Source organism: Natator depressus, chromosome 7 (genome assembly GCF_965152275.1).
Source record: "Natator depressus isolate rNatDep1 chromosome 7, rNatDep2.hap1, whole genome shotgun sequence".
Classification (NCBI taxonomy): Eukaryota; Metazoa; Chordata; order Testudines; family Cheloniidae; genus Natator; species Natator depressus.
This window is the reverse complement of record NC_134240.1, coordinates 21,565,053-22,638,445: the sequence shown is the minus strand read 5'-3', so window position 1 is coordinate 22,638,445 and position 1,073,393 is coordinate 21,565,053. Positions and strand designations below refer to the sequence as shown.

The 1,073,393-nt window shown below is 47.9% G+C and overlaps 6 protein-coding genes, 2 long non-coding RNA genes and 1 pseudogene across 13 annotated transcripts; 4 read left to right on the top strand and 5 right to left on the bottom strand.

The window, feature by feature from the left end:
- Positions 1–25,047: 25,047 nt before the first annotated feature.
- On the bottom strand, positions 25,048–59,347 carry ABTB1 (ankyrin repeat and BTB domain containing 1). The gene is made up of 12 exons (XM_074957645.1): positions 59,180–59,347; positions 53,590–53,652; positions 51,759–51,814; positions 47,780–47,924; positions 45,267–45,426; positions 44,100–44,145; positions 42,752–42,868; positions 35,646–35,761; positions 31,685–31,783; positions 30,924–31,091; positions 27,285–27,485; positions 25,048–25,394 (listed from the first exon to the last, which is right to left on the bottom strand). Exons 1-12 carry the CDS (start codon positions 59,233–59,235, stop codon positions 25,188–25,190), a joined length of 1,434 nt encoding a protein of 477 aa, XP_074813746.1. The 5' UTR covers positions 59,236–59,347; the 3' UTR covers positions 25,048–25,187.
- Positions 59,348–65,743: 6,396 nt separating this feature from the next.
- Positions 65,744–108,039, bottom strand: PODXL2 (podocalyxin like 2). Its single transcript, XM_074957644.1, has 8 exons — positions 107,287–108,039; positions 93,466–93,759; positions 81,488–82,416; positions 79,895–79,969; positions 75,076–75,232; positions 73,351–73,412; positions 70,401–70,580; positions 65,744–69,717 (listed from the first exon to the last, which is right to left on the bottom strand). The coding sequence occupies exons 1-8, from the start codon at positions 107,330–107,332 to the stop codon at positions 69,508–69,510; spliced, it is 1,953 nt and encodes a 650-aa protein (XP_074813745.1). The 5' UTR covers positions 107,333–108,039; the 3' UTR covers positions 65,744–69,507.
- An 8,641-nt stretch (positions 108,040–116,680) lies between these two features.
- Positions 116,681–135,094, bottom strand: MCM2 (minichromosome maintenance complex component 2). Its single transcript, XM_074957643.1, has 16 exons — positions 135,015–135,094; positions 133,855–134,042; positions 132,901–133,076; positions 130,322–130,585; positions 129,152–129,371; positions 128,565–128,772; positions 127,698–127,832; positions 127,229–127,420; positions 125,690–125,783; positions 124,537–124,787; positions 123,461–123,587; positions 123,103–123,215; positions 121,904–122,146; positions 120,760–120,942; positions 119,004–119,159; positions 116,681–117,836 (listed from the first exon to the last, which is right to left on the bottom strand). The coding sequence occupies exons 1-16, from the start codon at positions 135,018–135,020 to the stop codon at positions 117,726–117,728; spliced, it is 2,667 nt and encodes an 888-aa protein (XP_074813744.1). The 5' UTR covers positions 135,021–135,094; the 3' UTR covers positions 116,681–117,725.
- Positions 135,095–141,326: 6,232 nt separating this feature from the next.
- Positions 141,327–165,380, top strand: TPRA1 (transmembrane protein adipocyte associated 1). Of its 2 annotated transcripts, none has more exons than XM_074959694.1 (11): positions 141,327–141,440; positions 149,624–149,832; positions 149,986–150,118; positions 152,911–152,997; positions 155,026–155,098; positions 156,137–156,216; positions 157,613–157,723; positions 158,354–158,414; positions 159,996–160,098; positions 160,889–160,969; positions 162,310–165,380. In XM_074959694.1, the coding sequence occupies exons 2-11, from the start codon at positions 149,636–149,638 to the stop codon at positions 162,542–162,544; spliced, it is 1,161 nt and encodes a 386-aa protein (XP_074815795.1). In that variant the 5' UTR covers positions 141,327–141,440; positions 149,624–149,635; the 3' UTR covers positions 162,545–165,380. The 2 variants fall into 2 exon arrangements, with proteins under 2 accessions (XP_074815795.1, XP_074815796.1); XM_074959695.1 differs by having other exon boundaries at positions 141,334–141,440; positions 149,629–149,832.
- Positions 165,381–172,013: 6,633 nt separating this feature from the next.
- CHCHD6 (coiled-coil-helix-coiled-coil-helix domain containing 6) lies at positions 172,014–370,432 on the top strand. 4 transcript variants are annotated; one of them, XM_074957638.1, is made up of 11 exons: positions 172,014–172,212; positions 176,543–176,684; positions 178,008–178,077; positions 180,087–180,231; positions 224,970–224,990; positions 235,080–235,163; positions 270,746–270,816; positions 287,678–287,785; positions 292,173–292,308; positions 368,658–368,774; positions 369,792–370,432. In XM_074957638.1, exons 1-11 carry the CDS (start codon positions 172,123–172,125, stop codon positions 369,882–369,884), a joined length of 1,077 nt encoding a protein of 358 aa, XP_074813739.1. In that variant the 5' UTR covers positions 172,014–172,122; the 3' UTR covers positions 369,885–370,432. The 4 variants fall into 4 exon arrangements, with proteins under 4 accessions (XP_074813739.1, XP_074813740.1, XP_074813741.1 ...); XM_074957639.1 differs by lacking the exon at positions 224,970–224,990 and having other exon boundaries at positions 369,792–370,430; XM_074957640.1 differs by lacking the exon at positions 287,678–287,785 and having other exon boundaries at positions 369,792–370,430.
- LOC141990452 (uncharacterized) lies at positions 254,289–259,600 on the bottom strand. The gene is made up of 3 exons (XR_012640180.1): positions 259,267–259,600; positions 255,323–255,571; positions 254,289–254,626 (listed from the first exon to the last, which is right to left on the bottom strand). It is a non-coding gene; the product is annotated as an uncharacterized LOC141990452 (long non-coding RNA).
- A 36,790-nt stretch (positions 370,433–407,222) lies between the features above and the next one.
- On the top strand, positions 407,223–430,500 carry LOC141990450 (uncharacterized). The gene is made up of 3 exons (XR_012640179.1): positions 407,223–407,392; positions 416,304–416,580; positions 429,737–430,500. It is a non-coding gene; the product is annotated as an uncharacterized LOC141990450 (long non-coding RNA).
- A 975-nt stretch (positions 430,501–431,475) lies between these two features.
- PLXNA1 (plexin A1) lies at positions 431,476–948,157 on the top strand. Of its 2 annotated transcripts, XM_074957635.1 has the most exons (32): positions 431,487–431,577; positions 458,550–459,898; positions 478,088–478,270; positions 552,308–552,448; positions 561,237–561,337; positions 567,049–567,172; positions 568,470–568,623; positions 570,206–570,305; positions 588,718–588,832; positions 601,148–601,348; positions 623,011–623,107; positions 623,460–623,650; positions 634,047–634,198; positions 635,277–635,397; positions 636,101–636,237; positions 637,208–637,375; positions 638,820–638,913; positions 639,819–640,058; positions 640,993–641,136; positions 644,220–644,454; positions 646,527–646,669; positions 659,946–660,202; positions 666,448–666,514; positions 673,672–673,818; positions 675,143–675,302; positions 676,305–676,408; positions 677,178–677,274; positions 677,973–678,163; positions 680,176–680,345; positions 683,913–684,125; positions 689,764–689,914; positions 696,368–696,844. In XM_074957635.1, the coding sequence occupies exons 2-32, from the start codon at positions 458,726–458,728 to the stop codon at positions 696,461–696,463; spliced, it is 5,667 nt and encodes a 1,888-aa protein (XP_074813736.1). In that variant the 5' UTR covers positions 431,487–431,577; positions 458,550–458,725; the 3' UTR covers positions 696,464–696,844. The 2 variants fall into 2 exon arrangements, with proteins under 2 accessions (XP_074813737.1, XP_074813736.1); XM_074957636.1 differs by lacking the exons at positions 635,277–635,397; positions 636,101–636,237; positions 637,208–637,375; ... (14 more) ...; positions 689,764–689,914; positions 696,368–696,844 and adding an exon at positions 948,091–948,157 and having other exon boundaries at positions 431,476–431,577.
- A 58,789-nt stretch (positions 948,158–1,006,946) lies between these two features.
- LOC141991402 (large ribosomal subunit protein bL35m-like) lies at positions 1,006,947–1,007,557 on the bottom strand (annotated as a pseudogene).
- Positions 1,007,558–1,073,393: the final 65,836 nt, after the last annotated feature.

The window sequence follows — 1,073,393 nt, the reverse complement described above, 5'->3', positions numbered from 1 at the left end:
TGAAAAATTCACACCCTCGAGAGCAGTAGTTACGTCAATCTAAACCCCAGTATAGACACCACTAGGCTGACCATCAACCGTTTGATTGCCTCTCAAGAGGGCGGATTTACTATTGTGACAGAAAAACCCCTTCCATCACTGTAGTAAGTAAGTGTCTACACTACATGGACATACCCTCACATTTGCATCAGAGAAGCTTCACTGATGCAAGGAATCCAAGTGTAAACAAGCCCTGAGCATTTCGAGGCAGGGCCTGTCCTTTTGTTACATGTTTGCACAACCCCGAGCAGCATGGGGACTGGATCCTGATTGGTGACCCTACCATTACCGTAATCCAATAAACTGCCCTGGTGCCTTCGCTACACAGCAGTGGGTACCTGCTGCATTGGGTGGCTGCAGCTCCCAGCCCTGGCTCTGCAGGCAAGTCCCTCCCGCCCCACATAGGGTGCGGGTGGAGAGGGGAAAAGCAGTGAGCGACGGAGGGAGGGGGAAAGAGGAGTGGATGGGGGGTGGGTCCTCCAGGGGAAAGGGTAGGGGAGGTTCTGGCACTCCTGCTGGAGTGTCTGGTTCTTAAATATTACAAAGTTGGAAACCCTAGTTATTATAGCTGCTACTGTAGAAGGGAAAATGCTGACTCAGCATTCCTAAGAATTCAAGGCTCTGTTTTGAGCAGTCAAAATATTTCAAACCTGATTTGTGACCAGAAACAAATAATTGAATAGTTCTGGGCCTCAGTCCCCAATCTGTTAAATCAGAATACTCCTCTTCCCTTTCCCCAGCCCTGTGGTCAGTCTTGGTATTTGTCACAGCTTGGGCCTAAACGCAAAAGTAATTAGCTGACAAATGTGCACAGTGCAGTGGGAGTGGGGAAAAGCTGCTTTCAACTGCAGTGACAAGGAAGGCACTGGTAGTGATCTCAGCTGCAGGGGGTTACAGCTTTGCATGCTAGAGTAGGGCAGCAAAGACAGACATTAAAATCCAAGACTGCTGGCACCACCAGAGTATCACCCCACTCAGTAACCCATGTGTGCTAAATGCATTGACCAACATAAGAGAAAGCGCCTCATTCATTGAAGGTGAGAGGCTGGGGAAACACCTTGAAAATGAAACCAAGTTCAGGGCCTCACGTGGGACAACAGTGTCCAGGCATCAAAGCTGGGCTAAGAACACACATCACAAAGGTGTGCTGAGGTCCTTTTGGTTTTGGATTATGTCCAGCAAAACCCTTTGCTTGGCTAGAAAAAAAAAAAAATCTAGCTGTAAAATGCTGTCAGGAACCCGGTGTGGTCTCTTGTGTAGGTGAAGGCTGGAGAGAGACTGTCAGATGGGAAGAGGGTTTCGGGGGGGGGGGGGGGGGAAGGGTCAACCCACTAAAATGTCTGGGATCTGCAAGGCATTCCAAGCCATTTTCTATCTCGCCTTTGCTAGTCAGGCAGCCCCCTGCATTCCAGTAAAAACCCTTTCAGACCCGACTGAAAGTCATGATACTGAGTTTCACTGAACTCGCCAGGTTCAAAGAGAAGAGGGGCCGGGAGGGAGCTAGCCCACATTGTGGGGGGAACACTGCTGCGAAGGAAACATGTTGTGTCTCAAGGCAAATGGTGAACATGGTGGGATAGCTGTTGTGTGATCCCCACTGAGGCAAAGCCAGAAGAATCCTGACAGGTTCCATTGGAACCATGTAGCACTAGAAGGTCAATCAACCCGAGTCAGACACCTCAGTGGGAGATGAAGAGATCAAAACTGAGATGAAGTAGAGTGGGTGATTTCCATGGTTTCTGTATGCTCGCTGCTTAAAAGGGGAACACGTGAGCTGCATCACACCTCAGGGTATTGTGAGTCTGACTCACTCCTCTCTCACTTCCTCCTTATTCTAAGGGGGAACTATTTGCAGCTGGTTTATATCACATTACAACCCGACCCACCCATGCTGACTCAGTTATGCTAGCCAGAAGTAGCAAGGGTCAGGTCATAGCTCCTCCATTCCCTGAGCACATTTTAGGGATGACAAGTTTCCTTCCCCACTCTGAACTCTAGGGTACAGATGTGGGGACCTGCATGAAAACCTCCTAAGCTTACTTTTACCAGCTCAGGTTAAAACTTCTCCAAGGTACAAACTATTTTACCTTTTGCCCTTAGACTTTTGCTGCCACCACCAAACATCTAACCCGTATTTATTATTTGGAAAGAGTTCGTTTGGAAACATCTTTCCCCGCAAAATCCTCACCAAAACCTTACACCCCCCTTCCTGGGGTAGGCTTGATAAAAATCCTCACCAATTTGCATAGGTGACCACAGACCCAAACCCTTGAATCTTAAGAACAGTGAAAAAGCTTTCAGTTTCTTAAAAGAAGAATTTTAATAGAAGTAAAAAGAATCACCTCTGTAAAATCAGGATGGTAAATACCTTACAGGGTAATTAGATTCAAAACATAGAGAATCCCTCTAGACAAAACCTTAAGTTACAAAAAGACACAAAGACAGGAATATCAATTCCATTCAGCACAGCTTATTTTCTCTGCCATTTAAACAAACAGAATCTAACATATATCTAGCTAAATTACTTACTAAGTTCTAAGATTCCATTCCTGTTCTGTCCCCACAAAAGGCATCACACAGACAGACAGAGACCCTTTGTTTCTCCCCCTCTCCAGCTTTGAAAGTATCTTGTCTCCTCATTGGTCATTTTGGTCAGGTGCCAGCGAGGTTATCTTAGCTTCTTAACCCTTTACAGGTGAAAGGGTTTTTCCTCTGGCCAGGAGGGATTTTAAAGGTGTTTACCCTTCCCTTTATATTTATGACAAGGGAGCAAGCAGGCAGGTTGTGAAGCACCTCTTACTTCTGTACCCAGACCCAAGGTCCTTGCAGCCCACGCAGGGGTATAATGTGCACAGGGGCAGTTCTGACTCTGCTACACAAGTGTCTAGTCCAAGTAAGAGGCTTGCTCTCCATGAGAAGCAAGTGGACAGATACTGAAATCTGGTAAATCCAACCCCCTCTATCATCAGCCTGTCTAAAAAAAGCCACAGAAAGTCCCCAAGACCTGAGACCAGGAGAGAATCCCTGAGGTTCCAATTTATTACGCTCATGTAAACCTGTGGAAACTGGAATCAAGGCAGGATCCAGATCAGACCGTGGCAGAATCCACACCACCATTTGAAGTAGACGCTCTCTGAGTAAGGTCAACTGCAGTTTGGTCCTCTGCTATAATAATCTCTACTGGTGCAGTGTGGGCAGGGAGCGTTCATGTAATAGGCAGTGGCAGAAACATCCCTTCTGTCCCACTGTACAGCGGGCTCCGCTTAGGTACTGGTCTGGTCTGCTTTCTCCACTCTATGCTGCACACGCTATTGAGCTCAGTTGTGTGCTATTTTCTCAGCATCCAGTTCTACCACAGAACTGCCCTGCAACGAACTCCTTCAGCAGCCAGTGTGAGCATCATTTCCCACCGCTCTCCTGCTGGTAATAGCTCACCTTAAGTGATCACTCTCGTTACAGTGTGTATGGTAACACCCATTGTTTCATGTTCTCTATGTATATAAATCTCCCCACTGTATTTTCCACTGAATGCATCCGATGAAGTGAGCTGTAGCTCACGAAAGCTTATGCTCAAATAAATTTGTTAGTCTCTAAGGTGCCACAAGTACTCCTTTTCTTTTTGCTGGAGTAGGGTGTCACTTGGTTCAATAAGCATTACGGGGGAGGGGGTAGAGAGAGAAATCAAGGGCAGTGCGAGGACACTGCGTGAGCTCTGAGCTCACTGCAACCAAACAGAACCGGAGGGGCTGCTCCCTCTTCTGTAATCTTAGAAATCTGCACAAGAAACAAGTGGCTCTCAGCCGATAGCCTTCTCTATAAAAACATGAGCTTGCACACTTGCCCCCCACAAGTAGGCATATGTAGAAGCCGCACTCTCAGAGAGGAAAAATAAGTTCCTGATAATTGTCCAAGAATTAGAAAGGACAGGAGCAGCATGCACATGCAAAAGCCTTTTGTGCTTTGCGGTTTTTCCAGCAGGCAGGCATGACACCATCACCACCTGGGGCTGTGCAATCTGTCACCTAATTAACCTTGGGTTTTTTTCCCCAGCCTTTCTAATCTAATCACTGAGCCTTTATGCTTTAAAAAAAAAAATCTGTTTTCTCTTGTTATTTTGATACATATTTTCTCTTTAGGTTCCTACAGTTAAAACAGCAGAGGCGATAACAGAGGAGTTAAGTGTTGTGCTACTTGATATTAGACTATAAACCTTTGCACCAGGGGTTCTCAAACTGGGGGTTGGGACCCCTCAGGGGGTCGTAAGGTTACTACATGGCGGGTCGCAAGCTGTCAGCCTCCACCCCAAACCCCGCTTTGCATCCAGGATTTATAATGGTATTCAATATATTTAAAAAGTGCTTTTAATTTATAAGGGGGGGGGTTGCACTCAGAGGCTTGCTATGTGAAAGGGGTCCCCAGTACAAAAGTTTGAGAACTACTGCTTTGCACTACTGTAGCACCAATCCTTGAGCTGCCTTATACATATACATTAAACCTTTCTATGCAGTGGGGAATAGGCTTTTCCCCATCTTACTTATAGGACAATTGAATCAGACTCCTAGTCTGTGTTTTGAAGGTGGAATGATCAGCACAAGATCAGGTCATAAGCATCTTGCCCAAAGTCACACACCATGTAGAACCCACAGGCTCTGCCAGAGCACTGCTCTGATCACTAGACAAACACTTTTTTCCTGTCACAGGTGGCTTCTTTGTTTACCACACCCTTCTGAAGCACAGTAAGCTCTCCAGCCTATGGCTAATGGAAGCTTTAGGTTACCCATTTCCAAATGGATGCAGAGCATTTGACCATCTACCACATTTAAGATTGCTTTGAAAAGAAGGATTGTCTCAAGTGTTGTGGGGAGCAAGGCACTGCTCCTGGGCACAGGTGGAAGAGAAGAGAGCTCAGAGACTCCTATTAACCCTTCCATTGCATACTGGAGTAGGGTTCTTTTGTCAGAGGAAATGCAAACTACACAAGCAGCTGCCTAATTATTTTGAAATTAGCTTCAGATCCCAATTACGGGCACAATTCTATGATGGTAAACAAATTAGCAGGTTCTCCAGGGTCACTGGCTCCCACTTCCCAAATGGGGTTTTTAAATACACAGTGGCAGGCGAGTTCCGCATGCACGTTCACTGACACAGCTCAAGGCTGCCCACAGGAGCCCCCAAAGCAGAAAAAAGGCAACGCACCAGTGTCACTGGTATGCCTGGCTCTGCTGTTCCACTTTCATCACCCAGAGAGCAGGCGCTGCTGCACACAGGGCCCGGCTCTCTACTTCCACAGGTAGGAGGAGCAGGAGACTAGCAATTGAACAGAGCTTGCCAAATTTTCCCAGGGTAGCAGTGACAGAGTCATAGTCTAGGTACAGCTGTCAGGGGGCCTACATGAAGTAAGTGTTCTCAGTGCGGTTCTTTGCGGGATATCTGTCCACATCACAGAAAGTTTCCCCCACAAGCGATACCTTTATTGGCAGCCAAAGCAGCTGAGCAAATGAATGGGCCAGAGAGCGTAAACCGCTATCTGGTGCCTACCAGTGATGAGCGTGTATCTGCTGTGAGGGCTTGTACTCATACCGTCTGTGCTACTCTGTACTTATCTGTGGATAAGAGACAGCTGGCATGCTCCAGGAGGACCCTGCACAGAGGAAATGAGGTTTCTGCAACCGGGGGGTCTTTTTTCTGGGCACTTGTCCATTCACACACCTGTGCAGAGTTCTACTGGATGGCATCTACTGACTCCTTCGACATCTTGCAGTAGTGGGCATTGTCTGAGGTTTTCTGCTCCATGACCCCTCCTGGTTCCCTCATTTTGACCCCGAGACTTGCACCCCCTCATTGTTTATACTTTTTTTTTTTTTGTCTGCCATGATCTGTTGATATCTGGGTTCTGTGGCCCCTCACTCAGCCAAGGAGAATGTCATTGCTTTGGTGGGCTCCACTGACCAGTCCCAGTCAAAGAGACTGGCACTTTGTAGGAGCATTACAAGTGTGTCATTAAAGGAGGGAAGGAAACTCCCCTACAGAAAGTCCAGTTCTATTCCATTTCTCCTGCAATGTCCAGCTATAAACAGTATCACATGCATCTTATTGCCTTTTTTTTTTTTAAGTCCCACCAGCTTCTAACTCGTCACTAAAAAGCATTTTAGTTTTCATGGTGTTCTATCCCCCCTCCCATCCCCCGATTAATTAAAGTCTAAACTCTGCCCACAGCTCCCAAGAGGAGTCCTGGGATAGAAGAGGTCTAAACTTTGTTCACCTTGCCCTAATAGGCACTTTATTAGAAAACTAAGGTAGCCTAGGAAGTCAGTCAGGGCTTCCTATAACAGCTGAGGGTTTCTGAAAGCCACACCCCACAGCTCTAGGGGTGGTGACAGCATCTGCAGATCTCACAGGCTGTTCACTTTGGAGCCCAGAGAACACAGCATACCCCAATGAAAATTAGGGCTGTCAAGCGATTAAAAAAAGTAATTACAATTAATAATAGAATACCATTTATTTAAATATTTTTGGATGTTTTCTATATTTTCAAATATATTGATTTCAGTTACAACACAGAATACAAAGTGTACAGTGCTCACATTATTTTTTATTACAAATATTTGCACTGTAAAAATGATAAACAAAAGAAATAGTATTTTTCAATTCACGTCATACAGGGACTGTAGTGCAATCTCTTTATCATGAAAGTGAAACTTATAAATGTAGATGTTTTTATTACATAACTGCACTCAAAAACAAAACAATGTAAAACTTTAGAGCCTACAAGTCCACTCAGTCCTACTTCTTGTTCAGCCAATTGCTCAAACAAGTTTGGTTACTATTTTCAGGAGATAATGCTGCCCACTTCTTGTTTACAATGTCACCTGAAAGTGAGAACAGGCATTCGCATGGCACTGTTGTAACCGGCGTCACAAGATATTTACGTGCCAGATGCGCTAAAGATTCATATGTCCTTTCATTCTTCAACCACCATTCCAGAGGACAGGCGTCCATGCTGATGATGGGTTCTGCTCGATAACGATCGAAAGCAGAGCGGACCAACGCATGTCCATTTTCATCATCTGAGTCAGATGCCACCAGCAGAAGGTTGATTTTCTTTGTTGATGGTTCAGGTTCTGTAGTTTCTGCATCTGAGTGTTGCTCTTTTAAGACTTCTGAAAGCATGCTCCACACCTCGTCCCTCTCAGATTTTGGACGGCACTTCAGATTCTTAAACCTTGGGTCAAGTGCTGTAGCTATTTTTAGAAATCTCACATTGGTACTTCCTTTACGTTTTGTCAAATCTACTGTGAAAGTGTTCTTAAAACAAACATGTGCTGGGTCATTATCTGAAACTGCTATAACATGAAATATATGGCAGAATGTGGATAAAACAGAACAGGAGACATACAATTCTCCCCCAAGAAGTTCAGTCACAAATTTAATTAATGGGGTTTGTTTTTTTAAATGAGTATCATCAGCATGGAAGCATGTCTTCTGGAATGGTGGCTGAAGCATGAAGGGGCATACATATGTTTAGCATATCTGGCACATAAATTCCTTGCAATGCCCGCTACAAAAGTGCCATGCAAACGCCTGTTCTCGCTTTCTGGTGACGTTGTAAATAAGAAGCAAGCAGCAGTATCTCCCGTAAATGTAAACAAACTTGCTGTGTTAGTGATTGGCTGAACAAGAAGTAGGACTGAGTGGACTTGTAGGCTCTAAAGTTTTACATTGTTTTGTTTTTGAGTGCAGTTATGTAATAAAAAGAATCTACATTTGTAAGTTACACTTTCACAATAAAGAGATTGCACTACAGTAACTGTATGACGTGAATTGAAAAATACTATTTCTTTTGTTTATCATTTTTACAGTGCAAATATTTGTAATAAAAATATAAAGTGAGCACTGTATACTTTGTATTCTGTTGTAATAGAAATCAATACATTTGAAAATGTAGAAAAACATCCAAATATTTAATAAATTTCAGTTGATATTCTATTGTTTAACAGTGTGATTAATCAAGATTAATTATTTTAATCGCAATAACTTTTTTTGAGTTAATCGCATGAGTTAACTGTGATTAATCAACAGCCCTAAATATGACTGTGTTTCTTTTGCTTATGTTTTTCCATTCTAAGCACCCAAAGGGTACTGGCATTTTTAAAATTTACCTGGAATTCCAAGGGTGTTTCTTTGTTATTTATCCTCACATAGGAAAGGAAAATAGGAAGGAAAGGTTAAAAAAAAAAAGAGAGAGAGGAAAAAAAAGATAGGGTTGCATCCCTTCCCCCATTTATTTACAATTTAAGCCCCTTAGGGCAGGGCCTGGTCTCACCTGTCATAAAGCACCTGTCATGTTCAACTGTGGTGCTGTAATAACCAAGCAAGCAAATCTCTTTGATGCTGAAAAGCACAGTGGAAATGTTAGCTAGGACCACCACACTGCTGTGGGGACTCAGTGCTTAGCTCAGTTGCCCTTTGAAGATCCTCTTTGTAAATTCTATCATCCAGTTTCATTACTAACCACACCTAAAATGAGAGCAAATGGCATCTTTGGTCCATAAGCGAGAGTTTGCTTGACAGGTTGTCAAGCATGCGACATGGGGAGATGGGTGGCAAGAGACTTATGAAGTTGTCAAAGTCAGTTTCAGGCTCACAGAATTTGTCAGATCACTCTGTTTATTAGCAAAGCGCTTTGCCAATCCACCCAGATATGTGAGCCCCCTGCAAAAGCTCAAGCTAACTTATTTATACAGATAAGCAAAGCCAATTTAACATAAGAGACAAAAGGAAGCAGAAACTGACAAATATACATACATATCTTATTTGCATACTAACATTTACCAATCTCCTAGCTCAGTAGGAGCTCTAAGTTAATTAGTTGGAGGACCCATTGTCTCACACTCCTTAATGTTTCTCTTCCTGACAACTATATTTCAACAAACCCACCAGATGCATTTCTTTAATGAATTATAATTTCAATATAATTCATTCTACTTTCACAAAGTAACAGACAAGAGGAAGGATGATCCATTGATTAAAGCACTAGCCTAGTACTTAGGAGACCTCAGGGCTGGCCTTACCATGAGGCGAACTGAGGCGGCCGCCTCAGGTGCCAGACTGGGGGGGGGGGGGGGGGCGCCACTAGGCGCCCTCCCCAGAGTGTAGAAAATTGTGTCTGCTGCTGGTGCATATGTATTCTCTCTGCTCTAGATGCACAGAGATGGTGGAGTGCTGTGCTGGAGGAAGGAGGGCACAAGAGACATAACAGGCAGGCAGGAGAAAAGGGGAGAAGGAATAACAGAAAGCAGCAGGAGCTGCAGGGAGAGAGAGAGGAGGAGCCTCTTATGTACCTCTCTTGCACCCCCAGAAGCCTGGACTGATTAACACCAGCTTCTCAGGGAGCTTCCTGTTTTCTGCTGCTTCCCTGAATCCACTTGAGGAGAGACCAGGCAGTCAACTGAAGTAGTAGGAGCCAGTTAGGCCCTTAAGACGCTGATATCTTCCTTCACTCAGGCCCTGCTACCAGCCTGCTTATTTGTCCCCTTTAATTGAGTGTTGAGAGCCACCATAGCTGGCACAGAACAGCAGTTATGAGTGAAAGAAGAAAACGCCCCTCTGGGGCAGCATTCAGAAAAAGACAGAAAGCAAAGGAAGCATTCTGTCTAAGCAGGAAGGAGATCTCCTGAGATATATAGACACAAATGTTCACGGTGAGCCTTCCGGCCCCAGTGAGGATGTGAGTGGTGAGGAGATGCCTGATCTTCCAGTTAGTCAGAGTGCAGGTGACCTGGCAGCTACTGCAGCATCCATATCTCCTCTCAAATGGATGTAACCATGCACATTCCTGAAGAAAAGTGTAGATCAGAGAAGAGTGTGGTGGAGGAACAAGAAACAGCTGCTGCTGAGTTTAGTTCCTTAAGTCTAGGATGATCCAGGACTGTGGACTCACTTGAGCAGTAGCCTGAGGGACTTCCTTGTACTGCATGGGCCACAGCAAGTGAATAACTTCATGTTCCCCAAAGACAATGAAAATAGAAGTTTCCATCCAACACATTACTGGCGTGAAATTCCCAGGGGTGACAAAGTGGAGAGGCCATGGCTTATGTACTCAAAAACCCAGAATGCTGCATACTGTTTTTGTTGCAAACTCTTCCAGTCTAATGTTCCAGCCGCATTGGGTTCTACAGGAACAAAGGACTGGAAAAATCTGGCTAGAAATCTGGCATGCCATGAGAAGGCAGCAAATCACCAGAGAGCATTCCATAGGTGGAAAGAGCTTGAGATGAGACTAAGGTTAAAGGCCACCATAGATGATCAGCATCAAGAGAAGATTGCATCAGAGTCTCTTTACTGGCAAAATGTTCTGAAAAGGCTCATTGCCATTGTGAAAATGCTTGCTACCCAAAACCTAGCACTGCGTGGCACTTCAGATCAGCTGTATGTGCCAAACAATGGAAACTTCCTTAAAATTGTGGAGCTGATGGCCGAGTTTGATGCTGTACTCCAGGAGCATCTAAGAAGAGTCACCATCCAAGAAATGTACACACACCACTACCTTGGAAAAACAATTCAAAATGAGATCATACAGTTACTGGCAACAAAAGTCAAACAGAAGATTGTGGCAGATCCGAAGTCAGCAAGATATATTACTCCTTATTCTGGACTGCACACGTGACATTAGCCATACAGAACAAATGACTTTAATGGTGCGTTTTGTAAAAACCAACAGAACCTAGTGAAAATGTCCCTGCAATGGTGACTGTCAGAGAGCATTTTCTAGAATTTATTGACATTGATGATACCACAGGAGGTGGTATGACAAATGTACTTCTTAAAAAGCTGGAAGACATGGGAATTGTGATAGCTGACATGAGAGGTCAGGGCTACGATAATGGTGCCAACATGAGAGGAAAGAACAGAGGAGTGCAGACATGGATCCGAGAGTTAAACCCTTGAGCTTCTTTTGTCCCGTGCAGTTCTCATTCATTGAACTTGGTGGTCAGTGATGCAGCATCAGCTTCTAGTGAGCCGGCTGAATTTTTTAATGTAATTCAAAGCATCTATGTATTTTTCTCTGCATCAGCTCATCGATGGCAAATTTTGAAGCAACATCTGGGAACATCCTCTCTGACATTGAAAGCACTGAGTGCCACACGATGGGAAAGTCGAGTGGAGGCGATAAAGCCTATCAAACACCAAACTGGGAAGATAGATGATGCCATAGTTGCCATTATGGAGGATAATGCTATAACAGGAACTGTTTGTGGGAGAACAATGGCAGAGGGAAATGGAATCACCAGAAACATACATAACTTCAAATTTCTGTCTGGCTTAGTGTTGTGGCATGACATACTGTTTGAAATAAATGTTGTAAGCAAGAGACTCCAAGGTGTTGACCTTGATATATCTGGAGCAATGGAACAACTGGACAAAGCAAAGTCATAGCTACAGTCTTACCGGTCAGATGAGGGATTTCAAAACGTTCTGAAGAGTGCACAGAAGTCACTGAAGAAGACGACATTTTGATTATGAGGCACGGGATAATCCCATAAGAGACCCCAAACAACAATTCAAAGTTGAATTCTTTAACCAGGTGTTAGATTGTGCAATGCAGTCAGCTGAAGAACGTTTCATGTAGCTCAAGGAACACAGCAGGATATTTGGGATATTGTACGATATTCCAAAACTCCTCACTATACCTGAAGAAGACCTGCACCAGCAATGCAGGGCACTAGAGACAGTGTTGACACAGGATGACATGCGTGATATTGATGCGAGTGATTTAGGTGATGAACTGAAAGCCCTTTCAAGATACATTTCAACAGGATCAACTCCAAAGGCTGTTCTGCAATATATGTGCACAAATAAGATGACCACTCTCTTTCCAAATGCTTTTGTTGCTCTGCACATACTTCTAACACTTCCTGTAACAGTTGCCAGTGGAGAAAGCAGCTTCTCCAAGCTGAAGTTAATAAAAACACATTTACGCTCCACAATGACACAGGAGAGGCTGGTTGGCCTTGCAACCATCTCAACAGAGCATGAGCTGGCCCAGACTGTGGGCCTTCAGGAAGCAGTTCAAATCTTTGCAACCAAGAAGGCACGGAAAACACCACTTTGATTATTCAAACAGATAAAAATGCCAGTGTTCACTTTGCAGACACGAAAAGTTACATTTGCTGTTCAGGTGCTTGAAAGTTAAGTGTTACTTAAAATTGTTGAACAAGGCATTTTAAGTTGTTAGTTCTCCATTATTGGGGTAGGTAGCAGAGCAGTACCATGAGAGGAGAACAGGAAGAAGGCAGAATTGAGAACTTTCAAAGTTTTGGCCCAAGCGAGGGGGCATGGGGACATCATTTGAGCTCTCCGCCTCAGGAGCCAAAATGTTGTGGGCTGGCCCTGGGAGACCTGGGTTCAATGCCCTGCTTGGGCAAACCAGCCTCTCTGCGCTTCAGTTCCCCATCTATAAAATAGGGATACCTCAGAGGGGTGAAACATTCAGATAGTAGAGTAATGGAGGCCATATAAGTACCTAAGATAGGCAGACTGGTGAAAGGTCTGAACTGCCACCACCTTTAAACATTGATGGAGCATTTTAATTTAGAAGATTCACTTATCGTACGATATAAACCAGTAACACTATACAACTGGCAAATAGTTTTTTATATATTAGGGCTGTCAATTAACTGCCGTTAATGTGTGAGATTAATGCACAGCACAATTAACACGTTAATTTTTTTAACGCACGTTAATCGCAGACCCTCTGGGCATGAGGGAAGCATGAGCTGCTCTGGAGAACCTACATATGGTCAGGCACAGTAACTAAAGCCACCACCAGGAAGAGAAGAGGCTAGAGAAAGACGTGGTTTTCACCCCAGCTCCAGCAGAGAAGTAGAGATCTTGACACACACATACCCCACAGTGACCATATTTTTTCAAGTAAAAACAGGATGGCCAAGAGCTCACCCGAGCCACCCCCCACCTTGCAGAGCTCACCTCCTGGGGCTGGGGCTGACCCTTCCCATTCCAAGCCGCCCACATCTGGGACTAAGTCCCGTGCTGCCCACAGCTAGGGCTGGGCTGGGCTCTCCGCCCCAAACTCTGCACTGCCCAAGGCAGGGTCTCCCCCCCACCCAGCCCTAGGGTTGATGCCCCCTTCCCCCATGCTGCCTGAGGCTGTCCCTCCACCCCCCCCCGAGCTCAGGGGCTGACCCCCACCCCCGAGCCCTGTGCCACCCGCAGCTAGGGCCAGCTCTGCACGTCCCACGGCTGGGGCTCAATCTCCTCCCCTTCCCCCCGTCCTCTGCTGCCCAAAGGTGGGGCTGATTGTCCCCGTGCCACCCGCAGCGGAGGCGGATTCCCACCCCCACCCCGAGCTCCGCACCTCCCCCGCTGAGGTTGATTCCCACCCCCCTCCCCCCCCGCACTCTGTGCCTGCCCTCCCCAACCCCGCAGCTCTACGCCACCCAGGGATCAGCTCTGAAACCAGCACTGCCTGCCAGCAGCAAATTTCTCCGCTTCCCTGCGGGCGGGCAGTGCTGCCTTCAGCTGACCCCTGGCAGCAGCCGCCACCCTCTGCTCTGCCTTGCAGCCAGGACAAATGCCCAGTTTCGGCAAAAAAGTAGGGACGGCCGGGACAGAGCTGAAAAAGGGGACTGTCCTGGCCAAAATGGGATGTATCACCACCCTAGCCAGCCCGGGCCTATTGTTCCCAGCCAGCCCCTCACTCCCGGGACCAACCCCCCTGCGCTGCGCCCCATTGCCCCTAGCAAACCGCTCGATCCAGGCGTGCCCCACAGAGAACATGGGGCTGGTGAGGTCAGCCTCCTTGCACCAGCCTCTCCTCCCCGGCAGTATGAGACCCTGAGGTAAAATCCACCCCCCTTGCAAACAGGGGCTCACTCAGCTGAAGGGAGCCCACCTAGCTCAGTAAAAGGAGGCGAGCCTGGTGAGCCCAGTACCAGATACCACCCTTCCAAAAACAGCAGCAAGACACCTCCCTCCCGCTCCTCCTGCACAAGTTATTGCTGGCTCCTCCCCATTGTCATCTCCTGTCCTCTCAGACCCTCCTCCTGCACAAGTCATTGCTTACTTCCCCCCTCCCCGTCTTCCCCCAACACTGAATGCTTGTTTGTCTGAGTGATTGGCTGAACAAGAAGTAGAACTGAGTGGACTTGTAGGCTCTTAAGTTTTACATTGTTTTATTGTTAAGTGCAGTTCTTCTTTTTTACATAATTCTACATTCATAAGTTCAACTTTCACGATAAAGAGACTGCACCACAGTACTTCAAGGAGGTAAATTGATGTTTCTTTTTTACAGTGCAAATGTTTGTAATAAAAATATAAAGTGAGCACTGTACACTTTGTATTCTGTGTTGTAATTGAACTCAATATATTTGAAAATGTAGAAAACATCCAAAAATTTAAATAAATGGTATTTATTATTGTTTAACAGCACGATTAATTTTTTTAATCACTTGACAGCCCTAATATATATATATATGCATTATTAATAGGACATTAGATGGCAGTGGAGAGTAAAGCAGGGCTGTAATTCACACTAAAACCACCTACAGAGAAGGATAGTTCATAAAGGATGAAATAGAGATACATGCATTCATTTTTCTGTCACACGTGGGGAAGGCAACATGGGCACCTGCACGGTCATCTCCAGAAAGGGAGTGGGGTCGGGGAGACAGAACACGAATAGGAAAGCTGGATTATAAACCCTATTCATCTTTAAATTTTGCCTCAGTTTTTCCTCCAGTAAAATGTGGATAATGCTTGTTTGCCCTTTGTAAAGTGCATTGAGGTCTGTGAATGAAGAGTACCAAATATTACCTATCCTAGCCATTACTAGGAATGCCTGCAGTGGCAGACTCTTCTAACAGATTGTCACCAAGAGAGGAAGGATCAGGTTGGATAAGGTGAGAGAGACCCAGACACACAACTGTCATGGTTACAAGGCTAGCAGCACCTTTGGCCCTCTTCTGGGTCTCCGAGTGCTGTCCCTCAGGCATTAGGCCTTGTGCCATTATTTCCCCCAGGGTAGGATACCACAGTTCTCCGCCTGCTAGACTGGGTGGTGAGCTACAGCACCCTGTGGTGAAACCATGCTTACCTAGCATGCCCAACTGGGTTTGGGTCCGCACACAGTGCCAGAAAAAGAAAAGGAGGACTTGTGGCACCTTAGAGACTAACAAATTTATTTGAGCATAAGCTTTCGTGAGCTACAGCTCACTTCATCGGGTTTACAATGGCGCCAGTGGTGCCATGGAGCCAGGCCATGCTCAGAAGGGGCCCAGGCCTGCTCCGCTTGCACTGTGCCCTGAGATCCCACCAGCCTGCTGGCTCCCCACCCCCACCCACCACTTGCTCCTCTTGGCCAGCCCGTCGGCCAGCTGACGGCTCCTCTCTGCCCTGTCGCCTCACTCACCGGCTTCTGCCTGCCTCCTGGCTGGACCCCAGTGCACCTCTGGCTCTGGCTGGGCCCCTCCAGGCAATCGGGTCTTGAGGGAGCCTGGCTGGGGCAGGCCCTGGCCTGGCTGATCATGCCACTCCCGAGGGGCTGGAGCAATTCCCCATCCCGGGACCAGCCCTGGCTGCACTGCTGGCTCAGCCCGGCAGACACAATCGCCTCCCAGAGGGCCGGTGAGTGTGGCCAGGAGTCAGGGCATGGGGGAGTGGGCAGGGAAGAACTGTGTGTGTTGGGGCAGGCGCTGGATGTTGTGCATTTGTGACAGGGTTGGGGGGGCCTGGGCATAATGGGTCCGGGGGGAGGCTCTGGCCACTGGGAGTCAGGGGTGTTGAGTGCAGGGGGCTGTGTGGTGTGGTATGGTGTGGGCCCACCCCCCGAGGGGAAGGGGCATGCTGGCAGCACAGGGCCAGGCGGGCCATTGTGTGTCTGGCAACTGCCGGTTTGTAAATAGTGCCCTAGCACTGGGCTGGGTGGAGCAGGGTCAGCCCTCCCATGCCATGCCCCTGGCCATCCCCTTGCTCTGGGGACTGACCCCCACACGCTATGCTCCATTGCCCCCAAGGGGGCCCACAAATATGTTTGACGCCAGGCCCGCAAAAGGTTAATCCGGCCCTGTCTGCACATCTTTCCTTTGGATGCAGTGGTGTATCAGTGATCAGCCAGCTTTCTCAAGCCAAAGTACTGTTTAATCTTAACAGTTGAAACAAAGCACACCATAAGAGAAAAAAAAATTTTTTAACAGGCTACATAAACAAGTTACACAAACCTAAAGCCCCATCACCCTGTGGTATCTGGCCAGGCAGGCTTTGCTGCTTCAGACCCACCAGCAGAGTCTGACTATCTCAGTCTGTTCTCCACAAACAGCTCTCCAACAACCGCCTCACCCTCTCTCCAGTGAGTGACTTTAACAGTTTAGTATCCTTTTGATCTTCTTACTTCCAGCCTTGGCAACACAAATCTTGTAACTTTGGCTAGAGGCATTATCTTTTAATGACCCCTCCTCTGTTTAGTGTGAGGTTGTTTATCTGGAGCTATTGTGGTGCCTTCCTGCTTGTTTCTTAACAACATGACTATTAAATGAAACCAACATATGCCTGCAGTAAGCATTCCAGTAATCCAATACAGCCAGACAGTAACTCTCCCAATAGCCAGGTCACATACAGTGTCTATAAATTATTAGAGATCAGCCCCATGCCCTTCATGACTCCTTGGGAGGTAGAGTTTAATTTAGGCATTGGATTAGCTTTCTCTCTCCATGGGACTAAGTCAAGCTGTGGATGCTCTTCAGCGCCTGGACTATTTCCAGAAATCCAGATGAAAGAATTCCTAAGAGATCAATTAAGAGGTTGTATGAATCTCCTGATATGCACAAATGTCTAATTACAGAAAACTTGGCGAAGAAATCTGTTTAGCCCAGAAGGAGGTGAATAGTCTAGCTGAGGAAGCATTTATTTCATCTCCCAAGAAAATGTCTACAGAGAAGAAAGTATGGAGGGACCAGGGAGAGGATTTAGTGAGGCAGCTAAGGCTACAATAAGAGAGAACTGTCAGGACAATGGCTAATACTATTCCTTAACTATTTTCAAGTTTTAAAAAAGTTTCCCTAAATAAGAGAGAATAAAACAAGACTCAGCCACTCAAAGGCGATGGACCAAATCCTGGTATTCTGAGTCAAAGTTACCAATCAAGTCAATGGGACTTTAGGTTTACTGAGGACAGCAAGATTTTGCTCTAAATTTCTTTCCACAATTATTGTTTTTAATTTAAAAACTAGGTTTTCCTCTGGAAAATGGTGAGACCTGCACAGCTTTTCTAAAAGCAAAGCAGCACTCTGAATAAGACTTCCACTTAGGAATAGATTATGTGCCATATGCAAGCTCACATTACAAATACATTATCATTTGAAGTTACTGCTTCCTTCACTTTGGATTACAGGTTGGTTTTCTGGCAGGAAGCGTCTCACCACTGCTAACACCAATGGAGCTGCGCCTGCATTAACAACATTGGGATCCCTAATGGAGATAACCTCCACCACTCACTGATGTTTTTACCACTGTGTCTTCTAACCCTGCTCAAAGCAGGTGTATGTGACATGGTGCTAATGTCACTGGCTGCAGGAACTTAGTCTGGACCAGTGTCACACAACTTCAGGGGTGCTGGAACAATCTTTATAGTGGGGAGGCTGAGAGCCATTGAACCAAACTGTAAATCCTGTATATAATGGAAACCACTTCAAGACAGGGGGTGCAGCAATGCCCCCTCCGAACCCCACCACACCCCTAGTTCCAACTCCTATGCACAGCACTCATCTGTAGGGGGGTGCTGCACCAATGGGAACTTTTTTCCAAACCCCCCCCCCCAGTGGGAACAAGGCCTTAGCCACCAAGTTATCAGTTCAAGATTCTTACTGAGAGCACGACCACCACTTTGCAGCAGAGTAGGGAAGAAATCATTTTCTAATTCTGTTCCTTCTGAAGTAGAACATGACAGCTGTTTAGCTAGCAGCATATACCATCACTACAAAGCAAGTTAGGTCAGGGAGTGAGGAATGCTGTGCCTACTTGACCCTCTGTGGGGAATTCAGGGACACACAAGAGTTACCCAAGCTAAAACTTGTCCAGGACACCAGGCTCAACACACTCATCTCTTGCAAAAAAAAAAAAAAAAAAAAAAAAAATTCTAAAAATCTTCAGTGACCACAAGTAATCAGGATCTGAAGAGCAAGAGCCCCTCTGAAATACTCTCCTGTCCATCTTGTATTGTGTTCTCAGTGTCTCAGCAACAGTGTTTTTGGGGAGAGGGGAAAGGAAATGAGGCCATTGATAAGTTAGGTCTTAAAACTACTTGGTAAAGTTCTTCTTGGTATGGGGGCAGCAACTCTAGAGCAGCAGAATGCTAGCTCCACTGTTATGGAAGTATTTTAAATTAAATTAATAGCAATATTGGTTCTTGTGCTGTTCTGTGCCTGGATTATATTAGAATGCTCACTTCTTTAGATGTTTATTATGGGAGATCAAAGCTGATCTTTCCAGTAAGCACTAAGATGATCCTACCATTCTCTGTCTGAGCAGAGGATTTCATTCTACAGTATTACTTTATTTGCCTGAAGTGCAGATTTCTATGTACAGATTCTCTCTCTCAGTTGATCAGTGTCACTTGTCAGGCAACTCCCTGTCACTAACCATAATGGCATCAGGATGCTCCTGTCCACCCGAAACGATGGGATAAGAGAACCTCTTCATCCCATCCTTCAACAGGGCAATTATTACACCCTAACACACAGACCAGCTCCCCTAAATACACAATGATACAAATCCCAAGTTTCTTCAATATAAGAATACATTCAGTCCAAATAAAAGCTCATTCAAGTATTTTCTAGAAGTCTTATCTGTCAGGGTCTTCTCAGCCCAGCAGACAGCACTCTTCCTGGGTGCACTTCTTCCAAGCACTAGCTGAGAAGGAGAGGAGCCTGAATTATAAAGGCCCAAGACTCCTCCCCTTTCCCAGCATGCCTAGCAAGAGGAGTACAATGGCCAGGCCTCCCTTCCCCCACTCTTATAGGAGTGATTCAGACAGCCTCACCTGGCTTTTCTCCTCTCTCTTTCCAGTGAAGAACCCCTGTTTTGAACCATGCCTTGAGATCAATGTGGAAAGAGCCTGGAGCTTTCCCTGGACTTGCCTCTTGATCTTTTCCAGTCCTGGAGCCTCGTCAGCTAACACTGCGGGAAAAGGGGAGCTGTCTCTTACACTCCCTCCTCTCAGAGCTTATCTCAGGAACCTGGCAAACAGACCCTTGGGAACATGGCTAGCTCATTAGCTGGAATTGAAGTCCCTTCCCCAAGTCCCCTTCTTTATTCTCCAGCAATTGCTTGCTGTCACACTCCCTTCAAGTCTTACTAACCTCAGGGTGTTATGGGAGAAATGCCTCATCAAAAAAAGCATGTGCAACACTGCACAGCTTTTTCCCCCCCCCCAAACGTTGATCATTCTTAACTGCTGTCATCTCTCTAGGCACCTCTTTGATTTCTAAGCTTAATTTTTCGTGTGCATTTAATGCTCATGAAAGGTACTGGATTGACAGCCCTGGAAACGAAAGTCCCTTTTATCTGCCAAAGAAGTAGAGTATGGCCAGGTAGGTGTAGCCAAGATCTTTCTCTCTCACACACGCACACACTTCCAACAGCATTTCACAACCCCAACCCTGAGGGGCCACTTCTTTTGCCAGGAGGGGAGTTCAGTCTCTATTTGACTCTTGCTTTTCTTCCAAGACAAACAAGCAGTTTGGAAAAGTGTAGAGTCCTTGTTTAAACTGTGGTTCTACTTTGATAAGTGGGTTCCACTGCAGGCTGTGTCTCCTAACTCCATGTCAGATTTGTTTGGTTTCCAAGAACTGCTCTAACTACCAGCCCCCGAAACTCCCTCTGGAATCTGGGAGTCAGAGCTCCCTCTGCTTTTAACTTCATCACTGGCAAAGACTCCGCAACTAGAGGATGTACATCATCCGCTGAACTGTTAACTACATTTAACCCAAAATTGAATCCCGCTCCCAGAAATGTATGGACTTTGCAGTGCAAACAGGAGCAAGATATAGAGAAAACTTCATTTCAGTCAATAGACAGAGCAGAGGAATCTGTCAACACACAGTGAATGAGGTCTGTTAACTGAGAACGTGCCATTTTTAGAAACTGACCATAAATGCACCAACACAAACTACTTGAGCAGGTAAAAGATAATCCAATCCATGGCTTTTACTCTAGGGTCTCAGCAAGTTCCACTTTCACCATGAATAGCCTTCTTAAACACTGTTGTCCTGCTGGTACAAATCACAAACTGAAGACTGATCGCTGTCTGAACTTTTCAAAACTAGGTCCCTTCAGTCAGTTTCAAGTCATTCAAAGGTTTCTGGGCTTCCCCCAAGAATACTGTATGTTCTTACATAGAGCTACCTAGCATGCGCTTGGGTCTTTACTTCCAGAGGTGCTGGGTACACACAACTCTCACTGAAGTCAATGGGAGCTGTAGGTGTTCAGCACCTTTACCAGTCAGGTCACTACCGTTTGCTACGGAAACAACATTCTAGCAATCTGGCTGCATATGGGGTCTGAAGGGGAGACAAAAGTCTGGTCTCTTCTCAGAGATGGAGGTGGATGGAGGTGGGATACTTCTGTGATCTTGAGGTTTCTTCCATGAAATTACTTGTGCCTCAGGGAGAACCCCCAAAGTACACTGGTGTCAAAATAATCTCTGGCATAATTCAATGGAGTTACACTAGAGATGAATTTGGCCCAGGCAGGGCACTAGTAATAAGGCAAGACATTCCAGGGGTGGGAAGAAGAAAGCCCATATGTGGAGAAAAAATAAAAACATTCTCAATTCTTTGCTGTTGTATTGTATCAGGGATTATATGACTGGCCCACTGGGGTGGGGGTGGGGGGTGGAAACACATGTTTCCCCCCACTGCTTGAGAGCAGAAAAAAATAGTTATTTGGTGGGTGGGTGGGGATGTGGAGTGCAGGCTAAATGCACCACCTGGGTCTTTTCAGAAATAAAGTCACGCAGACATCATTAGGGTCATTAACAAACAGGCCGCAGCAGAGACAGGCATAGTGAAATATACATTTTTTTTTATTGCTGCACACATGCTCACACATTACATTTTTAAATATTTTTATTATAATATATTGCTGCTCTGATAAACTTTACAATTTTCTTATTTCAAGAAAGTGCTAATCGTAAATTAAGAGGATGGGGATAGCAGAACAGAACACAAAAAAAGACTAACAGAAGAGAAATCCTAATTTTTCATCTTGCAATAAAATTATTTGCAACACTAAAGTGAGTTCAACACATGTTACAAACCAGTTTATTTATTTTACAATTAAGGAGCTTGTTCTGTATGTTAACCACCTGCTTATCTGTTTTTCAGAGAGATGAAGGAGCCCTAGATATTCAGTAATTGGACAATCCAGTTTAGTTCAGAGATTTAGCCACTATGTACAGCTGGACAGACAAGGTGTTCCGAATTCATCCAGCACATTTAACAAAACTGCATTACCAGGGAGGAAAATAAAAAGGCCACATTGACCTTTAATCCCACAAATTACAACTTCTAAGTGGTTCCCTGCTTAAAGGGACAGGAATGGACACATTTAAGAACAGCTGTATGGAAAATACTTACAAACTGTGTGGCTGCCATTTCACCCATTTTTGTACCACTCTCCTTTTTACTTTAAGAGTTAAGATACCTGCATGGAAAAAGGACAGTGTTTTTCTCAACAGTCCTGCTCCTGAATCTTACTTCCAACACACACCATGCTTTGAGGGCAAAGGCCAAATTCACTGCTGGTGTAAATCCATCTAAATTGGTGGCCCGTAGTCTTCTGGGTGGAAGGGGGGGGATGTCACAACAGTTGCTGTGAAAAGGAAGGTTGTGTTGCAAGCAGAGTGACTGAGAAATGTATGCAGCAGGAGCAGAGAAGAGGTGATAAAAACCTGAGCCTCGTGCTTATATACAAAGTCATATTTAGTAATAAAGGGAAGAGAAAGGCAGGTGAATCGTACCAGTTTAGCTAGAAGGTTGTTTATGAATAACAGGTTTTGCGGGATCTTTAAAGAGCTTACATCTCAGAGGGTGAGACAACACTCACTCCTTCCCCTGACACAAAATACAAGGGATTTAGCATTAGTCTAACCAGCCCTTCCCCCAACATCTTAAATTGAGACACGCTTCACCAGCTGCAGGTTACTTTTGGCTCTCAGAACTTCATTGTCCTGTCGTTCTGTCCTTCAGCCAATGCTAATCTGTGCTCTGTAGATGGATACGGAAGTACACAGACCTAAGGTGTTCTAAAATACACACATTTAAGGAGCAGAACATACAGTTCCTCTTTCCATGTCACTATTTGATACAGGACCAGGCATGCACACTATGGAACCAAGATGCTGGCACCTGCCTGCAAAAAGCAAGCCAGAAAACTCACCTGTTTCCCCAAAGGAATTTCTAACAGAAATAGAGGCAGATCCTGCTCGAATAGCTCAACACCTTCCAGAGACACCCTCTTCCCCAAAGATGCCTCGTCCGCAGGAGACGCCACATAAATATGGATAAGAAGAATCCTCTGGAGGCTGGGAGAGCCAGTACATAGCTGAAAACTCTCGGCTCTGACAACGCATCTCAGTCCTGACCTGCTCGTCTATTCTTGGGCTTCCACGCACAACTCTGCTGATACAGCTCAACCCCGTCGGCAAGACCCACTACTCTACCCACACTGAGCCTTTTGGAGTCTTAGCCAAACTAGGTAGCAACTTCATAATCGTAACTAAACCAAGACAATCATATGCAATTTCATTAGCTGTCCAAGCCACTTCGGAAGCCAGGCTAGCGGATGGGAAAGGACAACATAAAGCCCACATAACACAGTCCTTGCCATACAGGGGAACTTAAATCCCTTCCCTTGGTTATGTTGAAAAAACGCTACCAAAAGCATGGTCAGAGGAGCTGTTGGGGACCCAGATCACCTATCTGCATGAACAATGCACAGGGGCAACACACGATAGCACAAGTCACTGGGGTGTGGTTTGAAACCCCTACATCATGCAGTTACTCTAAACAGCAACATCCACCAGTGACAGCAGCACCAACATTTTGATAGGATTCCTCATGCAACTAATACAGTCCAATTTTCTCCCTCCCAGGCCCCAAGTACTGCAGAAAGAATCCACTTCCCTTCCCCTGACAAATCAACTCTCATGTAGTACATAATTCTGAGGAGACTTAGTAACACAGAGCACTCAAAGTCCTTGGCAGCATTAAATTTCCAACATGATACTTCCTCTGTCTCCCACCATTAAGCCACGCGCTTCCTATGACTCTCTAAAGGGTAAGAGCAGTTAAGTCTCCATGCTTTGCTCTCTGGGAAAACCTGACAGGGAATCCTTGGGACTCTGATGACAACTCTAGAAAGTCTAGCAACCATAGTGTATCCTTGTGACAAGAGACAGGAGATTTATGAAGAAAGAACAAAATCTGGGTGCACGCAAGATTTTGTGACCGTAGATCCCCTTCCTCTCTCTAGCCAACACCAAGAAAATAGCCTGACCTTACTCACAAGTTAACAAAAAGAGAGGATGTAATTGCCTGTACTCTGGCAATAATGTCTCTTTGGAGTATCACCCAGTATCAGCACACAGGACCACTGAATCCAACCTGAAGTCATTTCATAACTCTAACATCCTGTAAAATTGCAACTTCCAGCCATGCTGTCACACAAAACAGAGCGACATGTAAAACTCTTGCTACACTTCCACCTCCGAGGGTATCTAGAAACAGGGCAACACTAAAGAGGGACATCTAGTGAGACAGGATGGGTTGTAACAGGGAAGGGCTGTAACGGCATGGGAGCAGGGCTCGGAGAACTAGTCCATATGATGAGATGTACTTAGTGCAACTGCTGACTGATGTTGAGAAAAGAGGGAAAGACCAGCACCATCCCTCTCTAAAAGCCAAGGGAGACCAGATTTCTAAAGATAATGATATCTATGGCAGAGGAAGAATCCCCAAACACATTTGCAAGGATGAACAATTAGCTTCTTGAAGAACAAGGAACTCAAGGTTTTTAAGCCGGAGTAAAGTCAGAAGACGAAAGATCAGGACAGATGAACTGCGACAGGCCTTGTAAAGCTCCCTTTTCCTTGTAACCCACCCTTAAACTTTGATAAGTCTCTCCTTCATCCTGACACAACAGGCCAAAAAAAGAATACGTGGCAACTCAGAGGACAGGAGCTGCTCCCCTGTTCGAGCGAGACAAGGGCAGTACCTCTGCATGAGTGCCTTTGAAAAGTCACTGGCTCTTTAGCAGACTGGGTCTCTCTCCTGCTGCTCTCGAATGTATTTCTACAGGTTTATATTTGGGACATGCATTAAACAAAGTATCCAGAAAAGAAATCATTCAATTTAGCCATGTCCCCCTGATCAAGGATACACTGTCACAATCTGTCAGAATATGGATTTAAAACCTAAACTTCCATACTACACGGAGGGTGTAAATCCAAGTGCCAATGCTTGGAGGATCCCAGTAGTTTGTGACTGAGAAACAGGAAGAGCAGGTGAAGTCAGCTAGCGCCTCTATAAGGCTAAATTCCTGTGCCCCATTAACATGCCATCCTCTCCGCTAACTCCCCATAATCCTGACAGCAAAAGACCAGCCAGTTTAATTCTAATAGATTCCTTTACACTCAGCATAATCCATTTTTGTTCCCTTGATCACTACACAAGAACCCTGGTTTGAAACAGTTTCAGAAATGCATTGCTGGCTAAGAGGGTGGGGCAGCTCCTGGGGCCAGATGTCATGGAGTCCATTAATAGAGCTCCATTAGCCACGTGGTTGGCAGTTCCCTCTCAGTGCTATATCGTACAAGCAGTAACTATCAAACTGGTCTGTACTTTGGGATCCTACTAACGGAAGGAAAAAAACAAAACATGTGAGTGTCCAGCCATGAATGAATTAAAAGGAAACCATGCCGGGGGGGGGGGAGGGGGGGAGGTGGTGGGTAGGAGGAGAGAAAAAAAAAGAAAAAAAAAAAGTCGTTTGACTAAGACTCATATGTTCTTGCACTCAGAGGCAACCCACTGGAGGTCACACCAGCTGCTCTCTGCATCCAACAGCAGGATTTACATACTTCAGCACTCGAGCCCTATACTGGCCAGGAGGTTTTCCAGTGCCTCTAGTTTCTGGTTGGCCTCCTCGATGGCACTGTAAGTCTGCACATTGCTGGTGATGTGGAAGCGGATGTCGTCCACCAGGGGGATGGAATCGGTCTCCTGCCGTTCCTCCACCGCCTCAGCATTCTCCTTCACCGCAGCCGCAAACTCCTCCAACTCCACCAGCTGGAAGGATGAAGACAATTAGGGACGCTGCAAGGCTGATGGAAAGTGGCAACGTGATGTTCAGCTTTCACCACTAAGTCGCCAGTTCAAATCAAGCTCAGGCCGGTAATGAGTGAAAGTCTGGAGAGTTCAGGAACCTGGGTTTGTGAAATGAATTGGAGGGTCTCAGCTTAGTTACCACTGAGAAAATGACGAAAACAAGGTCATCCCCATAGTTGGCCCTTCTGATGAAACTTCCAACAAGGAGGATACAGAGTGCCAAGGACTGAATAGCCCCTGGAGACTGAGTTCTCCTTTCACACTCTACAGGAGTCCTTCTTCAGTGTGAGACACACCAGCAAGGGGCAGCCCACAGGAAAAGCTTGTCCTGCCATTTACAAGACTGTATCTGCTCTATGGATAAACACAAGGATTCAGTCTTCAGGGCTGTCAATCCTGCACCTTTAACCAGCAGGAAAAAGACTCAAATGTTTAAAGAGCAGACAAAACCTGTCACTAGGCTGCAACCCCCTCAGTGTATTGTAAACACACTGACCAAACGTCCATCATTGCAGTGTTTGGGCACCATTTACATGAACTCACAATATTTCCCCCAAAGGGGGGGGGGAGGGGGGGGGAAGAGAGAGAGAGAGAGAAAAAAACAAAAAAAAAACAAAACAGGAAACAAACCTCCACAGGGAAAGCCAACAGCTCCTGTCATGGCAGAGACAGACAAGAGATGTCAATCTTGCAATGGAACTTTAGGCCTGGTCTACACTACACTGTTTTGCCAAGAACTTCCCATCATTGCCCATACCAATTCAGCTCTCCTAGAGAAAGCACTACTGTAGACAAGGGGCTGACATCTGCTGGCATCTAACTAATGGGTCATCTCAACTTGCTCTGTGCTCCACTAGATGACACAGTTCGTGGTCCCCTAGAGCCCTCCCTGCACCAGCACTGCCACTGTTCTTAGCACTAGTAAAACGATGGGGGAATGCCCTAAAATTGTTAGTCTAAGCAAAGTCCCAGTGGCAAGAATTAAATGTTCCCGATCACTGCTTGTACAGTTCATTCAGCTGTTCGAAAAAATCCCCTTTCCAGAACCCAGTTCTGGTCATAGGCTGATGTGTTGGTTCCCTCATTTATATTGATCAATGGCACTTTTGAATGAGAAGAACTGTTTGGAAATGATTTTCTTCACTGTTTTCAGAGGCAGGAAAGAGTTTCACACTTTTCTCAGAGCCTCTCAGCTGCAGGTAAAGAATGTTACAGCTCATGTGGGAGCGTTAATTAGAGCCATTTATATAAAACTACTGACCCCACTAGGAACCAAAATACTTAGTAGAAGAACTGAGACTGTCTGTGCCATATGGTCACTGTTTCTCTGCAGACATTACTGACTCCTGGATCTCCAAGCAGCCATAAGAGAGAATGGCCAAAATAGCAGCGGGAAGGAATGTTCAAATTGATCCTTGTAAATAGGATTCCAGTGTAATAAGATTCGTTATTTAGCTAATCATCAGTAATAATTTTTCCCTATGGAAGCCCCGATAATCTGCTTTTTGGGGGTTATAATGAATTTGAGGCTACAGTACAAAAGCACTAATTGCACCAGAAAGAGCCATGTATGGAGATGAACACTCCCACCTACCCCCTGCACACAGCACCCCAATGCACATCAGTCGTGATCTGCGGCACTTAATGCTATTCCATAACTGCAGCCTTCTTCACCAGTCATGTCAAACTGTGAGGTGGGTCCTATTGAGGACCAAGGTGGGACTACAAAATTCACTTCACTTATGACCCAACATCTTCAGAAATGAAAAGTGCATACATTAAACCATGGCAACACTTAGATGCACATTTAGTAGTCGCACCTGAAACATCTTAGGGAAGGGTTTTGCATACCTTCTCAATGATCTTTGCCATGTACTCCGTGCACTGGTCCTCCAGTCGCGTCAGCTGGAACAGCTTTGCAATCCTCCAGATGTTGACAACATTGTCCTCATCAAGTATCTGAGCCAAGGTTCTCCCGCACAAGCGTTTGAGCCCCGGCAACAGGTACATGTCTGCTACACACAGCACGTCATAAGCATTCTCTGGGGACAGCTGGTAATGCAAAGAAGGGAGTCACCATAAAGAAAGTCCTGCCTACACCATGTTCCTCTGTGAGAGATGAAATCTCAGGGCAATCTATTTCAGACATAATTTCTTGCAGTTAGGGGAAAAACACCAGTGCAGGAGTACTAACCCTGAGGAGAGAGCTCTATGCCACCATTCGAGAGACTGAGGCGATGTCTACACTATAGACACTACAGCGGCACAGCCACAGCACTGCAGTGCTGTAGTGTAGACACTTGCTATTGTAACAGAAGGGGTTTTTCTGTCACTGTGATTAATCACACCCACAAGAATTCTTCTGCTGACCTAGCAATAGCTATGCCAGGGCTTACATCGGCTTAACTATTTCTCACACCCCTAAGCGACATACTAGATTGCCAAAAAAAATTTTTTTTTAAATTTATTTAGGAAGTTTTAACAAGTTTACAAATTCTTGCCATGTAAATATGGGAAACAGAACAATCTTTACAATAGTTGTCTTTTTAAACAAAAGCTATTGTACACATTTAACAGACTAGGCACATCAAGCAAGATATTTGGTTACTTTTTATTCAATACTCAGACAAAATACATTCACCTGCAAAAATAAACCCAGCATACTAGTCTAATTTTTTTTTTTTTTTATGTTAACACTTGATTGTCATGCCCGGGCTGTGTTAAATATGTGTACACAGAGTTTTCACTCAGTTTAATGAAATCTCTAGAAATGAAGTAAGTGTTATAATGATGCTTACTCTGTAATATGGCAACAGATGGTTAAATAGCAAGGTCTGATGTCTTTTTAAACAAAAAAGTCACAGTCCTAAACCTTGTTCAGACTCTTCTCTCTCTTTTTTTCCTGGCTGGTCAAATCCTTGACGTTTATTTTAATCAATCATCTACATCACTAATCTGGAACTAGAGTTCTCTTCTGTGCAGTTTTACTATTGCTAATATGAAAGGAACTGTGAAGAGCACTGTTACCCATCTGGATTTGTGGGACATGGCATGCACATGCTCTAGAAGAGACCAGGTCATGTAGGATTCTGAGGAGAATGAAATCTTGTATGTTTATGCTAAAAAACTTCACAGTTGCAAGTTGCACAGGTACAAGCTGCAACGGTGCAGTGCCTCCACACTAGCCATTCTGGGCCAGGTGCAGTGCTGCTTACATCCACACACAGATACAGATGATCATTTCAAAGTGGGGTTGCACTAGAAGGATGACTTGCACCATTGCAGCTGCAGTGCTTGCATGGCTGTCTACACTGGTACTAGAGTAAACAAGATCATTCAGAGCAAGGGTGAACTGGAATGTGACTGGAAAGGTGAATCCTTGTTTGCCACAGTGCACAACTGTACATAAGAATGAAAGGTGTATTAGGAGGCATGTCAGAGGCTCGCAATAGTTGTTAAAGTGCTGTAACAAAGCTATGCAGTTCAAAGCAGCAACAGCAAGGTTGTCGGGGTTATTCATCAAGTGTTGTTATAGACGCAGGTCTCCCAGATCTGTGCTCCCTCTCACTTTACATAGTCCGAAGCCATGTTTATACCTTTCTCAAGGACTTTTGTACAGGAAGCTTGCCTATCACCTACCCCTTCCTTAGGAGAATTTGACCACACACTGCTTGAGTTTCACCCCCACAGTAACTGCAAGTCTCTCTACTGTAGCATCTAATAAGATGCTTTGGGAACCTATAAGGTCATGAGCATTTGAATTGAAAACACCAAACGCTCGACTGATCACTGTTCAATAAGAAAACAATCAGTCTGATGTTCCTTTTCAAACTTCCTATTTTTTATATATATATATATATATATATATATATACACACACACACACACACATACATACATATACATATACACACACACACACAAGTTCCACTCAGCTGCTTATTTTTTCCACTCAGAAGCCACACACACACACTCCCCTTTCACTGATAATAAGGACTGCTGTGAAGGACACAACAGTGACAGAAATGTCAATCCTTTGAAAAAGGTGAGGTCATGCAGGATGGGGACTCTGGTTATGTCGGCACTAGACTGGACTTAAGCCTGAGAAGAAAAAAAACACTGTACAAACTACTGAACTTTGAAAATCTGCCAGAAAAAATAATCAAGAAAACATTAATATAATTTTTCAAACAGATGGCCTCTTTCCACAAAAGCTCATTTGGCTTGGGACTCAAATAGCCACTGGAAAATATGACTAATAATTTTGGAATGACAGTAAATTGTTTAAGTGAGGTGGGCCATCAGGCATGTGCAGTGCACAAACAGGTAGCATCCGAAGAGTCACTCGAAAGGGAAGGCTGCAGCCAGAACTCCGGTTTGGAAACACTGCTACTTAGCAACAACAGAGAGTTAGCCAGATTCTGGAGGTTCAAAGAGGGGCAGCGGGAACTGGGTCTGGCTGCAGGGCTGTGACAAGATTCTGATGTGCCTTAGGGCTCCTCACCTCCCACTCCACCTGTCCTCCAGAGCGTAGACAATAGGAGGTTGTGAGCAGAATGAGTTAATGTGAGGAAGTTCTACAGGATATTAATGACAGCCTCAGCAGGCTAGCCAGTGACTTCCTGTATGATAAATCATCTCTCTGCCTATCACAGATTCTATGTTGCTGCCTGTAGCCAAGCTGGTCAGCAGGAATAAGGTCACAGATGTGCAGGTGGTCACAGCAAACCAAAGGCTAACCCACAGTAGGAATGCCAGAGTAGGAATGGTACAGTCTCACTCATACAGGAAAGCCTTAAGCTTTGGCGAGGACACAAACCAGCTCATCAGCATCATTAACCCCTTCAGTGCTGCCAAAAGATGTATAGTGCTGGCTGCACTTTTAATTAGACTGTTAGTTCTGTGAGGCAGGGGATGTCTTTTTGTTATGTGCTTAGCACAATGGGTCCCTGATCTCTGAGTGGGACATCTAGACATTCCAGTGATGCAAATAATTTTTGTTTTAAATGCAAAGATAGGCTGCAATGCCAACAGTAAACGAACAGGCCTCTTAACCTAAGCACACCTGCAGATCTGTTTTCAGCCGCCATCTAGTGGCAGAATTCTGACTGTGTGCCTTTGAGAGCAGTCAGTGCTACACAGTAGAATTCAGTGGGGAAGAATACACAGCCAGACAAATCATGCATTATGTATCTGGCCTAAGTAATGTGCATCCTAATTTACAGGATATTAATTTAGGATGAAAGATACACATATGGCATTTAGGAGCAGTTGCACTGATGTATTCAGGAAACAAAGTCCCAGCCTAGCCTACAACATGGATAAAACCGAGATACCAGTATTTGGGTTACTGAGGTTCTTCAAGCCAGGTAGGAGACTGGGCGAGTGGTATTTAACAAACCAGCAGTAGGATACTAGAGGATGACACTTCTGCAAAGACATTTGGGCATAACTTGAAGGCGATGAAAGGAGAGAGTAGGCTGGTCTCACCTCAGTGTCATCGCTGTAGATGTAGTAGAGGACCCTGATGAAGATGTCTTCTGAGATGTTATGAAGGGTCACCACAGGGATGGTGGGCTGAGTCTGCAGCTCCTCGCTCTCACTGAAATGATCCTCAAGAAGGGCTTTGAAGTAATCACTGCGGCCACAGAAAAATGCCTGCATTGGAAAGGAAAAATCCAACATTAACATCTCCCTTTCTGCTGCACTGAGCCAAACAGCATTAGGCAAGGGATCAACTTTCAGGAATTCATTAAGCAAGTTCCAAAGCACCGAGTCAGTAGCATAACCTCTGCCATCGCTCTGTGTTTTTATCCCTAGACTCTGATAAACTTGTCTTTTTTCTTTCATGTCTTATTTTTACACATTACTGCTCTCAAAGCAAAAGAGATATTAACTAGAGTGACTGTTAATCTAGAGTAGCAATACAGTTCTAGTTAGAGGGCTTGGAGTCAGGATTCCTGAGTTCTGTTTCCAGTTCCACCCTTACACTGAGTCATCCTGAACTATTAAGGATCCAGCATTTCCAATGACAGGTTCAGATTTGTTGCTGACAGTATGAGACACAATGTAGACGCCTCTTACTGCAATTCACGAATCTCCTTACCCTGAAGGGAGACAAGCTGGGTTGTTTCATTAAGAAGAGTGCTTTAAGTTTAAGCTTACCCCTGCAGTATATCTAACTATCTTGTACTAAGTGCGTGGGAAGGATGTGTACATGGACCTTGATGTTTCTAAATGTATGCACATACCTTATGGCATAAAAAGTTGTAATCTGCCACTCGAAAACACACATCAGGACAGCTGCTAAAGTTGTCAGTGCTGTCAAATGGCAACTCCCCAAAACCCACCTAGAAAGACAAGTTAAAAGATAAGAAATTTCTGCAGTTTGCATCCATGGTATCAACATTAGAGGTGTTGGCATTGATCTATAAAGACCTGTGTGTCTTGGCTATCTGAGACACCCACCTTTACCCATTTACACCTCAGCAGCAATGGAGATCACTAGAGATGCTCTTCCTGACTGATCCTAGATTTGAACATCTGAGAGCTCGATGCCTGGTAGTCTCAGTGGAGAGGCTTCTGAACTGAAATTCCCCTTCCCAGTTTGTCCAGCAAAGCCAAATGACCTTCAAGCCAACAGTGGCACGCTCATAACTCCTCTCGGACTTCTAAATGAGGAGGTGGATTGCTAGGTGGGTATTTAGTTTACATCATGGGATGGGCATCTTAACATTGACACCAGTCAAGGAAAGGCATGTTATTTTAACCATAGTATACGTAAAAAGTCATTTTATAGCTTAAGTAAAGGAATGCACAGATCTGAAGCAATTGCATTGAAACTACAACGTCATTCAATACAAAGCTTCCCATGCACAGTTCAATTTCTTGTCACTCTGCAGTCCAAGGAAATTAAAGTTAAACTAATTCACTAGACTATTAACACAACTCCCTCCAATTCAATGTGCCAAGCCAACCGGCATAAAAGGTTGTGGGCTTGGTTTTTTTTAAAAATAGCATTATGGATATGTTGTTTATAAGTTATTCTCTCTCTCTGGACACAAGGGAATTCAATTGTGTGAATCTATATTCACAGCCATGTAACCAGAGCAATTATCCCCCGAAAACAAGAGTTTCCTCTGCTTTCTCCTATCTAGGTGTATACCCTGAGCAGCCTGGGATGAAAAGTCTGATCCCTACCACCAGGCTCTCCTCTGAGCAAATCACATCAAAAACTGGCTCTAGGTTTCCCCAGGTGCAAGGGCTACAAGCCAAGAAGTTCCACATCCAGTGGAAGAATGGCAGATATTATCTCCTACCCAACCGCACTAGCAGAGAGCATTGGGTATAGTGGGGAATTAGTGAGATGTATCAGGTTCCCCCTCCCTGCAATCTCACTCAACAGGAAACAAACAGAGATACATGCTGCTTTCAATACCATCAGGCAAGCTCAATTCATACACAATGGGGATTCTCTGGCACTCCTGGTCCTAGGCTGCGGAGAACCACTGAGCTAGCAAAGGCTCTGAATTTCACACTACTTTGGAGCATGGCAACCTGGCCCAACTCCCTGGGCTCTCTGTCAGTACTCAGGACCATTTGGCAGAATAGTTTCTAATTATAGTACAACTAAGCCTAATGACCGTCACAATTTCTCGGTTATTAAACAGCAAAGCCACCTTCCCAAACTCTGCAGCAACCCTGCTTGGTCTCCCTCATCTATGACTTTAGTTACAGTTGGTAACCTATTTACTCTTTCTTTTTGTTGGGAGCAGGACAAAGGGAATTTTTACAGCTCCTGAAAGTAAAAGATCTGTAGCGCTTCAGAGTATCTGTCTCACCCCATCTTATCCCCACGGCTTTTAACCTGCTCTGTTACCTGCTCTTTGAACCTGCTCTGTATCTTATACAGCACTAGAGACATGCATGGCACTTCAAGAAACATCGGAAGCCTAAGTCCCTGCCCCAAAGAGAGTGCTGTCTAAATTCAGACAAGAACAACTGGCGGGGACAGTAATGTGCACAACCAACAGGGAGAAGCAATTTGCTCCTAGATAGGAATAAGCACAGTAGAAAAATTCAGCCGTAAATAATTTATGACAACCTACAGAGGCCCATTATGTCCTAACAATCCATAATGGGATTACCAGCAGAGAAGCAGACTCAAGATTTTATATCCAGCTGCATGTTGAGTCATCAGGGTTCTATGACACAAGGAACAAAATAGAGCATCTACAAAAGCACAAAGCAAAGCACCAGAAACCGTACTGTAGCTTATTACAAGAAACTTCACGTTTGTGACTGACTGGTCAGTGCGCTTTGGCCTCGTAGATTAAGTGTTTTGTATTATATTATTTGTATGGTATCAGAATCTACTGGTGAGGTTGCAGGATTGCTGCTCCTGGGACTCAAATGCCTACTTCATGGGATGACCCCAGTAAACAAAGATTTAGAAGAGATGTAAATGATAATTAAGCAGTAAAAGGCAGATTAAAAGGCTACAATCCTGTCTTTAGGATCTTTATAAATAGCCAGGAAAGAGAGGAGCTTTTAAAAAAATTATCAAGTTAAAACAAGGCAATTAGGGGTAATAAGAACCCTGATTCCATTGTTATGGGTGCCATGCAGATGTTCTAATAAATTTTCCCCCATTCCTTCCTAGCATTCATGAACACACACACAAAGTAGGACAGCAGTATCAATGTAACATGTTTAGATTGGATTATGGTGTACTTTTTTCTAAGATACATAAAACAGCTGAAAAAAATTCAGGAAATTTCAGCAATGCTAACTCATTATTTTATCCAGATTCACATGACATTTGGGGTTTTTCTTCCTTAAAGAACCAGTTCCCATACAACTATGGAGGAATCTCGGTTTTCATTTTTAAAGAAAGGAAGTGTGTTTCTAGCCCTTAGGGTTGTGGAGAAAAGCTCGAAAAACGTGACCCACGTGCACCCTAAAGGCTCAGAAACCAGAAAACAAAACCAAAGACCCGATTTATTTATTTTAATTGCATGATTTTTAAGTCACTCTCATTGTATTTGGGCACCTCACTCATGATGTTTAAGCGCTTGGGGTTGACACTACTGGAATTCATTCTACACTCCTCTCTGGTTTTTGATTTTTCCAAGTACCTAATGATAAATAAAGAAAACCACAACAAAGGTATACAAAAAAAGCAGCTTTCTGCCTTGATAGAGGGAACATCAATGGACAGGATTCCCTCTTTAAATCCCTCAGGAATTAGAATAACTGGATCACTAAGAGCCAGCACAAAATACCTTGGCACATCTTGCTTAAGAAACTTAAGGCACCATCACATAAAAAAAAAAAAAAAAGACACATGGACAGAGTTTCTACCTTGCTTCAGACATTTCCTTGAGCTCTGCATCAGGGAGTTCTGTTTCGCACAAGAAAGCAATAAGCTTTGTTACACTGTTCAGTTACATAGCCCACAGGCACAGAGCTGCTTAAAATGAGTATGTTATTAGTTTTACTACTCAATGTGAAGAAACTGGGACAAACATATTAATGGAAGGAAAATATAAGATGCAACTATCGATATTACAGAGATGAACAAAGGCAGGAAGAACTGGGGTCCACCAATATCTTCCCTGTTTACTTGCATCGCTGGGAATCAATAGTGTGGAATACACATAGCTGAGTCTAACAGATAATCCTGACTCAATGCTTCTGAGAAAAGTAACAAACTAACTCCCTGCCAGTACACTATGGGGGATGATTTTTAACCAGAGGATCAGCTAAACTCTGTGGACCAATAATCCCAGTTAGGCATCCCATTCCATCTATACGTACCCGAAGGTACTGCTGTCATCCAAGGAATTTTTTCCCCTTTCTTGCATCCCAGTAATATACTCAACTAGAGGCTAAATCTTGTCCCCGTTGAAATCAATGGGGAAACTTTGATTGACTTGGATGAGACCAGGGATCTGACCTCTACAAATCTTTGAGGGAGGAATAATCTTGCTGCAAAAAGGAAAACCGGCAGCCTGGTTATGAGATTTACAGCATTTCCCTGTGCTATACATGGCTTCAGTGTTTGGAAAGTCAGCTTGTGCCATTAATACCAGCAAACAAGCAACCACAAAAACGAACAGAGAAAGTAAGCCTAAGTGTGTGTGACCATGCAGCTCTCCCTCAGTCCGAAGGTCCCAGTGGAGTGTGGGAAGAAATAGAAACACTCCCTACCCGCAGTTCAGCCGGCAGGGCGCAGTCTGCTAGTAGAGCCAGATCCTCCTGCAGCCGACAGTTACCTGGGGGCTCAATCGTCAGCACTTTCACACAGGTCCCTGGCTTGGAAGAGACTGGAAAAGGGAAAAGAAAAACAAAACAAAAAGCATAGATGCCTAGAAAAAACTAAATCTAAAAAACTTTCCCTCCTGTTAAAAAAAATATCCCTAAGGAATGTTTGTTTTGTTTGGCTCTTAGTCTCCACTGGAATATAAAACCATGTCCTTCAGAGAGACACACACATGCACCTGCTAGCAATGATCAGGGCTGTAACTACCACTGGGAGGAAGAAAAGACAGATTCCACCGTTTCCCCTCTTATGTCTCCACTCAACCCTCGCCTCCAGCAGATCAGTTACAGAGACCATGGTGAGGAAAGGGAGCAGCCATGTGCCTGTTCTGTCCTCCTCTCTGCTACCCCTCCCTACAGACAGGATCAAGAACTGCCTTATGGAGGCTGCTTCCCTGCCGCTGGAGTCAGCCCTAGGTGACACAGTAATAACGTAAGATACATCCCTGCTAGGCAAGGGGGCGAAGCGTATTTAACTACAGACACGTTTACTCCAGGCCACTGGTGCCCCCGTTGGTTATTTATTTAGAGTGAAGTCTGGCTTATGCTTTCCCTCTGCTGCGCCACCTCTCTTCTGGATCAGGTACTAGAAGTGCTGCTGTGATTTAATTCCATGGGGAAGAGGATTCATAACCTTTAAGACTAAGTTCTTTGAGGCAGAGACTGTCATTTTCTATACAGTCTATTTATATAGAGCCGAGCACAATGGGGACCCCATATTGATTGGGGCCTCTAGGTGCTACTGCACTGTAAGTCTTAAATGCTAATAGCCACCACCAAGGGACCAGCAAACAAAGAAAAGACTAACGAAGAGGAGGTCTGGGAAACTCTTTCTCAGTTCTCCTCCTGGCTAGGAACCTCACAGTTTCTGGTCCTGTCAGGATAGCTAGTTAGTCTACTACAAGGGAACACAGTAAGTGCTCCCCATTTGGGGAAACTATGGTATTCCCTTGATCCAAATCACACAAAGGACACCCCCCCCACCCCCAAACAACACTGTGATGGGCACCTTACAGCCAAAGGCCACAACAACAGGAGACTCAGTTGAAGCTGGTCTGGATTTAATAGAGGTTTAATTTAAAATCTCTCCTCTGGCCCTTCTTCTCCAACAGCTTTGTCCCTTAAGAAAGAGCTGCCTGCCTTTTTGTTCCACTGGCAGGAACGATGAACGCAAGTAGTGTGGCAGGTCCCTAGCAGCACAGGTAAAATTAAAGGTCTCAGGGGTCTTCGTCACCTCTTTCGGGTACAGCTGCATGAGCACAGATGGGAAGGAAAGGTTTTTAAAAAGTTTGCAGCACTGTCAAGGTGTGTACATGCATTACTGTGTAATCTTATTATTGTCAGCTTTGCCTTTCCTCTCCATGATCATTTATGAACTTCATTTGCTGTCTCAAGTCCAGTTTAGATTGGACTTTGCCAGATTTTGAGAGCCCCTTAGCAGAGAATGCTCGTAAAACAAAGTGCAGTTGAAAATATGAAAGTTGCTGGAATGAAATCTTATGGATTCCATTGGGAGCATAATGAAAGAGATGTTAACGATCGGTGATTAAAGAGTTAAACTGCACTGTACTGGGTGTTACAAAGGATTTTTGACAGGCATGATTCACCACATTAAAACCCCTCTCTTCTCAGGTGAATCACATCACCATGAGACCTCATTTTTCCTGACATTTTGCTCATCATTATATGGGCTTCATCAGATGACTCCATCAGATGGTGGGCGAAATGAGACCGAGATGTGCCACAATACGAATCCTCCGCCCCCACCGCCAAGAAAGCATTGCACCCATCAGGACGGGCCACCATGTCACCTGAACTGGCTGAATATCCCAAATGGTAGTACTGGAAACAGTAGGGTGCATAAAAACCCAATCCACCAAGTAAAGACATTATTGATTCTATGATCTATATCCAGAGAGGTGCCCTGGAGAATGAGCTATGCAGTTTCTATGTATAGGACTGAATGCTGATGCCCTTGTCTTCAGCAAACAACCATACTTACTATAGGGGCAGGACAGGTATGGCATAGACCCAAGCTGAACTGACAAAGCTGTCAGAACAGAATCCCAGAGAATTACAGATCCACATAAGCAACTGAGAACACTGTCTTTGTCCCTTTAAAGTAGGTCCTCACTGGAGAGTTAACATGGGCTCTTACTCAGGTGTTTCTGCTAATCCCCCTGCTGTCCACACACAAAATCTTCTCACCCAAGTTCAGTGGTGCTTACAAACTGGGCTTGCTGGCTTGTCTGGGGCAGCAGGCTAAAACCCAAGAGGCACTTTCACACACATTGGTAACCTACCCACTTTGCTGTGACAATGCAGGCTAAAATCATTAGAGTGCCAACAGTCCTCCAAAGCCTTCCCACAATTTACCCGCACAGGTGTGCCTAGAAGGACAGACAAGTTCTTCCAAAATTCACTGGCAAAGAGTCAGAGTGGCTCATCTTATTGCAGCACAAAGAACCATGAGATAGGCCCTCCGAAGTCCTAATACCACATATGGGTAAGTGTCGCACCAGTGAGGACACTAACTCTGGAACGGCTTCACAGTGTGGCTGCTTACACTCACCCTAGGCTAACTCAGGTGCTCAGACCTGGGCACCCATCACCCACGTTAACTCTGGAGTGAAGACATACACTTAGACTACATTTCTATCTGTCTACGGGAGACAGGTTACTGTGACTGTGTGATGATAATGATCACTTGTATGGGTGCCTTTCATCAGAGGCTCTCAAAGCACTTTCTACCCATTAACCTTTGAGGGACACAGAGGTCTTGTCTAGACTAGAATAAAAAAGTTTGTTAGAGCATGTTCACACTTTTTACCCTACTGTAGATAAGGCTGGAAAGAGCTTTGTACTAGTTTAAAGCAGAGGCTGTGTATGTAATTGCTTTAAAACCATATTTTGTGGGAGTCAACCGACCTATCTCACCCAAGAGACATCTGGGAACAGCAAGAGAGATTAAAAGGGTCAAACAGAGAAACTATCTGAAGCTCCCTTGTAACTGAAGAACTCAGATACCATGGTGACACTATAAAAACTTAAGAGAGGAAGACAAATGAGAACAAGAAATCCTCCCCTCACACACATAAGACTCATGCCACATCATATGTGCCTACTCCGGGTTATCAGCCAAGAAATATGGCAGACTCAATGGTAAGTATCCACACCCTAGGTTCTCCAACCTCTCTAGGCACTTCCATAGTAACCTGAAAGAATTTCCCATGATGCTCACACCAGAAACAGTGGGTTTTGGATGACAGCGTATAAACCAATTCAAACACTGCATATTTCAAATGCATGGGCGCAACATTCCACTGTTACAATTTTTTTTGCTTCTAAAAGGATGAAAGACCAGATGAAAGAGACAAAAAAATAGATCGTTGGTAGCCGCAGGCAGAAGGGTCCATCATCTGATGTTTGTGAAATGCAAGAAATGCAGGGAATTCAGAAAAGAGCAATACAAATAATAAAAGGAGCTGGAGTGACTTATCTAGCTAGGAAGGAAGATTAAATGAAGCATATCCACGTGCAGCTCAGCTAAATAAGAACAGGAAAGCACACTAACCTCCTTCAAATGTCTGGCAAGTATAAGCACTGAGGAGGGAAAATAACCATTTAAGGCGAGCTAAGGAGTTGTAATAGGTATGAAACGAAGCAAAAGGATGTAGATTGAGTATTTGGGAGGCTCTTTTAGAGTAGTAAAGTGGTGTCAAGAGAAGACACTCAAGTCTTTAAAAAAAAGGCAGGCCAAAGCACTGGCAAGTACACTGTAGGGAACAGTCCTGCAGTGCCTGGAGGGAATATACTGTTTAGTCATTAAACTCCCTTCCGGTACAGCTGCACAGCGCAGTACATCACTGACTGCTTCATAATCTGTCTTTGTTCTTGACTTGCTTAATACTTCTTTGTAGTCTTTACTAATACACCACTGGTTTAGCTGGGTTGAAAGAAACCTTTCCAAGATCATGCAATACCTGGACATCTGCATTACACATGCACTTGTGCAATGCTGTGCACAACCACTGCCACTGGCCCTTTAGATCCGAGGCCTGAGGTCTGAAAACGGGGCTTTGGAGCCGAGCCCGGAGCTGGAGCGTGGAGCAGCTCCGGAGCAGTGGAGCTGCAGGATTTTGCCTGGAGCTGAAGTCCAGAGCCCTGTGAAAATAGGTGTTCACAAATCCTGTCCTGAATTCTTATGCTTTGCAGCAAACAGAAAATGCTCCTGAACAATTTTTTTTTTAAATGCCTCCAGTTCCATAGCAAGGATTATAACTTAATCTGGACAAATCCAGTCTGAACTCTTCCAAATAGTGTAACAGGTTTTTGTGGACCCTGATCAGTGCAATTAGGCCAGAGACCCAGGTCTGAACCAGATGCCTATTTCCTAGAAAATATTCTGAGCAGGAACTTCTAATATACAATAGGGAACAATAATGTTTTGGCAAGTAAAGGACACCAGGTGACCCAACAGGTCTTTCCAATCCCTTAACTTCTCTGATTCTTTCATATTAATTCTCTCCTGGGGATTCAACACTAATTCCCCTGGTTCACCTCTAACATGTATGATCTGACAGGCAAACATTTAATGTTACTAGCTACAATGCTGCCAATTCACTATAGTCCTGAACTGCCACAAACACACAACCCCTATCACTTATATCAGTGCTTTGCAAACATTGATTAAGCCCCACAACACCCTTGTGAGATAAAATCATCATCCCCATTCTACAGAGGGGAACACAGAAGTTAAAGTGATTTGCCCAGTGCCATACAGGAAGCTTACACCAGGGTGGGATTAGAAGCTATATCCGACTCCCACTCCAATTGCTGCTGCTATGAGGTAATGCTTCTCTTGTTCCTCTAATCCTGGGGCCCAATGCCTCAATCCTACTTGCAGTCATTTTTTTATTTCTGTCCTGGACCTCATGAGTAGAAGCTGCCAATCATGCCAAACTGCACGATGGTTTCAGAATATTTACAAACCATTACAGTAACAGACCACCTTAACTTTATTTAATTTGCAGCCTAATAAGGGATTATAACGTGGGCTTTTGGAGAAGAATGGTCATCACACCAATCAACTACAACACCATAAAGCTGCCATCCAGTGACTCACTGAAACATTTTGGTATTACAAGATGCTGTAAATCATAACATCATTTTTGTTATCTGACTGTCTGATTTACTAACTTATTTTTTCTTAAAGGTATTGACCGCAGCCTTTTCTTTTCCAGCATACAGTTGGTACGTAAAGTGGAATCTTCTGCCACTCATTAAAAGCAGCAGAACAATTCTTTCTTTATGTGTTTAAATATTTTTGTATACATGCGCATATAACAGGGGAAAAAAATGCAAGATCTGTGATGCCACTGTAGAGCTAACATTGCACTATGGGAGGATTCCCATGGTGTTCACACCTCAACTGCTAGAAGAGGACCTCATCCTCCCTGATTGAACTTACCTCATTATCCCTAGCCTGATTCTTGCTTGCATATTTATACCTGCCTCTGGAAATTTCCACTACATGCATCTGACAAAGTGGGTATTCACCCACAAAACCTTATGCTCCAATACGTCTGTTAGTCTATAAGGTGCCACAGGACTCTTTGCCGCTTTTACAGATCCAGACTAACACGGCTACCCCTCTGATATGGGAGGACTGTCACTCCAGGCTACATATGTAATCGTACAAATCTGCAAAATCTGAATCGACAATTAATATTTAAAGTAAAAACCTGAGCAGCTACAACAACCTTACCTCTTAGATCAGAGAAAGGACACAATAAGATTAAAAACAATGAGCCAGATTCTGCTTTCACATCAGAAGTAACTCGACTAAGTCAAAGGAGTTATTTACACTAGAGTGTAAATGAGGGGAGACGCAGACTCTGTGTGATTTCAAACTACATGTTTCCTTACCAGTTAAACCATTAAACTATTACATCTGAAAGCAGTTCATTTTCTAAACGTATCTTACTTTGCCATATTTAGGCTGTTAGAAGACTAGTATTCATAGATTCATAGATATTAAGGTCAGAAGGGACCATTATGATCATCTAGTCCGACCTCCTGCACAATGCAGGCCACAGAACCTCACCCACCCACTCCTGCAAAAAAACTCTCACCTATGTCTGAGCTATTGAAGTCCTCAAATCGTGGTTTAAAGACTTCAAGGTGCAGAGAATCCTCCACCAAGTGACCCGTGCCCCATACTACAGAGGAATGCGAAAAACCCCCAGGGCCTCTTCCAATCTTCCCTGGAGGAAAATTCCTTCCCGACCCCAAATATGGCGATCAGCTGAACCCTGAGCATGTGGGCAAGATTCACCAGCCAGATACCCAGGAAAGAATTCTCTGTAGTAACTCAGATCCCACCCCATCTAACACCCCACCTGCTGGTTCTCATTCAATGGCCCAATGCTGTTGTCTTTGGATCACGAACACTCCAGAAGAATGTTCAAAAACCATGCAACTGTTTGTATTTTTAAAAACACACATAAAACATTTTTATATTAAACTTTGTGTGTCTGTCTGTCTGTTCACACACAGAACACACCAAGTCTAAATTATCTGACTGTTCCACTTTAAGTCAGGCGTTTCTAACACGCAGAGAACGCATGAGCCACCACTGTAACCCACTAGCTCTCTGATTACAGGGACTTTGAAACATGCTCCTCAGTGCTCTGCTATTGTTGCTGTCACTCAATAAAGCCTTGCTGCCAGGGTTCCCACTACTATAATGTACACTTGTTCACTGTTCAGACATGGAGTACTACAGAAGTTGCCCCACAGGGATTCTCCATGTGAAAGACCTATTCAGCTAACAGCTGTGCATAGAACTACTCAGGGTTCCCCCCCCCCCACAATTAGTTTCTGAGTGCCACAGGTGTCCCATTGGTGGAATGTCCATTGTCATGATCTCCCCTCCCACTCCAAAAGAAAAAACAAACATAATGAAGAGAAGCAGCCATTAAAGGGGAGCTCACCAAATTCATAGACCTTTTTACACTTGATCTCCAAATCCTCGATGAGATCCTGAAGCCGACACTGCTTGGCTAGTCTCTTGCAATCATTCACATATTCTACATCAATGTCTAGACGACCTGCCAAAGAGAAACACCAAAATTCTATCAGATAGTTCCTTGACCTCGCACCAGTCACCATTTACTTACTTAGGCGTAAAAATGGCTGATCTATAGACAAAGGGACTGGATGGACTGAAGGACTGCTAATGGGCTATGCAGTCTCACTTCTAGATCACTGGTATAAATCTAGCTCAGGTAAGCAAGTATCATTACAGCAGTGCAAATTACTATCTGTTGGCTGCTGAGTGGCTGAACCAAATTTGGTGAATATCAGCTCAGTTTCTCAGTAGCCCACACTGCAGCTGGACCCCCACTTGGCAGTCTCAGCAAAGAGGCCAAAGACTGAATGGCTCTTGGAGACAAAATTTCATTTTCTCTGGAAGAACAGAGATGAGGGGCAGGGTGGTAGAAGCTTACATTGCTGCTGCCATCATGTTTTGGTGTGAGAAAGGACTTCGGTCTCAATCTTTCAGAAGCACCAAATTTACTAAAGAGCATTTTAAAGAGTGCACTGGGGAAAGATAACCCTAAAGAGATAAGCAGTTACTGTTTTCTGGTGAAGAAACTCAGATGCCTTAGTAACGTTTCCCTTACAGTACACGTTGGAAGTTTAACTTAGGGCACCACCTTATGGTCTGAGGGAATATTGCACTTGCATTCCCTCCTAGAATACAAAATACTTGGTTAATACTGGCTGAAGGTTTAAGAACAACTTCTGCTGGAATGACATAACAAGTTGTAGTCAAACCATTCAGCAATCAGGGCTGCCAATTTCAAAATGCTCACAAGTCAGTGTACACAGGGAATATGGCCACTGCTCAGCTTAGGAGATCATTTGCTTAGATGGCACACATATTTTTGAAAAGAAAAGGAGTCCTTGTGGCAAGTACTTCTTTTCTTTTACGGATACAGACTAACACGGCTGCTACTCTGAAACACATATTTTTATTATCCTAGAGAAGGTACATTTCCCACATCTGTCCACTCAACCAAATTTGATTTTTATTGACTCCCCCAGTTACTGGCAGAACCACAAATATGCATTTACAACCAGCTTTCAACAACAACATGGAATTGCTCATACTCCTCATATCTGCCAGATGACACAGAGATTGTGTTTAAGCCATGATTACCCACCCACCCAAACAAGCTTGTCGAGAAGTCTCTGCCACCCAAACAGTGCCATGGCAAAGAGGTGCTGACTACTGCATTCCAACATGCATGCACATGTCAAGCAGCAGCAACATACCTGTGTAAAGATACTGCAGGAGGGAGCCAAAGGCCGCTGGGTTGATCTAAAATAAGACATGAAAAGGTCACCTATATAAAGCACACACATTTATCCAAGGAGCTTGAAATGTCCATATGGATATACATGACCTAACTAAAGTGATAGCACATTACACACTAAGGTAAAGGTCAGGGGGTTACGTTCAAGGAAAGGACTCTAGAATGCAAGGGAGGTAAGTGAGGATGCCTCCTCTGTGGAAACTCCAACTAGTACAATAATAGCATTTTGATTACACACACCATTCCCCTGCTCCTTCACATAACTAGTATTCCCACTCTATCCAGCTTACAGAGATCTGTAAATATATTAACTTTTTGATTTACACACCCCCACCTCGTGTTACACATCAGAGAATGAGGTTTGTTCCAGGGAAAGGCACAGAATCTGTGCCTGCAGAGTTGGCAGGTAACAGAGACATTGCAGTTCACATCTAAGAAGGCAACTGCAGTAGAAGCACTATCACAACAGGTCATGCATGGGTCCCCACCACTTCCAACCCTCCTAGTTAAAGAGGAACCCAAGTTACAGCCTAAAGAGCAACACAGATGGAAGGTGATGAAAACTAGGGTTGTCTTGAGAAACAGGAAGGATGTTCGCAACAGGAGAGAATCTGAGGTTTCCGACAGACAGCCAAACCACAGAAACATACGCAGGAGAGTGCTGGTAACGGACAAGCAAAATCCACTTATGGCCTATTTAGTTCTTAGCCTCTCTGCTGAGGCAACAAGTGGGAGCCAATTAGTGCCAATTACAGTGGTGATTTCTGTGGTGTGGACCACCTGTCTACTGGGAATTAGACAAAGGCTCAACTCGTTTCACATAAGGGTCACCAAACAGCTGGTAACAGCTCTTTTACTACTGACCTGAGCTGAATTTGAACCAATGCCAGAGGTCAAATGAGAGGAATCTGACAGCATACAACCCACAGCTTTCAATGTATCAGAGTAAGAAGCCATTTTAGTGCATAAAGTGTTCCATCTTCCTCTGAGTTCTGGAACTGTTCTGGGTTATGGAAGGTGTCAGCTATGGACATTACCCCTGGAACTGCCTTTTCAGCCTCACTTTCCTTGGAGAGAAAATATCTAAGACGTGGGGGGGAAAAACCTGAAGCGTGGTTCTCCTCACCAGTGGGTGCTTTAATGCGATCATGTTCTTCCCTTTCCACTTGGTCTCAAACATTTCTGCAAAGTATACGCTGCGGGCACTAAGGATGCAGCGGTGGGCACAGAAGGATTTCCCATGGACAATGAAGACAATGTCGCTTTGGTAACCCTGTTCCAGAAGCCTGGAAGAAAAAAAGAAAGAGGGGAAGATAAAATTGGCTGCACAGAATGAGGAAGGAGAATACAGAGAAAAGTGAAGGAGAAGAAGGAAGCTTTCACACACTGGGGAAAATGGCAATTTGTGAACATCTTGCTCCTTAAGGAGACACTGTCAAGATAAAGAGTGTTGCAGTTTTTCTTCAGTACTTATATAGCCCTCATCATAGAATCTAAGTGCCTCACAATCTAAAATGCATTATCCATACAACATCCCCATGAGGAAGGCATTATCCCCATTACAGATGGGGAACTGAGACACAGAGAGGCAAAGAGGCTTGCCAAGGCCACACAGGACTCCAACCATGGTACTGTCTTTCCTACTGATATCTCACCTAAGTACAAATGAAAGATTTTAGAAATGATGAATTAATTTACTTTTCAGCATTACTGCCATGTGTTACAATTTTAACTTTAGCTCCATTTGAAAAATGAACGTGGAACATAGCCAGTTTCACCCTGGTTCTGGTGAATTAGCTCAATAATGCAACATCTGAGATGTTTAAATCAACTTTTCAAAATTGTACTTACCTGGGGAGAGTAATTTTTTGCAAAAACAAGCAAGCTATTTTTTCTGGTTTCCCTGCAGGGTTAAAAATGGAAACTAAGGGGAAATTCCAAGCTCCCAATGGGTCTCATTTGCTTCCAGATTTGGAAGGTACAGACTTTAAAATATGATTTTTTTAAAAAAAAGTCTATTAAAAATCTATTTTAGATCAGTTTTAGACAGACTCATGGCTCCTTTGAGCCCCGTGTAATTGGATTCATGGTAACTAAAGTAACAATATATAGAGACTCATTAAAAGATTTTAAGATTCTTGTACATTCTTTTTATGTTCTGTAAAGTAAATGGCATACAGTGAACACATGACAGTGCAGTCTGAATGTCTTATCAGCTGTTTGGGATGCGCGGCTCACTTGTGGATTGCCCATTCCCCCATGAATGTGACCACCCCAAGCTCATGCTGACAAAGCCTGTATTCAACACTTCATTATAATGCATTCCCTAAGCTTTTTGTATTTAGAGAAATGGGAGCACACAAGGTGCACTAGGGAACTTTAAGGGTGTAGCTGCAGCGTCCACACAGACACTTAGGCTACATCTACACTATGAGCTGGGGGAGTGATTCCCAGAGTGCGTAGACATACTTGTGCTTGCTCTAATGTGAGCCAGCACACTAAAAAAAGGTGTACAGCTGCAGTAGCACAGACAGTGGTGAGCAGTGGCACTCTGAGTACTCACCCTTCTGAACCCCATGGGTACGTACTCAGCACAGCTAGCCTGTGAAACTGCTCCCCATGCTTCTCCAGCTATGCTATTATTTTTAGCACACCAGAGCTTGCTGAGAGCTAGCATGGGTATGTCTATGGGAGCTGGGAACCACACCCCCTAGCTCCACGGTGGGGATATAGCCTTAGCGCACAGCATGCTACAGTGGGAAAAATGTGCATCCCAGCTTGTCATGAACTAAGCGTTTGTATAGACAAGCCTTAAGCGTTTCCATTCTAATGGGCCTTTTTCAGGTGCTTAGAACCTTCTCTTATCTTTGAAGCTGAAGTTTTCCCCATGTTTCCTCTCAGTCCAAGAGCTATATTTTTGGAAGACTCAGCTAGGACAATTCTATCATTTTTTAATACAAAAGAGAGTGGGGAAAATCCCACACATTTGCCATTCTAAAACAATCTATAATTTGTTTGTTTGAAAATTTAGGCCAATATTTTCAAAAAATGACTCCTGACTTTGGCAGCCCAACTGGAGACACCTTAAAGGAGCCAGAATTTCAGGAAGTGCTTAGCGCCTTCTCTCTGAAAGTCAGGCTTCTTTAAGAGGCCATAAGTTGGGCACCCCCAAAATAAAGCACTTATAATCACTGCTCACTAGTGAAAATATTGGCCTTATTGCCGCAGCAGGTTAGGGGTGAAACTTAAATTTGTCTGACACGTCGTTCCAATTCACATGTGTGTTTCTTGGCAACCTGATGAAAATGCGTTTTGATTTGGCAGTCAAGGGTTCAAAAGTGTACGCTGCACATGTCATGCTTTTACTATGCTCTCTCAACATTCCACTGGCCCTGCCTGTGTTGTATACGTAACCTGATGGAAGTTTCATTCAACACCCAGATGTATGCGGTAAATGATCCGTTAGTGTATGTTTGAAGCTTTGCCTAATTTGACAAGATATGTAAAAGCATGTATAGAATGAGGCAGGGCTCTGATCAACCTGCAAATGGTTTAAGCCAGAATGACAGATTTAAGTGGCCTAGCTGACATCCAGGCTGGGATTCTGAAATGTGCTGAATAGCTGTCCAATCACCTTACCGCTGCAAGAAGACATCGTAATAATCTCTCTTCATGCACTTCGCTGTGATCTGCTTGTATTCCTTCAACACACGTCGGATGGCATCACTCAAAGCCCCGTACAAACAACGCTCCCCATCAAAAGTGTTTGCTTCACATTTTGCACCTGCAAAATGGCAACAGGTGTAACACTGCAAGACAGACACAGCAAACACACCTCTAAAAGATGGCTCCCTCGCTAAATAGAGGAAATTGTCCTATGGCTGACTATATGATTTACGAGAATCATCATCCCATACAGTACTGGAATTCAATAGCCAAAATTAGGCTCCCCACCCATCCACACTCCAAATTTGACCTCCCACCACTACCACTCCTTCATGAACGAGCCAGGAGATGTTTCATGTATCTTCTGTGACAGAAGGATCTGGGCCTTAGCCCTGGCATAACTCCGTCATTCAAGGAGGAAGAAACTCACTGTGTGAATGGTGCTATTAGCCACAGGATACTTAAAGACCAATTTTCTGCTTTACACAGAAAGCAAGGAACCCTTTTTAAAGGTGAACAGCAAAAGTTTTGCTAAAAAAAGAGAATTAGAAGGAAATTTATTAGATTTCAAGAGAAATTAATAAGCTGTTTAAGTGCGTTAAATGCAGCATTAATAACAAATCATCTCTCTGAGATCTTGAACTGCAAGTGCCCTGGTTTGTCTGCCAGAATGAGGGATGTCACGGGTGCCTTAGAACTGAACGGACAGTCACTCACTCTGGCACAGAAAGCAGGAAGTTTGAAGGGTGTTTTGAAGAAAAGCTTTTGTGGTTGAATTTTGGGCTTGTCCATACTACCCGCCGGATCGGCGGGCAGTGATCGATCTAGCGGGGGTCGATTTGTTGCGTTTAGTATAGACACGATAAATCGACTGCTGAGTGCTCTCCCGTCGACTCCAGTACTCCACCAGAACAAGGAGCGCAAGCAGAGTTGATGGGAGAGCGTCAGCTGTCGACTTACCGCAGTGAAGACACTGCAGTAAGTAGATCTAAGTATGTCAACTTCAGCTACACTATTCACGTAGCTGAAGTTTCGCATCTTAGATCGACCCCGCGCGGTAGTGTAGACAAGCCCACAGACTCACAGACTTTAAGGTCAGAAGGGACCATCTTGATCATTTATTCTGACTTCCTGCGCATTGCAAGCCACAGAACTTCACCCATTCCTGAAATGGGCCCCTAACCTCCGGCTGAAATCCTCAAATCACGATTTAAAGACTTCAAGTTACAGAGAATTCGCCATTTACACTAGTTTAAACCTGCAAGTGACCCGTGCCCCATGCTGCAGAGAAAGGCAAAAAAAACCAAACAAACCTCAGGGTCTCTGCCAATCTGACCTGGGGAAAAATTCCTTCCCAAACCCAACTATGGCAATCAGTTAGACTCTGAGCATGTGGCCAAGACCCACCAGGCAGATACCTGGGAAAGAATTCTCTGTAGTTACTCAGAGCCCTCCCCATCTAGTGTCCCATCTCCAGCAGTTGGGGATTTTTGCTACTGGCAGTCACCGATGGGCCACATGCCATCATAGGCAGTCCCATCATACCACCCCCTCCATAAACTTATCAAGCTCAGTCTTAAAGCCGGTTAGGTTTTTTGCCTCCCACTGCTCCCCTTGGAAGGCTGTTCCAGAACTTCACACCTCTGATGATTAGAAACCTTCATTTAATTTCGAGCCTAAACTTGATGGACAGTTTACAGCCATTTGTTCTTGTGTCCACACTGGCGCTTAACTTAAGTAACTCCTCTCCCTCCCTAGTATTTATCCCTCTGATGTGTTTATAAAGAGCAATCATATCTCCCCTCAGCCTTCTTTTCGTTAGGTTAAACAAGCCAAGCTCTCTGAGACTCCTCTCATAAAGTAGGTTTTCCATTCTTCTGATCATCCTTCTCTGCACCAGTTCCAGTTTAAATTCATCTTTCTTAAACAGGAGAGACCAGAATTGCACACAGTATTCCAGATGAGGTCTCACCAGTGCCTTGTATAATGGAACTAACACTTCCCTGTCTCCACTGGAAATACCTTGCCTGATGAATCCTAGGACTGCATTAGCCTTTTTCATGGCTGCACCAGATTGATGGCTCATAGTTATCTTGTGATCAACCAATACAGCCAGGTCTTTCTCCTACTATGACATTTCTAACTGATCAGTCCCCAGCTTATAGCAAAAATTCTTGTTGTTAATCCCTAAATGCATGACCTTGCACTTTGTACTATTAATTTTCACCCCATTTCTATCATTCCAGTTTACATGGTCATCCAGATCTTCTTGTATGATATCCTAGTCCTCCTCTGTATTGGCAATACATCCCAACATTTTATAAGCACACACTCACTTTTTGTGCCAAAATCATTAATAAAAATGTTAAATAAAATTTAGTCCCAAGACGAATCCCTGAGGAACTCCACTAGTAACCTCCCTCCAGTCTGACAGTTCACCTTTCAGTATGAACTCTCTTCTTTAACCAGTTCCTTATCCACCTTTTAATTCTCATATTAATCTCCACCTTCTCCAATTTAACTAATAATTTCCCACGTAGAACTGTATCATTTGCCTTACTGACATCCAGGAGGATTAAATCTACTGCATTTTCTTTGTCTAAAAAAAATCCGTTATCTTCTCAGAGAAGGAGATCAGGTGGGTCTGGCACAATCTACCTTTTGTAAAAGCACATTGTATTTTATCCCAATTACCATTCACCTCTATGTCCTTAACTACTTTCTCTTTCAAAATTTGTTCTAAGACCTGGCATACAATTGAGGTCAAACTACAGGCCTGTAGTTTCTTGGATCGCTTTTTTCCCCCTTTCTTAAAAACAGGAACTATATTAGTAATTCTCCAGTCATAGGGTACAACCCCCGAATTTACAGATTCATTAAAAATCCTAGCGATTGGGCTTGCAACTTCATGTGCCAGTTCCTTTAATATTCTTGGATGGAGATTATCTGGGCCCCTTGATTTAGTCCCATTAAATTCTTTGAGTTTGACTTCCACCTCGGATGTGGTAATTTCTACCTCCATATCTTCTTTGCCATTAGCCACCCTGCCACTACCCTTAAGCTCTTCATTAGCCTCATTAAAAACTAAGGCAAACTATTTGTTTAGGTGTTGGGTCAAACGTAGATAATCTTTAATCTCCACCACATCCTCAATATTTAGTGGTCCCACTTCTTCTTTTCTCATGTTCTTCTTATTTATAGAACCTTTTACTATTGGTTTTAATTCCCTTTGCAAGGTCAAACTCTGCTTGGCTTTTGGCAGGTCTCATTTTATCCCTACACTTTCTGACCTCTAAGAGGTAGCTTTCCTTGCTGATCCCTCTCATCTTCCATTCCTTGTAGGCTTTCTGCTTTCTCTTAAATCACCTGTTCGAGATGCTTGCTCATCCAGATTGGTCTGCAACCCTTCCCTATGAATTTTTTCCCCCCTGCTTGGGATGCAGGCTTCAGATAGCTTCTGCCTTTACGTACTGTGTATGGAGCTAGACTTAAAAAAAAATGAGTAGAAGGCCACAAAGGAAGAGAAGGAAAAAGCTCACCCAGGTGATTCATTGACTAAGGTGCAGTTCTGACATCATAACAGCACTACACTCCTGCAAAAGTCTGTTGTAACTGTAGGCAGCCCTCAGAGCCTCTAACTCACCAACTTCATGTGGTGAACTTACTGCCACCAGGGAAAGAAAACAAAACAAAACAAAAAACACCTTCCCTGTAGGAAGCCCAAGAGGTAAGTGGCCTGTAAAGGGGACATTAGTAAGTTCAGCCTGACTGTGCAGTCCCACAACAGTCAAGGTTTTTTAACCATAGGTTTGATTATATTATGATATGGCTCTGCAGGCAACAGTTAAAGGGATACAGACTTCTACACACATCAGCAGCAAATGATAAATGGAAGGCTAGAAATGGGACAGATACTCAAAGAGAACAGCATAATCTCAACACTCTCTCTTACCACTGGCTAGAAGATAGGATACAAGCTCCTCGTGTCCACAGAGACAAGCATAGTATCTGTTAATTAACACAAAAAGAAAGTCAGAATTACAACAAGTGAAACCTTTGTTGCTTTGAGAGTGTATCACAATGCCTCAAGAGGCTCCTGTTTTCTCCAACAGGCCCCACACTGCACTAACCTGTCCTTCCATCAGTGGTGGGGTGCTTATGGCTCCTTCTGGGGCTAAACAATGGTCCTCTCTTGGAGTTTAAGGAGATTGCTCAGGAATGACCCAAGGTGCCCCCTCCATATAAAGAGGATAGGCAGGTTCTGCCTTCTGTTGTCAGCACACTCAGGTCCTCTTGGCCTGCCAGGGGACCTCAGGGTCCAAACCCTGACTCAGCCCCTCGGTTGCCAAACTTGATTCATTAGTTTATTTCATGTGCACCCAGCAATTCCATGCCCTGCTGCCCCAAGCTCACTCCTGCTTCTTCAGCAGGCACATTCATTATTGCACACTTAGAATGCTGTAGGCTCAACCCCATATGTCAGATGTACAGTAAACCAATGTTCCCAATTCCCTTTTAGGATGGATTTATTTTCCTTTTGGCATCTTTCCACAACCCAAGTATTTTATGCTTCTCTTGCACCTTTCAGTTGAAGATCTCAAACTGCACTATAAATATCAATTAAGACTATAACCCCTCAATGTAGTAGGTATTATCCCTCTTTTACAGGCAGATAAAACTGGCCTATAGACTGAAATACATGAGAACATTTATATAGGTGTTTTGAACTATCCAAAAAGCTATTGAAGAGATCTCCGTCTCTATTCAGTTCTACAGATCTTACAGTCATTTTAGAACCCTATTGGTGGTTTGGTCCCTATTGAATTCTAGAGGACTTTTCCATCAGGAAAGCAAGAGACACAGGAAGTGACTTACCGAAGGTCACACAGCAAGTCAGTAACAGAGCTGGAAATTAAACTCCTAAGTCTTGACTCCTAATTCCCAATTATCACTAGACTATGCACTCCCACTATTTCACCCATGCTTATCTCTACATCATCTTCTATGCCCTGTCTACCATGCCTCTGCTCTTCTCCTTGGAATCCCTCTGCAAACACACTTCTGCCAGGAGGCCTGTAAATCTTCATCCTGCTTTCAGAAAAGCATCCAAAAATAGTCCTAAACAGTCATGGAACAAGACACATGCTTAGCCTCAACTCGCTTTCATTCTTACTGCATCCCATCTCCCTTCCTTTGTCTATATGTTGCCTATTTGGATTGTAAACTTTCAGGGACTCATGTTTATTACGGGAGTGCCTGGAGACCAGCTGAGATCATGAGCCTCACACACTTTTGGCACTCAAACACCACCACCTCCTTAATCTTTACTGCTTAATTTTTGTACAAGCCTTCTGGAAGATATTCAGTCTTCAGAACACATTGCAGATGTTTCAAGGCACTTTGGAATCAGCATATTATGTGCACAGAGCTCCCACCAGACTTCAATAGTGAACATGGGATTCTTCACTGCCTGTCCCACACTGTTATGCAGAGTTCCTGTACACCTCTAAATCAGTCACCACACCACACTCCAGAGGGGGAGGCAGTGATCCATTGTCTGCCTTGGGATTCTTCTGGCATTTCCATAGCACGTCCCATTCAGATTATTATATCCACTACCTCAGTGGCTAGACAAGGGGGCACCTGGCTGCACAAAATGCACAAAAGGGCGAATAAAATATTCAGCAGAGCATCCAACCAGGCATGATTCCTAGAGATTTCATATATGTAATTTCCCACCTTCCCCACGCAAATACCTCACACTGGAGCTTTGTAACACTTACAAAGGGGTACTGTCCCATTTATCCCGAACATTTATTTCCACATCTCTCTGTTCAAGAAGATATCTGAAAGAGAAGAAAGAAAAAGTCATAAGTTATAACTTCTTCTAGACACTTCTTATGTCACATTTTACCCTCTAGAAGATGTAGCTTTGGGTTTGTACAGTAATAAATATCAAAACGTTCCCTGGATTCTTTAACTTCCAACTGGGCAACCACCAGAGATGGTTAGAAAGGATTTCAACAACCCACTTGAGGGACAGCAGCTGTACCAATGCAGTCTGTCTCAATGATACTGCATTGTGGTGTCAGTGCCGGCTCTGACCTGAAGTTCTGGTGATGGACTCAAATCCACAACCTTCTGAGCCTAAGGTGACAAATCACTGACCAAGCCAGATCATTTAAAAAACCACCTCCAAGTTCTTCTGCAACAGTTGTTGCTGAGCAATTACTTATAACTGACCACACACACACAAAAATATCTTAAAACATAACATAGCCAAAACAGAATTTATTTTCTTCCTGCCCACTTCCAGACTTCTCTACTACAGTTGACAACAATACCATCCTCCCCATCACTAAGGATTATAATTGACTCCTCTCTCTCTTGCCCCACACATCCAGGCCATAGCCAAATCCCACCACTTCTTGCTCCTCGGCATCTCCAAGAGCTGTCCTTTTCTTTCCATCCCCACAGACACATCTCCTATTCAGTGTCTCATTATAGCCTGCCCCGACTATGTCAACATCTTCCTCTCTGACCTTCTGAGCACACACTGGCCACCTTCAGTCTATACAAAACATTCAGGTCATTTTCCTGGCCCATCACTTTGATCACATCACTCCTCTCTTTGATTCCTTCCATCTGCTACTGCACCAAAATGTTGATTCCTCTAACCACCTTCAAACCTCTACATAACTCTGCCCTTCACTACTTAGCCACTGTTGTAAAGCTTTACATTACCTCCTCACCCCCTCCACTCTGCCAGCATTACCAGCCTGGTCCATTTCTCCCACAATTGCCTCCAGGCCTTCTTTCATGCAGTCCCTGAGCCTGGTACAATTTCCAAGAGCTCATCTGTAAGACCCCACCACTGTCCACAATTAAGTCTCTCAAAGATCCACTTCTGCTGCACTGCTCACAGTAAACTGTACTAACTTGTATACGAACAGCCTATTCTTGTTCCCCTAACCTCTGTCTATTTGCCTGTTTCTCCTTAGATTGTGTGCTCCTCAGAGCAGAGGTCACCCTTCTGGAGCATTTGGAAAGTACCTACCACATCATGGGTACTCTCACAAATAAACAATAAAGTTGGACTGAAAGACATGAAACAAAATTATGGACTCAACTCATAATCAGTGCTGTTACAATCTATAACAAAGTGTGGACCTATGGAATATAGTATCTGATTTATCATTAGAGTGAGCAAGGAAGGCAAAGCATCGCAAGAGCTGATAACAGTACAGAACGCTTCTTTTGCTCTCCAACTGAGCCTGGCTCTTAAATTAATGTATCCTCTTCTAGTCTTGTCTAAGGCTGAACAGTAGGGTGAACTGATTAAAACAGTTAGCACAGGGTACTGTACTGTGCTTGCATTTACTGCAAATGTAACTGTGTTTCATGTACAAGGGAGCAGATTTACTTTCAGAACTAAATTAACTGACTTTAATACTGCTTGCTATAGATATCACAGACTCTTCTCCATCCCAAATGTTTCTGTTGGGGATTAAAAGGCCTGTTCTTTCTTTTACAAGCGTAACGCCTGATTTAATAATAACATGGTTCTTCTCACGAGATTAATAAATTATCCATTATTTATATTACAGCAGCACCTAGAGGCCCCAACTGAGACCAGCACTCCATTGTGTTAAGCACTATACCACTGGTTCCCAAACTTGTTCCGCCGCTTGTGCGGAGAAAGCCCCTGCCAGGCCGGGCCGGTTTGTTTACCCACCGCGTCCGCAGGTTCGGCCGAGCGTGGCTCCCACTGGCAGTAGTTCACTACTCCAGGCCCATGGGAGCTGCTGGAAGTGGCGCGGGCTGAGGGACGTACTGGCTGCCGTGTCCAGCAGCCCCCATGGGCCTGAAGCAGCAAACCGCGGCCACTGGGAGCCGCGATCGGCCGAACCTGCGGACGCGGCAGGTAAACAAACCAGCCTGGCCCGCCAGGGGCTTTCCCTGCACAAGCAGCAGAACAAGTTTGGGAACCACTGCACTATACATACACAAAGTGGGAGACAATTCCTGCCCCAAAGAGCTTACAATCAAAATACACGAGACAAGGGGAAACTGGAGGGGAAACTGAGGCACAGAGTAATATAGTGCCTGGCCCAAGGTCTCCCAGCTGGTCAGCGGCAGAGCCAGGAAAAGAATATTGGTCTGCTAACGAGTTCTGGGTCCCCTGCCTAGATCATGCTGTTTCACTACAGGAGAACAGACTCAAGCAATTTTCCCCCGGGTCAGATTGGCAGAGACTCTGGAGAGGTGACTTGCCTTCCTCTGAAGCATAGGGCATGGGTCACTTGCAGATTTGAACTAGAGTAAATGGTGGATTCTCTGTAACTTGAAATCTTTAAATCGTGATTTGAGGATTTCAGTAACTCAGCCAGAGGTTCTAGGTCTATTACAGGAGTGGGTGGGTGAGGGTCTGTGGCCTGCAATGTGCAGGAGGTCAGACTAGATCACCACAATGGTCCCTTCTGACCCTAAAGTCCATAATTTTGAATTTAACATTCCAATGCTTCACAGAGTTACTCATACCATCAGCAAAGTAAATATTCAGCCTTTTCTTTAGATAATGGGACTGTGTTATTGATCATCATGGAGATATCCTAATAATCATTTTCCAACATTGCAGTGAATTATATTTGCACTGGTATGAAATTATTCTAGAGAGGGACCAGCTGGAGAGAAAAAGAGGGCTAGTAGAAACAGCTGCCATATAGATTGGTTGCTTGTGAATGATGCACACAAGGACCGGTTGATGTGAGCAGATGCTTGATCTTTAAAGAAATATATCAAACTAAAGCAAAGCCAAACACATTAGGGTAGAAAAATGCAGTACACCCAACAACTTGGGAAAAACATGTTTATAATTTTAAAAAGTGACTTTCCCCTTTGTATCCATCTCTCTCTTGGTATTCTGACTGCTATCTAAAGTCATCAGCTGTTTCAGACCATAAGGTCTATCTGATATCCAGGGCTAGACAAACTAAGAATTCTCATAAATACTAGTTCCCATACTCTCCTGACCACAGATCCAGTCAGGAAGCAACAAGGTATTGGTATATTACAAAAGTCAGATTATTAAATTTAAGCAGCCCAATTAAATGAGCATTCAGTAATAAAGGAGAAAGAACACATTTCTTAGTATCCTCTTACAAAATTCCAGGTCCATTTTAGAGTTATCTAATTAAAGCAAAACTGTCTATTAAAATAGAGAGGTGTAGAGAGAAATTCACACATGCTCGTGGTAACAAACTTTACTGTTACATGGAAACTATCCCAGGGCACATTTTGTAAAGGAAGCACAACTCTGGTTCTAGCTAGCAGGGATAACACTGTTACAGATGCAAGGAACTCCTTAGAAAAGAGAACATAATCACAAGAAGGAGTTGTTCTATTTACACATCCATGCTTCTTTGTTGTGCATGTGAATATTTCTGGATTAATATTTTGTGACAGATCTATTTAATTAGAATCTTCTTTAGCACCTCTCATCAGATTTCAAACAGTTAATTCCTCAAAACCAGTGGAAACTAAGCAAGTTATTAGCCCATACAGATAGGTAAGACAGACACAGAGTGTACATCTATACTGAGATGAAAAACCTGCAGCATGGAGTCTCAGGTCTACATTACAATTAAAAACACATGGCTGGCCCGTGCGGGATCACAAGGCTCTGGCTGTAGGATTGTTTGTGATCCAGATGTTCAGGCTCGGGCTGCAGACGGGGTGCTAGGACTCTGCAAGGTGGGAGGGTCCCATAGCAGGGGCTGCAGCCCAGTCTGAGCCCGAACATCTGCGCTACAATTAAATAGCCCCACAGCCCAAGCCAGCTAGCACAGGCCAGCCGCAGTGTTTTTAATTGCAGTGTAGACATACCCTGAGAGCCTGGGTCAGCTGACTCAGGTTCAGGGGGCTCCGGCGGTGGGGCTAAAAATAGCAGTATAGACATTCAGGCTCGGGCTGGAGCCCAGGCTGAGAGACCCACCCCCTCATGGGGTCTCTCAGCCTGTGCTCCAGCCTGACCCCAAACACGTACATTGCAATTTACAGCCCCGCAGCCCAAACCCTGTGAGCCTGACTCGGCTGACCCGGGCCAGCTGCAACCCTGCTACTGGTCTTTTATTGCAGTGGAGACTAGGGTGACCAGACAGCAAATATAAAAAAATCAGGACAGGGGGTGGGGGGTAATAGGTGCCTATATAAGAAAAAGCCCCCAAAATCGGGACTGTCCCTATAAAATCGGGACATCTGGTCACCCTAGTGGAGACATATCCAAAGGGATTAGGTGTCTTGTCCAAGATCATGCAGTGAGTCAGTATCAGACCTGGGATAAGTATTCACAAGTCCCTCTGCCTACCCATTGTACCTCAGAGACAGTGTGGGACTAGGAGCCATGATTCTTGGGTACTAACCCCAGCTGTACAACTGAATCACTAGGTGACCCTGGGCAAGGTATTCAACCTTTCTGCGCCTCAGTTCCTGAGCTGTGAAAGGAAAGTGTTGATGCTGACTCCTGCCCAGGATGTGTTGAAGTTAATGCACATAAAGCATTTTGAAAGGATAAAGCATTATAGAAATGCCTACTAATATACCACTGCCTCAGCTCAGCCACCTCCTACGCCCCGTGCAATGCTCCCACCTCTCTGAACCCCAGCCTATTCCCAGAGGCACAGGGAGCGGATACTGGTGTTACGGAATGGTGAAAGGTCACAGAACAAGAGTGTGCCACACACCCACCCCCTCTCGACTCTATAGGTGGGGGAGGTGCCCACAGGTATCCCATGAGATACCTGAGAACTTACTGGGTGTGGCAAGAAGGACTGCTCTCTCCTGGCCCCTTTCCAGCCGTCGTTGCCGCCAATGATCCCAGCTCCCTATTGCTCTTTGCAATCCCTACCTTCCATTTTCTGCTACCCCTCCCCACTTCTTTCTCTATGACCCCCCCCGGCCTGGCCACCCCGTATCCTCTCCCCCCATTCACCTTCAGCTCCAACTTCTGCCCCTCTCCCTGTGCCCCCAAGGCCTAGCCTGTATCCCCCATGCCCTGGCCCATACTCCTCTCCCTGTGTCTCTGTGCCCTGACCCATAACTCTCTCCCTATGACCCCATGCCCTAGCCTCTATCCCATGGGCCCCTCTCCCTGTGCCCCCATAACCTGGCCTGTATGCCCCATACCCCTCTCCTTGTGCCCCAAAACCAGGCCTGTAGGCCCTGGGTCCCTCTCCCTGGGCCCCCACGGCCTGGCCCGGCCCCTCGCCCTGGGCCCCCATGGCCTGGCCTGTATCCTAGTCCCAGCCCCCCGCTCCCTGCACCCCCTTTTCCCAGCCTACTCCCCACACGCGCCCGGGCCCTGCCCAGACTCACCGCACTCGGCTCACGTCCCCCTTCTTGCAGCTGGTGAAGAGGTCGCTGGTGTCCATGGCCGGGGCGAGGGCCGGCGGCGCCGCATTGGCTCTGCCTGGGCGGCCGAGCCGGGGCCGGAGACGGGACGGGCCGAGGCAGGCGAGCGGCGGCGGATGTAAACACTGCGGCGGGCGGAGGCGCGCTGACACCGCGAAGCCCGGCCCCGCTCCCCGCTCCCCGCCCCCGTCCCCGTCCCGCCCCGGCGCTCGGGAGGAGCGAGGAGTCCGGGGCGGGCGGTTCCAGAACGAAGGCGGCGGGGGGGGGGGGAGGGGCACCGAAGCTGCTCTAGAACATAGCCGCGGGGGGCCCCTCCCGTTTGTTCTAGACCGTGTGGGGGCTGCAGTGAGCTCTAGAATGGGGTGGGGGCGTTCTGCTCCATCTAGTGCCCCATGGGAGAGGGCATTGCTCTGGAACGCTTTATGTGGTGCTGGATCTAAAACACCATACCCTGCGTGGCTTCAGGCTGCTGTAAAGAACCACAGATGTTCTAGAAAATGGGGGCTTGGGTGGGTCTGCTCTAGTCCATGACGTGGTGTCTAGAACATGCTCTAGATTGGAACACTGAGCATCTGGGCTCTACTCGACTTCCACACAGTTGTCTGCTCAGTGGTCTAGAATATGCCACACAGGCAGGCCAGGCAACATTCTAGATAGGGGTTCTGTGTAAATGCTCAAGAACATGATGTTCCCAAAAGGCTCAATACAGTTTTCTCATGTGCTGTGCTCCTACAAGGCATATAGCTGCAGTCTATATAAACCACAGCTATCCTGCTTCATTCGAAGTTGATCTTTCAGTACTCGAGATCTGACTTTGCTTGTACTCTCTTTAACTGCACCAGTATAGTTAAAGCAGTACAACTCCCCCTAGTGTGGACAAAGTTATGTCAGTGTAAAAGTGCTTATGTGGGTTTTACTTATTCCAGTATGGGAAGGGGAATAAATTAACCCAGGAGTATGCCTACACTACAGAGACTACACTGGCATAGCTAGGTTCCCAGAGCTATGCCAGAATAATCCTGTAGTGTAGACGCAGCCTACAAAGACAGAAGGGGTGGGTTTTTCCTTAAGTGTAGGAACACTATCTCCCCGAGCTACTGTAACTACATCAACAGAAGCATTCTTCCATCAACATAGCTATATCTACACTGGGGGTTAGGTCAACATAGCTTCAGCTCTAGGGGTGTGTGTATTTTTCACACCCCTGACTGGCATTGCTATGTCAACCTAACTTGTAAGTGTAGACTAAGCCCCAGTATAAGCACATTTATATTGGTGTAACTGTGTCCATGCTAGAGGTTGTACTGGTTCAACTATTACTCCTGTTGGAATTCTGCGCCACTGCATGTGCACATAATTAATGAGCCGCACATATTCTTAATTTTTTTCCCCAGAAAAAAGCTTCTGCTGGAAGGTTGCTGATGTTCTACCTTTTGCCCACCAGCGGGAGTTGTGGTGCTAGAACAGAGCAGCCTCCCCCCATCAGCTCCAGCAGAAAATAACTTTGGCTGGAAAGTTGCTGCAATGCTGCCTTTTGCCCAACAGAGGGCGCTGTGGTGATAGAACAGAGCAGCAGCTCTGGGCCAGCTAGGGAAGAGAAAGAGCCTGTAGTATCTTCTTTACAGTGCCTGTCAGGCCAGGTCAGGAGACAGGGGCTATGGGAAGACAGAGAGTGTGGGTCTGCTGTGGGGTCAGACAGGGGCTTCTAAGGGCTAGTGGGGGAAGAGAGACTGGGGCAGGGGCTGAATGGGCATGGAGGCACAGGGCCACAGGGGGAGGGAGGTGCAGGGCCACATGGTGATGGGGGATGGGGTGCAGGGCCACATAGGGACAGGTGGGTGGCTGAGTGGGGGCACAGAGACACATGGGGATGGGGGGGGTGCAGGGCTACATGGGGATGGGGGGACTGGGTGTCTGAGTGGGGTTGGAGGGACACGTGGACAGGGGGTAAAGGACACATGGGAGTGCAGGGACACATGGGGACAGGGACAGATGTGCCTGACTGCATGGGAGAGGCTAGGGGTCAGCCAGGGTCTGCATGGGGGAAGCTCCCTAAAAGATCCACCCCGCCCTCCAAAAAAACATGTTCCATACTTTTCCCACCCATACCCAACAACCCTCCAAATTCACACCCAGGCTCCTTCCCAGAAATTACTTCCTTCTACCTCAGCTCCTCCGTTATCCCTGACTCCCCCAAGCGTTTGCACTGCTTCTGAGGGGCACAGGAAATACGGTTCTGTATTGTAGTTTAAATACATTATTACTCAGAGTTCTGTATTAATATGACTAGTAAGAAATCTATTTGTCAAAAAACATTTCCTGAATCTTTTTTGTTTTCTGTATTGTTACAGACATACTTGCTGACAGGTATTTTGAAATAAATGACCAAAAATAATTTCAACTGGTGTGACTATATTGTGTTATTTTGACAAATAAAATATGCAGAATTTTACAGAATTTGAAAATATTGTGTGCAGAATTTTTAATTTTTTTGCACAGAATTCCCCCATGAGTAAACTATATTGGTTAAAAAAATCACACCCCTAGTTGGAAGCTATAGTGGCATAAAATATGTGCCTAGACCAGGCCTTAGTCTCCAGCTTAGCTTTCCCACCGCAGAGCATTTATAGGCTGGCCAGTCTCCCTACATTTTAATTAAAGTCTTTTAGTAAATTCCCTTAATGAACATACACTCATAGAGAAGGCAATTATAGAATTATAAAAATTAGAGACAGATAAGATCTAGGTAATTAGATACAACAGTGTGGGAGCCATATAAACCTGTAGATAGGTTGATCAGTTTATCCATCCCCTGGCCAGTACAGGATCATTCTCTACCGTATACTCTCTAGTGCTTTGTCCTGTCCCATTTTGATGGATCATCCACCACTTCCCCTGTAAAATGCTGTTAGATCTCATTAGTAGACATGTTTCATGATGGTCTATATTTTTCTTTGCTTATTTTCATTCCGTTACTCCTGGTTACAGCCTCTAGGCCTTTCTAAATTATTCCTTTAGCTCCTGGATGTTTTGAGCCTCAGATACTTGCAGGTGGGTTTCTGTTGTGTTTTAGCCAAGCAATAAACGTAACATACATGACATACATACATGTACAATATGTATGCACACAAAGATGTGACACACATGTTCAGATCCAGAATGATCTTCCCCTATGATTATAAACTGAAACTTTGGAAACCACAGAAGCAATGAAATTCTATGTTTTACAGTTTATGGCAGAAACTGAAAAATCCACTTGTCAGTGGTGAGTAGGAAACTTTCCCCGTTAAGTGGGATAGAATTTAAACTTTCATGTAAAAAAAAAGTATCTATCCCTTATGGTTTAAAACACTGGCTCTCAACCTTTCCAGACTACTGTACCCCTTTCAGGAGTCTGATTTGTCTTGCCTACCCCTAGGTTTCACCTCACTTAAAAACTATTTGCTTACAAAATCAGACCTAAAAATTAGGGCTGTCAAGCGATTAAAAAAATTAATTGCGATTAATCGCACTGTTAATAATAGAATACCATTTATTTAAATATTTTTGGATGTTTTCTACATTTTCAAATATATTGATTTCAATTACAACACAGAATACAAAGTGTACCGTGTTCACTTTATATGTATCTTTTATTATAAATATTTTCACTGTAAAAACAAAAGAAATAGTGTTTTTCAATTCACTTACTACAAGTACTGTAGTGCAATCTCTTTATCATGAAAGTTGAACTTACAAATGTAGAGTTATGTACAATAAAAACCTGCATTCAAAAATAAAACAATGTAAAACTTTAGAGCCTACAAGCCTTTGTTCAGCCAATCGCTCAAACAAGTTAGTTTACATTTGCAGAAGATAATGCTGCCTGCTTCTTGTTTACAATGTCACTTGAAAGTGAGAACAGGTGTTTGCATGGCACTGTTGTAGCCAGCATAGCAAGATATTTACATGACAGATGCGCTAAAGATTCATTTGTCCCTTCATACTTCAACCACTATTCCAGAAGACATGCGTTCAGGCTGATGATGGGTTCTGCTCGATAACGATCCAAAGCAGTGCAGACCAATGTATGTTCATTTTCATCAACTGAGTCAGATGCCACCAGCAGAAGGTTAATTTTCTTTTTTGGTGGTTTGGGTTCTGTAATTTCCACATCAGAGTGCTGATCTTTTAAGACTTCTGAAAGCAAGCTCCACGCCTCATCCCTCTCAGATTTTGGAAGACACTTCAGATTCTTAAATTTTGGGTCAAGTGCTGCATCTATCTTTAGAAATTTCACATTGGTATCTTCTTTGCATTTTGTCAAATTTGCAGTGAAAGTGTACTTAAAATGACCAGCATGTGCTGGGTCATCACTCGAGACTGCAATAACTTGAAATATATGGCAGAATGCAGGTAAAACAGAGCAGGAGACATACAATTCTCTCCCAAGGAGTTCAGTCACTAATTTAATTAACACATTTTTTTTTAATGAGTGTCATCAGCATGGAGGCATGTCATCCGGAATGATGGCCAAAGCATGAAGAGGCATACGAATTTTTAGCGCATCTGGCAGGTAAATATCTTGCAATGCCAGCTACAACAGTGCCATGCAAACACCTGTTCTCACTTTCAGGTGACATTGTAATTAAGAAGTGGGGAGCAGTATCTCCCGTAAATGTAAAAAACTTCTTTCTCTTAGAAATTGGCTGAACAAGAAGTAGGACTGAGCGGACTTGTAGGCTCTAAAGTTTTACATTGTTTTGTTTGAGTGCAGTTATGTAATAAAAAAACCCTACATTTGTAAGTTGCACTTTCATGATAAAGAGATTGCACTACAATACTTGTATGAGGTGAATTGAAAAATACAATTTATTTTATCATTTTCACAGTGCAAATATTTGTAATCAAAAATAATATTTAAAGTGAGCACTGTACACTTTGTATTCTGAGTTGTAATTGAAATTGATATATTTGAAAATTAAGAAAAACATCCAAAAATATTTAATAAATTTCAATTGATATTGTATTGTTTAACAGTACGATTAATCACAATTATTTTTTTAATTGTGATTAATATTTTTGTTAATCGTGTGAGTTAACTGCGATTAATTGACAGCCCTACTAAAAATACAAAAAATGTCACAGCACACTATTGCTGAAAAAATGCTTACTTTCTCATTTTTATCATATAATTATAAAATAAATCAATTGGAATATAAATATTGTACTTACATTTCAGTGTATAGTACATAGAGCAGTATAAACAAGTCATTGTCTGTATGAAATTTTAGTTTGTACTGAATTCGCTAGGGCTTTTTTATATAGCCTGATGTAAAACTAGGCAAATATCTAAATGAGTTGATGTACTCTCCACTGTGTATCCCCAGGAGTACATGTATCCCTGGTTGAGAACCACTGCTTTGGAAGAAAATCTTTCAAATGAGACCACTAAATTCTGTTTTCCTGAGTCTGCACACAGGCAGCTCCAGTGTCTCTGCTCCTGCTCATAATTTTCCCAAGAAGCATCAGTTTGATGTTAACACCTTTGTGGTGAGTTACAGTGCTCTGCTATTCAAACCAGTGTGCAGCAAGGAAATTAATGAGAATCATGTTAATTTCACTCTGCAACTGCTACTTTAGAAAGCCCTGAGCAGGATCAGACACTGAAGCTATTCATGAGAGGATGACCCAAAATTAAAGGCTGAGGAAGAGTAGTGCCATATAGACTCTCTCTTTCTCTCTCACAGACACACACATTCTCTCTAAGGAATAGCAGGCAGACAGCTAAAGGAACAACAGATTCCTTTAGCAGAGACACTCTGACACTCTGTACTTATTAGCAGCCAGGAGGCTGGAAGAGGGATAGTATAGTTATTCTTCCATCCCAGTAGATAGAGGCTGGGAACACTGGTGGGGTTGAGAGAGCAGCACTTCCACCAAGTGGGGAGAGGAAGGCTTTATGTTTGTCAGCCACGTATGAGCTGGAGACCCATACTGGAGGTGCAGCGTACACCAACAGTAGTTTTTCTGTTGGTGTAGGAACACCGCTTCCCCCAGCAAAGCCAGCTGTGTTGATGGAAACCCTCTTTAGTCGACATAGCTTTGTCTACACTGGGGGGGGGGTCTGTTGGCACAGCTATGTTGGGCACAGAGTGGTGTGGTGGTTTGGGTTTTTTAACCCCTGGCTGATGTAGCCATGTCAATATATCTTTTCAGTGTAGACCAAGCCTAAGCTTTCTTCAGCCACGGCCGCAAACAAATACAAAGGGTGGCTTGCTGCAGCCAAGTCCAGCAGGAACAAGGAATCTGAGAACACTCACTGCTGTCTAAGCTAGAGGCTATTGGCCTAATTTTCAGTGGTGATGAGCACACACTGCTTCCACTGATGCACTGGGAGCTGAGGGTGCTCAGCACCTTTGAAAGTCAGGCCCATGAACCCCAACCCACTCCACAGGAAAAACTCTTGCTGCTGTATTGCCAGGAACTTTGTCTGTGGACGGGACACATAGGTTATTGCCAGAGAGAACAAGCAGGAAAGGGTAAAAAGGATCCATTGTTGCTCTCAAAATAATCATTCTAATAACTTCTATAATAATATCCGTACATTTTATGCGGCATTGTGCATCCAGAGGGTTCTCAAGGCAATTTACAAACTATATATTGTAATGAATTGCTTGCTCACTACTGGATACCTTCCCCAAACTCTACACCTAGACACATAGCCTATAGTTTTGACAAGTCTTAGCATGCATCTTGATCCATTTGGTTTCATCTCTAGCTTAAACAACACAGTGGCCACAGGTCCCATTCCAGACACCCCTGGGCTACATTTGGCTAGCGGCCTGTACTTTGACCATCCCAAATAGGATTTTACCCCACCAAACATACAGGCTGTAGCTCATTATGTTTCTGAATAGCCATTCTTCTTTCTTCCTTCCTACTTACCCATCACTCCAGTCAAGCACCAACTCACATCTTTTCTTCATGTATGCTGTTCACCACTAGAGACAGCTATTTTAAAAACCTTTATTTCCATGCAGATGCATCTCACTTATGGGTACGTGTCCTGTGGTGTACTGCAACATCTACTACTGTCTGTGCATCTCAGCTCAGAATTCTGCACTGTGACCGCAAAGAACAATAGATCAACTCCCTGTTGTTGCTTTGCAGAGGTAAAGCAGGGGTGTGCTTACATAGCACCGGTCTCACTTCACCTCATACTGAACCCTCTGATCACAAGTGATCTCAACAGCTACAGAGTATCAATAAGATGTGAGTCGTTATCAATTGAATGTGCTAATAAAAATCACAGGAAAAATGAGCATTCACAGTTAAGAGAAAACTGTCCTTTTTTATTCATTTAACCTATAACTACCAGAAGCCACCAGATGTCAGTGTAACCTAATACGTGGCCGACAGGACTACAAAGAAACCTTACTGAATGCAAAGTAAGTTTTTCAACTGTCAGCCTATCCTCTGTCCACTTTGGTGCCCAACACTGAGGGTTTATGTTAAAAATAAAAGTGTGACAAAATTATATGAACAGAAAAGTTTCCATGATTTAAACAAATAATTAATAAAAAAAAATATGTTTCTTTTCTTCCTTTAAACCTCCCTTTGCAGCATTAGAAACCCAAAACACAAGAACCAGAGTAAAACTGACTAGGAACACATGGCCAAACCCTGCACATGGATGTCAATAAGAGCTCTTTGCTCATGGAAGGATTGCAGGATCAGGCCCATGCAGTGTAACTGATGCATGAAGTTTCACCCTCCCAAGATCAGCCAAATGCAAATAGTAAATTAAGTGGGGAAGGTAGATTTTTAAAGAATTTCAGTTTTAATAGTAAAATGCTATTAGCCACAAGGCTTTTGGAGACAAGGTGGGATTACATAGCCAAGCCACACCTCCTCTGAGATGCTACTGAAGCAAGTGATCTGGCCATTTGACAGACATCCAAAGACCACTCTAGATGTGTGGTGAGCTCCTAAACCTCAGAAGGAAGAGCCAGGAACTCTTCCTTTTTGCCTCCTGAGATACAATCAGGGTGCTACCCTAACCATAAGGAACTGGAGTAGCAAGCCACCAGAGCTTGGTAGCTGGCAGCATTCAGAGCTAGAGCTGCTAATTAATAAGCCTTGATGACAAACCTTTAACAATTTAAAGTTTGGTGGGTCCCTGCCATCTCAACAAATGCTGGCTTATGTCACCGTTGGGCTTCAGTATTAGCTGATCAGCTCTCTGCTGTCTCTGTACATGGTGAGAGGATATGAAACAAAAGTGGCAAAGCAGCCCAGCATTGAAGGAACAAGTGAGGGAAACCAACAAAGGAAAAATGTACTTTGTGTGGGTGTCCTAATCCATGTTTGATTTAATATGATTTTATTTTTTATAGTAGCTAATGAATATTAAACATATTTAATGAGGATTAGTAGCTATATTATTAACATTATACTGTGGTGCTGCCGAAAGGCCACAAGCAGGTTGGGCTCCATTGTGCTAGGTGCAGTATAAACACATAACTTAACTCAGTGTTTTATTTATTCACCATATAATGTCTTACATTTTATATAGCATTGCTTCATCCTGAAGAACCTCAAAGTATTTTCAACATAGTGGTTCTTGATTCCACAGCACAGACTGATTATAGTCCTGCATTATTCAATTCAGCTGATTTGGAAGTCAGTTTGTATGGAAGATGCTATGCAAAAATGAATCTGTATTAACAAGCTCATTTGTATCCTCACTTTCAGCACTCAGATATCAGTGATGAGCATCCTACAGACATAGATAGATAGATAGATAGATAGATTGATTTGAATTACAAGTTAATTGCTAATCCTCATTAAATACATTTGGATCTTTTTGTACAGTTATTCCCTTAAAGACCAAACTTTAATAGCATCTTGCCGCAGGCAGCCAGCCAGCCTGAAAATGGAGATATGCAAAACAGGGTGAAGAGGGGAATTTCTTACGTATTTATTTTGGACCCAGGTCCATGGAACAATGAGGAGAAAAAAGGGACAAAACACTTCAAACTTAAGAGCAGTAATTTTGAGCATCATGATTTAGGCAGGGCTGGGAGCACAGTTATGCATATTCAAGTTCATTTTATCACATCCTCAGGGAGCTGGGGCCTTAAGGTTTGCCCAAGGCATGCCTGAGAAGCACTTCTATGGGCGCTTAGGCTTGATTCTGAGCTCCCACTGACTTTTATACTAGTTTAAATGCAGTAACTTCAGCGGAGTTACTCCTGCTTTATACCGATGTGAATGAGAGTAGAATCTTCTCCCTTGAAACAGATCTGGTAAGGTCCCAAATGGAAAGGGGAAGTTTTCAGTCTCTGGATCTTATTTTCCTTCATTAAGATGTCTCAGCTGCTCTGTATGTTCATCTCACAAGATCAACCACAACTGGAGGCCATGACCATGGAAATGGGCTAGGAGCAGAAAAGGCCTCCTGCTCTAAGATTTAGACAAGGGATCTTGTGCTGATGTAACCTCCCAAGCTGCCAGGAGGCAGGTAATTGTCCTTTTCAGGTGAATTCCCACCCCACACTGAAGTACCAGCGGAGGCTCTGCAGTGCAGCATTGAATTCTCTGCAATCATCCAGCCAAACCAGGCTAGGTTAAAGTGCTCAAACTTTTCAGTGCTTGTGTAACCGAAAAGGAATTGGGGGGGTGGGGGGAGGATATTAGGCAGGGATGAGAGCTCACAGGAAAATGATTTAATCTGAACAACATAGCAGCCCGTCCCATCAGAAGCTGAAGCAAGGGCACTAGAGAATATCTGATCTTCAAAACTCTCTGCCCAGGATATCACTTTGCTTCCCAGATCCAGAACAAGACACAGATTTTCCTATTTCACCTGCTGGGACAGATTCTGATTCCAGCTCCAGGAGCCAGTGAGGTCAGGGTCTGGCCTGCCGTCTCCCTGTTGGGCACCCAGTGTGAGTTGACTCCCCAGTGGCAGTCACTTGGTGTCCATCTTAGCCTCATCATTTTATTTCCCAAATCCAGCCATTCTCAGCCGCTACCGGAGAGCTAAGTAAGTGCATTTAAAAGTGATGAAAAAAGCATTGGTGCTACTGATAGCAAAAGACACATACACATACATACCCCAGCGCCCCACCCGCCTCCCTCCACTCACAGTGACCCTTCTCGCTCCAGGATTCGGACGCAGCCTCAGGACCACGACAAGAAAGAGTCACTCTGTCCCAAGCCCTATAAGAGGTTCCTGAGAAGCTGCCTCTCACCTCACAGTCCTTAAGTCAAGATAGGATAGACATATATTTAAGCTGTTTCTCTTTTTAAAGGTGTGTATCTTCCTCAAACACATCTGCGTCCTCACTCGCCCGCTTGGTGATCAGGACATCCCAGCCGTCGGGGCCGTTGATGGCACCCCCGCCATTCACACTGGTCTTCTTCTCTTGCATCTCCGACTGGCTGTCACTGGCCACGTCCAAGGTGGGGTTGTCATGGCAGCCGTTCTCCACGAAGCGCAGCTCCTCACCGTGTGACTGGAAGGGGGAGGAGGAGGAGGCAGGGTGGGACACAGAAACTGAGAAAAGCTCCCAATGCTGCAAAGGCACAAGGCCAGGGCCAGATCTTGCTCCTGCTAAAGTCAATGGAGATTTTTGCTATTGTTTTCATGGGAACAGGACTGGGTGGAGTTTGTTCATGGCCCCATGTGAAGGTCAACTGGCCCTCGTGGTGGAAAGGAGGTGGCACATGCCAGGAGCCCAAAGGCTGCACCTATTCTATATAAAATGGAGCCACCTGAAGTCATAACTTTAATATCAAGGGGTAAATTATGGTGGATAACATTGTTCCCAGCATGCAATGCACACTGGCTGCTTGAACCAAGATGGAGCATGGCATGCTAGGATCTGCAGGCAGCACCTCCATATTAAAGATGGAGGTGACTGCACTGAAGAACTGAGCTGGATCTGGCCCACTGCAGGTGATGCTTCAAACGCTACTGGGTTAGTGCTCTCTTATTGGATCTATCAGGGTCCCAAATTCTAAACTGGACACGGCCATTGACCCACAGTGATCTGGCCCAGGTGCTTCGACCAAACTCATCTGGGAAGGTGGACAAGGAGAAGGAACATATCCCCTGCCCACCCAGCCACCCCACTCCTTCCATCCTGAGGGATAAGAGCCAAGTCCAGATGTCTTCCCGCACCCTCCATGTGCTCACCATGTTCTTCATCTTGGGCAGGCGCCTCTGCCAGCAATTGTAGATAAGTCCCATGATGATGATGATGGCACAGATGGAACCGATGATGACCAGCACCACAAAGAGTTTCCCATAGTCACTGCGGGTCTGGCTGGGCCGTGACTGGCAGCTTGTGGTGGTTGAGTAGTTCTGGATGCCAATCTAAAATTAACCGAAAAGAAAGGCCTGCTCAACCACTTGGGGGTTAGAGGAGCTGCAGTCACTGTCCTGTGCAGAATCCCAGAGCCCTGGCAGTGTGCACAGGCTCACTGTGACCAACAGGGACAAGAGCTAGACTGGTGGGATCCGCTGTGGGATTATGCTGCACAGTTGGAGGGAAGGAAGCACGTGACTCAGTCTAATACTATCTACAAATCTTCCATGAGGCCACGGACTGACAGTGGGAAGAAACCAGACCACCAGGTGTTAACCCCTGCTCTGGGCTCACACAGGTGTGCAGAGTGGGGTAGCAAGGCAGGGGCTGTGGCTCAAGTCCATTCAGAAGGAGGAAATACTCTAGAAACAGCTACCTGGAGGGCAAAGGGGAGGAAAGCCTGTGGGGGAGGCAGAACTAGTCACTCAGCTGAGTGTGACCTTGGGTGTGGTTACATGTTTAAGCACTAACCTACTGTTTCTTTTGCTCTGACTTGGGCTCACAGGAGTGCAGGAATAAAGTTCTGGATAAAAATCTCCTTCGATGGAAGACTGGCATTCTGTTCCTACACGAGTGACCCACTTGGGATACTGAATATTCGAGAGGCCAATCAGACCCATGGGGTAACTACACTGTAGCTGGGAGTGAGCCTCCCATCCTGGGCAGACAGGCTTGTGCTAGCAGCACTGGAGCTAGCACACTAAGAATAGCAGTGTGGATGGTGTGGCTCAGGTGGAGACTTGTGCAAGCCCACCCAACTCTGCCTACCCGGGGTGGGAGGCTTGCTCCCCACTGCAGTGTAGACATACCCATGGAGTGTTCACAGAAATGATCTTAGCGCATTAACAAACACTCACTTCAATCCACAACACCCCTGGGTGGCAGGTAAGGCCCCACTTTACAAGGGAGAAACCCAGGTTAAGGGTCTTGCCCACAGTCACAATGGCAGATCAGTGTCATAGTTGGGATTAGAACATAGGAGTTCCTGACTCCCTGTCCTATGCTCACTCCCCCAGGCTACATACTCCAGACAAGCATGATAACCAAACTTTAAAAAATAAAACAAAACCTTGCCTGCTAGAAACAGGATGTCAGCAAACAAAGCTGAACATTGCTGATTGGTCTCAGTGACTTGGCAGATTTCAAAAAGGTTATGTATCAATTCAATAGTATGTATGAAGAGTGTAAGAGAATATCCTCCCTCTTTCTTCCAAGCTTATGATTACACAAGGTCTCTGTGATAAAGAGTCTGTTTCATTACTGATACAGCTGGAGAATGAATTCCAGGTGCTGAGGTAGAACAGCTGGAGAATGAATTCCAGGTGCTGAGGTAGAACATAAGTTATGTAGGATCTCTGCAGGTAGCTTTATTGTTCTCTCAAATAACAACAAGCAACGAGCCTTGAAGTCTCCTCCCATATTTTCCATGGAAAGGACAGTTCAGGGTGCTGGTACCTTATTCAAACAATTTCAGCAATGCCCCTCGTAGGGCTTTTAGGACTTTCTCTGGTGTAAGACAATCAATACCACACTGAGCACTTAATTTGCTAGGTCTAGGTGCTCTGGGTTGTTAGGTTAGGGCAGTGGTCCCCAACCTTTCTGTGGGAATAGCACATTCCTATTCCCACAAGAATGTGGAGGGCGCCACACACCTCGCCGCCAAAATGCCGCTGAGAAGCGGCAGCGTAAAGAAGCGTTGCCACTGAAATGCCGCCAAGAAACGGCAAAGCTTCTCGGCGGCATTTCGGCAGTGCGGTGTCCTGCGGGCGCACACAACTGCCCCAGCGGGTGCCACTGCGCCCACGGGCACTGCATTGCGGACCCCTGGGTTAGGGGAACACATGCATCTGCCAACACATTCTGGTCTGACTCTGCTCTCACTTACACTAGAGTAATTCCACTGAAGTCAATCTAGTTCCACCAGTGTAAGTGAGAACAGAATCAGGCTCTTAATGCCTTCAAGGCCAATGAGCTAAAGGGGCAGACTCACAGGGAATAGACTAGTTTGCCTTCTTCCCAGCTCCTCATCCAGGGCACCAAGGTTCTTAGGGGAATGTTTGGTGAGTAACAGTAGTCTGCTATGGAATTCGAATAGTGCCGTCAATGAGAGAAATGGAGTACTGAAGGCTGTGATGTCAGAGGGGACTGAAAAGCAAGCCTGAACACTGGGGGGAGTGAAGAAAGCGAGACACAGCCTCCTCCATTCATCAGGTGTCCCCCTCTCTGGAGCAAATCTAAGGTTCAGCTCTGCAGCATGGTCCCCGTAACACAGGGAATATGATGACAGGCAAAAACAATTAAAAGATACTTCCCTAGGAAACAGAGGGCTGAGTAACCCTGGAGGGCACTCTGCCCAGTGCGGGAACTCACCTGGACTGTTCAGCAGAGGCTGAGCAACTACTGGCAAGAAGAGCTCTAATTGGCAATACGGTGAGCTGGACAGATCTCATCTTTTTATAAAAAACCCTACAGACAAAATCTGCAACCCATCCTGGCAGATGGTGGTGTGGGGAGCAGGGTAGGAGGGATTGGTTTATGCAGGATCCCCAAAGTGTGGACAGCAATTTCAAAGAAGCTTTCCAGAGACAACAGATGACCCCATAGCCAGTCACTCTTAATGGGAACTGACATCTGATCATTCTGCAGTCACCAGGGAGGGAAGAGGGGGTTCTGCCAATTTGCTTATGAAGGGTTCAGAGCCCCCTTAGACTGAAGCACGATCCCATTTTAATTGAACTGGCTGCCTTCAGCCTGTACGTTAGGCAGACAGGTTCTTACCTCGGCTAAGCTCCTCTGAACATAACCCAGTGCCATCAGGACATCTTTCGTAGGGACAACACCTGGTGAGAAGAAGAGAACCAGATGGAAGTGGTCAGCCCTACATGCTCTGCTTTGGCTCATGCTTTCAGCATATCAGCATTCCCTGGGAATTCCAGGGCAGTATGTGGCACAGAAGGGGACAAACATTTTATTAGTTTACAAACTATTTTATGAGGTAAATGTTTGGCCAGGAATTCCAGGTGCATGCAAGTGCAACTGAAAGTGTGGAATAACTGGAATCCAAAAATCATGGGGCTAAGCACTGTGCTACTCACACATACCTCCGCCAATGCATTTCAGCCCTGACTTGCAGCACTCGCTACTCCTGAGTGCCCACACAGCTCTGCCAATACACCTCTCTCCTGACCTGCAGCATCCTTAAGGACATGTGTTGTGCTCTGCAGGGATCCCTAGCAAGGCAGCCTACCAGGCATGACACAACTGACTGTCAGGAGGCATACTGCAACAACTTTGTTCCTGGCAGAAAGAAATCTGCAAAAGCCTCCCTGCTAGGGAGTCACTAACCATCACTGAGTGGCCCCCAAGTGGCTTCCTTCCCACATAGCTCACAGGATACTCTCCAAGCTGGCAAGCCAGAAAAGCATGACCTTTCAGTAGGATTTGGAGGCCAAAGAGTATTGCTCCCTCTCCAGGTGCCTCTCCAGTTTGGTCCAGCAACAGAGAGAGAACCTAACAAAAGCCTCATTCTTCACAGCAGAAAATGCTTCAGTCCTTGATGATTCCAGGGTTCCTAACTGGGCACAGAAGTCCATTTCTGACAGCTTCCCAGCCTGGCTGTGCTGCTAGCATTACACAGCCCAGCTTCTAATCCCCAAGGGGATCCCCTCCAATAGAAGGAAAGGTTTACTTTAGGGCCGCATGTGCTTACAAGAACCATTTTAATGGTACATGGCATGGTCCACAGTGTTAGGAGAAATGCACTAATTTAAACAAGCACGTAGAACATACCTCTTAAATGTCAACATTATTTCCCAATAACTGTGGTGCACTTTATAACATTACTTCTTACTTGCCCTGTATGAAATAACACAGTTATAGGGCCTTCCCCATCGAGCCTATACCCTAAACAGACTGCAGAAGCAGTACAGAACAGTGACAGTCCCAGCTGATCAGAGTGTTCCCATTGGGATTGCTTTTCAATGGACATGAAATAGTTCTTCTAACCTCACTGGGTAGCATTGGCAGGCTCTGCAGATCTGAACAAAGAGCAGACGATCTCACGTGCTGCAGCAGAAGAGGGAGGGAGGCACAGAGGCAAGCATGGGAAAAAAAATGCACAAAGATGAATGTGTGCAAGGATAAAAAGGGAGGGGGTGAAGCAGGAGGCACTGGAGGAGTGAAGGGAGGAGAAAGATGAGAGTAGAGCTTTGCAGAGTCTTGAAGGTCAGGAGGAGAAGCTGGAATCTGATTTGACTGGCAAGAGGGAAAACCACCGCAGGACTGTACATGGGGGGGTGACATGGTGTGGGCGGGGAAAGAGGCTTATACTCTATGGACATACAGACAAGCCTGCAATCACCAGGTATAGCTAACAGAGGCAGCATTGTATGGGATAGCAGGAGGGATAATGTCACTATAACCAGGAGAAAAATTGGCAGTTAAAGCCAGATATACCCCTTCCCAGTCCTATCACCACCACTCAGCTTTTCTACCAACACTTACCCTGCTCCCCTGCCAAGGTCATTAGCAGGTGCTTGTCATTCTCATTGGGTTTGCTCAGAGAGATCAGCCACTGGGCCTGTAGTCCATCTGCCTGCCTGGAGAAGGCATCCTCTACCAGAGACAGCAGCTGGGGACCCTTCTCCAGCCGAAACTCCTCCTGCAACAAGGAACATTCGAAAGCATCTTACCCTCCTTCATGGCAAAGACGAACCAGTGGAGTGGAAATACAGGGACAAATGCAGACTTGGTGTAAGTGAGTGCAATGCCACTGACTTCAATGGAGTTATACCTGTCTACAGCAGGGCTGAATGGGGCTGTTGGTGGGATTATCTTGTGTGTGGTGGGAAGGGAACAGTACAGGCTCAAGGGATGGTTTAAATTTATGTGTTAATTAAGTGAATTTAGCACTCCTGAAAGCAGCTGGCAGTAACCACAATGCAAACCATCAATGTGCTTGTTCCACATCCAGATCTGCAGAGGCTCTTCAATCAAGAATCACAGCGTCTCCTTTCAGTCCAGTACTGGCCCACACAGCTGTGCTGAAGCACCTCAGTCCTAACCTGTATCCTCACCCTGGGTTTCTCTTTGTAGCATCCTTCAGCCTCAACTGAGCCCCTCCCTGCAGCAGGCAGGGATCCCAGAATCACTCCCGTGTGCAGAGCTGTCTTCTTAGCCTAAAGTAAAATTGTTTCAGAAGCCAAGAAAAAATGCCAGACCTGAAGGGAAGGCCTCAATTCTCGCAGCACCCGGCACCAGGTCAGGGGGGCCCAGCTCTGGCTGACATGTGCCATTGCCTGGCAGCTCCTCTGCCACTTTCCCACTCCTGTGTTTCTATTCCTGTCTGCAGTTGCCATGCCAACCCAAAGGCCACCCGGATGATTAATAAATGCTGGCGCTCCTGGTTGCCATGGCAATCCCAAGTGCTCAGGGCAGGCACAGGCCTGAGCAGTGAATGGCCTAATTGGAAAAGACACCTAGGACTCAGGCCTGAATCACAAGAGCCCATGAGTGCCATGTCTCACCAGGCGAGGGCTCTGGATTTCAGCTGAGGGAGCATATGCAGCCACTCAGGAGAGGCATGGGAAGAGGGCACGGGTAGGAAACTGCTCCACAACTTCACCGCGGGGGCCACCTGCTCAGAACCACACACAGGGGCCATGCAGCCAGCATTGGCCTAGTGGCCAGCTCTCCACATTGTGACGCAACCACCACCTATGGCTCAGCAGGGGCCTGGGGATCCTGAAGGGAGGGGTAGCACGCTCAGCCTGAGAAGAATAGGGTGGGAGGGGAAGAATATTTGAAGTAACAGAAGCAAATGAGACAGAAGAGGCCCCAACAGCTCCAGCAGTTCTCCTTGGCTGAAAAGACGGCAGCCATGACATAGTTTTAATCCGGCAAAAGGATAACTCGCAGTGCTAGAGAGACTTCAGGCTCAAATTGCCTGTGAATGGAGGCAGGGCCCTGAATGGACATGCATTATTGTTAGGTCCAATTCTACCAGACATCTATGAGAGTTTTGCCCAGACAGGAACTGGGCACTTAGAACCCATTAGAAAGATAAAGGGACCCAGCCAATTTGGGTCTACAATGGAGATCTTGGTAAAAGCGTGTTTGTGGTAAGGGGTACAGAATCCTAGGGCCCAATCTTGCAAGGTGCTGAGAGGTGCCCGTTGACACTCAGCACGTCATAGCATCGGGCCCTTAAAACAAACAGAAATATCTGCATGTTTTTTTCTAAACTAATTTAAATAAATCAATAAATCACTTAAAAATGCAAATACTACTCTCTCCTGCAGCACTGAAAACCCCCACAAAACCCAGAATGGGTCTAGTGTACAGGAGCCAGAAAGCAAAACTGATACACTCAATGGAAGCCAACCTGTCTACTTTCACTGTCCAATCTGAATGAAGTTCAACAGACAGTAAACAAACTGCATCAACTGTGATGGCGGGGGAAGAGGGAGTTTGATGTAAACGGCAAAAATCCTTTCAGTTTCAATCATATAAAACAAGAATACAACACAGGGAAGGGAAACATTTGTGTTAAATATTTAAGTTGACAGGTGTCCCTTTGAATAAGGTTGAGGACAGCATAAACCACTTATTGGGAATATTTGTTTTGAAACTTGAAGTCAAGTAGAAAAACAGTCCAGTCCTGCCTGCCCAAGAGCGGCATCTATATTTGGCAGGGAATAGCCAAGGATTACACCTCCAGTCCCTTGCACTTTTGCTTTCACTTTTCATCTGCTTCCAATGGTTAAATCTCAATGATTGCAAATGGCAACAGAAAGAGACGAGAGCTATTACATACAGCAAAATTGCACTTGTGTAGTACACAGATGAAATGGCAGAGAGAGAGGGATGATGACCGAGGTGGATAGGAAATGAACCATCACAAGCTTATTTTTAAGCGCTGATGTTCTGAACTGTAAATGTTAGTTGTGACAGAAGCACTTAAAATGGTATGAAGGACAAACAGTTCTCTGTTTGAAGGGGCAATGCTAATGTCAGGAGGCTTACTGAAAGGAACATATTTCTTATACCCCTTTAGAAAATTATCATTCATTCTATATATTTATTGTTTCTAAAACAAATTCTTCAGGGGTGTCATTTTCTCTTTTTAAAAAAGACCCATGTGCATAGATCAGTGCTCAAGAGCAATCCTGCAAGAACAAAAAAACCACGCTCAGTCCTGTACAGGGACCTATGATAAAAAAACAGATACACAAAGAGGAGAAAATATTTAATCAGAGAACATTCCGTTTCAAATTTCTAAAGTAATCATATATTTTAAAAATCAGTTTAAAAATCACAAAGGACAACCTGACCCTGTCCCCTTGATAACTGGTCTTCAAGGGTTTGATAAATGGCCCGTGGGAGGTTCCAAAGGTGAATGGGCCCTTTTACCAGAGATACACGAGGGACTTTGGGTCCATCAATTAACTGCAGCTTTCAGGGATTGATGGGTGAGTATTGGATTAGCAGAGCACTTCTGGTTAACAGACACTAGAAAGCAAACAAGATAAGGGGGAGGCAGGGGGACAAGAGGAGAGGCACTTAAGGAAGATTTAGTGACAGCATGAACCATTTACTCTGGAAACAATGAGTCTTTATTTGCAGAATCATCAGAGAAACGTGAGCAGAGACATCATACTCCAAAAGTGAGGAGAGGAAAAAAGTCTGGGTCTTGGGATCAGACCCCAATCTTGCCAGGTCATTGCATGACTAGGGAATGCAGTGTTACCTCAGGTACTGGCCTGCAGCTGAGATGGAAAACAAAGGCTCCTTCCCATCTGGTGGAACATCCAGGTGGAAATTAAAGATCCCAAACCTGGTGTTTAGGCAGTGTTCCTACCTGCAGTAAAATCGGTTCTGACTTTTCAGGCTGAATTGGAGCTACTGCTAAGCTAAGAACAGATGCTGTGCTTGCTTCCACAGTGACTGCACTGTGAGCATAGAACCCAGTACTGCATACTGGTTTAGAAGAAAACCAAAAGAGAAATATGACTTAGTAGTTTGAACACTGGACTTCTACCCAGCAATTACTATGATCTAAGTCCAGATCCGACACTGGTCAAAACACTTTCGCTGCCAACTCTTTTCCCATCTGTAAAATGGGAATAATATTAACCGTCTTCCCATGGGGATTGTGACCATTAGCATTTGAAAAAGTCTGGAAAATGAAAATGCAGACCACGGGCTAAATATTATAAACCCAATCTCTATCCTTCTGAATGGATGGGCTTGTGGCTAAAAGCACAGGATTGCGAATCTTAGATCTACTCCCAGCTCTGCCACTGACTCACTGTGTGTCCTGAAGCAAGTCACTTCACTGCTCTGTGCCTTAGTTTCCCCAGCTGTAAAACTGAGATAATGCTTATCAACAACACTGGGCTGTGGAGAGGCTTAATTCAATTAATTAAAGGAACACCATCAATTTAAAACATCACATTTCTCTCTGAAACTATTATACCAAATCTAGTTACAATGAACATTCAAGATCACTAAAACTGAAATACAGCAAAAAGCTATTTTCAGATTTATATTGATGATACACAAAATGTTATTGAATGGACATATCATTGTTCTCTTGTTTAGCCAGTTAGCAAAAGAGAAACTGACTCACTGAAGAGGCCCATCTAAATAGCAGAAAATAATCTATAAAATGTAAGGAGTACATGTATTTTAATTTCAGGCACTCCTTAGTACTTAAAGGGGGCACTCTACTGGAAATTGGATTTAAAAAAACAGTCAATTAAAAAAATTCAATTTTTAAGTGTCCCATGAATTTCTGAAAAGTAAAGTGCTTTGAGATCCTCCAATGGAAAGTGTGATGAACATGTACCAAGTATCATAACCCATGGAGGATGGCCTCAGTCAAGGCTCCCACTCTCCCTACACAAATTTCTAGTTACGTTGACTGAGAGACAAGAGGGACAAGTGAAGGCTACAAATGCAGAACTTGTAGACACCTTTTTAAAAGCCCATTTGAAGATCTGGGACAGACATTCTATGAAAAACTGGGTTTATACCTAAACCTAGGATCATCTTGATTCCACTATCTTGCCTGCTAACCCAGAAAAAGAAGAGGATGGCAAATGCACACAGAGATGCATGCAACACACAAGAGCTGCAGTTTCTTGACAGCAGTGCTGATGCTAGGATTTGTGCTGGCCCTAGAAAATGTCCTATGGATCCTAGGATAAGTCACACTAACAAATATTTTGCTGCCCTGTGTAGCAGAGTCAGCCCCCACATTAGTATTCTAGCTATTTCCCATTTACTCTCATTCTATTCAAGTCTCTTGTGTTTGACTTACGCAGTCGATGTTATCAGACATGTTCAGAATGATGTAGTTTTTCCCTGCCAGATTACTCCAGTCCTTGCAGATCACCTGAAAAGACAAGACACATAACAGCTGGGTTTGGAAGGAGAATGCAGTTTCCTGCAGAAGGCACAAGAAGCTTGAGCACAGCGAGTGAGGGGCTGTATTGTACTCTGAGAGCAGGGATTTGAACTCTTGGGAAAGCTCTGGAGGAACTGCATATTCTCCAATATGGAGGGGATTCTCCAAAGACGGGATACTGGAGGACATGCCCCATTCTTCAGGCTGTGACATACATGCGTAGAAAAGAAATGTCTTCTTTTTCATTTGAGTGCTAGTGGATTTCGGTACCCTGTTAATCCACAGAGCAGGGACAATACGATCAGTGGCCGGGTAAGCTCCCTACAGGCTGCCATGCCCATCAGCCTTGCTGTCTGGGGGCTATCTAATGGTGTATTCAGTCCTTGGCTCCCTTATTGAGAATAAGAATGGGGGAGGGGACAGGCAATTAGAGCTCACTGCCAGACTGATTTGTGTGATATGGACACCTGTTTACTACGTTATATCTTCCAAATGGAGCTAGACACTCTGGTAGCCGGATCCGCTGTTTAGGTTCCGCTGCATATTATCACAACAGAGACTCCATCCAAAGCAGTTCTGCAGGCAGTCCGAAATGGAGCCCTCCTCCTCAGCTAAACTACTAGCAGCTGCCTATTGTTTCAAAACGAGACTTAAAGTGCAGTTCAACAGCCATCCGATGCTGATGACTTGGTCACCTCACTCACTACCAGCTTGAGTGGCCCTGAAATTGGCTGAGCTAGTGGTGAAAAGCTCTGGATCTCTTTCTCCATTCCTTACACCATCCAGCCCTTACAGAAAATTTTTGCAGCACAGGAGAAGCCTCAACAGATCTCAAAGCAGGTGCCACTGCACAGCTACCCTGCAATTGCACAACCACCTGCAATCTTACTGTACTGCTACCTTGTAACCTCCACCCCCATCTATCTTGGCACTTCGGTGGCCTCTATTACCATAACATCTGTGCACCTCACAATCCTATCCTCACAGCCCTGCTCTACGTGTCCTGCATCTGTCCAGACACCAACAGTTGCAGCACGGGTAGTGATGCAGGTACTGGTGGTATAGGCACCTCCCAGAGGTGTTTGGGGCCATTCATGCACTTACATTTCCAATAATGCAACCTGAAGAAATATAGCTGGACTTGAAAGGAGCTAGCTTTTAACACTTTCACTGCTGTTTTCTGCCCAAAGGTCACATTGGTTAGATACACACAGACAGCAGGGTAGAAGCAAAACGGTGTGGGAGGGTTTCTTGGTGCATTGACCCGCACACACACCCAGTACCTGAGGCATCTCCACAATGTGCCATGAAAGAGGGAACAATCCCCTACAACCTTTAGTGGGGTCATGGGAAAAGTCCCAGCAACTATGTCCACGAGCCTGGCGATGGGGAATTTGAAAGCAGGGATAGGTAAGTATAAGTTAATAGCACACAGCACTGGGAGAGGAAGGGTTAATACACAAACATATTCCATAATGAGTCCCCCTCCCTCCCACAATGGGATACCTGTGCCGAGTTCCAGGGCAGTCCTGTTGACAGCACAGCCAGGTGGGCGTCCCCGGTCTGTGGCACAAAGCTCCACCCTGCTGCCATGGTCTCGGTAGCCAGCTTCATGCCATTCCGAGAAGGGGTTGCAGCTGGCTCGTCAGACCCATCCAAGGAAGCCGCCGAGGAGCTGGCATTTGGGGGGCCGCCACCACCACTACCAGAAACAATCTTGGGATCTTGGGGGCTGCCTCCAGGAGATGTTACCTCAGGAATTTCCTCTGTTTGCTCCATTCCAGTTAGCACTGTGGGCCCCACTTGCTCCCCTCCCTCTCGTACTGTGGGCTCAATGAGCTCCCCTCTCACTGGGAGCTCTGTGGGCACCACTCCAGCTCCCACCAGGGTCTGTGTGGACTCTGCTGTTGCCATGGTCCCTGCTAGCTCCACTCCAGCTCCCACTGTAGCCCCAATATTTCCTGAAGTCACCTCGATGGCATGTTCTGCGACACCTTGGGATCCTGCAGTGGTGACCGACAGGATGGAGGACACAGGCAGCAGACTCGGCCCCATGCTGCTCCCTAGGTCAAAGCCCGAAGAAGTGTGCTCAGGAACAGAGTCCTCCTCTTGCCTTTCTACAGCTGCCTCAGTCACAACACCCAGTCTGCTGGAGGCTGTGGAGATCAAGAGGGAGAACAAGGAGTCCTCCTGGCCAGCCACTTCTGAAGACATGTCCTTTGGCCAGCGAGTCTGGCTGCTCTGTTGCCCTCCCTTAGATTTGTTTATGGGGAGCAGCCCTTCCTCTTCCTCCAGAGCACCGGAGAAAGGCGTATGTGGGTCAGGCTCCATGGAATCCGATGACGGCTGAAGGGGGGCAGTTTCCCAGTTGTCTTTAACCTGCGTCCTGTTTCCGTTGGGCAGGGCCTTATGAGAGGTGACTGGAAAACTGTAGTCTAAAACAAATCCAAGACGCTTCAGTTAGGAGTCTATCACGAATGATCATGAACACTGAAAGACTGGGGGATGAAAGCAGGGAGGAGGGAACGAGCCCAGGGTCTATCTATTTAGGGACACAGATGACGGAGGTCGGAGGCCCTATGAGAGTGTCCTGGTGTTTGCCACCAAAGAGAGAAATGGGTTCGTTTAATAGAGTTAAGTTCATATGTTAGTGAGAAGAATGTGATTGGCAGATGCAGCTTGGGCAACAGCAGTGCAAGCTTCCTATGCATTCACCACCCCAGCCTGGAGGAACCCTTCGAGGGACGACAGAGAGGTTCAGACTTCACAGCCCCTTCTGTACCAGGCCTCTCCACTGAGCCTGCCAACCCAGGGGCCAATCAGTGCCAGTTCTGTTGGCGGTGTTCATGAGGTGGGTTTGCATGCACTAGGGAGTAGGCTGAGATCCTGCAATTCATTTAATATGGGGGCCCTCAAACAGATACCAGACTGTTCCGCCATTTAGCCACTACCAAACTAAGGTGGAAATTATAGAGATTTAGGGGGAAAGGAACAACAAAATGATAAGCCTGATCCTGCTCTCAGTTACACACAGGTAACGCCACTGAAATCTGGATTGACTCGGGTGTCACTGAGAGCAGACTCTGGGTCGGGAAAGCACCTCAGAGCATAAAATCACCTCACAGATGGTTCCTGGGTTCCCAAACCATCAGGTTATTGAAGAAGCTGTTTAGCCATAGGGAATAAAGGACAGAGACAGGGACTGAGCTAAAGCCACACATCCCCAACCGAAGGCTCACTAACTGCAGCATGGCGCTGTTCTGGTAGGCCAGCCTGTGTGGTGTTTTGAGGGGAATCCAGCAGCCTGTGGAATATCAGGGTGAGGGAGCACTTGGCCTCACAGCAGGAAAATCAAACCAGTCAGTTGCTCCTCTTGGAAGCCCAGCAAGGATCTATGAGATGTCCTGGACTGACACAGTAGCAGCAAGATCAGCTCCTGACAACTGACAGGCCACACGCTCCAGCCACACTCATCCCTGATGCCAATGGAGACCCACCTGGGATGAATCGGTCTCTCCATCCTTATCAAGAAGCTGCCAATAACAATGCTGCTGAGTACTGGGCCCCCCTTCTGAATAAGCCCCATTTCCCCCACACCTAGCGCGGTTCATGCTGGGAGCCAGAAAGCAGTCTCGCTGCGGCCAGAAAACACAGGCCCTCCCACCTCCTTGGGCTGTGGTTATTCTTCATAAATAAATAAGTGATTGTCCGACATCCCCAAGCCCGTGTTCTTGCCTGGCTGCCAAAGTGGATGCTTCATTAAGCACGGTGGGAGGCAGCCGTCTGGATGCCTTACAGTGTGCATCCATGAGAGGAGCCTCCGAATGACACCCGTCCCCAAACCGCCATTTACTGCTGCTGCGTCTGGAGCTCAGTTCAGGGGGGAGAGTGTGTTGTCAGCAAGAGTCGCTTGGATACTGCATAGCAGGTAAAGCTCTCTGTGATGCCCAAGCAACTCATCAGTCTCACCCCCCATACTCCCAAAGCAGGAAGCAAGTTGATCCTTTCGCCCCTAACAGTGACCACAAAGGTTTCACAGACCAATTCCTTCCCTGGTGGTTGATTTATATGGATCTCCCACATCAGTAACTTTATATTAAAATCAGCCCCCAGCTCTCCCTAAGGCTCTTTATATGCCTGTGATGGCTCAGTGCCCACTCCCCCCATTGTGACAGGGAGCTGGTGACTTTCTCCTGATGACTTCCTTCAAAGTGAAACCAGATCCTGTCAGGCTCCTCCAGGGTGCTGTTAACTGAGCTCCCATGAGGCCTCTCCCACCTCTGGCCCCAAACGAGGCACCAGGATCTACTGTCACTTGGGCCACTGGAGCTCTTAGGCTCAATCTGAGCTCTGAAGGGCATATGGCATAAATCCATGCTACTAGGCAAGTGCCTCTTCACTAGCAAATGTGCTCTAAAACCCCTGAAACAGGATCAATAGTCTCAAGAATTCCAAGGGCCAGAGGAGATGGTTGCTACCTGAAGGCCTCCCCACCACCGCTCTTTGGCTAGCAAAGAGGTCTATGCTCTGTCATCCAAGGTGGCTGCAAGAGCAGTGAGCTAATGCCCAGGCAAAGAGAAAACCTCTCTCTGGCTGCAGTCTGCAACCAGCCTTTCCAAGTGCCCTCATTTGAAGCTAATCGCCCTGTCGTCATCCACCTGTCTGAAGATATGCAGCAGCCACTGCCTCACTAGCCAGAGGCTGGTTAATGGCAGGAATGACCATGGGATTGAGGGCACTAGGTCGGGGAGGACTAGCGCACCTCACCAGGCTCTCAGGCTTCTGCTGCCATTGAAACACTTGGTATTTGCATTCCATACAGTAGCCCCATTGAGAACTGTGGGAATCGCGCCTGCACAGGTGCACTGTGGGTGAGGAGGGAAGGGCTGGCCTCCTCCTGAAGCGTAAGGCACTGGGCACAGTCAGAGATGGGACACTGGACTACACAGACACACAGCAGGAAAGCAGACAGATTCCTTGCACAGGGTTGGGACTGGCCAAGTAGCAAGCAAGAGCACTACTCCCTAACAGCTGGAAACCCTCCTGGCACATCAGCCTCCCTTGAAACACTTGCAGCTGACCTTTTCTTAAACTATTAGAGCACCTGGGAATTAGCCAATTCCCTAAGGGTTAAAGCTCTCAAGTGATTGATTCAGCCTGCTTGCTCTCCTCTGAACAGAGAGCATTCAGGGTGAGTGAGCCCTCAGGGAAGCTGATGGATTGCAGCCTCCTCCTGTCTTACCACTGAGATCAAAGCTGAGAGAGAACTGATCCTGCAACCTCCCAGCAGGCTCTTGTTTACAGGGCAGCCTACAACTGAAACCTGAGCTGCTTCTCTCCAGCAGTGAGTCAGTGAGATGGAAGCAGAGGCAGGAGTCCTCAGACTCAGTGCTAATCGATTTAACGTTTCCACTCCCCACTAGCACCACCTCCCTGCATGCTAAGCCCAGGGTCCTACTACACGTCTGGCCCAGCAAGAACCTGGCTCGGATTAAAACCTAAATGTCCCTAAAATCCTGCAAAGAACTCTGTTCTACCAGTTACTTTACAGATGAGGCCCACACGGCAAAATTCAGATCTGGCCTTGGATTGTCCCTAAATTCAGGGGTTTTCAGATCTGGCAGGCACTGTTTTTGCCCATTATAAAGATATTTGCAGAATCCAGATCCCAATCGGGATGCAGACACCTCCAGAGTTCAGGGATCTGGAGTAATGGTTCAGCCTCTTTAGTTAGTGTACATCAAGACCTAGATCTTCAAAAGCAACTATTGATTTTAAGGTCCCCTCCTGAATCACTTCAAAGGAGTCTGATTTTTTAGAGGGCAGGTGTCCAGCACTTTCTGAACATCAGGTCCCTGTAAGACACCTCAAGCTGAGCACCCAAGATCACCTTTTCTTGTAGTCTGAGTCACAGAGCTTGGATGCAAAGAAACAGTCAGGTGATATCTTGTCCAGCTCCCCAGTGTGCCGAGCAGCTAGACTGATCCTGCCCCCGTCAGAGTACTACTGAGATTTCTACAGTAACTGCATCCTGTCACCCTACATCATTGAATATGAAGTCCAGATTGACTCAAGTTACTTGCACTCACCCTGGCGAGGAGGTGCTGGGTATTATGTTAACAGGATGGGTATTAGGTAGCTGGCTGCAATGCCAGATTCGTCAGGCTGGTTTATGAGTGCATCATATTTCAACAGGGAAGTGGAGACCTATTATGGAATAGAAGGATGCAAGAGAGAGGGGAAGAGAAGAGGTCAGAAGTGAGCAAGCTACAGTCTCATCATTAACCCCTTCACAGCTAGATCTCCATTCTACCGACCGTGCTGCTCTGCTCTATGGGCATTCCACTGAAGTCGGTGGTAGATTAGATCATACCTGGGTACATATGGCCATGTTCAAAGATGAGTTTTTCCTCGTGGAAGGATCTACTACATGTACCAGAAATGAAGATTTAAGAGATAATAGAGCAGCACAGCAGGGTGAGCAACACAAAAAGGCATGGGACCCCCACCTGTATCCCAGAGGAGAATGGCACAAGAGGACAGCACGTGCAGAGGTCTGCAACTCCAGTTTGAGGATGCTAACATCTCCAGGTAGCAGGGCTTACCCAGTCTGGCTTGGGGCCCTGCTGCTGCCTCAATTTCGCTTTCTTCCCCAGTTAATAAAGCTTCACACAGCAGGTGCTTTCTCAGTCACTCTCCCCTCTTAGGAGTTTGGTTTATTTTGCTGAAACTTTTTACTAGGGCAACGTTACAATACAACATTAACATACTGCACCATACATCACTTGTTCAGGATCAGGTTAATATTCAGAGAACCTGGCTAAAGATTCTGGCTTGCTGGCTGGGGAGCCCTGAGTACGCTAGAAAGGGTGACCCCATTTCCAAATACCTGTCCTCTTTTTGGCATTTCTCTTGTGTATGTACTTGGTGTGAATGCTTTTCCATTACAAGAAAGGAGTCTGGTTTATTACCAAAATTCAAAACACAAGTTTTCTCTACCCTGTTTTCCTAGCTGGCTCCCACCCTTGACAGAGGAATCTTCCCTGCTTAAGAGTCCCAGTTTTGATCATTGCTGAGGACCATCAAGTCTTTATACATGTGGTTGTGGTTCATTACAGTGGCATGTGGCACTTCAAAAAACCCTTTTTAATTTCCCACTTATTCCCTGTTTAACAGAGGCCATTCCTAGAGAGAGAAGATGCTGGGGTAACAGGAGAGACGGGCTGGACACTGTATTACAATTATAAATTCCAACTAAACAATCAGTGAATTAAAGTCTCTCCCACCTCATTGCCCTTTTATTAAGAACCCCCTTTCTTCTGAGTGCATTAATGGCCCTCCGCCACAGCTATCCCCTCTGCTCCCCTCTAGGCCCATTGAAATGAGCCACCTCCCTTTCCAGACTGACAGCAAATCTACAGTTCTTAATCCCATCTTCAGCCAAGACATTAATGCAATGAAGCACCTGGTAAAGACCATGTGTAAGAGGCTTAGCACTGAGCAGCCCCCTGCCTGCACTCAGCTCCAGGATGCCGCTTGTTTACATCCTGGTTTAACGTGCGCTAACACGTTAACTGACCCTTCTCGGAATAGACTCTCGGCAGCCAGGGAGCACAGAGCTGTCCCTGAGCCCGAAGGTTGGGTTGGCCCAACGTGAAGTCTTGGCAGGGGAGGAACAGATGGGGTAAGTGGAGGATTTTAGAGGCCTACATTACCCACCACTGGGGAAAAAATCAACAGGAAGGGCAGTGGGACTGATTCTGATTGAGCCTAAGAAGAATAATATTGATTTGTGATCCAGGCAGACACACCAGGGATGGATATGGCCCAGTGCAACTCTACTGGTGTCAATAAAGTCAGGTTAGTGGGGTTACACCAGGGATGGAGCTGAAGCCATTTTTTTTAAAGCAGACCCCATTCTTCTTTCTTTTAAGTTAGTGAGGAAACCCCATTGCTTGCCATGAAGATGCAATGCATTAGGAGGAAACAGGAGGGGATGGAGGTCATTTGGGGCCCTGCTGCAGGCACACGTCCCTGCAGGAGTCACTCAATCTAATTTTACTGCAAAGGATAAATGAAAAAGTCAAACTCAAATGACAATTTGAAAAGCTTCTGGTTTCCTCATTAGCTTTGGGGATACCAGGTCACCTAGCATTAACCAGACCAATGGTGGTGACCAGGAGGCAGTTGAGGACAGCTGGGGAGGGAGGCCATGCCTCCAGGTCCTTTAGTCTGCAACATGCTGTCATAATTCAGAGCAACTGCGCCAATACTCCTCTCTATGGTCTAGCAAGGGCACCCACTCTAGGCTTCCAGCTTCTCTGCCATCACCTCTCTTGGGCAGAGACCTCCATCTCTCCCTCCTGATCACAGTTTTTCCAAGCAGCACAGTTCCCTGTGATACTGTGCGTTCCCCTGTAAGTCAGATTGCCTAGGCAGGCCTGCTTTGCTTTCTCCTCGGAGGCAACAAACAGCATAATTGCCCACATTTAGAAGGTACCACACAGCCCTTTCTAAGCAAGCACATTTATTCATAAGGTAAAAGCATTACATATTAAAACAATAAAATAACCTACATGGATACTAATAAGCTTACCAGAGGTCACCCCCCAACTCCAAGATGGGCTCTGGGAGGTGGTCAGTCCTTCAAACCCCACCCAGGGGTTTTTCTGTGGTTACAAGTTCATAACACCTTTTGAACAGAACAAGAACACCCATGCATCTGTGAGTTACTCCTTCATACAGTTTGGTTCTTTGATCTTGGGACCCTGAGAACAGATGATGAGCAGACAATGGATTTCTCCCCAGGGTATAGCTTCAAAAGGTTGGGTCCAGAGGTAGGAATTTGCCTTCCTCTCCTCCCAAGTATGTCGTAGGAAACCCACTCAAATAAAAGTTCATTCTTATCTGGCACATTGTTTAAAAGAGTCCTTTGAAGATCATAACACTTCCCAGGGTTTACATTAGTCTTGCCTCCACCCTTGAGATATTACACACAATCCCACAATAATATGGAAACATTTGCATTTTTAATACAATGAACTCATAAAACACTTAACCTTAGTTCAATTGGGTTTGTCCAGGACATTACAGGAAATTGTCATATATGCACATGCCATGTGGAACACAGCACAGTTCATTCCCCTTCCCAGGATTACAACAGGAGCTTGTGCCTAGAAGGAAAGGAGCAAATCAATGCTGTGTTACACACAGAGCTTTGCTGCTGACATCGAGAAGGGAGCTCCAACATTACAGGAGCGCCTCCTCCCTCGTCTACTTTCCTGTATTGAGCACCAGCCCTGCCCTGACTCTTCCTCCACTGGTCCCTCCTTGTGGGTTAACATCTGCTCTCCTTAAGTAATTCACCCCAGTGGTGATCTGCCTCCAAGTCTCTGCTCTGGTCCTTGGTCAGCCCTGTAATGTGACTCTCACGCACAGCACTGTCTTCTTCTTCCCTGGGCCAGGGTATCAGCTGCATTCAGAAACAAAGACAGAGAAAAATGCCAAGCACATCATCCTCGAGGGGGAGTTTTAAACTTCACAGGCCAGATCCTGTTCTCATTGAAGTCAGTGACCGAAGTGCCAATAACTTCAGGTCTTGGGTGTACTCATCCTCTGGCTGGGGTGCTATATGTTCTACTGCATATACATATCAGTCACCTTAATATCATAGGAAGACCCCAATGCTTCCCAAGACATTCAGAATCATTTAATCATGTCTTGGACACAATTGACAGCCACCATTCCAGCAGGAAGAACTAGAAGAGACTCATTCTGCATTTGGGAGAAGCAGGAAACCCTGGACTCAGTCTCCAAGCACCCTGCATTGAAATATTCCCCATTCCTTAGTGAGGCACTGGTATATTACAAATTCCCTTTACTTTTTTCTGCACATCCTCTGTGGGGTTTTCAAACTAAGCCAGATAATTAGCGCTGGCTCCCACACACACAAGGACAAGCAATGAAATACCTTCACACTGATCCATGACCCTGCACTAGCCCCCAGATACCCTCTGTGCTCCCCAGAGTACCGGCCAACTCACTAAGCAAAGGCTAAAGGGGTGATGGCTTTGGTGCTGTGGTCTGAGACTCCAGCCACTGCAGGGCTGCTGCCATGGTGTAAATCCTAAACCCCATCTCACGCACTGCCCAACAGGCAAGGACATGGATGTTGCTCCACTGTGCAGGAAGGCTGGATTCAGAGAAATCTTTCCCCTCCTCCACCCCCCTGTGCTCTGCAGGCCATTTGCCTCAATGCAAATGGGTTTTGAATGGGAGGGGGTTTTGAAAGCAGGGCAAGGCAGAGTTAGGGGCATACCTAGTGGGTCCACACATACATAAATCTGCCAGTCAAAGCCTCCTGTGCAATTGCTGCACTCGTAGCTGTACAGCAATTCATCTGCCGCTCCTTGTCCTAAGGACAAAGCATTCCAACCCCCACCTTGTCCACCACAGAAACCCCTGTGCCAAGCCCCCTTACTCAGTATTTGACTCTACAAGATACATTAACTGATGGGCAAGGAATGTGCATATATAAAAGATACAGGGGGTGGCAATGAGCTAGTGTGGAGGACAGTGCATTTCAATGCACATTCATGGCAAGAGTTGGAGGAGGAGCATGGATAAAAATCCAAGACAGTATGAGACAAATCCTGAGGTCCTTACTCAGGCAGGGACCCACTGAAGCCAATGTAAATACATTGTGGTGTGGCATAAAGATTTTATCAGCAGGAGCGTGTTACCCAGGAGAGACAAAGCCACAAGCTGAGTAATGCCAGCCATCCCAAATGAGTACCAGGTGTTCTCTACATGTCATGTGTTTGCCACAAAAAGCACACATATTTTAGGAAAGTTTGAGAACATTACAAAGAAATGTGTTGGGATTACATTTTGTATCCCTCCATCTGCAAAGCCACACAAAGGCTGAGCTGAGTCCAACTCTACAGACTTCAGAGCGAGAGGGAAAAAATGAACACAGCTTTGAAATCTCTAGAAATCTAGCCTACATCAGACTGTGATTTTGAGGCCCAATATCTTTACACTTTACAGTGAAAGAAGCAAATGTTATGTGTCCTGTTACAAAGCTGGGGATCATTCCTTTCTAATGGTATCACTGACCCATTTCTAGCCTTGATTGATACTGGACCGCAGACCAGAACTGAATTTTCCCATCCTGGGCCTTACTCCACTGTAATTTTGGGAGGAAATGTTACATTTGGTGAACAAAAGAAACATTTCTCTGGCAGGTTGGTATAAAAAACAACAACAATCCATCACTCATGGGTTGGTATGTTAGAAGTAACATAATAAATGCAATTGGTTACACAGTTCCATAGGGAATCACATGGCATTTCCATCACACATGTGGCATGTATATCACAGACTTGTAGGCCAAGTGTGATTGGGGAAAGCTTCCCAGTTTAGGGACGCTATTACTATATCCTTTATTATCAAATGACACACACCAGGTTTCTAATTAAATTTTAAATAGAAATGAGCTCCCAAGCTGCGGAATAATTCAAGGAGTTGTATTAACTGAGGTTCTGAGATGTGAGCCGCACAGAGCACTGGTTGGCAGAAGGCCAGCCCTCAGAAGTACTGCAGCTGTTTGGTGGTGAGTCGATAAGGACGTGTGTGTGTAAAGGAGAGCAAAGAGAGAGCATGTGAGAGACTCTGTGCGAGCGTGGGAAGAGGCAGGTGTGCTCTGAATGACGAGTGTGTGCATGGGATGAGACTGGTTTTGGTGCTCTGTGTTTATTGCTGTTAATGTGCAAGTGTGATGAGGGGGTGAGATTCTTTGGCTAGATGTACAAGCCAATGGGAGCGTGAGGGGTATGTGTGTGTGCGTGAAGCTATTGTGTGTGCTTACACATGTGTGAAAGTGCTTCTGAATGACGACGAAGCGTGTTCTCTATACACGTGAGGCTGGGGGCTGAACATACAAGAGATGGGGGGGAGTGTAAACTTTTGTGTATCTCACCATGAGCACAAGTGTCTGAGGAGCATCTGCATGATCCATGTGAGTGTCAGAGGGGGAGTGTGCATGTACAATGAGTGATCTGTAGGCGTGCCTGTGACTCTGTGTGTGTGTGTCACCATGAGTGTGACTAGGATGTGTACAGAGCACAGTTAGTGAGCATGATGATTTCCAGTCCTGAGACAATGACAGCCATGCCCCAAGACGCATACAAGCTAGTACAGTGCATGCAAGGACATGAACATTTGTGCGTCCTCGCAAAAATGTGTTGTACCCCTGTAAATTAGATTGCTGCTGCTGCTTGCTCAGCCCTCATCCCAGGTGGAGTGCAGGCCTTTCTAAGGTCAGAGGAATCAGTGCAAAGAGAAGACTAGAAAGACTGCAGCTTTCTAATTCTGGACCTCAATCAAGCCAGGAAAGTGCCTACTGAGAAAGAGATGAAGACACAGAATGTGGCGGGGGGCAGAAGGGATCGGGCTGAAGGTCAGTCTCCTGCACTGTATTTAAACATGCCAAGCCTGGAATTTAGAGCAGAATCATGTGGGATAATCTCATAAGCTATAGGAAAGCCTGCAAAACACGCCCCTTCCCTATCCCGTCCCTCTCCCAGTGGGCGTCTCAAAAGTTAAGTCGTCTTCTGCTAAGGAGCTCAGGGAGATTGAGGAGGGGGTTAAAGCAAGAGCCCTATTTATATAGACAAACACAGGCAGGTTAGTTTCAACTTGATTTTTGTAATGTCAACATAGAGGAAGTTCAGCTTGGATGCAGCAGTGGGTTCCAGTGGGCCTGGAAGGAAGCGGGTGGCATGTATAGATTTATGTTCTCCAGAGGAGTATCAGCCCAGGCAGAGCAGTGGGTTCCAGTGAGTCTTGTAGGGGGGGAAGTGGGAGAGACTGTGTATATTACCTTCTCCAGAGGAAGTTCAGCTCAGATATGGCACCCAGTTACAGTGAGAGAGTCCTTGCTTTTTGTCCCAGTTTTCTAGCTAGCCTGACAGGCTGCCCAAGCAAGTTGGTTGACTCACTTGACAGGACACAGCCAGCCAGATCCTATTGGCCATACTCTGGCCAAACTACTACTGAAGTCAAGGCTTAGAATTGGGCCTAGTGAGTTCAGCTGGGACTCAAACCCAGGCCCTGCCTGGATTACTCAAGGCTTATGCTCAGAGGACTAGATTGCACTTAGTTTAGTTCACAGTGGCAAGGGAAAAGAGAGAAAGGTGATTGAAGGGAGAATAAGAGGACAGAGACAGAGAGGGGGAGGATGAGGCAAGCAAGAGACAGAGATAAAGGTGATTCTTTCCTTAGCTTGTGAATAATGATCCAGCCATACCTTGGTTTTTAATATCCACCCAGGCCCAGGGTTCCCTAGGGACACATCAGACACTGAAGTGAGATAACAGAGTTGATGTTTAATCCCAGCTCCTCTTAGCAAGAATCATGTCAGGGCAAGAGAACAGAGTCTCCCCCAGAGGAAGAAAGGAAAGAAAGGGATAAAAATAACCTACCTGTTGCTGGTCCCAGATCCAGGCTGGAATCGTTGAGATCTCCCCCGTCTTCCCAGAAGTACTGGGGGGGCTGTAGGATCTTGGACTCCTCATTCTCCTCACTGGCAAAGCCTGATCCCGCGGAGGCATGCAGGGCACTGAGGACAGGGTCAGGCTCCGCAGCTTCCAGGTTGCTTTGCTCACTGGAATCCAGTAGCTCCAGATGGGACATCATTGTAAACTCCACCAAGGAGGTTGAGGTGAGACCCTCGGCGGTGGGCTCCTCTGATGAAACAAGGCAGATGCACAAGGTCCCTACACAATGACAGGGAGACCCATGTCAGAATAACAGAGTGAGAGACAGGAGTGGGAACTGATGAAATGAGACACACGCGTTTTGAGTTGGCCACGGGTTCCATTGCTCCAGACACAGCTGTACTGGGTCAGACCAACAAGACCATATAACCCAGTAACCTGCCTCCTGTCAAACCAGATCAGCCCATCTAGCTTCCTGCTGCACTCTCTGAAATAACCCCCTACCCTCCTCAGGTTGAGGGCACTGTTAGCTTAGGACAAAAACAATCATGGCTGTTTAAGAAATACACACAGGAAGCTACACAGACACAACAAGTTCACCTCCAGACTCAGCTGGCGTAAAGCAGTGTCATTCTGCTGAGGTCAGTGGTGCCCCAGGCACTTACCCCATCACAGCTCCATGGACTTCAAGGGAACTAGGCCGATCTACCCCTGCTGAGGATCTGGCCCCACTGAACTTATTAGACGCAATGTGGCTGGGGCGAAAGCTGCCTGACTGCAGTGGACCCAAAGAAGACTCTGTGTGGCTCAAAAGCTTGTCTCTTTCACCAACAGACATTGGTCCAATAACAGATATGACCTCGCCCACCTTGTCTCTCCAATATCCCGGGACCAACATGGCTACAACTACACTGCATGATTACAGTGGCGACATTCAAAATTCTCAGCCCATAAGAAGGCTCCTGTTCTGGGAGATTGTGTGTTTGATTTTTCTACATTCGTTTTAAGTCAGATTTATGCTAAATGACAAATAAGCAGAGTAGAAGGGATAAAAATGCAATGCCGTTTGTCTTGGGCCAATGGATCCGAAGAGAGGCTGATGCAGCCATCAAGTTCAGAGCCCCATGTGGTGGTTGTCTGATAACCTAGATAGGCTGGAAACATAACAAGCTAGATTGCTTCCGCAGTCCCACCCATTTTCTAAATAATACCACCGTATGTTACATCCCTATAGGACCCTCTATCTCAAAGGGCTTCCCATGCTGCACACAGACAGCACCTCTGAAATGCACCACCTCTAGGGCAGACTGCATCAGCACTTTGCACAGCGAGAGGGATGGGGAGGTAACATTTTATCCAAAGGCTCCATCTTAGGCCAGGACATCTTGGTGCATGCTACAGAGACTGACACTTAGTTTTAAGATCTTCCCTAAACTGCACAAAACTCAGTTATGTATGAGAAGGATGAATGGCTGAGCTGACCCAGCCAGCGTTGAACCTGTAGTTCTAGACCGGGGTGGGCAAACTTTTTGGCCTGAGGGCCACATTGGGGTTGCAAAACTGTATGGAGGGCCGGGTAGGGAAGGCTGTGCCTCCCCAAACAGCCTGGCCCCCACCCCCTATCCACCCCCTCCCACTTCCCGCCCCCTGACTGCCCCCCTCAGAACCTCTGACCCATCTAACCCCCCCTGCTCCTTGTCCCCTGACCGCCCCATCCTGGGACCCCCACCCCCTATCCAACCCCCCCTGCTCCCTGACTGCCCCGACCCCTATCCACACCCCCGCCCCCTGACAGGCCCCAGGACTCCCACACTTATCCAACCCCCCCCCCGTTCCCCGTCCCCTGACTGCCCCCCCCCGAACCTCCGCCCCATCCAACCACCCCCTGCTCCCTGTCCCCTGATCGCCCCCCCAGAACCTCCGCCCCCTGCTCCCTGTCCCCTGACTGTTCCCTGGAACCCCCTGCCCCAGCCCCCTTACCATGCCGCTCAGAGCAGCATGTCTAGCAGTCACGCCGCCCAGCCGGAGCCAGATGCGCTGGCGTGCTGCCCTGCAGGAGCACGCAGCCCCACCGCCCAGAGCGCTCCCCACGCGGCGGTGTAGCTGCGGGGGAGGGGGGACAGCCTCCCCGGCCGGGAGCTCAAGGACTGGGCAGGTCAGTCCCGCGGGCCGTATGTGGCCTACGGGCCGTAGTTTGCCAACCTCTGGTCTAGACATTACCGACCTGGGGCTTACCCTGCTAAGCCACCCTCTGGAGGGAACAGTTGCGTTAATGCACGTTCACGTACTGCCCAGCCCCACCAAAGTGTGCCCTACTGCCTAAGCACAGAAGCATCTCCGTTCAGATATAAATCTGCAGTTCTGGAACCGTAACAATCCATTTGTCCTGAAGGGACTCGGTGTCAGTGGCATCTCCTAACCAGGCTAGGAAGCGCCCAGTACTCTGAATACGAGATAACTACCTTCATCACAACAGGTTAGAAAAGATACCAGTCATTATTTACTCTGTGGGGGTGGGGGTGAGAGAGACACATCCTCTGCATGTGTGTATACCTATACTGGTGGATCCCCCAGGAGATGTATACAGCAAGCCAAAGTAACTGCATGACCTTATGATTGTAACCCTGGCCCTCCTTTTCCCCACCCCAGCTGCTTGTATCATCTGCTGTGCTGTAACTACCATTAGACTGGGAGGTATTAAGGGAAGGGAACATAGCTGTTTCATTTGTCTGCAGGGCCTATGGCACACTGTGGTCAATTACTAAATAAATAAATAATAAGGGGATGTCCTGCCTTGCAGGCTGAAACCGATCACAAACACTGAATTCTTGTTAAACACCCTTCTTGGAGAGAAGGCAGAATTTTAAACACTCAGGGTAAAATCCTGGCTCCACTGAAATCTATGGGAGTTTTTCCATTGACTTCAATGGTGCCAGGATTTCACCCCAGGACTCTCTCTCTCTCTCCATTATCTCCCTCCTAGGAACATAGTTTGTTGTACAGGGGCACGTTACACATGTAATTTAGCTCACTCACATGAGCCTTATAAAGCTCTCTTGCTCACTGCTACAGCCCTCTACAGAAGCTCAGCTCTTCCCTACAGGAACAGAGGCAAGGGGCTCTTCCCCATAACTGAGTGAGCGACCCTTCTATTTTGAAACACCTGGAGAGTGGAGAGTTAACTGCCATTCACTATACCAGGGGTGGCCAACCTGAGCCTGAGAAGGAGCCAAAATTTACCAGTGTACATTGCCAAAGAGCCACAGTAATACATCAGCAGCCCCCCATCAGTTCCCCTCTCAGTGCCTCCTGCCTACTGGCAGCCCCACCAATCAGCACCTCCCCCTCCCTCCCTGCACCTCCCGACAAGCTGTTTCATGGCATGTAGGAAGCTCTGGGGGAGACCAGGATCAGGGGAGGGAGCGGGAAGGGGTGGAGTGGGGGCAGGGCCTGTGGCAGAGCCAGGGGTTGAGCAGTGAGCACCCCCCAGCACACTGTAAAGTTGGTGCCTGTAGCTCCAGCCCCAGAGTCGGTGCCTAGACAAGGAGCCGCATATTAACTTCTGAAGAGCCGCATGTGGCTCCGGAGCCACAGATTGGCCACCCCTGCACTATACCTACATGGAACAAAGCTTTCGTGGCAGCACTGTACACAGGGACCGAGATGCTCTCAGATTTAGGGTAGAAGAACATATCCAACATGAGACCTTGTCAGTTTCTCTTTCATACTTTCAAATACAGACTCAGCCCATCTATAGTGATGGTCATATTCCAAGCACTTCACAACCATCTAGTTAATTAATCATCACTAGAGCTTTGGGACATGGTGAAGTATTATCCCCATTTACTTACAGGGAATCTGAGGCATGAAGTAACACCTGGGGATATTCCCTCTAGATTCCAGCTGCGGAAGCCAGAAGCTTCCAGTTCCCAGCTGAGGGCTCAGACACCCCTCCCACTCCTGTACAGAGCTCTAGAGAGAAATCACTTGCCATTGTTGCTGGGAAACTTGGGAATGACGGGCTGCATTTCTCAAGTATGCTGCCTGTGTTTGGCCTCAAGAGTCTTTTCACTACTGATGTAGGAAATATTTATTTTCTCCCCCAACCTGTTCCCAAGCACTGCTTGGTTTTGCTAATTTTGTTCTATTGATCTAAGACAAGATCAGCTCAGCCCAGCACAGATAAATGGAAAGAAACTATCATAGAAGCAGCCGCATTATGGAAAGGAAAGCTACTGCAGCATAATGCAGCCAGTGGAGACACTTCTCCAGGCATCCCAAGGGATGGGCAAACGCATCGGCAGGTGGCTGAGTCACTCAATGGGACTGAGACATCCTGAGCTTTGCAGCAGAAGCCCAGACATGGGATAGTCCCTGACAGGCAATGACTTCGCAGGTTCAGTTCTACTGGAGCACTCTCCTCTCTCCGCTTCTAAAGAAGTTAAACTGACACAATTTTGTTCAGGATTTTCTTGTTCTCATGCAAAAACAGCTGGTAATTGATTATGTGCATTAGAGTAGCACCTTCAGGCCCCAGCTGAGAGCAGTACCCCTCTGTGCTAGAAGCCGTACACACGCACAGTAAAAAACAATCCCTGCCCCCAAAGAGCTAACAATCTCAATGGACAAGAGAGACACAGAGTGGGAGAAAGGGAGTATTATTTTCCCAGTTATAGAGGTGAGAGAGCAGAGGGGCAACAACACGCCCAAGGTAATGCAGTGAGTCTGTGGCAGAACTGGGAACTGTACTCTGTTCTTCTGAATCCCCACACAGTGTCTTAACCACAAGGCCACCCTTGCGCTCTCAAATGCCCAGGAAGGCCTAGGCTGCTACACACGTGGTTTGTTAGTGAACTGCTGGGGCAGTAACAAGAGGAGAAAAGCACAGCTCCTTTTTTCCGTAGGTCCCACAAAAATGGCGGCGATTTATTTGGAGTAGGGCATTTCCACCCTTCCTCATTACTTTGGCTACAGCAAAATGGTGGTGGCAGATAGACATTCTTGGACCTTCCCCACCAGGTGGTTATAACTAGGCTGGGCAGGATTAGATTGAAATCATCAGTAGTTGGTAAACATCGACTTTCCCTGATACACAGAAATAGGGTGACCGTATTTTCCCAAAGGGAAAATGGGACACCTCACAGGGCCAGCCCGAGGCCCCCTGCCCCCACGCGAGCCTCCCCCCCAGCCCTCCCTGCCACCCATGTGGGGCCGGCCTGAGGCCCCCCTCCCCCTCCTGAACCCCGTTGCCACATGCCCGCGGGGCTGGCCGGAATCCCCCTGCCACCCACCCTAGCCCAGCCCAAGGCTTCCCTCTCCCCTCTACGCGCGAGACCAGCCTGAGCCCCACCACTGCCCACCCAGGCCCAGCCCAAGCCGCTCTCCTGAGCCCTCCCTCTTGTGCGGGCTCGCATTGCTGCTCGCCTCCCTCTCTCCCGCGTGTTCCTCCACTCCCTGATAGGGGTTGCACCCACTTTTTTGGCAAAACTGTGCAAGATGATCAGTTGGCAAGAGCAAATAGAACAAATGTCCAGTTTTGCCAAAAACGTCGGGATGGCCAGGACAGGGCTAAAAAAGGGGACTGTCCTGGCCAAAATGGGACATGTGGCCACCCTACACAGAAATCAATGAACAAAATATCCATCGACAGCAGCCAGCGAGCGCAGCCTCCCTTGCATTTGGCACCGACCGGGATCTGGTATCCAGGCCCCGTGGCCACACAGGGGGCCCTCTGCGGCCCCACTGTCACGGCCTTATTAATTCATTAAACAGTTAGGAGTGCAGGGTTGTCCCTGGGCCAGAGCCGCTCAGTGATGGGGTGGTCTCCCTCATGGCCAGGGACTTCTCCTCCTCCTCACAGTCCTAGGCAGCCCTGCTGTCCTGGCCCGCATCCATACAAAGAGCCCCCCATAGTCCTGCTGTGAAACTGTGAAAATATATTAACACTGTTTATTTATAACCTTTTCTTCCAGTTATTATGACTGATCTTAACTGTGGAATTTACTAAATAATAAAACTCAAATTCTGCTGAGCCCAGAGTTCCACTACCCTCAGCACAAGATGAAATTACTTTGTCTCAAACCCTGGAGTGAGTTGTCAGCAGAGATGGTTCATGTGGGCACTACCCGCTCTCTCTAGGAACATCTCCCAAATGCAAGTGTGCGTCTGCATCCAGCATCAGGTGAAAGACCAAGTAGTTGCTTTAGTCCCTGGGAAAGCCCTGGGTCTGTTGCAGGGTGTTTACTTTTGTAATAGCGTCACACAAGGGTTAGATGGAGGAATTGGACTCAGGACACCTCCCCGCCCTGGCACACATTCGCAGCCTAGTTCTCCGCTATCCTGCATTTCCTGCATTCATTTACACTCGTGCACAGTGAGTATAAAATGCAGCCACCCCACTCACACGCATGGGAGTGTTTTACATCCACTTTGCACAGTTGAAAGGGGCAACACAAGGCACAGGGGCCTGGAGAATCAGGCCCAGGATGTCTCTTTGGAATCTTTATTGACACACCCCTCACATTCTCCCAAGTGCTTCCTAGGGAGGCCCATGGCAGTTGTCAAGACAGGCAATGGATGACTCAAAGCAGAGGCAGGAGCATACTTGGAAGGAAATGGACCAATGGCTGGAGTGGAGATCCAACACCCACCAAGGCTGTTCCTAAGCCAGACTCCTTTGGAGAGCAAAGGGGGAACAAACGATTTCCATTTGGTGTCAGTTTTCTGACACGGTACTTTAAATATAGATCAACTGATAGGAGAACACACACAAGCAAACAAAACCCCATGACTGTAGAAGAGATCGAGTGGGGAGTGTTAGCCAGGACGTATCTCCTTCAAAGGGGGCATGTCTCTGACTGGCAGATTCTGTACAACAGCCTCCCAGCTGGGTGTGTGACAGGCACCAGAGGGGGTCAGGAGGGTCTCAAGTTGTCCCCAACCAGAAAGAGGGCAGGAGGGTCTCAAGTTGTCCCCAACCAGAAAGAGGGCAGCCATGACACAGTGAAGGGAAATGGAGTATTCAGGGCTCCAGCCAACTTTGGTCCTGCTGCTGTCCAGCTTCCATTTCAAGCTTTACCCCAAACAGATCCAAGGGTTTGCCCAACGAATGTTATTTACCAGGGTAGCAGGGTCAGGAAAGGGTCACTTGCTGATAATCAGTTAGGACAGCAGCACAATGACTGGCGGAGGGAAGCATCTACTAGCGATGTCCCCTCCCCCTCCAATCCAAAAACGCTGTGTAGAATGGAATAGCTGAGGGAGCAAGGCCCAAGGGCATTAAGAGAGGAGGGAGGTGTGGGCACAGGGAGCTGAGGAGGGAAACGGATCTGGAATTAAGGCTAAAACTTACAATGACAACCAGCTATTGTCTCTGCCTGGCTATTATCTAGGTTCTTTAAAGCAGTGTGAAACACAGAACGAAAACGAACTGAGAAATCACAAGGATAATTCTGATCCCAGGTACTGATGGTGGAGGAAGAGAAGGAGAAGGAACTTGACTTTCCTCAGTTGAGTCGCTGCTCTCAGATGCTCCCCTCTATCATCTGCACCATTAGCAGCCCCATGGAAACTCAATGACATGGACTAAGAAACATATGAGAGGCTCAGACCCCAGCCAGAGTTAATCGGCCTGATGTGTGCTCATTGTTAGAGATTATCTGACCCCTGTTCCTTCCCCCTACGAGATTCCTCGCCTCCCCCCCGCTCTATTCCCCCCCCTTGCTGTGTCGCTCTCATTTACTAGTGGAACATTTTAAATTGAATGCTGGATTAGGAAGCCTAGGGGAGCTATCATTTCTAATTAGGGTTTCGGAAAACAGCTTGAAGGCTCGCATGCCTCTGGCACAGTCCAAGGGGTGAGCACACAGGTGCCTTACCAAGGGCTCCTTCTAGCACACTTATCTTCCCTGGGCCCCAGTATGTTTTCTGGGCTACTAGGATGTATATATGTGTGTGGGGAGGCCAGGGTGGTGGTGGTAGTTTAATGACCCATCATGGGAACAATTCTCCATTGACTGGAAAAGGATGGGCAAGATGTGGCCTAACAGGTCTTTGTAGTTGGAGAGTTTTTGCCGGGAGGTTATAGAGGATGCAGGATCTCTATGGGAAGGGGTAAGTCTGTACCACCATGCTCCTTCCCCACCCCAGAGCCACCAAACCAAGCAAGACGGGGGGCTCTTGCACTAAGACGACCTTGGAATGCTGGGAGGGATGGGGAGGGCGCACCGCAGTTAGCACAGAAGTGCACACCAGATGGTTTTGCTGTTTCAGGGAGGATGCAGGAGAGAATCTAGGCCTACACGTGGTAACTGGTTCTGCTCAGGCAGTGCTGGAAATTGCCTCCCCTTGGGCAGAGGCTACCTCGCCTCAGAACCACGTGGCCCTGATCTTGGGGTCTGATTTTCAGAGCTGCTGAGCACCCCCACCCCCAGCTCCCATTCACCTCAACTGGTTGCAATTTTCAATCAGCAATACAGACACACAGCACTTCTGAAAAACCAGGTCCTTAACACGGACCAACTATGAAAGGTAGGGCATGCGCCCATCATCAGCATGTGTCACGACGCTAGGAGGATCCAGATGCTGAGCAGACCATTGCCCAATGCCTCCTCACACATGCAGTGAAAACTGATCCCATCCACCAGCACTGAACAAACCCAACTCGCCTCCCTCCCCCACCCCATTCATTCCAGGATCCAGATCAGGATTACTCTCCTTGTTTTCAAATCCTCACAGACCTGGTTTCCTTCCCCTTCCTGGTCCTTCCATTCTTCTAGTAGCTGCCTTCTGCACCTCCCGCTGTCTGGGAAAAACCTACGGATCCTTCTGCTCCACCACCATTCCAGGGCAATTCCACTATCAGCTGAAACATCTCTCTTTGCCCTTGTCTCTTATTTTTCCTCCCAGTTTACTGCATAATGCCTCAAAGTGTTATAGGATCTGAGGTGTACCAAATAAAGCTGCATTATTGGCTCCAACAGCACAGCTGTTGCAGAGCCAGAGCTCCTTGACCAGAGCACAGAGGAACAGGTTTCTAAGAAACATGCTAGAGGCCCCATCAGCCCAGTCAGCCAAATGGTGTTTACACTGATTTTGCCAGAACTAAGCTTAAACACAGCAATTAAATTCAGTTCCAGCCCGTGCGTACAAAGGGTCTCCCAGGACTTCCTTCTGTTATATGGTGCACTGTGTTGATCCCCTCTACTATATTTATATCCAAGCCACAGGATCCAATTTCAACAGTTTCATGCTGTAGTTTAGTCAGGACCTCATGCATATTCCTTAACTGGGCTCAACCTCTGGACATGTTCAAGGGTTCAGTGTGGCTTTGTGACACCATTTAAAACACTGTTCGTTCCACGCTAGACTACAAAATTGAAAGGAGCAAAGAAAGACAGTAGTGTAACCAGGCTTGGTTGTAACTGTCATGTTGAGGGAGAGCTCTAATATCTTTCTCTCTCACACACACACAAGATCTCTCTCCCCCCATCAAGAAATCCATGCCTGAATCCTGCCAACAACCGGGTTTAACCAGGGACGTGAACAGCACGGGTCTCATCCTAGCTAAGCAGGGCACAACTGCCTTGCCAGCATCCCTGCCCCTATAAACAAATGGCTGCATGTGTTTGCTTTGCCTCCGTTGTGCCTCTGCCCAGGCTGCACTCGTGCGGGTGACAAATAGCTTGTCTCCATTCTTTTGGGATTACGTGTTTAAATAACCAATGAGAACTGGCAGCAAATTCACACGGTCGCCAGCAGCAGAACTCAGTGCACCTTCACCCTTCACCCCCTTACACTGTACTCTGCAGTCTAGCCTGCTTTGTTGCTACCATTGGCTTATTTTACCCACAATACTCTAGAGCTGCTTCCCACTCTGAGCAGAGGGGAAACTTTTATGTGTTCTGATCTGTAGCCTGTCGCCTGGAGCTTCCCTTCGAGGTCTTCATGTAATTATTTCAATCCCTGATGCCTATAATTAAGTGAACATTTCCTTATGTTACTGAAGAGGCAAAGGAAAAATTGACTGCAGGGAATTTTCATCCATCCTGATTTATGCTCCCTAGGCGTGGGTTCATTTATACAGTACTAACGAGGAATTGTCTAAGCGGACAGACGGAGGGGAAAGAATTATCTAATAGAGCCTGGCACTCACACAGCCACATGCAGACAGACACCTGGGGTGATATGGGGAGGAGGAGGGAGATGTTTTTCTCTTAACCTCATAAATTTACTATTCATGAAAGCAAAGGGCTTAGATAACTGGCTAGAGCCAGGCAATGCTCAGGCAAATGGCATGCTGATTACCGGCCAGATCTGACAGTGGACCTCAATTCTGACTTGCCACCACCCCAGAGCTTGGCCAGTGTCCCTTAAACACAATCTGCAGCAGCTAGTGTTTCAGTCCTGGGTCTCAAGCTGAAGCTCCATCAATACACCTCATTCCTGTCCTGCAGCCTCCCGTTCTATTCCAGTTTTGGGGCTCCCCTGCTACACCTCATTTCTGTCCTGCAGCACCCCCAGTTGTCCCAGACCTGAACTTCTCCTCAGCTGGGACTGCCAATCATGAAAACCTATGTGCAGGTTTTGCAATGTAGACTCACTGCAGAGTCCTCATTCTTCACTTGTAATCTCTACACTAGGTAAGAATCCAGGTCTCCAGAGGCAGCTAGCTAATGAGTTCACTCACTGGCCCCCCACAACACCAGTTTCACTAGCCTAAGGATTCAGCTGGTAATAAGTTGGGCCCTTCTCGGCGTCTCCTCCCACCCCCATATTATCTAGGTGCTGTTAGAGGGAAACAATCGGGAGACTTCTAAGGAACAAACCCCTTTTTGTCGCTGTCAGATGGAGGATCACGGTAAAGGTACAAAGCCGCATCTCAGCAGAGAGAGAGGCCCTTCCAGAAGTTGGAAGGAAACTTGGAAGGTTTCGCCAGTCTAGGCATCTCCACCTGATATTGGTATAATGTAGCCCAACTCCTGTAGCTCCCAGATGACGTTTAATGCCACCTCCCAAGTGCCTGTCTGTGTAATTAATGTAGCTTTAAAATAATAATTGTGAAGTTAGTGTTGGTGAAAGTTGCTGGCTTTACAGCCCAGAAGACAGCTTCGATGCATAGACCAGTTACAGCCTGGGAAGCAGCAGAGCGACTGTCCCACATACTATTGCTCCCTTCCAGGGACCTCCCCACCTCACCCTCCAAGGATGAGGGGGTCATTGTCTCCATCCTCATTCACTGCTGGAGTCTCCTGCAGAGATGCATAACAGGGAGGTCCCAGCTGTGGTGGCTTTCTATGCTGTAGAGAACTTTTCACTAGGAGATGGGCTGAGACCTTATCCTGTAACAGTTGGATGACCCCAGTGGAAAGAGGGGTAGACACTGGATCCCTCCTCCTCCTAACAAAGACGCACTCTGGTGGCATAATTTAAACCACATTTGGTTTCTGAGTTCCCCACCCCACCATATAACCTCACTGGTGGGCCCCTCTTTCCCCATTTTGCCCCCACTATCATATCACCAATTTGGGAAGGGGACATGTACCCAAAAGGGTACATAATCACTTCTGGACCACCATGAGTAGAGCTCCATAAACTGAGGTGGGCTGCATAGTCAGCCAACAAGCAAAGAATTGACCATTTACCCCTATCCCCACATCAGAGCTCTGCCGATTTAAGATGCTAAGCATACTAGGGATACCCCTGAATCTCTGGTGGTGCAGTGCTCCACTCGCTCCGTGATGCACTCTGAGCTGTATTTGCAAATCAGAGTGCCAGCACACAGAGGTAAACAGCTGAATCAGAAATCAGAGACGCAGAAGAACTGTTAGGTTGCAATTTGTCAATCTCCCTTCACACAGCGCGGGAAGGTTCCTTACAGCACATTCTTATATGACTGGTGCAGCTTGGTTTGAAATGTATTAGGTGATGGGAGGTTCACCCACTATGGGGGCAGGAAGAAACCACAAGTATTTGCAGTTGGGACACCGTTGATGATTCAGCACCATGGTGGGAGTTGGTACTAGACCCCTAAATAGGCCTTCTGATCCTTCCTGTCCTATAACGTCTCACTTCATTATTTAAAAAAATATATTATTTCTGTTACGGTAGTGCCAAGAGACCTCAATCAGGGGTCCAGGACTCATTGTGCTAGGCACTGCACACCAAGAATCAAAAGAAAGTTCCTGCCCCAAAGCACTTACAATTGATACCTCTCCTTTGGCTGTTTTGGGGGTGTGCCCTTGACTGACATCAGGAAGTGGGATATTACTGACCCCACAGCACATTCTCTAGTGCAAACGAGCTACCTCTTTATGAAACTGGCCCTTCATTACACTCAGGGAGAGAAGCTCCCAGATCCAGCATAAGATGCCTTCAAACCTGGCTACTATCAAATGATCCCAGACAAAGAAGGCTTACACTTCTAATGCTCCATTTCAAAGTTCTGTTTTCACAGCACTACCCCAAAATTCAAACTACTTTTCTTTTAAAAGGCAAAACTCTCTTTCCCAGAGTTCTTTGAGAGAGGCCCCTTGTTTGAAAACATCTCCAAGCAGATTATATAAAAAAAGCAGCACAGACCTCATAACTAGTCTAAGTATAATTACTTATGTGCTTAATCGGCTTTAATAAATGCCCCACCCCTTCTCCAAATTTCAAGATTAGGATCTTTGGGGCCGGTGAACTTGTTTCCTTTTTTTTTTTTTTTTTGGCAACTTCATAGTGGTTAGTAAACTGAAAAAGCCCATAAATAAAGATATTTTTTGTGCAGCACAAGATAGGGGCATCTCTACAGCCCCCTTGGGAAAAACAACAGCATGCAAGAATCCCAGCTCAAAGAATGGCATGCAGAAAGCATGCTACATTCAGAGCTATTTCCATCCTCTCCATAATAACACCGCCTTGTTTACTTCAGTTGGACAAGTGCTTATTGTAGCATACACCTTCCCTGCCCAAAGACATTTTTAGCAGCCTTAACACACATTCTTCTTCCTAAGAAATAAACTTTTAGAACATACACATAGCAAATGATTCCCCGCTCCCCAAAAATCCTCACACTACATAATAATAATAAAATGATTCTTACAACTATCATGGAGTGGACATGCACCCTTCATAAATTCAAATGAAGGAAAAAGTATAGAAACGAAACTTGGGTCACAAAATCTAGACTTGAAAGACTGAGCGTAATCTTATATCCCTAAAAATAGTGGTTTAAGGAGGGGAGAAGCTGCCCAGCCAAGATCTCAAAGCTGCACAGAAGTAAAGAGCACATTGCTGTGAATTTTAGCACATAACCCAAACTCTAGGGAAAGATACAGAAGAGGGGGGTTACTCACTAATAACAAGTCATGTTCCCTTCTGGGGAGCTACCTAGCTCGTTAGAGGTGAAGGACCGGCAGATCAGAGTGGTTTTGGTTTCTTTTCTCCCCATCTCTTCACACTCACACCCAGCGAGTTATTGCTTTATTTAATAATTCAGTAACAGAAGAGACAAGAGAGAGGAGGTCCCATTTACTTGGCCAGGTGCTGGGCACCAGAGCCAGTTTGGTCCCTATGGTCTATTCCCCAGGACTTGGCTCCCTGGTGATAGAGAAGTGCTAGTTAGTCCACCCCGCTGGTCCCCAGACAGGATCGACCCCACTAGTCTATTCCTAGGGCTTTGTCCAAGCTGCTTTAATTTAGCAAGACTTCTGCAACTGACAGAACGCTGCTGGGATTGCAGCAGCTTCTCCCCCCCCCCCCCCCGATTTCATTAGCTCTCCCGCAAAGAAATCACTTTAAAATCAAAGCAACAAAGGCACTCACCCCAGGCCAGCAGCACCGCCAGGGCCTGGTGCAGTCGCAGCTTCATGGTGCTGTCCGTTTCACTTCTTCACTTGGACCTGGATTCTGCAGCTGCCCGCGGGGCTCTGCCCCTCCCGGACACAGCAACCACCTCTCTCCCCTGCAGGTCCGCCTCAGACTGCATCTCCCCACCACCAGCAGCTGAGCTGCAACTTCCCCCCAACCCCCTCCTCCCGCTGGGCTCCACTTGCGAGTGTCAGGCTCCCTAGGGTAGGGGATCTGGAGGGGGTGGGGTGGGGAGCTGCTCAATGGTCAATCCGTGCACAAAGGGAGCTCGCCCAAAGCCGGGCAAGAGCAGCCGCCGCCTCAGCATCCGCCCTGCCAGACGCAGCCCGGGTCTGGTGCTTGCATAAAATCAGCCAAATCTCCCAAACCCACGGCGTGGTGCGTCCTCCTTCCCGGGGCAAGGGGGGGCCGGGGCAAAGAGGGCTTGCCCGCGGCGTGGGCACCGCTACTGCCTTGCGCCTAGCGGCCGGCTGCAGCGGCTTTGCTCTGTCTCCCGCCGCCTCCCAGGGCAAACCTCCACCCCGCCTCCACGGCTGCGGCGGCGGCTGCTCGGGATGCCGCGGGTTCCCAAGCCGGGGAATTACAATTCATCCCTCTCCAGCGCTGCGCCGGGGCTGCATGCCGGCCCCTGCCCGGGACCAGCTTCCCCCGGGTCCTAGAGAGAGGCCCGGCCAGCGCCCTGCTGAGGGCGCTCACGAGCAACCCGCCTGCGGGCCCGGCTCCGTGGGAGGCAGGAGCGCTGGCGGGCGGGAGGGGAGTTCACCCTCCTTCCCTGCGGCGTGCGTTCCAATGAGAAGCTCTCTGGCAGAAGCGCCCCCAGACCGCCGCGAAGAGGCTGCCTGCTGGGGAACGCCTCTTGCCCTTTGTGCACACGAAAGGCTGTTTTTGGGAGAAGGGCGGTGCTTTTAACAGCACAGGAGAGAGCTACAGCTATCATCATCTAGCTCTCAGATAGCACTTGTCACTGGCAGCAGGTACAAAAGCCGGCACGCTCCAGAGCAGGGGGGTTTGAGCCACTCAGTACAGAGACAGGGCCCTAGCTACAGCCTTCAGATTCCCCTGAGTAAAACCATCAGATCTGGGCCCAGCGCTGCATAGAAGCAGAGCTGGTGGAAATTTTCCAAAGGAGACATTTCCCCCAGGGAAACAAGAGCCTGTCCTCAAAGCAGACATTATTCGCTTTCCCCACCCAAGAAAGTAGCAGCTGTAGATGTAGATCATATCAAACCAACATTTTTCACATGGAAACTCTTAGTCCAGAGATTCTCAAACTGTGGTCCGAGCTCCATTCAGGTGGTCCGCAGACAGTTCCCTTTAAGGTGCGCACCTGAGCGGCCGCACACAAGAGAATGAAAGGCCACCCACCTAATTAGTGGAGCCATGTGCCTGGACCCTGGAGAAGATGCACAGGTAAAGTGAGGTGGTGGCCAGGGGGGGAATAGGGGGTAGGTGGGAGGGGGCAGTGGGGTGAGAAGAGGGGGTGGGGGGAATTTGGGACGTGCAGGGCTGCAGCAGCCAGAGAAAGTGGTGACTTTCCCCAGCTCCAGGACTGTGGCTGCCGGGGAGAGACCCCGCTCCTTCCCAGCCCCAGCTCAGGGGCTGCTGCATCAGGGGAGAGAGGGCACATCCATTGCATTAGAAAGGTAAGACTACTGATATTAAAATATGAGTTGTGTGCTTTTATTTGTAGAACAAAAAAAATGTTAATTATTAATTTTTTTTATATAGTGCTTTTATCCAAAGCACTTTACAATAGTTAGCTAATGGTACAAACAACATTCGGAAAGATCATTAAGTGGTCCACCGAGACTCTCAGCAGTTTACAAGTGGTCCACAAAAAAAAGTTTGAGAACCACTGTATTAGACATATTTTGTTTACCTAAAATTCAAGGAACAATACCGGCCAGCCACTGTTTAGATAAAAATGTCTAGAGGAGACATGGTAGAAAGTGTCACCAAGGGCAGGCCCCATTATGTACCCTGCAAACTTAAAACAATTTCAACATTTTTTCTCAATTTTCCAACTAGCTCTGCTTAACAATTGAAGAGCTTTTGTATTATTAGGGGCCCTAGTTTGCCTTCCCAAAACACAACTACTCCAGTTATCCTCTCTCACCACTAGGACACCTCCCACATCTTATCCTATTCCCTACTCACCCTGCCTGTTACCTTCAACTCCTCATCCTCACTCTTTCCTCCTGACCTGTCTCTCTGCTCTCACTTCCTACTGCGCTCCCCTCGTTCCCTCTGTTCTGCTGTCTTCTCTTGCTTTTACTGTACCTTTGGCCAAGAGTAAGGGATGGTGCCCTCTCATGCTTTTCTCCTTCACCCCATCCTCTCTCTGCCTGCTTGAAATCTCTTAGTATCCACTATCCCAAGAAGAAATTTTCCAAAGCCTGCACCTGTGCTCTCTTACTAACACGGTCCCAGTTCTGCTAATCCAAAGCATTCAAAAATTATGGGTCAGGCCACCAAAGATCATGAGATTCATGATTTTTTTAAAGCCAGATTTTTTGTCTTCTGTTTTTGAGCCTTTACGAGGCATTCAGCTCATGTTTTTCTCCACACTGAGGCCCTGGTTCTCCACCAGGGGTACATGTACCATGGGGTTCACAGACATCTTCCAGGGGCTACTCAACTCATCTAGATCTGTGTTTCTCCACCTGTGGATTGCAGCCCCCAGGGGAGTCACAGCACAGGTTTAGCGGGATCACAAGTATTGGACTGGCATTAGGGGGTAGCAAGCAGGGCAGCTGCCCAGGGTCCCATATTACAGGGGGCCCCCACAAAGCTAAATTACATGCTTCAGCCCCACCAACTGGGGATCAGGCTTCAGACAAGGCTCACAAGTGAAAAACAGACTCAAGTATCACACTGAAATTTAAGTACAATATTTATATTCCAATCAAATATATTTTATAATTACATAGTAAAAATTAGAAAGTCAGCAATTTTTCAGTACTAGTGCGCTGTGACACTTTTGTATTTTTATGTCTGATTTTGTAAGCAAGTAGTTTTTAACAGAGGTGAAGCTTGGGGTACGTAAGACAAATCAGATTCCTGAAAGGAGTACAGTAGTCTGGAAAGGTTGAGAACCGCTGCTATGAGGGATAAAAACGTACTTTAAAAAAAAAATGAAAGTGGAGGTTCTTATAATCGCATGATTCTAGGAGCTAAGGCTTTAAGAAATTTAAAACAAAACATCAATAGCATGAGACTAACAATACAATCACAAGAGTTGGCAGATCTGCAGTCCCTTCACTATGGGGTGTCCCGTGCATGATGGGATATTTGTGTACCTGATTTCAGATGTAAGCTCCTGAAGACAGGCATCAGGTCACTTCTAAATCACTCTCTACAAACTATTCTCCATAATAAGTGAAATGCACTTTGAAGATTATGCCAAGGGCTGCTCAGGCTTTTAATTACCTAGTTTATAGATGTGGAAAACTAGCACAAAAACAAGGAAAGTGACCTGGTGAGTCAGTGGTAGATCGGGGAATGGTACACACAAGGTCCAATTCCTTGTTCCTAATCCCATCATTTTGAGAATGAAGCCAATGAATTAAGTGCACAGCACAGACATTTACAACTAGAGCCGATCAACATTTTCTATTCAATTCTGTGATTTTTCAACAAAAGGTTAAAGCTGACAAAAAAAAAAACAAACAAAGAAAAAACATTGGTTCTCTGTTTTTCACTGGAAAAAACATTTTAAAAAATCCAAAAAAATTGCAAACTTTTTTTTAAATGAAAATGTTTGGAATTTTTTTCACAAAACGTACTTACCAGCTTTTGACATGCTCTGTTTAGAACAACCAAGTGAGGTAATCTGACTTCATGTAGCAAAACCTGCAGCGCTCACTGTTAGTCAGGGTCAAATCGTGAACCAAGGCATTTTTAAAAGAATGGGTAGCCTTATTACTAACCCAAGATAATTCAGTTTCCCTCCTGTATGGGAGAGTTACAAGAGTTCACGCAATCCTTCAAACTACCTCCAAGAACCCCAGACTTTAGAGATCTGTTGGGTCCAGATTTTCACTCGTTCCACTGACAGTGATAGAAGAAAGCCCATAAATTCAGATCCAAGTCCTGATCTACATCCTTTTATGTTTTGGGGTCTCTGCCCTGGGCTTATAGGAATAACATGGGCAGAGGAAACTAATTGAGCAATACACATGCCTATTTAAAATTTCTAGTGACATGATACTCCCGCCTCTGGATGGGCTGAAAATTGCCCCTTATTTTGGCACTTGTGTGCTGGTCTCAGACTGAGCTGCGTAAAGGCAGCATAAGCGGGAAAAACACATTTTAAAACAGACGAATGAAATGACTGTGTCACCATTCATCACTAGCTTCAGTCAGCCAGGCCAACTCTGCCAATCTGGGGAAAATAGCTGTCAGCGGTAGGCAAATGCCAAGTCCCAAGATAGCATGCAGAGCCTACATCCAGCACCTGAGCCTTCTGATGCACACAACCGTAGACAAGTGTGGTTGACTGAACTTTGCTCTAAGAAGATTTAGACAATGCTACAAGTGAAGCTTGATATAATTTCTTATTTGATCTTCAGCTCCCTAGGTGGTTGATGTTCTAAAATTATGTTAATGGCTAGCAGTAGCGAAAGGAGTTTTGTGATTCAACTGTAGTGTTGTGGATCCTTTGTTTTATGGCAAAGTGAACTCCTAAATTGTGATGAAAATTGTTAATGGGAGCATCCAAATGTCCCCTCCCCTCCTTTTTTTTTTTTTTTTTTTAAATTAGTGTCTTTACCGGTCACTTTCTGCCCTTCACTTAGGTTGGAACCCTAAAATTGGTCAGGTCAATTCCACTTTTGTTTCTACTTTCAAGTTCCCTCTAATACAGGTGTGTTGAGGTTTACACCATGGCTGGGGAAAACTGAAGATTTTTTTTTTTTCACGCTTTAAGTTAAGCATATAGCCTTGTCCTTAAGAACATGCATAGTTTTACAGTTCCAAATTCAGGGTCAAGTTTTGGCCCAAGATATTTGCATAAACTTCCGTGGAAGTAGATAGAAGTAATGGGTGAATAGCTGAGGGAAGAATTTCATGACTTAGATCTGTTCAATAAAATATACTAAACAAATTCTAATCTCAATAAATGTTACTTGTTTTAAAATGTCAATTAAAAAATAATCTAAAATATGCTGGTAAGAGATTTTAGGGCCCAATAGAGAGATTAAGTGACCTTGCCGAGGTCACACAGGAAAGTTGTGGCAGACCTGAGAATTGAACCCAGTGTCCTGCAGCGTAATCTATTTCTTAAGCCACAAGACCTTCCTTTTTCTCATAATAGGAAGTGTTGAGGATTCATTTCTCTTTTGTCCCAGAACTACCCGCTCCTCTAAAGGAAAACATTAATCTTGCACTGTTGCAGCACGCAGAAGTTTACTTGAGCATGTCTCTTTCCAAAGAAAGAGATTTGTTTTGCTGACTCAGCCTTTTTAATGCTGGGATACTGTGAAACATTTTGTGACTTGTACTAAGCAGGGGCAGGTATTGGTTCTATTCTTACATCACTGTGGAAGTGAGGTTTGCATCTACTTCCCACAGATGCAGCTTCAACCCTTATTGGGGCTCATATAGAGGAGACATGTAATAACATCAAGTCTTCAAGATAAGTAGCATAGATGTTAAGGCCAGAAAGGACCATTAGGTCATCTAGGCTGACCTCGCTGTATAACACAGCCCTGAGAATTACACGCCTTTACCCCTGTATTTGATACACAGGTGCTTGGCTTCCTCTAGGACAGCAAGATGACTGTTGGAGCTTCAGCGCAGGAGAGTCAAAGCCACAGCCATCTAAGTGTGCTAACTGGAGTTACACTGGGGAACAACCTCAGCTGATTCACCACCGATTCACTGTAGCCCTGGGGAAATGCAGAGGGATGGGAACCAACTTCTGCTCAGCTATAACCCACGTTTGCCGTGGAAGATTTTGAATCATTGTCAGGCTAGAGGCAGTGTGTGTTCTAATCTTATCCTTGCTTTGTGAAAGCCTTTGCATTAGAGCTGTAGTTGCGAATGCTGGCTGTCATCTGTCATTTGACAATCATGCTAGAACATGTCCACTATCCAGCATGCAATTAGCTTTGAGAGAGGTTGGGTGGTAGTGCTTCGGGGCCATCGTGAAAGCAGAAGCTAACAGTGAGCTGCTAATCCTTTCTGTATATAACAGGGGTAACACTTCTAGTAGAGAGCTTACAGGACTGGAGCAGATACTGAGGTGCCATTAGTTTTATGGAACTATCCACAATACTTCTTCACCTATGAAATGAGCTGGTTACTTACAGCCATCTGCTCACCCAGACCCAGGGAGCATTCTCTGTGCCTGGAGAGTCAAGCTCACCCAGGTCTCCCCTAGGTGGGGCACGTGTGCATTGTTCTCCAAGCTAGATAGCTGTTTTTGTAAAGTGCATGCAGATGCATTGTTCCACCTCCAAGACACTGAACTTGCACACAAGGGGGGCAGCTTGTAATGGATCAGAGTCTGTGCAAACGCTCCCCTTTTCACTTATTGTGTTTTGAAGTCACACTGGAGGCCCTTCCAAAGCCAGCCAGACTCAGCATTCACAAGCAGCCAAAGGCCCAGCAGGGGACTTGGCAGATTATAGTGACACCACCTTGCCCATGTATTTCTTAGAAGCAATATCGAAGTAATTCTGCATTTCTCAGCTATCAGGGGATTTAAGTACAAATCCAAGCAGGGCAGCAGCCTCTCCCACCCCTTGCTACACGTAAGACCTGCAGGTTTTCAGAGGTGAACTCTCATGTAATGTTTTAACCATTACAGCTTGGAGCAGAGTGCCCAAACTTGGCTAAGCCCAGGGACTTTCAGGGAAGCCTATTAGGGAAGGCAACAGCTCACAGAGAAACACTCACTAGAAAGTACTCTGCTCCTCTCCGGAGCCCTGCAGTGCCATCCTTGCTGCATTCTACTGATGGACGCTTCCCGGCAAGGCAGCTTCTGAGTGAAGCAGCATCAGTTTTCACCCAGTGCAGTGTCCCAGCTCAGACCAGCCACCTGATGGTGCTGAGGGCCTGAGCTCACTCCAGGGACCCTGGATGCTGACGGTCTTAAGAGGAGGAATATGCCTTCAGGGCAGTGTTAGTGAGGAGAATTCAGTTCCTGTGGCACTCTGAGGAACCCCATCCCTACACCCACACACCTCTATTCTGTGAGGGATGGAAAATATTAAACGGTTAACCAATAAGTATTAGTCTTAGTCTTACCATTAATATATTGCAGTTAACATTTAAAACAAATTGGCAGCAACCCCAACCCCCCTGCTGTGTGGGGCTGGGTGGCAGCCCCAGACCCTAACCCCCATTGTGTTTACGATTAAACGGTTAACCAATTTTAATAGTTTAAACATGTCCTTTTAAAAACGATATTTACATCCCTAGTACTGATACACCCCACAGCGTGGGTACTTTCCAAAGGGGGTAAAATGCGTGTTCCTGGCCTGTGGGGTCTCCCACTAGTGACCCCAATGTCAGCTGTAGCAAGGGCCACAGATTCAAGAATTGTCCTGCACAGTCAGGCTGGACACTGCAACAAGGTGTGGGGTGAAGCCAAGAGCTACCTCTAAATTAAGACCTCATGGTGTGTGTAGCATTGGGGGCAGGGCTAGCAACCTCTCAAACTGAAGGTCCTTGACCTCTTCCAAGGGGGGGCATCTGCTGGCCTGAGTGACAGAGAGGAACGAATGGCTGAGCCAGCCACAGAATCCCCAGCTGCTCTCCCAGGCCATTTGTCCCTCACTCTGTCTTCCCCACCCCTCTGGCAGTAGCAGATGAGGTGTTCATAGCCCTGTACGCTAAAAATTAGAACAAGCTTTGGGTGCTACTGGGATGCTGTTCATGCTAAAAGGTTCTGTCCAGGTTACCGCCTTCAACCATGATTATGAAACGGGCTTTAAGTTCAGATCACCCCAGCTGGTTACAAGTTATACATTGTATCCACACCCCAGCTCTGCCATGACAACCACATGGGCACATCCACGCCTAGTGTACTAGTTAATTGTATTTGTATCTGTACATTCTGGAGGCAAAAATACCCCAGCAAGGGAGAGGGTGCCAGGAAGACATGCCCATGAGCTGCAAATGGAAGCCCTGCCACACAGAGCCCCAGGGGAAAGCCAAGCCAGTTATACTAACACCAGGTAGGAGTCTGGTTTACACTGCAGAAAGGCAGCATAATGAGCCAATTATGGGACAAGAGTCACATGCTACCCTAGATCTCTGGCAGGGATGAAACCCCGTTAGCTGCCCTGCTGCCAAGAGTTATAGCCAAGCTGTGTGGGGATGTGACCTACGGATAGGGAGCCACCAATGCCAGTAACTGGAGACAAGTTCTATGAAAGGCACCTAAACCTGAAGGAGTTTGCTTGGACCCCACACGGCAGGTACAGCCATTTCCAAGTCGCGTTCTAGAGTAGGTGGGGGCAGTCTAAACCCAGGTTTGAGGCTGTTCTACACCAGCCAGGCAAATTGCATTTAAAACCAACTAGCTGAACTGCTCTTGGACATGGTTCAGGGCTGTGCCATAGTGAAATGTAAGTAGCAGCCACTCAGCCAAGACTGCAGATTGACATGGAGGCGGTGTATTAAAAAGGAAGGGAACTGGGGTTACAGTGCTGCAGTTTAAAACCACGGTCACAGTGCATTTCACAGGAGAAGCAGGAGAATACGGAGATCCAGTGGAACCCAACAAGGACTTGGGTGGTTCAGAACAGTGGTTGGGCCGGGCCTGGCCATCAGACCCACACACTCTATAGAAACCAGAAAAAGTCCACAGACCCAGGTATCATTCACAGGCCCAGCCACTACTGGCCTCAGGCAGAAATGGTAGAGCGTCTATCATTCCCCTTGCCCTGTGCAGCAATCTCCTATTGTCTCATCACCGTGAAGAAATGCTGAATAGCCCAGAGAAAACTACTGCATGCCCAGTCTGTTCCCCACCCGCCCATCCCCAGCGCTTCAATAGGTGCCCAATCCGTTCCCACTCCTCCCGACAGCGACAGTTACCTGGTAAGTGCAAGAAGTGCAAAACCAGGGCCAGGATATCAAACCCCAGGAGATAAAATGGCTTCTCCCTCTCGCTGTGAGCCTCCATTTTGAATGGTGGAGCAGACCCACAGCAAGACAAAGGATGAGAGCAGGCAAGCCGCTCAGTCATGCTTATACTTCCTTACAGCAGTGGGGGAAAAATTCCCAGAGGAATACGAACACAGGCATATTCAAAACACATGTATTCAAACACACAGTAAAAGAGCAAGGAGACTCACAGTCTAATATACAAAAAGCAGGTGTGACACAGGAACGTGTTCAGACCCATCAGTCCCCCCAACAGATTTCTTTCTTCATGTTGTCCTGCTGGGGTTCTCGCCGCCACAGCTCTCACATCTGTGGGGTCTCAACTGACTTTGCCCTTAAGGACACGGAAACACTTTGCACTGAAGACAGGCTCGCCAGCCAGCGTTCTGTACAAGCTGAGTTGCTTTAGGACTGGCAGGGGGAGTGATGCTTCATTCCTCAGCCCACAATATAGCTTAGGTTCTGCTGCTTCTTCCAGTTCTGACCCACACCCCTACCTAGGGCACAATGTGCCACCCACCACGGCATTTAACAACCCACTGGGGACTTTGGACATTGCCCCCATGCAATACCAGCCCCTTCCCTTTGCCATAAACCACTTAAACAGTTCTAACGTTTGAAGCGTTCGTGTTCTATGTGCCACGTTAAAGTCTCGCCAAGCCCCTCCTGCTGAGCCCAAGCACAAGGTCAGCCCATGAAGGGGCCAAGGGAAACGTCAACTGTCAGACCCAAGGGATTCAGCCCGGGAGGCCAGTTTCCCTCCATCTCCGAAGGGGTCAGTTTCAGATCTCCACACACCAGTCCTGATTGCTATTCGTTAGGCAGTAACCAGAAACAGAAGGAGGCTGAAGGCTATGGTGATCTCACTGGAATGTGTCTGCCAGCGAAGGAACGCCCTTCTGCTGGTACTGCTCCAGCCGTGCCCTCGGGGGAACCTCAAGCCAGAGCTCAGCATGGAGGAAGTGGGGAGGGTGTAAAACATCCAGCCCATGTCACCACCAGCAATTCTCACCTATCAGGTTCAGCTAAGAGACAAAAAAAGAGATACCAAAGCTGCTAACAAACAGACTTAGCTGGGCCTTTACCTATTTAACTCTGTTCTATTTACAAGTCCTTCTGCAGCTCAGCACTCCTAAGGCACTCCCTTAATCCATAAGGCACAAAGCAAGCAAGGGAATGGCTGAGTCCTCCAGTTCTATTTCCGGTTGCATTCTTGGGTGGGACACATGCCAACTTCTCCTCTCCCTCGCAGGTTGTTAAATGCTCTGCCATGGTTCTTAGAACTGCTGGACGATCACCTTCCGTTTCACCTCGCGGCTGAACTTGTTCATCTTGAACAGTTCGCTGTCGTAGAAGGCAGAGAGGGTGTGAATGTTGATCTGGCGAGCCTGGGAGAAGAGAACAGAGGGAGGCGTTAATGCTCATTTCGGAAAAGGACTTTCCACTGCAGAGGGCTCACACCATTCATGAAAATGAGCAGTTTCTGCTCAGCAGAGGCCCAGGCTTGCAGCAGGTCAGGACTGAGGAGAGCTGCATGGAAGATGCTAGCTCAGCACCTGCCTGCCCTTTACTTTCATTGGATCTACAATGCAACTGTAACTAGAGAAAGCGGAGACCCATCATATGCAGCATGCACCAAGTTACACTGGGATTTCTGATCTGCACAAGAGCCTTCTCAGATAAGAGGGGCTGAATTCACAAATCACTCTGGTGGACCCGACATTTGAAAGAGGTACAGTTATTAGGCATGTTCCATGACAGGGACCAAGAAGTAAAGAAGGAAGGAATGGGAAATTTGATACTCTACTGGTGCCATGCACTGTTCAGAGACCTCCCCCGTGAGGGCCAACAGTTCAGTTTGGTTTAAAAAAGCTTACAGGCAGACAGGGAAGCCGTAAACATTCAGTGACTGGTGGGGTGGAGGGGAGGGAGGACAGGAATAGGTTTGATCTTTACTGATCACTGCTTGTATAATCACTTGCTTTTCCCATCCTGTCAGCTCATTGTCCAGACTGAACTCCTTGGGCTCTGCTGTCCAAACACTGCAGCACTAGACTAGCGCACGAGAACCAGAAAACAAACCTGATTAGGAATAAGTGAAAGCCACTATTCTATTACCCAGATGGGAGAAAAGCAAAGAGGCAAGAGACAGACTGAAAGCTAAAAACTTCATTTAAAATGGCTTACGTCTAATGCCACCTTCTTCTGGTGCAGCAACTCAGGCAAGGAGGTTTTCAAAAACGTTATTAGTCTGACAGTGTCCCTTTAAAGGCAGCTATGACCTTAGGGCAGATTGAGAGTGGTAACAGAGTAGCCTAGAGAAGACTCTTCAAAATAACCATCCCAACTCACAGTCTGCTAGAGCTGGAACAGCTGGTTTCTTGCTCCTCTCTGGTACCACAAGCATCTCCTTTTACATACAGCAAGGAGAACTCTAGACCATTAGCACTGAAGGTTAAGGGAGAGCCCAAGGATTGAAGAGTGGAGGGAAGGGTCCAATCAGGGAGCAGTCAGTCCCACCGGGCAGAGTGCAGTGCACAGAACTTATCCCATACCTTATCCACCAGATCTTTCTCTGGCACCTCAATGGTGTCCTGCTGGGCCCCGTAGCGGTTCCTCTGATACATCACCTGTTCTGCCACAAGCTGTTTCAGAATAAACAGCAAGAGCTCGTTGTTGTCTCGTCTGAAAGCCAGGTAACGGGAAAAGGTCTGGGAAGCAAAGGAAGAGCCAAGAGGGTTAGAGCCAGAGGGCCACACAATCTAGGACCTGCACGCAGGACACAAGTGTAACAGCTGGTCTACACTTAACAATTACATTGACTTAGCTACACCCATCAGGGATGTGAAAAATTTCTCTTCGAGGGCTGTCATTAGGTCAACCTAATCCCTGGTGTAGACAGGGCAAGGTAGACAGAAGAATTCTTCTGTTGACCTATTTAATACCTCTTGGAGAGGAAGATTAACTACACTGATGGGAAACCCCCCTTTTGGTAACGTAGGAAATATCTACACTACAGTGGCATAGCTGCAGCTGTAGCGCTCGTAATGTAGACATACTGTGTGGGACGGTGAGGCTTAAGCTGTCAAGTAAAAAACAAAAACATTCATTTCCATTTCACACCCTCCTTCAGGGTTCTGACTAACCCTTGGAACACAGGCCTTTGCCAGCCATGTTAGTGGCTCAGGAGACATTTACAGAATCCAAAGGGTGAACATATTTACTTTAACCAGGCTGAGGAACCTCCATCAGGTGCTCTCTGATCTTGCGATATAGGATACTCCCACAGGCTTAGGAACCAACCCTGATGCTCCCCAAAGGCTGAAAGACAGAGCTTTTGGGGGAGGGCCTGCCCTTGGGAGAAAGGTCTATATAGAAGCATAGTCTATATATGGCCCCAAATTCTACAGATGCCACAGTGACCGCCCAAGCTTAAAACTTGCTGATCACAGCCCGCAGCCGAGAAAGCAGCCAGGAGTCTCGCAGACCCAAGCAGTAACTTGAGCTGAGCCAACTGAGCTGAGCAGCCAGCCAAAAGCAGAGCATAATTCAAAGCCAGAGTCTTTGGCTCTTAGAAAAAAGCATAGACACTTGCACATTAAAACCAGAGTGACCAGGGTGCAGCCCCTTACCTTCCCATACACACACACACAAGCTGCAACAAAGGAGCTTGTACATTCGCCTATTTCTGTTTGGTCACCATTAAGCTTGTAACAACAGGATCAGAGCCCAGTGCCAAAGCACGAAGGGAGGAGAGGGAAAGAGGAGAATGAGGCAGCACAATGCTCCTGGTACCCAGAGGCTGGATCATACATGTCTCCTTTAAGGTAACTTTTTAACACTTCTCTAAATCTGGTTCCAACCTGGGTACAGTGTAGAACAGGCCCGGGGTGCTCTAAATTACACATGCTTGTAACAGCCTTCTATGGGCCATTTTGCTAGCCCAGAATAGCTATATCCTCTCCGTCCCCCAAGATGCCCTGTACATCAGTGCTAAACCCCAAGATGGGTTTGTTCTGTGGAGGCAGTATAAGCCCTTTTACCTTTCCAGAGCAGGCAGAAGTACTGCACCATAAAGCAGCTTAAAGGGCTGGCTACAGCTTGGGCTGTTTTCAGACACTGTAGCTTCCCCACATCCCTGCAGAGTAACACGGAGCTGCTCACTAAGGCCCTGCTCGCACTGGGGTCAGAGGTAAAGATCAGTGTTTTAGCCAGTGTCCAAATCAAACTGGTTTCCAACCCAGTCAGTTCAGATGGAGCCTTAGTCTAGCTGGTTAAGTGACTCCAACCCATGAGCCCCTTCCCCCACACCTTCCGCATGCTCCTCATGACGCTAAACTTCTGAGTGTCAATGAAGCTCTCCAGCATCACCCTGATAGCCATGTTGACGTCGTCCTCCACCACATAGTCCCGCAGGTGAATGCGGGCGTGGGCCTCGGCCATGCGGATCATGGACTCGATGTGACGCACCGTGATGGGGATGCTGCCAGTGGCCTATGGAACAAGGGGAGGGACAATATTACAAGGGCACACAGAACATGAGAGATAGGAGACCAGGCTCTTTACACAGGCCCTTCTCAGCCCATGCACGTCTGCTTGAGATGCAAGGCTACCTACTGTAGGTGACTGGTCATGAACCTTCATGACCAAGGAGCTTCAGAAGCCAAGGAAACCACACCACCTGCTGGCGGGCATAGTGCAATATAGAGAAAGGCAATTGATACTTATGGGCCACAGGCAATACCGTTAATTCACTTAAAGGTGTGCTATGAAGGTGCTTTTGCCCCTTATCTTGCTTATTTACGATGAGAGACGTGAAAGGGTTATTCCCCCTCTCCCAATTCTTAGTAGGGAAATGAAAAAAAAAGAAAAAAGGAAAACGAAAAACGGATGAAGCCGGACATTAAACTAAATTTTCCCAAGGTCCATGAAACTCCTTGTGGCCCCATCAGATTCAGTTGAGAAGAGGAAGATCCAGGATCCCTCGGGAGGAGTCCATAGTCACAATGGGAAAACACTGCAGAGCTCACCTGCTGCCACACCACTTCCCTTAGCCCCCAGGGGTGAAGGCAGAGAATGTGACCGCCTCAAAGGAAATCCAAAAAGACATGGCAGGAGCTTATGGGATTCCACAGCAGCAAAGCCAATATATCTAAGATATCTCCATGGATTCCTACCAGAGAGCATAGTGGAGCAGAACGTATTAGCTCTGTGGCATAGAAAACCTCACTACTAACCTTTACATTCAGATGAGGCAGAACCACTTATTTACCAGGTGTCTCTACAACATTGGACTCAGTCCACCCCTTATGGTGAGGCGACCCAGAGCTTCATACCCAGATACTATGGTGATGGACACAACATGAACTAGTAGGAAGATCTTGGGGTAGTCCACTCCTGATCCAGGTAGCTCACCCCCACTTCCCCACAAAGCCCTTTATTTAAGTCTACTCACCATGGACTCCTTCCGGAGATCACTGTACATCCGGGCCACCTTGTCTTGGTCCATTTGGTTCAGCTTAGGGTGGACCTTCTCCTTGGCATAGATGATGTATTTCTTCAGGATCTCTTGGGGGATGGGATCCACGCCATAGGTGTTAGGGAGGATAATCTCCTGGGCATCTCCATTCTCTACATCTTTGCTGCCAGGGTGGTGTTTGATGTGGCTTCCCACGACAAACCGGGCTAGCATCTCGTCCTGCAGGACAATGGTAGGAGTAACAGGCACTGCAGCCATCGCTGCTTCTGCAGCCGAATTCTACCAAGCAGCTGTGTGCTGCAGACAGACAGAAGCTTGGGGATAGGTGCGCAGTCGGCCAATGGTTGTACTTAGACAAGGGGACCCAGACTGATTCCCACTCCATCACCGAGGCTGGCAAAGGCTTGAAGAGTCACACTCAGTCTTTGGAAAAGGGGAGCAGGGGCTTCATGGCATTCAACAGTGATCCCAGTGCACGTTGGAGCCATGTACACTGGTTCCAAATGGGAATCTCAGCCAGTCGCTGGGTGGAGACTGTGCCACAATAGGGACACGTCACATTTATAGAAGCAATGTCATTCTTTTGTGGGGTGGGGTGGGGTGGAAATCCTCACTACACAGGAGGTAAAATGCCCCAGGAGGAGAAACCGTCACAGGAGATCTCACAGCATGAAGGATGGGGCTGTACACAGCCCTGACAGACACCTAGGTTTGAGTAAGGCTGTAGATGATGCTGGGAGATGTTGTCGCCTCTTGATGGAGAATGGGGGGGGGAGATGAAGCTCTCTTGCCTCAAGGGAAGGGGTGTGGTGCAATCCTCTACATGCCCTAAAAGGCCAATTCAAGGAGTTAGCCAGCCACTTGACTGGCCCCAGGGTGAAATGGAGACAGAGGCATTCAAGGAATTGGATGAAAGGCATGTAGCTGGAATGAGGCAAGTCTTAGGGGTGGAGGTTGGGGCCCCCAGCAGCCTGTAGTCACCGACTTGCTGAGGCTTAAGGGGTTTCATTTGGCAAGAGCACCAAGGCAAGGGGTAGCTCTGCCCCATGCTCCCCTTCCCACCACTTCAGTGCTATCACAGCATGGCAGGTGTCAGAACCCGACCAGCTCCCTGTCAGCATGGGCAGTGGCACCCCCACCACTGCATAAGCTGTGGGTCACCCTTTGGCTCGTACCTGAACTGGGTCCACCGTGTCTCTCACCACACACAGGATATCGAATCGAGAGATGATGGGCTCTGTCAGATCCACGTTCTCCGAGAAAGTCAGCGACGGGTCATAGCGCCCACCTGCATCACAGACGGATGCCCTCATGGTCAAACAAGCTCATGTGCTCTCCCCGAGAGACCCTGCATCATAACCTTGTTCCTGTGGGTTTGGTTTCTGTCCCCAGACTGCATGTGTAGTAACAGGGTTAGAGGGTCTGGAGACCGGAGGTACATAAAGAGGCAGTGCAGTAGTTCTGGTGACTGCAGAACTGATACCATGGGTCTGAGACAGAGACTCCCTGCTCTCCTGGTCCCCGGGTACTTACCTATAGGGTTGGCAGCAGCAATAATTGTGCAACGGGCCTGCAGAGAGGTGACTATGCCAGCCTTCGAGATGGAGATGCTTTGCTGCTCCATGGCTTCGTGGATGCTGGTCCTGTCCTGGTCATTCATCTAGGAGAAAGCAAAGACTTTAACATACACTGATGCCCACTATCCTGCAGGAGGGTAAGAGGCCAAGTGTGAAGGAACACGTTACACAGGGCCTCATGGTCCAACTTCCATGAGCCTACACTAGGTGTGTGTGGCCAGGGTTGCAGCAGGAAGGGAGGGAGAGGGGAAAAAAAAAAAAGAAAATCACCAGTCCCCACCCACTCCACAAGAGCTTGCCGTACAGAGCTGATAAACTCGTTTTAACATTTCCTTGGGCAGGAGAGGATGTAGGGTGGATCCATGAGCCCCAGGTTAGGGGGCGCAGATATTTCAAGAACAGGAGGCATCTGCTTCCTTCACTGCTACAAACTGCCCTTATACCCTCAGATTCATTCCTTACCTACTGCTGCTGGACCTGTGGGGGCTCAGCAGATGGCTTGGATTCAGCCCAGCCCCCTCTATCCGACTGTGGTGGCAAATTTTACTTTCACTTGCTCTTAGGGGACCCATTCAAATCTGGCCCAGCTCAGTAGCAAGTAATAGCTCACACCACCTCATGTGGTCTCAGTGGCCTATGGGAAATGGTGTCTCCATGCAGTTCTTAAATACACTGGCACCACGCCACCAGAATGGGCACTCGTTAGCCCCAGAGATCAAACAAAGAATGGGAGACAGTCTGAGCTCCCTTCATCCCTTCCAGGTCAGGGCTGAAGTGAGGGGGAAGGGAGGCACTGCATGAAGGGTACTTTGATAACTTTCCTGAGCATCACACACACGTGAACTGCATTGTGAGCCTAGCCGGGGACTAACAAAGGGCATCTGCACCAGCCTGGGTCATTCTCTCCCACAAGCAACAGACAAAACACTGGTGGGGGAAACAGTCATGAGCCACTGAACTCCTCAGCCAAGAGAGCCCCTAACCCACACCCCATTAGCTCTGCCTTACTGCGTAGATGAAGTCAGTACTCACCTTGTCAAACTCATCGATCAAGCAGACACCCCTGTCTGCCAGCACCAGCGCCCCTGCCTCCAGGGTCCACTCTCTGCTGACTGGGTGCCTCTGGACGTAGGCAGTCAGACCAACAGCAGAAGCACCCTGGCCAGTGGTGAAGATGGCTCTGCTGGACACCTTCTCCACATATTTGAGGAACTGAGATTTGGCTGTACCCGGATCTCCGCAAAGCAAGACATTGATATCACCACGGACTTTGTGTTTGCCACCTACAGCCAGGTCAGAAATAGGAGAGGACTTAGGGAAAAGTAGCTTTTATATACTTTAACAATGATACTGCCCTCTAATGGAGCAGTATGTAATCGAAAGGAAAAGTGCACTAAGAAGGGGTGAGTGTGTTTGACAGGGAAGCTTAAGAAATATAGAGTTGGGTGTTCTCGTGTTTTGTTAGCGTTTGGCAAGAACCGTGAAATCTCACGGTTTCCCTTGGACCAGGAATGTGCAGGTGGGTCCATCAGCACTCAGGACACTACTTCCTGAGCAAAAGCCAGGAAGTCTTGTTTAAAGATCAATTCCTTCTGCCTCCCTCTTCTCCTCCTATCCCCCACCCCCTTCAGTGTGAATTTGAGTTGTGAACATTTCAGGGGGGTCCCAATTCACTCACCAATGGAGTTACGCAAGTACAAAAATCCACCCAAATGAATCGGCAAGAGATCCAGGGTCACCAAGCTCTACATTTTGCTAGCCCAGGGGCTCTTGGCACTCCCCTTGTGGAACCTGGTTCTTTTATATGTAGGTGTGTGATGTTGCATTTCTTCCCCCAGTTGAAATAAGACACTTTGTACACAACGAGGAAGCAGTGAGGATTCCCCAGGCATCAGATTTGCACAAGGACACTAAACCCAGAATGCGAGGGGCAGAGGTATGTTAAGCCCAGAATGCTAGAGGCCTAAATTCTAGCTCTTCAGAGCCAGGACCTCATCTTCAGTCCATGTATTTTTACTCCTGTAGACTGGAACTTATGTTCCTAGTTCTATTCACACCCTTACTTTACTACTCCTGATCTTCTTACCCAGAAGTCACATTACAAAGATAATTCCTAACTGCCTTCACTGCACCAGTAGAAACAGGGCTGGAATCACACACTGAATACAACTGACAACACACCTACCAGGGTTTTTGGGTTCACCACCAAACAGGGCAAGGGCCAGGCCTCTCTTGATGTCTTCATGCCCATAAATAGATGGAGCGATGCTGGCAAAGATCTGAAAGGAAAGGCAGAGGAGCTTTCAGTGGCGCATTGTATTCAACATTTAGCATGAAAAGCAGCAAGACTCATTCGCTACACGGCTATTCTAATCAGTGCTTGAAGTCACCCTGCTGACATCAATGATTCCTTTATTATATAGAGAGGAACGTCTCATCAATGCAATAATACGACCGATACACTCCAGAGGTTCTAGGATAGCTCAGTGTTGATGAGCAGGACACATTGTGCAATCCAGTGCACGATTCACTATTACCACTACATTCATACTTGGCACTAAATACAGCCAAGAGACTGCTTTTGTTACTTTGTGTTCTGAGTTAGAGATCCTGATTCTGGCTGAAGCCTGTTTAAATGATACGTTAATATTTGACAATTATCAGCAGGAATAACTAAGATTGGAAGATCTGCTGTGCAGATTAATGGCTCAAGACCAAGTATTTAGATTACAGGCAATTGGTTTTTTGCATGCCCAATCAAGACAAGTTCTGTCAAAATGTTGGATATTGGTCACTACTGATTTCAAACGTACGTCTTTTTTGGCAAAGAACTGAAGTTTTATTTCCCAAACTCTGGCTTTATAGATGTATCAGCTCCACCCAGTGGAAGTAAAGTTACAAACATCAGACTCTGCAATTAAAGACAGAATAGAGATGACCAAGATCTCATCCTTGCTAAAGGATCTGAACCCACCACATTATACTCTTCCTGCCTATGGGTGCTCAAGACATCCTTAATCTGGCTCTACGTCCTTTAGTGTATCAACTCAGGTCTTGGCAGGTTACAGGGTTGCTAACTGAACAGTTTAAGCCAGTCTTATTCCTTGCCAACCTGAAATCACAACCCTCTATTAATAAGGCGCAGGGACAGAATGTTTTAAGAGGGAAGATGCTTGTTTTAGGCTCTTGCTCTTTTCGAAAGAAAGGCGAGAGAGAGACAGGAGATGAGACACAGAACATTGGAGCTAGATCTTGTTTCTGCTCTCTCCACCAGGCAGCCACTGCTTCAGGGAGACACCCATCAGCTGGCATCAATGTAGTTTCAGAACTGCCCCTGTGGAGTCTCTCTGTCAAGTCTGGTGGCTTCCCCAGTCACCTTTTTCTATTTTATCCCTGTTGTGGTGTGAAAGGCTTGTACAAACAAGATGGGAACTGACTATCCAGGAGGAATGGTGAAGTTGCTCCTACACGAAGTGCTGACAAAAAATGTACAAAGCAAACTAAGTGTCTCATCCACCCCACTTCAGTTTCTCACTCTCGTTGACAGCCATCGTAGTACTACAGGGGGCAAGACATTTTCAGAGACAAGCTGATTTCTGAGCTGATGGTGTCCCTCTAACTTGAGATGTCCCACTGTAATATCACACAGTTTAACGTCATTCTCTGATCTGGACTCATGCAGACAACTAGATGCCAGGAGGAGAAATGTTTCAAGCAGACTCACTTTCTCCCCAATTTGCTCATCCTTAGACAGGCCTATGAGAACCTTCATGTCCTCATCAGTCAGTTCCCCAACTGCCACCTTGTTGTCCTTCTTGGCAATGTGATTTGCCATGATCACTGTTGCAAATACTGGGAATCCATTGGCTGTGTTCAGTGAGCCATCGTAGTTGTTGTGATAGATTCCTGTTAGCTCCTAGAAGGCACAGAAAAGGATATGGCAGGTTAATGTCTAGGTAGCAGGAAAATACCAATGTACATGGCACGAGACTGTCTCCTCCTACTAATGCTCCATTCTCAAGACACTGGAAACATGACTTTCAAGCCTAATCTGACATGTCTTGGAGCTAAGACAGCCCCTAATATCACCCCTCCCCACATACACACACAGAAGTGACAGTCCAGGACCTCACAATGCCCCCACAAGGCTGAGAATAAGTTTAACTGTGCCACGCTCACCCCAACGAACTTACAATCTCATCCCCTGGTTTGCAGCTGTCGACCAAGTCAGCAAGGAGAATGGCATCCTTAGAGCGAGGAAGCCTGCCAGCTGCCACCTTCCCAGGGCTCTCCTGGATTTTGATGCGCTGGTAGTTCTGGTAGATGGTCTGTGATAACAAACATGAGTTGCACAGTGAGTCAGACACCCTCAGAGCCTGCACGGGTGCTTTTCAAAGGGCCTTTGCAGACGAGGCCAGGGACAGTGCTAGAGCAGTTAGTTTAGACTTTACTAGGCCCTGGGTAAAGAGCGGGGGCCAGGATTGGCTGGGGATTGATTAGAAGTAGCTTTAGGGCTAGAGGCAGTCCCCTGGATAGACAGCCCTGGAAATGGCAGAAGCTTCTGCCATGTTGCCCCGACAAAAGCATTTCACTCTCCAGCACCCACCTGCATGAGGGAGAGGTTAGTAGTATTTACCCATCCAACTCCTGGCTTCACTGCTGAAACACTTGGGTAAAGACCACCCAGCTTGTAGGGAAGAGCATGGTATAGTGGTTAGGTCAATGACTGGGAGCCAGGAGCTTTGAGTTAGTGGTTCTGCTATTATCTTGCAGTGACTCTGTGGCTCAGTTCCCCATGCCATACAATGAGGGTGGTTTGGAAGGCTCAGTGTTTGCAACCCTGCAGCACCTTCAGGTATCTACATACTGCAGGGGTCAACATAGTATCAGAAATGCCCTTACACCAGCCAAACAGATAAAGGACTCTCAGGCCCAGAGTTAACTGGGTCTAGATCCAGGGACCAGACCTGTCATCAATCCAGTTCCTCATTGGACAGAGGTGGGAAGCAGGCACCACTGCAGGAGACGTGTTAACATTGTATAAAGGGTTTAAATTTTACCTCTTCCATGTTGATTTCAAAGGGGCCAACCGACTGACACTCTGGGCAGGAGCCGGGCTTCACCTCCTGGTTCTGGGACTGGAAGAAGGGCCCCAGGATGAAGCTGCACTTGCTACAGTTGTACTTGACCATGCTGAGCTGAGGCAGGACCCCTGTGCAGCTCGTCACTACACCGCTGGTTCGGATCAGCTGGTTCAAGTGCAGCTGCCTAAAGAGAGAAGGGAGGACACTGGCAGGCTCCAGGGAAGGCAGAAGGACCTGCCACAGCCTCCTTGCAGCATGCACAGCTGGTATGATACCCAGTGGGGAACACTGATCAGTGAGTCTATTCTCACAGGTTTGTGATTTATCTTTTGGGGAATCAGAAACATTATCCTTGAGCAACTGGGTTACTTTAATAGCAGAGCCCATCACCCTACCGGGACAGGCTGGATCCGCTGGCATCCTTCCCCCAGCATATCCCAGAGTTCCTATTTTCTCACGCAGAACTTTAGTCACTGTAACTCCAGCAAGCCTGACCATCCCAAACACGTGGTCCAAAGGCCCTCACAGGACCGGCCATCATCAATACCAACTCCACTGCCTACCTGAGTGACCGCAGCTCTTCTACCAGAGGCAGATGCGAGATACGGACATGGATCTCCTGAGCAATCCGGTCGTATTTGGGGTACATGGCCAGCACCACTTCCTTGGCTGCTTCGTCGAAGATCTTCAGCATTTCAGCTGGGGCCTCTGGCAGGAAGTAGGCAAGGACATGCTCCCGGGCAGCCAGATCTTCATAGTTCACCACCAGGCTCTCTCTGTTCTCTGTAGGGGGAACAAGTAGGGTGGATTTCATTTGTAGTCAGTATTCTCCTGTAGCCAATGTTCTACTGCATCTCTTCTCACTAGTACCAGATTTCTGATTGCTGAGTTGACAAAGAACATGGAAGCTTCCCAAAAAGCACAGAAACCCAGTGCAATGTTTTCAAGACTGAATGGCCTCGCCACAATGCCTGGTCATCCAACCACCTCCAAAAAACTAAATCAGCAAATACTAGCTCCTGAGATGTTGTGCTAGATAATGGACCCCAAAATTTGTGCATCATGTAAGCTTTATGGGGCAGGGACCAACATTTTGCTTTTTTCCTGTATTTGTACATCACCTAGCACAATGGGGTTAAACTAATAACACCTACACAAACCATTCTTAACAGATTCAATTAATTTTGCCTTTTCTATTGGCCAACTATTCTTTTTCTTCTTCAAGATCAGTCACCAGCATTTATGGCTCGCTACTATAAATTCTAGGCTGCACTGCTGAGCGGAGACTGATCTCCTAAGTCATAGGACACAGTTTCTGTTCCCTGTTTGAATGATCTAGTTCCTGGTGCAAATGATGCCAAGAAACAAATGGAAGCTTACAGGCTCCGATACAAGATGAAGAAGAATTTTGCAATCTGCATCCCTGTGCAGCACTTCCTGCTGGCAGAATTCAGCTGCACAGTGGAAAGTGAACACAAAAGGGGCACGAATTAAGAAGTTACAGTAAAGTTTGTAGCAAAGTTCTGCGTTATTCAGCCATCTCCATTAAAAGCAAAAAAGCCCCTGAGAAAGCTCATTCAGCATTTGGGGTAGACAGGAGAGGAAGAGGACATATGGAACAGACCGCTGTAGAGTACCACAGCCAAGGAGGAAGAATTGTGTACTACTACAAAAAAAATATCCAGGTTGGTCTGCTCATCTGCCGTTCCCACCCGCCCCACAGTCAGCCATACCTTTGCACATGTCACTGATCCTCTCTTTGAACACGTTGTGCCCATGGTCATCCACATGGGTCTTCAGGAAGTTCTTGAAGCGGTGGTAGATCTCAAGCCGGGGAGCTGCCATAGACACCCACTCCCTTACTGAATGTCCCTTCATGTCTTCCAGATTCTCAATGCTCTCAATCATGTCTTCATCCTCCTCCTCTGCCCCATCTGCAGCCCGTTCCGCCAACCGCCTCTTCCGGGAAGGACGATCCTCATCTTCATCATCACTATCTGAAAGTTGAAAGAAAAAGAGAGGTCACTCAGAGTGGACATCCTACTCGCTACACCTCCCTGCCCCACTCCCTATATATATATAATGAATGGACCATAATGTCTTTGTAAGCGTGGTCAGAAGTTCCCAACACATAGCCAGACCAAACTAAGCTCTATTCTACCACCACAGAATCATAGAATTGTAGAACTGAAAGGGGCTCAAAAGATCTTCCCAGTCCTTGGCACTCAAGGCAGGAGTAAGTATTATCTAGACCAGTGGTGGGCAACCTGCGGCCCGCTGGCCACAGCTCCCATTGGCCCAGAACGGCAAACTGTGGCCACTGGGAGCTGCCTGCTGACAGTCAATGTAAACAAACAGTCTCGCAGCCCGCCAGCGGATTACCCTGATGGGCCCCGTGCCGCATGTTGCTCACCACTGATCTAGACCATCCCTGACAGGTGTTCGTCATTGGAGATTTTTAAGACCAGGTTAGACAGAGATTCCAGAGTCTTCCCAGGCAATTTATTCCAGTGCTTAACTATCCTGACAGCTAGGAAGTTTTTCCTAATGTCCAACCTAAACTGCCCTTGATGCAATTTAAGCCCATTGCTTCTTGTCCTATCCTCAGAAGTTAAATAGAACAATTTTTCTCCCTCCTCCTTGTAACAATCTTTTACGTACATGAAAACTTATGTCCCCCCTCAGTCTTCTCTTCTCCAGACTAAACTAGCCCAATTTTTTCAATCTTCCCTCATAGGTCACGTTTTTTAGACCTTTATTAATTTTTCTTGCTCTTCTCTGGACTCTACCCAATTCGTTCACATCTTTCCCAAAATGTGGTGCCCAGAACTGGACACTGTACTCCAGCTGAGGCCTAATCAGCATGGAGTAGAGCGGAAGAATTACTTCTCGTGTCTTGCTTACAACACTCCTGCTAAAACATCCCAGAACGTCTGATTTTTTTGCAACAACGTTACACTGTCGACTCAAATTGAGCTTGTGATCCACTATGACCCCCAGATCCCTTCTGCAGTATTCCTTCCTGGGCACTCATTTCCCATTTTGTATGTGTGCAACTGATTGTTCCTTCCTAAGTGGAGTACTTCGGATTTGTCCTTACTGAATTCCATCCTATTTACTTCAGACCATTTCTCCAGTTTGTCCTGATCATTTTGAATTTTAATCCTATCCTCCAAACCACTTGCAACCCCTCCCAGCTTGGTATCCTCCGCAAACTTTATAAATGTACTCTCTATGCCATTATCTAAGTCACTGATGAAGATATTGAACAGAACCAGACCCAGAACTGATCCCTGCAGGACCCCACTCATTATGCCCTTCCAGCTTGACTGTGAACCGGATAACTACTCTCTGGGAACAGTTTTCCAACCAGTTATGCATCAACCTTATAGTAGCTCCATCTAGGTTGCATTTCCCTAGTTTGTTTATGAGAAAGTTATGCAAGACAGTATCAAAAGCCTTACTGAAGTGAAGATATACCACGTCTACCCTTTCCCCCCATCCACAAGGCTTGTTACCTTGTCAAAGAAAGCTATTAGGTTGGTTTGACACAATTTGTTCTTGACAAATCCATGCTGACTATTACTTATCACCTTGCTATCTTCTAGGTGTTAGCAAATTGATTGCTTAATTATTTATTTCATTATCTTTCCAGGTACTGAAGTTAAGATGACCGATGGTCTGTAATTCGTCAGGTTGTCTTTATTCTCCATCCCAAACCAAAGCTCTGGTCTACAGCAGCCCACAAGCTTTAGGTACCAAGAGCAAGTTACAGAGAGATGGTTTAGACACTGGCTTTTCAGAGATTATGGAGGCAAAAGCAAGAGCCCTATGTGGACCCCAAAAACTGTACAAGAGGTTGACATCAGAACCTGAGAAAAGGGGGACTGGACTGGACATCAGGGTTAATAATTATCCTTCCTCTAAAGGGACCAGCCCATCAAAGATGGGTTTGAAGTCTCCATAAACAGGAGTACAGCAGTTGGCCCAGCACTTACAGGCATGAGCCCAAATCCTGATATGGGCCTGGGAGCCGTGGCTCAGCAGCAGCCACATCAAGTGCACCAGGCTAATATCGCTACTCCCAGAGCTCCCGAAGTGCCCACCACAAGAAGACTATGCAGGGGGGAATTCAGGTGAGCCCACTGCTGCACAGGCCCCTCAAAACCTAGCTATTCAGCAGGCTGTGGAGCTCCTACAGCGGTCAGGCTATTCAGGCTGAGCAAACAACTCGACGCAGCGGGAGAGAGACTAGCTTCTCCCGAAAGGGCAGGTTACAGACAACCACTTTTAAAATCTCATTGACACATACCGTAAAGCAGCCCCCTCCTCATGCGGCCCAGGCCACGGTCCAGCTCACGGTCCCGCTGCCTCATGGCCTGTTCCGCCGCCTCCCTCTGGCTGGCGGTCAGTTCCTCCACATCCTCATCATCCAAGGCCAGGCCCTCAGGTTCATAGACATCCAGCTCTGGAATCGGGCGGTAGTCCCTACACACACACAGATCTAGCTTAATCACCTTCGCCATTCAAACCAGCCAAATTACAGTGTTTTTCCAGCCACTTTACTGTTTGGGGCAAGGTGGTGTCAGAAAGAGCCAGCAAAACAGAGAGGAATTTTACAATTCCACGTTACCAATGGCAGACGCTCCAATACTATGGTAACAAATACCAATATACAAACCGAGACTAACAGTCTCTGTACCACACAGCTCCCTGGTTTGTTATTGGACCTGGGGTAGATGAGGTTTCTTTTTAAATCCAGTTGCAAAGGTTCCAATACTTGTAGAATGAACAGTTTTGCTTAAGAAGTAGAGTTGCGAGTTTCATGCTCCCCTGCGTGATCTGAGCCAGACACAGTCCAGGCAGGAACTGTACAAGTTCACCCCCGCAGCTCACCCAACGCTCCTCACTCCCCTGCTATCCTAGCCTTGGGCACCTGTCCATACCCCTCACCAGTGCTGTGCAGCCCCTCTGCTGTTCCCATCCCAGGCTTCTCTTCAGCAGACACACCCCACGGCGCTGATGATGCCTTTAGAAACATCTGTATAGTTTGAACTTGCTGAGCTATAAAGGGCTATTCTGAAGGGTGCACAAACGAGGACCAGGCTGAAGACAATGAGTTATCTCCCTAACGCCCCTGAGAAGAATCTGAACCTGTGTCCAGAGATGAAAGGCAAACGTACTGCCCCTTTACCAAGGCGCTGCCTGCACAGAGCAACCCCAGGAGGCTTCTCACATCATCGCCTAACTGCTGAAGGCTCCCTACCTTTCCATTCCATCCCCAATCAGCTCTTCCCCATCCTCCTCCTCCTCTTCGGGGAGCCCCTCAGTCCCCAGCAGCCCCTCTGACTCATCCTCAAAAGGAGGCAGGTCTCTGCCCGGGCTGGAAGTGAAGGCATCTCGCCGAGAGCTACGGGCAGGGCTGGTGGCCACATTCTGGGACTCGGAGGAATCCTGCAGGAAAGGCAGAGTCATGTTAGAGGCCGGCAGAAGAACAGACTGTCCCACAGAGCATGCAAAGGTCTTCCCTCTCTCCCCAGTGCAGGGGCCACAGAACTAGGTAAGGGGGAAGGGATGCTTAATGCCCCATGGGTCTACCCTCCCAACAGGCCCCATAGCGTCAGAACAGGTCTGGGAAGGGAGAGACCATCTCCCCCAAGGGAAAGAGTTAAAATAATCTTCAAATTACCCGTTGGGCAGATCACGCTGTGCAGGACAAGAGAGACACACCACCTTTAGGGGCCTCCTCCCCTATACAGAGCCCAGGGCAACAGGGGAGGGGGGGGGAGGGGGAGGGTTCCGTGCCCCAGGGGGCCCCTCCCCCACGCAGAGCCCAGGGCACCGGGGGGGGGGAGGGTTCCGTGCCCCAGGGGGCCCCTCCCCCACGCAGAGCCCAGGGCACCGGGGGGGGGGGGGGAGGGTTCCGTGCCCCAGGGGGCCCCTCCCCCACGCAGAGCCCAGGGCACCGGGGGAGGGGGGGAGGGTTCCGTGCCCCAGGGGGCCCCTCCCCCACGCAGAGCCCAGGGCACCGGGGGAGGGGGGGAGGGTTCCGTGCCCCAGGGGGCCCCTCCCCCACGCAGAGCCCAGGGCACCGGGGGAGGGGGGGAGGGTTCCGTGCCCCAGGGGGCCCCTCCCCTATGCAGAGCCCAGGGCACCGGGGGGGGGAGGGTTCCGTGCCCCAGGGGGCCCCTCCCCTATGCAGAGCCCAGGGCACCGGGGGGGGGAGGGTTCCGTGCCCCAGGGGGCCCCTCCCCTATGCAGAGCCCAGGGCACCGGGGGGGGGAGGGTTCCGTGCCCCAGGGGGCCCCTCCCCTATGCAGAGCCCAGGGCACCGGGGGGGGGGAGGGGATTTCAAGGCCCCGGGAGTCACCCCCTATCCAGACCCCAGCTCCCAAGGGTCATCCACGGCTGGGCCCCGGCACTCACCGCCATCCCCGCTGCAGCTTCCTCTACCGGCTCAACTCCCGCGCGCGAAAAAGCAACCCCACGTGGTCGGTAAAAGCCCGCGAAACCTCATGAATAATTAACGAGCCGCTCATGAATATTCATCAGAATGTTGTGACTAGGCGAGAGACGCGTGGGATTAGGGAAGGTGTCAGGGTGCTACGGGACGGGTCTTGGGCTGGGTGGGAGGAGATGGGGGCTGGCTGAGGGGCTTAGGGGGGAGGGGCTGGGATGGGTGGAAGATGGGGTGGGGGGACTGGGAAGGGATGGGGGGTTGGATTGGGTGGGAGGAGATGGGAGCTGGCCAGGGTGGGGGGAGCTAGGGGGAGTGAGAGGAGACGGGTGCTAGGTATAGGGTGACCAGATGGCAAGTGTGAAATTTTTTCCCCGGGGTTGATGGATAAACAAGAAAACCAAAGATCAAGGGAATTTAACGTTGCAGTGCGTTGATCTCACCACAAGGTGGCACTTTATTCCAGGCACGGGACAGCTGGATGGGGTGAGCAAGGAGGAGACAGACCGATGCCCGCACTTTTCCAAGTGTCCACAAGTACCCAACAAGTTTTTACAGGTACCCAACTTCAGACACATTGTGCCAGATTTTCAGAGATGACTGAATAAAATACATGGGCGCTCCGGATGCTCAGGAAATCAGGCCCTTGTGTGGCTCAGGTTGGGCAGCTAAAATCAGTGGCTAGTTTTGAAATGGCCCAAATGTTTGGATCCAGGCTTGTCCGCCTCTAGGTGAGACTACATATTGGGAAGCTCCATGGGATTGAGAAGGGTAGGGAACCCTTCACACCCATCTGCTGGTCTGAATCCAGCTAAAGGCTGTCTTTTACCATCTGATAACTGCCTGGTGGCTTGAGTGAGATGAGTTTTGTGAAATCAGTCTAATTCCTAGTGCAGGGATTCTCAAACTGGGGATCACGAGGTTATTACATTGAGGGTCATGAGCTGTCAGCCTCCACCCAAAATCCCACTTTGCCTCCCAGCATTTATAATGGTGTTAAATATATTTTAAAGTGTTTTTAATTTATAAGGGGGGACACACACGCAGAGGCTTGCTATGTGAAAGGGGTCACCAGTGCAAAAGTTTGAGAACCACTGTCCTAGTGGAATGGTGACCAACAAAATCCACTACCACCAGGATTAAACTAATTGACCTTCATTTTTGGCAGTCCCAGCAGATGGCAAGGATTGAATGAGCCAAGAAGACTGAACTCCCCTATACAAGGCAAGAGTGAGGCACATGGGTTGGTGAGAGCAAAGCTTGCCCTGTTGCAGCTCATGCTGCACCTGTCTTGTGGATATAGGACTACAGTCTCCAGGGTCATCAAGTCAGCACCTTCCACCAGTGCTAAAATATTCCAATAAAATGAAAAAAAAACGAGGAGTACTTGTGGCACCTTAGAGACAAACAAATTTATTTGGGCATAAGCTTTCGTGGACTAAAACCCACTTCATTGGATGCATGCAGTGGAAAATACTTCCACACAAACTTCCTCGTGGACTTTACAAAAACTAGACAAGCCATTTACAACACACACTTTGCTTCTCTACAAAGGAAAAAGAACACTAAACTATCTAAACTACTACATGCTACAAGGGGCCACAACAGTGGTTCCCTTAACCCACCCAGCAATATTGTTAATCCATCCAACTATACTCTTAGCCTGGCAGAAGAGTCTGTCCTATCTTGGGGCCTCTCCTTCTGCCCCTCCACACCCACAAACATGTTACAGTTCTGCGGTGACCTGGAATCCTACTTTCGACGTCTCCGACTCAAGGAATATTTCTAACACACCTCTGAACATCACACTAATCCACAGAAACTTTCCTACCAACACTACAAAAAGAAGGATCCTGCGTGGACTCCACCTGAAGGTCAAAACAACAGTCTGGACTTCTACATAGAGTGCTTTCGCCGATGTGCACGGGCTGAAATTGTGGAAAAGCAGCATCACATGCCCCATAACCTCTGCTGTGCAGAACACAACGCCATCCACAGTCTCAGGAACAACTCAGACATCATAATCAAAAAGGCTGACAAAGGAGGTGCTGTCGTCATCATGAATAGGTCTGAATATGAACAAGAGGCTGCTAGGCAGCTCTCCAACACCACTTTCTACAAGCCATTACCCTTTGATCCCACTGAGGGCTACCAAAAGAAACTATACCATTTGCTCAAGAAACTCCCTGAAAAAGCACAGGAACAAATCTGCACAGACACATCCCTAGAACCACAACCAGGGGTATTCTATCTGCTACCCAAGATCCATAAACCTGGAAATCCTGGATGACCCATCATCTCAGGCATTGGCACCCTGACATCAGGGTTGTCTGGCTATGTAGACTCTCTCCTCAGGCCCTACGCTACCAGCAGTCCTAGCTATCTTCGAGACACCACTGACTTCCATTAATTTACAATCTATTGGTGATCTTCCAGAAAACGCCATCCTGGCCATTATGGATGTAGAAGCCCTTTACACCAACATTCCACACAAAGATGGACTACAAGCCGTCAGGAACAGTATCCCCGATAATGTCACGGCAAACCTGGTGGCTGAACTTTGTGACTTTGTCCTCACCCAAAACTATTTCACATTGGGGACAATGTATACCTTCAAGTCAGCGGCACTGCTATGGGTTCCCACATGGCCTCACAGTATGCCAACATTTTTATGGCTGACTTAGAACAACGCTTCCTCAGCTCTCATCTCCTAACGCCCCTACTCTACTTGCACTACATTGATGACATCTTCATCATCTGGACCATGGAAAAGAAGCCCTTGAGGAATTCCACCATGATTTCAACAATTTTCATCCCACCATCGACCTCAGCCTGGACCAGTCCTCACAAGAGATTCTCTTCCTGGACACTACAATGCTAATAAGCGATGGTCACATAAACACCACCCTATATCGAAAACCTACTGACCGCTATTCCTACCTACATGCCTCCAGCTTTCATCCAGACCACATCACACGATCCATTGTCCACAGCCAAGCTCTAAGATACAACTGCATTTGCTCCAACCCCTCAGACAGAGACAAACACCTACAAGATCTCTATCAAGCGTTCTTAATACTACAATACCCACCTGCTGAAGTGAAGAAACAGATTGACAGAGCCAGAAGAATACCCAGAAGTCATCTACTCCAGGACAGGCCCAACAAAGAAAGTAACAGAATGCCACTAGCCATCACCTTCAGCCCCCAACTAAAACCTCTCCAGCGCATCATCAAGGAACTACAACCTATACTTAAGGACGATCCCTCACTCTCACAGGCCAGTCCTCGATTACAGACAGCCCCCCAACCTAAAGCAAATACTCACCAGCAACCACACAACAAAAACACTAACCCAGGAACCTATCCTTGCAACAAAGCCCGTTGCCAACTCTGTCCACATATCTATTCAAGGGACACCATCATAGGGCCTAATCACATCAGCCACATCATAAGAGGCTCGTTCACCTGCACATCTACCGATGTGATATATACCATCATGTGCTCCTCTGCCATGTACATTGGCCAAACCGGACAATCTCTACGCAAAAGAATAAATGGATACAAATCAGACATCAAGAATGATAACATTCAAAAACCAGTCGGAGAATACTTTAACCTCCCTGGTCACTCAGTTTCAGACATAAAAGTCGCAATTCTCCAACAAAAAAACTTCAAAACCAGACTCCAATGAGAAACTGCAGAATTGGAATTAATTTGCAAACTGGACACCATTAAATTAGGCTTGAATAAAGACTGGGAGTGGATGGGTCATTACACAAAATAAAAACTATTTCCCCATGCTAATTTTTCCCCTACTTTTACTCACACCTTCTTGTCAACTGCACCTTCTTGTCAACTGTTTGAAATGGGCTATCCTGATTATCACTACAAAAGTTTTTTTTTCTCCTGCTGATAATAGCTCTCCTTAATTGATTAGTCTTGTCATATATCTTCCTACCGTATTTTCCACTGCATGCATCCGATGAAGTGGATTTTAGCCCATGAAAGCTTATGCCCAAATAAATTTGTTAGTCTCTAAGGTACCACAAGGACTCCCTGTTTTGTTTTTTTTTTGCTGATACAGACTAACACGGCTACCACTCTGAAACCTGTCACCAATAAAATGAGATTTCCTTGAAGCAAAGTAGAGTGAATTGGAACAGTTAGAGATGCCATAGTGACTGCTCTGCCAGGGGTCCACCAGAAGTTAACAAGGTTATACAAAGTCTGCTAAATTTCTCAACCTCTCAGGCAAGTAGCTGTTGTCTCACCTGGTATTGTAAAATGCTTTGAGATCTACAGATGAAAACACTATTGTTATTATTAATAATAATGCCTATGTTCCCATTAGAAAACCCAGGAAGCAAATGAAAATGGAAAGATGGAAAGACAACATTGGAAAGATGAAGAGGTAGCACAGTGTCACACCTTTGAGTGTGCACCTATGTAAGCCACAGACCTAAGCACAGAGGTGTGGAGAGCTCAATACTTATTGATTCCAGATAGAAAAGTATTTATTAAGACATAGGCCAGAGGACCGTGTGTGTGTGTGTATGTATGTATGTATGTAAACAATGCGGTTGTATGGGTCAGCATGATAGGCAGTGGCCTCAATGCACCAGCAGTCTAACCATTGTCAAATTTTTTGTAGGCTTTGTGGCAGGGGAGAGTTTTAAGGAGCAATTTGAAGGGAAGATAATTAGTTAGTTTTGCAGAGGTTTATGGGGAGCTCCTCCCAAGTGTGAAGGCAGAATGGGAAAAGCATGACAGTGCTTGTGTGAAAATTTAACAAGTGGGCAATGGAGGTTGGTTGACATCTTGATAATGAATGACAAGGTTTAGGTGGGAGGGGATGGCGATGGGGATTGTCAAAGGTCTGGAAAGTGAAGACAAGTATCTTATGTATGCTGTGGCTTTAAAAAAAAAAAAGTAGCCAGTGAGTGGAGGGAAAGGTGTGAAATTGTCAAATCAGCAGGGAACTTCTAAAAGTGTGGGGTGCTGGTTTAACTGTATCCCCAGCCTCTGCCAACCCCAGGCTCAATATAGCTCTCAGTTAAATCAATGAGAATTGAATTATACTTCCAGAAAGCAAGATACAAAGATCTGAAGACAGTAGACACTATTCTGCAACTCTTTGGACTATATGAGCCTATTTAATAATTCTTATTATATTACTTGTATTGTGGCAGTGCCTAGAGACTCCAGTCAATATGATGGTCCTATTGACAGGGATCCTGCCCGGAAAAGTTTACAGTCCAAGAAGAAACATGACAATGAATGGGTGGGTTAGGGGAAGAGGAATTACAATCAAAAATAGATACAGTGTGTACATATGTTCTCTTTATATATGCAAATATTTGCTCAACTGCCTCCCAAGTTAGTCACAGTAAGCTGGTTAACGTCTTGTCGTGATCCCAGCGGAAGTGGGTGTTGATAGATGAAAGGGTAGTTGCCTCAGGGACGGCTTTTGTCTAATGACTGAGACTGCAACACAAATTATTCAACACTTCGCGTTCCTCTGGCAGCTTCCGTCTGGAGATCTCAAAGCATTTTACACATAACGTACTGTGCAATCAAATTGTTTTACCCTGAAACTGCCTGTGGCTCTCTCACATTAAGCTGTTTGGTTTAGTGTTGGGATCCATTATATTATCCTGACCTTTCCATCTGATTTCCAGTATTTGGCTTATTTTCTTTTGCAATCCTAACCCAGTTCTCTCCATTAGACCCTCGTGCAATAGATCTCTCCGTTTGTACCTGTCCTGCCCTGCTTTGTACCTTCCGTTCTCTACCCAGCTCCTCTGTTTTCTCTTTACCCTCCGTATTCATTGTGGCCCAGATTCTGGCACCCTTGCTCACCCTAGCGCCTTACTCCGAGTTCCCCACCCATTCTGCCAATACCCTTCGGTGCTTGGCAGGAGAGGAGTGAATTGTGTCCCTGCACCTTTTAGACCGTGACGGTCCTGCAGGGTAAGTCCCGCCTCCCAGGGAACTCCATTGGTTCCTGTGGCCCTTTTGTTGCTCTTTTTGGCAAGTCTCTTGATTGAGGCACCTCGTGATTGGGCGAAGAACTCCGGCCAAGAGATCCTCTGTCAATACCAATTCTAGCCCCAGACGAATAGGCCATGCCTTCCCCCTTGCGGGAAGTTGAGTCTTCTCCAGCTTACATGGGCTCGTCCAGCCGCAGGAGACCCCACCCGGAGGGAATGGGGGCGCCAGCGGGAGGATAGCTGCCATGGGCAGGGTTGCGGCTCCCCTGTGGGGTGGCTCTTTCGCGACGCTCCCCGAGCCCGCCGCCGGTGGAAGCTGCCGGAGCCGCGGCTGGGGGTTGGCCCGGCTGGGGGCTCGCGGCTGAGCAGCGCCGGTCAGGCAGCGCCGGCTTCTGCCGAGCAGGTGACGGTTGGGGTGGGCGCGGCCGGGCTCCCCGCCGCCTGGCCGGCCCCCGCCGGGAGAGGGAGCCCCGCGCCCACGCGGGCGGAGGGTTTCCCGGGGGGCGGCTGGGGCCAGCTCCGCGCAAGGGGGAGCCCGGCGCCGGGCCTGAGGCCTGGCGGGGCTGTAGGCTGGCACCCCCCGAGGCGCGGGGTCGCTGCCGGGCTGGCAGCCGTGGGGGGCGGGCCCCGCTGGTGTCCGCGGGGCCCTGTTTGGACACGGCTTGGGTCCGTGTCCCTGGTGCCAGGCGCGGGCTGGCGGGGGAGACAGGGAAGGGGCGAGTCGCCGCGGGGCTGGTCAGTTCGGTGCCGGGTGCTGTGTGGCCAGGGCCCTCGGGACGCCCTGGGCTTCAAAATCTTTTCAAGGACGGAGGTCCGTGTGGGGCTGATCACACTAGTCAGCTGTTAAGGGTTGCTAGACAGGACTGTGGACAATTGTTCTGCGTGTCCGCTGGAGGTAGGACAAGAAGCAATGGGCTTGATCTGCAGGAAGGGAGGTTTAGGTTAGATACTAGGAAAAAAACTTCCTAGCTGTAAGGGTAGTTAAGCCCTGGAATAGGCTTGGGAGGGAGGTTGTGGAATCCTGGTCCTTGCAGGTGTTTTAAGAACAGGTTGGGAAAACACCTGTCGGGTTTCCTTTGCCCTGCCTCAGTGCAGGGGCCTGGACTTGATGACTTCTCCAGGTCCATTTCAGCCCTGCATTTCTGTGATTCATATCCCCCCTCCTCAAGCCTTCCTTTGGGCAGGTATGTGCTAATATGAGAGCGATGAGCTTCTTAGAGGTTGGCGACATGCAGAAGTGGCATGCGTTTTTAAAATCACTTTTAAAAACTAAAATAATTGTTGCAAACCCCCATGTGGACACATTTGTATCAGTTAAAAACAGGTTATGTAGGTTTAGTTTGTGCCTATACATTTACTAATACAAGCTAAATTGATATAATCCAGGTTTAAACTGACACAAGGGTGTCCACACAAGGGTTTTCACAGGTTTAACTAAATAGCTTTAAAACAAACCTTTAGTTATAGTGAAGTAATTTGGGGTGTGTTTGGATAGTTTTAACATGCTAGCGGGAAGCCTAGGACTTCTCCTGATCTGCTAACATATGTTAAAATTATAACTTGCTCTGGCTACATTAGGATTTTAGTGTAACGTATTACAGTTTAACAATACACCTTTTTTCCTGGTGTAGACAGGTTCTTTGTGTGTAGACTAGGCTTCAATGGGAAATAAATACCTGTTCAATCTATTTATTCTGTGGATGTGTGTATGTTGGGGAGGTTGTTGCTGGTCTCAGGAGTTCTAAAGAAGATGAGAAATACTCTCTCTTTTTGCTAGTTGTGTTTTTTGAATGTACACTGGGTTTCTTAAACCAGTAACTTCTAGCAGCACAATGTCTGTTCCCTGCCTGGGTGCTGCTGACTGGGAGCTTTCAGTGTTGTTTTTGAGAAACATTGAAGTTGACTGCAAACCTCTTCCGTGAGAAGTGAATGTTTCAAAATGGAAATTAAGCAAATTTCCTGGGCAGATGGAAGGCAGTGGCAGCTTGGCCCAGCTGTTGTTAGGAAGCACCAACAACTTACTGCATCGTGTGTGAATTATAGCCATCACCGGGAGTCTTTATGTGAGCCTGCATATTGAGGATCTGCCTGAGAATGTACAAATGCTATTCTTTTACAAGCCTTTACTAAGAGGGAGTGCAGCTTTACTGTATGAAGTGGGAGACGTTTGGGAGAATTCCTTATGATGATTATTGAATCCCTTTTTGAAGTACCCCTGTGTTCCCAAACAAAGCTCTTGTTATGACTGGAAACAGAATTTGACAGACCTGGCCTCTTAACTTGGGAGCAAGTTTTACTTAAATTTTAAATTTTAGGCCAGACTTTTCAAACTTGGGTGCCTCAAGTTCAGTGTCTTGTTAGACACCTCATAGGTGGCCTGATTTTCAAACTCTTTTGGGAGTGGTGGGTACTCAGTGCCTCAGAAAGTTAGGCTACTTGTTTAGGTGCTAAGTATGGAATTAGGTGTTTAACATGAGGTATACACATTTTAAAATGTTGGCCTGAGTTTCTTACTTAATGATAAGGTGTTGATCCTACAGTGGGGCTCCATGCGGGCTCAGGACCTTGTTCACTCAGAGCTCATTGCACAATCAGGACCAAACTTAAGATTTTTCAAACAATTCTGTTGGATTTTGATACTGTTTTAGGTGAGTTTGAAGGCAGTTGATATGTTGGACTTTAAATCTGCCAAGGGTGCACAAGCAGTCTTTCTTATTGAAGATTTTTGTTGTGGTACTTAATATGATCACTCCACGATACTGGTTGCAATGTAGTTGAGCTCCAGGTACTCATTGTGAACAGAAACTAAATTCGAAATATTCTGCAATATGTGATCAACTAAAAATTACTCATTGCTAACATGGAGCAAAAAATATCTGTGCGGTACTAAGGGTGGGATACCTAGGAAAGAGAAATTGTTGAAATAGATGGCAGTGGTAACACTTGTGTGTGAGAGTATGTTGCATCTATTGTTAATCCTCACACACATCAGAAAACACTAGCTTTTAAAAACTAGATTGTGTTCTAAACCAGTGGTTTTCAACCTTTTTCATTTGCAGACTCCTAAAAAATTTCAAATGGAGGTGAGGACCCCTTTCAAAATCTTAGATGTAGTTTGCAGACCCCCAGGGGTCTGCAGATCACAGGTTGAAAATCTCTGTTCTCAATCAAGTCTGCTCTGGCATGGTCAAGTGAGCTCAAATGGCAGAACGCTAAGACCTTTCATGTCCAGTGCACGTAATATTTTGCACTTCTCTAGGTGTCTCTCATCAAAAGATCCTGAAGTACCTTACAGAATTTAATGAGTTTAACTTTACAGCCCTATTGGAGAGGCAGATGAGGAATACCCCATTTTACAGATGGGGAAGCTGAAACACAGAGAGGCTAAGTGATTTGCCTGAGTTGTCACAGTGTTTGGGTGACAGAACTAAGACAATAACTGAGGTGAGATTCTCTTATGTGGTACTGTTCAGAACTTGTAGCTGAAGGGTGGGGGTGACTAAGACATCTTTAAGTCGTGCTCCAGGCCACCGGCATGACACAAACATCTCTCTTAGACATAGGGGCCTGAGTTACCTAGCCTTCTATGGCTACAGTGCTGTTTGGGACCAAGGGTGGTTGGTGAGGTGGCTCTTTGGAGGCATCCTTACTGCCTTCACTGGGGCAATTTTCTTGTGGCTGGAACCAGGGCTTCTAGGGCCCATTTATTCTGCTCTGGTACCTCTGGTGTGTGATGTAAAGGAGCTGGAGTGGGGGTGAGGATCACCAGAGTCCTTCATTTGCTTTAAGCAGGTGGTCATCCCACCTTCCCTCCTCTCCTACATGGGGTATGTTGACTTCGTTTACTGTGGGTTTCTTTGCTACTCCTCTCACCCCTCCATGAGAAGGCAGCACTATCTTCCTGTCTGCTGTGCTAATCTAAGGGATATGTATGAAGGACTCTGCTCATAACCTACGCTTCATTATATTGTGGGTTTGAGTCACTGTTGAGACTTCTGCTATTTATTTTTTTAGCATTGTGATTTTCTTTTTAAAACTTGCTTCAAATTCTGATGTGAAATTGAAACTGGGAGGGGAGAGGGGAATTAAGTAAATGTATTTCTGCCACTGGGTGGGAAAAACCCATCGCGTGAGCTTGTCCCGAGGACAAAATGAGGGTGCAGGAAATTTGAAGCAAACATTGATATGGTGACTCTTGAAAAGCTGTGTTTCAACCTTCCTCTCCCCACCCCCAATTCACCCCCCAACCCTTATTTTCACCTTAAAAGACATTGCAATAACAGTTGCATTTAAATGTGATGGATGTTAGCAGAGTTTTCTGTGATCAGGGCTGCTTGTACGTGGAAAAGCTGCTGATCATGCCATGTAATGTATAAACAGGTTTCTAACATGGTTCTCAGAAAGGAAGAAAAATATCCTTTCCTCACCAGTCTGGGAAACCAAGCTACAACTACCTGATCACTCTCGTTACAGTGTGTATGGTAACACCCATTGTTTCATGTTCTCTGTGTATATAAATCTCCCCACTGTATTTTCCACTGAATGCATCCGATGAAGTGAGCTGTAGCTCACGAAAGGTTATGCTCAAATAAATTTGTTAGTCTCTAAGGTGCCACAAGTCCTCCTTTTCTTTCTGCTAGCTGTGTAACTCAGCTGTGGAGGAGACGGGCCTTGAGAGATCAGACTGCTGTCCAGTAATTTCAGCCACAAACTTCATCTATCTTTGAAATTGTTAGAATGTCCTAATTAAAAATAAGATAAGATTTTAAAAAAAAAATCCACCTTTTTTTTAGTGAGGGGGGCAAAAATACCCACCATTTTTATGTCACACCAACAATAACATGAGTGCTCCATGCTATTCCATGACTAGGGCTTCTAGGCCTAGAGAAATAATAATGGTAAGATCTAAATAGCCAGGCACATGTTCCTGTTTCTATTGTCCCTTCTGAGTCCAGGGTTTGGGCAGAGAAATTGATGTAGTTTAGGTCAGAATGGCTTCAGCTCTGTCCAAAATATGGGGAAGGAAGAGTGTGAATTGATTTGCTGTCTGACAAAGAAACACTTCCTGTGGGAGAAAGAAGAGGGACCTGACCTGAGCTATAGTACTAATTTTTTTTTTTTTTAACCTGGCTTTAATATGATTTTGCCTCATCCACACAGCCTGGGCCAACCTAGGTCAGCATCAACAGAGTTTAACATGGTGGTGTTGGCGGTGTAGAAGGGCCTAATGAAACATCTCTTCCAATACATACAACTGATTGTATTTCAGACTAGACTGGACAAAGCCCTGGGGAATATGCTGTTAAGGTGCAATCCTGTGGTGGATGAAGGAGCTAAGGCTATGTAGCCTGGAGACTGTTCCTCCTCCCATTGAAGTCAGTGGCAAAAATGCTCAGTGCTTCAATGAGAGCAGAGCAAGGACCCTTGATCAATTCACTATACTGATGTTCCTTACTATAACCCCTAACCACTATAAACAGTGCAACTTAGCCTGGCTTGTTCCTCAGTGCTAGATGTCTTATTACTTTTATTATCAAGCGTCTTTGGAAGAAAAATAGGACATATAGCATTAGCCCAGAACTAGTATCCTGGTTGAGAGGCAAGCTCAGTATCGACTTGCCCTTCAAGGCTTTGTGATTGTAGATCTTAGATCTGGCCAGCCCAGCTCTGCTTATCACCACTGTTGTATCTGCATGATACCGGTGACTTTTAAGGAGAGGATCTGGCGTCTCTGGGATGCCCTCTAGAAGAAAGATGTTTGTTCTTTCCTATTTAACTCCCAGATAGACTGATTTCTACCCAGGCTCTTTCTGCTTGGGGAAGGCAGGTCAGATGCTGTGTCCCAGAGTGGATGTCACTGGGGTGTCATGGTTCACAGTTGTTTTCATGACTCTCTCTCCCCTCCCTGCGCTCATGGTGCTGTTTTCCCTGCCTTCGGAATCCTATTTAAAAAAAAGTTAGGCAGAATCTCTGCTGTGTGGGAAAGCATGATGGTATCCACCCTTTCCTTCCCAATTCCTGCCCTTCCTAGAGTGAAGAGGTCCGTCGCATGTGTCGGGCTAGAAGGATAGAGCAAAGTAATTAGAGAAAATGCCTGTTTCAGTGACTATGCTGATTAGGAATTGTGGGAAGTGGAGAAGATGAAATGCACCTCTTGGGGGAGGAGAGGATGTCTCCATAATCTGAAGGTCACTCATTGGAACCTCTGCCAAACTAGGATTTCTGGCACAGCAATTGCCACCTCAGCACAAAGTTAATCTTCCCAAGAGTGTGTTTGTTTAATGTTATGTACCTAAGGCAGTGAAACATACCGTGATCATTACAGAAATCCACAGCCCAACAAGTACCTGTTAGAATGTAGGGATGAAAAGTGGGTCTGTTAGCAGAGAGCTCCCCCACTCACCCTTCCTTGTAAGCCCTGGAAAGGATCCCAGTTTTCCAGAAGAAAGAACAGCTCTGTGTATGAGAGTTTCAGGCAGCCCCTGGAAGAGTAAACCCTGAATGATAAAGGTTCAGCAGATGACACCGAGCTGTACCTCTCCTCCTCCCATCTGTGAGAGTGTCCATTTGCTGACTCCTGCTGCCAGCATGTGGCAAAAACCCCTACCTTCCTAAACTCACTCATCCTTTCTGCTCACTTTCACAGTGCTGGCTGTGGCTTGAAACCACATGAAGGGGAATTTTGTTGAGATTAATCCTGGATTAGCTACAGCAAACTGGCTGCCAAAGCTTTATCTGTACATCTACACTGCGAAAAAACCAACAAACCCTCCCCCACCCCCCACCCCAACAACCCTGCAATGGAAAGTCTCTGAGCCTGGGTCAACTGATTCTTGCTCATGCTCCAGGGTTTAAAATTAGCCGTGTAGACATTCCTGGTTTGGGCTGGAGCCCAGACTCTGAGACCCTCCTCCCTTGAGAAGTCTCAGAGCCCATGCTGCAGCCTGAGCCAGAATGTCTACACTGCTATTTTTAGCCCAATAGTGTGAGACCCACTAACCTGAGTCAGTTGAACCAGTGTCTGAGGCTGGCTACTGTGAGTGGTGGGTTTTTTTTCAGTGGCCATACCCTATCAGTGGCATGTCTACACCCGCTACCCAGAGACATGTGACGTTGTGATGACAGTAGACAGGTTTTCTTCATCTCACTGTGCTCTGTGATGGCTCTGCTGGGGAGAGCTGGGTTCTAGAGAGAACAGGACTTTGCAGTTGTATTGCATCTTGGGTCTGTGAAATGTAAAGCACATTGCAAGGGGGTCGGGTTCCTATTTACAGCAGGGGAAACTGCTGTGTAGAGAGGGGATTGGACCAAGGTCATGCATCACGTCAGCTGCAGGACTAGTGATGCAATCATAGAATCTCAGGGTTGGAAGGGACTTCAGGAGGTCATCTAGTCCAGAGGTCTCCAAACTTTTTGGCTCGCGCACTCCCAGGGTGAAGACCGGAAGACGAGCCGCAGGTGTGCCGCCGACGGAAGAAGACCGGAAAACCAGCCGCAGGGGAACACTGGCTGTGGACATGCAGAGCTGCCGCCAAAGAAAAAAAAGGCGGAGTGCCGTCCGGCGGCGCTCCTGCTGCCGCGCACCCCCTGGGATCATCTCGTGCACCCCCTGGGGTGTGTGCGCGCCCCAGTTTGGAAACCACTGATCTAGTTCAATCCCCTGCTAAAAGCAGGACCAATCCCCAACTAAATCATCTAAGCCTAGGTCTCCTGTCAATCTAGGTCTCCCGTCTCCCAGTCTGCTTTAACCCCATGACACATCAAGTCCCATGAAGCATAGCATGACACTGCCTCACAGGCTGCATTTCTCTGGTGCTGGACTGATCTGTATATAATCTGCATGTCTGTTTGAAAGTACTATGTGCGTGAGCCCAGTTGGGACTGTGGTATGGTTGGGTCCTTAGAAGAAATCATGGGGCCGGTTTCTGCAACCCCACTGAAGTCAGTGGCCACGACTTGGGATTTCATGGATGTGAGTGCAGAATTTGGCCCAATAACATATGAATGACAACTAATAACCCAGCAGGAGCAGCCCCTGGTACCTGAGAGATGTGGAGATAGGTCAGGCATATAGGCAAGGAGAGTGTGTGTATGCATTCAGGAAAGACAGGTCATATGGTAACTGCCCACTCCCCTGCTGAAACCAATCTCATCTTCCTTCAAAATGCTAGGGAGAGGGTGTGTGGTACAGTGGACAGAACAGGTAACTGTGACCCTGGGCCCCTGGGTTCTACACTTGGCTGTCCCCCAGTGTGACATTGGAGAAGTCACTGAATAACTCTGTGCTTCAGTTTCTACATTTATAAATTAGGGACAGTGATAGTAACCTATATCCCAAAAGTGGTGGGGATTTAGTTTGTTGGTGACTGCTTGGAGTTCCTTGGATGAAAAGGGCTGATGTTGGTAATTTGCGGTAGTGAGTAGGATGCAGTTACATAGGGTCTAATGTCAGGGACGCTCTTTGCTCATCTTCCTGCTCAGTTGATTTCAGGTTGCTTTTTGCTTTCATCTTGGTTGTTCTGTGTTGTACCATGCTTGGTCTTAGCACCCACTGTGTGTGACTCTAACTCTCTGTACCATGTCCAGAGCAGAGGCAGGATGTCCGAGTCCGTGACGTCTGTGGTGAGGTTCTCCACGTACAACAATATCACCCACTCTGCTGCCACTGCCCTGGTTATGGCCTCAGATAATGTGACGGCTCTGCCCCAAACAACAACATGGGCAATCAACGACACCAACATCACTGTGCCACACAAGTGCCTGCTCTTGTTATATGAAGACATTGGGAAGTCCAGGTGAGGTGTAGGAGCTGGGGCTGGACATTGTCCAGGGAATGATGGCTTTCCCTTTCAGGTGTGGGAGCAGGGGAAAGTGAGGCTGGCGCCTGCCTCTGGGTAGAGGGAGATCATGCAAATGCACTTTTAACTATTTTATTTTACTTTTTGCAGAGTCCGCTACTGGGACCTTATGCTTCTGGTTCCCAATGTACTTTTCTTTGTCTTTCTTCTCTGGAAACTGCCCTCTGCCAGGGCCAAGATCCATGCCACCTCCAGCCCCATCTTTACTGCCTTCTACATACTAGTGAGTACCAGCACTGCTCTCTGAATTGATTGGGTAGTGTTAAAGTGGTGTGTGTGTGTTTGTTTTTTGTCTGCCCTCACCCGCCTTCCCAGAACATTTATCATTCGGGGAGAACCTGAGTCAGATCCCTCTGAGGTAAAAGCCTTTTGGCTCCTGCATAAACATATAGATTTTCTTTTTAAATTAAGATTCACTGTTAGAAATGGGCACAGAGCTTCAGAGTTTGGATCCCGATCAGGATTCCACTTCTCTGAGACTTGGGGGATGTTTGGATAGGGGTGTTTTGGGTTGGGTCTTTCTCTACCATTAAGTGACCTGTTTTTAATCTAGCGCAATTTTTTTTTTACTTCACCTTGCTATCTAGTATCTTGTATCTTCCCTGCTCATTGCCTCTCTTACAATATGTCACATTTAAAACAACACTAACGTTTCCCTGAGATATAGTGGAAGCGAATCCCCTGAAAAATGAAATGCATGAAAGCTGCCAGAAAGAGACTGCACATTAACCGTCTATAGAAAATCCTGATGTGATGGGTTCCAGTTGAGCTCCGGGAACCTAGAGACCCCCAGCCTGGGAATTCCTCTCTGAGGCAGCGGGAAAGTGGCTGCTTGTTCCAGTTGGATGGCCCAGCTTTGGTTTTGAGAGTGTTCTCATGGATTCTTGGTGATGTGAGGTTGGAGGGTGAAAACAGAACATGTGGATGAGAACAGTCTCAAACACATAGGATCTCCTTTCCCTTTCCACAGTTTAAAAAGTCACATGCAGCCTCTAATCAGGGTAGGAAAGTCTCTGTAGTAGCTACTGCTGTCACAGGTGTGCAGTCAGGCCCCTGGCTGCCTCAAAACAGCATGCGTATATCTGTTGTCTGTCAGTGGGAGTAATGCGGCAGCAGTACAGTGCCCTGCAGGAAAGAGTTCACCTTGGTAGAGGGAAATGCTTGTTTATACATGAGCAAGAGGAGAGGTGTCTTTCCTCAAACTAGGAATGAGTAGTAACAGACAGAAACCAGGAAGTGTGAAAAACTGAGGCACAGATAATAGCAAACCTAGACTCAATCTGTAATTGGCAGTTCTGAGCTGTGGAAAGGGGGTACAGTCAAGTAACGCAGGCCCTGCATGTCAGGGAGTGGCCTGTGGTGGTAGCAAATATTTGAACAATCTAATAATTAGAAAAATGTCCAGGAATTTTAAAAAGCATTATCAATAGTTTTAAATTTGGGTTTAAACCTTTCCCAATGGTGTCTGTGTGTGTGTGCAATTGGCTCAGCAGGGAGCAAGTGCCATGGAACAGAAAAGTGCAACTGACCAAAAACTAAAGGAAAGAAACAAAAGTGAAACTGTCTAGACTGTTGGCTTTGGGAGGAGCAAGAAGTAACCCAACAGCAGAGACAGTGCAAAGCATTTCTCCCTTTTCTAATCTCGGGTATACTGGTAGGAAAAAGAGGACATAAAATGTTTCCTTTGAAATCAGGATTTGTAAATTGACAGTGTCCCTTCAGACAACGCTCTCTGCCTGGTTTCTAAAAAGCGAATGAAGATTCTCCTCTCCCAGGGCATGGTGCAGCCTGTTGGACTGGTGACAGCTAAAGACAGCCTACATCTCCTCTTTCCCCTTCTCAAAACCTACCTGAAGAGTTGCATTAGTGCGATTTACTGATTCCTTAGTGAGCTGATGCAGTTTCTTTATTGTTAAAACTAAGTATGGGCTTTGAGGAGAGGCCAGTCTTTTGCCCCTTAGAGCAGGAGCAATGAAGATCCAGGTCCCATACAGGGGAGGAAAATATTGCTGCTAAACTGGTGCCATGGAGCATTCAAAGATTTTGCTTCTCAGCGCAACTTTTCCCCCAACCTTGCACTACACTGAGAAGCAACACTGCGTTCTCTCCGGGGTTGCACTCCTTCCCCCACCCCACTGCAAGGGTGTCCTTCAGAGCACCCACTGGGATGTAAAGCTGGACTGCTCAGGAAGGTGCTATGAAGATCTGTAGTAGGTGGTATGCTTCAAAACACCCATGCAGTACACTTGATAATATGGCCCCCCGGCTTACCCTCACCATGGAAAGGCCAGTAAGGCTTGTGAACTGGTTAATCAGATTTGACCTTTCCCCCATTGGGATAGGTTTATCCACTTCATATCCCTAGAGGATTTCGCATAATTTAGCCCACAATGCTGGCAACTCTTCTTGGACAGACTTGTGTTTTCAGAAACATGAAAGCCCTTGGCCTCAGCTGATTTCCCATCTTCTGCATTCCTGAGGGTTGCTAGTGTTGAATGAATGGTCTGTGGAGCTCTGCTTTATAACAGATCTGAGGTCTGTTAGCTGATACCCTGTGGTATCTGTTATCTGGTGAGCGCTGTATATTGAGTCACTAGGCACTTGCCCTCATCGGGAGTGGTATTTTTGCTGATTGACTTGGGCTGAGGTGGTGGGAATGGGAAAGAAAGAATTAGCTTCTTGAACCCTGGAGAATCTCCCCCCCCCCCCCCCCCCCGCCATTGTTTATAAGGACTGGAAGAGGCTCCTTTCACTGGTTGTTGAGGGAAATTAGGCGTTCATTCCTTCACAGGGTCTAAGCCTGCTGCCTATGCAATACTCACACCAAGTAAGCCTGGGGAGAGGGAGACCAGCCCCCGGACTCTGTCTTGCATCCCTGACTCAGAAGTCCCTGAGTACTAACTGTTAGGCTTCCAAGCTAAGGTGGAAACTGGTTCCTAGAGCAGAATTCCTGATTATCATCTTGGGCAATGTGCAGCATATGGGCACCAGCTCACCTTTGCTTTCTTTTCCTAGGTGTTTGTGGTGGCTTTAGTTGGGATTGCTCGTGCTGTTGTCTCCATGACAGTCAGTGCCTCTGATGCTGCCACAGTTGCTGATAAGGTGAGTACAGCACTGACGCTAGACACTTCTGCATTGCACAGTTATGGCCCTTGTGATTAGCAGCTTCCTGTTTACATGCATACTGGAAGAATGTTTTTATCTGCAATGTTCATGGTGTATCGATACTGTGGAGTCTTGTTTTGATAACCCTATCCAAAGGATCACTGCATCCAGATCTGTGGAACAACGAACTTCCTAAATAACACATCAACAGTAGCAAAATCTCCATCTTGTAAGGAGAGAATGAATCAGCGAGGCATCTTGATGCTAAGCCAGGTCCTCCTACAATTGCCTAATGACTGGCGACACCCAGACTTTAATGTCCCTGGCTGCAGCCTTGTGAAAAATGTGGGGTACTTTCCTGAGTGCTGAGAACAAACAACAATTGAAGTCCATTGTGATCCTAATAACTGAATGTTTCTGGATCAGCAAAGAGCAAACAGGAAACGTCTTTGTAAAGTAAATTTTGTTCTAGAGAGTTAAATGATTAACACAAGAGGCCATCCCCTAAATCAAATGCTCTGTAGCTCTTGTGTTGTTGGAGGCAGAAGTCCGACCTAGAAAATGTAACCTTCTCTAGTCAGAGTTCCCTGGGTGCCCTTGTAGTTTCTAGGTTCCCTTTCTCCCTGACGTTCCCTGTGGCAGACCACTGCTCTTTAACACACTACTTGTTGTGAATGGCTAGCTAGATCACGGTAACCTTTTTCCTGAACCTCTGTTGCATGCATCAGGGTCTGAACATTAAATAAGGGATGAGATTTCATGAGAGTAACTGTCTGTGCCTCTGTTCAGCTCTCTGCTGTTTGTGGTGCTGGGAAATCATGGAGGGGCATAGATATCCTGTCCAGTACTCCCTACAGGGGATGTGCTGTTACGTGGCTTTTCAAGATGGGGTGCTATAACAGAAGGTGCATCTCTTTTTAAATAGGAATTGTTGTTGTGCGACTGGTTTCTGAAGTTCATGAGTAACTCCCCCAGGGGGTATACTGGGTACTCCTGAAACTCCTGGGTTCTAATCCCAGATATACCACTGCTTCACCTTAGGGAAAATCATTTCACCTCTCTATGTCTTGGTTTCCCTATGTGTGAAATGGAAATAATAATTACCGGCCCCTTAGGGGGCTTTAAGAGTTTATTATGGTTTGAGATCCCTGGATAGGCAGCACCAGAGGAGGGCCCTAGAATTTTCCCAGTCATAGTTTTGCTGCAGATAGTCCCAGTAGTCCTAGTTTCTAAGGTGATGAAGACACATGTTGTTTGGGTTGTCAGTGATTGGGAATGCAGCAGAGATGACACGCCCTGCCCCAGGGGGAAGACTTTAACTATGCTGAACTGGGGTCACTTTCTCAGTCCTTCAGGTGGTGCATCATTCTTTCCCACTCAGTCCTCCTCTGCTGGGTGGGCAGTGTGTGCAGTGCTGGGCCTTGTGGCAAGGGGTATCATTGGGGGGTTAGTTACTTTTCGGCACCCTCCTCTGCATCTTCTGCAAAGGGTGAGGAAGGTATATGGCAGGGCTGGCCAAACTGCAGCTTGCAAGCCATATGTGGCTCTCTTATAGTTACAGTGTGGCTTGCAGAGCCCCGCATTCTCCACCTACTAGACTGGGGTGGGCGGGGAGAGGTTAGGGCTTTTGCCCTGAAGTGGGGTGGGGGGGATAGGGGATCCTGCCATGTGGGGAGGGGATCTAGGGGTTTCAGCCCCTCAGGAGGCACCAGCCAGGGCTCAGGGCTTCAGCCCTGCTCTTGCTGAAGCTCCAAACACTGGCAGGCACCTCCCACAGGGCTGAAGCCTTGAGCCCCATCACCCTGCTGCAGGGCAGAAGCCCTGAGCAGGTGTGCTTGGCTCTCAAGCTTCTGAAGATTATCACATGCACCTTGGAGGATCAGTAAGTTTGGCCACCCCTGGTGTATGTGAATGATCAGCTCCATCTCAAGAGTGTCTTCCCCCAGAGCAAGGGGGTGGAGTCTCACTGAATAAATTTCCCCTTGGCTCCTGGCCCTCCTAACCCTGGTCTTTGTTGTCTCTTAGATCCTGTGGGAGATCACGAGATTCTTCCTCCTGGCCATTGAGCTGAGTGTGGTGATTCTAGGCCTTGCCTTCGGTAGGTGCCAAAAGGCTTCCTGCTTTCCAGCGCTCCGGATGTGTGTCTTCCCTTTCGTGGAGGTGGTGTGCGCAGCCTGGCCTCTGCCTGCAGGAGAGCGGGGGTGGGGTAATCCTGTGAAGCGGGGCATCACTAGAATAAAGATGGGAGACAAGTAAGACTCTCGTTATTGGAAATGACCTGCAGGGTCATTTGTGCAATTTCCTGTGTGGCTCATGTAGTTGCCAGGACAGCACATGAATGTTGGAGTCACACGTGCACTTGTGGTGATGGTGCATGCAAATTGGGGGAAGGAGAGGATGCTGGTGCACAAGCTGACATTTGAAAATGTCCCCTCCAGCATGTAAATTCTTCCCACGGGCAAATTCTTCTTAAAGTCATTATTATATTTGCTTGAACCCCACTGTCTTTGGGAGAGAGATTCTTCCGTGGCCCTTCTATCCACCTTCTTTTGCTGCCTCTTCCCTCTTAGTGGCATGGGCAGGATGAAGCCTCCTCTGCAGCCTGTCAGAGGTGCTTTCATTTGAGCCCAGGGAGATGCTCCTTAGCATCAAGTAGTCCTCAGGTGCATGTGTGTACTTATCAATATTTCTGTCATGCTCATCAGTGCAATATCCAAACAGTGGATCTCCCACCTCAGAGGGCTCACAACCTCAATGCAGGTTCTCCCAAATGACATTGGCCCTGACTTGACTCCTCCTTTAACTGTTCTCTGAAGAGAAGAGTTTCCAGCAGTTCTATGTAGATAACATTGCTGCTCACTCTGACTTGTAACCGTACTGGAAGTTGTTGTTCTGGGGTGGGGACAGGTGGGAAGGAAACAGGGTCAGACTCTCCTGTTTTATAGATGTGACATGCTGAGTCCTGTGAAAGGCTTAAGCAGTCTGGGCAGTAATACAGCTGCCATGGGTTAAATGAGCTGTAATCCTCCTACTGCGGGTGGAGGTAGACAAGGGCTTTCTAGTGTGACAGCAGCTCCTGGAGACAGGTGATGTGGTGAGGGTGACCAGGGGTATGATCTCTCCTTGCTCTTTTCAGGTCATCTCGAGAGCAAGTCCAGTGTCAAGCGTGTACTGGTGATCACCACAGTGTTGTCCCTGGCTTACTCTGTTACCCAGGTGAGCACACTGGGGCTTGCAAGCTAGCGCTAGCGAAGGAGAATGCACTGTTTGGTGTTGAGCAGTGTTTGCCTGGGAAAAGGTGGCCAGCTGTGTGGAGAAAGGGGCCTGTTGCTTTGGAGTCTGGGGAGGAAAGAAGCATGGCTAAGAGTAATCTCCATTCTGCGAGACTGGAGCCTTTCACCTCTAGAGCAGTGGATTGAAAACAACCCAAGTCAAGGGGACTGGCTGGCTCAGTGGTGGGTCAGGGAGTCCAATACCAGGTTAGGGCGGGGACTGGCTCGTTGAAGGGATTGAGGAGTGGGTGCTAGAGCTTTTCACATCTAGGGAATTACTTGCAAATCCAGTCTTTGGTTCCATCCTAACTGGAAGGAGAAACAGGACATGCTTATTGAACTAGAGCTGTCCAGTGGGCCCTCACAGCCTCGCCTCTCCTGCCTCTTCCGGAGCTGAGACCTGCCACTTCCCATCACATTACCACTTGGTATATTAGCTGCGTCTCGCTCTCTCTGAACAATGTGCTGTGTGTCTGGGCAAGTTCTCATCTTCACTAGTGGCAGTGGCCAACCCTTTGTAATAGCTTCTCTATTTGAGGCAGTACCAGAGTAACAGGGCAGTCATTGTTCAGTGTTCGGGCTCTCACATACAGAGGCAGTGAGCTGATTGTTACCACATGATATGCTGGAAGAGCCTCATTAAATACCAAGTGGCTGAACTGTATCTGGATTCAGTAACTCCCTCTTTCTCTTCATTGTCTGTGCAATCAGATCTGTCTAGCCTGCTTTCAGATGAGCTCCAGGTATATGAGACTGGGTCTTCTTTCCCAGCTGTGCACAAGCGCAAGGGTTTTACAGATTGGATGTTACAGTAGGAAGTGTCAGTTCTGGAGGAGGGAATACGGCACTTGGAGTCCAGTCTCCTGACTCCCATCTGTTCTGTTTTCTGGGACATCACAGGAGCTGTTCTCCAGACCCAAGCACTGTGGCTGGTCCCCTGGCTTGCTTGCTCCCTAGGCCCCAGGGGAAAAGTCTCTCCCTTTGCAATAACATATGATTGCACATACATTCAGATGGCTGCTTATCTGTTACTAAACAGACACCTACCCTTGCCACTTCGTTCCCACTCCTTCTGCTCTGTTGGAGTCCTCTGTTGGAGTCCCCAGCTTCTCACCCACATCTCATCCACTGTCTTCCTAGGTGAGGCTGAATTGCCTGGGAGCGGGAGGGAATGTCTGAGCAATGCAAGGTGCAGGGTTCAGTGGAGCAGTTGTCTGAGCATGTGTAAATGCAAATATCCATTGTCCAGTATCCTGTGGTGGGGGGTGTGTGTGTGTGTGTGTGGGAGATAGAGGGGTCTGTAAGGGGCTGTGTCCTGATAATGCCTTTATCTCTGTTAGGGGACACTGGAGATCCTCTACCCTGATGCTCACCTCTCAGCAGAAGACTTCAATATCTACGGCCATGGAGGAAGGCACTTCTGGCTTGCCAGCTCTTGTTTCTTCTTTCTGGTAAGGACAAAGCATGTTCTGACCCTCCCTGAGACACATGGAAAGACAGTCTGGAGAGGTATCAAATTGATACCTTTTCCCTAGTCAGTGTGTCTATTATCTCTACTTACCTAGCTGCTTGATGTCTTCTAAACAGCATAGTGAGAATTGGGTCCAGGTAGTCAAATGCAAAACCCCAGGCACTAGACAGCTCCTGGCTCCCCAAAGGGACCTGCTTATTCTCTTGTAACTCCCTGTGTGCAGTGCTGTAACTGGGAACACCTGGGAGTTGATGCCTCTCAGAGGGGTAGGGAGGGCAAATAAAGATTGGGTGGGAGGGGCTCCATTTCTGGCAGCAAAATTCTAGCTCTGCTTGATGCCTTTTCCCAGTATTCCAGAGTGAAGAGCCCCTAAAGGCCTGAGCCAGCAAGGTGCTGAGCACCTAGGGCTCCCATTGGCTTTAATATCAATGGCTTGGTTCCCTGTATTCCCTTCCTTTTACCTGTGAATTCATATTTATATAGTGCCAATGGGGTGCCTGGCACTTTGCACATCCACCACTCCCTTGAGACTTTTGCAGTTTAACCCCAAGCCAACTGTAGAACAGTTTGCAAGGGGCAAGGACCTAGCTGTTTCCTTCTGCCTCAACAGGTCTATTCCTTGGTGGTGATTCTTCCAAAAACTCCCCTGAAAGACCGGATTTCTCTGCCATGTAAGTGGACACACCAGGCTTCATATGGCATAACCAGTCAATGCTGGGACAGAACCATGTATTGGGGGTGGGGGTTGGTTTGCATTTTCCTTAGGTATCCCCTGTAACCAAATCTACAGCAAACACACACACCCCTCCTCAACCAGTGACTGGGACGTTGGGTATGTGGCAAGGGATTGAGTAGAGGTTTGCTGCTCAGTAGGATCTCCATTTTCTGGGTGGTTTGGATACTGTAGGTTTGGTGTAGCTGGTCAGTATTAGCCCTCCAGCTGCCAGCACTTTTTCATACTGGCAGATAAAAATGTCTGAGCACAGTGGGATGCAGGTAGGCATCCATGGTAAATGAGGGTTACTTTGGGGCTCTGTAAAGCACAAGTAGCTAATTCTTGTGTGGTGAAATCCCTGCATGGTGGCATGTCTTGCATTTCAGAGTCTCTCCCTCCTGAGATGACAGAGGGTGAGAGAGCATGTTTGTGTCCCCACTGTGACCATCAAGGGATTGAATGAAGAGAATGGGGCATTTCCATTATTGTGGGAGTGGGGAGAGGTGTAATGTGTTTGAGTCCTAGTAAGACTGTCTTGTAAGGTGTGGTGAGTACCATAAGGAAGGACTTGGCTTCTGAAAGGTAAAGCCCCTTGTTGTGTAGCACGTGAGGTTGTGTCATCTTGGCATACAGCTGCTGGCTGGCTACTTGGGAAGGAAAAGCTCTAAGCTTTCCAGACTGACTACTTGGGAGTTACTAATCAGTCTTGTCTGGTTTGGCAGCTCTGCCATTTTTGTTAGTGTGATACATTTGGAGCATCCTGAAATGGCTGCAGTAGCTGAACTGGGGAATGGGTGGTTTAGGTTATTGGAATACTTGCATTAGATTATTCATTCTTTAAAGGAAAAAAATGTTGTCAATGTGATGCTCACCAAAGCGAGAGGACATGCTGGGCATGCTGGAGGCAGGTTCCGGGCTGGCTTCGCCAGACCACAGTTTTGCCAATGCACCTTGCTCCAGATCTGCAGTATCCCCTGCTATTCCAGTCTTTGCCTCTTTCAGTTCTGCTCATACCCTCACACCTGATGCAGAATGCCTCGTCTGTCCTCCATGCAGCTTTACTAATGCCCTTCATTCCTGACCCACAGCACCTCATCCGGTTCAGTCGCAGGCCTTTGTGTCCAAGATTGCCACCTGTGCTACACATTTGTTTGCCTTGTGACCAATGCCGGGTCAACGTGCCCAGCTGTAACAGACTTGCATGTGTTGCCCTGACACCACCCTTTTTAACTCCACCTTTTTCTTGATGATGCATGAGCCTGTGGTTTCATCCATTAAACCATATTAATATATAGCTGTTTATTTCCTGGTCTCCAGCAGAGCTCCTGGCAGAAGATGTGGTATGGGGAAGAAATATGGGACATGGACTTCCTGCATTCCAAGCATTCCATAGCGCTCTCCCTTTACATGCTTGACACACTTCCCCTCTGCACGTGTTGCATTGCCTCCATCAAGCAGAGTGTGTCTATCATGATCATGTATTCAGTCAGTGCTGATGGGGTTAGATTTCATCCTTGTGTCCTTGTCTGTCTTACAGCTAGGAAGAGTTTTTATGTCTATGCTGGAATTCTCGCTCTGCTGAATCTGGTGCAGGGCTTGGGCAGCGCCCTTCTCTGTGTGGATATCATAGAAGGATTGTGGTATGTATGCAGGGGGCCCCAGCATCCTGCCTCCTACTGTAGATGGGTCCTTGGGTTGGGAGGAGGAAGAGAAGTCTGTAGCCCAATTAAGACGACTTATTTAATGAGTGCCTTGCGTCACCTTCTCCCCCTGCCACAGGCAGTCTTGGGATAATGAACTTCCTGACTGTCCTTAAAGGGAAATAAAGCAGTTGGCATGAATTAAACAATACTTCTGTTAAGATCTCCCTGTAGGAAAAAGCAACAGTGCAGGAAGCTACTGGGAATGAGGGGTTTGTGGATTTGTTCCTTAGCTCTCTCCACACTGGCCTCTTGTGCTAGGGTGGGGCATTGGCTTCGTCTTGTCTGGGGTTTTCACAATGAGAGAGACCATGTCCAGTAGATATTAATGGAAGACATGGAGACAGACAGTTTCCCAGAAGTAGTGTGGGGACACCCCTTGAGTTGTGCTTTGGAACTGGCAGGATCTGCTATGGGGTGCAATGCCCTGCTATTAAGGAGCTCGCCCAGAGTTTAAATTGGGATGTACTGGACTGAGAGACTGTGCTGTTGACACTTGGGGCCTGCTGGTTCTGTCCTTGAGGGCCTGGGAATGGTGAGGCTTTGATGGCAGAACTCATTCATTTGCACCAAGGTCATGTACTTGTTTCATAGAAGGTTCTTCCTGCTGTTCTCCCCGCACCCTCCCTTCCCCCCTCCCCGCCCAGTGTGTCTTTGACACTGGATGGAATGGTTGTGTTCATTAGACAGCAGACGCTAAATGACCGCATGTCTCTTCTTGCCTCCAAAGCTGTGTTGACGTCACCACGTTCCTCTACTTCAGCTTCTTTGCACCTCTCATTTATGTGGCATTCCTGAAAGGCTTCTTTGGGTGAGTAGCCAAACCAACAGGGGGTTTTGATGTCAGTTGATCTTTGTGCCCAACTTGCCCCGTTTGTAAAATAAAAGCAGTGGATGGAGCACTGGGTAGGGACTCAGGAGAACTGGGTTCTGTTCCTGGCTGTGGCGCTTGTTCCCTATGTGATTGTGGGTAAATTACTTCCCCTCTCTGGGACTACATTTCTCCATCTGTATAATGGGGATAATACTTAAACTCCTCACAGGAATTTGTCAGGATTAAGCTGTTAATATCTGCAAAGAACTAGTAAGAGCTAAATTGTTGGTCACTGAAATGAATAATGGACTGATTAGTCGGAGCCTGAGTCCCACAGCAGGATTAAATTGGTATTTTGGCTCATGGGTTTAGAGAAAGGGTCTGTGGATTAGCTAGCATGATGGATATCCAAAACCAGAGGCTGGGAACTCCTTGAACATCCCTCCGCCCCTCACAAATGCTCTCTGAGTAACTGATTATTGGGCTTGAGGTGCCACTGTGTGGCCAGACCAAGGAAATGCAGTGTCTTCATTTTACCAATATTTCAAGAACAGGACACAACAAAACACAAAGGCATGTTTGTGTGAATCTTAGAATCATAGAATATCCGGGTTGGAAGGGGCCTCAGGAGGTCATCGAGTCCAACCCCCTGCTCAAAGCAGGGCCAATCCCCAATTTTTTCCCCAGATCCCTAAATGGCCCTCTCAAGGATTGAACTCACAACCCTGGGTTTAGCAGGCCAATGCTCAAACCACTGAGCTATCCCTCCCCCCAATTTGCCAGTGGGGGAGGAAGCAGCAGATTCTTAACCCCATTTAAAGGCTTGAAGTACTCTCAGAACAAGTAGAACTGTCTCTGGGGCCTTATATGCAGTCTGGAGGGGGCTAAGTTTGGTTTGGAATTGGCTGTAGATGGAAACTGCTGGTTCTTCAGATAAAAAAGCCTCCTTTCGGAGCAAGTCTGAAATCCCCTGGAGGAGCCTTGAGATGCAAGCCTGGCCTCATTTAAGTCAGTGGCAAAACTCCCATTGATTTCAGTGACACCAAGATTTCACCATTGGTATTTAGGAGCTAAATGTGCTGTGATGAAAGCATATTCCTCTACACACCGCATTCCAGCCATGGCTGTTCAATTGTAGCTCTGCCAATGTACCTCATTGCTGAGCTGCAGAGCCCCCTGCTGTTTCGATCATGGAACTCTCCTGTTGCTAGCACCATGGGATAGTGTGCTCTGGCTGACTGTCCTTTAGGGCAGTGCAGGTTCCTTGTAGCTGCTGTTGCATCTCTTGTGATACTGCAGCACTTAACAAAGATCTTAATTGTTTTACCTGACTCCAGGTCTGAGCCGAAGATCCTTTTCTCCTACAAATGCCAAGTGGACGAGCCTGAGGATGTAGATGTGCACCTCCCCCATGCCTACGCTGTGGCCAAGAAAGAGGGTGTGGATTCCAGCTTCTACTCCAGCACCCAGATCGACACCACAGCCTACCTGGATGACGTCGCCTCAATGCCCTACCATGTGGGCAGTGTCAACAGCATTGACAGTGACCGCTGGAAAGCCATCAATGCCTAAAGCAATCCAGACCTCCAGCACGATGCCACCCTCCCTGATCACACAGCTGCTAGGATGTGCATCACAGACTGGTCCTCAGTCACTTGGTGTGGCTTTTCCCTCTTCCCCTGGGCTTTTAAAAACCCATCATGGAACAAAACGGCTCCAGCCCTCCCAGAAGGACCTTTTGTATCTTCATGTGATAACAGCCTAGACCAGCTTTGTTCATAAATATCTAAATGCTGAACCTTCCTGATCCTTGGTGTTTCAGATGTAGCTGTGACCCAGAAGATGGGCCTGGCTGGCACCCATTCCTTTTCAGTGACTGAAAACACTTGTGTAACTGGGAGGGGAGTGGGATTTTGGGGTGGGCGAGTTGAGATTGGCTTCTCCATGGCGCATATGTACGAAGCATTCAGTACATGGAGCCAAAGGCGCTTTCATGAGCTGTCTCAACAGGTCTCATTTCCAAGTCATACTGCATTGTATTGTAGGAAGAGCGCTGTCTGGAGAGAGGAGGCCTGGGAGAGTAGGGCTACTCCCCAATTCCAGCAGATACTGGTGGAAATGATGAACTGTAGTAAAATGGGAATTACAAGGAGTGTTTTGGGCATATATGGGAGAAGACTCACTGATGAACGAACTGTTAAATGTGTCCTGTGACCATTACAGGGGCACTGTCTGGGATTTCGCAGATCAGCTATATCTTGGGTCAAGGAAAGAGACTTTTCAAGAGCCAGCATTGCTGTCTGTTGGAGAGACAGTGGCTATGGAAGGGTCTCTGAAGATCACGCTTATGCGTAACTGAACTCCTACTGTGAACTTGTGATGACAAGCGGCTATGTATTTTACACTGAATTAGGGTTGAATTTTAAGAATAAAATCGGCCAAGTGTGAGGTTTTTCAGATCTGCACTCTGCTTTACAATCCTGGTTGAATTCCAGAGCTCAAGGAGGCTGTAGAGGAGGAAGCTTTTTGGCTCTGAAGATGAAGGCTCCAGAGGAGTTCAGATGGTTGAGGCAGAGCAGAAGCCCCAGATGAGTCCTGGCTGCCAATGACCAATAACCGACCAAGAACTCTAGGAAGCCAGCAGAGTGCTAGGATCAAGGTGACTAGTGTTTTAGGTTGGGTGGTAGATGGGATGCAGGCAGACAGGCAAACTGCTACTACTTCTGTGGCAGCTTCCTTCTCCTGACCTGTGGTGCATTACAGCTTGCAGCCTAGCACAGTCTCACTGGCCTAAACAGATTTTATAGCTGGATGTATTGAAATTATTTCCTTGCACTTAGAACGTGGTTCTTTTAAAGACTATCCAGGACCTGCCATTACCCTCCTCACAGTGAAGGAACAACTTGCATCTCTCCGATCTGGCATGGCTTTCCTGGACCTCATCGTGGTCCAAACACGTGGCTGTTCCACTGAAAGCTGCAGCAGCCAGTCTTGTGGCACCTCTGTGGTTGGTTTGTATTCACTGATGGCAAATAGGTTTATGCCTGTAGCACTGCGGGGGTGCGATTCCAATGGGGATCTCTGGGGCGGTGGAGGCTCTGACATAAGAAGTGGCTGCATTCCATTGGAGATGGCAGGGTGAGAATATTTTAAACATTTGAGGATTTTTTGTGTGTCTCTCCTATGACTGTTTGTTGTGCCTGGCAGCCAAAGAAAGTGAAGGAGGCGAAGATTTTAGGAAATGGTCATCCTGTGGTGTGGTGGTGGTTTGAATTGTGAGTGGGACGGGGGCAAAGGTAACACAGCCAGCTTCCAGAAGTGCTCAATGTGGGATAGGGGAAACACCAGGAGTGAGAACTGGAAGCTAGTGCAGGTCTTTGAAGCCAGGTAGGCACCTTGTTTCTCTCATTAACGAGCAGTGCAGCCTCTCTACGGCCAGGACGTTCCGCTGCCTTTGGATTCTGCCCTGCTGATCTGCAGACAGTGCTGTGACATGATGGAAAAGATGCTTTGGTTTATTTTTAAAACTTTTATCTACTTTTTAAAGAAAAACGTTTCTGATTGCTCCTGCTGAACTGTTCGTGTAGCTCCTTAGAGCCTTTTAAATCCCCACTGCCTGGAATGACACAGACAGGAGGAGGCTGAGACTGGTCTTCCTTTCTGTCAAGCTACTTGGCCAGGTCAGCCTTTTCCATACTAGGGACATGTTGCAGTTTCCTACCATTGCGGACACCAGTTTAGCTCCATTGGTGTTAGCAATGTGGGGATCCTAGGAGAGGGTGCTTGAAACACTGCATCTGTGGGTTGGGTTAGAGGGCATGCGCCCTGAAATCCTGGAAGCACTAGGCCACCAGGGTGGCTGACACCACTGAAGTTGGACCAGGGTAGCAACAGCGGGAGAACTCTTGCAAAAAATTCCCTAGGGGAGGCAGGGCTTTGCAGACTGGTTCAAGAGTGTTAGTCTTGTTTGTGTAGACCTATCCCACCCCAAGGAGTAAATGCTGAGACTCCTCAAGACCCTGAAAATGAGGACTTTCTTGTTCCCCTGGGTGATGTGAAGAACAGACTATGAATACAACCTATTATCTGCTAAATCAAATGCCAAAGGATCAGCTGGGCAGATGTTCAGTGTGTCCATAAGTTCCCCTTCTCCAAGATTCAGTGTTCCCCAATATCGTCTCTGAATGTCCCATATTGTCTTCTGCTGAGGAGCTTCTGCACTAGGTCTAGGACTGATCTTCCATCTGTTGTCTTTTTATGTCTGTAACGTCTCTGAGGCCAGCACAAGATATGGTCCATGAGTAGAAGTGTGTGTATGTTTTTGGGGGGGCTGGGGGAGATTAAAAATAGAGTAATGTATATTTTTGTTTGTAAAGTAAATAAAATGAAGTTTGGTATAAACAGTAACACTTCCTCTCTCAAATCACCCAGGCTGTGTAAATGCTCTTCAGAATCTTTAAAAAAATATATCTGCCATAGTTTATGTAACATCCCCTTTTCAAAGGGAAAGGCTGTGATTTTTGTACATAGTCTTTTATCTTAGCAATAACCATCTAACAGTATGGAGCTGAAGTGACTGGTCCCCAATTCCAAGTAATTAAGTCAATTAAGACTTCAGCTATCCTTCTCTTCTTCCTCCTGGTGCTGAAGAGTGGGCTACCTGGAACTTCTTTTGTGCTGCACACACTCCATAGTCCTGTCTCAGACCTGATGCAGCTTTCAGAGCTGGTGAACACTGATCCTGAGCTGGCCAGAGAGGTTACTCCAGAGGGGGCAGCTTGCTACCAGGTGTCCACAAGGCTATTGCCACCTTCGACCGCAACCCCACCTTCCAGAGCACTACTCCAAACCAAGCCGCCTCCCCAGCGTTGCCTGTGCGGATACCATTTTGTCTGCTGAAACCGTCATTCAGTTTTCATCTCTTCCTGTCTTGACTCTAACAGCTCCCTTATTTATGTCCCAGTTGTCCAGACTCTAGTTTGTGCAGAATGCTGCTGCGGCCACTTCCTATGACAAAGCAGCTTGATGTATGCTCACTATTTGCAGATAGTCCTGTTTGAGAGACATGAATTTTAAGATCCATTTAGAAAAATACTCTTAAAAATAACCCCCCCCCCCATCGCCTTTCTGTAGCTGATTTCATGGACCCTTGTGCTCTCTGTTCTCTCCACCTCTTTTGGGCTGGGATGCTGCCCTGTGCTCCCCTTTGGTGGGGTCTGGCTGCCTTGATGGGCTCCTTGGTCTTGTTGGCTCCTCCCTGGAGGGAACCTGGGTTATCTGTGCAGTTGCTGCTTCTGTGTTGCTGGTACTGCTGCTCCTGTTCTGTCAGCTGTCCCCTGATAGGCAGACAGACAGGCTGCTAATGCTATGTTGCCTAGCAACCATCATCGATGGGGGTAGTTCATTGGCCTGCTCCCGCAGGTCAATGGCAGCATCTGGCAGTGGACATTAGGCTGGCAACAAAAGGGGAGGTGGGGGGAGTGAACCTGCCGCTAGTTGGATGCTTGTCTCTCCTGTGTTTGTGGGCAATGTCCGGTGGCAGGCCCTGCTCTGAGTAGGGGACTCAAGGGCTTCAGTGATGGTTGGGGTGACTGGTGGTGGTTTGGAGTGAGGGATGATTGGGGCAGAGGCTTGAGATGTCTGTGGCTCAGGGTGAGGAGCTGCAAGAGCAGCTGCTTAGGGAAGGGGTGGCAGGAGCAGTAGTTCAGAATGGCAGGCTGTACCTTGGGGAGGGGGTCTGTAGGGCTGGCGGTTTATGGTGAAGGGCCTGTGGCTCTGGGTGTCAGGCTGTGGTTTGGGATGAGCAGTTGCAGGAGTGAATGTGGTTCAGGGCATCTTCTGTCTTTTGGCTTTTATGTCCAACTGCATTTGTATTTGGTGCCTCTAATAGGGCAGTTGCATAGATAAGATGGCTATTGAATTGTAGCATTACGCAGCATGGGTGGCACAGGAGGAAAACCAAAATAGTGGCCAGGCATTAAAATGTATGTGGTGCTAGAGCTAAGGGACCCCTGTCTGTACCATAGGACTGGATCAGATCCTCCTGCAGTAAAACCTGCTGGTGCGGGGACGGGTCTTAGAAGGTAGAAATCTTTGTAAGCATCCCTTCACCAAGTTCCTCCCAGACTTTTCCATTGGGAGATGGCAGGGATTGCCCCACACGTGGAATAGGCTGCTAGATCCATCCCCCTAAATTCCTGAGGATCTCCTAGGGGAGATTCCAGATGGCTATTTGTGTAAAGGGTGTTTTAAATGTTTTGCTTTCTTTCCGTATATAGACACCCCTGTAATGCAAGTTGTGTACCAATATTTTTATTGTGTTATGGTAGAACCCAGGAGTCCCAATTGTGGACCAGGACTCCATTGTGCTACGCACTGTACAGACTCGGGACAAAAGATGGGGCTCTACCTGAAAGAGCTGACAATCTAGTGGGCCTAGATTTCTGCAGTTGAATCCACACAGAGGGACCCTTGTGTTTGGCCAAAGCCCCATTCTTGGACTGAGGCTGCGGTTTTCATATTTATTAAATTAATAATATTAAGCTTTACCTGAACACCTCTGTCCCAAATGTATAACTAATAAAGAGGCAAGCAAGATATTAAGAGTTTTTACTTTATATTTTTAAGTGATTAACTGACTTCTGAAAATGAGGAAAGTTAAATAATAGAGAGGTTAGGTTGTGTGGGATGCTTAAAAGCTGAGCTAGGGTAGGGAAGAGCCCCTTTGAAAATAACAGGTCTGTGAGTCACCACTCTGATCAATCTGCATATCTTTTCCACATCCTTTATCTGCCTCTTCTGTTTAGATTGTAAGCCCTTTGAGCCAGGGAGTGTATTTTATTACGGATTTGTACAGTATCTAGTACAAGCGGGTGTTCTGCTCCTTGTTGGGACCTCTGGGTGTCACGGTCATACACATAATAAATAGCAATAATTCATAAAAGCCTTGCTGAACCAAAGTAGGTGATAGGTAAGGAAAGGTTATCTTGAACCACAAAGCATTATCTAAAATTTTTGATAAAAACAAGCACAAACTACAGTCAAAGGAATTGCATGAATTGAGTTTAAGATGAAATTGAATGGTGGAATGCCCTCCGAGGATACATGTTGGTATGATGATGGACTAGGAATTCCATGAAATGGAAAGAAATGTCTATGCTCGGAACAGTGGAAACTGGATTGAATGATCAAATTGATGGGAGCATGATAGCTGACCACTGCCTTTCTGGACATTTTAGAGAGAAAAGAACATGAACATCCTGAGCATGTTTCAGGATCTTACAGTCCCCATGACTAGTGACATCTTCACTAGTGGACTTTGGAGGCATTTCTTGTTACATTCAGGCAACAATACAGCTGGTATGCTATCACCATCAAATCAGCTGAATCCAAAGGAATCTCTGGGAACTAAGATATGAGCATCCTGCTCTCCATTTCCCCCCAACCCCCCATGTGATATTCTGATTGCTTTCTTTTCTGTTTGGATTTTGCCTAAAGAAACTCAATTGATTTAGTTTATCAAAGTGAAGATTTATGAGGTGACTTTGACTTGACCACTGTCTATAAATACCCACATAGGGAAAAGACTTCAAGCTAGAAGACAAAGGCATAACCAGATCCAATGGCTGGAAGCTGAAGTTAGATAAATTCAGACTAGAAATAAGGTACAAATTTTTACCGGTGGGGGTAATTAATCATTGGAACAATTTTGCCTTGGGAGGTGGTGGATTCTCCATTACAGGAAGTCTTTAAGATGAGATGCTCTAGCACAACCAGAAGTGATAGCATTGATGCATGAATCCCTTAGTGAAATTCTCTGGCCTGTGTTATTCAGGAGGTCAGACTCAATGATCATAATGATCCCTTCTGGTCTTAATACAGATTAATCTAATCAATTCCAAGATTAACAATCTTTGAAATTTACTGACTCTACATTACCATCCCCATAACAAGCGAGGACAGGCTAAGACTTGAACATAAAGGAAGACCAATGAGAAGAAACCAGAGCAGACCAGCCAGATGTCATCCCAGACTGGGGAAGTGAATGGGATGAAGAGGGTAAAATGCACCAGTTTGTGACTGACCTGTTTACCATATCCTGCCTACGGTATCTGAATTCAGCAGGCATCAGTGAGACAGAAGTTTTTCTTTCCTTTCCCTTCTCTTCTCTTCTCTTTTTTTTTTTTTTGTGTGCATTTGCCTAAAGAGCAGGACTGATTATAACAAGAATAACACCAGCAGCAGACTGAAACATTCTTTTCTCCAACAAAGCCTTCTGGTACCAGCAAGAAACTTTTGAAATCAACATTTTCCCTCTGAAAGACTTTGAATGTGAATGAAATATGAAGGGGAACTTTCCTATAATGAATAACTTTTAACTTTGAATTCCAAGAATTTTAATTTTTCTCTTTTGCTTGTCATGATTTTTTTTTTAACAAATGTTTGGAAGGATTGTCCTAGTGTGGCCATTATGGGAAAAGCGTCTCTTTTACACAAGAACCTGAATCCACAATTAACGGTTTCATGTTTAAACAGGAAAACACGGGTTCTAGTATCACCTTAGTATCTTGGAGCCTAATTCCTCTTTATCACAACATAACACAATGATTTGTTGGTTCATATATTTAATCTCATTAGTGGTGGAATAATTAAATAGGCATATCTTGCCAACTGCATATCACATTTTAGTTGTGCTAACTGTGCTAATTAACTATATTCATTGAGTAAAATGCACTAAATTAAAGAAATTAAGAGATTCCAAGTTCCATCATTGTAGCACCAAGCCTTTGTCTTGGAGCAAATCCAAATTGCCTTCTGTAAAACCTTTTAATATGTCTCCAGCACAAAATTTTTATTTTAGTAATCTCGTAGAAAGCCTTGTGTATCTAGATCCTAAAATCTCTAGAATGACCTAAACCCTCAGGATAACTGGATAGACCAAATAGTGGCAGATTTTCTTCTCTGTTTGCTGCTATATAATAGGATTGAATCTTGCCTTCTGTTCTTGTATGCCAGATGCAAATGTTTGAAAAAATAAAATTCTTTTGGCAGGGTGCAAGGCAGCCATTTTTCAGGCTTTTTGTAATGAAATCCATTTATTGGGGTAATGATGTATTTGAATGATCACAGTCCTTGTCTTTTGTGTGTCCATTTGTCTGGCCCTGAATGTACATTGGGCCTTCTTTTATTTCTCAATTTTTATGAGAAAATTCAAAAGATTTGGATCAAGCTGTCAAATAATTCACCATACTTTTTGGGCAATGATATTTGCCACTGTTTTTCATGGACCGATAAAGCAGTAGTAATAAGTTGTATTACCTAATTATCTTAAAATTACTTTGGATTTCAACAAATATCCAATGCTTAGCTATGCCCCCTATAAGAGTCCACACAACTGCTTCACTATTGATTCTCTGAGGCAGTGGCTTTCAACCTTTCCACACTACTGTACCCCTGTCAGTAGGCTGATTTGTCTTGCGTACCCCCAAGTTTCACCTCACTTTAAAAACTACTTGCTTATAAAATCAGATATAAAAATACAAAAAGTGTCACAGCACACTATTGCTGAAAAATTGCTTACTTTCTCATTTCTACCATTATAATTATAAATTGATTGGAATACAAATATACTTACATTTCAGTGTATAGTATCTAGAGCAGTATAAACAAATATGAGCTGTTAGTTTGTACTGACTTCACTAGTGCTTTTTATGTAGCTTGTTGTAAAACTAGGCAAATATCCGAATGAGTTGATGTACGCTGGAAGACCTCTGCGTACCCCCTGGTGTACGTGTACCCCTGCTTGAGAACCACTGCACTGAGGTATTTTCTGTAATATATAGGTAGAATGACAGGGAATGTTAGCTGCTTTGAGGAATCATTCTTTGAGTGTGATTGAGGGTAATATCTTTTCAAGGAGGCCTTTTAATAGATTAGCTATAATTCTGTCATTGGACAGAAAATCCAGCATTGGGAAACTGTCTTGCAGAGGTGAATGTGTTTTATTTAAATATTTTGGAAACGAGTTATTTTCTTTTTGTCCATTAACATGATACAGGCTGTGGGCACTCTTCTCTCTAAAGTTTTTTCACCTTAGCTAATGGAAGGTAAATAAGCAGGACACCTTTCTTTTCCGTTTAAGTCTATGAGCATTCTAGTCTCTGCATTCAAATAGCTCCACCTTTACTGCTCAAGTCTATGGGCATTCAGTCTGTCTCCATTATTGGCTATGAAAATTCATACATCTGTCCTATTTCAGCCTTCTCTTTTAAAGCATATGGCTACGCACCCTTTCTTTGGTAAAATCTATAGCCATTCTCTTCTGTTAAGTCTTTTAATAGGTCCTGCAGCCATAAATCAATAAAAGAGCGGTGGTGGAGGATTGACTCCAAGGGAAGAAAGGCAACTGCCTGTACACAAAGTCCTGTCAAATGCTCCTTCACCCCACCAGCCCCATAAAAAAAGTCCCTTTTTAAAAAATCAGGTGTTGCTGTCTTACAGCCTCAGGTGCTGCAGTCAAGAGATTATATGAGACTCTCCGCTTTAGTTTAAAGGAAGTTTATAAGACCTCAAGAATCTGGAGAAAATTCATGAAGATGCAAAGCAAGTGAAACTAAAGGCTCAGAATTCAGAAGACAAATGATAGCCTAACATATATTTATTTTAAAAAACTACATATTTTGAAGGCCTGCCCAGCTCATGGTGTGGAAAGCTTGGGTGTTGGCAGTACTGCTATATAGCAGGGCTATGCACCTCTGGGAGGGTTGGGGGTGGCCTGCCTGAAGCCCTGGGGGAGGCTAGGATCCTAGGCTCAGCCTATCATGCCCAGTGGCTAATTCAGGCCTGAGCTGGGCTCGCAGAGGGTAGGCCGCCCCCTCCCATGCTTGCTGCTCTCTCGAGGCCCCTCATTCTGTCCTATCCAGACAGAGACCTCGGAGGAACATCTACAGCAACCAGACTACAATTCCCAGCCTGCCCCGCGGGCCATCGCCAGCAACGTGCCTCTCCATTGGCTGCTCCTCTGGCAGCCGCCAATGAGACGCGGGTTTGTTGGTTGGTGAAGTAGGAGAGAGTTTGTGCCGCTGAGGAGGCTGTGTGCCCCAGCTTACGTGAGGGACAGGGTGGGATAACCCCCGTCCAGCCTCGCCGGCATGGGGGGTAGCGAGAGCAGCCACGAGAACAGGAAGGTCTCGTTCGGGCTGGATGAGCAGGAGCGAGTGCGGGTGCTGCAGGGCATTAGGGTGAGAACTGGCTGGGATGGGGGAGGTGAGGAGCAGGGGCTGAGAGGGTGAGGGTGGGGGTGGGGCTGAGAGAGTCGGGGTGGGGGATGAGGGGCTGGGGAAAGGGTGATACCCAACCATAGCATTGTTGCCTTTATAGTGTGTTAAAAGGCATCCCCCGCCCCCTTTCCCCAGAGCTGTTTAATCCATCTTGCACTCTTGACTTCTTATGGGTTAAAGGAGATTTTACATTAAGGGCAGGAAGAGAGCATCCAAGGGAAGAGATCATCACCCTTAATTAATATCACCTGGGGTACTATAGCAATTGGTGCAGTGGAGACAGATAGGGAGATAGGAGTTGTTGTGATTGAAAATTTGCTGCCTCTCCAGGGTGGGAATTGGAGCTCAGGAAGGAGGCCCTATCTGCATCATGATAGGACACCCTAGAGATAGAATTGGTGGTGTCACTAGGGTGCATTTTTCTCGGTTTCTTTCTTATCTCTCTTTTTATTTCTCTTCTGTTACTCTACATTTTTGCAAGTTTGCCCTATTTCCTTTGTACGATTTGTATCCCATTGAGCTGCCTGTTTGCTTAGCCCCATGTGAAAGGGCCTGCTGAGTGAGACTGGATAAGTTTGTTCACTTCTTTTCCGCAGCTTCCAATCACAAGGATCTAATTAGGGTTGTTTCAGATTCCTCTTGCAGATCTTTGATATAGAGGAGAATCTAATCCTAATCAATTTTCTCTTTGCTGCTGCTTCGCTGGGCCCGTTTAGCGTTCAGCTCCATGTACCAACTACACAGCAAAGTGAATTGCTTTGTTAATTTTATGTTGCTGCTCAGCTGAATGGTGTTGGAATTAGAGAAACTTGTTAATTTATGAAAAAAGAACAGGAGTACTTGTGACACCTTAGAGACTAACAAATTTATTTGAGCATAAGCTTTTGTGGGCTACAGCCTATGTCATTGGATGTATGTAGTGGAAAATACAGTAGGACGATTTTATACACACAGAGTACATGAAACAATGGGTGTTACCATGTACACTATAATGAGAGTGATCAGTTAAGCTGAGCTATTACCAGCAGGAGAGAAAAAAAATCTTTTGTAATGATAATCAAGATGGTCCATTTCCAGCAGTTGACAAGAACTTGTGAGGAACAATGGGGGGGGGGGGAAACAAACATGGGGAAATAGTTTTACTTTGTGTAATGACACATCCACTCCCAGTCTTTATTCAAGCCTAATTTAACGGTGTCCAGTTTGCAAATTAATTCCAGTTCAGCAGTCTCTCATTGGAGTCTCTTTTTGAAGTTTTTTTGTTGTTGTAATATTGCAACTTTTAGGTCTGTAATCGAGTGGCTAGAGAGATTGAAGTGTTCTCCGACTGGTTTTTGAATGTTATGTTATAATTCTGAATTATATAATTATAATTTTGAATGTTATAACGATGTCTGATTTGTGTCCATTTATTCTTTTACGTAGAGACTGTCTAGTTTGGCCAATGTACATGGCAGAGGGGCATTGCTGGCACATGATGGCATATATCACATTGGTAGATGTGCAGGTGAACGAGCCTCTGATAGTGTGGCTGATGTGATTAGGCCCTAAGATGGTGTCCCCTGAATGGATTTGTGGACAGAGTTGGCAACGGGCTTTGTTGCAAGGATCCTGTGTTAGTGTTTTTGTTGTGTGGTGTGTGACTGCTGGTGAGTGTTTGCTTCAGGTTGGGGGGCTGTCTGTAAGCGAGGACTGGCCTGTGAGAGTGAGGGATCATCCTTAAGGATAGATTGTAGATCCTTGATGATGGGCTGGAGAGGTTTTAGTTGGGGGCTGAAGGTGACGGCTAGTGGTGTTCTGTTACTTTCTTTGTTGGGCCTGTCCTGTAGTAGATGACTTCTGGGTATTCTTCTGGCTCTGTCAATCTGTTTCTTCACTTCAGCAGGTGGGTATTGTAGCATTAAGAACGCTTGATAGAGATCTTGTAGGTGTTTGTCTCTGTCTGAGGGATTGGAGCAAATGCAGTTGTATCTTAGAGCTTGGCTGTAGACAATGGATCGTGTGATGTGGTCTGGATGAAAGCTGGAGGCATGTAGGTAAGTATTGCGGTCAGTAGGTTTCCGATATAGGGTGGTGTTTATGTGACCACCATTTATTTGCACTGTAGTGTCCAGGAAGTGGATCTCTTGTGTGGACTGGTCCAGGCTGAGGTCGATGGTGGGATGGAAATTGTTGAAATCATGGTGGAATTCCTCAAGGGCTTCTTTTCCATGGGTCCAGATGATGAAGATGTCATCAATGTAGCGCAAGTAGAGTAGGGGCATTAGGGGACGAGAGCTGAGGAAGCGTTGTTCTAAGTCAGCCATAAAAATGTTGGCATACTGTGGGGCCATGCGGGTACCCATAGCAGTGCAGGGGCAGAAGGAGAGGCCCTGCCCCTGCACTGCTATGGGTACCTGCATGGCCCCACAATATGCCAACGTTTTTATGGCTGACTTAGAACAACGCCATCATGTGCCAGCAGTGCCCCTCTGTCATGTACATTGGCCAAACTGGACAGTCTTTACGTAAAAGAATAAATGAACATAAATCAGACGTCAAGAATTATAACTTTCAAAAACCAGTCAGAGAACACTTCAGTCTCTCTAGCCACTTGATTATAGACCTAAAAGTTGCAATATTACAACAAAAAAACTTCAGCAGTCTCTTGTTGGAGTCTCTTTTTGAATTGGAATTAATTTGCAAACTGGTCACTGTTAAATTAGGCTTGAATAAAGACTGGGAGTGGAAGTGTCATTACACAAAGTAAAACTATTTCCCCATGTTTATTTTTCCCCCCTATTGTTCCTCATGCGTTCTTGTCAACTGCTGGAAATGGACCATCTTGATTATTACTACAAAAGGTTTTTTTTTTCTCTCCTGCTGGTAATAGCTCAGCTTAACTGATTACTCTTGTTATAGTATGCATGGTAACACCCATTGTTTCATGTTCTCTGTGTATATAAAATCGTCCTTCTGTATTTTCCACTGCATGCATCCGATGACGTGGGCTGTAGCCCATGAAAGCTCATGCTCCAATAAATTTGTTAGTCTCTAAGGTGCCACAAGTACTCCTGTTCTTTTTGCGGATACAGACTAACATGGCTGCTACTCTGAAAGCTGTTGATTTATGGTTATTGGTCCATTCCATTGATCTCTAGGAGTTCAGACTAAATGGAGGGAGGCCCGATATTTGTCATTATAGGAACTCACACTAAATGAACAGGGGCCTCTCTGGCTTGTTCATTTGAATTGCAAAGCTGAATCCAGTCACAAGCTTTTATGAAATGAAATGGGTTTCCTCATTTTTGGAACTCGAAGGGGATTATTTTGTTTTTTTTACAAAAACCTCAGATGCTTTATAGCTAGTGTTGACAGTTCATTTTCTTTCAAGGAAGCTCTCACTTTTCTAGTTTTGTCCTTGTCATCACTAAAACATCATAGTCATTATGTAGATTATTTTACAATGCATGTAGTATGCCTGGAGCTGTGTTCCCTGGGATCTGTTGATAGGGTGCTGTGTGTGTTTCATTTATAGTGCAAGCAGAAGGGAACAGAGTTGAAGACCTAAGACCAACCTGACAAAATCACAATATGTAATCAAGATGTTAAAATACTGCTTATCTTGGGCAGTAGTGGCATAGCTAAAATCCATGTTCTGGTTTATGCTCTGAAGCGCGTCAATGGGAGTCTGGCCTGGGCACGGAAATTGAGCACCCCTTAATTTTGTCCATTAGGGTGGAGTGGCCAGTATAAAATTGACTGGTGTATCAGAGGAACAGTTAGCCCTGTCTATGCCATCAAAAGCAAGGGCAGAAAGGCACTCTGAATTGAATTCCCAGGAGATTTTTGGGTGCATTTTCTACCTTTTCATGGTTCTGCACCCAAGTATGGGAATAGGCAATAAAATTGGAATTGAGCACATTCGTCTCCTCCATTTCATTACTGTTATGTGGAAAACTTTGCCTAGACTTATAAAAATAGGAACTGAAGATCTACTAAGTAATGATCCTTTCCTGCCTGCCTCCCTCCCTCCCTCCCCCCCCCGGTGCATAGAGGATTGTTCTCCAATTCGTTGTCCAATCTAGCCTTAAGACTCAATTACTTGAACTCCATCGCTTCCTGATGTAATATATTTGCTGAATGTGAATTCAACAACAGATAACTTGCTCTCAGATAATGTTTTAAAATAGTATAACTAGCAGTATTTTGAAGCAGGATTAAAAAATAATTACCTGTTGAAAACTCCTCTTAATACAAAATAAAAATCAAGAATTGACTAACTTAATCTCTTCCCAACAAATTGCTCTAGCTCTCTGAAGATGTAGTGAACCGAATGAAGGAAACTTCTCAACTTAAAGGGGACCAGAGACCATCTTCCTTTCCTTCTCCCTCATCCTATGGCACTGCATCATCACCACAAGCTGCAAAAGGGAAGCCCAAGTGTACTACAGGTATTGTCAGTCTCCGCTGTGTCTGCAGTCTAAAATTTTGACACTGTTGGTCACTGAGGTGTCGTTAATGCCTTTATAACACACTTGTACCTTGTCAGGACGCACTTGTTATGCTGAGTGGCATTTCCACTTGTGTGAGTATCAGTGTGATTGCACAGATTGGGCATTCATATTGTTGCAAGAAAGCTTTTTTGGGTGAGGTAGACAATGTTGTATGGTAACTAGAATGGTTGGGAATCTTGGCTTCTGTTTCTGGCTGTGCCAGTGAATCTGTATGACTCTAAACAAGTCATCTAACTTTTCAGTGCCTCTCTGTTTTCCCCATGTGTGGAATAGTAGTAATACCCATTTCCTCAAATATTTGTGTGACTTCATTAATGTGTGGTAAGGTTCTTTTGAGATCTTTGGATGACGGGTATGGTAGCAGTTCAGAATATTACTTACAACCATGTTTCTAAAAGGGCATTAGTCATATCATCTCCTTTCAGTGGACAGGGAATCTGCTGTACATATGTCATGTTATTCTGCAGGTTCAGAAGAGAAATATTTCATTAGCTGATACTAGCTATTACCAGAAAGAGAAGAGGAGAAACTGGCAAAGCTCAGCTATTTAGCTGCATGCTTAAAGACTTGTGTTCTCATTCAAGTCAGCTGATTCTTGTTTTACTCAATGGTGCTCAAATGTATATTGTTGGTACATCTGTCATTGCTCCCATAAAAGCCTTAAACAGAAACATTCTGGGATCCAGAGTGCAGCAGGGGGTTGGTGAATCATTCCTTTCCTGCCAGAGATCAGCATTCATTTGTGGCCGAAGTCTTGTTTTAAAAGTGGGTTTAGTGGTGCCTCATCCTTGGCCCTGTCTGTGAATGTCCCAAACCACTTTATAATTTGATCTCTACTTAGGAGAGACCAGTGCTGGAATAACAAAGGATGCAGCAGGTTTGGAGAGAGATGCTTTTGCAGAACTGGGGAAAAGGGGTGTAAAATAGGTTAAAATAACGTGAGCGCTTGAGATGGGTCAGGGTTGAAGTGCATCAGTATCCTCAGATGGAGGAAGCTTGCATAACACTGTCATTATGCCTTGTTCAAGGCAGTATTGTCAGCCTCTCGCTTACATGAACGTTAAATTCAGCCATAAAACTTTTAAAAAGTTTTTTCTTTTTTCCCATTGACTTTTCTTATTGTACTGAGTGTTCCCTTCGTAGAATGTTGCTCATTTGTTGAGAATTTTCCTCTTCCCTCTGATGATGTCAGTTCTCATGAAGCGATGGTAGCCAGTGTTGTTTTCCACAGTCATCAATTGCTTCTGTTCCTCTCTTCAGGAATCCATCCACCAACTACCAGTAGCTCTGGTCAGAAGCCCTCTGAGGCGGAGGAGGACCTGTACAAAAGGTAGGGGGATGTTCTTCCTGTCAGGAGACAGCCACCTGTGCTGCCTGGGCCACATACATGCCCTGTGTAATGCTGCATTCTAGAGTTCAGTACAGTGATGATTGTATGTGGTGTTGCGTAGTATGTTTTCAATGAGATCTTAATGTAGGCAAAGGCCACTGGGCATCTTTTGGTGAGAGAGCACGTGACTCTTGGGGTTGGAGACGGGTAAGGGGGCTGGGAACCAATGGGAAGGTGTTTATAGAAACGTTGGAGGAGCGAAGAATGCTTTCTCCACTACCCACAAAAAATCATGTGAAACACATGTCCACTGGAGCCTAAAGTTGTGTCTGCCTGTTCTTGCCTCCTGAGGAAAGTGAAAACCCCTAAGACTCTTGTTGTTGAGTCCTTGAAGAAACTTCTGCCCAGACCTCAAATCTATTGATCAGTTTAACTCTGCATATGAGTGAGAAACCTGAAATAATGTTTGTCCAGACACCACCAGCTTTTTCTCCTGATGCCTGCTCCACTAGTCCTGGTGGCTGCCAGCCTTTTCCACTGTGCTGTGGGTTTTTCCTGTATGGGGCATTTTGGCTTAACAAGGTGTCCGTGCATGTAAAGGTACAGTGAGAAAGAGATGAGTTGTGTGAAATGTGGTCTTTGCTGTGTCTCACCCTCAGGAGTCTCTGCTGCTTTTTCCAAGGGTGGAGGACAGTAGGAGGTCTAGCTTCCCTATCGATGGAGGGTTGTCTGTTATAAAACTGTTGCCATATGTTTTTCTAGCTTCTCTAACTGCCTTTTCCTGTCCTTCCTTTGCTGCATTACATTCTCCTTACTGTGTCCATGCTTTCTCTGCATGTCACACAAGTCCAGCTTTGGGGATTATGAAAATGAGTCCCCTTCAGTGCTATTGTTGATTATTCAAGCTTGTAAAAGTGGTGTATCAAACCCACTGTCCATAACTGTGTGTCTGACACACCTAGTGAACTCTCTGGGAAGTTGGTTCTGTTCTGTTCTGTTCTTTAAAGAGATGGTGAAATCAGAATTGCTGGTAGTCTTCAGTCCTGGCTTACTCAGCTGTTTCTGGACAGATGCTGTAGTGAATGCTGCAGAGAAAGAAAGGGAGTGGCATAGAGGTCCGCTGGGTCTCTTGTGTACTGATGAGCCTGTCCCTCTGTGCGTGTGGAACTCCCAGGGTCTGAGTGGCAGTCACCTGGGGTATGAATACACTGCGAAAAAAATACCGGCAGCTCTGAGCCTCCGAGCCGGGGTCAATTGAGTTGGGTGGCAGGGCTAAAAATGTCAGTGTAGACACTTAGTTTTCAGTCTGGGCTCCGAAATCCTGTGAAGGGGGTGGGTCTCAGAGCCTGGGCTCCAGCCGAAGCCTGAACATTTACCCTGCAATTTTTAACACTGCAGCGTAAGCCCAAGTCAGCTGACTCTGGCTGGCCGTGTTGCAGTCTTTTATTGCAGTGTAGACAGATTTAGGTGCACTAAATTTGCTCCATAGTGGTCCTTCAGGTTCAGGTGCTTAGACTGTGGACATGTCTCAAGGTTGCTTCCCCGACATCAATCATCCCACTTACTCTGCAGAGGGCTCCTTCTGTCTCGCAGGGCCAGCAAAGCAAATAGCTAAGGTAGTGTTGGTAGTAAAATTCAGCTAGGCAGACAAACTTCTTTTTTTGTGGCCTGCATCTTATTTTTTTAAAAGCAGCTTTATATATAGTTTATTAAATCCTTTATTCTCACTGTTTTGAGGTGACTGTCAAGTGTTTAAGAGCCAGACCTAACTGAACTGTAGGTTTATGTGCTTTGTGCCCCCTTGTTTTTTAAATTGTTCAACACTGAACTTTCAGGTCATCTTTAAAGTTCATGGTGCTCCAAAATTCCCACAGAACCCTGGGAGTTGTGAGCAGGCTTTGTCCCAAGTAAATCACACCTCTTCATATTCCTGGCTAAGGGTAGGACAGATTATCCCATGAGCCTGTTGCTGAGCACCTTCTCTCTGCCTTTCTTTGGCACTGATGCAGGTATGAGCGAGAGCAGGCACTGGTCCAAGAGGAACTGCTCCGGCTGGCCAAGAGGGAACGGGAGGCAGGCAGCGAGTGTCTCAATACAACCCTGCAACGGGAAAAGAACAGCACCAATGAAGAGAGGCAGAAAGCAACTCGGATGGTAGGTACAAAGCAACACATTCGCAGGCAGGAGGAGGGCCTGAAACCTTTCCCCTTTGAGGGATCAGTTAAATGCCATTTATTTGTGAAATGAGTTCAGCAACTGCTGCTTAGTCCCAAGTCCATGGTAGTCATCACCTCATATCTCTTAGCCTGCTGTAGTTGGCAAGTCTGTCATGTAACTAACCTTAGGCTGAGCTTTTATGAGAATGGTATAGCATCTGGCTACATGCAGGTGGGCGCATTGTCTGTGGGAGAGTGGAGTGGAGATGGCTGGCAAGAGAGCCTGCTGCATATGTAGGGTTGGGAGGGACTAACATTGTGGCAACCTGGGCTGGATGGAGCTCTGCTAAGCTACTACATGTGTGAAATGGGTACTTTTGATGTAGGTACAGACTTGACCTGTCTCAACTTTGCTGTATTTGGACTGTTGAGTAAAGTTACAAGAACACCTGAATAGTCAGGAGCAGAGTGTCTTACAAGAACTGGCTTCTTGTTCTTAACTGTAGTGACATGAGCTGTCCCGTTATAACAATGTGAGGATGATGCTTGCCACAGTGAAACTAGTCCTGGTTATCAGTAGACAGCGAGGTGGATATTTAGACTAATTCGCCGAGAGTCACGTTACTTGTTAAAAGGACAATGTCTAGACCAGGGAGGGAACAGGGCTGGGAGTTGAGTTCTAGGTTCTATTCCTGTTTTTTCCCTTCCTCTTCTTCCCACCCCCCGCTCCCCTACCAAACTGATTTGCTGTGTGGTTTGGTTAAATCACAAATCCCTCTGTGCCTCTATTTTTTCCATCTGTAAATCGGTGTTGATACTTGCCTTCTGGGGTGGGGTAGTGAGGTGTAACTTGGTTATGAAGCACTTTGGCTCAATAATAAATTATGATAGCTGTTCCAACATGCTAGCCTGCTGCCTTTTCATATTGATCTCCCTGATGTGGTTCATAAGTGACCCCTGTGAGGCAAGTGATTTCCTTTGAGAAACAGCAGAGTCTAAGGATGGGCAATCTCTCTGGTGGAAGGGTTAAATACAAAAAAAGGAGTTGATATCTACGGCAGGTAAGAGCTGTGCATCTGGGTGAGACATTGCAGCTGGTAAGTAGCACTTACTCCATTCCCACCAGGAGGATGATAGTTCCTTTCATAAATGTAATTAACAGACCTTTGTAGAAAGTGGCAGTGAATTAATTTCTAAATCTGAGGAGACGGCACTGCTCAGTGAGAGAGCCCTCTCTCCTGGAGTGAGACACACAAGAGCTGTTTGGGAAGAATGTGACTGAGGTGTGTCAGCATTATCACTGAAATGTGCCCTTATGGCTGGAACAAGCTGGGACCTGACTCTTAGGGTATGTCTACACTACAATTAAACATCTGCAGCTCCTCCATTGCAATTTGGGCTTGGGCTACGGGGCTATTTAATTGTGATGTAGACAGTTGGGCTCGAGCCCAGACTCTGGGACCTTCCCCCTTCCAGGGCCTGGGCTCCAGCCTGAGCCTGAACATCTGTACCCCAGTAAAACAGCCCCACAGCTTGAGCCCCGCATGCCTGAATCAGCTGACCCGAGCCTGGCATGGGTGTTTGTTTGCAGTGTAGACCTACCTTTTATGTACAAATGTTGTAATCACATCAGAGTGTAACACTTAATCCTCCAGAGTACGAAGCATGGAGTTGCTGGGTACATGACAGTTTGAAAACACAAAGCGGGTTCAAATCAGATTTTTCTTGGGTAACCCATGGAAAGTAAGTAGTGAATATGCAGCTTATGCCCAGAATGTGGTGTTAGAGAAACTGTGGTCAAGTTTATTGCTGTGTAATCTCCTCCATTGATCACTGACATGAAACAAATCCGAGAAACCTTAGAAATCAATGAGAAATTTTGGGTTGTCTACTTTGTTCTGACAAGAGTTAGGCAAGGGTGCTGGCTACTTGTTCCTGGATAACTTTACTGTGTCAACTCTTTACTATGGAGACTCTTACATGGTATATTTCCTCTCAATTCCAGGCACCCTTTGAATATAAGGTTCCCCACTCTGGCCCCTCAAACTGCCTGACCTCTGTTTGTTAAGAATGAATGTCTTTCCATATCACCCCAAAACTTCCCAGTTAGTGTTTGAAGGCCCAGGACCCCCTCTTGCAGTTCCTTGTACTACTTGAATGGTAGCTCTCACTTGTCAGTATCCTTGTTTGTCAGGATTCCTCCGTTTTCCAGCTCCTTGGTCCCTTAGTCTGGAATGGTGGCTGAGTGTTGGCTGTTGTCTTCAAGCCTGGAACATGAGGGGAGTGATGGACTTGGGCCATCCTTTGACCCCTCTGCCTTATCTCTTGCTCCTAACTTCAAATGATAAACAGCAGTTTGTATGTGGTTTTATGGGTATTGATTGTATTATACAGCCAGTCAAGATTGCACTGTCATGCACACAGAAGCCAGGGGGAATAAACTTTCAGGTGTTCTGTGCTGTGTTGCACAAGAAGGGTGTCAAAAAAAGAATGGGATTGTTGTTTTATTTGGGGCAACTGAGTTGTCTGCCTTCAGCTATTCAAAATGTATTAGGACTTGAAGATCATGCCACATATTGCTGGAAAGCTAATTTCTTCTAGATTTGCCATAAGATCTTGGTGCTGAAATAATTTGGCTTTTAATACCCTTCTCTTGTGTAGGCAGCTCTACTATGTAGCCATGTTCTCTCTTTACCATGCCACTTGTAGGCCATAAACCTGAATACAACAGCTATATTTTTAAACAATTTCATTTTGATTGATTGTGCTGAAAGGCACTTGATGTTTAATCTGTGTTCTTTACAGTTTTCATCCACTGACCTTTATTATTAATAGTATTTGTGTAAGGTGATGGTTCAGTCTTATTGGATTGTATGTTTTCCTGTGATCAGAAACACACTAACCAATTGTGATGTTCCCCTCTGGTGTTGTCTGGACCAGCGATCTGCTAGGCCGCTCCAATCCTTGACTCTGGGAGCCAGCCTTACCCTGCTCTGCTGTGAGAACCCCCACTCCTGGGCTGTTCATGCACAGCCTCTGGCATGTAAGCTGCTCCCAGCTACTTGCAAGTGAATGACACTAGCCAGTATCTCCGGTCCTAGAAACAACCCTAGGAACCTCCGTCTTGTAGTGTCCAGTTATGCCCACTGGACACTACAAGCTTATATAAGTTCGTCAATTTAACAAAGAAATTGAAAAATACCAGGCTTGTTATCCCAAGGGGAGCCTCTGACACACTGCAAACCAAACGCACTGCTTCGGGTAAAATAAACAGATTTATTAACGGTAAAGATCGATAACAAGTCAGATCTGGTCAAATGAAATAAAAGCAAAATGCATTCTAAACTGACCTTAACGCTTTCAATGTCCTTACAAACTTAGATGCTTCTCAGCCCAGGCTGGCTCTTCAGCCAGCCTCTCCCCTTTTGATCAGTGGTTCAGTTGCTTCGTGATGACGGTGTCTGTAGATGCATGTGGAAGAGAGAGAGCATGGCAAAATGTCTTTCCCTTTTATCGTGTCCTTTATTTCCTCATGGCTTTGCCTCTTTCTCCTCCCCCTCCCCCCTTCAGACTCAGGTGAGCATTACCCCGTCGCAGTTCCAAACTGCCCAAAGGAAGGGGGTGACTCCCTCAAGGGTCTAACAAATTCTTTTGTTCCTGCCTAAGCCAGTGTCCATTGTTTCTGTGAGGCTGGGCTGGGTTTGTCCCATCCATGCCCTGACGAGGTGTGAACTGCCTTGTCAGGGCTGTGGAGAGTTTTTGCATGGGCTTGCTTTAAGCCATGAGAATACATTTTCAGCCTCATAACTACATACATGAAATTATAACCTTACCATAACATTACTGTAACAATTACTATAACATCACTGTAACAACCATGCTCACTGCATCATGAGCCTTCTGAAGACACCCAACATGACAAACTTTGCATTGGATACCACGCAATCATTTTATAAAGATGAACATGGGAGTGTAGGGTGTTCCCCCGAGGTACAGAGCATCACACCCATCAGTAATGGACCCTATTGCAGGCTTATGTATGTAATTAAGTCATTACTTACAGGATGGCCTCAATTTAGAACAGGCAGAGAAGATAGGTGGTTTAGTGGTTGGAGCAGGACCCTGGGAGTAAAGTCCCCCTGGTTTCTATTCTAAACTCTGGCAAGACCTCTTCTTTTTTTTTTTTTTTTTGGAACTTGGACAAGTTACTTATCCTTTTGGTCCCTGTTTCTCTAGTTGTAAAACTTCTTACATAGGAAGCCCTTCATGGCAGGAACTTCACAGCACTATTAACTTTACCCTTTAAGGAGCCATAGGTGTTGTACCATTGTGTGGAACCCGCTGGGATGGAAACAGTCTCTAAGCATGAACTCTTAACTCCTGTCTGCATATAGTGGATTCTTCCTGTATCTTTTTACAGCATCTAGCACAACAGGGCTCTGATGCTGACCAAGTCCCATAGGTGCTTCATAATATAAATATTAACATCCAGTACAATGGGGATTATATGTGCAGTACTTCACAGAGGGGCTCTGATTCTTAATGGGTGTTTGTAAAGTGCTTTGATTCTCACATGAAAGGTGCTATCAAATGGCCGAGAACAGATGTAGCTGTTCTTCTGAGCCCTTTTTATTTTAGCATGCGGGGCTAGGATTGCAGCTTCCTACTCAGCTTTTCCCTTATTCTGTCCCTTGGTTTTGCCCTGCATAGTCCCACCTCTCTCCAAACCAGATACTTTTTCTTTCATCTTTGTCTCTGTGTAATCACAATCTTTTCTCCCCTCCTAATTCTTGTATTTTTACCAAAACAACAACAACAACTTTGCAAGTGAGGCTGCCTGCACACATCTCCTTAATCTGCTGGGGCCATTTAGCATGCATCTGTCAGCCACCCAGTCAGAAGCAGTGACTTTTCAGGCCTGCTGGCTTTAGCCAAAACGTTTGAAACAAATCAATGTAGGATAGGGAGGGGGAGAAGCAGGCAGGAAATAAACACGATTAAGCTAAGACATCTCATTACCACTCTAGAAAGGGAGGATTATAACCTATTTTATAGGAGGATCTCGTTCAGGGGCTGTGTGTGCCAGTGTTATCAGGATAGAGGGAGAGCAAATAGAATAAATGAAATTAATACTTTGAAAAGAAGCATTACCCGGATTTGAGAACTGAACTAATATGATTTGTGCAAAGCCCTGAAGTTCTTATCTCCCTGTTTAATCCCCCCAGAATAATGGTTGTCAGATTTATTGACCCAAAAGTCTCTCTTCCCTTGGCCCCTCCCCCCCCCCTTTAAGAGAAAAGGGTGAATTCAGAATGGGTGAGGGTAGACTCAGACCTCACATAACTAGATTTTCCCCCATGTGAGCAGAAGGCATTGTGTTGCTGTGTGGAAACAGGCTAGGATGGAAGCAGACCTCCTCATCTGCTGGGATGAAATTCCTCGTGCTGTGTGTAGAATGGTGGCTTCTCATGCAGTGTGTTCTTGGCTGTGCTCTGCCAGCTGGGCAGAAAATCTCTCTGATATCCACTGATTCTTGCTCACTCGCACTGGAGATGAGCCTACATTGGAATTTGGACTTGGGGGAAATTGTAACCAAATGTTATGGTTTGTGCCCTCTCTAATTGCTCAGGTATATGGTGACTGTAAGTAATCATGGGCAGTGCAATTCTTTGGGTCACACCTCATGCAAAGAAATAACCTAGTTGCTCTTCAGTTTTTTCCTGTTACTTTTCTTGAGATTGGAATGAGGTAAGCATGAGTGCTGGTCTTGGTCATGACCATGGTCTTGGATTTTGGAGCTGGCCTTGTGTGTTGCAGAACTCCAAGCTCTTGAACCTTGTCTGCACTGGTGGATCTCTGAAAACTCTCCACTGTTGTACTAGCAGTGGGAATGCGAGCATAGACTGGCCATTGGCATTTTAACCAGTGTTTTGTTTTTCTAACCCAGCTCAAAGCAGATCTAGGTGACGCTGTTTAAAACGCCAGTGGCCAGTTCATGCAAGTTTAACCACCAGTGTTAATACAGTGGAAGAACAGTTTGAGAAATTTGTCAGTGTAGGCAAGGCTTCTGTATGGAAAGGTGGGAGATGATCAGATGGGGAGTTGCCTTTCCCCTTTGGTCCCTCAGTCAGTCTGTCGGTGCAAGGCTTGTGTTGGCTTCCAGGCAATTGTTTATGTTTAAAACTAATCTTGCTTGCTGTATTCCTAGCTTGTATAACACATTAGTGAATGTCCCTGTTGCTGACTGCTGGTATCAGAAATAGATGTAGCTGAACTGGTGCTGAAAGTGGTCTCTGAAATGGTGAGATGGGGTGGCTCAGCACTGCAGCCCGTCCATGGTAACAGCAGGATAGGTAGCTGTGGGGAGCCGTGTGGTGGACCCTCCACCTTCCCTGGTCAGTGGGCCCGAGCAGCCCCTGCCCTGTGTCCCTGACCCCCCCAGGCACCTCTGCCCAGGGCAGGTGGAGGGTCTGTGCCTTGGTTCCTCACAACTACCTGCCCGGCTCTTTCCGTTAGAGCCCTGCGCCGATACAAAATTTGTATCCGCATCCGTGCTGCTATCTGCAAAAATGGTCCACGGATATAAAGCGGGTACCCGTGGATTTGCAGGGTTCTAGAAATCTGATTGTGTGGGTTTTTGCTTTTGCATTTGTCATCAATGAATGCTGGATCAGTATCTCTCACAGCACCATTGTAAAGCATAAATTTTGTTTCTACGCATTAGTTGTTTTTTAAAAAAAAAAATACTGGAGATGTTTCTCCATTTAACAGCAGTTTCTTTGTGGGTGGAATGGCAAGGTGGATTGATTTTTTTTTTTTAATTTTATTTATTTTTAAAAATCAGGAAGCAGGAAATTTTGACTTAAATAACTCTTAATCTTGTTTTACATTTTACTACTTTTTTATTTTCCTAAAAAAAGGTTGATTCTCATTGGTTGGCATGAGAATTACTTTTTGGTAATCAGGAGGATACACTGTACTTGTATACATTAATTTAAGCAATTATATAGCTTAACATACTTTATTCAGATTCTTAATTTTTTACTTTCACCGTTTTCTAACAATAAAAATGACACATTTCTTATTTACTAGATTTTAAGTATTTTATTTAGCTAGTAAAAACCATACCTTAAACTTTTTTTTATATCCAGCATATTTATAAAAATGTTACATTTAAAACTGATTTATTAAACAAAGTATTATCTGTAGTTAATAAATTAAACTGGTTCTAGTTGCTATGTCCTTCAAGATTTTAGAACTAGTAGATCTCATCTTGTCATATCTTATTTTTATTCATAAATTAGCGGAGAAGAATGAACTATTCTGCGCTTTTTTTTTAAACTTTCCATCATTCTCAACTTTCATATTGTGCTGGTGGGGAAATTTTATACTGGGCAATTCCTTCACACTGACAACTGTAATTTGGAAGAATATCACTTCATTGCATAATTCTGAAGACCAGTTACCATTCTAGCTATGCAGAAATTCCACTATTCTCACTGTGTAGTTATTTTTAGTAAAACAAAGTTGGCTGGTGTGAAGGCTATTATATTAATTTAGTCAAAGTTATCTGTCTAGTTGGCATATTATTTTGTGTGATATTTTTGTTTGTTTTAGACCTGGAAAGATCTACACTAAAAACTTAGGTCGACTTACAGTCACAGCAGTAACTTATTGCAGTGGTTCATGTCCATACTAGCCTCCTTTTGGTTGGTGATGCGCATTCACACCAGCACCACTTCCACCGACCTAAGAGGGGCAGTGTGGGGGGCTCTCAGCTCTGCTCACTGCTGCCCCCACCAGCTCTCCATTCCCTGCTCCCCGCTGGGAGCCTGGCGGTACTCCCCACTCTTGGCTCCATTCTCCCTACTGGGAGTGCGGCAGCTGCCCCAGCTCCTTGCCTCTCTGCTGGGAGTGGGGCAGCCTGGCTCCTGGGCAGCAGCCCTGCTGGGAGCAGGGAGGACTTTCTTGTAAATTTCACAGCTCCTTGGTGAAATTGAAATTGACAAGAATGACAGCCAACAGGGGGTGTATATAATCATAGGCACCAATTTTCCCCAGTTCTGGTGGGTGCTCGTGCTTCCCCGACCCTATTCGGCCTCCATCCCTTCTCCGACCCCATTCCAACCCCTCCCCAAGTCCTGGCCCCGGCCCCACCTCTTCCCCGGGCATGCTGCGTTGCCCCTCCTCCCCCCTCCTTCCCAGCGCTTGCCGTGCAAAACAGCTGTTTCATGGTGGCAAGCGCTGGGAGGGAGTGGGGAGAAGCAGAGTGGCAGCATGCTCAGGGGGGGAGGTGGAGCGGAGGCGGATGGGAGCTGGGGCGGGGAGCTACTGGTGGGTGAAGAGCACCCACCAATTTTTCCCCGTGGGTGCTTCAGCCCTGGAGCACCCACGGAGTTGGCGCCTATGTATATAACAGTGTCTCCATGGACGCTGCATCACCCTAACTTCACTGACATAAGCCCTACGCCTCTCATGGCGGTGGAGTTATGATGTCGGTGTAGTAGAGCACTTACAGTGGCGGGACGAGCAAGGCTGTAGTATGTGCACTGACACAGGTAGGTCGATATAAGCTGCCTTATGTCGACCTGACTATGTAGTGTAGACCAGGGCTTAGCCAGCATGCCTGCTGGAATTAGCTCGCCCTGTAATGTGGGATATGGAAACATCCTCCTATTTGTGTTCAAATGGGAGTTGTAATGCTATGCCTTCAGCATTCTTAAATGTGCCTCTTGTCTCTGCTGAGGGGTCTGGACTAGTTTATGTAGCCCCAGTTCTTTTTCTCTATCTATTACAAGAAATTAACGGGGGGAATTAAATCACTAGGCGGTACAGCTTCATGACTTGCTCTCTCTACCTCCCCACAATTTATTGCAATCTGGGCTAGATAATACAGCTCCAGAATTTCCCTCTCTTTGTCTTTGATGAGCTGAATTCCATGTGGTTAGATTTATGCTCTGTCTGTTCTGCATGGACATTCTCTGGATTTGACCTGGAGTCCTTGGCCAAAACTTCTTTTTTTCCTCTTATCCTGGGGGACAGCAAAGGCATTATCTGGCGGGGGATAAGAGGCTGCCTATGTGCTGTTTATTTTCGCAGCTACCAATAGTGTAGTGCAGCAGTTCTCAAACTGTGGGTCGGGACCCCGAAGTGGGTCACGACTCCATTTTAATGGACTGGCATTAGATTTTCTGGGGTCCAGGGCCAAAACCCGAGCCTCACTGCCTAAGGGCTTCAGTCCCAGGGGGTGGGGCTCGGGCTTTGGCTTCGGGCCTGGGCAGTGGGGCTCAGGTTTACAGGCCCCCTGCCCGGGGCTCAATTCTTTGGGCTTCTGCTTTGGCCCACTACCGGGGGTGGTGGGGCTTGGGCAGACTCAGGGTTCAGTTTCCCACCTTGAGGTCATGTGGTAATTTTTGTTGTTAGAAAGGGGTCATAGTGCAATGAAGTTTGAGACCCGCTGGTGTAGTGGGTTCAGGTCCCGTTTGTGAACGCTGGTGGCCTGTCACAATCCAGAGGTACCTCTGTGATGCCCGCAGACGGGTTCTTTCCCCACTTCCCTCATAGGGGTCCATCGGCAGTGTGGGGGGGCCTGGAGCTATGATTTCATATACTCTCCCCAGATGTGAACAACTGGGTGGAGGGGCAGCGAGCTGAGACACCTCTGAAAAACACACAGCCTCTTTGCTCCCACCCCCCGCCCAATAGCTTATGGAGGCAGAGGGTAAGGAGTGGGAGGGATTTGGGCACCTGGAGGTGAAGTGGGGAGATTGAGGGACCTGGGGTATAGTGAGGAAAGAGTTGGGGTTCTGGGCAGACTGGGGAAGGATATGGGAACAGAGGAGCCTGGGGGAGGGGTGGTAGGCTGATAGCTCCACAGAGAAAAAATAGCCCCGGAACATGGTGCCTGAGGAGCAGAGGTTAAAGAGATGTGGAATTTGGGGGCTTGGGATAAAGTAGGAGGGGTTGGAGGAAGGAGTTGAGGACCAGAAGAAGCTGTGGGTGCTGTGGGGGAAGATCTGGGGGACAAGATGGGCGGTATGACGGGGGAGGTTCCTGGACTGTGGGGGAGGAGTACATTGATGTGGCCTGGGCTGAAGGGCAAGACAGGGAGTATGGAAGACAGGGTGTTGCCCTGCTATGGGGCAGGGGTTACATCGGGGGGCAGCATTGATTGGAAAAAGTGACACCAACCACTTGCTCCTGATTCCTGTCCTGTGGGGCTAGCTGGGCTTTGCTCCCTGCTCTGGGCATTATGACTTCCAGGGTCACAGTGCCACTCAGTTTGGTCAGGCCAAATTTGCATGAGTAGTGTTACAACCTGGCACATAGGGCCACAGCGCCATTCACTCAAATTTGGCCCAGCTGGCCTCCATCATTATGAAGGAAGGGGTGGCTGGGCAAAACCTGAGCAGGTTGTGACCCTGTGCACCAGGTCACAATGCTTGGATTGGGGAGCTGAGCCCAGTCAGCCCTTGTGATCCTTTGACATATTCTGGCGACCCACTTTTGGACTGTGACTCTAAGGTTGATTAGTACTAGTGTGATTGATCAGAGGTTTGTAACAATCTTTTTTTCTCTTCCCCCTTAAACGCACCAAAAATCACTTCTATTTTCTGCTACTGTAGTCTTCTTTTATCTTCTGACTCTGAAGGTTAATTTGTGTTTGGAGGGTTTGTGCAGTTTTCAGCAGCTGATGGTCTAATGTGAGCTTCACGTTTTTATAGCTGCCTTGGCTAGAGGACCTTATCACTGGGCTGGCCTCTTTTTAAACCATACATCTGCAACAAATTGAAGTAATCTGTGGGCCTGCCTGCTTGACTTGGCTTCCTTTCTCGCATTTTGTGTATTTTTGCTACAAAGTTCACTCACTCCACAGAATCTGCTGTCAAAATAGCTTGTTCTGGTTTAGAAAGCCTGCACTAGCAGGGGTTGCAATGGGTTTGGGAGTTTCAGAATCTCTTCTCAATTGGAGCTGTGGAATGATGGATAAATCACTGATTCTTTGGAGGAAAATCCTTAACATCTAAAATATAATGTTGTGAGTAAATTTAGTGCTCACAGCAGTGAGTACCTAATTGCAGTAGCTGGAGCCAAGAGCAGTGCAGGTCACTACTGTACAAGCTTATCCAACATCACTCTGCCAATGCACCTTAATCTTCCCATAGAGCAGTCACAGGTATTCCAGTCCTTAGCTCTGTCAAGATATTTCTGTTTTGACAAATAGCGGCTCATTCTGTTTATAGTCTTGGACCTTTCACGAGCAGTAACTTTAAATTGTGCCAAAAACAGTGTGTGTCACAAGCCACCAAAGAGTGGCTAGAAGACTGTGGGGACATTGATTTCCAGATGCGTTAAAGTGTATGAACTCCCTGGTCCACCATGATCCTTGGTGCATTGCCTATACAAGTCCCATAAAGTTAAAACAGGTTAGCTTTAGAGTTACAGCAAAGCTATTCCATCCCTGAGGGAGGGGAGCAGAGGAAAAAGGACATGGCCACAAATTGTTCAATTGACAGACAAATGCAAGGTTAATAAATTGATATTTGATGGTGAAGGAATCCATCAAAGCTACTCCTTGATCATCCCTGTATAACCAAAGGCCCAAACTTCATGGCATAGGTGGAATTCTGTTGTTCTTACTCCCGGCAGTCAATTTCTGGCATGAGTACCAGTGCTCTGATTCCACAGGGAAGGCCTGGTTAGGCATTACAGCTCTTCAAATTGAGAGAGCAGCACCACTTTTCAAGGTATTACATTGAAGTTTCAGTAGGTAGCCCTTTTTTTGGAGTCAGTATTGAACCAGTGTGGTGCTGCTGCAGGTGCCATCCTGCACATAAAATCACTACGTATTCCATGTCACTTTTTGTAAGATTAGAAGTATTATTCTCAATGCCTTACTCTAATTTCAGTTTGGGCAATTGCTCTGCCTCTCCGAATTTTGAGTTTGGAGTCTTATATGAACTTAGTTTAGTATTTGGTTATACTGTCAAATATCTGCTGTGTTCCACCCCAGAAGTGACTGCATTTCAGTCCTGGATCAGTGATTCTTAGAAATACAGTTTGTAATTCTTTTTGGGATCCTTCTGGCTGGAAGATGTTATTGAGATGGGTACGGAGTGTTGGGAGAAAGATGAGATGGTGAATTTAAAGGGTATACAGTGGCTAGCAAATGATCTAACTTACATGAAATGAAAAACTTGGTGGGTAGCTCTGCATTTCCAGATAATGTGGAAACTAGGTGGTGAGCATCGCATTTGACCAATTCCTTTCATCCTGCATAAACACCCGAAAATCTAACCAAGGCCCTCCCACTTCTCACACCCTTCCATCCTGGTAGCTTAATTAACTTTTTGTTTTGTTTTTGCTTTCCCAACAAGCCCTGTATGAAGTGTTCCTGAGGGGACTGCAAAGGATGATGACGATTAGCCTGTGCTTGAGATGGAATAATATCTATGTATCGTTATGGGGGATATAGTGAGTGTACATAGTGTATTCGGAGAGATAAAAAGTAGCAGTAAGGAGTGTGTGTGTGTGTGTGTGGTTTTACTTATTAAAAATAAAATAAAGTAGATGAGGATTAAAGAAGTTGATGTGAAAAGCAAATTCCACTTGAGGCTTTTCTCCCAGTTAGTGTAGCTTCAGCCTATCATTCCTACACAGCTGCCAAAGCTGGGTACCCGAAACCTGCCTCTTTTTTTTTTTTTTTTTTTTTGTGCTGATCAAGTTTATTTTCTTTCTTCCCAGCTTCCTGCTCCCTCCCTCTCAATCTCTTTTCTTCCTCAAAGCTGCGGGACTGTTTCATTGCGTTGCCTTCTCTTGGTGGTGGTGTTATCAGGTGCCTGTGCAGAGGGTGAGATTGCAAGCGCCACTGTTCTCAGGAACTTTAAGTATCAGACAATGTTTTACACCGCGTCCCATTCTCTAGCTGGCTGGTTGGACATGATGTTGGTACCTTATCTTCATGCTGACACACACTGGACATTAATAGAAATACATTGCTGAGGCACATGTGTGGAATTTCAAGCAGCCTCTCAAGCTGTTGCTTTAGATAGTCTATTGTGTGTTTAACCTCCTCGGAAGGGGTTTAGATGAGAAACCAATAATGTTAACTCTTGGGTGTCTGGGTGGTTGTTGGTTGTTTTTTTTAAATTAATTCATTAATTTATTTTAGCGTTTCCTATTAGAATCAGTATAATTTCTTCCAAATTGTGTCTGTACACACCCATGTGTAGTGGAATTTTACTGTTTTTAAAATAGTCTTTCCATGAGCACCATTCCTACTTCCTGATACAAACTCCTGGAAAGAATTTACTATGTATATTACACAGTTAGGAAGGATGTGAGAAATATGTGTTCCAGAGGTAACTGACCTCCTTACAACCAGTCCAACTTTGTCCACAAAGTCCATCCCTGTATCATCAGAGCCCTCTAACTGCATTATAAATGAAGGGCGCATCAACTAGTCATGTGAATCAGACTCCTGCTGCTGTTTTTTATGGCTGGCATTCTTTCTGCTTTTGGATCATGTAAGGATTTTGATTATAATTCTATAGCATTGTTCTGTGCTTGTTCACTGTGATTCTCTGTGTATATGTGATATATATTATATGAAACCTTGCGTGGTAATGCTGCTTAAAAGGGGTTCTGTGAAGGCTGGTAGAGTTCAGAATTTGACCTATTAATTGTTGTTTATCAGATAATGAAGTTAATAGAATTCTTTAAAAGTCATCTGCTAAAGAGATAAACAGTTAGTTTGTGCCTTTTTTGCTTTTACTTAAACAATAGATAAGGTGGACCTAAAAGATTGGGGGTGGACAGAGGCGAGGGAAGAGTGCTGATTTATTTTCTTTTACTTTTGTGTTGCATTTGAAATTCAGCCCTATCTAGCTTGGAAGACTCTGGTGATGGGAAAACTTAAGAGGAATGACATCATAAGAGTTGAGAGTGAAAACCTGAGCAACTGAGAGGATGGGGAAGACTTTCAGTTATGACAGTTTTAAAAAACCTTTTTCATTTAACATCTATTAAACTTTGGAGGTAAATCAACACTTTGGAGAAATGATGTGTTGGTTAAAGTTCCAGTGCTCCTAAAATTAAAGATATGATGGGCCTCCATGTACGTCCTCTGAGACATTGAGTAGGTCTTCAGCTGCTCTGGGATATGAGGAGTCTCTATTGGCTTACCTGGCTCAGAGCATTCATCGAGCAAACAAATCTTCAGACTCAGTCTTTTCTAAACCTGTAGGTTTGTTTGGTTAGTTTTTTTCAATGAATGGAACAGACGCGATCATTGACATTCAGCTCCCCTTACAGTAATAACGCACACCCACATATTAAAACCATACCACTCCATATTAGTAGATTTTTCCCTTGTGCAAATTCTAGAATCCCAGCATGTGAGTGACTGGCTCCAACAGAACCTGTTCTCTTCCCAATTTAACACTTGCAAATTTATTTTCCAAAATATTTGACCACTAATATTTTGTGTGTGTGTGTGTGAGCGAGAGCTCTATATATATGTGACATTTTTGGGTGCAGATTTGAAAAATGGCATAAGAAGCCTTCACTGTTTATATTTAAAAAATTTGAGTTGAAAATGATCTTTACATTTTAAAGTGGTTTAAACCTGAGCCATCTTATAATTCTGTTCATAGAAGGCAGCTGCTTCTCTCCAAAACATCCCCACCTGGTCAAGAGTTTCATCCTTTAATTGATCATTTTATTGTCTAATTTTTCTAAACTTTGTGCACATCAGAGTTATCAATTTGACAGTCCTGAAGACCCCTTTCCACTTGGTGAGTGGAGCACAAGACTCGCTGCACTAGAGCCAACTCCAGGAGGAAGAGGAGAGTTCAGTATCCGTGCCCCAGTCAATACTTGATGCCTCTACCAGTGCCTGTAGTAATGTGGGCATTTCTCCACTGGTAACTGAACCTGAGACCTACCAACTCATCTTTCCATCTGATGGCTGTTCAATAGTCTGTGTAGCTCCCAGACTGCTGGTCGCTATGACCTTGGTCCAAATTGGAATTGATGATATAAAGATGAAAAGCTCTTTATCCCATTCTCAGCCACCTGAGCTATTCTGCTGCATTATTTTCTTTGAAGTGGCTTATAAGTAATTGTGTGGGCAGCCATACTTTCCAGAGATGAGGCAAAACCTGGAGTTTGAAGTTAATATTTTCACTGTAATGAGTCCAGGTACAGCATAACTTTCTGCTTGCCCAAATTAAGCTGAGACCATTAGCTGTGTTATAACTTAGCTATATCGGGTCCTTTTCTAGTGTTAATGAGGAATCTGTTAAGGCACCTTGAGGCAAAGCAACTCTAATGATCTTGGTTACCTTTCTGTTTTGTGGAGATGGGACTGGTGTGCATGGTAAACGCACTATGGCCACAGGCTGTTGACATGCTGGCCGTTCCCTTGAGAAAGGAAGCTGGTTCACAGGGTACCCAAGGGATTGTTCAGATAGGATTGAGGCAATTGGAGGAGACCACCTCCAGCTCATCTGCTCCAATATGAATTTAATATGTTTTCCTTCACAATCAAACTTGAATCTCGGGGATAGGCACATGCCGATGATAAAATGTGTGTGCACAAATGTTAAGTTCCATGTTCCCCATCTTTGAAGGGCAGGACTAAGCTCTTCAGGCAGAGAATGTCTTACTCTCTGTTCATAAAACATGACGAAAACTTGCAGCTTTAGTAAAATAAACCCTTTTAATAATTGAACTTCATTAATGTTGCTCCAGCAGGTGTTGCTATTGAGTTGTACTAGGCTCCCTCTTGTTGTTCAGCAAGTCATTTGCCTGTTTAAGGAGCTAAATACCCAGATTGAGAGTTGAACCTGGGTCTCCTGCTTGATAATTCACATTACTTACCATTAAGTCAATGAGCTGACCCCTAGCCTTGAAGTGTATTTTATATGTTTATGTGTCTACATACATATAGCTGCCTTAAAGTATGTCTCCGGCTGTGTGACGCTCTAATCTGTTGTTGGTTTTGCAGTTGGTTAGTGGCCCTGAGTGAACTTGATTCCCATGAAGTCTTTTGCATTCACTAGGATAATACGAGTTTGTCATGACCCTTCGGTGAAAACTCCCAGGCTGGCTAAGTGTGACACTCTCTTTCTCTAAAACCCAGTAGTGCAGGCAAGATTCTGATAAGTAGGATCAAAACAGCAGGTGCTTATACAGTCCTGATTTCTCACCATAATACTCTAACCTTTGCACTTAAGGCCCAGGAAGTCAGTTACTTGCCTCATTTACTAGGCCCAGAAGTTAATTATCTTCCATAGACCAAAACCACTGCCCAGTGTGGAGTCTGCTCTGTATATTCTTATATAGCGTCTCGGCTGCTGCTCCAATTATTGAGATGTCATTCTTGGCTGTAGCACTCTTTTATATTGGGGCTGAAAAATTTAACAAATGCTTCCTCAGTTATTTGCCAGTGATGAGCCCTTTCCTGAGCCTCTCTTCTCCGCTGTATTGAGAAGGGTTTCACAAAACTGGCAAACATTTCCACTTGGTGGCAGTAAAGGGACACCAAGTCACCCTTCCAGTGTTCTCTTTCAATAACTGCTGAGGCCTTGAATCGCTCGCATACCAATAAAACCTCTCAAAGTTTTGATTCTGTCCCTAGGCTCTTCTGGGCTGGGGTGTGGAATATGCCATGTTTTCATCCTGAATGCAAGTTTTTACCATGTTCTGGCTATCTACTGATCTCTCTATAGAGACATATTCTGTTGGAATTGTGGGGCTGCTGTATATTGGAACATGTTAAAACCTAGAGATCTATGTTGGATCCATCACCACCACCTTTGCATTTTCTCTTCACGCCCCCTGAGGCTTTTTCTCCGTCTGTTTAAACACACAGATCTAGCAGCCACCAGTTATATCACTGTGTATTCAAGCTTTAACAGTGACAATAATTAACCCTTGGAACAATTTGTGGTTGATCCTCCATCACTGTCAATTTTAAAATCAAGATTGGATGTATTTCTAAAAAAATACGCTCTGGAATTATTTTGGGGAATGTTCTGTGGCCTGTGTTATACAGGAGGTCAGACTAGATGGGCACAATGATCTCTTCTGGATTTGGAATCTAAATTGCAGCGCAGGATGAGCAAAATTATCAAGAAGGAAACACATTTTCTGAACAAATGCTATGAAATCCTTTTAGCTATCTCAGTTATGTGTCTTTGCAGTCCAGGTTCTTTAGTGGGGGTGTAACAGTTCTGTTTGGAGGGTTAGATGATCCCTAGTAGCAGCTAGTGCAACTCTTTAGAGCCCAGTCAGAGAAGGACTGCAACCAAAGCAATGCCCCATGCTTGATCCTGAGGTTCACAGAAGATCCTCCTCAAGACTTGCTACTACTGACCTCCATCCCAGCCTTCCTTTTAGATACATTACTCTGTGTTTTGTGGATAGTAATAAACTAGTTTATCTTAACTCACTGCCCTCAGCTGTCTGGAATTGGACCTGCTTGACTGTGTGTCAGAACAGTCCTATATTTCTGACAGCTAAAGGAGACTGTCCTTTAACCCTAGTGGCAGGGGCCTGTGCTTTGCAACAGGAGTATCTGAATTCAGTCTTGCTGCCATTCTGAGTGTCTAATTAGCTGTGATCTAAAGCATAGAGATGTCCTAGCTAGCTGTGGAAAAATCTGATTTTTTTTTTTTAAAAAAAATAAACCAAATTGGACTTTACCAAGTGTGCGTATGTAACACACAACAGCTCTTGTGATCTTTGATGGTTGTAGCCCTTGTTCTCTCGTACCCTTGTAAGTACAGAATCCCATTTTGAGGGAGATATTGCTGGTTTGCTTGAATCCCTGCAGATTTCTCTAGGGATCAGGTCTGTCTTCTTGCTTCTACTTCAAGAAGGGGAAGTCTGAGTTACAGACACCACTTAAAGGTTCAACTAAAATTTATTCTGGCTGCATAACTGCTGCTTATAATAACCCTAATGTGCATAGCCCTAAAACTCCTAATTGGCCTTGGTGTTGGCAGGCCTTTTCAAACCCAGCAGAATCCTCAGTGTTCAGCAGCTTTTAAGGAGGAATCTAGCCGGAGAGGCACAAAAGATGAAATGGCTGCCTTATAAATTCTGACTGACCTTGAGAGTCCTCATTTTAACAAGGAAGTGGAGGCTGTTGAGACCTGATCTAGATGAGAGTGGTGAAGGGAGAGAGTGCAGGTTTGATTGTTTGGACAAAGGGGAAGTAAAAACTCTTGGACTTGGTCAGAGCAGATAGTTTAGTTATAGATCATGTATCCAGTACCCCATCACCTCTAAGTAACTGGTTTGAATCTCACCCATATTGGCATTGGAAGTGGTTGTCATCTTGACAGCTGTTCATGGGTTTATGTGAGTTGTTGTTTGTTTCAGTCCATTTATCCAGGCCAGCGTCCTTGTTATAAACCCATTCCCATTTAGCACTGATTGACCCGTGTAGCAGTGTTGGCAGAGGCCAAGGATTGAATGGCCATGGAGGCTGAAATCCCCTTTTGACCCTAACAGGTCTTGGTGTCGGAGTGGGTGGAAGTCTGCCCTGCTGTTGTTCATACTATACTTGTTTCGAATACTTATGAATAACAGAGGGTTTCAGTCTCCAGGGCTGTCAGTCTGGCACCTTTCTCAGGCACTAAATTCCCTTTTAAAACAAAACATTTGGCTTAGTTTATTTTATTCCATTAAGTAATTTCAGTGCTAATGCATAATTATCTACAGCAGTGACACTCGTCTCTGCTTTAATTATCACAAAGCTGCAAACCTGCCCGCCGCGCCCCCCCCCCCCCCCCCCCGGAAAGTTGTCGCTTGTGCAGGGTGGTTTTGTAGAGATAAGTGTGTAATAACACTGTAGTGCTTTGGGCCTTACCCAATACCTGGTTAATTGCTGATCGCTGCATGTGGGCAATGCAAAGGTAGGTGTAATGAGGGATTTGGATCCCAGATCTTCTGGTAGTGGTTGATATTTTGTGTGGGGTCCATAGATATTTGGAAGGAAAATGAGCTAGGCTTATCAGAACCGCCTAGCAGCGGCTTGGAGATAAAAGAGTGGGAGAATGCTGAGGGGGAGAGACTAAACTTATGGGAGTGAGAAAGATATGGAAGCACAAATATTTAATTGTAGAGATTTTTTTTCTAATTGTTTTCTAGTGAAGGGATATTTGAAAAGGTAATGTTTGTGACAGTATAGACTACAGTCCAGAAACCCCATCCCGGGCCAGAGGATTACACCGTGCATACGTCTCCTCTTCCCTACTCCTCAAACTTACTCCCTGACTTAAATGTTTTGCAAATGCAGTTATTGATGGAGCACAATGGAGTCCATTAAAATCTTTTGGGGACCCAGCCCTGTTACCCTGTACTTTGCACTCTGCTCTGATGTGCATGAAATCCAGTGCAGATATAGGATTCTCACTCCCTGCTCTTGAGAAGGCTGCCTGCTTGTCGCCTAGGTCAAGTACCTGGTATTGCTCAATGACAACATCTCTGGTCCATTAAGGAGCAGCTTTGGGGTGAGGAAGGAGAGTCCTATTCAGTCCTCTTTGGAAAGAAAGTTAGTGGCTATAATGAGTCATGGATGCATGTGTGTGAAGGGCAGGGGGGATCAGTTTGAGTCCAGTTGGGAGGGAGCCACATAATCTTCAGATGTCCAAATCCCCACACAATCTGGGTGAAGAGAAAACGGGAGAACTAACTTTTTTTTGTTTAGGACAGGAAATGTAGATTGTCAACTTCTGGAACCAACCAGGGTGAGTCTGAAGGGGAGGAGTGGGACATTAAGGCAGAGCTTGTGTGAGTTCCTGATCTAGGGAGGAAAGAAAGTCTTGTGGGTAAGCCACTGGTCTGGGAGCCACATTTTATCTAGGTTCTCTTCCTTGCTTTGTCACTGATGTGCTGGGTAACTTGGGTGAGTGACTTTATTCCGGCTTCAGTGTCCTCATCAGTAAAATGGAGTTAGTAAGGAGAGAGGTTGCGGGGCTTCATTTATTAATATTTGTAAAGCAGTTTGAAATTTCCAGATGGAAGATAACACAGACTTATGTAAAGTATTATCAGAACTGCAGCAGTGATAAGCTTGCAGGGCTCTAATGCACTTACCACCTAGGGATCTAAACAGTGGTGGAAGGGAGAGAATGCGATAGTGTGCCAAATATGTCCCCCTCCTCTTTGGGAGGAACTCATTGAATATCTTTTGCGTTTGAGAGGTTTCCAGGACTTTCTGTTGCCTGGGCCTAGTTGGTCAGCAGCAAACCTTGACATTTAGCATGGCTGCCAGCTTGTGTGGTTTCATTTGTTGCAGACCTGGTGTGGCTGCTTGGGAAGTCTGCAGGTCAAAACCCTAAGTCAGCCTCCAAACTTATTTGGGATAGAACTTAAAGAAACCAAAATAGCATGGGGCTGCCTCCCTTGACTACTTACCCCTCTCAGCCACCTTTCAAAAGGAGAGGAAAAAAATTGTGGCAGCTCAGGTGATGATTCTTGCTTGCCACATACCAGCAATGACTGGATTTTAAAATTTCGATGACACCTGCTGGCAGAGACTGCTGACAACTATGTTGTTTGGTACCCTGGCAAGCGACTGAGAACTCTGAGAACTCCATCCTTTCTGTAATTTCTTCTTAGGAGAGTTGTCCTTTCATATTTTTAAAGAAATCAATTCCTTTTCTTACGTTGTTGAGATGGAAGCCTATATTCATTTGCCACCTTTGGATGAGTGGTGGGACCATATGCAACCAGTAATGCAAGGCAAGTTCCTCTTCAGCATTTATCAGCTGCCTTCAGCAAGGATCAAGGATGCCTGTTCTAAGGCAATCTCTCTTTTTTGGTTCTAGTGATTTCTAATGTAGGCTCTTTGGGCCAGGGATGTAATCTTCTGTGTATTATGTATGTTGCCATCAGGGCTTATAGAGCTCTAAAACTTTTTCTGTGGTGTGTATCATAGCATCTAAGTATTTTCCAATGATCAGGTCTGCATGGTGAGGTCCCCAGTGGATTTTACAGACCCTGTTTTTCCTATTCTGATTGATTGAAAGGAAGATTCTACTAAAATATACTTTTTGTGGAGAAGGGGTGTTCTTTCCCCTTATTTAGGTATAGGAAGGCTCTGCCAGAATTTCCTTTCCCCTAACCCCAGTGCCACCTGTTGAGCTTTTATATCTCTCTGGAATTGCCTTTCCTCTAAATACTGACTGAAATTCCTTCCACATCTGGAGATGGAGGTTCAGCTGTGGAACAAGCTTCCAGACATAGCAAAACTAATCCCAGAGTCTGATCACTTCCAGGCCATGGTGGAAAACCCTCCCATAAGAATAGTGCAAATGACCTGAGATTTGAACAAATCAGTCCTGCCAGATATCTGTTGAAAGTGACTTTCCTGGCTCTTCATCAGCGCACCCATCTCTCCCCTCCCACACCAGGTCTGGAGCCTTCAGCTGTGTTGTTCGCTCTATCAGCAGAAACAAACTGTGGCATTAAAAGCATCAGTATATACCCTCCAAGTGAGGGTGGGATGGGATGGCACTCTTCTTAAAGTTTCTTTTGTTCCCTTGTGTGAACCCAGTAAAGCGTGAGAGAGGGAAACTGCATAGTAGAGGTGCTGGAACTGAGAGCCTCTTGAATATCTTAGTTAGCACTAGTGAGGAAACTATTGACAGAGCATTCTTTATTCAAATGGCAGGTGGACTGGCCAGGGATAATGCGGAAGCAGAAGGGGGAAAGGGCAGAAAATGATCCAGATGGGGATGTGTTTTAAAATAAGCATAACCTGAGGTGTTGGAGCTTGGGGTGTGGGGTACAGGGGAGGGGATGAGAAGAGAGGAAAAATACTTTGTTACCTTGTTGTGGAGGGAGAGGATCCCAGCTTGATAAGACAGCCAGCAGCACTGCTGATGATTAATTGCCCTTTTTAAATTGCAATTATGTCACTCATCAGAACCCATGATCATTAATTCCAGATTTGCTGCATGAAGAACTGACTGATAATGGGGGTGCATTTGCTGGTGTCTCTGAGATGGGCTGAACACCACAGCCAAGTGTTAATATTGAAAGCAAACTCCAGCATGACTCCCGGTTTTCCTCAGTTGTTCAGTGTTTATTCTGCTGTCTCTCACTTCACTTTATTTCCATGTCTTCCTTAGGAGTCCACTCCCTTAATGCTGGTTGTTGGAACTTCCCACAGTGACCAAGGTAGACAGACTAGTAGCTCGATTTAAATAATAGTTGTGGGCAGTGTTGGTTACCTGAACAAACCCACTACTCCTCCTTGAGCTTCAACTTATTCCAAGTTTGTTTTTGCAAAGAAACTCCTCTTCATTTCCTTATTAATTTTTTCTTTATTTGGACTCCCCCATCTCTCCCCAAAAAAAGGACAGGGGGGACCTCCTCTACCCCAGACTCAAACCTATGGGGTTTAAATCCAGTCCATCATGTAATGGTCTTATTTCCTTAAATGACTGGCATAGCAGATGCCTTTTCAGCTTCGGAAGGATGCAGCCTTGACAACTGCTCAATTTGCCATTCCTTCTTGTTCTGCACCTCAAAATTGAGAGAGAGGCTCAAATTAAGTCTACTTGAGCAATCCATGAAAGTTTTGTGTCCAATCCAGGAGAGGTGAGGTCCACCAAATGCGAGTTGAGGAGTCTATCCATGGCAACTGCCCCAGTAACACCAGTCACCATATGCCTGATTTGAGCAGGGAGAAGTAATATAAAAGGACACCAAAACCACCAGTACCAACACCAAGATCTCCAGTGGCTGATGTGAGGCTCCTTTTTAATAAACAATTAAAGGAGGGCAATACAGTTAATGCCAATCAGCAGAGATTTAAGGAAAAGAGATCCTGTCAAACTAACCTGAGACTACAAATTTGGTTGATAAAGGTAATAGTATTGATGAAATATGCTTACACATGCTGCATAATATTTTGATTTAAAAAATAAACTAGAATGATACCAAATGAACATGGCACACATTAAAAGGATTAAAAATTGGCTGGCTGAGAAATCTCAAGATAATTATATATGGGAAGTCGTCATAGAGCAGGTGTGTTTCTAGTGGGGTCCTGCCAGCATCCATTCTTGGCCCTACAATATTGAACATTTCTATCAGTGACCTGGAAGAAAACATAAAATCCTCGCTGATACAGCTTGTAGCTGATACAAAGATTGGAGTGGTAGTAAATATGACTAGGATAGGTCACTGATACAGAACAACTGATTGCTTGGTAAGCTGGGCCAAGACAAACAATATGTGTTTTTAATACAGTCCAATGCAAAATTATACAGCTAAGAACAAAGAATATAGGCTATACTTACTAGATGGGGGACTCTACCCTGGAAAGCAGTGACTCTGAAAAGAATTGGGGAGGTCATGATGGATAATCCGCTGAACATGAGCTCCCAGTGCACCATTTTGACTTAAAAAGTGATCCTTGGATGTATAAATATGAATATAGAGTAGGAAAGTTATATTACCTCTGTATCTGGCACTGATGTGACTACTACTGGACTATAATGTCCTGAATGCCAGAAAGATGTTGGTAAATTGGAGAGTGTTCAAAGAAGAGCCATAAGAATGATTAAAGGATCGGAAAACATGCCTTTATAGTGATAGACTCAAGGAGCTCTGTCTATTTAGCTTAACAAAGAAAAGGCTATGGGTGACCTGTTTCCCATGTCGGTACTTATAAACCGTAATCAAAAGTTGGATAATGGGATCTTCAGTCTAGCAGACAAAGGTATAACAAGATTCAGGGCCTAGAAGTTGAAGCTAGACAAATTCACACTGGAAATAAGGAGAAAATTTTTTTTAACAGTGATGGTGATTAACCATTGGAACAACTCACCAAGGGTTGTGGTGGATTTTCCATCACTGGACACTTTTTAAATGAAGATCAGCTGTTTTCCTGAAAAGATATGTTCTAATTGAAACAGTAATTAATTCAGGGAAGTCCTATGGTCTGTTATGCAGGTCAGACTAAATGATCACAATGTTTCTTTGGCCATATAATCTGTGATGCTGACTGCCTTGGCATAGATGATCTTGGTGCTAAACATGTCATCGCAGACTCTGGGACAAGGAGACCAGTCACCTATGCTATCTACTTGCAAAAGTGCCAAGCAGCAGACCTTTACTAAGTGCAAGCACGGCTCTGAGTGTGCAACAGGCTTCTCCAGCGAAGAGGACTTGAAACATCCCTCCAGGGACCAACTTTCCAAGTCCATGTCAGCATTGAACAAGGGACTAATGGAACAAAAGGTGCAGGAGATGAAGGTTCTATTATACAGGCTTTGACACAAACCTGCACCAGCGCCAACACCAGCACCAGTTGGTGAGCCATCCCTAGCACCAAGATACACCTTTAGAAGAACAGACATCACTTTTCACCTCTGCACCTGGACAAGCACTGGCATTGGCAATCCTGACACCAATGACACCACTGTTTTTGGTGATGTATTTCTCCTTGCCATCTCCTATTCACTCCCCCCCCCCAATCAAATAGGGAACCATCCCCCATCAGATCAGAAAAGAATCCTATGGAGAGTTCTGATGATGTTCCATAGGGGGCACCAAAGCATGACTGCAGTGACCTGTCCACTGCCGGTCTGGCCCAGTACCCTTATAATCAACTGTCTTGACCTTACTCTATCCCTGCTTGGGCATACCACCCCATGTGTCCAGGAAGGGGCCTCTATTGTATGTGTCAAGGAAGAGGAGGAGCTCTCGGATCACCAATGACATCACTGACCAGACCCAACATACCCGAACTAAAGGAAGGCCCTTGTGATGGGGAAGAGGCAGCTCTGGAAACACTCCAGCTATCCTTCCATCAAAGCAATCCTTATATTCTCAGGATGAAGCAATCATGTCCCTTACACTGGCCACAGATTACTTTAAGGTCTTCCTAGACTTGCTGGTGAGGATAGTTGAAACCTTGGACATTGAGACAACAGGTAGCCAAGAGAACACACACAAGCCATGTGGTATCCTCAGCATCATCAAGAATTGCCCTCCCAATTAAGGAGAGCCTTATGGACCTGGCGTAGGGTTTGCAGCACACCCCACTCTTGCTTCCCCGTACCCTCAAGTGTGTCGAGAAACAATAACAAGTACTATCCAAAGCCTTTGAACAAGTGAAGGCCGATATGACTCCAGGGCCTTTTCATAGAAGCTGCAGTCCAGTAAAAGACCAGGTCCACCCAAGGAACTCCAAAAGACAGGGACCCCAGGAAATTGTACCTTTTCGTCAAAAGGAGTATTCACCTGCCTCCCTCCAACTTTGTATCATGCACTACTATGCCCTGTTTGCAAAACATTTTGGTATTTTTGTTTGTTTGCTTTTTACTTGGGAAAGGGTAACCTCCTTCCTTTCTAAGCTCCCATAAGACTGCAGGGAGGAGCTAAAAGATGACATCAAAAAAGCAATCGCCTGTCAGGTTCCCATATTGACGTGACCTGTTGTCTCAAGATTAGGACCAGGTTTTTCCAACCGTTACTTATAAGTTCAAGAAATCCAGGAAAACTTACTGTGCCAAATGGAAAATGTTCTCAATATAGGCTGTCCAGCATGGCCTAGACCCAGTACAGGCTCCTGGTACTGAAGATCCTCAGCTATCTGCTGTGGTTCATACACGCTGGATTTTTCCTTTTAGCTCAGTCAAGCTCCACCAGACAGTAAAATCAGCATACCCTCTACCAATACAGTTGTTTTTATTCTTCTCTCACCCAACAGTATCCATGTTTCTCAAGGGCCTAATGCTTACTTACCCGACAGTCAGAGAACCTACTCTACCATGTGACCTCAATATTCTCTTTCTAAAGCTGATGGAGTCCCTCTTGGAGTGCTTCATTGACTATTTTGCCATCAAATTGTCTTTTTGGTGGCCATTACCTTGACCGGGAGAGTGATCAAGTGGTGGAGATCCCCATATACTTCATTCCATAAGGATACGGTTGTACTGCAACCTCTTGCAAAATTTAATTCCCAGGGTGCCTTCTGAGTTCCTTTTAAACCACTCAGTTGACTTGTTTGTTCTTCCCAAAACAGCATCCCACACAAGGGGAGAAGAAGCTACATGATCTGGTTGTATCCAGAGATTTTTGATATTATGCTGACAGGAGCTAATCTTTAAGACTGTCCCTTTGTCTATTTGTGGCTATAGCTGGCCACTCCAAGGTCAAGCTATTTCATTGCAGAGACTATCAAAAATTGTTACTGCATTGTAGCTCACTGTGCCAGTCTACTTCTCCCACTCACTATCAAGGCTCATTCCACCAGAGCCCAAGCAAAGTTCTCGGTCTGCTTCTGAAATGTGCCAGTATCAAAAATCTGTAAGCCTGCAATGTGGAGCAATCCACTTATATTTGTCAAGCGCTCTGCTCTGGATTTAGCTGCTAGATAAGATGCCAAATTTGGGAGAGCAATACTCCAATCTCTGATGGGCTAATGCTTCTCTTCCCACCATCCTGAGAGAATACTGCTCGCAAGTCCCCTACAGTGTAATCCATGCTGATGCGTACTCGAAGAAAGAACTGTTACTTACCTTACAGTAATGTCAAGATGATGTAGTTAGCACAGATCCCATGGCCTACCTTCCACCCCCACTATTCAGAGCCCCCAGCTGTCCTGGGCTTCAGGCTGCGAGGGAACTGACAAATGATTGTGTCTGCTCTTCCCCTTATGCCCTTGCACAGGAGGCACAAGGAGACACAGTGTCTCAATGGACACTGCAACTCAGAAAAGATTCTGAGCTCCCACGCGTGCGATGTGTACGCACCTGCAGTGTGAGCTACGTGGAGTACATCTCAAACAACCACAGTCACTGTAGGGTATCTTATTGTTCTTATTCAGAGGCAATAGGGGTGTTGAGCGGCTAACTTCTTAACAAGCATACTTGTTCTCAGATAGGGGTCCCTGTTACTATTTCCCTTTTCCTCCCTCTCCTTTACCTGTTAAGCCTATAGATCGGGGTGGGCAAACTTTTTGACCCGAGGGCCACATCTGGGTATAGAAATTGTATGTCGGGCCATGAATGCTCACAAAATGGGGGTTGGAGTATGGAAGGGGGTGAGGGCTCCGGGGGGGGGGGCAGAAATGAGGAGTTCAGGGTGCGGAAGGGGGCTCCAGGCTGGGGCAGGGGGGATTGGGTGAGGGGGGGTGGGGTGAGGGCTTCGGCTGGGGGTGCAGGCTCTGGGGTGGGGCTGGGGATGAGGTGTTTGGGGTGCAGAAGGGTGCTCCGGGCTGGGACCAAGGGGTTCAGAGGGCGGGAGGGGGGTTCAGGGCAGGGGGTTGGGGTGCATGCTCCAGGCGGCGCTTACCTCAAGCAGCTCCCAGAAGTAGCGGCATGTCCCCCCTCCAGCTCCTACGCGGAGGTGCGGGCAGGTGGCTCTGCTGCTCTGCACACTGTCCCATCCGCAGGCACTGCTCCTGCAGCTCCCATTGGCTGTGGTTCCCGGCCAATGGGAGATGCAGGGGCGGTGCTTGGGGCGGAGCCAGCATGCAGAGCAGAGCCCCTGGCTGCTCCTATGCGTAGGGGTCAGAGTAGGGACGTGCCACTGCTTCAAGGAGCCGCGCAGAGCGGCCCTCGACCCTGCTCCCCGGCTAGAGCGCTGGAGTGGGGCAAGCCCCAAACCCTGTTCCCCAGTGAGAGCTCAAGGGCTGGATTAAAATCTCTAGTGGGCCAGATGTGGCCCGCAGGCCATGGTTTGCTCACCATTACTATAGTTACAGTATGTCTTAGATTGTGAGCTCTTTGGGGCTGGGGCTGTCCTACTTATATAGTATCTAGTACTCTGGAGTATGTGGGCCTCTAGATGCTATTGTAATACAAAGAAATCAGTCTGTTAATGGTGTCTCTTATAGCTCTAAAGAGATGTCTGTTAGCTGGCTTTCATGTCAGAACTGCATCAGTTTTGGGGGCTCTCTTGCTCACTGCTTTTTGTAAGATGCCACCACTTTGTTAGGGGAGTTTGCATTTAGAGAGGTAGATGTGTAACCCTCTGACTGCTCCCCACTGCATGTATACTGGGGAAATTTGCATGTCTTTTTGGCAGGACTAGGCAGTAAAATGCCTCAGCCCCTGTGGGATAGTGGTACATACTTGCAATTCATCTATCTAGCATATTCTTTTTATTATTATTATTTTATTATTTTGCCCACTGTTGTCAGGAATAGAACTAGAATCTTGATTTCTGTCCTCTGCTTTAGCCCTTAGGACAGTGATTCTCAACCCTCTTGCGCTCAGGACCCATTTGTAAACCGTGATGGTCTTTTGCAACCCAGTAAGTAGCTTTTGTGCAAAAGCTAATCTGGCTTATTAAATATTCCTTACCTATGAATATATGCATTAACATAAGTACTAAAAGCAGCAAATATTTAAAATCTAGTATGTAAGTATTTGTATATAAATCCTAGGTTCCATTTAATCAGAAATCTGAGCTTTCTTGGCTTCCATTTTATCAAAGTTTGGTATAATTGTAGGCAGCACAATCTGCAGGTCATGCTCAACATCCAGTCTGTTCCTGCTTTTATTTTTCTTTGATCTCAAGGCTGAAAATCCCGTTTCACAGAAGTATGTAGTACTGAATGGCAAAATAGCTTGAATAACATGGCTAGTAGGCGTGGGATATTCACCTGAAGCACTGCACCAAAACTGGGAAAGATTTGTTTTAATATATTTTCTATTTACATTGCGTTCACAAAGACAACTTCACCAGTTGAGATTCTTCCTTCATAGACCGACACTCCATTTTCCAGCATTACTCCAAATGGATTATGGATCCATTTTTTCATCCCTGAGTTGCTCATCTGGAAAGTAATTGCAGAATCTTGTGTGTAATTTAGTTAAGTGATAACATAATTTTTTTTTTTCAGTGCTTCCTGGCCAGCAGACTCTTCCTGTTGTTTTGTTTGTTTTTTGTTTCTAACACATTGGGAACATGTTTATTACACAGAGTGTGTGTGTGTGTGTGTGTGTGTGTGTGGCTTTTTTTTTTTTGAATGCCAAAATTTTGTCTGTTTTCTCAAAACGATGTGCCCTCTACCCTGTAAAGTCAGTTTCAAATCATTCAGCTGATTGTATCTATCTGCCAGATATGCAAGGTGAGCATAGCATGTCTTGACACTGAAGTGCTCTGCTAGGTGAGCTTTTTTTTTTTTTTTTAAATCTTCAGGAAAAGTTGCCAACTCATTTGTCAGTTTGTATACATGAGACAAAACCTTGCCATGAGACAGCCAAGAAACATCAGCAGGGAAAAGCAGATGGACATGCTCACTGTCCATTTCCTGAGAGAGAACCTGAAAGCATGTGGAATTCTCGCCATTGTGGTTGACATAATTTACAGTTTCACGACGTCTGTAAGAGTTTTGTGAAACTCGGGTATCATGTCTTTAAAGCTGCTAACATGTTCCCGTACAGGAAGCAGTGGTTTCACATTCCATTGGGTGCTTCTCAAAGAATCCTTTGTACAACACCTAAGTGTTTCTCTGTCATTGAAATGACTCCATCAGTTGTAACATCAACATGCTTTGTCCAGCTCAGTCCCACTGACTGCACATAATTATCCAGTGCAACAAATATGTCAACAGAAGTAGGAATATCTGCACTAAATAGGTTCTGTTCTTGAATAGCACAGTCCCTTCCATAAACTAGGAAAATGGCATGGTTTGCCACATTTCTGTAGATTCATCTAATTGTAAAGCAAAAGTCACTTGCTGAAAAATGGCCAGTTGTTGTCTGTTCATCTTCTGAAATATCACAGATCCTTCTCCGTATTGCGTCATTGGAAACAGGGACTTCTATTTTTTCAATTTTTTAGCAGCTGACTCACCCAACTGCTCAGTGCACATGTCATTAGCAGAAGGTAAAATAAACTTCTCAGCTTTTTGAGCTCTTTTACATTTGGCAAGGCAGTGTGTAATGAGGTAAGAGGCATGCAATGCTTGCCCCTGGACAGGATATCCCCATTCAAGAACTTTTTGTGTTATTTCCTAATCTTCGCTTTTTTGTTGAAGAAAATCAATTAGTTTGTCTTTATAGCTTGGGTGCTTTGTCTCCAAATGTCTGAATAATTTTGATGGTTTTAGGCTTTCATCATATAACTGTTCATTGAGGCCTGTGTTCACCCGTTTGGTCCTCAATGAGCAAAACTCCAAACTTTAAATACACAGGGTCATATGTATCATTATTTTTCTTTTCACATTGTGAAGAATTCCTACTCTCACTGCCACTTGCAACAGCACAGTTTAAAATTTTCTCCATTTTACTGACTACAGAACTCACTTCTGACTAAAATACACCAACTTCTCCACTGCAAGATTGCAGTAAGACGATGCAATGTTGCATTTGATTGGCTAATCGCTGGTATCTGCTGCTATTTAAATAACTATTTACAGAGATATTGCGAGAACTGCAGGTTTGGTCTGGCATAGGACCGCAACACAGAAATTCTGAGGTCCTTGTTTTGGAACCAAAGAAAGGGCAGGAGAGTTGGGCTATGGTGGAAAGGGCCCTCTTTTGATATTTGAAACAGCACACTAATCAGCCATGACACTGATGGCTAAACTCCACTTAATTCTGATGCCGGAGCTGTAACGGCCTAGCAGGATGTGGTCCCGAAATAGATATACTGCTTCTCCCTCATATGTGGTTTGTTTGCTATTAGCCTATCTCTTTCTTTGGACACTAAGAACTGATGTGTGTGTCCCTTCGTCCTATCAGCCTGTGTCTGTCCTGCCTGGCCTCATATAAAAGGAGTCATATTACTGGAGAGCTGTGCAGGTGTCTCTTTCTCTTGGTTCAGCCACTTCCATTCCCTCTGTGGGCTTCTTGTGTTTCTAAGGCTGCTGATCCAGGCAAGGGCCAGTCTGGGCACTGTCCAGAAAAGGGTTAACACCTTAGAGTGGACCAGATATCGAGGGAATGGCATGCCAGGACCCAGAGCCGTGCTCCATAGGGATCTGCTCCAGCTCCCCAACCACAGGATAGGCCCCAGTGTTGGGAGCCAGACAGTGTCCTGCCCTGGAGGGGGGCAGGAGGGAGGGCCCTTTTCCAGTGCATGGGACAGGGATTGCCATGGTCCAAAGGGGATCCAGCACATCCCCTTCTTTATCCCCTGATGCAGAAGTGACCATAAAGATGCGTCCCCCACTCCCTGACACACACATGCTTGGCCTTATCTGGGAATGTGGCATGCCACCTTATTTCACATTCTAATCTACAGGTCCTGCTGCCATCAGACACCTAATTAATTATTATAGGCAATGGGTTGGGCATCTCCCTCCCTTTCTGCTGTGACCCTCTCCCAGCTCTGCCTTCCAAGCACTGACCTCACCCGTTTCTTCCGTGGACTGGGACTGGCATGCTTTGTCCTTTTCCAGCTAATACTGGGGGACTCTCGGGGGAAGGAGAGCTCCGTGTAGCACAGCCCCTTAACTCTGTGAATGAGTGGCTGGCATAAAGGTGCGAGTCTGCCTCTAGCTGTAACCAGCAAGTCTGACCTGAGTCTTACTCCACAAGTCTAGCTATGGACCTGCCTGGCATTGATGGGGTCATTGTGACTTGTCACGTGTATGTCGTAGTAATGCTGAGTTGTGCCCTATGCATGGGTGGGCAGGGTTGGACTTGGAACAACAATGCCAGATTGTGGTGTGTGCACGGGTGGGGTCGGACTCGTGACCGCAACGCTGGGCCACGGCGCATACATGCAGGGCCGGGGTCAGACTTATGGTAGCGATGCCCGTTGACCCTGCCACAGCCATTTCGTGCATTCTGCTGACCCAATTTTGGGTCGGGACCCATGAGCTGAGAAATCCTGCCCCCTTTTCTCCTAGCTAATTAAATACTTCAAACACTGATTTAGTCATTCCTTGAAATACTGTGAGAAAAATTATAACTTTTTTATAATTTGTTTCCATAGCATTCTTTACCCAAAGCACTTTATAAGCTCTCTACATACAGCAGTGCTGGAATACCACCATGCTGGGGTGGCAGCCAGCCAGCCAGACAAGTGCACAGTAGCGTATGCAGTGAACATTTGAGCTGGTGGCATTAGGGGCAAACCCCAACTCTTTGGCATGGGAACTTTAAAGGTCATAAAGAGCAGAGCTCATCAGTTTTAAGACCTCATATGATTGCATAGCAGACAGTGAATTGCATGAAACTTTTAGATGAGTTACTTCGAAAAGAGGAAGGGCTGAACTTATCCTGTTGGGAGTTGGAGCTATGACTCCAGGGAATCTAGGTATTTCAAACCAAATGCTCAGGCCAATATCACCTGTGATAGCAAAAGTCTCCATCAGTTTCCATGCTTAGTCCCCATCACGTCAGTTTCTGTACGTCAATGGCAGGAGGCAAAGCCTTGCTTTGCCTTGAAAAATAGCCCCCAGGAGGAATCTGTTTCTGTTGTGTCTCCCCCACCCCCTGAAGTAGGAAAAAAAAAAAAAAAAAAAAACACTTTTCCAAAAGGCCAAGGTGTCATGTTGTACCAGACGCACCTGAGCAATGTACTCGCTGTCTAGCAATTCCAGAGCTTGTAAGTTCAAGACAGGCTCTGCAATCTTTGGAGTTGTGGTCTTGTACCTTGCTATCATTGCTCAGGCATTGTGACCAGTATGGAGAGAGGGATGGAGCAAGGAGGAGGAAAGTTTAAGCTGCTGCCTGTCTCATTTCTGTCAACGTAAGGGGTTTTACAATATTTTGCAAATGAGTTTCTCTCTTAAAGATGCTCTGTTGATGCTAATGTTGATTTAATAAGTTTTTCTCATTCTCTCTCTTTCTTTTTGCTTAATTTGAAATGTCTAATTTTGTGCTTCACAGTTCTGAGCACAGAATTAGTGAGGGAAGAAAAGCCAGAGGGAGTGGGGAGAGCTTAGTGCCACCCCAGAAGTTGCCTGGGGAGATTGATTCAATAGAGTGAAAAGGTGCAAAGGGTTTATATGACCACAACTCAGGACGTGAAGGGGATACTAATCCAGAGGAAAGCTTGATCTCTTAAGACTAGGATTTTAGGGTCTTTGTGGGGTAGATACTCTAGAACAAAATGGAAAATGGAATGTGGGAGGGTTGATTCTCTGAGTGAATTTTGCGTTTGATCATGTATATTAAGAGAGAGGAGGGAGCCTTTTATTTTAAAGGTTTCAGAGTAGCAGCTGTGTTAGTCTGTATTCGCAAAAAGAAAAGGAGGACTTGTGGCACCATAGAGACTAACAAATTTATTTGAGTATAAGCTTTCGTGAGCTACAGCTTACTTCATCGGATGCTCACGAAAGCTTATACTCAAATAAATTTGTTAGTCTCTAAGGTGCCACAAGTACTCCTTTTCTTTTATTTTAGAGGTGGTTTTAATAAGTCTCTGGCATTTTCTTCAAAAGAGGCTCAGGGTTTGTATGGAGAAGCCGGGGTCCTTACTAATTAGCAGCTTGTGAATTTGGTCTTGGGAAAAAATCTTTCATGAAGCTTCTTTATTGTCTATATAGCTGAGTATTTTTTTTCTGTTAATTTTGTGCTAGTGAAAAAGCATCATTGACAGCCCTGGACATTGAATTCTCCTGTTTTTATCCCCAGTGCAGTCCAGACTCTTTGATACCATGGTGATGTGTAGTATAAACACTTACGCAGATAGATGATAGTGGCAGAAGCTTTTCCCTTTGCTCCCGCCCTTGCCAATGTTCCTCAACCCTGCCTCATAGGAGACCACTTCTGACTGGGAGAATGTTGTTCAATCCTTGGCCTCCTTGGGCTTGTCTTCACAATGAATCTGAATCCTAGTTAAAATCACTTTAACAACTGAGTTTGGCAATGCAATGCTCATTACAGCTGGCTGGTCAGTGTACGGAAGGACAGGTTGTGTTCAGCATTGTGTGTAAGCATCGCTAGTTATAGTAACCATTGCAGTGACAGTGGTTGTGATGTGGGCACTTGTCTGGTAGGAACTGGAACAGGTCCTCTAGTCTAGTCTAGCTTGTTTCACTCTGGCTGCCCAGATGGTGGTAATTTGCAGTCACTAATGTCCCTGGCTGAGCTGCCTAATCCTTTTCATGTGCCCTCGCTATGCAAATGTTACAGTGAAGATAACTAAAATTAGGCTTGTGAAATTGTGATCCATACAATAGTCTTATACCTGAGCAAAGGCTCCTTTCTTTCATAATGAATGTTTAAGTGTAGCAGTGAAAGAACTTGATGTACTCTTGGCTGCATGGCAGCCTGAAAAGTGATGGCTCCATATTGACATGAAACTTTCTGCACTAAGTTCTTATTTGTTCGGGAACTATATCCCCCTAGTTTATTTGAGAGGGGGCTACGGGAAGAGCGCTTTCAGGGAAGTGAGGGTTACCCACCTATAGAATTTGCTTTCTTTGTTGATTTACTGGAGCTTTAATTTGTTGATCTTCAGATCTCTGTGCACGATGTATCTGTGCTCTCTGGGGTTTGTTTTTTGTTTTTTTTTTCCCTTGGAGGTTGGGTTTGGGGTAAGGGTAGTGGGTCTGAGCAGATGGTAAGAGAATTGGGCCCTATTTGTTATGTAGTTTTTTTATTAATGAAGTTTGTAAGTATGGTCAGTGTTAGGGTGACCAGATGTCCCGTTTCTAAAGGGACAGTCCCGTTTTTTGGGACTTTTTTCTTATATAGGCGTCTATTACCCCCCACTCCCTGTCCCGATTTTTCACAGTTGCTATCTGGTAACCCTAGATCAGTGTTGGATGGATGCACTTCAACAAGTTGAAATAAACAAATGACCCAGTGCTGCCATCATGAGGTTGGCAGGCTTTGTGCTGCTGGAGAAGAAAGTGTGAGGTATAACCCAGGCCCTGATAGTTTGTGCTCACTGAAAGCTTCTGTGGCCCTTTTCTCCAGCACAGAAATTGTTCACCACACTGCTCTGGACATATCTCAGTTGGGACACTGTTTCCCTAAATTCCCCTCTCTGAAGTTCTGCTTGGATGATTCTTCTTTGCTTCCTGTCCCAAACTCTTATATAGCGTTGGCTGTGCTCCTGCCGCTTCTTTTTTTTCCTCCCCTTTTATTCTTCTTTCTCATTTGTTTTCAACTAACATGTAGCTGAGCTAGCTCTCAACTACTTCCACTGACTGCATTAACCCCTACTGCACTGAGCAGAACTGGCCAAAGCCTTAGCTTTCTGTTCTTTTGTGAATGGACTTGAGTAACCAAGTCAGTAAAAGGGGACATAAGTAAGTGTTTCAGCTCCAACCCTTAATTGATAGCCTGGGTCGTACTACTAAACAAACTTGTGCCCATCTTGCAGGTCTTCCTTCAGGCTTTAGCCTCCAAATGAGTATATGCAAAACCACTTTCCACTCTGGCTATTTCTAATCTATTGCACTGGTAAACTTGTTTAATCCATAATTTAATCAATAAATCAATCAACAGGTTCTTGGAATGGCTTTTATTGACTCTCTTTATTAGGAGCTGTAGGTACAAAAGCAGCTCAAAGCAAGAAAATGATTGCGTGTGCCGCAGCTGTAATTAGAGAGCAAACTGTGTGTAGGTGTGTGTATAAATAGCACCTAGTACAATAAAAGAGGGGTTTTGGTTTGAAGTTTACATCGTATTCAGAGCTGGATTGATTCCTGCAAACTGAAACCAATGGAATCGAGACTCTTAGCTCTACCAGCTCTTCTAGCCGCTACATTTTATAGCTTTTTAAAACTCAATGTTGAGCAGTGTTCATTGAACAGAGATTGTGATCCTTTAGGAGTGACTATTTCCATGATTCCTTAGCACATGACAGAAGGTTTAGTATATGATAGCATATTTAAATTTCATAAGCTCACCATTTGGATTTGGGAGCCAAATTAAATCTTTTTGTTTTAAAGCTAACTTATTAGTGCTCCCTAACAATTTCCTACTACTAAACCAACCAGAAACCTCACTGCAGCATTTACTTCCTGCTTGTGCTCCTTGGTGAGAGGTTAATACTTGCTACTGCATCCTCGCACAAGGGAGTTAAACTCTGGTCTTTTCAAGCTGCAGACCCTTCCTCTACACCCCGATATTTCCTAGTGTGTGCAAGAGAAATTGTGCATTGCCCAGTAAATGTAAATTGGCATCGAATTCAGGTAGCTATTACACATGTTAAGTACTTGCACAACATGGAAAACTTCTGCTTGCAAATTGTGCTATCAAATGGAAACCAAAATTTTGCTGGCATTGACACACATTGCAAATTTCTCTGGATACAGCCATGCCCTGGAGATTGCAATGCAAGAATAAAAGTATATAGCTCTACAATAGCCGGCAGTTCTCCTCTTTGCTGTATCTACGTTCTTGCTGGGTTGCAAATGGCTTCATTATGATGTGCTTAGCCGCCATTAAAAATGTTACCTTCCAGCATTCTCGCTGATCAGAGCCTTGTAAAATCTGTGTAGTGCACTTAGCCAAGATCCAGTGTGCACGCTGTCCAAAATGCACAGTTAGAAGCAAGGTCTCCAGAAGCAAGACTGAGTCCCTAGCGGACACAACTTAATTGACAGCCTTTTCATCGGAGGTGCTTCAAGAGTGATATGATGGGGGTGTAGCAGGCCAGGCATGAGGTGCGTGCATAAACAGAATAGTAGGTGAGGAAACTTAATCACTGCCTGCTTGTCTCTATTTATTTAGTGATCATGGAGGTGAGGGATGTTGCAATGAAGTCAGTCCATTCCATAATGTACTCCAGAGGGCTGGAGAAGAGCAAACATAGTACCTATCTTTAAAAAGGGAAACAAAGAGGACTCTGGAAACTATGGACTAGTCAGACTAATTTTGATACCTAGAAAGATACTGTACTCAGTATAATGATAAAACAATTAATTTGTAAACACCTAGAGAATAATAGGATTATAAGCAATAGCCATGGATTTGTCAAGAACAAATGTTGCCAAACCAACCTAATTTCCTACCTTGGTAGGGTTACTGGCCTAGTGGATGGGGGGAAGCAATAAGTGTGATATCTTGATTGTAGTAGGGCTTTTGATATAGTTCCACATGGGCTCATTCTCATGAGCAAACTAGGAAAATATGGTCTCGATCGGGGTGGCCAACCTGAGCCTGAGGAGGAGCCAGAATTTACCAATGTACGTTGCCAAAGAGCCCCAGTAATATGTGAGCAGCCCCCCATATCTCCCTACCCCCTCTCCCAGTGCCTCCCACCCACCGGCTGTCCTGCTGATCAGTGCCGCCTCCTCCTCCCTCCCCGCACCTCCGGACCAGCTGTTTTGTAGCATGCAGGAGTCTCTTGGGGGGGGGGGGGGTGGGAGGAGCAGCGAGGGCATGGCAGGCTCAGGGGAGGGAGTAGGAAGGGGTGGAGTGGGGGCAGGGCCTGTGGCAGAGCCAGGGATTGAGCAGTGAGCACCCACCGGCACATTGGAAAGTTGGTGCCTGTAGCTCCAGCCCCGGAGTCTGTGCTTATACAAGGAGCCGCATATTAACATCTGAAGAGCCACATGTGAGTCCGGAGCCCCAGGTTGACCACCCCTGCGTGGTCTAGATGAATTTACTAGAAGGTGGGTGCACAACTGGTTGGAGGACCATACTTAGAGTAGTCATTGAAGGTTTGCTGTAAAACTGCCATGGGTATCTAGTGTGGTCCCACAGGGCTCAGTCCTGGATTCGGTACTAGTCAATATTTTCATTAATGACTTGGATAATGGAGTGGAGAGTATGCTTATAAAATTTGTTGACAATGACCAGCAGTGAGGGGTTTCAAGTACTTTGGAGGACAGGATTAGAATTCTGGATGACTGGTCTAAATTCAACAGGATGAAATTCAATGAAGACAAGAGCAAAGTATTTCATTTAGGAAGGCAAAATCAAGTGCACAACTACAAAAATGAAAACCTGACCTATGAGGAAAGGTGGTAAAAACCTGGGCATGTTTAAACTTGAGAAAAGAAGACTGAGGGGGGAATCTGATACAGTCTTCAAATATATTAAGTACTGTTATAAAGAAGACGGTGATCAGTTGTTCTCCATGTCCGCTGAAGGTAGGACAAGAAGTAATGGGCTTAATCTGCAGCAAGGGAGAATTAGGTTAGATACTAGGAAAAACTTTCCAACTATATGGGTAGTTAGGCACTGGAATAAGTTTCCAAGGGAGGTTGTAGAATCTCCATCATTGAAGATTTTTAAGAACAGATTGGATAAACACCAGTCAAGGATGGCTTATGTTACTTGGTCCTGCCTCTGGGCAGGGGAATGGACTTGGTGACTTCTCAAGGTCCTTCCCAGCCTTACATTTCTGAATCTGAATCCCTTCACCTGCCCCTGGCAATCCTTATTAATATATCTAATTTAAAGCTTTTTCCAGCTCCAATTTCCGAACTATAATCAACCGCCCTAAAATGCCACATTATGATGGCAGGTTTCAGAGTAACAGCCGTGTTAGTCTGTATTCGTAAAAAGAAAAAAGAAAAGGAGTACTTGTGGCACCTTAGAGACTAACCAGTTTATTTGAGCATGAGCTTTCGTGAGCTACAGCTCACTTCATCATCCGATGAAGTGAGCTGTAGCTCACGAAAGCTCATGCTCAAATAAACTGGTTAGTCTCTAAGGTGCCACAAGTACTCCTTTTCTTTTTTCTTTTTACATTATGATGGGGATCCTTGTTTTCTAGGAGTGGAATTAAAGTGGGTGGCATCTCCTATATGTTTCCATGTATCTATTTTGTTCCTTTCCCCATGGATTTAGAAGGCAATCAATTTATACCAAACCTTTTCTCCCCTGGATGATTTTCTTGTGGCTTTTTACATGTGCATTCCAGTGTCCTATTAGGCTGGATTCCAGACCCTGAAAGATATTGATTGGGTATTTCTGGGTAAGTGTATTTTTGTATATGTCTGGGGCTGAAGGAGTAGAGAACACTGGAAAATATACAGGACTATCTGGGCTTGTAGAAATCTGAGCAGTGATGTGTTGTGTGAAACTGGACCGCCAGGTCTCCACCTGCAAAGTGAGTTTGGATAGAGATTGGAGACTGAGTGAGAAAGAGAGAGAGATTCAGGACCATGATATCTGAAGATTTTGTAGGATTTCCTTATCCAAGCATCATAGCTAATAAAACCACCTTAGCCTGTATTAAAAAGCAGCTCCAAAGCTGACTGTATTTCCTTCAGACCAAAGAGTGTTTGAGAGAAGCTTCTTAAATGAACAGAAATTTAGATTTTTAATCTTGTGGTAGCAAGTTTGGCAGGAACAAAGGATTTGTTGTACTGGATTAGGCCACTGGACCATCGAGTAAAGTATCCTGCTGCTGGCAGTTGCCAATAGCTGATGCTTCAGAGGCAGGTGAAATCTGCTGCCTGTAATGCAATTGCATAATGCTTTATGTTGTGTGGTGGAGTGGAGAGATTCTTTCCTGACCCCATGGATTGATCGCTTTTTGCTGCCCTGAGGGATGCAGGTGGATTACTCAAAATTAATCTTAATTTTCATAGAGCATTGGCAATGGTAGATAAAATATTCCATCTGATGTGTTTTAACTCAAAAACTTGGTATCTCTGTCTTCTGAGTGGGGTGAGAGAAACCAGCATTGGTTTCCCCCCGCCCCCATCTAAACATGTGGGGGACAGGCACATGTGACCACTACTGCTACTATCAATCCTCTGTCCCCAGGGTTAAAACTAGGTGGTATAGGTGGGTAAACTGTGTCCTTTACCAGAGGTCATGAGTGATCCAGAGATAACCCAGGATAAGCTTTGGGTGGGTTCATGATGCAGGGTGTTAATGGGGAGGGGGATCTATTAACTTGTAGATGGAATAAATGTGGTCTGGAATAAGTGACACACAATCGCTGTGGAACCTCATGATGCCCTTTGAGAGCCATTTTCCTCTTCTGTAAGTTGAGGGGGGGGACTTGGGGACTCTAGAACCTAGTAGGGTGCTCTGGGCTGGGATTGGGGAGTTTGGAGGGCGGGAGGGGGATCAGGGCTGGGGCAGGGGGTTGGGGCGTGAGGGAGGCTCAGGGGTGCAGGCTTTGGGCGGTGCTTACCTCAAGCAGCTCCCAGAAGCAGTGGCATGTCCCTTCTCTGGCTCCTACGCAGAGGTGCAGCCAGGTGGCTCTGTATGCAGCTCCATCCCCAGGCACCGCCCCCACAGCTCCCATTGGCCGCGGTTCCTGGCCAATGGGAGCTGCGGGGGCGGCGCTTGGGGCAGGGGCAGCGTGCAGAGTGGAGCCCCCTGGCTGCCCTCCACGTAGGAGCCGGAGGGGGGACATGCCGCTGCTTCTGGGAGCCGCATGGAGTGGTCCCCGACCCTGCTTCTTGGCTGGAGTGCCGGAACGGGGCAAGCCTCAGACCCTGCTCCCCAGTGGGAGCTTGAGGGCCGGATTAAAACAGCCGATGGGCCAGATCCGGCCCGTGGGCCGTAGTTTGCCCACACCTGGCCTACTTGCTACTTCACCTGTTATCAGACACTGAGGCTTTGTCTACACTGGCACTTCGTTGGCAAAACTTTTGTCGTACAGGAGTGTTAAAAACACGCACCCTCTGAACGACAGAAGTTTTACAGATGAAAAGCGCCGGTGTGAGCAGCGCTTTGTCGGCAGGAGAGCTCTCTCCTGCTGACAAACAGCGGCTACACTGCACGCCTTTCAGCGGCATGGCTGTAGCGGCACAGCTGTGTCGCTAAAAGCCTTGTAGTGTAGCCATAGCCTGAATATCTTGAGCATATGTCTGGAAAGCCTCCGCTCGCCACAGACTTCCTGTAGACATTGAATGGCTTGTCTTGTGGCAGCCTGTGTTATGAGCTGTGTGTGTATAGTGGTGGTAGTATATGGGGTGGTTAAGTGTAGCAGTGAAAGAACCGGATGTACTCTTGGCTGCTTGGCAGCCTGAAAATGAATATGGGGTGGAGGTAAGTATTAAAGTAAACAATGAAAGCATATGGTTTTACTTTGAAATTTGTAAAATAGATAGTTTTAATTTAAAATAAAAGACCAATAAGCTATGGAGATTACAAACCTGTTTGTAGCAACTCCATAAGCATTAGAGGTGCTGTTGTCCCTGAATCATAAAGGGACAGAGGCCTTTACTGCTACTTTCCATCTTCTATGTTTATAAAATCGTATATGTTTGGTATACATTAGGCTTTGGCTGTTTCAGCACAACCTTTCCTTGAAATTGATTGCAGCTCAGTTGAGAGACTCTTCCCCCTCCCTTGGTTGGCTGGCTATATCTCTGCCTTGTTACGCTTTAACACTGATGTTGGCTTCTGTCTCCCATTAAAGTGGAAGTGTTTAAGGAGGGGAGGGGGCTGGAAGTGTGAGACAGATGGATACATGGATAATGAGGGTCTAGTCTCAGCCTCAAAGTTCTCTAATACTTATCACCATGGAAACATTTTAGTTTCCAGATTTTCTCCTTGAAGAAACCTCACTGTTTGCCCATTCAAATGATGAAGTCTGGCCATCCGGATGCCAGTGTGTCTGATGCAGAGCTCCTCAAACTCCGCTGTGTTACCCCTAAAGGAGTTGCCAGCAGCTGCTTAGGTTACTGTGAACTTATGCCCTTCCCTGTATCCAAGCATCTGCTGTGTCAGATTTGCTCAAGTCTCTTGTAGGTTCTGTCTCAATCCCACTCCTGTCACACTCCACGGTCCTGAAGCTGGCAGTGTCCCATAAACCATTGTGCCAGTTTCCAGGCATGCTGACTTTTAATGAAGGAGACATCTAGCCATTGGCCCAGATTCCTACTGAGCCTTTGGGCACTCTGCAGGATGGGCATATGACCTATCTCAACATAGCAGCTGCTGGAATAACTCCGAGGCAATTGTTGGTGCTGCTCACAGGTATCATCCTGCCCCAAAGCCCATTCCTTGTGTCCGCCTTATTGTAGTACATTGCAAGGTAGATGACAGAAATGATCTGGCTAGGTGCTAAAAGGTGTGGTATCATGCAGAGGAATGAAATGTCAGAGATCCATACAAATGGACAGATATGCACCACAAGGTTGTGATGACTCATTTTAAAGGGACATCATGTGTTGATGATTTCATTGTGTACTGGATCGAGAACCACTTAATAGATACTTGGGACTCTACCCCTTGCCTGGTGCGAAGTCTCTACTTGAATATTAACTTTCCCGACACACACTTATAACTTGCATAGTTCCTGGACAAAGCCAGAGTCCACTCCAGGTAGACACTGCAGGGCAGTTTAGGCATCGGTCCTTTTCTATGTGGATGTCCAGAATGAAGGTTTACTGGGCTGACATCTGTGTCTGCTTCAGAAGTAACCTTACGCACCTGGTACAGTCAAAGGAAGAATCTTTGTTTCTTTTGGGCTCCTAAGTAATAAATCTACCAACGCTATGGTTTACTGTAATTCCTCCATAGTGGGTTGTGTGGGAAGTGAATCTAACCTTGTACTCTTTGTCTCAGCACAGGGATGCTGCAGAGTTGACCAAAGGCTTGAAAATGTGGCTTAAGTATTGGTGCAGAGAGCATAAAATACAGAAGCCTTTAGTTGGCAACTCAAAGCTGAGTCTACACGGCTGGGAAACAAGATATACAAGACAATGTTTCTCTTAGCCGGGCAACTTAACTCTGAAGCAAGTGTTTAGGCACTCTGGGTACATTGTTGTCAGCCAATGTTAGTTAATGCAGGTCCATCAAAACCTGTTGGCACAGGCCTGCCAAATGGCAGATTTTAACCAAGTAGACCCCGGAGGTGGCTTTCTTTTGAATCTCTTTCCTTATCTTCTTCTTAGCTGGGCCCTTACTCAGGATGTGATTGACTTTTCCAGTACAGGAGCTGGTCTAGTTACATTTTGGACTGTTTGATAAACTTTTCTGTTTCTGTTTAATGACTCTCTTAAAGTGAATTTTATTCTTTGTGAACTGTGCCAAATTTAAAGCCTTTGAGAATGAAGCCTTGTATCCACAGAACAGGCATAGCATGGCAGTAATACAAAATTCCTTTGCAGAATTACCCCCACACATATACACCATTGCATCTCAAACCCATCATGGAGAGGCCCCCTCAGATGTGATGGGGCAAGTTCATTCTTAATATTCTGCGCCTCTGCTGAGGCTGCCCAAAAGAGAGTGAGTCAGTGCCAGCATTTATGGATTTTTGATGCAAATGTTTTTCCCCTAGGAGCATGACAGTTAATGACTTAAGTGTCCTATTGATGACTGACATAAACCAGCAGAAAGCTACCTGTATATGGCATATCTTCTGATTTAATATGCATTACAACCTGCACCCATTCCCTCCCACCCATCTTCTGAGGGCAGAGTACAGTACAGCAATGGAGAGGATAAAATAAACAAAACCGGCACATCCTGTCTAAACTGGAAATACAGGTAGGAAGAAAAATATTGTTGAAACCAGGCTACTGTCATGATCAGTTGTCGATTGTTAGTGAATGCTTGACGTGTTGGCTTGATGGACTCAAGACTTTTTTCTGGTTGTGGTGCATCTGCAGAAAGGAGGAAATTGGCTTTACCCAGATGAGCTGTAGACGTTCAGTTCCACCCCTCTCTGCTGTTGCAGAGGATCAGGACAGACCGATTGCATAGCTAATCACACTTCATCCCTCCACAACTTCAGGTGGCTGCTCTGTGCCATTAAAACAACAGCAGCTTCCATAAACCAATTGCTCTGTGCTGTCTGCTGTCTCTGGCACTGAACTACGACCAACAAGAACATCCCTCCTACTTTGGCAAACCCCCTCCAATAAATAATTGTGATAAAAAAGGCGAGCCCTTCCAAAGTAACCACTTACAGAATGTTCTGCCGAGCAAGTGTAACCCCAAGAAGCAGAGGAGATGTAGCAGTCCTTGACAACGAATAAGCACTCTGGCTGCCTTGTAAACATCTCAGTCTGAAGCCAGGCTGTTTATGGGCATTAGAGATGTTTGTCATCTTGTACTTGCTTTGTTGCTGCCGGGTTATTGCTTAAGTCAAAAATAATAATAAAAAGTGAGAGACAGGAGATACTGAAATCCTTGTAATCTGTGCATCTTCACTGTGGAGTTCCTAAACAATGACCTTGCAAGCAAAAGATGAGGGAGCCAAACAAGACAGCTTGGATTTGGCAGAGAGGTTCAGACTATATACTATAGGAATATTGGTCTGCCTATGAAAGAGGGCATGGCTGAAAATCTGGTCACTGACTGATCAAATTTTCATTGACTGAGCTGTCAACTGTAAGGTATCCGGTGCAACTACATGAGTGAAGATGACTTGCTAGCTAGGTCACCTTGAGTATATAAAACTGCTCTGGTGCAGGAGATACTGTACCTGCTTCTCTTGGGGAGCCTGGAAGCAGCGGGGCTTTTGGCCTTGTCCCTCACAGTGCACCTGACACTACCACACCCCTTGCTGTGTGGTGCTACTGATACCAGTATCTCTAATGTTGTGCAGTGCCTTGTATGACTCTGGCTGCATCACATCTGTCTTTGCCTATCATCTGCTCAATAGGGAGCACTGTGCAGCATTCATTGCAGAGGGAGAGTGTGTGTGTGTGCGTGGTGGGTGGGTGGAGGTTGGGTTGTTTTATTTTTCTTTAACTACCAAGCCTAAGCCCATTTAACAGCTTCTATTTACAGCACAGTCGCTAACAGGGGACATAGGTGCACTGTTAAAATGCTTGAAGAACTTTTCTGAACTCATCGTATTAAGAGCTGTATTGTGCAGCAGTAGGCAGCCTCCATAAATTACTGATATCTTTTTCCCCCCCCCCCTCTTTCCTTCCCCTTCTCTCTCTCTCCTTTTTTTTTTCACCCCAAGCCTGCGGATTTGGATGCCTGGGTAAGCTCTCTTTTTGTCTGCATCTTGCTTATTCCAAGTTGTCATATTGTTACCGCATGCATACAGATTGTTATTGCCAAGCACAGATGCAGGATTTTATTTTGTCATTACATTTTAAAAGGTGTTCAGCTAGAAAATTGCATATTATTTCCTCCATAAAGATTTTCACTGGTTCCTTTTGTGTAGCTTACAGCTGCTGAGACCAAACTTGATAGGGTGATGGGTATGTGTATGTGGGGCTAAGTGGGTAGCAGAGGCAGGGAGGAAATGAAGGTTTCTCCAATGTTGCTCATTAGGGCCTAAGTCTGAACCCACAAGTTGATGGTTAAAACTTCCTTTGATTTCAGTGGAAGTGATAGTAGGGCTGGGTCTAGAGAACCTGTAATTGGAGCAAATCCACGGATATCCGCTTTGTATCCGCAGACCACTTTTGGGGATTGGATGATGATATAAATTTTGTATCCGCGCAGGGCTCTACCTGTAATATACTTTGGGGACAAAGAACTCAGGGTGATTTTGCAGGGCTGAGCTGCCTAAACTAGACATTGAGAACTGTACCAACCACTGTTGATTGGCTAGATTTCTGCCAATGTAACTTAATCCTGATTTAAATAACCCTTTGTTATTTCAATCTTGAATGCCCCTCCATACACAGATCTCAGTCTTGATTTACAGCGTCCCTTACTATTTCAGTCTTGTCTTCCACCTTTCAGCTCAGCTATTGCCCGTTAGTCTTGACCAGCAGCACTCCAGCTATTCCAGTTCTAGAACACACTACTTTGCTGGTGCGCTTCAATCTTGACGAGTAGCACACCGGTTATTCCAGTCCTGGGGCCCTGAACAGGGTTCTCTTCAATATCGTGTCTGCTCCAGTGACTGAAGAAGACACATGGGCAGGCACAAGCAACAAGTGTTTGCAATTTTTAGACTGAGGTGCCCCAGATGAGACTTCTTATCTATGCTACTGGATTCAGTTGGGGAAGCGGATTCCCCCCCCCCCTTAAAATAATTTAAAATAGAAAAAAGGCATTTGTAAGAGAGGTTAGTTTTTTTTTCTAGTGGGGTGGGGTGTAAGGAGGTGCTGTGTCCCATGCCTCTGACCCTGTAAAACACTGTTGGAATTTGTTACTCCTGAGGGCATTCTGTGCCACAAAAGTAAAAATTCTATGCACAATATTTTAAAATTCTGCAAAATTTCTGCAAATTTTATTTGTCAAATAAACGTGGAGGTATTGGGATTGGGGAGCACTGGCTGCACAGAGGTGGGAGATCACCCCCTCGCCCATCCGGGACACGGACTCAGCGGTGAGGCTCCACCCAACCCTGACACAGTGCAAGGACCAGGGCTGCCCCAGAAACACCCTAAGGCCCTGCCCCTCTGTGCCAGGTGCAGGCAGGCAGGCTCAGTAAGGCAGGATCCAAGTATGGGGGGATGCAGGTGTGAGTTGAGAGGGTTCTGTGTGGGGCAATCTGGGTGTGGGTGGCTCAGTTGGACATCTGGGTGCGGGGGGGATCTGGATGCACAGGGGTTTGTTGGGGGGTTCTGGGTGCAATGGTAATGGGAGTCTGCAGGGGATCCAGGTGAAGATGGTTGGGGCTCAGCAGGGGGCAAGGGAGTCTAGGTGTGGGGGGTCCAGATGCTGGGGAGTGGTGCTCAGTGGGGGTGGGGCTCCCCGTGCAGGTGGTTGGGGCTCAGTAGAGTGGGTATTTTGGTTTCGGGGGGAAGGATGAGGCTCAGCGTGAGGGTCTGGGTTTGAGGGGGTCTGGATGCATGGGGGTTGGGTGGATGGGGGAGCAGCTCCCTGTACAGTGATTTCTCCCCTTGTAGCTGAGGAGTGATGTGTGCAGAAAGCACATGGGGGTGGGGTGGGGAGAAGTTTGCAGAGTCTCCTGCAGCTGGAGGAGAAATCTGGGAGTGGGTCTGACACTGCCCCAGATGCTGTGCAGGGGAAGAGGAAGTCCCGTCCTCCCCAGCCCAGCTGGGGCTAGCAGCTGAGCCTGGCGCAGGGTAGGAGCCACCAGCTGGGTCTTCCCCAGTCCTGCCCCACAGTAATTTACCTCTCTGCCGGCTGCCCTGGGCACCTGAAACATACTGCTGGGGAGGGTTGCATGACCGCTCTTGTGGCTTCCCTTTGCTTCCATGTCAGAAAGTCATTTTTCTGCAGGGAAGCAAAGAAATCTGCAGGGGACATCATTCTGTGCATGTGCACTGATGCAGAATTCCCCCAGGAGTAAAAGTTCGTAAACCATATGTGTCCAGTTGAGTGTTGTTCATGGATAAATGAATTTCAGAAGTATCAGTTACCAGATTCTGTGAATTGCCTCTGGGAAGAACTCCCATGGGCCTTGCTATGGACCTTTTCTCCTATGTCAAACCTCCCTTCGCAGAGAGACAACCAGTTTCCCTAAAATGGATTTTTGTCTTTTCCACATTTTGGGGTCCTGGATAGTCTTGTTTAAGTGAGACAGCCTGGTGACAATTGTGAGCTGTGCACTATTGCTGTGCCTCATTCTTGAATCCTGTTTAACCTATCTTAATCTGGCCCTGCCAACAAACTTCCTTTTACTTGTAAATTTTCTCTCTGGTTTGCATGTACATGTCTCACAGATTGTACTGGAAGCCTGACCTTTGCACAAGTGAAAAGAGGTAAATAAAATGTAAAACTGAGAACTGTATTTTGATTAAAGGGCATAAAACATACATTAACACAGTTGGGATGATACCTGCCATGAGCCCTGCATGGGAAGACTGATTCCAAAGACCTCAACACTCCAGTACTATGTTGCTATATGAAGCAGGCATAGCACTGGAGTTCTCAGATTGGGTACCGAGCTTGTTTCCTGCTCTTTGTGCCTGTGGGAGCAGTGCACTCAACTCCTCAATGATTAATAACCAGCCAGTTTAGTGACCAACACAGGTGTCTTCGTAATTATTCATAACATCTTACGTGGTGAAGTGAGAGGCGCATGGAAGGAGGGCCATGTGTTGCTCTGCTACAGCTCCTTATGGCTGACCCAAGAGCAGTGGTTTTTGGGGAGATAAGTCCAGATTTCCTTGGCTGAAAAGAAGATTGTTTCTACCGAGAGCCTTTTGGTGTATAGGGTGGGAGGAAGATGTAAAGAGAGAAATTAGGAGGAACCTCAGAAGGCCCTTCCACACTCTCTCCCTCTCACAGAATAAACTTCACCGACATCTCTTTGATGTATGGTTAAAAGAGTTGAGTCTTGGAATTTGAAGACGCTAACCCTGGTGCAACAGCTGCTCTGTTGAACAGAGATGAGGTACTGCACTGGCACTGGACCTTCACTATTCCACCTCGAGAGTACAGAGCACTGAGGGCTTATCTACACAGTGAGTTAGTGCACAACAAGCTAATGTGCAGTCACAGCCTGGCTTGCCACGCACTAACTAGTGCACGAAAAGTTCTGTAGTGTGCTTTGTCCTGTTTCCATTTTGAAATGGGAGTATGACAAAGTGCACTGCAGCAAGCTAGTGCTCTGTAGATTCACACCTTAGCTTACCATGCAGTAATGCTGCATGTAGACAAGCCCTCAGTTCCCAACACAATTACAGACAATTCTCAGGCATCTTATGCCCTCCTCCTTGCATAGGAGAGAAGAGGCCATTTGCACGGTGCTGTCCTCTCTGTTGTCCATTGTGCTCTGCCTCCTCAATCTCCTTGCCTAGTGTGCCCCTTTAGTGAGACATTCTATCTCCCCTAAATGGTTTCCACTTCCCTTTAGATATACTTATACATCACTCATCTGAGAAGGGGAGTGTGAATTTGGTTGTTGAGAAGTTAGTATTCTACTCTCAAATGCTCCTCTGGAACGTAATCACTCCTCACACAACATGTCCAAGCCCAACTCAGCCTCTTAAACATGGACACAAAATGGATCAGCAGCATCCTATTTAGAAACCAGTGTGGTGTTACATAATTTTCTTCCTCCATCCTTTGTTAGTGAAAAACTTTTTACATTAAAAATGTTTCTGATGCTTTGTTTGCCACCTGCAGTCTCAATCCTCTGTGAAATTTATAATCTTCTCCACAGCAGCCAGCTCTGTTTGGGACATCACAGGCTTCTGACTTCAGGTGGGGAATAAGCAGCAGGACAAGAGGCGCTCTTAATAAATATCCTGCATTCAGGCAAAATGTCCCTAGTTGCCTAACCCAGTTTTGTAATGTTTGGTATAGTGAATATTTCAAATGACACATGTTCTGACTGTACCGTACATACTTCAAACATTATGATAAAGTGTACTGAAGTTCCTAGTCGTAACAGCTGGGGGTAGAGGAAAACAGAAAGCAACATTCAAGCACATCCGTGTCTAAATAGACTTTCTCAAGGCACTTCAGTGGAGTTATTTAAAATGAGCAAATCATTGAAAACATGTCTGAGTTACAAGTAAAACTTTTTCAGTAGAACCTCTGGTCTGTAGTTCAACTGGATAATGGTGATAGTGGAGAGAATGATCAGAGAAGTTCATTGGAAAAGAGGTATTGGGAGGAAGAACGGTCCGGTCACTGGGGACTAGCATGGGATTCAGGAGACCTGGCTGCAATTTCCTGCTTGGCACAGACTTAGTCTCTTTGTGCCTCAGTGCCCCATCTGTGTCGGTATAAGAGGTGCAACTGGCTCCCTTCCCCCCCCCCCCCCCCCCCGCCCCATTTCCTTCTTACCGCCAGTGATGGTGCTGGGACGTCTCCTTGCTTGGACAAGTTTTCATATCTCTGTGTCTAGTAGTGAATTAGTTGTTTAAAGTTTGTATAGTTAATAGTTCCCTTAGTGTTAAGTTAGAAATAGTTTGTTAGTCCCATATGGGACTCAGCCTAGGGATGGGGCATGCCCTGGTCCCCGGGCTTCAAACCTTGTGACTGTTGTAAAAATCCTATGCCAGTCAGTGATCCCCATAGAAGCTGTTTGAAGTGTTTAGGGCAGGGGTTGGCAAATTACGGACCGCGGGCTGGATCCGGCCAGCGGGACTGCCACCCCCATGGTGCCACAGGGTGAAGGCAGGCTCCCTGCCTGCCCTGGCCCCGTGCTGCTCCTGGAAGTGGCCAGCACCATTGCCCCCCCTCCATCCCCCTCCAGGGGCCACAGGGACAAGGGCTCCACGCACTGCTCTCGGCTGCAGGCACCGCAGCTCCCATTGGCTGGGAATGGGGAACCACGTCCAATGGGAACTTCAGGGGAGGTACCCGCAGGCGAGGGCAGCGCGCAGAGCCCTCTTTCCCCCCCCCCCCCCCTTCCCTCAGGGGCTGCAGGGACATGGTGCTAGAGCGGCACAGGGCCAGGGTAGGCAGGGAGCCTGCCTTAGCCCCGCTGTGTGCCTCTGCCACCCCGGAGCCGCTCCAGGTAAGCAGCACTGGGCCGGAACCTACACCCTGAACCCCTCCTGCACCTCAACCCCCTGTCTTGAGCCCTCTCCCACATTCCACACCCCTCCTGCACCCCAGCCTCCTGCCCTGAGCCCCCTCTTGCAGCCCAACCCCTTCCCCTGAATCTCTTTCTGCACTCTACACCCCTGCCCCAGCAATACATTCATGGCCCTGAATGCAATTTCCCCACCCAGATGTGGCCCTCGGGCCAAAAAGTTTGCCCAACCCTGGTTTAGGGTAAACCCATGTGAGCGACAGCTATCACATTTGCAAGAGCTTCAGGCCGTGGATGAAAAAGGAGCGGGACATTCGTCTCCAAGCGCTCCTTGTGGAGTCGGCCCTTGCACTGGCCTCAGAGCCGACGAGATTGGACTCTTTTCCAAGCACTGAGGCCTTGGTGTGGAGTGCGCCGCTGGCACCGACCTCCAACTGGCACCGATCCCCATCCCCATACCAGCTAAAAAGCAAAGAAAGACCAGGAGGGGGTTTTCTCCTACGTCCTGTAAAGGGAAGGAGAGAGCTGGAGGAGAGCAAAGACCCATGCGGGGCAGCTCTTCCCCTCCAGACGGTGGTCAGGTTCCAACTCCTGCTGTGCTGTCCAGCCCACTTCAAGACCCGCCCGCCACCCTGTGCAGCGGAAGAGGCACTCGGCATGTGGAGGTGCTGTCTATGCTGGAGGCCTTTTAGGCCACTAAGGACATTCTGTCCCTTCTGGTGCCGCCCACGCTGGCCACTGAGGTGCCCTGTTTGACGGGTAAACCTGCCTTGGGACCCTTCCAGCGGTCTCCATCAGTGCGGCATTGCTCCTCTTGCTCTGTGTCAGGAGGCCCCTCTGTCTGTGGGACTTCTGCATTCAGCATGCAATCCACCTGGATGCCTTGCACCTCCACAGCGTCCGGAACACGCTGGTGGATTGTCTCATCAGGTCCTTCTTCTCTCACCACAAGTGGTCCCTTCACTTGGAGGTCATCAGAATGCTCTTCCAGAAGTGGGGAGCTCCCCGAGTGGACCTGCTCGCCACCAGATAGAACAGGAAGTGTCATCAGTTTTGGTCTCTCCAAGGCCTTGGCAGAGTCTCACTATCCGATGCTTTTCTCCTGTCTTGGTCAGGAGACCTGATGTACACATTCCCGCCAATTCTGCTCATCAGCAAAGTCCTCTTGAAGATCAAGAGGGACAAGGCACAGGTCATTATGATCGCCCCAGCATTGGTTCGGCATGCTCATGGACTTGGCCATAGCAACCTTGTGGCCACTTCCCAGCTGCCCGGATCTACTCTTGCAGGATCATGGTTGACTCCTGCACCCGAACCCTTACAGCTTGGATGCTGTGTGGCTGAATTCAGAGGAGCAAGCCTGCTTTAGTCAGGTACAGCAGGTTCTCTTGGAGAGCAGAAAGCCTTCCACCAGAGCAACTTGTCTGGCAAAGTGGAAGCGTTTCTCCTGCTGGGTGTCGGAGCGAAATATCTCCCCGACCCAGTAGTCTCTGCAGTCCATCCTGGATTACCTGCTTCACTTAAAGCACCAAGGTCTTGCCATCTCTTTGATCAAGTGCACCAGGCAGCCATGTCGGCCTTCCATTCTCACATCCAGGGTAGATTGGTATTCTCACGTGAGATGCTGATCAGTGTTCCTGAAAGGCCTTGAAAGACTCTTTCTGCTGATCTGGGACCTGGTTCCACAATGGGACCTCAACCTGGTACTCTCCAGGCTCACGGGTCCGTTCTTTGAGCATATGGCTTCTTGTTCCCTAGGGTTGCATTCCTTGTAGCTATTACCTCGGTGAGATGTTGCCAAGATTAAAGCCCTCTCTTTGGAGCCCCCATAAACGGTATCCTACAAGGACAAGGCCCCTTCCTGCCAAAGGTGGTGTCACACTTCCATGTCCACTAGGATATCTTCCTCCCAGTGTTCCGTCCAAAGCCTCACATGACCAATGAGGAGAGGCGGCTGCACACTCTAGCTGTCAGGTGTGCCCTGGCTTTCTGCCTGGAGCACACCAAGCTCTTTTGCAGATCGATCCAGCTCTTTATCACAATAGCAGACAGGATGAAGGGCCTTCCGGTGTCCTCTCAGAGAAAGTTGAGTTGGTTCACCGCCTGCATACGTAGTTGTTACGAGTTGGTGCAGGCTGTGAAGTAAGTGAAGGCTTACTCAACTAGGGCTCAGGCATTTTCAGCTGCCTTCCTGGCACATGTCCCTATCCAGGACATCTGGAGGACCACAACATGTTCTTCAGTACCCACATTCACAATGCATTACACCATCACCCAGCAAACCAGAGATGATGCTGAATTTGGCAGAGCTGTGTTGCAATCGACATGTCCATGAACTCCTACCTGCCTGCGATGGTACTGCTTGGGAGTCACCTACAATGGAATGGGCATGAGCAAGCACTCGAAGAAGAAAAGAGGGTTATCTTTTGTAACTGTTGTTCTTGGAGGTGTGTTGCTCATGTCTATTCCATGACCCACCCTCCTTCCCCTCTGTTGGAGTTCCAGCAAGAAGGAACTGAGGGAAGGGGGGAGCCAGCGGCACCCCTTATACTAGTGCATTCGCACGCCATTCCAGAGGGGGCCAGAGCCAGTCCTCTGTGGATACCACTAAGGGAAAAACTTCCAGCACCAGTGCATGTGGTGAGCCCGCACAACTACAATGGAATGGACATAAGCAGCACATCTCGAAGAACAACAATTACAAAAGTTACTAGCCTTTTCCAGGCCATCTGCAGACTCAGGGATTTGATTACGCCTGAGTCACATTTAAGCTTTTCTTTGCAACCATGAGGAATAGAAACTTTTTTTTAATATGGAAGCTGAAATTCTTCTTTAACCACATGACTCCTGGAGCTGGGGCTTTAGGCACAGGCCTATAGTGTGTATGCCTTATTCTGGTCCTAAATGGCAGAGAAAGCAAGCATGGGAACCAGAAAGGTTCAAATCTAGTTGCCACTTCAGAGAAGTTGACCATTACCATCCCTGTAAAGATGATGCATGTAACAAAAAAGCCGCCTCCTTGCAGCTTTACCAGCATCTTTATCCGTCCCCCATCCCTCCCTAACTTAAAAGATCCCCTCATTATACCACAGTGTATCCATCATAAGGAGAGCAAATAGAAGGAAACACGCAGCAACTCGCTTTCAGATGTAATTTTTCTCATTAACAATGACTGCTGGCTGTAAGATGACAGGTCTGAGCCCACAGGGGACGTTCCTGTCCAGGCTGCTTAATCCTATCAGACCAGCATCCTCTACCATTGCATCGGGCATCATTAAAAGTTAAGAATGATGCTGCTGGGATCTGTGTATGTATTAGCAGTGTTTGCATTCGTATGAAACGGTCTAATAATTGTGCCTTTGAAAGGTCCACTGCCTGGTGATAAGTTAGGTGGTCATGCAGACTTTTGGGGCACAAGTTCCATCCTCCTCCACTTTAATTTTAATGTTGCTGATTTTTATTTTAAGCTGTTAATAAGAAATATATCAGTTCAGTTCCATCAATGCCGTGTTATCTCAATGCCACCCCAACATAGGGGTGAGAGTGCAGTGAACTCCTAACTATACAAAATTGTTCTCTGAATAGTACTCTGGACATGTCGATTGCAACACAGCTCTGCCAAATTCAGCATCATCTCTGGTTTGCTGGGTGATGGTGTAATGCATTGTGAATGTGGGTACTGAAGAACATGTTGTGGTCCTCCAGATGTCCTGGATAGGGACATGTGCCAGGAAGGCAGCTGAAAATGCCTGAGCCCTAGTTGAGTAAGCCTTCACTTACTTCACAGCCTGCACCAACTCGTAACAACTACGTATGAATGGGGAAGCTATGTTCCTATAATGTTTTTCTTGTCCTGTTTTTTCTGGCTGATGACTAAGTTATACTTTAAGCTTGTGTTAGGATGCCTGACTTGCTGTTTGAAGAGTCAAACACACTGTAACCATGTGCTTTATTACAAGGAAGCAAAAAAATCCTGTTTTTTAAAAAAGGGTGTTGGGTAAGACCTAAAACAAAGGTTGGGGGCCAAGTATACTAAGTGAGCGGGGGGAGGGGCCAATAGGCAATGGAGATGGAAAGAAACTTGCCACCTTATTTAGGCACTAAGTAAGAATAAAAGCAAATGCATGGGCAATTAAGTGTGTGTGGATACGGTTTGAATATTCAGGGTTACCCTCAAGATCTTAAGAATAAGTTGACTCTTGTGTGACTTCTCTTAAACCCCAAGTGGTAGGAGTTTGAAGGTGGCTTTTTGTTTTGTATTTTAAAGCATCTAGACACCTAAGGGAAGTGGTAGAAGTCCTTTTATATGAGAGATTTGGCTCTAGACTAGATGGGAACTCTGGAAAAGGCAGGGGAAAGTCCTACATTTGTCATATGGGTCACTTCTATGATTATGCATCTTAGATGATTTATATTGCCATTCTTTTAATAGGGAGAAGGAATACATGTCGGGTAGAGAACGGAAGTGTGATGGTGACAGCTCTTTAGAACTTTGAGAGCAATCCTAAGTTAAAGCAAGTGTATGTTTAATGTGGTGAAGGTCTGACTGAATTCCATTTGGAGAGACCTGGTTTGAGCCTCTCTACACCAGTCCTGGGTGATGTGTGGTTTCTGGACTCCTTTCAGTCCTCATCTTGTCCTGCTATTCTTGTCCCTCTAGCTCTCCTCTTCACCATCCTGATCTGTTGATAGGCTGTTTGCTCTTCCTCCTAGGCACGGGAGCTACAGTGCAAGGAGGCGGAGCTGAAACGGCGAGACGCCTTCTGTAAGGAGCAGTTGGCCCGTATTGAGAGGAAGGTAAGGCTATGTTGTCTTTCATTTGCAGTGGCTGAATGCTAATGGGATCAGACATGGATCCGAGTGGATCAGCAGAGAAGAGAAACAAGAAGCATTGTGCTGAAACCTGGAACTGTCAGTCCCCATTATTTATCTCCCACATCCACCTTATGCAGTTAAATCAAACAGCTCCACAAACAGAACCTTTAAACAACTCACATTTGAAAGATAATTGGTTTTTAATTGGATGATTTTTTAAAAACTAGTTTATAATAATTCAGGTTTTTATTTTTCTCTCTCACCACAGGGTTTAGTTGAAAGCAAAGTTGCCTTGTTTTTATTCCTTTTGTTAAAAATCCATGGCCAAAAAAATAAAAATAATCTCAAATCTTGCTATACATATGAATTAAAGTTGTATTATTAATTTTTCTCAGAGGATCCCAACAGATCAAAGTGTGTTGCTGCAATGCACTGTCTGTTTTGTGCTGGATAAGCCTTTGAAATGAATGTGATTTAAAGAGACACTGTCAGGCATCTTTTAAGCCTGAAATGACCTTTGAAAATCCATTTAGGGATTTGAATCTCTCCTCTAAACGTGGGATTTGCTTCCGTTTAATTGTTTACCATGATGAGTTTTTAAAAATTGACGTAATAAAAATCGGAGCAGCCACACTGTTCCTTATGAACTGAAGTGTTTTTTCTCTCCCTGACAAAATGAAATAATGTTAGTAGTAGTATTTATTTTTTAATAAACATAAAGAATAATATTCTGCAATGGAAAGCAATTAGACCTTGTGACAGAGAGGTTTCACCGCTCTGACTTCTAGTGATGTTGCATGCCTGAGAAAAATGCAATGAGGGAGAAGGTGGATCCCAAAGAGACAGTGGAATTTGTGCATCTGCTTTACTACTAACGTGCAGTGTGATAGTGGCCCTTTTTCACTGGAAAATTACATTGTAAAAATGGGAAGACCCTATTAGCATATCTAGTTTCCTTTTCTCTCCCTCTGCTAGTGCATGTTTGTTCTGTACTGTACTTTTTAATGCCATTAATGATGAAACATATATCCAGGAGCAGTTTCATGTTGCACATTGTGGCAACACTTTTATCTATATAATTAATTTAAAAAACAAACTACTAAAACTACCACTTAATGCTGCAATAAATTCAGGTTTTAATTCAGTTTATGGATAATGGAGATTGAGATTCCACTGCACAAACAATCCACCCGCTATCACTCTAACTATCACAGTCATCCATATGTTCATATGTAAAGGGAATTTTGCAATTTCTTGGCCTCATGCTGTGTCTCTTATATTTGTTCCCTCCAGATTTGGTTTCCCAAAGTGGAAACTGCTAGGAGTATTTGTGTGTCTGTTCTTTTTATAGACTTGTGGGCTGGAGAGAAGTTGTGTCCAGCCTTGCCCTCCCCTTAAGCCTTTTTATATTCTGTAGTTCCCTTTGCAGTCCTCCTGTATAGGACTAACCTTTTAAATACAAGGTGACTGATGCTTTGGCTACAGGAGTTTCACTTGATTTGAGATCAGATGGAAGACCTTCAGTCCCATTCAAATTGCTGGTGCATAGAGCTTTTCCTTCTTTAGTGAGTAGGTAATAAGGGCAGACTTTGTTTCCTAGCTCAAAACAGTAGATTGTTTTGACCCTTAAACATGAACATTTTACTGGTAACAAAACAGAGGAAAGTCTCCAACTGTTAGTCTAGATTGGAGCTGGAGGTGTGGGAGCTAGGTCGGGAGATGAGAGAGATGTACTTGAAATAGTGTAATAAAGCTTAATTGTATTAGTTTTGAAAAAGGTTTTCGATCTTCTCTGTGGATAATTTTATTCTTATAATGGTTGGAAAGATGGAAAACTCAGCACAGAACAATCTTTTTTATTAGCTATTGCTTTTATATAATTCCACTTTCACTTGCTGAACACACACAGACCTTGATGGCTTCTGTAGTCACTGTTTTTTAGACTCTTCCAATTGAACCTTTCTTTTTTTTTTTTTTTAAGAGGTTTGGTGGGAGACGAGTTAGGGGGAGCATCTGAACAGCTGTTGTTTTCCTTCTCCAGTGTTTCAAAATGTCACGGAAGGACATTTGGATTGCCAAAGCTAGATGGTTTGGGGGTGGCTCGTGGGGGGCGAAGGGGAGGTGATGATTCAATATAGAGCTAAAGAACCTAAAATCATACTTGGAAAGAACAAGCTGTCAGGAATTCCCTGCCTGTACTTTGCTTATCTGAAGCATGGGTTTGGCTTGGTCCCCACTTGCGTGTGGTAACAGAATGCAAAAGCAGCAGACTTTTGTATTTATCTATTTTCGAGGGATGTTTTTAACTACTTTGCTGGCTTCAGGAACAGACCTAGTTCTCCATCTGAGGTTTTCTCACTGAGTAGCCAACCATTCGCTTCATAGGACATCAGGATAATCACACCACACTGGAGAAGCGTATTTCATAGGAATGGCAGAATTGCCATCTGGATCAGACCAGCGCTTTATCTGGTCCAATGGCCAATTTCAGATGTTTCAACAGGAGAAGTTTAACCCCCCCCCCCCAAAAAAAAAAAAAGAAAAGAAAAGAAAATTACTACCCTATGTTGTGCATAATTATGGAATAACTTGCCCATAGGGGAAGTGTCATCCTGATTGCTGTCAGTTAGAGGTTGACATATGCCCTGAAGCATGAGGGTTTATATTCCTTAAAAAAAAATTTATACCATTGAATGAGCCTGTGGATATTCCTATTATTCATATAAACATGTAATTCATTTTTTGAATCCGATTGAGTTCTTGGCCTCAATGATATATTGTGGCAGTGGATTCCACAGGTTAACCATGCATTCTGCAGCGTTTCGTTTTATCTGCTTTAAATGTTTCCTTTTAACGTCATTGACTGGCCCCTTGCTCTTGTATTATATAATAGGGTTAATGAGTGCGCCCAATTTACCTTCTCTGTGCCATTCATTATCTTTTTATACTTCTGTCAAATCCCCGCTTACGTATCTCTCCATTAAACTAAACAATCTCTACCTTTTCAACCTCTCATCCTATGAAAGTTTTTCCAGGCCTCTGATTTTTGTTGCCTGTCTCTTAAACCTCTCTCCTGCTGTGCCTTTAAGATAGGGTGTCAGGGCTGATTCCCCACTCTGGCACTTTGAGTACAGAAGGTGGGGGCCTGCAAGGATTCTAAAAATTAATACGGCCACTCCAGGCTTGTATCAAACTCTCAAGGTTACAGCTTTTCTCTGACCTTGGATGGGTAGATGCTGCCACCACCCAAGTGAAAAAAAAAACCTTTGAGAACCCAGGGAGGCACACTTGGGAATTCCTTCCTGTGGGGTACCCTCAAGCCCTTTCAGCCCCACCCCCCCAGGGAAGAGCTGAGAAAGAAAACAAAGGAAATCAGCTGTTGCCACCAGCTAATTAAACAACATATGCACAAACCTCTTAGGGACACCCAAATCCGATCCTGTTCTTAAAAAAGGTAAATTTTATTAAAAACAAAAGAGAGAAAATACATCCTGAACTTAGGCTTTTTGCTAGGTTTAAAAAAAACCCAAACAATTACAAGGATTAAGCATCAAGATAGCTTTTTGAGGTCTGGTTTAAAGGTTACAGGCAAAACGAAAGCACCTGGGGTTAGCACAGAGGAGTCCACAAGCCATAAAGAAATAAGAGAGAAACCTAATCGCGTCTTCCTAGACATTTCCTGATCTACTTGCGTATCTGGCGTTTCAACTGAGTAGTTTCTAGCTTCAGCCCTGTCTCTGCTCTCCGGGAGAGCAACACAGCCCGACAAAGGGTAAGTTTTTGTCGTCCCCCCCCCCCCCCCATTTTAAAAAGTTCTAGCCTTCCCATTGGCTCTTTTGGTCAGGTGCCCACTCCCTACGCTTTACAGGTAAAGCAAGTAGCAAATAGCTACTAACAGGAATTTTATAGCTAACTGACTGGCTGGGTGTCCGTAAAAGGGAGCTTCCCCCTACCCTTCATTTATCACAGAGGGTCACCAGAACTGAACTCAGTAGTTCCGTGGGATGCAGCACTGAAGATGTTACTTCGCTGAAGACCTTAATTTGAAGGACTAGACTGGGTAAATATATTAATTATCTCTCTAATTTGTAACCTTCAGAGAGGCAGTGATATCTAGTTGTCTGAGCACAGGACTGGAAGCAAGGCAGTTCTGATTTCTAATGGTAGTTTCCTCTCTTTTTGAATATGGGCACATCGTTTCGTCTTTCTGCCTCAGTTTTTGAATCTGTGAAATAAGAATAACTCGTAGTTAGATAATTGCGTCCCTTGGGGTGTTGTGAGGATTAGTGTATTTGCCCAGTGCTTTGAAGCAGTACAGCTACAGAAATGTGAAGAATTTTTTCTTTGGCCTTTATGCTGATTGGGTGAAGTCTTGGGTACATCTAGTTCTTCTTTGAGTGCTTGCTCATATCTATTCCAATTAGGTGTGCTCGCGCCGCGTGCACAGTTCACCAGAAGGTTTTTCCCCTAGCAGCACCCATTGGGTCGGCTCTGGAGCCCCCTGGAGTCGCGCCTTCATGGCGTCACATATAGGGCCCTGATGATCCACTGCCTCTCCAGTTCCTTCTTACCGTCTGTGGTGGTTGTCGGAATGTACGAGCGATCCTCGAGCATATTTTCTGTAAATAGTTAAAGATAGTTTTAAAATTGTTGTTAGTTAGTTAGACATCTGGACTTGGGGTACTGGGCAGGGGGGGATGTTTTCCTTCCCCATTCCTCTCCCAGGCCCAGGGCATGCCTCAGACCCAGGGGTTTAAGCAGTGTGGAGTTTGCCAGAAGCCTATGCCAAAGGGCGACCTGCACTTGGCTTGTGTAAAATGCTTGGGGGAGTGCTATCAAGCAGACAGGTGCAAGATCTGTAGGAGCTTTCGCCCCTGCATGAAAGAGGCACACAGACTAAAGTTGCTGCTAATGGAAGCAGCTCTTGGCCCCTCAGTCTGAGTCGAGCTCCATGGACGCGGCATTGGCTTCGATCCGGGAGGTGCTGAGGAAGGACTCTGGGGTCAGAGACTACCAGCACTCCCCGCCGCTGAGCATGGCGCAGGATCATTCTCGGCACCACTCACGGTCTCCTGTCCCAAAGACGCAGCACAGGAAGACTGATAGAGGGCACTCCCCTTCCCGCGCATGAGAATGTGAACCCAAGGGAGGGAGACTGGTGCAAGACAGTACCTTCCCTCCAGCTCAACGGCTGGCACCATTGACTCCAGGCCCACGAGAGGGACCGGTGAGTCCGGTGCCACCAGCAGAGACTCAGGTGGAGGACCTTTTCACACCCGAGACTTATGAGATGGCACAGGACGTGATAACATTGACAGGTCCGAACTCCCCCAACCATGGTGTCACGGCACCAGTCCCGAGTCCCCCAATGACTCAGAGGCCACCGGTGAAGTCCAGGGGCAAGCCGGCTATGACTTGGCAACGATCTACATCGCCCTGCTACCAACGGGCATAGCGCCGCCATGATCCCTGCGCACAGCCTCATCCAGCACTGACTCGTGTGTCCTGGAGAAGCTGACGTCATAGCCGCTGGCACTCCCAGTCAGCGGGGATGACCCAAACCTTTCCCCTGGTACCGTGGCCACTGCAATGGCAGGTACCGGCTCCGACGCCGACCCAGTGGCCCTTCTGGACCCCGTGGGCTTACCAGCAGTCCCAGGGGTCCGCCTCGGTATTCTCTTTTTCTGTCGTGTCCAACTGCGTCTAGGGCCAAGGATTTCTCCCGGGCATCAGCCCCAGTATTACCACCAGTGCCACGTTTGTTACCACGCCTGGCACCGACAACAGACCCGGCATCGTACCCGGCACTGTGGCTACACTTAGTACCATGGATGGTACCGTGGCTGCCGCCGCAACTGGTACCATGGCCGGCTCCGAAGCAGACTCTGAGTTGGGGCGGAACCACAGTGTTTTGAGGAGTGGGATTGGCAGGAGGGCCCCTCCCAAATTCCAGACTCCTCCTCATCACCTCCAGACGAGGTGGTGGCAGGGACATCCTCGGGACATCCAGGGACCCCTGTTCCTGACAGCGGAGCCCACTGTGAACTTCTGCAGCAGGTCGCTCAGAACCTCTGGGTATAAATGGAGGAGGTCACCGAGGTGTCAGACCTAATAGTAAGCATTTTATCTCCAGCAGGATCCACCAAGGTGGCCCTTTCCCTGATAAAGACCATTCAGGAGAACACACAAACCCTGTGGCAAACACTATCTTCTCTGGCTCGTACAGCTAAGGGAGTGGAGAGAAAGTACTTTTCACCCTCCAAGGGCAATGAATACTTGTTTACCCACCCCCTGCCAGAGTCGTTGGTAATGGCGACTGTCAATGCAAGGGAAAGGCAAGGGCAACAAGGACCTACCCCTCGAGCTAAGGACGCAAAGAAGCTGGACTTCTCTGGGAGAAAGATATACTCCACCGGAGGGCTCCAGCTTCAGATTGCAAACCAGCAGGCAATCCTTAGCCAATATAACTTCAAGTCTTGGGATGCAATGTTCCAGTTCTCTGACCTTGTCCCATCGGATTCTCAACTGGAATTCTCAGCGGTCATGGAAAAGGGCAAGATGGTCGCCAGGACATCGCTGCAAGTGGCATTAGACTCAGTGGACTCTACAACACGGATGATGTCTTCAGGCATTACAATGTGCTGTTGCTCATAGCTGCAGGCCTCAGCCTCCCTGGGGAGGTCCAACAGACAATTCAGGACCTACCACTTGAGCGGGCCACGTTATTTTCGGAGAAAACAGACTCGAGAGTCCACAGTCTGAAAGACTCCCGAGCCACTCTGATTGCTGGGTCTGCGCACCCCTGCCACCCAGCGTAGACAATTTAAGCCTCAACCCACAAAACGACCATACCAGGGGTAGTTTAGGCAGGACCAGAATTGTAGGCGTCCCAGAAACCAGAACCGCCATCGCCAACCCCCGATTAACAGGGGGTCTGGGTCATCCAGGCAGCCACCACGCCCTAAGCAGACATTTTTGGGGATGCGCCTGAGGGCGTTATACCAACCTCTCAACTGGATCCTTCTTTTCCGTTTTTGGAACATCTATCCCATTTCTACCGAGCGTGGTCCTAAATCACTTCAGGCCCATTGGGTCCTCCGCACGGTAGAGATGGGATATTCTCTCCAATTTTCCTCGCCCTCACTCCCCTTCCCCGTCCCTCTTCAGGGACCCCTCTCATGAGCAACAACTTCTCATTCAGGAGGTAGAAACCCTCCTATCAGCGAGGGTGTGGAGAAGGTTCTGCCGGAGCTCAGGGGAAAGGGGTTTTATTCCCGGTATTCCTTAATACCGAAAGTAATAGGGGGCCTCAGACCCATCTTGGACCTGTGCAATCTCAACAGTTCATGAAGAAACTAAAGTTTTGAATGGTCTCTTTGGCCACTATCATCCCGTCCCTGGATCCAGGAGATTGGTATGCCACCCTTGACTTTGAAGGACATTTACTTCCACATTTCCATAATCCCCGCCCCACAGGCACTTCTTAAGATTTACAGTCGGGATTTCCCACCACCAATTGACAATACTACTGTTCAGCCTATCATTGGCACCTCTGGTATTTACCATCATCCGACCATCCGTATACCATTTTTTTACAAAGTCAAGGTGCAACTGTGACCCCACCCAGTGTTCCTCATGAAAGTGGTCTTGAGTTTCCACGCCAGTCAAGACATATTCCTTCCTGTCTTTTTCCTGAAACCCCATGCCAATAGCCATGAGCAGAGACTCCATTCCCCGGATGTGCGGCATGCATTAGCTTTGTATATTGAATGAACTAAGCTGTTCCATAAGTCAAACCAGCTGTTTGTTGCTGTGGCGGACAGAATGAAAGGCCTCCCTGTTGTCCACGCAAAGGATATTGTTGCGGATCACATCCTGTATCCGGGATTGTTATGATCTCGCTAAGGTCCCTGCCCCTGCTCTGACTGCACGCTCCACCAGAGCTCAGGCATCTTCAGCGGCCTTCCTGGCCCAGGTACCAATCCAGAAGATATGCAGAGTGGCTACGTGGTCTTCGGTCCACACCTTCACTTCACATTACGCCATCACCCAGCACGCCTGGGATGATGCAGTGTTCGGCAGGGCTGTGCTTCAATTAGTGATTCCATAAACTCCGACCCCACCTCCTAGGTAAGGCTTGGGAGTCGCCTAATTGCAATTGATATGAACAAGCACTCAAAGAAAAAACGGTTACTCACCTTCTCGTAACTGTTCTTCAAGATGTGTTGCTCATATCCATTTCAAACCCACCCACCTTCCCCTCTGTTGGAGTATCCGGCAAGAAGGAACTGGAGAGGTGGCGGGTTGGCAGGGCCCTATATGCGGCACCATGAAGGCACCGACCCGATGGGTGCAGCTAGGGGAAAAACCTTCCAGTGAACTGTGCACGCGGTGCGCACACACCTATATTGGATATGAGCAACACATCTCGAAGAACAACAGTTACGAGAAGGTGAGTGACCAGGTTTTTTTAGCAGATATTAGGAACCTTAGTCCCTCTGGTCTCTTTCAGTAGTAGTTTGTGTGTAACATGGAAAAAAAGCACAACCTCTGATAGGAATTCTGAGACCAAAGTTAGAATGGGTAATCACTGTCAACTTTTATAACTCATGGAATAAGAATAAATTTTCTGTGTAGGAGGATAGCAGATTCTAGTATCCTGCATAGGGATGCAGCACTACTCTGAGCCATCTTGTATTGGGTCCTGTGTAATTCCTGCGGTGTTATGCTAGGAAATAGGTCTCCTACAGTCAAGAGGGTTTGTACTGGAGCATTTTTCTGGATAAGGGGAACGAGGGACTGGAAAGAGAAGTCCTTCAGAGAGAATCATAGAAACAATTAAGCTTGGGGAGGAAGCTTAGGCTGAGTTGTAACGTTTAAGTAACCAATAAGTGCCAGAAAGGGGTAACTTTGGACTAAAAATGAGCATATACTCTGTTCAGAATTGGATGAGAATTGCATGTGTTTTATATGGGGGTGTGAACTGTGGGCGCTCGCCACTGCAAATGGCAGATGCATGCCTACTAAAGTGGAATGAAAAGCCGATTCAACCGCCTTTTAAACCCTTCAGATGCTGATGGGGTTTGTTGAATATACAGTTATTTTCCAGGGGACATGTAGACATTTGCTTGATTTCTTCTGCTGTTCTCCCCCTGTTTCTCCATTTAACCTGACCTGGAGGAGTTAAGGACAATATTACAATAAAGCAAAAAATGTATAGCTTGTTGCGTAGTGTGAAATAGCACAGAAAGGCTCAGGGTAATCTCAGTGGATGAAACAGAGCTTCCTGCTGTAGAGTGAGGTTTTCTCTGTTTTGATTTCTTAAGCAATGACTCCTACAGTAACTTCTAGTATGTAGCTATGGACAGTGTTGAGCAGTAGATACATTAATTTGCGACAATCCCCGCTCATAGGTTTTCAAAGCATTAAGTACCAGAAGAGGTAGTTGCAGCTGGTGCATATTTCTGTAGGTTGGAAAGGGATGCATTAAATAAATATCATTTTTATTGATAAAGATCTAATGCGCCTTTCCCTCTGTTTAGTTTCATGGATCTCATAATTTTGTGTGTGGCATTCACTTTGTTTGATTTGGTTAAATTAATCTCCTTCCTTCCTTGCACTTAACATTAATTCATGTTTGTAAAGCATTTAGGGCATGTAAAGCACTATGGAAGTGCTAAGTTGTTTTTATTATTTTTATTGATATTGATTCTTCTTACCCCTTCTCCTTAGAGCAGTCTCTCACTTTTGGCATGTCAAACACTCCCTCTTCATTCAAATTCCTCCTTACAATACACACAGTGTATTAAGTCTTTCAGCATTAACCCACTGAAGAGAGAAATCTAAAATAATTCTTAAAACAAAAATTAATTTAGATTGTCTCTGCATGTGGTCCACTGTCAGTGCAATCCTATTTTGTCCTCTGTATTCTACAGTTTTGAGCAAACTGATTAATGCCCACCCGAAAAATAATACTGCCAGCTGATATCTGATGAAGGGAAAACTGAAACAATTTACTAAGACAGACCAAAAAGAGCTGGGGGAGTCCATGTGGAGTTTCTCTATCCATGAAATGTAATGTGCTTATACCTAGTATTGAGCCAAGGACTATGCTGAGGTGCTCTCCTTGGGGTGGGATGTTAACCCCATCTGGATGGGAGTTAAATATTCATTGCCCTTTGCTAGATGAGTTGATATCTCTTGGCAGGTGTCATGGTCACCATTTATCTTCAGTAAAATAGGTGTAATGTCTTCAGGCTGCATGTGAGCTATTGCTATATGTGTAATGGCTGCTCTGCTTGCCTCCAGTCACTATAGTGCTAGTACCTAACTTATCACTCTGTCAAGTGCTTCAGGACACTTAGAATAAGAGAGGTTGGTATAAAACCAAATTCTGTGCTGTAAGAAATCATTGTCCTTTCTGAAGTAACTCCTCCTTTCCCATCACTAGATAGGTTGATTTCCTCTGATCTGTTTTAAGAATCTGAACATTCTTGATTTGACTTCAGTAAAATAATTTTTGTGCATTTCTTATTCTATTGAACTTCCCGCCACCCGAATTACCATTCTGAAATCAAAAGCACTGTAGACGGATACGTTTTCTCAAGTACAGAGAAGAACTGTGAGAGGTTTGTCCATCAAGCCAATGGAGCAACACAGTAGAATGCCAAATTCATCAAGTGGATGGTTTGATCCGCGAACAGACGAAAAATAATCCCCCAGTGTAGCTTCCTGTAATAGGTTGATAAGGTTCTCTCTGTTCCTCCAGACCGTTTCCCCAGTTACTTAGTCTGCCTGAAGAGCCTGCATGAACATGCCTTGTCAGGCAGGGGTGATTCCAAGAGACTCTTGTCATGCTTGCTTCACTGATGTGACACAAGAAGTCCTTAAAGCCACAGCATAGCCATTCTTCAAACCTTTGGGGATTTAGCAAAGGGGAGTTACTGTACCTTTTTATGAGTTAAGTTAAACTACTTTTCTTAATGGCAGACCCAATGTTATAGAGGGGAGAGAACCTTCTGAACTCTGTGGAGTAGCCATCTGAAACAAGTTCTGACCTCTCCCTCCTATGCTGCCTTCCACTAGTAGAACTATTTACTTCATATGCCATCTTTTTGAAAAAATTACTTTTCCTGTTTTCTTCTCCAGTTACCTGCCTCCCACATCCCTCCATTGGCCTGCATATGTCTTGGCAGGGTCTAGAAATGTTGAGCTGGAGGTGCTTTTATTGGTGTTTTCCGTGCAGTGGCTATGTCTTCTGTGAAATGTGACTGTGCATTTCTATTGGCTAGACTTACAAGCTGGCTTTCAGTGCTCTATGCTTGATTCACCCATTAATCGCTGTTTCACTAAAAGCCTGTAAAGTTTAGTAGTTAATATACCTCAGTGCACCTGCTTTCAAAGACCAGAGAAATTGAGTGGTAATTTGATGAACTCAAAAAACATTTATATTAGGGTAAATAAAATGTGCTAGATGTCAGCACTGCCTGCCTGCCTTCGCTTCAGTGTGTATGTTCACCTTAAGTACTGTGTTGACTGATGTACGGTGCCTGACATCAGTTTACAAGGAGCTTCTATGCAAACAGCAACTAAGTGTCTGCTTCCTTTTCAGTCTTCATGATTAGTTTAGAGATGCATTTGCAGCCTGTGTGCTGAATGGGGATCTGCCTGAGCCTCATGATGATTTTGTTTTTCTGGTGTGTTTAAGGTTCCTTTGTACAGGAAAAGAATGATGCTTATGGGTTGCTTCATCTTGGAATAATCCATCTTTAGACTTGCTTATGAAATAAATGTGGCAGTGTGTGGTTTTGAACTTGGTGCCTTAACACTGAATTTAGCAGCTGAATATAGATAATAATCTGGTATTCGGTCCCATCAGTGGAAGTACATGAAGACTTTTTACAGGTAGAAATGATGTAGGACGTAATCTTGTCTCTCTTTGTTAGCATACAATTGTTCCCTACAGAAGATGAGTGCTTTGTTCAGTCCAGTCCACTTATCCGCTTGTTCCACTGTCTAATAAAGCTCACTGTGGACACTTCTTTTTAATATCTAGTCTTTTTCCTTTATTTTCCTTTATTTCATCCCATTATTTCCTTATTCTAAGCCTTTGGAGTTCTTATTCTTCCTAAGTGGCTATGCCCTTCTTGTACTTACAGGTAATATTTTTCTTGGTGCTGTACAACCATACCAGAGTAAGTCTATACAGTACCATGTACACTGTCCCAGTACAATAAACAGCAGTCCTACCTCTTGCATCCAAATAATTGTTTAGCCAGGCGGTATGTAGTTAGTTCTTGTATGTAATTACAGTTAGCTGCAGTATTGGTTACGTTATTAATCTGGAGAGTGAGAAAGGGAAAACAATGACTTCATGAGTTGATAGGAAAAAAAATGTTCTGACTGAAATATGTTATGTAACTTAGGATGAGAAATTCAAAGGAGCCTCAGGCACTTTGAGGGGATTTGGGCACGTAAGTCTCTTACGCTTCTTTGACTATCCCAGTTTTAGGTCTCAATCCTGCAAGTTGTTCCATGTAGGCAGAGCCCTGCACCTGTGCAGGATCAACTCATATGATGTTCTTTGCAGAAGCAGGGGCGTAATGACCAAATTGTCTCAAAGATTGACTTGGAATAGGAGAGAATAAAGCCTTTCTGATCACATTCATGATCCTTACAGTTAATATCAATAACTTGTCTTTCACTAGAGTCTTCTTTCCAGGGATTCCAAGATCCCATGGTTTCCAAACAATGAAGAATTTTAGCCTCTGAACGTCCATGTGAGGTGACCAGTCAATAGTATTATGTTCAATTCATAGAGGAGCTTGAAAAGTGACTTGCCTAAGGTCACACGGTGAGTTTGTGACAAAGTTAGCGATAGAACACAGAAATTCTGGCTCACAGTCCAGTACCTCTCCTTACTTGTATTCACCTTTATGTACAATCATTGTTCTCTTCTCACCTCTTGCAGGGGCTCTTAACCTGGCTGTGGAAAAACTGCTGCCGGCTGAAATGTGGCAAAGAAGGCCTCAGTTCTGTGGATATTTTTTTAAACAATAATTATTTTACTTGCTTGGGTTTAAGCCTTGAACTTTTTTAAGCACAAAGTTTATTTTAAAATTCTGTTCTGTACTTGTCTTGGTTTTTGAGGAAGAAATGATGCGGACAGTAATTAGTCCATAACATGGTCCAGCTGCATGAAGTATCTCAGTTTCCCCACTAAATTAGAAACAGTCCAGATACTGAACTTATTGTGTACCTACTCCTCGTGAGATGTAGTCACAGTATGTGTGTGTGTTTCTAATAGGAATAGTTTTCTGTGGGTGTTTAAATATATGCTTCACGACAGCCCAGGGCCACTTCTTTGAAGGCTGTCCCCATCAGCCAGGCATTTTAAACAAATGTATGAATAACGGAGCTATTCCAATTTCTTGGGCATATAATACACATACCCAAGAGACAGAACAACTTGTAAATAATGTGCTTTAATGTCCTCCTTAAATATACATATACCTTAGGGCCTGTTATGAGCTCTTGGACTCCAGCAAATGGTATTTGTTTCATCTGTCACAAAATCCTCTGTCACCGGGGCTGGTCTTTAGCACTTTTTTGCAGGCTTGGCAAAAAAAAAACAACAAAAAAAACACATTTTGCAACATGCCTCTACGCCCAAGAAATGACTGCAGTCCCACTCTTTCCCTTAACCCCTCTCTATCCCCCAAAATTGAGTTGCTCATTATGAACTTACCACATTCAGCATTAATGAATTGAAGTCTCCCTATTTAGTTATAAAAATAGTAACTGCTTTTCCCAAAAAATTGGGAATGGCCCTGTAAGATTCACAGAAAAGTGTGTTATCCTGTTTTTTGTAGTCCCCAGCAGACAGGCCATTAGCCACTTGAGACGGTGAAATTGACAAGAGGATGGGGTGTGAACACCTACACACGTCAGGGACCATGCTCAGGTCTCTTGTACAATTATAAGACCACGTTTCCCTCCAGGAAGATTCCGAATGAGGACTTTCCCTTCTCATGCCCCCCACCCCTCTGTAAGCCAATCTTCACCCTTTCATAGTAAGACCCAGTGAAGTCTGAGATCATGGGAGCTGCTGCAAAAGTTAGTGTAGTGCAGTTACAGGCCTAGGAGGAGGGCCAGCAACACAGGGAGGACTGGATTGTGGCAGGCTTTTGGAGGTGGAAAGGAATCAGAGGTGTAAGAGGGGAGAAAGGGCAATATGAAGGTGAGAGCCAAGAAGGGAGGAGTGAGGAGACAGAGAAAAGAAAAAAGAAGGAAAAAGCATAAATAATAAGAGGAGGGAATGAGCAGCCTTTTCTCTATTGTACCTCTTCCTTTTTTGTCTGCCACCCTACAGCTGTGTGTGTGTGGTGTTTTTTTCCCCCTGGAACCCAAAGTCTAGCACTGGGTAGTCTGAGGGGACTGTGAATAACTGGTGATCTTTAGGGAATAACAACCTTTCCTCCTAGCTATTATATTTTTAAGTGTCTTCATGAGGAAAGAGGGTTAGAAACGTACTTATTTTTTTCTTGATAAAAGCTGAGATTCTACATCTACAATTTTGTGCCCTCTGGTTACAGAAGATGGGTTGCCATGGGCTTGCAGGTCTTGGTCTACTAGCAACTCTTGGTTTTCTCCCTTCTTGATTGTTCCAGAAGGTGTATTATGCTGCATCAAGCAATACCAAGAAATTGCCTGATGAGCCTGGGGCATGTAACAAACTTTGAGCAGGCTTGTGTGGGGGTTTTTTTAAAAAAGGGGGAAAATGTCTGTCAGAGTGACCACAAAGGAAATTGAGTCCTTTTTTTTTCTCTTTCAGTATGTGCATTTTTCATTTGGACATGTTAAAAATGTTATGCTCTATGCCGAACTGGACATGTAAATGTCTTGGGGAGCTTTCAACTGCTCTCTGGAGTCAATCTACTGGGATCTCAATTTTCCAAATACAATTGTGTGTGCACAACAAAATTGCCTTTCATGTGATAAGTGGGCAGTACTTAGTAGTGAGAATGGGTTATGGAGTCTTTCACCTCTAGGTCATTTATTCAGTTACAGCTTGGTTTAGCTGTGGCCACCATTTGCTGTCTGTGCAGCGGTTTGGGTGGCAGTGAAATGGTGAGTCTTGGTCTTGTTAGAATATAAGTATTCATATTGCCAAAAAATTTGTATCCCAACTGACAGTCTCAGAAGATGGGGAAGAAGTGACCTGGCCATGCATACAAAGGTTGCCTCTCCTGGTCAGAGACCAGGCATGCAGGGCAGGGTGGAGAAGTTTGCATTTTGGTTTATCCATTTGTTCTCTGGATCAAGAATTTCATTTTCCAGGGGGTCTCAGTATGCATGATGGGAGGTTTCTACAACTGTAGACAAAAATATTTTTTACCTGCAACCTCATTCCTGTTTTTTTTTTTTTCATTTTTTGTCCCCCACGATTTGTTTATTTCCGGACTCTATGGCCCCAACTCAGCTGCGGTGAAGGAGAGATTTCATTGTTTTTGGTGGGCTCTACCCACTAGTGCAGTTGTCAAATAAGGATATATCTTTAACCTGTCCTAAAGTCACTTAAAAAAATAAAACCTTTCCTTTCTGTATGTTTTGTTAGCTACAACCACAAAGTCCCAGCTGTAATTTAAGTGTAAGTATCTAGAATTGCTTTAGGAGGTTTACATGTGGTGGTTCCTCATTTAGCTGGTGGACCAAGTTCCTTCTTTATATGAAATACCCTTTGCTGTGGGAGGAGGAGACCTTTTGGTGTATAGAGATTGAATTCTGAATGTGGATGTGTTTACATTAAATTGGTGGTTTTGACTCTGGTAAGTACATGTGTTCCTACTTCATCCATTTGTGCTCCCAGGATGCCCTTGGAAACTTGACTTTTCATCTCAACAGCAATTTCCTGGTTTAAATATTGTTTTGAAAAATAGATAATAAACTATTTATTGTGAGCTGTGAGAAAGGAAACCCTTTTTCCTAGTTGATCCTGCAATGAGACCATAATTTTTAAATTGTGGTGACCTACCAGCATTCAAGGCCACATCTGATGTCATATATGAGGATTGTAATAATAATCTAGTCAGACGGAAATGTCTCAGCCAGAGTGCAGGGATGTAGATTTCCTCCTCAGTTATGCAGTTCCCTGCACTCTGCTGTGATTGTCTGATATGCCTAATCATGGTTATGTCTCAGTAACTCTACTGTGAATATGCATCTATTTCTAATCTCATTGGCTGTTGTTATACCTCCTCTCTGATTGGCTCATGTATTTATCATTTTCAAGCTCTTTGCCAGCAACAAAGAAGCCTCCTCGATGTTTCATTCTCTTCAGAGGAATCAGGAAAGCTCCAAAAATTACATGAAGGAGAAGAAGAATATACTTAAAAGCAAAGAGAATGTGGCTGTCGAACTGTGGAAAAGGAAATGGTTTAAAAAATATTATTTGACTTCTTTCTCCTCCTCCTTACCATCTCTCTTCCCGTCACATGCTTTACCTGCCATTTCCCTGCAGGCCAGCAGGACTCTCTCCCCCAGAATAACCACCATTTATTTATTTATTTAACTTACCACTGGAAGAATCTTAGCCCATTTTGAAACACAATATTTAAAAGCCAAAAAAAGGAAACACTAGTTATTCTTGAGCACAGAATAACTGGTTTATGGTGGGCTCCAACAATTGTCAATACAGGTTGCTCCCATTTGGCCTAGCAACTGCACCCAGTGTCTTCACCAAAGTGTTTCCAGTAGTAGTAGAGTAGTTCAGGCAAACTGTTGTCACCCTTCTTCCTGGATTTAGATGATTGGCTTCTCTTTGGCAGGACACACCAGGAAGACCTCATATCAACCTCATCGCTGCTTCAGCATCTGTCATCCGTAAGAGTCTATGCTCAAATAAATTTGTTAGTCTCTAAGGTGCCACAAGTACTCCTTTTCTTTTTGTGAACATGGAGAAATCTATGCTAATCCTGATGCAGATTAAAGAATTTATAGGAGCAACCTTAGGCCATGTCTACACTACAGAGTTAAGTTGACTTAAGCTACGTCAATGATCGTAAACTGCTGTAATTACATTGCTTGTGCATGTTCACACAACGCTCTTTGTGTCGGCAGAGCATGTCCACAGTCGGTGCTCTAGCACCGACAGAGCAGTGGACATGGGTAGCTATCTCACTGTGCAAATCGCCACCTTCTCCCACTAAGAGTTAGAATCATAGAATATCAGGGTTAGAAGGGACCTCAGGAGGTCATCTAGTCCAACCCCCTGCTCAAAGCAGGACCAGTCCCCAATTTTTGCCCCAGATCCCTAAATGGCCCCCTCAAGGATTGAACTCACAACACTGGGTTTAGCAGGCCAATGCTCAAACCACAGTTCTGGGAATGGATAGCGGTGCATCCTGGGGGGGTGGGATCACTTCCCCATGATGCAGTTTTCTCTGTTCCATAATTCCAAGGGCTTTTGATTGCATTTCGCACCATTTTTCAACTGCCCCTGTAAACTTTGTGCCCGCCATCTCTGCCTGACAGCCTGGATCCTGCACTGCTCACCATTCTTGTGATAAGTGCTATCAACACAACACGGCTGATCCTGTAGTATTTCGTGAGCTGTGGATCTGAACAAGAATCCGTGGTGTCTGCCCTGCTGTGTGCCATGGAAAGAAACCATTCAAGATTGGTGTTTGCATTCACGGAGTAGCTGCATACAGTAGATCGTTGCTATTGGGCTCAGGAAACAAGCACCGAGTGGTGGGATCGGTTGTGATGCAGGTATGGGATGATGAGTAGTGGCTTCAGAACTTTCATATGCACAAAGCCACCTTCCTTGAATTCCATGTGGAGCTCGCCCCTACCCTGTGTCACAAAGACACCAAAATGAGAACTGCCCTAATGATGGAAAAGTGTGTGCCGATCACTGGCAACTCCAAACTGCTACCGGTCAGTCGTGAATCATCTTGGAGTTGGGAAGCCCACCATAAGGGTTGTGTGATGCAAATGTGCAGGGCTGTTAATCGCCTCCTGCTATGAAGGACTGTGACTCTGGGCAATGTGCAGGAAATAGCAGATGGCTTTGCGGCAGTGGCATTCACTAAACTGTGGCAGGGCGATAGATGGCACACACGTTGTAATTTTGGCCCCAAACCATCTTGTGATGGAGTACATGAACATAAAGGGCTTTGTCTCTATGGGATTGCATGCACTGGTGGATCACCAGTGTCATTTCACTGACATCAACACAGGGTGGTCAGGGAAGGTGCATGACGCACGCATCTTCAGGAACACTGGCCTGTATATAAAGCTGCATGCAGGGACTTTCTTTCCAGACCAGAAGATTCCAATAGGGGCTGTGGAAATGCCCATAGTGATCCTGGGAGACCCAGCTCCTACCCCTTATTCCCATGGCTCATGAAGCCATACACAAGAAACCTTGACAGCAGCAAGGAGTGCTTCAGCAACAGAATCAGTAGGTGCAGAATGACTGTAGAATGTGCATTTGTCAGTTTAAAGGGTCGCTGGCACTGCTTTTTTGGCAGGTTATACCTCAATGAGGAAAATATTCCTGTGGTCATAACAGCCTTCTGTGTTCTGCATAACATTTATGAAGCCAAGGAGGAAAAGCTCCCCCAGAGGTGGAGGGCAGAGGTGGGTCGCCTGGCAGCTGATTTTGAGCAGCCAGACACCAGGGCTATAACAGGGCCTCAACAGGGGGCTATTCAAATTTGGGAGGCTTTGAAGCAGCGTTTTGACAATGAGTCCCAGTAATGTCTTTCTGTAACGAATTGCGCCAGGCATTGTTTACTTGCCACATTGAATGACTCCTGTAATGATTCCTGCCTGAGCGTTAATTTAGTCTGCAAATGTGCCAGTTGCCACTGTGTGTGAATTTCTGTGGCAACCACCCTGTGTAGGTCACAAATAAAGAATTACTGTCTCTGTAAGACTAAATTTTTATTAAACAGCAATACACAGATTAACATTTCTCACAAGGGACATGACAGTGAGCAGCACTCTCTGAAGTGAGGATCTCACAGCTGTGTGTAAGTCCAGCTGTCATTATGGAAAATGTCCCTGCGGTGGAGTACAAGGGTTACTGTGACAGGCCAGGAACGTGAGAGGAATGTGTGTCGGAAGTTTTGGAGAGCAAGGAAGGCAGTTCTGTATGGGCTATAGGGGGAGTCGAGCACACGTGTTCCCCCTGCAGTGCAATCGGGGACCTCAGCATTTCTGTTTGGTTCTACATGAACGTTATTATCTGCTCCTGGCCCTGTATCATCTGTTGGCTATTCATTTCTAGTATTTCGATTGTGTCTCTCCATGCTCGCTATCGGCCTGATCTGATGATTGCAGCACTTTATGAAATATGTCCTCCTCATTCCTCCTCGTTCACTACTTTATCTGATGGAGGCATTCTGCTGGTGTGGAGCTGGCCCTCAAGGGCACATCTGCAGAAGCAAAAGAAACAATACACAGAGTCAATATTGTGTGTGCCCTCAGTCTTGAATCATAAAAGTTACATACACCTCTCTCTCACTTTCTCATGGCAAGCACTCAGCACAGCCAGCACTAAACATGGTGAGTTCACCGGGGGGAGGAGGGGAGTGCAAGACCGGACAAAGGGTCTGGGTGAGTTCAGAAGGGGATCAGTACAAGCATCTAGGTACGCTATTCTGAATACTGGCACCATTTTCCACAGATAGGGGTGATCATAGCTGATATCTCACTACTGAGGGCAACCGAAGATGCAAGGATGCATCTCCTGCATGCGTGTGACTTCAGACCAGGTCTGTATGCTGCTTGCCTGTGTGCTGCTTTGGTCCCTCCAGAGGTAATTGCCGATTGGTGCGGCAAAGTTTCCTACAATGGGGGAAAGAAACAAAGCAGCTCTGCCAAGAGGATTGCAGAGTATCTGCAGCAAAGTTTCCTAGAGATCTCTGGAGGATTCCCAGGAGATGTGTGTGCGTTAACAAACTTCTCTACGGGGCCCCCCACTGTGTAACTGCATAGGGAAATGCAAAGCAGATGCAAACAGCACCTGGTGGTGTTAATTTCATCCCTTCTCCCACGTGCATCACATAACAAAATAAAGGACACCTCTAGCTCATGTAACCGTGCACTATCAAAGCAAAATGAGAACTTACCGGAGCTCTCCTCTCCAGCTTCAGGGACGCCAGAGGTGGAACTGGCTAAACCACTCTGGAGTCAAAAAGAGGTCCTGGCTGCCACGCAACCAGACGAATCTGTTGTCTGTCTCACCTCGTCCTCCAGCTCAACCTCCTCATCCACTGCTTCGTTCTTGGGGTTGACTTGGCTGCCTCCAGTACCCTCGAAGTATCTGCGGGGTTTTTGGCGGTGGAGGTCGGGTTGCTGCCGAGGATGGTGTGCAGCCCCTTGTAGAAGTGGCATGTTTTTGGCATTACACCAGACAGATGGTTGGCCCCCCCTTGCCTTCTGGTACACCTGCCTCAGCTCCTTGATCTTAGCATGGCACTGCTGTGTCCCTTTTGTGCCCTTTCTCATCCATGCCACGAACTATCTGCTTGTCGGTGTCAAAGTTCCTGTGGCTGGATTGGAGCTGCGACTGCACAGCCTCCTCTCTCCACAGTCCCTACAGATCCAACAACTCTGATGTACTGCAGGTGGGAGTGCGTTTGCTGCAGAAAGCCGGCATGGTCAGCTGGGAAGATGCGATGTGAGCTGTCCACCCCGCGCAAACAGGAAGTGAATTTCAAAAATTCCTGGGGCTTTAAAGCGGGAGGTGCATGTGCCCGTGTACCTGGCTGCAGGGCAGCAGAGTAGAAACTGCTTACAGGAGCAGTCATGATGGGCATTGTGGGACACCTCCTGGAGGCCACTTAAGGTGACATAAGCAAGCTCACTGTCTACACCAGTGGTTTTCAAACTTTTTTTCTGGCGACGCAGTTGAAGAAAATTGTTGATGCCTGCAACCCAACAGAGCTGGGGATGAGAGACATGGGAGGGGGCTCAAGGCTGGGGGTGAGGGTGGGAATCAGGGGTTCAGGGTGTGGGAGGGTGCTCAGGGCTCTGGGGTGGGGCTGGGGATGAGGGGCTTGGGGCACGGGGTTGGGGCTCTGGGTTTGGGCAGGGGACTCAGGTCTGGGGCATGGGGTTGGGGCTCCGGCTTTGGGGGGGGCACTTAGGGTTGAGGCAGGGGATTGGGACATGGGGTTGGGGGGCACTCAGGGGTGGGGCAGGGGATTGGGGTTCCAGGGTTGGGAGGACTTACCTTCGGCAGCTCTCGGTCAATGGCGCAGCCGGGGTGCAGAGGCAGGCTTTCTGTCTGTCATGGCACCGTGGACCGTGCTGGCTGCACCCTGGAAGCAGCCAGCAAGAGTTCCGACTCCTAGGTGGAGGCGCGCAGGCAATGCCCCCCCAGCTCCCATTGGCCAATTCCCAGCCAGTGGGAGTGCTGAGCCAGGGCCTGGGGTCAGGGCAATGCGCGGAGCCCCATGGCCCCCCTGCCTAGGAGCCAGACCTGCTGCTGGCTGCTTCCGGGGTGCAGTGCGGTGTGTCAGAACGGGTAGGTACTACTGGTTTTTACTGACTGGCCGCCAGGGTCCCTGGGTGCTGAGCAAGGTGACCCAGTGCCTTGCATTCCACGACCCAGTACTGGGTTGCAACCCGAAGTTTGAAAACCACTGGTCTACACTGACACTGCGTTACTTTAACTTTGTTGCAAAAAGCTCCATGCTGCTTGTTGATGGCTTTTTTATGATGTCAGTGTAGCGGGAGAGTTAAATCGGCAGGAGGAGCATTGTTGTGTGTACACCTCCAGTGTTTTGTCGACGAAACCTGACTTTTGTCAACAAAATTGTGTAGTGTAGACAAGGCCTTAGACTCAGGGCAAGGGTTTATCTACCAAAGGACAGATTTTGCATCGCGAGCAGTGTGATTGATGTTTGAGGGTTGTGCATAATCTGGTTTGTTTGGACTTGCCTTTCTCCTCAAGGACACATGGGATCATGCACTTACATTATGCCATTCACCAGAGTCCACCTCTGTTGTCTTCAGGATAGGTTCCAAGCAGTTTATGTACAAACCAAACATAGGATGAACATCATAGTAACCATTCCTACCAGGATGAGGACCTCAGTAACATGGCGGAAGAATCAAGAACCAGTGTTGTTTGCGTGTTCCTTTCCTATCCTTTACACCCAGCAAGATGATCATTACATATACCTCCCTGTTAAGCTGGGGAGCTCACATGGGTAGTTGCATGTTTCAGGGAACTTGAATGCCCTGAGAGACCAGAATGCACACCACTTTTCTGGAACTCTCAGCATTCTGAGAAGCTTGTAAAGCCTTTCTACCATTCATCCAGTTTTAGCATGTATTCAAGACATTACAATGGACAATATGATAACTGTATTTTGCATAACCACGCAGGGAGGAGCATGATCCATCCCCCTGAGTATAGAAGTGGTCATCTTATGGAAGTGGTGTATCAAGAACCATATTGCCCTATTGGCAGTGTACCTTCCAGGAACCCAGAATTCATTGGCAGACAGCCTCAGCAGGCATTTTGCCATTGATCATAAATGGGAGTTACGTGACTCAGTAGTGAGCAGCATATTCATGTAGTGGGGAGCTCCCACTTGGGATCTGCTTGCTTCCCAGAAAAACAGGAAAAGCAACATATAATGCTCCAGGGGACCTAAGGAAAGCACTCCAGAGGCAATGCTAGTCAGATCACTTGAGCTATGCCTTCCCTCCAATCCTCGGGGTCTACAAAAGATTCAAGGCACAAGACTTGTACAAGGCACAAGTCGTCCTCGTCAACCACAAATGGCCCAGGCAACTCTAGTTTCCAGGCTGCCTACGAATGTCATCCTGCCCGCCAATCAATGTCCGGTTCTTTACAACTCTCTTGACCCAGGTGAATGGCAGAGTCCAGCATCCCAATCCCAAAGCACATGATCTCACAGCTTGATATTTTGATGAGTGTCAACCCTAGAACTGTCCTGCTCTGAATTTGTGCAAACTATTCTTAATAGCCAAAAGCATTCTGCCAGGAAATGCTATTTGGCCAAGTGGAAATGTTTTTTCTACCTGGGCCCAGCAAAAATCATCTCTTTCCAGAGATCATGGATATTTCCACTATTCTACAGTGTCTCCTTATGTTTAAGACATCAGGTCTTTTTCTTTAGTTCACTGAAGTTTTACCTGGCAGCAGTCAGTGCATGTCCCCCACCATTGGATGGTTACTTAACCTTTACCCACTCAGTAACAACCAGATTCTTGAAAGGCCTGATCAGAACCTTTCTGCCAGTAAAGAAACCAACCCCTCACTGGGACCTATATTTAATTCTCTTGCCACTCACTAAATCACCCTTTGAACTGCTAACTACGTATTCTATGCTTCACCTGTTCAATGAAGGTTGCATTCCTCCTTGCCAACACATTGGCCAGGATGGTAGGTATATGATCCACCATAAACAATATTGCATAAGGACAAAGTCTCACTACAGCTATACCAATAATTCACTCCTAAGTTAATTTCAGACTTTCACATAAACAAGTCAATTCACTTTTCTGTGTCTCTTTTTTCCTGAAGCCCCACCTCTCAGGCATGGAGAGGAGACTTCATTCCCTCAACATTCAGTGAGCATTGACATTTTGTCTGCAGAGAACAAAACTGATCAGAAAGTTACCTAGACCGTTTGTTGCTGTAGCAGAATGAATTCTAGGTCAAGCTGTATACTCCCAGAAAGTCTAAGTGGATCTCTGGTAGTATCTTGCTCGACCAGTTGGCACAACTCCCTGCCCCACACAAAGTAAGGGCTCACTTTACAAGGGCACAGTGCGTCTCAGTGGCATCACTTCAACAGGTGGTACTCCTTGACATTTTCAGGGCAGCTATGTGGAGTTCCATCTGCATGTTCACATGACATTATGCCTTGGCCTAAGACTCCTATGCTGATGCATCCTTTGGGGCAGTTGTTCTACAAGCAGCTGTACCACATGCATCCTCCTATCCTGCTCCTTTTTGAGCACTGCTTTTCAGTCACCCACAGTGGAATACACTGAGGGACAAGCACAAGAGAAGAAGGGAAAGTTTACATACCTTGTTGTAACCGGAATTTTCCGAGAGGCATGGTCCCTATGTGTGTTCCACTACGTACTTCCTTCCCATCTGCTTTGGATTATGACTGGATTCGCAGTAGAGAAGGAACTGGAGTAGGCGGTCAGTCTGAACCACCCTTTACAACCTCAGTACGGAGCACAAGGAGAGCAGGGCTGCAGGTTCAGATCAACGGACACTGGTTGCTAGAATTCTCCAGCCCCAGGCCCATGGAGCGCATGCGTATCCACAGTGGAATGCACGTAGCAACCATGCATCTCCAACTCCAGTTACAACACAGTAAATTGCTTCCTTTTCCTTGGTGTAACCACTAGACCACTCCTTTTCTGCAGCTCCAGGCTCTGAATATGAGTGAGCAAGCATTCAAAATACAAATATATTCAGAAATAGGGGAGGGAGGAAAAAACTGTGGTGGCAAATTAAATTGCTGCTTGTATAATTTTTTTTTTCTCTCCCAAGTTTGCTCTTGGTGTGGAAATGTGTCTCATAAATACATAAATGCAAAGATGAGAATTGCTGCCAAAACCTGTCAAGTTTCTGGAACTTTCTGCCCTTGATTATTCACATTATAACCCTCCCTTCTCTTCTCTCCCCACCCCCTATTCCCCCCACTAGTACAGTGCTCTGAACATATACACCCACCACTCAGGCAGATCTGTGTGTGTGGTTCATCTTCTGTGCCTTTGACGTGCTCTGTAACGCAGGCAGAGAGAGGTCTGAACGTCTTTCGAAAAACCTGACAGTTTGTGTGACAATCTGTCCACAAATCCACAGGCTCCCTGTCAACCAAGTGCGCTTTTGAATATCGGAGGTTTTGGGAACAGCGCTTACAGCGTCGCCCATGCGCTGAGGCGAAAGTACAACAGGCTTCATATGTAACCTTAGATGCTCTGTATTTTCCTTAATCATTTGGGGGACATCTCATCATTGCTTGTTGGCTGGTTCTCAGCCCTGCACATGTCAGGGTTATTTAGCAAAGCTTGATTTGCTGGGAACTGCATGCAGAGTAATTTGCAGTTGGAGGGGAAAAACCTGAAGGGGAAAAAAAGGGAAAATTGTAGGCCAGACTGTTCTCTTCTCTCCCCCCCCCCCCAAAAAAAAAACAACCCCAAAACAAAACAAAACAAAAAACCCAAAAACAACAGGTAATTTTATTTTTTTCCGTGGGGTTTTCTGTGCCCATGTTGGTGCACTGACATGACCCACCTTCTTCTGTTCTCCTTCCCCTCTGCATGTACCTCCTGTCCGTAAGGCCCCCCTGCCCTCCATCCTGGGCACTGGATACCTCTTGGAACCCAGTCAGCTGAGTTCTTTGACTACCTGTTGTGCAAAAGTTTAGGATTGAGAATGTAATCCAGGTCTCTTGTATGGAGGGGCAAAGGTTGCTTACTAGGCCAGCCTCCTGCAGTTCCTAAATAAGATTTAGTGTGGAAGGGGCATTGTTGGTGAGAAACCCCAGACTTTTAGCCACAACAGTCTTGGTGGGAGGAGGGGGCTTTGGTGTTCAGAAACCCGTGGTGGAGGCTTCTGCAAATACTAGCCTTTGGACAGTCCTTAGTCTCTTAAACAAACCAAATATCCCTCTAATGCAGAGGAGGTTGGCAGTGGAATGTATTTAGTAATATCCCCCTTTTAATATACAGCAGTTACCTGAAGACTGTTAAGTTTATTGATGAAGTGTTGGTCATTATCTTGATTGAAGCTTTTGGTTATGCAGACTATTCCCCCTGCCCCCCTCACAAGCCACTTGCTCCTTACCCCACTCTTAGGCCATGTCTACACTACCGGCTGGATCGGCGGGTAGTGATCGATCTATCAGGGATCGATTTTCGCATCTAGTGTAGACGCGATAAATGGATCCCCGATCGCTCTGCCCTCGACTTTGGAACTCCACTATGGCGAGAGGCGGAAGCGGAGTTGACGGGGGAGCATCAGCTGTTGATCCTGCGCCGTGAGGACACGAAGTAAGTGATTCTAAGTCGATCTAAGATACGTCGACTTCAGCTACTCTATTCTCGTAGCTGAAGTTGCATATCTTATATCGATTCCCACCCCCCCAATGTAGACCAGGCCTTAATATAGTTACTGTGTGCTTGTTAGAGTTGTAAGAAGCAATCTGCCCTGAGACCTTTCTGCTTTTGTAACCCTGATCTGTTGATAGGATCCATGTGTTGCTGTGTGGCTGGCAGTGCTGCCATGCTACCCAGGCAGAGGCATTGAGCAGGAACTGTCATGCCCTGAAGCCTTTTGAGTGCTGCTTTATCTGTGCAGTACAAACAGGTTGAGGAGTTCTGTAAAGCAGATGCTGAAAAACCTTGATGCTTAATCAATGCTGGTGAGGCCTGTTTACCTGCAGTTGTCAGGTATAATTGATTACGGAATTTACTGTGAATTCCTTACCTAGGACTTCTGACTCCTATATTAGGCTTTAAACTAGAAAGAAAGTGTGTGAGGGTATTTTTCCAAGGCATTTTAAATGTGATTCTGGGGCTTTTGCATTGCCCGATGCTGTCCTTGTCAGAGAGTCTTTGTTGCCTGCTGGCATTTTATGGCCTTTCTCCGTGAAGGTGATTTTGCTTTTCTGTATTTAAAGCACCAATGATGTTTCACAGCAAACTTTGCAAGCTGTCTACTTTAACTCAGTCCTGCTTCTACGTAACATGGCATATTTTCTGCGTTTTGGTTCCCTTTATTATTGCGAGGGTTATTCATTCTTTGAGTTTTTGTTTCTCTACTGCTTGTCTTTCCGACCGGAAGCTATTGGTCTCATAACCACATGTGAGGATTGAGCTGCTGGAACACTGACTTCTAAAGAACTATAAGACCTGTTTCCGTGAAGGGGGGGGGGGTGGGCGGGGTGAGAAATAGAATTCAGTTTTTTTTTATATCAGTAGAAGTTTTTTAAACTCAGACTTTTGTTCATATTTTCAATGAGACATAATGGCTTTCTAAAGGAAGAGTTGCTGAATTTGGACTTCTGAGGGGCACATATTGAGACACTTGGCCCTGTGCACAAAACAGGATATGTGTTTACAAATAAAGCTTTTAACTAGTGTTTTCTCTCTGGAGCTCTCTTGCTGAAGGCACCCTGGTTCCTGAATGTGACCCCAGCATTATCGAAGCCCAGTGTCAGACTGTAAATGTATTGTTAATCTGATACAATCCTGAGTACAGGATTGGGAACTAGGAAGTCCTGAGATCTAGTCTTGTTTTTGATGTGTACCCTTCTGTGGTTTAGGGCAAGTCACATAGCCACTCACTGTCTCATTTTCATCACCTGCAAAATAGGGCTAGTCAGTCATCTCCCTCCCAGGGGGCATTGTGGGAGCTGATATTTGTAAAGCACTTTGGATATGAAAAGCTTTCTATATCTATTAAGTATTATCCTGCTTTCACCCATGGGTAGAGTTGCAGCAGATTTATTCAAACAGAAATATGCTCCTACCACTGACTAGTTTAATTTCCCCTTTGCTAGTATTGCAGATGTAGCTCTTCTCCTTGATTCTGCAGTGAATCCTAATCTAGCATTTATGATCTCACAGCCTGTTGCCAAGGGAATGAATTGGGTGTCACAGATTCAGCACTCTGACTTCACTGCAGGCTCCAGTAGGAGTGGATGAGCCCACGCTTGAACAGCAAATACCAGAGCTTCATTTAGAAGCTGCCTTTGGATAGTAACCGCACTTCCCCCATTATTCCCTGTATTTTCCCCATGCTAAGCCTAGGAGAAAAGAAGTAAATTCTCATAAAAGATGCCCTTCAGTTTAATCCATTACTCCCAGGAGCCACATGTAGCATGCTTTTATATGTTCATTTTTCCATTTGCAAAGAGTGCCTGTTGATTATCCTTCACGTACATTTACACGTAGCAACAGTGGAAAACATCAGCTATGTGTATTTGCTGGACCAATGTCAGCAAATAAGAAACAGGAGTTCTGCAACACCTCCATCCCGAGACTTGAAGTAACCAGCCTTTGCAATGTGTCCTGAAGATCCAAAACTCAGCTCTTTCAAACCAAAACACAAGTGTATATGGGAAGCAATACCAAAGGGTCAGCCACTGAAAAAGACTAATTCAAGGGACTATCTGCTTGCAGCTTCAGGATTTATGGGTGGGGAAAAACTCTCAAATCAGCAGGTTCCAATCTTTGAGGGATGACTTATAGTTGAGAACCAACAACCTGAGTTACACCTGAATATGAAAAATGAGGCTATTATAGTCTCTGGAGCACAGGTCCAATGTGCTCCTTATAGGAGATGTTGTTGAGCAAATCTGACTGCTGCAGTCTGCGCTAGCTGAAGTTTTTGGTTGACCTTCCTCTGTTGCTCCCATGTAAGCGGTAGCCTTCTGAGCAATCTCTAAACCAGAAGTTCTCAAACTTTTCTTTGTTGATGGACCTCTTTTTTTCAAATGCAGTATTGATCATTGACCCCCAACTGAGAAACTGATTGACAAAACTGTGTGTACTTCATATAAATATGAACTGTTAGTAATGCTTTAAGAAAGAGAGTATAAGAGTACTTACAGATATTAGTCAGATAGGTGTTCCTGCTTCTGACTGCAGTGTCTGTCTATCCTTGTGTGACGCAGAAGCAACACGGTGGGTGGGTGGGTGGGGGGTGTGTGTGTGTTACATGGGGTCACGTGCACCCCCAGATTTCTGGCTTCCATTTGATCCTGCTCCCTGAAGTTCTGATGTAGCAGGGCAGAGAAGTGGTCTCTCTCCTTGGCTAGCTGTGCCTGCTCATGGAGTGAATGGCTGTGAGGCAACCCCTTCTGATGGCATGGAGAGATCTCTCTTCTGCAGTGATGCTGCAATTTTTGGTTGCACCCCTTCCAACCCAGACAGGCTGGGTGGCCAAATGAGGTTAGTCAGGAGCGGAGGTGGTGCTCTCTCCCTGAAACTCACCCGGAGTGCTGGCCTGAGCCACCTGGTGTCAGCCACCCTCTTGTCCACCTGAACGTTCCTCTGTGCCCCCCTCATTTGAAAACCTCTGTCACTCCCTCTCCGAGCCCCATGGCATTGTCTCCCCACCCCCAAACATTTCTCCACACCCCTAGATTGAAAACCTCTGGCACTCCCTCTCCGAGCTCCACCATGCAGGGCCGGCCCAAGCAGCCTGGTGTCACCGCTCACCCACCCGAATGTTCCTATGTGCCCCCCTTGTTTGAAAACCTCTGGCACACTCTCCCTGAGCCCCATGGCATTGTCTTCCCCTTCCCCAAACATTCCTCCACACCCCTAGTTTGAAAATCTCTGGCGCTCCCTCCCCAAGCTCTGCTGCATGTTGCTGCCCCCCTCGAACATTTCTCTGCACCTCCAGGGGATGCAAAGGAACATACAGGGGGAGAGTGGTGACACCAGGCAGCTCAGGCTAGCTCCATACAGTGGTGCTCGGGGAGTGAGCACCCCCTCCGCCCCCTGACTCACCTCAGCAGGCCACCCAACAGATGTGCAAACCCCCTCTAAGGACCCTCAGTGGTCAATGGACCCCAGTTGGAGAACCGCTGCTCCAAACATCTGTAGCAGCTGCTTCATGAGCTCTGTGCACCAATGACAGAAGGCAGTAGACATGCATGTTCTCATGAGTGTTATGTGAGTCTTAATCTCTGACTTCGATGGCATTGGGAAGCAGGGGTTTAAAATCTTTTGTAGACACTTGTAGCAGAGGTGGTAAAGTCTCCCTTGTCTTGCCCCTTCTCCTCACCTTTCATTTTGTGTTAATCCTCCTATGCATATTCCTCCCTTTTAGCGGACATGGGAGACACCCGTTCCTGTCAGCTTCTTTAGGGCCACATATTAGGAAGTTTGTTGAATATTGCAGAGTGCAGACAGACAGAGTGATGGTGATTTGGGGGGGTTGGGGGCGGCGGCGAGATAAGTGATGCATCTGTCAGGTGTTAGGCAGATTTCACCATCTAATCCCACAGCTGTCGTCTGCAGCATTTGTCAAGGCCTCCAATGGCCTGCTCTGTTTCATCAGAAGTATCGCTAGCATTCATCTAGGCTGGCAACATTTCAACAGCCATTAATCCTCTTTGTATCTTTAAGCACTATGACCACTGACAAGATTCTATACACCAAGGTGTCAAAATACCTCAAGATAGCTTTGGTATCTGTTGTCTTTTTATATCCAAAGAGCCTCTGATCCACTGACCAGTTCTTAACCTGATGGATAAATCTGTGTTCTGGTGTTAGAGCTTTTCCTGCTGCTGCTGCTTAAGGTTAGCACAGCATTTTACCTACACAGCATTTTAAAATCTGATTAGTTTCAGGTTTTTCTCACTTCACTTACGTTCTTGTGTCAAGTGTTTCGCATATCATAGTGAACAATACACATTCTACTGAGGTGGTATGTAATGCACTTCAATGTAAGGGCAAAACTGAGCTGGCAGGGTTTTTCTCATGACACTTCAGCTGTTTCTATTTCTGAAATAAACCAAGAAGTGCTTTCCTTGCTATATTTTGAGTTTTCTGCTTTCTCTCTTGGAAGAAACCAGACATACAGAAGAGTAGGATAACATACTAGAGCCTGTGTGTATGTGGTGTGACAGGGTCAGGCCAGATGGCAATAGGAGAGTAATTGAAATCACGTGTTTTCGTGTATTCATAAGCCAGAAAGGAATTTCTTGAAAGCCCCATCATGAAAAACATACCACCTTCTGGAGAATGCAGGCTGTAGGAGAGTAATAGAAGGCAGATATATTAGCCCCAGGCTAAGTAGGTCCCTTTTCCCTGGGTAAGGTAACAGGGAAGGTTCCAGAATAATCAGGAACCTTCTGGAGACAATTAAGACAGGCTGATTAGAACACCTGCAGCCAATCAAGAAGCTGCTAGAATCAATTAAGGCCGGCTAATCCGGGCACCTGAGTTTTAAAAAGGAGCTCACTTCAGTTTGTGGTGTGCGTGTGAGGAGCTGGGAGCAAGAGGCACTAGGAGCTGAGAGTGAGAATGTGGACTGTTGGAGGACTGAGGTGTACAAGCATTATCAGACACCAGGAGGAAGGTCCTATGGTGAGGATAAAGAAGGTGTTGGGAGGAGGCCATGGGGAAGTAGCCCAGGGAGCTGTAGCTGTCGCACAGCTGTTCCAGGAGGCACTCTAGACAGCTGCATTCCACAGAGCCCGGGTTCCCCCCAAATCCTCCCAATTCCTGGTCAGACACAGGAGGAGTTGACCTGGACTGTGAATTCAGAAAAACGGCCAAGCTGAGGGCTGCCGTGAAGCTCCAAGGCGAGCAAATCCGCCAATAAGCGCAAGACCCACCGAGGTAGAGCAGGAACTTTGTCACAGTGGGAAATTAACCAAAATTTATTTTGAACCTCAGTTTTAGTGGGGAAGGGAAGTTTTTATTTCAAGGTGTGCGCGCACGTGAAAGAGCGAGATCTGAGACTATATTTTCACATTCTCACTGTCAACCAATTACTTACCAGAAGTGGTAAACCCTTTGAATTTGCACTGCATCGGTGCAGCTTGTTCACACTCTAAAGACAGAATCCCAAAATTGCCAACCCGAAACATCAAAAATCTTGAGTCAGGCCCCCAAAACTCATGAGATTTAGATAAAAATACATTTCAGATTCTTTTCCTTTAAGCCTTTTAGGTTCATGTGGGGCACATTATCAAACTTTTTTTCTGCACCATAAGGGCTGGAAATTTAGAATTTTTTTTTTAATGGCAGCTCAAATTCTCTTGTAACCACTTGTCTCCAGGAGCTGGGGCTTTAAGAAAAACATTAAATATCATGAGAGTTGGCAACACTGTGAGTGTGGGATGTTTTCTGAGCATATTTTTTACACAGGCTTGCAGCTGAATCTCCTTTCCTAATGTAGGGTTCTTTACGCAATATATGGCCAATAGTCTCTCTGTTGGGGTTGAGCAAGGCACCAACAGTACCTGTGGTTATGCGTGACCTGATGAAGTTGTCCCCTAGTGTAGTGTGGGTAAGGTGGTTCTGCATTTTCACTTGGCTGCCTGTTCTGAGCTTTCAGGACAGGTAGAAAGTCTTGGATTAATATTAGCCATTGGAATGTTCTGTCACAGTGTGGTGGTGCACAGGATCACACTGGGAGGATTCAAACCATGACAAGAGGCAGCAAATTTTGCAGATGTAGATTGAATGTAAAGAACGCCCAAAACTACTCTCTCACTGAGGGAAAAGCCCCAAAACTGTAGACCCACCCCTGCTCAGTGCTCAGATTGAGAGGCAGTTGGGTGGAATTGGTTCTTATTAAATGATTTGGAGAACTAGTCTGAAATCAACAAACTGAAATTCAATAAAGACCAGTACAAAGTACTACACTGAGGAAGAAAAGAATTGGCTACAAAATGGGGAGTAACTGGCTAGGCAGTAGTACTCCTGAAAAGGCTGTGGGGGTAATAGTGGATCAATGAATTAGTCAACAATGTGATGCAATTGCAAAAATGGCTAATATCATTCTGGCTATATTAAATACAACACTCCTACACTAATTGCCCTGTTCTACTTAGCATTGGTGGGGCCTCAGCTGGAGTACTGGGTCAGTTTTGGACAAATTGGAGAGAGTCCAGAGGGAGAGCAACAAAAATGATCAAAGGGTTAGAATATCTGACTATGAGGAAAGGTCATAAATCTGATCATATTCACTCTTGAGAAAAGAAGCGTGAGGGCAAGACCTGATAAATCTTCAAATATGTTAAGGACTGTTATAAAGAGGATGGTGAGCAATTGTTCTCCGTGTGCACTGAAGGTAGGACAAGAAGTAATGGATTTAATCTTCAGCAAGGGAGATTTAAGTTAGATATTAGGGGAACCTTTCCAACTATAAGGGTAATTAAGCTCTGGAATAGGCTTCCCAGGGAGGTTGTGGAATCCCCATCATTCGAGATTTTTAATAACAGGTTGAAAAAAATACCTGTCAGGGATGGTCCACTCTAGGTTTACTTGATCCTACTTCAGTGCAGGGGGCTGAACTAGATGACCTCTCAAGATCCCTTCCAGCCCTACATTTGTATGGTTCTATGTATGGCATAAATCTGAAGCAAGGACAGAAGTGAATGAGCAACCACCTTGTTCTGCTCCCCCATCTGGCTCAGGTGAATGAGCAACCCCCAAAGAGGAAGAGGCCCAAAGGGATGGGGAAATCTTTTTAACACTTCTAGTTGCTGAGCAAGCCAGAGTTTGAATGGCCAATCTGGAACTTTTCCTTCTTTTGGAAGCACTTAACAATATTGATTCATAACATTGGAAGCAGTAAGTCTTCCCAAAATGAAAAACAGAGGAGTAAACCAAAAGCAAACCAGAGAGGTATCTAGATTAGTGGAAAGGGGGATTATAGAATCTGTGCTTAGATTTCCTTCCTCCCCTTTTAAATTTGGCATTTTAAATTCCTTTCTGTGCCTCCTACGCCCCCATCTACCATTACACTCCCACATGACACCCACATCAGACTTGCCAGGTGGTCTGGCATGTGGTCTGGCAGGATTGTCATCTTTCCCTCCCTCCTGATCACTGAGGTTGAGGTGCCCCTCCCCATTTGAGTTCTCACTTGCCTGCCTCCCAGCCAAGTTGAGAGCCGGAGTGATGTCTTACTGGTTCCATGCCTCAATACTTCTGTCCATGCTTGAGGATCCCACCCACTGTTGCCTAGGGGCTCGGGCAGGAACTTGATGCAGTAGTGGCATCATGAGTATTTCTACTGCCTCTGTCACAATAAAATCATTGGGCTGAACTCTCCCCCTCTCATAAACCACGCAAAGGCCCTTGCACAGGTGCTTTAATTCTACAGTCCTTCTAGCAAACAACTCTGCTGTTTTTTCCTTCCTTAGGTGGGTTAAATGCCAGCTTCATGCTGGGCCTCACATATAACATATTTGTTCCTGTTTTCCTCTCCTGCTGCTGTTTCACTGCAAATTGCTGCTGGCTAATGGTGTCTGATGGCATTACTTCCTATTGCTGGAAAAATGCTTAATTTTCCTACCTTCCTTTCTCTCTCTCTCTCTCTCTCTCTCTCTCTTGCTTTCCCTCTTTCTCTCTTTTTGATCTCACAAATCCAGACCCTTTGAGAAATCAGGTGGTATGAAATATGAAAATTGCTTGGGAAGTAATTGGAGAAACAGTGAGACTTATGAAACTCATGGAGAATAACACTCAGACCGTATGTTTTCACATTATATCATTTTTAATGGCAAATTTAATGAATTGGCACATAGGTTTTGTAGGTTCATATGTGAATAAGCAACAGCAGGGAGCTGGAAGTCATCGGATCTGTTTACAGGGCAGAGAAAAAGGCTCCATTAAAATTTGAACTTTTGTTATTGAAAGAAGTAAAAAGGATTTTGCCACATAGAAGTTTGACGATTATGTAACAAATAAGCGAACAAAGACATTCATGACAGCTTGCTGGCAAAACTTATTTTGGATTGATTACTGATCCATGATTTGTCAGGTCTAAGAGCGATTATGAGGTCAGAATTTGTGAAAACAAATTCCTTGCTGTGGTTTGTGTGTGTTACATAAATGCAGATATGTATAGAAATGACACTTAAATAAATACCTTTCAACGGAGCACTTCATAAACCTTTCCATTAGCTAAACATCTCAAGACTTCTGTGGAATAGGCAGGTGTTATCCCCACTTTACAGAAGGGAAACTGAGACACATAGATGGTGACTTGCCCTATTCTCTTTTCTAACCACTGAACAATACTTGCAGTGGAGGGCCAGAGTTGCAATCACAGGAGAAAAAGTTGGGAGGAAGGGAACTGTGTTTAATATAAAACGACAAAATCAGGAGACAGGTAGGAGAGCAGCAAGGATGGGCCCTATGTCGAATTTCAGTGTTTACCCCCTGAGACTATTTTTATCTCATCTCTTCATTTATTTTAAAAAGTGGTTGTTCTTGTATAAGTTTGCATCTACTCTTTCAGATGGACTCAAGTCTGATACTCTTCACTATACTGTTAAAGAGGAAACATGGTAGCTAGTCTACAAATGGCTCAAGGAATTTTCCTTAAAAAGCAAGTTACATGGACAGTGGGGTTGAAATATAAAATTAATTCTCTTTTAGGCTAACAGTGTTAGCAGCTAGCTTTGACACTTGCAAGTCAGTAACCTACAGGCTCCCCACAGCAATTAAAAAAACCAAAACAAACCCCAAGCAGCACTGGAAACACCTGCTGGAAAATAAGTTTGGATGAAATAACACAAACTGAGCATTGGCCAAGAGGCCTACCCCTCCCCACATGAGGTGTCTTCAGCAGTGTGCCTCAAGTTTGTTGCCTTGATGTGATCTGTTGAGAAGTGCATATGTTCTTTCATATTCATATTTTATATTGGTGGAGCCTAAGTTGTTTTGTAGCAGAATATGGTGCCTGCTGGGTGAGAAATGAATGTTGTTTATTATAGAAGACAATTACATCACAGAGTAGGATACAAAAAAAGCACAATCTTGAGTGATGAGCAATATTTGCTTTGTTTCAGAATGCTGAAATCTACAAGCTGACATCAGAGCAATTCCGTGAGGCAGCCACTGGTGCAGAGAACCACATAAAGTAAGAAGTCATTTTAGTTCTTTTCAACAGTTTTGTTTGTATTTATAATACACTGTGTGGGAATAGCCCCTGGATATTTACATAAATAAGTGTGATGTTACCGCAGAATAAGTATTTAGAGACCTGAACAGTTGTAAACTCTCTTGTTGTGCTAACTTTAAGGGAGAAAGTTTAGGGTCAAAGTGTAGAATTTCTTTGAAAATAAAAATAGAAGGAGATGTGGATGGGGTCTAGAAAACACAAATTGGATTAGAATGTTTTCAAGGTTTTTAGAATAGCAATAAAAAGTATTTTTGGTTTACATTTAAACTGTCCGCCACAGTGTTTGCAACCCAGACATTGCTGGGCTAGTGCAGAAGAGCAGAAAAGTGAAACTTTTTTTTCATTTTGTACAGGCAAGAGAAATGTAAAAAGTAAATAGCATAAATGGTGACACCTAAACAACACTAAAATCTGTTTTAATTATCATGTGTGTTTATAGTGACAGAGATGAAATGTATTTTCTGAAATATGGTTTTTACCGTGGCTCGGAGTCCTTTAATATTGTGTGTATTCTTTTGCCACTATAGTGCATTTCATGTCCAAATTCCTCCATTTTTGTGTGCCAGTAGCATTTTCCAACTCATTGTTCCACATGTACTACTAACAACTGTCTAAGAAAAAATATAAGTTTATGAGAATTCTTTACTATTCATGAGTCCAGAGAAATTATACTGTTAAGAGCAGCATTTATACCTCAGTTTGGTACAACAAACAGTTGGCCAACATGCAATATACTGGAGTAACAACATATGCAGTCCAGTTGGATCAGGTCCAGACTGCATGATATTTAACTACATAAATAGATTATACAGGTGTCTGTAAGTGGGGTACACAGCATATTATATTGTATTCTTTTTTTATTATAACTGGCTATCAAAGCATCACATAACTTGTTATAATTCCGCACTGGTGCTTGGACAGTTTGGTTGCTGTAAAAGCTCACATGCAGTATACTTACAAAATCAAGGTGCTGATACATCCCAGACATTTCCAGATAACTCTTCTTAGTAAAATTTAAATTATTAACTTAAATATTAAAAATTGTAGATGTTGTAATCAAGACCTGACAGTCTTTTCTTTAGCCGCCTTGGAGCAGAGAGAAGATATTTTATCTGCGTGTGCGTCCAGAATTGTGTAGCCAGTTGGTGAGAATACATGTAACAAGGATATAGTATATAACATAAATAATGAATTCTTAGAGGAGATTAAGACCCCAGGTTATATCCTGTATTTGTTGTCATAGGCTATGTGTCAAACCTGTATTTAGGACAGCCTTCACTTGGATTCCCATGAGGTTTATTTGACCTCCCCTGTTCCTTGCAAGATGAAGATCTGCAGCATATGTTACCATCTGGTAATGCAGCCATGCCTCGAAATGGTAAACAGTTGAGATCAGTACAAAAGTTAATGATTTCCTGAGATTTAGCAAGAATGTTCTAGGGTCTTAGAGGTTCCTTCCCCTTCTCTTTGTGTCCCTAAGAGCAGCCACTCTGAGATTTCCTACTTGCCCTTTCTAGTAATATTTTCTGTTGGAAGAGTAAGCAGACTTTGGCCACTATAAATAGAAAGACTTTCTTTGGGTTCACTTAGATGGACAGCAGCCCACCCCCCCCCACCCCCCGGGGACTATCCTTTGGCTCCAGTGTGGTATCTGTTTTGAAATTCACATTGTTGTCTTGAAAAAATAGCTTGGGAACCATGCTCTGGAAGCCTTAATAATTGGGAAAGGACAGGCTATGCAGGGCTTGTAAATGTGAGGGGGGGAAAGAGTTCCTCATATCATCTACCTCTTTTTAGAATGGAGATTCTTAGAGCGGGGGTTCTCACAATAAATTTTTTGGTGACTTTAGAGTGTGGCCACTAACTCTTGCTGGTGGCCACTATGACAATTTTTCTTAAAATACTTACTTGACTTTAGGAAAAACAAATAAATATGCACATATACGTGTCCAAATTATAATTTATTTATATAGGGGTTGGGTGTTTTTTTTTCAGACTCAGTAATAAAAATGATGTACAGTTCTCTATTTACTGGATCTAAACAGAATAGAAACACAAATAAGGTGCTTTGCACATTCTTGTCCTTTGTTGTTTTTGGTTTTTGTTGCCTTTTTTAGAAAAGACTTGCTAGCTAGTAAAGTCTGGATGGGGAGGTGGGTAGGGAGACAATGGGGACCGGGGCAATGGGGGTTGAGGTGAGCCCAGCGTCAGAGCCTGCCACCGTACAGAGTCCTGGGCCGGAGGAGGCTGTGAGGGCCAGGGACAATGGGGGAGGGGTAAGCCCAGAGCTGGTACCCGCCACTGTATGGCTGGGGGCCAGGGCCAGAGCCCAAAGTCCCATGACTGGAGCCTGCCACCTGCCGCCCCAGGGTTGATGCTTGAAGGCTGAGCCTCACACCCCCGGGAAGGTGGGGAACTGACTGGCTGCCTGCTCTTCCAGCGTTTGTGGTTCCGGCCCCGATGGCCCTGGGGGAGAGGCACTGCTTTGCACCCCCCTCAGTGCCCAGGAGGCTGTGGCTGCAAGAAAATCCCTGGTGGCCGCATGTGGCTGCATTTGAGAAACTCTGTAGGGAGGGGGTGCAGTGTGCAGAAAGGAGCTCAGGGCAAGGGGTTGGGGCACAGGAGGGGGTGCAGGAGGGGTTCGGGTGTGGGCTCTGGCCCGTAGCCGCTTATCTGGAGCAGCTCTGGGGCGGCAACGGCATGCAGCAGGGCTAAGGCGGGTTCCCTGCCTGCCCTGGCCCCGCGCCGCTCCCAGAAGCAGCTGGCACCACGTCCCTCTGGCTCCTGGGGGAAGGGGGGCAGAGGGCTCCGTGCGCTGTGCTCACCTGCAGGTACCTCCCCCAAAGCTCCCATTGGCCATTCCCGGCCAATGGGAGCTGCAGGGGCTGGTGCCTGCAGGTGAGGGTAGCATGTGGAGCCCTCTTCCCTCCCCTTCCCCAGGGGCCGCAGGGACGTGGTGCTGGCTGCTTCCGGGAGCAGCGCAGGACCCACGGCTCCATGGGGTGGCAATCCTATGGGCCGGTTCCAAAGCCCTAACTGGCCAGATCCGGCCCACGGGCCATAGTTTGCCCACCCCTGCCCTACATCCTGGGCTCCGTGTTGGAATACGCCATCTAGGGGTTGATGGTGCCCCATGTTAATCATACTGACCACCTTGCTTCTCCCTGCCAGCTCACCATCTTAGTGCATGCGTGTGTTGCAGTAGTGCTCAGAGGCCCCATTTAGGATCGGGCGTCATTGTACTAAGTGCTGTACAAACCTATATGAACATGCAATTCCTGCCCAAATTGCTTACAGTCCTAAAACTAGAACAGAGCTATGTCTTGGATGGAATGAGAGAAAGTTCCTTTGTGGGTATATGTATCAGTATTCTGAACTTACTGGGTAGGACCAAACATTTGTTTATGCTACAAGGTCCCTTTATCAGGCATTGTTCGTTGAGTACTGAAGAATGCAGAATTTGCCACCCCCATCTGAACTCAATGAGCAACAAACCAACTGAAGGAGCAGACTAGTCATGCTGTTTAGTCTTGAAGCACTAGACCATCTGTAAATCTGAAAGTAGTTTACCAAAGTGAATAAATTTGATTATCTCCATTATACAGATAGAGGAACTCAGACACAAACAAAGTCACACAGATTCTGCTAGGGATGAAACTCAGGTCTGCCAACTCCCAGCCCCATGCACAGTGCACTTGACCACCACTGCTCCTGTATAACAAGAAGAAATGGGAAGTGGGGCGGTTCTTCCCTCTGTATGATGCTCTGTCTCCATTCCATAATATCTCTCTCAGCCCATAACACACCAATCCCATCAGTCATGGTGGGTTACTGGATTTACCTTCTCTACTTTGCATGCGCACACACCTAATCAGACTCAGCTGTCCTGTGTTTTGTCACCTTTTATCAAGTACCACATTTAAATTTGTATTTTAGTGTATTGAGGGGTGGGGAATGAAAATGGGCTTTCCCCTACAGTGAGTAAATTCTACTTTACAGAGATCATACTGCAGCAAAGGTCAAAGCAGCACAAATCACGGAGACTGCTTCTGTGGCATTTATAGGCATCTGAGTATCCCTTTCCTTCACTCTCCAGCCCTTTTAAACAGCTGCAGCTTTGCACAGGGGGCCAAGTGCACTACTGTTTTTTTCTCTTCGTATTTATATGGCTCTTCACATATTCAGAGTGCTGTACAGATCTTAACTAACGAGTCTTTACAATGTGTCTGTGAGGCAGGTGGGTAAGCCTTATTATCCCCATCTTGCAGGAGGGCAAATAGAGAAATGAAGTGCTTTGCTCCAGGCCACATAGTGAGTCAACAAGAGAAGCACCAGGTATTGGCCACTGCTGAAGGCAGGCTACTGTGTCTTATGGACTAGTGGTCTGATCTTGTGTGACAGTCTTTGTTCCTAACCACATTACCTGAACCTAGACTCCACCTTCCTGTGAAGTATCTCAAGAAATTGCACAGCCATCCTCCCTGCATACTGCTCACTGTCCTGTCCTGGGTTCTATCCAGCTTGCGTCTCTCTTCGAAGAAGAACCTCCTAGCAACAGGAAGCCACTGAACAGACCTTGGAAAATGGGCAGTTCTTTGAGTACTTCAGTAACATGCCCTTGTTGTTTGCGTGCTATGGTGACTTGGAACACTGCCATGGACACACTGTCTGTCTGATTTTATTATAATTGCTGCATTATTATTTTGCCCTTTGTTAACCAGTGGAATTAAAGTCTAGGGACTCAGAACTTTTTTCCTCCCTCCTTCCGTGTTTAGCAAACTCTGCACATCAGTAACCACCCACAAAAGAAGCAACATGTACATAAAAGACCAGTGCTCCCCACCCTTCACTTTTCTTCACATCCTTTTCTCAGTGCTCAGAGAGCCATGACTCAGACTGGGTTTAGAGAAGACAACTTGTTAATCCCCTCCCTGCTACAGAGAATAAAATGGCATTTCATTCCAAGCTCTATTAATGCGCTCGCTCCTGGGATAAAGCAGGCATCCCAAAAGGCAGTGGCCACATTTTTTTCTTTTGCGTTGTCTTTGTCTTCTTTTGAGTGTTACATTTAGATTAGCTTCTGAGGATTAAATGTTATTACAGCCCCTGAATCTGTTAAGGGGGAAAAAAAATCAGTGAAGAAGTTACGGCTTAGTGCAGGCACTCAAGATTTATCCTCAAAGTGCTGTTTTTTTTAATTTCATTCTTTTGTTAAGTTTGACCTTATCTTATTTTTGTTGTTTTTTAAATTTGGAAGCAAGGATCAGCATGGTTGGGTGTGGGCATATGGTATTCTTTAAAAGGTAAAACTGCAGAGTGGGGTAGGGGGATTAGGAAGTTGTTAAGAGCTAAAATTGTTCTGGAGCTGAATAATTTCCCTCTGAGATAGTCTTATGGTCTGTTGAACTCTCTCTGAAGCTGCTTACCAAGAGCCCTATTGCTTAGCTCGCTATGCTGAGAGGACTGAATATGCCATGCACAGCTATCAATGAGAATTTAAAGAATGCTCCTATCTGGTCATCCTGATAGAGATCAGCTTTGAAACCAAGGCAACTTTCCAATGGAAAGTCTGCCATCAAGATTTATTCCACATGGGACCTCCTATCTAAGAGTTCATTTAATGATTCTAGGATCTTTAAACTTAATGGACATGAGTATTTAAGGTGATTATGTTAGAGAAACTGACAAGTGGTAAGTATCCTCCTAGGCTTTGTGTGGAAAAGAGAACTGCACAGACTTGGCACAGGCATGGGGTAAAAAGCTTCTGGACAGACTGTGAGCTTGGAACAGCAAATTATTTCATAGTTCAATCCCCTGAAAATGAGGGTCTTATTAAATTTCATAACAGACTTTATAGCAGCAACAGGCCTTCACTGAAAGTGGAAATTGTGAGCAAATCCCCAAGGAACTACCAGCTTTTTGACTAGTTTCTTTCGAGTTTGGGAAGGTTCAAAGCATCATGCATGCTGCTACTTCATTGGCTCGTGAAATCTTAAAGTCTGATATGAGAAAATTTTTAACTAGCCCCATATATTTCTACTCTGAGGGGACTGCACACAGGGGTAGAATTCTGAAGCAGACATTAAATGTACAATACTGAAGCACAAGAGGAAGAGGCAGGGACATCACAGGCTTCAAGCAAAATGGCTGTGGGGTTTCTCCTATAATTAGATTAATAGATTCATACATGGTTGAAATTAGGGGCCTAGGCAATAGGGAGATAGTAACTTTCAGGAATACAACACCAGCTACCCCTTGGAGCTCATTCTCACCTCATGTTGAGGTAAGAGCAAGACTGTTACCCCATCGAAGAAGGGTCTGGCTCTTCCCCCTCCTTCTAACGCTATTCGTGCTGGTTGCTCCCAGCCTTGCTTTCAGTGATTCTGTTCCACATGCATTTCATATAAAGGGATTCCATGACAGCCTGGCCTGCACTGCACTGACCCTTTGTGCTTCCAAACCTGGTCTGAGTTGGGAAATTGAAGTATTGCTGAAACTGGCCTTGAGGAATATGTTCCCCCGAAGTGATATGTAAAATTGTGCAAGTGCTAGAGTAGATGGGATAGTACTGGCTTTAATGCCCTTTCAGAAAGTATGAGCAAGTCTTTATAGAAACAAGAGTTAATTATCTTTTCTTAAATGGAGTTGAAGGTAGTTCGCCCCATTTACACTAGGACTTATCCATTTTCAATACTGTTTCAGGAGGACCATTGTTAAACTGTTTCTAGCTGTACATTGATTTCAGGGTCTGGCACTCAGACCAGTTGTAAGTTTTCTGTTCTCGTGGTCCTTTCTGTTCTGGGAGGGTGGGGTATTATAATGAGGGTTGCACTGGCTGTGCTGGAACTGCATAAATGTTCCAGTTGGCTCACTTTACTTTTCCTGGGAGTGCTTCTTAAAGCCTTAAATAGTTACTGCTACAATGAAATGTTACCAGACAGAAGACATGAGAGTTTGCATAAAGTGTGGTGTGGCGGGGTGGTCACCCCGCCATGCCTTGTAGGGCTTAAAACAGCCCTAAGAGAGGGCTGTAGCTGGAGGAGAGCTAGGCTGATTGGGGGAAGTAGTCACAGGTGGGGCCACAGCTGGCCCTATAAGATGGCTGTTAGCCAGGAGCTGAGAGACACACTCTCTCTCTCTCTCTCTAGCTACATGGAGAGAGGAGGGCCTAGCTGCCTGGGAAGCTGAGGAGGGTACCTAGGGCAGACCAGTGCTGGGGAAGGCCAGAGCCCCAGGCTGCAGCCAAGGTAAAGGCCCACAAAAGGGTACTAAGGCTGCAGAGGAGCAGCCCCGACCTCGACAGAGGCAGCTGGTCCGACCCCCACCCCCACCCCTGTGTTGATGATGAGTGGTACAGACTGCAGTCTGCCCTGGGGAGCGGGGGCTAGACGATGACTGACAGTAGCCACTGAGGCAACGGAGGGATAGGGGGTTGGGGGTTCCCCTGGAAGGGGAGACCCAGACTAAGAGGGTACGGCCAGGGGGCAGAACCCTAATCTAGAAGGGCACTGGGGGCCGGGAGTGGTACGAGGCCAGTGGCAGGCGAGACACCGACCGGCAGAGGGCGCTCCTGGCTGAAAAGAGCTAATTCCTTGGACAACCAGCAGGAGGTGCCGCAGCGGTGAGTCGTCACTCCATCACATCTGCACTCTGCAATTCTTAGGGATTGCTAAAATGCTTGTGTCTAAACAAAAGCATATATCCCTCCTGTGGCCCAGTTCATTTAATGATATCCCAGTTCTGTATTTAGAATATTGCCTCTTACTTTCTTGCATTATTTGGGATGATGAGTGAAAATGAGTGTACAAACACTGTACAGGTTTGTCACTACTGCAAAACCAGTGCAAAAATAACGGTCTCTCCTCACAAGTGCAGCAGTTGCTGTAGGTCAAAATCAAGGTGCAATGGTGTAGCTGTGGGGTGGGGATCGGGGGTTGGGATTGGACTAGCAGGGGAAGAAATGACAGACTCTGGAGTTCACTAGGGACTTTACTATTGCTATTGATTTCACATGGAAGGCACTCATACTATGGTGATGGGTGGAAGCATAAAACCCTTAAGACAGGTGAATAGTATAAAGTGCATTGACAGAGCTGATTCTGATTACTTTCAGCAGCAATAATATGTACCCCCTTAAAACAAAACCACAGTTAACATAGTCTAAAACATGTTAAACAAAGCTGGCTGGCAGCTCAAATTTACTGCAAGAGACAGACTTCATCAAGAATAAAAGTGAAAATGGAACCAGAGCACTGACATGGTTGGTTTGGGGAGTGTGAAAAGCAACATGGCTGAAGCAAGAACGTTATATTTTCAGGATGTTTGAGACTCACCTGGATGTAGTTTTCCTCCGTGACTCCATACTAGTGACTTTTTAGGCCTTCTCTTCCCTCTCCCAGGGAAGGTGCCTTGCATATTGATTAGTGACCTCAGGTTAGCCACCACTGGATGTTTGCAGCTGCCTTTCTGTGTGCTGGTGGTGGTAATGACCAGGGACTGATATGAGGCTCAGGTCATCTGGAAAAGCCTTTAAAAAAAAAAAATGGTGAATTAAAGATGTCAGAAGCAATAATGCCTCAGAAACCACTTGTAACTGGTGAATTAATGACTTGTTTGCTAATTAGAAGCCCAAGGCGAAGCTGAGGCAACACTTCTAACAATCTGGTCATTAATTCACTAACAACTGATTTCAAGGGCAGTGTTGCTATTTTGAACAGTAATTGTATTCATGCTTCTGAATTATATGCTCTGTATGTGAGATGCTTCCATTTATTAATGAATGTTTAAATTCTCCTTGTGGGGTGATAGGAAACAAGAGGATGTGATATTGGATAGTATTTGAGAGGTATTGAGGAGAGAGATACTGATATTCTGAAGGTCAGAGGTTCTATATTCCAATATATGTCCTGAATCTCCTCCTCCTGAGGAGATGATAGTCATGACATAGCTACACAAGCCTCCAACATGGTGAGCTGTCTCCCCAGAGATCAGTATCCAAGCTGTATGGTTTTATTGGCTGCACCTTTCCTTTCCTTGCAGAGGGTGAGAGATCATTTTATAGCATCATACTCCAATGAGCACTTTATGGATGGTCAGAGTTCTTCAGCTAAAATAGATTTTCATGTAAACCCTAGCGCAACCAGTAGCTTTCCGCATAGAATCCCGTTAACATTGAAACCTCACAATCAGTAGACCCTCAGCCTGATTTCAGTATGTCTAGGCCTGCTGGAGTTTGGTTCACCCTTCTCATCCTCACCTTCTGCTTCTTCCCTGTGTCCTGAGGTTGACCCCTGGAGGTCTCTTTCCTGCATGATGGGACAGGTGCACACCCAGCTTTTCTGCCAAGCCGTCCAGGCCCATCTCTAATTTGGTTAAAATGTAGCACTTACTGACTCCAGAGTGGTCCATAGGGATACTTCCTTGGAGAAATTTTTTCAGCAGTAAGCTGGAGCTGACTCTGATTATCATTAATAGCTGAAGTCAGTAACACTGAAGTTGGTGCTGGTCACGTTAACTTGCATGAGAGGCTTTTGGTGCCAGTTTGAAAGCATATGGTTTCCTGTGAATTGAAAACCATGTTCACGTAAGTTGTTTTCTATTGGAATTTCTTGTGTTCTTTAAGTACTTTGTTGAGATTGTGTTGCTTGCCAAGACCTGAGTTCAAGGCTTTGTGTTTCTCCTGCAACAGCAAAATTTCCAATGTTTAAAAGGGTGGGTGAATGGTGGTGGAGTCAGTAGTGAGTGAATCACACAACATAGTGTAAGTATGATGTGCTGTGGGGCTGAAGGCATCACCTTATGCATGAGATGTCATCCTCATTAGATTGCAGAAAGTGCCATGGGGTCTTTAAGCTGAAGTGTTTAGTTCCAGTGTCTCACTTGAATTCTGATTTGGATAACTGAATTCTGTCTCTGTAAATTTCACCTGCAGCTTCAGTCAGATACATTATATACACTACATACAATAGTGTATCTAGTGTGGTGGTTGTTCTGTCCACCCCAGAAATGCCTGCATTTTGGTGGTGGGTGAAGTAAATACTGTAGGAAGCTGCTAAAATACTTACCACCCTTCATCCAGTCTAAAAGTATGATGCAGGGGGTATCACTAAAAGGAAAACATCTCTCTAGCTTTGTGAGAACATCATAAACTCCTCTCTTGCAGACCCCAGGTTTTGCAGGTAGAATAGATAAGGATTGGTTTTGGAATTTTCAAATCTGTATAGATTTGGCATTTTCTCAGTAGGCAGTTACCCCCTAAATGCTGTAGCACTGACCATCCCAACATTTTGTGTTCTTAGAGCCAGTAATTCATGCATTCAGTGAGCTGCACATATTCCATTCCTGATCTGAGGTCTTAACTGTTCTTAAGTGTTGTTGTTTATCTTATTTAAAAAAAAATAAATGCCTTTTTGGGTCACCTGTAGGGGTAAGTTTTGTTTCAGATGCAGTTACTGCTTGCTGTATTGCTTTTTTGCCTTGTGGGAGCTCAGCCATCCTCCTTTTCTGATTCAGAGAGCTCCTTCCAGCAACAAGGTTCTGACTCATTCCTGTTTGGCTTCCAAAGGCCATTTTACTGCTAACTTTAGACTCATCTTTGCTTGTCAACCTTAGTAGCTTGGCATCTTTGGATGAAATGGTGTGTGGTGTTTGCAGGCATGAGATCAACTTCTGTTAACTTCAATATCTCCTGGCAAGGAAAAGAACAGGCTGTAATTTTCCTTTCCGCTTCAAAACTGGCAGAGTTCCTCCCAAGTCAATATCCTACATTCATCACTAGTAAAGAATCTATGTCCAAATATACATTTGAATTGCCTGTGAAAAAGTCTTTTCTGTTATAACACACAACTTGCCATCTGCCATGCAAAATGCTAGTAGAGATGAATAGTTACCTAATTTGCAGGCTCAATGGGATGGGGCCATGTCATCCTCCTTTTTGTGCAGTTTTGAGAGTACTGGCATTCAACAGATAACATAAGTATCCATACTTGTAGAGATTATATCGGTCAGTCATTGAAGTTACTTGGACTTTGTCTAGCAAAACAGCCTGAGATATAAATTGAAGCCTTCTAGGGGCACTCATCAGTGAAATGGAGAATGACTGCTTGTTTAGTGAGGTTAAGAAAACAAGTTAGAGCACGGGAAGTAGTATGATATACAGTATTTGGCTGAGTACATTATGGTAGTCCAGAACCGTCAGTTCTGGTCCCAGTTTTGTCCCTTCTGATTTGAGTTTTATATTTCTAAAAGTTCATGTTTCAGGGCTTCAGCTGGTCACCTGCAGGAGTCAGAAAGGGTCATTTCCCTTCCCCCCTCTCACCCCTGCCCTCTGGCAATGTACTCTGGGTTTTCTTGGTCTCCTTTGTCTGAAGCATCAGATATAGCCATGGCTCGTGATGGGATGCTGGATGGCATGGGTCAGGGCTCTGAGGTGGCACCAAGCTTTCTGTGTCTCACATGCTGAGTTGGCTGATTCTTGCTCACATGCTCAGGGTCTAACTGATCGCCATATATGGGGTCAGGAAGGAATTTCCCCCCAGGCCAGACTGGCAGTGACCTGGGAGGTTTTTCGTATGGCGTATGGGTCACTTGCTGGAATTATCTGTATATCTCTGTCAGTTGCCTGCAACTGCAGGGGCCTTGGGCCTCAGTCTCTTCTGTTCTCTGCCTGTGGCACACAGTAGTTTAGTATCCTGTGGGCTGTAATACTCTGGTCTCATTTCAGTTGTTGGGCTTAGTATGTGGGTGATGGTGTTGGACTGTGATATACAGGGGATCAGACTAAATTATAATTTCTGGCCTTGAACTCAGACTTTGTGACTTTGGGCAAGTCAGTTAAACTTAAGCAGTGAGGTTCATCATTTGTGAAATAGGGAGACTACCTGCCTCAAAGGGGTATTTGTGAAGTTTAATGTTGTTAAAGCTCTTTAGTACAGGGGCTATGTATTATTATTGGGTATTAAAAATTCCAGTGTAGATGCTTAGGCTGGAGCCCAGGTTCCAAGATCCTTCCCTCTTGTTGGGTTTCAAGCCAGGCTCCAGTCCGAGCCCGAATGTCTACATTGCTATTTTTACCTCTGCAGTGTGAGCCTCCTAGCCCGAGGCAGTTGACCTGGGCTCTAATGCTCTCTATTGCTAGTCTCTTTTTTTTTTGCTGTGGAGACATTCCCTAAGTCCAAAACTCCTTTTGTCTTAGCTGGAGGTTTGTGATTAACTTATCCTTAGATATGTTAATTGAGGGGTGAGTTCACAGTTATCAAGAGGTCTGTAATTCATACAGTCATGAGTACCTCTGGCAGTATGTCTGCACTGCAGTTAAAAACTCACGGCTGACCCATGCCATCTGACTTGAGCTGTGGGGCTGTTTAATTGCAGTGTAGATGTCCGGGCTCAATCTGTAGCCTGGGCTGTAGGACCCTAGGAGGTGGGAGGTCCCAGAGCTTCAGCTATAGCCTGATCCAGAAAGTCTACACTGCAATTAAACAGACACGTGAGCCCGAGTCAGCTGGCACAGGCCTGCAGTGGGTGTCCGATTGCAGTGTAGACATACCCTGAGTTTAATAGTACAAGGTAGCAGAAGGAAAGCTGTCTTTGGGAGGCCTATAACTCAGAAATCCGTTTGTTTCTTTCACCAGTAAAAGATATTAGCTCACCCACCTTGTCTCTTTAATCTCCTGGGACCAACATGTCTACAACAACACTGCAAACAGCAGATTTTAGAGAGGCGCTTACAAGAGTCAAGTTTAAACCATATAAAATTGTGGGCATGGAAACTCCTCTAGCTGTTTTTCTGTACTGGTGCATGTGCAATATAAGAAGTGTACATTTTCTTCAAGTTGGATTCCCGAAACATTTAGTGGGTACCGTAGGCGCCGACTCCATGGATGCTCCAAAGCTGAAGTGCCCATGGGGGAAAAATGGTGGCTGCAGAGCACCCACCGGCAGCCAGCTCCCGTCCCCCCAGCACCTCCCGTCCGCTGGCGACCCCGTGGATCAGCCTCTCCCCCTCCCTCCATCACCTCCTGCCTGCTGCAGATCAGCTGTTCCGCAGTGGGGAGGAGTGAGGGCTAGGCGAGCTCAGGTGAGGGGGTGAGAAGAAGCGGGGTGGGAGTGGGAGCTTGGGGGAAGAGGTGGAGTGGGGGTGGGGCCTGGGACAGAGCCAGGGGTGGGGGTCGAGCACTCCACGGCACGTTAAAAGTTGGTGCCGCTGGTGGGTACCATACACTAACTTGGGTAAAACGTGACAGATTGAGACCTTTTTGACCTGCATCACATCAATAGTTTGATCTCTAGCTCTGTGCAAGATACCAGAAAACAAAACCTCACCTACAGTTTGTTTTTTTTTAAATGGCTATTTATGGGGTCTTATACGTCTGGAACCCTTGGCTCAGATAACTCCAAATTTTGGTCACTAACACTATCCTGCACCCTCCTGAGGCACACTAAATTTCAAAGAAACCAACTATGGGTGTTCTTTTTAGAGAACTTGGAAAGGTCCACCTTTAAACAGGTGGCACAATGCAACCTTAACAATAGTGGCACTCCCATGCCACTAGAATATAGCAGTTGCTCCACCCACCACTGAAATGCAGCTATCTCTGGGGTGGAATGCAGCAGCTGTTCAGTTGCAGTGCTGCACAACTGTTTATGCTGACAGGAAGTAAAGCAGCATATTGTATCCAATGGAAACAGCAGAGGGAACTCCAGGACGCAGAATTTAGTTATCTGAGCTGGAATTTAACTAGAACACCGAGGCTAATGGTGCTATCCTTATGAGAAGTCCCAGGGGTGGTTCCTCTCTATTTTGGTCCACATTGTCCTCTTACTTGACATAGCATAGTATTGTCATAGCAGATTGGGCTTTAGTTCTGCCCAGCGTGGTAACTAATCCACAGCAGCGTCCAATCCCGAAGCTTTGGAGGAAGGTGAAACCAGATCTGTTGAACAGTGTTCTTGAATACTTGAGGAAGGGCAGGAGTGTTTTCTTCCTGACCACAGAGGTTATGCTCCTGAAACATACGATTTGGTACCTCATCTTAGTATTTGTAATAGAATATTATTGGATCATGGAAGTCAGAGATGGAAGAGATCTATTAGATCATCCGCTCAATAGTCCTGCTAAATCAGTCACCAAATGACTATCCCCTTTTTAATTCTAGCTATATTATTGAACTGCCATGCTGGGGCAGGGAATTCCAAAGCAAGTAGTGAGGTCATGGCTGTCAGTGATAAGGATGCGATAATCAGAAAAGAAGAAACCTTTCTTTGTCCTGTTCGATGTATTCCTCCAGAGTTATTTTCCTAACATGTTAAAGAGAAGCTGTCTGTGACAGCCAAATACTATCAAAGGGAGAATGCAGTTCTCCAGCTCAGCTAGCCACTTATAGGTTTTTGTATATGTGCAATATCATACCACAACATACCACAGTACCTGACCATTGCACCAACATGCTCACTCTAAAATACCCACAGCATGCCTTGTGATGCAAAAACATCCCACTGTGTGATTCCCAGCTGCTGTAGACGTACTAGCACTTGCTCCCTTCAAGATAGCCCCCTAAAAGTAGTAGTGTAGCCCAGGCAGCAGTGAGGAGTGGCATGGACTAGCTGTGCCAAGCATGTGTCCGCAGAGTTCAGGCTGCTCTGTACTTAGCACAGCTAGCCTGTGCTGCTGCTCGCCACCGCCATGCTACCTCAGTTACGTGACTGTTTTTAGAACACCAGCTCAGGGAGAGCTAGCGCAAATATGTCTGCACAAGCTAGGCGTCACAGCCCCAGCTCAGAGTGTAGACGTATCCTTTATCACAAGTCACTAGTTTATGTCAATCCTGACTTGCGACACCCAAAGCTATCTATGCCCTGGGCTGTCATACAGCTCTGTCAATGCACCTCATTTCTGACCTGCCACACCACCTGATATCTCAGCCCTGGGCTTTTCCTGAGTAAATGGATGAAAATGTCTAGGTTTAGATTCCATCCCATCTCCCACACAAATTCATTTGTAACTGCCGTATACAGTTCAGTCTGAATACAGTTCACCAGAGTGTAAAAGAGCAACCTTCTGTGGCATCTTTTGACTACATCTGGGACCTCTGAAACAATCAACTAGTTTGCCTGGTGTATAGTAACCACCAGGAAATTGCTCTCCTGCATTGGCCTATGGGGCTGCTATGCCCTAAAATGATAGGGCCATATATTTACTTTGCTGATGTATTTTTAGTTTCAGGACAAAATATTGGCGAATACTGATAGGGTTTAGGGATTTTTTTTGAGGCGGTTGGGCAAATAAACTGACTTCCAGAGTTGGGAACTCTGTCCCAGAAGGGTGGAGAACGGGGCCTGAACCAAAATCCTTCATCTGAAAGTTCATGAACTTGAGGAAAGTTAGGAACCAATTCTGTGGTGGAAAGACAGAGGTTTATGTGGGCAGGGACTGGACTCGTCTCCCTTCTCTGACTGACTAGGAGGAATGAGCATGGTTTCCATTAATCTTTAGAACAGAATATCCTCCTGCCATTCTCTGTTACTGCAGCATTTACAGCCCTGTTTTCTCAGTGCAACTAACCCCAGGGATAAGTTTAAGATTAAATGGCACTTAGCTCTACCAAAGTTTAGTGTAACAACCACCCTGGAGCTACCCCATGATGGAGTCTTCTTTTAGTTAAACCTTCTGTCACCATGCAGATACTTAGGCTTTGTCTACACTGGAACTTCGTTGGCAAAACTTTGGTCGTTCAGGGGTGTTAAAAAAACACCCCTCCCCCCCAGGCAACAAAAGTTTTACAAACAAAAAGCGCTGGTGTGAACAGCGCTTTGTCAGCAGGACAAAGCTGCTGCCGCTCTTTGGGGGTGGAATTTTTTTTATTGGCAGAAGAGCTCTCTCTTGCCAACAAACAGCAGTTACACTGCGCGCCTTTTAGCGGCACATCTGTAAAAGTTGCATAGTGTAGACATAGCCTTATTGTCGTCCTCCCAGATGCAGAAGGCTCTCCTCCCCTCCACCTCCCAATCCTGAGTCCATGATCTTCCTCCTAAAGGAGACAGCCTACCACTAGCAATCAGCGGGGTACTTCCCTGTGGCCTGTTGCTCTGCCTTGTTCCTGCATCTGCCCCTGGGGCCTAGATCCCAAGGGTCTTGCCTTAATCTATCCCTGTAATAGCTGGCTGTCTCAGTGTGTATGTGTTGGGGAGGGGGAAGTGTTACTGTCTGATTAACTGACAAACATTCTGACAAACACTTTTTTACTAGCCCAGAATTTATAGTGGAAATTCTTTAGGAACCTTGCTTTAACCTCTCGGGCACTCTGCACTTCTTCATTGGGTTTATATTCACACAGAGATGAATTTGCCAAGACAGATGAATGCAGCTGTTGGTTGTAGTAGCAGTTACCTGCCACTGCTGAACAGCCAAGAGAGGGTTAAAGAGAAAACCTCTTCTGAGCCACTAGATTGGTCCTGACTAAGATGAATGTCTAATTCACTCGCAGCGTCCTTACTGCTGCCAGTAATAAAAAGCTTGTTTCACATATTCACCCCACTGCAGACGTTTCTCTTAAATTAAATATCAGGAGGACATATAATAGCACGATTCCACGCCAAGCCAATATTATCAGATTGATGTCAGCAGTGATAATAGAAGAAGGATAAGTTGATGAGATTTCATTTATTAAATAAAGGGAATACACGGAAAGAGATAGGAACTGGTAACTCTCAGCATGTCGAAATGCAGCAAGATCTCTCTGGCTCCATGCTTACCTCAAGGGATAGCAGAGAGAAAGATGCCCTTTGTTTCATTTAAGAAAACCTCTCCCTTCTTTTCCAGACAAAGACCTGATTTAGCTTACTCAGTGGGAGGGGGAGAGGAGGATCTGAAATCCTGGATTTCATGTGTACACAGCCTTCCTTCCCATTGGACAGCAGAGAAGCAAAGGTTTGTTTTCCCCCAGTTTGATGAGAGAGGCAAAACTGAGTTATTTTATTTCTAGTCTCAGCTATTCCTCTTTCCACCTGTTGATTTACACCTTGCCCGATATGCAGACGGGGACATAGATTATGGACTTAGACTTTCATATTGATATGCTTCATTTTTGTTCCTGGGGCATTGTTCAAGGCCCTAACCTTGCAACCCTGCCTCCTGTCCTTTCTCTCAGCCCCTGTAGATGAGTCCCATCTGTCCATTTCAGTAACACTGGTGGGAATTATAACTCAATATATTAAACAAGGTCTAAGAGCCTAGCCTTCTCTGGAGCCAGCATAGTCTTTTTTTAAAAAGAATACATTTATTTTTCCTTTTGAAAAACAGAATGAGCCTTGAACCTTTCTAAAGAGAGCCCCAGATGTGTCACTGCACCAGACCCCTTTTTGCTGAGCACCCTGTCTTACCAACAGCAGCCCAGTGAGGAGGCTAGAATGCCACCTTCCTCAGAGAAGTCTGAGCCTACTGGCTGTAGCTAACCAAGGGGGTGGGGTGGGAGGGAAGGTACTTCAGAGGCCAAAATGGGATATCACTCTCAGGAGATTATAAAGGTGTCTGAAGTATGACATTCTGCTGGATTCCACTAGGCTCCTCAGGCGTGGCTCCTTCTCAGGGTGGGGTTCAGAAACACCCGTGAGCAGGGACAGATGAAGGCATAGGCACAATGGGTGCTTGCGGCCATAGCTCTCAGTCATGCGGTGATGTCACAATCACAGGTTCCAGGTTTAAAAACAACAATTAAAAACGTGATCCAAGAGGAAGCAGCACAGTGATGTCTGCCTGAGCCTGCGCTAGCCTCGAACAGAGGGATGAGCAGCAGCCACCGGAACTAGGAAAGAAACTGCTTAGCCTTACATTCACCACCAGAGCAGTCCAGGCACCCCCTTCTTTCAGGGAGCATGGTGGGGCCAGGCAGGCACGGGCTTAGGTGTCCCACTGGGCTCTCCAGGATAGCGTCCCCTTTGATGGAGTTTGCATGGACCCCTGGGCTAGGCTCTTCCCCTCTAATTTCTTAGCTCCACAGGTCAGACTGAGGGCTGGTGGGAGAAATGCTACCTGCTTATAGCACCAAAATCAGCTTTCACTTGCAATAGATCATGCAGATCTGTGATCTTCCTGCTCCATCCGTGACATGCTTTGAGCAGTAGTGAGATAGTTAACAGACCTGGCATCTAAATTGTTATTAGGCACCTCATAGATGGCACAGTGCACCCCTTTCAGAGCTATTGTTTTAGGCTATTTACAAACTCAGGCAGACTTTACTGCATTGGTTACATTCCTTCAATTTTTTAAGGTTTTCTTTACAACTATGAGACTCCTTTTTTGAGTGAAAGCAAAGGCCTTGTCTAAATACCAGTTCTACTGATTTACCTAAGTAAGGTTACGAAACAGATTTAGTTACATCAGTGCAAATTCACTTGTGCAGGCACTCTTAAATCAATTTAAGACTGTCTTAACTCAATAATCAACTTAACTGTCTTTGTGTTTTATTCCTCTAGTTTATTGATCTAAACCTGTTTAGTTAAAGTGGTGCAACTTGTGTGTAGATGAGATCTTGGCTTTCATTTTGAAAAAAATATTTATTGTAGCAGGGATAAGGTGTTTGTGATAACTCTGGCTAACTGAAATTCAGTTGCTGTGTAAACTCTCTGCTCTTTGGGGTGTTCTGTGAAGCAGTGGCAGATACACTGGTAATGCAGCTTCCCCCCAGGCAACCTCTGTCACTTTACAAGGGTTGATCTCTCACCTCTTGCAGGGGAGAGGCAGTGGTAGGCACCTCACCAGCTGCTTTTGTTTTTGTTTTTAACCCTGTGCAGTGCTGCCTGCGCCCCCGACACAGTCTGGGCAAGAGGGTGCCATGAGCTCTCAAGTGTGTCCTAACTTGTCATTGATCTTAGTCAGTGAAGGCAGGCACCATAGCAGGGGAGGAACCAGCAAATAAGGGCTTAATGGCCCTCCATTCTGAGATTGGCAAAGTGAAACCCAAACACTTTCTAAAATGTATCCATCCATCTGAGAAGCTTATATCACACTGTTAAATTCAGGTGAATATAGATGAATGATTTCATAACATATGGTATCTTTCTTCCCCCTTCACTCCTGTTGGATACAGTTACAAAATACACTTTAGGGTTTTTTTAACATGCTGAGTTAAAAACCTAATTTAAAAAGTCTTAACTTTCCCAATGAATTGAGGGATTAGGTGGTATTTCCTGACCTAGCCCTGTTTGGTATTGTTTCGAAGGACTCACTGAGTTGATTAGAATGATATTAAAATTGCAGTGACAGAGCAAAATGCCAACCTTATGAGTTTCTGAAGTTCCCTGCAAGTTCTTTTCCATTTCAAACTTTTGGAAGGCTTTTAAAAGGTTTTTTTTTGTTTAATATGACACACACAATAATGAACATACTCCAGGGATCCTACATAGGTATTATCTTCTTTTTAAAGACCATACCATTTCGGGGGGAGGGAGGGTCTAAATTATTTGACTATGTCTAATCCAAGCACAGCAATGTTGCTGTTACTTTTCATGCTGTGGCTGGTGTGTGGGGCATGTTGTTCCTGATAAATGCTAGAGCTTTGCCCTTGAGACTTGGTGGTGTGATCAAGGCTGAAGGTGTACTTCTTGGACAGTGTCCTAGTACAATTTTCTCAGAGAAGTATCCAGCTATAACAGAATATTTTGCCCCCATCATGCCCCCCCCCCAATGCATCCCCAAACTAAAAAATATGAGGGCTGGAAATTCATGTCTGAGCTTCCTTCCCTGCATCTTCACTATAGTCACAAAGGATCCAAGAAGCACAGGATTTTTAGGGTTTTTTTTGCCCAGTAGAAAGAAACATGACTCAAATAATAGCTTGAATATGCAGCAGGTGCAACATCCAGAAACTCCCTCTCGGCGCCTCCGTGACTGTGCACTGAAGTCATACGGATGCATCGACGACACCGTTTTTGTTGCTTGGGAAATGAATGTGATGTCATAGCACAGGATTACAACTTGCCTGTAGGATCAAGTGCTGTGGAAAGAAGAGCTGGGTTCAATGTTCAGAGACAGACCTACAAATGTAGCAGTGCAGGAAAAGTGGGGATTTAAGGTGTAGTAGATTACATCTGAGAATTTCTTCCTGTGTGCACTTCCTCCTTAACATATGCACACACTTGCACACAACTTCTAAAGTGTGGTGCAAATCCTGCAGTTTGTGTATGCCTGTCTGTGTAGATGATGGCACTTTGCTTAGTACCTAAGTATCATCATTGCTGGTGTTTTCACCTCTGCCTTCTCCATTATTCGTAACGTTGCTGCTTGTGTGTTGTATGTACACGCATATCTTACAGTATATGAGGAAGATCCCACATTATTCCTGGGTAGCTGTAAATGTCACCTATAGATGAATATTAAAGGAACTATTTCAAAAAATAAAAAAACAGATTTAGTCACACTCTTACTCCCTGCTTTTTCTGGCCACTAGAATGGTCCTCATGACCCCAAGCCTGCTCTTTTTTTTGAAGTGCTTAAATAGCTGTGACTTAAATTGGAGATTGTGAGGTGGTTTATTCAACAAGTTATATAGATGCTCTTCTGACACCTCCCGCAAGTCTACATGACAATCATGGAGTATGATTGCAGCCTTAGTAGATATATCTGAGCTAGCTTTAATCTACCTAGCTAGTGTGCTGAAGCAGTGAAGCCATGGCAGCATGGACTGCAATGCAGACTGTACAAGCCTGTCCAGAACCCTGGGTAATTACATGTGGGACTAGCCCACGCTGAAACCTGCGCTGCCACAGCTTTATTGCTCTAGCTAGATTAAAGCTAGCTCGTGCATGTCTACTTGAGCTGCAGTCACATACCCAAACCTGCTCTGTTTTGACATACTTGAATAGCTGTGACATAAATTGGAGAATGAGGTGGCTTATTCAACAAGTCATGGTTGCTCCTCTGACTCTTAGGGTAGACTCTGGTTGTTTTGGAGAGTCTTGTGGTTCAGCCCGGATTCCTGGGATTTACCTCCAGCTCTGCCAAAGATTTTTTGTGGGATTTGGGCAAATCATGTAATTTCTCTCTCTTTCCTCACTTACTGAATAGGGTTAACCCTTCCTAACCTCATGGGAGATTGAGGCTTGTATTTGCTAAGTGCTTTGAACTCCTCAACCGAAAGGCACTGTGAATGGTATGACTCCTTTGGTGGTTGCTATTCCTACTGGATAACTTATTTTATGAAGATTTTTCTCATGGTTCCAGTGCAGGGGTTGGCATATGTATGGAAACTGGTAGAGTTGAAGTAAGTAGGTGAACATTACCCTTGTCACAGATCCTCCTGTTCTCGTTTTTCCTACAGGCGGAGGAACACTGAGCCTATATGCGGAGGGCTGCAGTCTGAGATTCTGAAGTGCTACCAAGAAAACAAGCATGAAGTACTCAAGTGCTCAGAGCTGGCCAAGGAGTACCAGCGCTGTGTTAGTTCAGCACAGAAGGTAACAGTTACTTCCCCACTGCATCCTGCTGGCTTTGCTGTCCTCTCTGTATGGTGTTTTCCTTATGAGGAGGTTTCCGTCAGATTGCTGTGTGCCTGATGGCAAGGTCAGAATGTTCACAGGCTTCAGTCTCTCCCCAGGACCTCCGCACAGGCTGCTGAACCCCCCAATTGCAGCAGGTGCTTATGCTCTTTGTTAGCATCTTGAGACAGTATTGCCAACCACTGTTGGGTTTCTGCTAAGCTTCTCGTGAATCTTGTCATTTTCCCCAAATCTCAACTTTTCCTGTGGACCATGCAAGCTGCATCCTTCTTGTTTAAGACGGCAAAGCAATATTTCCAACACCAGTAATATTTTTGAATGACCAGAGCACTAAGTGCTCTCTGTCTCCTAGTATTGCACCCCAAATTGGGGGGCTTGCCTCCTATTGTTGCTGCTTGCCATTAGTTTCCCTAGATTGGCAAATTAGACCAAGGTGTTTCCTTTAAGGTATTATGGGTATCCCAAAATTGCTGGCCCAGCATAGGAAACCTGCACCCCTTATGATCTGATTTTCAGAGGTGTGGAGCGCATACAGCTACCATTAACATCCATCCATTTTGGCTGCTCAGCACCTTGGAAGAATTAGGCCATTAGTATTTGAACAAAAGAAAGGGAATGGAAAAGATGCACAATTCACAGACCACTTCCACCGGAAATTTACACTTTCCAGGGCTTTCAACTGGCAAAAATAGTCTTTGAGATGGTGGTGAGTATAAGATGTGGGATTTCTAGTGTGTAAGGAAAGAGGAAAGTGTCCTTCCACGTACAGGGCCATCTGCTCTGGCTGAGCAATTTCTTGAAGGGTGTTGGGGTTTAAGGTGGGGTGGACTTCAGGGAAAAAGCAGAGCTTTGTAGGGAATATGAGACTGAGATACTTCTCCTGGGATCACCTGTGTGAAAGGGAGAGTCTGAGACTGTTGTGAAGGGAGCTTCTGTCCTTTGCATTAGTATTGTGAGGGGAAACTGTTCGCCTGATTTAAGTATAATGTGAAACAAGCTGCCAGCCGGCTCCCAGAAGAAGCCCCGACAGAAGGAGATGGGAAAATTGTCAGGATATATTAAACCAAATGTTGTTGCAAGTCCTAGTGGAATTTTTTTCCTTCCTGTTTATAAAGTAGGTCTTTGTATGTCTGCAAATCAGCAAGGTTAAAGCTGCCAGAGAAAGGGCTTTTCTCTGATATCTTTAAAGTCACCAGCTCCCAAAACATGTGGTTTCTTTTTCTTCTTCAGCTCTAAAGTAAAACAGGGCCTGTGCTGCTGCTGCTCAATTTCTGCCCCCTGTTGCTGTGTGCAGAGCAGAGCACATCTCTTGCCAGTCTCTGCTAGGCAATGCTTCCTCCTTGCCCTCTGTAAATCAGGCTTGTAGCCTTTTCAGCAGAGTATATCTTTAGCAAATGCACTTACCAATACATCTTTACTGCGCCCAGTGCAGATGGAATGTGATTACCAAAGAAGACAGATTGCATTAAACTTCAGCATATTCACGAGCTGCAGCTCCAACTCGCCTGAGAAAGAAGCTGGGAAGCTGCCAGTCCTGAGCCCCAGCCTGACATTATTAAAGAGTAAATTGGAGGCTGAATGACTGGTAACAGCAGAGGGCAGTGAAAGATCCTGTTAGCTTGGAGGTTGTGAGGTTTTTTTAAGTTGTGTGTTTTCTTTATAAACCAAATACCTGGGCAATTTTAGTTCCCAGAGAATTCTGTGTACAGTGAACCTTGCTCGAAAGTTTCCCTTGGTGTTGTGGAAATCTGCTGGAAAGAGGTGCTGGCAGGGTATTGAAGCACATGTTACATTCATGTGCTGCAGGTGATGGCAAGGTGGAAGGAAATCTCTATGTACTGGGAGGGAAGAGAGGCTACTGCCAGGGTAACTGTGAGCTCTGAGGTTATCATTTGTGGTGAATTCTCCATCAGTGGACCTTTTTAAACCAAGATTGGATGTTTTTCCAGAGGATATGCTCTAGTTCAAACAGGAATTAATTCAGGGAAGTCCTGTTGCCTGTGTTATACAAGAGGTCAAACAAGATAATCACAACAGTGCCTTCTGGCTTTATAATCTATGAATTAAAAGGTTCTGAAAACACTGGATCAAATGGAGCCCTGGTGTAAACTCTTACAGCTTCAGTGAGTTCTCTGGCTTACCCCAGGTTTAACTCTGGCCAGGGTGGTTAACCCCACTGGTGTATGGCGTCCTCTGAACCCCAGGATGTGTGCATTGCCTCGGTCACAGGCTGCTGGCTATTTTTCATGAAAGGCTATTGCAAGATTAACTTAAAAAAAAAAAAGACTTTTTTTCTTAAAATTACCTCTTATACTGAATGCCCCGCTGCCTCAAGCTATCCTGCACGTTTGTAGATTCACCTCGGAGAAGGGTGGGGAAGAGGGAAGACAACTTCGTGATGGTTTTAAGCTGAGCTAGATTTCTGGACGGTGGGGTGTTGGCCTCCCACTAACCACTGTATACAGGTGACTTGAGTTCATTTGCACACAAATGCTTTTCCCTCACTAGTGTACTGCCTTCTCCAAAGATCTTGTAATGCTCATCATGTTACTTAATGAATCCTGTAGTGCTCTGAGAGCTCCCCCTGATGGTGGCAGAAAGGTGCCCAGGACCTAGTTTAAATCCACGTTTCTCAAATGTGGCCACAATGACCACAGCCTCCTGGGCAGTGACGGGGGGGAAGCAGCGCCTCTCCCCCAGGGCCACAAGAAGGGGTTGGGCCCTCCCCCTCCTCTGGAGCCACAAACGCTGGAGGCAGCCAGTGAATTCCCCACCTTCCCAGGGGTGGTGAGGCTTGGGCTTCGGGCATCAACCCTGGAGCGGCAGGTGGCAGGTTCCAGTCATGGGACTTTGCGCTTCGGCCCTGGACCCCAGCCACGCGGTGGCGGGTGCTGGCTCTGGGCTCACACTCCCCTCCCCTTCATTGTCCCTGGCCCCTCTACAGCCTCCTCCGGCCTCAGGCTCGTACCGTGAGGTGGCGGGCTCTGACCTGGGCTCACGTCCACCCCCCTATTATCGCTGGCGCCCATTGTCCCTCTACCCACCTCCCCATCCAGGGCTTAATTTGTGCCCTGGCTTGCCAGGGCTGAGTAAGTCTGCTGTGAAAATTGATATTTGTACGGTTGTTAATATCACTTATTATCTTGTTAATATCACTTATCACAGCCTCCTAACTAGCTAATAATTCTGCTATGAAAAGTGATATTAGCAAACATACAGATATTACTTTTCGCAGCAGCAGAATTACTAGCTAGCAAGTCTTTTTTTTAAAAAAAGCAACCAAAAACAAAACTACAACAACAAAAGACAAGAATGTGCCAAGCACCTTATTTGTGTTTCTATTCTGTTTAGATCCAGTAAAGAATAGAGAACTGTACATTATTTTTATTATTGAGTCTGCAAAAAAACAAAACCTTCCATAAATAAATTGAAATGATTGGACATGTATATGTGCATATTTATTTGTTTTTCCTAAAGTTAATTAAGTATTTTAAGAAAAATTGTCATAGCGGCCAACAGCAAGAGTGGTGGCTGCGCTCTGAGGCCACCAAAAAATTTATTGTGAAGAACCCCTGGTATAAACTAGACACAGGATGGGAGGACTCTGAACTATGATAGAAGTGAAAATTGCAGCTCTCAATAGATGGCTACTGTTCCTCCACCTCTTCTAGAGCCTGTATTGGTCAGAGCCTGTCCTTTGAAAAATCTCCTATTCTCTCTGAAAATCTCCCTGAGCCAGAAGTGTTGCACGTGCCCTGAGTTCCCCAACCCCATTAACAAAGAGATAAAAGCATTCTCTTCTTTCTTGTGTTTTTTCCTTGTTTAATTCCACCCTCTTTAGTTTGAAAATATATTTGATGCATTTCCTTCCCTTCCTGATTCCTTGGCCTGTCTCGGCTAATTCTCTTGCACTAGCCCTTTGCTGGGGTTCCAGTGAGTTCTGAAAGAGTGACCAGGATGACACTGAACTTCTGCAAGCCTGCTGTTTTATTAAGGAGCAAAGGGGAGAGGGCAGCTGTCTGGCTGCGGGCCAAGAGCTGGGACTTCTAATGAGGCAGCAGAATGATGGAGAGGAGAATGAGAGAGCAATAGAGGCTCCAGGACTGAGAGTTTGGCATTGTTGGCTGAGCTGCCAGGGTCAGTGACCAATCTCAGCAGCATACTCTACAATGCAAGCGGTGCTTGGTACAAAGCCAGCTCTGGAAAAGAGCATCCCCAAAGAAGCATTGTGGACGAGGGGAAGGGGGGAATGCTGTTCAGCTGATGAAAATCATGAGACAAGGGAAGAAGAGGCCCCTTGGCTCCTGGACTCTATCTCTGTGCCATAAAGATAGTGCTACCTGTGCCAGGCCGTGGAAAACCCTTTGGGTCCTCTTAAGATGGTGGCTGTTTTTACTCTTGTGGGCTTGATGGGGCAGAGGCTGATGGGCAGGGCTGAAGTGAAGGTGTGTGCAGAGGAAATGTAAGGGAAATCCCCTCTTCACTGGCTTTGACCCAAAGAATATTCTTCACTTATTTCCTTCCTCTTAAGCAGTTCATGCAAGTGAATGTAGCCGCACAGGAGCTAGCAAACAGAGCTGTAAACAGGGGAGTTTGTAAGGGGAGTGTGTATTGTGGTGCTTGTTTGGGGTGTGTTTTTGCTGTGGGTGGTGGTGGTTTGGTGTGGTTTGTGTTTCCTAGATTAACAGGATTTAGGTGGGAAGGCTATGACACAGAGGCAGCAGTGGAAGTGACTCATGTAGTGGAAGACACAATGAAGATGACTGGATGTGGAAGCTGCGGTACGTACATGATCCTGGAGGGGGTACCTGGTAAGAGTTTTGTCTGCATGAAATGCCATCTGATAGAGCTGATGGAGGAAAAGATCCGAGGTTTGGAGATGCAGGTGGAAAGTCTGGTTGAGTTTAGAAAGGGGTTCAAGTAAATTATGGAGCAAAGACGTGAGGTATCTTAAGGGAAAAGCTCAGACTTGCAGATGGAAGCTGGACTGAGGAATTCTGAGGGGAGACTGGGTGAGGAAAGTGGTCAGTGGAAGCATGTGACTAAAAGAACCAGGCAGAGGAAAAGACGGGCTAGTGAAGGAGAAATGGAGCTTAAGAACAGGTTTGCAGAGTTGGAAAATGAAGAAGGGGCTCAGCAGGTAGTCACTGAAGGTGGAAGAGCAAGGAAGAAGAGTGGCTAGTCCTATAGGAAAAGGGGAAGAGTCAATGGAGACTATACCAAATATGAGCCCCAGGAGGATACAGGATGGGTTGAAGAGGATTACAAGGGAAAATAGGAATGGAAAGAACTTGCAGCCAGAGGGAACAGGGGATAGACTGGAGAATAGCGCCGTCACCAGGAAAAGGCAGGTCTACGTGATCGGGGACTCTTTACTGAGAAGAATAGACAGGCCTGTAACCAGAGCTGATCCAGAGAATAAAAGGGTATGCTGTCTTCCAGGTGCTAAGATACAGGATGTAGACCTGAGGTTGAAAAGGATCCTAAAGGGAGTGGGAAAGAATCCCCTAATTATCCTTCATGTGGGAACAAATGATACGGCTAGATTCTCGCTGGAAAGTATTAAGGGAGACTATGCTAGGTTGGGGAAGACGCTTAAGGAAATCGAGGCTCAGGTGATCTTTAGTGGGATTCTGCCTGTTCCTAGAGAAGGGCAACAAAGGTGTGACAAGATTATGACTATCAACAGATGGCTTAGGCAGTGGTGGTATAAGGAGGGCTTTGGGATATATGGCCTCTGGGAGGCATTCATGGACAGAGGATAGTTCTCTCAGGATGGACTTCATCTGAGTAGGGAAGGAAATAGACTTCTAGGATGGAGGCTGGCACAACTGATTAAGAGAGCTTTAAACTAGGAATTTGGGGGAGATGGTTGGGAGATGTCCAGGTAATCTCCACGCCGGATTTTAGCATTGAGAGGGAAGAAAATAAAGTAAGAAAGGATACAGCCATGGGTAGGAGAATGTATATAAGGAGGAAGGGCAGTGTGGATACCAGTCTAATAGGTTATACTGGCTGTAGAATGACTGTGCCTAATAGGGTACAGAATGTGAGTGAGGCCAAACAGCAAAAATTAAGATGTTTGTACACTAGTGCGAGGAGCCTAGGTAACAAAATGGAGGAACTAGAGCTAGTGGTGCAGGAAGTGAAACCAGATATTATAGGGATAACAGAAACATGGTGGAATAGTAGTCATGACTGGACTACAGGTATTGAAGGGTATGTGCTGTTTAGGAAAGACTGAAATAAAGGTAAGGGTGGTGGAGTAGCATTGTATATCAATGATGAGGTAGAAGGTAAAGAAATAAGAAGCGATGGAATGGATAAGACAGAGCCCGTCTGGGCAAAAATCACATTGGGGAAGAAAACTACTAGAGCCTCCCCTGGGATAGTGCTTGGGGCGTGCTATAGACTGCCGGGATCTAATTTGGATATGGATAGAGCCCTTTTTAATGTTTTTAATGAAGTAAATACTAATGGAAACTGCGTGATCATGGGAGACTTTAACTTCCCAGATATAGACTGGAGGATGAGTGCTAGTAATAATAACAGGGCTCAGATTTTCCTAGATGCGATAGCTGATGGATTCCTTCATCAAGTAGTTGCTGAACTGACTACAGGGGATGCCATTTTAGATTTGGTTTTTGTGAGTAGTGAGGACCTCATAGAAGAAACGGTTGTAGGGGATAATCTTGGTTCAAGTGATCATGAGCTAATTCAGTTCAAACTGAACGGAAGGATTAACAAAAGTAAATCTGCAACTAGGGTTTTTGATTTCAAAAGGGCTGACTTTCAAAAATTAAGGAAATTAGTTAGGGAAGTGGATTGGATTGAAGAATTTATGGATCTAAAGGCAGAGGAGGCCTGGGATTACTTTAAATCAAAGCTGCAGAAGCTACCGGAAGCCTGCATCCCAAGAAAGGGGAAAAAATTCATAGGCAGGAGTTGTAGACCAAGCTGGATGAGCAAGCATCTCAGAGAGGTGATTAAGAAAAAGCAGAAAGCATACAGGGAGTGGAAGATGGGAGGGATCAGCAAGGAAAGCTACCTTATTGAGGTCAGAATATGTAGGGATAAAGTGAGACAGGCTAAAAGTCGAGTAGAGTTGGACCTTGCAAAGAGAATTGAAACCAATAGTAAAAGGTTCTATAGCCATATAAATAAGAAGAAAACAAAGAAAGAAGAAGTGGGACCGCTAAACACTGAGGGTGGAGTAGAGGTCGAGGATAATCTAGGCATGGCCCAATATCTAAAATATATCCGAGGGATAAATACTGGAGAGGGAGAGGAATTATTTAAGCTCAGTACCAATGTGGACACAAGAACAAATGGATATAAACTGGCCACCAGGAAGTTTAGACTTGAAATTAGACGAAGGTTTCTAACCATCAGAGGAGTGAAGTTTTGGAATAGCCTTCCAAGGGAAGCAGTGGGGGCAAAAGATCTATCTGGCTTTAAGATTAAACTTGATACGTTTATGGAGGAGGTGGTATGATGGGATAACATGATTTTGGTTATTAATTGATCTTTAAATATTCATGGTAAATAGACCCAATGGCCTGTGATGGGATGTTAGATGGGGTGGGATCTGAGTTACTACAGAAAATTCTTTCCTGGGTATCTGGCTGGTGAATCTTGCCCATATGCTCAGGGTTACCTTATTTGGGGTCAGGAAGGAATTTTCTTCCAGGGCAGATTGGAAGAGGCCCTGGGGATTTTTCGCCTTCCTCTGTAGCATGGGGCACAGGTCACTTGCTGGAGGTTTCTCTGCTCCTTGAAGTCTTTAAACCACGATTTGAGGACTTCAATAGCTCAGACATAGGTGAGAGGCTTTTTCGCAGGAGTGGGTGGGTGAGATTCTGTGGCCTGCGTTGTGCAGAAGGTCAGACTACATGATCATAATGGTCCCTTCTGACCTTAGTATCTATGAATCTACTTTTCTAATGTCTCTTCCTCCCAGCAAAGGAGAAGAACTTGGGGGGGCACTTTGTGAGACTGGGTTTCAAATCTCTATTGGAACCTATTTAACAATGAGTTTAGAAGCCTCAGTACTGACTCGAGTGGGTATTATTCCACCTAAGTAAGTACTCTCCGTTATTGGAGCACCAGCATCCTGAGCTTGCTGTACCCTGCTTGCTGGGAAGCACATTGACTATCACAGTGGCCTGCTTGTGATGTCTCTTGTTTAGTTTGGGTCTCTTTTCATATCTCTGCAGAACTTCAGACAAGAAAACATAAAATCACTGCTTTTAGACCTAAATAAAAGCTGGGATAATGGTGAAGCTATAGGAGGGACAGCTCCCATTGTGTCTCTTCAAATTGTCTCTAGTTTATTGACTGCAAGTTTCGTCAGGAGTTACCACAGCTTGTATACAATTAGAATTGAAAGACCAGGTTGCTCTTTTCTCTCTGCCAAGGGAGAGGAGAAGGGGGCCAATGGAAATCTGGTTAATTTGTTTCTTGGAGCGCAGGTAGGGAAACGTGTATTTGTGAGCAAATGGCAAAAGCCTCTGTATTTTATCAAGCCTCCAGGCCCCATTCTGAATCGGGCCCCCTAGGCTTTGAGCAGTATTTTATTGCCTCCCTTTCCCTTTTCTGTAAATATGTTCCTATCAGTGTTTGCTCCTCAAAAGGCTCCTTCTCCTGTTGCCCTCGAGAGTAGACAGAATCTGAATTTCACCTACGGTTTTAGTTAGAGAATTTTCTGCCTGATTTGTTACATAACCTGTCATTATACAATCAAATCTCCCATCAGCCCCTATGCAGAAAGGGTGACCTACAAGAGTGAGCCAGTGGGCCTGACACCTTAACCCTTCTCTCTCCTCACAAATACCTGCAGAGGATTGCCTTTCTGTGAGTAGTTGCCCCTTCCCTAAGACGGCCACCCTAGTGTCACCAGGACCTTTTTCTTATGGACCAGCCAAGCTGACATTTTGGGCTGGTCTACACTATGCCGGGGGAGGGGGGGAACTGATCTAAGTTACGCAACTTCAACTACGTGAATAATGTAGCTGAAGTTGACGTTCTTAAATCTACTTACCGCAATTTCTTCACTCTCCCGTTGACACTCTCCCGTTGATTCCCCTTGTGCTTTTCGTTGAGGTGGAGTACTGGAGTTGACACTAGAGCGATCGGCTGTCAATTTATTGTGTCTGTACTAGACAGGGTAATTGACACCTGCTGGATCGATTGCTGCCCATCGATCTGCCCTTTGGCTCATCTAAAGCTTATGGCCAGGCTGTGTTTTATGTAAGGCTGAGGCCACACACAAGCTTCACTCAGTAGGGTCCTGCCACATTACCATTCTCTCGTCAGTAGCAGGTACCTACGTAAAGTTATGAGGAGTTCATAATTCTCCCTCATTGTTTTCACTCTACCTCTGTACTACACACCACTTTGCACAAAAGTATGAGGGAGAAAAACCGGCCATGTATGCTGAGGTGAATGACTACTCTGAAGAGGTGTGCCAGAGGATTTTTAACAACCTTGTAGAGCAGGTTGGACCTTGTTAAAGCCTCATTGAAAAGATATATACATATACTCAAAGTACACCACATGGAACACTATATCTCTAACTCAGAAGGCTTCCTTTCTAGAATCCAAATGTAGCTTCAGAGAAGTCTGTATTTTATACCTGGAGCTTGGAGCACTCAGCCATCCCCTGTGGCCTATTGCCACTCTGCTGTCTGCTTATGTCTACCTACCTTTTTAAAATGCAAACGGATCTGTAAAGTTTTCTCTTGTTTTCCCTGTAAAGTTAGTTCAGTTTTTAATCTTTCTCTTCCAACCTTTGTTTGTGCAAACGCTGTGGTGATAACACTATCGGAAGAGTTTATGACTCAATAAATGGCCCTCACAAGGGAATCAGTGGAGAGGCCACAAGCTGCAAGCAGCTGCTGTTTATTTAGTCATAAACTCTGAGGAGAGCAGCGTCAGATTAACTGTACCCAGGCATTCTCCTAGCCTATTATTTGCAAAGGTGAAAATGATCCGTATTTTGCTTCTAATTGTAAAGAACTGGAAATGGTTATTATTTAGATCCTATGGCAGAGGTTCCTGGTTCCAAAGAGTCTCTATTTGATCCACACACAAAAGCTTTTTATGTGCCCTAGTGTTCATTGGTGGAAAAAGTAAAAATATGGAGCTGCCTGAAAGGATATAAACCGCCCTCTTAATATATGAGGCATGTCCCAGAGTAAAATGCTGGCCTTCTTAAAATGGAAATGGCTGCTGCATGCACCCAGTATTTACAAAGCTAGAGGCACAAGTTCTTTATTTTGCTCTGTATCACAGAGCTTCACAAAGCCCTGGTGTTTCCAAGCTGGCATATCATCAGTATGTATTAACCCGTGTGAACAAGTGCCTTTCCCTATCTGTGCTACACAGTCCACATGCTATGTAAAGCCCAAATGTGCCACTTTCCTGGAGTTTGGCATTATTCAAGAAAGCAATGAATGAACATAAAAATCAGCTCAGAACTTCTCCCCATGATTGGCTGTGCACCAAAATTCTTCTTCTCGTACTGCTCTGCCCACAACCTATATCCCTCATTTCCCCCACGCTCCAAAGAGGCCTTATATCCAGGTAAAGTCACCTGCCTCAGCAGGACCCATTTAACCTTTTCCCTCAAGATCAACACCTAACAGGGTGGCATGTTCTAGGCAAAAGTCCTTGTTCACCTGATAGGGCAACATGGAGTTTTATTTTTAGTTGTGTGTCATGCAGACACAGGGTATCCTGTAACAGTTTCTTAGACATGACCCCTTTAGTGGACCAGGCCCCAAGGATACATGGACCTAGGAGCAAGTCCATGGCTGCCAAGACTGGGCCTTCAGCACTACCGTTCCCTGACTCTCTCTGTCTCCCTGCAGCAGAGCAGATTCCTGCGGGAGGCTTGTACTGTGCTCTGCCAGGGCACAATGCTCTCAGTGAGTATTTATGGTGACACAGGCAGCCTTTTCAAAACAAGGTAACAATTTATTAGTCACCTGGCACACAATCAGAGTTCTAAGGATTGCACAGAGAGGCAGAAGTTACACCATAGTCCATTCTGGCCCTGATGGGCCAGCCAAGCTGTGACGGGCTCCATCTCCCTGACTTTTAGTTCATTCCCCTCTCTGGTGCTCCCAGTTTCCTCCAGCAACCAGCATTTATTCCCCACGTCGGACCTCTCAGTCCTTTTTTTCTCAAGGCAGGGCCATACTGAGTTCACAACCCTACATGCTGGGGCTTCCGTAGTTGAGGATTGATTGTAGAATCATTGGAGTTTACATTGTGTGTCAGATTTTCCATTGATAAGTCAGCCTATGCCAGTCCTTTTTAATGACCTATTCATACTGCTCAGATAGCTGGATGACACCCACACACTTGTCTCTTTGTCTGTGCTGCCCCCAACAACAGACATATTCCCCGCTGTGTAGGTAGGGGAAGCTGAGGCATACATAGAATTCATAAAAGGTATTACAAAAAACTCCCACTTCGTTACACTGTTAACCACTCCAGTACCTTGAATGAAAGAAGAAGGACTTGAATACCCCCAAGTTCTCCTCTTCTCTTGTACACATCTGCTATTCTCATTTGGTCCCAGTGGGACCAGGTTACTCTAGGGCCTGACTTCTTTCCTAATGGCTCTTCTTATCCCTGGCCCACTCCCAGGTAAAGTTAATGTCAATATGCATATTCCCACGGTAGTCTTGAAACCAGCCTAGTAAAAATGGGTAAGGCCACGTTGCAACATTTAAAACTGTATTTACATTATTGCTCTTAATGATTTTAAAATCAGTTTACCTAAACCAGTTGGAAAATTTCCCTAGTATAGACAAGGTATAAGAATTATGCACATCTAAGTCAGGGAACAGAAATCAGGCCACATATCTTATGTGCAGTCAGAGTTAGCCAGCTACCTTGTAATTGGTATATCCAACCAAAACTGATTTTGAATACTTGTAACAAACTGCTCATGAAAATATGCAAACTGAAAATTGTTTATGGAAATTTGGCAAACAGATCTGAGAAAATTGTAAGCGGCTCATGGACAATTCATAAAAAAAGATAAATCAGTTGAAATAAACTATTTCCTCTTAATTATTCACCCACTTCTGTGGAGTACTAGCTAATTTGAATGGGGTTAGGTCAAAACCAGAGATTTTTAAGGGTGGGGGGCTGTAAACACAGGAGCTGGACAAGTCCTGGATGTTTTTTCAGGGAAAGAGGTGATCTCAGGTATTTGCTTGTGTAGGAACCTCCTCCCTAGTCACCTGGTTGGTGGTGTTGGAATGACTATCTTTGAAAATAAGTCCAGTGCCGGAAGGAGGGTTGTTGTGTATTTCAGTTCTCTATCGTATCAGCGCTGTTAGGCTCAGAGTGGGTAAAACTGCAAATATTCTGCTGATGTTGAAAATTAAAATTTCAACCAAAGTTTGGCTGACTAATTAGAAGGAAGAAGTGGGTATGTCCTCTTGTATACAATATTTTGGAAAGGCTTGGACCTCTTCTATCCTAGCGAATTTAAGCTAGATCATTTTTAGGATAAATTCCTAGACAGTAAGTATACAGTGGAGTATTCAGAGCTATCATACCTAACAGGACTCCCTAATTCTGTTTCTGGGTTTGAATGCATAACTCTCTAGTGATGTAACATACACAAAAATAGGCAGTGTCTTCCTGAGTGAACATAGCATATCTTTGGTGAGGGTTATTGCGTTTAGGAATTTGTTCTTCAGGGCCCAAAGGAATGTAGCAGTGCATTGTAGTGCTGCAGTGTTGCATTTTTCATGATTTCATGGTGTCACAGCACTGTGTTGGCATGTTGGACGTGTGGGCGTTTTTATCTAAAAAAATTCTGGGAGACATAAGTGTCGAAGCAGCCGAGAGTAGAAAGAAGTTGATTTCCCAGCTGAAGAGTAGTATTTGTTTGAGACTCAGGATAGACTGAAACAGACCCACAAAAATTGCAATTGGTAGCAACTGCAGATTAGTAACGCAAGGTCAATGGCCAAATGGCTTTAACCTCCCAAGAAGTTCAAAAATAGCCCTGAAATGTGCAACCTGTTGTCATGGAATGGAGCTTAATTTGGTTATGACTTACGAGGGATGCGGCAACCTGGATATAGCTTTCCATCAGAGCTGTAGAAACTGGAGATCTATTCATGGAGTCCAAGAAACCATTGTGATCATCTAGTCTGATCTTCTGTGTAGCACAGGTCACAGAACTTCTTCCCCAAAATAATTCCTAGAGCAGATATTTTAGAAAAACATCCAATCTTGATTTTAAAATTGCCAGTAACGGAGAATCTACCACAACCTTTGGTAATTTGTTCCAGTGGTTAATTACCCTCACTGTTAAAAATGTGTGACTTATTTCCCCTTTCAATTTGTCTAGCTTCAACTTCCAGTTATTGGATCATGTTATATCTTTCTCGGCTATACTGAATAGCCCTTTATCAAATATATGCTCCCCGCGTAGGTACTTATAGTCACCTCTTCACCTATCTTTGTTAAACTGAAGCGATTGAGCTCCTTAAGTCTATCACTATTGGGTTCCATGTAGTTTATACCCTGAGACCTGAGAAGTCAGTGCCCAATTGTTCCCTACAACATGAAGTTTGTTCCTTCCTTTTATCCACTCCAAAATGCTGTGTCTAGTTTTTATTGTCTTCAGTAGGTGGTCTGAATGGCTCCAGGATTAGTAATCAGATATAGTCCCTTTCGCCAGTTGATTCAGATCCATCCCTGGATGGTAGTGTTTGAAAGTAGTTACTCTGATGGCTGTTTGCTCTTAGTCCAATGGGAAAGTGTCTGCATCAAACATGACCATTGCAATAAGCATTAATTGCAGCTTTTGCTGGCAGTTATAGAAATGAGGACAGGGACACTGAACCTCCCCCTCCGCACCATGTTGGGAGGTGATGCTTTCAGGTTAGGGCTATGGGACATGGGAGGGGAAGTGTTGGACTACTGCTTTTGTTGTACTCTCTGTGGATAGAGATCTTCTGTCTCCAGGGCTGTTAAATTGGCACCTTTCACCAAATCTAAAATTCGTATGTTTTTGTTCAACTTTTATAGTGTATATATCTCCAGGAAAGGCAACTTCCACCCCTTTGTGAGACTGTTCTGCCATCTAACTGATCTCCTTGCTAGGAGATATTTCCTAAGACTCCATGTGTATTTTGTGAGTAATGGCACGCCATTACTCCTAACTACACCTTTTCAAACCACCATAAGTAATCTTTCTGCCTCCTTAATGCTTGACACTCTTCAAATAATGATACAAGAAGACCTGAGGGAAACACTATGTTATAGTGATTAAAGCATGGAACTTGGAGTGAGCTCTGCTACTGACTTACTTTGTCCTTTTGGAAGATACTTAATCTCTCTGTAATGACATCTGTAAAATGAGGTTAATGCTTACTCACCTTTGTAAAGTGCTTTAAGATCTTGTGAAAAGGCCTTTATAAATGCAAAGTATTATTAGAATTTATTTGCAAAACTGCTCACATGCTAGGATTTGAACTTGCTACCTTTGCAATATAAGGCAAACACTTAATGCACCGTCTTTAGAGGTAACTCGGTGCCGCAGCATTACATGTATTGAATAGTTTCCAGAGAGAGACTGGCCTACCATTCTGCTGTTCATGTGTCCAGAAATGCAGGAAAAATTATTTTGACAATGTGTTTAGTCTTTGTCCCTGATAAATGCTGAGTTTGTTCTGTGTAAACGGGCTTTAGGTTCAGCCAGCCTCCTGCTCTGAATTAGCCTGATAAGATACGGTGAGGAGAGGTTGAAGATCATGATCTAGCCGGTGGCTCCCTGGGTACGTTAGGGGGAGCAGTTTAAAAATAATGCAACCAGAAAACAGTTGTTTTATCTTTAAAATGTTTACTTTATACCCTGTAAAATCTTGGCTCCTCTGCCTCTTTTCTTCAAACTCTCTGCTTGCCCTCTGCCCAGTTATCTTTCTGTCAGGTCCCATTGCCTCCAACCATCTGGCTCTGAATTTTACTCCACTCCAATCAGCCTGCACCACTGTCCACAAGGATGGAATTTGCTATTTTTCTGAGTGGATCATCTGCTGGGCCACTTCACCAGATCAAGTAACAGAGAAATAATGTTTACCAGATTCAATCCATCCTGCCAAGCACAGGTCAGTTGTTTCATATTTTTGAAGACTCCTAATTTCCCAGTAGAATAGGCACTTTGGGATCAGGTATCTGGGAACTCTGCAGAACATCTGTACATCTACTGTGATGAATGGTCACTGTATCCTTTACTCTCAGGGATTTAATCCCCATCTCTTTTTAAGAGTGAGTTTAGTGCTGGGCAAAGGTAATCCCAGTAGACTGATGTCATCTAACCCCAGAACTGGTAAACCACCCATTCCAATGGTTCCATTTTCCTCTATGTGCTGCTTTGTAGGTGATGTTCCTCAACTCTGACCTGGTTGGACCTCCACTCATGGAAAGAGGAAAGTTGATTCTCCACTGCACATTTGATCCTTGTTGGCAATCTTAGCAGAGAGACTAAGAGGGCCAGTTAGTTACCTGTATGCTGGTGATTTTTATTAAGAAGTGGGCATAAGCCCCAACTATTCACTTCATGGAGGCCACCGATGACCTTAAGTCCATTGAATCTTCCAATCTCCTGTTCAGGGAGTCTGAAACGTGGGTCTAAATGCTCTAGCCTGGGGAAAAAATAAGCAAATTGAGCAAAGGCACCTTTAAACGTAATAGACATTAACAGCCTCTGATATTCTTTGCTTCCTTAATTCAAAGTAGCCTGTTTGGATAATTTTATAATTCTGCTTTGTTTCCTTCATGGTGTTTTGTTCTCGTGACCGGTAGCTGTCCTCTCTTTCTCTCATAAAAAAAACATGGCTGGCTCAGGTCAGCTGATTTGGAGTTGTGGGGCTCAGGCTCTGGGGCTGAAAAATTGCAGTGTAGACATTCAGGCTCAGGCTGGAGCCTGAACTCTGGGACCCTGTGATGGTGGAGGGTCCCAGAACTCAGGCTTTAGCCTGAACCTGAATGTCTACATAGCAATTTTTAGCCCCTGAGCCAAGTCAGCTGACCCAGGTAGCCATTGCTGTGCTGTGGATCTTTTATCCCTGTGTAGTCAGACCCTAAGAACCTCCTTTAGCTAAATTGGTCCTGGGCTTTTGAGTCAGGAGGATCAGAATTCTGTTACTGCTGTCGCAGTGCACTTTCAAAGGGGCATGGTGTCAGAAGTAGTGACGTTCGTGAAGACCCTAGGTGGTTGGAATAGTGGTGGGTACTGTAGGACAAGAGTGAGATGCATTGGGAGGGCAGAGTTGGAACCTTGAACTGGAATGACCTGAGTACTGTTGAATAGGATTGAGGTGCACTGGAAGAGCAGCGGGTGGTGAGCTTGACTGTGTGTGCCACGCTGTCTGGTGTTTGCCTGTGTGACAGCATTTCAGTGTTCATGAGCACTAAATTCATCTATACAATGTAAATCGGAAAGCAGGTCAAGGTTGCTGTTGAGCACATGGGGGAGTAATGTCCAAAAAAGCCATATCAATTTCAGTTCCTGCCAGCCTGTCCTAAACTCCAGTGTCTCTTTTCTAGGTCATGTTGGCACTACTTTCTGCGGAGGTGGAAAGGTGCTTCAGAAGCCATTTAATGTAAACCTGACACTTCGCACCAGCTTGTTCAGAAATGGGCTGTCTGTTCACACAGAAGCAACAGCAGGGACTTGAGACAGCAGATAGCTTTTAAGCTCCTTGCATAATGCAGTATCAAACCAAAAGGGAGGAGGGGGGAGAGAGATCCCAAGCTGCATGTGTCACCTTTCGTGAAGTGTCGTCATGTACTGCCAAATCCTGATGTTTGCTGCAGTAAACCACCGTAAAGCCTCTCTGATCATGTGGGTGTCTCATCAGGTCTCCTGTGCCTGAAGATTACAGCCTGTAGTAAAAATATAAATAAAAGACAATATTGTGTGCTGTGTGACTACCTACAAAAATGAAACCAAGCTGAATTTGTCTGTTCTCAGTCAAGGAATAGCTGAAACCAAGGTAGTGAGACCATGCAGAGGACATCATCAGCCCTTCAGACTTCAAAAAGATGTAAATAACCTTGCCTTCTCTTTTCATCTTCCCATTGTGCTGTGAAATGACCTTGATTTTCTGAAGGCTGGACACTGTAAGAGTGACCTATTTTGTGAGAAGTTAACAGCACTACCCACAAAACCCCTCTCAATGCATATGCTCTCATTTTTCTTTCTAGGACAAAACAGGAGGTTGTATGGTTGGGTAAGAGCAACCATCTGAATAGTCTTGCAAGGAAAAGGGAGCTGATGTTTTTAAGGCTACTTTTAGTTTTGCCCGGTGTGGGTTGTCCAGTCAGATATTTCATGCTTGGGAAATGTAAGCACTTGGGACCAGCTGAATCCAGAGCAGCTGCTAATTCTAGCTGGCCTGAGCACCTTTTCCTGCTGATCAGCAGTATTTGTGGCTAGTTGTCAGACAGATGTCAGTTTCTTGGTAGCTTGTTTTCACTGCTTACTGCAGAGGCAGGACAGTGATTGAGGTGGGGGATAGGGGGACTTCATAACCTGCTCATGTAGAGAGTTAAAGGACCAAACTAATAGGAAAGAACATATCTGAGTCAATTTGCTCTTTTACATGGAGAATGCTTTCTGTCGCCTCTGTCAGCTGAGAAGAGGTGTCCAGTAAACACCCTTCAAAGACCTCCCACTAGCAGGTACTCAGTGTAATTGGCAGGATGTAATACATGTGCGCTGTGCCTGAAGAGACTTGACTCAGATCTGGATCACAAGGTTAGTGAGTCTGGTCATCTTGGTCCAGTCCCCAATGGATATGAGTCCACTCAGCGCAGTGTGGCATGATTGACAGATCCTCATTCAACAGCTGGATTTAATGGGAGGCTGGGAAGTGTTGCCATTGAAGATGGAGGCAAATCAGCAGAGCAGTGGGTGGGCTCAGGACTAGTATAGCTGCCGGTCAGAGTGAGGTGGATCATCTCTGTGAAGTTTTCACAGAGCCTGTCACAGTGCTGATGGGGCTGAAGTCTAACTCCACAAGGAGGAAAACAATTTAAAAATCCCCAGTAGGAAGCAGATTTGCTGACTCAGCTGGTATCCTCTACTGTGGCTTCTCTCAAAGCCTGCAAGATTCTGCTTCCATCTCTGTGGTGGACGTGAATTGTGCTCCCTCTGTGGAACAAGTGCAGCCCCTTCACTGTAGTTTTGTCACCTAGCCCTGGAGCTTGATGCTGTACCTGATTCTATAAGGGAAGCCTGCTCTTCCCAACCATAAGTTTGACTCTCCCTCTTTGAGCCATCCTGTTGTCTGCTGGTGAATTTGAACAGTGAAATAGTGGGGAGGTGGCTACACTCAATGGACGGTGGAGCAGTGGAGAAAGAGATCATGCAGCACAAATAAATGGGAGAGGTTGCATGCCCCTTCACAAAAGAGTTAAACATGGCTATACATGGACTAGCTCTGCTGTAGCAATGTGTCTCCTTGCGGGAAACTTGTAACTGAATCTCAGACCAACCCAGCCTCTTCCTTCACGACCTGGCAGAGTCTGAGGGTGGTGTGGGATAGACATCTTTACCCTCTGGGGTGGCTGGTACTGGTGAGCTCCAAAGGCGGGGTCCAGTCTTCCCCACCAGAAGCATGCTGGTTGTGTTATGACCCCTGAAAGCAGGGGTTTAAAGCAGTAGAAGTAATGGAGGACCTGTGTAGCTTGCACTAGAACACTTCTCCCCCATTCTAAGAAATGCTGTTAGATTAGAATTCAAGCCATGGGTGGTTTACGGACAGGCTATATTGTGTGTGGGGAAACCACTTATAAAATGTAAGATGTACCGACTATGTGCTCTCAAAGGGAAAGTGACCAGGCATTCACCACCATCCCAAGAATTTTGCCATTTAGAGTGTTAAAGACAACTGGAGACCCCGCAATCCTGCTCATGCTGCCCCTGCTGTCTCTTAGCACTTCATGTTCCTGATTTACGCATCTCTTTCCAGAGTCCATGCTCAATTTCTTCCCTTCCCTCTGTATCTGCCTGCCCTTGTATTCTACCTGCCTTCTTCCACTCTCTCTGCTCCCTCTCCCTCCCTCTTCTCCTGTCCTGTCCTCTGCTCTGTTCTTTTTTTGCTTTCCTTTCATTTTTAAATCTGAATTGGAGCTGACATCAAGATGCCTATTCTTTGTAGCACTGAACTGGCAGTTTGGAAAGAGGAGACTGCAGTTTCCTTAGGGCGCAAGGCAGAGTTCAGTGCCTGTCTTACTTAAAATATACATCTCAACATGGCTGATCAGAGGAGCAGAAAAATCTCTAGGCTCTGAGTATTGGAGGCTCAAAAGAACATAAAGCATGGGTCTGTATTCCTTGTGCCTCTCTTGCAGAACAAGGGTTCAGAAAGCTAAAAGGTGAAGTTGCACAGGGGAGAGGAATAGGAGTGACTCTCAAAACAATGGTAAGGGAGAGGGAGACCCCTGGGAAAGACGATGGGGGAGGGATGTGTGTGTAATCCTCACACTTTTCTCCTTCTCTCCTCTTCCATTTATACCAGGGATTTCAACTCTGAACAGTTCCCGAGGTGCTTTACATAATTATGCATCAACTTTACACCTTTACAAAATTCTGTTTCCCTTGGCAAGTAAAAGATTAGTAGCTTATCATTCTAATAAAGGAGGGTAAGTGGAGATCTCGATGAATTTCCTTGATGGCTTTGCAGTGCAGCTATATGTACAGGAAACCCTTCTCCTACCACTGAGATGCAGCCACCTGAAGGTTGAAGCAGAGTAGCTGTTAAGCAATCCAGCAACTCTGCACAACAGCTTAGGACAGGAAGTGAAGGGTAGTATATTGAGTTGACACTGCAGGAGTAATTTTAGTTAGGCTGAATGTAACTATCCAAATTGCAGTTTGGCAGGACACCGTGGTTCTGACTTCTGCAAAATGTGCCATAAGATCATTAATGATCATGGGGGGTCAGGGACTCTGCTTTATGCCTGCTGTGAATGTTGGTACTTCCAACATCACATTGCCTTTCTAGCACTTGGTTTAATACCGATTCAGAGAGAAGAATGCCACTCTTCACTGTTGCACCCTGGTGGTCTCTCATACTCAAAGTGATCAAGCCTATTCCTGTTTAAGCTGTGATCACCTCAGTTCTCACAAAGTAAATTACAGGAGTAGTTGCAGGATCTGTGCCAGCCAATCTCCAAGTGTCATTGGCATGTGAGGTGCCTGCCCAAACATAGGAGGAGCACCAGATCACTGCTCAGTAGAGAAGGGCAGAATCCTTGCCCAGAGTGGCCCAGTTAAACCAAGCACCAAGGCAGAGAGAAAATGAACTCACAAACACAATGTAAGGAATATTATATAGAGGGACTCCAGCAAATGCTAAGGCAGAGGGTGCTCGGGGGGTGAGGAGGTCATCCTTCATGAAAACCGGTGCTTAAAAAGTTCCCAAAATAAATACAAAGAAGTGGCTGCTACACATTTCCACTTGTCTTCCCTCTCTAACACAGTGGAAGAGTCTGTGAAACCACAGTTTCCTTTGTGATTTGTCAACGCAAAATGATCAGGAGAGCTGAAGTCTGGACTGTGTGGGGAGATGTTGCCTTCTGTTCTGATGCTGGCAGTTTTTGTCGAAGCATCAGGGCCTTGATTGATTAGGTATGTTCAGCTGCTGTTCTACTTAAAATTTGTTTAGTATTTTTAGGAAGTTGTGTAGATGAAGTGGGTCGGGGAGAAGGAGAGGTAAATACTGTCAAGTGTAGATGAATTGGCATATGCCATGCTGCGAATTCACCCTTTAGTTTCTACAGTATGTTTTTCTCGTTTTTGTAACAAAAAGAATGTTGAGTGGCAGGGGGGAATTTGGTGCTCCTGAAAAGAAGGGTCTGATGGTCCTGGCAAGAGCCAAGCAATATGACAAGCTTCCCCAGCTCTGCTGATGTAGGTCATTCCTGACCTGCAGAACGCCTTGCTATTGGAGCTTTGAGCTCCCGATATAGTTCTCCCAATGTCCCTCTATCCTAATCAGAAGCACCCTCTGCTGTTCCAAACCTGGGTTCTCAGCACAGCACTGCTGAATCACTGTGGTCCTGACCTGCTCTAGTCTCTGTTCCACACTTGATCTCTCCTGAATAGTCTGCTAACCATTCCTCACTTGCTGTGTCTACATTTTTCTTAAAAATTGCACTCTGTTACCAGAGCAGCTTTAGTGCTCAGAATAAGGCTAGACAACAGGATAGTAAAATTGCCTGAGTCCTGTCCAACCCTATGCTCCCAATGGTGCTGCCACTTGTGTGGAGCTGTGCCAGTGGTAGTGCAGAGATAGGGATTTTTTTTATTTATTATTTTTAAATAATGCTAGTGTAGACACGGTCACTGTTTGATCATTTTGTGATATGGATAAACCTCCAAAAAGGGTAGAGTAGGGTAAGACATGCCCGTGGTCACCTGTCACCTGTGTACCTGGGCTTTGAGCCAAGGTCTCTAGAGGTAAGAGGCTGTTGTGTTAACGCTGCTACTGCATTGCTTGCCAAGTGTGAAAATCTAGGTACTTCACAGAAGCTGTTACTAGTTTGACCTTCATGCATGAAGCAGTTTCTCTTTAAAATGTTTTTTCCCCTTTATCAGTTATTCATTGAAGAGTGTCTTTGCATCTGTAGAATTTTGAAGGGTAGCTATTATTTTACCATTTTAATTTTCCCAGCTGTTCAAATAATAGTTTTAACCTTTCAGTGCCTGGAAAGCAGTGCTTTTCACATCTTTGTTGCTCTGCATTGTAATCGTTCAGCTTTATTTCGTAAGTTATGCACAGAAAGGATATTTTCTTTCTCCCCTTCTCTAGAGGGTTATTCTGTGAGTTTCTCTTCAAGCCTCTGTGACAATGGTGTGGTCTGAAAATAGGGCTGAGTGCTAGGAACTTGTGAGTTCTAATACCATCTCTGACACTAACTCGCTGTGTGACCTTGACCAATCCCTTATAGCCTGATTTTTCACAGGTGCTGAGTACTTGCAAGTCCGATTGAAACCAGCGTGAGTCATGTGGGTGCTCATCACTTCTGAAAAATCAGGCCACTTGACTCTTTGGATAAGTTTCCCCATCTGTAGAATGGGAATAATGTCACCAGAAAGTGATTTGAGAAGATAATTAGTTCATATGTGTAAAGTCATATGAAGTGCTCAAATGCGATATTCCCTCTCCAGTCCCCATCTATTACGGCCACTGCACTGACTGCTGGGGACAAGACAGAACTCCCCTGTCAAAGCTGTCCACTAATCCGCCATAGGATGTTGCCAACGGATCCGATGAAGTGAGCTGTAGCTCACGAAAGCTTATGCTCTAATAAATTTGTTAGTCTCTAAAGTGCCACAAATACTCCTTTTCTTTTTATGGATACAGACTAACACGGCTGCTACTCTGAAACCCGTCATTCTGAGTTTCTGTTTTCCTTTTAGCTTTTGTAGCAAGCATTGCACCTATTGTCAGGAGCTTGCCATGGGTGACAGAAGGTGGAATTTGAAAATAAGTGACAATATCAGGGTATTTTGGACCCATTGCTGTATTCTCATTACATTTTTTTCTTTCCTCTCACATGTTTGAGAAGTTCCAGGAGTGATTTATATTTCATCAAATTGAGCGTGAAATATCTGAATGCAAAACCTATCAATCTGATCCCATCTATCTCTATTCCTTTAATTAGGGAAGCCCTGCTGAAAAATGTACCCATCAGCTACTGAGAGATGGTGTAGTCCTGGACCCTTGACATAAATCTTGAGTTATCCAGGTGCCAAAATGCTGTCAGAACTGACAGATTTTAGAAAAATACACCCACAGGCAGAGTATTATCCATTATTCTAGCACTGAGCAGTGGGCAGTAAGGAAAATCAGTGGAGAATGTGTCTTTATCAACTTTAATTGGCTTTTCCCGTTGATAAAAATCAGTGTACCCGGGAAGGGACAGAGCCCATCCGGCAGTTTGATCTTTCTGTCCCAGAGCCAAAGGATTCAGTCTGTCTCCATTGACATGTGACATGGACTAGTCTCAGCACAAATCAGGGCAGTGAAGCAGATTGTACAGCCTACAAAGAGGCTGCCAGGCTGCGCTCGGTGAGTGACCATGTTTAAACAAGCGTGAAGAATTAATTTTCTATGTCTGGACGAGAGAAGTTGGATTTAATCTGTGCTCTGGTTGCTGCAAACTTGCTTCAGAGAGAAGCAAACTTAGTTTAACTTTTCTTCAGGCGCTGGTTTGTTAAAGCTCCTGGATTATAACTGGACACGCCCCAAAATTAAGGATCTGGTGAATGAAAATTCCAGTATAGGGTAAGATTTCACAGCTTTATAATAGCTACAAGAGAGAACTCTCCTAGGGTGGTTTTGGTTGGAAGTGCTGCTTCTGGGTCATCTAATTCTGCATCCGATAGAAAGGGGTTGTGATATCTGCTTTGGATCTCTACAGTGAAGGTGATTCTGCAGTCTCTCTCGGCAGCTTCTTCCATTGCCTCAGCTGTTCTTACCACATTTCTCTTGAGTTTTCCTTGTTTGTTGCAGCTTAAGTCGATTGCTACTAGCTTTACAAAAGTTTTTATTAGACTAGATAATACAGTAAAGTTAACCACAAATCCATTACTTGTTTTCTTCATGTTGACTTGTGAGTTTAATTGAGCCCTTTATTTATGATCGTAAAAATGATAGACCAATTGATAATATCTGTAGCGCTTGTCCACCCCTGAAAATCCTTGTGATTTCTCATTGTTTCTTCTGCTTTCTGTTCTGCTGGATGAACCTCCTGTGTCCTATTGCGTAAATATCATAAAATACAAGCAGGACTATTCGCAGATAGGTACTGGCTTACTAAATTGATCTACTTTTGCTGCTATTCTAGAAACCGCACCACATCCCACCATGACTTTGAGGGTGCCATGAGCCAAGCTGCAGGAGTCTGACCCTCTTAAATTTATATACAGTACATTACTTCAACACTAATTTTTAAACTGATGCAAATGTCTCTAATCCAAATTAATGAAAGAATGTTCAGCTCTTTGCATGTTCAAATCCTGTACCATAGGAAATCTCCATTCCCCTGAAATGGATTATTGAGATCTGTTAGTTTGTAATCTTTGAAGCAGGGACTATCATTTTCTATATGTTTGTATGGTGTTCAGCACAAGGGGGCCCTTGATCTGGTTAGCTTCTAGATGCTACTGCAATATAATCATAGAATAATAATGTGACCGGCATATTGTGCAAATTGCTGAATGTATTGGCTTGATGTTTCTGGCACTGTGATCAGCAGTGAAATTGTAACTGCTAGTGTCTTTAAGTATAAGTGGGTTTCAGAGTGAACATATGTCTAAAAAGATAAATGAGAGGGTGAGTAGTGAAGGCCGTTCCTTTTCTTTCATATTCAACTTGTCTGTTTGCAGGCCCAACATGAGGTATATTGTCAGAGTTCTTCGAAGCAAAAGGAGGGCAGATACAAAATCCACATGAATATCCTAAAACTTCAGAATGTGGTTTCTGGCCTCATTTCAGTTTGGGTAATTGCATTCTGCTAATCTAAATTGCCTCTGCAGTTTCACCAGAATGCAGTGTTCTTTACTTCCTGCCTTACGCTGTCGTGGTGTTACTGTGTGCTGTCATGTGTCACCCTAAGGATGGCTACATTTCAACAATGGAAGATATTATTTTGGTGTGTATAACTGTAAAGGTGGTAGAGAAATACATAATTATTATGACATATAAATAATTCTAATGAGTGTGTAAAAACTGATGAAGGACCTCGGGATTTGGGTTACCATCATTATCCCAGGTAGTAAGACTCTCCCTTTGTCTGGTGATGCTGTCTGATATCTCCTCGCCTAGAGTAGTTGAAGGTGCCATCAGCTTCCTAGTATGCATATTCTAGGCACTTACGCCCGATCATATGTTGGCAGGCTTTGTGGTGTAAATATGGACAGAAAGTGCCAGGGCCCTTGTCAATCATTCTGTGAATGCCTGTCAGTATCTGCTTGGCCAGTTCCCTAGTTAGTTCTGTTTAAAAGAGGGCTGCGTTAATTTTTGCTTCTCTGAAGCCTTTTGCACTCTTTAATTGAGCTCTGTCTGCTGTTGTCTGCATGGCGCTTCAGGATTTTTGTCTTGCCGGGGGCTCTGAGAGTATGTATTGTATTGTAGGAATGAGCTCCTTACACTGCAGGTGCTGGAAGAGGAGCAAGCCACATTCAGTGAGAGACAATGTCTCCAGGGGTAATGAAAACAAGATGGCACGGCATTGTGGGAACGGGAGTCAGGATAGCTGCGTTGAACATCACCTTTTAATAAAACTGCTATTTATAGATCAGCTGAGGCTTTGTAGAGTAGATTGTTAAATTAATATTTACATACTAGCTTCATTGTTTTTCCCTGAAAATCTCATTTGCATTATTGCTTGGACTGAAATGCAGCTTCCAGTTCTCCAGGCACACACGTGTGCTCAACAAAAGGGCCCACGGTATGAATCTGAAAGCCATTACATCCTGCCTTACAGTACCTAACCTCCTGATGGTAGCATTTTCCCTTTTCTTTGTGTGTCATTGCTCTCTGAAGGAACGGCTCACAAAACCCTCTTTGGTTCCCAAACACCCAGGACAGTCCTCATGAACTGATCTCACTGGAGAGAGACATAAAGCATTCCTGCATAGTGATTCCTAGTTAATCTCTGCCTGTTGGAGAGAGACTTGAATTGTTGATGGATTGTGGATAATTTAGTAACTGATAGACAAATGGGATGTATGAATGGTGGTAACGTAAACCAGGTGCAAAATCCCCCCCTCCCTATTTGCATCTGTTTGAACATGTTCTATTGTAAATGCTCTTGTTCTTTATACCTTTTTAGCCCCAGTGAACCAGCAGCGAGAATAATCACTTTTCACTGAACATAGCATGCTTCACACCTGGATTAGGAGTTTAAAGCTCTTTGTGCGTTTCAAGAGGGAAGAGTTTTCTAGCTGTTAGATTCATGGCTCTGCCTCTCACTCATTAGATATCGTGAGCAAGACATTAAACTTCTCTGTTTGCCCATATCTAGATGGGTAGATATTACTTACTTGGTAGGCCTATTGAGATTGACTGGATGTCTGGAAAGTGCTTTGAGTTTGTCATAAATATAAAGGGAAGGGTAAACACCTTTAAATCCCTCCTGGCCAGAGGAAAAACCCTTTCACCTGTGAAGAGTTAAGAAGCTAAGATAACCTCGCTGGCACCTGACCAAAATGACCAATGAGGAGACAAGATACTTTCAAAGCTGGAAAGGGGGGAAACAAAGGGTTCTCTCTGGCTGTGTGATGCTTTTGCCGGGACCAGAGCAGGAATGCAGGTCAGAACTCCTGTAAAGAGTTACCTTAGAGACTAACAAATTTATTTGAGCATAAGCTTTTGTGAGCTACAGCATCTGATGAAGTGAGCTGTAGCTCAGGAAAGCTTATGCTCAAATAAATTTGTTAGTCTCTAAGGTGCCACAAGTACTCCTTTTCTTTTTGTGAATACAGACGAACACGGCTGCTACTCTGAAACCTTTAAAGAGTTAGTAAGCAATCTAGTTAGATATGCGTTAGATTCTGTTTTGTTTAAATGGCTGATAAAATAAGTTGTGCTGAATGGAATGTATATTCCTGTTTTTGTGTCTTTTTGTAATTTAAGGTTTTGCCTTGGGGGATTCCCTATGTTTTGAATCTGATTACCCTGTAAGGTATTTACCATCCTGATTTTACAGAGGTGATTCTTTTACTTTTTCTTTAATTAAAATTCTTCTTTTAAGAACCTGATTGCTTTTTTCATTGTTCTTAAGATCCAAGGGTTTAGGTCTGTATTCACCTATGCAAATTGGTGAGGATTTTTATCAAGCCTTCCCCAGGAAAGTGGGTGTAGTGCTTGGGGGGATATTTTTGGGGGGAAACGTTTCCAAGTGGGCACTTCCCCTGTTCTTTGTGTAACACTTCGCTGGTGGCAGCTTTTAACCTAAGCTGGTAAGAATAAGCTTAGGGGGTCTTTCATGCAGGTCCCCACATCTGTACCCTAGAGTTCAGAGTGGGAAGGAACCTTGACAGAGTTCCTTAGATGAAAAGCATTATTGAAGCGTAAGATATTTACATTATCTTTTTCATAAAACTGATCAGGGTTCAGATTCACCTCTGTATGTCTTGTCATCTTACCTCAAAGCCATTTAGACACTTCGACTGCACAGACACTGAAAAATGTACACACAGCCCCCAAAAGGTACTAACAGCAAAGGCTGAAGGGTAGGCAGGGCTCAGATGGTTTTACCACCATGTCTTCTAACCTTAAAGCAGGGTTAGGTGACATAGTGATAGAAATACCTGAGACCTGACTGACTACAGTCTCTGCTATTAGTGGAGCTGCACTGGTGGTGTATGTTCTCGCTGTGTGTGTGGTTAGGAACTGTCATTGTCCCTCAGTCACTCAACTGGCAAAGATATATGACATGGACAGGGGGAGAGATCCACTCAATTGTGAAGCTCCCTTGGTGTGGTGCTTTGTGGCTGGCTTCAGATAATGTCTTTTTACCAGTGGCTAGGGCAGGACCATACAGCTTCCTGCCGTCATCTTTGCAAGAGTATAGGAGGCTCCCGTGCGAATTCAGGATACTGGGGGCAATGCAGTTGAAATAGAAGGGGCTGGAATAAGCGGTGGAGGCAGCCTCTTTCTGAAAGAATGGAAGGTCCCCACAGCAATAAAGCGCTGCCATGACCCATCACTGAGTTGTTTTTTTGACGGCTGTTCTCTTAGTCAGGCACTGGGTCTCTCACTTTGCTGATGGGTCATTGATTAACCCAAGTTGCATGCTGCCAAAAGCCTGTGTGTGTGTGTGTCCATGCAGATTCCTGTATAAAGCACAGTCATGGTAGTTCTTTTTCACTTTGCTTTTCCTGTCTCTTAAGCTGAATTGTGTGGGGAGGGTGAGCATGATGCAAGGTGCGTAATAAATTGGTGGACAGAAGTATTGGAGAGGTTAGTGAGAGGAGGTGGTCTTGAGATGCCCAGGAAGAGCAGCTGTTGAGGCATAAATGTGTAGTGTCACATCTGCTTTTTAACTACAAGACAAAAATTTCATCATGAAGTTCAGATATTACAAAGAGGAGGACGCTGCTTGGTGGGTGATTTCACTCTCCTCTCCCACATTTGTGAGAGAGGAGTGTATAAACTATATACTGATGAGGAAGGATTGTCTTGTGGGTAAGGCACAAGCTTGGGTATCAGGAGACATAGGGTCTATTCCTGGCTTTGACACCAATTCATTATGTGACCCTAGGCGAGTCAGTTTCCTCTCTGTGCCTCAGTTTCCCCTTATGTAAAAATAGATACATTGCTCTCTCCTGTCTGTTCCTCTCTTGGGATTTTTAACATACCTATCACTGTGGTGTCTAGGCACTGATACTTCACAATGGGATTATGATGATGATTAATTAAAGTTCATAAAGGCTTATAAGATCCTTGGAAATTAGGCATGAGGGAAGGGCATTGTATTAGCATGAATACTGTTAACTGAACATACTGGACCTTTTGCAGGCTATCCTGTGCCACCAGGAAAAACTGTAGCCCTTAGAAATATTTATAAGTAGCTCTCCATATGGTTGGGGCAGCTCCTGGAGCCCTGGTCTATACTCCACTTCTGAATAGATTTCCCTAGAGGATGGTATTTTAAGGGTTAACTTGGACCATAAGAGGAGGAGCAGGACAACCAGCTAAATGATACAGCTTGCTGTAACTTGGTTTGCAGTGAGAGCTTGAGGTGGGAGGAGAGGACGCTATAGCCAAAACCCAGGAAGGATGGATACTGGTTCCTTGTATATTCTGAGTCAAATGGGTGTGCCCACGATCTTTGCTCCATCCCATCTATCACTTTAACTTTCACACTGACTGAAGATTGTATCTGAGCTTGGTGTTCTGAGCTCCACCAGTTTTTCCTGTAACACATGGATATTCAGGAGGGAAGGGAAAGTGGATTTCTACAAAATTTCAAGGTCACCTCCTTGAGAGCTGATAGCATTAACACATCACATCCATAGATGCACAGGTACTGAGGGTCAGTTGCTGTTACTCACGAACACACTCAGATTCTGAGTGACACAGAGTCTTGGAATACATGCTTATCCTGCCACAGGGAGACAAGCACACCTCTGTTTTGCCAACTCTTGCAATATTTCACGGTTTTCTTATTGCCCCAGCTTCTGGAATCATGTGAATACATGAGTCTCAGAGAAAATCTTGAGAATATGACATGAGTCCGCCCCAAAGATTCAAAAACCAGAATGCAAATGAAAGGAATACCAAATGTATTTTAAAAATAAATCTCATGATTTGAGTGGGATGGAGGGCTGACTCATAATTTTTTTTAATGCTTGGGTTGGGCAATACAGCGCACAATGGATGGGGGAATGTACGTAGACCACATACAGATAGAGCACTGATGTCAACTGCAAACATTCAAAAATCATGGGTCAGTTGCAAAAACTCATGAGAACACCAGATTTTAAAATCTCATTTGCATTCCTGTTTTGGACCTGTTAAGGGGCCACATTTTTTCTTTGCAGCCATTGAGGGTCAAATCCTCTTTTATGTGGAAGTGAAAATTGAGATTCTCACGTAATAAAGCCCCGGGTGCTGGAGTAATGTTGAGAAGAATCTCTAAAACACCAAATATCATGAAACTTGGGATAAAATCAGAAGAACTGGCAACACTGCTCATCCACACTTGTAGTTATGCACATTCACACAGAGATGAACATTCATACTCAGGCCCCTCAATAGACCTTCAGAGATGCACAGCTGGACTCACAGGTCCATATGCACACCTCCCAATAATCCAACGGAGAGGCACAGCCAAACTCATGGGTGAGCATCCACGTACATTCACACAGGTTTCTCGGTGCAACACGGAGGCACACGTACCTTCAATCCCCGATGGTACACACTCTCACCCCTCCATTGCCCATGCAGAGGCATATGTGCAGTCAGACTCCCACAACACAAAGGTTTCCAGTAAAGCTGAAACTCGACAGCATTGTTTTCCCAATCACTGGCAAACGCACAGTGTCATTGTGTTGTCCTGAAAGCCGTAGTGCTTTATTTTCTGCAGGCTGAATGGCAGCTGTGGGTAATAATAACCCAAGATTTAAAAAGCCAACATTATAGGGGCATTTACAACCCACCGAGAGAGTGAAATCTCAGCGAGGCTAAGCTCTGTCTCTAGTGATCCTTCATTTTTCCTGATTGATAAGGAAATGATGGGCAGCTCTAGAGAAATGGCCACCGCAGCGCACATGAAAGGGGGGCAGATTGTCTGTTCAAACACTGCAGTAAGTGGAGTGGGACAAATGGAATAGCTCTCTGCAATTAAACGACCCGCTTGTCCTCTTTGTGCTGCGTGGGCTGGCTTTCGGTTTTTGTTTTTTTTTTTCATTATTATTTTATCTGCAGACAGATGGAAAGCAGAGACTGGCTGGTTTCAGTGCAGTCACCTTCAGTCTCCATAATTCTGTGCCTCATGCTGAGAACCCCTGGTCATGGCTGTCCTTGCCTGGCCAAGGAGATCACCAGTGAAAACCATTTGTGTACCCACCCACCCAAATATATGGAAGGAATGTAGCTCTTGCTGTATTAAAACACCAAATTGACACTTAATGTGGCTTGGTTCCTGCTTTTCGCACAGGATCTCCTGGTCCATGTACAGAAGCAGCCACAAGTACCACGGTGAACTTAAACACTATGGCACAGGAAGTGTTTTCTTAGGGCTTGGCTACACTTACATTTTATAGCGCTCTAACTTGCTGGCTCAGGGGTGTGAAAAATCACCCCCATGAGCGCAGCAAGTCAGAGTGTTTTAAAGCTCTAGTGTAAACAGGCTCCAAGCGCTGGAAGCTAATCCCCTCGTGGAGGTGGATTACCAGGAGCACTGGGAGAGCTCTTCCCAGGGCTTGCGCGCGACCACACTTCGTACTTCAAAGTGCTGCTGCAGGAGCGCTCCTGCGACAGCACTTTGAAGTTTCTGGTGTAGCCATGCCCTTAGTGTATTTCATAGTGGTACCAGTTGTACAGCAAAGGCCAGCACCTTACTTAATTCAGATCCCAAGTTACCTCTGTCCCCACTGACTCCTGAGTTACCACATTATCAAAACCTGTGTGGAAACTTCTTTGCAAACTTTATCCATTTTAAAGGAAAACTCCCAGTGTTAATAGAAGTCTGATCATTCATGACAAGAGAAAATCACTCACATTTGGAAATGTCTTTAAATATAGTAAAATCAAATGGAAAACTGCCATCTTGATGGTGTGATGCAGAGTAGGATTGAAGGAATCCAGATGAGACAAATGGGAAAGCTCAGGCTTTCAATACTATGAGTTAAATATTAAAAATGTCTCTGTTTTAAGTTAACAATAATTAATTTTGCTTTATTCAGTAGTGGCTTGGTATATTTTAAAACCGTATAGCTCTTTTTAAACTTTTTGAAAGTCCTAGCTTTTCCATGAATTCATGTGGCAGCTGCATTTCCTAGACTAAACAGGAAGTGTCTGTATGGCTGTTTCCACTCGGACACCATTCATAATTATGGCAATAGTGAAATACTGATAGCTATTCTAAACACTGCTTTGAAAAAAATCATGTTTTAATAAGAGTATATTCTTTCCTAGCTATAGTTAATCACTATAATTTTCTTTTTCTAAAAAATAACTAATTCAAGATTCTTGTTTTGCTTGAGGGAGGCAGTATGATGGTTACAGTAAGAATTGGGGCCTAGGACTCCAGTGTGTTGTTCCTACCTCTGGGACGGAGTGTGATATACTGGTTAGAGCAGGGAGCCAGAGTCCCAGGGGTTCTGTTCTAGGCTTTGCCTCTGACTCATTATATTTCCGTGGACAAATTACTTAATCTGTCCCTGCCTCTATTTCCTCATCTGTAATGTAGGGTTATTACTAGAGCTGGGTGAAATTTTTTGATGAATAATTTCACTGAGAAATGCATTTTTTCAGCTCACCAAAGCTATTCGTGAATTTGGGTCAAATTTGATGAATAGTGTAGTCTGAAAAAAAAAATTGGGATTTTTTTCTAAGCCAGAACAAATCATTTTGACACTCTTGAAATTAAATTATTAATTTTGACCATTCTGAAATGAAACATCTCAACTTTTTGCTTCAAAACTGTGTTTTGTTTAGAATTTAGCTAATTAAAAAAAATTAAAGTTTAAAAAAAAACAAAAAAAAAACCAGAAAACAAACCCAGCGCCTCACCCAAAATGAAACAAAAAACTGGGTCAAACAAAACATTTTGTTGGAAAATTAAATTTTTGTGGGTTTTTGTTGTTGTAAATAAAAAGTTCAGTTTGAGTTCAAACAGAACTGATTTTTTTTTTTTTGCAGCCCCTGAACTGAAAAGTCAGTTTGCTCTGTTTTCATTATAGCACATATCTCAGGATTTTATGAGCCTCAATTAATATTTGTATGTTCTTTGAGATCCTCTTCTGAAAGGCTCTACAGAAAAGTAAAATATTTTGGATGGTTTGTTTTGCCTGGAGGAAATTGGCCAGTTCATGAAAGGCAAGTGGGGATATGTACAGTCTGCCCAAACACAAAAGATGTGTAAAGCTTGATTGTGTACCTCTCTTCCCGTCTCCTCTCTGTTGTGTTGTTTGTCTTGGATTATAAGACATTCAGGTGACTAACTGTGTGTTCCTATGTATTTGTACAAGCCCATAGCCTCAATCCTTGTGCTATCATGATGCAAATATTAAATAATTTGTTTAAATGTTTAGGCCTTGTGGAAAGAGGATAAGTAGGTGTTAGTGCTACAGGTAAAGAATGGTTAGAGAGGGGTGAGGAAAGGATTCAGCTGAAGCATGAAGCCTGTTCTTTGCCAGAGCCTTTACATCAGAAGCATTGATGTATTCCCAGTTGACAGTTCCCTCATCCCCTCCTCTCTCTCTTCCCCCTCGGGGGCTCCTGTTTCGGGATGAGTTGGTTCCAAACAGACAATACTTTTCTGCAGATAAAAGGACACCCAAGCAGCTGTGCTGGTATCTATCACAAACAGACACGCTCCACAGTGAGGGAAATTACAAGATGCGACCAGTACCATTCGTCAAAAATTAAAATACCCTCGGCCTGAGCTGTGTCCACAAGACACTCGCGTAGTATATTTATAAAGTGTTGCTTTCTTTTCCAGTCTCTTACGCATTTTAAACTGTTCTAATTAAACATCCCACCTCAGGTCCTGTTTGTAAAAGATGGTTTTAAATGGCAGCAGGTCTCCACTCTATGTATCTGGGGTTAGAAGTTTACAGCGATGGAAAGGGGAGATGATGATTTAGGCAGCCCGAGTGTCTTATCCCAGCTGCCTCCATCTCATTAACCAGGAAGTGTCACATTCCAACCTAAGGAAGAGAGAGGATGTGGAGAAATACTGCTTTTTTAATGGATTTTAATCTTGGAAACGGGCTTGGATCTGACTTGGATAGGAGGAGGCAATAGGTGGAGAAACATCCTTGTTTCTCAGGGTCGTTGCTGCTCTCCCTTCACTTGTTAGTGCTACATTCAGAGTTGTAGCATAATGTATGTGATTATGTTTAATGGCATTGGGTGTTTTGGATAAAAATGGTCAGCTATACAAAACCATTTTGCTGCCGTGTCAAGGAGTAATGACAACTGTGTGTGTGGCCTAGTGTCTGCGTGTATCTGAGTTGGTGGCTGGTCAAGTCTACCATTGGTTCATGGCTGGGCATCTGCATGTGGGTGCATGGCCAGGCACCTTTCCATTTTTAATCCATTTGTTAGCTTTCCTGTTCAATTCAAGCTTTTGTGTTATGCCCATCAGTGATCCAGTGGATCATGCATTTCCTGCCATGGGTGCTAGGTCTTCATTATGTGCCAGTTGAGAAACCCAGGTTGCCGTGTTTCCTGGCTCCTTGACACAGTAGAAAGGCGGGATCCGCCAGCAAATGTAAGGAAGTGAAACGATTGAATTTGGTGAGTGAATGCTGGAGCCTCCACCAATGAGGTGTGGGTTCGGAAGTAGACAGTTTAATTTTCAGCTGCAGCCTAGTTTGTCAGTTTGTTCACATCAGAAAACATGATGAGAAATGCCTGTTACATTCCTGTGCTTGGCTGTTGCAGCTCTGCAGAGGCCCATCAATCAGGGGTTTAGTGTGGACGAGACCATAAGACTACTCTTCCCCTTGTGCTCTAATCAGGTCTCTAGGCACTGTTGGATACCACGAGTTGAATGTGGTATAAATGCCTAGGTAGCTTTATAGATAAGTTTCCAGTGTTGAAGTGCTGCAGCACTGATCTGAAGGAGTCAGTACTGCTTGGAGGGCATTTCATCTCCAGCTCTTATGGTTGTGCATTTTAGTTAATCTCTGTGTAAAATATCTTTCTGATTCACCCTTGGATTATTTATTCTGACGCCAAACAGTCAGTCATTGGTAGGTGTTTTATAAAAGCAGGTAGGGAAGGTTATACTCCTTACTTACTTGCAAATAGGCATTGTGAATGCAGCCTTGCCTCTGCCCCACTCTCTGCTTGCACCCTTCCTTTCTGCAAGGGGAAGAGAAATCGACATTAACACCCGTAAGCATGAGATGAATACAGCTATCATACAAATAAAATTACTGGCTGCCGAATGGCAACAGTTTAATGAAAATGGGAACTGTTAAACAAATAAAGCCAGTTGAGCTCATAATACTTCTGGGTGGAATTTCACTATATCACTGAGCAGAAATAGAATTAGGCACAGAAGAGGGATATCTAGGGAAGTCATTCCGGCCCGCATGTGTGCGCCTCAATATATGAGGCTGGACTGGAGAGGAGTTAGCCTTACGCAAGGTGTAAAAATGTTATCCCGGAGCTGAAGTGGAAATCGAAATACACAGTACTTTGCAGGAGTCTTTTAAAGCAAGGCAGAAGGGCACTGGTTAGCACAGCAAATTAATGCATTAGCTTTTCCTTTCTGAAGCCTGAGTTCAAATCTTGCTGTGGAAATAAATCCCAAGAGAATTTAGTGGTAAGAATTTGTACTTCTCTAGCAACTTCCAGTGTCAAATAATTAATGCACTGGGACCCTTGCAGGACCACTGTGTGGTGGGTAAGTAGCAATATTCCTGTTTTACAGAAGGGGGAACTGAGGCAGAGAGTGACTTACCTAGAGTCATTCAGTTAAGTTTGTATGAGAGCTGGGAATAGAACCCAGGAATTCTGAATCGTACACATGCTCTCTCGCCTCTAAACACCCTTACTTCCTATTAATCAAAGAACCACTGCATAGTATGGCAAGACTTTCAGCCTCTGCTAAGGAGAGTCTTGGAGTGGGATGTAGTAGGTGATACTGCAGGACAGGACGGGACTGAGACATGGTGCCAGAGTTGTGTGGTGGTGAAGCTTACATAAAAACTGCTGACATTGTACATGGGTCTGGGTGTTGCAAACTTGTCTCTACTTTCATGAGCACTGAAATTCACAAGATAAACATGATATTTTGAAAAGGGAAGAAGGAGGCATCGATTTAATAATGTGTCTAGTGATTAGATGTAGAACAGTGCCACAAGGGCGGTGAAAAGAATAGGAACTGGAGGGAAGAATGGCTTCTGAGCAGACTTGGTGGGCTTGGTTTCACATTAATATGGATTCCCAGTGACATCAAAGTTGGACAGCATCAGAACTGCCTGGTTCACTAATGCACTATGGAATTTAATTCTGTGGGAAGTCTAGTGAGTGAACTGAGCTGAGAGTTTGAATGATCAATGGAAGGGGGATGAAGAATCTAAAATTCTTGTGTCTGGCTAGAGTGTGTTCATTTGACTTTAATTATAACTCAGTCAAATGGCATTTAATAAGGCAGGAAAAAAAATTATTTAAAGGAGCCTTTTCTCAGATATCAGTGGTTCTGAATATGAAAAAGCAGGGGTGGGCAAATTTTTTGGCCCAAGGACCACATCTGGGAATAGAAATTGTACGGCGGGCCACAAATGCTCACAAAATTGGGGTTGGGCTGTGGGGGGTGGTGAAGGCTCTGGTTGGGGGTGTGCACTCCAGTGTGGGGCCAGAAATGAGGAGTTCAGGGTGCAGGAGGGGGCTCCAGGCTGGGCGGGGGAGTAGGGTGCGGGGGGGGGGGGAGGGCTCCGGCTGGGGTGTGCAGGCTCTGGGGTGGGGCTGGGAATGAGGAGTTTGGGGTGTAGGAGGGGGCTCTGGGCTGGGACCAAGGGGTTCAGAGGACAGGAGGGGGATCAGGGCTGGGGCAGGGAGTTGGGGTGCAGGCTCTGGGGTGGGGCTGGGGATGAGGGGTTTGGGGTACAGGAGGGTGCTCCGGGCTGGGATCGAGGGGTTTGGCGGGCAGGAGGGCGATCAGGGCTGGGGCAGGGGGTTGGGGTGTGGGGAGAGGCTCAGGAGTGCAAGCTCCGAGCGGCGCTTACTTCAAGCGGCTCCTGGAAGCAGCAGCAGCATGTCCCTTCTCCGGCTCCTACGTGGAGGCACGGCCAGGCAGCTATGCGCACTGCCCCTGTCCTCAGGCATCACCCCTGCAGCTCCCATTGGAGCATCGCAGGGGGCTATTGGAGCACGTAGGAGCCGGAGGGGGACCATTCCACGGCTTCCGGGCCATAGTTTGCCCACCCCTGTGATAAAGTAATCCCGACATAGAATCTGTAATGAATTATTTTTGGAATATTGGATATATATACACACTCATGAATCTGAAATCCTGAGGGGTCTAAGGGTAAACTGATCCCAAAATGAATTTCTGCATATCTGACTTTTATCTCTCCTCTGTTTCTTTCCTGTAGTCTTGCCCATTTATGTTTTTTGCTGGGATGAAGTAGATTTATTAAGTAACAGAGTGACATTCTGAATTCAGATGTCCAAGCTACAGGCTTCAAAGCCAATACTCTTCTGATATCTTGGTGTCAATCTCTCTCTTCCTACTTCCTTTCCCCAGAAGTCTGCAGAAGTCATTGCCTGGTTTGGTTCTAATTTTTGAAGAGATGCAGTTTACTGGTGTCTTGTTTTATACTGTCTTGTATCATGTGCTTTGTACTTCTCTAATCCCTTTAGTTCAAGAGATTTGAACTACATTCCAACTATTTACTTCAATCTCTCAATCCACTGTGATTTGTAGTTTTGTTTGTAGCCGTGTTTGTCCCAGAATATGAGACAATGAGTGAGGTAATATACTGTATTGGACCAACTTATGTTGGAGAAAGAGACAAGCTTTTGAGCTACACTGAGCTCTTTTTCAGCTCTGGGAAGGTAAGCAGAATGTCACAGCTAAATACAAGGTGAAACAAATTAAGCACAAGCAGTTAACACATGTTGCAAGAAACCATTCAAGATGAAGTGGGCAATTAATACCTCTGCAGGTATAGGACAAAGGAGAGTGTTTCAGAGTAACAGCCGTGTTAGTCTGTATTCGCAAAAAGAAAAGGAGTACTTGTGGCACCTTAGAGACTAACCAATTTATTTGAGCATAAGCTTTCGTGAGCTACAGCTCCCTTCATCAGATGCATACTGTGGAAAGTATAGAAGATCTTTTTATACACAAAAAGCATGAAAAAATGGGTGTTTACCACTACAAAAGGTTTTCTCTCCCCCCACCCCACTCTCCTGCTGGTAATAGCTTATCTAAAGTGATCACTCTCCTTACAATGTGTATGATAATCAAGGTGGGCCATTTCCAGCACAAATCCAGGGTTTAACAAGAATGTCTGGGGGCGGGGGGGGGGGGGGGTAGGAAAAAACAAGGGGAAATAGGTTACCTTGCATAATGACTTAGCCACTCCCAGTCTCTATTCAAGCCTAAGTTAATTGTATCCAATTTGCAAATGAATTCCAATTCAACCGTCTTTCGCTGGAGTCTGGTTTTGAAGTTTTTTTGTTGTAATATCGCAACTTTCATGTCTGTAATCGCGTGACCAGAGAGATTGAAGTGTTCTCCGACTGGTTTATGAATGTTATAATTCTTGACATCTGATTTGTGTCCATTTATTCTTTTACGTAGAGACTGTCCAGTTTGACCAATGTACATGGCAGAGGGGCATTGCTGGCACATGATGGCATATATCACATTGGTGGATGTGCAGGTGAACGAGCCTCTGATAGTGTGGCTGTCAGAGACGTCGAAAATAGGATTCTAGGTCACCACAGAACTGTATCATGTTCGTGGGGGTGGAGGGGCAGAAGGAGAGGCCCCGAGATAGGACAGCTGCTTCTGCTGGGCTAAGAGTATAGTTGGATAGGTTAACAATATTGCTGGGTGGGTTGAGGGAACCATTGCTGTGGCCCCTTGTGGCATGTAGTAGTTTAGAAAGAAAAGCCCGTTGCCAGCTGTGCCCACATATCTATTCAGGGGACACCATCACAGGGCCTAATAGCATCAGCCACACTATCAGAGGCTCGTTCACCTGCACATCCACCAAAGTGATATATGCCATCATATATGGGGAGGGCCAGAAGAGGAGTTTGGGGAAGATTTCTTGTGACAACTAAGGGTGTGTAGTCATTGAGGTGGTTCCTCTCCCCCTCCCCCCCCCCGCCCGTATTGAAGCAGGTTCTCCTGAGGTATTTGGTTGGCCCATTCCATCATGTGATCTTCTACTTTGGTGGAGTGTCCTTGTTTGGCAAAGGTGGTTTTAAGTGTGTTAAGGTGTATATCCCAGACTTTCTCCTCGGAGCATATTCTATGATGTCTGAGTATATGGCTGTAGACGACAGATTTCTTGTTCTGTCTGGGGTGATAGTTGGATCTATGAAGATGAGTGTGGTGATCCAGGGGTTTCTTGTATACAGTTGTCTGTAGGGTTACACTGTTGAAGCTGATTGTGGTGCCCAGGATATTGATAGCTGGTGTGGGAGTGTTCTTGAGACAGTCTGATGGATGAGTGGTGGTGGTTGTAGTTGTGGTGGAAATTTGAGGGAGTATAGGTAATCTGTGCTGAGGGTGAAAATACCATTGATGTATTTAAAGCATATCCTTGGCTTCGAGGTGCATTTTGCCAGAAATTCTTTCTTGAGGTGGCCCATGCAGGGAATGGCATATTGGGGAGCCATCCTAGGACCCGTGGCTGTTCCCATGGTTTAGACAAAGTGTTTATTTTTGAATATATGGTTATGGGTGAGGATGATATGGATGAGTTTGGCTATGTGTTTGGGATGGATACCTGAGTGTTGTCCATTGTCTTGTAGATGTTTGAGGCAGGCAGTGATGCCATCGTGGTGAGGGATGTTGGTGTACAGGGAGATTACATCCATGGAGGCAAGGTTGGTGTTCTGAAGGAGGTTGTTAATCTTGCAAGTTTCTAGAGGAAATCAGTTGTCTTGGAGGAAACTGGCCTTCCGTGTGGTGAGTGGTTTGAGGATGGTTTCTATGAGTCCTGATATTCCCTCAGTAAGAGTTCCGTGGCCAGATATGATTTGTGTATTTGAGGAAACATGTAGAAGGTCCCTGGGGTGAGTTCTTGGGCAGTGAGGTTAGAGAGTTTCTCTTGGAGTTGTTTGGGGAAGGATTTGTTGATATTCTTAAACTCCTGGGTCAATTGTGGTGTGAGGTTGTCTTTGAGTTCTTTATAGTAGGTGGTGTCAGAGAGTTCTGGGTTGGCCTTGTTGACAAAATAATCATGGGTGAGAACTATGATGACACCCCCTTTGTCTATTGGTTTGATTGTTATCTGGTGGTTGGATTTCAGGGGCTCTATAGCTCTTCCCTCTGGTGGAGTGGGGGTCGTGGGTGTGATGTTTGTTACAGATTCCAGTCTGATTGCTTTAGTTTAAAAAAAAAAAACTAAAAGAATTCTTTCACTGATTCTGCCTTATCATCCCAGGGCAAACACTTTTCACAAAACAATCACTCTCCATCTGATTTTTTTTTAGTCCTCGTCCTCAAAGGAAACCTGCACAACATCTGCAAAAGATGAGTTTGGGAGCTTACATTTATAACTTCACTAAAATCCATGGACTTTATAGAGACACTGGTTTTATGTCTCCTTTAAAACAATCTGTAACCCACTAACCCTCTTTTTTTCTACAACTGCTGAGATGTTAATTGCCCATGTCATCTTGAATGGTCTCTTGCAGCTTGTGTTAACTCCTTATGCCTAACAATTTGTTTCACCTTGTATTTAGCTGTGATGCTCTGGTTACCTTTCCAAGACCTAAAAAAGAGCTCTGTGTAGCTCTAAAGCTTGTGTCTTTCTCCAAAAGATGTTGCTCCAATAAAATATATTACTTCACCCTCCTTGTCACTCTCAACCCCCTGTGAGACAAGTAAATAGTATCTCCATTTTATATGTGGGGAAATGGCAGCATAGAGAGATGACAAGACTGGTCCACAAAGTTTCTTTGGCTGTGTCTGTACTAGTATTTTTTTTCTTTTTCTTTTAATTTCCCACTGTTGGTCCAATTGTTCAGTTCGACTGGTTGTAGCAATGGTAAGAAGCCAAGTTATATATACTCTACTTTAGATCTATATATCTATATATCTATATATACTCTACTTTAGATCTGCTCTGAGCAAGGTAAAACACAACAGTGGTTAAAAGTGCCTGCAGCCAAAGCCTTTCTACACCCGCAACAATATTGCTACCCTCTGTCCTTACTTCACTAATGCTTTTGGGTTAGAGTTTGTAGGACCAAAGTTTTATGTTGCATCACTGGGGTGATTTCTATTCGTTTTGGCTCTGGAAGTGGGAGTATTGTTCCCCTAGCAGCAGTTATAAGTATTAGCAACATTTCTTTTAATCCTACCTAAAACTAGGGTTGAATTTGCACAAGTTGTAATTATTCTGCTCTTGAAAACATCAGGTAACTACTGGATTCCTTTATCCCTCCTGAGTTTAAGTTAAACTACAAGCTTAAAGAATGCGAGGGGTTATTCCAGTTGCACTGGAGAGAAATAGCTAGTGTTCTGTCCTTTCCCTATATATTCCTTTCTCTGTCTGTTCCTATAAAGTGCATTGTTGTGGTTGTACCTTCTAATGTGTATAGTGGGATGTAATTATCTTCATCCAAGGCGGAATCATTGTGTCTGGTTGTAAAGAGAGAGGTCACAATCCTAATGGGAAATGAATTTTGAAGCAATCTTGACCAACTCTAGTGGAGCCATTTCATGCCACTTCACAGCAGTTGTATGTCCTTTTCCTCCAATAAGATGTAGTTCTAACACTTGTCTAAACAAAAATATGAAATAAACTGCAAGTTCCAGCCCTGGACTTGGGTTCTGATGATTAGTGTTCTGTGCTGCCATATGGGAGACTCATTTACCTCATCTTGATTGTTGTTATATACAGAGTCTAAAAATGAACTAAGTACTGTATGGAACAAATAAGACAATAGCCATAAGCCCTCCCCATCCCCTTTAGCTGTGTGTGCTGTGAGGCTGCCTCTGTGATCCAAGGTTCTATTCCTGCAGAGGTAAGAGGAGGGGGGGGGACATCATATTTCTTCAAGATGTTGCAGTTCAGATATTGGCACAGTCAGTAGAACTAAGTGATATGATAGGCAGATGTACCAGCATTTTATCTTGGAAGGGCTGGCTTCAAATGTGAGCTAAATTGCAAGGCAAATGAGCTTGGTCTGAGCCTTGTCTAATATCAGATACTTTTTCATATAACAAAGCATTAGCGACTGACAGAATTCAGCATGATATGGCATTTTTGGATCAAGAAGTTCAGGATTGTAATAGCAAGGCGAGGCACTAGCAGAGCAGGGGAGGGGTCAGCATAGGAATAGCAGGTGAGATTTCAGGTCAGGATTGAGGTGCAGGGGCAGAGCTGTGTGTGGGGCACAGGGCTAGAATAGCAGAGTGTGCCTCATAGAAGAGTTGAGGTGCAATGACCGAGACATGAGGGGATTCAGGACTGGAATAGCAGGGAGATGTAGGTGCCAAGCTCTGAGCAGGTACCAGCATCAGAACAGCAGGATTAATCTAGCAGTGAAGGGCTCCCTATACAATTTTCATCCCTCAGTAAGTCTATATTGAAAAATAAAAAATATTTTAATAATACTCAAATGTACCCTGTTCCAAATCATTTAATGATGGGTGGAGTGAAGAGGAGTTCGCAAATGAATTATTCTAAATTTTTCTCCTTTTGCATCACCTCCTAGGCGTGGGTGGAGCCTGCATGCCAGGCACAAGGAACATCACTCTAGCCTGGTGAGCTTTCTTAATGGTGAAAGCAAGATTAAATGCAATGGACATTAATTTAACAAAAAGCACCCTCGGTATTTATTGCAATAAGTTAGCAATCATTCTCTCGGGAGTGACCCTTCACAGAATTATATTTGTTCCTCTCGTTTTCCAGCTCATGTCCAAAATAAAAAAAGCTGTGTACTCCCTGCAGTAATATGTTGGGGCTGCTGACTTGTTAGCGGACTGGACCCCAAATGGAGTCTGTTTGTTTACAGCATTCTCGGAATTGCAGAAACTCTCAGCCAGTGGAAAAACATTTCCTATAAAGCAGGTGTAATGATGAGGGCTCTTTCTGGGCTAGAACAATGGTCAGAGTGATTGTCTCTTGGAAATCAATATGTTATAATGCATGAACAAACAGATGAGTCTCAGAACAACTAGAGATTAGTGGAGCTAGTGATTTACTCCATCTTGCAGTCATACACAGACGACAGGAGGTGTAGTGGCAGAGCAAAGCAAACAGTGCATCTGGTCTCTCGAGTCAAGGAGAAAATAAAAGAAATAAGTAGAGAAGATCTGCTTCCTTTTTTCCATCAGGCTGTGTAGACCAAGTGGGGGCTTCCATGCTGATGTGCTCTCTGTGGTTCCCCCACTATACACCTTGTACCTTTTTGGAGGCTTTCCATTCTGCCATCATGCCGGCTTCTGAGATCTATATCCAGGAGTAAAGTAGGCCAGAAGCTAGTTATTTCTGTTCCTCCTCTGTCTCTGCAACAATTAACGGCGTAGGGGATGAGGAAGCAGAACTCGTGGGTTGTTTATTGAATGAACTATTTTTCTTGGTGCTTAAACACCCTCCTGCCCCCTCTTAATCCAAATCTTTGCGAGAAGGAAAGCAGACCTCCCCAGTACCCTTGGACTGTGTGTTATCCTGAAGGACAGGAGATAGAGAGGAGGTATCAAGCTGCTTTATTATTGTGCAGTAAGTGTATGGCATAGAAGTGTTTTGATCCATTTGTCAGCACAGCTGCTCCTTGGAATAGACCGTACACTGAATGCAACAATACATATTGCACATAACTGAAAAATACCTGCAGCATACATCAAATCAAAGTGACACAAATGCACCTAAAAATAGTTTGAGGTGCTAATAGTCCAGGAGCAAATGCCTTAGCCAGTAAAAAGGCCTTGAATACCCATCTTGGGACTGGCAATGTGTTTTGTGTTTTCTTGGAGGACCCTTCTAAGTTAGCAAAAGTGAAAAACACTTCTGCAGTCGTGCTGGCTAAAGGCAGACAACATGTGCACCAGTATTAATGCTGCTGTGGAGAGGTATGGTATGAGCATAGGGCAGGGAGCCATGAACTCCATAGTTGTAATTCCAGCTCTGCCACTGACTCCCTGTGCATGGCTTTGAACAAGTTACTTAACATTTCTGAGCCTGTCTCCCACATGTAAAATGAGAATAACACTTCCCCATCTCCACAAGATGCTGGGAAGGTAACTGATGTTTGTAAAGTTCTCTGGAGAGGGAAAGCTCCTCAGAAGTGCTAAATACAAGGCAGCAAGTGTCAGCATCTGCAGCACAAGTGCAATGAGGAATTAATGTTCTGCACCCAGATGATTGCACCCTGCTCAAGGAGGTCCATTGATAGCTGTTTAGAACTCAGAACCTTGGGGGAGCTCTCTTGGCAGATTCACAAAAAAAAAGATTCATAATCATTTAAATGAAAGGTTTTTTCCAAAGAGAGGATAAGCTGGTTTGTGGCATGAGGTTACAGCTACAACCATGGGGAGAAGCTTAAAACATCCACTTCCCCCTTTTTCTCCACCACCCTTCTGGGGGAGGGATTCAGGGGAGAAGGGGGATCCTAGACATTTGGCGTGTGGCTGGCAATCCTGATCCTGTTGCCATGGAGCCTGAGTGCTGAAAATAATATTAAAACAATAGTAAAATATTGTCCATCAGAGGCACCCAGCAAATGGCAGGGTTTGCTGCCGTGGTGTTTGCTCAGGCTTTAATTTTAACAAATGTGCCTTGCCCAGTGCTGAGGTTTGCCAAACATGGCTTCTGGCAAACCACCAGAGGGAGAAAGTTTCACAGGGTATGAGACTGTCAACTGAGAACGTTCCACATCTGCCTGTGAGTGCCAGGCAACACCAGGACCCTGGCAGCTAGATCAACCCAGCCTTGATGGGGCTAAGGGGGAGAGGTTCCCCACTACAGCTCTACACTGGCCCAAGTGATCTTAACTGGCTACCCTTCTGGATGCAGGCACCGCACAGGGCAGAGAGGAAAGGAAAGGGAGGAAAATAATAGAGCAGCACTAGAAAACCTTGTTGCTGGGTTTACCTGGCCCCCCATGTTGGTACTAGGATGAGTAGGGGAGAGCCCCCACTCCCCACAGCTAAACACAGCCTTGGAAAGGACAAAATGTCTCTTGAGTTGAAATGATTGCAGAGCCTGACCCTTTCTTGTCCACCCTGATGGAAGCAAGGACGGAGAGTAGCTGGCTTTCCATGCCGCTGCTGTGAGGTGAGGGGACTGGAAGCCTAGCAGCTGGCTGATTTTCAGTGCTGTTAGTTGAGGGGCAAAGCCTCACAGTGGTGAAGAGTTGTGGGTTAGTAGTTCAGATTGCTGCATGTCAGGAGAGGGGAGGTAGAGACAAGCAAAACTGGAGATGGTTTCTAGACTGGACAAATTTCCTTCCCTGCTAGAGCTGAAGTTGTGAGGAACTATCTTGTACTCTTGTGTGTGTGAGGTACATAAATATAATACATTCACATACATATGCGAGTTTAGAGATGCTAGACTGGCAGCCATAGAGGCTGAATTCCTCCATCTACAGATCATGGATATCCTGGACAGCAGCATGGCAAGCTCCCCCCTTGTGCCTCCAAATGTGACCAGGGAATATGGTCTCCATGCCCAATATGGTCTCCATGCTCCTGGCTTCACTACTGAAATTGTAACAAGGAGAATACTTAGTGCCAGAGCTGAAGCTTCTAACTCATTTCATTGTGGGCCACTGAACAGCCATCACACAGAAACAACACTTGGTTGCTAGCTGACTTGGACTGGCTTTGAACCTGCCCTAGGACCTGTGTAGGGATGGAATGTTGTGTATGCCAGGTGAGGGATTTGTCTGGTTCATCCAGTGAAATCTGTGAACTCCTAGAATGGCATACTGTGGGACTGTGGAGGGTAAGCACCCAGCGGTTTGTTTAATTGGATAGCCTATGATAAGTGAGACAATTTCTACTTTCATTGTAAGTGTATGTGCATATGATATTGTAACAAATCAGACCCCCTCCCCACCACACCTTCCCCCTGGCTTTCGCTGTGCAGCACATTTATGACTGATTATAGTTTTACAGTGGCTGTGGTCATAGAACTTTGATCTCTGGCACCAAAATCACAGGCCACCAGCATCATTAACTGTTAACAGTATAGGGTTCGTGACACACAGTTGATTCCATCAAGGAGGAGCAATGTTGTACACGTTAGCCAGCTCATACACGATGCCATGTTTTTTGCTTTCTTTGTAAAAGGAACCTAAGTACATATTAAGAGGGTTTCCGTGTCCCTCTGACGCATCAGTCACTGGCCACTACTGGAGACAGGATAGCACTGGTCTGTGCTGCTTTGGTAAATGCTATCAGAGTGGGTCTGAGTCTCTGTGCCAAGCAGTGAAGCGGTCATGGCTGTGAGAGGCTTCCCTGTATCCAATCAGCCTTGTGCTGAGAGTACTTCAGTCTCCAAGCACTGACTGTCCCATAACCTTCATCAGCACAACATACAGTACCCTCTTAGGAGGGCAGAAATTAATTAGTCACTCCATCCAGTGTGTGTTGATCTTAGATGTAATTGTATCAGGCCTCCATTGGGAGCAGCCTGGGCTGATTGATAGTTCTATCCAACTGCAGCCTTTGTTCATAGAAACTTTCCTTGATGCGAGCTGCACGGCAGGAAGCAGGTGGGCAGCTCTGTTCTGCACCCTGCCAGCTTTGGGGTCCAATGCTTATTAGACCAGGAGTTTCATCAAGTTCTATTCTTTCCCCACCCCTCTGAGATGGATCCTGTGATGTTCTAGGATTAGGAATGCTTCTTAACCTTCTGGTTGATGTATCCCTAGAGGTGCATAGATGGTTTGGGGTTGGACGGATTTGATTTTAATCAGTAAGTGCTGGCTAATTGTCTTTCTCTCAGCAAGTAAAAACAAATCAAAATAACTGATATCACAATCTGTAGGAAGAAAAAGTGCTTTTTAAAAGTTTTAAAATATAATTGAAGGGTGAGTTGGTGCATTAGTGGCTCTATTAAAGAATGCAGCATTCCTTGACGCTTAACTAAAATGTTGCAGACTGAATATAATGAATTATTTTACTGTGAATTGTATTGCTTCTTTGCTTATTGCATTTTGCCGTTTTTAAAATGTACTGCTTAATGTAAAACTTTAACTTTCTAATGATCAGGAAAATTACTTGGGAAATTAGAGCTGGTCAAGTAATATCGATGATTTCCTGATAAGCTTTGACTAGATAATTTGGCAAATAACGTTTCTCTTTATCCTCACATCCCTACCAACTCCCTCCCGCTCATTAATGCTAGAGATGGGAGCATACTGAGGATGTAGAGGAGGTATGGGCTGAATAATTGCCCTTGCAGGAACCTCAGTCAGCGGACATGAGCCTATTATTAGGTTACTGCTGGAGTGACATCACCAGCTGCCGATGAATGTTATCCAGCACAGTGACATCATTCCTGTAAGGACCCCCCTTTCTGGGCCAGTGCTTGCAGGAAAAGCATCTTCTCCCATAAGGAAGACCACCAGGCAGACGGGGATAGAGCTCAAATCTAGCCTGAACCTCTGGACTGCTGTATGAGACCCCTATCATCCCTGAGTCACTCAGCCTCCTTTCTGTAACTGGCTTTAGCAGGGTTCTTTAAACATGTCTAGGTTCTGTTTGCCCTGCAAAATGGAACCATGCTTTAACCCAGTAGGAGAGACAACCAACATCATAACTGGTTCTGTCAACACGCTTTTCACTGTAGTTTAGACAGACTGTCAATTTGCTGAATGTGTGGCTGGTAGGATGCTGCTGTTGCTGATACAGGGAAGCCTTCACTTGGCATCAGCTCTGCTGTCATCCACAGGAAGGAGAGGAGGTAGGAGCTCATTACAGGACAGCTGTTTTCTTTTAACTTCTAGAAATGAGAGAAGTGGGAGTAAAGACAGGGAGACTATGGCATGTGCTGCAGCCACCATGATATCCTAAAAAGGGTTTGAACAGACCCACAGGTTTTCTGTACCCTCTGTCTTCTCTCACCATTAGCACGATATGGAGTGTAAGTAGAAAACAGGGTTCAAAAAAGCTAAAAGATTCCTCTGGGGACAAAGTACATGAGGTTGATCTGGGTTTTAGAATGGTTTGTGTCACTCAGATTAAAAGCCAAAGTCCCTCAAACTTTAGTGGGGGTGAGAGTGGTCTGTGGGACCCTCTATTTCTTCATCCTCTATCCTTCTCATGTCAGACTGTCTGAAAGGAGGATAGGGTGTTGTTCCCTTCTAAGCTTGTCTGCACTTGTCCAAGTGTCAGGTGGAGTGTGTGTATGTGTAGATTGATAGGAAGTGTTCAGCTTTGTAGGGGCTGAGCAAACTGCTCCAAGCCCTGCTGGGGCTAGATAGTGAACACAGTACCAGATTGTCAACCCTGCCATGGAGTGTTTGTACTGTTCCCCATAGCTGATCTGGAACTTGCCTAGCTGAGAGACTGCAGCTTCTCTTCCCACCTGTCCATGGACCGTCATGGGAGGATCATCACTCTTGCTGTTGATTACTGGAGCAGAGCTTTCCAATGCCACTGTCAGAGTATTCATTGTCAGTGGAGAGCCCTCACCTGGGGAACTTGCTATTTCTGGTCTACCAGAGCTCAAGGTTGGTGGCGGCCTGCAGGGCAGATTGTAAACTGCCTTGTTTAATCAAGGTAGGGTCAGGGCCCAGGCCCATCAAAAGGCAGGAGCAGACATTTTGTTGTCATCCTGGTCGGTCTGTGTGTCAGTTTGGCACTTACAGTAAGAGGCCAAGATGCTGCCATGATGGGCATTGTATAAATATATGATGGAAAAAATAATCCATCTCCAGTGTGATTTACATTGGGAACGTTGACTCTTGAATCTGAGGCTAGAGACCTGCTGTTTCTCACTGAAGTCCTTATATCTCCATTGTTAAATCTTTCCTTGGACAAGTTTTTTCTTGTCCCCCTCACCAGAGCTTGTGTCTCATGTTTGATCCTGGGCTTCTTTCACTTGTCCCAGGGTCAGCCTTACCATTTGTGGGACCCAAGATCCCAGAAAGGTGGCAAATCAGGCCACAAATTACCTCCCCTCTTACCTGTTATCAGAGGAGTCTGGCAAAAAGGTGTTTCCTTTTGTTTCAGCTCCACTATCAGAGGAGGAGATGGGGTCAGCCAGGCAGAGATTGTAGGGGATGGTGAGTGATCCCCTAGCAAGCAGCCTTAGTTTGGGTCAGCCCTAAGGACAAACAGGGAGGGTTTAACGTGCTTTAGCTTGGTTTGGGGTTTCTTGCCACTAACTCCCAGAAGCTGCATGGTGCAGGGGCTGACGAGGCGTTAGGTGAGAACCTGGAAGAAATCTTTCTTGGCCAGAGCAGAAACCCAGGTCTATTGTTGTTTCACAACATGTAGGGGTGATGATCCAGAAAACAATCTTGGAGCAAGTGAACTGCTGGGACTGGGTTCATTCCTCCTCTTCAAAACCAACTTTGACTTTGCTAGAGGCTGAGAGGAAACCTTAATGGCAGTATGAAGAGCTTTGCTACTGAGAGCTACCCTGTGTAGTTACAGAATCTTCATTCAAAGCTCATCAGGAAGCAAATGGAGCTTTGCGATTTTTAACTTCTCCCTTCTGAAATGTTACAGACCTTTAAATTGGGGTGGGATCATGTTGATTTTGGGTGGAACAGAGTGGAAAGAGGTGAGGGGCCAGTTACACATTTTGAAATGTTCTTCCTCTGCCATTTGGCTGTTTCAGTGACCTTTTCTATGATCCCTGTTTCCCCCCACATCTTGCTTTGTTTTTGCAGCCAGGAATACCTGATAATCTTCTGAAGGGTGCTGTTTCTCCTGTCTGGGTGTGAGCTATATCTCATCCCTGCCCATGTTACTCATTCATCTCAGAAAGAAACAGTCCAGTGTCAGCAGTTGAATAACTAACGAGCCAGTTCTTCCCTTTGTCTTCTTCTTTCCCAGGCAATGTTGATTAATGATGAATAAAACCCGGCAGCCACCAAAGAGCAGAGCACAGGGACCACAGAGGCCCTTGGAAGCCCAGCATCCTTCTGGATTTATGCTGACCAAAATCGGTGCCTTCTGTTGGTAGCAGTCCAAGAAAACGACACGATTCCTCTTCTAAACTCCTGCATGTATCTGTCTCACTGGATGTTTTTGGAGTTGGGGCGGAGGGAGGGCTTGAGGGGCAGCACTGTTATGCCAAATGTGCTTCACCCTTTTTCACCTATTCGTTCATTGTGAAAAGAAGCCTGTCAACATAAGTGCCCACAGCAGGGCACATAGCTTAGAGGCCCATGTGACCCAAGGCCCAGTTAACTCTGTACTAGTTTTGGTTTCACTTATGCATTCTGTGTTTCAAGTCCTGTTGCCTTTGTCCTTGTGCTCCAGAGAAAGGCATCTGAAGTATTGGGGGAAGAAACCCTGACCTGCTTGTTAGGATTAACTGTTCCTAACATGCTCTTGTCGTTAACACCAGCAGACACATTCCTTTCCTTCCAAGGCTCCCTCCTAAGAACAATAAACTGTCTAATGGTCACTGTGTCCGTGAGATGCTTTCAGCTCTGAGTTTGAGAATTGCTCCTTACTCTCCCTCCGGCCCCTGCCAGCAGTGAAAATCTGTCAATTCCCAATAAGCATCAGGAATAGGGATAGAAATAGTTCCAATCACAGTTTGTAAATTAAAAATATCGTTTGTTTCAGGCCAGGGGTTGAATGACTTTGGCTTTTCTGAAAGTACTTGGAAGGGGACAAAGCCTTGGCCAAAAGGGAACTAGCTGTGGTGAATCATGCTGCAAAATCTTCTTACCTAATACAGAGTCCTCACTCCACCAGTCTCTTGTGCACTCTCTCTCCCCTGCTTGCTCTCTCTCTCTTCTCTCTCTCACCCTCCAGCCCCCACTCCATTGTGTTCCCTCTTTGTGGAACAAGGGGCAGTAGGGAACAGCATGTGTAGCACTGCATCCCTATCCATGTTGCGAGGCAGTCAGTCTATTTGGAATGTATTTCTTTGGGTGTCTCCTAGCATTGGCACTGCCTGGCTCTGGTCTGTGATGGAACACATCTCTATTGCTTTGCACACTCTATACCTATGTGTATAGCACAGGCAGAGATCGCTCTCCCATCTTTGACATGCAGCCACCTGTAGGTTGGGACCTGGTTCATGATTCCCCATGCCAAGAACACTATGTAGTACTTTGGGACAGGAAATGAAGAATAACTTCTCCAGTTGAAACCACAGGGGGAATATAAGGTAGCCAGAATGAAATGAGCAGGGGTGGAATTTAGCCATGACATCCAGCCAGCACCAAAGCTACTGAAGGGTGGACCATGTCTTCAATAACCGCATGAGATCAGGACCTTAGTTTAACGTCTTAGCCAAAATGTCGCACCTCCAGCGTTACAGTGCCCCTCACAGCTCTTTTGGGTGTTTGATTCAGTAGTAGAGTGCCACCTACTGAGTCATCATTGAACTTTGCCACTCATCATGGGTGCAGTTAAACTGGAAATGTGCCCATATGTCAGCTCAGTTTCCTGGCCTTTTACACTTGCTGTTAATCAAGCAGGACAGAGCTGCAAAGCCCTGTTCACTATACAAGGCACTGCGTTCACTCACTCATTGCCCTTCCTTTGTTAAAGTCACAGATCTCCCTTTAATTCCAAATTTGCTGCACTGTGCAGGTCAGACCCACTGGCCCTAGGAGAGGAGGGGAAGCTTCGCGACCCAGAGCTAGGCACTTTGTGCCCTCAGGTCTGTTGCTAGCAGAGTTGGGAGGGCTTTCTGTGCTGCTGCCATGCCAGCAGGGTATGGCTCCTGCTCTGCCTACAGCATGTACGTTCTGTGGAGCAGAGCACTAAAGCCACTCACTGCAGAAATTTCGAGGGGTAAGGTTCATCTCCAGGTGATGACGACTTAATTACTGTTGGCTTGGAGGGATGATTGTCCCCGTTAGCTTGTCTCCTTGTCCCACCTCTCCCCCAGGTTTGTTTGGCACATGTAACCTGCATTTCAGCCGCCCCAGTTTGCAGGGTGGAGGTGGTGATGGATTATGATGCCAGGGCTGAATATCGCACTGCGCAGGGCCATCTTCTCCCTGAGGCAACTGTAATACAGTTCCATGTTCTTTCATAATTAGCTTTATTTACCAAATTGGCAATTTCTCTGTTGAGAAATAGCTGATTATAGCATTCAGGGAGTTGCTGTCATCTCAAGATATGCAGGTGTCTGTGAAACATAAACAGATGTGATTGCTCACAAAATGAACCCAATGGATAGTGGGGGAGGGGGAGATCCAGTCATAAAAACGCAAATGCAACTTCTCTGGCCTCATTCAGGCTAATGCTGGCCAGGTGCACAACCACTGTTGTGCAGCCTCAGTGATGACAGAGTATCACTCTGAGGCCACCCGGCACTTCCTAATGAAGCGCTCGATTAATTTAACTACCTTTATTCCCTCTGCCCTTTGGTCACCTCCCCAGTCCACTGTGGGGCCGTCTCACCAGAAATCATAGATGAGATGATGGTGGAGTGAGGCTGGTCATGACAGAAACCAACTCATTTTCTGGCCTCTGTACTCATTGTCATATGACTCTACTATTCCTTACATATTGGTGCTTTAAGTCCAGATTCAGAAGAATTCAGCGCAAACAGGATACATATAAAGACTGAAATAAACCCATCTGACACGCATTGTGTGCAGCCCAGTGATGGGGCTAGAAAGCCCGCTGTCTAGGAGGTAGTGAGGCTGAAAGTCATTCAGCCCTGGGATATTGGCTTGATCTTCTCCTGGGAGCATGGCTATGAAATGAGTTTTGGTAGGTCTCAGGATGTCTCCTTGCAGGATGGAATTGTGGTTCTACCTGCTTTCCAGAAAATCCACCACCCTTGTTACCCCCTCACTGATGAATGATGCTATTGAAAGATGCCAGCTGTCACATTCCCCCTCATCTTCCTCTGAGTCATCTGGGCTTGGGACAAAACTGGTCTGTTTGGAAAGCTCACACTGGTACCCCAAAATGAAATCCTGGCTGTAGAGCAGAGGTGGGCAAACTACGGACTGCGGGCCGCATCCTGCCCGGCCCTTGAGCTCCCAGCCGGGGAGGCTAACCCCCAGCCCCTCCCCCACAGCCTCAGCTCGCCATGGCGCCGGTGCTCAGGGCAGTGTGGCTGCGAGAGCCACCGGGGGGGCAATGTATTCAATTGCTGTCTGTAGGAATGTCCTACTTAGGGAGCACCAGGACTTGCAGCCATATGTAGCACATTCTTATGGGGAGCAATTTCATACACTACACCTGGGTAGGGAAGGCTGTGCCTCCCCAACAGCCTGGCCCCCGCCCACTCCCACTTCCTGTCCCCGTCTGCCCCCCCTCAGAAGCCCCAACCCATCCAACCCCCCTGCTCCCTAACCACCTCCTCCCAGGACCCCCTGCCCCTAACCGCCCCCCCCGTGCCCTGACCCCTATCCACACCCCCACCCCCTGACAGGCCCCCCGGGACTCCCATGCCTATCCAACCCACCCTGTTCCCCATCCCCTGACTGTCTCCACTCCATCCAACTGCCCCCTGTCCCCTGACTGCCCCTGGGACCCCCTGCCCCTTATCCAACCTCCCCCGCTCCCCACCCCCTTACCATGCTGCTCAGAGCACCAGGTCTGGCAGCCATAAGTAGTACACCATAAGTACCACATTCCTACAGGGAGCAATTCAATACACTACACCTGCCCTCCATAGAGTTTCAGAACCCTGATGTGGCCCTCAGGCCAAAAAGTTTGCCCACCCCTGCTCTAGAGTCTTGGGTACCTTCTGAGCATTGTGAAAACCCTTCTCTCTACACATGACACACCATCTCTAATGAGTGTTCTCTGGTTTGTGTTCTTCCTTTTCCCCTGTCCTGTGTTCCTTGCAAAGACAGGAGACACCCTGTACCATGCGTTAATCAGCTCCTGCGGCTTATCTCCCAACTTGATTCCTTGACTGTTCGTGAAATCTTTGTTGCTTGCTGCAGAGCTCGAGTTTGATTTTCATGGAGGATTGTAATGCAGGTGTCAGTTAAACTCCTAAGTGGCAAAGTTTGTTATGATTACGGTCTAGTATTCAGTGGCAGATAGTTGTCCTCACCACGCAATCTGTCACAGTTGGCACTAATTGGCAACCTAGCAGTCTCCACCAGAATAAACAAGGACTGAGCGGACCATAGAAACTGAACTGCACTGTCACCCTTAAAAGAAGGTCCCTTCAAGGCAAGGTTGAAGGATTATGGGGGAAGCTTTCTCTGCTGCAGTCTATGCTGCACGTTTAGTGGATAAGTAGGACTTCAGTTTCGAGGACTGTTGCTCCAGCCTCTTTCACCTGCACAAAATTCTCATACAGCCAGATTTTCAGACAGTTCAGCTGAGCATCTGCATAGCTACTTTGCCTGTGCAGTTCATGTAGTTGTGTGTGCAAATAGGTAATTGTGTGCACAAATGCAACTAGTCATTAGCATGTGGGGTGTACAGTTGCGGTAACTGCATGTGAAAATTAAGTATGCAGAATGCCCAGTTACAAGCACAAACTGTCTGAAACTGGCTGGATGAATGGGAATTAAATAAACAATGTGTTTTCATGCAAAAGGCCCTAGCATAACGGTAAGGGAAGGGAACAGCAAGAACAAAAGAGAGAAAATACAGTAAATAAAAACATAGTTCAAAATTGTCCAAGAAGCCTCAGTGGCTCTTTAAATGCAACATTCAACAAGCACTCGGAAGCTCTAATATACAAGGGCATCTCAGGCTCTCTAAACACTGAATTTGTGATCTTGCATAAAACTACAACCCATCGCCTCCTGTGGTTAATATTTCACGCTTGACTTTACCAGATGCTTTATCTAATATCCTCTTTGCATTCGTGCTTTTACCAACTCTGCCTTGTCCACAATGAGAGAGGCTGAAGGAGGAAGGCAATTGCCAAGTGTGTCTGTAATCTTTGTAGGAGGGTTTTGTGCAGCTGTTGGGGGCGAAGAGTTAGTCTCACTTCCTATTTTATAGTCTGCTGAATCCTGTGATCTCATGCTGTGTACTCCTTTTCCAGGCAGAATTTTCCATTTGTCTTTTAAGGTATTATTTATTTTATTGCCAAACTAGTTAAAAGTTCCTTTCTGTAGCTTGCTTGCTAAACAGGGCCTGATCCCTAGAGGGACTGAGCTTCCATTGCAAACACACTGGTCCTTTCACAATCAGGTCCTTAACTTTGCATGGTGGCCTGTTGCAATGACTGTCACAGTCTGTATGGGAGTGGAAGAAGTAGAGGTTCTATGTCCCCTGGCTTTCCCTCCCCCCACTCCTCTACCAATTGCTGTAGTAGAAATGTACCTATTTAAAATATAGTCTACAAATGCAGTGGCCTGTTGTGTGTACACAAAGACTAACACATGATTAGCCATTACAACTCACACTGCATTAGAATACCTATTGACTATTAGCCAAGATGGTCAGGGATGTAATCCCATGCTCTGAGTGTCCCTAGCCTCTGATTGGCAGAAGTTGGGAGTGGACGACAGGAGATGGATGACTTAATGATTGCCTGTTCTGTTCATTCCTCTGAAGCACCTGGCACTGGCCAATGTCAAAAGACAAGATATTTGGCTAGATGGACCCTTGGTCTGACCCAGTATGGCCGTTCTTGTGTTCTTACCAGGATCTCTTCCCTCTCCAGCTGGTGCAACACAATCAGAAATTACTGGCTGTCTTTAACCAGAATCTGAACAGCAGTACAGAGTCGCGCAGGCCTGTACCCTAACACCTGCTCCTCTTGAATGAAATTCTGTATAGTTGTCCTCGGGGACGGTGGCTGTAATATTCTTGAACTGATCTCCTTATACCCTTCCTCCACCACCACCACCACCACCACTGTGTGTGCATGTCTTGCTGTCTCCTCATTTCCCCAGTTCTCCATGTTGAGAGATGATTGATTAAAGTCTCTTCCTAGCCTGGTTTTGCAACCTCCCTTGTGTCCACAATTGTTCTGTGCAAGTAATGATACCCCTCCCCCTCGGGTATCTAATGACACCTGCAGAGTGGTGGTAGTCTGTGGGCAACCTGGGGCAGAGCCAAAGGGAGCGACTAGAGCAGCTGCCAGCACAAGCAGGCCTCCACGTCCAAAATGTGTTTCTTGCATTTAAGCACCATGCACTCTCTCTTCGTATGTTCACAGCCGGTCTGCTCACGGCAAGGAACTTTTTGTCTCTTTTGCTGGAGAGACGAACAAGCAAACTTGTTTCTGTACTAAAGGTAAATTCAACTGCTCCTCTGGAGTCTGAAACAAACTACAGCTGGCAACCCTCATCTGTCCTTGAATGCCCCAAATTACATGCCCTCTTTGCTGTCTTCTTGAGCAGTGCCTCCCCTGGAATGTGCATTTGACGGGGGTGGGAGTGATGGAGTGTATGGTTGATTCTCTTTGGTTTCAGATGCTTAGTTTTAGCATAAACATGGCTGCTGATCTCTGGGGCACAGAAGCTCACCAATTAGTACTGGCCCTAGGAAGACCATTCACATCAAATGGTTCTGTATGGAGTTGCATAAAGCTGCATGGGACTCAGGCGCCAAACCCCTCAATCTCTTAAGCGAGGTAGGTTTATAATAGCAATATACCACTTGGGCTAAAACCGAAGGCAAATAACTGAAAGGGAAGAGCAGGGAAAGGAGGAGCTGCAATAGTTTAAAGGGGATGCTGGTGCGGGTTGCACTTCAGATGTGCTTATGTCATTTACCCAAAGATTTTGCTGGGGCAAAACCCCAGGCTGACTAAGTTGTCTCTTATCTATTTTCAATTTCTTCTTGTGAACTAGGTACCAGAGAGAGGTGCTGGGTGGATAGACTTGGAGAAGGTTGTCCTTACCCGTCACCTCTGACCAAAGGTGCCACCTCTTGGGCTGAGAGGGCATTTCAGTGTCCAGGGAACATGCAGTTTTTGGTTTCTCAACTGGGTCTGTCAGGCAACTGGTACCAATGACTGTGGTGTCTCTTGTGACCAGGATGCTTGTCCATTAGGAACCAGAGCCAGACCACTAACTCATTTCACAGGAAGTCCGATGTCATTAGAGAAAAATGGTGTTACTCCAATAGTACATTGGAGTGACTTGCTGTGGAGTACTTGCAGTGCATTGAAGATATGTTGTCAACACACCCACCTACCGTACTTCCACCCTAGCACAAGTGGTGCCACTGATGTTCTGATTGTATCTTCTTTGAGCGTGTCTTAATAATAGCTGTGTCTGCGCAATTTAACTGCACGCTACTATGATGCTGGCATGGCAGGGTACCACAAATGTGGTAGCCAGCAATCTCAGCTCAATCCCCTAATGCTTTTCCCTAGCTTCCTGCTCTCTCCATAGCCTTTAAGGCCAGCAGGGACCATTAGATCTTCTAGTCTGACCACATGTGTAACATAGGACACAATGCAACCCCACCCACCCAGGAGAATTGAGTGGAGCAAAGGCCGTGCTCCGTGATCTTGGCTCGGTCTGGTACCCCATGAACCTTAACCAGGAGACACACGATCAGTACAAGTTTTTATAAGTATCAAATGTACTTTAATAATAAAAACCTATTACAAATGACACTTGCTTTGCCACCAGCTTTCCCCATGCTGCTGTACTGGAATGGTCTGCCATAGGGACCAGTGGGCTAGAAGCTTCAGTCACTACTTTAGCAGTAATTGGGGAACCTGACAACTGGCTGGCTGTAGTGTGGATGCTATGAACCCATGGCAATGAAGAGTGGGCCTAGCACCGCTCAGCTGAACTGGTTGTGCCTGAATCAGTGAAATTACCTAGTGCAAACAGCCCTATAAGCTGCCAAACAGTTCTTATCTAATAAGGCTGGGATCCACAAAGGAACCTAGATGTTGTATTGCTAAGCATCATGGTGCCTAACTTCTAGGCATCTGGAAGATCACAGAAACAACACTGTGATCCACAAAGCCACTTTAGGTGCCTAGGCTCCGATGTAATGAATGGGGAGAGAGAGCGAGCCTGAGAATATGATTCACAAAAGCCAGCACTGTAATTTTATAGCCCCACAGCCCAAGTCAGCTGAGCCGTGCTCCGAGACACGGTGCGGTGGGTTTTTTATCGCCATGTAGAGATACCCTAAAACGTGTTTAGAGGCAATGCACTTTAGACACCTGCCTTGCTCAACATGAAACAGGTGGAGGTGGTGCCCACCTTAAACTTTTAGCTCAGCAGTTAGAGCACTCTGCCAGAGGCGGGGAAGAGGATTTGAACTGAGGTGGGGGTATTCCACCTTGCAGGAGAGTGTGCTAACTTCTGAGCTATGGGCTATGCTGATGTGGAGCTCCCTCAGTCTCCTGTTGAAGTTGTCGCACTCTGGATAAATGATGAAAGAGTAGTTGGAGCAGGGAGATAGGACCTGGGGTTTCCCACCTCCCAGGTGGGTGCAGTAACTACCAGACTGTAGAGTCATTCCCGTTCTCTGTGTGTCTCTGGCCCAATGACTGTTCCACTGTGGATAAATAGTCATTGAGCTTCTGGTCACATCTGAATGGGACCCGATCCAGTAGGTGTGCTTGGAGGCTGCCTACTAAATCGGGCCCCACACGTGACTTTTAGGTGGCTGAACACCTATCTCCCCCTAGTTTGTGGATTATTCTGCGGCTTGGTTGGGAGACAGGCATCCCGACACCGAGAGGAAGGCAGCAGCACACGTGCCCAGAAACAGGAATGTGGGCCCCTAGGGAACTTTTACACTGAAAAACGTAGGTGCCAAGCGAGTTGAGGTGCCTGTGCGGTTTGACGGGAGATTTCTGGATCGCTGTAGAGCGGCAACTAGGACTTAGAAGCCTCAACCTGAAACTTAGATGCCTAAGTACCTTGGTGGATCCCTTGTTGTACTTTTGGTCACTACTGCCCCTTGTTGCTTTTGACCTGGTATTGTAGAGGTGAAAGGCTCAGTGCCCCAGTAGTTATTGACCACTGCCAGTCTCCATGTGTATTTCAAACATTATATTGGGTTTGTGACATCTGCACTGAAATGCCTTTGCTAGCTTCTCAGGTGTGGAGGCAGCTATGTGAGGTTTATACGTTACAAGAGCCCTCCAAAGATGGGAAGGCCTTCAATGTATCTGTCCCCAAATGATCAAACTATAAGGCCTTAGTGCTCCGTCTCAAAGGACAACAAAGTAGAAAATTTAAAATTGAGATAAAGAAACACTTTCTGACACAATTGTATAATTAACCTGTGGAACCCACTGCCACATGACCTCTCTGAGGCCAAGAGTTTAGTCAGCGTTATACCTCTGTATGGATAATGAGAACATCCACTGCTACAGTAGATAGCGAGAAAAGAGAAGGAATATGAACTCTTTTGCTTTGTGCATAAGTCGATTTCTAACTAGCAAAGTTATGGAATAAATGCCCATGAGGGAAGTTTTTTCCTTATTGTACTCAGGAGGAAACCGTGCACCGTCCTCAGAAGTATGTGGTACTAGTCACTATCCGAGACAGGATACTGGACTAGATGCACCATGGATTGAATTTGGTGGGGCAATTCTTAAGTTTCTAATGGTTTTAATTGGGTCCTAACTGGTTTGTGAGATTTTAGATTTTGAACTACCTGAGCTCACTTAAACGAGGAACCAAGTTGGAGACTTGAGTGATTCTACCCACAGCAAGAATCAGAGGGCCTGTTCCTTCCAAGCCAGCTATTTGGCAGGGACCACTTGAGCATTTCCTTTGATCTTCTGGCTCTGCAATAGAATGCATCATGATATTGCATTTAGTAGTATTGTACACGCACAGGGAGTGCCATTGTAAGTCAGGATTAGCTAAACACAACATTAAAAATAAAGCCCAGCTATTAATTTAATGAGCTCCTTGTTACAAATGTCATAAAGCAAGTAAGCAGGAGCTGTACCGGTACTGGCAGTACCCACTGAGGGGATGGACGGGGGGAGCCATCTGATTTTGTGCCATGTGACGATGCAACGTTTGGTTTTTAAACAAATTAATTCTTTAGTTTTCTGCCTTAGCATTTTTAGCTGCTGAAGAAATCTGGTTAGTAACTGCAACCAAGCCTCATGATTCCTGATGAGCCAGGGGGAGATGCCCATTCAGGATTTAGCTTAAATCATAGCAGCTGAAATAAAAGCTCACAAAAGGCAGAGAAATTGATCTTTATGGGCTGCTTGAATGAAAGAGCCTTGATATTCCCTTTAATCCTTATTTACTTATTTTTCTTCTGCAAGCCTCTTTTGTGTTGGGTTTGGTTGGATTTTTTCCCCCTCCTACTCCTTAGCTTCCAGTTTGCCATTGCCAACTAACAATAATTTCCTTGGATTGCAGTTTATTGGATTAAACAGATCAATGCTGTGCATCTGTGAGGACCAGCGTTGCACATGGAGTGAATTTGGCTGCTGTATCTATCTGCTGCAGGCTTCCAATGCCACCTTTTACCCTGAGATTTGTGCTTGTTCCCCTGTCACTGCTCCACAATCACAAGGAATTACAAGTGGTGGGGAAAAGCCCAGTAGCTCCTTCTGCAGGAGGGTGCACAGCTGGATGGGGTGCGAGGGTTTAAGGCAGTCCGTGTGCGGTGGCCATCATGGGATCTGCAATCTAAGAGGTTAGAGTCTGAGACATGGGGCTCAGGGTCCTATGACTTCTGTTTCTTGCTCTGTCACTGCCTTTCTGTGGGGCCTTGGGCAAGTCATTTCACCTTTCTGTGCCTCGGTAAAACACCACGTTGCTGAGCAAGGTGTAAATGCCTTGACAGACAGACAGCCTTATGGACCAGAGCTGTACTGAGGATGTCCCTGCCCAAGAGCCTCAGCTGACCATAGTCATAGCAGCGTGCCACGGGAGGGGAGGTAGCCTTTCCAGTAGACAGGCCTTGAAGTCCTTTAGCTCTTCAAAGGGCAAAAGCACCTTGGATTCCTCTTGGAAGACTACAGGCAGCCAGTGCAGCTCCCTAAGCACTAGTGGTGTGTGGTCCTAACATAAAGCTCCACTTATTAAGTGATTTGCCTTATTCTGGCAAATCGTCTCAAGATGTAGCTCCAAGCAGAGCACATTACAGGAGTCTGAACTCAGGTGACAAAGGCTGGGGTAAGCGGAGCAAGGCCTGCATCTGGGAGAACGGCCACACTTGCTTCACCAAGCATGTTCGACCAAACATGGTTTGGGAGCCAAAATGACCCATTCTTGATGCCCTGCCAAGACTGGGCCACAATATAAATAGTTCACCCTAAGACAATTTAGACTGCATAGCTGAGGGAAGCATAACCCTTTTCCACAAGTGTCTGAGAGCAGCCGTGCTCCGCTGCTGGGAGGCAGGCTGTGTGTTCTGCAGTGCATAGAATCGTAGGGAGAAGCGGGGCCCCATGATATGAGGAAAGATTAAAACAACTGGACATGTTTCATCTTGAGAAAAAAAGGTGGGGAGGGGCAGGGGCCTGGTAAGTCTTCAAATGTGTTAAGGGCTGTTATAAAGAGGATGAGGATCAATTGTTCTCCATGCCCACTGCAGATGGGACAAGAAGTAATGGACTTTTAATCTGCAAGTAAGGTAGATTTCAGTTGGTTATTAGGAAAATCTTTCTGACTGTAAGGATAGTTAAGTAGTGTAATAGGTTACCAAAGGCTGTTGTGGAATCCCTGTCATTGGAGGTTTTTAATAACAGGTTAGATGGCCACCAGAAAGGTCTACTTGGTCCTGTCTCACTGTGGGGAGATGGAATACACAACCTCTCGACATCCTCCTAGCCCTACTCCTCTATGATTCCTCCACTGTTTAAGCCAAACTGCATTGTTCTACTGGCTCTTGCTGTGGTCACTTTCTACAAGTGCTCACCTTGTTACTGTGCGTCATGGGATTGTATGGGAGGTCCAGCTTGCATGGTTCCGCAGACAAGCCCAGTCCACATCAAGGAGCGAAGGTAAATCACATTCAAGAGCAGTGTGCTGCAAACTCACCCTGTGCCTCTCTCTGGCTACCTCACTTGGGGCTTGAACGTGGTCTTCTAACACTGATATACACACTCCAGGCCTCCTGAGGAAAACACTGGCACTGATAAACCACAATGCAATAGCAACCCTACCACAACAAACCAGCAACTGCATTCGATGGAGGAAAAACTGTTCTTTTCTCCTGCAACAGCTTTTTGTATTTACTTTTGGGGAAGTAGTTATAATAAGTCAAAAGGAAAATCTGATCTTAAACATCCATAACGAAGAATGCCCTTTGACAGACTCAGGTTGGTGGGGCTTAGGCAGCCTCTTTGTTTGGCGCTCCTAACAGTTTGTGGGGCTTTGATTTCTTTGACGTGTGTGAATTGGCTTGGTTTTTCCTAGTGTTACATGTGCTTCCTGGCATCTGCCCGCCCAAGTTAGACACTCGGCTTTAACCTTATTCACTTGTAGGTATTTTTAAAATGGTAACTCTTACATGTGTATTAGAGGCGGCAGCAGAGATCCAGCCTGAAGCAGCTACCTCACACACGGACATTTGGGCCTGTCACAAGGTCAGCAGCTGCTTACATAATCCACCTTGGTACAATTATTCTTTCTCTTAAAGGGACATTGGGCAAGTTGTTTTTCATGTTGTTAAATGAACATAGAACATAAGAACGGCCATAGTGGGTCAGACTACAGGTCCGTCTAGCCCAGTATCCTGTCTTCCGACAGTGGCCAATGCTAGGTGCCCCAGAGGGAATGAACAGAACAAGTAATCATCAAGTGATCCATCCCCTGTCTCCCATTCCCAGCTTCTGGCAAACAGAGGATAGGGACACCATCCCTGGCCATCCTGGCTAATAGCCCCAACTGGGTAATAGCCATTGATGGACCTATCCTCCATGAATTTATCTAGTTCTTTTTTGAACCCTGTTATAGTCTTGGTCTTCACAACATCCTCTGGCAAGGAATTCCACAGGTTGACTGTGCATTGTATGAAAAAATATTTTCTTTTGTTTGTTTTAAACCTGTACCTATTAATTTCATTTGGTGACCCCTAGTTCTTGTGATATGAGGAGTACTTCCTTATTTACTTTCTCCACACCAGTCATGATTTCATAGACCTCTATCATATCCTCCCTTCGTCATCTCTTTTCCAAGATGAAAAGTCCCAATCTTGTTAATCTCTCCTCATACAGAAGCCATTCCATACCCCTAATCATTTTTGATGCCCTCTTCTGTACCTTTTGCAATTCCAATATATCTTTTTTGAGATGGGGTGACCACATCTGCACACAGTATTCAAGATGTGGGCATACTATGTATTTATATAGAGGCAATATGATATTTTCTGTCTTATTATCTATCCCTTTCTTAATGATTCCCAACATTCTGTTTGCTTTTTTGAGTGCCGTTGCACATTGGGTGGATGTTTTCAGAGAACTATCCACAATGACTCCAAGATCTCTTTCTTGAGTGGTAACAGCTAATTTAGACCCCATCATTTTATATGTATAGTTGCAATTATGTTTTCCAATGTGCATTTACTTTGCATTTATCAACACCAAATTTCATCTGCCATTTTGTTGCCCAGTCACCCAGTTTTGTAGCTTTCTGTAGCTCTTTGCAGACTGCTTGGGACTTAACTACCTTGAGTAGTTTTATATCATCTGTAAATTTTGCCACCTCACTGTTTACCCCTTTTTCCAGATCATTTATGAATATGTTAATAGGACTGGTCCCAGTGCAGACCCCTGGCGGACACCACTATTTACCTCTCTCCATTATGAAAACTGACTGTTTGTTTCTACCCTTTGTTTCCTGACTTTTAACCAGTTACTGATCCATGAGAGGACCTTCCCTCTTATCCCATGACAGCTTGTTTTGTGCTTGGCTTGCTCAGATGATGGAGTAACCTTCCTGTCTTAACCACACAGCTCTCATCTCCTTTTTCAATGGGTAACATGGATTTCCCATTCACCTGTGTTTTATAGGGGGCTGAAGCCAATGTGGCTGGGTTTGGCTTACTTCCTTTTAGTTGCTACAGCATTAGTGATGTCAGCACTGCTTTGGGAGTAGGATTGTTAGTTAATTAGTGTGCTCACAGCTGACTGGCTCTGTAGTGGCAGAGCATAGCATATTGCAAGGGGCTGGTTAGTGTGTATACCACTGCCTCCTGCTGGGATAGAATCAGAACTGCTCAACTGTGTGTCAGGGTCTTATACTGCTAGTAACTAAAAGAAATTCTCCTTTAGTTCAAATGGTAGGGGAGCAACAACCAGGAGGAGCTAAGTTCTAATTGGTCTTACAGCATCAGGACAACCTTTAAGTGCTAGGTGGCCATGGATTTATTATAATATCGTAGGTCCTACATAAACAACATCTTTTTAAAAAAAAAGATGGCAGAATGGTGGATTAAAGAACCTAGACATCTAGTATCCTGAGGAAGTTCCTATTCCAAAGTGGAAGAATTTTAAGGCAGGTCAGACTTTGGCCCTTCTAGGTCATGTCCTCCTTAAACTGTTTCCTTCCGTTAGACTCCTTTGCTTTCATGCAGGAATTCTGTCTGTATTTGTTCTTTCTCGAAGGCTTTCATAGAATATCAGGGTTGGAAGGGACCTCAGGAAGTCATCTAGTCCAACCCCCTGCTCAAAGCAGGACCAATCCCCAATTTTTGTCCCAGATCCCTAAATGGCCCCCTCAAGGGCTGAACTCACAACCCTGGGTTTAGCAGGCCAATGCTCAAACCACTGAGCTAGCCCTCCCCACATGGTACAAATTATTGGCATGGACCCAACCTTGTAAAATGCTTTCCAGGGAAAGTCACTTGCACAGTACAGAGAAATGGATGATTTAGCAACAGGAAGCGACTCAGGAGGAGGAAGAGGGGACACTGAGTAGATGGGGCAGCACAAAATCATGTGGTGGAGCCAAGACAGGATGAGCAGAGCAAGTGGTTTGAGGAAGGCATGGGTGTATGAGGTCAGGGATGGTGAATGGAGCAACTCCACGGGGGTGTGTGAACACCACGGAAATCATTTAAGCAACTTGACTAGAAAAAGGATAAATGGTGAGCCATGGAAGCTTTTGCATCAGCTGATCCAGTGCTGCCACAGAGCCCGAAGTGTGAAATATGGCCCCTCACTGCTGCCTGCCCACACCTACCACATGGCCTGGCTGGTGAACCATGGTGCTAATCCCATCTCTCCCTGGTTCTCCCTATTGCTCTCCTGCTGTATCCTGGAGAGAGGTAGCCCTGGAGAGAGGGGGACACATAAGCTGCTGGGATGGCAAGTGAGTCTGGAGAGAGTGAAACAGAGGAGATGGATTGGGAGAGGGTGGAGAAGTGAGGGTGAAAGGGACAAAGAAAGGGGAGAAGAGAATGAGAAGTGTATTTTGTTCCACTAAATACAGCAGGCTGACCTGATGGGCTGATACATGGCCTCAGGCAGCAGGGGCTTCCTCATCCCTCCTCTACCGCACCCTGACCCAGTCTCCAACTGACCGGACTTTTCATCTAGCCTCTTGTAATCTCAAGCTTAACAAAGTCACTTTACGCAGTGTCCTGCAATCCCTCTCGCTGCCAACTCTCCTCCCTAGCAAACACTCAGGGATAATGGGATCAGGCCCATGGGGACCATTGTGTTGCTAATGCTGCTTTGTCTCTTGCAAGATAACCAAGTGGAAGCATTGCCTAGCAGATGGCTTCCCAGGCTGACAGCTTCGTCCCCAGCAGGTCTCAGGTTTTAGTTACTTATGACAAATTAGCGTCTGTTAAAAAGCAATCCCGCTCCCCACCTCCCATGGGAGAGAGTTTCAGTTCTTCCAAGTCAGTAATTGCATTGGGTACCCAGCTATGCCCTGGTGGAAAGTTCCCATGGGGGGCTGCCTACTGGCTTCTTCATCCCCACAGTAACAATGGGGCAAGGCATGGCCAGTGTCACACATAAGTACATAGCAGTGTCACATATACATAGCTGCAGATTTCACAGCCAAGAGTTCAAATTGGTTCTGAGCCAGGAAACCTTAAAGTTAGCCTGTCCTTAGTGTGTGTGCCCAGCTATCAGCCTCTTCATGGACCAATTGCAAATTCTGTATCTGGATCTAAGGCTGGACTTCAGACCTCCCTCCTTTCTATCCCAGAGATGCTCAGATCCAGGGCAGTGGTTGGTTGAAGCCCATCCCTAGGGTTTGCTAAATCTGATGCAGAGATCTTGAGTAGCCTTGGTATTCACTTAGCATACCGTGTGTGTGTGTGTGAGAGAGAGAGAGACCCCACTGCTATGACCATGGCTTTTAAAGTGCTCATGGATTCATAGTTTAATGCCAGAAGGGGCTCCTTAGATCATCTTGTTTGATTTCCTGTTTAGCACAGGCCATTGACTTTCTCCCTTGTCTCACACCCAATAACTGGCTGTCTTTCAAACTGTGCACTTCCTCTCCCTGGTCGCTCCCTTTGGTGTATCAAGTGAATGACTCTGAAGTCTGTTTACCTGCATTTTGGGACTTCCCAGGGCTGGGAAGTTAGTGCTAGGGTCCCCTATGTAGGATGGGAATAAGGCACTGGTCACTGCAGAGGTCTGTCTGTCTCCGGGACACTCACTGCCTGGCTACACCAAGAGGCTAAAATAAACGTGTAAGCAGTGTCAGGATGAGCTCCACCCTGACATCTGGTGGTGAGGTGTGGCAAGTTGTGGAATAGAACTTCAGGGGCCGATCTCATTTGCATAGGCACATCCACCCCGCCTAGAATGAGGCCATAGCTGCCCAAATGGTCACTTTGGCTGCTGTGGGATCCCCAGTGTCTCTGTTATTGGGGCAGGAAGAATAAATTGTTGTTACCCTGATTATGGGAACTGTGCTTGGAACTGTACTTGGCCTTTTGTTATGATGGAGGGACTCACCATCAACTAAGTAGCACTCGCTAGGCAAGGGTCATGGGTTCCAAAACTCTGTGAATGGAGAGAGGCTGGGGACAAGTATTAATACTTGGTGGCATGGGCCCCTGGGTGAGGGTCTTACATGCTAATTGCACTTCCTTCTCTCTCCACTGTGGAATATCAGAGCTAATTTTGATTCCATTAGGAGTCTAGTTACAGGCTGCTGAGCTCACTTTGGGCTAATGGTGCACCAGCACTGAGGCTCCCCTACTACAAGCTGAATTCACCAAAGAGCTGAACTGACTAAGAGCTGAAATCACTGAGCGTTGTGTTAAGTAGTGGGGGAGCCTGAAGATATATTGTGGAGCAGTTTGTGGGATGGCTGGAGTGCCTTGTGGACAGGCTGGTGGAGCAGTTCATTGGACGGCGGGAGCTGCTTGTGGGATGTGGAGCGGAGCAGTTCGTGGACCGGCTGGTGGAGCAGCGGAGCGGAGCCGAGCAAAGCAGTTCGTGGGGCGGCTGGCGGAGCGAAGGCCTATGGAGCTGTGGGGTGGTCAGCTTCAGATCATGTAAGGTGCCTCTTACCTCTCTCCCCCCCCACCCCATCTCCACCCAGGGTGGGAGGTAAAGCTCTGCAGATAAACTTTCGAACTCTGGGGCTGCCCTGACCAGGGACAGAGACTTTTGGGTCATTGGACTTTTGGGACTTTGGGTGATTTGGGGTTGCTGGACTCAAGAACCAAGGGGAAAGGACACGCCCCAATTTGTTTGGGGTGGGTTTTTTTTGCTCATGGGTTGTGTTACGAATCCTGTTGATGGTGTTTCCCCAACATAATGCCACATTGTTTCTCTCTGTTATTAAAAGGCTTTTTGCTACACTCAGACTATGTGCTTGCGAGAGGGGAAGTATTGCCTCTTGGAGGCGCCCAGCGAGGGTGGTATATATTTGTCCCAGGTCACTGGGTGGGGGCTCGAGCCGGTTTGCATTGTGTTATTGGAATGAATCCCCTAGATATTGAACCCGGCCCTTGTTGCTGCCAACTATGATGGGCAGAAGGGTTACAAACACAAGGAGCAATTGGTGGCTTCAACATGCTACTAACTGGGGATAAAGCCGTGTCCATCCATATCAATTATTCTAAGATGACTGCATGCCCAAAGCTACTCCTGCCCATCCACAGCAGCTGTTCTCAGCTCCATTGTAGAGTGCTGAACTCTTCAGGGCTGCTCTTGTATATATGAATTTGGCTGCTTGATTCACCTCTGTCAATTGTTTCCAGGCTTGCTGAAGGTCTCTTCAATGCCTGCTCCTGTCCATCATGCTCAAGACTTTAGTGCAGTGACCAGGGGCTTGTCATTAGCATAGTCCACCCCACTGACCTTCCCACCGGGGTTGAACCTGGCAGGGTTTGTGTTCACCCTCAGCCCTCAGTAACCTTGCTCAGGTGTTCTCAAAAATGTTGCATCTGACCCTATTGTCTATGAGGCTATCTCTGCAAGATCTCCTACAGAGGAGTTTTGTTGCCTTGTTTCTACAGAGGGAGACACACCATTATCCTTGTTCTTCCATCTCAGCCAAAAGAAACAGGGTAGAGGGAAGCAATGAACTGAGAGGATAAAAGATCCAGTCCAGCATTTTAGGTGCTAATCAGGCATGGTACGTCAGCACAATGAGGCATTAAACTCCAGCTGCCCTTGCCAGGAGTTAAGGGTCCCAGCTGGGGATTCTGACTGCAGGAGCAGACTGTGAGGTTCAGGAACTGAATCGCTGCCTGCCTCATGTCACTGCATTTCAGGGGAGTTGCAGGTGCTGAGCACCTCCAAGGATCAAGCTGTAAGGAAGGGAAGGCAAGAAGAACAGAGTAAGTGGAGTTTGGGTGTGGAAAGTGAGCTCAGAAGAGAGAGGGGGCTCAGTGCGCAGGAGAATGCTCCAAGCTGAACGGGGAAGCCAGGGTAGCAGGCAGCTCGCTGAGAGTGGGAGGAGGTGTTGGAGGGAGCTGTAGAGTGAGAGCACTGGGACGAGTGCGGGGAGCTAATGGGGGAGTTGGAGCGGAGACATGGGTGGGGAGAGGTGGTGGCCGACGCCTTTTTAAGATGATGGGTTCTAAGTACTATTCTAGGAAGGAGGCACATCCCCCAGACCAGCAGGTGGAAGCTTCATGCAACTGAGCTGCTGTTGTCTGCTCCAGAGCCAGGCAGAGTGGGGGGATGTGTGTGTGGGGGGGTGACTCTGCAGCCTTTCTGCAGGGACAAAGAGAAAACATGCTAGAACCCCAACAACACAAACTAGTTTGAAACCCTCCAGCTCCTCCTGGAAGCAGGGAAATGGAGCAGGAGCTCTGTTGTCAAAACACTCCCACACAGTTGTTGGTTGTTGTATGTGATTTCACTCCACCTGTCATGTACACTGAGGAGGAAAGGGAAAAGTGACAGTGCTTCCCTCAGTCAGGGAGCCTGCTGCCCACACAACAGCAGTGACTTCTGGGGCCTGGCTGCAAGTGCTACAGTCCTGCCTTGGAGAATCAGAATGCCCTGCCACCCAACATGGAACACAACCTCTGCCGTTTAGAAGTGGCCACTATGGGCTACTGCAATGGGGCCAAATCACCAGGGCCCAGGTCTGCCCCTTCCCTCTCCTGCCTACTTAACCTGAAGTCCTCCTTCCGTAAAGTCAGGTCCAGAGTGATGCTTATCTAGCCCATGAGAGCTCCTTTCTCTTAGTCAACTTCTCCCTCTCCTCTGCCTCTGTGGCAGCAGCCCCTCTTAGAAGGGAGGGAATGAGGGGTGCTCGACAGATGTGACGATGGAGACTGCAGCTTCCTTTCTTGGTAATCTGAAATGGCAAACAGCATGATCGGACGCATGGCAGCTGACCCAGGGGCTGGTCAGTGTAAGCACCCATTGCCATGGTGTGTAGGCAATGCCCACCGTTTGCAGGCCCAGAGAGCTCAGTAGCTGTCATCTAGTGACAGTGGTAGGCTAGAACCTCTGTGCACGCTGGTGTCCCATCATGTTCCTATTGTGCAAATCATTAAACTCCAGCTGGTGAGAGATTTCTATTCGTTTCTTTCAGTTGTACTGTTAGTGCCTGGGCTTAGGGCTGATAATTTGGGTTCTGCAGAATTAGGAGTGAACCCGAACAGCTCTGTAGTCAGGTACACACAGGTGAACTGAAAAGCTGCAGTGCTTGTGTTTAGGGGGGTTTTCAGGGCCTCAGGAGCTGGACCAAGCTTTGCTCTCCTCACAGTATGTGCACCCTCCAGGACCTGCAATAGCAAGAAGAGACCAGATTTTGTGCCATCTCAGCAACCCCGGGAAAGCCTGTGAAAAACACACACTTGCAATAGGAAAGGTCTAGCCATGCCCCTCACTGGTCTAAGGCTATAGGAAGTAGATCTGGTGGAAGCTGGAGCTCAGCCACTCATACTAGTCATTCCAGACAAGCGGTCAAATTAACCTTCAGCCCCCAAAGGCCATGGCTAGCACAGCATGATGGATCAGCCCGTGAGTGTGTGCGCACCTGTGGGCAGTGCTGTACTTAACCGGAGTATGACAGACCCATTAGGTAATAGCGCCCTCTGCTAGCTAAGAAGGTGCAGCTTCTCCTTGAGCTTGCTGGGACGAAGGGAGACTTTGCTGTGGAGCAGAGTTCAGATGCTCCCATTGCTGCCTGTTGGAAACAGCTTCACGACTGTGATAGTCGAGTGTCTAACCACAATGTACAGGGCTGTGGAGAGCTCAGAGTAGAGCACATTGGACAGGAATGGTGAGCTACATCTTACTTGGCTGCCTGGGCCATACCTGTCTTGTGAGTCATACGTAGCAGTTTGTATCTTCAAAGCACTGTACAAACAGTGACTCTAGGGAGTCACAGGCCTTTCCCAAGCACCATCCGGCCAAGGGACCGAGCGCTAGTGAATGAAGCATTGGTGCCATTACCCCAGTTAGCAGATGGAGACATGGAGATGCAGCCAGGGGAAGGGATTGTTTTTCAGCCTACCTCCTGCATGTGTGTGCTCACTTTGCAACGGTGGGCACAGCAGCTGTATGTGGGCACCGAGAGTTTGCAGGATGCCCAGCTGGCCATTTACCAGCACACAGCCCCAGGTCTCTCACATAGGTTCCATGTGTCAGGCCCAAGGTTATGCAGATTGGTTGTACAGCCCAGATCTCCCAAATCCCTTCTCCCCTCCCCACATCCTTGTCAGAGAATCATAGAAATGTCGGGCTGGAAAGGACCTCAAGAGGTCATCAAGTCCAGCTCCCTGCGTTGAGGCAAGACCAGGTATCTGTAGACCATCCTGACAGGTATCTGTCCAACCTGTTCTTAAAAATCTCCAGTGATGGGGATTCCACAACCTCCCCTGGAAGCCTGTTCCAATGTTTAACTATCCCGAGAGTTAGTTTTTCCTAATACCTAACCTAAACTTCCCTTGCTGCAGGTTAAGCTGATTGCTTCTTGACCTGCCTTTAGTGCACGTGGAGAACAATTGATCGTTGTTATTGTTCTTCCCTTGTTCCTTCCCCTCCGCCCCCATTTTCCTCTCCCCTAATGAAGAGCACTGATGATAAGTGCCATTAAGTTGGCATCCAGTTGCTCCATATAGTGCTCCCACCTCATCTGGTAGCCAGTGACCTACATCTCCAAATATCGAACCCCTTCAGCCATGGGTGTAGGAGGGCTGTGAGCTCTTGGGAACAGTTGCTGCATTTCACCAGTTACCTACTTACCTTGGGAGGGGGGGAGGACATACAAAACTCCCCCCGCTCCTCAGCACTGCTTAGTGGTCCCTGTTGTTATAGGGGACTTGCACTCTCCTCAGACAGTTCTCTTCTCTGTCAACCAATTAGGAGCAACACATGAGTTATTTATATGCACGCAATTCCGACATACCCAAACTGGAGACCACACACACAACAAACTCACACAAACACACACTGGCACAAAACAGGGTCTGCTTCCTTAATTATCTCCTGGAAGCCAAAACAATTAGAACTCTTTGCCGTCTTCTTCCCCTTCCCCCCACCCCCCACCATCCCTTTATTGTTCTTGGGCAAAAAAAGGTTAATTAAACTAAAAAAAAATCCTTTTTTCCCCCTTCTTTAAGCATGAGACTGTTAATTTTCTCTTTATATTTGTATTTAATTAATTCCTGCAAAGACTCCAACTATATGTTTTTAGTATAATTTCTTCCTTTGTCTCTCTCTCTCTCTCATTGTTATCTTCACATATTCAGCTCCCCCCCCCCGCCCCTTTCCCCCAGATTTGAAATTCTATTACCATTTCAGAAGGCAGGCGTTTGAAGAGAAAATTGAATACCCGTCCAGCCTTGATAAGAAGGGATATTTGGTACTAGCACCAATTTGTGAAGCAGATTTGTTTTTTTTACCATTGTTCCCCCACCCCCCACCCCATGCATATTGCTTGTAACCTGTAAAGGGGGGGGGAATTAAAAGGCAAGTGCGTGTGGTGGGGGGTGGGACTGGCGAGGGAAGGGGAAGACTATAATGTCGTTTCTTTTAGAATTAGCAGCCCCTCTGTCCTTTCTCTGCCTAGTAAATGTGTCATAGCAACAAGGCATCCTACCTCCGCCTGGCGCTCTGTGAGGAATGTGTGGTGACATTCATGACAAGCTTTTGTGGGGTCTTCCCTGCATTTCCCAACCCCCAAGGACGTGTCTCTCTCCTTTCCTTCTCATCCCACCCCTTTATTATTCCTGGAAAGCCTCAAGCGCTGAATGCACACATGCCATCCTGCAGCAAGTAGGTGCCAAAGCGAGTCACGTTCTGATTATGAATGAAGGCTGGTGGGGGCCAGGGGAGAACTTTGCCCCTTTCCCCTCCCTCTCTCTTTGCATAGACACAGCAAGAGGCTGTTTCCTGAAAGCAGTCTCATTTCCCCTTGAGAATTTGCTCTGGCCAGTGGGAGTTCTCCATTTCGTCCTGCCAGCAGTGCCCCCATGTGAATCGGCCTGCGCTGTTGCTGGGTTAGAACAATTTTAACACTCACCCCACCTGAAGTGGGCTGTAGCTCACGAAAGCTTATGCTCAAATAAATTTGTTAGTCTCTAAGGTGCCACAAATACGCCTGTTCTTTTTGCGGATACAGACTAATACGGCTGCTACTCTGAAACCCACCTGTATAGGAGATGGTACAAGGATTTCCTTGCCAAGGCACCAAAGCACATGTATTCACACACAATGCATTCCTATCTGTACTCACCTGGGTACATATGATACACATTCATGCAAGGCCAGCCGTAGGTGTCCCACTCAGGGTGGGAAATGCTTTTGGCGCCCTGCAAACAGCTGAGTTAAAGAAAAAAAAAACAGGCTTGGTGAAATGGCCAAACAGCCCCCCTTCCACCCCAAAATGGCCAAACACTGAGTGATGGGGTGCCCCCTTCCCCCATCAAGCTGTTGATTCAGTGCCCTCAGAAGTTGGCACCCCAGGTGACCACCCTGATCACCTGCCCCTAAGGCCAGACCTGCATTGAAACATGTATGTGGATTTGTACAGGTATGTGGATTTCCAGCATGCCTGTGTCTGCACACACATTCACGTATATTCATGAATGCACATATCCATACCCTTTTGCGTACTCACACATTCATACCCACACACATGCACACATTCATAGATGCTAGTCATTATCTTCATCATCATAATCATCTCCTTCCTCAGCACCCTCATCTGTAGCCGTCACCCTGGCACCTCCCAAGGGCTATGTTTCTCCCTCCCCAAAGCACACAGGCAGGGATACAACTGCTGACACCACTATGCCTAATGCATATTCAGTAGGGGTTTCTCCCCTTTCCCTTATTTATAATTCCCTTTTCCCACAGGTTATGAGGCCTTTTACCTCAAGCTTATTAGAATATACATCAGTTAGTTACCATGGCATTCTGGTGGTCAGACATGTGTGGGTGTTCCTAACTTAAAATATCCCAAGCGGGTATAAACTAGAATCCTGTGGTTACCTGTTGGCAGTTTAGTCATTACAGCATTCTCTTAGGGTCTGGGGTGACTCCTGGTTACCTGCCCGTGCTAAGGATTTTGGGGCTTATGCCTTGTTTAGCTAAGGTATTGTCTCACAGGCCTGAAGCTTGTAGGCTCATTGCTTTACTCCCTTAACTTGTGCCTATGCCTTACCTCGCAAATCCCTGTACCTGCAGGCTACAACCCAAATGCAGCAGTTATGACTCTGATGTCTGCAGAATGACACTCGGTTGGTATATCTGAGTTCAACAGATGGTGTTTTACTGTAACGTCGTCGTGTTGTATCAGAACGTGCTGCTGCAGCATCACCAACCAAGTGATTTTTGGGACCCAGGAATGTCCCTTAGGGCTCATCAGAATAAAAAAAATTGTTAATTAACATGCTATTAATATTATGTTCTCCTTAGTGTGGACAAGGACAGGCATGCTACCAGGCTGCGGCTAATCACAATGGTCCTTATCAAAGTCATGTTTAACATACTGTTAGCTAAAACATCTTCCAACACGATTCATTTTCCCTTTGAAGACAGGAACATAGGACTGGAAGGGACCTACTGAGTTGAATCCAGTCCCCTGGTGTTGCAGGCAATGTACCCTGAGATGTACTAAATGTGCCTTCAAGCTGTGCTAGCAGGGTACAGGATTCACCCCATTGAAAGCAGGATGATCTCAGAAATACCAGAATGGGTGGCAGTCCTAGGCTAAGGCCAGGCTTACAGCACTACATGAAAGCTCTGTGCACACTTCCCTGTCCTTCCCCATCTCTGTCAATGCACTTCAGTGATCCGCAGCACCCCTGCTTTCCAGTCTGATTGATCATCAGCCAGCCCCTTTCCCCCACTAGCTCAGTCCCAGGCCTCTTTGGAGCAGAAACATGATTGTCCTGGCAGGGATCACTAGATGGTGCTGTTACACAGAGTGTTACAAATTCTTCTTCGCGGGCTAGCATATTATTAGTCCTGGAGGAAACCACTATATTGTTGTTAGTCTTCTGAAGTGTTTTTTTCCAGGGAGCTGTGGTAATCAGTACGGGACTTTGTTCTCCGCCGTAATCTTTCAAGCTGGAGTTAACTCTTGAGACAGAGTTGCATCCTGGGAACTGGGAATTGAAGTTTGGGCTCAGATTCCTAAAACGACGGATTGCATGAATGCTATTTGAGCATGCCTGTTCCAGGACTGGAGTATATAGTATAAAATTAACAAGTTGTACTTGACAATATTCTTATGTATTGATATAGCACCATAGGAGATGCCCGGCTCTTTTGCCTCCATCCATCTTTTGTGAGTGGGAAGAAGCTGTGGCATGGTGAATTGTGTGCAGGTTGTGTTGTAAACACAGATCTGCTGGGGATTGTCTACTTGACCTATTTCACTTATGGATGGGGTTTTTTGCCTTCCTCTGCAGCATGCGCCATGGGTCACTTGCAGGTTTAAATTAATGTAAATGGTGGTGTCTCTGTAACTTGCAGTCTTTAAACCATGATTTGAGGATGGCAGGAACTCAGCCAGAGGTTCAGGGTCTATTACAGGAGTGGAGTGGGTGAGGTTCTGTGGCCTGCAACGTGCAGGAGGTCAGACTAGATGATCATGATGGTCCCTTCTGGCCTTAAAGTCTATGACCCATGCAGAATGTGAACGTAGCTCAGGTGTCTAAAATCACAGGCTAATGAACTAACCTAGTGACCTTACGAGTGAGAAGTGTCTGCAGATTCTAACCATTAAAACCATCTTCTGGCTTTGGGGAAAGTGTGGGCGTTACTGGGACAAAGAGTATGATCTAACTTTGGGGTGGCAATGGGAGGCTTGAAGGAAGAGCACCGCTGGGGAACAAAGCCCTGCCCTTTGGCTCTGTGCTGGGTGGATACAGAGGGTAATAGGCCCATCTGGCTCTTGGCAAAATCTGATGAGTTTTCATGCTTGTCTGTTTTTTCGGGGTGGGATTCAGAGACCGAGGGGCCTGGATCAGACCTCATGGTCCACAGCAGCATTTATCTCAATGCCCGTATGACTTCGCCAAGGGCTCTTACCCCTTCCTGTCATGGGTGGGCAGAGCAGAGGTAATGACTGTGTCTCTAACCTTAGGCTCTTATGGTTCTTTTTCTCCCATGTCTGGAGATATGAGATCTGTTCCTAAGAGGTGCTGAGCACTTCCAGGTCCTGTTGTCCTCTTGAGCTGGGCGGCAAAAATTGGATGACATTGCTCATGAAAAATTAAAATATTCCAAACCAGTTTTTGTTCCGCAGGTTTGAAAAGGAGGCATTTCTGTTCACTCAGAACGTTATCAAAAATCCTCAGTGACCAAAAATGTTGGTTTTTAGTCCTCTCAACTTCCCCCCATTTCTTTCCCTTTCACGTCTCCCCCACTATTTTGCCACTGTAAACGGGGGGAGAGGGGAAAAGGGAACACTGAAAAATGTTCCTTTGGGGATTTCAGCTGAACAAAAAATAATTTTTTCACAAAAAATGTGTTTTCCAAAAAAAAGTCTGTTTTTTTGGGGGGGGGGGGAAGAGGGAAGGGGGAAATGAGTTAAATGTCTGCCAGCCACATTCCTTTCTGACATATACTCCTTGTAGGCCTGTGGCCCTCTCAGAGCTGGGCTGAAGTTTGATGCTCTCTGGCTCTGTACTGCAGTGGGCTGCTTGTCTCTCTAGATTTTGGATGCCCTGTGGCGGCCACGTGGTCAGTGCCACATCACGGGATTAACTGGAGTCTGGCCCTTTCCCCATTTGCTGTGCAGGCCCCATGACCTCTCCCAAGATGTTCAGTCACACCCTGTTCCCCATAGGCCCATTTCCCAGGGGCCAGGCTCACTGGCTGTAGCTGCCCCTGATTGCTGCCTCCCCAGAGGTTCCCGTTAGGCAAATGAGCAGCTAGGACAGGATAAGCTGTGCCAAGCTGGAGCAGCAAAGGAGTTGTTGGATCAGGCCTGTGGTGTGCCTGGGGTAAAGGCCGTGCACTCTGCACTCACTCGCTCTCCCTCTTTCTTTGCCAGGGCTCTCGTCAGTGTTCGGCAGCTGTTGTCTCAGCCAGTGCAATTGTCAGCCCTAAGGAGAAGCAGGGTTTCTGCTGCGTGAATCCCCCTTGGATTTCTGATCATGCTGCACAGCAGGTAGGGGCTTGGCTGCTGTTTGGCCTCTTCACGGTTACCTGGGGCACCTGATTGTCAGCAACCTCCACTCTCCCCAAGCTTTGCTAAGCTTTGTCCTCCCTCTTTGGTTTTGGGAGGGGGGAATCCTGCATGGAGGATCCCAGGCTTCCCGGCTCCTCTATGGCGCCTGCCTCACAGCAGCTGAGGAGGGAGCACTAGGCCTCCCTTTGATGCACATCAACAGGGCGAGGTGCCCTAGAGACTCCAGTGATGCTTGCATGGACCATGGCAGCTGCCCTCCTGGCCTTCAGAGAGCATCTCCTGCCAATGGCAAATGTTGTGAGAATCTAGTGCCTGGGGCCCATGTCACCCGACCTTTTGCTGCAGCCCATTCCTCGCCCTGCTTCCCTTAACATCTACTTCGTGCCACCTGCCCGGGCCTCCTGCTGCTGCTACAGCAAGGCAAGGAGCCTGAGCTCCAATCTGACCCGGTTTTGCTCCTTTAGGGATGTATCAGAAACCTTAAGATGATTGAAGTAAGGGAGCAGCTCCATCAGAGCCCTGTTCTTACCCCTTCCCTGGAGGATCCACTTAGCCCCAAAACTGGCTAGCCATTGGGATGGGCATGTGTTTCCTATCTTGATAGGTTTTTCTATGGTACCTAGACCCTTGCAAAGAGCAGTGCGTACAGCCTAACTCCCGTGTGAGGTAGGGAAGGATCATTATTACAGTCGGGCAAAACAATTGGGGGGAAGTGTAATTTCACCCCAAATATCATTTTTCAAGACAATGAAACTATTCGGGTTGAATTTATCAAAATGTTTGGGCTGAAAAAAATGGGGGAAATTCAAAAAACTGGAAACATTTGATTGCAGCCACTTCAAAATTAAACACCGTGATTTTTCATTTTGAAATGGCATTTTGTTTAGAAATGTAGCTATTAAAAAATAAGCTGAAAAACACTCCAAAATGATCTGAGTTGGAAACTCCCCAAACTGAGAGATCAGTTATTTACTTGGCTGTAATTGTGATCCACAGTTTACAGCTGGGGAAGTGACTTCTCAACGCCATGCAGTGAGTCAGTGCTTGAAACTGAACCCAGCTCTTCTGCATCTCACTGCAATTTCTTAACCCCGAGACGATCCTTCTGGTAGCTGCTCCCTCGGACCTGGGCCCCTCCACCCCTGTCAGTCCGTATGCAGGGAGGCTGAGCTGCTGATATCACCCGCTTGCCTGCCTCCCCCTTCTCAAAGGGAACTTGGGCCAGCAGAAGACTCTGTGACACAACCTGCCTGGTGCGTCTGAGCCCAACTCTGAGCCAGGAGGGAGACAGATGGCACCTTGTACTGCCGCCAACATTTCTAGGAAAGGCTCTTCAAGGAAACTGACAACACCAAAGAGAAGAAGCTGCCCTGCCACGTGGGAGACTTCCCATGCGGGCCGGAGCAAGGAATGCCATGGAGACCAGTCCAGGGCCCAAGGATGGGCACTTTCTCCTACCGTGCAGGAGCTCTGAGTTCAGATCCTGAACTGGCAGGGGCTGAGTGCTGCAGCGTGGCCCACATACAGCCCGCTATGCGATAGCTGGGTTTGGAACCGAAGCCAGGAGGAGATGGGAGTGCTTTGGAACTGGCTCCGGACCCAAGGAGTCGTGTTCCTGTTGCAGAGCGAGCCGAAAAGTTTCCAGTGACACTTTTTTTTTTTTTTTTTTTTTTTGGAATATGGTTTTTTCATCCAAAAAGGAAACTTTGCTGGGGGATTTTAAATTGGGTTGAAATTTTCCACTTTTTAAAGTTAGAACTGAAAATTTTCAGTAAAGACTTTGGGTTTTGATAAAAGCCTTCAGTTTTTGAAAACCAATCTTTTTTTAATTTATTTTTGTCTGAAAACTGAAAATTGTTGCGGAAAATGTTTTTCAAAACCAAAAGAAACAGGAAAAACAAATTGGGAAATTAAAAAAACCCATAACAATAAAACCTTCCCCACCCCCCTGTGTAAACATTATTTTCCCACAAAAAGCAATGGGCATATTTTGCCCAGCTCTAAGCTGTTACCCTGTGGGAGACCTGGCTTCAGATCCCAGGCTGGGGGTGATGAAGTGACTGGCCTAGCAGTTAGAGCTTTCCCCAGCCATGCAAGTCGTGGTCCAAGTGCTAGTCTCAGTCTCCTGGGTATTGATCTGGCAGGGGCTAGGAGTGCTGTACAGAGAACATGCCAGTGCTGCCAGCTCTCGTGGTTTTATCATGAGTCTCCTGATTTAAAGCCCCGTTCCTGGAGACCAGTGAATATGTGTAAAATAGCCCCGCATTTATTATTACTAAATACCCTCATACTTTTTAAGTCAATCTCATGAAGTTTTGGGGCCTGGCACAGGATGCCTGAGTGTTTGGGGTTGGTAATACTGTGTACTGAGGCCAGATACCATCATGATGGGCACATTATAGAAATAGCTAAGTAGAGACAGAGACCCACAGGTAAGGGAAGGTGCTTAGTGTTGCTTAACAGCAGCTCCTGTGCCCGCTTCACTGCTGGGAGCGCCCTCTCCTGCGTTCCACTCCCTACAGTCTATGATTAAAGCTGCCCTGCTCTGAGTCTATTTCTGGACCCGCAGCCAAGAGCTGGGGGACCCTGTGTATGAGCGTGGAGTGCTCAGAACCACTGTTTCCCTTTACCTCTGCTTCAGCTTAATTCGTGTCAAGCTGTTTATGTCACACCCGTATCCTCCTTTGGGCGTAGGGTTGTCAATTTTGGTTGGATGTATTCCTGGAGGTTTTCATCACATGACATAATCTTTAAATTAAAGATTAATCTTTAATTCCTGGAGACTCCCAGACAATCCTGGAGGGCTGGCAGTCCTGTCTGGGTGATTTTGTAAGCCCCACAGGAGCTTGCCCCAGGGCCAGAGGCACAGCAGGCCTGTGGGAGATGGGAGGGCTGCCAGGTACTTAGTGGTTTTGGAGGCACCAATGATCAAAGTTGGGCACATTGTGTTGGTAAAGTGGAGATTTAAGGAAGAAAAATGGCTTTCCTAATATAACTGTTGTAAACCCTGAGCAGGGCTGGCCTGATGCGGAATGGGAGCTGCCACAGGTCATTCTTTGAGTTCAGCAACCATTGTGCACCTCCGTGTGCGTGCGCATGGTAGGGTGAGTATATAGATTTTGTCTTGCTGTGCAGGCTATTGAGTGTGGGTTTGTTTGCTGATGTATGGTTATGTGTGTTACCACAGTGCGTCTCTGCAGAAGGGTGCATAGCAATGGGTCTCTTGGCAGGAATGTATCTTTGTGGTGTGGAGAGGTTGTGTATCCATGTGCAGGAAGGTAGGGGTGTGTGAGTGTCTCTGTACACAGGAGGGTGATTGTATAGGTGAGTCTCACTGTGCAGAATGTGGGGGTGGGGTAAAGGGCTGCGTGACGGGGATGTGTCTGGGAAAAACCTATCCTGTCATTTAACCAGCTGATGGCAGTGGTGCCTCCAGAGATGCTGCTGCTCTCAATATCCCATATCTCACTCCAGCCACCTAGTACCCGGGTCCCCCAGGTTTGGTTTTCTCTCCCCACCTCCCTTACTCTAGTTGTTCTGTGCCCTGTTGCATTCCCCCTCCCCAGATCAGTAGCCTGTGGATAGATCCCTGCCCCTTTCTGACCTTGGAGCTGCCCTGTAATCTTCAGGTCACAGATGTGATGTGGGTCCTTCGCCTTTAACTTTGCCATGGCAGATGGCCCCAGGCACCTGGAGCTGCTCTCCAGCTGGGCTTCTAGGTGATGGTGGCCAGCAGACACCCAGGCCTGTCTGGGTAAGTCACCCTCCAGGGGCTCTTTGGCCTGTCTCTCTTCCAGCTGGCTCAGCAAAGCACTTGCTAGCTGAAAGGGGTCTGTTTAGCTAGTCTGCAAAGAGCATTGGAATAGCCAGGAGGGTGCGGTTGAAGAGTACAGGGAAGGATTGGAAGGGAAGGAGCTCTGAAACCAGGGAAGGATTGGATCTTCTATCTAGTCTTGTGTATGAGAGGCTTTTAATGTTCACCACTGAGTGTGGGCTATCAATAGCCAGTGTTTATGTGGCACCGACACAAAACCGTGTGCTTTCTGCCCTGAGCTCCCTCTACTGGTGCACTTGAGCAGCTCAGTACCCTTTCAGAAAACTGGCACTGTGGTTGGTTGGGTGGATGTTTTAAGTGAATTCCTGCTGGTAAAAGGTGTCAGACTGACGCCTCTGGAGACGGAAGTGCTGTATCGATCTGCAGAGCACATGTAGTGTGGGCTTCCCCCCATGCTGACCAGCCTGGCCCTGGAGGGTGCATGCGCGTGTGTGTAGCCCGCACACCTCCTGGGTGTGTTGTTCCGTCCATCTAGTGGCACTGAGACCACTGAGAGAGAGGTTAATGAGTTTGCTCTACAGCCTCAATTAACAGCAAGTTGGCTTTTAGCTTATGCGGTAGAGGCTCATCAACTAAGCTCCAGAGGTCCCCGGTTCGATCCTACCTGCCAACGAGCAGGGTCTATTGGCGTTGCACACACACATACAGGATTGTTCACTGAACCTCCAGAGTGGTTAGCTCTTGCCCTTACTGCAAAGATTTCCAGAGTGTCCTTGGGAGCAAGGGGTGTTAGTCATGAGCATGCCAGCCCTCTGGGGACTGGCCCAAGACTCCCCAACTCTTTTCATCCAGGTCACTGAATGAGCACATCAGGCAACGTGAGGGTAACTGCGCACATCCCCTGTGGAGTCCTGACCAGGACTTTGGAACAACCAGAGAAGAGGCTGCCCTGGTTAATCCAGCCTAGATTTGACCTGACCCCAGTGCAGGCTAGGACAGGATTTTGGAAGCTCAGTGAGTGCTGCGTGCATGCCTGTGCCATGCAGATGTGACCAATACACCCTGATCAGAGCAGGGTGTAACGCTGGTGACTGAAATGGTGCTGGGCATGGCTTGTCCCTGGATACACTGGCCATGTCAGAGGTAGGTGTTATTACTATTATTATTATGACTTGTAACTAACCTGTGCACGGGTTCAGCTGCGCCATTGCTAACAAGGGGTAGTCACTCTGGTGTAGACAGGGTCCCTCGCTGAGCCTTCATCCAAGGGGCTCCCCACACATAACAGTCACAACTCTGAGTCCTCACTGATTTGATGCTGTTGGAACCAGTGAGCCAGAGGAGAGAACCTGGCCTAACTTTGCCAGTCCCTGGAGCCATTCCCTCCTTCTGACATGTGCCTTTCCATTGTAACCTGCCCCTTGTATGGAGCCGTAGGCAGAGGGTTAATTACTAAAGCTGCAAAGCCCTCAGATAATGTTTCTTTCTCTCCGCACAAAGTGCTGTATAAATCAAGATGGGTTGGACTGAGCTGAAGTGAAATATTCCTTGTTTCCTTGCCCAAATACACTGTTTCAGTCTGGTTCTAAGGCACTGGCCCATATTGCACATTTGAATTTAAAAGCAGACTTGCACTCAGACTTTTTTTTAAAAAAAAGTTCCTCCTGCTTCAGTGTTGTGCTGCTTTCCCAAGGAGCTGCTAATTGCAAACTTAACCCTTTGCAGGCTCTGCTCTGCAGAAGAATGCACTGGGGGTTGGTGCACTGGAAGGTGGGGAGGGCATGAGAAAAAGGGTTTTATCACCAGCTCTGGAAGGACAAGGTTGTTGAGTGGTTAGAGCAGGGGGCATGGGATTAGGGAATCCTGGTTTCTGGTTTTGGCTCTGGGAAGAGGGTATCATCTAGGTAGGGCACTGGATTCAGAGCTGGGCCTCTTGGGTTCTAGTCTCAGCCCTGGAGAGGAGTGTAGTCTAGTGATTAGGGCAGGGAATTGGGAGTCTCTGCCACTGACTTGCTGGGTGATGATGAAAGAGTCACTTCCTTTCTCCAGGCCTAAGTTTCCTCATCTGTACAATGGGGATAAAAATATTTACGCACCTTTCATTGATTGGTTTGAGATGTTCCCATAGGAAACACATGATGGCAGTGTTAAGTGTTATTTGATTTGTCTATTTTATAAATGCTTTCTCTGGGTCAGGTCTTTGCAGTTGATGGTCCTGAATCAAACCCTGGAGTGGAACATCCCAAATGCTGGCATATTAGAATCCGCACCCAGATTTTGTGGTGCCTGCCGAGTGGGCAGATGGACCAATTTAACCCAAAAAGAAAAGGAGTACTAGTGGCACCTTAGAGACTAACCAATTTATTAGTCTCTAAGGTGCCACAAATACTCCTTTTCTTTTTGCGAATACAGACTAACACGGCTGCTACTCTGAAACCAATTTAACCCAGTTCTGCCCTCCCCTGTAGCAGTCTCCTCCCACCGGACTGTGTGTGCTCCAACCAACTTGGGCTGGAGCTGCTCCAGAGCCCAGTCTGATGGCCCAAGCTCCATAGTGGGTCCCAGCATGCACTGGTGAACGGGAGGCCAGCAGTAGTGATGCACTGGAGCTCAATACAGAGGCTCACTGGTGTGGTGGGGAAGCAGAGCCTAGAGGACAAGAACAGAGAGCCTTAGGAACCTCAGCCCAGATCCTGTGAGTCACTCAGATACTACGGTAATGGGGACCCTATAGTACCTACAGTAGATGAAAAACACCTCTGTGCAGTAGGTCAATATCAGATCTGTCTTTAATCTTAGTAAGGCTTTTGGCACAGTCCCACTTGACATTTTCGTAAACAAACTAGGGAAACACAGTCTAGATCGGGGTGGGCAAACTATGGCCCAGGGGCCGCATCCGGCCCTGCAGACATTTTAATCTGGTCCTTGAGCTCCCGCCAGGGAGCGCGGTCCAGGGCTTGCCCCACTCCGGGCGTCTCCCGGAAGCAGCGGCATGTCCCCTCTCCGGCTCCTATGCGTAGGGGCAGCCAGGGGGCTCCGCAGGCTGGCCCCGTCCCAAGCGCTGCCCCCGCAGCTCCCATTGGCCAGGAACTGAGGCCAATGGGAGGTGCAGGGGCGGGGCCTGCAGACAGGGCAGCACCCAGAGCTGCCTGGCCATGCAGGAGCTGGAGGGGGGACATGCTGCTGCTGCTGCTGCTTCTGGGAGCTACTTGAGGTAAGCGCCGCCTGCAGCCTGCACCCCTGACCCCCTCCCATGCCCCAACCCCCTGTCCCAGCCCTGATCCCCCTCCTGCCCTCCGAACCCCTCGGTCCCAGCCCGGAGCACCCTCCCGCACCCTGAACTCCTCATTTCTGGCCCCACCCTGGAGCCCGCACCCCAACCCCTAATTTTGTGAGCATTCATGACTCGCCATACAATTTCCACATCTAGATGTGGCCCTCGGGCCAAAAGGTTTGCCCACCCCTGGTCTAGATTAAATTAGTACAGTAGAACCTCAGAGTTACGAACATTAGAGTTACGAACTGACCAGTCAACCACCTCAGAAGCACGCAATCAGGCAGAAGCAGAGACCAAAAAAAAAAAGCAAATACAGTATTGTACTGTGTTAAATGTAAACTACTACTACAAAAAAATAGGGAAAGCAGCATTTTTCTTCTGCATAGTAATGTTTCAAAGCTGTGTTAAATCAATGTTCAGTTGTAAACTTTTGAAAGAGTAGCCATAAAGTTTTGTTCTGAGTTACGAACAACCTCCATTCCCGAGGCATTCATAACTTTCAGGTTCTATTGTATAAGGTGAGCGCACAGTTGGTTGAAAGTCATACTCAGAATAGCTATCAATGGTTCGCTGTCAAACTGGGAGGGCGTGTCTAGTGGAGTCCCACAGGGTCAGTCCTGGGTCCAGTACTATTCAATATTTTCATTAATCACTTGGATGATGAAGTGGAGAGTAGGCTTATAAAATCTGCAGATGACGACAAGCAGGGAGGAGTTGCAAGCACTTTGGAGGACAGGATTAGAATTCAAAATGACCTTGGCAAATTGGAGAATTGGTCTGAATTCAACAAGATGAAATTCAGTAAAGATAAGAGCAGAGTGCATCACTTAGAAAGGAAGAATCCAATGCACAGCTACAAATTGTGGAATACCTGGCTAGCTGGTAGTATTGCTGAAAAGGATTTGGGGGTTATGGTGGATCCCAAACTGAAAATGAGTCAGCAATGTGATGCAGTCGTGAAAAGGGGTGTATACTGGGGTGTATTAACAGGACTGTTATATGGAAGACACGGATGGTAATTGTCCTGCTCTACTTGGGATTGGCAAAGCCTCAACTGGAATACCTTGTCCAATTCTGGGCGCCATGCTTTAGGAAAGACATGGACAAATTGGAGAGAGTCCAGAGGAGAGCAGCAAAACTACTAAAAGGTTTAGACCACCTGACCTACGATGAAAGGTTTAAAAAACAGGACATGTTTAGTCTTGAGAAAAGGCTGAGGGGGGATCTAATAACAGTCTGCAAATACGTTAATGGCTGTTATAAAGAGGACTCCGATCTGTTGTTCTCCATGTCCACGGAAGGGCTTAATCTGCAGCAAGGGAGATTTAAGTTAGGTATTCGGAAAATCTTTCTAACCCTAAGCCTTCTTAAATTCTGAAACAGGCTTCCGAGGGAGGTTGTGGAACCTCCGTCATTGGAGTTGTTTTAAGAACAGGCTGGACAAACACCTTTCACAGAGGGTTTAGGTTTACTTAGTCCTACCTCAGTGTAGACGGCTGGACTTGATGACCTCTTGAGGTCCCTTCCAGCCCGACATTGTGATTTCTGTGATTCGATAATATCACACAAGTGAGTCAATGGCAGAGCCAGGCCTAGGACCCACATTTCCTGACTCCCAGCCCAGTGCTTTAACCGCTCTGTTTGCTCAGGTCCCATTGGGAGATAATGAGGGTAAAATCCCTCCAAGCTCTGTTGTGGCCTCATGGGAAAGAAGATCCACATTTTATGCCTGTGCAATACCTTGTGTCTGCAAGGGCTGTGCCAACACCAGTCACTTCTCCCACCCTTTGCAATATGGCCATTCCTGCAGTGGAGCTATTCCACAGCTTGTGACAATAGTTTGCAGAGAAGGTCAGGAGGACACGGTATCCGATGGACACTTCAGGGGAAGCTTTAGATAGGCAGGATGTAAGGCTCAAACTGGTATGTGGGCAGGAGCGCAGGGCTAATGCCACTTACTGCTGTGATGCACCCTCAGCTCTCCAGTGCTCAGGACCTTGGGTTTATGACTTGTCTGCAAGATGGCAAACCCCAGCCCCATGTTGGAGCACTCACTCAGTACTGACTCAGAGGCAAGAGTGGATTCTGCTGAGTCACCAGCACCATTTCCTGCTGCTACCAACCTTTTCCTTGGTGGGCTCCCATGTGATTATAGACCTGACCCTGCTTAGCAATAGCTCAGGAGAGCTGACAAGAGCACAAGCTATACAGGGAGGGCTCTGGGAGTATAGAAAGGCCTCTCTAGAGGTTCTGTTAGGCGGGGATTTTGCTTCTAGGATCAGTTGTCCTCTGCATTGCTCTGCATTTACTCAGGCCGTGTGCAAGGATGTGGGAGGGGAGGCTCTTTAAGAATTCATTGGCTCCAGCTGCTTATTCCCCACCTGAAGTCATAATCCTCATATTGTGATATCACAGTAATTTCCTTAGCAACCAGCTGTGATCTTTCCAAAAGGAGATTAGCCGTGATCTCAGGAGGGCAGTAAGGAACAGCAACAGCCCAGCTCTTCACAAAAAAGGCCCCATCCACACCAAGGCCCAGATGGGCTTAAGGAGTCATGTTCAAACTGGAGATGGGCCCAGCCGTAAAGTCCAGCTCTGAAGCTCTCCCACCTCCCCAGAAGTTTAGGGATGTTTAGGTCCAGGGTTCTGCTTTAGGTCCAGCTCTGCTTTAAAGAGGATTCCAGCCAAACAGTTTGTTAACTGGGTTTTGCTGGACAAGCAGGATAGGGCTAAATCCAGTTAGATCTATGCTGAAACTGGGACCAGACCTCAGTCCATACCCGGGCTGTAAGGGGGTTTCTGTAAACATGCTTCTGACATGATTTGACCCCATTCACCACAGTTGGCCAGACAGCTTTAGAAACCAGGTTAGCTGGAACCAGCACCAGACTTGGCCTAGATTATAAATGGAAACAGCTCCCATTGGCTTCTTTTGGAATGACATGGGCTGCGGTTGATTCACTGGGCCAGATCCTCAGCTGGAGAAGTCAGTGAAGCTGTGTTGATTGACACCAGCTGAGGATCTGGCCTGAGTGTTCAGAGAAAGGTCCCAGGCATGGTTTAAAGGCTAGTTTTCATGCAGCCAGAGATTTCATTTTCATGCAGAAGCCTCTGGTTTACACAGAACAAGACAGACATATTCAATCCATGCAACTAATGTGCAGGAGTGTTTGCAGACAGGAGATGACTCCCAAAGTGTCTGTGTCCCCCTTTGCCTATTCCAACTGAGCCGTGCTGCATGTTTTCCCTGTTCTCAGGCGATCTTGGGACAGACCTGGCCTTCCATCAGCCTCAGGGCTGCTCTGACTTATTCTTGGAGCAGCAGCCCTCCAGGGGTTGCAGCAGCTGATAATAGCCAGAATGCAGCAGTGCTACCTTTCCCCTGGCTGTGCTCTCCTATGCCAAAGGCTACAAGGGGGCTGGCACAGAGCCATCTGGAAAACCACATCCTGGTCGGGTTTTCTCTGGTGTTCAGTTCTGTCGGCTGGATGCACTCATTATGCTGCCAGAACGGCACTGGGCGGCCATAGCATAATGAAAATGAGGCCCTGCATCTCTGGATCTGGGGCTATGTCGGGAACTCAAGCTCCATCAAAATCTGTCTATTGTTTCAGCTGAAAATTGCTGCCATCAACTTATTTCGACAGGTGACGTCACCAAGCAGGCCTGTTAATCATGGAACTGCACTAGGTGGTAATTATTTTATTATTCATTTAAGAGTTGAATATTTATATCGGGCCTTGGTGAGGCAGAGTTTCTCTCTGTGTGTCAGCTGGGTAAGTGCCCAAAACTGCTTTTCCTTTCCTGGTCTTGGTTCTGGGATTTCTGGGGCATCGTGCAGTTTCAAACAATAATGTGCTTAAGAGAGCCATTGGGTTTCACCAGCCATCAAAGCCTGCGCCGCCCGGGGCAGGCGGGAATTCCAAACATCAGCAGAGAATTGTTTAGAAGTCCCCAGTGATTTCCAGCTTGGCTGGTTGATGCTGACATTTTACTGACAGTATGAGGAGCATCTTCCTAGGGAAATACCTATGTGGGGGGAGACAGAGAGAGGAGAAGGGAAGAGAGGAGGGAAAGGAAAAAATGGGAGAGAAGAAAGTAAAGACAGAGGGGAAGGAGAAAGGAAAAAAAGGGGGGAGAAGGGATGAAGCAAACATAAACAAAGAAAGGGAGAAAAGGAGGGAATCCAGAAAGAGGAAGAGCAGCAGTGAAGGAAAAAAATAAGAAAGATTCACTGAGAGTGAAAGAGAGAAGTTGGAGCTGGCTGGAAGGGAACGTGGAGAAGCAGGCCCCTAGGAGCTGCCCCTGAGATGTGTGAGTGCATCTGTTCCACTTCGTGCTCCATGTGAGCGCTTCTGTTTGTGACATTATTAACGAGGATTAATTGCGCGCTGCCTGGCCCCAGCCCACTTGCAGGGACGCGCTCCACTTCCACTCCCCTCTGAAGTTGGCTCCCTCCTAAACTTCCTGGTTCCCTAATGGGTTCAGTGGGTAATTTATGGACACATCGATGCACAGAGCTGCTTGCTGGTTGGCAGCTTCACCACTGGGTACCTGTGCCTAGCTTGAGGCAATAAATAATCCTATCAGCCATGCTCCGTCAGACAGGATATTTGTGGTAGATGGTTAATTCCCATCAAAGGCGGGCAATATTGTGTTGCAGTCTCTAGGAATGGTAACGATTCTGCACTCCTCTAGCGCCTTTCCGTGGGAGCAGCCCCAAAATGCTTTGCAGGCTACATACAGTTGACTTGCATGGAGCAACAATAAAGTACAGCCAGCTCTGGGGTGGAACAGTGCAGCGCAGTGCTGAAAAATCCTGTGTCCCAGCTGGAAATGCAGGGGAGAATTTACCCCACTGGAATCTAGTCAGGATGTGGGGGCGAACGCCTTGACTCCTGCAAAAAGTGCTGTGAAATCTCTGATGGCCGTGCGTGTGTAAGGACCTGTGTTGTCTCATGGGAAAGAGGGAGCCTCCAGCTACACAGCAGCCCCTGCGCTGCCGTTCAGGGGCATGGCATTCAGTTCTGATTCAGAAGGAAGAGCAGTATCCTGGTTTTTTTTCTTCCCTAGGCAGCTAACTGAACTGACCCCGGGCTGCTTAGCATGTGGTCTCCCACAGAGTCACACCCAAGATGGGATGGGAGTGGGCAAATGCTGCTCGACGTTCTTATCGTTAGAGAAAAATTAGTGCCTGTTCGTTCCTTGCCGGGTGGTGTGAGTGCCCAGTCTGGCTGGGTTTGGAAGCTCTGCGCTCTTAGGAGAGATCTGGAGGTTTGATTTATTGTTGTTCCTGCTTGAACACCTCTCAGGGATGTTGCCATGAAAGCAGCTGCTGGATGGGTACCCAGCCTGGACCGGGAGGATGTGCACCACAGGGAAGGGTAGTTAACCCTGGCCAACTGAAGAGGCTTTCTTTACCTCAGCCCCTCCCATTCATCCATGTCATTTCCCAGCTAAATCCGTGGCCCGTTGGAGAAGGGCTTGTTCAGAGGTGCAGCGCATGGGTTTGAGTTAGGTGCTGGCTTGGCAACCCTGGAAGCTTGGGATCCCTATCCTCAGAGCAGGCACTGCATGGGTGGTGGCTGCAGGGCAAGCTTCCCCCTTACTACCCAGTGCCCTTTGATGAGACCCCTTAGCCCTGCCCTTCCAGCGCTGAGCGGGGAGTTCGGTCTCCATGGCCCATTTAGTCCTTGGTCTCCTTGCTGAGCCTGCCAACAAGGTGGATAATCTGTATCCAAAGCTGGTCTGGGACGAGGGCACCTGTGTCCTAGGAACTGCAGTGAACAGCCTGAGCAGCCACCATGTGGTGAAGACTTTGGGTCACTATCACCTTGGGCCAGAACCAAGCTGGGGGCCTCCAGGTAAAAGGCTTTGTGTGCCATTCCCAGTCCAAGCTAACCAGTCTCCGGGGGCTAGCCCTGCTTCAGCCCTCTTCATGGCTGGTCAGTTTCCTGAGTTGGGAGGAGGCGCTTTGCCACACTGGGTGACACAGAGTCCCCAGACCCTGTGGTGTCCTGGCTGTTTGGCGTGGGGTTTCCTTGTACTTTGCTAGCTCTGCATCCCATGTGGGGTCAGTTCAGGTGACAGGAAGCCTCTGCGTCTTCAAGGCTTTTGGGGCTGTGGGTAAGAATATGAACAAGCGCGTCAGCTGGAAAACAGGCAAGGAGCAACAGTGGCAGCAGCATCACCTCAGCCATCTCCTTTTTCTCCTCCTATGTCCACAGCATTGTCTCCTCTCTTCCCACCCTCTGATCTCTGACTGCCCCCTCCCGGGTGCCAGCCTTTCACCAACAAAGCCCCTCATCTCATGAACCCATTTTCACTCATCTGGTCTCTGTCTCCCTGCTTCTTGACCAATGCCCGCTGTACCACAGTAATCAGCCACCACTTGCTGTCCAGTGGTATCTCCCCTGATGCCAGCAAGACCAGGGCTTCCATCACCCCATTCTCAGACCGGCCCCCCCCAGGTCCTGCAGCTCTTTCTCTCTCCTCCCGCTTTCTTTCTCTTCACACTGCCGTTGTTTGTGGCCCTGGTGCTAGGAGTGTCACAGTATCCAACTTAGGGCCCTGACTCCCTGTTCTCCCTGAGCCTGGGAGTGGATGGGACTTGGGGAAGAAAACTCCCAGCCCTGAACCTCTCTGATTGAGGAACTTGAACTGAACAACAGGTGTGAGCATGGTGGGAAGGGAGGTAAGACCCTCCGGGAGCAATGCAAACCAAATCTGCAAACGTTAACATTGTCTACAGCCCCCCTCAATAAATCATTTCTCCACATGCCAGCCAGCCCGTCTGGGACTCTGGGGGGCCTCATTCTATGGGAGCAGATGGCCATAGGAGTCTTGAGCGTGGATCTGTCAGAGGGACTGATACATTCCCTAATTACTAACACCACAATTAAATGTCTAAAAGACCCACTGATTGCCACTACATCTTGTTACATTGCAGCTTACATGGCACGTGAGCGCAGGCAGAATTTGCCTCGCACCGGTGGAAGCAGGCAGCATCACCGGCATGTCATTCAGAGCCATGGTGAGTGTGCACAGACATATGTTTCCACAATCTGGTTGTTTCTTTGTGTGGCTTGGCTTTGCCGTTTCATTCCATGCCCGCTCTCCCGTGCCGCGCCCCCCCCCCCCCGTTTCTCTCCGTCCTCTCCCGCTCCAGCTGCACACACACTATTGCGCACACATGTGTGTGCTTGTCATCGGATGCGATGCCTGCCCCAGCTCTCCGAGGTGGGAGCTCTTTGGAGAACGTACCTGATGCAAACCAGTGGCAGGAGAGGGCAAAGCTATGTCCAGTGAGGAGACATTTCAGCTCACTTTCATCCACTGTGAAAACCAAGCCAAAGACATCAGCCTCGTTCTGGCACTGTACCTGGGTGACAAATGACATGGAAAGGCCTCCTTAGTTTCCTTCCTCCCACAGCCTTCCCCCAAACCATCCCCTGACCATGGCCTTGCTGATTTACCACTGGGAGGGAGTAACTTTGTTAAACCACCAGCACACAGATTCCATCGGTGAGACAGTGGCTTTACAGGTTCACAGTTTGCTCTGCCATTCTGAGCTCTCCCGCAGGTTCTGGTTACCTGGGCAAAGGGCTGAGTTTCTAAAACCAGTTTCTGACAGCTGACCTCACACCTGAAATGTTGCATGTGCGTTTGTGTGTGCAGGAGCCCGTCTGTGTGCATGCAAACCCCGTTGACGTGTGCACAGCTGGTAGTCAGGTGTTCACATGGGCAAACTGTGTTTTCCAGGCTCAGACCCTACAGTGGCACCATATAGGCGGGAATCCTGGTGCCACTGGCATCAGTGGGAGTTTTGCTGTTGACGTCAGCAGGGCCAGGATTTCTCCCACAGTGCACCCAGCTGTGGCTTTTTGTGGGCAGGTGCAATGTCAGAGGCCAGTTTTAGGCTCCCTGCAAATTTGTCCCAAAGTCTTCCCATTGGGCAGGTCTGTGCCTTTTCCAGCGGGGTGTGATCTGTTGTGTATTGTGTATATTGACTTTTGACATGAGACCATGAAGCAAAGGTGGTGAAGCTACCCAAACAATATGCATGTCAGACTCTAACCCATCCCATGAACCTTTGCCCCAAAGCCCCTAGGGTCCAAACTCACTGCATCCTGACATTTGTGCTAGCTTGAAATCGCTTGATTGGTCCGGGATAACCAGACACTGCAGATTTCCCTCATCACTGGGATAGGGGTTTCATGGTGCAAACCAGTATCATCCAGGCAAGACACTTAGAGGAGACCTGCCACATCCATCATACTTGTGAGCCAGCCTTGGGACTGGAGCCCAGGTCTCAGGCAGGGAAGGACTAGTGTGCTAAGCCACAGTGTACTCTGGCCCTTTGGAGGGAGCGTTTCCTGGGGAGATGCCATCCCTTATGCTGTGCTTTGGGGGATCTTTATGCTGGCTCAGCACTTCCTCACCTTTGCTAGAGCAGAAAGGTGGTGTATTTTTAGCAGTGTGGCTCTCGCGAGCAGTAATTGGTTTCTGAGGGTTTTGCTGTGTATTCCTGATCGTACTTCACAGTTTGCTACACAGGAAAATGTATTCTTTTCCCAGCTCAGCGCCTTTGGCGCTGTTTTGTTTAAGTGGGTAACTCCATTGTGAGGTTGGATGGCGTCCATGCAGGCTGCAGGATCAGCAGACATCAGGCTTCATTAAAGGCTTTTCTTTCCGGCCTAATGGCAGCCCCTTTCTCGCTCCCCCTGAGCCCCCTCTGCCAACGTGCACACGTTCCCTCCCTCCTAATCAGCCTTACAACAGCTGGGACCAGGAAACCAAATTGCTGGCTCTCAGCTGTCCAGCTGCCAGTGAAGCACCTTCTAGTGAGTCGCATCCAGCTGCTGCAAGAACAGCTGTGCATTCTGCTGTGCGTGGTTACTGCCCTGTCTGCACCTCGCCCTTCACCCACCCCTTGTGGGTCAATAAAGAACGATTGGGCTTACAGCAGGGCAGGGGCCAGTGGGAAGTGAGGGTACAGAGCTGGGCACTTACAGGGGAGAGTGAGACTCTCTTCATACCCAGTTGCTTCCTGGGAAGTAGATCTCTGGATCTCTGCAGCAGATCCATGGGCTTGGGTAAATTTCCTTTGTCATGGGTGCTGGTGGCGGTTGGCTGATTGACAGCCCTGGGGGCTAGCGGCCCCTGTCCATCCACTCAACTAGCTCAGAACGGGCAGCAGTAGGGCAAGCTTCTCCCCTCCTCCCACCTTGCTGCCTGACCTCCATCTTGAAGAGACCGGGCAAGGGGCACAGTGTCCATGGGCCATTCCATCCCTGGCCCCTCTCCTAACTGTGTCTGTGTGCGGGTGTGGCTCTAGAGTCTACAGGGGTCTCAACTAGGGCTGTCAAGCGATTAAAAAATTAATTGTGATTAATTGCACCCTTAAAACAATGAATTGCGATTAATCGTGCTCTTAATAATAGAATACCATTTATTTCAATATTTTTGGATGTTTTCTACATTTTCAAATATATTGATTTCAATTACAACACAGAATACAAAGTGCACAGTGCGCACTTCATATTTATTTTTGATTACAAATATTTTCACAGTAAAAAACAAAAGAAATAGTATTTTTCAGTTCATTTAATACAAGTACTGGAGTGCGATCTCTTTATCATGAAAGTTGAACTTACAAATGTAGAATTATGTACAAAAAAAATAACTGCATTGAAAAATAAAGCAATATAAAACTTTAGCGCCTAAAAGTCCACTCAGTCCTACTTCATCCAATCGCTCAGACAAACAAGTTTGGTTACAATTTGCAGGGGATAATGCTGCCTGCTCCTTGTTTACAATGTCACCTGAAAGTGAGAACAGGCGTTCGCATGTCACTGTTGTAGCCGGCGTCACAAAATATTTACGTGCCAGATGCGCTAAAGATGCATATGTCCCTTCATGCTTCAACCGCCATTCCAGGGGACAGGCGGCCATGCTGATGACGGGTTCTGCTTGATAACGTTCCAAATCCGTGTGGACCGACGCATGTCCATTTTCATCATCTGAGTCAGATGCCACCAGCAGAAGGTTGATTTTCTTTTCTTTTTTTTCGGTGGTTCGGGTTCTGTAGTTTTCGCATCTGAGTGTTGCTCTTTTAAGACTTCTGAAAGCATGCTCCACACCTCGTCCCTCTCAGATTTTGGAAGACACTTCAGATTCTTAAACCTTGGGTCGAGTGCTGCAGCTATTTTTAGAAATCTGACATTAGTACCTTCTTTGTGTTTTGTCAAATCCGCTGTGAAAGTGTTCTTAAAATGAACGTGTGCTGAGTCATCATCCGAGATTGTTATAACATGAAATATGTGGCAGAATGCAGATAAAACAGAGCAGGAGACACACAATTCTTCCCCAAGGAGTTCAGTCACTAATTTAATTAACACACTATTTTTTTAATGAGCATCATCACCATGGAAGCATGTCCTCTGGAATGGTGGCCGAAGCATGAAGGAGCTTGTTTAGCATGGAATGTTTAGCATATCTGGCACGTAAATACCTTGCAACGCTGTCTACAAAAGTGCCATGCGAATGCCTGTTCTCACTTTCTGGTGAGATTGTAAATAAGAAGCGGGCAGCATTATCTCCCGTCAATGTAAACAAACTGGTTTGTCTTAGCGATTGGCTGTACAAGAAGTAGGGCTGAGTGGACTTGTAGGCTCTAAAGTTTTACATTGTTTTGTTTTTGAGTGCAGTTATGTAACAAAAAAAAAATCTACATTTGTAGGTTTCACTTTCATGATAAAGAGATTGCACTATAGTACCTGTATGAGGTGAACTGAAAAATATTATTTCTTTTGCTTATTATTTTTACAGTGCAAATATTTGTAATAAAATAATAATATAAAGTTAGCACTGTACACTTTGTATTCTGTGTTGTAATAGAAATCAATATATTTGAAAATGTAGAAAAAATCCCAAAATATTTAATAAATTTCAACTGGTATTCTATTGTTTACTAGTGCAATTAATCGTGATTAATTTTTTGAGTTAATCACGTGAGTTAACTGCAACTAATCGACAGCCCTAGTTTCAACTCATGATTGTTGTTATCATATCCGTCAGATTTATTATCATTTGCAGGGCATTGGGACCTGGCCGAGAAATGAGGCAGTGTCCTTGCCCCAGAGAGCTTACAGCCTGAGGGCCAGATCCCAGGATGGCTGAGATGCCCCAACAAAGCGGGGGTTGCAGATGGTTAGCACCTCCCGGGAGCTGGCCCTGACTTTAGACGGGGCTACTGGGAGTGCGGGGGAAGGGAGGATGAGGGGGACAGCAGTGGGAGCAGGTGATTGCCAGGGTCAGGGTATGTGTTGGGAGGATCTCCCAGCCCCCTTCTCCTTGGAGTTACAGGTGCCAGAATCTGTGCCAAGGAAGCCAGCCAAGAGGCTCCATTGTGAAAGTGGCAGAGATGATTCTGCTGCCATCCCCCAGCCAGCCGCTCCGCGTAAGTTACCTTAATGATGCATAGGCATGACTGTTTGTCTAGAGTGGAGTAAGGCAGCTTCGTTCTGACTGTGTTTGCATTGGAAATGTCAGCACCTAGCTGGTCCACTGAAGCAGGGGCTTCCACGCAGCTGCCTCTGTCTGCACCGGCCCAGCAGACAGCCCCACTCCTCCGTTCTGGCTGGGGACAATGGTGCACACAAGTTGCACTGTCTCTAGGCTCAGTGATGGCTCAGTGGGATCCTTGGAAGGGACAGCATCTGGGCTCCTGGCTGAGTCATGCCTTGGGAAGAGGACGGGTGCTGCAGTGTCCCTGGGCAAAGGGGCTGTGGGAAGTCACTAGAACAAGCCAGCTACTACTGCAGCTCAGAGGCGGATTAAGGTTTTGTGGGGCCCTGGGCCAGAGCAAGTGGGGGACCCCCTCCCCATGCCTTCCACCTGTGGTCCTGCCCCCATTCTGTCCCTTCTGACTGCGGCCCTACCCGTGGCCCCACATTGTTCTGCTCCTTCCCCCGTGGCCCCTCCCCGTTCCACCCCATTCCGCCCCCCCCACCATGGCCCCCATTTGCTCCTTTCTGCCTCTGCCCCGTGGCCCCAAGACTGAAGAAGCTCTGTCCCCCCCGCCAGGGCCCCAGGGCTTCAGTGGGGAGTGAGAGCTCCCCTAGCCCTGAGACTGTGACAGGCAGCCAGAGCTCCTCCAGTCCTGAGGCTGCAGCAGGGGTCTGGGTGCTGGGGCTTCCCCCAATGCCCGACACTTCTGCAGGGGACCAGGGTTGGGGTCCTGGGGCTTCTCCTGTCCTGTCCGCTTGGTGCTTTTGCCAGGGAGCAGGGTTGGGGCATGGGGGCTTCCCCTGCCCCGCCCACCCCGTGCTGCTGCTGAGGAGCAGGGTTGGGGCATGGGTGCTTCCCCTGCCCTGTCTGCCTGCCGCTTCTGCCAGGGAACAGAGTCGGAGCACGGGCTTGCCCCGCTCCCCCCTGCCCCTGCTGCCAGGGAGCAGAGCGGGGTTGGGGCGCTGGGGCTTGCCCTGCCCCACCCTGGCACTTGTCTGCTGGGGGCAGGGTGCCTATTTTTCCGGGGCCCCCCAATTGGCTGGGGCCCCTAGGCTAATCCTCCACTGACTGCAGGAGCACCAGCCTCTGGAGCATATCATACCCCAACATCTAAAGCGAGGCAAGGTAGTGTAGTGGTTAGAACAGGGCTGAGTGATCAGAACTCCTGGGTTCTGTCTGAGACTCTACCACTGACTTGCTGTGTGTGAACCTGGACAAGTCTATCTGTGCCTGCACCCTCCCATCTCCCTCTCCCCACACCCCTGGGGTGGGGTGGGGCTCAGCTGGTTAACGTGTGTGTCAGCCGTTGGAGTCGATCACAGGACAGGAGGGGCTGTGCCAGAAGCAAGGGTCTGAGAGCAGGACAGAGAACAGTAGCATCCTGGGCATCTCCAAAACGGTGGTGCCAAAGAAAAGGGGCCAAAGCCCTTGGCACGTGCATTGTAGCTCCCGCAGGAAGTATGGGGGAGAGCTGCAGGCTGGCATCCGCTGGCCCCTTCGGGGCAGCAGGGGAGTGTTAGCGGTGACCAGAGGGAGGAGATGGCTTGGTCCAGTGAGAGATTTGTAGATGGCGAGGAGTGGGCTGGAAGCAGGACTGGAGCCCCTGCTATGTCTCTGTCTCCTGTGCCCAGGGAACACTTAGGGGCAGCTCTCATACCATAGGGCTGTGGGAGGCTCCCATAGGCACATTGCGTTGTTAAGTCTGAGTGGGCCAGGGACTGAGCAGAGGCCAGTGCATGGGAATCTGTCCTGCCACCGTGAAAAACAACTAACTCACTGGCTCCCCACATCCTTTGGGTCACATCAGAAGTGAGCCCAGCTCTGTGCTGACAGCCAGAGACTTGTCTGCTTAAATCCCATTGAGGGGCTCTCTGAGCTCACAGCTGCAGGGAGCAAGTGGGGGCCGGGGAGGAGGTCTGGAGCAGCATGGGTCAGTGCGCCTTAGCAGACAGCTTATGGGGGTTGGGCTGTCGTGCCCGGCAGCTCCTTTAAAGAGCCCGTCAGCCCTGCCAGCTGATCGATGTGCATGCTCCCTCATTCAGTTGTCAGTAAACACCATCCACTGCTCTTGGTGGAAGATGCTCCCTCGCTGTCTGCCTTCTCCCCTTAATCTTCTGCTCGGCCCCATGTGGGCCTGGTCTTGTAACCATGTTCCTCCAGCAGCTGTGGGCTGCCCTGGCCTTCGCAGGGTGGTGTTTGGCAGAAGCTCCTGTGATTGCTTTCCCAGCTCCCCAGTGACCACTGCAGCCAATTCACTCGCTGGAATGGGAGCAGGCCCTGCTGGCTGGCTCCGACTGCCATAGTCAGGCCTGGCAGCTGACCCGGTTGGCCTGCCATGTTGGATATTGTTGTCGCTACAACAAAAGGAGGCGCTGTGGGAATTAAGCAGGGCAAAGCAAAACCAGGGGATAGAGGAAATGAGCGTCGGCTAAGTCTAGATTTCTGTCTGGAATATCTTTAAACAGAGATGGCACGGATCAGACCTTGAAGCTCTTAAGCCTGCAGGGAGCATGTCCTTTGATAGTCCACCGTACAGCATTACCGTCTCTTGCAGTCTTGTTGTCCTCCCAGTATCAGATGTCTGGGGAAGGGTGCGACCCACACAGTGCAACGGTGCCTCCTCCAGCCAGCTCAGGGATGGCCCGGATCATGCCCTCCCTAGGTCTCATCTAGTAGGATGCAACAGAGGCACAATGGGAAGATACGTTGTGCAAAAGGGAAAAGTTGGGGAACCTCCAGGCTCCCACTGTCCTCAAACTCCCCCTTGTCCCCCAGTATCATGTTAATTGTCCATATTCTCTATTCTCCACCCAGAGTTGTCATCCCTTCCCTGGGGGTCACCAGAGCTGCTGCTCAGCATTGGAAGGCAGCAATGGGGGGCAGGGTGTTACGACTGTTAGTGGTGAAGCAGATCAGCTGTGAACACTCATGACCTGCTTGCAGGACCCGGAGCTCTTTCTGCACCCGGCGGAGGTCTTTCCAGCGTGTAGTGTGGACACTGAGTGCGAGGTGAAAGGTGATGCTTTCAGAATGCGGGAGGGGAGCTCCTATGTTGGCATCCAGTGCTGCACCTAGTACACCTGTCCAGCTGGGGCTGCGGGTAGCTGGGGAGTCCCCTGTTATTACTGGGGTAACAGGGGCATGGTGGAAAAGAGGAAGAGCATGAGATTTAAATTGCCAAGACTGAGGGCTGGCTCCTCAGCAGGTGTAAATCAGCATCGCTCCACTAACTTCAGACAGACGCTGGCTCCACCGTGTCTCTGGATCTGGCCCCCAGAGTCGTCATGGAAGGCAGAGACCTCGGGGGAGGGAGAGGGTGTCTAAGTCCCAGTGGAGTCAGTGGGAGTTTTGTGGGTGCAGCCCCTGTCAGAGTGGGCCCTGAGTGTGGGAGGAGGAACAAGAGCAAGCAGGTGGTAGAGCTGATGGAGCAGTGCTCAGGTGGGATGACATACAACGAGGGCACCTGGTGGACCAGCACCCAAGGAGAAAGGCTTTTCTTTGGCATCACATCAGACTTCACTTGGCCCCTCCAAACAGCAAGGACTGCATCTGAGTTTTGGGCACTCTCTGGGTTTCCTGCTGGGTCGAAGGCTTGTAAGAGATCCTCATTCAAGTTATTGCGAATTTCATGCTGATGCTGCATTGGCAGCCTGGAGACTGAAGTCTTGGCTCCAAACAGTGAAACTCATGAGTTTCCCCCATGCATTGCTTCCTACCAGTGCACCTCGACCCTGACCCATAGAGAAGAGAACTATCTCCATGGCCTTTCGACAGTGGATGTAAGCAAGGGAGCTGGACGAGTGCCAGTTCTGAGGTGGACCCTGCACCACCAAGCAGCCATCAGAGGGGAATGAGCTTCAGTCACTATGGACCTGGGTCAGAGTCACAGCAGTGACGTAGAAGGGGGAAAGATCCATGTTCCATGCCAGTCTGGCTTTTCCAGAGGAGCTGGAGGGAAGGGTACAGAGTGGCTGTGTGTGTGTTATTTTATGGTGATCTGGGACCATATTCTCTCTCTTGCTGGCTGATTTAGCACAGGCAGCTCCATGTGCAGTTGCTGTGGATTGTTTTGGGTTTCACCCTTGGCCTGTGTCTGTTTGGAACATTTGTAACCGTGCATGTGCCACTGGGAAGTGGCACTTGGGTGCAATCTAAATAAATCCATCAGTGCACTGAGCCATCCAGTCCCCAAACTACACCTGGAGCAAGCCTCAAACAAGTAGGGGAAGCCTGGGGGCCTGATCCTGCAAGGTTCTGAGGGCCCCTGGTAGATGAAAGTCCGTGGGCGCTGAGGGCACATTCTACCCTGTAGAAAGTCCTCAGCACCCTGCAGGGTCAGGCCCTTCATCACTGCATCCTGCTCAGTTCCCGGGGGAGAAGAGAGCTGGGGAACTGGCCCGTGTGCATGTTGTTCAGGCTGCTCTGGTTTGATTGCCCCAGGGACCAGCATCCCCAGGCTTCTCTCAGCTCAGGTGTTTCACACTTTGCAAAAGCAGCAGATATCATGGCCCTGCCCCGGTGCCGGGCTGCAGTGGGCCCTGGGCTCTCATCTAGTCTCAGCTCCAATCAGCTTTTGATTTTTGTATACCTCTGAAACAATTTTAATAAATGCTTTAAAACCTCTTGGCACCTGATGTCCCAAAGCCTCTGGGCACCTTGATAAAAAACACACCACAAAATTGTACTGCAGGGCAACATGCTATGGCAGCGTATTGACAGAGCTGGGGCTCAGCTCTGCTCCTCTGTTCCGGCTCCTTCTTCAGCCACTGGGGCCCTTTCACGTAGACTGATCTCCCAGCAGGAGAGGCACAGTGGAGGATCCTCTCTTGAATGTCTGGGGCTTGGTCCTGTAGAGCCTTGGTGTCACTCCAGTGCCGTGCTCTCCCTCTTCACTAGTTCATACAGAACCACTTACCGAATGGACCTCTGCACCCTCTTCAGGCTTGGATGTCTCTCTGAGCCATAGAAAGTCAAGGATGCCTTTGCTGTCTAGCTCTTCTCTCTTGGAGGCCACATAACTGGCGAGCCACGGTGATGCTGTTCTCTGAGGTGTCCTTTCCTCTTGTTTCATCTGCAGGAGGATTGGGTCCAGCAAGCTGGTGCCTGCCAGAGCCCTTTGAAGCCAGTGCATTGCGGTGTGGACAGGGTGCTGAGGGCACTCTGACATGGGGGGATCAGATTCTGTTTCACTCGTGCCAGGTGGGGTAGGATAGAACTCTGCAGACAATCAGTAAGGAAGATTGCAACATGCCTGTGGATGCTCAGCTAACCAGATTGCTGAACATTGCTACCCATGTCACTTGTGGAGCCTCTTCATTCTTGGGTTGTTCCATTTCCACAGCTGGACTGTTTCATTTAAAAGATTGGGGGAAAGTAGCCTTGACATCTCCCCAGTATTCTGTTTTTCTCCCCCAGTAAATTTCTTGAAGGCAAAAGGTACCAGCCTGGGAGCACAGGAGACAAGTCACCTCTCTTTATTTATGGGCAATAGCAGTGCATGCTCCCCCCCAGGCACTGCCTCCAGCAGGTGTTCCTCAGCTCTTTTGGGAAGGACAATTTCTAGGAATCAGAAGGAGGTTCATTCTCCATGGTCTTTGCTTTTTCTGCTGGGACTGCCAACAAAGGGTTCATTGTAGTGCTGGTTTTGTGGTGGGTTGCAATGTGGAAACTTGTCTGCTGGACACTATCTGAACCCCACAGGTGCATTTCACCAGGAGGAGCCCAACAGGTGTTAGATGGTAATGATTTCCACTCCAGTCACCGCTGCAGCTGGGCCCCAACCAAATCCCAAGTTTCTGAACACCCCCAAACTTCATGGACATTAATATCTGGATCCAAACTTTGCAGCTGGCCTCTTTACCTAGACGTGGCTAGATCCACATCCTGTGTCCAAATGCCTCCAAACTTTGGGAGAGATGGAGAGCTACTGTTATCATGGAGAGGGTGTGATTTGAAGTAGCCAGAATAACTCCCTGTACAAGACTTCTCTTGCCTAATGAGGAAAGCTTGTTATGAAGGCTCATTATGGGAGAGAAGGCCTGGAGATAACCCTGCTAAAAGTGATTGCACCAGTCCAGGTATCTCATGAAGTGCTGTTACAATAGTGAGTGTGGGAGGGGGGATCTGGAGAACACAGTCTCGAAATGAAGAAATTAAGAGCAAGCAGGGAATTCAAGCAGAACTTCTTCGCTCGAGAGCAGGAAACAGATGGAACAAGTTGTCAAGACAGAACATCAAAGCAAATAGTCCCAGTGGGCTCCAATTCGTGCCCCCTGGTTCAACTTCACTGAAGCTGGTGGAATTATAACAGGGTTGACTAGTGTGGGAGACAAGTGGAAATGCCTGTGGCAAAAGGGAGAGAGAACTGAAGGCCAGATCAATGAAGCAGAGATGTGGGGCTGAGATGAGGGTGAAACATTTATTATTTATTTGTGTGATCGTAGCACCCAGGCGCCTCAATAATGGACCAGCACCCCATTGTGCTAGGTGCTGTGCAAACGCAGAACAAAAAGGCAGTCCTTGTGCCAAAGAGTTCACAATCTAAGTAGAAGACAACAGATGGATACAGGCAGATGGGAGAATGCAAGGAAACAGTGAGACAATATTGGTCAGCATGATCGTTATCAGCTCAACAATGGCCTAATTACTGCCAAGTTTTTTGTAGGCATCACAGCAAGGGAGAGTTTTAAGGGAATAATATGAATATTACTTGGAGTTTACACTAGCTAGGATAGAAATATATAAGGGATATATCTTGTCACAGGAGAGAAGCCATCCACTAGCTGTCTCAGGCTGGGGAGAAGCTTCCTCCACGTTACTGTATTATAATTGTCCATCATGGGCTTTCTTGCATCTTCTTCTAAATCATTTTGTACTGGTCCCTGTCCAAGACAGGATACCAGATTAGCCCAGTTGGGCAATTCCTATGTTCCTAGAGCAGGTGGTTTCCTTACAGAGTCCCCTGATGGAGGGACCTGAGTTGGTTTTCTCCTGTCCTGAGATCTTTCATTCAAAGTGGGCTTCACTTTCCGTGTTTGGTGGGTGCTTTGGAACTGGGAGCCTGCCTGAGTTGTCCAGTTATTTGAAAATGGAATGTAGGATTTTAGCTGATAAAAAGGAAGCAGCTTTATCAGGACTAAGGCTGGGCAATTATCCCAACAACTGGGCTGGGGGAGCTCTGTGACGCAGACAGAACAGCATCCAGGCTTGGCTGATATTGAGGAGCTGTCTGTGACATGGTGTTGTCTAAGAATGCAGACCACTGGCTCCTTTTAGGGTGGGTCAGGACGTGTGGGACATTTTGACTCACACATCCTGACCTGGTGTGAACTTGGTGGTGGGAGCAGGACTTCCTGCCCCATCCTCTTCCCCAGTGTGCTGGGTGGATAAAAGCAGTAGCTTACCTCAGTGCTAGACAGCCACAACCTGAAAGACTTCAGTGAACCCTCCTGCACAGAGTCATTTACTTCTAATCTAATCTGTTCCATTTACTACTGCCAGGCAGTGGGTGAAGGTTTAATCTCTGTGATTTTTTTTATTATTGAACAAATGTTTAAAATGCAATAAGAAGAAAATTAAAAAGCATACAGTACTGAGCTCTCTTGTGTGTCCTGGAAACATAGCGATCCAGACACGGGCCTGCGGTTAGTGGGGGCTCCGCAAATCAACGCTCCCAGGCTTGACAGTGAGTTATATAACTGAGCATTATTGATTATATCTGCACCGCACAGGTATCCAAATAACACTCCCTAAACTCCTGGAGTGCAGTGGCCTGAGAATGAAATCTGTGATGAGTTCTCTGGTTACCCTGAAATGCTGGTCAGGAATGTGGAGGGGATGTGACCAGAACATAACCGTGCAATGTTCATGTAACCCTTCTGCCAGGCCGAGTTGATAGCAGCAAGGGCCGGGTTCAGTACACAGGGGTTCCCTCTCATCAAAGCAAATGCAAAAGTGGCTCGAGCCCCCACCCAGTGACCTGGGAAAATCTTACACACACCCTTGGGCGCCTCAAAGAGGCAAGACTTCCCCTCTCGCAAGCACAGAGTCTCGGTGTAGCAGAGAATCTTTAATAACTTGAGGTAAACGACATCAGCATTAAATTGGGAAAACACCACAACTAGGGTTCATCAACCAAACCATGAGCAAAGACCCACCCCAGCAAATTGGGCCAAGTCCTTTCCCTCAGGTTCTTGAGTCCAACAACCCAAACGTCTCTTCAGTTCAGCAACCCAAAAATCACACAAAGTCCAAAAAGTCCAACAACCCAAAAGTCTAGCCCCAGAGTTCAAAAGTTCATCTGCAGAGTGTTACTCCCCAGTCTGGGTGAAAGTGTGTGCGGGGGGGGGGGGGGGAGAGGTATGGGGCACCTTACATAATCTGAAGCTGACTGCCCCGCAGCTCCATAGGGCTTCACTCCGATCTGCCCCACGAGCCGCTCCGCTTTACTCCACCAGCCACCCCACAAACCGTTCTGCTCCTCAAGCAGCTCCTACCGTCCCACAAACTGTTCCGCCAGCCAGTCCACAAGCCTCTCCAGCTGTCCCACAAGCAGCTCCCGCCATCCCGTGAACTGCTCCACCAGCCGCTCCACAAGCCACTCCAGCTGTCCCGCAAACTGCTCCGCAATAGATCTTCAGGCTCCCCACTACTTAACACAGTGCTCAGTGATTTCAGCTCTTAGTAATTTTAGCTCTTTAGTGATTTCAGCTTATAGTAGTGGGAGCCTCAGTGCTGGTGCACCATAAGGCCAAAGTGAATTCAGCTCAGCACCTGTAGTTAGACTCCTAATAGACCCAGAATTAGCTCTGATGTTCTACAGTAAAGAGAGATGGAGATGCAATTAATGTTTCAGGCCCTTACTGCCAGGTACTAATACCTGTCTCCAGCCTCTTTCAATTCACAATTTTGGAACCCATGTCCCTTGCCTAGCGAGTGCTACTTAGTTGATGGCGAGTCCCTCCATCATAACAAAAGGCCAAGTACAGTTCCACTGTCCTTGATTCCCATAATCAGGATAATAACAATTTATTCTTCCTGCCCCAATAACAGAGACGCTGCGGATCCCACAGCAGCCAAAGTCACCATTTGGGCAGCTATGGGCTCATTCTAGGTGGGGTGAGTGTGCCTATGCAAATGAGATCAGCCCCTGAAGTTTTTTTCCACAACTTGCCACACCTCACCACCAGATGTCAGGGTGGAGCTCATCCTGACTCTGCCTACATTCACAATGACCCTACTGCATCCTTCTCAGTAAAGATGTGGTGAAAATGCTGCTTCTGTGGTGACTCCCCGGCACCCACAAAACCCGACAGAGGTTTCTACTCATTCGTGTGCACGAGATGATCAGGAAGCCAATACACCAGGGAAACCGCTTTAAACAACTGCTCAGTGGACCAACAAAAACCAATTGTCTAGTAAGGATGGGTCTTTAAAGTATGCTGAGGCTGAAGGTTTCCGCAATGATTCTATTCAACCTCCAGTTAACATGGTTGTTTAAACTGGAGGGGGGCAGAGAGGGATGCTTATTGGATGTGGGGTCATTAGTGGTACTTTACAGTGTCTCCAAACAAGATGATTAATACGAAGGGACAGGCCATTGGGGTCTCTCTAGTCTGGCACCCTTCTGCTGCTGGGAGTGGCCTGTACTTGATGCTTTAAAGGGGGTAGGGGTCTTGTGGACCAGCTTGGGAAGGGCATTCCATATGGCATAGAAGAAGGTTCAGAGTGGCTTGTGGGAGAAGTAGACACACTGGGCACTGAGGATGGCATCACAGGCAGAGTGGAGAGGGTTGGGGGTGACACAGAAAGAGACTAAGGCAGATACCTAAGGAGGGACTGGCTTATAGGTTAGGAGGAGAAGATTGATTTTGATGTAATGGAAGATGGGAAGCCGGGGAGGGATTCAAAGAGGAGACCCGCCTGGTCCCTGCTGGCCATTAGCTTTCTCTCTGAGTGCTTTCTCTCTTGTGCTTGTAGCCTTAGCTCAGGTTGAGCCAGTCAGGGGTAGCAACTCTTTTATTTACCTCTCCTCTGGCTATACTGACTCCCATCTGCCATCTTTGCTGCTAGGCAGCTCTCCTTACAGGGTGGGAGAGTGGCCTGCCCACCCAGCTTCCCACTGGCAGGTGGGGGAAGCAGGCCTGTTGGGCACGGAGGAGGAGGAGAAAGCTTTGCTGGGGGAGCTTACCCTGAGAACGAATGGATGCTGTGAGCTTGCTGTGGGGGAGGAGGAAGGATGGAGTTGGGTCTGGAGGAGACAGGAGAGCGTGGAGGAGCTGAGTGCGTGTGGGGGAGAGCAGGACTTGACAGAGAGAGGGAGAGCTGGGTGGAAGGAACTGGCTGGGCATGGTCAGGAATGGTGGGGAGCATCTATCTACATGGGAGAGTTGTTGGGGGCGGGGAGAGCTGGCTGGGGCGAGGGACAAGCTGTGTCTGTGTGCATAGGAGCTGCCTGTAGCGGCCGGGGGGCCTGGGTGCTCTAGGGGAGGAGAGTTCCCTGCCCTGAGCAGGAAAGACACGGGGGGCAATGAGGAAAGGTGCATGTGTGTTTGTGACTGAACCATTCTCTGTATCTGCAGTGGCTTTTATTGCACAGAGCCCAGAAGGATTGTAGCAGGCACAGTCCAGGCTGCATTTTATTGCTGGCTGTTTGATAACTGTCTATTTGATGAGTCAGTAAACAAGTCAATTTACCCTGGGTAATTTGCTAATGGCTACAAGACTTGGCTGGTGTTTGTTGGGCTGGGCCTTCCTGCGTCTCAGGTGACTGCCGTGTTTGCCCTTCGGCCTCACACCGAATCACCCCCCTGAAAGGCTCCGGCAATAGGTATATTTGGTGACTGATTGGAGGGTGGCGTGGAAGGAACCGCGGCAGAGGATTTCTGGGCTGCTGGTAGGATGGGGGTTGGGGATGACTCCCCGGTGCATCCTGGCCTCTCTGGAGTGAGTGTCCTTCAGCCTGATTCAGACTGGGGTCAGGTGGCCTCAGTATCACCTTCTAAACCCAGCCTGCGCACTGGGTCTAGCCCTAGCTGGTGTAGCTTCTGGTGCTGGTCACATGATGTGGATGTGGGGATTTCAGGGACCTTCCAGAGCAACCACTGGTGCCAGTCTGCAAACAGGTGTAGGCCAGGAGTGCTCAGTATGACTCAGTGTGGGTCAGGAGCCAGCCTCTCCTGCTTCTCCCCTGTGGGTTGGGTCAGGCCCCTCCCTCCCTGCATTACTGCCTGTGAGAGATGGCACCTAGCACCACCGCCTGTGGGAGGAGAGCAGGGCGGGAGGGGTCTGGAGCTTCCCGGGCCCAGTCTGGGCATGTTAGTGAGCCCGTCGCCTGCGGGGTGAGGGGTAATGACTCTGGTGCATGTGAAGGTGACAGGGCGGGAATCCTCACAGTGCATCAGACCTGGGCGTGGTGGAGGTGGCAGTGGCATTAGCTTTGAGCCCTCTCACTGCTCTGCACGTGAGGCCAGCCCTGACCTGGAGGCCCCTGCGAGGTGGTGAGCTAACCCAGGGTGGTGTGCTCGGCTCCAGCCAGGCCGCTGTCCAGGCCAGGCTGGGCTGAGTTTCAGATGCTGGTTTCCATTCAGGAGTTGTAATAAATTGTGAGCTGGGAGCACCCGACTCATTTCGCAGAGGGTGGTGGCAGTTCCAGCATTAGTCACAGTCAGGCTGACCAGAGCAACTGTATCCCTCCCATTCCCGTGCTTTCAAAACACTCCTGCCTTCCTCTCCCCTCCCTTAGCTAACCGGGGCGATTTCTTGTGGGTCTGAATAACACTACAGGAGAAATACCTGTGCGGCAGGTGAGGAGAGGTCATCAGGACCATCCTTCCTTCCTCTTCATTGCATCATTGTCTCGGCCAGTCCTGTATGGTGCAACCATGTCGCTCTGTCCTTGGCCAAGGGTGACTAAGGGCTCAGGCAAAACTCTGACTCCATCTCTCTAGGAAGCGCTTGGCCTCCAGGAGTCAGCCAGAGCCCTGGGTCATGGCAATGGGGGGCTTGTGAGGATGGGAAGATGAGCAAGAACTCTTCACTGCCTCCCATCCCAAACATGAGAAGGCCCATGGCGTCAGGACACCTCTCCGGAGAGGAGATCAATAGACTTGGTTCATCCCAGATGGACACAGCTCAGGGCCAGAGGGCCAGATCCTCAGCTAGTACAGACTGGCCCAGCTCCACTGACTGCAGTGACTCCATTGACTGGAGGCAATGAATGTTGAGGCACTCAGCACTGTACAGGTTGGGGCCCTATGTGCTGATTCCCAAGCCATTGCAACGCGTGATGGAAAAAGCCATTCAGGTCATTGAGTCCGTTCTCCTCCTGTACAGATGGCCCCCGTGCTTTCCAGCTCCCCAGCCTTCTCCTAGGCCTGACTTTCTCAACCTGCCCGCTCAGGGCGCTGGGCTTTCTGCAGGGAGCGATCGCTCGCTAGACAGAAAGCTGCTCAACTTTGTTTTCACAAACTTGGGCAGCTCTGCAAAGCTCCATTTTAATCCTCAACTCGACTCCTTCCACACATCAACATTTCCCTCTTGCAGCTGCAGCAGACACTGAAGCCCTGCTTGTACACAGGGTCACCAACCTTCAGCTCCGCCGGGCCAGCCTGATTATTAAACACTCTGGTCAAGTGGCTGTCTTGTGCAACGCCTCGGTACCTGGACAGCTTCTCCCGGTGCCAGGGCTCAAAGGCTAAACGCTTCAGTTTGTAGGGTGGCTAATGAGAGCTTCCACTGCCTCATGGGCTTTCGTGTATTACCACCGCTTTCCCCTCCTGCCATCTGCGAGCCTTTATTTTCAACCCTGCTCAGGTGTCCCTTGGAGCCAAAGTGACTCAGAGATGCCGCTCTCGCTCGCCTGATGCTTTCCCAGCATGGTTTAGCCTCTGATTAGTCCAGGACTAGGGTTTTGTGTGTGTCCACCTGGAATACCTCTTGCAATCTCCCTCCCTGGCAAACACAGAAAGGAGAGACTGGAGCGTTGCTGCTCTCCTCTCTTCAATAACAATACCTTGCATTGCTAGAGCATCTTTCAGCCCAAAGCATTTTACAAACTGTGTGCAGGGATTTCTTCACTCACTGCTGCAATCTTGCTGCTTCCTTGATGGAGGGGGCATGACAGCTGTTTAGCACAACTGTATACTGCAGATCAGCATGAGCCACTTCAGCCATCACTGGAGTGCAGCCACCTCTGCAGTGGAACCTGACAGCAGTCTCAAAGCACGGCACACCGTTTTAAGGCAGGAGGTGCAGAATGCCATCGTATCCAGTGGAGTGTAAGTGGGTGGGATGGAGTTACCCCATTGGAATCTGATGTGGGCACCCAGAGAGCTACCAAACCTAAGCTTGGAAACCCCCCCGTGGGATTTCTAATGACTTCAAGTCCTCGGTACCTTAGTTGTATGTCTGACCTGAAGGCTGGCGCCTCTGGCAGCACAGTGCCTCCTAGCACCCTGCTGAGGGTCAGCCTCTGTCCCCATCCACAAGAAAGAGCCCCGCTTACTGAATTAACAATACCACTTTTTAAAGCAACTGGGAGATCTCCATCTCAGTACTGACAAGGCCCCACCCTGCTTAGCACAACAGCTGATCTTTGACCACAGCTCTCTTACCCACCTAGATAACTCCTAGATAATCAAGCTTCCTAACTGCATGATAGTGGGAACCATATTTAAGAGCACATATTGACATTAAAAAACCTTGTGTACCTATTACATGAACTCATTAAATTTAATAGGATGGTTATTGCATGTTAAATAAATACCAACTAATCATGAAAAATATATTTGCCAAGGTTTAACTATGGAATAGATGCATCCATTACATGGTTATTAAACCTCAAAAAATATACACTTCTAATAACGAAGTGACATTTAAATAACATACATTAACCATCTTATTGAATGTTGATTCTGTTCATATTTGAGGACTTTAATTTTGAGCATTTACCCTCTCCAGTGTGCCTTGCGCTGACTGTACCATGCATCATTAACTATCTTTTCACTCATCATTTTCTAAACTTTTTTTTTTTACATAGCAGAGCAACTCATAGGCTGAGATGGCTTTAAAACAATTCAGTTCTCCCATTTGGAGAGGACATCTGCAAAGGTGGAATGGCTGAGCCTGATGCTCTGCTGCCCTGCTCCTTGTGTACTTACACCAGTGCAAGGAGGGAGTAAAACGTTTCTTAAATCTGCCACTTTACAAATAACCAGGCAGCTGAGCTTCTCAAGATTTCCGGCACATTTTAGTTTAAAATGATCTCTCTATTTCTGCAAAATCAATGACGTTTGTAAGGAGTACCCAGGAAACAGGCAACGGTTAATTTCTGTCTCTGTGAGTCTTGCCATGTGACCCTGGGCGAGGCATTCCATCTCTGGGTGTGGCCATAGCACCATCAGTAAGTTGGGGGTAATGATACTTACTGGGAGGTGGTATTCTTTCATTTGTAAAGCACACTGAGGTCCTTGCATGGGAGATGCTAGGGAGGCAGCTGGGGTTCAGATCCCATTTCTTAACATTCACTAAGACCACTGGCAGTATCCTTTAAACTTCTAAAGTCCTCTACAGCCTCCCAAGCAGTGTACACCACACTTCCTCCTTGGTGGTTCAAAAACCCTCTACGATTTCCTCTCCCCGCAGTCCATGAAGCACACCAGCTCTCATGATCATGCCCCATGCAGTCTGGTTTGGACTGTATTATCTGCACTCTGTCAACTGCTCAGAGCACAGACTTCTTAATTGTTTGGCACAGGCCTCGTATGATGCCATGTACGCTTCTGGCGCTATTAAATGATGATAATGTTAATCTACTGCAAGAAGCAAAACATAAGGCTCTCTTAGGATATTGAGCAGAGACCCATTTCTATTAATGGCCATCCTCTGCTTGAGGGAGGACGTTGAATGCCAGAAGATTCACTTGTTGGTTTCCTTAGGATGTCCAGATAGGTAATATCTTCTTGGCTCCATCCTTTCATTCAGTTGCTCTGAGCCCTGCTGCAGGGTAAAGGACTCTTCAGCACTGCTCTTTGCTCTGCTGTGCAAATGAGAAGTCCTGAGATGGGGAAGGGAGAAGAGCCCTTCAATGCTGGTCATTAGAAATCAATCATGCCCAAGAGTTTAGTGCTAGGATTATGTCACTCTTAGCAAGTGCAAGTTGACGGGGTATTAGTCGAGTCCTACCAACCCAGACCTATTGCCACAAGGGCCTTTTTCAGGGCTTCTTTCTAACCCTGCTTACCAGTCCTGCCCGTGGCTGTGCAATTGAATTTGGGTCAGGGCTGAGACTTTCAAATGGGACTAGTGATTCTCGGTGCGTCGATTTTTCAGGTGCGCAACCTGGGACACCTTTAAAGGGCCTGGTTTGCAGAAAGAGCTAAGTGCAAAAACTGGTTCAAAATGTTCAAACTGGTCAATTTTGACTGAATATTTTCATCTGAATTTTGATGGAAAAAATGGGTCCAAATTTTCATTAAATCTTCACAAAAGTTCCGTCCCATGTTTCCACTGGCTGTACCAAGCACATGCCCTCTGCATGTCTTACAACTGTGCGGGGGTCAAGTTGGGCACCCCAGTCACTAATCACTTTTAAAAATCTTGCCCATTTTGTAGGAGCATGAGAAATTCATGCTTCGATTGTGGCAGGTGATTGGGGAGCAATCACCGAGAGAGGCGTCATCACAGGGTGCGTGCGTACTAACCGTTGGCGGGGAGGCAAAGCAGGGTGTTGGGTAAACAGGTAGCACAAGGTAATACAACCACAGGGTTTGCAGACCTGCTCCTGCTTAATGAATTTATCGATCTCTTCGTACCCAGTGATGAGCTGCCAAAAGCTGAAGAACCGGTTCCTCCAGTCGCTCCGGGTCTTCGGCGGCACTTCGGTGGCACGTCCTTCAGTCGCTCCGGGTCTTCGGCGGCACTGAAGGACCCGCCGCCAAAGTGCTGCCGAAGACCCGGAGCACCTCCAGGTGGGTAAAAATTGCCTAAAGTTAACCATGTGCTTAAGTGTTTTCTTGTTACAGCATTCAAAAGCTTTCTAGTTGCCTCACAGCACACTGTCTGGTTCCTTGTTTTCTTTAACAACCGGTTCTAAACCGGCTTCAAAATTTAACAACCGGTTTGCGCGAAATGGTGTGAACCGGCTCCAGCTCACCACTGGTCGTACCAATCGGGATATAATCTAGAAATCATTCGCCCAGAATCAATGAAAGGGCCTGCTGGTAAAATAAATCCCTCTTGTAGTTAAAGGCCCCCCCATCCCAGCCCCCTCCCCATCCATACACACCCCCACCTTTCGCTTCTGGCTCTGAGTCTCCTCGTCCACCTGGAAATGGGCAGCTCTGTGGCTGGAACTGAGAATCCTGAGAGCCTCGAGCAGACAGTTCCGCTCAGCTTTCTGGGAATCAGACCTGGCTTGGATGCCGTGCAAACCAGCCATCATTTACATTATGTCAGAGAGCCAAGATGTATTGTCTCCTGGACCCACTTGTAATGTTTCCTGCGTCCGCACTGAGGTAGATAATCTGTATTTGGGAGGCCCCAGTGGATGGCAGTACATACAGAAGCACTTAATTAATTATGGAGAAGTTAAGTCACTGGGGCTGGTAGTGGAGGGGCTCTCTGCTTTCCCATGATCCTGTCTGTACCATTCTGCCCCTGAGCTGAGCTACAAGCCTCTCAGCTCTGTGATGGCAGAGATGCAAAGAAGAGGCTGACACTCGCCCCATTTGGAGTTAGAGGAGCAGAAACCTGGGGTAAACACCAGGAGACAAGTGCACCAAAAAGCCATTTTGTTGGAGTGGCTTGGATAAAAGGAAAGCCTGAGGCAGGAAGCCAAGATCTCCTGAGCTCCAATCTCAGCTCAGACAGGACTCCCTCCATGGCCTCAGGCAAGTCACTTCATCGCTTTGTGCCTCAGTTTCCCAGCCTGGAAAATGGAGATAATACTGACCAACCTCACAGGAGCCTTGTGAGTATTGAGGAGGAGGCCAAGTTCTGCTCTCACTCATCCCGGTATAAATCCATTGAGGCGGGCACTGCAGATTTTCACTGGTGTAACTGAGTGTGGAAACTGGCCCACTGCAGGTAAAGTGCTTTGAAGATGTAAAGTGTGATAGAAGCCGAGGTGGGTTCAAGCTGCAAAATTCAGACTCGGAGCTGGATTTGGAACAACCCAAAGGGGTGGGACTGGATCCAGGGTCTGATTCTGGCCCATCTGTAATGGTGATGATGATTTTCAAGGACTGTAACCCTCCATGCTGTTTTCATCACATACCATCTCATGTTTGCCAGCCATCAAAGATCCTTTGTATTCTGCTCAGGGCACTCACTTTCCTCCAGCTCCAGCTGCTGCTGCCCAGTGATCCTGCAGTGACATCATAATACTGTATTTACAACATCACAGGCATTCATGTGGCACCGTGCCGGGCTGTTGTAAGGGCAGGACTGGGTCTCTGTTGCAGACTCCTTCGGCCCTGGTTAAAGCACAAGTCCCTTTGATGATAAGCTGTGGGAGCACAGAATATTCAACTGTTTTGTACATGTCGCTGTCCTTTTAAATCCTGACACCTGAGATGAGCTTAATGGCTTTTTCCTAACAATGGAAGTGGCAGGAGCCAGTGCTTCTGTGCAGTCCTTATCCAGGAAGCCACATGTCTTAGGAAGCTTAGTGATGGTCAGCAATGTGTTGGGGTAACCTACAACTACCCAGAGAACCCTGGCCCTTCACACCCTATCCAGCCCATGACTGCTAGAGAGAAATCTTGGCCAGTGTTAGCAGCGAGCAGTGGTGGGGATGGGAATAAAAACTGCCATCATACAGCCCTGCCATCCCACCACTCTCAAGAAAGGGTTGGTTGTACGTAGGAAAGAGCCTCTGTGACCAGTCACCCTGATGCAGCAGGAATTGCCCATGTACATGCCTGCTCAGCACCCTTATCAGCCGATGACTTGTGCCTCTGATGTATGACAGCAATAGACTTCTGGATGGTGTGTTTTACACAAATAACTATGGCTTAGCCATTGTGAAGCATCACCTAGTTAGGAAGCAGGGATCAGGGAGGGGGAGTGATAATGGTGCCTAATTAATTGGTAAATTACAGCTAACTCCTTCTATAATTAAACATTCCGTCCACACGAGCATGGAATAAACTTGTCATCAGTGTGACTGCACTGAGCGGAACAGCCAGGCAAAGGGGCTGATGCTTGGGCTTAAAGTCTGATCTAGAGAGAAGATTCTGGCTTATGGTTCCTGTAGAAGCATGGACTATGGTTCTGTGTGTGTGTGTATGTGTGTGTGTGTGTGTGTGAGAGAGAGAGAGAGAGAGATGCAGCTCACACAGGGGTGTGTGTACCTGCATTGAAGGCTTGGGCTGAGGCTCCGACAAGTGTGTGGATGTTGTAACTATCTGATCTATCTCCACTCATTGAAGTATCTAGATGCCTAATGCTGGAGTTTGGAACTTGGCTATGTCCCTGGTTGGGGCTATGTTCTCTGCTCATCCTCAGGGGAATTGCAGGCTTGGGGGGAATCTAAAGCTGGTGTGATTTACACTTCTCTGATTATATCTACACAGCAAAGAAAACCCTGTAGCTGGCCCATGTCAGCTGACTCAGATGTCTACACAGCAATGAAACAGCCCTTCAGTCCGAGCCCCGCGAGCCCGAGTCGGCTGGCATGGGCCAGGCGCGGATGTCTTGTTGCTCTGTAGGCATATGCTTCGGGACTCTTGCCCTGTATCCTTTGCAGTCATTTACATCAGTGCCAAATGGGTGTCAGATGCTACCAAATCAGAATGGCCATGTTTTACACCCACTTGGCCCTGGGGTAAAAGTGTAGGGCAATGAAGATTCGCCTCTCACTGATGCTGGTGTAAATCAGGAGTAACTCCATGGAAGTCAATGGAGTTACACCAGGGTAGGTGAGAGGAAAATCAGGCCTACTGGATGCAAGTTGTACTGACACAGAATCTTAGGTATTCACCCCCACTTACTGGTGCAAATCCCACCCTCCCTGATGCATTACCTCTGAGCTTGGCCTGCTGAGTCTGAGGCCAAACTGATGTAACTCCCTTAACCAAAGGGTGGGGTGAGAGGAGCGTAGCAGGAAATGCAGCTCACACAGTGTGAGTGAAAGCCGGGGTGGCAAATAGCCCACCAGCTCAGACTCTTTGGGCAAAACGGTGCTTAATTTGTGCCAGGGCTTGCCAGGGCTGAGCCCCGGCACCTCTAGGCCTGGCAGTTCATAGCCCCGGCCCCTCTGGGCTTGCTGCATTAGTTATGAAAGTAAAAAAAATTGCTTGAGCCCGGGCACCTCTTTCGTTACAAATTAAGCACTGGTGCAAACTGTTCATTGAAGCCCTGTGAACAGTAAGCAGAGATGTGAGAATCACACCCTGTTTGTGGCTAATTCACATGCAGACAAGAGGAGGAAATCTGTGGGCTGTTCATTAAAATTGTTTGCCCAGATTTAGAGCTGCCAAAGCACCAAACCCCCTGCAAACACCTGCTTGTTCTGTGAGCTGGTTAGCCCAATGCAGGCTCTGGATCTAGCCAGAAGGCCACAGTGAAAGAGAAGATGCACTAAGGAAAACCAGAGCTGGGTTTGAATCGGGCCCCAGAAAGGAACCCCTGCAGGAAGGGTTCAGATCTGGAATTCCTCATGGCCCAGACTGAACACTATGGGCTGCTGGTGTCCCAAGGCCTTCTCCCTCCTAATCCATTCTCGCTTCCCTGGCACAGCTTGGTGTGAAGCAACAACTGGACAGCAGCACAGGGCTGCTGCTGTGATCCTGGCTGCATGGCAGAGAGCGCAGATGCCGGTGGCAGAGGGAGGGAGAGAGGGAAAGGTGGGGAGTGGGAGAGCGAGGGAGCTGTGCTGCCCTTACAGGACGGAAATAGACTGGCTGTGTTTCATGGGAAAACCGCACACGCGCCTGCCACTGCCACCGCACTGTTCGTGTGCTAGCTGCGTAATGGATCCATAATGGTGGGGGGAGAAGCAGCTATGACTCACGCTTGGCCACGCGGTACAATGTGAGAGCAATTGTGTGTGTATTCCTGGCTGTGTGTCTTTGTATATCTGACAGGGGTGGGGAGGGGGATTCATCTCTGTGGAGGTGCCTGTGTTGGGACATAAGGGGGACAGCTTGTGCCTCCCTTATTCAGAGGCTGCCACTAAGGTATCCCTGAGGGCTGCCTTAACTTACAGCTGCAGTAGTTGTCACAGCCCGCTGCAGGAGCGCAGAATAGCTGGGGAGTGGGACTGCCTCAGCCATGCCCCCCGCTCACAGCCAAGCCAGCTTGCATCAGGTTTAGGGGTCCCCTATGCCCGGGAGTGTTCCTGGGTAGGGGTAGGGGCTGGGGTTTGCACCCATCCTTGGACAAAGTGGCTGTAGGGCAATTCTGGAGAGGGCCCTGTGTGTCGGCCTAACTGTGAGTGTGTTTGTGTTTGCATGTGTATGATTGCTTGAGTGTGTGGTGTGTGTGTGTGTGTAGCCCTGGACTGGGGGGTGGCCAGGGTATTCAATGCGGATTAGAGTTTCCCCTTTTATGAAACTCACTTGTAAATGTGGAGGGAAATGCAATTTATTTATGCTAAGCAGCTATTATTATTCAAACACAATAAAATGGAGTCCTCCGTGTTCAGATTTCAGCTACCCTCAGTGTCAGGCAAGTGGAGGACACATTAAAGGCAGCGAGGGGTGGGGTAGGGGTGGGGGGGAATCTCTCAGGGGAATGCAGAGCTGCAATTTAAAAGGACACTACCACATTCTTTTGGTTTCAAATTATCTATTTTTCCTTCTCCAGTGTTTAAAATACTAATTATTTAGATTGTTTTTACCTTGGGGCAGGGACCCTGTCTTCATATTGGTCAGTTATAAACCAAGCACATCCATGGCCCTGTCTAAATAATAACAATATTAATTTATATGCCCTGAACCCTGTCTCCTAAGAACTTTACAAATATTCAGTTTTTGAATATTTACCCTTTGCAAGCTTGGCAAATATCACCACCACACTGTAATATATTGGCTGGAGTGTATGGGAACCAATGCCCTCTACAGGATGGAGTCAGAACTGCATATCTGGGAGTCATAAATCTTATATTGCTAAATGGTTAGTGGTGATTCTTATTTAGGTTAAATGGTAGGGACCTGTGATTTTGGAGCAAGAGACTCTGAGTCTAGCCCTGGCCAGGAAGTCCTAGGTGCCCATGTGGGGTTGATACAGTATTACTAATATGCTTTTACCAAGTGAGGCTACTTTCCAAGCCGGTAAATATTTCTTTCCCTCTTTTCCAGTTACCAGACCTTGATTTTCCTCTCCCTCCAACCCTATGTTTCTATTAGATCTTGATGTTATTATGACTCCTTGGCTTATTCCTTGTCTGTGCGCCAGCCTCTTCAGTGATGTTAGCCCAGTTCTGGGTCTAGGGCTGACTTCCTAAGGGGGCACCTCTAGCAGAACACAGAGGGAACTGGTGGGGGTGAGGCACACTGGTTTTTGTATCGGTCTGGTGGCAGTGTCTGTTGGTTTGGTTCTGAGGGGGGAAACCTGTTGGATTGTCAGGCAGTGCACAGGGGAGCGGAGGCCTAATGGGCTGGGCTGGAGTATTTTGGGGTATATGGAACTTTAAAAGATATGGCCCAAAATTGTCAAAAAGGCCCCAATTTAGGTATCCAACTTGCAAACGCCTTGAGCATCATTTTCAGAAGTGGTGAGCACCCACGGCTGCACCTGGCATTAATGGGATCAACGGGTGCTTAGCACCTCTGAAAATCAGGCCCCACGCGTAGCAAGTTGAGCAACCAAAATGGAGGCACTTCAAATCAGTTACTACTTTTGAAAACAATGGCCATAGAGACGACACGTGGTTACTGCCTGTTCAAGGACTGCTGTGGAACTGGGCGGGAACTGCATTTTGTTGTTTCCTGAGAGAATCTATGATTTCAAATATTTTCTTATTTCAAAATGAGAAAACCAAAAAATTTCAACATTTTGCACAAAATGAAATAAATAAAAATAAAATAAAATAGTGTTGGGTCCATCAAAACGTTTTGTTTTGATAAAATGGAACCGTTTCATTCTGCCTGTCAGTCTGTGGTAGCTGGAGAAGGCTGGAGACTCGAGGTAAGAATGAAGTGGTGCTGAATATCGCTTGTAATTAAGAATCCGCTCTCTGTGCTAACTTGATGCATGGGTACTTTCTTTTTCTTGGTATTCTGATCTGATTAAAGCAAATACAGGTAACTAAGAGGGCATATTTGGCTTATTGGATTTCAGGAGACATAATGGGCATAAAGCTATTTTATTAATGTGGACATCATTGAACCAGGGGTGTTCAACACCAGAAGCACCAACTCCTGCCACTTTTGTAGGCGTAATTCCTCTTGGGGAGGGAGTAACAGACTGTTACTGTTGCGGGAGCTAGCCACTAGAGTGAGTCCTGAGCACAGGAACCAAGGGAGTATATTTCATATAGCTGGACATTTCCTCCTTACTGAGATTCGTGATGCTTCTTGTGGGATGGCTGTGCTATAATATAACATCTCTGTACAGGGAAATTGTCTTCAGTGATGGTTTCTGGATTTTAAAAAAATATATTTGTCATATATTTTATTGGAATGGAATTAAAATGAAATTAGAAACTAAAATAACTTTAATTATGACCTTCATGAATCAGTATGTTGTAAATCCTTCAGCATAATATTGTGCCATAAAAATGCTATTTTGTGATAATTATTATTATTATAATTAATGTGCCTTAATTGCTCGTTTCACAGGCGTGCATTATCTCCCAACCTCCATCGCAGTGTCTTCTGCAAACAGTTTGCCCTGTGGTGTGGTGTGAATTCGCCAATTGCAAGAGTGGACAGTGGGCTGTGTATGTGTGTGTTTTAAAGAGGGTGATGTTTTATCACACAGTCGGTGTTTTCATTCTGCTGTATAGCACCTTGTGTGTCTGGGACAGAAGGAGGCACTATACAGTGAAAATCAGTGTTAACAATTATAAAATATTATTTATTATTAATAATGACCTCCCTCCTTCCAAATCACACACACACACAAATGTGGACTCTCTCTCTCTCTCTCAGCATTTATTTAACCACATACTTAAGTTGAAAGTCAACGTGAAGATATATGTGCCACGGAGGTGAATATTAGTCAACGGCTCCGGCTATTGATCAGAGCACAGATGGAGTCTGATCACTTGGGAGTCTGTATGCTGTGGTTGGTAGTAGAAGGGAAGCAAGGGGTTTATTTCTGGACAGCTGCCTTCTTGGCCTCCTGGACCTGGGTCAAAGGCATTGTTAACAGCTGGGGCAGATGCCTGGGGGCATGTGGGTTTAATCCCTAATGTAAAATGATCCTGCCAGTGAGTCTCGGCACTGCTGCGAAAGGTCACTCTGGTTGGGGTCAGCTCGAGGGAAGGGGAAAGGTTGATACCACTCTGGGCTGGGGAAGTGGGAGATCCTCCTTCCCATGAGGCAGCTAGTCTCTGTTCTGAAGAATGAGGGAAGGCACTAGTGTGTGTGTTATGGGGGGAAGGACATCGTTCTGGGGGGGAGATGCAATCTGGAGGGGAGCCCTGCTGTCTCAAACTGGGGGAAGGAGTTTGTTTGTGGAGGGTGCCTTTACTCTCACCAAGTGGGGTGAGCTGCTGTAGGTGGGATGGGCATAGGGTCTTTCACTGAGGGGAAGGATCTGCTTCCTGGGGGAATTGCCTCATTCCCCAAAGTGGGGAAGGAGCTCGTGTGTGGAAGGAAACGGGAATGCTAGCAGCCCCCCACCCCCATCATAATCTCGCCATTTCCCACCAGCAACTCTTTGCTCTAGCAGAGCCACCTGGTGTGTGTCTGTACATCCTGCACTGAGCTGGGCAGGAATGAAGGGTGGGTTACCAAGGCAGAAGCACTCCTGTTTAACCACAAATCACCTCATAACTCACAGCGATAAGGCAGGAAACGGCTGAGGGTTATTATTATTTTTGGATAAGTGACCCTCTCTGACTGCTGGCAAACAAAGGAGTTAACTCCCTGCTCAGGGCTTAACACATAGGTGCAGGGTGGGGTAGCAGGGCAAAGGCTGGGACTGAGGCCCAGTGGGGCGGGGGGGACGGATGGACCAGGAAATGCTCTAGAAACAGCTGTCTGGTGGGCAGAGGGGAGAGAAACCTGGTGGGAGTGGGAGAGCTCCCCACTGAGCTGGCAGACACACAGTTGTAACCTGGGGTGGCAGGTTTAATCTCAGTGTGACTTACTGTCAAGAGCACAGGCCTGGGAGCCAGGACATCTACATTCTCTCCCCAGCTCTGCCCCTGACTTGCTGTGTGTGACTGTGGCTGTCACTTTCCCTCTCTCTACCTCAGTTTCGAATAGCGCTGTCCACTAGTGGTATTGATACTGACTCTCCATGAGATGCTGGGATGAGAAACACTGGAGACATGCAAGGTGTTGTCACTGCCCTGGCCTTTGACAGGTCAGTGTTTCTGGGGTGAGGTGGAAGGGGAGGACGCAGACTGGCTCTGGAGTAAAGGGTTAAAGCTTGGGTTGTTTCTAACCCAAATTAGATCGGCCAGCAGAGGATGGTCACAAACAAAAGGCTTTTTTGGCCTAATCCTAATGCAGAGAGGGAGGGCTGGGGAGATGAGGCAGGAGCTGCATGCAAAGATATATCCTGCATTGCTCAGGCAGGGACAGGAAACAGCCCAGGCCCCCTGGGAAGAAGAAGATGACTTTCCTCTGTGCTAGCTCCTCATTGCTAGTTTGACTGAGTTTTAGAACTCTCTAATTTTGATCACCCAGCACAATAGGAACAGAATAAACTATACTCCAGCTTCCCAGGAGGGTTAAACACCGCCAATTAATGTGCCCCTAACAAATGGCCTGCTATCAGCTCCTTAGAGGGAGCTTCACACATGCAGGCCCTGTCAATGCTGGGCTAGACATTACAATATACAGCAAGCACTCAGGAGAGAACCGCCTGGACTGGTGAGTCTGTCCAGGCCCCTGAAACCCTAGTTCACACTGGGCGTGTGCAGGCATAGCCACGCCCATGCCAGTTACAAGGACCTTTCCTTTTGAGGGGAACCAAGGCAGGTGGGCTGGTCAATACGTCATGAGAACACGGGTCTGCTCCTTTGGTGTGATGAGATGGCCCTGCGAAGTCAGCACGCTGTGACTCTGAAACCAGCTCTGAAACCAGCTGGCCCCCATTCCTGTCTGAGTTCAGCATCATGGCAGAGACCGGCTCTTCCCCCCATGCTGTCTTGTGCCTGGAAAGTTCTCCTTTGGTTCCAACTCCTGACTCTATATAGGGCAGGGTCATTAGAGACCCACAAACAGGTGTCTGGAATGTGGAGGGGGATCACCCCGGTCTGAGGGGGCTTACAGGCACGGTAGAGCAGATGGTGGGGAGTAATGGGTACACAGAGGCAGGAGAGCTGGCCATATAGGGTGAGTGGGCTGCAGATGGGGACCTGCCCAGTTGGCTTACCCTGTAGGGCCTGCCCCAAACCCACCTGTAGTGGGGATGTCAGGAAGATGGCCAGCTGGTTTCAGTATTTAATGGCCCACGTGAAGAGCTTTAACCTCGCTTACTCCTGCTTGTGACTGATTCATTGGGAAGGAGGTACCTGTCCAGCTCACGTAGCGCATCTTTGCTAAGAAGATGCTGCAGCGCATTATGTCTGCATTAAGGCGGCCGTAGCGTCACGCCTCTTAATTACCATGAGATTCCATTACGGACACATGCAGCACCAGGGCGGTATGGCAATGGGGCCGTGTCAGTAACACACTGGGACTGACTGGTCTGCAAGCAGGGAGGGGTGATTGGAGGTTGGTCCCAGCTAAACCTGCTATCCGCTGGGGCTTTCTCATCTCAGACACGGTTCTCAGCCTCTCGGGGCTGAGTTACCGTCTGTGATGGGTCTGCACCTCAGCCCCAACCCCTGGCTACACCTCACCTGGCTTTGCCCATTCTCTCTCCCCTCCCTCCGTGGGTCTATTTCTCTTCTCTCCATCTCCCTCTTTCCCTTCTCTCTGTTGGGTGTGACATTTGCTATTCTTATCCCCTAGCCCCCATTCTCCCACATCTCTGCATCACTTTGAAGCCTCAGCTTCTCTCTCAAACTTCTCCCCAGATACCTCTCTCCCTGCCAATTTTCTGCCCACCTCCTCACTCCCAGATCCCTCATCCCTCCCTGTTACACAGATATTTGCCAGACTGGATCAAACTCAAGGTCCATCCAGTCCAGTATCCTGGTTCGGGCAATGGCTGGTACCAGTTGCTTCTGAAGAAGGTATAAAACCCCACCGCCTAATGCTCTCCCTCCCTCATGGCTCTCCCCCTGCATGACTTGCCCCATCTCCCGCTGGGGACTGATCTCTTGTTGCTCACACAGATAGCAGACTCCCTCCCAGCTTCTCAGCAGCCCCTTCCTCTGCTCCCTGCTGGCTGCCTCTGTCCACTGCATGCATCAGGCTCCCCAGCTCCAGCTGAGGGCAGCTCTAGAGAAAGCTACTGGGGGTCAGAGCTGGGAGCCAACTGCCTGCAGCCATGATATTCAGCCTGCAAGAGCTAGGCTGCTGAGAAGCTGCCTGCCCCATGGTCCCAAGGCACTGGCTGGAACAGCAGGACGAGGATGGATTTTCAAACCCCAGAATTGTCCCAGCCAAACCAGACTGTTAGCGGCTGTGCTGCAAGCTTCCTTTCCCTGCCCCATGTACCCAAGGAATCTATGGGGGAGAGGACAGGGGAGCATCCCTTCAGCCATCGCTGTCCCTGATTAGCCCCCTCGGAGACTGGAGGAGGAGGTGGGTGTAACCACTGGAGACATTGAAGACTGTATTTGGCTTCGGGCTACAAGTGAAACGAGTGCAGTGGCCTCAGCTGGGGTTATTTGTGAAGCATGGAATCACTGCAGGGTAAGGTTGGCAGGTTCTTAGGGGAGCCTGGAGTGGAACAGCATGGGGACCCTGCGGGTCAAGAGTGAGGTGCATCTGCAGAGGTATGTGGGGCGAGCCTGGGACTGGAGCAGCATGGGAAGGCCAGGTGAATTGGCAGCACTGAAATGGGGGATGGGTATGCAGGCCATCTGTAGGTGCTTTGGCAGAGCTGTGGGGAAGGGCAGGGCTGCTGCCCTGTGCTGAACCTGTTCTGGGGCTAACCCAAGGGAGCCAGTCTCCAGCCCTGTTAAAAGGGCAAACCCTCTAGGAACATGGGACACTGACTGTTCTCTGCTCTGATTGGACGGAAGCTGCGGTCATGAACTGGCAGGCAGTGCGTGGGAACGCGGGCGTCATCAAGATTCAGATATCCAGCTGACAGCACCGCTGTTCCTTAAAAGAAAAAACCCTTTCCACTTACTGTACCAGCTCATGTGCTGAAGCATGAAATGCCGTTAATACGGGAGTGATTAGCTCTTGGCAATGGCAGATGGATTTGAGAATGACAGTTGCTGTGCTTCCTCCGAGAGGGAGCAGAGTTTTACTCTTCTACGAACCATTCCTTTAAGGGGCGAAGTCCTGGAAAATAGCACTGACCTGTACTACACGGAAACTGTTTGCCCGTTGGGTCCCACGGTCGGTGCTCGCTGTCTGGGGACCCGCATTGAGCTGGTCTGTAAAATCTCAGGATTTTCTTCTTTTCACCTGAACGGGAATTTCAATTAAGACTCAATCAAGTAACAACTAAGTTAAAAAGCACACTTTGTGTGTGTCCCAAACATAAACTGCTCTGTTGGTGTAGGACTGATAGGAAGGGTGGAGCTTATTATTGGTAATTGCAATTATTAATTGCTAGAATAATTGATCTGAGAGATGCGCCCACTGGTGGAAAGCAGGTGTTTAATACTACAGCCAGCTTTGCTGTAGACCTCCCTGTGCCAAACCTCACCCCTCCAGCAAGCTCATCTGAGCCAGTGGCTTATACCGTTTAGAAAGACACTGCAAATTGCAGTCAGGCCCCTGGAGTACATTTCCTCCTCCTACCCCCGCCCCCATTTAACCCCTCCCCAGGCCCCATCATCAACTGCACATCATGCAAGACGAATTAAGTTCCATCACAGAGCCAGTCATGAAATGCCAGCCCCTGAAACTGTGTCACTGGAATGAAAATGAAGAGCAAACATTGTGTGGGAGCCTGTTTTCCCAAGGAGGGAGACTTTGTGCTTCAGCCTCAAGCTGGAAGAGAGGAGCTGTACAGAGCAATCCTGCATCGGGACAGGAACAGGGAGCGAGGTTCTCTCCATCCCTTGCCTCTGAGGCCACAGACAGTCTGCTACAACACCGCTGTCAGCAGCCAGAGATGCCAACTGAATCATGTACAATGTCTGTGTTTGTGTGAAATTTGTGGCAGAAGGTGTGACCGTGCCCCTTGGGGCCTGAGATGATTATTTAGGGCTCCTGGTCTGGGAGGCATTTGCTTGGCAGGAAATCCCAGAGCAAACAACTGCAGTGTGTGAAAGATTCATTTTCCAAGGCTGCTGTCTCTCCACGCTAAGTGTAGGCTGTCCTGCACAGACACACACACAGGGGGCCTGCCTAGAGAATCTTACAGCCCACAGCCTGCACTGAGCCAGCTGGGAGCTGATGGGCTTCACGCAGTGAGAGGGTGAGAAGAAAGCCTGAGATGTAGGGAGGGATGCAAGGGAAGGAATAGTAAAACTAACTGGTGTTCGGTCTGAAGGCAGGTCCTGTTGACTCCAGCACCTGGCCGCATCTCTGGGCCTTGTATAGCACTTTCCATAAGATGGCTAAGCACTTTACAGAGGTAGGTTTGTAGTGCTCAGAGCTGGTTTACTGAACCTACACCTTGAACAGTGCTTGGTATTCTTATGTTCCAGCAGATGACCTCTTCCTACTGACTAGCTACATGTACACATCTATAGAGATCTCTTTTGTACAGCCTTCTGGTCATAATTATGATTATCCCCACTTTACAGGCAGGAAAAATGAGGCAGAGGGACAAGAAGTGAGTTGTCCAAGACCTTACAATGAGTCGATGGCACAGCCAGGAATAGAACCCAGGAGTCCTGATTCCCATCCCAGGCCCCTATGCAGAATGCACAGCTCTAAAGGGCCGTATAGAAGATGCACAGAGCCAAGGTATGAATTTTCCATGGGATCCAGAGGTCTCAGTGCGCCCTGCAGGAAAGTATCTAGGACCAACTGAGACTGTGAAGACATGAAAACAGTATCCGAGCTGTCTGCTTCTCAGTGGTGAGTATGTCTATGTTGAAGTTGAAACCAGGATGCATTTTTAATGATGCAGGCAGGGCTGGGTTTCTTTAAATAAGATTAAACAGTGAATACAGGCTCTGTAAACTGTGTAGTGCACCACAAATGCATTATTTACACCAGCTCCTGCCACGTCTATTTTAATTTTAAATGGGCTTCCCTGTATGTACCAAAGAAAGCAACAGAACTATTGTGTCTCTTCTGTCTCCCCACATGTTGCGTGCCATGAGGAAACAGATCTGACCTGTTAAAGGGTTTGGTGCAGCTCCATCCACTGACTGAATTTTAGCAGGAGCAGCCAGATACTCTGATATGATGAATGACACTTGGAATTGGAAACTGAGTCAGCAGATGAGAGGGTACTGGAAATAACTATCCTGGTGACTTCTCCTCATACAAAATAAGTTATAGAAACAAGAATTTGAATTCTGCAGTGGTTAGAACAGGCAACTTACAGTCAGGAGACCTGTAGTCTATTCCTGACTCTGTCACTGACCCGCCATGTGGCGAGTCACGTCATCGCTCTGTGCCTCAGTTTCCCCATTTGTGAAATAGGAATAATGCTACTTAACCCTCTTCTCTGATGAAAGCTGCAAGGTAAGTGTAAAGCCTGATTATCATCCTAGGAGAGGACACAAAAGATGTCTTTTAACCTGATATTATATTTTTTCAATTCCAGATGGAAAGAGATTAGTATAAAGCAAGCTGGAACTGAAAGTCTAAATCACAGCAATCACCCTCTCCAATTTAAACCAGAGGGGAGTGCAATCGATCCTGTGCAATACTCACATACAGAGAACCACCTCTGCTGCTGCTGCCACTTGTTGGAGGAGCAGAAAGCCTTGTTTGGATAGAAAATGCCACCTGTGGTCCCAAATGCCACCAAGAAACCTGACCTGCACTGCAAAGAGTCTGTAACTGCACCTGGCTGTAGAGAGGAGGTGGGGAGAGTGTGAGCTGAAAAACACAGTGAATGTTGCACTGTGAAGAAGCTGGTGGTTGTGGTATGAAGGGAGGTGGGGACTTGGCCAAGGTGGCAGATGGCTCTCAGAGATATGGCACTCTTCTAATGAGCTGATTTGGCTGTGGAAAAGGAGTGAATGCTCTGCACAAGTACAATTCCCAATTCCAAGTGCTGTCCACCTTACTAGATTAACTGACAGTCCCTGCTAAAATGATCCACAGTGATGTGCATGTTAACATTCAAACAGCTGTTCTGAGGTTTCTTTCAGTCAACATTCTGTTGCAGTGAGTGGGCTTGCCTTATCCGTCTCTTAGAGCTATTGTTTCAGGCTGCCTGCAGACTCAGGCAGACAGCCCTGCATCATGCCACCTCTGCAACCAGAAAGGGCAAACACTTTATTTATTTATCTATCTTTAATTAAAGCTGAAATGCTGCAGAAACTGCTGGGGCCACCCATGAAGTACTATATATCCCCAAGTACCAGCTCCAGCCAACCTACTTGTGTGTACAACGCTTCCCTTTAGAGGCTGGACTGTGCCAAAGCAGCTGTTTGCTTTGCTCTAGTGGCTTACTTAACACAGGGGCTGCTGTAACTCACTGGGCAGAGGTCCTTGCTTTGGGGAGTTAAAGGCTGTGAGTTCTGTTGCTGATGTATCTTAGGCTGTTTGCCATGTGACAGGATTATCAGATGGAGTTAGACATTCTCACACAATTCTTTGTGGTGCCAAAGGGGTCGGGGAGAAAGTCTGTCTCTTACCTTCAAACTTCCCCCAAGTAGAAGTCAGGCTTGTCTGCATTTGGTTTCACACTGTGGTGAGAGGCCTGGATTTGGTTTAGCAGGTGATCTCAGCGTCACCTAGCAAGGAGCCCACAGATCCTGAGGAGTCACTCAGGCTGCAGTGTGGAAGCACCAGCAAGAGTCTGTGAGGGGGAACTGGGAGCCCAAAGATAATGACTGAGGGACACAGTGTTAGTCTCACCAGCACCATCAGAGTCTATAAGGTGCTGAGATGGCAGGTTGATGACTGGGAAAATAGACTTAGATGAAGAAATATCAATACACAAAGTCATTCCTCCCTAACAGCCCCCAGGGTGGCCTGTGTGAAATGGGCAGGAGGTCTCCAGGGAGTTGGCAGGTGTCTACATCACACTTACTGAGTAACAGCCCAAGGACTGAATGAACCATCTTCCCTCTCAGCCCCTACTGGCTAGTCTAGAGGCGCTCTCTCCCCTAGAGTGGTGTCTGTAGGCCTATAGTCAAGGCATGTTGGTAAGGGACAATGGCGCAGTGCGTTGTATTTGTTCTGTGTAAATGGAGGACGTCAGCCTCTGAGACAGTGAAGTCTGGTGTCTTTTGTGAGTACAAAGGCAGCCTTAAAAGAAGAGAGAGAGTGAGAACCGTGCAAACCTCCCATAAAAACCATCTTGCTCCTCCCTCTGTCGTCACTCCCACATCTCAGATCTAGTGCTGATTGCCTTGCCTTGCCACACATGTATTGAAACTTACACCCAGACCTTCCAGTAACAATCTGGAGAATTGGTCAAGCATACCCCAGAGCAGGTGTCGGCAACCTTTCAGAAGTGGTGTGCCGAGTCTTCATTTATTCACTTTAATTTAAGGTTTCGCATGCCAGTAATACATTTTAACATTTTTTAGAAGGTCTCTCTCTGTAAGTCTATATATTATATAACTAAACTATTGTCGTATGTAAAGTAAACAAGGTTTTCAAAATGTTTAAGAAGCTTCATTTAAAATTAAATTAAAATGCCGATCTTATGCCACCAGCCCGTTCACCGAGGCCGGCAGCGGGCTGAGCAGGGCCTGCGGCCGGGACCCCGGCTGGCAAGAGGCCGGCAGTCAGAACCCCAGACCGGCAGCAAGCTGAGCGGGGCTGGCGGCCAGGACCCCAGACGGGCAGCGGGCTGAGCGGCTCAGCCCACTGCCACTCAGCCCGCTGCTGGTCTGGGGTTCTGTCCGCCGACTCCTGCCAGCCAGGGTCCCGCTGCCGGTCTGGGATCCTGGCCCTGCCCACATAGAGTGGGTACCTACCTTCTCCCTGGTTCTAGCCCATTCTCTTCCTCTCTCTCTGCACTGAGTTGAGGGTGGGAGTGCACTGAGCACAGGGCTGGGGTGAAGGAGCAGGCTGGGGGTTGGGGTGCAGGGTCTGGCCAGGAGCTAGAATGAGGGAGGGGGCTCAGGGTTGGGGCAGGAGGTTTGGGTGTGGAGTGCTTACCAGGACAGCTCCCATATGGTGTGAGGGGTGCAAGTGGGAATGTCGGGGGGTGGGGGGTGCAGGAGCTCCCATTTGGTGCTCAGGGTGGGGGTGGGAATGTAGGGGGTGCAAGAGTCAGGGTATGGGGTGTGAGGGGGCTGGGTATGAGTGGGGGGTGCAGGAGTCAGGGCAGGGGGCTGCAGGTGTGTGAGGAGGGTGCAGGAGTCAGGGCAGAGTGCTGGGGGCATGTGAGGGGGGTGCTGGAGTCAGGGCAGGAGGCTGGGGTGTGTGGGGGGTGCAGGGGTCAGGGCAGAGAGCTGGGGTGTGCGGGGGGGTGCAGGGGTCAGGGCAGAGGGCTGGGGGTGTGGGCTGGGGTCCTGGGGGTGCTCCTAGCCCCCTGCCCAGAGCGGCTCACGGCAGGGGCCTGGAGGGGATATGCCCTGATTCCACCCCCCCTTCCCCAAGGCCTCATCCCCACCTCTTCTCTGCCTCCTCCCTGGAGCAGCAAGGGCGCTGCGGCTCCACTTCTCCCTCTCCTCGCAAGGGCCATCAGCGGGTGGGCAGCAGGGAGGGAGAGGAGGAGGGGCAGGAACCCAGCATGCTGGGGGAAGAGGCAGGGGAGGGGGAGCTTGCCTGCCCTGCAGCAGCAGCCGGCAGGACCAAGCTTCTTCTGCCCCCGTGGGGGGCGGGGCGGAGAAGAGCAGGCTGGGGCAGGCAGGATTTTTAATGGCACACTGCAGCCTGCCGGGGTCCCGGCTGCCGGCCCCACTCAGCCTGCTGCCGGCCTGGGTTCGGCAGCGGGCTGAGCGGGGCCGGCGGCTGGGACCTGGCAGGCAGCAGCGTGCCATTAAAAATCGGCTCGTGTGCCGTCTTTGGCATGCGTGCCATAGGTTGCCGACCCCTGCCCCAGAGTAATCACAGCAAATAAATAACCCAACCTGCCCTCTCACCCTTTATACAAACTCACTTTGGGATGACAGAGACATTTGGCAAATATATGGAAATGCCCCCACCCCCCAAGTCTAAGAACAGGCTGATCCAAGTGCAACAGGACACATAAAGACACCCCTCCCTTTTTTCTCTTCCTTCTTCCCCTCCTCAAAATGACCTGGGTCCTTGAACTGTGCAATCCTCTCGTTTTATACCCCTGCGTGGAGAGAACACAAACCCCTCCAGATGCAATTAACAATACCGCAGACTGCTCAATGAGAGCTTTAACAGAAAAAAATTCCCCTTTCAAGGGACGTAAGCACAACAAGCAAATGGGGGAGATGATTCCATTAGCCCTGTACCCAGCAATACACTGCGCATGCTTGCCAATCTAGAGGGCAGCCCTCAAGGATACAGTGTAAGATCCCTGTTAGTAGATGGCAAATATCTTCCTCATGCGTCAGGCAGGGGAACACAGGGCTGCATGGTGGTGGGACCCCAAAACACGGTGTGGTCCCTTTCATGGGTGCCTGTCTAGTGCATTTTGCTTTCTGGCCCTGCTAGCATTCGCAGCTGCGATACCCTGGAAAATGGCTCTATTCATTATCCATTTTAATTTCACTCTGTATCCCCAGAGCTCTACAGACATATTTTGTTATCCCGACTGTCAAGAAGCTTAAAGAGTTGCTGATGCCGACTGGAAATCTTTGACAAACGCTCTGTTTGGGCACCATTCCGCTTGCCCAGCCTGTCTGCTTTGTGCTTCCATTCCCTGGCTCTTTATTAGCAAAGACATCAGCGCAAGGTGGGGGAAATAGCAGGGTTGGCATTTCCAAGGGATTTGTCTGCTCCTGCTGCCTCTTGCCCAGCTGAGGATGGCAGAAAAGAGCATATCGTCTCCACATCAGCTGGAACTAAGCTGCAGAGTTTGGATCGGGATGTACCCCAAACTCCAGGGCTGTTCAGGTTCCTTTTCTGCTACCTGAGATCTCATACAGAAAGAGGCTCCGTTGGTTTTAGGATGTGGTATGTGGCCACGAGACTTGACCTGAGGCCACCAAACCGATTTCACACCAAAGAGCCATAGTTTAGATAATCATTTTTGGCCACTCATTATTAGCCTGGGCTGGATTCAAACCAATGAGCTGAAAGGGAATGTCTCCCTCGGCCATAACCACTCTCCTGAGCCAGCCAACCCTCCTGGCTAATTTCTTTTAAACAAAATATTTGCAAGTCACCTTAGGGAACAATGATCCCTGAGTCATCCATCTAATAGAGAAAGATGGACCAGAACTACTGAAAACAGATGCCTTTAAATCGAATTTGGGTCAAAGTTTTCAGTGAGTCGTGCAGGTGTTGGCTACTCATTCTCAGCATAATGAGAGTGAGAGAGAGGAAGCCCCTAACCTCTGTGGTTTTTGATCCAGCCGAGAGCTGAGACATCTACTTCAAATCTTCCCTCCAGAGCCAACAGGAGCTCTGAAATGTCAACTACCTTCAATGTTCCTTTCATGCCAGCTGCCCTCACTGATAGTATGGATCTTAGGTATCTTCTCAGTTAAAGTTGAATGGGAAAGCATTACAAAAATAAAATAAAATGAAAGAACAGACTAAGATCTTAGATCAGTGACAGAAGAGATGGGCAAGCTAGAAACCAGCTGGGCCAAGTGTTCTGGCCTAACTGAGGGCTGCTGAATATAATGGGATCCCACTGTGCAAGGAGGGTATGCCTGGAAGTGAGGAGCCTATGCAAAGGCCTGGATCTCCTGCGGCACAGAGCTGTGACCTCTTTCTGTCTTGGGACTTGGGACAGCTGTGTAGGCATGGCTGCTGGATCTGCATTTACAGAAGCTGCATCCTCCATGGTGCGTTTTGTGCATGTCACAACAGCCACAAAGGCTCCTGCTGTCCTGATGCTGTGGTTGTGGTTGGGGGGACTCTGGGTGAAAGATTGCTTCTGCTCCAACCCAAACTCATCAGCATTCCCCTGCCTGCTCCCAGGCTGCCCACTTCCTGCTCTGTGGCCTGGACATCCATGTTACTTGTTTTATTCTTCAGCATCTATACCCACCCCATAGAATTCTGGTGATATCAGAGAGGAAGTGGCTGGAGCATGAGACTGGGAGACAGGACTCCTGGGTTCTTTTCCCAGCTCAGCCACTGACCTTAATTTCTCTCATCCCCTTTATGACAATCCAGATCCCCTTAGTTTGAGCAGAAATGAGGACATCCGTCACCTCAACCTCCTCCCCATGAACCACTGGACCAGGGGAAAACAGCCCTGATCCTGCAGTCCTTACACAAGTGGCATCACTACCGATGTCCATGGGAGTATTGCCCAAGGACCGTGTGATCTTGCCTAGTGCGTGAAGCACTTACCAGGGCGAGGGATAATTCCTCTCATTACCTTTGTGCCTGCAAGACAAGGTAGTAGCCAGAGAAGAGGAGGCCAAGGTGCCTCTGTAAGTATCCTGAGACAAAGTCAAAGAGAGAGAAGGTTCTTAAAGGGACGGTGGGGGATCTCTTGAATATTTTCTTCCTTCTTCCTCACATGGTTAAGAGGTTTCGCTGTCTCAGTAACTCCCTCGAGAGACAAAAGTAGCAGCCTCTTTGGATGTGAATACCTGACAAGGTTTTAATGTGAAAAGAATTCACTAAATTTAGCCTCTGGGAAAAAAAAAAGAGGGGGGGAAAAAAAGGAAAGCTGTTCATTTCAATCCACGGGAGAGGAACCTAAACTCCAATCACTTTGCTTTAGTCAGAGCTAGTTTGTTCATTCTTTTCCTCTCTGTCTCAAAAGCTTTTAAGCCTCCGCACCGTGCTCTATACACAAATAAGGGATGTGACAAATACAGGAGGAGAAACTGTCACTTGAAAGGGAATGCATCCAATCAAGGCTCCGCAAAGCTGCCACAATAAGGCAGATATTGTGTTCTGTCTTTTCAGGCTGACGGGATTGAAAATGCAACCAACCCTGTCTAGATTGGAATGAACATGCCAAATGGAGTTGCCAGCAATTCTGTGTTGCTGTTGGGTAGCTTTCGAGCAGGACCAGCCTTTGGCACCGTAAGGGACCCCTGGGGACCTGCACAGTTGATTCAATGATCTACTTGCTGCTAGATCTTGGCCTGCCGGAGGGGAAAGCAGTTCAAGGCCCTGTTTTCCTCTCCATTCTGGCTACTTGAGGCCCTACCAGTTGTAAGTTCAGCTCTGGCTTCCAGGACCCCCTATTTTCCTCTCTTATTCCCCCTGCGTGGCGCCAACCTGCTTTTCCTGCTGATGTAGGCAGCATGTAGCTCCTTCCTGATCCCATCAAACCACTCCTAACTCAGCCAGAGGGAGCATGAATCCAGAACAGCATGGGGTGCTCTCCTAGGAGGCCTTCACGTAGGTTAGCTGGACCCATTAGCAGCAGGGACTGTTAAATTGGTAATTTAGGATAGCTAAAGATATGGGGTGGGAATTTATCCCTGTTTCAGTCGTATTGTTAATATAAAGGCCTGTAGGTGGGGGAAATCCCTACAATTCATATCCCAAGAGGTGTGAAGTAGGGGCCATCTGTAGTCCAGTGATCTGAACGCTGGTCTGGGAGTCTGATTCCCAATTCCCTGCGTGGCATGACACTTCCTCTTTCTGTGCCTCAGTTTCCCCAGCTGTAAAATGAAGTATCCATACTTTATTCCCCTGATCCCCTGGTAAAGCACTTTGAAACCCTCAAGAGAAAACATGCTGTGGGTGCAAACCCTCATTACGAAGAAGGGTGTTTGTATTGGTACACATCGGGTTAGCTCTTGGTGCAAGCCCCCTGACATGCTCAGCTGCAGACAGAAACACACATACCTGCGCCCCCTGATGCTAGAGCTGTAGGAAAGAGTTGGGCTTTGCACTAAGCCCCAAGCGGCAAAAGACTCAACCTCTGTAAGAGCAGCAAGGGAAACAAATTCCAGAGTGGGTTCTCCCTTTCAAAAACATCTTGCCGCAGCCATAGGGTTATCACCTGGTATTTGACCAGCCTGGCGGGTTTTTTAATGGATTTGCCAGTTGCCAGAAAAATAATTTAATCTGCTGGGTTTTTTTTTACATGAGTCTAAAGATTTGCATTATTATCACAATACACTGGGATAGCTAATGTTAAAAGTTTCTGTGTCCAGCTGAAGATGCTGCAGTGTTCCCCCTTCCGCAGTTCAAGTGATAACAGATCAAAACGGTTGAAAATACAGCAGCTTTCTGCCCACCAACAGGCAAGGGCACTGCACGGGTGTCAGAGAGGGGTTGAGTCACCCAAGAGTGAGGTGACCAATCTCACCAATCTTATCTATATGTGTTATCTCTCTAGATACTATAAGCGGCTGTTGAAAGGGGAGGTGTTGCAGAGTTGCCTTATGGTTGGGGGTTGTGGTTGTGGTGGGCTTGTCTTGTGGCTGGGGGTTGGGGCTGGGTGTTTTTTGCATTTCAAAGGTGGTAACCCTACTCAGCCATGCAGATGGTCAGATGCAGGGCCAGTGAACAGCCCAGCTAATCTTACCAGGCGGAGAGGTGTCCCTAAGGGAGCTGTGACTCATGCAGGTCGGGAATTTCCTTCACCCCTCTTTGGTTCTGGCTCTTGCAAAGCGGAATCATTCAAGAACCAAGTGGGCTAAGCAATGGCAGAGGTGTCATTTGGAATAGAGCTTTGCACTGTTAGTGCTGACCTGTGCATAGATGAAGGCCCAATCCTGCTATTGGATCTGTGTGGATGATGCCCCCCTGAACTGGCCTCCAGCAGCTCCAAGAGCAGGGAGGAAGAGTCTGCCTCCCTTCTCGGTCCCCCCTGGGCCTGATTCTCTATGACCTTACCGTGTTGTAGTCATTTGCGCCTTTCCCCTAGCACATTACATCCTGTGTAACACCAAACATAGGGTCTGTTAAGCAAACTTGCCTGAGGCTCCAGCCCAACCCAGTTAAAGAGAAACAATCAGGTTTATGTCTCGAACATAGCTGATCACAAAATCCTTGCACTATCTTTTGAAGTGCACTCCTGACTTGAAATACCTCATGGTTGTTAAAAAGGATCACAATCCAATTGAGAAATGTCATAGAAAAAAAACCACAGTCGCCATTTTTGTGGGATTTACAAAAATGTGCAGGAGCCCCCTGCTGGTTGGGTGGTGTGCTGTAGCTGATGTCCTAGGCAATCCTGATGTGCAGAGAAAGAAAGGAACAAACAGAGGTGCAGAGATTTCACTGGGGGTGGAGGGAAGTACAGGGGGAGGGGTAATGATTCTCAGGGTATCTAAGACTGACATTCATCTTGTTCTCCCCTACCTCCAGGGACAGGGATTCTTTCCTGTGGTAGGTGGGTGTCAGCTCCCTGGTACCACCAGCCTTTCAGCCACTCAGGCACTGTCTTCTGGCCCTGACTTTGCCTCACAGGGTAACAATAGGTCCCCTGTCCCCAAGCCTCCTTTGAATTGTTCCCCTGTGATATCCAGCCCCTCACACTGGCTACTCACAGAAATTCCAGATCCTCTGCACCCAACAGTGCAGTGTAGCCCCGTTTACCATTTTACCTTAAGCCACCACTCCTGTAAACCACACAGCACTCGTGAGCACTTATAATAAAACAAAAGTAGATTTATTTAAGAGAGACTAAAAATTTAACTAGATATGAGAGGAAGTGGTGGAAACAGCTGGTTACAGCTCAAAACAGATTCATAAAACATGAACCTGGGTCCACACTTACCAACAATTAGCTTTACTATATACTAAGGTAGGATCTCTCCCAAGTTCAGCCTGTTGCAGAGCTGACTGATTGCACAAGAATCAGGAGCCACATGTTCATGAAAGCCCCTCGCTCCCTAAGGGGTTTCCTCAGTGAATGGATACAGAGTGCCTTCCCCTACACCCTGATTCATAGCCAGGGCCATCTCCTGCCTGCTATAATGTTCCTTTTCACCACCACGTGTTTCAATTATTTGTAATTGTCTCTGATAGTTTTCCATTGAGTGGGGTGTGGTGAGGGTAGACAATAGAACCTTGCATTATGTCCCCAGCTCAGTAAGGGGAGTGACAACGAGACACAGGACTTCTGGTGACTAATTTCTACTCCAAGTCCATAAAGCATACTTTCATTATAAATACATTTATTCCATAAATTTTACCCATACATACATCTCACAATGACTATGAGTCTTTGCCAGTTATGAGCTTCTTACAGATTCCTTACATTTTACTCTTTGTGGATAAATATCCTGCAAGACGTGTTTGGTGTAGTGAGTTGGATCTGAGGTGAGAGGTGTTTGGAAAGAACAGGGGCCCCTTTGCCATGGGAGGACATGGCTCAGTGTGGAAGTGACGTTGCTGTCTTGGGGCTTGTCTACACTGGTGCTTCACAGCGCTGCAACTTTCTCACTCAAGGGTGTGAAACAACACCCCCCTGAGCGCTGCCTGTAAAACGCCAATGTAGACAGTGCCCCAGCACTGGTAGCTATTCCCCTCATGGAGGTGGGTTTTTTTATAGCGCTGGGAGAGCTCTTTCCCAGCGCTATGCCGTGAATACACAGCCATGTAGCAAAGCTTTAACGTTGCTAGTGAAGACATGCCCTTGGAGGAGGAGAGAATGTCACAAGGAGCAGAGAGTAAAGGGGAAAAATGGAAGCAGTAAAAGTGGCTGGCATGAAGTGCGTTTTTAAAAGACAAATAATCAACTCAAATCGTCACTTATTCTTGTTTATGGCTTTTATTATTTGTCCTCTTTATAATTTTGTTTTTAAGTGAAGTGAATTCAGTGCCAGTGAAAGATATTGAACTGACAGCTCTGGAGCACAAAGTCCTCAGTCTAGCTGCAGAATGGCCACAGCATGGGCAGAGGAGGGGCCAGCTTTCTGCGTGGCCCCCTGCTGATGTCACTCCCCCCTGGCCACCCCCCAGCAGGGGGGAGAGGAAATCCAGTCTGCATGGGCCTCTTGGCAGACATTGCCCACTACTGTCAATTGGGATGTATGGCCATCTGTCCACTGGGAACTGGACTAAGGGCTAGCTTTTGGAACCAGCACTCAGCCCACGTGGCTGTGCTATGCATTGGGGGCCCCCCACTGGGGCCGGGGAAGGAATTCACAGGCCACAAAGTGGCAGCTGCTCCACAGCTCCTAATTACACCCTCAGGGGAGCAGTAGCCCCTGTGCCCTCTCCTGGGGAGCATGGCCAAGACACTGAAGCTGTGGTCTCCTCAGGACCTCTTGTGTGCTTTGTGGCAGGCTGGACATGTGCCAGGTCCACTGGGTCAGGGTTCTCTGCTCCTGTGGAAGGGGCCTGCATAGGTCCTAGGACCCAAACTCATTTCATATTGTAGGCCACTAAGCCACCTTCAGATGGGCAACCGTGTCTGCCACATAGTATGTACAGGGTGGTGGTAGAGTCAGATCCTCTGGGGTGTTGTCCCCATGGTGCCCGCTTTGTGGGTTGAGGGTGGAGGTCAGAAGCAGAGGGCTGGAGGGGACCCACATTGTCCCTCCCTCCTACCCCATGGCCCCTGGCAAAACCAGCAGAGAGTTAATGTATCCAGGCAGCACATTAACTCCTGTGCAGGCTCCTTCATCCCAAGGAAGTACCCACGGCCCTTCATCCCAGGAGCAGAAAAGGGAGAACTGCGGCTCATCCTGTATGTAAATATCTATAGGGGTGAGTCTCACCCTCTTATGACATGATCCTAGGGGAAGTGCAGGGGGAGAGCCTTGCAGAATTTTCTATCCCCAAAGCTCCATCGGTTAATAGCCTGATCTGTGTCTGGGAAGGGTTGATCCAGTCCTGGGATACCACAAACCTGGCTCTGAATGTCCCCCTAGAGGTGAATGCCCCCTCTCTTCCCCCCTAGCCCCAGCCCTCCTCCCTCTCGTCTAGAGTTTGCAGTGCTTTCCTAGGAGGTAGGAATATTCCCTCATTTTCTACCTGCATCTTGAGTGGCTGTTTTTCTTTAACAACCATGTCAGTATCTCTAGACAATGCTCCCTGTGCCAATGCAACCTTGAGCAGCCGGGACATCAGTGCTCTTGCCATGGTACTGGGGAGAATGCTGAAGTGTGATCCTTCCGATGAGGCCTTTAAAATCCAGAGCCTCTCTGCTGTGCGTACAGGGGCTTGTCTTGGGGTCCTTGATCAACATTTTGCCTGCCTTCTGTTGCCGTGCTACTCAGCTGTTCTATTGTAATATGTGGGTTATGCAACATTGGGGGATCCTTCAGGATGAAAAACAATAAAGGGACGGAGCGTTAAATGATTAGAGCATGGGGCACAGAGTCAGGATTCTTGGGGTTCTAGTCCTGGCTTTGCTATTTACTTGGTGCTAATGTATGGCAAGTCAGAACAACCTTGGCAAAATTAGCATGACCTTGGGCAAGCCACTTAATTTCTTGGTGCCAGCCGTTACCCTAACTGTAAAGTAGGGATGATACGCTAGACTCCCAGAGGTGGTTAATAGTTTGTAAAGTGCTTTGAGCCCTTCCTCTGAAAAGTAGTATCAAAATGCAAAATATTATTAATGTGAGGCAGTTGTTTATTTTCCTTTAACTAGGCTTGGGAAGCACAAATTAAACAACCAGACTGTTGTTGCTGGGTCATTACTTGCTAAATAAAGTGATTTGTATCCATAGCAGTGAAACTCAGGCATTATATGTTTATCTGATTTTAAGGTACATGTGTTCAAACTGTTCACAGCTCAAGGAGGCAGTGTAGTCTAGTAATGGGACCAATGGACAGAGAGTTGTCTCCTGAGCCTTGTTCCCGGCTCTGAGAGGAAGTGCCATCTAGTGGTGGACACAGGGTCAAGTTTCCTGGGCTCTGTTTCTGGATCTGGGAGGGTATGTGATCCAGTAGCCGGACCAGGGCTTTAGGAACCAGGATTCCTGAGGTCTGTTTTCAGCTCTGCCCTTAGTCACCCTGTGTCCTTGGCCTCTCGGGGTGTGCCTCAGTTTCCATGTTTTTAAAACTGGGGTGATGCTACAATGGGCAGCAGAATTCGGTCTAATATACAACTGCATTTGCTCCAACCCCTCAGACAGAGACAAACACCTACAAGATCTCTATCAAGCATTCTTACAACTACAATACCCACCTGCTGAAGTGAAGAAACAGATTGACAGAACCAGAAGAGTACCCAGAAGTCACATACTACAGGACAGGCTCAACAAAGAAAGTAACAGAACACCACTAGCCATCACCTTCAGCCCCCAAATAAAACCTCTCCAGCGCATCATCAAGGATCTACAACCTATCCTGAAGGACGATCCCTCACTCTCACAGGCCAGTCCTCGCTTACAGACAGCCCCCCAACCTGAAGCAAATACTCACCAGCAACCACACACCACACAACAAAAACCCTAACCCAGGAACCTATCCTTGCAACAAAGCCCATTGCCAACTCTGTCCACGTATCTATTCAAGGGACACCATCATAAGACCTAATCACATCAGCCACACTATCAGAGGCTCGTTTACCTGGACCTCTACCAATGTGATATATGCCATCATGTGCCAGCAATGCCCCCCTGCCATGTACATTGGCCAAACCGGACAGTCTCTATGCAAAAGAATAAGTGGACACAAATCAGACATCAAGAATTATAACATTCAAAAACCAGTCGGAGAACACTTCAACCTCCCTGGACACTCAATGACAGACCTAAAAGTCGCAATTATTCAACAAAAATCTTCAAAAACAGACTCCAACGAGAAACAGCAGAACTGGAATTAATCTGCAAACTAGACACCCATAAATTAGGCTTGAATAAAGACTGGGAGTGGATGAGTCATTACAGTAACTAAAAACTATTTCCCCATCCTAATTTCCCCCTACTGTTACTCACACCTTCTTGTCAGCTGTTTGAAATGGGCCATCCTGATTATCACAAAAAAGTTTTTTTTCTCCTGCTGATTAATGTGGACTATTATCGATTGGTCTTGGTAGAGTTGGTATGGCAACCTCCATTTTTTCATGTTCTCTGTATCTATCTATCTATCTTCCTTCTGTATTTTCCACTGCATGCATCTAATGAAGTGGGCTTTAGCCCACGAAAGTTTATGCTCAAATAAATTTGTTAGTCTCTAAGGTGCCACAAGTACTCCTCATTCTTTCTGGTTGTTAGAGAGTTGTTGCCACCTGTGGCTGGAGGGTGCTGTAAACTCGCACAGCAGTATTGGGCTTGGCTGCCAGCACACTGCTAGTTTATTTGCCCCCTCAGCCACCTGCCTGCCCTCCTGGGGAGCTGAGAGGAAGGGGGGAGGGATAGCTCAGTGGTTTGAGCATTGGCCTGCTAAACCCAGGGTTGTGAGTTCAATCCTTGAGGGGGTTATTTAGGGATCTGGGGCAAAAATTGGGGATTGGTCCTGCTTTGAGCAGGGGGTTGGACTAGATGACCTCCTGAGGTCCCTTCCAACCCTGATATTCTATGACCTGCGCTATTGGTTCTTCCATCGCTTGTGGACCCTCCTGGCACTTACAGAAGCATTGCCGCTTTTACGGCAGCCCCTCTGCCCTTGCCCTTTTAACGGGGTGCCCGCCCCTTTCGGCTCCCCTGCTCCTCCTCCTCTCTCGGTGCGCCAGTCTGCGCAGGCCAGGGCGCCCTCTAGAGGGGAGAGCTGGGGGAGCAGCCAGTAGCTGCCCGTTTGAACGTGTGCCTGAGTCGCTCTCCCTGGGAAGTCAGATCGAGGCTGGAGTTCCATTGGAACCCTGCGCTGCATTCCATTCCAATTCCATTCATGCTGGTCGGCGGCAGCGGCGGCGGCGGAGCGAGCGAGGCGCGGAGCCGAGCCCCGGCTTGCCGGGAGGGGGGAGGGCTCGTTGGTTGGTGGGGAATGTGATTATGGCTGGCACATCTGAAGCAAGCTCCAGTCCAGGCGGTAAGTAACCAGAATCCAACTTTCCTCCTTCAGCTCCCAGGAATCGGATGCATGGGGTTTGTTCCCCCCCCCTCCCCCTTTCTAAAAAACCGAGGCGGGGATTGTGCAGCGAGAGGCGAGGGGAAAGGTGGCTGTACAGGAGGGTGAGGGGATTGCAATGCCTTTCTCCTTGTTTCCCAGCCTGGCTCTGGAGCAGTTGTGCCCCATCTGAGAGAGAGAGAGAGACACACACACACACAGAGACGGAAGTGTTCTGCGTTTCTCAGCTCGCGGCAAGCCTGTGCTGTGCTGGGGTAGGATTTGCAGTCCCCCCCGGGGAGATCCTTCTTTCTTTTCGCATGCACACAGGGGAAGAGGAGTTCTCTGGATGCTTTTGCTGGGTGGGATCGCTGCTGTGATTGTGTGCGTGCCGTTGTGTTCCGCCGGTGCTGGAAGAATGTAAACTAGAGAGACAAGAAAACGTTTGGGGGTGTGGGGAGAAGAGGGCAATCGCCCAGCCAAAAAGGATCCGAGGGGGTGGGTGGATTGCACAGGGGAAATCTGCTTCAAAATGAGTCTGAATGGCTTCCCTTGAAATGTGGCTGGGCTGGAGCGGAAAGAGTTTAAAATAAACGTGCAGGGGGCTTGCTATTAAAAGTGTGGAGGACGAGGAAATCTGTTGCCTTCGCAATTGACTAAAGGGTGTGTGCGCGCGTGTAGTGGGTGGGTGGGGGATGAAATGGAAAGGACTGAAATTGATCAGCATGTGGTTGTAACCGCTTATTTTTGGAATAGATTGTGGGGAGGGGGGGAGAGGAAATATCTTAACACTTAAAATGCTCTCTCTGGGTAAAACGTGCTACTGCTGTTTCCCTGCCTGAGGAGGGCTGCGAGGGAGAGACCCCCCCCGTCACAACATGCAGCGGTAATGTGGAAGGTACGGAAGAGCTAGCACAAGGGGGAATGCAGCAAGGCTGTGGAAGGAGGGGGATCCTGGAGCAGGCAGGATGGACTGTATGTGTGCATGGCAGGGAGTGAGCCAGGAGGGAGAGCCATGCCCGATCTCTCTGCGTTTACATTTGCCTGGTATTGTATTTTATTTCTAAAAGACGCTTTCTCCTCCCTGTTTAAGTCCTAGGGAGGGAAGCGAGCTAGCTGCTGTGGGGAGATAGGGCGTTAAGTGAAGGCTGTGAAAGCGGCACTGCATCTTCTCCTCCCCAGCCCCTGCTTTCTGGGGACTTCTTGTAGAGAAGAGCTGGGTCTGGGCTTGAGGTGGGAAGCAGTCCTGCCCGGATTTGGAGGCTGCGAAGCTGGGAAATAGCTTTGCATTGCAATCGTGACTAACTCCGAGTCATCCTTGGAACGGATCCGGCAGTGAAGATAGAGCTTTAGATTGTATTTATGTCCTTCAGCCTCTTCCCCCCCCCCCCCCGGGTCCCTGGGTTTAAAGGGAAAAGTTTACTCTGATTGTTCACTGATATTTTTGGTGGGGGATGGGGGTCGTTCTTTTTTCCAGTGTATAATTTATTAAGGGTTATATCAGGTCTAACTCTTGCTAGTGTTGTACTCGGTTTCCTAGGGGCATGTCTAATTGTGGGTGTCCGGGGAGGGAGGGAAGAGCTAGCGTTCCCCAAGCCCTGATTGATTGCTCATCTGAGCCCCTGGGGCTCTTTTTCCTTTGGGTGTCTGGGGTTGAGGAACTTTGCCTGAAGTGTATGGTTCATCTTTTATTAGGGGAAGCCCAGCGTGCATGGGGGCTGGCGCTGCTCCTGCTTTGGGCTCCTGGAGGAGATGCCTTCAGGGCCTTAGCTGGTCAGAGTGAGGACAGAGAGGCATTCCTTCCCTGCGTGGGTGACTCACCAGATCTTCCCAGGCAGTAGTGGGTATAGCCAGGCAGGGGATTGTGTGGGCTGTGGGGGTACAAAGGCTCCCTAGGTGCATCCCAGGGTGCCTGGGTCTCAGTTGCTATTGCCATACTAAGAGGATTTTCATTCCCATGCTGGATTTCCTCTTTCCAAGATGAAGCAGCTGTTTTTTGTGCTTGTAAATTTCCTATACTGCCTGCATTAACCCAGCTGCGCTAGTGAAACTGACCAAACAGCTCAGTCTAGAGACCGCTCCTTGGCTTATTCTTTGCATCCACTGGAATGGGCAGTAGGGGTGAGTCTACATACAGAGAAATGTGCAGAACATTATAGCCTCCTCACCTCTCTGCGCCTCAGTTTCCCCATCTTTAAAATTAGGAGGATGACCGGATCACACAGGAGTGTTGTGAGGATTAATTCAGGTTTGCAGTGCGTTGAAAAAGGTAAAGCGCCATATATGGGTGAAGCATTTATTATACTGCAATTTGTGAAAGGCTGCTGTGTATCTGTGATTATAGCCGTACCTAGTTCCACAGGGAGGATTTATATACTTGTATATGTGTATCACAGTGTGTGTGAAGCCCTCTAATATCAGTGTGGAAGGTGGTGAAAAGAGCTATTTGCTGTCCATTTATTTTCCCTGACCACTTACATATAGCACTGGTTTCAGAGTAGCAGCCGTGTTAGTCTGTATTTGCAAAAGAAAAGGAGTACTTGTGGCACCTTAGACACTAACAAATTTATTTGAGCATAAGCTCCAGTGTGCTTGTGGGGAGGGATCTGCAAATATTCAGTGGCATGCTCTGTGGAATACTTAAATCCCTATTTTTCTAGGTGTTTTTGGTCTCCCTCCCCACCCCTCACAGCAGTCAGATTCTTCCTTCTCTCCCTAGCAAAGCATATGTGTTTGTGCTGAGGGAGGTGGGTTGAGGAGAGCCAGTATGTAAGCAGAACTTGACATGAAGGTCAGTGGTTAAAGATGAGATGGGTTGGGAGGGAAAAGACAGGCATTAACCTTACTTGTTAACTCCCTTGTCCCTCCTGCTTCAGGGAGAGAAAAATAAGAGTAAACATGCTAATAAAAATTCATGATCATCCTCTTATGTCAGGACCTCTGAGGGGAGAAAAGTTGTGAAGATGAGCTGCATTTAGGAGGCACTTTTTGTCTTGCTTCAGATAAAATCAGTTTACAGGGCGTATTCTATATAAGAGCGTGTTGTTGGCCTTTTGCAGGAATGAAAATTATTCATCTCTTCTGCAAGGGGGCACATAAAAGGGACAAGAAAAGGCTGTTGACTACATCAGAGGTTATCCATTTGAAAACACCATTTTCCTCCGAACAGCGTCTAATTGCTTCCTGAACAATCTCAAGGTCTTCTTTATATATTCAGTGGGTAAAATGAGTGACTCGGTGTATCTCTCTCAAGATACCAGTGACTGAATGTGCCGAGTAAGGAAGCCAAGGAAAATCTGCAGGGTAGAAATTTCCTAGATGATGTGGAGATAATTTCTTAAGTGGTTACAAAGAGAGAAGGTTTTGCCTCTGAGTATTTGCATAGTTCAGCTCTTCTGATATAAGTAAATTACAGTGTTAAGAGAAGCGAGACAGTATCAAGGTTGCGTGGGTGGAAAGGAAGTTTGGGTCCAAAATAGGTGATCGTCTAGCATACAGATACGCCACGAGGAAGAGGAGCTGGGAATCCAGTGCACCGCATTCCAGATCTATGCATTACTTGAATGCACCCAGTGTCGTCTGTTGTGCAGGGAAGTTAAACAGATCTGTCTCTTTGGATTAAGATCCCAGTGGAGATGAATAATGTGTAGTCCCTCTCCAATGGATTTGTAAAGAAACAGCAGCCAGGGGGATGGTTTTGTCTTTCACAGTTTGATCGCTAGGCTTTCTGTTCTGTAGATCACATTCTAAAGATTATATTTATTGTATTTTTGTTAGTGCAGTAAGATATCAATACCTGAAAGAGCTCATTCTTAAACATACATGGTGAGGGATGGGAATGGAAGAAAGCCTAAAGTGTTACCTGCTTAGCCCCCTTTCCTGAGGTGTAAGATTTGGGGTAGAACCTGGGAATCAACCTCCATGGACACTTGCATTGAGATTCTGGATGTGAATTTTTTTTTTGCTTCTGTCCAGAAACACTTTTCCTGTTAAAGGCAGAGAGAACACTGAAATAGATAACTCCTAACTAAAGCTGTGATGGGATTGAGGGTCAAGCATCAGTGCTTATGGATGCTGTTATTTAGTGGGAGACTTACACTGCTGAAATCCGAGGGGGCAGTAAAAGCTTATGCCTTGCCTGTGCAGGCATGCCTCTCATCCTCTCCCCCATTCGGATACGAGAAGACACAACCAGCCAGCCATTCCTCTCCGAAACCAAGAGGGAGAACAGAAATAAATCCTTTGGTCCAGATTGTGCACTGGTATATGGGGTGTAAATCCAGTGCAAGCCTGTGTATTTCAGTGGAGTTACTCTCCATTTGAACCCAGTACAACCGTCTGGCCCTCAGTTCAAAGCTAATGACGGACTCTTGTTTGTATTTACCCTGTGGGCCCAGGCTGGCTTCAGGTCTTTGTTGCTGTTTGACTGACTTCTTACTTTTGCAATGGCCAGAGCCCTGGGTGCTGGTGTGCGCGCGTGTGTGTAAACTAGAATTCTCAGCACCTGGGACAAGCCAAGGGAAATGTGGCTTCTCCCTCCTTGGGGATCTGTGGATGCAGGGACAGCTTTAGTTTATAGTTTGGGTTCCTCTGGTAGCTCATCCCCCAGCTGGCCTTAAATGCCCCTGACCTCCCCAGGGCTCTCTACTTCCCTGGTTTTTCTGGCCCCCTGAAGCCCAGTAGGTGTGGATTTGGCACCCCCACCACTTCTCCCCCTGCTGGGCTTTTTGCCCTGGGGCCTTGCACCGGGGTCCTTGCAAACACAGATGTTGAACTGCATCAGGGTCTATATGACCAAAACCACAAAGAGCAAAATATTTGAAGTGTACGGAGATCTTGGGCTGCTATTCATGGTAACCCATCACCTTCTCCTCAATCTCTTCTCAAGACCTGACCCGCTTCTTTTGCAGTGTCTGTAAGAGTCCAGCCAACGAAGTCCTCTGAGCGTGTATCCTGTTAATTTCCCAGGAGTGACCTGCTCATTTGTGTGGTGGGAATGGAGGAAGGGCAGTGGAACTGAAGCTTGGGGTTGGGGGGTGTGTGTGTGTGTGTGTGTGTGTGTGTGTGGCTGAGGGATGGGGAGTTTAGTTCAAAAGTGGACACTGATTATTTTGGGTGCATCCATTTTTGGTTGGATGCCCAACCTGAGAGACCTGGGGCCTGATTTCTCAGAGATGCTGAGCACCTGCTGCTCCACCTAAGGCGAGTGAGAGTTATGAGTGCTCATCTTCTCTGAAAATCAGGCCCCATATGCCTCAAGCTGAGCCTTGGTGCCCACCATTGAAAGCAGGGGCTTTGATGTATTGTACCCTCCTCAAGACACTGTGTCTGTGCAGCGTGTGGCACATTCCGGGGGCTGCTGCATTTGGAACAACTCCCCTTTATAGATCTGATCTACAGGGGGGATCCCGCTGGTCTGTCCTGGCTCGGTCTCTGACACACACAGCCTGCATTCTGGTGCCGTTACCGCAGCGTGTACTGGGTACAGCACGTGTAAACACAGACAGCTTGTTCATCCAGATACGTCTGGGAGTCTTGTTTGAGCAAATGTCATGTGTACCGTGGTGGAGAAGTGCTAACTAAGAAATAAAGCCTGATGGCCTTCTGCAGAGCCAACAGCACTGAGCGGATACAGGGCCGCCTTAGCAAGCACAATGTGGCTTAACCGTGTCTAATGTCTTTCATGCCAAGTCTTCTGACCTGGTAGCAGGAGCGGGGCTAGTTTCGCTCTGGAGGGGAACACTGGTCTGCACCAGTCATTACTTTTTGTTTTTGTTTTTTTTAAAGTGAAACCATTCAGGCCAGCGGCTCGGCCATGTCCATGCGTTTCCCGTTGGAGCAGCCTTTACTGTTAGATGCTGCAGTTTGTGATCTATCCCAGCTTCTCCCTTGCTTTCACACCACCGCTGCTTCCAACCCTTTCCACTTCAGGCAGATCTCTCTGACTGGGAGATTAAATGTAGCCCCACTGGCTAACAAAGCCTCACTGTTAAAAACTGATGTTCTTTATTTAGGATGAGCATGAAAAGCGCCTGCCAAAGCTCCTTGTTCCATACGTGACAAAATGCGTAAGCCAATTTAAATCAACTTAAAATACAAACCCTGCGTCTAGACTGTCAAACTGAACTGGGTTTTCTTTTTTTCCTATTTATTCTTGGATGTAAGGTGCTATCTAAATGCAAAGTATATAATGTAATCCAGAGTTTGTGACGGATGATGGTTTTACAGTTACCAGAGCACTGTAACAAAGGGGGTAACGTTTAACCCTTGTCCAAGGCTCCACATGTGCTTGGTGTGTGGTTTTCAGTGTTGACAGAATCCTTTCTGAACTGTGGTGGTGGTTTAATTGAATGCAGTGTGTGTTTTTTATTGATTAAACACTAGATTAGTTTTGTAATCTCTCTAGTTTCCTGGGGCAGCTGCCATCTAGTAGTTGGGGCATGGCACTGGGATATGGGAGACCTGAGTTCTGCTTTTGACCTGCAGCGTGGCCTGGGGCAAATCACTTTGCCCCATGTGACTCAGTTTCCCCATCTGTGCAGCCAGGGATGATGATATTGCTTCACTGGTGGAAAGTGGTCTGAGAGCTCTGGATGGAGTAAGTGGAAAGGGTGATGGGGTTGTGATGGCACAGGTGACACAGTCAGCTCGCAACAACTGGGCTGCCCTTTCCTGACCCTGTAGACAGTGCTCCTACATTGTCCTGCTACCCAAGTAAGTAAGTAAGTGTGTGTGTGTGTGTGTGTGTGAGGAGCCCCTCTGCAATCCCCCTTGGTGTCTCTGATAGTCGCCCAAATGCAGCCAACACCATCAGCCTTGCCTCTCCCCCTCACCCCCAGGAAGTTTGACTTTGTACTGCAGTAGCCTGGCTAAGGCTGCTCAATGGCCGACAGCTTGCAGAGCGGCCTGCGGGCTTTCCACCTCCCTCCCCTCTTGCTATCTCATGTATCCCTCAATCTGCTGGCCAACTTGGCACTGAGACCGAAGAGAAGTAGTAATCCAATTTGGGCACTTTAACTGCACTTTGCTAACCATGCCGCTGGCCAGAGCTTGGAAACTTTAATCTGCCTAATGACCCCAGCTTTGGGGACTGACTGATGGCCATTTGTTTTATTTATTTGGTTTTCCTTTTCTTCGGCTGTTGGGGATGGATGTGATGCCTGTGAGAGGGTTGATTTCCAGGGTCCATCAGCCTGTGCATGGCACCTTACAAATTGTATAACAGCAGGGGAAGACCATAAATTGTACTTGCATTTTTTTTCTTTTTGTTTCTTCCTCCCCATCTTCCTTTTCTGTTCTTCTCCCTTCTTTTCTTGTAAAGACAAACCCCTCTAGGCAAGGCAGTTTTGCAGTATACTGTTATTTTCAGGAATGCTTGGCCAAGAAAAATAAAGTATCTCTCTTCCTTTGGTTGCCTACTGTTTAATGTACAAAATACAGAGGTGGTAATTGCATTAAAATGTATATAATTATACTGTAGGAAAAAAAAATCTTGTTAATTGCACGGGTGTTTTGAACTGATAAGTGTTGAGTGATTCATGTTTTCTTTAGAGTTCACCAAAGCAGAGCTGAAGTCCACAATGCACGAGTTTAGGAGAGAGGCTTGTTTTCGTACCATTTACAGAAAGTAGGCTAAACATTTAGAATCTGAGCTGACTTCTGTATCTCTCAGATCTCCTTCACTTGGCCCTTCATTACTGGCCTTGGTCCTGTGAAGTGTTGAATGTTCTAGCCCTGATCCAGCAAAGCCCTTAAGCACCTGCTTAACTTGAAACACGTAAGTAGTCCCATTGACTACAGTGGGGCTGCTTGCGTTTTCAGTTAAGCATGTGCTTAAGTGCCTTGCTGGATTGGGCCAAAATGCCCACATTTCTTGCAGAATTGAGTCCCCAGAGAGTTGGAAACCACTGACAAATGCCAGTGGTTGACTCTGGTTAGGAAGGAAATTTCTGCACTTGGTATTTGCCATAGTACAACTAATCAGGTGCATTAAGGGTTCTTTGCTGCCCGCCTCTGAAGCATTTGGGTTTTGGCCATTGTCAGAGGCAGGGCACTGGCATTGATGGATCCTTCTGACAGGATGAAGGGAAGGGTTGCCTAATGGTTAAAAAGACACTGTCAATTTGAAAACCATATATCCACCTGACAATGCCAGCCCGGCTATAGTTACAGGTAACACCTAAGGTGACAGTCACAGAAAGAAGTATTTACTTTGTGCATTTCTTAGCACTGTGTGTATATAGTCCATTTTACTTGTCCTCTATATAATCAGTCAGTTTCTCCCTTGCTGTAAAGTCCTTTTATAAATATTGACAGGAAAACCCTTAAAATATTTGTAAAAATAATTTTCAAGCTATGCTGATTTAAGGGCACTTTAATTTTAAAAAAATGTTAATTGATTACAAAAATGTCTAGTTAGTGGGTTGGCTGTGTCCCTTTAAAACACACCATTGGGAGTCAAGAGGACCCGGCTTCTAATCCTGGCTCTGCCTTTGGCTCACTGTGTAACTGGGCAACAGAGATTGAGCCAGGGTCTGGATTTGGTCCTGAGTTTGCATGTGAATCCTGTCTCTTTCTAGGAGGATGAATCTGAGCATCCTGAACTCTGGCAAAATTTAGGTTAGAGATTTTGGGATTCATATTCAGGAGTGTTTAGATTCTGGAATTTTCATTCAAGCTTGGCTCTTCTAAGCAAGTCACCTCCCCTCTCCAGGCCTTGCTTTCCCCATCTGTAAAATGGGAATAATGAGATTTAAGTACACCCCAGGGAGGTTGTGAGGCTGAAGTCATAAAAGATAACAAAGTGCTTTGAGATATTTGGATGGAGAGTACGAGGGAAGTGTTGACTGTTGTTTCTACTTCTATAAGAAGGAGGGAATTATTTCCTAACCTGAGAGAGACTCTCTGAAGAGGAGACGTCTAGAGTTTGTCGTGGGAAGCTTAGAGCTGTGATGCCTTTGAGAAAATGTTTGAAATTCATCCTCTCTCAAATCTGCTATGTTGCTATGTCACACTTCCCTCCACCCCCATCTCCTCCCCAGTCATTTTTATTCCTAGAAGTGTTGGCATGAGCACAGACTCTCTGATTTGTAAGCATTAGTCTGTAGTTTCCTACCTGAGGTCCTGTTCTCTGGTGACAGAATCATTTCCAGCTGTGATGATGCAAATAGGGATGGTGGTTATTGCCTCAGGTGGGATAATAAGCAGCCAGAGGATCTCTTAAAAAGCCAAGAACCTGTTTTCCAGGCCGTTGTCCCCAGGAAGAAATGGGGGAGGAGTAATGCAGAAGATGCACAGGAACGCCAGCAGGATTGTTTCCAAAACAGAATGTTTGGAACCCACATCTTCTGTCTCCCAGTGCCCTGTCCGCTAGGTCATGCTCCCTCTTGTCATTTATATCATAGTCTTGCAGTTCTACCTGTGGGCACTGCTGTCTTTGGATGGAATCAGAACTCCTCAGCTGTGTGTCACAGGCCCTGTACTGCTCACAGTCAAGGAGGAATCTCCTTTAGCTCAAATGTAATGGGCAGCTCCTTTTGGAGCAGAAGGATCCCAGTTCTGTCCCTGCTCCCACCTGAAATTTTGATACTGTGATGTGCAATGTAGGGCGAATGTTGAAGTCTTGGTGATCACAGAATATATTGCGACATGCTGTGTCATGACATGACCCCACAGTAAGGCCACCCTGTAGCACTCCATGGGGTGATGCCACTTGCTTGAGCTCTTATGATGGATATTTTCATTGGTTTAAAGTGGATTTCTGTACCTAAAAGACACTGGATCCATCCATGCGCTTTAGTCCCTGCCTGGAAGGTTATATCTACAGTGCAAGAACAAAGTCAGTCTTCTTGACCCCTTTGCAGTGACAGCTGACGAGTGAATTCACATCACTTACACTGGTGTTCCTTACACTGGTGTTCACTTACACTGATACATCCATATGTCCCCAGGGGCGCTGGAACAATTTGTATGGTGGGGGTGCTGAGAACCATTGACCCAAACTATAAGCCCTGTATATAATGGAAACCATTTCAAGCCAGGGGGTGCTGCTGCACCCCTAGTTCCAGCACCTATGTATGTCCCCAAGGCGCTGCTCAGAGACCATCAGTTTATTTCCTGCATGGACAGCCATTAGCCTATGACACTTGGTCACTGTTGACCTGGGCTGGATTTGAACCCCAGGGAGTTAAAGGCGAAAAGCACTGCATCCTATCCAGCCAGCCCACCCCTGTTCCTGTAGCTACTCTGAAACACTGAATTCCAGGATCCTTTGGTGTCTGCTTTCTTCAGGAGTGTGGGTATTTTGAGCCAAATTCTGCCTACCTTGAGTAGCCCCATCAAAGTCAACAAGGGTTGTACAGAGTAGAATTTGACAGTGTGTGTGTGTTGATTTGGATACTTGTTGGCCCTTCCTGCATTAAAATGAAGCCTCTGTAAAAACATAGTTTCCCTTCTCTTTGTTTTGTTGCTTCTGGAACATTTTCAGAGGCTTCTCTCTCCCGTCCTCCTGCGGTGTAGCGAGACTCCGTGAGCTCTCAGGTTATCGCCCTACTTCCAGCTTTCCCAGGCCTGCTCCACCTAGGGCAATTAAAAACTCTTGCTACATTGTGGGATTGGAGCTTTGAAATGAAAGTGGTTTTGAGTTAACTTCCAAGGGCCCTTTCTCATTGGCTTCTCTGGAGGCCAGAGCCTAGGTGTCCAGCAGGGACTGAGCTGCAATGAAAGAAGCTACTAGTGAGGAGGGGGAACGAAAGCCTCTTGTGGAAGGAAAGGCAGAGCAGATTGGGCTCAGGTAAACCTCGTCAGGAGACTTGTATTAGCAAGCAGCTTAGAGGAATCGGAGGTAAAGCTCATGACAAGAGTCAGTTCACCTGCCTTCATTGAAAGCTGGGAATTTTCACTGTGGAGGGAGTCTGTCAGGGAATCTGCAAAATCTACCTGGCTTGAGTTTGGGAAGGAGAGAAGTTTTCCCACTGCTGAAAGGGCTGTGAATATTCTGTGGGGTTGCTGAGCTCGCTGGAGGCTTGCTAGGTTACTAGGTGAAGGGTGTGTGTGAGGAGAGAGAACCTCTCAGGGGGATCCGCTGCTGGAGATGTATTGATTTTAGGAGGGGAGGGTTGCTAGTTAGTACCTCTGGCTGTGCTGGCCTGCTAAGGGGCTTGCAGCAGATGGTTAGGAGGCGAGGAATATCTGTGTGTAATTCCCAGCAGTCTGAGAGCAGAGCACATCCACCGAATCATGACTGGACTACTAGGATTCTGCATTTAGTAGCCTAGCTGGTTCCCTGTTCTGGTGGCTTTTCCTTAGGAGATACAGCAACATCTGATAAAGTTAGAGGCTTTGTTCCCCTGCTGTACGTGGGGTCAGTTCCAGAGTTGCTTTGACTTGCCAGACGTGGTTCCCCCGATGATATGTTTAGGGGGGCAAGGGGAGAAAATCCCCACCACTGACAAGGTTGCATGAAATGGAAACTCACCTCTGTGGCTGTAGGTTAGTGTGTTTGCCTTTTCCCCCCTCTACACCTTGGTTCAGCTCCTCTCTCTGGATATTATGGGAAATGTATTTGGCTGTGGTGACGTCTCCCTTTGTTCACATCACAAAATTCAGCCCAGCTAGCAATCTCTGATCAAGAGAAGCCCGGGATTAGAATAGCAGGGGCTGGATCTGTTGTGTGCGCGTAATAGCGGGGACTACAGGTCGGGATGGAGGGGCTCGTAAGGTTCTTTTGCTGCTTTGTGCCAGGAACAAGCCAATGGGACTAGCAGCTTTCTTAAGCACCAATTTCACCTGCCAACCGTTCCAACCAGAGGCTGCCAATGAGCTGAACTGCTAATGAGGACAGCTCAGAATGGCTTGGGAAGTGGACTCAGCTGCTCCGGGAGGGTTGTTACAACAGGGAATGGAGAGCGCACCTGGGAGCGAGAGGATCTCCAGCAAGCTGGGAAATGGGCACAGGACAAGTTGGGCTGAGCCTGAAGTTGTTCCCTTGTTGACACAGTCCGGAATCAGATCTGGATCTCAGGCAACCTTTCCCCATGGCCACTCGCTGCAGCATGAGGGAGGTGACAAACTCTGTTTGACTCAGAAAGGAAAATGTTGGTTGTAGATTCTTTCTGTAGAACTTCTCTGTCTGATTTTTAACCAGCAGCCAGGCCAGATCTGAACGAATGGCCTCCAGCCTTGGAATAACATACCTCGGGGCGTGGTGGAGTCTCCCTTGCTTGTAGTCAGATGTTACCGTACTACAAAGAGCACGGTTTGGCTATAAACTTCCTCCTGCTGGGGTGGAAACCCAAACACAGCTGCACAGACACAGAGGCTATTGCATGAGAAGCAGGAGAAACTGGCCAGTGTAGCTTCCCTCTCCTGAGATAAGTGAAGTGCAGGAAAAGGAAACAAACTGCATGGGTGGTGAAAAGCTGACAGGGTTCCGGAAAGCCTTTCGCATTTGCTGATTTAAAGCCCCGATAGTAACCCAGGGAGGGAATTAGATGTCTTCATTATGACGGTTTTTAACCTGACAGTGTCCCTTTAAAGTGGACTGAGCCACTTTAGCTGGAGACTGAGCCAGGCGTAATGTGCCAGTGGCCCTTAGTGACTGTGGCAGTGTATCCTTTGGCTGCCTGCGTTTAGCGAGGTAACTGCAACGCAGCTGCTGTGACCGGAATGGGAGAGGCCCAGGAGCCCTGCGCACCTTTCAGTGCGGTGCAGACAAGCTCCTGTGCTTGCAGTCCTCCTGGCGCTGCAGGGGTTAAGGTCAGCATGGCTGTGCACAGAATACTGAGGCAGGCTGCCAGAGCAACATCTGAGCGGCCCCTCCCCCACTTTCCTGTTGCTGCCTGAAGAGTATCTGCAGGCACTGGAAGGGGTTAATATCACACTCAGTGTGAAACTTGGTCTTCCTGCCTCCTTGGGGCAGGAACCTGTGAGGAAGCCCTGAGCAGCCTCAGGCTTTGTGGTATAGGCCTCCCTTCCTCTGTTTCCAGACTTAGGGCTGAGCAGGTTTATCCTGCAAACCGCTCATGTGCACCCTGGAAAAGCCAGAGCGTTGCTGCTCCCTGAGCGTGAAGAGCCCAGCTTGCCTCACAGGTCCCAGGGGAGTTGAGCTGGCAGACGCAGCTTATGGCCTGCAAGCAGGGCAAGTCCCGTCTGAAATCCCCGACTGGGGGGGGGGGGGGGGTGTTAGAGAGGCCTGTGTAACTTTCCTGCTGCTCAAGTTTTGCACTTAGCACTTTGCATCCAAGACGCTCAAGCCACTTCACCTAAATAGGTCGTATCCCTGTTTCCCTGCTGGGGAAGCTCTGAGGTTAACGACTGCAAAAGTGAATCTGCAATCTAGTCCTGTCGCTCAGTCCCCTCCTCTAGCGACTAGGCAGGCTGTCTCCCTACAGCCTTTGTGTAGGTGTTTTCCCCGCTGGGCACTGAACCTCTGAGTGTCCTTCATTTGTTACCAATAGTTCTGCTTTCCAGCCGTGCTGGGCCCCTCCTCTGCTGTGCGTGTGGAGGAGCTGGAGAGATGAAGATTTCTTCTGAGAGACGTTGGGGGAACAGTCTGTGTCACATGGTGTCTAGTGCTGCCCACGTGCTTGTGAGCGGGCATTGAACCTCTGCAGAAGTCCTGCCAAGTGCGGTCCGGAGCACGGGGGGCAGTGGTGGTAGGTGAAGCAGGCCTGCCCTGCAAGCATGGCCCTCTTTGGTGACACAGGCCCCTGGTGTTCAGGCAGCGGGTCAGAGGTGGAGGGGCTGTTGGAGAAGCTGGAATGGGAATAGGTTCAGACTGGGCTTGCTGCATGCGGGGCTTGTTTGAACATCATGTGTTGCTCCCTGCACCGCTGCTGCCAATTCTCACCTGTCCCATTTGCAGAGACCAGCCCACGGTATCCCTAACCGTTTCCTGGGAGAGACTCGTCCTTCTCATCCAGGATGGATCTACAGAGTGCATATAGCTTGGCAAGCATGGCAGGTACCACTTGAGCACACAGGGTATGCCCGGGCTGGACTGCACCATGCCTCGCTGGCACATTGGAATGGTCCCTTGGCTTAAGCAGCATGCGTGTAGATAATAGTCACACCACAGGTCCAGGGGTAGCAGCATAGAAAGGGTTAACCTACAGCGGTGCTCTCTTACATGCACCCTAGGCAAAGCCTTTCTCTTGTAAGTTAATGGACATGTCCAATCCCTTCCACCAGGGCCATCTGTGCAGGGCTGGCAATGTCTGTCGCTCAGCCATGGGTGTGACGCCAACACGGCATGTGCCCCAAGGAGCCTACAGTCTGGGGGACAGAGATGGCCAGGACCGTTTCAATGGAACATCCCACCCTTCTCAGTGGCTGGAGGGATGGGGGCTGATTAGGGCCTGCTTATCTCTACAAGAGATGTGGATAAGCAGAGAGTACGGGGCCTGGCTGGGCTGCCTCTGCCTGGGGTGTTAATCCTTTCTGCCTTAGGCTGAAGTACAGCTGGAGCTAGCTCAACTCCCCTTGTCCTCTCTCTGTACCCTGAGCCGCTGGCATTCAGCATGCTGGGACGTGAGCACCCCCTGCCAGGTGGGGTTGGAGTGTCTTTCTGGAGAGGCTGTGGGCAGGCTTAGGGCTGGTGCTGATTCTCTTTGGGAGCAGCCGTGTCCAGCTCTGCCTGGCTGGAGACCTCAGAGCTCATGCATATAAGGCCCAGTGAATAAAAGTTCCCAGCTGACAAGGGGTGTGTGTGTGTGTGTGTGTGTGCAAACAAAGTCCATGCTGCTGCAGCAGCGTCTGTTTGCAAAGCATGGCTCCTTGGCCCCTCGCCCCCTGGGAGACCTTGGCCTTTCTGTCTCCTTGGCTGACCTTATTGGATCCACTCCCCATTGAGCAGGGGAAGGGCTGCAGGCGAGTTGCTGGCTTTGGTCCTGGTTAGGCTGCTCCTCCTCCTCTGCCCATGCTGTGGGAATGCTGGCCAAGAGGCCTGATGAATAGGGTGGAGAATGCTAAGGGCAAGCAGAGGAGGCTGGATCTGGAGGTGGTGCATGGGGGCGAGGGCTCTGCTTGCCATGTGGCTGGTGGGCGAGGGGTGATTCTCCCTGGGAAGCTCCTAAGGCTGTGAAACGTGTGGGGAGAGGAAGATCAGCTCTGGTGGAAACTGCTCCCTTCCAAACGTGGACTCTGCCCATTGGGAAGCACAAGGCCAGCCTTCCTGAACTGTAGCCCACTGATCTGAGGTGGTGTTTATGGCTGGAAAATACAGCGTGGCTTTACATAGCCACATGTTTAAAGAGTTTGCTATAGAGCCACCCAGCGAGGATGTTGGATTCACTGCTGGTTCATATACTTGTGTGAGGGGGGAGGGGCGTGTTCTGTGCTACGCCCGCTGTTGCTTTCGGATTAAGATCAAGTGAGACTCTCCTCATATCTACTCTGCTCAGTCTGAGGCACTATCTCCTATTCTGCCCCCCCCCCCCCCCAATGGACGCACTAATCTAACAGATCATTTCATTTCTTGCGTCTCTGATTCTGAAGTGGAAAATGCCCTAGATTCAAATCTTGCTGCATGTCCATTTTTGTTCATTTTTAGCCCTGTCTCTTCCAGGCTGGCTTTCCCTGCCAGCCAAGCACTCTTTTGTTAATTACCTGGCTGCTCTAACTTCTCCCAGCTGAGGGGCTGTATTAACTAACCAGGAGCCTGAGAGCGGTGCCTGATCTGCATAAAATTGAGCAGATTGCTGGGGCCTCACCTTTGGTGTGCTGGAGCATCTTGTAGAGACTCCAGCTCCCAGCATGCAATGCCCCACATACCTCTGAGCAGCCTCTGGTCAAGATGAAGCACTGTGTGCCAGGGCCCATAGAGTATGCAGGCTGCACCCCTTAATGAAACAGGAGGGAGACCACAGGATATATGGTGCGTTTGGGCTGTGAGGCAGTGCATTGGTCCCCGGCCCACTCCTAGACCAGTCCAGACCTTTGCAATGCCTCCTTGCCAGCAGGTGGTAAAGGAAAAAGCTGGGTGCTGCTCCCTGTCAATTCTCCCCATTAAGGGGGCTGCTAAGAATGGAAAGAGAGACGCCGTTGGAAGTGTGTGGGGGGGGCACAGATCCCTGGGTGTGCTTGCAGAAAGATGGACAGAGCAGCTGGAGCTTTGCATTTTTATAATTCTCACAGAATTGATCAAGATGCTAACGGCGCTGGGAACATTTGAACAAACGTATTTTGTCGATGGCTAGGTTACTCCTTTCTTGTGTGGACCAAATGCTAATGGCAGGACTGGGCTTGGTTGCTGTGCGTCTCTCTGCCCCAGCCCACCGTGCTGGGGATTGAAAAATACTACGCTTCCATCTCGGAAGGGATCAGGGCCAACTCGGAAGTGGCTTTCTGCAGGCAGTGTAAAGGTTTTTAGTTTTCAAAATATATGGTGGTCGGGTGGCTAGGAACTCGTTCACTCTGGATGAATCGTTGTGCTGCTTTGCATGTGGAATTGCCAAGGAAGGAAAAACACATCGCTGATAAATCCCATGTTTGTTTGGTTTATGCTTGCAATACCACCGTGCACTGATAGTGCCCCTTCAAGGTAGCTCAGTGAGTCAGTGGCACAAGGGGCAATAGACTCCGGGATTGCTGCCGACCAGTCTGCATTCTAATCACTAGACAACTCTCCGCCCTACACCAGGTTGTGTGGGGAGAAGCTAGGCTCTGATCTAGGCTGCACCAGGAGAAAGCAGAGGGGTGGGAGTGATAATTCCTGTGAAGACAGAGGAGATAAGTCAGCATAAATTCAAAGGTAACTGAGATCTGAATGGGTCTGATTCAGAGCTGATTGAGGTCGTTCTCAATAGACTTTGGATCAGACCCAGTGTGTGTGCATGATATGAAATTTGTAACGATTCTACTAGCTGGGGAACATTGGAGAAATCTTTGAGAATATGTTTTTAATTAGTGCAGGGGAAGAGGAAAGAGTTAAGCTTAGTTGAGGTGCAGATAGTTGCATATACAGTACAAGCTTCTATTGGTAGAACTACAAGGCTTTTCTTTAGTTATTGCTGCAAGGCTTTAAGATTCTTCCCATGAAGGCAAACCTAAAAGTATACCAAATGTCTTCTGCACTCTACTGTCTAGTCCACTGCACGTGTGGGGTTTCCTTCCTATAATTTCCCCCTTGTGCCTTTGCTAATCATCAGAGGGATGGGTGTTTTTGACTAAGATGCTGGTTTCTTCTTGGTCCATTTCCCATCACAGACCACAGCAAATGAATCACAGTGTTTAAAGATAAAGACCCATTAAGTCCCATTTCTCCCATTCTTTGGGGAGCTAGTTCAGGATAGTTCCTTATTCATCAATTTTCTGACCCAGCCTTGTTTTCAAAGTGCTGCTCACCCCTGAAATGTGACTCTAAGGCTGTTGTGGGACTCTTTGTTCCTTATCTCGCTGACTCCGGATCAGTTTCCCTCTGTTTGAGTAGAGGGATGGTTTTTCTAAGTGCCAGCTCTGTAAACGTGCTTGGAACTCCAGGAGTCAACCTGGGCTTCTGCTGACTTGTGTATCATCACCACAAACCAGAACACAGATAATGACTGATTCTGTTAATGATGCCCAAGCCAAAATAGAATCCAGCTTGCGCACCTGTAGCTGTACCGGTTCCGCAAGGCTAAAAGCAGCAAAGTGAGCTCTAGTGACACTGAATGCACATGGGATGCAGAGCTGCTGCGTCTTGCTGATCGTAACTGCACTTTAAATGTTCCAAGCCGTGGGGCTTCCATCAGCTCTTAGGGGAGGCTGTTCTGTGTTGGGCTGGATCTTGCCCACTTTTCTATCAGTCTATGCCCTTTTGAGGCACTCTAGTATCCAAGCTCTAGCAGAGGGAGTTTTCCTTGGTATTCAACCTAAATTTCTCCTCAGCCCTTTAATCCTGATTCCATCCTAGCACTCTTGGTTCTATCCCTTTATGCCACCCTAAATTTTTTTTGTGGCTGCATCTCAGAAGTCACAAACACAGGATTATGAAATATCTGCAGGATGCAGTGGGAGGAGTACCGCAGGCTGGAGGAGTGAATGGCCTGTCTCTGTATCTTTATTAGAAAGCAAGTGGGACACAGGCATTTATGGGGCAAGTCAATGGCGTTTTGATGAAAGGGTCTTTTGAAGTAAGTGTGTGTGTGTGTTGGCTGCAGCCAGGCGGGCAGACAGTCCAGCCTAATCTAGTTCATGGAGCAGCTGTGACCAGGGTCTAAAACCATCAGGGCTTCATGGCCACTTTAAAGGTGAAACTGTTAGCAAATTTCCTTTCCAGTGTGGGATAAAAGGGGTTTGACTGAGTCTGGCAGTTGTGGCTGCTGTGTCAGCTTTGCTTCTGATGGCAGGTTTCCTGCTGCGTTTGTATGGTGGAGTGTCTCTCTCTTTGTCAAATAAACACAAACTATTCCCCGGCAGCCCTTCTGTATGTTTCCTACCCTGCCTGGGAACACGTTCCTGTTGCATTGCTGCTGCTTGAGTCATCCTGCAGGGTTGTTCTCTGTCGCAGGAAGTTCTTCCCTGTTTACTTTTCTGTCCAGGCAGAATAATGGAATGTATTTTTAGGCCTATTTGCATTGCTCTCTGAGTTGGCATTAACATGCGGCCTGGGCTTGGGGTGTAGCTTTTTAATGCAGTCCATTTCAGGCCTGGGCTTGGCTCCAAGGCGTCTGCCTGGAGGTTTCCGAAGTCCTGTATCCATGGTGGCCATATTTGCGGAACAGGATTAGCTTCCTGTAGGCAAACAAATTGCTAGGTCTTCAGTGGGAATGGAGTTTCCAGTTGGAACCCAGGGGATAGGTTCCTAGAGGTGTAGGGTAGTGGCTGCCTGGGGCAGTTAACACTAGCCATCATTTGGGTGGAAGGATGGCACTGTTAAGGTGCAGGGCTGGGGTCAGAACTCCTGGGTTCTGCTCCTAACTTTGTCACCGACTTCCTCTGTAGGAGCTTTGAGACACTTTGAGCTCAGCCCTGCAAGGTCCAGGTGATGGAGTGGTTAAAATGCTGGCATCTTTCTGCACTAGCACTCCCACTGGTGGAGCAGCACTGCTGATAGTAATGATAGGACGCTTTTGGTAGGGGAGTTTAGCATAAGGAAGCAGGCTGTGGCTATTTTGGGAAGAGGGCCTGTCGCATGGCATGTACACCCCGTCCTCCTTTGGGGCATGGCGGGGTTGAGATACCACCTTGGTTACAAATCTTCCTGACAGCCTTTAGGCTGCAAGAGGCATGTCCTAGAGGCCGGAGTCAGTATGGCAGCCCTTGGGGTCAGGGCAGTGCTGCCCAACGGCCAGAGTCAGTATGGCAGCCCTTGGGGTCAGGGCAGTGCTGCCCAACGGCCAGAGTCAGTATGGCAGCCCTTGGGGTCAGGGCAGTGTGGCCTAGCGGCCAGAATCAATGTAACAGCCCTCAGGTACAGGCTAGTGTGGCCTAATGGCCGGTACCCAGGGGGCTGCCACCAGGGGGATGGCAGCCTGAGTGGGGGGGGGGGTCCGGGCCCACCGGACTCCACCGGTCCTCGACCCAGGGCCCTGACAGTGGCAGAGTCGCCTGCCACTGGATCAGTGGGGAATCCCACTGGAACAAGCTGACCTCACTTGGGTGGGAGATACCACTCGCTCACACCCCTGGGTCACTTCCCACCGTGCTTCCAGAAGCTGCAGTTCATGGGGCATCAGGGTCTCCGGGCTCCTCAGCGTAGATGATTCCCTGGGGCTCCATTGGCAACGGGGCTCCAGTCTGACTCTCAGGATCGCCAGCTCCCGCAGGCAAGGGCTGTGACGGCTCTTCAGCTGGAGCCTCCACCAAAGATCCTTCTTCTCTGTTGGTCAGCCTAGAATGAACTGGGCTGCTCCATTTTATACTGAGGCAGCAGTGGGAGCGTGCCCAGCACAGTCTGAGGGGCAGGACTTCTGCCACCCATAGTGTGGGGTTAACCCTCTCTTGTCTGGTGTGTGATATGCACACCCCGTCACAGGGCCTATGGCAACAATCAAGCCATTGCCTTTCTCAAAATGGGCTTTAGCCACCAGAGAGAAATCTAGTGTGAAGGAGACCCCTCTCCCTTCTATGATCCCCCAAACTGTCCTAGCACATGTATAAGTGGTAGAAACAAAATTGGATTGGCCAGCTGTCTCTGTGCTTGAATACAGAGCCTTCTGCTTCATTCAATCGCTGCTCAGTCTGATCCTCTATTTAATTTGATCCAAACCTTAGGAACCCAAATCATTTTGTATTTTTTAAAAAATTTGCTCTGTTTCTTTCAGTCGCTGTTGATTGCTTTAGGCAGGTATTATTGGATAATGCAATCACCAGCCATAGGAAACTGCCCTTTAGTAACAGAGCCAAAGTTGTGAATGAGAGAGAAACTACTGGCCAAAGGAGGATCCATGTTGATAAAGTGGAGTTACCACCAAAAAGCTTTGTGGATCTGTTTTAAAACAAACAAACAAAAAAACCTTTACAGATCTGCCCTGCCTCCTGCTCAGCTCATATATGATCTGCCCTGCTCCTCTCTCCTTTGTCCACTCCCTTTTCTGTATGTCCAGCTATCCCCTTTGACTGACTCAAGAGGCCTTTCAGGGTCTTCCAGTACCGATCTCCACACCAGCATGACTTCTTCCAGCTCTGGTGCCTAATCCCTAAAATATGTGACTAACCAGAAGTACACCAAAGAAAACAACTTAGTGTTCTGCTCCTTCTAAAGAATCTCCTAGAGCAGTGTTTTGTGTAGGAATTATAGGAAATCCTGGTCTCCCCCTTCCCAGTGCATGTTGTGGTCTCTATCCTGATTCCCTCTTCTCCTCATAGTCTGTTGTCATTGTTTGGTCAGTCTAATTTACATTGTAATCTCCTTGTGACAGAGACCTAGGTATTTACATATCTGTCCTTGCACAGCTATGACCATGTAAATAATACAATAATTTGGGTAGTGTTCATGTGGATTGCTGTCCCCTCTGGATGGAATCAGAACTGCTCAGTTGTCCACAGAACCTTTATTGCTAACACGTTTGCCCATCTCCTGTACCTCAAGTGGAAGGGTCCTGGACTTTTGGGAGGAAGATCTTCCTTTTCTCCCTGGTGTTGCCAAGTGGGAAGCTCTGAGCAGCAATAATGTGAAGTATGGCAACCCGTGTGACATTCTGGGTGGCCACGGATTTGTTACAGTGGTACTAACAGAACGTGTGTTATTCAGACTTCGTAATTGAATTGTGAGCTCTCCTGTGTGCTCTGTGAACTGCGCCTTGCTGCTCGCAGGGATGAGATCAGCCACTTAGTTCAGTCACAGTGATAGAGGAACAGTCTTGATTGAAATAAGAGGAAGGCAGGTACTGCGTGGGATTTGCTCCTCTTTGTAAAGCTCCGTTAGAGTAGTGGGGTCCTGTGTGTCTGCCAGCTAGGGTATGGGGAATTAAGGGACCGTTTCCTCAGGGGAAAAGAAGAGTGAAGACTCAGACTCTCGTTCCTCTGCATGAGGCAGGAATAACTTGCTGAAAACACCTGGTGGTGTCTTCAGAGCCAGGCCGAGCAGCCGTCTGGTTTGGGAAGGTGATCTGGGCTAGCACTGTGTGTGTGGTGGGGGGAATTGGCATTATGGAAGGAATATGTATCATGCTTCCCCCTTACTGAAGAGCCTACTGATAGGCCTTGCCACCTGGAGGGAGCGACTGGTAGAGGAAGGATGGCCTTATGGATAAGGCACTGGACTGGGAGTCAGGAGACCAGGTTTCTATACGTCCCATGGCCACTGATTCACTTCCCCTCTCTGGGCCTCAGTTTCTCCATCAGGAATTTGATGATCAGTGCTTAATTTGTAATGAAAGCCATGCCAGGGCTCAAGCAATTTTTTTACTTTCATAACTGACATGGCAAGTCCAGAGATGCTGGGGCTATGAACTACCAGGCCTAGAGGTGCTGGGGCTGAGCCCTGGCACCAATTAAGGACTGGTGATGATGATATTCCCTGGCCTCTCGGTAGGGGGGAGGGGGAGACATTAATTATTATTAGTAAAGGGCTCATATACTCTGAGATAAAACAATGCAAGACATACATAGGGGTTTGTCTACATTGGCACTTTGTCGGCAAAACTTTTGTTGTTCAGGGGTGCTTTCCCCCCCCCCCCCAACGACAAAAGTTTTACTGACTAAAAGTACCAGTGTGAACAGTGCTTTGTCCGCAGGAGAGCTCTCTCCTGAGCGCCTTTTACCGGCATGGCTGTAGCTGCATCACTGTGTCACTAAAAGCCTCCTTGTGTAGCCTAGTTCTCACCTTGCTACATGACCCCGCCCTCAGTGTATGGGTGTGGAGGTGTCAGTGGAGAGGCACTGCCCCAGAATTGTCTGGGCTGTCTGTTGCTGAGAGGAGTGCCTGTTTCTAGGGGGTCGGAAGCCTTCCTTTGAAGGCACCCATTCCAGGAGGAAACTGCAGCAGTTCCCCATGCCCCTGGTCTCCTGGCTTTGGGAACTAATAGTCAGGCTTGTCCATGTGGCCTGGAGGCCACAGTTTAGGCCCCAGCAGGGTCAATGTAGCCTTTTACCCTTAAATGGTGTCCTGTGCAGGTCAATGTGCAGATCTTTCAGACAAGTCCTTAAAAATCAGCATGCTGTCTCTGCTTCGGGGGTACTCAGGGTTGCCTGGCATTTCTTGGTGAGGCCGGCTGTACGCTTAAAACGTAGGCTGACCCAGCTACGGCGCTCTGGGAGTAAAAAATGCACCCTCCTGAGTGCTGTAGCTGTAGACAGTGGAGATGCAGCTAGGTAGATGGACGAATGCTTCTGCTGACCTAGTTACTGTGGCTTGGGGAGGTGGAGTTCCTCCCGTGACAGAAAAGCCCCTTCCACCGCTGTAGTCTGTCTCTACGCTATGGGGTTGCAGTGCTGCTATAGCACCTGTCGTGCAGATGTGGCCTGCAAGTTGGTGTTTTAGCTATGGGAGCTTGGGCCAGAGTTTCTCTATCCTTGTTGCCTGGCTACTGTGCTCCACCCCAGAAGTGGGTACATTTCAGAGGTGGGGGAAGTGATTTGTGAATATACCATTTTGCTAAGTGCTTTGCGTTCCTTTATGGTGATCAGATTGTTATAATTAGTACTATTGCCAGGGCTGGTGGCTCTTGGAATCCGTTAACTCAGCACCCAAGAAGCTTTGCAGTTAAACACGTGCATTGATCTCTCCCTGCTGCTTCTACGAAGCCATGTTAGTCTGCACAATGTGTATATACAGCTGCACAAACACCCCTCTAGGCTAGTACCTTACAGAGCCCTGGGGATGGAGGGAGGAGGGGCTAGGACCTCAAATGCTGCCTGGGAAACAAACAGCAAGGGCAACTTGAACCTGGCACCCGCTCAGCTGGAGAGAGCTCCGTGGGCTGCTTAGAATTGCACTTACCAGCCGGAGCAGGAGCCAAGGCCTTGCTTGAATTACCTGGTGCGCCAGAAAGGAGCTGGCAGGGCTGCTGCTGTGACCGTGCTGCTAAGGGCGATCTGTCAAGGGTCCTAGTGTGGTTCCATCGATGCTGTGTTACTCTATGTGATCCTGGTGGTGCTTTTGCTCTGGGGGGAGGGGGAAGGTGGGGGGAGTGTGACTCCATTCTGCTGGCGAGAAGAGAGGCTGAACAGGCCTCTGCAGAGACAGAACGTGTGGGCAGTTCCTGCTCTGAAACCTCCCCACCCCCTCACCTGGAGGTCTGCCAGCCCTGCTCTCTGCCTTGCAAATGCTGACTACTTGTCAAGGGATGCTGATGTAGGTCTCGGGGTGGGGCTAACACTGGCACGAGGGAAGTCAAGGTCGTGGTGACCCCCTCGCTGTGCAGAACTTCCCTCAAAACTGGTGGGAAATCAAGGGCGCTGGTGCTTTCAGGCACCTGGTCCTGACCATACAGTGGAGGGGGCTGTTGTGGAAGCGTATGGCCCAGCAGCCGGCCTGAAGAAAGGGAGGGAGCTGGTTCTGGAGCTCCACATCAGAGCCTGTCGGGGAGCAGAGCATGGAGGATTGGCTTGGCTGGGGACCTGGAGCTGAAGTCCCGGTGTGTTTGGTTTCTCCTCAGTGACACTGGTCGTGTGCCCTGTCCAAAGGGGCAGTGCAATGCAGCCCCTCTCTGAGTGCACAGAGAGGTGGGTTGGAGGAGGTCCGAGGGCTGCGTGGAGGGCAAGGAGAGAGGCTGTCGATATCATTAGGCTGGTTGGAGTGGGCTTCTCCTGCGGGTGGTAGTTGGAGCTCCCCGGGAAGGGGCACTGTCGCATGTTAGCTGTGCAGGTTGAATCAGGGACTCTCTAGTCCTTTTGTACAGTGACCCTGTTCCCGGGGGGCCCAGAATCCTTTGCTCTGGTTCCCTTGGCACTTCAAAGGAGGCATCATGGGAATCTGCCGAGTGGTGTGAGATCCAGGCTGGTGTCTCAAGGAGATCTGCTAGCAAGTGGCTGAGAAAACCTGACTCCCCAGAAGATGGGAGCCAGGGAGTGGGAGGTGGCAGGATCACGCCCCTGGATGACTGGTGGGAGCTGGGAGGGAAGGTGTGCCCCCAACTGAGAGTGAAATGCCTCCAGGGGCAAGGGGAGTCTTTGCTGCTGCTGGTTTTTTGCCTCTGTCCTGGTAATTGCTGGGTTCACCATGCCAGGTTGGACTGCTGTCCCATTAGATTCTGTCTCCCCACCTCCTCTGTTGGCTGCGACTTGATGGTCCAGAGCAAGATGAATCCCTGTTCTTGCTGGATGTGTGGTCAGTGGTGTTGTGGTGGAACATAGCACAGTCTGACAATCCTCCTTCCTGGGGCAATGTTTCCTGCCTATACCACTCCCTGTCCCCATGGGCTGATGGCAGGGTTATCTCTGTGCAGAGTGAGCCAGAGATCTCAGATGGGGGATGTCTCTTCTTGTCCTGTTGTAGCCTTTCAAACTTATTATCTGGGGGTGTTTGGAGGAACAGAAGATTTAACACCAGGCTGGGCAGCTGGACGTCCCTGGGATATTGGATGGTTGGGGCAAACAAATCTCAGGGGCTGATCGTACTTTGTACCTACAGCTCCTTTCATCGAAGGATCTACTTTGAGTGTTAATCCTCCCTGTGCAGTCGGTCAGTATTCTGTTACCCCAGTTCTATAGATGACTGAGAAACTGGAACACAGAGGGGGGAAGTGCTTCCCCAAAGCCCATGTAGCAAGTCAGTGGTGAAGGCCCCCAGAGCCCTTACTCCCAGTCCCCCTGCTCTAACTCCAGCCAGGGTCTTCTCCTCTCAGTACATTTGGCACCATTTATTTCTCCCTTCATTTGTGAAAGTCTTTCTCTCTCTGTCTTTATAAAAGTAACATCTCTTTAATGACCAGCCATTCAGCACATTAAAGTCCAATTTGGTAACTGGTGAAATGCAATGAAAGCTTTGTAGGCTGCCTTGTGCTGCATGCACAGGCGGTGGGAGAAGGGCCCAGAGGCGCTCGCATTGTGGCGTTTTCCAGCCTCTCTGTTCAGGAGGGGACTGCTTTTGCAGCGTGGTGGGTGTGAAATGCACAGCTCCCCCGGCGTGGGGCTGGGTGTGAGGCCACTGGTGGGTTGTTTTTCTGTATGGGAAAGGGACTGCTGGATTGCCATCTTGGGCAATGGAAATCCTCTGTATACCTCCAGCAAGGTCAGGTCTCCCTTGGGAATTGCCCCTGCCAGCAAGCCTTCATCTTGCCCTCTGGGTGTAGGCCCATGGCCCATTTAGTCCTTGGCTTTTCTGCTAAGATTACTAGGAAGGGGGCCGTTTTGGTGTTGGTTAGGAGGGTGGGTTTTGTGAAGTACACCTGTCTCCTAGGGCTCAGACTCACCAGCTTGTTTCACGGGGGACTTCTTCATGGTAGCAGCTTTGTCAGCATTGACTAGTCTGGATTCGACCTGGGGGCTTCGAGGGGACTCTACTGGCTGGTGCCTGTCCCCCAGCCGTGCAGCTAGTTTAGATGAGAAGTGTGCAGCTGGCTGTTCAGAGGAACCATGTGTGGTTTCCCCAGGGCTCCTGAGCGGTGAACAAACTGCCACAAGGACTAGATTTTAAAACCCACAGTGAACTGGGGCGGAGCTGCCAGGGGCTGAGGTGCATGTAGCTTCATATCACGGTGGGAGGTGCTAGGCCCCAATGAGTGCTTCTGTGCACTGTGACTGGCTGTGCATGCGGCCGGCATGAAGGGCATGTGTTGGCTATGCCCTGTGGAGGCACTTGTGTGTGTTAGCCATTCAAGAGTGAACTGTGAGCGTGCTGCCTGCCATGTGTGTCTTGGATGCTGCACGTTCACTCTGGCAGCTGAAATGATGGGAGCATTTACACTCTGTCCCCTCTGCTGCGGGCTTGCCTGTGGCTTCAGGTCCTGTTAGAGAGCCAGGCTGATTCTCTGGGCTAGTGATGCTGAGGCTGAGTGCTCATCCGCTCTGGGAAGTGAGTGCTTGACAGCATCCCAGAGCAACCTTCCCATGGCTGCTAGGGAGTGTCAGAGCATTGACAGGCTCCGTAGGGAGCTGTGTTCTGCCCCAGCGTGGTGGGAGAGATGGTGGTTGTGATGTGGGCCAGCGAGTGTCAGGGTGGGGAAGCAAAGCGGCCATGAATGCCTGGAGGCTCGCTGGGGTAGTTTTAGGCAGCGTTGTGCTAATCAGCTCTTGGCATGTCTCCCTTCAGATGGGAAGCTATGGTCGCTGTGCCCCTCTTCCCTGTGCTGATGTGGAATGTGGGCGACTGTGGCTTTCTGTGATGCTGCCCTCCCCCCGGCCCCCAATTGCGTGTGGTTGTTGGATGAGGGGAGTAACGTTCTGGAGGAGATGGATGGGAGGGGCACTGCATCTCCTGTGCATGGCACTTGAAGCCCGCTAAGCCCCTAGAGGGCTGTGAGAACCAAAGCCCCAGAAATGGAGAGTGGCTGGCAGGGGGGAAGGGAGTGGGCAGTGAGCCCCAAAGGCTTAATGTTATAACGTGAGCTGCAGGAGGGCTTGCCTAACACTGTTCTTGTCTTTCCCTCTAGGGCTGACCAGGCTGCCAGTGTCCATGATGCCCTGAATGTGGAGCCTAGCAGAAGCAGAGGAGACCTTGGCCCTGTAATACCCCCTCCCCTTGCCCCATCCCTCTATTTTGGGTTGGCTTCTATTTATTTTGTGGCTGGCTTTGTGCACGGCCCTGGTCGGATGTGACACTGCTGCAATGTGGCTCCTTCGGCTCAAGCACCACTTGTCCGTTAACATCTGGACCCTGCTGCTTTTGGGGAGCGCCTGGCTACCACTGGCAGAGGGCACCCCCAAGTCCCCCTTTAGGACTTTCTCTGTCACAGACTGGAGCTTGACACACCTGGTGGTCCACAACAAAACTGGGGAGGTCTATGTGGGCGCTGTCAACCGGATCTACAAGCTCTCCAACAACCTGACGTTGTTGCGTGCCCATGTGACAGGGCCGGTGGATGATAACGAGAAGTGCTATCCACCCCCCAGCGTCCAGTCCTGCCCCCATGGGCTGGTCACCACCAACAATGTCAACAAGCTGCTGCTGGTGGACTACTCAGGGAACCGGCTGATCGCCTGTGGCAGCGCCTCCCAGGGCATCTGCCAGTTCCTACGCTTGGACGACCTCTTCAAGCTGGGGGAACCCCACCACCGCAAGGAGCATTACCTCTCCAGCGTCAACGAGTCAGGCACCATGTCGGGTGTCATCATTGAGGTGCTTAACGGACAAAACAAGCTATTCATCGGGACGCCGATTGATGGGAAGTCCGAGTACTTCCCCACCCTCTCCAGTCGCAAGTTGATGACTAACGAGGAGAACGCGGAGATGTTTGGCTTTGTCTACCAAGACGAGTTTGTCTCCTCCCAGCTCAAGATCCCCTCAGACACGCTCTCCAAGTTCCCCACGTTTGACATTTACTACATCTATAGCTTCAGCAGTGAGCAGTTCGTCTACTACCTGACTTTGCAGTTGGACACCCAGCTCACCTCGCCTGACTCCACAGGGGAGCAGTTCTTCACCTCCAAAATCGTCCGCCTCTGTGTGGATGACCCCAAGTTCTACTCCTACGTGGAGTTCCCCATCGGCTGCGTGCGGGACGGCGTCGAGTACCGTCTGATACAGGATGCGTACCTCAGCAAGCCCGGCAAGGTGCTTGCGAAGCAGCTGGGCATCTCGGAGCAGGAAGACATCCTCTTCACTGTTTTCTCCCAGGGCCAGAAGAACAGGGTCAAGCCACCCAAGGAATCCGTCCTCTGCCTCTTCACTCTGAAAAAGATCAAAGACAAAATCAAGGAGCGCATCCAGTCTTGCTACCGAGGAGAGGGAAAGCTGTCACTACCCTGGCTATTGAACAAGGAATTGGGTTGCATCAACTCGGTAAGTGCCTGCTTAGCTTTAGTGAAGTGGGCTGCTTTCTGGCCCTGTGGATCCACTCCCCTCACGGTCACCTGGCTGGGCTGCTGCCTGCTCAGATGGGCTTCTTGTCTGTTGTGAGAGAGCTATTGCCCGTGGGGCGGGGGTGGGAGCGCAGGCTGACACAGGGTATCTAGTGGTATCCCATGCTGAGTATGGAGAATAAGGTCATGGATCTGGTGTGGGATGGTCACTGGGTTTTGGTTTAAACGGGTATTCACCAGTGATGGCTGGCCTGAAAAAAATGGCCCCATACCGATTTAGAATCCCAACACATTTGTGGATCCAACCCTGTGAAGTAAGTGCTGCTCCCAATGGTGATACAGTGGGCGTCAGCTCTGTCCCAATTCTACCTAGTGTAATGCTGGGCTGAGGGCTGGGAGGGCAAAAGCAGCACCAGAAAGTGCCCAAAGCACCTAGAAGCTCTTTGATGTTAGTGGTTTGGTACACACCAGATCCTTAGGTAGGAGGGTGCATGGGGACCTCTTTTTTTCTCCTTGTCCATGCTGGCTCTGGCAGTCCAGGCCTCTTGCTGGGATGATTGCATCACTGTGAGCTCTGGTACAACATTTAGAGCCTGGGGCCTCTGCTAGCAATGCTGAACCATCCCCAATTTTGTGGAATGTGTAACACACACCCCAGGGCCCAAGCAGCGGGATGGTGGGAGGTGGAACCCTGCAGTGCAATTCCTGGCTGCGTACAGTACATGGAATAGCTAACTCCACTGCAGCATGTGATGAGGGGCTGGGAAGGCAGGGATGGAGCTGGGTAGGTACAAACAATAACTATATTCCCCTCTTTGCCTTTCAGAGTATTGCCAGAGTTGATGCCCCCGCCCCACATTCTTCCCCCCCTCCCCGGGGAGTTAATCTCCCTGCAGATCAGACTAATAACATGCTTCAGAGAGCTAACCCTGGTGACGGTGGATTAAAGGGAGCGCAGCCTGCCCTCTCCAGGCGCAGGTGGCTCCTTTCCCACTGGTCGATGCCAGCGCTCAGAGTGGAAATGGCTGTGGCTCAGCATGACAGCCCCTTGCAAATGGCATCTGTGGCTTTTGGGATGGTCAGAGAGAACCTCCAAAGCAGCTGTATGCGACTGAGAATGCAGGGGTGCATCGGGGTGTTGAAGGCAGAGTAAGAGGGTGGCTGGCAGCCTCATGGACCGCATGGCTTCATTCAGTGTTCAGCGGCTCTTTGCTGCCTGCTCCCTGGCCCTTGTTCATTCTAAGTGCACCTGTTGCATTCCCCATAGCATGAGTTGGTAGGAAGGGAGTGTGAGAGTGTCTGACCCCTTAATTGCTGCCCTCAGGCCCCCTTTAGAACAGCTGGTCACTCTGGTCAGCACCTTCAGAACCGACCCAGGGTGCCTGGATTCAAACACGCTCTGCTCCTGCTGGAAACCGATCATTCCTGCGAGCTGCTGGCTGTGTGCAAGGAGCTGGGTCAAACAGCCAGACCCTGGGCCCTTGTGGCAGGGCAGCCCTGCCTTTGGCAGAATCTAGAGAAATGATCTACCTCTGACATATGACGCCCTCTCCTCTCTGTGATATTCCAAATACCTGGAGCATGCATGGCCCATTCAGCCTCTGTCAAGCTGCTCTGTTCTCATCCTCCCCCACCATGGTATAGGACTATCCCTGAAGGAAACCTTTCCCTGCTGGCTGCTTCTTACCTGGTCAGACCTGTTCTCCTGGCTGTTGGAGGCCTGGAAAATCTTCCTGCTCTGTCTCTTTTTAGCTCTTGGCAGCTCATTCATTCCTGAGCGTGCTCGTAGGATCTGTGAAGAGTGGGAGCAAGTCAGCTCCTGTCTGGATCCCGCAGTGACAATTCCCTAGTTCTTGCCTGGACAGTTCCCGGAAGGATCTGCCAAGATCCCACTTGGAATTTGTTGAGGGGGGGGGTGGGTAAAACTTCTTTCAGAGTCGTTCAGAGCTTCTTTCAGAGGGAAGCTTGGCTCCTCCAATTGGGCATGCTGGCCTGCCTCTGTCCTCAGGTCAGCATGCAGTGAGTCAGCACAAAGAGGGAAGGTCCATGTGCAACAAAAACACGTAGCAGTCTCATTCCCCTGAAAACCGGGCTGCCAGGCCGTGGGAGATGCTCGGAGCATTGGAAGTGGGTGGCTCCACCACTTTCATTCAGGGCACATGGCTGGGGAATGGCGGGGCGTGGGCAGCAGCATGTCCTAGGTGTGAGTGAGGCACTGAGAATGCGTCTGATGTTGAAGGCAGTTAGTAGCAAACCATTGCCCCAGGGACGTGGGAGCATGCCAGGGCTGTAATCCCTGGGCTGCTGTTTCCCAATCTAGGGAAAGTCTCTTGCCTGTCCCAAGGGAAGCATTTCCCACAGGCCATTGCTAACGTATGGCTGCCGGTTTATTGCCCTGTTTTGCTACATGAAGTCTGTGGCGAGGGGGTGCTGAGCCTGCTTGGTTTATGAACTATTGCCGGCTTCTTTTCCAGATGATATTATAAAATATGAATGGTCACAGGGAGGCTATTTCAGCTACTCGGGATGATGGGAGTGTAATATATCCAGGCATCTCTAAACTGGCATGGCCTGGGCAGCCTCTCACGGCCTGGGCAGCCTCTCACAGCCTGGGCTAAAGGATGTAGGCCAAATCCTCAACAGGGGTAAATCAGCTGAGCTCCATTGAAATCAGTTTAGCTGCACCAGTTTACCCCAGCTGAGGATCTGGCCCAGCCCTAAACTGGTGCATAACTTCATTGGGCTATATACCTGCTTGCCCCAAGGCTGAATTTAGTCCCCTGTCAGTGCTAGCATGGTGCAATAGTTTAAGGCTATAGCCTCTCTTTTGAGGCCTGGGCTTCCAGACTTTGCTAGATCACCATGAAATGACTGTTCTCAAGCTAGTCCAAGATGGGTATTTGGTCAAATAACACAAACGGGCATGGTTGGCTTTCCCTGATCAAGGGAACGCAGCTCCAGAATAAGGAGGGACACCTGCAGGTTAGGACAGTGGGGCATTGGCAGAGAGGTGGTGGGACCCAGCCTGGAATATCTGAGGGGGGGCTGCCAGCCAGTACTGAGGTGGGTTGACAGAGCTGGGCTTGTGGATAGCAGGGGGGCTGCAAAGCTGTGTGAAGGGAGTTTGCCCTGGCCAGCAGAGCCTGTGCCCTGAGTTCTCCTAGAGCAGCCCCTGTGTACCCCTCGTGCTGGAGCCTCTATGGGATTTGTCTTTTCAAAGCCATTGTGCTGTGCTCAGAAAGCCAGTAGACTAGGGTGTGGCGGTGCCCTTCTCCCAAGGAGCTCCACTGTGAGCTACTTATTGCTGGCATGTCAGGGGATTAAGGAGTTCAGAAGGAGCCTCTAAATAGTCCCTCAACCCCCTAAGTCCCACTCTGTGGAGCGTGGCCATCTGAGCTCCTTGCATTCCCCCTTCAAGGGGGAGCCAGCCATAGGACAGCGTCCCTACTGAACGTCCATTCTGGTTGGCCCTTGCGGCACTGGGGAGTACAGCAGGAGCAATGCCTGAGTGAGGGTCTCCCCTTCGCTTAGTGGCCAGAAGGAGTAACACAGGGGAAGGCTTTTTTTCCCATTTCTCAGGTGCCCTCTTGCAGGTCAGTCACCCCAGGGCCGTGGGGCTGTCCTGTGGGAGCACGTGCCTTAACCGCAGCCACCTGGAGTGCATAGGCATCCTTGTGAAGTTGTCCCAGGCAGCCCCTCCTTTGTCCTCTCCCGAGCTGGGAGGGAGACAGCTAACAGCTGCCTGACAAAGTAAAGGGTTTGCTGTCAAGAGCACTGGGCTCACAAATCTGATTTTGGCTTCAAACTAATTCAATTCTGGTGGAAAATGATGAAATTGTTACACTGCTGCCTGCTGGGTCACACGACTGCTGACTCCGGGAATGGAGCTGCCTGCCTCCTTCTCTTGTGCTGTCTCTCGCTCCCCCGTTCCCTCTCTCTTCGCTGCCCTTGGCCTGCACAGCTGTCTTGGGGACCCAGCTGTGGCTCGGAGCAGCTCTTCTGTTCCCTTTGGGCTTTTCCTAAGCAAGGTGCTGAATGAGAGAGAAGTGTAAGGAAGAGAATGTCACCTTGTCCCTGAGCTGGTGGGGTGTGTGTGTGGAGGGTGGTTGTGCCTGTCAGCCAAAGGGGTTGATGATGCTGTATTTAGGTCTCCTGCTGGATTGGCACAGGGTGGCCAGTTGGATATATGAAATGAGCTGTGCAGAGGGATGTTCTGAACATCAAGGACTTCAGCCTGGGTAGGGGGGCTGTGTGCAGAGCTAGATCTTCAGCATTATTCTGAATCCAGACGGGCTATATCCCTGGAACTCCCTGGTCTCTGCTGGGCAGTGTTAGTGGGCTCTGGGGTGCTTAGTGGCCCCCTAGGGAGCCTAAGCAAAGTATACCGTGCGGACGAGCATTCAAACTGCAGCTGCCCTTGGTCTCCTCGTTTGTAGCTGCAGCAGAACAAGCAAGGGGCAAATGGGACATGGATGCCAAGCTCCCCTCTCTCCGCTGCTAGAGGGCCCTGTCCTGCGCCAGTGTAGGGGGGCGGCAGGGCAGCATGAGTGTTTGTGGCTGTTCCCACTCTGCAGATTACTAATTCCTGTGCTGAGAAACATCTCTCTGAAACATTAAGAAGATGGTCATTAGTGGATCCCTTGTGTCTCTTTCTCCCAACCTCTCCCCTTTCACTCCTTTTCTTGCCTTGGCACAGGGCTAACAAAGCGAGAGGGAAGGAACAAAGAATAAACAAGCCACAACTCACCGTTTGCTCACAAAAGTAACAAGCACACAAGAAAACCAGTCTGGCTGGAAATGGAGCCACAGAATCAGTTCTGGGCAGCTGTTCTTTCCCAGCTTCTCTGGCTCCTTAGCATCCTTGCCAGGATCCAGCTTGGCTTTGGCTGGCTGGCTCAGGGCAAATTCCTGGTCCTTGGGGAATTGAGATCTGGCTGCAAGGCTGCACCTATGTGTGGCCTTTGAACCCTGGCTGGGAGCAGGATTAATTTTCCCCACTTTTAGGAGAACACAACAAAGATTGGAAGCAGCCACTCCCCTGGCTGGGGCTCTGATTACACCACATTTCCTAGGCTGAGCAGAGATGGGCTAAGTCAGGGCTTGAATGGGAGAGCTCTAGGGAGAACTCAGGGTGCTTTGGGAAGTGGTGGCTAGTAACTCACTGAGTGGTGCTTGTCTTTGTGAGCCAGCCCTGAGCCGCTGTCCTAGCCTTGTGCAGGAGAGTGCTGCGTTGCTGAAGGTGCCCGAGATGTGGCAGCAAGGTCTTGATTTTTGGGCTGTTTAATGGCACTTTATGGAAGAGCAGGGATGTGAACGTTGCTGTCCTGCCCAAAGTCCGGCTTAGGTAAGAACTGCATTCTTAAATCCCACTGCAGGTTCAATTAGGTGTGATATTCTTCACTTCCTGTCCTAAATGGTTATGCTGCTGTGTGCTGTTAAACAGTTCTCTCGTTCCACCCCCGCTAGTGGCTGCATTTCTGCAGTAGTTGAATGATCCCTGTGCATACAGCTCATAAATGAGTTTGGAGAATGTGTTGGAAGCTTCCAGGATGAAACACCTATCCATTATCATAGTCCGTACTGGAGGACAAACAGGGGGCATCAGTTCAGCTAAACACCCCCCTTCATGGGAAGTGTGGAAAGAGTATAAGTTACCAGGTACTGGAAACCTAGATGGTTTCTGGGTGCTCTCTGCTTTCCTGAGGCTCCAACAGATGAAACATGCCTTGTAATGTGTGACAGCTGCTACCTTGGCTGACACGGAGAGAACCCCAGGCCGCTAGAGCTACAAGCTTAAGTCGCTATAGCTAGAGCCAGGCTCTGCAGCTGCTGTCTATGACAGACTCCCATCTTCTGTGATCTGGCACAGAAGGGGTCACACAACACACGCTGACCAGTGGCTTACAGAGACATTCCCTCCACTCTGTCCCAGGCAGCTCTCGCAGTCCCACCATCTTTTCATTAGCATTGGCAGGCAGGGTTTGATTCTGTTTATTCTCAGGAAAGTGCAGCGCTCTGATGATGTCCAGATATTGGTGAAATCCCAGGTGGGCGACTTGTCTGAGCTGGCAATAGGCTAGGGGTTCAGTTAGAGGCCCTCTCCAGCCCTGGGGAGGATATATCCCAGTGCGGGGGAGAGTGTAACCAGTTCTTGTGCCCGTTTAGCAGTGAGGGAATTGGCTAATTGTCCCCCCGGCTACAGGAATTGGTTCTCCCAGTGTTATTACACTGCACGGTCATTGGCTTGAACTCCTGCAGGAAATCAGTCGGGGGAGTGTATGTGTGTGCGCTCACCATGGCAGGGGGAAATCTGGCTGCTCTGGCACTGGGATTATGATGTGAGCTCATGAGGGTTTCAGGTAAAGCATGGAGGTGTGGCTGCTGCATTCCAGTGCCAGCACTGCCTGTGCCAGAGAGCCCGTGAGGATTGTCCCGCTGCTCGGTACTAGGCCGACGTCTTGGGCCTGGAGAAATTCCCTCCCGTGGTTTGCTTTTACAGGCCAAGCAGAGGAAGGGGTTGCTAGATCTCAAACTGAGCCCTCAGCACCTCACTCTCTGCTAGTTATACCCAAACCACATCCTCCAGAGTGTGCAAAACCAATAGGTGCGAATCTTCTCATGCACCACTGAAATGCTGCCTTCTCTGGGGCGGGCCGTGGGAGCCGATTAAGGGCTGCACAGCAACACTCCACACTGGTCAGGAAGCAAAGGATAGTGTCTCCAACTGGTGCTATAGGCGTTGCTTTCTAAGGAGGCTGAATGTAGTTGCCCGGGTTGGAACCTGGGACTCTGAGGTTAATGTCTGATGGGTGTGTAAAGAGCCACTCCTGGTCAGGATTTCTGGTTTAAAGTCTTATCTGGAAGGCAGAAGAGCCCGGCTCTATGGCTGTGGCAGGCAGGGGGGATTTCTCTGCATGGGAAGGCCCTGTCAATCAAGATTAATCTCCTGACAGTGGAGGGGGAGGGTGGGGGAAGGGCTGTCTCATGATGAACCTCACCCCCTTCCTTCGAGCCCCTCCAGCAGCTTTGTAAGGATTCTATTCATCGCGCTCCCACTGAGCCCCATTCAGGAGAGGCCAATGACATCTCGTACAGCAGGGTTCAGGGGACAAGGGTGAAAGGAACTGTAGGGGGATGTGGCTTTTGGATAAGCTGCCATGTTTCTTCCCCCAGCTGAGTTCCCAGGGCACATGGCCACGGCCTCCCCAGTGCAGCAGCATCCTTGTGTTTTGCTTGCAGCTGCTGTGGCAGCAGCATGAACTTTTGACTATCTAATCCCCAAGTGCTGTTGGCCAGGGCGGAGCCCACGCTGGAGCCAGGCGGAGAGGCCGCCAGACTTGGCTGAGCGCTGGGAAGATGTTAGTGGTTCCTCCCCAGCGCTGTAGAGCCGAACAAACTTGGCTGGGGAAACTAATTCCATCCTGTATGTTTCTTTCGTTCCCCTGCTGGGACCAGGAATTCATCTTCTGAAAGAGGCAGACCTGGAGCGGCAGACTGCATTGAGCAGGCTGCGAGGGTCTCAGTATAGCCATCTAAGGCCCCCCTATTGCTGCCCTCCTCCCATGGCCTCTGTAGGACCTGGGGAGGGCCAGCACCTGCGACAGGGATGGGGTGGTTCAGTTCAGACTCTGCGGGCTGAGTTTGAAAACAGTCCAATAATGGCAGCGATTGCCTGCATGACTCTGCTAAACCGGCTCTAGTGAGAGCTCAGTTAGAGTGCCTGTTAACCCCTTCAGTGCTGGATGAGAAAGCACGGGCTCCCTTAGACCCGCACGTCTGGACGTTCTACTTCACCGCTCTGCAGGGAAAACGGCTGTGGGTATATTCGGTTCTGGTTATCTAGACCCTTCTACCATCCACTTGTTGGTGGAATTTGATGGCCTCACTGACCAAGGTACCTTCACAACACCTCCCCAAGATGTCTCCACTTCCCAGAGAGGGAAAAGCCCCAAGTCAGCAGAGCATTGAGCCCCGGGTCTGAGTGTGTTGCTGAATCAGGGCCTCAGTGGAGTGTTCAGGTTCACACAGGAAGCTTGCAGCAGACCTAGGAATTGAACTCGGATCTCCTTCTTTTCAGCCCAGTACTTCAATAACCAGAACATCCTTCCAGGGGCTGCCAAAGAAGGGGTTAATGTTGCTGCCTGACCGAAAGTCTTTTTCTCTGCACAGAGCAGGTGGGGCATGGCGAGCTGCCCGGTGGGCTTTCTCCACCTGTTGCTTTCTCTGCTGAAGTGCCTCATGCCTGAGGCGGAGGGACCCTGTCTAGGGCAGGAGTTCAGATTCCATGGCCTGTTTGAGTCCTGGCCTCTCTCCAGAACCTGCCTATGAGGGGCAGTTGTTGCTGGTTCTGACGAGGGTGTGTTGTGATGTAGATGTTTGTGCTACTGATGCTGGGCTGAGATAAATAAAATCATATTTCACAGGGGTCAAATAGCAGAGATCAGGTGCTTGCAACTTCCATTCATTACTGAACCCAGGGCTAAACTCAAACAGGGGACTTAGATGTGAAAGAACTGGAGTCCCGCTGTCCTGAGCTACCCAGTCCCCACTGCCCCAAGAAAAATTTCCTCCAGCTTCTCTCTGATTCTTCTGGGGGGATTAGGTTGCCCGTGGATTTTGTGCATGGGATGTGAGTTTCAGAGAGATCCTGTCTGGTTTCAGTCCCAGCTCCCCTTTGCCTAATACTCACATCAGTGTATGCCCTGTGAGGTTGAGGTGAGAGGGATACGTGGTTCTAGACTGAGTACCAACAAACTTCTCTCCTCTGTCACACTACCCCGAGCTGAATCCTGGCTTCCAGAGGCAATGGGCTGATGCCCTCACACTGTGTAACAATGCCTCGCCTCACACTAGTTCTCCACTATTGGCTTTTAGCTTCAGTTTCGCTATCACGACCCCGGGGGCTTAAAGGTCCCCCAGCAGACGTCGGGAAACCAGGCAATCAATGGCAGCCAAGGGAGAACGTTTATAAGTGTTAACTGGCAAATTACTGGCCAATTAATAACACTAAATGGCATGAATCTTGCCTCTCCTGTCTGCTCCCTCATTGCTCTGGTAAGTGGGCCTGAAGGGAGGCAATGATTCGGAGCGTCAGGGAGACGGCTACTTCCTGCCTTGGCTCAGCATCTCCTTTGTGTGTGTCTGAGGCCAGGTCTCTGTATCCCGTGCTCTCCTTACTGCAGGGTGGCTTCCTGGGAGAATCAGAGTGCCACTGAAATTTGCCAGCCCCCCTCCCCCCCCCCCTTGTACTGCCTGGGTCTTTTTGGAGGGTGGGGGTTGTGTTGCTGGAAAGTATGGGATTATCATGCTCCTGGAGATTGGATCCTCTGAATAGTGCCAGTCCCTCAGAAGTGATGCCTCTCTGGTTATGGTGTGGGTTCTGGTCTCCCATTGAATCAGTGGGGCCTACATTCACCCCAGCTGATTAGGATGGAGCCTGCTGGGAAGCAGATTATGTCACCCTTTGCCAGCCATGCTGGTGTGAAGTCTCTTGTTAACCTGAGTGTTGGGTATGTGCTTTAGTAGCTATACAGGGTCAGGCAGTGTGTGTGTGGTGGTGGGGGGGTAATTGATCCCCATGCTTGAGGCTGGTCAGCCCAGTGGTTAGGAAGAAAATTTACTTGCTCCATGCAGCATGATGCAACTGGCCATATATATATATTCCCCTGACTTTATCTGAAGCACCTGGCAGTAGCCATTGCCAGAGGCCAGACTTGATGGACCAGTGTCTGGATCTGCTATGGCAGCTGGCACCATACCCTTCAAATTGCTTCCCCCATCCGATTTGACCCAGCCTTGCCTGGCCTTGCCATGGTGTCTGCCTGCACGTCCCTAGCAAGGGAGTTTGCTGTTAGTGAGCTAATTGTCGGTGTAATTATTTATTGAGGTGATGTCGGTGTTGCTGTGGCGGGCAGACGCGCGCTCCTTGCAGCCCGGAATGCAGCGGTGCAGCTGTATTTGTCGTTTCCCAGAGTTTGTTGAGACAAAGCAGACAGGAGTAAACACCATAAACATTTATCCTCTTGCATATTCAGCAGCAGATGAGGTTGGGGAAGCTGCAAATTAGAGTGCAGAGAGCAGTGTGACATGGAGATTGCATTGGCTGTGAGGTGCTGCCAGGACTTAAATACCTTCATTCGTTCTGCTCCAGTCTGCCCGGGACTCAGGCTTTCCGTTCACCCCTTCACTGCTGTCTGCTATGCACACCATGAGGCAGAGGGAAGGGAAGGGGCCCAGTGTGCTCTCTTTCTGGGAGAAGATGCATGGGGAGAGCAGGATGTCTCATGGGGGAAGAAGTGACCTGTGATTCCAGGCTGCAGGAGGGGACGTCAGAGCCTGAGTCAGGGTGGGCTTCCCTGAGTCTTGGAAGCTGCTGCCATAAGGGGGCTGAATGCACCTAGGGACCAATCTGTGCTTCTCTTAGGAGCAATGACCAGATATCTCTTTCTTCCTCTTGGGACAGACTGTTCTGGCCATCTGTGCTCTTGGGACCGGGTGGCTTAAAGGGTGATGTCTAGGGGTGTGTCCTTGGGGGCTGAGAAGTGGGAGCCTCCCATTGTCACTAACATACAGAATAGTATAAAAGTAAATGTCTCCCTTGTGTGGGGGGGCCCCCCCCCGTCCTCAATTGCTGAGTTCTTCACAGCTTCCCCTAAGAGCAAAATAACCAAGGATCTCCAGATGCTCTGCTGGGGCTGAAGCCTCTGCTATTAAATTGCTCCCCTCTTTCTCCACATTATGGATTGTTCATTAGGCCTCAGTGATTCACTGCTTCCTCAGTGGCATCTTCCTTGGTGAGGCTGAGCTGTGGGGCTCTTGCCCCAGGTTCTGGGGCTTCTGTCTCAGCCGCCAGAGAGCCAATCCATGAATGTTCAGTGGTCCCAGCCCTGATGGAGGCGAGGTTCTTCTGGGGGTGCGGGAGAAGGATGTGGGTCCCTAAGCTCAACTTGGTTTATCGCAGGAACGATGTGTTTTCTTGCCGCTGCCTTCCTGATGTTTGCGCTGTGAGAATGGAAAGGAGGAGACCAGCAAGGTCTACACCCCATTCTATTGGTAGGCAAGGTCCATGTGTGTTCAGATTGCAGGGGGCTTTTGAGCCCCTCCACCCCCCTTTCAGTATACTGAGTTGAGGATTGTTAACTCCTCACCATGCTGCTGATCCCCCATCCCCAGTGGGATGAGGCCCTAGGTAGTGGGTAAAGCAGTCTGCCTCCAGGGGCCACTGACACAGCCCTCTTTGGGAGCCAGTGAGGCCTGTGCTCAAGATGTGTGGCTTTTCGAGAGGAATTTCTTGCCTGGGGAAGGAGAGATAAAAAGTCAGGCATGGAAAGGAGTCAGCTTGTGACTGCGTCCTAAACTCTGGCACCCCAGCTAGAGGAAGTGAGAGCTGCTGAGCAAGCAAACGGAGCTGCAGCTGTGAACGGCTTTGCATCCACTGGACTGTTCCCACCTCTCTGCACTCCCCACGGCTGTGGTGCTAGCTGTGAACTGCAGCAGTGGTGTGAGCCCCTGGCCTCCTGGGTCGCCCATGAAGGCTCCTCCCACGGGCTAGAGATCCTGTCCCATAGTCATGTTGGAATTGCATGCTGCAGGCATCTTGAGGAAAAAGCAGGGAGAGGCCTGGCCCCAAGGACAGCAAGTCAAACAAAGTGAAAATGAATGGCCCTTTTAAACAGTGGGCTTAGTGCCCACTTCAAGCCAGGGGGTGCGGCCGCATGCCTAATTCCAGCACCTATGCCCATGTTGGACCTTGTGGGTAACTGAGCTCACCCGTGCCCGGCTGAAAGGCTTCAGTCGTTTCTCTTCAGTCCCCATTCCCCCTCCCTTTCTCCACATCTCCCAGAGCCTGGAACCCATGGTCAGAGGCTGTTGGACCAGGGGTTGTCATGACAACACATCTCCTTCCACTGAGGTGAAGATAGAAGCAGATTTCATGGTTCAGGGAATTTCCCAGTTCCTGACCCCTGTTCCCTGCGGTCTCCCCCCACATCCCCCCCCATCCCTGTCATCCTCTCTTAGCACCACATGTCTGGGCCTGCATCAGAGGCTGGAGGGGACGCGGCACAGACATTGTATGTTGAGTGCAGAAACCTCCTGTGTCCTTCCCCTCTCCTTTCAGTGCTGTGGAAATGAGAGACTGACACAGAAGTGCAGCAGAGCCAGGCGGGTTTGTCTCGGAGGTCCAGGATCTGGGAAAGGGGCATCCTAGGGAGAAGGATAAAATGACTCCCCAGCAGGGGCAGGTATGGCAGAGATGGCGCAGGAAGAGTCCAGCCATCGGGGGGTGAGGCCCATTCCTTTCCCTGGCTCATCTGCTGCCTCTTCTGAGCGTACTGCCTTTTCTTTTTGTTTGCTCACAACGTTGGTGGAGTCTGGGGGAAGGTGCTGGATTGGCAGCCACTGCATGGGAGAGGCAGACACGCTTCCTCCATACGCTCCCCTGTGCTGTTGTGTTTCAGGCCTGCCCAGGATGGAGAGAAGGGAATTCGGGCTCCTTGGGTCTTTCTGTTCTGAGCCTGGGCCACAGGCTGTCATCGAGGGGCCCAGGCCAGCTGTGAGGAGAACGGCTTTTCTGGGGCAGATATCAGAGTCAATAGGAATTGGATTAAGAGCAGCATTTCTGGGCCCGCAGGCCAGCTGTCTGAGGGTGACCACTCTGCATCACCACTGACCTAGGGCTGGATCGGAGCTGAAGATGAAAGGTCCTGTTTCCTGGACTGAGGTGGCAAGGAGTGGTGCAGATCAAGAGGGCAGGGCCGTGGCATTTCTGTGGGACTGAGGTTCTCCAGATTAACTGGCAGATAATTTCTTCTGCCTCTCATCAGTTTTGGAGCAGGATCACAGGTTGCAGTTCAGTGCTCTCCAAACTGAGTGAGTGTGTGTGTGTGTGTGTGTGTGTGTGTCTGACCAAACCAGGCTCCATCCTCTTGGCTGTGCATCAGTTCTTCCCTCCACGGGCACTGATAGTGACTCCTCTGTGCCTTCCCCCCTGCCTTTGGAGGACACCAGGAATGAGCCCTTCAGTCCCCCAGTGCAGGAACTGCCTGGCTCTGCTGCTCTCCCATCTCCCTGGGCAGCAGCTACAGTGCTTGGTAAAAGGAGCGCTTGGGAAAATTGCCCTACATTTGTGTCTGCCAATGCTGGGCACTGGCTGAGCTGCAATGGCTCTTGGCTGCTGTTCGAGCTCCCTTTTGAAAAGGCTTCTCCTGAATCTGCAAACTCAGGAGAGTGTTTAACCAACAACGCCGCTAGCTGATGCTGGCAGGGGATCTGCAGTCCAGCTGCGGCTGCCAAACCTGCTGGGGCTCAGCAACCCGGGGGGGCGGGGGGTTTACAGGATTCTGTTCCCTTCCTCCCACGTGGGAGCATTGCCTGGCTGGTCAGATGCATTGTGGGGAAGTTCGGCTTCCGCTGCTGAAGGCACCAGGCAGACATTCCTCCAATTGGCTGTGTTAACTCCTGTGTCCCTGAAGGGAGTGTAGTGCTGGGCTGTAAGCCCGTGAGCTTGGTGCTTGCTGCCTGCGGGGACAGCATGGGCAGCAGCTTCTCAACCGTGCTGCCTGCTCTCAGCCCTGGAGGTAGAGAGGGGGGTTTAGCCTCTGTTGCCCACTCAGTCCTTGGCCTCTCTGCTGTGACTGCCAGCAAGGGGACCAGGTGGTGCCAGCAGTGGTGGTGCCTTATGTGAGGTGGCTGTTCCCGTAAAGTGGGCTGAGACCGATCAAGCTCATGCCGCTGGGCAGACAGCAGATAGGAATCACTTTGGGTCACTACCGTCCTGGGTTGGTGACCTGGAAAGGAAATGTTTAATCTCATCTCTCCCCACCCTCAGTCATATGAGCCAGTTTTTCCCTTGTTAATGTGGTCTCATCACCTGGGCTCAGCTGTTTGGGGGATGGGTGGGAATTGGGAAAGGGACGGGGCATTATAGAAATGCAGAGACTTCCCCAAAGTCCTGAGTGGAAGGGGTAGGAGCAGCAATATTAAGCAGTGTGTTTCCTGGAGCCTTTGGTATGTAAAGTGAACCTGTTTGTCTTGGCAGATCCTTGGCTTGGGAGTGTGTGAATGGTGGTGTCACTGTGGGAAGGTCAGGGCATGGCATCAGGCAGTTTCTCTTGTGTTCCAGAGTGGACCTTTCCACTTGATATCCTATTGCTGGTGCTGTGGTATTGTGCTAGCCTGGGCTTTTCTCTGCCCACTCCAGTGGTCCTGGCAGGCTCTGTTTTAAATCAGAGCAATTTAGGAGTGGGATGGGGGAGAGGGAATGCTACATACCCTTTAGTACCCCAGGCAGAAGTTGAACCCAAATATAGGGAGTGTCTGGCAGGGGTTTTGGAGGATGACCTGGTCACCTTGATACAGCAATTGTGTCCCTGGCTAAAGGGGTCTGGTGTGGTTTGTGGCCATGGGTTGGGGCCAAACCCTGCAGGGTTTGTTTGCAGCAACAGTTCCAGTGGAGCCAATGAGGCTATTATACTTGCATGGGGAATGGCTCTGGTTTTCTAGGCTCACTGGGAAGCTCAATGGTGTTGGATTGTTGCAAGAGTATCTTGTGTAGCCTCTCTGCCAAGTTATCATTCTGGAGCTGGGGTTGTGGAGCAGGAGGAGGGAGCTCCTTTGTACAGATACTTGGGGGGGAGGGATAGCTCAGTGGTTTGAGCATTGGCCTGCTAAACCCAGGGTTGTGAGTTCAATCCTTGAGGGGGCCATTTAGGGATCTGGGGCAAATATTGGGGATTGGTCCTGCTTTGAGCAGGGGGTTGGATTAGATGACCTCCTGAGGTCCCTTCCAACCCTAATATTCTATGATTCTATGATACTTGCTCCCCGAGATGGTGAGAGATTAGGGAGCCAGTATTGTGAACTGGATGGGCCCAAGGTTGGTAACTGCCAGCCAGCTGTCCCCATGTCAGCAGTGTGAGGAGACTTTTTGCTGGGGCACCATAGATTGGACTATTACATTGGCCATGGGGGCAGCTCTGTCTGCTCCCCTCTGCTGTGGATGGGCGGGGGCACTGTCTCTGATAGATGCTGGTTTGCAATGAGAAAAATAGCTCCTTAGCCACTCAAACACGTCCTAGGCAGATCAGAAACTTGCTTAACGCTCCGCGCGCCCCCTTCCCACATTCAGTACCTCTCTTTCTCTTTCACTGTATCATTCAGCCCCACCTGATGCATGTCATCGGGAACTGCAGGCAAAGCATGCTCCATGATAAGCTGTTCACGGCCACTGATGTGACATGGGGCTACTCTTGACTTTCTCTGCACCCAGGAGCCATAGACCCCCTAAATACAGCCACTGAAAATAGCCCTTATTCATTCCCCTAATACCTTGCCAGCCCAAAGCACTATGTGAACTCTGCACAGGGATCATCTTCACCCCCTGCTGAAATGCCCAGCAGCTTAGGACAGGAAGTGAAGAATGGGGTGTCTGTTGGAAGCTGCAGGGGGAATGTACAGGGACAGAGCACAGCCTAGGAGTGTGTGAGTGAGTGTGTGTGTAGATTACAAACACGTTCCCCTTGTTCCAGCTCGTTGAGATGCAGCATTTCCTTTCTGAGAGTGAGGTGGGGGTGGGGAATGGGAAAGTGAGCAGGTGGGGAGATAGAGTGCCGGACCCCCCCCGCACAGGCCTCTGTACAGATCCAAATGAAATTGCGCAGCTGCTCCCCAGGACCACGATAAAAGCCAGAAAGGGGGAGCTCCTACACTTGGGCACTCACGGCGGCCTGGCCTCCTCTGGAAAAGGTCTGCTGCGCCCTTGCCGACTGCAGGCAGGGCTCCTGGTGACAATGTACCCCCTCATGACACCAAATCTGTTTGGGAAGGGGGCTTAGGGATGGCGGTAGAGCTGTACCCAGAGGGCGTGTTGAAACCAGCAGTGAGGGGGTTATATGGAAGGGAGCCTGGTAGCCAGACTGAGTCAGGAGACCCTGTGGGGAGTGTAATCAGATCTGGGAGTTGCTGTTGCTTGGGCTCATCTTACCTCCCAGGCTCAGTCTTTGTCTTAAAAAGTCAATCCCGTGAAGGCCAGTTTTGGCCTTTATGCAATGTTGTAGTGGCAGGCCAGGTCTGCACGCACACTCCCCCTAGCTCTGCTGGAGCGGGGCCCTTGCTGGGGTGGGTCAGCTGCCCAGACCCTCGCGCTGAATTAATATGCACTCTCCTGGCTTTGGAGCTCACTGCAGAGAAAGGCAGGGAGCCAGCCAAGCTATGGACGCTAATCACTGTTTGCCCACCCCGCCCTTGGAGCCCAGCTCAGTGGGAGGTGGGCAGCCAACCTGGTTTGAATGCTGATGGGATTCGCAGTCTTTCCTCTCCCATCCCTCCCCCAACAGTGTTTCTCTGGCTAGAAGCTCGGGCTCAGTGGTGGGTTTTTAAGTGCTGCTCCAGACGTGACTGAGGCTGGGAGCCCCTCTGCCTCACTCTCTTCTGGGACCTTGGATTAGGGAGGTTATTAGGGAGCAGGGAGAGGCTGTTTCAGGACCAGACTTTCTGGTTCAGAGACACTCTTCCCCTCTTACTCAGTATCAGTGACTGCACCTCCCACCCTGACCACTCCCCACATGTTAATCTACTGCCTCTCCTGAGGGACCCGAGCTATTGAGTCTCAGCTACAGCATGTGGCATTGGGCTGCTCTTGATCACCTTCTGTAAGGAGTGTGGGGGAGAGGAGCTTTCACACAGGGATCTGTGCTTGGTACAGCCTCTCTGGGGATTTGGCCACATTAACCCTTTGGAGGGTGGGAGGAAATGCCAGTACTCACTGATCGAAGGAGGTTCTCTGGGCACTCCACGTTCATCCCCCACTCAGCCACTGCCCTTCAGACTTGACCAAGTATCCTTTGTCAGCTCATATGGCACTTGAAGGAGATAGCAGCATCCCTTGCCTTTGTGTACAAGCCTGTGGTGAGAGGCTGAGCAGATCTGCTCTGGCTGGGAAATGGGAGCAGGCAGACTCATGACTCCTTTGTAAAACTACTGCCAGCCTCCTGTCTGGCCTCAGACTGAGAACTGCCAGCGTCAGTGAATCCTCTGGTTGGGAGAACAGCGCTGAGGGGAGTTTGAGATACTGAGTAAGGGCAATGACTGTTTTCTGCAGGAGCCAGATCAGCAATTCGCCAGGAGAGCTGTTTCCTGCAGAGGCTGGAATTGGAGGGGGTGATGCAGGTCAGGATGGAGGGGCACTGGCAAAGGGGTGTCTGGTGGTGGTGGTAGGGAGCTAGGGGCTGGAGTACTATAGATCAGGAAAGAGGGGTATCGATGGAGCTGCATGTGGGAAGCCAGGAGCTGAAACAGCTGGGAGTGTTATTGGCAGCCTGTAGGTGTGGGGTGGACCAGGGCTACGGCCAGTCTTTCATCTTATCTCCTTTGTCCAGCCCTAATTGCTCTTCCATAGAGCCAGGCACCTCAGTGGTGGAGGGGTGGGGTGGGGTGGGGAGGGGTCCTTGCCAGGATTCATATGAACAGGCTCCACTGGGAACTGTTGTGTTCGATCATTGGTGCCCTGTGGTAAGAGTCCTGAGCAGCAGGACTGTGTCTGGAGTCTGACGCTATCCCCTCCTGTCTGGGAGGCCTCTTCTGCTCTCTGTCCACCCACTTGTGCCTTGGGGTCCCTCTCAGAGAGCAGAGTCCACCCGCACCACCCAGCACCTAGGCTTCTCTGCAGACTCTGAGTTTCCCACCTCTCTGGTTTCCTGGCGCCCCAGGGCTAATCTGTGAATCCGTGCCTGGGCATAGCTAGAGTTAATGGCATATGGGTATGTCTGGTACCAGGCTGCTGTGTGTGAGCCCCCAACTGCTTCTGAGACCACAGCTTCCTGCCCCACCCAGGAGCAATCCCTGGGAGAGGGAGGGGAAGCAGAGCTCTTTGCAACCCCCATGCCTTGTTAGCAGCCTCTAAGCAATCTGAGGCAAGCCCCTGGTCACTGCCCTAATCCCTCCTCATGCCCCTAAGTGATGGGTGTCCACGCTTTCCTTGGCTGCCCTGGATCTGGGGCAGGAATTAGCTAAGGATCTGGGGCAGGAGTGGTAGCTAAGAGGGGTTCGTATATCTCCTCACTTCATTATTGCTCTAAGTCAGCAGCTCAGTCCCCCTTTGCACACAGCAGTTTAAGTGGTGTCGATGTATTGACAAATGGCCCATCTCTCTCATTCCCTTCTTCTCTGACAGCCTCTGCAGATTGACGACTATTTCTGTGGCCAGGATTTTAACCAGCCGCTGGGCGGGACGGTGACCATCGAGGGGACAGCGCTCTTTGTGGATAAGGAGGATGGCATGACCTCGGTGGCTGCCTACGACTACCGGGGACACACTGTGGTCTTCGCTGGCACGCGGAGTGGCAGGATCAAAAAGGTAGGCAACCTACTGGGCCAGGGGTGAGGAGGCTGGATGGCTGACTACCTCCTTTGGGGCAAGGGCAGGATTTCAGTGCTGTGTTTTGAGGCGTGAATGGTGTATGCAGGGTGGGGAGTGGCAGCATCGACGAAGGCCAGTTCCCTTCACTCTTGTCCACCAGGCATATTTATTAAAGCAGTTGTTTATGGCAGGATTATAGCATGGGGAAACTCCCAGCCCCACCCCAATTCAAGTCCCGGTCAGCAGGGTTAGTGGGAGTTCCCTTTGCACAGTCTCTCCGAGGGATGGGGTGTTGGGTTCACAACACAGCAAGGTATCCCAGTACTGGTGGTTTCCCTCTATACCCTGTGTCCTTTGATCACTGGATTGCTTTGCTACTGATGCGAGAGGGGCTGCACATGGGTGGTGTATGCGCTAGTGACTTGATGCCTGTGGTGCTTCGCTGGTCTCGGCCCTCTTGCCAGGTGGCAGCGCTGGCATGTGTGAGCTGGTGTTTCTTGGATGAGATGAAGCTCCTTCTCCTGGCACTTCTTGAGTTCAGAAATCCCTTCTCGCTGTTGACCTTAAGTCCTGAATTGGGCCCAAATGGCTGAAATAAGGTGGAATGGAGTGGGAAAGGCCTGAAATCTCATCAGGCAGGGCCAGTCCTCCAGGGCAAATAGCCTTTCGCCCAGGCTGGCCCACTCAGAAGATCAGCAGGGGTGAGAGCTTTTATCTTGCCATAGCACCTGTGCTTAGCTTAGACATTTCTGGGCTCATCCCTGTCCCATTTGGCTGGGTGATGTTGCCCCAGAGGGGGGTGACATGTTTCTTAAACTGCAAGTATAGAATAGTGAGGTTGCTTCCCCTCTTCCCTGCCTGCATTGCTAGCATCGTTAAGCTCCCATCCCCATGTCATGCTAGGCCCTGTTGCAGCCTCTGTCTTGGGAAAGCCCTGAGGTGGATGGCACTGCTCCACGGTGGGAGCTGAAGGAATCCAATAAGCTTCCGTAGAAGGGGAGTTCTCTTTGGGGCTGCGGCGTGCTCCAGCCTGGCTGACTTAAGCCATCTGTGAGCAAAATTCCACAATGTTGGGGAGACCTCTCTTCCCCAGTGACACAAAAGGCTTCTTGTTGGTGGCAATTAGCAAATAAGTCTGTGCCTCTCGCTGCATCTCCACGAGGCATGGATTTCCTGTTGCTATAACATCATTCCTATAATTACAGCTGCATCTGCCCTGTATAAACACTGTGCACCTTAAGTGCATCCTCCACCAGGCAAAGTCATGTTGAGGGTCCTGGTACAGTCCTGCCGGAGGCCTGAAGTGCAGGACTCAGCTGGAGCACCCAGCCCTGTTCATTCCTCTAGAGCTCGGACACACAGCCACTTGGACCTACCCACTATCCAGCCCTGGGGATCAATGGCTTGAGTTTTGAGCTCCTTTTGGCATCTTTGTTTCCCAGCTAAAATACCTCTTTTTCTGAAATGACTCACTGGTATGTAGAAGCAAAGACAGCTCCTAAGAGTTGTGATGCAGTTGGGGGTGGAAGTGCTACCTTTGCCATCAAGGTGGGGTGGGGTCCATTGGCACTGGGCCATGCAATAGTCACCTTGGAAGGCCTGAAGCCATTGGCAGCTGTTTCCTTGCATGAATTGGCAATGCGATAGGCAGACCACATGCTCCCTCGGGGTCAGTGTTTACATAGCTAAGTTAATAGGGGGATTAAATTAGAAGGGGCTGTAGGCCCCCCCACCTTCAGTGAGGCGGCGAAGGGTTTCAGGCTAGTGGGGACATTATGCGCAAGGAAGGCCAGGTGCTTTTAACTAGGGGTTTGGACTCTCAATGTGCTGTACAAACATGAGCTAAGTGTTCTTCTAGCCCCTCTACCTCAGGAGATGGATCTGTATCCCAATGTATTACCTATTTTATAGATGTGGAAACTGAGGCCCACTGAGATGCAGTGACTTGCCAAGGCCACTTCGCAGGCCAGTGGCAGAGCCAGGAGCAGCGCTCAGAGTTCCTGGCCCCTGATCCCTTGCTGTAGCCACTAGACCCTGCTGCCTCTCTATCTGCCTGCGTACAGTATGTTGGACTTGACCTGTGTGGGTTTCCTTTGGGCTGCTAGTCTGCGATCAGTGTGTGTGGTACAAATCCCTTCACCCCTATAGAAGTGCTGGAGGAAGCAGACTTTTGCTGAGGTGCTGATTTCTGGTTCGCTGGGTCGGGAATGCAGAGATTGGCCCAAGGCCAGTTTAGGACTGAACTAGGAGTGTGTTTAAGTCATTATGCTGGTGTCAGCCTGCGTGGGGCCAGTGCTGGCAGAGGGGAGCCTCTGTGTGTGAGTGGGGGTTAGACAGAGCTGCTTGCACTGCCCTCTCCCCTGTCTCCTTGGCTTGGCTCCAGCGGAACTGAAAAGCCACAAGGGGTCCTAGCCATCATGGCATCCTGCATACACGTGCCGTGCTGAGCTCAGCAAGATCTCTGCCACTCCCCAGTCTTTGCTGACTACCAAAGCCCAGCATCAAAGGCAGCACCCAGGCCTCTGATCCACCCTCCCATGCTGGCTGGTAACAGGACAGAGACCAGGCTGCTGGATTCGAGACCTTTTTGACAGTCAGTTTGTGGATTTGAAATCATGATGAGCGTGAAACTGGCTTCTGGGTTGGTGTGGGGAGAGGCCCGCTGAGACTGGGTGGCTGTTGGCAAAGAGGAGAGTGTGTATGTCTGGATGGGTGGGAGGTTGGTCTCTGAACACCTTTCCCCCACCATCTCATTCTTCTGGAATGCATCCGTTGGCAACACTCTCCCTGACTCTGAAATCTCCCCTTTTGGGATGCAACAATAGGCAGTCCCCACGCATCTACCCTCCTGCTCTATCTGGGATCCTTCCCCATCCCTGGTCTGGTGGCATCTGTTCTGAACCCCAGGTACAGAATAAACCCAAGAAAAAAAGGGGCCCACACAGAAGAGCTGTGACCCCAGCTGGTGCAGAAAGAGAGTCTAGGAGGCAGCTCTGGGCTTGTGTCTATGATTTGGAGTTCAAGGTGCAAACCTGCAGTACTGGGGAGGGGAAGAGATTGACCCTCCACACACACTGGGCCAAGTTCAGTCTTGCTGTAGGTGGGGGCAGTTGCATGAACTCCAGTAGAAATGCACTTGCACAGGTCTGAATCCAGCCCATTGTTTGTAGTTCCTTCTGTCAGAGGATCTCAAGGCATTTCCTGAGCGTTAGTGAATGAAGACACCTCACTGAAAACACCTCACATGGCTCGGTGGGTTGCGTCAGTATCCTTATCTCAGTTTTACAGATGGGGAAACTGAGGCACAGAGCAGGTTAGGGACATGCCCAAAGTCACATAGTGAGCTGGTGTGCCAAATCCAGGACCTAGGAATCCTTGCAGTCTGCCCTCCATTCCTACAGCTAGGCCACGCTTCTTGTAGATGCTCAGTGAGTGAGGCTTCCGAAAACCCTTGGATTTCTTCATCTGTTCCGAAGTCTCAATTTCCCTTTCTCTCCTTCAGTTTCCTTCTTTCTCGGCATCATCATCTCCATCAGAGGAGGCATCGGGGTTGCTAGTAAGTCGGCATGGATTGCGAGAGGCTTGCTGCCAGAGGCAGCTTGTCCTCCCTTCCCAATCAATAAGGGAGCTGAAGTGACTGGTGTCGCATTTCCACCAGCCTCTCCTGCTATTGAATTCCAAATTGCAGGTTTTAAATAGGTTTGTGCCAGTGTGGTGCAGAGGGAGGGGAGGGAAGTGTGGGAGGAGGATTCATGAAGCCACTGAGACAGTGTTACACATCCAGTTATTTATCCCTGGAACCTGACGATTGCTATTTGTCTGGCAAATTTCTCCCTGAGGTGCCAGGTCTTTCTCTGTTTCCATTCCTGCATCTTCATCGAACTTTTCCCTCCCTCTCTTCCTGCAACTTCTGTGGCCCTGCTGTGGTGGTAGCTAGAGAGAGTGCCCATCCAAGGCTCATGGGCAGCCCCCCCGGTTCTGGGTAACCCCCTCAGGTTACTAGGGGATGCAGGGCTGGCTCCTGCTGAGCCTTGTGGTGATTTTGGAACTTTAGACCCGCTAGTGTGGCTCATGTTTTTTGGAGTCTCTCCTTTTTTCCATTTGCTTCACTCTGCCCGTCTGCAGCCATAGTATCGGAGTCCCTGATGCTCCATGGCCCACCGGGTGTGATGGGCTCTGGCCCGTTAGGTCTTAAGGAAACCAAATGGGGTTTGGTGGGAAACAAGCAGTGGTTCTTAGTCCCGTTTCCAGTGGGCAGGTCTCATCACAGCCCTGGTGGGCCCGCTCCTGAGAGAGGCCAAGGACGGGACTCCCCTCCCACTCTATGGGCCAGGCTAGGATTCACTGATGGGACAGTATAGGGGATGTTTCTCCGTAGGCTGTCCTCTAGGGCACTGCTTCTCAAGCTATCTGATGTGGGGGACCGGCAATTTTTTTTTTCAGTGTGCGCGCAGACTGGCAGCTGATGGCTTGCGGACCGGCACCGGTCTGCGGACCACCACTTTGAGTAGCGCTGCTCTAGGGTCCATCGCTATTGCATTGGAGCACCTTGCAGGGTTTTTAAAAGGGGAAGAGCACTCGCTTCCTCCTCCTCTGTGTTTCCTTTCTTCTCTCCCCCAGAGGCAGAGGAAATAGTCTCTTTGGTAAGAGAGGGGCGAGGGTTTGCTTACAATTCGAAGCAAAGCAGAAGGTGGAAGTGTTACATTTAGTTCTGAAAGCAGCGAGGTCTGTGCTCACTCTTACCCCCATGGGAGCAGGTTTCACAGTCCAGATCTTCCCCAGGGGAGTCCCAGCTCCTGCACTCATCATGGGGCAGCCTCATTGGTCACCCATGTCATTGTTGCAACTGGGAGCTTGTGCTGTGTGTGTATGATGGGAATTTGCCATAGAGGCGGGTGTTGTCTGCGTACTGCTGGAACTTCGGCCTGTGTTGTCTCACCAGCTCTTCCTGGGTCTGTCTGGGTGTTGAGTAATAAGGGGGAGAGGAGTGAGCATCGTGGGGCTCTGCAGGTGAAGGCTTTGGAGGTGGAAGAGCAGTTACCCATGATGTCTTTCTGGGTGCTCTCCTGAAGGAAGGACCCAAGGTATTTCAGTGTATTTCCGTTCTCCAGCTGCGGGGGTATTTGGAGATCAAGGATCTCAGACGAAAAGGTCCAGCCAGATGAGCATGGCTGGACTTCCCCTGTTAATGGGTAAGGGAGGTTGGCCACCAGAGCAGCCTGTGCTCTTGGTGTCCCGTGCTCTGACTCTGTGGGACCGAGGCCGTGCCTGCTGACAGGAGGCCTTGGAGACCGTGCTTTGCCAGCTCCTGGATTGCTTAAAAAGGGCTGTAGTGGTATGTGAGGTCTCTCGTGTGGAGCAGTGATTTTTTTCGGTAGTGGTTGGACTACTGTGCGCTTCAGGATGCGTGGGGATCTCGACCTATTCTTTGGTTAGAAGCCCTCAATCTTCAGGGCTGCCAATCCAGTATCCGTCACCAGAACAAAATCCAGCCGGGTACTGATACAGTAACGATGAAACCTGGGCTTCCGCTGACTTTGGAAGCCCACCCTACTGAGCCCAGTCAGTGGCAGCCAGAAACGTAAGGAGGGGGGAGCAGAGGGCTCTGAAGGTTTGAGGGTGTGTCCCTCATATGGGGGAGGGTGGATCCTTTTTCAACCACTGCACGGTTAGGGCTCATGTGCTGAAGGCTGCTGAGTGAGTGAGTGTGTGTGTGTGTGTGTGTAGGGGAGGGGTGTCCCGTGTCCCCTCCTCTAACCTTGGAGCATTGGCATGGGGGGCGCGACATGGAGAGCTCAGCTTCCCCCAGCAGGGGCCGTCTGGCTGGAACTGGAGGATGGGGAAAGTGCTACCTCAGCAGTTACCTGATCTTCCTGGGGAGCCCGGTGTAACCAGACCCTGCCGCGGGCTGTCTCTGCTGCTGCAGCAGGGGGAGAATCCCTCCAGCCCTCTGGAGCTGGAGCAGCGCCGGTTCAGGTCTCAAGCAGTCTGTTTTCTGGAGGCTGAGTCTGCTTGGGAGATTTGGCTTGTTGTGTGAAAGGGAGAGCAGGACAGGCGGAGCACTCGCTTCCCCACTAGGGTCTCTGGAGGGTGAGGAAGGAAGCCTTGTGTAGGTGACTCTGTAACCCGTGCTGGGTGGTGGAGAGTGTGCTCGTGGAGCCCCACCCAGAGAAGTAGCCTGCTAGCTTGAGGGCATGGAATGAGGAGAACACAGACATGTAGGTGGTACGCGTCTCCTCTGACCTCCTGCTGCTTAGAGCCCCAGATTTTCATGCCCCAACCCTGTGGGGGTTGCACCAGTTGCCTCTTGTAGGAGGTTGAATGTATCGTGGGGAAACCTGGAAGAATTAAATTGGACTAATACCATTGGTGCCTGCCTTCCCTTTATACATGTACCTGCCAGGCAGGCCAGCTGTAACCTACTTCCTGGAAGGAAGGTGGGACTTCCTGAAGTGGAAGGCTAGTGGGTTATAGGTTGAGTCCTCCTCCAGCGCTGTCCTGCTTCCCGGTGCTGATGTGCTTTATGGAGCAACAGAGAAGAGTGGTGTTATTGCCCAAAGGGTATTGCATCTGTGTGTTGTGTTGGCAATGGGGAGGGGAGTGTGAGCCAGGAGCGTGGCTCAGCTTGCCTCTCTTCACTACAGGGTACTGAGCTTCCTTAGTTCTCACTGAGTTCCTCACAGGATCAGGCCCTTAGCCAGGCAGGTGGGATTGAGGGGCACTGGCAGAGCTGTTGCGGAGGCAGGGACTGGGGATCAGGGGCTGCAGGGCAGGATCAGGGGGCACATTGGCAGAGCTGTTGGGGAGTCCAGGACTGGGTAGCAGGGGGGCTGCAGGGTGGGATTGAGAGGCATCAGCATGACTGCGAGTTGTCCAGCACCTGCCCATCTCTTAAGAGCCATGAGCTTGCTCCAGTGTTCCCTTGGCAAGTAGCTACATTTGACACCATGCTGCTGGATAATCCCCTTTCCCTCTCAGGTTTCTCTCCCCTCCTGAGGGAGGTGAAGTCTCTGCCGTAATGTGGGGCACAGCAGGAGAGAAATGCCAAGTCTAAGCCTTGCTGCCTGCTTCCTTTCCCTGCGTGCTTGGCAGGCAGCCTTGTTTGTCAGCCCAGCAGTTCCACCCCCAGCTGTCTCCTCAGCCCTGTAATGTGTTAGCATGGGATCTGGTTGGAGAACTCCTGGGTCCTGTCCCAAATGAGCCCAGCCTTTCTCCACATGAGCTGGTGGGGGGGTGTGGCACGTGGTCTAGACTGTGTGCCCATCAGCAAACATTGGCTGCTTTCCCAGTAAGCTCTCTAGAAATGGAGGGGGGGAGTGTGTTTCGGATGGATGTGGGTCAGTGTCCCCTGCCTCAGAATGGGCTGCCTCCTACCGCATTTGGAGCACCTGTCACAACCTGATGTGGTGCTGACATGCCTTTCCCATCCAGCTAGCACAGATGCCAGCTTGAGCTGCAGACCCGCCTGAGTTCCTGGGTTCGGGCAGTCGCCACCCTTAACCTCCCGGTAACTTTCTGTAAAGAGGTAGCTGCATTGCTGTAGTGGTGGTGAGGTCAACGTGACGTAACCCATTCGGCAGTCTGGTTGCTGCTGCTGAGGGTAGAGTGGTAATGTGGCTGCGTTAGTGAATAACGCTCCCCCAAATGCCCACACAGTGTGTTGGGTTAGACCCCACAATAACATGACCTTGTAGTGAAAGTCCCCCAGATCACAAGTGTGCTGGTGTCTGTGGGACGTCTCTGTGCCCTGGGAAACCCCATTGCCTGCATGTGAACATCCTGCTCCCTGCCCAAAGCTCAGCTGGCCAAGCTGGGTCTGAGCAACCTAAGAGCTCACCCAGGACAGACGGACGCTTCTGCTAGCATTTCCAGGAGCCCTGCAATGGATGCTGGGTTAAAGAGGATGCTGGTTTTGACATCCGGAGTTGAGGGGGTGAGGGTGGGGAGAGTCACTGCTCTGTCTGCACATTCCCTGGATGGCAGCTCCAAGCACTTGCCCAGGCTGTCGCCTGCAGACAGAACTCTCCTTTGTCTCAGGAAAGGGTCACGCGGGCTGGCTTGCTTGCAGGCTTCCTAGACATGCTACAAACAGTTGCCTCTCAGAGGCTGAGCTGCTGGTCAGCACCTGTTGCTGTTGCAGCTGTAGCCTCTTCCCTGACCTGCACTTCCCCATCCTGTCCCCCCTTGTTTACCTTCACCCCTTGCCCCCTTTTCTTGGCTGTGCACAGGCAGGAGGATTGTGTCGCACTTAGAATCATCCTCTCCCCTGACTGACGAGGAGTCCAGTCCGGCACAGGAGCTGGCTTGAATGGTGCTGAGCCCCTAGGGCAGGCGGGGAGGGGAGTGACTGGCAGCAGATGGCAGGACAGTCAGGTTTGGGAATAGATGGTTTTAATGGTGATACAACTGCAGTCGTAGGTGACTTGTACCACCGGGCTCTGAGGATTGCACTAGCAGGGGGGTTGCAGGTCAGGATTTAGGAGCCTTGGCACAGCTGTGTGGTGGGGAGCCCAGGACTGCACTTGCGGGATGTATTGCAGTCAGGAGTGAGGAGCATCAGCAGAGCTGTACAGGACAGAGATTTGGCAGGAATGGGATGCTGTGTGGAGCAGACCAAGCTATTGAAACCCCAAACAAGTTGGTCCTGCCTGGTGGTTTCCTTGCTGTGTCACCAGGCACATGGCTATTTTTGGAAGGCCCAGTCTTTGAAATGTTGTGCAAGTACCCGCATGCCGTGTGCTCTCCACAGTCATGGGGTTGTTGTGTGTTGTCTGGGTAATTTTTGCCATTGCCAGGATGAGTAACTGGGGGATGATCTTCCCGAATACTGCCAGTTTTGTATGCAAGCCACTTCCTCTTAGGCTACAGCAGAGACTGGGGAGAACTATCAGAGACCTGTGGGTTTTACCTTGTGATTTACTGGATTTTTAGAACGAGGGAAGTTACACTGTGAGTTGATCTTTTTGTGTTCCTTTATTCTCTGTGGTGGTTTCCAGAGCAAATCTGCTCTGTACAAGGCAAATGAGATTTGATTCCTAACTCTGGCTCCTGCCAGGCAGTTGCTGACCCCTTTCCTCCTCTTGACTTTCACTGGACAATCATGGTTTCCTTGGGACTGTCTCATGCTCCTGCAAAGTGGGACATTATGGGCCTGATGTGCAAAAAGCCACATGCACAGTGCATAACTGTGCTCACTGATGCACTTAATTTGCTCATGCAAACATGTATCTCCAGCTGATGTTTATATGCACGTGCTGAATGCATACACAGTTTCATGTATGCTTAGTGTGCATGTGAAAAATGCACCAGGAGCTATAAGCTTATTGAACATGAACAAAAAATGCACCATTATTTGTAACTTGTATCTTCACTCTTGCTTACCACAGTTGCCCAAGCGTACATCTCAGATCAAGATGGAGCATTGCGTACTGGGACTTGTAGTCCTGTGGGGCCACCTCTCCATGCTAGGAATAGTGTCTGCTATCTGTTCCACATTATGCAAACTACACATTGCCCTAGGGCTTCTGCTAAGCCCCACTGTGGCCCCCTTAGTTGGATGCCACCTGACTTGTTGGGGAGGTAGGATCAGCTCTGACATTCAGCAGCCAGCTGGCCCTAAGCTTACAATAGCTCCCAATCTGCTGGAGTTCCCTGAAATACTGAGGAGGGAGATGAGGCAGTTCAGAGCGGGGTGCCCTGCTGCCTCCTTGCTGCAGGCTCAGGGCTTTAGGGAGCCAGCTTGTCACTCGGATGAGGAGGATTAAGCTGTGAACACCTTTTGGAAGGGGATTAGTTGGGATCCAAGGGTTTTGGGGTCTTAATTTGTATTTTTCAGGATAGGCGTTTGGATGGCTTCTCTGGGGCCACTGGTAGGAAGGGGGTTGTGGGGAGTTACTCCAGATATACCCCGCAGTTAGTGAGAGCAGAATTTGACCCAGTGGTGGGATTAGGATTGGGCCGAAAATTCAGGGAAGCAGGTGATTTATAACAGAGGCTGTGGGATCCTAGAGGCAGTTAATGGGAAGTGGGGGGGGGGGGGGTTTCTGCTGGCTGGGGCTTTGTACACAGCAGCTTCCTTGCTCTCCCCAGTGCACTGGGCAGAGGTGGGAGGTGGTGTTGGGGAGCTCTTTTCCTTCACTGTCGGGTACATAGTGGCTTAACAGCTTTATTCCTTTACCTGCAAATGGGCTTGAAGGATGTACCAGGCACTGCTTAGCTCGAGGCTGATGTGAAGGGTGAGCGAGGCCATATCAGAAAGGCCCCAGGGCTAGTGCCCTGGTGAGAAGCTCACCCTCTGACCTGTGGCTGCTGGGACAGGCGAGGCTGCTGGGGTTCTTATCAGGTTGCTGTTCCCAGAGCCTGCTCAGGGGCTCCATCTTCCATATCAGCCTCTGGATAGGGGGTGTCAGATAACGGTTGCGTCCTCCCTCTTTTTTCTAGGCCGCTAGAAGGAAGTGTGTCTTTGTTCCCCCACCCCTGAGCCTCCTCCCTGTTGGGATGGTGGATCCACCAACTACCTTTCCCCAACCACTCTGCTGCTGCTGCCAGGGGTCATGTGCAGGAAATATGCATCTCTACCCCCCCCCTCCTGGCTGCTGTATGTCTGGTGGTGTGCCCATTCTCCTGTCCCTTCCCCCATCAGCTTGCCAGGCCTGTTTGAGCGGAGGGGGTGAATGTAGGGGATGGGGGACGGACTACCTTTGATCTATCCCGTCCTTAGCCTCCTCTCCCATGAATAGCTCCAGGTCAAGATTTTTCCAAGTGACTAGTGATCTTGGTGCATACCTTAATGAAGGGCCTTGTTTTCAGGCAGCACTGAGCACATGCTCTCTGAAAACCAGGCCCCTTTGAGGTCTCTCGAGCTGGGTCCCACGTACTTACTGCCTAGGCCTCTCTGCCTGGCTCTCCTCAGAGCTTTCCCAAGCAGCAGCGGCAAAGCAAAACTAAATCTTGTAGTTTCCTGGCTGCCTGCACGGATCCAAAGAGCAGCAGTGAAAATGGCCAAAGCCTTGTGAATTGCTCCTGCCACCTTGGGAAAGGACTGGGCAGAGAAGAGGCCCTGGAGCTGCCTATCTGCAGACTAAGGGAGAGGACCATGCTGCATTGGGCGTCACTCAGAAGGATTGTCTTCTCAGTCAGGAATAAGAAACGCTTTTAATTGCTTTAAATAAAAGCTTGGGTTTAGTGGGAGTCTCTGGCCTAGGCCTCCAGCCCCTCCATTCCTCAGGGGAAGGTTCCTGTTCCTCACTCAGGATGGGGGGGGGGGGAGTGGATTTTTCAATGGCTTCAATTCTTAATTGGCTTTGTAGAAATAAGGCTGGGAAAGATCTGTTGGAGAGGAAGGATGGTCTCTTTGGTCAAGCACAGGTCTGGGAGTTGGGACAAGGAGTTCTGTCCCGTTCCTGTTCCCGTCTCCTCCTCCTCCCCCCCCCCCCCCCCCCGCTTTGTGACCACGGGCAAATCCCTTCTCTCTTGCGCTCTCATTCTCCTCCCCCGCCCCCTTCCCAATGAGGTCTCATTTATTAAAGTTTCTGGTGCGCTTTGAGCTGCTCAGGTAGAAGGCATGAGAACCGGGCAAAGGATTATCATACGTGCCCAGGCGCAAGGATGATGGGCACTTCAGGCACGTGTTCCCCATCTGCTGTACTCTCCTCCTCCAGCTGCCAATGCAGGTTTGTTCCTTTGGATATATTCCACAGGGTTTTTATATGTCTCCGGTGATGGGGCTCACGCCTCTTGTTGTTATGGAGAGGGTGTGTGACAGGCCAATAGATCTCCCAATATTCAAGCCAAATTTTCCTTTGCTTAATTTAATCACATTTTGTGTAATGGATACTCCCTTGGCCACCCTACATGGACCCTTCCTCTTTGATCTCCACTCCCTTCCATAGCACCTGCAGAGCCAAGCAAGATGTGGTTAGCTCTGTGTCCTGCCCCACAAATCTTTGCTCATGGTCAGTGCTCTTCTCTGAATTTCCTTGCAGGGGCTGGGCTGGTTCAGAATCACCATCAGCCTGGTCTGGGTGGGCTTGGCTTGGCTGGGCTGGTGCTGAAGGTCTGCCTTGCCCCTTTTATGCAGGATCTATCCTCAGTACAGTGCCGCTGTTCTTCAGAAGCAATAGTGAAGTCTGGCAACAGCGGGGCTAAAGCTGGATGTTTGAGGGCTCCCAAGGCTGGCCCAGTTGAGGGACTGGCAGACCAGGCCTATTGCTCTTTCCCTGGCATCAGGGCTCAAGAGGTGTCAGACTGAGTGGCTCTCACAGCAAGCTGAGCTCTGATTTTGGGGAACGTTTCTTTGTCTAGATCTGCTTGTCCGGTCGCCACTGTAATCCCTTTAACCCTCCTCCCCTCCCGAACCCAGATGGCCCTTGGCGCGATTGCATTAGGGAGCATCTGTGTCTGGAATCTGCTCCCCACCCAGAGCTCACACTCTCTGCAGCTTGTTTATTCTCTCCCACGGAAGGCAGAGCTGAGCTGGCCCCATGTCTGCTTTTTTTGGCTCATCATCTTTGTTTGTTTTATTATTGTTTTTATTAATCTATTCATGCGAAGTGGTCATCCTGACCCCTTTAAACACATATACACATACTCTACCCCCCAACCCCACCTCCCATCCCTTGTGCTGTGGAGGATCAAAGGGCTCACATTCTCCCCACATGGGGTGATGTAGCCATGTGCTTGCTAAGATACCGACTTGTCTCACCTGGGAGAGGAGAGGCGGTCACAGTGGATGCTTTGCCTTTAAGGTTCCAGATATGGATTCTCCCACCTGTATGCATGGCTCAAACCCCCTGTCCTCTCCAGCAGAGTGACACAAGATCTCTGGCTGTTTGGTTGGTGTGATGAATTTGCAGGTCCTCAGAGTGAAGCTGGGGCGGCAGAGGGAGGGTAGGGGAGGGTGGGGGAACCCCCAGAATCACTTGGCAAGAATCACTTGCAGTGTGAGTGGGATGGTAATGATGCTAGTTTGGAAGGTGGGGGCCCTGGTGACTTTGGGGAAGGAAGCGCTTCTGGCCAAGGGCTTTGCAAGAATCCGTAGCCTGCTGCATTCCAAGCTGCTGAGGTAGGACAGGAACCCAGGCACGCCCCCTTCCCCCCGGGCAGCTTTGCCTCTATTCTGCTCCCAGGGACCAATCTTCTCCCAGTGATTTAAAAGCAAAGCATTTTTCCATTGCAATGCTCTTCCGTCTCCCACCCCCAGTGAGCCAGCAGTTCTCCCCACAGGCTTGGCAGGGACTGCAAGGCATCTGTCTCTAATGTGCTGGGTGTCCCAGGTTTGCTGGCTGGGAAGAGGAGTAGTGAGGACTCTTGGGGTAGAAGTACACAGAGACTGAGGCAGGACTGGGTGCTGGTGCTTAAGCAAGGCTGTTCTCACCTGCCATCTCCCTGAGGGAGGCAGGCACTGGCCCCTGAGACTGTTCAGGGGCGGTTGCCTGTCTGCAAAGGTGCCTTATCTTGTCTCTTCTGCCCCCACTAGTACCTGCAGGTTCTTCAGTGGCACTGCTCTGGAGGGAAGTCTGCCTCTTCCTCCATATGTATGCAGGCAGTGGCGGTCACTGGAGAAGGTGTTGCCCTGGAGAATGCAATTCAGCTTAGAGGACGCAACAGAAGTGTTTCTCCGTGCGACTGAGATGGTGGTGGGGATTGAAGGGAGAAGATGGGATGCTGCTGATCTCCAGTGACACCTTGGTTTCCCACTCTCCTGGCAGAGCAGCCACTTCTGCGCCTTTCAGCAGCTGAAACAGTGTGTGTGTCTGCCCTGTCCGAGCTACCTCCTGAAGGGATCAGCCAGAACCCAGCTGCATTGCCATGCTGGAACCCCGCCTTTGGTGGGGAGGTGGGTCCACACCAGTGTCTGGGGCTGGTATCCACCTCTTTGAAGGCTCTCAGTGCACAAGGGGATGGCATTCCGTTTCTTGGTATCAGACACGCACAGACACAGGATTAGCTGGAACTAATCCTCCAAATCCCTGGAGGCTTGTCCATTGCACCCTCTGGTGCAAGGTGGGGCCTCTTCTGGATGGGTGAGACCTGACAGAGGTCACAGACCAAATGGCCCAGCACAGCCCTGGATAGTGCACCATACTACATGGATTGTCGCCCCTTGGCATACATCCAGCGAGCTCCAGCCCCATTCCCTATCCCTGCTGACTGCTTGGGCCCTTTTCTGTCACACAATGTTTAGTGCTAAGACACTAAGGGTTCGGAGCTGAATCTCACCCTGGTGTGTCCAACATGTGAAATCCAGCCCCTGGCTCCTGAGACGTGTAAAAAAACGTGTTAACTCTCCTTGTGACTCTGCTTTCCCCTGCCCTGCAGGTAGTCTTAGCCATTGCAAAGGGGAGGAGTGATGTCTTCAGAGCCAGCATTGGGCCATGGGTGGAAGTGAATGTCATTTACCTCCTGGCCTTGGTGCCCACTGTTTCTGGGATGAGCAGTGTTTCCCAGCGGTGTGGGCTGAAGTGGGCAAACCCATCTTCTCAGCAGCCTTGTACCACCTTTGCATACCAACTGGTCGTACCTCACTGGGGAGCTCAGGGAAATGTGGGGGTGACCTGGCGGTGCTTGCTATGCCCCTAACTCTTAGTTTGCACAAAGTGCTTTGGTGTGAAAGGCCCCTATGTGGGCAGCTCATCTGGCAGTGGATCTGTCAGTCCCATTCTTGGGCCTTCCCTGTAGATCTGTAGCTGTTCTGGGCCCCTTGGGCATTCCCTGCTGTTCTGCCCCAGGTCTGCCAAGGCCCCTTAGTCCTGACTGGAAGCCCCCTACTATTCTTATCATAGCAGGCCCCAACCCAACAGCTCAGCTGAAGCCCCTGAATTACAGGGAGGGCTAGTTAGAGTCTTGTTGCTGTTGTCTGAAATCCCAGTTTCAACACTGGGCCCTGCTGAATGTGCAGAGGTATGCCCAGGTAAAGGGCACCTGCCAACTATACTGGGTACGTCCTGATGATCCCTAGATTGCTCTTGAATGTTCATGGGCAGGGGAGGCCCAACAAGTGTGGGGGAAGGGCCTAGCGGTGAATGGGTTAAATGCCTGGCATAGCCTTCCCTTGGGGAGTGCTGCCAGGGACATTCTCCTTGTAGCAAGGCCAGGCCCAGGCAATGCCTTGGGTGAGAGGCTTCCCTAACCTCACAGCAGCGTGTAGGGTGGGGGAATCTTGTCATTGCCATAGCCCTTGGTGAATAGCATGCTCCATGTGCAGTGGGGTCTGGCTCAACCCACCTGCTCCCAGTGGGATTACTGCCTTTTGCAAATCCCAGAAGGGTTTAGAACAGGTTAAAAAAAACCCTACATTCCCTGCTCCCAGCACCGCACCCCCTTCCCCCCACCCCCATACTCCTGCCCCAAGGGTTTGGCTTGTGGGTGCTGGGCTGCCCTGCTTGAGTCTGGAATGTCATATGGCTCTCATGTGGAAAGAGCCTCCCCCCACGCAGCTCTGGGGCTTGTTCTGTGTAGCAAGCAGCACAAGGCTGGGCCATCGGACTGGAGATGGCTAAGCCAGCTGTCTGTGCTGCACAAGGGCCTTTTGTTCTCCATCTGTCTCTCTCCTACTCTCTGTGGTTCTCTCTCATGTTGTCTCTGTCCCCTTCTCTCTGGGGACCCTCTTCTCCCACTACAGAAGACAACTAATTCCCCTTGACTTCTCTGGGAGTGTCTCGAATCCTGCGGTGGAAGAATTGGGCCTTGTCTGTCTGTCTGCCTCTCTCCGTTCAATAGCAGTAATTTTATTGGCGTGACAAGGTAGCTGAGCGTTGCCAAAGTGAATCCATCAAATACCTCTTGGCTGCTCCCCACCCTCTCGGGAGCACTCGCTGGAGTCTTTAAGCACCAGCCCTTTTAATCAGGGTGGAGGCTCGGGGCTGTGGCTTGTTAAGCTGCTGGGTATTAAGGAGGAGCAAATGGAGTCTCCAGAGCAGGTCATGGCTCCAGCCAGGGGAGCGCACCAGGCCCCTTTGCTGTGTGCATTGGCGGGTTCCTGCTTGTGAGGAAGGGGCCTTGTTCGCTGCTCATCAGCGTCTGGCTTTGTTCAGCCGAACTGCTCCTGACAGGATGTTTCATTGCTGGAGGAAACAATCAGAAATTCATTGTGAACCATTGGCCTCTGAGAGCTTCCCTGGAGTCAGAGACAGGGCTGGCAGCAGCCACCCGCTCCCACCCTCAGGTGTCTCAGTGGAAGAGACCCCGCAGGGACTGCCCCGTGCTGGGAATAGAGTCCCCTGCGAGAGCTGTGCGGTGTGTCCCGCTTGACAAGAGGCAGAGAACTGGCTGGACTGACCGCTCTGGGCTGGAGGTTATTGCTCCTGCCTCACTAGGGATGCTGCTGTGGCCCCCTTTTTGCCCCCTCCCCTTTAGTGACCTTTTGAATCGCTACTGGCATTTCAGGAGGGCGCAGTGACTAATGGCACGGCCTTCTCCCGGGAGGGAGGGGAGGCTGTTGTGCAGTCACAGGCTCCGCCCAGCCCCCCTCCCGGCTGGCCAGGGCACTTTGATTCATGGGCTGTAACTTTTCTCTCCATCTGTTCCATACTCAGCACAATGCAGACAGGTGAAGAAATGAAGGAAACAGGGCTCTGAGTCTGGCTCCCTGCCAGCCGGAGACACGGTGTGAGGGGAGCAGCAAGTCCTGCTAAAACCCTCCTCTCAGAAAGTGCTGAGCCTGCACATCTCCCCTGCTCCTTTCACTTCGAAGTCTGGAAGCAGAGCGCTGCGTAATCGCCATCCATCAGCCAGCGCTGGCTGCCAGAGCTGGCCACTCCACCTGCCAGGCTTTGCCCAGCCACTCAGGTTTGGTGTTGGGGGAAGGTGACATTTGTCAGGGGTTTGGAGCAATGGAGTCAAGACAGATCAAAGCTTTGGGAGCTTGCGTGTGCCCGGTCTCTTCTGCTGCTACACCCAGGGAAGTAGACGCTCTGCAGTGTGGGGACTCAGCAGGGAGGCACCGCAACAGCCTGAAGAGATCCTGGGCCGATTACCACTGCAAACACAAGAGGAGCTAGCAGGCTGCTTGGCACCAAGAGAAGCCAGCGAGTTTGGGCTGTGTTCAGAGAGACTTCATGCCCCACAGCAGAGGGGGCAATCCCCCACCTTCCCCATGGCTCTGGTGAGGCCCTGGCTGGGACACTGCCTTTCTCTCTTGGGCCCTCATGCCCCAAAGCAGGAAGGAGGATGGTCCCTCTAAGTGGCTGTGGTGAGCTCAGCTGTGTTCAGTGTTGGGAACCACCTTCCCAGAAAGATGCAGAGAGTGGAGGGAATTCAGCAAAGATCCTATAAAAATAATTAAGGGGCCAGAGGGAGCAAGATTAAAACATCCAAGGGTGTCCTGGATTGCTTGGCACACTAATCACCATGAAGTGAGGGGGGAGAGGGTCTGCCCCTGCCCCCAATGAAACTAGTGGGCTGGGCCTGTAATTAGGAGCAAAGAGATGAGATTGAGTAAAGTCAGAGGGACCAAGCCGTGGAGCAAGCTCCGAAAGGAAGGGTGGCACGGCACAGCCTCTGCACTGCTGGGGATACATAAAATGAACCTATCTTGCAAGCTTGGCTTTATATAACTAGGATCTGGGCAAGCTCCTCTCCCCAGCTCTGCTGATGTCCCTCAGTCAGTCCTGACCTGCAGCCCCCTGCTATTCCAACACTGGGCCCCTGTACACAGCTTGGCCAATGCTCCTCAATCCTGACTCTCAGCCCTGTGCTATGCCAGTCCCAGGTGTGTCTAATTCATATTAAAACGGCCTAGTATTTGTTGCGGTGATTTCAGGCTCTGTTCTCTCCTTTCTGTGCGGCCTGTTCTGCCAGTCGTCGCTGTTCTCCTGGGTGTGTCTGAGCGCATGTGCCTGCATCTCTGTGCCCTGCCCTCTGGCTCACCTTGCCACGGACCAGTGCAGGCCTTTGCAAAGATCATGGAATGCCCAGCAGGAGGCAAAGAAACATCCTCCAGCTGCTGCATAGTGTTAAAGCTCCTCACAGACCTTACTGGCAAGAGTAGGGAGCTCAGTGTCCGTCCGTCCCCAGTCCGCTGTCCTCATCCCAGAAGCTCATTAACACGCGGGAGCAGAACAGTATTGATAGAAATGTAGCACCATTGCTCCCGCTTCCAGTGAGCTATCGCAGCAAGTGGCCTGCAAATCATCCCTCTTGCTGGAGTCTGGCGGGAGCTGTTGCCATGTTAAAATTGAAAATAGACCTAGGGAAGGGGAGAATGTGCCTTCTGGTGCCTCCCCTTCCCTTGCTCCCTGTGTCCCTCGCCATTCGGGTTTGGTCAGAGGCAGAGCTATAAATCAGAGGCAGACGTGCTTCATCAGCCCCAGGAGAAAGGAGCAAGGCAAAAGAGCTGTGCGACACCCTCTGAGGCAGGAGGCTGCTCCCTCGGGTCCTAGCATCCCGGCTGCTTAGTGGGCATCTCTGCAGAGCCTTCAGCTCAATGAGTCCCTCTTCCAGTGATGTGCCAAAATCACCTGTAGGAGGTGTCAGCTGGGCAGCACAACAGCCAATAAGGTGTCTGCAGTGGGTACAAAGGAGGGGCCTGTTGAATTTGCAGTCACTGCAGAAAATCACTGGGTCTAACACGATGGTTGGATTTGGAAAAAGGATGAACGCTTTCATCCATGCCGCTATTAGCGGCCTGGCACAGGATGGCATGTGCTGCTACAGGGCAGACAATGATAACCCCAGGTGTCCGGAAGCAGTGGTCTCCTTATGCATGTCCTATTCAGCTGCATTGGGGGCGCCTCTGGTCTTCCTCTGAAGCAGCCAGCACTGGACGCTGCTGAATGTGGGTCCCTAAACAAGATGGACTAAAGTACTCGCCTGCTGTGGCAAATCCTTTGGCTAGCTCCTTGAGTTTCCACTGGATGCAGAGAACACCTCTCTTCTGGTAGCAAGCTCCACCTTGGGGGCATGCACTGATCTGGGCATGCAGTGGGATCCCTGTGCAGGAGCATGGGAGTGGAAGGTTCTGCTGGAGATTACATCTTGCAAGCACTCTGACAGGTCTTGTGGTTGGCACATGTGGAACAGACAAGAAGATGATGAGTCTGGTCTGCAGCCAGCTGGGGAGATGAGGGCAAAATAGCAGAGGACGCTTGCTGTTGGTGGTGGTGGGCGGGAGTGAGGGGGAGATGGAAAAAGCAGAGGGAAGATCTGTGTGTTTCCTGAAATCCAGGGATTTAAAATTCCCACATGATCCCAGCAAATGGTCTTTTCATCCCGGTCTGTGTCGGCTCCTTCAGATCAGTGCAGGGGCCCAGGAGGGACATCCCTTGAGGGAGAGTTGAACCTAGGATTCTCCTCCCATCCCCTGGCTGATGCAGGCTCTCGGGATTGAGGGGATCGGGGACAAGTGAAGATAGGTGTTCCTCCACCCCTCCATCAAACCTGTGGCCTGACACCCAGCTACAGCCACCTTGGAAGGGGGAAGTGTGTGAGCTCAGCTTGAAGGTGGTCCATGTGGCTCTCTGTGCGTTTTCTCAGCGGAATGGGCCTGGCAAATGTGTCCCCGAAGCCCAGGACAATGTGGGAGTGGGGATTCAGGAGGATCCTAGGGATGAGTGCTCCCTCCCCCACTCTTCCCTCTTTCTCTGTCAGGCTCCAGCTGGAGCGTGCTTTTTTGCCTCTGGAGTGTGAGGCTGCCAAGCAGTTTTTTCCCCTCCTTTTCATGGCTGTTGTCTCACACCTGTGACCCTGGCTCCCCTGTGATGAGCTCTGGGACGGCTCCGGTGGGGATGGGCTGGGGTGAAAAGCAACCCCCATTGAGATGGAAATGAGCTTGGAGTCCCGAGCTCTAGAGAGGTCCCTCCTGTCAGAGCCATTGTGTCCATTTGGAGGCTGTAATACTGACTAATTGGGGCCTTTCAAGCAGGAGAATAGCCCTCGCGTCCCACTGAAGGGAAAGGAGCAGGCAAGGGGGAGCCAAGCGGCTGGTAATGGAGGTGGCTATTCAGATGACAGGGGGCCTATAGACATTGCTGGTGTGGAAAGCGGGAGCTCTGGTATCCAGGCAGGCCTTTGTCTGTCCTGACCAGCACAGATGAATGGTGTTTGAGGAATCTCGCTTGGTCCCTCTCTGAACCTGCTGCCTGTTTGAGGAAACCCACCCTCCAGTGGAATGGGGAGTTAGACGCTTCTTGTGCCCCAATTGCCAGAGTCACTTTCTGCTCCACCTGTTTTTTGAGTCGAGTTGGCATTGCAAAGAGACAAGGGGTGCTGGTGCCCCAGGGCACGGGGCTGAGAAGTGGGGGATGGAAAAGGCAGTGGTGCTAGGGCTTTGAAGACAGCAAGGCTAATGCCCTTGGAGGTAATGCTGCAGCTCAGCTGGGTGCCAAGAGACTAAAGCAGATCGGGAGGTCCTACTTGCCAGAAGGAGGGTTGGGACAGGTCCTGGGCAGAGCCGGAGGAGAGAGTGGTGGAGGCAGTGAAGTCTAGGGCTCACAGCAAGGTACTGGGAGATTCACTCCTGAGAGCTAGTCAGTTCTGCACTGACCTCCTGGTGGGCCTTGGGGGAGTCGCTCGCTGCCACTCTTCTGGCCTCTCTTTGCTGCCTTGTCTTGGGGAGGGTGGTGAATGGGTTGTAGGCTATGGCCATGCTGCAGAATAGGGTGTGTTCTTAACAGGGCTGTCTCCAGCTTTTTTGCCGCCCCAAGCGGTGAAGGGAAAAAACCCCAAAACCAAGCCTGGTTGAGCTGCCGCCGAAGAGGAAAAGAGGGACTACAGGGCCTGCTGCCGAATTGCCACCGAAGACGGGGACGTGCTGCCCTGATGATGGACTGAGTGCCGCCCCTTTCTATTGGCCGCCCCAGGCACCTGCTTCCTTCGCTGGTGCCTGGAGCCGGCCGTGGTTCTTAACCTGGTTTAGCTAAATCACTTTAGAACAGCAGTCAAGGCATGGTAGCTTGGCTGTTAACTGGGGTTGCAGCGTGAGTTCAAGCCTCTAGGGCAGCCTGGGGTTGAACTTGTGCTGCTTATCTGAGTTAAAAGCTGAACTGCTGTGTCTTCACTGCTCTTTTAATCCGAGTTAGCTAAGCCAGGTTACGGGAAAGTTGGAACCCGTTAGCCCTGCCACTTCTCCAGTAGCTCCTGGGGCTGGGCTGAGCTGTGGGTTAGTAGCAAGGCTGTCCCAGGGCCACAGCACATACAGATAGTGGCAACCGGGTAAGTCAGCCATTACTGATCCCCTGTGGCCTGACCTCTGCGGTTCCTATGGCAACTGAGAAGACCTCCAGCCTTGGAGGAAAATCCATCATAAATCAAGAGGGAAATGGAGGTGCAGGCAGCAGGGAGACTGAGAGAGGAATGTGCAGGGCTTGGGAACAAGGGGCTGAGATGCTGGCCGCTTCCTCAGCGATTGAAGGCTGCTGCTGGAGCCCATCCTAATTCTCTGAGCCTTTTGATATTTGCAGTGCATTCATCTATATTGCAGGGATCCCAACAGGGGGGCTTGCGCTCTGCACACACTCCACCAGCATGGCCTAGGCCTGCAAAGGCTTGAGACAAGCTGCTGCTTGGATCCCTTTATGCCCTCTCCCTCGCTTTCATTAATGATCAATTGGTCTTTTTGAAATGGGGAAAATGCAGGTGTCCTTATGGCTGAATTGATACAGCCAAGGGTGGGGATTTAGTCAGGGCCTTGGAGATCAAAAGCCTGGGTTGAAATTTGAGATGGGTGGTTGCAGAAAGAGGGTGGTAACTGACAGGGCTCTGTAACACAGGGTCTGCTGCTAATAAGAGAGCAGATCAGTGTGGATCCCCTTGGGGGAGCAGCTTGAGACACTTGTTTCACCAGAGAGCTGGTAGGTTATTTTGAGGTGGAGGGTAGGGGACAGGAGTTAAACCCAATCCCCCTGATGCCTAGAAAGCGTGCATGGCATGCTGTGGCTGTGACTAAAGTCCAGCAGGGCCATATCCCTTAGCCTCGATCTTGTGTAGGTTATATTTAATCTGTAAGATACAAGGCAACAAACACACAATCAAGGCCGCGCTCATAATCCCGGAGTACCTTGCATTAGAGCAAACACCCGAGGGCTCCGCTCATCAAGGCAGCGGAGACAAAGATGTGGTAGTGGGCTTTAGACATACCATTAGGCTTAACGGGATACGGAAAGGCATCTCCCAGCCATAGGAGACTTAGGTGCTAATCTTGGCTTAGGCCATTATAAGAATAATATTTAGCATTTTATATGATGGTGCTTTACAAGTGACATTAGTTTGATGGATTCTCATCTTAATCCTTCAACTGGACACATCACTAAACCTGCGCAGGGTTGGGTATAACTGGCATAGCTCACTCAGGAGTGTACTGGGACTAGAGTGGGGGTGGGGGCTGCACGTCAGGAGTGAGTGGCATTGTCAGAGTTGGTGGGGGAGTTCAGAACGGAGACAGTGGAGTTTCTAAATGCCCCAGAGGCCATGGTTCTGGGATGGATTTAGGTGCCGTTTCCTTTTCCCTTGTTCCAGACCTGAGATGTTTGACTCTGTCCTTTTCAGATATTTGAAATCTCTTGCCCTGCTGCAGACAGTCCTGTCTCCCTTCCCTCCTGTATTCTACACATTGTGGGGGTGTGAGGGGTGCACTTCTGACCACTGACTGATAGGAGGCACTGCTTTCACAGGTGGCCAGTTACATATCATCAGCTTTTTTGCCAGTGGTGATGTCATTATTCTCTCATATCCTCGGGAGAAATACAAAAGTGCAGACACAGCCACATACTCTCTTGGCTTGGGAAATTCACCCACAACCCCCTCCTGCCCTAGTGCTGGAATCAAGGGATGAAAAAAATCAAGAAAAGGAAAGTGGAGGTTAAATGGCAGGGAAGTCTTCCTGATGATGAGGCAAAGCGGGGCGGGGATCTTGGGCAGAGGGAGCCCCTTGCTTGGGACACTGAAATCCATGAACGGACATGTTGCTGGACTTGGGGATTCCCAGACTTTTCCTAGCATGCACAGCATTTGTAATTGCGAATGGTCCCATGTGTGATTACAAATGGAACATTTCTATCACATAACATCCCTGTGGCATCTACAGCAGTTGCCCACTTGGAAAGCAGTAGCAGCAAAGTTGTTCAATGGCTGTTTAACTTCTTTTAATGCAGTTTGGCAGCCAGAAAGGAGGAGGTGAGCCAGCATCATGTGATAAACCCGTGTTCTGCAGATCATGAGTTTGGGAATGAATAGATTACAGGGAACAATCCCATGTTGGTCTCCTAGAGAAGGGCAGGATAATCTAATAGGATGTTTCCATCTCTCATTGCTAGGTGTCTGTACAGTTCCTGATGCAATGGGGACCCTAACTGGCTGAGTTATATAGGTGCTAAAGCAATGTAAATAATAATATAGGGAGGCAACTCTGTTACTGCTGTGTATTTGACGGAAACTGTTTTTCACCGCATAATCTGAATAGAAATGAGAGAGACAATGGCAGGTTTAAGAATACCATCAATTTTTATTGAATATGACCTTAATTGTGGGTTTCTGAATAATACCCTACATTTATAAAACTGCCAGACTTTTAAAAATGAAAAGGTCTTGTTCCCTTTAAGCTGTTTGTTTACTATTTTGCATTACCTTGTCCCAGACTTAGGCTGGTCAGTTTCACATGTATTTCTCTTCCATTTCACTTACTGGCTCACCTGAAAGAGCAAAAAGTTGCTGTCTGTTTCTGACACTGCAGAGGGGAGTGTTTGTTTGCCGGGGGTGGGGGGGAATAATGGAACTAAATCAAAAGATCCTGAGAGCATTTCTGTTCATCTCACAGCCTCCAGCTTTTTAAAAAAGACTCGTGCTACCTAACCGGTTTCTCCTTTGACGACCCAGTTAAAGCTTCTTCTCTGGGCGTGTTATTCCATAAATGTCCATGATGGTGGTTTCTTTCACCTTGCTCTGAAACATCTGTCTACTGTGTAGACTAGCTGGACTATTCATCTGATCCGGTTTGGTGGTTCCTATTCTTCTCAGGCAGCTCTCCTGCTTTCTCCTCTTCTGCTGTGCTTTGGTCCCCATAAATAGCGCAGTGGAGGCTTCTTCCTCCAGGGGAGGGATAAGGTAGCCCTGTTTCCTACCCTAACAGAAAGCTGTCTGGCATAGGAGTCCTGCAGTTGGACGAGTGGTGGCACCCCACCTACTCTCCTGCCTCCGCCCTCCTCTGGCTTCATTTGTGGTTGACAAACTCACTGGAAGAACAAATGTTGCTGTAATTTAATTTTCAGACAAACAATAGTCTGGGGACGATGTTAAATTCATGAAACTGGCTTAATGTGATGAAAGTTAATGAAGCAATTTGTGTGCTACTCTGGACTCCTGCGATACGCAGGCCCCAGGCTGGGTGAGACACTTACGCCCCTCTTGGACATGTGTGCACCCGTCCAACTCTCCTCCTGTCACCGCACTGAATGCTGGGACTGTTTCCCTCCCCAACTGCAGAGCTCTTTGCCATTGCTGTTGGCTTCATGTGGCATGGCCAGCGTGGATTGATGCTCATCATATGGTGAATGGTGGGGGTCTCCATGCCATCTTGCTGAAGAGGAGTGCTTCACCCTCTGAGTACAGGCTAGAGTGGGGCTGGTCCCAACAGAGCTGCTGTCCTCTAAGGTATAGAGCAAGAGCAGCCTCTGCCAGGCAGGGTTGATGCCCATCTGTGGGGGCAAAGCTTGCCATACTGCTACCCAGACTGTACTTGCTCTGTGGCCTTTTCCAGGCCTTTGTGAACTGGAGACCCCCTAGCCCTGCCACCTAGGGCTTTTTAATGTGATAGGTGCAGAGCCCAGATCCTCCTCGGCAATATGGGTTAGGAAAGAGTTAATGAGAAATTCCCCTCTGCTGCTGGCTGCCTGGTGGGGTAGGTCTGGAGCTGAATAGCACTCCCCCAGCGGGCTCCTTTTCATCAGCATTATTATTTCTTTCCCTAAACTTTATTTGGCTCAAACCCTGCTGAGCAGTCTTTTCTCCCTCCTCCCCCTAATCCCGGATGTGCTGCCTGCTCTGGGGTCCTTTGTTAAGGCAAAGCCCCAGGTATTAGCCGCTCCGGGGCGTGCGGTTTCAGGGCCAGGCATTAGAGAGGGTTTCTGAGATTAAGGCTGGCCACATTGAACGGCTCCTCAGGATTCCGCTGCTAATCTCCGCTCCTTGTTCTCTTTGCCCTTTGGGGCTCCCCAAATGGGGAGCATGTTCTCCGTGCTTGCTGCTCCCCCGCCGTAGGGAGGGTCTGAGTTGCTCCTGGCAGGGGAATGTACTACCGGTTTCCTGGAGGATGTTAAAGCCCATGCCTGTTCCTCTGCCCATGGTGCGATCTCTGCGGGGATGAGGGTTATCCACCCGCTGGTTGAGCCACACCTAGATAAGTAGTCTTCATGGCACAGGATCATGTACGTTGGTTGGCCCTCCACGAAGCAAACACCAGCTATGGATACTGCTGCAGCAAAGTATCCAAGGTGGGCAGGGACACCTATTCCCAGCAAGAGCAAAAAGAGCAGGGTTGTCCTCCAGCCCTGATCCTTCCTTTGTGCCTCACCGTGGGCCATGTGGAGTGGGATGGAGTAACAGTTGTGTAGCTCCCCAAGGAGCATTATTATTTGGGCTGACACTTCAGTCATGGGGCTGGGAGTAAGATCCTGAAAGTGTCAGCCCCCTACCGAAGGACTTCACTCTCTGCCCCTCAGTGTATAGAGGGTCTAAGTCCTAGGGGATCCCACTATGAAAAAGTCTGTCCTGTAATTGGCCAGGCTGTACCACTCTTGGAGCTCCCAGCTTCTCCAGCACCATCGTTTGGGGTTTCAGGAGTCTTTGAATGGCAGTGCCCCCTGCAGCAAATGCAGGGATGATGCAGCTGCGCTAGGTACCAAGTAGCCCTAGCTCGCACCAAGGGCTGCCAGCATGACAGGGCTCCATATGGAGCTCCCAACTCAGCAGCTTGGTGAGGAAGCTGCAGTTGAGCGCCCTCCATGCCCAGCATCAATAGCTGCTCCTCCTAATGCCTGGCATCACTGGCCCCCTGCACGCCCCCTAGGGTCAATGGCCTTTGTGGCTTTTACTCATCCCTCTTTGAGTATCCCAGAAACACTCCAGCTCCTGTGAGGTCACTTGTATTCTCGGGTGATAACCTTTGATCTTTCTTTTATACAAACAGTTGCAAATGACCCTTCCCCTGGGTCACAGGGCAGAGTTGAGAGATCACCAAGCAGGTCAGGCTGGCTTTTGCACAGCGATGAGCTCTTGCATGCGTAAAGCCCAGGGTAGAGATGATATGAAAGTGGCTGGCCCTGCAGGACCAGGCTGTTGATAGCTGGTGTGATGCCATGAATGGTAGGGGCTATTTTCCTTTGTCACTGTGCCTGCTGCGAGCTCGCTGTCAGGTCTGAGAATGGTGCAGGAGAGTGGGTGGGTGCCTGGAATGTGGTAGCCCCCCTCAGCAGTTCTGGAGGTCAGTCTGAGAGCCCTGAGGGCGAGGGTGTGTAGTGTGGAGGCCAAGAGAGGCTCTGGCAGGGAGAGATCCTGCCCCAAATGTTAAAACAGTACACTAAAGCAAATGGGGGGGAATGTAATGATGTCAGAATGTCGTTCCCTGTCTAGGGGTAGACCAGCTCCCAGAGAGGTGGCTCCCTGCGGGAGGTGAGAGGGTGGTTCTTTATGGCTGGGGAGGAAGAGGAGAGGTCCTGGTGTGGGAGGGGAGATGGGGGGGGGGGCTGGCTGGGAGTTTCCAGGTGTAGGTGCTAGCAATGTAGTGGGTATGGATGAATTTCCCAAGGTGGGAGAACATGGGTTTGGGTCTGCACCTTTTGTATTTCTCCCCAACAAACAATGCCCTGCCAGGCCTGTGTGTCTCACCCCTCCTACTCCTGGTGCAACCGCATCTGGCTCCCTCCCCTGGCCCCTTCTTGTTATCCACAGGCCCCTGGGGTCCCATGGGGTGGTTCTCATGTCCAGCGATGCTCCAGCACTTGGGTGCTCCCAGGCTCGTGAGCCCCATGTGGATTCTCTACCCTACTCCAGATGCACTGTGGGTCCTTTGCTGCTGCTGTAGCTTTGCTGTGCTGGACCAACAGGTAGCATAAGAGCCTAAACGCCCCCCTCCTGCCTCCCAGTGGCTGAATTACTCTAGCAGTTTGACATATCCCCCGTACCCCCGTGTGTGGGGAGCTTGAAGCTCTGGGGTTACCTTGCCTCACGCATGCCCAGGAGGGAGATTCTGTAATGGAGACATCTGCAGACATGGAGTTCGGCTGGGGTGGGCACAAAACACATGTGACATGAGGAACATGCCATAGCTTCCCGCTTCCAAACTGTGCTTGAACCCCGATGGTTGGTATGTGCTGTGAAGGAGCAAGGAGGCTTGATAGAACAAGGAGATTTAGCACCAAGTTAGTGGCGTGCTGGCAGACGGCAGGTGCGTGGGGAGCGCAGGGATATTTTTTATGCAGTGCCATGATTGTCCTCTAGTGTTGAGGTCGGATTGCTCCTGTATCTGCCCCTTCCCAGCATTATAAGGCACTACCCTTCTCCTTACAGTCACTGGCCCAGCGCACCCTTTCTAAGTGTGGGTGACTAGGGAAGCAGGAGAGGCCGTAGAGGACAGCTTGGGTTCCTGGGCTTGGCTTGTTCCCTGCAGGGCCTGGAGTGCACTAGATCATTCCAGTCCTTTTCAGTTCCCTGAGCCTTGGCAGCCTCCCAGGCTCTTCCCCAGGTGGAGGAGCCCAAGAGGGAGAAGTCACCCTGACCTCCACACAGTGACCTTTGGGGTGAGGGAGGGGAGAGGAGCCCCCATATTTAACTAGCCCCAAAGCAGTTGAGAAGAGGCGGCAACAGATCTGCTTGGAGGGCAGGGAGCTCAGAATCACGCAGAAGTTTGTGCCATGGAGTCCCTTGGGTGCCTGGCACCAGTTACTTGGTGGCATCTGTTGCTTACCTTGCCTTTGGTGATTAACAGAGTCTTAATTATGTGACAAAATTCGATGGAGTGACCCTTTCCTCTTCTGCAGCTGGAGGCTGAACCTGTGCATTGCTGGTTGGGTGTTTACTGAGCTAAGGAGCTTCGGAGGCCGGGTCTGCAGTGACTGAGACTTTGGGGGAAATCTCTCCCTGGTGCAGCCCTGCTGATAGTTGCAACGGCAGGAGAGCCAGCATAGGTGGAGCACTGGCCTATTTTCCTCTGTGTTGTCTAGTCCTGCTCAGACCAGTGGCACTGTGACAAATTGCCTGACAGTGACATAGAGAAAGCTTTAGGTGCGTGAGATTTAGTGCAGAGCTGCTCTCGGTTCAGGCTCCTGACTACCATCAGGTATGCAAAGGAGCAATAAACAGATGCTTTCCTATACAGTTTCCTACTTTTGTATGTGAATCTGGGCCTTGCTGAGGCAGCAGCTGTGGCACTGGCTAGAGAATTGTGCAGGCAGGAGTTAAGGGAGCTTTCCTCATCCAGCTCTGCTGATGTTCCTCAGTCCTGGTCTCTGAACCCCTGCTATTCCAGTCCTGCTCCATCCTCCCAACTCGACCAGTTCTGGCCTGCAGCTCCCCCACTGTTCAAGCCCTGTTTTCTAAGGCTGCATTGCTGATGCACCTCAATCCTAACCTGCAGCAGAGACTCCTGGTTATGCCAAACTGTTCGCTGGCTTGGTGAGAAGAGCAGATGCCTCCTGAGAACTAGGCTTAGCCCCTCCAACTCATTCCATTTGTGACATCCCCAATACAGGATTTGAACCCAAAGCTACAGAGACAAAATGCTGGTGAATTCGAGCCCTTTGCTACCCTTTCACGGCCTGTGCTTACTCTCAGCGGGCCACACTTAGCCTAGAGAGTAGGCAGAGAAAATGGCTGCAGAATGAACAGCTGAGCAGGAGATTTCACTTGAACATCTGTAAGGGGCAGGTGTCAGAAACCAGTAAAGCCAGGAGAACTTGGCCTGAAACGTGAGAGCACTGGGTCTTAGGGAGGAGGCTGAAGACACTGTGAAGAGCTGCCCTAGAAATGCACGCACAGTTGCAGGCAAGTGGAACAGAAGAAGTCACCTTCCATTCAGTATTTTTCAGAGACTGTGTCCAAAGGGTCGAGGGGAGGGGAGCTGCCCTGTGTCAGCCCCTTTGCCTAGCATTGGGCATGTGGTATGTGCCCTGTGGATGCATCTGCCTAGTGGTGAGGCTAGGAGAGATGTTTGTTTCTGCTCAGGGATGAGTAGGGAGCTGGGGAACGCGGGCACCTGTCGCGCCTCCTCATGCTGCATTGCTGCTGATGGAGAGCCATAGCCTGGGGCAGCCCTGTGTCTGCCATCTGGCACCACGCTGGAGGGTATAATTACAGGGTGAGAGGCTGAGCAACGGGAGCGCCAAGGCACTTTGGCACCAGTGTGGCAAGGAGTAGCAGCCTTGTTGATGACGGGAAGAAGTAAAGTGGCACCAATGGTGCCAGAATGGCCCTGGCAGGTCATTCCCCCTGCAGTGGTGTGGGTGGGTGGAAATAATGGCTTCTGCCAACAGAGTAATGTACCAGGAACATTGGGTAGTGCCACAATGGGTTAAATGCTGCATATCCTTCCCTAGAGGGAAGGTTTGGATTGAGGACCTGGCTGCGAGAGACCGTGCAGGTAGGACAGTGATGGTGCATGTGTCAGCCAAAAGGTGCCTGCTGTGTAGGTCAGTTGTAAGCAAGAGACTTGAATACTGCAGCACGTTAATGTTGCCCTGCTGGTTCAGACTGTGAGCACCCTGCATGGGGTGGAGATGTTTTCTGGCGCTGCCTTTCCCAGGTCAGTGCTTCCTAAGACAGGGTAGGAAGATGGTTACTCATATCGAATGGGGAGTTAGGCTGGGGTTTAATCTCTCTTAGATAAAGTTTGTTACATAAGACCATCTGCATCTGCCCTGGATGGCCTTTGAGCATGTGGCTGAAATTGCAACACCAGTAACACAGCTACTTGATTGGAACCGCTATTTATCATAGATTCTAAGACCAGAAGGGACCACTGTGATCATCTAGTCCAGTGGTTCCCAAACTTTAACAACCTGTGAGTCCCTTTCTCTAAAATGTCAAGTCTTGTGAACCCCCTCCTAAAAATGAATATTTCCATGGATTTTCTCCTTTACTTGAGTATAAATTATAAAAGCAGTGATCTTGGAAATATAAAATTTGTTTTTATGACATGCTTATTACACACTACTTATTATTAATTATTATTTATCATTACAGTATTTTTATTACATTATGAAAACGGCAACACTCTTCCAAGATCTCACTTTCGTAGCTTGTATCACTTTGGAATAAGCCTGTCTTAAGACAAAGGCTCCTATGTTTCATCAAGGGGTATCAGATGTGAAACAGCATGAAGGTATTTAAAAAGCCAGCTCAGAGTTCCTCCTACACAAGCATTCAGGTCTTGAACAGTCCAGGCAAACAACGCGTGTTACAACAAAGCTTAAACTTGTTCTTCGTAATAAATTTAAAAACAATACTGGCTGCCTATTTAATTTTAAAAACAGCAAAAAATATCCAGCTCCCTTTCCATTTCTTATAAGGAGTCTTGAAGTTTAAACCTCCTCAGTGTGATAGATATGCTTGCTTTGATCTGCTTAGCTCTTGGAAGCCCAGGGGCTCCAGGCTGCTGGCCCCGTGCTGCCCAGGGTCCCTAGAGACAGCTCTGTCTACCATTAGGGAATTTTTTCCCAAGAACCCCCTGTAACATTTTGCGAACCCCCAGGGGTTCACGAACCCCAGTTTGGGAACCACTGATCTAGTCTGACCTCCTGTATAGCATGGGCAACAGAATTTCCCCAAAATAATTCTTAGAGCAGAATCTAGATTTTAAAAATTGTCAGTGATTGAGACTCTACCATGACTCCTGGTAAATTGATCCAATGGTTAAGCAATCCGACCGTTAAAAAATGTATGCCTTATTTCCAGTCTGAATTTGTCTAGCTTTCAGCCATTGGATTGTGTAGCACCTTTATCTTCTAGATCAGTGGTTCTCAAACTTTCCAGACTATTGTACCTCTTTCAGGAATCTGATTTGTCTTGTGTACCCCCAAGTTTCAACTCAGTTAAAAACTACTTGCTTACAAAATTAGACACAAAAACCCAAAAGTGTCACAGCCACATTATTACTGAAAAATTGCTGACTTTTTCTCATTTTTACCATATAATTATAAAATAAATCAATTGGAATATAAATATTGTACTTACATTTCAGTGTATAGTATATAGAGCAGTATAAACAAGTCATTGTATGAAATTTTAGTTTGTACTGGCTTTGCTAGTGCTTTTTATGTAGCCTGTTGTAAAATTAGGCAAATATCTAGATGAGTTGAGTACCCTCTGGAAGGCCTCTGTGTAACCCCAGGGGTACAACTATGCTAGATTGAAGAGCCCATTAAATATTTGTTTCCCATGTTGGTACCTACAGACTGTAATTAAGTCACCCCTTAACCTTTTCTTTCTTAAGGTAAATAGCTTGAGCTTCTTGAGTCTCTCACTATTTATAGGGTGTGTTTTCTAATCCTTTAATCATTCTCATGGCTCTTCTTTGAACCCGCTCCAGTTTATCAACATCCTTCTTGACTTGTGGGCACCAGAACTGGACACAGTATTCCAGTAGTGGTTGCACCAGGGCCAAATACGGAGGTAAAATAACCTGTCTGCTCCTACTCGAGATTTCCCTGTTTATGCATCCCAGGATCACATTAGCGCTTTTGGCCACAGTTTTACACTGGGGGCTTATGTTCAGGTGATTATCTACCACGACCAAATAATCTTTTTCAGAGTCGCTGCTTCCCAGGATAGAGTCCCCCATCCTGTAAGTATGGTCCCAGATGTATAGATTTACATTTATCCTTATTAAAATGCATATTGTTTGCTTGTGCCCAATTTACCAAGCAATCTGAATCAGCAATCTGTCCTCTTCATTATTTACCACTCCCCCAGTTTTTGTGTCATCTGCAAACTTTATCATTGATGATTTTTATGTTTTCTTCCAGGTAATTGATAAAAATCTTAACTAGTATAGGGCCAAGAGCAATCCCTGCGGGACCCCACTCAAAACAGGCCTGCTCGATTACAATAGCTCATTTACAGTTGTACTTTGAGACCTATCAGTTAGCTAGTTTTTAATGCATTTAATGTGTGCCATTTTAATTTTATGTCCATCTAGCTTTTTAATCAAATTGTTTTGTGGTACCAAGTCAAATGCCTTATAGAAGTCCAAGTATATTACCTGAACTATTTCCTTTATCAGCTAAACTTGTAATGTCATAAAAAAAAAAAATCAAGTTAGTTGACAATCTATTTTCCATAAACGCATGTTGATTTGCATTACTTACATTTTCCTCCCGTAGCTCTTTATTAATAGAGTCCCGTATGAGCTGTTCCCTTATCTTGCCCGGGATTGATGTCCGACTGACAGGCCTATAATTACCTGGGTCATCCCATTTACTCTTTTTTAAAAAATTGGCACAACATTAGCAGCTTTCTTCTCGTCTTCTGGAACTTCCCCAGTGCTCTAAGACTTATTGAAAATTAACGTTAATGGTCCAGCGAGTTCCCAAGCTAGCTCTTTTAAACTCTTGGATGCAAGTTATCCGGACCTGATGATTTAAAAAAGTCTAACTTTGGAAACAGAAGTTACTGTTCGTCTAGTATTTCTGGAAGACATTAAAGTGTGTGATCACCATATGATGAGATTATTTCAGCTGTTTTCCCCCTCAAATACGGTACTAAAATATTTATTGAACGCTTTTGCCTTTTCTGCATAATTGATAATTCTACTATTTCCACCTAGTAATTACTTCTTGTTTTCTACAGCTGCCACATTCCACGCCAGCGTTGGCTGCATTTCAGTAGTAGGTGGAGTGATTCCTGTGTGTACAGGGTTCTCTTGAGTTGAAAGTTGCTCTTCTCCACACCTGGTTGGGAGAAGGGTACGTTTGCCTAAGCCAGGGCTCAGAGATGAGTTAAGCTGGCCCTGGGCATGGCGACCCATCTAGAATGTTTCCCCGACCCACTGGTGGGTCAGGACCCACCATTTGGCAAACACTGATAGAGTGGTTAAAGCAGGGGACTTGGCGGTCAGGATGCCTGGGTTCTATTCCTGCTTCTGGGAGAGGGTGTTTAGGTAGTTCGAGCAGGTGATTAGGAGACAGGACTCCTATGTTCTATGCCCAGCCACTGACTCTGCGTATCAGATGACAGGTCGTTGCCTGCATCTATACAGTGAGGGAGCAGAGTGGTTGGTGCACAGGGAGACATGAGGTTCAGTGTCTGTAAAGCACTTTGTGATCCTCGTGTGGAAGGTGTGATGCAGTGGGAGCATCATCTGCTGGGTTTTCATGGTGGGTGAGCATGGGCCCCAAGGGGATGGCTGAGCACCCAGATTTTTCTTTGGTTGAGAGTGTTTTTTGTTTTCCGTTAAAGTTGGTTAAAACTACCTAGCAGCCACTGAACAGAATGCAAATGAAACATTTCTAGAGGGAAAAAGTGACACGCTCTCTGTGTGTGCCTTTTAAAGGTTCCAAAAATAGGTCCGAGTCTCAGCCAAGGTGACTGTAGCTGGGATTAGCTATGGAAAACAGTTGTATCAGCAAGAGTCACGTGTTGGTAGCACCATTCGTGAAGACTCCCAAGCCCCAGGGGGTGGGTCAGGATTATCCCAGTTACATGTGGAAATGCAGATGGGGACTGTGGGATGCGGGGGATGACACCTGACAGACCCGAGTTCACCCAGCGAGTGTGTTGGGGCTGGCATTAGAGCCTTGCAGTCCCTAGCTCCCAGCCCTGTGCTCAGGCCAGTAGGCCACCTTTGTGGCGCTTGAGTGAAAGTGCCGGTGGTACAGCAAAGGGGACTGCTGTCTCCATTGCCATGCATTGGCTTGGGTCATTTCATTTCAGCAGCCGTAGTGGTAGTGGGAGAGGTGGGTGCTTGTACCTCTGGGGCTCAGGCTCCTGCTGCCCCTCCTTGCCCTAGCATGCACTGCCCTGCTAGCTTTAGGAAAAGATGAAGGCCCATTTTGGCCGGAGTCAGAGGGAATGGTCTGTTCGGAGGTGAGCTAGGGCTGGGGAGGCCCAGCCTGTGGTTTCCGTAACACATGTGGGCTGTGGTCAGAGCAGTGAGAGCCAGGTGACTGAGCTGGGCTGCAGCCTGAGGTGGTGGGGGCGCAGAGTTCTCAGCCCACACTGAGAGGGGAGCAGGTACTTCGCTGACAGGTATGGGATATAGGGCCCTCGCTTGGACAGCACTAGCATGGGGAGGTGGGATAGGACCCAGCACAGGTCCCTCCCCTGACAAGGCCTTGGGGAATCCAGCATGGATGTTGTGGGGTTAGAGAGGGCAGAGGAATGATTGCCTAACCCCATTCCATTTGGCCTTGAGACACCATCTCATTCTGTCTGTGCCCTGGAGGCACAAGGACAGGAAAGAGAGTGTGCGCGGCTGGCACTGGCCCATGTGTGACGTGGCTCAGGTGCGGAACCGGGCATGGAGTTCGGGGAGCTGCTACTTCTGCTGCTCCCCGGATCCTTAAGGGAACAGATGGTTTTGGCCTGTGGGCTTGGCATTAACCCCTTCTTCCCCATCCATTAGGGTCAGGGCTAGAACGTGATACGGCATCAGGGAGGCCGCTGTTGGGACAAGAGCAGTGTGACTGGGGGAACTCCAGGTGAGAGGTTTGGTGTGGACGTGAAGTGGTGCAACAAGAAAACCGGGGGTGGGGGAAGAGGGCAAATGGAGGTCAGGGGGTGGGTGGTATTTTCTGTCCTGCTGTTTGGACCTATTGCTTCCATTTTGGCTGAGCTGATGTGGCTCTAAGGAAGCTCTGCTGGGCATCTTCTCTAGAGGGGCAGCCCAGGCTGGAATGAGCTGTGCATGCACAAATGGCTGTGGGGAGATTTTGCTTCCTGGTGTTTCTTAACCACAGGCAGCTGGGCCTGAGGAGCTCTTGTCAGTCCCCCAGGGAGAGGTGGGTGACTCTAAACTAGTGTGTTTTGAAGCGTGTTGCATGCCCTTGGAATGCAAGGTGTGGAAGGATGTGCGCCTACGGGCTTAGGTTTACACGGAGGCTCTGGACTTACCAGTGTTAGGAGTCCCCTCGGGGATGAAACAGTCACGCCCTTCCGCGCTCTGTCTTGCAATGTGGTGCTGGCATCAGCAGGAGTGTAACCCATCGCATTGGTGGCACTGTACCAAGCCCCGGAAATATTTGAGGATGGGCTTTATGGCCCTGCAGGCTCCCAGGGTTATCTATATGTGGTGGAGCTTTGCTGGAAATGGGATTGTTCTGCCCAGACTTGGTGGGTGGTGCCCTGTGGGGCACGGTGGCTCATGACAGCTTTATGGCTTGTGGAGTCCTAAGCTCAGGGAGTTGGGGGCGAGAGGAATTGGGCAGTGAGCAGCCCTTGTGTCTGGTCCGACTGCTGGGCAGGCGGCCAGTGCTTACATGCAATGTGGTGGGCTCCCTTCTTGTGCATAAGAGTAGCCCTGGTGGTCCCTGGTCAATGCATTGGGGTCACAAGTCCTGGCCTGAGGTTATTGGCCTGCCGTTCTCTGGTGTCTTTGGAGGGACTGGGATATTGGATCCCCAGAGGTGCTCTCTGTCTGAACCTTGTGGTGTGCGACTTTCCACACTGGGGCCAGGGGGAGACTCAGCCGGAGCACACTCCCTTTGATTGGCAGATTGGCTTGAGTGCCGTTTGGATGGTGTGATTGTGACCCTTGGCTCCTGTTTTGCGCTCAGCTCATCTCCAAGACTCCATGTGTGTCTGCCCCTCCACTCTTCCCTGCTCGGAGCCTCTGTACCCAGAGCGCAGAACCAGTCCTGCAGCGATAAGTGTACTCCCATCTGAAGGAAACACCCCTCAGCAGGGAAAGAAAATGAGGAGCAGGGTCAGCTTTGTTGCAAGGCTGGGTCAAATGCACTATAATGATCTGCTTCCCTAGGTAACTTGTGAGCTGCGCTAATTGTTCCTGGTAGATTTCTCCTCCCCATGAATGTGTTCCTCATGGCGCTGCTTCCAGTGTCTCAGCCAGAGCTGAGGCAACTGGACCTAACGGTAGAACGATGCTGCTAATGGGGAGCATGGTGGGGGAATGTCAGCTCTGTCTCCCTGGCAGGAGTTGTGATGGGGAGGGAAGCTGCCTCTGTGAGGACCTTTGGAAGAAACAATCAAACTTGGCTGACCAGTAAGAGTCTCTAAAAACAACCCCCCTCCCTTAGGTAAGGCACCTCTGGGAGCATTTTCCATCCAGTTCAAGGGATGGGAGCTTCCAGAGTTGAATTCCACATTTATTTCCCCAAGATTGCTCTGTCTCTGTCCCTCTTTCCTGTTATGTTTATGAGCCTCAAGATGAGTGGTTTTTACACTCAACGTTTAAAATTAAAGACATTTCTTTTCTAGCAGGTATGGAGACACACTCCCTCTTAGCTTGGGCTTGCTTTGTTTCTTTGTGTGTGTGTGTGTGTGTGTGAGGGAGAGAGAAAATAAGTGTGTGTGTCTAGAGCAAAGGGACTGGGAGCCAAGATTCCTGGGTTCTGTTTGCTGTGTGACAATACATGTTAGTCATGTAACTCCCCTATGGCCCCATTTCCTTTTCTCTAAAGTAGGGACAAAAATAGCTATCTCCGCTGGGGATGGGAGATATGGCAGGGTTGTGAGTCCTCATTTTATAAATATTACTGAATCAGAAATCTTTACATTCATTCTGCGCTGTTGCAAAGGACTCTGCAAGGGACAGGACAGCAGACACTCAGTCCCTGGATTTCCTTTGCAAAGTCAGACTGAGCATCGTATTTTGCCCTGCGTGTCAGGGTTGAGCAATTTTTTTTCTCTTAAAGAGATAACAGCACGATAACCATCATTCATTTGATCGATCTTGTGTATTTAGATTGTAAGTTCTTCAGGGTCAGGACTGTCACTAATGTGCGTACAGTGTCTGGCACAATGGGTCCCCGATCTCAGCTGGGGCTACTAGGTACTACTGGAACACAAATTTATGCCTTATATCCAGTCTGCTTCAGCTTCCAGCCATCGTGTTATACCTTTATCTGCTAGATTGAAGAGCCTATTAAATGTTTGTTTCCCATTCAGGTACCTTTAGATAGTGATCCCTAGTTCTTCAGCCGTACACCTCAAAGCACTTAATGAAGCTGGTCAGTATCGTTACCCCATTTTATATATGGAGAAACAGAGGCACAGGGAAGTGAAGGGACTCACACCAGAGCATCCAGCAGTGGATAGAATCCAGGCTTCATAGAATATCAGGATTGGAAGGGACCTCAGGAGGTCATCTAATCCAACCCCCTGCTCAAAGCAGGACCAATCCCCAATTTTTGACCCAGATCCCTAAATGGCCTCCTCAAGGGCTGAACTCACAACCCTGGGTTTAGCAGGCCAATGCTCAAACCACTGAGCTAGTCGTCCCCGTTCATTGTGCTGTGCTGTTCCCCTAATCTTAGCTGGCCTTTTCAAACCTCAGGCAGGGATTGTCTTCCAAGATGACTATACAGTGCCTAGCACCCACAGTGTACATAGCCATCTACTGAAACAAGAAAAGCCCTTCCCTCTATTAATAGTTCATGTTATTAGAACGGAAAGAATTAAAAAAACCCACCACCACTCCTCTCTCTTCCCCAAATATCTTATTACTGCTGGAGCTGTTTGCTCGCTTTCTGCAATCTACTCCTGGGCAGTGATTCCGCTGTGCTCTATCTCGGTTCAGCTTCATTCTCCGACTGTCCTGGCTGCTCTCCTGCTTGTGCGGCCAACGTTTTGTTTCAAACCAGCTATAAAAGGTTTCGATGTAAATGGAACCCACATCTCGGAAGGCATTTCTTATTCGTGTTAGATTTTGTCTAGCATTTATTTGTATCTATCCCCGTAAGTTTGGGGCCACAGCCAGACACAGCAGGCAGAATAACAGTGTCTTTGGAAGGTTTGTAGGGGACATGGCCGGGTTAGCGCCAAATTGCATTTTCCCCAGCCGTAGGAGTTGCTGCTCTCTGTGTGCATGGTAAGAGGTGGTTGGCATTTTTTTAACAGGTTTTTTTTGGTGGGTTTGGTGAAGGGTTTTTTTTTTCCCCCCCCTCAATTGTTTTTTGTGGAAAGTTACTGTTTTGCAATTTTTTGGTGAATTTTTTAAATAGAATTTTTTATTTAAAACGGTTGCAAAATTGTTATAAAATATTTCACTTACTGAAAAATAAAACTGGTTTATGGTAAGTGAAAAATGCCAATACACTGTTTTGAGAATGTTTTTGGAGAAAAGTTCTATTTAAAAATGTCCCTCCACATTTTTTGGGGGGGAAAAAAACAAAAGGCTGTTTCAAACTCTGCAAAATGGAAACCATTCCAGTTATTTTTTTTGCAAAGTTAAAAATCCCTGCCAACCCCACCTGTTCTAGGCCCCAGTAGCATGTTAGCCTAGCCTGGTTCTTTAGTGCTGGCCGGGGAAGTGGTGCAGCAGTGTGTTGAGAAAAGAGGGACATGGGGTTAAGGTCTGAGTTTCAGGAGATTTGAGCTTTATTCCCGACTCTGCTACAAACTTGCTTTATGACTGTGGGCAGGTCATGTCACCTCCATGTGCCTCAGTCTTCTCTTCTATAGAATACAGGTGATGATACCCATGGGCAGACTGAGGAGTGCATCAGTAATGTATGCAGAGTCCTTTAAGATCCTCAGGTAGAAGGTGCTAAAGGAAGACAAAACGTTACTAACCCATTATTCCTTTCTTATTTGTTTGAGGCTGCTTCAAGAGCTGTTCCTCTCCCCACTTCTGTTCAGAGATTGCTTTGCTGAATCTTCCCATGCCTGTTCATTTGAAGATGATGACATCAGCTGGGGTGGGCAGGAGGGCCTGTGTGTTTTGTCTTACACATGTTTGCACTGGACTGTTCTTAACCTCTGTCTCCACTGCTCAGAATTCCTGAGCACTGTATGGGTTTAGAAACAGGAGGGGCTGGAAATGGAAAACCCCTAGCTTTGCTGAGGGAAGGACCAGTCTGGCAGAAAATGGACTTATTGGGGAGTAAGTACCCCCACCCTGGTGCTTGCTTGAGAAACTCTGTCTAAGAGTCTCACTGAGATTAGGGTCTAATTTTCAGGGGGCTTTTAAACTCACTCCAGGAGCTAAGTGCCTTCCCCCACTTGCACATCCCCTGCTGTAACTATTCTAGTCCTTGAACAGGCTGGAGTGGTTTGGGGTGGTTACTATTGTGTTTTTCATAAGGGCTCTTAATCGCACACAGGATGTTTCTGTTTATTCAAGAAATGAAATCACACAAACAGCCCACCCCCAATTTGGCTTTTGCTGAGCATCAGCTGCATGACCCAGGTTCCACGCAGCGCCAGAGAAATCCTCCCCACCCCTTCTCAGACTTTTCCAGCAAATCTCAGCTCAGCCTTAGTTCATGTTGCAAGTACAAACTGGAGAGGAGCCCAAAAGGAGTCTTCTGGGTTTGGATCAGGTTGGGATTTGGGTCTGAGGCTCGGATTGTGGCTGGCATTCAGGTTTAGATTAGATAACATTGAGCTCTTACAAGATTTTCTCTTGAGATTGTGTCCCTCAAATTGTGGGACCTTCGCAAGATCAGCAGAGCTTGCCGGATTTCCGCTGCCTTGGCCTCATCCAGACCTGATCTGGAAAGAAGGTTCCTCCCAGTTCCGGATATGATGTGGGCCCAAACCTGCAGTTCTGGGATGTGAACTCTGACAACCCCTCCTCAAAACCCACGGGTTCAGATTGGAAATGCTGGCTCAGGCCCTCTGATAAAAATCACAAACTGTTTTTAAATTGAGCTGGCTCAGGAAGGGGTGGGGGGTGAATTGGAGAGACAGTTTTGTTCCAGGGGACTTATATTTTTAAAGGTCATTAACAAGTAACTCCAGGCTCTCAGCCTTGGGATATGTGGGGGTGTGGATTTGCCACTTGAGTTGCTACCATGTCATCGCCTTTCTGCTTAGGCCTTATCCTTTGGGGTACTAAATGAAGGACAGCAGGGATGTGACATAACTGATTGAAGTGAAAACCCAACTTTTCTCAGGCCTGTTGAGCAATGGGGCTGATGAGCGCTGGTTACCATGGCAAACCAGCAGGCCCGTGACCCAATGAGAGTGAAGCCTGTGTTGCAGTCCTTGGGGTTTGGAGGAACGAAAGCCTTGGAGACCATTAGAATAATTTAACAAGCCATTAACGAGAACGGGGAAAACACTGGTGGAGTTTGGGGAGGGTCTGGAAGTGGGTGGGGAAGTGGAAGAGGGGGATTTTGGCAGGGAGCAGGTCACACTGGCAATCTGCCCCTCTTGCCTAGATGTGTTATGAAGTTTTTGAGGTTGCTTGAAAAGTGTCTGGGGAGTGGTGGCGAGCCAACCGGGCCCCGGGCCAACTCCCAGCTAAACATGTTGTTGTGAAAAATTGTAGTCAATTAATCTAAGCCCTGCCAATTTCAGCTGCAAAGCGCTATGAGGTTCTGTCAAGTTTTCAACAGGGTAAAGAGAGGGAGGGGGCTGAATGTGGTTAGCAGCACTGGGGGAGAATTGTGATTCAGAGCCCAATCCTGCAAACTGCCAGGCACTCTCTACTTCCACTGATGTCAGCAGGCCTGCTCCTGCGAAGTTTTGCCATTGTCTGCAATGGGAGCCAGATGGAGCCCAATGGGATAGGACTTTCTCTTCCCCTTGGAAGGGTTGGATCGTTCTGCTGGCATGCCGAGGCCAAAGGAACGTGGAAGGATCTATCCTAGGTGTATTGGCTGCTGGGGAGGTTCTTCTAGCTCTGGCTTTGGAGTGTTCCCTGCCCTGACGCCAGCTGGGAAATTTCCACTGTGGCAGTCCTTGTATGATCTCCCACATGCTAAACTAATGGCTCTCAACCCTTCCAGACTACTGTACCCCAAGTTTCATATCACTTACAAACTACTTGCTTGTAAAATCAGACATAAAAATACAACACACACTACTGAAAAATTGCTTACTTTCACATTTTACCATATAATTATAAAATAAAACAATTGGAATATAAATATTGTACTTACATTTCAGTGTGATACTTGTGAGCCTTGTCTGAAGCCCAAGCCCTGCCACCCAGGGCTGAAGCATGTAGCTTAGCTTTGTGGGACCCGGGGCAGTTGCCCTGCTTGCTGCCACCTAATGCCAGCCCCGCACTTCTGACTCCCCCCCCCCCCCAAAACCATCCCATCACCTCCATAGGGTCTCAACCATGAGGTTGAGAAACACTGATCTAGATGAGTTGATTACCCCCCTAGAAGATCTCTGTGTACCCCAGGGGTACACGTACCCCTGGTTGAGAACTTCTGTGCTACTCAGTCCTGAAAGGTTTGGCCTGTCCCCTTGCTACCCTGTACAGTAGATCTCAGCTGTGATTTCCTACCTTTGCCCATCTTTCTGAAGCAGAGAAGGACCTTGGAAGTCAGTGGAATTATTTGTGCCCAATCTCCCTTTCCACCAGCTGTAGTACTTGGGTTTGTATGAAGGCCTGTCACTGTTGGCTCCAACATAACTGAAGAGGATTGCAGACCCCTCCACTTGAGTGCCTGAGCTCCCCACCCTCTAGACATGCATTGCTTTTGGCACAAGTGATGTGAGCCCTTGTCTGTCTGTCTCTTTTCTTGTATGTGGAGTGCTAATCACCAGCATATCTAAGTGCCAGCTGTTCCCTCCATTGATCGGGTTTGGGGGCAGGGTGTCTTCTCCCTTGGATGGTTCTAATGGCTGATGAGGGCGGGGTGGGGCTGTGTACACAGTACCTAGCATAATGGGGCTCTGATCCTAGGCTCTCAGTACAAATAGTGGCCCTCAGCTTCCCTGCACCATGGAGCATTGCTCACACTTCCTTGGTTCCCTGGGGTGCAGCATCCTTCCCTTCTCCCTGGCAGGGGCTGTGGCTGTTGTTTTTAATATATTTGCTGGACTCTCTAGTGGAGACTTGGTTCCTGTTTCTTTTTACAGTTTCATTAAACTCCTGAAAAGTTGCGGTTCCATCTGTGAGTAACAGTCACAAGACTCACAAAACAAGCTCTGCTTGTGCCCCCGAGGCTGTTCTGAGCAAACTTTGGAGGGAAAGCTCCCAGCCCTGTTGCAAAAGACACGGAATTTGTGCTTCCTAGGGTCTGTATGTCTGTTTCCATTGGCTCCGCTCTCCCAGTTTACCTCTTGCAACCTGTTTTTCCACCACAAAAAACACTTTCTGTGTGTGTGTCCGTCCATCCTTCTACCTGTCCCTGTGTGGGCAGTGCTGGACTTTGACAATAGCCTCTGTAATCATGGCACTCATTCTGCATCCAGGAAGACTCTGAAATTACTGTGTTGCTCCATAACTAGCAGCTAGGGGGTGCAAAGGCATGTGGCAACTCCCCCCCCCCCCCCCCCAGCCCCAGCTCTCCTACTTACGGTCATTTTTAGATCCCATGGCTTTCTTCTAAGTGGGGGGAAAGGAGGTTAGCCCTAGTGTGGGCTGTTAATACATTAGGCCCCCCTAAATCTCCCTGCAATATTAGTAGAACACAGAGGTGTTGCTGTGCCCTGTTTAATAGCTGCCACATTCTATCCCAGAAGTGGTTGCAGTTCAGAGATACACAAAGCAATTCCTGCATATGGTTTGTAAGTACCTTTGCAGCCCTTTAACATGGAAGGCTCTACAGAAGTGCAAGAGCTATTATTTAACATGCCACAGGGCTGAGAATTTACTGCCCCACAGCTCTTCATCTGCAAAGAGAAGTGAGTCTTGGATCGTCACTGGAGTTGGCTGTGCAGCTTGTGTCACTGTGTGTTAGCCCTTGCATACAGTCATCTCTTTTTACGTACTTCCCCAGAATACATTAAAGATGATTTCCTCCGACTTCATCCGGAGCTTGTTAATATTTCATTGAGACACAGGCAGAGGCTGCAAGGATTTCACTTCAAAGGAGTGCAGCTTCCAGCAGCTTTTGGTTCAGGCATAAGGTTTTGCAATAACTCCTTTTGTGGTTTTATTAAAAAAAAAAAAAAAAAATCCAGCAGCCCCAATGCAAGTCCATTGCCCTGCTCTTTTCCTTTGTGTTTAACTGGCTTGTAGAGTCAGCTGGCAAAGCCTGACCGGTGAACTCAGGTGGGTGTCTATGGAATTGCACAGGAGGCAGAGGGCAGGAAAGTGGCTGGACGTAGGGGAGTCTGTCCTGTTTTTCAGATGCTCAGAAAGCCCCATCCTTGCATCTTCAGCTCTGCAGACCTGAGAGGAATCATCTGTTTGTGTTACAAGGGCTAAGCATCCTCCAACTGTACCCCAGAATTTAACCCTTTGTGGTGCTGTGGAAGTGACGGTTGTGTGTGTTAACCACCTCAGTGTACAGCATGAATGCTAATGGAATAGCTGACAGCGTATAGGGGAGGCTTTAGATTGTGCACAGTTAGTCTGTGTCCATCTCTGGTCCACCTGCATTTGTGTTTCAAGAAAATGTCAACAGCCTGATGTAGCAATGGGGGCTGGGGAGTGCTGAAATGACTAGTTCTCTCCTCATTTTGTATGACCCATTCAGACCTGAGTAAATGACGGGTATGAGATGATCTGGGGTGTTGCTTGTCCCAACACTTCTCAGAGCAGGCAGAATATCCCATTACTGACACCAATGTACTTTGAAGTCTCTTAGGGTCTCACAACTAGTCTGTGAAGTGCAGCTAGAATCTCACTGCCTGGCCCTTCCCTTTCAAACAACTGGAGGTGTGCGCTGTTTTCCCCCCAAATTTTATTTTTGTGTGTGAATGGATTCCATATAGCAGCGCTTCTGAAGGCCCAGGATTGGCCCTCCAGGAGCAATAACACAAGAATTACTGCATTGCATGGGTGTCTTTATGTGTTTTTTAAACCGTGCCTTCTAATTATAAATAATGGCTGTGATACGAGATGTGATTATGATGAATGGTGATTCCGTATTCCGCGTGCATTAGCTGCTTTAACCTTGCTGAGGTAATTATGTCTCATTTAGAATTCTGATAGTATTTATTTGAGGTAGGGGACTGGGAATTTAATTTCTAGCGCTTTGTCTTTTAGTAGTAGTAGTATTATTTGAAAAGGATACCTTTGCAAAATTGTTTTTTAATAATTCCCCCCTGTGGCAGCACAAGTTCATTAATATTTTAGGGGACTGTGTGGAGTCATTGTTAAGATGTTCCTAAAGGTACGGGGGGGGGGGGGCAGGGGAATGTAAAATCAGGGCTAATGGATGAGAGAGGGAATCCCCAGGAGGGAGGGTGAATGGCACCTGTGTCTGTCTCACTCACTTACGCATTAGCACTGGCAGGGTGCAGTGTAAAATTCTAGCCAAGGCATCACTCATGATTCGGAGCTGGCGAGTGACTTTGCTTCATCTTGGAACAAAATAACTTGTATTGGAAAAAGTGTGGAATTGGTAGAGGCTTGTAATAGACTCTCTGCTTTGTGCAGCCTCCCTCTGTGTTCATCTCCCTCCCCTTCCCTGCCACCAACTAACCAAATGCAAGCTCCTGAGAAGTGTGATCTCCTCCAACTTTTCCAATCTGGGGTTTTCTCACTGAATTTGTTCTTAAACCCTGGCCTCTCTTGTGAATCCTTCCTGGTTTCCTGCCTCTCTCCTCTAGTCAGCTGTGGAACTGCACCCGCTGCCAGGAGGGCTGACTTTGTCGCAGTATCTGGGCACCTTCCGTCCTAATGGTTATCCAGGCTGCTGTGAGCTCTTTGGGGTAGGCACTTTGTCTTTGAGTCTGTAAAGTGCCCTGGGTACAAACACTCATTCCATTGTGATGCCCCTGTAGCCAGGCGTAAGGAGCAGTGCAAATCTCCTGGAAGAGGTTACAAGGCAGGTGGGACAACAGTATGGGCAGAGTCTAAAGGCAGGAACTTACAGACATTGGACTTGTTCAACTTAGCAGAACCTGGAGTGGGAGGGACTATATATTTTTTTCCTGGTGAGAAGGAAAACATTATAGCTTATCCCAAGGGGTTGCTGTCCTCATGGCCGCTCACAAGTCAGTCATCCCTCTCCGAGGCCTGTTTGTGTGCACAGTCACCAGACACGCAGTCTCATTTGTTATCCCAAGAAACGTGATCAGAGAGAGACAGACACACACAGTATCACACGTATGTACATGCAGGTGTAGCCCTTCCCAGACAGGCATACCTGTGTGCAATATCCAGTTCCTATATGCCCTACCCATTCGCGTGTGTGTACACACACATGCGGCCTCCAGTTTTGCTCCATTCCATGCTTGCCGTGGTCTTTCGCTGTAAATGTGTAGCTCGTTGACCTTTGGCTCCCCTTCTGGGTGCGCTCTGGGGCGCAGTCTCTGACTGGGATTAGGAGGGGGCAAGATAGCAACAACAAAGGCTGAGCCATCGCCCAGCCAGCCCCTCACCATCTTTGACGGTATGTTTTAATTAAAAATCAAATCAACCTAAAGATTGTACACGTGTGCTTAATCAGTTTGAAGGCTCCGGGAGAATAAAGTAATTATACTAGTTGTTTGGCTATGGTAATTAAAACTTTAATTAACATAGTTTCCCACCTCTTGGTCTCCCTAAACAGTGCAGATATTCAAGTGCTGCCACTCTAGCACCTTTAGGTCCTGCCAGGGCTACTGCCAGGATTTGATCTTGGAATAAAATAAACTTTTTGTTTTGAGGTTGTTTTTCTCTCTCACTTCTAGCTGTAAGTCTCAAGGCAGCTTTGAGAAATTACATGCATCCCCCCCCCAACCTCGTGGCAGCCCCCCTCCTCATACCCCATTGTTAACCCCTGCACAGCCAGTCAGTCTTTAGGAAGAGAGACGCCTCCAGCCCATTGTTCCAGAAGAGCCCATTTAAATGAACCCCTTTCGTGCTTCTTTTCAGACTGTTCCCTCCCCCCCACCCCCAAAACACGCACAGAGGCTAAATCTGAATATATCTGTAAACAGCATGTGTCACAATGAAGAATAATTGACAAGGAAGCAACTGTCTTGGGAGTTTGACCCAGTTTGAGGGACAGTCCGTGGAGCTCCGGGATGTGAAGGTATGATTGAGAGGAGACTGTCTCTATGATAAAGGCAGGTGTGTTGTCTGCTCGTGGAGAAACATGGATATGAAAGCATTGTTAAATTAACTCCCCAACTCCTCAGCCTAATTGATTGACCTCGCTGCGGCTTTGCAAACATGCCGCTCTCATGTGTTCAGATGGTGATCTGCATTTCAGGTGTCAGTCATGTCATTTGACTGGGCTTCCTGCTGGGAAAGTAACAGTAAAACGCCAGCACCCATTTGAGATACACTGGCAGCATTTGAAGCTCTGGAGAGACTGAGACGGTGGCAGGTGTTCTTCAAAGCTGCTCAGAGAATTCAGTTGTTAAATGACAGGTTTCAGAGTAGTAGCCGTGTTAGTCTGTATTTGCAAAAAGAAAAGGAGTACTTGTGGCACCTTAGAGACAAATTTATTTGAGCATAAGCTTTCGTACATACTCTAGTTCTGCTCAGCCATTCAATGCTCAAACTCATGTGCACAAGGCAGTGACATGCAGTAATTGTACATGCAAATGACCCGTTAGGGTATGTCTGTCGCCTCTGGGAGTGAGCCTGCCAGCCCACAGACTCAAGTGAGCGGGGCTCCTGCTAGCGTGCTAAAAATAGCCATGTAGATGTTGTTTTGGTGCTGTGACTTGGGCTGGAGCTTGGGCTCTCAAACCTGTGGGGTGGACTTGAGAGTCTGAGCTCCAGACTGAGCCTCTGCGTCTACACAGCTATTTAGCATGCTAGCTCATGTCTCTAGCCCCAAGGTGGGAAGCTTGCTCCCAGATGCAATGTAGACACTCTTAGGCTCCTAAGTGATGACTTGCTCGTGCAATTACAATGGATTCTTACACAGTCATAGTGAATGTGCATGTACCAGTCTGGAAATCTGAGCCCAAATATTTGCTTAGCTTATTAGAAGTAACCCTGGGAGTTTTTCATCAGTGCCAATGGAAAGTCCATGCACGTGCTGTGGGGAGAATGCCTCTGCTGTATGAAACCTTAGCTCTTAAATAGCTCAAACTATATATCTTCAGAAATAAATGTAAATCTTTTCAGTCTCTCCTCCCAAGGTGTTCCAACACACAGGTTAGAGTGGCTCATTTTTCATAACTTCTTTCAGTGATGACCCCCTCTCCCCCAGCACACTCAGCAGCCTCCTGTTTTAACTGAATACAGGCTCCGTGCAAGTGAGAGCGAGCCACAGGGCCTGATCCGAAGGCCATTGACCTCAATGGGACTGTCTTTCCATTGACTTCACTGAGTTTTGGATAAGGACCATAGTCTAAAGAGAGATGCTCCTTTCATGGGTAAACTTGAGGCTGTGACTATGTTAAAGAAGGGTCGGAAGTTTAGAGTCTGAGAGCCAAGTGGAACTGCTGCAAAGCTTAGAAAGCAAACAAAACAAAGAGGTGAAGATCTCAAGTCTGAGAGAGAGGAAGGGCGTGTGGATGTGGAAAAGAGTTAAAACTTCAAGAGGATGCAGTTTGAAGCAAAAAATTTGCAAGTGTTCACCATTGCTCACTTGCTGCAGCCTGACTTAGTTCTGTGTTATTGCCGAGGACACCTAATACGGAGCGGCAAATGTCCCCCAATCCCCCCTCTATTCTCAGAAGTGCTTGTGTGAACATCATTGACTCTTCCTGGGAAGAAAACGCAGGTAGGTAGAGTAGGGGCTGATTCTTCAATGGATTTGTATACATAGCTTCTGTTCTCCCCGCTGCCCCCCAAAGCACTGGTTTGCTTTCCCCTTTGAGGGTAGGGTTTTCTATGAGCAATTTATAATTTTGCCTTGCAGACATTGTGGATTCTATACAGTCAAACTATATTTCTATCCTGGGAGTTAACGTCCTGAATTGCTGATGTGCCACTTATTTAGACACCACTTATCTATCACTTATCACCTTCTTCCACGTCGCCTGGATATTATTTGTCAATCAAGATTAAACACTAGGGCAGCATAGAGCTGCAGCAACAAGAGGCCTGCTCTATATAAAAGGATCAAAGCCTCTGTTAAATAGCTGAAGTTGAATCTCACTTGCACAGCCAGCAGAGTTGTCCTCCCTGGGCAGACATGAAGGGGTAGTGGATGTAGTTCATGCGATACGTTTGTTGTAATATATTACTGCAGCAAATGGCCTTCAGATGGTACATAGTGGAAATAATGACTGTTACACTCGGGTGGCAGGAGTTCAGTGAATGGGTAGCCACTTGAACGTGCCGAGTCTGGGTTACGGTCTACCTGCTCGGAAGGTTTTAAGCTCATGGGGTTTCATTGACTTTGAATGTAGGGCTCTGGAGAGAAATTTGATGGATGAATAAACCTAGATGCATGCCTGTGGTGCCTTTTATAAACAACAATAATCACCTCGTCTACCTGAAAATCTGCTCTGTCTGCTAGATACGGAAGTGGGGAAACGGCCTTACAAGTTAGTTAGTGGGGCTGCTACATGGTGGTGTTGAGGGATATCGCTAGACATCATGGCATTAAATGATTGGTCCCCACACTTTCCCCCATGTGCATCTTGGTGACTCTGCAGAGACCATGGTAAGAATTTCCCATAAAAGGCTGAATAAATGAAACTCCGTGAAGGCTGTGCAACTCGTCTCCATCTCTCACAATGTTCTCCCGTCTCCATCTCTCACAATGTTCTCCTGTCCATTCCCAATGATAAAGCATTTATCATAGACTGAGGGGAGGTTTGGGCAGCTGAGGGTTAAGACTGAGATTTTTTTTTTTCAGGCCGGATTTGTGGGGCGGAAGGTGGAGTTGTGCTTGGAAGGCAGCCCATGAAAGGTGACAGTGTCCATATCTGGCTTGGGGCTGTCCACCTGGTTTCAGCTGGGGAAGTGGTTGGATTCCATAAGCTCTAGATGCTGAATCCTCTGTGTCAGCTGCTCTGGGATTCAGCCTTGCGTTGTCCTCCTCTGCATTACTCAGAACATGGGATGGGAAGTGTGGGTGAAACAGACACAAAGCTGGATGAGGGGAACTGGCTTGTGTCCCCGCCTGGAGCGTTGGGGGGGGTGGTGTTGTTGAGGAAGCTTGATTTCCCTCTGCCTTCCTCACTCCATGGAGCAGAAGCTTTGGGTGTCTGGGAATCATAGAATATTAGGGTTGGAAGAGACCTCAGGAGGTCATCTAGTCCAATCCCCTGCTCAAAGCAGGACCAACACCCACTAAGTCATCCTAGCCAGGGTCCACCCAAGACACAGATGTCAGTAACGCTGGATTCTCAGTCAGGCAGTCTCTAGTTTCATTTTAAAGTGGACAGGATGGAGCCTCAGAAGAAGAGACAGCAGGGAACACTCCAGTGCTGGCCTCGACCAGCGAGAGATGGGATGGCACTTGCTGGGCCTTCTCCAGCTCTGCAGAGCATAGCTCTGGAGCAATAGTGTCTAGGGACCAATCCTGGGCTCCCAGGACCCTGCTTGGTCTCTTCCTGTCTTTAACTCCCATGATCCTAGGCAGGATGGCTCCCTGCCCCACTCAGCTTCACTCACTGCTTTGTTGTTTTAAGGGCAAGGAAAGAAATAGCATTTTCCCTGGCAATGATAGGAGGTGGGGGGAGAGATCAGCTGTTCTCAGTGCCAGGTCTAGCTGCACTCCAGCCCCCAGTGTCTCTTCCCTCTTCTCCCCCCCCCCCAATGCTTCCTTTGTGTAGCAGATGTTGGCAAGCTCATTGCTGGCTCCTCCTCCTTCCAAGGATCTCTTTAAAATGGGAATGAGGCTTTCCTGCTTTTTGCAGAAATAGGGTGTGATTATCTGTCCTATTCAGGCTGGGGGGGGGCATTAATTTGGGGACTCCCCCTGCATTCTAACCAGGCTGAGAAGGTGAGAGAGAAGGGCTACTTTCAGCACATCACTCTGAAAGGTAACCTGCAAAGGAGAAAGAAGTTGGCTTATTTCTTAGGCCATGTCTACACTTCCACTTACGTCGGCAAAACTTTGTCGCTCAGGGGTGTGAAAGAAAATATCCCCCAAGCAACATAAGTTTTGCCAGTAAAAGCGCTCATGTGCACAGCATTATGTCGGCGGGAGATGCTCTGCCGCCGGCAGATGCTCTGCTGCCGGCATAGCTACCACCACTCATTTGGGTGGTTTTATTATGTCACCGTGAGACAGGTCTCCCATCGGCATAGAGCGGCTACACATGCGAACGTACAGCAGCACCAGTGTATTGGTATAGCTGTGCCTCTGCAAGCTTGCTAGTGTAGACATGGCCTTACGCTGCAGTTATCCTGAATGTTGTGACTGCTCATCCCAGTTTTGCTGGCTGTCTCCTTGGAGGTCCCAGCACCACGGACTGAGAGCTGTCTTGGCTTTCAGTTGAAGGTGAGGGGTATGTATTCAGGAGTTTTCTGTGTTAACACACCATTTTCAACACTCTGAAAGCTGATTCCATGCGGTCTCTGTGTGGTACCTGTGAGGTCAGTGTGCTGCTACGGCTCCTGTCACCCATAGAGTCTTCCAGGAAAAACAGGGCAGTCAAGGCCTGAATTCCTAATATAAAAAACAAGCGGAAAAAGCCCTTATTTATTAGCCCCTCCCTCGCAGCACCTTCCCACAGATAGGGGATGTGCAAGAGGTCAGACTAGATGAGCACGATGGTCCCTTCTGGCATTAACATCTGAGAGTCTATGTGAAAGCTCACAAGGGCACCAACCCCTTTTGTTTCCTCCTTGCAGGTTACCTTTCAGAGCATTGCTGCCCCCCTGAATCCCAATAGCCAAAACACTAGGGGGCACATGAGTGCAATATCCCACTGGAGATGCAGCTTCCCAAAGCAGTGACCAGCATGTGACAGTGGAACCCCCCTCCCCGCTCAGCTCCAATTGCCTCCTGTTGGGTGCCCTGCGGCTCCCTGACTCAGTGACCCAGGGTGATGGCTGCACATTGATTTCCATGTCAGGAGCCCCCCCTCCGATTGAATCAGCCCAGAGCGACGCTGATTGGGAAATAATTGCAATAATAATAGAGATATTTTGCTCCTGAGTAACTAAACGATACAAACCGGGCGTGGAGCCAGGAGAGTTTTGAAGGGCAAAGCTGAGAAATCAATGGCTCGAGGCTGCTGGAGCAGCTGTCGAGCTGGGGAGAAGAGAGTGGGGTTGGGGAGATTGAGGAGAATGGAGATGAAGATGCTACTGGGGGACAGAGCTGTGGGGGTTCAGCGCACTGGGCATGTAGCAGAGGGAAGGAGGGGAATGAAAGCATCCTAACCTCTTTCTCACCACTGTAAGAGTACATGGCTCTTGAGTGCAGTTTTCTAGCAGCACGTCCTCACTTAACTGTCCCCTTTGCTTCCCTTCCCTTCTTCATTTGAATATGGCTTAATGTAAGGGTTACTGTGGCCCATCTCCCAGACAAAGGCAGGCAGCCAGGTGATTAGCAGGTGGATGGCTGTGACAGGTGCTTATCTCATCATGTGAGGTGGCGTGCCAGCCTTGTATTCGAATGGGGACCAGCTTCTGCAGTTGCAGGGATTGTCCCTCTGATATATGTGATCTATGCTCTGAGCAGTGGTTCCCATGCAGTGGCATGGGGAGTGGAGGGCTGGCTGGTTGCATGGTGCAAACTCCCCTTCTTTCCAGCTGCTCAACTGCAGTAGAAAGACCTCAAAGAATTTTTGGAGTATGGACTTTCCGTAGTGGCAGTCACTGCAGTTGCTGTGTTGTTGTCATGGCAGACAGGAGGGGAACAGTGTGGGGGGCTGGATGCGGTGGTGTGAGTTGTGAGGCCTGAGTGACAATGGACTAGAGTGGTCCGGAGTGTGCATGGGGATATTCTCTTGCGTGGTCTGTCCTGTGACAGAGACCCTGGACTACAGGTCTGCATGGGTCCTCTCCGTGGGGGTGTTACCAAAGTAAATCGATCTGTGATATGAGAGCCATCCCAACCGTTATTTCTGTCATAGATTTTAACCAGTCTTCCCTCTCCACCCCTTCATTACTGGAACGATTCGTCCAGCCCCATTGGCATCTCCAACCCTGTGTCTTCTCAGACCCTTTGCCCTTTTGAAGAGGCAGGTCAGCAGTGATCAAATAGTAGCTAACTCCATTGCCCCTTCCGTCTGAGGAGCTAAAGGTGGGTGAGCTGTATTATCATCCCTGGTTTTCAGGTGGGGAAAATGAGGCACCGACAGCTGAAGTGGCTTTCCCAAGGTGTACAGCGAGTCAGTGGCTACCTAGCACAGGGTAAATAACACCAACTCAAACTTAGTGCAGACAAGGCAGTCTGTAGTTTTCTCATGTTAGCAGGCTGAAGTAAACACTAGGGTGGATCCTAGTGTTTACCTCGACCAGCTAACTCGTGTGCAAACCACAACTGCCTTGCCCACACTGGGATGTTACCATATGGTAGCTCACACCCTCTTTCTTAATGAAGACAAAGGCCTAGCCTCCTGGTCTAACCACTCAATCACTTCTGCTCATATGGGAGTAGAAAGTCCTGACTCTGCCCCCAGCTCTAATGGCAGGACGGCTCTTCTCCCATGGCCCCATGTGAGGACAGGCCATATGTTGTCCCTGAGGAGTTGCCACTAAGCTTTCCCTCAGGTAGCTCTTTATGCTGCAGCACCTCCTCTGTCTCATTTAAAGTCTGAGCAGGTGTGTGCCCTAAGTGTCTGTTCCGCCTGGGCTGGAGCCCCTGCTAGCACGCAGCCTCCTGCAGGCCCTCGCTGCTGAGGTTTGATTGGAGAGAGCTGGGGGTTGTGTTACAGACGCACATGCACTTGTGCTGTGAGCAAATCTGCTGACGCAGCGTCCCCACTTGGTGCTGGGTCATGTTGCAAGCCCACGAACATGCTCACATGGGGCTCCTTTACGGCTTTAAGACAAATGTTTGACTTTGTTGCATGTTGGCCAAAGTCCAGCATTCCCCTCCCCTGCAGAGAGATTAATAACCTCCAGCGGCAATACAGCCTGGGAAGAAAGGAGCCTTTGTCTTGTATCTCTCTTCATCCTATGGGATGGGGTGAAAGCGATTAGCCGTGAGCGAGTGGGCTCCTGCAGCTTGCTGCCAGCTAGTGTCCCTAATGTTTCTGTATGCAGGAGGCTGGTGTCTGGCACTGGGGGCTGGTGGGGGGCCGATGTGCTGGATCAGCTGCGAGAACATAGTGGGATGGAGTCGCTCTTAAGCCGTGCTGTGCTGGAGTGGCTCCCTCTCTTTCATGGGCTGCAGATGGATCTGCTGAGTAGAAAGGTTCAAGCTCCTGAAAGAGCTCGCGAGCCTGGTGGGGGGTTGAGTTTTAGCAGTCCTGAGCTGTGGTCAGGGTCATGGTCTGTTCCGAGCTTTTCAAGAGTGTGGGGCCAGGGCTAGAGCCTGAGTCAGCTCTAATTGGCTGTATACAGCCAGTTTGGCTTTGTGCCTCTTCCCCTCTCTAATTTTAAACATGCATTTTTTCATAAGGAAGAGGTAAAAAAATGCCATTTTAGCTGACGGGAAAGTGGTGCTGTATGTTAGGGCAAGGAGAGTTCTGAGGCTGGCGGGCACCACTGGGGACCTATATCTATAGCGTCTTTTGTCATTAGAGTTTTCCATCCCCTTTTTCGCTGTCTCTCAGTGAGAGGTTTTCACTGTCTCTCAATCTTTCCCCCTCAGTTTCCATTGGATCTCCCCCTCTCTCTGAGTCTCCTAGTGCAAACCCATGGTGTTTGCATGGTGCAGTGATTTTGTCTATCCTTAGCTCATGTGCTGGAGCTGTACATGACTGTGTCCCCAAAGTGTGGTCCCAGGTTATCTGATTGTTTTCTCCAGTGTTGACTGCAGATGCACCCATTGCTCATTACACTTGTCTGTGCCTAGGACTGATTACAGGGCTGGGCTCTGGGTGCTCATAGCCCCAAACAGGGGAATAGGCTCCAGGTTCCACAGAGCAGGCCCTGTTTCTTTCAGTCTCTGGTGTCAGGTGATGGAGGCTGTTGTTGAGGCAGTGGGCTTCTGGCTCGGGGTGTAACTGCAGCATGATAGGGTGAGCTTGAAGATGGCTTCCCCCAAGAAGTCCCTTGAGTGTGTTGTGGGTTGCTCAGGGGCACTGCTCAGGAATTACACTAACTGGGTTTTCAGGGACCCAGCTTCCCTGTCTGGAGTGTGGTGAGACCTCAGGGCTGAGCATACTGATAGTAGCCTGGACAGCAGAGACAGGCCAGTGTTGTAAATTGCACAGTGATTTCCATGCAGGGGCCTCCCATTCTTCCAGCCCCAAGCAAGTTGCTGAGTTCTGTTATGTCTCCGGAAGCAGTGTTCCCCTCCTAGAGCTCCCTTCTGGGGTGGGCTGTGTCCGGCCCAGAGGTGAAATGCAGTTCCTCCTCCCATGGCTGTATTTATTGCTCTTGACCAGGGATGGGGATGGGTGGGTTGACAGCTGGGCTCAGCGGGTGTCTCCAGATGTGGAGGGTGTCCGTGTCTCTGTGTGTATGGGTCGCTGATGGTGAATGTCGGAGCCTGAGGATACGCGTGCATAGCAGGGTGTGTGCTGGCAGGTCTGTGGGTACTTCTCTTGCATGGGTGTGTTAAGGGCATAAGTCCCTGTCCCTGCAGGGGTGTGATGATGGTAAAACGGGGGATGTGGTGGCGCTGTGCGGGGTGGGGACTGCACGGATAAGAATGCTTGTGATGCAGTTGGGAGATACTGTATGTGCTTGGTTTGCATGTTGGGGTGAGACTGTGTGACCATGGATGGGTGGGTTTGTTTTGGGGTTGAGTCTGTGTGTATTAGTGGTTGGGGAGCTGTGTGTGCTGGGGAGAGGCTGTTTAAGTGTGGATGCATGTGGTTGTGCTGGGACTTAAGCTGTGTGTGTTTGTGTATGCTAGTGGTTGGGGTATTGTGTGTGTTGGGGAAAGGCTCTGTATGCAGGAGTGTTTGTGTTGGAACTGTGCATGTGTGCACACACACATCAGTAGTTATGGAGCTCTGTGGGGCGGGAGGGAAGTGTTGGGGTGCATCAGTGTGAGCATGAATGATTGGGTTTGTTCAGTGGTTGGGGAGCTGAGTGCGCATGGGGTCTGTTGAGGCTGAGGCTGTGTGCATGTTCATGGTTGTGTGTACCTTAGCCGCTGGGGTGCTGTATGCGCAGAGGGAGATATTCTAAGCCCATGACATATGTGTATGTGTGTTGGCTTCGACCCTGCGTGTATTTGAAGGTATCCCCGTTGGTCTCGAGTAGATAGCCTGGCCTCTCCATCGACGGACCAGGGATTAGTGATGTGAGTAATGTGTGCACATGCTGAGCGGGACTATTAATAACATTCACTTTGAATTTGGTTAGATTAACCAGTGTCATATCTGTCAGTGTCGGTGAGTTGTTAGAGTTTGTTGCTGTTATGAACATTGATTTAGATTAAGTATCTCCCTGTTTTTTGCTTTATTATGCTGATATAATTAAAGTTCCAGTATTCTCTGGCTCACGGCGACGCAGGGTCCGGGATGGAAACCTCACTTGTATTAATCTTTATTAAATGGGAACTGTTTCTCAGAATGAAAGTCAGCAGCTTATCTCCCCCTCCCCAAATACATGGATGAGAAGAAAGTGCCTCTGCCAGGCGTGAGGGAAAAGCGCCCGTGATCACTTGTGGGGGAGGACACCCAGCTGATAAGGAGCTTGGTAGTTCCTTGGTAGTCTCCCACGCTGTGTGTTTTGGGGTAGTCAGGGGGTGGGGATAGAGTTGAGTCAGCATTTCCCCATCGTGCCTTGGGTAACTTTCTGTGTTCCAGGCAATATTTATTTCCAAGACACCTCTGGAATTAGCAGTTTGGTTTCGGTAGCCAGCAAACAGCCATCGGAACTGCTTGCCTTCCGACAACTAGAATATTCTGCAGCCCAATAGAACTTCCATTCCCCACACTAACAGTGTGGGCCAGTCGTTGGAGCACTGGACTGAGCATCAGGAGAGCTGGGTGCTAATCCCATTTTTCTTAGTGCCTGGGCAGATCCCATCATTTCTCTGTGCCATCTGCAAAATGGGGATTGTGATACTTCCCTGTGTTTGCAAGGTGCCTTGAGATCCTGGATGAAGCGCCAGGTATCGTTGTTGATACGATTTACCAAATGTTGTGATTTAGTCAGTAAGCAAAAATAAATAGGATTCAAAAGTCAAGGCAGCTGCATCATCGAACCTGTTGTCTGTTCGCTCTGAGCAGAGTTTGAGTTACTTATGCTAATCCTTCATATGGACAATGGCCATTGAGAGGTAGCGTGGTCTAGTGGACTGAGCATAAAGCTGGGAGCCAGGAACCATATGTTCTAATTCCAGCTCTACCACAATTTGCTGTGTGGCAATCAAGGGTGTTTCTTCGGCCCCTGTTTCTACTGCTGTAAAATGGGGCTAATGAGATAATGACCTAGCCCCATTCCCTAGGGTGATTGTGAGGATTAGCTAGATCAGTGGTTCTCAAAATTCATTGCACCATGACCCCCTTTTGACAACAAAAATTACTACATGACCCCTGGGGCGGGGAAGGCAGCCTGGGGCCTGATCCTAATCCCGTGCCCCGCTGCCCCAGGCTGAAGCCCTTGGGCTTTGGCTTCAGCCCTCAGTGGGCAGCACTCAGGCTTCAGCTTCACCCCCTGGGCTGGAGCAAGTCTAACACGGACTCTGGCAACCCCATTAAAATGGGATCGCGACCCTCTTTGGGGTCCCAACCCACAGTTTGAGACCCGCTGAGCTAGATTATGTCTGCCCAGTGCTCCGAATGGGTAAATTGCCCTGTGCTGTCTCAGTATCATCATTGCAGAAGCTAATGTTCTGCATTGTATTTAGTAAATCTTGTGACATCTCAGGGCTAGACTGACAGCCTGGAGACCAAGGTCCAGGGTGCTGGCAGTGACATGGCAAGCTTCCCCTGGGTTGTGCCTCAGAGCTGCCCTGGAGGGATCTATTAGGGGTGGAAGAGCAGAGACAGCAGGGAGTGAAATAGATGGATAGTTAATCCTCTCTGGGATTGTTTATGACGGAGGAGAGGAAATGAGTGGGAAAGCTCTATCTGCTGGGCTGGGGAGAGCAGAGACCTTTGTGTGTCTGTTGTTGTTTGAAACCAGAGGCCCTCGTTTGATCCCAGCTGGGAAGGCATAACCTGCCCTGCCTGTTAGATGAAGGGCATGAGGGTGGGGAGAGGCTTCCTGGCAGCTGCTCAGGGCAGAAGTTCGCAGGGCTCATCCCACTGGGGGAAGGTGAGCCTGGCAGTGCACAGAGAGGCCGGGGCCATCTGCTCATAGGGCTCATTGGAGAGGCTCAACCCGTGGGCCTGTCACTGAAGCGGAACAGAAACAGCAGGGCTCTGTTGTGCTATGGCACCGCCAGGTATTGGACAGGGATGGGGTGCCATTCCCCTCGTTTTGGTGAATTCCTTCTCTGGGGGCCCACTCATCTGGGAGGGAGGCGCCTTGTCAGCCCTGTTCCATCATGCCAGGGGCCCCCTACAGTTCTTGTTGTGCCACGCTGTTGGCCACAATGGCCATGCGGCAGCAAGGTGCAAGCCAGGGGCATTGCCTTGGGCTAGTGCTGTGAGGGCTGGGAATGAGCCCACCTATCTGGCCATACTGCTCCCAGCTCTGCAGGGTCATGGCCTCTTCAAGGTTGGCCTCACAAAAGAATATGGTCGTACTGTGATCTCACATTGCATCATTGGTGATCTCAAGTGCTAGCCCAGTGATGTTGCATATAGCCTCCCCCATCACGCCATGCAACATGCTGTCATGCCAGATACATACCAGTCATGTTTGGGTGCCCACAATAAACCTGTAGGCTCTGATATTGAGATGGGCAGCGATCCAGGGCTGGTGTTTGTGGGTGGGTGGGAGTCAGAATGATGTATTCCCAGCAGGCTGCAGAGCCCACTGTCCTGTGATCCCTACGGTGTGTGTGGGCTCATGCCCACCATCCCAGAGGCTCCTGAGGTTCATGCCCATTGGTGTCGGCGCACGGGGAGCTTGTGGCCTCTCAGTCGCATGAGATTCTCCACAAAGAAAATTGCACTAATCAATAAAGAAGCCTCCCCCCTGAAATGCTGGCTAATCCCACAGTTCTCCAGAACAAGTCGGGCCATGTTCCATCAGAGATCCCACTGGCAGCCATGATCATGAGGCCCTGTTTGCCCACGGGGGGCCAGCTGCTTGTCTGGAAAGAGACATGTCTGCAATCCAACCGGAGAAGAATAAATTCCTTTGAACAGCAGCTGTTGGAACTGGAGCCAGGGCTGGGAGGGCGGGGGAAGGGTAGAGCAAAGGTAGGCTGGGTCCTGTCCTTTCCTCCGTCTGCAGAAAGCGCAGGCCCAGCACCCTCTTCATGCCACATAGTTTAGATTCCTCTATGGGAATGCAGGGACTGTGGAGCCTCTGTGGAGAGCAGACTTGGCTCAGAGCTTCTCCCATAGTGGCTTGCAGGGAAAGTGGGGGAGATAAACAGCAGCTATGGTGTCAGGAGCCTGCTGGGGTGGTTACATGCTGGGTACGTTCCTTGGGGGGACAGATAGCTCAGTGGTTTGAGCATTGGCCTGTTAAACCCAGGGTTGTGAGTTCAATCCTTGAGGGGGCCATTTAGGGATCTGGGGCAAAAATTGGGGATTGGTCCTGCTTTGAGCAGGGGGTTGGACTAGATGACCTCCTGAGGTCCTTTCCAACCCTGATATTCTATGATTCTATTCTGTGATTCTTGGGAGACTCCACCTCCACACCTGAGAGTGACTCCCTTAGAAAAGGCGCTCTCCTGGAAAACCCACCTTGCCCGGTGGCCCCAGTATGATCGCAGAGACAACATCTTCAGCTGGCATCTGTCTCACATCCCGCTACCAGCATCGAAGCTATGGTAGATGGGGATCATTTGTTAGAGGTTGCTCTCTCTAATCCTTGCCCCAGCTGCAAATCCAAGCCTCAGGCTATTCTGAAGAGAAAATAATTTTCTCTGCTTCAAAAGCCTGTGCACATGCAGCTGGCACAGCCTCCCCTGTTCTTTAAGTTGTTTTGGGTGGGTTTTTGTGCTCTCAGACCCCAAGGTTCAGAGCCCAGGATGAGTCAGGTAGGGGTGACTTGGAGATGTATAGCTTCCCGCACCCAACTCTGCCAGTGCTCCTCAGTCCTGACCCCCAGTCCTCTGCTATTCCAGTCCTGGGCTTCCCCATCCCCAGCTCTGCTGAAATACTGCAATCCTGACCCAAAGCTATTTGAAGGCTGACTCACGCCAGCACCTGTGTCCAACAGTTGGGCACTTGTAGGGGACTCAGCTGCTTCTCAGTCTAACATGGTCTGACAGATGGACAGATGTGTGTGGGGGGATGGGGCTCCCCTTTGGCTGTATCTGCACTAGCATTCCTCTGCGCTCTTCTCACCATCGCTACCCTCAGTGCTGTGGAGGTGACCCCATGGGCCAAACGCCTGTGCCCTGTCCACTCAAGTGCTCTCCCCTTAGCTGGCACTGGTAAGGCAGCTGCTAGTGTAGATGTGGCCTGGGAGGGAGTCCTAGTGAAGAGCCCTCCCCTTTCCTCCCCCAGCCCTGGCTCTGCTGCTCAGCAGTCCTCTCTGGAGTGGGGCGGGACCTAACCATTCCATCCCTGCCACTTCAAAGCAAGGGAAATATGTGTCTTGTGCCCCAGCGGGAGGGCTGGGGGAAGGGGCTGAGATGGCTCTTCCTAGCATGGGTGCTGCTCACTCCCTGCCCCGTCTCCTAAGATAGTCGCCTGCACCAGATCCCACAGTAAGGACCCATCTCTTAGAAATCTGAGATGGGGAAGGGGAGCGAGGGGCTGAGCCTGGCAGCTGTTGGGTGCCACAGGTCTCCTAGTGATTCTTGGGGGTGGGCTGGAGATGGAATGTATATAGAGGGGGGCACCCCCCCTTCCCTCCTGAGTCCCTGTGCTCCAGTACGCACAGAGGGAACCTTCAGTTGTCCCCCCGTGTTTCAATATCGCCCCTCTCCCCAGACCTCTTGTGGATGAGAGCGTTCCTCTTTTGGATGAGACATAAAGCCCAAGTCTTTCCCACGAGTGACCTGGCCAAATCCCAGTGTAGTTAATTCCATTCTGTCTCCCGAAATCCCCCTGCAATTTCAGTTGGATTTCTCCATTTGCTGCCCTAAGCTTTTGTGTGCAGTGTTGCTGTGCCCTGTCAAACAGCTGGCACGTTCCACCCCAGAGGTAGCTGCGTTTGTGGTGGGCCGGGCAGTTCCTGTATGTAGTTTGCAATGTGTTGTGGTTCAGTCAGGATTAGAGGCACAAACTCTATAAGAAATGATTCCCGTCAATAACCTTTCAAATCCTTTGAAGCCCTAACTCCCCCCCCCCACCCACCCCCGCAAGGCACGTGGCTGAGCAGTCAGCTGAGCTTGACGAGTGAACCCTTCCTGCTGCAGCATGAACGTTCAGCCTCTGTTCCTCCCACCTGCCTGGTCCCTGCTGCTCTGAGCCCTGCTGGGAAGCGGGGCAGCCACCACAGCAAAATTCTTCTGTTATTAATAGAAAAAACCCCAAACAACCAGAGCCTGAAGTGCAGAGCATGGAGCGTGTGACCCAGCCCCAACCCCAGGCTTGTCTTGGCTCAGGAGAGCCTGGGCTTGTTGACTTGGGTTTCCGCTGCTCGCTGGCTCAGCCATCCATCTGGGAGGTTTAGAAAGGGAAAGGTGCAGTTCCTTCTGCTGGGCAGTGTAGTATGTGTGCATCTGTCCTGTGTGCACGCGTGTGTGTTGTGGGCAGTCACATGGTGCTAGAGAGGAAAGTGGTGGGGGGCGGGGGAGGGGATGGGGACGGATGACAAAGCCAGAAACAAAGCCGGAGCCCTGTCCGCCAGTTACCTCCAGGTTCGGATCTCAGCTGGGCCAGCAGTGACCAAAGCTAATTCCTATCTGGCAGCAGCTCACTGGCCCACCTGACGGGCGGTTGAGCTCAGCCTGCTTCCCTGAAGATACGTCTCATATGCTACTTCTGCCTCTGACCCAGTGGTGGATTAGCCACTGGGCCAATGGGGCCCGTGCCTAGGGGCCCTGGCCAATTGGGGGGCCCTGAAAAATGGGTGCCCCCGCGCCCTGACCCCACTCTGCCCACCTGCCTGGCGCTCCAGCTGCTCCCCGCACCACGACTCAGCTCCCTGGCTAGAGTACCAGGCGGGCAGAGCGGAGCAAGCCCCATGCCCCGACCCCAATTCCCTGGCAGAAGCGTGGGGGGGGGGGGGACGACTGCAGGCGGAAGGGGTGGGGAGGGACCCTCACTTGCTCTGTCTCAGGGGCCCCACAAAACCCTAATCCGCCCAGGGGGCGGGCAGTGAGGGCAATGCTGGGGATGGTGTTGGGGTTTGCCTCTGCTCTTAGGATAAGCAGAGGGTTGCTGTCTCTGGGCCTCTCATTCTAACCCATTTCACCAGCACTGACTGTCCCCTACAGGAGCCCTGTGTCGCCAAAGACTGCCTCTGCTCAGCGCCCCCACCTACCCAGCCTGTCCCTTTGCCCTCCAATAGCTTCCGCATGGCAGCTGCTGTGAGTGGCCCAGGGCGAGCTAGGAGCTGGAAGGGAACCTGTGCCTCCCTATCCCCTCCAGCAGGTGTACGGGCCGAGCACAGACCAGAAGGGAGTGGGGGAGGGAAGGGGAGGGCCCTTTGAAAAGCAGTCCCATAAATAAGCCCCTCTTGCGTTGGCCCGTGGAACTGGAAAGGGTCCCCATGAAAAGGCTGCAAAGTGTGTTTCAGGCAGATAAGTCCCTGCCTTTGAAGTATGGCAGCGGGCTAAAGCGCCCCATCTTGTAGCTGCTGCCAGCCACCGAGAATTAATCACAGCCACGCACAGATAAGAGTACAAAGCAACACGAGTGCTGTGCCAAGGGGGGTAGGGACCGGCAGGGGGATGGCTCTGGAGAGGGAGGGGCCCTCAGTGGGGAGAGACAGATGGGGTGGGACCCAGGGATGGGCGAGGGAGGGGACGGGATGCTGAATTCAGGGAGGAAGGGACTCGGGGAAGCGGGAGGAGAGCCAGGGTAGGGACCAGGGAGAGGGAGGTGGCTGTGGGGAGGGAAGGTGTGACCCCTATCTAAGGAGGCGGGGGACACTGAGGGTCAGGTCCCCTTCCCCGGCCTCTTTTGTTTCCACATCGTGGTGTTGCTGTTTGATCATCAGCCTTGTTTGGGAGCACCCCCCTAATTCCCTGTCTTGATAGGATGCTTCATCCTCAGCAGAGCTACTCTGAGTGTGAAACATTGAGGCCTCCTCCCTTCCTCTCCCCCATGGAGTGAGGTGGCTTTTTGTGAGGCTGGGCTGGGAGGTGGGCTCAGGCAGAGCTGAGGTGCAGGCTGGGGAGAACCAGGGGCACAGCAGCGGAGGGTGAAATTCAGCGAGCACCATGGACTTCTTTCCGCAGTGCATGTTCTGGGGTCCAGCCGTCCCTCCCAGCTGGAGTGCTTTCTGGTGCAAGTGCCAGATTGAAGCGCTTTCTGGGAGCCTAGACAGCTCCGGCACTGTGAGGGGAGAAAGAGCCAGCTGGATCCAGGCCAAGGGTGGGAGTGGCTGAGAATTGCTTCCATCTGGCTGCTGCTTGGGACATATGTGTAATGAGTTGGTGAGTCTCAGTGCAATTACCAAATGCCGAACTCTCCTGTTCCTCCTACGAGGGGATTCTCTGGGGCAGGCGCAAGGCCTTTGGGGGCGAGGGGAGCTTGCCCTACTTCTCCTGCCCATGCTCTCTCTGACCTTCAGGCAGAGGGGCTGCAATCTCCAGGGCTGTCACCAGCATAAGATGCACCTTCTAAACCTGGCCTACCCTGGGAAATACAGTGTTGGCAGGGCTGGCCATGGTTACCATTGTGTCAGCTGGAGGGGCATAACCCTGGAGGGAACCCTTTGGACCTGAGAATTAACTGTGCCCAGGTGGCCTAATATTAAACACAAGGCCTTGTCTACACAGATTGTTCAACCTTGTGTAAATCAACATGTTCTAATCCAGTGTAACTTCCCTCTGTGGACAAGGTCTAAGGACATGAGCCAAACTGGCCCTTCTGCTTATGCGCTGTATCACATACTGCCTAGTGACCTATTTGGCTAGCCCTTGCATTGTTCCTCTAAGTACCCTACCTCCTCCTAGTTAAGAGAACGGGTGCTCTGGGGTCTGGGTATGGCCAGCCCCAGCAAGTGCGGAGCTCCGAGGAAATCCTCTGACACGGATAAAATCCGAGAATTAGTCCAATGTGTTGTAGACTTTCCCCAGGCAGCTGTGTGCTTTCTCCCACACCATCCCCAACACTTGGTGCACACTCCGTGAACTAATGCGTAAAGCCCTGTCCTCCTTCACAGTCTTCCTCCAAGTCCTACTTCTGCTGTGACGCTGCCAGCTATTGACAGCGAGGGGGACGGTCAGTGAGGGGCTGCAAAATATTGAAACCTTCTAATGGATTCACATCCACTGAGTTGTGCCCACTGTTAGTGTCTGAGAAATATGTTCTCATTACTGTCCCCCAGCTCCCAACTGACATGCTCACCCACTGCATCGTCTCTTCATATTGTAAGTTCCTTATGGCAGAGATTGTTGACATGTCTGTACGGTGCCTAATGCCCTGGGGCCCAGATCCTGCCTGGAGCTTTTGGGTGCTCCAGTAATAGGAATAGTTATGCAGGAAAAAAAAACTATGTTAAAAGAACGTTAATGTTCCAAAGTCAAACCCTTGAAAGTTAGGAAATGCCACAGTTAAGGTGGACTGTGCAACCCCGTGTGTATACACTGTGATAACCATGTCTGAGGTCACAGAGGGAATCTGTGTCAGAGCCAGGAATTGAATTTAGTTTGCCAGGATCCCAGTCCAGTGTCTTCCTTTCTCTTTTTGCAGCCTTTTGCCTCATTGAGTCTCCGTCTCATGCACTGAATGTTGTGGGGGTCCTGTAGAACAGCGGTTCTCAAACTGTGGGTTGCGAACCCAAAGTGGGTCTTGACCCTCTTTTAATGGGGTCACCAGGGCTGGTGTTAGACTTGCTGGGGCCTGGGGCTGAAGCCAAAGTCTGAGCCCTACTGCCCAGGGCTGAAGTTGAAGCCAAAGGGCTTCAGGTTACAACCCCCCTGCCCAGGGCTTAAGCCCTTGAGCTTTGCCTGCCGCCTACCCCCCGGGTAGCGGGGCTTGGGCTTGGGCCCTCCTGCCCAGGGTCGTGTAGTAATTTTTTGTTGTCAGAAGGGGGTTGCAGTAAAATGAAATTTGAGAAACACTGCTGTAGAACAAACAGCATATGATCATGTAGCTAGAGTGCATCATGCAATGCTTAGTGTTCCTGTCACCATGCTAAGCCCCATTATGTCATCAGCCAGGATCGCCATGTGATGATGCAAAGGGACTGATTACGTTGCTGTGTCCCAAAATAAGAGTCCACCCATTTGAGTGGGGAATAACATTTCCCTGTGATGACTGGCAGCCGGACCTGGCCTTCCCAGCTGAGGGTCCACCAATCACACCTCTCCTGGAGGGAAAGAGCACCACAGGAAACCTTTCGACCCTGTCTTGGGAGCGGTGGGGGGCAGTCTGAAGCCTTGAGAAACTTCTAAAAACCTCTTGTGATATTTACAATTGCTCATCCTGTGATGTACTGCTATGTCAGTGTGGGGGAAGTGGCATCGGGTTAGGGCATGTAGGAGTATTGGCTGCCTGGCAGGATGCAGAGCAGTTAAAACCATGTGTCACAGGGGAGTTTCCCAGATGGGACTGTACACTCCATCTACCCCCGACTCACAACCACATTCCCCTCCACAGACTGTTCATGTATTAGGGTCCCCAATGTCCAGGCTGTGCAGTGCATGCTGGGAAGGCACATTCTGATGCCCTGAGATACCTTTGGTGCTTAGGGAATGTTGATCAGCACTGCATCATGGTTCCCAGCATCAGTGTATCAATGCAGTGGCTGTCCGCTGAAGCATAGAGCTGGGAAGGTGGCTGGCCTAGCAGTGTGCACCGCAGCCGTGTCTCAGTCCTGTCTCTCCGCACACTGTGAGGGTCTCCATCTGGGATCGGACTGTTTGCAGCTTTTTTCTAACAGTCGCAGTTGTAGCTGCTCCATCCCCATAACTCGCTCTTCTATTGGGTTTGGACATGTTCTGAACAGCTCCTTGATCCTGAGCACTTGTTAGGGTGCTTCAAGTGGAGCTGATGCAAAATCAGAGCAAGACAGGAATTGGAATCTATGGGGCGGTGGAAGGGTGCGGGAAGCCAACTAAACCTCAGCCAGAGGAATGGCTCTGTTTAGCCACAAACCTCTGAGATAGGCCATGAACTAACCGTAATCTTGCTGTGAATGGGGTTGGGTTGACTTGCCATCAACCATTGGCTACCTATGACCTGCCTCCCTGTGCTGGGGTTAGTGTCAAGCTGAGGGGAGGCCATTTGTCCCCTGAAAAACTAGTCATAATGGCCTGTCCTGTCTTGTCACCTGGAGAATGACAATGACTTATAATCACCTGCAGAAGAGCTCTGTGTAAGCTCAAAAGCTTGTCTCTCTCGCCAAGAGAAGTTGGTCCAGTAACAGATATTTTCTCCCCCACCTTCTCTCTTATAATCACACAGCCACTTAGGAACTGAGGAATAGCTGCAGCATGGGACCAAGGGTCCATTGAGTCCCGTATCACTTTGCCTACCATGGAATATCAGACCACTGCTCTCTTTAGGCTGGAATCCCACCTCCAGCTTGGGCTGCTATGGGATACTTTTGCATGAAGTTAGAACCCCTGTAATGCACACAATTGCCCAGTCTATGCAATATCACATTGAGGGTTATGGAGAAGATTCTTTTCTGACCCCTTCAAATGTTTGGCATACACCATGGAACATGAGATCTGGTTTCCCTTGGCAACTCGAGCTACAAATGTTGTTATTAGCAGTCCTGAAACCATCCAGCCCTTTCAAACCTCCTGCCAGTGTCTGACCCTGATCTCCACCTGAGGTGACTTGCAGAGGTCAGTTTAGCACTGCCCTTTGGAGCCTGTATCTTTATCAAGGTGTGTCTCCTTTAGATAAGCACCTGCTTCTGGCATGCTGAGCATGGTTCTGGCTTAGCTGCAACCTTTGCTGGCTGGGTCCTGCTGCTCTTTTGCTCCTTGGGAGTAGATGTCCCCCATTAATGTTGAGTTCAGTTTAAGAGGAAAAGAGCTGAGAAATAAGGCAGAGTGCCAGGGAGTGAATGTGTGTGTAGGGCAGTGGTCCCCAACCTTTCTGTGGGAATAGCACATTCCTAGTCTCAACAGACTGTGGTGGGCGCCAAACACCCCGCCTCTGAAATGCTGCCAAGAAGCGGCAGTGGATAGAAGTCTTGCCACCAAAATGCTGCCGAGAAACGGCAACGCATTTCGGCGGGCGGTTCTCAGGCAGCCGCGCTCGGCGGCGGCATTTCGGCGGTGCGGTGTCCTGTGGGCGCACACAACTGCCCCGGCGGGTGCCATTCTGCCCACAGGCACCACGTTGGGGGCCCCTGGTGTAGGGAGACAAGAAAGCAGCAGGTTCTGCATATTGCATTTCAGGAATGTCATCCCCTCCCTTAAGCTCCTCCTGGCCCATGCTTGGATGTAACCTTCCCAGACCCTGCTTCCTGTTCCCACAGGGAGTCAGCTCTGCTTGCACCTGTCTCTGACACTTCTACCCAGAGATCAGGAGAGGAAGGACAGTCTTGTGATTAAGGCACTATATCAGGCTCTGCCACAGACTCCAGAGTGTGACCCCTCTCTGCACTTCATTTTTCTCATCTGTAAAAGGGGGCTGGTGAGACTCGCATTGACCTGCCAGGCATGGGTATTCTTAATGTAATTGATGTTTGTAAAATGCTTTGAGATTCTTGGAGAGAGGGTGCTTTGGAAAGGCAAAGTATTATAACCTCCAAGGTGACTGCACGCAGTCCTTTTCTTGATCATCTTCAGGAGTTCTCCTCTCCCACTGTATGTGTGTCGTGGGGAAGAGGACTCCCCTGCGACACAGAGAGAATACGTCTCTAGAATGCACATCCCATGCCATTGCACTGCTGTGTCCGTGTATCCCGCTGCTGCAAAGCTGACCTAGCTCACTCGGCAGAGTCACGCGCTCAGTTAGGATTCATTTTCAAGCAGTTTTTAAAACTTCTGATGAGGGGTTTTGCTGGGTGCTTCTGTGATAACCTGACGGGCACACTTCCACAAGCCCCAGGCCTTGGTCTGCAAAAGTGCTGCCCCTTTGATTGCAAAGGAAAATCCTCTGATTGCTCGCATGGAAAGGGAGACCAGCTCCTGACCTGCTATTTGCACATGCCCCCATGGAGATACTTTTGCACGTGTATTACTTGCAAACCAGCCTCAGGCTACTAGCAATTTTTTAGAGTTGGTCCCTTAAAAATCTCACCCTGTAATTTCCTTGTTCCAGTCTCCTCCCATGTTTGGGTCATTCCTTCCAGAAATAGCAGCCCCACTGCCATGGCAGCAGAGGTAACAGCTTGATCTAGTTCCTCTGGGATAGCACTGCACCCAGCAGGGGAGCACTTGGGCTGCTGGCCTGTGTAAATTTGGACAGGGATGGTTCCAGGGAGCAGTGTCTGTGCTGCTTCTGCCCAGACAACCAGCACTTTTCGCTTCAGGGAGAGGAAGGAGCTGGAAGAGCTCTGCTCATGCACAAGATGGAAAGGATTGGGTTGTATCAGGGAAGAGGAGGGGAGGGTAAGGAGTCCATTCAGATCAAAGGGACAGACTGCATCCATCCTGTGCCTTGGGATCTTGTGGATCTTGAGTACTTTGGGCCTTGTGGTTGTTGAGACGTTGCTCTGCAGTGCAGTGTGCTAGTCTCATGGCTTGATCAATGCGACTCAGCTGGCTTGGGTCATTGGCCCATTTCCTCAGTTCTGCTTCTCACTTGGGATTGAGCAAAGTCAAAAGCTTGAAATGAAACTGCCAAATTTTGCCTGGTTGGAGGCAGGGCACCTCTCGAACCCTCCTTGTTTAGCTTAAGGGTTCCCACCTGGCCCCCTGAATCAGCCCAGCTTGGCATGAAATCCACCCAGCTCTGCTCATATCCGTTGATTGCTTGAAGAATTCATGCCTCTGAGCTAGGTGTTGGGGTTGCCGCGTTCCCTGGAGCAGTGGGGTTTGACTGCGTTGTACATTTTGCTGAGTGAGTGGTCTGTGTTTGTTCAGTGGTGTCCATGCTAGAGATGGCACTGTTGCAATGCTGTGGGGGCTCCATGTCCTGCAGATGAAACACGGCGCAGGTAGCCTCCCCTAAACAAGAGAGGTTTCCCAGAGGATTTCGTGCCTTGGATTGTCCTCTGGAGCTAGCTGGTGCAGCTCACCGAGAACAAGGCCCTACAGTCTGAAGGGAGTTCTAATGTTCAACCACACATTTATTTGTGGTGAGGTGTTTTTGGGGATCTCCCTATTTTCCCTCCATCGCCCAGCATGGCTCCCCAACCTGGCCAGCACCCGCTCTTTTTGGTTCCCTCTGGCACGCCTTGTGTTAACAGTGGTGGGCAGAAGAGGCTGCACCTTTCCTAGGGCCTTAACGTACTGCTCCTGCTGGCCTTCCGGCAGAGAGACCCTCCCCATGTGGCTTCTCCATCTCAGCCGGCCCTTCAGGGACTCGGAGTCCCTTCTTCTCCTGGGGGGCCTCCTTCCAGCCTCCCCTTTGCCTCTCTCCCTCTGTGATACAGCGCATTAAGGCTGCTGCCTGAAGCCAGCCTGTAACTCCTGGCTGCGGACTCAGCTCAGCTCACACAAGACAGGCAGAACGAGGGCAGGAATTCTGAGTGAGAAATTAGCATGAGTAATTATTAGTATTGGGTAATTATCAGCATCAGGATGAGGAGAAAGGTTAATAGAGTTTTTTTTGGTAACGGTCTTTTCCCCTGGGTGAAGGAGAGCAGGGTAGGCAGGAAGAAACATGGTTCCTGGGGGGAGGGAGGGGTTTGCTATGATTAACCTGCATCCTCCTCCCCATCCTTCAAATACCCCCCACCCACTGGAGATGGGAGGTGGAAGCAGATTCCTCAGAGCTGCCTGTAGCAAAGTTCAATGGCTGTTGCCTTTTAGAGGGTACGTTCTACATGTGACAGCCTGGTTGTACCAGAGTTTCCCCGTCCTAACAGCTGAAGGCTTGGAAAAACCCCCCATAGACTACAAGGTCCCATCGCATCCATTCCCCCATGAGGCCCAGGGCAGGGCAGGTATCCCCTAGTCTGATTCTCTAGTCCAGTTTTAAATCCCGCCCCCGCAAAGTGTTGGTTCTCCTGCCCCTTCCCTGCAAGGAAACTTTCCCAGTTTAGCCCATCTCACTGTGGGAGAGGTTTTCCCTCTCCACTTTCTCTCCTTCTCCCAGCCTGTTTCTGAATTAAAAATAAAAGTGAAGGGGCTAGACCGTAATCCTGTTGGGCATGATGCCTTCCCCGGGGGTGGGGGTGGTGAGGGTTTGGGGAGCTAGGGTGGGTGAGGTGCACCGTAGAAAGCCTTCCCCAGGGGTGAGGGTTTGGGGAGCTAAGGTGGGTGAGGTGCACCGTAGAAAGCCTTCCCCAGAGGTGGGGATGGTGAGGTGCATTGTTGAAAGGTTCCCCCACTCCTGGAACGTTGCGCTCCCTAAGCCTTTCACTCCCTTTAATTTACCTACTATGAACTGTAAGTGATACTTCGGACCCTTAAAAGTCCTCCCCTCTTCCCCCCCCCCCCCCCACCTTAGGGCCCTTTGACAACCCAGTAGTAGTTTAATCCCCCCTTCCCACTGCCTCTCAACCTTCAATTCTGTGCTCCCAGACCCCTAAGCTGCTGGATGTTGCCTTTGACACTGCCCGTCTGCTGCCTCTGGCCTCTCCTTTCGCAAGAGAAGAGATGCCCATCTGCAAGAGAGTTGTGTGTCTCTGTCTGCCTGCCTTGGTGAGGGTCATGTACTCCCTTCCAGTGTGTGTCGCGCTATTAGGGGCTCAGCTCCATCCCTCTTTGGCCTGGAGCAATTATTCTGAAGCTTTTCCTGAAGCCTTGCATTAGCTCGAAGTGCTTAACGTCTGTTATTTTTAATGTCTCTTTCTATTTCCCAGCACTGCACACTGCAATAGTGTAATGGGGAAATTACCCCGCTAGTTAAAAATTACTGACGGAGTGACAGCCACCCATAGATCTATTTTAAAACCAGGGTAAAACTATATTGATTTCTTGGCGCTGTGACTGTGGCCTGTAAAAGGGTTGGAAAGGAAGGTGCATTTGTGACATTGCCACAGCCCGTGGGAGAGCCCGTGCCAGATTGCAGGGGAAAGTGAAGGAGGTGCCCATGGCTTTGATGCTGTGTGTGTGGGGATGGGCAGGACACAATCAGCCCCAGCTCTCTATTCAGGGCACCCTGCCTGCTAGGAGCCCGAACGCTGTGTGCATCAGGAGTTCGGGGAGCTGGGACTTGCGCTCAGCCCCTATTGGTGCTGGTTGTTATTTGTATTGTGGTAGTGCCTAGGAGCCCCGGTCGTAAACCAGTACCCTGTTGTGCTAGGTGCTGTACACACAGACAGCCTCTGCCCCTGGACAGTGTGGGTTGTACTCCCTTCAGGTCAGGGTGGGGAAGCTTTTGGCCAGGCTTTTGCCATTAGGCACAGACAGCGCTTACCCCTTGTGAAGCACTTTTCATTAGAGCACCATCAGGCAGTGCCTGCTAAAATAGGGCAGGAGCATTATACCTTTTGCAGAGACACGGGGAGGTGACTTGCAAAGGGTCATGTCTGGAGCTGGGGCTGGAGCCAGGAATAGAGCTCAGGTGCCCTGACTCCTGGCGTGCTGCTCTGTTCCCCGCGCAGCACTGTTGGGTGCTCTAGTGCTGGGTGCACCCCGGAAGCTTTGCTCTTGTTTGGGTTCTGAGGGAGGATCAAACCTGAGGTCCCAAATCTGAGCAGAGGGGTACCCAGAAAGGTGCAGAGGGGGAAGGGAACAGAGGCATCATTAATGGGAAGGGGAGCATTCCTTTGAGGGGCATAAAATGGAGTGTTAGTAATGGGGAGGGGACTGGTGCCTTTGTCAGCAAGGGGAAGGGGAGCAGAAGCCCAGCTGTGGCAGGGAAGGGAGTGGAGGCCTAGTTGGGGGTGGGCTGGGGAGCACTGGTGACGGGGTGGGGAGTGCTGGTAAGGGGGAGGGGAGCAGGGCCCATGCCGACCACACAGCAGGGAACATTGGTAATGGGGAGGGGAGCAGGGCCCATACCGATGGCACGGCGGGAAGCACTGGTAACGGGATGGGGAGTGCCAGTAAAGGGGAGGGGAGTGCAGCGCTTGCAGGAGAAATCAGTGGCTACAGGCACACACTTCAGCTCCTGCCTGCGGCTCCCCAAGCAGCTGTCAGCTCCTCCCTGCAGAGTTACACTCTGTCCATAGGCCCCAGTGCCCCACACCCTGCGAGGGGGCAGCCCATCTCCCCACCACGTGGAGCCCTCCTCTCTCTAGTAGCTCAGGGGTGTCTCTCTTAATTAAATACATTTGTTTTGTAAAACTGACTAAAAATAATCCGGGGCTGGTGCATGCGGGATGCTGGTGGTGAATCAAAGGCGCCGCTCTAATTAAACAGGCCCTGGTTTGTTTGTGAGCCGCATACATTTCCATGCTAATGAACCGCATACTGGGATCCTGCCTTTCCAGCCCCGTATCCTCTGCCTGATTGGGAACTATGCAAATGCTGGAGTCTGTTTATTGCAGCGGGGACTGCAAAGCTTTCAGCAGGCTTTGGGGTGCTGGGGAGGGCAGGAGGGGGTTACTCTGCAGGGGTTGGAGAAGCTAATTTTTGTTGTCCCTTTGCTTTTAGCAGCCAGTGCATTGGATGTTTTGGGGCAGGGTTTGTGCTGTGAAGGCTCCGAGATCTCTTGCCTGGCACTCCCCATTTGTCCCGGCAGGAGCATGGCTCTGGTTACTAGCCAGTGTTCTGTTTCCCATTTGCTAGAGGTGAACAAGCCTGTCTCTCTGCCTGCACCCCAAGAGACTCACTGGTGCGAGGAACATGCCCACAAAGGCTCTGGCCTGTCCCGAGGCTGCTTTTATCATCTGAATGCCAGATCCATGCAGAATGGCAATGTCCCACTCCCAGGGGCCAAGGGCTAAGAGTGAGTGAGTGACAGGGTCATGGGCGCTGGCTTTGTTAGCAGGGCCAGGAGGCTCTGGAGGACGCCCCTTTCTCTGTATGTCTGGATTCCTCCTGGGAATGGGTGTGGGGCATCCTGCTCCAGTTCTGAGATGCTTTCTCCGTGGAGGCTGCTGAAGGCCAGGGGCTGCTAGATTCTGCTAGGTTCCCAGGCTACCCCATTAGCTGAAAGTGGAAGTGGCAAATATCCCCAGTGGCTGGAGACAGGACACTATATGGGGAGGGCTCTGAGTTACTGCAGAGAATTCTTTCCCACGTGTCTGGCTGGTGGGTCTTGCCTACATGCTCATGGTCTACTGATCACCATATTTGGGGTTGGGAAGGAATACATTCCCTCCTCTTCCCCCCCCCCCCCCCCAGTCAGATTGGCAGAGACCTTGTGTGTGTGTATGTTGCGGGGGGGGGTCGCCTTCCTCTGAAGCATGGGGAAGGGGCACTTACTGGTCTGAACTAGAGTAAATGGTGGGGTCTCAGTAACTTGCAGTCTTTAAATCATGATTTGAGGATGGCAGGAACTCAGCCAGAGGTTCAGGGTCTATGACAAGAGTGGGTGGGTGAGGTTCTGTGGCCTGCAATGTGCAGGAGGTCAGACTAGATCATCACAGTGGTCCCTTCTGCCCTTAAAGTCTGTGAGTGTAAGTGTTCGTTGCAAGCAGGGAGGGGCAATTGGGTTCAGAGAACTAGCCCTGCTGAATTTAACCCCCACCTTGTGGGTGACTGTCCCAGTAGTGCTCCTACTGTGGTTATTGCCAGTAGAGTGAGAAAGCAAGGCATTTAGGAAGAGTTTTAATGTAAAAGGGAGCCATAAAGGGATTAAAACATTTGCTGTGACCCTGCCACAGCTCAGGGAACAGAGCTGCTTTCTGAACCTCTGCTGACCCTGTCTTCTCTCTGTTGTACAGTGGGATCCCTAGACCTTCCTAGGCCCAACCCAGAATTACTCCTTGAAGCCTTGAGACCTTCCTTGAATCTCAAGGGAGACTGGCCTATGGAGGTGGTAGCCCTTTCTGGGTATTACTGTGTCAAATCCCCCTGCCCCTTGTCAGACATGGCTCAGTTCTGGGCTCTTCTGTACAAGGGGCACCACATCCCAGAGCAAGGGGGCACAAGGCCCTTTCTTCACAGCTCTGGGGACACTGACCTGGGAATTCTGGCCGCCTCCACGCTCAAAAGATATTGACAGACTGGAGGGAGCTCAGAGGAAAGCAGCAAAAATAACCAGGTGGCTGCCGGGCTTGGCTTCTGGGGAGGGATGAACAGAGCGAAGAAGTCTGCATAGTCTGGCTGAATGACGATGAATGGGAAGGCAGTTTCTGCCTGTGCCTCTCTGAGAGGGTAAATGCCAGAAGGGATTGGCTGCCTGAGACTGAGCCAGTGGGGTGGAATGAGGAGCAGTGGGATGAAAGTGAGCAAAGGGAAGTGTGGGATGAGTAAATGGCAGGATTTCCTGATACTGTCCCAAGGGCGACAGCCCCGTTGCTAGGGATGTTGACAACTGAACTCTGGGACTGGAGAACAGACTGAGGGCACAGTCTTGCCCTGGGTGGGCCTACCCCCAGCGCCCCGCTCTGCTTGTGTGCAGATTGTGTAGGAGAAAGGAGGGGCCCCGGGAAAGTGGTGCATTACATCTGCCAGATGGCAGAGAGGGTCTGGAGAGCTTTCCTGAGCCTGGGCTGCTGCTCCGGTGCTTCCCTGAGGCAGACAAAGCCCCTCCAAGGCCTGGAGCCTGAGGGTCTTTCTCACCGGGTTGATTTCTGCCGCTGTCTGATTTTCATGAAGTCAGCAATGGCCCTTGTCACCGCTTGTGATCCTGGCTGGAAACCGCGCAGGGCGGAAACTTGTGGAAGGTGACAAGGTGGAGTGTTGGGGGAAGGGGAGATTGAGGCCTCCTGACTCAGGTCCATGCGTGATTGAAACCCCTCTGTGCATGCCTCATTGCTGTGATTGCAGCGTTTCCCCTCCCTGAGCCACTACAGAGTGACCCTGCATGGGAGACCGTGCTAATCCTCTCCCCTCTCCTCCGCAGATCCTGGTGGACTTGGCCAGTCCCAGCGGGCGCCTGGCACTGCAGTATGAGAACGTCGTGGCCCACGAGGGCAGCTCCATCCTGCGAGACCTGGTGCTCAGCCCCGACCGCCAGCACATCTATGCCATGACTGAGAAACAGGTAACTGCCCAGGAGGGAGAGGCAGGGCTTGCTCTGCTTCACCAGCAAGATCAGTGTGAAGTTGGCAGCTGAAGGGACCAGCCTGTGCTGCACTCGGCAGCAGCCATCTCACCCCGATCCTACAAGAGGGAGGGTCCCAGCCTGCTCCTATCACCGCAGTGCCCAGGCACCGAACACAGGAGTAAGCAGCATGATAGGGACAGAAGCTGCATTGCTCCTGCTGCCCCGGTCACAGAGTGCCAGCACTGTCCCTCTTGTCTCCCTGGAGCCTCTGACAGAGGCCTGAGACCCCCTCTGCATGGCCCTGCAGTCTGACGGCACAAGGTCTAGTCACTCATGCTGGGCTTTGCAGAGGAGCCTGGCGGGAGGTGCAGTGCCCTGCTCCATTTGGATGCAGTGGGCACTGAGTACCCAATTCTCTTTCACTCCTTTGGAAATCCCCGCCTGAACGCTGACTAAAGGCTTCCTTTGAGGGTCATTCTGCTCCTTGGTCCACCATAAGGGGGTGTGGAGCTATGTGTGATCTTCCCTCTGCCTAGCTTCTGCTATGCCCTGGGGCTCAGTGAGCCACCTCAGTAGCTCCCCCTAGCCAGTGCACCAGCCAGTGGAATGGGTTCTGGCTCTTCTTCACTGGTATTGCTGAGGGGTCGGCCCCACTGGGCAGCAGGCAGTTATCTCTTATGGTCTGCTGGAAGACATAGGGACAGACAGTCCATCTGAGCTGACCAAATATAGCTCCCTTAGCCTGCTTCTTTACAGCACATGTTCAACACGGCATGGTTTGCTATGAGAACTTGGCAATGCTGTGTATAGTCATGAGTGTTTGTATTCACTGGTATGCCTATACATGGGAGGGCACATACCTGTGCGTGTGTGTGGGCAGGCGTGTATCTATGTTTGCGTGCTTCCAGCTCTCTGGACCATTGCTGTGACCCTGTGAGGTAGCGAGATTGCCTTCTGGCTGTCTCAAGCTGTGCTAAGACAGGATTGCCACAGGTGGCCTGTGTGAAACGAGTCTGCCCGTTCTCAGTGCCGCGCCAGGAGCCTGTGGTGCAGTATCACTGACTGGTCTCGCTTTCGACAGTCATAGCGGAGGCTGAGACTGGAGAACACGTTGGTGACGGGGCTCCCCTGTAGGCCTGAGTGGGGGGGTGCCTTCCAGGGAAGAGCAGACGCTCTGCTGGGGGAGCTTGGGCTGCTGCTGCCCGTGCTGGGATGGAGGAATCCAGTCTCCAGGGCTCTTGGTTCATCAGGACACTCCCATGGAGAACTGGGGGACGTGTAGGGCAGGGGCGGCCCTGTTCCCCCCAGCAGCCGCTCGCTCCCATGTTCCTGTCATCTTTCCCTCCCCTGGGCTCCCTTTCCCATGGAGCTCTTCCGGGTCACTGCCTCCCAGAGGAAGTCTCTCTGGGGCTGCTGTCTTTGCATTGTCATCTGTCCCTGCAGGGGCTGCTGTGTCCCATCTAGGCCTGCCAGTGACCCGCTGAGTGTCTCGCTCTCCCCTCCTGCCCTCTGGGAACAGACATCCCCCACTGGGCTCAGTCCCACTGGAAGGTCACTTGTGCGCTCCTGCCTAGTTGCCGTGAAGGACAAAAGGGGGGCTGCAGCTGCTCACCAGGCTGTCCCTCCCCCCCCCCCCCACCTGCCCTGCTCCCCTGAGCTTTGGCTGGCCTGAATGTCCCTCTCGGTTCCCCGGTCCTGTCATCCCCCATCTTTGGCGCTGCCTGCAGGGTGCCTGGGTAATACTGAGGCCCCAGTGCAGAGAGCTCAGTGCCTTCCCCGTAAGTGCTGCTCCAGCAGGCTCCTAGCAGGGGGATCCTATGGCATGGGCAATCCTTTGCCCCAGGTGTTAACGATTATTGGCAGCCCCCTGGAGTTCCCCCTCCCTTTGGGGATATGGGCTTCTCTGACCCTTTCCTTCAGTCTCCTGCTAAACACCTGAGCAAAGCTGACTTCCCTGCTGGGAGGGCTGGAGGAGAGGGGCAGGGAGGAAGGCTGACAGTGGGAAAGCGCTCTCCATTCACCTCCCCCATGTGCCTGATGCCTTCGGGGGGAACAGATGGGCAGCATCGAAGCCACTAGCTCTGACTGGCTCCTTCTTGTTATGGGTGCGGAGGTTCATGAACCGCTGGCTCGGGCGGGTGGTGAGAACACAAGGCCGCCTCCCGTCTCTGTGGCCACGGCTGCTAGGCGGGCTGGATCCAGCGCAGGCAGTGTTTGAAGTAGGGTGTGTGAGGTAGGTAGGAGGATGGCCCTGGGCTGTCGTTTCTGCAGAGCGAGGTGGAGTCCTGCGGTGAGATGAATTAACCATTTGGGGAGCTGCTCGCAGGCAAGCGGAGCTCTGGGCAGTTGGGTCCTCCCTGCCCTCTTCACCCCCCATTCTGCGAACAGCAGGGGGATTTTAGACACAGATCTCACCCTGCTCGCTTCTTCCCACCAGAGGCGGGATGTAGGTGGCCCCATGGTTATTGCACTGGGCCGCGAGACTTGGGATCCAGTGGTCCTAAGAGGAGATGAAGGAGGGGGCAGTTACAGGGCGGATGCAGTGTGGCTAGGCACTTTGCCTTCTCCCAGGCTCTGTGGTCTAGTCATGTCCTCTCTTCTGAACCCTCCCACATCCCTGCCGCTCTGGCTATGCACCTCGCTCCCGACCCCCAGCTGCTGTTGTATTTGGTCCTTAGTCTGTACAGCGTGCTGCCCCAGTATAGCGCCCTTTCTAGTGTGGACAGGGCCTTTGAGTAGACGCTGGCTCATGCTGGGCCGTCCTCTTGCTTTGAGACCTTAATGGGGAGACTGAGCACCGGTGGTTTTCTGTCTTCTGATCAGGGTGTGCGACCCAAGCCGTCAAGAAGCCTGCATGTGGTTGGGTAGCAGGGCCGGTATCATGTGTTCGAAGTGAGGCTTGTAGTTTCTGCAGAGAACGACCTGGAGGGATCCCAGTTTTGCAAACTCTTATGGGTTTAGCAGGGGAGGGAGGCCTGCTGGCCCAGTGGTTCTTACCTATGGGTCTGTGTCCACACTGTGAATGTGGGCTACGATTTAGCTATGCTTAGCTACTGCTAGGCTGCCCCGTGCCCCATTCTGGGTGGGGATTCCCCATTCGGATGGTCAGGTCTGTTTCCCAACCTCAGCTCCCAGGAGGGCTGCAGGGTGATCTTCTCTTCTTAGCATATGTGCAATGTGCCTCAGGTGGCAATGGACCAGGATTCATCACCGAATTTGATCCACTGGTTGGATCGTTAGCTTCCCCAGGCCGGGCTGGGTACCGATGGGGAGTGCAACATGAACGCTGATCCATGCACTGTCCCAATGCTGCAATGGCACTGTGCAAACCTTGCTATGTCGTACAGTGTCCTGCAGTGCAAGGCTGATGCAGTGGTGTGTTAGGGGAGGGCCTGGCACTGGGTGGGAAGGAGAGCTAGCTCAGCTTCTGCCTGCCAGCCCTACCATAGCATTTCAACAATAACACCATCTTCCCCTTGAAGGAATGCAATGGCCAAAAGGGTGCACCTGGGTGGGGCTGGGTGGGTCCGCACGGCAGTCTGGGCTGCATGCTGGTTGGCTGCCCCACTGGGTCATGGCTCGGGATACTAACCACCCCATCCTCCTCCACAGGCAGGCTTGCTGGAGATGGAGTATTCTTGCCCTGGGAGGGCTTGTGTGGGGTCTGTGCCTGTGTTCCCGAAACAGCCGAGTCTGGTGCCCCATGACAGGACCGGGGCTGTCCCTTGGCGAACTGTGAGCACTCTTCCCCCTTGCAGTGTTCTTACCCATGCTGTGTCTCGCTCAGAGCGCAGCTGGAGCAGGGACACGGGATGAACCAAGGGGCAATAGGCCTTTTGCCCCCCTGAGATGGACTCCTGCCGGAGCTGTGTTGTGGCCCAGCCTCCCCGATGTGGCTGAGTGGGCAGCGTGGGTGAGCTGTGGGCAGGTGTGTCTCAGTCTCCCAGTCTGTGCGCGTGGCTGGAACCACAGCTGAACTAGAATCATGATACATCTCCGGGCCATTGTCCCAGGTGGGGGATGTGAAAACGGGGCCTTTGATTGCTCCAGACACCCCATGAGGACGGAGCACCCTATTTCCTCTTCCTGCTGGGCCCTGTTTCCGGTTTACAATCTGCCAGAGGCTCTGAGGAGACCTGGGGCTCTCTGAGTGACTTGCTGACTGGGAGGCTGTCGGCCGAATCCCCCAATCCCGGAGTCTCAAAGGGCCTGGGATGTGGCTCAGTGGTGAGCCTCTCAGCACTGAGCCCCTTACTATTCCCAGCTCTTCCATTTCCTCCTCTCCCTCTCGGCTGCTAATGGCAGCAGGATTGAAAATGGGCTGTAACTCTTCCTTAGCAGAGCAGCCTCTCCCCTTGGCCCTGCATTCAGCTGGAACTGGCCAGGAGTTCCCAGGTCTGGGATATCCCCTCCTGACAGACAGGTGTTGGGGCAGCTGGGAAGGGTTGGGGCAGTGCTGAAGTGACAGCGGGAGATGGTCTTCAGCTCCAAGGCAGAAGCTGAAAGAGAGACCATGTTCCTGAGTCTGCAGCCCATGTGTGGAGATTTCACTCCCTCCGTAAGTCCCTGTTTCCCCCCAATTTTGCACTCCTAGCCCCATCCTAGATGCCCTAAGCTGTGGCCAGCTGGGGAGAGAGGAGTGATGACCAGAAGGGATGGTCTGATGCAGAATTGTTGGTGGAATTGTCTGGGCTGGGTTATGCAGGAGGTCTGATTGGATTGTCAGGCCACAAGAGAGCGTTAGGACCATCTATGGATGCTCCAGGGCACTTTGAACCACAGAGGATTCCCTGTTCCCCCGGGGGTCGAAAGGCTTGAAGTTTTGTATGTGGGGATCCTGTGGGGATCCCATGGGGAAAGGCTGTAGACTCTGGGGTTGGGGGGAGGTGAGAGGACCCTAAAGGAAACGGGGAGGGGGGGGAATCTGAGAAGCTGTTCCTGGCTGCCTCCCTGTCATTGCCCTGTTGCAGTTCTAAGGCCTGCCTAACACAGCCTACCCTTGGTGGAATATTTGGGGGGCAGCTAGGCAGACGAGGGCTTTGCTCAGTGAACCCCAAGAGGGGGGGATTTATTGCTGAGCTGCAGTGTTTTTCACAGCGAGGGTAGCAGGACATTAACCCAATTGTGTTGGGTTCCTTACAAACAGGTTGGAAGTGGGTATTAATGACATTTGCTATTGCAGCTTCTGTCTCTTTGCTGACAAAGCAAAGAACTCTCTTGCCTTCTGAAACCTCCTCCCACTCCTGTCTTCTCCTTTCCTAAATAAAAAGAGCTCTCTTCCATCGCAGCCTGGTGTTATCAGGGTGTTGCTGGAAAGTAATTAAATGAACAGTTGTAACAGAGCTCGGAGGGCCAGAGGAATGAGGGGATTTTAATCAAATCTGGAGGAGCAATTAATAAAGAGCTTGTAACCCTTTAAGGTCAGCTCCTCCTGTCATATATCAGAGAGTGCAGGGGTCTGGCTAGCATCTGAAATGGGCATAGGGGGCTGTAAAATGCTAGCCCGTTTTCCTAAACTCTGGAGAGTCCAGTTGTTCATTGTGCTCTACAGAGGTTGGCTAAATGGCCAGGATCCCCAGCCATTCGCCTTTCTCTATGCCACACCTGCCTTTGATTCCAGTACCTGAGTCATCTTGCCAATGAGCTTGGTGGGGTCTCAATGTGGTCCCCGCTTGTGTATCACAATCTAGGCATGACCTCCATTACAATCTGGAATAGTTGTTAGCCTCATTCAGGGGAGGCCCTTCTGTGGGGAGAGAGGGAGCTGCAGTTCAGGGTTGAGGGGCATCTGTGGAGGGTGGAGGCCCATGACTAGAATAGCAGTGGTGGGCTGCTGGTCAGGATTGAGGGGTGTCTGTAGAGTTGTGTAGGAGCTCAGGGTTAGAGTAGCAGGAGGAGCTGTGGGTTAGAGTGGAGGGGGATTGGCAAAGCTGTAGGAGGAGGGCAGGGCTGGGATAGTGGGGTGATGGGGGCCTGAAGGTCAGGGTTGAGGGGCATAAGTCTTTGAAAGGAGTTTGAGAAATGTTGGGCACAGCCCTGCATCCCTTTCCATGAAAGCCAGAGAGCACTAGAGAGGCTGTCTCTCTGCTGGGTACACTGGATCTCTTAGGTCCCTCGTGAGCTGTTTTTCTCTCTCAAGGTTCAATAATTCTTGATGGAAATAATGTAGCTTTTCTTAGCGCCTTTGCCTCTGGGTTGAAATGAACTCAGTGTTCCATTGGCTGCTCAGAACAGATACAGAGCAGCCTCGCCTGCCCTCCCTCTCACCATTGAGCTTTCTAAGGAGCTAAGGTTGTGTGGGGCCCACTGGGGCAAGCAGAGGTGTCCTCACATGGTCCAGGAGTTTCCAGTCTCTCTTCCCCTTCTTAGCTACCAGCAGGGGAGCTCAGACTGTTACCCACAGGAGACTGTACCTTAGGTATGGAAGGTTGTAGGGCTCTTTCCAACCATGCCAGGTGACCTCCAGGTCATTGAGGACCAGGTTAGGGGTGAACGTCCTACCGACCCTGCTCCTTTTAAAATCTCCCCTCTTCCCTGCAGCTGCAGGGTTGGCATCTGGCCGTTGTCCATCAGGGCTGTTAGCCTGTCACAGCTGTAACTTATGGAATGCTGCTGCTCTTTGGAACATCACTGGTGGCCGCAGCAAGGAAGGCCATGGCTACGCTAGGAGCGCTGTACAGATATAGGGATACCGATGTACCATACCAGCAAAGCGCTGCTCGTATAGCCGGAGCTAGACCGGCAAAGTTGCATTTTGTACCAGTATAGCGAAAGTCCCACGCATGAGCAAAATGAGCTGTATGGGTGAAGGTGCAGCTTGGCTGTATAACTGCGTCTACACTAGGGCCTCTGCCCGTCAGGGGTCCCACCTCTTCACACCCCTGGCTGACTGAGTTATGCCAGCAGAAGTCTGTAGTGGAGACAATGTTCCCTCTAATTTTTGACAGGCTGTGTGCACAAAAAACTTTCTTCTGTGCAAATTTTTGTGCTTCCGTGCAAATTTTTGTGCGTGTGGTGTTTTGCCGGGTGCGCGGGGTTTAGGATCTGTGTGCGCGTGCACACATGCACAGCTTAGAGGGAACAGTGAGTGGAGACCTGGTCTAACTGTTGTCCCAACTGCAGGATTTTGCCCTGGAGTGATGGGGAGGGAGAAAGGTCCTGGGGAGGTTGTGGAATCCCCGTCATTGCAGGTTTTTGAGAACAGGTTGGACAAACACCTGTCAGGGATGATCTAGATTTGCTTGGTCCTGTCTGAGTGCAGGGGGCTGGACTTGATGACTTCTTGAGCTCGCTTCCAGCCCTACATTTCTATGATTCGATAATAAGGAGAGCGAAAGACAGGCACATCTGGCTTGGGAAGGAGCCAGGTCTGCAGCTCCTTGAAGCAGGGGGCAGCACTGGAGTTTTCCCAGGATTGGGCATTTGCGGTTCATGCGCACTAGTGCTTGGGATACAACCCTGATACCCCCCATTGGTGTTTGTGGTCATGCTTATATGGGCTTCTTGAGGGACAAGAAGGGAGCTATTTATAGAGTGAAATAACTTGCCATCTAGTGGGCTCATGAGATTCCTATTCCTGGAGACCAGATTTCACCTTATTGACCCTTGAAGTCAATGCTCCCTGGGGGCATTAAGCACAAATAAATGCTCACCCAGGTCCTGCTGCTCTCTGCCTGAGACTGAGGGGAGGGCACACTGGCCAATCTGGTCTCAACACTTGTAAAAATCAGGTGTCTAAACGTTGCCCCTTGACCCTAAATCTAGCTGCCTATCTCTGAAAGTCCTGCCCTAGGTATAGACACTGCCAGCCGAGGCTCAAGTCATGAGGCAAGCTGTAGTGTTAACAGACCCTCTAGGCCTTTATTAGGAGAGCCACCTCTGCTCAGAAGCTGGCCCCATGCACTGTTGCTGAATATCTAACAGACACCCCCGTGTATGGGTAGGGGACACTTATAGCCTCCGCAGGGAACTCCGAGGGCACCCTTCACCCAGGGTAGCCAGGCTGCGAGGCGCCATGCTGCCTGCGTGCCCCAAGCTGTGGGACTCAGGGTACGGTGGAGTCAGCGAGGGCACCTGCTCATGTCATGTGCTCACCGTGGCCGCACAGATGGGAGGGAAAGGTTCTGTATGTCCCCAGCCTCAAGAGCTTGTACAGTGGTGGAGACTGGGCTCCTCGCCCCATTGCTGGATTCATAGACACTGGGTTGGCTCTGGGGCGCACGGCATGAGATGAAAGCACAGGAGAAGGGTCTCTGTCTGCTGCCCCACTGCACCCATTCCCAGCCTCAAAGAAACACTCGGGGCACCTCAGGTCTTCAGCTCTGGGCTCGAAACAAGCCTGGGGCTTGCCCCTATATTTTGTTAATCCCTTCATGTCCAAGGGTGGGGTTAACTGGGCATGGGATCCAGCAGCATGAGGGGAGTGTACCCTACAGCCTTCCCTTAATCATGGGCCTGAGCCACCATCATCATAGTGCGACCCACCTTCCCTTCCTCCCTCGCTGTCACTCATTTCTGCCTCGTTATTCCCCTCCCGCTCCCCAGTTACCCATTCCATCTATCCTGCAGGATCCCTACATCTCCCCCATTCCCTTCTGTCCCCACTCTCTCAAGGCACTGGTTCCATCTGCCCCCGATGCTGCCCCCACTCCGCCGAGCCCGGCCCCCTTTCCTGGTGTGTGTTGTGGGGCTCCCCAAGAGGTGGGTGGGTAGGAACAGGCTGGCCTGGGGCTTTCTGATGTGCATGTTCACAATGTGCCTCTCTCTCTCTCTCTCTCTCCCCCAGGTGACACGAGTGCCCGTGGAAAGCTGTGAGCAATACAAGAGCTGTGCGCTGTGCCTGGGCTCCAGGGACCCCCACTGCGGCTGGTGTGTCCTCCATAACCTGTGAGTACGGCGGGCTCATGCTGGGTGTCTGTGCCCCAGCCCTGCACACCTGCCCTCTCTCCCCGGTCACCTGCCGGGCTGCCCAGGGCAAACCCTCATGGCTTCCCCTGAGCCCTTAGCCGGGGCCCAGCTGGGTCTCCCAGGATCAGCAAGGACATGAATCCCCGCCCCAACCCGGCACAACAGAGCCCTGTTTCGTTGGGTGCTGAGCGTGCTGTTGGATTTTTGTTGCATGTCCTTCGTCTGTATGGGTTTGTACTGCTGCCCATCACCGTGGTATCTGAGTGTCTTCCACATTAAAGAGATTGGATGCCACTCTGCTGCGCCTGCAGGGACTGACGATAGGCCTTGCTAGAGCCAAGCGCAATACAGGGAGGTGCCGTGCCAGTGCCCATTTCTTCTCACCTGTCTTACTATCCTAGTCCAGGGCACTGTCCAGCCTCCCCCCATCCCATTCCAGTCCTGGGCCCCTCACACAGCTCAGCCAGGGCCTCTTAGTGCTGACCTGCAGCCTCCCATTGTTCCCTCTCGGGTCCTCACCAGAGGTGAGGCCAATTAGCCTTGCTTGGGTGGCTTCTCAAGGTGCTCTTGCTGAGATCTGTGGTACATGCTCAGCCCCTACAGCTGTGGTCAAACCCCAGCGAAAGGAAGAATAGCCCATCTCAGCAGATGTGACCCTCAGCTTCCTTCGCTGTGGGTGGTGTCGCCACTCACTGACTCTATGGAGCGTGTGGGTGCAGATGAGAGCCCTTCAGAGAGGGGCACTGGCTGAGGGGTTGGTTCCCCACCAATTTCCAGCTGGTGGCAGACCAGACTGGGAGATAAGGGCCCATCTGCCTGGCTTGTGCTGTCTCTCGCTGGCTTCTCTGGCTGCGCTGTGTCCCCTGGAAAGAAGTGAGGGTGATTGATGGCAGCCTGCTCCGAGTCGCCAGCCATCTAGCGCACAGAGGATCCTGAGTGTCAGATCTGCCGGGTAGCTAAGGATTAGACACGAAGCTTCCCTCCCTGACGGGCAGGAGCTTCCCATCCCCCTGCAGCACACATTAATGCAGGCCACTTGGCAATGGAGAAGCTCGCCCTTGCTCAGCTGTTCTCCAGCCCTTCTGGGCATCCAGGGTGATGCAGTGTCGGAGTCTGGATTGCCCCATTAGCCCTTTGGAGTCCAGGGCACTTCATCCCTGTGGTGACTTTCCCCTTTGTGACCAGATGTGGTTTGATGGTGGTTTGGAGCCTGGTGTGAATTGAGTTGCTGGGACTCAGCCCAGTCCTGAGCAGACCGGTGCCCACAGCACAAAGCTACCACCATGACAGGCACTAAGTCCCACCCTTGTGAGTAGCCTCAGCAGAGCGGTCACGGACTAAGAGCCTTGGAGTCGCTCTACAGCACGGGTGGCAGAAGGTGTGGGGAGAGCTTGTCCTGACACTGACCATGGCCTCAGTCTCCTAGGCTGCCTCCAGCCAGGCCCGCCAGGGCAGCGGCGGGTGGGGCTGGGGGTGGCGGAATTGCCCAGGGTCCCGGGAGATTTAAAAGGGCCCAGGGGCTGCCGGCAGTGCAGCAGGGCTAAGGCAGGCTTCCTGCCCGCCCTCGCTCCGCGCTGCTCCCGGAAGCAGCCGACATGTTCCTGCGGCCCCTGGAGGGGGGATCTCTGTGTACTGCCCTCCCCCCCTTTCCCACCAGCACCGACTCCGCAGCTGTCATTGGTCGGGAATTGCGGTCAATGGGAGCTGTAGGGGTGGTGCTTGTGGGCAGTGGCGCACGGAGACTAATTTTTTACATCCATGTGCAGTTATATGCACCAATATGGGGGTGATGTGTGACATATCGGCGCACATAACAAAATTCATGTGGTGGGGGTGGGGCTGAGGGGTTTGGAGTGTGGGAGGGGGCTCAGGGTTGGAGCAGAGGGTTGGGGTGCAGGGTGTGTGTGGGAGGGCTCTGGCTGGGGGTGCGGGCTCTAGGGTGGGGCCAGGAATGAGGGGTTTGGGATCCAGGAGGGGTCTTATGGCTGGGGTGAGGGGGGATGAGGACTTCAGCTATGGGTGAAGGCTCTGGGGTGGGGCCGGGGATGAGAGGTTCTGGGTGCGGGAGGAGGCTCAGGGCTGGGGGAGAGGGTTGGGGGGTGAGGGGTGTAGGCTCTGGGGTGGGGCCAGGGATGAGGGGTTTGGGGTACAGGCTGCCCTGTGGCTGTGATGGGGAGAGAGGACTCCCCCCAGCCCTCTCTTGCCGCAGCAGCTCGGGGCTGAGGGAGGGGCTCCTCTCCCCCAGCTGTGGCAAGTGTGGGGCTGGTCCGTGCTGAGGCCGGCGGGGAGGGGTGCCTCTCCCCGCCGCAACAAGTCCATGCTGGGGGAGAAGTATCTCTTCCCGCTGCAGCCCATAGGCCCTGCATGGGGCTTAATAGACATACAGCTTAGAGGGAACTTAGGCAGGGACCCCGTGGGCCTCCCGCCTAAGAGCTGCTGCCAGAAGGGGTGCCAGTTGCTTTTGGGAGCTGCCTGAGGTAAGCACCGACCCTCTGCCCCTTTCTGCACTCCAACCCCCTGCCCCAGCCCTGAGCCCACACCCAAACTCCCTCCCGGAGCCTGCACCCCGCACCCCAACACCCTGCCCCAGCCTGGTTAAAGTGAGTGAGGGTGGGGGAGAGCGAGCGATGGAGGGAGGGGGGATGGAGTGAGCAGGGGGCAGGGCCTCAGAGAAGGGGCGCGATAGGGGCATGGTCTCGGGGAAGGGGCGGGGCAGGGGGCAGAACAAAGGCCTTTGGGTCTGTGCGATTAGACAGTTGGGAACCCTGCCGGGTGGGCATGGGGAAGCCCTGGCCGTGCTGGAAGAGTGCACCCAGCAGTGCAGGTGCAGCACCGCCCAAATGTCACGTGCACCACGTCCGCGGCTTGTGCATGCCTGGGGCCCGTTGACTATTCTGCTCTGGGGCCCGGAACTGCTGTCCACGGGCCTGCCTCCAGCAACGTCTGCTCCTAGGAAATGTACAGGGGGGCTAAGCCTGTAGTGGGCGATGGACTCGGGAAGCTAATAGGGGCTGCCCGTCTCTTTATGCTGTGATGTTTACTCCAGTTTCTCTCACACATGCAAATGTGCCTGATTGCACTGTGCCATCTAGGCCAGAAGTACTGGAGCTAACTTCTCTGATACTCAGGCCTGTGGAAAGCAGGAGCTTTACCTCTGAGGCTCAGCACGAAGCCATTGTCGGTAGCCAAGGCAGCCGGCTCTGCTGTTGCACGTCGTGTGATGGTGCAGCTTGGGGAGAGGCAGCGGGCACAGTCAGACCTGCACAGAGCCAAGGCCCCGTTGTGTGCCAGCGTCCTTAGCAGTGAAGGTGGGCTGCAAAGTGCAGACAGCGGGTGAGAGACGCTGTAGAATAATCTCCTGCCTTTTGCACCATAGCGCCTCTCCCTTTGTGTGCACAGCCCAGCCAAAATGCAGCCCCTCAGGCATGGAGGGCAGCAGTCAATGCTCAGTGGACAAAGCCCTGCTCTTTCTCAGTGTGCCCTGGGATCTTCAGTGTCCATGTGGAGCAGGCAGGAGCTCCGTGTCTCCACTCTGAAGGACCCACATGCAGTAACCTGCATGGAACCAAGTTGATTGGTTCTGGAGGGCAAAAGGCTGAGCTGAGCCTGTTGGGATTTGTCCCAGTGACTGTGGGGGTAGCTGAGGCATTACACACTGAGCCTCAGTGTGGTCAGCCATCCCCTCACACTGCCAGCCAAGCTGTAGTGGGCCTGTGGGTGGGAGGGGTAGGCAAGAAGCAGAGGGAAATCGGGGAGTAGAGACCCAAACACGGGGTGTGGTGCAGTCTGAGGGAGCTTTTGCTGGATGGAGCCAGTGATCTCCTGGCCGGGGGCCTCACCCAGACCTTCCTTTTCCAGACTTGCTGGGCCTCATGCCATCCAAGGGCCAAAAACTGATGCCTCTCTCTCTATCCCCAGGGTAGATTTCAGGTCAGACCCAATAAGCTGGGCAATAGCTCCCCCAGCATGGGGACATCCTGCTGTGGTGCACATGTGGTCAGCCACAGACTCCTGTGGTTAGCAGTGATGCCGGCACAGCTGCCTGGATAGGCAGAGAGGCTAAACCACAGGGGCCCCTAACTCTGCCCTCCCTCCCCACCTGTGTCTGGCAGGAATCGAAGTCATAGTGTCGTTTCAGAGGCAAATCGCAGGCAGGCAGTCATCCCTCACCTGTACTTACTGCAGGGAGGGGGCGGTGTGAATGGGCTGTAATTTGCTCTGGACAGCTGGGAGGGAAGGCCTTTAACATGGCAGCCAGGCTCCCAGACCTCAGCTCCATGTGCAGGAGGGATGGGAAAATGGCATGGAAGGTAGAAAAACCAGCACAAAGTTTGGGGATTTTCTTTTGGGGGTTGGAATTGAAAATCACCTTGGAAGTGTGTCTCTCCCTGGCAAAGCTCTGCCTCTCTAGCCATGCAGGGCATTTAATTAAACTCTGAGCTGCCATTTTCCTCCATGATCCCTCGGGGGGTGGGGGAGGATGGGACAGAGCATATTTCGGGGTCTCCGAGATACGGTGTGGCACTGGCATCTGCTCAGGGGATAAATCACCCAGATTACGGCCAGGACGTTGAAATGTGTCCAGGCATTTCTTTTTCTTGTTGCCCTCCACTTAATTAGACTTTTCCCATAATGCAATAATGGTGTTGCAGATAAAGGGAGGGGAAGCAAAGGGAAGTTCTTTGAACTCATTACGAGGAAGCAGTGCGTCTTGAAGGGGCTGCAGAGTGGGGGAACGGCCCCTAGGCCATAAGAGCTGGTTAATCCAGAGCTGCTTTCTTGATGTACTGTGGGGAAAGAAGCACTGAGAGCGCAGAGGAAAGACAGGGGTGCTTCAGCATGTTCTGGAGGAGCTGGTAGTTATTGGTGCAAGGGGAGGGAGTAAGTTAGTGCACTATCCTCTGAAGACCTGAGCCCATAGCAGGGTGTGGGGTACAAGTGGAAAATAATTTCTCATGCCACCCCAGGCCACCACACAATTAGATGAGAGCACCATCAAAGAACTGGGGGAGAGGGTTAGAATATTCAGGGGCATGCTGCAGCGCTGGGTTGGGGTGCATTGGCAGAGCTGTGTGGTGTACCAGGGCTGGAGTAGCGAGGGATGATGCAGCGCTGGGTTGGGGTGCATTGGCAGAGCTGTGTGGTGTACCAGGGCTGGAGTAGCGAGGGATGATGCAGCGCTGGGTTGGGGTGCATTGGCAGAGCTGTGTGGTGTACCCAGGCTGGAGTAGCAAGGGATGATGCAGTGCTGGGTTGGGGTGCATCGGCAGAGTTGTGTGGTGTATCCATTCTGGAGTAGCAAGGAGTGCTGCAGTTCTGGGTTGGGATGCCTTGGAAGAGAGCCGTTGGAGGTACCCAGGGCTAGAGTAGCCAGGGGTGCTGCGTGGTGGGTGTGACACATCCTGTCCAAACACCTGCTCTGGGATCGGCCGTAGTTGTTGAGGGTTTTAGGAGGGCTCCTGAGCCTGCCTCTCATGTGATTTCCATTCTCCATCCCACCCTGGTAAAGCTCTGACCTGTGAGTTTGCAGCATGTGGGTCCTCTAGTCTTGGCCAGCCTCTGAGCTCTGTGTAAAGCTCAGTGTAGCAGTAACTCCCTGTGACTGGCCGTCCCACAGGTTTGGGTGGTGCTTAGCTCTGAGCTCAGGGGATTCTCCTTGTCCTCACTATGGCTGTTTTATCCCTCTGCAGCTGCTCGCGGAAGGACCGATGTGAGCGGGCTGATGAGCCTCAGCGCTTTGCTTCGGACCTGCGCCAGTGCGTCCAGCTCACCGTCCAGCCCAAGAACATATCGGTCACCATGTCCGAGGTCTCGGTAAGCTGCTCAGCCTGGGGGTGTTTAAGCGTCACCCGTGCTAGCTTCATTCTGGTGCTGTGGCAAAGTGAAGGCAACAATTTGAAATAAAAATGCAGTATCGAACAAATAGAAAAAAGGGTAAATAGATAGAGATCGATTATAAATTACAAATTCTGAAATCCAGAAAATTGATAAGGGAAGCTAAAGACAGGGAAAAATCCATTGCTGGCAGGGCTAGGTATAATAAGGATTTCTTTAAGTATATCAGTAACAAAAGAAATCCTGGAGGTAGTAAAATTGTTAATAATGATGCAGAAAAGGCAGAACTGTTCAATAAATCGTTCTGTTCTGTTTTTGGAAAGAAGCAGGATGATGTACTCGTATCACATGAGGTTGATGAAGTACTTTCCAGTCCATTAGTAACTAATGAGGCTGTTAAATAGCATCTACTAGGGATAAGCATTTTTAAATCAGCAGACCCAGTTAACTGGCACCTAAGAGCTGGCTAACGAGATATCTGGCTCACTGATGTTAGAGTTTAATAAATCTCTGTTAATATAGGGGGAGATTCCAGAAGACTGAAGGAATGCTCATGTGTCAATATTCAGAAAGGGCTGTTGTGATGACCTGCTTCACTACAGGCTGCTTAGCTTGACATCAGTCCTGGGCAAAGTAATGGAAAAACTGATATGGGATTCAACTGATAAAGAGTTAAAGGATAGGAATATAATTAATGCCGGTCAACATAGTTTTATGGAAAATAGGTCTTGGGAAACAAACTTGAATCCAGTCTTTGATCAGATTGCACGTTTGGTTGACAAAGGTAACTGTGTAGATGTAATGTAACCGTAGATTTTGTAAGGCATTTGATTTCCTGTGTCTGAATGGGTTACCTGGGGAGGTGGTGGAATCTCCATCCTTAGAGGTTTTTAAGGCCCAGCTTGACAAAGCCTTGGCTGAGATGATTTAGTTGAGGTTGGTCCTGCTTTGAGCAGGGGGTTGGACTAGATGACCTCCTGAGGTCTCTTCTAACCCTAATCTTCTATGATTCTATGCAGGAGATCAGACTAGATGATCTAACGGTCCCTTCTGGCCTTACACTCTCTGAATCTCACCTCCTTCCTTGCCCCCTGGTTTTCAGGAATGGGCAAGTGTTTGCTTACGGACTGGGGGCTGGGCTCCCCTGCTGGATTTCGGGGAGCATGTGGGTACTGTTCCTGGCCTGGCCTGTTGGCTGGGCTTGGTCTGGTTGATCATTAATGAGTTCCTCTTATTAGCTGATTCTCTGTGTGATATTTCTCCCTCCTTTCCCCAGCTGGTTCTGCAAGCCTGGAACGTCCCAGATCTCTCTGCCGGGGTGAACTGCTCCTTTGAAGATTTCACGGAGTCCGAGAGCCGCATTGAAGATGGGAGGATCTACTGTAGCTCTCCATCTGCAAAGGATGTTATCCCCATCACCAGGGGCAGGGGTGAGTTTAGGAACCACACTTGGCCCGTGTCACCTTTGCAGTGGCTGCCTGACGTTCCTTGCAGGACTTTCCCATGGAAGCCACATGCAGAGAAGAGCTGGGTTGGCCACCAGCTTTCCCCGTATGACTTAGTTCTGCACTTACCATAGAGCTGTAGACCTAGAAGGCAGCGAGGAGGCATGAATGTGTGGAATAGTTTGATGGCAGCTCAGCCATTCCCAGCCTGTATATTTTAAACTTGCATTAAAAGCCCTGGCTCTTTCTAGCTATCTATAGCGTAAATGTGTGTGTCATCCCCCCTCTCTGCCTCCAGATAGAGGAGAGGGGTAAAGTGTGTCAATACACATGTGGTCAGGGTGTGGGCATTCAGGCACGCCCTGTTGCAACACATACACACCACCTCTGCCCCCTGGATGAAATGAGCAGGGCTGTAGTCTCCCCAGGAGTGCAGTGCAGAGGCCCTATCTTTTGAGTCATTTAAAGCTGGCCTGGACCAGACATGAGGGAATGCCCTGTCAGGATCAGTCCTGCATTGGCCCTGGGGAGATGGTTGGGTGAGCGTAGCAGCTCTTTTCCATGTCCAACGGTGCTGATGCTGTGGTGCTGGACGTGCAGCAAGGGAGAGGCTGTTTCTGTTCTCTGCGCCCTTGTATGTGCATGTAACTGGGATCCCAAATTCCAGCAGCCACCTGTCTCCGGGATAGAGCTGTGAGTCAGGGGCACATTCCAGTGACACTGCTGGGGGAGGTGAGGAGCAGGCCAAATTTCAGTGAGTGGCATGGTGACTTGGGGCAAGGGGTCACAACGCCAGTGAGATTTGGCCCGGCCACTCCTCCTTCTGGGCCAAATGGTGTAGTGACCTGTTACACAGAGAGTCTGTTCCTGTATAGCTGCATGCAGGGGCGTCCGCCAAGAACTCGGCTCCTGGAGGCGCTGGTTAATATGCTGTGTGGGTAAGAGAGGGGAGACTGCAGCTAAAAGGGGGGTAGATGCTTCATTGTGCTCCGCCCTCACCCTCTTCCGCTTCTTGGGCACAGCTGCCTGTACATGGCCCGAGCGTCTGACTGCCAGTCTAGCATTGTGGTACCTACAGGGCTCTGTGGCACCTCATTCCTTAGCACTGGAGCATTTTCCAAACAGGCTGATTTTGCAGTAGACTCCACTAGACTCTTGCGCTGGTTTAGACTCTTCCAGTATCTGGTTTGGGTGCCCTCCTCAGCCCCTCACCTTGCTGCTACCATAAACACAATCCAGGGTGTGTGCCCCTCTGATCCCTCCCCTCCCGCCCCCCCCCCCCCGACCTGCCAGCTCCGCGCAGAGCAACCTTGCCTGTCCTCTGAACCCTGCCAGCCAATCAGGAGGCTTCCTAAAGAAGAGCCCTCCCTTTTTATCTCAATAACTGGGTGATTTTGTTAGCTATTTGGGGTTAATTGGGATCGCTTCGTGCCTCAGTCAACCCCCACACAGGCCTTCATTGGTCGCTGCTGAGCCATGTGTTCGGTTCCATAGGTCTCTCTCTGATCCATGTCCTTTCTGCCTGTGGCCCCTCTCTGAACAGTGCATAAACCTTGTTCCCTTGCAGGCGACAAGCGGGTGGTGAAGCTCTACCTGAAATCCAAGGAGACTGGGAAGAAGTTTGCTGCTGTGGATTTCATTTTCTACAACTGCAGCGTCCATCAGTCGTAAGTGACCTGGGCTGCGTGAGTGTGTTCTGGGGAGGGGTCAGAGTAGGGCATGAGAGATGGAGACAGGCAGAGGCAGGTAGGGAGAGATGCCAGCTATGCACCTAAGAAACGTGTGTAGACAGGCCCAGAGGGTGCTAACTGTGTGCTATGGCTCACTGGGATTTGGGGTAGGATTGTTGGTGATCTAAGCCATCTGGTCTTCCCCTTACGATTGGTGTAACGAAGGGGTAAGGACTGGGCCAGGGCCCCTGAGACCAGGGGAAACCTTAAACAGTCATGCTTTATAAATCCATCCCATCCTTGTTGTGCAGCTAAGAGAGAGGGAGTGGGAGTCCATTCCTACTGCTTCTCCAACAGAATTGTTTGCAAAGTCCCAGTAGATACACCTGTGCAATCTCGCAGAAGGCCGTTGTGCTGCACAGGTGGCACTCAAGACAGTAGGGTGTCTGTGAAGGCATAACTTGGCCCGCAGAACCGGGAAGGGAAGAGCCCAAAAGTGTGACATTCTGAGCCTACGATGAGTTTGCAGGACTGGCAGTTGGATAGCCCCCCGCACCCACCCAGTTTCTTTACTTGTAAACGGAGCGCTGGGACCTGGAAGCAGGTGTGAGATGCTAAACATGGAGCCACACAGTGCCTCTTTTCTACAGTCACTGCTCACAGCAGAAGCTCATTTGAAAACTAGGATTTTCTTTTTGGAAAGCTTTGGAAGAAACAGGAACGAGGTGGATACTTACCAGAATGCAGACTCCTTAGCAATTCCTGTGACTCAAACTCCTCTTTCAGGGGCTGAGCATCTTGTTACTCCTCCGAACAGTTAACGTGCAGGGCAGGAATGACTTGGCTATGCAGTCATGAAATCCTGCGTTTTCCTCGGGCTGTTGGATGGCAGGTTGGGATGTTCCTGCAAGGCTGAATGGAACATCCTACGTATGGTGGGGCATTTGCCCAAGAGTTTTCTAAGTGGAAGTAACTGTGGATTAGCTTTCTATCCAGACTCTTTTGGGACCTTCTTTCAATGTGGATCTACGGGGTGTTTGAGCCATGCTTGTGATAAAATATGTGGACTATTGGGATACGCAGTGATGGCTGGTATACCCCATGCTTAGATAGTATGAATGGTAGAATCATAGAATATCAGGGTTGGAAGGGACCTCAGGAGGGCATCTAGTCTAACCCCCTGCTCAAAGCAGGACCAATCCCCAACTAAATCATCCCAGCCAGGGCTTTGTCAAGCCTGACCTTAAAAACGTCAAAGGAAGGAGATTCCACCACCTCCCCAGGCAACCCATTTCAGTGCTTCACCACCCTCTTCCTGAAAAAGTTTTTCCTAATATCCAACCTAAATCTCCCCCACTGCAACCTGAGACCATTACTCCTCGTTCTGTCATCTGCTACCACTGAGAACAGTCTAGATCCATCCTCTTCAGAACCCCCTTTCAGGTAGTTGAAAGCAGGTATCAAATCCCACCTCATTCTTCTCTTCCGCAGACTAAACAATCCCAGTTCCCTCAGCCTCTCCTCATAAGTCATATGACAATAAGTGTAGTATGCAAACTTTAGTTAGAGAAGAGTCTGGTGTGTATTTGGGTGAAAAATTCAGAGCTCAAGAATGTGAGTGGTTCTGTTCTGCCAGAAACCATGTATTCAAGAGACGGTGATCAATGATTCCAGCAGAATGAATGTCTGACAATGTGTATTGGAAAGTTTCCTGCAGAAGAGTTTAGCTCCAAATCAAAGGGGCAGCCTGGAGCTCTGCTACAAAAAGCCTCTTCAAAGACAATTCATCAAACAAGCTGAGTTTTCAATTTCGATCAGGGGAAAAGCAGTTGAGATGTCTGTATCCAAGCGGAATTGGGAAGGGTCTCTGGGGCCTAAAGGCTGGCATCAGAGCAGAGCAGTCAGGACTGTGAGGTGAACAGTGGAGGCTGTGACGTACAGACAGGAATGCACCCTCCAGGTGTTTTGTGTTGGGGAGGTGAGGCTGGTCCCGTGTCTGGCAATTTGGTACCATCTGCCACTTCTTCAGAGAGCAGATCTTTTCTCCTTTGCAGAGCGAGGGGGGGAAGAGAGTTTTGAAACTGGACTTTCTCTCTCAACTTGACCCAAGAAAAGAGCTCTGTCTCCCTTCGTGTCATGAGATTTCAGTAACGTTAGTCAGCTTGTGCTGGGGAAAGTTGCATGTCATTATTTTGCAAATTTAAAAAGCAGGTGTGATTTAAAAAAATAAATCAGTAAAAGAAACAAGACTTTTAACTACAAGTGGCATCAACTATGGCCAGATTGGGGGCCCATCGTCTTGATCTAGAGGGTAGAGATGCTGAGGAAAGTGGCATTTTATTTTATGGGCATGACGTAGAAATAAAAACCCGTAACAAAAATCCATGCCTGATTTATTACCAGGTTGAGGTTTGATTTTGGATGCATTATTTAAAAAGGCTAATTATGGATGCATTAATATTTATGGTCTCTGGGTTGGAGCTGATAGAAAAGTCCTTGTTCAAGGCTGTTGAACATTTTTATTATTTTTCTTTACGTCAAGGATTCTAGAGTTTGGAGGCAATTTTAATTGTGTGCCCTGCAGTCAAGTCATAGCCAAAGAACATGACAGTATCCAGGGTGATGCAATACATTTAAATACCATTTGCAGACAGGTGGCTTTAATGGAGCTCTTCAGAGTTAATAGCCTTTTGGATCCAGGTTTCATATTTTGCAGAGGAAAATCTATAGGTCAGCCTGATAAATTCTGTATTAGGAACAATGTGCTTTTCCACGAGGCTAATGTTTTTCCTGTCTGGTTTTCTGATCACCATGTATTATGTTTTACTTTTACATTTGGGCAGCTTCACTTAGGTCAGGAGACAAGGGCCTGAGCGTTGAATCATTCCTCTGCTTGAGGATGAAAGGTTTGAGAGATTTTCAAATCGTTATAGAAAGAAAGAAGAATTGTGGGCCAGCTGAAATTGGAGTAGTTAGAGGGAAGTCAAATGAAGATCCACCAATTTACACCAGTGGAAATACTGGCCCAGTGTGTTCTCAGCAGAGCTCTGGAAAGGCACCCACAAAATTTGCAGCTAAAATCCATTTGCAGATTGTGGGTCTGGTCCTGCCATGTGTGGAGAGCCTTTGATTCCTGTTGCCACGCATGAACTGGGCTCTCTGTGCATTTTCAAAGGACCCTGGGAATCTTGGTCTGGCTGCAGGGGAGACTCGGATAGGGGAACAGTATGTTACCTCCCCTCCTTTTTATTTTTAAGGGACCACAATGAACATGAATCATCAGTAGTCAAAGATGAGCTTAGAATACCTTGTTTAAAAAGTCTCTCCTGTGAATGTATCTTTGAGAGAGCAACCTAAGGGGACTCTATCCTATTTCTTTCTGATATATCATCTTAAGGCTTTGTACTTCCAACCAGCATCCTAGACATGGGCTCCTCCCCCTGATAGATTAGCATCAATGAATTTCATTGGCATTTCTCCTTTTCCTGGTTATAGGGAGCTCTGCTTTGCGGGGCTTAGAAAGTCTCTCCCTGCATTACTGCTAATCACCTCAGGTGACGACAGCAGAAAGAATTTTAAGCAATCTCCTTTACTTTTCCGCTTTACTCCTGCTTGTTTTACTTTTTGGACCTCCTCAGCTTGGGGGAAGGGAAACCTCAAGCTGGTTACTTGCACTTTCTATTTCTGGTGGGTTGTGTTTTCTGTTTCTCCAGCAGAGCGCGGCCATGCTGGGTTTTCCGATAGCCCAGGGGAATGTTAAATCAACAACCACAAAAGGCTGTTTATATTGAAAGCTTTTTAAAAAATCCATGAATACATTTCGACTGGTGTTAGGTTTTTGTAAATTGCCTCTCCCCCCCCCCCCCCCCCCTTACGTTCCTTTCCAACATTTGCAACCTAAATCTCTTGATGCCGGCTACAATTTTCATAAACGGTTAGCGTTTTACAGTGCTCAACTTTAGATGCCATAAAAGGACCTGGTTTTCAGAGGGGGGATGAAAATCAGGCCCTTTAAGGTGTCTCAAGTCGGGTACCAAAATCACTTGGAAAATCTTGTCACAGCTCTCTTCAAGGAGGAGGTGAAATCTTGATCTCACATCTGGATGGCATTCAGTCCTCTATCTCTTGTAATTTCCTCTGGTGCAGGCACTCCCTCGGTGATGTAGGCAGGCATAATGGCTCGGTGTCACTGTGTCGTCCCCCCCCCCCCCCCCACACACACACAATCTGTGGCACAGGAGTATGCTATGGAGTGGGTCCGGGTGGGAAGAGGCGTGTTGGGGCTGGAGCAGCCTATATATGTAGCTGTGGGAAGTTGCCATAAGGTAGAACAGCCAGTAGTTCAGCTTTAATGTGTGCTCAGGTCTGGGCTTAGAGTTTTGCCACTCGCCCACTGCCGTCCGGAGCTGGGTCTCTTGCAAGGTGCAGGTGGGAGTCAGAGCCCTTGTTTCCAGTGGAACTGCCGCATTACAGCGTCACCAGGAAAGCAGACCTTGTCCTGAGCATCGCCAGGCTTGAATTAAAATAGAAACTAGCTCGGTTTGCTTGAAAACAAGTCAGTTTGCGTTAGCGACAAAGATAATGCGCCTTGTTCCTGATTTCCATAGTAACCTCTTGCAAGTGAAGGACGCTGACAAGGAGACAGGTAGGGGATTCTCAGTAATGGCCCCTTTTGGGAAGCTATGGATTTCCATGCTCCAATTAACAAACAGGAACTGGGAGAGTCTTGGAGTCCTCCTGGTAAATCCAAGATGGGAGGAGGAGGGGGTTAGAACTCTCTTTTATAAATGTCCCCATGAGTTAATCTGTTTTGACCTCGTCAATATTTTCCAAACCTGCTTTGAGAAGGGAGAGAGCTGTGACGGAGCCTCGCAATGATTCTCTCCTCGCTCTGCTTTGCAGAGAGAGGAATCACCGTGACACTAGGAGTTGGAGGCCTATAGCACCTCTCAATACAGATTATCCAGTTCTCACTGAAGTGCTGTTGACTGCTGACAGGGTTGCCCCACAGCTGATTTTTCAAGGCTAGCCCTGTGTGACATCTAGCAGACGCGCGGAGAAGAATCTAGTCTCTTTCCTTTCCGAAAAAGCTGTGGCAAGATGACCCAGACTCCGTTTGTTAAACCTAGGTTAGCACCAAGGGTTTGCCTGTGTACTTTTTCCATGTGCTGGGCGCGTCTGCCGTTCTACCTATAGTGACTAGATAAGGCTGAACTTTTCCTGAAATGCCCTGGGGGAGGCCTTTGGTTAAGAGGTAGCTACTTAGTGCTCTCAGTGTGACGTCTGAGGCCTAGAGCAAGCTGTCCTGAGCCCAGGGCTCTGTGTGTTTTCACTAAATCTCTGGCTGAGAAACGTACAGAGTAACACTGGGCCCTGTTGTATTCCCTTGTACCATGCACATTTCGGCATGGAAAAGGGATTTAGCGACTTCTATGACAACGATTTCTCCTCCCTTGCCCTGGCTCATGAGGAGGAGACTCAATGGGTGGTGGGATCCATTTATGGAGAAGAGCTGGGCTGTGGGGGGACATATATCAGCTTTGTAAAGCACAGAGTGACAAAATGTATAGCTCCAGGCTGTAGTCTCCTTCTGGGGTCTTTCCTCTGCAGTGGGGATTGTCCTTAAAGTGTGTGTGTGGGGGGTGTCTTTGGGGCAGCCATCAACTGTGGGAGCCCTGTCAGCACACCTATATTTGAGCCATGCTTCATGGAGCAGTAGAGACCCAGAGCTGATGCAGAGACACCCCCGCACCAATGGTAGGGGCCTCCCTCTGACCCTGGAATTCATGTGAATCCATTGGGTTTTTGGCTGGCCATACAGGCTGGTCTTTAGGTCAGGGGTGCAAACTCTCCCCCCACCGTGATGGGATGATTGGGTAGGAATTTCCCCGGGGAGAACCTAGTGTAGGTTCCTTCCCTGCTTGCCCTGCCACTTGAGGGTTTTCTGTCCCGATCAGGTGCACACCCTTTAAAGGCTACTCCAGCTGCTTTGCTAATCCAGTTAGTCATTCTGTGTCCAAACGTATGCAAATGACAGGGCACTCCTTGTAAGCGTTAACTCCCCCCCCCCCCCCCAGGTGTTCTTCAGGAAATTGAGTCCTCTTTAGAGATAAAGACATTATGCTAGGTCCCTTACCCTTATCAACTTGAATAGAGACTGTGTTCTCTGGCTACGTAGATGAGTGAGAAATCTGCCTTGAAAGTGAGTTGAGAATCCCAGAGAGGGAGAGAAAGAGAGATCAATATAGGAACACACTTCTGAAGGGAGAACTCATCTGAACTTAGACGTCTAGGAGGGGGGAAATAATAGATATGAGAGTGGGAGGGTACTGGTGGGAGGGCTGGCTTGTAGGATCACAGGAACTGCCAGACTGGATCAGAGTAGGGGCCATCCTTAAGAGCATAAGAACGGTCATACTGGGTCAGACCAAAGGTCTATCTAGCTCAGTATCCTGTCTTCCGATAGTGGCCAGTGCCAGGTGCCCCACAGGGAATGAACAGAACAGGTAATCCTCAGGCGATCCATCCCGTCGCCCATTCCCAGCTTCTGGCAAACAGAGGTTAGGGACATCATCCAGTCCAGTGTCCTAACACTGTTTCCCAGGGACATCCAGTCCCAGCTGCTTCAGAGGAAAGTGAAAGAAACCTCGCTTGTGGACAACCCAAACAGATCTGTTCCTAGTATTTCTTTGGGGGGTGGTTCCCCCCTCTGGAATCTCCTGGTCAGAACTTCCATTGTGGTGTCTCTCTGAAGTCTTGAGCCAGGACCGGAGGGACTCTGGGGACAGGGTGGGGGGAAGTTTAAGGGACATGGGGGCTAGTTCCTCAGTTTCTTCATTTTGATAAACTATGCAAAACTTTTGGTTTTTAGTAGAAGTTTGTTCAGACTCACATAGGCACCTGTGCAGAGATGAATCCATTACAAAGCCCCACTAGCATGGAAACTAACTCCTCCCATTGGCACAGGGGAACAGAGAATGTCAGGTGGCATAGGGAGCATAGCTGTAGCCATGTCGGTCCCAGGATATTCGAAAGACAAGGTGCGGGAGGTCAGATCTTTTATGGCGCCAACTTCTGTGGGTGAGAGAGACAAGCTCTTGAGCTCTGTGTAAGCTCAGAAGCTTGTCTCTCTCGCCAACAGAAGCTGGTCCCATAAAAGTTCAAATGGTGATAGGGTACCTGATCTAGATGGATGGCAGGATTTTGGAAAGTCACTGCGGGGAACTTTATTGTTGGGAGTGGGATGGCACTTTGGATTGGGGAAATCACGCCTGGGCTCATACACTCCCATCTGCTGTGTAGTTCCTGTATGCGAGGCATTAATGCCATCAGGTGTTGGCATAGAAAACAAGGAGGCCCAGAGCTCTGCCCTCAGGTGGTGACAATGATGGCCCTAAGCACCATCAGTGGTCAATAATTGAACCCCCTTAATATCTCCTAGCAAAGCTGTTCTTTCTTGGAGCCTCCACTACACCGGCCGTGTGAGCTCCCCATGTTGCCTGTGTGGCAGTAGACTGCCCATAAACCCTACCCCCAGGACGAGGACAGCGTCTGGGGTGATGCTGGCGCACAAAGAAGGAAGCGAAGCAAGGAAGCTGGTTTCGTTTCTGCTCCGCTAGCTCTGTGGGACAGGGGGAGGGGGGTCGGAGTTGGTGTTTGTCCAATGTGGAAGCAGGAAAATACATTTTATTTATAAAGCTTCTTTGAGGGCATCACAAACAAGAGGCCCAAACAATACAGAAATGGCTGAGCAACTGTAACTCTACCACAGCTGCAGTCGGGCGTCCTTCTAACTTTAGGCATGTGAATGCTGCTGCGGTTGAATAGAGCAGCCCTGTCTCACAGGTCAGGCTTTTGTTATAAGTCTCCATTAGGCAAATGGGATTTTAATGCATTGCTTCAGGGGCTGGGTGCTGCATGGCAGTCTAAGGAAGGCAGGGGCTGGGCTCGCTGCTAGCATGTGAATCACTGCCGCCCCTGCTCACTGCACAGATTCTTCCAGGCTCCTCGTCCCGCTGTTGCCTTTTTCCTTCTTTCTTCTATAGCTTAAAACTCAGGAAAGTGTCGGGCTGTTGGTAGTTGCTAGAGCCAGGTGTAGCATGGACAGGTGTTGTACAAACTGTCCTAGCTCTGCTCGTGCGCCGCTGTCCAGACCTTTGGTCCCCCTGCTATCCCAGTCCCAGACTTCCCACATGGTTCTGCCTGCGTCCTGCAATTCAGATGCGCTTGGTGCTTTACAGAACAAGTACAGATCATGTCCCTGTCCTGCAGATCGTATAACTTTAGGGCCTGATTCTGCAACTTTTTTCTCCCAGTGAGTAGCATTAACTTAAGTGAGCAATCCTACTGCCTCCAACAGAACTGTTATGCTACTTGTTTGCAGTAAGGGATGCAGAATCAGGGCCTGAGTTAAACCAACAACAAGATGAGGAGCTGGGGGGACACAGCGGTGTAGGGAGGACAAGGGCAAGGTCGATAAGTTCCCTGGGAGAATAATGTGCACATCTTGAAGTGAGCTGTAGCTCACGAAAGCTTATGCTCAAATAAATTGGTTAGTCTCTAAGGTGCCACAAGTACTCCTTTTCTTTTTGCGAATACAGACTAACACGGCTGTTACTCTGAATCTTGAGGTTTCTTTTTTTAAATCTAAGGCTTTGGTTGAAAGGCCTCCTTGAAGCTGCGACTTTTCAGAGGGGACTGTGAGAATGGGAGGGAGAAGGTGTAGTGAGCAGGGTCAGGAGGGAGACATGGGGCAGCACAAAAGAAGGTAGTAGAGGTGAGTTCAAAGAGGCATCCAAAGAGGTGGGTTGGGTTGAGCAAAGAGAGTGGCATGGGTGTAAAGAAGGTGAGAGCCAGCCTGCAGCACTCCTTGCTCTTCCTGTCCTAGGTCTCTCTTGTACCCTGGTGGGTACGAAGAGGGCTGGCAGTTGGTGACGTGGACAGAAGTCTGCCACAGACTAGCAGGAGACTGCCCAAGGTCGTGGGGTTCTGTGGAGGGAATGTCATCAACCCACTGATGACTTCTCCCTGTAACTTTAGTGCCCTCGTGGGCAAGATGGAGTCTGCTCTGCAGGCAGCTCTGGCCAAGCGACGGCGTACGCAGGAATGCAGCAAGAAAAATCCCTTCCACCCCAGGGGCACCTGTTCCAAACCCCCCAGAGTGAACACACACACATAGGAAAAGTACAATGGCTATAACAAAGGGGGATATTTATTTACAGAGGGATGAGAGGAGAAAAACAACAAGGGGAAATGTAGGGGGAGCAGCAGAACAGGGTTGCATCCAAACCAAGGCCCCACAGGCCCAGTGGCAGCACAGTCCGAGAGGGCAGACACTGAGCAATATGTCTGCACACACAGTTCAGGAGACCTGAGCAAAGTTCCAGTTCAGTGCTGAGTCTTGGGTGCTCCTGGTCGTCTTCGGCTCCAGTGAACTTTTCCCAACAAACCCCTCCAGTGCCCTCTTCTGCCGCTCTCTGTAAAGCCACACAGAGCGACTACCTCTCCACTTAACTAGCTACAGCCTCCCTCCTTATTCCCAATGTAGAGTCACAAGCCCCAGTACTCAAAGCCCCATGCAGCTCTGGGCAGCAGTGATGCTGGGTCCAGCTCCAGCCTGTCCTTCTCAGGCGATTCCTCCCTGGCACAGTGCTCCTCCTGGCTCCTGTCCTGGGGTGTCCCCGTTCGGCCACCCTGTCCTTCCCAGCCTTCAGGCAGGTTCTCTGCTGCTTCACTTTTTGAGGGCCTGCGGGCTGCAGCCCTTCTCTCCCTCTCCCTCCTCCAGAGCCTTACCTGGAGTTTCCCTCCTTTCTCTCACTGCTCCTCCTCCCTGCTTAGGAAAAAGATTTAAAGGGGCCATGCTCTCTAAACCCCAAGGGGTTACACCCCTATCACAGGCCCCCTCACAGCACCCCCCATCAGTGTGTTCTGGAAGCAAAGCTCAGGGAGCTTGCAACGCAACCCCCCCTCCCTCTCTGCTGCCACTCCAAATGTAGGCTATAATGGAATCTAATATTTCTAAGGATGTATCTTTCATCCCGAGATATGGTCTTAAAAGTAGCTCGGGGGATCTGAGGAAGTCAGAGGGAGCTGCTATGCGTATGCAGATGCTGTTTCCATCAGCACAGATCATGTATATAATTTTCCTTTCCAGTGAATCTCTCTTGTTCTCTATGTGCTTGTAATAGAACTTGCCCCCTCCTCCCCTCGCCTCCCCATGGTTTGCTCTGTGTCCTTCCTCCAGGGCTGGCTTCTGTAGAAATCACTGCTCCAGGCAATGCTCCACACCAGCAGGGCTTCCTCCTAGCACCTCGCATGAAAGAGCCCAGACTGCTCATGTCAAACACCTGCCTCTTCCTTTCTCTCACTTTCGGGGAGCACCTTTGGCCACCTTCACCCTGCATCTTCCTTCCCTCCCTCCCACTCTCTACTTGTTTCACCGATCAGGCTTACCTCCCCCGCTATGGATTCTTGTTTTATTTTCTGCCTTCCCCTCTCTCTGCGCAGAGCGCTTAAGAGCTCTCGGTGCCATAAGATGGAGATCAGAGAAGCAAATGGATTTGTGCCCCAGGCCATGCACCTACCAGTATAATGGCAAGATGCACTCCGTGCTTGGGGATAAGAGCAAGTGAAGGTGAATGAGGAAGGATGCCACCCATCGGACTCGATGGAAAGACTCCTGTTGCTTCGCTAGGCTTGGACCAGGCCCTGGGACAGAAGGAAGACTGCCATGGGGACTTGAGCTGCCCACTTCTAAACTGGCTGAATGTCCCACCAGGAAACTGTCTCCTGATGTTGCGATCCACAGGTTCTCGGCCTGGGCTCTGTGGAGCTGATTGTGTCCTAGCTGGGATTTCAGGAGTGATGCTTTCTACTCACTATAGCCTTCTCCACATGGCCTGGTGATTCTCCTGTGGTTTCCAGAAACTTCCTTTACTCACTAACCTCAAACACCTGCCTGCACTGCCGCCTGGTGCTCCTGTATCAGGTGTTTCTTTTGTGAATTTGCTCAGGGTTGAATTTACACAATGACCCCAAAATTGGAAGGAAAGCAGCCCAGCTGTGCCGTCACCTAGCGGGGGCAGCAGGCCATGAGTGGAGATTCTGGCCTCAGGCCCAAGGCTCAGTGTCCACCACTCAATGCTGCTCACTCCGCCTCTCTTTCTGCAAGGCTTTGTGTTTATTAGGGTGATCCTCATTGTCTGCAGACCTCACTGCTTTTTCTCTAGGTGCGGGACCTACAGCCATGATGCACCCCAGCCCATTGTGACCCCCTTAGAGGTTCCAGGGAAGACCGTGGACATGGATTGTTTCATGACTATGAGCTCCTTGGGACAGGGATCTTTTTGTTCTGTTTGTACAGCACCTGGCACAGTGGGGCCCTGGTCTATGGCTCAGGCTCCTAGGAGCTACAGTAATACAAATAATAAATCATCATCATAATGCTCAGAGACTCTTAGGAGGCAAGGAGGGAGGGAGTGTGACTGGAAACTCTGCTAGTCTGCCTCCTGGTGATTGCCCCCAATGAACCCAATCCCTCGGGGTAGGGTTTTTTTTTTTGCCTAACTTGAGGTCTTTGCTGAGTTTGTCTCCACTCATGTGGCACCTGGCTCCACCACTTGGAGGAGGCAGGAGAAATTGCTGGTGAATTAGTCATGGGTTACATGGCGGTTGAGCTGGTTGGGGCTCTGCGCCTGCGTTCGGGTCTGTATTGTGGCTCCAACATAAATAGTTTCCAGCCTGGTTTGGTTGGTTGCAGAACAGGTGCAATAGGGGGAGTTGCTGTCTGCCCCAATGTTTAAAGTTTAAGGGAGGGCGTGAGGGAGATTTCCTCCAGTTATCAGGAGTGATGAAAGCTTTTTAGTTGATAAGTGACGAGGAATTAAAAATGCCTGAGGGTGGGAAGCAGGAGAGAGACTGCACAGATGGCAGCATGCTGCCGAGCAACCTGCCACTGCATCGGGAACAGACAGTCATGACAAATGGACACTTCAGGAGAAAACCCCGAACATGTAGTACAGCCTGATGCTGGGCAGAATGCGCTTCTCTCAAACGTACAGCAGAGAGTGCGGGCTCTTCCATGTGCTTTGTCAACACCAGGAATCCAACTGGGCCAGTTTGCCGTGATTCATTGAACTAGCAGTAAAACGTACTGGAAGTGTCTCCTCTCTAGAATCTCAGCTTTCATTATCTTCTCTCTAGCACTTGCTTCCTGTTCTGAAGGTTGTTCTTCATAACAACAAGTGCGAACTAGTGCAGTGGTGTCCGAGTCTGCAGACTGCCTGAAAAGTGAGCTCTGGGAGAGGTTTCAGCTTACCCTTTGAAATGAATATGGGATTATTAGTTCTAAAGCCTAATCGTGATCATTTACATTTCAAGGCAGCTAACTGTTTCACTGCTGATCACAGCGTGCAAGGAGAGAGAGGGACAATCAGATATCAGCTTAATTTGCAGAAAGGGAGATTAAGGTTAGATATTAGAAAAATCTTTCTATCTATAAAGATGGTTAAACACTGGAACAGGCTTTCTAGGGAGGTTGTGGAATCCCCATCATTGGAGGTTTTTAAGAATAGGTTAGACAATCATCAGTCAGAAATGGTCTAGTGATACATAATCCTGCCTCAGAGTACAGGGGTGGACTAGATGACCTCCGGAGGTCCCTTCCAACCCTAAATGTCTATGATCACAGTGATACGCCTGGTATGACAATGTAGATGATAACATGGTTTGTACCATCTGGGTCTCATTACGGTATCATGAATGGGAGAAGCTTAGGCTGCAAGTGGAGTTTAGGAGAGTAGAATTACTAATTTATTGTCCCAATCTGACTCCTGGACTTGCCAAGGAAATATTGCTGAATAGAGGGGAATTGGAATTGAAATTGACGAGGGTAGGCAAGGCTAACACATGCCAGAACTGTGTTTAACTGTGTTCGAGTTTAGGTTCCCTAGTGCTCGTGTTCTAGCTGCCATATGTTTTATATAGAGTTTGGCCAGCCAGTCTCTGTTAATGCCACTGTACACTAGGGGTTAAGTAATAGTAACCATAATATAATTAAGTTTGATATCTTCATGGTGGAGGGGAATCCTAGCAAGAGGTAACAATGTCCTGCAGAACTCCAGGAACTGGCACTTTAAAAATGGCTCTCTTAGGTTAGAAGGAGCCTAAAGGTATAAATTAGGAAATTTTAATCTCTGGAGGCTGCTGAAGAATAGTTTATTAGAGTCACCAGAAATAAGTCTATTCCCTGGCAGATGAAGAGGAAGCCAACAGGCCAGTGAGAACCCAGTGTGGGTAAATGGTAAGGTACACAAGTTCACTCCAGCCTAAAATATAACTGGGGATACCGGAGACCTGAGTTCCCTGTAAACTGCGTGGCACCCTATTTGGCGCTGCGCAAGTGCTCAGGGAACCCGCCCGGGGACCTGCCACGGCTGGGGAAGGAGCACCCTTCTCCCGGCCCCAACCTAGCCTGGCTCCCAACCTGCCACGGCCGGGGCGGCCCCCTAGCCCCAGCTATGCCGCGGCCTGGACCTTCCGAGGCTGGGGTGCCCCTACCCTGCCCATACTGGTGGCCCGGCCCGCCCAGCTCGAACCCAGCCGGGGGGGGCCCAGCCCGAACCCCGCTGTGGCCCAGACCTGTTGCGGCTGGGGTGCCCCACCCTGAACTCAGCCCCGCCCCGGACCTGTGGGGGTCGGGGGAGGGGTGCCTATCCTGCAGCCCCAGAGTTACCTTGGCAGAGAGAGGTGCCTTCCCCCCCGCCACCCAGGTGCTGCTGTGGGGGGGGGAGAGCTGGGGGGAGTCCTCTCTCCCCACTGTGCCCCAGAGAACCCTCCTGCACCCCAAACCCTTCACCCCCGGCCCCACCCTAGAGCCTGCAACCCCAGCCAGAGCCCTCCCTCCCACCTAACCCTCTGCCCTAGCGCTAGTCCTGATTCCCTTATACCCGGTTCCACCCCAGAGCCTGCACCCCCAGCCAGAGCCCTCATACCCCTGCACCCCAACTCTCCCCCAGCCCTGAGACCCTCATCCCTGGCCCCACCCCAGCCGGAGCCCTGATATCCCTGCACCCCAACCCTCTGCCCCAGCCCTGAGCCCCCTCCCACACTCTGAAGCCCTCGGCTCCACCCCCACCACATGAATTTTGTTATGTGCACTGATATGAAGGTGAGGTGTCACACATCACCCCCATATTGGTGCACATAACAAAATTCATTCCGCACATAGGTGGGAAAAATTAGAGGGAACCCTGAGACTCAGCCCAGGGGAGGCTGGGAGAAGGGAGTGGAAGATGATTAGGTACACTCATCACTCACCCCCTACCTCCTCCTCCCCCCCCCCCCCCCACACAGCTGGAGTGCTCTGTCTCGGAGAGGAGCTCATGGCCTCAGTGCCTTGGAGGATCAAGCCCCCAGTGTGGGACTGTCCCTCCCAATTCAGGACTGATGACAACTTTAGAAGAGGTCTGGAGGCATTAGGCCATGACCTTAAAGAGAGAGGAAGAAAAGACTGCTTAGCCTTGAAGTTAACATGGGAAAAGGCTAGGTATAAGTCTGTATGTGGGACACAGATCCCTAGGTGGAGGAGTCCTCTTTGGTCCCATCAGCTCCTTGAGCAGGGCATACCACATATTCCCCAGTGTTTTTGCAGCCTCATTTTAAATGTCCAGAGTTATGGAGGCTTGAGAGACTATGAAACAGCCTGAAAAATCTCATGGCTAGGAGCTGTTTCTTCATATTCAGCTTGTATTTGCCGGAGCTCCATTTCATCCTCTTATTTCTAGTTATACCACTGGGCCACCCAAACAGTCTACTCTGCCCTCAGTGATGACTCCGTCAGGCGCTTATACCCATGAACCCCCTTTGACCAACCTCTCCATGGATCCTGCTTTACTGCTTGGATTAATTGCCAGTCCCCACCACCCCGACAGCAGATTTGTCTGCCTCCCAGTCCTTGCTTGAGGGACGATAGGCGCAATCCTTTTGCTTTGTTGTTTGTTTTTTTTCCGCTCCACACCACCCCATCAAAGCTACTGGAGATAGGAGGCTACAGCTGTGCTTTTAAGTTGAATATCTGCAGCTGAAATAAAATTGCATATATTTGCATAAGGAGCCTCTCAATTAACATATTTGTGGGTAAAGCAACAAGGGCTGTTCATTTGGAAGTGAAAACGTGAGTGAAACATGGAAATGACTTCAGCCCCTTTGCAAGCAGCTTAATTAAATATTTCCTTAGCGTGTGCGCATGGATTTAAAAAGCTACTGCTGTATATGTAATGGGGTGTGAAACTCGAGAGCAAGGAGCTCTGTCCCTGCAAAGCCCCAGGTGTGTGGATTTGAACAGAAGCTGCCTGCACCTAGATCTGTCTGACCTGGCATCTATGTCACACTCACCATCCTTGTGTTATCCCAGCTCCTCTGAAGTGACAGCTCGGCGGGGGTGGGGGAGAAGGAATTCAGCGTGATTCCTGAGTTGGTTGGAGCCTCCTGTTTGGGAGGCGTTCTGTTTCCTTACATTGCAGATCTAGGCTCTCCCCCTCCCATTCAACTCCTTCACCGCTCTCCCTGCAAAAGCCCCACAGGGGGGCGCTGTCATGGAAGCCTGACTTGTTCAGAGCTGGGGTTCAAGGATAGCCTTTCCACTCCAGGTAGTGCACCGGTCTCACTCCTGCCAAGGGCCCTGTGTACCTGAGGGTGTCTCTGTGTTTCCATGTAATTGCTGGGGACTCAGCTCTGCTCTAGTGGGGACAATGGCAGCAGGACAAGCCCTTGGTTGGGGTAATCTATGCTGTGCTGCTGTTCTTTCCTCCCTCTCGGTCCCCCACCCCCGCGCTGCTGCCCATCTCCCAATCAGCAGGCTGGGTTTGGTTCCATGGGACGCTCTTGCTTCTTGTGAGCCTGGCTTGAGAGTGAGAGTCCTGGATTAATTTAGGGCCTTGTGGGGTTGTGACAGCGCCATGTCCTGATGGAGCCCTTTGTGGCAGCTGTTGTGGTGTCAGGACTCAAATGGTGCAGACCTGAATTGTACCCTTCCCAGTGGAGACACGCCCTATGCCAGTAAAGCACCGAGCTCCTTGGTGATTTGACCCTTGAAGCAGGGATCGTGTCAGAGACTGTTGTTTGGTGTCACTTAGAGACTCCCCGTTCATTTACTTACTCTGCGCTAAACAGCTATTTAACAACCACATTAATACCTGGGTGATGGCTTAGAGCTGGGATTCTGCCTGTGTTGAGCCCTCTTGTGATGTGAGATCGCCATCTGTACTAGAAATACTCTGTGTCAGCTGATCCTGGGCCTGAACCAGGCTGTTAAAGCACTTCTGAAATGTGTCTTACAACAGGATGGTGGCCTTGTCTAGACAGGAGAAATGGTGTTTCTGAAGAACATATTAGCTGGCACATTTTAAACAAAGTGCTGTTTAAAAGTGTATTAACACCAAGTATAGACAGGGTTTAACACCTTGGCAAACATGCTAGCTGGGTGTGATCAGCCCTAGGCCACGTGAATATGTAGCAAGGCCAAAACACCATCAGGTCAGTAGGATTCTTCCCAGGTGAACAATCCGGGGGTGGTTTGTAATAGAGCCCAGGAAGTGTCAGCAGACAGCCCATCCAGACCACGAGAACCTGGAGCAGGATCGAAAGCTAACACAAATCCAGCAGCACTTGTTGTCTCCCGCAGGGGGCTTCAGCATGAGCGCATTGCCCCTTCCCACCATCCTCTCTGTGTGGATCAGGCTGGTATTTCACACTGAATCCCTAAGCCCAGCCGTGGGGCCAAGGACACAGTGCGGACTATTGCACCACCCCCAATGCTATGGTGGGTGGGTGAGAGGGGCCCCGCGCCTTTCCAGTGCTGCAGGCTTGGCTAGCTGCTCAGTTTCTCCGGGAATCGGCTGACATGCTGAGGCAACTCCAGGTCTCCTTTTCTCGTCCAGCTCTAATTACTGTGCTTTGGAAGGGCTGCAGTTGTGCTCTTTGTGCTCAATAAAAGCTTCCTGCCTGCCATGTCTGTATCCTACCAAAGCAGGCATCTCTGACACAGGGACTTCAAAGTAGAGGAGCATGGCTCATGGGATCAAACAATTGTGAGCATGGGCCCTGGGGAGATGCAGAGGAGAGAGAGGAAGGGGGGCGGAGAGAGACCCACACAGCTAGAGAGAAGGGGGAAACAAACACACACACAAACACACACACACAATCAGCCAGAAGGAGACAGAAAACCATGGGAGGGATTGAGACACACACACAACCAGAGAAGGGGGTAGGAAACACAGGCATAGCCCAGCGAGTGACTGAGGATGTGGGAGGGGGCCGACAGAGGGGGTCACACACATTGCATTGTAAGCAAGTGAAAGGCACTACAGTCATGAAATGTTAATCTGACCCAACCTTTGGCCAATTATAATTTTCCTCTGAATGAATGTGCATTAATGCAGTAGGCTTTTTCTCCCTGCAATGGAGGGGCCTTGTTCTGACTCCATTTGCTAAAATTGCCTTTCATAAAATGAGAAATAAAGTTCACAAAGTGTGCAATTCAGCCCCCTCATGAGCAGGCGGGAAAGGAAGGACCCAGCGCTGCCAAGTTAGAGAGAGGGGTCACAGCCTGCAACCGCAGGTCCCCTGCCTTTGACCACGTGGCATGTGTCATCACAGCATGTGTTATGACAGGGGGGCAGAGGAGGAGGAGAACAAGGCTGGGGCAGGGGGAGGAGCAAGAGTTGCTGTAAACTTTGTATACAGGCTCAGGAGTGGATGATTTGGCATGGTGGGGGGGCTCCCCTGTTAGAAGCCAGACTGACCTCAGGGTCCCAGGGTGGTGCTTTGATGTAGGGAGTGGAGGGGTGACTCTGGTGGGGCCTGTCCCCCCTCTGACTGCACTCTGTCCCAGTGCCCGAGGGTGGTGCTAGGGGGTGCTGTGCTGCAGGTAGTGGGGTGGGTGACATGGTAAAGGACGCTCTCCCCTCTGACTGTGTGCTGCCCCCCAGGTGGTGCTAGGTGGCTCTGTGCTGTACCAGATACAACCTTGTGGATAAGATGTGAAATAAAGACCCTGACCTTTCATGGTGATTAAAAATCCCATGGCACTTTAAGCAAGAGTCAGGATGTTAACCCCTATATGCTGGCCAAATTTGACTCTCGGTAATTCCATTCTGCCTCCCTAAATCCCCCCTGCAGGTTCAGTTGGAGCGTGAGTGTGTGCTTTCACCTCTAGTCCTAAATTATTGTATGGCCTAATGTTGCCATGGACTATTAATACAGCCATTGGCTTCCGCCCTAGAAGTGGCTGCATTTCTGTGGGTGGAGGAATGGTCCCTGTTGCCACTGTACGGCGCTTTGGGACCATAAGAGATGGTGACTGCCTCACAGCGTTTTGATGCTATCTCACCGGCTCTCTCTCTCTCTACAGCTGCCTGTCCTGTGTGAATGGCTCCTTCCCATGCCACTGGTGTAAATATCGGCACATCTGCACCCACAACGCTGCTGACTGCTCCTTCCAGGAGGGGCGTGTCAACATGTCTGAGGTAAGGAGCCATAAAACTGCTGCCCCCGAGTCTCCAGCCACCTCCCATCTGCTCTGCTGTGGATTATGACATGGACTGTTTGCTGGCTTGCAAGGGAGAGATCTATAGAGCTGCAGTAGGGGAAAGGCACTTTCTAAAACTGTCCCTTCTCTGTCCCACAAAACCTTCCTAAATCTGTGACGGCCTCAGGCCTGCAGCCCCCCAGCCAGGGCTTGCTCTTGGTTTCTGTTGGCTGGGCAGTGATGGATGCAGTTGTGGGGATTTTCTTGGGCTGTTTCCCTGCCTGGTTAGCCCTCACTGGCATCATCAGCATGTCCTGATGCTCAGTCACTGTGTGAGCCATTAAGAGTGAGGCCTGGGGGGCAGTATGTCCATTACAAACCAGGTGGTTCCTCTCCTCCTCCCCCGCCTTATCTTATCAAGGCAGCTTCAAACCCACTGCCACTGAGACTGTTAACACCTTCATGTGCTGCAGTCACAGGGGGCTCCCCAGTCATTTAATTGCAGTTACTTAGTGGAGTTAGAGACTTGTAGAAATTAGGCCAGACTTTCAACTGGCCTCTAACATTTGCAACCCCAGGGTGTGCAGGCGCAAATGACCGTCACCCTGCGTATGTCTCACTACACCCATGAACAGCCCTGGCCGCAAATGGAGTAGGAAATTGGCTCATGAGACCGTCTCAGTCCATCCCTTCAGGAGCCAGTGCAGGGCTGGTCCTGACAGCATATGCTTTGTTCAGGCTAGCTCCAGATGGCTCCAAGCAAAGGATCTGCCTTTTGAAGTAACTGGTGGTTTTGGGGTGGCCAGCTTGAAACACCGTTACGGGGCCCGATTTTCAGAATGAGAGCATCTGCCCTCTCCAAACGTGTCTGAAGTTGAGCACCCAGCATCACAAGTCACTTCTGGACAGTTAGGCCAGAGCTCCCGCCATTGCCTGCGGGGAATGTTCCATGCCCTGCCAGGGAGGAGAGCAGTCGCTTACCTGGGGGGGGAGCGGGGCGCGGCCGCTCCCCCACTGAGCAGAAGTGGCGCCTTTTAAATTATTTGGCGCCTTTTACATCTTTACTCACCTGGCAGCAGTCCAGGTCTTCGGCGGCGGGTCAGGGGGAGCGGGGATAAAAAATGGTGCCACCCCCTGGTACTCACCCGGCAGCGCTCCGGGTCTTCAGCAGCCCTTTGGCGTCAGCTCCTTCACTCGCTCCGGTCTTCGGCGGCATTGCAGTGGCAGGGTGGGGGGCCTTCAGTGGTGGTGTGGTACCAGGGCTTGTGAAGCTGCAAAACGAAAGGTGCGACCATTGACTTCCGTGGAGTCAGGATTTCACCCATGCTGTGTTGTAGGCCTTCCAGACGGGACTCAGAGTTAATGCAGCCCGTTTTATCTCTGGATGGTGGCCAGAGGCCCAGCAATGCCGGCAATTGGCTTCCTGCAGCGGCCCAGTGCCTGCTTCCGCCCCCAAGTCTGCGTGGGCATTTGCACAATGTCACTAGAGCTGGGTTCAATGGGAATTTCCTTCCTGACCCCCTGTGGTGATGCATTAATGCCCTGAAGCCAGCAGTTGAATCCCCCTTCCGATTCAGACATGCGTGGCTGCTGGCCTTGTTGTCCTGTGTTGCTAGCTGCTCAGCCTGCTGCAGAGAGCCAGTGAGTAATGAGGGTTTCTCTCTCCCCGGGGGTGTCTGTGTTTTCTGTCACCTGCCTCTAAATTGGAAGAAAAGGGCTCCCTTAAAAAGCCATGTGTTAGGAGCGCTCTGTTAAAAACTGCCACTTGCCTAGAACCGTTTCCCTTCAGCCTTTGCAGCCTGATTTTTCAGAGGCGGCACTAACCCTTCCCATGCTGGAAGCTTTAGACTGAGTCTCCAAAGGCAAGGAAACGTCTGCGTGCTTAGAGCAGTGACCCTTTGTGATGTGTGCGCTTCCGGGGCTCTGCGAGCCCTAACTGGTGCTTTGGGATGTTCCAGTGAAAAGTGCTCCGGACGCCCAGAGGCTGGTGACTGATTTGCTGTGATTGAACTGCACCTGTTCACCTTGTCCAGCGTCTAGCACTTATGCACCTGAATACTGCGGGGGAGGGGTGCTCTGCCCTCTGCTGCAGAGAAGAGGCAGCGCCTAGCTGTGATGAATTTCTGGGCTCAGCCCGAGTCTCTAAGGCTACACTGGCACGACGAGCTGGAGGAGACATACTCATGCTAGCTCTCATCTGAGCTAGTGCGCTAAAAATAGTGTAATGGTGGTACCTCCGGCAGCCGTGGATGGTGGCACAGGCTAGCAGCCTGCATACATACCCGCGGGGTTCAGGAAGGTTGGTACTCGGGGAAGCTAGCACGGTACTGCCGCTGCCCAGGCTGCTAGCACACGTATGTCTGCGTGAACTGGGAATCATTCCCCCCAGCTTGTAGTGTAGATGTAGCTGAAGTCCTGGCTTGCTGATACACTACGAGAAACAAATACTTGCAAATACCTGAGAGAGGTGGTTTCGAGATTGCTTTTAAAATGAGAGTGTTCCTGTTGGACTCAAACTGTCATAAACTCCTCCCCCCCGGTATCAAATGGTGCTGATCAGCTTAAAAGCACCACCGCACTGCATTCTGGTGATTGCCTTGGCTGTCTTCCCCCAGAGATCGACCTGCCGCTTGCGTTTCTGTCTGATGGACACACAGCCCTCAACGTTAGGCACAGAAGTTAGCTCGCCATTCTGCGGTTTAGAGCCATCCTGTTCTGAAGGCACTTGCTTTTGGAGAGGCCTCTCTGGATTGGAGAAGGAATTAGCAGCACTGGGAAGTCAGGCCTCCCATTTGCCTTCCCAGAGTAATTAGCGGAGAGTGCTGGAAATAATGAGACTTTCTGAGCACAATCCTCATTCTTTTTTTAGACATGGTGTGTGTTGTCCCCCTTCCATCTGGACACCTGTTAGGTGCTTTCCCCTTTCTCTGCTGGGGTATGGTACCAAGAAAGGAGCAATGGGCCTCCTTCAGGGGGATGGTTCAGATGTGTTTCTTACTAAAAAAAACACTTGGCAAAGTGACCTCGGGCACTTCTCTCCTGCCTGCCCATTAGTGGGAAGGCTGAGATCTGGCAGAACTCATGTCACATCAGGGATCCCAAGCTAGGACTGGGCCCAGGGAGCAAGAGAGAGTAAAGCTTGTACTCTCCCATGTATAAAAAACAGCTAAGATTTCCCTCTTGTTTTCCTCTCTCTGGGTTTATGAAATTCCAGCTGGCTCAGATACATTCACCTCCCCAGCAGAGGGCATCTTCCTGTAGAACCTAGTCAGCCCTTCGACTTTGGATAAGGCCTGGATTCACCAGAACATTGACTCCCACCTCATTTCACAGACTCTTTCCCGCAGCCACCCGTCCTCCACAGTTCTGGGGTCTTCCCTCCTGCCCTCCTCCCACCAGAGATGCTTGCTTCCTATCCGCAGCCATCCCTCACATATACCCCTTGGTTGGCCTTCACCCCCACATCAGCTATGGGACCGGCCAATAGTCCGGCTAGTTGACTCCCCTGCCCCTGTCCAGTTCTGCTCCCATGCTTAGGGTGAGCAGAATCTTCCTCTCAGAGAGTCCCCTCCCCATAACCATTGGGAGCCTTTCCTCTTCATCTCTTGCGGCTGGTGTCTCCTGAGTCCCCAGCATGGAGGGCATAGGCTGGCGCACCTCTGGGGTAGCTGTGAGTTGGTTGCACCCCTGTGGGTGGCTCACGTGCAGTGTTAGATGGATCCAACCATGAGTGTCAGTGCAGCCTAGGTGCCCTCATTGGTATTTTTCAGTTCCCTCTCGCTGCGTCGTTTCCACCGTGACTCCTGCCGCTGCAGCCGCTCCGGGCTGATGAGCGTCTGCTCGGCATTGAATAGGTCAAGCTCCCAGCAACGAACAATTCATTTTTCTTTCCCCCCTCTTTTGTCATTTCTGGGAGCCTGGGCCCTCCAGGAAGGAAGCAGAGAACTGAGAAATTACTCATCCAGAGCCCAGCCATCAGCAGCACAATTACTCTTGTGCAGTGGCCGTTTACGTGTGAGGGAGCGACTTTATTTATGATAGGCCAGATCCTACATGCCTTACTCGTGAAATTGGCTCATGGAAGTCAGTGGGCCTGCTCCTGCTGCTCCCACAGAAGTCAATGAGGCTGCTTCCATGAGCAAGGCAAGAGGACCTGGTCTTGTATGGCTCCTAATATCTCGGATACATGGTCTGGAATCAGCGAGGCCCAATAAATGTGGAGCCCAACGATGCTGTTTTCCAGAGCAGCTGCACTTCAGGGCTCACATTTTCAGCCAACTCCAAGATCGCACCTGCAAACTGTACTGTCAGCGCTGGGCATTCACAGCCCGTTAGCTACGTAACTCCATGTTCTGCGTGCGCACACTAGCTGTGTTTGCATGTGCAAACCTCGGCAGGCAGAAGTTTGGAGTTACCTTTGGAGATATGATCCTAAAAGCATCTGGGAATATGCTCAGGCTCTTGTTTTGTGAGACATGGGCCCTTCCCAGAGGCCCAAACTTGAGAACTGGCACCATGTGTAACTTCCAGCATGGGTGAGAGCTGGCTCTGGCCAAACATTTGTGGCTAGACTCAGGCAGGACCTGAGCCTTGGAGCAGCTCAGTTGAGGCCACTTTCACTTGGGGTAGCCTCAGCAGATCCTGGCAGGGGTAGCGAAGTACTGGTAGACCGTCTGCCAGGATGTGCCTCCTGGCTGGGACCGGTGAGTCCTGCCGCTCTCCCTACAAAGCCTGTTCTTGTGAGGTTTTCAAATGAGAGCGGTTCAGACAAAGATCCTGCTGAGCCCCGCGAGTGTGTAGAGGTTGCTGCCGTCCTCCTTGGTGCTGGGCCATCGCCTGCGGGTCAAATTAAGAACAGAGACTCAACCTGACCCCTGAATTTCTAGTCCTTTGTGGGTGTGCGTCTAACCCTCAGAGTTATTTTAAGCAGGGCTTGGTCTGGCTGAATTTCAGCTTGTCTGAGTGTGGCCAGTGAGGTAATGGAAATCTCCTGCCCCCAGTCAGAGGGTTAACCTTTTTCTTGCTGGTTTTCCTCTTGTACCTGCGGTGCTGTCATTGCCCAGTAAGCTCTCCTTGTAATCGGGCGCACTGCGAGGTGCCTGCTGCATGAGGCAGCCCAATAGGTGCATTCTACCCGGGCCAGTCTGGCACACTCAGCAGGGGAGCAGTGCATTCCCCTGGAGGCTCCTGGGCACTGGCAACACAGAAGATGCGGTCTACATGGGGCATGTATGGAAATCTGGGCAGCACAGCAGGTGCTAGCTGGTTCATGAGCAGCAGGCCAGGAGGGATTGCGGGTTGGTAGGAGCCATCACTCATTGCATGTGTCCTTGTGTTTGTTCAGGGTGTGCCTGGGAACAGCCAGCACCCTGCTGCTTTCCTGCTGCCAGTGAGAATTAAGCCCCTGCCCTGAGGCCATTGGTGGGTTTCTAATCCCTGGGCTTTGGTTTCCTGAGGTTTAACTCCACATTGCTCTTTGACCCCCGGGCTTTCCCTAGGACTATGGTGGGAGGGAAGGCCGTGATGATGGGTGACTGGGGAATGCGATGGGCCATTCAGACTGAATTATCTTTTAGTAAAAGGCTGCTCTGCGGAGACAGGGTCCTGTGTGTCTGCTGGAGGGGATTTTGACTTGGAATTGGGGAGGACTGTGAAAGGCTTGTGTTCTGAAGGCTGCAACGATCTGTGGTGAGCTCCTGGGCTGAATGCAGTCAGCTCTGCCCCCATGCCTGGGAGCAGGTGCTGCTCTGAGCTGTGGAGACCCGATCGGGCTTTGGGGCATCCCTGAAGCATTGGAAAGACTCACAGCTCCTCTGCCTTCCCTCAGAAAGGATCAAAGCCCCCAGGAGGAGGATGGCCTCCCTTGGGAGCCTGGAAGGGCCTCCTTCGGCCAGCTTGGGTGGAAGGGGTAGTCGGCAGTGACTCTCCAGTGCTACCAACCCGCAGAGCAAGAGGCTGGGGCTGGCAATGGGTTCAGGGTCTTCACTTCTCCTCCAGACCTTATGGCAGCATGCAGAGCCCTAACCAGTGGATCCCTGGCCTGGCCTCTGCAGCACTGGCAGCCCTGAGGAGTAAGAGACCAGGAATGGAACCCGGTCCTTCTGTAGGATGGTGCACCCGTCCCCCAGCTACCGACTGCACCAGCCACCCACACCTGCAGGACAAGTCACCCCCTTCCCCCATTTGTCCAAACCATCTTACCCTCTGCCGTGTGATGCTCCAGTTAACCCAAGATCACGTCTCCTCAGGCCACTGACATGTGCTGTCCAGCTGACCCCCATCAGCTGCCAAAACTCTCCTGCACCTCCACCTCCAAACCTCCCAACTCAACCCCTTTCCCAGCCTCCCAGGACTACCCCTTCTCTCTTGGGAATCCAGATCAAGCCAGACTCCTTCACGCACTAATGCACCCACAGTTCAGGGAAACGGGGGTAGGGGGCAGCCCAGGTCCCAGCTCAGAGCCAGCTAGGCCCGGAGTTGCTTTAAGGCAGGCCGGCAGACAGGGATCACAGCAGAGGGAAGGGCTAATTATATTGAAAGCAGGGACCAGCCGGTGGGGGTGGAGGGGGAGGTTTATTCACCCTAGTGGCTGTTCCAATCCTTCTAAAGGAAGATGAGGGCCCTCCACCAGTTTTGGGAGGGCAGATGGTGGGCCCTTACTGAGGGGGAATGTGAGCTGAGTTGGTACCAACTCCAAGAGGAATTTGGGGTGGGTGGGCGGGGGCTTCAACAAAAGTCCTCCAGTGCATTTCCCCCAATGAGAGCAGTGGCTGTCAGATTCCCAGCTGCCCCAGTGTGCTGGGAGCTGCGGTCCTGGCATGGGTGAATCTGGTTCCTTATGGTGTACTGTCATGCTCACATGGGTAGGCGGGCATGGCCTGTTACAGGCACTTCCTGGGGATGCAGGGTAGAATCGTGCAAATACCACAGCCATTCCCCTGCCAGTGAGAACTGGACTCACCTGGCGAAGGAATCAGAGGGGAGAGAAGGCAGTCCATAGAGGCAGAGAGAAGTAGGGAGGTGGGGGACACATAGCCGGAGATGGAGGGGTGGGGGAACCAAGAGAGAGAGACTCACCCAAAGGTGGAGGGAAGGGAGACAGAAAGTGATAGAGATGGACGGGGGGGAGAGACAGATGGAGGGCGAGGAGAGAATGTCAGAGCTGAGGGACGGGGAGAAGCAGCCAGATGGAAGGGAAGAAAGAGGGTCAGAATGGCCCAGAGATGGCGAGATACAGATGGAGAGGAGCGAGGCCCAGCGTAGGAGGCAGGGCGGGGGTGCAGCCAGGCAGCTGGAACAGGTTCTGCCTCGTAGCCAATTGCTGCACCCCCTGGCTCCCGGGCACTGCCCCTAGAGTTTGGGAGGGTCCAGCCAGGGTTGCCATTTACTCTCATCTCAGCGGCCGGGACCCACCTGGACCGTATGGTGGAATGTCGGTGCGGTGCCCCAACTCCATGACTGGAGCTGTTTGGAAAACAGGCGTAGGAGGGTGGGGAAGTTCTGTGGAAAATTATGAATTTTCATTGAAAAAGTGAAAATTTAACATTTTAGGATTTGGGTTTTTTAATTAAAGGTCTCCAGTTTTTGAGGGACGCAGACACGGCCACTGAGTATTTCAGTTAGTAGAAAACCCTTGGAGAAAAATGGAAAGCTTTTGACCAACCCAACTCTCCACCCGCCCTGCTCCTAGGTGGTGGAGTCTGGAAGGGGGAGCTGGAGGGGAACGGGGCGTAGGCCCCTGATCTGGGTGGAGAGCTTTTTGGGCTGTGTGGAGCCTTCCTGCCCAGCATGGCAGGAGTTAATTGACTGCACGGGAAGTTTCATCAGTCCTTTGAATTGATACTTGAAAGTTGCTGAGGAAGGAGTTGTTAAAATCCCCTGGCCACCACACAAGGGGAGGGCTGGGTAGAGTCACAGCCAGTCCCCCCGAGGAAACCTCATCACGCGCTTTGGCATGGAGTGACAGGGCCTGCGGTTCACTGGAAAGGGCTCCCAGCACCAGGTGTTTCCTGTTTTGGAGCAGGGTGAGATTTTTGCTGGATGAGACAAATCTCCCGGCAGATGCAGAACATGTGACGTAGCTGGTGGATTTGGCTCCTTCAGTAAAATGGGAGTGTGTGTGAGAGAGAGCATTAACTCTGTGTGTGTGTGAGAGAGAAAGAGAGAGCGAACATTGACTCTGTGTGTGTGTGTATGTGAGAGAGAGAAAGAGAGAGCGAACATTGACTCTGTGTGTGTGTGTGTGTGTGTGTGAGAGAGAGAGAGAGAGAGTGAACATTGACTCTGTGTGTGTGTGTGAAAGAGAGAGCGAACATTAACTGTGTGTTCCTGTGAGAGAGCGTGAGCATTATCACTGTGTGCGTGCACTGTGGGGCCCATTCTCTGTTGCACCCAGGCATGTCTGAGCAAGGTGGGGTAACAGAATCGCTGGCAGGGTAGGGAGCTACAGCAATCGGCTCACACAGTTACTCAGCAGAGGCTTCAGGGAGCACAAGCCCGTTGTTAAAGGGTCAGTCAGAGAATTGCTGGTGGAGGTGGGAGAGGGTCTTCAGGAGGGCGCTAGGTCCAAGGGCAGTGGGCTTGTCGGCCAGCTCAGGGAGAGCATTCCATGCCTAGGGAGAAGTTGCACTGGTGGCTGTTGGAGAAGCAGACATAGGCAGTCCAGGCTGGCTTGGGGGAGATGGGAGAAGGGTGGGTGAGCAGGGAGGGGCAGTTACCCAGAGCCTTGAAGGCAAAGAAATGGAGGGGTTTCAGGTCTTGTTTAAGAGGAGAAGCGAAGCCCCCGAGGATGTGTGGATTCCCGGCCAGGGAGGCTGCGCCACCCACCGTACCTCCCTGAACTGCAGGGGGCTTGTATAGAGTGCTAAAACCCCGTCAGAAGCTAACATCCCATCCTCAGCAAATGGCTGATGGGAGCCAGCAGCAGCCAGGAGGTTGTGGGGTTTCAGACCCGGCGGCTGCTCTCTGAATCTGTCCTGTGATCCAGTGCTGGCAGGTTTCAGAGTGTCCCATAGAATGTATGGAGCTGGGCATCCCCCGGAGGTTCCCGCCAGAGGGACAGATATAACCAGAGTGGGGGCATTGCCATGATATCGGGATTATTGGTAGAGCCGAGACGTTATTGCAAGTCCCCACCCAGAGACAGGCCTCTGTCTCCTGGTGTCCTGGAGAGGATCTACAGCATTGTATGTAAAATATGAGGTATCTGGGCTCTAAACCAGAGACTTAAATGAGCCCCTCCACCATCACCAGGGAGTGAGATCTAGAGTATGGATCTCTGCAAGTCAGGGCTACTGGATTCTATCATTGCACAAGTCAGTTTCCTTCTCTGTGCCTCACTTTCCCCACCTGCAAAAGGGAGATGATAAAACCTGCTGGTGGCGACCAGGATCAGGCAGTTCAATCGCCTCCCAAGAGAGGCGAAGGGAGCCCCATTGCTTGGGGCTCTGGAAAGCAAGTGGGACAGTGTCCTAGGAAGTGTGCTGCAGGGCCCAAGCGTACACTGGCCTCAGGGAGATGGACCACATGGCAAGTTGGTCTGGTTCTTCTCAAACAGTGATGGTTCTCTGCTGACCTGGGGGTGCAGGGGTTTGTGGTAGTTAGGGATGTCTGTGAAGTGTTTCTGGGTGCTCAGGTGAGAAGTGCAGTGGCAGTGGTGCTGGGAATAGCTTTCCTCAGTGGAATGGCACCTCAGTCATTGCTATTCCTGCCTCTGGTTCCAGCCTCACTTATTGGAATTAGCATCACTGTGTCAGGTGAGATCTGTGAAGGCTGCAGCTGGGGAATAGGCCGACCCGCCCTGCTCCCATCAGGGCTGCCAGGAGAGGTTGCTGCAGATCCCTGAAAAAAGTGCAGTTTCTGTTCTTGGGCTGGTATTTGTTTCAAAACATGTTATTCTCTCTCCCCTATTTAAAGCCAGTGCTGCTAAGAGTAGCTGCCCCCAGGCACAAGTCCCCAGCCGGGCCCTGCAAGGCTGGCTTGGGGATTGCATCAGGCTATTGTTGCCGAAGCGAGGTCCTTCAGGAATACCGAGCTGTTGTTCTGCCCAGACCCGTTTATTTTTGCTCTCTGCCCGCTCTCCTGTGCTTTGCAGACAGGCCTGGGGGATCCCCAGAGAGCAGCCTGAGTGTTGAAACTGAATGCTGTGAAAAGTTCAGTTTTGCATTAGTGCAACCCTCGACCGCTTCCCCCTTAAGCTGCTGCTATAAATCCAGCTTCAGGTGCAGCTGTGACCCATCCATTGCGCGTGCCACCCTCCTTGCTGGGACTGGGTTGATGCCGTATCTGCTGAGTGGATGTTGCCCCCCACTAGTGTCACAGATCTCCACGGGGTCTGTGTGTGGCTGCTCTGCCAGGCGGACACTCTGTTAAGCCTCTCTTGGCTGGAAGTGGCTTTCTGCAGATCCCACAACTGAATGCTCTGCTTCTCCTTTGCCAGGTCTGCGCTGGATTTCCAGGTCAGACCTGCCGGGAGAGCCGGAGTCATCTCTGTTGCTTATTTGTAGGGCCTCATGGGCCAGCTGGGCTTTCTGCAGCTTAGGATTCATGGGGGACATTAAAGGGATGAACCAGTGGCAGGATTTTCCTTCTCCTGGAATATCCGGGCTCTGTTCCTGGCAAACTGTGGAGCTTCGCTCGGGCTGTCACAGATGGGTTAGTGTCAGGCCCACGAGTTGTAACATGCTCAACTCTCCACCCTCATGGATTATGGTACTTATTTTAGACTTGATTCTTGCTTGGGGTTCAGCAAGTCAGGATTGCCCGGGGCTGAAATAGGGGGCCTGTAAGCCAGGAGGGAGGTGCACTGGCAGAGCTGTGTGGGGCCCAAGACTGGAAAAGCCAGGGGGGGCTGTGAGTCAGGAGGGAGGTGCACTGGCAGGGCGGTGAGGGTGGGGGTAACTTTGCTTGGCTGCCTGGACTGCTGTGTGCCTGGCTCCAGCCAGTGTTTAGCCTCAGGTTCCCTTCTCCATTTTCTAAATAGACCTGCAGCCTTCAGTGAAGAGCTGCTTCCTTCCCGGGGCCTACGGGCTGGCCCTGGGGCTCACTTGTCCTTTGCTCTGCTGGCTCTAGTTGTCCATGCCCAGCCAAAATGCTTCTCGGGAAGCCCTGCAGTAGCAGGCAGGTTGCAGGTAGAGCTGGGGGCTCAGTGCGAGCAGGTTTGTCGTCTGTTCCCCTCCAGGCTGCTAGCCTGAGTTGGCTGGGCCCAGCAGTGTCTGTGGGGGAGAGAACATGTGGACCTGGCTCTGCCCTAGAGAGCGGGTTGCACGGGGGTGAGAACAGGTGCCTGGCAGGCTCGCAGGTGTGAGGAGGGTGGGATCTGTACAGCGCCTGACAGAGCTGAGTGGTGTTTGGCACTGACCGCATGCTGGGTAAAGTGGCCTGGTACTACTGAGCAGTGCCCCCTCTGGCTGAGTGGGAGGGTATCGTTGATGAGCTCTAAAACCGGTCTCCTCTTTTTCTTGGTTGGACGGGTTGGGGACAGGGGCTGGGAGTGTGAGAGGAAAGCGGGTCGAGGGGGAAGCCTGTCCCTCTTGCAAAATTTGTTGCAGAATCTGCCCCTTGCCACAGAAATGTGTTGCAGAAACTCGGCTTTCCTAATTCTCAATGGTGGTTCAAAATCTTTCCAAATGTGAACTTAGGGAAACGGATGCAGCGATATCTGAAACAGTAGCTCTGAGAAGGGTAACCCGAGAAAGTGCACCTTGGTGTGTTAACTCTGAAACCTAATGACGCCAGTGAACATGTCAAAACCTACTTCACTGCTGATCATTTTACCAGAAACATGCAGCCAACAAGTTCATCCCACAACCCCAACCTGTCTCCCACACTCTCCCTGCTGGCCCAACAGTCTGTATCACAGTTATGCCTTATGTTTGCACAACTGTATTCTACTGCCCGTTAAAAATGGCAAATGTTGGGGCAGTGGGGAACGGATTCAACATTGGACTGAGTGACGTGAGGACATTGACATTGTCCCATTTCTGTGTTAGCTCAAAGCTGCCGCAGAATTCCCAGCCTGCCGCACTGGGCTGCAGTGGAAACCAGGGGGCCATGCTGCAGAAGGGAGGTCCTGCATGCTGCCGAGTATGCAGAGCCTTGGTCAAAGCAGCCATGAATTCCTGCACTCACAAAGGGCAGTGTACCATCCAGCTGTGTACCATCTCTCATGGTATTTTCTTGGCCCATCAGTATGGGTGTTTTCTCAGTAGGGTCTGGAGTATCTCAGTGCTGGTGGTGACCGGCATTCCCAAGTCAGGGGGGTTACTGTGCCTTGTCTCACTAGTTCATGGCCTGCTGTTTGTTCCTCCTGCAGGACTGCCCACAGATTCTGCCCTCCACCCAGATCTACATCCCTGTGGGCGTGGTGAAGCCCATCACTCTGACAGCCAAGAACCTGCCACAGCCACAGTCTGGCCAGCGCAACTACGAATGCATCTTCCACATCCCCGGCAGCGCCACCCGCGTCACAGCTCTGCGCTTCAACAGCACCAGCATCCAGTGCCAGAACACCTCGGTGAGTCCACGGCTCCTGCCCTGCCAGGCCTGGGCTGCTCTTCCATCGCAGGTGTGTGTGAACACCATTCCTGCCTGCGGAGTGTCTGAGACACCTCCCCTGGCACTTCTGCAGCCAGAATGTGCTTTGCTTCCGGGTCGTTCCTCTCCGCTTGCCCTGCAAACTCCACGGACTAAAGGTTGCTCCAGCTGCCTTGCTTGTTCCCTGCCTGGTTTCTGTCTCTTTCATGCTTGATCGGCAGGTGGATGTAGGTTCATGGTGCCCGTGGGGCCTTGGGAGAGATTCTCCAGCTCCTCACGCTCTGTCTCTCTCCTCCCCTGTCCCCCTCAGTCTCTGTCTTTTCCCTTCCCTGTCTCTTCCCGCCCCCCCCCCCCCCCCCCAGCTGCAAGGAGAGATTGCTTGGTGGAATTGTTCCATGCAGAACCAACACCCCTCCCTCCTCCGCTGTGGAGCCAAACCGACCCCAGGGGGGACCCTCCCATGCTTTATGAGCATTTCCAAGGAAATTTGCTTATGAAAGCCAAAGAAAGTAGCTTGGGCTGGAGCCAGCTGTGCTGGAGTTGGAGACTCTGTTCCCGCTTCCCTCCTTCCCTGTTTGCACTTGGTTTCCCCTTACGCCGGATGATCCCGCTTTACAAGTGGAATTGAGTTAATTCCTTATTGCATGCAGCATTGCACTCACTCTCACGCGCTCACACACGTCCAGTCACACTTTCCCAGCCTGTCTGGCTGCTGCCCATCAACCCTGGGCTCCCACACACAGCTCTGCTGATGGCCATCCATCCTGACCTGCAGCCCCCGCTACTATTCCAGTCCTGAGCTCTTACACACACCTCTGCCAGCACCCCTCACTCCTGCCCTCCAGCCCCTCTGCTCTTCCATCCCTGAGCTCTCACACAGCACTCTGCCAATGCCCCTCAGTGCTGAACCTCTTCCCCTGCTATTCCAGCCTCCTCTCCCGCAGCGCTGATGATGCATCTAAGGCCCATCCACTACTCTTCTGCCAGTGCACCCTCTGTCTAGACCTCCAGCAATCCCAATGTCCCCACGAACACCTCCGCTGATGAACCCCCCACCCCCACCCCACCCCGCCTTGGCTGGCTCTCTCTGCCCCTGGATGAGATGAGGAGGAGAGTGGCTTTCACAGCCCGGCCATGTGGTCCCTCCGGGAAGCTCTGTCTGCCCCATGCTGCTTGGTGAATTCTGTGCGGAGAGCGCTGATGCTGCGAACAGACAGATCTAAAGTATCAATCCTCCAGTCACCTCTAGGAAATGCTGTTGCTACGGTTCCTCTGCTGACCTGCTGGGCTCTGTACCGACCTTCCCTCATCTGCATGAAAGGGGCCCCTCCTCTCTCGCTTTCTCATTTAATCCTTTCAAAATTTGTTTTCCTTCACTTACACCATGAAACTCGTTTGCAGCCTGACGTGAGCTGCGCTCCCTGCTCCCCATCCTTCAGCTGCACAAGTGACATTTAGAAGCTATTGAAAAGCTGCTGTTTGCTTCAGACAGCCTTTCCTTCCTCTCCTCCCCCTCACAGGTCTCCTGCGGGGTGTTAGGCTGGGTCTGGAGAACATCACAGTCTCTCTCTCTGTCTCTCCCCCCCCACACTTGTGAGTTTGGGTTTGGGAAAGGGAGCTTGGCAAAGAAGGTTCTTTACCCATGATGTACGTAGTACGTCTGGGGGAGAGGAGATGCTCTCCACCCAGATGGATCTGCTTCTTAAACTATCAGCTATGTTCTGCCCCGGCTGGTGGGAACCAGGGCAGCTGCCCCCTTTCCTGGATGGGCCCAGGCTGGTGGGAACCAGGGCAGCTGCGCCCTTTCCTGGATGGGCCCAGGCTGGTGGGAACCAGGGCAGCTATGCCTTTGTTGCTGACTCAGCCTGGGACCTGACCCAGTGATATAAAATGTCGGCGCCATTTTCTGGTAGGGAGGTAACTGGAGGCTGATACTGAGGGGTCTGCAGGGAGATTCCTAGGAAGAAACCGTGCATGGGAGAAAACTCGGGCTAAGATCTACGTTCTGTTGTCGTATAAGTTAATGGGAAAGGGGAGGGGACACTTACCCAGTGTATGTGTGCTGAGGTGTGTCTGGGTGTGGAGCCCAGCCTGCTCACACCTGTGGAAATGGCATGAAGTCACACACAGAGGTGTATGAGTTCAGGTGAGGGGCAGATGTGGGGTGGGAGGAAGCAGCAAGGGGCAGCTGAACTTGTAAGATGCCACGGTCTTGTTTTTGTGAGAGAGAGATCCCTCCACACGGAGACGTGGCTGTGAATGCGAGCTACAAATGGGCTCTAGAGAGGGTGTTTTTCAGATTCTCAAAGGGTCGCTGACTCCTTCACATCACAGTTTCCATCCTGGGGAGATCTCCTAAATTCCATCCTGTCCTCCGCCTGTCTGCCACTGAGCCCTAAATGCTGCCCACACCTAGCAAGCCTTAAAGTCCACCTTACAGACAGCTAGCGAGCCTTGACTCCTGCCCTCCATTCCCCATCCTGAGCCGTAAGTCCCACGCTCTTCTCAGCCATTTCCCTCCTGGCAGCTTGGCAAGGTTCTGGGTCGAGGGTGGGCTGGGGAGTGCTCTCCGGGTGAGGCTGAGGTGCTTGAACTGTGTTTGGGAGAAGAGAGGAAGCCAATGCAGAGCTGGAGCAACCTGGTCAGGCCCCACTTTGCCCTTCCCTCTCTGAGGCTGGTGCAGGGTTGTCCTCCACCAGGGCTTTGCCCTGTAGAGATAGGGAAGGCACATCAGGTCCCATCTTATCCATCCCCTTGAGCACATATTGGTGGGCTCAGTCTGTTTTCCAGGACTCCATGTAGCCCAGTTTTAAATGCCTCTAGAAAATCTGAATGAAGAAGTCCATGCTCTGTGTGCGTGTGTGTGTGTGCGTGTCAGAGAGAGATCAGACGGCTCCCCGTCACCCTCCCTGCGAGGAACGCCCCAGCTGGACTCTCATTCCTGCACCATGGATAGCTCTGTTGCTCCGTCTCTATCAGAGTCTTGTAAAAGATTCTTTGGAGGTCAGCAGAACGGCCATTTTCCCAGCAGGAGGCCAATTACTCAAAATACCTGCTCAGCCATTTGGGGGCTGTTACTGCAACACACGGGCTCCTGTATGAGGCCTAATCGCATCCCAACTACCAGTGCTCGCAAGCCCTTGAAATGGGGTTGATTAGGAGGCTGGGGGATTCTGCAGCCTGGCAGCGCAAGTGCTTTGGAGGAGCCATTTGTCAGCTGCGGAGGAGGGAGGAATGGGGTTTCCTAGTCACTGCAGGACAGCGAGGCTGCATGGCGTCCGAGCCCCATGCAGAAACACCTTACCAGTGTGCCAGCCACATCCATCGGTGGGTAGCCATCCAGCGCACCAGCGGGATGGCTCTTTGGGGAAAGACGGTGCAAATGCAGCTGGTGCATGGGGAAAGGTCATATAGCTCCTGATCCTGCAATTGCTTATTCACAAGCTTGGCTTTACTCATGCAAGTAGTCCTGTTAAGGTCAATAGGCTTACTCGGATGAGTAAAGCTACGCACTTGCCTGAGTGTTGGTGGGATCAGGACCCACATCACGGAATCACAGAAGCCAGCATTTCCTTTGCTGCTCTGCCCATTACCCACTGTCCTTGGGGTGTTTCCCAAGAGCAGCCAAGGAGAGCTGGGTCCTTGCCCTTGTGCTCCCCAGGGGATCGGAGCAGCTTTGTGTTCACACCCCCTCATAGCGCTCCAGTACCTGGTCCGGCGGGGGTTGCTCTCAACAGAGTGGGAAAGAAGGAAGCCAGGCAGAAATTGTGAGAGAAGCAGAGGTGGTGGGCATCAGTGATCTCCCAGCCCTAAGGTGGGTATTCACCCGGGAATATTTATTGCTGCCTAACCTTTCCCATTTGAGGAGCCGCCCTGTCGCCATCTCCTTCCCTCCCCTGTTCATTCTGTGCCTCTGCTCTTCATCCCACCTCCCTGCCCCTAGCCTCCCTCCCGCCAGCTCAGTCCAGCCCTCCAGTCATGGGCTTTCTGCTCCCCGGGGGATTCGCTCTTTTAACTGGTTCTTTCCCTCCTCCCCTGGAGATGCAGAATCAATTCACTTGGGTCCAATTTGGTGAGGTGCCGAGTGGATCCTCGATCCTGCTGGCTTCAGTGGGAGTTGAGAGGGCTAAATCTTTTCTTAAACCGTCCCTGTCTTTGTAGCGTATGGTTCGGCTTCGCTCACTCTGAAGCACTTTGGGATGCTGGGTACTGACGGGCACAATATAAAAATAAATGGCATGGTTGAACGGTAGCAGGAATGCTGGCTTAATGGTTCTTGAAGGTTGTATCTGTTACACAGCCCGTGGGGGAAGCCTGTGTCTTTAGAAATGCAAAGCCTGGGAGAGATGCTGCTGTGACTGGGGGCGAGTAGGTGGGGTTTGGGGCATGGGGTGGGAATTACTGACAATCTGTGCTGATTTCTTCCCATGCCACTACTGCCTGTGAACAGGGGCAATGGGAAATGCTTGGGGCAAAAGGTAGCTTCTGTGTTTTCCGAGCAGCTCTGTGCATCCTCGCAACAGTGCATTAACTGCATTGTGCCTGGAGCTTTTATTTAAAGGAACATGAGGGCTCTTTAGTTTAGGCACCAACCAGCAGAGTTTGTTTGAAACACAAATGTATTTTACAAAGCTTAACTCTAGAACCATCCACTCTTATGAATGATTGGTGTCACAGTGGGGCTATTATGCTAGGCACTGTACAGACACCTCGTAAGAGGTAGTCCCTGCCCCCAAAAACTGGAAGGCTGAACAGAGCAGAAGTGACACGGACACACAGAGAGTGTGCAGGGACTTGCACAAGATCACACAGCAGGTTAGTGGCAGACCAGGGACAGAGAACCCAGGTTTCCTGTGTCCCAGTCCAGTGCTTTATCCATTGGACAGCACTGCATCTCCTGCTTGGAGTCCGCATCTCCTGCTTGGAGTCCACATCTCCGTAATAAAAAATTGCAAAGAGGTTGCCATTTGGCTAGTATGAAAACACAGGTTTGGCCTAGAAATGATCAGATGTGCCCTGATAGCAAAGCAAAATGTCTGTGTGCAGGGTGTAGAAAATTGGTCAAGTTGTTCTTGAGTTACAAAAAAGAAAAAAGAAAAGGAGGACTTGTGGCACCTTAGAGACTAACCAGTTTATTTGAGCATGAGCTTTCGTGAGCTACAGCTCACTTCATCGGATGCATAGCATATTGTGGAAACTGCAGAAGACATTATATACACACAGAGACCATGAAACAAAACTTCCTCCCACCCCACTGTCCTGCTCCTAACAGCTTATCTAAAGTGATCATCAAGGAGGGCCATTTCCAGCACAAATCCAGGTTTTCTCACCCTTCCCTCCCCCCCCCCCCCCCCACAGACACACATACAAACTCACTCTCCTGCTGGTAATAGCCCATCCCTCTTTGAAACCTCTCTTTATAATGCGCATGATAATCAAGGTGGGTCATTTCCAGCACTAATCCAGGTTTTCTCACCACCACCCCCCACACACACACACCCCCCTCCAAAAACCACACACACAAACTCACTCTCCTGCTGGCAATAGCTCATCTTACAATGTGCACAGCAATAATCCAAGTTTAACCAAAACGTCTTGGGGGGGGGGGGTTTGTAGGAAAAAAACAAGGGGAGATAGGCTACCTTGCATAATGACTTAGCCACTCCCAGTCTCTATTCAAGCCCAAATTAATAGTATCCAATTTGCAAATGAATTCCAATTCAGCAGTTTCTCGCTGGAGTCTGGATTTGAAGTTTTTTTGCTTTAAGATAGCGACCCTCATGTCTGTGATTGCGTGACCAGAGAGATTGAAGTGTTCTCCGACTGGTTTATGAATGTTATAATTCTTAACATCTGATTTGTGTCCATTTATTCTTTTACGTAGAGACTGTCCAGTTTGACCAATGTACATGGCAGAGGGGCATTGCTGGCACATGATGGCATATATCACATTGGTGGATGTGCAGGTGAACGAGCCTCTGATAGTGTGGCTGATGTTGTTAGGCCCTGTGATGGTGTTCCCTGAATAGATATGTGGGCACAGTTGGCAACGGGCTTTGTTGCAAGGATAGGTTCCTGGGTTAGTGGTTCTGTTGTGTGGTATGTGGTTGTTGGTGAGTATTCGCTTCAGGTTGGGGGGCTGTCTGTAGGCAAGGACTGGCCTTTCTCCCAAGATTTGTGAGAGTGTTGGGTCATCCTTCAGGATAGGTTGTAGATCCTTAATAATGCGTTGGAGGGGTTTTAGTTGGGGGCTGAAGGTGATGGCTAGTGGCGTTCTGTTATTTTCTTTGTTAGGCCTGTCCTGTAGTAGGTGACTTCTGGGAACTCTTCTGGCTCTATCAATCTGTTTCTTCACTTCCGCAGGTGGGTATTGTAGTTGTAAGAATGCTTGATAGAGATCTTGTAGGTGTTTGTCTCTGTCTGAGGGGTTGGAGCAAATGCGGTTGTATCGCAGAGCTTGGCTGTAGACGATGGATCGTGTGGTGTGGTCAGGGTGAAAGCTGGAGGCATGTAGGTAGGAATAGCGGTCAGTAGGTTTCCGGTATAGGGTGGTGTTGATGTGACCATCGTTTATTAGCACTGTAGTGTCCAGGAAGTGGATCTCTTGTGTGGACTGGACCAGGCTGAGGTTGATGGTGGGATGGAAATTGTTGAAATCATGGTGGAATTCCTCAAGGGCTTCTTTTCCATGGGTCCAGATGATGAAGATGTCATCAATATAGCGCAAGTAAAGTAGGGGCGTTAGGGGACGAGAGCTGAGGAAGCGTTGTTCTAAATCATCCATAAAAATGTTGGCATACTGTGGGGCCATGCGGGTACCCATAGCAGTGCCGCTGATCTGAAGGTATACATTGTCCCCAAATGTAAAATAGTTATGGGTGAGGACAAAGTCACAAAGTTCAGCCACCAGGTTAGCCGTGACATTATCGGGGATAGTGTTCTTGATGGCTTGTAGTCCATCTTTGTGTGGAATGTTGGTGTAGAGGGCTTCTACATCCATAGTGGCCAGGATGGTGTTATCAGGAAGATCACCAATGGATTGTAGTTTCCTCAGGAAGTCAGTGGTGTCTCGAAGGTAGCTGGGAGTGCTGGTAGCGTAGGGCCTGAGGAGTGAGTCTACATAGCCGGACAATCCTGCTGTCAGGGTGCCAATGCCTGAGATGATGGGGCGTCCAGGATTTCCAGGTTTATGGATCTTGGGTAGTAGATAGAATATCCCAGGTCGGGGTTCCAGGGGTGTGTCTGTGCGGATTTGATCTTGTGCTTTTTCAGGAAGTTTCTTGAGCAAATGCTGTAGATGCTTTTGGTAACTCTCAGTGGGATCAGAGGGTAATGGCTTGTAGAAAGTGGTGTTGGAGAGCTGCCGAGCAGCCTCTTGTTCATATTCCGACCTATTCATGATGACAACAGCACCTCCTTTGTCAGCCTTTTTGATTATGATGTCAGAGTTGTTTCTGAGGCTGTGGATGGCATTGTGTTCTGCACGGCTGAGGTTATGGGGCAAGTGATGCTGCTTTTCCACAATTTCAGCCCGTGCACGTCGGCGGAAGCACTCTATGTAGAAGTCCAGTCTGCTGTTTCGACCTTCAGGAGGAGTCCACCTAGAATTCTTCTTTTTGTAATGTTGGTAGGCAGGCCTCTGTGGATCATTATGTTGTTCAGAGGTATTTTGGAAATATTCCTTGAGTCGGAGACATCGAAAATAGGATTCTAGGTCACCACAGAACTGTATCATGTTCGAGGGGGTGGAGGGGCAGAAGGAGAGACCCCGAGATAGGACAGCTGCTTCTGCTGGGCTGAGAGTATAGTTGGATAGGTTAACAATATTGCTGGGTGGGTTGAGGGAACCATTGCTGTGGCATTCAGATTTTGCGGCTAGTCAGTTGCAGCTCCATGGTGTTAAGATATGAAACAGAATTCCTTTGTAAATCCAATTTTCATTCCCCTTCTAATTCTGCTCAAGAGAAATCTTTCTCAAATGACAGGACCTGTCTTTACTTTCAGGGTTCACTCAGTGCCTGTTTTAACATCTGAAGGCAATGAGCCAGCCCGTTCTTTCGAGTGGGTGCTTAAAATTCACACTTCTTTGTAATTTTACTCCTCTATCCTTTTTCGGTCCATCTGGCTTGATGATAACACTTCACACTTTCCATGCAGTTAAGTATAATTAATGGTGACCTGCAGTAGGGGGTGGAGGAGGGATTGAGTTCCTACCCTGGGTTGTTTCTTTGCAAGATGAATAAGGAAGACTGGAAAGTTTTTGTTTGTTTGTTTAAATTTGACTTGTTTACAATGTTAGAAAGTTATCTTATCTAGCCAGAAGATACTCTGGTGACTGGCGAACTAGTGAAATGCAGAAATCACCAGAGACTTGAAAGTTGTGTAACTGAGCCCTCTGATTCAGGAAGGTCCCTAAACATATACTTAATTCCCATGACTTTTGTGGGACCTACACATGGAGTTAAGTGCTTTTCTGATTAGGGATGCTTTGCTGAAAGGTGAGGGGGAGGCTGAATGAGGAAGGCATTTTTAATCGAGAGACGCTTTGTCTTGTATTTCATTTTGGTAATACTTATCTAACTCCAATGACTAGTTAACATTTTGAAGAAAAGACATCTTTGTTAAAGATTCAACACTCCATTCACTAAGGTATGAAACCTGACAATATGCATTCTCTGAGACATCTGTCACGTCCTCCAGTAAAACCAAGGGACACCAGGCATGACATTCCTGATATTTGTAAGGTTAAAAAGCAAGCAGAAAAAACCCTACAACCCCTCCCCCCGCCCTTGGGCTTTCTTTATACATTCTTTATACATAAAGAAACAAAAACAGGGCACAAGCTCAATTTAAAAAAAAAAAGTTCTTTGCACGTCAACTTTAAATATAGTGCTTTGGTTAATTAAAATCCTTAAAGAGACATAGAAACTTCAGCCTTATTATTAGGCATAGTGGTGGACTGAAACTGAAATATGTATCCTTTGTGCAGTTTAAAACTCCTTAGCATGTAAAAGCGTGGAGGTGAACACTAGCCTCAATCTTGCAAACCTACCTGTGAGTAAAGTTACTCGTGCAGTCAAAGTGTTCACAGGTTCGGTGCCATCGTGTGAAACGGAAGGTTGATAAATATCCACATATCCTCACAGTTGATACAATCTCTTAAATGTGTGTAGGTAAACCAATCCCATTCTCCCAAACCCTTACCTCTGCCCCCTATTGCCCACCTGCCATCCGTATAACAGCGTCAGTGTCACTGGTCCAGCGGCTGCAAACAGTAAACAGCCACGCTGGTGGAAAGCAGCATTGTTTTTCATAATCCGAGGCATTGCTAGTAACACAGAGAAGAGTTGTTTTTAATTATATGGGCACAAATTTCTGGTGTAGCCAATGTGGGTTAAAGGAGTTACATCAGGAATGGATTTGGCCCAAGTTTTTTTCTCCCGAGAATGTTCCTTTCCGAGGTGAAATGTCAGTCGCTGTGGCCCTAGAAACATTCGGTCCTTTTACATTGTAAAATAAGAATAAACGCCGGCTCTCCTTTCTGCTCAGACTTGGGTTTGTAGTCTGGGCACTTTGAGGGGGAAATGTAGCGCTCAGCCATTTCCTTTTCCCTTTAACAAAAGCCACACTTGGTGGTGAGCAGCTGTGTCAACTGTGGAAAGCCCTTTCGGGCCATTCTCTGTCAGTTCACCCCTCACTCACAGCTGAAGAGTCACTCATCCTTCATGCATCTTATCTCTGGCTTCCAGCCGTTGCTCTTTGAACTCTGTCCCTTCCAGCATGGTGTTCCTGGTGTGGAGAAGCATCTGCCAGCATAACTGCCTCTTTGGAAAATGAATGGCGAGTTCCCCCCTTTCCTTTTTATCCCAGTGGCAAAGTGGCCTGTGATTGGAAAACACTTTTCCTGTGTCCCAGCACCACCCAGCGCAGTGAGGGGAGCCAGGCGGATACTTACTGGGTTTGTTTGTTAGGAATTCTTGTACAGTTTCCCTGAAATTAAGAGGGATCCAGAATGTAAACACTTTTGGTGAGCTGATTGATTTGTATTCTTCCTATGCACGGATCTAATGCCATTGGAGGAGCTCAAATTACTTGCAACCCCTAAGTAAGCCTCCCAGCACTCGTGAGGTAGGCAGTATTGTCCCCGTGTACGGGTGGGTAAAGTGAGGCACGGAGAGATTTATGGGATTTGCCCACGGCTGCAGAGCGAGCCATTAGGAGAACCAGAAATAAAGTCCCAACTCCAAACACTGGCAACAGTTCCTCCTGTGTTGAGCGAGATGCCAGGCTGCTTACGGTGCCATGGTGCTGCAAGTACTGGGGGCTGGGTAGATGAGTAAGTGGGATCACCTCACATCATTTCCATGGCTAATACCAGGCCAGATGTCAGAAGGCCTCAAGTGGATTTGGGCAAACATTTGGCTTGCGCTTTGATGAGACCTAATTCCGAGGGTCTCCAGATTATTATTGATAATATTCTGGGCCCTGTGCATGCTGAACTCAGGTTTCTCGACCAGGTGCACCTGAGGGAAGGAACTTTGAATATGATGCGGGGAGAGGAGAATGGTAAAAGACAGAGAGGTGTTGTAAAATCAAAGTCCAAGCATTACTGCCAAGTCCCATGGTGTTTGTGACGGTATTTTACTGGGCCTCAAGTATATTTATAGGGGAACATAAATCATACATACATGCCCTGTGATGAGTGCTGCACACCTACAGTGTATGTATCTCTAATTAACCAGCCATGGAGAGTGAAATAGGATTGGATCCTACAACCCCAGAAATGTTGGAAAAAGCCAGGCGTGCTCTCTGAGCGGTGCCTACATTTATCTTTCCTGCAGCAGTGTTTAAAGGGGAAAGGGAGTATCAGGAGAGTTTGATAGGATCCAATTAAATTCCAGCAGATAAAATAATGATGAATTGCAGTTGAGCCCCAGTGAGACACGACGTACATTACAGCCGTCCCCACAGTGCGGGGAAGGAGTTGAGGTCATCAGCTAGAGGAAAATAGGACACAGCTGCAACTGTACCGTTCCTACAGAAATGCAATCAAGAGGAGCACACACATGAGAGTGAGGAGAGAACGTGTGAGAGTGTGTGTGCGTGTGTGTACAAGAGGGAAGTCTGAGTGTGTGCGCACTGAGCGCATGGAAGGCAGATATACCATGCCAATAAAGCATACAGTTCTGGGAGAAAAGCAGAGCAGCCCAGCTTCCTGCAAGGGCTGCTCTGAATAGGTCATGCATCACATGCCTCTGAGGAGCCTGGACAGGCTCCTGCATTCTTGCTGGGGTGGGGGCGTGGTTTTGGTTTGTATGAATAGGGGCAAATGGAATTTGGAGGAGCAGCTCTGAGCAGATGGCTACAGAGATTCTTGTGCATAGATTTCCTGTGTCTCCCTGTTGGATGCTGGGAAACTGAATTCTCAGGGGTTCCTCTTTGAAGGCCCCACTTTGCCAACAAATCTTTCTCCGCAAAGAGGACAGGTTCCAGCTCCCCTTGGGGCCCATCAACCCCAGTCCAAGTTCAGCCAGAGGGATAGAGATGGGGCACATTGAGGCTGGGTGTCAAAGTGACTTTGTCACTGCTATCTGGGGCTGGATTCACACACTTGCACTAGAGGTGAAAAGCTCATATCCCTGTCCCAATACCCAATAGACCCGCAAGTGCTTGTGACTGAGAGGAAGGGATTAGGATGGTACGAGATGGTATAGCTATGAGGATTGAGATGAAATTAACTGAAGGAAATTGTAGGCTGACAATCAGGAAAGTCAGTGAGATAGGATTAGGATGAGTTTTGAGAGAGATGGTGGGAGCTCTCTTGCTTGAGTGATTTCTAGCTGGATCGGATACACTGCAGGGAGCAGTTGGGTGCAAGCTGAAGAGGAGTGGGCAGGCAGGGGCATCAATGAATCCAGCATTCCTAGCAAGACTCCACTGTAGTTATCCCATGCTCGATCTTCCAGGGAGGCTGTTCTCTTCTGATACAGCAAATGTGAGATCAAGGGATTGGGACCAGGGAACTCCTGACTCTGCTGCTGAGTCACTGTGTGACATTGGGCATGCCCCTTCCCCTCCTTTCTCATCTGTAAAATGGGGCTAATGCTGACTTACCTCCCAGGTATCAAGCATTCCATACACGTGCTGAGTATTATTATTCTGCCAGCCTGTCTGGAGCAGGGGAAGAGTTTGCGTGCGTGTCTATCTGATATGTATCTCCTTAGTCCTGTGCCCCGTGGTGATGCATGTGCTGAAAGTGGCATGATGCAAGAGAAATGCTCACCGGGGGGGGGGATAGTTTGCTACCCAGGCTGCAGTTCCTATTTTTGTCCCCAGGCAGCACATTTCCCTTCTTTATGGCTCCTCCCCAAATGTGCCCGTGCTGCTTGTGTCCTCAAAGGACTGTCTGATTAACCGAGGGGTTCTTAAGCTTTTTCACAGGGCAAAGCATAGCTTCATAGGAAGACTGTCTGCTAGGCAAGTCCCCCCCCATTTACCATTGCCCAAACCCTGCCTCCCTTCCTATTCCCCATCATCACAGAACAGCCCGCTGGCAACTATAGCCATTGATTAACTGGGCACTTAATCCTACCAAAGAGTTTAATGGATGTTTAATTTCTTTTAATGCAGTTTAATAGCTACAAACCAGGAGGAGCCTGCACCATGTGACAAACTGGCTCTCTGTCGCTGTGGTCTGGGAATCTTTGGGTTAAGTGACATGTAATAACTCACTGAACAGTCTGGCCTGCCCTTCTGCATCAGTTATTCACTCAGCCCAGCAGAGGGAGCACAGGTTAAAGGGGAACCCAAGGCAGCATGGCGTAGTGGTCTGGGCATGGGACCCAGGAACACCACAGTCCCAGGCTTGGCACTGACATTGATCTGGGCCAAGTCACTTCCCCTATTTGCACTTCATTCACTTATCTGAAAAAGGCAGATGATAAGGATGCACTTACCTGCCTCCCAGAGTGGGGAACTAGTTACTTTGTGTAGTCTTTTAAAGTGCAGAGTCTTACCGCTATGGACGTGTGAATGTCCTTGTTATTAAATAACATCTTTACATTGAAATACAAACACTGTTTGGGATTCCAGAACATGCACAGAACCCATCTGTGTAGCCTTCGACAACAATTGGAAATCAGCCACCTCGTTCCTTAACTGCCAAGTCCCGAGGTCAGGAATCTGTTTCCCTTGTAACGGTCATGACCGATAAATCGGTGTATGGAATGCAGCAGCTTCCTTGCTCTGCCATAGGCGTTAGTGATGCCATCAACTATTGTAGGAGAGAACAGCTCGGAGCCCTGATCTCCGACACTGAGGGATAAAAAGCAATTCAGCTCACCTTTTGGGAGATGCTGATTTGGGAAATCCACCTGGCTCTTCTCATGGGCATCTACCATCTGATTCAGATGTTGCATGAATTTAAAAAAAAAAAAATTTCCATTCACCTTTAACAGCAGTGAACTCCTATCTGATGCTTCCAAACCCAGGGCCTGATTCTGCCCTGCCTATTATCTCATGTCCTTTACATGCGCAATACCTGATCAGAATGGGTGTGTTGAACACTCACTTTGCACAGGCCTAAGTGATGGTGCAAGGCTATGGAGAATCAGGCCCTATTCTAGCTAGAGGATTTCTCTGGTGCCTGTCACTAGTATCGAAACATCTGTCACAACAGTATCTGTTCAGACCTGTTGGATTGTCCCAAGAGCTCTGCTGACATTGGCGCTGACCCTGGTGCACAAACATGGAAGTAATTTACACACAAAGGCAAAGAGCTGCAATCAGCTGCAGCTCCATGCCTGAGAACATGTTTTTTTGGCGGGGGGGGGGGGGGGGGGGAGGGGAGGGGAGGGTTGGCGGGGGAGTGGAACCCTAAAGTCGCAGATACCAGAGCCGCAACTGGCCTGCGAGCTCGCATCCAGCCCGTTGTCCTGATTAACTTGTTAATGTAGGTCAACCCCAAAGAGGGCAAACCCTGGAAGGAATGAGAAGGGATTTTCCAGCTCCTAAGACGGGTAAGAGTGTAAAAAGAAAAAGCCGGGTGTAAGTAGGAGGGTTTTGGCTGTGCTTGTGTAACACTGGCCAGTGGTGTCAGACTCCTGGCCTGGGAGAAGATTCGCTGGCTGCTTTCCCCACCACTTCTCCTGCACACCCACTTCCCCTGGCTTCCCCTGCTGGGTTTCAGGATACGTGTTGGGCTCCCTTCCTATATGTAACGTTCAAGGAGACGCTTGCGGCTGTTCTGGAAAGACCAAAAGGCTGGCTTGGCCTCCCTCCGGTTGAGTAATGGAAAGACGGGCAACTGCCAAGTTGGCCCAGGAGAAGCTGAGCCCAAAGGAAGGAGCACTTGTTTTCCCAGGGGTCTCCCTGGGGTGGCTGAAAGAGATGAGAGCGCATGTAAGAACATCTTGGGCAGCAGGGTTTAATAATTCACAGCCCTCTGTAACCCTCCCCCTTCCCTGCAGTGGGAGCTCCTGGACTCCCCAGCTAAGTGACCATGGAAACAACCAGCCAGGGCTGCCAGCTCTTATCTTCCCACTTGCAGGAATAGCTAAGGTCCATTTCTGAACAGAGCAGTGTGTTTCCCATGCTGTGCACTGCTGACTGCCCTGCTGGCGGGGGCCAGGCCTAATACCATCAGTGGAAAGTAACAGGGGTGCCGTGGAACCGAGGAGAGGTGCTCTCACACCTGCTGTAGCACTGTGTTGTCAGAGTCTCTGGATTCTGGCCTGCTGAGTGTTGGCTTGCTAAGTGAGCTTTGTGCTTGAGGAAGGGGCCTGAAGCCATGTGCTCCGTGATCTCTGTGTTTGGGAGGCGGGACGGTCTAGAGGGAAGTGCAGGGAACCGGGAGTCAGTCTCAGCTTACATGGTCCCTGGCTTTGGGATTGGGAAGAAACACCCACTCCTGGACCCCAGACAAGGACCCTGGCAGTGGTGGCTCGTGGACCTCAGCAGGTGCTGTAGATTGCATTCCATGCTGGTTGCTGCATGTGTATTTAAGACAAGACCTTAATAACCCAGGTGCTGTCTGCTCTGGGGGACTGTTAATGATTCCACAGCACTTTTCACTGTGTGCTAGGCTAAAAGGTTGAGGTGTGTGCCAGGGGCTGCCCCTCTCCATGCCAAAAAGGGCTGCATTTCAGCAGTGCTGGCAGGGTACTATGGGATACTTCAAGTTGTACTGCGTGTCATGAGCCCTCTTCCTGTCCACACACTAGGATGGCTGGGAGGGGAATCCAAGCCTCTGCTACTCTGTGTCCCTGGGGTGTTTCAAACTCCTGGAGCCTGAATGGAATTCAGTCACTGCCCCAAACTTGGGGTCTCTAGACACATCTCAGGGTGCAGACCTTCTATGTCGCACCCCCATCTGAAAGTTGGAACCCTCTGTCCAGCCTCTCTGGTTGCGATGTTGACACTTCAGATTCCCTGTTTACTCAATACACCCTGTCCCAGAACTCCACCCCAAAGGTGTGAAGTGTCTGGTTTCCAGTTTCAGCTCCAGGGACACTGCAGTTGTGAAGCAGCCCGTACACATACACTTTTCTCAGTCTAACTGCGTGATGCTCTTCTATCCTTAATCATGTAAAGCACAGGAGAGTGCAGATCATACAAAACAATGCACAGCTGAACCCGCGACGGCCCTCACTTCCTATCTTACCCTTCCTTGTGAGCCTTTGGGGGACCATCTCGGCGCAGGCAGGCAGGATGTTCCGTCCTCACGCAGGCTCTTCCATGGTGAATGGCCTCTCCCTTATGGACCTGAGAAAATGGCCCCCAAACAGACCAGCCTCTACCTATTTAAAACCTTTAACCCCTCTGCATCAGGGCAGCTTCCCCACGTGAGCGGAAACCCCTTTGGGTGACTTTGTTGCCAAGGTGACCTCTCCACCTCCTAAACCAGTTCTTCTGGGCAGGGACCAATCTTCTGTCTACTGGGAATAGATTTCAAAGGACTGGGTACTTAGCTAACCTCTGTTCTTCTTTTGCCACCAGCCTTTGGACCCTCACCCCAGCTTGGAGGCAAACAGATCATGGACAAGGCAAAAGGCTGCTCATTCAGAATAGAGTTTGCCTGACACAGACACACAGGGCTCATAATCACACAGAATTCATAAACTGTACAGACAGATTTCCGATACATCACACTGTGTGTTAGAAATTAGAGATGGGTTTGATGTGAATACTCCTGACCTTCCAAAGGACTTGAAAGCTGAACCTCAAGCCAACCGTTCCTGTCTACATGAAGGGCTGAACTGAAGCCCTGGCTCCAAACCTCCTATAGGGCCGGGGGTGTTTGTAATTGGAATCTGAGTTGTATGGCTTCATCTCATCTCGGTAGCGAAGGTAATACATTACTGAAGTGAACTTCAGAACCAGGGCAGAACTGTCACCATTGGTCATGATCATTCATTAGTTTGGCAGAGCGAGGGCTGACAGTGTGTGCCCTTCCTGCCGTTTGTTCCCATTTCTCTGGGCACTTTGCTCTGCTCAGACAGTAACTCCCTTCCAGTGCATCCTTCCTTGCCTGGGCCATGTGCCGTCGCTCCAGGAGTCTCTGAGTTAAGTGGGGAGGCCTGTTCTTCCAGAGGCAGATACGTAGTCCATTGGGTCTGTCTCCTCCCAGCCTCCCACATGTGCGTCTTGCTGTCTCCAGGGCTGGTGTGTGAAGGGTTAATCATCTCTCTTCTCCTCCCACCCCCACCCAGAAGGAACTCATTTCCAAAAGGAGCTGGGGCAGAGAGATGCAAATAAGAGTTTTGGACAGCTGCAGGCTGGATGCTTTCCCGAGATGCCAGGGCCCCAAATGAGACATGTCAGAGTACAAATTGAAAATGCCAATTTCACTTAGGCTGCCATGCTGCTCGTCACAGCTAAATCCTGCTCCGTTGCCCCTCCCCCAGCTCCCACTTCCCGAGGCTGCCGATTGATGGTTTCCACTCCTTAATGTAGCTTGTCCCTGTTAGGAGGTCCTTCAGGCTCTGCCCACCTGTTGAGGTGGAGGTAGGATAGAAGGGAGGTTACACCTGCTAAGATCTTAACTCCTAGCCCCTTCTGCTCAGTCATCCTGGGACCAGTGGGGAAGGCCTGCGGTGCTCAGAGGTGAAAGGCTTCATTGGCTCTGATGTGCCAAGGAGGGTTGGATGGGAGACCGCCAAGGAGCACCTCATGTGGGCATGGGTCTGTGCTGGAGCCGTGCGTCGGTAGGGTGTCGATGGTGGCAGTGCTATTCCGCTGAAGAGGTTGGCTTTCAGCTGAGCTGGAAAATAGAGCTCTTGGTGGTGTATGAGAATGAATGGCCCAGCGGTGGTTTCAGCTGGATGTGTCATTCTTCTTCACTTCCTGGCATAAACTGCCATGCACCACTGAGCAGTCGCTGCATACCGTCCCAGAGGTAGCTGCATTTCGTGTGTGCGTGTGTGTGTGTGTGTGCGTGCGTGCCGTGCATGGATTGTAACCTGTGGAGCGGCCCAGGCGTGGGAGACCCAAGGCTGGTGGGGCAGGCTGTCCAATGAGATCAGAATGACCCCAAGTACTGCTGCATGTGTCACCTCCTGCTGCTGCCTTGGCTTCGGAGCAGCGTTGCTTTGCCCCCTCTCCTGGGCCATCCTTCTGCCTCTTGCTCAGCAACTGGCCGCTGCCTGTGGGCACCTCCCTTTCCAGCTTTTGGGAGCCTGGGGATGAGGCGAATGGCCCCGGTAAAGCAGAGCCCTGTGCATGACTCAGCAGTGGGGCTGGCGCGTCTCCTGCCCTGAGCCGCCATGTGGGAAGGAGGGAAAGAGTGGGCCAGCAGGGCTTTCTGGCTTTGTGGGGCAGTTGGTTTCCACTGCAGTGCTCCCTCTTGGCCAATCCCCAGAGGAGCACTGGGGGAGCTTCTCAGCCTGCCAGCTGGGTTAAAGGCAAGACATCCCAATAACCACAGTGCACAGGTTCGGAGAGGGGAAGGCCCCCATCTCTTCTGGGTGCACCAGTAATGGGGCAGGGGCCTGGGTGTAATCTGGTCTCTGGCCCAGGCAGAGAGAAGCCATGGAGAGCAGCCTCTCCTCCTGCCTATCCCCGTGAATGTAGGGCACGGAGCCCAGGTGTCCCTCTGATTTTACACTGATCAGAGATCAAACACCAGCACTGAGATCATCCCATGCTACTGTCACTGAACTACCAGGCATGCCTTTCCCCATGCAGGCCTCTAGCGGAGGCCAGCACAGCCCGGGTAACAGTTACTGTCCTGCCCACCTGTGCTCTTAGTCCCATCCAGAAAGGCCAAGGAATATGCCCCCCTGCTAGCTAGTGGGTGCTGCTGCAGTAGCTGTCACCAGCCCGATCTCCGAGAGGCTTATCCACGGTGTGCGCTGACACAGAGTAGGGCAGTCTGATGTGAGCACGAAAAATGTTCCCTTGCCATATTTCTTTCCGTATGTTCCCTTCTGAGTCCTAACCCCCTTGACTGTGCTCTGGTGCATAGACAGGCAACTAGTATCTTATTCCCTTAGCACCTCCCCCCCCCCCCCCAAAAAAAAAGTTCCCAGAGTGCACCTGTACAGACAGGCATACATGCAGCACCACTGAAATGCAGCCACCTCTGGGAGGAAGGGCAATGGCCAACAGGTGCACAGCAACATTGCACTGGGGAACTCATGGCTAAGGACTGCAGGTTGAAATCCACCTCTGATAGGAGGCGCTGTAGGGTCTTTAGTGTCCATGGAAGGGCAGGCAGGATGCAGGATTTCCAGGTCTCCTGGAAGTCCCCCTGCTCAGTAAGCAATACAGGAGCCAGTCTGTTTACCATTGAAGAGTCTGACCTTGCCCGGTGTGCATGTGTTTAGTTTGAGGTACAAGCTTTCACATCTGTGAAAAGGCAGGTAGTGCCCAAATCAGGCCCGCCCCCTTAGCAGTGCACCGAGCTATTGTTTGACCCCAGGGCGCCTGGTCCTGAAGGCTAGCGTGAGTCCCAATAACTCCTCTCCTCTGGCAGAGTCTCCAGTATACCCAGCCCTAAGGGGGGATGACTCCTGTCTGCAGGGATCCAGGTTCGGTCTGTCACTGCTGGATTCATGCTGCTGCCACCCAAGCTATGCAATTCAGCCCTCTGCTGCTGCTTCACACAGATAGGGCAGGATCCTAGTGGCTGGAGCACAGGATTGGTACTCAGGACTCCTGGGTTTTATTCCCAGCTCTGCCACTGACTCACTGTATGAACTCAGGTGACTCACCTCCTCCTACCTCTCTCTTGCTCTCTGCTTCAGTTTCCCCATTTGTAGAGAGCTCGGAGATTCTTCCATGAAAACTTCCATATCTAATACAAGGTGGTGATTAATTTAGCTCAGGCAATGGGGTGCAGAGGTGTTACTGGCTCCCTGGCAGGAGAAAGCCCCTTCCCCCACCCTGGTACTGGTATCTTTTCGGTCCCATCTGAGGGCTGCAAGGGGAAATGAATCGCTTCAATTTTCTCTGAGCCAAGCACAGAACTGGTGTTGAAGGAAGGGATGGACCGGGGGCAATGCTGCCACTTACCCTCCTACCTCCATCATCACGCCCAGTCTGTGAAGCTGGGCAGCAGAGTAACTGGCAGGGGTTGGGGGTGGGGTCTGAGCCAAAGAGAGCCAATGCGGCAGTGTATGTGGCTCCCAACAAACTCCAACAACTCATGAATCATTCATTTAATCTCTCCTGACACGCCTGTCATTTTCTCCAGAGAGGAGCGGAGAATCTCTCACCAGAGGAGGTCGTTAGCTGTCAGGGAAGATTCTGACTGCCTTCCTGTCTCCCTATTGATTAATCCTCCGCCTGCATGCAGGGGCTGTGTAGGGACTGCTGATGGGGCTGCCAGGAGTTTGGCTCAGGTTAGAAGCAAGGTAGACAGTGTTGGTGGGGAGGAGGTCCGGGGGCAGGATGAGCGGTTTGCTGGAGCTCTAATCTCTACTTTCTGTGTCTTTGAACTGCCCCCTGCTTACCTCCCCAGAACTTAAGCCTAGCTTGAGTCTCTTGGGCTTTGCGATCCAGGCATGAGAGCGGGGAGAGGAGTTGTGCTCCAGTGAAGGTAGAATCCAGCAGCACTTGTGCTCTGCAGAGGGCAGAAAGACAGCTCCAATCTCTGCCATGGTGTGGGCAGCACAATCATTCCATTTAAACAGGCCACCAGGGCAAAACATTCCTTACTTTGGCTGCAGACCGAGCCTGTGTATCGTGAGGACTGAGAGATAATTAATAAAAGCAGTTTCCCGCCATGTTGTTCCCAGAATGGCCCCGTTTCTGGGCTGCAGGTGGGCACTGCCCTGGTGAAGACTGTCCTACAGATTTGTTTTATGAGCTAGTGCAAGTGTTGAAGCTGCAGATAACAGGGTCCATCCCGATGCTTCCCAGAGAGAGACACGTCGACTCTCTGTGCTCCCAGGTTTGGCCTGCCCTAGTCCCTAATGCATGCTTGCCCACATCACAGGGATGGTTTTGAGTCCAGATTGCAGTGGGTTGTTAGAGCAGCGAGAAGCCCAGGCCTGCAATAGCAGGGAGAGGGGACTGCAGGTTAGGAGCGAAGGGTGGCCGCAGAGGTGGGAGGACCAGGAGATCCGAATGGCCGTGGGTGCTGAGAGACAGCATGATGGAACATTGGCAGAGCGGTGAGGAGGTCGGGACTGGAATAGAAGTGTGTGTCTTTGCTTAGGATTGAGGGACGCTGGCAGAGCCACAGGGAATGGGAAGTTGTCCAGTCAGTGCTAGGAGTCTCTGACTGTGATGAGAAACTCCCCCAGGTCTGTGCGGCCGTGCATTAGCCTCCCCTCCCACCATCACTGTGCCTCAGTTCTGCACCTGTGAGATGGGGCTAGTAGTCCTGGCCTGCAGCTCCTTCCACAGCAGCAAGGAGAGGCGTATGGAAGTGTCCCTGAGGGAGAAGAAGCTGCGATAGGGCACAGTGCCATTGAAAGCAGCTCCCATCCCTGGGGCAAGGGTGGGGCATGCCATGGATAGGTGGCTAATGGTTGTGCCGCTCCTCAGCGGGGAGGTGCTAGAGAAGGGCAGTGTTAGTAGGGAATGAGTCTCGCCACGTGCCCACGTCAAGCAAACCCTGTACGGCATGGCCCCTTCAGAATTGGCTCTGGCTGCAAGGTGCCTATGAGCTCAGTGTCCCCAGGCGGCTCTCGTGCTCCCCCACCTCCTGTCCACTCACCCCCGCAGGATCCTCAGGAATCCTAGCCCTGTGCCCCCTTAGCATGTAGCAAAGCACCCAGCGTCGCCCCAGCCCCTCTTCTAGCTGCTGGGGATGGAGGTGTGCTGGGGGTTATTTGTTTATTGCTCCCTGGCATGGACAGTTTCCGGCTGGCTGTGGGATCTCTTTGGTTAATGGGGCTTGTTGCCTGTTTGAAACCCTTGGTTTGTATGACATTTCTTTCTCTGCTAGTTGAGGTCTTTGGGTGGGAGCACGCTCTATCCGCCAGCCGCCAGTCGCTGTGGCACAAAGGCACCCGCGGTGCCAGACCCATCCCTGCTGGCAGGGATCGTCTGAGCCAAGTCTCTTTCCTTCTCCGTGCTCCCACTAGGGAAGTTAACGGGGAGATTTCTGGGCCTCTCTTTATCCATCAGGGCACGTCTGGCTTCCCTTCCCCTCGCTGATGAAGGAGCTCTGCTTTCTTATGTCTCCCCTTGCAGTATTTCTATGAAGGGAATGACATCAGCGACCTGCCCGTGAACCTGTCCGTGGTATGGAATGGAAACTTTGTCATCGACAACCCCCAGAACATCCAGGGTAAGCAGGCGGCATGATCTGTCTGCACAGTCCTCTCGCAAGCCTCCCACCCATCAGCCTCCACCTGGGGCTTGATTAGAGCCAGTACCCTAAAGGGGAAGCTCTTCATACCCATAGCCAGCTAGTCCCTTAAGAAAGATGCATTTGTTCCAGAAGCATGTCCTCTGCGGAGCACCACACTCCAGGCCATCTGGTCAGCACAGATCCCAAGGTGTTAGCTGTTCCCAGACATTTGGCTGGCCCATGCAAAATAAGCCAGTGGGTCTCTGCCCGGTTCCTTGTGGGCAGGTGCCCTCATCATAAAAAACACCAATGCATGGATGACCTGACACTCCTCTGCCTTCCCTTGCAGCTCACCTGTACAAGTGCTCGGCCTTGCGTGAAAGCTGTGGCCTCTGCCTCAAGGCAGATCCGCGCTTCGAGTGTGGCTGGTGCGTGACGGAGAAGAGGTGCACCCTGCGGCAGCACTGCCCAGCCTACGAGAGCAGCTGGATGCACGCCAGCAACGGCAACAGCCGCTGTACAGACCCCAAGATCATCAAGGTATGTCTGGGATGGGGGGAAGACGGGCCTGTGTATGTGCACACGTGCTGAATGCAGTGCTGGAGAATACACTGCAGGGGGCAGTTCAGCACTGGCCATGGCTGTGGTGTACTAGCATATTGAGTGCCTTTGGTGTGCATGGGCCTGTACAGATAATTACGGAGCCCAGCTTCCTCCCCTGAAGAGTTTAGAGTCTAAAGGAGATGGGTAGCATACAGGAACATGGCTGAGCAGGCAACACGGAGCTGGCAGCTCTCGGGCAGGGAAGATCTCCCAGGGAGCAGTTGTTCAGACACCAGGGTTTAATGTTCTCCCACCAGGTACAAGAGCAGAGAGCGTCAGAGTGGAGACTGGGGTTGAGGGGGGGTTTGGAGAGGGAGGCTGCAAGGCAGAGGGCGGATGTACCATTTCAACGGGTGGCTCGTGATATGGGGTGGAGTGTGAGATGGAGGCAAAGGGAGTGTCAAGGAGACCAGAGCTGACAGAGTGCTGGGCTAGGAACATGAGGAGGGTGGCACAAAGGCAGAGTCCCTCTCTAGTTAGTTATATGCACTTACATATCTATTGTATCGCTCTCTCCCCTGCTTGGGTCTGGTGAGCACGTTCCGCTGGCTCCCTGCCCGCTCTGGTGATGTTTGCCCTTGGCCATGCAGAATTCCCAGCAACACTAGTTGCTCTCCTGAGTGGCATCTCCCCGGCTCTCTCACGTCACTCTGTTCTGACACATTAAGCCTGAATTCCCTGCCTCACCTGTTGCTGCTGATCCCTTGACACCCATGGGGCTCAGGGCCAGCCTTCCCATGCAATGGGGGTGGGGATGTCACATCTTTCTGTACAGAGGGGGAAGTGCACTTTAGTGGATTAGCGCAAGAGGCTGGGAGCCAGGACTCTGGGATTCTGTTCCTGGCTCCGGCACTAACTTGTGTGTGGCCTTGGGCAAAGTCACACCCTGGCTCTGTGCCCTAGTTCCCCCGCTCTGTAAAATGGTAATAATGATTCCGCATAATTAGTTAGTGAATTCTGGCCACGTGCTTTGAGATCCTCAGATGGCAGGCTCTTAGCCCTGGGCTGCACTTGAAATGGAGGTCGACATAGCTGTGTGGCTTCAGGGTGTGAAAAAGCCGTTGAGTGATGCTGTCCTTACCCCCGAGGCAGAGAAAGCTGGGTCAGTGGACGAGTGCTCCTGTTGATGTAGCTACTGTTGCTTGGGGAGGTGGTGTTCCTACAGCGACGGAAAACCCCCTTCCGTTGGTGCAGGCGGTACTACGTTCCAGTGTGCTGCTGGCATGTAGCTATGCCACTCTGGTCCCTGTAGTGTAGATGTGGCCTTGGTATCACGGGTTGTTTGTTTATTATTCCCTCTCCCCGGTTTTGCAGACTAATAGCCTCTCTCTCTGTGCTTTCACGCTCAGAGGCTCCAACCTTCCTCACGCATTGCTAGGTTTTCTTGGATCCTGGTGTGGAATCCCAGGCAAGCCGTGGGTCTGGGTTCTTTCCCCTCTCTTCCCTGCCCCCCGGACAGTGGTAGTTCATCATCTCTGGTCTGTGACAGCTTTTATGACCTTCAGTTAATAAGATTGTGTATATTAATGTTAACATGTCTGTTGGGCCAGGCTCCAAGTGCATTAAGAGGGATTGGTGGGTAATTCTATTTGATGTGTTCTATTTACCCACGGATTCCGGGCCAGGCAGGCCTTGACTGTGTTAATTACCGGAGTCTCAGCACAGTATCTAATCTATTTGGGTTCAGTGTCCTATCAGATGAAGGCTGGAAATGAGAGTTGTATCTCTCCTGTTCCCCAAAGTCACTCAGCTCGGGCTGGTTATTGGCACTGAGGTGACTATTGCACTGGCCCTGCTGAGAAGTGTAATTCCATTGCAGGCACATGCCTGCCATTCACAGCAGTGGATGGGAACCCTGCCCCGACAATGTCTGCTTGCCACCCATCCACTGAGATTTTGTTTCAAATTAATGATAAAAAATACTAGTGATTAAGAGCATTGAGCCATCCTGTAGCAGAGATGGGCTGAGCTGCAGAGCCTAAGAGACGTTCTACTCTGGGAGCTGGATTGGCCCATCACCTTTCACCCAGGGCCTGCAGCTGCAAGCACTTTATGGAAGGGGGTAAGGACCGTTATCCCTCATTTACAGAGGAGGAAACTGAGGCACAGAAAAGGGAAGTGACAAGGTCCTGCAGTGAATCAGTTATGGAATTGGCAGAAGGGCTTCTAAGGCCATCCTCAGTTCTAACCACTAGACACACTGTTCCAGACTGCGTGCATGACCCACAAAAGGGTCCATATGACTCCCGTGTTCTAGGTATAGGAGTGTTTTCCTATCACCCCTTGTTGCCAAAGTTTAAATCACATAGGAATTGCCATGAGCCGGGGGCCATCTGGTCCAGTGTCCTGTCTCCAGCAGTGCCCAGCACCATGCTTCAGAGAAAGGTGCAAGAAACTTCCTAGCCTCCAACAATGAGAGATTGGCTTAAACCCTGAAGCATGAGGTTTAATGGCTTTTCCAAAACGTCTGCTAGCATTAAAGCAGTTATAAGAACATAAGAACGGCCACACTGGGTCAGACCAAAGATCCATGTAGCCCAGTATCCTGTCTTCCGACAGTGGCCAATGCCAGGTGCCACAGAGGGAATGAACAGAACAGGTAATCATCAGGCGATCCATCCCCTGTCGCCCGTTGCCAGCTTCTGGCAAACAGAGGCTAGGGACATCATCCCTGTCCATCCTGGCTAATAGCCATTGATGGACCTATCCTCCATGAACTTATCTAGTTATTTTTTGAACCATGGTATAGACTTGGCATTCACAACATCCTCGGGCAAGGAGTTTCACAGATTGACTGTGTGTTGTGTGAAGAAATACTTCCTTTTGTTTGTTTTAAACCTGCTGCCTATTAATTTCATTTGGTGACCCCTAGTTCTTGTGTTATGAGAGAGAGTTAATAGCACTTCCTTATTTACTTTCTCCACACCAGTCATCATTTTATAGACCTCAATCATATCCCCCCTTTGTCGTCTCTTTTCCAAGCTGAAAAGTCCCAGTCTTGTTAGTCTCTCCTCATATAGAAGCGGATAGTAATCTCCCCAGTGAGACCTCCTGCGATGTCATGTTTGTAGAAACCAGTGGCCCTTCCAGTAAATAACCCCTTTGTTCTTCAAGGACCTGCCAGGGGAGAGACCTAGACCCCCCCCCCCCCCGCCCGAGAAATCCCACAATCCCATGGGCAAGTTTAGTCCCTTCCTCACAGCTGTTCTCTCCTGGTGACGGAAGGGGACTCAGAGGATTTAGTCAAGTAGTTTCTGCCCAAATCATCAGGGCTTTTAAAAAAAGAATTTTATACAATGTAATGTGACTAGAAAGATTTGTATGATTGATAAACATCAATGAAATCTTGCTTAGGGGGATGGGGAGAGCAGGGTCTGCTATCTGAGGCATTGGATAGTCCAACCTTACAGCCTTCGGCCAGAACCTAAGATCCAGACAGTGGAACTGGCTAAAAACAGAGTGATCCTGATTAGACAGCGGGGACCAAATTCATCAAGTGCCGAAGCAGGTGCATTTCCTGTTGAAGTCATCGGGAGATGCACCTGCTTGCATTAGGGCTGGGTTTGGCCTACAAAAGGTAACGGGCCCACTTAGCTTCACTGCCTCAGGCTGGGCAGGATGAGCAGGAAGGAAAAACAATGTAAAGACTATGAAGTCTGTGATCTACTCATTTAAAATGATCTGGGGGGCAGGGCGTGGAGTGATAGAAGAAGGAGCATTTCTGGGCATTGGGTGTTGAAACATGCCTTGCTCCCTGTCACCTCCCACACTCTACCTGCCTCATCAGCTAAAACAAACACACTGTGTAAATCCTGGCCTGGAAATGCACCTCATCATCCATCCAGCAGGAGTTCTCTTCCCGCCAGCTCAAGCTAATGTGCTGAGAGCTCTCCAGTCGAGCCCCTTTTTCTGGGGTGTGGCAGCCAGGGAGGATCTCAGCATAGCCCTCTAGGGATGGGCACTTCAAAGGCCTGGCAGCTCTGTTCTAAGTTGACCTGGTAACTGATGCTTCTAGAATCACACAAGGCCAGGCTGATGCTGAGACACCCACGCATGAGAACTCAGATGTCACAGGACTGGGAGTCATATTGGCTTTGCCGAAGAGCCATTTGGCCTTCATTTTCAAAAGTGGCCCCTGCATCTGCGTGCCCAGCTTGAGACAACTAGAGCCTGATTTTCAGGAAGTGGTGTGTTCCTGTCACTCCGGTTGAAGTCAGTCGGAGCAGCAGGTGCACACAACACCTGCAGATTAAGCCCAAGTTGTCCCATGTTGGGGCCCCAATAACTGAGGCACCCAGAATTAGCAGACGCTTCTGAAAATGTTCTGAGACCATGGTGTGCCTCAGTTTCCCCATGTGTAAAATGCAGCTACTGATAGTGACCTGCTTCTAAGGGGGTTAGGAAGCTTTGTTACTGTCTTTAAATGGTGGTGAGCTCCTTGGATTAGTAGGTGCTGGAAGGGCCAACGTGTTGATTATGTACTAGTAGCTAAAAGTCCTGCTGTCACATGGACGTAATTCATAGTCACGTGTGTAAAAAAGCCCAAAGTGGCTGAGAACTTAAAAACTGGATGGTAGCAAACCATGCATCCCAGTGATGATTAAACCTGGGGATATTCTAAACAAAAAGAGCTGTCAACCATTCTTGTAGCTGTATCCATCGCATCATACTGACTCAACAGAGATTTTAGGTTTCAGAGTGAGACACACAGCGAGTTCCTGGAATTGTGGTATGTAGATTACTATTTGCCTGGGAGTCACTTTAGGGCTGAAATAACCCCAGTTCTGCTCTCCTCATGGTATGTCTGCCATCCAGGAGACCAGCTGTCACCTTATTTTGAGCTATCTGAAGCCAGTTCTGCATATGAAGAGATGCCTGTCCTGATCTCACGTGACCTCACATGGGCCTGATCCTGCTGCCGCTAAGTGAGTGGCCGAGTTCCCATTGGCTTCATTGTTGCCCCATCTCTCAGTCCCCCAGCATGAAACCAGTCACGCACCTGTGCAAACCTTCTCCCGTCTCCTCTGCAAGCCCCACTCTGCGAGCAGAGCCCCGAGTTCATAGCATCAGGCTGTGTGGCAGGTACGCAGCCCTGGGCATCCCGGATGCAATGGGCTTGGGGGACCCTGCTTCTGACGTATCCCTGGCCAGGCGGAGAGGAGTGGTGGCTGAGGTCAGTGAAAGTTTGCTTGTTGAATTCAGTCCAGATGAGCGGAGGGAGTAAGCGGCACACGGGACAGGGGGAGCCTGTGAGATGGGAGGGGGCAGGGTGTGCTCAGGCACAGCATTACTGGGTGACACGCACTGTGTTAGTGAAAAAATAATGGGGGGGCCTCACTCACTCACCCCATTGGCTCCAGAGCACCAGAATGCCGAGAGCATGATGGCTATGCCCACAGACTCCTGTGGCACTGTCCATCTCAGGAGCCCTGCTTGCTTAGCAAGCATGAAAGGATTCAGCCTGTCAGCCCCCTTAAGTTGCGTCTGTATCGTTCTCCTTGTATTACAGACGGGGAAACTGAGGCACAGAGAGAGGCAGTGTCTTGCCCAGGGTCAGACAGTGAATCAGTGGCAGAACTGGGATGGAACTAGCTCTCCTGACTCCGCTTCCGGTGCCGACACCATTAGACACTCAGTCTCCTTGTGGGGTCCGTGTGTGTGGAGTGGGGACACTGGAGCTTGATGTCTTTGCTTCACACCTCCGGGTGCCATGTAGTTCAGATCTTCATGGAAGTTGCAAACCCAAGTGAGTTTGATGTCTCCTTCACCAGTGGGCATCAATCCATGCACAGTGCAAAGTACCCCATGCTTCTGGCACGCTTAGCAACCCCTGTTGCAGAGAGGTTCCAGGTTAAGTAGCAGTAGATGCAGCCGGTCAGGATGAAGGGGTGTTGACAGAGATGTGCTGAGCGGGGCAGGGACCTGGGGTAGCGGGGATTGTTGTGAGTCAGAGTGAGGTGCATTGGCAGAGTGGTGGGTGGGCTGCTGGGGTAGCAGGGGGTGCTGCAGGTCAGGATGGAGTGACACGCTGAGAAGGGAATGGGAGCCAGGAGTGAAATACTAGGAGCGCTGCAGGTGAGAAGTGAGGTGCCTTGGCAGAGCTATGTTAGGAAGAAGCTTGCCCATCACTTGCCCTGTCAGCCTGTCACTTCATGAGCCCTAGTTTTGCCTAAAATTGCAAAGGGGGACGGCCCTGTGAGTTCAGAGAGGTCAAGGAACGAATTTTCCAAGTGTCTGGAAGGTGAAACGCTGCAGGGTCATAAACCTGGAAGTGCTTTTCAAGCCACGAGGGCTGTTTGCGTTAAATGGCAGCCAACCCAGCTGCTACTGCCTGCACTTCTGCCATCGGCCAAGACTCTGTGTGCCGGCAGCGGGCTCTCCCCGGCCTGTTCTGCCTGGTGGGAGCAGCAATCGTGCAGGCCAGTGGATTGGCGCTTTCTCTGCTTCCCTCTCGCAAGAGCAGAACGTGCTGCTACCGCTTCTAGAACAGTCTGGATTCCTGACTGAGCTGGAGCTCCCAAGGGATGGGCTTGTAACAAGGCCTCCTCACACTCAGGCCGAGCTAGTCACAGGTGGGGCTGCGCACTGACAGGCTGCTGGGGTGTTGGCTCAGCTGGGTAGGTGGGAGAGATGGGGATGTTCTGTATGGGAAACCCAGCTGTGGCTAACAGGGATCCCCTTGTCAAACATCTTTTGTGCAGATGACTCCACTGTGCAAATCCAGAGGAAGAACCCATGTGCCGGTGCTGTTCTGGGAAGCTTTAAAAATACCCCGCCCTAGACTAGAACTCCTCTCAGGGGCAGAGGGGTAACCGGTGAAGCCAGGATTCTCAAAAGGAGTCTGCACCTGCAGCTGGGGCCAGAGATCCCAAAGAGCTCAGCTCCCGTTTGGTACTTAAATAAGGGGCTTTGGAAAAACTGGCTCCAACTGGGCATGCTGAGCATGTTGAAATCTGGCCCTTAACATTCCCCTTCGTGTTGCCCAGCCCTCTGCTGAGGAGGGGGCTCACTGCACCCACAGGCTGGCTGTTCTCTACACATGGGCCCTGACTTTAGGGGGTTTCCTCAGGGACTGAGTGTCTGACTGAGGAATTTGGGCTTCCGCCTTTCACGCTGAATGCATCAGACGTGGCATGTGCTGGCTACAAGCTGCATCCAATTAGCTGCCGCTGTCTGGTCCTGATATCAGTCTCTCTGTCCCTAAATCATTAAAAATAAATTAAGAAATTGCCACTCTAGTTTTAGGTCCTGCATAAATAAATCAATGAGCAATCATCATCTGCCCTTGCAGCGTGTGCTCATCTTTGTTCGGGCCTGTGGTTAGAGGGGGGGGATCACTGGTGATTGTTTGGTTGTGTTCAGCCGCTGCGCTGATTGTAGGTCCTACAGTTATACAAAGCTGTGGGTGCTGCACAGTGACGGTGGAGTGTGCCTGTGCGCAGAAATGCTGCAATTATTTAACACAGACCTCCCCCACAATATAAAGCAGAGCTAGAATCGAGCGTCTTCTGGGACTGGGAGCGCAGTCAGGAGAGCCCCCATGCTGCACTCAGTGACTCCTGCGCTGAGAGGATATCCAGCCTGAGGAAGATGCAAGCAGCTGTCCGGGGATGAGAGCATGGGGCAGAGGGATCCCAGAGGGGACATCTCTCTGTGTCTGGTATTGGGGGACCCAGTCATTGTGTAACAACGCTGCATCGCAGCGTCTGGCCCCGTGTGGTCATGTACTGTTGTTTTGTGCTGACACAGCATTGTGATGGGAAGAGGTGAGGGGATGCTGTGCTGCTGCAGCCAGAATAGCCCGGGCAGCCTCTCCCCAGGGGCAGCTGTCTCCTAGATGGGAGATGGTGACCCTGACACTGGATGTGAGTGATTCTGTGCTCCCAGCATCTCTGCAAACAGATCCTCTTTCTCCAGCCTGACGAGCAGGGGCCTTCCAAGCTGGCATGCACATAAGTGCTTAGTACAAGAGGGGACCCAGTACGGAACTGAGCTGGGCTGTCCCCTTAGGAATGATTTACCAGCCAGCAGGCCTGCCCTGCACCCTGTTCTCTGCCACTGGCAGCCCCTGTGCCCGCTCTGGCTGGCAGGTCCGAGGAGCAAGCACTCATCTTGCGCTCAGAGGAGCCAGTTGCTGGTTTATGTAAAAGGACCCTGTGAAACCAATTAGCAGAAGAGCAATGTTGTTTGTCAGGGCTGGAGCCGGGGTGGGTGGGGACTTGGGGGGTGGGAAGTTTGGGAGAGCAGCTCTCGCTCCCATGTGTCTTGTTTAGCTGTGACCTACCCGCGCAGCAGTGCGAGCGGTGTCATCTCTTTCCCGGGGTTGTTGCTCCCCCCCTGCACGGCCTTTGTCAGTTTCACCACAGAGGAGGAGGAATCTAACACGCTGGGGCAGCTTTTAACACTAATTTAAAAATGCCGAACAAACAGTCGTTTCTCGCCAACCGCCCCAGCAGAGCCCAATTTAGGGGAGAACAAATCTGATCGCCTGCTGCAGCTGCCTTAATGAGTCCTGATCCAGGACTTTAGCAGAGGGCTGGATTGAATTTAGGCAAACAACAAAACCCCAAAGCCCAAATTGGTTTTACTGTTGTATAAATTCCGGCTCATGGCGTGTGATTGCCCTGAGCCTGCTGTGAGTTAACGTGCGGCGTGGCCTGTGAGTCAGAGTGCAGGAATGGGAGCCAGGACTCCTGGGTTTTGCCACCAGCTCTACCTCTGACCTGAAGGAAGCCTGTGCCCCGGTGGGGGGTGATTAGTTAGGACTTGTTCTGAACAGCATCATTAGTTGTACACGGAGATGTTTGCAGAGCACTTTGAAGATGAGATGCACTGTGCAAATGCTAGGTGATGATTAGTAACCCTACAGTGGCCATTGCTGTGGCGAGGAACTAGATTGCCTTACTGAAGTTGCTCCTAGATTGGTACAGTTCCTGACGGCTGGGATGCATTGAGGCAGGGCTGGCTACTACTTGGTTCTCTTCCTTCCCTGTGCTCCTCTCTGCCCTGGTCCCTGGCTGCGGAGAAGTTGTGTCTAGCGAATAGATGCCCACCGCTGGGAGGGGGATATCCCCAGCTGATAAAGCATCCAAGACCCAAGGTTACAGCAGGCCAGGTTTGCCATGAATGCAGATAGCCTAGGCCAGCTTGGCTTTGCAGCAGTCCCATAGGGAGCTGGTATGGGCTTTGGGGTGAGGCGGGAAGAAAGGGCCAGCCAGGACTTCGAACAGGAAATTCACTGAAAGGAAGGCGCTGGCTCCGGCACTGAGGCCTTCTCCATAGCAACCTGGGGCTGTCAAGGACAACACCACGATCTCTCCCAGCGCTCCCCGCTGTGGTGTGGGAAGGTCAAATGCGTGCTCTTGGGTCAAGGTGCTGTCCCTGTATTAACGCGCCAGCTCGCTCCCCACTGGCACCACTCTAATAGTCCACTGCCCATGGCCGCCTCCTGCCTCCCGTTCCCCAGGCTCCGTGCTGCCAATGACCCAGCCCCTGGCATGGGAGCACAGTGCTCTCCCATTAATTCTGTTTAGTGCCTGCAGGTGTGTGCTGAGCGCCGGGGCCAGTGAAATGTGGTGTAAAATTGCCCATAATTACCTTGTTAGCAGCAGTGGCGGGCCTGCGCCTCTTTGCTCATCCGTCATCGTGCCGGCTTTTGTCAGGCCACACCTGTCTGCTTTATTGGGAATCATCCTGCTAAATGAGGTGCGTCTCGAAGTTGGGACCTCCCTTCTCTCCCCAGCTGGCACCAGCTCAGGCTTTGTTTGTTGAGAGGGGTGGCAGTGGGGAAGGGGTTAGCGTCCATCGCCTTTGGGGCAGCAGCCTCTCTGCAGGGCTTCTGTTGACCTTGCCAGGGCAGCAGGAGTGTAGTGGAGCTGGTCCTCTGGCCAGGGTGTGGTCCTGATTCCAGAGAGTTCGTGATCTGTCTGAAGGCCAGGCAGGCCTACCTCTTCCATGGCTGTCCCTGTGGCTGGGCCTGTGCTTATGCATCAGCAGGCACTTGTGGGCGTGTGCAGAGTTCCTGTGAGTTAGAGGGGGTGGCTCAGTGCCTTGAAAGACCCAGATTCCTTGGAGCCACACATTCAGATCCCAGCAGGGTGGACTCCACTGCTCCGCCACCTGAGGCAGATAACCGAAGTGCCAGGCAGCTTACCGTCTGTGGGGCTTTCGGGGGAGCCCGGGTTGAACGGGAGCCTGTTCTGCTCTGTGTGGGCAGTAAGAATCCCTGGGCCCTTATCATAGCCAAAGTGTTTGCCCGCGTACCCTTGGCCCGAGTGCTCTCTCCCTGTCCTCTTGCTGCCTCCAAGTCAAGCTTTGCTTTGCTCTCTCTCAGCTGTCACCTGAGACCGGCCCCAGGCAAGGAGGGACCCGTCTGACCATCACCGGGGAGAACCTAGGCCTGAAGTTTGAGGATGTGCGCTTGGGAGTGCGGGTCGGCAAAGTGATGTGCATCCCCATCGAGAGCGAGTACATCAGCGCTGAGCAGTAAGTGCCCAACTGGCAGGGGACAGTCAGATGCCCTGGTCTGGTAGCCAGAGATGGCACCCCACATCCCCACTCCAGGTTGGAGGGGTTCACGTGTTCTGAGTGGGAGCGCTCACCCTCGCTGCTGTGAGCTGGTGTTAACACTGGGGTTAACTGGGCAAAGCCCATGCCCAGCCAGTGCAGAGAGATGGCAGCTGCAAACCCACCCAGCCTGCAGGCCATGCTGGCCAGTTCTAGACTGGCCCTAGTGTCCCCTGCTGCCTTCCTCACCTAGAGCTGTGATCTCGATCAGCGGAGAGCTGTCGACCCCACTCTGACACCCGCTGCTGTCTGAGCACTTCCAGCCTCGCAGTTGGCTGGGAGCAGGGCTGGACTGGGCAGTTAAGTAGCGAGGTTGAGCATTAGCTCTCCCTGATAACTGGTTCACCAGCACAGCAAGTCTTCAGGGAAACAGGCCTGCCTGTGTTCTGGGGCATCTAAACCCTGACACAGTCTCCTGGTGAGAAAAGCTCTTCTGGTCCCATGAGCCCCCAGGCCTGTCCTTGGGCTGGGTGGCAGTGAAGGGCTAACCTGAACAGTCGAAGAGAGCCAGCGGGCGGCTCTGCTTGCTGTGGACAGAGGCGACGAGGGGACACGGGCTCTCTGGGGAAGATCTCCACATGTCCTTGTGCTCACATGGAGCTCCTTGGCAGCCAGGAGGTCTACTCCATTGACAGCTGATCAGTGCTGGACTGTCCCTTCCCTTCTCTTCCCCTCCAAGCACATACTGCTGGGAGCCGTAACTTCCTGCTTCTCCATGGACTGAATCATGTGTGAATCATAACAGCCTATCAGAATACAGGGCCAAGTGGCAAGGAAAGAGCTGTGCAAAATTAGTCATGGCCCTCTAGTCAAGCTAGACTAGTCTAGTCTAGTCTAGTCTAGCTACCATGGTAGCTGCTCTTCCAGGAGACATGCACACCCAGCCCAGCCAGCCCTCGGCTCCCCAACCCCTCTGCTCCAGGGCATCCATGTGTAGTTCTGCGGAGCAGCCCCACCATGGGAAATGCGCTGAGAGCTCCTTTCCTGCTTCCCCTAGAATTGTGTGTGAGATCGGAGACGCCAGCCCAGGCCGAGCGCACGATGCCCGTGTGGAGGTGTGCATCAGGGACTGCTCCCCCAGCTACAGGGCCACATCCCCCAAAAGCTTCACGTTTGTGGTAAGGTTATACAGTATTATCCACCACTCTCTCCTTCTGGCTGCCAGCATGTCTGCCTCCCCTTGCCCTGTAGTTACCAATGCCCCTCCCTCCCAGGGGCACCAGAGCCCATAGAAACAAATCTCTGGGGAGTGGGGAGGAGGGATGGACATGGGGGAATTATGTAATCATCTTCCCAGTTTGAAGCCTGCAGTGAGCCCACCTTGGTTTACAACCTTGTCAGTTCTCCCAAGCTAAGTAGGGATGGGCTGGCTCTGGACTTGGGTGGGAGACCTAGGAAGACCCAGACACTCCGGGAAGCGGAGCCAGTAATTCCAAACACAATGCGTCTTGCTCTGAGTTGACACTTTGCTGCTTGGAAGCACCATTTTTCAGCTGGAAAGAAAACACAGGTTCCTTTCTGCTGGTCACTCTAGATCCCAGGGTGTTCTTGGCAAAAGTTGGGTGTCCTGGTCAAAACTCGGCTACCTGCTCTGCCTCTCTAAAATCTCTGCAGTTTCAGCGGGGTATGGGATCCCTCTAGACACCTGCCCTAAACTTCAGTGCGTTGTTGCTGTGCGACAGCTACTTCCCACCTCCTGCACATCTTGCTCTGATAGCAGCTGCCCCCTTCGCCCTCATCCATTCGTGCAGCTTCTGGCTTTGCACGTTGTCATTCGCTGCTCACGCTTGAATTGCTGGATTTGTTGCTTTCTCTTGACAGACGCCCACTTTCTACCGTGTGACTCCGGCTCGGGGTCCCCTCTCTGGGGGCACCTGGATTAGCATTGAGGGCAACCACCTCAACGCGGGCAGTGATGTCACAGTGACCATCGGGGGACGACAGTGTGTCTTTTCTTGGTAGGGTTCCATGGACAGGGGATCGCTGGGGCGGGCTGGAGAATCAGGTATGATCCCTGGGCTGTGCGGAGAGGATGGGGAGTGGACCCACAGCCATGTCTGGGGTGTAACAAAGTTCTGGAGTGAGGTGCCTTTGCCAGGTTCCTGTGGGAATTCTCCCTCGAAATCCTGGCTTTTCTATTTCCAAGGATCCTGAAAGAGACCAAAGAATGAGGATTTTGTCTCTAAAATCACAAAGCCCTGAGGCATGAAGTGGATAATTTTTAGATTAGGGATGATAATGGAGCGGCTCTTTAAATATTTTCCTGTGGTAATTACTGGTTATCAACCCTAATCGCTGCTGTTTGCAGCAGCCGTGCGATGGGGAACGGTCGGGAGCTGTGCTGGCTTCTCCTGCTGCCTTTTGTTTTATTTTTCTCTCTGTTAATTGACAACTTCACCAGCACTTCCACGGGGGAAGGCAGGGAGATGGGTAGAGACAGAGGGCAGTGCCTTGGGAGCTGTTTCCACTGGGCTTGCCCAAGGCTGGCGGGACCAGGAGCGGTGTCGCCAGGTTCCAAAGTGCACCCCAGCTGGAGGCTGTGGCTAGAACTGAGGAGAGCTTGCATTGATGAGGCTGTCCTGGACACCCCACAGAGCTCCCTCTCTGATTGTCAGAAACTCCCCAGCCCAGATGTCCCGTGGCTTATGGTGAAGTTGTGTTTTGAACTGACAAGGGGGTGCTCTCCAACACTGTTGTGGCACCTGCACAACTGGGCTGGTGGCTTTCTGTGTCCCGTCTCTATCACTGACTGCTATGCTCACCTCTGGAGTAGGAGGAGGTGGAGGGTGCCCGCGAGGGCTGGTAACCATGAAATAGAGTCTGGCGCTCAAGGTGCAGCCTGGGGGGAGATGCTGTCCTGCCCCTCCCCATAGCCAGAGATGCTCAGAGCCTCCTCAGTATCTGATGGCTCTTCTGCCTTGTCCCCAGGAGGAACGCCCGGGAGATCCGGTGCCGGACGCCACCAGGCCAGAGCCCTGGTGGGTCACCCATCCTCATCAATATCAACCGGGCTGAGCTGAGCAACCCCGAGGTGAAGTACAATTACACAGAGGACCCCACTATCCAGAAGATAGACCCAGAGTGGAGCATCAACAGGTAAATCTGCAGGGGACAGGGAGCCTCATGCTCACCAGGGTGGACTGAGGGGGAAGGAGGAGTTACCCATGAGCCCTAGCAGGTGTGAGCATATGCTGAGTATACAAGAGAGGTGGGGCCCTAGCACAGCTCTTCTGAGCAGGGATTGTGCCTCTGATATGTCTGTACAGCGCCTCATAGGCCTGGGCTCCCATCCTGACCGCTGGGGCGCTGCCGCAATAGGCCATTGGAGGGCTGGCTACTGGACACGCTTCAGAGCACTGGGAGGAAAGCAGGAGTAGCCAGGGGTGCCCGGTGTGGTACCTGGTCTCAGCGCACTCCTGGGATTGCAGCGCTTAGACTGGCAGGGAGCGGAAGAGGAAAGGGCTTTCAGCCTGGCATTTGGCTGCAGGGAATAACATGAAAGTATTTCTGAAGGGTTTACATGTGCTGTTAAAAAGCTTGAATTGGCTGGAGCAGAAGGTAAGGACTTGATTAAACTGCACATGCCATCGGCCCTCCTGGAGCCTGGCTGTGAAATAGGCTCCCCAAAAGGCCTGGGTGGAAGCCCTGCTGCTCTGGGGCATTTCAAACAAAGACCCAGAGAAGGCTCTGTCCTGGCCCCCAGAGCATACTTGGGTGGACTCTCCTGGGGCTTTTCCATTTCTGACTCCCACACTCCTCTGGGTCTCACTGGATGGCTAAGGGAGGTTGCCAGTCGGAATGTACCCTGGACGTTCTCAGCTGCTGCCGCTTCGGGGACCTGTGTTGAGATGGGGTGGGAGGGTCTCGCTCCTTGGTAGGCAGGTGTACATGTTCCAGAACCCACCCCCAGTCGGCACCATGGTGGCAGCCTCAGCAGAGAGGCCAAGGCTTGAGTGTGTCCCTGGAGACTGAACTTCCCACACATCCCAGAGGTCTGTGGCGGAGGGAAGCTTGCCCTATGGCAGCCTGCTGTAGCTGGTTTGTGAGCTTGCAGAGATCTGCAGTCGCCAGGACTGCAAACCCAGGACCTTCCAGCAGCATGAAGCCGATAGGCACAGCAGAAAACTTGCCCAAAGCAGTCAGGCTCTGTGCTGTGCTCTCGGTGCTCCGCTCGCCCGGAGGTGGCAATTGGTGAGCGCTATGGGAGTGGTCCACAGGGGCGATGTTGTTTCAAATGGAAGCCTCTGGCCGATCTGCTGCGGCGGCTGAAGGTGGAAGTCAGCTGTTCCTGCTGCGTGGACAGAAGCCAGCGTGGCGCCATTGGCCCGTGCTGGTGGGTTGTTTGGATGTGTCCAGACTGGAGTTGGGAGGGACAACCCCATATTCCAGTTTTACAAGCGAGTCTGTAGGGCTTCATGTTACATACAGGATGGGACAGGTTCCAAGATAAGCAGCGATGGCATGTGCCCACCTTCACCAATGCCTGGGTGCCCTGTGCCAGAGTAGCCTCTCCTAACTCCTTCCTCTCTGCGCCTCCTAGCGGTGGGACGTTGCTGACTGTGACAGGCACCAACCTGGCCACCATCAAAGAGCCCAGGATCCGTGCCAAGTACAGCAGCACTGAGAGGGAGAACGTAAGTAGATCTCTGGCTGTCTGGGGAGGCCCCGTGCCTGGTTGGGGAAGGGAGGGCAAGGAGTCCTATCTCCTTGCTTCCATGCAGGCCACCAGTGAAAAGCATGTCCTGCCACCTCCCCCGTGTACCTGTGACCTTGATGGTCTCAGTCATTAGAAGAGAGACACCAAGCCAGTTGGGTCTCACGTGGGGAGGGCCCAAAACAGGTCTGTCCCTGGTGGGGGAGAAGGAGAGGAGTGGGGAACTGGATGCTGTTTCGTGAAAGTGCTTTGGAAGAAGAAATAGTACTGACTCAGGGACAGCAAAGCTCCAGTCCCTGGCAGTCTCTCCTTACATCCACTCTCTGAAAATCAGGCCCCAGGCATACAGGGGTCTCTTCACCCCGCACGGAAATGCAGCCACTTCTGGGATGGAACATGAGGTGTTTGCACAGCAACACTACACTACAGTCTAGGACAGGAAGTGGAGAAGAATCCGGGATCCCGCTGGCAGTTCGGGGGGAACTGACAGGCAGTGCTCAAGTGGTGAGGGAAGATATAGGGGCTCCACTTTATATCCCTTTTCCCTTGGGAGCAGTGAGAAGGTGGGATTATGGATGGGGTGTGGCCCAGCACCAGCTGTTGTGCAAAACGCCTCTGGATTTTGACTGGCCACAAGTGCTCAGTACTTTGGTTTTGCGTCTCCGTTATAAGGGCTTCCAACAGCGCAGCACCTCTTAGGTTCGGGAGTGATTTGGAGGGAAGAGTGCCCCCTTCCAGATTCAGCACAACTACTTCTTGCAGGGGGTCTCCCCTCCTGGGACTGACCACTCTTGAGCCAACTTAGCTTGTGAGACCAGACCGTATCACAGCCTGAGGTGATGGGAGACTGGTCTGATCAGCCTTGGTGCCTTGTCTCCTCTGTAGAACTGCACCGTCTACAACGACACCACCATACTGTGCTACGCTCCATCCATCGACAACCCGTCCCGGAGCCCCCCCGAGATCGGTGACCGCCCAGATGAGATTGGCTTTGTCATGGATAATGTCCAGGCGCTGCTGATTGTTAATACCACCAACTTCGTCTATTATCCGGACCCCGTCTTCGAGCCCCTCAGCCCCTCTGGGATGCTGGAGCTCAAGCCCAGCTCTCCCCTTATCCTCAAGGTAAGCCCCCCACAGCTCTTCTCCACCATCGCCTGTGCTGCCCTGTTGCAGCCCCAGATCTCTGGCTTCCTTTTCCGCCCTGGGCCAGCTGCATTTCCCCACTGCGCCTGTACAGCAGGTCAGAGAACTCAAACGGGGATGGGATGGACCAGTTCAGTTCAGAGCTGCTGGCCCGGCAGCTGGTCTCTTGGGGGTTAAATGGATTGTGCCAGCCAGGTAAGTGGGGGAAGGGGGGCATTCCCTGCCCTGCAATGGGAGAGCCATCGAACCCCATTGTGTCCTTACAGACCCTCTGCCTGCAGGACAGGTGGGACTTTCTGGCTCTTGGTAAAGGCCGATGAAGTGGGGTTGTGTGTGCCGGAGGTAGGCAAAGGAGTGTGTTCCACGGAGATGGAAATTGGGGGGTCTCAACCTTTTCCAAACTGCCTCCCTCCCCCTCAGCAGTATGGGAAGGGCAGGGTGGTTGGGACCCTTTGGCACCAGGGGGTGGTGCTCCCCAGATTACGAAGCCCCAGTTTAAATATCCCCATGGGGCGAGTGGGTATGTGGCACCTTAGAGCCTTGCAGAAGGGCCGTGGAGTGTTTGAGACGAGGGCACTCCCTGGTTAACCGTGTGTCTCCATGGATGGGAGAGACTTCCCTCCTCTCAGAGCTCAGGGACAAAGTCATCCCTGGGGTAACTGCACTGCAATCAGGGAGCGTGCCTCAGGAGTTTGGCCCATTCTGGGTGCATCATCTTTGTATTTCCCTAGCTCAGATTCCCACTCCTCCTTCACTTCTTGTTGGACCTTTATCAAGGACTAAGGGGGAGCGGAAGGATCCCTGCAGCCTCCTGCTCTCCCTGGGGTTAGAAGGCTGAGGGATAGAATTTGCTTGGTGATGGGAGAATCCGGCTGCCGGAGAGCTAATGATCTCACTCCTTGTTCCCTTAAAGGGCCGGAACCTGCTCCCGCCGGCTGCTGGTAACTCCCGGCTGAACTACACGGTGCTGATTGGTGACACTCCCTGCGCCCTGACGGTCTCCGAGACCCAGCTCTTGTGCGAGTCGCCAAACCTCACGGGACAGCACAAAGTCACGGTAATGCTAACCACCCAGACCGGCCTCTTTGGGCCCTGGCATCCTTGCAGGTGTTGCCAGGACTGCACCATGCCATGCACTGGGCACTTGTTCTTCCCGCTGAACAAGCCTTGTGTGGTGGGGCCCGAGACAAACAGCCTCCAGCTCCACATCAGAGATGGGATATCGTTTATCAAACCTTGTCGGGTCCCACCTGAGTTCTGAGGCAATGATAGCTGCATTTCCCCACCCCTGCTGGGAGCACGGTCTGTAGCAACACCCCAGGGGAGTCCCCCGGGGAGCAGCGTGCACACAGCACCGGGAACCTGCCTTGTGGTGTCCAATCGTAAAAGTAGCCCAAGTTACCAAGAAGCACAGCTCTGCCATTGACAGCAAGTGTGTGTGTGGGTGTGGGTGTGTAGGGTGGGGCATGGGCTGACATGCTCATCCCCTACCTCCTCCTGCATGGGGCTCTGCTGTACCCCAAACCCCTCTTGCATGGCACCCTGCTGTACCCCAGCCCCAACTCTTTCCTGCATGTGACCCTGCCATACCCCAACCCCCTCCCTCATAGCACCCTGCCATACCCCAGCCCTCAATCCCCTCCTGCATGGGGCCCTGCTGAATTCCAGCCCTGTCCCCAGGGTCATTCCCCTCTGGCTCAGCCCATGCTGCAATGAGGGACAGAGTAGCCTGTTAAGCTGAGTGCATTGCTGGTGTGCTGTTCCTCTGCGGGCTAGGGCACTGGGCTCTGTAAAGATCCTTGTTTCCTGGGGGCCTCCCAAAGCGTCTGGTCTGGCACGGTGCTCACCGATGGTCGCTTTGGGGGCAGCACAGTCTGACCACGCACCATGGTGTGCCCAGCAGTAGCTCACGTTCAGCCTGGGACATTAAGATCCCCTTTTACTGATCAAGGGGGCAGTGGCTGGAGACCGAGGGGGTTAATCCCCTTCTGGCGTACATTGGAGAGCATGCATGAGCCCTTCCCCTTTCGCCCCCTGCCTGGAGCCAGCTGGCCACTGGTCCCTGTCGGGTAAGAGCTCATCAACACCGGATTATGTGCACATGCAGGGGCTTAGATCTGCTGGGAGGAGCCCCTGGCTGGCTGCCTGCCTCCCTATTGCCCAGTCCCCCACCCCCAGTAGTCTGTTCAGAGGGGCTGAGTGCTCCATCCAGCCCTGCCATGAGCGCGATCCATTGTAACCCACACTCTGGGTGGGCCTGCCAGCTAGGTTCCTTCCCTACTGGCTGCGGGAGACTCGTCTGAGCCATATGGTCAAACGGTTTCCGCCCCCCTCACTTCCCCCAGCCCCTGGGTTAGCTTTAAGTAAGATTCTTTGTCAGGTTGTAGCTCAGCAGCAGCGGCACTCAGGGTCTCAGTGCAGCCTTGTGTATTTGAAAGGGACCCAGAACGGTCCCCCCAGGCTCCTCATCCATCAGGGAACTCACTTTACATCCCATCTGTTACTGTAATGTTGTCTGAATGAGACATCAAACTCGCTGCCTGCTCCTCACAGGCGCTGACAACACACCAGCATGTCTTCTGCATCCCATTAAAGCTCTACGTGCGCTCGGACAAGCCCCTCGCACTGTAGCCCCCTGCACCTGCTCTGCGGCCTGCCCCATGGCTTCCTCCAAACCACAGGGTCGCTACCTTCTGGTGTCAATGCCCCTCGGAAGTGAGGGTTCGCTTTCTTCACTGGGCTCAGCCCAGGCTGGCATGATAATGATCTGACCTTCCTATTACACACCTTGGACACTTGCCACTTGTGTGGACACAGAGATCCTGGTGGTCTGGGGGTCCCTGCTTTCTGAGAACCCCATTCCAGCATGCACCTCCTCCCCCGTAAGGAAGAAGAAGGGAGGTTCGCCACCCCCACTCCCCGTTTAAAGAGGGAATCATAGAAATGTAGTCCTGGAATGAACCTCAAGAGGTCATCTAGTCCATCCTACTGCACTGAGGCAGGACTAAGTAAGCCTAGCCCATCCCAACAGGTGTTTGGCCAACCTGTTCTGAAAAACCTCCAGTGACAGGGATAGGCTCCTTGGAAGCCTGTTCCAGAGTTTAACTATCCTTAGAGTTAGACGTTTTCCCCCAATATCTAACATAAATCTCCCTGGCTGCAGATTAAAACCCTTACTTCTTGTCTTACCCTCAGTGGACACAGAGAACAATTGATCACAGTCATCTGTATAACAGCCTTTGACGGGTGCAGAGGTGGCTATCAGGTCCCCCCTCAGCCTGCCCAGCTTTTTTAACCTTTCCTCACAGGTCAGGTTTTCTAAACCTTGATCATTTTTTTTGCTGTCCCCTGGACTCTCCAATTTATCCACACCTTTCTTAAAGTGTGGTGCCTGGAAGGACTCCAGCTGAGGCCTCCCCAGGGCCAAGTAGAGTGGGACAATCACCTTCCTCGTCTTACATAAACACTCCAGTTAATTCACCCCAGAATGAGATTAGCCTTTTTCACCCCTCCCAGCTTGGTGTCAGCTGCGGATTTTATACGCGTACTCTCCCCTTCATTATCCAAGTCACTAATGAAAATATGGAACAGTCCCGGACCCAGAACAGACTCCTGTCACACTCCACTAGATACCCCGCCCAGTGACAGTGAACCACTGATAACTACTCTGAGTATGGCTTTTCAACCTCCATTGTGCACCCCCCGATAGTCATTTCACCTAGACCACATTTCCCTAGTTGGCTCATGGGGATGTCATGGGGGACTGATGAGCTCCAGTGAGGGTGACAGGCCCTCCCTGCCCCTTCCCAGCTGGCAAAACCCTTCTGATGATAACCTGCCTCAGTTAGGAGAGGCGCCTTGACCCACACCCCCGAGCTAAACCTGCTCTTGACCTCTTCCCCATGCCAATGGGAAGTCTCCCTGACTCACCCAGCTGCAAAACCCTCCTGTCCCCAGATGCATTATGGGGCATATGAGAGTCGGCCGGGGACCCTGCAGTTCTCTCTTTGTATTTCACCCCCAGCCTGTAGGGTGGCAGGTGGGTGGAAGAAGGGGGCACAGAGCCCTCTCAGCAGGGAGGTGAGCCACTGCCCAGCCCTTGGCCCTAATGTGAAGCCCTTTCCCTCCCGTGTGGCTCAGATCAAGGCTGGAGGGTTTGAGTTCTCCCCGGGGACGCTGCAGATCTACTCGGACAGCCTCCTGACACTGCCTGCCATCATCGGGATCGGCGGCGGGGGCGGCCTCCTTCTGCTCATCATCATCATTGTCCTCATCGCCTACAAGCGCAAGTCCCGGGACGCTGACCGCACCCTGAAACGCCTGCAGCTGCAGATGGACAACCTGGAGTCCCGCGTGGCCTTGGAGTGCAAGGAGGGTGAGTCTGTCTCTGCTTCTCTCCCCACGGCTTCCCAGCTTCAGCCTATCCCCGCCCGTCAGCCCCTTCACCTGTCTTGCCAGCTCTGCTGCCTCTGGGTCATTGGTTTCCCCTCTCGTGTTTGCTCCAAGACTCTCTGTTCACACCCTACCGTTTGGTGAAGGAGGTAGCAGTACCATGGACATCCATGATCCCTCAGCCAAAGCCCCCCAGGTCAGATGTTCAGGGTATTGATGTCCACGTGCAGGCAGGCAGGCTCATTTCTACAGAGACTCCCTTGAAAGCCCCCATCCTCTGCAGCATTGTTGGGTCCTTTCCCTGGCTGCATCTGCATTCCCATAGGTTGCTGCGTGTGCATTTGCAGGCAGCAGGTCCCTATCCTGAGTGCCACGGCTTGTTCTGGCTCTTGATGTGTCTGCACCTTGTCTGGTCCCAGTGTGGGACAAAATTGATCCCAGTGTGGGACAAGGATTCCCCCTGTATATGACACAGGGCTGCTGCATGGTCTCACCACAGTGACAGCACAGTACCTTGCGATGCACCATCCTGGTTTTATGGCACAAGGGTCTTTGCTGAACAAGTATTTCCTACTTGCTCCCTTCTCTTTCATATCCCCCAGTATCTAGCTCTGCAAGCACCATGTCTGCTTGCAAAGCTTCATGCTCGCCTACGGCACATGCTAACTCACCACACCCAGAACAGGCTGATAAATCTGCCCTCTCATCCCAGTACTGGCCTTGTGCTCCTGATCTACAGGGACCTTGCCCTGCTCTAAGCCACCCTTGGGACCGGAGATCCGAGCAGGCGAAGTGACTTTTTTGGGGGGGGAACTTAACTTAGTTTTAGTAGGATTTATTTTTTCGGTTAAGGATTTTATGTTTTTAAAGTCTAAAAGAGGACAAAAGAGGCTAGAGAAACCTGCCTGGAAAGGGCCGTGAGTCTCTCATTATGTGACAGAGGGATGCTGCAAAATTGGACGGAATGCCTCTTATGATCCTGCCGATAAAACCTAATTGTCCATTATCGCCGCAAGCCAGTGCCTGGGGCCGTGACCCTGCCAACTGCAGCCAGCCCAGAGGCTGGGGGAGAAGTGGGCACCTAAAGCGAGATAATAAAAAAGAAAAAACCCCTAAAAATCCATGTAGATGGCAATAGTGACAGAGAGAGGGGAGGGGATCTCGTCTCCTCTTCCACAGCTGGCAGATAAAAGGATCTGCTTTTAATTAAAAGGCGCAATCTCTTCCCTGCCTTTTCTCTTTTCTAGTCCCTCTAGTTACAGATAAGATAGTGATCCTTTCAAGCTGACGTTTGTTTTTTCTCATCAGGCTGACAAGCCTGCAACCCTCTGCCTAGCTTCCAGCTCCCTTTAAAGTGCTGTTAATTTGATTTCTCTGTGTGTTTTCTCTTTCCCTTATACAGTGCTAGAGATTTCCCCCCTTGCCCCCAAAGTCTGCCCCCATGGGTACCATTAAAGGCTCAGGACACCATTTCCCCCCCCCTCTATCTAGCACGAGTTCAGGCTGTGCCTGTTCTCACCCCAGGGTGCTGGGTCTGTGTTGGGCTTTTCTCTCTAACATTATTTAGGTCAGAGTGAAACGAGAACATTCTTGTGGTTTAAACCTCTCTCTCACCCAGCATCTCTGCCATGTCGTTCACAGCCGCCTACAGGTTTCTTACATATGTGCACGTAGCAAGGCGGGTTAGAGCCGAGAGGCTGAGGCTTCAGGACTCCTGGGTTCTATTCCCAACTCTGCTACTGATTTGATGTGTGACCCCGGGGAGGTCACGTCCCCTGTCCATGCTTCCACTTTGCCATGTGTAAAATGGGGATAATGGTACTGCCCCTCATGACAGGGCATTGTGAGACTGAGCTAACTGATGTCTGTAAATTGCCTTGAGCCCCTCTGATTACCGGTGCTAGGGACAGAGGGCAGCCCCAACTGCTCTAGATTTGTGGGGTTCTTGTATTTTGCTGGTGCCAGTGTGGTAGCTCTAGGGCCCAGCCTGACCTCTCCTGTTGACCTCCTGCAGGCCCATGGTCCCCTAACACAACTCTGCTCTTTCCATCCCAGCTTTTGCCGAACTGCAGACAGACATCCACGAGCTGACGAACGACTTAGACGGGGCTGGCATCCCCTTCCTGGACTATCGCACCTATGCCATGAGGGTCCTCTTCCCCGGGATAGAAGACCATCCTGTGCTGAAGGAGATGGAGGTGTGGTAATGTGTGTATGTGTGTCTGTCTGTCTCTCTCTCTCTGATGCTTCACATTGGGGACACCTGCCTCTGGGAGCTGTGCTTCATGCCCATCTGCTGCAGGGTTCACCACTGCAGCTTCTTCGTTCATTTTTAGTGAGGATGTCTTGGAAGTTTCAATGAATGATGGGATCTCACAAGTCTGGGCTCAGCAATGGATGGGGAGAGATTACTGACCCAGGAGTGACTCTGGCCACCCATTCAAGGAGATTGCAGCATGCTGCAGTGGGTAGAGACTCTATTCTGGCAAAAGTCCATTTTCTTTACAGACCATGGAGGAGCATCCTTCATGGCAACCTGTCCATGCAGTTTCCTCCGCCTGAGCTCTTGGGGTCTGAATTTGTAACATCTGGGTTTTCCAGCCAGAAGTGGCTGAGGAGATTGCACGTACAATGTTCTGAAACCTCCCTCTTGGTCCTCCGGGACCCCCATGGCAAATCTGGGTGACATCAGGGTTTCGTCTCTTGGACTGAGAGGTTTACTCTGTTACGGTGCCCTGTGACTCCTTAACCGAGGGATGAGAGCTTACAGGACTGCAGTGCAGCGCAGCAGAGGAACCTAATGCAATCTTGGGCTATGTATTTTTTAACACAGTGTATCATTAACCTGCAGAGCTCATTGGCACAGATGTCACTGAGGCCAAGAATTAACAGGGTTCAAAGTAGGATTAGCTATTTCTACGGATAATGAGAAGATCCACAGGTATGTTAGATAGGAACAAAATGTCTTTATAAGGGATACAAACCCCCAGGCTTCGGGGCAATTAGCTAGGTGCTGAGGGCCAGATTTCAAAAGCACTCAGCCCCCACTGAGAACAGATGGAGTTTAGCGTTAAGTGACAAGAGTTAAAAGGGAACTTCCTCTGTAGGCAGATTATTCCACAACTGTCCATGATAGTGTTTCTTCACTTTGTTCTAAAGCGTCTGGTACTAGCTTTTGTTGGAGGTGGGCCACCAGTCTGATCCAGTCAGGCAATTCTTATGTTCCTGTCTCATCACAGAGCCCAGAGGAGCCGCTCCCTGTCTGTGCGGCTCCGGAGAGGCAGTGCCTGGGGCAATCAATACAGTTCTGGGTACTTTGGTACCAGAAGATGCTGACAGGTTGGAGGGAATTCAGAGAAGAGCAACAGAGAGGGGAAAGTTTGGAAGAATTAAGTCTGCATAGTGAGGCTGAATGGCGACAGGAGGAGGGAGGGTGGATCCATCTAGAGACACTGGAAGGGGCAAACCCCAAGGAAGCAGAGGAGCTGTCTGGGGCAGTTTGGGGGAGGGAGTATAATGGGATGATGTTGAGTAAGAAGAGTGCGGGAACGTTTTTCTGATCGCTAGATCTGCTGGGCTGCGGAATAGTCTCCTGAGGGACATGACGGAAGTCCCCTGGCTTGGCACACTGGAAGCTCTGAGTGGACAAAGCACTAGGAAATACACAGTAGAGAAGCATCCAGTGGTGGTCTCAGAGAGTGGGGCTGGTGCTGCTGAGTAGGCCTGGCTCATCTCTCTTGCTGGTGATTCTGAGACTCTAACCCTTGTGCTGCTGGTATCGTTCTGCCTTGCAGTAGAAAGGTCATTGCAGCCATAGAGCGATAATACGTTTCACCAGCAGGCTTCTCCCAGGCATTGAAGCATGGGCTCAGCCTGTTCCCGTCTTTCTGGGGGACCACAGATCACCCAACCAGCAGCTGCTTCCATCATTGTTGTCCCCATCTTATCCTTCACCTTGTCTCCAGGAGGGTGACCCTGCAGCCTAGCTATAGCACTCCTAGGGCCATGTGCTTGCTACCCGCTTCCCCTCTGGGAATTGTTGCGCTTTCACTCCCACCTGGGGAGAGGGTTGCTCTTCCCTGCCAGAGACCTGCATTGCCACCTTCCACACCCCGCTTTATTCCTCTGCGGCTGCACTGACCAAGCTTCACCCAGCTAGGCCTACGGTGACAGCTGGGCAAGAGCCTGGGGCCACACCTCATCTGCATTAGGTGGAGCAGACTGCATCTGCCCTTCCTTTTAACTGAGACCTGGAGCCCCTGGAGACCACCAGCATGATCGAGGCGGCTCTCTGCATATCTGAGGGGGCTTCACTTCCTTGTCTAAGACAAGCATAGCTGCATTTATGCTGCCCCTTCTCCACGGCTCCTGAGCATGTGGTCTTGGACACCAGCCTGTCCCTCCGTGATGCATCTTGCCACGTACCAGTCAACGTGAGCATAGGGAAGCCACTGCGTGGCTACCACACTCACTGACATTAATATCAATATTCGTATTAATATCATTGCCGCTGTCATTTTCTACTGTACTTGATTTATGCAATTGGGTTTGTTTGATGCATGATTGGCTGCTCGTTTCCAGCAGACTTGTCCGACATCATCCACCTTCCCAGCTCCACGGCTCCTCCCTGCAGAAGAGCATCTTGCCCCTTCTCCCCCTGCTCCCCAAACCAGCTCCCCCTTCCCTCCCAGCCTCACAATGTCTGCTTAATTTAGTGCATGCAAGTGCACATAAATTGGCTTCTGGTTTTCCTCAGTACCAAGGTTGCTCTTGATTGGAGTGGTGCGGGGTAACCTTAGCCTCCCCTCGCTGCTGACCGGACACAGTAATTAATGTTGACGTAGACTTCAGAACATGTTTCGGAGCAGTAATCAGCCCTGCTGCAGGATGCAGAGTTATTAATTACAGGGAATCAACCCCTTACAACTGCAAATGCACATGCATTCATTGTAACCCAGATGGCTGCTGCTACTGTGATCTGGCTCTCTCAGTAGGGTAGCAGGTAGTTCTATCTCCCATGCTCCCTTTTGTCACTACCCACAACGGGGAGGGAGTGGGGAGGCACTTGTCCTGGCTTTCACCACAGAATCCCAGTGTTCATGGATCTACCTTCCCCCAGGCTTGCAGGAGGCTCAGACAGTCCTGGCCTGGCCATGGGGCACTGCACTGTTACCACACAGCACAAAGGTGTCATTCCCCCCTGTGCTTCACAGCACAAAATGAAGAGGTTTTCTCGTTTTCCACTGTAACAAGGGCTTTACTCAGCTTGGGCCTTCGGTGCGGAGGGGCTAATTCTTGGCAAATAAACCTGCTATGAGGGGGCTGCATCTTCATAACTATCTTGCTGCCTCTGCTGGCTCTCCATTCCCAAGCTCACCAGGTCCATTCCTCTCTCCCCTTCTGCCCCCCTGGGTCTGACTCAGGGATGAATTTTCCCCCAACCCAGACACCATGGAGATGACAGATGACAGTCATGCAGGGGAGAGAAGTGCGTCCTCTGCACAGGCAGGATGGGTTAGGGGGTAGGAGCCTGCAGCTTGGACTTGGGACACCTAGGTGCAGTGGCTGGCTGACGGCAGAGTGTGGTGAGGATAAAATGAAGGTGGGCGCTCAGAGGCTATGGTGATGAGTATCTAAGTACGAGGTAGATGGATGAACCTCTCGGGGGGTTCTGCCTCCCTCTCTGCTGCAAGCCCCAGCCAAGCCATAGAGCTGTGCTTTTGAGGGAGTCACGCTTTCCATGATGTTTGAGGTTAACCAGTCATTAGTGGCCCAGACCCCACTTCCCCTCCGTGCTGAGTTCTGCATTAGCCTCAGTGTTGGACAGACCCTGATTCCAAGCGCGGAGGCCAGAGGGTGGATAAAAGCCTGTCCTCAGGCCAGCTGTCATGAGGTTTTCTTGTGTAGCATGGCTGTGGGGAGGGTGTAGGAGGAAGCTGGGGTGAGCTCTCTGGAGGTGAGGGGGTGTCACCGTGTGCTAGCACTCCTTGCTCACAGGCAAGCAGGAAGCTAGGCTTGATCCCAAGACCTCGCCTCTTGCTCTGCGTACCAGCAGGGGCTGTTATGGGAAGCAGCCCTCTCAGGGACCGACTAGGGTGGCACGTAGCATCCTGCCCCACTGTCCTGGCCATGAAGCCTCTGGTGAAGAACGCTTGTGTGTTGGATGTGAGCTAACAGGCAGGGCGGACCCTTTACTGGAAGAGTCTTCCTGCGGCATTGCCAGCCTTAGCTAGCAATGGGAGCCACACATGGGCTGGCTGAGTAACTCTGGGGCGCACGGTGGGAATCCTGGGCTCTACCCCATACGATTTGCATCTTGCAGAGGAAGAGTATTATTTGTCAACTCAGGTAAAATTGAAAAACCCTTGTCTGGCTCCCCAGCCATAGACAGTGCTGTTCTTCCCTCTGTGCATGAGAGAGAGGTGTGGGGAGGACAGTGTGGGGACAGGAGGAGGTGGGGAGATTTGGAGAAGATGGATTTTCTTCACAGGCTCTCTGGCTGATGCCCAGCAGGGTGTATAAGACACACATGGGTGAATAGCGTATTGGTACTGCTGGATAAAAGTCTCTTTGTTACTGTTATAAATGAAGTATTTTCAGGGGGGTCATAAGCTGCATGTGAAAATTGCCCTAACCAGTGGCACTCCTCACTGCCCAGCGTGACAGCCCGGTCCTAGACTCCGCCCTGTCGCGCTCTCTGTTTCAGGCTCAGCCCCTGAAGGGTGAGGAGGGGAGGTGTCTGAAGTCCCATTGCTCAGCCATGATGCCCCAGCTGTGGCAGAGCCAAGCCAGTGAGAATGCAGCTGATATTTCTGTCCTACTGTCAGCGTTACCTGCCAACTTCCCGCTTCCCTGTCTGTTTAGGTAGCCCCAATGAACTTAGCTCACTGGGCAAACCTAGGGCTTCCAAACTAGAGCTGAGCCTAAGAGGTGAGGCTTGGGTCTGGATCTGGATTCAGGCTTAGGCTGGGGTTTGGATCTGACGGTTCCAAATCCCCCTGAGATTTTGGCTCCGTACAGTTGGATGTCAGGTCAGCTGCTGTTGGGAGACTTTTGCCATCTTAAAATGTTCTCACGGCTGAGCTGGAACCAGAAAACAGGCTCCTTCTGGGTTTGGATCCAAACTGGGAGGGCAAATTCAGGTGCAAGGATTTGAATCCACCTCCTCCCCCCAACCTAGAATTCCTAGGGAGTGTTCTGACCCATCTCAGCCTCGCTTTTGGCAGTTGGTTTGTAGTGAACACACTCTGTCTGCTATCACTTCCTCAGTTAGCATGGCGGGGGAGAAGTTAAAAGACCAAGTTGGGTGGCTGGGGATAGAACTTACTGGTAGGAGAGAAGGGATGAAATTGAATCAGTGACAATTTAGGCGGAATATCTGGAAACCTTTCCCAACGAGGAGACCTGCTAGACAGTGGAATCCTTTCCAAAGGGAAGGGATGGAAATCTCATTGAAATCTAGACATGACAAAGCCCCGGAGAAGTAACTGCAGGGGATAATTCCTCACTGGTCTTTTCGAGCTCCAATATCTGTGATTTTAAACATACTGCAGTCCAAATGCAAGAGAGCATGTGGGCTTGGTTGGGAAGCGAAGTGTTAAAAGTTTCAAGGGAGGGAAAAAAACCCAGATTAAATAAAGCAAATACAGTTGTGTAAGCTTCATATAATTTAATCAGGTTTGCTTTTATTTGTCCCCTTAATCAGAATGAGTGTAACACTAGCTATTACAAGTGATGGGGAAGGAGCTCTTCCACACACACACTAATCCGAAGCCAAGTCTTAGAGCCGTCATTAACAGCTCCCTTTTGCTTTGGGTTTGTGTGGGTTTTGTTTTTTTCCATTGCTTTGTGTGAATTTAAGCCTGATTAAATATTTAATTCTTTATTGTTCATTTACTTGTGCTAATGATCAGGGAGTTAGACACACAGCTGCAGCAAAGCAGGGAAGCAGGGGCTCAGTGAGGGTGCTCTCAGTGACACTGTGTGCAACAGATGCTTTGTGCTCTCCACTGCCATGCTGTTCCATCCCCTGTGCGAGAGCCTGATAAGATCGCCCGGGTTGGACAGGACCAGTTTCCCAGTTTATCAAGGTTTGCCTGCTCCACTAGCTGGGAGCAGGGCTCCGATAGGATCGTGCCATCTGATCCCTGCATCTCCCAGCCAAGCAGAGGACGATGTTTATTTTGAAATTGTAGCCTGAACCCATCTGAAATCAGTCAGTGTGTCAGAAATGTGGCAGGCAGCCAGCTCTCCATGCTCAGACCCACATCAAAACCTCTGGGGGACAGTTGAATGCTGAAGGCAGCGGTGCCAGCTGCCTGCCCTCTCCCCCAAAGAATCCCTCCCTCTTTCTCACCCTTCCTTTCAATGGCTTCGCTGCCAGAGTGACGTTAGCACTAGCAGACAGTGCTGGAGTGCTAGCCTAAGACTTGGGAGACCTAGGTTCAATTCACTGCTCTGCCACTTCCTGTGTGACCACGAGCAAGTCACGGAGGGCATGTGCACACCAGCACTGTTTCAAACCACCTGTCAGTGCGCACTAGGGAACTCTTAGTGCACATCAGCCGGGTCCAGGCAGACGGTTAGCACGACAGGCTGGAGCTTTACAACCCAGCTTGCTGTACAGTAAGTTCTTGTGTAGACATGCCCAGGCCTCAGTTCCCCAGCTGGAAGATGGGGATAATAGTACCACCCAACTTAAGGGGTACTGAGTGAGGGTTGGGAAGTGCTCAGATACCACAGGAAGGGGGCCATCTAAGTAGAGGGATGTGCAGAGAGACTGTCTCTTTCTGCAGGGCAGGTACAGCATCGGGGTAGGTTCCTCACCTCTGCCCTGCCGGGACCCCTTGTAGGAGCAAGTTCAGTCTCTGTCACCCGTTCATGTTTTGGCCATTCTGCTGAGATTGCCAACAAGAGGCCAGCAAGTGCCAGCTGTGGTGTGCTTTGGGGTGTGAGGTGGACACCTGGGCTGTTGGGACTGGGCTGTGACCCACAAACCCGTGGTCACTCAAACTATCCAACAGCCACCTGTTGGTGATGAGAGAAAGGGGAGGTTCTTCCCATGGGAAATACCCAGAGTTTGGAATTAGTTTCTGCCATGGAACATTGGGAAATTTCACAGAATGAAAAATGCCGAAAAGTTTCAATCTCAGCAAAATAATGGGAGGCGTTGAAGTCCCATTTTTCATTTCGAGCTGACATTTTGAAATGAAAAATGTTGCTTGGTTTCAACGTTGGCTTGAAACGACATTTTCATTTTGATTCTCCTGATCGGAAAATGGGGAAAAAATTCATTAACATTGACATTTTCCCACGGAAAATACTTTACTTTGATGAAACCGTGTTTTCCAGCGGGAAGACTTTGAGTGTGAAAAATTTCATCCATCTCTAGTAACAACTGTCAGTCGCTGCTGACCAAAACTGGGTTGGTACTGGAAGTCTCCATACCCCACCCCCTCAGTCAAAGTATTTTGGGCTTCATGTGCTGAGATCCAGCCAGAAAAGTTTGGACACTTATGTCCTTTAGCAAGTTCAGTATTTTGGCTGTTCTTTAATTTAGAAAGGTAGAGAAGGGGGAGATGTTTTCTTATGCTGTGGAACGTCCAAAGAGCTGGTCCGGGGTCTTTGCTGGGTATAAAGTGAATTCAATTTCTCATTGAATAGGAAATTGGAAGTTAGAGAGTGTGTGCGTGTGTACGCACCTGCACCCTCGCTCACATAAATTCAGTGACACCGTTAGCCTGACAAATACTCGTTGCCAAAGTGTAAAAAAGTGCCAATCCGCCCAAGTCTCTGTGAGAGGAAGGTATGATCCACCCAGATAGGGCTGCATGCTGGAGAGGGAGAATGAGTTTGTGGACATGCTATTCTAATCTAGTCATCGCAACTGCCCTGAAGGCATCTCTTTGCAGATAGGCTCTTCTTGTTCTCTGCTCAGGCAGTGCTTTGCTGCTGCTTCCACAGCCTCACCCCACTGTGGGCAGAGGGGTGGCCTGTGGCCAGTTACGAATACAGAGCATGTGTCGAAGAAACAGGTCTCCAGTAGTGGCACACAGCAGCCTCTGCAAGGGCATCTGGGCTCCCAGCGGGCTTGTGAACGTAGGGGCAAGGCGGCCCGGTGTTGTCCAATAGCACTTCCCCTCTTCATACCTTGAGCAACAGCTGGGGGAGGATCTTCTAGGTTCCCCCTGTTTTTTAACCCTTTCCTTTTCGCTCTTGCCAACCCCACCCTCCCTCAAACCCTATCTCATTGGAAGGCTGGATGTGCTTTGGGTGGAGCCTGGCAGCACCAGGTGGTGGCCTGGGGAGGTGAGGGGTATCAATCCAGAGGGATGGTGCCTCAGGCTGTTCATATGGAGGTAATTTAATCTAAGGGAGCTGTCTGCTGTGCCGTGAAGTGGGCATGCTCCCAGTTTGTATTGACCTGCACTGAGCCCAGAGGCACTGTCACCCGCACATGACCAGTATGTGCCATACACAGCCGGGTAGCTATGTGGCATTACATGAGGAAAATCATGCCCAGATAATAGCAAGGGGGTGACACACAGCAGGGCAGTTCTAATTTCCCAACTAGTAGAAATAAAAGCTGAAGAGGATGACTGATGAATAGAGTTGGAGGCCTGGGGAGACTTCCCTGTAAGGAGCGATTAGAAAGGCTGAGTTTAGACAGGAGACAATAAGAGAGGATGCAATGGCACAGAGAAGGGAAATCCGGCTCCTCTTTATTATCATTATTTATTATTTGTGTTACCGTAGTGCTTAGATAGGGCAACAAGACAGTCAATGAACTAGCAAGGCAGCCAATGGAAAACAGACAAAAGGAAATCGTTTTTGACACAGTGCATATTTGATCTGTGGAACTTGTAGCCACAAGGTATCTTTGAGGACAAAAGCTCAGCAGGAGTAAGAAAAGATGAGACATGCCTGTTGATAGAGAGAGCACCATTGCTTATATTAGATACGGTTGCATTTTGTATAGAAGGACTATAACCTTCATGCTTTCTGGCGTATGCCAACCACTGACTACTGGGGTTTGGAAGACACTTGCCCATAGAATCATAGAATATCAGGGTTGGAAGAAACCTCAGGAGGCCATCTAGTCCAACCCCCTGCTCAAAGCAGGACCAACCCCAACTAAATCATCCCAGCCAGGGCTTTGTCAAGCTGAGCCTTAAAAACCTCCAAGGATGGAGATTCCACCACCTCCCTAGGTAACCCATTCCAGTGCTTCACCACACCCTCCTAGTGAAATAGTTTTTCCTAATATCCAACCTAGACCTCCCGCACTGCAACTTGAGACCATTGCTTCTTGTTCTATCATCTGCCACCACTGAGAACAGCCTAGCTCCATCCTCTTTGGAATCCCCCTTCAGGTAGTTGAAGGCTGCTATCAAATGCCCCTCACTCTTCTCTTCTGCAGACTAAATAAGCCCAGTTCCCTCAGCCTCTCCTTATAAGTCGTGTGCCCCAGCCCCCTAATCATTTTCGTTGTCCTCCACTGGACTCTCTCCAATTTGTCCACATCTTTTCTGTAGTGGGGGCCCCAAAACTGAACACAATACTCCAGATGTGGCCTCACCAGTGCCGAATAGAGGGGAATAATCACTTCCCTCGATCTGCTGGCAATGCTCCTACTAATGCAGCCCAATATGTCGTTAGCCTTCTTGGCAACAAGGGCACACTGCTGACTCATATCCAGCTTCTCGTCCACCGTAATCCCCAGGTTCTTTTCTGCAGAACTGCCATTTAGCCAGTCGGTCCCCAGTCTGTAGCAGTGCATGGGATTCTTCCATCCTAAGTGCAGGACTCTGCACTTGTCCTTGTTGAATCGCATCAGATTTCTTTTGGCCCAATCTCCAGTTTGTCTAGGTCACTCTGGACCCTATCCCTACCCTCCAGCATATCTACCTCTCCCCACAGCTCAGTGTCATCTGCGAACTTGCTAATGGTGCAATCCATCCCATCATCCAGATCATTACTGAAGATTTTAACAAAACCAGCCCCAGGGCCGACCCCTGGGGCACTCCGCTTGATACCGGCTGCCAACTAGACTTTGAGCCATTGATCACTACCTATGGAGCCCGACGATCTAGCCAGCTTTCTATCCACCATTCATCCAGCCCATTCATCCAGCCCATACTTTTTTAACTTGCTGGCAAGAATACTGTGGGAGACCATGTCAAAAGCTTTGCTAAAGTCAAGATATATCAAGTCCACCGCTTTCCCCATATCCACAGAGCCAGTTATCTCGTCATAGAAGGCAATCAGGTTGGTCAGACATGACTTGTCCTTGGTGAATCCATGTTGACTGTTCCTGATCACCTTCCTCTCCTCCTAGTGCTTCAAAATGGATTCCTTGAGGACCTGCTCCATGATTTTTCCAGAGACTGAGGTGAGGCTGACCAGTCTGTAGTTTCCCGGATTCTCCTTCCCTTTTTAAAAGATGGGCACTATATTTGCCTTTTTCCAATCAACCAGGACCTCCCCCGATTGCCACAGGTTTTCAGAGATAATGGCCAGTGGCTTTGCAGTCACATCAGCCACTCCCTTAGCACCCTCGGATGCATTAAATCTGGCCCCATGGACTTGTGCATGTCCCGCTTTTCTAAATAGTCCTTGTTCTTTCACCACTGAGGGCTACTTACCTCCTCCCCATACTGTGCTGCCCAGCAGTCTGGGAGTTGACCATGTCTGTGAAGACCGAGGCAAAAAAAGCACTGAGTACTTTAGCTTTTTTCACATCATCAGTCACTAGGTTGCCTCCCCCATTCAATAAGGGGCCCACACTTTCCCTGACCACCACCTTTTTGCTAACATACCAGTAGAAACCCTTGTTACCCTTCACGTCCCTTGCTAGCTGCAACTCCAATTCTGCTTTGGCCTTCCTGATTACACCCCTGCATGCTCGAGCAATATTTTTATACTCCTCCATAGTCATCTGTCTAAGTTTCCACTTCTTGTAAGCTTCCTTTTTGTGTTTAAGCTCACCGAAGATTTCTCCGTTAAGCCAAGCTGGTCACCTGCCATATTTGCTATTCTTTCTGCACATTGGGATGGTTTGTTCCTGTGCCCTCAATAAAGCTTCTTTAAAATACAGCCAGTTCTACTGCACTCCTTTCCCCCTCATAGCCTCCCAGGGGATCCTGCCCATCAGTTCCCTGAGGGAGTCAAAGTCTGCTTTTCTGAAGTTCAGGGTCCATATTCTGCTGCCCTCCTTCCTTTTATTAGGATCCTAAACTCAACCGTCTCATGGTCACTGCTGCCTAGGTTGCCACCCACTTCTACTTCCCCTACCAATTCTTCCCTGTTTGTGAGCAGCAGGTCAAGAGGAGCACGGCCCCTAGTTGGTTCCTCCAGCACTTGCACCACGAAGTTGTCCCCAACACTCTCCAAAAACTTCCTGGATTGTCTGTGCACTGCTGTATTGCTCTCCCAGCAGACGTCAGGGTGATTGAAGTCCCCCATGAGAACCAGGGCCTCTCATTTGGAAACTTCTGTTAGTTGTCCAAAGAAAGCCTCATCTACCTCATCCTCCTGGTCTGGTGGTCTAGAGCAGACACCCACCACAACATCACCCTGGTTGGTCTCCCCTCTAAACTTAACCCAAAGACTCTCAACAGGCTTTTCTCCAGTTTCATACTGGAGCTCTGAGCAATCTTATTGCTCCCTTACATACAGTGCAACTCCTCCACCATTTTCCCCCTGCCTGTCCTTCCTGAACAGTTTATACCCATCCATGACAGTGTTCCAGTCATGTGAGTTACCCCACTAAGTCTCTGTTATTCCAATCACATCATAGTTCCTTGACTGTTCCAGGGCTTCCAATTCTTCCTGCTTGTTTCCCAGGCTTCTTGCGTTTGTATACAGGCACCTAAGATAACTAGCCGATTGCCCTACTTTCTCAGTATGAATCAGGAGGCCTCCCCTGGTGCACCCTCCTCTTTATGTTTCCTCCTGGTATCCCACTTCCCCACTTACCTCTGGGCTTAGGTCACCATCCCCTGGCAAACCTAGTTTAAAGTCCTCCTCACTAGATTAGCAAGCCTGCCTGTGAAGATGCTCTTCCCTCTCTTTGTTAGGTGGATTCCATCTCTTCCTAGCAATCCTTCTTCCTGGAACAACATCCCATGGTCAAAGAATCCAAAGGCCTCTCTCCGCCACCACCTGCATAACCACGCATTTACCTCCACAATTCGATGGTCCCTACCTGGGCCTTTTCCTTCAACAGGGAGGGTGGACGAGAACATGACTTGCACCTCAAACTCCTTTATCCTTCTTCCCGGAGCCACGTAGTCTGTAGTGACCTGCTCAAGTCATTCTTGGCAGTATCATTGGTGCCCACATGGAGAAGTAGGAAGGGGTAGTGGTCTGAGGGCTTGATCAATCTTGGCAGACATTCCGTCACATCCTGAATTCTAGCTCCAGGTCAAGCAGCACACTTCTCAAGTTTTCTGGTCTGGATGGCAGATGGATGACTCCGTCCCCCTTAGGAGGGAGTCCCTGACCACCACCACCTGTCTCCTCCTCTTGGGAGTGGTGGTCGTGGAACCCCCATCCCTAGTTCAATGCATCCCATGCCTTCCAGTTGATGGGCTCTCCTTCTGATCCCTTCCCTCAGATGACTCTTCCAAACCATTCTCCACCGTTGTACCTGTGCAGAGAGCCTGAAAACGGTTTCTTACCCCTATCTGCATTGGGGGTACATGGGTTCTCCCCTTTCTTCTTCTGGAGGTCACATGCTGCCAATTTTCTTCTCCGTTCTGCACTGCCCTCTCAGATTCTTCAGCATGCTGTGCCTGCAGTACCAAATGCTGACTTCTATCCAGAAAATCTTCCTTTTCTCTGATGCAATGCAGAGTTGATACTTGAGTCTCTAGTCCTTTAACCTTCTCCTCCAATATGGAGACCAGCTTGCATTTCCTACAGACGAAGTCGCTTCTATCCTCTGGGAGAAAGACAAACATGGCACATCCTGTGCAGGTCACAACAGCTGATAGCTCACTATCCATAATGTCTTCCTTCTAAGAGCGTCTTCAGATGTTGTATTTACTGCTCACGGAAGCCTGAAAGGCAAAAAAAACCTCTGTGGGAACTCCCGCCAAGTGAGCTTCCAGGCAAGCTCCCTCAGTTTGCCTGTCCTCTGTTTGCTGCAGGCTATTCCAGAATTTTTCACTAGGGGGGTTCTTTCCTCTTCATCCGGAGTACCCAGTACTGGCCACTGCTAGAGACAGGATGCTAGCTAGATGGGCAATTGGCTATACCTGGTATGACAATTCCTATATTCCTTGATCCCCCACTGCAGCATGCCTGGTAGTGCACATGAAGTCAGATGTGCTTCTCTGAGCTCTCTGCATTGCTAAGGCACAGAATGGGAAGGAGAGTAAGTCCAGGACACTAACAAGGTGCTGTCCCCTTTCCTTCTCCAGCATGTCTGCCCCTCAAGTCTGACTCAGGGTGGTTGTTTTGTCCCCTCAGGTCCAGGCGAATGTGGAGAAGTCCTTGAGCCTCTTTGGGCAGCTCTTGAACAAGAAGCATTTCCTGCTAACCTTCATCCGCACCTTGGAGGCGCAACGCAGCTTCTCCATGCGGGACCGGGGCAACGTGGCTTCCCTGATCATGACAGCGCTGCAGGGGGAGATGGAGTATGCCACAGGCGTGCTGAAGCAACTCCTCTCAGACCTGATTGAGAAGAACCTGGAGAGTAAGAACCATCCCAAGCTGCTCTTGCGGAGGTGAGTGTCTGTCTAAAATATATGCTTCGGAGAGACTCTGATGGAGCCCCCGCTGGCCCGTGCTACCGGTACAAAAAGTGCACCATGATCTTCATCGCCGGTGTACAAAGCTCCATGAAAGTCTCACAATGTCTGTGCCCCTGGTGACAATTCCCGCTCACCCGCCACACAGCGAAGGGGAGGAATCAGTGCTGATGCCGTTGGCTGTGGTGGAGTATAAGGGCATCTTGCTCTGCAGTGTGAAAGCAGAGGTGTTCTGTCCACTGCTCTAGCCTGTGGTTCCTTGTGGTCAAACTCTGGAGAGCACAACAGTTTGGTATGCGAACCGCTGCCCTGCTCCTGCCCCCTCATCCCTGTGTATGTCTGTGCATGTATCGGAAGTGCACTGTGCCCCCCTTTTGTGATGTGATCAGGTGTCTTCTCCATCAGCTGAGTTGGTGGCAGTGGTGGCAGCATCCAATGGATACGACCCTTGGTAAAGCATTTCCTTGGTTGTGTGAGAGATTCACTCAGAAAGACTTCCCTGCAAGAGATGGGTGTGGGACCTTGGGAAAAGCTCCCTGAGTTTCAGATAGTTGGGTGCTCAGGAGCCGTGCTTTATTTCAGTGCTTAGAGAACCTTGCAAGTTTGTTTTTAAGCCAGGGATTTAGAAGCTAGTTGCTTTCTGAAGTTCTTTGATGTCAGATCGAACCCTTCAGTGCTGGAGATGGAGCTTTCTCCGGGTACCAGGCTATTCCTTGGAAGTGAAAGCCTCAGTTTCTTCCACTCCCTTGACAGCGTGTTTTTCCCTGCTGGGTCCCTAGTGCAGAAATTCACACTTCCCTATGAGACCTTTGCCTGTAGATTTCCTCCTCACCCCGTCCTGGCTCTGGCTGCTTTGAGGTGTAGGGAGAGGGCCAGACATGCCCATCCTTCTGTACTGCCTTTGCAGGCTTCCAAATTGGCCAATATCAGGTGCCCAGCACCTGTGGGTTCCAAGGCTCGAGGTTAGCCAGGATTCCCACCAGGTCTGCCATTGGATGAGTGCTGTGTTGTATCAGTTGTGGTGCAGGGCCCCTGCCATGTGTACGTTAGATGGTGGGCTGCAGTGGCGGGAGCCACTGGCAGCACCAACGCATTGGACCTGTAACTTGTTGGTTCCCGCCCAGTTTTTCAGCCACTTCAGACAGTTTTTCCTCTGTCTCTAGGAGGCTCCCAGTGCCTGGCTAGCATGAGAGAGGGAAAACATATCCATGGTTTTCCCCAGTGCTAACTGTGGGGCTTCTCATTTGACTTACGTACGGAGATGTCGAATGAGTAGGGGAGGTGTTGGCATCATGCACTAAAGGCAAATTGATCCATGGCTAACAGTTGCTTGGACAACGGAAACTTCGCATCATTGGGGATGCTATGTAGAGTTGGAGACCTATGGTGAGCTAGCACAGGCTGCTGCTACCACTGCAGTGATGCTCCCAGCTGCATCCAGCCGGCATTCCAGCGCTCCCTCCGGCGCCTCTGCCATTCCCGCCGGCGTTCCGGCGCCTCTGCCATTCCCGCCGGCGTTCCAGCGCTCCCTCCGGCACCCTGCCATTCCCGTCGGCGTTCCAGTGCCCCAGAAAGCATCCCACTGGCATTCCAGTGCCCTTGCCATTCCTGCCGGCATTCCAGCACCCCGGACAGTATCCCGCCGGCATTCCGGTACCCCTGCCATTCCTGCCGGCGTTCCAGCGCCTCTGCCATTCCTGCCAGCGTTCCAGCGCTCCCTCCGGCACCCTGCCATTCCCGTCGGCGTTCCAGTGCCCCAGAAAGCATCCCACTGGCATTCCAGTGCCCTTGCCATTCCTGCCGGCATTCCAGCACCCCGGACAGTATCCCACCGGCATTCCGGTACCCCTGCCATTCCTGCTGGCGTTCCAGCACCCCAGACAGCATCCCGCCGACATTCCAGTGCCCCTGCCATTCCTGCTGGCGTTCCAGCGCCCCGGACAGTATCCTGCCGGCGTTCCAGCGCCCCCACCATTCCTGCTGGCGTTCCAGCGCTCCCTCCGGCACCCTGCCGTTCCTGTCAGCGTTCCAGAGCCCTGGACAGCATCCCACCGGCATTCCAGTGCCCTTGCCATTCCTGATGGCGTTCCAGTGCCCCGGACAGTATCCTGCCGGCATTCCAGTGCCCCCGCCATTCTATCTGACATTCCAGTGCCCCTGCCATTCCTGATGGCGTTCCAGCGCCCCGGACAGCATCCCACCGGTGTTCCAGTGCACCCTCCATTCCTGCCAGTGTTCCAGTGCCCCTGCCATTCCTGATGGCGTTCCAGCACTGCTTCTGGCCTCCACCATTCTCACCGGCGTTCCAGTGCCCCAGACCACCTTCCGGCAGCCCTTCCAGCAACCTGGTGCTCCTGGCCTTTACTTGGCCAGGAGCAGTTACCAGCAGTCAGCATCTCCCCACTTGTGAAAACCAGGCAGGCCCGGGGTTTCATGCAAGTCAAGTGGATTTTCACAAGCAGCTTGTCTGGCACGGGGCTAGGGGAGAGACGGGAGCAGGAAGGGTGTGCGAGCAGGCAGCAGCCTTCCAGCTCCACTGTGAGTCTGCTGTGCCCCATCAATACTTAATGACAGAGCTGAGCTCTCCTCTCACGGGCCGATGAATATTGAAAGATATACCAAGTGCAGAACAAAACCAATTAATAAACAACACCATCACAGCACCTGGCCTCTCCCTGCTTCCTTCCTCTTCCTAGAGCTCGCCTTTCCCAGTGCCACACTGTCCTCTACCCAGCACCACAGCACCTGAGGGCTCCAGGAGAAGGTGTGTGTACGTACTCAGGGTTTCCAAGGTCTGTTGGCCTTTGCATAGATGTCACTTAGGGGCTTGCTGCTTATTTGGGCATAGAGATCAATTTCCAAAGAGTGGAATTTTTCATTGGAAGTACCAGGATAGGTACCCGTCTTCTACTAACCACCTCCTGTCTGTCTGTTTCTCTTTGGGTGACTGCTTCCCCTCCCTGTGTCACAGTTTTCCCATCTGTAAAATGGGGTTGACCTGTACCTCCCAGGAGTGCTGTACTCTTTAATGTCTGCCCTGAGTGCCTCAGATAGAAGGTGCCTGGGGAGGGCACATGGACCAAGTTCTGGCTATTGACCTGGTGAGGACTTTGCCTGAGTAAGGCCCTGGGGATGTGACCTTGTGGGTTTTCCTTTCTCTGCACAATCTCACCATTGTCCTCCTCCCCAGCACTCTGCTTGCACCGCCTTTCCCCTCCTCTCTTGCAACCGCTCTCCCGTTTACATAATACAACTGGTTTCACTGAAATATTTAAGCCGGATGATCAGATCATGGGTCACTTGGAGCACTGCAGAGCCGCTGCCAAGCAAAGCTCCAGAATCAAGAAAATCAATATCAGTAAAAGGAGAGCGAATGAGCCCTGGCTTGGGGAGCCCCCGGCAGCCGTATCCTCCAAATCGTGGCAGCGGTCCAAGGCCAGCGAGGAAAGCAGGCCCAGCCCTCGCTACCTCTGTCTCAGCTTGCACAGGTGCAGGATGAGTTTGTGTTCCCAGAGGGCCTAAGCAGCGCGGAAGATTTAATGCAGTGGGTGTTAGATTTATTGAGGTGCATCAGAGGAGCTGTGAGGGGCCCACAAGTGGAATAGCAGGGGGGACTGACAGACAGGAGCGAGGGGTCCTGGCAGAGAGCAGTGTGGGGGTCAGGCCTCAGTAGCAAGGAGTGCTGCAGGGCAGGATTGAGGTGGCTAGTCCTGGCTTGATCCCTTTCTTTCTACTCTCATCTAATTGCTGTGTGGTTATGTTCAAGGAATGAACTGATTTCCACCGGTCCCCATGCCCTCACACGAGAGCTGAGTTCTGGGCTCTTCCTCCTCCATCCTTTGTAGTCGGCTGCTGGTGGATAAGGGAGTGGGATCGAACATCAAGAGTAACAGGATTAACTTTAACCAGGCCGGGGAGATGTGGTGTTTAGTAATTTTACTGTTGTATAATCCCCTCTAACTGTGGCACCTGGCCACATCGCAGATAAATACGAACATCCGCTTGTAACCAGGACTGTGGAAGAATCTCCCGAGGGAAGCTGAAGCTGACTTGAAATGAACAGGAGGAGCTATTCTGCAACTCTCATACAATCCGGACGGCTGGGGAGGGATGTCTATTAAACTTCTTCATTTTCATCCTCCAGTTACCTCTTTCCCGTGATACCTTCTCCTTCTCACATGCACCCCTCCCCTTGCAGAGCAGGCTGAGGTGGGGTCAGGACTGCTCAAAAGCAGCTCAGATGAAATTAACCCTAGGAAAGGTGATCTGCTCTAAACAATCTGTGATCATTAATTGTTCCCTTCCCATCCTCCCCACGTGGCGCTTCCTTTGTGTCACGGGGACGTGGCGCAAAGTCTGCAGGACTCCAAGCGTTGGGGTTTTTTGTTTTTTAAATAAAGGCATTTTTCTGTGTTCTTCTTCACTCCCCCAGTGCAGCAGGAAGGCAGTTACCTTCTCGAGGTCATTAGTGTTGCTTGTGCTTTTGTGAGCATCTGCATTCGAAAATAGCTGATCTGATGATTAATGGATGGAGCAGCTGAAAAAGCATAACTAGAGAATTTCAGTGGGAACGGTCTGGGTTTTTTCTTTTTAAGGAAGTGCGAGTGGCTTTTTAAAGAAATGAATGTGTTAAAGAGAACATTGATCCTGGTGACAGCACGAGGGCTCTCATGTGCAGGGACGTACACGTTGCAAGCAGACACCATGCAAGTTTCCCCCATGCAGCCTGCCCGATTCACCTCAATCCAGGCCTGCATCATTCGCTGCTGTTCCATTCCTGCCCTGCCCCCAGAGTTCGGCTGATCACCTCACTACCAACCTGTAGCACCGTCTCTTATTCCAGACCGAGGCTTCTCACACAGTTCTGTCCGTGCACTTCAATCCTGACCCACATCATCCCCTGCTATTCCGCTCCTGGGCCCCTTCACACAGATCTGTTGGTCCACCTCACGCCTGACCTGCAGCCCCTACTATTCCAGTTCAGGCCCTCTGCTGTCCGGACATGACTAGCTGTGCTGGAATTTTAGGCGGTTTTGTGATTTTCCCAAATGTGCATAGGAAACAATTCTGCACTTCCCGTCCCTACTCTCCTACAGTGTTTTTGCGCATTATGTGATCCAAATTCGAACCGAGCTTTCCAGAAGCAAGAGGCTGCTTCCAGAGGCTGCACCCCCGAAGTTTGATAAGCATCACTTTATCTGTCAGTCTCTGTTTCAGCGCCTTGCGGAGCTAGCACTGACTGACAGCTCCATCAAAGTTTGCTCCAAACTCCTCCTCCATCACATTCACCTTGCTGGGAAACAGGCATGTGCCACACCAAGGATCACCAGTCAGCCCACCTCCACTCCACGGGCAAGGAACCGATCATAGGGGATAAACCCCCCTGTTCTTGGTCGAGGATCCTTGCTCAGTGCTCCAAAGGAACATGGAAGACAGCCTAAGTTTCTAGTTGGTTCATGTGTAGGGTCCATTGCTTGTGCAGAATATTGTAATGGATGGGCTAATGTGTGAGCACCACTGGCCTTTACTGGCTGAAATCACATCTGCTGAACCATGTATCATAGGCCATGCATTGCTAGCAGCTTATGGTGATTCTCCTTTAGCTCAAGTGGCAGAGGCCTGAGCGTCTGGAGCAGAAAGATCAGAGTTGTACCCCAGCTGTTGCCGAAGTTCTGCATGGCCTAGGTGTACAGCATGGTGACAAATATGGTGTTCTAGGATTTGTCGTAATATTTGGATTTGTTATAATATTCATATTGGATGCCTCAAATGCCCTCCTCCCATTGAAGACATTAAGATGAACCCCAGTGGGTGAAATTTACGAGATCTACCTCAAGTTCCCCAGTTAAGGAGGAGCCCTGGCTGCTGTCTCCTCCCTACTGAGGTGATGCTGACAGGGAGTGGAGCCAGCTCTGCTTCTCCCTTTGGCTGGATTCCTGTGTCTGAGTCCTGGAGGTGAGCAGGCTCCTCTCTAATGAGCTCTCCCTGTGGCAGGCCAGGATTGACTCCCAAAGGGACCATCTTTAGTTTTTTGTCATAGCAACCCCCAGGACTCTTACTGCCGCCTCCTGCCCCTTTGTTCTGAGTTTTCTGCCTTCCAGGACATGACCTGTAAAGCAAATGAGAAATAGGTAAAAGGTCCGAGACCGGGGAGACTGCAGGAAAAATCGGAGACCTCCACTTCTCTGTTGTGACGTTCTTACTCTCTGCCTTCCCTACAGGACGGAGTCTGTGGCTGAGAAGATGCTGACTAATTGGTTCACGTTCCTCCTGTACAAGTTTTTAAAGGTGAGTGTGGAAGAGACCACTAGCCCCCAGGGCCAGGGCCTGGCCTCCTTCCCTGTGGGAACCACCTCTGTGCTGGGATGGGATGGCGTGTGGATGGGGAGCCAGGAGATCTGGGTTCCCAGGTCTGCCACTGACTTGCTGTGTGACCGTGGGCACATCACTTCCCCACTTAGTGCCTCAGTTTCTCCCTCTTTCTGTAAAATGGAGCTAGTGATTCTGACTTACCTCCCCACAGGGCAGGGTCATGAGGCTAAACCCAATCCTGTCTAGCCTAACACAAAGGGCTGGTCTACACTGGGAACTTACATCTCTCAGAGGTGTGAAAAACCCACCCCCATGAGAGACGCAGCTATGCCGACCTTATCCCCGGTGTAGACAGTGCTAGGTCTCTGGAGGAATTCTTCCGTCAACCTAGCTAGTATCTCTCGGGCGGGTGGATTAGGAGAACTCCTGTTGGCATCGATGGTGTCTGCACTGGAGCAGCACAGCTGTAGTGGTTTAAGTGTAGACATACCCACAGTGTTTTGAGCTCCCTGCATGGAAGGTGCTAGAGCAAGGCCCGGTGCTGGTGTCATCTGAATCCTGAGGGCCGTACTCAGCCCAACCCCCCACTTACGGGAATGGGAGTTTGCCAGAGTAATGCAGGAGCCAGGGCCCCAGGATTGGCCCCTCCCTGTTCAAGCTCTAGCTGTGAATGCTCTGTAGCCCATTCAACGCAGAGCCTGTTCTGCTGCCCTGCCCTGTCTAGTCGACTGCTTTGCTTTTCTCTGTATCTTTTATAGCTAAGGCTGTTCAGCAGGGAAATGGCACCTTGCGGAGTCCCTCGGCTCCAGCCATTCACCCCCCCACTCCACAAAACTGCCATCGTGCTGACTGATGTGTTGGCAGTGTGGGGCGGGGACGCCGAGTGGGGGCACAAATAGGAGGAGGCAGGTAGACTCTGAGCAGCAAAGGTGCTGGTCTCACGCCCACATCCTGTAGGCCCAGCATGGCAGATCAGCAACACGGGAGCCGAATGGCCTCTCAGTAGGCTGTTATTCCGAGCTGTTCAGGAGGTGTCAGTGCCTTTAGAAGGAGCCCCCTTCTTTCAGCCAGGCTCACTGCATCTCCATACCCAGTTGGCACACAGCATCTGCGTTTCCTGCCCTGCACTTGCAAACCTGGTGGCCATAATTCACCCTGGCGCAGCTCCACCCACGGTAGTAAGGGAGGGAGCTGAGGAGTACATGGAGTGGGAGTATTTTTACTGCTGGCTCATCTAATATTATTCAGTGGAGATAAAGCCACCCAAGTGCTGTCTACACGCCTGTCCCCACCGTTAGGGCTGCAGCGGTGGGAAAGTGCAGCGGCAGAGTTCGCTGGCAGAGTGGTAGGAACGGCGGTCTGCTGCGTGCTCCAGAAGGAAGCAAGCTGGGTTAATGGTGCTGCCTGTTTGTCAGTCAGCAGAGCCGCTTTCCCAGGATCTCGCCTGCCGTTTACTCAGCGAGTCCTGGTGGCACGGAGCCGTTTTTGTGCGATTTCATCCCTCATTAAGATGAAGGTTTGAACCATTTCCAGGAGAGGAGTGTGGGTGAGCAGGCACCTGCGCAGACCTGAGTGATCGCCAGTGAGAGATGATTTATAATATCACTTACATGCACTTCGCGTTGTGCCTCTGTCGAGAGATGGCCCATATCTATAAAAATATATCTGTACAGTGTCTGTCATTTTCCCACAGCAGGAGAGGAGTGAGGTTTTGCCTTTAAAAACCCGCCGTGTCCTCCTCACTCCGTGGGTTTGCATTTGCGCATCACGCTTTGCGTCACATGGGGTTTCAAAGGGCGTTATAAATGCAGACAGCAAATGATCCCATGCCTAGCACCCTTCACCACAGCATGGGGGGAGGGAAATATTCAGGTCAGTGGGACAGAATCACACTTTGCAGAAAGTGGCAGGTGATCTCCTGAGGGCCAGACCTTTGGAAAAGATTTGCTATTGTAAAATACAATTGAGTGCATTTGTGCACCTGATTTGCTCGTGTAATTGTGACTGCATGCAGTTGCAGTGCTTGGACATGCTAATGCCCCGCGATGCATCTAGCTGGCTCTTTGCTCATGAAAACAGTGCCACTGTGTGAGCGAAGGGGGTTGCAAAGGCCCTCACGTTTCTGTGCGTGTGACTGCGTGTTCTAACAACGGGCTTCTGGCTGCGTGTGTGGGGCATACGGGAGCTGGTCTCGTTCAGATGAAACCCACAGAGTGAGCTACTGAGGTAGGCAAATTGTGTTCCGTGAGGGGCTCAACTAATCCTGCTGGGAGTTGAACATGCAGTTCAGGGTCTGGCTGTTTCAGCCTCAGTGCTGAGCCGATGTCCTCTGTATGCTTTGCCCTCCTTGCTGACACCTCGATACATTGTTGTCTGATTTGAAAGCTCCTCTGAGTCAATTCACTCGCCGCCGTCTGTCCTGGGGCATGACTCCCGCTAAGAAGTTAAGAGGAAAAGAGAGACATGGGGAGGGGCCAGGAACATCTCCTCTGTATGGAGATGTTTGGCTAACTGGCAGTGGGAGCGGATAGTCTCCCGGGTCTAAAGAGCAGTGAAGAGAAGGATTATTTAGGGCAGTACCGAGGGGCATAATTAAAGGAAAATGTATGCAGATTACCAGGACAAACTTGCTGGCAGTGAGATCTGTTAGGCTGTGAGATAGTCACCCAGGAGAAGTGGTGGAAGCCTCATTGCTTGCTTAAAACACCTAAAATTAGCCTGGACAAGACCCTAGAAGTTGTGTCTGATAGGGACTGCTCCTGCCTTGGTCTCAGGGAGATGGAACGGGTGGGACCTGCTAGAGCCATGTGATTCTGTGAGGTGAGGGTTGCAAGTGGCAGGGAGAGGAAACCCTGGAGCTGGATGGAACAGGTATTGCAGCAGACAGTTTGCCAGCAGGGAAACATATGCCTTGCACCAAGTAGTGGTAATTGTGCATGTAAATTAGGCATGCGGACCTGCTAGCCTTTTTGTGTGCACAGCTGCTAGGACACTTCTCAAAAACAACTGCCCTTGAAGGGCCCTGATGCACTTTTTGTTTGATTAGGGGTTGACCTGGTGTCTTCCTCTGATGTGAGCTGCTGCTGCTGATCTGGTGCAAAGCCATAGAGGGCAGGGCCTCTTGTCTCCGGCTTTCCCCCAAGAAGAATTTCCAGGAGCACGTATGGCCAATGACAGCAGGAGTACAGCGAGCAGGGTGCAATTTTTACACTCGCAGACCCATTTGCCCCCCATGCCTGCGTGCATTGTGACCACGGTCTAGCAGGGTGGATGCACGCCCTGGGTGCCCCCATGGTGGCTAGCACCTGGAGATGCGGCTGCACAGAGGGATTTGGCAGCATGTGATTCAGAGGAGCAAAGCAAGCCGGCCACTCATCATACACAACTGGGACATTGCGTATTGTTTCTCACAGTGCAGTGCCGGTGTCTAGCTCCACCCAGTGTAAGAATGAAACCGGTCCTAGGATAGGATCCCAGAGCTCCTCTCTCTTCCTGCCTAGGTGTCTCCTGGCCCTACCTCTTGAGGAGGAAATGGGGACAGGCAGCAGCAGTGGAATCACTAAGGCCTGGTGCTTTCATAGGGCCCTGCAGCAACATTCATCAGACTCTTAATGAGACACCCCAGGGGAAGGCAGAAGGGAAAAAAAATAGAGACGAGCATTGAAAAATGCACGGTATTAGGTGCCTGATGAGCTAAATCTTATCAGTAAGACACTGTGAGCATTTGCTGGCTTGACTCAGACTGCCTAGGGCCTATCCTCTCCCCCCCCCCCCCCATGCAAATGTATGCGCTGCACAAACATTCCCTTACACGCCTCCTTCCAGCAGCTTGTCTTGCTTGTGCGCGGGAACTTCTGCAGGAGCATTTTCCTTTGTAACTTTTTCACAGACACACTAAGTGCTGGCAATGGTGCAGCCTGAAGCTTGGGCAGAATTGCATTCTAGAGCCAGGCTGCCCTGTGTGCCGTCAGGGCGGTACATCATTGGGTATGTTTCAGAGAGGGGATCCCACACTGGGGTGTCCCTGGGCCCCTCTTATATTTTGCTTTCTGTAGCAACCTGGAATTGTAGGGAGCTTCTAAGGGAACCATCTGGTCAAAGTCAAAGAAACCCCACTAGTTTCCAGGTAACATCCCTCTCTCCGACCTGGTTGGGAGGAGGTGAAAAGTGGTGGCAATGCTTTCCTCCATTCAGGGGCGTGTGACCATATAGGGCTAAGATGGCCTGTCCCAGGACTGTCCAACGGGATGCTTTGCAGGGTTCCACTGCCATTGAGAATGGGATCTGCTGCAAACAGCTGATTGCTGGCTCTCTGGGACACTGGCTCCAGATCGCACCGGTCACTATCTCACAGCAGTGGGAGTGCATTGTGGTTTCGTTTTAGATCACCTGGGGGTCATGCACTCCAGCTCCACAGTGAGATGACAACCAGTCCGGGCGCTGTCTGTCATCTTTGCTTCTGCTTGGAATGGACCAGAGAGTTAGAAAGAGTTTGGGGAAGGGGAGAATTGTCCAGCACAGGGCCATTGGTAATGGGCCACAGAGCCTTTCACCTCTTATATTTGATTTTGGCAGGGAGCGACCAAAAATCATTCCCATCTAATGGCCCATCTAATGGTGACCTGTGTGAAATGATCGGGTGGGGTCAGTCCAGCTGCAAGAGAACAGGGGTCTGCAGCGTGGAAAAACCACCCTGATTGGCACTAATTGCTCCCCCTTGCTGGAGATGTCGGCAGGGACGCCAAGGATTGAATGGACTATAGGGACATACCTGTCATCCTTGGAGGGGGTCTCCGCAGTGCTGGGTGGAGGAAGCTCGCACTGCAGGTGCCTGGGCTGTCCTGCTTCCTCTAGGCTGACAACCTGTCACCGTTCCAGAATGCAAAAACTCGCTTTAAAGGATCAAACTGGTTAATTAGTTAATGTCTCTCCAGCCCTTTGCATACAGAGAGCCCCATATTCCACATTCATTTTCATTCCAAAAGGGGGATCTGCAGAGTCTCACTGGGCTGGAAAATGAAATGGGTCAGTGCTCAGGGGTGACATTTTTAAAAAGCAATCTGCTACGGCAGCGGGTTCCTGTAGAGAGTGGGGCCGGACTGCCGGCGAGAGGGAGAAAACTGCGTACTGAGAATGGAGCAGATAAACGAGATGTGACCACGAAGGCTGCTCCAATTTATTCTTCATCTGTGTCACTTTCCCCCGGCTGGGAGTTTTACAGGAGCTTTTATAAGCAATCAAAGGAAGTGACTCCCTTTCTTTACTCTCATGAAAGCAGGCAAAGAAAGCGAACTAGAAAAGCAGGCGTTTCTCCGCCGGCTGGAATGGAATTGCTGAGCGGGCTTGTTGGTTTACGGTCATTATTTTGCTTTTGCGTTACGAGGAAGCTATTAATAAACAGCACGGCACCCACACTGGGGCTCTTTCTCCCTCTCTCTCTCTTTTCCAAGCTGACTTAATGAAGCCAAGTTTGCAAATGAAACATAATTTCAAAGACAGGCGTGTTGTCGGAAGGTCTGGGGATGATGTATGCCTGTTCCTGCTCGTTAGCAGCTGTCTCTTTAATTACCGCAGATGCTAACGAGATGCTAACAGCATATGGTGACAGGGAGAGCAGCCGCACTTTGCACCAAAGTACAATTTATTTGTAAAGCGGACGGGTTGGGGGGGCAGTGCTGGTTGGGTGGAAGCTGTTGGATTTTTTTCTAGCCCCCCGCCCGCCCCTCTTCCTGTCCCTGTTTGGTCAGGGGTAAAGCCTGCTTCTTGGAGGCAGTTCAGAGGGAAGGTTCAAGTTGTGGGGCACTATGTTAGCAGTGTCATCGCTGTGGGACTTGGCTCTCCCCATTCTCACATCCCTGCTCTCCCAGGCCCCCTTCCATCTCCTCACCCCTTCCATTTGCCTTGACCCCGGTACGTTTCCATCCCATCCCCCCTCACACTTCCTAGAGCCCCTGGCGCACAATGGTACCGTACCTACACCCTTGGCCTGGCCTTGTCTTTTTCAAAAATGTTGCAGTTTAATACATTTTCCATTGTGGCCCCTTTTCATGCATCACTATCCTGTAGTAATGCTCATTTCCGTTTGTCTCCCCTTCCCCTCTTTACGGGGCCGTGAATGCTGGGGCAGTGGTGGCTGAAGGGTTGCAGAGGAGTTGGTTAGCACGTTTCACAGTGAGGACATGTCCTGCTTCCTAAGCACGCAATGTGGGTGGCCACATGACTGGGTGAATTGAAGGAAACCCTATCACTCGGCCCAAGCCTCCACTGAGAAGCCAGTGAATGAGGTTGTTGGTAGTGAGTTGGCCTCTTAATCCTTCTGCCTCTTGAATCTGGCAGTGGTCCACATCGCCGTAATGTCAGCGTTTTCTACTTATCCTTCTGGCCTCTTAAAGGAAGCTAAGGGTGTAACCCTGGGTCCTCCCGCTTTGTAATCCTTGGGTAGGGTCCGTGATGATACCTCTCCCCATCCCCTTTGGCAGGGTGTCCCATTCATGGGTGGTTTCCCTTGGCCAGTTCAGGCCATCGATTATACTCCACAAGCTCAGAAAACCCAAGATGGCTGACAGAGCTCGCCCAGATCAGATGTAGAGGGGTGCTCTGAGCACAGACTAGCTCTGCTGCTGACTCACTCTCTGATCTGGAGCTTAACCTCTCTGCCTGCGTCTCCCCCACGTGAGCAGGGTTCGGCAGAGAATGGCTGGAAAGCATTGTGAAAATGGGCTAGGGGTTATGATTCTAATTTAAAAATAGCAATGAAACAAGCAGCAGCTGGTTCTGAGGGCGATAAAAGGAGGTAAATTGCCTCCATTTGCCCCAGCTGTTGAGATCACAGCACGGGTCATTTTTGTGCACACCTAAGGCAATGTTTTATAGCTGATGCTCCCCAAAGCATTTGGCAACATAATACGTTTTGCTGTTGGTAACAGAGCTGCAGAAAGGTGGCCTGGGACTATCTTGGCAAGTGCTGGGGACAGTATTTATGAGGCCACACACTGGTGATTGATCCTAAGAGGACACGGCAGACTCCTGCATTCTGCTTCTCCTTGCAGTAGCTGAGGGCTTCCTAGACGGGTTAGGGTTGGTGTCTGGTGCCCTCTCACTTCTCGCTCTTCCCCCCTCCCTTTACCCCATAGGAGTGTGCTGGAGAGCCTCTCTTTATGCTGTACTGTGCCATCAAACAGCAGATGGAGAAGGGACCGATTGACGCCATCACCGGAGAGGCCCGCTACTCGCTGAGTGAAGACAAGCTGATCCGGCAGCAGATTGACTACAAAATGCTGGTTAGTGCAAGCGGGAGCCTCGCCCAGGACTGGTTCTTGCCAGGACCCCTAGGTTCAGCTATTTAACGAGGTCTTTAAGGCGCCCAAGGTACTTTGCAGAGAGCAGTTTATGTTTCATTTTTCTCTCTCTAGCATCCCTGGTCGTGCTTCTTACCTTGACCGCATTGTTCCTCGCGTGTCCTGGGGAGGGTGGGTGTGGCATGACAAGGCTCGCCATCACAGCAGACCTGGGAGAGCTTAAAACACGTCAGTCCCCCTCTTGGACGGATGGATACAGTGCACTGACACACCCTGGGGCTCTGACAGAGATGGAGGGGGAAGGAGATGCTACTGAGCATAGCCCGTTGTGGGCAGGGGCTTGGACCAATCAGCCGATGGGTTTTCTGGGGTAGGGTGATGGTGTTTGTGCAAAGGGCAGAGATGGCTGCGGGTATTATATATCTTCTTCCTACTTTCCAGAGCCTGGAATTAGGTACTAGCTCTCACCTTCTCCCACCCCACCCACCTTGATTGCCTTGTCTGTCCAACCCCCTCTGGGTGATTCAATAAAACCCTTCCCATGACTAAACCCAGTGCTGACTCCTCCTTGCTTATCTTCACTTGGATTGCTTTGGAAGCGTGGGGGCGGGGGGTTGGTTACCCTTCTATTGCCTATTATCCACAGAACATGCATTGAGCTTTTACCTTTCAGAGCTAAGGGCCTGTCTACATTTAAAACGCTATAGTGGCACACCTGGGCCACTGTAGCGCTTCAGTGTAGACAGGAGGGGTTCTCCCATTGGCATAGGAAATCCATCTCCCCACTCAGGAGCTTGGATTTTTCACTCCCCTGCCCGATTTAGTTAATCCAACCTAATTTTTCAGTGTATGCCAGGCCTAAGATTATGTAGGAATAGTCTCCCTGAAGCACCATCTATTGCTTTGTCCCAACAAGACATCTGTGAAGTTGGCACTGCTGATTGTCCCATGTTATGCTGTCCAGAAGGTGGGGATAGGGACTTCTCCTATTCCACGTTCTCTGGAATATATCCAGGCATGGGTGTGGCTCGGGATTGCATAGTTTTATGGGTTTGTTCTAGTTTACTGGCTGCTGGGATCCCCTTGTTGATATCTCTCTGCCTTCCTGGAGTGAGGGGGTTAATTATATTCAGTTTGGGGGTCAGGGGAATGCTTCAGAGATGCCACTCCTCAAAACTAAATGCCCCTGGATGTGGAGGCACAGCCAGTAGACAGCTGTGACACCTGTGTCCCTGGCTACATGTTCCTGGCCGAAGGTGAGGTGCGTCCCATCACACAAGTCTCTCTGCTTCTCTGTGTTGTACAGACACTGAACTGCGTGAACCCTGAGAATGAGAATGCCCCCGAGATTCCTGTCAAGGTTCTGAATTGCGACACCATCACACAGGTGAAGGAGAAGCTGCTAGATGCCGTCTACAAGGGCGTGCCCTACTCCCAGAGACCGAAGGCAGGAGACATGGACCTGGGTGAGATTAAGAGACAGAGGCATTTGCCAGTTGGCTAGGACAGATGGAGAGTCAATGTGGACTAGAAGAGCCTAATGTGAGGGGCTTCAAGCTAGTCTGTTTCCAGAGAAGGTGGAGGCAGAGCACCCAATGCAGGTGTCCTGTAGAACACGTGACCCAGAGGGGCCATTGCATCTGATCCTGTCTTAATCCACCACTGCATACCATAGAGAATGTATCCAGTAGCTACGGGCTAGCTGTTCAGTATGCAGGGTACACACAGCAGTGTGTATGACGGGAACAGCTTGGTGTTAAATGCTCCACACTGACTGCAATTCCCAGGCCTGGACTCCTACCCTCCGGGCTGCCCAGGACAGGCCGTGTAGAGATTATGGTTTTGGCCCTCTGAGAGGGTGGGAGAGCCACACATCTCCCAACAGCGACACTGGGGAATGGTTTGAAGGGAGCATTGACTAAAGGTCCAAAGCAGGGGAGGAACCATTCGGTCCACCTTGGCTGGGGTTCTGGTGCTAGTGGCTTTGACCTCAAAGCAACAGCTGCAAACTACGGAGGAATCCTCACAGTGACAACAAAGATAGGAGGAACCTGGGGAATAAAACTGTGCATTGTAAGAACTGGAGGGCAGTGGGTTGGAGACATCTCTGGGTTGGTTTGTGATGAGCATTCCTGGCAGTGGGTTGAAACTAGAGCAGAGGAGACCAGAAATGATGACCCATCCCATTCCCAGCGAGGGGCAGGAGGATGGAGAACAGAGGAGTAAAGTTAGCTCAGTGATGCCAGGCCCAAACTGATGCCCGGCCTCTTCACTTGGGTGCTTAGAAATGGCTTTTACCCCACGTCATGCCCAGTGCATTAGATACTCTGTAGAGGGAGCAGCTTCCTACCTGTTTGTGCCAGGGCTCAGCAGGCCTTGCTCCTTCTCTCTCCCTCTTCCCCTCCCATTCGTTTTGTGTCCTATCTAGAATGCCACTAACTCCCTGCCTTTCTCTTTCATCGGTGCAGAGTGGCGGCAGGGCAGGATGGCCCGAATCATTCTGCAGGATGAAGACGTGACCACAAAGATAGACAATGACTGGAAAAGGCTCAACACCCTCGCCCACTACCAGGTCAGGTCGCCCACGGGGGTAAACCACTGGGGTAGGGCAGTGGGCAGTTGCCAGCTGTCAAGGAACTTGGCCTAGCCTGGGTACCTGGAGGTTTAATTTTCTTCCCTAGCATGTTGTGGGAACTGGGTTTGGCTGCCAGTCCATGTCCCTCACTTCTAGTGCTGCAGGGAGACCAGGCCAGGGGGCCTAATGGCCACTGCTGTGGGCTGGCATCTAGAGACTTAGGTTCACTGCCCAGTGTTTCAATATCTGGGGATGGCGGGCAACACCTGTGAGCCTCACAGAGTGGAGATGAAACTGTTCATCTCCCTGCCCAGCAAACCCACCGGCGAGTGAAGGAACGGCATCCATTGGTTCTGATGAGCATCCCGTTTAGTGTTTCCCAGATGGAGGGATGAGACTGCAACTGGAGGCCTTCAGAGTGTGTGTGTGTGTGTGTAACAGGTCAGTGAAGGGCCAGATCAGGGACCCCTATTATCTAATCTGAATTTCAAGGCAGCTGTTGGGATTCCCATTGGTCCAAGATCTTGCTACCCCCGGAGGCTCTGTTGTATGGAGTCTGTGGAGAAGGGTGGTTCTGATTTGCATTAGCTGGTGATTGGTGCTCTAGAGGTGCAGCGCAGGGGGAAGGGACGCAGAGTTTCCTGTGTCATTAGTGGACCCCAAAAGCTACTGGTTTCTCACTGCTGCAGTGGCATTCCCCTTGCTGTGCAGAACCTCTCTGTGCATCTCTGTGAGTCACATTCTGGTCACACTGCTCTGCCTTTAGGTGACTGATGGCTCCTCTGTGGCACTGGTGCCCAAGCAGAACTCGGCGTACAACATCTCCAACTCTTCCACCTTCACCAAGTCACTCAGCAGATACGGTGAGTGTGGGGGACATCCCACAGGCTGCTCTCTGGAGCCAACAGGAACAGCCCTTCTGGACGGGCCAGGGACGAGGGTGTGGACACAAAGCACAGAACAGAAAAGGAGGCAGACTACAGAATGCATGATGTATTGAAACAAGCATCACCAAACCTCCCAGCTCTCTTGTGCCCTCTCATTCGCTCTGGGCTCCATCCAGACTGTGAGCACAGCTTCCGGTAACCACATGCCCATCTCCTTTATTGGTGCAACGTGGTACACAGGGGAAATGTACATCCAGGGCAAACAGGGAGAGCTGTTAAGGGATCTCTCTTCCTAGACAGCAAAAACACAGGTTGCAAACTCAAATAGGCACAGGGACATCCGAGCCAAGGAAGGTTTGTGTACGTGAATTTCGGGTGCACAAGAGGTGCTGCATTGGCAGTTTGTAGCCTGAAGTCCTTTGTGCACCCCAGAAGAGGTACAGTACAGAAGAGGTACAGAGCAACTTTGCTTACACTGTCCTGCCAGCGTGCCTCCACCATGGCTGGAAGGGACCTTTTAGTCTGCTAAGACTAAAGCAAGAGGCCAGATTGTGGGTGTGGTTGTGCTGTAGACACCTGTCTGACGGCAAAGGGAAGGGAGGTAGAGGGGAAGCGGACAAGGATTAGGGTTTCAGTCAGGAGGGAAGTTCCCATTGCGTTTGATTTTCCCACAGAGAGCATGCTCCGGACAGCCAGCAGCCCCGACAGTCTACGTTCACGGACCCCCATGATCACACCGGACCTGGAGAGTGGCACCAAGCTTTGGCACCTAGTGAAGAATCATGACCACATGGACCAGCGGGAGGGAGACCGGGGCAGCAAGATGGTGTCTGAGATCTATCTGACCCGTCTGTTGGCCACCAAGGTACAGTACTGGGAAGCAAGGCTGCTTGGTTGCATTCAAAGGGGGAGGGGAGGTGGGAGATGAGGGTGCTGACTGGGAACCATTCCTGGGATCCCCTTGATTGTGCTAGCCAGCCAGCTTCCTTTCCTGGTTACAGTACAGGTCAAATATAGATAATTCTGGCTAGATGCCTTTAATGTCTCCTATGGGCAAGGAGCAGTCTGGAATTAGGTTCATGCAGCTACTGCGACCCTCCCCCCGGATCTCCCAGCAGCTTGGCCCCAGAGGTTTGTACCTCCCACTGTTACGGCTGCGTCCAGCAGGGTTCAAAATGTGCCCCATCTGTCCTGTTGCCTTTGAGTTCCACCAGGTGGCTCTGCCCCTTCCCTGTTGTCTCCATAGTCCACCAGATAACCCTGCCCTGCTATCTTCAGACTCAGCCCCCACCAGTGCCAAGCTCCACAGTGGGGCTCAACCCTTATTCCTGCTGTCTCTTCACCTAACCAAGCACTTGCAGCACCCATTACATCTGGCTAAGAAAATAGTTGCAAAGCCCAGTTTTGCAGCAAGGCTGTTGAAGAAGCAAAGCTTCTGCCCATCCACTGGTTGCTGCAAACACTGATTTCCCCAGTGCTCGTTGTTCAGGTGGTGAGAGATGTTATCATTTTACCAGTTCTTTGCATTTGCAAAAGAGGGGCTGGGATAGCTTAGGACACAAATGCCCTAAATTCTGCCATTGCCACATGTACGGTCAATAGGAGAGGCAGACAAAACCCTACTGCTGTGCTTTGAGGGGAGGGACCCCTGTTAATTGCAGGAGCTGAGATACACATGCTATAAGGTATTCCTTCTCCTCCAAACCAACTGTAGCAATCTGCTATGGACTTTAACTCCTTCACTGCTGGTGACCTGCACTGCTGTTATATTTCCAGCTCTGGTGGAGATCAGTGGCATGGTAGAACAAACCTGGAATATTCAGAAGCAAATCGAATATGTTCTGCCCTCGCAGAGCTAATGTAGTCAGTAACACAGCCGGTGCATTCTATCTGGGATGGACCTGGTGCATTTGGCAGCAAGTCAGAGACATTAGACTGTAATGTCTCAGGGGCAGGGACCATGTCTTGTTTCTTTGTATAGTGCCTAGCACACTTTTGAGGTGCTCACTGAAGAAATAATGATGATGTACTTCATACATTTGGCATCAGGGCAAGTTCCTCTTACTTGGGCATGCTCAAAACCTTCTGTAGCACAGCAGCTGCTGTATGTCTGAGACTGACCTAGAGAGGAAGGGTGGGCTCGTGGCTACGGCACTGAATCAGGACTCAGGAGATCCAGGTTCACTTAGCACTTATGTGTCTGTGTTCCCCATCTGTATAATGGGGATAATACTTCCCCAGCTCGTACGGGAGCTCAGGGTAGATTCATTAATGTTGGTGAAGGACTCAGATACCATAATGGGAGTCACTTGGTCTATATGGTATTTTTCATTTGATTAGTTAATTCCAAGTAGTTCCTTTCAGTTGGGTTTCCAAGTTGAGTTCCGCTCACCAGGGGTTAAAAGCCACAACCACATCTAACTTTGGAATCCACTAACCAAACAATACAGCGCCATAGAAAAATGAATAATGCGAATGGGTTTCCCTCATTATTCAGACAGGGCAGTGACTATGAAGGAAGGACTATGCCATGTTGTAAAGCAGCACAATATATTTCTCTTTTGGGGTGGACATGTAGTGGCTTGAGTTATGATGCCAGACAACACCCCAGAATTTCTGACGCAGGCTTGTGAGATCATCTTGTCACCACAGTGTATTCTCCCCATTAAGGACCAGTGTGGTCCACTGATTTCCTTGGTACCTCCTTTTGCTTCGGCCCTCCTCCCCCCAGCCCCATCTCAGATGATGGCCCATTACTGTTGGTAGCAGTCAGGTTAAGATCTGAAATTGATCGCTAGCCCCATTGCTTTCTCCTTTCTTCCAGTGCATGACTTTCTGGGCAGTACTTAGCAGCCACTCTCCCTTTCTCATCTCCAGGGCACCTTGCAGAAGTTCGTCGATGACCTGTTTGAGACCATCTTCAGCACGGCACACCGCGGGAGCGCCCTGCCCCTGGCCATCAAGTACATGTTCGACTTTCTGGACGAACAAGCCGACAAACATCAGATCAACGATTATGACGTCCGGCACACCTGGAAGAGTAACTGGTAATTGGGCAGGTGGGAGGGGTGTCAGCGTTCCCATTTGTACTATCCCAGCTAATGAACGTCTCCCAGCTTCTGAGGTGAAATTTGATTATGCCAACCTCAGCCAGGGCAGATTAACACTAAAAGTGACCTGGGTCAGCTGGAAACACAGGACACCTAGGCCTACTTGTATACCAGTATTTCTTGGGGTGGGTGAGCCCCAGGCACGTTCTGCTATAACAAGTAGTCCCAGCCATGCCACCCTTCCCATAAGTGTCATATCCTGAAGTACTAGGTGCTCCGTGATTGAACTATGGCTGGGCTGTGCAGTTAAATGCCCAGCTCACCTGGAGATTCATGGGACGTGGGCCCCTAACTCCCTCGGCGCCTTTGCAAACCCTGGGCTATGTTTTCGTGCCACCCATCCTAACCGTGTTTGTGATGTGCACCCCAGCCTGCCACATAGCCACGCATGTCGTAATGAAGGTAGTGTAATACCACACATGCATCCTCCCTAGCCTAGCCTGAAGAGCCAACCCATCAGGCTTGCTAATCGCTTCCGGAAAAGGGGGGCAGGTGTTGATGAGATCTCCGTGAGCAATGTGATGGGGCTAGCACTCCGCTTTATATAGGCTTTGCTTCTCCACAACTCCCCCCTCGCCCGGCATTCTTCTTTTCTGCTGCCTCACTGATTTCATCTCTCTGATCTCCTTGCCGCTACTGGCAACGAGTACATACGTTCCCATGTCTGGCATTTGTTAAATGGCAGCCAAATTGCTTTTGTATAGTTCAGTAACTGTCGGCAATTAGCAGGGCAGGAAAAGAAACATTTTTAAATGGAGATATGAGAGTGCGGAAACGCTCGGAACTGATTTATAACTCTGCTTTCTATATTAAAGGAAGGAAGGAGTTGGTGGGCGGGGGGAGCCCAGTTCCACAGGGCCTGGGATGCGGGCTCCTGCATACTAATGTTCACGCTTATCTCTGGGCGCTAATTCGATGTGTGGAGCTGATTTTCTTGAGGCCGCTCCCTTCACGGATTGAAATACGTATGTGCATCCGGCACCCTCATTATAAGAGTCCCGGGGAGCCCAGCATTTGGCATCTTAGACAGAAGCATTGTTGATGACACAGGGAAGCTTAGAGGGGTTCTGAGGAGCTTTATTCCAGGGATCGATCTCTGAGGACCTTCAAATGAGAGTTAGATGCTACTGAGAGGAGGCTGGTATAAGGATAGAATAGAAGAGGGGCACGTATATGTGCTGTGAGCAAGCACTTGGTCTGTCACTAGCCAGGATTCCCCTCTCATGCTGTGAGCCTATCTGATTCATAGATTTGCTATCTCAATATCTGATGTAGCCTACATTTTCCTCTGATAATAAATGCCCTAGTGAGTCCCTTAAAGAGTCCAACAATTTTCCTCCCACATGAGCCTGTCTGGGACCTCTGTAAAGTTCTGCGAGAGGTTTTAGAAAGGATCAGCTGAGTGGGGAAGGAGACTTTGCACAATTTGGCATAAGCCATAGGGTCTGGGCATAAGCAAGGGCTGTTCAATGGGAATGGAATGCACTCCCGTGGAATAGGAGCGGACAGCTGAGCCGGTCCTAGGAGCTAAGGCAGTAGCAGTGTTCAGAGGGGTTAAACGGGACTCCTGAGGTTTTGATCAATGGGCTGTGGACGCTTTGGTTTTCTGATAAGGTGGGATTTGGGGTTATGAGTGTGTGTGAGGAAAGGGGAGGGAAAGGACACCCAGAGGGCTTGGAACGGAGACAACTCACTTGGGAGGTAGTGGTTGGACAGGAAAGAGAGGAAGAATACTGTGATGGCCTTCCTTTAAGATCCTTGAAGACCCCATTGTGGCAGTGGGCTAGCAGGGAACTATTCCAAAGCAAAGTCTCTCCCAGACCCGTATGCCATACAAAATCTTTAGGAGTCCCTGCAGTGTTGTAGTTACTTCAGAAGGATAGGAGATCTGTGTTGGAATGCATTAAAAACATCATTCACTGACGTACATTCCAGGGACACCCTCCCTAGGCCCTGGGTACATGAGGTTTGTAGATTGTCCTCCACCAGCACCCATGCCCCAGATAGCTACAATAACCCAAGGGAGGGGAAAACCCCTAAAGTAGAACGAATGCCTACATGCGTAGACTCCAGGAGGGGAGTACCTGGGAACCATCAGCGCCTGGGGTCATTGGCTTCCTCCTCTCCTGTGTGACTTGGCCTATGAGGAATACTAAAGTTGAGTCCACATGATGCTAGACCTCTAAGATGCTTGGCCCCATCTTAGAATCACAGAAATGTAGGACTGGAAGGAACCTTGTGAGGTCATCAATAGAACCCTTTGTGGTCCACGGATGGTCCACGGATGTAAAGCGGATATCCACAGATCTGCAGGGCTCTAGTCATCAAGTCCAGCCCCCTGTGCTGAGGCAGGCCAAGTATACCTAGGCCATCCCTGACAGGTTTTTGTCTAACCCTTTCTTAAAAATCTACAGTGACAGGGATTCCACAACCTCCCTTGAAAGCCTACCTCAGAGCTTGATTACCTTTATAGCTAGAACATTTTGTCTAATATCTAACTTAAATCTCCCTTGCCTCAGATTAAGCCCATTACTACTTGTCCTGTGTTCAGTGGACATGGAGAACAATTGATCCTCATCCTCTTTATAACAGCCCTTAACATATTTTTGAAGAGTGTTTTCAGGTCCCCCCTCAATCTTTTCTCAAGACTAAACATGTCCAATTTTTTAATTTTTCCTCATAGGTCCAGGTTTTCTAACCCTTTTATCATTTTTGTTGCTCCCTCCAGTTTGTCCATATCTTTTGTAAAGGGTGGTGCCCAAAACTGGACATAGTGCTCCAGCTGAGGCCTCACTGGTGCCAAATAGAACGGGACAGTTACCTCCCGTGTCTTACGTACAACACTTCAGGTGGACATCCTCATGTTACAGGCACATGGTCATAGCTGTGTCCTCTTTGTGCCGTGCTGCATCTGATCAGTAACGCCTGGGCTCTTCTGAGGGGTAGGGCACTTAAATTCCTGGTTCCGTGCCCACAAATCCCACTGGGGTGAAGTGTCTATGACCAAAGCTGTGCGAAGTGGGAGCTGCAGGATAGGAGCTGATTTCTTCCTAACCAGCATTGCTACTGGATGAGACAGAGGCAGGCTGTAGTGATTAGGGAATCTTTCCTAGCACCTACAATCATCATTTGACAGCAAACTGATGCAGGGTCCCCAAAGCATCCTCAGGTCCCGATCACCTCTGCCCTCTTTGAAATTGCTGACAAGGTCAAGAAATTCCTCCCCCGAGGCCTCTCTCTTACTGTGCTCAGTGGATAGAAATGACCATATTCAGGATAAGCCTGAGGGTGTGGTAGCCCAGATGTCCAGGGTGCCATTAGGGCTATAGGTGAATGAATTTTTTCCCCAAATTGCTTATCTTTTTGTGGGGTTGGGGGAGAAGACTCTGCCAAATTCAGGCTTGAATCTGCAAAATTCAGGAAGCTGTTGGGGCTCTGTCTGCACTAGCTCCTGTCTGGGGGCTTGTTTCCTGCAGTGACCATCTCTGTTCTTTCTTTCCTCAGTCTACCTCTGCGTTTTTGGGTGAATGTGATTAAGAACCCCCAGTTCGTGTTTGACATTCACAAGAACAGTATTACTGATGCTTGCCTATCTGTGGTGGCACAGACATTCATGGACTCCTGCTCAACTTCTGAGCACAAGCTAGGGAAAGACTCTCCCTCCAACAAACTACTGTATGCCAAGGACATCCCCAACTACAAGAGCTGGGTAGAAAGGTGAGTGACGTCAGCATTGCTTCCTCCTTGCTGTATATACATTATGTCTGCAATATGCATATGGGGGGATTTCAGACCTCATAGTCCTCATTGTGCATGGTTAGAGGATTTGATTAATGCAGTGATTCTTCTAGGTGGTTGTTCATCCTTTGAGTTCGAAGATGACCATGACATCATTGATTGGTTTGGTTTCTGTGAACACGTGAGCGGCTGATCAAGCCAATTTGAGCTTTGAACTGTCTATGGCACACTGAACAAGAGATGCCACTATGGGTTACTTGATTAACAGAGGACATGCTGCTATTGTGAGGTTTACACTGCTGGCACTTCTGCTCTGCCTTAGTAGTTCTCCTCTACTGGCTGTAGCTCCAGTATGGATGAGGCTTCACCAGGTAGAACGATCATGATCGAGATCTTCCCAAAACTCTGGGTCAATGTTGAAACGCCCCAATGATAACTTGAGGGAGTCTTTGAAACGTTTCTTCTGGCCTCCCTGAGAGCGCTTTCCCAGCTTTAGCTCGCCGTAAAAGATCTTCTTTGGCAGTCACTCATCTGTCATTCTGGTGACGTGGTCTGCCCATCTCACCTGTGACTTCTTCAACAGAGGATGGATACTTGGAATATCTTCCTGTATGAGAACCTCAGTATCTGGAACCTTGTCTTGCCATCTTATTTTCATCAGTTTCCTCAGACAGCTTCATAACATGGTGTCTGTACATCGTCCAGGTTTTGCAGGCATACGTCAAATTGGGCAACACAATGGCTTTGTAGACCTTCAGTTTTGTTTGTTGCTTAATGCCTCTGCGCTCCAACACATTTGCACATAGTCTGCCAAAGACCATGCTTGCTTTGACAATTCTGGCATTGGTTTCATCGTTGATGTGAACTGCATGTGAGAGTGTACTGCCAAGGTAGGCGAACTTGTCCACTGCCGGCAGGGTTTGGCTATTCACTGTGATAGCAGGCTCTACATAAGGCTTTCTTGGTGCAGGTTGGTACATCACTTTTGTCTTCTTGATGTTGATTGTGAGACCAAAATTGTCACAAGCTGAAGATAAATAGTCCATACTCTGCTACATGTCAGACTGAGATTTGGCATTCAGGGAACAGTCATCAGCAAACAGAAGGTCACGAAGAGTCACTTCCTGTACCTTCATCTTTGCCTGTAGCCTCAGCAGCTTGAAAAGCTTGCCATCAGTCCGGTATCTGATGCCGATCCTGGAGTCTCAGTCAGGAAAGGCATCTGTAAGCATGACAGAGAACATCATACTGAAGAGGGCTTGGTTAATGCAGTGATTTTTCTATGGAGAATCCTTCACAGGTGGATGGCAGAAGAGTCTCACTATCTATCTGCTGGAAGGTGGTCTTCTAGGAAGTGGAAAGTTCAGGAGGCCAGGGCATCTGCCTGCTAGTGGAGCCCCTTAGTGTCTTGTTTTGGTGTTGACATTTGGAGGCAGTCATTTATGATTGTTTATAGGGGAGCTGGTAGTGACGTCTGTTTTGAGATTGCCTAACGTTTTCTATTGTAAGAGATTCTTGTGATCCTTGTCAAAAGCTCTAACCTCCATTGTTTGCAGCAGACCTTTGAAATTCATCAAGGAGAAAGCCCTTGGGCTCGAGAAGTGCCTCTTCTTTGTTCCTGAAAATCTATTCAGGTTTTGCTGAGATACAAAGTGTTGAAAATTGCCATTTCTCTTCTCTCATGTCTGCTCCTCAGGAAAAGTTTGGGAGGCTTCTAAAATAATAATTGAATGCGAACATTGTAAGGCAGAGCCCATGCCACTGTCAAAGCAGCAGCAGCTGTTGCCACTACACTGGGACTTCCCAGGTGCTGCCAGAGCAGCGATAGCAGGGATTAGGGGGGAGAACCAGGCCAGGATCCCCCCAACTATCCTTCAGCCTAGCACCTTGCCCAGTAGCCCATCCCCCATTCTGGGATAATAGCCTTCTCCTGTCATTAGCTGATGTAGCAGGTTCTGTGACTCAAGTAGTAGATGGCTGTGCTGCAATGCTGAAAGTTCCTGGTTCAAGCCCTACTTGTGATGTATGGTTGGGTGTTGTAACAGTCAATTATAATTGATTTTTTAACCTTCATTTTTTTAAAGAAAACCTAGGAAATTACATACATAAAGTTATTTAGGGTGCAAAGCTGAACACTCAAAAGTTAGGAAATGCCAGATTTAAAGTTGCCTGTGCAACCTTAATTCTGCCTTCTTGTGCGTATGCATAATGATACAGTCTTTAACTACATGACCACGTTCCGTTTTCCCCACAGGACCCCTGTGTCATTCAGTGCACAGGATGGCCACACAAAGGGCCAAATTGAAATTGCACGGGCAACCATAAATCTGGCATTACCTAACTTTTGACTGCTTGATTTTGCCTCCTAAATAATGTTCATGTAATGGTTTTCCGCATTAAATATTTATATAACTCCATAGGGGCATGCATGGCGCTTTGCAGGCAAATTGAAAGACAAGGTTCCTGCCCTGAGGATCTTAGAACCTCAATTTGACTGAAAACACAAGAAGAATGTTAGCAGGCCACAGCAGGTAAGAAGAGAACTGGGCTGCCCGGTGGGGAGCAGGTTATCCTCTCTGGGCTAAGAGGTTGGATTTCCCACCTGTCATTTGTGGTGGGGCTTTGTTGTGTAACTGCAGTTTCTTTCTTTGGAGGATTATCTTTGCAAAGCTTTGCAGAAGGAAGGGTTTGAATGAAGGGAGGGTGATTGACTGAACCTGGCAGTCCCAATGGAAGATCTGTCTGTTAAGTCCATCATCATGATACCCAGGCACCAGGCAAAAAAAGGGCAGTTTGCCAGTTGGCCACTCCAGGGAAGAAACAGAGTTAAAAGGGTGAGCACACAGTAAGGGGGGAGGAGAGAGAGACACTCAGTTTTGCTTCCAGGCTGGCTGCATCCTGAGTCACTGTTATGCAAGGTGTGATCTCTCGGCTTGTAGGAATCCAGCTGGAACATTAGCAATCCATGGGATGTCGGTCCATTAGAGATGTCAGTATGTTCACTGAAAAATAATTGTGGCCCCTCATTCCCTGCATAAGTCTTGATCCAGAAAGGATTCTCTGCTTCCTTTTGGCTGAAGATCTTGTACTGCAGCCATGGATGCAAGCATCTGCCGTGGGAGCCCCTCGTCATGCCTTCACCTGCCATGGAGTCCCGCCTCCCATCAAGGGCATTTCAGACAGCGTGGTCCAGGCAGCTGGGTTCCCAGGCAAACTCAACCTTACAGCATGCCCTGGAGGATTTTGGTGTGATTTCAGTGGCCATTAATTTAGAAGATGGCTGGAAACTGTGAGGCTCAAGGCTTGGTCTTTCTGCCCTCATGTTCCTGAAGTGGATGAAAGGTGTTTTCTATCCTGTAAGAAAGAATCTGAGTGGAAATGGATGAGAAACTACATCTGATGTCCTCAGCTGCACAGTGGATCCCTTGGGGCCTGCTGTAGTTGGCAAGTCTATGCTCAAACCTTTGTTCTCCACAGCTCCTTAGAGGGTGAAGAGTCAGACTCTCTAGCTCTGTCGGAATCTGCGGAGCCTCCAGCCTCCCCGTTCCAAGTATAGCTGGAACTCCTGCTGGGCACTGCCCTGCATAAGCATCTTAACATGAGCTCTTGGCTGCTCTCAGTACCATAGGATAGAGTGGGGCTCATGTTCATCTCCTGAAGGTGTTACGCTGCCATCTGCTCCCACCCAAATGCCTGACTCAGCATTGTTCCACCTCAGTGAGACTGGATTCAGCTAATGATGATGATGCTAATAATCAGTGCCAGAATGTTGACTTTGAATTGCGTTGGCGTTTCATTTCTCTGGGGTCACGAGAGATAAAGCAAGGTTTGGGTGGGATTTGCACTCAGTATTTACAGGTATTGGGAGTGGCGAGGCCTGATTGTCGAGGACAGCGCTGTTTTGAAGGAGAAGCCTGTGAAGGTATTAAGAACCTGATTGCTGAAGGGACCTCAGTTTGCCCTCAGAGTTTGCAGCTTTACTTTCTCCCCGCACAAAAATGGAGACCATACATTTGATCGTTTTGCCCTGAAATTTTTTCAAAATATCTTTAGGGAAACAAATATTAGCATGTGCCTGTGGGAAATGTTTAAAGGCAGCCATCCTGAGCACAGTGCCTGGTAGGTTTCTGTTCTGGGAATGGCTGAGCTGCTACCCAGGAAAGCTCACCTCAGTCCAGCCAGGCCTTGCTTTTACCTCAGGAAGTGATGTACGTCCCTTGCATGCACTGGGAGCCCCTGCCATTGAGGGCAGCACGGGAGATACTTGTATGGCTTGTGCAAGAACGTCCTGCCCCTGTGGATGACATGTGAATGCGGGAGACGACTAAGCACATCAGATGATGCTGGGATGATGCACCTGCCATTAGTCTGGGTGCCTGGCTTTGAATCCCCTTGGGTCCCAATTTATACAGTTGCCTGAATTTACTGAGCATACCAATGAGCCATCTAGTCCCATATGCCCCCCTCTTGCCCTACCCAATCAGATCAGTGGGCCATCTAGGAGTGGGTGAGGCCGTTGGTCCATCTCCTATGATACCTCATTGGTCCACTGGTCCATTTAAGCCAGTATCCTTCCTCCAGCAATGGTCAAAACACTTCAGTGGAATGCTAGATTACCTGCCCCATCAAGCTTCTGGCTAACAGTGAGTGCTGTCTGGGTACTGATGCCATGAAGCGTTAGTCAGGGTGAAGTCACATTTTCTGTTGCTGATTCCGGTAAAGCAGGGTTCTCAGCCTCAGGGTCATGACCCCATGGTGGCTCATCAAGCTGTTTTCTGACGTTTCTCACGTTTTCTGCAGAATCTGTTTTCACTAAAAGCCCAATGTTTTCTGACTTTTCTGTTGTGCAGTAACCTTTCCAAGCACAACTAGCCGCAGTAATAAGGGCTACTGAATATACATCACCGAGGAAGGTGCAATTCATTAAATGTTCAGTATGGATGTGTACAGTATAGATGTGGATGTGAAATTATCACAAGTGTATGCACTGAATGTGAAATGCCGTATTTGGCTTTCTGTGACACAGTAAACTTAAAGAGAATCACTGCAACAAGAAATTGTTACATACGGCCGCACCGGGGGGCAGGGCTTTTGACTGGAATAGCAGAAAGGATTTGGGGATATTGGGTCATGAGGGCAAAAGTAGGTTGTTTGGGAGGTCATGGAAGGGAATCGTGGGTGATTTGAGGATGGCAGGTGGATCATTGAGAACACCTGACTTTAACTATCCCAACTGCTTCAGTGTAACAAGAAGTTAATTTAAGGGGGAGGTAGTGTGGCTCTTTAGATAGAGCACTGGAATGGGCTCCAGGGGACCTGGGTTCAATTAATTCCTGCTCTGCCACTTGATGGTTGGGTGACTTATCCCTTCCCCTTTCTGCGCCTCAGTTACCCCAGCTATAAAGTGGGGATCCTGATACTGACCTCCTTTGTAAAGCACTTTGAGATCTGTTGATGAAAAGCACCAGTATTACTGTGAAACAAAAGGCTCCTTGTAGTCACATTTCAGTCTTCCCACAGGGTGTTCTCAGAGGGAGTCCCGTGGAGGCCTGCCCCTTTCCCCTTTCTACCTCTCCCTGTTTCAGACACACTATTCTGTTTCTCCTACCTGCTGTAGATATTATGCAGATATTGCTAAAATGCCAGCAATCAGTGACCAGGACATGAGTGCTTACCTGGCGGAGCAGTCCCGGTTACATCTGAGCCAGTTCAACAGCATGAGTGCGCTGCACGAGATCTACTCATACATCACCAAGTACAAGGATGAGGTAAGTCAAAGGGGGTGGGGCATCTTGTTTTCATGCAAGCCTCCCCCCGCCCCCCATCCCACCCCCGCCCAGTTTCTGCATTCCCCCTCTTGCTGCCCAGAAAAATTATCTCACAGGAAATACAGAGAGGGGAAGATTGCTTTTGGTAGCTGGATTCATGTCACTTCTGGAAGCACATCTGGATCATAGCAGCCTGCACAGTGAAAGTTTATAGTAAAGTAGCCCTGTGTGTTGTAAAGTTACCTGTCCCATTAGTGTGTGTGTGTGTGTGTGTGACTGACTACCAGCCAGCGATAGAAGGATACCAGGCACTAATACACTTCATAACCTCCACATACGTGGATTCACACCCACCCTGGGTGAATGTGATGCTTGTGCAAGTGACGGAAGGGGCTGAGAGCTGTGAGCAGAGCCAGGCACAGTGAAAGGAGGTGGTGCTCAAGTTTTCCCCAACTGCTCTCCTCTTCATTTCTGACCCTGCTATTCCACTCTATTTGCTCTAGAGGTGACCAGAAGCTCTTCATGCTATTCTTATCATGGGCACTCCCCAGTCTGCTCTTCTGATACCCCTCCATCCCAACCTGCAGCAGCTCCTCTAGTCCTGGGCCTTTCCTGAACATATATTCTGATAAGGGTATTGCTTTGTACCCATATTTCCTCTGGCAACTAGCATGGGAAACTGCTCAACTCCTTTCCCATGTGAATGAAGTCAGGATTTGAACTACGGTCTGCCTCACCTCATCTCACCACCTTCTTCCCCACCTGCTGTAAATGACCCCATAGCACAGTAGAACCCAGGAAGGTACCCAAGTGATCTTGCTTGCAATCCCGGGGGGCATTTGGAGGGAAGAGGTGACCATGCCAATAGGCCTCTTCTTGAATATTAACAAGAGTGGTTAAAAACCCATCTGTTGTAAATTGTACAAATTAACTTCATAAAGCAATATTCAAACACATTCTGCAATACTTTATTAAAGCAATAAAATATATAACTGGTGTGTGTGTGTGTATATATAAAAAACATAACATAGATTTTATTGTCCCAATAAAGCAGAGTGAAAACTTTTGTGTTTGAGTAGTGGTTTATTTAGATAATAAAAAGCCTTTGCCCCAAGCTGCTGCATTGTCTCCTGAGAGAGACCAGGGACGTGTCTAAGCCGTGAGAGAGCCAGGAAGAGGTGAGGGCCATCAGTAGACAGGTAGCCAAGAGTGCTGCGGGAAAAGGTAGAGGTTCGCTGGCAGAGCAGAACGGATTACAAGGGGTGCTATAGGTTAGGTTTAGGAGCAGTAGCAGAGCTGTGTAGGGAGAGCCCAGTTTTGGGGTGACAGGATCTGCTGCAAGTGAGGGCTGTTACACACTGGCAGAGCAGGGAGCAGTTTGGGTTGAAATGAATTGGCAGAGGTGTGGGGGGAAGCATTTCATAATACCAGCCAGCCCTGTGCCTGGCTCCTCAGCAGTCAGGCTTTCATCAGCACCAAAAGTCACCTAGGCCTCAAAAATCAACCACAAGCCAGCCACTGTGTGAGAGTTGTCGAGGAGGCGGGGCGGGGCGGGGCGTGGGTGATATAAACGAGCTGCTCTTTGAAGATGCAGGGTGAGTAGCCATCCTGTGTTCTTGCCAGTTCACTTCAGTCTGGCATCTGTTGAATGTTCCCCATAGCCCACTCTTAAAGCACCACTAGTGTGTTCTCAGCTCTCAGGAACTTCTTTTATTATTCGTAATGGGATTAATAAATCGCAGCTGTTCCCTTTGTTTGTTTTCATTCATTAAGCACAATTACATGCAGCCCGATTGTACCCTCTTTGATGCGAAATGGGAAAGAATCATTTTTCCTGTTGTTCAGTGCAGTAATATGCTGTCATTGGCTGTGAATGAAAATCATAATTAATTTTCATTTGGGTACTTGCATCTTCATAATCACTGGTCCCGGCTCCTTACATCAGGTGACAGGCATGTATCTCTCTTTATACTCTGCATGGATTTCTTTTTGCTGTGTTGTTTTCCATAAGGACAACAAGATAGCAGATAATCAAATAAATAGAAGTCAGGTTGTGAATCTTTCAGCACTCTAAGACTTCAATGATAAACTGTTCTCTTATGAGGAGAGGCAGCGGTGAGGTGGGTACAGGGGACTAGACTCAGATTCATATTCTCTGTCTGATCCTGTCCAATTCTGATTCAAATGCCTTTAAGATGTGTGTTTTTTGACTGCCAGATGAATATTTTGGGGTGGTTGGGTATAAGGTGCGTTGGTGCCATCTAGAGGCTGGTCTGGTTAATAGAAGGGACATGTATATTGAGATGATTGAGTATGCAACTGGATATGACTATGAGCCCGTTAAGTCTTGTATTCTGTCTCCAGGTTTGGCCTATAGCTGATGTTTCAGAGGAAAGCAAATAAAACCCTTGTAGTGTACTTGGCTACTTGTGACATGCACATAGGGGAAATTTCTTCCTGAGTGTCACAAGTGATCAGCTGGCACCCTTATGGAGCAGAACTACAAATGTTGCTCTTGGTGGCCATGAAACTAAGCAGCCCTTTCTAAAGTCCAGCTTCAAGATTTGACTTGATGGGATGAACAAACCCAGAGTTTGAATCAGGATGGAAATAGTCAGAAAGTCACATCCTCTCCACAAATGCCCCCTTTGTACCACATGCTTTCAGCTCTGGTTTTGAATGTTAGATAGGTTGGATGTCCTCCGAAGGACAAAAATTCCAAAGAGCACAGTGAAAACCCAGGAGTCCCTGTCCCATAATCTGGGAACAAGAGGTCACTAAACAAAATTAATGGGCAGCCAAGAACTATGGCAAGATTTGGAAGAGCGCTAGAAGAGCCTTTAATGACTCTCAGTATCTTTTGTGGCTACATCCCCTCAGGACGTAAGTGAATCTCGGGGAGGAATTTTTCTCCTCATGCTATAGTATCTGAGGCAGGGTCTGAGCCTGACAGGTACCGAGCACCCTCAATTCACATGACGTCGAGTATTCAGCTCTTACAGGATTGAGCCCTTGGTTAGGTGCACTGCAGGAGGGGTAATTTCATTCTTATCTGAAGAGTCAGCTATAGGCCACTGCCCAGGGCTGGCTATTAGGCCAGACTGACTGGCATCACCCGCACTGCACTGAGATGCATGCTGAGACCCTGACTCTCCCAGCATCCGGTGCAGCATATCCTCCACAGCATGCCCTGTGTGCTCAGTGCTGGAAACCTGCAGGGCGCTGCAGTGACTTTTAATCAAAGAGAGCTGATTTCCCTATTAAGGAGTTACCTGTAGGGTTTGAGATGGACTTTTGCCTGCCTCCTTGTAAGTCTGTTAATTATACAACAGTTTGTTTCCAATTATGCAGCCAATGAAATGGTTAATCAAATCCCCTTTGACGGATGCCTTGACATTTAATTGCAAAAAATTTGCTCTCCTGACAAACTTACCTGGGGAGACAAGATCTCTGCGTCAGGTTTGTTTTTAAATCAGCTGTTCTGTGTCAGATGGCACAACATTAGCCAGCTGGGACTCAGCGCTTCGGACCCCTGGGTGTTGGGTAGATGGGCAATTACCCCTCTTTTATGCGTCCATTGCCCCTCCCTCACCATGCCGACTCTTGCCTTCAGCACCCAGCCTCTCCCTGTGCCTTTAGTAATGTCCCAGTTTATGTAAATACCAGAGAAGTGTACCCATCCCATCCTCTGATCGGTCACCAAAGCACAAGCTTGTTTAGAGAAATGAGATTCCAATGGAGAAATGCCATTGTCTGATGTTCCCAATGTTGCGAGCACTTCCCCCGCATAGCAGTGCGGCCTCCCATCAACTGAGGCAGACGTCGCTGAGGCCGCATGCCCGAATGTCTGCCGGGTGTCGCTCCCGCGGTGCCGTGTGCCTTGTCTCCACTCCTCCGAAGAGTTGTCATTGGCGGAAACACAGTTAGACAAACTCTCTCTAGCCAGGGGGCTTGCAGCTGGGAAGCCGTGAAAGGCCTGTGAGTTTGGGGAAGCACCCACCTGCATGGCTGCTCCTTGCACTCTCAGAGCTGCTGGGTCAGCATTTGGAGAGCAGGCTCTTTTGAAAGGTTTCCAGTGTTTCTTACCTAAGGGCAGTCTGGAAATACCGGAAGAACAATAGCCCTTGTTAGGGTGGTCCTGTCTCCTGTCCTGGCTGGGTCCCGCACATGCAGAGGCACCTGAAAAATAAAGGCAGGTGAAATGTTACCTGAAGGTTACTGAAGCTGAAAGTGGTGCGGGGACAAACCCCACCCAGTGCTACTGTTTCCTCAGGGCTCATTTCCCTTGTCCCCTGTAAGTTTTGTTTGCGCCTTACCTGAGGCCTGTGCAGAACACTGGGGACACAGATGAGGCACTGTCTATCCTGCCAGCCATCACTTCTGCTCCCAGGTTAGATTGCAAGCTCCTCAGGGCCGGGCCCTGTGTCTTCCCACAGGTTTGTACTGCACGCAGCACAACAGGGCCCTGATCCTGACCGTGGCATCCAGCTGCGACTGCAGCACAAATAATACCAAGAAAGGGCTTGGTACTGGTTCCCTTTGAGATTTGGGTGACTGTCTGAGCCAGTTCTCAGTCAGACTGGTTCAGCTGACCCACTGGAGAGCCAGCCTACATCAATCCTGACCAGTCTCACACTAAGACGAGCACTCGATGGCTTGGTCTACACTGAAAAGTTACATTGGCATAAACCACACTCCTGACCAACACACCTATACCAACAAAAACCACAGAGTAGACACAGCCATGTCAATGGAAGAGGGCTTCCATCAACATAGCTAACTTCACTGGGGAGGTGTTCCTATGGTGACAGCAAAACTCCTTCTGTCAGTGTTGCCTGTGTCTGTACTGTGGGGCTATGTTAGCATTGCTAGGCCAGTATAGCGTCTGTACTGTAGACATACCCTAAGGCCAGATTCTGATCTTGGTTACACCACTGAAAATCCAGAGCTACTCCATGTCTTCAGCTGAGTTGCTCTGGGTTCACATGGCATCATTGAAGCTGGTCCCGAGCCTTTTGGGGCCCCTCATCGCATAGCTGGGAATTCTATTCTGTGGCAGCTGCATACAGACAGACGCTCTATTCATTTGATCGAATTGGGAAGTTAAATAAAACAATTCCCTAGACAGACAGATCAGTGATGTCTGTGTTGGCTAGCATGTCTTCTAATCAACCACCAACTCAACAATGTTATCCCTAGCTCCTTATTAATAAAATCAAATACATCAGCCAAAACCCAGAGATTTAAATAGACACATAGAGAAGGCAAGATTTTCAGACATGACTAGTGATTGTAGATGTCTGGTTGAGACACCTTAAAGGGATCTGATTTTCAAAATGCACTGTGCACCTGCCCTCTGAAAATCAGGCCTTTCTAAGGTGCCCTATACTGGGCACCCCCAAATTAAGGCACCCACAATTGCTAATTATTTTTGAAAATCTTGGTCAGAGTTGTTACCACCTGATGGCCCCTGGTATGTGACGACAGCCAGAATTGGTCCCTACAGACATTTTTTAGTGCTTTGTATAGTCTAGTTTGACACGTCCCCTTGGACCGGGCTTCCATCACATCTCTTAGGAGGCTGTTTCACAGGGGGATGGATCTCACTCTCTGGAAGTTCTTCCTGATGTTCAAGACTGAATTTTCCTTTTCTTCATTTCCTCCTAGTCATAAGCTCGTGCTAAATAATTTCTCTCCATCTTGGGCTTTAGACCCCTCCCATGCTTTTTTCATATGCTTTTCCCCGTAGCGGTCACTTAGCCCAGTGGTTCTCAACCTTCCTAGACTTCTGTACCACTTTTGGGAGGCTGATTTGTCTTGTGTACCCCAGGTTTCACCTCACTTAAAAACTACTTGCTTCGAAAATCAGACATCAAATACAAGTGTCACAGCACACTGTTGCTGACAAATGGCTGACTTTCTCATTTCTACGGTACAATTATAAAATAAATCGTGACCTCCCCCCCAGGTTGAGAAACCCTGATATAGTAGATAGAGCAGTATAAATGAGTCACTGTCTGTATGAAATTTTAGTTTGTACTGACTTGCTAATGCTTTTCATGTAGCCTGTTGTAAAACTAGGCAAATATCTAGATGAGTTGATGTACCATCTGGAAGACCCCTGCTCGAGAACCACTGGCTTAGCCCATATTTAGCTATTTTAATAACTCCCCCTAGGTCAGTCTCTCCCACCTGTGATCAGATTTTGTTGCTTTTCTCTGAATTCCCATCATTGGCCCTATCTTCCTGGTGAGGCAGAGCTCGGGAATAAACGCAGCAGTGTGTTTTACCTTGACTGTTAGTGAGGGGCTGGCAGCTGCCTCCTGGAAGCCATGGTGGCATTGGTGGACCTGAATTCCTTTCCCACCTTCTCTTTCTAGGTTGCAGATAACAGTACCACCTTTTCTCATCCTTCTTTGCTCATCCTTTCTCCTCTCTTTTCTCCCCTGCCAGATTTTAGCTGCTTTAGAGAAGGATGAACAGGCCCGGAGGCAACGACTGAGGAGTAAGCTGGAGCAGGCAATTGACACAATGGCCCTAAGCAGCTGAAAAGGCCAAGGCAGCCCTGACAGTTTTTTCCAGCAGTGGATACTACAAGAGAGAGGGCCAGCAAGAGGCATCAGCAGAGTACTTTGGGTCCAGAGCCAAATGAACACGCGGAGCCCGCCGCATCTCGAAACTCTTAACACAACCGAACAAGGAAACGTACCACCATATCAAACCAATCCAATCAGACCTATCCAGAGACCTTGCAAAAGGGATGGCGTGGGCTGGAGTGCAAAGGAGCCAAGAAGAACTGCAGGGAGCTTGCAGCGCACCCGGCACAGCAGCTCCACCTGGGGGATGTCCCCGATCTGGCGATGGAGGCTGGAGGGTCGGGGACTGCACTAACTTCGAGGGCAACATGTCTGATGTTGTTGTTTTTAGCACAGGGAGGGTGGGCGGGGCGTTTGTTTTTTCTGTACTTGACTCGCTCCCCCTTCCTCCCCACCTGCCTCCCAGCTCTTCGCCCCATCCCTTCCCCCTTCTCTCTCTCTCTCCCTCCCTTCCTCCCTCCCTCTTCCCCACCCCAGCTCTCTGGCCTTCTGCCATTAGTGTTAACTGCTATATTTGCACAATTTACAAGAGAGAAACAAAAAAAAATTAATTTAAAACAAAGTATAACGCGAAGGGGAAGGGAGGTTCTAAATTTTGCAACAAACTAACATAAAAAAGGGGTTTTAAAAAATAACTCAAAGAACCGATTCTGGGAGGAGAAGGGTGGGGGTGGGCGGGGAGTGGGAGACAAGTCCCATAACCTTGGGGTATTTCATAAAATTTGTCCTGTGCCATGTTTGATTTGAATGTTGTTTAGTGCAGAAAGCAAAACAGAATTTTTTGTTAGCCTGAATCAGCTCCAATTTACATGCTGCTTAAGTGGTGTCCGAAGGCCACAATCCAAGAGGAGGAAGAACAGAGAGGGGAGATGATCTTCAGGGCCTTTTCCCAGGGATCGGCCGGTGCTGTGAATCATGGCGGGAGAGTGGCATGGCATGGTGTCGACTTCATCCTTGTTTTTATTTGCACGTTGCTATTTCTGCGTGGGGTAGGACAATGCAGATGAAGGAGGAGAATCGTTGAGCTCTTTATAGCCAGAGCTTGTGCTCCATCCTCTCTTGTGAAAGGGGAGTTTCCTGGTAGCATTCCCTGGTGGTGGTTGGTGCTGTGAGGGGTGTCTGGGCCATGGAGAAGCCCCCAGGGGCCTTTTAGGCTGGGAAGCCGTTGAAAACAGACCTTGCAATTGGGCGTCTCCATGACTCCAAGTGCAGGTAGTTGACTGTAGTGGGGAGAGAAAAGGAGGACTTGTGGCACCTTAGAGACTAACCAATTTATTTGAGCATGAGCTTTCGTGAGCTACAGTATCGGATGAAGTGAGCTGCAGCTCACAAAAGCTTATGCTCAAATAAATTGGTTAGTCTCTAAGGTGCCACAAGTCCTCCTTTTCTTTTGCGAATACAGACTAACACAGCTGCTACTCTGAAACCTGTAGTGGGGAGGTTAATGTTCTGGAAGCTTGAGCTCGCGCTACATCCAAGTGAATTAGGAGCAAAGGGCTTTCAGACCCAAACGGGTAGCGTGAAGGGAGTGTCAGCATGGGGCTTTAGCATCCTGCCCGTCTTTGCCTCCCTTGAGAACGTTTCCTTCTGACACCCCGTAATGGCCTGAGGCGCTGAGCATCTCAGCGCATTTGCAGCTCTTGGTTTTCTGTAAAGCAGCCTTAATGAGGCCACTGATGGCAGCTGGCTTGCACTCCAGCTGGGCTCCGAAACCTCTCCAATCCCAGGGTTCTCCCAGAACTACCCGGCAGGTTCCCGCATTTAAAGCAGTTGGAGACAGTAGTCAAACATACTCTTTTTTTTTATAGCAAAGAGCTAGGTGTGAGGTGCGGGGAGCTGTCAGCCTGCCACTCTGCTGTAACTAAGCCTTAACCCACTGCAGCCTAGCTGTCCAATTACAAGCATTTTTGTCCGGAACTACATCAGTGGATTTGTTTCCGGTTAGGCCTAACCGATCCCAGGAAAGGGGAAGAGGATGGGGGGCCTGGGGGTGGCCCTGGAATTTTTACTGCATGGTAAAACCATTTTTCTTGGTCCTCTTTTTGTGCTGGTGTAAGAGAAGGGCCCGGATCATCCGGGGAAATGGTTTAGATCCTTATTTCTCTTCAGATATCTTTCAAAGACCAGTGATGCCATATAAGGCTTTTCTCTGTAGCTGCACTTGTTCTGGAGGAACCACTGGGGCAGAGGGATGTATGGGACATAACCTCAGATGGAACGAAAGCAGAAAAAGAAAAGATCTAGACTTGTGTGTAGTTGGTTATGGGCTTAGAGGGCAAACCCTGAGTGGTGATTGCCTTAGCTCTCCAGATTTGAATTCCCCGCATACTAGGCTGTCTCAGATCCCTGCTGCTACTGTGTACGCTGTCAGGAGCTGTTGGCACAAAAGGTTGGAGAGGGTTCTGTAAACTAAGCTGTTCGATGAGCTCGCCATGCACTGATTTAACCACTCACCCCACCGTCCCCAAGCCCCAGGAGCGAGTGTGTGTGTGGTGTCTGTGCACAGCTCACACAGTGGTGATGCTAGTTATCCAGACAGTTATGTGCTTAGGTACTAGGGTGAAGGGCGCAATAGAAACCCTCTGATAGATAATCAGGAGACAGCGCAAAAGGGAGGGCAGGAGGGACTGTGGGGGTTCTGCTGTGGCTGCCATGTTGCGCTGTATTTTGGTGGTGCTACAATAGGTCATACCTCCACTGTGTGTGTACACATACAACCACCCAGCACCTCTATGTCCCACCAGAGCCCTCGCGTGGCATCACTCGGCCATGGTTGGAAAGGGCCCTGAAAATCCACAGGGCTGATTTCCAGCCCCCTCCCTGAGGAACGAGTGTTTTATAAAGCACCTGAGAATTCTCCTTTTAGCCTTTATTAGCCCGCCGAGAGCTAGGTGAGGAACCAAAGCATTCTGACTTGGCCGGCTCTACAGACCCCAGGAAACCAAATACACGCCGGGATCTGATGGGGTTTCTGCCCAGAATGTACCTCTCTTTCCCCTCTCCTTACTCTTTCTTCCCCTCTTGCTCTCTTCCCACCCCCCACCCCTCTGTCTTTTTGGATGATTGTTCCATTCTCTCATTTCACTGGAAACCCAGGGATCCATCTCCTTTGGAAGCCTCTGCTTGGCATGTCAGATCCTCATGGCTTTATTATTTAAAGAAACAAAGGTGCCGAGCCGCTGCCCAGACTCAGAGCAGGTGACCAAAACCTTCTATAAACTTACAATTTTCTTTTGCATACAGTACTGCGAATCTACATTGCTGTCTGGGCCAAGGAGGGGCCCACACCATGCCAGAGGTGGGCTACTGAAAATTTTTTAAAAAACCGGCTCGGTTTCTGTCCATTCCCTTAGATTGCAAGTAAGGGGCAGAGGGGGGGAAATAATGAAGTTTTTAATTAAAAAAATAGAGTGTGTATATATATATATATATATATGTGGTTACAATCTAATTCTTGTGCCCCAGTGGGGTGCTGTATAGTTAACTGAAGGAGAAACAAACCAATATTAAATATTAAATGGATTTACACAGCCAGTGGAAAATACCAAATGATCTGGAAGAAATTTCCAAGCATTTCTCACCAAGCAGAACAATCTTTTGAAGCCTGCACATCTCTAATTACGTTGTAATTTTGTTTTTTGAATTAAAGAAGAGGAGAAGGAGAAGATGATTTAAAAAAATAAAACAACAAAAAAACAAAAAACAAAAAATTTAAAAAAAGATAAAATAAATACCCAACCCAACCTGAGCCATCTCCGGAGTTGTGGGACCTGTGGGCTGTTGCATGACTGTGCTAGATTTTAGTCTGAGTTGAACTTTTTAAGGAACAAAAACAAAAAACTGCAAGTGTTGAATACTAGAGGTTCGTTTAGACCCTTTCTGTTACATTTTGGAATTAATTTGTCACTTTCTCATCAAAGACAAAAATTAATTTGACTTCAATGGTTTACTTCTCAAAATGGTACTCAGACCCTTAAAGGACAGCTATGTGCCAGCGGGCCCCCCAAAGAGGCAACATCTGTTTCACTTGCTCCCTTGGGATCTCCTTCAGCAGTTGCGAGAGGGAAGGAATCCTCAAGTGAAACTGGGCTGTGGGCCATGAAACACTGCTTTGTGGATACGCTAGAAAATGAGGGCCAGATCCTCAGCTGGTGTAAATGGGCAGAGTTTCATTGAAATCAGTGTCTTTTAAGAGACGAGGGGCACGTTGATCTAAAGTTTTTCCCGTTTCTCTTTCTTGCTGTGTTGCTCTGGTTGAAGCATGTTCAAGGCCAGTGCCACCAACCTAGCTAGGAATTTACACTCATCACTGTGGTATCTTGGCCAAAATAACCCACATTAGTGGGAAGGGCATTTCTATGGTGGGGCTGCTTTATTATCTTTAGCCCAAGAATGACTTAAATCAGTAACCAGTAGTTTTTAGATCCTCCAGCTACATCGAATAGGAGACAGTTTTTATATAGACAATTTCTAGGCTGTAATTACACCGCACCTGGTCTTTAATTAGGTAGAAGGTATATATGGGTGGGAGCCCAAAGGCATTCTGGACTTGAGTTTTGGTTCAGCCACGCGAGAGATGGGGATGAGGGGAACAGTGAAGTCTCGATTCAGATCTGGATCCAAAGCTGAAATGCAGGCCTGTCTTGGCTAGAGAGGGACTCCTTCAGACCAGGTGGGCAGGAGGGTGCAGTTCAGCCTGCCTGCACTTCTACCTGACCTTCCAGCCATTGGGAGTGAACTCTGTCTTTTACTGAGCTCCTGTGTGTCCTCCTCCCTTTGTTGCTGTAGGGACCTAGCTTCTACCTGCATTTCTCCTTTCCAGTCAGTCTGACTGAGTCATTCATCCCCCCCCCCCCCCGCTCCGATCCCCCCCTGCCCTTGTGCTGACAAATTGTGAGGCCACCAGTGGCCTCACATGACTCAGGCAGGAGGAGCCAGCTGAGAAGGAAGGGAGACATGGGGTCGCTGTGTGTGGATTTTAAATAGCAGGAGCGCAAGTCCACACTGGTGTGTAACAGGATATTGGTATTTTTATAGCTTGACTGACTTGAGCCCCACATCTGCCTGCGCTGGCATGTGCCCCTCTGATGGTGATCCTGGAGCCCAGGATTCCCTGTAGGGCGTTAACTCTGGCCCTGGGAATAGGCACAGCTTCCAGGGCAGGGCAGCCTCCTCTTCCCCCTCCCCTGCACTCATCTTGGCGTGGCATTTCTGGCAGGTGTGTTTATCAGTTTCTTCCACCAAAGATGCATCCCAGCACATTCCCACCTTGGAAACAGTGGGCCCGGCACAGCCAGGCCCAGATGTCGGTGAGGTCAGACAGCATCTCCATGACTTGAAAGATTCTTAAGAAAGGGACTTTTTTTTTAAATGCTCTTCACTTTTGCTAAGTTTTCAGGTGCTACTTTTAGCCTTTCACATCTAACGCCCAGGGTGCTTGATCATGCTCAGACTTCTGCCTGCTGCCTCAGAGCCCACCCTCTTGCCCCCAGAACTGGCATCCTCACCTTGCTATCCAAACAGGAACCAGGGGAATGGGATGGGGGCAGCAAAGTGGAGACCTGCAGGCTTTGGCTATGTAGGTTCTTCCAAAACATCCTGCTAGGAATGAAAACAGGGAGGGACATGCTTGCCAGAGCTCATGCCTGCTCATCTTCTCTCAGCACTGAAGCCTGAGACCTTGGGCTTTGGGTGGCTCCTGCTTTGCCTGATGCTGGTGTTGGAGAATAGACCATAGGGATCAACACTGCGTTGGCCCAGGGTGGAAATGACCATGTGTCTGTTTCCATCTCGGTTATCTTCTGATTTAGGACAATATTCACACACTTCCTTTCAGTTCAGTTTTAGATTTAAAATGCAGCCAAGCCATGGAAATGCCCCTCTCCACCTTTCTATTGAGAATGAGCCCACTGCCTGCTCAGCAGCTGGCCAGCTCACGGGAGCTGAGTGGCCTTGCTCTCTGGCATATAAGCAAAGCTGTGTTCTCTTTGAAGGAACCACAGCGCACAATTAGCTGCCCTTTAAGAAAGTGGGGGGAAAACCAACAACAAAAGGCAGAGAACTTTAATAGTAACATACAGAGTCCTGAAAACTTTATGTGATTGTTTCAGACTTGAAGCAACTGTGCCAGTGTGGCTGGTCGACACCCTTCGACCGTGTAAATATCCTGCTATTTCCTATTTTAATGTTCTTCAGATTTAGTACTTGTAAATAAACACGCGCATCAAGGAGAGATTAAACATTTTTGCTAAATAACATGACTTGCCTGGGTTTTTACATGGCATGGGGAGGGGAGGGATCCAGGACTGGCAATACCTCATGTTCCTTAGCATGCCTTCCATCTCACGACAGTGATCAGCTGAGCATGGAACCCAGGAAATCTGGCTCCTAGTCCTCTGCTCTAACAATGACACATCCTTCCTCCCCCACTAACCACCATACCCCATTGCCTTCCCCACCAACTGATTGACAGGGGCACATGTGAGGATCTGTACCTGACCTAGTGCTCCCTGAGCTTGGGGCCAGGTAGGAGAGAAGTGGGCCCCATCCGTGGAACTCTTGCAGGAAAATGATTAAATGAATGGGGGAATTGCCTCTGTCTCTTGTCCCTAAACATTTATAACACACCTATCACTTTGGTGTCTTTGGTCAGTGCCAAGAAAGGATTATTCTGCACCCACCCCAGCCCTGAAGCCCTGATCTTCAGTAATGCAAGTTCCTGGGGGAAAGAGGGTCTCCCTGAATGCCAAAGCTAAGAGCCATGGAGTTGGAGGGAACAGTCTCTCGAAGGTCCTGGGACCAACCCAGGGTTAAGGTCCGGGCAGAGATGAAGGTTCCTGCTGCCTGCTCCTCTTCACCAGGGGAATGGCTCGGATTCCAGGATGAATGGCAGAGAAGGGCTGTCCCTCCTTCACAGCCCACCACGTGGCAGCAGGGGGAGGCCAAAGGAAATAAGGGTTGAGACAAGGTGGGACCTGGTGGTTGTAGCACTGACTGGGCTGAATTTCTGTGCCGGAGAAGTGAGGGGCTGACAGCGGTGACGCATACAATGCATTGTGCAGGCATGGGCTGGGCCATGCCCCTCACTCCGGACTTGCAGCACTCCCAGCTAGTCCAGTCCTGGAGGTACCCACTCAGCTGTGCCACTGCACTGCAAAGCACTCTGTTACTCCTGCCCTGGGCCCCCCTCCACACCCTCCAGGGGCACCCTCATCCTTGCTCTACCTGTCACTACTCCGTCTGTTCAGGCAACACAAGTCGAGATGCCTTCCGTCACTTTCCTGAAGAGGACAGCCTCCTCGAAGTACTGGAAGCCCACAGTTCTCCACTCCGGCCTTGTCCGCTCATTGGCTCTCGCCATTGGGAGGTATCGGTTCTCTCTGTGGGCTGTCTGGCTGGATGATTCCCATGTGTACCTCTCAGAGAGCTTCCACCCTGCTCACTAATCACCTCTTCCAAGACGGCACATCCACTTTGGAGGTGCTCAGGGAAATGAGGGGCCAAGGCAGCTGCTCCTGGAGACAGCCGGTGCTGCATCTTCCTGGGAACATCTGAGACACTGAATTGCTATGCTGACTGTGGAGTACCTGAGAACCTGGCAGAGGTCAGGAGGCATCTGAAGCCAGGAATTTTGTTTGCCTGACCTCCCAACCCCCAATCATTGCTGGGCCATGTTGGCTCAGTGTCATTCCCAGAACAACCACCTGGACCCACCCTGCAGCCCACTCACACCGATCCCTCTTCGCGGAGCCGTGTCCCATTGCATTGCGCTGCAGGCAGGCACAGAGGCACCTGTGTGGTGCCCGCAGAGGTGGGTGCTTTTCTAATGCTAACCTGGAAGTGACACAGAGTCAGCACTGCTTCTAGGGACTGAGGAGACCCTCTGTTAACTTTCACTGCCTTGCAGCTCGTTGCCCCTCTCACCTTCACCAGGACTGTCTACCTGCAGCTTTCACAGATCATGGGTCAGGACCCCTGAAATCCTAAAACCGGCTTTAGAATAATAGAATAACAGGGTTGGAAGGGACCTCAGAAGGTCATCTAGTCCAACCCCCTGCTCAAAGCAGGACCAATCCCCAATTTTCGCCCCGATCCCTAAATCCCTCAAGGATTGAACTCACAACCCTGGGTTTAGCAGACCAATGCTCAAACCACTGAGCTATCCCTCCCCCTAAAATCATAGGATTTTTTTTATAAATACATCTTTGGTTTTTTGTACCTGCTTTCTGCACCTTGGGTCACCTCAAGCTTTTCTCTGCAACCATCAGGGCTAGAAACGTCCTTAAAAAGCTGAGCATCTCCCCTAATCACAGGATTCCTGGAGCTGGGGCTTCCAGAAAAGCTCTCCTTGCTGTGAGATTGGGGATAAGGCGGTGAGCATTGAAGCCGGTGCTTCAAACCCCCTCAGAAGCAGTGACAGCCCAACAAGGGCTAACTGCAACTTTTAATGGTGGGGCAGGGCAGAGGCACTACCATTCTGAGCCTGCTGAGCGAATTAATCTGCCTTCTGTGAATAGTGCTCGTAGCATCCATCGCCCTTCTCATCCGTCAGCGAAGTGCTCACCATGGCCCCTCCGCACAGGCCTGTTGAGTGATCAGCAGTGTCAAAGCTCCCTGCGAGGGCTACAGGAAATGGTGGCTCCATGTCCCTTCAGCAAACACTCCTCCTCCTTTATCAACACTTTCATTGCTGTTACTTTCTGTAGCGGGCCCTTTAAGGCTGCTTGCTTTGCTCTTCCGGCTCCTGTGGGGATTGCCCTTTTCCTTTTGGGTTCTACCAGATCTGCCCCTACCTGGTGCAACTCCCTGATAAAACTGAGCTCTCATCTGGCACTTTTCACCCAGTGATCTCAACAGCACTTTAGATAGCAGGTCAGTAGCATGAGCCCACTTTTACAGATGGGAAAAGTGAGGTGCAGTTCCACAGCTCTCTTCTCAGGGGAGTATAGAGCTCAGCTCCAGCCCACCGCTACCCCATCTTACTCTCTCTTCTTTTCACCCTCTTGCAGGAGGTGGGGTTCAGCAGTGTTGCGGGCAGGCAGGAACAAGGAGCAGAGAGGCCTGCATGTGCCTGCCCCACAGCGTGATAGTGCCGAGTCCCAGCACACACTGCGCCGACGTGAGGCACCTCTCTGTCCATTCTGCAGTGGCCTGGCCATGTGTGGCACCTCAGACAAGGCCCTGGGACTGAGGAGCTGACAAGCTGAGTGGCTAACCTGGCCAAGGCATTGACACCCCCCGCCATCTCCAGGGTGGAATGCAGGTGACATGGGTCCTGGTGGAAGAAGACAGCTGGGGAGATGGCCTCTGAGCTAACCCCAGCTCTGTGCAATCACCCGGAGCTCTGAAACGCAGCCCTGCTCTGGGCCTGGGGGTGGGAGGTTACTAGGTGTGATGGGCATCCAGCCATGTGCTGTGCTGATGGGATAAGGCAACATTTCCCTATTGCAGCTGGGGCTCAAACAGTGTGTGTAAATCCCCAGTGGTCTGGAGCCCTTCCTGAGGGTCCATGAGCCAGTTTGACACTCAAGTAGTGGACTGGGGGATGGCTGTACTGGGTAGAGTCCAGCTGGGGGTCTCTCTCCCCACCACAGACTGAGAGAGAACCCATTTCCCTACAGCCATCCCAAAGGAAACCTAGCTAGTCACTAGCCAACCCCTGCCATTTAAAAGTGGCCAGTCTAAACGAACCCCAGCAGCTGGGGCCAGCTCGGTTCATTCCAAACGGCACCTCTAGATCCAGCTCGCAAACCGAACTGCTCCCGTCCGATCCCCTAGAGAACCTAAGGTAAGACACTGGCTGGGGGAAGGAGGAGGGACCTAGAGGGGGCTTCATGAGTCTTTTCCATCTCTTACATGTCTGATTTTCCAAGGGTGGTTTATTAAATTCTTTTAAACAGCTTTCAAAGCCCCCAGGCCTTGTGATCAGATGCAAAGGAAACAAATCAATTCCATCGAGACAGCAAAAAGAAAAAGAAAGGTAACTAATTGGCAAAGTTCAGCATCTAGTTACCGACTGCTGGGCTCAAAAGAAGCCAGTCAAGGCCCTTTGAAGTGTGTGTGTGTGTGTGTGTGTTGGGGTGGGGTGGGGTGGGGGCACACTCAAGGTATTTTAATGCGTCTCTCTCCTGCTAGCTGCTTCTCTTTTCCAGCTGTTGACTTTTGGCGTGTGTTGTTTTAGTCTATGTCTACACTGTGTAGCTGCTCTATGCCAGCGGGGGAGACCTTTCCTGATGGCATAATTAAACCATCCCCAACGAGCAGCGGTAGCTATGTTGGCAGGAGATGCTCTTCCCCCGACATAGCGCTGTCCACACTGGAGTTTTTGTCGGTAAAACGTATGTCGGTCAAGGGTGTATTTTTTCACACCCCCCCCGACTGACAAACGTGCTAGTGTAGACATAGCCTGAGTCTCTGATCTGAGCCACCAAGGTCTGGTCTACGCTGGGGGGGATCGATCTAAGATACGCCACTTCAGCTACGAGAATAGCGTTGCTGAAGTCGACGTATCTTAGATCAACTTAGAATCACTTACTTCGCGTCCTCGCGGCGCGGGATCGACAGCTGCTGCTCCCTCGTCAACTCCGCTTCCGCCTCTCGCCCTGGTGGAGTTCCGGAGTCGACGGCAGGGCGATCGAGGATCGATTTATCGCGTCTACACTAGACGTGATAAATCGATCCCCGATAGATCGATGACTACCTGCGGGTAGTGTAGACGTGGTCCAAGGCTGTTCCTCCTTTCTCCTTTGCTTTGCCAGCCTCAAACAGGGCCAGTGCTAACCTCTGTGCATCCTGCCCATGACTGGCCTAGTCCACCTTCCCTTCCCGTCCCCTGCTCTACCTGCCTTTGACCAAGAGTCCAACCCCCTCCTTTGGACTGCTATTGTGGGTCTCGGCCAAGGCTGTTCCCGCTTCCCTCTGTCTGCTGCTCCTGGCTTTCACCAAAGCTGATCCATCTCCCTTCCAACTCTTCTACCAGGTGTTGGCCAAAGGCTTAGGCTGTCCCCTCCCTCTGCGCCAGAGTGTTGGCTCACTGCTGCCTATTTCATTTTCTTGTTCAGGTATCTGCTCACCTGGCTTGCATCATAAGGGCAACTTCCTTGCACCTGCTTTCAATTCCTAAGAACATAATGAGGGGTTTAAACTGCTTTCCTCGGCGTCGTTCTCCGCCACTAGTAACAGACATTGATTACATTTCAAATGCATTGTTTTCAAGGAGTCATTTAAAAAAAAAAAATCCCACGGCCATCAGAAGGGGATCTAGATCAATGTGACAAATTAGTCAAAATTTATCCTCTCTGGCAGGCCGGATACACTACAAACAGGCATTTAAGGATGGCTACGTGGAGCAGAAATGTGCTCCGTGCCCTACTCCATGGCATGCTTTCTCCTTGAAAGAGGCTAAAGGAGAAGACAAACCTGACTGAACAATAAGCAGGAAACTTAGAGACCACCTGTACATAGACACCGTGATCTTCGGTGAGGATTGAACCTCAGCTCTTTAGAGTCAAAGGCACAAGCCTCTGCCACATGAGTAAAGGAGTAACCTCACCAGCTAGCTATACATAGTAGGCGCTTATCCTTGCTAGGGCTAGCCACGAGTGGAGACATACACGATTGCACATACTAAGCCAGTGTGTCACACAAGTATCTGGTATAACTGCACAGTTAAACTCCAGTTAGTCCAACACCCAGCAGCCTGCCTTCTGAGCAAGGGCAACCAACGCATTCCGTTGGCTCCCTTCCGTTCCTGAACTGCTTCGAGGGCCCGGTCCTGCTATTTAAGCCTTCCGACAGCTTTAAATCCTCTTTCAGCCTGGCCTTCCTCTCTATCCACAATGTACCAAGCCAGCTAAGCCCAACAGGTAAAGGCTGGCTGATGGAGACTAGGATGAGGACTCGTGGGAATTGACTTGGGACTCAGTCCTTCCTCATTGAATCAATGCGAGCCACTGCATTTGGTAGGAGCTGGATCAGACCTTTGGTGAAGGACCCTTGTTGGTGGAACCCTTTCCAGCCAGAGGTCAACATGAGCCCCCCCATAGGGTCTATAACAGGGATCTCAAACTCAAATCACCACGAGGGCCACATGAGGGCTAGTACATTGGCCCAAGGGCCGCATCACTGACACCTTTCCATAGAAAGATACAAAAGCCCCCAACTCTGCCCCCGGCCCTGACCCCCCTCCATGCCTTCCATGAGGCCCCGCCCCTGCCCCGCCTCTTCCCACCCCGTCCCCGCCACCATTCCAACCCCTTCCCTAAAGTCCCCACCCCAACTCCGCCCCCTCCCTGCCCCTATTCCAACCCCTTCCCCAAATCCCTGCCCCTGCCCTGCCTCTTCTCTGCCTCCTCCCCTGAGCAAGCGGCTCCCTGCTCCTTCCCCCTCCCTCCTAGAAAGTGCTAAGCACCGCCAAACAGCGGTTTGGCGTCGGGAAGCACCTGGAGGTAGGCAGAGGAGTGGGGATGTGGCACGCTGGGGGTGGTGGGGGAGGGGAGCTTGGTGGCAGCAGGAAATAACTTGTGGGGGGGCGGAGGGGGGAGGGAGCTTGGCGGGCCACAGCAAATAACTCGCAGCCTGCGGGCCATGTGTTTGAGACCCCTGGTCTATAATGAGCCCCACCTCTCCACACAAGCTTTCCCTCAATGATGGCTGAAGAATGGCTTGGTGCAGAGTGTGGTAGATGGCTGATGAGGAGAGGGAGCAGAGGAGAAAAAACAAATCCCCGGAGAAACACGTCTGCCTCAATTTATCAGTCAATCAAATATGACAAGATGGTGAATGTGAGGACAGGGAGGGAGCTTTGGATGAGCAAGGGTTGCCAACTTTCTAATAGCACAAAACCGAACACCCTAGCCCCGCCCCCTTCCATGAGACCCTGCCCCTTCAAGGCCCTGCCCCACACTCCCTCCATACCCCCTCCCTCCATCGCTCACTCTCCCCCACCCTCACTCACTTGCTCATTTTCACCGGGCTGGGGCACAGGAGGGGGGGGAGGGCTCCGGCTGGGGATGCAGGCTCTGGGGTTGGGTCAGAAATGAGAGGTTCAGGGTGCAGGTGGTGCCTCCAGGCTGGAGGTTGGGGTGCAGGAGGGGGTTCGGGGTGCGGGTTCCAGGCGCTGCTTACCTCAGGTAGCTCCTGGTAAGTGGCAACATAACCCTCCGGCTCCTAGGCAGACGTGTAGCCAGGCAGCTCTGTGCACTGCCCCCCCCCACCTGCAGGTGCCGACCCCGCAGCTCCCATTGGCTGTGATTCCTGGCCAATGGGAGCTGCAGAGCTGGCACTCAGGGCAGGAGCTGCGCACGGATCCCCCATGGCCCAAGGAACACTAGGAGCCGAAGGGACAAGTCGTCACTTCCCGGGAGCCACGTGGAGCCAGGTAGGGAGCCTGCCAGCCCCGCACCAACCGACTTTTAACGGCCCAGTCAGTGCTGACCAGAGCTGCCAAGGTCCCTTTTTGACAGAGCGTTCTGGTCGAAAACCAGATACCTGGCAACCCAAAAGTTCAGGGACATAAACACAGGTTTTACCCACAATTCCTGGGCTGGGACTCTCCTGGGAATAGGCTTTTTCCCACAAGATTTCCATAACTTTCTGCTAGGCCAGTGCTGTGAGAAGGGCCTTCCCTAGCAGTATGATAGCCCTTGTGGCCCCAACAGTGCTGGGCAGGCCTCAAATGAAAAACAAGGAGGGAAAGTAGAAAGCAAACTTTCTGGAAGTTTCCACAAAGCCTGGGGTTTAGGGTAAAGGCTCACGGGGCACAGAGCCGAAGGAGCATGTTCAATTTTTTTTTCTTCATTTTCCCTTCCCTTCTGATGTGTGAAATACCCCACACAACCAGGGGAAATTAATCAACAAATTTCCCAATCCTGGAAACTCTGATCCTGCTCCAATCTGCTCCCATACTGGGGGGACTGGTTGGCTTGGGGGGGCAGGGAATGGGATACAGGGCCTTTACCATCTAGGGGCCGCTGGATCCAGCAAATTATTCTCCAGAGGCAAATCCCTGCACTCATACAGAGCTCACTGCAGGATCAGGGTGTAATTAACACGCCAGGGGAAATGATGAAACTGACTCTATGGACAGATCTGTCCAGTACACGAGGTAAATAACCTGAAAAAATACAGAACACTGTTTTCTTCTCTAATCTCTTTCTTTTAGGAATTTTAAGCATTACTTGGGAACACAGCAGGTTAAAACAGCAACCTCAACCTCTCAGGTATGATTTTTTTTTTTAAGGTGATGCTGTTCCTTCAAAGTTGCAGTTAAAAATAAACAACAAAAAACAAGACATGCATAAGTTAAAGTACTTGGGGCGAATGTTAAACTGCCGTTGTTACACATATCCTGTATATTTTATAGTGTACATTTTGCTCTTCTACATTTTATGGTATACAGTTTACACTGGACATAAACAGTAATATGCTAAGCTATGCACTTCATCCAAAAAACAGGAGTATAAAATGCTCCATATTTCTAACATGGAGGAGTTAATGTTGCTGTTGCAATCGTAACTTTAGTACTGCCCGACTGTTTGTGATTGGGGACGCTTAATGCTGCATGAGTGTAGCTTTTTGCACTTAATTTCCTTTGGCTTTATAAAGAAAGGAGGGCGGGGGGAAGGCAGGCCGGGGTGCAGGAAGGATTGCTTGTCCTTGATAATGTTAGAATTTACATGGTCTCAATTCAGTTTTGAAATCCTCACCTCAAACAGACGGATGGGGTGAGTTTCCATCTCTGCTTTCTGAGAGGCAGTAGTTTCACATTTGTGTCGGCTGCGTCATTGCAGTGGCAAAGCTAACTGAGATGCTGGCTAATAACAACACCTGAGACCGGTCAGACTGTTGTAGGAAGCTGTGAACATTGCCGTGTCCTTAGGATCCCCAAAAAGAAAAGGAGGACTTGTGGCACCTTAGAGACTAACCAATTTATTTGAGCATGAGCTTTCGTGAGCTACAGCTCACTTCATCGGATGCATACTGTGGAAACTGCAGAAGACATTATATACACAGAGACCATGAAACAATACCTCCTCCCACCCCACTCTCCTGCTGGTAATAGCTTATCTAAAGTGATCATCAAGTTGGGCCATTTCCAGCACAAATCCAGGTTTTCTCACCCTCCGCCCCCCCACAGACAAACTCACTCTCTTGCTGGTAATAGCCCATCAAAAGTGACCACTGTCTTCACAATGTGCATGATAATCAAGGTGGGCCATTTCCAGCACAAATCTAGGTTCTCTCACCCCCCCCCCCAACCACCACACATACACACACAAACTCACTCTCCTGCTGGCAATAGTTTGGATGAGCTATTGCCAGCAGGAGAGTGAGTTTGTGTGTATGTGTGGTGGTTGGGGGGGGGGTGAGAGAACCTAGATTTGTGCTGGAAATGGCCCACCTTGATTATCATGCACATTGTAGGGGGAGTGGTCACTTCGGATGAGCTATTACCAGCAGGAGAGTGAGTTTGTGTGTGTATGGGGGTGGGGGAGTGAGAAAACCTGGATTTGTGCTGGAAATGGCCCACTTTGATTTTCATGCAGGTTGTAAGGAGAGTGGTCACTTTGGATAGGCTATTACCAGCAGGAGAGTGAGTTTGTGTGTGTGGTTTTTGGAGGGGGGTGAGGGGGTGAGAGAACCTGGATTTCTGCAGGAAATGGCCCACCTTGATTATCATACACATTGTGAAGACAGTGGTCACTTTTGATGGGCTATTACCAGCAAGAGAGTGAGTTTGTCTGTGGGGGGGCGGAGGGTGAGAAAACCTGGATTTGTGCTGGAAATGGCCCAACTTGATGGTCACTTTAGATAAGCTATTACCAGCAGGAGAGTGGGGTGGGAGGAGGTATTGTTTCATGGTGTCAGTGTATATAATGTCTTCTGCAGTTTCCACAGTATGCATCCGATGAAGTGAGCTGTAGCTCATGAAAGCTCATGCTCAAATAAATTCGTTAGTCTCTAAGGTGCCACAAGTCCTCCTTTTCTTTTTGCGAATACAGACTAACACGGCTGTTACTCTGAAACCTGTCATTAGGATCCCCAATGATTTAGTTTGGGTGAGTGATTTCCTCCTGCCCCTTTACATTAAGCGGAGCTGTGGGACGGGGAGGGCTGTTCGGATGTTTTTATTTGATTGTTTTCATTGCAGTAGTCAGTGAGTGTCCACAGAGTCCCTTACAACCTTTCCCATCATAATTATCCCGTAGCAGCACTCACCCATTCCCAGGAACAATGTGTGCTGTCGTGTCATCTTTGTTGCCCCCCCATTGCTCGTAGAGTAAGGCTCATTTAGCCCCTGCTGGAGCCAGTCATCCAATAAGGAGAGAAACTCCAACCTTTGTGGGATTTTCAGCCTAGGGGAAAGCCACCTCGGATTGGCTGCCCTCCCCACTGCAGTGCCTCCTGGAGAAGAGAGGTGGGGGAGCAGAAAAAGCCCAGATGCTCAGGGTAGCTTTGGTGAAAAATGGGTGAACTCCTCTCCATTCCTGCGACACTGCGGGTGGGACAGGACTAAAGAACCCATGGAGCTGCCCCCCAACAGGCCTGAGGAGGAGGAGGAGAGGGCCTTGCTGCAGCTATCCCCCAAGCCTTGGAGAGGGGGTGAAGAACCCTGTGGAGCAGAGGTACAGTGAGAGGCACGGTAGAGGTGTGGAGCTGTGGGGAGGGAGAAGTGATGCTTGGCGGGACAGAAGAAGGGTAAAATTTCACGGATTCATAGTTTCCAAGGCCAGAAGGCACCACTGTGATCATCTGGTCTGACCTCTGGTGTAGCCCAAGCCATAGAAGGTCTCCAGAATAGTTCCCAGAGCAGATCTGTTAGAAAAACATCCAGTCTTGATTTAAAATTGGTCAGTGCTGGAGAATCAACCATGACCCTTGGTAAGCTGGTATGGGGTGCATAACTGCTGGGCGGGAGCTGAGCAGCTGTGGGGCAGGGCGTGTATAACGAATTGCTTGGCTGGCGGCTGGGCAGATGTGGGGCGGGGGGTGTATGAGGAATTGTTGGGCTGGAGAATGGGCGGATGTGTGGCTATGTTCTGCCAGTGCAGCTATCGGCACATCCAGGGTCAGCTGCAATCAGGACATTAACGAGAGGGACAGCATGCTGTGTGCACAGTTATCAATGATTCAATGTAAACTGGGAGGAGGTATCTAGTGGGGTCAGTCCTGGGTCCAGTACTATTTAATATTTTCCTTAATGACATGGATAATGGAGTGGAGAGTACGCTTATAAAATTTATTGACGACGACAAGCAGGGAGGGGTTGCCAAGTACTTTGGAGGGCAGGACTGGAATTCAAAATGACCTTGGCATATTGGAGATTTGGTCTGAAATCAACAAGATATAATTCAGTAAAGACAAGTGCAAAGTACTGCACCTAGGAAGGCAAAATCAAATGCACAACTACGAAAGGGGGACTAGCTGGCTAGGTGGCAGTACTGCTGAAAAGGATCTGGGGGGTGACCGTGGATCACAAATTGAGTATGAGTGAACCATGTGGTGCAGTTGCAAAAAAGGCGAATCTCATTCTGGGGTGTATTAACTGGAGTGTTGTATGTAAGACACAGGAGCTGATTGTCCGGCTTTACTCAGCACGGGCCAGGCCCCAGCTGGAGTCCTGTGTCCCACTCTGGGCTCCACACTTTGGGAAAGAAACTGGAGAAAGTCAAGAGGAGAGCAACAAAAATGATCAAAGCTTTAGAAAACTGACCTATGAGAAAAGGTTACAAAACCTGGGCATGTTTAGTCTTGAGAAAAGCAGACTGAAGTAGTGACCTGATAACAGTCTTCACACATGTTAAGAGCTGTTACGATGAGGATGGTGATAAACTGTTCTCCATGTCTGTGGAAGGCAGGACAAGAAGTAATGGGCTTAATCTGCAGCAAGGGAGATTTAGGTTAGATATTAGGAAAATCTCTCTAACTCTGGAACAGGCTTCCAAAGGAGGTTGTGGAATCCCTGTCATTGAAGGTTTTAAGAACAGGTTGGCCAAACACTAGTCAGGGATGATCTAGGTTACTTGGTTCTGCTTCAGTGCAAGGGGCTGGACTTGGTGACATCTCAAGGTCCCTTCCAGCCCTACACGTTTATGGTTCTATATTACACCATCATCTGGCATTAATAACACTATTTAAAAGTGGCAGCGTGGCTGTCATCACTTGTTGGTCCACCGAAAGACCTGGCGTGACATCCTGACCCCATTTAAGTCAACAGCGAAACTCCTATAACCGCAGTGGGACCAGCATGGACCTTCTGGAATTCATCTTCATTTTAAGGTCTCCCAAAGCTCCTTCCAAGGAGGGTTTGGCAGGGACCTGAGCTGACGTTATTTTATAAAAAGCACCCGGTTCCTATATAAAGAGCTCCTTTTCCCAGAATGTTTTGGGACTTGGCAAATACAACGAGAGTGAATTTCCTTCTATTTAACCCTTAATCAACTTCTGAAAGTGGCAATAATACAGCCCATCAAGCTTCACTCATCCTGCGATAGGAGTTAAAATACCACTGGCCCAAATGATCATTTTCTTGCAACCACTTTATGCTAGCGAGGCTGCTGTAAGGGGGCCATAGTGCAGCTATACGGCCTTTCTCTGGGAATTCTCTGGGGACAGAGGGGCTTCTAGGCCTGGCACAAAGCCAGCTATGCTCCCCTTCTCCTGGCAGGGAACAGAGACAGGCCAGAGAGCACAGGATGGGGCATGGCAAGGACAGACTTCTAAAGTTGCATAGAGGCCATGAAATAGAAGGACAAGTTAAGGCAGCACTGAGGGCTGCCCTGGGCTGCACCAGCCCCCTCAGGCCCTGAACAGGGGAGGCACAAACTGCACCCCTCAGTCCCTGCACTGATGCTCGGTGCCAACATGGGGATGAATCCAGGCGTGGCAACCCCCAGCATTCAAAATTCATGAGTCAGGCAACCCAAAACGATCAGATTGGCTTAAAAATCATGACTCTTTCATTTTTAAATGATCTTTTTTGGTTCGTTCTTCTTTTTGGATCGTTTGGGTGCGCACGGGTCATGTTTCCACACTGGAGGACAAGAAACGTAGTGGTTTAAACAATGAAAAGTGGAGTCTCACATAATCACGTGATTCCAGGAGGTGGGACTTAAAAAAACAACAACCAACAAATCTGGTGAGACCCCAGGATAAAATGGCGAGTGTCAGCCACCCTGTGAGTCTGTCCCCGTGCCCTAGCGCAGGGGAGGCCAACCTGTGGCTGGAGCTACAGGTTCCAACTTTCCAATGTTCTGGGGGGTGCTCACTGCTCAACCCCTGGCTCTGCCACAGGCCCTACCCCCACCCCACACCTTCCTGCCCCCTCCCCCGAGCCTGCCATGCCCTCGCTCCCCCCACCCCCCAGAGCCTCCTGCATGCCACGAAACAGCTGATTGGGAGGGAGGGGGAGGCGCTGATGAGCAGGGCTGCAGGTAGGTAGGAGGTGCTAGAAGCGGGGTGGGGAGAGGTGATGGGGGCTGCTGATGTATTATTGTGGCTCTTTGGCAACGTACATTGGTAAATTCTGGCTCCTCCTCAGGCTCAGGTTGGCCACCCCTGCCCTAGCGTGTGGGCATATGCAGTAGCGTGCGTATAGATACCCACGTGCTGTCTCTGAGATGGAGTACCCCAACTTGTCTAATTCTGTTGGAAATGGCCTGCATTAAGACTGCTATCTTTATTTGTCCTGATCGCTTTTATTATCTTAATTAAATTGTCAGAAGAGAATATTGAAGGTCTGTGCTCTCCAACCCAGCCCCCACATTCTCCAGGCTCTCCAGCGGCCTCCTGGTGAAACCAGAGCCACCGGGGGTTAGATCGGAGGGAGATTTATGCTGTCGCCGGGGTAGCAAGAAGCACATCCGGGCAGGTTATTTATTTGCCTTCGCCATTTTCCCCAGGAGCAGAGCACATTTTATCTGCCTGTCCTTTAAAAGAAAGAATCGAAAAAGCCCCCCCTCCCAGCTGTGTGAAAGGTGTGTGGCATTTGCAGTGTACGTGGGTCCCCACGCATTGGGCCTGCTCTCTCAATCACATCACAGGTGCCCGCATCACAAAAAACACCGGCGCAATTGACACTGGCCGGCAGCACCTGCAAAGAAGCCGAGTGGGTGGGAAGAGAGACTTCCCCTCTCACAGCAAGAGCTGTGTGTTGGCTGTGGCACAGAAGCCCACTGCTGGGAGAGGAACGGGGAGGAAGCTTGCCTGGCTGGGCCTGTCCTGGGGATACACAGTGGGCTCCCAGCTCTAGGGCTGGCAATGTGGCTCTCTCCGCTGGCCCTGAGAGAAGCAGAATCTCCCCCCTCTTCTGGATGTTCTTGGTACCCAGGGACGTAGAGGTGCTAATGCCTGGTTAGGTGCAATGCTCGTCATTAACAACTGAAGTCAGCATGTGCCGGGCAGTTCTGATACCGAAGCAACTGAGGTGCCTGCGATTTGTGGTGTAAATATAACTTACGTGGCTGGTCCCTGCTGCTGACTCGGAGAGCAGCCCGCGGACCTGTATGGCAGGGTCCTGTTATCCTCTGAGCAGCCTGGGGGCAGGGTAGGCTGCCTTTACGGTGTTCTATGAGATATTGGCTAAGAGATCCCCTGTTAAAGGCGGGCACCGAAGCACTAGCCAGTCTGCTTCTGCTTTTCCCAGGGCCTGGTGCACAAGCCTTTCTGTTCTCTGTGCACTCACTTGGGAGCTAGTTAAGGGCTGTGAAATCCAAGCTGGTGCTTCCCAGTTCCCCTCTTCCCACAGTTCCTTCCGGCTCTTTCCTGGTGCGCTACATCCCTGTTTGCCCGGCTGGGCAGCAAGTGAAATGGGGACTATAGACAGAGTGTGGATATGCAGGTAGGCATGCTGCCCTCCCACTGCCCCCCGCACTGGCTACATGGTAACGCTCCCTCTGTTCCCCTGCCTCTGTCGTGGGGACTAATGGTTTGTTTGGAGGTGGGTCCTAGGCTGCAGGGGACCTGGGGATCAATGAATGGGAGACAGAGATGGGAACTTGCAGCCGAGACAGGGATGTCGGTTGGGGCACTTGCAGCTGAGAGGGGCAGGGAGAGGGATGACTCCTTGCTGGGGATGGAGGGGTGCCATCAATCATGCTGGGATTGTTAGAGGAAAAATGAGGAGTTAACCCATAAGCCGCTGGGTAACCATTTTAATTTCCACCTGGCTTGCTCTTCCCTCATTGTGACACAGGGCACCTATTCCACATGGCCCAGTGGAGCCCATAAATCTGACTGGGAAACCGTCAAAAGACTTTCACTGTTTAATATTGCAACACATGGTGAATGTTTAAACAAGAGTGTCCTTCCTCTGCCTGTTAAACACACGCGTGCCTTGCCTAGGTGGTGGGGAGCGCTCCCCTTGGAGACAAGGCAGCCTAGGTATGGTAGGTTCTCCCTACTCCCTCTCCTTAAATTTCTCAGTACAACAGGATCTTTGTCCTCCAGTGCCTGCCTGTCTCTTTTCTTCTCCTGTACAGCCACTTCCTGTTTCATCCCAGAAGTGGCTGTACAACATACTGGCAGAGCATGTGTTGTACCCTCCACTAGTGGCCTGTCCACTGGAGGATAACAGCCTACTATTACTACCCGCTTAAGGAAACTACTTATTTGGATCCAGTGATTGAATGCAGGATCTTCACATCCACGGCACTGCCCTCTAAGCCTACTGATGACCGATGTCATTACAACGTGATGCCTGAATAAGGCCTTGAGCTGCAGAAGATATCGGACCTCCCTCCAACAGGAAGTCAGTAACATATTAGCAGAGTGTGTGACACATTCCCCCTCTATGGCTGGTCCAGGATGGGATAAACAGCCCAGGATGGGATAAACTACCGCTATCTGGTAATGGAGTTACTCCTTTAGCTCAAATGGTATGTGTTTGTGCAGTAGATCTAATAGCCCCTGCTGCTGATCCGTGGAGAGGGGAAGCTGCATTTCACTGGTGGATGACGTGATCCTGGTGACTAGTTTGGGTCTGATGAATCTGGATTTTTCCCATTCTTTGCTTGCGCAGCCCTCTGGCGGAAGGGACGAATGTTGTGATGTAAAAACAAGTTCCTATGAGGGTGTTTATTACTGTGCAAAATGCTTTCGTGCTGCCTGGATGTACAACCTCGACTGCTTCCCCATCTCCCCCAGATGTTATCGTTTGATCCAAAAGAGAGCCACAGAGTCAGTCTGGCATGAGGTGTTCTCTGTAAACCCTCTCCAGGGTGCTTGCCACTCGCACTTCCATTGTCCTCCAGATACTTACAGATATTTCTCTCTTAATATTTGTTCCATTATTTTACTGGGATTGAAGTTTAAACTTCCCAGACGGTAAAAAAAAATCTAATATTTCATGACTGATGGGACACACTGTAATACAAATTGCACTAGCATCTCCAGAGAGTGAGCACTCCTAGCAAGGAGGCACAGCCGGCAAAGACTGCAATAAATGTCTTTGTTTCCCAGTTCTAGTGCACCGCTGAGCAGAAAAGGGTTAGCAGGGACTGAGAATGATTGGATAATCTGCAAATGCACTTTATTTGATTAAATGATGAAATGTGAACCTTCCAGCGACAACATACGCTACTGGAGACTGAGACACAACTAATCCGGTAAATCATCAGCCGCGACTGCAGCAACATAAAAAGCCAGACTGTCAAAAATATCTTGGGGGAGCCTAGATTGGCAGGGCATGGCAGGAAACACTCCAAGAACCTTAACTTCATTGATCCATTTCTGAGCTCCTAGTAGGAATTTAATGCCTGATCCAGAAGGTGCCCACTAAAGGCTGGGTATGTCTACACTTTAATCACTGGGTGTGACTGCAGCTCGTGTAGAGATACCCAAGCGAGCATTAATTTAGCTAACTCAGGTACTGGAATAGCTGTGTGTAATTACCCTGGGTGCCAGGAGGGACTTGTACCGCCCACACTGAATTATGTGCTAATGCGACTTCACTGCTCTGGTCCCCGATCTTGCTAGATTAAAGCTAGCTTGGGTATATCTACAGGAAAATGTAAATTGTCTTGCAGAACTGGGCCCTTGAGTGTGTGTGTTGTCAGTAATACACTTGTAAGCACAACTCAATGAAATGTTTCTACATATAGCACTTGCCCCAGAGCACCTTGCAGCTAATGATCTCTATGCTCATTACCACTCTGTCTGAATTCCACCCGACAGCACCCCTGTGAAGGAACTATCATGAGCCTTGTTTTACATATGGGGAAACCGAGGCATGGCGTGCTGAAGTGTCTTGCCCAGGCTCATGCAGTGGGTCAGTGGCAAAGGCAGGAATAGAACCCAGTTCACTTGAATCTTAGTGCTTTAACTGTTAAGCCTTGTTCTTGTTTCAATTATTGGTTTCCGTTTTTACAGTGTTCTTAAGTCATTGGACTTCAGGGCCTCCAGAAATCTACCGCAAAACTACCCTTTCTCTCCAGAAAGTAGGACCTTATCTCCTCACTCATCTTCCTGTCCGCTTCAAAATTCCCCCCTCGCTTTTAAATGCCTCATGGACTCCTCTTCACCCTCCCCCTCTGAGCTCACATCCCACTCTAAGCCTCCTGTGTCCCATAGCCCTGTCTCCTCTGTATCTGCTCTGCCTTGTCTTCCCCACGTTCCTGATGCTTTCGCCTTTCCCAGGCCCTTCCTCTCGGAAGTCACCGTTTCTCTCTTTTTGTTACAACTGCACCAAGTTCTTGTAAAACTGTGGCTGAAGGGCACTGTCCAACAGTCAAATGTGTTGCCTGTGTGTGGAACCTGCATTGTGTTGCGACATGGAACATGGGGGGTGTGTGTCTGTGAATGTACGTGCGCTCGTGTGCATATACACAGGTAGCTCCCAGCACTGTCCTCTCGCCAAAACTCCTGAACTTGAGCGGCCAGGAACATCAGCTGGATGAGACAGCCGGGAATAATAGCAGGGCCGTTTACGTTTCTCTGTGCCTACCATTCGGAAGATCACTCCTAAACTATAGGTCAATTCCTGGTATTCTTAGCAGGGAAAACTCCCATTGTCTTCAATGAAGTTTGCAGATGAAGGACATCAAGGTTTGGCCTTATGTATTCAGAAGCTGTGGTACTCCCCACTGAAATGCAGCTACCTTTTGAGGTGGAACACAGCGGGCGTTTAAAAGTGCACAGTGATGCTATCTAGGTTTAGGACAGGAAAAATCCCACTGAAACTGCATGGGGCTTTGGGTCAGGCTTATGCAATTATTCCAGTGTCCTGGCCCAGATCCATTTGGGTAATGCCTTACCTCTTCCATGGCTCCCCTTGCGAGGGAGCCTCAGGGCTGTGGATCCCAGAGAAGGCTTTCCTCCCGCCCTGTAACTCTGGTTTTGCTGCTGATTTGCTCGAGCCTTAGAGCAGCAAAACTTTGCAACGTGTGCCTAGTCCTGAGTGCTCCAGTAATCTTCTTAAGCCACGTGCAGCACTGACCAGCAGGAGAGCTCCATATTCAGCCCCTGCCCTGAGAGGCTTATCCATTAAAGATGCCATTAGACTCATCCTCCTCTTAGACTTCGCAAAAGTACAGACAGGAAAAGCTCAGTCACTAGCTGGCCACAAAGCTTATGAGTGCTGATTGCCTGTCAAATCCAATCGCAGGGTATTGTTATGGCCCCCATGGCTAGCAGCAGCCTTTAATATGCCAAGGGCCTGATACAGGCTGCTCACGCACAGACAGCACAAGGTGTGGGAAGAGACCATCCTTCTTCTTCCCTCATCACCAGCATGTGTGCCCCTGTTCAGAGGGCAGCTCAATTCCCCTACTCCCTAGCCCCCCCTGCACTAGAGAACTGCATCAGTGCACGTTCTGACAGCGCAGTGCATCTGCACTAGACGGGCAGTTTCAGGAACAGAAGGGCCTGCAACTACTGCATTACCAGTGCTCTATGGGTAGCTACCCCGCAGTTCCTGGACAGCTCCTTGAAGGCTGGTTAGCTTGCGTTGTGAACTCCGTGATTTCACAGAAGTGGATGCTACTGCCTGCAGTTTGTGGAACTTCTTGTACAGTTGCACCATGGTATATCTACTGGCCACAGAGTGCAGAGGCAGTGTGGGACAGCCAGCTCGTTTAACCCAGACTAGTGGGGTGACGGTGCAGGGCCACCGGATGCAGCCTGGAACAGTTGGGAGAGCGACTCTGAGTAAGTGCGGTCAGAGCAGGGCTGGCAACACTTGGGCATTGCTGCAAGAATTTTTGTGCACGTACATGAGGCGTGTAGCAAGCACAGAAAGTGCCGTCAATACCAGCCGAGCCTGCTGGGGGAGTGGTGTTGCCATTGGCACGTGCTACGAGGCCCCTGGGTAGCTCTCTCGCTCACTCCTATAACACACAAAATAAGGAACGCTGAGATTTCCAGAGTTGCGAAAAGGTTTTGGGTCCCCAAGACCCATTGAAGTGAATGGGAGATTCAGGTATCCAAATCCCCTAGTCAGATTTGAAAACTCAGCCTTAAATAAATAGAATGGAGCTATATACCAAGTCAGACATTAGTGCTGGTCCTGTCGGGGCACATGGCTGGATGGGTCAGGTGCTGTCTTTGGGGCTGCGGGAGTAGCTCTCGGATGTGGAATGTTTTCGAAAGGAGTAGGAGATGGAGCAGCAGGGAAGATTCCTTTGGTGTGCATGTGATGAGAACAATCAAACAGGGGCTTTCTTTCCAGCCATGGGTGATGATTATGTTTCGTCCCAGCTTCTGGGGAAAAAAATCCATAAATCGTGAAGGCAGTAAAGGCTGAGTGCAAACACCACCCTACTCTCCCTCCCTTTCCCCTCCCTCGCTAATGAAAATCACAGTCACTCCAGGAGGCAACTGGTTTAAGTTTCTTTCCTTTAAACATACCGCTAAAAAGCCCACGTTGTCTTGGCTTGAATTGGAGCTGGGGATCATTAGCAACTGGCAGGCATCGAGTGATGCACACTGATGTGTGATGATCAGTGACTCCCCCGCCCCACTACAGCAAATTATTGCTACAGGACGATGACCACCCAGATCTGTGGAGTTACAGCTGGGGTATTGATTTATTTTGAATTGGATAGCCTCAGACTAACAGTTCTGGAGACTAAAGCCATTTCCTTCTCTCCAGGATCAGTACAGCAAGGGACACTGTCAGGGCAGGCTTATACCACAGCTAGTGTGTAGCCCTTTAAATCAAGATCTCTCAAAGCACTTTGCAAAGATGGGCCACTGTCATCATCCCCATGTTACCAGTGGGGAGACCGAGGTGGAGTGAGTTGTCCAAGGTGCACCATGACTCAGCCAAAGATTTGGGAATAGATCCCTGTCTCCCAGCCTGGAGTCCTGGCCTCTGTACTGGGATCCAGTGTAGAATGTGAACCCAGCCTCCATGTCAGCTGAGCGCATGGGCTCTTGGGTCCATGCTAATTATTTTCCTGGTGCAATGGGATAAAGACACCGTCTTTCTAAATTCACGCAGTCTGTGATTTTACAGCGATTCAATCACCTCTCTTGTAACCACCCCACAGCTGCCCTTGGTGGTACCCCCTGCAGGTTTCTCCCCTAGCAACCTGTCTGCTGTGCAAAAGCGTTTGGATAGCTCCTTGCCCCCCTTGGCCAAAGCTGTCTGCCCATTGACCTTGCAGAGGGCACACACTGACTAATGGCTCCTGGCCTACTGCCTTGAGGGAGAGCCTCTGATTTCCAGGTCACTGCTGGTGGAACTAGCTGGCTGCAGCTTAGAAAGGTGCCCTCTTTTCTAAGACTTGTAATTGCTCTGTGGAGATGCTTGGAGCAAAGCACGGTTCCATTAGCTCATGATTATCTGAGCAGGGAGGCAGGAGGGGTGGAGCGGGGAAGCCTTGGCCAAGCCTAAAGACCATGACCAAGAATCTTTGTGATGGCTGTCAAAACCAATTTATTGTGAGCTGAAGTCAGCTGAGAAATAACATTGCAGGGAAACCTGACTACCCCCTCATATGCTTCACCTCATGCGATTCACAGTTCTACGGGCCAGATAGGTGAACGCTTGGACACCAGGTATCCTGGCCCTCTGGCATGGCGCCCCAATAATCTAGGCGATTCCAGCCACCCTGGTGCTAAGGTGTTAAGGCAATGTAAACAGTCTATTAGCTAAGGGCATGGCCACATGCCCAGCTCCTAGTTCAGATGGACACCGAGATCACTTTCATACTAATCTCCTTCTGCTTCAGTTATTAATAACAACATTCTGGTAATGACTTGGCCTCATCTTCCCTCTGCTGGATGGCATCAGAATGGCTCAACTTTGTGTCTGAGGCTGTCTAGGGCTAATAGCTAGAGCAGGCTCTCCTTTAGGTCAAGTGGTTGAGAGCTGTGCTTTGGGACAGAGGATCTGAGTTCTGTCCCTGCTGGTGTGATGTTTCTAGGGGCTGTGGTGTGCAGCAAGGTAACACCCATGGTGTTATCAGATGCCATAGATTTGTTTCAGTACTTTGCACTTCTTTAGCACAAAGCACTTCAGAAGCAGTCATTTATTGAGCCTCCCAAACCCCCACTCCTTGGTCTCAGTGTCCCATTAGCCTCACAGGGGAAACTGAGGCACAAGGGGGAGAATAGACGAGATCAGAGTCAGGAGTAGAAACCCGCCCACTCCAATTCCCATCCTCATGCTCAAACCACTAGACAGTGCTCCCCCATCCACTTGTGTGACTGGGGCTTCCACAGCTACCATGGAATGCTGAACTGGAATTGTATTCCTTCCCAAACTGGATTTTTATTAACAAAGTTCTCCAGCCTCAGATCCTATTCTCACAGGAGCTCTTCCACTCAGTGGGAGCCCAATTTCCTTTTATAGCCCATATGATGACTGTCCTAATTACAATTAAAACAGGGAATGCTCTAATCAAATCTTTTACTGTTCTTGACAAACCCAGAAAATGAGTAAAATTAGTGACACATGGCGAAAAAAGCAAGTGAGCTGGTGCTAATGCAGAGTGATTTCATTTTTCAGCCCCTGTCAGCAATAAGAGGATGGCACAGAAGAGCAGGCAAGCCATGCTGGGGATGTTATTCACTTCATAACTTTCAGGGTTCTCCATCACCTGACCTGTCCTTCCTGTTGGACACATTGATCTCAATATTTTTTACTAATTTTCCTCGGGCCTGTTAGCATGGCAGCAAAACCCATTAATTAAGGGAAGAGTGGGCTGATCCGATATAGTAGGAGGTGGGACGCTGGACTAGACACACCACTGGGCTGACCCGATGCAGGAGGTGGGATGGTGGCTAGACGGCTCGCTGATCTGATCTGACAATTATCTGAAAATGTGGATTTAAATTCAGCTCAGGGCATATGCACTCCTGAGATGCGGGCTTGGAACCCTACTCCCTCATGTTCCCTGACAGATGCAGGCTCAGACTATGACCACAACATTTGTTCTCTCTCCTCCAAAAATCTGCCAAAGACCAAATAGTTCTCCAGCTATGGTCAATAGGGGCTTACGCTGCGATCTGGACCATACTGAGCACCTGGGCGCTGCAGCGGCTACAAGAATAGAAGAGGCGGCTGCTAGTAAATGACCACCTAGGCTCACAGCCTCCATTCTTGTTCTACCCACTTGGGTGCATGATGACAGCAGGCTGTACCATTCAGAAGTTGGGCTGCTCCTTGACGCTTCAGGCACGTGTTTGTAGGAGCCAAGTTTGATACCTGAATACCTTGCAATGGGGGAAAAAAGGTCAAAAATGAAGAGCAGGCCTGCTTTGTGTTCTCCTCTCCATCAAGGCATGGGGTTAGGGGTTTTCTTTTCTTTTATGCACATGTGAGTGTACCCACTAATTATTGTGGAAAGGCCATGGGGAAGCGGGGACTTTTGGGTTTGACCTGAAGGACGCCATGTTTGTGCTCATTCTGAGTTCTTGTGGCAGGAGGCACTCTGCTGGCACGGTTCTTCCCCCCTTGTTCTTATGAACGTCACTCTTGCTGCTGGCAGTAGCCTGATGTCTGATGAGCGTGGGTCTCCAAAACTGCTGGCTGAACTAGGAGAGGTGATCCCTGAGGTACCTCATGCCCAGCCTCTTCAGGCTTCTGGCCTTGTATGGGACGACAGTGGAGTGAGCAGGGGACTAGGGGCTGCGCTGGTGTTGTACGCTGCCGCATCTCACTGTGGTTCTTCAAGGACCCTGCTTTCAATCCCCAGAGCAGCGCGGTGCTGCAGTGGCACCTGCAGGCCAGGAAAGCCTGGCTTCCTGTGAACACAGACCCTCTGGGGCGGCTGAATTGGTTAAAAAGCATTTCTGCCACTGGAGCCATTTGCAGCAATGATGGCCGGTTCCATCCGAAAGTGCCATGGAAAAAGGTTGAGTGCCTGGCCCCACCTACCTCCAAACCAGCCACTAACACCAACACTTTCCTCAGGGGGTAGCGCACTCTGGGCGGGGGAAGCGTTGGGGCGTGTGTGAGAAACATGCGTGTGACCCTCATTTTTCCCAAGGGCAGCGCTAAGCTTTGCCTCCGAGGCATGTCTATCCAAGGAGACTGGCTTGCGGCTGAGTTCATTTGGAGCCAGTTGATACATTCTGCTGATGCCAGCTCAAAGCAGGCAGGGATAAATTGTCAAATCCGGTGCCTGAAGGCATCTTTAAAAATTCACAGTCTTTTCAGTCACGGCCGCACCTGATTCATAGCCAGCCTACTGCTTTAAATGCAATTTTTAACTGACATTTGGGTCCCGGCGTTATTTCCTGCACTGATTACGGTGCCTATTTTTGTTGAGGGTGGAGCAAAGGAACAGAACAAGAGGGGGAAGGAAGAAAGGGCTTAATTTTGAGTGTTCCCCCACCACAGCAAGGTGTTTCCATCTCCCCTCCCCACACCCGTCACAAATCGCCCCCCGGATCGCAAAGCCGAGCAGTGACAGAATGTCAGCCCCCAGAAATGAAGGCTGATGTCAACGCAAAAATTCCCTCCTCACCAGGCAATGGATTTCAATTACCATGTCGTTTGCTTCTGAGTGGATTTATCAAACCAGGCCCATAAAGCAAATTGAATAATCTTGTGCTTGAGACCTATCAAATATAAGTATTATACTTGAAAGTACTTCGACAAAGTAATAAAGGCAGAGCAAGGGGCGAAAAATACGAGCCCCGATTAATGTGCTATGACAGAACTGAATCGCCTCTGAGTCTGAGACACCCTTTGATTTTGGAACCTTTTTGTTCTTCTCCCTCCAAGAGGGATATTTGGGACTTTCCAGATAACGTGGTTGATTGTTGGACCCAGGCCATTTGGACCACAGGCAGATAAGCCTTATGAGCTAAGGCTGCTCTGTCAATAATAATTCCTTGCAGCATGGCTGGTAGAGAGTGAGACACAGACTCACGCTAACTGATTTAGTTGGGGTTGGTCCTGCTTTGAGCAGGGGGCTGGACTAGATGACCTCCTGAGGTCTCTTCCAACCCTAATCTTTTATGATTCTATGAACACTCAGGAAACCTGGGGTCGAATCCCTACCTTGCTGGTTTGTTCCCTTTCCCACCCATCATCTGTTTAAACTGTAAGCTTTCTGGGGCAGGAAATGCTTCTTACCCTTCACAGTGGCTAGCACAATGGGGCCCCGATTTCACTTGGGGCAAGTAAGTGCTGCCTATGCTAATAAATTATACCTAGTGCTACTGATCTCCAATGCTGACAGTGCCTGAGGGGACACCATTAACATTGGCCCCACTTTAAGAAGGGGGAACTGTCACAGCGAGAAGTGACTTGCCCAAGGGCACGCATTGAAGCTATGACACAGGTGGGAATAATAACACTTAATAATGATATCTTTAAAAAGCCAGCCTTCCTCCCTCCCCTCCCCACCCACAGGAGGGCTCTAGACACCAGGAACGGACATCATGCACCGGACTAAAACACATCAAAGTAAAACACCACCCTCTATCTTGAACCCAGGAGTCCTATCTCCCAGGGCACTGCGACTGTAATCACGAGGCAACACTGCCTTCCTTTGCTAGTTTTTCAGATGTGAAATGAAGCAGGTTGGTGCTGGTACTACAGGTAGCTAGAGGCTGAAGAAGACCAGGCTAGGGAACTGTTGCCTCCCAGATCTGTGCATCCCTCACTTGCAATTCTCTAATCCATTTTGTCTGACAGGGACAGCTTTGTTCTTTTGACATACAGGCTCCCTGCAATGAGCTCCACAGCACTGGGATGCTAAGGCCCTTGGCCAGCCCCCTGCTTCACTAGTTCTTCCAAGCTGGATAAAGAAACAGGTTCAGATCCCAGATGATCAGCAGAACATTGGTGTGGACTCAAAAATGCCAGGTGCACGCTTTGTATGGTTCTTAGTTTGGAAACAGCAAAGCAGAAGGAGCCTGCGAATCGCCATTCAGGGGCATATTGCCATTAATATCATTAATAACCAGGCCTCTGCTTTGCAAATGCTAGCTTGCAGGCCCAAATGACAGAATGTAACAGTTTGCTTATCTGTCTGTACCCACAAATGCTTTCAGTAGCTCCCTGAATGTTAAAGGTGATGAGCACTGTGGACATCAATGGGGGTGGGGGGGGCCTGACATCTCTGAGACATAAGTACTTTTAGCTGCATCCCTAAATTCGCATCTAGGAGCCCAACCTTGCCTGTGGAACTAGGGGCCTTAAATCCTTTTAGGCAGCTGAACCAACTTTCCGAGGGGCTGGGCACTCGCAGCTTGCACTGCACGTGAAGGGCGCTGCAGGTGGTCAGCTCTGTTCAGGGCCAGGCCTCTGGGTGTTTAGCTGACTTTGGGCACTGTGGTTTGCTGGCATGCACATGCGTGAGGTGCATCTCTCTGCGATCCGGAGGCCTGGCCCTGACCAGAGCAGGTGTCAATGGGATTCTCTCAATGGGAGACCGTGTTCCAGGCCTTTGTCAACGGTGTTTCCTACTTGTGAGGCAAGCTGGCCCAGCAGCTGCAGTTTGAGGAGCAGGTTTGGGGGGAGGGATAGCTCAGTGATTTGAGCATTGGCCTGCTAAACCCAGTGTTGTGAGTTCAATCCTTCAGGGGGGCATTTAGGGATCTGGGGCAAAAATTGGGGATTGGTCCTGCTTTGAGCAGGGGGTTGGACTAGATGACCTCCTGAGGTCCCTTCCAACCCTGATATTCTATGATATGATTCCCACCAGCCTCTGAGGGAGCTATTGTGTTATGGAGGGCACAGGTCACTGAAAATGAACTATTTGGAAATCTGTTTCCCCTTCTCTTACCTGCTGGGCTTTGAGTCCCTGATACCTCGATGGCCCCATGGAGGCTGGGGAGTTTTTGAGGCCCGCCTCAAAATGCACCTGCTGGGCCAGCCACCCTCCTAAGAGGGAAATGAGGTTTACAAGGGACTTGGAGCTCCAGCCTCCCTCTGAGGGAAGATGAGCGCCAGGGCTGCTGGTGGCTGTCCAGAGTCTCCTACCATTCCTTCTCTCTGCCCACCCCATGCTCGGCACTGTAGGATCCCATCATCTCTGTCCTCATGCTGCTCTCCTTTGCACTCACTCCATTTGCCTTCTTCTCCCACTCCACCCGCTTCCTCGGGCCGCTCTCTTCTCCACAGCCTCCATCTCCAGCTTCATTCCCTCATCTGCAACTCCCCTCTGGCCAGCCCTTCGGCCCCAGTCTCCACCTGGACACACTCTGTTCTCCGTGGGAGAACATTATGCACCAAACAAACCCTGGGAAATGGTGTGTGAACAGCTGCTCCCTAAGGGGACCCTCCCTGCCCTAGAGCAGCCATCCCCTCTGAGCCATGCGCCTTTAGATGTCAGCTACTTTAGACCTCTGCTTGGTTTGGGTGTCAGCTCCTAGGGGCAGAGGTTTCCTATTCAGCCGTATGTTGCCATGCACAGAAATAGCACTGCATATAAGCAGCAATAATGCAGTCCCTCCACCCCCACTGCCCTCCTTCCAGGGACCCTGATGAGAGATGGGCTGAACCAAAGCCCTGAGTCTTAAGTGCCTTGAACTTGGAGGGAGTTCAGCTCTGGGCCTGAGCTTTGCACTCTGGGCCCATCCCTAGCCGTGACATTTGGGGTCTGGTGGTGTAAGCTGAATCAATGTGCTCATATCCCTTTGGGCGTGTTCCCTCCCACAGGCCTGAATGCCCACCACCTCTTTGGGATCTTTTGGTTCCAGGTCTGAAGGTGTGTGGGAGAAAGCTGATGGCGTTTAGCAGCCAGAGGAGTCCGTGGACGCAGGCTGACTGCATGCATGAACCACCTCTCCTTGTGAAAGCATTTCTTGGTCAACTAATCTGTGGCAGAGGGAATTTCTACCAGCACAGCAATGTCAGCATCTCTCACAGGGGAAACAGGACCCTGGGTGCATGTGATCGGACCATCTGGCCATCATCCAGGCAGGTACCTCCTTTAAGCATGTCCAGTCTGCACAGGAACACACCCATGCACATGCCACTGTCACTGGTTAGAGTTCCCCCATCACAACAATGGGAAGGCTCCTGAGAGAGGCAGCCAAGGTACCATCACTGCAGAGACTCAGTGGATGGTTTGTGTGCGTGTGCATGACACCATCGGGGCACACTGGCAAAGGGATGAAGTTTGTCTTCCTTTTTTGTCATGAACAAACGGGTTGTGGGGAGGTGTCTGGCTATGTGTGTCTCTAGCTGCTGGATTTGCAGCAACAATCAGGTGCAAAAATGACTGTCACAATCTTGGCTAGAACAGCTGGTTGAAAAGCAGGAACGCTATTTTGTAAAACATTTCCAAATTTCTAGTGGTTTCCATTTCACAGCGCTCCAAATACCCCCAGTTCCCACACATTTTCTGTTACATTTTTAATTGATACTTTAATCAAAATGTTATGTTATGTGATTATTATGTTGTTATGTTTATTTATTATTTGTATTATCATTGCACCTAGGAGCCTGAGTCAGGGCCCGCATCACATTGTGCTAGGCCCTGTACAAACACAGAACAAAGACGTTCCCCGCCCCAAAGTGCTTACTACCTAAGTACTAGTAACCATGTTGCTGGTCAAGCCAAAACTCAGTAATGAGTTTGAAAACTATTTTGAGAAAAATAGCAATTAAAAATGTCATGGAATTTTTTGCAAAAACCTGGAAAACTTGGATAACATTAATGAAAGAAGTGAAACATTGCAACCTGCTCTAATAAGAAGCTAGCTAGACAGACAGACTATTTACTAAGAGGCACAATTTGCCAGATTTATGCCTGTTCTTGGATCATGGGGGCAAAAATCTGCCTGCCAAAAAGCACATATTGAAAATACATTTGAAAATGTGGCCCCGAGCAGTCAGTCCTGCAAAGGTCTCAGACACACTGGACACTCTTTCTTCTGGCCCGCTGTTGGCTTCAGTACAATATACTGTATGTTTGGTTGTGAGAAACACCCTCCAAACTATGGCATACATTTCGCACTATTACACGTTAAATGGACTTAATATGGCACTTGTCAAATCTGCTAAACTCTGCCTAGATCTGCAACCTCATTGTTTCCTCTGGAGATGTTGTCCTTCCCTTCCAGTCCTAATCTTCAGCCTCCAGGGTTGCCAATATAGCGTCTCTTACCAGGGCTAAATTTAAAGAAAAGGAACAACTATTTCCAGGAGTATATATTTTTGTCTCTGATAAAGTCTGTGTACACCCTAATTACATTCCCGCTCTCTCTTTGCATACAGTGTATATTGCAGGCTGTTGTTATATTTACATAATAAAGCAGAACTAGGATTGTTTTCCCCCCCTCTTTCTCTGATCTCCCCGTTGAAAAATGCATGGAAAGCAACAGATGTTTCGACTTTGTAGCTTGAACCTTTCTCAGCTGTTTGAAGATTTGATGTAAAGTTCTTTGAACATCAGTTTCAGAGGAGACTCTCTTGGTAACGGTTGCCAAGCAAAATTCATAATTAATGGAGATTTCAAGGTTATGGTGGGTTTTCAAACTTCTATTTTATTAGTTTTTGGCTATTTTTGAATGGTCTGAGGAAGTGGCTTTGTCTGGATGGAAGGACCTGCCGGAGCCTGTAACCCTGGGTCTTGCAACTAGTCAAGCACACACCTCCAGATTGTTTAGCTTTGCTTGGTCTACACGAGGAACTCATGTTGGTACAACTACATTGTGCAGGGGTGTGGAAAAGCCATGCCTCTGAGCGATGCAGGTACACTGACGCACTTGTGGCGTAGACAGAGCTATGTCCATGGGAGGTCTTCTCCTGCTGATATAGCTACTGCCTCTTGGGGAGGCCGAGTCCCGGCGCTGACGGGAGGCAGTGCCAGCTGAAGGGATCCAGTCTCTGAGAGATCCAGGAGCTAGAGGGAGTGAGATACACAGTCAAAGATTATAGACTGTAGGGACCATTGCGATAATTTACTCTGGCCTGTATAACACAGTCTGTAGGACTTCCCTGAATTAATTCCTCTTTGAACGAGAGGAACATTTCTTCTAGAAAACAGCCAGTCTTGATTTTAAAATTGCCACTGATGGAGAACGCACCACAACCCTTGGTAAATAGTTCCAATGGTTAATTACCCTCTGTTAAAAACTTGCACCTTAATTCCACTCTCACTTTGTCTAGCTTCAACTTACAGCCATTGGATCTTGTTACACCTTTGTCTGCTAGACTGAAGAGCCCATTATCCAATTTCTGTTTCCCGTTCGGTACTTATAGACAGGGATCAGGTCACCCCTTTGCCTTCTAAGATAAGTAGATTAACTCAGTCAGTCTATCACTATAAAGCATCTTTTCCAATCCTTTAATAATTTTCATGGCTCTTCTCTGAACACTCTCCAGTTTGTCAATTTCCTTCTTGAATTGTGAACACCCGAACTGGATGCAGGATTCCAGTAGTGGTTGTACCAGTGCCAAATACTGGGGTAATATAACCTCCCTATTCCTACTCAATACTCCCATCTATGCATCCAAAGATCGCATTGGCCCTTTTGGCCACAGCGTTGCACTGGGAGCTCATGTTCGGCCGCTTACTTACCAGTTTGTTTATCTGAGTAACTGTTTCCCACGATAGAGTCCCGCATCCTGTAAGTATGGTCTACATTCTTTGTTCCTAAATGTATAACGTTACATCAGACTTTGATAAAACACATATGGTTTGCTTTTGCCCAGCTTACCGAGTTTGCCCATCATCTGTAAACTTTATTGGTGATGAATTTGTTTTCTTCCAAGTCGTTGATAAAAACGTTAACTAGTACATGGCCAAGGACTGATCCCCGGGGGACACCACTAGAAACATACCTGGTCTGTGATGATTCCTTATTTTTAATTACATTTTGAGACCTGTCATTTAGCAAGTTTTTAATCCATTTAATTCATGTTATATTAATTTTGTATCATTCTAGTTTTTTAATCAAAATGTTGTGTGGTACCAAGTCAAATGCCTTACAGCAGTCTAAGTAGATTACATCAGCACTGTCACGATTATCAGTCAAACTTGTAATCTCATCAAAAAAGATATCAAAAGTTAGTGTGACAGGATCTATTTTCCATAAACCCATGTTGATTGACATTCATTATATTACCCTCCTTTAATTATTTATGGAGTCCCATATCAACCAGGCCATTATTTTCTCTGGGATCAATGTCAGGGTGACAGGCCTAAAATTGCCCTTTACACATCCTGTTTCCCCTTTCTAAATATTAGCACAACATTAACTTTCTTCCACTCTTCTGGAACTTCCCCAGTGTTCCAAGACTTATTTAAAATCAGTGTTAACACACCAGTGAGCTCCTCAGCCAGATCTCTTAAGATTCTTGCATGCAAGTTATCCAGACCAGCTGATTTAAAAATGTCTGACTTGAGTAGCTGCTGTCTAACATCTTCCTGAATTACTATTGGAATGGGAAGTGTTTCATCATCATAATAGGATGTGACTACATCTGTTTTTTTTCTCAAATGCAGAACAGAAATATTTATTGAATGCTTCTGACTGTTCTGCATAATTATTGACAGTGCCACTAATTCCATCTAGTAGTGGACCAATATCATTGTTGGGATTCTTTATGTTCCTAATATATTTTTAAAACTTTTTAAATTGTCCCTCATTCTGCTGGCTATAGATTTCTCCTGGTGTTCTGTTGCCTCCCTTATCAATTTTCTATCATTGCTAGCTTCTGATTTATATTCATTACTATTGACTTCTCCTTTCTTCAGTTTGTTCTATGATATGAAAAGCTTCTGGATGACTGTAATATTTTTAGAGTTGGAGTGGGCATTCCAGAGAGCACTAGAGACAGGGAGGTGAGAGGGGGATGAGTGTGAGGTTAGGAATGGTGGCACAACAGTGTGTGCATACACCACTGCCCTCTCCTGGAGGGAATCCCAACTACTCTGCTGTGTGTCATAGACCTACTCACACAGCTAATGGAGTTTCTCCTGGGCTCATGTGGAGGTGGCCTGGGTTTTTAGAGCAGGAGGATCTAAGTTCTGTCCGTGATGAGATCTAGGGTGAGAGTGCAGAAGCACTCAGCATTGGTGTATCCCTGCACCCCCTGAAATCTCTGATCAGAGTTAGGCTAACTCTCAGCCTTTCTGAAGCTCCCACCCTTAGCGCTCAGCCCCGCCCAGTTGACTTACATCAGAGGAAACCCCATGCCAGATCCTTCCCCCAAAATGCCTTCTCTTTGCTGATGGGATGTTGCTCTCTGTACCTAGCCTCCACTGAAGGAGCTTGGAGCCCCCGCGCCCCACATCCCTCCCGGCAACTCCCCCAGCCCATCCGCTGCCTCCTCTGGGAAACAAAGACAGGCTGGGAGAAACAGAGCAGCAGCCGGCCTCTCACTAGGCAGCACGGCAAGATCCAGACCAGATCTGTGTCACTCCAGCTAGGATCAGCAACACACAGCTGCCACCAGCGAGCAAGCCACCAGCAGCAGTGGCAGCAGCAGCCAAGCCATGCATTTAATTGGCGTCTACTGGATTTTTTTTCCTGCAGCTACAGTTTGTGCTACTTGCTCTGACATGAGAAGCAGCAATTTCATTTATTTATATGTCTGACTCAGTGGATCTCTCCATGATGGCATTAGATCCCCACCCTGACGGCGGCTTCTCTGTGTCACTGGACTGAAGTGAGCCAAGGCTTTCCAGTCAAGGATGTATGGGGCCCGGGGGTCAGGGGAAGAACAGGAGCACAGCCAGGCTGAGAGCTAGGGGTGCTTCAGAACCTTGCCCCTCTCCTGGCGACTCATTCCCGCAGACAGAGTGAGACTGATCTCATCCGACCTAGGCATACCAGCCAGGTCTTTATCCTGTCAGCACCCTGTCATCTCTCATCAGACTTGCAAGCTGTCTCCAGAATGGTGCGACCACAGGGCGGTATGGGGTTGCGGTGTACAGCCTAGAGACACCCGCTCTCTATGCAGTGCTGATCCATCTGCATTCACACTTTCTTTACTACCCCAAGAGAGCAGGCTTTGTTTTCCTTCCTTGGGACGAACAGGAGAGAGACGGAAGGATGCGTTCCCACACCCCATCAGAGCCCTTAGGTCTCCTCCTTTTTTTGTATCTTGGCCTGATCTTCTCAGCTGAGGACTGTTACTGGTGCTCCTTAACTACCCGGCAGGGGGGGCTGTTGGGTGGGCCCTGGTGGAGCTGCATGCTGCCTCTGCCATGATGGCCAAGGGAGGATGCAACTGTCTGCAGTACTTAAGGGGTGCATAGACCAAACAGGGGAAGAGTTGTGTGAGAGGAGTGGGCAGGCCCTTCAAGGGGCTGTAACTAGGCATGGGATGAAATTGAGGAAGAGAAAATTAAGTCTAAATACTGAGAAACTGTATCCCAGTGGTGAAAATGCCAAAGCTGTGGAGGAGTCTGCCAAGCGAAATGGCAGAAGCCTCATTGCTGAGGACATTTCAAACTGGACCAAGGACAGCCCTGGAGACAGGGTGCAGTGAAAGGCCCCATTGTGGACTCTGGGAAGGATGAAACAGATGGGACCTAACAGGGCTTGTCCATGTCCAGTTTCTGTGACTCTGCTCGGGATGCGCTGAAATGGAAACCTTATATCTGAGCATCCTTATATTTCTGAGGCTGTTCAGAAACCAGATCCAAATTTCCCAGCTGACCCTGCTCTCCATAGTGGGCTGAGCCAACAGCCCCAGATCCAAACAGCCCTAAAGTTTAGGGTCCTGAGGATTTGAATTTTGCAGCTCAGCACCATCTGTAGATGTTCCAGATGTTCTGCATTACAGAGCTGGGTGGAGAGGGGAGAGCATGCCCATGTGGTGGGTAGCAGTGGGATAATATGCTTGTGGGCTGATTCTTGCTCACATGCACAGCCCTACGCCAATCTGTAGACATCACTTTCCCTATGACACTGTAGCTCTGACTTTGGAGGGGTCTGACTTTGGAGCAATGAGCAGGGATTAGGGTGCCATGTACCATGATTGTCCATGATGGTTTTGGTGGTATTGGTAGACCTCAGTCCTCCCACTCTGATACACGGGTGATGTTCTAAGGGTGTGAGTCTGGGAGATGCTAAAGAAAAGGACCCGGAATGGAACAGGCTGGAACCTGCTTTCTTTGAAGCTGTTCCTGGCAAGGGGAGTGTGGTTGGTGGCCTCTAGGCATTGCTTGCACTTCCCTGTAGGAAGTCACACCATTGCCATTCAGGGAATGCAGCACAGTAGGTGTGTGGCACACATGGAGCCAGGGACGTTGGTACAGTTTGTACAGTGGGGGTACTGAGAGCCAATGAACCAAACTAAATTCTGGATATGATGGAAAACCACTTCAAGCCAGGGGGTACAGCAGCACCCCTAGTTCCAGCACCTATGCATGGAGCTCTCAGATGCAGCCTGTCACAGATAAACAGAGTGACAGGGGCCTCTGTGGTCTGCCTCACTCTCTGCCTGATCAATTACACTGGGCCTCGTATCTGTCTCTGTCATTTCAACTCCCTGTTTCCTTGAGACGGAGGTTTGAAACCCCTACCCTGCCCCACAATCTCTGCCAAACCTTGTCAGCCAGCTTCTCACACAGATGTCTCTGCCCCTTCTTCCATACTGCCCCATCTGTGTGGAACCCCTCCCTCGACTGAGCTGAGACCACTAAGGTCGCCTCCAGATTCTCCTCTGCCATGAGGCCTGTAAGAATTTAGACACCAGCCTGTTCAGAATGGCCAGACTGAGGGTAGTTGAGGACAGCTGGCTCTCAACACTGTGGGTTTTTTTTTTTTTTTTTTTTTTGGTCTGGCTGCAGACATGTCTATGCCTATACAACTGTTCCTGTTTGGTTGTAACATCCCTCTCTTCATACTACACTTGCCTTGGATTATAAATTCCTCAGGGTGGGGACTGTGCCTTCCGATGCGTGGCCAGCACCCTGCACACACGGGCCTTGCCTCTGGGGTTTCTAGGCACTGCTGGAATACAAATCCCAATGACCGGGCGCCTCTCCTACTTTAGCACCCCTATGCCCGCTTAGCAGGACTTGCCGCTAACACCAATCTGTAGTCAGCCAGAAGGGTGGGAGCTCAGTGATATGAAGTTCTCTCTTAGCTTCTCCCTCTTGCAAGGCTCTTCACTGGTCCAACTCACCTGGAGAGCAAGAGACTAGAACCAGTCATGGAACTCAGGCCTCCTACCTAGGGCCAGCTGGACTCCAGCCTGGGCAGTGCACGGGTGTCAGCAGAGAGGGCTGGGCTCCCATGTTGGAGGCATATGGGGTTGTTCAGATCAGCTTGTCTTCTGCCTACTGCAGCATGTCACCAGGGAGCTGCTATCTGGATGTTGCAGGACATCAGGGCCTCACTGTCACTGGCTAGACTCCAGCTGAGAGCTGAATAGGGCTGAGCAGTCCGCTGCCTTGGCCACGCAGGGTGACATGGGAACGGTCCTGCCTTTGGAGCTTTACCCAAGCGTCAATTTTCACCGAGTTGCTTCAGAGACCACAGAATTAAGCCCCTGAGGCCCCACTTTGCCAAGCGCTTGAGGCAGGCTTGCCAAGAGCTCAGCATGCACAACTGAGGCCAGACTCCCAAAGGGCTCAGCACCCCAAAACAAGAGTATTTCGCAAAACCCGGCCGCCGAGTTAGGGGCCTGAATGGGAGCTGAACACCCTTGAAAATCCAGTAAGAAAAATAAAACCATTTATGGACTCTCTCCAGTTTTGCATTGCAATGCCCATCCCCTTCGTGTCTGGGAGCCACTGGGGTAGCTAGGAACCTTTGGAGTAGCTCTGTATTCGCTGAGCCCCGGCCTGGTAGCTCCAGCACTGATGATCACTTCTGCAGTGTCTGCCGGCCTTTGCAGTAGCTGCACAGTCCCTGGGCCCATCTGCAGCTCTGTAGTATCTGATTGCCTCGCAGGCGACCCCGTGATATTTCAGCCCTTCCATATTATCCGCCCCCCCCGCCCCCATATTATCTCCATGTCTGATCAAACGCACAGCTGTCTGGCATTGCTTGGGATGTGAAACCCGTCTCCTTCCTCCTTTCCCCTTCCCAGCTGCTCCTCTGTTCTTCTCTGGCTTCCGTAAAGCCGTCTTGACCTGCATCCCCGAGACCACTGGTATCGCTAGCATCCAAAAGAAGACGGGAGCTCAGGGAACCCCTCCTGCACCCTGGGGACACTGAGAGAGCCTATCAGCAAAGGCACCAGGGATAGAGAGAGCCCACAGTGAATAACCATCCAGTGAAGTGTAGGGGGGAGAGTGCTGAGCAGAAGGGAGCCAGGCAAGCATGCACGCTGCACAGAGCCCGGGGGGCCATGCACGCAGTGACCTCTGCTTTCTTATGAGGAATTCTTGCTCATCATTTTCCTTCTGTCTTTAACCCTTTGCATTCAGCTGGGCATAGGGAACCTGTTGCCTCTAGTACAGTTGGAGCAACATGGGGAGGCAAAACAGTAATTACTGGTGCTTGTGTTCCCGCAGCCGGGGTACAATTCAGTCTCCCTCCTCTCGCCTCGGACCCCATGCCCCCTTTATCCCAGCCCCCATTGCTCCCATAACAGCAGTGATACTTGCCGAGTCCCATCCTGAATAACCCAGCATGGCAGATGCAGCCTCGCAGACCTGACAGAGCTCTGTGTATGGGAGAGAGGAACGTCTCGGGACGCTAATCCGAGCAGACAGATTGAGGTCAAACGATCCTTCCATGCAACCAATGGGGAAGGGAAGGGGGGACTGGAGCCTCTTTAGGGACTGAAGGAGAAGAGAGTCAGGAGGAGGTGAGTGGCTGGAAGGTGCAGCCACCGTCCCACCCTGAGACCCACAACAGCACAGATCACTCACCTGTACAGAGCTTCCGAAGGCTCCTGGCAGGGCAGCTTAGCAAGAGTCTTGCAGCACAGCTTGTGCAAGGGGCCGTGATTGCATCACCGCGCATGCGATTTGGTCCTGCCTGTTCTATTGAAGGGCTGGGCGGGAGCTGGGGAGGAGCAGTGGTGGCCACGTTCCTACCTAAAACCCCTTCTGGATGGCTCCCACCCTCAGCTGGCACTCACCTGCCCAGTCCCAGGGCACTCTGTCGGTATTAGCATCTGAGACCAGAGGACGGCTGGCTCCCTCAGACTGGGAGTGAGGAGGAGGAGGAGGGGAACCGGCTTTGCCACTCTTCATTGGCAACCTCAGCAGTTACAGTAGGTCAAGGGCTGATTGGACCTTGGAGACCAAACTCTCCTCTCATGCCAGGCTCTGGCTCTTGGTGCAGAGACGTGGGCAGGAACGAAGGGCAGGGGCCTTTCATTGCTGCTGCACTTTTTCTGTGGCTACGCAGAAGATTTCAGGTTGGCAGCTCTTACCAACACTGACTTCACTGACAAGCCTGCACAGTGGGGAGCTCAGGCATTTAGTCTGTTTTGGCCTCTTGGACAAATAGTGAGCAGCACTGGCTAAATTCAGCCCTGGTGTCAGCAGGCACAACTTTGACGTAGTTGCTGGGTCAAAGTCAGTGCTGAGGTGATGTAAATAGTGTATAAGTGGTAAAGTAGTGTAACTTTCGGCAGGTGTGCAAATGAGTATAATGTATACCCGCAGGGAGCAGAATGTGGGTGGGCATAGCAGGAACAGCAACTCACCGGACGGTGTAAGATAAAGCAAACCCATCTGCTTCATCACACCCCCCTTTATATTAGCTGCTTTGCTTTGCAACATTGCTCATCTATGCCCATCATCATGTAAATGTCACCCTTGTTGTCATTTGGTGCATGATACACAACTTCACAATTTACACCCCATGTGTAACTTACCCATCCTGATGCGAAGGAAGGCTAGGAAGAATAGTAAGATGGCAACATGGATCCATCTGGACTCTTTACGAACCAGAAAAATCAAAAAGGAATCCTACAACGAGTGGAAATGTGGACAAATTGCTATGGATGAGTACAAAAGAAAAGCTCAAGCATGTAGGGATAAAATCAGAACAGCTAAGGCACAAAATGCATTATAACTAGCAAGGGATATAAAAGGCAAAAAGAGGTTCTATAAATATATTAGGAACAAGAGAAAGACAAAGGAACATGTAGGCGCACTACTTTGAGGAGAAGGAGGACTAATAATGCATGACACCAAGAAGGCTGAGATGTTTAATGTCTATTTTGCTTAAGTCTTCACTAAAACTTTAATTGTGACCAGATACTTAGCACAATTAATATTTATAACAAAAGGGAAGGAACAGAAGCTAGAGTAAGGCAAGAACAAGGTAAAGAATATTTAGATAAGTTAGATGTATTCAAGTTGGCAGGGCCTGATGAAATTTATCGTAGGGTACTTAAGGAACTAGCTGAAGCAATATTGAATCATTAGCAATTATTATCTTCGGGAACATATGGCACTCCTGTTACGACACAGAAGGTAATTGTCCCATTCTGTTCAGCACTGGTGAGGCCTCAGCTGGAGTACTGTGTCCAAGTCTGGGTGCTCTACTTTTGAAATGTGGACAAACTGGAGAGAGTCCAAAGGAGAGCAACAAAAATGATAAAAGGTTGAGGAAACCTGACCTATCAGGAAAGGTTACAACGACAGGGTATGTTTAATCTTGAGAAAACAAGACTGAAGGAGGCCCTGATAGTCTTCAAATATGCTATGGGCTGTTATAAAAAGGATGGTGGTCAATTGTTCTCCATGGCCACTGAAGGTAGGACAAGAAGTAATGGGCTTAAGGGAGATTTAGGATTAGATATTAGGAAAAACTTTCTAACTATAAGGCTAGTTAAGTACTGAAATAGGTTACCAAAAGAGGCTGGGGAATCCCCGTCATTGGAGGTTTTTAAGCATAGGTTGGGCAGACATCTGTCAGGGATGGTCTAGTTTACTTGGTCCTGCCTCAGTGTGTGGCATGACCTAGATGACCTCTTGAGATCCTGTCCAGCCCTCCATTTCCATGATTCTATGTCTATGTTACTGACTTTGACCCACACACCTTTGTGGGGCTTGCACTGCAAAAAGGTGGGGTGACTTAGCAAAAAACCCAAACAAACCCAAGGGTAGCAAGACCTTGTCCTGCAGGGGCAGGGGCATGCACTTCTAAGTTAACCTCTTGCTCCCTAGGGACCAGGGAGTATCCCTACCCCCTGCCACACGCACCCACTTGCCTCAGGGATGCTTTAGACCCTGTGGGCTTTATTTTCAGGCAGGATATATTTTAAAAGGCCTTGACCAGTTCTCAAAGCATTTGCTTCTTGAAACCATGTCCTGTATGCATTGGCCTGTCCTGTGTGACTAGAGCTCTTTTCTTATTAAAGGCAGTTGAATGGGAACAAGAGCTTTGCCTCTTGGGAGACGCCTGTGGTCTGGCTGCTTATTCCTCATGTCAAGTCACACTCTTCTGCCTCTGCCCCACTCCTGTCTCATTTCCACGCTGACCGGTGCTGATGTCTCCAGTGGAAGGATGAATTCAGGCTGTGGGGACAGGTGACAGGAGCAGAAGAACTCCTAAGGGCCTGCATGTTGAGATACAAATCCTATTAACAGGAGAGAGAGATGAAAGCAAGACACCGAAAGACGCACTGAAGCAGAATTGTCTCCATATAGAATATTTTTCATAGTCTGGGACCCAGGAGATGTCAGTGAGTCTCTAAGCAGCATTTTATGCTGCGTCTTGCTGGGGACAGTTCTGAATAAATAGCTGCATTTTGGTAAATGAGCGGTTAGGTCCAGGCCTTGGCCACTTGGGTCACTGAGAACCCTATAGCACTTTTCACACGAGTGGGGATGTTAACCCTGGGACCCTGGCCAAATTCTCCCTTGGGTAAGTGCATTCTGTCTTCCAAAAACCCGTGTGCAAGCTCACTCTGATTCAGTATTTTCCCTCAATTTTTATCTTAACCCATGTAGTGCTGCACTGTGAAACAGTCCCACCCTAGAGCTGCATTTCACTGGCAGGTATTGCAGCTGCTATATATAGCCTGTAAAGTGCTTTGGGATGAGACAGGTCTGCATAAGTGTGAGAGAGACAGATTTATAAAATGTTTGGGGCTGGATCTTCGGCTGATGACATGGGCATAGCTCTGCTGGCCTTAGTGGCACTACCCCATTTACACCAGCCACGATTCTGGCCCATTTATTTATGGAGTACCTTTTGTGCTGAAAGATCCCAAATATTTATTTACATGAATCTGGTGGAGAAATACCCTATGGATTTTCTATATATATACCAAGATCATCAATGGTCCCACTGGCATGTTTGTTAGGTAGCTGCTGTAAAGCCACCAGTGACAGGGAGAGTAACCTTTTGTTTAGGTCCTGCTCAAAAACATAGGAACATGGCGCTGGAAGGGATCTCCTGCATCACCAAGTCCAGTCCCCTGCTATCTCAGGCATCTCCCCCATATAATCCCATTTATAAATTTATCAAGATCCATCTTAAAACCAAGTAGGTTGTTTGCTCTCATGAATGCCCCAAGAATGACTGACTATTTATCTATCCCCACACATACCCCATCTATCTATGTATCTATTGTGACAAAGCTCTGTCCTTGTCTCAGTGGGTCCCACACTTCCTGGTGGATTATGCTAGCCTCAGAAGCTTACTGTGACCCTCCACATAGCCCCTCTCTCTCTAGGGGCAAGGGTCACAGCCTACTGAGCCATTTTCATCATAAGCCAGCAAGGGAGGTGAGGGGAAGCTATCCTCCCTCACACAGTCTCTATTGTCTCCCAGTCTCTGTGAATAGTCGAGGAGGGGAGGGGGGAGCCTGGGCCCGCCTTCTACTACGGGCTCCAGCCCAGGGACCCTAATAGTAGCAGCTCTTGTTAGCTGACTTTTTGGAAACAGGACGAGTTCAATATCTTCATTAATGATCTGGAGGATGGTGTGGATTGCACCCTCAGCAAGTTTGCGGATGATACTAAACTGGGAGGAGTGGTGGATATGCTGGAGGGTAGGGATAGGATACAGAGGGACCTAGACAAATTGGAGGATTGGGCCAAGGGAAATCTGATGAGGTTCAACAGGGACAAGTGCAGAGTCCTGCACTTAGGACGGAAGAATCCAATGCACCGCTACAGACTAGGAACCGAATGGCTAGGCAGCAGTTCTGCAGAGAAGGACCTAGGGGTTACAGTGGACGAGAAGCTGGATATGAGTCAACAGTGTGCCCTTGTTACCAAGAAGGCCAATGGCATTTTGGGGTGTATAAGTAGGGGCATTGCCAGCAGATCGAGGGACGTGATCGTTCCCCTCTATTCGACATTGGTGAGGCCTCGTCTGGAGTACTGTGTCCAGTTTTGGGCCCCACACTACAAGAAGGATGTGGATAAATTGGAGAGAGTCCAGCGAAGGGCAACAAAAATGATTAGGGGTCTGGAACACATGACTTATGAGGAGACGCTGAGGGAACTGGGATTGTTTAGTCTACGGAAGAGAAGAACGAGGGGGGATTTGATAGCTGCTTTTAACTACCTGAAAGGTGGATCCAAAGAGGATGGATCTAGACTATTCTCAGTGATAGCAGATGACAGGACAAGGAGTAATGGTCTCAAGTTGCAGTGGGGGAGATTTAGGTTGGATATTAGGAAAAACTTTTTCACTAGGAGGATGGTGAAACACTTGAATGCGTTACCTAGGGAGGTGGTGGAATCCCCCTCCTTAGAAGTTTTTAAGGTCAGGCTTGACAAAGCCCTGGCTGGGATGATTTAGTTGGGATTGGTCCTGCTCTGGGCAGGGGGTTGGACTAGATGGCCTCCAGAGGTCCCTTCCAACTCTGTTATTCTATGATTACAATTCCCTGGGCCACTTCCCCACAGCAGCCCCCACTTCCTCAATATCTATGTCACCCTTACCTCAGGGCCTCCTTCCTTGTGCCTGATAGGGTTTGTACTGCTCCATTTCTCCAGCAGCATGGCTTCCTCCAATAGCTCCTGGCACACACACCCCCACACCTGACTAACTGGGAGGCTTTTACCTAGTTTCAGCCAGCCCCTGATTGGCTTCAGGTGTCCCAATCAACCTAGCTGTCTTCCCTGCTTTCTGGAAGGATCTTAATTGGCCCCAGATGTCTTAATTGACCTGGAGCAACTGCCATTTGCTTACCCTGGTAGCAGGGATGTGTTTAGCCTGGGGCTAATATATCTGTCTCCAACTACTTTCCTATAGCCATCTGGCCTTGCTCTATCTATCTATCTATCTATCCTTTTTGGTTAGGACCTAAACAATCTGTATATATCATCTATTTCTGTATCTATATAACTGTACACCAGCTCTGCTGGTTGTACAGCAAGAGCTAATTAGCCAATGACTGCTGGTGAGACTGTAGTTGATCTTGCTGCACAAACAAGGATGTGAACTACAGCTGATCTACATTTCCCAAATCTTGAGTGTTTGACTAATTTCTTCTTCAAAATTTTAATTTTTGACCAGCCCTTCTTCCCAGTCTACTCCTCCCTCCCAACCAAACCAAACCAAACCCTGAAAAATTTCATACCATTACTTTTGGCCAGAACTGGTGGAAATTTTTTGATGACTGAAAAATATGATTAAAAATTTTCAAATGTCTCTCCACCCCCACCCCTCCGAGCTCTACAGTGGACCCCCCAAAGCCGCATGACTTTCCAGTGGAAGGTAGGGCATGAGCTGTGCCCTTCAGATCTAGATGAGAACTTCTCCAACGTTTAGAGGGCATCATAGCCTGGATTTGGTTCAGGCCCATCACTAGTTTCAAAGGCATTTAGAACTGTCTGATGAGGAGTTCATACTTAATCGGTTTGTGGCTTGCATTAGGATAAATCCTTGATCCCTTGCAAACTGAGCCCCTGTGATGAGGGGCTGGAATCTAATCTCAGTTATTCTAGGGTCAATCTCCTTTGTAGTAAGTGGAGTTATTCTAGATTTAACTTGCTAGAACTGATATCAGAATCTGGCCTGAGTGATGATGTTGCACCATAAAAATCCCAGAACTCATGTGGTGGTGTCATGTCCTGTAAGCCGTATTACTTGAAATCTATCTGCCTATGGGCTTGGATGGCCCCAATCACCACAGTAGCTGACCATCTCACAATCTTTAATGCATTTATCCTCACAACACCCCTGTGGGACGGGGCAGTGTTGTTATCCTCATTACACAAGTGGGGAACTGAGGTAAAGAGAGATGAAGTGAGGTCACAGATCTGTGGCAGAGCAGGGGATGTGAACTCAATTCATAGGCGAGTGCTTTAACCACTAGACCATCCTTCCCCGGCCTTTCAGTCTGTAGCTTCACACACAGAGTCAAGTTTTCTTTCTCCTTCTTTGGGTCACACGTTTCAGGATGAATCACTGAAACCTGCCCACTGTGCCAACAACCTTTGCCCAGACTCTGCCTCTGTGCTGCTTTCTCTTAATGACCAGGATCTAGCCAGCAGCTCCCGCTGAGCATGTGTGTCTCGCTCTTTCTCCAGCAGCTGTGCAGAAACGTGTTTTCCACTGAACCTTTTCCATAATTATCTTTTTGTGTGTTTGTAGCATATTGTCAGTGTCTGCCGGTCTTTACGCCTCCTGGGGCCCCCCAGAGAAAACATGAGCTGATTTGGTCTGGAGAGGGAGCGAGCAATCTCCAACTCACCAGCCCATGTGGATTATCTTGTCCTCTCGCTTTTTAATAAGCTGCACAAGATTAAAGAGCGACTTTAGGATTGGGTTCCTCCTCCCCCACCTGCACCAGTTTTAACTTGGTGCATAATTGAGGGGAGAACAAAGGATTGTGGGTCCTGTAGCATCACAGCCTTTCACACTGGCATTGATGGTAAACCTATTAGTGAATCCAGCCTGTGGCTAGAGACTGAGGGGTTTGTGGCTTTGAAGGACTTACATGCTGTAAAACATCTTACCTCATTTGAACTGATTGTATGTGGTTGGGTATTTGTTTTCCTCCAAAGCCTGCAACTTCCTCCTCACCCCCAAACCTTTAAAAATAAACATACTCATTAATGTATGAGCTGTAGTCAGTGCTGAGGCGGGGGGCTGTGGGAGGGGGTCTGTGCAGCCAGAGGGACTGCAATGAGATTTGGAGGCTTGGACTTTGCTCTCAGAAAGTGGGTAGGGATAGCCAAGAGGCCTGATCCAGAAGCCAGAGAGCACAGCACATCGCAAAGTCAGCCCCAAGTAGCTTAATGTTGCTGTGACTGGTTGATAATCTGGTAGATAGGGCCTGCTATCCAAGGATCCCAAAGCACTTCACACATGCTAGACGGAGCCTTGCAACATGTGAGGCAGGTTTGTACTGTCATCCCCGTATTAATGGTCATGAAACTGAGGAGCAGGCAGGGAAGTGTCCCAGGTCCTCTTTGCAGATGAATATTCACACACTGGACTTTCCATGCCAGTTTAGAACTCCGGTGCATCTGCTCCAGCCTCCTTGAGGATCCAAGGGACATGGGCGGGGGGGAATAAAGCTGTCATGAGCGATCATGGAGCCCTCATGCAACGGAAACAAAACATGGCTCTTGTGTCTTCTGAGGATTGTGACTCCTGGGAAAACTCAGACACGTGGCGTGTGGAAAGGAGGAAGGCATGGTCACCGGTGCTGGTGCTGAGTTCCGGAGTGTTCTTTTCTATTTTCTGCATTTCAGCTTCTGCCACAAGTATACAGGCTGGGCTAAAGCCTCATTTCTGGCTTCTACGTATAGGGCTGACCCTGGACCACTGGCACCCCAGGTGAGGAGCGTCTTCAGGGCTCCCCCTCCATTTGTTAAACTTTTGAATGCCTTATTTTTTTATTGCATTTGTAGCCCATTTCTTGACTTTGATGCACAACTTGCATGCATGATTTATCCCTGTTGTATAAGATGATAAATTTGCACGCTAGGATCTGTAAATCTGTATTTATTCATGCCATATATAAGCAAATAAAAAAAAGTTAGTGTCCTCTAAGCTTTAACACAGTAAAACAAGGTTCACAATATTACAGCTGGGCTCTCACTTCACTTCACTTTGTTCTTATATCTCCCTGACTGACTGGCGACTCTTTGCCCCTTATATACCAGCAAGGAAATGTCTAACAACATTCTAGGAGGTTCAAGGAAAATGTAGTTCTCTGAAAGTCTGGAAGGTTCCATGAGATTCTAAAAAGATCCAGAACATTCTAGGAGGTTAGTGAAAAGTGAATCCCCATACAGAAGACCTGAAACATTTTACTTCAAACATTCTATTTTCCCTTTTGTTGCTAACAATAAAAACAGCACCCTGAGCCCAGCACCCCCGAAGCCCGGCAGCCCAGGTGGTCACTAAATCTGGCTCTCTCTATGTATTCTTCCCACACCTGCCTTACTGTCCCTATCACATGTCTGCATGTGCCCAGCCACAGTGAGCTGGAGGAGGTCAGGCCTTCTGAACCTGTCAAGACTATTCCCTGTGTGGCCAGAGGCATCACTGTTGAGCAATACAAGGTCCTTCCTCTTCAGAGGCTGAACATGCTGCCTCCAAGCTAACCAGTGCTTTATCACACAGATTTGCAGTATCAGAGCTTTCTAGATCCACCTTCATCCTTCTCCTCCCCAACTGCAGTAGCATTCAAATGCTGTGAAGAAGGCATAGACCCACCTCCAGTATGCAGTGGGACCCCCCAAGAAGGGGGCCTTGTGAGCAGATTTTTAATGCTGTCTGTGGTGTAGGTGAGAATTAAACTGGCCCTTATTGGTATTCCTACTCTGATATTCTAACTTTTGTCTGTGTTGGAGATGTCTTGGTGGGGGGGAGTACGTTATCTCTAGGAAAGGTACATCTCTGTGCCTCTGGGAAAGGTACATCGCCTTTGTTCCCTGCTGGAAACCAAAGCGCCAGCAGCTATGGAAACTGAAGCATGCACGGCTAATTTATTTGCCTCGGCTTAACCCCAAACTAAGCAACGTGACCGTGATACAATATTGAAGTGTTTTCAGAATTTTAAATACTGTTTTGTACTTACTGTTGTTTTTAATACAACCCCAGGGAAGTATGAGAATGAGATTGGTTTCCCTATTTCAACATCCTCCTCCCCATCACACACTGGTTTTGCTGCTCACAAGAACTGGGCATGCTGCTTTGTTACTGTCGTGTTATTCATGAATACTGGGCTGTGCATACGGGTTTGTTATTGTAGAGTTGCTCACGTGACTGTCCCTGCTTTAAAAAAATATGTTTAAAAGACTGAAGCATCTGGGTTTTATGATGATGATTTCAATTTGCAATGAGTTATATGGCTTTTCCATAATGGTGTAAAACAAAAAGATAGGTCATAAGTTGGGCCAGCTGATCTCAACAAGCATCCCATTAACTAAGGCCCAAATGTTGCTAGAAATGGGTGATTTGGCCTGGTTGCTTGTGAGGAAAAGATACTGGGGTGGGGTGTGGGAAGGAATAGTGCTTTAACTGTAACCTCCATATGCCCATTTAGGATTTAATAAAACAGTTACCACATAGCTGGTAAGTGACAGCTGGTTATCAGAAGCATATGCTGGAGCTAAACAAGATCCAAAGGCAGAGCTAGTGCCTAATTCATCAAACACCAGTACATCTGCTTTTAATAATTAATTACTTTTAATTTTGTTAATATTTATTAACTACATTATTGAATCGGACTAAAATAGGAATCAGACACTTTATGCAACCCACTGAAGAATAAGCCCTCAGTGCCTGGCTTTACCTGATGGCAACCAGGAGTAAAATGCGATGAATCAGTATCCTTAAACTGGAATGTTATTCAGGTGTGCTCACACTAAACATAATACTTCCCACCATCTCCTTGTTCTTCTACTTTTGACTTCTTTGCTTAGCCCCCTCTAGTGTGTATAGCCATTCTCTCTGCAATCTTCAGTTACTGGTTGGATGGAAGTTCGGTTCACAAAAGCATCCAGAGTTCTTTGGTCTAGAAATGGCCAGATACTGTAATTTCTTAGTTTGCAGGAGATGACACAGTTTATGTCCTTTTTAAATTAGAGGTGGACTTTAATCTAGTCACTGGATTCAAACACCCCTTGATTTTGAGGGAGTTCAGATCAAGAGTAGGGTTCTATCTGTTTTTTAATTAACAACAGTCCATGGGGCTTTTACCCTCATGAAAATTCTCATCAGCACCCAGCACTGGATGAATACAACCAAAACATTTCAGCTGATAAATGTCTGGATTTGTAAATGGCTTCACTTGAACTGTGCTTGCATCCTTTTTGCATTCGTCTGCCAGGAGCATTTTGAGCGAGCACATTTGCATGCAGGAGGTGTCGTGAATTCTAGATGATTATTGCAGAGTATGACATAGATCCTCCTTCCAATATCCCAGCAATCAATTCCAGGGATTGCAGGTGTGGGAAGGCTGGTGGGCTGAACCTCAGTATGCCTTATCTTCTCCTTTGTCTTTCCCACTCTTTTGTTATATCCCTGGGCTTTCTACATCTTTATCGCTGATTACTAGGGCCACCTTAAGCCTTTGGAGATTGATAGCCAGGTGCATAAATGTGAGTGCTATTGATCATGTCCGCTTCCTGGGTATCCACCCAGCACCGCCTAACTCCTCAAGTTCCATCCTAGCAGGCACTGGTGTAAAACCTGGGGTGGATTCTCTAGAGCCCATGCTCATCTTTTGACTGTCCTGAAGTCCTGCTTGACCCTCTGGAGGGAACTCCCCAACATATTACAGTTCAGCTGTTAACTCTGTACCCTGAGCTGACTCATCTGCCTTTCATATAAGGCATCAGGTGGCAGCCTGAACTCAGGGTCTGGTGGCTGGGTTCCCTCCCTCCCCAGCCTCATTCCAGGAGGATTATGAACAATTTTGCCACAGCTCAATCTCATTTAGACACAGAAGCTCCCAAGAGCGGATTATAAGAGGCTGCTGAAAGCTGAAACTCTGATTGCTTTAACTCAGCTCCCCATCGCACAATAACCATCCCCAAAAGAACCCAGAAGAACAAAGGGTGGCTCCTTCGTTAGAAAATCATCCCCTTATATACAGTAGGAAGGACCCCATCCACGAGCGTCCAATACACAACCTTGTTTGGCCCAGGACTGCGTGCAGGGGATGGTCTCTGCTGCCTGATGACACACACAATCTGAGGGTGCTGCTAAAGGGGTACTATTTTCAAAGCAGCTTGCCTGCTGTTGTACTTAGGTAAGCTTATTCTAATGAAGAAATGAAATCCAAATGATGACAGAGAAGGGGACCTCCCCAAGGGGCTGTGTCTCATAACAGGGCAGCCCAGCTGCTTGTCTCTTTCTCTTTCTAGTGAGAGTGCCTAACATGACAGCAGCCCCTGCGCTGTGCTGAGGTGAGCGCACTCTGAGAAGCCAGCCTCATCGGTCCCTACTTCCATCTAACCAACAGAGCGGAGAAATTGCCTGTTACCTTGGGTCGATTTCTCATGCACTCCTAAATTGCTTTGTATTGACACGCTGTCAGAAATGGATTGTCACATTAACCCACCAAGCCCGGCCTGGGTTCGTGAGCATGTGCTGTTGGACTTATATCTCCACCATTTCAGGGCAGGCCATTGGGGGCCTGGGCTTTTTCTCTCCCCATCCCTCCCACTGCTCTTCCACTTGGGCTCGGAGAGGTGTTTCATGACATCTTCGCCAAACATATGTGTTTGATGGGCAATCAACACACACAGCAAATGAGGTTTAGTGCTCAGCGTGGCCTCCAGCCCACATATAATCTTTCATCCCCTTCTCCTCCCTTAGCTAGTGGGTAGAGCCGGGAAATGGGTGACAGGGCTGCTAGGTTCTATTCCTGGCTATCGGAGGGTGTGTGGGGGTCGAGTAGTCAGAGAGGGACTCGTGGGTTGTGTTCACAGATATGGAAGGTAGTTTGGACAACGGGTTAGAGTAGGGAACTGAGATTCAGGAGATGTAGCGTCTAGTCAAGGCTCTGCCAGTGAATCACTGGGTGACATCACTTTTCTGTGCTTTTGTTTCCCCATCTGTATGAATGGGAAGCAATGCTGCTTCGTGAACTCTGGGAAGTGTTTTAAGTTCCCTGGATGAAAGGGGCTATCGCTCATTATTACGCCCCAGTCCTGCAGCTGTGGACTAAGGCTATGTCTACACGCCAGACCGTACCGTGGCATAACTTACCTGTGCTGCAGTGAGGTCTCCCGTGCAGCCACTCTATGCCGTTGGGAGAGAGCTCTCCTCTCAGCATAATCAAACCACCCCCCAATGAGCAGTGGTAGCTATGTCGGTGGGAGAGCGTCTCCCACCAACAAAGCACTTTCCACAACAGTGCTTTTGTCAGTGAAACTTATGTCAGTCAGGGGTGTGTTTTTTCATGCCTCCGCCCCCCCCTCCCCCGACTGACAAGCATGCTAGTGTAGACATAACCTTAGACTTAACACATGTATGCTCTATCTCCAGTCCCCTTCCTCCTGCTCTTTGGCAGTGATCCTGGATTCCCTGCCTGACCCATCACCCTGCAGTAAACTTCCTTTTGTAACACAGCCTCGTCCACGTTGCCTGTCACGTGATGCCCAGGCGGAGGGTGCAGCTGCAGACCCCATAGGGGAGCTGAGGCTGGGGCACAACACATTGTCCAAAGGACAGGACATGAACGGGACTGAGTTTCTGGTGGAGCGACCTCTCTCCAGAGCCAGGCCTCTGAGAGCCAATTACTCTCCCGTCTTTCTTCAGCTGATTTTCTAGCCTATGTGTATTTTATGTAGCTTCCCATCCCCACCCCTCACAACTTCTTCATTTAGCTTCTCAGAGATTAGTAAATGCACCTTGAGATCAAAGTATACAACCACCCACTGCATTTCCCTTGTCTATCACACCAGCAGTATTTTAGCAAAGAGGAAAATCAGACCTTCCCCGAGCTAAGCTGAGCTCCTGACCTCATAGCATTGTGCTGCATATGGGCCCAAATCCTGTCAGGGTTGCTTTCTGTCTAGCTACTTATATGGTGCTTATCCTTCTAGTGACTGAGCACCTCACAGTCATTAATGGGTTTTACCCCCACAACACTCCTTTGGGGAAGGATAGTATTACCGCCATTTTACAGATGTGGGATTGAGCACAGGGTAGATTAAATGACGTGCCCAGAGTCACACAGCTAGTCTGTGGCTGAGCTGGGTTTTCATGCAGTTCCTTCCAGTGTCTTCTCCACAATAGATCTGAAGGTAACATTTGTGTTGGTATCGCCTTGCAGGGCTCATGGAATGACAGGCCAACCTCAGAAAGGTTAGGTAAATTTGATTTATGTTGAATAAGTCCCTCAAATGAGGATACTTGACTAACCTGAAGCTTTTCTGCTGTTTTTTTGAGGTCTTCTCTGTAGGCCTGGCTTGACATGAGTAATTAGACGTGGGTGAGGTCTTATTTTGTGGGAGACAGGGTTAGGGAGGTAAATGGATTAGCAAGCTGTAAATAGAATGGTTATGCTAACTAAGATAGGTAAATGGTTCAGTATGCCAAAAGACAGAATACCTGTACTAGCTAAGATAAAGCAGAACACCCAGGGAACCATTTACAATGGACAAGATAAGCCTGGGACATAAGATGAGGTAAAGTGTATGTCGTATATGGACAGTGCATGAACAGAGCTTCTTTGTGGTTCCCACAAACTAACCAAGCCAATCCCAAAATGTGAAATGCAATGTATAGTAAATGCACGTGAAGAAAGAGGTGTTCTGTCCAATGCTGGATGTGCGGTATGCCCTATACCCACCCACTCTGCTTGAGTCTAATCAACTCAGCATAGCTTTGCTGTATGCCAGATAAAGGAACCTGATTAACGAGACTAGAATCAAACTGAACTCTTGGGGAACCGAGTGCGAGAAGTCTTTTTGGAACCCTAATATTCTCCCCAGTTTCTTTATGTCCCAGAATTCTCCTAGCTGTTCCCATTTCCCCCTGCTCCAGCATTGCTTTGCCTCTTCTGCCAGCCTGATCTTCCCTTTATTCATAGAAATGTCCAGCCTGGGCAGCAGCAGGGAGCAATTTTGTCTGCAATCCCACCAATGACCCTTAACCATGGCTAACAGTGACCTCTTTCGAGGCATTCAATGTTTGGCTTCTTTGCTAAGACGGCCAATGGGGGGGCCATCTGTAGGGATGGCTTCTAGTGAGGCAGACACCTCACCCTTAAGACTTGGAGTGCGACCCATCAGCTCATTTTACATTAACCACCAAACTGCCATGAATTGGTAACATGTTCCAGTCGCTACCGACCTGAGCCACTTTCCGTGCAGCAGCAGAGATGAAAGGCTCTGGATTTCAAACCATCCTTCACCTCCTCCTATGCAGAACACCTGTTTAACACAGCCACTCTTTGTCCATCCTCCAGGTCTAGTTCCCCCCTACCCTTTCTAATTGAGCTGATTCCCTAGCCCTTCCGGCTCCTGACACTGCTGTAGTTTTCCATTTAAAGCCAAAAAGCCATTGTTACGTGGACTATTCCCTGCAGTCTGACAGGCACTCGATTTCTCTTTCTCTTCTAACTTTCCTGTTCAGCCTCTTCTGCTTGTTCGTATGCTTCTCTTCCCCCTCCTGCCCTCCAGTCTATCAGAATTCTTCTAAGCCGTGATGTGTTGTGACTGGGGCTGACTGACAGCGCTTCATGCTTGACACACGTCTCCACCGTGCCGCCCAGATTCTGCATTTCAGAGCAAAGTCAGATTGTCAAGTGCCGTGTGGGAGTCTCCGAGAAAAGAGTCAAAACACCATCAGGCTGATTCTTCTCGAGAACAGTGGAAATGTCACATGGATGCCTTTGATGTCAGACAGGATTCCTGCTGCACCAGGAAAGGCTAGAGGTCATCCACCCAGTCGCTCAGTGAAACTGTTCATTGGCCTCCTTGTTTTTAGTCTCATCACACAGCCAGGGACCGAATGTGCCAGGGAGGCTGACCTATCCTACCCTGCCCTGGAGGTGGTGCTTCCAGGTCAGAGCTGGGGATAATGAGCAGGGAGTGGAGTAGAGTAAACAGCCACTGCTGCTGCCTGAGTTATACGGGATATCAGGACTTCACTCTCAAGGGCTTTCAAACCAGCAACTTTCCCCAGTCAACAGCAATTAACTATATTCAAAGAATGCATAGACAAACAGCCACCCAACTGGTACTCAGGGAGCAGTACTGATTCATGCCTGGCAAGCCTGGCCTGCAGGAACAGTCATAGAAATGAGAGATGGAAGAGACCCATTAGAGCAGCCACTGCATCTCCCAGGGCTAGTACAGGAAGAGACTCCCAGGCTGAGTAAATCCTGGTTTATTCCAGGACCTGTAACATCAGGGTGCAGCGTCACAACAGGACGAGATTGTACGGTTGTGCTGTCTGAAGCAAGCAAGAGAGGGGCTTAGATTTCTCCAGGGCACACTATGGCTGTAGGACACAGGCCAGATCTGTGGGAATTTGGATTATCCTGGCAATGCTTATGATGGAGGGAAGGGACCCTAAGAAACACATTGCAGAGATCCATGATTCATGTCACTGCTCTTCACGTTTGCTTTCAAGGCTACTCCAGTTCTCCCATCCTTGTCTCTCCATCTTGTCATTGTGTACAAAACCAATAACATTTGGCTTCTATAATCTTCCTTGGGCTGCACTGGCTTTGCTGGAGTCTAGTCTCAGCTGCAATACAAACAGAGCGGAGGGAGAAGGGTAGGCTGCATACTCCCAGACCCTAGGCTGGGATTAAAGCTTCATCTCTATATGTCCTCCTCCTCTTCCTCTGCGCCCTGTGCTCCTCTCATTCCAGCCACTGGTTCTGCCCTCATGTCCCAGCTGCTCAGCATTTGAATAGGTAACTCAGTGCAGGGGCGGCACACGTGGTGGGAGGAACACTGGGGAGGAGAGAAGTGACATCTGAAGCAGGATCTGAATCAAGCGATCGGTCACCTCTGCTCACCCCCTCAGCAGTCACTCTGCCCTCAGGGATGCCACTTATCCATTTCTTCACAAGTGACTTCAATTTCTGCTCCTCTCACTGTGGTGAGCTGAGGTGGGAACTGGGGCAAACACACGGCACCGTCCCTGGGTGCTACTGCAGCTATGAACCAGTCGGTACAGCCGCCGCGCTCATCCTGCCAGTCTCTGCCTCTCATTTCAGTCCTGCCCAGCCTTTGGGTTATTATTAGAACGTGTGAGAGCATCTCTGAAGAATGGGCTCTAATGAATCCATACAGATCTATATCTATTGAGGGGGCCTGTGGCTGGCACAGCAGGCCTAGGTGAAGTAGGAACAGCTGCTGCTGCCCTCGCTCTCAACCCACCTGCAGCTCTGAGACCTCTCCTGCTGCTCCAGTGCTGGTGGTAGCCTCATGGAGCGCAGGGCCAGCCTGGCCTGCACTCCCAGCTGGCCCCCTGTGCTCCATGAGGCCATTGCGTGTGCGTGTGTGGTGGTGGTGGGGGCTTCGGCTAAGCTGACATGTTTGAAGGAGAAAACTACATAGCAAAGTAACAACTTTATCTGCATTCTCCTTCTGAAACAGATGCTGTGGAGGCCGGGATGCTGTACACGGTGTCTAGTTCGAAAACAATCCAGCGGCTCAGTGTTGGATCTGGACCTGATCCAAGCACCCCTCGAATGCTGGGGATTTAGAATCTGAACCAAGATTTAAATACAGCAGCTTGAGGATACCTCTACTCTAGCCCCGTGTGTTTAACTGTTCACCTGCCCTATGGAGGCTGGTAAGGTCTATAGAAGCATAAAGCAGCACCCTCCCTGATGTGGGGAGCTGCTAGTGTCATGCTCACTCACATCCCCTCCTTTGTAGCGCGGTTGGCATTTTGGGAGTGCTGCTGTGAAAGCAGCTCAGTCATCTCACTGTGCTTATCTAGGTGTCTCCATCTCCCCGCCTATCATTTATGATTTCTTTCCTCCTCTTTGTATACAAAATCACCTATAAAATGCTCTCTGCTGGTTCCTCCTGGGACTCCAGGTGCTGCCCGGAAACCTCTTAGAGAACTAATCGTCCCATTCGGATTGCACCATCATTCACCTTCATTCCCTGTGACATTCCCCATTTTGCTTGTGTGTTCGGCTGTACAGCGCTGGAAACAAAATATTGTGGGCTTTCTTTTCTTTTTTAAAGTTTCCTTCCCCAGGAGCGAGGAGAAAGGAAAGGTCACTTGTCTCTCTCTCTCCCTGTGACCCACAGCCCCATGCTATTCTCCTCTGAAGGCTTTTACCATTGAATTGGGAAAGTGGGTTAATAATGTCGCTCAGCTAGAAGGTCTCCCACCCCATCACAGTCACACTGAAGGTAAGTCTAAACTGCAAGAGAAGGTATGTTCTTAACTCAGATTAGCTAACCTGCATTAGCTAACTCAGGTTAAAATAGCAGAGAAGACACAGCAACTTGGCTTTTAACTTGGGAAAGCAGCTTGAGCTCAACCTGTGCCTGCCCTATAGGCTTGAACTCATGCTGGTAACCTGGGTTAAAAGCCGAGCCGCCATGTCTTCACTGCTATTTTAACGCAAGTTAGCTAACCTGAGTTAAGAATACTGTTTTTTGCATTGTAGACATACCCTGATTTGTTCTGTTCTCGGCCCAGAGGGTCTACCTAGCTGGCTTTGTAGTAGGTGAGGAACTGTCACTTTCCTGGGCATGGATTAGAAGTCAATGTGCCCATACTGAAAACTGGGGATCCAGTGCCGGTTCTCATCCCCAACTCACCAGCTGCTGGGCACATTGGTATTTACCTTTCTCTGCCCCCTTCGTCTTTCCTGCCTCCAGTCTCATTTTTCACTTTGTCTCCTGTAGAACAAGCTCCTTGTTTGTTGTTTATCTCCTTTCACTGTGTTTCCTGCTCCTGTGCAACCTTCCTTCAGATCTTTTCCTTCCCCAGTTGTCTCCCTTCCTCCTGTTCTTCTCTTCCTCACTCAGGTCTTCCATGCCACTTGCCTGAAACCTTTTGTATCTTCTAAATTCTGATCCCTTTTGGTGGGAGTTGGACACAGATGTTCCTCCTGTGGGGGTGGGACTGTACTATTGTCTGCATGACTGTCATGGGTAGCCAGGACCAGACTTCATTTCAGCTGAGAGCCACTACCAAAAGGTGGAGCATCCCCCTAGGGTTGCTAACCCAGGGGGCTTCACTGCCTTCAAGGTTCTGGACTACTCTGCCTTCAAGACTCTAGATTATTCTGCCCCAATCCCTGTCTCTGTTTCCCCTACCAACCTTCTGCCCCCATCCCAACACATCCTGTTTGTGGAATTCTTCCACTTTCCAGGCTACTCCCTTTGTCTGAATCTCTAATCCACTAGCAGGCCTCTCTTCACTGAGGCCTTCCAGTGATAACTGATCATGCACAGAACATTTTAAACCTATGTCTTTGTAAACAGGCAAGACCCCACACAGATGGCACAGACACATAGTGTGTTACACTCCCTATTCAATGTCCTTCTTGGAGTTTGCATTTATTCTTTACAAAGGTCTGAGGGAGAACTGACTTTACAACCATGATGCTTAGCCCAAGCTCCCTCTTGAGCAAGCTATTCCTCCCTGCTGAACCTCCTGTCCCCCTTTCTCTCTCTTGCCTTGGACATTTTATACTCCTGAGTTGGGGCTAATGAGATCCACTTGGAATGGCTGCTAGTGTGAGTCAGTAAAATAGCTCTGTAGCTCTGTACCTCTACACGGGGTCCTGAGGCTCAGCACCTGGTCACACTACCTTATAAATCTGGAATGTGCAGTCTTTCTCATTTAGATTGTAAGGTCCCTGGGGCATGAAACATGTCTACATCTGTAATTTGTACAGCACCAAGTACTCTGCATATGTTCAATACATAATGATATGACCTTGCCCTGAAAGATGCACTTCAAGAACAAGCTCCTCCCCATCTTTTAAAGGGGCAACTCCCCACTTATGCCATGCAGACACTCCATAAGCCTGAGAATGCCCTAGGGTTATTATGGGTCTGGTAAAATTAACCTTTTAGAAATTGGATGGAACTGTGGGAAGGTTCCTGACTGATCATCTATCTTGGCTAAATATGATTTCCGTAGGTTGATTTGGACCGGCTACCTAGGGCCATTCCTTCAGAGAGAGTAATTCCTGTGCAGGAATTAGCAGTCAATGCACCTGTTACCACAGGAGACTCCAGCTGGAAAAAAAGAGAAAAAAAGAGGCACTTCAATTTAGTGCAATTATCTCATTTTTCCCAGGATAAGGATCCTTGAGATATTTATCTGATTTACAAGGGTGTTCGGTCGATGTGGCAGGCATGAGGCCTTAAAGAGGCATTCATCAATTTCACAAGAATTCAAAAAAACAAGCGAGTGGGAAACAGATGCTGTGAAGAGAGACATTTCAGAGGCTGGAAAGGAAAAGAACCTCTCCTCTCTCTGTTTTCACTGATGATAAATTAAACAATTTGCAGGAAACGGTGCCAGCCACAGGGAGTGTTGGCTGTTGCTTCAAAGAGGTCACTAAATAGGAATGGGGGGAGCATATTATTATGTATATTGCAGTAGTGCCCAGGTGCCCGCAGTTGTGGACCAGGACCGCCTTGTGCTAGGTGTTGTACAAACAGAACAAAAAGACCGTCCCTGTCCCAAGGAACTTGCAGGCTAAGTACTTCCCATAAGTATTTTCCAAGGTGTTCTAAGTATGTATTTCTAGGGGAAAGTAAAGTATTTGAAATACTTTCTAAGGAACTTGTTTTGCCAAGTTAAGAACTTCCTTGGGAAAATAATGGATTTTAGATTTAGATCAGGATTCTAGAAGCCACTGGAGAATAGAGCAGAACTGTGGGGCTTTGAGTCAGTTTGGCTTTGGGCACACAGGACTTCTCGTCTATTGTGTGCTCATTATTATGCTGATTAACCTGGCAGACCATGGGGACGGGGGGACAAGGCCAGAATGCCTGTCAGGCGAGAGTCTTCACTGTGTGCGCACCACCAGGCTTCTCACTGTTGGAAACTCATGGCTTGGTAATAGTACATCGTCCTAGGGCAGTAAGGACTTTAGTTAAAGAAGGGCAAGGGAGAAGAAGGAATGTTTTGCACAGCTCAAATAAAATTCTCCAACACTTTCAGGGGAAGAAAGCAAGTTGGAGAAGTCTCACCAAACACAGGGTCTCCCAACTCCAGTGACAGAAATAGACACAACTGCTGCTCAACAACTCCCCCCCCTCCCGCCCGCCCCGAAGCCTCTGAAAAAATAATCATGCCCCAGTGTCCAGGAGCCTTGAGTTAAGATACTATGGCCTCTTTATGCTTTTCTTGTTGCATGAAGAGGTCTTGATGGGGACAGACTGGCCTCCTAAGAATGTCCCCCAAGCAAGAGGCCTACCTAGATGCCGTAGAGCTGGTGTAAGGGCTTCACACGAGTTCTGCTCCCACTTGCAGTGCAAGGGGTGTGCACTGGGATGTGTGATGAAAGCAAGGGAGAGCATATAGAAAAGGGAACAGGCCAGAACACACCGCACTACAGCTAGTCTCTGTTCTAACTCACACTGAGGACGGGGGAAGCTGCCTGTCTGCCTCAGAATCTGAGGCATGCCAGGGTGGCTTAAAGCTAGCTTTGCCCCCACCCTCCCAAAGCTCTTGGAGAAACTGAGAATCAGGGTCCATATCTCAGTATTAAGGTTAAGAGCTAGCAGCTTTATTGAGTACACCCAGCCCAACTGGAACTCCCAAGGCCACCCTAGAATCTATTAACTCTTGTCTAAGACCTGGGATACAGTCTTTGGGGAATGGTCTTTCATTCAGTTCGCTTGAAGTCCTGGCCAGGAGAACTCTCTGGGGCATTCCATTAGCCTCCCTCCACTAAAGTAGGATGGGACTAAAGTAGGATGGGGAACCAGGAGGAGCCCAAAGATCTTCACAGCAACAATCTTAGCTCCTTCCCTCAAGGGGGCCTCCAGGATTCCAGCTGCTGTTTGTGAAGTAGCAATGACTGGAGTCTATGCAGAGGCATCAAATCCAAGGTTACAATCTGGCTATTTTTATTTTCTGCTCCGAATGGGGAGACTTTGACTTCTCTAAATGTAAATGACTGCAGTTTCCTCACACTTCAGAGGAATTAAATTCACCATTTTTGATATTGCAGGCAGACTCGTCCTGGGATCCATCTCTCTTTGTTTCAGGTTAGGATGACAAAGGGCAGATCACCCCAAGGTACACCCAACAGAAGGTTTTTGATGCACCTGGTGCTCTGCTGCTGAGTTGATGGTTCTGCAGAGGTGGCTTTCCGCAGCCCGTTATGCAGAGCAATTTGATATTGTAACCTTAATGACATGGCCAAGTGAAAAGTGCCTCTTACCAAGCAAATGAGCAGCTTAGGCTACCTGAGAGCATTTGGCCTGCCCTTGTAATCACAGGTATTAGAGATGGAAAGGACTTATTAGGCTCTCTAAGCCATTGCCCTGCCCCAGAGGTCTATGATGAATGCTCACATTTTGGTTGCCTTTAAAAATCTATGCCTTGACTGCCATTTCCCCACCAAGAGCCTAGTGTTGAGTAAATACTGGGTTGTAATGTTTGCTGGTACATAAAATTACTCACATCAGCCAGATACAGAGGCTGGTTTGACACTGGTATGACTCCATGTCTCCCGTAGAATAGCTTCTGATGCATGTGGGGATGGGGGAGGTGGGAATCAAGCCCATGATTTCTAATTTCTTTTTTCGCTTTCTCTTCCCCTTGACAGAGTGGTTTGATTTTTCCTTTGGATGCACTCATGGGGAGAGAAAGAGGGATGGGTTTAGCCTAAGCCCAGGACTGGATTCCCCTGGCACATATGGAGTCCTTACTGATGAAAGCCTGCTCTAGATGGGGGAAGACATCACTCTCTTCCATCGTCAGGCCTTTCTGGGTCAGTAGCTCCCAGGCAGAGCGATGCTGTCTGGAGAATAAGGAGTGGGCAGGAGATACAATGACCCAGCACTTTCACCTCCGTGGCTTCTCCCACCACTTTACAACTAGTACATTTAGGGCAACGCTACAGATGTATCCCACAGCACGGCAGCTCTAGTATCTGAAGATCATCTTCCCACATGGGGTGCATGTAAAATACAATCAGTGTAGAAAAGAAATGAAGGGTCGCTCTCTGTTCCATGGATAGAACTGAGCGTGGGCATGGCTCACTGTGCCGAGACAGAGCGGATGCTAGGCACGCACTTGGGCACAGGATACAGGTGCGAACGGTTAGCTGCTCACACCCAGGAGACCCAGTCAGTCTCCACCCAGGTGACTATTATTATTTATTAATTCTCAAGCTCGGACAGTAGTTTTAGACAGTGGTCCCCGAGGCATGGATCTAACCATAACCTCTGGGCTTTTCTTCCTTGGAGTGGGAGTGCAGGAGATTCCCGCAATCCCAGTACTTATCTCATTGCCAAGAAACACTTCCCTCTCACTGCAGAAAGGGTTGACCCCTTTCCTGGAGAGCCTCCTCAGTTGTCTCTCTCCTCAGGCCTCTTGACTTCTGCCAAGATCTCTTCTTAGGGCTAACAGGGAATCTCAGCTTACTTCTGCTATGGCCACCAGATGGCAGATGAGCAGGATATGTTGTCCAGTCCCATCCTTTACCTTCAGTTTGCTCAGAGCAAAATGGCAGGACCTGAATATCCTGTTGGTATAAGAAAGTAAACATAACGTTTATGTGACCCCTTCATCCTGCTTGCATTCACCTGAGGCCTGTATGCTTCTGAAGGGACTTGTCGTCGGCTATCCCTTGATACGAGGATGATGTCTGCCGGGGGAAAAGTCATTGAGGAGACTTAAGATGGCTGAGGAGTTCAATTTGTGCATTACAGGTTTTTCCACATGTGACAGGTGGTTGCTTGCAGAGAGCACAACTACTGGCTGGGATGCTATGCCCTTTCCTTCCTCCTCTGTTGTTTCTCAGCTTCTCGAGCAAGGCGATTCTCTTCAAAACGGGCTGAGACTTGATGTACAATGTGATGCCACTGCAGTCTATTGCCACCCAGCTCTTCACAATTCATAGGGTCAATGCCTCCCTTCTTACAATGTACTTTCAGGGTATCCTTGTAGCGTTTCCTCTGTCTCCCATGGGTCCTCTGACTGTGACTAAGTTGAGAAAAGAGGACTGGCTTTGGAAGATGAGCATCAGCCATCTGCACACAACCAGCCCAAGGAAGTTGATGTTTCATAAGGCTCCAGGCACTGGCTATGTAAAGTCATGACACCGCACCAGTCACGGTTTTAAGGCTTTTACAAGGTGTTTTCTAGTCTCATCTGGTGAAATCAGATGCACTTTGTCACTGCGGACAGCACCACCATCCTTCCTGTCACTCCAACTTTTGATGACTCCCTCTCTCTTGCCAAGTCCAAATCCTGCTGCTTCTTCCTCCATGACATTCCAAAAAGCCAACCTTTTTCTCATTGCCTCTCTAGGTAAAACCATTCTCTGGGTCCTCTCCAGCTGACATCCTGACAACTGCAGCCTCCTCCTCTCTGGCCTCCACAGCCAGACCTTCTTTCAGGCCATGCAAAACACAGCTACTAAGAGCATTCTCCTTGCCTGTCCCTGTGATCACAGCACCCACATCACTTCATTGGCTCCCTGTTTCCCCTTCCATCACATTTCAGCATCTTGTCCTCCCCTTTAAGCCCCTTCACAACTGTGCCCTTGATTGCTCAGCCACCATTGTCTCATTGCATCACTCCTTGCTCCCATGCATTGCCAATAATGCTAGGCTGCAATGGCCATTTGTCTGTTTCTCCCACCAGTATCTCTGTTTTCCCACCCTGAACCAATCCTTAAAGCTACCACTCTCTCCTCCTCTCTAAGATACCAGCTACTGTTGTCTAGGATATGGAAGAGTCGGAGAAGGCCGATATATATTGATTTGTAGGCTAAAGCAAACCTGGAAACAACTTGGAACCATCAAGCTGTGCATGTTGTTAGCCTGTGCAACCACGGGATCTTCCTACTGTCCCCTCCATTCTCCTGCCCTCTTCCCTGCTACATTTGTTACACTCACTTGTTTGAAATTAGTCCTTGTGTATGTTTGACAGCACCCAGCACAACGGGGTCCCAAACCGGATTGGGACTGTCGGGTGCTAATAATAAAATGGCATGTAGGAAGCACTGGGATGCTGAGCAGCGGAGGTGCCAGGGCAACTGTGCAGCCGATCAATCCTGCTGTGATTTCATCTCCTTTGGAAAGAGGGTGTAACTCCCTCATTTCCACTCACCTGCCCACCAGTCCCATCTTATTCCATCTCCCTCTCAGCATCGTCCACACTGCCCCCTTCTGTCCCTCTTCACTTTGTGTGGTGTTGCTCACTCAGTGCAAGGGAATTGGTCTATGCCCAGCGGGTCTGCCAAGCAGAGAGGTCTCTCAAGGTCAGGAGGCAAGTGTAGGGGAAAGAGTTGACTGCTGAGCATCATCTCATAGATTCAGAGTTTTTAAGGCCACAAGAGATTATTTTGATCATCCAGTCTGACCACCTGCATAACACAGGCCAGAGAATTACACCCAGAATTACATTCCTGTGTCAAGCCCGTAACTTGTGGTTGAGTGAGCATACCATGCAGACAGCCATCCCATCCTGATTTAAAGGCTTCAAGTGGCGGGGAATCCATTACATCCCTAGGTAAGTGGTTCCAATGGTAAATTATCCTCACTTAAAAATTTGAGCCTGATTTCTAAAGTGATCTTGTCCAGTTTCAGTTTCACAGCCATGGCTCTTGTTATATCTTTGTCTGCTAAACTGAAGAGCAGTCAGAAATCTTCTCCCTGGGTAGGTACTTATAGACCACAATCAAGTCACCTCTTAACCACCTTCTTCAGTCTCTCACTATAATGCAGGTTTTCCAGACCTCAGATCATTTCTGTAGTTCTTTTCTGAAACCTTTCCAATTTTGTCATAGAATCATAGAATCATAGAATATCAGGGTTGGAAGGGACCTCAGGAGGTCATCTAGTCCAACCCCCTGCTCAAAGCAGGACCAATCCCCAATTAAATCATCCCAGCCAGGGCTTTGTCAAGCCTGACCTTAAAAAAAAAAAAAACTTCTAAGGAAGGAGATTCTACCACCTCCCTAGGTAACGCATTCGAGTGTATCACCACCCTCCTAGTGAAAAAGTTTTTCCTAATATCCAACCTAAACCTCCCCCACTGCAACTTGAGACCATTACTCCTTGTCCTGTCCTCTTCTACCACTGAGAATAGTCTAGAACCATCCTCTTTGGAACCACCTCTCAGGTAGTTGAAAGCAGCTATCAAATCCCCCCTCATTCTTCTCTTCTGCAGACTAAACAATCCCAGTTCCCTCAGCCTCTCCTCATAAGTCATGTGTTCCAGACCCCTAATCATTTTTGTTGCCCTTTGCTGGACTCTCTCCAATTTATCCACATCCTTCTTGTAGTGCGGGGCCCAAAACTGGACACAGTACTACAGATGAGGCCTCACCAATGTCGAATAGAGGGGAACGATCACGTCCCTCGATCTGCTGGCTGTGCCCCTACTTATACATCCCAAAATACCATTGGCCTTCTTGGCAACAAGGGCACACTGTTGACTCATATCCAGCTTCTCGTCCACTGTCACTCTTAGGTCCTTTTCCGCAGAACTGCTGCCTACTGCCATTCGGTCACTAGTCTGTAGCGGTGCATTGGGTTCTTCCGTCCTAAGTGCAGGACCCTGCACTTATCCTTGTTGAACCTCATCAGATTTCTTTTGGCCCAATCCTCCAGTTTGTCTAGGTCCTTCTGTATCCTATCCCTGCCCTCCAGCATATCTACCACTCTTCCTAGTTTAGTATCATCCGCAAATTTGCTGAGAGTGCAATCCACACCATCCTCCAGATCATTTATGAAGATATTGAACAAAACCGGCCCCAGGACCGACCCTTGGGGCACTCCGCTTGATACCGGCTGCCAACTAGACATGGAGCCATTGATCACTACCCGTTGAGCCCAACAATCTAGCCAACTTTCTACCCACCTTATAGTGCATTCATCCAGCCCATACTTCTTTAACTTGCTGACAAGAATACTGTGGGAGACCGTGTCAAAAGCTTTGCTAAAGTCAAGAAACAATACATCCACTGCTTTCCCTTCATCCACAGAACCAGTAATCTCATCATAGAAGGTGATTAGATTAGTCAGGCATGACCTTCCCTTGGTGAATCCATGCTGACTGTTCCTGATCACTTTCCTCTCGTGTAAGTGCTTCAGGATTGATTCCTTGAGGACCTGCTCCATGATTTTTCCAGGGACTGAGGTGAGGCTGACTGGCCTGTAGTTCCCAGGATCCTCCTTCTTCCCTTTTTTTAAAGATTGGCACTACATTAGCCTTTTTCCAGTCATCGGGGACTTCCCCATCCATTTCAAGTCTGCATACCAGAATGGGACACACTATCTCAGTGGCTGTCTCACTAAGGGTATGTCTACACTACGAAATTAGGTCGAATTTATAGAAGTCGGTTTTTTAGAAATCGGTTTTATATATTCGAGTGTGTGTGTCCCCACAGAAAATGCTCTAAGTGCATTAAGTGCATTAACTTGGCGGAGTGCTTCCACACTACCGAGGCAAGCGTCGACTTCCGGAGTGTTGCACTGTGGGTAGCTATCCCACAGTTCCCGCAGTCTCCGCTGCCCATTGGAATTCTGGGTTGAGATCCCAATGCCTGATGGGGCTAAAACACTGTCGGGGGTGGTTCTGGGTACATATTGTCAGGCCCCCGTTCCCTCCCTCCCTCCGTGACAGCAAGGGCAGACAATCGTTTCGCGCCTTTTTTCTTGAGTTACCTGTGCAGACGCCATACCGCCGCAAGCATGGAGACCGCTCAGGTAACCGTCACCGTATGTCTCCTGGGTGCTGGCAGACGTGGTACTGCATTGCTGCACAGCACCAGCAACCCATTGCCTTGTGGCAGCAGACGGTACAATAGGACTGGTAGCCGTCATCGTCATGTCCAAGGTGCTCCTGGCCACATCAGCCAGGAGCGCCTGGACAGACATGGGCGCAGGAACTACATTAGAAGTGACTTGACCAGGTCATTCTCTTTAGTCCTGCAGTCAGTCCTATTGAACCATCCTATGGTGAGCAGGCAGGTGATACGGATTGCTAGCAGTCCTATTGTACCATCTTCTGCCGAGCAGCCATGAGATGTGGATGGCTTGCAGTCCTTCTGCACCATCTGCTGCCAGCCAAAGATGTAAAAGATAGATGGAGTGGATCAAAACAAGAAATAGACCAGCTTTGTTTTGTACTCATTTGCTTTCCCCCCACCCCCGTCTAGGGGACTCCTTCCTCTAGGTCACACTGCAGTCACTCACAGAGAAGGTGCAGCGAGGTAAATCTAGCCATGTATCAATCATAGGCCAGACCAACCTGCTTGTTCCAATAAGAACAATTACTTAGGTGCACCATTTCTTATTGGAACCCCCCGTGAAGTCCTGCCTGAAATACTCCTTGATGTAAAGCCACCCCCTTTGTTGATTTTAATTCCCTGTAAGCCAACCCTGTAAGCCATGTCGTCAGTCGCCCCTCCCTCCGTCAGAGCCACGGCAGACAATCGTTCCGCGCCTTTTTTCTGTGCGGACGCCATACCAAGGCAAGCATGGAGGCCGCTTAGCTCACTTTGGCAATTAGGAGCACATTAAACACCACACGCATTATCCAGAAGTATATGCAGCACCAGAACCTGGCAGAGCGATACCGGGCGAGGAGGCGACGTCAGCGCGGTCACGTGAGTGATCAGGACATGGACACAGATTTCTCTGAAAGCATGGGCCCTGCCAATGCATGCATCATGGTGCTAATGGGGCAGGTTCATGCTGTGGAACGCCGATTCTGGGCTCGGGAAACAAGCACAGACTGGTGGGACTGCATAGTGTTGCAGGTCTGGGACGATTCCCAGTGGCTGCGAAACTTTCGCATGCGTAAGGGCACTTTCATGGAACTTTGTGACTTGCTTTCCCCTGCCCTGAAGCGCATGAATACCAAGATGAGAGCAGCCCTCACAGTTGAGAAGCGAGTGGCGATAGCCCTGTGGAAGCTTGCAACGCCAGACAGCTACCGGTCAGTTGGGAATCAATTTGGAGTGGGCAAATCTACTGTGGGGGCTGCTGTGATGCAAGTAGCCCACACAATCAAAGATCTGCTGATATCAAGGGTAGTGACCCTGGGAAATGTGCAGTTCATAGTGGATGGCTTTGCTGCAATGGGATTCCCTAACTGTGGTGGGGCCATAGACGGAACCCATATCCCTATCTTGGCACCGGAGCACGAAGCCAGCGAGTACATAAACCGCAAGGGGTACTTTTCAATAGTGCTGCAAGCTCTGGTGGATCACAAGGGACGTTTCACCAACATCAACGTGGGATGGCCAGCAAAGGTACATGACGCTCGCATCTTCAGGAACTCTGGTCTGTTTCAAAAGCTGCAGGAAGGGACTTTATTCCCAGACCAGAAAATAACTGTTGGGGATGTTGAAATGCCTATAGTTATCCTTGGGGACCCAGCCTACCCCTTAATGCCATGGCTCATGAAGCCGTACACAGGCAGCCTGGACAGTAGTCAGGAGCTGTTCAACTACAGGCTGAGCAAGTGCAGAATGGTGGTAGAATGTACATTTGGACGTTTAAAGGTGCGCTGGCGCAGTTTACTGACTCGCTTAGAGCTCAGCGAAACCAATATTCCCACTGTTATTACTGCTTGCTGTGCGCTCCACAATATCTGTGAGAGTAAGGGGGAGACGTTTATGGCGGGGGGGGAGGTTGAGGCAAATCGCCTCGCTGCTGGTTACACGCAGCCAGACACCAGGGCGGTTAAAAGAGCACAGGAGGGCGCGGTACGCATCAGAGAAGCTTTGAAAACCAGTTTCATGACTGGCCAGGCTACAGTGCGAAAGTTCTGTTTGTTTCTCCTTGATGAACCCCCCCGCCCCTTGGTTCACTCTACTTCCCTGTAAGCTAACCACCCTCCCCTCCTCCCTTCGATCACCGCTTGCAGAGGCAATAAAGTCATTGTTGCTTCACATTCATGCATTCTTTATTCATTCATCACACAAATAGGGGGATGACTACCAAGGTAGCCCAGGAGGGGTGGTGGAGGAGGGAAGGAAAATGCCACACAGCACTTTAAAAGTTTACAACTTTAAAATTTATTGAATGCCAGCCTTCTGTGTTTTGGGCAATCCTCTGTGGTGGAGTGGCTGGTTGGCTGGAGGCCACCCCACCGCGTTCTTGGGCGTCTGGGTGTGGAGGCTATGGAACTTGGGGAGGAGGGCGGTTGGTTACACAGGGGCTGTAGTGGCAGTCTGTGCTCCAGCTGCCTTTGCTGCAGCTCAACCATACACTGGAGCATACTGGTTTGATCCTCCAGCAGCCTCAGCATTGAATCCTGCCTCCTCTCATCACACTGCCGCCACATTTAAGCTTCAGCCCTGTCTTCAGCCCGCCACTTACTCTCTTCAGCCCGCCACCTCTCCTCCCAGTCATTTTGTGCTTTCCTGCACTCTCACATTATTTGCCTCCACGCATTCGTCTGTGCTCTGTCAGCGTGGGAGGACAGCATGAGCTCAGAGAACATTTCATCACGAGTACGTTTTTTTTTCTTTCTAATCTTCACTAGCCTCTGGGAAGGAGAAGATCCTGTGATCATTGAAACACATGCAGCTGGTGGAGAAAAAAAAGGGACAGCGTTATTTAAAAAGACATTTTATAAAACAGTGGCTACACTCTTTCAGGGTAAACCTTGCTGTTAACATTACATACATAGCACATGTGCTTTCGTTACAAGGTCGCATTTTGCCTCCCCCCACCGCGTGGCTACCCCCTCAACCCTCCCCCCTCCCCGTGGCTGACAGCGGGGAACATTTCTGTTCAGCCACAGGCAAACAGCCCAGCAGGAATGGGCACCTCTGAGTGTCCCCTGAGTGTCCCCCTATTTCAACCAGGTGACCATGAATGATATCTCACTCTCCTGAGGATAACACAGAGAGATAAAGAATGGATGTTGTTTGAACGCCAGCAAACATACATTGCAATGCTTTGTTGTACAATGATTCCCGAGTACGTGTTACTGGCCTGGAGTGGTAAAGTGTCCTACCATGGAGGACGCAATAAGGCTGCCCTCCCCAGAAACCTTTTGCAAAGGCTTTGGGAGTACATCCAGGAGAGCCGCGAATGCCAGGGCAAATTAATCCTTTCACATGCTTGCTTTTAAACCATGTATATTATTTTAAAAGATACACTCACCGGAGGTCCCTTCTCCACCTGCCGGGTCCAGGAGGCAGCCTTGGGTGGGTTCGGGGGGTACTGGCTCCAGGTCCAGGGTGAGAAACAGTTCCTGGCTGTCGGGAAAACCGGTTTCTCCGCTTGTTTGCTGTGAGCTATCTACAACCTCATCATCATCATCATCATCATCTTCTTCGTCCCCAAAACCTGCTTCCGTGTTGTCTCCATCTCCATTGAAGGAGTCAAACAACACGGCTGGGGTAGTGGTGGCTGAACCCCCTAAAATGGCATGTAGCTCATCATAGAAGCGGCATGTTTGGGGCTCTGACCCGGAGCGGCCGTTCGCCTCTCTGGTTTTCTGGTAGGCTTGCCTCAGCTCCTTAAGTTTCACGCGGCACTGCTTCGGGTCCCTGTTATGGCCTCTGTCCTTCATGCCCTGGGAGATTTTGACAAAGGTTTTGGCATTTCGAAAACTGGAACGGAGTTCTGATAGCACGGATTCCTCTCCCCATACAGCGATCAGATCCCGTACCTCCCGTTCAGTCCATGCTGGAGCTCTTTTGCGATTCGGGGACTCCATCATGGTCACCTCTGCTGATGAGCTCTGCATGGTCACCTGCAGCTTGCCACGCTGGCCAAACAGGAAATGAGATTCAAAAGTTCGCAGTTCTTTTCCTGTCTACCTGGCCAGTGCATCTGAGTTGAGAGTGCTGTCCAGAGCGGTCACAATGGAGCACTCTGGGATAGCTCCCGGAGGCCAATACCGTCGAATTGTGTCCACAGTACCCCAAATTCAACCCGGCAAGGCCGATTTAAGCGCTAATCCACTTGTCAGGGGTGGAGTAAGGAAATCGATTTTAAGAGCCCTTTAAGTTGAAATAAAGGGCTTCATCGTGTGGATGGGTGCAGGTTTACATCGATTTAACGCTGCTAAATTTGACCTAAAGTCCTAGTGTAGACCAGGGCTAATGCTGTATGCAGTTGTAATATCAGAGGTAGTTGGAAATATTTAGTCAAAACATGTTTTCATTGGAATTTGCCAATTCGTTGAAATCAAAATGTTTTGTGGAGATGTTTTGGTTTTGGCAAAGTCGCTCCAGAAACCAGGCAGGGTTCCACCAGCTCTCAAGCTCTGCATCTCCAGGGCAGCCCACCAGGCAGACTGCCCTGGAGTCAGGGCTCCATTCCCTTTCATGGAGAATTTCAAAATTTGGGGGGTTTTGTTCTGAATCGGAACAAAACCAAATGTGAAAATATTGAAATGATTCACAAAAGGGAATAAGAAAAGGAGGACTTGTGGCACCTTAGAGACTAACAAATTTATTTGAGCATAAGCTTTCGTGAGCTACAGCCCACATCATCGGATGCATGCAGTGGAAAATACAGTGGGGAGATTTATATACACAGAGAACATGAAACAGTGGGTGTTACCATACACACTGTAACGAGAGTGATCAGGTAAGATGAGCTATTACTAGCAGGAGAGCGGGGGCGGGAATCTTTTGTAGTGATAATCAAGGTGGGCCATTTCCAGCCGCCAACCTTGATTATCACTACAAAAGGTCTGTCCGTCCATCCGTTCCCCCCCGCTCTCCTGCTGGTTATCGCTCACCTTACCTGATCACTCTCGTTACTCCCTTTTGGAGTCACTGCAGTCCAGGATACAGTCCCCTGTCCTGCAAGTGAGACTTCCATTCTTTGTTCCTAGATGTCTGACCTTGTATTTGGCCTCATTTGTCTCTCCTTTCTCTCCTCCTCATCTAGCTCCCTCCTCGTCATTCTTCACTCCTTATTAATTTGCTTTCTCCAGCGCTTTGCACTTCCCCTCTAATGCTGCAGAAAGGACCTAGACTCCAGAGATGCCACTATTGTGCCTTGAAGGCTAGTTAATTTTCAGGGTTTCATTAGCTTTTGGGGCTTAATGCTCTTAGTGGTAGTCAATACCCATAAAGTGTTCAAAAGTGCGGAAGGAAAACAAGGAGCTTTACCAGTCTCTAGCCAAACACTGTCAGATTAAACTGGAGGAGAGAGAGAAGGAAGAGGAGGGAGGAAGGTGGGAAGAGAAAGAAAGAAAGGGAGTCAGGGAGAAGGGAAGCAGAAAAGGGAAGCGGTGAAGGAGGGAGAGAAGTTCAAAGAGAGAAAATGCTGTAGCTTAACTCAGCTCTTGAAGTCACCTGGGGGAGTCATTGACTAAGGGGTCACTGACCTATGTGAGTAAATTTCTATAATAAACTGGAGAAAGTACTGGCAGGCCCCAGTGATTTAGTTTAGAAATTGCAGTAGTTGAACTCCCCTCAAATACAATTCAGCAAGACTGTTAGTAAGCGCGAAGCCCTTGCCAGCCTCAATATGGATTACTTTCCCTTGTCCCTTAAGTTCATCTCTTTACAGCATGGTTATGCTCTCATAAATTTGTTGCAGTGGGCTTACCGGCAGCTGGCCTATTGGAAAGGATTTGTGTTCGCCGGAAAAGGCTCCTGGATAAAGCTCTGTTTGGCAACGTGCCCCTGTAAGTCCCCTCAGCGGCTGTATTGTTACGTGGAATAATAGCTTTTTTGAGGGCCAGCAAAACCCAAGGTCAAGGATCTAACTGAAGCACCAAGTCCAGCCCATGGTGTGGGCGCACACACACGCATCAGTATATCATTGCTGCTATTCCACTGGATGCTGCCCTCCCCTATAATAAAAAACAGTATGACTTTGATAAAGTTTAGGCAACCTTTATCAGAGGGGAGAGATTTTTGAAGGTATAAATGACATTAGGCTCCTGACTCACGTGGAAGGTCAATATGTGCCATGTTGTTGTAGCTGTGTCAGCCCCAGGCTACTAGAGAGACATGGAGGGTGCGGTAATACCTGTTATTGGACCAACTTCTGCTGGTGAGAGAGACAAGCCTTTGAGTTTACACAGAGCTATTCTGCAGGTCTGGGAAAGGTATTCACAGTGTCACAAAGTCGAACAGATAATTTAGCCTAAGTAGTTAGTACTTATTCTATGGGACCATTCAAGGTGAAGTGACCCATTAACACTCCTGTAGTCATAGGACAAAAAGCGGGGTTATTACAACAATCTCACCCACTACCCCCCCCTTTTTGTCCTATGACACAGGACTGCAGGGCAGGGCTCCTCTCTAAGTGCAGGTGATAGAACCCTGTATAAAGATACTGTGTAATTTATGCTGACTCATGTTAGCGGGTGGATCTTGTTAGCTCCAACCAGTACACAAGGAGGTTTGGTTTGGCTCCTTGAGGCAGAAGGAACTAGGGGGAGGGGGCAGATGTGGTCCCTTTGAGAACCTATAGGAATGGCCAAACTGGGGGGAGGGGGGAAAGTTATGTTAAGATGTATGTGTTATTATTGTGTGTTGGAATTAGTAATAGTGGCAAGTACCAGAAAGGGGGTAAATTTGGGCTCTACACAGTGTGTATATTCTCTTTAGAGCAGGGTGGGAACTCAATAGGCTAACACAATTATGCACAGCCATTTACATCTCCACTCATGGCCATGGGCTACCCAAACACTCCTATATCTATCTAGAAATCTGCTCACGTACACCCTGTATATACAAATATACTGTCCCATATACACCCACCTCTACCCATACTCTCCATGCTCCACGTTCACAGTTTCCTTTCCCACCTGCTTGCACATCAATCTCTCACTTTATCTAAACAAGTCCAAATCTGCAGTGGTTGCTATTAAAAAGATGAACAGTTGCCTTAGTGTGGTGTCTGAGATGCTGAGATACTCTGTTTATAATATATGTTATCTGCAATATTGCAGCTACCACAATACGACAACTGTTAGTAGATGTTGACTTTGTAAAGGCAATCACTTGTTCTGCATCCCATACACTGAGTATGTGAGCATCTCCACTTCATTACTGCTTGACACCCAGTGTCATCATTTACACCAGTGGCTCTCCAACTTTTTTACTGGTGACCCCTTTCACATAGCAAGCCTCTGAGTGCGACCCCCCCCTTATAAATTAAAAACACTTTTTAATATATTTAACACTATTTTAAATACTGGAGGCTAAGCGGGATTTGTCGTGGAGGTTGACTGCTCACGACCCCCCATGTAATAACTTCATGACGCCCTGAGGGGTCCTGATCCCCAGTTTGAGAACCCCTGATTTACACTTGTGCAGAATGGGTGTCAGACATAATCATTGGGGCGAATGAGTGGAGAATTCTCATCTGGTTTCACTTCACGCCCACTTTGCATAGGCGTAAATGGCAACACAATGTGTAGGGCAGTGGAGAATCAAGCACCTCGAAGTCAGTTGGACTAGTCGTGTGAGTAAGTACTACTCAGCTTTCCGAGTAGCAGCCGTTTCAGTTTGTATTCGCAAAAAGAAAAGGAGTACTTGTGGTACCTTAGAGACGAACAAATTTATTTGAGCATAAGTTTCGTGAGCTACAGCTCACTTCATCGTGAGCTGCAGCTCACGAAAGCTTATGCTCAAATAAATTTGTTCGTCTCTAAGGTGCCACAAGTACTCCTTTTCTTTTTACTACTCAGCTTGTGTGCAAGCATGGCAGGATTAGGCCTTAAGCAAAGGAAGGAAGGAAGGACTCTTTTCCTAACCAGATATCTTGCATGGGAGACCAGGTGCATTCCAATAAGGATAGCATATGTGTTGAGAGCTTCAAGCCCTGGGTATCTGGACTCTATTGAATCGAGTAATCATTTCCACCTTTCTGTTCTGCTCCCAGGGAACTGGCTTTTATTCATGAGCTGCACAGTGTGCCTTAAAAATAAAATAAAATAAAATAAAAAAAATCCAAAAGAACGTTGCATTCCTTGTTGTTTGATCTTTGAGGAGTGTTGAAGAAATCTCTTTAGGGCTCTGCCTCCCCCAGTAGTGCTACTAAAGAGATTATAGGCCTAGTGTTTTCACAGGCAAACACCAGGCCTCTGGGCCTAGCACACTAATCCAGACAAAGGATAACAGAGGCCTAATTAATTCTCATGTCTCGGAATCTGATAACTGCGCTGTACACAGCTGAGTCCGTAAGGACTTAATGAGTTTAATCGACTGCACTTGATGATTTTATTTGAAACCCTGTGCCGCAAATTAAACTATTAAAAATGCACTTGAACTTGATTGGCAGCTGTAATCCTGACAAAGTCTATTTAATCCCTGAGTCAGAAAGTAGGGTTGCCACACAGCTTCTCTTATGTTCCAAAGTGAGGCAGGGCACAGAGGGAAGGCAGAAAGCTGAGGTTTTAGGAGAGGCCTTTGGCTGATGGCGAGAAGGAGCTGGGTTTGAGAGCGAGCAGGGCTTTGGAGGACACCTAAATAGGGGATTAGGAATCAGAAATGTGTAAACAACGAGGTGCGTTCGTTAGGGTGATTTGAGGGCATGCGGTGTTTGTAACTAGGGGACGACATTGAACCAAAGAAAATGTAGGCTCAACATTGAGGGAACAATTTGCCAATGAGATGGTCCCATGGCAAGGTCCCAGAGAAATAGGGCTGCAGTCTTTAGGAGGTTGTGGAGGACAGAGAGAGCCTTATCTGGGCTTATCCAAACCCAGATGAAGAGTTAGGCTCAGGCAATGGGTGAAGATTTGAGTCTATGCTTATTTTCCATTGAAGTGTTTTTCCTGTCCCTGTTCTCCCAGGTGTGTAGAGCAGCTCTTTGGGAAATTCAGCTGCTAGATTAGCTAAACTAAGTAACATCTACCTCAGGGGTGGCCAACCTGAGCTTGAGAAGGAGCCAGAATTTACCAATTGGCAAAGAGCCACAGTAATACATCAGCAGCCCCCCATCAGCTCCCCTCACCCCGCTCCCAGCACCTCCTGCCCACTGGCAGCCCCACCGATCAGCACCTCCCACTCCCTCCCTGCACCTCCCGATCAGCTGTTTTGTGGCGTGCAGGAGGCTCTGGGGGGAAGGGGGAAGTGCGAGGGCACTTCAGGCTCAGGGGGAAGGGGCGGGAAGGGGTGGAGTGGGGTCAAAGCCTGTGGCAGAGCCAGGGGTTGAGCAGTGAGCACCCCCCAGCACAGTGGAAAGTTGGTGCCTGTAGCTCCAGCCCCAGAGTCGGTGCCTAGACAAAGAGCCGCATATTAACTTCTGAAGAGCCGCATGTGGCTCCGGAGCCACAGGTTGGCCACCCCGATCTAGCTCCTGTGGGCAGCTGAACTCACAGAGCTTTCCAGCCACTCAGTGCAATTCCAAGGAAGGGGAATTAGTGGCAAAAATGTGAGGTGTGTAAATGGATTCTACCAACAATCCTTGTGAAAGACAGGAGAAAGTTCATACATACATGCATGTAGACACGCATGCCTGAACAGTTTTGCAGACATGCATAGTCAAACTTCCTTTGTCAGAGCCATCCATACTCATAGATACACACTGAAAAGTGTGCACTTGCTCACACACATACTCTTCTGCATACACAGATAAATACACCCTCATACACATGCACATTAAAGCACTCACACTCTCACAGTCATGCACCCTCTCATATAAACACACACAAATACATGCATGTATACATTGATTCTGCTCAGAATGCGGCATTGGCTAGTGTGTAAAATAGCACAGAGCTTCTTATGGAAAGTCTCATACCCCTCCTCTGATATGAAGTCACTTGAGTGAGATTTTTAAAAATCATAAACCTATTTTCAAATAAACAATCATGCTTATTGGAGTATCCTTTAAGAAACGACAGGGCTCTTATCCCTCTTAACGTGCATACAGAAGCCACCATTAATACTATTAAATGTTGGGAGACTGTCTAGAAGTGGGAATAGACCCCAGTTATGTCTTCACTCCAAAAAAAAAAAAAAAAAAGGCATTATTTTTACCTATATCCCTGCTTGTGGTTGATCTCATGTAGCTACCTCACAGTAAAAAGTGCAGTGCCTTTTCCCCCTAAACGTTTACAGTGGGATCGCTAACACACACCATTTTGACGGTGAGGACAAAGCATCCCTCTGCTGATTAGCAGAAGTGGGAGCATAGCCACCATAGTGAAACAGATCAATGGCTCATCTAACTGGGTGTCCTGCTTCAAACACTAACCAGTGCTGGACGCATCCGTGAAAGGAGAATCCTTCCTCCATAGTACTCCTAATGGTGCAATAATGGATCTGACCAGAAAAATTCAGGTGCTGAAAGAAGTGGTGTTGATTATTCAGTCAGTGGGATTCTTCCCTCTGCATCAGGGCAGAACAGAATGAGGGGAGCTTTCAGATGAGAAGGAACTCAAGGGCTCTTCCCACTTGTCATTCAAAACTCTGGCACTTTTTCCCAAGAGTACAGTTGTTATTTACAAATTCCAGCTTGGCTGATTATTTTATGCTTCCCTAAGTTTTCCCTACAGTTTCAAATGGATGTGGCTTTCTTCAGTGCGTCATGTCCTAAAATGTTATATAATGTTGCAGTTCAATGTTAAACAGTCATGTACTTCCTTGGCAGTGGTTGCAATTTTATTTTTGACTGGAAAAAAAAAATAGCATGAGAAACGGTCCCTGAATATGTTGTCAGAAAAGTGCTTGACAGTCTGGGTGGAGGAAAGCTGTTAGACAAAGGCAAGATATTGCTTGTAGATTGCAGAAGTCAAATGTATTAAATATACGTGGTGCTGCTTGGATTAAACTGCACAGTGTCTCTGAATCCTTCCCTTAACCTGGACACACTGGAGCATTTGGTTATCACAAAATTCCCTGAATAGTGGCCACATAAGTGGTTGTCCTTAAACCATGTGGTTGGTAATACTCTAGTATGGAAGGCAGAAGTGGCCATTAATTAGATGTTCATATGGCCCATACAACATTGCAATAGAATTATTCCATGTTATTGGTGCCCTGTCAAATCAGATGAACCCACCTGAGCTTCTAGCTTTTGTCATACATACAGCAGACTGGGAGATGATGTCTGAGAGCAGTAGGACTGGCATAATCCCACCTCCTAGCACTGGGGAGCTGCAGACATCAGAGGGAGGGAGGCATGGTGGAGCAGCAGCCCAGCATGGGAACATGGTGTGTGGCCAGCTCTATGCACATGGCCAAATATTTACTCTTGGTTTCAATACTGACCTCTTTTCTCCCTCAAGCTAAATAATTGAGCATGGAGGCCTTGAAAGGCTAATTTCTCATTTGTTCAATGTTTCAGGACTCTCAGCTCATGAAAACCCGACCTGCTGGTTGCTTATTCAAATCCAAGTGCCTTTTTTCCCCCCTTGAAACTCCATAAAATAAAATTAATAAAATAAAATGTTCTCTTTATGCAGCTTTTAGGTGCATTGTTAATTTCACCAGGATCAACACCCCTGGGAAGCCCTCAGCTCAGGCTGTCTCAGCCCATTCAGGCCTGTCATCCACTAGTCAATCCATGAGGCTGGTTCTGAATTTAGGGAAGGAGGAAATGGGGAGGGAAGAGACCTGTCATTTGCCATACAATTTGTGAAACAGTCACCTCCTTTTCCATGTATGACAGGAATTGCTATTCTGTCCAAAAAAAAAAAAAGAAAAGGGGGGGGGGGGACAGGGAGGCTTCATCATTGCGGAGGTGGTTTTCTCTCATTTGGTTTGAAAGCACCAGACAATCTTTTCCAGCAGAGCTGTGCAATAGCCTTGGAAAGTTAATACAAACAGGAGAGCAGAGGGAGCTTGCACTGGATGTATGATTAGGACCAGGACACGGGGTACTTGCCTGGTTTACTCACACATTTTTTTTGGCAGGCCAGGGAAGGGATTTGGTTTTGAGAATTTGCAAGTGTTTGGAATGTTGGGGCTGCCCCTTAGCAGTGCTGCTGCTGCTCTATGCATGTTGCTTATTAGGAAAGGAGACATGGAGAGAATGGCTAAATACCCACTAGCTTCAGTGGAGGCAGGAGTAGGCTCCTGGTCCAAGAATTTCCCATTAGCAAATTTAAATCGAGGGGCAAAGATTACTATGAAATTTGTACAGGCACAGAACTCATGAGAATCACATGAGGAGTTGTGGCTGTAGAAGACCTTTCAGGGGAGTAATTGTCTCCTCCTTGTCCCAGTTCACCCAGTAACCTGAAAGCAAACTCACTTGTCTAATGGAGGCAGTTTTCAGAATTTTATTGTTTGATGTCACTGAGCTCTTCAGCTGCAGACAGGAAAAGCAGTTGGAATAAGACAACAACCCAACCATATGGAGCCCCCACAAGGGGTATTGAATGCGGGAGGCCACTTGGCGTCTACATTAAGGTCCCCCCATCTCTGTTCATGAACTTTGCAGATGTTCCCTCCATTCTGGAATTTGAGGTCAGTAAGTCAGTGCAGGGGAAACATATTTCAATACAAAATTTGATCAAATACCCAGTTTTGTAGTCTTGATGTTACAAATACAAGAAGCAGTCTGACCTGGTTGGGGGGCGAGGGGATGGGAAGGGGTGTCACAATTGTCCACTGCACAGATCAACTGCACAAGAGCTAGCCTCTTGTTTTTTGCATCCCTCCACTGGCTCTCTCTTCTGTATCTTCTCAAACATAAGCTACTCTTCACTTTCAAAGACCTTCACAACCTATCCCCACTCTACCTATCATCTCCTTTGGAACTGAAAAGTTGATTCCCTCCTCTGGCCAGCCCGGGATACCAGCCTCCAGTCCATCACCCACAAGTTAAATCTTCAAACGAGCCCCTTTGTGCTTTCTCCCAGGCTGCCCCTCATGCTGGAGAGGAGCTCTCCGTAAATATCTGCAAAGCCAACTCATTATCCTCCTTCAAAACCCTCCTCAGGACTTTCCTGTGCCATTACACCTACAAGAAACTTGACACTGTATTGTCTCATAGTTTCCTTGTACTCCCCCATCTGTATGTAGTCATCTGTTGTCTCTTGTCTCATACTTAGATTGTAAGTTCTTTGGGGGCAGGAGCTGTCTTTTTGTTCTGTATTTGTATAGCACCCAGCACAATGGGGTTCTCATCCACGACTCAGGCTCCTAGGCACTATGGGAATACAAATAATAATAATAATTAATAATAATGATAATAACTGCAGTGAAATCCTTACCTAGAAATAATCTTTACAGCAAGCAGCATGTTAAGCGTAATGAGGTTGACTGTGTCCACTTAAAGACCTGACAGCAGCTAATCACAGTTATAATAAGGTGTGACAGATTGGAGGTATGTCTGTGTCAGTTGTGAATGCCTTCAGCCATTTTGATTGTAACCTTCACAGTAACCTTCATTTTGCCATGTAGCCTCTATCTTGAGTTAAGACATCCAGGTGGTGTTGAAAGCCAGTCAAATCCTGACAGGATCAGTCTATTCTGGACAGTGTGTGATCATGCTAGGGAGTGGGACATTCAAGGAGGGCTAAGAATGAGAGGACAATCAGCGGCTATAAGTGTTAATGACTCTTCCCTACTAGGATGGTGGGTTTTCTATTGTCTTTGACCAAGTCTCAGTGACCAACTCTTGGGGCAATGGACTCTCTATGAAGAAGCTGACGGAGATAGTTGGGGAGGGGTGCACTGGAGTTAGGAACCTCCCCCCCAAGCCAAAGTACATGGGCAGAAATAGGCCAGAGACAGTTTTTAAAAGAAAGCTGCTTTTCTAAGCAAGGGGAAATTTCATCACGATGTATAACTAGACCAGGCTGGCGAAAAGAAAAGGCAGGCGAGACTCTGCTTTACCTAGAGACACTGAATAGAACCAAGACTCGCAGACAGGTGAGAGGAGACCAAAGGGGTTGCATTCAGGGCTGCTTGCTGTTTTCCATAGATCTGTAAGTCACCTGTGCTTTTTTTAATGAGTTAAGTGTTTGTGGTTAAGAAACTCTCTTGCTTTGCCTCTATGCCTTGCTTTACTGCCATGTTGTCCCTGAAGGGTCCCAGAGCTTCAGCAGCCAGGTGGATTCTGGGAGAATGTGTCTAAGCAACTGTGTCTCTGGTTCTGGGGTCTAGACAGCTAGACTGCAGGGTCCCACTGTCCAAGAAGGGTGTTGGGCATGGGGTCTTCCCCTGGGAGTGTGCTTCAGAGACACAGAGCTAGAAAACAGCTAGGAACAATGACTGGTCACTACCTAGACTCCGGGGGCTTGGAAGCAGGGCTTGGGTCCATTTACAACAGATTGGTGTCCACTCAGGGGGTCAGGTTGTGACATAAAGCTTATCTCCGATACCCAGTTTTGGTAGGAGAACATCTTCCCTTATCTTCTCAGTGCAGATCTTGCTGTGCTCTGAAGGACTTTCAGAAAGCTCCCCAGTTGTTCAGATGCTATCCTCACCTCCTGCAATGGTTACTGCTCTTGTCTCACCACTTCAGAGTCTCTTGTTAACTCCCTCTGCAGCCCTGTTTTAAAGGCCTCCTAAGGCCAGATTGCTTAAATCTCTCTCAATCAAATAGTCCCTGCGTCTGTTAGCACTGAGCTCGCTCACCCCAGGAACAGTGTATCAGGGTGATGGGAGTGCGATCACACTCCCTGGTAATCACATTTTCACCTGCTCAGGTGTAGCACAGCTATAATTTGCTGGTAATTACATGCCAGGAACTGGTGTGAGGCTCCCAGTTTCAAAGCCAGCTGTTTAGCTCTGTAGCCCTGTTGTGTGATCTCTCATTTAGAGTTTGCCTCCATATCTTTCTGCAGCTTCTATAAGCACAGTCTAGCTGGAGTCCCCTTCCTCAGCTGGCTTCTCCCCTTTCAAAGGACCAAACCCCACAGTCCTTACCTGATCCGTAAGTAAAAGTCAATGGGAGTCTTAATGAACAGCTACAAGATTTGATCCAAAAGGAGTTAACAAAGGTTTGAGGACAAACATGCAAGAGTGTTGATGTGTATCCCAACAATCCAGACCTCCTGAGCTGGAGGCCTGGTCAGAACAGTTCTCTCAAGAGATTCCCACCACTTGAGTACTGGACTGGAAATATTACAAGGATAGTATCTCTCATGGCAATTCAGGCCCTGGCCAGAACCAAGAAACGGAGAGGCAGTAACAGAAATGAAGAGCAATTTAGGTTTTGCGGGTTATATTTAGGAAGGACACTAGAATGTGTTTGAACCTGTAAATCGATTTGATTTGGGGGGAAGGTTCAGCTCAGCTCTTATTTAGTTCTGACTCATTTGGCCTATCCTAGTTAAAACACAAATGTGAGAACAACTCAGGCTAGGGAACTGGATAGCTCAGGGCAGTGAGAACAGGAGAGGAAAATCTCCATTTGTAGGTCATCAATTCAAATCTGTTCCAGGTTTGGAGTTGCGGGACCTCTGCCTATACTGAAAGTCTGGTGTGTGAAAGACGAGGGTGGTTCATGATCCCCTGACAGACCCATTGTCAGGTGCATACAGGTAACTAGCCCCACCCAAGTTCCTGAAAGGGTGCCAGTTGTGCTTTCGTACCTTTATGTAGTAGAGGTACGGGTGTGGGCGAGAAAGCACATCCCCAGTCACCTGAATTGGTGTCTGGTTACAAAATCCCCTAACATTTCAGAGTGTTTGACTCAAGGGTTTTGGTTTGGCCCCTCAGGGTATGTCTACACTGCAAGTAGACACCTGAGGCTGGCCTGTGCCACCTGATTCAGGCTTGTGGGGCTTGGGCTAAGGGTCTGTTTAATTCCAGTGTGGACATCTGGGCTTGGACTGCAGCCTGAGCTCTGGGACCCTCCCACCTTGTAGGGTCCTGGAGCCGAGGCTTCAGCCTGAGCCGGAATGTCTACACCACAGTTAAACAGCCCCTTAGCCTGAGTCCGAGTCAGCCTGCCATGGGTTTTTAATTGCAGCGTAGACATACCCTCAGAGACAGGAGCAGCTGGAAAATTCACATCCTGATCCATGCTCAGATTCCCAACCTCCTTAAAGTCCCAGGATGTTTCATTCCGGGATTTTCGTTCAGACTCATCCCTGATAACCTCCCCAGTATACTCTGCTTCCGTGATTTAACACTTTAATTCATGCTGAATGTGCTTCAACACCCTTATAATCTAAGCAGTTCCCATCAAATAGGCACTCACTCCCATAACACCCTACCACCTCCTGGGGTGCACTGAATGCAGCCTCACAGCTTTTGTACTGGGATGGGGTGATTGACACTGCTTTGTGTGTCTTGATAATAGAGAAATAAACCGTTTATAGAGAACAAATTCACATCAGTGTCCCCCCAGTGAGCCAATCCTGAAAACTGTCTTTTTCCAAGCTTATGTATATAAAAACCAGCCAGAGGCCGCTGCGGTGCCCTCAGAACAAATAGCACAATGCGCTCAAGAATGCGGGCTCTCCTAACACGTGCACCAATGCAGATCTGTGTGGTGCTGGTGCAGTGCATGGAGCTGCTGAACTGGGACTGTAGTGGGCAATGGATCAACAGTACCCCAAAGCCCAACCGATGGGTGCTGCAAACCAGGATTCTAACCAAGAGGTTAAAAAGACATCCTTGAGCCTACTCAAAAAAATATACAAAGGTTCCCTAGGTCAGGGCTCAAGATGGAAGCTCAGAGGCTTTGTCAATCCAAGTTTGGGAGAAAGAGGATATTTGTACAACTACTATTCCTTACCCCACGTCTGGTTCTTCTCTCCACCCCCACCACACAGCGTCTTCTTCTGATAGTGTGCAGGGGGAAATCAATGAATCCCTTCAGCTGTGCCGACCCAGCTACTCCCAGCATTTAGTCCTTGCAGGTTCGTTGGAGAGTGAGGACAAACCCCCAGTGTGGCCAAGTGTGGACAGGGCCTATCCACTCAGCACGAGTATGATGTGCTGTTCTTCCCTTGTCCAGCAGAGCGATAGTTAAAGTGGATGAGCAGCTGAAGTGGTAGCACTCCTAAGAGGAGGGGATGCTGTGAAGGGCTGCAGAATGTGGGATTTTCCTCCTCTTTTCTTTTAGAAAAACCTGTAAATGAAATTGTAGAAAAGCAGGAAAAAATTAGCTTTTCGCTGTTGGCTTTACACACTGGGCTTCCTTTGCTTCATTTTGAAATGGGCTTCTTTTCGTATAGGTGAGTCAGGACCCCTCAGCCTTATTCCCAGCTTTGCCACCAATTGGTGCCATGCAAATAATTAGGAATAATCAGATCCCTGCTTCAGGCGCATCTTTATGGCCCATGAATGCTCTCCCAGCCCCAACCTTCATAGCACTGCATTACTGTTAAGTTGAGGCAGTCTCTGCCTCGTGCTGTGATTCTGCTGGGACTAAGCAGAGATGTGGTCGGTCAGAGGAAGTCTTGCCTGGTGGTTAGGGCAGTAACCTGGGACTCAGAAGGTCTTGGTTCAAGTGCCTGCTCTGCTGACTTCCTTGTGGCCTTGGGCAAGTCACGTAGGCTTGGTCTACACTTGAAGTTTTATTGGCATAGCTATGTCGGTTCACACCCCTGACTGACATAATCCGCACTATAAGTGCTGCTGTGTTGATGGAAGAACGCTTCTGTCAACATAGCTAACATTATTTGGGGAGCAGGTTTTCCTACACCAACAGAAAAACGCCTTCGGTCAGGCAGGCTGAGTCTATGCTATAGGGTTATGCAGGCATAGTCTCCATAGTGTAGACATACCCCTGTCTCTCTGTACATCAGTTCCCCATCTGTACAATGGGGACAATAGCCTGGCCCTAATTCACTGAGGTGGTGTGAGGATAACTGTGTTAAAGACTGAGACACTCAGATATTATGGTAATAAGGGCCATGTAAATACCGAAGGTAGATAGCTATTGGGTAAGGGGGTTGCCGGGAGCATGTGTGTGTCATAGGAAGTGGTGCTTCCTAACAAATCTGTGTCCTACCATGGCATTGGGGGCGGTTGTGACTACTCATATTGTTAAAAATCGCCTGACACTTTAGAAAAGAGTCAGACTACAGTTTCAACTGTGATAGTGCTGTTCACTCCCCACCCTAAGTCGTTGTGTAGTGTTATTGTGGGCCAACTGACAGTTGGTCCACTTCACCGCAGAGGTAGCTGCATTCAGTGGTTGCGCTGGTTCTACAGGGTATGTACAGCATATCAGTTTATGTTTGCAAAGAGCTTTGGAATGAATGGGGCTGAGCTATTATCACTAGAGATGGGGCTAAGGTGCAGAGCTCAGGAGTGTCCTGGTTTTTGATCCACAGTTGTTTGTTCGGGTTTATCTCTAATTCTTAATCCTAATTATTAAGGGAATTATTATTTTATTGCATTAGTTTTCTTGTTTGCTTTTGCCTGAAGCATCAAGTGCAACTGCTGCTTCTGGAGGTGGGATATTGGATCACAACTCTTCTTGTCAGGGGGCAGTGTGATGGTTCTTATTCTAGCAGCCCAAAAACAGGGAAGCCAGGTATCTCTGGTAGGCTAACAGAGTCAGAGCCCAATAATAGAGGCAGCCAAGTTCATTTCTATTTCTTTGGTCTAAGCACTGAGAGTTGAGTATTTTCAGGCTACCTGGAGGAGCCCATGCCTGCATTAAACGGGACCATATGAGCACATAGCACATCTGCTGTTCTCTCCAGTTTTGATGTGTCCCTTGTCCTATATATTTTAATCAGGGAGTCCTGTGTTCAAGGGGCTTCTCTGTTATCCCCTAAATCCTCCTTTAACTGCAGAGGCAGAGGGAGCCGATTTGTGGTGGAACGCACACAGAAGGCCGGGGGAAGGCGCTGGATTAGTGAAGGAGATTTGTTCATACAAACCTTTATGAAAAACGGAATTGAGGCTTCACAGGCCGTGTGAGAACAATGGGCAGATTAGCCATAGACTTTCCTTGGCAGGGCTTGAAGCTCATATTCGGAAGAGAGCAACGGGCTCTTGGTAAATAGAAATGATGTGTGTTTGATATTAAAGAGGGACGCTGTCACTGGGGGAAGCTTTATATCCTCCTGCCTCTTACCTGGATTAGCCAGGAATTCCCTTGCCATTTCTGCTGCTCATCACAGATGTGGGCATTGGGTGAGGGTTGTTTTTCCACATGGGTAATTTCTCCCTTCATGGTTTGCCTCCTTTCTCTCATTTGATGCTTCACAGAGGTCATGGCGCCATTAAAATCATCTCCATGGCAACAGCTATGGAGGATAATGATCTAATGGTTAGAACAGGGGTAAGGAGTCAGGACACCTGGGTTCTATTTAAGATTCTGCCTCTGACTCCTTGTGATCTCGGGCAAGTTGCTTAACTTTTCTGGGCCTGAGCTGCCCTCTCTGCAAAGCACGTAGAGAGCTGAGGCTGAAAGGCATGGTAGGCCTGACCCAGGGCCTGCTGTAGTCAGTGGAAAGGCTCCCGTTGACTTCCATGGGCTTTGAATCAGGACGTAGATGTGTAAACTATGATTGATGAGGGGCATTGACAGAGAAGAGTTTGGACTATGCTGCATTCACACAACAGAGTGGGGGCCCAGGACTGGAGGGGTCTGCACAGGTCAGGCGGGTGGTACATTGGCAGAGTTATAGAGTGTGTGTGCAGGGGAACCCAGGACAGGAATAATAGAGGGGGTGCAGGTGAGGAGTGAGGTGCCATCAGAGATGTGCATTAATCATGCATCAGTGCATTCATCCCTTGCTCCCTTTTTACAATTTGGTATCTGCTGGCTTCATACCTGAGTAGTGACTGTCCCTGCGAAAGGGGGCAGCATAGTTAAGCTGCAGAGCCGCACATGAAAATCCAGGGTATAGTGGGTAGGGCCAGTGCTCAGCTTGCTGTACACCAGGGTACCTCAGAGACTGGCAGCTCAGAACCAGGAGGCGGAGTGTCCTGCCACTCGGTATGATTGCTTAGTTTAACGATTTGGTGCCTGCTTCCCCTTTTCCCTGGCATCATGCTCCTTTGCCTGTCATCTCCCGACCGCTTCTTCCCTAATTCGAACAGATCCAGCGGGCCTAGCCTCAGTGGAGCATTCAGAGCTTTTGCCGTCTGCAAGGCGACATTATGCAGGAAGGATCTGATAATTGTATGCATGTTTACACACATCTGCATTCCAAATCGTCTCCAATAGGTGCATTTGTCACAACCAGCATGCTTGTATTTTTCAGATATTTCACTAACTCTGCCTTTCTCTTAACCCCTTCTGTGCGGGACAGAAAAGGGCCATTCCCCTAGAAGCAAGGCAGGTTCCGTGGACTCAGAAAGCCTACCTGTCTGTGTGGTTCCGGGGATGCCCGGTTTGAAAGGTCACACGTGAAAACGAGTTTGAGGAGAAGGGGATTGTTGCAGGTGCAATATGAACAGGAAGCCCCGCTGCTGGATTGAGCCTGTGAGCCTCTTGCTGCTCATCCATTAGCGTTTCTCAGCTTCTGAAGCAACCAAGGTGCCTTGGCAAGGGGAGCCATGTACCTATCCGGGGCAGCTGCACTGATAATGGCATGTACCCCCCTGCCCCACTTTGTCTGTGGACACATGAGGCAAATGACAGCTGCTGACAAAGCAAACGAGCTTGAGATGCAATAAGGAAGAGCGATGCCATCATATAAGTCTTATGTAGTGCCCTACTACATCTCATTAATGATGTCCAGGCTCGTTTGGAGGGAGAGGCATAAAGCTCGACAGGACAGCATGCTGGAGCTCTGAGCAAGCCGAAACGCAGCGAGGCATGGCGAACAATTTCAGCCAATTTATTCCCAGTGAGCAGGGTTTGCCCTCTGCCTGCCCCATCTTTCTTTGCTCTATTGATTGGAGGCTGTGTGTTTGCTGAAAGAAGGCAGAGCCCAGGGAAAGTTTGTGAAGGGCTTGGAGTCTGGTGCCCATGTTTTATGTTGGTTCTTTAGTTACAATATTTAGACATTGTTAAACTAAACTTGATTTGGAGCTTGGGTCACTGAATCTAGATTCCTACCCCTGGAAAATAGACTGGAGGGACCAGTTTGGCTCTGGTGGATGTGGCATGGAGAAGATGTTGATCTAATTAGAGATGAGGCTCAACCAGATCCTCCGATCAGAGCACCTGCAAAATTTGGGGTGTTCAAAATCCAAGCAGGATCTGAATGCAAATTGTGCAGCTGGAGTCCATCTAAAAGATCTTATCCATCTAATTTCTATGATTATAACAGTCTAGAATGAAGGAACCATCCATTTATTCTGAGCCCATTCCGCACCACTTGACTGTGCTTCACCGTGTGCCAGCAGCAGCTACGGAGAGGAAATGAAGCAGTGGATGTTTGGACTGTGGTTTTAGAATTGGGCCCATATGGAGATGTTCTCCTCTGGAGCAGGGCTGTACATGTCCAGTTACTAAACAGGCTTTGTGAATCCTTTTGTATCCAGCTCTGTCTCAAGGCCCTATAGATTGAGGGAGCCCATGGTCAGGTCTCACTGAGAAGCCATAGGGAAGCTTTAGGTTAGAGGGATGTGTTTCTGTTCACAGGGGCTTGCTAGAACCAGAAGTGGGGCTAAGCCTCAGCTGTGATGGAGCAATGGAACTCTGATCTCAGGGAAACAAACCTCCGCTTGTAAAATTGGGGCATAGTTATTAGGTGAGACATTCCCACTCTCACTGAAGGAGGATATGGGGCCGCTGACAATAATACACAGAGACTAGGCTTTTGCTGTGATGTGAGGGAAATACGCTTCCTCTTGTAAAATGGGAATATAATTAAGTGAGCCAAACAATAAAATAATAACGAGGCAGTTCCCAATAAATGGTGGCATTAGAGGGGTAATAAAATCCAACTAGACTCCTGCCTGCCAACACACGTGGGAGAAATAGATTTTCCTGATTGTTTTATTTCCCCTCAGCTAGATCAGAACTGAGCTAAAATGCAGCCTCTGCCTCTTGGAGAAACCTCTTCTGTGCTGCATGGAGCTGCCCTTCTGGACCCCAGGGGATAGGTTTAAGCAGTCAGAGGGACAGGAGAAATACCAGCAACAATCCCAGAAATACTAGCTCAACAAACCCAGCCCCAGGAGCAGCAGCCTTGCACTTATTGAAGGGTTGGGACCCTATCCCTATTGCTGAATTAACTTACACTGAAATATCCCAGGAGGTGATAAGACAAGGAACAGCTGCAAAAATAACGGTCTTCAGGCTCATTCTGGCTCCCACTGAAGTCAACACCAAAACTCGTTGCCTTTGGTTGGAGCTGGGTTGGGCCCATAGGTTGCAGCTAAGTTTGATTGCCTACAAAAGAAGACAAACATTTGGGGCCCATCCTGCTCCCACTGGAGTAAATGGGAGTTTGCTAGCAGGTTCGCCACAAGCTTTGATTGTCACCTGAAAGAGGGAAATGTTCTCTGGAGGGAGCCAGTGCTGGCTCCTGCGTGCAGGGTGGACTTGGTCCATGGTTCTGCTCGGAAGAAGGTATTGCAGCTTCAGCTGTGCTTTCTGCGTAAGGATGTAAATGGGGATGCTAATGGGAGCTAAGAGTCAGTGCTGAGGAGAGAAAACGCCCCATAGCAGTCAAAATGGGCCAACGGAGGTGCTCCTTTAACAGCCCTTTCCCAGCCCATAGCTGCCTGGGAATGAGCAGTGGCATTTTTCAAACACTCTCCTTAGCATCAGCTTCCTTCTAGTCACACGTATCATTTCCTCGTCAGCATAGTGGGGTGCGCTGGAGCTATCCCTTCTTCTGTCTGACCAGTAATTAATTAAGAGGGGATCATGGCTGATAATGCCCTGTAATCCCTTCTCTCGGATCATTTTGTTCTGTAATCCCTTTAATGCTAGCAATTCAGGCAGGGGGTGGGGGGTGGGGGAGTGGAAAGCAAGGGGAGCCACAGTAGTTCAGCTATGCCGGTGATGGCAAGTTTATGCCATGCCACGCAGTGCTAGTACTGCTGGCCAGTGCCCCCCACAATGGCATTCTGGAAGGGGGGCCAATGGAGGGCAAGTAACAGAGTGGGAGCAGCGTGAGGGGAAGGATATAAACTGGAGGGAAGGACAGAACTGGGGAAGGAACTGGGAAATCTAGCAGAACTGGGGAAGGAGAGAGGCCTAAAACTGGGGTAACAGGACCCTTGTGTCAAGCTGTTTGGAGCAGCTCATGACTGAGTGCCAGCCTCAGGGCAGACTGTCAAGTAGTAACAAGTGTGAACTCCTCAAGCACTGTGACAGCCTTAACGTGGAGTCACAGACAGTCCCCTGGGGCACTCCGGTCTATCTTGCCACCCAGGCAAGCCCCTGCCTTAGTGACAGAAGGTCCCTTACACCAAAAATCACAACAAAATTCAGGTGACTCCCAGTCCCAAAGGACCAGTCACTTACCCTCAGTCAAGTGCACACTAGGTTAGTGGTTCTCAAAGCCAGTCCGCTGCTTGTTCAGAGAAAGCCCCTGGCGGGCAGGGCCGGTTTGTTTACCTGCCGCGTCCGCAGGTTTGGCTGATCGCGGCTCCCATTGGCTGTGGTTCACTGCTCCAGGCCAATGGGGGCTGCGGGAAGGGCGACCAGCACATCCCTCGGCCTGCGCCGCTTCCCACAGCCCCCATTGGCCTGAAGCGGTGAACCGCGGCCAGTGGGAGCTGCAATCGGCTGAACCTGCGGACGCGGCAGGTAAACAAACCTGGCCAGGGGCTTTCCCTGAACAAGCGGCGGACCAGCTTTGACAACCACTGCCCTAGGTCTCCCACCAAAGACAATGCTTGTAGCCAATCCTATAGTAAACTAACTAAAGGTTTATTAACTAGGAAAAAGAAATGAGAGTTATTTACACGGTTAAAGCAGGTAAACACACATACAAATTAAATAGAGTCTTAAATTCCAAAAGGGAATAGTGGCTGCTATAATATGCAAGCTCTGTATGTCCTTTAGGGCTAACCCACGCCAATCAGCCTGGGGATCCCTTGCTTATGCTTAGAAATATTGCCATCTCTGAACTCAAAGCAGCATAGCGATAACATTTTTCTTCTGGTCAGGTATTTTTATACCCTTCCCCCAGAGTTCAAGCTATGATGGGACAAGGACTTGTGCACGTACCCTCTTTGTGAGTGTGGAGGAAGTAATCAACAATGTCTATTGTCCACTGATGTTCCACAGTGGCTTTTCTGGTGGCTATTGGCCTTCTTTTGTTGGGAAGAAGATGACCCCTCTTGTGGTAAACTAGCACTTCATACATGGTAATGCTTCTCTCCTGACGCTGGGGTTTTACAGTTTTAGCAAACGCTTTTAGAGTTACAGTGCGAACACTTCAGTGTTACGTTATACAGATGTTATAAGTAAGATTAATACATGCAGCATCCTACAAGCATTTTATAAAGTCTAAACACTAAATTCCAATATCTATTTTAACAATACTAGCACACAGGCGAGGTGGACTGGTTTCCAGCTATGCACTCGTCAGTGTTCAGTGAGGCTTAAGGGCCTTGGCATAAGCTGGCACCTGGTCTGCCAGCATCACACCCTGTTGTCAGCCCACAGCTCACCAAATGTCCTCATCTTTTGGCCCAGCTTTCATATTACTGGCTTGGTCCCTCAGCCCCTGCTCTAACAGTGCCTTAGAGTCAAGAAGACACTTCATAACCAGCTCCCTCCAGGAACTCCTGGCTAGCAGTGACCAGACTAGCCACTTCAGCCAGCCTTCCCTAAGGCAATAGCATTTGGGCCTGAAGAAGCTGGTCCACAGTTCTCCGTTGCTGTGGGATTTAGAGTCAGTGGTGGTTGCTTGATGAAATCTGAGGCCGCGGTGCAGCGTTTTAGCAGCATCCAGTCAACCCACTGGATGAAGAATGGCATGAGGCTGGGGTTTGTTTCCCAGCTTTTGCAGCAGGAGGGCTAGTGGGTGGCTGGGAGGGATGGTGGGAACCTATGCCAAGAGCAAGGTGTAGGGGCTCAGAGAGCCAGCGACTGGAAGGAGGTGGGGGAGCTGAGAGCTGGTGACGGGCATGGGTAGGTGTGAGGTGGGAGCTCAGAGATGCTGGTTTGGTGCGAGGAGGCATGCCTCCAGCCACCCAGGGTCAATTTAATAGACTAATGCTGAATTCCTGTAAACCGACCCACCCTTCAGGAGGACGCTGAAGGGGCCAGAGTGGTATAAAGCAAAACATCTGGGCATTCAGAAAGTCCATGTCTGCCAGAGCTTCCTTTACAACCAACACCTTCCTGTTTCACAACCCAACACCCCCGCCCCCATCTCTTCCTGACTCAGCCCCCAAATCCTTTAAACTCCTTCTTCCCTGACAGCTGAGAGAGGAGATGTGAACCTGCTGATTACGGGCACTAAGTGGGTCTGAAAGGCTGTTTGTTTGATCAGAGCTGTGATTATTACCCCTGACAGTCACAGACAAGGAACTCTTCAACCTGTGTTTTACTGAGTTAAGCTACCTTTGATGCAAACTTTTCTTCATCCCACTTAAACAGCAGATAATTTCCTTTCATGGGGCAGGAAGGCTGAATAATTCAGCACCAGTCAGCAGCATCCATGCTATATTTACCGGGCAGGTGACACGGTAGTATCTCCTCCTCCGGAGGAAGGATTGGGAGCTACAGCATCTTTGTGGGCTGGGAGAAGGTGTCAGGTGTAGTGACACCTCCCTGTGTGACAGACACCTGGATTCATGTGGTGCTTTATAGTCTGATCTGGGGAGCCTTTGCCATCGAAATCCCTAAATCTCCTTTCTCTGTGTATTTGATAACTCAGATGTCTGCGAAGTAAATGCCAGCTGATTATCAGAAAACATATTTACTGAACATGGACAACTTTGTAATACTCAAACTCTGCAGATAAACATTGACTACTACGCTTCTGTAGCCTCAGAGATTGGGTTTATAGTCTGCTACGTATGAAAAAAATAGTTTAAGCCCTTCTGCCTCATGGGTGCCAATCCAAACTGAGTAACCAGTGAAAAAGAACTGTTGCCGTCCAATGGCTGCTAGCCAGCCCCGGTGCAAGAGGGTGCTTTGAACCTGTTTGCCAGGGATCAAGTTTCCAAATCACAATTCACATCCTGTTACTGTGATAGGCATCTGCTGAGCGAGACAACAAGGAGGCCCTAGAAACCAGCCTCTCTATCCACTGAAATGGGGTCCCTCAGGCTTCTGGGTGTGTGGGAAGGGAAGTTTGTCCTGTGGCTGTACTTGTTCTGATGACAGAAGTTTTCAGTTTCCAGGGATATCAATACAACATATGTGTGAATATCAGAGCTGAGGCTGACACAGTATGCAGGAGTGGAGACTCTTTGAACTCTGGGATGTTTGGGACTGGATCTGAAGTTGCAGCGTGGTGAAGCTCAGAGTAAATTGTGACCTACATGTTGCAGCTGATTCCCATCCCCCTCTGGTGTTGGACCTGGACTAGTTCAGCCCTAGGGGAAGTTTAGATTTAGATCCTGTTGTAGTCTTGGGCCTTTCACTAGTCAATAGTGGTAGCTGCCATATTGGATCTCACTCCAGAGATTTCTGTGACATGAATTGTCATAAATATAAAGGGAAGGGTAACCACCTTTCTGTACACAGTGCTGTAAAATCCCTCCTGGCCAGAGGCAAAACCCTTTCACCTATAAAGGGTTAAGAAGCTAAGGTAACCTAGCTGGCATCTGACCCAAAATTACCAATGAGAGGACAAGATACTTTCAAATCTGGAGGGGATGCGGGGGGGGGAACAAAGGGTTTGTCTGTCTGTCTGTCTGTCTGATGCTTTTGCCGGGAACAGATCAGGAATGCAGCCTCACAACTGTTAAGTTAATAAGTAATCTAGCTAGAAATGTGTTAGATTTCCTTTTGTTTAATGGCTGGTAAAATAAGCTGTGCTGGATGGAATGTATATTCTTGTTTTTGTGTCTTTTTGTAACTTAAGGTTTTTGCCTAGAGGGATTCTCTCTGTTTTGAATCTGATTACCCTGTAAGGTATTTACCATCCTGATTTTACAGAGGTGATTCTTTTACCTTTTCTTTTTCTTTTTTTTTTCTTCTGATAGCTGATCTCAGCCTACAGAAAAATCCATTTGTTATGCCTGCTGCTCTGTCCCACAGACAGAGAGACCTAATCTACAACTGCAATCACCTCTTACAAAACCCTTTAAAATCCTGCTGTGCTTCTGGTTCAAAATGATCTCAAAATGATCCCACTGCTCTGCCACCATGTCAAGGTTCCTTCCCCACTCTGAACTCTAGGGTACAGATGTGGGGACCTGCATGAAAGACCCCCTAAGCTTATTCTTACCAGCTTAGGTTAAAAACTTCCCCAAGGTACAAACTTTGCCTTGTCCTTGACCCGTATGCTGCCACCACCAAGCGTTTAAACAAAGAATGGGGAAAGAGCCCACTTGGAGATGTCTTCCCCCAAAATATCCACCCAAGCCCTACACCTCCTTTCCTGGGGAGGGTTTGATAAGAATCCTCACCAGTTTGTACAGGTGAACACAGACCCAAACACTTGGATCTTAAGAACAATGAAAAATCAATCAGGTTCTTAAAAGAAGAATTTTAATTAAAGAAAAGGTAAAAGAATCACCTCTGTAAAATCAGGATGGTAAATACCTTACAGGGTAATCCGATTCAAAACAGAGAGAATCCCTCTAGGCAAAACCTTAAGTTACAAAAAGACACAAAAACAAGAATATACATTCCATCCAGCACAGCTTATTTTACCAGCCATTAAACAAAAGGAAATCTAACACATTTCTAGCTAGGTTACTTATTAACTTAAGAGTTCTGAGGCTGCATTCCTGATCTGTTCCTGGCAGAAGCATCAGACAGACAGACAGAGACAGACAAACCCTTTGTTCCCCCCTGCCCCCTCCAGATTTGAAAGTATCATGTCCTCTCATTGGTAATTTTGGGTCAGATGCCAGCTAGGTTACCTTAGCTTCTTAACCCTTTACAGGTGAAAGGGTTTTGCCTCTGGCCAGGAGGGATTTTACAGCACTGTGTACAGAAAGGTGGTTACCCGTCCCTTTATATTTTATGACATGAATACAAAGTGATTTTCAAGCATACAGAACAGGGAAGGTTGGGGAGCAAGAAGCACAATGCATGTGATTGTGTAACTACTTGGGCCATGCAAAACTCAGCATTTCCCCCTGTGTGTGAGGTGTGTGCATGTCTCCTTTATGTGCAATCCCAATGGGGCCACTCCCACATCTTGGCTGAACTTTGAGGTTTGTGTTCACCCAGAAAGTGCTCATAGAGTTTTGGGATGAGCCTGGGCTGAGTGTTGAGTTTAGTCACCGATAGAAGCCATTCAGTTTTACTGTATTTTAGATGTTCACGATTGCACGTGCAAACTATGCCTCTCATCCTAATGGTCATTTAAGCAGCGAACTAAAAAATTGGCCATCTGCAAAATTATTGCAATAAAGACCTCCGTGTGCAGATGTGCTGTCACGCACACATTTTTGCATGTGGATCTTCTGCCCCCAATCCTCTCTGAAAATGTTTGTTCTATGGGTGGTTTTTTTAAATAGCGCAGAGAGTTAAACATATATTTAAAAATAACTTCTTTTTTCAAACCTCACTCCTTGTGATAGTAAAAGGATGCGGGGAAGCCCCCTTGAGCTACTGCTAAACTATAGAAGAAGGGAACGATGTGCAGAATAAATGCTGTGCCTCGGCTTGACATGTCTGGCAGGGTCAACTTTTCCCAGCACCATAATGAGATCTTGTTAGGAAAGCAGGAGCTGTGAGTGCTGCTCTTTTCTCTTGGATCTCTGCATTTCTAGCCACCAGTGGAAGGAGGGTGGTGGGGGTTGGAGAGAAGAGAAATCTTGACGTGTTCAATATTTTCCACCTAAGGCTTCAATGTTCAGGGAACATACTTGTGGAAGCAAAAGAAGAATTAACCCCCCCTCCCCTCCCAACCTCCCGCCCCCAGAGAACAATACAGGCCCTTTTGTGCTGAACTTTGTTGAGTCCTTTGTTAGACGCTAACTCAAGGTTCAGTTTCCATGATACCTGAGCTATGAAATGTATTGGAAAAAGCCTGGTATCCCAATTATAACAGCAATAAATACATTTTTCTTTTTTGCGGCATTTAAGGGGTGGGGGAGATGGATCAGAACTTTAAATCAAGGGCTTCAAGCTCTTTTCCAATTGAGAGGAATAAGGTTCCCCTTGTTACAGCAGAAGTGAAAGTGAGTATGGGCAGCCTGCCAGGAGCTGTTTGAGAGGCAGGTGAGACTTTCTGAAGCAAGAAATATCAATTCTACTTTAAATTGAAGTGTGTTAAATAAGGATGCTGTTTAGAACTAACGAGACACTTAGCGCACTGGAGATCAGCAGCTGACGCAGTGGTTACAAGGCTCGCCTGGTGCTGGAGACCCAGATTCAAATTCTGCCACAGCTGTCCTTGCGTTTGGAGCCACAAGTGGAAATGAGCTTTGGGCAGGAGTTGTCCTAGTTCATGTGGATGCACATCATTAAATGAAAAGGAGTACTTGTGGCACCTTAGAGACTAACAAATTTATTTGAGCATAAGCTTTCGTGGGCTACAGCTCACTTCATCAGATGCATGCAGTGGAAAATACAGTAGGATGATTTTATATACACAGAGAACATGAAACCTATCATTAAATGACTGTGTGGTTTGCTAGCGTTAGCATTTCTGAACAGTTGAATCCCAGGCCTGAAGTAACTAGAGTTGGGGTCGGTCAGAAGGAAGAGCTGCGTTGGTAGAACTAAGGGAGGGGGTGGGATTCAGGAATGGAATGGCAGGGGAGGTTGCAGTGTAGGAGTGAGATGTATTGGCAGAGCCCAGGACTAGAATGGCTGGGCACTGCAGGACAGGATTGAGGTGTGTTGCAAGTCCTGGTCTGGGCTGGGAGAAGCTTGCACAGCACCTGCCTATATGATGCTTTGCTCTAGTCATTTGCCATCTCCAACTTTTCTGGACAAGAAATCCACTCTCTTTTTATAAGTTCACGAGTTCTTATTCATTTTTTTTTACAATGCTGGCAGTTCACGAAAATAAAAGAAGAGATACAAATTAACACACAAATGCAAAAAAAAAAAGTGTCACAAAGGGACAGCTATAGCATGTTAATTAAATAGCACGAGCTTCTCACCAAGATGTTCATTAGCATGTTTTAAAAAAACAATTACTATTTGTTAAATACACAATAATTACTGTAACTGGACACAGTTTGGTTGAAATTTAATCTTAATTAGATCATCCAGTCGGTCAGTAGATGATCATTTTGTCTTTCCACAAGAGCCTCTGTCTGTCTGTCTGATTTAATTTAAGAAGTGAGTTCAGCAACGTCCAGTGGATAGGGCACTAGTTGGGGGCATGAGACCTGGGTTCTATTCCCCATTCTCCTGCTGACTCACAGGTTGATCCTGGGCAAGTCACTCTACCTCTTTCTGCCTCCGTTTCCCCAGCTGTAGAATGGGGCTTGATCCATCTAGGTACTTATATTCTGATCCTCACCACTGTAGTATCTGGATACCTCACATGTATTATCTCCGTTTTATACATGGGGATCTACGGCACAGGGAAGAATAAATGACTTTGCAAGGTCACACAGGAAACCTATGGCTGAGCTGGGAATTGAACCCAGGTCTCTGGTGTCCCAGTTCAGTGCGTGCAGGTGCACTCACTCACTCACACTCTCTCTCTCTCTCTCTCTCTCTCTCTCTCTGTAAATTACAGGGGAGGCTGGCAGCGATCACTATATTTAGGTTCCCTAACACTTTCCATGAGAAAGGGTTCTTTAGTCCTTTTCTTTGAGATGCTATCACCTCCATTCCAGGCCTTAGATATGCAGCAGAGGAAACACCTCCAGGTTGTGGCAGTGGTGTTTTTTGGTTTTTTTTTTTTTTTTGGTCCTGTGACTAAAATTGCCACCTCTGAGGTTCAAAAAAAGGAACATCTGGGAGGACCCTGAACCAATAAAACTGGCCAGCTGGCAGGGGTATAAAGCACTTTTCCTGGGGCAGCTATCTCAACAAAAGGGACAATCCTGGCAAAACCTGGGCAGGTGGCAACCAGGACTGGCCTTACAGGGGGGAACGTGGGTGACCACCCAGGGTGATCATGGTCGGGGGGGGCGCCCTGTTCAAAAGCAGTGTTTCTTAAACTGGGGGTCCCAACACAAAAGGGGGTCACAAGGCTACTGTAGAGGCTGCTGGCCGGGTGCCCAGCTCTGAAGACAGTGCCGCTGCCAGCAACAGCGCAGAAGTAAGGGTGGCATGTCATGGTAAAGAAAGAGGGCGCCAACATACAAGCTCACCCGTGAAGCCATTTTCCCTAAGGCTGGCAAACACACAAACGTTCACACCACCGCCAAAGGAACAGCAGCAGCACAGTGCTCTGGACCCCCTGGGAGCTGCTGGAGTAGCTGGTGGGGTGGGGTTGGAGAAGAGAGCCGGGGTGGCACATGGGGTGACCAGATGTCCTGATTTTATAGGGACAGTCCCAATATTTGGGACTTTATCTTATATAGGCTCCTATTATCCCCCCCCCCATCCCGATTTTTCACACTTGCTGTCTGGTCACCCTAGTGACACATAGTTCAGTGGTCCATGTCCCCCTCTGGTGGCACCACATAGGGCAGGAACTCTCCCAGCTCTCAGTTGGTGCTGGGGGAAAAGAGGTGGAGAGACCAACAGACCGACTGGGCTCTTCTTATAAAGCCCTGTCTTCCCATCCCCCTGGGCTGGGATGGAGACTCCTAATTCCTGAGGGGAAGCGGTGGAGGGAAGAGACAAAGCTAGGCTGGGCTCGCCCTGCCCCAACCATCCCCCACACCCAACACCTGGATCCAGTACTCCATCCCCTCTCTGGGACAATAGTCATCTCCTGTTGCCAGCTAATGTAATTATTCCCATAGTTCTATCGGTAGCAGTCTGTGCTGCAGAGCTCAAAGCTCAGCCTTCAGACGCTGCTGCTGATGCACGTGGAGGGTGTTGTTACAGCTACATGTCACAGAATTTGTTGTTCCTTTTTTCCTTTAAAATAAAAAACTCAGGAAATTACATAATAAACAAACAACAACCTCACCACTGGCTTTAAAGGACGTTCTTTAGCTTGAAAGACGAGCACTCAAAAGTTAGAAAATGCTCATGCAACGTTAATTCAGCCCTCTGGTGCATATGCATTATGATCCATTCTTTAATTGCATGATCACAAATGATTTATTCCATGGGGCTCCCCACCTCATTCTGTGCATGAGTTGGATGCACTTAGAGGCAGAACTAAGGTTGCATGGGCAATCGTAAATCTGGCATTTCCTAACTTTCAAGGGCTTGCCTTTGCAACCTAAATAACTTCTGTATGTACTGTGGTAAACCCAGGACAAACAGCTAAGGGGGGGGGGGGTAGTAATCAGTCCCAGAAGGTTAAAAGGCCCCTCCCTATCCACTGAGGAGAAGTAACCACAGGTTAATATGGTTCAGCTGAAAAGGGGTTGCTAGAGAACCACTTGGGTTCAGCTGACTCCAACTGCTTGAGACCTTTTTAAACCCTCCCCCCTTAGGAAAGGGAGCGTGGAGGTGGGAGCTGCCAGGGTGCAGTAAGACACCGAACCTTTCCAGGAAGGGAGGCTGCATTCCCTCCCCAGAAGGGAAAGGAAAACAGACACAAGGGACTGACTGAGGGAAGGTATAGCCTGACCTTGTGCCACCTAGAAGGACTGCCTTGCCCAAACCTGTGTCTCCAAGGCTAAAAAGAACTGAGTCTGCTGAGGTGAACAAGGTACTTTGCCCCAGTACATAGGGGTTTCCCCCTGTATAATATATTTTTTGATTACCTGAAGTTTGGCCAGTGCTTTGAGAGCTATGAATTAAAAAAAAGGCTGCAGCCGTGCTGAGTATTAACACAACCCAACTGTTCCTTGCTGCCATGCAGTATTGATTGTGCTGCTGAATGCTCAGGATATTTGATGAGTCGCTATTGGCTCTGCGTACCCTTCTTTTAAAATGCAAACGATGGAAGTCCACTCACTCTTGAAGATGCTGAGAAGGAAAAAAACTCCTGCCCTTCAGAGCGGCTCACAACTCCCTGCCTAGGGGCTCAGTCCTGTGTGGTGCTGAGCACTTCCAGTTCCCGTGGACTTCAATGGGAGCTGAGGGCCCTCAGCACCCTGCCATGGCTCACTGATCTCTAAGCAGTTGTCACAGCATCTCTTTTTGTTCGGAGGTAGTGAGCCCTTGCTTAAGGAAAGATGCCACAGTATTCTAGATCAGAGCTCCTAGATGCTAATGCTACTACTCGCGTGTGTCGGAAAATGGGGGTGGGGTATTTCCAGCAGAAAATCTTGCTGGAATATCCACAACCTGAAAACCAAAAATTGGGGGCGTTTTGATGGGGAGTATTTTGACTGGCCCTAGTGCCTACAGCATTTTGTATCCTTACTCTAGGGTACTGCAGGGTTATTTTCACCTAGCCAAGCCTACAAACGAACACACCTTTCACACACAAACCCCCAAACATAGCTGAGTGTCTCGTCCCCACCCACCCCTTCTGAACTTTAAGATGCATAAACCGAGCAGCCCTGCATCTCTGAAGCCCAATTTAATGCTAAGCCATCCACTGAAGAATCAGACGCGCCTAGCACGATGAAATCCTGTTCACGGATTAGGGAGTCTGGGCAAAGCAGACCTAGAAATGGAAGTCAGTGACTGGACTAAATCAATTTGATTCACCTAAAGGGCAAAACCACCACTCAAATCCATAAAGCGGAGAAGGGCAGGAGCTCCCATTACTATGCACCTAAATGGTGGCTGAGCCGTTCAAAAGTGCAGCTTGACCTTTCCGAGCTGAAAGGTCCTAAGCTGTCACTTGACTCCCTGCCTGCTTCCTTTATTGCCTTTGCCTTCCCTCCCCTTTCCTGCCCCCCTCTCCTCCACTCTAGTGGTATTTTTAGGCTCCAGACCGTGACAGAGCTAATGATGCTGCCGAAGAAGGAATCCCTGTTAATGCATAAGCCTTAGTGCAGAGCCGATCCAGTGCATATTATTTCCATGGTGTGCAATCGTGATGAGTTAATGCCGAGGCCACTGCTCTGCATTAGGGAGGGAGGGGGCTGGATGAAAGGGCAGCATCTGGATCAGTGTGTTCTTAGAGGACTGTTGGATGTATACTGACCCATTGGGACCTCCCGATGGCCTGAAACACTATAGCGAAAAGAGGGTAACTGCGCTGAACACTGTGGAAGAGGAAGGTATTGTCCCTACTCTGCCCAGTGGTAGTGACCTTGCAGGTTAGCTTCCTGTCAGAGGAGAAATCACTCTATGCGCCAGCCCTTGAACAGAGGGGGTCACAAACAGCATGCAGGCAATTCCCTCTTTCTGGAATCTCAGCCAAAATTCCAGTGCCTGGCTCCCAGGGAGCAAGTCTATCCCAAGACTTGACTGTAGTTAGAGAGATTAAGGAAGAAAGTGAACTCCCATGTTTGTTTGCAACAGCTCCCCCGGAAAGAAAGTACAACAGGTCACTAAAAAGAACAGAGCATTTCTTCAGACTGAACTGTGCCCACATGGTAGGAAAAAGAACTGGTAAAACTATGTGCAACAGTGCTATCTGGTGACTCCCACCAGTATTGTATTTTACTTCCTGACCCGCGGGCAGTTGTCTCCTGCCTGGATATGGCAAACAGTTGCCACTCTGGCCTGGAGTGAGAAACAGATGGGCTGTTTTTGCATGAGCCAGCCAGCTAAACCCACAACCTTCCCCATTTCCCCAAACCAAATGCCCTTCATACCAGGGAGATGAGGCTCACATGAGCTCAGAAGAGTTTAAAATGTCTTTCCCCCCAAATTCTAACCTTCACAGAAAGCCCCCTCTTCCTGTCACTAACTTCAGAGCATGCATTTGGCAGAATAGATCATTTGTGCTATTGGCACTATGATACCACATGCGATTCAGAGACAAATTCATCCGAGGAATCAAAACCATGCATAAACCCAGCTCTTTCTTTCCTAACTGCAGTGACCAGTCTATTCAGAACCTTTAAGGCCGAACCAAAGAACGGGACTAAGTTAACGATTACCTCCCACCTTTCCCTCAACGTGACTAACATGATACACAATTACCTCTTCGTACAAGGCATAAGTAAGCGACAGAGAACAACATTTCCCTGTGGGCATATAACATTCTGCTCCAAGCCAAATGCTTCTCTACCAACTCTCTTTAAAGTGACCAAAGATTTCATCTTAATTTCAAAACAATATATGGGTTTAAAATAACTTAATGATTTGAAAGCACAGAAGTTAGGAATCACAATTTTATCCCAACTTCATCTTCTTATCATATGCACAACATGCCTCAGTTGGCACGTGACCAGGATTCATCATCAAATTTGTCCTCTGGTTGGATCATTAGCTTCCCCGGCCTGGGACAGTTACTGACGGGGAGTGCGACGTGAATGCTGATCCATGCCTTAATACAGATCCATGATCGCCCAGATTTTACCCTCATCCAGGACATCACAGATGGATGAACACAGGAAATATTGACACAGTTAGGTCACGTCTTCCATATTACATACTCAAAATCATAAAAACAATTGACCCAAGAATTCAAATGACACAAATTGGATTTTCATTACTTTCTTCTGTGACGACACCTTCTTCACACCAGCTCTGATGGGGGAAACGTACGTCAATCAGTTCCCAAATCTATGACTGAATTGACAACTTTGGACAAAAAAATAAAGTGCTAACAGGCAGATTTTGTGCAATTCCAAATAATCTTGAAAGCATTAAAATCCTGGATCTAAACATGAAATGGGACTTAAAATTCCAGAGTGCCATAGACAACTAACTTCTGAATGGCTTAGCCCACCAATTGCTCACCATCTTGGGGAGAGTTTCATGTGAAAATAACCTCATTCCAGTGTACAACCAATAAAATAAACCTGACTTCCTAAATCTCTGCCAGTGAGATTGCAGACAGATCAATCACCACATATACATTTTATGGGACTTCCCTCAGATACAAAATTTCTGGTCAGACATACACAATAGCCTGAAAAATACTCATCAGGGCGTAATTTGTTTAAACCGCCCCCCCCCCACTCGCTATATATCCTTGGAAACACACCTTCACCCAAACCCTTCAAAGACACTGAAGAGTGACACCTATTCAAAATATTAACAATAGCTGCTAGGAGACATATTACCACGTTGTGGCTCACAAAAGAGATTTTTATATGAAGATGTGCCTAGACAAAATTGAAAGAATATGAGATATGGAATAAGCCACAGTCTGAATCAGACCTTCCCAGGACTAGTTCCAGGGCAGATCCACTTTTGCAGGCCTTCTACTTCCAGCACACAAAAACCAAGCAGACACATAGTCCTGGGCCCAAACTCAAATACTCAAAACAAAATGATTTCAGCTTCTAGGAAGAATATGATACAGCTGCTCCAAGAATCTTAGGCACCCCTCTTTGCATAATAATGTCACGTCACATCAAGTCCTGTCTTCCATCTGATTTATTTTCCCCCAAACGGTCTTGCCTACCTGCCGCCTATGCAACAACTGGCGGTTTGTAAATTAACAAGTGCAGAGGCAGTTTTGAAAATGAAAAGTAAAGGGGACAGAGGAAGGAGGGAAGAAGCCAACTGAGCTGATTCAAATCCCAGGATGACGTTGGGGGTTTGGTTTGAGTTTGGGGGTGCACATCCGAGTTGCTCACCCAATCTGATTTATGTTAGTCTCTGCAGGGCGGGGACTGCACTTCGATCTAGGTTTGCTATCAAGCAAAGGAGAAGCCCCGTGGAAGTGCTTCTGATTATTAATGATGATTGATTGATTAATTAATTAGTGTTGCTGGTCAGCAATCTACAGGGATGGGGAATATGCTCTCCTCTAATGAGTAGGGAACCTTTGTCAATCCTCATTTGCAGCAAGATTTAGTTGGGGATGTTAGACAGAGGAGACGGGAGGGGTATTTTGGGACTGACTGCCCCGTCTGTAGGCACAAAGATGGGGCTGGCAGCACCTGCTTTTCCCCTTGGGCACTGCATCAGGCCCCTTGGACCTGAGGAAATCAGGGCTCCTCAGGATGTCTAGCGCAGATGTAATTAAAACCTTCTCTGCTTGCCACAGAGCATATGGGACATGTTAGCAGAGTAATTAAATTTTGTGAAGTGAGTCTTTGTGTTGGGAAGCTGGAGGGTGGGTCCATGGGAGGCAGGGGGAGCAGTGGTGCTGCCATATGCCCGCCTTTGGGAGGGAATGCTCTGCGATTCACCAGCTTGGGTCCATGCTCCAAATTGCTCCTTGAACGACAAGCCGAGAAAATAATGAAATGGTGGCTCATTTGCATTATTTATTGCTTTTGTACATTAAGAAAAAAGCTGGTCAGAATGTAGAGACAATGCAGAATTGTGGGGGGCGGGGTGGGGGGAAAAGCAAAGCAAGACACGGGAGAGATTTCGGATCAGAGAAAAAAGTAGATGGACAGAGAGGTCCGGGGAGCACACAGGGCAGGGAACTCGTTTATGCACCTTGTAAAAAGGAGATAATTCTCAGAGAGATCAAGCCTATTGATCGGATATTAAAAGGGGATTGGGAGAGTCAAGACCTTGGCATGCCCTTCCCAAGGACCCCTGAAGTGACTCAGCTGTTTTGGCTTTCTCTTCTGTTGGAAATGTTAATGGGGCTAATCATCCACCTGCCTCCGCTCCCCCACCCCAATTGATTTAAACTATATTTAAAGCAACCAGCTGCACTGACTGAGGACAGGCTGCTGGGACTTTGAGCTCCATAGGCCTTATGCTCACTCCCCAGGAAACAAATGGGTGCTGATGTGAATAATTCCCATTGAGTTCCTTGTACCCTGCTGCGGGGGAGCTGGCTGCGAAGGGCTGAGAGTGCTGGCCATCTAGCGGACACTCTGACCTGATGTGAGCTGGTGGTTCTGAAGTACCAGTCAACCTGTGGAACTCCTTGCCAGAGGATGTTGTGAAGGCCAAGACTATATAACAGGGTTCAAAAAAGAACTAGATAAGTTCATGGAAGATAGGTCCATCAATGGCTATTAGCCAAGATAGGCAGGGATGGTGTCCCTAGCCTCTGTTTGCCAGAGGCTGGGAGTGGGCGGCAGGGCATGGATCATTTGGTGACTGCCTATTCTGTTCATTCCCTCTGAAGCACCTAATATAGGCTGTTGTCGGAAGACAGGATACTGGGCTAGATGGACTATTAGTCTGACCCAGTATGGCTGTTCTTACGTTCTTATAACAACCACATTGGGTCCTGCGAGGCTAATTCCCCACCTGTACACAGCAGCGCCCTCTGCTGGCCTAATGCTTGGGTATCACTGGCTGATGGCCTTGCTTAATACAGAGGAGTAGCGGTCCTTATGGCCACCAGAGGACATGGTGACTAATTAGGGGCAGGGGCACATGTGAATGTATTTAGGCTTCCCTTACACCAGGAAGGACAGAGTTCTTGTAATGGTTTTTGCAGGAATGAGTCTATATGGCCCCCCAAGTATGATGAAAGATACATCCCGGAGTCACTCCTCTTCCATAGAGATCAAGTGCCGGCACTTTTAAATGTAGGACTGACACCCTAAGGCAAAAGGTGTCACAGGTCTTGAAACTCTTAGAAGTGTGAGAGCCTGTCTTGTAGGACAAACTCCTTAGGGTATGTCCACACTGCACCTGGAGTAGACAGATATACACTAGCTCCGCTTGAGTTAGGGCCCTAAAAATAGCAGCGTAGCCAGAGGTGGCAGCTCGGGCTATCCATCGGAGACCAAACCTGCTCTGACCCACTGGGTACTTACTTGTGCTGCTAGGCTGAGCCACTGCCCACTAGCTTGAGCAGAACTAGCACGTCTATCTAGCCACACTGGGACGCATGCTCCCAGCTCCAGTATGGACGTACCTTTAGCGTTGATGTACTACCCAGCAGGACAATGTAATGGCAAAATGGCATCACGTGGCAACAATGTTTCTTTTAAAAGTCCACAATCAATAAAATGATTCTTCAAGCTCTGTCTGCAACATCCCGGACCACCCAGTGAATTTGGGGGATGATCCCACAAAATTCAGGCAACCCTCTGCCTTAACTCCCTTTCTGCAAATCCTGCCCCTGCAAGATAGGCTGTATATAAGAAAGTGACACTGAAAAGTGGTGACATTGCAACTGACTGCAGAATGAACAATGCCTAGCTTCAGCTGCGCATAACATCAGCCTCGGTGTCCACACCACTCCTTTCCCTGAAACCCTGACTTCCGCTTCATGCAGATCTCCTCCTTACAGCCAGAGGGGTTGTCTGTGACTGACAAAACAAGTCTGCACACAAACAACCCCAGTTCTTTCCACTGAAAGCACTTTTTTTAAAGTACAGAATATCCATGCATTGCTCAACGTCACAAATGTGACTGGGAATTTGTCCCTATCCTAGGAAGAGGGTCCATGTGGCTCAGAATTAAAGGTCACATGGCTGAAAGTTCAGAAGGTTTGCAGCTTCCATTCCTTTCAGTTGTAATTAGAAGTTAACGCTTGGAGACACCTCATGGGTCATTAAAACTCCCTCATTTGGCATCAGTTCTCCTATGTACGAACCCCTGAAGTGTTGCCTTGTCTCCTTATGATGTTTCCTTCGGTGGTTCCTTCGTGTCCTCTCCTGGCAGCTGTTCCATAATCTAATTGCTCTGAGCAGGAGGAATATTTCCCTTGCATCTCATCTGTTTGGTTTAAGGCCATCACTCCTTGTAACTCACCACTAGTGATAGATGACTTGCGGATTCAGTGTGGAGACAGAACCAGCAGTTCAGCTGCTTCCCCAAACCTTCGGGCTGCAGCACTTTTGCAAGGGACTCCAATAGCTCCCTGTTTTCACCCTACTTGGCTTGGATGTTAGAAGCTTCATTAGCAAATTGCAGAGTAGCAGCCGAACCCAACTGCGGCTTTTAAGTAGAAAGCAGCAGCAGCAGAGAGAGCGCGTGAGAGAAATATGTAACTAGGTCACCCTGCTCCACATTGCAGCTTCATCCCTAGCACAAAGAGAAGTCATGGTCTTCGCCCTTCCCTCACTGCTCCCATTCAGTAACTTGATGGGGTTTCTATCGGCTTTGAGCTAGCAGCCTACAGATCAAGGATTGCTTTTTTTTAACCTGGGCTTTTGCTTAAGACTCTCTGTGTCTCTTTCAACCACTATTCAGAGGCTAAAAGTGGAGAAAACCTTCGGGAGTGTTTAATTGCAAACGTTCCTTCCCTATAAAGATCTCATAAAGCTGGTCTGGCTCAGTGCAGGGTAGCGCTGTGCACTCCTGCTTGAGAGGCCAAGGATCAGATATTTGGTGCCCGCCTCTCATTCCCTTGTCCCTCAAGGGATTTTTAATAACAGCATGACTGGGAGGCTCAGACTGTTCACAGCGGAGCTCTAAAGTCTATTGCCACTAGGTGTCTAGTGCAAATGTGGCCTGGATTGGTAGTGATGTTTCAACCATTTGGTGGTTTCTGTGGAATAAGTTGTTGGTCTCAGTCCATTTCCTACTGGGCTGCTGTGTTCATATCGCCAGACTCCCGCAGCACAGTTAGCATGAGCTGACCCCTCCGCTTGTTGGCCTCCTCTGCAGAGAAGCCAAGGACTGAATGGGCCATGGAGAGTGACCTTTATTCTCATCCCTCGAGGCTGTTCCTGGAGGTCAGGGCATTATGCATACAGCTGGGGAGCAGCGTGTTAGCTCCAGGCATTTGTGCTGCACCCATTTGGGGGTATAAACAATGGATTTCAGTCCCCAACACCTTTTGGCGGCAATAAATACATTCATCTTCAATCGGAAGGAAAAAAACAATCTATGCCAAGTGAAACATCTGATTGAAACATCCCTTCCCCCAGACCCAAGTGTCCCAAAGTTCCTTTACCCTTGGCCCCCTTTCCTCCCATCTGCCCCTGCAGGTTAAACAGGCTGAGCCAAACACAATCCAGCTTGCCTGCCTCTTGCTCTTTTTTGTAAGGCAATTTTACCTTCCCTCTTTCACACATCCCCACCCTGCACTGTGCCCATGGCCTTCTTCAGACCACTGCTCCCGCAAGATGGTTCAGCTACTCCCCACTATGCTATTCCCCATTGGCTCCTGGCTGCCCCTCCACTCCCACTGTGCCTTCCCTCTGCTGTATCGCTCTGATCTGAAAGTGGGTAAGATGGGCATTTGCTTTCAGCATGTGCCTCTTCAATGTCATTAATGCTACCAGGATGAAAGTAAAGAGAGATGGCACCTTTGGTCCGTTTGTGAGCAGCACACTAATTATGGTGAGGCGTTGGATTACTCAGGGCCAGATTCTGCCCATCCTGGCTCATGTCAAGCAGTATTTTACCCACTGCAATCAATAAGATTGGAGTCAGATGCTACTCAGCATGAGTCTCTGTGATAGGCTCTGTCCCTAAGCCATTTTACTTTGGTCCTTGCACGGGTGCGGAGAAGCTGGATTCTTGCTGGATTGGAACTGTCTTTTAGGATTAAGGGCAATGAGGTCTGGGTGATGGGATGATTTGAAAGAGGGGCTCAGATATTCATAGATCAATGTATATAAACAAATCAAAAAAAAATTTTTAAAAGGATCTTTTGGAATTCCGGTTCCCATGTTATTTACAAATCGGGGAGTGAGGAAACAGAGAAGAGCATTAGCAGGAAATAATCCAGGTTTATCAGCCCAACTCTCCAGCGGTGCTCGAGACAAGAAAAGGATGCCTTTTTATTAGCCTTATTGTCTTTAATTAAAGCATTCAGCAGAATCTCTGATCATGGACTGCAAGTGAGGTCGGCATCGTTTGTAATAACACAATATAGGATTCAATTAAGTTGTGCTTTTGCAGTTTTTCATCTCCAATTTAAACAAACTCGTGATATACTCAGAATGATTACCTTCCGAAGCCGGGTGAAAGAGGTGGGTGGAGGGTGTTGGGATGACAAGTCACTCAACTGATTGCTCCGTTTCCCTGCATCAGTTCATACAGTCAGCCAGCTTGTATATTGCACCCCTCACTGTCATCTATACAGGCTGGGCTTTAATTTGTCAAGTTCACTTCATCTATTCAGAGTGGTCCAATGGGAGCTGCCATACAGCCTGCCTGCTTTGCTTGCTGTACCCACTTTCATATGATTATTATTGCGCACAAATTGGAAACAGATTAATTTAACCTAACGCTTTTCTTTTTAAAAAGTATTTTTGGTGGCTGTGCAATTTAAAAAACCAGAAGAATCAGAGCGAAAAAGTCAAAGATTATTGGGCCCACTCAGAAACATTTGAGCAGAAAGACTCTGGGTGAGTGACAAGTATTTGATCTTTGCTACCCCTTCCTCTCCATACTCTTTCGAATTATTGGTCATTAAGTGCTCTGCAGTTGTGCTCTCGCTTTTGCGCAGAGAGAGAGAAACAGAAGAAAGACCCATGTGGCTAACACTTAACTTTATCGTTGCCATTAAGTAATGCTAAATTAGAATGAAACTGCTCCGGTAATACAGATGACAGCTATATGAAGACCAAATGAATTCCCTATGATCAGTACCGTTAAAATGAACACACTGGCAGAATTCCTGACGACAGGATACTTACTGTCTGTATAACTCATACACACACAGATGAAAGTCATGGTAAATCTGGCCCATGCTTTACGTGGCCCTTTAAAAAGGGAAGTTGAAGCATTTAATGTTTAAGATTGTATTCTGATTTCCCAGACACTGGTGTACATCTGCAATAACTTCACCCAAGACAGGCCTCAGATGGGGAGCTGGAAGCCTGAGAGTGGGTGCCCTTGCTGGAAGACTGGGGGCGGGGGATACAGATACAGTCACCCTGAATTGTGACACCTCCTCTTGTGGTAACTAAGAGATCTCATGCTGGCTCTTTCTGCGGAACCGGGCTGCTAACCCTAATATGCAGGGTGAATGACAGGTTGGGATAATTACATTCTGCCTGCTTACTTTCTGTTTACAGCTTTCCACGGCTACCATATTTTTCACTTCCTGACCTAATCCGTTGCATAGTGTGGCTGTGCACTATTAAACAGCTGCTCTAGGCCACCCCAGAGAGAGAGTCAACTTCATTGCAGTGGTGGATAAAAGTAGGGCCGTCCTTAGGCATAGGTGGCTGCGTAGGACACCAGAAAATTTGGGGCACCACCAGGACCAGGGACAGCCTTTTTGGGGTGGGCAGCTGGGGCGGGTGCCTAGAGTGGCCCAGCAAAGAGGGCGCCGTGCACTGACCCGGCCCAATGCTCCATGCACGCTGCAGCCAAGCGGCCGCAGCGCTGGTTACTCTCTGGCCCAGCCCTCCCCGGGCTGCCTCCTCCCTGCCCACTTGCTCCTCTCCGCCAGCCGGCCGCCAGCTCAGGGCTCCTGCCAGTGACAGGGTGGAGAGGAGCTCTCAGCCTCCGCGGCTCTGTTCCGGCCCCACCTCCTCCCCCCTGGGGCTCGTACCACTTGGTGGCACGAGGGCGGGAGTAGGAGGCTCGGCAGCAGGCCCGGGGGTTTCTGGTTGCTGTGCCACTGCATGCCAGGGACAGCTGGGCTCCCCCATGACCCCCGCCTCCTCCCTGCGCTCTCGGGCCCCTGCCGGGCCTGGGGCAGCGCTGGTGGGAGGGTGCTGTGCATGCAGCTCTCCCCCCGCCCTGTGCACCTGTCCCAGCCCCACCATTATTCGACTGCGGAGGCCAGGAGCATGGGGTTCCCGGACCATGCTGGGCAGGAGGCGGGGCCGGCACCCAGTGGACAGACACCCTGACCAGTGGGTTCTCCTTGTTCCAGGTAAGCCCCTTGGCCCAGGCCGCACGGAGCAACTGGAGACCCAGTTCCCCCTGCTGCATCCCCTGCCCCCTTAGCACCCCTGGGGGAGACCCAGTTCCCCTTGCCCCATCCCCCCCACCAGCACCCCTAGGGGAGACCCAGTTCCCCTTGCCCCATCCCTCCCACCAGCAGGGCAACTCAGTATCCTTTGCTGCCTCGTCCCCCCTGGGGCTGCGAGCCTGGGCTGCCACAGCATCTGGTCCCTAGGAAGCTTGGTGTGTGTCTGCAATTGGGGGGGGGGAAGGGAGGGGTGACAGAGTCCATTGGCATTATAGTGTGCTTAATTTGTCTAAACTGGTTTTAATAAAGTGTATGTGGCAAGTTTTTCAGGACTATTTAAGCTTATGTTTGTGTTGCTAAGAGCAGGTCGGGTATAGGGGCACCCGTTTAATACTCCATAGGGCCCCGTAAATCCTAAGGACGGCCCTAGATAAAAGTGCTGCTGGGTAGAGCTTGTATAACTGTTTATTAATCCCTTTGGGATAACATCTAGAAATGCAATTTGGAGACAAAGGGTGTTCTCCCAGGGATAAAACCTTTTACATTGAGCAGATTTTGGTTACAACCTGCCTGACACTGGCCCTTTAACAAACAAGGAAAAAATGAAGTGTCAGATTTCAGTCACAACTGCTGATTGTTTAGCGCTTGGACCTCATCAACCAGTACAATCAAGCACATTATTACTGACCCAACAAGCTGCCCTCCCGGTTTTGACCCGCCATGCAGACTTTGGATCACATGGAACTGCAATGTCATAGAGGAGGCCTTGAAATGGCTTATGGACCTATACCAGCACCTACAGACTGTTGCTCTGCAGATGTCATATATGCGTGAGAACATTTCACTCTCATTGTGGAGCATTCCATCCTGCTAATTCTAACAGGAGTATTGGTTTATTGTTTCTCTTATTGCGGCAGAATTGAGTTGTCGTAAAATGGGTTTTATAATTCAACAGCCAATAATTTATAATAAATTAACAGGGCAGATCCAGCCCCATGCTAAGTTCTGCCTGACACTCTAGCAGTGGGAGAGGGGTGACTGCAGCACTCTGGGCTGCAATTATTCCTAGTGATATAACAGTGCCCTAGGGACCATTGCAAACTGGTGCATATTAGACTAGTCTTGAGGTGGCTCTAACATACATTAGGAGCAGGACTAGCACCTGGCAGCTTTAAGCGAGATGTAGCCATATTGTACAGCCACCTCTGACCCCACCCGCGAATCATGCACCGAGCAGAACTTGTCCAGACATGACATCTGACCTGCTATGGTTACGGAGGAGGGCACTTCTGTTTAGATCCAGGTTGCAATGTGCTTAGCATGGCTTTGCTATTATTGCACTCTTACGGTTGCTGAAACAATATTTTTGCATATTGAAATGCAGTTATGGTCTGGAATGTGATACGGGAAGACTGGCTTATCGGTGCTCCATAGCTCTTCACTCGAATTATCCATATCAAGGCCTGAGAATGCTTCCACTGAAGCCAATAAAAGTTTTACCATCAACTTCAAAGGGAATAGCGAACAATTTATCTGCTGCCACCGTCACACAAGGCAGGTTAGAATACAGCTACTACTTCCACAGATAACTTGGCTCCGAAATCCTGAAAACGGTAAAGGTAGTTTTGCTACGTGGGACATTTAAACATAGACTAGACAAAATACTAGAACTCATATTGTAGGGAACAATCCTCCCCTGCAAGGAGAAATTGACTAATTGAACCTAACAGGGCTTTTGCTTCTCAAATTTGTGTGAGTCTATGATTGTTGGCAGCAAGCTAAGCACGTCTGAGCCAGAGGAGACACAGGGAGAAGATAAAAAGCAGTTAAAAGTGCCAGCATCATAATTTTTCAATTCAAAAGGAACTTCTGTTTTTTCATTGACTGTAAGTACCTAAAAGATTTTGCAGAATCCAGTGTGATACAATTTCTGAGTAGGCACTAATCACAAGTTGGAAGAATGCAAATGTACTAGTGGGGAGTATCCTCCCAGCCTCCCAATCAGGAAAAGGAGACGGAGTGCACAGTGCTGAGGAAAACTGCACAGTGACACTAAAACAAGACACCAAAAGAAGGGGGGTTAAAACAAAGAGAGAGAAAGAGGGTGATAGTCAAATGGGCCCTAAAATCAAAAGGGAGGAAATTAAAATCTTTAGACTTGGTATGGAGACTGCTTAAACATCACATAGAGAGTCCCTAAACAAATAATGAATTGGGAAAGCAAAGAAACAAAAGCCAGCAGGGTAAATGGCAAGGTGCAAGGGGTTATTCAAGCCAAACAGGTGGCCCTCAACCAGTGGGTATCCAACCCAAGTGAAGCCAATAGAAAGGAGCCCTGGAAAGGTAAAATGTAAGATGGACATGTGGAGCGCTAAGAGTGAGTTTGAAGACTAAATAGCCAAAGACCTAAAACACAAATACATGAAATTCTTTACATATGTCAGAAGCAGGAAGAATGTAAAAAAATGAATGGATCAGCTGGACCACCAGGGTGTAAAGGAAGGAATTGGGACAAAAAGAGAACTGGATAATTCATGGAGGTTATGTCCACTAATGGCTATTAGCCAGGATGGATAAGGAATGGTGTTCCTAGCCTCTGTTTGTCGGAGGGTGGAGATGGATGGCAGGAGAGAGATCACTTGATCATTACCTGTTAGGTTCACTCCCTCTAGGGCACCTGGCATTGGCCACTGTCGGTGGACAGGATACTGGGTTGGATGGACCTTTGGTCTGACCCAGTATAGCCATTCTTATGTTCTTAATTAAGGAGGATAAGGACATTACAGATAAGCTATATGGTTTCTTTGTATCAGGCTTCACCTCCAAGGAAGTTAGGGAGACACCAACCCCAGACATACCTTTCCCACGTAATACAGATAAGGCACTGCCTGAGACTGAGGTGCTTCCAAGGGAGCTGCTGGAGCAAATAAATACATTAAAGATCAACAAGTCATAGGCCCGGGATGGTGTATAGTCAAGATTTCTGAAAGGGTTTAGGAATGAAGTGACTGAGCTGCTAACAAAAAAATACAGTTTCCTTAAAATCACTTGTCACACTGGAGGACTGGTGTAGTAGCAAATGTTATAGCCATCTTTAGAAAGACACTCAGTGTGACTCTGGGAATTACAGACCAGTGAACTTTATTTCAGTATCAGAAAAACTTGCTGAAACACTAATGTAAAATAGTGAACTGTTTCTGTTAAGGAAACTCATGCCTCTCTAATCTATTAAAACTCTTTGAGTGCATCAGCATAATAGTGGATAGAGGAAAATTGGCTGATATAATTGATTTGGACTCTCAGAAAGCCTTTGACAAAGACCCAGATAAGAGGCTATCAAGGAGTCATGGCGTGAGAGGTAAAGTTCTGTCATGAGTTAGAAGCTGGCTAAGAGACAGAAAACCAAGGGAAGGGATAAATGGTCAATTTTTAATGCATAGCAGGTTAAAAGAGGAGTCCCACGAAGATCGATAGTAGGACCTGGCTTGCTTTCATATATGATCTGGAAGAGGCAGTAAGCAATGAGGTGGCAAAATTTGCAGATGACACAATTTTTTTTCAGTTAGTCAAGGCTCAAGAGCAATGTGAGAAGCTTCAGAGGGAGCTAACCAAGAGGAGAAGATGAGTCCACCTCACCTCTGGCCATGCTCTGCAGCAAAGCTGCCACTCTGATGTCCCAGGTGGCTGCAGATTCGCAACGGCCTGGCATTTGTTAACAGAGAGTGGTAGGGTCCAGTGGCTGCAGCAAAGGGCCTGGGAATCAAGAGACCTGAGTTCTGCACCTGGCCCTGATGGTGACTCACTCTGTGATCTTGGCAAAATCATTTCACCTCTCTGCGCATCAGTTTCCCAAGCTAGCATAGGGATGACGATACTCACCCACCTTTGTAATATGCTTTAAAATCCTTTTGTGAAAAGCACAAAGTATTATAATATTCTTGGTACTAATAAACACATAAGAGTCTGTTCACCCTGGCAGCTTGTGCCCAGGGTATGGAGAAGCAGGGGCTATCTACGTTGCTCACCCCACTAGTGGCATTATGCATATAGAATCCCCTGTCTTTCAATGGGTGATACCCTTTATTTCTATTGAAAGATGTGGAACAATCCATCTTTTGCTGTCTCACATAATCTGCAATAACTGCTCAGTGGTCCTCTCACTCAAAATACTCCAGAACTGTGCCTTGTCTTTGCCCAAGAAAAGTAGTGGCACCTGCCCACAGCCTGGCTAAGCACTCAGATAATGCACTGAAGTGGACTCAATTCAAACCTGAGTGTTTCATTAGCTAGGTTTTCAACCTGGGAGGAGACGCTACGACTGCATTGACTTTACTGTGAAATTAAAGCCGTTAAAGTAGGTAACAGCTAGACATCTGGGTGCAGCCATGCGATCAGGGAGTTTGTCTCTATTTGCAGACGAGCCATGTGTGTTTCCATTTCACTCAATTTGTGCTCCCTGTTTATTCAGTTAGCCAGAGAAGGCAATTTGCCTCTTACAGCCATGCAAATGGTGAAGCAGAAAGAACACTGAGAAGGCTTTTATTAAACACTTAGAATCATTCTGGCAAGGTGGAACCGGTGTGTGTAAGTTTGGGGAGGGAGGTAAAGGGGACCAGGTCTTGCCTTCCCAAGTTTTTTCTGTGATGGAACATCTATCTCCCCCCACCAGTAAAGATGCCAGGACTAATGTATGTCCACTCCTGGCCCCCCACAACCTTTTGCATATATGATTGCATCACTTCACGAGAGTCTTAGTAGGCTGTGTCCAGTCTCTCTTTATAAATATACCCATGTGTCTTTAGGTGTCATGTCACTGCATCTGGCTGGGGATTGTGAATCCACCAATGCATTTTTTCTTTCTCAACACAGGACAGACTGATGGAGCAGAAATGGGGCTGTGTTTCAGTTGTAGTGTTAACAAAAAGACGACATTATTGCTGCCCTGCAGACGGACATCCTGTATATAGCCGCCAGTGAGTACAGCATGGACAGAGGGGCAGACCTTCCCTCTGCCTTTCACACAGAGGGGCTGAAGTTGCATTTTGGCCTAAAAGCAGGCTATCCTGCAACCTTGTCTTTCTTCTGCTCTTGTTCCCAACACTTGTAGTGCTCTCATGTAGTACATTTAATCACGCCTGCTCTAATCCATGAGCATTCGATGCCACAGTTGCTGGTAGGGGACAGAATGGAGCATCAGCATCCATGACCCAATGAGTCATTCAGTTCGCTGATGAAACGGCCAACAAGATGCTAAGTAGCACCAGTTGTGCAAGTGGGCTTGTGCTGTGGGCACCGGTTCAAAAGGAAACGGCCTGAGACCCCCACAACTTATTTCACATACAGCCATCTGCTTCAAACAGCTATTGGTCACTACCAGCCAGTGCTGAACGGCACTTAAATGCTCCAACCATAGCTCGTTATTAAGCCCACAGGCTAACCAGTCTGCCCTTCACAGCACACCTCAGCTGTCAGTGTCCTACACAATACAATTTGGATCTGTGACTCTCTGGTCTGGATCCTCTAATTTCCATGCCAGGGATATAAAACTCAGAGTCCTGGCCTACAGCCCTTTTTAAAATTAAACAGGTTCGAATGTACACACTAGCGCTCAATCCTAAAAGGTGGTTGGGTTTTCCTCAACAGCCACCAGCTCATTTCTTTGCCAGGTGGTTCTGAGCACGCTCCCTGAGTGTGAGAGGCTCCGACTGTAAACAGAAAAGCAAACAACAAGATTCTCCTCATTGATTTTATAAAATGGAATATAGTTTCTGATCATAGTTGACAGAAGAACAAGACCAGCTAAGGCCCTGCCACAAGGGCCTGATCCAAAGCCCTTTGCTATCGATAGAATGACTCTTACTGACGTCAATAGGATTTTCATCAGATGTGAAGTGTGTAATTGGAGGATAGTTTCATACAGCAAAATCCTGAGGAATGCTGAGCATCCACAACATCTGTTGACTTTAGTGACACACACACACACACAAATATATGTGTACACACATGCAGGCACTCGATATAGACACATTATGCACACACACATAATGATATATTATAATTATTTATTTGTGTTACCATTGCACCTAGGTGCTCTAGTCATGGACCAAGACCCTATTGTGCTAGGCATTGTACAAACACAGAACAAAAGATGATATGCACGCACACACACACACAGTCTTTTGGATCATAATTCTACTTGGCTGTTATGAATGCACTAAAAGCTAATAAACTGGTCATTTTGGAGCCTGAGGGAGCTAACAGCACCTACTTTATGCTGCATTCAGCTTCTAATTAGAAGTTTTTAGGACATGCAATTTGAGGTGTTACCAATTAGCTCAATTATGGACCAAGACCAAAGCTGTTATTTGCTTTGTCATAGCAATAGAAAGCCAAATAAACAAATAGTAGTGTCTCTCCACCATCTCCCCTGTGCTTTAGCACAGCTGTGAGACAAAATAATAATAATTTCATTGTCTACTTTCCAAAACTCCACATTTACAGCAGATCATTAAAAAAAGAATTAACACATGGTTTATTTTGTCTAATTATTCTAAAATCAGGCTGTAAATCCCAGAAGAAACATAATTTATTTTTTTAAATTATGAGTCGACCCCAGTATGTGAGGGGTTTGTTTGTTTCTTTCTTTGTCATTTAAGGTTTGGAATTTCCAAGAGGCCTCAGGGAGTTAGGCACTCAGCTCCCATTGGATTTCAATGGAATTGGGTGCCTAATCCCCCTTAGCTCATTTGAAAACATTGGGCTAAGTGTTTGCGGTGAGTGACATACCAGCCATGCTATAAAGATGGCAGCGAGCTAAGTTTGCTAAGTTCCAGCTTTTCAAACCTAGATTGAAATCCGCACAGAGGTCACAAGTGAAATGAATTTTGATCCACAGATATTAAGGCCAGAAAGAACTTCACCCAGTGACTTCTGCATCTAGCCCGTCACTTTTGACTGAACCCCAGCAGATCTTTTAGAAAGAGTCATCTGATCTCAGTGGCCTCAACCGACTCCCAAGAGGGTGTCTGCTTATTTTGCAAATTATTCACACAGCTTGGTAGGACTGATTGGCTCTGCCGCTGTAGAGCCACTGTGTAGAATAGCAAAGGCTTTGCTGGTGGGGAAGATTTACGTGGAGAAGGAGGAAGGAATGCGATAACGGGGTTAGCGATCCAGGAGTGGAATCCAGAGGGTGCTGCAGGTTAGGATTGAGAGTATCAGCAGAGCTGGAGATGGTGGCGTTGTGGGATTGGAGCTGGGGAAGACTTCACACAGCTTTGCCCGCACTCTACCTAGTGCCGGGCAATGCTCTCCCGCCCTCCACTTTCACAACATCCCATTTTTACATTATGGCATTTTACAGAAGAACCTATGTAACCCCAACAGACCCCAGTCATCGGTGGGCGGGATCAAACCAGGGACCTCTAGAGCTTAGTGCACGAGCCTCTACAGCATGAGCTAAAAGCCAACTGGCTGTTAGCTAAGGCTGTAGAGCAGGCTCATTTTCTCTGTCTCTCGAAGTGGTCTCGGTGCCACTAGATGGGACAGAACACCACACTCAGAAGGTGTGCGGGTTACACCTATAACATAAAATAAATTTACAACAAAAAAGCGACCTCCATGAGAAGCTGGGCAGACATCCAGGCTAGCAGAGTGCTCATATTCGAGCCCCCGCTCCTAGAGACAGCCACATTTAACTAGGAGGATACTGTTCGCCATCACGGCTGATGTTTTCAGCCAATTTTTCTCTTTCAAGGCAGCACACAAATCCAGCTGGTACCGCGTATGAGGAAATAAATTAAATATATTTCCCAGAACCTTGTTATCTCACTGAGATATTATTGTACGTGCTCGTATGTATGAACGAGCCCAACCAGCTTCCTCCCCAGGGCCTGGTATCAGGCTCGGCAGGCACACATCCCCACGGCTACCTGCCTGAGTCTCTGATTTCTTACTGTGAGCCCCATGGGCTGGACTCAGACCAGGTAGTGTATTCTCTGTGCTCCTTGGACAGGCCACTTTCCTGGATCAGTCATGGGTCTTTGGCCACCCCGTGCTCGCTTTGGGCTTATCTTCCTGTGCTGCAGTCAATGGGAATGTCACCACTGATTTCAATGGGAGCAGGGTCAAACCCATACTCCCCTGGCATCAATTAGAGAAAACACCAGCCCAATCTCTTTGTTTTGACCCATACCTCTTTGGCATTAAATAATGCAAACTCCAGGCCAGCCTTCCTTTTACTTGTGATTTCAGATGCCTGCACTCCTCCCTCCCCTACTCCATCTGCTTGGATTTCCTCCGAACCTCTGACATCCTGTGACTGCTCCTTGGCCTTGATGAGCGAGCCTCCAGCTAACCAGATTGCTATCACTGGTGGATCCCTGGAGTGCTCCCTGTAGCTTGGAAATACTAGATATTGCCCCAGTTTTGGTGATCAGGATGTCACTGGCTGCCTTATTGCGTTGGCTCAACACTACCCCTGGTATCACACTTCCTGCCATCTAGCCCCAGCAGCCTGCATCTGAGTGAATATTCTCAAAAGGGACTTCTTCCTGCTGCTCCCCACACTTGGCGACTCTGCCTGCACAAAGCTAACCAGCAGCAGACTTTTCAGGAACCTTGTCCTCCTTTGCTTTCAAGCTCTTCTTCCCTGAATTGCCTGTCAGTGTCTTCAGCCAGCTTGTTAGATCCCAGGAACCCTGGCCTTGGGTTACATTACTGTAGCCAGGCAGTGCTGACATACAGCCTAGTAGCCTTCTGCCTGGGTTGTCTTCTTCATTCAGGTTCACCAGCTGTGGGACAGGGGACACTGGCTAACCCCTTCATCTTCTCTTAACTGCACTGGGCAGAGCACTGTAATCGTCATCATCATCATCGCTAGTCACAGTATTTATTATCAGTGATACGGTAGCACTCAGAGACCCCGATCAGGCTGAGGACTCCATTATTCCAAGCACTATATGCCCCGAAGATCAGTGTATTTCCAGAAAAACTCCTGCGTTGGACTCGGAGATATGGACTGGAGCATCTAGTAGGTCTTTTCTTCTCTAACTCCTGGGGATTCTCTATGGCCTCTTTTCTTGCTCTCTCCATTCCCCACAGCTCAGGGTGATACAGGGTCAGAGATTTTTCCTTGGAGACTTTGGGGTAGCAAATCTGAGAAGGACTCCGCTGACGAGACGGTGAGTGGTGATGGAGAATCCGGGAGTGTTCAGATTGGTGTGAAGTCAGCAGGGAGACTTGCTTATTTATATGTTCTAGGAATTCAAGTGAAGGATCGGGGCCTTAGTGTCCTAGGTGCTGTACAGATAAGTCACTGTCCCCCAGAGAGCTCACAAACTTCATGTTAGTTGGCTAACAATATAAGGTGCCTTGTCAGCCCATGCCAGTGTAGTTCTGGATAAACCCCAATAACATAGCGGTTACAACGTAGAGGAGTGGAGCAGAGTAGGCCTGGGCCTGGCAGTGGGGTGAGAATGGTCAGTATGACTGGATTGAAAGGGGTAATAGTGAAGAGGGTAGGGTACAGTTGGCTGAGACAGGCTGATCTGAATGACTCAAGTAGATACCTCTCCAAGACCCCGTGCCATTCAACCTGGTTCACTCTCTCTCCTAGTACTGTGCCTTGTATACTGAATCGTGCTTTGAGGCTCAGTGAGGCTGGGTCATTGGTGACTCTTAGTTGTCTACGGAAGCCTTTGGAGTTTAGAGGTTCCTCAGCCCTGCAGTTCTCTGTCCTGACACTGGCATGGCTTCTGTTTATAAATCTGGTGTAGGACCATTCCCCTCTGTGAGAGGCATGTCCTCATCCCGGCATTGATTCACAAGCTCTCTTCATCCTCCTCGGCCTCCATTTCTCTTGTCGCTCAGCTGCTTTTGCACCTATTGTCATCCTTCTGACTCTACCAGATCCTGCCTCTCCCTGTCTTTCAGCATTGCTATGTAGGACAAGGAGCCAGATGCTGGGGTGAGAACAGCATCCCCCTGCCGACTTCCCAAGGGATTCTGTTCTGCTCACAATTGTTGCAGAGCAGTGGTACCACTCTGTCCAGGTTGGGTGCTTTCTTCTCCTCATTATGTTCAATAGGGACTTTCTGAGTGTTTTTTTAACCTCACCTGGATTTCCTCCATCCCTGTGATTATACAAGTGTGGGTGTGCAGTAACAGAGGGGCAGGTGTATGTCACAGATGTTTGAATACAGGTGCAGCTGTGCAGTACTGGAGGCGTGTGCTGTTAATATAGATGATGGCGCACACGAATGCAAATAATGCTTGTTCTATAGTGGCGGTGCAGCTATGTTAATTCAGGTGTGTTAATGCCTGGTACAACAGGGCAGGTGTGTTAAAGCAAATGCAATTATACATTTTTTCAAGTGCAGTTTTACTTATATGACTAGGTGTGAGCTAATGCAAGTGTAGGTGTGGGCAGGTGTATGCTAGTGCAGGTATATGCACAAACAGCTGCATGTGGGTGTGTGCTAATCCAGGTGGTAACTGTGCGCAGGTGCATGTTAATACAGGTGTGCTAATGCAGGTGCAGATGCATGTTTTCCATGATCACATCAAATCATTTCATACATTCATTAACTGTCAAGAGCAAAGGCCTCTTTTAACACTGTGAATTTTAAATTTCCTCTGATGTAATTATTGTTTGACACTGCAGCCCTTCCAACATCCTTACATAAGGAAAGAGACAGAATTAAATATGAGACCAGTCTAAAAATAAAACTATTAAAATGAGACCGAAGCTGTTCTGTGAGCAGCAGGAATGATGCTGTGCCTCTGGGAGGGGATGAGCTTAGCCAAAGGATATGTTCTGCTTTTCAGAAACGTCTTTTATTTTTATTTTTTTTTAAGTTCTGCACTTTTCTGAAGTTGTCAGGTACAGCTCTTTAGAAATGAGCTTTTTCTTTCTCTTTGGTCTCCCCAAAATAACGACGTTCACAGCATTCCCCAAGCTGCTTCTATTTCAGATAGTGCATCCAAAACTTCCCTTCCCTAATTAATCCAGAATGGTTTTTGAAGAAGTTTTAGCCTCAGAGAATATCAAATATAGCTCTTAGCCTGGAGCCAGGCTCTGGGCTGAAGAACACATGTCACTTTAGGAATTCATGCAACACATACCTTGACATCTTTGGTTTATTGTGTCACTTGTACACTTCTCTGTTAGGCTGACAAACAATACTGGGCACTGCAGATGCAATAGGTGGAATGGAACGAGTTTCTTCCACTTGCTTTGAATTAACAAATTTACATGTGGCATGTAAATAATTGTTATAGCAGGACTAACGTGTGCAGATGTTTTCTGTTAATAGGCACCCACACTAATCATTGTATTTGCTTTGTCTGTGTTTTCATCTCTTCTCTGTTGGCTTTCTGCAAGTATTGTAGTGCAGCAGTTCCCAGTTGGTGGTCCTTGGACCATTATTGGTAAAGGGAGCACTTGCTGGAGCTGGGTGGAGATCTTCTCCTTTTTACTGCCAGCTCCTAAATTGCATTAAAAGGCAGCTTAAAAGAGACATAGGCCAAGATTTTCAAAAGCAGCTAGTGATTTTGGATGCCCATCTTGAAACGCTTCGAAGGGGCCTGATTTTGAGCAGGCAGGTATCGTCAGTAATGGGTTCCTTGGATTATTTATCGACTGAGACATCAACTGGTCAAGCTAGTTTTGTTTTATTAATCATAGATCTAGGTTTCTAAAAATAAACCGCCCTAACAGAAAAGGCTAATTTACCAGTTCTAGGGTACCAGGCCTGCCACAGACTTCTCCCTTGTTTATCCCATAGTACAGTGTTTGTGGTTCAGCTGCATAGCTGGTGTCATCCCATCATTAACAAATGTCAACTCACTGTCAGTGTCTTACAAATTCTACTTTGCTCCAAATTTCCAGCCATAAAGAAGCATAACAACTTGAATCCATGTTAAAATAGGTTAAAAATAAGTCTTCAGTCATTATTAATTGTTGAATTCCGTCACATCTGCCTTTTCATTGTTCATTCCCTTTTTATATTTTTATCTATTTACCCCTTACTGGTGGTTTCCATTACAATTTATAACTTGTTATTCAAGTTGCTTAGCCAATCATATTTTACCTAGCAAGGGCATACGTGATTAAAAACTTTATACAGCTATAACAAAAGGTCATGCTCTGAAACGTATTTCCATTTAACAAGCAGTTTAGCTCTTATTTGCTAATAATTCTATATTATCTCTTTTAGCATTACTTTTTGCAAAGCTTTATGGGTGTTCTTAGTATAGCCATGATAAATGCTTAGAGGCTTTAGGTCTTCATATGCTAGCAGTGCTGAGCACTTTCTGAAAATCAGGTCCCTTTAAGGTGTGTCAAGGGGCACGCAAAATGTGAGGCACCAACATCACCTAGTCACTAGTTTAATACTTTCTTGAGAGTACTTTCCTGTATAAGCTATTGCTGTCATTTTCGTGGGGGTGTTATGTGATGGTGCATGGGTGGGAAGCTAGTGCATGGGATTGCAAATGGGAAGGAAGGTGTTCATGACTATCCCTGTAGCAAGTAACTTTGGAACTCATAACCACATATATTCACTCCAGAAACCTGCTTCTGTGCCCATCCAGTCACGGAACAGCATGGGGTCCATGTCGTGTGTCCCTTGAATTGCACATTTTGAATATTCATAAGGAATTGCTTGAGGAACGAGCTATAGACCAACAATAATTTGCAGAAACTATCTGGCGAATAACTTAGGATCACAATAGCTTGGAGACAATTGTAAACAGCTGGCAGATAATTCATGCGCAGAAAAATCTGGACAAATACATTATTTGCTGTTACTTGTTTTCACAGCTCCAATAATTGCACTGCTTTGTTTTTTTTTTTTTTTTTGGAACATACACAGAAAATGTATGTTCTCTCTGGGCTAAATAACCCCCTTTCATTACCAAATTCCACTGGTTTTTAATACAGTCTGTGTGCCCTCAGCAAGGGGGCTATGTTTCTGTGGCCAAGTATCAGCATTTGCAAACTTCAAAGAAACCTTTTCCTCTGGAGCCACAAAGTTTCTGGTTCCACAGGGGCTGAGTTGAGCCAATAATCAGTGGGACACCATATCAGATTCTGCAGAATTTAAACTCTCCTCTAAATAAATACAGTTTAAAGTTTCTAGCCTTTATGGTTGTGATGAAAACCTTCCGAATGTCAAATGATGCTGCGCTGTCTCCCTGAGCTTGCCTTTAGACAGAGAGGAACAATAGCTCTGGGAGGTGTGAACTTCCCCCATTCTTTCCAACAGTTGAAGTATAAAACCTACTGATTGCAATTTAAATAATAATGTCAGCTCTGGTTAGTTCTTCATTTGAGCAGAAACATCCAGCTACTCTGGGATTGTGGGAGGAGTTTGGGATTGTGGGAGGAGCTAGGGATTGTAGGCGGGACTTTATTTTTAAAATCAGACCATGTTCAAGGAATTTCCTTATTAAGTTTGATATAAACTCAGCACAACAGCATCTTTGTGTAACCCTTCTGCCCATCAGAGTTGGCAGCAACAAGGGCCGGGTCCAGCATCTAGGGGTTCCATTTCAATAACACAATGCAAAACTGGATCGAGCCCCTACCCAGTGACCTGGGACAAATATATACCACCCCCGCTGGGCGCCTCTAAGAGGCAATACTTCCCCTCTCACAAGCACAGAGTCTGAGTGTAGCAAAAAGCCTTTTAATAACAGAGAGAAACAATGTGGCATTATGTTGGGGAAACACCACCAACAGGCTTCATAACACAACCCATGAGCAAAAACCCACCCCAAGCAAATTGGGGCGTGTCCTTTCCCTTGGGTTCTTGAGTCCAGCAACCCGAAATCACCCAAAGTCTCAAAAGTCCAATGGCCCAGAAGTCTCTGTCCCTGGTCAGGGCAGCCCCAGAGTTCGAAAGTTTATCTGCAGAGTTTTACTTCCCAACCTGGGTGGAGATGGGGGGAAGGGGGGAAGAAGAGGTAAGGGGGCACCTTACATGATCTGAAGCTGACTGCCCCACAGCTCCATAGGGCTTCACTCCGCTCCGCCAGCCAGTCCACAAACTGCTCCGCTCAGCGTCCCACAAGCAGCTCCCACCATCCCATGAACTGCTCCACTAGCCAGACCATGAACTGCTCCGCTCGGCTCCGTGTCCCACAAGCCGCTCCAGCCGTCCCACAAACTGCTCCACAATATAGCGTCAGGCTCCCCCACTACTTAGCACAACATTCAGTGATTTCAGCTCTTAGTCAGTTTTTAGCTCTTTTGTGATTTCAGCTTGTAGTAGGGGAGCCTTAGCGCTGGTGCACCATTAGCCCAAAGCGAATTCAGCTCAGCAGCCTGTAACTAGACTCCTAAAGGAATCAACATTAGCTCTGATATTCCACAGGAAAGAGAGACGGAAATGCAATTAGCACATAAGGCCCTCACCAGGAGGGCCTATGCCACCAAGTATAAATACCTGTCCCCAGCCTCTCTCAATTCACAGAATTTTGGAACCCATGTCCCTTGCCTAGCAAGTGCTACTTAGTTGATGGCGAGTCCCTCCATCATAACAAAAGGCCCAGTACAGTTCCAAGCACAGTTCCCATAATCAGGGTAATAACAATTTATTCTTCCTGCCCCAATAACAGAGACACTGGGGATCCCACAGCAGCCAAAGTGACCATTTGGGCAGCTATGGCCTCATTCTAGGTGGGATGGGTGTGCCTATGCAAATGAGATCAGCCCCTGAAGTTCTTTTCCACAACTTGCCACACCTCACCACCAGATGTCAGGGTGGAGCTCATCCTGACTGCTTACATCTGCAATGTGCAGGACTAGCCTTTGGTCAAAGGTTCCTTAGGCAAGACAGAATCAGACACTCTTTCCTCACCAGATATAAGCAATAGATGATTGATCATTTGCCTGTAATTCCAATAGTACCTCCTCTATTTGGTTGTTCCCATCCAAATAGCAATGGCTGCTATATGCTCCTGGCTGCTGTTACCCATAGACTGAATTGCTTTGAGGCCTGAGAACAACCTTAGAGGGGGGAAGGACATAAAAGGAATAAACAGGGGGACACAGCCCTGTGCTGCTCACACTGTTTCTCTGTTACTCTCGCTGGCTGGCCATTTCTGGGGCTATGATATAGGGATACATTTTTGCATTGCATAAAAGTAACACAGAAGAGTTCTTAACTGAAGTTTCCCAAAGTGTCATTTCTATTCTGTCTTCCTTATGGTTTTAGGACTTAAGATTTTTTTTAACTACCCATCGGATGCTTTCCAGCTGCACTAATAGCCTCCAGTGGCTGTTTAAATTAAACACAGATCTACTGAATAGCGGTACAGTGCCAGGAGAGCTGTCCCATATCAGGGGACTGCCTGCTTTCCAATTAATGGTGCCAAAGTGTGTCTGAAGCTCAGTAAGTGTAGCACCCGACTGGCTTTGGGACATTATTAGTGTCTTTCCTTTACACAGCCTGTATTTCAACAGCCTGCAGCTATGTCACCTTAGGCTGTCATCTCATCAGGCTACACAAATTAAATAGGGTCAGGCTGGTCCACTACTTGGATGGGAGACAGTTAAGGGCAAGTCAGGTGCTCCAGATGCTGCAGTAAGTGACACTCTGCTGCGGGTGCAGTCTTTCAGAAGCAATGAAAAACCAAGGTACTGATAACATGCAGCCCTGAAAGACTCAGGGTGTATTAACCCTAATGTTTGAGCCAAGTTGTATTTGGTGACTACTGGCTACCTTACTAACTTTCCCCTGCATTTTCAATTGGATACAGGATTTCCCAGCCTCATCCTAAAGTGTGTTAAACAGTGCCTGCACGCCACCCCAGAGAAGACTGCCCGTGAGAAGTGAGAGAGGTGATTCCCGCATAGCTATAGTTTATAAAGGACTTTGGGGATCCTTTGGGAGAAGCAGTGCTGTAATACATTAGTTATTAGGATTACTCAGGCATCGCGTGCTGTTAGGCATTACCTTTAGATTACACGCTGATTGCGTCTTGTAATTAGACTCGAAAGAGGTTCTGATCAGCCCCAAAGGTTTAGGTGGTTCTTTGATCTACATTAGAGCCTTCTGAGCTATGCCTCATGGCACTACCTCACCCCCTCCCGCTTCACAAGACTCCGATTCATTTCAGAGGTCCCTAGCTACTGACTCCGGCTGGCTGCCCTTAAAGTCTATTGACAACATACAAAATTAAAACCTCCCTGCACTGTGTCCCGTACCCACTACTAACCTCTTGTGGGGCCCATTGGGTGCCCTGTGTGCCTTCTCTTCCCTCCACCTACTTTCTTTCTTCAGTCTCCCTACATTTGGGTTCCTCTCTGCGCACTCGGTGCATCTTCTACAACCCACTATGTGATTGTCTCCCTCTTCTCTTCTCCTTTCCCCACCAGTCTCTTCTGAGCAAGGCTTGAACTCAGAACCTATTGAGGCATTGGGGTTCTGGAACATTTGAAATTAGCCAATAGAAGCTGATTCGTCCCTCCACCAGTGTGACTGCGGGCAGGACAAGGCAATTGTTCAGCAATATGGATGATGAGACAGCAAACCAGTGTGCAGTGCTTCCTCCACACAGCGCCACAGTGGTGTGAATGCTGATCGGCAAGTTTGCATGTAGAGGGATTTGGAGATCAGGAATGGGGGTAAAATCAGTGCGGAAAGTGTGAGGAGGTAAAGACACCGAGAGAAGCGCTGTGAAGGCATGGCTCCTCATGCAGCAGAATGAGGAACTATCAACTGCTTGCCCAGCCTGGCCTGTTTGCCTTGCAGGGGTTTTTATGCCCTTTGGTTGCTTGGGAAGGACTGCAAATCCAAGCTCCTAATGGTGAGAGCAATCGGAGTGGGAGAGACTCCAGTGAGCTGGATGAGCCAACTTCACAGCAGACACCTAAGGACAGGTTGGGAAAGTTCTTAGTTGGAATGATGGAGTGAGTGACCCCTGCAAAACGCACAGGACCGCTGGACAGAGTGGCCACAATGCTAGCGCTGTGGGAACCAAAGCTGGTCTGGGACCCAGCCTACAACTCTCCTGCCTAGATGGTTTTAGTGATACAGGTGGGGAGCGCAGCATCCTGCAGAAAGGAGTCAGACTGACAGCAAATGGAGACTGAAGGCCTGGGGTTGCTCCCAGAATACACAACAGGCAGGGAAGAGCAGTGTAAGCATCACACACATGCCAAAGTGCCTTCAACCTGCCCCGCAGGGATCACCCCAAGGGGAAACGGCTCATTCAGTCCTCGGGCTCTCTGCTCCTGCTGCCAGTTATTGCCAAATTCCACAGCATGGAATGAAACGGTTAATTAGAGCTATGTTTACTTCAGTGCATGGTGCATCATATGCACATTGGGATCTGAACTCTGCATGTCCCTGGCGTCTGAGCTGCCCATGCTGTGCACAGAGGAAAAGCTTTGTTTCAGAGCGGGCATTATTAATCTTCGCTTTTTAGAGGCTGACAAATATATTATATCCGTGCACACACACAGGCATTCTCTTTGCCTGATGCATGACCCCTGTCTAAATGCTGAGCACATGGGTGCAGTTCTGTAAACGAAGAGGAGAGCGTTGCAAGCTCATTAATGCTTTGAAGTCTCTCATTAGGAGCAGATTCCTCTGGAGCTGACTAGTGCAACACCCGATGTTATAACGACTTTGCTTGGCATTAATGTGGGTGCCGCAGTTAGAAGCTCCCACAGGTGGGCTTGACCGGGACTATGCATTGCAAATGCACCAACTACACAGAGGATTGCTAAACACTCATGAGTGGGATGGGGAAGGGAAGGAGGAAGACTTGGGGAAATGTTTCCCCTACATGGAGAGAGAGAGGTGAAACTTGTACATGGCTGGATTTATTCTACATGGGGGTAATAGCACAGCAGGGGTGGATCCAATCCCTGGATCTGAATAAATCATTAACCTTCCTTCCCATCTTCCATTCCTTAATGCCCAAAAGAACCTGTCACCCGTACTCTGGTACAGTGATTCCCTGTCTCTGGCATGCATGCTATTTTTAAGGTACTGCGACCACAGCAGGCTGGGCTAAGATCCTGCAAGCTAAACAGGGTTGAGTCGCGCAATGCTATGATGATGGAATTCCATGGGTCATCTAGGTGTTGTAAGAACTGGTGCTGGCGGAGTGTTCTAGCTAATGCTCTGGCATGGTGGTATGGGGGTGCTGTGTTGCTGGAGGTGATGACTTTTGGGGGTAATACAAAAACAGGTCACAATCATTTTTGGTCATTAATGATGATGTTGGGGACACTGGGGCATGGCCACTAGGTAACTCGAGGGGATGGAAGACCACGAGTGTCGATGAAGCCGCCTCACACTAGGCCCAAGTGTCCTTGCCCCCCCCCCCGCGCCTGGAGGCACTTGCAGCAGCTCTGCGTACTAGGCCCAAGTGTCCTTGGCCCCCCCCCGCCTGGAGGCACTCACAGCAGTTATGCTGAGGATCTGCAACAATATGTTGCAGTGTCAGACTGCCTGAAACTAAGCAAGGCCAAACAGGGCAGATATGGAAGAACAATGCTGAATAAAGCAGCTTTATGTATGGTTTAACAAATGATACAGAGAACAAGGGAACTAGCTGGGAACTGGATTGGCTGGTTATATGGATACTTAGGGCAGCTTGCTATTGGGTAGGTATGCTGGGAAAAAGGATGTATAAAAGCCTGTGTAACTTCCTGCTCTGTGTGCAGGATTTGAGATTCTATTCTCCCTGTACCTTTTTTGCAGCTGCAAATAAACTTTTCTGCTTCTCCACCCCGTTGTGATTATTGGGTTACGCACACCGGGTAGCGAACCAACCTCAGCTGTTGTTTAGCCTCTCGGCACTGGGTGCCGGCAACAATGACATGATCCTTTTCTTAAGGGAACAGTGGCTTGGGTCCTGACCAAATGTCAACTGAGATAATTACATTCTGGTATCCAAAATTTCCCCTGCAGTTTTAAATTGGACATAGTATTCTTCAATTTGTGTGGCATTCCTGTAAGATGTTCAAGGGCTGTTTGATTTCACCCTGGAAGTGGCTGCATCTCAGTAATGGGTAAAGTAGCTCTGATAGTATTTTGATATCCCTTACTCCTTCACAGAGGTGTTGTACAGCTTAATTAGTTCCTGTTTGGAAAGCACTTTCAGGTCCTTGGATGAAGAGTGCAGTGAGTGCATTATAATCTATTTAACTTCAGAGGGATCAAAATGGAGCCTTCTATGCAATCTTCCCCCTGCAACCGTACAGGCAAACCTCAATGATCAGTAGAACCAGTATCTGAGCTACCCATGGCACTGTCATGCTGCCAGATCCAGATGTGCTGCTGACTGCCTCTCATTCAGCTGTGAGGGCTCTGATGCACCATGGAATTTGGACTGATCCAAGCCTCCATCTTGTTGTCATGGGTCTGGAACCCACCCCAGTCTCGCAAATGGCTTTGTGAGCATCCCAAGCTCTGTGGTGGGCTAGAGAGCTCCCAGTTCAATGGGAGGAAGTTGGCACTGGCCAGCGCAACTTAGATCTTGTCGATTAAACTGTTGAAGTTGCCTGACAAGGTTGGGAACCACTGCTCTGTGGTACTGAGTTTTTCTGTGCCTTAGCAGCATTTTGTGGCTGCGCACGCACTCACTTGTGCATGCACCCTGCCCCGCCTGCACACAAAAGTGCACGTATGAACCCACACACAGCATATCCGGTGTGGGCACCAACAGTTTCTCTCATTGAAGGATTAGCCTTGTGGACCCTGGAGATGGAATCAGTTTTTCATCTGGCTGATTTGCTCCAGCCTGAGGCCAGTCGGAAATGTCCTACTGCTGGGACATGATTTGAAGTGATGGTGTTAATTTGGTTAATTAGGATTCCTCGGTAGCGTGTGCTACTTGCAAATCAGCTTAGCATTGTAGTATCACTGCAAAGAGTTATTTGCTGATGCATGGGGTTATGTATGAATTTATGATTATGATGTAGAACCATTCATTTCATGTTTGCAGCTGATGATACAGCTCAATTAAAAGTTGCCACATTAAGACACTGTCTCTCCATGCTGTTCGGGAATCAGCCCTGGCTTAGAGTACATATGGCCCCTGACTTTGCCCATGGACTGCCAATGAATCTTTGGATGTGTCTACAGAACCCAAGAGTCCTCATTGTGGGGGTGTGATTTGTAGAGCCCATCAGTGTGTTCCATTCTAACTCTCCCGTGTAGATCCTGCTAGTGGGCACGGATGTAGTCCTGTGCCAAAGAGGAACATTTAGTGTGTGCCAGCAGGGTCTACATGGGGGCGTGAGAGCACGCTACGCTGGCGCTTTCTATGAATCACACCTCTGTTGTCCGGACTCTGGTACAGTAATCCAGAGAAGCCTCATGTGCAGATAGAACCACTTGGTCATGTTTAAGAGGCACTGGAGAGGCATAAAATAAATGTAAATAATTTCCAGCCTGGTTTATCTATTTTAATTGAATAACTTTTGCTTAATTTGGCCCATGCCAGTTGCCAGGGTATTGGATCAGGCCTGCCATATGAAATAAGTTTGACACCCCTAGACGAGGGGAAGGATTCCAGGTCTTGTAACTGTGACTGAGTAGGCCCTGGCTGAATGGACCAAGAAGGAATTCTTCCATCCCTCCCACATTTGATTAATAAAGTAAATGAAGTTTTATGCATAACCACTGAAGTCTACTGATCATGGGAATAACTGATGTGAGTAGTTAAGAGATACAGAATGAACAAATACTCAACCTAAGCAGGGTCTAAATTGCCTTGTTTGTAAAGCCTTTCACCTCTAGTGGCTGGGATTCAATCTCTCTCCTAGATTATGGGTCAAATGAATTTGATGGCCTCAATCTACTTCCAGTAGTTTAGGGACCAAGCCCACTTAGCTTGGGACTTCATACAGATCCGCATTTCCCTAAAGTTTGGGTTTTTGGATTGTGGCCCATCTCTGGTCCCTAAAGGACATTAATCCACTTTGCAAAACAATCACGTACTCTGGAATATGTGGCAGCATCTTCTAAGATATCCAGAACTGGAATAACAAGCCCGGTGTTGCAGGATTCACATGCATGGGCTGAGCATGCTGTGGTCTAAGACGAGACTAATGGAAGATGTTCAGATCAGGACTGAGATATATTGGCAGGATCATGTGGGGACACATGGCTGGAATAAAGGGGAATCTGGGGATTGATATAGCACGGGGGGAGGGAGCTGCAGGGCAGGACTGAGGTGCGTTGGCGGAGATGTGTGGGTGAAATTTGTGCTCTACCTGGTCACACGGTGCTAGTTCTAGACTTTGTTTTCATGAGCACCACAGTCACCAAATGCTTGGCAGAAAAAAGAAAGAGAGAGGCTTTCCCATAGCCATGTAATATATTGCATTTATTAAGCTGGTTATTGTGGGTTAAGTATCAATAGTTTATTAAAAATACATTTATTGCAGATAAACTATGCCATAGGTGCATCTGTTATCTAGTGGTTAAAAGTAAACCTCAGTAAAAGGTTTTAATAATGAATTTGTATTGAAGTAAGGTACAATAAGTATCTTTAGCAATCTCACTTTCAATTTCACGAGACAGTTTTATGTTCAATAAATACCTAGAGATTATTAAAAACATATTTATCGAAGATTAACAGCTATGAAATAGATACAAATCTAAGATGCTAAAGCTCAATAAACATACGGATAATAATCAATTCTTTTATTAAAACACAATAACGGCCTTGTTTAATCTAAATTAAATGGGTTGTTAGGATCTTTACAAGTGTCGTGTTTCTCTGTGTGTTTTCCTGCTTCTTGCAGATCTCTGATTAGATCTGGGGATGTTGTGCCTAAAATAAAGCAAATCCTAGGAGGATGCAGCCCAACTTCAAGCACAAGGCTGACTGATTTAGGAACATAGGCACAGAGTCTCAGCTGGCATAAGTGAGCATAACTCCATCGATTTCAGTGGCGCTATTCCACTTTACAACAATTATGTATCCCATGATTCCCATACCAGATCAGACCCATCAAGTCCACTATCCTGTCCAAATAATGACTGGGGTGTAGAAATAAATAAGGAAGTGTTATTTACCGATGAAATTAATAAGCTGGTTTAAAACGAACAGGAGGAAGTATTTCTTCACACAACGCACAGTCAACCCGTGGAACTCCTTGCCAGAGGATGTTGTGAAGGCCAAGACTGTAACAGCGTTTAAAAAAAGAACTAGATAAGTTCATGAAGGATAGGTCTATCAATGACTATTAGCCAGGTTGGGCAGGGATGGTGTCCCTAGCCTCTGTTTGCCAGCAGTTGGGAATGGGTGACAGGGGATGGATCACTTGATGATTACCTCTTCTATTCATTCCCTTTGGGACACCTGGCCTTGGCCACTATCAGAAGAAAGGATACTGGGCTAGATGGACCTTTGGTCTGACCCAGTATGACCGTTCTTATATTCTGCCTCTAATAGTGGTCAGAAGAAGATGCTTAGGAGAAAAGTGCTAAGATTCCTACAATGCATGGCTATGGCTTTGGAACAATGCCATCTCTTTTCACTGCCTTCTCCCTACCCCTGTGGTTGATTCATCAGTGGTCAGTCATTTTAATTGGGCATTTGCTCTGGCTGATATGGAACTGCAATTGAGCAAAGAGTAGAATTTGGGGTGGTCCCACATTAGTGAATGTTTTGTGTAGAATTCCTCACCAGGAAACTTCCCACATCTGGATTGTGACATGAAGGAGAATGGGTGACTAAAGGGACTGGTGATGGAGTACAGATCCTTTCCCATCTAGTTGATCGGCTTGAATATGGCTTGGGTTGAGAACGGTCATCCCACACACTGTTGTGTGGCCTACATGAAATGAATTTGGTGGTTCTCAGCTCGGTTCCCAGTGGACAAGTGTCCATATCACCAAAACTGCCATCCCAACTGGCGCTGAGCGATGCTAGTGGTTGGCAATCTCAATGAACAGCCAAGGAATGAATAGGCCATGGGAACTTGACTCCATTTTTCACATGTAGAGGTGGCCCCTTCAGGGCATAACTGAGGCACATTGGAGGGGACATGCAGAGTGGGGGCAGTGTGTAATTGAAACTTTTCCTGCTGCTGCCGGTACTATACTTGCTCTGTGGACAGAGGGCTTTGGGCTCAAGGGCTGACCATGCAGCACCTTACGTCAAACAGAGAATACACTGCAAAACAATAAATACAGAAAGCAATAAACAGGCATCCAGCCCCAACTAGGATGTCACTCCCGGAAAATAGGAACATATGTTTACCTGCACCACAGGTATTAAGCAGGATACTAATTACTCTTCAGGTTTGAAGGGTCCCTTCTACCCACACAGGGCCAGAGATGGGTGCCTTTTAGTTTGAAATCCTACTCTAAGTGACAACCATGCTGAACAGCATGGAACTTATAAGGAACTTTCCACAAGTTTGGAAATGTGAGTGGAGTTTAGCCGCTGTCCCCTTCCTCTTGTGAGCCTGGCTGAGCGCTGACATTGCAGTGTCAGATACAGCAACCCCTGAAGAGCTGCTTGTTGGAGGTAGCTGGCGATCTTTCAGAGTTCCCATGGGCAGGTGTGGAGTGTGTTTTGGTCAGGCTGCTCCTAGCTGGCTCATTTCTGCTGCAATTGCTACTGCTAATCAGGGCCAGCTTTGTCTAGAAACTTGCCTGTGAAGTAGGGCTCCTACACACTGACTCCCAGTTTCTCTGGAAGCTCCCATCCCCATGTGTGTGTGATCCCTATTCTATGCCCTTGGCTCTCATCCCTCTACCGCTCAACTCCCAGGAATGGCTTTCTAGAGGGGAAGTCTCCTGAATCCTACTTACAAGGTGACTGAAGAGACAGGAGAACCCAAGTTGACCTCGAGTCCATCTGCAGACTGGGAATTAGAAATGGGGCTGAGACCCCAGGTTATCTGATGTGCTCCCAAAGTTCAGTGGTGTTTGGAGCCGTTCTAGCAATGAAGTTCAGTGCCAGATCCAGCTGAGGATACAAACCGCCCCAGAGTCTGGAGGTGGCCAGGTGTGAGGTTCTAGTCAGGCCCCTCTAGGCTTGGAACACGATTTTTGCGTTAGCACTGCCTGTGGCTGCAAGGGTTTATGATCTCAGTGGCCATACTATTTGCAACTTGTGTGGCTTTCTGTAAATCTGTGTAATTTATCTCAGAGATAGCAGAGTCTAACATGGCCCCAGATAACAATCTGAGGCAGGCAAAGAGAATGCATCATATTGCACTGATTCTGTCATGGCCGTCTAATCTGCTCACTGCAATACATTGGGGTTTTCTTTTTATTTGAATTCACTGTCTCCTGACTGCCTGGGCTACTCCCTTCCTTCCCTGTATAGGACTATAACGAGGCAAACAGACACCTCCTGAAGGAAGATGAGATATTCATAACTGTAAAGCACAACCTGGCAAAGACAAACAGTCTGGCCTTTATCTAGTCAGACAGCATGCGGTGCCTCTCACTAGCCAGGCTGCAGCTAAAGGCCTATCAACTTTAGCAATGGTGTCAGTAGGAATGCGCCTTACTGTGGGAAAAGTGTCTGTTAGGAGCCACAAGGGGGAATTCACACATGGTCTCATGATGTAATCACACCACTGTGGTGCACATATATATTGCTCGTGGGGTTTTTAGATTTCGTAGCAAGAGAGCAATAGTGTCTCTAGAATCAGGAGGGCATTTGAGGCCATGGCCAGATTCCAGAATCCTTTTAAGACAGGCCATTTTGGGGGCTTAAACGAGGAGAGCAAGGTTCCTCTAAGGAGGGGTGGCAGCCCTGCTGAGAAGGGATGAGACAGATGGTGTTACCCATTAGCACAATTATACTCACACAAGAGCCTTATTGCATGACAGGAAGCACTTCCCTGCACGAGGGGCAACAGAAGCCTCACTGAAGTAGCCATTCCCTGTTACTCCACCATCCCATTTATTGGTTTAGATTCACCTCTTGTACACATTGGCTTCTCTGGTGCTGGAAGGTGGATGTAACCTCTGCTGGGGTCCCAAAGTGTGTGGTCAAGGCAGCTCATCTCTTCATTAGCCTCCATTCTTGAGGCTGCTCTGGGGTCCCCAGCAGGAGCTAATTTGCTTTCCTTGATGTAGCCTGGCTGAGTGAAGGCCAATAGCATTTTCTGATCTCTGGCCTGGCCAGTCAGCATCCCCAGCGCTGGGTCTGTGCAGCGATACAGATGGCAAAGCCAGTGTGAGGGGACATTTGGTGCAGCTCCTCACTGCGAGGAAGAAATAAGAAGGGTGTGTGTGTTACCTGCCCTAGCACAGGGCAGACTGACTCAGGGCTGTCTTGACTGTAACTGAGTTAGTCCAGAGTCAATCAGACATGGCTTGCTACAAGGTTTATGGCTTGCTGCACAGCTCAGTAATTCGTTAGCTCCTGGTCAGACTCCGTATTAGTTCCTGATGGGAATGATGGCACAGGAAAAGCTGTGTGCATCATACAATAGCCCAAGGACATCCAGCTCTTGTACAGAGCAGGGAGGGTAAGGGGGTCACCCATGAGCATGATCATCCTGTGGGAAACTTACCATGGGATCATGTGTCAGGCTAGCCAGAGGTGCTGCAGTCCTGTGAGATATTTCCCTGCGGACAGTGGCGCTCTTGGATGGTGTCATGTACTGGCTTTGTGCATACAAGTGTAACACTGACAGACCCCGGTCATCGTTGGGCGGGCGGGATTCAACCTGGGACCTCTGGAGCTTAGAGCATGAGCCTCTACTGCATGACCTAAAAGCCATATGGCTGTTTGCTAACGTTATAGAGCAGATTCGTTAATCTTTCTCTCTCAGTGCCACTAGGTGGGACAGAACACCACACCCAGGAGGTGTGTGGGTTACATACTTCCCCTAGCTGAGGAAGTGTGTCCTGACCTTCAGAGACTTCCCAGTTGAAATCCCAGACAAGCCCCCATTTGTAACGCCAACAGGCCCCGGTTGTTGACCGGTGGGATTGAACGTGGGACCTCTGTAGCTTAGTGCATGAGCCTCTCTCTCTGTATATATATCTTCTTCTCCCTCTTGATGCTGCTAGATGGGATAGAACACCACACCCAGGAGGTTTGTGGGTCACACAAGTAATGTTGCTCTCTAGTGGCTCGACCAAGAGAACAAGGGACCTACTACTACTGCTGACTAGGGGAGATCTTATTTACGTCGACTGAAAGAGATCTGTGCTTTTGCAGCTTGAAGACCAGGAGTGAGAGTTTTGTCAGTCCCTTCAGCAAGGCCAGGATTTCATTGCAGGGCTCTAGTCCCAGCTCTTTAGGTATGTGGTGCATCTAGTAACCAAATCTATTGCCTGCAGCACCTGGACTGTGGGGTACTGTGCTCCTCTGCCCCCAAAGAAGTACTGACAAGGCTAATTCATGGGCCAAGATGGGCCTCAATACAAGCAGATGTAACTCCATTGACCTCAGTGGAATTACCTCTGCTTACACCACAAGTGAATTTGGCCCTGTCATAAATATAAAGGGAAGGGTAAACACCTTTAAAATCCCTCCTGGCCAGAGGAAAAACCCTTTCACCTGTAAAGGGTTAAGAAGACAGGATAACCTCGCTAGCACCTGACCACAATGACCAATGAGGAGACAAGATACTTTCAAAGCTGGAGGGGGGGAGAAACAAAGGGTCTGGGTCTGTCTGTGTGATGCTTTTTCCGGGGACAGAACAGGAATGGAGTCTTAGAACTTAGTAAGTAATCTAGTTAGATATGCGTTAGATTCTGTTTGTTTAAATGGCTGAGAAAATAAGCTGCGCTGAATGGAATGGATATTCCTGTTTTTGTGTCTTTTTGTAACTTAAGGTTTTGCCTAGAGGGAGTCTCTATGTTTTGAATATAATTACCCTGTAAGGTATTTACCATCCTGATTTTACAGAGGTGATTCTTTTTTACTTTTTCTTCTATTAAAATTCTTCTTTTAAGAAACTGAATGCTTTTTTCATTGTTCTTAAGATCCAAGGGTTTGGGTCTGTGGTCACCTATGCAAATTGGTGAGGATTTTTATCAAACCTTCCCCAGAAAAAAAGGGGGTAAGATTTGGGAGGATTTTGGGGGGAAAGACGTTTCCAAATGAACTCTATCCTAATAATAATAATACTGGTGTTAGACGGTTGGTGGTGGCAGCGAAAGTCCAAGGGCAAAGGGTAAAATAGTTTGTACCTTGGGGAAGTTTTAACCTAAGCTGGTAAAAGTAAGCTTAGGAGGTTTTCATGCAGGTCCCCACATCTGTACCCTAGTGTTTAGAGTGGGGAAGGAACCTTGACAGGCCCCTGTGCTTACTCTTAAGCCTACTCCGCCCCAAGGAGGAGCTGGTTGCCTAGCTTGTGTGTGGGAGTTTTCCAGCTTAGCGGAAGGTTGCAATTACAGAGGTGGCCAGAGAAAAAGAAAAGCCGGCACGCGCCACTGCCTTTAATGGAATGCAATGATTCTTTCAGGCTCGGGAGTAATATGGGAGATCTGGTTTTAATAAATTAACAGCCTACAAGTAACAATCTCAAGCAATTAAACTCCGGAATGAAGGCGAGCACCATGAAATGTATTCTGCAACGGCTGGGGGTGGCAAAGACAATCCCTGAGCAGTAGTGAAGACAAAAATCAAATAAAAATGCCCCAGAAGGGGAGAGAATGAGAGATTCACCCTCTCTTTCTAGTGCAGATTCTGGAAGGAGGAGTGTTGCATTCCTCTTCCCCTTTTTCCCCTGCTCCCCACTCCCTCAGTATCCTGATCCAAATTATTCTGAGACTCTTTGCTAGTCTAATTCTCCCCCACCCCTGATTTTCCACCCACTCTTGCCTGGCTATAAAAGGCAATAAAATGGCATCCCGTTGTTGCCCCGATTACTGAGGGATATCGGACGGGGGGCAGGTGGGTGGCAGGGAGCTGAATAGCTGGGGATATCTGGAAGCTGCAAAGAGAAAAAAAATGAAAAAAACCCAAGCAATTGCTAAGCCTCCCCTGTCTTACATTAATAGCCGGTATGGAATCCTCTTTGCCATAGAATTCAATTTATTTCCATTTAAAGGCTGTTCTTCTCAATCAATGCAGCTAATAAATAGCTGCTGATGGCCATGACCCCTGGGCTGAGGGAAGAATTTATCTTCTGAGCCAATTAAAGGGATTGAACAATTCCTTTTAATAACACTGTGGGATTTTAATACCAAAAAACTAAAGAAATCCTCCTCCTCTGTCTTGCAAAAAGAGGTCAGCGAGGCTCAGGCGAGGTCGGGATTAGATGCTTTAACTTGCCATGTGAAGCTCGCAGGGGGAATAAAGCCTTCCCAGTGTAAGCACCAGAATACTCCTCTCCTTTGCTACCCTTTAAAAAGAAATACATATTGGTGATTTATGTCTCTTTGTTTCCCAAGCACATTGGCCAGGCTTTAAAGGGATTATCAGGCCACATGTGTAGCAAGAGAGATGGAGAGAAACAAGCACAGGACTGCGTTGTGTTTTCATCACCACTTCCTCTGGCTGGGGCATGGGGAGGCATCAGAAAGACAGCACACCATTACAGGACCTGTGAATCCTTCGCATAACCTGCTGGGTAAACAGGGAAAGCAGCTGCAAGATTGTGGAAGGAGCATGTTTCTAGTGGCTGGAGCAGGAGAGTTGGGCACTGCCACTTCCTCACTGCAAGAACTTGGGCCAGATACTTTAACCTCTCTCTGACTCAGTTTCCCCATCTCTAAATGGCAGTGATGATACTGACCTAGCTCCCAGGGAAGATGGGAGACTGAGTTAGTGTAAGTTTGTAAAGCCCTTTGCAAGTCCCCGGAGCTTAGATATCTTGGTCAGAGGCATGGTATAAATGCCTGAATAAATAGATAGATAGTTCAGTCCTTGGAAGAAAGCATCTAGATAGATGCCAAAGAAAAGGTGAAAAAATAAGGGGTTTTATAAGTAAAAATCTATAAAGTTCCTAAGGGGCATGAAGTCCTGTTTATTTTTCAGACCTCCTGTCTTGGTGATTTTATGGCCCTTATAGCCATAGGATATGAATGTCTTTCAAACATTAATGAATTTACCCTCATGACACTGCAGTTAGCTTTAGTTTACTGATGGGAGACAGAGACACTAATTGACTTGCCCAAGGTCACACAAGAACTCTGTGGCAGAGACAGGAATTAAACTCGGATCTCCTCAGTCCCTCTCCAGTGCCTTAAACACAAGCCTATCCTTCAGCCTGTCTCCTTCTGTGAGGCCACAAGAGGTGTGATTAGCCACTGGCACTTGGTCTGACAACCCTATGGTTTAAACAGGGCATTGCTAGTGAAGGGTTTTAACCTCTTGTTCCAGCAGAGCTTGGATTTCAACCTGAAGGGTTTTCTACAAGGTTTATCTGGTCTCCCAGTCTTCCTGGAGGTGCAGTGGCATGAATGGACTCTGAGTGGGTTGAGAAGTGGGGGAGAATTTTATTGTAGTGGGTTGGGAGGTATTTTGTGGATACTAAAGTAATGGCATTTTTCACTTATGTTTTTATAAAGAATGTACAAGCTCCTAAGGTTTTAATGGAACAATTCCTTCCAAACAGGAAATCAGTTTACCTCTTGAATAGGAAAGGAATGGAGTTTTGTAGTTATTACAAATAATAAATCCACAAAAACCGCTGGAAATCTATAGTCAACCGGTATTAAATTTTCCATGTGCATGGGGGTGGGTGGATGTGCGCGTGTGATGCCACTGAGAATTGTGGCAATGCGTGAACATTTCCATCACGGTGTGCCTCATCTCTGAAGTGCAAATGGAACAGGTTGCTTTTCCTGGGTGAGCTGTTGATGAACGACGATTGCGTGCTACCGACTTCATGGGCATGGGCTTGGAAGGAAAGCGTAAAGGCAATCCTACCTCTTACAATTTACAGGACTTCAGTAGCATTTCAGTTCTTTCCCTCCCCTCACTCTAACTTCCATTGTGTATTAATTATCAGATGATAGTTGCCTCAGAGCACTCTCCTTCCACTAATTACGAGTCTGATTACAGGAAGAATGTGGAGCTGCTGGAGAGTTCCATTTGAGAACCTTGGTTTGGAGAGCACAGTCCCTACATTTGCATGTTGCGGACTGTTGCAATAGTGCACATTTACTATTTGCGTGAGGGGCTGAAGCACCCACCTGGAATGGGGCAGACATCACTTGTTGCTAGAGAGGCTAGTGTTTAAAGAAGCTTTGTGTTAGTGCTGGATTGACAGACCTGGAGTCTATCATTCCGCTTAGCCACAAGGGATTATGATGCCCCATGTGCGGTGGAAGAGAATGACGGAAACCAGAGCAGGGCCATGTTGCATTAGCCTCACCTCTTCTTCTTTCAGAGTCATCAGGTGCAGCAAGGGCAGGAATAATGCAGGTATCCCTGATTTTAAAGGTCTTAGGCCAAGATTGTGGCTGTACAATGAAGGTGAGAGAACCTTCCATCTCCTAGTCAAGGGCTACCACAGTTACAGCCCTTTGCCCTCACCAGGTCCCTTCTGAGATCAACAGGAGTGTCTCAGCAGAAAACAAATAGGGAATTCGGTATTTAGCCCTTAAAATGGTGCTACAAGTTTTTCCATTTACCATCTAATTGTTGCCATACCTATTGCTGGACAGTTCCCAGATGTTGCTAGTTGAAAGAGAAGAGGAAATCTTGTGCGGATATCTATCCGTCCCTTATTGTAGGCATTTATAAGGCACTTACCTTGGTACGTAAATACAACCAGTCATGAAGGAGCCGCCTTCACACCCCCCGACCAGGAATTTGGAATAACCAGAGAATGACCCCTGGAGAACCCATGCCAGGATTTACACTGAGCTCAGAGCACGCTGAGATGGGGTTTGGGAAATTTAGTCTGTGCTCTGTGGTTGCCAGTGGAGTGCAGATGTGATAAGCAGAGCTCATAGTTGAGCTCCTCGCTGTTGAGTCTTCATGCCTTGTCTTGAGGAGCTCCTAGTCAGCTCAGATGTCATCCTGAGCTTTAAATTGTTTGCTGCAACTAGACTGCTAGAATCTGTGGATTTTTTAGTAAGACTGTAAACTCTGTGGGGCAGGGATGTTCTTGCTGTATGTGTGTACAGCACCTAAAATAATGTGACCCTGGTCCTGACTGTGCCTGTAGGCACTGCCTTAGGATAAATAATAACAACATTCTGCTTTCATTCATTCTGTTTTAGCCAGCTAGTCTTCTCCTTTTGCTGTGGGAGGGCCCCACCTTGCCTGACTATGGATTTTGGGCTGTTCCTTATTTTTACTGAAAATCCTAGTCCCTGCATGTGGATGGCAACATCTCCCTCCCTGCTCACTGCCATCTGGCAGGCCTCCCCCTGCCTAGTCAGAATGCAGATCTGGGACTAGCTGTAGTGCGAAATGGGAATTCCTCCTCTTATGGCTAGGTTTGAAGGAGAATTGAGAGGAAGCGATTAAGGGGATCAAAGAAGCTGTGAAGTAAACCATGAGAAAGGCAGTTTAGGATCCTGCACCTTGAGATCTAAAAGGTACATTGTTCAGCCAACGGGCAGGGGCACAAGGCATTCTGGGTAGATCTGCTTCTCAGATGATGAAATGTTGCTGTTTTGAACAGTTCATAATGATACGTTAGAAAATGCTCAGTGCTTGTAGTTACATGCGTCTGCCTGTGTCTCTTAGAGTTTGAACTGAACCAACCTGCCCCGCTCTTTGGGGAGGGAGCATCAGAATCCAGACTGAGCGCAAATCCAAATTTTGCATTTTGTCAAATAGATTGAACCAAATTGATGAATCCAAACTAAATATTCCTGAACTTGGTGATGGCTCGGAATGTGGAGCCATCCCTAGTCTGTCTGTCTGTCTCTCGATCATTTTCCCTCTTGAGAAAGATGTTGGAAAATTGACCAGTATGTCACATCCCACCGAACTCCAGAAGGAGATTTGCTTTCCATGCAGGACAACGCTGCTTAAACTCGTTACAAGTATAGCCATAATTATTCCTCCTGAAGGGCTCTGCTCAGGTGTTGCACGGCAGTAGCACTTTATTATACGTCAACTCCCATGCTGTTTTACAACATTGTTTCCATGGTTACACACCACCCTCCGTAACCCCTGGAGGCCACAGAGATATGGGATTGCATTTCTCAGAGGCAAGAGCTGTCGTGTATGGAGACTGTTTTAATAACTGATGAGGAGTAAAGCGCTAACCCGTAGTTAGGCCCCAGTTGTGAGGGAGCTGCCCTATGCATAGCTCTTGGTGGTGGGAAGCACTGGAGGTCAGAGGTGGAGAGAAGTGTGAGATATTGCTGGGCTTTCGGATAGTGTTATGCATCTTCCAACCAGCCAGCCTCTCACCTTGTTCACCAGTAACAAACTCATAACTGTCATCTACTGAATCTAATAACAGGGACGTTGCAGAGGTTTGGACGAGGAGAAGTTAAAGCGAAAGAAAAAAGGAGGAATAATCAGTTTGTGCCACCAGAGGATGGTTCCTCTTTATGCTGGCAGTTGATATAGCAAGTTAGCCAAATGTTTCTGGACTGAGACTTTAAAAGGGTGGGCCAGGTCCCCAGCTAGTGCAAATCAGCGTAAATCCATTGATGTCAGTGGTGCTATGCTGATTTATACCGAAGGATTTGGACCAAAATATCTTTTTCTTTCCAGAACCATGGATTGATCGCATTGATATTTGACTTTTTTGGTCTCCGTTTTAATAATGGAGCTTTTACAAAGAAAGGGGACCTTGTGTTGAAGTGACTGACTGATGCGGAAAGATTAAGGATCCGTTTGGTGTCTGAAAGTTTATGGGTGTGAGTGGTTGACATCGTATTCATGATACTTAGCTGCTTAGCTACCTACCAACTATGCCCACAAATCGGATACTGCCATTTGATATCTGCCAGCCATAAACTCTGCCTTCTATGTGCACCTGCATATTTATCAGTATCCGGGCTACACGGCCTACTCCATGAGGAGAAATTTGGGAGTCTAGGGTGAGAGATGGAAAATGGTTCTTTTTTCTCTTGCAGAAATATTCAACTTTTGGCCAAAAAACTGAAAACCCCCAAAACAAATTTTTTTTGGTAGAAAACAGATTTTTGTCTGGGTGAAAACATTGCCATCTGGGGGGGTTTCAATTAAAAGTCAAAATTTTCTGCAGAAAGCAGATGTTTCCACAAAATTCTCATTTAGTCAGCAACCCAATTTTCCACCAAAAAACAGTTTAGATGGAAAATTTCATCTGCTGTATATTGAAAGAGTCTTACTGGTAGTAAGAACAGGAGGCCTTGTAGCACCTTAGAGACTAACAAATTTATTTGAGCATAAGCTTTCGTGAGCTACAGCTCACTTCATCGGATGCATTCAGTGGATGCTGTAGCTCAAGAAAGCTTATGCTCAAATAAATTTGTTAGTCTCTAAGGTGCCACAAGTCCTCCTTTTCTTTTTGCGGATACAGACTAACACAGCTACTACTCTGAAACCTACTGGTAATAGTGGACAACATAATAGATATCTGTTTGCAGTGTGATATGACTCCAAAACCAGACCAAACAAAACCACAAACAAATCCCATCAACAACAACAAAAACCCAACACTGCAATTTTTGGCTGCATCTATACAGGCATCACATCATGAAGTAGGGAGGTAACAGTCCCTGTCTACAAGGTTCGGATACATCCACAACTGCAATATTGCATTCAGTTCCAGACACAACATTACCAGTTATTGCCTTCATCCTGGCAAACCCCAAGGGACATGGCTTCCTTGCAGATTGAGTGCCACCCACATCCATCTCTGGATAGATCCTTAAGGTGGTCTGGCTGGACATTCAATTTATGTCCATCACTGGAATCTTATCGTGCCCCGAAAACTTCTGGTGCCTATATGATCACTGGCCATGTAGCAGCATTCATTGGTAAACACACTTTGGAATTCATTGGTCTTCCATTCTAATAATATATGCAGTTTGGTTGTAGCTGTGTTGGTCCCAGAATATTAGAGAGACAAGGGGGGTGAGGTAATATCTTTTATTGGACCAACCTCTGTTGGTGAGAGAAACAACCTTTCGAGCCCCACAGAGCAGCTTGTCTCTTTCACCAACAGAAGCTGGTCCAATAAAAGATATTACCTCATCCACCCTGTCATTCTAATACCATGTCCATGCTAAGAAAGCCACTGAAACTGATCCAGTGGTGATGGAGGCAGTTACTGGGTTCAGCTTCCATAGAATCATAGGGTTGGAAGAGACCTCAGGAGGTCATTTAGTCCAACCCCCTGCTCAAAGCAGGACCAGCCCCAACTAAATCATCCCAGTCAGGGCTTTGTCAAGCCTGACCTTAAAAACCTCTAACGATGGAGATTCCACCACCTCCCTAGGTAACCCATTCCAGTGCTTCACCACCCTCCTAGTGAAATTGTTTTTCCTAATATCCAACCTAGACCTCCCACACTGAAACTTGAGACCATTGCTTCTTGTTCTGTCATCTGCCACCACTGAGAATAGCTTAGCTCCATCCTATTTGTAACCGCCCCCAAGGTAGTTGAAGGCTGCTATCAAATCCCTCCTCACTCTTCTCTTCTGCTATCAAATCCCTCACTAAATAAGCCCAATTCCCTCAGCCTCTCCTCATAAGTCATGTGCCCCAACCCCCTAATAATTTTCGTTGCCCTGCGCTGAACTCCCTCCAATTTGTCCACATCCATTCTGTAGTGGGGGGCCCAAAACTCAGTACTCAGTACTCCAGATGTAGCCTCACCGGTGCCGAATAGAGGGGAATAATCACTTCCCTCGATCTGCTGGCAAGGCTCCTACTAATGCAGCTTAATATGCCGTTAGCTTTCTTGGCAACAAGGGCACACTGTTGACTCATATCCAGCTTCTTGTCCACTGTAATCCCCAGGTCTTTTTTTGCAGAACTGCCGCTTAGCCAGTCGGTCCCCAACCTGTAGCAGTGTATGGGATTCTTCCATCCTAAGTGCAGGACTCTGCACTTGTCCTTGTTGAACCTCATCAGATTTCTTTTGGCCCAATCCTCTGGACCCTATCCCTACCCTCCAGCGTATCTTCCTCTCCCCACAGCTTAGTGTCATCCGTGAACTTCCTGAGGGTGCAATCCATCCCATCATCCAGATCATTAATGAAGATGTTGAACAAAACTGGCCCCAGGACCGACCCCTGGGGCACTCCGCTTGATACTGGCTGCCAACTGGACATCGAGCCGTTGATCACTAGCCGTTGAGCCCGATGATCTAGCCAGCTTTCTATCCATCTTATAAGTCCATTCATCCAATCCATACTTTAACTTGCTGGCAAGAATACTGTGGGAGACTGTATCAAAAGCTTTGCTAAAGTCAAGGTATATCACGTCTACTGCTTTCCCCATATCCACACAGCCAGTTATCTCATCATAGAAGGCAATCAGGTTGGTCAGACATGACTTGCCATTGGTGAATCCATGTTGACTGTTCCTGATCACCTTCCTCTCCTCCAAGTGCTTCAAAATGGATTCCTTGAGGACCTGCTCCATGATTTTTCCAGGGACTGAGGTGAGGCTGACTGATTTTTGAAAATACTGTTTTCTGAACTTGTCTGGCCACTTGCTATGGAGTAACTGATGAAGACTATGAGAACTGAAAAAGTAAATCCTGCGTTCTTCAGCACTCCTCAGTGCCCATGTTTTACTTCTGTGTAGTAAAGTTGGTACTATAGATTTGCGGCTTCATGGCAAGCCTGATGTTATGATGTCCCTCAGTTTGGTGAATTGCAGCAGCTGAGGGTCAGTCTGGTTGGTCAAGAAGCCACATGGATTATTCTGGTTATTAATCTGGATAAAACTAAGTTCCTGACCATTACCATGAAGAAGCCCCCAGCTCCAAATTACAACCAGATCAGTATTAACCAGTCCAGATGGGACACTGAGCAGGTGGCAACTGTCAAATGACTGGGCAGCCTCATAAAGAGTACTGGAGAATGGCATGAAAGATACAGACACTCATATAGCAGCAGCTGCTGCCATATTTTGGGCTGTTCCGTGGCCTCTGTGGTGATGTCGTGATCTCAGCCACATTACCAGTAGCTAATGACAAATGGGAGGAAGTTGGGGGAAGAGCAGCCAAATGATCATGTGGCTGGAGAAAGTGATTTATGTAGAAAGACTCAATCAGCGAAGGGTAGCTCAGAGATCACAATGTGTGCTTGGGTGTGCGTGGGGAAATGATAACAGTCTAAAAATATTTGAAAGGTGTAAACATGAAAATGGGAGAGGAATGATCACTGGGACTCCGTATGGTAGAGGGTTCTGAGCTAGCACATCTCATTTCAGGATCAAGGCCTTGGCAGTACAACTAGGAGTGAGCAGGGCATTGCTACTGTAGACTACTTAGGCTGTATTCTTTTATTTTACAGATATGGATCACCCCAGCCCCACTGGTGAATATGATTGTAACAGGAAAACGCACTGCTAAAACATCATCCCCAAATAGAATAAAGCCACCAAACATGACCCGCTTTCTTTTACTTCATTGCAATAGCTGCCCCAGCCCTGATCATCCCCTTCTTGTCCTGTCATCATACTGCTTCCTGCCACATTCGTGCACCTGTGATTGCCTGATCATTGCACTCTGCCTGGTCACTGGAAGGGCATTAATGCCCAAGAAGCTGGCATTGCAGCAGAAGCTTCATGTTTTGAGGCTTTCTGCCGCAGACAAGCACAGGTACTGGGGGCTGTGATACGGCCCCATTTGATGATCGCATCTTCAGACCAGCCAACTCCAGTGTGGGGTCAATTAAGGCAACGCCATAGAGTCCAGGGCTGATCTGCTTTGGGTGGTAGTGTTCAACTGGTGGCAGCCAGAGTGCACAGGCTACAGGCGCGTTCTCTGCTCTTGTTTGCCAGAACCAAACACTTGTCTGTTTGGTGACAATGTTAGGGGTTTAAAGGTGGCAAAAAACCTCTATTGTGACTTCAATCAACTCAGTGCCAGTGTTATATCTGATAAAGGATGTCTTGGATCTGTGCATTGCCCTGTGCCCTGATCCAAAGCACATTGAAGTCAATGGGATTGTTTCCATTGATTTCAGTGGGCTTTAGAGCCAACCCTCTGTATCCAACTGCCATTTGTCATCTGTGTTCTTCCCTCCCTTCTCATGTAATAAGGTACCATATGGATCATCATTAACAGGCAATGAGACTATAAAGAAATCATTCTATATTTTATTTGGCTCTTGCTGTGTTATAGATACAAGGCTGGTTTCCCAGCTGAAGTGGAGCTACACTGTTTCATGCTTGCTGAAGATCTGACTCCCTGTCTTGTGTGGAAATCTTCCTGTCTCATTGAGTTTTCCAAGGATATAAATAAACGTGAGAGACATGTGGCCTTGCCTTGATGAATTATTCTGGAGGTTAATGGGCTAGAGGATTTGTGGGCAGAAATGATTAAATAAAAAGCACTTTAATACAGTCATGTTGCGGAAAAGCCGTCGAGGAACCACAGTAAGTATGTAACTGGAACAGCCTTATGTTAGCTATCACTGTTACAAATCTATTAGTCCCACAGTCTGCAGCCCGGGCTGGGGCTGATGAGCTACGCTGGTGGGAACATGAGTCATTTCCTGAAATATATGTAGCTTGCAAATCTTTTAGACTGTTAGCCAATTCCTTTTCTTTCAGTTTAATTAGGAAATAAAACATGGCCTTAAAAACTCCAAGTACAATTGGCTGAAAGCATGTCGCTGATGCTCTGTGTTACTGACACTGCTGCTTTAGCACACAAGGGTCAGGTAGAACCATTCCCAGAGCACAAGGTTTCCATGGGAGAGTGAGAGCTGAACAGCCAGAGCGGCTAATGTCTGCAGTAATGTCACAGGAGAGTGGGAACTCCATCACTGTATTAATGCCCTTGCAGTTAGAATGTGTGACAAGTGACAAGTACAGGGCTGGCTGGAGTCCTCTGCATCCCTCCTTGCTTTAGCGCAGGTGCTTTGGAAACTTTAGAAGATTCTTGTAAGCTGGTGGGCTGTTTCACCACCCCAGGAAGGGAAGCAAACACCTCACCCTAGTCTTTTAAAGGCTCCTGCTTCAGTTGCACGGGGTATTGTTTGCCATAACATAGCTGAGCTGGTTACAGTCTCCGTCGGATTTTCTCTTGGCTCCACTACCGAGGTGCAAAGATATCCTTCATCTCAGCCCCTTTGGCCCACCCTCCTCTTTCTTATATGCCCTGCCCAGCCATGTGATAGGCATGGATCCCTTAACCCTTTCTGGGTGGCTGCTTCACTTTGTCACAATTCTGTTTGGCTAAAGCAAAAGAATATTTAGACTAAATGTCAGAAATGGTCTGTAAGGGTGAGGCCTATTGAGAGGTGAAGGGTTTCCCAAAAGGAGGTGCTAGCAGCTCCATTGTTTGAGACAACTGGCCTTAGAAAAGCCTTGTTGGATATGCTCCAGGGGACAATCCTGTATTGGCTGAGGGAGGGACAAGATAGCCATGTACTGTAGGTAGTTTCTGTGTCATGTGTCTGTGGGACTAGCCCATTAGCTGACTGGTCCCTGTAACTGACCTTGGTAGGCTGGTACAGCACCACTCCTCCCGCTTGTGTTGTGAGCATGCCTTGAACGCACCACATCAAGAGCACAGGCATTTCTCTACCACTTGAACAGATGGAGTAACTATACTGGTTGGTAAGGCTCTTCTCCTCTGTGTGGACCAGTAGTAAGAGGGGGACATGGCACATTAAGCCATGCTTTATGCGGAGAGATGTGGCATAGTCACCTGTTGCAAACTAGCAACGTCCAAATCTTGGTGTGCCAATCAGGGGCTTCATCTCAAAGCTCTTTATAGAGGATCTCAAAGACACTACACTCAAGTGGGGCTGCAGTTTCAATTCTGTAGCAGGTGGGAGTGTATATGCTAGAGAGAGGGGTATTTTTTACAAGCTTGGCCTGCTGATGGGTGATGAGAACTTAGCATAGTAATAAATTATGCACTTGTTTGGAGCTCTGGAAGCCCAGTCTAGGATAAGTCTCTCATAAGAAGTTAGGGGAAAATCCTCTTTCTCCTGCTCTGTGGGCACAGGGGGTCGTGCCTGCAGCAGAAGTGGTGGGGTCAACTGCAGAGAGAGGCTCAGGAAGGATGGAGACTGCCTGGGGAAGAGAGCATGCCATCTTATGCAATGGAGCCCTCTGAGGGCTACTTCCATGGCAGGGTGAAATGGGTAACTGGTAGGGGTGATCAGGCTGGAGAAGAGGGGTGGCTGGAGATGGTGATTGTAGCTTGTTTCATGTACAGTGTACTAGGTAATAACATGAGAGGCCTCCATGCTTGTAAAACTAAACTGGGTCTTTATTAAGAGATACTTAGAGAGGTGCTGCAGCTAGCATTCCAGCCATGTGCACACAGACTGACTTTGTGGTGCCTTGCTCAAACTCCCCTCTCCTACGCTCCTCCTTCCAAGTTCCATGCAGGTTGCTACATTGATGAGGTGCTCCTCTGCCACTTTGCAGCCTGATAATGTATATGGAGGTAGATTCCCTGCAGTATAAAATCATAGAAATGTAGGGCTAAAAGGGACCTCGAGAGGTCATCAAGTCCAACCCCCTGCACTGAGATGGGATCAAGTAAACCTAGCCCATCCCCGACAGGTATTTGTCCAACCCGTTCTGAAAAATCTCCAAGAATCAGGATTCCACAACCTCCCTTCCGCCTATTCCAGTACTCAAGTAGCCTTATAGTTAGAGAGTATTTCCTAATATCTAACCTGAATCTCCCTTGCCACAGATTAAGCCCACTACTTCTTGTCCTGCCTTCAGTGGACGTAGAGAACAACTGATCACACTCCTCTTTATAATTGCCCTGAACATACTGGAAGATTGTTGTCAGGTTTCCCCTCAGTCTTCTTTCCTCAAGACTAAACATGCCCAGTTTTTTAACCTTTCCTCAGAGGTCAAGTTTTTGAAATCTTTTATCATTTTTGTTGCTCTCCAATTTTTCCACATCTTTCCTAGTGTGGTGCCCAGAACTGGGCACAGTACTCCAGCTGAGGCCTCACCAGTGCTGAGTATAGTGGGACAATTACCTTCTGTGTCTGACATACAACACTCCATTTGAAATGCTTCCAAACTGGCCCATTCGCCTGACGCTTAAAACATATGGTAGGAGGCAAGGATGTGAGATAGCTAGATATATATACCCACATATATGCATGGAAACTAGCTAAATGCACACAGTAGTCAATTCTAAATGGATTCTGCTAAATACTGAAGACCTCAGTTCTTACTCAGCCACTTCTCCTACTGAAGTCAGTGAGCATTTACCTGAACAAGGATTGTAGGATTTAGTCCATTATATTGAATTTAGTTGTTTCCTGGTTCTTATTCAAGCCTTACCTGGATAAGAACATCTGGACTAGACTCTATGGGCCATATTTTGACCTTTCTCCTCTCTAGAGTGTTTAATGGTGGAGCAGGAGGCATATACAGCTGTGGCAACCCAGTAAGGTGCTCAGAGCTATTCTGTCTGTGTGGGGCTGACACAGGCAGACTGCCTCAAGGAAGCGATGTGGAGACCGTATTGTATAGTGCTCCTTACACCTGCTTGTTTATTACCTCTAGCACCTGCTAGCAAGTACACAGAAGAATGGGTGCCTCTTTATGACCTCTTGGCTACCTGGGACCAGATTTCGGGTGCACCTCTGCAGGGTGGGCACTAGGGACCAGGGTATAAACTGACCCTTCCCCCCCACCCAGCCCAAGTTAGATCAGGCCCTGACTTTTCCACATCCCCAGCCCAACATGGAATGCTCCCTGCACCTTGTACCTGTGACACAGAGGCCTGTTGGTGGTTCACTACTCTGGGTCAAGAACTGCTGTCAGGTCTGACAAACTCACTACACCTAACACACTGTTCTCATTATATGTACCCAAAGGTGGCATGCGATATATTACTGAAAAACTAATAAGTTACTGCTCATTAATATTATTGCATCATGTATGGATGGTTAACCCACAAAAAACATATACATGTATGCTGGAAATAAGTCACTAAAATGTGTTTAAAACAGGCATGTCAGGGGGAGTTGACAAACAGGTTTTCTCCAAAGAAAAGAGGCCAAAACCTCAAACGAGGTGTGGCTAAATTCAGTGGACTATTCATTGGTATGGGAGGTTACAGGAAGTGATCATTTGCATTGTAAAAATCACCAGTGGGGGAGAAGACAGCATGGCATCCAGACCCAGCAGGGAAAAGGAGCTTTGTCTAGCCTTACTTTTCAAAGGTTTACTGACCTATAAAAAGAGAGGTGAGAGAACCCATCGTTATCCATCACTGGTATATCTGATAAAAGTGGATCCTTCAACCCAGGGGGTTGAAGTTGGTGGGAACTGAATATAGGTGAGAAACCTACTTAAGCAAAGATAGGAATTTGCTGAAGTTAAGTTTTAGTTTTACTTTTGTTTGTAACCATTTCTATCTTACCCCTGGTACTTGGTAGCACTTAAACCTATGACATTTTGTTTAATAAGCTTGTTTTACTTTTACTATAAACCAATTCAGTGCTGTGTTTGAAGGGAAGGGTGTGTTTACCCCAGTTAAACTAATGAGCTGCAGTGTATTGTCTCTTTAAAGGAGCAATGAACATATGTAGTAACTTCTGTGAGTGTTCCAGGAGAGGGCTGACATTGCAGGGAGACATCTCTGGGGAACTTGGGAGTTGGGGTTCACTGCAGGTTACCTGCAAGGCAAGGTTTGGGCTGGCAGAGTCCTGAAGAGTTTGATAGCAAGACAGACAAGCTGGTGTGTCAGGGAGTTGTCACAGTGACTTGCTGAGGCTGAGAGGGGTAATACAGTAACTCAGTTCTGGGGACTTCAGCATAGTGCCAGACGATTTGGGGAAAATTCATGACTAGGATAGTGTTGGCATCACTCTGAAAAAATGAACTGGGTGGTGGAAGTCAGGGTAAGACCCGGATGCTTATGGGCTGGCTGCTGGTGTCAGGGCTGTGAGCCACAGCAGCGTAGCATTGAAGTCACCCAGAGTTGCAGGGCAGGTGGTGACACAACCCCTTGATGGTTTGCGTTGAACCCCAAAACATCACACCCAGCTTTTCACCTGCTGGGGATCCCTTATGGCAGGGGAATCCTCAGCTGCTATTCTAATGCAGTTTCAAGTCCTCTGTGTGCTGCTGGTCAAGGATCTGGCCCATGAAGTGCCCCCAGGCAAGCTAGCAGCTGCCTAGCCCTAGTGCTAATGTCAGCATTCTGCTTAAGTCCCACACAGGAATGCTTGGGAAGGGAGAAGAGAGGCTCCCTTCCTCTCATAACTCACTTACATAGGGGGCAGCCAGACTTTAACCCTATGTTGTCAGAAATCTCAGGGTCTTTGTTTACCCACCTGGATATCGTAAACATCCAGAAAACCTCAGTGTTACCCTTTACTGGAGGTCACAGGACAGGGGACTAGATGGCTGGTTGGGCTGCTCCAGCACGGCAAGTCTTATGCTGCCCTAAGTGCTGGTGATCTCGAGAAGCACATTATTGGCTCCTATTGATTAAGAGAAGCAAGGGGACTTACAACTTTTCTGCCTTCAAGGACAGCTCTGGCTAAATAAGTCTTAGGCTGTCCAGTTAGGTATTGTCTGCTTGTCAAGATGTCTCCTGCAGACTCTGGGAATCCAGAGGTGACACGGAGGGTTTATGAGGGTCCTCCACCATTAGCTCTCCAACAGAGGGCTTCCTACAGAACGTCATTCTTGACAGGCGTGATTATACCTAATGCTCTGTCAAAATGTTACAGCTTTAAGAAACTTGCTGTCAGCCTGGTCCCTGTCCGCCTATGTCTCAATCAGTGAGTGCCTGAAGCGGTCAACCCTTTATTTTTAGGTTTCAGAGTAGCAGCTGTGTTAGTCTGTATCCGCAAAAAGAAAAGGAGTACTTGTGGCACCTTAGAGACTAACAAATTTATTTGAGCATGAGCTTTCATGAGCTACAGCTCACTTCATCGGATGCTAGTCTCTAAGGTGCCACAAGTCCTCCTTTCCTTTATTTTTAGGCAGCATTAGCAGGCCTCCCATCTGAATTCCAGCAGACAGATTAAAGACCCCATATTTGTACACTGCCAAAGAAAGGCTGTTCCGGTGGCCTTTCAGTTCCCCCTCTTCCGCTGTCCAAAATGTTGCTGAGGTCTCTTGGGCTCCATGTGGTGTTTAGGGATCCCCAACGCTCCATGAAGTCCTGCAGCATAGTCACCAAAAATATTCCATGATCTGAACCCAAGCGATGTTCCAAATTCAGATCTGGGAAAAGTGGAGTCTTTTGCCAAAAACACACCTACCCCCCTGCAAAGAGAGGTGGAGTCTCAGAACTCAGAGCAATGTGAAGAACATCAGAGGAAGAGCTGAAGTTTGAACCTAGGCCATGTCAGTGCTACATAAACATTGTTTTCCTAATAAGCACATTCACATGCCCTTTAATATATCCCGAATTTAACAACTAGGCTCAGACTGAAGCGATGTTTGATTGTGTAGAGATGAAGATATGGTCTCAAGCTGAATATTCAGCTAGCTAGAGCTGAATGCTTTAAATGCAGCCAATCTCAGGAGCCTGGAAGAAAAGCCCCTCATTCCCTGGTGATTGTCTCTGGCATATGTGTCACTAAAGTTCACATGAGAGACTCATGCGTTCCCATTATCAATTATGGAGATTGGGACCATTGTGTTGATTCCCAGGCTGTTTAGATTTAACATTCTCCACAGTTAGTTCTGCAGATATATGGTGATGTGTCCTTTTCATGCTGCAGCGGGCTGCATTGAAATCTTGACTGACACCTCTTATCAGATAGGGGCTGCCTTTCCACTGGCTGCTCTTTAGAGTGATAAATGGCAGAAGTTTGAGAGTTTGCTTGTATCTGGGTGCTCCATCTGAGGCTTTGGGCAGGTAATTATCCTGAGGCCCATGAGACTTGGTGATGAAATCCAATGCTGTGATTGTATATAGAACTGGTTAGCAGAAAGTCAGAGATTCATGGTATCCATGGCCTAGAAAGAATCTACTAGGAAAAGGGATGGAAGAACTGGCTCAGATAAAATTAGAATGAAGATTCTCCCAACCCAAACTTTTCTGATATTTTAAACAGAGGTGGGAGGGTCCCCTAAATGGGGCATCAGCAGGCATTGAATTTGGGACCTCCACATTTGAAAGTCTGAGCCTCTGTTGATGTAGCTAAGGTACTAAGCCTCTTACCTGGGTAGTAGTAGCAAACTGGTACACTTTTTATATGGTCCAGCTAGGAGAAGGAGACAAGAACCCACAATGGGTTTGTATAGGATACACATGGATATCTCTCTTCCCCACACAAACCTTTACTTCATTTAGTCTTGGTGAAAGGTGCCAGACTGAAAGGCCAGGATACCAAAGTCTTCTCTCTGTCCAAAAGTCAAGCACAACACGGGGGTTTGCAGAGCAAACTTCCACCTGTTGCTCCTTTCTATTGGTCTCAACTCTGTTCTGCAAGGGCCATCTTTAGGGAGAAGAGGAAGGTTAGCTTTCAAGGGCCATTCAACCCTTCTATGTCTCTTTTTGGGATCCTAATGGGGTTGAGAACTGTGGCAGTGGTAGCTTCCCAGACTGTTGACCCTCATCCCCGGGGAACTGGGCTGAGACTAGGGCTAGTTGCAAATTTGTTGCCTTTTTTATCAAAATTCCGAATTCTAATGAAAGAGGACAAAAGGTACATGAACATTTTCACCAAAAAAACCCACACTCTCTTTTGTTTTTAAATAGCGCTTATTTGGACCACCAAACTCCTGCAGGTCAATGAGCACTTGGCAGAGGGTAACAACATATGGCCACCACTGATTAAACTGTGCCAGGTTCAAATTGGCAGCCTGCAGGCAGACGGCTCCATAGCCCATCATCATGTCCCTGTGAGACCTCCAGTTCTTCTACAAGGGAATTCCAGACAGGTGTGATTATGTCCAGTCCTATGTCAAAACTTCCTGGCTATGATGAGAAACTGACTGCCATCCTGATTTCTGTCCACCCACATCTCAATCAGAGAGTGTCAGCACCTTTTCAGCTTTGTCAGTGATCCAGCGAGGACATCAACAACCCGATTAAAGATTGATTCACTTTCATTTGCAGTCAAAGAAACGCTGCTTGGACTGCAGTTGTTGCAATTGTACTCTGCTAGACTAGGGAACAGCTCGTGAGGTTCTTCAGAGCTGCAGGTGTGAATAATTCATTCAGCCAGAGTTGACACACTCAGAGAAATTAAAGATGGAAATGCTCTATCGAGACATCTGGTTCATTTTCCCATATATCACTTGTCCAGCCTAGAAATGTGCCCTCCAGCACATTCTTCAACGCGGCGTCCAGTCTAGCTGTGCAGCTGCAATAATAAAGGACTTTGGCTCAAATTAACTTCAGCTGCTTTTCCTGGATAGAAGCACTGAGCCCAGAGCAAATCTCAGTGAGTTCACTGGCTAGCCACACACCCTGCCAAGGGGGTGAGCGTGTTCCACTCGTGCCAAAGGGGAAGGCTGGCAGTCGTTGTGGCGAAAAGGGGGAACAGTCAGACATTTGGTGACAGTTTGCATTATCCGAACTGCAGCTAAGGGGTAATGCTGTAGGGTCTGATCCTGCAGCCCTGAGTCAGCAACCATGCTGAATCCAGGCGACAGGGTCAGGGTGTTTTAGGTCATTAGCTGCCCCACTGCCGTGGTGCAATTAATCTATGCAAGGGGTCGCTGCTCTTTTGTGCACCCATATCCTGGTGAAACTGGTACAGTTGGCCCACATAGCTCTGTTGCTAGTGATGCCCTTCATTAATGCACCAGCTGCTGCCAGCCAGAGGCCCTGCGCTTCCCCTTTTACAGTGCAACCATTTGGTGTTGGATGCAGCTGGTGATTTAGATGCAGCAGGATGTGCTCTTTGCTGTGTAATAGTGCCTTAAAGGGCCATGCTGGGGAATAACAGGGGTGCAGCGTCCCTCTTTAAAGCCAAGGAGCCACACTGTCAAGGGCTGCCCACTCTGTTCCATGCCTAACAAGCAGTGCAAAGGCCCTTTGCTGGTACTCCAGCCTCTCCTCGCCAAGCCGGGCTCTGCAAAACGAGATACGTTCTGAAGTGAAGGACAAAGAACGCTGGCTCTGTGCTCAAACTCCTGAGTCAGATCATTTAGGAGCTTTAGGGTAACAATTGCTTCATCTGTTTTTTGTTTTCTCCCCCCCCCCCATCCCTAACATACCCTTTGAGCTGTTCTTTAATTGAAGTAAACGGAGCAGCTGCTACGTTGTGTGTTGTTTTTCCCATTTTCCCCTGTGAGTCACACATTTCCTTCCTTAATGTCTCTATCTTCCATCGGTCTGTGCTAATGAAGCCCCACATTTCAGCTGCTGACTTTCTGAAGTCGTCTGGCTGGAATTTTCTAACTCATTTAAATTAATTTCCCACTTTCCCTTTTACCCCCTGCTGCCTCGCTCTCATTTCCACACCTCCTCTCTTTTTCTCTGTCTCCCCATCCTTGTTTCATCTTTGCCTCCTTCCTCTTCTGATGCTCCTTCGCTTTCTCCTCTTTCACCTTTACAGTTTCTGCACTCCGCCTTGCCCCCCTCACTTCTCCAGCTCTGCCTCCCTTCTCCCCTCTGCGGTCAATGATTTTCAGTCTAGTTCACGTAAAAGCTTCAATTTTGTTTTTAAACAACACCCCCAACCTTGCCTGAGTTGGCGTGGCACTGGGCTTACAGCACCTTTGTTTTGCTGGACTGGGCAGCAAGCCACATAGTCAACCAGTCTCTGGCAATGGCCAGCAGTGCCTGTAGTTTCCAAGGAGGGTAGTCTCACCCCCATACTGTGCCCCCCCTTGTACAGCGAGGGTAGATCTCTGCAGACGATCAGCTTGGACCCTGAAACATGACGTGCCCAGGCCTCTGGGTGAGTCACAAACCTCCCTCACCAAGCATGCATGGGCACAAAGAACTGTACCAGCGCAAGATGCAATCAGTGCGTGTACCATTGAGATGTTAGGGAGAGAGGTCCCAAGCAGCTGGCTTGGCACCAAGATGAGGAATTCCTCCCCACTGCTCGGTTGGAGCTGCTCCTAGCTCACTGCCGCTGAAGGGAGCTATAGAAGAACCTCCACACAGGCATTGGTGGGCTCTTCCCAGCATCCAGCTCCTGGGGATGGCATTTAATTTATGTCATGTCACAGGTGCCTTTAAACGGCTCCGAGACATAAGTGCTGGGAAAGGGCACAGCTACCCACCTCCCTGTGATTATCTGAGCTCCAAGAAGGAGCAGAACAGCACCCCTGTTTTTTTCCTATTGCTGGACTTGAAACCCAGGGGAAGGTGGGGCGGAATCCACCCTCTGCCTTTTATATCGCCAATGGCCTTAAGCCCACAATGCATAATTCAGGGGCAGGCGAGGCAATGACAAACTCCTGTGTGCTAACAGGAGGATTAAAGCCTCCACTGCTTTTCATTTTCCTTGTGACACTCGTTTCCTCTGCAGACTTCGCTGCTCCGAGATGGGAATGCTAACGTGGGGCCTGTGCGTGAATTAATTTGCAGGCAAGTCCTGCATACCTAGGAGGCCTGACTACCATGGAGGCAGTGACACAGACCAATAGGAGCTGCCCTGGTCCATGTCAGGCACAGGCAACTGCCTGTATACATTAGTGCATGCTTAATTTGTTCACCCAAACTCTGCTCTGTGTGTGTGTGTGTGTGCGCTCAAATCAGGGATTCTGTGTGTACATGGTCAGTTTCATGCCTGTTGATTATTATGATTATTGTTCATTTCCAGGTGAGCTAGGACTGGTAAGTACTTTCCAAATTTATCTGTCTTAAGTACTTCTATGGCCCCCATGATTGTAATATCTGAAGATCTCACAATCTTTAATGTATTTCGCCTCACAACTCCCCTAGGCTATAAAGCTGTGCTATTATCCCCATTTCACAGATGAGGCATGGAGGCACAAGAAGGGCTAAGTGATTTGCCCAAGGTCACACAGGGAAACTGTGGCAGAGCAGGGAGATCAGCAGTGAGGACATTTGTAGCCAAACCCAGCATGTGCCTCCATCAGCTCCAGTGGCAGATTAGCCACTGGGCCAATGGGGCCCATGCCCCGGGGCTTTGGCCAATTGGGGGCATCCTAGAAAAATGGGTGCCCCTGCGTCCCGACCTGTTCTGCCCAGCGCTCCTGCCAGGAAGTGGGGTTGGGGCACAGAGTCTTGCCCCATCTGCCTGCCTGGCACTCCTGCCAGGGAGCGAGGGAAGCCCCTGTGCCCTGACCCCATTTCCCCGGCAGGAGCGTCGGGGGGAGGATTTGGAAGGGGGACTGCAGGTGGAAGGAGTGGGGAAGACCCTCTGACCCTGGTTTGGTCTCGCCAGCTTTCTTGGCACAGACGTATTAGGATGCAAGAGCAACGAATTACAAAGAGTGTTTTTCCAAGTAATGCTGCTGCAGTCTGTAATCACACGGTCACCAGAAGCTTCAATGGTATGACAAGATCGCCAATGACGGAGACAAAGACGGAACATTTAGTCAGATCGCCTTCAGGACTTAATGAGTGGACAAACGCCAATGAGTTTGCAGACCCACCATTCACCAGAGCTTGTGTACAGTCTCCATCGGCACAGGCCCACAGGGAAATCAGGTCCAATCACGCTTTGGTGGGGCTATTGTCTAACGCAGATGTCTTGGGACTGAGGCAGCCTCTGGCTTTATACAGGAGCAGCACACACCAGGCAGTCTGCTCGAACCACGCTAGACTTTCCTCTTCTGTCTCATAGTGTGTTGTACAGAGGCTTGGGGTCTCTCCCTGTGGGAAATATGGGTTTGTGTGGGGAATGCCCCTCATGTCCACAAACAGGCAGGCCTCAGCTGTAATTATTATAAAGAAGATTCTTTATAAAGGCTGCTGTTCACAGACCCTTTGGTTTCACTGGAGTCTCTAGCTCCCTCTCTGACTAACACAACCTCTGCTATCTACTGTCACCATCCAGGGTTTCCCTAGGTCCTGGGCTAGACCAAGCACTCAGAGATGGGGCTGTTGGTTACATCACTGTGTGATGCAGAGGGGAGCTGTTGTGATTTGTGTATTATAGGGTGGCCAGCATGAAGGGTAGAGAGTGGTTGTGGTTAAAGCTGAACTTTGAATATCAAGTTTTGCTTCTGTGTAAATCTTGCCAATGGCTCACTCTACCCAGCCACCATGCTGGCCTGCAGACATTCAAATGGTAATAAGTAGAAATGGGATGGAACCAAAAACTCTAGCTCAGAATTAGGGCTGTCAACCGATTAAAAAAATTAATCGTGATTAATCGCACTGTTAAACAACAATAGAATGCCATTTATTTTAAATATTTTTGGATGTTTACTACCATTCCAGAGGACATGCTTCCATGCTGATGATGGGTTCTGCTTGATAATGATCCAAAGCAGTGTGGACCGACGCATGTTCATTTTCATCATCTGAGTCAGATGCCACCAGCAGAAGGTTGATTTTCTTTTTTGGTGGTTTGGGTTCTGTAGTTTCTGCATTAGAGTGTTGCTCCTTTAAGACTTCTGAAAGCATGCTCCACACCTTATCCCTCTCACATTTTGGAAGGCGCTTCAGATTCTTAAACCGTGGGTCGAGTGCTGTAGCTATTTTAGAAATTTCACATACCGGTACCTTCTTTGCGTTTTGTCAAATCTGCTGTGAAAGTGTTCTTAAAACGAACATGTACTGGGTCATCATCCGAGATTGCTATAACATTAAATATGTGCAGAATGTGGGTAAAATAGAGCAGGAGACATACAATTCTCCCCCAAAGGAGTACAGTCACAAATTTAGTTAACGCATTATTTTTTTAACGAGCATCATCAGCATGGAAGCATGTCCTCTGGAATGGTGGCCAAAGCATGAATGGGCATATGAATATTTAGCATATCTGGCATGTAAATACCTTGCAATGCCGGTTACAAAAGTGCCATGCGAATGCCTGTTCTCACTTTCAGGTGACATTGTAAATAAGAAGCAGGCAGCATTATCGCCCGTCAATGTAAACAAACTTGTTTGTTGTAGTGATTGGCAGAATAAGAAGTTGGACTGAGTGGACTTGTAGGCTCTACAGTTTTACACTGTTCTGTTTTTGCGTGAAGTTATGTAACCAGAATAAACCTGCACATTCACGATAAAGAGATCGCACTACAGTACTTGTATTAGGTGAATTGAAAAATACTATTTCTTTTGTTTATCATTTTACCAATATAGGGCATATATTTTTAATCAAAAATAAGAATATAAAGTGAGCACTGTGCACTTTGTATTCTGTGTTGTAACTGAAATCAGTATATCTGAAAATGTAGTAAACATCCAAAAATATTTAATAAATTTCAGTTGGTATTCTATTGTTATAAGTGCAATTAATCATGATTAATTATTTAATCACGATTAATTTTTTTGAGTTAATCACATGAGTTAACCGCGATTAATTGACAGCCCTACTCAGAATACATCCCCTTCAGTAGAGTTAGCAATCCATCCCCTGACTGATAGACCCACTGTAGGACAGCAGGTAATCCTGCACGGTTACACTAGGCAGGACAGGTTGGTAGCTGAATAGCCAACGAGAAACCTGGGTTCCTGTCTTTGATTAGCAGCCTCAGTGGAGAATCCGTTTTATATTTATTACAACTGAGCCCTGCCTCTTCTCTGCTGGAAGGGACCTTTCACCGCAACTGTCTGTGTGTCTGGCTCCTCTCTTTACAATGGGTTGAACCAAATCCCCATTTCCATATGCCTCCAAGACTTGGGAGACTCAGTTTGAAATCAGGACCTGAGTTGTGCAACTTAATTCCATCTCTCACATTAAAACTCTGACTCCCATGAAAGCCAAGATTTCAGGGGTATGTCCACTCTGCAGCAGTTACAAAGTAAAACAAGATAAGATCTATGCACTGATGAACGTGACCATGTGGGAAACCTGACAATGATTCCTGGTCCTGGTCCTTAGAGGCTACCAGAGGAATCAGTGTAGCAAGCTTGGTCTTTATAGGTTACTAAGTTATCAGCACAGGTTGGGTTGTTTCCATAGGGATTTTGCTCTTGGTTTAAATTTCTTTAGCCCTTTTCATTTCAAAATAAACAGAAGGTTCAATGGAAAAAAACAAACAAAACAAGCCAATGCTTCCCACTTTGGTTCGGGGGCCTCCCGTAGAGGTTTCTTCATCACCATAGAGATTGTGGCGCTTGCTAGGAATAAGATGAGCTGTTGGAATTCAACTGGACAAAAAAACAAAACAAACCTATTATAAATCCCCAATTACTTTCAGACTGATTAAAAAATGTAAAGACCCTGTTCAGGGGCAGCGCTTCTGAAAAAAAGGCATAAGGCTAAAAGTCAGGAGCCAGCGAGAATCAGTCTTAGAAACAGCCTTCCCGGGAAGCTGATGGGAATTGCACCAGGACATTGGAGGGATGAGATGACACCCATCACACAGAAGGAACTGCCTTGCCCATCTTTGTGACCTGTTTCCAAAGCAGCCCTGTCATCTAGTTAGGAATTGGGCCTTGAATGAGCCAACCTAAGTGCAAGACTTGGAATCTCCCTTGCTCGAGCCATTGAAACAGAGATAGGAAGCTGTTGCCCCTGATGACCCTTGATGGCCTATTTGGTGAAATGAGCTGATGGGTCAGCCCCGTGACTAGTAGGCAGGGTATCCCCTCACAAACATCAGTGATTGTCCCACTCATTGGCAGGCTCGAAGGCCAAACTCTGACTGAGTCATGGAGACTGTGCTCCCTGCTCTCCCCCACAGAGATGGCCTCTGCCGGGCAGGTTTGATGGGGCTCTGTCGGGGAAGCCTGCTCTCTCCTTGCCTCCTTGTACTGTGGATAAAGAGAGGACTCCAGCCTCCAGGACTGTCAGTCTGGCACCTTTCCTCAGCACCATGTTGACTTGAATAAATTGTAGTCTCTGAAAATGCCTCATTTAAACACAGCACAAGCATCTTTGTGTCCAGAGCGAGATGTCTAATGGGTGTGAGAATAATGAGGCTGAGTCATTCTTCAAACAAACCAGCAGCAGGGTAGCTCTGAGAGTGGGTTCTTTGGCCTTTCACCCCCATCCCCAAGCCCTTAATGCTCCGTGTCCAGCTAAAACCAGAGGCTGAATAGATTTACACACTCTTCTTCCAAGGGGCAGAATTACAAGCAATGGGGCTGGAGTGCTGGTATCTTCAAGGGTTTCTTCTCAGAGGCTCCATCTGAGCCCCCATCCCTTCTCTCCTGTGCAGTTGGCTTATTACCCTTATTACTCTGTGCTGCCAGGCACTAATAGGCCACTTCTTTAATATACATTTTTAGGCTGAATCTCAATTGTTTTTGAGACAGGTAGACTTGCAGGTGGAACGCTGGAATAAATTTATACCAGCCAGCATCGTAGGTCACATTCCAGTTCCAGGCAGCTGAATGCACCCCATGCTTTTCAACATTTTCTGTTCATCTCAACGGAACTGTTTTTCTATTAATGTTTTTCTTCTGCTTTCTCCCCTCCTCTCTCTCTCTCTCTCTGTCCAATTTTATCTTCCTCCTCGCTGCACACGTTCTTCACTACTGAGTCTCCCCCTCAGTGCAAGTGGTGAGAGAGGCCAAGTGCAGCTGCTCTCCTTTCCTACTCTGGCACATTCTGCTCTCCCACATTCAAAGAAAGAATTCTACACGATAATGGTAACCCCCAGAGCCGCAGTAACACTATTGTAAGGGAGGCTGTGGGGGGCTTTTACTGTAGAATGTTGTGTTCCTTGACCCTGCCTCCCCATGACTCTGATTGGGTGCCTTCCCATTGCCAACTCATTCACAGCTATCTAGGGGTAGTCCTGACAAAACACAGTTGTTGAGATGAAGGAACTGGCACCCTCTCCCCAACCATACACACTGTTTGCCTTTCACATGATGTTGTCTTGCTGACTAGCATTGTAGTTATGTTATTCTTGGTGTTCTGGTAATATTCACACTGGGCTAGGTGCTATCCATAGACACAGGAAGAAAGGGAGGGTCCCTTCCCTGGAGTGGGCTTACAGTCTAAGACAGTGTTTCCCAGCTGGTGGGTTGTGACCCTCAGGGGGTCATGAAGGCAATCGGAGGTGGGGGACAGTCATGAGGCATTGGAAATTTTATTACAATCTGAAGCTCCTCCACTCCCCTCACCTTGTCGACCTCGAAATATGCACACAGATAAATGATCAAGCCTTATCGTAGCTACCATTAATACATTTTTTAACTTTTACTTTTATAGTAAATGTAAAAGAGTCATGAACATTTTTGAATTTACATAAGGGGTCGCCAACTTACAAAGCTTAAGAAACACTGATCTCAGAAGACCAGAGCCGTCTGAAGGATGCAGGGATGGATATGATCACAACCTGCACAGTTTAGATATACATTGTACATTATTTTTTTTAATTAAATAAGAACAGGGTAGCTGCTCTGTATTCATTAGTTACTGTTCTTACCAGTCATCAGCAGTGCCTGGGTTAGGACATAAAAAAAAAGATACGTGGAACTAACATGACATTTGCCACCATCACGTTGTTCACTCTGTGGGTGTGTAACATCCCTTCCCCCACTCTGTGTCTGTCTTGTCTGTTTAGACAATATCATCTCATTGCTTCGTTGTACTGCCCTGTCTTGTCCATTGATTGTCTCTTGTCTTACACTTAGATGGTAAGCAATTTGGGGCCAGGGCTGTCTTTTTTCCCTGTGTTTGTACAGTGACGAGAGCAAAGGACCCCTTGCCGAAAACCAGGGCTGCTCGGTGTTGCTGTAATACTACTACTCATAATAATTATTAATAATAACCTAAGATATCTCTGGTAGCTTAACAGGGATACTGACCAGAGAACCAAGTGGGACATTGGCACGTATACCCATGAGACGGAGGATATCAGATTGCAGTCACCCTTTGTGTCCATGTGGAGTAATTTAGAAGGAATTGAGGAGCTCTCTGGGTGCTTATATGGCCCCATTGCTCTAGTATCAGAGCACTGGAGACATACCCCAGGGGCTTCACCAGCAGCTTCTTCGCATGGGACTTTTGTTTGAAGCCAGGACTTACAAGGAAGATGCTGTCAAAAGATATAGCCACTTCATGCAGTTCTGCTTGAAGCCACCTGGCTCTCTGTCAATCGGTTCCTGGATTCAGAGCAGTTTATTGCCTTCTTAGCCCATCAATCCAAGAAAGGCCTTATGCAAACTCTGATGTGGCTGAGTCGCTCAGATTTTGCTGCTCTGAGAACTTGGGTGTTGAATTTCCAGAGTGAAAGGACAACAGGAGCTGACTTCATGTTAATGCCAAACTTTAAATGTTTTGACTATAAAACTAAAACACCATTACCTATTCCCTGCAGAGCTCCACTCTCCCTCTCTCCTGTCCTTCCCCTCTCCACACTGTAGCCTTTTGTATGTCTCAGGCATTAATCCCTCGCTGCTGGGGTGTGTAAATTAAAGAATAATAGAGCTGCAGTGGCATAAGCTCACAATGATGGGGAATGTGTTTGTCTGCTAAGAAGCAATTTCAGCGAAAATTAACTCAATTTCATCTGAAATAGTGAAGACCGGCATAAGCTGGCAGATCCCCGAGGACAGTAAAATTACTTCGTCAAAGCTCTGCTTGCTTAAATTAACCAAGCAAGCACTCCAGGTTATTGGGGAGATACAGCTAGTAACTAGGTTTTAATGAACAAAAATAGCTTTTTGGATAAATAAGGGAAGTGCAAAGCATCTTATGTATTCTGCTGATGTTTGCATCTGTGTGACCTCAGTAGCAAGACCTTCACCTTCACCTAGCATATTCTTCAGGGTCCCTGTGGTCCCTTGTTCAAAGACTTCAAAGTGCAGCAGTGAGTCAGGAGAGTGACCCTGTAGAGGTGTGACACATGCCTAGAAAGGGTTAAACATCCTGCAAAATAAATAACCCTCAAAAGACATGTGGAGAGATAATATTTGTGTTTTTGTGTATTTACATATGTATGAGTAGAGTCGACAATGCAATCAACAGTCCCTGTCTATGCTGTATTCTGATAGTTCAGAGATCAAAAGAACATCCTAGCATTTAAATGAATTGTAAATACGGGATATCTTGGTATTCATCTCTCTTTGAAATGTACTGTGAATGGTAGAGGAACACGCAAATGGCCTTATGTTAATTCATATAGCTAAGGACTGGTGACGGACCTCCTTCAAAGTCATCCTAATTACCTTTTGCTCCCCGAGGAAATCCTAACTTGTCAAAGAGGACATGAAATTGTATAAAAGATCCTTGGGTCCTGATTTTGTCGTCTCAGATCTGCTTAGGCTTCATCAGGGGAACTTTGATTCACAAGACTCAGGTCCCAGTTATGCTGGTACGCCCTAAGTATGATATCTGGACATTGGACTATAACCTATGAACTATTTCTGAAAGAACTCTTTGCAGCTACAAAGCTCACCATCTCTGCTATGAATCTGCACCTCAATGAATTGAACTCATGTCTGTATGTATATTGATCTTTTAACCGTATTCTCTCTCTCTTTTGTTTTTTAATAAATTTTAGTTTAGTTAATAAGAACTGGCTGTAGAGTGTATTTGGGTAAGATCTGGAATATTCAATAACCTGGGAGGTAATGTGTCCAATCCTTTGGGATTGGTAGAACCTTTCCTTTTATATGATGAAATGAGATTTACAGAAATTTTCATCATATTTGACATGGGTACCTGGATGGAGGCCTGAGGCTGGATCACTTTAAGGAATTTGTTGTTTGCGCTTCTGAGTAACCAATAAGGTATTAAAGAAGCTGTTTTATGCTGTCTTGGTAAATCTAAGTATTGGAATATCCACCAGTCTTTTTGGGGATTGTCTGCCCCATTCTTTGCAGTTCACCCTAATTGAGTGACCACAGCTGGCTTCCCACTAGGACCCCGGTCACAAGAGGACACTATGAAATTCCCTATTATGTCAGGGACATATTGAAATTGAAATAGACAAATTGAAATTGCTCAGTTTGCAACACCTAGGTACTATGGTGAATGGGGATAAATGGATATAAATCAAAAGCTAGGTTTTGAACTGCAGCACCTCTGATGCTATGTAGGCTCAGAAAATCAAGCTGTGGTTTTCTCCATCACAGGTTATGCAGATTCTTCATCCGGGACTTAGGTGAGAATATTGTTGATGATGCATGAGTCAGAATAGAACCCAGCTCCCTCTCCTAGAGCAGGATGGGATCTGCAGGCCTAACAGGAATGTCAGTAAAGTCAGCAGGTGTGACCTGAAGGCCTTAGGGGGTCAATATGCTCAGAAGGTGCCATCTTTAGATAATCTTTTTTTTTTTTTTAACCATTACCAGCCTTTCACGGGGCCATGTCTCTATGGATCCTTGCTGTTGGAGACCAGAAGTCATTGGGAGGGTTCTGCACCTGGAATGTGCATGTTGTTTTCTTGCCTCTCAACTTCTTGTTATGAAGGATTCCAATTCACCTCCCACCCTGCAAAGGCCTGGTGGTGTTTCTTTCTTATTTCTACAAATGATTGACAGCAGAAATGCGGAATGCTGTGGATATAAGCATAAAGAGCATAAGTGTAACCCACACACCGTCTGGGTGTGGTGTTCTTTCCCATCTAGTGCCACCGAGACCACTTAGAGAGAGAGAGATTAATGAGGCTGCTCTATAGCTGTATGGCTTTTAGCTCATGTGGAGAGGCTCCTGCATTTAGCTCTAGAGCTCCCAGGTTCAATCCCACCTGCCGACGACCGGGGTCTATGGGTGTTATATAAAGACCTTGATCTGGCCCATAATTTGAAAATGGGAATGGAAGAGACGTATGCCAGTGCTGGTGCTTCCTTGCAAAAAACCCCCACCACAGACTCTCTTCCCCTCCCTCGTCCTCATGAGTGGTGGGCAATTGCTACCAGATGATTAGAACTTAAAAGCTGTGGGCAAGTGGCCCTCACATTAGCAGACTGGAAGAATGGATGATTCCTTCTCTTTCTGAGTCAACCTATCGTTTCAGCCGCTGGGGCTAGTTCCATCCAGGTGCCAAAGCTTTTCAGTTAGTGCCACAATTTATGGGTGAATCTGGGAAACAGTGCCGCAAGGTATCAAACTAGCTAAATGGCAGAGATGGGGTGGGATCCGTTATTCCTCCAGTTTCTCCCTGACCACATCTGCCTTATTTTCCCCCTTCTCCTCCTGCCATGAATCTCAATATTTGCAAAGAGGAGAAAGCAGCCGGGTAAAAGACTTGTTGAGCCATCCACTCATTGAAGTGTGTCACTGGGAAAGAAATACTTTCTCTTGCTGTTGCATATTTATTATTTAGAGATTGCTCGTTAGGACAGTCTGAGGTTATATTTTTTAGCTGTGTTGGCTTCAAATGTCAGGTGAAGATCCTTGGTTAATAACCCAGTGTCTGCTGTTGCGAACTTGATGGCCTCGCTGGGGAGCTGGTTGGCAGCTCCTCTATTCCTAAACAAAAACATGGGGTAATAAATATGGGGCCGGCTCCATGTCAAATCATCTCCCTTTGATAGGATTAATTGCAGAAATGCCACCCGGTTGTCATTCAAACCAGCAAATGCATTCAGAACAAGAAATAAATTGCAGCGTAGGTGGTGGATCATTGGGACCAACGTGCCCCACTGAGACCTTCCATCACTGTATTCCTCCATCTAGTGGTCCATCACGTTTTCTCATCTTCCCCATTAACGGGGAGGTGGCTCTGGTCAGAAAGGTGCGACTGTTCAAAACCCAACCAAATCCCCCCAGCCAAGCAAACTGCTCCCTGGTACTGCTCCTATTTGCTCCCTGCATCTGTCTGCCCGGTTGTATCTGCTCAGTTCACTGATAAAACCAAGTTGACTCTATTGTCAGCGCTGCTGAGTGAGTCGAGCTGCAGCAGAGTGAACGGGATTCTGTTCTGCTTCACGTAGCACTGACAGAACTGCCAGCGATGCCCTCGCTTTAGAGTTTGTTGGGAAGATGGATGGAGCAGAAAGAAGCGTGAGGCGGATCTCCGAGCACAAAAGCAACTTTTAAAGGCTTTCAAATAGACACTAACATAGAGCAAATATGCTATGGAGGCCATTGTGAGAGAATAAATGAACGTGGGGACACCAAAGTTAGATTACTACATGGCACTCTGCCTGGAACTAGAGCTTTAGCTAATTCAAAACACAGTAACCTCTCTGCTGTAAACACAGAGGAAAGATGATTTTGTGATCAAGGGACTGCACTGAGACCTGAGGTCAAATCCTGGCTCTGCCACAGACTTCCTGTGTGACCTTAGGCAAGTCGCTTAATCTCTTAGTGTCTCCCTCAATGAAAACAATAATGCTGTCTTTCTCCCAACCTCTGTCTGTCTTGTCTATTTAAGGGGAGATTTTTTTTTTAAAGTGTGTTTACAGAGTTTAGGAGCACTTGTCCCATTTAAAAATTGGCCCCTTTGATTGTTAGGTTTCAGAGTAACAGCCGTGTTAGTCTGTATTCGTAAAAAGAAAAAAGAAAAGGAGTACTTGTGGCACCTTAGAGACTAACCAGTTTATTTGAGCATGAGCTTTCGTGAGCTACAGCTCACTTCAGCTATGCATCCGATGAAGTGAGCTGTAGCTCACGAAAGCTCATGCTCAAATAAACTGGTTAGTCTCTAAGGTGCCACAAGTACTCCTTTTCTTTTTTCTTTTTTTGATTGTTAGCTCTTTCGTGCAGGGACTAGCACAATGGGGCCTCCATCCTGGCTTTGAGACCTTTATGTGTTACTGCAATTCAAATAATAACAATAAGTGCCATCTTTACAACTGCATTTTTGTGACCACAGCTACACATGTTTAAAGCAAATTACTTTGGTACTCTTACTCCAGGAGAGCTAACTGGCCAGTGGAAAGTCAATCTGTTGTGTATGTTGTGGTGTATGTAACTGTAATGATTTTGTTTTCTCTGTACTGCACCTTTAAATTTTTAATGAGTCTGCCCTTTGTGAGGCAGAGCTGATGTTGAGCTGTTACTGTGTTCTCTCATTTACTTTTCTTCTCTTAGCTCAGAGGCCTCTTCAGTGCTTCTTCTCCCATCCTTGTCATCAGGTTTCTTGTTATGTTTTCCATATTCAAAGCTCCACCATATACTCTCAGACTGGATAACTTATTTTAGATTAAGGGAAACAGCAATATAAGAAAGAACAAAAGTAAAGGTTCCCCAAGAGAGCATGGCAAGTGTGTATGTCTGTAATAGCATACATCCTCTCTGCCCATGCAGACAGGTTGCTGTTTTAGAAATGTAAAGGTACAGTATAGAGAAAAATGAAGTTATGGAAGTTACATAGCTACTTTCTCACAAGATCACATAGGGTATGTCTGCACTGCAATAAAATACCTGCCTCTGGCCCATGCCCACTGACTTGGGCTGGGGCTGTGGGGCTATAAAATGGCAGTGTAGATGTTTGGGCACAGGCTGGAGCCTGAGGTCTGGGACCCCTCTGGGAGCCCAAACATCTACACTGCAATTTTATAGGCTGGTAGCCCAAGCTCTGTGAGCCCGTCAGTGGACATGGGCCAGCTGTGAGTGCTTTATCATAGTGCGGACATACCCACAATGGGCATGGGGAGATTCGGTATCTCAGCTAGAGGGGGATATAATATCAAACTATCTGCAGTGAATACCAAATATACTTCCTCATGACAGGAGAACTCATTGGACCAGGTGGTTGGCACTGTCCTGTGCTACTCCAGTGAGCAAAGGGGCCAAGGCAGCCATTTCACTGGTTGTAAGGGATCCCTCCTGCAGACCCCAGCACACAGGGAGTGCTGGGCAAGTGGCTTGGAGGAGACAAGAGGAGGTGTGGAGGTGGCTGCTTGGTTCCAGCTGCCTTAGACTTCGTTAACATCCACTTGGGGCTGTTTCCAGCCTCAGGTAATGGGATGGGAGATTGCAAAAGTGGCAGAAAATTACCTTTGTCCTATGCGCAAGTGTCCTGCACCAAACACAGCTCAGCCAGACCTGAAAATCAGGGCCAGAGAGGCCTGAGCTGAGAAACTCCCCAGAGTCTGGCAGTGGTTTGGTTCAGGCTCATCTCATACTCCAGTCTTTGGTATTTCTCTTCCCTCACTTTTTCTCCATAAAGACATTAGCGTAAAGAAGAAATCATCCAAAAATCCATCTGCTCCTCGCAGTCGTTAGCCCACCTCTGGCCAAAAGACTCTGTGTGACATCACATCGTCTCCACAGTAACCATTAGTGATGTCAGCAGTCACACAGAGGCTTGTGACTCCAGGAGGGAAGGGCAGGATCAGATGAACTGGCCCTGGGCAAGGATCTGGTTTGCATGCCAATGTATGAAATAGCGATAGACCTGCCTGTGGTCTGGATCCAGATCTGGATTTGCTTCCCAGGAAGGGTCTGCTGCTCTTCACCACAGGCATCCTGCACCCTTTTCTCAATCACATTCCATGCGTAAATGGCATGACAGGCACCAGCCCGACAGCCCTCGGGGATGAGAGCCTCTTTAGTCACAGGCCTGCTCAGGAGGGGCCTGCTCTGTGGAGGAGAGGATTCTGTACGTTCAGTCTCAATGGCAAAATGGACTGAGAGCTGGTCTACACCTGAGACTTAAGCGACCAAGTCAAGCTATGTGGCGTGAAAAATCCACCCCTCTGAGTGACGTAGTTAAGCCAACCTAAGCCCCAGTGTAGACAGCCCTAGGAGAAGGATTTACTCAGGGAGGTGGATTTACTACAGTGATGGAACAACCTCTCCCCTCGCTGCAGTAAGTGTCTGCACTGCAGCTGTGCTGCTGAAGCCTTTCTAGTGTCGACATACCCAGTGACCCACCAACTCAGTTGACACAAACAGCCCTGAGATGGTAACAGCTCTAATCTCTTCCAGCTTGGGGCCAGATCGGAACAAGGGACGTTAACGTGAAAGGCCCTGTAGCCCATTTTTACCAACCGTCTGAGCCATCCAGTCCCCTTTTCTTTTTCTTTCCTTGCTTTTTTTTTTTTTTTTTTTTGCAGCCTCTAATGACATGCAGGTATCCAAAGAATTGTATGCCAGGGGTGATGGGGGAACTTTCCTGTGATCTTTTCTCTCTCGAAGATTTGGAACATTTTAATAAAGTGGATTAAGGACTTGGACACAAAAGCAACCTGTTTCCCTCTGACGGGTGCTTTAATCTTCTCTCTGGGCTGCTGACAAAGGCTTTTCTTAAAGAAAACTCGGGAGCACAAAAGGGAAAATAAAAGAAAGAGAGCATAGACTCAGAGAGGTGCGAGATGTTGAAAGACACCCATGAATTGGCGCCACTTGGGTGTTAATTGTGTTCCCTTTTCCAGGGGCCAGTTTTCCTCTTTCCTTACCAATTTCAGATCAATGACAGAGTCTGGTGAGCTGGGATGAGGAAGGAAAAGACTTTGATTAGAAAATCTTAGTGGTAAAAAAGAAATTGAACAAAAAGCTCAGTCAATGAGCCACTCGATACAACAATTAAAAGGTGAAACTTTTTCTTTTCCTTTCAAAGAAAGACACCTCTGCTTTGCTGCGGGAAAATCTCTCTCCTCTTACCTGCACCCAATCTTCTCCTAATCTATTCAATTTTAAAAAAGGATGTGACCTATATAACTGACCCACTTTCATACTGCTAAGTACATGGTATAAAACGACCGTGTATTTAAAAGGATACATACAGCATTTTGGCTACCAGGTTTTTGGTAGGAAAATAAAATTGGGATTTACAAAATGTAGTGTTTATGGAAATAGTTCCATAACTGTTTTAAGAAAAACTGAAATCTTTCCTGCTGTGTTGGAAACCTAAACATAATTGGTTTGTCCTCAGCTGAGATGAATCTGGCTAGCATTATTCAGCTATCCTGAATTAGCCTAGCTGACCCAACTTCCTTGTGTTAGTGTAGACAGAGAAAGTGACTATAAACAGAAAATAATGACACCCAACTCTTAGACAGCACTTTTCATCAGTAGATCTCAAAGTGCTTCACATTCTTTAGTGTATTTATCCTCACAATAAAGCAAAGTGTTGTTACCCCCATTTTAGATGGGAGACTGAGGCAGGTAGACTAAGTGACTTGCAACAGCTCACGCAATAAATGTGTAGCAGAGCAGAGCACAGAACCCAGGTCTTCCAAGCCCCAGGCCTGGGTTATAACCCCTGACCATCCTTCCTCTCCCAGCCCAGTTTGTTTTCATTGTCTAAGCTTTCAAGGGCTGGGACCAGGTTTTTGTTCTGTGTTTGTTCAGCACCTAGCATGATGGGGTCCTGGTCCATGACTGCGGCTCCTAAATGCTCACACAACATAAATAATAACATAATAATAAGCTGAGTTGATTGGTTGCAAGTGCAAACACGCAAATGATTTTTTCTCCACTTTGCTGGTCACAAGAGTTGTTAGCAAAATAGAGGACACCTAGGATTTTACCTTTGCATCTTTAAGCTATAGGGGTCTTAGGTTCCTGACCTGTCAGAATCAGAGCATGTCAAGTGTACTATGGATAGTTCAAACTAAGGCCCTAACCTTATAGAAACTGAGCATGCACTATCCTTTATTCACGTGAGTAGTCCCACAGAAACCAATTGCACTACTCACAAGAGTAAAATTAAGCACCTCTGAAACTCATTGCAGGCTTGGGGCTTTGGATGAACTGTGAAATTCAGAGTGGTGTCAATCTCTTGCCTATATTTTGGTTTGGGTCAAAGTCAGTGGCGTCTCTTGAAAATAGACCTTGTCTATCCTGATCTGAGTCAGGTACAATGTTGTCTCCTCCAGCTGGTATAAAAGGCCTCTAAGTGTAATATGGCTTTTGCCTGTCCACTTTCAGAGGCAATGTATTCACCAAGCAAATCACTTGGCCAGCCCCACAACCACAGACATCACAGGAACATGAGCCATAGAGTGTCCTTCTGGATTTCTGATGCTTGCATTTAAGCTTGTACATGGTACCTAGAGCTCGTGATGATGAAGGCATTACAGAAATTCTATATTCCCTCCCTTGCCATTGGAGATGCGCCCAAACTGGAAACAGGTATACAATCCCCTTCCACACAAAGTATGGAGGTTTAGATAAAAGGTGTGCCATCTCTGAACTGCCTTTGCATTTGCAAAATCAAATGTACCAACCCCTGTTTTGCCCATCTCCACTTATCTATCTATCTATCTATCTATCTATCTATCTATCTATCTAATCTTTTTGCATTCATACCTCACCATGAGGATTCATTTGGCTGGGTGGGTGGAAGGGTCTGAGGGTTTTGAGGGTTAAACTGTGTTCCCTGTGTCCCTTTGCTTTTTTTCAACTGTGTGTTACATTTAAACACCTCACGCAAAGGAACAAGGGATTGTCCATGCTGCTGCTTTCCCTTGTTCCTTTGTGTAAAGAAAGAGAGATAAAACCCCTGCAGGTTTAATAGAGCAGCTATAAAAGAGGAAGCAGGAACACAGAGCTGAGCGTTGGGAACAGAATAGCCATCAGCTGGCCGCCCACACTGCTCCCTACTCACGTAATTCTTGGCATTCACTGCCCTTCAGTGACTGCTGTTGGCCCCCTGATGTCCTTTCTTTTGCAGCTGATGTAGGCTATGAGGTGTCAGGCTTGCTTTTCTTGTACATGCTGTGCAGCAGGGCTGCCCAATTCTTACCCAACCCAAGAGGTTGCATGGCACAGGCCCAGTGGTAGCACCTGTATAGCATAAGAATGTGGCAGGTCTGTATCTTTTAATATGGCCAGTCAGCCTGCAGAGACTGCTGCTCCCAAAAGGCAGTGTTCCATCTTTACTCGAGTGTTGCGAATGGGGCACTCCAAGGCTGGGACTCCTCACCATATGGCACTTGTCTTCTTAGACTGTAAGCGCCTTGGGAATCAGGGTCTTGCTTTTGCATGTATTTGTACAGCCTCCAACTCAACAGGGCCCTGACCCTGACTGACATCTCTGGGTACTGTAAATATTAAGCAATAATATTAAGCAATAATAATATTGCAGTCTCCACAGGCTGCCCCTCTGTACTGAAATTAGGGTGACCAGATAGCAAGTGTGAAAAATGGGGACAGGGGTTGGGAGGTAATAGGCGCTCACATAAGAAAAAGGCCCACATATCAGGACTGTCCCTATAAAATCAGCACATCTGGTCACCCTAACTGAAATGCAGAAATCCATTTTGCTGCAGTAGGTCTGGAGGCCCGTCTCTCTCCTGTTAAAAGCCACGGGGCAAGTTTCCTTCCACCTTGAAGAGCACTAAAGCTCTTTAATGAGCAGTATCTATTTTTGCTGCGTAGCCCATATATCCCCTCGTGCCCTGGTGACAGCTTTATAAAGCATCCCAGAGTTCCATCTGCAACAAGCATGCCACTTCTCACTATTTCAATGTCCTGTTTATGAGCACTACGGCACAGTCCAGAAAGTATCTTGGCCCACGCCCCTGTCCTGCCCATCTCCAGCTCCTCGTCCACTCCAGCCCTGTCAGTTTATTTTGTGGGAATTCTTACTCTTCTCTGATTTGTGAAAAGAGTAAGCCCAAGAGCTTTGGGATTTTTTGTTTCACACACATATTTTGTGTTGATAAACTACATTGTTTTGTCTATAGAAAAGTATTAACTGCTTACATCTATTTTCTCAAAGACCGCACATGAATATTAAAAGGGATTTATTCCTACAATGGCTTCGGGCAGTTGAGAAATCCATTATATGCTGTCATATCACACTGTGGTAATGTGAAAAGCTGGGAGTCCCTCCAATAATATTTATTAACAATACGGGCAATCTTTACCTTAAATACAATTGTTTTTCTTCCTGCACTGAGTTCACATTTTAAAAAATTCTATTGGTCTCTTTAATCCATTGCTTTGTTTATATTATTATTATCATTATTATTTACAACAATAAGTGAATTTCATGAGGGTGAAAGATGCTTAGTTAATTACATTAATTAATTTTGGTGCATTCTATGATCTCTCTCAAGCATACCTACCTTTGAATCACATACACAGACAGGTAACGCATTTATTTGGGCCACGTGGCAGCTTTGTCAGCACTCCCAGCCACTCAAGAGTACAAGCTGAACACTTCTGTTCTCAGTCCGCCCTTCCTCCCCGCCCAGACAGACCCGGAGACCAAACTACTCTCTATTCATTGCTGGAAGAGGTCTGTTGCCAACTCCAGCACTGGCAGCTTCCCCCATGTTGCCTCCCCACCGAGTCCTGGAAGGATGACCTGTCAGGCTGAGTTCTCTCTCCATGGCCAAACTACTTCCTTGTGCCCCTGCTGAGAAACAGTGCCACTTGGGATAGCAGTTTCAGTGAAACTCCCCCACTGGACTGAGACCAGCTTCTCATCTCAGGTAGGTTACTAAACAACCGCCAGAGGGTAACAACGGGCAATTGATACTGACCTGGCATCTGTGTGAACAAGTGACCCAGAGGTGAAAGGCTCCATAGCCCATTAGTGAGCCCCTGAGCCAGTCACTTCTCCGACATCTTCGTCAGTAGTATCTGAAGAGAGATGACTACTCACCAGACACATGTGGGAGCCTAGCAGAAATGCCAGCCATTCCCCGCTGTTTGCCCCAGGACAAAAACAGTCCCTAATCAGCCAGGCGGATGATCCACTTGTGACAAAGGCATGCTGGGAAACTGGCCAATGAGAAGGTCCCTTTGCCCTGCAGGATGGGGCCTGTGCATGCTTTACTGTAGCTGATGTGCGTCGTGCTCTGGGGAGAAGCGTGCAGTCCAAAATGTTGCCTTCAGAGAAGCAAACCTGGTGAGTGGAAGCCTGTTGGTATGCATGCTCCCAGCTGCTGGGGCAGGGAGCTGGTGGGCAAGTAGCACATGCTCACTGGCACAGGTGTGACACCTTGTGCATTCAGAGGAAGTGAGGAGCTGAGAGCCTGAGGGCTTCTGGCACCCCTGGAGGCCTGCAGCAGAGGCAGGTCGCCGGCTGCCTGCTCTAAACATGTACAGAATGTATGCACTGGGTGCATGCAGGAGTGTGTCTGTATGTGACTATAAATGTGTATGCACGTGGATGTGTGTGCACATATGACTGTGTGTGTGGGGGGTGAACAGGTGTGCCTATTGTGCCTGGGTGTATGTACATGATTTACTGCATGTATATGTGGCTGTGCAAACATGCATTTAAGCAGCAGTCTGCACCTTTGCAGCCCTTTGCTACTCTCTCTCCAGCCACAGCTCCCAGTCCTGTACTTGTGACATTATGATCATCTCCATGGCAACCGATTATGATGATATAAATAAGCCCTTACGACATCATATTGCACAGAGGAGAAGGAGCGAGAGATGCACCACAACGGGAAAAGCAATTGTTAAAATGCAGCCGATCGCAGATAATTCTAACTCTCCACAAAGGAAGCAATGACCTTAAATTACAAGCAAATAAACAGGGCTTTGTTTAAGATGCCTTATTTTATAATAATAATAATAATTAATAAGAGGAGTTCATGGCAAGTCTCAGAAATTCCCCTGCTGTGAGCTCTTTGTGGTCCATGCAGTACAAAGCTCAGCGCTGCAAACTAAACCCATCAGAAACTTTTATTACTAGTCAAACGGTGTTAAGGCTGGAAGAGATGCCTAGCGCCAATGGGGACACATTGATTTTTTTGTTTTGTAAAGTTTTTATTTATTAAAATGTTCTGGATACGGATTAACTTCCTGGGCTCCACATTGATTGTTGTGTCACCCGCTTTCAAAGGGGACTGCGGGCGCTCTGATAGATGGGTGGAAAGGATTGTGAAGTTTCTCCACAGCTTCTGCAAACGCCTCTGCGCCTTTTGCTGAGGTGCTATTTTGTGACCTGCCACAGTGCAGCCCCACGGTGAATCACCACAGATACACCTATGCCCTCTTAAAGTCACCTCTTGGGGGATTTTTTTTCCACCTCCACCTTGCACATCAGTGTCGCAGAAGACTGTGCCACACCAGCCCGCCCCTCCATTAATAAATTCTGTGCTAGAAGTCACTGCCCTCCCCAGCTCCCCAGTATAGTGGTCTTCAGCCTCTGAAATGTGACATCTCCGCTCCTCACTCAGCTGTGTGTTTGATGGGTGTGTGTGGGGGATCATAAGTCACCAAGTTAAACTGCTTCCTCTTCCCTATCTGCCCCTCCCAAGCTCAGCCTGCTGATGGGTACCAGGCGGAATCAATACGCTGCACCTCATGGCTTTATTAAACACATCTATTCTCTTCGGATGTCTGCACAGAACTGAAGCCTCCTGTCCTATGTGTAAAACCTGGGATGGATTGTTCTGGGGCTGCCCCCGGCTTTGAATGTTGTGAAATCCCAGTCCCGAATTTAGAGTGGCTATTCCTTCTGCTGCCTGCAGATAACTTGCCTTCCATTGACCCCGGCCTGTCACCTAGGGTCAGAGATAGAAGCAAGGATGTTTCAGTTGCTAGACTGTACCTCGCTGGCATAACCTCAGTCTTGGCCAGTGAGCAACTGGGCTACCCAGCTGGCTGCGCTTTTCTCCCAGAGTCGGAGCCACGGCTGATTAGCGCGAAGCTATTTAAGTGGCAGCAGCACTGCAGTACCTCTCAGCCAGAGATGGCTGATTTGAAGCAGTCCCCTCTCCACACAGAGTGCACTGATCAGGAATATAAATACTGTTAATCCCCTGTGTTAATACCATCAGCTTTGATCGTCCTTCCCCATTATCACCCCCTCGCTGTTAATGAAAGTGATAGCCATGGGGGAGAGGAGAGGGGAAACTGGCCTAATCAGGATGCCGTTGGAAATGCTGTAACTAAACTGACAGGTCTGGAGATGAGGGAGCTGGGAGAATCCCAGAGAGATAGTGTTAAATAAGCACTTTTGTTCATTCCATTGACAAAATATAAAACCAGCCGGCCTGGCCCAGCTGTCTGCTGACAGCCCCGATACGCTGCTGCTGGGGGACCCGAGATCAAGGTTCCAAGGTGACCTCCTCCAGGGCGTCTGTCCTGATTTCCCAGCATCTGTTCTACATCCAGCTGGAGCAGCTTGCAGGACTTATTCTGAGTTCACTGGAGGTGGAGGTGGTGGTGATGCCAAGGAGTGAAATATCCCATATTTGCACCAAGCTATATGGGTGATGTATCAACCAAGGCACCCAGGAGCATGCTTTCGTTTCCATCCAATTGCATTGGATAATGCAGCTTCAGGAGCCAGTCTAGATGCCTTACACTTCCTGGGCTAACAGGGACTGAAACCTGCAAAGGGTGCAAAGGCTGCCAAGTTGATAATGGGGCATGTACTCCAATAATTTTCCTCATTAGCCAGTGTTGGGTCCCAAAAGGGTCCTGGGGCACTTCAGGGGCATTCCCCAGGAAGAGGCTTTCCTGCTCCAGGTGCTGTAGGTCACATGATTTGCCTCTTTTATCTAGTTCCTTTCTTAGTCACTGCCTGTCCCCTCCTCTTTCTTGATTCCCAGGCTCAGACATGCACTGAGCTGCCAGGTCTCTGCTACTGTGGCCCTGGCACTCCTGCAGTCTGCGTAACTGGACACTGCTCCTTTACAGAACCAATTCCTGTGCACAGGAGCATGGGGAAGATTTGCTCTTGAAGGGGCCATGAACATGTACCTGGGAATCATTGGCAGTATGCTTGGTCCAGTTCTTTGAAGGGACTTCTTGTCACTGTAGTAACCTTCTTTGGCCTTCGACTGACAGTATCATAGACAGTTTCTGTGGGGCAGGAATGTCCAGTCCTCCCCCTAGGGGTGAAGGCTTGGAGGATAAGGAGAAATAACAGGTATTCCTTAAACTTTGCAGAGCCTTCTCTGGGGTAGAGGTTGGGGAAAAAAGAATCTTCTCCCACATAGTAACAGTGCTCCTCACTGATCACTCAGCTTCATAGCAGGCATTCCAAGGAAACAAGTAAAGGCTGAAGTGGGCTTGTACACAGTGATTCATCAAGCTGGTCCTTTTTTGGAGGCAGCCATCTTGTGCTCCAGAATCTAAGTTTTCCTTTGGAAATAAAATCAAGCCTTTAGCCTTTATGTCTGAAGAGAGAAATGTGACATGAGTGTAACCAACAGAATAATGTCTGCAGGGAGCCCGAAACAGTAGCTCTGAGAGCCGTGTGAACATCCCTGTTCGCGTTACTGGCATGTTGACTTTGAAGTCCAGTGATGATAGCTTAAGTGTCAACATTATTAACTATTTCAGTGCCAACCAAAACAATCTAGAAAGAAGAGGAAGGGTCATGTGACAGAGACATGAAAAAATCAATAGCAAGGGGTATCTCACTTTGGTCTCGTGAGTGGGCGGAGCTTGGGTTGTGAGGAGAGTTTGAGAGATCACCAGCAATTTTTTTTTCAGTCTAACCCAGAGTGCCAACAAGCCAGAAGAGAGGAGTCCAGGCGGGCATCTGGACCCCTCAAAGGGGGACACCAATCAGGAGGAGCCCCGTGGAACTCAGAGGGATATCTGAGACATAGGGGAAGTAAGTCTGGGGAACCCAGCAGGGCCTGGGCTAATACTTTCAACATCTGCACATTCTGCTATGACTGGCATCTGTTTCTCACATCTCAAGTGAGTGTTGCTTGGGTTGTGGGTGGATCCTGGAAGAGTACCACCATTTTCCCCTTGATTTCGCTGGAGCAGCCGTTGGCTACTTGCTGAACACCATTTATCTACAATACAGATAAAAGACACGTGGCTCCAAGTGCAGGCTTCTCCTCTTGGTCCTGACAAGGGGCCTCAGCCTTGCTCGCAAGAGAGCATGCAGGGTTCAGAGGGGTAGCTCTGTTTCTATGGCCTGTTCAATCCAGGGCCAATCTGGAGAGACTCCCAGCGAGAGGGCCAAGCTGTGGCACTTGTGGTGATGCTTTGTGTGCTACAGACACCTTTCCACTGAGAACCGGGCTAAGAGCCACCAATTCATCTCACGTTGGCCACCAATCAGACAGCGACAACTTTCAGGCACAACCAGTCTGGACTGGATTCTAGCCACTGATGCTGTATATAGATATAGCAGTCTCTCTCTCGCTCTCTCCCTACATTTCTAATATGTGCATTACTGTAGTATTGAAGCATCAGCTAAGATCTGCCCAGTGGTGACATTCGTGGCGGGTGCTTTCTCTGAGAAAGTCCCTTCCACTGGGGCTTCCTCTCCTCTTCTAGGCTGGCTTCTTCTTTGCTGTCGTTTCATCTTCTCCCTTTCTGTTTGCAACAAACCGGTAGCTGCTGCAGGAAAAGGGCAAACTGGCTTGGACTCCTTTTAAGTGAGCAAGAGAACTTGCAAGAGCTGCACAAAGTTCTGGGCAGGGCAGAAAGGTCTTTTCTACCCAGCAGCTGGTCGGAGATAAAGAGCGCAGAATCTGCCTGAACCTTCGGTAATTAAACTCTTAGCTGCTGGAGAGCTGGCTGCCTGGCTGCCAGATAAATGCTGCTTCCCTTGAATTAGTGTGGAGCCAAAGTGACATCCAATGGCTGGTTAAGCTCATCAAACTGGCTGTACTCTTCAGCTATCCCAGGGGATACAGCCCAGGCTGCTCTTTGCCAATGGAAAGGTGAGCAAGAATTCAAGGCACGTATTGCTCTGCTGAATTTATCACATCTGCAGTTCAGGTCCTTTTAGACTTCCTGATGTCGTAATACTCCTTTATACAGAGCTTTCAGAGACGGCTCCCAAATATGCATTAGATGGCGGTGTAATAAGACAGGTATTGTACGTTAAACAGACTCTGCCAACTCAAATTCAGCCCCAAATTTGGGATTGATATGAATGAGCTATTGCAAAGCCTGACACCAACAAAAATGTTTCTGTTCTTTTTCAGACAGCAACTTCCAGTGGAACCAGTTGCTTTTAACTGAACAAACATTTCCCTGCTGTGTCTGCAACCCAGACTGTGGCAGTGACAACCCAGGAGCCAAAGAGACAATAAACGCAAGGGAAGCATTTATTTTCATCGTCCGAGCTGAGAGAAGTGGAAAATGCAAACACAAGGCAGAAAGACTGATGAGCAAACGGCATTTTTTAAATTCTTTCCTTTCTCACCGTCGAAGGTGCTCCTGGAATCATACGCATGGAAATGTATGTGATTTGAAGTTGGTAGGGTCCCCTTAAATAAGTTCCATATTGTTCAAAACATATCATGATGATGATTTATTATTGCAATTGCACCAGCAGGGGGCATGTTGCTTGCTAGGTATCTAAGGAAGGTCCCCGGCCTCCAAGGAATGGCACTGTAGAGACAGAGAGAACAGGTGAAGCAAGGGACAAAGCATGAAGCAAAAAGGACACCTAGACACTGCTTTGCTGGGTGCCTTCCCAATAGAGATAATGATAATGGATTGGTTTGTGCCCTGGCCTCATGCAGCAACACAGTGGATGGTGGGGAGGGAGTAAGGAGACTCCCTGCCTTTGTGACCCTGTGATGCTTTTGCATTCAACCAGCCCAGTAAGGGACAGTATCACCACCCGCCCTGTAAACGTGGATGCCTTAAGTGCTGTGCTGCTGTGGCTCACAGCCCTGACACCAACAGCCAGCCTACACTTGTGCAGCTCACACACGCTCCCAGCAGCCTTGGTTACTCCTTGCAGGTTGATCACAACACCTTCCCAGTCTCAAATTTTCCCCAAACCATTTTCCCTGCAGTGTCCAGCCCTCTCACTGAATACTTATAGAAGTTATTAAGTTCATTGCTCCCTTAAAGAGACTGTACCCAGCTGCCTTTTACCTTAACTGGGGTTAACAAACACTCTATTTTAATCAAAGCACAGAACCGGTTTATAATAAAAACAAGTTTATTAAACAATAAGACATAGTTTTAAGCGATACCAAGTTTAAGGAATAAAGATAGAAAGGGTTCCAAGCAATCCACAGGGAAAATACACTTCTGAGACTAAAATCTGATTTAACAAATTAGAGCCTCTTGTTCAAAGAACAGGTTTCAGATTAGCAGCCGTGTTAGTCTGTATCCGCAAAAAGAAAAGGAGTACTTGTGGCACCTTAGAGACTAACAAATTTATTTGAGCATAAGCTTTTGTGAGCTACAGCTAAGTCAGCTGTAGTTCACGAAAGTTTATGCTCAAATAAATTTGTTAGTCTCTATGGTACCACAAGTACTCCTTTTCTTTTTGTTCAAAGAAGTGTTTCTCGACAAGTCTTTTTTCCAGCATAGCTGACCAGACTCATTGGGCAGGACCCTTCCCAGAGCTCAAAGTGCTCGGTTCCTTTGTCTCCTCTGGTGACGGATGCCAAAATGGCTTTTTCTCTCTTCAAAGTTCATTGACCCATGTTCAAGAGGCAGGAAGGCTCCCTGGGGATGCAGTCTCCATCTCCTGTTGAGATTGTTAAGTGGTCATCTTTCTGCACTTGCTCTCCTGATGGCTTTGTTTACCTTGCATATAAATGTCCTGTTCTTTGTCTTTGGTCACACCTTGCCTAATTTCCATCAGAGACCCATTCAATCAGGTGGACCCACATTCCTTTGGCTGGAACAGGCGCTTAGGCACTGCTTGCCAAATACATTTTAGGAAGTTATTTCTAGCTCCTATCCATACATTCCTTTGCGGGTTTCCTGTACATATATCATGCACGGATATTGATCATCAGTGAGTTATTACTGTTCAAGTGGTATATTACATGCCATCTTTGGGTAAATATCATGACAGCAGTGCATTAGGTGTAATGAGCATGTCAGGCCTGACAAGAGTTGCTGACACAGAGTAGTGAACCACCAGTGGGGCTCTGGGACAGAGACTCATATAAATGGGGGCACAGAATCACAGAACCTGAGCTATGGGGAGCAAAGTGGGGCAAGAAGTGTGGGCCTGGGGGTAGGTAGAGGCATGTCTCCTCTCACTCAGCATGTCTGGTAGAGGATCTGGCTGGCTCTGTGAAGGAGTGGGGCTTTGCTGCATCCTTTCAGTTACTTTCTGCCCAGTGCAATTGAGGAGCCTCTCCAAGGTTCTGCCTCTTTGAGGTAGAATGCCTCCAGTACACCCGCTGAGGTAGTGCAGCACCCTGCCGTCCCTGGCATAGGGCTGGGGCTAAATGCCATTGGCATGATGGGTTTCAGTGACTGATTTAAATGAATGGGTCATGATGGAAGGAGCCAATAGGAGAGGCGTGAGGCTGCATGGGACACAGGAAGAGGGGAGCTGTTCCAGGCCTGACCACAGATGCAGAGTCATGGGCGGGAGAAGGAGACAAAGCATTCTGGGGCATGTCTGGAGTTGGCAGAGCATAGCGTATGGGCGGGCAGGGTACAGAAGGAGGTGGCGCCTGAGCTATAACTGGGTTTGGCACCATGTGGAGCCTGGAAAGTGAGGAAGAGGAGTTTGGACTTGATGTGGAATGAGGAATGAAGCTGTCTTGCCTGAGGGGTATAGATCAGCTCTGTGGCTGCTGAGTGTAAACAAACAGGTGCTGAATAATCAGCTTGTATTTAATATAAATAAATCAGCCCAAAGTATACATGTGCAATACATGCCAGTCGGGCTTGGGTGCTCATAGCTGTGTGCATCTGCAAATCCCTCCCTTTGCACGCATGCACACGCACACACCCCCTTCAGGGATTGGGCATGTGCAGATCAGGTATAGCAGTACACTTTTTAAAATATGGCCCCCAACTTGCATTTTAAAGGGACAATGTCAATATATTTCCATGCTTTAAAAAAATAATTTGCTTCCTATTTTTGTTTACCAAGATCCCACAAGAAGCTTGAAGACGAAACAGTTTGCCTAATCGAGAGCTTTTCCTTCCATCTTGTATGCACAGCACATTGATTTCCAGGGTTACTGTAAGTACTGACCCGAGCACCTTCATTATCTATTGCACCTGCGTTGCTCCTGAGTGCTAGGCTGTGCAAATTGGTTATGTTATGATAGGGTTGCTCATGAGTACCAGCCTCCTGGTTTTTTTGTTTTGTTTTCAAGAAAGAAAAAAAGCACCGAAGCATTTGCCTTTCACACAAAGCAGTGGTGTACAACTGAACATGCCTATTTAGATTTGCGCATCAAAACTTGTCTTCCAAAAGCCATTCCCTAATGGTGCTGATGGGTTTGCCCCTTGCTCAGATGGATCAGTGGGGCATTCACTTGGAGGATCAAACTGGAAGTAATTTCTTTGATTTTCTTTGTTGTTGTCAAAGCTGGGAAGGAACTTGACACCTTTCAGAGGGCCACTTGGCCGCAGGTAAAGCATGTTACGTGGAAGTGCCAATTAGAGCTGATTATAGCCTGGCTGACCTGCCTTAGCATTAAAATGTCGAACACAGCCTGCTCTGTCCAGGCAGGATGGACGGTTTGTTTCTCTGACTAACTGATATGGGAAATTCACTCGTTTAGGGGTCTGGAGCCCTCCTAAGCTAAAGGGGGCTACAAGCCCCTTGGTAACAGAATGGACGGTTGGAACCTGGGAAGGAAAATCTCAGCTTTTATTTAAAGATAAAGTCTCTTCCATAGGCGCCAACTCCATGGGTGCTCTGGGGCTGGAGCACCCACAGAAAAAAATTAGTGGGTGCTTACCACCCACCGGGGAGATCAGTTGTTGGCAACTGCCAATCAGCTATTTGACAAGCGCAGCTCTTTGGCTGGCTGCGGCCAATCAGCTGTTTGGTGCAAAGTCGCCGCCTATCAGCTGTTTCCCAGTGTGTGCGGCCGCTGAAGCTCCCGTCTCCCACTGCAGGCAGGTGTGAGTCCTTTTAATTTTCAGGGCAGACGGAGCTGGGCTAGGGAACAAGCAGCCAGGGCACGGCAGCTTTGGGGGCAGAGGGGATGGGTGGGCAGCTTCTCGGCTGGCTGCAGGGAGGGCTGCTGGGGGGAGTACGGGCCGGACTCTAGCCCTTTTCTTTGTGAAGAGCTTTGAAAACCTAGAGTGATGCAAGCTGATGGCTAAGGACAGGGTGACCAGAGGTTCCAATTTTATAGGGACTATCCCAATATTTGGGGCTTTGTCTTACTCCGCAGCCCCGTCCCAATTTTTCACACGTGCTATTTGGTCACCCTAGCTAAGGACTACATAGCTGGGCTGGCTCCACTTGTCAGCACACACTTTTAATAGAAAATGGCAATTCCCATGTTGCTGTATATCATTTACCGTGTGCAATCCTTTAGAATGAAAGGGGCTATGGAGATGTAAGCTGTTATTAGGAACACAGGAGCTGCCACACTAGATCAGACCCATGCACCATCTTGGCTAATATGCTGATTTCCAACAGCAGCCAGCACCAAATGCTGAGAGGGAGAGGCCATGACTTATCAGGATCCGTTGTAGAATAACCTCCCTGGATGGGAACCTTCTGCCTAACTCCTGCCAATTAACACTTGGTCGCATGAGTGTTTATATCCCTTGTAACATTTTCTTTAAATCCTCTCGAACTGTAGATAGTCTCATTATCCAAATAAGTGTCTAGTGCTTGGTATTAGCATTACCGTAGAGTCAGAAACTCAGATGGTGTCAATTGGCATAACTCCATAGAAGTCAAGGGTGCTATGCTGGTTGACACCAGCTCAGGATCTGGCCCATAATTATTCTTCTGTTGTGCTGTGGCATCTGTATGCGTTTATGCTCTTCTCCCAGCATACTTGTGAGCTAAACCGACTTTGTACCTGCCACTCCACAGGCGAAATGCCTGGGTATTATGGACCCAGTGACCGCCCAGTTAGATCCCAGGATTGAAAATGCAGGAGATAGTGGCACTGTAGCTGTTTCTGATAGTTCTATCAAGAGCAGTAGTGAGGTTAACACCTCAGCCCTCCTGATGCAGGGCATGGCTGTGGAGAGTTTGAAGAGAGGGACCTTTCTCTTGCCTTCCTGTCAGTCTTCTCCCAAGCGTACGGCAGTTTTGTTCTTTTGGGTTGAAGAAACCAAATTATGTTGGTGCCAAAAAGTGCCAAACAAGATAAAGCATAAAGAATAACCAGCAAATGCTGACCTTCTGCTGGCCCGTTGCCTTGGTAACCATCACCTCGCCGTTATGGTATTCAACGGCAACTTCTAACTGATCACAAAACCTAACACAGCGCTAGCCAGGCTGGATCAAAAGGAACTCAGAATGCATCTGGCTTCCTTTTACTCCCAGGGAATAGAAACAAGTGCAATTCAGTTAGGTGCTAAGCCACCGCCATGCCTCTAGGGGCTTCTTCCTGCAGTGGCTTCGGCATAGTTCTCCTGAGAAAGGGGAATAATGCCAAGAATATGCCCTTCTATTGGGACGTCTTCTGTGCCAACATGGAGGGGGAATATCGGGGCTGGTGGATCAACCCATCATTCCTTTTGTGTGGGGAATGATGCAGCAGAAGCAACAAACTATTGCAATCCAGAGGCTGCAGAAGGAGGAGGCTTGGGGTGTACTTCCTCTCAGAGCACTGAGAGCTTGTGTTTATCACTTGGATTTACCTAACTCTAGCACAATGCAACCACAGCCGGGTGCGTACTCCGGCCTGTGGCCCCCTGCAGTTCAGGGCTCAACCTTCCAGACTAAAGGATGTCCTCTGGTCTCTACAGCCACGTCTTTACACAACAACAACAGCTACTGCACAGACCCCACTTTGCTCCTTTCCCCCCACTTTTTGTGATGGGTGACTCACAAGAGCTTTGAATGCCATGTGAGTAAGCACCCAGCCATTCAGATGCTGCTCCAAGCTCTCAAAACCCAATAGGTCTGCGGATCCTCCAGGGAAATCTCATGAAAACAAGCTCTCTTGTGAATTTCTGCTTCTGGTCACGCTGGGAACACCGGAAGTTCTTTTTTGTGAGATTCCCAGGCTGCCATTTGTGTCTGTAAGCAGCCAGTGACGAGAGAGCAGAGAAAGTGATCAATACGGATGAGACCAAAAAGTTTACCAAACTTTTCCAAACCACAACAAACTGTCAGGGCTTGGTTGAGGCTTCAGACAAATGTTCAGAGAGAGATAGGGTTCTTCTTGAATTCCAGCTGGTTCATGTCCCAGCTAGAGTGGGAGATCAGGCTCCTGTGCATAATACGATAATAGGGTGTCTTTCCCAATGCCAACAGACAGAAGGAACCACTGATAACATCCCGTGTAGCTGGTTCTCTGGGATCCCCGTGCATCCTTGTGTTTGGTATCAGCACCAACAGAATTATAATTGTTACTATGGCTCCTCCTCTTCCATGGTGGAACTGCATATTAAATGTTTCAGAGTAACAGCCGTGTTAGTCTGTATTCGCAAAAAGAAAAGGAGTACTTGTGGCACCTTAGAGACTAAAATAAATAAATTGGTTAGTCTCTAAGGTGCCACAAGTACTCCTTTTCTTTTTGCATATTAAATGTTCATGCCTGCACAGATCTATACTCTGTCACTATAGATATGTTTCAGAGTAACAGCCGTGTTAGTCTGTATTCGCAAAAAGAAAAGGAGGACTTGTGGCACCTTAGAGACTAACCAATTTATTTGAGCATAAGCTCACGGAAGCTTATGCTCAAATAAATTGGTTAGTCTCTAAGGTGCCACAAGTACTCCTTTTCTTTTCACTATAGATGTACAACACATGTAAAATACACACCCATATTCATTCATAGGAACATGCCCATTTAGCATAGAGGCAGTATCTGTTGGCATCAATATAATGACGAGTCTCTCACAGCATTTCTGCTTGGAGACCTTATTCCCAGGCGTTTATAATTGTCAAGAATATGACAACACATCCTAGGACAGTGGACCCCAAAGTGTGGGGCGTGCCTCCCTGGGGGTGTGTGTGGAGGAACGTTTGGGGGGGGGGTGCAGTGGGGCCGGGCCAGCCCCTATGGTGCGGGGAGGGATCATCACCGAGCCCCGCTCTGCCCCCCAGCTCCGCTCCTGGCCCCGGCCTTGACCATAGCCCCGCTTCCAGCTACGGCTCTGCTCCCGGCTATGGCCCCTGGCTCCTGGCCCTGATTGCAGGCCCACTCCTGGCTGTGGGCCCCAACACCTGCCCCAACTGCAGGCCCTGTCTCCTGGCCCCAACTCACTGCTGCGGCGCTGGGCCCGCTCACATTCATGGTTCCTGGCTCCTGGTCCTGGCCTTGGTTCCTGGCTCCTGGCCATGGTTCCCAGCTCCCAGCCGTGGCCAGGCTCCCAGCCCCGGCTCCCCACCATGGCTCTGATCCTGCACCTGGCCCCTGCCCTCGACTGCAGCTCGGCGCGAGGGCACAAACCAGGTAAGGAGGGGCATGAGCAAAAAAATTTGGGGACCACTGTCCTGGGGTGATGTTGCATTGGGGGCAGTAGTTTTGGGGACAGTAAAGGCTCTGCGAGTGCAGTCTGCGGGACATGGGAAAACAAGACAAGCGTATGAACAGAGGCCCAGATCCTCAAAGGTGTTCAGGCACCTAACTCCCATGGGCTCTAGTGACTCCCACTTGTAGCTTTCAGAGAGATTGGCAAAAGTCATGAATGAAGCATCACATCCCACACGTGAGTTGGAAACGAGTCATCATCTCTATCTGACACATGATGAAAGGAGGGCACTGAGAAGTGAGATGCCTTTCCAAGGGTCAGACAGTGAGTGACTGGCAGAGCTGGGAACAGACCCGAGATCTCCTAAAGCTTAGTTCTTTGCTCTAACTCCTCCACTGGCCAGATTAATCCCTGGTGTAAGTCTGTTGAAGTCAGCAGAGTTACAAGTGAGATTCATTTGGCCCCTTAGGGTTAACTTGACTTGAGTGTACATCCTTCATTTCAGCTGCGGAAGAATACAGCAAAGGACTCCAGCTTCAAATCTGGTGCTAGAGACGTGAGCAACTTGGAGAACCAAGTAAAACTGGCCTGGCTTTGGGTACCATTACAAACGCTGAACTCCAGAGTTCTGCTCAGGTTCACTGAGTTTCGTTCTCACTCACCAGCCTTTGGAGTGACCCTGGGTGATTTATGGTTTCATGTCAAAAACATACAAAATTCATGGATTCCCCTGTCCATGAGAGTGTCCGTCTGCCATTTGTCACTTGAGTTTGCAACTTGGGAGTCTGTTTAGATTGCCAACACTTGCCTGACAATGAGCTATTGGCTGTAGCCAAGGTTGCTTTGTTTTATTTATGTCTGGCCAGTAGGTTATGACAATTACTTCTTGATTCATGAGTGTTTGTTGAAACACTTGGTCTTTGGAAAAACGTTCACTAATCCCAAGGTTTCATAAATATTTACACAAATGGCTACTTGGTCCAGAGAATTTGTTATTCTCAATCACCCAGCAGAAACAATATCATGCCTCCAATCCTGGGCCAAGCTCTGGCTACTTTGTGCGGCTGCCCTGGTGCAACCGAGGTACTTACATAACCCCCATTACTGTATAATCTAAGTTTCTCACACTCTTTTAATGCATTTATCTTCACAACATGTCTGTGAGGTAGGGAAGTGCTGTTATTCCCATTTTACAGATAGGGAATCGAGGCACGGAGAAGTTAAGTGCTTTGCCTAAGGTCACACAGGAAGTCGGTTGCAGAGCAAGGACTTGACTAGTACCCTAACCCCTGGGCCATCCTTCCTCTTTTTTCCTATGTCTGGAAGCGCCAGCTCCTGGAGGATGTCCCCTGCACAGGGCACTCCTCACGTGGTACAGAACCACCTTTGTGGCTCCTCCATCACTTGCCTGCCCAGCTGCTGTCACAGGGGCATGGCCAGAGTGCCCTGGCAATCCCAAGAACAGCATCTTGGGGGCACTGGCAGCTGGTGCAGCCTGCCTGGGGACTGGCCACCGGCAGAGTAGCCCCATGATTGGAGGAGGACAAAAAGCTCCTTGGCTTCACCCACAGCTGTGCTGAGTGCACGTTGGTCTCAACTGAAGATCTGGCCCCCCGTGTCCAAGGTGACGAACCACAGCCTACAAAGACCAAATGGTGAATGGCTGGCCAGAATATCTGGCTGAAAATGATATGTGCAGAGACTTCTGAAAATTCTTCTGAGTAGCAGACTTTGCTAGAAAGCAGGGTTGGTGTAAGAATAACTCCTAAGTGGGGGAAAGCAGGGAAATCAGCAACAAACTGTACATACCCAGAACAATTCAACCCCCTCTCTATTCTGCAATAGTGAGGTGGGTGCATTAATGTGCAGAGATCATGTATCAGAAGTAGTGAGTAAACTGGGCTTTGCTGCCCCCCCTTGTATGTCTGAAAAGCTGTCTTTATGGCAAACAAACAAACAAAAACACAGTAGGAGAGGGACTGCAAATAATTCCCCTCCCCAACCGTGGTGTCTGAGATGTCATCTGTATCCAAAAGTGTAGCCAGTTTCTCCGGAAGCAGAATGGCAGTCAGTGTATCTTTATCACACTCTCTTTCATGCTTCAGCAAGCTTTCTGCCTTCTGCAGCACTGCCGAGATGCCAACCTGTCTAAGAGGGAACTGGGAGGACTGTGCTGATGCCTCGGCTGATTCAGGGAAGACCCCTTGGGTGTTTTTCCAAAGTTGTCAGTTGGTTATTTTCTTCCCTTTCCTGCCTTGGGCTGAGACATCCTGCAGCCCGTGTCTTTTGGCTGCTAAAAGGTCACTGGGTTTGTGTGTGGAAGATTTCTCGGGTTCATCAGCTTCTGTACTTTATAATGGGCTTTATTCTTTTAGTTGTTTCTGGCAACCCCAGCCCCAGGGTCCTGAGCCAGGAAGGAAAAATTGAAATCCATGCTCTGCTTTCAAAGGTGGAGAAACAGTGCCACGTCACAGTGGGGGCCCCCTGGCACAACTCAGGGGAGGGGGAAACACAAGGGATTCTAGCCTCTGGGGGTCACAATCTAGATCTTTTAGAGCCTCTTTTAGGGGGGTCAGGAGGTATTTTCCCCCAGGTCCGATTGGCAGTGAGCATGGGGAGGTTTCACCTTCCTGTGCAGGTGGGGTGTGGGTCCCTTGCTAGGCTCATCAGGGTCTCACTTAATCAATTCCCTGCCATTGTACGGCCTTGGGTGCTGGCACACCTCAGTCCCTCCTGTCCTCTGCCTAGTTTAGTCTCCTGAGGGCTGATACTTTGGTCTCATTTCAGTTGTTGGGCATGGTGCGGGGGCGCCGGAACAGGGAGGACCGGGGGGAAGAGGCGGCATGGGAGCAGGGCCTCAGGGGAAAGGGGTGGTGTGAGGGTGGGTCCTCAGGGGGAAGGGGCGATGTGAGGGCGGGGCCTCAGGGGGAAGGGGTGGTGCTGGGGGCGGGGCCACAGTTCGGGTGCCGGTGACCCCATAGGCGCCGACTCCGCGGGTGCTCCAAATAAATAGTGGATGCTCAGCACTCACCGGCAGCCCTGAGGGTTAGTGCCTCCCCCTCCCCCACAGTGCCTCCTGCCCGCGGGCGGCCCCTCCGATCAGCTCTCCCCCCTCTGTCCCAGCACCTCCCGTCACGATCAGCTGTTCCGCGGCATGCAGGAGGCACTGGGGCGGGGGGGGAGGGGGCGCTGCGGGAAGAGGCAGGATGTTGTGGGGGCTTGGAGGAAGGGGTGGAGTGGGGGCGGGGCCTAGGGCAGAGCAGGGGTCGAGCACTTTTAGGGACCTTCTGTCACTCCTGGCGTGGTGTGGAGGTGGCTAGGTGGTGTTGGTGGCCTGTGATAAACAGGAGGTCAGTTTAGATGATCTGCTGGTCCCTTCTGACCTTATATCTGTGACTGTCTACAATGCTCCTTAGACTGTTTCTGTTGGACACAGCAACACAGAGGAGAATGGAGAGGTAGCAGGAGGACACAGGGAAATTACTCCATCAAGACTGGCTCCGATGCCCCAAGCCTGCAGCTCGAGTCACCACAAACAAAATTAATGAATTTGCGGCAGCCCCTTTTGGTTCGGTTGCGGTACCTGGGTTCAAGGCCATCATTAGAGGACGCAGCCCTTGGAAGAGATGAGTGCTGAGCACTCATGCGGATACGGCACAGCAGAGGATTTGGGCCAGTCCATTATCTGATCCCACTGAAAAATACGTAGTGCTTTATACACCCTAACAAATCCGTCCTCACGGCCCCCTCTAAGATGGACACCAATCATGTTATTATGCAAATGGAGAAACGGTGGCAGGGGGGCTAAGGGAAAAATATGCAAAATGGGGGCACAAAATTGGGTGCCTAAGTCCATATTTAGGCATCTTAGTAAGAGCTGGATTGTGACACAGCATTATATGGCCATGCAGTGAAGTAACCGGGAGTAAGCCCTCCTCCCACATGGCCATGTGATTGTTCCCTTCATTATGGTTCCCAGTGCCGGGGGAGAGCAGGTACATGAGTAGCGAGGGGACGGGCAGGGTGTAGGTGGAGCTGTCTGATCCCCGAGCACTGGCCAGCTGAGCTGAGTTGGTGTGAGGGGAGAGATAAGCTGTAACTGGGCAAGGGCTGCAAAAAGTTACTCCCCCCTGAAAGCAAGGGAGGAGCTGTGAAAGAATTGTAATTCTCTAAAGTCACAGGTTTCAGAGTAGCAGCCGTGTTAGTCTGTATCCGCAAAAAGAAAAGGAGTACTTGTGGCACCTTAGAGACTAACAAATTTATTTGAGCATAAGCTTTCGTGAGCTTTAGCTCACAAAGTCATAGATCCTTTTCAGGGCTTCTCTTGGGGTGGTGCAGCTACACCTCCCCCAACACAAAGGCAAGTCTAAAGTCTCTATCTGCCCCTAAGGGTTGGATCCTGCACCTTTTAGCTCAGTCAGTTTTGCCACTGACTTCAATGGGTGCAGGATCTGACCCGAAGTACCCTGCTTTTCAGAGAGCCTGAAGTTGATGGGAGCGGTGGGTGCTCAGCATTTCTGAAAAACAGGCCTAGGTATGGATTTATGAGCCTAACTTCAGGCAAGTTTGGAAATTCTGGCGTTTATAACTTGCCCGTGATCACACAGTGAGTGTGTGCCAAAATCAGGGCTGGAGTGTGAGTTCCTGGCTCCCTGTCCTTTGTTCAGACCACTAGCGCTCGCTTCTGTCTTTGTCTTTCCACATCAGCAATTCGTTGACAACTGAGGGAGGAATTAATTAGAAAGATTTTTAAAGTTCAGGTTTTTTTTAAAACTTTGATCATCCAGATTTCTCCCCCAGAATCCTTCCTGCAGTCCCAGTGCCCCATGCTTCCGACACAATCCAAGCTCTGTATGGAGAAATCCTACCAAGCAGAGTTCATTATGTCCAAAACAAGATGCACTGAGGAAACGAGGAAGTGGAACAGTAGCACTGAAGGGGAATTAGTTGACAGGAGGAGTATGCTGAAGACAACAGGAGCACATTGGAGTTGGTATGAAAAGTAGTTCATCCTTTCTCAGCGCATTAATAAATTAATAACTTATCAGAGATTAAGTTCACACCTTGAGGCACATAAGATGTTACCTTGTTCTTACATTAGCTTGGCTCTATTGTAATTCCTTTATCTTAGCTTCTTTCCCCCCCCATTGCATACCCACCTGGGGCCATACTAATATAATGGCATAAGATTTAGTTACAAAAGAATAAAATATGAGTTCAGAATTCACTTTGTGGCATGCTGAATCAGAGCTCACCAGCATTAATCATTGAATAGCCATCAGAAATTACAATTTTTAAGTTGTGGGTGAAAAAAATCATACACCCAGTGCATAGATATGCATGCACTCTTCATTAGGGTGTCCATGGCTCTGTTGCTGTCTGAAATGAGGAAACGGCCCTGGGCCGTTGAGGAAAGGGGGAGTGTGAGAAAGGGCGAGTGAAACAAGTGAGTGAGAGAAAAAGGAAATAGAAGGGAATAAAACAGAGAGAATGGGGGTATATATGTGGTGAGAGAGTGAGCATCCATAATGGTGCACCTCTGCGTGGGTTGTTGGAAACGGATTGAACTCAGGACCTCTGGTTCTAAAAGTACAAATCTCTATTGCCTCATCTAAAAGGAGCAGCTGTAGCCTCTAAGCCTCTAAATCAGTGGTTCTCAACCAGGGGTGCGTGTACTGCTGTGGGTACGCAGAGGTCTTCCAGGGTACATCAATTCATCTAGATATTTGCATAATTTTACAATAGGTTATGTAAAAAGCACTAGCGAAGTCAGTACAAACTAAAATTTCATACAGACAATGACTTGTTTATACTGCTCTGCATACTATACACTGAAATGTAAGTACAATATTTATATTTCGGTTGGTTTATATTATAATTATATGGGTAAAAATGTGAAAGTCAGCATTTTTTCAGTACTAGTGTGCTGTGACACTTTTGTATTTTTATGTCTGATTTTGTAAGCAAGTAGTTTTTAAGTGAGGTGAAACTTAGGGTACGCAAGACAAATCAGACTCCTGAAATGGGTGCAGTAGTCTGGAAAAGTTGAGAGCCACTGCTCTAAATGTTGCCCAGCCACCACCAGAGGGGGAGAAAGCTCCAAACTGAGTGGGTTATATCACCAGATAATTCACGTTACAGCACCCCCTGCAGGAGGAAAATAAATTGTGGGGAGGAGGGCAGCAGCCACAAATCTTTGATGACCCTTCCAACTCCCGCCTTGCTTCAGAGACAGTAGCCAGCAGCGCTATATACAAAAGGGACAGCGACACAACTCCCGGCTCTCCCACTTCCAGGGTTGCCGTCTGTCTATTATTTTCTGGATGTATCTTGATCAGTGGAACTGGAATCAGAGGACCAAAGTTCCCAGGATGGACTGTTACTGAGGGGACACCAGTGGAACAGAGAATGCAGGGAGTTAGGCTGGAAGGTTTCCAACCCTAATAGGAAAGAAGAAAGTCTTAACATTTGTGTTTTCTTGGCTTTTTTGATGCCTGAGGTAATTAAAAAAAAAAACATTCAAAGAAACCACACTCTTTTTAAGGCAAAATTTTATTTCATTAGTCTGTATTTACATTTCCATTAAGGCATCTGTTTGTTTGGAGATTAAACAAGAGTTCCCTGGTTTCTGGGTGTTTTCAATTATATCCTAGTTTAGTTACACATTAGCACCTCATCCTGCACCACTTAAATCAAGGGGGATTATGCAATTGACTGCAATGGGAGTGAGACCAAGCCCGTAATTCTTTTACCTGTAGCCCCCATTTCTTTATTATGACCTGGTAGTGCCCATAATGTGCTTGATGCTGTCCAAACATAGACAAAGACACACTCTTGCTCTGAAGAGTTCAGGCCATTTCTATCATTTTCATCACCTTTGAGCTGAACAGTCCTGGGAAGCTAGGTGTAAAGCTGGGTAAAATGGTGCTAAGGGCAGGGTTGCCACTTACCCATCATTTTGAAAACATAATTCAGAACAACTAGCTGCTTCCAGACAATGCTACTGGGATCCTAAGAATTGTTGGTGATGGAAGGAGCTGGGAACTGCTGGGACCCCATAAACTGCAGTGTTTTAGCAGCTTAGAACTTCAAACTGAGCAATTTCCTTAATGTTCTTCTGAATTATTTGTGAGGTATAGAATTCCCTCACACCCAGTGGTGAACTGGAGCCGGTTCCCACCGGGGGTTCACTAGAACCGGTTGTTAAATTTAGAAGCCCTTTTAGAACCGGTTGTTCCGCGAGGGACAACCGGTTCTAAAAGGGCTTCTAAATTTAACCGGCCAAAAGTGGCACCTTAGGCACCAACTCCATGGGTGCTCCAGTGCTGGAGCACCCAAGGGGAAAATTTGGTGGGTGCAGACGTGCAGCTCCCTGCCCCACCCCACCCCACCTCCGGCCCCAGCTCACCTCTGCTCCACCTCCTCCTCCTCTCCTGAACGCGCCGCCCCGCTCTGCTTCTCCGCCTTTCCCCCAGGCTTCCCGCGTATCAGCTGTTTGCGTGGGAAGCTGGGGCGGGCTGAGAAGCAGGCGGCAGCTTCGCACTCAGGCCTAGGGAGGTGGAGGTGAGCTGCGGCAGGAGGGTGCGAGGATGGCTGCCCACACCGCAGCAGGTAACCCAGGGGTGGGGGCGCAGGGGAACCGCTCCTCGCTCCAGCTCACCTCTGCCACCCTCAGCCTGAGCGGGAAGCCGCCGCCTGCTTCTCCGCCCTCCCTGGCTTCCCGCCAAACAGCTGATTCATGGGAAGCCGGGGGGGGCGGTGGAGAAGCAGAGCGGGGCGGTGCGTTCAGGGGCGGATGCAGAGGCGGAGCGGAAGTGAGCTGGGGCCGGGCGCTGGGCAGGGAGCTGCTGGCGGGTGCTCTGCACCCACCAAATTTTCCCCGTGGGTGCTCCAGCCCCGGAGCACCCACAGAGTCGGCGCCTAAGGCACCAATTTTGATGTGATCAGTGGGGGGAGCGGCCGCTCCCCCTGCTCCCCCCCAGCTATGCTCCCCCGCCCCTGGGAGCCAGAGGGACCTGCCGAATACTTCCTGGGAGCTGCCCCAGGTAAGCACCTCTGGGACTCCCCACTTTGCCCCCTGGCAGGTCCCTCTGGCTCTTAGGGGTGGGGTGGGCACCCACTACAGTGACTCACGAGACTCTCCTGCCTGGTTCTGGGGGCAGTCAGGGGACAGGGGAGGGGATGGAAGGGGCAGGGGTCCTGGGAGGGGAGAGTCAAGAAACGCGAGGGGTTGGATGGGGCAGGAGTCCCAGGGGGCGGGAGTGGGCAATGGCCCCCCCATGGGGTGAGGAGGGAAGCAGTTGTTAAAATTTTGGCAGCTCATCACTGCTCACACCTATTTGTTTCTCTGATAACACTGCACTGTTGCTGTCTTCCAATAGGAGCTCATGCCCGTGTGATCATATACTGCTCCAATTAGAAACTGACTGACACATTAGAACAGCTTAACGCTTCTCAACAGCACTGGGCTCTCAGTTAGACCTGTGCAAATTTGGAGAAACAGTAGAAGTTAATGGGAGCAATCCTCTGCTCTCCCCCGAAGTCAGTGGAAGTTTTCATATTGACTTCTGTGGGAGCTGGACAGGGACAAGGCTGGGTTAGGGAGATCAGAGTCAGTCCTTTGTCTCATTGTCATTCCACCTCTCTCTCTCTTTAATATATTCTATGGGCATGAAGATCTGGTGTTAGGACATATTCAAAATTCTGCTGTCCTGCAGGGTGTTGTATTCTCTTGGGATGGGCTTTGGCGGAACAACGCTCTCGCTCTCTGTAATTGTGTGTGTGTGTGTTAACGAGAGAGAGAGCAGGATACTGTCATGATTCTGAATAGTTGTCAACCTACTGAAAGGGGAACAGCCTCCCTCTCAATCAGCCTATATTTGTGTGTGTACCACAGGTCTTCAACGCTAAACGTTGAACAAGGGGAGTCTTCATCCCCAGTCCCATCTTGTGCTGTCGCTGTGTGTTTAGCATTAAACACGCGGTTTTATTTTAACAAGGGCTGGGCTGCACGTTTAGTCTGAACATCATGGTTATTAGTTCAAGATGAATTTTCCTTCTCTGGTGCTGCATGGAAGCAATGGACAGAAAGTTTGGGTGAGGAAATAAGAAAGAAACTGATTAGTCTGTGATTATTTAACACTGGATAATCCCAATATTCACATGAACCTAACACCCTACAGTTTGTAGGCAATAGACCACATGGCAAGAAGAACAGCTGATCTAATGTACCTGAGCTCAAAGCCTTGGGAGCCAAACAGAAACCTATGGTAGGGACTTGCACTACAGTGAACAGGATAGACAGGTTTGAACCTGGGTGTTAATGAGATTTCAGACAGGAAAGACAAAATGGAAACTGCTTTTTATAATGGGAACAGAAGATGCTATTTAAGGCTTTTAATTGGATTAAAATAGGAAACTGGATGATGTATAATTGGCCAGATCCTGCTGCGTTACACTTAATATCAAAATATACAATCACATGAATTTCACTCTGGTGAAAAGAAAAGGAGGACTTGTGGCACCTTAGAGACTAACCAATTTATTTGAGCATGAGCTTTCGTGAGCTACAGCTCACTTCATCGGATGTAGCTCACGAAAGCTCATGCTCAAATAAATTGGTTAGTCTCTAAGGTGCCACAAGTACTCCTTTTCTTTTTGCGAATACAGACTAACACGGCTGTTACTCTGAACTCTGGTGAAAGGTGACCAGACTGACATCCTTTATTGATCTTCGGAGCAGGCACAGCATGGACAGCAGCAGTGCACATGCAAGGGTTTCCCACCCTACTCCAGCAAGCCTTGACCCTGGAGGCATCCCTGTATTTGTGAGAGGGGAGCTCTGTCTCCATTAGTGATCCAGTCAGTCCTCAGTTTCTGTGCTGAGACTGCCAGCAACTGGTGACAGTTGGATTTTTTTGGCATGCCTGTTAAGATTTCATGTTACATGCACCACCAAACAGCCATCAGGTGGCAAAGGTTTCCAGTCACGACTATGGAGATTAACTGGATTCAGTCTGGTAAGTGGAAGTGAAAGTTTCCAGATTTCATTACCTATTACCTGAGCCATCCATTCTGATATTTTATAGAGTTATGAATTTAAGTGTAGCTTCCTCAGATGTCCTCATTCCTTCTCCTACTGTTAGACCCAAGGAAGCCTATAAGGTGTGGCAATTATAACAAATCAAACCTGCCTCCAGAATCCAGTTACTCTGGCAATTATTATAACAAATCAGACCTGCCTCCAGAAGCCAGTTACTCAGACAATCTCACCTCTCCCCGCAATTTCTTTCTCTGTTTCCATTCTCGATCTCTTTCCCGTAACTGATGTGACAAGGCTTTGTGTTTAATTAAGACACATTGTCCGACCAATTGGGAAGCAAGAAATAGCTGGAGCTGTTTTACAAATAGAAACAATTTTTGTTCATTATCCCTTAGTTGAAGCAACAAAAAGGTGCTGGAAAACATCCATCAGATGCACATTCATGTAAATCATCAGAGAGGATTGGATTTAGGAACTCACAAAAGGAACATCGAACGTTCCAATCAAGAGTTATACAGACAACAGCGAAACAAAGAATTGGAGACACAAATACATCTGAATTAGCCCAATTACAGATTATATGTTTCCGGAAAACACATTATCTGGCTTTCTTCCAGGGCTACTTTTTTATTCCATCCCTTTTCTAGTTACAGCACAAAAAGTCAATGTCATTTGTTTATTCTTCATTAGCTCTTCAGGTTCCCACATTGGATGGATATGCCAATATCTGAGATGATTAGGGAGGGGACAAATTGGTTAGGATAAAATAAGCACTGGACCAGAGCTGTACCACAAAATTTGAATTTGAGGATCAGAAAAGTTTGCATAACTTTTTTTCCCCTTTACTTTTCATTTTCAAGTGTCTGTGCTTCTAGGTTTCTGTGTGAAGCAGAAGAGGTGAAATAGCTCTTGAGAGAGGTAGTTTGGAGGAGGATTTCTTGCCCGGAAGCATTGGAAATCTCACGACCAATCTAGATGGGCTTTAAAAAACTCATTGGCCCGGATTCAGATCTAATTTGCACTGGTGTAACTCCATTGATCTCCATAAAATCACTCTTTATTGCCAGGAGTGTATTTGAGATTAGACTCAATTAGAGATCAGGCTCTTTGGCTCATCATTGACTGAACGTGCCAGGGTTCTTGAACTACCCAGTGAATGTCACTCACAATCAAGGCACCTTCAGAAAGAAACACTTGCTGTTTCTCAGCATTTGGGCAATGCAAAGCAACAACCTGGAAGAAAATGACATCACATTTAATTAAGAAAATACGATAATAATCGACTAAAACACTACAGTAATGCTGATATAAGCTGTAGTGTTTTGCACTGTTGCAGTAGAAGTTATTATTGCAGCTATCTTATCTTCGATACTTATCTAGACCTCATTAGCGTAGTACCTGAGCACCTCACAGACTTTACTGTATTTATCCTCACAGTACCCCTGTGAGGCAGAGAAGTGCTATTATCCCCATTTTACAAAGGGAAACTGAAGCACCGAGAGACCAACTGGCTTACTCAAGATCACACAGGAAGTCTGCAGAAGCACAAGGACTTTAACCCACTTCTTCTGAATACCCGGCTACTACCTTAATCACTGGACCATCCTCCCACCAACATTGCCAGGCTGTGAGGCCCAATCCAAAGCCCGCTGAAGTCGAGGGAAAGATTCCCAGTAACTTGAACGGGCTTTGGATCAGGCCTTCAGTGAGGATGTTTGTATGGTAATATGGCTTCTTAATAATTCCTAAAGGAAACCATCCACTTTCTATTGCCTGCATTTGTTCTCGGGAGACTTAGTAAGGACAGACTCAGGAGTTTGGAGCCTGTCCTGGGAAGGATGTGTGATGGTCAACACCGAGTAGAGATGATGGTGCATCTTGCTGATAGGCTGGGAAGATGAATAATTCTATCCCATATATCAGCCAGCAGATGCCAAGAATGGCTCTGTCTCTGGCTTAACTGAAGAATCCCCTTAAGGTTTGTCCCTTCCTTCTGCAGTTGTGATTTTTCAATTTTTGCGGCACCACTCCTTGTTTTGAAATCCCCAGTGCCTAGCACAGAAAGTGTTTGCATTGTAACTGGAGTTTGTTGATTTTCTTTAGGTGGCTGAGGGCTGCAGGCAGTTCTCATTACTTTTTTATCAGCCAATTTGAATACTCATTTAGCCTCACTAAGCGTGTGATGGTTTTTAATTCTTCTTTCCCAGGCGCTTGCGCAGAGTCTGCTCTTGCTCTTCAGCAACGCAGGGTCCCACACGATGTGACTGAGGTGGAACATGATGTCTCACAAACAGAGTGATCAGTCAGGGCTGGTTTCATTTATTCTAATGGCTGTCGTCCCCCATGATTCTGACCCAGACTTATCGGTGAAGCAGGCCAGCCGGTAACTGTTGCAATACAATATGCTACAAGTCTATTCTTTATATTATGTCAAATGGTTTCCCAAAATACTTTACAAAATTAAATAATACAAGGCAGCAAGACAATATGCAGTATAAATTACTGAAACAGTGGGGTAAAGACATTAAATGATGAATAAATTAAGGCATCCAGCCATAAAGGCTAATAACGGAGGAAAAAAGAAATGATTACAATGGTTATGTGCAGAAAAACAAGTGACCAATGGAGAAATGTTCTATTAGTGAGGGACTGGTAATGGGGTATGGAGATTTTCCCCTCTAGGTCAGGGATTCCCATCCACCCAGGTTGACAGTGACTGAGGGCCTGATTTAACTTCTACCAAAGGTAACTTTTGCTATTGGCTGGCTGTTTGATATTCAGTTGTAACACACTGAATCTGGGCCTGGTTTTCAGAGAGGCTGAGGAACTACAATTTCAGCTGACTTCAGATGGAGTTGAGGGCACTTTGCTCCTCTGAAAATCAGGCCCTTTTGTGTGTAGAATGAATGACGATGCCCTCTAGTGAACGAACTACGGACAGGGTAAGGGACTTGCTGTTACAGCGAGCCGGGGGGGTCTCTCTTAGCTCAAGTGGTAGGGGCCTGTGTATTTGAGCAGATGGCCAAGAGTGCTAGTACCAGCTCCGTGTGTGTTTGTGTGAGAGAGAGAAAGATTTACGCAGGCTGTGGCATATGAGTTTGTTCCATTGTGGAGTGACATTTTCACCACTGTGTTTTCTAGACTTCCTTCGAGCAAGGGTGAGTTAACACCAGCAGCAAGTCCGCACTAGCGCTTTCACTACTGCAAGCTTCGGGGGGAGCAGTACTGAGGGAGATGTCCATAACATTGTAAGTGGAGCTGCAGTTCAAGTGCCTGAGTTGGCAGCGGACGGCTGTCGGACTGGTACAAACTGGCAGTCTCAGTAGAGCGGACATGGAAGCGGAACTCCCCTGTCAGCCTGAGAGGTGGTGCTGGGCAGGATCGAGGCACATTGCCCAGGTGGCGGAGGAGGGAAATCGTATACTGCTGCTGTCTGCTCTGGACCTGTTCTGTGGGTAGATAGGAGACTTCAGTCTCTAGGGCAATGGTCCCCAAACTTTTTACCTTCTCTCCGCCATACCCCTGTCTATGCCCTGACTCTGGAGCTGGAGCTGAGAGCAGGGCCATGGTTCTGGGGGGTGGGGTCCCAGGAGTGGGATCAGCAGCCAGGAATGGAGCCCTGGCCGTGGGGCCAGCAACCGGGGCCAGAAGCCAGGACCAGGAGCGGAGCTGGGTGGTGCTCCCTTCCCAGCCCCTGTGGGGGCTGACCTGGACCCCAGCTGTGCCCCCAAACGTTCCTCCATGCCCCCCTAGGAGGGGCGCACCCCACAGCTTGGGGACCTCTGCTCTAGGGCTATCAGTGCAGCAGCTTTCTGAAGCATTAAATACACACACACACAGAGGAACATTCTGCTGCTTCCTCAAGTGTCTTCGATTCTACTGTGTACAGATTTACAAATGAACTGCCCAAGTGTTGACTGATGCTGCAGCCTGAAGTCAAGGTAAGAGCCCATTTATTTATAAGCTCTTCAAGGACAAAATGCTCTATTTGTACAGTCTTCCTGTACTCACACTGGATACAGCCTAACAAACGGTTACCCGCATCACAGTGTTCCAGGGGAGGTGGATGTATGAAATCCTCTCCAAGAAAACACACAGCCCAGCCAGCCTCATTTGGCAGGAAAGGCATGATGTGTTGTCGGCTTTTAAAGAGACAGATGGGAATGCTCAGAGGATGATTTTTTTTTATTTTTTTATTTTTTAGCATCATAGACATGGTTTGGCCTGTATTGTCCCAGAAGTTACAGCAGCACAAGGGTCCATATAGGGTCTCTAGCCCAGTCATGCTCCAGCCCAGGCACCAGGAGTCTACCATCACATCCACTGTACATGTGAAGCTCTCACTAACTTACATCAGACAGGGTAGGAGTGCAGGTGACAGGATAACTGGCTCCCTGGCTGCTAGAGAGAGCTCTCTCTTTCCCTTTCCTGCAGACATTGACTTCAAAGGTTCCCGGGCACTCAGGTCAATATAAATGATAATAAGAACAATGATTAATAAAACACCAAAAGCTGTTTATCCAGGGCTCTGAAGGGGCTTAATAAAAGTGGGCACCAACCTTTCCATTTTACAGCTGACACAAACAGGTGAGGTGACTTGCCCAAACTCACACGGTGAATCAGTAGCAGAGCTGGGCATAGGACCCTATTCACGATACTAGGGTGCCTCCAAAATTTCCACTGTAATAATCCCAAAATGTTTACACTTGGTGACTGTGACTCACACAGGAACCCCTTTGTGTCAACTGGCAGAGGGCACGGGGCTGGGGGGAGAGTTTTACAGAGCTCCCCTGGGTCAATATCTGCATACTACGTTTACCAAAGGGTGGCGTGGGAGGTCTCTTTCAAGAGCCAGTAGCCCACTGGTCAGCATAATTATTTTGAAATAGATGGATGGATAATGTTTAGGGAATTACGTGCCTGTACTGAGAATTCTGTTCTTAAGATATGTGAGTTAGGGCAGGTCATCAGAAGGTAAGCTGCATACTCCTGTCAGGGAGGAGGGAAGAGACCGGCTCCCTCCGGCTAGTCACGTGTATTGTGCTTTGTCCACTTCACAGCATTATTGAGCCTGATGCTAGTGAAGAGATTGTGAAATCACATTTCATGAGAAAAAAACTGCAGGAAACTTTGGCTTCAGAGCACTTGACAGAATGCTGAGTGTTTAACTGCGAGGAGGGATAAACGCTGGCATAAGGGGATGGTGGGAAAAATCTGCCCTCAGTGGGAACACGAGGCACCGCGCTCTGCTCAGATTAAGAGAAAACTGTTTTTTCCGGAGTCTCCTAGAGCCTTCAAGTGGCTCTGAGCTCAGAGCCTTTTCTGTCTTGTCTAAGGATTTATCTGCATTCACAAAGCGTAGTGTCATCATCGTTAAGGCCACAGGAAAACAGCAAATTCAGGGCATGTACTGGGGACAGAGATCGCTGTCTGCATGTATCGAAAGGAGCAAAGGGCCTATAACTGAGCCCGTGGGACTTCCTCCATCCATCCTCCTGGAACATGCATCAGACTGCAATAACCACTTGCTGTTTAGGCAGCTTTGAAAGCAGTTTTTAGCGTTGCCTCTGAGCAGGTGGCACACTGAAGTTAGTTAATTAATATCCAGGAGTTAGCTGTGGCAGAAAGCTTTATTGCGACCAACCAAGATGGCTGCATGCATTTCCCTTTGATTGTGATGAGTAGTGTAGATTTGGAGATGCTGTGAATTCTGAGAGTACAGCTGGGGAAATAGGGAGGGGAGGTGTAGCGGGGTGAGCACCCACTCCAGCCCTGAAGGGGTTGGAAAAGCCCTACAGAAGGCTGGGGCTGAGGAAAGGGAGCAAAACCCTGGCTGACTGGGGGAAGTGGCGGCAGCTGGGGGCCACGTCCTGATCAGGGCCCAGCTGGCTCTATAAAGGCTTTGAGCCAGAAGTTCCAGTAGAGGCTTTCTCTAGCTTGGAGAGAGAGGGGGACCTGGCTGAAAGGGCTGAGAAAGTACTTAGATGGGGAGCAGGGCTGCTGGGGAAGGCCAAGGGAACCAGGGAGCTTGGGCCTAGGAAAGCCCCAGGCTGCAGGCCTGGGAAGGCCTATCAGGTACGGAGGTTGCAGGGGTAGCTATGGCTAGGCAGAGGCAGCAGGTCCAAACCCCCTTGCCTGTGATGAGTGGCTTATACTGCAGTCTGCCCCAGGGAGCGGGGGCTAGTTGGTGACTGGCAGTAGCCTAAGATTGAGGTGGGGATAGTGGATGGGGGTTCCCCTGGGAGGGGGAGACCTAGAACTGTGGGGGTACTGCCAGGGGGCAGCACCCAAGACAAGGGCACTGGGGTCCAGGAGGGGCATGGGGGGCCAGGGGTGGTGAGGCATTGGCCTGAAGGAGGTGCTCTGGAGGCTGGATGCTAATTCCCTGAGATGACCAGCAGGAGGTGCTGCTGGGTGAGTCTGTGCCCTGTGACAGGAGGAATGGAATGGCCTAGCATCATCTGGGGCTTTCATCTGCTGGAAACAGCCACAGATCAGAAAGTGGAGTGTGCTGGACTGGTCCCTTGCTGGAAAAGCTGCTGTCCTGTGCCCCAGATCACCTAGGAGGTCCCTCTCCAGATTGCAGTGTGGTCGTGACTGGGAACAATCTGCCTTTTCCCCCCTCCTTAACCCTTCTGGTCCCTGCCACCGCCTTCCTTCACACAGCTTGTCTCTGCTGTTCTCCCTCCCTCCCCTCTTTGGAGGGGACAACGGCATGGGAATCAGAGCAGGCAGGGACTAGACACTGGAGTGAAAGTGGAGTGGGACATGGGAGATTGGAGTGGGAGGGACTATGGCATTGGGAGTCAGTGGGAAATTAGAGTGGGGAGGGACCAGGATGCAGGGAGAAGTAGTGCAGGGGATGTTCATGCAGGCCAAATTCTTCCTGGTGTAATCCACTGAAGTCACTAAGGGGATTTTTAAGCTGAGTGGCCCAGGCTCACTGAGAGATGTCACCTGCCCCTTGACATGATATTAAACAGACTCCTGACCTCTCCAGGTGAAAAACTACCTCTCCAGCTCCACTTCCTTTGTAGCCCTCCCTGTTTAAGGGCTGGGGTGGTTTTAGCTATTCTCTAACTACAGGGACCTGTCCTGCACCTAGGAGTCATGGGGCAGTGACATACACAGCTCCTTCTGTTTAAACTCTCACCCCCTGGAATCAGTCAAACAGACCTAGCACAGGAAGTTAGCACCTCTGCCCCGTTAGGAATGGGATCTCCAGTCTCTGCGCAGTGAAATCTGCATGGGCAGTGAAGTAATTTTGAAGGGTAAGTTTAACCCCTTCTCTGCTTGCTGTGCTGCTGAAACATCGTTCTATTGAAAGAAATGCAGTGTGAGAATGTACCTGGTAGGTTCAGCAGATCTGTTCCGGTTTGGGAGGTGTCTGGGGCATTTGGCAACAGAGCACGTGTGTTCTATCTGGGACATGCTGGTCCATACAGCATCACAATGGGCGTGCTCCACTCGGGAGGCTCCTAGCACATTCAGCAGAGCTGCAATGCATTCTACCTGGGACGCACCTGGTACATCAGCAGCACTGCAGATGCATCCTTCCTGGGTACATTTAACAGCTGGCAGATACTTAATGGTGCAGGCTGAGATGTTGCTCAGCCCCAGAGATGCTCAGCTTCAATAAAGAACCTTCAGAAAGCATTGCAATATCCCTCTGGGTTCCGTGAGGGAAAATCCCACTGATTGAGCCAGTTGAATCTGGAGGGGCAGGAAAGCTATTGAGCCTTAGGTTAGTAGAGCCTTTTGAGGCAGACGTGTCTGTGTCTGGACATTATCCAGTAGATCAGTGTAACAGAGCTTCCTGGCAGTTTAAATAGGTGCCGTGAGCTGATTGCAAAATGTCTTGTATGTAGCCCAGAGCTCCTTCTCTGTGTCCCTATATATTTCATTCATAGGGATAGGGATGGCAATAAATTTGCCATTCATTAACAACAAATAATATCTCTCTATCTTGGGTAAGTGTTGGTCATAGAATTGCTGTTTCACTTTCATTTTATATAGTTCCCTGTGATAAATTTAGCTTGTAAGGGATGATTAAGACACTTCATTATGTTTTAATGTGTCTTTAGGCCTGTGTCTAGTAGTAACAATCATCCCAGATCCCGGCTGAAATAGCTGCTGTTTCAGAGAGGCCTGTAGAGCAGGGGGGACCCAGGTTTGGCACATCAGCCTCCATGCACCCACAGAAAGTGCCCCCACCTGAACACGTGGTTGGACAATAGATCCAAAGTGGGGTTAGTGTATTCACCCCTCCAGGCCTGAAGCCAAACAAGGTCAAACCCTTGCCTCTGGTCACAAGAGATAATGAGTCAGGTAGTTTCTTATCTTAGTGGCCCCATTTGTCAATGTCAGAGGCAGTTGCAATAGGAGCTCTGCATACCTTGAGGAGCAGCGGCAAAGTGACAGAAGCTATAGTGGAGCAGGAGCCAAGCCTACCTCCCTCTCAGATGCCAGGGGCCATCCCCGTTCCCAGAACCCTGTGGCTCTGCCCCAGGCTGAGACGCCTGTTTTCTCCCTGGCGGATAATGAGCATTTCCTCAAACCCTTGGAGAAAAAGCAGGCGTGCCAAACTGGTAAAGGCAAAGTGCACCTCAGCAGCGTTGAGGTGAAGCTATGCCCGCATAAGCTGTGGTGTGGGACAAGGAGGATGTGACCCTTATGGGAGCCAAAGACCTTTGGTGGCTTCTTGCCCAAGCCTTGGTTTCTCTTTCCATTCTCTGCTGCTCAGCATTAACCCCTTTGTTGCTGTTACATACCCTCATAGTCTGGGCGAACAGCTTCTTGAGGAACATCCATTCCCATAAATGGAGTATTAATGATAATAATGTGTATGACTTAGATCACACTTTTCAGTCCTAGATCTCAAAGCCCTTTACAAAGGAGGTCAGTATCATTATCTCCATTTTACCCGTGGGGAAACTGGAGCAGAGGGCTGGAAAGTGAGTGACATACCCAAGGTCTTCAAGCAAACCAGTTGCAGAGCTAGGAATTGAACCTAGGGCTCCTGAGTTCCTGGACAGCAGTAGGGATGCAGGGAAGGAGAAAGCAAATGTTCAATACTCAAGCAGGAGAGTAGGAATGGGGCTGGACTTGAAGCAAGAAGAAAAGAGTGGAAAAGGTCAAGAGAGGAGAAGGCCTCTCTATGGATATGTCTATACTACGAAATTAGGTCGAATTTATAGAAGTCGGTTTTTTATAAATCGTTTTTATACATTCGAGTGTGTGTGTCCCCACAGAAAATGCTCTAAGTGCATTAAGTGCATTAACTCGGCGGAGTGCTTCCACAGTACCGAGGCAAGCGTCGACTTCCGAGTGTTGCACTGTGGGTAGCTATCCCACAGTTCCCGCAGTCTCCGCTGCCCATTGGAATTCTGGGTTGAGATCCCAATGCCTGATGGGGCTAAAACACTGTCGCGGGTGGTTCTGGGTACATATCGTCAGGCCCCCGTTCCCTCCCTCCCTCCGTGAAAGCAAGGGCAGACAATCGTTTCGCGCCTTTTTTCTTGAGTTACCTGTGCAGACGCCATACCACCGCAAGCATGGAGCCCGCTCAGGTAACCGTCACCGTATGTCTCCTGGGTGCTGGCAGACGTGGTACTGCATTGCTGCACAGCAGCAGCAACCCATTGCCTTGTGGCAGCAGACGGTACAATAGGACTGGTAGCCGTCATCGTCATGTCCAAGGTGCTCCTGGCCACATCGGCCAGGAGCGCCTGGGCAGACATGGGCGCAGGAACTACATTAGAAGTGACTTGACCAGGTCATTCTCTTTAGTCCTGCAGTCAGTCCTATTGAACCATCTTATGGTGAGCAGGCAGGTGATACGGATTGCTAGCAGTCCTATTGTACCATCTTCTGCCGAGCAGCCATGAGATGTGGATGGCTTGCAGTCCTTCTGCACCATCTGCTGCCAGCCAAAGATGTAAAAGATAGATGGAGTGGATCAAAACAAGAAATAGACCAGCTTTGTTTTGTACTCATTTGCTTTCCCCCCACCCCCGTCTAGGGGACTCCTTCCTCTAGGTCACACTGCAGTCACTCACAGAGAAGGTGCAGCGAGGTAAATCTAGCCATGTATCAATCATAGGCCAGACCAACCTGCTTGTTCCAATAAGAACAATTACTTAGGTGCACCATTTCTTATTGGAACCCCCCATGAAGTCCTGCCTGAAATACTCCTTGATGTAAAGCCACCCCCTTTGTTGATTTTAATTCCCTGTAAGCCAACCCTGTAAGCCATGTCGTCAGTCGCCCCTCCCTCCGTCAGAGCCACGGCAGACAATCGTTCCGCGCCTTTTTTCTGTGCGGACGCCATACCAAGGCAAGCATGGAGGCCGCTTAGCTCACTTTGGCAATTAGGAGCACATTAAACACCACACGCATTATCCAGCAGTATATGCAGCACCAGAACCTGGCAGAGCGATACCGGGCGAGGAGGCGACGTCAGCGCAGTCACGTGAGTGATCAGGACATGGACACAGATTTCTCTGAAAGCATGGGCCCTGCCAATGCATGCATCATGGTGCTAATGGGGCAGGTTCATGCTGTGGAACGCCGATTCTGGGCTCGGGAAACAAGCACAGACTGGTGGGACCGCATAGTGTTGCAGGTCTGGGACGATTCCCAGTGGCTGCGAAACTTTCGCATGCGTAAGGGCACTTTCATGGAACTTTGTGACTTGCTTTCCCCTGCCCTGAAGCGCATGAATACCAAGATGAGAGCAGCCCTCACAGTTGAGAAGCGAGTGGCGATAGCCCTGTGGAAGCTTGCAACGCCAGACAGCTACCGGTCAGTTGGGAATCAATTTGGAGTGGGCAAATCTACTGTGGGGGCTGCTGTGATGCAAGTAGCCCACACAATCAAAGATCTGCTGATATCAAGGGTAGTGACCCTGGGAAATGTGCAGTTCATAGTGGATGGCTTTGCTGCAATGGGATTCCCTAAGTGTGGTGGGGCCATAGACGGAACCCATATCCCTATCTTGGCACCGGAGCACGAAGCCAGCGAGTACATAAACCGCAAGGGGTACTTTTCAATAGTGCTGCAAGCTCTGGTGGATCACAAGGGACGTTTCACCTACATCAATGTGGGATGGCCAGCAAAGGTACATGACGCTCGCATCTTCAGGAACTCTGGTCTGTTTCAAAAGCTGCAGGAAGGGACTTTATTCCCAGACCAGAAAATAACTGTTGGGGATGTTGAAATGCCTATAGTTATCCTTGGGGACCCAGCCTACCCCTTAATGCCATGGCTCATGAAGCCGTACACAGGCAGCCTGGACAGTAGTCAGGAGCTGTTCAACTACAGGCTGAGCAAGTGCAGAATGGTGGTAGAATGTGCATTTGGACATTTAAAGGCGCGCTGGCGCAGTTTACTGACTCGCTTAGACCTCAGCGAAACCAATATTCCTACTGTTATTACTGCTTGCTGTGCGCTCCACAATATCTGTGAGAGTAAGGGGGAGACGTTTATGGCGGGGAGGGAGGTTGAGGCAAATCGCCTCGCTGCTGGTTACACGCAGCCAGACACCAGGGCGGTTAGAAGAGCACAGGAGGGCGCGGTACGCATCAGAGAAGCTTTGAAAACCAGTTTCATGACTGGCCAGGCTACGGTGTGAAAGTTCTGTTTGTTTCTCCTTGATGAACCCCCCCGCCCCTTGGTTCACTCTACTTCCCTGTAAGCTAACCACCCTCCCCTCCTCCCTTTGATCACCGCTTGCAGAGGCAATAAAGTCATTGTTGCTTCACATTCATGCATTCTTTATTCATTCATCACACAAATAGGGGGATGACTACCAAGGTAGCCCAGGAGGGGTGGTGGAGGAGGGATGGAAAATGCCACACAGCACTTTAAAAGTTTACAACTTTAAAATTTATTGAATGCCAGCCTTCTGTTTTTTGGGCAATCCTCTGTGGTGGAGTGGCTGGTTGGCTGGAGGCCACCCTACCGCGTTCTTGGGCGTCTGGGTGTGGAGGCTATGGAACTTGGGGAGGAGGGCGGTTGGTTACACAGGGGCTGTAGTGGCAGTCTGTGCTCCAGCTGCCTTTGCTGCAGCTCAACCATACACTGGAGCATACTGGTTTGATCCTCCAGCAGCCTCAGCATTGAATCCTGCCTCCTCTCATCACGCTGCCGCCACATTTGAGCTTTAGCCCTCTCTTCAGCCCGCCACTTACTCTCTTCAGCCCGCCACCTCTCCTCCCAGTCATTTTGTGCTTTCCTGCACTCTGACATTATTTGCCTCCACGCATTCGTCTGTGCTCTGTCAGTGTGGGAGGACAGCATGAGCTCAGAGAACATTTCATCACGAGTACGTTTTTTTTTTCTTTCTAATCTTCACTAGCCTCTGGGAAGGAGAAGATCCTGTGATCATTGAAACACATGCAGCTGGTGGAGAAAAAAAAGGGACAGCGTTATTTAAAAAGACACATTTTATAAAACAGTGGCTACACTCTTTCAGGGTAAACCTTGCTGTTAACATTACATACATAGCACATGTGCTTTTGTTACAAGGTTGCATTTTGCCTCCCCCCACCGTGTGGCTACCCCCTCAACCTTCCCCTCTCCCCGTGGCTAACAGCGGGGAACATTTCTGTTCAGCCACAGGGAAACAGCCCAGCAGGAACGGGCACCTCTGAGTGTCCCCTGAAGAAAAGCACTCTATTTCAACCAGGTGACCATGAATGATATCACTCTCCTGAGGATAACACAGAGAGATAAAGAACGGATGTTGTTTGAATGCCAGCAAACATACACTGCAATGCTTTGTTGTACAGTGATTCCCGAGTACGTGTTACTGGCCTGGAGTGGTAAAGTGTCCTACCATGGAGGACGCAATAAGGCTGCCCTCCCCAGAAACCTTTTGCAAAGGCTTTGGGAGTACATCCAGGAGAGCCGCGAATGCCAGGGCAAATTAATCCTTTCACATGCTTGCTTTTAAACCATGTATAGTATTTTAAAAGGTACACTCACCGGAGGTCCCTTCTCCGCCTGCTGGGTACAGGAGGCAGCCTTGGGTGAGTTCGGGGGGTACTGGCTCCAGATCCAAGGTGAGAAACAGTTCCTGGCTGTCGGGAAAACCGGTTTCTCCGCTTGCTTGCTGTGAGCTATCTACAACCTCATCATCATCATCATCATCTTCGTCCCCAAAACCTGCTTCCGTGTTGCCTCCATCTCCATTGAAGGAGTCAAACAACACGGCTGGGGTAGTAGTGGCTGAACCCCCTAAAATGGCATGCAGCTCATCATAGAAGCGACATGTTTGGGGCTTTGACCCGGAGCGGCCGTTCGCCTCTCTGGTTTTCTGGTAGGCTTGCCTCAGCTCCTTAAGTTTCACGTGGCACTGCTTCGTGTCCCTGTTATGGCCTCTGTCCTTCATGCCCTGGGAGATTTTGACACAGGTTTTGGCATTTCGAAAACTGGAACGGAGTTCTGATAGCACGGATTCCTCTCCCCATACAGCGATCAGATCCCATACCTCCCGTTCAGTCCATGCTGGAGCTCTTTTGCGATTTGGGGACTCCATCATGGTCACCTCTGCTGATGAGCTCTGCATGGTCACCTGCAGCTTGCCACGCTGGCCAAACAGGAAATGAGATTCAAAAGTTCGCAGTTCTTTTCCTGTCTACTTGGCCAGTGCATCTGAGTTGAGAGTGCTGTCCAGAGCGGTCACAATGGAGCACTCTGGGACAGCTCCCGGAGGCCAATACCGTCGAATTGTGTCCACAGTACCCCAAATTCGACCCGGCAAGGCCGATTTAAGCGCTAATCCACTTGTCAGGGGTGGAGTAAGGAAATCGATTTTAAGAGCCCTTTAAGTCGAAAAAAAGGGCTTCATTGTGTGGACGGGTGCAGGTTTACATCGATTTAACGCTGCTAAATTCGACGTAAAGTCCTAGTGTAGACCAGGGCTATCAGGGCTACTCTTCTCTAAAGACACTGAAGATCTTTCCTTCTGCAGCTGAGAAGAACGGGTACCCAGTGGAAGCACTGGAGAATGCACGAAAGACTCAGTGGCTCAGCTAAAGCCTCCAGAATTATGCCTTGCATCAGATACACAAATACCTTCGCTTACCTGCATCAGTCACTCACTTTTTGGTAGACTGGTGCAGACTAATGACTATGCTGGCAATTCTGCATGCCAGTACCATGAGAGCTGGGAACAAAGCCAATGATTACAATATGGTTGGGTCTGAAGCTTAGGACAGAGAGTCAGGGGACACTTCTGGTCACAGGCGCTGGGTCTGTAGGTGCATCAGGGCTCCAGCACCCGTGGGGGAAAAAAAATGCCACAGTGGTTCTGGCCCTGGGGCTGGCCACTGCTCAGCTGTTCAGTTGGCAGGCCCATGGGACTGGCAGTAGATCAGCTGTTCGGCAGCCCGCCAGGGCTGGCTGCAGAGCAGCGAGCGGCTGGTGGGAGGGGCGGAGAGGAGGGAGTGTTCGGTGGGGAAAGGGGCAGAGTGGAGCGGGAAGAGGTCAAGCGAGGGCAGGGCCTCGGGGGAAGAGGCTGAGCAGGAGCAGGGCCTCGGGGCAGAGCAGGGGTGGAGCACCCACTGGGGAAAAACAAAAGTCAGCGCCTGTATTTCTGGTCCTCCATTACAGGAACGTTCTTTCTGCAACTCCACCACCAAGGGCTATGCACGACTCGGATTTCACAAGCCTAAGCGGATTTGACTCTGATCGGTATTTGGCTGGGAGACCCACTGAAAGAAGTGTGGTGTGGGAGCTGCTTCCTGTGGAATCACCACTTTCCGAGTTAGTGTTGATGCAAAGCCCTGAGTGCAGTGCTGGCAATACTGCTTTCAGATGAGATGTAAAGCCGCGGTCCCAATAACCTGCTGTCATCAAATCTCCTGGCACTTTTCTCAAGAGTCAGGGCCCTGGCTTCCTGCTAAAAGTCCATTTGGATAACGACATTCTGCTAAGCTAACTTCCCCTGGCAGTGTCAGATAGAAGTGGCTGGCTTCCTTTAGCAAACTCTTTTGTAGTGTTGCCAAATTCTGTTAAACAACAGCCTTGTTCCATTGCAATGATGGGTGCCTTTCAGAGGTGGGTGATTCTGCATAGCATGCAAAGCTTTCATCTTCCATCAAGATGATGGCCAACAAGTCAGTCTTTGGGACAGGCACTCCTACCCCTGTGAGTGTAAAAGGCCCTTCTTGCATGGTTCTAGAGAGGGCTCTGTTTCTACTCTCGTTAAGGACTGTAAACATCAAATGCTCTCATTCATTTATCATAGGATGATAACCCGACTGTGAAATGCCTGCTCTGGTCAGGTCACATTCTTGCTCTTTTATTAATCTGACATCCTTAAACATCTCTTTCAGCTTCGCGTGGGACCCAGAGGAATTCCCAGAATGGTCAGCTCCGCACTAGGTTTCCTGAAAAGCAGCTGGGTGCAAGACTGCTCAGATTGCTTTTTCAAGTCATGTCTATGGCAAATGATTGCTGAATCGAAAAACTAATCGGGGACAAATCACTGATGGATTGGAGATTATAGTGACTTTCCTTTTGCTGCGTGTTCATGACCTGCATGGCTGAGACTGGCCAGACAAGGTACCCTGATGATGATGACATTATCATTCATGTCTTGGACAGGTTTGCCACGGAAACCAACTAGCAAAAATCTGAGCAATTCAGGGGAGAAGCCAAGGACCCCTGTTGCCTGCCCCTGGAGGTGGTCTCTCCAGGACAAGGTTAGGCACATTAGCAGGGGGCAGTGTGGGAGGCGCTTGCCCTGCCATTCCCAATGTCACACCATATACTGTGGATAAACAGATGACTTCAGTCTTCAAGGTTGACAGCACAGGGCCTTCCACAACTGTTTTTTCTATGGTGCAATAGCTGTGCAAGGCACTTGACAGACACATAACAGGTCCCTATTCCAAAGAGCTTATGAACTGAGCAGACAAAGGAGGGTAAAAGGAGGAAACTCACATGGGCTCATTTTAAATCCTTTCTTAACCCTTTCCCTTTTAGTGTGTGATTCTTTGCTCTTTTGTCCTGGCAGCTCTGCCTTTGTCATTGATTTGTTTCAGTCCTGGCCTATTCTCTTCCTGTTTTCCCAATTTCTGTGCCTATTATTTAACTCTCTCCATATTTTCTTTTTTTTTAAGGCTGGGGTTTTCCCAGGGGCCAAAGGGAGTAAGGTGCTCAACTCTTATTGAGATTCACCCATGGGGTACCCAACTCCCTTTGGCTCTTCTGGAACTGCCAGCCTTAACCTTGTCACCAGCATCAAATTTACTCTTAGAACCTCCAACAAAATGACCCCTTCCAGAACTTAGTTGGGATGAATGCATGATCCAGGAGGTAGAGCACTAGCCTGGGCCATGGGTGACCCAGACTGCATTGCTGCAGACTCCCTTGTGGGACCTTGGGCAAGTCACTTAACCTCTTTGTGTTTCAGTTCCCCATCTGTAAAATGGGGCTAACAGCACTGCCTTACCTGGCAGGGGTATTGTGAGGCTAACTACATGAAAGATTGTGAGGTGCTCAGCTATAATCCTAACCAAGGACATAAGTGATAAACTGTTTTTGCAGTGCTGTAAGCTTCCAGGAATTTGTGGATAGTCCCTTTGAAAAAGAAGCCAAAAAACCCCAGGGTTCCAATAGACTCTTCAGGCAAACAGAAGTTTAAATACTTTACAAGGATGCTGTCTTTGGTGACATTACTGGCACTTCACAGCTGTTCTGAGGGCAGTGTGTGTGTGTGTGTGTGGTAATGGATCGACAAACTACAAGCTCCAGTGTAGCACCTGGGTGGGCACATTGTCACATTTCCATGGTGACCTTGAGTAGGGATGGTTTCTAAATTCCCATGCAGCTGTTATTTTGCATCGCAAGCCATATGGCCACCCCATAAAGATGCTTCCTAATTGTAGCTCTTAACCTGCCAAGGCCCAAAACAGGAAGGGGTGCGTGTGAGCGTAGGGGCTGGGGAGAATCAGACGCAGACATGTGACAAAGGCCTGGAACAAGGAAAAGGGCAAGAAAAATAGCCAGGCTAGATGCTCCAAACACAGTGGGATTCATTACTTCAGGGTAAATAACCTTCCTTCTGACCTTGATCTCCTGAGTCAGCATTTTCTGTGTCAATATATTATGGTAATAAAAAGTGAGAACACCAGGTGTGTGGGAAATGATGGCAAATGTGTGTCTAAAAAGCAGGGACGTCCCTGCTAATAAGTGACTGTTGAGAATATGTTCCTAATCAAACTGCTTACGATAACCTGGTTTCTATAATCTGTCTCTGCTATAGCAAAATAGGGATGCCTTAGGTGGACAAAGAGGGTTTTTTTTCTGGGGGGGGGGGAATAGGGCTGTTTGTTTTGGAGGGGGAAGACAGCTGGTTGAACAGACCATTTAATTTTAGTAGCAGAGCTTGAAGGAAACATGCTTTGCAGGGGTGCAAATGCTGACGCTAGGACCAAAGCCAGCGTACAGTCTACCAGGTCAGAATGGTCATGCTGTTGGCCAACTCTGCGCAGGGTAAACTGCTTTGATAGGGGCAGGTTAGTTATTCTCTCCTTCCCAGAGGAAAGAGGCATGTGAACAGTGCCCCCTGGTGAAAGTAGAGGAGCAGCAAGAACTCTCCTGATGGGTTTGTTGTGGGCACTGGGAGCAAGGAACAACTTGCAATGGTCTCATTCCTCCTGCTTCCCACTCTCCCCTCTTGCTGGGCTGGGGTTAGCTCACATGGCTCCAGTGGGGGTGGGCAGGAAAAGAGGGTCAGATGCCCTTTTATTTGGAGGTGTCCCTCATCCCCTCCCTTGATGCTTGCTTTAGAACTGTCAGCCCAGTGATTAGCCACAGGCTCATTCAGTCCCTCCCTGTCCAAGGAGGCACCTGTCCTTCGAGGCGACACCTAGAGGGAGGCACTGAGCATCCACAATGCCTCCTAAGGCATTCCCCAGCACCCAGTTATCACCTAGAGCTGTTGGACTGGACAGAACCCAGGACTCCTCCACCCCACAGCAGGGGCTGGGCAGTTACATAACCTCTATGCAGTGGGTGCGCCCAGTGGGTTAGCATGACAAGGACATCTCCTCCCCAAACCACTTATTCTCCTGTCACTGTCTCCCCTATTGTGGCTGCAGCACTAATCCATTGCCCCGCCTGGGCCAGCTCTCCCCTATTTTATAATCCACCCTTGGGATCCAAATTGGCTCCCCTAGATGGGCCATGTAGGTGCTGAGGACTCCATGCTAGGGACATTACAGGGCCCAGGGGGAGGGGGAGAAACCTATAATAAGGCCACAAACAGGACAAATTCCTGCTCTTAAAAAGAGTTTTTATTTAAACAGCCACCACCACCAGAAAACAAAGAAAGAGCACAAGCAAGCAAGGAATGCAGACACCCATGTCTCTAATTTAGGTGGGTCTAAAGCTAGCACTGAGATTGGCTTAATTACCCAGGAACAATATATCCCCCCCAGATTGCAGATCGGCTTGTTAGCAATATACTTTTTTTTAAACTTGCAGTTGAAATTGAGAATACATCCCTCACTCAAAACATTGTCTCCCAATCACCATGGTTACTGCCAGGTTTTCCGCAATGGCCCAGCATATTCATCTGTCAAGTATGCTAATGGGGAACGGACCCTGTCACACAAAGGAGCAGGCTATTCAAACATGCACTTGGCAAATAATTGTACATGTCAAAAGAATGATGCTTGTTATTTGCCTAATATTATCCTCCAGAAGTGGGAAGTAGTTCATCTCTCAATGCAAAATGGCTTGCCCTTATCAAATAGTCTAAATTATCAGCAAATTGCCTATTAGCTGTCTTGGGGTGGTGAGGCAAAGAGGGGGTTTGTAGATATAAGTGGCCTTTTATAATTGTACTGAAAGCAAACTGGGGCATTAAGTGCCCTGGAGGTGCAGTAACAAGGATCATCATGGGATACGCTGCTAGCCAATCAGTGGGATTGTTAATGGAACCCCATTTCACCTCTGTCAGGTGGCGCTTGATGGGTGGTTAATTATAATTTAGAAGAAACAGTTTCCTCAACTGCATTTTTTTTATTGCTATTTATCTTCATGATGGGCCAATTTCCAATTTGTCTATTTCAGTAATTAAGCCAAAGAAAAATGTTACTGCTAGATTCCTATCAGCTTCTTAGCCTCTGATGTTAGCAGCTGGAAATGCTGGGTTTGCATGCAGTTAGTTTGCATGCAAGACAATGGAGCTGGCTCTCTTTCTCTCGGTGGGATTTTTAAAGTAAATTCCCATTAAAAATGGGGAGGGGTGAATCTGGTGTCCGTGAGAGTGAGGAGCTAACAACATGGTTCCAAGGGACAACGGGCAGCCCATCCTGCAAGATTCTCACTGGCAGTCCATCCTGCAATTCTAATCCTGCTCGCTTGCCCAGTTCTGCCAATGCGCTTCACTGCTGTCCTCCAGCCTCCCTTGCTGTGCCAGTTCTTGTCCTGTCCACTGCTCTGCCAAAGGAACCTCAATCCTGACATGCAGCACTTGCTTCTATTCTAATGCTGAGCTGTACATATGCTGCACCTGTATCCCAGTCCTTATCTGCAACATCCCCAGCTGTTCTAGTCTTGACCTTACCCCTCCAGCTCTGCCAATGCACCTGCAGCAAGCCCCTGCTGCTCCAGTCCTGGACTTCCGAACAGAGACTCCCAGCTGTGGTGAATGCAAGCGTGTGGGTTTTGTTGTCAGGCAGATAAATACCCAACAGGAGCTAGACTGAGACCACAAAACTCATTTCACCTGTGACATGAAAAAGATTGGAGCACAGCTCCTGGGGGTAAAAATAGTAACCCACAAAGCCAGATTTTTAAAACTCATTTAAAGACTTTAAGTATAAATTGTGAAGGTGGCAGATATTCAAAGTAGCCATCTCTCTCTTTACAGGGGACGGACCAAACACTTCTCTCTCTGTAACATGACAAATGCAGCTGGGTTAGGAAACATAATATTTTTCTGGACACTTTTTAAAGAAAAATATAGAAATATAGAGGCTGCAATAATTACCCTTCCCCCTTAGCCACTATGATAGAAAATGAATGTCATGATGTTGTAAGGTGCTAGTCTGCCCGCTCTGGGAGCTGAACTCCTCCTTCTGTTTATACACAGAATAGATACAGCAGAAACAAGCTATCCGCCCACGCTGCTCTGTTCTATACAGACAGAAGGAGAGTTCATTCTCCATGGTCCTTGCCCTCACTGCTAGCACTTAGCATCATGCCCAGTGTGATGTGGAAAACTGTTCACCAAGAAACAGGCTGAGTCCCCGCCACATTTCTTTTTTTCCAGACTGGCCACCAAAGAGCTGCGGGACCAACAAATTTCAACTCAGCACTGACCTGTGACCTAGAAATGAAAGGATCTTTAGCTTTTCACTGCTCCCTGCAGCCAGCCAGTCCCTGGAGCCTTCCTTTAGGTCTAAGAAGAGCAGCATTACTTACAGGAGGCTGAGATAATGCAGAGCAATCATGTACTCAGTGTGTGACATTATTTACTAGCAGTTGTTGAATTGCAATTTTGCTGAATTCAAAATTGTTAACCCCCCTTGTGCTTGACATCAGAGTAGAATGTATTTGATTTGCAGTGAAAGGGGATAGGGAGAGCTATGGAACACACTTCTGTTTTGATTGGTGTCCTACAGTGGCTAAAAAGTTTGAGTACCAACCTCAGGCCAGGCTGTTTGGAAGCAGGGCACAAACCCCAAATTGGCTGTGAGGTCTAGACTTAAATTTCACCAACCAATTTAAGTGTAAATGTCCCAGGCAGTATAACAGCCAAAACATGGAGTCACACACAGTCCCCTTGTGTACTCCAATCAGTCTTGTCATCTAGGTAAGCCTGCTTTTGTGATAGATGGCCCCTTACACCAAGAATCACAGCAATATTCAGGTTACCCCCAGTCCCAAAGGAGCAGTCACTTACCCCTGGTCAATTGCACTTTAGATCTCACTCCAAAGACTATGCTTATAGCCAATCCTATAATAAACTATGTAAAGATTTATTATATAGAAAAAGGAAACAAGAGTGTTATTTACATGGTTAAAGTAGGTAAATATATACACACAAATGAGTTCCAATATTAAGTTTCAAAAAGTAATAGACGTAGGGTGACCAGACAGCAAGTGTGAAAAATTGGGACCGGGTAACAGGAGTCTACATAAGAAAAAGACCCCAAGATCAGGACTGTCCCTATAAAATCAGGACATCTGGTTACCCTAAATAGACGCTTCTATAATAAGCAACCTCTATAGGTCCTTTAGGGCTAACCCAAGCTAAGCGCTGGGGATCTTTTACTTATGCTTAGTAATCCTTGCCCTCCAGAGTCCAAGCATCATAAAGATACCGTTCCCCCTTGCTGGGGGCTTTTATTCCCTCTCTCCTCTTCTGCTATGAGCTGAAAACGTAGCTGATGGGAGGAATTCACTTGCAAGACTCATCTGGGTGGTGGTGGTGAGAGTAAACAGCAGTCTTTTGTCCTCTTTAATGTTTCACTCTAGTCTGGCAGGACATGACACCTTCCGTTGGAGACCAGCATTTCACACTAGTTAATGTCTCTCTCCTGTCTGGTGATTTACACAGTTACAAAGGCAAATGCTCATATATTACCTTACAATGTAATATTACAATGTACAATGTAATATTACCTTACAGTACAGACGTTTTAAGTGAGATGAATGCATGCAGCAACTCACAAGCATTCAATAATGCCTAAATATTGAATACATTCTTACCACTTATTTTAACAATACTAACATGTAAGTGAGCCAGCCTGATTCCAGCTATGGATTTGTCAGTATTCAGTTGAGGCATGGGGACCTTGGCCTGAGCTGGCCCTGCACCTGATCTGCCAGCATCACAATTGTAATGTCCAACCACTGAACTATAGGGGCAGGGCGTGGGGGGCAAGTAGAGGGGAGATTGGGTCAGACGGGATGTCTGGAGAGAAGAGTAAGAAGTTAGAGGTTTGGTGCATGCTTCCCTGTGGTGTATGTTGTACAAACCACCAATTACATAATGAGCAGGAAAAAAAAACCCGAACAACCTAATCAGCTATTAAAATATTTCCAAGCAGCGAAATTAATACAATTCCCTGCTCATAACTTACTTGCCGCTGTACAGAATTAATGCAGATAAATACATTAAAAAAAACCTCAAAACAAAAACGTTTCATAATAAAATGTGATCATGGCAATAATAAGCTGCTTCAGTGCATGAATTTGGTTGTATTAATTCACCCCTCGCGTAAATGACAGTATTCAGCTTTCTGATGAACAGACTAGCTCTGAATTATTATACCTGGCACTTGAGGTCCTTCAGTATCTTATTGCTTAATTGTGTTCCCTACTAGTAGGTGAGTATTAAACATTAAGCATCCCTGCCAATTACCTGAAGCCCAATATTTGATCTGTCTGAAAAGCTTATTGATCTGTTGGGGGAATGATCCCCCACTTGCATTCTAAGGGCCTGATTCTGTCCTTGAGTACATTGGAGTAAGCCAGAAGTAACTCTTCTAGGGTGAAATCAGCATAAAGCTGGTGGATGATAGAGGAAATACAGGCCCTAAATATCCATTTTTTATCTTGCATCTATTGAGAAAATGTTAAAATTCCTCTATCTGCTACGGTTTACATTGTGCTCTTTGTCTTCCCTCTGCTGAGCCTACAACAATGGTTAAACTCTATGGAACACCCTATATAGAAAAGATCCTATCAGGGATTCCCCTTCTGTCCCATTTCCCAATCTCTCTCCATCCCTTATCAAGGTGTTTCAATCTTCAGGGATGGTTAGTAATTCGGGGGGCCATCCTTTGAGATGCAATCAGTTAAATTAAGAAGTGTGATTCTCAGTAAACAAACAAAAGTGTCAGAATTCTGTCTAGTTCCGTTAGAAGAAGTTTAGTCAGTGTTTGCCAAATGAAGATAAGCAAATTGTCAGGGGAGACTTCCCTTCCACCGCCCCAACCTTCTAAGAGGGGATTATAACAACAGAGAGCAAAAAACTCCAAATGCTCCAAACTCCAAACAAATGCTGCAGTGTGCCCTTTATTTAGAGATTAGTAGCTGTTATTATAGGGTAGCATGGACTGAATATACACAGCCTGAGCCAAAGAGAATGTACGATACTTTTTTTTTTGCCTCCGGGTGATTCCAAAATATCTGCTCACCCCATGCACAGTGAGATGGTTACAAATACAGCAATTACCATAACAGACAGACCATTCCCACCTAATCTGGCATCTTGACAGCTACCATATGGAAACAGTCCAGTACTTCAGCTAGACCTATCTCCTGCTATACTAGATCAGACCAATGGTCCATCTAGGCCAGGTAACATGCTGTTGCCATACAGTTCCAGGTGAGAGCAATTGTTTGTTTCATCTCGCATCCCGATGGCCATTTCTGGATGTATCTGAGAAAATGGTAACCCTGAGGGATAGTTCAGATAATGCTGCCAAACCTGCAGCTGCAAGGGACTCCCCGGCCATTGAACAGGCATAAGTTGAAATGTTAGTGTGATGCTTAGTACACATGCTCCAGTGGCATGGGGTGTGGGAGTAGGAACTGCTCCATGCTGCCTGGGAGTGCTAAGGAATCAGTTTATCTCCCTGTCGGCTGCAGCCATGGCTGGGACATATCACCACTCCCCCATATCCACTGTTCTCCCTTCACACACCCTCAGCTGTTCTGGGCATATGGCGTAATTCTCCTCTAGCTGGCATGGGCAGCCCCATTTGACTCCGACAGGGTGGTAGAAAGGAGAGAAAGCTGCCCACTGAATCTTGGGGCTTGCTAGAGTGATTGTGCAGGAGCTCACAGGTTGCTTTGAGCCAGCCATAGTAGCTCATCTGCCCCCCGCCCCTCCTTGCCCCTCTAAATTGTGCAATTCCATTACCTGGAAAACATTTGTTCATGATCCCAGCTGGTGGTCAGTTCAGGCTCTGAAGCATGATGATGGAGAATAGTCCTTGAAATATCTTAGCTAGTCTCAGTGCAGACCCCTCCCACTCTGAGACAGGCCCCATTCCTTTCTACCTGCCTTACGGGGGAGCGATGGGGTGGAGGGGGCGGAGAGGAGTGAGTGGGGGGGCGGGGCCTCAGAGAGAAGAAGCAAAGTGGGGGCAGGGCTTCGGGGAAGGGGTGGAGTGGGGGCGGGGCCACGGTTTGGGTGCCAGTGGCCCCCCCCGCCCACTTCTAGGGGGCTTCTGGCACTCCTGCTCTAACCACCAGTCAGCTACCCAGGTTGGTGGCAGGTCACTGAACATCTCCCTGTGACCCATCGTCCACTCTCGCTGCAGCAAGAATGTACGTGAAACATCTACCACGTGAGCTGACTCCCTCCACCATCTTCGCGTGCTCTTCAAAGAGGGGGAGGGGAGGTGAAGCCAATGTTGGCACTGGCTGGGAGATAAGTGTTCTCATTTCCAGTTGTGTCACAATAATGCAGGAGGAGAGAGAGAGAGAGATGACACTCAGCTGCCATGATATGATTACTCCTGGCATGGCAGGCCATGACCGAGCAGTAACTTGGGCTGCTCTGCTCAGAGACACCCGTTGACCTTCCCTTAAAGTAAAGGACCGAAAAACTGATATTCCCATCCGCCTCATCCTACGCTAACAAAACGCCTTTGCCTCCTTCCCTCCCACCCGGCTGCAGTCTCTCTCAGCTTCCCTTCGGAGGAATGATGATGGTGCTGTGCCCTGCCAGCGCACGTGCAGCATAACCCGCGATAATGTCTGCACTCAGAGCAGAGGAGCGTGGTGCTGACAAGAATAAGAGAAGTGATGAAATACAAAGGCTGGAGTGTGAGCTCCAGGCGAGAACTCCTTGTTGCCCTGTTCCTCGGGCTAAGGGGACATGATGGCACATTGTAGAAGATGATCCCTGTCCCTAAATCCAGCCGTGGGGGGAAGCTCAGGAAGTGGCCGAGAGGGAGGAAACCTCTCCAGGCAGGGAGGTCTCGGAGAGACCCTGAGCAGCACGGGAGGGACTGCAAAGCTCTATCCAGAGAGAGACCTGGAAGAGACCCTGCCCATGCAGGGGAGACCGCAAAGGTCCCAGGCAGGAAGGCCTGGGAGCGGGAAGAGAAACCTTGGGTTGTGCGTATTTATGAGTGGACTTTGTTTTGGAGTTTTAGTTACTGTTCATTTTATATTACTCAACCCAGCCCTAAGGAGGGACATTTTTTGACCAAGCAAAAGCCTCAATTTAAGTTTATTTGAAAAATACAAGAGGGGAAACTGAGGCAGGCTGCCTGTAGCATGACCCTAGGCCACAATAGGGCACATGGCAGGCAGCTAGCCCAGTTATAGGCCCCAGTATGCTAGGCATTTCACCAGTGCTCAGATACACTGTCCCTGCCCCAGTCTGTTTAACATTAGTGGTGTCAATCCCGTACCACATCTTAAATAAGCCATTACAGGGGCACCTTTGCTGACAGCACAGAGGACAATGAATGTAATATGGAGACAGAAGCTCTGGTTCTTAGCGGATGTCTTAATATGGCAAGACTGAGGCATACTGGTGGATGGGAAAGGATGCGGGAAACTTGCCTTGCGGCTGCCCCTTCCATACCTGCTCTGTGGATAGATACTTCAGTATCCACAGTGGGTGGAGACTTCAGTATCCACAGCTGTCAGGCCGTCAGCAGCACAAAATTGACATGAGAAAACAAATGAGATGAGCAGTGGCATTTGCTTGGAGTCAAAGTATCACAGATTAGTTCATGTCCTGAACCTAGAGGATACATATTATAGCAGAGCTGGTAGCATGTCTAGTTTTAAGGTTGCCCAGCCCTTCCCATTATAAGACCTTGCTTTCAGGTGCTCATAACTTTTGCCAATCTTTAATCATCTGGGGGCTGAAGTTTTCCATGCCAGGTGTCTGCCTAAGGCTGTTTTTTTTTTTGGAAAGTTTCATATATGTCCTTTTAAAGAATATCTGATATCCTTGTGCTGTGTCAATAGTTCTGGATCTCACACTGTGAAACGGAAACTCAAGCAGCCAGCTGTCACTACTAATGCAAACAGGGCCACATAACTAAACTCCGAGACATAACGGTGTCAAAGTCAGAAGGGCCTTGCAGAGGCCTTTAATTTTACCCCCACATGTTCTTTGTTCATAATAACTGGAACAGTCATACTTCCTTGTCTGGTCATGTCTGGGTACATTTTCCTAGACGTAAATTACAATGGAGCGTGTCTGACCTATGTGTCATCATCCCTGCAAATTGCAGCTGCTTCTCTCACTGTTATTATGGAACTCATTGTTATATAAGAGAATCATTCTTCCTCTGCCTTCCATACCCTGAGCTCCCCTGTGCTGCTGAAAGGACAGAACCCTTTTATTATTAGGCAACTGGAAAAGCCGTAGGGATTAAAGCAGCAAAGGGTACCTTCCTCACAGGGAAATGGAATAGGCCTGGAGCTTTGAGAGCCAATCTCAGGCTCATGATGAAGCTGGTCAGGCATGGAAGCAACACAGGAGGGCTTGGGCAATGAGGGGCTTTGGTCTTGGGTTTGTCATTTGGAGACGTTCAAACTTTCTCTAATGGGGGGAGAGAGATGCTTCACTCTTAGAGGTACCAGCCTTCAGGAGAAAGGTAAAAGTGAGCTCCCAGCTCTGGTTGGGGCTGTCTGGATGTATGGCCTATGGCCTGAACTTCTAGAGGTTAAGGAGCTGTTGATGAACAGGGTGAAGAACAGATACCAAGCTACTTCATCTGTATCAGCTATTTAACCCATACTGCAGCTGGACAGATGCTCCAGATGGGAGGAACTCTCTGCCACCATCTATTGGGGAATAAAGGGAAGTGCAGCTACAGAGAGCGCGCACGCAAGAGAGAGCACGAGCGTGCATCGTTTGCATAAGGTTTCTTCCCAGAATACCTCCAGTGAGACTCTGGGAGCCACTTTAACTATACACACACTCATTGGATCATGGAACTGAATGGAAAGAGGAGGAAAGGAGTTACTACCGCATAGCAAAGTTTCTGCTCAAGGGCTTTATATGCTACTGGTTTTCCATCCTCTACGGATCCTGCATTCTGGGGATGGTTCTTTGCTGAAGCCATAGAGAACAGTGGCAGATCTGAATGGACTCCAGTGAAGCCCCTCCTTCCCAGCCTCCTAAATTTACTGTAGCTGGATTTGGTGATGAAGCCTCCAGATAGAACCTGGCAGCACTTCCTAAGGGACTGGCTGAGTGCACCTCAGGACTATGAGGCTACGCTACCCACTGACACCAAACTGTGTGTGGGGTTTAGTGAATGGAAAGGGGGAAGCCACGTGGTAAATGGATACCAAGATGAGGCACCAAGTCAACAGACTACTGCCAAAGGCACCATGGGGAGAGTTTATGGATCATTCATACAGATAGATTGTTTCTGTGTTTTCCCAAATTGATGCTGTGTTCCCTTTTCCTCTAATAAAGGTTGGTTTGTTCCATACCCAGCCTTAGAGCTAGTGAGAGGGGAAGTATTACCTCTTGAGGTGCCCAAGAAAGATGCTTAGTGATTTCAGACATTCTGGGTAGAGGCTGGAGCTATTGGTGGTGGTGAATTTTAGGAGAGACCCCTAGCTATTTGAACCTGGCCTTTGTTGCTGCCAGGAACACCTGTGTCATAAATATAAAGGGAAGGGTAAACATCTTTAAATCCCTCCTGGCCAGAGGAAAAACCCTTTCACCTGAAAAGGGTTAAGAAGCTAGGATAACCTCGCTGGCACCTGACCAAAATGACCAATGAGGAGACAAGATACTTTCAAAGCTGGAGGAGGGGGGAGAAACAAAGGTTCTCTCAGTCAGTGTGTTGTTTTTTGCTGGGACCAGAGCAGGAATGCAGGTCAGACCTCCTGTAAAGGGCTAATAAGCAATCTAGTTAGATATGCGTTAGATTCTGTTTTGTTTAAATGGCTGATAAAATAAGTTGTGCTGAATGGAATGTATATTTCTGTTTTTGTGTCTTTTTGTAACTTAAGGTTTTGCCTAGAGGGATTCTCTATGTTTTGAATCTGATTACCCTGTAAGGTATTTACCATCCTGATTTTACAGAGGTGATTCTTTTACTTTTTCTTCAATTAAAATTCTTCTTTTAAGAACCTGATTGCTTTTTCATTGTTCTTAAGATCCAAGGGTTTGGGTCTGTATTCACCTATGCAAATTGGTGAGGATTTTTATCAAGCCTTCCCCAGGAAAGGCGGTGTAGGGTTTGGGAGGATTTGGGGGGGAAAGACGTTTCCAAGTGGGCTCTTTCCCTGTTATATATTTGTTAGATGCTTGGTAGTGGCAGCAATAAAGTCCAGGGGCAAAAGGTAAAATAGTTTGTACCTTGGGGAAGTTTTAACCTAAGCTGGTAAAAATAAGCTTAGGGGGGTTTTCATGCAGGTCCCCACATCTGTACCCTAGAGTTCAGAGTGGGGAAGGAACCTTGACAAGCTGGCAAAAGGGTTACACAGGTTTCAGTTAATGATTCCATGGAACTTCTTCAAAAAGCGCTGGAGAACCCAACCTAGCATCCCTGGGCTCTATAAAGCAGGTTCTAGAGTGGCAGGCTGGGGGAGATGCTGCTAAGTGCCAAAGGCTGCCCTGTCTGCCTGCATAATGGCTGCAGTACTGCCACACCCTAATTCATTGCTCTGTAGAACACCCTGGGATGCTCTGAGGGGAGAGGGGAAGTGGTTAAAAGTGCTTTTGAGCTTCCTTGAAAGAAGATGCAATAAAATCCAAAGCATTTAATGTTATATTTGATTGTAATGAACAGGCAAATGCATAGTTGCACCACTCTTCCCCCTGCTGGATGGAATTAGAACTTCTCAGAGCTGGTAGTTACAGATACAATACTGCTATCAGCTAGTGGAGATTCTCCTTTGTGCCTTTGGAACACAGGAAATTGACTTGCATTCATGTGTTGGTGTGAAGCTCAGCATGGTCAAAGCGAGAAGCACATTGTCAATACCAAGTCCTTGAAGTCTCATTACTAAACACTCCTTGGCAAGAGATGCCATTTTGTACCCCTTTAAGATAGAGCCCACAGAGGGAGCAGTGTGGGAAAGGACCCATTATTAATAGTCCCTAGGTTCTCTGGGTTTTCTTTGTTGGATGACTGTTATTAATGACAGGTTTCGGAGTGGTAGCCATGTTAGTCTGTATCAGCAAAAACAATGAGGAGTCCTTGTGGCACCCTAAAGACTAACAAATTTATTTGGGCATAAGCTTTCGTGGGCTAAAACCCAGTTCATCAGATGCATGGACTGAGAAATACAGTAAACAGAATATATATTATAGCACATGAAAAGATGGGAGTTGCCTTACCAAGTGGGGGGTTAGTGCTAACGAGCCAATTCAGTTAAGGTGGAAGTGGGCTATTCTCAACAGTTGACAAGAAGGGGTGAATACCAAGGGAGGGAAAATTACTTTTGTAGTGCTAACGAGGCCAATGCAATCAAGGTGACCCATTTCCAACAGTTGACAAGAAGGTGTGAAAAGAAAAGGAGGACTTGTGGCACCTTAGAGACTAACAAATGTATTAGAGCATAAGCTTTCGTGAGCGAAAGCTTATGTTCTAATAAATTGGTTAGTCTCTAAGGTGCCACAAGTCCTCCTTTTCTTTTTACGAATACAGACTAACACAGCTGCTACTCTGAAAGAAGGTGTGAGTATCAACAGAGGGAAAATTACTTTTTGTAATGACCCATCCACTCCCAGCCTGTATTTAGGCCTAATTTGAAGGCAACTCACATCTTTTCATGTGGTATAATATATATTCTGGTTACTGTATTTTTCATTCCATGCGTCTGATGAAGTGGGTTTTAGCCCATGAAAGCTTATGCCCAAATAAATTTGTTCGTCTCCAAGGTGCCACAAGGACTCCGCCTTGTTTTGAATGTTACTGAGTTTCCTCTGGTGTCCTAGGGGCCACATCACCACTCTCAGAGTGAATGCTTTGACCTACCAGCGGTACTTATATCAGCCCTGTTACCATGTTACCTGTGCACTGCACCCATCCTGGCACACCCCTGCAAGGTAACTACTCCTGGGGTCCACCTGTGCCTTTCCTGGTGTAAATGGCTCTGCAGGAGCTGCGTCGCTTTTAAGCAATATAACTAGGAAACGTAAAAATAAATAAATGAAGAACTGACGGCTAATTATGCCTGCAGATATTCCCAACAGCAGCTTCTGGGTTCCCTACATGTGAAAGAGGCTGTTAATACATCCCATCCCCACCACCCTCCTCCCCAAACCAGACGAGAAACAAACCCATTACCCAAAGGACATTTGTCTAAACCTCCCCTTTTGTGCCTTGACTATCTAGGGCCTGCAGCTGCCACTTCCTATTCTTCCTATAATTGCTCCCACTCTGGCTAATAATGGATACATACACCAGGAATTTTTTATCATTATTTTGGTATGCATTTTTAAAAATAATGGTTGCATTTTACACAAATGAGGGCCGTGCTAAGTGCAATCTTCCTGCCTGAGCCACAGGGAATATGTTTATTGATACAGGGAGCCCCTGGGAACAGCCTCTGGAATGTGTGTTTTGTATATGAATGTGTCAGCTCTTCCCGTGACAATTCTTAAAGTGAGGCTCTCACAACGGGACAAAAAGCAATCCAAAAAGCAATTTACTTTGCCGACAATTTCCTCTCTCCCCAGAGGTGCTGTGGAAAATATTTGTGTGTTTGAAGGAGAGAGAAATCCTCCCCCCGGCTCCAATCAGACTCTAGAACTCCCTAGAGTGAAGTCATGATCTTGGGATTGTGACATCACAGCCTGGGGGTATGCAGCTGATTGTGATGTCACCAGTTTAGGATCCTTGTCTCATAGAAGGATCCAGCAGAGACAGGAGGAAGGGAGGAAAGAGGGATGGGGGGAGGGATAGCTCAGTGGTTTGAGCATTGGCCTGCTAAACCCAGGGTTGTGAGTTTAATCTTTGAGGGGGCCATTTAGGGATCTGGGGCAAACATTGGGGACTGGTCCTGCTTTGAGCAGGGGGTTGGATTAGATGACCTCCTGAGGTCCCTTCCAACTCTGATATTCTATGATTCTATGATTCTAAGAGAAAGGCAGAGTGGTCAGTGGCTAGGCCACTGGACTAGTACTCAAGAGACCTCAGGGGGTTTTCAGGCTTTGCCACAGGCCTGCTGGGTGGCCTTGGCCAAGTCACTTCACCTCTCCGTGTTTCTGTTTCCTCTCCCATCATTTACCTACCTTGTCTATGGTGAGGATGAGCTTGGAAACTCTTGTTACATGTTTACACAACACCTATGCCAACAATGGAGACAATTAGCACCACTCGAGGAGACGATTTTGTGACGTAGGCACCTGCCCCATGAAAAACTGAAACCACTAACTCATTTCCCATAGGCCATTGAGCAGCTCTCAGAAGGTGATGACCTGCCTGAGATGGATGTAAACCAGTAACCTAGAGGTTACAGATGAGAAAAATAATTCTAACAGAGAAAAAAATGACTGGAACTAACAATGCAATTTGGGTTTTGGGAATTAATATGGGGGAAAGGCCAGAGGGCAGACCGAATCTGAATGGAGCGTTTAAAGAAATGAGAAACAGTATTCTTCCAGTACTTTTCTGGATATTGCCATCTCTTTGGAGACTGGCATCAGTTTAACCCTTTCTCTCCCTCAAACACGGAAGCAGGAGGAATACAGAACTATCCGAGTCAAACACTTCCCATAGGCATAGCTTTTTGGGGTCGGGGGGCATCTCTAGGGAGGGTTAGCTGTCTCATCTAGGGTGAACAGATGTCCCAATTTTATAGGGACAGTCCAGATATTTGGGGCTTTTTTTAATATGGGCTCCTATTACCCCCCATCCCCGTCCGATTTTTCACACTTGCTATCTGGTCACCCTAGTCTCATCCAGAAGAGAGAGGGGTCTTTGTCACTGCATAGAAATGCCAGGAGCTTTGCACCGGGGGTTCTGCCTCTCTAACCACTCCAATGATGAGCCAAAGTCAGAGCTTTGTCCCCAAATCTCTTCCTTTCTCACACCAGCAGACAGCAGTAAAATGATGATTTCTCACCACTTCCTGCTGTGTGCAATCAGTAAGGTATCATGCTCCCCTCCTGAATCAGTTGCTCAGATGTGGAAATCCTTCATCAAAAATCCCTTCTGCTAGCAGAGAGCTGGGATTTGGCCATGCTAGGAGAACAAAGAACGGCTCTCCAAGGGAGGCTAGATGGTTTTGTTCTGTTGAGAGTCCATCTTTATGGAGAGCTAGAGCTGTCATAAAAAAGGTAGGAAATGTGGGGAATGAAAATATATGTATATATATATATATTTGCAAAATGTCATTAAAATTTGTTACACATTTTCAGAAGTGACCAGAAATGTGTGGTGTGTCTATTTTTCAGTGTCATCTTGGGTCATCTTTAAGGATCCTGATTTTCAGTAAGGGCTGAGCATCAGGCCCCTTTTAAGGTATCTGCGTTGGGGCACCCAGAAAGTGAGGCCCTCAGTCACTACTCACTTTTGAAAACGTAGGTCAAACTTGTACTTTCATTCTGGGTCCGTTTGCCACTCCTCCCCCCATTTGGCTTTTTCCAGAGTTTTCACAACAAAACAAGCAAAATGTTGGAAAAGAATTCCATTGACCTCTCTTGATGACCAGATTGATCCCTGCCTGCATTTGATTTTGAATTTTAAATTTCAAAGATGCTGAGGCTTACACCCAAAATTAGCATCAGTCATGAACAGTAAAGGACCCATTTCCAGTCTTTTTTGTCGTTGCTTGGTAAAATACCATGACTTCTCGACAGTTACTGTGTGTGTGAAATTTGGATAGTTTAGCAAAATCAAAACCATCAGGATTCTAAGGTTTTTAAACTTAATTGTGAATGATTCATGCACTCCTAGCGGAGCCTACAGTAAGTCTGTCTGCTTGTTTAATGCCAACAGACCCTGGTTGTCATCAAGCAGGATCAAACCAGGCACCTTTGGAACCTAGTGCTTGAGCCTCTACAGCATGAGCTAAAGGGCAACTGGCTGTTAGCTAAAGCCGTAGAGCAGACTCATTTAACTGTCTATACGTAGTCTCGGTGCCGGTAGATGGAACAGAACACCACACCCAGGAGGTGTGTGTGTTACACTTGCTCTTGTGAATACCACATTCCTCTTGATTTTGTTTTATGAGTTATAATATTTTGCTGTTCCATAGTGTCTACCAGCTGAAGATCTCAAAGCATTTTATAAACGTCACTAAATGTGGCATTAAAACCCAACCCACCTGTGAGCTAAGTATCTCTATTTTACAGATAGGGAAACTGAGGCACAGAGGGGTGAAGTAACATGACCAAGGTAACACAGTGAGTGGTAGAGGTGGGCATAGAACTGGATCTCTTCAATCCCAGACATGGAATCAACCTCAAGTCCAGCCTTCTATTTATCCCATTTGCTCTACTGATATTGTTTTATTGTCTCTTTTGTGTGTCTGTGCATCCTGGGTGCATCCCTGTTTTGTTTTTTTTCCCCATGAATCCCAATGCCTGGCCCCTCTTAGGAATTACAGCATATGAATGACTCATGCGTCAGTCTTGTGCCAGTCCCTATATTGCCTTTCTGCTTGGGTTAAACTGGTTCAGCCTATTTTAAATCTGTGTGTACGTGTAATGTGGCTTTCAAGCCTACCCATGGATGGTTTAGTGTTAAGTTAATTAACAAAAAAGGAATATGGGGAAGGGAGAAACAATATTAGCAGAGTAATTGTCCTAGTGGCACTGTAGTTAAGGTGGTGCCAGATGGTCCCATTATGAAGTAGGCCCCTATGAAGATGAGAAGGGCTAAACAAGGATTTGTTCTACTCTTGAGTGCCTAATGATTGAGTCATCAAGGAGGCCTTTCATTTGCTCTCTAAAGGGCAGCTTCTGTCTTTATTGGAGTCCTCTAGATTAACGGTGTGAAGCAGCCTCAGTGAGCAATGCAAAGCAGTGTTGCATGAGTGCAGTGGTGGATTAGCCACTGGGCCAATGGGGCCCGTGCCCAAGGGCCCTGGCCAATTGGGGGAGGCCCCAGCCAATTGGGAGGGGCGCTGTGCCCCGACCCACTCCGCCTGCCTGGCACTCCTGCTGGGAAGCGGGTTTGGGGCACCAGGGCTTTCCCCGCTCCCTGGCAGGAGCCCCGGGTGGGCGGAGGGGGCAAGCCCCACACCCCGACTCCATTTCCCCAGCAGGAACACGGGGGAGGAGGGACTGCAAGTGGAAGGGGTGTGGGGGCTCCCGCTTGTGCTGGCCCAGGGGCCCCACAAACCTCTAATCTGCCTCTGCATGAGTGTAACAGAGAGCAGCATTTGGTGTATTGTATTTTGGCGCCCAGAACTTGGGCTCATTGCTGGCTTAGAAGAACTTTCCAGCTGCATGCATTGGCTTGTTGTTTCATTAGCCAGTTAGGAATAAATAACAGACCAGATCCTGAACACCTTCCATAGCAAAACTCCAATTCAGTGGACTTTTTGCCTGAATAAAGATGGAAGGATCTGGCCCATTCATAATAGATATTTGATTATAAGGCTTATATTGTTAAACTAAAACTGGAAAAAGCTTCCCTTACAGGCAAAGGAGAAATGAATCTCCCTGTTCTCTGAAATGCCCCTTTCCAGCCCTCTTTGTTGTGCCTCTCCTTTGGATTACCACATGGTCACATTTTATCTGGCCGTGCCCCATAAGCTAGATTCCCCCTGCTCAGTGACTTGACAGATATGAATCAGAATGGGGGCCATAAACCCTTTTTCAGTTGATGAGAGAGACCCATTAATTGTGCTACAGAAGAGAAAGATGATGCCTCAAAGTTGCCTTTCCACTTAGCATTGCTCACCAGCCTTTGCAAAATACCACAAGGGAATTTATCCCAATACTAGTTTGTCGAAAGCATGTTTATCCAGTGTTTATTTCTGGGCTGACCAAAACATTTACATCTGATCCGGGATTGAATCCTCCAGAATGCCAATTTAATGACAAGAATTCTCAAGAGTGCTGTACAGAGCTGGGAGAGGCATTCAGCTCGTTATCTTCCCCCGTGGCAACATTTTTGTGCACAGTTTTGGTTGTGCTGGCATGTGCAAAAATCCATCCTTTATAATGAAATGCTAAAGCCATTTCTGGAGCAACAAGAGCTTTTGTCTACCCTACACACCTACATGCATGCATTGCTCATTGCTTCAGCACTTTGTGCTTCTCACCATGAATGTAGCCAAGCAAAACTGATCCACATGATCCAGCTGAGACTCTGTTTACCTATATTACACATCTGTATCATGCATCCTTTTGTCTATTCTTTGCTTCTTTTTCTAATGATATGTGTGCTCTATTGAACAATAATGTCCATGGAGGAATGTTATCATTACTTGTGATAACATCCTAGATTGTTAAAAATCCACTCCCCATTCACTGTGTTGTTTATTTTCAGCTTTCATTTCACTGAGCTTAAAGAATGAAACTGAGACTGGTCCATTTCACTTTTGTTTATAGTAAGTTTCATTTTTTGCATTCTTAGTCTTTTGGGGGTTAAAAAAGAGCGTGGAATAATTTTAATCCAGCCCTTCCTCCCGTGAAGTGGTCTTTTTTTCCTTTGATGATTCTTTTAAATCTGTTGACTACAGCTCGGTTCAAGTTAGATTTTGTAAAGCCCCACTTCAAAAAAAAAAAAAAAAAAAAAAAAGCAAGGCCACACTAAATTAACAGTCCTTCACCACTTAGGGCTAGTTTACACTGGAAGCGCTACAGCGGTGCAGCTGCACCGATGCAGCTGTGCGGCTGTAACGCATCTGGTGAAGATGCTCTATGCTGACGGGAGAGAGCTCTCCCAGTGGCATAATAAAACCACCTCTGCTAGAGGCGGTATCTCCTGCCGGCATAGCGCTGTCCACCCCGGCGCTTAGGTTGCTGTAATTTACGTCACTCGGGGGGTGGCTTATTCACACCCCTGAGCAACATAAGTTACAGCAACATAAGGGGTAGTGTGTACAAGCCCGTAGGTCCTGATTTAGCAAAGCACTTACGGACCGCCTTAATTCTGAACATGCAACAATAGAACTACTCTCATGCTTAGAGTTAAGCATGTGGCTAAGTGCTTTTCTGTATCGGGTCCTTAATCTGTGCCCTGAGAAAATTCACAAACTACCGTGCTTATGTATTTAATGGTACATATAGTTGCCCGCTTTAGTTAATAGAATCTAATCCATGAGTTAAAACTGCTTGAGTTTTTATGGGCCAGTATATCAATGGAAACGTTGATGGAAGTAGAGTTTGGGGATAACCTTGGTACTCCATTTCCTACCTGACATTTATCATACCAGTAAAGCATCAGACAGCCTGGCACAGTTTGGTTTCACCGTTAGGCTTTACAACAGAGACTCCGTGCTGGAATAGCAAGAGTTCTGCAGGTCAAACTGAAGCACATGGGCTGTATTTTATGAGCTGGAAGACTGGAGTAGGAATGGTCCAGGATGTAGGTTAGGGTTGATGTGCATTCACAGAGCTGTGGGTGCAGCCTAGGGCTGGAATAGCAGACGGTACTGCAGGACAAGATGGAGGTGCACTGGCAGAGCCACGTGGTACTGTAAGCTTGCGTGTTACCTGCCTCCTGTATATCTTGCTCTACTCCTTTTCAGTCCTTCATTTTCATGAGCATCAGTTTCACCCCCATATATAACAAGCAAATGAAATGCGCGTCAGTGGGTACTTTTGTCCAGGGCCATTTAGGTACTAAAGACAAGAGCAGAAGAATAATCTTTAGAGACAATAAAGAGTGGAGATCTTCATAATTGCTCAAGTTGCATTTATGTGGTCTCTGATGTGCTACTTAACTGCCTTACTTAATCAAGGTGAGCGGGTGTTTCCCCCTCTCTCTTTATACATCTGGAAAGAAAATAATCTTTCCCTTGCTTTAGCTTTTGCTGAGCCTGAACTGCATCTCTTTCACACACTGGATGAAGCGTGATCACAGCTAAGTGACGCCCATTAGACCCTATAAAATTAGGATTAGCCGGGATGGCTTCCTGGTTTAGATCAATTTAAGTCACTGGCTGGTGGAAAGGAGTGAGATTCTTTTCTCCACTAACTGGGGAGTGTTTTCCTGTGACAGTATGGGTTGTGAATATTTTTTTGTCCTTAAAGGAATTGATTCTGCGTTCTGTCTGCATCCTCCATTGTACACCCTGCCTTATGAAACCCAGCATGCTTTTTTAAAAAATTGGGATCTTTGAGTTGCTATTGATATCTTTCAGGCGTAAAGAGGGTACGCGGGGCACTTCAAGCAGTTCTATGGCAGAAATGTCTCCATGTCGTAACTAATGGCAGGGTTATTGCCACAAGCAGCAGGAGTGGAGCAAGGCAGGGATCCATGCTGTAGAGCGGTGGTGGGCCCCCTCCATGCCTAAGTATGGATCCGTGGGGAGTAGGGCACTGGCAGAAAGTGCTAAGCTTGGCACTCAGGGCTGGGAAGGAGGTAGCACTGGCAGGGTAGGGAGCCAAGAATATCACAAGCACTTCAAGAGAGAGAGTGTCCCTTTAGTTTGCTGTGTGCCATTTGGCAGCGATGGACCTGGGCCCTGTTTAGGCTTATATAAACATAACTTAAACCAGAACCTCAAATCTGAACTGCCTTCCCCGTGAAGTTCAGGTTCTGAGCTCACCCTGGTTTGATCCAATGCCAGATTGGGTTTATTTTCCAGACGTGGTTCAGATGCGCTGCTAAAATGGCAGGAATCTCTCATGAAGAGTTCACGAGATGTCAGGGCCACAGAAATCAAACCCTGATCCCGTTATGGCCTTGAACTCAAATTTCCAACTGCAGCCTAGACTTTTAACGTGCAGGGGGAGTGGGGGCAACTAAGATGACAGTAACTCTTGGTTCACCCTGGGTCTGGCAGCACTTCCTATCGCATGCATAACAATGACCAATGGGGGAGGGAAGGGCAAAAGCGATCCAGTAACTCAGTGATCCTGGGTCAAAAGTGTTGAGTGAAGGTTGATTCTTATTTTGTGCAAACATCTCACCCATCCCTAATGGTAGCCATTTGCAATGGGTGGAAATAGCCTGGCAATGCAGGAGAATGAGGATAGGCTCTCAATGCAGTGGTGTCTTTTTAATTCAGATTTAATGGACTAGTAATTGTATATCGATTAAATACCAATATATGATTAAAAAGATATTAATTGAGCTTTCCCAGCCAGGCCATGACTTCTGCATACCCATTATGGGGTGGTTAAACCTCACTAAATGTGTTTGCAATAACCACTATCTATTTCATTATTAAGCAATAACTCTCTTTATTGAGTCTAAAGTGAATCCTTATTTGAGACACTTCATTTAGAGCCTTACTGGGAAACCCAACGCAGAGGGTGTAAACTAGCTCTTGCTTTATGACTTGCAAGGTGATATGCTATATATAGTCTCTCGATATACAAGGTGATATGCTATAAATAGTCTCTCTATATACACGTATAATTTTAGTGAATTTAGCCTGAGGGCCCAGTAGCCACTGCCCAGATGCACACTCCATTACCCTGCAGTCCCCAATGTCACTGCCAAGACACAGCCCTAAATTCCCTATTACACTGAAATCACCAGAGCTGCTGCCCAGTGCCCACCCTCCTCAGCACAACACACACTCTCTCATGTAAATGCACCCAAAGCATTATTTTCTTTTTAGCTGCTCCTGTGCACTGGGCAGACAGCCCTCTGGCTCCACGGCATGACTCCAAAGGGCTTTTCTTCTGCAAGATCAGAGCCCAAAACTTTTGCATGAATGTTTCAAAACACCTGCAAGCCAGGTACGGTAGCCTGGGTCTCCAGCAGCCTCATATCAACATGCTAGGACTCAGCAGTGCTGGTGGATGTACTGAAATGCTTCCAGGTGGCTTGGAGGTCTCAGGACCCACACAACGATGCCAATCATCCCCATCCAGCAGGCAATGGTTGTTGGGTAAAACCTGAACCGGATTATTTGCAAAGCAGTCTCCACTTTGATTCCTGGTCAGTGATATCAGCAAGATCCTTTTAGGAGCTTAAAGGTGTGCAGTGTGATTAATTATTTTATTATCTCAAAATGTCATCACGATTCTTTCTGGACAAGAACAAGTGGAAGTGTTTATAAGTTACCATTAGCAAAGTCTGTTGCTGTCACTGCCCCAGTCACTATGCGCCATGGCTGGCAAGACGCAAAATGGGGCCATCATCTCTATAAGCACATGGTGACATGGATTGGGTATAACCACAGCCTTTCATTCAGGATAAATGTGTGGCAGTAGTACCCAAATCGCAGACACATGAAAAACTGGAGTAAAAGCCGAACCATGTGGTCCAATGGGTTTCAAATGGAGGAGCTAGGGCTTGGACCTGTGTGTGTGTGTGTGTGTGTGTGTGTGTGTGTGTGTGTGTGTGGAGGGGGGGGCACGGAGAGGGTATAGAACAGCTTCCAGATGAGGAAAGATTAAAAAGACTGGGACTTTTCAGCTTGGAAAAGAGATGACTAAGGGGGGATATAATAGAGGTCTATAAACTCATGACTGGCGTGGAGAACATGAATAAGGAAGTGTTATTTACTCCTTTAAACAGCACAAGAACTAGGGGTCACCCAATGAAGTAAATAGGCAGCAGGTTTAAAACAAACAAAAGGAAGTATTTCTTCATACAATGCACAGTCAACTTGTGGAACTCTTTGCCAGAGGATGTTGTGAAGGCCAAGATTATAATGAGGTTCAAAAAAGAACTAGATAAGTTCATGGAGGATAGGTCCATCAATAGCTATTAGCCAAGATGGTCAGGGATGCAAAACCATGCTGTGGGTGTCTCTAGCCTCTGTTTGCCAGAAGATAGGAATGGGCGACAGGGGATGGATCACTTGCCGATTGCTTAGTTTGTTCATTCCATCTGAAACACCTGGCATTGGCCACTGTTGGAAGACAGGACACTGGGCTAGATGGACCATTGGTCTGACCCAGTATGGCCATTCTTATGAGAGACAGAAGCAATCAGAAAGCCAAACAGACAATACAGAGGCACTGGTGATGTGGCCCTGAGAGAAAGCAAAGAGAGAGAGAGAATTTTGGGCACAGAGTGCTTGCTGGAAAGGCAGGTTTGGAAAAGCAAGGAGAGGAACTGTCTCCTGCTGTGTTCTGGGAAGCAGGACTTGATGTACAATCTGTGTGAATAAACAGGGTTACATCAAAGAAAATACCTGGCTCTCGCCTCAATTTCTCTTCCTAGTGGAAACAATATGCAGGGCTGTAAGCTTTGGCTATCCACTCAGGTCAAAGGAGGCTAACACTAACACTAATATGGATAAATATGAGCTGTAGATCTCAAAGTGCTTTTCAAAGGTGGGTGTTCATTGATGTCCCAGGTGGGAAAAATGATCACAGAACTGCTGAGTGACTTTTGTAAGGCCACTTTGTGAGTCAGTGGTGGAGGTGGAATTACAGCCTAGCACTGCTAATTCCTACCTTACCATGTCACTCCTGCAATATGAGAATTAAGTCCATTCAGGTTAGTGTCTGGCCCTCCGATTTCAATAGTGCTCCTTTGCCAACAGTGTCCAGCCAGACTTGTTTAGAATTTACAATGAAAGCGGGCTGAAGGGCTCATGAGATAATGGGTTATTTTGAGAGATTTCCACCATTTGGGCACTGGTCACGGTTGGGAGTGATCAAAAGGCCTTGCCATCTGGTGAATGTCCAACACTCCACATGAAACAATGCGGCATAGAGACGTCACAAAAACCACTAAGAGGCTCCTCATTCCCCTTCACTGGCAGTCTCAGCAGAATGGCCAAGAACTGAATGAGCGACGGAGACTGAGCTCCCCTGTTCCCCAGAGACACATTCGTGGAGCAGCATGGGGGAAGCTTGCCGTGACGTTGCTGTTGCTCCTCTTCTGTAGAGAAGTAGAAGAAGTTGGTCTTCCAGCCTGTCAAGGCAGCATCTCTTACCAGCAAAAAATTACTTTCAATACAAAATGTGCAAAGAAATGTGGTGGGGAAGATTGTCTCCCTCTGCCCCCTTCCTCTGGGGAAACATACTGAAAGGACCACTGCTACCATGCTGACCAATGTCCTCTCATTGTTTCCTTGTCCTCCTGCTTGGGTCTGTTGGAATCCACCTGTCGTCTCTTGTCTTATAGCTAGATTGTAAGTGTTTTGGAGGCAGGCCCCATCTGTTTGTTCTGGGTTTGTAAAGTACATAGCACAATGCAGTCCAGGTCTGTGACTAGGGCCCCAGGGTGCTATGGTCATACCAATAATAATGATAATAATTAATAATGAGGCAGAGAGATGGGCACAACACCTCATTCAAACCTGATAGAACTGGGGACGTTCAGATAGAAATTGGGATCTGCACTAAACAACTTGGGCCCATCTCCACTATAGAGCCGAGAAAATTGCCTAAAGGCCATAGCTATATCTCAGAGAGGAGAGAGCAAAATCTCTAATCTTGGCAGTTCTGGGGCTGATGCCACCACGTTGAGGCCTCCTCTCCAGATCCTTTTGAATCTAGTAGCCAGCAGGGGCTCAGGACTGGTTACAGTTTCCCATGGGATATCCAAAAAGTGCTGTTCCTACAAGCATCTTGCCAATGAATTATTTATGGACAACAGAAGGATAGCCATGCTTGCCAATGTATTAGGTTTATAACTAGTTGTGCTAATCCTCTGGTGTGTGCACACCCCTTTTCCCCTTTGTCACCATTTCCACGCCAGGCAGGGAAGAGCCCCTCACCTGACTTCCAAATATAAACATAATAGTTGGTGATTGGCTGAAAAAGCAGAGGCAAAAGATTGTCTCTAAGGGTTTGGATCTATCAATAACTGACTCAAACTGTCACCCAAGCAAGAACTGGAACTAACGGCCAAATGTAATTTAAGTGTGAAGAAGTTAGATTGATTTGTCCGTTGCACAGTGTCTGGGGGTGTTGTACATCCTGGTTTTGTCTGGAAGTAGATGGATTTTGAGGTTCTTATTTGGTCCCCATTATTCAGGAATCTGAGGAGCTCCATAAGGTTGGAGGGATTTGGACCCCTACCTTCACAGAGGTATCCATGCAGGCAGTTGCCATGCAATCTCTCTCTGGCAAGGGATGTTGCTCCAATTACAAAAGAACTCTGAAATAATCTTTGTTTATTAAGAGTTCATCTGCTCCTGCTCTCCGTGCTGATATTGCAAGTGTGTGCCTCAAGTCCTCAAAGGACCACAAAGCTGTGCGACTTCCTCATATGACATGGTGGAGAGGACGGCTAGGCCATCACTAAGGATTCTGCTCTGAGGTGGGGAGTAAGCAGCAGGAACAAAGGTCCTTTCTTCATGCAAATGATCCTAGCATTAGAGAATGGGAGATGATTAAAAGCAAAAAAAATCTCTGACACTGACACAGAATTGTCTCTAAACAGAATGTTTTTCAAAGTTTTCTGGGCAGCCTTGGCAGTTCTGATTGCAGCATCGAGAGCCCTGTTTAAACTGCTCAGTAAATTGGATAGTTTAAATAATATATGGACTATCTTTCTGGGGTGGTATGAACCAGTCTGAGCTGTATCGACTTGTTCAGACTTTGACGTACTTCAGCTCCTTTACTGCCATTAGGGTTTTTCTCTTGAGGCGTGATAATCTCATGTACAATTTCTGGATCCTGCATTGGAAAACTTCCGCGCAAAGCTGCACAGACCATTATGCATTTCACAGGGGATTTTGCAGCTCTGGAATTTCCATCCTCTTTTGGTTAGTTTCGTAGATGGAATCTTTGCTGAAGGTAAAAGAATTTAAAAAATACAAAGCTCCTAACGCTTATGCTTCAGGGTTTCAGATGACCATTGGCAAGTATCAGGAAGAGATTCCTCCTCCCCAATATTTTTTGGGGGTTATCTCCTTCCTCTGATGCATCAGGGATGGCCATGGAGGGAGATGGTACATTGGATGTAGAGGGCCAGGGCTCTGAGGTGGCACTGAGCATTCTGTCTCACGGGTGCTTGGCTGGCTGGTTCTTGCTCATGTGCTCAGGGTCTAACAGATTGCCATACATGGCAGTGTGAGTGTGGGTCACTTGCCAGGATTATCTGGGTATATCTCACCTAATCATTTCTCTGCCATTGCAGAGGCCTTGAGCACTGGTGCACCTTGGTCCCTCCTATTCTCAGCCTGTGGCACATAATAGTGTAGTCTCCTGTGGGTCTCATTTACTTGGGCCTCATTTCCATTGGTGAGTTTAGTGTGTGTGGGGTGCTGGGTGGTGTTGCTGGTCTGTGATACACAGGAGGTCAGAGTGGATGACCTAGTGGTCCTGTCTGGCCTTAAACTCTGTGAAAGACAACTGGAGGAGGTGGTGGAAGAGAGGAGATTTCCCCCATCTTTCCACTAAAAGGACACAATCAGTTTCACTTTCTAAATCCAGGCCCAGATTTTCCCCTGCATTCAGGCTGTTTTTTGCTATTCGCATTATGGTGTTATCTAGAGTCCAAGTGAGACTAGTGCCTCATTGTACCAGGTGCAGTATTGTAAAAATTAATCCTTGCCCCATAGTGCTATGATCTAAACAGATAAGATCGAGGCAGGATGGGAGAGAGGAAATATCGTTATCTTAGTACTACAGATGGGGAACTAAGGCATAGAAATATTAAGTGACTTGCCCAAGGTCACACAGGAAGTCTCTGGAAGAGACAAATACTGACCCAAGATCTCCTGAGTTCCTGCCACTGCTTTTATCCTTTCTCTCCAGCAGTGCAATTTGGGCCTGAAGCCAGCATAACCAGCCATGAAAACATCACCCAACGGTAAGCTGAACATAGCGTTTCTGATGCCATCCCTGCCCCATGGCCAATGTCGGAGGCATGACCGATGAAAAGGACGTGTGGCTGGGGTGTCCAAGAGCCCTTGATCTGTGGTTACTGTAACAGCCCCTTGGGCCCACTGCAGCTGCTGCAAATTAGATGCTGGGGCACTGGCCTGTGCACAATGCTTCCAGGATCCTGCAAAAAATGTCTTAAAGCCACCTTACGCCCCTTGCAGAGTGTGTTCTAAAGCCGCAGCCAAGGATTGGGGCCCACACCATTATCACAATTCTCATTTCTTCTATTTCGTGCTGATCCATTTTGCCTGCTGGGAATTCACTGTTTGTCTGAGACATCATTTTCACTTTTGTGGATTACAAATAAATCAATACAACATATTTAAATAGCAACAAGAAAGGATATTCAATTGCTCTTTGCATTTTGAAGTGTGTAGTACAAAGCTGCAGGAATCGGGGCAGTCAGGTGATTCTGCGCCTAACAATATGTAAGTTAAGTGAGTCTCTCTGCGTTATTTTGGCAAACTGCCACAGAAGGAAAAGGTCCTCCCCTCTCCAATGCAATTTCCTTTCTTGAAAGGTTTGGACAATTACTGCATTTTACCTTTTCCGCCACAGTGTGGAAACTTTCTTCTTTTTAACAGCTTGTCTATGAGCATTTCAGCTTAATAAGAAAGGATTGATGTTTGCACTTTATGCAGCGGTTGTGTGCGGAGACATTTCCACTTGTAGCGCTAAGAAGATGATTGAAAAAAAAAATACAAAAGACATGGAAAAAAAAATCTTTCCAAGCAGAGGGAAGCTGGCAAATGCTGGTGGTGTGTACCTTAAAAACAAAACAAAACAAAAAAATCCCCCCAAACAACACTCCACAGCACATACAACTGTTTCCCTGCGGAGAGGATAAGAGAGAGAACAATTCTCCTGGGACAGATTCTAGGCAAGTCACTTAATGCACTACTGAAAGGGACTCAAATACTACGAGGGTGGGATAAGAACCTACAGAGAACAGAATAAATAGAAGAATGGGATCTGAAGCCATGAGGATGCTGCCACCACCACTGTCTTCCTCGTTACTGCAGCTGGTACAGTGTGGGGAGCTGTGCAACAAGGGAATAGCTTCTGGAGAATGGCCTAGGGCCAGAGGTCCTTTATATGAATACGCCCAATACCTGAATGCAAAAGAGCCAACAAAAGGAAATATCTGATATGTTTTGGATTTTCCGTCCTGGCAATGGCAGATCCATGCTATGAACCAACTCCCATATTGGAACAAGGGCACCACTCTCGGGACAATATGCCTCCGGCTAACACCAAGGAATGTCCACCAGTGATGGAAGTGAAGAAAGTCAAGGGTCAGAGACCCCACTACCGCTCTCCATTGTATGTTCTTAAGCAGGAAAAGTCTGTCCCATGTCTCAACAACCCTTCCAATGGGAAATGACTGCCTAGGAAGGAGTACTGTGGAAAGGGATCTGGGGGTCATAGTGGATCACAAGTTAAATATTAGTCAACAGTGTAAGGCTGTTGCAAAAAAAAGAATCATTCTGGGATGTATTAGAAGGAGAGTTGTAAGCAAGACACGAGAAGTAATTTTTCCGCTCTGCTCCTCACTGATTAGGCCTCAACTGGAGTATTGTGTCCGGTTCTGGGCGCCACATTTCAGGAAAGATGTGGACAAATCGGAGAAAGTCCAGAGAAGAGCAACAAAAATGATTAAAGGGCTAGAAAACATGACTATCAGGGAAGATTGAAAACACTGGGTTTGTTTAGTCTGGAGAAGAGAAGACTGAGGGGACATGATAACAGTTTTCAAGTACATAAAAGGTTGTTACACGGAGGAGGGAGAAAAATTGTTCTTCTTAACCTCTGAGGATAGGACAAGAAGCAATGGGCTTAAATTGCAGCAAGGGAGGTTTAGGTTGGACATTAGGAAAAACTTCCTAACTGTCAGGGTGGTGAAGCACTGGAATAAATTGCCTAGGGAGGTTGTGGAATCTCCATCATTGGGGATTTTTAAGAGTAGGTTGGACAAACACCTGTCAGGGATGGTCTAGATCAGAGGTGGGCAAACTATGGCCCGCGGGCCACATCTGGGCTGCGGGACCCTCCTGCCCAGCCCCTGAGCTCCTGGCCCTGGAGGCTCGCCCTCGGCCCTCCCCTCCCCCGCTGCCACAGCTCACTGCACTGCCAGCGCCATGCTCTGGGTGGGGGCGGGGGCTGTGAGCACCTGGGGCAGCGCAGCTGCAGAGCACGGCCTGACCCGGTCTCTGTGCTGTGCGGTGCGTGGCTGGCTCCAGCCGGGCGGCGCGGCTATAGCACTGCCAGCCACCGGCGCTCCAGGCACCGTGGTAAGGGTTCAGCGAGCGGTGGGGACGGTGGGGGGAGTGGATAGAAGGCAGGGGAGTTCGGGGTGGTGGTCAGGGGGCGGGGAACAGGAGGGTTGAATGGGGACAGGCGTCCTGGGGGGCAGTCAGGAACAGGGGGGTTGGATGGGGCGGCGGGGGGCAGTCAGTGGCAGGGGTTCCGGGGGCAGTCGGGGGACAGGGAGAAGGGGTGGTTGGATGGGGCATGGGTCCCGGGGGGGGCAGTCAGGAATGAGAGGAGGGGTTGGATGGGGCAGCAGGGGGCAGTCGGGGGGGGGTTCTGGGTCTGGTCAGGGGACAGGGAGCGGGGGGGTGGATGGGGCAGGGGTCCCAGGGGGGCCATCAGGGAACGGGGGGGGGGGTTGGATGGGGCAGGAGTCCCAGGGGGCATCAGGGGGCAAGAAGCGGTGGGGGGCAGATAGCGGGTGGGAGCCGTGCCACATCTCGCTGTCTGGGGAGGCATAGCCTCCCCTAACCTGCCCTCCATACAATTTCCAAAACCTGATGCGGCCCTCAGGACAAAAAGGTTGCCCGCCCCTGGTCTAGATTATACTTAGTCCTGCCTTGAGTGCAGGGGACTGGACTAGACGACCTCTCGAGGTCCCTTCCAGTTCTGTGATTCGCTTCCTTCCATCTTATTTGTTATGTACCAAGAGCATGCTCAGGGCTGTGGAAAGCACAGAGGAATACATGGCCTCTGCTCTCGAGAACTTAGAGTCGATGGGCTTAGTCCTGCTTCCACTGAAGTCAGAAGCAAGCCCACTGATTTCAGTGGGAGCTGCATCAGGCTGGGCAGGCAAAACAATAGACACTGGTTGATTAGCATGCTCAGAAGGAGGTTGTGACGGGTTACCCCCACCCCTTCAGGGTGCCACCTGGGACTGGGGTACCACTGAGCCCACCTGACCCACCAGCCTGGGCTCCCTTTACTCTTTATTGCTTAATATACTAAAGAAACTGGTTCTAAGTAGCACATTCTCACCCAAAATGTTGTTTTAGGCAGATTGTAGAGATTCTTGGAAACTCCAGATATTCCTTTCACAGGCCAGACAACCCTCTAGCCTGGTCTCAGCCCTTCTTTTGTCCAGTCCTTTTGTTCTCAGGTGTTTCCAGCAGTCCTCTTTCTTGGGCAGGGAGTCAGTGAAGAATGAACCACGATGATGTTACTCCCCTGCCTTAAATAGTTTTTGCATGTGGCAGGAATCCTTTGTCTCCCAGTTTGATTCCCGCGCCCGGTCAGTGGAAAAACTCTAGTTTTAGCATGGAGTCTAGTACCAGGTGACTTGGTCACATGTCCCTGCAGCCATAAATCAGAGGCTGTTTGCAGTGTCCCCAGGAAGGCTTCCTGGTGGGAGATTAGCATCTTCTAAGACCAGGGGTTCTCAAACTTCATTGCACCGCAACCCCCTTCTGACAACAAAAATTACGACATGACCCCAGGATGGGGGGACCTAAGCCTGAGCCTGCCTGAGCCCCACCCAAGGGCTTCAGCCTCAGGTGGCGGAGCTCGGGCTTTGGCCCGGGCGGCAGGTCCCAGCAAGTCTAACGGCAGTCCTGGAGACACCATTAAAACAGGGTCACGATTCACTTTGGGGTCCTGACCCACAGTTTGAGAACTGCTGTTCTAAGACCTATTGTTCTCCCTAATGGCCCTTCCCAGCAAGCCATCTAGACAGATTGCATTCTGTCTAGTGGGCCTTCCCCAGGTGTAAACACATTTGTAAAAGATGTATAGACAATATTCCTAACTTCAGACACAAAAATGATACATGCCTACAAATAGGAAAATCATATTCAGTAAATCATAACCTTTCCAGTGGTATCTCACGTGCCTTATCTTGCATAAGATACATCATCGTTATGCCATAATCAAATCATAACAATGTCTCTATGAAGAACATGGGGCATAATGCCACAAAGGTTATCTTTCTAAGAGGGCTTTCTGAGTTATATAGCTCCTCCCTCCCTACTGAGTTACACTGCAGCCTGTGTGTGTGTGTGTGTGTGTGTGTATACACACATGTGTATTTGTAACACCCCTTCCTGTTTCCCACCAACAGGCTCTGGAGGGCTGTAGCAATGCAAAGGCATTGTCATGTTTGTTGCATGGATGGTCTACACGCAAGACTGGCTTCCTGAGCCAGATTCTGCTCTCCGTTACCCTGATGTAAATCCAGAACGACTCTGTTGGCTGCCCTGGAGTCACTCTGGGTCTACACCAATGTGACTGACGTTAGGATCTGGTCCCCCTTCATTTTATTAGGTGTCAGGTAAAAGAATTTCACTGTGCCGGCATTTTATGAAAATAGAGCAAAGTGTGGCACACAGACCTTCAATCTCCCATTGGAGATAAAGCGCCTTCATTTACCAGCTCAGAAAATCAATACCTGTGATTTGATATGAGCATTTATATTCACTTAACTCCTTTCTATCACTGAGCCATAGGGGGAGATCAGGAGAGCTTCATTTAGTTCAGCAGGATTTGCAGAACAGTGGACAGCAAATTGTATTCCACCGTCTGCGAGTATTAATTCTCCTTGCCAATATTCTTTCTAAGCATCTCTCTCTTTCCTACCGTGATCAGACGAGGTTTAGCCTAGAAATGTGGCCAAATTGCAGACCACCGGCTAATAACATGGCGTTGCACCATGTAGCCCTGTCAGTATTTAGGTTCAGCCCACGACCAGCAGCCCATGAGGCAGCACTCCATCTTGATTGGAGCGGAAGGTTGCTGGGCTCAAGATGGAGGATGGGACTGTCTATCATGCTGATCACTCTGAAGTATCCAGGTGCAGAGTGCTACAAAAGTCGTGCTCTTGGCTTACACCAGTGCTGAACGTGGAGTGCTGTAACAAGCTCTGTAAGGCCACCATGTTCAAACAGCATGGGGAGTTGCCAGGGGGAATTTAGGGGTGCAGTCTATGCCCTTGGCTGTGTGGTAACACTGGCTACTGCTTAGTTCAAGCCCTCGTGTGGAGGGGAATAATCAGGATGTGGGTTGGGTGGGGGAAATAAATAATAAACAAAAAAAGTCAGCTTGTCAGTGTGTAGGAATGGAAATGAAGAGCACTGACCAGTGATGACCTTTTGTTTACATTTCCCTCTGAAAGGGAGAAATAATTGCAGTTTCTGTGTGATGCTGCCTTCAAATTACACCCTCTCTCCCTGCTCTGTTCAAGACTAGCCAGTGATGACATTAGAGTCCTGAATCAAACTAAGTGGTTTCTATGGTGTCAGGCTGAAATTATGAATCTCGGAGTCCGCCAGCTTGGAGAAGGCGCAGCAGTGGACACATAATTAAAACCGAGCGAGAGAATAGAAGCCACATTGTATCTGAATAGCAACGAAATTGCACTTCCGAGCACTGGTTTAGAAAAAAAAAAAGGGTATGCTTAGAAATGCAGTTAAATGCATAATCAGGGAATGGGAACAATGCACTATACTGGTATTTTATTGCTGGCCTCAGCTTTGCCACCTCCCTTCCCCTGCCTCCCATCCACTGCCTCGTAACAAAATGGATAGCTTGGAGAATAATCAGTCAAAAGGATAACACGATAATGCATTTGGTTCTGGGACCTCGGCTCAAGTGCTTCCTGCTATGGTCCTTTCCCATTGAGCCTGGCCACAAGCAGAGAGATGATTGAGGAGAGACACAGGAGAAAGGCTGGGGTGTTGGGAAGCAGGGCTGATTTGGTAATTTCAGCAGTCATTAGCTGAGCTCATTGTGAGTTTGATGGATCTGTGCTGCTTTGTTACAGTTAAGTGGACTGATTGTGGAACACAGAAACATTTTTAGTGACATGACGGCTAATTTAGAAATGGGGTAGGGGAAGAACATACATTATTCCATAATTAAATGTCACTCCTGAACTGGTCCTGTAACGAATTCCCTTGGGAAACCTAAGTCTGATTTCTCTGATACAAGTAAAACAAGGGGAATGTCAGGATTCGTCTATTGAGCTATAGCACAATGGGGCCCAACCTGCTTGTGGTCTTTATGCGTTATCCCAATATAAATGGTTCAGTACTAATAATGAGGTTATTTTACTAAATCCCTCCTCGCCCAGGGACCACGTGCCCCAGAATCTATAACAAAATTCAAAGGATTCCACCCACATCTGAAGCCACACATCACATCCATCATTCCTCCAGAAGAGGAGGTCTGAACAGCAACACTGCTCCATGCAAAATGAAGGATACTGCAGCTGGGATTGGAACTCACCCTGGGATCTGAGCAGGCTGAGTGCTTTCAGGCTCATGCATCATCAGCTCTGTGACTGACATGACGTTTCCTGCAATCTCCTTGAAAAACCTTATTGAATTAAGTTTAAGTATCTTTGGGGTCCATTATATTAAAAATGCAAATATTATGTATTATTGTGGAATTGTATGTAACATCTCAAGGGGGGAGAGTGTGGCCAATGTAAAACTCTGAGAAGTATTACAAGCTTCAGAAAACTATATTGAAAAATGGACCAGAGAAGAAGGAACTTTTGGGATAAACAGAGCACAGTGGGAATCTCTAGGGGAAGGTGAATGCAAATTTACCTCCTTGTAGTTATGCAAAAACCCAGCCCTTTGAAGCTACGCCCTGAGAAAAGGACCTTTGTCTGCTCATACCTGGTTAGATGAGAACAAGATCAAAGGCCCAAGCTATATAAAGGAAAGAGTGAACTCTTTATGGTTGTTCTTGTTCTGAACAAAAGCAATTATGAACTTGTAACCACAGAAAACCCTGTGTGGGATTTGAAGAACTGATTACCTACCAATGCCCTTGCTGGAGTTGAGGCTGATCTCCGGTAAGCATATTTGAATACAGGTATGTAGTGGGGTGGTTACCCCACTCTGGCCCTGAAGGGTTAAAGCAGCCCGGGAGAGGGCTGCAGCGAGGAAGGGCTGAGGCGTCGAGAAGGCTGCTGCTCGGAACAACAGCAAGCTGTGGCTGATTGGGGAACCAGCTGCGGATGCGGCCATGCCCCAATCAGGGCCCAGCTGGCCCTTATAAGAGGGCAGTGGGCCAGGAGCAAACACTTACTCTCTCTCTAGATGTGGAGAGGGATAGGCCTGGCTGCTAGGACCTAAGCAGGGTACCAAGAGTGGAGCAGGGCTGGGGGAAGGCCAGAGGAGATGGGGAGCTCCGGCCTGGAACACCCTTCTCCCCAGGCTGCAGGCCTAGAGTAAGGCCAAATAGGTACTGGGGTTGCAGGGGGCAGCCAAAGGTACGCAAAGGCAGCAGGTCCAAGCCCCTTTTGCCTGTGATGAGTGGCAATTATACTGCAGTCTGCCCCAGTGAATGGGGGCTAGATGGTGACTGGCATTAGCCCTATACTGAGGCAAGGTGGGGATAGGGGATTGGGGGTTCCCCAGATCTGTAGGGGTACTGCCAGGGGGCAGCACCCTGACCTGAAAGGGGCACCAGGGTCCAGGAGGGACTTGGGCCCAGCAGCAAGCGGGACACTGGCCTGAAGAGGGCTCTCTGGAGGCTGGAAATGCTAATTCCCTGGACGACCAGCAGGAGGTACCTCAGGGGTGCGTCCCGTCCCACTACAATGTACATTTTTATTGCTTTTTTCTGTAATGCTTTTACCTTAGGAATAAATGAGCTTGCTTGGAAAGGGCTTTGTGGTAACTTACAACTGTGGGCAATCACATTGTCTGTAGCTGTTGAAGAGTAAGCAAAGTGCAGCAGATGCTGGGCTGGTTAGGTCATCTGGCTTGCTAGGAATAACACAGTGTAGGCAGGGAACTGTGTAGCCTAGGGGGAAAAAAAACCACCCAGAGGGAGAGAGACATGGTTCTCTTCTCAAGAGGTGTGACAGCTGGGGAGCTGGAAGCCTGAAAGTGTGTCCTCTTGCTGGACCATGGAGGGGGAATATGGGGCAGTTGCCTTGAACTGTGACAACCTACCCCAGGAATAAACCTATGCTTGCACTTTATATTAAGAAGGTATTTATAAATAGTTTATAGTGCGTAATACGAGAGTAATAGGTGTTACACAGTGCTCATGTTTGTAACATAGTTATATTATACCAACTGTTGATGTGTTTATTTTTAGCCATAGTTATAAGCAACCTATTGATCTGCTGGGCTCTATACACCTGATTTACATCTAGTAATATGTATTAGTATTAACCCTTTATAAAATATTTATAAATGTACCCTTAATATAGAGTAAAAAGAAAAGGAGTATTTGTGGCACCTTAGAAACTAACAAATTTATTTGAGCATAAGCTTTTGTGAGCTACAGCTCACTTCATCGGATGGATTCAGTCGAAAATACAGTGGGGAGATTTATATACATAGAGAACATGAAAAAATGGGTGTTACCATACACACTGTAACCAGAGTGATCACTTAAGGTGAGCTATTACCAGCAGGAGAGCGGGAGTGGGGGGGGACTTTTGTAGTGATAATCAAGGTGGGCCATTTCCAGCAGTTGACAAGAATGTCTGAGGAACAGTGGAGGGGGGGGGGGGGATAAACATGGGGAAATAGTTTTACTTTGTGTAATGACCCATCCACTCCCAGTCTCTATTCAAGCCTAAGTTAATTGTATCCAGTTTGCAAATTAATTCCAATTCAGTAGTCTCTCCTTGGAGTCTGTTTTTGAAGTTTTTTTGTGGAAGAATTGCAACTTTTAGGTCTGTAATCGAGTGACCAGAGAGATAGTGTTCTCCAACTGGTTTTTGAATGTTATAATTCTTGACATCTGATTTGTGTCCATTTATTCTTTTACGTAGAGACTGTCCAGTTTGACCAATGTACATGGCAGAGGGGCATTGCTGGCACATGATGGCATATATCACATTGGTAGATGTGCAGGTGAACAAGCCTCTGATAGTGTGGCTGATGTGAATAGGCCCTATGATGGTGTCCCCTGAGTAGATATGTGGACACAGTTGGCAATGGGCTTTGTTGCAAGGATAGGTTCCTGGGTTAGTGGTTCTGTTGTGTGGTGTGTGGTTGCTGGTGAGTATTTGCTTCAGGTTGGGGGGCTGTCTCTAAGCAAGGACTGGCCTGTCTCCCAAGATCTGTGAGAGTGATGGGTCGTCCTTCAGGATAGGTTGTAGATCCTTGATGATGTGTTGGAGAGGTTTTAGTTGGGGGCTGAAGGTGATGGCTAGTGGCGTTCTGTTGTTTTCTTCGTTGGGCCTGTCCTGTAGTAGGTGACTTCTGGGTACTCTTCTGGCTCTGTCCATCTGTTTCTTCACTTCAGCAGGTGGGTATTGTAGTTGTAAGAATGCTTGATAGAGATCTTGTAGGTGTTTGTCTCTGTCTGAGGGGTTGGAGCAAATGTGGCTGTATCATAGAGCTTGGCTGTAGACAATGGATCATGTGGTGTGGTCTGGATGAAAGCTGGAGGCATGTAGGTAGGAATAGCGGTCAGTAGGTTTCCGGTATATGGTGGTGTTTATGTGACCATCGCTTATTAGCACCGTAGTGTCCAGGAAGTGGATCTCTTGTGTGGACTGGTCCAGGCTGAGGTTGATGGTGGGATGGAAATTGTTGAAATCATGGTGGAATTCCTCAAGGGCTTCTTTTCCATGGGTCCAGATGATGAAGATGTCATCAATGTAGCACAAGTAGAGCAGGGGCATTAGGGGACGAAAGCTGAGGAAGTGTTGTTCTAAGTCCAACATAAAAATGTTGGCATACTGTGGGGCCATGCAGGTACCCATAGCAGTGCTGCTGATTTGAAGGTATACATTGTCCCCAAATGTGAAATAGTTATGGGTGAGGACAAAGTCACAAAGTTCAGCTACCAGGTTTGCCGTGACATTATCGGGGATAGTGTTCCTGACGGCTTGTAGTCCATCTTTGTGTGGAATGTTGGTGAAGAGGGCTTCTACATCCATAGTGGCCAGGATGGTGTTTTCAGGAAGATCACCAATGGATTGTAGTTTCCTCAGGAAGTCAGTGGTGTCTCGAAGATAGTTGGGAGTGCTGGTAGGATAGGGCCTGAGGAGGGAGTTTACATAGCCAGACAATCCTGATGTCAGGGTGCCAAGGCCTGAGATGATGCGGTGTCCAGGATTTCCAGGTTTATGGATCTTGGGTAGCAGATAGAATACCCCTGGTCGGGGTTCCAGGGGTGTGTCTGTGCGGATTTGTTCTTGTGCTTTTTCAGGGAGTTTCTTGAGCAAATGGTGTAGTTTCTTTGGGTAACCCTCAGTGGAATCAGAGGGTAATGGCTTGTAGAAAGTGGTGTTGGAGAGCTGCCGAGCAGCCTCTTGTTCATATTCCGACCGACTCATGATGACAGCACCTCCTTTGTCAGCCTTTTTGATTATGATGTCAGAGTTGTTTCTGAGGCTGTGGATGGCATTGTGTTCTGCACGGCTGAGGTTATGGGGCAAGTGATGCTGCTTTTCCACAATTTCAGCCCGTGCACGTCGGCGGAAGCACTCTATGTAGAAGTCCAGTCTGCTGTTTCGACCTTCAGGAGGAGTCCACCCAGAATCCTTCTTTTTGTAGTCTTGGTAGGAAGGTCTCTGTGGGTTAGTATGTTATTCAGAGGTGTGTTGGAAATATTCCTTGAGTCGGAGATGTTGGAAAATAGGATTCTAGGTCACCACAGAACTGTATCGTGTTCGTGGGTGTGGAGGGGCAGAAGGAGAGGCCCCAAGATAGGACAGACTCTTCTGCCAGGCTAAGAGTATAGTTGGATGGATTAACAATATTGCTGGGTGGGTTAAGGGAACCACTGTTGTGGCCCCTTGTGGCATGTAGTAGTTTAGATAGTTTAGTGTCCTTTTTCTTTTGTAGAGAAGCAAAGTGTGTGTTGTAAATGGCTTGTCTAGTTTTTGTAAAGTCCAGCCACGAGGAAGTTTGTGTAGAAGGTAGGTTTTTTATGAGAGTATCCAGTTTTGAGAGCTCATTCTTAATTTTTTCCTCTTTGCTGTAGAGGATGTTGATCAGGTGATTCCGCAGTTTCTTTGAGAGCGTGTGGCACAAGCTGTCAGCATAGTCTGTGTGGTGTGTAGATTGTAATGGATTTTTTACCTTCAGTCCTTTTGGTACGATGTCCATCTGTTTGCGTTTGGAAAGGAAGATGATGTCTGTCTGTATCTGTACGAGTTTTTTCATGAAGTTGACAGATTTCCACTCCATACGGCTAAATTCAGTGCCTTGCATAATGACAGGTTTCAGAGTAGCAGCCGTATTAATCTGTATTTGCAAAAAGAAAAGGAGGACTTGTGGCACCTCAGAGACTAACAAATTTATTTGAGCATAAGCTTTTGTGAGCTACAGCTCACTTCATCGGCTGCATTCAGTGGAAATGAATATAGAGTGTGACCATAGATTCTGCAAGAAGAACCTGGGCCCCAGTTCAGGAAAACACTGAAGCATATGCTTAACTTTAAGGCCTACTGAAGTCAATGGGTCAGAAAAACTTAGTTAACTATGGCAGTGATGCTGCATGAGTCAGAATCGAATCCAGCTCCCTCTCCCAGTAGCTGTGCCAAAGGGAGCAGAAAGTAGTAAAAGCATATTGTTGTCGGTAGCATCGATATGTCTGACCTTGAATACATCCAGGACTGATCTGCTGAGTGAGAACGTGCTGTCGCTGCACAGTCAGATGGCTGAGCACACCCACACTTTAATTAAGACATGCAGGTTTGAGTCTCAATATCCTAAAGAAAACTTTTGATATTAAGATTCCATGTGTGTACTATAAAGCAATCCTGTTAGTTGCTCATATGCTACCCATGAGCCACCGTTGCCTTCCATTTTTCTCCCTTTTTATCTTTGACTCTAACATTAGACAGAAAAAGAGAGGAAAAAATCAAAATGCAAAGTGGGAAAGTGGGTAGTTGGCAGGAAAACCAAGGGGCTGGACCATAATTCTCTGCACTGAGCAAAGTCCTCCAAATGCAGCTGCTGCTTCGTGGGAGCAGAGGGTTATTTTTAATGTGCTATGGCTGCATTTTCTCTTCCAATTGCTGCCATTAAAAAGGCAATATTAACTCTTGTAATTATTATGTCCACACAGTTCACAAGAGGCAGCCCCCACCCCCATTAACACCTGCTGGGTGCTCTTGAGACTGCCTGCCCATTGGTGTCCTGCAGAGCCTTGGGTTAGTCTGGGCCAGTTAGAGGAGTAACCCCTATCAGGTGGCTGGATTTTCTGGACATGTGCAACTGGCTTACTGCTGCATTTGACCATTGGATAGGGACCTTTATGCTCTGTGAGCAGCAGCTGAATGAGCCAGAGAGAGGTCAATCCAGGCAAAAGCTGGGGGCGGGGGCAGGAGGGTGTCGTCGGGAGTTTCTCTCCAATGGAAGTTATCCTTTGCAGATCTAATAATCTGTTATTTACAGATCCCTTGCACAGGTATCAACTCAACATTCAACCAAAGTGGATGGAAGTGAATGTGGTGTTTATCACTGATGTCAAATGAGATTCCCTGATAAGATTCCTGTGTGAGTTATGGGTTCAAGATACTCATGCTCCAGTCTTTGGGACCCTGGGCTGAGGCAGCTGATAAAGGTGCCAATTAGCACTCCTGTTGTCATGGATTCATGTCTTCTAGGAACTGCACTGAGACCACTGAACAGCAATCAGGCATTGCCTAGGTTTGATCTGAGTTTTGCCTGTGACCTGTAAACTAGGCTTAGCAAGAGGTGTTACTTATCACCGTTAACTCTTGTTCTCTGAATATACTGCCTCCAAAGAGCCATGGCATGATGACCCCCCCACCCTTCCCCTCTGCTTCAACTCCTCAAGCCCGTAGGAAGAGAAGAATGCTGGGGTGGTCAGATCACATGTTATATTTATACCCATGGACAGGAGAATGTTGGGCTCAAGGGATATGCATACCCCCTAGCTGTCAAGTATGGCTGAAAGCAATTCTGTGGCCATGTGGCCAGGCATGTGACTCCTGCAGTGTGGCTCTGTGGAAGCATGATTGAGTGAAGATTTTACAACAGCCCAAGAATGTCCTCCTGGGAAAAAGTCATTGCATTGTGTTTTGACAACTGCACGACGACATCATGGCATCTGTGCATGACCCTACGACTGACACAGTGACTGTGCTGGAGGATAAAGTCTAAATGGTATCAATTCTAGGAGAAAGAAGCTAAGAAGAATATTGCTGTCAATGACCTTGGACAACCAAGTTCCAGCCTGGAGAAGTGGAATTAGTTATTCATACCGTCCAGACGAGTTACTGAACATTCTGGGTGCTTTGACTGACCAGTGCACCAGTCCCAAGGCTAAACATGAAAACTGCCCACCTGTCTCATTCTCCTGGGAAATGTCACAGAGGGCAGACAAAATGGATGGTTTGCCTGTCTGATCCACTTATATGTTAAATTCCTCTGGCAGCTCCACTCAGCCAATTTGCACCCCTTGCTGAATTTTGGGAAGAGTTCACCTGGCTATTTGCGAACAGCATGGTTACAGGAAAACATCTGAGACAACTATATTATCTTGTCAGACAACCAAACTGAAGATCCAGGTTGCCCTTCTATCTTATGTGCCCTCCCATCACTACAGTGTCGGAGTGCCTCACAATCTGTAGTGCATTTATCCTCAAACTCGGTGAGGTAGGAAAGTGCTATTATATTCCCAAGTTACAAATGGTGAACCGAGGGACAGGGAGACTAAGACAGATTTTTAAAGGCACCCAAAGATGCAGCTCAGTACTTAGTCATTTTCAGAAGAACCTAGGCATGAGAGTTAGGCACCTACGTGCTTTGGAAAAACTCCAGTAGGTGCCTAAAGACCTTTAAAAATATGGCCCTAAGCAAAATGCCCAAGGTCACTTAGGGCATCTGAGACAGAGTATTGAACCTGGGTCTCCTGAGCAGGTTAGTGCCCTCACCACTGGGCCATCCTTCCTCCTTTGGAAAAAAATCACTTCAATAAATATTTCATCAGCCTTGCAAGGCCTTTCACTCACCATGGAGCTGATTCTGCTTTAGGCCCAGATTTCTAGAAGGTTTCCATCTTCTCTCAATCCACCCCGGTCCATTTTCTTTCCCCCTCTGATTAGAAGGATTTTAAAAAACCATCTCTTCTCAATGTTAGCCCTTTTCAATCTCCCCAGATCTTTCTCCATAGGGAAAAGATTCCAGGCCTCAACTGTTCCCGGAATCCTTCTCACAGCAGAATATGAATTACGTGATTAAAGAAAATACTCAGAAAACAGAAATATTTGGCCAACTCTGAGCTTTAATTAGAATTAATATTGTATCTTATTGAAGCCAAAAGCCCAAAGCTGCACGTGTAACCAAATGTATTTAACCAATTAGCTAAGTCAGACAAGACTGTCTAAACTTAATCATGGACCTCTCCATTCCCCTATTACGTCAAGTATTGCTAATGCTATTATGCTTTTGACAAGTGGCCCCTGTTAAATGAACAAATCAATAATGTATTTGAGCCTGGGGAGAGAAGGGAAAAAAGCTTTGTATGCAGTTTGCATTTCTGTTGTGCCTTTCATGGGGGATCTCAAAGCAACTTCCAAACACTCCTTAATTAACCTCAACAGCTTTGGGAGGTAGGGTCAGTATCATCAACTGCCATACACAGATGGGTGAACAGAGGCACAAAGAGGCCTCCGGTTACATGGTGGGTGAATGAATAGAATAGAACCCAGGAGGCCTGTTTATCAGTTCCTCTGCTTTAAAACCCTAGATGGTGCTTCCTCCCATTATTGTTCTTGCGTGAGGTCTGCACTGGAATGCCAATGGTACAGCGGCACAAGGAGCTCCGATTCCCTTCCTGGCATTGCGAATGCCTCTGGCGTGCTCTTGGGACATGGTATGCCAAGGATGTAGCTTGACTCTGCGCCCCAGCACTGACCTCTTCTTCCTGCTGGCTGTTCCATGAGTTGCTACATGCTCTTCTAACATAGAGGGCTAGTCTCCCTTTCCCTCCATCTTCATGTCGCTGTGTGATTGCCTGTAAGGGCTCTGGGGCTGCAGGTCAGGCCCACCTTCCTTCTTCCCTTCCCAGAGTCTACTTATGGCCTCTCCAGGCTCTTGTCCATGTGTGCAGTTCAATCCTCTGAGAGGGAACTTTACCTAGAGCAGGGGTTTGGCGGCGCTTAGGACTTTCCAGGAGGGAGGGGGGAGGAGCAGGGAGCCGCGTGCTCAGGGGAGAAGGCGGAGAAGAGGCAGGGATGGGGCGGGGATTTGGGTAAGGGGTTGGAATAGGCGCGGAGTTGGGGCAGGGACTTTGGGGAAGGAGTTGGAATAGGGGCGGGAAAGGGGTGGCAAGAGGCGGGGCAGGGCCTCATGGAAGGGGTGCAGTGGGGGCGGGGGCGGTGGGGGGCTTTAACCGAAGTAAGTCTAAAAGTAAATGCATGTTTTGTCGTTTGAGTGAGGTGCATTACTGTTTATATTTTATTAAAACCCCTCTTGGCATTACAGTTTTAAAAAAGTTAATACATTGATTTTTAATAGCATACTATATTACTCTTCACTTTTTTCATTTTTGACTGTACTTTTGTATCGTTGTATGAAAAGGTGTCAGTGATGCGACCCTCGGGCCAATGTACTAGTCCTCAGGTGGCCCTCGTGGTGATTTGAGTTTGAGATCCCTGCTCTAGAGTTTCTTTCTCAAGATAATTTCCCCATAAATGGAAGTTTCCCTGCAGCTGGAATTACCATTTGTCCACTGCAGCACATGGCAGGGGTGTTTCTACGTCAGTGTATGTGAGTAGAAGCCAATGACTCAGAGGAAAAAAACAAGTCTCTTTCAGCAAGGTCTTTCCCACTGTAACAAGAAAAACAAATTAACACAATCAGAAAGTATACAGAAAACCAAATTAAATCTCAACTCAAAATAGTCACACAGGCAATAAAGTCCATAATATAAACACTAGTGCTCACAGAGACAATGTTGTCAAGGTGAGGCCTTGACTGGGCCAGGTTACTTGGATTAGGGCAGGGAGATCCTTCCTTTCCTTCTCTGGCTTCACCCAGCACAGGCCCCCAATAGAAGCAGCCAGCCCTTTTTATCTAGCCTGCTGGGCTCTGACTGGAGGATCAGCTCTTGCTAGCTCTGCCTGCAGCTGATAATGGGAGGCCTCTCTACGCATCCCCTGGAGCTCTGAACTCACTTCTCTTCTTTTCCAGCAGGAGACCGTCAGATGGCAGGGTGTGCCCAGGGGGTGGGACCTGGCAAGGGGCAGCAAATGGCTAGTACACCCCGTCTCCCAGCTGCCCCATTAATGTGTGAGGATCATTCTGAAGATGTCAAGTGCTATATTAAAGTTGTTGTTGTTCTGCTGGAGGCGGCAATCATGACCACAAGAGTTATAAACGGCTCTACTGATGCCAACCATGCAATTGCAAAGGGTTACTAGACCCTCCTAGGTGTGAGCGACAGCAAAGATCTATTAGGTTCCCTTTGTCCGCCCTCCCTGGGCAGTGCATCTTCTGTGTATTCTGGAGTGCTGCGTCCAGCTGTATTTTAAAGGGACTTAAATGGGGACACTTGTCACTTCTCTCAGGAGCCTATGCTGGAGACTGGCAGATTTCATTGCTGGGAAGCCTTTTTTGTTGTTCATCCTGAATTTACCTTATCTTATAACGGCACATTTATACTCATCCTTGTATTATCAGTATAAACAACATATCCAAATAGTCACAACAATAATACCTTGTGCTTCTATAGTGCCCTTGAGACAAAGAGCTCAAAGAATTTTACAAACATTACAGCAATAATTAGGCAACATGGATGAGCCTTTTTAGTCTTTTGCAGATGGGAAAATTGAGACCAAAACTGGTTAATAAATGATTTGCCTAAAGTCACACAACGAAGCAGTGGCAGAACTGGGCTTACAACCCATAGTGTTAGCTCCTCAGTCCTATCCTCCAGTCACTAGACAACTTTTGAAACTTTTAAAACAAAGGTTGTGTGTGTAAATTTTCCATACCCCCTGCCAATTATTATGTTGGATATAAGTACAGAGACAGGAGCTCAGGTAACAAGCTGTTTATTCAATACTGAGCATGGTTAGAAGAGACAATTCACACAGTAGACCAGATTCTGAGCTCAGTTACACTGCAGAAACAGCACTGATGAAATCAATGGGTCAAATTCTGCTTTCAGTGACAGTGGGGTAAATCGGAACAATTTTAGTGACTTCAGTGGAGTCACTCTAGATTTACACCATTGGGTTTGAAACCAGAATTTGGCCCACTAAGTAACTTCCTGCTTCCTCCTGACCTTGCCCTGATCCAGATCCCTTGTCTGCAAACACACCAGTAAAGAACTCCAAATGCACCCGAAAAAGGAAAAGATACTTAGAGGAATGAAAGGCAGACATAACCTCACCCCCGCAAAGGAGGAAAGTGACAGTAATGACAAATCAAGCCACTACACATGAAAGGAGCCTTTCCCCTAGACTGACGCTGTGCAGTTGCATTTAGGGCTCAGAGAAAACAAAATCCTAAGAAGAAAAGAGCACGAGGGACATATATTAAAAAAAGGCGGGGGCAGGAGCGGAGGTGAGAAGCAGAACGGGAGCTAAGGAGGCAGGGTTTTCCTGAGCTCTGATATTTACAGGGTGGGAGAATGGATCAGTTCTGTCATGCTGCTGAAAATCCCAGCATCCTTTGGGTGACACCGGTCTCGCTTGCTTTCAGAGGCAGGATTGCTTTATGAGATGTTATTTTGGCACAAACTCATTCATTCTTGCCATGAATTGAGGTCAGAGAAGAAGGAAAAAGAAAAAAACCCCACCCCAAACTAAACCAAAAAGCCTACCCAAAACCCAGGTTTATTTTCTCTTCTGCTGCTGACAATATAGGGTCCCTTTAAGGGCCAGTGGGTTATTAACTTTCTGTCGCCTGCCACAGTGATCCGCTGTGACATATTGTCACTGCTTTCCAGTGAAGCCTTACACATTAATTGGGAAGTAAGATGAGTGAAGCGGCTTTAATGAGATACCTTGTTGTAACTTCTAACTTTACACATTATTTACAGTGATTCCACTAATGGTTCCATCCGTCAGAGACAGGGTGAGTAAGTGGGGAGGAGCGTAGGAAAAAAGGAGAGGGAAGAAGAAAGAGAGGAAGACAAATGAAAGGGTTTGGAGGTAGGAAGCCCACGAAAATGTAGGAGAGAAAGAGAGATGGGAAGCTCCATCCCTCAGTGTTTTTTCTAGCTTCACTCTCCTTCAAACACATCTTATCTTCCCTACTACCACTCGGCTGCAGAGAGACGGGGAGATGGTGGGATGATTACTCTGCTGTATCATCCCACTGATCTGCTTAGCTCTGAGTTCTCCCCTAATGAAGAACACAGCTGGCTGAGGACATTCTGATTGCCAAGGTGATATCTCAGCCTGCTTGACTGCCGCATGATGGGCTGGTTAAATTTCGTTGCACCAAACCCCGTGACACCCCAATGCCTGGTCTCCACGACTTCCCACAACCCTATGTATGGGATGAAGAGAATCCTGGATTGGACTCATGACAAATTTGGCTCTTTGCTTCTCTGAGGCAGGCCTATTTTATGTTATAATTAGATCTGTCACCACCATGTGTACGCGGAGAAATCAGTAGCAAATATCATGTTTTGACCAGGAGACATTCATGGAAATGAAAATGACTGTGCTCACTTTACAAGCGCCTCATTCCTTCACACACACCCCCAGATGCCCATCATCTGTTGGGGTTTTTTTCTCCCCTCTAGGGAGCCAGGCAAAAATTGGATCACGTTCACTTTACATTTTTGCCAAAGAAGTCAGACAGCAGGAAGAAGGAAGGGGAATAAAAGCAAGTTTTCAAACCATTCGATCTTGTATTCAAAGCCCCTGGGTTATACTAAATGGACGTGATTCTGATCTCATGCAAGTTTTACAACAGTCTAATTCCAATTATTTCAGTGGAGGTACTTTCCATTTACACTGGCCTGAGATCAGAATCAAGCCCGGTAGGCATCTTGCATATTCAGTGTAAGCCATGCTGCACCAGGAAGGGTGATTACGCCAAAGACTTGCCTTACCTTAAAAGTTAAGAGCCAGATTCTAACACCTTTACTCAAGGTCAGCAGTACCTTGCTCAGAACTGGCCTCACTGAAATGAATTTACTCCTGGGGGAATTCTGCACCACTGCACATGCACAGAATTTATGTTCCCCACAGATTTCTTTGCTTCCCTACAGAAAAACAACTTTCTGACGGGGAAGCAAAGGGAAGCCACAAGAGCAGTCATGTGACCCTCCCCAGCAGTATGTTTCGGGTGCCCAGGGCAGCCGGCAGAGACGTAAATCACTGTGGGGAAAGGGGAGGGACTGGGGAAGACCCGGCTGCTGGCTCCTACCCTGCACCGGGCTCAGCTGTTAATCCCGGCTGGGCTAGGGAGGATGGGTCTTCCTCTTCCCCTGCACAGCATCTGGGCCTGTGTCAGACCCACCCCCAGATGTATCCCTCAGCTGTAGGAAGCTCTGCAAACTCCCCCCATCCCATGCTTCCTGCACCCATCACTGCTCAGCTGCAGTGGGAGGGATCACTGTACAGGGAGCTGTCCCCCCATCCACCCAACCCCCGTGCATCCAGACCCCCTCATACCCAGACCTTCCTGCTAAGCCTCACCCCCCACCCCAGTAGCCAGAACCCCCTTCCCGCTCCTGATGAGCCCCACTCCCCCTTCACCTGGACCACCCCAACGAGCCACCCGGATCCCCACCTTACCGAGCCCCAACCAGCTGCACCTGGATTCCTATCCCACTGAGCCCCCCACGCCCAGACCCCCCTGCTGAGCTCTATACCCCACACATCCAGACCCCCCCCGCTGAGCCCCAACCACCTTCACCTGGATTCCCCTGCAGAGATCCATGACTGTTGCACCCAGAGCCCCCAACAAGCCCCTGTGCAGCCTGACCCCCCCGCTCCCAGATCCCCCACTGAGCCACCTGCACCCAGATTGCCCCACACAGAATCCTCTCAACTGGATCCCCCCCACTAAGCCCCTCCACACTGGGATCCTGCCTTGCTGAGCCTGCCTGCCCACACCTGGTGCACCTGGCACAGAAGGGCAGGGCCCTGGGGTGTTTCTGGGGCAGGCCTGATCCTTGCGCTGTGTCAGGATTGGGTTCAGCCTCACTGTTGAATCCGTGTCCCGGGGGTGGGGTGGGGGTGGGGAGCTGTACTGTGATCTCCCACAGCTGTGTAGCCAGTGGCCTGTGCTCTCCATTGCCATGCTGAAGCCTCCACGTTTATTTGACAAATAAAATTTGCAGGATTTTAAAATATTGCATGCAGAAATTTTTTTTTGGTGCAGAATGCCCTCAAGAGTATGAATTGGACTACTCATGGAGTAGGTTGCTGCTCAATGCCAGTAAAGATGTTGGCTCAGTCAGTGGGAGCTGGGGATACTTAGCACCTCACAGCTTTGTGCCATCTGGCTTTTCATAGTGTTACAAGGTGCTAGGCTATTTAAATTCTGGGCTAGTGGATGGAAAAGCTACAAAAGGCATAACGTTAACACCTATTTCTAAGAGACTTTCAGGGGATTTGAACCTGTGACCTCATTAAGACTGTTTGAATAACTGATTTTTTTGGTTTGCTCCCTGTTCTGAAAAGCTGGGGAAAAAATTGTTTCAGGTCAACCCCAAACAAAAATGTTTCGATATTTTTGGCAAACCCAAAAGTTGAAAAAAAAGTTGATTTGAGTCAAATAAAACATTTTGTTTGACCTGAAATGTTTCATTTCATTTAAGCTTTTTAAAACGTGTGAAAACATTTTAAATGAAATTGAAGTAACTTTCCAAACAAAAACATTATTTTGAATTGAAAAATCAACATGCTAATTTCAAAAGTGTTGAAACAAAATGTTTAGATGTTCTGTTTTTTGGGGTTTTTTTTTACCAAAACAATTTAGGAAATTTGACATGAATTTGTGGAAGGTTTTGGTGGACCTGAATCTGCATTCTTCAGGCAAAAAAAGAAGTTTTTCCCAGGTTGGGACCTCATATACTCTAGAGTTATACACTTCCAAGCCAACCACATGGAATGCACTTGATTGCCAGCCCCGAGATTGAATTCCTCTTTTTAATCATATGGTCAGTGACAAGGCAGGCTTCCACTATGCAGCGCCTCCATTAAACACTGCTCTGAAGCAACTCTCTCATTCTCAGCAGGTGACATGGGAGCACAGACTTGGTCCTATTCAGTCTCCTCACGGTACCCGCTATGCTGGTGATTTTGATGACGTGGATACCTGTGAGTTGAAGTGAAAAGGATTAGGCCCTGCCTAAATTAGACAGGTGGGCATAATGAGAAGTGATAACACACTGCTAGAGGGTGGGTATGACACCATGAGAAGTGTGTGCCCTGTGAGGAAATCCTAATAATTTGGAACTTCATTTCTACCCGAGCATGTTGCCCAGTGCTGGGATGGTGCCAATGGTACTTGCTACAGCAAGCATGTCTGTTGCCCCGGACTGGCACCTATGCAGCCCCCAGAGTGCATTGATACGCTGGAACATACGCACTCCTCCTTGTGTGTTATCCTTTAATTAACATCATGATTGTTATTCAGAACAGACCACCAGAAACATGCAGAGTTGTAGTTAATGGGGTTGTGTTATATTTCCCAGATAAAAGAGCCTCTGTTGCAGTACTGGCCAGATCACAGTTGATACCTAGTAGACGAAGAGAAAACTAATTGCAAGTGTGGAGCCATAAAAAATGTCTGGGGCTAGATCAGCAAGGAAGCAGAAAAGTGTGTGCATACACACATGCACTCACACACGTATATTGAAGATGATTTCCTATTAAAAGTTGAAATTCTGAACTTAGTTCTAGCTACCTGTCAAGGCTGGCGTGTCTTTAATTATAATGTCTGTGTGTTTCTTTAGGCACCATTTAATTCTCTCTGACAGCCACCCATTTAAAATTAAAGTCAAACATCGAGAACTTTGCTGCAGAGGTGAGTAGCACTGAGATGCACTAATTGCCAGATGTTGTTAATTTGACTCCAATCCGTTATCAAAATTAAAAAAAAGAAACACTGAACCAAGAGGCTGTCTGCCTGAGTGGATGCTCTGTTAACTGACTGCAGTGAGCAGAACTCATCGGGGTGTTTTTGCAGTAATAGCCTTAGAAGGCGACTCCCTTTATGCCAGGAACTGTGGAGCATCCCTTTTGGGGTCCAGTGTTCAACGACTTCCAGGGCTAGCAGGGAAGTTTCTCCCCACAGAGCAGCCATCTGTAGCCTCTCTCTGACATTTCCAGGAGCTAATCTGCTGTATCAGAGATGAGACATTTCGGTAGGCTGGTGGCTCAGCAGACAGACTGTGGATGTGCATCCTCAAGATATTGGGAGGTTCTGTTTGGATTCAAGTACCTATGAGCCCAGAATGCCAAAGCATATTCCAAGCGTCTCCTGACCTCTCTTGTCTGGAGATGGAAATGGGATGGGCAAATGATAAAGAGGAGGAGGAAATGGACTAGGAGAAGGAAGACCAGGGGAGATAGGATTGGGTATTGGGTAGATCAGGGGAGATAGGATTGGGTATTGGGTATAGTGTTTCAGTGGAATTTAGGAGACATGGCTTCAATACCCAGCTCTGACACAGGCTCCCTGTGGACTATGTGACTGTGGGCTACTCACTTTCCCAGCTGTGAAATGAGGATATTATAAGGGTAAAACCCATTAATGACTGTGAGGTGCTCAGAGATTAGGGTGCAGAGGACCATAGTTTATGCACGTAGCTAGATTCAATGACATTTAAAGGGGAGGGATAGCTCAGTGGTTTGAGCATTGGCCTGCTAAACCCAGGGTTGCAAGTTCAATCCTTGAGGGGGCCATTTAGGGATCTGGGGCACAAATTGGGGATTGGTCCTGCTTTGAGCAGGGGGTTGGACTAGATGACCTCCTGAGGTCCGTTCCAACCCTGATATTCCATGATTTTATGAAAATGATATGAGATTGGCTGAATTAGCGAGGAGAGGAGGCGAGATTATGTTTACATTTGGAGTTCTGTATCTAGCACTGGGATACTGCAGCAATGGGCACTCAGTGGCTGTGATTGAGAGCTGATGGTAAACCTCCTATTGGCATCAAACGGTGCATGATCAGACTCTGAAGGTGCCTAGGTGGATGGAAATCTTGAGGTATATGTCGATCGATTTAGAAATATGCTATGCACAGTATTTCTTGGTGGTATTTCTGCTTTGGAAGGGGACCAGGAAGAGAGCAGGTGTGTGAACATTACAGAGAAAGGAAACAGTTTCTCAAGCAATTTTTTTAATCTAAAGAGAAAAAAAATCCTGTTCAGGTCAGCTGAAGGCCAGTGGGAAGTCTGGAGCAGTTAGCAACCTATGGAAGGGACCTTACGGGCCATCCAGTCCCCTGCTGTCACAGGCAACCCTAGCATATAACCACTTTCAGAATCTTATCAAACTCCATCTTAAAACTGCTTAGGGTTGTTCACTAGTTCTTGTTTTGAAACTGAAGATAAGTAACTTCTGCTTGCATGAAACAACTTGCATCTCTAGTTGCTGGTAGGAAACAGTTTGTGGGCTTCTGTGACAACTGGTAGTGTCCCATCTAGGCATGACTTGCACACCCGACTGGCTGGCCCATGGGTCGGATCCAGCCTGTGGAACAATTCAATCTAGCCCTGGTGGAGGACACCATTTTGGATCACCTAAGACATGCAAGTGAGTTGTTGAATACTTTGCTAGAACTGTCATGGCACGCCACTGGTAACCACTCTGCAGTAATTCTCATGGGGCTGCAATGGGAAACCCTGGGTAAATCTCAGTGATACTATCCAGTTCTCTTCAGCTAACAAGTTGAATAACTTGTGTGCTCAGCTACCTGCTCCTCTCCTCACCCAGCATCACAAGTATAGTGTAACTTTGCCTTGACTCTTGCCACTAAAGACTGACTACAGAATGCCCGAGAGAGCTGATGTCCCTTCAGAAAGCACGTAGTGGACAGCTGCTCCTCTGCTCTGCTGCTGGGTAAAACCAAAGAGCCAGTACCAAATGTTGCACAATAATGTGAATATAGCTGATCTGGCTACAAATGGGAGGGTTTTGGTGGCTCTGAGCCCAGGGTAATCAGAGTCTAATCCTGGGTGGGACATACATAGCGGTACTAATATTTTATGGGATCTCTGAGTGAAACAAATGACAGACTTGGAGAAATCTCATGAGATTGTCTATAATATTCTGCTACTTTATGGAGATCAGTGCAAAGGAGTCTTCCCCTGTGCACAAGAGAGGATAGATTCCCATTGTATCTAAAATGCAGGGCTGAGCAGTTAGCCATCACAGGAGCTGAATAAGCCCAAATATCTTGGTATCCAATTGCACTCATGTTAACCATGGGCTTTTTTTGCCTTAGGAAACTATTTTTACAGCACAAAATAATGCATGATCTGGTCTCACCATGTTAATTCCACCATCCAGGAACGCTTCTGTGAGGACATGTGATCTCATATTTGATAAGAACAGGTTAGACAAGCACTTGTCGGGAATGGTCTAGATAATACTTAGTTCTGCTTCAGTGCAGGGGGCTGGACTAGATGACCTCTCAAGGGCCGTTCCAGTCCTACATTTCTAGGAGTCTATATTGTTTTGGACCCATACATTATTCCCTGAGGCATTAAGGCCAGAGAAATCAGGCAAAATTCAAACAAATGCCAGCACGTGAAATACAAATACACAGATCAGTCTCTCCCCGCCTCCCCCCCAATGAGAGCAGCAGAGGTGTTCCGGGAGAGGTGGGCCTATGTTTTGCTCAGCAATCAGAAATTAATTAAGTTATAAGACCTGACAGGCCATGCCTTTCCTAGGGATGCCTTTGGTGGTGGTGTGAAGTAGGAAGCCAAAAGCCAAGTGACCTCAAGCTGCCCAAGAAGTACAACAATCCCCCTGAAATGCCCTGGGCTGATGCAATTGACAGGAAAGGGACATACCAGCAGGAGGAAGGTCATGCCCTTGAATTACTGTTGACATGCATACAATAGCAGTGGTGACCGATTAGGAAGCTTTACCAGTCTTATCCCTTCATTCTAAAGAACCAGGGACAATGAGGGGTGGGGAGCTAGGATTTGTGTGTGTGTGTGTGTCCCTGCTGCTGCTGTCCCTGTTTGGAAGCCTCCAGAGTGGTCACTCTGGCATCTTTCAGCAGTCCTTCAATTATCCTCACTCCAATGTGCATCCGATGAAGTGAGCTGTAGCTCACGAAAGCTCATGCTCAAATAAATTGGTTAGTCTCTAAGGTGCCACAAGTCCTCCTTTTCTTTTTGCGAATACAGACTAACACGGCTGTTACTCTGAAACCGCTCAATAAAACCAACTCCTTTTCAGAGGCTGGCTCAGGCAGTGCCCACTGCCGGGCAGGCTTGTGGGGGATATTCAGAGTCTGATTGTGTTGCTATTGAAATAATAGCAAAGCTCTCATTAACTTCACAGGTGCAGGATCAGAACCTTAAAAGGGCGATGCAGCACTGGCCCATTACATGTGTACTGGTGTAACACTGACAGACCCCGGTCGTCGGGATCGAACCTGGCATCTCTGGAGCTTAGTGCATGAGCCTCTACAGCATGAGCTAAAAGCCAACTGGTTGTTAGCTAAGGCTGTAGAGCAGACTCATTTTACATCTCTCTCTAAGTGGTCTCGGTGCCACTAGATGGGACAGAACACCATACCCAGAAGGTGTGTGGGTTACACTGGGAGTACCTAGAGGTCCCAGTCCCACTGTGCTAGGCACTGTACAGACTTAAAACAAGAAGATGCTCCTTGTGCCAAAGAACTTACAAACCAACTGTAAGACAAGAGACAACACGTGGTGCAATAAACAGACCAGGGGAGCACACGGTAACAGTGAGACAACAGTAATCAGCGTAGTAACATTCACAACATGGATGTTCAGAGTGGGCTCCTAGGGGGAAATGATTTTGGCTTAACAACAAACCCATCTGAACACTACAGGTTCCTAAGCTCTACTTGAATGCTACTATTGTGGGGTTTATGTTCTGCTTTGGAGGAATAGAAAAGGAAAGGAAAGGGAGAGTGAGAAAAGATCCAGTGGAGTAATAAAGCAGCTGGGGGTAAGCAAGAGAAATGTGAATGATGACATAAGCAGTTATTACCGTCTGTCCAGTCATGCCAGCCTAGCTTGTGCTTGGGGTGGTCAGGAGTGTTATTCTATCCCTACTACATAGAACAGGCTGCCTATTTGGGTAAAACTATGTTTATAAAAATAATTGAATCACCTTTGGTAAAAGGCCCCATTGCCTGTTTAAGTAACAGGGCAAGAAGGTTCCTAAACTCAGACTAATATTTTGAACCCAGAACAGAGCTCAAGAAGTTTGCAAGGCCTTGAATTCCATGGGTTTGTCCATGCTGGTGCGTTTTAATTTGAGTTAATTGATTGCCACCTACTGTGAGTTAGCTAATACATTTATACATGCAAGCCTGGATGCTCCCAGGACAAAAACACTCGTGGTTTGCCCTAGGCTGAGCTCTAGGTTCCTGACCCTTATTTCACAGACAATTTACAGCACTGAGCTCAAGATCTGACTCAAAACATGGTCAGCAAACCCACCCAGCCTTCCCTCCATGCAGGGCCCCCATTGGCGCCTAAGTACATCTCTTTCAAAACAAAAGGACACATACTGTGCTCTGCTCATGAAGCAGGTGGCTTATTACAGAACCCAGCTTTTCAAATGCTGACTTGGTGCTTTAGTTGTGCCCATAAATGATACGTTTGCCAATGGGTGACTGCAAGGGTAAGTACTATAACTTGTTTGCAAGGGCAAAAGAAGGTTTTGCTGATGCATTTTAGGCACTAGTTGTCAAAAATATGGCCTGCATCATGGCTCATAGTCAGATATTTAGGAAGCCAGAAAGAGAAGTTAAAATCATTGTATACATTGTTTGCAGTGAATTATCCATTCACCTCTAATTAAAAGGTATATCTTAAAAGCTTTGGAGAGGGACTACACACTGAAATGCCTGCTCTGAGCCCCTTCACACTTTATTTGTGTTCATTCTGATCCACAATTGGCTTTGAATTTCGAGGCTTGGGTCCTCCCCCTCGATAGAGGGAATACTGGGAATTCATTAAACAGACAACCTCATTGCACCTAAGTTCTATTTCTGTCACAGGGATTTGTTTCAGAAAGCTTTGCTCCCTTATGAGATATATTTGGATTTGGAGTACAAAGAATAGCTTCATTTAATAGAGCTCTCTGCTCTTTTCAGGTCAGCCTCCTCCTGAATTGTTCTATTTAACTCCTGAGGAGCTTATTCTCTTAACGGGTCTATTCTTTTGTCAGATATTCTTTTAAAATGGGCACTGTACAATGATTTAGCTTATTTCAGGGAAAATTCATTCCCTTAACTGGTCTATATGAACAAGTGGACTCCACTGGATTTACAACATGTTGAAATACATCATATTGTATAATGATAGCATACCCTGCATCTCACCAATCACGTAAAAGGGTCCATTTCGGCAATGTTTTAAATATATTCCATGAGGTGTTTAACTACCCATGCAATGCACTTTCCCAAACAGAATGGCCACCTTGATCATGCCCCACACTTCTCCAGTGCAGAACTGTCCCCTATAGGTATATTATTTTAGTGCTAGTCAATCATTAGCAAACCATTCCCATGTCCCGGCAAACCTCTCCCTACAAACATGATACAAAACATTTGCTCTAGAAATGGAGGTGTCCTTAGGGCTTTGGGGTGTGCGTCATTTTGCAAGCAAGGTGCGACAGGCTGTTAAAGGTTCCCACCAGGGGGGTAGGAGAAGGGGACGAGAGCTACATTTTCTTCCTAATAAGGAAAAATACAGATGGAGAATACAGTGTACAGTTCACTTAACTAATTTTCTAACCAGCAGTCATTGCAACATTCTCACTAGGATTAGAAGGGACAAGGAGAGAGGCAGAATAATAAATCCAGACTGGCTTTTTACCAGGCTTGGAACATATCATTATGGTAAGGGGTTTAAGGACATCCTCTCAAGGGAAAAAATTAAAAATAGAGGTCATTTCAGCTCACCCCTGGGAGCACAATTAATTAACATTAAATTTAACAAAAAATAAGTTTCAGACACTGCCTGAATAAAATCCCCCCACCTAGTACTGTTCTGAGCAGAGCCTGTGCTATCCATGCGTGAGAGCTGTTTTGAATGGCAGAATGCTGCATCTAGGGATGTAATATATACACCACCTCCTACCACCACCTCATTGGAGGTTGGTAATTCATCTTCTCAGCTGGCATTATTCCTCCGGGTTCCAGGAAATAGACTGCCCATCAGAGGCTGCAGAGAGCTTTTGGAAAACAAAACTGGCTGTGGGTCAGCTATAGGAGCAGATGATCTGGGAGTGTTAGCATGGAGACTAGTATGGCTGCCACCCACCCTGACCTTGGTGAGACAATCCAGCTTTCACTGGGTCTAGCTCATGTTGAGCCATACTGTCTTGCAGGGCATTAAGAAGTCCCAGATTTTGCTTAAGGATGATATGCCACACTTGTGTGTCATTGCAGTGCAATGCAGTCCCAAGGCAATATAATACCCAATAGGAACACGGCTTTATTCTACCATCGGCCCCAGTTCAGCGAATTGCTTAAGCACATGCTTGTCCGCCCCTATTTGGCAAAGCTCTTGAGCACATGCTTAAATATTTTGCTGAATCATGGCTATAGTGCAGCTTAGACCCAACACATTGTAGCATTATCCGCCTCAAGGCATCACTGTCGCATGGTAATACAGCGTCAGCCCAACGCTAGGTTATCCCATGTCAACAGTGCATCATCCCATCACAATGCACTGTGATTCCCAATGCCATCTCGTTGACCAGCACAAGATTGCATCTTCCCTTCTCATCACCAGCAACAAAGCAGCGTCTCCTCACTGTGACCCAATCATCTTGTTGCGATAACTGGCTATCATTTTATGGAAGACCATCATCCTCAAAATCCGAGGGATCACTGACGACTCAAGCTTTACAACTTCCGCTGAGATCAGTGGTTTTGTTGGTGTAAAACTATCAGTGAGTAGTGAGCCAGCCTGAAGGGTGGAAATTATGTAGAACTTCCTATTGGCTCTGATTCTGATCTCCTTGGCATGAGTTTTAAATCCTCATTTACACCAGCATAACTGAGATCAGATTCCAGCCTGCAGCATTGCCACCCAGTGCTCTTTCCTATGTGAATTTGCCTTGGTTCTGTATTCCGAGATGAAATAACTGCTCAAGGTTCAGTCAGACACACCAAGCTATCCAATCCCCTTCAAATAATAAAGACTGGGGATGGGAACACTGACTTGGGGAAGATTAGGGCCAAATACAAAGGCTGGTGAAACCAAGGAATTTTTCCATCTCTTCCCCAGAAGGTGACTATAAAATATCTCAGGATCAATGTGGGATGCTGCTTACTTTTGTAACCCACTGGTCAGCATGTGCTACATGTCCCTTATCCCAGAGGATATGGTTGTGTTGCAACAGCCAGTTTAGTGTTTAGCTTAAGCTGTAGAAATTCTTGCTTTTAGCTCGGGGGCTCCCCAGTTCAGTCCTCTGATGTGCCAGCCAAGGAGGTGGCTCATTTAGGAGTATAAATCCTTATCCGGAATGTAGATCCTTCAGGATGGAAGTCACTATATCAATGTATAGCGAGTCAATATTAGCAGACTTGTTCTACTGTATCTATAGGGTCTAGTACTGCAGCTATTCCATGCATAGATTTTCTATTTAAGTTAATGGGAACTCTGTAAACATACTGGCTACAGTCCGGGAAGCTTTGCTGCCTCAGAACTGAGCTATAAGTGGGGTTAATTTTTTTTTAATCACCAGAACAGAGATTTGCTGCTTGCACAACCCCCACTACTCATTTACTATGTAATTGCATTATTATTTAGAGATGGCAAAGGTGGATCTAGATTAGGGGAGATGAAGCTGTGAGTGTCTCTGAAGAGACTAGTGTTTAGGAAGAGTTCACTGCGATACAGATACACCTGAAGGCAAGGAGAAGAGAAAACAGAAATCTTTTATTTCAGATGTGTCTCCAGATCCTCTTTAGCCAAGAGAATTTGGAGGCATTATTAAAAACTGTGACATGTAAAATGAAATGGCATGTGGCAGGCAGCATTCAGGATAGGCCAGGGGAAACTTGGATTATTTTACTATTGCTTATGATATTAGAACTATGCATTCAGGTCTTGAGTCAAAACCCACTGAAATCAATGGGAGTATTTCCACTGACTTCAGTGGACTGTGGATCAGGCTCTCAGAGGACATGTGTATTCTGAGCTCACTCTAGTTTCACACCGGTGTTACTCCATTAGCTTTAGTGGAGCTACTCCCAGTTCACACCAGTGTAAATGAGATCAGAATCAGGCCATTGCCAGCGGGTGCCCAGACAAGCCTGAATATCTTGCTACCCCAGAAATGCCAAATAAACCTTCGTGTTTGCATTTGTCCTTGGGGCTTTCAGTCTTGTTTGCCTCAAACAATTCCAGATCTCCAGTCTCTCCTGGTGTCCTCAACATGCGGCCACGCTATAGAAAATAAAATGTCCTGGGAAGGTCAGAATTTCCACTGATGTCATATAGCAACCGAACAAATTGCTGCAGCAGCATGACTGGGAGCTGCAGTGTTTGGGACCACTGCTGTAGAACACAGTAATAACTTTATTATACGGGTTTTGGACCCATAAATATCTCCCTGAATCACTAGGGGGAATATGGTGAAAAATGCAAAGCACAAATACTAGGCCCAGTGCACAACAGTCATGATGAAAGTGAGAGACTGACAGCACAGAGTTGAGTTACATGCATATTGTGGGTAGACACTTTGGAAGCCTCCCCGTTTCAGCTTGCCCAGTGCACCTCCCTCTGACTCACAGCAACCCCTACTATTGCAGTCCTGGTTCCTCTCCCGATCACCCTTCCCACAGCTCTGCCAATGAACCACAGTCTTGGCCTGTGTGTGCTTCCAGTCCTGTGTGCCCACCCAAGTAGAGAGTGCCAGTTAGACTGAGCTGTGCATTGAACCTGACTGAGAAAGCCTGAGTGGTTAAACTGCTAATGGAAAAGCTAAAAAGAAAATCTAAAATGAGTCAAAGAAAACTAACATTAATTTCAATTTTTAAAACTTCATAACATTTATCAGTGTCTGTATTAGACCGAATAACAGAAGTAAACTTGACTTCCACTGACTTCCATTGCCCTTGCAAGGGAGTAACTGAAATATACAGTATTCAGATATATTAAACCAGTGCCTCCACCCTGCTGGGAACCAAATACTTTTCCAGGATCTTTCCTTTAGCTATGGGCAAAAGATCATTTTTCCCACCAGTAAGCAGAACCTGTGTGGCTGTGTCCTGCAGCCAGTTCTCTGTGGAACAGCCAGTCAAACGAATGGGACCTCAGGCACATCCCAGCTCCTTTACAGCCAGCCATATGCACTGGACATCTGCATTTGCTGGAGCTATCTCATATGCTTCATCAACGAAGCCGTTAACTTCCCTGTAAGTCACAAAGCTCCAGAAACTGCCTAAGGGGAAAGAAAATCTCCATGACCAAGTCCATTCTCCAAAGTGAACGTTTCTAAATTGGTAACACCTGGGCCCCAAGTACCTTTGGGACACGTTTGAAGTGCTGCTTGCGGCCAGAATGACGACTCTGGAAATGGCACCTTGTTATTGCACATACCTGCTTCCTTAGGCACCTTCCTTTCTGAGTCATGTCTGCTTGGTCTACTGACAAAAATAAACCAGCCCTGCATGGGCAATTCTCCAGTGGCAGAAGAGGAGATCAGCTTTCAGTGCTGCGTTGACTATCACCCGCAGAATTACCACATTGGACTCCAGACCCCCTAGCGCTGGTGTTGGTTGTGGAGCAGAACTAACACATTGGTGCGATTCTCCCATGCTTCACTGAGTCTGCAGCACTGGCAGAGAGGAGGCACAGCTGGAATACAGCATTGAAACCTCAGGAAATACAACAATGGGCCTGATCCTCAGCGGATGCAGTTTGGTGTAGCTCCATTGACTTTGGTGGAGCCAGGATGATCTACACCATTAGAGAATGTGGGGTTGGGACAGGGATGTATGAGAGCAGGGTCTGGGTAGCCCCTTACAAAGATTCCATCACCAGCCTGACTAGAGTGACTCCCCTGCCACTAATGGAGCTCCCCCTTTCTGTCTACAGCCAAATCATCTTTGCCCAGAGATGACGTATCCGTCGGGCTAAATACTCGTGAAGAACTTTTTCTTTTAGCCTTCAGAATGGACCCGATCGCACCAAATGGCCAGTGTTTTTACGAAGGTCCTTAACAAGGGTACTAATAATCCCCAGCTCTCATATACATATAGCGCTTTTCACCACAGAACCCACAGGTGCTTTACAAAGGAGATCAGTATCATGAGCCTCATTTTACAGATGGGGAAACAGGCATACGGAGGTCAAGTGACTTGCCCAAGGCCACCCAGCAAACCAGTGACAGAGCCAGGTATTGAACACAGGTCTCCTTGTCCCAGTCCTGTGACCTATCCATTAGGTGACACTGCCTCAGTCTGGTGCTTTTTTACACGGACTTTGCTCCAATCCTTTACTCCAGATCAAACAAGGGGAACATTGCTATGCTGTCATTTATCATGGTCACCAGTGTATCTCTTGCTAACACTTCACCCACTGATTCCAGTTACTGCTTGCCTTTTTGCAGTTAGTACTAATTCCCAAAACACTTTGGCCAATCAATTTTCAGCGTTATGGGTTGTTCACGAATATCAAGCCCTTCCTAAGTATGGTGTGGGAACAGTCTGATTGGTCACCTCAGTTACATGGTACTGATGCTGCTCCCAGACTGGATGAATTAAACTTTGTAAAGATATTAGTGAATTAAGACTTGTTTCCATGATGAGGTTTTGGACTCACAAATCTTGGTGCTTCAAAGTTCAAGGACATTTTCATGAACTCAGTGCTCCAACTACTTGTGAATAACAAGTTATCTGATCCCCACAAATGGCAGCACAGCAAATCTAGAAAAGCGCTTACGCACATACTTAACTTTAAGCACATGACTAGTCTCAGAGGACTATGCTTATAGGAGAAGCCGTTAAGTCACAACAGCTAAAATCAACCAGGAGACCTTAGAAAGAGTGTGTAACGGAGTCAGCCGGCCTATTTTTAGAATAACATGTTATGGTGTGATTCAGCGTTTAGGAAGTACTGCTCACATGCTTCAAGATAAGCATGTGCTTAAATGCTTGGCTAGACTGTACCCCAAATGTGGCCCTTTTAACCACAAACCTGATTTTCTCTTGCTTGGCCTACTGCTATTATTGATGGACTTAGAGTACATTTTTCATTGGCAACGTATAAACGTTTCCAGCAATGTGTAGCTTCATCTAAATGTGGTGTGCAAAGCAGTTCTGCCTCCCTCCTTGATCATGGCCACAAGGTAGTGTCTTAGCTGGAATGTGAAAGCAAATGAATAGATTCCCCAGCCCCTCACCCCTTTTCAATGCAAGCACATTACACCCCTGTTCCTGGCACACAGGTATTAATCATAGACCCGAGGGGGGTGGAACATTGGAAGAGGTTCTCTCGTTAAAATATTGGCAGCATGTGCTTGAGTAGGCGGCTAATGATCATTTGGTATTTTAACATGTGATAACTGCCACCTAAAATATTAATCAAATCATAAAAACGTGATCCTAAAAATAGGGTTCCTCATTCCATTCCGCTCTCTTCCTAAGGTTTCCTGCATGGTTTTCAGCTGCTGTGGCTTAACCTTTTCTGGCATTTCACCGATTGTAACAACTGCGTTCCTAGTGAATGCAAAACTTGATGCCCTTTCCTCTTATATATACACACTCACACACACTGAGACATACCCTGCCTCCCCTGGATGCATCCTTTTAGGGCATGGATCTCCTCGATAGTATGTAAACACATTCAGCCGCCTGAGGAGATAAGGAGAATTTATTCTAAAATACGGCTCTGAATAATCCAAACTATATTTAGTGGTTCCAACAGTCTCCCTCCGTCTCTCCTCTTTGCCTCTCCTTTCCCACTCCCACCCCCCTGCCTTGACAAGGCGAAGCCGCTAGACTCCCAAGGTTGATCTCTGGGATGCAAAGCTGGGTGCGCCTCCCACAGGTCTGAAAAAGCTTCTGACTTCATTCAGTCATTCTTATTACAGCAACAATGCTAATGGATGGAGTTCTCCTATAAATATTTGATTGACCTGCCGCTGCCATGCTGCTTTCATTTATCATTTGCTCAAATCAGAGCCGTATTCCTTTGGAATATTTTGTGTCTTCTTTAAAAGAGAGTTAAAGTTTTTTGGGATTTTTTTTTAAACCCTCCTCTGTTCTGCATGTAAAAGCAGCTTTTTCTATGGAAGAAGATGCTTCTAAAAATGGCATGTCCTGATCAAGCTGCCCTTCCTCAGTGATGCAATAAAACTGGGGTACTGAGTGGGCGAGGGGAGGGGCATGTGGCTTCCGGTAAGAGATGCAAAAAACTGGAGGGTTGGGCAAACCTACCCAGGCTGAAAACTGGGGGCTTGTAAGACTAGTGTTCCCTTATCCCACCTGCCTAATTTCCCTGTCAGGAACTGAGTTCCAAAGGAGGATTACAGATTTACAGGTAGTTCAGGTAATTTGCTGGCCATGTTACTCATGGGAAGGAAGTAATTCTACTGGGCTCACCATTCTAATCAGACACTGGGTATTTTACTAGCTAGAGCTCTGGAATACATTAATAATACAGTACATACAATCAAGTTCTATTCTGTTCATTTTTGCTCTCATCTTCTTTAGATTTTTACATTTTGGGATGAAATCAGCAAATTTTGGGGCTTGTGAGAGACTGAAATCGCTAGTTTCAGCAACACAAAGTGCACATATGTGGGGCTGCCTGCAAAGCTTCTCCTATAGCTCTATCAATGCTCCTCTGTTCTCGCTTACAGCACCTCCTGGCGTATTTCAGGCCTGACCCCTCTGACAGGCACACACTGCTCTGCCAAATGCACTTGGCTCTTGCCCGGCAGCACCCCTCGCTAATCCTGGTCCTGATCCCTCCGCCATAAAGTGCTCTACCAAAGCCCTTCAGTGTGGACCTGCAATGCCCACTGCCGGTCCAGTCCCAAGCCCCCACACTGCTCTGCCAAGCATCCACATGTTGTTCTACTCCGGAGTCTTGGCTGAGTCGTGTTGTCTGTTGAACTTGTGCCAGAAGCTGCAGTGTTTTTATGGAGTGGATGGGATACAAATCCCATGGGATAGGCTGAGTCCATCCAAATAACTACCAGTTGTGGCCCATGGCACAGTCTGAATGTTGATCCCCAGAGACAAAAGCCTGATGCATTAAACTACCCATCTCACTAGCCTTCCTCCACTATTCCCTTCCCTTTCTATCCTCTGCTATGTGCCAATCCATCCTGCCTACACTCGCCTCTGCCTATACTGCAATGACTTTTCCCTCTCCCCACTGGCTGTTTTCGATACTATTATCTCCTGTATTTGCTGGATCTGGCTTTCAAGTGTTTGACTGATGCTTGATTCTTGTAACCAGAACATGTCTGTTGATTGGACTGTCAATGGATTTCTTAGCAGAAAGGGCACTAGCCCTTGCAAATGTGAAACTGTATTTCAATCTCATTTAGGAGGAAAGAGAAAGGAGAAAGAAAAATGTCCTAAAGCCACGTTTCCCCTTCTGCCTGTGAGTACGAGCTTTAAGTAAACAAGCCTTTTACCTTTTTTTAATAAGGTCATTTGCGACATCAATTTCTTAACAGAAAGGAACATTTTGTGTTATGTATTTTAAACGGTAATTTTCTTTTTTCCCTTCTTCTTTATTTAAAGGCTTCTATTAATCCTTTCTCTGTTTGTGTGTGTTTGCGTGTGTGGGGGGAGGGAGGGAGGGGGAGACCTGGAATCCATCCTTGTCTTCCCATTGCCTGCAGTGACACCTGGCTGCTAACAAGCGCATGCAGGCCCCATCTCAAGCCGCAGACTTCAGTGCACAAGATCACAGCTACAATCTCTCCGGAAGAATGCACTTTTGACTTTTCTAAATAACAATGCAATTACCTTCAAAAGCTGGCAGCCAAAGTACGTGGTGAGAAATGGGTGCGATTAATAAGAAATTAACCGCTCTCAGGGAACAGCCAATTTATTAACCAGTGAGAAGGAGAAAGAACCAGATGCGGACTGAGTGGGGTGAGAATAGCGATGTGGGACCGCTGCATTCTAGTGACTCCATGCTAACCCAAGAGCAGGAGCATGCGCGTGGGCAAGGCAGGCATTGCCAAGCCCACTCAGAATTATTTACAGTGATCTTTCTTCCCTGCTGCAATTTGGCTCCAAATTACCTAGGTGTGTTTCACTGTTTCTCACAGCATTTACATGATTGCACAATATATGCATGACGTTTACAAATAACTGACCAGAAAGCTGGAGGATTGAAACCTACACACTCAGTTCTTTGCTGGCCTGTAACTGGAGATGGATGGCAGTGCTAGTGGCACTGTTTGATCAGATTTCATCAGTCGAAGCTTGGGTTTGCAAAACAAAGTCAAAAGCCGGGATGGGCCAGGTTACGTTACCTGAGACCTCACAGTTTGGGGGAAGGAGGGCTTGACGTGTGAATGAATGTTTTGGGGTTTGCCCTGTCTCTATCTGTAACTTGTATCCTTGCTTACCTCACTGCCCAAATTGTGCTATTGACATCTCTGGGGCTACTCAAGGCATAAAGCACTATTCTGCATGAACCAACATATCTTCACTTTTTTCGCCTCTGTCTTCACGAACAAGGTTGGCTCCCAGACTACTGCATTGGGCAGCACAGGAGGTGACCAGCCCTCTGTGGAGAAAGAAGTGGTTCGGGACTATTTAGAAAAGCTGGATGAGCACAGGTCCATGGGGCCGGATGCGCTGCATCCAAGGGTGTTAAAGAAGTTGGTGGATGTGATTGCAGAGCCATTGGCCATTATCTTTGAAAACTCATGGCAATCGGGGGAGGTCCCGGATGACTGGAAAAAGGCTAACATAGTGCCCATCTTTAAAAAAGGAAAGGAGGAGGATCCGGGGAACTACAGGCCAGTCAGCCTCACCTCAGTCCCTGGAAAAATCATGAAGCAGGTCCTCAAGGAATCCATTTTGAAGCACTTGGAGGAGAGGAAGGTGATCAGGAACAGTCAGCATGGATTCACCAAGGGCAAGTTATGCCTGACTAACCTAATTGCCTTCTATGACGAGATAACTGGCTCTGTGGATGAGGGGAAAGCAGTGGATGTGCTATTCCTTGACTTTAGCAAAGCTTTTGATACGGTCTCCCACAGTATTCTTGCCAGCAAGTTAAAGAAGTGTGGGCTGGATGAATGGACTATAAGGTGGATAGAAAGTTGGCTAGATTGTCAGGCTCAACGGGTAGTGATGAATGGCTCCATGTCTAGTTGGCAGCCGGTATCAAGCGGCGTGTCCCAAGGGTTGGTCCTGGGGCTGCAATATCTTCATTATTGATCTGGAGGATGGTGTGGACTGCACCCTTAGCAAATTTGCAGATGACACTAAACTGGGAGGAGTGGTAGATACGGTGGAGGGTAGGGATAGGATACAGAGGGACCTAGACAAATTAGAGGACTGGGCCAAAAGAAATCTGATGAGGTTTCAATAAGGACAAGTGCAGAGTTCTACACTTAGGATGGAAGAATCCCATGCTCTGCTACAGACTAGGGACCGAGTGGCTAGGCAGCAGTTCTGCAGAAAAGGACCTAGGGGTTACGGTGGACGAGAAGCTGGATATAAGTCAACAGTGTGCCCTTGTTGCCAAGAAGGCTAACGGCATTTTGGGCTGTATAAGTAGGAGCATTGCCAGCAGATCAAGGAATGTAATCATTCTCCCCTATTCAGCATTGGTGAGGGCTCATCTGGAGTACTGTGTCCAGTTTTGGGCCCCACACTACAAGAAGGATGTGGAAAAATTGGAAAGAGTCCAGCAGATGGCAACAAAAATGATTAGGGGCTGGAGCACATGATTTATGAGGAGAGGCTGAGGGAACTGGTATTATTTAGTCTGCAGAAGAGAAGAAGGAGGGAGGATTTGACAGCTGCTTTCAACTACCTGAATGGGGGTTCCAAAGAGGATGGATCTAGACTGTTCTCAACGGTACCAGATGATAGAAAAAGGAGTAATGGTCTCAAGTTGCAGTGGGGGAGGTTTAGGCTGGATATTAGGAAAAACTTTTTCATGAGGAGGGTGGTGAAGCACTGGAATGGGTTACCTAGGGAGGTGATGGAATCTCCTTCCTTAGAAGTTTTTAAGGTCAGGCTTGACAAAGCCCTGGCTGGGATGATTTGGTTGGAGATTAGGTGCTGCTTTGAGCAGGGGGTTGGACTAGATGACCTCGTGAGGTCCCTTCCAACCCTGATATTCTGTGATTCTATGATTCACCATCTGGCCCATAGAGATTTAGGTCCTGATGATCAGAGACTGCCTCTGATTTTGCACCCACATTTCTATGCCCTTGCATAATTCTAGGTACATCACTTAGCTGTTGGAAGTCTACTTTGAGGACATGGACAGGAACTGTTATTAGATATCTAAGTGCCACAAAATGTACTTGAAATCATTTGCACCCACAAAACTGTGCCACAGGCAACAATTAGTGGGTACAAAATTGGAGGCTCATTTGAGAAACTTCTGAAAAACCAGGGCCTCAAGAATGGAGCTGTATGTTAAATCACAGTTGAATCACAGAACTTGGAGTCAGAAAGCATTTATGAGGTTATCTTCTCTCTCTCTCCCTTGAAGAATTGCTCTGTGCAGTGGTTAGTGCTCCTTCCAGTCTAGTCCTAAATGTTTCAAGGGATGCCTTCACCACGACTTTATTGCTGAACACATATTGCTGTGGCTTGACAACTGCTTAGCAGATATACACAGGGATTTGTGTTGTAGATGGTGTAACTATTAGTGCATGGCCATTAATCTAAATAAAGAGCTTTTGAATATTCATTGGCTATTTAAGGAAACTGATGCTGAATACAGGTCTGAAAGAGGAACATGGGGAAAGCTTCCCACAAAGCCAGCTTGAAAAGGGACACATAATTGCCTCTCTCCTTATTGCAGCCCTAAGTGCACATCATGCCCTAACATTGCATATTTTTTCCGCTAGTTTAGTCACCTATGAAATATCTCTGAGCTGGAAAAGCATTCTGGGCAGTGATGTGAACAGGGCCACACTACGGCTTGTTAATACTAAGCTGTTAAGTGCCAGCGAAGTGTTTGGTGCTGTACAGGACACAAACACAAAGACAGCCCCAGCATTAGAGGTGGCTCTAGAATTCCCAGGCAGACAGTGCTAGGGGAGGCAGATACAGGGCAGGTATTCAACAAGAGAGGAGTTTGCTCTGACCGGTTTCGGCAGCAATGCTTTACAGCAGCTCAATCTTGGGTATGCGTCCCTTCCATTAGTAGCAGCTCACTCAGGGCCTTGCATCACAGTGACAGCCTCATGGAGCAGCTTCCACCACCATTCTGGATTTCAGCCTCTAAGGAGCCTTCCTTTTCCTCCTTTATTGGCCATCCCAGCAGAGAAGCAAGAGAGGAATGGTCCCAGGCAGCTCAGATGCCAAGGTGATGAGTACAACATAGAATAGAATGGAATAGAATTATTGACCAACATATGCGGGCTAGCATATCTATCTATCATATTAATAATGTGTATTATCTACACCATATATATTAGTGCACAAATAGCGTTCAGCACAAATAGTGTATCAGTTGTATAGTCTAAACTGGCTGACACCTTTACTATTGCCCTGTTCACTTACGCGAAGTATCCCATAACACCTTGGATTTGCAGATAAGAAACTTGTCAAAATCAAGATATATTCCTTCTATGTCTTATTACAAGCTAGAGAAGTACCTTCACAGATCAGTACTTGGAAAGCTAGTATCCAACCCATGAGGAAGGAACAGAACAATAAGTCAGGGAACTGGGACAAATGGATGGGTAGGATTTTAGTGATGTACAAAGAGATGCAAAACTTGTAAAATCGTCATATAAATAATACTCGCTGAATGTGTAACTTTGGGAGAGCACCTTCTGCGTCAGGCAAATGTAACTTTGCTGAACAAGGCAGCTTCCCAGAGACTGGTATTGTATAGGGCTTTTTTCTTGTACTCTATTATTATTGACTTAAAGCCATAAACCAAACTGATATTGGTTATTTGGTCTCTTGAGTATATTTTATAACAGACCAAAGTGTGGTCAAGCAACAGACAATTTACCAGCAGAATAGAAGACTGAACTTCCCTCTTGCCTCTTTAGGCCAACGTGGAGATTCATTGGTCAGGGCAGTGTGTGGGAAGATCACATTAGTGGTACTTGTGCTGCAGCTGTCTTAGGTAAGCTAAAGATGGGCCCCAAGCCAGACCTCTAGATCCAAACCCCTCATAACATCAGGAAATTTCAGAGGCGATCTACCTCTCCATCTCTAACAGGTCTGGACTCAAAAAAATCTGAGTATCCCAAGACCACAGCCTATGTGGACAAAGCCCAACAAAAGAGGGAATCCAAAATGGCAGCTGCGATTTGCAGCTCTTCTGGGTCCATTGCCCATGGCAGAGGCTATGACACTGTTAAAGGGCAATACTGTAGGGGAAGCTGGGTTATATGGTCCGAATCACATTCAAAGTCAGGTGAAGGGGCTGGAATCAGAGCAACCTTCTAGCTGGCAGATGGCAGCATAGAAGGACTTGGGGTGCACTCAGGCCTTGTTTTAAAGTTTCATACTTAACATAAGATATAATAACTATATACATTACAGAGCTGGACCCCCACATTTTATGGCCGTATGGATTCAGAGCAGAACCTTGTGACTGACCCTTCTAGTGGGCTGACCTGGAATCCCAGGTCCAAATGCCCTCACATTTCACTGTCTGCATTCAAGCTTTGCAGCTGAGGCCTTTCTCCACACAAGTCAGTAGTCAGTTCCAGGTACTGCATGTTAACAAGGGTGGCAATGCAAGAAACATGGTTCAGAGGACAGAGCACTGACCTGAGAGCCAGGAAGCCCTGAGTTCTAATTCTATCCCCGACCCATCAGGGGTGATGGGCAAGCCCACGTCAGTTCCCTGGTTTGGTTTCCCTTTCATCCTAGGGCTTACCTGTCTTACAGCAGTGGTACAGCCCCCTGACAAAACTAGGGGAATGTGACGGGAAGAGTGAATGCATTAGCGCTGCAGCTGCGTGAAAAGGAGCCTCAACGGGATAGTAAGAAGTGGCAAAGGAGACTTACTCCCCTGACACATCCCAGTGGTCTCCTCTCTGCTTCATAGGGAGGTTGCAAGGATTAATTAGTTAATGTTTGTGACGTGCTGTGTAGATGGAGAGAGCTGTGTAAGCGCTAAGTGTTATTATTATTACAGACAGTTGCTGTTAAGGCAATGGATATGCTCTTAAGTGTCATTTCATATTTAATTAACGTGCAATAATTGTCTTCCTAAACCTGGAGGTAAATCTTTATTACAGACACTTCCTTTAAAGAGACACTGCAGACCTTCCGAGAGCTAGAGCCTGACAGACTCCCCCAACATCCTCATTAAGGGCTAGATCAGGGCTGGCTGGGAGGACAGGTGCATAAGGGAGGGGGATAGGGTGCAAAAGACTGACACTTATACACACACACACACACACACACACAGAACCATCATGCCACTGTTCAAGGGCCAGATGCCATGTGGCTGGGGAGTGCAGGCAATGATCACTAGCCTCTCCAAAAGGGGCAGAGAGGTGTGAGATGGAGACATGACTTCTTCCATAGTCCTGCACCAGCCAGCTCAGAGCAGAGCACGTGCCCGCCCACTGCCCCAGGGTAGCGGAGCTGCCACAGTGCCGTGCACCCCCGAAAGCCGCTATCAAGAATTTGCAGAGTCAGCCAGCACAGCCCCTCCCCAGCAAATGCTGTGGGTTAAAGCTACAGCCTAGCCCCTGAGCTGGGGACATCTTCCAGCTGCCACCCACCTCATCTCCTCTGGAAGGGGTTTTTTCAATTTTACAAACACCTGCCTTTCTATTGCTGAGAAATCCCCCAAACGAAACAAATGGACAGCAAAGTGCAGTGTTGTGAGCTCCTCCTGACGATCTGCAGTGACCAGCTCACCAGCTAGCACTGATCCCAGAACTAGGCTGGCCTAGCACACACAATCAATGGCACTGGGACAAACAGGGAAGCAACCAAAAGGACACTCTGGTAGCGTCTGCTCCTTCAGGATCAGAAATACACAAAGAATCCCCAGCCAGCTCCCATGATTCTTGACAATTCAGCGGAGGACCAAAGAAGAGGGGGAAGAAATGGTATGTGGATACACAGATAGCAGGACCACGGGAAACATCTGGGTCACCCAGACTCACCTCCCCCCGGAATTAGTCTGTTTTAGGCTCATGAAAACACATGCTCTGCCACCGTCACCCTGGTGCCCACATCCTGGAGATGAATGCAGGACATCAGGCTCCAGGGATGCCATTTTTTCACAAGGTTGTCAAGTACACAACTAAGCCTGTCTTCCCCATATGGGCTGAATAAATACAAGGCACATGAGCCCACCCGCCCCTGGACGGTGGCTGCGTCTGACATGGTCCTGTCCTGATTCCGTGGGGGAGGGGGAACAGATTCACTTGTGTGTGCCGCATCCTTTGCTGTTGGCAAAGTTGGGTGCTTGCCTCTCTTTTCTCCCCCTCCTTCAGGCCCTCTCCCCCTCACACAAACACACTGTTCCATCCCGCGTGACAACCATAATATGATAATTTGAGCATTCCTCACTGGTCCCTCATCAGCACTAAGTGCTCTGAAGGTCACGGGCAATAAAGCTCCCTGACACTCACTGCCAAGAAGCACGCTCTGCTCCAGCGTTGGTCTGATTATCACCAGCCTGCCTCCCCTTATCCCCCTGCCCCCTGAGGCTGCTAAACTGAAGAGGTCTGGGAGCCCACTCCTGCTCCCTCCCCTCCTCTCCTTTTCTTTCTTCGCTCTCATTTATTTCAATTTGCTATGCTTTTCTCCCTGGTTTTCAGCACTAAGGGGGAAAGGAGAAAGGAATGATTATGTCTGTTGAGTGCAAAACGAAATCCATGGATGGGGCGGGTGGAAGGGGCGTGGTGGCCGGAAGGGGAAGGGAGGTGCAGAAGGGAGATGGGGCCATGTGGAAATGTGTAGCTCTGGTACCGGGGATGGGGAGATGTGATACAGGAGATTTGCCAAACCCAGGGTTTGAGTTTCAGGTGGTGCCTTGTGTTTAGATTTCAAAATTATTATACAGGGTGTAAAATATATTGCAACGGTTGCAGGAAATTGGCTGGTCTTTACGATGATTTAAATCTAGGACATAACACCTGATATTTTAAACACAGCAGATTTCAATAAATCTGCAAGTGCTGTGAGCGCCTCATGGCAGATCCTGCACAGGGCTTGAGCTGGCTGTTGAAGCTTGATGAACGCTAATAATCATATGGAATTAGGGTCAGCATTCTCCAGGAGAGGTGCCTAGGTTGCACCCACCCAAAGTGAGCAGCTGTGAACACGAAGGAGCATCTGGACACTCAGCACAGCTCTATCTGAAAGTGTGTTAGATTCCATTTGCACGTATGCATTGAAAGTCTGACAGACATCACTTTCCCAACACTGCATCCTTGACGGTGAGTGCCTGCTCCCTGATCAGCCCAGTGGATCAGTGCTTGGTTCTTTCAGGATTCTTCTTTGTTCTGGCCTCTAGAGCCAGAAACACCTTTCACCATCTTCAGCCTGCTGGCAAACTGTGCTACGTCCGGTTGGATGTTGACCTAGCCACAGTGGTGCTCACCTTCATCACTGCTAGCCTCTGCTACTGCAAAGCCCTGTACCTACATGGTGTGCCATGCAAAAATTTCTGATGGCCTACATGTGGCCACCAGTCTTCTAAACAATGCAGGTTGCATATTACCTATGTGTTTTGCACTGTGCACTGACTCTTTTTTCCCTTCCAGATCCACTTTAAGTTATTGATTCTGACCTACCAGGACCTCAATGGAGAGGGTTCGGGTTATCTCAGATGGTGTCACTTTCTCCTGCCATGAGAAATGTGATTATCAAGCACTGTGGAGTCACAAGTGCCAAGAAAATAACTTGCAGGAGTGGGAAACTGGGCCTTCTCAGTGGCTGGCCCACAATGACTATGGAACCCCCTTCCACCAGACATCAGATTGACATAGGATCTTATTACCATCTGAATGCTTTCCTCCATGCTACCCTGTCCTGTATGCCTGCTGAGCAGGTCCACAAAGTCTCTACTGTCTTGTTTAACTCCCTCCTTAAGACCCACTTCTTCCATGACGCCGAGAAGAAACTTCCTGACAAAGTCATCCATGTATGGATTCATTTATTTAGCCCTTATGCTCATTTGTGTGGAAGAAGGAGGAGGAAAACGGTGAGGGAGCGAGGAAGGGGGTAAGGACAGTGGAAGTGAACCTGGGAATTGCTGTGTGAAGAGAGGACAGAAGTGGGAAGAGGGAACTTTTGTTTGTTGATAACACTAAAAACAACCAAAAAAACCTCACAACAAACTTGTGCCTGTCACTACGCTGATCTCTTTGCTTGCATGTTGCACATAGGCGCTGACTTCCTGAGTGCTCCAGAGCTGGAGCACCCATGGGGAAAAAATGGTGGGTGCTGAGCACCCACCAGCAGCCCCCCTATCAGCTCCTTCCAACCCACCCCCAGAGCCTCCCACCCGCTGGTGGGCCCCACAGATCAGCACCCTCCCCCACCCTGCCTCCGGCCCACAATGATAAGCTGTTTTGTGGCATGCAGGAGGCTCTGGGGGGGGGAAAGGGGGAGGGGGCAGAACTGGATGGGAAGAGGTGGGGCATGGGTAGAGTGGGGGCGGGAAGAGGTGGAGTGGAGGTGGGGCCTTGGGGGAAGGGGTGGGGTGGGGGCGGGGTCTGGGGCAGAGCCGGGGGTCGAGCACCCCCCGGCACTTTGGAAAGTTGGTGCCTGTGATGTTGCATCCCTTTCCCCAAGTCTTCATCAGTTTTTGTATGCTCTTCGGGGCAGAGACTGTGTCTACCTTTGTGTCTTGGAAAGCACCATGCACATTTTGGGTACTGCCATAATCTAAATAAGTTCTGAGTGAAGTGTCAAACCCACCTTTCCCCCAATAGCTTTCTCAGTCAGTACTCACTTCTTGCTACAGGTAGCCCTATAAAAAGTTAAGGAAAGGAAGGCAGTAATAGCCCAGACTCTTACAGTCCATGATGGTGCCTCTGCAGTGCACTGGGCCGTGACTACAGAACACCTGAGTGTATTTTTCATCATTGCACTTATGCCTGTTTAAGGGAAAGGTAAGAGGGTGAATTCAGTTGCTATGGAAATCAGGCCATCTCCATGGGAATTCACTGAGTAGTATATACTATCGGCCAGCTAATCACACTGAGCAGCCCTTCCTGGACCAAGGTATTTAACTACGTTTGAGCATATGGCAGAACGCAGCTGCTGGGAAACATCCCTAGCACCAGTGAAGCTGGCAAAAGGTTGGGCTCTCAGTGGAGCTGCTAGGAGAGAACGTTGGTGGGTGTTTGCTTTGAATTTCTCTCTCTCTTTGGATTGCTCTTATTGGGAAGTAGCTTTACATTTGCGGGGGGAAACGTACCTTTTCCCCTCAGCAATGGCTCCCTTTCCATTTTTGCCAGCCTGGAATAAAAAGCGCCAGCTAAATGTGGACCCAGAAGAAAACAACCACCTTAATATAAACTGATGCCTGTTTCCTGGACGCAGCAAGAACTGATGCCAAAGCCATGCACATCCAAGTCTCACACATTCTCCTCTTTCTGCAGTAATTGGTTTGCTAATTAACACTTGTGATTTCAGTTGGATTAGAAAGGCGTGTGTCAAGGGGAGCCGTGTTACCTGACTCTTGCTGTAGCTCTTGGACACATCGGCTGGCTCAAAACCTGGCAATGTGCTTTGCATAAGAACCTAGATTATGAGTTCTCAGCCTGAGGTTGCGTTCACCCTCCTTTTCTTTTATGGCTAGAAAAGAGAGTGGTGAGGATCCTGAAACTTTATTCCACTGTAACATGCGGTCACAGTATGGAAAGGGTTGAGAGAGAGAGAGAGAGAGCGAGCGAGCATGAGCACATGTGTGTCACAGAGCATCTTGTTGTGCACCTCTTATTATCTGCTACTTTATCAGAAATTTAATCACTGACATTTGGTGGTGGATTGTTTTGTCACCATGAGCATATAGGGCTTGATGCTGGACCATTAAAGTCCATGGAAGCTTTGCCATTCACTTCAGGGGGTGCACGGTCAGGATGCTATATTGTGACCCCTGGGCTTATTATGTCTAATTCCTCACTTGTACTCCATACACATAAACCATGCAGGCCCCAGGCCTGCACCAGGAAGAAAAATCTCTGGCCTAGAGTGCCAGATGTGCCGTGGTGAGCATTTCTCTGAGAGGATGATGTGATACGGTACCAACATATGAATGTGTAGAGAACGTCGCTCAGCATCGGGGAAGTTAATGGGGCTTTATTTGAATGCTGAGGGCTATAGCCCAGCTGGCTAAGTAAGACAGTTCTGTCTGTGTGCATATCTGGTGTACTCTGTGCTGGATAGTGCCGCTTGACAATGATGGAAAGCTCTTTGATATAGTTTCCTCTTTCAATTCATTTAGATTGCTAAAGCCCCCGTTATGCTGCCTGAGTTAATTTGCAATCATTTAAAGTAAGGGGTAAGTGAAGGTCACAGGCTACACTAAATTAGAGGAGAGCCTCTGCAGTCCTCAGCATGCCTTGACCTTTTCAGTGTTTGCTGATTACTGACCAGCCAGGCTCTTTACAGCATTGTTAACCTGTGAGAAATAAGTGGAGTGGCCAAATCCAATAGTAATGCAGAGAATTTTAAAAGGTTAAAGTAGTGGAGGATATTATTGGCATGAAGCAGTGATTGAGTCCAGGGAGCAGGTGGTTTTGGTCTCAGGCAAGAACTTTCTGTTCTCCAAGGTTCATATGAAAAGCAAATTCAGGCAAATGCAAAGCAGCCCGATAAACAAACACGCCTGGATAGCCATAAGTCCAAACAGCCCCAATGCAAGGTCATCTCTCAGCATCACTCAAGAGAGCTCAGTCTAATTCCAGCATGGATCTATCCTGTGTCAGAGCTCTTAAATACAAAACAAACCCTGAGCCACACAGAAGTACGTACTCACTCTTAGCTGGAGCTTAACTCCTGGTGCACTGAAGCCACCATTTTTTCCCTGCATTTGTATGTTACGGTGACATATTTAATATGTATCATATAACACCTGGGCCCAAACCTTCCCCACACTTCAGGAGGGTTCAAAATTCAAATCCCGATCCAGGGCTAAGTTTTGCAAATAGCCATTCTCCATAAAACAGTGTGGACCAAAGAAATCATAACACAAAAATTGCTATACTGAACCACACCAGTGGGTCTTCCAGTTCAGCATTGTGTATAACGGTAGCTAGTACCAAGTGCTTCAAGGAAATTCGCCCCCTCTGGCCCCCTTCTCCCTCCCACAGTGAACAATTATGGAACAACTTGCCTCTAATATTTCCTTATAAATCGGTTGGCTTAAACAGGCTGTTTAAAAAACCTTTCGGCCCACTGTTTGTTGTGAATAATGCCTCTTTAAACCAAAGACCTGAATAAAAAGTTAGACAGAAAGCTCTCTTTTGTTCAGAATTGAACTTCCTCAATGCTTCAGCCAAGGGTTGAGAGAGAATTCCTGATCCAGATCTCCAAGGAGATTGCCTGCAAAACTAGGGACGATAAGACTTGATACTCCTGATATTTCTAAGGTGAAAAACAAGCAGAAGAAAAAAAAGTATTCTGTGGTCCTGTGTGGAATACTCAGGTTTTCTTCACCCATAAAGCAGTAGAAAAGCCCATAAACCCAATTTTCCTTTGTAGGTAGGGGTGACCATATGTCCTGTTTTGGCCAGGACAGTACCTTTTTTAAGCCCTGTCCCATCCATCCCAACTTTTTGTGTGTGCAAAAGTGGGCATTTGTCCCATTTGCTCTTGGAGGAGCATGGGGTGGGGGCAGTGAGAGGCGATGCCAGCCCTCTACGGGGGAGGGGAGAGGCAGTATTCCAGCATGCAGGGGGCCTGCAAGGTTCCAGCGACTGGCAACAGCCTCGTGGGGGGTGGGTGGGAGGGCAAGTGGCTGGAGGCGTACCATTTTCCCTTTGGGAAATATGATCATCTTGTTTGTAGGTTATCTTTAAGGCTCTGCTTTTCTCTCCCGCCCTGTTCAGTTTAAGTGTGGGGGTGAAAGTGCTGGTTTTACACATCCTGACAGCGCTGATACAGGATATGCAGTCAGCAGCCTGCTGCAATCAGAGTTGGCATTGAGCACTTTGAAGGCCCTCCCCTTTTCCATTAATTGAATGTAAACCCTTTGGTACTACTCACTCTTTCATCTCTCTTGGAATGAGATGTAAGGCTATTAGGGGAGAGAGACCAGGCAAGCACAATGCTAGCAATAATCTGTGTCAGGCTGCAGGGATGATATGCAAGAGACTAGGGATGAGATAGATTAGAGAGTGGTTTTTTTAACTCTTAGATCAAAGACCAAAGAGTGGCTATTAATATTTGTCAAGAGGCAAAATATGGAGCTTTAAGAGTGACAGGCAGATTGTGAAAAAGCCTGGAAAAGTTATATAAAAAAGCTCATTTGCACCAAAATGCCACAGCATATCGATAGCAACTGCGACATACTTAACTGCGGGATACAGAAATCTCCTTTAAATAAGTGCCTGTTATTGGTTTCAGCGTGCAATGGAACTGTGCAATATTAGTACAAGATTCAAAGTGCTGGTACGCTAAAATACACACCGGCTGTCTGAGAGCTGCCAGCTAATATTAAACTAAAATAAGAAAAACTCAAAATAAAAAGATCAGAGGATAATCATTTCAATGCAGAATTTGTACCCACAGCAATTACTGCTTGGATTTGCTATGACTTGTAGGTGAAATTGTTCAATCCGTGCTAAAAAATGCAGACTCAAATGTTAACATTTAAAACATTAGTGTTAACCTTCATTAAAAACCCTGACAGTCGTTCTGTATCTTTTTTTTTTTCCCCAGGAAGGAGTCTGCAGTAATGCTGCTATAATCATACTTAGCACTTATATAGCATGTTACATATTTAAAAGCAAGTTATAAAATTAGCTAATTAATGCACACAGCGCCGCTGTGAAGTACTGCAGCTGAGAATGTTGCACTGTCCCTGTCGGACTGAGGCAGAGGTATTGAGGTCATTTTATTTTTTCAAACACGGAGGCTTCAAGGTAGGGTCTTAAAAACATATTTAGGCACCTATATAAATGCCTGGTTTATCAGTGGTTCTGAGCACCTGCACGGGTCAACATTTTTCATCAAAACATTTTTTGGTGAAAAATGGCTTTTGGATTCTGGTTGAAATTTTCCATTTTGTTGATAAAAAACTGGAAATGGAAAAGGATTAAGTAACATTTTATGGTTTCAGATAAAAATGTTCAGTTTTCATTTTACCAAAACTTTTATTGAGAATGTTTTTCAAAAGCCAGTTTTATTTTAATTTAATTTTATTTTATTTGTTTGTCAAAAACAAACAAATGGAAACAAAACCAAAAAAGTTGTGCAGGAAATTTTAAAAAAATGCACTAACTTTTTTTAATACAAGAGGCATTTTTTTTTTTACCAGCTCACAGAACAACAGTAGATATCAAAAGGAGTTGCAGATTCTCAACACCTCTACAAACCAGGCCACTAATACTGGTATATAAAATAAGCTCCCCCATATCTTCCTTCCTTATTTGTTTGGGGCCAGGAGAGCTCCCCCGTCCATTTCAGTTTAATCACAGCCTAAAATAACTTCCCTAAGGCTCCACAGTCAGTGACAGAGTTGGGATCAGTTCCTGCCTTCCAGCCCTAAAATAAATCTACCCTAGCAAGACTAGCTAGGTAGCCTGAAAAGTACTGGACAAGCTATCTGGGAATAGCTAGAGTTCTGTGAATTTTGGGGGGCTCCTGTGTCTTATCCAAGCTGCCTACTTGTTCAAGTCTGCTCTCAAGGGATGTATTTTAAGCCTGAAAACCACATTTCCCTGTTTCTTTGGTATACACCAGACACATATGGGCTCCCTTGTGCTGGATGGCTGTCATATCCCCCAATGCTGAGTGAGCTTGTACAAGCTCTGCATTCGGCCTTGAACAGGGTTATTCTGAGCTGTGATCAATAAATAGCCCTGCAGCAGACTCTGTTTTCTCACGCATATCCTTCCTGCGGACATTTGAAACAGAGTCTGCCCCAAGCCACCTCTGAAGAAGACTGAGTCCTTGTCCAACATTGTTGAGAATTCTAACAGGAGGCCCAAGATATGGGGCCAAGGGTGAAATCCTGGCCCCATTCAAGTCAATGGCAAAACTCCCATTGACACGGCCAGGGTTTAACCCTAATGGCTTATTGCACTATTTCGTTTGTTTATACGATACTCTCCTCACACTCCAGTCCACACAAAATTGTTCTCTACTTGTGGGCAATGTACAGGGAGATGCACCTACACACTGAAAGGATTCAGGGCTTTCATTAAACTTCCTTGTAAACAGCTGGGTTATATTCAAGCCTCTTACCAGCCAGTTCCACCGTCTATGTTCGAAGATATTGCTCATATGTTAAAAAAACATCCCAACACTGACTTGGTCGCTGTGAAAACTAGCCATCATGCTGTGAAACTAGGCATGATTTTAAACATTATGATCCAACTGATAATATTTTAGCTCTATTTGTATTTCGTGTCATTCCATATAATTTTTTCTGGTACAAATCTGGGTCAGTTTTGCATATGTCCAATCTATTTTACATAACATGTGCACTATATTTGGACACATCAATAGGAAACATATGCTTGCTTTCATTTCGGCATGGCATAGTGTTATTAAAATGGAAATGCAGGGTTTGGGATCCGACTGCAACATATGTTTAAAAATGAAAGATAATTCTTTACTTGTAACTACCAGAAGAACTCCGAGCTTTTGACTCCAAGTATAATTACCATGAGACCTTAACAGCTCAATTCACTAGGAAATTACATGGTTATTTTTTGTTCTATAAAAGGTAAAGAGGTAACATTTAATTTACCGGGTACTGCATAATCCTATAATTACTCGGTAATTTACATGTCGTCACACAATAAAAGCAGGGGCCTTTCCGTGGCCCAGATATGACATGATGAAAAGTCTAACTCTATTCAGTGTTGTCAGGAAAATCAGGGGATTTCTTTTCCTTCCCTAGAATTTGAGTTTAGTGACTAGGAAAATGAAGGATCAAACAGGGCTGACCTCAGGGAGAATGACAAAGTTTTAAAAGTGCATCTCACTCCTGACCGGCTGCACTCCCTGCTGTTCCAGGCCTGATTCCACACCAAGCTCTTCCAGTGCATCTCACTTCTGACCCGCAGCAACTCTTACACTCCGAGTGTCCTAGCCGGTTTATTATGTCCCCTATATTTCATCTGTGGGATCTGACCAATATATCTTACCAAACATGCAGCAGAGATATGGTGAATATATGCATTTTCTTCACCTGGAATTAATCACACAGAGATTCCAGCTACTTTGCTTGCTTCAGCTTTTACAGTGCATTACAGTGCATTCAGAAAGGCCCATTGGAATATAATAAGGTCAGATCCTGAGGGGTCCTCAGCACCACTCAAGATTAGGACGTTAGTATGAAATTCATTGCAGCGCAGAGGGTCAACATGAGACCTTATGCTCCACTGAAGTCCCATGGGGTGAACTGTGCAAAGCAAATAGAGTTAGGAAAGGAGCACACATTTACAGGACTAAAAGTTGCACCTGCAGTTTGTTTATTTTATCCTACCCAGTGCAAACTAACTAACTAAATGAGGCTATTAATCTTCATGTTTCAGGGTATCAAATGATCAGCACCCGGTGTCCCCACATCATGGGGCAGTATTGCACAACTGGCTGTGTACATTATGGTGGATCCCCACCTTCCTCTGAAGAACTGACGGGGTCTCTCTCCAATCTCCCTCTTGTTCTTATCTGGCATTCACAATGTTGCTATAAGACACTACCTGCTAAGAGATGGTATTACAGAATGGTCTAAAGGATTGCTAGGGTGCACAATTCACATGCCTACAGTGCATACAACACTGATTAAATGATGTATTTATTCTGTCCACATACTATAGACATCTCTTCAAATTGCTCTTGACACAATAGCCCATAACAGCTGTGGTCTAATACTTTAATAATCCATGAGTAAAGGTCCCAGAGTGCCCATTGACATTACAGCCATTAAGGTCCAGCATGCCAATAATGATACACAGTATTAAAACTCAGCTTCTTGCTTGTTTATGTGTGTGTACACTCTATTATTTAATCCTACATAATGTATTTCCAAGCCACATCAGTTTGTTTTCTCTGATCATAGGGGTTAATACGACAAACATTCACAAAGGTGACTGCTGCATGCATCGATATGAGGAGTGCTTCCTGCTGGTGGATTTTCTGTGGTCTCCTTGGTCTTACAGGCAATCACAATAGCTTATCCAGCTCACAACAATAACATTCCCACTGTGTTAATTTCTACTGCATTTTCTATACACATGTTCAGAAGATTCTCCTCTTCATGGATGTTACTGCTCCAAAGATCTAGGCTCCTTCATCAGAGAAGGAGATGTTCTGTCTCGGCATATGAAATGGAAAATATGCATATGTCTGTCTGTCTGTCTGTCTGTCTGCACGCAGGGGTGCTGCTACTAATACCTTACATATCTCTGGTGGCTTCTATCCTGGAAGATCCCAAAGAATTTAATAAACTAAATACACAAGAATCATTTCATCCACCACCAACATACAGCCACCTCTGGAGCGGAATATGATAGCTGTTTAGCAGTGTGTAACAACATCGTACAACAATTTGGGACAGGAAGTGAACATGCCACTATTCAATTTGAAAAAAAGAATGAATAGTATAAATTAATTAAAAACCACCTGTAAGATAAACTCCACCAAATTATATGGCAATGTAATGAGAGCTCAATTTGGGGAATAAACTGCTCAATAGCATAGGAGTGGGTTATACCCTTTGTAATAAGACCTGACTCCAGCGTGCTCAGGTGCTGCACCGTGGCTGATATGGATTGTTATATACCATGAACTCATCTACATATACAGCAGATATAAGCTGCCTTTTTAAACACACTGACATCTTGATATCAGACCCCTGCACTAGCCCAGCACAACAAGATGACTATCTAAGGGATTTAAATCAGAACTTTAATAGTGACTATTTTCTCTTTTGGAGGGATCAACCCACCAGTTTTTAATCTTCATTTTGCTCAGTCTCCATGCTGAGCTGACCCACCCTTCCAACAGTGCTTGTTGATATTGGTCGAACGCAGCCATGAGCCAGGGACAGGGCCTTCTCCTTCCTTCCTTGTCTCGAGCACGCTGCCTCTGCAAGCCCCCCCTCCCCTTCCCTACATTGCCTACTGATAAATGGTCCAGTGCTGAATGCTGGTTGCCTACACAGCCTGAACTTCCAAACACAAGTGGTTTGTTCTGGCACATTTTGAGGAGGAGTGTCAGGAGGTGTCTGTGATGCTGATCCGAGAGCCAGAAGAGCCGGCATGGCTGCTCTTTCTGGTTAATTTGATGGATTGCCTAAGCAGGCAGATCCTTAAGAGGTAGCGAGAAGGTGTAAATGACATCCAGCCATCATATCACATAATGGACTGCCACCTTAACACTTCATATTCCCTGGCTGCATAGCAACCAGGGGCACCTCAGGAAAATACTGCTGGCTGAAGTGATATTCAACAACACCTGCTGGAGTGTGATGTGAAAGTAGGGGAAGTTATTTCCATGCCCAGAACATCCATCCTCACAGTACATTAAACCCTCCCATTCCAGCTGGCTAAGGTAAACTACACCTGCTCCTCCTCTGGGGCTGGGCCATCAAATTCTGCAGGAGGAAGGCTGGGGCAGAGAGGAGGGGAGCAGGGATCAGAGCTATGCAGAGCCTTGAAGGTGCAGCGCAGGAGAAGGGCAGGGTGCAGACAATGAAGAGAAATCAGTGAAGGAGAGATATGGACAACAGAGGAAGATGAAAAGGCTACAGCCAGTCCAAGGGCCAGATTCAGCAGAGGACTAGGCTACCCCCAGGCAAATTGGCCTTCATGATGGGAAATCTACCAGGGAGGGAGGTGGAGAGAGACCGTGCCCTCTATTGGTCCCACTGGCTGGGAATGGTTGGAGGAAGGGGTGCAGGGAGGTGTGCACACTCAGTGTATTCCCTCAGCTGTATTTGTAAACTGCCTACCTCCCAGGGAAGGTTGTTATCATATCACTGCTTACCCTTGCTCAGAGTGCAAGGGGTCACCTTGGTATAGGGAGATGTAATTTTGCACCTTCCTGCGCCAGCTTCAGTGATTCTGGCCCTACAGGTTGCATGCGTTCTTCTATTCACCCAGGTTTTTATCCCATGCCCATCACCGTGGTATCTCTATATACAAAGGAATCCAGACAGGCATAAAGAAGCACCACTAACATGGAAGGAGGAAGACACAGGCAAAGTCAGAAGGTTGCCCAAGACCTCTCTGGCTTTTGGGAGGTGGACCATCTAATCAGCTTCTGAATTTTGCAGGATCAAATCGAGCCTGGTGCAGAAAGAAATCTGGTCCGTTGCTTTGCTGCCTGACACTATGCATCATCTGAGATACGTCTGATGAGCCACCGCGCATTCAAAGTGAGCTGTGACTTGCTGCTCCTCGATCCAGTGCTGGAGTGGGAGGAAGACAGAGTAAGCATTCCATAAGGACTGGAGCAAACTGCAGTACTTTGCAGCTGCCAGGGAGTTCCAGGGAAAGAGAGACACGTTCTGTAGCTGACCTGGGCTGTCGCTGCCACAGCAGAAGCTCCTGCACAAAAGGGAGAAAGGTCTGTTTGGCTACCCCATGACACCAGCGTTAAAAAAGAAAGATTGCTCAGCTCAGCCAAGCGAGAAATCTTTTGCATTTTCCCAGAGTATTTTTCATGGCTTGTTTAACCCTACGATTAACCCTGGGCCAGGCATCGTGAGCCTGGCTTGCTGGGGAAGGAGGGATGGGGGAAATTGCCTATTTCATCCTCAGAGACAATAAAGGCCACACAAAGACATGCTAAAGTAAACAGCCCATTCTTAGAATTAAGAGAATGATGCCGCAATGCAGGAAGCCTGAACTGGCTGCCAGAGGTTGCAGCGAAGTTTGGGAAAGCAGTGGAAAAGTTCCTAGAGACATTTAGACAGCTCATTGCGGGCCTGGGGAAGGGATTTAAACAGAGTTTACTAGAGCTGACAGAGGTGTAAAGTGTTGTATGCAATATCTAAGGCATGGCCCTGAGCTTGTGCTCAGTTATACTGGTGTAAACCCAAAATATTCCCACTGAAGCTGATGGAGTTCATTCAGATTTATACTGGTGTCACTGAGATCAGGGTCCGGCCCCATGTATACATAGTATGTGCAAATTGATGAACTGTCCAATCCCAGGTGTCGTTGAAATAATCTACTCTTTTTATTACTATCATTTATTTGTATTACCATAGTGCCCAGGAGCCCCAGTCACAGACCAGGACCCCATTGTGCTAGGTGCTGTACAAACACAGAACAAAAAGATAGCCTTGCCCCAAAGAGTTCACAAGACAACAGACGGACACAGACAGACCCAAGAGGGGAGTACAAAGAGACAATGAGACAACATTGGGCAGCATGATCAGCAGTGGTATCAGTTCTACTGTTGCCAATTTAGTTATAGGCTTCCCAGCAAAGGAGAGCGTTGAGGAGGTTTTGAAGGAGGATAAGGGATGGATTTTGTGGAGGTTTACAAGGAGCACCTCCCAGGTATAAGGGGCAATGTGGGAAAGAGCATAAATGTGCTTGTTTGAACATCTGATAAGTGGGTGATGATGGCTAGTGCCATGAGCCAATTGGAGGCAGGCGTTGACATGGCGCTAGTAAATGAGAGATGATAGGCAAAGTGGAGATAGGCCACGAAGGGCCTTGAAAGTGAAGACATCAAATGTAGCTTACATTCCATACAGCAGAGAAGAAGGGGCCAGTGGAGGTATGCAAAGAGTGATGCCCAGCAGTGAGTGGTATTCCGGTAGGTCAACTGCTATACACTCAAGGCCATAATGTCTCTTCTTTCATGGTTTTTAGTCAACATCCTGCATTTGCCCACTGGCCACAGAATGATTTTATTGTACGTCACCAGCACTTGGTCACATTTCTCCGGTCTAATATTGCTGCTTACCGGCGTTGCTGGGATTGCAGCTGGCGCCGCACTCTAGCTATAACAGAACTGCAAATATGAGAGTAGAATGTCTGGCAGCCTTCTTCTGCAGTGTGTGTACACTGAAGTCACATTGCAGCTATCCTCCTCTTTACTGGAAATTTCTACATCCTCAGTCACTGCTTTTCTCTTCCTGGGATGGCCACAGCATTGGGATGAAGTGATTCTATCTTCCTTACCCCTTGCACCACTGCCCATAGGCCAAGCATTTTTCTTTCTGCCTTTTGTTTTGCTTTCTGGACCGTGATGTCTGTAATCTTGGTTGGTGTTTGTCTGTTCTGCCACCTGGTTTCCTTTAGCTTGAGCCTGTGTACTTGTTCTGCACTTGGGTCTGTTATTGTTTTGATCCATTACCTAAGATATCTAGATAGATTGAACCACCTAGCAGTAGTCCTGATCTTAGAGACAGGGCCACTGTTGACTTCAGTGGGCTTTGGATCAGGCTGCAATCCCCCAATGAATCTGGGTTCCAATATATGAAACACAAAGGTAAGTAAGATTTGGGGTTGTCTCCTCAGATCTGACTCCTATAAAAAAGCTTCCCCATGTGTCACCAAATTAAAGAGGAGAAGAGAACCTTTTCAGAGAGAGGTTTTTTTAATTGTTTACTCTTTGCAAGGAGAAATTGGCTTAGTCATAAAGCTGGCTAAATACTGAGGACAAAATGTCTGTGAATATTCACTCAAAATTATAAGTAAATTCATTTCAATGCAATCCTTTGTGTTTGCCTCCCGCGAGCATTCTAGCAAATGAGTTTACTGGCAGGGATATTAAAAGAAACAGAAAATGTTAAGTGAATATTAGAGAACATTTACAGTAAGTATTACATTTTGCATTTGTAATTCAGAGCATTTTCACCTGCAACTGGATTCTAAAGAGTTATTGTCACCCAATCAGGGACCAGAAACCTACCACATCCTACATGCACAATCAAAACAGCTCAAATTGCAGACTTCATATACCACCAATTGTTTGTGAACAAGCTACAGACTGAGAGTTATTAATGGAAATTAACTGGAAAATACTTTTAAACTATGAATAAACAACAACAAAAGTAATCTGTTCATGGAAAAATCACAAACAGAAAAGAGGGAAACGTCATTTAAATACATGATGCATTACTAATCATTTGTCCAGCTCTAGTCTCTCTTATCCGAAATCTCCAAGACCTCTCTGGCTTGCTTCACTAGTTTCTTTCTTTCACTCTCTCTTACTTTTGCTTCTTTTTCATTTTTCAGTTAGCTAAATATAAAGCATGAAGTGTAACAGTAAAATTCAGTTCATCTGCAGCAATGTCTTCTTCCTGACATTAGTGCGTCTGTTGATATGCCTAAAAATCATATTGCTAAATTCACCGTCTGTTTCACATTCCTGACACGTGGGCATGTGAGAAAGGTGAGAGCTGATCAGGTTGTGTGTGTTCTGTGTATGATAGTGCAATCCGTAAGTGTGTGTGTGTGTGTCTGCTTGAATGTGCATATCATTTGAACCATTCTCTCCTTATTCCCCTCCACCGGAGGTCTAATTAAAACAAGAATGCACCGGGCTGCCTTTTGCACTGTTTCATCTCCTGATATTTTTATGTTAAACCCACCAAGGAAATCTCCTGAAGGCTTTGAAGTCTTGGGGTGTGTGAATAAAGATGTCACAATGGCACACACACAGCTTCTTAATGAGGACAGAAGGTTTGATGTCAGAACACTTCAGTGCCCAAAGGAAAGAGATTCTCTCCAACAAGCATGCTCACTCACTTGCTCTCTCTCTGTCTCTCTCTCTCCCTCCTTTGCATTCATACTGCAACCCTTGGTTTGGGTTTGTTTGTTTTCAGAAAGGAAAAAGGGGAAATAGCAGGGAAATGTGGGGGTTGGGATTGGCTTTGAAAATCCTGGTATTGTTAATGATGCTGGGGCTTTATATTTTGCCTTCCTGACTGAGCTGCCAGCCATTTCCAGGGCCCGACTACTGGCTTTTGGAGTCTAGAGCAGGCCACCAGATCCAGACTCTGGGGAAATTCAGAGCCAGATCTGGAGCCAGAATCTCATCTCAGTGACAGCAGTGTAAACTTGAAAGAACACTTTTGAAGTCACTGAGGTCACTCTGGATTAACTTTGATATAACCCCGAATGTCATGACTCAAGACCATAAGCCTGAGCCATGACCACAACTCCAAACTCTCATGAATTTTGAGAAAATTTGGATGTAGACCTGATTCTAGGCCCACTTCTGCTATAAACCATATTTTTTTGGTTACTCCATAGCTATGTCCAATGGCTTCTCCCCATTACCTCAGGGTACTGACCTGGACTGGTATAAAGAGTCTGAAAAATACAAATCAGTAGACATCTAGCAGCAGAGCCCCCTCACAAGCTATGTAACAAACTGCATTATGGGGTGTGGCTAAGGCAGGGCAGAGCATCCTTTTGTAATTGTAGATAAGTCACTGAATCTATTTCCATGACTCATGGGAAGAAGCACTTCGGCAAAGAGGGGAAATGGTCACTAGAGTTGGGCTGTGAGAGCTCCTGCCCCCCCTGAGGGCCATGCCAGGAGTTGGCTCCTCAATCTCTTTCTACCCATAAGCATTAAGGTAGGATTCAGCTCAGATATGAGCATTGGCTGCCTCTGAGCGTTGCCCCAGCTCTCAGTCTGCAAGTCCTCCCACTGAGCACTGTCCTAGGACTTGGCCACTAAGTCCTGATGTTCTCTTTGGTCTTCAAACTTTGCTTGAACTTCAACTTTTGCTTGCTTCAAGCACTCTGCTAGGACTCCTGCCACCTGAGCATCATTATGGAACTCACCTCCTGCTCCTCTGAGTACTGTGCAGGAGCCTATTCTGTTCTAGTCTATGTGGGTTCTTCTACTGCCCTTATCGCTGGAGTATCTGAGCACCTTCCAGTGTTGCATTAAGCAATCTGACTACCACCTATCACACCTGGTTTGTTCTCTCTCACATCCTCTGCCAGGAGGAGAATTGTGTGTGCAGTGGATTGTGTTGTTTTGGTACTGTTTTTAGATGTGTACATTCTATTCTTTGTCCATGTTAGAAAAGGCAGGTCAAAGGAGCGCACCTGGCACTTGGAGAGGAAGGTGGGGAGGTCTGTGATGGTCCTTAGCTCCTGGGGGAGTTCTTTTCATAGTCTAGGACCAGCCCCATAGAAAGCTCTGTCTCTTGCACAGATGAGATTCACCCTAATGGTACAAAGTTCCATTGTGGCAGAAGAACAGACTTGTAGAACTCAGTTTACATCCTGGAGCTTTAGGAAATCTTTTCCATGCCCTGGGCCCAGGCCGATAGCACACTGAAGATAAGGACTGAGACCTTGAACTCTCAAACCCTTTAAGCTCTCTCTCTACACGAGGGACAATATGGGGGGTTATTTTTTTTTTGTTTGGAAGAACGTATTCTAAGCTTGATCCAGTGGCTGCAGAGGCCAAGACAGCTCCTGAGGATCTAATCTATGTACAAAGCAAGCCCTGGAATTTAAATCTCAGCAGGCGTCAGTCCCAAAGTGTTGAAATATTTACTTTTATTTTTACATGGGAGCTGAATGTATCAACACTGAATGAGCTGCAGCATTTTTCACCTAAGAAACCCTGATGTTTGGACTCTATTATTATCATTTATTTTATTGTAAATTAAATTTTGCATCGACTAACCAACATGGGCTTAGCCTCATGCTTGACAAATGAGACATGAGACTTTTTCCTCATCAGAAATTCCTGCTAAATCTCCATTCGGGCCTCTCAGTTGCTGCTAATATATTTTAATAGGGGCACAGAAGCATAATCACACATCCGAATCACGTGTTCATTTAATCACAGGCTCAGGGGCTGGCAGCCCTGCTGCTAGGAGGGGTGTGTGTGTGTGTGCGTGCGCACATGGGTAGGGGGTAACTGCAATGGTCCCATGTGCAATGAATCTGAGAGAATGGGAGATTGAGGTGGATAGCCAGGCTTCCAAAACAGCATTCAGTACCTGCATGGCACTGCCCCATACAGCAATGAGAAGGTGGCCACTTGATTTCTGACTGCATTAAAAGAAAGATTTGTGTTGGTTTTCCTCGGCCTGAAAAATCCCAGCGAAAGGTGTTTTGAAGTGAAACACATATTATGTGATTCATTTCATAAGCATATTTATTCCTCAGATATGTCAAGGCACATGTTGAAAGCTGGTGATTCTGTAAGTAAACACAAGCACAAGAACAGAGTTCCCATTCATTAACGAATTAGGCTGCCCTTAGATACTATCACTGGTAGAGTGATTGCTTAGGAGCCCCAGTCATGGACCAGGACCCCATTGTGATAAGTGCAGTATGAAAACACACACACAGAAAAGACAGCACTAACTTATTTGCCTCTTTAGCACCTAGCTTATTACCAAGTTTCAACAAAACCAATCTCAATGTGCTAACAACATGCTGAGTTGCTCGTTTGGTACTAACTGGCCCCCTCATTGAGGCCTTTATCAGAGTTGGCAAAAGCCCTGTTGCGAACTCCCCAAAAGGCTGGGAAAGCACAGGTCCCCCTGACCTTCTAAGTGACCAAACAAAACCCCTGGATCCTAACACTTTCGGACTTTGAGAAAGTTTGGACCTGAATTTGTACAAGCAGCTCAGAGCTATTTCTGTATTTTAATGAATGTGCTGTGGCTCTTTTAAAGTGGGATTAAAGTGCAAAGTGCTCGTCATAGTTATGATCCCCTCCCCTTCCCAAATCATAGAATCATAGGACTGGAGGTGACCGGGAGAGGTCATTTAGTCCAGTCCCCTGCATGTGTGGGGCCATCTGGTTTTCATGCATCTGACCTTTGCCTGTCAAGATGAATTCACAGGGGAATTCAAGAGCCCTGAAGTCACACTGTGTACAGCCGTACGTCACAGCTAGGATAGATTTGCCAAATCTTCATGAATATATAAATAAATCCCTCTCCACTCAGATCCAGTCTGAAAGCAGCTGATAAGATCATCTACTGGCTCTGTAGCTTTGACCATTTCACCCCTTCTTCAATTCCCCATTCTCCACTGCACCCAACACAAGGGCCTTTCTAGACCCTTCAAAACTCAGCTCCAAAATACTTGCTTGAGGTCTTATTGCAATCCTTCCTCCACATTGCCACCATGCCAGCCTCCTTTGTCCTCTGGCACTGCAAGTGCCTTTGCATCTTCTTCCATCTCCCGCCTTACGCTTGGATACCACTGCCTGGTCCTATGTCAAATCCCTTCTCCAGACTCGCCTCTACTGTAGTGACAACAGTACCCGAACAACGAGATGGGGGCCTGCTGGACACCGATACGAAAACCAGTCAGATCCAACTGCAGTGAGGCAGGTAACTGGTCTGTGTCACCATGTACTCCTGCTATAGTCACACCTCTCTTCCCACCTCCCACCCGCTACCTCTGCTGTGCAGCTGGAGCCCTCTCTTCCCCCACACCCCAGAGTCCTGATTGGCTAGGGACCTGGCAGGAAATCCCACCCTTACTTGCCCGCTCTCCTCCAGGGATGCTTTTTGGGAAGGAACTGTGCAGGCTGCTGGAGGCGGCCCATGTTGCTGTCACTGGAGCCGGCTGGGAGTCTGAGCACAGGGCTAGGAGGACAGGCCCAGGGACGAGCCAGTCTGTGGGGAGGCTGTGAGCTTGAGCCTCATGTGAGGATAAGCCAGAGCTCCAGGAAAGGAGGTGCCCTGATCAGTGACTGAGGCACTGATGCTGGGGAGTGCTCGAGCTATGTGTGCTGATAAAAGTGCCCTTTGCTGGTTAAGGGGATTGTTACTAATAAAGGTGTTGGAGCGATTTCTGCCTCCCCACAGTCTGTAGGAGGGGCCTCTATCCTGAGGCACGGGGTGGGAGTTTGGAGCTAACCACCAGCTAGGGCAGCCCGCCATGGCATGGACTTCCTCCACCTGTCCGTCAGTCATACGGTCAGATCTCTGGGGAGGGAATGTATGTGTTACAGCACCTAGCACAATGGGGCCTCGTTGCTGACTGGGGCCCCGCCTGGTCGCCGCAGCGATACAAATACCTACTAACAACATCAAAGTGCTCTAATTTGATCTGCTGCATGACGTCTCTGAATTTTTCATTCAGCAAATGCCACTGGGCATGCTCTGGGCACAGCACCACAACCCTTCTGCGTCGCGGCGCGATGGCCCCTCGCCATGTGATGGTGAAGAGGCAGCAGTGCGGGGAAATGTCGCTACTGAGAGCCATGCTGCCGCAGCATCGTCCCTTGGCATGTCAGGAGAACGCTGGCACAATACTAAGGGCAGGTCAAAGGCCCCAGCCCCCTAGAGAGATGACCAATGACCTCAGTTATTGGAACGGATAGAACATGCAAGAGGTCTTGATTACATTTATAAGTAATTGCAAAAATTGACATGAACATAAATAACAGTGAGAGTTTAAATGGAGGCGGGGAAAGCCAAGAAATTCAGAGATGAGGCTACTTTTCCACCCTTCCTTGGCCCTGCTGTGGCTAGATAATCCAGGGGGACCATTCCGTGCCAGGGGATTTTAAACCTCCCATAGGCCAAATCCTGAGATTCTTACTCCATTTTTACCTTGCCATTTGTCAGTAACACTCCCATTTTTGCCTGAATAAGGACTGCCCCGGTATTTAGAATTTGCTGTCCCGGTAGGAAGAAGCGAGTGATCTGAAGATAAAGGGTCAGATGCTCAAATACCCCCAGTATGCCCAGAGCACGTCAGGAGATGGTGTCTAAAGATGGGTTAAAACATCCAGTTGTGCCCCTCCCTATGCATGGTGCTGCTCTGTACCTCTGCCATGTGTGCTCTTATAGTAGTCTGAGGACTGCTGTAATTACACTGACCTCCCTTCCCGTTTTCAGTAGCCACACAACTCTTGGCCACTACACTGGCAGCAAGAAGCCTATGCAATGCATAAATCCCTTCGTTGGCTGCACTCCACTGAAAGGCCACCCTTAGGCTCGGATGAGCCCCATGGGGCCTTTTACCCAGATCTGGGGCCAAAGCACACCAGCAGTGCAATCTCAAAGCACTGGAGGATCTGGTCCAAATTTCCCATTTTCATTCAGAAATTACCTTTTTTTGGGCCCATTTAGATTAAAGAACGGGAGCTAAAGAGTCAGTACGCCTCAGCACACACAAAATGCAGGCATATCCCTTTCATCTGGGATGTGCATATATTGAACTGCACATGCAAATGCCTCCTCATGACCCCAGTTAGGCTGTGTGTACAGTGCATGTGTCTGTGTGCACACACGCACACATCCCTGCAGCACATGAACTCATGAACAGAAGCCCCCTGAGAACTTGCCCCTTTAACGGTGTTTTAATTTGCATTGGTGTTCTGTGTAATAATGAATACATTTTGCAGCGCAGCTGAATGTGTGCTGTCATGTCAGGGCAGCTCTGCATCAGCCACTGACATGGTGATGGCTCCTTTGAAGCAGGGAGTACAATGCCGATTCACACACACATATCTGGCCAGCTTCTCTAGGGGGAGTGTGTGTGTGTGTGTGTGTAAAAGAGAGAGAGCGCACATTGTCATGTGCCTCTACTCTGAAATGCTCAGCCCACAAACAGACGTAGCAATATCTGTGCATACCTAATATAGTGTAGAGAGACAAGGTGGGGAGATAATACCTTTTATTGAACCAACTTCTGTTGGTGAGAGACACAAGCTTTCAAGCTTACATAGAGCTTCGTAACCAAGGATGGTCAGAAAGCTTCCTTAGGGACTAGAGAGTGATTCTGTCTTTTCTCTCCACAAGGGTAGCTGTCTCTATCCCAGGATAAAAGTTCAGCCTTTTCTCTCCAAAGAACAAGTCCTTTGTCAGATTTTAATGATTCAGAGGTCACAGCTGTTGGCCTGTCATGAACATGCACGATTAGGGGTGGAAATTGTGACTTCAGTCTCTATCCACTAAGCCAGTGGAGCGGGTTTACTTGCCTAGTTGCGGACTGATTCCAAATAGGAAGGTATGGAGAGCTCTGTCCTGATCAACAGGAAGAAAGAAACAGAGGACGAAATTCTGGCTCATTGAAGTGAATGGCAAAATTCCCATTAATTACAATAGGACCAGGAGTAGTTAACAGCAGAGAAACTGAGCAAGAACTTTAAAGTAGGATGAACAGCCCAATCCTACGTGTGCCCAGTGTAACAACCTGCATGACACATGGAGGGAGGAGCACGTTTTGCAGGAGTTTGGAGGAAACACCAGAACATCGGTCTGTGTGCACATGGCTGGAATGCTAGCTGCAGTTGCAGCATCTTTGTAAATTGGCTCTGTATTAAGAGAACTATTTAAAATTATGGGCATGGAGTCCTTTCATGTTATTACCCGGCATATGGTATATGCAATGTTACGGGCTTATTCCTTCATCCGCTCACTTCCCTGGTCCTTCTCACATGAACAGAGAGCAACAATACCCAAAGTCCAAAGGTGCAAATTCAATGTTTATTGGGGTGAACTTCCAGCAAGCAATGATTCCAATTTCCTTCCTTAGTGTCCACCTTCCCAGCTCTGACACTACAGAGCCATACCTGTGTCCCTGTTCCCATTCCCCCCCTTAGCAAAACACGATTCCAATCCCCCCCACACTTCCTGATTGACTGCAGACTATATAGTAATACTTGAGTTCTGCTTAGCTATACCTTAACCAAACATTTTACTTAAATTTAACTAACCAATCCTAACATATTGTATCATGATTATTTAAGGTGTTTGTACAATAATTCAAATCAGACTGTATATTTGCATGTTACATGTAAATGCAGAAAAATGACAGACTCTAGTTATTAGTCTTTGGAAATGCATAAAAAGATCCCAGCCTACACAGTGACATGTATTGGGCAGTAAGAGGAAAAACAGAAATGTGAACTGAGACACAGAAGAGACAGGTTTTCTATAGTCGAAGGATTGTGCAATCATGATACTTCTGGAAGGGATCATCAACGTACAGTTTCTTCTCTTCCAGAAAGAAGTGGTCATTTGATCAAGGACTTTACTTCGAGTTTTATTGCAAAACACTTGTTCCCTCAAGCGTCTTTTCTGTGGAATAGACTTTTTCCATAATTTTTTCTTGTAACCAGCTTTTTTCCTTAACCAAAGACCACAGTGCAATCAGAGAAATCTATAGACCACAGATTTTAAAGATTTCCTCTTTCCTTTTCGAAGGCTATAATATGTGAGAGTCCTCACAGGCTGTTGGGGATTTTAAGACATCTGAATTTTCTGGTCCCTTTGGCCTACAACAGCTCCTGCATCAACATAATGTGCCAGTAAGGGTGTTACACTGTTAAAGATGGAGAGAGGACACCCACGTGACTGATCACCAACAGACAGCAGAGGTTTTGTAACAGAGGAAGCTAATGGTGCCTGCACCCGGTTGAAACATCATATGGAGAGTCCAGAAATAAGACGGATGTTGCAGGAGCTGTTGTAGGCCAAAGGGACCAGAAAATTCAGAGGTCTTAAAATCCCCAACAGCCTCTGCGTAACGACAGCTACCGCCATCTTGCCAGTCTGTGCAACACCCTTACTGCCACATGTCCTTCAGCAGCCAGTGAGGACTCTCACATATTATAGCCTTCAAAAAGGAAAGAGAAAATCTGTGGTCTATAGATTTCTCTGACTGCACTGTGGTCTTTGGTTAAGGAAAAAAGCTGGTTACAAGAAAAAATTATGGAAAACGTCTATTCCACAGAAAAGACCCTTGAGGGAACAAGTGTTTTGCAATAAAACTCAAAGTAAATTCCTTGATCAAATGAGCACTTCTTTCTGGAAGAGAAGAAACTGTACGTTGATGATCCCTTCCAGAAGTATCATGATCGCACAAACCTTCGACTATAGAAAACCTGTCTCTTCTGTGTCTCAATTCACACTTGTTTTTCCTCTTACTGCCCAATACATGTCATTGTATGTAGGCTGGGATCTTTTTATGCATTTCCAAAGACAAATAACTACAGTCTGTCATTTTTCCACATTTACATGTAACATGCAAATATACAGTCTATTATGATTATTTAACCAGTTATAGCCCACCACCTTAATTAGCTTACACCCAGCAAAATTAATTATACAGCAGACAGAAACAATCACAGAACCAGTCAGAGACCATGCAAATAAACAATAGCAAAGTGGGAACTATAATGACAAAACAATGCAGAACTGAGGATTTCACAACTACATCTATAAAGACATAAGGGTTTCCCAGCTGTGTCTATTGATAAGTGAGTACTTACCGAACAGAAAACTATCAAACTAAACTTCCTTTTATATCCTCTAGGCTCTTCCCTTTCTCTGGAGGTGATAGATTGAAATAAGGCAATCTGGGGCTGTTAGAAAGGTGATCCAATGTGACTAGTTTGGAATGTGAGGATGTGACCATACACTTCCTAGCTTATGGCTGCCTCTGATGTTTAGCCAAAGATCTTAGCCACAGAACAGGGCCTCAGACTGTCACAGTAAGAGAAGGCCCTTACACCGGCAGACAGTGATTTTGATTCTTTCTTTTATACCTCTATAACTAGCTAAGTGATAAGAACACACCTAAATTCTTAAAGTATAGGCCTTTGCAGACAGGCCTGAATATCTGTATCCAAACATGCAACATGGTGGCAGAGGTCAGTGTAGTGAGACCCACAGCAAAGAAGATAGTGTGATTAACAGGCAAACAAAGCAGCACTTAGCAAAAGAGCAAACAGAGGGACTTAGACCACCAAGAGTGCTGGATTTCCAGACAAAAAACCTTGCACAAGCAGAGAAGAAATGAAAGCAAGAATTAAGTCTGTTTATAGAGCTGATGAAGGGGGATGAAGATGAGAAACTAAAGGTAAAGCTTCTTTAATTTCTCATTGGGGAGAAAACACTGTTGCCAGGAGTAATTCTTGAAACACTAGAGCAGCTGACCAAGGTGTTTGATGAGTACTGTGACCCCAGAAAGAATGAGACTGTAGAGAATTACCATGTCTTTATCTGAAACAAAGAAACAGAAGAGAGAATAGATACTTATGTTACAGAGCTGAGAACTCTGGCATCCATATGTAACTCTGGAGACATAAAAGTCACCAATTAGAGACAGGATCATTTGTGGCAGAAGCTATTCCAGTTTACAGGACAGAATGCTGGGAATAACAGATCTAACCCTAGAGAAATGTCTAGGGTTAAATAATCAGTGGAAAACATTTCATTTGATCAGGGAAAAGCAGCTGGAACTATCAAATCTAGGTGGGCAAACAGGATATCTTAGTATTGGGGGACCTCCTAATCGTTAACATTTATCCTGTGATGTAGGGCAATGCTTTAATCTCCAAATGATAGATGGGAAACCGAGGCACAAAGAGGCTAGGTGGCTTGCCCAGGATCACATGGCAAGTGTGGCAAAACAGGAACTTGAATCCAGCTCTCACAAGTCCTATACTAGTTCCCTAACCATAGGAGCATCTTTCTTCATTCACTAGTGGGTTCCAAAATAAACAACCATATGAGACATAAAAGTGGATGGCACTCATAGATATCAGTGTACTTGGAGCCATTGGCTTTTTATGTGGAAAAGCCACTAATCCTGTTCCTTTTCATTTAAGAGAGCTACTGCCCATCTTCGAAATCTGTATTTCTAACCACAGAGAGGCAGAGTTTCTTGCATGTGAATAATGCTAATAATATCAGCCTATTTAATGCATCTAGGAGTAGATGGGCTCATCCTGGCTTACTGTAGATAAATAAAACCCTAAAGATTTCAATTTGTCAGTGGACTCTGCTTCAGCCACAGTTACTCTCCCCCATTAGAGACTGGGCAGCTCAGGGTGGGTAGTAACAGGAGATGGGTTTGTTTGCTTTTTTTTTAATCTCCAGGTTAGCGGTGTGAACCTCAGGTTGTTATTGACTAAAAACCAGTTCCATACTGATGGCTCTTTAAATGGCTGTGAACCTGAGCTGGTGCATTCAGTTCCCAGCAGACAGGTGCCCAAGCTGCCAAAAATCTCCACAGAAGGGCCAGTTAGTGCTGGGAAAATCTCACCAGGGAGGCCAAGGACTGTATCCCAGAGACTGAACTCCCCTCTGGAACAAGGATGATGTTTGCTTGCAGAAGGACTTGGGAGCTGGGGGAGGAAAGCCTTCCTTGCAGAAGCCTTTATCCACTGAAGAAGTCTGACAAAGAGAGGTCTGCAGTCCACAGCTGTCCAACTGGTAATTTTAACAAGTGCTAACTTCACTAAAAACAACTACCACCAAAAAAAAAAACCAAACAAAAAAAAACCCAACCCCCCCCCCCTTCTGCACCCCTGACCCTGTGTTGGGGCACTATAATCCAGTCTCAGTTAATACCCCATTAACTAAACTGCATGTCTGGCCCTGATCATTTACAGCTATTCTTGTTGACAATGGCACTGATTAAAGATTATATTAATGGACTGGGTTGATCCCTTGTGCTTCTAACCTTGGATTAGTGGGAAGAGGGCACTTTGGGGCTATTATTGGTTTCCTGCCCCCACTTACACTGTACATTTCACAGAGTGCTCTGGTTTGCTGTAAAGAAAGGGGTTTGCCACCATAAGATAGAACTGGAAGGTGGAGGTGGGAGAAGACAGAGAGCAACTAAGCCTCCTATTGGCAAGAAGTAGATACTAGGAACCCAGCTGGAAGGAGTGTAATTTGTACCAAAAATGACATTTAGCTGTGCCAGACATGGGTAAAATAACAGCATGGAAGGTTCATCCCTCTTGTATAGACACAGATCCAGGCAGGGGATGACATGAATGATTGGCTCCCATTCAGGTTTGACTTCAACTTCATTATATAACTAATCAGCTAATAGAAATGAAGTGGATTCACATGTGCGTTTGCTTCATAGCTTGTGGCTCTGTGCCAATAAGAAAGTGGGGGTATTGATTTGATTATCCTATTTGCCCATCTAGATTTGATAGTTCCAGCTGTTTTTCCTGGATCAAATGAAATGTTTTCCACTGATTAATTAATTGTAATTTGTTTTCTCTTCAAGTGCAAGATTTGATTTTTATTGATAACAAAGTATCCATATTCATGATCTGGTACAATTAACAGTCTCCCTTACCACTAAAAGCTAAACCCCTCCTATTTTAATAAAAATATACCCATGGACTGGAATCTCTGCTTCCTTATTAAACTGCCTACACAACTTCAAAAATGAAAAAGACCAACCTGCCATAAATTACTGCTACAGTCTTTGTAGAATTCAGTACCTTATGCTGTACTATTTCTAGTCTCCCTTAAGGACTTCCTTACCACTTGCTTTCAATCCCTCCAAGAGCCCTTTCTAGGTAAAAACTCCCACAGCCACTCCTGTACTACCTATAAAGAGAAACAGATGTGTAACACAAAACCCATTCCCCAGGGTCCCACAGTTACAAATCATCGGTTCCTAGTTATGGAGAACCAGTTTGCTCTGTTACACCCAAATGGAGATATCTCTCTCTGCAGCAAAAGACAACAGAGTGGAGCTAATTTGGAAAGCAGACTGTACTTAAAAAGAGTGCCAGAGGTTTTGTTCCTCTTCAGTAGTAGACACTAGATTTATTTTGATTAGTGTCACAAAAGTATTCATTGTCAGCCTGATTCATTTTCAAAGCTGTGTCCAGTCTATGATTCAGACCAGAGAAATATGGGTAGTAAAATACCAGGCTAACGATACTAGTGTAAAGCTTCTTAAAATTCCCATTGACACAATTAATATTAATGCCAGTTTAGCAAGGCCATGGGCGGCGGGTATAACAGGCCAGGGAAGACTAAGTTTTCCCTGGCACAGCTACTGCCAACCTGCCACCCGGGTGTGGTGGCCCTGCCTCTTCCTCTCCCTGCTCCACTCCTTCCCCAAGGCCCTCACGCTGCCTGCTGCTGCCTGGTAAGTCTTCCTCCACTACAGCTACTCCATGCCTGAGGTCCCCGCCACTCGCCACATCCCTCCTCTGCAGGAACGGGAGGGAGGAGGGATGCGGCGAGCCAGTGGCGGGTGGGGAGGTGAGGAGGCAAGCGGCAGGCAGGGGAGTGAGGAGGGACCTGGAGAGCCAGCGGCTGGCGTGGGGCTCTCGCTGCAGACAGGGGGGAATGTCTGGTGGGGGAGTGAGGAGTCAAGTGGTGGGCAGGTGCTGGGGTGAGGCGGCAATCAGCATGCTGGTGCAGGGGTCTTGATGCAGACCAGGGAAGTGAGGAGGCTGGCGGGCGAGGCGGTGAGGAGGCAAGCAGCAGGGGTCTTGTGGCGGGTGGGGGGGATCTGGCCGGGGGGTGAGGAGGCGAGCAGCGGGGGTCTTGCTGCGGGTGGGGGGGATCTGGCTGGGGGGTGAGGAGGTGAGCAGTGGGGGTCTTGCTAAGGGTGGGGGATCTGGCAGGGGGATGAGGAGGCGAGCAGTGGGGGTATTGCTGCGGGTGGGGGGATCTGGCCGGGGGGTGAGGAGGCGAGCAGCGGGGGTCTTGCTGTGGGTGGGGGGGATCTGGCTGGGGGGTGAGGAGGTGAGCAGTGGGGGTCTTGCTAAGGGTGGGGGATCTGGCCGGGGGGTGAGGAGGCGAGCAGCGGGGGTATTGCTGCGGGTGGGGGGATCTGGCCGGGGGGTGAGGAGGCGAGCAGCAAGCGAAGGGGTCTCATGGTGGGCAGGAGGGTTTGGTGGGGGAGTGAGGAGGGATGCTGTGAATGGCAGGCGGGGCGGGGGCGAGCTGGGGCAGGGCTCTAACACTGGACTTTTTATCTGTAGAGCTCAAGGTGCTTTACAAAGGGAAGTCAGTTATTATCCCCAGTTTACAGATGCAGAAACTGAGGCACAGAGAAGGGGTGTGATTTACCTAGCATCACACAGCAGGCCAGTAGCAGCAGCAGAACAGAGGCCTTCTGATTCACAGTCCAGTGCCCTAGCCACTAGATCACACTACCTTACAGATCTTTCTTGGGTTGCTGGCTGCAAACAGGGCACCACCCATCAGATTAAAGACGCAAGAGATATCAGTTCTCCCACCCTCCGACACACACACAAATCTGATTTATCCATCTCTGGAGCCATCCAGATCTTTGCAGGCCTCCCTGTAACTTCCCTAAGGAAATGGGAAATCTTCGGTCCAGATGTGGTATAAACCCACTCTCATTTCTACAGCAATTTCCCAACAGGGGCTGTACTTTCACTTCAGTCTCACTGAAACACTGTACTGCGGGAGGGCATAGGCGGATGCAGCACCAGAGTAGAATTTGGTTGTATAGAGTGCTATTCAGACCTAGGGACATGCTTTATGTGGCCATGATGACTTAGACACTGGCACTGCAGTGGGGGTAAATACAGCCGCTCAGAAATAGCTCACACATGGCCATGGATGTTGTTAGAGTCTCTTTCACTGAAACAGAGAATGCTGGCCAGAGTCCTGGGATTATCTCTTTACCTGGGATTTTTACATTGCCCCTGGACATCCATTGCAACTCACGTGCAGGAGGGACCTCAGCTAAACATCTCCTCTGAGGGAAAGTACTTCTGGTAACAACCTAACCTGCTGTTGTGTCAGCACTGCTTTCAGCCAAAGGGCAAGGGTGGTGAACCCACATGATCATAGGCTGGGGAAGGCTGCGCCTTCCCAAACAGCCGGGCGTGGCTCCACCCACGCTCTGCCCCCAGGCTCCCTCCTGGTTCCCGCTCTGGCTCTTCCCAGTTCCCCTGTGCCCGGGCTCTGGCTCAGGCTGGGGCAGGCACTGGCACTGTGCATGCTGCCCACCCTCCCGGAGCTAGGGGGGCTGGGACCGCGCCGCTCGCCCTCCCAGTGCTCCGGGGCTGGGACTGCACAGCCTGCCCTCCCAGTGCTCTGGGGTGCGGGGGTTGAGACTGCCCGCCTGGGGTTGGGGGCGCTCCGGGGCTGGGAGCAGGGGCCAGCAGCCACCTTGGGAGGGCTCCGGCAGGGCCTCGGTGGAAGGGGCGGGGTTTGGGGGCTAGCCTCCCCGAGCCAGCGGTCCACCCGCCGCCCATGCACATGACCGTCCATCCCCAGAATACTCGCAGCGCCCCTCACCTTCAGGAAGTTTTATTACTGCGTCCATGGGTGCAGGCCAGCAGTAGAATGAAGAAGCATGTTAGAGGGAGGGGTGAATAGCAGGGCAGGGAAAGAGACAGGGAGATTAATGGCAGGGACACAATCAAAAAACAAAAGTTAAAATGGAAATGTTAATCATTTCAAAGAGGGTCTCAGTAGAATTACTTGCTTTATGGCTCAGAATAAAAAATAGAAGAAGGGAAGAAGGAGGAGAAGTCTCAATAAGAATAATTTAGTGCCTCGTGTAATGAGCTTCCTTTCTTTTCGGTAGTTCACTGCAGTGTCTTATCACTTACCCTGTGATTGACTGAGTCCTCTCTTTTCCTGCTCCTGCTAAACGGTGATTCGCCATCTGGCAGTCATCATTTCTTTTTTATCCTATACTCTTTTGTAATTAGAAAATAAATTACTTTTTTTTTTTAGTGAAGAAAGAAACATGTCTAGCATATTGCTTACAGATGACAGGCAGTGTGGGCTTGGTCTCTCTGAAATGGAAGGGAAGCCCCACCCCTCAACCCTAATTGACATGTCAAGGAATGTGAGCCATCTTTCTTGGCTATGTGGGGGAATTGGGGGACATGAAAAACAGGGAGAGTGTATGTAGAAGGGAAACAGGGAAGAGTGAGGGAGGGGGCATATGAGACAGAGACATGGGGATGTGGGAAAGTTTGCGAGAGAAGGGATGGGGGAGAAGGAGCAGGAGAGATGTATGACTTGGGATGGTCATAACTCGTGGATTGAAAATGACAGGGAAGGTGACATGGGGAAGGATGCATATGTGTGGGGGAAAGGATGTGAACAACAAGATATGTCATTGGCTGCTACAGGGGCAATTCAGACTTGATGCAAACAGGAACAACCCTATTGACACCTCACTGTGCCTCTCTTTCCTCTTCCACCCATTGTCTGCCCCTCGAAGCAGGGACAGTTTGTACAGTGCCTAGCATGATGGGTCGTCAGTATGGGTGGGCTCCTTCAAGTGCTCCTATAATTCAAATAATAAGTAATAATAATAGTAACACTGCAGTTGGTTGAATTGAGCTTGATTACATGATGGCTGAATTTAGCTTCTATTGACTGGAAGGAGTACCTAACCTACTGTTGTTATCCTTACATGTTGTTTTCTCAGCAACTGTTTGGGCCTGGTACCCTCAAAATGTTCATGGCTTGAGACCACAGCTGAAGTGCACCCTGGGTAACTCCCAGAAGGAATTGCTCCAAGATATTGTTAGAGTTCACATTTTTGGCATGTTGTACAATGAGAATCAAGGAAACTAGCAGAAAATAATGTTTTAAAAAAATTCTATTTTTAAATGTTCAGGATGGATCAATCCATTTTTAATTGTCACCACAGGTTTCCCACTTCAGGGAAAACAGAAACAGCTTTTTGCTGCAAAAGGATGAACTTCTTGGGATAAATTCACAGGTTTGATCAGATGAGCCAGGGGCATTTCACAAATTTTGTATTTTTGCCTCAAAAGGCCAAATTTTCTAAAGAACATAGCAAAATTTCAGAGTAGACCTAACCTGGTACACTGCTACGGAGTTTAATTGTACAGATTGTGGAAGAATCCATTTTTTTCAACTGAAGTTTTAAGAATGAAAAATGTTTTTTTTTTAAATGCACATTATTGGAACAACCCATGGGGGAGGAATGTAATCTGTCATGAGGCCCATTCCAGGTGTGCTCACACTGCGCTGTTTAAGGGACAGAAAACATTCTTCAGTAAAAGAATCAGAATTCAGTCCAGGCAATTAAGGAGAACATTTGCGCTCCTGGTGGTGCCAGATGCAGAAAGGAAAGATGCACTCAGGTGCATCTAGCTACTTGACTAGAATACGGTATGCAATTCAGTTGTGTGAAAAACACCCGGTGGTTCCCTATGTATGTGGCTGATGATCCCAGCAGCCTCAGGGTCCTAAGTCACAACTAATTATTGCTACAGAGACAATCATAATAACCAACCTGTACTCCAATCTCCTTCTTCATTACCCTCAGCACTGGGTGTCGTAGAGGCCAGAAAGGACTGACAAGTCAGTCTGTGTTTGGTTCTCAGTTGGTACCAATCAGCTTTGAGCATGAACTTCCAAAAACAGAACCAAGAACTTAACAACAAAGTTAAATATATATACTGTATAGCAGGGGTAGGCAACTGATTTTCAGTGGCACTCACACTGCCCGGGTCCTGGCCACCAGTCCGGGGGGCTCTGCATTTTAATTTAATTTTAAATGAAGCTTTTTAAACATTTTAAAAACCTTATTTACTTTACATACAACAATAGTTTAGTTATATATTATAGACTTATAGAAAAAGACCTTCTAAAAACGTTAACATGTATTACTGGCACACAAAACCTTAAATTAGAGTGAATAAGTGAAGGCTCGGTACACCACCTCTGAAAGGTTGCTGACCCCTGCTGTATAGACAGTAGCTGTGTGTGTGTGTGTGTGTGTGTGTGGCCTGAAGGTATGGAGGGTAGGAAGCTTGCTACTACCATCTGTTGGTGAACAGGGGATCTTTGTCACATTTGGTGAACCTGGGGAACAGAGTTTCATTTGCACAAGCTTTCTACCCAGAATTCATCCAACTGATGCTTTGGGGAGTCACCAGAACTACATACAAACTCCAAATTGGAGGGGTAGTCGGAATGAAGTGAAATAGATATGGCGTAAGGAGTCTGTTGCGGCCCCAGTGCCAAGAGTGCAATATCACCGATTTCCACTAATGACTTTGCAAAAAGATGTGACGGAACTGGCTACATGGTGAGGTAGCGCAGAGATCAGCAATAGAGCTGAGTGTGATGTACCCAGCACCAACTGAGCTGAATAAAATGGTGAGACAGATTAGGACAGGCCTACCCGAGTGCACCTCAGGACTCTGTGATGCTACTCACTGATCTCCAAACTGTGTATGGGATGTAGCGGAGGGAGAAGGGGGGAAGTGACATGTTAAATGGATACTTGTTGGAACAACTTCCAGATGTTCACACTGCGGGTGGGGAGCTGAATAAATAGACAAAGATACCATGGGGATATAGTTTTACAGAAATTTTTGTTTTGTATTTGTAAGGGGGAGGTGTATAAAACAAATATGTGTGTGTGTGTGTGTCTGTGTCTGTGTGTGTGTTTGAGAAGGAGACATATTCTGTAAGCCCTTAGATCAGGCCAGCCAAGGACAAAGAATGAGGGAGCTGTGAGAGGCAGAGGCTGTACTTTTCACTGGTCTAATAAGGATGGAATTAGAGATGAGAGAATCAGTCCTCACTTTCACTCATTCTCTAAACAGTATACTGTGTTGCTGTAGCAAGAAGCATCTGAAAGAGACAGAGGGAATATGAGTAACCGGAAAACACCTAATTATAGTGATCACCCCTTTTAGAGAAAACAATATGCCTGCAAAACGAATAAATCTTCTTGGGACTAGTTTTATCAATGAAGCATGGCCACATGAAACACCAGTAAAGGAGTGCTATAAGGCAGGCATCAAGGTCTCAGACCATTTCATGTAACTCATGTAGCTCTGCTCCCTTTGTCTTCTCAGGTGTGCAAGATAACCAAGGGGTGGGGGGCATAACTAGTTAATAAGACTCCTTCCCATTCTTACTCTTCATTACCATCTTGGCCAGAAGTGCTTACCTAGTGTGCACAACACACACACAAACACATAATGTGCACAAACACCCCCGTACCCCCTCAGCCTTCTTGCACTTCAGAAAGAACCTTACACTGTTTACTCAGGTCCATTCCCACCCTTACAACTCTTCCAGGAGCATTTGGGAGAGACTGCAATACTCCTTCGGGTTTGCCACTTCTGTCAAGGATACTACAGAAAGCTGGTTCAGTATTTTGTCAATAACAACTGGAGTGGGGTGTGGTGGAACACAACACAAGTCACATCACTGCAGTCCCATTCTCCATTATGGCTTTTCCAGTACTGATATCTGTTGCTGATCCTGGGTTGTATTCTAAATACCCGCCGGTGAATCTGTAGTCTAAAATATTACCTTAAATAATAATACAATAATGCTTTTTTCTCAATACTCATCATCCAAAGTTCTCAAAATTGGGTAAGTATCATGACCCCAATTTTGCAGATGGAGAAACTGAGGCACAGGGAGATAACATGACTTTCCAAAGTCACAAAGAATTCTTCTTATTATTATTGTGGTGATTCTTAGTCTTTGGGTTGCATGGAAATCATAGAAATGTGGGATTAGAAGGACCAGTGATCACTATAATTCTGCTCCGACGCAGAATTAAGTATCCCTAGACCATCCCTGACAGATGTCTGCCTAGTTCTTAGAAACCTCCAATGATGGGGATTCCACAACCTCCCTAGGCAAAGTGTTTAACTACCCATATAGCTAGAAAATTTTTCCTAATGTCTAACCCAAATCTCCCTTGCTGCAAACGAAGCCAATTATTTATTGTTCTACCATTGGTAAACATTGAGAACAATCATCACTATCTTATTTATAACAACCTTCTACATATTTGAATATGTTATCATGTTCCCTCTCTGCCTTCTCTTCTCAAGTCATGGCCCAGGGTCCCATTATGCTGGGTGCTGTACCAAGAGAGGCAGAACCAGGGATAGAACCAAGGAGTCCTGTTTCTTCACTTTTCAAGAACTTTGTTTATATTAAAAAAAAAAAAAACTGCTTAAAGTCATTTGATTGATGGCCCTGATGTTTGAAGTCCTCTGGGTAGCCACTCAACAAACAGAACAGTGCAAGTTTCCCACAGAGGGTATGTCTACACTGCAAAACAGACCCGCAGCAGTGAGTCCCAGAGCCTGGGTCGACTGATTTGGACTTGCATTATGGGGTTAAAAATAGTAGTGTGGATGTTTGGTCTTGGACTGGAGCCTGAGTTCTGACACCCGGCAACAGAGCCCTGGCTCCAGCCTTTGAGCCTGAGTCAGATGCCTTGGGTTCTGAGACTCACTGGCACAGGTCTTTTTTTGCCATGTAGACATACTGATATGGATCCAATAGTGTGTGTGAACCCTGACCTCTAGGGGTGAAACAGGTGCCAACTCCATGGGTGCTCTGGGGCTGGAGCGCCCACGGAAAAAAATAGTGGGTGCTCAGCACCCATCGGCAGCCCCATGGATCAGCTCCCCTCCCCCACACCAGGGCCTCCCACCCGCCGGTGATCAGCTTTTCATCGGCGTAGAGGAGGTGTGGGGAGGGGCAGGGGAGAAGTGGGGGCAAAAAGAGGCAGGGGAGGTGGAACGGGGTGGGAAGAGGCTGGACAGGGGTGAGGGTTTGGGAGGAAGGGGTGGAGTGGGTCTGGGGTCTGGGGTGCAGTGTGGATCGAGAACCCACCCAGGAACACAGGAAGTCGGCAACTCTGGCCCAGTGAAATAGGAAAGCACAGTCCAGAGTCCATGCCTGTTCAGTCCTTGGCTTCTGCACTGACACTGTCAACAAAAGAATCCATTACAGACACTTGTGATGGCAGGTTTTGTGATGTTTACATTTGTCCCTTAGGAACTGTCCTGAAACCCCAACTCCTTTAAAATAAGACACCGTACAGTAATGGCTCTCAGCCACTTCCATAATGGTGCCTGATTCACGCAACTGACCTAGGGTCCATGTCTAATTAGTAATAACCTGAGCCATTTCTCCTGACTGGAGCTAGGCAAATAATTCACAATTAATAATTTATTGGATGAATGTTGCCTCTTTTACGTTTGTGAATTATTCCTGGGCAGATTGTAGATTCTTCTCAAACTAATTGGTTATTTGAAATCATTTGCTGATGCAAGTAGTAGTTCTGGGTCTGTAACTCTTTCTCAGGAGCAGTCCATTGTGAGCATTCAGAATTCAAGGTGTTTTGGTTGGTTTTTATTGAACACATCCGTCAAATGGCATGTTTCTCTCCTCCTGGTAGGATGTGTATATTTTTAGTGCAATTACTTGATCTTTTCAGTGCAATTACTGAATTTATTAATTCAAAATTCCCTTTCCACACATTCAAATGTGATGTTTCCATGAACATTCTTCCTGGTGAATATGCTTAGTAGGATATTCATGGAAAACAGACTCAAAAGGGGTTCAAAGTCAATGAAAACAAATCCATTTCAAAATTTAAATGAGCGTGGAACAATGTATGCGTGTGTGCAAAATTTGCCCATTTCTACTCCTGTCCTCGTGTTATTTTAAAAGGAATGAAAATGTTGCAATGTGTATAGAAGAGCCTCGTGTGGTATAAATGGGATGCAGCCGCACCAAAATCCATGGAACTGTGCCCATTTCCAGCAGGCGACAGTCTGGCACAAAGAGGTTCATTTAGGTCCATATTGTGAGCCCGTTTCTCACATTGGTGAGCACTTTCTCACATAAGCAGTCCCATCCTCTTAAGTGTAAATCTGCAAAATGATGATCCCAGTTGAAAACTAAGCAGGAAATCACACTCTAGGACAAACACAACCCCATTGTAACTCTACTTGCATCAGTGACTCTAGTCGAGGGTAGCCTACTGTATCAAATTGCAGGATATGTGTGTGTGATGGCCACCATCTTGGCTAAGTATCATGGGGTAGCCATGTTAGTCTGTATCCACAAAAACAACGAGGAGTCCGGTGGCACCTTAAAGACTAACAGATTTATTTGGGCATAAGCTTTCATGGGTAAAAAAACCCACTTCTTCAGATGCATGGAGTGAAAATTACAGATGCAGGTATTATTATACTGACACATGAAGAGAAGGCTAAGGTACTTGGGGAGGGAACCAGGGATCCGCAGAGTTACAGGCCTGAGTTGCAACACCTTTAGCTAAAAGTCTGTAACAGAGTCACCCCCTGTGTAGACTGGGCACAGAGAGGATCTGTCACACACTCACCAGTGAGTTACGTACGCAAGTGTGTGTCTATCCACAGTCTTCTTTATGGCTCTAAGGACTTCAGTGGAGCTGCACCAGGAATGAATTCTACTCATACTTGCCTTTGGTAGAAGGACCACGAAGCCATAGGTTACTTATGCAGTAGGAACCACAATGGACAGGCAGCAGCAAAGAAGATTCAGAGAAAAAAAGCCTGATAATGTAAAACAGGGATCCGGCCCTGGTGTGGCGCCTGCAGATAAGTAGTTTAATTGCCAACCCGGAGTGCTGGAGGGAGGGGAAATCTAAGCTAAATTAAAAGATTAAAAAGATATTTTTTCATCAAGTTGCAAAATAGAAGAAATGGATGAGTCTGCCCTGGAGAAAATGAGCAGAAAAGAACTGTGAATGTTGTGAAAATACATCCATTAGGCCTGCCTTATCGAAACGTGCCTTTGCCAATGCATCCAGCCCTGTATTTCCATGGCAACGGGGTCTTGTCAACAGAGAAGAAAGTGTTTTTATCAGGGATGGGCCCAAACACGTAAAAGCCATTTCGATTTGGGGGCAGCGTGATCTTCTCTAATCAATACTGCACACATAATAATTACACTCACCACTTTTTTCATAAATCTTCACTTTTTTCTTTCATTTCCTGTAGCTTGACATCACTGTGAACTGTAGCCAGGTTTAAATTTCCTGCTGTTTTTATCCCCCCACCTTGTCTCTATCTGCAACACACAGGTGCTTCGTGCAGTGGTATTACTATTTGTAACTCATTCAGTTTATAATGTCCTAACAGGTGGGATTAGCCCGAGTTGAAACACCTGCTGGTCTTTGAGGAATCATCCAGTAAGACTATCCACAAAGATACCATCCTAAATGCTGGTCATGGCACAGGCTGGTGGTACTAACCAAATGGAGGCTCTAGAGTCTCTGTCTCATGGATATATTTTTTATGAGATGTTAAGACAAAGCTTCTGACAACTCTTGGCTCTCAAAGAACTTATGGGACTTTTTGTGAGAGTTAAGATGTTCATTCTGCTGTCCTGGTTATATCAGGTAGAGCATCCTGCCTCCCTAAACTTCTCCTGCAGTTCCAGTTAGATATCTCCTTCTTGGCTTCCTGTCTTAAATTGATGTGTGGCATTGCAGTTTGATAAACAACTACTGGGTTCCCACTAGAAGCTGCTGCATTTCAGTGGTTACTCAAAGGGTGGGTGAGTGGGTATATGTGTAGAGAGACGACATAAGAGATTTAGACATTGATCTCGATTTTCCATTAAAATTAGAGGTAACTAGATGTCTAAATCCCCGATTTTGCTTTGAAAATCTCAACAATATTCCATAATATACTTTGGAATGAAAGTTTCTGGAGAAATGTAGAATAAATATCTTTATAATCTATTATTACGAAAACTAGGCTTAAAGTAACAAACTCTTTGCTGCTTTGATATCATAATGTTTTACTTTGCCATTTGTGGAAAGCTTTAAAAGCGTATTTAATCTCTACATTCCCATGGAGAAGTATGGTTTTATGAGCATAAGCAAAATCAGTTCTGCATTTGCCCTTTTTAGATATTATAAATAGAGGAGGCAGAAGGATTTTTCCTCGCTGCATGGTGTTGTGTTTGAAAGGTACGTGAGGGTCAGAGGATGCAGAACTTGGGTGTTCACTGGGTTGTTTTTATATATTCAGTAAAGTGTTTGGCACCCAAATTAATTTCCTGGAATTGTAACTGAATGGGGGGCTTAGATCACTTTTTAGCTTTTCAGCATTCAGCACCACAGTAGAGGAAGGGAGCTAAAGGCGATATTAGCATTAGTATCATTTTAACATAAGTTAATGACTTGCATTTAGATGGTGCCTTTTATTAAGAAAAATCAAAAAGATATTTACAAACTGATTTACCAACTTTGGGCCTGATTCACCCCCACTTACACTGGTTTTATTTCAGCATAAGATGGTTGACTTCAGTGTAGTTACTCTTGATCTATTTAAATGAAAGACCAGAACCAGGCTCTGTACATACAGCACAGACTTCATCCACCTAGGATGGAATGCAGCAACTCTTTAATAGTGAATGATGATATTACACAACAGTTTAGGACAGGATGTAAATTACATCCAATCTGTGACATCTGTCTATATATCGTCAGTCTGTACGTATGTCTACTCATCTCTCGGCCTGGCTGCCTAATCACTTGTGGTAGGTAGTTCCCTTTGGTATAAGTGATGCAGACATACTATCTTGATAGTGTCCAATCTTGCAAGCTGTACAGGATTGGGCTGATTCACTACTTGGATGGGAGACTTTCAAGAAAGTCAAAGTGTTACTGCTATTTTGATTCTTCCAGAGATAGGTTCAGTTTGAGTACTGGGAGAAGGAATGTTTAGGTCATTCCTTATTTTATCAGAATTCAGTTGTTCTCAGTGCAGAGACACACCCCTTTCTCTTGAGTGCTCTTTCTGTATCTCTGTCTGGTACAATGAAGCCCAAGCTAAGAATTTGACATTCTCCTGAGCATTTTGGGAACACCTGATGTTCTCCAACCACTAGCAAAATAATTAAGAAAGTGGGTCATGGGGTAGGAAGAAAGAGGCTACCAGTATTTCTGGAGTGGATTCCACAGGAGATACTCTCTTGAGTTGGTGACCAGACTCCTTCCCCTACAGAATGAGCTAGCCTACTGGAAACTGTTCAGGTGCAATCATAGCCCCTGCTTGATCATATGACCGAGAGGACTATTTTCTGATTGGCTTCTCATTTATTTGAATGGGAAAGGTGGGTGGAGTGTGAACATTCAGCCAGAGTGCCTTTCCTCCTTGATGTGCCCTCCTTTCTTTTCCCTAGTTTCTCTTTCCATTCTGTCTCTTTCTGTCTTCTTCTCTACTAGAGCAGCACCATAAATGAATGTAGGATTCAGTGACAGGACATACAGATAGGTAAAAGTGACTAACCTAACAAGACCCTCTCTTGCAGGTAGTAGTAACAGTTGTAGTAATGGAATGAAAGAAGAAGAGATATTAGGGAGGTTATCTCAGGTGCTTGTCTGCCGCACTGCCTCTCCCCAGTTAAACCTGGATTCAGAAGCTATGCTAGGACTGAGCCTTCACACTGATGGAGCCTGAGGTTGAAAATTTCAGCCCAGCTGCCAAATAAAGGACCCAAGACTTGATGCTGACATACCAATCTCCTCCCTGGCTGAATGAGGCCCAACACAAATTCTGTTCCCACCTCTGACTTCTCCTTCAGGAGCATCATTAGCTATGGGGGAAGGGGGGCAGTTACCCACAGAGCTTGGTTTGCTCCTCCCCCTGCCCAGCTTTTCAAAGGTCTATATACTCCCTTATGTTTTCCACTTTTTGCTGCCATCCCCCAACCCCGCCTTTGTAGAATATAATATAATCACATATAACGTTCTATATGCTGACACAACTTTGCCTTCACCCCCTCCCTGTTCCCGATCCAATTCTTTCTGAAATGATGCTCCTGTTCTCCCACTCAATGAATTTCATCAATAGCTCCAGCCAGGATTCCCCCCTCTCCCCATGTACAGTAATTATGAGAGAGTCTTCATGCACAAGCAGGAAAAATGGTTTCCAATTCAGCAGTGTGAATTGGTCATTCTGTTCCCTGAACATGGGTGCTGTGCTTTTAAAGGAGGCGGAGCTCTGTTACTCAGGTGAGTGGGAGGGGCTAAACCCTGAGCGGCTTTGTTGAGGGAGCAGCTGCTGAGCAAAACCACTTTTTGGAGTTAGCAGAGCTGGCCGTGTGCATCCTTCCTCATACTTTATACTTGGGAAAGAAGTGGGAATCTCCGAGACAGTCAGGAGTTGTAGGAAAGAAAATGCTCTTTAGGTTCTGATGGAACCCTGATTGTGTAGGTCAGTAAGGCACCAATCCTGCAAGGTGCTGAGCACCTTCAACTCCCACTGAAGTTATGGGAATTTGCAGATGCTGGGCACCTACTAAGATCAGGCCTTTAAAGGACTGGAAAATGCTGCAACTGTCTCTATATCTGGGTAACTCCTGGGTTTCCCCTTACTGGGATGAAACCTGCTGTGTTTTAGCCACCTGCCCCCCTCGAGAATTGCATCTTGTTCCCCCACACGCCATCTTGTGTTATAGAGTGTTCTGGGATTTTATTGGGAAGCATATTCAGCTGTATCATTATGAATTTGGAATTTTTAGTCCTTGAAGCAGGAACCCTCATAAATACAGGCTTCACAGAGTTTTAAAAATATCTCCCCAATTCACCGGAATCCGGGAAGGTTTTTGTCTGCCTTTAGGGTTTTCGGTTGAGCAGGGATATTAATTAGCTGCTATGCACATGTTCGGTTATTAGTACAAAGGTTAAAGGCAACCTGGCCCAGTAGACTACTGATTACAAAGAGCAGTTGCTGATCCTCGGTATGGCAGAAATAGATGGGTGTGCAGTAAATCTGCTCCTTGGAGAAGTGAACTGGGAACCAGGACTCCTGGGTTCTATTTCTGCCATTGATTCACAGTGCAACTTGGAGAAAGTCACTTAACCTGTCTGCACCTTGGTCCTAAGGATGAGAACCTCTCAGGAGTTTTTATGGGAATTAATTCATATCTGAAAAGCACTTTGGGATCCCTGAATGAAAGGAGCTAAATAAATGCAAAGTATTTTATTGTTTTATTATCTCCCCTATAGGCTACAATGAGGACGCCTTGCTACTCACACAATTAAGTTTCTACAGCTGCAGCCTCTTAAGAAGTTAATATATGCTGCATCTTCACATCCTGGTATGGAGAGAGACCCCAGCGCTCCCACCCATCATTTACTTCTCTCCCCCCACCCCATGCTCTCTCTTGCATTAATAGCAGCGATGGCATTAAAGTAACTTTATCTCTTTGGTGCACACATATAAAAACTCAATGGCGGGTAGTATTATGAGGCTTATTGCTGAGTGCGTAATGACTGCATCTTTTTTGGATGAATGAATTCAGTGGGTGACAGGTATGTAATTCATGGCTTTGTAAAAAGCTTTGAGAGGAAGTGTATGAAATGTACTATATAAATGCCAATAGACTGCACACTTTAAAGACTGTGGGTTGAGTCATAGTCAGGGTAGGTTTGGGAGGAGGGGATCATAAATAGCAGAAGAACAGAAGGTTTCTCAGGGTAATGATGACTGGAGATTTATGCAGTGGTTGCTTAAATGTACCCACTCTATCTAGGTACTATATAGCCCTCATTACTGGAGCATCTGAGTGCCTCACAAACATTAATGAATTTATCCTCACAACACTGCATAAGCCAGGGAAGTATATTTCCTCACTTTTACAGATGACGAACTGAGGCAGAGAGAGTTTAAGTGACTTCTCTATTGTATGCACAGGAAGTATGTAGCAAAAAACTATGGATTGAACCCAGAGTTCCTGAATTATACCCCAGTACCTTAACCTCAAAACTGTCCTTCCTCTCTGCCCCCATCTGAATGGATAGAGGTATAGCATGCCGTGACTTCCACCCAACACATAGAGGTGGGGATGTGGTTGTTAAATGTACAAATACCCCATTACGTCAAAACAGAGTTGTTGTGGGTAACCTCTCCTCTCAAGGGTTGAGACTTATCCAGCCTTTTCCCTTCTGGACACACAGGGTCCTAGTGGGTGCAACTCCTTGGACTTCAGTGAAGTTGCACTCATGTATTCCAGTGGTTAATTTGAACCTCGGAGCCATATGACTGAATTGACTAGCTTCAATGAATTTGAAAGGATGGATTTGGCCAGTAAGGACTAATATGTCATGGGGATAATAGGAGAATATTTGCTGAGCCTGTTAATATTCACGAGTGGCCAGCACTGCCATTAGTTATTTTGCTATGGTATTTTGGAACTGCAATAATAACATTTATTAAGCCTGGAACTTTCAAAGGTTTGGAGGGAGTTAGGTGCCAGTGGGATTTGGGTTCCTGATTCCCTTGGGCAATTTAGAAAATCCCACCCTAAATGTTCAGCACCAAATTAGCACCCAGTGTTATTAAGATGACTCAATAGTCACAAAGTGCCTTCCAGAGAGAAATGTAGAACATTGGTACATTTTTGCTTTGCGATGAGACTGAGCCAGAAAGTTTGGAACCCAAGACAAACTTTCCCAAATGCCTTTCTGTGTGGGGATGGAGCTAGCGACGTAGAATTTGGTTTGACCCATTATAGAGATAGAAGTCTCCTGTCACACTGCTTTTAGGCTAGTGTAACTCTATTGTCTTGCTGTAGGTTTGTACACATGGAACAGCCAGCCAGCCAGTCATATGGACCTAGTTGCAGCTCTACCGAGGTGGTGCTGCATCTGCAAGGAGCCTACATCTGTTTGGCTTTGCCTTGCTCCTGAAGACAGCACAATGGAGTGTCAGTCCTGGTTAGGACCTCTGGGAGTTACAGTCATACAAATAATTAAAATAATACTTAACACAAGAGAAGGGATTCAATGGTGAGATCATGGTATGCAAATGACTGTAATGAAATCTCAAGAAGTCATGTCCTGCCTTTTATACACAACTCAGCGTGTAAGAAGGATGCCTCCCTACCTCGGCAGAGTGAGTGATGGGATAGAATGGGAAGGAGCAGGATTTATTTAGTTTGTCTGAGAACTGGAGTAGGTTAGATGTTCTAACTTTTAAAGGCACATTGAAATAATGGCTATAAACAATGCACAGTCTAGAAACTAATTAAACAAAGAATCTAAATCACAGCAGAGTGAGTGAGAGTTTGGAGCATTTACTTGTGATTGCTCTTGGTCTTTACAATAAAAGGGACAAAGCAACAAGTTTTTCTGCTTTAAACCCCCCCTCCCATTTTACCTGCAGAAACTGTGATGACCTCTGCTGAACAGGGAATGCTAATGGCAACAGAAGTGAGCAACCTACAATACTGATATGGCCTTCATTACTTTAATATGGAGCTCCTCACAGTCTTTAATGTATTTACTTTCACCTGTGAGATAGGGCAGTGCTAATATCCCATTTTACAGATGGAACTGAGGTACAGTGGGCCATCCTTTCTCTCCTAGCTGTCTAGGTAGCTAGTCAATTGCAAATGTCAAGCAGTTTCCCAAGAGCTCTCCTCACCTGGGAATAGGAATGCAGAGAGACGAGCTGCAGTGAGATGTAGAAGGCAACGTGGGCTAATGGCTACAGTAGGGAAAGAGCATTTGGACACTTGAGTTCTCTTCCTTGCTTTCTCACTGTGGCCCAGATTCAGCACAGTGCTTAAGCACTTGCCTGCTTTTAAGCATGTGCTCAAAGTTAGGCATGTGTTTATGTACCTTGCTTCATCAGTGCCTGTGTGACGTCAGGCACATCACTTAACCTCTATGTGCCTCGGTTTCCTCAGTCTGTAAGGTTGAGGTAATGATACTGACTTACCTCATTGTGAGGTCATATGAGTTCTCAGATGACAGGCACTTTATTAGAGGCAGGGCAGGTATTAAGGATACCAGACAAGTCCCATTATAGGACCCTGTTTTCTGTTGCTTATAACTTTGCCAAACTTTAACATTTGGGGCTGAAATTTTCCACACCAGGTGTCTCCCTCAGGCTTCTTTTTATTAATGAATTAATTATTATTATTAGAAATTTTCAGCCAAAATAGTTTGCCTCTTTCTGAGAATAAGGCTAGGAAGTAATATTTTATTTTGCTCATGTTAAAACATTCTGGCAACCTTTTCTCTGAGAAGCTCTAGCACCCCCATGCTTTGGAGCAGGAACTTAACATTTGGCAAGGCAGTGGCCTTTGCGTAAGAGGTGTGCCTTTTGCCACCCCACTGTAAAGTTATACAACTTTGAAAAACAACAGGGGCAGGCTGTATGAGAGCAACTGCGTTATCTGCTCTCCCTGTAGACAGCACAATGCAGGCCCATGAATGAGCATATTCTTTAGGGGACGAATGACGAAATCTATTTTAACTTGGGCATGAATCTTTATTCTGCTCTATTCCTCCCCCTTCCCCCGACCTTTCTTTTTTTGTGATCTCATTTCCTTTTACTCCTTCTCTTCCTCTTTTTCTACTTTTTTTGTCTTTATCTTTCTTTTCTTTTCCTGCCCTCCCAGCTTTTCATTACTGTCATCTTTTTTCCCAGCCACTGAACCCTTGATGTTGTTCTAATTGACAGACAGGGTTTAAAAGCACATTCGAAGGCGCCTGTCTTTTTAAATAGACTCCTGTCTCATCAAAAGATGTACAGCAACATTCCATTAGAGCACATCATTTGAAAATAGATTGGGCTTTTAGCAACTGCCGTTGCGTTTTTATAGTTAGGTTGTTCTGCTAGGTTCTCCTCCTCCACCTCCGTTTTTTAAAAAAGACATTAAAGAAATATTAAGGATTATTTTTGTTTGTGTGGGTGTTTCTTCTTTGAACCTCTCAGGTGCTTATGCATTCAGTTCAGTTTTCACAGTTAAGGCATGGATGTTTTGAACTGAACATGATGATGCAAAATACACAAGCACTGAAAACAATGAGGTAATGACTGGGGGGAAAAATTGGCCTTCCTCCCTGTCCCCTTTGCTGGGCAGGAATGTCCTCATGGACTTACTATGGTTTTTTAAAATTAGGACTAAATCATGGCTTTGCCACAGACCTGTGCAATCGGGCAGTCTGTTGCTGCACTGTCCCTGAAGTGGGCCCCAGGGAGCAGACTGTGACTCAGAGTTTCCCTCTTCTCTAGGTGGAATGAGCCCAACCTGCAGCAGCCCCTATACCTGGTGCAGTGTACTCCCCCCCCCACCCCCCCCGTGGCCTTGTCTAAGCATTTGGAGTCAGAGCCAAAGATCCATCATCCACTCCTTTTCTGTCCCTTTTCTGCCCACATGTGTAGTGGGGAGACAGAGGCCCCGTGGAGTCTGGTCTGTCCCCTACACTGCTACTCATGTTTAAGGTTGCTGGCCCAGGGGATTTAGGGTGCACCTTAACCTCCCTTACTCGGCTGTGCAGGCACATAGGACAGCCATGATCTGCTCCTTTATTAAATTGATACACTTACTTAATATCTCTATCCACACCAAGAGCAGGGCACAGCTGCTGGCACCGCCACAATATAAAGGAAGTTCTGTTGATGTTTTCCTTCCAGCAGCTGGATCGGTGGAGATTCTGGGTCAGAAGGGATGTGGCTGGCTTCTAGTAGGGGGTTGGGCAGGTGTATAGGGTGGGAGGAGTTGAGGTTCCCAGTTGCTGGGAAAGTAAGTGTTTTCAGTCAAGGGGGCTAGGTTTCTGGCAGCCAGGAGAGCAGTGGGCATTTTGACTGGGCAAGTTTCTGGCAGCAGGGTGGGGGGATCCAGTGCATGTCTATCTCAGGAGGGGTTAACAAGGGAGATTTCTATCAGGTGCCAGATGGGGGTGTCATTTGGTTAGGAGGACTGGGAGGGTTTCCAGACAGGGCAGAAGCGCTGGAGCCATCAGCAGAGTCAGTCTTAGGGCCAGGCAAACTTTGCAATCACCCTGGATGCTCTTTTGCCTGTGGAATGTTCTCAGCTGTGGGGTGTGGCAGCAGCCAAGCAGCCTTGTAGCTTTTCAGCAGGAGATGGAGAAGGGAGGACAGTGTGGGAGCATCAGTGGGAGTCTTCTGGTTGGGGGGAAGTGAAGGAAGTCATTAAAGAATGAAGGGCTCCTTTTAGTAGTCCCTCCCCACATCTTCTCCTGGGCAATTCTTATATATTTATATATACACACACACACACACACACACACACTTATTGAATATTTGCATACTGACATAGCGTATTTGCATTCTGAACTTAATACAAGTTAAGGATGGAAAATCTCTCTTAGGATATGCAATCCCTTCCCTTGCAGATGTAGCCCTAGCAAATGCTGTTCTATGTAATGATAATTACAGTACTCGTGAAATTGTGAGGCTCAGCTGGTACCCGTGCCATGACAAGCACTGATACTTGATAAAAGCATCAGTTTTGAAGTGCATTTACCCACTGTTATACAAGTAGTATTTTAGCCAGTCACAACCAAGACAACATGACAATTATCCTCCCCCAACCAGTAAAACCCTTATTGCTGCTCTAAGTGTCTAGTAACAGCTGGAGAGAGATGGCCCCAAGCTATGAAGTATGGATCTGGATCCCAACTTTCCTCTGAATTCAGAGGTGCTCAGAGCTGAGGTTTTAGTTTGGGCCCCATGACACAGATATGATCAGACACAAAGTTGGAATTCAGATCTGAATTTTCTCCAAGTTTAGGGATGTTTACAGCAGACTTTTTGCTGCGCACCCATCTCTACAAATGGGGCACTCCGACCTTCTTCTAGGTGCTGGAAATCACTTGAAACCCTCCACCAAGACTCCTGCCCAGGTCCTGAAACCCACGCAGTCCCCCGCTAATTAGCTCATTTTGCTGGGATAATCCCTTATTTGTCTTTCCTCCTTCGATACCCCCAAACACTCACATCACAATAACCCTCCCTCTGACTGTGGACAGGGCTTCTCCGAGATCTGCTCGCTGCTCCTCTGAGCTTCAGCTACTGGGGTCAGTAGAGAGTGACACAAGGTACTCCCTCCACCCTGGGGGCTGAGCAAGCTGTCTCTGATGCCCTCCTAGTCCCCTCTAGTTTATGGAGCTAAAGAAATCATTCCCTTTCTATATCCACCATTGATCAATAGCTGGTATGTAATCATACGCCCTACCTCCACCCCGCTATTCATTCTAGCTCTGCTGCTATTAAGTCCAAGAAAGAGGCAGCCACAGCACATTCCAGCCCTGGCTTGGGAAGAGCTCAATGCTCCTTTCTTGCTATCCATGTTCTGGTTTCTTGAGTAATAGCGATAATCTGTCGCTTTGTTGCATCCTCACAATAAATGACTTGTGAGATTGATTAAAGCCCCTCAGCTCGGCTCCGGCTCTGCATCGATTTTAGCTGCTGCTTCTTGCTTTGTGTACAACACATCATAGAAATCAGAGATGGAAAAGACCTATTAGGTCCCATCTAGTTCAACCCCCCGGGGGCCAGTAGAGGATTGTTCCCCGCACTGTATTCTCCACTGATCTCTCTGGTCCAGTTTTAAATGGCTCAGGAGATACTGCTGCCAACTCTTCCCTTGAGAGACCCCCTCCACAGCCAAGTATAGATCTCAGTGTTAAAATGAGACTGGCTTCCCAAAACTCAGCCTTTGCTCTTTACCCTTAGATTAACTTTCACATGCAGGCAAGACATAATACTCAGACACTTCAATAGGAGGGAGCCTTAACTGGAGTCAGGGGAATCTTGAAAAGGAGAAATCTTGACATGTGCATCGGCCCAGGACCTGGTGTATTATACACTCCCAGGACTTGCATCTCTACTCCCTTGCACCTTGTTTCATCACTGACACATGGGCAAACACTACCCAATCAGAATTGGTTATTCATATGGTGGGACCATTTTACACCTTTTTAGCCCTCACCCTCATGGGTGTAGTTTGGGGGTAGGGGTGAGGGTGGGGGGCAGCCTTGGACAGGCATGGAATTTGTCCCACACACACACACGCAGCCCCGTTGGCCTGACTGGAGCTGCTCCCCCGTAATGCAGAAGTCACATTATGCCTATTCTCACCCTCCCTCTGGTGCAGCTTCTTATCACTACTCCAGCAGTGCAAATAGCCAGAAAGATGGCTTCCCCCTCACCCCTAGGAATCCATGTGCATAAGAGGAATCCCCAGATGGCATAAAACTGGCATAACAATTCTATGACATCATCTCTCCCAACCGCTGCATTGGGGGGCATGATCCAGCAATCCCTCCTGGGGCCATGGAGAACAGGAATAACTTATAGCAGCCCTGAGGTGTCTCTAACCTGCCCCAGGGGAATGGATCAGAGGTAGGAAGAAAGCCTAATGGTGACTTACAATCACTTTTTCACCCCTCTACCCCAAGCTGTGCCAAGCACAGCTCCGGCATAGCCCAGGATCCAGCCCATTTTGCACAGATATAAACAACAACACAAGGGGCAAGGCAGTGGAGAATCAGGCCCTTAGCTTCTGCATCCCTTTCCAGGAGTAAGGAGCTTCTTTGGACTTGGACACATTGCAGGACCTGTCCCTTTTCTACCAGACAGTAAAATGAGAACAGCCCATCTCACTCGCCCCGGATTGGAGAAAGCTGGGGTGTGGAGCTCGTACGGTGGAGAGAGACAGAAGCCACCTATGAAGGGGCAAGTGGTCTCAGTTGAGCAATCAGTATTTGCATGGAGAAGCACCCACTGCAAGGGAAAGGGCTGTGGGTGGAGAAAGCGCAGATGAGCACCATCCCAAGGCTATTTATTCATTTCTTTTCTAGACTAATACTCAGACCTTCACGCTTGCTGTGCTTGCTCCCTTTCCAGCGCTGATCTATTACAATCAGCTCCTGTGTGTGCAGAAATAGAAAAGGGGAAAGGAAAAAAGAACATGTTCCCAGCATGTTAATCCTTCCTGTGATGGGTGTGATTTATGTTTCATCAGCACCCACTAACCCCATGGTTACAACAGCCCCTTTCCCTCATATCTGCCCATCCTGAACTGCTCTGTGCACCATCGCAATTCCTTTAAATAGCAACTACAGATTAGCACCAGTTTGCTCAAAGGCAGCGCATTCTTACCTTAATGAATGAATTAATTTATGCCATTCTTTGCTTTTATAGGGACATCTGCTCAGCTGACTCCAGCCATTTTACAAGCCTGTTCACAGATGCTAGAGGGAGGGATCACTCAGCACCCAGGGAGTTTATTTAAATGCTTCCCCCCTCCAGTTGCTTTTGCCCCGTGAGGCTATCTACAAAGCAGAGAAGACTCAGTGGAAACACACATGTCTTAAGACTAATTCTGCTTTCAATTACACCCCTTCAGCGGCAATGACTTCAGTCGAGTTACTCCTGATTTACACCACTAACAATGTGAGAGCAGAAACGTGCCCTGTGTAAGAGTGTATGTATGTAAACCATGATGTTTAGATTGATTTCAGTGAGTCAGAAAAGGCTGTTTTAAGCTGGTTTGTGTTTTTTCCCCTCAATCACGAGTATATATCTATATATAGATATAGATATATACTCGTGATTGAGGGGAAAAAACACAAACCAGCCATATATATAGGGCTTAATGGTTAGACCCAACTGGAAGTTAGGAGACCTGGGTTCTAGGTCTGACTCTTCCAGTAGTGTTGTGTGACCTTAAACAAGTCACTCAACCATACCATGACAGTAGCAGTTGGTTGTAATCCACTATCTGGACCAGCTCTAGAGGAGGATGAGACACATACTTTACCAGTGTGTTTCACTGATATTTGCTGACAGCAGTGGAATGATGAGACTGAGGAACCTTGGGTTCCATTCCAGCCTCTGGAGGGGAGTGTTCACTAGTGGTCACAAACATTTCTGCCTGTTCCTCTCAACCCTGATCCCTTTGGCTCCAGCCTGTTCCTGCTCTATCTCTTCCCCACTCCTCACTGCTTGACTTAGTCCCCTCCTCCTTGCCTACCCAGTGTCAGTCTCCACCTCTGATGTTTCTCATCCAGTCCTAGTCTCCTTGCCCATTCAGTCCTAATCTCCCTCTCTGGGCTCCCTGTCCAGGTACCAGCCTCCCCTACACTCCCAGTCTCGATATCCTGGCCCAGTTGCCTCCCCTTGTCCCGACTTATTGTCCTCAGTCTCTTTGCCCAGCCAGCTGCAGTTATCCCTTCCTGGTTCTTCATCCAATCTGTCTCCCTTCTCCCTTGGCTCTGAGCCCCAGTTTCACATGGCTCCTTATTCCAATCTGCTCCTTTCCCTTCCCCAAGTTTGGCTCTTGTCCCCTCTGCATTTGAATCAGACAGATGCCTCCTCTACACTGCCTGAGCACCGGGGGGAGGGAGGAGGGTTGGGAGAGGGTGAGCTGAGAGCACAGAAGAGAAAGGCTTCCTGATCTCGCTTCCAGTGCATGGCCCCACCCCAGCCCAGAGAAGCCAGGAGCATCAATTACAACAGAAGAGTCCAGCTTCACTCTGTGGGGATGGCACATGTCAGTCTAGTCAGAACTCAGAGCTGTGAGAGGCTGGAGCATGCTCAGAGAGTATGGAATCTTCCAAGATTTTAGCAGCTAAACTCTAAGAACTTGACTGAGGAGCTGAGTATGTAGATTTTTGAAAGGCTTAAAACAGTGCCAAATGTGGGTATATTTTCACAGGAACAGAAAAAGGCACATCTATGACACAAAGGTCACCTCCCTGCCAAATTTCAAGTTCTTTCTCCAAAGCAATGGGGGTGCTAGAGCTTCTCAAAGAAAAGGTTGCCAGGATTTTTTTTTTTTAATGGCAAAACAACATGTTTTGCCTAGGTTCAGCTTGGAAATGGCTGAACTCTTTTGGATGCCACTTTCCAAAAAATTCAGCCAGAGGCAGACACCCAGCACGTAAAATTTCATCCCAAATGCTTGAAGTTTGGCAAAGTTAAAAGCTCCTGAAAAAATATGAAAGTGTTGGGCAACTTGTACAAGGGATGGTGCTACTAGCCCCTCTTGTAATGAGCCTAGTGTCTAGAGAGGTTAAAGACTGATGAGATCATTAGGTCTGTCCCCTGCAATGCTGGGATGCAGTCCCCGGGGAGAGGTGGTAATTATTCCTAGCTATGACTACTGGTATTTTCATGACATTCCTGAGATTACAGTTTAGCTATGAACACACATTGGAGGCTCACACTTTGTATAGAATGTCCTAGCCTGACAGTAACATATTTACTGTCCATTTAAACAAAAGGGAAAGCCAGTGCTGCTATTTTTAGATGTTTGTCCTAGTATGAAAAATAATAATATAATGGGTTTGGATGGTGTATTTTCCCTTTCATTCGCATGATTCTAAAGCACCTTCAGTTTAAGAAATTAAATTTGACAGGTGATTAGTCCATACTGTTGTACAATCTCGTCGGGTATTGGAAAGAAAAATTGAAACTGGACGGGATATTTAACTTTGAAATGTCTGTTTCACATGTGGCAGAAAGGAACTTTGGTGTCTTGTCATCAGGCGCTATGTAATGCACAGGGCAGACTTATCTCAACCCCCAAACAGGTACGTAAAAGAGCACACTCTGGAGCGGTTACAATGAGAAATGGTCTGAATCAGGAAGGTCAAATCTGGAAGCTGATCTACATCTCATGGGCTGTGGGCTCACATAGGCAGTCCACGATTGTTCCGTTATAAGAATGGGCTAGAACCATAAAGTTTGAATCTGAACTTCCCTGGCTGATCTCTAGCTTCAGATTTAAAAAGGGAAGCCACCCATGGGATGTATGTTGCTATGTAACTGTTGCCATCTTGCTTTCTATGCCCCATTACATTTCAGGGGGGTGGTGTTGTGATACACACACACTGTGCTCTCTCTCTCACACACATGGAGACTTTTCTTGTGCACACTTTTTGGTTTATTGTTTCTCTTGATCTACATGTCATTCAGACTGACAATTGCTCTTTGTCTAGGGAGAAACACAAAATCCAAATATCGCAGAGGGTCCATTTTGTGGCTTAGTCAAAAAAGACTAGATCAGACCTTCAGAAGAGCTCTGAATCCTTAACTTGTCTCCGTTGGCTAACCTGACACAAATCAGGGGAAAAAAGAAAACAGGCTTTGTTTACCACTGAGATAAATTCCCGTCTCCTGCCTATTCTCCAACATTCCCCAGCCATAATCCTCCCCCCTTTTCCAATGTGTCTTTTGCTATAAAAGCCCACGAGAAGCTATGCTGTAGAGAGTAAGGAAGGGCTGTCTGAGCTGAGGATTTATAGCTGCCGTATTCCAGAAAAACTCCAAAAGGGACTGAGCAACTGCCCCAATCCATCACCTACAAGGGGATGAGACACTCTGAGCCTTATTACCACTGGGCTTGACAATCTGAACAGGTGTTCACTTTGCATACGGCACATTCACAAGCAGCATGGTTCACCTGAAGAGCAGACAAAAGCAAAGCTGTTGCTGAAAGGCTTTGAATTGCTTAGGAAAGAGGAAAAGACATTCCGGCTGGGTTTTAACCGCCACAGGTGTAAAACATTAGATCCTAACAAACCTTGTACCTCAGAGCGAGGTAGAGAGGCTCTTATTTCATCTGGGAGCTAACATTTTTCACCTGTAGGTCACAAGGTACCTGCTTAAATGCCCACCCACCTAAGGAGAGGAAAGTTATAAATTGGGCTCTCTGAGGTGATTGCTTTTGGGGGGCGGGCTGTGGAGTAGGTATTGTATCTTGAGTACATTAATGCTCATATTAAACAGCTGGGAAGTGAGGGGATAATCTTTCCTGGTCTCTTTAACTTTTACTGGATCCCCACACCTCTTTCTCTACCATTAGAAATCCCCTTTCAAGATAATAAAAGGAGAGCTTTCTATCCCAAAATATCCCAGGGAAGTGACTGAAATGTTATCTTGGTGTCCCCAGTGACTGTAGGTTGGAATGGCTAGTTTAATAGGATTTGTTTTTGCCTATTTCTCCTCTAGCAAAACAGACAGATGGTTCTGAGTATTTTGCTATGCCTAGAAATTCTTGGCTGGATTCCCCACATGAGTAATAATGTGGCATCACTCACTTGCCACTCCAGTGCTAGATTAGAAGGGGAAAATCACAGGGAGGTACTAAGGGCGAAAGGAAAAACACGCTCCAGAGAACTACAAGGTGGGGGAAAATATTAATGGCAAGAGAAGGTAGGTAGGGTTTTTTCTCAGGCAGCCCCAGCTGGTTTTATTGTAGCTATATATATATATATATATATATATATATATATATGTGTGTGTGTTAAAATAATAAATAAACCTCATGTGCAGGATTTTTTCTTTTCCTCTTTACAAATGCCATTGAAAAGATGGGAGTGCAAAGCAGTTTAGAGCTGACATTTCAAGGAGTGGGTGGGGGTAAAAATAATGCCAGGTAAACAGGATAATTTCTACCTTCCCCCTACCTCTAGCTTGTGTGAGGGATAGATAATGGCAGCAAGAGAAAGCAATGTCTACCGTGGAATTTAGCTCTTTTTTTTTTTTTTTAAAGAGCGCAAACAAGCAACTGCATGTGCTTCTGAGGCGTCTCTGCTTTGAACCTTATCAACAGGGACTGTACAATGTGGTCCTCTCTCTTTCTCCCTCTCGTCTCCTAACTTTTGAAGCAAAACACTTACGTGCAAGGAATGTTGGAGCATCTGCCAGCTGGGAAGATAGTGAAGCAAGCCAAAGAGTAGGGAGGAGGGGGCTGCTTGCTTTTCTTTAATCAAAAAAAGAAGAAAGTGGAGGAAGAAAACAGTGGTGGAATTTTTTCCTTCCCTAACAAGCCTCAAGAGCGTGGCCTGGGTTGAGTCAAGTGGATAGTTAGAGGAGAAGGGCTATCCATAGGATCTTGCTGCTGCTCTTCTTTTTTAAAAAAAGAGAGGGAGTAAGCAAGCAGAAGAGGAGAAGGGCGGTTGTAATAGTTGCTCTCCGGTCACAAAATCCTTGGCCTGCACATGCCCCACCAGGAGACTGTATTTTTCAGAGAGTGTCTCATGTACCTGTGTCTTCTAAAGAGGGCTACCTGTGTGGCATTGCTGGTGAGAATAGATAGTATGTGAATTTCTTGCTTTTGTCACACGTAACCCCTTGTGACAGGCACTCTCTTGGGTATCAGGGGTTAGGAGTTATGCACACATAGACCAGAAGTTCCAGAAAAATGGTAGGTGCTCCTTGGGTGCTGAGCACTTTTGAAAACCAGGTGTCTAAAAGGGAGCGCTCTTGAAAATCTGTCCCCCAGTTCCTATTCACAAGAAAGGGTGATTTCACTCACTACATTTTACACGGGCATTATCAACAGTTGTGCGAATTAGACATGAGCTCAAATGAACCACTCGGATTTGAATGTGCCTGAACTTTGAGGAAATTTGGAACCAAATCTGGACTTGGCAGATGGTCCCCATCTATATAATGGGTAAACCAAAAATGTGACCTAAATATCCTTAAACTTTGCAGGAGCATGGATTTGAACTCAATGGTGCAAGGTCCTCTATACTGTGCATAGGTCTCTGGCAACCCCCTTTCACTGTCCCCATACTCTTGTACGGTTCCCAGCTCCATTGCTGTGACTGAAGTTGTGTATCTCCTTTGGAATGCATTTCAGATAGAAACATAGAATGAAAGGAGCCTCTCCAAAGACATCAACTGTTCCTCTAAAAGACTTCCTGTCTGCACTTATTAGGGGGATGAGGGGAATAAGTAATGGATGCGTTCCCAAGTAACTCATATTTTGGAGGGGAACAGGGGCCATATCTTTTGATAACATTCCCCTTTGTAAGTGCCTAGCTTGCTCTTTATGCCAGAGTTGCTAGTTCTGAAACACCAAGCTGCTGTCTAGGGCAGATATTAGATAGGCAAGTGGGTGTGCATCCTTATATCCAGCTTTAAATTCATGCACATTCTCAGACTTTCAACTTCTTTTCCCCTCAACAACTCAAAAACTGGTCCACTGCAGAAACATGCGTGCGACATGCTGGCAGCAACGAGGGTGTGAAACACAGGCGTCCTGGCCAAAGACTACTCTTAATTTCCTGGCCCCAGCCATCTGCGTGTGTGTTCCAAAAGGTCATTGGTCACATGGTAGGGGTCACTATCCAACTTACTTACTGTCACACCAGCCAGCTACCAGAGGTGACTGAATTAGCTACTGAGCTCCTACCATTCTTATTAGATGTGTGTAGAGCAGATAAAACAAGGTAGAACTAGACTAGCAGACTGGCAGGGGACAGACAAAACTGCTGATGCCTCTAGAAGATTACAGTCTGCACTCCACGGCAGACACGTAGCAGAGACGGGATCTTCACTCAAATGCAGGGCGGTGTGGGAGATGTGGTCTGTAAGGAGGTCACTGTAAGAGCCTTGGAAAAAGAACTGAGGGATTTGAAAGAGCAGAGAGGAGATATTTGGAACAATGGGAGATGCCAGGCTACTGTGAAGAGGCTTCCTTATCAGGCTTTGCTTGCTGTTAGCTCACAAAGGCAGGTTTTGCTCAGAAAGGAGTGAGGAAAACGTTTTCAGCCCTTCAGTGGGTAAACCGGCTACTGGAGCCTGTTGGGTCAATTGGAGTCTGTTTCTGGTATCCCAGCTTTCACTCAACCTGTATTCCCAAAATGACGCTAATGGCCATAAGGAATACAAGAGTGGAGAGTATAGAGCAGAAAGGACAGTAAAGGGATGGCTTGTGTGTTACATTCAATCATCATAAATGTAAAAGTAGAAGGAGGAAGATAAGGAGACAAACCAGGAAGGAAAAAGATCCAGCAAAAGGAGAGTGCTAGTAAGGTGTCTGCCCAGGATGGATGTCAGACTGAGTCCCATTCAGATCCTCACCCTGACCCTCATCTCAGTGGGTCCTGTTTTTCTGTTCTGCTTTTTCACCAGGCTCAGCCACTTTGTGGGGAGGTCAAATCGCTGCTGTTTTATTCAGATTTTCAGACAAATGTCCCTGGACTTGGCCTTTATTGTTGATGATTTGCACTAGCACAGATGGCTCCTATATGAACTGGTACTAATTGAGCTAGCCCCTCAACCAGCTGCTATCCCAGCATTTCCACACCCTGTGCTGAATGCCTTAAGATACAGAACTTCTCCACTCTGTCCAAAACCTAAACCCAGAACAGTAGCTACCCTGGAACGAGAGAAGCCATGACCTCCATGCTCACTCTGTCCGCTCTAGATCACTCACTTCTCCAGCCAACTGGGCAAAAACGCATACCTCCTCCCGAGCAAATGCTGCTTCTGTTATGTCACTCCGGCGCAGGTATGCCCAAATCACATCCCAGCCTGCTGTTCTGCAGCTGACTGTAGGTTTAACTCCTTCATTGCCAGATGCTCACCACACCTGCTGGGCTACTGTCATACTATTAGCATTCCATTGAAACCAATGGACTGTTAGAAGGTACTTAGAACATCTGGCAGCATAACAGGTGTGTTCTAATGGGACATCCCTGGAACATTAGCAGCGTAGCAGGTGTGTGCAACATGGATGTACCTGGAATAGCTTTGTTGCTAGAACAACTCCAGAGCATCCAGGAGTTTAAAAGGTATATCCTAATCCCACGTACAGGGAATGTTTAGCAGTACCCCAGGTTTGCTCTACCTGTATGTACCGTACTTTAGTGGCATGCCAATCCCCTTCCACTTGGGTGCACCTGGTATGTTCACTAGCACAGCAGGTACATTCTACCGTAAGTGTATCTAAAATAGTAGGTGTTTTCTATCTGGACATACTGTGTATGGAAAATTCAGCAGTACGGCAGGTGCATTCTGCCTAGATGCACCTGGAAAGGCTGGCTAAGTGATTAAAAGAATTGTTAGATTCTGCTTGTTATAAGATTGCATGTTCTGTCACGTTTTATTTTCCCAGTAAATAAAGTCTAAATGGAAACAATAATTTGCAGCTGTAATTTTGTAACAAACAATTCTGTGTGCAATGGCAATATCCTTGACTTATATTGTCAGTAAATGGAGGAGGAAGTGCAAGGTCACACTTGAAATGACTTGTCTCTAGATAAGGATTCCAATACTAAATTAACACAAATTCATGTTCTTCAGAATGGCTGTGTCTCTAGTATAAATTCACTGTATGAACCTGCCTGTAGGACCAGTTCAGACCAAAAGGGCAAAAACATGTTACCCAGAGCTGCGCATGATTCAGCTTATATTTGCTTCACCAGGACATGTGTGAAATCAAAGATTTTCACAAGTGTTTCTGAATTTGGCCCTGGTGAGGTGGTGAAAATGGTTGTTCATGCAGATAAATATCCTTATATTTGCAACAAGAAGATAGTTTTCTGGCTGCAGAAACTAGATATGGAAGCAAACACCAGGGGCATTACTCCTTGTGTAAATAAACTCCCCTTCCAACATCTTGAAATATGTAGGAGACGTAACATGTAGCAAAGTGTGAATATTATTAATAATCATATTTAACACTTACTATAGAGCTTTGTCTTTTTTCAAAGGGACCTTAAATGCATTCATTAATCTGATTATACCAACTCACCGGCACATCTTGAGTGTGTTGTGATAGGAGCCAAAAGCCCCATGCCTTCTTTCACCTCACGAAAAGAGGTCAAAAGTCATCAGCTATAATGGAAGTATCTTTTGCTTTTATGAAAAGGTTTGGGGTAGATTTGTGTTACAGCTGACTAATGACTGGGATCTCAGTCCATGAGGTCACAGGAGATACCTGCTCTATCCAAACCTTTGCCATGTACCTTCTTTCTTCAGAGTGCTTGTCTCACAAACTTTGGGCCTGGTTCTCCACTGCCTTGCACCTTGTGTAGTCCTTTATCTCTCCGCCCAATGGGTGTAAAATGCCACCATTGCACCAACTTCTCACCCCTTGATCTCTACATCTATAGGGCCTTATTTTCTACTACCTTGTCCCTTATTAACCTGTACATACATTTGAACTGTACAGGTCAAATATTTAACCACCTAATACCTCAAAATGATTTGATTAAAGTTCTCAACAAATGCTTTTTGTACTATTTGTCCCGCTCTATACATATCCCAGTGAGAAGGAGAAAAATGCAAGGTTTTTTCATTGTCAACTCTTGCTTTCAATGAGTGGCCACCTGATTGCTAGACAGTCAAACACTTGAGTGAGTTATTGAGATGCCACATACAAAGAGAGCTCTGTGGCAAGCTCCTTGGTATTCCCACTTCTTCCAAAACAGACAATGCTCAGGAGGCCTCTGATCCTAGGCACTTAACAATTAATTAAGTTGCCATTGGGTGAGAGGTTGAGGCAAACGGTGCTTGAGTTACTTAGCAGCTAGTTGAATTAATAAAACAGCAAAAGGAAACAAATGCACCATTTTGAATACTGTAGCTTTTTATTATTGCTATTTATCTCTAAGAATCATGGCATGAGTTGCTGCAGGGGCAGAGATGGGGTGCTCTAATGGATCCCTTTTATCAGAGGGATGATAAATCCATTGTCATCTCCATATTTTAAGGCAGCAGAACACTGGATCTCCAATAATACATGCACAGACATCTCTCCGGTGCAGACTTCCTTTTTAGTCTCATCTCACCTTGCATAACAGGTTAACAGACTTCACTCATGGTTCACTTCTCCTGGCTGACCTCAGCACAGTAGATCCTAGAAACAGTGCCCAAGAGTACAAAATGGACCGACAAGATTAATGGTCTGTCTTCACCGCAGATTTAGCCTTAGCTCTTACCTGGATGTTGCCCCTGTCCCATCTACAAACATATCTCTCTCACCTGAGTTTTGTGGGTGCTTTCAACTAGGCTATCTGGCCCAGCTGGGGGGTGGGTTAGACCTCAGGGGCCACTTCCACTTGAGCTGCTATTGGTCTATTCGGCGGTGAGACACAGACTAAACAACTTGCATCCTCCAGTGCCTTCCCACAATTCCCCCATATTGTCCAGAAAGACAGAAAACTTCTCCCACAATTCATTGGGAAAGACTCACAGATCAGATCAGCGTACAGCAGCACAAGGAACCAATGGGATATAACCTCAGAAGTCCTAGCAATGCATACGGGTGAGTGCAGCATCAGTGAGAACAGGGTAACTCAAGCATGGATTTGCAGTATGGCTGCTCAGACCCGGGCCAGGGCTAAGCTGGGTGCTCAAACATGAGTGTCACCCCCATTTACTCTGCAGTGAACACATACCCTTAGAGGCCCTTTGCCATCTCTGCTGCGCATTCCTGACAGAATACAAGCTGTAGGAGGATAGTTTTACCTTCTCAGCTATCTTAAATGGGCACACTTTTCTGAGACAGGGTTTATTTGGGGCTTGATTATGCAAAGTACCTAGTGCCATCCAACTCCCATTAAAGTCAGTGGATCACGGCATAAATGCACGAGGAAAGATGAGCTTTCGAGACATGTCACATGACAACATACATCAGAATAACATCCAGAATATTTGTAGATACACCCACCGTGCTCCTACCTTAGCTCTCAGCCTCACAAAACAGCAACAGCCCCTGTGGAAAAGTTTTTTTGACTAGAAACAGCAGAAATATGTTCTCAGCAGTCAGAACAACTGGGCAGTTAAATAGGCTCCCAGAGGATGTGGCTGAAGCAGTCACTACACAGATTCTAGAATAGGTTGCAGACAGCCTCAGCTGAGGATGATGTAGTGAGCCATTCTGCCAAAAAAATAAATGCAGGAGTCTTACTCTCCTGAATGGCCCAACTGGTCTTTTGAGGCCCTGCTATCTCTGAATCTATGAACCTGCCGTATGGGTAATTGGCCTGCCATTCTCATTCCGGCAGCGCTGCCTTTGAAAGGATGCTCCATTGGCATATGAACTGAAGCACATATTCAGAGAGGCCATTTACTCTGCATTAGTGCATCCTTCCCCCCCCCCCCCCATTCACCCGTTTCTTTTCTGTTCTTCTTTTATTTTTAAATGACTCCCTCTTGAAGAACAGATTGACTCCGGCAGTAATTTGTCATGTCACCTTCAATAAAATTTCAAACAAACCCTCAGAAGATTAATGGGGAAGCAAAAGCGCCATATCTTTTATGCATTTCAGATGGCAAAATATAAATCAAAACTGTGACCTGTTTGTAGGGTGAGGCTGAAAAAATACAAAACCATGGTAATAAAGTTAGACATGTGTCCCTGTCAGATCCAGCACTGATCGGCACGGGGTTTAACTTTTAATTGTACAGTGATGTATCTCGTTTAGGTCTACAGTGAGTACAGGTAGATAAAAAACCTTTGAGAGAGAGGCTCAGCCAGCCTGCTGTTTGGAAATATCCACTCCTTGCAAAGAAATGTATTCAGCTTCCTGGTTGTCACTATTCCACTCGCCATGGCAATGCAAGCCTTCTGAAATGGAAGTGGATCTTGAGTGCTTCTGGGCTGGAGCCACAGGCTTTTGTGTCTAGATTTGGTAGAAATCAGCGTCTGATCCTATAACTGGGTCCAAGCAGGTGGATCCCCATTGACTTCAAAGTCAATGGCCTCTCCCAAAAGGACTTCAATGGTCTTATGCTTAAGGCCCTGGACTGGGTCTTAGGTTCGTGGGTTCATGACTCAGCTCTGCCACAGACTCTCTCTGTGACCTTGACCAGCTCACTTAGGGTGGGATTTTCAAAGACGCCTAAGGGATTTGGAAGCCTAATTCCTATTAAAAACACCTTAGGTCACTTTGAAAATCTCTTCTGAACATCTCTGGGTCTCAGCTTCCCATCTGTAAAACTGGGATAATAATGCCCCCTTTCTCCCACCCTTTCTCTTGTCTAGATGTTAAACTCTTTGGTACGGGGCCTCTCTCTTCCTGTTTGTACAGCACCTAGCACAATGGGGCCCTGGCCTTTGGTGGGACCTCATAGTGCTACTGCAATAACAACAATGCCCAGATCTGTTAAAGGAAGACGTCTGTACACCAAATAACCCAGAAATATATTGCAGGCCAGTAGAGCCCTCCATCCTCCCCCTCTCCCTCTCCCCTCATCCCCCGCCCTGCAAAATCAATCCATATTGCAGTAACAGCCTACAATATGTTTGGGGCCTTATTGGAAAGTAGCTGTGCAGTCGATATATTTGAAATGTGTGCACAACTATACTGTAGGCGAGATTAAGCACCGGTATGGAAAAGATCTCCTACGGGAATTTATGATTATACCCTTCTAGGTGGGCTTTTCTTGTTGAGCATCAGCCTGCATGTTCCCACGCTGTACTTGAAGGTCAGCCATTGTCTTATGCTGCTTCCTATAACAAAATTGAGAGGAGTTTGATGAGATCTCCTAGTCACAAGAGAGCTCATTTGTTCAGCAAATCCAGCCGTGACCCCTTTCTAATGGTTTTTTTTTTTTCCTGTTTTTCGTTGGCTTGTTTTTATCTGAATGCTTCGACTAAAACTCGCCTATCAATATTCAAGGCCGACTGCTGGAGTTTGGACAGCTCCTGTCAAATTCAACAGAGACCAGAGTGTCATGCATATTTGCAGACTGTAAGTGGCTATAATGCTATATAAGAACAAAGCAGTTGCTGTTTGGCTTACTCTGCCTTTTCCTTTGGGACTGGGGAGATGGCCTTGTGGCTGAAGTGTTGTTGCTAACTTTTTTACTTTTTCACGTGTATTTGAATGGGATATTGACCCAAGTGGCAAAGTTTGGATCTGAGTACAGATTCAAACTTTCCACTAAGTTTGGAGCTGTGTTTGTTCCTGGGATTTTGCACCTGTCCCTTACAAAGAAATAAACCAGCTGTGAAGCTTGGATCCACTTTTTGAACCTGGATATAGGCTTCTCCAGAGTTTGGAGGTGTTCAGATAGGAATGAGGGGATGCTTGGTTCATACCCATCTCTATTTTGAATGTGGTGGTTTTGTAGGATTGCTTAGGAGTCCCTCCCTTATGTTGGCTGGAGAACTGAAGTATTTATTTAAATGAAAAATAAAATAAAATTGCAGACGGATAACAAGGAAATCGCAAGTAAAGGAGAAATGGAGTGTGGGGAAGGGTGGGATAAGATGTTCCTACTAATAACAATGAAATCATTTTTTAAAAATCTAAACCCCTCCCCTCTCTCCCCTCCAAACTTGATTAGCTTCTTTTCAAAAGAGCACCAGGGAGATTATTTACCTTTGATCTTTTTATGATCAATCCACAAAGGTAGGAACGCACTTAAAATCAGCATTTGCCAGCTGTTATACTCCACGCAAAAGACCGTTTTCTATAAGGGCCCCAGGAAGATACAAAAGAGAGCCTAAGAGGAGATGGATGACTCTAGCTAGGAATTTAAGGAGATGTTTGAAGAGAGCATCTGCCCCCCATCTTGATTAGCTATGTAGCTCTCTGTCAGCTTGATTTCAGAGCAGGTAATAGCTGTGAGGAAAAAGAACCAGGCACACAAGCGAGACCGACAGACACTAATAGGAATGCCAACACTTTGTGCCCTATTTATTCAGATGGATTGTTAGGGATTTTTTCACTGTTTCACAAGACTTTTTTTTTTTCTCTAGCCCTTTCTAATTCTACAGGTTGGGGATGGATGTTTTCCTCCAACAGCTAATGCCTTCAAAGCTGATAATCTGGGGATTCATTGCATTTGATATATTTACCACAACAGCTGCTCAACTCACAAGGTGTGCCTCAAATATTGACTTTAAAAAAAAAGAAACTCTGTTTTCTCCACAGACTTTCACTCCAAAGATTTTGACTTCACTTTTCCTGGGGAATTTCTGGAGCTATGATCATCTTTATTCCTGCAGCTTCAGTCGTGGTTTTGAAAGAAGGAGTGAAAGGCATTTCATAAATTAATAAACATACATCGTAGATATACATATGCATGGGCCCTTCTTGCTCTAAACTGTTGCTTGCAGTGCTGTTAAGTAGCTTCTGTGTTACACCCCAGAGATGGCTGCATTTCAATGGTGGAGGAAGCAATAGGCTGCATTTTGTTTGCAAGCAGATATTCGTGTCACACCTCTTTCAGAGCATGTTTCCCCCTCCGCCTCTCTAGCCTTTGGAAAGGCTTTCTCTGAATAAAGGATTTGATCAAGATTTGCAGAATAGCCAGCATGATTTTCCCTTTCCTTAGCTTTCCTTGGTATGACATAACTTAGTGGGCAGAACGGAAGAATGTGGTCCTTATTTTGATGGCAATGGCATATCTTTATTAATAGCCGAAAGTCCAACCCTGAGACATGCCAAGCAGATGTAGGTCCCTGGATTTGGTCTTTCATTTGTTCCTTAGATAACATTCTACAGTAGGGTGGAATAAACATTAGTCAGGCATGTACCTCTTGGGGAAAGTGTGTCATGTCCTCTCTCTGGTGGTTGGTCCATACAGAGGTTTGTTGGGTTCCTCTGAGACCCTCTTCCACTTGGTTCCCAAAACTTCAGTTTGACTTTGGAATTCATCACTCAAATACCTTTATATGACACACAGCAACACCATGCCCAAGCTGGCCACGCTCAGACAGAGGGTGGATACAGGGGATATCACAAATCCAAAGTTACACAGCAAAACTTTTCTTTATCTACATCTTTACTAACACCTGCATTCCTGACTATACACTGCATCATGCACTTCTTGATTGGCTCTGTTACTTTTCAGGAACCAATCCACGTACAGCATACTCTGTCCATGTGCTGTTCCTATATAACCTGATACATTCCATTTATCTTATCCATTGTCCCTAGTACCAGGGTGTTCCTGCTTATCTTAGCTAGTCCGACTCCAGCCTAATGCTTTTATACTTTGATTTAGGACTTAATCTTCCATTCGCCTCTCCAGTCATGCCCACTGAGAAATGAGGTCTTACTTATGTTAACTTACTCATGTCAAGTTAGGCCTACAAGAATAAGATCCTGCTATTGCTACCAGCTAATAGAGTTAGCTCAACTGGTAGAAGGCTGTGCTGAAGGTCCCAAGTTCAATCACAGTTGATCACTCTATGGTGGAGGTTGTTAGACAGATACTATCTCGTCTAAGTATTCTCACTTAAGTCAGGATCAACTCCTTTGAACTCAGATTCAAGCCTGAAGTCTGTAAAATGCTTTTGGACCCTTCATGAAGAGAAACTTCTATGTTTAAAGAAATATTATTATCATCATCATCATCATCCTTATATACTGGGGTCACTGTTAAAAAGTGAACATCTGCCAGGAGTTACATTGCAGTATCTGAGACACCATTTCCCCTACGCTTAGGACAGGAGATAACTCCTTAGCTTACCACTTTGTGGACAGATATTGACTTTGCAGTGGTGACCATCAGGCAAATATACATGAGACTCACACACACACTCACAGATGGGTGCCCAAGACTAGGATAGGGTCTGAGTCTCCTCTCACACGGGTATAAATCTGGAGTTACTCCACTGACGGTACTCAGGTGTCAAGCTGGCATGAGAGGAAAATCTCAGCCTCTTAGTATAAGGGTAAGCAGCTTTATCTCCAAGCTCTACAAGAACATCAGGCCTTGGGCCAGCAGATTTTCAGTGGATCCCTGTATCCTTGTTTCAGTGTTATTACTTCCCCTCCCCACACCTCATTTCACTGGCACTTTTAATAACATTTCCAAGATGTGATCGTCAGGCTCGCTGAGGACCTATTGCAAGACAAAGTTGGGCTGCTTATCAGAGAAAGGGGCCTCATCTGCTAAGCATGGAGCAACAACACATTTAGGATGAAGTGGGAGAGAAGCACTGGGGAACACAAACCAGCACGACAATGATATTAAAGCAGAGGCTGCCGTGTGCAGCGGGAGGAGGGCTGGAGGTGGAGTGGGTTAACTATAAGCTTGGTCTGTTTATTCTGCCTAAGACACTTCATGAAATATCCTAACAATATTCCGGGACTTGTGGTAGCAGAGATAGTATCACTTGGGGAGACAGCAGAAATGGCCTTATCACTCCCACAATGTTTTTTTCTCTTATTATCACTAAGTAACAATATCTCTGTTTCACCGCAACCACTGAGCCATTATTTTCTTTGACAAATAGGATTCTTTTTCTGTTTTTTTTTTCATTTCATCCTCATTTTAGGAGGTTAAAAAAAGTGTGTTAAGCACAGTGGTGCAGCATTACAGAATGTGCATGTTAAAAGGAAGTGGAACAGCCAGAGAGGTGCGGTTTGCATGACTGTGTGACCCACTTGTGCTATTAAGGTATTTGTGATGCAACTCGGCTCATAATACACTCCACAAACTAGTTGATGTTCCACATCATGACTATGGCAAGCTTGGGATCAATATACACACTTCAAGAGCCATCATCGCTGGGACTAGACAGAGGGATCAGTCATCACTGACAGCAGTAACTACTTGCAGTGTTTCTGGAATAGATCTATCCATATTTACTCAAGGAACAGTAGAAGCCCAGGGAAATATTGACATCAAAGCTGTGGAAGATGACCCATTTTATGCATAGGAGCTTGGAAACAATGAGGGTTTAAGATGATTTGAGAGGGAAGCATGGTTCAGAGGTCTGGACATAGGACTGGGAGCCAGGAACTCCTGCGTGTTAATTCTGGTTCTCCGACACTGGCTCTCTCAGTTGCTTTGGGCAAGTCACTTAATCTCTCTGTCTCAGTTTCTTCATCTATACGAGGACAGGACTTACTTACCTGTCACATAGGGTTGTTGGGATAGTTAATGTTGGTAAAGTGCTAGGTATTCTTTCTAATTAGGGCTGTCAAGTGATTACAAAAATTAATCACCATTAATTGCGTTGTTAAACAATAATGGAATATCATTTATTTAAATATTTTGGATGTTTTCTACATTTTCAAATATATTGATTTCAATTACAACACAGAATACAAAGTGTACAGTGCGCACTTTATGTTTATTTTTGATTACAAATATTTGCACTGTGAAAAACAAAAGAAATAGTATTTTTCAATTCACCTACTACAAGTACTGGAGTGCAATCTCTTTATCATGAAAGTTGAACTTACAAATGTAGAATTATGTACAAAAAATAACTGCATTGAAAAATAAAACAGTATAAAACTTTAGAGCCTACAAGTCTACTCAGTCCTACTTCAGCCAATCACTCAGGCAACCAAATTCGGTGAGAATTTACAGGAGAAAATGCTGACTGCTTCTTGGTTATAATGTCACCTAAAACTGAGAACAGGCATTTGCATGGCACTATTGTAGCCGGCATCACAAGATATTTACGTGCCAGATGCGCTAAAGATTCATATGTCCCTTCATGCTTCAACCACCATTTCATAGGGCAGGGGTGGCCAACCTGAGCTGGAGAAGGAGCCAGCATTTACCAATGTACATTGCTAAAGAGCCACAGTAATATGCCAGCAGCCCCCCATCAGCTCACCCCCCCGCTCCCAGTGCCTCCCGCCCACCGGCAGCCCTGTGGATCAGTGCCTCCCCCTCCCTCCCCGCACCTCCTGATCAGCTGTTTCATGGCATGCAGGAGGCTCTGGGAGGGAGGGGGAGGAGCAAGGGCATAGCAGGCTCAGGGAGGGGGCGGGAAGGGGTGGAGTGGAGGCAGGGCCTGTGGAAGAGCCAGGGGTTGAGCAGTGAGCACCCCCCAGCACATTGGAAAGTCGGCACCTGTAGCTCCAGCCCCGGTGTCGGCGCCTAGACAAGGAGCCCCTTATTAACTTCTGAAGAGCCGCATGTGGATCAGGAGCCACAGGTTGGTCACCCCTGCCATAGGGCATGCGTCCATGCTGATGAAGGGTTCTGCTCGATAACGATCCAAAGCAGTGCGGACCGACGCATGTTCATTTTCATCATCTGAGTCAGATGCCACCAGCAGAAGGTTGATTTTCTTTTTTGGTGGTTTGGGTTCTGTAGATTCCGCATCAGAGTGTTGCTCTTTTAAGACTTCTGAAAGCATGCTCCACACCTCGTCCCTCTGAGATTTTGGACGGCACTTCTGATTCCTAAACCGTGGGTCGAGTTCTGTAGCTATTTTTAGAAATCTCACATTGGTGTCTTCTTTGTGTTTTGTCAAATCTGCTGTGAAAGTGTTCTTAAAATGAACATGTGCTGGGTCATCATCCGAGATTGCTATAACATGAAAATATATGTCAGAATGCGGGTAAAACAGAGCCGAAGACATACAGCTCTCCCCCAAGGAGTTCAGTCACAAATTTAGTTAATGCATTGTTTTTTAACGAGCATCATCAGTATGGAAGCCTGTCCTCTGGAATAGAAATCAATATATTTGAAAATGTAGAAAAACATCCCAAAATATTTAACATATTTCAATTGGTATTCTATTGTTTAACAGTGCGATTAATCGCAATTAATTTTTTTGCGATAATTTCATGAGTTAACGGCGATTAATTGACAGCCTTATTTCTAATAATTATTTTCTTGCAGTGAATGTGTTGGGGGTATAGGTATGGGAGAGTTCTCACCCGGGGCAGACAGGAAATTTTCCTACATGTCACAGCAGTGTGTAAAGGCCAAATCTCTCACTCAGTACGATCCCCTCCTAGAATTGAAGAGTGCCAACCAGGTTGCAAGTTACAGCTGTCAAGTTATCTATAATGTGCACCTCTACCACTCCACACATGGAATGTAGGAGAGCATAGGCCCAGTGCTGGGCCCCAGATCCTTGAGAGATTCTGGGTTGTCCTATTACTATCATATGGTTGTCATATTGCTATTATGTAGAGAATATGCATATGACGGAACATGCGTGGGGAGATGGATCATGTGGTGTTCAGGCGTGTGTCATTGGTTGTGGGGGCACGGTCTCCATTACTGATCCATCTCAGAATCAGTGAGGTCTCTGTTACAAAGATGATTCCTGTTCTTCTTGCTCTGCTGCTGAAATTCCTTGACTGAATATGACCACAATCTGATTTTCCAGCAAACCCACTCCAGTGAAGGACGTGTCGGGACTGAGCAGAAAGAAGATTGCGTGTACAGCTCTATTAGAAATGGTATGTAGTGATGTCTCAGTCACATCTGAGTTAGCTTGAACATTTGTTCTTATACACCTCTGACTTCTGCTCTACTCAGGTTCTTCTCTCATGCCCATTTCCATGGTATCTGAGTTCTGCTGCCTACCTGATTTACCTGGATTGTTTTGGATTTTCATCTTCCTGGGATTTGGGACTGCAGTCTCATCATCCACTCATCATCCACAGTTGTACTGTCTGAATACTTCTTTCTGCTGACACCATCAGCTGCCACTATCCATTCTACACACAATAGAGACCCTTCAGTGCCTATTGCGATGGTTATAGATATTCTGCTGGGTGTGGGATCAACAGAAGCCATACAGGAAGGTGCTTTTGCAGCATTTGCAAAAAGATTTCCCTACTCCTTTTATGGAAAGTCCACCTCCTCTGAAACCACACCCACAAGTTGTTGCTCTGATTGCAAATTTGCATGGACTGGCTGGGACATGAGGTCACAGTTTCTTTGTTTGCATTAACACTTCAGAGCACTTTCTTCTCCTGTACATATTTTTACTTTGAAAAGGATTATTGTAGTCACCTGATCTCATTATTTTAAAAAGATTAAGAAGAGAGAGAGGGTTACATTTCAGCCTTCTCCCGGCTCACTACAAAGAATGCTCCCAAAACACTTAAGCAAGCAACATCATAATCTCCGTCTGGCCCTGGATGCCCAGACAACAGGAGAGGGGACCATCTATCATATGCCTGCTCCATCACTTCTATTGCTTTACCAGTGAGCTTGACTAGCTCAGTTGGTAGTGCTGCAGACTTTTAAGCTGAGGGTCCAGGGTTCAAATTCCCTGGTTAGACAAATCAGCCTCTCCAGCTGTTTCATGCACCTATATCTGAGAAAGTTGTCTTTGCGGAATTCTCTATTGCAGCAGTAAATGATACACTCAAAAGCTGCCAATAAATGGAGTGAACCCTCCGAAAGTTAAATGCTTAAAACAATGTCACCCAAGGATCTGAGAGGAGAGAACAGGTAACAAAGTGGGTGATTTTCCCCTTGTTTAAGTTTCATTTTTACAAACAGAAGAGATGAATAGTGAAATTTACCTCTGTAATTTTTAGTCTCTTCCTCTGTGTCTCTCTCTCCTCCCACTCTCGTTCGTTAAATTGCTAAGATAATATGATTTGGTGCTGGAGCAATTTGCATTGGAAATATGAATAGGAGAACAGGATCTCAATGTCAATCATCCCAACGAACCTTAGGTACGGTAACCACTTCTCCACATTCACTAAACTACAGAATAAGGCTATTTAATTCCTACAGCTACGGACTGCTGAACATTCTCACCTTTGGAGACCCACCGCCCCACCTCACGAGCAGGCAGGCACTCCTGATGTTGACCGACGGTTTCTCACACCCAGTAATTTCTGCACTGCATTAATTTCTCATTAATGTGTGTCAGGATTTGTGAGTCTAAAATGGCTGGAAACTCTTAGTGAAACACTTTTTATTCTGCCAGGGGCTCCCCCCGCAGATCTCCACGAAAGCAAATGTGTCTTTTCCCCCATGCTGCCTTTTCACAGAGTGGGGTCTTCACTGATGGTTGGCATTGAAAGAAATATTTAAGCTTGCTGCTTTCTTGCTGCTATTCCTTTACCATTTATCTAAGTCTCAAATAATATAGGAAGAAGAAAGACCCCCTTCCCCTCCTGCAAATCCTTAGTAGCTGGACTGATTCCAACTTTGGCTTCACTTCAAGGTCTCTGATCCTATTATGGCACTGACTGCTATTGAAGTTGGCAGAATCAGTCAATCTAGCAGTGCAGGAAGGTTCCTACCGATGTCTTCTTAGCATTTACTAAGACTTTAATAAGAGAACTTTCCACAGGCCTCCTGAGATCAATTCTATTAGAGGAAGGAATTGTAGGCCCCTGACAGGGAAGAGAACTGAACCTGCAGCCTATGGGTGGATGAGCCACTGAATAGTTCCAGGCCATATTTTATAAGACTGTTTTATTTTCCCCAGGGAAATGGAGAGAGAGGAGGAGTAAATCTATAGACTTTCTTTACTTTATTTCATGCGTTAGAAGTCCATTTCAAAATATTCCTTTCTGCATCTTGTAAACAATATGCTAGGCACACTTCAAAATGTCGGGAAGTCACTCAGTTTTAATCAGCAACCAGTTTTTTGGATGCTTCTCTGTACTGTCCAAATCGCTTGAGTTTGCACAATTTGGGGCTGTAAAGAACAGGCTTTGTCATGCATTCCCTGCTACCTTTCAGTGTAGCCTAGTGGATAGAATGCTGGACTGAGAGACCTAGGGTCTGCTGCTGGGTGACCTTGGACAAATCACTTTCCTTGTTCAGTGCCTCAGTTTCCCCTCTGTGAAAGAGGGATAATCAGACTGATCTCCTTTGTAAAGTGTTTTGAAATGTACTGACAACAGCTAAATATTACTATTATTTCCACCTCTTCTTCCCTTCATTTGGCACATCTGCTCCTGGAGAGAACCAAGAAAAACAATGAGGTGACAACTATTTCATATGAACTTTAAGTTTGTTGTACTTAATGTCAATGGGATGGGTCAGGCATGAGTAAATGCAGTACATAACTGAACACTAGAGGGAGATTTAAGAAGGGAATTGGGAGACAGGGAAGAACAAGGTGGGTGAAGCTGTGAGATGGCTTAAAAGAGAATCCAGTTTATTCTTACTTGTCTTCTTGCTTAGGGCCTGATTAGGTGACCAGATATCCCGTTTTTAAAGAGACAGTCCCGTATTTAAGCCCTCCTGCAGGTGTCCCGACTTTTTCTTTAAAATGGGCAAATTGTCCTGTATTTTCTCTCTCCCCCACATCAGTACTGGTGGGTCCTGCTGCTAGCCGGATCCCTGCTCGCCAGCCACCTGCCCACCAGCAGTGAGTGGGGGGGGTCCAGTGGCCGACAATGGGGGTGGGTGTGCAACGCTGGTGGTGGGGTGAAGATGCAGAGCTCAGAACTGGCCAACCCCTCCCACCCCCCCGCTGGTCAGTGCAGCCCGCACTGAATGCAGGGTCTTGGCCAGCAGGCCCCCGCCCCCCATCCAATTTCCGGCCGGCACTGGCTGCACACTACGAGCTGGTGAGTGCGGGCAGGCGCCAGGCGGCAGCTGGTTATGTGTTGCATCTGCTGCCCATCCATCGGTCCTTTACATGCTCCCTCTCTCTCTCTCTCCTCTCCCTGTTTTGCCCCTTCACCCCCCCCCCCCCCAGCCCCACTGCTCTTCCATATCCTGCCCCCTCTGCGAACACATGGGCCAGGTCATCCCTTCCCCATCTCCTCCCCTGTGGCTGGAATTGGCTCCCTTCCTTCCCACACAGTGCCGAAAGGCTGCTGCTGGCCACATTCTGGTGTGAACTCTGACAGAAATCGGGGGAGAGGGGGAAGGGGCATGTGACCCTGCATGCCCCCGACCCATGTGCTGCCTCGGGAAGACATGGAGCCAGGTACCAGGATTGGCAGGTCCTCCCTGGTGGCCCAGCCAGACATAGAGGGCCAAGAGTGCTGGGCAGGAAGGGTCGGTCAGTCCCCCACCCCCATGTGAGAGAGGTGTATGGGACTGTGTGTGTGTCACATCTCCCCGTGTGAACCCGAAAGCCTTAAAGATAAGAAGGTAAATAAAAAGAATCCAACTATGCAGTGTTTCTTTTTAACAAGGGCTCAACCAACTTGAAGTTGAGTTAAATGTTTGTACTGCATAGTTCTGATGGATTGCCTTTGGACTAGCTAGAATATGAGTAATCTTAACAGGTGTCCCGTTTTCAGCATCAGGAAATATGGTCACCCTAGGCCTGATCCAATGCTCTCACTGAAATCATTGGAAAGACTCCCCCTGACTCCAGTAGGCTTTGGACCAGGCTCAAACTAGTGACTTCAGATGCCATAGAACCTGAGAGATAGCTAGAAAGATGAGAAAGTTTCCTGAGCTTTTTCACATCGCAGAAATAAGTTCCATTCCGGTTTGGTTTGAGTTCAGGAAGGAAGGCTCAAGCTGGGTCTTATTTTTCTCATTTTACTGTTATTCATCTCAACTTGGGACATGAGCAAGTTGGCTCTAGCCAGCCTCGCATACACCAAGCTCACTGTGCTGTAGCCTGCAAATTGCTGGGCTTGCAATGAGGAGCTTTACAGAAGCAATGGCAAACATGGTTAAAAATAAAGCTGAGTCCCTAGTGCATAAATATGCAAATAAGAGGGGAACACAGAGCAACAGGAAAAGGCCATTTATTCGGGGGGCCGAAAACAAAAAAGTGGGAAAACATCCATTTAGAACAACTCCAGCGAAGCTCATTAATTTCAGTGCAGTTGGATAAAGGGGAAAAAGAAAAAGGACTTGAATAAAAATCTTGGTTTTACTTTGTTAATCTCTTTTATATCTTTTGAAGTCAGGCTGTATCTCAAAAGGGAAACCAGATATTGTCTCTATGTAAATAGAGCTTTTATACATATAAAAGCTTAAGGGGGATGTATAAAATATTTTAATAGGTAACCTTTTATCCTGCAAAATATGTATTACTTCCTATTATGATAAACAGTTGGCATATTCGAGAAGAAAATGGCTATACATATACATTACAATTACGTATTCATTTGACTTCATATTACATACCCAACTCAATTTGGATAAATGTCTGAAGCCAAAGGAATAAATTAGGTTTGGTGCCGAGTGCTTTCTTCGCCCTTCCTCATTGTGTTTGCAAGATTTGCATTTTAGAGTTGCACATTAACAAATATGCATATTTCATTATGGTTTTGGATTAAAAGGTTATCATCTTCGTTACCCATTAGTAATAAACAAACACAGGCTTTCCATGTGAATTTATCCCCGGCTCAGCTGTTTGCTGATTAGCTTGTTGTCGCTGGGTTTCCTTGTTTTCTCCTTGCAGAGAATCCCTAAAGCTGTTTTGAAGTGCTGCCATCCTTGGGGAGTGGGGAACAAGAGAAGGAAGCAAGCGAGGTAGAACCAGAGGCATCATAGAGCAGAGAAAGGGTAGACGAGCAAGAGCAGGGATGGGCCAGAGTTAGATGGAGTCAGCGGTTCAGTCAGGCTAAGGGCTCCAAATGTTTGGGTGCTGAGCTGAAAAGCAGCCATGAAGAACTGAGCTGGACACTGCATAGGGTGACACTTCCTCAGAACGTTTTTGAAGCGCAAAAGGCAGCGTCAGGCCCAATCCAAAATCCCAGACTGGATGTCAATCTACACCCCAGCTTCAGGGCTGGCCCCTTTCTCTACTGTGGGCCAAACCAAACCCCCGGATCTGATCTTTATGAAAGTCTGGATCCAGATCTGGGTTGGAACTCTGCACCTGGAGCCCATCTGTAACAGAGGGCTGAGCTTCCCAGACACAGTCTGGGTGCGGTGCTGTGAAGCTCTTGCTGTTATGCACAGCCAGTTCGGGCCAAACACAGAAGAAACCAGAACTCTTGGAAGCACTTTGGGCACAGAATGATCACTGAATGCCCCAGGGTTATTCCCACTGGTTCACCAATCCCTAGGCAAGAGGCGAACAGTTATAGGAAGGGGTTGGGCTGTACCTCGCAGGTGAGGGATTATGCAGCTTGAAATCTTAGCCTCTGGCTCTCTTTTTGACAGACCCTCTTGAATGCCACTGCAGGACTCCAGGAAACGCTCACCCTGTTTTGCAACAGAGAATCCTGGCAGCTGCTTGCATGATTCCATTTGGGGCAGACAGGGTTCTGGGCTGACGGAGGTGCCATAAGGCTCAGCAGGCCTTTCAACCCTTCTCTACCATAGCAATGCATGTGTGTTTGAACAGTGCTTTAAAAGATTGACCGTTCAAAGGACCAATACCCCAGGCTGGTGCCAGGCCATATGGCTGGTGATTTAACTGGCTTATTGATTTACCTTTAACTATTGGCCTGCTTAAAATTCAGCAGGAAATGACACCTTAATTTCTTTAGCAAATAAAAATACCAACATCCCGTGTATCAATACAAGTGAAGGGAACCTCCTTGCATGTGTATATCAGGCTTTCAGACAGTCTCAAACCCTAGCCACTGCCCCAACTGAATGTCATGAGAATCCCTCTAGGAATTGCCATAAGTAAGGGACTGAGGGTGGGGGCCGCGGGGGTAGGGGTGTGGGGGAGGGTCATGCCAGTGTGAGCCAGGAGGACATTTGTTATTTCTGTCAAACTTAGAACCTATGTCGGCTCTTAAGTAAATGAACACACCAGCTGTGGGTGACCAATTACCCCGTTCTTTGTTACTGTTCCCTAGAGAGAGAGCTTTAAGGTGGCTGTTGACATCCCATAATTTTTAAGGTGGCTTGCTAGTGACAGGCCAATTAGACTTACCAGGAGTGACATGCAGAGAAAGAGAGGTGTCTTAGAGGAACACAGCTGAGAGGAGTCCATCAGTCCTCCGCCTGCTATTATGATATAGGGCCTGATCCTGTAAATGCTGCATGAGCCAGCTCCTGGACCCTCCTGTGTCCTCTCTGCATCACTTCAGCGGCCCCAAGCAGATGTAAGTCTGGCTTAACCAGTCAGCTACGGATTCCTCTGGTGTGGGGAAATCCCAGTTAGCATAAACTGGCAATTCGGTCATGACAGCCTCCACTTTACAACCCTGATGCTGGGGCGTGGCTGGGGGAAAGGGCATAACCAGATCACTGCAGTACCTCTGCAATCCCTAGTTGGCTTAATGGCCCCACTTAAGATGATCTAATTTGAGCTAGGTCCCAAACCATCTCTTGTTTAGCCCCAGGATCAAGGTGGGGGGAGGGGCAGGGGGCATAGAGCTGTCAGAAAACAACTTTTCCCCCTTTATTCTCCCAGATCCTGCCCCAAATCAGTTAAACCCATTAGTTTCTCCCCATGCTATATATTACAATAAAATGCTTTATAGTGTAATAAAAATGGTAGAAAGGGGAAGTTGATAGTAATGAATAGAAATGAGAAGTTAGGAACTGTAAGAAATTGATAAGGGAGGCAAAGGGACCAACGAGAAGTCTATGGCCAGTGTGGCTTGCCCTTGGGTGCTGGAGCCTGGATCTAAGACACCTCAGGTTACAAGATGAGCCTCACCTAAGAGGAGATCAGATGATTCCAGCTTAAAAGGCAGAAAGAAGCTGCATGGAAGGGGGTGTGGGGGGGTGATTGAGGGAAAGTAGCTCAGACTGCCAGAGGTAGGAAGCCTGACAGTAAGCTGGAGGATGCTCAGGAAACAGAAGACTGAGAAGCTGTAGCTGGCTCCTACAGAGACATTCAACTGTGACCCAGCTCTGGAAAAGATGGCTGGATCTTTTGGCTGGATGGACCCCCAACTAAGGAGACAGCAATACTGAACTGGTTGGGGCCTGGAGGGCCAATGTGTTACCTGAGGACGGAATGCATTGGACCTCAAGTGGGAATGTTCTGATTTTCCTTTGGCTGTGTGGAGTTTGCTTAAGGAGCGCCGTGTGAAGGAGAAAACAGGGGCCAGGCACTGCACAGGCACCCCTAGTGACGAGAGGGCATTCAGGAGGCAGTGAACAGCCAGGTGCTACAGACAATAAGAAAGAGCTTTTTAAATATACAGTGTTGGGAACAAAAAGACGCCTGACAATGGTATTGGTCCATTACTGGATGGAAATGGTAGAATGATCAATGCAGAATGAATGCAGAAAAGGCAGAAGGGTCCAATAAATATTTCTGTTCTGTGTCGGGGGGGAAAACCAGATGACCTGGGCTCACCCTATGAAGATGACACTCTTTCCGTTCCACTCGTGTCTCAGGAGGATGTTAGACAGCATATACTAAAGCACCACATTTTGAAGTCAGCAGATTCAGATAACGTGCATCCAAGAATTTTTTTAAAAGCTGCTGAGGAGCTTGCTGGATCCTTAGTGTTAATTTTAAATAAGTCTTGAAGCACGGTGGAAGTTCCCGAAGACGAGAAGAAAGGGAGTGTTGCACCAGTATTTACAAAGGGTAAATGGGATCAGCGGGGTGTTTATAGGCCTGTCAGTCGGACAGCAAACCCAGGCAAGATAGTGGAGCTGCTGAGACGGGACTCTATTACTAAAGAATTAAAGAAGGGGAATATAATGATTGGCAATCAATATGGGTTTATGGAAAATAGATCTTGTCATACTAACTTGTAATCTCATCAAAAAATGATATCAAGTTTGGTTGATAAAGATAATAGTGCTGATGTACTTAAATTTCTCAAAGGCGTTTGACTGGTACCACACAATATTTTGATTAAAAAACTAGAATCGCATAAATTTAACATGGCTCACATTCAGTGGATTAAAAGCTGGCTGATAGGTCTCAAAATGTAACTGTACATGGGGAATCCTCATTGAACATTTGTGTTTCCGGTGGGGTATCAGAGGGTCCTGTTCTCAGCCCTATGCTTTTTAACATTTTTATCAATTACTTAAAAGAAAATATAAAATTATCACTGATAAAGTTTGAAAATGACATAAATATTGGGGGAATGGTAAATAATGGAGAGAACAGATCACTAATGCAGAGTGATCTGGATTGCTTGGTAAATTGGGGGCAAGCAAACAATATGCATTTTAATATGGTTAAAGATAAATGTATATATCTAGGAACAAAGAATGTAGGTCATACTCACAGGATAAGGGATTCTATCCTGGGAAGCAATGACTCCGAAAAAGATTTGAGGGTTCTGAGAGATAATCGAGCTTCCAGTGTGATGCTGTGGCCAAACGGGGTCTAATGCAATCCTTGGATGCAAGAACAAGGAACTCTTGAGTAAGAGTAGAGAGGTTATTTTACCACTGGATTTAGTGCTGGTGTGACCATTGCTGGAATACTGCGTTCAGTTCTGGTGTCCACAATTCAAAAAGGATGCTGAAAAGCTGGGGAGGGTTCAGAGAAAAGCCACAAAAATGATTAAAGGATTAGAAAACATGTCTTATAGTGATGGGAGGCTCAATCAATTTAGCTTAACAAAGAGAAGGTTAAGGGGTGACTTGATTACAGTCTATAAGTACCTACATAAGGAATGAATATTTAATAATGGGCTCTTCAATCTACCAGAGAAAGGTCTAACATGATTCAATGTCTGGAAGCTGAAGCTAGACAAATTCAGACTGGAAATAAGGTGTACATTTTTAGCAGTGAGAGTAATTAACAACTGGAATAATTTACCATGTGTCATGGTGGCTTCTCCATCACTGACCATTTTTAGACCAAGAGTGAATGTTTCTCTAACAGATCTGCTCTATAAATTATTTTGCAGAAGCTATATGGCCTGTGTGCTACAGGAGGTCGGACTAGGTGATCACAGTGGTCCTATCCAGCCTTGGAGTCTATGAATCTATGAGTATTCAACGGCTCTGTGGGCTTACGGCTTTTCTTGCGCACTCATCATTACTGCTGTTGGAGATCATTTCCGACTGGATGAATTTTAAGGAGTCTTTAAGTTCAGCATCCAAGAATGGAGGTGGCCAAAATCAGAGGCCACCTTTGAAATGTTTGGCCCTCATAAATAGAACTGTTGCAGCACCATAGCTCCTGTTGGTTTGCTGTGCTCTTCAGATGCAGAGTAATTCTATGTCCAGAGAAAGATTGAAACTTCCTGTGAGTAGTCTGCTATACATATATGATAGTGGTGACAGGCAGCCAGCTAATGCAGAGGCTGGATCAGTGTCCTTTCCATTGTTCAGCCCTCTGTGCTGTGGGATTATTTACTTTGGCTCTAAATACTCAACTATCACCAATAAGCTCTCAGTCTGGAAGTAAACGGGATATTTTATTTTCTTTAATTTTCACACAACTTCAGTAAAGTCAGTTGTTATGAATGTTAAGAAAGAAGCTGTTTGCTTTTTCTGCACGTGTCAGGAAACAGAAATGAGTCTGTTCAATGGCTCTCTAGTAAAGGAAAGGGAAACCATGATTCTTATGGGGCTAACAACACAGCTCTCCTAATACACCTTAGCCATGATTGGAAGCAGCCCTGCTGTTCCAGGCCTGGACCATGTGCTCCCCACAGGTTTTCTAATGCACCCCAATTCTGATCTGCAGCACCCTTTGCTATTCCAGTCCAGGGTTTCCTACACAGCTTTGCCAATGCACCTCAGTCCTGATGTATGCAATCCCTGTTGTGCTAGTCATCAGCCCTTCACACACTCGATGCACCTGACCTGCAGGAGTTCCTTCAGTTCTTCTCACATCTCTGCCAATACCACTTAATCTTGACCCGTGATGCCCACAATTATTGCTGAGTATGGACTGTGCCACGTTGGTGTGTTAGTCTTGTAATGTAGACTGATTTCCATGCACCTCGTGTCATTTATGTCTTCCAGGTTTGAACCCAGTTCTCCAGGGGTAACTGGTGCATCCTTTAATCTATTGTGTACCACTGCCACTCCTCTCTTAGTAGCTGGCCTTTCTTGCAACTCTAAAGGTTGGTTGGTCATGCGAAAGGCCAACTTTCCAAGGTGGAACCATTGGCTACATTTATTTTCTAGACTCTTCAATTCTCCTCCTCTTGCCCTGAGAAATGTATAGGCTCTTTGCAGCTTTCTGCTCAAGTTACATTTTTGATACACAAATAAGATACAGGCATATAACTATTTCCAGTCTATACTGTTCCATGAATAATGGCTGGGTGTTCTACCATATGGACCTTTTCAGTATTCTTTACTCTGATTTGCTCTCTGCTCTTCCACACTCTCATCCTCCGCCGGGGGAGGAGTGCAATGACAAGCCAATCAAATGACAGAATACCGAAAAGATCAAAGCAATAGTAGAGCACGCTAACCAAATTCATCCAGTCAAAGAGGGTATTGTAGTAATTTTGATGCTTAGCACAAAGACTGAAAGGAAATTGGAAATACCACAGCAGGAGACAAGATGGCCCAGACAATTGGTAAGAGATACAGAGCCTTTCAGGTCACTAAATCAAGGCTCAAACTGACAATGACTGATATCCATTGGTTGCTTGGTGTGGTCTATGTGAAATGAGTTGGTGGATCTCAGTCCAGTTTCTGGGTCCACATCACAAAATCTAACAGCACAATTGGTCTTCACATTTGCTGTCTCAGCAGAGAGGTCAGTACCTAAATGGGCCATGGAGGCTAAGCTTTCCTGTTCCTCTGCTACAACTACAAACAACAGTATCTGTTGTGGTGGCGGGGTGTTGTGAGTGTGTGATGTGGATGTATGTCTCCTAGAACATGGTCTGAAGCCACTAACTTATTTCTGTTCGGCCACCAAACAGCCCATCAGATAGTTGCAAATTTGGGGTGGAATTAAATAAAATACTTAGAGAATAAAGGCTCCATTTCTAGGTGCTAATCCTTCCAAAACAATTGAGTCTCCCTCTAAGCTATTCTTTACGTGTTTTGGACCAGATCCTCAGCTGGTGTGAATCGATGCATCCCCACTGACTTCAATGAGAATCTAACTCAGTATGATTTCATAAACAACATAACTAACTAACATTTTAACATGTCCTGGGAACGTATGTGACACTGTGTAAAAATCATCACAGATTTTACAGAACTGGCTGGCTTTCATGGTATTCAAAATCTATGGTATGTTCAAGTAAAAGTTTATCTTTGGTAGGTGTCATCCAAAGGTACCATTCATCCACAAAACTGACCATTCAAAGCATCTCTGATCTAAGGGGATGGAAGGTCCTCTCGAGATATTCTGCCCTGGAGCAGACCATTGTTAAAGCACTTTCCATTGAATGGATAAGAGTTGTGTCCATAAATGTTATCTGAAGAGAGCTGATCAAGTTATCCATCACAAGCAATGTATCCAACTAATTCAGCCCCATTTTATTTTTCTGTTCACCAAATTATGTACCAATGGGTCATGACTTTTATTAATTTATTACTTACAATTTTGCAGTTGTTCGGAATAATTTGTAAAAATAAATTTAAATGATGGTTCATTTGCAAACTACTTGCAATGAGTATTTGCTATATTTTATTTACTATTCATTCTATATAGTTGGTCACCTAAGTCACATGGTATTGTATCTTTCCCCTGATTGGATGACCTATCCCTTTTTTCCCATTCACAAAATATCTGCAAACAAGCATAATTGCTCAACTAATCCATTGTGTGAGTATTATATAGAACTGTTCAAAATGTCCTTGAGTGCATTTCCGGCAGGAATACTCTCACAGCTGTTTAATTTTACCAGTGTTTGTGAAAATTCCTTTTCTTTCCAGGAATATTCTTGAAATAAAAACTCACTTATCCAAATATTCATGAATAAACACATGTCTGAGTCTAGTTGGGGCTATCAGTCCCTCACTTTGAGTCCTGTAATTCATTATCATTTATAATAAGAAGAAAAAATTGATAGCAGGGTAGCACAAGTTAGCGGGAAAATAGGTGTGTCACAGTTTCTTTTGAGTACTCCCTGCTTGGTGACCCACTTGGATTGTTGTGAGGGGACTCTACCAACCTGGGTCCCTGGGGTGTTTCAAGCTCCTGGAGCTTGAAAGGAGTTCAGCCACTACTCAAATCTTGGGGACCCTCGGCACACTCTGAATGCAGACCTTCTATCTGGCACCCCCTCTGAGTGTTGGAACGCTCTGTCGGGCTTGCTGTGGATGCAGCACTGACCCTTCGGGGTATGTCTACACTTCAGCTGGCTGCAAGCCTCTCAGCCCAGGCAGATAGATAGACTCGTGCTAGTGGGGCTCAAGCTAGCATGCTAAAAATAGCAGTGTGGACGTTGCAGCTTGGGTAGCAGCTCCAGCTCCCAAGCCCTCCCGGCCCTCTAGGTCTGAGCTCGGGTCACTAGCTGAGTCTCTGCCAGAGCTGCAGCACCCATACTGCTAGTTTTAAGCTCCAGCCCCGCTGTGGTGAATCTGTCTACCTTGGCTGGGAGGCTCACTCCCAGTTGCAGTGCAGACATACCCTCAGACACCCTGGCACTTAAACGCACCCTTCTCCCAGAACTCCACACGAAAGGTGTGAAGCTTCTGGTTTACAGTGTAATTCTCTCAGGGGCACACAACAGCTGTGGTGCATTAAACAGCACACACACACTTTGCCCAGTCGAACATCTTTATGCTTTTTTATATTTAATCATGTAAAGCACAGAAGAGTACAGATCATTCAAAACAATAAAACATCTGGACCCGCAATCTCAGCCTTCCCCTGTGAGCCTTTGGGGAACCATCTGAGTTCAGGAAAGCAGACCGAGGAAAGCAGACAGTCAAGGTCCCTCCTTCTCATGTAGGCTGTTACATGCTAACTGGTCTCACTCTCATATGGAGTTCTTTACCCAGCTTCTGTGACCTTGCTCTTGTCTTCCCCGTGTTCCCACTTTCTGTCTGGACCCAGTTCCAGTGCATTCCTTTATTTCAACCCCCTCCTGGCCATCTGGTGTCTTTTGTTCTCCTCCTGGTAACTTACATTGCTCCTGCCTTTCCTCCCTCCCTTCAGTGGGCCAACTAATTGGATTTCCAAGGATGCACTTCAACCATTGTCCCAGATGTTTGCACCTGACAAAGGTAATTGAGTCTTAAGCACTTCCTGTTGTATCTGTTTGGTGCATACACATTAAAGACTTGTCAGCAATGGTGGATCCCCTTTCATATGGACACTTACGACACAAAGCATTTTCATAATACAACTTCACAATGTCAGTCAGAATTCATAAGTTGTACAGCTATAACCCCAATTTATCACGAGATGATGGTGGCATTCATCTCAAAACAGAATCAGAAATAACAGCAGGTTAGAATCACTCCTTACAAGAAAGATTTGCCTGTGGATGAAATAAGTATGAGGACCAAGCATCACTGTGTATGTCAAGTCAGAGTTCATCTGAACTGCAGTCTGGATCTGGACTGTCACAAGGTTTGGAGATGTTCAAAAGTGGGAATCTGGTTTGCTCCCTTATAGGAATAGGAACCAGTTGTGAAGGTCACATCCAAATCTGCTAAATTCCAAGGCTGTTTGGATCCAGGATTTTGATTCAGACCTGTACTTAGTAATGTAGTAATAACAGACTGGCATATGCACATCAGTAGAATTTCTCATTGCTGACAGGTTTCAGAGTAACAGCCGTGTTAGTCTGTATTCGCAAAAAGAAAAGGAGTACTTGTGGCACCTTAGAGACTAACCAATTTATTTGAGCATAAGCTTTCGTGAGCTACAGCTCACTTCATCGCATCCGATGAAGTGAGCTGTAGCTCACGAAAGCTTATGCTCAAATAAATTGGTTAGTCTCTAAGGTGCCACAAGTACTCCTTTTCTCATTGCTGACAGACATTCTCGGTGCCAGGGGACAGAATATAACATGGTCCACTTTGCAATACGGCATACCTTGGGGATTGCAGACACAAGTTAGGTCTGCACATAACCTGGTGTCTCCTCTTTATAAAAACCTGTCCACAAATAGTTCTTTTTTTGTCCGTCATGTTGCGAGAAGGTTAGATAGAGACAGTCAGCCAGATTTTCAAACGATCTCAGTGCCTGTTTAGGCATCAAAATAAGAGGGCACATTTGCAAAACAGTTCAGTATATTGGATGCTGATCTCTTTTGAAAAATCTGGCCCTTAATTAAGTGCTTAAACAGGAGATGAACTCATTTGCAAGCTTGGTGCTATATGCAAGGAGATTACATATAAGGAACTTCCTGCCCTCCAGAAACCAACAACCAAAAATATACTCGCTATATTAAAGACAAGGATGAAGATAGAAATAAGTACTTCTTACCAACAAACACCATCCTGCATGATAGGAAATGCAACTAGACTAGGTAAGATAAAGGAAAGAAGGTAAACACCAGATAAGCATCAGGCTAATTGTAGCAACAAATATTCTCAGATAATAGAAAGAGAGACAAGCAAACAGTGAAAGAATGGGCTATACAGTTAATTGAAGGTGCAGCAACATAGATGATTTGTCAGAAAAATATCTTGGAAGCCTGGAGTCAATGCCTGGGCCACAGAGTATCAACTGAGCAAATTCAGACTGGGTGTTACTCCATTGACTTCAGCTGGAGTTGCACCTATTCACCACATTTCTGAATTTGGTCCCCAAAAGTCAGACTTAAAACAAAAAAGGAATGAAAATCATGCAGCTTCTTTGCCATATCCATCTCTCCATTCTTAACCCTTCAGTCATGGAGTCAATTGGACTGGTGTTGGCCATTGAACTCATTGGAATGCCTGACAGATTTCACCAGCACCTCTGCAGCATTCTATCTGGCTGTATCTTGTACGGTAAGCAACACAGAGGGTGTGTTTTACTTAGATTTTAGCAGGTATATTCAACAGCATGAGAAATGCATTCCACTTGGCAGTTCCTGGTACAGACAGGGTTTCTTGAGAGTGTGTGCCCTTTTGTGCATGCCTGACTTGTACGCACAAACTCCAGTGCATAGGTACATATGCATGCAAATCAGGGTGTACATGACAAAACACAGTTTGGAAATTCTGGTCCCCTATAAGCAACCCGATAGGTATGTTCTTCTTGGATGCACATGGTATATTCAACAGTACAGCCAGTGGATAAACTGGGAATGGACAGGAGCAGACAAGATGTTAATTCTCAGCATTCTCTCTCTCTGTGTCTCTCTCAGGGTTTTATACTGCTGTCCATCACCAAAGTATCTGAGTACCTTCTGTGTAAAATCAATAGCAAGTACCTAGTGAACCTCATGGGGTCTCTTCACTTCTCCCTTTTCAGGATCAAAGCTCTGCTTGGGGTAGGGTTTTTGTTCAGATTTTTAATGTTCTCTTTGTGTGGTTGGAGGGGGGGTTCAGTGATAGAGGGAGTGTCCGTGTTGTGTTTGTCATCCTAATGGTAGAAAGGCTTTTTCAAGGAGGAATTATACCTCCCTCCTATATGTACATATACCCTCTGTACTGCCATTCCTTTCTGGGACTTTACATGCTTTGTGTGGAAAAAAGTAGGGTGAGTTGGCTTGTAAGATAAGCCACAAAATGACTTGCATGGAACCATGATGTGGTGGGAGAGCTGTCCCAGACTCCCCCACGCGGAGCGAGATGGAAACTCTGCAACCGCAGCCTATAAATGTCAAATGTGTTGGGCGGGTACACGGTTGTTAAACATGAAAAATGCTGGAAGAAAGAAAAAGCAGCAGCTGCAGACAGGCTCAGATCCCATTTTTCCTGCATTTCACTTTGGAATGTGTTGGAGAAGTCTTCGCTGTTTCCTCTGTTGACACATGTTCGCTGCCCAGGATAGCTGTAATAAGCCCCCGGGGGAGGTGTGTAATTGAGATGTACTGGGATTCTGCATATTAATGGCAAACACTTGTCCTGTCTTGAAAATCTATCCCCCTTCTCCCTCCCCTTCCTCCACAGCTGACTAAGGGCTCTGGTCATCTTTATTGATTCCTTTGTTCGAGGGAGGGCGGGGGTTACAGAACAGATGGCATGGCAGGGCATGGAGGAGACGGCTGGTCAGCCGAAGGGAGGAAGTGTTACAGGAAGGGTTTGGAAGAGTTGTAAAGGGATGTAGTTGCTTGTATGGTAATTAAATGCTGCTTGCCTATTAAAGACATGTTTATGGGAGGTTTAACAACTTAGTTATAGACAGGAGCTCCCAGAGCATGTGCCCTTAGGCTGCTTTCCAGAAGGAGCTCAGGAAAAGAGCTGTTTCCCCTATCTCTTTCTCTCTAGCCCCATCTTTCCTCCATGGACCCAACAGCTCATCTCTCCCTTCTTTTACCAACACCAGTTCACCCAGGTTTTATGGGTGACAGTCACTGCTCCACAGCTACCTGCATTATATTCAGTTCTGTTCTATTTAAGCTCTTATCCGGCCCCTGTCACCATGGTATCTGAGCTTCTCCACTGCTGGCACCAGATAACCGATTCTAATGTAACTGCAGTGTGGAAACTGCAGCACCAAAGTGGTTAAATCAAGAGTTCTGTCAATGGAGCTGTGCAAGAATTGTAAGGAGATTTGAACTTTCATATCCCTTTTCTAGATCCCTCTACTTTTGCCCGTGAAATCCAAGATCCTTGTCTCACCTGTAAGGCACAGTGTGGTTTTCCATCTGTCTCTGACCCTGTGCCCCTCCCAGTCCTGAATGCTCTTTCTCCACCCCATGCTCTGTCTTTTTGAAGTCTTCCACTTCCTGTACACCAAGCCTCTTTCATTTCCCCTTTGAGATCTCTCCCTAGCCCCATCCTTTCTCACCTAGCTCTTCACTTCTGATTGATTACAACTCCAGCTGCTCCTTCCCTCAAACCCTGTCTATAATTGTCTGCATTATTTCCATCGAGTTTAGACACTCAGCTCCTCAGAGCATAAACTTGGGCTTAAGTCATGGACCAAATTCAGTCAGTGCAGTTACACCATGGATGTATTTGTTCCTCTGTGTTTTGTAAAGGACTATACATTGTGATAGGCGCAAACGAAAACCCCTTGATCCAAACATTCCTCCACTTTGAAATTTGAACCTTCTTATCCAGTTCTGATCTGTTTCCAAATGGCCCCAACTTTTTACATAGAACTGTGGATCCAATCATCCCTGAACTCTGGGGTGTTGAAAATCCAGATCTGAATATTTCAGCTTGAGCCCATCTCTGGTAATAAACATGATTTCTTATACAAATTCTTGGGTCCAGCCTGCACAGAATAACTAATGTACCGTCCATGGGACTCTAAACCTATTTCTGCTCTGCAATGCTTCTCTCTGCAGCCTTTCATTTCCTATCGCAGCCACCACCCTCTCTCCCAAGCCAGCCTGATTCATAGTTCTAGTCATCTGTGAAAACCTGGCCCATGCTTTTGTGACCACTTTGTGCTTTCCATGGTCTGCCCCGGGGTGTTTAAAAATAGCTCTGGCTCCCCTCCTCCTCCCCGCCTCTGCTCCCAGCGAGAATGAGCACATGAACAGCAGCTGTGAAGGATAATGCAGTGGTGGCGGATTCCTCCTGAGGCTTGGCCATTCCAGCCTGGCTTGGCAGTGCTCTAGCTGGGATGTGACCACGTGAGGAGGTAGAGCAGCTCAGTGTGGTCACTCCTGGCTGGGTGCTGCCTGCTATTATACCAGCAGCTGCTGCTGCTTTCAACCCAGATTCTGACTGAATCCTTTGGCTGCTTTGCTCCTCCTGTTGCTGTAATCTACAGAACTAAACTATGCAGGTGGGGTAATTTTCATGGTGAGCAGAGGGAGTTTTGCACTCACCTACACATGCAGCTCGCAAAGAGCATCAAGGAATGCTGGGCACTAATCCCTGCCCAAGATGCTGAAGGCAGGCCTGTTTGTGGTGGGTTCCCCACAATGGCCATGGTGACAGTCTTTGGGGTTGATGATGGTCCAGGGAGATGTTTAGTACCTACTACATGGGGCTGCACTGGAAATGGGTTTTATTGATGCCCCTGCATACACAGGCAGGCTCTTCGGCGTCAGGAAAGTAAATAGGTCATTACATACACACAGTGGTCTCGCCTTTATTGAGAGGGGGAAGGGATCCTCCGGGACTCATCATTTTCTCCTCATTATGGGGCTTCTCTCTACTGTTTCCTTCTCCTTCTACGGTCCCATGCAACTTATTTGCTCATCCCTTTTAGAGCCTCTCTTGAAATGTAAACACTGCTCCCATTTTCTGTGGTTCACACAGCCCCTGCGGAACAGTGGCTTTTCTCCCCGTTTGAGCAGAGCTGGATAGTGGCTACTTGAAGAGACCGGCCACTACCTCAGCGGGCCAGGAGGGGCCACTAGAGAGTAAAGCAAGGCACTCCCCAGATACTGAGTGACTGCCTTCACAGTAATCCCATTTTGGGAAGAGGAGAACCTCGCCTGGCCCTGCACTTGTATCCCTTCTGCTGCAGCATGCTTTGCTCCCACTAGAGAGAGTATGTGTTTGTTGTAACATGCCCTGAACTGCCCCCTTGCTAGGCAGACACTGCTGATGGCTTGGACTGGTGCTATGCCTTTCCAAGGCACATCTCTGACTGCAGTAGCTTCCAGACAATGCCAATGCATATCCTGCAGCCAATGGGATGTCATCCCTAGAGCCTGTGGTAGCTTTGTGACAGTACCCTGTTTTCCCTCATCCCCACCTCTGAGAGAACTCATTGACCGTGACATGGAATGAGCTCGCTTCTTATCAAGACGCCGAGGCCGCCCTCCTCAGTCCTTGCCCTTTGCCTCACCTAAGTCCCCTCAGTGTTTCATCTTTGGCTTGTAGGTGAGCCCATTCCTACTCTCCCCAGGACTCTTGATGCTAGTCTAGCCACCCACCAGTTCACTTGGACTTCACTAGCTCGCAGTCGGGTTTTAGATGAGCAAAGGTCCCTGCAGACGGCTCTTCCGTTCTTTTGATCCCACCTGATGAGCTGCCAGTGCAGGCATCCCCTTCAGGGTCTTCTCACCTTCTCTTCCCACTCAAACCTAACAAAGCAGTAGGTTCCACCTGGGTAGCCTATTATTATTTGCTTTCAATCTTTGCTGCCTTAAAATGCCTGCCTATGTCTTCAGACAGCTCCTCACATCTCCAGCAGCTCAGGCTCTGGGCCATGCTACAGCCTGATCCTGGCAGAACATGCTGCAAAGGGGCTTTTTATCCACCCACGTGGATTACAATTTATAACATCATTGCAAATAGAGCTCATACTGGCAGGAAACACTGTGTGTGTTGAGCTGAGGCAGTATGCGCTTTGTGTTATCAGTTCGTTTCTTCTTTCTCCTCACTCAGCTCCTGTTCTCCCCTTCCTCCCTCCCTATTTTCCTGTTGTGGGACCCATCTTCCACCTCCCATGGCTTCCTTCCTATTCTTGGACACTATTGCAACATCAAAAATTACATTAAAATCCTCTTGCCCCATGTTAAGTGGCAGTGGATGTTGAGGTCTTGTAAGTCAACTTTCCATTGGAGGAGAAATCAGTGACATGGAGTCTGGATATATTCTTAGTGTAACATGTTTTATTTATGCTCTATGCACCAGTCCTGGAACACAGGTGGTCACATACAGCATGCAGACACTTCCTTCTTTCAGAGATATCAGCCCAAACACTAATACACAGTTTGCAGGGAGCAGCTCTGCCTCAAGAATTGACTCTAGCTAGCAGGGCTTTGGAGCAGAGCCCAGAGCTGGAGCACGGAGCAGCTCCGGAGCAGTGGAGCTGCAGGTTTTTGCCTGGAGCTGGAGCGGAGCCGGAGCACAGCTCCAAAGCCCTGCTAGCTAGTGAGATTAAGGAAGAGGCTGAACTCCCATGCTGCTTGCCACAGCTCCCCCAGAGAACCAAGAGCATCTAACATCACTAGATTTCTTCCATGATTTAAAACATGCTCATGTGCTAAGAAAGAGAACTTGTAAGACTAGGTGTAACAGTGGCATTGGCTGACCCATGCCATATCAATAACTTACACCTGAAAAGCGGACATTGTGTCCCTTTTTCATAGTACCTACTCCGGAGCCACATGTGGCTCTTCAGAAGTTAATATGCGGCTCCTTGTATAAGCACCGACTTTGGGGCTGGAGCTACAGGTGCCGACTTTCCAGTGTGCTGGGGGGTGCTCACTGCTCAACCCCTGGCTCTGCCACAGGCCCTGCCCCCACTCCACCCCTTCCCACCCCCTCCCCTGAGCCTGCCGTGCCCTCGCTCGTCCCTCCTCCCCTCCAGAGCCTCCAGAACACCATGAAACAGCTGATCGGTGGGGGGGGGGGGAGGCGCTGATCACCGGGGCTGCTGGTGGGTGGAAGGCGTCGGGAGCAGGGGAGTGGGGGTGTGGAGCGGGGGGGGGGGGGCTGCTGCCATCCAACTGCGGCTCTTTGGCCCTAAATTCTGGCTCCTTCTCAGGCTCAGGTTGGCCACCCCTGCTATATAGCCAAAGGCTACATCTACACTTGGAGCTGGGGGGGCGGGGTGATTCCAGCATGTAGAGGAACCCACACTCGCTCTGTTCCAGCCAGGGAGCTAAAACCAGCCGGGTAGCTGCCCCCAGCGCATACCCATGGGGGCAGATGGGTTTGTACTTGGGACATCCAGTTTGTGCGGCCACTGTCTGTGCTACTGCGCTACTTTTGTCAGCATGCTGGCGTGAGCAGCGCTCGCATGGGCCCGCCTCTGCAAGCTGGGACTCACGCTCCCAGCTCCAAGTGCAGCCAGACCCTGAGAGTCAAGGCTCCATGAGCTCTGTGACAGGCTGGATGTAAAAGGTCAGAACTTCAGGTGG

Bases quoted from the DNA above. Each gene is read 5' to 3' on its own strand.
- ABTB1 (XM_074957645.1), bottom strand. From the start codon at position 59,235: ATGGACACCAGCGACCTCTTCACCAGCTGCAAGAAGGGGGACGTGAGC. The intron at 47,925-51,758 runs GTAAGAGAGAGT...GCCATTTTGCAG, and splicing joins ATCCTATCTTCTAGCCAGTG to GTGCAAAATGTGAAGCAAAC. The intron at 25,395-27,284 runs GTATGCAAAACC...TCATCCTTCCAG, and splicing joins TGGCAAAGATCATTGAGAAG to CTGGTGGAGTTGGAGGAGTT.
- PODXL2 (XM_074957644.1), bottom strand. From the start codon at position 107,332: ATGAAGCTGCGACTGCACCAGGCCCTGGCGGTGCTGCTGGCCTGGG. The intron at 79,970-81,487 runs GTATCCCATTGT...TTGTCTTTTCAG, and splicing joins TGCCCTGGAACTCGGCACAG to GTGATCTGCAAGGACTGGAG. The intron at 70,581-73,350 runs GTAAGAACCTGT...GGTTAATTTTAG, and splicing joins TTCAGAGGAGCTTAGCCGAG to ATTGGCATCCAGAACTACTC.
- MCM2 (XM_074957643.1), bottom strand. The intron at 133,077-133,854 runs GTAGGGAGCCTT...GTGTGTGTGTAG, and splicing joins ATTGGGGATGGAATGGAAAG to GGACTACCGCCCGATTCCAG. The intron at 123,216-123,460 runs GTAAGTACCCGG...TCTGTGATGCAG, and splicing joins TGCTGCTGCCAACCCTATAG to GTGGGCGCTATGACCCGTCG.
- TPRA1 (XM_074959694.1), top strand. From the start codon at position 149,636: ATGTCCGAGTCCGTGACGTCTGTGGTGAGGTTCTCCACGTACAACAAT. The intron at 150,119-152,910 runs GTGAGTACCAGC...TTCTTTTCCTAG, and splicing joins TTACTGCCTTCTACATACTA to GTGTTTGTGGTGGCTTTAGT. The intron at 155,099-156,136 runs GTAGGTGCCAAA...TGCTCTTTTCAG, and splicing joins GATTCTAGGCCTTGCCTTCG to GTCATCTCGAGAGCAAGTCC.
- CHCHD6 (XM_074957638.1), top strand. From the start codon at position 172,123: ATGGGGGGTAGCGAGAGCAGCCACGAGAACAGGAAGGTCTCGTTCGGG. The intron at 235,164-270,745 runs GTAAGGCTATGT...GCTTTGTTTCAG, and splicing joins TGGCCCGTATTGAGAGGAAG to AATGCTGAAATCTACAAGCT. The intron at 270,817-287,677 runs GTAAGAAGTCAT...CTTCTTTTCCAG, and splicing joins GGTGCAGAGAACCACATAAA to ACAAAGACCTGATTTAGCTT.
- PLXNA1 (XM_074957635.1), top strand. From the start codon at position 458,726: ATGTGGCTCCTTCGGCTCAAGCACCACTTGTCCGTTAACATCTGGACC. The intron at 623,108-623,459 runs GTAAGCAGGCGG...CTTCCCTTGCAG, and splicing joins CAACCCCCAGAACATCCAGG to CTCACCTGTACAAGTGCTCG. The intron at 689,915-696,367 runs GTAAGTCAAAGG...CTCCCCTGCCAG, and splicing joins TCACCAAGTACAAGGATGAG to ATTTTAGCTGCTTTAGAGAA.